At 43.4% G+C, this 982,605-nt stretch overlaps 3 protein-coding genes, 1 non-coding gene and 1 pseudogene across 11 annotated transcripts; 2 read left to right on the top strand and 3 right to left on the bottom strand.

Moving 5' to 3' along the window:
• Nucleotides 1-35,188: 35,188 nt before the first annotated feature.
• On the bottom strand, nt 35,189-35,291 carry LOC123458301. Its single transcript, XR_006635588.1, has one exon. It is a non-coding gene; the product is annotated as a U6 spliceosomal RNA (small nuclear RNA).
• A 72,963-nt stretch (nt 35,292-108,254) lies between these two features.
• On the top strand, nt 108,255-130,531 carry Crb2 (crumbs cell polarity complex component 2). Its single transcript, XM_045142261.1, has 13 exons — nt 108,255-108,400; nt 114,766-115,089; nt 117,083-117,278; nt 117,368-117,507; nt 117,914-118,099; nt 118,310-118,423; nt 120,768-121,640; nt 121,728-122,236; nt 122,710-122,875; nt 124,131-124,896; nt 125,863-125,979; nt 126,556-126,682; nt 127,731-130,531. The coding sequence occupies exons 1-13, from the start codon at nt 108,298-108,300 to the stop codon at nt 127,953-127,955; spliced, it is 3,846 nt and encodes a 1,281-aa protein (XP_044998196.1). The 5' UTR covers nt 108,255-108,297; the 3' UTR covers nt 127,956-130,531.
• Nucleotides 130,532-131,320: 789 nt separating this feature from the next.
• On the bottom strand, nt 131,321-704,461 carry Dennd1a (DENN domain containing 1A). 7 transcript variants are annotated; one of them, XM_045142267.1, is made up of 24 exons: nt 704,392-704,461; nt 647,982-648,052; nt 540,536-540,579; nt 517,931-517,980; nt 507,197-507,316; nt 422,299-422,368; nt 415,675-415,755; nt 409,660-409,713; nt 391,299-391,409; nt 366,031-366,131; nt 338,506-338,551; nt 316,588-316,689; nt 296,126-296,251; nt 197,505-197,609; nt 197,127-197,214; nt 195,159-195,199; nt 192,471-192,542; nt 191,480-191,536; nt 181,972-182,103; nt 157,300-157,356; nt 150,835-150,923; nt 137,498-137,626; nt 133,510-133,768; nt 131,321-132,670 (listed from the first exon to the last, which is right to left on the bottom strand). In XM_045142267.1, the coding sequence occupies exons 1-24, from the start codon at nt 704,406-704,408 to the stop codon at nt 131,477-131,479; spliced, it is 3,216 nt and encodes a 1,071-aa protein (XP_044998202.1). In that variant the 5' UTR covers nt 704,409-704,461; the 3' UTR covers nt 131,321-131,476. The 7 variants fall into 7 exon arrangements, with proteins under 7 accessions (XP_044998202.1, XP_044998200.1, XP_044998197.1 ...); XM_045142265.1 differs by lacking the exons at nt 157,300-157,356; nt 704,392-704,461 and adding exons at nt 529,795-529,880; nt 661,945-661,960; XM_045142262.1 differs by lacking the exon at nt 157,300-157,356 and having other exon boundaries at nt 704,392-704,460.
• LOC101612779 lies at nt 266,652-267,024 on the bottom strand (annotated as a pseudogene).
• Nucleotides 704,462-775,354: 70,893 nt separating the features above from the next.
• Lhx2 (LIM homeobox 2) lies at nt 775,355-808,541 on the top strand. 2 transcript variants are annotated; one of them, XM_045144240.1, is made up of 5 exons: nt 775,355-775,412; nt 788,925-789,127; nt 790,038-790,441; nt 795,897-796,102; nt 807,654-808,541. In XM_045144240.1, exons 2-5 carry the CDS (start codon nt 788,928-788,930, stop codon nt 807,939-807,941), a joined length of 1,098 nt encoding a protein of 365 aa, XP_045000175.1. In that variant the 5' UTR covers nt 775,355-775,412; nt 788,925-788,927; the 3' UTR covers nt 807,942-808,541. The 2 variants fall into 2 exon arrangements, with proteins under 2 accessions (XP_045000175.1, XP_004662846.1); XM_004662789.2 differs by lacking the exon at nt 775,355-775,412 and adding an exon at nt 787,214-787,398.
• The last annotated feature ends 174,064 nt before the right edge of the window (nt 808,542-982,605 follow it).

Below are 982,605 nucleotides of genomic sequence, written 5' to 3'. Positions count from 1 at the left end.
TCGTGGTGCGTAGCAACCACTGAGCAGATATTAAAATCACCTCTCCTAACTCCGCCTTTAAGGGACCTCCCTCCTAGGCATTGAGTTTGCGACCAGACCCTCCTTCTCTCCTTAGGTTGAGTCAGACTTTGGCTAAGAACCTACTGCATTATTCCAGAGGCGATGCTGGAGAAAAATAAAGATTCACTTTATCTTAGTTACTGGCCGGCACTTTCTGCCAGCAAGTTCAAACCGACATGATAAGTGTTGCATGACCAGCACTGTGCAAGGAGCAAGGTCCTCACCCTAAAGCAATTCCCATCCCGAAGCAAAAGACCTGCCCACCTAATGCCAGAGCAGTAAAAGGAAGGAACCTCCCACACCAGTTCCCTTGAGATCCCCTTCTCATCTTTCTGAACATGACAGGCTCAGACATTTTAACAGCTCTGGGCTAGGGGTATACCTTAATGGTTGAGTGCTTCCCTGATGTGGGCAAGGCCCTGGGTTCCATCTCCTGCACCATAAATAATAATTAATAATAACCTGTTCTACTTCATTTAACTATTCATCTCCATTCCCACCCAGCTATGAATCTACTTTCCATTTTTCCCTTATATAGATGTATATGTATATTATAAAATGCATTTGTTTAAATTAAAACTGAAATTAACCTTTTGGAGAAAAAAATCAAAATACTTATAATCCCACTTAATGATAATAATCACTCAATATTGGTATATACTGCATCATTTCAATATTCTGTGCATATATATAAACAAAAACAATGGCAACAAATTAGCATATATGAAATATATTTTTATTGTCATTATTTTTTGTGTTTTTTAAACATTTTGTTTATTTATTTATTTGAGACAGAGAGAGAGAGAGCGCGCGATACAGTGAGGATGGCCCTCTAGCCACTGCAAATGAACTCCAGATGCATGTACCACCATGTGCATCTGGCTTATGTGGGACCTTGAGAATTGAACCTGGGTCTTTAGCCTTCACAAGCATACACCTTAACCGCTAAGCCATCTCTGCAGCCCCCTGTTTTTGTGTTTTGAGTCAGAGTTTCACTTCGTAGCCAGGCTGGTTTCAGACATATAAGTGATCCTCTTGTCTCAGCCTCCCAAGTGCTGGAATTATAGGTCTAAGCCACCACATCTGGCTAAAAATATATCTTTTACACAGTAAGATTATCACATACTTCTGCTTTGATTTTTTTTCACTCAATATGAATACACCCTTTGGGGTTTACTGTTCATTTGTACTCGTCTGCATAATGTGTCTTAAACATGATTTAATTAAACCAAGCTCCCTACAGTGGATATTTGAATCCTTCCTAGTATTTCCATTATTATAAACAAGGGAAAATAGTGGATGTTGTAAAGTTCTTGAGTTCAGAATGCATTGAAATCATACATAAATTCAAAGGCCAGCATTGCTTATTTCATCTATTCATTGCACAAATATTAACTGAGAACCTACTGTATAGGAGTCCTTAGGGGTAGAAAAGAAAGCAAAGAGTTGCACTATAGGTCTGGAGACCAGTGCTAGAGAAATATATCAATCAAGTAACATTCAATAGCCCACAAGGAAAGGAGAAACCAGTCCCATGGGAAGTGAAGTTTAGGGTCCTCAAAGAGTATCAGACTGGCCTTCACAGTTGATGGTGCCTTCCCACCCTTAATCCATTTGACACTTTCATCTCACAGATGAGAAGAAAAAAGATGACCTTGAGAACTAGGGAGAGGAAAGGCCTGCAGGACAAGCCCAAGGTCACCCAGTGAGGAAAGGGTACTATTGAAAGTGGACTCTGGTATAACTCCTAGTGCAATGTTCTTGGTCCTAAAAGACACTGTGCCCATCTTTCAAATGTCATATTGAGACAGAGGGAGGAAAAATTCCTACAACTATGCTATCCATAAAACAGATGTGACTAGTTAAATTTAAGTTAGGTAAATAAAATTTAAATAACGATGCACTCTAAGCACAATTCAATTGTTCTAAAACCACATATAGCTAGTGTCACTATAAAGAACAGTATGGAGATAAAATGTTTAAAACACTGCAGAAATTATACTGGAGAGTACTGACCCAAAGGACCAATGATAACATTGCAGGAGTGGTAACAGTAACACCTTAATTGCATATTACCTTCTAAAGCCTTTGTCTTGGGAGGTAACAAGTTAGGTCTAGCCTTCTCTACTCTTCTTTTGCACCACTCCCTCAAGCCTATGCCAGTTCTGTAGAAAGAAGCTGACTGAAGGGCCAGAAAAATGGCTTAGCAGTTAAGGTGCTTTCCTGAAAAGCTAAAGAACCCATGTTCAATTCCCCAGAGCCCACGTAAACCAGAAGCACAAGGTGGGGCATGCATCTGGAGTTCTTTTGCAGTGGCTGGAGGCCCTGGCATGCCGATTCTCTCTCTCTAAAAAGAAGAAGAAGAAAAAGAAAAAGAAGAGGAGGAGGAGGAGAAGACGGAGGAGGAGGAGGAAGCAGCAGCAGCTGACTGAAAATTGGCTGGTTATCCCGTAGATAGGTGAAGAATATGGGAAATGTGACATTGCTCAATTTCTTGCCATTATGTTTCCAAATCTATCTGCATCTCCATTCATCACCCTGTCTTCCTTCCCTCCTTTTACAAAACCAGCTACTCATCAAAGGTCAGGTCCTTCTCTGGTGCCTGGATGTCCCCCTTTCCTTCCCTCTAAGGAACGCTATTCCTTAGCTTGGCCCTCTTTGATGTTGTCAGTCTCTCAGCTGGATTCTTTCCATTATTACTCAAACAATCCCTTCCATTGTTTAAATTAAAAAGAAGCATTGCGGTGGGGGGGGGGTGGACAAGATCCCCAGGTGATTCTTGAGCACAGTACGGTTTGAGAAGCATTGACCCAAATTCAATGAGGACAGATACCAATCAAACAAAGCTTCCAATACCAAGGTAGAATTGCTGTTGCCGACAAGACATTCCAAAATGATAAACAACCCTGGGTACAGTCTGAACAAAACAAGGGATAATCTTCATTCACTTTGCATAGTATTTGCCTCCCTGGAATAGTAAAATCATGTTAGAATGGACTTTGTGTTCATTTTAAAAATGAAGTGAGGTTTTCAGTTTATATAATTGTGTGTGACTTTCTCACCTAGGTAAGCATTCAGTGAGGCATTCAAAAGTCTTGCAATGCTATTCATGAACTGTAGGACATCCAGTGTCCCTGGCTTCCCCCTGTATTAATAAATATTACTATGAGGGCTACAGAGATGGCTCAATTGTTAAAGGCACTTGACAGCCCAGGTTTGATTCCCCAGTACCCATGTAAAGCTAGATACATATGGCACATGTGCCTGGAGTTTACTTATGATGACAGGAGGCCCTGGTGTATCCATATGCGCTCTCTCTCTCTCTCTCAAATATATAAATAAAAATACATTTTAAAAAAATAGGCCAGATGTGATGGCACACGCCTTTAATCCCAGCACTTGGGAGGCAGAGGAAGGAGGATCACTGTGAGTTTGAGGCCACCCTGAGACTACATAGTGAATTCCAGGTCTTCCTGAGCTAGAGTGAGACCCTATCTCGAAAAATAGATAAATAAATAATAGGGGGATGGAAAGATGGCTTAGTGGTTAAGATGCTTACCTGCAAAGCACAAGGACTCATGTTCAACCATCCAGGTCCCACATAAGCCAGACACACAAGGTGATACAAGCATGAAGATCCCACATGCACACATGTCTAGAATTCAATTAAAGTGACTGGAGGCTCTGGCATGCCAATTTTCTCTCTCCCTCTCTCTCTCTCTCTCTCTCTCTCTCACACACACACACACACACACACACACACACACACACACAAAACAGCCAGCCTATTGGGTCTGTCTCAAAAAATAAATAAATAAATAAATAAATAGGGCTGGAGAGATGGCTTAGCAGTTAAGGTGCTTGACTGTGAAGGCTCAGGACCCAGGTTTGATTGCCCAGTACCCCTGTGAGACAGATGCACAAGGTCATGCATGCATCTGGAATTCGTTTGCAATGGCTAGAGGCCCTGGTGTGTCAATTCTCTCCCTCCCTCTAGCTCTCCCTTCCTCTTTCTATCTCAAATAAATGCATAAATATTTTTTAAATATTTATTTAAAAAATAAATAGCAGAGGTGTCAGGCATGGTGGCACACACCTTTAATCCCAACACTCAGGAGGCAGAGGTAAGAGGATGGCCATGAGTTAGAGGCTAGCTTGAGACTGCATGGTGAATTCCAGGTCAGCTTGGACTAGAGCAAGACCCTACCTTGTAAAAGAACACAAATAAATAAATGTCATTATGAATGCTCAACTCCACTACACACATCACTGAAAAAGCTCCCACTGAGGGGCTGGAGAAATGGCTTAGCAGTTAAGGCATTTGCCTGCAAAGCCAAAGGACCACAGTTTGATTCTCCAGGACCCACATAAGCCAGATGCAGAAAGCAGTACATGCATTTGTAGTTTGTTTGCAGTGGCTGGAGGCCCTGAGGCCCTGGAGTGCTCTCTCTCTCCCTCTGTCTCTCCGTCTCTCTCTCACACAAACACACACACATCTGCCTCTCTCTCTCTCTCTCTCTCTCTCTCTCAAATAAATAAATAAACAAAAATAATTTTTTTTAAAGTTCCCACTGAGAATCACTCAGGATCTATGATTCACATAGATCAGCCTGATATACTACTCAAGTCTTCCTAACTGTTGGATCTTTCCCCTTAACCCCAAACCCAAACCTAGCTCTCTAAGGGAGGTTATGGTAGCTACTAATCTTGAATAATCAGAACACTGTAGGTCCCACGTAGGCAAATATTTTTGTTGTTGTTCCCTCAGAGAAGCGTCAGGAACTTAGTATTCTCTTAATAAATAATTTATAGGGGGCTGGAGAGATGGCTTAGCGGTTAAGCACTTGCCTGTGAAGCCTAAGGATCCTGGTTCGAGGCTCGGTTCCCCAGGTCCCACGTTAGCCAGATGCACAAGGGGGCGCACGCGTCTGGAGTTCATTTGCAGAGGCTGGAGGCCCTGGCGCGCCCATTCTCTCTCTCTCCCTCTATCTGTCTTTCTCTCTGTGTCTGTCGCTCTCAAATAAATAAATTAATTAATTAAAAATAAATAAATAAATAAATATTTGTAGGATTTACATGTAGCAGTTTTTCCCATTCCATTTTTGGGTAAGAAATCCCAATGTGATTAGGAAGGGAAGGAGTTCACAAGAAGAAAGAAGAAGCTTCCAATTCTTCCAAACTTTCTTTTTCTTTTAATTTTTTTATTAAGAAATTCTTTTTTTGTTTTTATTTATTTATTTATTTATTTATTTATTTATTTATTTGTTTATTTATTTGAGAGCGACAGACATAGAGAGAAAGACAGATAGAGGGAGAGAGAGAGAATGGGCATGCCAGGGATTCCAGCCTCTGCAAACGAACTCCAGACGCGTGCGCCCCCTTGTGCATCTGGCTAATGTGGGACCTGGGGAACCGAGCCTCGAACTGGGGTCCTTAGGCTTTACAGGCAAGCGCTTAACCGCTAAGCCATCTCTCCAGCCCTTTATTTCTGTATTTACTTATTTTGGTTTTTGAGGTAGGGTCTCACTCTAGTCCAGGCTGACCTGGAATTCACTATGGAGTCTGAGGGTGGCCTCGAACTCACGGCAATTCACCTACCTCTGCCTCCCAAGTGCTGAGATTAAAGGCATGAGCCACTACACCCGGCCCCAAATTTCTTCTAATGTTCCAGACACATCTATCTCTAGAGGTAAGCATTGTGGTACACCCCTATAAACCCACCACTCCAAAGGCTCAGGCAGGAGGAACACCACAAGTTCAAGGCCAGCATGGGGCTACACATTGAGACCCTGTCTCAAAAGTAAATATATAAAAACTTATATATATATATATATGCAGAGAGAGAGAGATTGAAAGCCAGCACTCAGGAGACAAAGGTAGGAGTTCGCCATGAGTTCAAGGCCACCTTAAAATTACATAGCGAATTCCAGGTCAGTCTAGGTTAGAGTGAGATGCTACCTCAAAAAATAAATAAATAAGCCGAGCATGGTGGTGCACACTTTTAATCCCAGCACTTGGGAGGCAGAGGTAGGAGGATTGCCGTGAGTTCGAGGCCACCCTGAGACTCCATAGTGAATTCCAGGTCAGCCTGGTCTAGAGTGAGACCCTACTTCGAAAAAACATAAATAAATAAATAAACAAATAAATTTTAAAAAATAAATAAATAAAATAAACAAATATAACCAGATGTGGTGGTATACACCTTTAACCCCAGCACTGAGGAGGCAGAGGTAAGAGATTCATTGTGAGTAGAGGTCAGCCTTGGAATTACAGAGTGAATTCCAGATCAGCCTGGGCAGAGTGAGACCCTACCTCAAAAAAAAAAAAAAAAAAAAAAAAATCAAACAGAATAATCAAAAGTAGATGTACCTGTTCAAGATGCAAGACAAAACTATTACTAAGACTTTCCCACCACAGCACTGTCCCAGCAGAGGAGTCTAAGTTAACCTCCCTGGAGAGCTGAGGATGATGTCCAGATTCATCAGCCTCAAGCAAAAAACTTACTTGTAGGCCGGGTGTGGCGTCACACACCTTTAATCCCAGCACTCAGGAGGCAGAGGTAGGAGGATTGGCATGAGTTCGAGGCCACCCTGAAACTACATAGTTAATTCCAGGTCAGCCTGAGCCAGAGTGAGACCATACCTCCAAAAACAAAATAACAACAAAAAATTTACTTGAAGTTTCACAATTTAACTTTAAAATCCAGGCAAACTTGACTTCTTCTTCTTTTTTTCTTTCTTTTTTCTTTTTTTTTTTTTTTTTTTTTGTTGTTTTTCGAGGTAAGGTCTCGCTCTAGCCCAGACTGACCTGGAATTCACTATGGAGTCTCAGGGTGGCCTCAAACTCACAGCAATTCTCCTACCTCTGCCTCCCGAGTGCTGCGATTAAAGGCATGCGCCACCACACCCGGCTCTTCTTTTTTTCTTTCTTGAGACAGGTTCTCATGTAGTCCATGCTGCCCTCAAACTCACTATGTAGCTAAGAATGACTTTGAACTCCTGATCCTCCTGTCTCTATCTGAGTAATGGGTTTACCGACATGTTCCACCATGCCCAACCAAATTTTGCCTTTTATTTATTTGTTTGTTTTTAACATGAAAATAATGTCATTAGTTACATTGCTTGAAGTACATACATCCTTTCAGAAAAAAAAAAAATCCAAAGCCTGTTTTCCCAGCTCTTTAAGTAGGAATTCATACTCTCAAGATACTGCTTGCTTACCCTATGGCTTTGCATGCTTCCTGGCACACCATCACCTCACCCTGATGTTACTATCCACACTCACTATGTGTCAGGTAGTATTTGAAGCTCTTAACATGCAGTATGTGTGTGTGTGTGTGTGTGTGTGTGTGTGTGTGTGCATGTGCTCACACATATGTGACCTGGGAACCAAACCTACAGTCTTGCACAGCAAAGCAAGTGCTCTGCTATTGAGCTATATGCCCGGTCCCAACATGAATCTGCTCAACAATCCCATGAATTAAGCATAGTGTTTACCTTAGCTAATGATGAGGAGACTAAGCCTACAAAAAGGTGAGTCACTCCAACGGTATCACAGAGCTGATAGATGGAACACCAGGGATTCAGCCCAGTGCTCTCACTGTGCTGCCCACTCCAGTTTGAAGGGCAAGCTTCTGGATTATTAGGGGGGGAAGGGGGCTTAAGGAAAGTCCCCAGCCCCAGGATTTCACAAACCATGGAAAGAGCTGAGGTATCTGTGGAACTCTGGGTGGGTCTACATGTTCTAACAGAAGTTTCTAAAATATATGCTTGGGTTTCAATTATAATCTACAAACAAATCATATAAATGCATCACCAGGACAAACAACATGTAAAGGATTTCTTTTTCCTTTTTTATTTTATGAGACAAATCTCATGCAGCCCACAATAGCCTCAGACTGGATGTGTAAGTGAAGATGACCTTGAACTTCCTCTTGCTTCCATCTCTCAAGTGCTGGGATTATAGGTTTATGCTACAGTGCCTGACTTTATGAAATTCAAATCCAGGGTTTTGTGGAGGCTAGGCAAGGATTCTACCAACTGAGCTACACCCCTAGCCCTTATGTAAAAAATTCCTGGCATGCAAAATTCATTGGTCATGTTGGTCCCAAGTGACTGCCTAGAGAGGTCAAATTCTGAAGAATCAGATATATATAATTGTTTTTAAAGCCAGGCATGGTGGTGCACGCCTTTAATCCCAGTACTCAGAAGGCAAAGGTAGAAGGATCACTGTGAGTTCCAGGCCAGCCTAAGACTATGGAGTGAGTTCAGGTCAAGCTGGGCTAGAGTGAGACCCTACCTTGGGGAGAAAAAAGAAAAAAAGATTCTCAACTAATTGTGATTTCTGTCTCTCTTTTGGAGGGTAATGTCTAGAGATTTTTAGCTATAGTACCTGCCATTCAATGGCCAGGAATGCTGTTAACTATAGGACATTATACAAAATAGCCTCCCAGACCAAAGAATCTTTTAGCCTAAAATGTGAATAGTCATAGTTTATAAAGATTTCAGTAGCACATGCCTATAATCCCAGCTTTTGGGAGACTAAGGTAGGATGAACAATGTGAGTTCAATGCCAGCCACGTCTACAGAATGAGTTCCAGATGAGCCCTGGCTAGAGTAAGGCCCTGCCTCAAAACACACACATAAAAAAAGAAAGAAAGAAAAAAGCAGGGAGTGGGGATTTAAGCAGAGAAAAACGCACAGGTGAAGAAGAATTAGAAGTGACATTTCTCTCATTGAGCCTTGTAAAATATCTTTGACTTAGAAATCACTTAAATGACTCAGGCAAATATTTAAGACATTAAATCTTATAAATTTTAAATAATTCCTAGAACAAAAATAGAGCCAAACATGAGCATTACTTTACATGAGATTCATAGCATAGCTACACAAAAAAACTTGGGTCATTCCACACATAACTGGGCTCTTTGGCAAAATGGCTCCTTCCACTGACAAGGCAGGCAATGTGTTAAGATGAGTCTGAGACACATGGTCATGTCAAAAAGCAAGGAATCTAGCTGGAGAGATGGCTCCGCGGTTAAGGTTCTTGCCTAAAAAGCTTAATAACTTGAGTTTGATTAGCCAGTACCCACGTAAAACCAGATGCACAAAGTGGTACATGCATCTGGTTTGCAGTGGCTAGAGGCCCTGGCACACCCATTCTTTCTCTCTCTTTTTTTCTCTCTCTCTTTCCCCCTGTTCTAGCAAATAAATAAATAAAATATCTTTTTTTTTAAAAAGCAAGGAATCAGGGCTGGGAAGATGGCTCAGTGGTTAAAGGCATTTGCTTGAAAAGCCTAGAGGCCCAAATTTAATTCCTCAGTACCCATGTAAAGCCAGATGCACAATGTGGTGCTTGCATCTGGAGGTTTTTTGCACCCATACTGGTGCACCCATACTCTGTCACTCTTGAAGAAATAAAAATATTTTTTTTAATTACTGAATAGGGCTAGAGAGATGGCTTAGCAGTTAAGGTGCTTGCCTGTGAAGCCTAAGGACCCATGTTCAAATCTCCAGATCCCACATAAACCAAATGCACAAGGTGATGCAAGCATGCCAAGTCACACATGTGCACAAGATGGTGCATGCATCTGGAGTTCTATTGCAGTGACTGGAGACCCTGGCATGTTAATTCTCTCTCTCTCTCTCTCTCTCTCTCTCATAAAAATTTAAAAAAAAAATTAAAAAGAATTGAGTATAGACAGATATACACCTTTGATCCCAGCACTCAGGAGGCAGAGGTAGGAGGGTCGCTTATGAGTTTGAGGCCACCTTGAGACTACATAGTGAATTTCAGGCTAGCCTGGGCTAGAGCAAGACCCTACCTTGAAAATTAAACAAAACAACAACAGCAAAAGACTGAATAGCCAGGCATGGTGGCACACACCTTTAATCCCAGAACTCGGGAGGCAGGGGTAGGAGGACTGCTATGAGTTTGAGACCACCCTGAGACTACATAGTAAATTCCAAGTCAGCCTGAGCTAGAGTGAGACCCTACCTCGAAATTAAATGAACAACAACAACAAAAAAGACTGAATATAGCAAAACCATGAGTTCATGATGATCCTATTATTGGTTTTTTGTTAATAGCAACAAAGAAATAAAAACAGTTCATTGCACTGGATCTTTCTTTCTTTTTTCTTTCTTTTATTGAGACAAGCCCAACAGAATGACCTTTTTTTTTTTTTCAGGAGAGAGAGAGAGAGAATTGGCATGCCAGGGCCTCCAGCCAATGCAACTGAATTCCAGATGTGTGCATCTCCTAGTGTGCAAGTGTGACATTGCATGTTTATGTCATCTGGCTTATAGGGTCCTGGAGAGTAGAACATGAGTCCTTAGGCTTTGCAGGCAAGCGCCTTATCCACTAAGCCATCTCTCCAGCCCTGCATTGGTTATTTCTAAAGCTCCAACTTTTCATATAAAAATTGTTCACCAAAGAGTTAAGCATTTAAGAAATTGGGGATGGGCTGGAGACATGGCTTAGTGATTAAGGTGCATGCCTGCAAAGCCTAATGACCCTGGTTCGATTATCCAGGTCCCATGTAGACCAGATGCACATTGTGGCGCATGCATCTGGAGTTTGTTTGCAGTGGCTAGAGGCTCTGGCACACCCACTCTCACTCTCTTTCCCTCTTTCTGTCTCTAAATAAATAAATAAAAACAATATTTTTCAAAAATAAATAAATAAAGAGAAACTAGGGATATGTGGCTCAGTGGTAGAAATCTTGGTTCCATCTCCAGCACACACACACACACACACACACACACACACACACACACACACGTTGAATATTGATAGGGAGAAGAATCCTAACAAAAGCAATGGCTTCTTATTCAATGATCGGTAGTTTCTAGAACATTTTCCTATAGCCTATAGCTTCTCTTTTTTCAGCTAATCACAACTTATATGAAGATATTCTCAGCTTCTCTGAAAAATACAGCAGCAGCCTCATCAGAACAAGGGCAGAGAGACTGCTTTCACTCTGATCATCACTAAATGAAAAAGACAATTGCCCTAGAAAAGGGTTCTTAATGCTTTTTTGGAAATTTAATAAAAACTGGAAAGTTTTCTTTTTAAAAAAGTTGAGAGCTGGAGAGATGGCTTAACAATTAAGGTATTTGCCTGCCAAGCCTAAGAACCCAGGTTCAATTCCCCAGTACCCACATAAAGCCAGTTGTACTACAGATGGCACATGCTTCTGGCATTCATTTGCAGTGGCTAGAGGCCCTGGCGTGCCTTTCTCTCCTTCCCTCTCTCTTTTTGGTTTTTCAAGGTAGAATCCTCTCTAGTCCAGGCTGACCTGGACTTCACTATGAAGTCTCAGGCTGCCCTTGAACTCGCAGTAAACCTCCTACCTCTGCCTCCTGAGCACTGGAATTAAAGGCTTTTACCACCTCACCCAGCTTCCTTCTCTCTCTTTCTCAAATAAATAAATGAAATATAAACACTGTAAAAAAAATAATTAAAAAGTTGAGGGGCTACAGAGATGGCTGCACCTGCCTGCACAACCAAAGGACCCAGTTTCAATTCCCCAGGACTCATGTAAGCAAGATGCACAAGGTGACACATGTGTCTGGAGTTCGTTTGCAATGGCTAAAGGCGCTGGCAAGCCCTCTCCCTCTCTCTCTCTCTCTCTCTTTGTCAAATTAGTAAATAAAAATTCAATTTTTTTAAAGTTGAGAATTCACTGTTTATTAAGAATAATATTTGCAGTGCTGTGTGTGGTGTCTCACAACTTTAATCCCAGAACCTGGATATGCTGAGGTAAGAGGATCACAGTGAGTTGAAGGCCAATCTGGGGTAATGGATTCAAGTCATCCTGAGATAGTGAGACCTTGTCTGAAATATATATATATATATATATATATATATATATATATATATATATGTGTGTGTGTGTGTGTGTGTGTGTGTGTAATTTTTTTTTCAGGGGAATACAGCTGAAATGCCAATTGAATGACCTCCATGTGACCTTTCCTGGGGCTTCTCACAGTGATAGCTGCTGAATATCATAAAAACAAATCTTAGTACTCACTAGCTGGTCCAGATTCAAAGTGGTAGAGGAACAGACACAAACAGAAGAGCTCCAGTCTTGCCCAGGGAGGAAATAAGTGGTGTCCATGCCAGAAGGAGATATACCACACAGTAACAGTTTGTACGCACTGAAATTTGCCTTTTCACCTTGATTTATTGTACTTTTTTGAGTATATGTGGGGGTACTGGGGATGCCAGTGCTCCACCACTGAGCTATAGCCCAGCCCTTTGGATGTCTCTCAAATTCATCCCTTTCTCTCCATCCGTAGTGCCATTATCTTGGTCCACTTCTGGGAGAGCGTGCCCTCATCTCCCCTTGTTCTGATATTCACTAACTGTTGTGTACTCCCTGAGAGTTTTCCGGAAGACCAGATAGGCAAGATAAATTGAGCAGCTTAGAAAGGTGAAACTTGCTCACTGGCTTGTTGAAACATTGAAAGGAAAGTACTGGCAGGATCTCTGGTTCTGCCACCCTTGGTCACTGTGTTCCTTTGCAAAGCTCGCTTCTTCAAAACGGGTCACAAAAATCGTCCTTATTAGTCCTAGGGAGTTTGAGTTTCTTTAAAAATAGCTCCTTCTTCAAGTGCAAAAAATAACAACTGAGACGTTTGTTTAAGTGTGAAACACACCTTTGTCATGACTCAGTACAGGCTGAACGGAAGTTTATTAAATTTTCCAAGAGGAAAATTTTCCTCTTGAAGCCTGAGAGATGACAGCTTAGGAAAAGGGAAGGGGGAGTGGAAAGAGCAGAAGAGACAGGTGGAGCTAAGAGAAAAGCAGGGAGCACATCTTTCTTATCTCTGTGGTATTTGCACGCTGTGCCTTCTAAATTGGAAGATCTTCCTTATCAGCAAGCTGGGTGATGGTCTGGCCCTCCCTGAAGACTCTTTCCAGTGTCACCTCTGTGTAGAGTTTTCTGACCCCTCAGGGCAATGTTACTCATTCCCTCTTTGTTCTCATAACACTATGTACACATTTGTAATTAGCACTTTGTGCTGAGATTGTCAGTTTACAGGTCTGTCTCCCCATCTTGACTGTGAACTTCTCACAGTGCAGAGACACTGGGTGAGTCATCTGTGACCCTCTCTGCCTGGTGCTGGAGAAGCGTGTGCTCATGGGAGTTGCTTTAAACTCTAAACTGACTGCTTTCATCCCCAGACACTTGGCCTCCATTTAAAGACAATGGGAGCCCTGTCCTCACTGCTACCTAAGGCAGGCTGCTCCCCTGTTGGCTGTCCCCTGAGTCCAGTCCTTTAGTTCTAACAATTATCCTCCTCCTCATGTGTCATTGATAATTTCTTTTCTTCCTTTCATTCCCTGTATTTTATTTTATTTATTTATTTATTTTTTTTTTAGATAGGGTCTTGATTTAACCCAGGCTGACCTGGAATTCACTATGTAGTCTCAGGCTGGTCTCAAATTTACAGTGACTCTCCTACCTCTGCCTCCCAAGTGCTGAGATTAAAGCCATGTACCACTATGCCAGACATCCTTCCTTTCTTCTTTATTTATTTATTTGAGAGTGACAGACACAGAGAGAAAGACAGATAGAGGAAGAGAGAGAGAATGAGAGCGCCAGGGCTTCCAGCCTCTGCAAACGAGCTCCAGACGCATGCGCCCCCTTGTGCATCTGGCTAACGTGGGACCTGGGGAACCGAGCCTTGAACCGGGGTCCTTAGGCTTCACAGACAAGTGCTTAACCGCTAAGCTATCTCTCCAGCCCCCTTCCTTTCTTCCTTACTACTTTTCTTTCTTTTTTTTTTTTTTGTGGCATTGTTCTTCTTTACTACTTTTCGTTCTTTTTTTGTGGTACTGGGGACTGAACCGAGGTAAACACTCTACCACTGAGCAATATCCTCAGCCTATTACTTGTTCCTTTGTAGTAAACTATTTCCATTAACATACAAGTACTCTGCACTTTTTTGTATGAGGATGTGGTATACATGAATGCTCTTATTTATTTACTTATTTATTTATTATTTGAGAGAGAGAAAGAGGGAGAGAGAGAGAATGGGTAAGCCAGAGCCTCCAGCCACTGCAAATCTCCTTATGCATGCATCTGGATCCTGGAGAATCAAACTGGGATCATTTGGTTTTGCAGGCAAACGCCTTAACCGCTAAGCCATCTCTCCAGCCCTGCATGAATGTTTGTATGTGTATGGAACATATGTATTCACACATGCATGTGGAGACCAGATATCAACATCAAGTGTCTTCCTCAATCATTCACCTTATTTCCTGAGATGGGGTCTCTGGTTGAACCTAGAGCTCACCTGTTGAACTAGCTAACTAGCAATCAAAACCTAGGGATCCTCCTGTCTCTGCTTCCCTAGTGCTAGGATTACAGGCACATGATGCCTTGCTCAGCTTTTCCATGGGTTCTGGGCATCTGAACTTTGGTTTTAATGGTTGCATGGTAAATACTACCCATGGATTCATCTCCCCAGCCCAACACTGTTCTCTCTAAACACAAACACAATACATCTCTGCAGGTATCCTATTCTTTCCTCACCCACTCCACTCTGCTACATTTAATCTTATCAATATCACCAGAAATTTCCATCCTTGCTGCCATTTTGAGGTGTTCAGCTCTGTCTCTGCCTCAACTTACCTGCTTTCTCAGCATCATTTGCAACCATCAACCCTATTTTCTTCTAGAAACCCCTTCTCCTAGGACTTGATACCCTAATCCACTTTCTACCTTGCTGGCCAGATCCAACCCCTCCAGTCCCAGAGATATCCCCTACCTCTGCATGGTGGAGTCCGCCAGGAAGCAGACTTCAAGACTCTTCATTATCAAACTCCCTTGTAGAGTGATCTGATCAGTCTCATGATATGATGTAATCATTGATAACATGCAAATTTCTTCCATATACCCAACCAAACTCCAGACCCCATGGCTTACTTCCAATTCAGCATCTTCACTTGGTCTGCTAACAGGCACATTTGCTATATCCAAAACAAAACTTGAATACCCCCCCATACATTTGCCCACTCCTTCCCTGAGTGCTCTGTGTTTCAGTAATGGGCACCACAATTCACCTATTTCCTCAAGCCAAAAGCTTTGGACCAATCCTTCATCTCTCCATCGCTATTAACTGGCTGCAATAATTCAGTATTCACTCTGGCCTCAAAACACAAGAAGCTGACCTCTGGTCAACCCTTCCCTTGCTACAAATGTTGCCCAAGAAATAACCTCAGAGCTGCTCTCCCTGCTTCCCATCTTTATCATCCTAGCATCTAGAACGAATCATGAGATACAAGATGAGGTCATCTAGAATGAGTTATGAAACAGAAGATCAACGTCAGTCCTGCACACAACCTGCCAATGGCTTCTCCCTTTATACTTGAACTAAAACCCAAGCTTCTGCAAAGTCCACACACCCTGATTCCCACTGCCACTCCCACCTCATCAGCTTTCACTCTCTCCCACCTTCTCTGTACTCTGGTCATACATGACTCTTTACTAGTTATTTCTGTCTCAGGGCATCAGCACCTGTTCTCTCTGCGCAGAACATGCAACCTGCAAACATGCATAACTCTCTCCTGTACTTCATTCAGGTTTCTGCTCTGATTTTACTTGCTCAAAGAGCCTTTTGGTTGCGTATAAATGCTCTACCTGAAATAGTCCTCTCTCATCCCTTATCCTGCTTTATAAGCATTTATGAATCTCACTTTATATGGTATATTGATTTGGTTTTACTGCATGCCTCCACAAATCTCTATATCTGTTAGCTCCACAAGAGCCCTATTCTCTCTGGCATTTGTAGCTTTCTCCCCAGTGCCTCGAGAAGAACCTCCTATACAGAAGACAATCAATACCGCGTGTTGAATGAATGGCTACCTGTCTATCTGGATGAATGAATACACTTCTACTGCCTCTGCAACAGACCAGGCTTCAGCCCTTCCTCAAGGTCACCTTGCCATCCCTCCATTGAATCTGGGTTGGGTTTGTGACCTTTTTTTTTAATTGACAACTTCCATAATTTTAAACAGTAAGCCATGATAATTCCTTCCCCTCCCCAACTTTCCTCTTTACAAATCCACTCTCCATCATATTCTCTCCCCCTCTCAATTACTACCACTTTTCTTTTGATGTCATCATCTTTTCCTCCTATTATAAAGGTCTATGGCTTCTGGGTGCACCATTATCCAAAAAAGTCAGTTTCTATGTGGTTTATTTATAACATCTTGAATTTTTATTAACCCTCCCCCACTCTTCTTTTAATCAGTCTCTTCCCCTGACCTCAGTTAGGCCATTCCACCCCTAGTAATCTGTTTATCTACTTATATATAAACAATGCCATCCCCTTTTTAATAGCCTCTGCTACTGATTGTTATGTCAATTCATGTATAAGTCTAAACATTTGTAACTAGGATCCACATATGAGAGAGAACATGTGGTGTTTGACTTTATGGGCCTGGCTATCTCACTTAGGATAACTGCTTTGATCACTGTACTTGTTATAAGTGTGTATACTTGGTTTATCTCATCTTGATTTAATTTTGGTAGGACATATAAATCTAGGAAGTTGTTACTTTCTTTCAGATTTTCAAACTTAGTGGAGTATATGTTCTTAAAATATGTCCTAATGATTTTCTGAATTTCTTTGGTATCTGATATAATGGTGCCTTTTTCATCTCTAATTTTAATAATTTGTATCTATTCTCTCTTTCTTTTGGTCAGATTTGCTAAGGGTTTATTAATCTTGTTTATCCTTTCCAAGAACCAACTCTCTGTTTCATTGATTCTTTGTATTATTTTATAGACTTCTACTTTTGCCCTAGTTAATTTCTGCCCTAATCTTTATTATTTCTTCCTGTTTACTGATTTTTGGCTTGCCTTGTTCTTTTTTTTTCCAAGACCTTAAGGTGAATCACTATCTTATTTACTTGTGACATTTCTAATTTCTTAATATAGGCACTTAAAACTATAAATGTACCTCTTAGAACTACCTTCCTTGTGTCCCAGTGGTTTTGGTATGTATTGTTATCATTATCATTTGATTTTATGGGTTTTTATTTCTTTTTTGATTTCTTCTATGACCCATTCATCATTCACTAGTGTACTGTTTAGTTTCCATGATTTTGTGTATGCTCTATGGTTTTTCTTGTTGATTTATAGTTTAATCCCATTGTGAGCAGATAGAATAAACAGAATTATTTCAATTTCCCTGTATTTGTTAAGATTTGCTTTGTGTCCTAATATTTGATCTATTTTAGAGAATTTTCCATGTGCTGCTGAAAAGAATGTGTATTCTACAGCATTTGAGTGGACTGTTCTGTAGATATCTCTTAGGTCCATTTGTTCTATGACATCATTTAATCCACATATCTCTCTGTTTATTTTTTCCCAGAATGACCTGTCAGTTGATGAGAGTGGGATGTTGAAATCACCAACTACAATTGTTCATAGTGTTATCTATAATCTTAAGTCTAAATATTGTTTGTTGGATGAAGTTGGGAGCACCCATGTTAGGTACATATATGTTTAGAATTGTAGTGTCCTCCTGTTGAATTGTTCCTTTAATCAATATAAAGTGACCATCTTTGTTTGAAGTCTATTCTGTCAGGTATTGAGATAGCAACACCTGCTTGATTTTTAGGCTCATTTGCTTGAAATGTCAGTTTCCATCCTTTCACCTAAGACAGTGACAACAACATAGTCTCAGGGTAGCCTCTAACTTATGGTGATCCTCCTACTTCTGCCTCCTGAGTGCTGGGATTAAAGGTGTGTGCCACCACACCTGGCTCTATTTTAGATTTTTTTAAAAACCGTTGAGAGAGAGAGAGACAGAGAGAGAGTGTGAGAGAGACTCCTAGCTATTTCAGCTGAGGTCAACCATCAGCCAACTTTCCCAGCCCAGATCTGCTTGAGTGAGCAGCTACATGTAGCACAGTGGATCCTCCAGAGAAACTGCTCAGCCAACATGCAGAATGATGAACAGCAATAAATCATGCTTTAAATCCCTAGATCTGAGAGCTGTTTTGTTACACAGCAAAGAACTGATACAATCTAGGTCCTTCCAATGGTCTACACACTATGTTCTCTTCTCCCAACCTCTCAACTCCAGTTCAGCCTCACAGGTCACCAGAATGGTTACTCAACCTTGCATGTCTAATATGTTAACAATTTTGTTACAAGCCTTAGCTGGGCATGGTGGCACACACCTTTAACCCTAGCACTTGGGAAGCAGAGGTAGGAGGATCAAGTCTTTAGTAGCTCCCATTTTATAGTATGACACCAAGCCTCCAGATTGGCAGTGTGCTGATTTATATTGATGATCAATGTGACAGGTCCTAGAATCCCCTAGAAAAGGAGCCTCAGGGCCTGCCTATGAAGGATGATCTACATTAGGTTAACTGAGGTGGGAAGACCCACCTTAACTATGGGCAGTACCACTCTACCGGGCTATGGACCTAGACTGTGTACAAAAGAGAGAGATGGCTGGATGCTGACAGCTCTCTCTCTTCTTAACTAGATGCAATGTGACCACTCAGATTCCCACTCCTGCCACCATGCCTTCTCTACCAAGATGGAATGTATTCCCTCAAAACTATAAACCAGAATAAATCCTCTCCTTCCTTACACTGATTCCTGTCAGGTATTTGCTCACAGCCAACAAGTAAAATAATTAATAACAGGTGGTATACAAAACCTCTTTGGACTTCTGCTTGCAGTAGAAACCCTGTGTAGGTGAGGCCCCTGCAGAGAAGAGAGGATCACGTCTCAAAGTTCTCTGCATTCAAATCATCTGAAAAGCTTCCAAAATTCAGGTACCCAGGCTCCTCCCACAGAGACTCAGACTTAATTGCAGCAGCATTTTTTAAAAGCTCCCAAGTGAATGCTAAAGTCTAGCTGGGGTTGGGAACCATTCAGCTAGATATCCAAAAGTGTATTTTAAAATTGCTGATCTCACCTTCAGGGAAATTCTAAAGTGTCAAGGAAGGATTAAATTATTGTTAGTGCCCTCTTAGCATTAAGTAAGCGATATTGTGTTCTAAGTTTTGGGAAAATTGCAAGACTATATGAGAACATTCTTTAATTATTTGAAACATTAAATTGTCAATATTCTATTTTCTCAATACTAAGACTCACTCCATATTTCTAAGGGTTTTTAAGTAAGTTCTATCTCACCATAAATCTACCCATCTGAGACTAAGGAATTAGTTCAGCAATTAAAGGCACTTCCTTTCAAAGGCTGCCATCAGGTTTCCCATTTCCTAGTATACATATAAAGCCATATGCACAAAATGACACATGCATCTGGAGTTCCTTTGCAGTTGCTGGAGGCCCTGGCATGCCTGTTTTCTCTGTCTGTCTCTCTTTTCTCTATCTCTCTGCTTGCAAAATGAAAAAAAAATTTGGGGGGGTTTCAAGGTAGGGTCTCGCCCAGGCTGACCTGAAATTCACTGTGTAGTCTTAAGCTGAACTTGAACTCATGGTGATCCTCCTACCTTTGCCTCCTGAGCACTGGGATTAAATGGTGCATGGCCACCATGTCCAGCTCTAAAAAATTATTTTAAAAATATATCTTAAAAATAAAAAAATGTTGGGCTGGAGAGATGGCTTAGCGGTTAAGCGCTTGCCTGTGAAGCCTAAGGACCCCGGTTCGAGGCTCGGTTCCCCAGGTCCCACGTTAGCCAGATGCACAAGGGGGCGCACGCGTCTGGAGTTCGTTTGCAGAGGCTGGAAGCCCTGGCGCGCCCATTCTCTCTCTCTCTCCCTCTATCTGCCTTTCTCTCTGTGTCTGTCGCTCTCAAATAAATAAAAAAAAAACACACACACACACAAAAAAAACGTTAAGCCAGGCATGGTGGTGCATGCCTTTAATCCCAGCACTCGGGAGGCAGAGGTAGGAGGATCACTGTGAGTTCGAGGCCACCCTGAGACAACATAGTGAATTCCAGGTCAGCCTGGGCTAGAGTGAGACCCTACCTCTAAAAAAAAGTTATAGTTAAAAAAAAAATAAATGTACCCATCTAATTTCTCTTAATTTTATGAGATGTAGTTTAGAGCTGGAGAGATAGCTCAGCAGTTAATGGTATTTGCTTGCAAATCCTGCCTTTATGGATTCAATTCCCAGTACCCACATACAAGCCAGATACGCAAAGTGAAACATGCAGCTAGAGTTCATGTGTAGTGGCAAGAGGCTTTGGTATGCCATTCCCTCTCTCTTCCTTTCTCTCTCTCTCTCTCTCAAAAAAATAAATAATATTTTTTAAAAGAAAGAAAGGGGCTGGAGAGATGGTTTAGCGGTTAAAGCGTTTGCCTACAAAGCCAAAGGACCTAGGTTAGATTCCCCAGGACCCATGTAAGCCAGATGCACAAGGTGGCACATGCATCTGGAGTTCATTTGTAGCAGCTGGAGGCCCTGGCATGCCCATTCTCTCTCTGCCTGTCTTTATCTCACAAATAAATAAATAAATAAAAGGGTTTTGTTTCTTTTTTGGTTTTTTGAGGTAGGGTCTCTCTTTGGTCCAGGCTGACCTGGACTTCACTCTGTAGTCTCAGGGTGGCCTTGAACTCATGGAGATTCTACTACCTCTGCCTCCTGAGTGTTGGGATTAAAGGTGTGTGTGCGCCACCACGCCCGGCAATAAAAGTATAAAAAAAAAAAAGAATGAAAGAAACATAGTACTTCAACTGAAGATGTATCTTATTACCAGCAGCAATCACAATCTGGGAAGTCTCTCCATGAGATGCAGCGTTTTTTTGTTTTTTTGTTTTTTTCTGTATGCAAAATACCATAGCCTCTCTGATCCCAACTGATCTTCCATCAGCCTGGTGAGACTGAGCTTTTAAACCTCACCTTATATGTAATAACTGCTTTAATTTATTGAGCATTTGCCATCATTCTATGGACTTTGCAAATACTATCTCATTAAGGCCCACATCACTCCAAAATGCAGCCATGTTTTATACATCTAGAAGCTGAGAAAATAGGCCACAGAGATAGGAGTCCTGGGGGAAGGGCACAATTGTTTCTCAGAATAAAGAGCAGACACTTTCATATGGCATTCAATGTTTCTACAGTCCTTCCAAATCCATAAGCAAAGATCACGCAAATGATCTTTGATCTTACAAGAAAGGGATCCCAGTTACCACAGGCCCCATGGGCTCTCTGAACTTCCTAGGAACCTTCTGTGAGTGTATTTGCAGGACCTGCTTTGTTTAACTGCTAAGTACTCCTCCCCTTGCTTCTGGATTCTCCTATGGGTATCACCCCTCATTTCCCTACATTTGTGGTCTTAGCAAGACGGTCAATCAACATACCCTGTCCTCTCCTGGGTGAGAAGTGGTCAAAGGACACTAACCAGGCCCATCATATTCTGTAGGGATTTTAATCATTTTTTGTTTGTTTGTTTTGTCTGGACTGTCCTCAACTCCCAGTCTTCTTGCTCCATCTCCCAAGTGCTATGATTAAAGGTGTGGAGGGTGCCGGGCTAGCTCAGTTGGTAGAGCATGAGACTCTTAATGTCAGAGTCATGGGTTTGAGTTCCACATTAAGCAATTTAGCACTTGCTCAGCATGGTGGCACACACCTTTAATGCCAGCACTCAGGAGGCAGAGGTAGGAGGATCACTGTGAGCTCAAGGCCAGCCTGAGACTCCATAGTGAATCTCAGATCAGCCTAGGCTAGAGGGAAATCCTACCTCCAAATTTGAACAAGACTATGCATGATCCAAAAACATGAGTAGACTTGAGTCTTCCCAGGAAAAAGATCTTTTGTTAGTAATATCAGTCACACAAAATTGAGAGTTTACAAGTAGAAGACACTAGAACAAAAACTGTGTAGATGTTAAAACCAGGTGTAGTGGCATGCTTTAATCACAGCAATTAGGAGATTGAGGTAGGAGGATCACTGTGAATTGAGACCAGCTTCAGACTACAGAGTAAGTTCTAAATCATCTTGGACTAGAGTGAGACCCTACCTTGAAAACAACAACAAAAGAAACTGTCCAGATGTTAATTGACACACTGCCTATCTTCCTGCCTCACAAACAGATAAACATCAGGAGGTGCACAGCCTTTACCAACAGACCCAGATAGCTTGACTGGTACCATAGGCTTCTCCTGTCACTCCATGGCTTCTCAGCTCCTCCCCTGTCTACCTTCCTTCCTTTCTTTTTTTCTTTCTTTATTTTCCTTCTGTTTTCCCTTCTTTTTCTTTTTTTTTTGACATTTCTTTTTTTCAATATTTTATTTGAGAGAGAGAAGGCGGGGGGGGAGAGAGAGAAAGAGAATGGGCACACCAGGGCCTCCAGCCACTGCAAACGAACTCCAGACCCAAGCGCCCCCTTGTGCATCTGGCTTACGAGGGTCCTGGAGAATTGAACCAGGATCCTTTAGCTTTGCAGGCAAATGCCTTAAGCACTAAGCCATCTCTCCAGCGCCTTTTCCTTCTTTTTCCAATTCCCCCCTCTCTTCCTTTCTCCTCTCTCTCTCTTAGAAAGTCTCACTAAGTAGTCCAAGCTCACTGACTTGTCTCAGCCTCCTGCTCTGTCTCAATTCTACTTTTTTAGATTCTGACTTTTGGCTATTCCCTTTCTGAATCTGGTTTTGTCTTTCCAGTTCCTTCCAATAAATTCTTTTCTCATTTGCGGATCAGAGGAGATTTTTGTGCCTATGTCTAAGAAGTCCTGACTAATTAAAGTATTATTATTTCTGCATGTAGGTGAGGAGTCTAAAGCTCTGGGGAGGTGAACAGATTAAAGTGGCCAATTAGAAACACCAAGGATAATAATAACAACAATAAAAGCAATAATGGTAGTAAGAGTTAGCAGTTATTTGAGTTACTTAGCATTTAATGAGTGTTGACTAAGAGGCAGTCTCTGTGTAGGGCCATTCATGAGGATTATCTCACATAAATTTCACAACAACCCTAGGAGTTAAAACTATTCATACACCACAAAATTTACTGCTTCAGGAACTACTACTAGTGCATTGGATTTTATAATATGCACAAGGACTGTGTAGCTATCCAATACCAGGATATTTTCATCATCCCAAACAGAAATCTTATCTATTGGGTTTTATTGTCCATTCCTATCTTCCCCCACCCCCTCACCCCAGGTCCTAACAACCACTCATCTACGTTCTGTCTATGTAGATTCACCTCTTCTGAACATCTTATATATATATGGAATTGTACAATATGTAACTATTCTTTGGCATTCAGAAGTTTTTCAAGGTTCAATCATGTTGCACATATCTGTCAGTTCTTCATTCCTCCATTTTTCTTTCTTTCCTTTTCTTTTGTCATTGTATTTCAAGGTAGGGTCTTACTCTAGCCCAGGCTGACCTAGAACTCATTCTGTAGTCCCAGACTGGCCTCAGATCCACAGTGATTCTCCCACTTCTGCCTCCCAAGTGCTGGGCTTAAAGGTATGTGCCACCATACCTGGCCTTTTTTTTTTTTTTTTTTTTGAGAGAACATTTCGTTATTCGTTATGTAACCCTGACTAGTTTGGAGCTTATGTGTAGACCAAGCTGGCCCCGAACTCACAGTAATCCTTCTGCCTCTGCCTCCTGAGTGCTGGGATTATAGGTGTGAGCCACCATGCCTAGTTTATGTGATGCTTTATGTGGAGATTGACCCTAAAGCTTCACACATGCTAGGCAAGCACTCTATCAAGTGGTCTACATCCCAGCCCACTGGCTCCTTTTCCTCTTCTTCTTTCCTGTTTTTTTTTTAAATTCTATTTTTATTATTTATTTGTGTTTGTGTGTATATGTATTTGTATGATGTGTGTGGATGGGCACATGTACCACAATGCATGTGTGGAAGTCAGAGGACAACCTCAGAGTGTTTCTTCTCTCCTACCTTCTTTTGAGACAGGATCTCACTTGCTGCTGCTGATTGTGAGCGTTCAGATTTGCCTGGCTCTACCTCTATTACCATAGATATGTTAAGGCTACAGCCAATTTGCACCTTACTTTGCATAGGCACTGTGAAGAATGGAGGTTGGATAACAGATAACAGGCTTGCAAACAAGCACTTTTAACTGCTGAGCCATCTCATCCCAGTCCCTGTTTGCTTGTGTTTTCCTTTTTTTTTTTTTGAGGCAGGGTCTTGCTGCTGTAGCCCAAGCTGGCCCGAAATTCACTATGTAGTCTCAGTTGTTTCTTGTTCTACCACTTAGTCAATAATGCAACCGCTTTGAGCCTCAGTTACTCATCTGTAAAATGAGAACAACACCAGAAACAGCTTACAGAATTAACAAAGGTTTGCATCAGTTAACACCACAAGAGGTCAACAAACCCTGGCCTGTAAAAACACCACTGATACACATTTCACAGATGAGAAAACTGAGGCTGAGTTGATCTGATCTATCCATGGTCCTGAAAACAAGGACCGTAAAGATAAGACTTTTCATCTCTGGGGCTTCTACTGATCCATCACCTGTGGACCATTCACACACCTGAAACTTTCCTATCTTGTTCTCCTTATGGACCCCGAGTGAGTGGGAGCCTCTGCATACCCTATTGATGACTAACTTCCACCCCTTTCCTCCCATATCAGATGGTCTACAACTCCCAGGACATCTCTTCCCTCAAGAGCTCTGGCAACAGCTTTTTGTTTTGTTTTTATTTATTTTTTAAACAGTTTTTTGCTTATTTTTAGTTATTTATTTGAGAGGACAGAGAGAGAAAGAGGCAGAGAGAGAGAGGGAGAAAGAGAGAGAGAGAGAAAGAGAGAGAGAATGGGTATGCCACTGCAAATGAACTCCGGAAGCATGCTCCCCCTTGTGCATCTGGCTAATGTGGGTCCTGGGGAATTGAGCCTTGAACCAGGGTCCTTAGGCTTGACAGGCAGGTGCTCAACCACTAAGCCATCTCTCCAGCCCTATTTATTTATTTTTTAATCTTATTTAGTGCCTTGTATCTGGGCGTGCTTTGGGAGGACATCTTGGAGCGGTGTGAGCATGTGTTTTGCATTCTCACTTCAAATTCTAACTACACCACCAAAAGGCTTTATCCCTACCCCATCGTCAACTTTGTAAGCCTAAACTGAGGCCAATTGTTATGTTGTATAACATAAACTGGAGACTTGCAGGTGTATGTTAAGTATATGGAGTGGATACCTGCTATATCATGCATGCTCACTAATTGCTCATCCTTCTCTAGGTCCTTTTCCCTCCTAGTGTAGCAGAGAATCTGAGCCTTCTGGAAAACAAGGCTCAAAGATGGAATCTACTGAGCAGGGGAAACAGCTTGGCAGCTGGAGTGAGAGCAAAGGAGTATTCAGGGGTGGCAGAGATCAAAGGCTAAATTATGTAGATTATTCCTTTGTTCCTTGTAGTTCACACTTGCCTAGGCCCCTCCTGAAGGATGTGAGGAGGCCAACCCACACCCTGTGCACACTAAAAAGGCACACATATGCAAACATGTTCACAATTCTAGATGCACATGAATATACCTACCGTTCCGCACACGCAAGCACACCACTGTCATGGGTACATATGCTTGCTGATATGTGTGTGTACATTATAAATACAAACTTATCCTCATCCTCAGGCAGTCATTCGGTAGCTCACATGCACACAAATGTATGCAAGTGCACAGCCAAACATGCAAGCACATATGCATGCACGTGTGTGTTCATAACCACAAGCCCACAAATGCTTGCCCACATGTGCACACACGCCCTTTGCAAATCGTCAACTCTAAATAGAGCTTAAGCTGCAACATATGTGCCTCTCTGTCGCTAGGGGATAGTAGGCTTTGGAAAGGCAGCTTTGCAAAAGAATGTAGAGATATTGGCAGGGGTTCCAAGTGCTATGGGAAACATTAAGGGACAGAGGGTGTCCTGTGGCTGGGAGAAAGGAGACAGGAGATAAGATGAGTCTCTTAGGGACAGAAGACAACCCTGAAGCCATCTACCACCAACTCAAATCCACATTGACCAAAGCTTACCCAATTCCCCCAAATTAAGTTTCTGTACACTTAACACCTCCCATAGCTCAGGTCCTGTTCTAACTCCCTTGCATGTACTGACATATTTAACCCTCATTAATAAGGTTGTTATTATTATATCTGATTTTTCCATCTGAGGAAATCTTCACTGAGTATCTTTCCTCTCCAAATGACAGGACACTCAGATTTAGGCTTGACCTTCAACTTCTGAATCTCTCCCTGTACTCGTTTGGATGTCACCTCAAGATTCTTCACTGACTGTCCCCCTCTTCTGTCTGGCACTCTCCTGTTTGTTTAGCCTGTGACCAGGAGTTCCCACTCTCTGTCCCCTGGCTGGGCCCTTCTCTCCTTGCTCACTCATTCACTCACTCATCACCAGGCTGGGCATGAACTATTTACTGTTATTCAAGGCTTATGCTAGGGAAGCTAAAAGGATATGGGATAGTAGGGTGATAGAGATGGGAAAGCTCAATTTAAAGACCTCTCTCAAGCCGGGCATGGTGGCGCACGCCTTTAATCCCAGCACTTGGGAGGCAGAGGTAGGAGGATTGCCGTGAGTTCTAGGCCACCCTGAGACTCCATAGTGAATTCCAGGTCAGCCTGGGCTAGAGTGAGACCCTACCTCGAAAAATCAAAAAAAGAGAAAAAAAAAGACCTCTCTCTCAGGCTGGAGAAATGGCTTAGTGGTTAAGGTGTTTGCATGCAAAGCCGAAGTATCCCACTTCAACTCTCCAGGACCCATGTAAGCCAGATGCTCAAGGGGATACATGTATCTGGAGTTCATTTGCAATGGCTGGAGGCCCTGGCATACCCATTCTCTCCCTCTCTCTCTTTCTCTCTCTCAAATAAATAAATAAAGTATATATTTAAAAATAAAGTCCTATCTCTTATTTTTCAGCTTTGTTGAAGTATAATTAATATGAGACAAACTGCATATATATTGAAAGTAAAATCCATTGCATTTTGACATATGTATACACTGATAAAACTATGGTCACAATGAAACATAACTATCATCTTCAAAATAAGAAGTGATGTGTGTGTGCACGAGCGTGCCAGAGGACAACCTTGGGTGTTGTTCCTCAGACACTGTCCAACCTTTTATGAGACAGGTCTCTCACTGGCCTGGAACTCACCAAGTGGGCTAGGCAGGCTGGCCAGTGAGCATCAGGGATCTGCCTGTCTCCACCTCCCAAGCACTGGAATTACAAGTGTGCACCACCACCACATCCAACTTTCAAGAGGTAACTTTTTTTTTAAATTAGTTATGGACATAGTATATAAACAGCACATGTTGGTACCATCCTTTCCACCATCCCTGCTCCCCCAAGGACCCTCCCTGTTGGGGAGGCAGGTCATCACTATGGGAATTGTGGGTCATGCATTGTGGGGGCAGAGGTCAGTTATGAGGAAGAGGCAATGTCGCTATGCATATTGTCCCAACTTGTGGCTCAAACAATCTTCTCACCCCCCCTTCCATGAAATTCCCTGAGCCATGTTGGGTAGGTTTTAAGTCTACTTCAGTGATGGGCTCTTAGGAGCCTCTGTATCTCTGCTTTCGTAGGTGTTGAGTGTCCTCAGCATCTACCTCCTTCACCCTTGTGCTGATATCAGGTTCACCGAGAAAGCAGCACTCTTGCTCATTTCCCCAATTCCTCTGTGGTTTCAGGTAGGGCCCTGGTGAGGTGCAATGGCTCATTTCTCTCACTTCCATCTGAAAAAGAGAAGCAGATTCTCTAATATAGAGTGAAGTCAGCACAGGTTAAATGGAATAACCAGTCTTAGTTTAGAGAAAATTTAAAGGGTGTAGACCCTCTCATAGCCCAAGGTTAGTGGGAGCTTGGTATTGGAAAGCAAACTCATTATCTGGATATGATTCTGACTTGTTTTCCAGTTCTAGATATGGGTTCCTTTCCACTCAGTGGACCTGTTAGCCAATCCAAGAGCAGTTGGTTACCCACCATGGCTGTGTGTCACCATTGCACTTGTGTGAGCATCACATCAGGTTGTTTGCTTCTGGGTAGCTTAGACCTCAAGTTGCTTGGACACATGTTGGTCACTTTCCCCCGGTAGCTCATGTAGTGCCTTCTAGCATTAGATGGGCAAACTGTCTGTGGATTGGTTCTAAAGAGGTAACTTTACCTGCAGTGTAAAACAGAAGTCAGCAGGGTGAGGGAAAGGAAAGACTAAGTTAGGTAAAAGGGACCTTTCAGATAAAGCTCTGGAATAGGAAAAAGCAAATCTTAGGTGGAGAGATGGCTCAGTAAGTAAGTAAATTTTTTAAAAGAAAAGGCAAATCTAACATTACTGATAAAAGCCCCCAATAGCTAGAACATGCTGTTGAGGTAAGGAGTTAGGAAGAAGAGGCAGGCAGTTCTCCAGGGTCAGCCTTAGACCCAGCCTCCAAGTTCAGGCCAATCTTTGTGGCCTAGGCCTCTCCTAGCCTTCCCTCTTGATACAGGAATAGCAGGTGAAGAGAAGTTATTCCAGATGAACCAATGAGAGCAAGGAGTCCTGTCATCCAGAAGGTTCTTGCAGTCCATATTTAGACACAGCACTCTCTTCATGCCCCCAGACCCCAGCCAGCCTGTTGACTGATGGAAGTTTTCATTCCTAGTTGTAATTTCCTTTAAAAAGTTTTTTTTTCTTTTCTTTCTTTCTTTTTCTTCTTCTTTTTTTTTTCTTTTGAAGTAAGGTCTCACTCTAGCACAGGTTGACCTGGAATTCTGTAGATCCTAGCTGGCTTCAAACTCACAGTGATCCTCTTTCCTTAGCCTCCTGAGTGCTGGTATTTAAAGGCGTGCACCACTGTGCCTGGATAATTTTTTTTAATTTAATTATTATTATTCTTTTTATTTGTTTGAGAAAGAGAAAAAGGGAGAGAGAGAGAAAGAAAGAGAGAGATAGACATTGAGAAAGGGTGCACCAGGACCTCTTACCACTGCAAATAAACTCCAAACATATGTGCCACCTTGTGCATCTGGCTTTTTGTGAGTCCTGGGGAAATGAACCTGGGTCCTTTGGCTTTGCAGGCAAGTGTCTTAAGCACTAACCAGCTAAAAAGTTTAAAAATATTTTTACTTATTTATGAGAGAAAGGGATAAAGGGAGAGAAAGAATGGGCATGTCAGAGCTCTGGCTGCTACAAAATCCAGATGCATGTACCACTTTGTGCATCTGGCTGTACATGGCAACTGAGGGCCAGTAAGTAGGTTTTATAAGCAAGCACCTTAACAACTGAGCATTCTTCTCAGCCAATTTGGTGATTCACATCTGTAATCCTAGCACTCAGGAGGCTGAGGTAGGAGGAACACTGTGAGTTCAAGTCTATCCTGGACTATGTAATGAGTTCTAGGCCATCCTGGGCTATGGAGTGAAAATTCTGTCTCAAAAACTAAAAAATGTTAAATGGGGCTGGAGAGATGGCTTAGCGGTTAAGGTGTTTACCTGCAAAGCCAAAGGATCCCAGTTCTATTCGCCAGGACCCACATAAGCCAGATGCACAAAATGACACATGCATCTGAAGTTCGTTTGCAGTGGCTAGAGGTCCTGACATGCCCATTCTCCTCTCTCTCTCTCTCTCTCTCTCTCTCTCTCTCTCCCCCGTTTCTCTCTCAAATAAATAAATAAATAAACATATTTTTAAAAAAATGTTAATATATTTGCAAATCAGTGAAACATTTTGACATTGATTTTGAGAAGAATGATTAGTCTGAAGATTTTTTAAACCTCTGAGGTGTTTAGCACCTCACATTAAAAAAATTTTTTTTTAATTTATTTATTGACAAGCAGAGAGAGATAGAAGAAGAGAGACAGAGAGAATGGGTGTGTTAGGGCCTCCAGCTTCTGCAAACGAACTATACATGCATGAACCACCTTGTGCATCCAGCTGTATGTGGGCACTGGGGAATCAAACCCTGGTCATTAGGCTTTGCAGGCAAGCATGTTAACCACTAAGCAATCTCCCCATCCCAGAAGATACTTAAAAATAACAATAATTCTCTTTTTGAGACAGGGTTTCATGGACCTGAGGCTCATCCTGAACTCACTATGTGGCCAACAATGATCTTGCACTCCCTTTCCTCCTGCGGCCACCCAAATGCTGGAATTACAGGTGTGTACCACTATACCCAACTCACACTATTTTTGACTTACTAATTTGAGCGAGTGAGAGAGAGAGAAAGAGAGAGGGAGAGAAAGAAAGAATATGAGTGCACCAGGGCCTCTTGCTGTTGCAATTGAACTCCAGATGCATGTGCCACTTTGAGCATTGACTTTATGTGGGTTCTGGCGGATTGAACCCAGGCAGGATGACTTTACAAGCAAGTACCTTTACCCAGCGAGCAACCTCCCAGCTCTCACACAATTTTTAAAGACCAAACCAAGTGTAACCTGTTAATCCACATTTTTAAATTTAGCAAGATAAAATACATGTTTGTTGTTGTTTTTCTGAGGTGGGGTCTTGCTCCAGCCCAGGCTGACCTGGACTTCACCATGCAGACTCAGCCTGGCCTCAAACTCACAGTGACCTCCTACCTCTGCCTCCTGAGTGCTGGAATTAAAAACATGCATCACCACGCCCAGCAAAATATGCATTTTTCTTTCCATCTATAAATATAGTCCTGCTGGGTGTGGTGGCACACACCTTTAATCCCAGCACTCGGGAGGCAGAGGTAGGAGGATCGCCATGAGTTTGAGGCCACCCTGAGACTACAGAGTTAATTCCAGGTCAGCCTGGACCAGAGTGAGACCCTACCTCGAAAAAACCAAAATAAAATAAAATAAAATAAAATAAAATAAAATAAATAAAATAAAAATAAATAAATTAATTAATATAGTCCTGTAGAATTATTTTAAACAAGTTTTTACTTCTGCATTTAGAAAACAATGCTGTGAGGTGCTTTCTGGCTCATATACCTGGATACAACTTCCTCTCTATTTTGCTAAGTTATGAGGAATAAAAACACAGATCTTTAAGATCAACTTTATTGAGAAATTGCACTTTTTGAATTTTGACATAGTGTAGCCAGTTGTTTTTCAAAAAGATTGAACAGAATTGTACTCAAGTTTGTAGTATACAGCATTTCTCTTGCCACAGTGCTATCTGTACATATTATAGATTAGCAGCCTTCTTCTTCTGATGTCTATGGGACAGAAGAGATCATCATCACAGTGATGCTTTTTGTAATTTGTATTTTTATGTTTTTATAGTTGTTATTAATTTGACAGAGAAGGAGAGGGAGAGGGAATAAAAGCACCAGGGCCTCCTGCCTCTGTATATGCTACTTTGTACTTCTGGCTTTGTGTAGGTACTGGGTAATTGAACCTACGCCAGTAGGCTTTACAAACAAGTGTCTTTAACCTCTGAGCCTTCTCTCCAGCCTGTGCATTTTTTTTTTTTTTTTTAATTTTTATTAACATTTTCCATGATTATAAAATATATCCCATGGTAATTCCCTCCCTCCCCACCCCCACACTTTCCCGTTTGAAATTCCATTCTCAATCATATTACCTCCCCATTACAATCATTGTAATTACATATATACAATATCAACCTATTAAGTATCCTCCTCCCTTCCTTTCTCCACCCTTTATGTCTCCTTTTCAACTTACTGGCCTCTGCTACTAAGTATTTTCATTCTCACACAGAAGCCCAGTCATCTGTAGCTAGGATCCCCATATGAGGGAGAACATGTGGCGCTTCAGCCTGTGCATTTTTAAAATATATATTTTAAGCTGGGCGTGGTGGCGCACACCTTTAATCCCAGCTCTCGGGAGGCAGAGGAAGGAGGATCACCATGAGTTCCAGGCTGCCCTGATACTACATGGTGAATTCCAGGTCAGCCTGGGCTAGAGTGTGACCCTACCTCAAAAAAACAAAAATAAAATAAAATATATATTTTATTTACTTATTTGAGAAAGAGAGAGAGAGAATGGGCACGCCAGGGCCTCTAGCCACTGCAAACGAATTCTAGATGCAAGTGCCTCCTTGTGCATCTGGGTTATGTGGGTCCTGGAGAGTCAAACTGAGGTCCTTTGGCTTTGCAGGCAAATGCCTTAACCACTAAGCCATCTCTCCAGCCCCTGTGTGTTTTTAATAAGGTATTTTTCATGTGTGTTAGCCATTTGTATCTTTCTTACTTTCATGGACTTCTTTTGTCTTTTTTCTTTTATCATGGTATCTCCCCTGTCAAGTTAAGTATCCTTTCTTTTGTGGGGGAGTCTTGAGGTAGGGTTTTGCTCTAGCCTAGGGTGACTGGAATTCACTATGTAGTTTCAGGCTGGCCTCAAACTCATAGAGATCCTCCTACCTAGGTCTCCTGTGTACTTGGATTAAAGGTGTGCACCACCATGCCCAGCTTTTTATAAAAAAATAATAATTTAACTTAAAGCAATTTAAATTATTTATTTATTTATGAAAGAGAGAGAAGGAGAGAACAGTCATGCTAGGGGCTCCAGTCACTGCAAATGAACTCAGACACAGGTGCCATCTTGTGCATCTGACTTTTTATGTGGGTCCTGGGGAATTGAACCTGGGTCCTTTGGTTTTGCAGGCAAGTGCCTTAACTGCTAAGCCATCTCTCCAGCCTCTAACTTAAAGCATTTTAATTGATTCTTTTAGTTATTCTAGCACTACCTTTTGTTACAGAAACCTTAGGTAATAGCATGAAGAAGAAAACAAAATTTATCCTGATATCCACAGTGAACCATAGCGTACTTTATTTTTTTCAGATGGAGAAGGTTAGAGAGATACATATTTAGAAAATTAAAAATAACCTGAATGTGGTGGCCCATGCCTTTTATCCCAGCACTCAGGAAGCTGAGGTAGGAGGATCACCATAAGTTCAAGTCCAGTCTGGGCTACAGAGTGAGTTCCAGGTCCACCTGAGCTACAGTGAGCAGTAAGACAAAAAACAAAACAAAACAACAAAAAAACCCAGCACCTTGTTTCAGAAAAAGAAGAAGGAAAAGGAAATGAAGAGAAAGAGGAGGAGAAACAGAAAGAGAAGAAGGGGAAGGAGAAGAAAAAGAAGAGGAGGAGGAAAAAGAGAAGAGGAGAAAAGAAAAGCAAACCAAAATAAGATCACACTCTAGTTATAGACAGCTTATCAATTATATGACAGTGGAGTAAACTGGGGATGTATTTGTAAGCATATTTTATATATGCAGGTATATATTTGTTTTTGAAGCACAGTTTCATGTATCTCATGCTGGCCTCACACTTAGTATATAGCAGGGGATTACTTCGAATTCCTGTTCTTCCTGCCTCCACCTCCCAAGTGCTGGGGTCACAGGTCTGTGCCATGATGCCCAACTTAAGCTGGGGATGTAGAGTATTTGCCTAGGATGCATGCAGACCTGGTTTAATCCCCAGAATCCCTAAATGAATAAATAAATAATAAACCAGCAATAATTTCCCTATCTTATTAGATATTATTTTACAGCATGATTTTAATATACGCACAGGTGTACTTACACCATAATTTACCTACTAATTGCCCTAATTTGGACATTTAGTTTTCTTCTAATTCTTGCTCTCATTAGTAACAGAGTAATGAATATCTTTATTCTCAAGACTATTTTATTGTTATTATTATTATTAATCTGTGGTAGTTTGAATACATGACCCTCATAGACTCAGGTGTTTTATAAAAGTTTGTAACTTGGGATGGCTATGGCAGCACATGCCTGGAACTATAGAGTGAGTTCCAGGTCCACTTGGGCTAGAGTGAGACGCTACCTCAAAAAAGCAAAACAATGGTTGGAGAGATGGCTTAGTGGTTAAGGCAATTGCCTGCAAAGCCAAAGGATCCCGGTTCAACTCTCTAGGACCCACATAAGCCAGATGCACAAGGGGCGCATCGTCTGTAGTTTGTTGGCAGTGGCTGGAGGCCCTGGCTGCCCATTCTCTCCCTCTCTTTCTCTCTCTCTGGTTCTTTCTCTTTCTCAAATAAATCAATATATATATATTTAAAAAAAAAAAAAGCAAAACAAGGGCTGGTGAGAGATGGCTTAGCAGTTAAAGTAGTTGCCTACAAAGCCTAAGGACCCAGGTCCAATTCTCTAGAACTCATGTAAGCCAGATACACAAGATGGCTCATGCACCTAGAGTTCACTTACAGTGACTAGAGGCCCTGGCATGCCCGTTCTCTAGCTGCTAATAAATAAATAAAATTAAAACAAACAAACAAACAAAAACAAAAAGCTTGTAACTTGGATATCCAGTTGCCTGGCTGGAGGAGACATCACTGGGGGCAGATCCTAGGGTCCAGCCCTAAGGTACTTTGGGGAAGATCCGATTTCCAGCCCAAAGGTGCAGAGAGCAGTTTGAGTTCTGCCAGGAACCCTGTCTCCTGTTGTCCATTTATGTTTGCTGCCTTTAGTTCTCACTGGCTGTCTGGTTGTTTCTCTCTGCTTGGACGTATAGAAACAGCTTCTTCACCATTGATGGAACTTCTCCCTGGATCTGTAAGCTTGAAATAAATCCCTTCCTCCCCTAAACTGTGCACCTATTTTGGATGTTCAGCCCAGCAGCATGGAAGCTGTCTGCACGATTGTCCGGAATAAACTCCTTGATCAGTCCTTGGCAGAGAGTAAGGGTCTTCTCCACGTTTGTTTTTGGAGAACCGAGTCATGGATATTGCCATAGTTGATTATACAGTGCATGCTCTGACACAAACACTGTCACTGAAGATGTACAAATTAGAACACACAATTTCTTATCAGAATGTCCCCCAGGAGTGGCTGGGTCAGACCAGTTGGCTAGCTGCTAAGGTGTTTAATAAAGCCCCAGTTAATTAACGAGAGGAAGATTCCTTTGTGGTTTGTGTCACAGTGGAGGACAGCAGAAAGTGTGCTAGAGACCAACTCACACTTCTCTGCAGGTTTCTTTCAGAATCGTCTCTGAGGGAGACAGGCTACTTTGGACCCATGCCAGACTATTGAAGTAGTTTCACTACTAATGCAGGAAAATGTATTGGTGTGATTTCTTTGGAACACCTCTCTCTCTCTCCTTTTTATATAATTCTCTTTGTTTTTAATGTCCAGAATCTGTACTGTAAGGGTCAGAACATCCTTCTGGACTCACGCTTATAAATTCTCACTTGGCTAGTGAGGCCAATAGGGATACTTCTTGTCTAATTTGATTTCTGGAAAGGCTTCATTTAAGTCCTTGAAAAATATGGAATGCTTCATGAATTTGCATGCCATCCTTGCACAGGGATCATGCTAATCTCGGTGTCATTCCAATTTGTTATATGTGCTGCCAAAGTGAGAACTGCCTCTCTATTTTGACCTAGCACTCCATTGCTAGGAATACAACAAAAATCAACTCAAGTGTGCAAGGAAATGAAAATGAGGATGGGTTTCTATTGCATTGTTTAGAGAAGGAACAACAAATAGCGTTTTACCCAGCCATTGAACCCAAGCAGAGACTTCAAAAGAGTAAGACGGATCTGTGTGTCCTGAGATGAAAGTGAAATCCTTTGTGAGATTCCATTTTGCAGAACAATAAAACCCTGTATTTAGACACACATGACCCACATGCATGGGTATACACACACATAAATACACACACGCAGAGTATATAAAGGCATAAGAGAAGATCTAGCCACATATACATTTAACCCCTGGGGAGAGCACTGTGCGAGAGGTGAAAAAGTACTTTCGGGCTGCAGATATGGCTTAACAGTCAAGGTGCTTCACTTCAAAATCAAAGGACCCAGGTTTGATTCCCCAGGACCTACATAAGCCAAATGCACAAGATGGCACATACACTTGAAATTTGTTAATAGCAGCTGAAGGCCCTGCACACCCATTCTTTCTCTCTCTCTCTCTCCCTCTCTCTCTCTCTCTCTCTCTCTGCTTCTTCCTCTGTCTCTCAAATAACTAAAAATTACATTAAAAATACTTTCATTTTTTTGCCATCAGATTTGTGGACTGTTTCCATTTTTACAAGTATACACAAATTTTGTAGTTTAAGGGAAAATAAAGTCAGCTCCTCACATATCTTTTCAACCCTGGTGCTCAGCACTTCCTAGCTGTAAATTGTATTTTCTTTCTAAGCCCCTTTGTAGCCATTATGTGGTTTGATTGTCACAACAAATCCATGAATAGATTCCATTATTATCATAGTCACCTTACATATCAGGTCACTTGGATTAATGAATTCTGGTCTTTATCAAATTCACAAAGAAAAAAGAATCACAACCATTTTTAGTACAAATGTTAGAAAATGGGCAGCCCACATTGTGCTACAAACAACATAAGTCTGTCCAAGCCTTCTGGGGAGCAATTTGATGATTTGTATCACGATTCTTTAGAAACTGCATACCCTTTATTCTAGCAATTCCTTCCCTAGTAATATATCCCAAGGACATAATTAGCATGTGCACAGAGTTTCAGCCACAGGGATAATCATTTGGAAGATGCTTATGATACTGAAAAATTAGAAAGCACTTAAATATCCAAGAATAGAAAATTACTTAAATAAATTATGTTCCACTCATATGAGAATTACTATAAAGCCATTGAATGCGGTGAAAAAGCCAATTTAATGACAAGGAGCATGGTTCATGATACATTTTAAAAAGTAGGTCACAAACAGTATGTATTGCAGGAGACCATTTTTATTTTAAAAACTAAAAAAAAAAAAATCAAGCAAGCATAATGCACACAATATATTCACAGAAAATAGGTAAAAACAAGAGCCCAAAATCTGAGCACTAGTTATCTCTGGGGGTGAGGCTGCGAGAGATTGTTTCATTTCTCCCTTTTCTTAAGTGTAATTTCACAATTCCCCCATGCTAAATTTCTTACAATGAAAGTGCATCTGTTTGATTTTTTGTTGTTGTTCTTTTTTCCCTAGGCAAGGTCTCACTCCAGCCCAGGTTGACTTGGAACTCTGTAGCTCCAGGCTGGCCTTGAACTCATGGCATCCTCCTACCTCCACCTCCCAAGTGCTGGAATTAAAGACATGTGCCACCATGCCTGGCTGTTTGATTTTTTATTTATTTTTATTTTTATTTTAGAGAGAGAGAGAAAATGGGCATACAAGGGCCTCTTGCCACTGCAAACAAACTCCAGATGCTTGTGCCACTTTATGGCTTTATATGGATACTGAGGAATCAAACAGGCCTGTAGGCTTTACAAGCAAGCACCTTTTACCGTTGAGCCATCATCTCCCTAGCCCTCTTATTTTATTTTATTTTTTTGAGGCAGGATCTTCTTCTAGTCCAGGATGACTTGGAATTCACTCTATATCCCAGGCTGGCCTCAAATTCACAGTGATCCTCTTACCTCAGCCTTCCATGTGCTAAGATTAGAGGCATGTGCCACCACAACCAGCAATTTCTAAAGCAATTTTTATGGGTTCGGCCTTTGTGTTTCCCTTCTATCCACACAAAAGCCCCCTCTGCAATCTTCCCTAGCTATTCTGTGAAGCCAGCCTTCCCAAAAAGTCTGCCATGATTTCCACTGGCTTCTGGGATTCTTGGCTTATAGCCATACTCATTTTTTTCTGTGCACCCACAGGGTCATGTGACTTTTGCTGCCAAAACCTGCTGGAACATGGTTCAGGCCCCAAGAAGTTCAAGGCATCTCCAGAGTGGCTGCTTGGTCTCTGAGCCTTGAAAAAGATCTGGTTGCTTACCCAGCAGGTATTTAGGTGCCTATGAGCCCAGAGGCCCCCAGAAGTCCCACCTTGGCCTGGCTGGAGGTTCTCCCACCCTGTAATCTCACTTTGCTCTTCCTGTCCAGCTCACCGCTCCCATGGCTAACCAATGGCTTCTCACACTCAGTGCCTTGCCTTGTTCCAACCACTGAGTCTGCTTTGGAGTTCATCTTCTGCTATCATTGTTCTGTGTCATAGTCAAGGCCACCTTCCTTCAGATCATCAACCCTATGCCAATTAGCCACACAGAAGCTGGGATGATGGAAACCAAAACTCTTATATACTATACATAGACTGCATGTTAAGTCCACAGAAATTGACACAATCTTTAGTCTGCAAAAATAACCAGACCCGTCGCCGGCTTTGAGTAAGCATCCTTCTGCACCGGCATCAGCTGCGCTCCCCTCTGCACCCATCCCCATGCCCCAGAGTAGTAACACGAGGTTCAGAGAGGTAAGGGGAGTTGTCTAAGGTTGTTACAGAGCTAGTGAAGAAAGGGTAGAACCTCATTGCATACCAGCCCTTGTGCCCTAACTGCTGTCCTCTGCAGTTCCCACAGCCAACACACTATGAGAGATGAGGAAAGTGAGTTTCAGTAAGGGTTCCTCACAGTTCAAGGTCATTTCAGCACAGCATTCCAGAGGGATCTAGAAGCTTGGTAGTGGGAAAAGAGAGGAGATGAAGAGGAGGATCACAAGAGAAGAATCTGGTGTGGGTGAGGCCAGACTTTCTCCAGGAAGACAGGGCTCCAAGCTTGTAGGAGAAGGGTAATCTGGCAAGATTGAACCTATCAAGATTCCATTATGGATGGGGGAGAAATTCATGAGGCTCCACTCCTCCCAGGAATGACCGGCAATTAATAGTTGCTAAGGAGAGGGAGAGTCATGTTCTTCAGTGGTGTAAGTTGCTTATGCTCTAGCAAATAACCCCCACCCATGCTCATGCAAGCCACCCCGATTAAACTCAGAGGGTTACAAAAGAGACATGAAAGAAGAAGGAGATTAGTTGGGATTAGTAAGTGTTTTAGCAGGAGAAGGAGGGGTGTAAGGGGTATGGGCATACATATATTAAATTGTCAAAAAGAAAATAAAATTGAGGGCTGGAGAGATGGCTTAGCGGTTAAGCGCTTGCCTGTGAAGCCTAAGGACCCTAATTCGAGGCTCAATTCCCCAGGACCCACGTTAGCCAGATGCACAAGGGGGCGCACGCATCTGAAGTGCATTTGCAGTGGCTGGAGGCCCTGGCACACCCATTCTCCCTCTCTCTCTATCTGCCTCTTTCTCTCTCTGTCTGTCGCTCTCAAATAAATAAAATAAACAAAAAGTTTTTTTTTTAAAAATTGAAATTTTAAAAAGTGAAGGCTGGGTAAGATCTTCCCATGGTCTCTTCTACCCCCAGAAATTCTTGTTTACCCATTTGGGACAGCACAGACATACCTAGATCATATCTGGCCCTGTTCTTTTTGCCTGAAGCTCAGGGACCATGTGGGGCTGTGTCTGCTGAACAGGTGGAGGAAGGTGCCTCAGGGATGGGGGTCTGTCCCTGTTGACTTGCTTATCCCTGAGATGCCACAAGTAGAAAGAATGGCACCTTTCATCTGTCAGGAGCATAGTAAAAACTCCAGATGCCCAAGGCAGCAAGGTGAGACGAAGCCCGAGGGTCCTTGGTCCAGGTCCTGCCACTGTCACTAACTCACCTAGATGCATCCCCTGCCCTCCTGGTGCTTCACGACTCCCCTTGGGGCTGAGGAGCAGTGGCATGTGAGACAGTGTTTGGAAAGTTCCAGTCAAGAATAGATGGTGCTGCTGCTTTGGAGAACAGTCTGGCAGCTCCTCCTTAAGATAAACATAGTGATGCTCTAGGATCCAACAGTCACACTGCTAGGTAAGACACCCAGGAGAAGTGAAAACACATGTCCACGTGAAAATTTTTACACAAATATCCCTAACAACATTATTCACAATAGGTAAAAAAGAAAAATGGAAATAACCCAAATGTCCATCAACTGGCAAGACAAACAAATTGTGGTATAACCATGTAATAGAACATTATTCAGCCATAAAAAGAAAAGACTCACCCTCTCTACCTACCATGTGAATGGACCTTGACAACACGCCAAATAAAGGAAACCAGACACAAAAGGTCGTATACTGAGTGATTCCATTCATATAAAGTGTCTAGAACCTGAAAATCCATAGATAAAGAAAGCAGGGTAGTGGTTGCTACAAGCAGGGAAGTTGGGTGATGTAACTATTAATGGATATAGGGTTTCTTTCTGGGCATTGAAAACATTCTGGTAATACTCAGGCAGGCAAGTCAATTTCTGTAATTTCAAAGGTAGTCTGGGCTACTGTTGCAGTCAGGTTCACATTGCTGGTAGAAATCACCCACCAAGAGCAGCTTGTGGGAAAAAAGAGGTTTACTTTGGCTTATAGGCTCAAGGGGGAAGCTCTGTGATGGCAGGAAAAATGATGGCATGAACAGAGGGTGGACATCACCCACTGGCCAACATCAGGTAGACAATAGGAACAAGAGAGTATGCCAAACACTAGCAAGCGGGGAGCTGGCTATAACACCCATAAGCCCACACCCAACAATACACTGCCTCCAGAAGATGTTAATTCCCAAATCTCCATCAGCTGGGAACCTAGCATTCAGAACACCTAAGCTTATGGCAGACACCTGAATCAAACCACCACAGCTACATAGTGAGTTCAGGGACCAGCCTGGCCTATATAGGGAGACCCTGCCAAGAAAGAAAAGAAGGAAAGGAGGGAGGAGAGGAGGGAAGAAAGGAGATAGGGAGGGAGGGAGGGAGAGAGGGAAGAAAAGAGGTTAAAAAAAGATGACTGGACTTCTGTGCGTGTAAGAAGAAAACTCAGTAGCAAAGGCTGGTAAGCTAGAAAAGGGATATAAAGAGAAGAGAAAGGATGGGAGGGGGGTACTTAATAGGATGGTATTGTATATATGTAAGCAGAAGAATATATTAATGGGGGTGAAAAGGTCCCAGTGAGGTCAGGGGAAGAGATTGAGTAAAGGAAAGGTGAAAGGAGGGCTAATCAAAATCTAAGAGGCTATAAATAAATCATATGAAAACCTACTTTTTTGGGCAATGGTACACTCAGGAGCCATAGATTGTTGCTAGAAATTTTTCAGTGCCAGAGATGGGATACTTTCCAGTGAGTTTTGGCCAGGGAAGTCCCTGATGCCCCCAAAACATTAGAGGCCCTTGGTTTCCCACCATGAATAGATGGTAAGACCATATTGCTGAAGACTCCACATACTTGGGCTGCAAGGCTACTGAGAAATCCTGCTGGAACTGAGCTGATAACCTCCTCCATGTAGATCAGCTGACAGAAAGCTGGAAGGAGCCATTCTGTATGCAGTTCAGTAGGAGAGAGAGAAATCACCTGTGAGGATACTCAACAGTGGACACTGAAAGTCTTAAATTTTGCCAACCAGGCCAAATGAGCCAATAGTGCAATAGTGGCATGTCTGTGATGGTGGCAACCAACTGCCCTCTACTTGGACTGGAGGTCCGCTCCATGGGAGGGAATATATCCCTGATTCTGAAAACTTAAAACAGTGGTAGTCATGAGCCCTAGGGGTGTAACATCTGAAAAAAGAAAAGAGGTTCACAAACTTATGAATTTATTAAAGTTACTCAGTTTTGAACTGGAGAGATTGCTTAGCAGTTAGAGACACTTGCTTACAAAATCTGGTGGTCTGGGTTCAATTCCCATGTACACACGTAAAGCTAGATGCACAAAGTGGCACATATATCTGGAGTTTGTGAGTTCATTTGCAGTGACAGGAGGCCCTGGCATGCTTATACTTGTTCTCATTGTCTGTTCCTCTGTCTGTCTCTCTCAAATAAATAAAAAAACTACATAGGTCAGGCATGGCAGCACATGCCTTTAATCCCAGCACTGGGGAGGCAGAGGTAAGAGGATTGCCATGAGTTCAAGACCCCCCGAGACTACATAGTGAATTCCAGGTCAGCCTGGACTAGAGCAAGATCATACCTTAAAAAAATGGAAAAAAAAATAACAACAATGAAAACTACTCAGTTTTTTTTTTTTTTTTTTTTTTTACTTGAAGGGAGAATTTGATGGTATAAGGTTGTACAGTTTTTTGCTTTACTTTCAAATACTGGGTTTTTCACCCAGGGTTTCATACATGCTAGGAAAGTGTGTCACTGAGCTACAGCTTAAATTTACAGCTGTAAATTTTTTGTTTTGTTTTTCAAGGCAGGGTCTCACTCAAGTCCAGCCTGACTTGGAACTCACTCTGTAACTCGAGGTTGGCCTCGAACCATGGCAATCCTATCTCAGCCTCATGAGTGCTGGGATTAAAGGCATACATCACTAGGCCTGGCCTTGATTTTTAAATATTTATTTCCTTATTTGTTTATTAGAGAGAGAGAGAGAGAGAGAATGGGTACACCAGGGCGTCCCACCACTACAAATGAATTCCAGGTATATATGCCACTTTGTGCATCTGGCTTTATATGGGTACTGGGGCATTGAATCTAGTCCCTCAGGCTTTGCAAGCAAGTATCCTTAACCACTGGTCCATCTCTCTATCCTTTTATTTTGTTTTTGAGATAGAGTCTCATGTGTTCCAGACTGGCCTCAAACTTGCTGTGTAGCTGAGGATGACCTTGAAGTTCTGTTCCTCCTATTTCTGACTACTGAGTGCTGGGGTTATAAACATATGCCACACCTGGCTTATGTGGTGCTGAGCATCAAACCTAGGGCCTTGTGCATGTCAAGCAAGCACTGTTCTAACTGAGGTACACTCCCAGCCTCATGGAGAATTTTTGTTAGACAGAAAAACTAGCACACCCTCCTCAAGGTTCTGTGCTAAGATTTTCCTGTGTGTTTTCTTGTTCAGTTCCCCCACAACAACCCTGTAGAGAAGAACTTCCATCATTCCTATTTACAAAATGAGGAAACTGAGGCGGGGGGATTTAATAACTTGCCCAAGCTTACACAGCTCTGGTGTTATGCAACTGCAAGCTCAGCAAACCTGCATGCTCCTCATCCAAGATCCCATAGCACTTTGAACAACCTTTCCATGAGACCAGACCTCTTACTCTTCTTCCTTACCAGGCCTTGGGGGCCTGAAAAGCAGACATCTATTCTGACTCCCGGCACACAGCTTTTGTTGAACGGACACAGCCCTGCACGATCTTTCCCCTCTTTCTGCTTTGCAGGGAAATTGAGTTTTCACAAAAGTGCAGCATCCGCTGTGAAATTTTCAGGCTGCCAGCTGCTGCCTCACACCCTCCCCGAGGTTGCTGAGAGGAGAGGCAAGAACCACCTCAAAACGAGACAAAATGCATTTGTGGTTTTGAAGGAAAGTCGTTAGAGACGTCTGTCTTCCAAGGCCAAGGTTGCTTCAATTGCGTTTACTTAAAGTAGAACAAAGACAATCCTTGCCCCGCCGGGTCTGGACCCGCTTGCAGGAAGGAGAGTTTTCTGCTGAGTGTCCGCTGCTAACCGCAGGAGAGAGCAGTGATGTGGGGGCCAGGCAAAGCAAACACTGTGAAGGCAGAGATAATGGGGAAAGCTAGGAGGAGTGAGAATAGGTTTGGAGGCCAAGCAGGAAGCAAGGCTGAAAGGAAGGGTGGGAAGTCAGGAAGAGTCCAGCTTATGAGAAGAGGGCCTTCCAGAGCCTGGGGTGGGGGGAATGGCCTAAGAGGAGCAAGGCCAGCTGAGACACAGCTGAGCTGGGCTCACAACATGGCTGGCCTGGCCGAGATTCCTCTGACAGCCTCTTCCTGAGCCTCACTAACTGGTAAGCCTAAGGGATCGTTTTAATACAGAGATCATTCCTACCCCTCTGCTGCTCACGCATCTTCCATGACTCCCCAGTGACTAGAGAATAGAGCTCCATCCAGGAGATGCGTTCCAGACTTCTGGGTCCAAATGCTGCCTCAAGCCATCTTCCAACTCCTCTTTCTTCCTTTTTGCATGTGTATTCATGCTCATATGTATGTGGGCACATGTGTGTGTGAAGGTGCATTTGGAGGCCAAAGGTTAACATCAGGTGTCTAAGGCTCTCCATCTTATTCTGTGTGACAGGGTCTGTCTGTAAAACTCGAGTTCACCTACTTGGCTAGAATAGCTAGCAAGTAAACCCTAGGGATGTTCCTGTCTCCATCTCCCCAGTGCTAAGATTACAGTTCTATGCCATCACACTCAGCTTTTACATGGTGTCTGGGGATCAGAGCTCAGGTCCTCATGCTTGCATGGCAAGTCCCTTACCAATTGAGACAGTTCCTCAGCTTCCGTGCTTGTCCTTTCTGCTTGCTTTCTTTTTATTTTTATTTTTTATTTTTCAAGGTAAGTTCTCACTCTAGCCCAGGCTGACCTGGAATTCACTATGTAGTCTTAGGATGGCCTTGAGCTCATGGTGATCCTCCTACCTCTGCCTCCGGAGTGCTGGGATTCAAGGTGTGTGCCACCACACCTGGCTCCTTTCTGCTTTCTTTCCCCACCTCTCTCAGTGGCCCTGGGATCTAAGGCACTAAGCCTCTCTCGTCTCCCTCCTTCTCTCTCTCCCTCTTTCCCCTCCTTTCATTCTCTCTCTATTTTTTATTTTTTTGAGGCAGGGTCTCACTCTAGCCCAGGCTACCTAGGAACTCACTCCACAGCTCTAGGCTGAGCTTGAATTCACAGTGATGCTTCTACCTCAGCCTCCCAAGTGCTGGAATTAAAAGTGTGCTCTACCACATCTAGCTCTTTCTTTCTTTTTTTAAAAATTTTTTTCTTTTTGCAGTGATGGGGATTGAACACAGAACCTTCCATGGGCTAGGCAAGTGTTCTACCACTGAACTACATACTCAGGATCAGGCACCAAGCTTTTTATTCTTCCCTAAATGAACTCTGCTTTTCCCTTTTTAAAGAATGTTCTCATTTTCACAGATATGTCTTGACACCTCTTTAAATAGCATCTCATGGAGCTATTTTCTTTCTTTTTAAAAATTATATCTATTTTTAATTGACATGGTATTTTACATATTTATAGGCTGGAGTGTGACATTTCAATGCCTGTATACAATATGTACTGAGCAGCCCAGGGAGATTGGCATTTCTATCATCTTAGACATTTGATCATTTCTTTGTGTGGGGAACATTCAAAATCCCTCCTACTAGCTATTTTGAAATAGTCCATTAGTCGTTGTCAGCCATGTCATTCCCACTGAGCATCAGCAGCAACTGCTCGTGCTGGTGGGACTGTTTGCTACACTTCTAAATGTAAGCCCTGGCACTGGGATATATCTCAATCTGCAGAGTGCTTATCTAGCATGCATGAAGACCTGGGTTCAGTCTCCAGTATCACAAAACACTACGTATGGAAGCCAGCATTGGTCATGGACCGAGCACTCAGTCACTGCCAAAACCACCAGATAAGTAGCCAGGGGTGAGCACCACCCTAGGTTGTGTTCAGGAGGGGCTACCATTCTTTTGGGGATCTCTGGGAAACAGCATGGCTGGTTATTTGCTTTCAGCTCCCTACCTCTGACTGAGGGCAATTCTTAGAGGTGTGTGCCCCTGGGTGTCTGTGGCCTAGTCCTAGGCTCAGCCTGGTGGACACCTGTAGTTTGAGAGCTGCAGATACTTGGAGCAGGACCCCATGAATGTTTTCTAGATGGATGGAAGTGGGTCAGTGGGGTGGCAACAGGGGCTGCCAAGCTTGTCTGAATGTGTGCCATTTTCCCCGGCCCAGGCTTGGCTCTCAGGGGGTTCTTCACCAAAAGTGAGTAGCTGTGTGCACTATGAGGCCCAGTGGACATTCTCCTCCACAAGGCATTTCTAAACTCCTTCCCCAGAGGAGCTAGTGCCTTGCCTGTCCCCTCCCATAACCTCCTCCTCTTATTGCTGTGTGCTGGAGCTCCTAACACACTTGACCCTCTGGCAGCCCCCTGAACAGTGGTAGTCTGCCCAGTGTCCTGCCAGGCCTGTGCCTGGTCCATTGTGTCACTCACACCAGGAGTAGCTGCAGAGTGAAAAAGCGCATGAGTCAACAAAGGTCATCGCAGCTGCTCATTACGTGTTTTCTGTGTGCCAGACTCGGCTCCAACTTTTTCTTTTTTTAAAGGAAGTATTTATTATATATGTTATATTGTATATTATTATATTATATGATTTACTTATTCTAGAGAGAGAGAAAGAGACAGATAGAGAGAGAGAAAGAATGGGTGTGCCAGGGCTTCCAGCCATTGCAAATGAATTCCAAAAGCATATGCCACCTTGTACATCTGGCTTATGTGAGTCTTGAGGAATTGAACTTGGGTCCTTAGGCTTCACAGGCAAGCACCTTAACTGCTAAGCCATCTCTCTAGCCCACCCTTCCTTCTTTCCTTCTCTTTTTCTTTTTTTAGTTTTTTTAAAATTTTATTTTTTAAAATATATTTTATCTATTGATTTGGGGGGGAGAGAGAGAGAGAGAGAGAGAGAGAGAGAGAGAGAGAGAGAATGGGCATGCCAGGGCCTCCAGCCACTGCAAATAAACTCTGAATGCGTGTACCCCCTTGTGCATCTGGCTTACATGGGTCCTGGGGAGTTGGACCTGGGTCCATTGGCTTTGCAGGCAAGCGCCTTAATGGCTAAGCCATCTCTCCAGCCCCTTTCTTTCTTTTTGAGGTAGGGTTTGGCTTTAGTTCAGGCTGACCTGGAATTGACTATGTGGTGTCAGGCTGGCCTTGAACTCACAGTGATCTTCCTACCCCAGCCTTCTGAGTGCTGGGATTAAAAGAGTATACCACCATGCCTAACTGCTTTTTTCTTTTGAGATAGGGTCTTGCTCAGGCTGGTCTCAAACTTAACCATCCTCCTTCCTCAGCCTCCTGGGTGCTGAGATTACAGGTGTCCACCACTATGCCCAGAATGATGGCTTCGTTACTCTGTACAGCCACTAGTGAGGCAGAAGAGAAAGCTAGCCTATAAACCCAGCACTGGGGAGGTGGAGACAGGAGGATTAGAAGATCAAGATTATCCTCAACTACATAGTGAGTTGAGATCTCAACTTCCATGTGACCAAGTGAAAACTGGTTAGGAGGTGCCAGGCCCCTAGGAGCATGGTGTCCACTGCAAGCCAGTTGAAGTCTGTGTGCTCTCCTGGGCTCTTTGAAGGCATCCTGGATTAGACAAAGGTCTTCTAGAAGGATGTTGAGAAAGGAAAATAAATCAGGGCTGCAGAGGGGCCTGGAGCCTGCTCACATGAGACTGGGAAGCCTGGCCAGGTCTCAGATAAGCAGGTCTGAGGAGCTGATTGTAGGAGCATTCTGGGGGTGAGCATATCCATCACCATTATTCTGAGGGCAGGTGTAACAACATTCTCCCAAATACACACCCTGTCCAGGTTCATGAGCTAGTTCTTTCCCTCATTCCCATTGCTTTTCACCTTGGCCCAAACCCAGTGGCATGGGATGATGTGAGTTAGATGTCCCACACAGGGTCACAGAGCAAAACTTCAGATTAGCTAGAAGGGAACCCAAGCATTGCATCCTTTCCACTGTCTCAAAGGCCTCAGTCCATCCAGGATGGGCCTTGCTAGTCAGATCTTGTTGTCCTCGGGGGATGGGATGATTAAAAGTCACCATGAGCCATCCTTATGAAAAAAAAGGGCCATTACCTTCTTGAAGTTAAAGAAACTTAGGTCCAGAGGGGTTAAGAAACACCTACGAAGACACGCAACAAGCAACTGGTGAGCTAGGATGGGGACTTGGTTTTCTGAGCCCTAAGCATTGGAGTGTAGCAGATATGACAGGGCCACTGGAGGTATTTCTAAATTAGAATTTTCTAGGCTGGAGAGATGGCTCAATAGTTAAGGTGCTTGCTTGCAAAGCCCGATGGCCTGAATTCTATTCCCCAGTACCCATGTAAAGCCAGATACATGCATCTGGAGTTTGTTTGCAGTGACAGGAGGCTCTGGCTCACTCATATTCTCTCTCTCTCATAAATAAATATTTTTTGCCAGCATGGATCCACCAGCTGATCTATTGCCTACAATTTACTCACTCAGATATACATCACTTCTAGTGGTTCTTCACCTCACAGAGCAGGTACAAGTTGCCTGAGAGATCTACAACAGACAATTCACTCCAAGACAACCAGCCAATGTCCCAAGTGAGAAGACAGCAGTGGAACAGACTGGCCACAGACAACAGTGGTCCCCTCTGGAGCTAGACATCAGGGCTTTGTCAGCCCTTCCCTGTAGCTTAGGGACCAGCTGAGATACACAGAGACAGCTCAGAGGACAGGAAAGCATTCCATCAGCCTCTGGAATCCTGACAGCTTCATAAAATTTTATTTGGCCTCCAGAGAAAGACCGCAAGGGCAAACGCAGTTATGAAACCTCGTCTCTTAAAATGTGAAAGCTTGAAGGTGTTTTCTGGAGATAGTTCCAAGATGAATTCAATGGTAAGAGAGACACCCTTCCACCTCTCTACCTGCCCTCAGAAAAAACACTGTCTTGCAGGAAGCTTGGGCTAAGTTGAGCGAAGATGTTTTCTTAAGCAATATGAGAGTGAATGAGCGGCAGATGTTGAGGCTGGCTTCTAAGGAGAGTTGGGGTTGTCCTTCTAGGAGGAAGGTTTGGGAGGAACAGAAACTAGACCACGTGCTTAGAGTGGAATGCACACAGCAAATACAAAGGTATTTGAGAAACTAAAGGCCAAAGGTTGCAACATCTTTGCCTTTGCAAAGTTTTCCAGACATGTTCATTTCTGTGACATCATATGATCTGCTCATTCCTATTATGGTGAAAACGTGGCAAGTATCACATGTCAAAAAGAATTACTTTACAGAGATAAAATTCAGAGACCATAGAGTTCACCCACTTAAAGGGTACAGTTTGCTGGATTTTAACATGTTCACAGTTATTCTAATTTCAGAACATTTTCAGAAATAAACTCTGTATCTCTTAACAATCCAAAATTCTTTCTTTTCCTCAGACGCTGACAATTGTAAATCTATTTTGTCTCTCTGGATTTACCTGTTCAGGATGTTTTTTGTTTTTTTTTGAGGTAGGGTCTTGCTCTAGCCTAGGTGGACTTGGAATTCACTATGTAGTCTCAGGATAGACTTGAACTCACAGCAATCTTTCTACCTCTGCCTCCTGAGTGCTAGGATTAATGGCATGTGCTATCATGCCCTATTTTTTCAGAACATTTTATATAAATGTAATCATACAATGTGTGGCGTGCTTTTGTTTTTTTTTTTAAACTTTAGTTGACAATTTTCATACATGTGTGTAATTTTGTTGTTGTTGTTTTTACAAGGTAGGGACTCACTCTAAGTCAGGTTGGCCTGGAATGCACTATGTAGTCTCAAGTTGGTCTCAAACGCAAGCAATCCTCCTATATCAGCCTCCCCAGTGCTGGGATCAAAGGTGTGTACCACCATGCCTGGCTCATAATATATTTTTTAATATTGTATTTATTTATTTATTTGCAAGAAGACAGAGAGAGAGAGAGAGAGAGAGAGAGAAAATGGACATGCCATGGACTCCAGCCACTGTAAACTCCAGGTACATGTGCCACTTTGTACATACTTCTGCCTTTATATGGGTCCTGGGAACTGAACCCAAATCATAAGTTTTTGCAAATAAGAGCTTTAACCTCTGAGCCATCTCTCCAGCCCACATAATGTATTTTTAAAAATTATTTTTATTTATTTATTTATTTGACAGAGAAAGAAGTAGGGAGAGAGAGAGAATGCCAAAGCCTCCAACCACTGCAAACGAACTCCAGATGAATGTGACCCCTTGTGCATCTGGTTAACATGGTCCTAGGGACTCAAACCTGGGTTCTTTGGCTTTGTAGGCAAATGCCTTAACTGGTAAGCCATCCCTCCAGCCCCATATAATGTATTTTGATCATAGTCCTTTCCATTACATTCTTTGCCCCCCTTCCCTTGTCCCACTTCCACTAAATTCTTTCTAGCTAGTCCCTCTTCTATTTTGATGTCTTTGAAAAATATTTTTATGGGCTGGAGAGATGGCTTATATGTTAAGGCACTTGCCTGCAAGGCCAAAGGAGCCATGCTCAATTCCCTAGTACCTACATAAGCCAGATGCACAAGGTGGCATATTCATCTGGAGTTTGTTTGCAGTGGCTAGAGGCTCTAACATGCCCATTCTCTCACTCTACCTGCTTCCCTCTCCTTTCTACCTCTCAAAATAGGTAAATAAAATATTTTAAAATATTTTTATTTATTTGCAGGGAGAAAGAATGGGCACACTAGGGCCTCTTGCCACTGACAACAATCTCCAATGCATACACCACTAGGCATCTGGCTTTATGTGGATCCTAGAGAATAGAACCCAGGTCATCAGGTTTGTCAATCAAATGTCTTAACCCCTGAGCCATCTCTCTAGCCCTGGATGTCTTTTTTTTGTTCTTCATCATGCATGATGAAATGTTGATGGACCCAATATTTCCCAGATCTTATGGCAGACACTGTGGGCCATAAATACAATCACTACTTCATGTCTTCATGTCCATAGCACTGCCCCCCCCCAGGGCCTCTGGCTCTTACAGTCTTTCCAACCCCTCCTCCACAATGTTCCCTGAACATTGGAGGGTATGATAGATAGAGATGTCTCATTCGTCTTGAACACTCAACAGTCATTTCTTAGCACTTTCATGAGTTTTGTTTTAAATATATTTATTCATTTGCAACCAGAGAGAGATAGCCTAGAGACAGATAGATACACAGGGAGGGGAGGGAGAGGGAGAGAGAGAGAGAAAAAAAACCATGCCAGGTCCTTCAGCTGCTACAAATGAACTCCAAATGCATGTGTCACTGCATCTGTCTTTACATGGGTACTGGGGGACTGAATCCAGGTTGCTAGGCTTTGCAGGCAAGTTCTTAACCTCTAAGCCATCTCTCCAGACCTTTCATGAGTTTTGAGTCTCTCTAGTAGTCATTGCTATGTTTTTTATTGTTGTTTGTTTTTGAGGTAGGTTCTCACTCTAGCCCAGGCTGACATGGAACTCACTCTGCAGTCCACACTTGCCTTAAAGTCACAGTAAGCTTCCCATGTCAGCCTTGGGAGTGCTGGAATCATAGGCATGAACCACCACTCCTGGTTACTTCATACTCCACTATATGGGTATACCATATTCATTTATCTACTCATCAATTAACACACATTTGAGTGATTTCTGGTATTGAGACTTTGATGAAAAAATGCTACCATGCACATTCATGTAAAAGTTTTTTTGTGGTTGTTGTTTTGTTTTGTTTTGTTTTTTTTGAGAGAGGGAATTGGCGGTTGGAGCCTTCAGCCACTGCAATCAAACTCCAGACACATGCACCACCTGGTACGCATGTGAGAACTTACATGCTTGTGTCACCTTGTCCATCTGGCTTACATGGGACCTGGAGAGTTGAACATGGGTCCTTAGGCTATGCAGGCAAGTACCTTAACCACTAAGCCATCTCTCCAGCCCCATGTAAAAGTTTGTGTAAGGACATATGATTTTGTTTCACTTGGGTGGGTTCCTACACATTTCCTTTCCAGATATGGATACTGAGTTCCAAAAGAGGACTTGCTAAAAGTTACAGCTAGAACCTACAAAAACTATCCCTTTCATCTGGACCTGTTTGATCTTACATTCAGAGACCTTTCAATATTATACACATTGGCTCATGCGCATTTAAACTCACACATACATCATACCACCACATCAAATACTTCTTTGGGGCTGGAGATATGGCTTAGCTGTTAGGCACTTGACTGTGAAGAGTAAGAACCCTGGTTTGAGGCTGGATTCCCCAGGACCCACGTTAGCCAAATGCATAAGGGGGGGGGGGCATGCGTCTGGAGTTCGTTTGCAGTGGCTAGGGGCCCTGGCGTGCCCATTCTCTCTCTATATATATATCTGCCTCTTTCTCTCTCTGTTGTACTCAAATAAATAAATAAACAAAAAAATTAAAAAAAAAAACTTCTTTGAGGCCCTTGTTCTACCCAGAGTAAAACAGTACAACAGATGGGATCAAACATAAGCAACTCAGTGATGAGGGAGATAAACAAGATCTCCAATAAGTAAGCAAAGTCAGGACATTGATTTGAATATTACTGAGGAATAGAAGCAAAAAAAATTAATATTTTTATTTATTTACCTTTAAGCAGAGAGGAAGAGACAGAGAAAGAATGGGGCTTCCAGGACCTCTTGCCCTGCAAAAGTACACCAGAAAGAAACTTGGGCCACTTTGTGAATCTGGCTTTATGTGGATACTGGGAAATTGAACCTGGGCCAGCAGGCTTTGCAAGCCAGTGCTTTTAATCACTGAGCCATCTCTCCAGCTCCCCCAAAGCATGTTGTTGTTTTTCAATGTAGGGTCTCACTTTTAGCCAAGACTGACCTGGAACTCACTGTAGCTCCAGGCTGGCCTCAAACTCACAGCAGTTCTCTTAGTTCTGCCTCCAGGATGCTGGAATTAAAGGCGTGCACCACCACACCCAGCCCACAAAAAAAAACATTTTAAAGGTGTAGAAAGAGTATACTGTGGAGTCAGTGGTCTAAACTTGGCCTCCGGCATTGTGCACACAACTTTTATTGATTGGGATGAGATTTCTGGAAATAAATGCACTTTACCAGAAGGACAATGCGCAAGTCAGAGCCGTGCACATGACGGGAGGGGGGCGCCGTGGACATCTGTGCAGGCTCTGCTAGCCCCAGGCTCTCACTGCTCTGTTCCTCAGGAGGGCCGGGAAGCTTACATAAGCAAAGCTACCTAGATCAGGGCGAGCACAGGAAGATTCGATTTCACTGTGTCTGCGAGCGAGCGGGATCAGAAGCTATTCTGAGAAGGCACCGAGGAAAAGTGCCAGAAATCATAAATAAAGCAGTCAAGACCATCCAGCGGCCGTATCAAATGTGACATTCCCGGAGAATGTGTGAACATGGCATCTTTCAAGCCGCTGATTCTTCAAAAATGAAAAAGCAGAAAAACACCTGAGGTGCAGACAGTGCCAGGCTCCAGGGGTGTGACAACCCGGCCCTAGACAATGAGCTCAGGATCGGGGGGGGGGGGGGGGGGGGGGGAGCAGCAGTTAGAAAGGTGTGAGTCTCGGCCACTAGGTGAACAAATATTGATTCTGGACATTGTGCCTGTCATTTGTACGCACTGTTCTTTGGCCCCTTGCCCTTCTTCGTTTTCCTCACCCTCCTATTCCTTCCGTTCTTACTGCTCCTTGGATGTCCTTTATAAGCTTCTTGTGCCATGTTTACCATCTCTCTCTTGGCTCCAATGCCAGCTTCCGGTGGTCAAAAGCCTGCCCTAGCTCATTCTCCTCACTTGCAGAGGATGGCCCCACACTTCCGAGGCACCTCCTTATCTCTCCTTTGGCCTCTCTCCACTCCATTGTTCAGAAAGTGCTTCAAGTTCTTGAAATTTTTCCTTTGCCAGGAGGACGTAGAGAGTCTCATACACAGTGGTGTTCAGACTCTGTGTTCTTGGCTCCCTGGCTATCAGGGGTCCCAGAGGGGAGCCCCCCTGGAACCCTCTGACTCAAGGCATGTGACTCTGCTTTAAGTATCTCTCCTCTCAGGATTGCTCACCCCCTGAACACAGCAGGGATTGTTCTGGTGACAGGACCTTTCTGCTCTGGCTGCTAAGCTGTTCTTCTCTCTCCAACTCTTCCTCATGGCCATCTTAGATGGTAGGATTCAACCTGGCCCCTCACTAGCGGGTCAGCCGGCCTGTTCCCAAAACCTGGCAGATGAGCTCCAGCGAGGATGGTCTTTTGCTCACTAGCTGGCCCTCTGTAAGCACTCATATTCTGGTAGTATTGCTTTTAAAATACCATCTTGTGAGCTGGAGATATGGCTCAGCAATTAAGGTACTTGTCTACAAAGCCTAACTGAACCAGGTTCAATTCCCCAGTACCCATGTAAAGACAGCTGCACAAAATGGCACGTGTATCTGGAGTTCGTTTGCAGTGGCTAGAGTCCCTGGCTCACCCATTCTTTCTCTCTCTCCCCCAGTCCCCATCTCTCTGCTTGAAAATAAACAAATAAAATACCATCTTGGGCTAGAGAGATGGCTCAGTGGTTAAAGGCACTTGCTTGCAAGACCTGACAGTGCAGGTTCAATTGCCCAGTATCCAGGTAAAGCAGATGCACAGTGTCACAAACATCTGAAATTCATTTGCAGTGACAAGAGGCCCTGGTGTGCCCATTCCTTCTCTCTGTTATTCTTTCTCTCACTCTCTCTGCTTGAAAATATTTAAAAATATCATCTTTTTTTTTAATTAAAATATTTATTTATTTATTTATTTGAGAGCGACAGACACAGAGAGAAAGACAGATAGAGGGAGAGAGAGAGAATGGGCGCGCCAGGGCTTCCAGCCTCTGCAAACGAACTCCAGACGCATGCGCCCCCTTGTGCATCTGGCTAACGTGGGACCTGGGGAACCGAGCCTCGAACCGGGGTCCTTAGGCTTCATAGGCAAGCGCTTAACCGCTAAGCCATCTCTCCAGCCCTAAAAATATCATCTTTTGCATTGGGGAGATTACTCAGTAGTTAAAGGCACTTACTTGCAAAGCCTGACAGCCCAGGTTTGATTCTCTAGTACCCTCATAAAGCCAGCTGCACAAAGTAGGGCATGTGTCTGGAGCTGGTTTTGTTTGTTGCATCTGGAATTTGTTTGCTGTAGCTGAAGGCACTGGCATACCCATTCTCTTTCTCTCAAAAATCAGTAAATAAATAAATATGTACATTAAAAGTAAATAAATAACATGCCATTTTTTTTTCCAAGACAGGGTCTCATGTAGACAGGCTGACTTTAAAGTTGCTATGTAGCTGAGGATGACCTTGAACTCCTGATCTCCCTGCTTCCCCCCCCTGAATGCTGGGGTTGTAGATGTGTACTACACCGGGTTATATGATGCTGGGGATTGAACCCAGAGCCTTATCTATGCTAGGCAAGCACTCTACCAGCTGAGTTACATCACCAGCCTTTGAATAATGTTCTTATTGTTATAATTCATATAAAGATTTTTTACCTGTTTTTGCTTGCATGTACTATGTGTGTGTGTGTAGTATTGAATGGTGTTGTACATATAATATGTGGCATGTGTGTGTGCATGTGCATGTACACAGATGGACCACTCCTACGTACATGTGTGTAGAAGCCAGAAGAGAACATTAGGATAGTAGATAACTGGCAGAAAGAAGATGGTGGGTGCACGGGTGGTGAATGGCTGGATGAAGCATGGCAGTGTAGGCATAGTTAATCTAACTAGAATTTATCTCAGTCTTTATGGAGCCCAGTAGCAGAATTGAGTCAGTAGTCATATTAATACTGTGTCGTCCTTGGTGGCATTTCGTTGAACCAGATGAACCAATCAGGTTCAGCCTCTCAGGAATTTAGATCTGGGACAGAGACATCAGTCTAACTCAAATGGGTGCTTGTATCACCAAGTGATGAAGTTGAGAGTCAGGTTGAGGAAATGGAGGAAGAAGGAGGAAGGGGGGAAGTGACGGGGGGAAAAAAAGGCAAGAAAAATGGGAGCATAAGAAGAAAGGAAGGAGGAAGGATGGGTAAGAGAGAGATTCCTTCACCATGCCTTGCTTTAATTTTGTCAGCTGTTAGCTCCATACATCTATGTTTCCATAACAGAATACCTGAGAGTGGGGTAACTTATAAAGAACATTTATTTGACATCATTTTAGAGCCTGTGAAGTTCAAGTGCATGATGCCAGCATCTGGTGAGGGCCGTTGTGATATATCATCCCATGAAAGAAGACAGAAGAGCAAGACAGAGTGAGAGAGAGCAAGACAGCAGGGGCTGAGTTCATCCTTTTTCCTAGAGCCCTCTCCAGAAATAATGAGGGGAGAGCCCTTCTGACCTAACCCCTAAAAGGTCCTGTTTATGAACATGCATGCAGTGAGAACGAAGCTTCCAGCACATGGACTTTGACAGACACACTCATATTACTGTAGCTACTAGCCAAGGCATTGGTCACTTCTCCTGGTATACATCGTTGAACTGCCCAGGCTAAAGGTTGATAACATCATAACCAATGTCATCACGTTGCAGCAAGGTCCTCCTTCCTATCATTTTCCCCTAACAGGGCCCCTATTAGGAACAGAGGGCATAAAGGCAGACAAGGGACAGGTCCTGCGGGGATTAGCTGAAGTTGACTAGGTCAACCTCCTTCTGCATTGAATGGGGCATGTTTGGCTGCAGTAAGAAGCAGAGATGAAGTGTATACTTACTGTTGAGGATGCTTGTGGTGCTTGGCAGGGTAGGAATCCAATACTTCTCCTTGGAGATCAGGCCTGGAAACCCCCTTCAGGGTCCAATGCTGTTCTAGTGTTCAGGCTGTGGACCATTTGCCCCAGCCATTACTAGCTCCATGAGCTCCTCCACTGGGTTATTCTGATCGGGCTATTACCAGTTTCATGTCTTCCTCCCCTTAATTACAGTTTTTAAAAATATTTTTATTTGAGAAAGAGGCAGAGAGTGAGAGAGAGAGAGACAGAAAGAGAGAGAAAGGGAGGGAGAAAGGGAAAGAGAGTAAATATGGGCGCACCAGAGCCATCTACTGCCACAAATTCCAAACACTTACACCACTTTGTGCATCTGGCTTTACATGGGTACTAGGGAATTGAACTCAGGCCATTAAGCTTTGTAAACAAACACCTTTAATGGCTGAACCATCTCTCCAGCCCCTCTTGGGTTTTTTTTTTTTTTTTTTTTTTGGACAGGGTCTCATGTAGCCCAGGCTGGCATAGAACTCACTATGTAGCAGAAGGTGATCATGAACTTCTAATCAGCCTGCCTTTATCTCCCAAGTGCTGAGATCACAGGCATGTGCCACCACATTCAGTTTATATAGCGCTGGAGATCAAACCCAGGACTTCATACATGCTAGGTGATCACTCCACCAACTGAACTACATGCCCAGCCCCATCTCATTTATACTTGGCTTTATCTCATGACCTTCTCTTCATGTCTTTTTGGCCTCTACATTTTTTTTTTTATTAACAATGTCCATGATTGTAAACAATATCCCATGGTAATGCCCTCCTTCCCCTCCCCCCCACTTTCCCCTTTGAAACTCCACTCTCCATCATATCCCCTCCCCCTCTCAATCAGTTTCTCTTGTATTTTGGTGTCATGATCTTTTCCTCCTATTATGATCATTTTGTGTAGGTAATGTCAGGCACTGTGAGGTCATGGATAGCCAGGCCATTTTGTGTCTGCGGGGAGCACATTTCAAGGAGTCCTACCCTTCCTTTGGCTCTTACATTCTTTCCGCCACCTCTTCTGCAATAGACCCTGAGCCTTGGAAGGTGTGATAGAGATATTGCAGTGTTGAGCACTCCTGTCACTTTTTTCTAACACCATGATGCCTTCTGAGTCATCCAAAGGTCACTGCCATCTAAAAAGAGAAGATTCTCTACCAAAAGTGAGAGTAGCATTAATATAAGGGTATGACCATTAAGAGAAGTGATTACTGGGCAGTTTGATAACCATAGTATATACATTTAGCCAGACAGCAGCAAGTGTTACACTCCTAGGGCTCATGACTACCACTGTTTTACGTTTTCAGTATCAGGGATGTATTCCCTCCCATGGAGCTCACCTCCAGTCCAATTAGAGGGCAGTTAGTTTCCACCATGACAGATGTGCCACTATTGAACACGTGGCTCATTTGGCCTGGCTGGCAAAATTTAAGACTTGCAGTGTCCACTGTTGAGTATCTTCACTGGTGGTATCTCTCTCTCTCATTGAACTGCATGCAGAATGGCTTCTTCCAGCTTTCTGTCAGCTGGTCTACATGGAGGAAGTTATCAGCTCAGTTCCAGCAGGATTTCTCAGTGGCCTTGCAGCCCAAGTCTGTGGAGTCTTCAGCAATAGGGTCTTATCATCTATTCCTGGTGGGAAATCAAGGGCCTCAGCAATGGCCTGTAATGTTTTGGGAGCATCAGGGACCTCCCTGGTCAACAACTCACTGGAAGGTATCCCATCCCTGGCACTAAAAATGGCTTCTGCATTTTGCAGAAACACAGCTCTGCTATCTCTGGTGACTCAAACCCTGAGAGAAGCTATGCTGGCCTAGTTGGTCACAATTTCCCTGCAAGGCCTCACTGTCCTGAAGTATTGTGCCTGTTGGGTGGCTGCCTTTGTACCAAGTTGAACCATTTATCTTCATGTTGCTGGGACAAAACACCCAACCAGTAGGAGCTCATGGGAGGAAAGGATTTATATCAGGCTTACAGTTTCAAGGGGAAGTTTTATCATGGTGGAGAAGAGTATGGAGAGGGGGCAGCTGTGGTATCACATCTCCACACAAAGCAGGACGGAAGACATCTGAGTGAACTAACTCCCAACACGCAGGAGGTCCACTCTTAGCAACACACATCAAGGTCCATCCTCTACAACACACCTCCTCCAGCAAGGCTCCACTTCCCAAAGATTCCACCAGCTAGGAAATGAGTATAAGACTCATTCACAAACACTTAAGGCTGTGGGGGACAGTTTACATTCAAGCCACCACACAAGCACACATCTTGATTTGGCTTACCATGCATGGAGTTAGTCAGATAGGTAACTTGGCCTAGAACAGGCATGGCAGATCTTAGGACATCATCCATCTTCCACCAATACAGACGGGGAAGGAGCAAATGAGGCTGTGGAAGTGGATATGCCTTAAGACACATAAAAGCCACTTTGGCACAAAATACCATTGATTATTAATGACATTAATAAAGCTATTATTGTGGGCTGGAGAAATGGCTTAGCGGTTAAGCACTTGCCTGTGAAGCCTAAGGACCCCGGTTTGAGGCTTGGTTTCCCAGGTCCCACGTTAGCCAGATGCACAAGGGGGTGCACGCGTCTGGAGTTCGTTTGCAGAGGCTGGAAGCCCTGGCGCGCCCATTCTCTCTCTCCCTCTACCTGTCTTTCTCTCTGTGTCTGTCACTCTCATATAAAAAAGAAAAAAAAGAAAAAAAAATAAAGCTATTATTGTGTCTTCTAGTAGAAATCACACTTCTCTGGGACATGTTGTACAAAGGCAATGGTTACCAAGGGGTGATTATATTCCAAAATCTCCACCAGGAAGAGTGTGATGTTGCATGCCTTTAATACCAGCACTTGGGAGGCATAGGTAGGAGGATGCTTTGAGTTCAAGGCTAGCTTGAGACTACACAGTGAATTCCAGGTCAGCCTGGGCTAGAGCAAGACCTACCTCAAAAAAGAAAATTATGAGCTGGGTTTGGTGGTGCATGCCTTTAATCCCAGCACTTGGGAGGCTGAGGTAGGAGGATCTCCGTGAGTTCAAAGCTACCCTGAGACTACATAGTGAATTCTAGGTTAGCCTGAGCTAGAGTGAGACCCTACCACAAAAATTAAAAAAAAATTATTTGGGGCTAGAGAGATGGCTCAGCAGTTAAGGCACTTGCCTGAAAACCCTAAGGATTCAGGTTTGATTCCCTAGTACCCACATAAAGCCAGATGCACAAGGTAGGGTATTCATCTGGCATTTGCATTGACTAGAGGCCTTGGCACACTCATTTTCTTTTCTCTTTCTCAAGTAAATAAACCAAATATATTTTAAAATACCCACCAAGAAGCCAGGTGTGGTGGCACACGTTTTTAATCCCAGCACTTGGGAAGCAGAGGTAGGAGGATCACCATCAGTTCAAGGCCACCCTGAGACTACATAGTGAATTCCAGGTCAGCCTGAGCTGGAGTGAGATACTACCTGAAAAAAAACAAAACAAAAAAATCCACACCAAGAAGATTACTGGGACACCTAGTATCTCTAGCAACTCCCACTAGTGGGGTTCTAGAACCTTCTGAACTTATCTGCTCTCACAGTAGCTGCTCGGGCCACTCACAGCCCACCTACCATGTTCACAGATCAGATCACCTCTGAGCTCCCAAAGGTTCCCTGTAGAGTTACTTCTGCTGGGTGTGTCAAAAGGTCAGAGAAGCAACATGTTCCCCTTTTCAGTGCTGCCCACAAGCCCTGAGTTCACACCTTCCTTTGCCCAATTCCCTTCCAGAGAAAGGATGGTGACTGGTACACTGGATCACAGGCTCACACCAGGAGGAGCTGCAGCCTAAGACCACATTGTACCAGCATGACTGCCAGAACCCACCTCTGAGCGAGCAGAAGGTGAGGGGGTCATTGAGAGCTACATAGACACCTCCAGTGGTGTCCTTTATACCTCAGAAGCTGGTGCACTACAGAAGGTGGGATCTGCACCAAGGAGGATTTTGCCAGAGGGCGAGACCAACTTTCTACTCCCAGCTACTTCTTGCAGATACTCCTGCCCACCATGGGTCCTTGTAGACAGCCTTTCCCACAATAACTCCATGGGATGGGACATTGTGAACTTAAATAATGCTATGGAAGGCTCAAGTGCTGAGACCAGTGTCAGAACCAGTGTCCTCTGACTCATGATTCAGGACCAAGACAACCAGCTTCGCAGAACCTGCAGTTGCAGGTGACAGTATCCACGAGGTCTGACTCTGAACTCCATCAGGGCTCAGTTGGTGGTGAAACAGAAATTCACTGAAGATAGTAGAGGTCATCATCCATGTCTCGTCAGTATCCATTCCCCATTGTCCTGAAGACAGTGCTGACATTCTTCATTCTTCCTTAGTCCAGTTAGCTTAGTGTCCTGATGCTAGTCCTCAGAGTCAGAGGTAAGTACCAGCTCACAAGGAATGGTTCAGGAACAGTCACGTAACTCAATCTGAGCCAATTGAAACCAGCCCTGGGACCTTCTCCACATGAGTCAATGAGCAGCAGAAACACTGGTTGGTATGCAGAGGTGGATAGTCAGAGCAGATATGCAGAAATGAGGAAGGAGTCCATTCCTGTGAATTCTAGTCATTGAGAGTCCATGACTTTCCCCTGTCTTTTTTTTTTTTTTTTTTTTTTCGAGGTAGGGTCTCACTCTAGCTCAGGCTGACCTGGAATTCTCTATGGAGTCTCAGGGTGGCCTCGAACTCACAGCGACCCTCCTACCTCTGCCTCCCGAGTGCTGGGATTAAAGGTGTGCGCCACCACGCCCGGCTTCCCTGTCTTTTTAAAAAAGATATTTTATTTATTTATCTGACAGAGAAAGGGCATGCCAGGGCCATCAGCTGTTACAAACAAACTCCAGACCTTGAGCATTTGGCTCATGTGGGTCCTGGAGATTTGTACCTGGCTTGTTTGGATTTGCAGGCAAGTGCCTTAACCACTAAGCAATCTCTCCAGCCACCCCCCCATTTTTTATTTATTTATTTATTTATCTATTTATTTATTTATTTATTTATTTATTTATTTAAGGGGGAAGAGGCAGATAGAGAGAGAGAAAGAGAGAGAGAGGTGGGGGGAGAATGGGCATGCCAGGTTCTCCAGCCACTGCAAACAAACTCCAGATGCATGCGCCCCCTTGTGCATCTGGCTTATGTGGGTCCTGGAGAATTGAACTGGGATCCTTTGGCTTTGGCATTCAAATGCTTTAACCACTAAGTCATCTCTCCAGCCCTCCCCTGGTTTTTATAACAAGCCTCATTTTTAGTTAATCCTTTATTAGTCAGGACTCATCCAGTTTTACATGGCAGAAACTCAAATTAACTTAAGGGGAAATTTATTGTTTCACATAATTGAGAAACTCAAGGGAAGCTTCAGAAATGGCTGGACCTAGGGTTTTGAATGCTATGTTCAAGATACTGACTTTGAGGACCTGGGAGATGGCTCAGCAGTTAAAGGTTCTTGCTTTCAAAACCTGCCAGCTTGGGTTCAATTCCCTAGCCACCCATGTAAAGCCAGATGGGCATTCATGGGCAGCAGCAATAGTCCTTGGTGTGTGCGCACATGCACACACACACGTGCATGTGTGTGTGTAAATAAATAGACAAAAAGATACAGACTTCTGAGTTGGGGAGATAGCTCGATGGAACAAGTATTTGCCACACAAGTGTGGGAACCTGAGTTTGGCTCTCCAGTATTTATGTGAATGCCAGGTTACTTGGCAAATGGCTTGTACTCCCAGAATTTGTGAGGAAGAGACAGGGAATCCTTGGAGCAAGCTGGCTATCTAGACTAGCCTAGTTGGCAAGCTCTGGGTTCAAATGAGAGACCTTTTAGTAATAAAGGTGCAGAAAAATTGAGAAAGCCACCAGAAATCAACCTCTGGCTTCCCAATGTGTGCATATGCACTCAAACATGCTATGGTTATACACATACACAGATTTATATGTATGCAAAAAATGCTTTTCCACCAGGCGAGGTGATGCACACCTTTAATCCCAGCACTTGGGAGGCAGAGATAGGAGGATCACCATGAGTTCAAGGCTAGCCTGAGACTATATAGTGAATTCCAGGTCAACCTGGGCTAGAGTGAGACCCTACCTTAAAACTCTCTCCCCAAAATTACTTTTCTACTCTTTTTTAAAATTTTATTTATTCAGAGAGAGAGAGAGAGATAAAAGAGAAATAGAGAAAATGGGGTCATCAGGGCTTCCAACTGCTGCAAACGGACTCCAGATGAGTGCACCACTTTGTGCATCTGGCTTTATGGGGGCGCAGGGGAATTGTACACTGGTCATTAGACTCTGCAGGCAAGCACCCTAACCACTGAGTCATCTCTCCAGCCCTACTTTTCCATTCTTTTTTTAAATTTAGTTTTTGTTGCTAACTTCCAAAATTATAGACAATAACCCATGGTAATTCCTTTTCTCCCCCCACTTTTCCCCTTTACAACTTCACTCTCCATCATACCCCTTCTCCTCTCAATCAGTTTCTCTTTTGTTTTGATGTCATCATTTTTTCCTATTATGATGGCCTTGTGTAGGTAGTATCAGGCACTGTGAGGTCATGGGTATCCAGACCATTTTGTGTCTGGAGGAGCACATTGTCAGGAGTCCTACCCTTCTTTTGGCTCTTACATTTTTTCTGCCACCTCTTCTGCAATAGACTCTGAGCCTTGGAAGGTGCAATAGAGGTATTTCAGTGCTGAACACTCCTTTGTTACTTCTCAGCACCATGGTGCCTTCTGAGGCATCCCAAGGTCATTGCCATCTGAAAAGAGAAGCTTCTCTAACCAAAAGTGAGAGTAGCATTAATATATGGGTATGAACATTAAGAAAAGTGCTTACTGGGCAGTTTGGTGAGCATAGTATATACATTTATTAGACACCAGCAGATGTTATACTCCTAGGGTTCATGACTACCCCTGTTATGGGTTTTCAGTATCAGGCATGGATTATCTCCCATGGAGAGGGCCTCCAGTCCAATTAGAGAGCGATTGGTTTCCTCCATAACAGACATGCCACTATTGCACCCGTTGGTTCATTTGGTCTGACTGGCCAAATTTAAGGCTTGCTGTGTCCACTGTTGAGTATCTCCACTGGTGATTTCTCTCTCTCCCATTGAACTGCATGCAGAATGGTTTCTTCCATTTTTCTGTCGGCTGGTCTACATGGAAAAGATTTTCAGCTCAGCTCCAGCAGAATTTCTCGATAAGAGCTCAAGTATATGGAGTGTTCAACAATAGGGTCTTACCATCTATTCCTAGTGGGAAACCAAGGGTCTAAGCAATGGCCTGTAATGTTTTGGGGGCATCAGTAACCTCCCTGGCCAACAACTCACTGTAAGGTATCTCATCTCTGGCACTGAAAATTATCTAGTAACAATTTATGGCTTCTGATTGTTCCATTGTCCAAAAATGTAGGTTTCTATATGACTTATTCATATCCTCTTAGATTTTGATTAACCTTACCTCCACTTTTCCTTTACTCAATCTCTTCCCCTGACCTCACTTAGGCCTCTTCACCCCCATTAATCTGCTCTTCTACTTATATATATGTAGTACCATCCTATTAAGTTCCCCGCCTCCCTTTCTATTCCCTTTATATCTCTTTTCCTAGCTTACTGGCCTCTGCTACTGAGTTTTCTCCCTACTCACAAAGAAGTGTAATCATTTATAGCTAGGATCCACATATGAGAGAGAACATGTGATGTTTAGCTTTCTGGTCCTGGGCTACTTCACTAAGTATAATCCTTTCCAGATCCATCCATTTTCCTGCAAATTTCATTTTTCTTTACCACTGAGTATAACTCCATTGAATAAATGTGCCACATCTTCATTATCCACTCATCAGTTGAGGGACATCTAGGCTGGTTCCATTTCCCAGCTATTGTGAATAAAGTGGCAATAAACATGGTTGAGCAAGTATCTCTAAGGTAAATGAGATGAGTCCTTAGGATATATTCCTAGGAGTGGTATAGCTGGGTCATATGGCACATCTATATTTAGATGTCTCAGGAACCTCCACAGTGATTTCCATACTGGCTGGACCAGATTGCATTCCCACCAACAGTAGCCATTCTGACAAGTGTGAGATGGAATAGTAACATAGTTTTAACTTGCTTTTCCCTGATAGCTAGGGATGTATAACTTTTTTTTAGATGTTTATATGCCGTCTATATAGTTTTTCTTTTTAGAACTCTCTATCTAGTTCTATAGCCCCACCCCCCCCTTTTTTTCTGTTTTTTCGAGGTAGGGTCTCACTCTAGCCCAGGCTGACCTGAAATTCACTATGGAGTCTCAGGGTGGCCTCGAACTCATGGCAATCCTCCTACCTCTGCCTCCCAAGTGCTGGGATTAAAGGAGTGTGCCACCACGCCCAGCTCCATAGCCCATTTTTTTAATTGGGTAGTTTGATTGCTTATTATTTAATTTTTGAGTTCTTTGTATATTTTGGATATTAATCCTCTGTCAGATTCATAGCTGGCAAAGATTTTCTCCCATTCTGTAGGTTGCCTCTTTGCTCTATTCACAGTGTCCTTTGCTATACAAATGTTTTATAATTTCATGAGGTCCCAGTGGTTGATTTGTGGTGTTATTTCCTGAGAAATTGGGTTATATTCAGAAAGTCTTTGCCAAGACCAAGGGCTTCCCCTACTTTTTCCTCTAGCAGTTTCAGAGTTTTGGGTCTTTGATCCGTTTGGACTTAATTCTTGTACATGGAGAGAGATAAGGATCTATTTTCATCCCTCTACAGATATAGATGTAGTTTTCCCAGCAACACTTACTGCAGAGGCTGTCTTTTCTACAATGAATATTTTTGTTGAAGATTGGTGGCTGTAACTACCCCAACTAACATCTGGGTCCTCTATTCTGTTCCATTGATCTACATGTCTGTTTTTGTGACAGTACCATGCTGCTTTTATTACTATAGCTCTGTAATGTAATATAGGTTAAAATCAGGTATGGTGATAGCCTTATTTTTGTTGCTCAAAATTGTTTTAGATATTTGACGGATTTGTACTTCTAAATGAATTTTTCTTAAATTTATTTTCTATTTCTGTGAAGAATGCCATTGGAATTTTGATGGGGAGTGCATTAAATGTATAGATTACTTTTGGTAAGATTGACATTTTCACAATATTGACTCTTCCAATCCAAGAACAAGGGATATCTTTCCATTTCCTAGTATCTTCTGAAATTTCTGCCTTGAGTGTTTTAAATTTTTCATTGTAGAGATCCTTCACTTCCTTGGTTAGGTTTATTCCAAAGTATTTTATTTTATTTTAGTTTTTGATGCAATTGTGAATGGGAGTGATTCTCTGATTTCATCCTCTGTGTATTTGCTGTTGACATATAGGAAGGCTCCTGATTTCTGTGTGTCTATTTTGTATTCTGCTACATTGCTATATGTGTTTATCAGCTCTAACAGTTTGCTGGTAGAGTCTTTAAAGTACTTTATGTATAGAATCATGTCATCTGCAAATAATGATAACTAGTTCTCTTCCTTTCCAGTTTGTATCCCTTTTATGTTTGTCTCTTGCCTTACTGCTATGGCTAAGACTTCCAGTACTATATTAAATAGAAGTGGGGACAGTGGACACCCTTGTCTTATTACTGATTTTAGTGAAAAAGCTTCAAGTTTTTCACCATTTAATATTATGTTGGCTGTAGGTTAGCCTTTATTATGCTGAGATATGTTCCTTCTATTCCCAGTTTCTGTAGCACTTTTATCATGAAAGGATGTTGAATTATGTCTAATGCTTTTTCTGCATCTAATGAGATGATCATGTGATTTTTTTTTGTCTTTCAGTCCATTTATATAATGTATTACATTTATCGATTTGTGTATGTTGAGCCATCCCTGCATCTCTAGGATAAAGCCTACTTGGTCAGGCTGAATGATCTTTCTGAAATATTCTTTTTTTTTTTTTTTTCGAGGTAGGGTCTCACTCTGGTCCAGGCTGACCTGGAATTAACTCTGTCATCTCAGGGTGGCCTTGAACTCATGGCAATCCTCCTACCTCTGCCTCCTGAGTGCTGGGATTAAAGGCGTGCGCCACCACGCTTGGCTCTGAAATATTCTTGTATTCTGTTTTCCAATATTTTTTTTTTTTTGAGTAATGGCATTCTTTTTTTTTTAAATTTATTTATTTGAGAGTGACAGACACAGAGAGAAAGACAGATAGAGGGAGAGAGAGAGAGAGTGGGCACGCCAGGGCTTCCAGCCTCTGCAAACGAACTCCAGATGCGTGCGCCCCCTTGTGCATCTGGCTAACGTGGGACCTGGGGAACCCAGCCTCGAACTGGGGTCCTTGGGCTTCACAGGCAAGCGCTTAACCACTAAGCCATCTCTCCAGCCCTGTTTTCCAATATTTTTGAGAATTTTTGCATCTATGTTCATGAGGGAGATTGGTCTGTAGTTTTTTTGTGTGTTCTATCTCTATCTGGTTTTGGTATCAGGGTGATGTTGGCTTCATAGAAGGAGTTTGGTAGATTCCTTCCTTTTCTATTTTATGGAGATGTTTGAGAAGCATTGGTATTAGTTATTCCATGAAAGTCTGATGAAATCATCAGTGAATCCATATTTGCCTGGACTTTTTTTAGTTGGGAGAATTTTGATAACTGCTTAGATCTCCATACTTGTTATATGTCTGTTTAAGTGTTTAATCTCATCTTGATTTAATTTTTGCAGGTCATATAAATCAAAGAAATCATCCATATCTTTCAGATTTTCAAACTTAGTGGAGTATATGTTCTTATGGTATATCCCTATGAGTTTTTGAATTTCTCTGGTATCTGTTGTGATGTTGCCTTTTTCATCTCTAATTTTATTAATTTATGTCTCTATTCTCTTTCTTCTGGTCAGATTTGCTAAGGGTTTATCAGTCTTGTTTATCCTTTCAAAGAACCAACTTTTTATTTCATTGATTCTTTGGATTTTTTTGGTTTCTATGTCATTAATTTCTGCCCTAATCTCTATTATTTCTTCCCTTCTACTGATATTTGGTTTGCTTTGTTCTTCTTTACCCAAGCCTTAAGGTGAAGCATTAAGTTGTTTACTTGAGACCATTCTAATTTCTTAATACAGGCACTTAAAGCTATAAATTTCCCTCTTAGGACTGTCTTCATTGTGTCCCAAAGTTTTTGGTATGTTGTGTTCTCATTATCATATAATTCTATGAATTTTTTTATTTCTTCATTAACCCATTCATCACTTAGTAGTATATGTTTAGTTTCCATGATGTTGTATATGCTCTATAGCTTTTCATGCTATTGATTTCTAGCTTAATGCCATTGTGATCAGTGCAAGGAATTAGTTCAATTTTCCTGTATTTATTAAGATTTGTTTTGTGTCCTAATATATGGTCTATTTTAGAGAATGTTCCATGTGCTGCTGAAAAGACTGTATTCTGCAGCATTTGGATGAAATGTTCTGTAGATATCTGTTAGGTCCATTTGTTCTATGACCTCATTTAATCCAGATGCATCTCTGTTTATTTTTTGCTAGGATGACCTGTCAATTGATGAGAGTGGGATGTTAAAGTCACCCACTACAACTGTGTTTGATATTATCTGTGACCTTAGCTCTAATAGTGTTTGTTTGATGGAATTGGGAGCCCCCATGTTAGGTGCATATATGTTTATGGTTGTAATGTCCTGTTGGAGTGTTCCTTTAGTCAATAGAAAGTGACCTTCCTTATCTTTCCTAACTAATGTTGGTCTGAAGTCTACTCTGTCAGACATTAGGATAGGCATACCTGCTTTGTTTTCTAGGCCCATTTGCTTGATACACTATTTTCCAAACTTTTACCCTAAGATAGTGTCCATCTTTTGTGGAAAGGTGAGTTTCTTGGAAGCAAGAAATTGAAGGATCCTGCTTTTTTTTTAAAAAAAAAAAAAAGAAAAAAGTCAAAAGTCATTTATTTGTGACAGGCATTAGTAAATGATGACATGAATTCTCGGAATACATAAGAGAATCATTTTTTAAATTTAATTTAATTTAATTTTTTTTCTCAAGGATCCTGCTTTTCAACCCATTCTGCAAACCTGTGTCTTTTGGTTGGGGCATTGAGGTCATTGATGTTGAGTTATTATTGAAAGGTGTGTATTTATTTTTGTCATTTTTCTTGTTTTATAGTTCTTCCGGTTTTACCTTTGCTCTCTTGTATTAACTAGAATCTAAGTATGGTTTGTTTTTTCCAGGTTCCTTATGTGTGTGTTCTTTCTCTTCAGCATGGAGGATTCTTTTAAGTATTTTCTGCAGAGCTGGTTTTGTCTTCAAATATTCCTTTAGCCTGCTTTTGGTGTGGAATGTCCTTATTTCTCCGTCTGTTTGAATGGATAGCTTTGCAGGATAAAGTAACCTTGGTTGACAGTTGTTGCCATTCAGAACTTGGAATACATCATTCCAAACCTCCTGGCTTTTAAAGTTTGTGTTGAGTAATCTGCTGTGATCCTGATGGGCTTGTGTGGTGGTTTGATTCAGGTGTCCCTCATAAACTTAGGTGTTCTGAATGCTGGGTTCCCAGCTAATGGATATTTGGGAATTAATGCCTCCTGGAGTGAGTGTATTGTTGGGGGTGGGCTTATGGGCATTAAAGCCAGTTTCCTCATGCCAGTGTTTGGCACACTCTCCTGTTGCTATTGTCCACCTTATGTTGGTCAGGGGGTGATGTCCACCATCTGCTCATGCCATCATTTCCCCCTGCCATCGCGGAGCTTCCCCTCGAGCCTGTAAGCCAAAATAAACCTCTTTTTTCCAGAAGCTGCTCTTGGTTGGGTGATTTCTACCAGCAATATGAACTGGACAGCAACAGCTTGCCTTTGGATTTTTTTTTAAATGGGATAAAAATCCAGCTCTACTCTGGGAAGCAGTGCAATGGTTAAAGGTGCTTGCTTGCAAAGCCTACTGGTCCAGGTTCAATTCCCAGCACCCACATAAAGCCAGACACAAAAAGTGGTACATGTGTCTGGCATTCCCTTGCAGCAACAAGAGACCTTGAAGTATATACACACATGCAAGTGAATAATTAATATATATGTGTATGTATATACATATATATTAATATATATATGTATATAATATATATGTATATATATTATTATATTAAAAAAATTAAAAAGCAGCTCCCAGTAACATCAGGCTAGCAGGCTGGCACAGAAACTCAGAAAGACAGAAACACTGAAGGACCTTTTTCCCAGGAGTTCAGGAAAAGCCCAGGCTAATTTTTTTGTTTTGTTTGTTTTTTCTATGTAGGGTCTTGCGCTAATCCAGGCTGACCTAGAATTCACTATGTAGTCTCAGGGTGGCCTCAAACTCACAGTGATCCTCCTACCTCTGCCTCCCAAGTACTGGGATTAAAGGCACCATGCCTTGCTCCAGGCTGATTTTCATGAGGCTGGTCATAGTTGTTCACTCTCATCCCTAGGGAAATGGGAGTTTGGAGGCAGAGAAAAAGAGGAAGGAAGGCTGGGGCCACCCTGAGACTACATAGTGAATTCCAGGTCAGCCAAGGATAGAGTGAGACCCTATCTTGAAAAACCAAAACAAAAAAATAAAAAAGAGGAAGGAAAGATATAACTTTTTTTTGTGTGTGTCTATCAAAGTGAAGTACATGTGATGAAGGTAGTTGACAGCCTCAACCATCCACCTTCCTGAGAAGGTTGTGAAGCAAGGCTAATGGGTTCTACTTGAGCTGACCATGCAAAGATGGCCAGGATCTACAGAAGGGTCTAAGATGGGAAACTTGTTCTTCTGGCTGGAAAACTGAGAAGAATTTAGAGGTGTAATTAACAACAATAATAAGTGCCAACATAACTGAGCCAAGTGTTCCAATAGACTGTTTCATAAAATCCTCACTGTCAACTCCATTATCTTCCATTTGTATTATCTCCACTTTCAGATAAAACTGAAGTTCAGAGATGTTAGATAACTCTCCTCTGATCACACAGCTGATTCATGGCAGGGTCAAACTCATAGAGCCAGGCCATCTAGGCAAAGCCCTGCAGTATTTTGCTTCTCAAGAAAGAGACATGTAAATAGGAAGATGAAGAAGGGAGACAGAAGAAGACTGGAGGACTGTGGCACTGTGTGAGATAAAGGGGTCTATGGAAACTTCCCAGGGGTGGGCTGTCAAAGGAACTTTTTCAAACTGTGGTCCAGGGCTTTTTTTTTTTTTTTTTTTTTTTTGAAGCTGAGTGAATTTATCTCTTGAAATCATCCCTCTGATGTGCCTGAATCTCCGTCAGCTGCCTCACATACAATTACCTTCTGCAATGGGCTCTGGGGGGAAATGAGAAGGTGTTGGCTGAGTCCCACATCTCAGTTAGAGCTAGGGAAGAACGGAACAGCAGGCTTGGGTCAGCGGCCAACCCCAACACTAAACGAATTTAACAGCTCTGATCCATAGCGTGGTGAGGGAGGAGGATGGGGTGTGGAAATGCAAACCATTCCAGAACTCTCAAAAATATTGGGGAAAGCTTTGTACTTCCTCAGGGTGTGGGCTGTGGATTTGGTGGATATGTTTGAACTCGTAAGGGAAAGGAGATCCCACTGATATACAAAAGGGGTAAACTGAGGCTTAGGGAGTTTCCCAACCCTGAGGATATCAGCTACCCCTGGAGTTCCTGCACCTCCACTCTGGGGCTGGAATTTAAAACAATTTTATTATTATTATTTCTTATTTAAAACAATTTTATTATTATTATTTATTATAGACAGAGAGAGGGACAGAAAGAGAGAATGAGCATGCCAGGGCCTGTAGCCACTGCAAATGCACTCCAGATGCATGTGCCGCCACATGCATCTGGGTTCCTTGGGACCTGGAGAATCGAACCTGAGTCCTTAGGCTTTGCAGGCATGCGCCTTAACCAGTAAGCCATCTCTCCAGCCCTGGGAGTGGAATTTGAGGATCAAAATCATGGATGGGATAATGATACTTGTAAGAAAGAGACGAAAGGGTGGTGTTTGGAGTTTGTGGATCTTAGTTTCTGACCCAGAGCACAAAGCCTGTTGGCTTATTATAATGGGAGTGTTGAGGGCAGTGAGATGAAATCCCAAAGAGGTCTGGAGGTGGCTCTTCGACTGTGGGCTGGCTTCTCTGCCCTAGATGGGAAGGGTCTCAGGCCTTGGGTTGGACTATGTTTGCAGATGGGCCTCCATGGGCTCTTACTCTAAGAGTAGAGGGAGCCAGGAAGGACTTGGCAAGTGACCAGGAGGATGGAAGGAGAACAGCCTGGTAAACTGATGAGGAGGGCTGGTGGGGGAGGGCGTTGTGGGCCTGTGCAGGCAGCCCTGAGCAGCAGCCAAGGCCAGGAGGCAGGAAGCAGGGAGGTAAACTTGTCCTGCTGCCCACCTGGGCAGCCTCAAAAGCCATTAGCCTCCCCAGAGCAGCAGACTCTCTGAGAAATGCGTCTGGTCAGCTGCCAGGAGGGGGTGTGGCCTGGAGGAGGCCAGGAGCAGATCTGGATCTGGCAGCTGCAGAGCTTCTCAGCCTGTTCCTGTCTCTCCTCAGGTCAGCTTCGTCAAAGCTCTGGTCTCCTGAAGTCTCCCCTCCTCTGACTCTCCACCAAGGCTTGCAGCACCCCTCCCCTGCCCATGCCCATCACTTCCAGATTTCTACCCTCTACTCACAGTTCTGTCTGGAGAGCCCCTTCACTAGAATCCTTTTACCTCCAACATGCCCCTCACATTCAGAGGGTCCAAACCAAATTCCTCTGTGTAGCCTCTGGCATGGGGAGTCGCCTGAGCCTGGGCTTGCTGCCCAGCTCCCTCCACCTGGAGAACAATTCATGAGCCTTCCCTGCCTTGGGCCCATTAACAGTGATGGGTTCTAAAATTCAGGTAGACCTCATAGGGAGAGGTATCCCAGAGGGCTTGTCATGGGCCTGGGTTCCCAAACCAAACATCACAGTAACCTGTGGCTATAGCTCCCTAAGCCTTATAGGGAAAGGCAAATGGTAAGACGGCATCAGATTGTCCCTGTATCTCTGTCTCACACCACTCCTTGTAGCCTCTTCCATCCTTATTTCTTGCAGTCATCCCTAGCCAGTGCCATCTTGTTCTTGAGATCCCATGGTGAACAGTTTATGGAGGCCATTAGGTCCATAGGGTTAGCTGTATGACTCAGGTTAGTTTTCTGATGACTACCACCAACTGGACTCTGTCATCTCTCCTACTAAGCAGGCTTCAGAAGCCCACAATGATACCTTCATCAAGTTTCCCACTTTCAAACACTTATGATTATAAAAGCAGTCACGGGGGTGGGGTGCGGAGGCTGGAGAGATGGCGTAGCGGTTAAGGCATTTGCCTGCAAAGCCAAAGGATCCCGGTTCGACTTCCCTAGACCCACATAAACTAGATGCACAAGGGAGCACATGTGTGTGAAGTTCGTTTGCAGTGGCTGGAGGCCCTAGCATGCCCATTCTCTCTCTCTCTCTGCCTCTTTCTCTCTCTCAAATAAATAAATATATAATATTTTTTTAAAGAGCAGTCACATTCTGCTTATGATATAAATGTTTTAAATTTGTTTTTGTTGAGATAAGGTCTTACTCTAGCCCAGGCTGAGTTGGAACTCATTCTATAGCTCCAGATTGGCCTCAGACTCATAGCAATCCTACCTCAGCTTCCTGATTGCCGGGATTTATGATGTGCACCACCACACCCAGCTGTTTTTAAGTTTTAGGCTCAGATTTGTCTCAAATTTTTCTTCCTCCATCATGCAAGCTGGACTGCATCTGGAAAAGTTGGAAGTGTGAATGTGTGTGTGTCACATGCAGAAGCATGCACGTGTACATACACACACACACACACACACACACACACACACACCCCTACCGCTGGGCTCACTCCTGGCACTGAGGAGGAAAGAGAAACACTTATCTCACTATGGACAGTGGGTGGAAAGTTCTGCTTCCTGGACTGCAAGTTTGGCTGTGGGGAGCTCAACGAAAGGCCTGGTGGCCCTGTGGAAGTAGGTACAGGCTCCTGCAAGGCCCTGCAGGGACTCTATGCTCAGCCCCTCCCTCAGGCCCTGGGGTCTCTCTCCAGGCCAACCAATGCCTTCAAGTAAACCCTTCACTGGCACCCAGCCGCCCCCTCCAGAGCAGAGATTCCTGGCCCCACAAAGAGAGAGGAAGCCTCAAGCCTGCAGCCTCTAAGCCCTCCTACCCTCCACAGCTTCTGCTCCCTGCCTCTGTGCCCCCCCAGAGCCAAAGGCCTTGCCTGACACTGCCTTTCCATGACCAACCTCTGGTGGCCCTGGGGAAAGTGACAGCTCAAAGCAGAACAGACATCTCATCAGGAATGACATAAGTCTCTCCCCTTTGAGGTCACTTTCAAATGGGTCAGGTTTCTCAGCTTTAGGCATTGTTTCTAGTAGGCACTACCCTCCTTTGCAGAGGCCTGAGGGGCAGTGAGGCTGATCCCATGGTTCATTTCCTCTGCTGGATGGAGTTTTCCAGGTTCTGAGGTGTTGCTGGATAAACCCACCAAACTGGTTTGACCTCTCTGTCCTGGGGACAGAGTTTCTGTGTGGTAACCACTTGCACTTAAAGGTTCCTATCAAGGCCTTGCACATGTTGTAATGCCTGCCTTGCTAAAGGCATCTTCTTAGAACCCTGCCTAGGAATTCAGAAATCAGGAGTCAGCCATCCTGGCCCTTCTAGGGCACCTTCTTGTTGCTGGGACAAAACACCCGACCAAACACCAAAGGAAAGTATTTATTTCTGGCTTACAGTTTTGAGGGGAAGTTTCATCATGGTGGGGAAAGGACGGCAGGAACAGACAGCCAACATCACATCTCCACGGCAGCAGGGAGGAAGTAGAGAGAGTGATCTAAGGGTGGCAAGCCAGGTTGGGCTATAACACCTCAAGACCCACCTCCAGTGATACATTTCCTCCAGCAAGGTTCCATCTCTCAAAGGCTCCACAATCATTCCAAACAGCACCACCAGCTGTAGATTAGGCACTCAGACACATGAGGCGGTAGAACACATTTTACATTCAAACCACCACATCTTTTCTGCCCAGTTCTCCTTGGTCACCAGATCCATTCAGCACTTGGACATGGGAATGCCTTTCACTGCTTTCTCTGTCCCAGTTCCTACCCTGCTCTGACAGTGATTTTCCTAACAGTTTCATCACTATCCCTTTATACCCTCCAGTAGTTTCCTATTACTTAGCAAACAACATCTAGCCCCTTGCTCTCTCATTCTAGGCTCTAGCTTATCTAATGTGGAGAGGTAGCCTTAGACTTTATCTCCACCTAGCCTATGGCATCAGCTTGATACTACTGGACCCCAAAACACTGTGTTGAGAGCTGTGAGCTAGAATCAGGTCTCAGGAGGAAGAAGAGTGCTGTAATCAATTAGTGATGCCTGCCATGGGCATGGGGAGGTAGAACTGCAAGGTTTTTGTTTCTCTGTTCTAGTTGTCTCAAATTGTCCCTGTTCCTGCCTAGAGTCGGCCTGGACTTTCCTACACCTCCATGGCTGAGGAATGAGGCTCCTCATTCTTCCTCAAATTTGCCGCATACTTGCTCATGCTGCCACATCTGCCATGACTCTCTTCTACTTGCTGTCGAGTTGTCAAATCTCTATACATTTTTCTGTTCTTCTGTTGAATGACCATGACTCAAAGTTTGTTTGTGCTTACACTGTGCTGATGATAAAATTAATAATAATTAGGGGCTGGAGAAATGACTCAGTGGTTAAGGTGCTTGCCTGCAATGCCCAACGACCCTGGTTCAATTCCCCAGTACCCACGTAAAGCCAGATGCACAAAGTGGTGCATGCATCTGCAGTTTGCTTGCAATAGCTAGAGACCATTGTTTACCCATTCTCTCTCTCTCTCTTTCTCTTTGCAAATAAATAAATAAAATATTTTTTAAAATAATAATTAGTAACAGCATCCTTTCACTTTCATACCTGTTCTGCTTTTTACTATGAGTTAAGACACACTTGCCTGCACTCTAGCACACATGACATTCAAGGTCCTTATATCATTCTGAGGTATCTTACCATCTACCAGCCCTTTCTGGACCCACACATAGGAATTGTTTGAGTAGAGTGGATTTAAACTGGTTGAAGAAGGAGAGAAGAGTGAGGAGGGAGGCCATATGTTGACTGGCATTAGAGCATGGGCTCTAGTGGCTGGAGGACCAATAACTAGATCTGAGAAGATACCTGGCTTCCAGTTCAGATATTCAAGAGGAGGGGTCGTGTCAAAGACACAATATGGAAGAGGATAGAAATAACCAGTCTCGAAGGTCCAGGCTCTGTTAGCCCATCTGGTGACATGGAAAGTAAGAGATCTAAAAATATTATGACAAAGAGGAAGTGGTGTGAAGGGGGCAGAGACAGTAGAGGCCCAGTCCCAGGAGGCCTTCTCCACCTCACCAGGCTCAGAGGTGCCTGTAGATTCAGAGCAGGCCTTCCCTGAGGCCTTCTCCCAGTGTCGTATTCTTCCCAAAGATCTCAGCATAAAGAGCACCTTCTAGAAAGCCTTTCCTGACTGTCACCCTCTCCATCCCACATCATAGATAGATTTTCCTCATTGTTTTCCCTCTCACTTCTGCTCCACAGCTGTGGCCCTAGGTCACCACTAATGTGATCATCTACCTAATGTCTACCCACCTCCATCACATGATTCTGGACACAGAGGTGACAGTAGGGTTTTGAAATCACACACCTGTATGCAAAGTCTGCTCCATCATTCACACAGGAGTCATGACCCTGGACACATTTTGTACCTCTTCTATAGGCCTTATCCATGAAAGTTTTTCTTGGGCTAGGGTGATGGCTCAGTGGTCAAAGGCATTTGCAAGCCAACATCTGACTGGGTTGTTGGGAAGGAAATGTGTGGAGAAGCACATGTTGTGTTTAGAACCATCTCCGACACACTGTTATTCCTGTTATTAGTGCTCAGTTACAGTTGTTACTCCAAGGAAGGAAATGGACGTCCTCACCTCATCTTGAGGCACCTTGAAGCAGAGTGCCCAGTGCACAGTGAACAGCTATCAGGTGAATATGTTTTTATTCATGTGCCACAGAATTCTAAAGAGACTTAAGGTCACACTGTGACATGAGTAAAATTCCAGTTGTGGCTAGGGATGTAGCTCAGTAATAAAATACTTGCCTAATATTCACAAGGGCCTAGGTTCAATCCCCAGCACTACCTAAACCTGATGTGATGTCACAGTAGGTAGAGGCAAGAGGATTGAGTTCAAAGCCATCCTCAGCTGCATAGTGAGTTTGAGGCCAGCCTGGGATACAGGTGACCCTATCTCTAAATAGATGATAGATGATAGGTAGGTAGGTAGGTAGGTAGGTAGGTAGGTAGGTAGATAGATAGATAGATAGATAGATAGATAGATAGATAGATAGATAGATAGATAGATTCTATAGTGTCTGTCTCTGGTGACAAGGAATGGAGCTGAAACTCATCTCAGATACCTCTAGTAGCCAGTCCTACCCCTGGGACTCAGCCCCCTGGATCAGAAAAGCTTCAAGAGCTCCAAGAACCAGGAAACTCTCAGAAATGCACTAATTTCTGGGTACAGGGGGAGGAAGTGGGGTGTGAGGCAGGTGTCTATCTGCCCAGGGTGCTGGCTGTCCACCCTGCCTGGGCCTCTAGGGAAGGACAATGGAGCTGTGTTTTAGTTAAAGCATCTCACTCTCTGTGGAATCCCAGGGAACCTGAATAATTGACTGTGTGGTCAGCAGCTGACCACTCACTTCTAAGTGTGGTGCAAATCGATCTGGTCAACCATTTACTGCCCAGTCCCAGGAGATCTGGAAGTCAGAGGTGAGCAGCAGTGCCCATTCCTGAGTCCTAATCACACAGTAGTACCTATGAGTCACCACAGTGGCTCACTCCTACCCTGATCAGGGATGGCTTCCTTCTGTCTTCTCTTTTAATGCGTAGGTGTTCTGTGTGTGCATGCTCTTGTGTGTGGAGAGTGCACCTGCTTGTGTGTGTACATGCATGTAGAAGCCAGAAAACAACTCTGGGTGTCATTCTGAGGAATGTCATCTGCCATTTCTTTTTCTTTGAGACAGGATCTTCATTGGCTGGGAACTCACCAATTCAGCTAAGCTGGCTGCCTAGTGGACCCACGGGCCTGCCTATCTTTATCTCCCCAGCACTGGTATTTTTACCTGGGTTTTGGGGACTGAATTCATGTCTTCATGCTTTCAAGGTAAGCATTTTACCAACTGAGCTACCTCCAGCTCTTTCCTTGTCCCAAAGGAGAATTCCTTCTCTCTGGCTATTGGTTCCCCTCAGGGTGCTGAATAGGACACCACTGTGCCAATGCCATGAGGGTACACATCATGGGCAGCAGGAAAAATAGAAGCCCCACTTGAGGTATCTCTGGGTCTGAGGTGCCCACGGGGAGCCCTAAGAAGATCCAGTCATTGGATAGTTGAGTCTGGACTAACAGGAAGTGGAAATTGAGAACCCCCCCCCCCCACCAGCATTCTAAGAAGTTCCTAAAGGCACAGGAAGAGAGAAGGTTGCTAGCTAGACACTGATTGAGGATGAGACACAGAATAAGCACTGGAGGTCAGTAGTTTCTCAGGAATCGGCTCACAAAGAGAAAACCAGAGCTGGGGCATGGTAGTACACACCTTTAATCCCAACACTGGGAGGCAAAGGTAGGAGGATTATTGTGTATTCAAGGCCAGCCTGAGACTACATAGTGAATTCCAGATCAGTCTGGGGTAGAGTGAGACCCTGCCTCAGGGGAACAAAAAGGAAAAAGGAAAAGAAAGAAGGAAGAGGGAAAAGAGAAAGGGAGTAGAAAAGGGGGAGGAAGAGGAGGAAGAAGAAGAGGAGGAGGAAGAAGAGGTAAGCAGAAGAGGAAGAAGATAAAGCCTGCGAGGGACCGAGAGGGAGCTGCCTGGATGAACAATGTGGGGCAAGGTCAGAGTGGGGAAAGTCAGGGATGTTGGGGTGAAGGGTGCTGGATCTAGCCACAGGTAGGCTAACGAGTGATCATGTGAGGGTAATTTAAGGATGGCTATTGTGTAGGGGTGGGAGAACCTGGTTTTATTCCTGGGAAGCCTTTAGAGATGAGAACACAGTGGATGCTTTGCAGGCACCCACACACGAGTTCCCAGCATGTCACCCTGCCTGCAAGCTCTGACCATCATGGGGCTTTCATCTGCTGCAATCATTTCAGGTACCACTGTGAACAGTGAGCTTTTTTTTTTTTTTTTCCCTGAGGCAAGCCCAACAGATCGGCCTTTTTAAAACTTTTTTTTTAGTGAGAGGGGGACAGAGAGAGAGAGAGAATGAATTACCCCGCCAGGGCCTCAGCTACTGCAAACAAACTCTAGACATTTGTGCCACCTAGTGCACATGTGCGACCTTGTACACTTGTGTCACCTTGTGTGTCGGACTAAGGTGAGATCTGGAGAATTGAACATAGATCCTGGGGTGTCACAGCCAAGCACCTTAACCGCTAAGCATCTCTCCAGCCCCTCATTTTTTTTTTTAATTTTTATTAACATTTTCCATGATTATAAAATATGTCCCATGGTAATTCCCTCCCTCCCCACCCCCACACTTTCCCATTTGAAATTCCATTCTCCATCATATGACCTCCCCATTACAATCATTGTAATTACATATATACAATATCAACCTATTAAGTATCCTCCTCCCTTCCTTTCTCCACCCTTTATGTCTCCTTTTCAACTTACTGGCCTCTGCTACTAAGTATTTTCATTCTCACGCAGAAGCCCAGTCATCTGTAGCTAGGATCCACATATGAGAGAGAACATGTGGCGCTTGGCTTTCTGGGCCTGGGTTACCTGACCAGCCCCTCATTTTTAATGAGGTAGAGTGAAAGAGAGAGAGAGAGAATTGGCATGCCAGGGCCTCCAGCCACTCCAAACACGTGCATCACCTTGTGCACATGTGTGGCCTTATGCATGCGTCACCTGTGTATCTGGCTTATGTGGGATCTGGAGAACTGAAAACAGGTCCTTAGGCTTTTGCAGGCAAACGCCTCAACCACTAAGCCACCTATCCAGCCCAATAAATAATAAGCTTTTTACAGCCTAGTCCCTACTAGCCCCAGCCACCACCTACCTCACCTACCTCTCTCTTGCCATGATCATCAGCCACAGAACTGAACTGAGTATCATCTCCCACCCCAGGAGTGACTGACACCACTAAGGAGAGCAATCATTCTCTTCTGTGTGAGTATGGTCTCTGCACACTGCTCGTGTGTGAATATTCATTCATTCACAGCTGCCTCCTGCACCACCCAGCTCCCGGCTCTGTGCAATCTCTGGGGATTCAAGCAGGAGTGAGATCAAGGAGGCCACAAGTAACCACAGGGTTACAACTGGGTCATGCAGCCAGCTCCCTCTCCTCTTCCCTCAGATTTTCTTCTGCTTTGTGGAAAACAGGCCTCTGCTCGTGAGTGCTCACCAGGGACAGAGCCTGGTGGACCTGACTTGAAGAAGAACAGCCTTAGCCAGACAGCTGCGGCTTAAATGGTGAGGTCTTAAGACTTCAGGCCAACTCCTGTGGGACCTCCCACCTAGATGGAGCAAGGGGAGTTGGTCTGCAGGGGAGAGAGGGAGTTCTTTCTCCCTGTCAAGGAGGGATGAGTACAGGAGGGTGAAGGGGCTGTCACACCGGCAGGGGTCTCAGAAAGCAAAGGTGCATGCTATAGGAAAGGGCAGCTTGGCATCATAGTTTGGAGGCCACATCTTTTTGGTACCCTTGACTCCTTTGTCATTGAGTGAAGTATACCCTTTTAAATACATACAATCAGGGCTGGAGGGATGGCTTAGAGGCTAAGGTGTTTGCCTGCAAAGCAAAGGACTGAGGTTTGATTCCCCAGGACCCACGTTGGCCAGATGCACAAGGGGGTGCACGCATATGGAGTTCATTTGCAGTGGCTGAAGGCCCTGGCACACCCATTCTCTCTCTCTCTGTCAAATAAATAAATAAAAATAAAAATATTTTTTAAAATACATACAATTAAATGCATGGGATGGCAGAGGATACCAGTTATGGTGATTCTGTCCTTTGTCCCCTTGACCTTGAATGTTGAAGGAATGTGAAAAGACAGGGCAGAGATTTGCTCAGACTGTATTGCAGGAAAGAGATAAAAACTTTGTTCTTAGCTGGCCCTGGGTGAAGGGGCAGGAAAGGGGCTCCTGATGGGGAAGCTGCGTCCAAGGCTGGACTCCTCAGGGGTTTGGCTCTCTGAGAGGACAGGCTCTGCCTCCCCTGGAGGAGCTGTTTGGTAATGGATCAGGTGACATTTGCAACTGACAGGGCAACTGGAGAAACAGGCTTGACGGGAACCTAGAGTGCTAAGCCTGCCAAGATGCCAGTGGGAGGCTGCTGCTTGCCAGCTGGCCCTTGAGGCCCCTACTGGTATCTCCAGCCACAGACGCACACGCCATACACTACTGGATGTCATTCTGTTGTGGTAACCTTTAAATGTCTGCCAGACCCTGTTCCTACATGTCACTAAAGATTCAAACTCTAGGAGGGTATGTCTACTGTCACATTGGCCATGAGTTCCTATTCTAGTTTCTATGACTAGACTATCTGGCCTGCTCAGCTTCTGTCTTGGGAAGTGGGGTTCCTCCCACCACCTTGGGATTCCCGCCCCCCCAGCACCCACTTCCTACCACCAGACTCTGACCTTGGAGTGCTATCTGAGGTCATCTTTGCCCTACCACCTCCAGCCCAGACAACAAGATTTGTCTGGCTGTTTACCTCTCTGCATCCTCCTCCTAGGGACACAGCCAGGATCTCTATAGGTAGGGATGGCAGGGGACTTATGTTTGGCAAATGGAACATGGATAGAAGTGATCATGGATAGAAGAAAGCAGGCTCAGTGACTAATTGTGCTTGCTTTCAAAGCCTGCCAACCAGGTTTCAATTCCTCAGGAACCATGTAAAGCCACATGCACAAAGTGGTGTCTGCATCTGGAGTTTGTCTGCATCAGCGAAAAGTGACCTAGACCACTTCTAGGCTTATACAAACCTCCCTCTGCATTCTTCCAAATTCTTCTCTGAGCAGGATGCAGACAAATGTCTCTGTGGTTCTTGGGGAGGTATGTCCACAGAAAGAGGTCACTCCATGGAAGGGCCAGCCACCAACCAGTGGTACGTTTTATGCAATTCTTTTCGGGGTACCACTGAGATGGCTGTTTTTTCAGTTTCTAGGGAAAGATAGAAAAAACTAAGACTGGCTTAGTGGTTAAGGCACTTGCCTGCAAAGCCAAAGGACCCAGGTTCAATTCACCAGGATCCACGTCAGCCAGATGCACAAGGTGACATATATGCCTAGAGTTCGTTTGTAGGGGCTGGAGGCCCTGGTGTGACCTTTCTCTCTCTATCTGTCTTTTTCTATCTCTGCTCCTTTCTCTCAAATAAATAAATAAAAACAAAATATTCAAAAAAAGGAAAGGAGTCAGGTGTGGAGGCGCATGCCTTTAATCCCAGCACTTGGGAGGCAGAGGTAGGAGGATCACCCTGAGACTACATAGTGAAGTCCAGGTCAGCCTAGGCTAGAGTGAGACCTTACCTCATCTTGAAAAACCAAAAAAGAAAAAGAAAGAAAGAAAGAAAGAAGAGCAAAAGAAGAAAGAAAGAAAAAAGAAAGAAAGAAAAAAAGAAAGGGGAAAAATTATGAAGATCTGGGAAGAGAATCCTTCATCCCATAGTCTGGTTGAAACCTCTTATCAGCTGAAATGCAAGAACACCAAAACAATTAACAACATTTGCTGTGGAAGTCACTCACATACGGACTAACACTCCTTTCATATATAGATATCTCATGTTAAAATAGCAACTAACTAGGCTGAGGTCTGAATGTATATGACTCTCAGTTAGTCTTCATTGTTCTCCCAGACAGTTTATGGGAATCTCAAAAAAGATTGTTGACTTTGTTTACAGTAAAGATAAACTAACTTTCTGCATCCCTGTGATCTAGAGTTTTACCTGATCAAGTGTAATTCTGTCAGATGTTCCTCAAGACACACCCTGTGATCTTTTTTTAGGTTCCTTAGCAACCTTTTGAAGATAATAGCATCAAAATCACCACCATGGTGTCTATAGCTATTGTAGACAATGAAAGTGTGACTCTCTCTTAGAGAGGCCCACGCTTATACTCTCAGGTATGTCTTACTTTCTTTTCTGCCAAGAACTCAGTTTTACCTGAGTTCTGGTTCCTAAAAGATTAAAGGAGCGCCTCAGGCTGCTGCCACTGACAGCGTAGAGCTGTGCTGCTCCTGCGGCTGCTCAGCCTGTGCTCTGAACAAAGAATGGTCCCTTCAAGCCTCAGTTTCCTCAACAACAGGAGGAGGCTGGACCAGGGGATGTCACCTTACTCCTGGGGGAGCCGAGGACGAAGGAGTGCGTGTATACACATTCACGCACGCCCATTTGTCCTCCGGCCGGGACAGGCGGGACATGCCTTTCTGGATACCCCATTTCTCACAGGCTCCTGAACAAGGGCGGCAGCTGGATCTGCTTTTAACAGGCAACAATATAACAAAAACACACAGTACAGACCAATAAAACGAGCTGGCCAAATCCAGTTAGAAAGCATGCTTGTTTCTGTGTATTTTACAGCTTCCTGGACAGCCACAGAGAACTGCCTTCGGATTTGATGCTTGGGGAAGCCAGTGTGTAGCGCCCCGCCCCCTGCAGCCTGAGCCTCAGGGACAGAGGAAGTGGCTGCTTGGATTCCTGTTACCTTGCAGTCCTTGCAGACCGAAGGCCCAAAGGCAGTCCTCCTTGTTGGCTTCTAGCTCCTCTAGGGTTGGTAGCTGGGAGAGTTGCATCAGACTAGGAAGGAGCAGGGACGTTGGGGAAGATGTACTAGGCTCCTGCTGGGACAGTTTCTCTTCCATTCTAGGGACAGAGTGGGCATCTGGGAAAGCCACAGGATGGACTGGGGCTTGGTTTCGGGGAGCTGCAGGCACAAAAATGTACCTGGTATTGCTGGGTGTGGTAGCGCATGCCTTTAATCTCAGCACTTGAGAGGCAGAGGTAGGAGGATCGCTGTGAGTTCAAGGCCACCCTGAGACTACATAGTGAATTCCTGGACTAGATGGAGACCCTACCTAGAAAATAAACAAAAGTGTATCTGGTATGGTTTCAAATCCTTTGAAGGTACCATTTCCTCGTGGTAACCTTGGGAGGTCCATTTTATAAGGGAGATTGAAAACTCGTTCAGGGTCACACAGCATGAACTACCCAGTTGGCATACACTCCTGACAGCTTTGGCTCCATGACTGCCTCTCCAGGCTAAGAGAACTGGAGTAACTGGAGTGTGGTCCTTTTTGAAAATGTCTTTCTCCAATTATTTATGATTATTTTCAGCTAGTTGGTATACAAAATGATGGGTTCCTTATGATCTTTCCATGCGTGTATCTTATTCTACTTTGTACATATTTACTGCCCCCATTACGTGGTCATCTTCACACAGACTCTAGGGCAGTGGGCTTCACCCAGGGGGCACAGACCAATGTCATTGAGGAGCTAGTTTTGGTTGTCAGTGGAGAGATCTGTAATTGGCATGTTGAAGGAGGCCAGAGCTGCTATAATCACTCTCTTAACACACAGGAACATCCCACCATAAGGAGTTACCCAGCTCCAAATGGCAACAGCCCAAGATTGAGAAACATGGGGCCAAGGCCAGATCCACTCATGATTTTTGTCCCTTCCTTTCTTCTGTTCTTTTTTTTTGAGGTAGAGTCTCGCTGTAGCCCAGCCTGACCTGGAATTCACTATATAGTCTTAGGGTGGCCTTGAACTCATGGTCATCTTCCTACCTCTTCATCCCAAGTGCTGGAATTAAAGTTGTGTGCCAACAGGCCCAGCCATAAATTGTTATTTACTTATTTGAGGTAGAGAGAAAAAGAGAATGGGTACGCCAGGGCCTCCAGCCCCTGCAAATGAACTCCCGATGCATGCTCCACTTTGTATGGCTGGCTTTTTATTTCCAGAGAATTGAATTCAGGCAGTCAGACTTTACAAGCAAGTGCCTTTAGCTGCTGAGCTATCTCTCCAGCCCAATGTCTGCCACATTCTAGCCATGTGGCAATGAATTACTCACCTCCCCTTTCTGAGCCTCCTTGAGTTTAGGAGAATGGTTAGGTAGGGTAGTAATGAGACAAAGCCTGACAAAAAAGGAAGGCACTGCCGGGCGTGGTGGTGCATGCCTTTAATCCCAGCACTTGGGAGGCAGAAGTAGGAGGATCACCATGAGTTCGAGGCCACCCTGAGACTACATAGTGAATTCCAGGTCAGCCTGGGATATAGTGAGACCCTACTTCAAAAAAAAAAGGAAGGCACCATAAGCACTAATGATTTTTTAACTTCCCCTGCTCTTCCTTGCTTTGCCTTACCTTGCCATACTTGCCAGACCCTGTCCTGCCTCACCCCACCCCAGGTCCTGCCGCACCACTTGACCAAGAAACACAAGGACCCCTTGACAGAGAAATTGGGAGAGTTCTATTCAGATATTCCCTGGCTCCCTTCTGCCTGTGCCTATGTCTTCAGCTCCTCTAATTACTTATTTAAAGACTATCGATTCCTTGGGCTACTGCTGGGAGGCCTGGCGGAATCGCATGTCTCGTAAATAGCAAGAGAACCGTGGCCTAGCGACTGGGGCCGCAGTCTGACATAACCAGGCAGGGGGTTATTTTCGCCTGGGATGGTTGTGAAATATTCATGCACCGATTTAAATACCAAGGATGTCAGAGCTGGGAAGAGCCAGCAAGATCCCATCAGAAAAGCCTGCCCTTATCCAAGGGAGGCAGCTGGAGGCAGTGGAGAGGAATGGGTGCAGAAGGATGGGTGAGGGTTCAAGATGATACCAGGACGCTGACAGAATGTGTGATCTTGAGTATGTCCCGGGACTTTTCTGAATCTTATATTCTTCGTCTTTAATGACAGACAAAGATTTGCGAGGGAAGATGAGATGGGCAGGCAGCAATCACACAGCAGAGAATAAGACTGTGAAATTGAATTCCTATGACTGCATGTCTGTCTAATCCAGGATTTCCTTCTCTAGAAACTTCCTAGGGCTGTAAAGTTATATGAGGTGACAGATACGAAAAAATTGTTGGATGAAAAGTGTTAAGTGTGTTTAACTAATATTTTGGGGGCTTTTTTTCCCCATTTAGAAAACATTATTCTTAAGTACAAAGCACAATGTAGTTTTCCTTTATTTAAAAAACAAAACAGAGGTAAGTAGATTTTTTAGAACATAGCATAGTTGCATGAGGAAAACTGTATCTTAGCATAATCTCCCAATAGTGTATCCCAGGCTGGCCTTGACTTCTGAGGATGACCTTGAACTTCTTTTCCTCTGCAGTGCAGGGATTGCAGGTGTGTGCCACACACCCAGCCAGTTTGGTGCATGCTAGATAAGCATTCCATCAGCTAAGCCACATTCCCAGCCCACTAGCATGTGTCAATATCCACCGAGGCCCGACTATTATGTAAAGTACTGAACCAAGCCATAGCACCCACTCTGAAAGATATTATTGTCTGGGTCTGGAGATATCCTGGGGATACCCTGTGGGTATGGGGCCTCCTCATTGGTCACATTTTCCAATTACCTTGGTGTAAGCCCTTCTACTATGGCTGAATCCAAGCCAGAGACATGATGTCAGAGATGGAGTGCAAAGAGATGTGTGATGGAGGAAACTGAGACTCAATGAGATCATCTGCCTTGGTCCAGATGATTAGCTGAGCCACATTTTTCTCTCCCAAAACCTCTCCTCAACTTCCTCCCAGGCTGGCTCTGAATGGGGTCACTGAGGCTCAGAGAGGCAGTCCATCACGGTGGACTGGACCATGCTACCTTTCCTCTAGTCCGTGCACTTTCCATTTTTTTGTTAGGCCAGTATCGAGCCCCACTTGTCCTCCCTCCTGCCCCCAAGCTTGTTCTGGAAGTCAAAGTCACAGACTACACTTTATGGAGCACCTAACCTAGGCTGGGCCCTGTGGTGGGCCGTTCCACAACATTCTTTTACTAGTCCCAATCGACTGGGAGGTGGGGGTTCTGATTGTCGTTAGTAGAGGAACAGACTGAAGCTAAGATGAGGGAGGGCCCTTATCAAGGCCAAGCTGCTAGACTTTGGATTAAAACCCGGTTCTACGCAAGTCCCCCTCCATCACCTGGCCAGGCCCTCCCCTTCACACAGATTGCTCAACCCATGGGAGGCTTCATGTGGAAACTCATAGACATTCACAGACCCACCCACTTAAAACCTTTCGCAGCCTTAGTGAGGAACATTTGTTCACCTGGGATGTTTAACAAAATAAATCCATAGGCCCCACACCAGACTGTTTGAATCAGAATCTCAGAGGACAAAGTTGATGTCCAAGAGGCTCTGGTGTTCAGTTTTCCACAGGACTCTAATATGCAACTGGTTCTGAAAGCTATCATTGTTCTGTGTTCTTATAATCCTTGGTGACAATTGCTGATGACAAAGTGTCAGACTAAAGGATCCCCAAGTGCTAATGCTGTCATATGACTTTTGAAGACACTGAGGATGTGTTGGGCAGAAGATACTGAGTTTCAAAATAGTCACACAATGATATCAATGTCAGATTCTTTTTAGCTCTATGAGGGGACCAAAGACCAAAACAGTCTTCACTATTATTTGGATAAGGAGGCCCCAAGGGTCCTCAGTGTGGCCATGTTGCCTTTAAGACGTCAGATCTAGAGCTGGAGAGATGGCTTAGTAGTTAAGTGCTTGCCTGTGAAGCCTAAGGACCCAGGTTCAAGGCTCGATTCCCCAGGACCCATGTTAGCCAGATGCACAAGGGGCACACCAGTCTGGAGTTTGTTTGCAGTGGCTGGAGGCCCTGGTGCACCCATTCTCTCTCTCTCTATATCTGCCTCTTTCTCTGTCGCTCTCAAATAAATAAATAAAAATAAGCAAAAAAAAAAAAAAAAGCCATATCTAGTCACTGGAGGCCCTGCTTTCAGAAATGATTAAAGTCCATTGGGAGAGAGTTGTTACAAAAAGCCTCAGCCTGCCAGCTGGCTTTCTGGTTGAGATGTGATTCTTCCCTTCCACCACTGCTGTCTTGCTATGACTGACGCGGCTAAGATGGCCCTCACCAGAGCTGAGCCCGTACGAGTACCACACCCTGGAATCTCCAAAGCTGCCAGCCAAGCATGCTCTTCTTCCTAAAGTTAGGCTGCCTCGTCAATACCTCCATGTCCCAGATGTGAGGCCTCTGTCAGCAGGGGCCATTGGAAAGCTACACACTGAGCTGCCCCCACTTGCCTCAGAGACCTCTTTCCCACCATATGTTACTCACCATATGTTTCTGAGCTGCCCGTGCCGCTAGATCCTGTCCTGGCTGTGGAGAATGCAACAGTGAGAGGGCTACAGCTCAGCTCGCAGGGTATAGACTAGTGACGCGGAGGCGCTCGGAGGGCGGGCACAGCCACTGCCAGGATGCTGACAGGGCTTGTTCAACTTGCCATGTGGCTGATGCATGGACCTTCCTTGGTGTGTGAAGCCCACTGCAAAGGTCGCTGTGGCAGCTACTTTCTCATTGCTGAGACAGAATACCCGACTAGAAGCAGCTTATAGAAGGTAAGTGTTTGTTTTGGCTCATACATTTTTTTTAAAACATTTTTGAGGCAAGCCCAACAGACTGACTTTTTTTTTTTTTAATGTGTGTGAGAGAGAGAGGGGGAGAGGGAGATAGAGAGAGAGAATTGGCATGCCAGGGCCTCTAGCTACTGCAGTCAAACCCCAGACATGTGCACCACCTTGTGAGCATATTTGGCCTTGTGTGCTTGTATCACATTGTGCGTCTGGCTTATGTGGGACCTAGAGATTCGAATATGAGTTCTTAGGCTTTGCAGGCAAGCACCTTAGCCACTAAGCCATCTCTCTAGCCCTTGGCTTATACTTTTTTTTTTTTTTTTTTTTTTTTGGTTTTTCAAGGTAGGGTCTCACTCTAGCCCAGGCTGACCTGGAATTCACTGGAGTCTCAGGGTGGTCTTGAACTCATGGCGATCCTCCTACCTTTGCCTTCCAAGTGCTGGGATTAAAAGTGTTCGACACCATGCCTGGCTTGGCTTATACTTTTGAAGGCAAATAACTATCACAGTGGGGAAATCATGGTTGGAACAGACAGATAGGCCTCACATCTTATCAGCAGGGAGGAAGGGGAGTGAGTGCAGTGTGGCAAGCAGGATTGAGCTATAACACCCAGTGACACACTTTCTCAAGCAAGGCTCTACCTCCCAATGGCTCCAAAACTTTCCCAAATAGCACCAGCCACTTTGGATTAAATGCATGAGGCTACGGGGGACATTTTACATTCAGATCACCACAGATGCATTCCTTGTGCATGGCTGCAAAGGGTACAAAGAGGAGCGTGGTCACCAATACCACACAGCTCAGAGACACTTGTAATGCAAGGGTTAGGGAGAGAGGGGCTGTGACAAGTGTATCATAGGAGAAGTGCAGAAAATTTAGGGGTGTGGGATCCAGAGGTTTTTCTCTAGTAGTTGCAAATGCAATAAGGCACATGGAGAAGTGGGAGGAATCACAGAGACAGTCAGATTGCCAGTGATTGCAGGGATTATAGGTGTGTATTACCATACCCGACTTTCTTTTCTTTTCCTTTCTCTCTTCTTTCTTTCTTTCATAGTATTAGGGATTGGACCAAGAGCCTTGCACATGCTAAGCAAGTTCTCTACTGCTAACTTATACTCCCTAGTTTGTGTGCATTTTATTAGGTAGAGACCATTATTATACCCATTTTACAGCAGAGAAAATGAAGGTTCAGAAGACAATGTGACTTGCCTGAAGATTCACAGCTGGTATGTCACAGAGGCATGATTTGAACCTAGGTCTTCACAATTTGACAAGCTATGCTCATGACCTCCACCCTGCAGAGCTTGCCTTGCCTTCTATTTCCCCTTTATCAGAAGGTCATTGGGTCTTTGGTTAAAGGAAAGGGCAGAACCTGCCCATACACTTCATGCAGCCATCTAGTCATACAGGCACAAGAGGGGGAGGGCCTCAGGCTCAGAGGAGGGAAGAAACTTGCCCAAGGTCATGATGAGAAGGTAGCAGAGTTGGGATTGGAACAGGAACCTCCCTGGCCTCACCTTGGCTCTGACCTCACAGTGTTCGAAGACCATCATCTCCACCTGGCCTTGGCTCTCACACTCTGGGATTCCTTCATCCATGTGAGTCTGCAAAGCAACCCCAAGTGTGGGCCTCAGGGCAAGGTCATTGGGCAGCCCAAGACCTCCTTAGCCCAAGAGGGAAATCTTTACACACTGTCAAGTTCATTGCCTTTGTGGTAGACAACAGAAGAAAAAACAAATACAAGAAAGATGGAAAAACTTCCTGTTCACCTCAAGCCATCGCATTCAGCTGAATCAGCGTGCAGAGGCCTTGCTGGCCTCTGAGCGGACTCTGCAGATCTGCTGAGGTGTCTCCGCACCGGCCGCTTGGAAGTGATGTTGATGGAGGTAGAGGGGAAACACAGTTGGTTTTATGCTCTGGGGTCACTTTCCTTCTCTCCCCACTCCCACCCTGCTTCTTGCCCATGTTTTGAAATGCCACTTGTCTCTGATGTGCACAGCACTCAACAGTCTAGAAAGCACTTCCAAAGAGCTCTACAGTCTCAAAGTGATTTATGATTTTGAAGTGCTTCTCGGATTATAAAAAGCTAATCCTCAAGAGCCTCCCCACTGAGGTGACATTTACCAAAGGGTTTGCAAGAACAACGCAGTTGATAGTTTACAGCATCCCATGAAGCCAGAGAGACTGTGAACCCTACTCCCCTCCACCTCCTTCCCACCGCTGCGCCGCCGTGCACAGCCCAGATGGTCTCTCACCCACTGTGGTGTGCCAGGAGCTTTTACTAGCACCTCTGTGTGCTGACACATCTCACCAGCTTAACAACCAGTGAAGTTGGTAGCTCTGACCCCCATTTCCAGAGAAGAATGTTGAGACACGGTGTCCTGCTCAAGGCCACAGGGCTGTTTGGTGGAGTTTGGGTCTGAGGCATTCATTGATGTTGGCTAGGATGAAGTCAGCCTTCATACTTTTCATGATAAGGAAAACAGAGGGTCTGGACGATGGTCTGCTCTCTGAGTGACCTCATCCTGGTCACACATCTTGGCCTCCCTTTCCTGTCCTTGCAGAGGCAAAAGTTGAGCCTGTTAAACCAAGCCCTGCTCTTTTATGACTCTAAATTGATGAGAAGTGTGGGAAAATGATGGTAGTGAGAGAAAGGCAGCAAGAATCGCACAGTTCTAGGTCCCACTGCCACTGCCAAGATCATGTATGACAGCAGTCCTGCCTCAGTTTCCCACTCAATGGCTGGCTCCATCTACACAGAAGACCACCAGACAAGTTTACAGAGACCTCTGGTCTCACACACAGGTAGGAGGACAGGAGTGTTATGCCATGAAATGGGACATGGGACCTAGCTGATGGTCTGAGAGTTCTTCTTCTCCTTCTCTTCCTCCTCTTCTTCCTCTTCTTCCTCCTCCTCCTCCTTCTTTTCAGAATACGGTCTCACTCTAGCCTAGGCTGACCTGGAACTCATTCTGTAGTCCAGGCTGACCTCAAGCTTGCAGTGATTCTTCTACCTCATCCTCTCGAGTGCTGAGATTCAAAGCATACACCACCCCACCTGGCCCTGAGACCCATCTTCTAAGGATAATCCTTTAACAAGGGCCCAGAAAAATCACAAAGTGCAACCCTCCCTCTGCCCCACCATTGTAAAAAATGTGAGAACCAAGACCCAGAAAGGGGAGAGGGTTGTCAACCAAGTCAGAGAATTGGATGGACATGGGACCAGAACTGATCTCCATGTCTCTCTATGGCCCAGGCTGAGAGTCTTGGCTTTTGATCCCAACAAGTCTTGGATCATTCATTTATTCTACCAGCCTACCAGTCCACCAGCCAGTCAGTCAAACTACAAGCTTCCTGAGTATCCAGTGCCTGCCAGACCCTGGAGGCAATGATGGTGTGGTTGGTCATGACTTTGCTGCTCGAGGCATTTACAGTCTAGGTCTATGCTCTCCACGATGGCTGCCAGAGGCCATATTGGGCTACTTAAACATGTGGCTAGAGTTTTCAGACTTTGTATGAAAAACAGTTAAGCTATCTCATTTATACTTTTTAAAATTTTGATTACATATAGAAATGTAATATGTTTGTTTTCTCTTTCAGGATGTTTTATTACAGGGCACTCAAGTTCTTTACTGGTGTAGTCACTGGGAAACTACCCATACCTCAGAAAATAAGTACTCACTCAAGGCTCATGCAAGGAGCCCAGAGGGTCAAAAAGAAAAATGGAAATAAGAAGGATATGAGTATATTATCTATATGTACAGAGGTTGTCAGGAAAAAATTTTAAAAATACATTTTATTTAAGCAGGGTGTGGTGACACATGCATTTTCCCCAGCACTCAGGAGACAGGAGTAGGACAATTGCTGACTTCGAGGCCACCCTGAGACTACATAGTGAATTCCAGATCAGCCTGGGAAAGAGCAAGATCTTATCTCAGGAAAAAAAAGTATTTATTTGAGAGATAGAAAGCAGCACCTAGAGAGAGAGAGAGAGAGGGAGAATGGGTGTGCCAAGGCCTCCAGCCACTGCAAATGAACTCCAGACACATGGGCTACCTTGGTGTATCTGGCTTACATGAGTACTGGGGAATCAAACCTGGGTCGTTAGGCTTTGCAGGCAAGCACCCTAACTGCTAAGCTGTTTCTCCAGTCCCAATAAAAAAAAATTTTTTTTTTAAAGGAAGGAACCTGGCACACATCTTTAATCTCAGCACTCAGGAGGCAGAGGTAGGAGAATTGCCAAGAGTTGGTGGCCACCCTGAGACTACATAGTGAATTCCAGGTCAGCCTGGGCTAGAGCGAGACCCTACCTTGAAAATCACACACACACACACACAAAAAAAAAAAAAAAGAAGAAGAAGAAGAAGGGGAATAGTTGGGAAGAAGAAGGGTTAGCAGAAGTGGGAGAGGTCCCAACTAATCCCCTTCCTTTTGTTTTCTGACAGTTTCAATCATATTTTGATCATATTCATCAAAAGATGATTGCAACTGTCAGAAAAAGAAGTGAGGGTTACTAAAGCTAGATGTGGTGACTCACTCCTGAAATTCCAGCACTCAAGAGACTGAAATGGGGGGATTGTTGTGAGTTTGAGGCCAGCTTGGGCTACTGAGAGTTCCAGGTCAGCCTGGGCGAAAGTAAGACTCTGCCACAAAACAAAACCTAAATAAAAGGTGGCCACATGTTGCCCAAGTGGTTCTCATGGCTGTTGCTCTACAGGCAGTGCTAGTGGCCAGACGCAGGGCTCTCTGGATCCCTTTCACCTCTCTTCCTCCTACATTTTCTTTTCTTTTTGTTTGTTTTTATTTTTGTTTTCCAAGGTAGGTCTCACACTAGCTCAGGCTGACCGTAAATTCACTCTGTAGTCTCAGGGTGGTCTCAAACCCATGGTGATCCTCCTACCTCTGCCTCCAAGTGCTGGGATTAAAGGTGTGCACCACCACACCCAGCCTTTCTTTCTGTCTTTCTTTCTTTCTTGCTTGCTTGCTTGCTTCCCGTGTATGTATGTGTGTACATGTGTGTGAGTATACATGTGTGTGCATGTGCATATATGTGCATGTGCCTGTAGAAGCCAGAGGTCAATATCCAGTGCCTTCTTCAATTTCCACCTTGTAGTTTGGAGACAGAGGCTCTTGCTGACCTGAAATTCACCAGCTCTGCATGTCTAGCTAGGCAGTGTCCTAGCTGGCTCTGCCACCCCAGCTCTGGAATTACAGGGTGTGTGCCAGCATACCCAGCTTTTATGTCAGTGCTGGGGATCTGAACTTGGGTCCTCATACTTCCATGAGGCACTTTACTAACTGATCCATCTCCCCATTCCTTCTCTTTCCAGAGCCCCAAGGCCAGCTCTTTCCATCCCATCACTTCCCAAGTGTCTCCAAGGCCGCTTACCTATACCCATCACCCAGACTGACCATCATCAGAAGGGATGCCTTGTCCTCTTGTCACTCATGGGTCTCCCATGGTCCCTTTTGAACAGCTGAGCACTCACAAGTCGAGCAAACCACCATGGTGCTGGTTCTGCCTATTCCCACATAGGCCCACACCCAAAATAGGCCAGACAACTATACTAGTTATACCAGTGTCCCAGGCCCTTCAGGGGCACCTAAGAGTGGGTTAAGAGGAGAGTCTGACCAATGGAAAAGCCCAGAAAGACTTTCCTGAGGAGGAGCTCGAGACCCCAGAGTAGAAGCAACCACAGGGAATATGCCTGCAAAGAGAACAGCAACTGTAGAGACAGCAATCCCTGCGTCACATAAAGGTCCCCCAAAAATGTCAGTGTGGCCACAGCTCAGAGTGGGGCAATGGCAAGAGATGACCTTTGGGGATGTGCAGAGGCCACATCGTAAGCACTTGAAGGCACCAAGGAGTATGTTCTTCATCTGAAGGGCAATGAGGAGCAGTAGAAGATGTATAAACAGGAGAGTGCCTGGAGCCACACGGTGTGGGAAAGGTAGAGCCTGCAGCTGGCTTCCCCCTGCCCACACCCAGAGTTGGCCCATGGCAGAGTGGCCTGTAACTCCAGCTCCATTCTCCCTGTCTGGGTGACCTTGGCCAGATGACCTACTTTTCAAGCTTTGGTTTCATTATCTGTAAGATCAGGATAACAGATATGGTTCCTGGAGAGGGTTTTACAAGGCATGGTGACGTCACGCTTTCACAGAGCTTGGCACAAAGTAGGTCTACCAATGGTCATTCCCCTACTGTTTCTTCCCAAGCCCCCTCTCCAACTGTCAGACACCAGGCCCCCGCTCCCCAGGCAGCAGGCAGCAGGATCCGGAGCTCGCTTCCGCACCCTCAGGAATATTTATAGCCGCATGCTGTCAGCCTCTTGTTGTTTTTCGGTTGCATATATATTTTTACATTCTCCACCGTCACACATGGTTTCTTGCAGTGGTTGAGAAGTGGGTGGGGGTGGAGGGTGAGGTGGATGGATGCAAAGAATGGCAAATGTAGGAGGTGGGGACAGATGGGGACAGTACCAAAGGACCTGAGGACTCAGTCTGGGCCACTTTTCTTCCAGCTCAGAAACTATCTCAATAATCCAGAGACTCTCTTGCACACTCCATGGGTGTATTTCTCACCACCATTTTGCTCTCACCACATCGACCAGTTTCTTCTCTGAGCATACAGATTGCCGGTGAAAGCAAGCTGGACTTCCTGCAAATCACTGCTGTGTGACCCCAGGGAGGTCTCTTGGCTTTTCTGAGCCAACATTTCCTTTCCTGGGACAATGGAGCACTAATTCCAACCCTGCAACTATAGTGAAGACTGTATAATAAGTTCACCTATGGATGAAGCTACTGTTAGACGTGTTTAACTTCAGACAGCCCCCCCACCACCACCCATCCTGCCCAGGCCTTTGCACAGATTGTTCCCTCTGCCAAGAGTTCACTCCCACTCCCCACTCCATCTCCACCTGAGGAAGCCTGTCAGGGTCCAGCTCTAGGATCACCTTTACAAGGAGTCTCCGGGACTAGCGTTCCTCTCCTGTCGTCCTTCCTCTCCTGGAGGGCAGCACGAGAGGCTTTATACCTGCATAAACAGCCTGCGCTCTCTCATACAAAGCCTTCCGTGCTCTGTTCTGTCCTCATTCACACTGTCACCCCAGGGCATAGGGACTGTCCCTCTTCTACAGCTGGGGTAACTGATTCAGGAGGGAAGCAGCTCCTTCTGGGTGTACTCAGACCCAGGACTTCAGACTCAGGCCCATGGTGCCTCTCTGAGCAGGTGTGTGGATCACCCCCTCCCTTACCCCAGGCCTTGCGTCTTCCAAGCCAATGGCTGCTCTGCACTGCCTGCCCGCGCAGCCGCTCCCTTTCCCAGACTCCAAGTCCACCCAGGCCACCCGCTTGGTCTCTCAGTGCCAGGGTCCCATCCCCTGCCTGCAGGGCATGCCAGGCCCTCAGGGCTGGCTGCACACCCTGGTGATGGTGGACTAGAGTGGGTGGGGCTGGCCGGCTTGGGCACTGTTGCTAAGCAACAGTCTGGCAGAGAACCTTGAAATCTCCCTTGTGGGGGGGGGGGAAGGGGCTTCTGCCTGGGAGCCAAGGCAGAGTGAGATGGGGGTGGAAGGAAGGAAATTCTCATCTCCTCTAACCCTCTCTGCCCCTGTAACCTTTCATCTCCCACTCATCTCTTCACTCATTACTCATGCTCATTTACTCACTGGTTTCATTTATTACTGCACTCATTGACCCCTTGCCTGGTGAGTTGCAGATGTGCCTCTTGTCAGCCACATCTCAGTCTTCCCATCTGCGGAATAGGGGCAGTGACAGGGCTGTAGTGACGTGGCACGTGGTCCTGGCTCTCATCAGTCTGGTTTGTTCAGTGTCTCCAGGCACCTATTCTGTGCCTGGCATCATGCAGAGCTCATGGGGACAGAGCTTATGCATGAACTCTCCAAGTGGCAGGAGAGCCTGGCAAGGCATGGTAGTGTCAGCTCTGACCTTGTCCTGATATCTTCCGATGACTTCATGGGCCTGATCAGGGAGTGGTAAGGGATGGGTTGAGGGTCCAGCACCTTGGGATTGTGTCCTGATTGTCTATCTCACGCTGCTTTTCTGGGCAATAGATTTAATGTCTGACCTCATTTTTTCTGCCTGTACAATGGAACCCCCCAATAATGATCTTCCTGAATGAGACCATTTGTACTCCTTTCTGGACACAGAGTTGGCTGGAGACACAGAAGCAGGGACTGTGACGGGTGTAGGGAGCTGATTCTCCTCAGGGTGCCATGAGATCCCCATGTGTGCCTACCCCAGACTCTCCCCTTTTCCTCTCCTGTTCCGCCTTCCTGGGTCTGCCTGCTGTTCCCACCTCCAGCCTTCTGCTCATGCTGTTGCACTTCCTGAGATAACCACCCTCCTTATTTCTCCTGGAGGCTTTGGGCACCAGCTGGATGGCTCCCAAAGCTATTCCGGGGCAGACTATCAAAGACTCCCCCACTTCCCTCCTGCTCCAGCCACACCCCCAAGACCCCATCTCTTTGGAAGAGCCATGTAGTCTGTCTGCAGTCTCAGTAAGCCAGCTGGATCCCTTGAGGAGTATTCCTGCTTTTCTTGACGCCTCCATCCCTTGAGACCAAGCCCGTGGGCTGTCTCTGCAGGGTTTCTGCCCAAAACTCCCTGGGGTGTAGAGAGCACCCCCAGGAGAGACAGTCCTTGTTGTGCTGCTGACAACAGCCAGGATGCTTCTCCCCAGCACTTAGCACACAGCGCTGCATTTGGTTTTGTGGGCATGTTTGTTTAATCTGTGGCTCCCTTGGCAGCCTGTACACTGCAAAAGCAGGCTCTGCCTCTGGTTTGCTCTGTGGATGGATGGATGGACAGATAAATGGATGGGTGGGTGGAAAGATAGCTGATAGAATGGATAGGTAGAGAAATGAATGAGTGGATGGACAGATGAACAGGTGGGCAAATGGACAGATAAATAGATGGATGGATAGATGGGTGAATGGGTAGATAGATAGGTAGACAGACAGGTGAACAGATGGGTAGGTGAGTGGATGGATAGAAGAATAGTTGAATGGATGGAGGGGTGGATGCACACATGCTCCAGTGTGGAATACGTGGGGAGGGTGGCCTTTGTTCTTCCATAGATGTGACCAGAGGTTGAGAGGAAGTCGTAGGAATTCTGGTAGCAAATCTCGACTTTCTGAGTCCAGACAAATGGTATCCACTTTCTGGGCCTCCGTTTCCTCACTGTTCCCTGTGCCTTGAAGAGAATAGTGTGAGAGCCAAGTCGTCTCATCTGGGCAACCCTGGGAGGAGGTTAGGACCGGGCTTATCACTTCCCAGTCTCAGGCCCACCTGCCACTCTTCCCACACTCCCCTGTTGTCCTGCATGGGATCAGCAACATGGTCAACAGCTGATTTAGGACACATGACATAGGCACCTGAAGTCCATGCAGGTCTCTCTTCCAGAGACCAGCCACAGCCTAGGCCTTGGCGCCACAGAGAAGCAGAACCCAGGGTCTGAGTGCCAATCATCCATGGCTAAGATAAGGGGGAAATAATCTACTCCAAGCAGGACATTGTATACTCAGAACCCATGGGGTTCTTTGGAGGGGTAGTGGGCCCTGAGGGATCCCACAGCTAGCACCCAGGATAGGAAGTGGCAGGTGTGGATTCTCTTGACTATGGTGGAAAAGTCCTGAATGTCCCCAGGATCTGGAGCTCTCCCTTCTCTGCTGCCTGATGGTTAGTCTGGTCCTGTTCTGTCTCAGCCAGACGTCACCTCCTTCTTCCTCCCACTTACCATTTTCTGCTCTGTCTCAAATGACAGCTGCTTTTCCACAGGATGCCTGGGCTCCATCTGATCAGGATTAGGGATCAGCCTGCCTAGGGTGAAGATCAGGCTCCATCTGGGATCAGATTGAGAATCCATCTGGGGTCAGGAACAGGGCTTAGTCTGGGTCTCGAATTAGGGATCAGTTAGAATGTGGATTTAGTCTGTGGTGGACTTCAGAATTTAGCCTGGCATTCAGAGCTGAGTTTGGGTTGGGGCAGAAACCAGGCTCAACCTGCCTGGGAATTAGGAATCCCTGAATGACCTGCAGTGGTTCTCAGTGCCAAGGCTATCTTAGCTGGATTCCTGGAAACTGAGTCTAGGATTGCATGTAGGTCCCTAATCTATGTCCTCAGGAAAGACTAGAAGAAAGGAGGGAAGTAGGTAGAAAACTGATACACCCTACAGGGGATCTGCTGGGGTGTGTGTGTGTACACGTGCGTATGGATGCATGTGTGTTTGTGCATGCATATAGGCTAGAGGTTGACATCTTGTGTTTTAATCAGATGCTCCCCACCTTACTCTTTGAGCCAAAGTCTCTTGCTAAACCTAGAGCTCACTGTGTCTACCAGACTAGCTGACTTAAATGTGTGGCTCACATTATTCCCTACAATCTCTCAGGGCTCTGGCTGGGAGCACTGTGTCAGGTTATATAGATCATCCCCACAGGACAGAATTTCAGTCCCTGGCATCCAGCAGGGGGCCTGGCCAAGCAGCACAAGCCTCAGATCACAAGTGGAAAAAGAAGAGAAAGTGTGAAATGGGCAGGCAGCTCAGCCTCCCTCAAAATGTCAAAGAGGACAGGCCATCTGCACGAGGTTACACAGCTGCGCTTGTGGCCAAGCAGGACCAGACAAGGGAACTGGGACGGGCTGTGTCCTGAGCCCGTATGTACTCTCATATCAGCGGAGTATGAGCTTATTAGAAAGCAAAGGCCGGAGGGGAGGAAAGCCCCTCCCTCCTCCTAGTTCCCAGAGCAGGGTGCAGGCACTGGGCTCTGGTTGCTCTGACCACCCCACCAGGCCCTGTGCCCAGGGGAGGGAGTGGCATCTTGTGGGCGGGCAGCCCTTCTTGGGTAATGAGGCCCAGCCTGCGGTTTGCAGACTTACAATGTGAATAATTCATTTGCAACCAAGTCTGGGAATTAGAAACCGGTCCTGGATGATTTATTTAACAGGGGCCCACTGCTAGGGAGAGGGGAGGGGGACTTTGAACTCTAAACGGGAAGTGCATGGCTCCTTGCTGGATTTAAAGAGGCCGAAAGACCTGGGGTCCAATCCCAGCTCTGCCTCCTACCAGTGGTGCAACCTTGAATGAGTGACTGGATTCTGTGCCTCAGTTGCCTTGGTTGTAATAAAATGGGGATAATAACAGTGGTTAGAAGGATGGAGAACATCTAAAAGAATACCTGGCTCATAGCACTCAGTAGTGGTTATTGAATGAATAAAGGAGAACTTATATATACAAGAGGAACTGACTTAACTGAGTACATATTTTGTGGCCACCCCATGCTAAAGACGATACATATACTACCCACAACACTTTCCAATTCTCCCCCAAATGCTGCCACAATCATCATCCATTTTGATTTTAATAACAAACCCAGCAGGGAGAGTGCGGGCTCTTTTTCCAACAAGGAAATTGAAATTCGGAGAAGGACGAAGATACTCAGTGTCCTGCAGCCCCGGATGAAAACCAGGGCTGGCTGTGGTCTCCAGACTATGACGGTGGGCTGAGGTCACTCATTCCAGCCTGCACACTGGAGGAGAAACTGAGCCTGGGATTCACCAGGCTCACAAAGCTCCGCAAATAGCAGGTGAAGGAAAGCAGCCTCTTTAGATACAGGAGATTCAGCTGATGCAGGAGACAAACTCTGGCCCCTGTCTTCACCTTGCTCCAACCACAGCTTCCCCGCTCCCCTAATAAACACCAAGCAGGGCCTCCATTCACCCTGGCAGGATGATGTGTGCCACTGAGTTGCTTGGGCACTTGCTAGGAACTAGCCCTAGCTCTTCTCATGGGGCATGTGGCCTTGCATCAAAGGCAACCACTTGCTCTCTGGGACTCCTGGGTTCTTGCAGAGGTGAGGCAGGGTCTTTGGAAGTGTCTAGACTCACCACTCTGAGTCAGTACCGGTAGGGCCTAGGTAGAAGCCAGGTGACACAATTGTGCCCCAACTATGTGCACATAGCTCTACAGTGTGCCTGTGTGCGTGAAGATGTGTTCATGCATTTGGGAATGGTGTGTCAGTAGGTGTGCCCTGAGGCCAGTTTTGGATCTTCAGCAAGTGGCTCTATCTGTCCTGGGGGTCTGGGGCATGGGCTGAGTGGGTGTTTGCATGTGTGTGGGTGTTCAGATGTGGTTGGATATGTAGCCATGTTTGAGCTCATGAGTGTGTGTGTGTGTGTGTGAGAGAGAGAGAGAATGGGACTAAGTTTGTGTACATATGTGGGCACTGTGTGGATGGGCACTACTGTTGACCAGGCAAACGTATGTCTGTGTGGTTTGTGGGATCTTGTATGCTCACAGGTATTTAGGGAGCATTGCCTGTGTGTGTGGAGGGGTAGGGTAAGGTGTGTGAGATGAATGTGGTATTATATGAGTGTGCACTGCGTGGTGTGTGTCTGAAAGGGTGTGGGGGAATGTAGAGAAAAGTCTCAGCAGACTTGGGAGTCAGGAGTCCCTTCCAGTTCCAACTCTGCCACATGACCTTGGCTGGTCATGTGACTCTGGTCCTAGCTAAGCCTTAGTTTCGTTACCTCATCAGGAGGAGCTGTGCCGCTCAAGCGGGCCTCATTTTTGGGGAGTGCTGAGTTCAACTGAGGAGACAGTGTTCAGTGAGGCCCACTGGGCCTGCTGGCACGGGTTAGTGAAATCCTGCTGGAATTATTTTGGGCTTGAGTTTGCGCTTTCCATCAGACTGAATAGGAAAGGGTTTCCTATTTCAGTGTCTCCGTTTGTTACTCATTTTTTTTGCTTTCATAAAAAATTAAAAGATTGTGCTGTTTAGATGCAAGCAGAGATGCCCATCAGTTTTCCAAAAGATTCCTTTGCCACTCACTTCCCTCCTCCTTACTGCCCTGATCATTGCATCCTTCTAGACTGCCACACTGCACACCTTCCCTCAGGGCCTTCCACACTCCCCTGCTTGCTCTTGGCACGCAGACCTCTCAAGGAAGTTTCCTTCTTTCCAACTATTTGAGTAGGAGCCACACCACTGTATGTCCTCTGCGCTCCAGCCGTGTAGCGTGTAGCTCTGGGCCACCTACCTTGACCTCTGCATTCTCCTTTGCCTGAGGTAACTATAGGCCTGAGATGCTGTCCTCTGTGTACTCCTGTCAGGTTCCCCTCCCCTCGCCCCCAACACACACACCAGTTAACTGCTTTTCATCTACCCTGCTCCACATTCCAGCCATTCCCCATCCACCTTCCACTCCTGCAGGCTCAAGCTGACTTCTACTTCGGTGCTTGCATGTGGCTTACAAACAAGGATGTGTCATGCAAGGTGGAAAGGGTACCAGTGGAGGTGTGGCACATGGATGACCTGGTGCACAAGCTCAGAATTCCTTCCCTGGAGCCTGGCCTCACTGCACTCAGCTTAGACTTCAAGTCCTGTGCAGAGCTGAGCCTTGATTCTGTACTCAGACTGAGCCTAGATCCCAGACAGACACTTAATGTCTGCAGACACAGCCTGAGTTTGATCCCAAGCTCCTTCTACTGGACCTGGCTGAAGGGGAAGTGTTCTGGGCTGGAGGTCACAGTCTCTCCTTTCCCCAGCTTCCTGGGTGACCCAGGTAAGGCAGTTCCCCAGGGCTTCAGGTGCACAGTGCTGTGGAGCCAGGATGCCATGCAAATGCAGCACAAAACCACTGCCTCCACTCCTAGACCCAGAACATCGGGTGGGGGTGGAGCAGGATAGGTGGGTGGCTCCATGAGTAACTCCCCCAGTTAGGCTTTTTTGGAAGGGCTCGATCTTCCATCCATATGATTTGGGGTACTGCCATACTATCACTTCCCAACAAGAGCAGCTCCTCTATCTGGGATCTGACAGTGAGGTGACCTTGACGAGTCACCCCACTTCTCCCTGCGGGGCGGAGGATAGAAAGCAGTGCAGGAGACACAGGTTGCAATCTTCAACCTCTGTCCCCACCTTAAGGAGGTCTGTCCCCACCTGCAAATCCAGTGGCCGTCCAGTGAAGCCACTGAAGGTGCCCAGCCCACATCTGAGCAGCGGGGGTTCTGCCTGCTAGGGGAGAAGGCAGCCTGGGCCTGTCCTAGAGCTCCCTCTGGTGGCTCCAGGGGACCTGCAGGCTGTCTATCACAGGCCAGGTTCAAGTGACCTAAGGTATCCGGCCACTGTGTCCTCACCTTCATCATCTGGGATTCACCAATCTGAGGTCTGAGATCTGCTCTGGCTGCCTCCATCTTTCCAGTGCCTGCATACACGCGGTCCTTCTACCCCTGGGACTCAGTTACGCAGCGCTTCTCCTCACCCAGACCCCTGACCTAACACAGACCTCTCCCAGATATTTTCTCTTGTCCTGCCACACACCTTCCAATACCTTCTCCAGAGGCAACTAACTCTGCCATGTGTAGATTTGACCATGTAATTTCCCAGCTTTGGCCTTTACCCTGGTTCCCCAGTGCTCTAGGACAAAGTTTAACTTCCTTGGCACCTTACAAGTGCTGCACCAACTGACCCCTCGCCTTGTCTTAAGTTCTCCCTCACCCTGCCCTTTGCCCAGATAGTATTCATACTACAAGATCCTATCTCCTTTGGGAACCTGCTCTCTGCCAGTGGGTCTCTCTGTCCAGCACTGTCTGTTTGTCTCTTCCACTAGACAAAGGGTCCCCAAGGACAAGGACCGAGTGGTTCTCATGTGTGTCCTGACTTAGGAAGGGACAGATGTCCACATTGGTGACTAGGACAGGGCCAGATCCACATGGTCCCAGGAGTCTGTGGGAGCTCAGTGGAGGCTCTAGACCAAATAGGGGACAGGCATCAGAGTTATTCTTTGTGGAGGTAGTGTCAGAACTGAGTCTTACATGATCAGAACAGTTACGTGGAGTAGGACAGACATTCCTGGAAGCAGACCCCTAAACTCTTTGGGTATCCATCATGTTCAGCAGGGGAGGGGGAAAGGTATGAGCTGTGGAGAGAGAAGGTCAGGGAGCTGCTGACACTGGTTGGCCTTGGCCTGAGGGCAACTGGGAGTCAACAGGCAAGAGACACAACTTCTAGAAAACTTTGGCAGCTGCTGTAGAGCCCAGCCTCTGCCCCTAGCCCAGCCAGTTTGGGAATTTGTTGGTTCTTTTTTCTTTCTGTTTGTTCATGTGCAGTATGTACTCTGTGTGTGTAAGCCAGAGGAGAATATCCTCCTCCATCACTAATCCCTGTAGTTCCTTGACATGGAGTCACTCTGAACCATGAGCCCCAGGGATCCTCCTGTGTTTGATCCTCACAGGACTTCTGTTACAGGCATGCGTGGCCACACTGAGCTGTTTACGTGGGTACTGAGGAAGGGAACTCAGACAGTTTCAGTCCCACTTAAGCTCTCATGTTTAAGTGGCAAACATTCATTCCTGCTGAGCCTTTTCAGTGATCATGACCACTGGGGCGCTCCTGGCAGTGGGTGGGACTTGGATGCAGGACACCCTATGATGTGGTGGACAGTGCACACCTCCAAGAACTGTCTCACAAGCTGCTTGACCTTTGAAGTTCCCATGGGACCTTGATATGGCTGGTACCCAGAGCCTGAGGCTGGCTTGCACGGGAACACAGAGAACATTTTACGCTTGTTGGCAAAAACAAATTTGTCAGAAATATAACTGCTGTGTAAACTGAAGAAAGATGGCTCCTGGTCCTGTTCAGAACCATACTGAGTTGTGGCCATCTTGGGAAATGTCATACCTGCTGCCCACACAGTTATACTTCAGGTGCTACAATAGGACCAAACTTCCTGTTACTTTATTATGGCCTTTAGGGTACTCAATACATGCGTAAACAATTGAAATACATATCACATTACATCACTTTCCTTATTTATTAATTGAAGCATCAGAAGTTTAACTTTACATAAATACCAAACCCCATTCTGTTTTGTTTTGTTTGTTTGTTTTTCAAAGTAGGGTCTTGCTATAGCCCAGGCTGACCTGGAATTCACTAAGTAGTCTCAGGCTGACCTTGAACTCACAGAGACCCTCCCAAGTGCTGAGATTAAGAGTGCGCCACCACTCCTGACTCCAAACCCTGTTTTAAGTGCCTTATGAATAATTACATAGTCAACCCACAAAACAATTCAACCCAATAAGGTGATACTGTTATTCTTTTTAAAATATTTATTTAATTATTTATTTATTTGAGAGAGAGAGAAAAGGAGAGAAAGAAAGAGAATGGGTATGCCAGAGCCACCTAAATCCGCATGGAACACTTTGTGCATCTAGCTTTAAGTGGGTACTGGGGAATTGAACCCTGGGCCATCAGGCTTTACAAACAAGTGCCTTTAACTAAGCCTGACCATCTCTCTAGCCCCATATTCTTCTTTTATAACTTGGGATCTAATGGAGACTCAGAGAGATTAAGCGATTTACTCAAGGTCACAGAGCTGGAAAGAAGAGCATTAAGAACCAGTGTCTTTCACCACTGGCCTGCCATGGTCTTATTTCAGAGTAAAATGGATTGATTTGAGATGGGGTGCAGTGTTAAGTCAGGTTTTTTTTTTTCAAGATAGGGTCATGCGCTAGCCCAGGTTGACCTGGAACACACTCTATAATCCCAAACTGGTCTCAAACTTATGGTGATCCTCTTACCTTTGCCTCTGAGGGCTGAGATTCAAGGCATATGCCACCACACCTAGCTTTCAGTTGAATTTTGTTTGTTTGTTTGTTTTGGTTTTCAAGGTAGTGTCTCGCTCTAGCCCAGGCTGACCTGGAGTTCACTATGTAGTCTCAGAGTGGCCTCAAACTCATGGCAATCCTCCTTCTCTGCCACTATGCCCAGTTCAGTTGAACTTTTAAAAAATATATTTCATTTATTTATTTGAGAGAGAATGAGGGAGGGAGAGAAAGAGAGGGAGGATGGGTGCGCCAGGGCCTCCAGCCACTGCAAACGAACTCTAGACACATGTGCCTCCTTGTGCATCTGGCTTACGTGGGCCCTGGGGAATCAAACCTGGGTCCTTTGACTTTGAAGGCAAGTTCCTTAGCCACTAAACCATCTTCTCAGCCCTCAGTTGAATTTTTTTAAATATTTTATTTTTATTTTTTTATTTTCCAGAGAAAGAGAGAGAGAGAGAGAGAGAGAGAGAGAGAGAGAGAGAATGGGTGCACCAGGGCATCCAGCCACTGCAAACGAACTCCAGACGTGTGCACCCCCTTGTGCATCTGGCTAATGTGGGTCCTGGGGAATTAAACCTGAGTCCTTTGGTTTTACAGGCAAATACCTTAACTGCTAAGCTTACATCCCTCCAGCTCCTCAGTTGAATTTTTATTTTACTTATTGTTGTTGTTTTTTGAGGTAGGGTCTTGCTGCTCTAGCTCACACTAATCTGAAATTCACTATGTAATCTCAGGATAGCCTCTAACTCACAGTGATCCTCCTGTCTCTGCCTCCCAAGTGCTGTGCACCACCATGCCCAGCTTTTTTTCTTTCTTTTTTTTTTTTTTTAGTGAGAGAGACAAGGGAGAGAATTGGTGCTCCAGGGCCTCAGCCACTGAAATAGAACTCCAGATGCTTGCTCCATTTAGTGGGCATGTGCGACATTACATTTGCCTCACCTTTGTGCTTCTGGCTTATGTGGGATCTGGCGAGTTGAACATGGGTTCTTAGGCTTCATAGGCAAGGGCCTTAACTCTCCAGCCCTCAGTTGAATTTTTAACCTTGGTTAAGAACCAAGGGTGAGGGGCTAGAAAGATGGTTCAGAGGATAAAGCATTTGATTCACAGCATGAGGACCTGAGTTCAAATCCCCAGAACCCACATGAGGACAGATGTGGTAGTAAGCATCTCTGTAACCCTGTGCTCCTGTGGCAAGACAGGAGGCAGAGACCCATCCACACATACTCACACACAGAGATTTTTTAAAAAGAAGAACCACTTGTGGAGACCTCTTGAGGCTGTGCTGGGAGGTAAGGAGGAGCTGCTATCTGAAGCTTGGTGTGGAGGTGGTGAAAGAGCAGAGAGATGGGAGCAGTCTACCATGCACCCCGACATTCCAGGGGAAATTGTGAATAGTCAGGAAATCCACAGGAAGCGCTCCAAGGCAGAGGAAGTGAGTGACTGAGGGAGGGTCTGTAAGGGAACTGAGGATGTAGAGCTGAGTGAGGCCTCAGACTTGACCACACAGGGGACAGCTGCCCAGTTCAGGGAAAGGGAAATGCTCCCAACACACAGGTACCTCCCACTGTGAAGCCAAAAGGCCACACTATACAGTCCACAGGGATCAGCAGAGGGTAGACTTGGGTAGTGGGGCGGGGGGGTGGGACACAATCAACAAGTTGGTGAGGCGGGAGGCATATCCCTGAGGTGGGAATGAATGGTCCCCGGGCCTCTTCTGGTGGTCTGCAGCTCAGGTCAGGGTATCCCCCTCCCCCATGGTCCCCAGCTGCTTACAGGACCGGGGTGACACCACTACTCACCCAGCCTGGAGGGTCAGGGGTACAGTCAGGACCTAGTGCAATCAACCATACAAGCTCGTCTTGTGAGGTGGAAGCGAACAGCTGACCTCTTCGCCCTGCACCTCCGTTTCCCCATTCGTTTGGTGAGGCCAATGCTGAAGCTGCCGTGTTGCTGAGAGGTCAGTTGAGGTAGTGCGAGCCCCATTCGTGGGGTCTTCTCCACGCCCAGACCCTTGAGAGTCAGGGTGGTCTGTGGGGCTTGACCCCAGTGCTGCGCGGAGCTCAGTGCCCTTCTCCAGCTGCCCACGTCAGGACTTGACACAGCCTCTAGAGCTTGGCCACAAGGTGGCGCATGGCGGCTTCAGGACCCACCATGGGGGCCCGGTGTGGGCAGGAGCAGACCTGTGCCTCTCTGACTCCTCTTCCAAGCGTCCTGATTCCAGGACCCGAGGGCCATGCCAGCTCGTGGTCTTCCTTTTGGTACTACTGGGGTATTTTCAAAATTGTTGGGCAGGCGGGCGTGGTGGCACACGCTTTTAGTCCCAGCACTCTGGAGGCAGAGGTAGGAGGATCGCCATGAGTTCAAGGCTACCCTGAGACTACATAGTGAATTCCAGGTTAGCCTGGGCTAGAAGAAGACCCTACCTCGCAAAAGCAAAAGCAAAAGCAAAAAAAAAAAAAAAAGTTGAACATTGTCGAGGAACAATGAAGGCTCAAATAGTTGATCAGTGAAGCCTTGTGAGGTGGAACCGATTATCCCATTTTACAGATTTGGAAATGGAGGCTCAGAGAAGGAAATAATGCACAGGGGTCATTTAACTGGGCTCCTGTTTGGCTTGAGGCCTGTATTTTCTTCCTCCCTAGAGTGGAACAGATTTCCTCTGGGGGGCAGAAGGGGTCCCTGGTGTAGCAGGGGCTGGGGAATTAATGGTGGATGGAGAGCAATGGGTGTCCCCACCTGGACAGAAGACTGGAGGGTGGGGAGGACACAGGATGGGGTTAGTCCTATCTCTGAGCTCTGGGGACCTTTCCCCTGGGTTGGAGACTCAGCATGATCACTGGTCACTAATGTGCCCACTGCCTCCCTAATCCATCCCCATGGACAGACCAGAGCCCCTAGTTACCGTCTCTCTGGAGTAACAGAATTGCCCAGAACCTGTGGGAGCTGAGTCCACTGCTAATAAATCAGGCCGGATAGTGGCTTGGCCAGGGACTCATGTCAGGAAAGTGTGTTCAGCAAGGAGACGGCCCTCACCGGGGCAGTGAAGAAGGGGGTGTTGTTCTGTGTGGTAGCGTTGCAGATGTTAAGATGACCGGGACTCCTGTCTCTACCGCCTTCTGAGTGAGACATTTCCCGTCTGCACCTAATCGACTCTCCCCAGCCTAGAGAGGTTGGCCAGAAGCAAGCAAGTATGGGACAGGGAAGTCAGACAAAGAGAAAGACTTTCTAGCAGAGGGAGACAGATTTGTTTAGTTGGAGCTGCCACTCAGTAGAAGGGGCTGCCTTGGACCACAGCAAGGGCTCTGGGGGTCCCCACAGCCGAGGCAAAGATCAAGGCCAAATGGACAGACAGTAAAGACTCCATTTGGCTGGTGAGAGAGAGTGGGAAGGCTGGAGGGAGGCAGGGGCCACATGGGGCCGAGATCTTATCCTGAAGGCCACGGGGACAGGGGCTGTGTGTGGCAGGGTGGGACTGAGCTAATGGAGAGAACATGAGACAAGTCTCCAAGAGACTTGCGGAAGGTGGAGCCAACACGACTGGGGGGGATGGTGGAGTGGGGGAGGGGCGGCCTTGGCTCAGGTGAGAGAAGGATCTGAGTGGACGGTACCCGGGCTCGGAGCAGAGACAGGCCTGGAGATGGTGTGTGTGTGTGTGTCGGGGGGGGGGGAGGACTGTCTCGCAGGAGTGGAGGTGTCGTCGCTGGGCTTGAAGGAGAAGCCAACCTCACCTTGGTGAGAAGAGAATCCAAACCGAAATCTCTCCCAGGGGCTGGGTGGTCCCGCCAAGGAGAAAGGGGCTGTGCGCTGAGACCCGGGGTCTGGCCAGCGGGCGCCTGAGGCCTGGTGTGAAGCTGGGGCCTGGCGTCTGGGGAGAGGCGGTGGGGTCGGACCCTGCCCGGGGACCCAGCGCGCGCGGCAGCAGCGGGAGGCGGGGCGGAGGAGGGGGAGGGGAGGGGAGGGGAGGGGAGGGGGAGGGCCGGGCCTCTGTCCACCGCATTAGTGCTGGTTGGAGGGACGAGGGGGCGCGGAGCCAGCCCGGCGGCGCGTTCCCACAGACGGGCAGAGCGGGGCTCCCATGGCGCTGGCTGGGCCTGTGACCCGGGCCCCCACGGACCTGGGCTCCCTTCTCCTCCTCTTCCTGCTGCTGCCCTGGGCCCCGGCCCTCGCCCTTCTGGCTGGTAAGAGGGACTGGACGTGGGGAAGGGCGGACTCCCGAAGCTGACTCCGCAGGCCTTGCCGCGTGAGTGCGCGGGCTGCGCCAAGCCAGAGGGCGCCGAGCCGGGTCCCGGGCCCCTGGAACTTGCAGCGTGTGGAAGCTCCGGGTAGTTTCGTGCTGAGAGGGGCTCTTCAGGACGGGGGGTGGGGGGCGGAGGTCAGGACTGGTGTGATCAGTGGGAACTGGACTGGGGAACAGGGTGGGATGAGGTGCGGTGTGTTGTCTTGGGGGAAACCGGGACTTCTTGTGCTTAGCGTGCTTTAGGGAAGGGGCGTGGGGCTGAGCGAGTCCTGGGGTGGGAGCTCCGAGGTTGCAGAACTGCAGGCAGGATCAGCCTCCCTACGGAGTCGGCCTGAGCAATGTGCAGGGTTGGGGTGCAGGTGGCTGTGAAGTTGGATGAGCCAACCAGCAGGAGTCGTGTCCGAGGTGATTGAGTGTAGAGAGCTGGCGAAGTGTTGGCTCTAAAATGTTCAGTGGGTTGAACTGGACATTCCTGGCAACAGGCGTCCAGGCACGCGGGTGGAGGTGGAGAGACAGACCCCACCCCCCGTCCAGTGGCTTGGAATGGAAAAGGGAAAGAGACTCAGTGGAGCAGGCTAATAACTGCGGTCCCTTTCCTTTTGTGCCCACCTGCATTTAGGGGGAGGCTGGGGCTGGTCTGAGTCCATGGGGGTGCTTTGGGGAACACACGTGTGTCCCCTGCAGCCCTTCCCCAACATTCCTGAATCAGGCTGGAAGGGATCCTGGAAGCCAGCCCCAAGCAGCCAAGGGCTTTTGCTTTCATCCAAGTGGATTCATCACTGATTCTGGAATTCCTGCTGGGGGGCCTGGAGGATGCTTTGTCCTGGTCGCTATAGCTACGGGGGCTGGGCCTGGGAGGTTTTCTGCCTCTGCCACCGCCAACTGCAGGAGGATGACAAGAAGAGCCTGGGCTTCCCTGTGGTGGGGGAGAACCACCTCCTGTTCCTCTGGCTCCACCTGTAGAGTTCTGTAGTCCTCTGGCATCTCTCAGCACCTGTCCACAAAGCCTTTATCACGTCTTGCTCTGAGGCAGCAGGGAGGATGAGCACCCCAAGGATGGCGAGGCCTGTTTTTAAAGAGGGACCAAAGCTCAGCGAGAGTGGGGACTTACAAGCAGGATGCCTGAGGTTACTGGGGCTTCCAGGAGAAACGGGGCTACTCCCTGCTTTCTGCAAATGAGGTCATGAAGTCTGTGCAGCTAGGGCCTGTCCTGCCCTGCAATATGCACTCCCCACTGATGTCTAGGCACACGTGTGTACCTCTGTGTGGCCTGCACTAGGTACACATTGTCACATACTGGCCCACCCCCGTGAACTTACCCATGCATGTCCATGTACAGAGCATGTGGCTGCCCGTGGGCAGCGTGTACACACGAATGGGGTTGTGTTGACTTCCCTTCGCTTACACTCAGATGTACAGGCACATGGACCTTGAAGGGGACACTGTGGATCAGCGTTGCAGATGGGAGTGCCACAACATGGACACTGGGCTTCCAGGGGCCGCATTTCCCTTGAGACTTCTATGCATGACGCTCCAGCCCCAGAGATACCCAAAGGCTCGAGCAGGGACACTCCAGATGCTAGTACCAAAGGTCTGACTGTGGGAGGGGAAGTGCCAGGGACTGTGCTAATTTCCACCCCAGAGAAGGTGGTGGGGGGGGACAGTTTCTGGAGGGTTTGGTTCAGGCCCTGCACTGGGCCCCTCCATCCAGGCCACTCCACGGCAGAGGCCTTCTGGTTGTCATGGAGAGGATGAAGCATCTTGGAGCACAATGAAATACATTGGGTCGTTCTCACCCTCCCCTTCCTGGAACACCCAGGGAGGCTGACACACAAAGGGGCAGCCAGGACTCCCCAAACCTGGCCCTGCCCCCAACCAATGGGGTGGAGCCTGTCGCGGAGGAGCTGGGATGGGTGGGAAGCCAGCCACAGGCCACAGAATCCAGATTCTGGCTACTGAGTGTTTGTTTCCCTCTGGAAAAAGTTTGTTGATGGGTAAAACCACACCAGCTACTACACGGCAGCAGGCGTTGCAGTACGGGCCGTCCACATCCAGTTTAATCTTCCCAGAAGCCTGTGGGGCTGGCTATGCACCCCTAAGAAGGAAAGTAAAGGCCAGAAAAGAGTAACTTGCCCAGTGCCACGCTACCAGTGTGTGGTAGGACCAGTGTATCAAAGCAGGCAGTGGCGCTTTGTGGTTATATCTCTTGTCTGGGCTTCTGTAAGATGGGGACAATTGTTCCAAGGGCCATACCAGGTTCGATGAACAAATGTGGTGACATCCAGAGTAGGCGATGACATAGGATCCCCGGTTTCAAGGACATTTTAGATGGAAGCGCCTTAATAGTGACTCGTGAAACAGTTCACAGTGGCTTATATGGCTGGCTGGCTGGACCAGCACCTGCTAGTCCTCTCTCACTCCTGGAGGAGCCACATGTGCCAGTGCTGTACCCAGAGAGGCTCTCCACCCAGAGCTCCCATCATTGCCATGCTGTGATCAAGTTATGCCTTTTCATTTTTTAGGAGTAAAAAAATCTTTGAAAGAATATTCCAAATGTTCCTACTTTTCCTGATGAGACTAAACACAGTGTCTGTCACCCCTTTACTTTGCTGTACCTTCCAAGCACAGAGAGAGTAGGTGAGCTCACCCAATAATAAGTGCAGGGGCGGAGTGTGGTGGCGCGCACCTTCAATCCCAGCAGAAGTAGGAGGATTGCTGTGAGTTTGAGGCCAGTCTGAGTTACAGTGTGAGTTCCAGGTCAGATTGGGCTAGAGTGGGACCCAATCTCAACCCCAACCCTCCACAGCTAATAAGTGCAGGGAAAGTAGCGGTTCCTAAGGCCAGAGAGAAGCCTGTGGTACAGTGGGATGCTGCTCTCTAGGCTCTGTGAAGACAGGGAAGATTTATGCTCAGGCTGCTGCAACCTCGTCCTTCACTCTTCCCAGTGCTGTAGATGGAAACCAGGACCTTCGCACAGGCTAGACAACTGCTCTACCACTGAGCTACGCACCCAGCCTCAAAACCTCTAGAGACTCTCGTGTTATAAGAGAGGGGCTGGGGGTCCTACTATACTAGGGTGACAATATATGGGGGACAATTTCACATGCTTCCTCAGATTCAGGTTACCAGCCTCTTGATGATAGAAAAGCAGTTTCCTTATTTAAAACATTTTTTTAACTTATGGGGGGGGGAGGGAGGGAGAGAGAGGGAGGGAGAAAGTGTGTGTGTGTGTGTGTGTGTGTGTGTGTGTGTGTCAGAGAGAGAGATTGATAATGTATCATGGCCTGCATCTGGCTTTACTTGAGTACTGGAGACTTGAATCCAGGCCATTAGGCTTTGCATGCAAGCACCTTTAACCACTGAGCCATCTCCCCAGCCTGAAAAGCAGTTTTCTTAAGAGCATCCATTTTATAGCTTAGCCCAAGGACGCCAGTTAGCCCTAGATAACGGGCCCCAGTCCCTAGTAGCACTCGCGCTCTCAGTGACTGCGTGGGTCTCCCTGCCCTCTGCAGGGCCTGGCCAAGCAGCCACAAGTCGAAGGGGAGGGCCAGTGTCCTGGGTCTGTTAATCTCTCCTCTGCCAGGTCAGCCCAAGCAGCCGGAAAGGTCAGGAGGGATTTGTAAAGATAAGCACAGGCCCCTGGTCGCCCTGGTGACAGGCCCGGCCCCTTCAACCAGGCCCCAAGGAAAGCTCCTCCCCTGGCCTTCTGGGCTTGCTGTGGAAAGATAGATCACCCCAGAATTGCCCATGTCATAGGAAAGTTGGCAGTGAATGAGGACCAGGTAGAATGGTCTGCCTCATGAAGACTCTGGGCTTCTTCCAGGCTCCCGGCCTCTTGCACCCTCCCTGCCCGGCCTGACCGGAGATTCTCCTTCCCATGGGAGTAGACTCCATCTCCTCATTTTTGCATGACTCTCAGAGGAGGCTCCATAAGAAGCCCACCATCACAGGTGCCTGGCCTAGCCACAAACACAAAGGGCTCTGATATAGGAGGCAAGACTATGGTTGGGGTCCCAGAGGCCACACCATATGAGAGGCCAGGGCCTGGTGGTATGAAAATAAAGATGAGGTCAGGAGTGGTGGCACAGGCCTTTAATCCTGGCACTTGGGAGGCAGAGGTAGGAGGATCATTGTGAATTTGAGGCCACCCTGAGACTACATAGTGAATTCCAGGTCAGCCTGGGTAACAGTGAGACCCTACCTTGAAAAACCAAAATTAAATAAATAAATAAAGATGAACTATTAGCCTGGGTGTCAGTAGTTAGGCCCTTTATAAAGTGAGTTACGGCTTTCACAGAGGGGTGTCTGGGTGCTATAGCTTCACTTCCTTTGTCTTGGGAGCTCTTGACTCTACCAGGAGGATATTGCTTGTACCCCAGATATGGTTTGATACCTCAGACTAATGCCTTTTCTTGAGAAAGGTCCAGCCACTCCCATATCACAGCCCCCAGACCATCTTCACAACTTCTCAGACCATCTTTCATCTCCCCTCAGACCATCTTCTCACCCCCTCAGATTATCTTTCTATCTTCTTTCAGACCATCTTCTCACTGCTCAGACCATCTTTCAGTTCCCTCAAACTATCCCTTCAGACCATCTTCCATTTCCCCTCAGACCATCTCTCCACCCCCTCAGAGCATCTTCCTGCCACCCTCGGGCCATCTCCCTACCAGGCTACCTTGTTATTTCCACCATGGAATTTAGCCCAGGGACCTACGTAAAGCTGCACATTCACAGTAGCAGATGGAAAGCAGGGAGGCTGTAAGCTGCCCACAAACTCCACAGAGTGTCCTAGGCATCCCCAACCTCAACCCACATTTTCGAGTCTTGGTAGAGGGGTTGCGAATGGATGCCCAAAGTGGAAGGTAAAGTATGTGGGTAAAGGGTCCCCTTTGGCCTGAAGGTGTCTGATTCAGCACCCTGTCCCCTGCTTTGTCTGGTGGGTGCTGGTCCTCAGTGTGGAGGATGAACCACATGGAATTGTACTAGAGGCCTTGGGACTATACTGGGCCCACTGTCCCCCTAGCTTGCTGCCCTTCATCCTGCTTGGTCTGCTGGGAAGTGAGTGTGGGGGGCCAGTTGATAGCTTTGTCCTGTGGAATGTGGATGATGCTCGAGAGGCTGTTAGCCTTATCTGGGGGGGGGGGGTCTTCATTGTGTGGGGGAGGGGAGGGTGCAGGGCCTGACTGCTTGGGTCTGGTTAGTGTCTGAGTGACAACCTGGGGGAGGAACTTGGAGTCTTGGAACTCCAGGTGGGGGTGGAGGGCTCTTGTTCCAGACTCCCCTTCCCCTTGAGGAGTTCCAGCAGTGAGCTAGTACTTTGTCTCTGGCACCTGAGGCTTTGATTTCAACTTCAGCATCCAGGGATGTACTTTTCTATCAATTACCAGACTGGGAGGTGAAGGCTTGGTTTGAGAAGTGACTCACCCAAGGTCCCGTACCTCATCACCTCTGAGCTGTGCCTGTAGTAACAAGGCTGTCAGACTAGAAGAAGGTGTGGAGGGACGAGGGACTGAGAGTGCTGGCTATGTGGCCTTGGTGTCTGAATCAACAGAGGGGGCACCAGTGTGGGGACCCCGGGTCAAGGGTGCAGCCAGCAGTTCACTATACCTGCTCTGCCCTGTGTGACCCCAGCTAGGCACTTGCTGGTGAGGCATGAAATGAGGGCCATGGACCTTTGCAAGTTCCCAGCCCAGCAGGATCAAGATGGGTAGGAATGAGAGGGGCTGAGCCCCGGCTCTGCCTTTGAAGTAGTCTATCCCTTTCCTGATGTCTCAGGTTTCACTGCTGGTGGTGGAGTGGGGATGGGACCCGAGGAGCCACCCTGCCTTCTGTTTGGCTGGTGCTGAGGAAGCCCCTAGCAGTCCCTTCCTGGTCGCTGGGGACAACCCAGCATTGAAACTTGTCCCATGCTAATTTGCTGCATGACCTCTGCAAGTCTGTCTTTCTTGAGCCTCTACTGCTTGCTTGTAAAACTCCTGCTTCCCAGCGCTGCTGTAGGGAGGTGAGGGGACAGTGGAGCAGACAGGTACTGTCTGTTCTGTGATCCTAACACTGGGTAGCCAGGCATCCCTGTCCTTTCTCTGTTCTGTAGACGTGTCTATAACTAGCTTCAGTTTCAGAAATGGCTGCCCCTTGCTGTAAACTGGCTTGTAGATGCCCTGTCTCTCTACATACGCCCCTGAGCATGGACAGACAGAGCCATGTTGTTCTTGGGTCTGTGTCTGGGCTGTGTATTTTGTGTTTTTGGGGGAAGGCTTTTGTGCAGCTTCTGCCCACCCTGCTCACCATTTCCTATTTCTACAGGGCTGGTTCCTTCAGAGACCCCAAGTGCCTGTGCCTCAGACCCGTGTGCTCCAGGGATAGAGTGCCAGGCTACGGAGAATGGTGGCTACATCTGTGGGCCCCCGGAGCTCCAGGGCTGTGCCACACAGCCATGCCACCATGGTGCTCTGTGTGTGCCCCAGAGTTCAGATCCTAATGGCTTCCGCTGCTACTGTGTGCCTGGCTTCCAGGGACCCCGCTGTGAGCTGGACATTGATGAGTGTGCATCCCGGCCCTGTCACCATGGGGCCACCTGCCGCAACCTGGCTGATCGCTACGAGTGCCTCTGTCCCCTTGGCTATGCAGGTAATGGCACTAGCCTCCCTGAAGAGTCTGGACAGTGGAGCTCATCCGTGGCTAGCATGGTAGACACAGCTCCTCCTCTATGGAATGGCCCTTCCAGCTCCCAAAGCTACCTCCTGAAGTGGCCTGAAATTTGGAGGGCAGACACAGATGGGGATAATTCTTCAAGTGACACTCAGTCTAGAATAGCCTGGAGTCTGTAGTGTAGATACTATTGTTTCTACTAACCCTGAATTCAGACACTGATCAAACTCAAGGGTAAATGGTACAGACAGAGGATCAGGCTCCAGGGAGAGGCATCCTAGCATGTATCCTGGCGAAAGTGAATTGAGACACTGGGTCCCTGAGTCTTTCCCCTCCTTCAAATGTTGCACATGTGATATCATGGGTTCCAGCTGTCTGCGTGTCTCCTGGTTTGGAGGTATATGTATGTATATGTCTATGTATATGTAGCTGTAAGGGGCCTCTGTGCACCTGGCCAGTGTGTGGGCTCTTGGAATGCTTCTGTGGGAAGCACTGGTGTGTCTGTGCCAGCAGGTGTGTGCACTGGTCATGGGATTCTGGTAACTTTCCAGTGAGTGGTGATGTGAGCAGGCAACTCTGAGTGACTCATTTCTCTCCTTTCCTTCTGAGCCAGGTGGGGGAGTTGGGATTCCAAGCAGCCTGGGTCTGGCTCCCCCTGGCACAGAGGGTGGGAGTGGGCTGGAGGGTCATGGGAAGGAGGGGCCTTGTGGCATGCTCACTGATCCAGGAAATAGGGAGGGCTCCAGCTGCAGTCAGCTGGCTTCCATGACCAAACCCGCTCAGGGGCTGGGGGCAGGACCTATAGGAGTCTGTAGTAACCTGGGGAACTCATGAATCTCCCCACAATGAGCACCTCCATCTCCTTCCATGTCCACCTCCATCCCAGGCAGAACCATGTGGCAGTCATGGTTTGCCCAGAGCCTTGGGGTTCCTGGGTGGGACCAAGGACTTCCAGTGACCACCCCTCTGTGGGTTCATTACTTATTCCCCATTCAGAGCCATCAACGTTGTAAAATGCAGACAGACAGGAGCTCACCACTCAGCTGCTGTATTAGTTACTTTTTGCATTGCTGTGGCCAAACACCTGATAAGAAGCAGCTTAAGGAAAGAAGGGTTTATTTTGGCTCCTGGTTTCATAGCTTGAGGTTCAGCCCATCATGATGGGGGGAGGCATGGTGGCAGACTGTGAGACAGCTGGTCGCACTGCATCTGCAGTCAAGATGTAGAGAAGCCGGTACCATTCACATCCAGTGTGGGTCTCCCTCTTCATTTAAACCTTTCTAAAAACCCTTTCACAGACACTCCCAGAGGTGTGTCTCTTAGGTGATTCCAAATCCAGTCAAGTTGACAATAAAGTTTAACCATTACAGCTGCCTAGAACTTTAAAATTTATTTTATAATAATCATATTTTGATTTTATTTTTAAAGAAAATTTAGATATTTATTTGGGAGAGAGAAGGCGAGAGAGCGTATGGGTGTGCCAGGATTTCCTGCCACTGGAAAACAAAACAAAACAAGAAAACCCCTTTGTGCATCTGACTTTATGTGGGTGCTGGAGGATTGAACCTGGGCCATCAGGCTTTGCAAGCAAGTGCTTTTAACTGCTGAGCCATCTCTCCAAATATATATACATATTTATTATTTTTAAAGGCTCTTCTTCTGAGAAGTCTTCCCTGCCTTCCCTTGGCTCTCACTCTTCTCTTACAGGACTCAGTTCTTTTTTCTCATTGAGCTTATTATTACTAAAAACCAGTCCTTTCCCAGTTGTGACCTCTGCCAGGGCAGGGATGGTCCTCTGGTTTCTACATAGCAACACCACCTGCTTTGAATGAAACTAAACAAACCAAACCAAACCATCGGGTCTGGAATCTGCCCTTAGAGCCCCACGGGTTGCTCTCGGTAACTGGAGCAGACCCCTGTAGGTGTGCGTCTACCCAGAGGGTGTGATCGCTGTGTCTCGGCCCCTCTCCAGGCGTGACTTGCGAGTCAGAGGTGGACGAGTGCGCCTCGGCGCCGTGCCTGCACGGCGGCTCGTGCCTGGACGGCGTGGGCTCCTACCGCTGCGTGTGCGCGCCGGGCTACGCGGGCGCCAGCTGCCAGCTAGACGTGGACGAGTGCCAGAGCCAGCCGTGCGCCCACGGGGGCGTGTGTCACGATCTCGTCAACGGGTGAAGGAGCGGCCGGGGGTGGGGGTGGGGACCGGCCGGGGAACTGGGGGGCGGGCGCGCGCTCATTCCCGACCATGCCCGCGCCCCAGGTTCCGATGCGACTGTGCGGACACGGGATACGAGGGCGCGCGATGCGAGCAGGAGGTGCTGGAGTGCGCGTCGGCGCCCTGCGCGCACAACGCGTCCTGCCTCGACGGCCTGGGCAGCTTTCGCTGCCTCTGCTGGCCAGGTGCGTGCGCGCGCGCGCGGCGCGGGGGGGCGGCGGGGTAGGTGCTGCGCCTGCGCGCGGCCCTCTGCGCGCCCGCTGGTGGCACTGTCACAAGTATGAGCCTCTGCAAAATAGAACTTAACCGCATCGGATCTTCGGGTTGTAAGGCGGAGCAGTGACAGTACAAGGGTGCTTAAGCATCCGGTCCAGGGCCTGGCAGCAGCCAAGAGCTTAAGAGACTGGTGTTCATAAGCAAGGGCTGCTGCCACTCAGGCCGCCACGCCATTCCTTCTAGTTCCCCAGCGTGTCTTTGGCTCACAGTTGGTGACTGTATCCTGGGCCTCTCTGAGCCTGGGTTCACAAAGGGAGGTGGAGGGGATATGCTTGGAGACCTCGTGTGACCTGATGCCCGCGCGTGCGCCCCCAGGCTTCAGTGGCGATCGGTGCGAGGTGGACGAGGACGAGTGTGCAGCGGAACCTTGCCGAAATGGGGGACAGTGCCTGCAACGCTCCGACCCAGCCCTGTACGGGGGTGCCCAGGCTGTCCTTCCCGGTACTTTCAGCTTCCACCATGCTGGGGGCTTCCTGTGTCGCTGCCCTCCGGGCTTTGCAGGTGAGCCCCTTGCTGGGGAAGCACTCAGCCTAGACCCAGAAACCCAGGGAGGGATTTGGGTTGGCCCAAGGCCTTGTCCTTTCGGGTGCCACTCTGTCCTAGTTGGTGCCTATTTCTGGACCTCAGTCTTCCTAAGTGTAAAATGGATCCTTTTGGTTGTGGTCTGGCTCTTGAGGGTGCAGGCGGCAGCCACAGCTGAGCCTCTTACAGGGGACGACTGCGGTGTGGATGTAGATGAGTGTGCCTCATCGCCATGTCTCAACGGAGGCCGATGCCAAGACCTGCCCAATGGCTTCCAGTGTCACTGCTTTGATGGCTACACAGGTGCCTGGCTGGGGTTGACTTGGATGGGGTCAGGGCTGGGTGAGAAGATCCCTTCGGGCTGATGTATGGATTGATATGACAGGAGATAAGACAGGAGGTATTTGCAATGGCTCCGGTGACAGCTGCGCCTGATGAACTGGGACCCCTGCTTTGCCCAACTTGATCATATTTGACAGTGACACACTGCATGGGCTATGTCAACGCTTCCAGGGAAGCTTGTGCCCTGGGGGATGTTTGCTGGGTCACAGATACTTCAGCCCCTTCCATACTGAGTGTCTCTAAGCACACATAGGAGGAGCCAGGACCAGCCTGACTAGGGCTAGGGGCTGTCCAGAGACCTGCTCAGGAGAGGAGTTTGGCTTAGAGTCAGAGCTGGGGTCAGGTGTGGATGACTGCCAGCTGGGGCCACCAGTGGTTTGGGCTTTGTGAGAGAATGGGCAGAATGATGGTAGGGTACTTCAGACATACCTGGACCTCTGATGTCAAAGGGCCCGATGAGGTCAAGGAATTTCTGGGTGGAGTGTGGAGTGGGGCAGAGCCTCAGACAGTACAGGAGTGGAAGTAAGGTAATGTAAAGGGGCCAACAAACTTTGCCTTTGGAGCACCAGAGCTTGGAGGAGCTCTCCCTGCAGACACATGGCCACTAGTGAATGGGTGAACTTGAGAACTGCTTACACAGTCCTGGAGCATCCCTGCCTCCACTGGAATGCTGGTGGTGGATGCTCCTCCACATGCCAACAGCATTCTTCCCAGCACACACGCACCCCACCCCCACACTCTTATGCCTCCTCTCCCTGCAGGATCCTGGGTGTAGAGTCCTCTGCCTGGGAGAGAGGCTGGTAATTGCTCTCCACTCTCACCACCCAAAGCTCTTTGGTTCAACACTCTTTCCCTGAGTGCCTCATGCCCCAGGGGGTCCTGAAAGCCTGCTCCCTCCTCCAAGTCCTGCCCCAGTTCCCCACTCTTGCACAGCCCCATGAAGCAAGGCTTAACATCCTCATCTTACAGATGTGGCAATGGAGGCGTAGAAAGGGGAGTCAGTGGGAACCAGATCCTTTCAATTGAGCTTTGTTGGCAGGTGACAAGGAGGGCAGCTCTCTGAGATCACAGCCCAGGAGGACAGAGCCTGGATGTGGAGCTGGGCACCCTGCCCAGCCTCCCTTGGGGCAGTGCTGGGTATGTGGGAGGCCAGCCTGGCATTCCTGAGCTGGCTCAGAAGGAAGCAGGTGGGCCAGGCAGGGAGCTCCGCTACCTAGTTCCAGCACATCTGTCTGTGGGGGACAATGGGGCCATGGGTTCTGGGCCCCTTCCTGGGGGGCCTGTTGCTCCTGGCAGGTAGGGAGGGTAGGACTTTGGGCAGAGGGAGGCTGGACAAGTGACTGATGATAGGAGGAGGCTATGGGATGTGTGAGATGACTGGGCTCAGCTTTGAGTCTTGGAGGCTCCTCTGGGCCTGGGTCCCCTATGGCCAGACTGTGGAGGCTCTGACTAAGCTGGGGGTGATTGCTGGGGTCTCTTGATCCTGGAGGGGAGGATGGGACAGTCACCTCCTAGCCAGAGGGAATGAGGGGTAGGTGTGGGAGTTGCTCAGTATGCCCCAGATGTATAACCCACCCTAGCTCATTACGGCATTACTCTGTCCTTATAGCTATGCTAGGTCCTAGCACTAAGGTCCCAGAGATTCTGGTCCCAGGAGATTGAAGTGGAGTGAATAGACACTTTCAACACAGGGTTCTGGGAAACTGCCTAAGGTGGGGGGGTTGGACACATTAGTTGGGTATCTAGGAAAATTTATGGGTCCTCTGAGGTGGTTTTTGCCAAAGTGGGAGTTTGAAAGGTACTACAGGAGGCTGAGGCAGAACTTTCTAGGAAATACTTAGAGGAATGGGAAGTTTAAGATTTTTAGGGGCAGGAATGAAGCTTGATAGCCTAGAAGGGCCCAACCTATGAGGTGGTCTTGAATGCCAGGGTGAGGGATGGGGCCATATGCAGCAGTGAGGTACCACTTGGAAAGAGTCCCCCATTTACTGTGAAGATGCAAAGGGTCTTCTGAAGGCAGGTGACCTGGAGCTGCCAGATTTTGGCTTAGAGAACTGGTAAGGCAGGAGTCATAGGGCAGGAGAAAAGGTGGAGGATGAGGCTGGAGGTCAAACCCACAGTGTATGGAGACCAGTGAGACATGGAAAGGGAAGGGGAATCTTGGATTCTGGCCTGAAGGTGACCTCAGTGAACCTGGAGCAAGCCTTCAGGATTGGCTTGATTGGCAGGTACTAAGCTCTGTGAGGCATTTGAGTTCTGGGGTTCTGGCCCTGGCATACTAACCCTTTGCTGGTCTTTCCTTTAGGCCTCACATGTCAGGAGGATGTAGATGAATGTCGATCTGAGCCTTGCCTCCATGGCGGAACCTGCAGTGACACGGTGGCGGGTTATGTCTGCCAGTGCCCTGAGGCCTGGGGTGGACCAGAGTGTTCTGTAGAGCTCACTGGCTGTCAGGGCCACACCTGCCCACTGGCTGCCACCTGCATCCCTACCTTCAAGTCTGGGGTCCACAGTTATGCCTGCCGCTGCCCACCTGGTACCTATGGACCTAGCTGTGGCCAGAACACCACCTTCTCGATTGTGGCCGGGAGCCCTGTGTGGGCATTGGTACCAGTTGGTGGCCCCCTGGGTCTGGCACTGAGGTTTCGTACCACATTGCCTACTGGAGTGTTGGCCACTCGCAATGACACCCAGGACAGCGTAGAGCTGGCCCTGGTGGGGGCTGCACTCCATGCCACACTCTGGAGGCATGGTACCATGGCACTTGTCCTTAGACTGCCAGACCTAGCCCTGAATGATGGGTACTGGCACCAGGTAGAGGTGGCATTCAGTGTGGCGACCCTGGAATTGCGGCTCTGGCATGAGCGCTGCCCTGACCAGCTCTGTGTGGTCTCTGGTCTTGTGGCAGCAGGTCCCATGGCCTCAGTGGCTCCCGGGCCTGTCGGGCCTTGCTTTGTCCAGCTAGGTGGCTGGGCCCTCGTAGGCTGCCTCCAGGATGTGCGTGTGGACGGGCACCTTCTGCTGCCTGAGGAGCTGAATGGGACTGTGATCCTGGGCTGTGAACGCAGGGAGCCTTGCCAGCCCTCACCCTGTGCTCATGGAGGGACCTGCGTGGACCTGTGGACTCACTTCCATTGTGACTGCCCGCGGCCTTATGATGGGTCCACATGCACTGATGGTGAGGGATGAGCCGGCGGGGAGGCAGCACCAATGTTTGGCTCCCCAGCTTGTTGGCCTCTCACACCAGCACCATCTCTCCCTGCAGAGATCCCTGCTGCCACTTTTGGCTTGGGTGGTACCCTGAGCTCTGGCTCCTTTCTGCTCCACCAGCTGCCAGGCCCCAACCTCACCGTGTCCTTCCTCCTCCGCACTCGGGAGTCCGCTGGCCTGCTGCTTCAGTTTGCCAGCGATTCAGCCACTGGTCTGACCGTCTTTCTGAGAGAGGGCCAGATCCAGGTCGAAGCACCCAGCCGTCCTGCTGTGGTCCTCCCTGGGCGATGGGATGATGGACTCCGCCACTTTGTGACGCTCAGCCTTGGGCCTGACCAGCTGGAGGACCTGGGGCAGCAGCTGCACGTGGGTGGCAGGCTCCACCCTGCCGACACCCAGCCTTGGGGCGGGCCTTTTCGAGGCTGTCTCCAAGACCTGCGACTGAATGATGTCCACCTCCCTTTCTTTCCGGGGCGGGTGGAGAACTCAAGCTGGACCAGCGAGCTAGACACTGGCCAGTCCTGGAATCTTACCCAGGGTTGTGTTTCCGAGGACGTATGCAGTGTGAGTGCCACTGAATGGGTCCTTAACCATGATCTGACCTGTATGTAATATTGGGGTTACTGTGTTACTGATGAGGAAACAGGTTCAGGAGATGTGACCTGCCTAAGGTCCTGCTGTGGCAGTGGCAGAGCAGGGGGAGCCTTCTGATGGTCCTGTGCTCCTCACCCTTGCCCCTGTCCTGGTCTGGGATGACCCCCTGACCTAGACAGAGGGTGGGATCTGCTTGGGGGAAAGGGAATGGAGAGCTCCTGCACAAAGCAATAGTCTAGTGTGAACCAGGCTGGTCTCTATTGTCAAGGAAGTTCAGGCTAGTGGTTTCATGCCTTGGAGCCTAGCTCCTAGGCTGTAAGGTGGGGTTGATGGTGACCTCACCTCCACATTGGAGAGGAGTTTATGTATCTGCTCTCATGAATGCTCAGGGGTGGGTGTGGGGGAAGATGCTGATCCCTGACCTCTGCCCCATGCTCTCACAGTCTGATCCCTGTTTCAACGGTGGAACTTGCCTTGTCACTTGGAATGACTTTCACTGTACCTGCCCTGACAACTTCACGGGGCCCACCTGTGCCCAGCAGCTGTGGTGCCCCAGCCAGCCTTGCCTTCCGCCTGCCACCTGTGAGGAAGTCCCAGATGGTTTTGTATGTGAGTGCACGGCCAGGGCAGCCAACATGCTGGGGGCTGGATGCTGAAGTTGGTTAGATCCCTCCGGGTTAGGTGATATTGGGTTATAGACAGGAACAATAGCAGCCTCAGCCCAGTGGGGTGAGACTCTGTATTTGGTGGGACAGAGGCTTTCTTGGGGAGGTGAGCATGTGCTGGGTTTTCCAGGGTGATGCTGGGTGACATAGGGAAGAACATTCAGAAAAGGGAATGGCCTGTGTGCAGGTTCTGAAGGCTAAAGAGCAGCGGCTTGCAATTTAGTTTAAGGGCACTGGGGAACCACAGGCTTTTTTTTTTTTTTTTTTTTTGAGACAGGGTCCCCTTGAACTTCTAATCCTCCTGCCTTTACTTCCCTAGTGTGCCAGGATTACTGGCTTTGGGCCACCACACCCAGTTTCTGTCTGTGGTGCTGGGGATCAAACCCAGGTCTTTGACTTCATGCATGCTAGGCAAGCACTCTACCAACTTGAAGTACATTCTCCAGCCTATTGGAATGTTTTAAATTTGAGAGGAATAGGATTGGATCTACATTTAAATTTTTTTAATTTAATTTTATTGATTTGAGAGAAAGAAGGAAAGAGATAAGAGAGGGAGCAAATGGGCATGCCAGGTCTCCAGCCATTGCAAATGAACTCCAGAGGCATGGGCCACTTTGTGGTCTGGCTTACGTGGGCCCTGGGAATAGAACCTGGGTTCTTAGGCTTTGCAGGCGAGTGCCTTAACTGCTAAGCCTTCTCTCTAGCCCTGGATGTATATTTTTTAAAAAATGGAGGCCAGGCAGGCATGGTGACGCACGCCTTTAATTTTTAGCACTTGGGAGGCAGAGGTAGGAGGATCACCTTGAGTTCAAGGCTAGTCTGGGACTACAGAGTGAGTTCCAGTTCAGCCTACGTTAGACTCGACTACATGAGACCAAACCTACCAACTAGAGCAACGAACAACAACAAAAAACACGCCCCTCAAAACATGATTGGGCACAGGAAATTCACAGAGGTGGGAAAGGAGCTGAATTTTCAAGGGGTTTAATATTGGGCCCTGGGCTTTGAGGACAGAGCGGACACCCCCAGCACTGACTGGCAGGTAATTGATTCCGCTCAGGTGGGGAACGCAGGGTGAAGAAGTGGGTGGGTGCCTCTGGGCCAAGTCCTGCTCATGGTGGGGGCGGGTCGGAGGACACCTGGTGGCATCTGGTGAAGGCTAGAAGGCCATTTCCCAGCTCCCCTTCCTCTCTCTACAGGTGTGGCCGAGACCTCGTTCCGCGAAGGGCCCCCGGCTGTGTTCAGCGGGCACAGCGTGTCGTCCGGGCGCGAGCTCAGCGGGCTCTCGTTGGCCTTCCGCACGCGCGACCCCGAGGCGGGGCTGCTGCGCGCCGCCGCCGGCCGGGCGGGCGTCTGGCTGGCCGTGCGCAACGGCTCGCTGGCAGCCGGGGTGTCGGGCGCGGAGCTTCCCGTCCCCGGGCCGCTCGTGGCCGACGGCGCCTGGCACCGCGTGCGCCTGTCTCGGGAGCGCCCGGCGGCCGCCGCGTCGCGCTGGCTGCTGTGGCTGGACGGCGCGGCGACGCCCGTGGCGCTGCGCGGCCTGGCGGGCGACCTGGCCTTCCTGCGGGGCCCGGGCGCCGCGCGCCTGCTGCTGGCCGAGAACTTCACGGGCTGCCTGGGCCGCGTGTCTCTCGGAGGCCTCCCGCTGCCTGTGGCTCGGCCGCGGCCCGGCGCGCCCCCCGGAGCCAGGGAACACTTCTCCGCCTGGCCGGGGACGCCCACGCCGCGCCTGGGCTGCAGCGGCGCGCCCGTGTGCGCGTCCTCGCCCTGCCTGCACGGCGGCGCCTGCCGCGACCTCTTCGATGCCTTCGCGTGCGCCTGCGCCCCGGCCTGGGAGGGGCGCCGGTGCGAGGCCCGCGCTGACCCGTGTCGCTCGGCGCCCTGTGCCCGCGGGCGCTGCCACGTGCGCCCCGACGGGAGCTTCGAGTGCAGCTGCCCGCCAGGCTTCTCCGGCCCGCGCTGCAGGTGCGGACGGCGGGTGGCGGGAGGTGGGGCGGGGTATGGGTCTAGGGAGGTGGGGTGGAGCTGCCTGCTGCTGATTGCTTGGGGTGTGTATCAGTCTTCACCCTTTTAAGCCGGGCATGGTGGCGCACATCTTTTATCCCAAAACTCGGGAGACAGAGGTAGGAGGATCACCGTTGAGTTCGAGGTCACCCTGAGACTACATAGTGAATTTCAGGTCAACTTGGGCCAGAGCGAGACCCTATCTTGAACTCCCACCCCCCAAAAAAATATTCAGCTATATTTAACATATTACATTTTTTGATTATTTTTCATTTATTTATTTGAGAGCAACAGACAGAAGGAGAGAGAGAGAATGAGAATGGGCGCGCCAGGGCCTCCAGCCGCTGCAAACGAACTCCAGACGCTGCGCCCCTTGTGCATCTGGCTAACGTGGGTCCTGGGGAATTGAGCCTTGAACCGGGCTGCATAGGCTTCACAGGCAAGCGCTTAACCGCTAAGCCATCTCTCCAGCCCGCTCAGCTATATTTAAATTCCAGAGATTTCTTGAGGTTTAGGTGCTTAGACACAGGTAGTCAGGGAGGATGAACTTGAGGCGTTGCAGTGAGCTGAACTGTCTATAATGGCTCAGAGTCTGGCCTCTTCCCCATTTCCTTCTGGACTCAGGGTTGCCTAGCCTCTGTCTGGCTTTCATGTCGCATGATTAGTGCTGCTTCACCCTGTCCTTACTTTAGTCCTTTCATTTCACCACTTTTCAAAGACCTCTGGCTCAAGAAAGATTCCCATGGTGTGGGGTGGGGGAGGGGCAGAGTGCCAGCCCCCTGTCCCATCCCTCCCACAGTTGGAGAGGTCCGTAGGAGGGCGGCCTGCATTCCACACACGAGAGCACTCGGTGGGTGATGTGGGTCATCGGGCAGGGCTAGAGCAGCTCCCAGCATCCCACCTTCCTGCCATGCAATTTCTCCCCAGGTTGCCTGTCCTGCCCAAGGAATGTAGCCTCAACACTACCTGCCTTGATGGCAGCCTGTGTCAGGGTGAACCCCAGAGCACTAACTGCAGCTGCCAGGAGGGCCTTGCTGGCTGGAGGTGTGTCTGGGAGCCTTGGGGCCTGGGAGGTGGACTGGCGAGTGTGAAGAGCTGAGCAAGGTGGCTGTTGGCTTCCCTCTAGCCAAGGCAAGGAAAGTAGGATCCCCTCATTGTCTCATCCCTCACTGGTATCAGTACCAAATGGCCCACCATTGTCGCTCATTCTTCTGGGACTTCTAAGACCATTCTCTGCTGTAGAGACGCTTGCCAGGAAGCCATTTCCCACTCGGTTTTATGAAGCCCCTTGGTCTTCAGAACCATGGTGGGAAACGGTGAAAGTGAAGCTTCTGGACCTCCAGGCAGTGCAGTCAGCATCCATGTCTCCTCATGAGCGCGAGTGTGTGTGTGTGTCTGTCCCTCCTTCGTCCTTCCTTTCTCAGTCATGAATGCTAGGGGAGAGAGGGGGGGAGAGAGGGAGAGAGGGAGAGAGGGAGGGAGGGAGGGAGGGAGAGAAGGTGATGGAGCTCACCTTCAGTTCTGGTCACCTAGCCAGGTAGGAGCAGTGGCTGAGGTGGAGAGCTAGAACAGCTGAGGGGAACAGGAGGAATGGCTTCCTCAGCCCCCATTCTTCCCCAGGTGTCAGAGGCCTTCCTTGCCCTGTGAAGACAACCCCTGTTTGAATGGGGGTACGTGCCGGGCAGCCAGTGGCATCTCTGAATGTATCTGCAGTGCTGGATTCTCTGGCCAGTTCTGTGAAGTGGTGGTAAGTAACACCTAGGGGAGGGTTGCTGAGCCAGAGGGTGCTGGGCAGGGTTGGTACAGCTCCCCAATGGACCTGGCCCTGGAGCAACTCCGTGGAGCACGGGAAATGGCCCCTTCACACCCCCATGCAGTAGTGATTTCACTCAGTGGAGAGTTTTGGCACTCCACCATCCATTATGCATGGCCCAAGGCTTCATTCTGTGCCCAGGGGACTATGAGATCCAAGATTCAGGGTCCACAAGGTCAGGTATCCCTGACCCCTGGAGGCTTAACAGAGGGATCTGGATCCAGGGGGCCCATGGTGGGCAGTGGGCACTAGCCCAGGCCTCTGGAAGGGCAATCTGGGGAGCAGCCTTGATCTCAGCAGGCTTTTGCCAGGCTGACCATAAACCATAGGTCCTCCCGGCTTCTGGGGAAGGCTTCCTTTCAAGTTGAACTTTTATAGCCTTTGTCTTCCCCATCTAGCCATCAGCTTGCCAGGCCAGGAGGAGGAAATGGCTTTACAGCTCCCTAGAAGTTCTGGGTAGCAGGGAGCTGGCCGGTCTGAATTTCATAGCTCTGGGCCCAGTGCTGAGGCTGGGGCTGCGACAGTCAAGTAACAGCAGGTTGAGAAGCCTCAAGGTGCTGGGGGAGGACCAGCGAGTGGGAGACTTTGGGACTCCAAACTCTTCAGAACTCCTGACATGCAGTCTTTGAGAGGGGTATCAATGGGAGTCCATGCCTGGTGACCAGAGGCAGTCTGCACCCCACCTCTAAAGCCTGGCTGGAGTCTTCCAAGGACAGGCTGTTAGAACTCCCATGGGCAGGCACCACCTGTTGACTTCTCTTTGCCATCAGCTAGATTGAGCTGTCCCAGCTCTTGTTCCAGCTGCTGACATAGGGTCCCAGGAATCCCCATCAGTGCTGACCTGGGACCAGGCCTTCTATCCTTCAGCCAGAGCCCCTTGTCTCTTGTAGAAGTGCCTGCTTGCACATCCTGATGGCTGCCTCTTCCACCACCTTCCAGGAAGCTTGCTTCACTGAGTCCTCTTACCTCTCATCTCTTGCAGAAGGGCCTGCCCTTGCCCCTGCCCTTCCCACTGCTGGAGGTAGCCGTACCTGCTGCCTGTGCCTGCCTCCTCCTCCTCCTCCTGGGCCTCCTCTCTGGGGTTCTGGCTGCCAGAAAGCGTCGTCAGTCAGAGGGCACCTACAGCCCTAGTCAGCAGGAGGTGGCCGGGGCCCGGCTGGAGATGGACAGTGTCCTGAAGGTGCCACCTGAGGAGAGACTCATCTAGGCCAGGTTGGCTGTCAGTGCCATGCCCCTGAAGCCCTGTAGGATCTCTGCCTGGAGACCCAAGAAGACCATTTCCAGAGCCAGGACACCTGCTGTGTGTGTTCCTGGTCGCTAGCAGCTCTTGCTTCTGCCTATCATGGACTCAAGAAGAGGGGAGCAACTCAGGGATGCAGAAAGGCCAGTGAGGTTGGGAACCTCTCTGGTGTGCTGGCCTGTGCCACAGCAGGCATGAGGCTGTACGTGAGGGAATACATGGGCACCTGTGGTATGGCAGGTGTGTGTAAGCATGTGTGTAAGGGACTTGTTGGTCTGCAGGTTCCAGTGTGAGTGTTGTGACATGTCTCTTGCTGTGTGCCTACATGACTGTAATGGGAACAGGTGATCCCATTGGGGAGGTGGCTGCTGCATGGGTAGGGACAGCCTGTATGTCTCTGGGACAGGGGTAGCCCAAGGCTGCACCTTCTCCAGCAGGCCAAGCCAGAGCTCGCCCAAGCACCTAGGCAGTGGTTCTGGCATCTTGTCCCACCTCCAAGGACGGCTCCTGCCATGGAGACAGCTGGAAAACGGGGGAGGGGCATTTTGGAGAAAGCTGGGCTCTTGGCTCCCAGAACAAAAGCTCCTTCAAGCAGATCTGACTGCCCTATGCCAGGGCCAGTCCCAGTCCCATTCACTGACCCACGTCTGCAGGGCAGGCTCATAGGAACAGAAGAACCTCTGCCCTGAGCTCCCCTGCCATGGGCATTTGTAGGAATGGGGTGGCCCTCCTGTCTACCTCACAGGGCTATTGTAAGGATCAGGGAGGCTCACAGCAGAGAACTCCAGAAGTCTTTAAATTCCTGTCTGATAAGAAGGACTGTGGGGTGTTCTTTTAGATGGTGGGAAGTGTCATCTGTGTCAGACTTGAAGGTGCTTTCTAGGGCCTGGTAAGGCGGCCTTCCCTTGTCAGCCCTCACAAACACCACTTCCGGGTTCTCCAACTAGACCTGCTCCTTCGACTGCTAGATGGGTTGCCTGAGTGTGGCTGTTGATTCAAGCCAAGGAAATCCTCAGTTTGCTAAACCCTGTGCTCAGTAGACACTGGACAGCCTCTGAATCTGCCTGCCCAAGGGTGCTCAACATGCTGCGACCTCTGACTCCAGGAGGACTTTTTCAGAGGGCTTACCCTTGAGCTTCCCAGAGTCACACTAACCTGGAGATGTGCCCTTTTCATTTCCCTGGGCTTATGCTTCCTGACTGGGGGTTCCGTGTGCCAATGCCAGGTGGTTCTTTGACATAGTGGAGCTGGAGAGTGACTTTCTCTGGAAGACCTGGGGCTCAGTAGAGACTGACAGGGATGAATGCTAAGCCAAGGGGCCTGTTTGGACCTTTATCCACAAGGAGGTGGGACCACTTTGCACCATCTGTCACCATGACACCTGGGAAAGAGCTTGCTGGTCCTTGGCACAGTTCTCTGTAGCCAAGACATTTTCTGTGGAGCTTCCACATACCGACCAAACATTCCAACTTCACCTCAGTGACCCTGGTGACTGGCACAGAGTTCTCTTCCAAACACATGCACAACTAGGGTGCAGACCACTCTGAGGCTCTGCTTTTGCTGAGAGATTTTGAAGGGTGTGTCCCCAGGAATGTTCAGGCCCTGTTGGTGGCCTACAGGACTGTACTATGGTCTCAACAGGGCTGTGTGTGTGTGGGGGGGGGGGGGGCAGGTTGTCAACAGCCTAGTCTCCATGGCCTCCTTGGGAAGGAAGGAGGCAAGCTGAGCTTGTTCAGAGCTCCAGATGGGCATGTGTGGGTCCAGGCCTTCTCCACCGCCCCTTGTCTGGCCTCTACTTTGAAGGACAGGTGGTGAAGATTCTTGAGGGTGCACTCAGGCTCCCTCTACAGGAACTTCCTGAAGGACACAGGCGACAGCCTTCTACCCAAGAATATTTTATTGAATACACACACACACAGTTCATCCTTGGATTTGCACATTCCACCCAGTGAGTGAAGAGACAGTGGTGTATGTATGCACACGCACGCTTGCCACCAGCCACCCCCAGCACAGCAGGGGGGATGGTATGGGTGTGTGCTGTCTTCTGGGCTGCCCAGCACCTCCCTCCTTCCCTTTGCCCCCTTGGCAGGGTGGGGGTCGGTCTTGCCCTTGTTGGCATCTGGAGTTTGCCAGGGCAGGGAGTTGGAATTGGATGCAGCCATGCTGAAACACCTGAATGCCTAGGAGGGTCCCATAACCCAGGTGAGCCATGGCTCCCAGAATGGAAGAGCCCCAAGGAGGGCTTTGTGCCAGATCCCGGCTCTCCTAGCTTCTCAGATGAGGGAGCTCCCTGGGGTGACCAGGACCTCCTGAGACCCACCTGTTCCTATCAGAAACTGGGGTAGACTGTCTGACCATTTCAAGTAGGAAATGAGAAATCAGGTCAAATGCTTACAATTTCCTGCATGCCTCTGATGGTTGTTTTCTTAAGTGGTTAGGCTTTGTTTTACCGTGGTTTATTGAAAGGAGTCAATTTTAAAGATTCAACAAATCAATAAGGTAAAAAGGAAAAGAAAAAGAAACAATAAAACATTTCATTATAACTTTGGTGGCTCAGCCTCAGGAATTTCTGTGCTGGAGATGGGGGCGGGGGGCTAGTTTCTAGGCCCCCTCCTGCCCCAGGCTGAGAGAGGGGCCACACATTTGTCTACTCCACAGGAGACCTTGGAGGGCAGAGGCCCACCTGGGCCTGACCCAGAAGCTCAGGCAGCTGTGCCTCCCTCATGGGTCTGGCAGTAAGCTTGGTCTTTGAGTTGGAATCTGGGTCATTGTTTCTCAGCTCTGCCTACAGAAGTCTCAAAGTAGAGCCTGAGTTTTGACACAAGAGGCCAGAGGTACGGGTAGCAGAGAGCTGAAGGCAGCACTTCTGGAAGTCAGAGTTGCTGGTGCTCGCTGCCCTCCTGCAGGGCCAGGTTTAGCCATCACAAGGGTCCCTAGACCTTCAGCCCCCAGAAACAACACAAGTTTGGGGGTTGGGTGAAGACTCAGCAAAGAGTATATTGCTAGAGAGGGTTTGGAAATGCCCACCAGAGATCTGCCAGCCTGGGTGGGGCCTCACTTCAGTTCCCCAAACACCTGTATCTCTGGAAGATGTGCTGTCATGGGGGTAACACTGACATCAATGTCCTGTAGGGCAGGACACAATCACAGGAAGGACAGGACAGCTGGGCTTGAGAGAGACCTTGAGCTTCCTGGCTCATCCTGGGCTATCTGAAAGGAAGGTGGTAGGATGTAGTTTGGGTAGTCAGTCCAGATGACCTCTAGTGCAAAACCCAAGCAGGGTGTGAAAGAGGGTGGTGGTTGTGTGTTGGGGATGGGGGAGAAGTGGTTCCCTTCTCTCCAGGGCCAGGCCTCAGAAGTGGGCAGTGTGGAGGGGAGAGGATAGAGAAGGTCCTTTCCCACCTGTGGAACCTGGACAGAAATAGAGCGGAGGGGAAGCAGAGCACTGGACGGCAGCACGGGCCTGGCTGGCCAGCCTTGGAGTATGCTCACTCGAAAGTCTCCCACTGCATGCGGAGCTGCTCCACTGAGGCTGCGGCTGGTGCTGGGCTCACGTCTTGCTTGGTTTTCTGCAGCAAATCCTCAAAGGGGTCTCTGGCCTGTGCAGGAGCCAAAGGCTGTAGGGCTGGCCCCAGGCCTTGTGGGGGTCTGGGAGGCAGCACTGGGGGGTCTCCAGGCCTCAGGGCCAGTCCCTGCTTGGCCTCAGCAGCCCTGGCACTTGAGCGGGCCAGGGGCAACGTTCGGATCCTTGAGGCGGGAACCACTGGGGGGCCGAGCGCCTGCAGGGGGCTGGTGTGGGTGCCCATGGGCACCTGACCAAACAGGTTGGGCATGGAGAGTGCAGACAGGTTAGGCTGAGATCTGTGAGGGGTGTAGAAGCCAGAACCAGACAGCAGGAGGCTGGGGGTGAATGATGGCCCCAGGGAAGCTGGAGGGGCCCCAAAAGGCCTGGTTGGTGTAGAGCCCAGAGGTAGGGAGGGTGGTGCAACTGGCACAGATGGGAGAAAGGGGTTGAGTGGTGGCTGTGGGAATGGGGTTGGGGCTGCTGTAGGGGGAAAGCTGAGCTGGGGGGTGAAGGGGGTAGCTATGCTTGGGGTGGTGGGGTGTGGGGGGATGGTGCTGCCTGACCAGGCTGTGTTAAGGGGGTCCAGCAGGGCGAGCAAGGTGTCACTGCCTGTGTCTGCAGTGCCTGAGGCTGGGCTTAGTGGCTGCAGCAGTTCAGTGGGGTCTTGGGGGGCAGCACTGGGGAGCAGCCCTGGGAACAGGGCAGGACTCAGGGCAGTCTGCCTTTCCTGGTCCATCTGTAGCTGCTCTGAGAAGTCACCAAGTGCGCCACCAGTGGCCTGGAGCTTGGCTGGGCGGGCTGTGGGTGGTGGAGGCACGATGCCCAGCTCTGGGGTCTTCCTGCCATGCGGCCGGGGAATAGTGATGCTGCCTGGAGTGGGGGCAGACATCTCTTCTTTGCTGCTGGGGCTCAAGACACCATCCCCGTTCTGGGGCCTGTGCGGCAGGGCTGGGGAGGTCTCAAATAGGGCTGAGGGTTTCTCAGAGGACATGGTAGGGGGCTTGCTGGGGATGGCCATGTCGTCCTGGCCCAGGCTCCAGAGCTTGGTGTATGGGTGGGCAAGCTTTAAAGCCATTGCCATACCAAGGCCCCTCTCACTCCTGCCCAGGTCCAGCCTCTGTGGGGAAGGAGAGAAGCAATAGTGACCATAGGTTGGCCCAGGACAGATGGGACAAAATGTGTGCCCAGTCCTCTCAGCATGCCTGGAAGGTACTAGGACTATGCCTCCAGGCATGTGGGCAACTAGCTCCTGGGACATGGAGTAATTGTGGGTACCCTAGGTCAACTGCAGAGACTCTAGTCTGTGTGGCCTCCAAGATTCCTACTGTGTCCCATATAAAGGTATTCTAGAGAAACCTTTTCTTCTTTTACAAAAACCAGTGCCTGCCAAGTATTTAGGAAAGTACCTCCACCTATGGATCTTCTACTGGCATGGGCCTTTTTGCTGTGTAGAGTGAATGACATGGTGTGAGGCTCTGCACCTGCTCTAAGGGGCACTGATGGGAGTAGGGGAACTGCATTTGAGTCCTGGCTGCCACTTCCAGGCAACTTGACTTGGACAAGTCACTCTTGTCTTGGCCTAAGCTGTTCTTGGCAAGGACATGTGGGCACTCTGTGGCCCTTTGTGACCCAGTGACTGCCAAGTCAGCAAAGAGAAGGTCATACTGGGAGATCAGTGGTCACAGTAGAATAATGTGGAACCTAGGAGTTTTGACCCAAAGGCTCTGCCAGGAGCCCTAACAGGCTGGGACTTCTCCTGCCCTAGAGTCTTCTCCAGGAGGGCTGGCAGTGTGGTGTGGCAGCTGGCACATGAGATGGGTTCTTGAAGATCTCAGGAAAATCAGGTTTCCTCCTCATTCTTTCCATTGTGACTTGGGGGATCTACCTCACTTCCTGTGGGACCTGCTTCACATATAGGTATCACCCCAGCAGCTACCCTGTCCACTTCCACCATACCTGGTAGTCAAAAGTTCCTGGTTGCTCCCAAAGGTCCTTAGCACCACGGAGGTCCTCCAAGCTCTTGGCTTGGCCCAGTGGCTGCAGGGGGGTCTCCACATCCAGACTGCTGAAGACATCTTCCAAGAGGTCGATGCTGGCAGCTCGGTCAGGTGGGGCAGGGACAGGGCCCCGGGGCTCCTGTGCCAGCTGCTCCAGGCTCTCTGCCTCATCACCTTCTGCACTGTCGGACTCCTTGAGTGTCCGGTACGGCTGTGGCCTGGGAGGAGACAGAGACAGCTGGATTCTCTCAGCCAGAGCATCTGTGGGAGGAGTGGGTAGTGCCAGCCCCAAGAATGTTTGGGCCTCCAGAACCAGGAGCCTCTGGGACAGGATACTGTCCTAGCATTCCCGTGTGACTGAAGACTGGTGGCTCAAGGATTTGACTTGCACCTTCAGAAAGAACTTTGCCTAGATTTGGTTCTGCCACTTGGTGGCCTTGGGAAAGTGGCTCTCGTTCGCACTTGCTTTGAGGGGACCACATACTTTACCCAGAGCCACAGGAGAGGAATGGGGACATCTGTAGGTGGACATACGTACTACCATTCCCTCCATCCATAGCTGCAGTAAGGTCCTTTGAACACTCACGGAGAACCTCTCCAGAGCACAGCTACTCAGAGAGCCCAGGATCTCTGAGGGAACCTCTAGAGTTCAGCTTGTGTGAGTGACCTCTGTTTAATCTCTGGTACCACCTCTGGCTGTGGGAACTTGGACACATCACTTAAGCTTTCTGAGCCTCGGCTACTCGGGTAGTGACTATAGGGGCAAGTACAGGAGGTGCATGGAGGCTGGGGACAGCATCAACCAGTAGGCATGGCTGTCACTCACGCAGCCTCTGGACTTTCTCTAGGTTCTGATTCCTTTTGCTTTCCTTTCCCACCACGTGGTGAGGGTGCCTGCCTGCCTTACCCTGACCTCTAGTGGAGGCTGGCGGAGCAGCACCCCATCTCTGGGGTTAGGCAGGACTGGGCTCAAGGTGCTGGACAAGTGGGCAGAGGGCACCACCTACTGGTCATAAGCAGGTTGACACCAAAGTCCTGAAGGAATCGGGCAGAGGACAGTCCCTGCAGCTGGCAGGGACTCAGGGATTCCACTACCACACTGAAGTAACAGAATCAGCCTTTGGAGCGAGACTTATCAGCCCTCTTATAGACAAAGAGATGGAAACTCAGAGAAGTTGAGCTACTCACTCCATGTCTCACAGCATCTGGCAAGAAGCAGAAACGACAGCCAAGTCTGAGAGACTAAGTCTCTTCCTCACTCTTAGCAAGCTATTTGGCTATGGAATTAAAGAGTCCAATCTAATGTGATAATGGGATAAAGAACCAGTGTGCTTCTTCAACGTAAGCAAGTGCAGTTCTATTAGCCCTTGTGTCTTGAGTTAGGATAGAACAGCTCCTTCTCATTCCATTTTTGTTTTTTGCATGTATATGTGGTGGTGGTGTGTGAACATGTGCACACAATGTGTATGTGTGAGTGAGTGAGTGTGTGTGTGTGTGTGTGTGTGTGTGTGTGTATGTAGAGGCCAGAAAATGTTGGGGGTCCTCTCTTATTGCTAATCGGTGTGTTTCCTTGAGGCAGAGTCTCACTGAACCTGGAGCTGCCATTTGGGTCAGACTGGCTGACCAGTGAGCCCCAGAAATTCTCTACTCCTCATAGGACTGGGGTAACAGGCACACATGGTGATGCCCAGCTGTTTATGTGGATGCTGGGGGATCCAACTCAGGTTGAATCAGGTCCTATGAGGTCCTTGTGCTTGAGCAGCAACAATTCTTGCCTGCTGAGCCATCTCCCCAGTTCCACAGCACCTTTTAAACATGTACACGAAGGCCTGACCTGACTGAGGCTTGGACCAAGGAAGGGAACTTCAACCATCATTTAAATAGGAAAACATTGGGGCTGGGAGCTGGCTCAGTGGTAGAGTGCTTACCTAGCACGTGTGAGGTCTGGGTTCAATTTCTAGCATCAAAAAAATAAACCAAAGCAAAACAAAAAACCAAAAACAAAATTAAACACCCTCAGTTAATTCAGAGTATGATGAGGTGGGACCCTGGACTTGACCTGCTGGCCTCATCAGTGGGAGAGTATTCAGGAGCCACCCAAACAAGCTACTTTTCCTGCAAGGTGACCGGTGACCTGAAGTTGACACATGGGTGAACATGACTTATTTCAATGCTTCTAAGTAATAAGTAGAAGACACACAAAATCTATCTTATCACAGACATTGTTCAGGACAAGGCTGATTCTTAAAACATTTAAAATAAAAAATGCAGAACTGGGGAGATGGCTCAGTGTTTGCTTGCAAAGCCTGACAGCCCAGGTTTAATTCTTCAGTACTATATAAGGCCAGACACAAAAGGTGGTTCACGCTTCTTCTGGAGTTCACTTGCTATGGCAAGAGGCCCTGGTATGCCTAGTACTGTATAAATAATAAATAAGTAAATAAAGAAAATATTTAAAAAAATTCAAGGGTGCCTATGAAGGTGGAATACCACAGACTGTCTAAGTGAATGTACTCGGAAGGGTTGATCTGCTGGGAGGAAAAGGGCCAGGATGATCCTACTCTGTGAGGGCATTGGCAGGAGGCAGAGTGTTCCTGGATGAATTTGTAGGCTCAGCCCATGGGAGGAGAGACCTGGTGCTGAGGTTAGACAAGCTCCTGGCAGTGAAGTGGCTAGCAGCTTGCTCCCTGGAGCCTGTGCACACCTGTATGCTCATGGTGAAGAGCACGCCAAAGCTTGGAATTACCTGTTTGTGTGTGTTGGGGGGCGGGGGGGACTGGCAAAGAAAGAGGCTACAAACAATTGCTTCTGAGATAGCTGGACCTTCTTTTTTTTTTTTTTTTTAAAGGTTAGCCTTCCTTTACTTTGACCTAGGTTATAAATAATACTTTTAAAAACTATGTATTTTATTTTCATTTATTTGAGAGAGAGAGGAGAAAGAAAGGAAGAGAGAGGGAGAAAGGAAGATAGATAGATAGATAGATAGATAGAGAGAGAGAGAGAGAATATGGGTACACTAGGGCCTCTAGCCACTACAAATGAACTCCAGAGGCCTACACCACCTTGTGCAGCTGGCTTACATGGGTCCTGAGGAATCAAACCTGGGTCCTTTGTCTTTGCAGGCAAGCACATTAACCACTAAGCCAACTCCCCAGCCCCAAACTATTATTAAAAGCCAGACAGGGTGGCACATGCCTTAGTCCCAGCACTCAGAAGGCTGAGGTTGGAGGATTACCTTAAGTTCAAGAAGAGTCTGGGGCGACATAATGAGTGCCAGATCAGCCTGGCTAGAGTGAGACCTTGTCTCAACTTCCTCCCCAACACCTACCAAAGCTATCTTAAATTCCAAACAGGTCAGAATATGTAGATAGGCTAAGACTATTATGTTTTTATGTAGTTGGTTTTGTCTTCTTTTGAGACAGTGTTCTTTCTGTGTAGTCTATACTAGCCTGGAACTTGTCATGTGGCCCAGGCTAGCTTCAAACTCATAATCCTATTACCTCAGCCTCCCAAGTGCTGGGATTACAAATTGGGATTATATCATCACACCTGGCTGATATTAATATACATGTTTCATATTATTAAACTTTGCTCTTTACTTAAAATCTGACTTTGTACCTCCATGGCATACTAAGATGCATTGAGAAAAGGATCAGCAAGCAGTGTTTTGCAGCTGTCATTAACCACCTTCCCCATTTGCTTATAGGAAGGGATCCATGCTCCTGTCTCATCCCGTCCCTCACTCTGCTATCACAGCCTCTGTGGGGCTGGCAGCATAGGGGCCGGAGAGGAGGTCTGGGGAGGTGGCATCCACCTTGCAATTTGGCACTGAAGCACTCCCCCCCACACACTACAAGAGCAAGCAGTTCCAGTCCCCATAGCCCCCCGCCCCATGCATCCTGAGTATCACCAAGTTGAGCCCAAGAGCTGGAAGGAAGAAGAGAGACCATTCAAAGGGAGCAGAGAAGAAAAAGCTTTCGGTGAAGCCGGTGCATGGGGCCTCTTCCCGCCGGCATTCCTCGTCAGAGGAGTCTTCAGAGAGGAAGACAGCATAGTGTCGCAAGGGCTTTACCAGGCTGGACAGAGGAAGACAAGAGAGAAGTAGCAGTTAGGGCTCCATCAGAGTGCATGGGGTGGGAAGGAGAAGGCCTGAGGGCGCTTAACAGCAGAAAAGAAACTGGGGTTGTCAAGCGTGTTAAGAGCTTGAACTTGTCACCCAGTCATGCCCAACCTTGCAATCCCGCTTCTAGTAGCATAACCCCAACTTAAGAAAGACTCGTCCAAAGATGCTCACTGCAGCTCTGGTTATAACATCAAGACATGAAAGCTCTCAGCTTCCAGTACAGGAACGGGGCACAGCTTACTGAATGCTATCCTCTCATTAAGTGTAATGCTTATGGAGAAAATTTTACACCTGGAGACAGATTTGTAATTTTTAGTTGCCCTTCCCAATTTGTAGGCTCCATAACTACATAATCAATTGTGGGTTGAAGATATCTGGAGAAAAAAAAAAAACTGCATCTGTACTGAATATGTATAGATCTTTCCCCCATCTTATTATTCCCCAAATACAGTTTGAGAGCAATTTACATAGCACTTACACTAGATTAACCATAAGTAATCTGGAGATAATTTAAAGTAAAAAGTCCCATAAGGGACTTGAGCATCCCGGATTTGGCATCTGGAACCAATTCTCCAAGGATATTGTATTTTCTCTCATCTACCTGTGGAAAATTGCATAGGAAAAAGAATGGAAAAGCACTGCCTAAATGTCAGTAATAGCTGGTGGGATTATGGGAAATCCCCTCCCCCACACTTTTATTTTTCTACAGTGAGCATATCTATTTCAATAATCAGGGAAAAATTTAAAAATGAAAAAGTTAAGGAAAGAAGTGAGCCACATGGAAGAGCTCTCTCGAGAATGTTCTGATTAGCAGCACTCTCTAGAGTCTCCCTCGGATGCTTCTTCAGAGAGACTTTTTCATCTGTGATGTGGAAATTAAATATTCATTGTTATAAAAAATACATCTCCCTTGTCAGCCACCTGTGAGCTCTACCTCTATAAACAAACACACCAAGCCTCCAGAATCCACACCCGGGTCCTATGAATTATATACTGGCCAGGGCCTTGGGCTTGGGTGAGAAGAGTGAGACCTGTAGACAATGGTTCAAATCCATGCCCCACCATATATGCTGCTCTGGTTGTATTTAGAGGAACAGGTCCTATGGCTCTATCCCACCCAGTGGCTTAGCTTGCTATAAGGAGCCTTGGGAGACAATAACGAAGTGTGGGGATGAGAGTAAGGACGAGATGTGGGGTGCTCAGTAGGGCTATCTGCTTTCTCTCAAGTCAGCCCAAGTGACCTCTTTCCTGAACTTTCCATATTGATTTCTTTCAGGTTTTATTCAGGGAAGGACAACATATTTAAAATGAGCACAAGGTGAGGGATAGCAGCTGTTCCTGAGGATTGGGATGGGACCCTGAACAGACAGCGCTACGATTCCTGCTGCTGGTGCTAACCCATTGCCACTCAAAGCTGGCTGCCAGAGCCCCCGAGGGTCTGAGCATTTCCATCCCTGTGCCCGCATTTCTTTGTCTATCTTCGTAGATCGGGTAGGTGGAATTTTGTCCTTAAACTGTGGTTGAGGATTCCCAGGGAGACCATAAGCTAGCCTCAGGCCACCTCGGTGCTTAGGAAGAGGACACACTTCAATATTTAGTTGCCTGCCCCCAACATGTAGTCTCTACAGACACATAGTCAATCAATTGTGGGTTGAAGACATACGCAGAAAAAAAACTGCATCTGGGGCTGGAGAGATGGCTTAGTGGTTAAGCACTTGCCTATGAAGCCTAAGGACCATGGTTCGAGGCTTGATTCTCCAGGATCCACGTTAGCCAGATGCACAAGGGGGCGCATGCATCTGGAGTTTGTTTGCAGTGGCTGGAGGCCCTGGCGTGCCCATTCCCTCTCTCGATCTGCCTCTTTCTCTCTGTCTGTCACTCTCAAATAAGTAAATAAAAATGAACAAAAATAAAAAAATAAAAAAAATGCATCTGTACTGAATATGTACAGACCTTTCCTCCTGTCTTATTACTTGTCAAATACTGTTCTGGAGGAAAGAGGGGATTGGGTCAGAGGATGCTGAGGGCAGGAGGCTCTGACTTGCAGAAATGTCCTGGCACAAGACTTAATTCCTGCTGCTTCCACAGTAAATAAGGGTGAGCAGAAAGACTTTCTCCACACAGCCACAAATCTTGATTTCAATCACAAATCCAAACCTGCAACTCTTCTGCCTAAACCTAGCAAATGTGCCACTCTGAACTGGAATACCACTCCCTTCAGATATGGGTGGAATAAATGTACTGTGTAAAGAATGAGGAGGAAGAATGTTGAGATATCGGGGCTCCATGCCTGTCTGGAAGTCAGGGGACCCACTTGCATCCCTAGCTCAGGGCTGATCCTTACCATGTATGTGGTGGGGAATGGGGATAGCAGGCTCACAGTAGCAGTTACCTTCTCTTTGCGAGGACAAAACACCTGCTTAGAGGCAGCTGATGGGAGGAAAGGTTTTATTTTGGCTTACAGTCTCAAGGGGGAAGTTCTGTCATGACAGGCAAAGCATGGCAGAGCAGAGGCTGGGCATCATATCTTGTCACACCAGCTGGGAGGCAGAAGCAAGAGTGAAATAGATATGAACACCCAGTGGAGATGGACTAGTAACCCTCAAGGGTCACCCCTAGTAGCCCACCTTCTCCAGCAAGGCTCTGCCAGCTGGAGATTGAGTATGGGGCTTAATCCCAAGCACATGAGGCTATGGGGGACACTGCACAAACTACCACATCCACTCCACTCTGAGCAGTTCAAAGAACATGCTGCAGGTAGGTGAGGTATTGCCCAGTGCCATGCACAAATAGGGCAGGGCAGGATGGGTGTTGCCTACTTCTGTGGCCTCCTCCCACCATCCCCCTACATTTTAGCCAGCTTACCATCCCTAATACACCAGCCTTATATAATCTTGCCTACTGTACTGCCTGCCCTTTATCTTGAAGATTTGACCCAAATGTCATCTGTAGGAAGTACTCTGGGGTGCCTGCCTCTCCTTGTCTGTGTATCTTGGTGCCTTCTATATCTCATTAATCCTATACTCCTGTGTCTGAGTTGAGCTTCTCAAGGGCAGGGACCTGGCTTGCTCTTTTCTTCCATCTGGAGCCCATATAGCATGATGAAGGTTTGTGGTTGAATGAGTGAGAGCTGGCACTCATGTGGATCCTTCCACCAATTTGTGACTGTGGTAGATGTGTTCCCTTTCCTGGTCTCCTACTTGTCCTCTGAGATGCTCAGGCATGGAGGTTGTTGGGACCAAGAGCTGGCAGAAGCCCAAGGAAAGTGTTCAGATGGACATTCACAAGCAGGAGCTGTGCACAGCAGTCTAGCAGGAAGGAATCACTACACCAACCTACAGAGTACAACTGTCCACCTGTCCACCCATTTGTGCATTAACCATGGGGTACTTCTGACTGCTTGTGAGCAGATCAAGTGTTAGCTGACCACCAGGGGCCACTGTTGAAGGAGACAGAAGTGACAGAGGGACCTGCCTAGGAAGCAATCAGCAGATTCCAGACCAGGATGTCAGTCATGAGAGCCTTTATTTTCCTGTCACAATGCTAATGGCAGATGGATACAAGCTCTTGTTTGGTCACATGAAGGGAGGCTTTCTGATCTGTGAATACCTTTCTAATGCCCACCCAAGCTTAGCCTTTGGCATGTGGTACAGAGAGCCCAGAGTTTTCACGATGGATGAGCCCTTGGCAGGTATGAGCATACAGGGATGGGTTAAGGAAGGAAAGAAAACCTCATTTTCAAGCCTAATTTCTTCTTCTGTTGCTACTCCTGGCCAGGAAGGATGTCTACAACACACCACTGCTTGCTCTTTCCCTTCCTTTCTTTTCTTCCTTCCTTCTTTCTTTCCTTTTAAATATTTTTATTTATTTGAGAGAAAGAGAGAGAAACAGGCAGAGAGAATGGGAGCACCAAGGTCTCCTGCCTCTGCAAACTACAAGAGCATGCACCACTTTGTGCATCTGGCTTTATGTGGATACTGGGGAATCGAACCCAGGTTGTTAAGCTTTGCTTAAATGCTGAGCCATTTCTCCAGCCCTCTTTCCCCTCCCCTCTCCTCCCCTTTCTTTCCTTTCTTCCTTCCTCATTTTTTTTTTTTTTTTTGAGATAGGGTCTTACTCTAGACTGACCTGGAACTCAACTCTGCAGTCCTAGGCTGGTCTCAAACTCCTATGTGCGCCTCCCCAGTGCTGAGATTAAAGGTGTGTCCCACCACAACTGGCTCACAGCATTGTTTCTTAAAAGTGATGGGTACCAGGGTGAAACTTGCTATGTGATATGGTCAGATCAGAACTTTGTCATATCCAGGCCACATGGAAGACCATGATACCGCTAGCAGAACTCATACATTCCGGACTAAATAATGCCCAAGTAATTTCTCACTAATTCCTCATGACAGACTAAGAAGCTAAGGCTAAAAGAGGAAGAGGCCCTTGCTTGGGGTCACATAGCAGTTGAAGGAGGAGCCAGAGTGGAATCTGGATTCACCTTTTCTAAACCGTGGTGGGGTCCTGCTTATTTCCTAGATGTGAAATAATGAAAGGTAGAGTGTGGCCCCTCCTACTTTTCATTAAAAGTAGGGTTTCAAAATAAACTTATTTAAATTCAGCTGCTCATGTTCTCCCATAAAATGTATAGCCAGGTATTTGTCAGAGATAAAGGATAAACCATCCAAAACGTCCAGGTTTAAATTTTTTATTAGCTTAAGGCAGGAAATGGGAGAGAATGTACCTCTTTCCTCATTAACCCAATTCAGCTACTATCCTGCAGTCTGCCCCCCACCACTTGCCTGGATTTTATTACACACAAAGGGTTGTCTGGGAAAAGGCATGTCGTGGTGAACTTGGCTACCCAGTGAGAGCTGCAATGTCTCTGTATGTGAGAGAAAAGCTCTCTGTCTATCACACTCAGACTCCATCATCCCCACTTCGAGATGCCCCTGGCTTGCCCACTGAGCTGTGGAGTTCCCATGCAGATGACTCCAAAGCCCTTTCTAATGTTTGGTTTAACGTGTCGCCGGTTAGCACGCGCATGTGACAGTGGTGACAGGCGAGGCTGTTCCTTTTTAAATACCATGTCATAGACACAGCATCAGGTAGCGGGGACGTGCTCTGTGCTCTCTGCTGTGCCGGGATCGGGCCGGCTTATTTTTTAATGAGGAAGATCTGCATCTTGAGAGTTTTTTCATGTGTCACATCGCTTGGACAAATCAGCAGCACGTCACACTGGCCCAAAATGAAATGCTGACAAATGTAGATATTTCAAATTTAATTGACATTTAAATGTACTTGAGATAAAGATGGGAAGAAATCAGCTAGGACTCGGCCTCTCGAGGTAACGAAGGGGAGCCAGTGATCATCTTAGAAGGATCATTTCACTGGGCACAAAGGGCTTGGCTACTCTGCATCCCTCAGCACATGAACCTGGTGGAGTGATGAGTATGCACAGGCCCCAGGAGAAGGTCAGGTTGTCCATCTTCTTCTTTCCCCTTCCTTTCTGGGGACCTTGGCAATGTCACTTTGCCTCCCCAAGACCTTGACTTCTTTCCTGTAGGTAGAGATTGTACAGCCCTTCTGAAGGTCTGATCAGAAAAATGAAACTCACTGAGGGCACTGCATAGCACCTGGCATGTATTGAACATTCAGCTGCCATCCACATGCCCCATTTGCCGGCCAGAGAAGAGATGCTTGGCACCTGTATGCTGCTCAAGGTCTTCCTCCAGTGGTCAGGGCTAAAAAGGTGGTAGCTGCCTTTCAGGTGCATAGTTCTCCACTGGCCATATCTCCATGCATGGCAATGCCATTTTGCCTGGAGCTCCCACTTCTCCCTACCTCCATGACACAGGGCAGTTTCCCCAAGCACAAGCCTCATAGAGGACAAGAAATCTGAAAAGGCTCTGAAGCAAGCGGAGGGTCTCTGGGGTGCCAATATAGCTGGGGACCTTTGAGAAAGCTCAGAGCTGGCCTGAATCTGCTCCTGAGTGGCACCGAGTAGAAGCTGCTGTCCTGAGCAGGGAACTGTTGACCACAGCGGGAACTGGCTGCACATGGACCTTTGCACCAGGGCATGTAAGAATCCACTGAAGAATAAGGCCTACTGGTTTTCACCAGTCACCATGGCAATAAGAGAGTGTTCACTGGTGATGGTGAGAAACCAGGTCCTTTAACTCCCTTAGAAACTAGCTCTGCCAGGAGATAGTGGGGTAGGGAACGTCACTCACTTAGAGCCTCCTGGATGAGGTTCTCCTGGGAGGTACTGTGGAGGCCACATTTTCATCATGAGCACAGTGAAAGTGACCTGGTGCCCAGAGGTACTCCTGTGGAGCAGCAAGACATAGGCAAGGAAGACCAGCAGAGGCTGGGCCTGGTGATGGAGGCCTGGGGCCAGCACAAGAACTGAAGGCTCAGGGGACCATGACCATAGTTGATAGGTGAGACAGCGGTGTCCATGGCAGTCCTGATGTGTGGCCTGGCCCCAAGCAAGTCCTTCTACACACTAGAAGCCTACATGTATGGCTTAAAATAATCCTGGCTGTGAAGATTCTGGGCATGCTGGGAAGTTAATCAAGACCACACATGTGAGAGGCCTAGGCAAGCTACAGGCTTTTGATCCAGGGCAGTGTGGAATGTGGAAGTGACTTGGGAAGGGTGGCAAAGCCTTTCAGCACTGACCAAAATGGTGACTTTTCAGGGCTGAGCCCCTTTGTCCAAAGTACCCTAAAGGAACAAATTTCTGCTGTGGTGATGAAACACTAGTCAGTCTTCCCTCTGAGTGTGGGGAGAGGAGGCTGCAGGCATGTGGCTCTTGCTCTTCAGCAGCTGTGGATCATCTGGGCTCCTTGGAGTGGGGACAGGCTCCTGCAGATCCCTGCTTTTCTAGTCTGGGCTCTGGGTCAATGTCCAACTTCAGGATTATCTTTGTCTCTACTGTCCGGAATCCACTGGGTTAGGGGTGAGTCAGGTCAGAAGGCTCTTGCTCTGCTAATTGGGTCTGTGACCTTCTGCTTGGATGTTTGGGCTCTGGATGCTCAGGCAGTAGGTTCTGGCAGCCTGCCAGAGGGTAGCACCAAGACAGCTGTCCTCACTCCCTGGAGCTGAGGGCTCAGCTGGCATCTTGGAAGCTTGCTTTCGGGGCTGGTGGCATCTCGTAACTGTTTCATGATGGGGCAGGAGAGATACTGGCAGCTTTACAGCTGCTTTGAATATACTCCATCCTGAATACATGTGACACACAGTAGGTGCTCATGACCTGCTGGCGGTTGTTAACTGGACCTGCCCCCTCTCCAAAGTGCCAGGCTATGAGCACATAATTCCTGTGTTCACTCAATCAGGAAGCATCTTTGAGCAGAGGTCTGGAATAAGCTCTGGTTTGACAGTCAGAGCTAAAGGACATAGAGCTGTGTGTGTGTATGTGCACGTGCAAGCACATGTAAGTGTGGATGAGACATCAGAAGGATCTACAACAGTGTAGGTCTGAGCTACATCCAGGAAGACTGGGGACTGGGGTTCAGGAAGGGAGGTAGGTGGGTTTCAGTGAGCTGAGGCTGCTGCAGATGCCATTGGGTGGGGGGAGGGAGGCCATGTCCTGCTAATTTAGGATGACAGTATGCTCTTGTGTGCAATCTTCCAAACCATGATCCTCAATGCCCTCAGGTGTGTTAAAAGGAGCTGGGCGTGGTGGCGCACACCTTTAATCCCAGCACTCAGGAGACAGAGGTAGGAGGATTGCTGTTAGTTCAAGGCCACCCTGAGATTACATAGTGAATTCCAGGTCAGTCTGGGAAACAGTGAAATACTATCTCCAAAAAACAAAAACAAAGAAAAATAATTTTAAAAAAAGGGGGAGAGAGAGAGAGAGAAAGAGAGAGAGAAAGAGGGGGGGTGGAGAGAGGAAGAAGAAGAAGAAGAAGAAGCAGCAGCAGCAGCAGCAGCAGCATCTGAGTTTCACACTGGTGGGCTGGGATGCCAACTGAGCATGTTGGGTGCTGAAGTCCTGACCATGCACTGGGCTACTGTCCAAGTGACTGACCCCATCCCCAGGTTGGCTCTGGGCTGTGCAGGAGGGAAAGGGGTTTGGCCCCATTGTGATCTTGTGTTGAGGAGCACGAGATATGTCTGTAGTGATGAGGCAGTTAATTTTGTGACAATGAGACTACTGGCCGTGAGAGGCAACTATAGAGCATTTTGAGACCTAGGCTTTGGGCAGAGTTCTCACCAAATGCTTCTGGAGGCTTCTTCTGATCTGATTTGAATCTTTGGGGCCTCAGTGCTGGCTGGGGTCATGCTGCACTATTGATATTTTCACACACAGTTCCTCATCAGCGTGGGCTGGCCATGTGGTAACTAGACTGTCTGTTCAACCAGCACACCTGCCTGCACATTCCCCATCCAGAGGATTCTAATGCCAGCTCCCCAGACTCCTGGGGAGTGCAGTTCTGGAGGAAGAACAAGGATACTCTGTTCTAGAAGTTACTGAGCTCCACAGAGCAGACATCTTCCTGTAGGACAGGTGGGTGTACAGGCTTGGAAATCAAGATGCAGAGTTGAAAGTCAGCTCTGCTATTAACTAGCTGTGTAGCCAAGGGCAGGGACAACCTCTTGGACTCTCAGTCATGCCTGTAAAATAGAACTCATAACACCTCTCATGATTTCTCATGAGGATCAAATGAAATGGTGTATGTAAAGTGCTTAGCACATAGTTCTCAGCTAATGGTAGCTGTTAATTCCATTTCTTATAATGATAGAAAATGAGAGAAAGTGAGGAGGACAGGGATATTTCTCTGGCATTTTCATATGAATGAAAACTTGGGAAACATGTAAAGATCTTCTATGGAAGCTTAAGTAGAGTCTAAACATACACACAATAGGATCTTCTGTGGTCACAAATGACAGGGGTTATCAAGAAATATGACAAGTCCACTCAATTGGACACAGCAAACATGGTGGTGCTCCAAAAAGCACAGACAGGAAAAAGCCTGGAGGGGAATGTGCAGAGGCTTACATGTAGCTGAATGGGGGAGTGGGATTCAGAATGAACTTGTTTCTTTACCCTGACTTCCAGGCTATCTTTAAGGCTATTGGATTATTCTGATACACAAAATTCCTTGAAAAGAGCAATTTTATACAGCTCTAGTGGCAGAGGTGAGGAGGGCAATGACTCATGGTTTCCTGAGGGCTGAATCTGGACTCTTCTTGTTTGTGTTTGAGACAGGGTGTCATGGAGGCCTGGTTGGCCTCAGTTCACTATGAAGTCTTGGATGACTTCCTGCCTCTACTTTTTAAGTATTGGGATTACAAGTGTGCTCCACCACCCAGGTTGGGGCTTTTCCTATGCAGAAAGACCAATGAAACTTAAATAATTAATATGCCACCAGCTGAGCCCTTAAGTGACAGAGTGTATGTCTCACCTATTTGGAGATAAGGTATACAGTCAAGAGAGTTCAGCAGGGCATGGCCCCTCAAGTTGCCCACCACCTTCAAGCCCTAACCTCAGGCCTTGCAAGATGGTCCTACAGAGGGACTAGGGACTGGATGCTTTCCCTCCATACTCTCAGCCACTTGGTTAGAGCCACTTCCTTGGCCCCATTGCTATCTCTTAGCTGGGAACAGTGAGAGGCTGCCTGGCAGAGGGAACAACTGGGGATCAGCGTGGTCATCAGAATCTTGGCTCAGTGTCATTCAGTGTGGTATCCTGAGAGGGCAGGTGGTACTGTCTCAGTGCTGTCTTTCTGAGCTGGCCATGGGCTCTGTTGTACAGGGAATTCCTTAACACCTGGCAAACTTGATAGAAATCCCTGGGGCACCTGGCAGCCAGGCATACTCTGGCTGGAAACCAAGGCCCACCTCTAATGGGGTGAAGTGTGAGCTTCCTTGTACCCAGTGCAGCGGAACTTCAGGGGCTCAAGTTCCTGACTCAAGGCTCCAGGGAATCTGGAGGCAGCTGGTGAACTGGGCATGTCATCTAAGACTTGGAGCTGTGTCTCTGGCAAAGCTAGACTGTAAATAGACCCCATAGGCCCCATGCCAAGGAGGGCAGCAATGGTGAGAACTACAGGCAGAACTCAATTCTAGCACTACCACTTTCCAACTGGGAGCTCTGGAAATTCAAGTCAAATACAGACTCTGTAGAAGGGGAACCTGCTTGTCCTAGAGCGCCCAGCCCTGATGCTTGGGTCCTGACTAAGCTTCCTGCTCACTGGCATCTTAGCTGTGCTTCTTGCTCTGAATAATAATGGCAGGGACTGATTTTCCTTGGAGGGAAAGAGTAACCAATTTTATGCTAGTCAGTGACTAGTGACTAAAAAATAGGGAATGTTAGGGAAATCTTCTTGAAGCATCCTTTCAAATGCCAAGGTAGGAAGGAAACTTACCCTTGATTCATAAAGAAAATTTCCTTTTGGACAAATGCAAGTTGAGAGAAGAGTAGCCATGGGAACTCCCTCTGCAGGCTTCCTAGCATGCACCTAGCAGGTTTTCAAAGATGTCTGCTAACAAACGGACACATGGACACACAGATGGAGCAACAGATGAGTGCAGGCCAGCTGGGAAGGAAGGAAGGAAGGAAGGAAGGAAGGAAGGAAGGAAGGAAGGAAGGAAGGAAGGAAGGAAGGAAGGAAGGAACTTCAGTGACTGACTTGCCAGAGCTGAGCAGCTGCTGGGTGTGAAGAATCCCAGAGTGCTCGGTGCTGCAGGGGGCGCTCTCGTCCTTAATCAGCCTTGGGGCCCAGAGTCAACTAGTGAATGTGCTATTAGAAGTGAGGGCTGTGGCTAGAAGTCAGGAGGACTGAGCCACCCCTTCCACTTCAAAGATCTTGCACCCCCTTCTGCCCAAATCATCGAAGTTTCAAAGATGCCCTTTGATATGCCCAGCAGAGACAAAGACCCAGGATTCAAGCAAAGCTAGGGTAGATGAAAGAGCCAGGGCCGGGAGTCCCTGTATGCCACCCAGAACTTCACCCTACAAAGCCCCATTAGGCACTGGCTCCTGCCTGTAGGCCTCATCTTCTTAACTCTCTAACACAATGCTGACAGATTGGTGGCGCTGGTTTCCTCTCCCCACCCCAGAACAATATTTTATGAGGAGTCTGTTTTATTAAAATATTTTCCGCTGGATGCTTCCTGTGTTTCAAGAAGTTGGTCTTGCCAGCTGGAGCTGATGACAGTTGAGAAAAACACATGCAAGGGCTGTTGTGACATGGCATTTGGAATTGGAGGGGACTTGCGGGGGGGAGTATGGAGGAGAAGCAGGAAAACACCCGGGTGGCACCAGAAATGTCACTGGCATGATGGGAGCACAGCCTCCCCTCCTCCTCATTAAGAAAATGTGAAAAGAAGCCCTTGCAGTGACGTCCCCAAATGTACCTCCTTGTGGGCATGAACGGCTGTGAGGTGTGGTCACAGAAGACCTGTCATTTGTTTTCTATCACTGTTATTTGCCAGTCTCCCCAGCTACCCTATCCCAGAAACCAGTCCCATGCTCCTGCTGGCTCATCTCAACCCCCCTAATGCTTCCAGAAAAGAAATCTAAGACGGGCACATTACAAGAGAAAACTAGAAGTGATACTGACACGGCTCAGGCAATTACCAGGAAAACAGCATTGTCGGCAACTGCTCTTTGCACACAGTCACCTCTGCCACTGAACAGGAACAGCAGAAATAAATGTGGTTAGTGAGTCTAGTCTTTAATCAGGTGCCTGGCCACCAAGTGGGTAATGTATTTCCCTAGGATATGGGCTGCTGTTAGTCTGGGGTGTTTCATGCAACGCAAGGATGACCTGGTTTACAGCTCAGTCAGGTCCATGTTCTCTGTCCCAGGCCACTGGTAAAAGGGTTAGGTCAGTTGTAAAGAGGTGGCTTTAAAGAAACATGGCTAATTTCACTCCCCTCAGGAGAAATCGTTAGGGCCTGAGGCAGTCTGGTGCTCTTCAGCATTATATCCACAAGGGGGCAGTCATAACCCACAGCCAGAGAACACTACTTCAGTATTCCCACCACCCTACTGTGCATAACACAAATTAACCCTGCACCCAACTCCAGAATTCCTCTGTTCCAAATCTAATCTCCAGAAACTCCCCCACTCCCATCTTTTCTTTCTCCCTGGGTTCTGTGGGTAAAGGCCATCCTAGAAGGCTGGTTCTAGACAGACTCGGGTGTCTCAAGAGGTTCCTGATTGTGAATCAAAGAATCCTGGAGGGACTGAAGTGCACCTGACTTAGGCTACAGTTTGACCTTTCCAAGTAGATTCTGGCTCCAGTTCTGGCTAGGAGCTACCATCTCCCTTCTTACCCAGAAAATTTTCAGAAAGGAGGCTATACATGGGGAAGCATTCCCCTTCCCACTCAAAGGACTAATTTTTCTCATTTCTCCAGTCACCCCAGGCAAAGAAGAATTCATGAAATTTCTAAAGACATCCTAGGAAGCTGATGTCAAGTTGTCTGGGTGGAGCCCAGGAGGTATGCTCCTTGGGGACAAAGGGAAGCTGTGTTGCCTTCTTCAGGTGGCTCTGGAGTGCAGGCTGTCTGCAGTTTTTGCCCATCGTCACTCAGGTACCAAGCCTCTGGCCATGGCTTTTATCCATTTGGTCACCTTGTCTGGTCAATAGCTATTCAGCATGTGACCAGAGCTAGTTCTAAGTTAGGTCCTGGGTATCCCAGAGCTACCCCTGAGGAGCTGCAGGGGCCGGGGAGGTGCAGAGGCAAAGTCCTGACAGCACAGACACTGTGGTACAGGAGAGCAGAGGCCAGTGAGGGTGAGGATGTCTTGTGTACAAACCCAAGTCCTAGGCTAGGGGCATGACAAGGTCTAGGAGGGACTGACCTGTTAAACAGGTAGTCTCTTTGACCTAGTGGCTAACCTTTACCTTTGAGTCTAATCTTCAGCATGAGAGGCCTGGGACCTTCTTTGAAGCATGACCTAGTACCGTTTGGGCCTCACCACTCCAAGTACAGCACAGGTACATGTGGCCTTTGGAGTCTGCTGATGTGACAACTAGATAAGTCAGCAGTGAGGATCAAGGTCTGTTCCTTGATTGACCTCTTTGTGAAACACCTTCTCAGGGCTTCAGGAGAGCCTTCAGAAGAGAGGTGAGGGTTGCACATTTGGCCACCACAGAGCACTTGACAGCTAGGTTCTTGGAATGAAAGGGAGACGGCAACTGGTACTCACTGTTCAGGGCTCGAGATGGATGTCCTCCGGCCTTCCATGGTGATGTTGCTCTTTGGTCTCTTGACAACATGTGGACGGGGTGGGCGCACCTAGAATGGGCATGGGGAAATCCCCAAGAAGGAATCAGTTGAAAAGCCACATGGGGCCATTGTGAAGATTTGGGTAGTGGTCCCAGAACGACATGGCTAGCGGGTTTCCAGGTAAAAGCTGCAAAGACCACACTAATCACAGACACAGCATCATTTAATGTGTGGTGGATAGTATGCTATCTGAAATTTGAGTCTGAAATGCTCTGAAGGGTGGGAACAGTATCCCTGGCCTCCTCAGAAGGCTTAGTGAGATGAGGCCTCTGTGGAACCTGGAATGGAGACATGAAACTCAGAAACCAGTGTGTGGAGCAAAGAGGTTCTGTTTAGACTTGTTTTGGGGACACACAGGCTTATTTTGCTCATTTTAAAAAGTGAATTCCAAGGTGCTTATTTCCATTTCTAAATTGGAGGGCAAGCAAATGAAAGTATCACAGTGTGCACCAAAACCATCCTTTCACTTCCCAGGGCACCCTACATCTGTCTTCCAGTAAGGGCTTAGCCGGATGCTGCACACTTCCCTGCATCCACTCTGTCAGTGCTGATCTGGCCCAAGGGTGGTGTTGGGTGCTCTAGGAAGTGGACAGCTTCCCACTCCCACTGCTCCCCTGTGCCGACAAGATGGATTGGTTATTCTGAGTTGCCGCCTCTGAAAGCCAACAAGGAGGCTCAGAGAAAAAAGATGCTTCCCTTCCTCATCAGAGCCGGTTTCTGGTGTTAGGCAAGATTTTCTAGGTGCTTTTAGAAGCATCTCATTTGGTCCAATCAGCATTACATGGCTTTACATTTGGTACTGTCATCTGTGACCATTTCCAATGTCTGAAAGGTACAGGGAGAGAGCTCAGCTAGAAGGCCCCTCTTTGATGCTCCTTGCCAATGGCCCTTGTTTTCCTGCAGCTGCGATGCCACACTGGCTGCTTGGCAGACAAGACAGGGAAGGAGAGCGTGCACATTGTTTCCTGCTGCCCTTTTCCTGAACACCCCCGCTCCCAGCAATTTATAGGCGACACAGCACAATGGCTTAGGAACAAGATTACAGAAGTTGGCTGCATACAAGACAAGTCTTGATAGAGTCTCATCAAGCCCTCAGGTCTGCACACGTCTGATTTAACCAAAGTTTTTCCTCTGGAGCAGCCAATCTGAGCTCAGCCTTGTTTGGCAAGTCAGAGATGTGGTAAAGGCCAAGTGCATTCCACCAAACATGCTGTCTTCTTCCATGGAGCTACTGTGAAGACTTGGGCACAGGGCACAGGGGGCATCTCAGTGTGGGCCCAGTACAGAATGGGTGGCTCCAGCAATGCTCACTCTGCTTCTCTGTGACCTGCACACCCCTTGTCAAGAACAAAAGGGGTTGTTTCTGAGTTAGAAGATAGATTCCAGATGATCTTATCCTTTTGGACATCCTGTGTGGTGCTTGGAAGATAGTAGAATCTCAACAAAATCTGTAGGCTTGTGAATGCTGTTTCCCAGAATCTAAGAGGTATATCATGCTGCCACTGTTATTATTGCTGTTATTAGAATGGTGCCTGCCACCTAACAGACATTCGGTCAACATCTGCTAGATGAATGAATGGCTGTAAACTGCCGCCCATTCTCACTCTGAGGGGGTTTCCCCAACCTCAGCCAGGCCCCTTGCATCCCCAAGACTCTGCCTGCAAAGGCGGGAGTGCAGCTGGGTGGAGGAGCTGCTTGGCCCCTGCTGGTGACCTGGAGATTGTGCTGGGGAGGCGGGGGGGGGGGGGGGGAGCGGGGGGGGAGCGGCGGCGGGGGGAGAGGGGGGGAAGGTCAGACATTAAGGCCTGTTGGCTGTCCTGCACAGGGCTGCTCCTCGCTACAATAAAGGCGGGTTAAGAATGTGAACTTGTGGCTGAAATGGGGGGATTAAGTTTGTGGCAACTTCAACTGAACTTGCAACGTGGTGAAACATGGGGAAAAAGAACAACAGAGCTAATTAGACGAGCTGAGCTGTCAGAGTGCCGCTGAATGGCTCAGCGCCAACAAACAAAAGGAATGGGTTGGCAATCAGCAGGATCGATGGAGGAGACTGCTTCATTAGGGATGATAAAACAGACAGAGGAGGGAGAGGGAGGGGGAGGGGTGGGTGAGGGAGGAAAAGACACAGCGGACCAGAGCCAGTCACTCTGGCAGTTACAGACCCGCCTGGAGTCACACACACCTCACTGGTGTGGCATTATCCTCACAGAACACCATCCAGATGCACCCAGGATGGAGCCTGCAACATACACACAGTCTCACAAACAGATCCCCACAAAGGCATGCACAAGAGGTGACGGTACACACACACACACACACACACACACACACACACAGAGAGAGAGAGAGAGAGAGAGAGAGAGAGAGAGAGAGAGAGAGAGAGGGGGGAAGGCAAATCAAATCACAACCAGGCCCAGACACACACAGGCAAAATGGTTTAATTAAGGCTGCATCACAAGATGATGCAGACAGCTCTCGTCATATCTAGGCAGTCACATCCTTCTTTGGGGGTGCTTAGGAAGGGTAGGGACTGGGCACAGGGAAAAACCACCCTCTTGCACAACAGGGGCTGGCTCACCACTGCTAGGATGCCAGCAGCACCAGGGGAGAGAATGCTAAACAGGGATTTGCAGCTCTGTTAAGGGACTGGAGGGGAAAGTTGGGAAGCCAGCCAATTCCCCACTGGATTTAAAACCTGAGAAATCTAAGTCGGCAGGGTTAAATGTGTATTGAATACAAAAGCACCAAGTACATTTGATTTTAATGGTGAGTAAGAAATAATAAATACAGAGCTTATAAAGCACCTCACATGCAAACCAACTGCAGCCTGCCTCTCCCAGGTGGAATCCAGCCACTGCCCTTCATCTGGGAGATACTAGCATGGTTTTCTTCTACTCTTTCCTTTTTGAGAAAGGCACTTCAAATCCTCTGGTCACAGCTGAACCTTAGCCACAGGTGCTGGACTAAAAAATTCCTGTTAAGAATGAATGCCTAGCTGCCTCCCTCTCACCGCCACCCCACCCAGGCCAGCAGCTGCACGACCACCCTGGATGTTTGCAGCCAGTGACCTGGCAAAGCCTGGCTGGGCCAATGGCCTTTGACGAGGGAGTGTGTCAAACTGCCCTCTTTGCAGCCCTCAAGGGTTCTGTGCTCCAGGTCTCCCCATATTTCTCCCAGTGTCTGCTGGTGACCTCTGGAAATGCTGGCATAAATGAATAGTTCCTAGGACCTAGGGATTCAGTCCCTAAAAACACAAATCTAGAGCTCCTAAACTGGATCTCAGTGGCTCAGCATGCAGAGGTGTTCGGGAGGTGTAGGTGGCTTTTTTTGTGCCAGGCATTGTGTGATGTATTCTATATACATGACCTTGTTACTCTCACCAGGTAAGTATTGCTAAACTCTTCAAGATGATGAAAACTCTTCAAGATGATGAAGCTGGAGCTAAAGCAGGTAAACTTCTTGCCTAAGGTCACACATCAGGAAGTGGTCAAACTACCATTCAGATGGGGGCAGGCTTCTTCCCACTTCAAGCTCTGAGCAGCTGACCATCCTCCACACCTGCCTGCTTAGCATGCTAAGAACTGAGAGGGAGGGGCAGCCCCCAGGAACATGACCAGTCACCTCCTGCTCAGGCCAGGGGCAGAGGCAGCTGCTGCCCAGGCTTCTCTCCAGCAACATCTGCCTCCACAAGTCCTCAGGTGCCCAGGCATGCTCTGATCCACATGAGCCATCACGCTGGTGAGACCAGAGTCCACTCCAGCTGTCTCCAGTACTTGAGTTTTCTATGGGGAACAACAATACCCTGAATCATGCCAACTCCTGGCTTTCCCAATGTTCAGGCCTCTAAGGCTGACAGGATCTGTCTGTTGGGAACAAGAGAGGCAGGCCTGGCCTCAAAGGCCAGCACTGCCTATTAATGTCTCTGTGACTGGCTACAAACCAGGGAAACAACACCTGCTTCCTGTGTACACGAGCAAGGAAAGATAAGGAAGTAACTACATAGGTGCCTGGCATGGTCCTAGGCATATTGAAGGTGTTCATAAACAGTCCACCTCACCTCTGTACCCCTGCTGTGACTTACTACTGCTCTGGGGATTTCAGGCAAAGCTCAGTTGCCCAATAATCAACTATGTTTTTCTCAATCGAAGTTTCTGTCCTATTATTGTATGCTGAGCTTATCTGTAATTCCAGGAGATGGAGGGTCCTGGGGAGCTGGGGTACTGAAAGGACGATGGGTTCTATAGTTTGGTGATCCCTACTGAGGGAGTTGGGTAAGAACTATTTATTGTGAGGCTCAGCTGGGTTGAGTTCCCTAAAAATTATTTGCTGGCTGTAAAACTATACAAATGATGGTCTTTATAATTTTTATTATTTATCTATTTAAGAGCAACAGGCAGAGAAAGAGGCAGAGCAAGAGAGAGAATGGGCATACCAGGGCTTCCAGCCACTGCAAATAAATTCCAAATGCATGTGCCACCTTGTGAATCTGGGTTACGTGGGTACTGGGGAATGGAGCCTCAAACCGGTGTCCTTAGGCTTCACAGGCAAGCGCTTAACCATCAAGCCATCTCTCTAGCCCCCAAATGATGGTCTTTAATAAATGGGGCCATTCCTTAGAAACTATAAGGTGTAAAAGCTTGTTAGGAAGAGTAAGAACAATTACTTTATGCCAGGCCCTGTGCTAGGTGCTATCCAAGTTTAACTTCACAGAAGGCCTCTGTGAACAGACAGCCTGGTACACAGAGAGAAACGTGGTTCAGTGACCTTCAATCCCTGCCTCAAGGCACACAGCCTCAGCTTTCAAGCCTAGCTCTGCTGGCTTCCCATATCCATGTTGCTAGCAGTTGCACCAAAATGCTTGATAATGCATGCAAGGTTCGATCCAGGAAGGCTTTCTGTCCCCCAAAGTTGGTTTTCTTGTTGCTTATGCCTTCCTTCCAATGACAGTGAACAGGAACATTCCAGTCCCTTGATAGCTGTGCTGACTGGGGTTTGGGCTAATCACAGATTGATAGGGGTACAGGATGGATCCACTGTCTCATGTGGATGGAATGGCAGACTCCTGACTGCCACAGAGGAAGCTATCTAAATTCTTCACCTCTACTCTAAACTTCTAACTCCACACACAGTGGGAGGGGGAGAAAAGAGAGCCACAGAACACCTGACATCCACTGGGAGAGCAGCTGCTCTACAGATGTGAACACCAAGTATTCAAACCACACATCGGGTCTACCTAGTCACTGCACAGCCTCTGTTCCTTCAGAAGATGGAACTGGAGGGGTGCTCTGGGGAGGGTGTGGGGGTGGGACAGTAGTTTGGGAAGTGCTCTGATTGTAGCAGATCAATGCTTGACCACAGCTGCCTTGTTTGATAGAATGGGAAACCATTCCCTTGGTAAGTATCCCTCACCAAACTGTCCTGACAAATGTCCCACTCTAAGACACCTATGTTATGTCTCAGCATGGCCAACATCTGTGACCATGGGAAAACAAAGTCCATCTATTCACCCTCGCCCATCTTCCCTCCATTTTGTGGTGCTAGGGATTAAACCCAGGGCCTTGCTCATGCTAGGAAAGCACTCTACCACTGAGCCACATTCCCAGCCTTGGCATTTCCCATCAAAACACATGTATGGGTCTTTCTCCTTGCCCCACTCTGTTCTCAGGTGTTTCTGGGTTAATCATACTATGTCCTGTTTCTTACACCCTTCTTTGGCAGTTTTCATGGGCAGGTGGCCTTCATTGTGAAGTTTAGCAGGGGACAGGACCTGACTCCATCTGAGGGGTCTCCATATTCTCTACCCTAAGGAGGAAGCATTTCTTAATCAAGAGCAGGTAGGGCCAGGTGTTGTGGCACACACCTTTAATCCCAGCACTAGGGAGGCAGAGGTAGGAGGATCACCATGAGTTCGAGGCCACCCTGAGACTACATAGTTAATTCCAGGTCAGCCTGGACCAGAGTGAGACCCTATCTTGAAAAACCAAAAAGAAAAAGAAAAAAAAAGAAAAACAGCAGGTGGGAATGAAGCCCTTGCTGCCAGACTCTGGCTTCATATATGAGGACAAAGCATTTGGAGCAAGTCTTTGGAATTTATTGGCTAGAAATGAAGCCTGCTCTGGAGATTTACTCCAATAGCGTACAAGATGCAAACGGCAGACTCTCCAGCTACCTCCAGCTCTGATCTGTGAAACACTGGCTGCTTCAGAAAAGGGAGAGAAGCCCGGGAAAGGCAAGTTCAAGTTCATGCTACACAGCGAGGGAAGCTGAAAAACCCACTTCCCAATTTTGTGCCAGGCGGGAAAGTCCACACTTCCGAGGTTTAGTGAGGCCGGGGAAGAGGGATCAGGCAGTGTTAGATGGGGAGGGCACACCACCGGCTACTCACGGGCCTCGAGCGCTGGATCTTGGGAGGCGGCAGCCGAGTGGGATGGAGTCTTTGTAGCTGCATTAAAGTGGAAACTTAAAACATCAGTATACACCGAGATAGTTCTATGTATAGCCATACATGGCCTAGTAGAAAGCCTTCAGGAACCCAGGTCAGAAGCCAGGGGGCCAACCTGGATATCTCCTAATCCCTCACCCACGTTATCTGTTTTCCCTCTGCTAATTCTCTGGTTCTGGATTCATCTCTAGCCTGATCAGTAGAATCATGTCCTGGCAGGACTCCCTGCTCCAGTCTCTATTCTCCCTATAGGTCAAGGCAGCCTTCTGAGGTGCAGTATGACCAGGCCATACCCACCTTCAAAACATCCAATGCCCCTTCCTTTCCTCAGGTTACAGCTTATCTTTGCTAGTATTCCTGGACCCTGCTGGGACCAGGCAAACCTTTCCCCTTCAGGTGGCACTGGGTTCTCATGCCTTGTCTACTAGTCCTCCTTTTGAGGAGGAATGAGCCACCCCTTTCCAATTGGTCTGGCAAATGTGGGTTTCTCATTTAAGGTTAGATACTACCTCCATGCCTCTGAATCCCTGGGGCATTCCACAGTGAGGGACTTAGGGTATGGTATTTGGCCCTCATGCTCCTATTTGTTAAATAGCTTGTTTTCTTGAAAGAGTTACCACTGTGCCTGTAGAAGGTTGAATGGGACTTAGGAAAAACAACAACAACAACTGCTGCTGCTCAGTAAATGCCTGATGAACAAATCCAATTACACAACATGCTGGGCTTTTAGAAAGTTAGGATGTGAGCCTAAACTCACAGACTTCTCAGCTCTCCTCTCAAAACTTGTGTGCGTATGGGGGTAGGCATGTCATGGCACATATGTGGCAGTCAGCAGACAACCTCGGGGTGTTGGTCCTCTCCTTCCTCCTTGTCTGAGAAGGAGCCCCTCTTCTTGTTGTCAATGGGAAGGCTAATGTAGTTGACCCATGAGCTTTGGGATTCTCCTGTCACCACCTCCCATTGCTGTAGGCACCCTGGAACTATAGACATATGTGCCTTTTTGTGTGTCTGGCTTTATGTGGGTGCTGAGAATCTGAACTTCTGCTGGCAGCTTGCAGAGCAAATGCCTTTAACAGCTGAGCATACTCCCAGCAGCCCCTTCTTATAGAACTTTTAACTCAAAAGCCAAGCTTTATCCTCTCGACAAGGACTAGATGTCCAAACACATGTGGGAATTGGGCAGACAGAGTAAGGACAGTAAAAATCTATACAAGTACAAGATCACAGGCTCCCAACAAGCCTTGCAGACTTCCAGTTGGTTCTTGCCCATTCTTCACAAAGCTACTTCACCATTTGACAAAGACTAGGCCTGTAATGGCCAACACAGGAGCCAATGGCCATATGTACTGGGTCCAAATTAAGATGTGCTGAAAGCATACCATACGTACCAGATTTGAGAGACTTAGAGAAGAATGTAAAACATCTCATTAATAACTTTTATACTGATTACATGTTGAAATGATAATATTTTGGAATTTGGGGTTCAATATGTTATTAAAATCAACTCCACCTGTTTCTTTTACTATTTGAATGCCTTACTAAAACACTTACAATCCCCCATGTGACTCACATGTGTGGCTCGCGTTACATTTTTCTTAACCAGTGCTGACTCTCGGGCTTTCATTGGTGGGAGTGGTGCTGAGGATTGAAAACCTGACCTAGAACTTTTCTAAATCTGACTCTTACAGGGCAGGGCCTGTGCCACAAGGCATCCCTGGGCTTGATGCCTAGAAAGCTGAGCAAGCAGCCTGAGGGGAAGATGGACATTTCCTTCATAGCTCTTACAGAGAGGTTGATGGAAATGACCTGTAGTTTCCCCAATCCTTCATTGTTAGCTAGGTGTGAGGGTGGACCTTCGTGCTAAACTTTCTTCAGTTGGCAGCTATTTGGGAGTTAAGTTGCTGCCAAGAGAGATGGGTATGCTGTACCACGTTTGTTCCCTTTCAGGGCTTACAGGGGGTGTGTCGGGACAGAGCTCCTAAGTCTCATTACTCAAGAGCAAGAAGAGTTGGCACTGGTTCCTACAGGTCAGGTGTCCTGACCAAACTGCCACCACCCCTACTTCTCTCATGCTTGGAGTTCCACTTCAGGGTGATCATCTTTCTAGTTTCATTGTCCTCACTGCTTGTCAACTTTGGCCTGATCTACTTTCATCCCCAAGACATCAGCAGTTACCTCCATTAGTAGGTTCCCTGACCTGAGCCTCTTCCCCTCCCTTCCCCTCCCAGTCCATCTTCTCACTGGTTTTCAGAGCAGACTTAAAAAAAAAAAGACCAATCATGCCCCTTGCCAGAGGAAGGTAGGTATTTCTCCAAGTGTCTCCTGAGAAACATAACCGTGGGAATTGCACTGTATGAAGGGCAAACAGGGTTTGCCAGCCAGATGAGTCGGAGGAACACTGTGTGCTGTCTGGCTCCTGTGGAGATTCACCCATGCCTGAGCATTGCATTTTGCAATCACTCAACTCCACCCAACCAGGCCAAAGCCTAGGAATTCATTTTAAAAAGTTCTGCATCCCAAACTTATTTGAACAGACTTGCTGTCTCTGAGACACTCATGACTATCTCTGGGAAGCACAGCCATGCCAGGACACAGGCAGTCATTGCCAGCTAGGCTCTCTATGTGTCCTGTGGCTAGCATAGAAGTGGACACTTCATGGGTGCTCTTTCAGCGATTTTTGGCTTCAAACTTCCAGGCACATGTAGAAACTCAAGGAATGCTTGTTTTGCAGATTCCTTAGGTAACTTATTTTTCTGTGACCACCATGGGGACTTGCTAGATCTTTTGCAAATAAACTTGTAATGGAGCAGGAAAGAGGCTCTGGTATCCACATTGAACCCAGAAGCTGACATGATTGTGTGAGGGTGGTGGGGGTTTAAGCAGGTTAAGAAGAGGTAATGTGGTACATATGTCCTGGTATGACAAGTTAGGCAGAAACCAAAATCCAACCCAAACAACCAAGGCGATAAGCCCATGCTACCTTTCCTGACATCAGTTTTCCCTGCAGGCTGCCAGCCCCCAGGCTCCGGCACCAGGGAAACACATGGAAGTGGCAGCTGTGCTTGCTCACTGTGAGTTCACTGTGTGGTGGGGAAACACTTGGCCAGGGTGGACACTAAGAGGAGAAAGGGACCTTCCCAGCGTTGGGCACTGAAAACATCCTGGGACTGCAGGGAGGAGGAAGAGAATAGTCATACCAAATATCAGAGCACCCTGCCATGGAGTGGTCCCTGGGGGTGGGGGTGGGGGTGCTGAGGACAAGCAGATACTTGGAGGACTGCCAGAAGACCTCATAGCTTTCACATGCAAGGAGGCAGTCTTCCTAGTCTTCCTTAAGTTTTGGATGCTGGAGTATTAGATCTGTGGGGAGCCCTCTGGCTCTCCCACACAGAGGTCAGGCTCCAGACTGTCTCACTGCTTTGTGATGAGCCCTGGGTCTCAGGGCCCTCATATGTAAGGCAACCATGAAGGGCCAGGAGGAAGCTTCCGCCTCCTGGGGAAGGGAGCAGTGGGCTGAGCAGTTTCCCAAATATGCCAGGACGGATGCCAGTTGGGGAAAAAGATGGGCGTGGAGGAAGAGCCGAGCACTCTGGGGAGAATTAGAACAGGCTGGAGGGATGAATGGTTGTAATTGAGCTGGTGAAGAGAGGAACAAGGGAAAGACCAAACCAGAAAAGCACACACCCTTTTCCAGAAAGCTGTTCCAGTGGGAAGCTGTAGTGGGACTAAGTAGTTTCAGTCTCCATTCTCCTCAGAATGACAGCACATTACAGCAGAGTGAAGTTTGGGGGTGGGTAGAACTGGCCAGGACGCAGTGAGAGTTATTATTGTGAGCCTGGGGTCCCCCTCACACACCTCACCTGTAAGCATCTCACTGCCCAGGAACACTGGGGCTTGCCACTGAGAACCAGAGAACTGCTAAGTGCCCCCTGCTGGTATGATATGTGGTGCTGGAGGCAGAGTGGGACTCAGGCCGCTTTGTTGAGAATTCATGTTTGGTGGGAGCAGGGAAAGGTAGGTACACAGGAATGGTCTGGGCTGTGGTGGGGAGGACTGGAGCTGGAGGTCCAGAGGGTCAAAATATAGCACCTGCTTTCCTGAAGGTCACACTGAAGGACTCCTTCCCTGGACGCTGATGGAACTATGTAGGGTCAAGGCCCAGAGAGTCCCATAACAAGCACTCCTTGCCCTTCAGCAATGAAAAGTCTAGCGGGATTTGACCTTCATCAGGAAAAATGTCTAACTCCTACCCCCAATAGCCTTTGAGTTAGAAAGAGATGGCCTTACATCTCCATGGTTTTCTCTGCTTCTGGCAAGTTCTGAACTGGCCCCGCCATGTGGGTGACTGATTTAACCCACCAATCAGCTGACCCTTCTGGAGCAGGAAGTAACCCCCTGTCAGAGCACTGCTGTGGTTTTTCCAGGAGTTCAACTATAGCAGTTAGAAGCTCAGGATGGAGTCCTGAGGACGACACAGGACCACTCAATCATGTGCTTCTGTTAGTCTTCTGGAAAAATCCTGGGGACAGGAGGATTCTGTGGAAAGGTATATCTAGAAATAATCTTGTCTACTATATATTTTTGTTTCAAAGCATTTCTAATATTTTCTTTTTGAGAGTCACATTTCCAGGTAACGCAAGTCACAGAGATAGGAAACAGGAGGCCTAAAGTGATTAAGGAATTAGTTTATGATCACATGGTGAATAGCAAGAACTAATGTGGATATATTCTTAGTCCATTGTGTTCTTTTTTTGAGGTAGAGTTTCACTCTAGCTCAGGCTGACCTGGAATTCACTATATAGTCTCAGAGTGGCCTCAAACTCATGGTGATCCTCCTGCCTCTGCCTCCGAGTGCTGGAATTAAAGGTGTGCACCACCATGCCCAGCTGTGTTCTTTCTTTTTCTTTCTTTCTTTTTTCTTTTTGGTTTTTGGAGGTATGGTTTCACTTTAGTTCAGGCTGACCTGGGATTTACCCTGTAGTCTCAGGGTGGCCTCAAACTCCATGGTGATTCTCCTACCTCTGCCTCCTGAGTGCTGGGATTAAAGGCATGCGCCACCACGCCTCACTTGTGTTCTTTCTTTTTAAAAAATATTTTTTGTTTAGTTATAAGCAGAGACAGATAGAGAGGAGACAAAGAGAGAATGGGTGCCCCAGGACCTCAGCCACTGCAAATGAACTCCAGATGCATGGGTCACCTTATGCATCTGGCTTTACGTGGGTTACTGGGGAATCAAACCTAGGTTGTTAAGCTTTGCAGTCAAATACTTTAACTGCTGAGCCATCTCTCCACCCTTCCTGTGTTCTTTTTGTCAAATTAAGTTTCCAAAGTCATCAGAATCCTTTCTGGCATGGTTTTCCTACCCTTGTCCCTTCTGTTAGGAATGCATACCTTAGAAACCAGATCAGCAATGGAGTGACTAATACCTTCCTTCTCCCTCCTTCCTTTCCATGTGATTCACTGGTTCACTCAACAGTGGTGCCCATGCTGTACCAGGCTCAGGGGGTCCATAAGTGAACAAGATTAGAACAGAGGGGACATAAGGGAGGGTGATTAAGGGATGCTAAAGTCTGTGCAGGTAAGCACAAGTGCAGAGGCTGGCTTAGGAGAGAGTTCAGGTGTATGGTGCAGAGGAGCCACGGTGCTTCGGAAAGAGTAGAACAAGGCCCAATGTAAAGGTACGGCAAGCTTGTACTTGGGAGGGCCTGGGATAGGGTCAGATACAAGATGGCCTTGAACATTTAGATCACAAACTATACACACAAGATCCAAGGTCCCTTTTAGGACCAGCCCTGCTAGACATAACACAGGGAGACATAGCTTCCTGTGTCCTTTGTATATAAAATGGACAGGAGGCTGGGTAGGTGAATTCCTCTCTAGCCATGGGAACCTACCCAGGCCTCCATATTGTTAACTTCCACCCACAGGAATGCTGGGAGATGTGAACACTGACAGGGAGGAAACCCAAATGTGTGATTGACAAAGAGGTCTCAGAAAAAAACAGGAACTCTGTGGCCTTTGCTGGTTTGGGCCTGGCCCTGGGTGTATCTGTCAATAATGTGGGCCAGGTGAGTATGCTCATTGGATATGAAACCCACATTTATGAGGACAGTATCTGATTTGCAGTTAATTTGTTGATGCAGCAAAACACATTGTTACCAAAAGGTCAGGAAGGGAAACCACACTGGAATATCAACTTAATTACCTGGGTGGCATGGATGACTGGATGCCCTGCACATGGCTGTGGGGTGGTGAACGCTCAACTGCCAGGCACCAACTTGGGGGCAGTGTGTGGTGTACATGGGAGGAGAGGGGACGTCCCAGTCTGCCACCTGGCACATTTGCTAGCTCAGAGTCCTCTGTAAGGAATCAAGGCTGCTGCCCCAGTTACAGATGAAGGGAGGCGAGGGTGAGGATTTACCCAGGGAACCATGCAGAAAGTTGATGACAGACCTACAGAAGAGGGCCAACAAGTTCATTTCAACTTAATTACTGGCTAGTGGTGGTGGTGGGGAATGTTTTTATATCTTTGCATAGGAAAGGACACTGGTAGTTATTTAGGAATGGACACAGATCTTCTCTACGGCTAACGGAAAGCCACTCTAGAACTAGTCATTCCACAACCCTGGGTTACACTTCACCGCTTAAAGCAGGGCCACAGAGGAAATGATACATTAATTACCGGGGACAAACCAGAGCCTGGTCGAGGTGAGGTGGGTGACAGGTCAGCGAGGGCAGATGTTGGAGGCCACAGGGCTGTTTAGTTGAAGGCTGAGGGCTTTGCATGCCAATCTTGGGGTGAGCTAGGGGCAGGAGAGAGGGGAGGCAACCTCCTCAAGGTAGGAAGCTGTGTCTCCCTGGGGTATGTCTAGCGGGGCTGGTCCCTAAAGGGACCTTGGATCTTTTGTGTGTAATTTGTGATCTAAATTGTTCCTTCCCATCAGACTCCACCTGGCCCCAAAGAAGGAAGCCCTGCACGTCCTGGAGGGGATGCTGGGTAAGGCCTTGGGTTTTCAGTTCATCTTGGGGATGTACTGGGAACAGAGTGGGTGAGAGAATTCACAATTACACTTTGCTGCTGTTTAATGAGGGAAGAGTTCACCTGGTTAATTTTCCTGGCTAGTATTAACATCAATACCCTGACCTGTGCGTGAAGCAGACCCGGTTGGGAGGGGAAGACAAAGCTTTCTGTGGCTTTACAAAAGGCCTCTGGGCCAGGAGCAAGGCTTAGCTACTCTTTGGGACTGGAAATCTGCTATTATGCAAGGTATGGAAATAAAAGAGGGCTGCTTTTGATATGCCTCCGAAAGGGAGTGTATTGAAGTGATATTTTTATGGAGTGTTTCCTTTGAAATGCCCAACCTGCTCTCTCAGGCACGGCTCTTGCCTGTCCCCCAACTCCTGTCATTATTTCCAGTTCGTTTTGCCCAGCCTCAGCTGAGCTGATTCTGCTTGTTGGGGAGGATCAAATGCTTGCCTCTGCTTCAGTTTCAGCAAGGACAGCTGGCGCAGAGTGAGCTCTGGTGTCCTACGGCATGCGCTTTGGGCCCGGGCCACTCAGTGGGGCATTTTGAGGAAGTAGGGAGACTCTTGGTCTTAAAGCATTTTCAGGGGTAACAAGCCATTGCCCAGTGGGTGCTCCTGCAAAAATGTTCCATAGGAGACACTTTGACCTCACAGCTGATGCTCACTCTCACAGAGCAACAGGAAGGTGCTCTTCCTGTAGTAAGAGTTGGGGTGGGGGAGGGGGAGAGGCACTGCACTCTGGAGCATCCTTGAGGGGCTTGACCAGTCTGGGATCCCGTGCCAGATAGGAAAACAGGCAGCCTCTTAGCCCCCATCACAACATGCAGGAGGATGCCTGAGAAAGGCTTCTGCCTCTTCTCTTGCTTTTACCTCTAGAGGGTGGTTTCTGTGTGCCCCACAACTTGCTGTCCAGAGCCACCACCTGTGTGTGGCTGGGGTGGTGAGAGAGTACGGAGGACTGAAGACAGTCCTGAAGGACAAGCGCAGCACCTGCCCTGGGGTCTGGGTAAGTTGTCTCTGGAGAGGCTGGGCTTGGGATCTGGGGCTTGCCCTGCCTCAAGAGGCCCAGTGAGCCTATTCTCCCCAACTGGGTGTGCACCCTCTGCCTTCCATGCGTGCGTGTGTGCGTGCTGAGCTGAAAGCCTCTCAGGCTGCCCTGAAGAGCCGTGCATTCCTTCCGATGTTGACAGGAGTAGTATTTTGTAGTGGTGCTGGTTAATTTGTAGTGGCATTTGTGGTTTGAAGCCTTGTCAAGATCCCTGATTACTTCCCGTGCAAGGAGCTCGGCTGACAGGGAAGTTCACACGCTGAACAAAAGCAGCGAGGCAGCTGGGAGGGAAAGCTGCATGGAGGCTGGGTGACCCGGACCACTTGGGGACAGCAGTGGGGGAGGGAGGAGGGCCAAACATGGGCGGGGGTGGAGGGAAGCCTTTTGTTTTACTGGGTGCAGGTGCAAGGGTCTGAATAGGTGGCATCCCATTGGCCAAAGGAGGTCGGGTACCAGATGTGACTGGTGGCTGGGCAGGGGGCTCTGCTGACGTGCGTCATTCTTTGCACAGATAAGCAGGAGGCAGACACCTTACTGCTCCCCATGTGGATGGCCATTTGGGATACCATCAAGGGTGCCTGGACAATATTCTCTGGAGGTCTGGACTGATGGTGAGGTGAGAGGTGGGGCGCTTCCAGATGTTTTCTGATATAAGGTCTGCTGTTACCAGGCTCCTTTATGTTAGGAGCTCAGCAGGTAATGTTTATAATGATCTCAACGCCCCTGCAAAGAAGGCAGTATCACCATTTGAAAGATGAGAAAACCCAGGCCATGTGGCTCAGTGACTCATGAAGATCAAGCCTCACAGCTAACAGGTGGCATAGCCATAAGCCAAGCTCATGTGTGCCCGTGAGCACACATGCCTTCCATGATACCCAACATACACACAGCAGTGGAAGGCAGATGGTGACGCATGCCCCTTGTGCAACCCAGCACGTCTCTCTCTCCAGGGTGCCGAACCCTCTGACATCTTGGAGTTTTCCATTCTATGAAGTCTGCTCTGACCTCCCAGGAAGGTTTGTCTGCATAGCCACCTGGGTTTCTCCAGGCTCGTGCCCTGCTTGGTGAGGGTTTGCTCAGTACATTAAGGGCCAGGGCCAGCTCAGCAAAATCAAGCCTCATTTATCATTTCTGGAATGATATCCACCCCAGACAGTACACCACTAGGAAATCTCCTGATTTTTGTAGCAGCACAGATAGGAATCCTCCATAGCCCTCAATCTTCTGGTCAGCCTGTACATTGCTATCTTTGCCACTAGTAGCTCAGGAGAGCTGGACACATCCCCGTATGTCCAGCAGGGTGTCAAGACCCAGGCCTTACACCCATTGCCCCATCTCCCAGCCTGTCACAATCAGCCCCATCTTTCCGTGCCTGTCCTGTCTTTCATGTATCTCTCCTTCACAACACGTGCTAACCCAGCTGATGGAGCCTGCTATGTGTCAAGACTGCTTTTCTGTTTTTCCGAGAGGGCTCCCAGCTCTTCCAGCTCCAAGAAGTGGGACATCCTTCCTCCTCCCTGCCTTCACAGAGGCAATCCTGGAAGGTCCCATTGGCACTTCTGGCACCTAGAACAGGCCTGGCATGTAGGAAGTACAAAGTAAACACTTGCTCACCAGTGAGCAACCAGCATCAAATTATCACCTGGCTTCACCAACCAGGCCAACACATTGCTGACCCCATCATTCTGGTCCCTTTGCCCTCAATACTGGTGGCATTCCTGGCTTTCTTCTGAACAGGAACCACTTTCTACCTGGAGGTCCCCTAACCTGCCAGGCTGAGCCCTAGGGCTGTCGCCCAAAGCAAGAGACTTTCTGAGTGGAATGCAGGCTTTAAAGTGTTAGGAAGCTTAGATGTAAAATATCCCAAAATTTCCCTAGTGTGTCTGTTAGAGAAAGACAGTCAGGTTTTCTAGACAGATGGGTAGGTCTTTTCCTTCCCTAGGAACAAATGGATGGAGAACCTGGTTTAAAATTCCTGGACCCTGGAATACATTTCTATCTGTGTCAAAGTCTACCATCCAGAGCCTCAGCAGAGTTTAAAATCCTAGCTAATAGGTTAACAACTGTTTTTCTTCAGCTTCAAATGAAGAATATCAGAAGGCTGGGGGAATATGCAGCTCTCCAATTTGTACGGACTGCACACAGCTCCCTGCAATGTGTGTTTGACAGGACTGACATTTTGTACCGCTGTGAGATGGGAAAACGTGTGACATTTTTATTCATGGTGGCGTACGCCCTTGTAATGATCAGCTCTGGTCGATGTGCTTACCGCAGCAGCCCCTGAGCCCTCGGAGAACAAACAGGAACCCAAGGTGCCAGCAGTTCGACTGCCTTATTAAACACCGCCAGGATCCTAACGAAGACCAACTGCTGGAAAATCTCACTGTCAAATCCTCAAGGACATTGTCAGCGCACAGCTAACTGCATATATTTTTCATTTAAAATACTGAAATCCAGCATTGTGCCATTACAACCAAGGGGAGGGGCACCCACTCCAGCGGCCATTCTGTCAGCTGCTTCTTCAGAGCTCCAGATGTTGGAGCCAGATGCCCAGTGGGGTTCAGAGCTCAAAAAGGGGTGGCAAAGATGGAAACGGACTTTGCAAAAACCCAGCCCTCCCTTCACATTGAGCTGCTGAAAGTTACAAGGCTCTGCAAAGAGTTACTTAGGAAGTCAACTCACTGGCTCCCTTTGCAAGCCAAAGTGAAACTGCATAATTAGAAAATTCTCCCGCCCCAGCCAGACATCTTCCTGAAGGTGCAACCCATTACATCCTGCAACTTGGTGCTAATCCGCCTCCTGCTTGGCGACAGACCTTAAGACATCTGCAGGAACACACGGTCAGGGTAGGCGTCACACCTGGGCAGAAAGGCTGTGTGTCAGGGTGCCCACCTGTGATCTGTGACCTTAATCCAAAGGCCTTAAGGTCAGGGCCAGGAAGACCTCCTCCCTTCAGTGGTCATTTCTAATGCTGATGCACACTGATGATGGCAGTCAGTCACTCAGCAGATGCTGGCAGCCTCTGCAACCATCAAACTAGGTGATTTGGTTATAGCTGTACACTAATGTTATCAGTATATTTTGTAAATATGTATTATTTATACAGGGCTTCTATTTCCATACCCCAGCCCTGATGCACCAAGACATACTGCTGTTTATTTATGGGATCCTTGGCGTAAAAGGCCTAACAAGCTGCCCGTGCATGGCTCCTGTGGGTCTGCGGGTGGCAGGCTAAGCAACTGATGTCCTCCACCCATCATGGCACGCACTTGCATTTTAAGTTGGTTTAGCATAACAGTGTACATCAGCCTTGGCTGAAAGGTCCTGGGGTGGTGAAGAACTGACCATCACAACCATCTGGGACCAGTGCAGAAGCTGGAGCAAGCATGGGAAGCCTTATGAGAAGGCAGGCAATTGAGAAAAAATGCAGGACATGAGGGTGGGTAAGCTGTACCCCATTTCCTCTAAGTAGGCCACTGTGTCCTTCAACAGGGCCTCTTGCCCTGGGCTGAAGAGGGTGGTGCCTACTGACTGCACAGCCCAGGGGACACTCGCTCTTGCATTAAGACATGTAGTGAAGCAGACTGACAAAACTACTAGGCCAAAAATGGGCACCAGCAGGGCATGGTGGTGAATATCTATAATTCCTTTACCTGGGAGGATGAGGCAGGAAGATCATGTATTTGATATCAGCCTGGGCTACCAAGTGAGGTTCTGTCAAAAAAACAAAACAAAGCAAAACAAACACCCTGCAAAAGTGTGCAGGTGGCTGGCATGCAGCCTTGGCTGCCAGTTCACTTCCTACTGGCTGCCCTAGGTCTGGCTAGTAGGGCAGGGTGGCAAGAGAAAAGGGCTCTGAGCCTAATGCCTCCTGCTAGCCAGGGACTTTGCTTCTGCTGAGCAGGAGACCACAGTGGTCCTTACTGCTTCTGCCTGGGGAAGAAGGTGTGAGTCTCTGCTGAGCATGTTGCCAGGCACCTGGTGGGCATTTAGAGGGGCAGTGTCATTGTTCTAACCACTGTGCTAAGGAAGCTGGAGTCAGTTTAGGTCTTTCTGGGATAAAGCATGATAATAACCTTGAATTTGACTCAAACAAATGCCCTAGGAAGCAGGGAGCTGATGGGGGTTTGATAAGAGGTGGGGAGCCTGGGAACAGGTAGGTCTGATTTTGTGTTCTTTCTCCGACACTTTTGGAACAATCCTGGGTAGACTACTTGATCTCTCTGAGCATCAGCTTTCTGAGGATAGTAACGGCATCCATCACGCAGGGTTGTTAGAAGGCTAAATAGAAACTTGGAGACAGGTCTGGCTCAAACAAAGCATATCTGCACCATCATGAAATCCTCAGTGCCTCTGACCCCTTATCACTCCATCTCTTAGGTGGTCCTTTTCATCCCTTCTCCAGGGCACAGACAGGTTGATACAGTGCCTAGTTCTTCTGGGTGAGGGTGGGAAGAGGGATATGCCAGGAAGCTCCTGGCATACAGTGTGGCCATGGGGCAGGACTTCCTGCCCCGCCAAGGACACGGAGCTGATTCTCTTAGAGGATCTTGCTTGTTGGATATCATTTACTTTCAATATTTTATGTTTTATTTTCTCTTCCTTACTGGTAGAATCTCCCCAACCTGTAACACTGAGAAAATGCTTCCTCTGGTCTTGCTGAATCACGTTTCCTGCTCTAGTCCTACTGGGCTCTCTATCTCCCTTGTGGGGAGCTGGACACAGAGCAGCTCCAACAGAGACCTTTAAAGAAATGCTGCTTCAGGCTCTGGTCCATGTACTGCCAAAGGAATTCCGCTGTTAGACCACCAAATGAAGACAGGTTCAGGGACTCAGATTGCCTGTCATACAGGCACTGTGGAACAGATGTCTTCCTTTTCTCAGCTTCTCTTACCCTGTTGAATGGATGGGCTGCTCAAGGCACCAAGTGAGCAGACCTGCCACTCCTATTTCTCACTTTCATGCACTCATGCAATCATCCCTTCATCCTTCTCCAAACTCTCACTGGGAGCCTGACTGCTTGAGGCCCCGTGGGATGCCAAGGATAGTCTTGAGGCCAACAGTGTCTGTGACTGGGATACTACCAGCAAGCAGTCAGCGGGGGTAGAGCTCTAGCCCAGGGCAGTGAGGAAGCACCAAGTTTGGGGAAGGACTTGGTAGAGGCAGGGGAGCTTGGGCAGGGCTGCTGGGATTCTGTGGGATGGCAGAGATGGAGGGGTGCCGATTCATCTTAGGGTTCCCTGGGGTCTGGTCTGGAGCACAGCTAATAAAGAGCTGCTAAGTAAATGGTGTCTGGGGCTTCAGAAAAGGAAGGGACTCATCCCAGTGTAGGGGCACTTGACAGTCTTGCAAGGTGAGCAGGAACTGTCCAAGGAGAGGAGGAAGGCAGGGCCCTGAAGGCTGGTGTGCTCTGATCATACAGGGAGAGAGTCTTCAGAGGGGAGACACATGCTGAAGGCCCTACTTATGTCAATACTTCCAGTGTTTTCTGATATTCCCTGGGATATTTGGGTGTGCTGGATTGACATCTCAGTGGAACTGGGCAGGGGTAGGTTTCAGATGTCCAAGGGCAGAGCAAGATACCCTAGCAGCTAAAGCTCGTGGGATAGGGAAGGCTTAGACGTGGACACTAGGAGATTCCAGAACAAACTGTTATAGAAGCTGTAGGTAAAGTAAACCTAGGACTTTCCATAGACTGTAGCCAGAAGGTCAGAGCCTACAGAGTGTCATCTAAGGATGGACAGGAGAAAATGCAGCCCCTAGGCACAAAGCTCACTCAGACCTCTCTCCGGGCTGGACCCTGAACTTCACAGTTAGTCATGCTTGCCTAAATTCCATTCCTCTTTGTTTATTTTATTTGGATCTTTCTGGAGATCATATGTTGGACTAAAGAAATGGTGAGAATTTAGATGGTGAGAATTCTCCACTGTAACCACTGGAGAAAAGCAAGTGAGGACTGCCTAGGCTGGGGGATAGGCAACGTAGAACTTCATATGAAGCCAGCCACTCATCCTAAAATGGTGTAGAACAGCACCCATGAGTATTTTCTGGGCCTTGGAAGCTTCTTCATGGATCTAAGACATAGCCTGAAAAAGCAGCTCCCACCAGTCTTAGGAAAAAGAGTCCTCTGTCTAGCCCTTGAAAAAAGTTAAGAGTGAGGTGTTATTAAATACTATACTCATGATACAGTGATATGCCAAAGTTGACAGTGAGGAAGTGATGGGTCCTGGGGAGTAGACCTGCTTGCTTTTATGAACTCACTCCATTAGACCAAAATAGTCGGAGTTCACAACACCAAGGGAAAACGCGGTCTTGGGGGATGCCCAGTGGCTCAGTCACACAGCACAGATCTCAGACTTGCCAACCTACCAGATGGATTCAGCTGGACCACTGGCTATAGCACTGTGGGCTCTGAAGCTGGGGATGGAGTCATTGGCATCCATATTCGCACACACATGACAAAGAACCATTAGCGATGACTTGCACACATGACCTAGGTTCTTGGCTTCTCTTTTTCCACTTCTGGCTCTAGACTAGCTGGACCTGCTGCTCTCCACACTGAGATGCCTCCACAGTCAGCAGTGGACAGGCCTGCTCCTTTCATCTGTTTCCTGCCTCTTTGACCAGCAAGCACTGACCTGCCCTCTCTATCTGGTACCTTGGTTATCATCTGGCCTTGACTCAGCTCTGTACAATTGTGTGACTGCAGCATCACCACAGCTTTGGGTGTGTTCCTTTCTCTGCTATCAGACCATAGAACAATAGGTTGGGACAATGTTTCCTTTTGGGTCTCTGCCTGATCTAGTCTCTCTTCTTTTGATAACAGTCACCCTCCACCCAGTGTCCTTTGTAGGAATTACCCCTTCTTCATCTCTGAGGTTCTATCTGTATAGAAGACCATGGCCATAGTGACTGGTGAGGAGATGGCCATTGAATCCAGTTAATTCAGTGTAAAGTCCATGCCTTGTGTGGAAGTTACTAGGAAGGGATACTCCCTTATTTCCTTTTGGGCTTGTCTTGCATCTAGAAGGGCATGGCCTGTAGCTACTATACTCGTCTCTGCACTAGAGAGGAGACCTATTTATACTGACACTTGCAAAAGAAAAAAAGTCTGACAAACTTGATTTGATACCAGGATCAAACCATACTTGAAGCTGAAATGAGGCAACAATTTCTCTTTTTTTATGTCTTATGAGCCCACACACCTAATTAATGTAGGTTTCCAATATAAACCCTGCCCTGGTCTTCAGGGCTGAGCTGGCATGTGACATGGCCAATATCAACTCTTGCACATGCCCAGTCTTTCTCCTGTGTCTTCCTCTCCCATATCCCAGGAAGGCACCCAGCTAACAGTGGGTTTGGCATAGAGTCTCCACCAGGTGCAGGGTACCAGTGTGCTTGTCATGGTGCCAACTGAGGCCCAGAAACATCAAGAAAAGCCTGAGGTTTGGAAGGCAACCAGTAACAAAGCCTTACTTATGGTCCAGCATCCTGGGATCCTGGGCACTGGCCCAGGCTGCTGTACTGTCTTAGCAGTATAAGCCCAGCAGGAAATTGCCATGTTCGAAGCAAAGCTAGGTGAGATCTGAACTTCAGATCTATAACATGGCTCTAAAGGGATTCTGACTTCTGCTTCTGAGCAGTATATCCTTAGCCAAGTACCTATCATCTCTATGCCTGTCCTTTTCTCTGTGAGAGGGATAAATGTCAAGATCCAGGGTGCCCAGGTGGATTACACAGGTTGGCCTAGTGGTGTGGCTCACTGGCACCTGAAATTGGATATAGACCTTTCCTTTGAATCTCAGTGGGGCATCTGGTAGGTGATGAGCAGCTCAGTACTACACCTCTTTCTCAGCTGCTTAGATCAGCCTGATGCCCAGCATGCAGGAGGGGCTCAACATGATACCCTAGAACCTTGTTCCAGGTAGACGTGGTCTGGCGGGGGAGGGAGAGGGACCTTGGCCCCTGTCTTTCTGCAGCTGTCCTTCACTTGGCTGAATGGAGCTGGCGTAGTTTGGTAGGTGCTATTCTTAAGGAAGTTTTACTGGCTGCTTCCGTGGCACAGAAGGTACTCTGCCCATACCACTGAGCTCCTCTGAATTAACTGGAGTGCTTCAAAGGAGCCCACCAAATTTACACCTCAGCCCCAGAATTTCCACAATTTGAACTCTCTGTCTCTTTCTAAAATTTATCTATTTGCATGTGTGCAGCATGGTCTCACTGCTGCAAATGAATACCTGAGGCCCATCCAGCGTAATGTGAGTGGCTGGGGCTACAGGCTTTGCGAGCAAGTGCCTTTAAGTGCAGAATCTTTCCCCTAGCCCTGAGCTCTCTTTTATGATGGTCAGGAATTTCCTCCTAAAATTGAACAAATCTGTTCAGAGAAGCAAAGCCAACCTTGTCAAGTTTTATCAGAAAGCTGCCTGTAGACCAGCCTGGCTGTGAGAGGGTGCACGTGTATGGGAAAGCAGGCGGGAACAGCCACCCTGCACAAAAGCGTGCTGCCAGACAAGTATCACACTGTTGTTTTTTTTTTTTTTTTTTCTTTCTTTTTTCTCACTCTAGCCCAGGCTGACCTGGAATTCACTATGTAATCTCAGGGTGGCCTCAAACTCACAGCGATCCTCCTACCTCCACCTCCCCAGTGCTGGGATTAAAGGTGGGCACCACCATGCCTGGCTTATCATACTATTTTTGCTAACTGCGGGGACTAAGTCAAAATATTTTGGATAGTACCCTCAACCAGGAAGGAGATGGGGATGCTATCATAGCCACCTTGCAGCTGGCCCAAGAGACTGGACCAGAGGAAGGAGAGATGTAAGAAATGAGGCAGGGAGCCTACCATGGTGGCTGTGCTTCTCTGCACAAAGACTGGCTGGAAAGAGCAGAGCTGGGTCAATGGGAAGGGGTCATAATGTGCGAAGGAAGAGTGATGAGGAACTGAGGGCAAGGCTGATGACCTGCTGAGAAAATGACTTTGGGACTACAGACCTCTATGTTTGGTAGCCTGCTCACACCTGACTGCAGTTTTTATAGTCCTTGTATCTCGAGGATGAAGGGCTTTCCCTCTCTGGCACAGGTCTATTTAATTTTGGGGTATAAAGGAAGGGAGTCTCAGTCCTCTACCTTGTTCCTCTCCCTTCCCTTCCTGGGACATTTATGAGAGACCTTGGGACCTTGTAAAAAAACAGAAAGTAAAATATGACAGGATCTAACTTCCTATAATTCAAAGAAGTTTCTACCTGGAAACTAATCCTTTGTTATAGAAGCAAATTTGCAAATAGTTGTTGACCACTAATGGAATATTCATTTTGCTTCTTCAAATGAACAGAATCATAAGCATAGCAACTGAAATGAAAACAAATAACTTGGACACACAGTGAGAAGTTAAATAATCAATTAATCATGACCTAATTTAAACATCCACATCAATAATAAAACCCCAGCACGTTATGGACTGCCAGCTCTGTTCCAGGCCCTGTTGCAGATTGGGCTTCTGAGAGGTTCACATTCTCATGGGGAGATGAGCATTACAGAAATAATTACAAGGTTGTGTGTGAGTCTGGCAGGCACAGATCTCTGGGATAGCACAAAGGTAAGAGCCACCTCCTTTTCTTACAGGAACTAGGAGATGTGAGAGGATTTGTTTTGGTGTTCACAGAGGTAAGGGACCTCCTGGGTTAGGTCAAGGGAGAAGATGGAATACGTGTGTTTTTATCTGTCTGTCTGTACATGTGCACATAAGTGTAGGCGCCAGAGGACAACCTTGGATGTCATCCTAAGGAATGCCATCTACCCCTTTTTGAGACAGGGTCTCTTTGCTCTGAAGCTCAACAATTAGTCTAGAGTGGCTTTCCAGCAAGCTCCAGGGATCCTCCTGTCTCTGCCCCTCAAGTGCTGGGATTACAGGTATGTGTCACCATGCCCTGCATTTACGTGAGTACTAGGGAGCAAAATCAGATCTTCATGCTTATGAGGCAAGTACTTTCCCCCTTGAGCAACCTCCCAGGCCCCAAAAGATGAAGCTTTAGGGAAAGGCTTGGAGCAAGGCCATGTGGGGCTGCAGTGAGACTGTTCATTAGGAGACTGGCACAATGTACTTGAGTGATTTCATGGCCTGCACCAAGGCCATGGGAGAAGAAATGAGGAGGAGGGCTGGGCAGTGTTTTGAGTGGGATGTGGGTCAGGTTCTGGATGAACAGCAATGCCATTTGCTGAGGTGGGAGATAAGAACTGGTTGTTAGTGTATGACAGGGAGTGTATGTTCACCCTGTGCTCTAGGTGTCTGGAGAACACAGGATACCTGCTAGAGGTAATTTGGGAGGAATGGCTGAATTGTGGGGCTCAAAGGGGCTTAAGGAACTTCTCAGGGCACTCAAAGCCAAGGGTGCTGAGGGTATTTGCTGGCTGGGAAGCTTCTCTAGTCCAGCATGAATTGGCATTAAATGACTATCTTATGCCTATAAAGCCAGCACTCTGCAAATGTAGACATATGGGTAACCATATTCCCAGAGCTGGTCCTAGAGTGATGTCCAAACCTCTCTGTTATAGCTCACTATAAGCCATCATGGGACTTGACTGGGAATCTGGTTTAAACAGCTTTGCAGGCTTTGTATTAAATAAGTTCATACATATTTGCACAAGTGGAAGGAAAACAAAGGTAGCTTTTAAGACTGGAAAGCAAGTAATTATATACTGTGTGCAGATCAATCACTTAAAGGAAAACTGAAGTGGGCCCTGAAGTTCTGAAACCCATGTCTCAGTGGAGAGCACTTGAGAAGGCCTGGTCTGGATTTGGTTCATAGCATTGGCAGCTTAGATCCAGGGTTAGTAGCCAGCAGCTCTGGATTCTAGCACTAGTCCAGTTACCCAGCTAGAAGGGAGAGCTGCCTATAGCCAGAAGCCAAGGTGTGGCTGCTGGTTTTGGAGTAGGCATGAGCTACCCTTTCCAGCACAGCCAAGCTGGTTTCCTTGTCAGCTGATGGTTATGATTCAATTCACTGAACACAGATTTGTACACATCTAGTGATTAGATGCATGGACCAGTTCTACGAGTGTGTGTGTGTGTGTGTAAGTGTGTTGTCGTCGTCATGTCTGGAGACTCCTCCCAAGGAAGAAGTCATGACACTGTGCTGTAGCTACAGGTGCCCAGGCCCTTCTGAGGAGGACCCTACTTCCTCACCCTTTCTATAGTCATGGAATTCCATTCCCAGCCCCCAAGGAGAGAAACAAGAATCCTTAGCTTGTTTGCCTAGTCTTCTCATACTTGCTGGGGGAGGAGGGGCCTTTTGGGAGACCTGGGAGGGGAAAGGAGTGGGCATGCCCTGTCCTCCCTTCCAGCCTCTTCCCAGACCCATGGCTCCTCCTTGTTATGCTTTGGAACACTCTGCCCCAGGCTGTGGGAGTAACTCAGCCCTTTACATTTTTTTTAAAATTTTTTTGTTTATTTTTATTTATTTATTTGAGAGGGACAGACACACACAAAGAGTGAAAGAGGCAGAGAGACAGAGAGAATGGGTGCGCCAGGGCCTCCAGCCACTGCAAACAAACTCCAGACACGTGTGCCCCCTTGTGCATCTGGCTAGCGTGGGTCCTGGGGAATCAAGCCTCGAACCGGGGTCCTTAGGCTTCACAGGCAAGTGCTTAACTGCTAAGCCATCTCTCTAGCCCACTCCTTTACATTTTGAAGCAATGTTTTAGAAACCATTTGGCCTCAGGTCTCTTCCTTTCTTTCCAGCCCTCCCTCCTTTTTTCCCTTCTTCCTTCTCTTCTTTCTCTCCCTTCTTTCCTTACATCCATTCATCCATCTATCTATCCATCTTCCTTTGCTCCCTCCCTTTTGTAAAAAGTCTCCTTTTAGCTTAGCTTTTCCCTTGCCTTCCCTTCTTTTCCCTTCTTTTTTTATTTATTTATTTATTTATTTATTTATTTATTTGAGAGCGACAGACACAGAGAGAAAGACAGATGGAGGAAGAGAGAGAGAATGGGCGCGCCAGGGCTTCCAGCCTCTGCAAACGAACTCCAGATGCGTGCGCCCCCTTGTGCATCTGGCTAACGTGGGTCCTGGGGAACCGAGCCTCGAACCGGGGTCCTTAGGCTTCACAGGCAAGCGCTTAACCGCTAAGCCATCTCTCCAGCCCTCCCTTCTTATTTTTATGTATATATTTTATTTGAGATAGGATCTCATGTTCCCCAGACTGGCCTCAAATTAGCCTGTAGTAGAGGATGACCTTGAGCTCTCGATCATCCTGCCTCTACCTCCCAAGTGCTGAGATTACAGGCATGTAACACCATGCCTAGCTTTAGTCTTTAAAAGCTGGCATTTTTCCTCTGACCACTTGGGAACTTCCAGCTGTGGGTGAGCCAGGGGAGGTCCCCCTAGCCCTTATTCTCCACATGGGTTCTTTATCCCCTCCAGCTCCCCACATGACAGGGGCTCCTTGAACTTTCTTTTCTCTCTTTTCTTTATGAGATTTTTTTCCAGGCCCTCCATGTAGATCTCAAGCCACGTGGGTGCCTTTCCTTGGCTCTGTACTTCCCTCAATAAGTATAATAATTTAATTAAAAAGCTGGCATTTTAATTGCATTTGACAGTCTCTTTGACCATATTTGTCACTTGATTTTAAAGTTGAGAGAGGAGAAAAATACTTAAAAACTTCTCTAAACCTAAATATTTTCTCTATCTAAAGGTAGGCTAGGCATTCTTAAGCTGTTTGATACTGTATTTAAACTCTTCAAAGAAACACAATACAGACACCAAGGCCAACTGAAAATCTACTTATTTTGTTTATCTCAAGCTTTTGATGGCAGGACACATGCCTGTTTTAGCAAACAAAGGATTATGTAGGATGGTCTTGAGCCATGAAAAGTTGGACTGTTTGGGCTCCTCATAACACTTTGGGTTCACCTCTCTCATGGGCTGTCCATCTGTGGGTGTGTCTCCATCATCAGTCCTACAAGGGTGGAGACTGGCTGCTTACTGATTTTACATATGACATGTAGAAGAGGTACAGACTCAAATGGAGGCAGGGTCTCAACCTTAAGGGGAAACTCTCCTGAGGTAGAGGGCAAGACGGTACCTTTTCTCCTGAGCAGTGAACAAACACTCTTACCTTGACATTAAGCTCCGTTCTTGCCAGTCTCTCCCACTCCCACTGCAGAATTATCTGGGGGCTCTGCTGAGACCTTCCTGCTGTCACCTTGTAGAATGTCCCCTGGCTATGCATGGGTATCAGTGTTGCAAGGTGAAGAGGTTAATGTAACCATCTCAGTAGTTCTCATCTCCACTGGCTAGCTAACTGAACTTTTTGTTTGTTTTGCTTTGTTTTACTTACTTTTGAGACAGGGTCTCACTGTGTAGCCCAGATTGGCCTCAAACTTGCTATATAGCCCAGGCTGCTTTTGAACTTATGATTCTCTTGTTTCAGTTCCATGAGTACTAGGATTATAGGAGGCTCCACTGAGTCCAACTTCAGCTGTCTTCTTACAGAATGAAATCCACATATAAAGCTGTGGTAAGGATTTTTATAGGATTAGTGTGCATGATCTAGTTAGGTGGATTAATTCAAACTGCTGAAGTGAGTCAGGTTGTCTTGTGTTCTCAGGTTTATAACATGGACCTGAGCAGGTCTTTGAGCTCCAACTTTGGGGTTATAAAAGGGTAATGGCAGAGATGACACAAGATATTTTGGGGTTTGTTTTTGTTTTCCAAGAAGAGAATTTATATCACTAGGGCTACATGAGCAGCCTTGGTAAACCATAGATGAAAAGTTAAAATTTGTTATATATCTAGACAAAAAATCTTACTAGTATGTTATTTTATTTTATTATTACTGATATTTTCAGGGGGAGAGGGGATGACAAAGTTGTATATATCCCAGGCTAGCCTCAAACTTAGTATATAGCCTCAGATGACCTTGAACTTCTCAGCTGCCTGCCTGTACAACACAGGGTTTATGTAGTGCTGAGGGTTCAACACAAGTCCTCCTGCATGCTAGGCAAACACCCTAACTGAACTACATACTGTGTTAAATTTAGGACTTTACTAATCCCTTAAAATGGGGCTAAAGGTGGTATGCATGTCAGGTTCAAATTATTTAAGGAACAATAACAAGTAACCAACAATACAGTCAAGAGTATGGCAAACATTTTCAAACTGGAACTCAAAGGTCTTTAGAAAGAAGAAGCAATCCCTCATGCTTGCCAGTAGTAGGAGCTCTACATATGGTGGGCCAATGGCCCATCAAAGCAGGCTGTGTGGAAGGCCCAGGGACAACCAACTTACCATGTGGGGCAAAGCTAGAAAGAGTTAATAGAAAGGAGTCTGAGGCTTTCTGGCCCATTCACCCCCTTCCCACCCCCCCCACCCCCCCCGCCACAGCTAATCTGTCACCTAATGAAGAAGAGGCCGGCACAAGTGAGCTAGCTGGCAGTTCACTTACAGCAAACTGATTAAGAATGTTCAACCAACAGCAGACTGTAGACCTTTCCAGAGAAAATAAATAGAGTGTAGACTGTATGCAAATGTGTTTGTCACTTTGACAGCACGTCTCAATTAAGGCATCTCGCGGCTGTGGGTAGGCTCTGTGGCTGCAGCTGGAAGGGAGAGCCCGCTGCTGCATGGCTGATACTAGGGGCTTGACCTTAATCCGCATGCATGCATTAAAAACCCTGCCTTCCTGCACACTTGCATAATGCTGGCAGCCACGTGAGGGAAGTGACAAACGGGGGAAAAAAGCCACTTTCATCCTCTCCAGTTTGCAGACCTGTGAAGGCACAGACAGCTCTTATTTCAACAGAGTTTGGGGTGGCTTTTTAATTGTTTATCCCCTACCCGTGTGTGCGCACATACTCTCATTCTGCATTTAGCTGGGGACGACATGAAAGCATCTCTCTATTTCTTGCTGGAACGGAAAGAAGGTCTTTCTCCATTTCAAATAGGGCCTCCTTTTTTTGTGTTTTGAAAATGGAATGTTTAACACCATGAAATCCCTCTCCCCCACCCCCTCTTTCTCTGTAATGGGCTCCAAACTCCAGCTATGGGCTCCTTTCATGGGCAGGTTTGCATGTGCAGGAATGAGGACAAAGGAAAGCAGGAAGCTGACTCTGGAATGCCATGCTGACGACAACCAGGGCTGTGCTTTCAGCAACACAGCCAGGAACTGGGGTGCAGACTGCTCCAGAGGGGCCTGAGCAGTGGAGGAGGCAGCTCTATAGGAGTGAGGACAACAGTGCATTTTGAAGAGAATTATTAACCAAATGAGCACCGCCCCATTCATGTTTCTTTCTTGTACTATGTTTCAATTCCTAGGATGTCCCTTTTAAGTGTAAAATCAGAAAAAGGTGATTTCCCCAATTAAAGATGTATGAACATATCTGAAAAGACAGATTTTTATGTTTTGACCAATTCATACCTTAAAATAATTATCCACAGCAACAGCTGCATTACTCCTTTTTATTTCTAATAGCTTGATGCCTAATACATGCTGGACACTGGATCCATGTCTCAGAAAACAAGGAATGTTTTCAGTGTAGGACTCAGGGTCCTTTATGTGGCAAAACAGTAATCACATTTAAGTACTGTAAAGACTAGTTTAGTCATGCTTCATCTAATAAATGGATAAAGAATCAGGTAATTTAAGCTCGGTGGTAGAGTGCTTACCTAACTTGTGTTAGACCCTTAGTTAGACCTCAGCACTAGGAAAAAAAAGATTTAACCTTGCAAATTCTTGTTAACAGAGCTATTTCTCATAAACCAAAAAAAAAAAAAACTAAAAAAAACCCTAAAAACAAAACAAACAAAAAACCCTCAACACCCCCAAACCCAAGGCAATAGAAATATGCACCCACGCATTCATGCACACACACACACAGACGTACTTTTATATAATCAAAGGAGTTGATTAAAGAGGAAGGAAGGGCATACAGGCTTTTTAACAAAAAAGATAACCACAGGTAGAGAACTGATAAAAATTTTAGTTTCTATGCAGACTGCAATGTGTTACTTAAGGGAAAAAATAAAGTGAATAGACAATTTTTCAAAGGTTCAGGCCCTTGCAAGGAGTTGGCTAAAGAATCGGAATTCTAGAACCACAGCAAAGGTGTTCACTCTGAGAAGCACAACTCCCAATATTGATTTTCAGGAAGTACATTAATAAAATATTCCTAATTATTTTTTTTTGTAAGACTTCCCTTGTTGCCTTTTATTTGAAGGTGCAAAGAGGGGCCTGCGATGCTAAAGTGTTCTAATGAGATGCTTAGCTAACAGGCAACTTAAGCGCAGTGCCTGGGAGTGGGGGAGGAGGCAGCTGCATTTAATGACACCATTCAGTAGTGGAGCTACTGATGACCAACACCATGCTGCCTCCCCTAAATTTCTAAAATTTCACCTTCAAAACACGTTTTCATCAAATAAACACTTGACGAGGTGAAAACCATGGAGTTGCTTTTTCAAGGAGAGCTAGAATGAAAAACAGTTGGCTGCAGCCTCTGCTGCAACAAAACCAAACCGCCAAAGCAAGAAAAATCAAACAGGCACATACCTGCCCAAAGTGGACCGTGATGGGCCTCCGGTCTTCTCGCAGTCTGGGGTCCTTGGCCTCCACCACTGGGGATGGCACAGCCTTTGGCAGGGGCTCTTCTGCAGAGGGGGCACAGCCATTCTCGGAGATGTCCTGCAGGGAGGAAGATGAACTGGGGTTGGCTCTGGGACCCTGGTCCAATGCCCTCTAACCCCCACCCCTCCAGCCAAGAGGCTTGCTAAGGAACTTCCTCCAGGCTATTCCAATCATCTCTTCCTTGGAGAGGTAGAAAAAAATGGAAGCTAACTTGGCTTTGATTTTGAAGGACTAGAGAAACCAAAATCACCCACATTAAATGGAAAGCATAGCATACTTCAGAGTGATGAAAAAAATCTTCATCCTACAGTCTTCCATGACTTTTTCATTTTTACATATTTTTAGTGCAGACATTTAAAAATTACTTGCAATCACAGCTCTTGCATAATTTTATATCTTGTTTTTTAAGCATCACCATGGTGCTACCTCATCATTATAATAATAATTTTAATGGATGCATAATATTTCATTGAGCAGACATCTAATGATTTAATAAATCATTCTACTACTATTAGGGATTTATTTCTATGCTTTTCCTTTCTAAATACCATAATAAATATCACAGTTTTCCTTTCTTTTGTATTATTGCTTCTACTGAAGTCCCTAGGAATGAAATTACTAGTTAAAAGACATAAACATTCTTAAGGCTTTTTATTCATTGTACCAAATTGCTTTCCAATTTACACCAACTACCCACTGTGGATGTGTTATCAGTTTCACAGTACTCGTTAGCCTTATCATTTTAAAAATGTATTGCTAGTTTAATAGGTGAAAAATTAGACCTCATTGTTGTTCTAATTTGCATTACTTTGGATATTTGTGAATATGGACATTTTTTTCCTGCATTTTCTTACTAATGTTGTTCCCAAATGTGAACATGATGTGTTCATGTCTCCCTTAGTCTCTTAGTCTTTCTGGAAGGGAGTAAGGGAATCCAATTCTGTGTTAGGACTCCCTAACATTTAGAAAACCAAATATATGTATGTTTAAAAAAATTATTTATGTGTGTGAGAGAGACAGAGAAAGAGAAAGAGAGAGGGAGAGAATAAATGAGAAAAATGGTGTGCCACGGCCTCTTGACTGCTGCATATAAACTCCAGATGCATGTACAATTCTGTGCACTTCGCTTTACATGGGTACTGGGGAATTGAACCCAGGCTGTAGGATTTGCAAGCAAGTGCTTTTAAGTGCTTCTCCATCTCCTCAGCCCCAAATAAATATCTCTAAAATTAGAAATTTACATTTCATTTGTACTTCTGATGTATGAAGTCAAATTATAAGGGAAAGAAAAACTCACATGTGCACTGACAGCTGAGCATAGCACGTGGGTTATTTGGAACATGGATGCAGCCCACTTGGGCAATAAGCATCATGTGTTTTATTTATGTCAAGTAAGTGCTTAAATCTTCACTAGAAATATGCAGAGGATAAATATGTTAACAAGTGACAATGAAATTATCATTTATTTTACCAATTCCAATAGATGGAATTAAATAATACTTCAAATTCTTTTCATTGTTAAAATAAATGTACATTCTGTATACTCATTACATTCTCACAGAAAGTCTTGATTATTGGCCACTGTTTTTATTATTTTGTTATTTTTAGTTATTTATTTGAGAGCAACGAAGAAAGGCAGAGAGAGAGAGAGAGAGAGAGAGAGAGAGAGAGAGAGAGAGAGAGGGAAAGAAAGAAAGAGAGAGAGAGAGAGAGAGAGAGAGAATGGGTGTGCCAGGGCCTCCAGCCTCTGCAAACGAACTCCAGACACGTGCATCCCCATGTGCATGTGGGTCTTGGGGAAATCGAGCCTCGAACCATGGTTCTTAGGCTTCACAGGCAAGTGCTTAACCACTAAGCCATCTCTCCAGCCCTGGCCACACTTTTTAATATTTCAATTTTATTTATTTATTTGAGAGAGGGGGGGACAGAAATAGGCAGGTAGAGTGACAGAGAAAGAATGGGCATGCCAGGGCCTCCAGCCACTGCAAATGAACTCCAGATGCATGTAGCCCCCTTATGCATCTGGCTTACGTGGGTCCTGGGGAGTCAAACCTGGGTCCTTTGGCTTTATAGGCAAGTGCCTTAACTGCTAAGCCATCTTTCCAGCCCTGGATACTCTTCTAAAAATATTTTTTTAATTATTTTTGTGTGTGAGAGAGAAGATGTAGACAGAAAGAGTGAATATGGATGTGCCAGGCCTTCCTGTCACTGCAAATGAGTTCCGGATACATGTACCACTCAGTGCATCTGGCTTTATGTGAGTACTGGGAAATCAAATCTGGACTATCAGGCTCTGTAAACAAGTACCTTTAACAGCTAAGCCATCTCCCCAGGCCTTGGCCACTCTTTCTCAAATGAACAGCAAGAATGGTGGGATATGGGGCAAGTGGCTGCTTATTGAATAATTGTGTATTGAGTAAGACACAGATATAACATCTTGGCACCTCAGTTTCCCCATCTGTAAAACACAGATATGGAAACTATGAGGATTAAAGGAAAACAGGTAATGTAACATAAGTGACTAGGACATTATTAGTTACTCAAATTATTAAAATGACACAGATATCCTACAGATATGTATGCATATGTGTATATCACATCCAACTGCCTTGTCTCCTAGCCTCCTTTCCTAAGCCATCAGCTGCCTAGAGGCCAGCCCTGAGGAGTCTCTCTGTTTGGGTAGTGACAGAGGGAGGTGATGACCTCTTGGATTTACAGAGAGGGCTTGGATCACGTGGTACACGTTGGATAGGCCAGTCTCATCCAGGCTAAGGCTGGGTGATGAAAGGGGCTGCCGACAGCCAATTAGAAATGGCTTGTTTGGAAAGGGGTTGCCCTAAGGTGCTTGGGTCAAGTGGAACAAAGCAGGGGAGGGGCTTCTTCTGGGCCAGAAAGCAATGAAAGGGCAAAAGGGGCATTTTGGATCCAGGTGGGGGTACCTGAGGGATTAACACAGAGGTTGAGTAAGGCTAACCAGTAACAAATTCACTTTTGGTTCTGGAAAACTGTGCACATGTATATGTTTGGCTGAAAAACAGAAATGTGAGGTAGTATGGCTAAGAAATTATAGTAACTGAAAAACTATGATTAAAGCTATGTGACAGTTTGGGAGGAATGTATTTAAGCTTTATGTAAAAAAATGATTTCTTCTAGTTTTGTGTTTACTATTAACTAGCTACCTAATCATTCTAATTCACTTAACCTCTATAACTGTTTCTTCATTTCTATAATGGGAAGATTCCCAGCTGCTTGGTACATTTCAAAGGTATAGGGAGGGTGGGTTAAATGAGATGAGATATGAGAAGGCTTTGAAAAGTGTACCAGCAACATGCAAACTAAAGAGAGAATCCTTGACCACTGCAAAGGACAGATAATTCCCTATGTGGAGTACTTGCCTTTGGTGGGCACTTTTCCAGATTCTGGAAATCATCCTCATACTCAGGTCCCACAATGATCACAAGGTACATAGGATTATCCCCTTTTTTAGGTCAGGACACAGGATTGACAGAGGGCCCACCCAAGGCCACAAAGCTAGGAAGGGAGGAAGCTACAGCTATGGACTCCAGATAGTTGAGCCATAATAACCCTTAATAATAGGCCAAGTGAGGCTATCTTAAATGCCACATCCTCAGAAGTCACCTCTTCCTCCTCAGCAGCCTCTCCTGTTAGACTGGCCACAGGCCACCCTGCCCTATACCATCTAGATGTGCAGCCCTCAAGACTGGGAGTTCCTTGGGGCCTGAGTTCTCGAATCTAGCACAGGTTCTCCAGAATTATCGGTAAAGCTTAATTGAACATCTGGAAGGTAAATGTACCTAGGGGTCAAAAAGCCGCATTTTTTTTTTTTAAATCAAATATATTTAATGCTTTAGCATGTGGCCACTTTTACCAAGATATCAAGACAATCTGTATGACATTCAAATTTTTATCAAAACAGGATATTAAAATCTATCCACATGTACAGAGGTATAAATCTGTTCTTTTCAACATTAAGCACAATGATCCTATATAAGATGTTTGTTTATACCCAGAATAGCATATTAAAAATTCAAATGCATTGCCCTCTGTATAATTCCATTCAAATGACATATAAATTGCTGCTCATGAGGTTCTCCATTTTACTTACTTAGAATAATACTATTAAAAATTTTGATACTGTCATACATTTCACCTTTTTTCCCCAGTTGTATTTTTTGGTTTTATGTACAACAAAGTTATCTTACTTTTTGATGCCTACACTTAAAGGGTAGAAAACCAAAATAATCGTGTTTTATAAATGCAGTAAAAATTTCATGCATTCTCATAATGTCATGTCAGTAACTGACTATATACTAAGCCAACCATAACAATGTAGTACATGAAAAAGCCACATTTTATTTACTCAGGAGATCCAGAGATGCAAAAGACTTTTGTAAAAGTCTCATGGCTCACCTCCCCACCAGTTTTAGCTTCTTCACTAGTTCCTCCACCTGGGGAAGAACAACTGCTTCTGCCCAGGATATCACAGGGGCAGAGGAGGAGGAGATAAGACTAAGAAAGAAAAAGTTCACATTCTCTGCTATATCTACTAGCAGAGCTCTTGCATGTAGATGAACATCAATACTAGCAACTTTGGATTCTCTGATTAAAGGAACGGATGTTGCTGTCAGCCAATGACTTGGCATATGGTACCTTAACCCTTCTGATGGGAGCGAAAACAGGAAATTTACATGGAAAAAACCGAAAGGGGCACATACACTTTGGCCCACTAATTCCATTTCTAGAAAATTTTCCTAATGAAAGAGTAAGAATTGTTGCAATGTCTTCCCTATAAGGATATTTTCCTGGAAAAACCTGGAACTAACTGAGGTATCCACCAGCAGGAGTGGTTAAATAATTTATATTTGCCCATTAGATAAAATTTATGTAGCCACTTAAAATGATGACATATAGAGATTAACATTTAGTGGCATGAGACACATTCATGGATATTATGAGAAAATGCGGGCAACAAAATGAGATTATTTTCCTTTTGCTTCTCTGATTTGTTGAATTTTCCCCAATGAACATGCATTTTGTTTGCAAACAGGGAAAAAAAAAATTGACCTTCTAAATATTATTCTTAAAAAGCATAACAAGGGGCTGCTGGGAGGGGTGAGCCAACTCTTCCTGAAGGAGGACGACACTGGAAAGAGCTGCAGATCAGAGGCCCCTGCAGGGAGGCAAATTCTTCCCAGGAGCCTCCAGGCTCACAGTGTGTGTGGGGGTGGGGGCTCCACCAGGTCCCATCTAAAGGAGGCAGAAGAGAATTCTATACATGTCACCTTCCTAGTGCCTTTCCTGGAATCAAAAATCCTGACAGTTAACCTGTACCTCTCTATGGAGAAGATGAGTTCAGAATACCATACATCTTCCTTGGGGGAGGAGAGTCTGAGCACAGGCAGGGACAGGAAGCCAGGGACTGGAGACAAAGAAGACCATGCATGCTCCTCTCTGGAGGAGCAGGCTCCTTGAGAGGTGCCAAGCAAAGCTAAACATTCTGGCCTGGAGTGAAGAGCACGGCTTGAGAAGTGAAGAAGGGCTAGCACATCAGCTCTCCCTACTAGGCAAGGAGTCTGAGGCCTACAAAGTTGGAAAGGTCTCAACCAAGGGAGTAGTTCAACCAGAGCTGTGCTGTACAGAGGCTCTTTTGGAGGTCAGGGGTGATTTAAAGGGACAGTAAGTCCATGCCAGCCATGTCTTCCAGCATGTACACATGGCTGATTGGGCAGATTGGATATTTTTGGTGTGGGGCATAAGCAAATGGACAGAACGTAAACTCTCACTCATGGCGTGGCTACTAAGCAATGTTATGAGGACATATCTTTAATCCTTATGACAATCCCCTAGTTTATGGAGAAGAAAACCCAGAGAGGTTTCCTCACTGAGGGTCACATAGTTAATATCTTACATAATCAGCTCATTGTCCCAAAGCCCAAATACTACACTGCCACAAAGGGGAGGTTAAAGGTCCCAGGGGGTCTGAGGCCAAGGGCTTCCCATCTCTAGTGAGAGAACTATTCGTACTGTGTCTTTTTTGTAGCCTACTTCCTACAACAGCAAATGTAAATTAAAATATGAATATTAGTATCAAACTAGTAGCCAAAATTGGAGTCTCTGTGATGGAGGCTTTAGCCTGTTTTAATGTGTCTGAAGACAGGGAGCTGACAGTTGTGTGATAAGGTGTGAAAATGTCTGTTCTGTAAGAGTCTACCTGCTCTCCCTGCCCCTCATGTGCGTGCTCACTCCCTTCAATGCATTGGGAGCGTTTGGCTAGAAACTCAAGCCAACTGTGAATTTGCTCCTTTCAATCATAGAGACTTTTCTAAAGAAGCTTGATTTGTCTTTTAAAGATCAAAGATTTAGAAACTTTCCAAACAGCTACTAAACAGGCCCATTTGGTTAAAGCATTATGATACCAAAGAAATAAAAATTTCAGGGACTCCTTAAAGGGACAAAATGACATCCTTATGTGGATATCATAATGTTCCCTGCAGGAAAACAATGAAGTGTGGGTGGCCACCTGTCGAAAAACAGGGTGTTCTTACACCAGCCTGGCCTAAAGCAGCATTGGCAGAATGCGTTGACTAACATCTGCAGGTCAAGCTGGTGGGGACATGCTCCCAGGAAAGCACTACTGCCTCCCCTAGAAAGCAAGTGCTGGATGGCATCCTTGCCATTTCTTCTTCTTACTAATTCTAAGCAAGTCAGACTTCAAAGGAGGCCAGGTTATAGCAGAATGTGGCCACCTTGCTCCATTTATCCAGAGAAATACATTTTCAATTTTTTTTTTTTTTTTTTGGTTCCCAGGCTGAGGCAGAGCAGGTGTGGAATAAAGCTACACTATAGGCTCCATGAACAATTACTTGCCAATGGTCACACAGATCTCCTGAAAGCTCCTCTTTCAGAGGCTTTGAAAATTGGCAGCACAAATGAACAAGGGATGGAGAAGGGGCCCTGCTCAGTCATATTAGAGATGGACCCTCCACACACAGTGCCGACCTCTCCACAGGTCGCCCCCACATTTTCTATTTGCAATTCAAACCCAAGGCAAGAGCAAAGAGGGCAGGATTGGGTTCTTGATTATATGTATGAGGTCACTATTGCTATGCACAGTTAGAGGAGGCCAGGTGGCAACCCAGTGCATTTGAAAATTGGGTCTTTGTTGGGAATTGCCTCCATTTCATAGCAGAAGCCAAATTTGCAATGTCTGTATTAGTCATATCGGGGAAGCCACATAGATTCCATATAAAGGGGAGGGGGCAGATGATGGAAGGGTTGGGGAAAAAAAGCTAAGGAAATATTTTCCACTGCAGTGGAGAGAGGTCAGGGGAAGCCAAATCCTAAATTAGCTCAAGAAAAAGAGCTGGATAGTGCCTGAGACCTAGGGTCTGCATGTACTGAACAAGGCTAGAGTTTCAATTACAAAACAGCTCTTCCAAGAACAACTGCAAAATATCAAGTCTGTGGAAACCTGTAAGACTGAAGGGGGGAAAAGTGAAAATTGAAAAGGGTGCACTAATAGATCTGTCAACAGTCCAATGGTGACAAGACACATTTCTATAAAATGCCTTCACCGGTTGTGTCACCTGAAATGTACTGACACCCTCTATAGAACATTATCTCCTGAAGCTATTCTTGAAAAGCCTGGCAGGGGAAGAGAAGAGGAGGGGAAAATAATCAGCTATAGGTTCTATCAAGGGAGTGAAGGAGATGGCGTGGAAGGAACGCCATCCAGGGTGTTTACAGGAGCCTTTGGGTAAACACGTTAAAAAGCTAGACTTTGCTGGCTGTGGCAGAAAGAATGTGTGTCATGGAGAGGGCCTCTCTGAAGGACAGAGATGCTTGCTCATCTGAGAAGGAAAGTAAAGTGATGTCTCTGGCTTCATGGTCAGCAGAGGAGCAATGTGACCCATGAGGCCATCTGTCTGGCACCTAAGGAGGGACCCTGTCTCTGCTTATTTCAGATGACATTCTAACCAACAACAACCTACCATCTAGACACCAAGGAGGGAAATTTATTTGCCCACTCCTGGCCACTCTGTTTTGGCAATCTAATTTAACTGCATGTGACCAGAACAGGAGATAGAAAAGATAGACTAACAACTCAGAAGCCATCCAAGAATTGCACCTGCAATGTGTGGCAGGGTGCAACACTGCAGGCATAGGCTCTGTGGATTGCGTTACATTGCAAGACAAGAATCTCAGCTGTTAAGAATTCACTGTCAGCTGAAACTAGCAACTTAAATGCTTAGTCAGAGCAAATTATTTTCCAATTAAAAGAAATATATCAATTCCTTCGACCCATTTCAAGTTAATGACAGGTCCTTTCTAAAGACTTCACAAAAGTGAGACTGCTCTTAATTTTTTAAAACAAAACTGCCAAGATAGGTAAAAGCCTATGACTATGGCATGTTTAGGGGTGTGGGAAAAAGGAAGTAAAGGATACCAGGCATCTTTTGCAATATAAAACACTTGCTTTGGGAAGGCAGTGTGAAGTATGGAGTAGTAAGTGCTCTGATGCAGGAAGTCAATAGACCTGGTATCCAATCCTGCCTCTGCCAGGCTTATGCAGTGTGGCCTTGGGCAATTATTTCACCTGTGATCCACAGTCTCTTTTCTCATGAAGTGAGACTAATCCCACAGGGTTGTTGTAAGGATTAAATGTGAACATTCCTAGCCTAAACTATCCTTAAAAATACTCAATAGAGTGGCAGGGATAGTATCAGTAATCATGTTGCAACGGCATCGTGAAGCTGGGCTTGGTAACCTTGCTGTACTCTCTAGGGGCTCAGGTTGGAGGAATCTCAGTCAGGATGATTCATATAGTATTTCTGATAGGCCAGATAAGCAAGCCTCCATTTCCCAGCATAGCATTTCAAACAACTCAAGTGCACATCTTCCTCTTGCTTATCTTTTATAAGCAAATGCTTTAACCACTGAGCAACCGGCTCAGCCTGCCCATCCTTTGTGAGTGTGTGTGCACGGGGACCACGTGAGTGCTGGATCCAGGGTGGCTTTCATAGGGCATACTTCTTAGTTTGGGTTATCATCAGCCCTGGGGCAGAGAGTGGGTGCATAAAGAGGATGGTGCTGAGGTGAAGGTGCTGAGCCCATTTCTTTGGACACCTGTGAACCCCAGGCCTGGTGGGGCGAGGCGAGGATAGACCAACAGTGGCAACTCTGAACTTGCTTGCCTTTGTGGGTTTAAGCCAGAGTCTTAATGTTATTTGAAGACAGTTTTTTGTCTGTGAATATTTATAACAGTGTGAAAACTCCCGGACAGCTGGTAATGCATTTTGAAGTGTGCTAACAACACTGTATCAAACAGCCCTCTATTGATCACATCCTACTTTTTTGTGGCCACGCATTTCATACACGGTGCTTATACATTTTGAATAAGAACTTCAAGTACCTTTTGCTTCAAGCGGTTTTTCACCTCTTTTATTCCCATTTTTGCATGATCTTTTGCCTGCATGAAAAATTAATTTAAGTTAAGATTCTCTTTCTGTTTCCAGCAGGGTCTACGCTTGATTTCAGTCCATTGCGAATCACCTTCTCTGATTACTAGAAAAAGGAAGGAAAAATGGGATCGTCAAGTTGAAAACATAATGGCTATGAAAACAAATACAACAGTAAAAGGTTAAAAAAATCTCTTAAAGGGGCTGCAGAGATTTTTTTCTTTCCCTTTTCCTTCCCAAACCCTTTTTCTGCTGTCTGTAACTATCTCAGCAGTCTGGAGACAGCTATTGGTAAGAGAACAGCAGTGTTCTGGGCCACAAGATTCAGAATATCATTCTGTTTGACCACAGCAGGGCCTTAGGGCAAATTTCCTGGCCAGGTTAAAGATCCAAAAGAGTGACTTCAGATGTCTACTGTCTGTTTTCTATGTCTCAAATTGGTGGGCACCTTGTCTTTTATGTCTGTTTAGACTTGCAAGTCTCTGTTGGCAGCCACCTAGCCTATTACAATAAGAGTTTAAGCACAGGAAGGACTACCAACTACAAATGAAAACCAAATCAAACCAAACCACCCCACTTCAGTGGCTCAGGGTCGAATCATCAATCAAGAGAAATCACAAGAACAAATACTTGAGGCTTGTAAGAGATGGAGCACCGGGAGCTGACAGGATCTTTTACTTTCACTGTGTCGTGGGCACGGATCTCACAAAAACGTACTTCCTATGGCAGTGATGAGAGAGAAGATGAAGAATTTGGGAGAGAAATTCAGGGGTATTCCCAACACTCATACAGACCTGGCTACAAAACGTCAACACTAAGTAATCCTCAGATCATAGAATGGCTAGGAAGAAGCATAGAACCCTGGCAGTTAGGGAACAGCACACTAAAGGGTCAGGGTGTGTTAAGGGATAATGTTTGGATCCTGAGACCAGAATGGGTACTTACAAACTTGTAGACCGTCTTCATGGCTGGGTTAGCTTTTGTTTTTACAGTATTGAGAATTGCTCCACTTCCTTTCTGTAATAAAAATGTCAATCAGCAATGTGGGCTGAAGAAGAGTAGTCCAGCAATGCCAACAAAGAGTGCTTCTCTTGCATCAAGTCAGGCAACTTTTCCAGGGAGTGTGATGTGAAGACAGAATGAGGCCCAGGTGTTACTGGTCCAGGCCGGTTAGGGTTATGGAAGAACTGCACTAGGTGTGTGCATGCATGTGTGTATGTACATGAGGGGACCAGGGAATGAGCTATGTGATAAGTAGCTGAGGGGAGCTCAAGTGTTCTGTTCAGTACCTGGCCTTGTCTAAGGCAGTCTGAAGCAAGGGTTTCCAGATGATTTTTAGTGATTTAAGAAAAGTCTATTTACCATAGGCAGTGTTAAGTTTTGTAACTGTGGATTCCCCAGCTGGTCACCAGTTGGGCCAAAAGTAGAGTCCTGATTAATCAGGACCTTCTAGAAATATGCTTTCCTTGCCTACGCAGTTTCCTTTCCCTACCTGACTTTTCTAGGCAATTTTTTAAAAAAAAATCTCTCTTGGAGGTTGCCTCCCTTAACAACTAAGTCTTAAGAAAGAAAAAGAGGGCTTGAGAGATGGCTTGGTTAAGGCACTTGCCTGCAAAGCCTAAGGACCCATGTTCAATTCCCTAGTACCCACATAAGTCAGAAGCACATAGTGGCACACATCTCTCTCTCTCTAATAAGTAAATATTTTTTTAAAAAGAATGAATGGCCATAAAAGTCAGCCATTGTTGCAATGGAGATCTAGTATACCATGCTTGTTCATGCTTCTCACACAGCATGGGAAGAAGGAGTGGAAGAAGGCTTTCTACTGCTTATGGGGCAGTGAAGTGAGCTGAACAGCACAGACTGCATTTCCAGAGCTGTCTGTGAATCTCACTCCAAATGTGCATGAGGCTCTGGGGGCCCTGAGCCAAGAGAGACCTGGTCTCTGTCTTCAAAGACCCCTAGGTGGCACATCTATGAGCATGTGTAGGGGAGGGATGCCAGGGTAAATCACCACACACAACATGGTGAGAGCTGGAAAGTCTGCACATGGGAAGACAAGAGGATCAGGGAGGGTCTGGCTGGGTGGGGGGGACACAAAACAAAACAAAACAAAATTTGACTTTGGCCATGAAGGACGAGCAGGGGTTGATGTGGGACATAGCAGGATAAGAATATTCTTGGGGCTGGAAACACACATTAAAAAAATGCAAAAGTTAAGAAGCTATGGTGTGCTCTGTGCTCTGGGAGGGGTAAGAGGTTCCTGTTTCATGCACAGGGTATCACAAGGGTGGGAAGACAGGCCAAGAGGCCTGTGCTCTGGAAGGCTTTAATGGGATGCGTCACATGATCTGATTTGTGGTGGCTTGGAAAGTTCATCCAACCCATTTGGATGGAGAATAACCGGAAGTGGTGGGCATATAGCCAAAGAAGAGATAGTAATTATTGGCTTTAACCTTTTGCACAAATTTTGGTAAGTGCTTGAAGTAAAAATTTTAAGCCAGGTGTGGTGGTGCACAGGAGCCAGAGGTAGGAGGATCACCATGAGCTCAAGGCCACTCTGAGACACACAGTGAATTCCAGGTCAGCCTGGGCTAGAGTGAGACCTTACTTTGAAATAAAAGTTTTCTTTTTTGGACTTTTAGTTAAAAACATTGCAATTTGACCTAGAACACATTCAATGTTGTATGACAATAGGAAATTTGCACTCACTCATTTATTCCATGCTGCCTTCCAAAATTACTCAGTACCCTGTTTAAAGGGTCCTTTGGAGTACTGAAACTTCCTTTATCAATCAATCAACAAGTCCTTATTGCTCGCCTCTGATTTGCCAACTGCTGTGTTTGGCCATCCAAGAAGAACAAAGGAAACCTTTCATGGAGGAGCTGCTTACTCTCGGCCAGCAGCAGCCACTTCCAGGGGACCTGCCTTGGCAGCAGTGCTCTTAGCCCCAAAGCAGGAGAGAACACTTACCACATTATGTTCGAGTTGCCTATTTACATGCCTTCATCTCTAACAAGACGGGGAGCTTCCTCAGGACAGGACCTGTTCCCCTCTATATCCCCAGTACCCCACTGTCCACAGCACATAGTAGGACTTCAGTATGCACTCAATTAGAAAATCATAGAAAAATTAGGCAAATGTTTGAATTCTTTAGAGAGGTTCCTAAAGCCCTAAGCACCTGGCTCTCAATTCAATAAGAAATTGTTTACAACAGCAGTGAGGAGAAGAAAAGAATCTCAGGGATGTGTTTTCTATTATCCCAGAAGCCTTTGCTGTGACAGATACTGCAGAACAGCAGGGAAGACATGCTTTTGGCTTCCTTATGATCAAGACAATTGTACTGGCCTTGGAAGAAAATGTTCTAGAGTGACAATACTTCATGTCATGGGCCTGACTGGCCTGAGGAGAAAGAGGAGACCTTGCCTGCATCCTTTATCCTCAGCAAGTGAGGCCTCAGATAGCCTACTCCTATTCTCTGCCAGAAGGATGGCCCAGCTTTAAGATAAAAGCATGTTAACTGAGAGAATAGAGTGCCAGAAGCCTTGAGGCAGCCTTGTGGGTGGCCTGGGAGCAGAGGGCTGCCAGGAGGCCATTGTGTGGGCCAGGTGGCTCTGAATGAGGCACACTTACCCGAACTGTGGAGAGCCACTGATGGTACAGTCTATCGCTGCCTAGGGAAAGAAAATCAGAGAGGCGGTGATTTCAGAGCTCTTTAAACTGCCTTCTGCATGCAGGTTTGGAGTTTGCATTCTACAGAATGGCCAGGAAGCTCCTGTGTCCTACTCCTTGAAGGAGGAGGCAGAAGTTAGGCCAGAGGTTTCTTTTTAGGAAGCTTTTTGTATCAGCATCCAGAGTATAAATATCCAGTGTCTATCTTCCAGGCTGGTCTCCCTCCCCCTTCTTCCCTCCACTTCTCTGTTCAAAGCCTCTTTCTGCTAGGCCTTATGCTCTGCTCCAACCACAAGGAACTAACTAGGATTCCCAAGCAAGCACTCTGTCCATCCTGCCAAGCATTCTCCCGCTGACTTTATCTATTGAGTGAACTCAACAGACAGCTGGAGTCAATTCTTTGGGAGCTTCTTTCTCCTCTGTGCTCTGAATAAGCTCTCCAGCAACAAGTCACGTGCATGTTCTTGGATACGCTATAAGCCACTAGAGCTGTGTGTCCCAGCGCAAGGACATGCTGGACATACTCTACCTCGGGTGCCCCTGCCTGATGACAGAGCAAGAAGGAGGCTCTGTGGGTGAGCGGTGTTCATTTCATCCTGTGTAGCAAGGATGTCTCAGCAGGGGACAGCTCTTTTAGAAGCTCCAAACAACTGAGCTGTCTACTCCCAGAAGTCTTCTCCTGTGGTTAGAACCTAACTCCAAGCCTTCATGATAGTTAACAGTGTGCAAACCAACCCAGTTTTCTATTTGGCCTACCCTGGGTTAACTTTCATTTGCTAGTTCATTTCTTTCCTACTTGATAGCTTCCTAAGGACAAAGCCCATTGCTCCACTGTTTTTGTAACGCTGGACATAGCATTCAGGAAATTCCAGTCAATAACCTGCCATGACCATCTCGAGATTCTGCACTGGTTTTATTAACTGAGTGTGTTTTTCCGCAGCCTGTGCCAGTAGGGCCTGTGATATATATACACAGATGCGGGGGTCATGCTACCTCTGTGGGCTTGTGCATTGCGGGTCCCAGCTTCAGAATAGCCCAGACCAGACATGTTCAACAGTAAGAGAGCTGGTAGCCTAAGTATTTTACTATTTTGCCTCCAAAAACTAAACATATGAGTATTATTATCTTTGTTATCAAAGGTCAAACTTAAGACACTTGAAAAGAAGTCAGATTGGGATTCAGGAGGGGGGCTCAGTCTCTGACATCTTTTTACACCTTAGGTGCCTCCTGTAAAAAAAAAAAAAAAGGCAGGATGATCCCCAGGTCTGCTGAGGCTGGGTACCCAGCAACGATAGTCATATTTTATTTATTTGTTTGTTGTTTAAGAAGGGGTCTAACTATGTTGCCAAGCCTGGTAATCCAACTCCTGGGCTCAAGTGACCCTCTTGCCTTAGTCTCACAAGGACTCAGGCTGCAGGTGTACTTCACAGCGCCCGGCCCAATGGCCACCATGCGTAGAGGTGTGTGGTGAGCACTGACTCTGTGCCAGGGACCGTCTTGGGTACTGTGCAAAGTTTTCTAACAATTCTGACTTTATTTCTGTACTTCTGTGAGGCAGAGAGTGGAACTCTCAGGACATAAGCAGGAAACCTTCAGCTGAAAAGAGGAAATGACTTGGCCCAGTTCTCATAGCTGGCAAGGAGGCAGGGAATTTTCTTACATCATGGAACTTTAACTAAACTTATCTATCCAGGAGAAGTAACAGCCCTGGGGTCAGAGGTTTCACATGGGCCAAACTAGGTGAATCCTGTCACAAAATGAAGAGGAATTCCTCAACCATTTAAAGGCCAAGGCTAAAGTCTGTCATCCTTCCCACCCTCATGAAAAAGGAAAAAGAAAAAAAAAAAAAACAAAACCTGATGCACTGTGACAAGCATGCCCCAGTCTACAGCAGCCCCCAGCCTGAGAGGGCCATGGGAAGCTTCTCACCGGCATATTCTCCCATGTTGATCTCCTCCTCAAAGACATCACTGAAGCCTTCGCCCGAATTGAGAAGGTCTAGTCGGCCGTCAATGAACTGGAGATAAAGAGCAAAAGCACCATAGCTTTCCCACAGAGTAGCTTACTTCCCAAGTCAAGAAAGGTCCTTTGAAACCATAAGTTTCCTAAAGAACTAGGTTTGTGTTTATAGCTAGAAACCCACAAGCCTAGGGCCCATCTGGTGGTGGATACTCATTTTACTCAAATCCTCTCCCCTGGGCCTCTCCAGCCCCAGTCTCCTCCCTGCTTACAGCCTTAATGCCCTCGGTGGAAACAGCTGAAGAAATCCCCACTGGGGGCCACACAGGCCCTGAGGGAGCTGGGCACCTGTTTGAAGAGCTGCAGCTGTATGGCATTCTGCAGAAACTGCCTCATGGCTCCGGAGCGGTAGTGGGACACAAAGGCTTCCTCACAGAAGGTGATGGGCTCCTCCTGGTAAATGAAGAAGGAACAGGAGGATCAGAGGCAGGAAGGAAGGGTGGGCAGTCCTAAACTCCTTTCTGTAAGGGCCCATCTCTGCCTATGCACCTACTTCTCACTAGGGAGTCATGATTACTGTCAGAGGTATTCTAGTCTAGTCAGAGAGGGTAGGAGGCAGAGCAGATAGCTAAGGTCAGATACTCAGTCCCCAATTCCTGTTCTCTGCTAGTGACAGTCCACCTAATAACAAGTTAGTGCTGTGTCTGTCAATATGATGATTTCCAACCTTTTCTTTCAACCTTTGGAAGTAGAACCCTGAACTCAGCCAGAATCTCATGTGGAAGGAGCTCTCATACATAAGGCAGAGCTGAGCTGCTCTGTCAGGACTTGGAACAGGAGCTAATGCTGGGCTATTCCTGGTTGGTGGCCTTCTCCAGGCACCTTTACCATCTCTAGGGCGCCAACTGGAAACTCCTTTACAAATTAATTAATTTATTATTTTTGGTATTCTGAGATAGGGTCTGTGTAGTCTATGTTGGGCTCAAACTTGTGATCCTCCTGCCTCAGCCTTCTAAATGCTGGGATTATAGGTATGTACCACTATGCCTGCTCACAGTGATCTTGGACTATAGTAAATCATAATTTTAAAATAATTATTGGGAACTTGGGAGAGAGTAAAATGCCTGTTGCATAAAGTTCAGACCCCAGCACCCATGTAAAAGCCTGGCATGGTAGCCCACATATATAGTCCCAGTGCTGGGGAGTCAGAGAAAGGAGGATCTCTAGGGCTTATTGGCTAGTCTAGACAAATGAGTGAGCTCCAGGTTCAGAGAGAGACCCTTTTTCAAAACCAAAGGGAGGATGATTGAAGAAGACATCTGACAACAATCTCTGGGTTCTATACATGTGCCTACATACGTGGAAATCTTTTTTTTTTTTTTTTTTGAGGAAGGATCTCACTCTAGCCCAGGCTGACTTGGAATTCACTTTGTAGTGTCAGGGTGGCCTTGCACTCATGGTGACCTTCCTACCTCTGCCACCCAAGGGCTGTGATTAAAGACCTATGCTACCATGCCTGGCAGAAATCATTTTTGACTGATCAAAACTAAAATTTACTACCTATCCAAGTGTGTGTTTAAACTGTTTGATAAGGAGGTTTGCTTCCACAAACCCTAAGCTTAAAAAAACAAAACAAAAAGACATCCCCGCCTTGTATAGTCAACACCTCACACTTCCTTTGAACACCTTTTGAGTCCTTATCTACACAGAGTCTTTAATTTTGGTGGCGTATTCTCAATTCTGAAAGATCCGACTTTTATATCTTGAGCTGAATTAAGGGCACCCCTCCTTCACAGACTTGGTGGCAAGCACAAAGATGTTTGAAGCTCTACTTTTATCCTGTTTTAATGAGTTACGTGTTAAATTTACTGTCTAGCTCCTGTAAGTTCCGAGTGTTCCTCTCATTTCAATCTCGCCAATATTAGCTCAGCAACTGGGCAGCCTTACTGCACAGGCTTTAAGGAAGACCTAAAATGTGAGGGGAGGGGGAATTTTATTTTTATTCAGTTAAGCCCTACCTAATTTTACAAAGGTTCTGAGGCACTTTATGCAAATTCCTAAGATAACAAAGAAAAAAAGATTGCTGGGACATAAATACGTAGCATATATTTGGGAACACAGTATCTGGATATGCTGGTTCTATATAGTTTCTAAAATTAAGTTATAAAATTCTCTCTGAGCTTCCTAGCTGCTGAAGCAAGAAGGAAAACAAGGCAAAGTTTGTGCAGTGTGAGGGACGTGCACTAGTTCCACAGGAGGAAGGCAGAGTGTCCATGACACGATTACTTCGGCTTGAACTTCCACCTTCTTTGCCAGACAGCTGAGAGATCAGCTACTGGCAGACAACTACAATCCCATTCCTATGGCTTCAGTTTTAAGTTTTACTTAAGTTTTGCTTTTCTCTCTTGGGCCAATGGCAGGGCAACTAATTCTCTCTCGTTGACCCAAGTGTCACACAAAGTGATGACTTAATACATATTGACAGCTCAGAATCTTTCCAGATCTTTAAGCCCACGTCTTGATTTTCACCTGGATGGTCTACCGTACCAAATTATGGCCCCAGTCACTATTGCTCCTCAAATCTAAACCTTTATTTCTTAGTTGTCAGGGCCCTTAGGAAACCATCATCAACCTGTCAAGACTTCCTATACTCTTCCTACTCCACCTGCAAGGTATCTCACACACTTACTTCCTGCTCCCTGCCCATGACTTTGGCAGAGGCCAAGATTGCCAAGGTGGAGTTCTCCTCCATATCCCTGTCCTGCTTTATTCATTTCAGCCCACCCCAATTCTGCCAGAGTCATTTATAAAATGCAAATAGGAGACTAGGGTGACAGCTTAGTGAGTCTAAGCGCTTGTCATTATGAGGATCTGAGAGGGCCTGATTCACTCTAAGTTGGATTTCCCAGACCCTATATAAGCAGCTAGGTATGGCAACACATGATTGTGATCCCAGTCCTGTGAAGAGTAGAGACCAGAAAATTACTGGGGCTCATTGGTCAGGCCAGTCTGACCAAAAATAAAAAAATAAAAAAAGGAGCCTCCAGGTAGGTTCAGTGTTGAAGAAAACACACAGATGAATAGATGAGTGATACCTGATGTCCTCCTCTGGCCTTGGCATGTGCATGCACAGGGCGTACACATCTGCACACACTATACCATGTCACATACATACATGTATGCACATGCAAAAAGGAAAAATTTAAAAATGCAAATCAGGGCTGGAGAGATGCTTAGCAGTTAAGGCATTTGTCTGCAAAACCAAAAGATCCCGGTTCAACTCTCCAGGACCCATGTAAGCCAGATGCACAAGGGGGCACATGCATCTGGAGTTTGTTTGCAGTGGCTGGAGGCCCTGGCACACCCATTCTATCAAATAAAATACATTAAAAAAATAAAAATGTGAATCAAAGACAGGTGTGGTAGTGCATGCCTTTAATCCCAGCACTCAAGAGGCAGGGGCAGAGGCAGGAGGATCACCATGAGTTTGAGGCCACCCTGAGACTACATAGTGAATTCCAGATCAGCCTGGGCTAGAGTGAGACCCTACCTCAAAAGAAAAAAAAAAAGCAACACCATTCCCTCTCAAGAATTCTGGTCACACATGTGCTACGTTTGTGTGATGACTATATTTGTATGTTTTTTCCACTACAGCAGATGCTCCCAGTGGATGAAAATGGTACCTGTTTTTCCTAACACTGACACCTCACAATGTACATGGCACACACAGAAGGTTCTGTGTGAATAGGAAAGGAAAAAGTGCTCATCCAGGTAAGCAGCCCTTTCCAAGAGGTCTTCTATGTCCTTTTGTGTCTGTTTCTCCACACCTGATGTTCCAAGTGTGTCTTCTGATAGCATACCACATCTATCCCACATTCCTCCTTGCATATTCTAGTGCTCTTCCTTCTACCGAGACTCAGGTCTGGGTGTGGCAGTTATACTTCCCTACTGGGTACTCCCAGACCTCATGTACTTCTGAGTGCTAGGATGGTTTTTCCCCATGTCTCCAGGAGCTTGCAGGGCAAGATCCTGCTGCACTAATTTCTATACTTGCTAGGGACAGTGCAGGCTTCTAACCCTTGTTAGAAGCTCAGGAATATAGATTAAAGAATCACAGAATGAGGGCTGAAGAGATTGCCTAGTGGTTAAGGCACTTGCCTGCAAAGCCTAAGGACGCATGTTCGACTCTCCCATGTAATCCAGATGCACAAGGTGATGCAAGTGTACAAGACGGCACATGTGCACAAGGTGGTGCACGTATCTGGAGTTCAATTGTACTGGCTAGAGACCTTGGCACACCAATTCTGTCTCTCTGTCTCTTATATTAAAAAAAGGCCAGGCTGGGTGTGGTGTAGCACATGCCTTTAATCCCAGCACTCGGGAGGCAGAGGTAGGAGGATTGTGGAGACTTCGAGGCCACCCTGAGACTACATAGTTAATTCCATGTCAGCCTGGATCAGAGACCTGAGACCCTACCTCAAAAAAAAAAAAAAATAAAATAAAATAAAAATAAAAAGAATCACAAAATGAGTTTGACCCTGGTGTCTGTCACAGGTGCCCCATAGTCTCAGGGTGGCAGATGTTGCCTGGCCAGATGGTAGCAGTTACCTTATTGTTGCTGCAACAAAACACCCTACTGAAAATAGCTTATGGAAGAAAAGGGCATAGATCAGACTTACAGGTTTTTTTTTTTTTTTTTTTTTTTTTTTTTTTGTTTTTTTGAGGTATGGTCTTGCTATAGCCCAGGCTGACCTAGAATTAACTATGTAGCCTCAGGCTGGCCTCAAACTCACAGAGTTCCTTCTACCTTGACCTCCCTAGTGCTGGGATTAAAGGCATGCACCACCATGCCCAGTTGTGTATCTGGGTAGAAATAGTCTGAGTGAGCTAGTTCTGGCAAGGGAAGTCTGAGCTTTATTACCCTAAAGCCCACCCTCAGCAAGGCTCTACTTCCCAAAATGCCACCATTGGGGACCAAGTATTCAGAACACATGAGGCTATGGGGGGCATCTCATTCAAAGCACCACAAGGTTTCAGAGCTGTTAGGTGAGTGATACTTGTGTCTGGGGAAAAAGGCCAGAAATGCTCAGAGGAAATTCTCATGGAGTCATTAGCATTTGCTCCTGGACCTTTGACCCAGCATTGCTAGGAGGACATCTGGGAAGCAGCAATACATTCAATAGAGTTTGCAACTGGATTTGTGTGTGGGGTAGCCCAAGGCAGGATTTTGCTATGGAGTAGAAAGATGTCATTTTCAAGAGAAAAAGAACATTCTGGGCCTGTTGTCCACTCCCTAGAGGTGATGTCCCCCTGGATCAGATGTCTGGGCCATAAAGACAAACAAAAGGGTATGTGTACGGGGGGTGGGGGGGGGATTGCTCTGGGGACTATGACAAGGGGTTTTCCTGGAAAGACCTTACAGAACAGCCGTGGAGGTGCCAAGCATGAAAACAAACACTACTGTGCAGCTCAGTGTGTGGACTGTGTGTAGGACAGACACTTACTCACAGGACTCAGAAGACATAGGTCTCAGAGGAAGAAGTGAGCAGGTCAGAGAACACATTGGGAAGTGGGCACTTTCCTTCTGGGTTTGCAAGGGTGAACCAGATTTAGGTAAGCAAATCCCTTTCTGGCTGAAAGGCAAATGACAGTGTCATCCAGAGTCTTATAGCAGTCTTGATGGCAGCAGACACGGAGGGCTCATTCCCTGAAGTGACTCCCCACACGAGACAGTGGCAATAATCACACTGTGCTTCATGTATTTTCAGGCTCTGGGGAGGGGAGAGGCACTGTGCTGCATGCTCTCTAAGTAGGCTCCTGCAGACACAATTCTGCTCCAAGGCTTCTATTCCAGCTGTCTGACCTGAGGCACCTGCTAGAGACAGGAGGGCTCCCTTCAAAGGTGACACCTTCAGATTCTCCTGGACACACAGCACACTAGGGGGAAGCAAGGTACTGCGAGGTTCCTTTTCCTACAGGCTCACAGTGAGCACACTTCTGTGTTGTCTATCCCTGCCCTGCAACTGGTAAGCTACCCCCACGCCTCCTTGCAGCAGAGCACAGCACAATGTCTCCTTCATTCCCCCTTGCAAAAACTGCTGATTTCATTCTTCTATTCAACTGATTAAACCTTTTGTCTTCTTAGGTGACACCTAGGAGCTGAGGCAACTGGCTTATGCCAATGTTAATTCCAGAGAGAAAGGCCGTGAGCATTCAAGCTTTCCTAGCATTAGTAGAGGCTCCATCTATGACCCCAAGGGCAGTAAAACACAGCTGCTCAGCCCTATCAAGGTTTCTGGTACAAAAAGACAAGTTTTCCTCTTGGATTATCTTCTTGACATATGGAATCAATCAAAAACTCCAGGATTAATGAGTTGAATCTTTGTTAGCAGGTGAAGCAGTAATTCCAAAAGTTTTTGAGACTTCCAGAAATCAATGACTTTAGCCACCACATCATCAGGTATGGGCTTAAAAAATATACCTTCTGGCCTGGAGAAATGGCTCAGCGGTTAAGGCACTTACCTGTAAAGCCTAATGACCTAGGTTTGATTTCCCAGTACCCACATAAAACCAAATGCATGAAGTGGCGCATGTATCTGGAGTTCATTTGCAGAGGCTAGAGGCCCTGATATGCCCATTCTCTCTCTTGCTCCCTCTTCTGTGTAAATAAATAAATAAACAAACAAAGAACTTTCCTTGATCAACCAACCCTTAAGGTATGCAATTCTTATTTTTTTTAAAAAGAAATTATTTATTTGCAGGCAGAAAGAGAAAGAGATGGACATACAGATATAGAATGGGTGCACCAGGGCCTCTAGCCACTGTAAATGAACTCCAGATGCATATGCCACCTTGTGTGTCTGGCTTTTAAGTGGGTACTGGGGAACTGAACCTGGTACTTAGGCTTTGCAGGCAAATGCCTTAACCATTGAGCAGTCTCTCCAGCCCTAATTCTTATTTTCTTTTATAAATTTAATTATTACTCAAAATTCTTCATGTACCTTTACAATGAGATTCTATCACAAAAAGAGGGGGAGTCTTTTTGGAGATTTTGATTAAAATTTAAAAACCAGTATTTGGGAGGAGGGCTGTGGGCAAAGCATTTGCTCTACAAGCACAAGGACCTGGGTTTATTCAGAACCCACGTAAAATGGTGGGCATGGTGATGTGCACCTGCAACCCCAGTGTGAAGGAGGCACAGCTAGGGAACCTGGGGTTCACTGGTTACCTCGTCTAGCCAAATTGGTGAGCTCTAGGTTCAGTGAGAGACTGTGTCTCAAAGAATAAGGAGGATAATTACTGAGGAAGAATCCTAACATCATCTTCTGGCCTTCACATGCATGCACATGCACACCCACACACACATGAACATGTACACACACATGACACCCCCCCACACAGACACAGCAACAAACAAATCATTAATTTTAGAAGATCCATCAATACACCCAAACATTTCAAAGTCAGCTCCTATGAGCCAGGTTCTGAGTAAGAGGAATAAAACAGTAAAACACAGCAGCTCCTATAGACACTGGATAAAGGGTGCATAGTAGATCACAGTATGGATAAGAAAAGAAAAGCAGGATGTTCTGTCCATGGAAACATTATTCACAACAGCTTAAGGATGAAAGCAACCCAAGGGTACATCTATGGATGAATGGGCACACAATGGAGTATTCTCAGCCATAAAAGGAACCTGACATATGCTATAGCATGGATGTACCTTGGTGATACTATGCTAAGTGAAATAAGCTACTCAGATCAGATTCATAGTCACAGGGAGTAGGATGGTGGCTTCTGGGGGCTGGGGTGAGTGGAGGAGAGATGGGGAGCCATTTAATAGGTACAAAGTTTCATATTTACAAGATGAAAAAGTTCTGGTCGGGCAGGGATATAACTTACTGGTACAGCACTTACCTGGCATGTGTGTGAGGCTCTGAGTTCAACCTAGCACTATATAAAAAAAAAAGTTCTGAAGATGGAGATGGTTGCACACCAACATGAATATACTTAGTATCATGGAACTGTATGTATAAAAATAGGAAATTTTATAGTTAAAATTTCTTAATTATTTGTTTTGCAAAAATCAACAAAACATCAATAGCTGTGGTGGCAGGGTACAAGATCATTTATTTTTGTATAAGCGTAACATTTTCCATAGTTAAAATTTAAAAAGGAAAGCCCCTGCTTTGAAGCAATTCTGTCTAGTTCAGGGAACAAACAACTATAGCGTGGGGTGACACCTGGCACACCAGAAGACTAGCACTGGTCTTAGTAAAGGCACCTTTATAAAATCTTGAACCTTTGCTTGGATTTGATATCTTAAGGCAACACACTATGATGAAGAACGAAAGTGTCTTGCCCTTGGCTGCACCAGTCATGTAACCTTTGGCAACTTGACTTGTCTTTCCTTGTAGGTGACAATCATACCAATGGACATCTTACACCATCACTTTGGAGATTAAAATATTGTCAAAAATGCATGTTTCTACAATAACTTCCAACAAATAGTCATCTTCCTTGAGGGAAAAGCTCGATCTTGCCATAGCTGGCAGGGTGATGTTTAAGGCCTAGTACAAAAGAAACCGACAAGAAAAAGTTTTATGATCTCTTTCTAGACCTGTCATGGTATCTGTTTACTATTTATTGCCATTCTAAGTAAAGAAAAAAAAAGTATTAATAGGAATTTTGCTGTTCAACTTTACATTGTGTGATGCATGGGCTGGAGAGATGGCTTAGTGCTTAAGCGCTTGCCTGTGAAGCCTAAGGACCCTGGTTCGAGGCTCGACTCCCCAGGACCCACAATAACCAGATGCACAAGGGGGCACATGCGTCTGGAGTTCGTATATAGTGGCTGGAGGCCTTGGTGCACCCATTCTCTCTCTTTCTCTGTCACTTTCAAATAAACAAATAAAAATAACAAAAAAAACTTTAAAATATTAACCCAAATATGGCATTGTATTTCATAGCTGGTCATGCATTTGAATTCATTTTTACCAGTCTGTGGAAATGCTGCACAAAATTCAACTGTTTCTCTTTCTTCTTTATTTTTTAAAATGCATGTTTATTTATTTATTTGTAAGCAGGGAGAGATAGAGAGAAGAGAGAGAGAGAGAGAATGGGCACGCTAGGGCTTCCAGCTATTGCAAAAAAAAAAAAAAGCCCTAGCATGCCCATTCTCTCTCTCTCTGTCGCTCTCAAATAAGTAAAAATAGACAAAAAAATAAAAAAAATACCTTTCTATTTATTTATTTGAGAGAGAGACAAAGAGGCAGAGAACATATGGGCACACCAATTCCTCCAGCCGCTACAAACAAACTCCAGCTGCATGGACCACTTTGTGCTTCTGGCTTTATGTGGGTACTGGAGGATCAAACCTAGATGGTCAGACTTTGAAAGCAAGTACCTTTAACCACTGTGTCATCTCTCCAGCCCTCTATCTTTATTTGTTTATTTTAAATAGTTTTAAAATTTTTGTTTATTTCTTTGTCAGCAAAAGAGAAAGAGAGAGAGAGAATGGGCACACCAGGGTCTCCAGCCACTACAAACAACTCCAGATACATCTGTACATCTGGCTAATATGGGTCCTGGGAAATTGAACCTGGGTCCTTTGGCTTTGCAGGCAAACGCCTTAGCCGCTAACCCATCCCTCTAGCCCCAGCTTTATTTTTTTGAGACAGATTTTTGCAATGAACCTAGAGCTCACTAATTTGGTTAGACTAGCTAGCCTAGAAGCCCTAGGGATTTACCTATCTATACCTTCTGAATTCTGAAAACAGAGGTGATCACCATGCCTAACTTTAAGTGGGTGCAGAGAATCTGAACTAAGGTTCTCATGCTTTCAAGGCAAGCACCTTTTTCACTTAGCTAAAGCCCATATACATTATCTGCCTTGCTGATCAGAAAGGGAGAAGGGTCATGATTGTTCTGTCTCATCCTTTCCTTCTAGGTCATTTTCAGAATAAGAACAAGAAACAAGAATAAGAAGTATGGCAGGTTTCTTAGATCACTTGTGTTTCTCAGGACACAGGAGTCTTCCTGCTATGTTTGAAGCAAGCTCTGGTTTGGTTCTAACCAGATTGTGGCTCTGGGGTCAATGGTGCCCCACTTACTCCATTGTAGAAATTAACATGTTGATCTAGTAAGGACTTTGCGTCTTACAAGGGTCCTGTAAGACTATGCCATAGAGCATGGTAGTATTTTGGGATTGGGATGGCCAGGATCCTTGTAAGCCATGCACTATGCATAGCTTCCTGGCTTGTGCTCATCCCCATAAGTTCAAAGGTAAAGTCTTATGAATTTTAAGATGGTGAGGGAAGAACATTAAATCAAGCAGGGGTTCTGTATGACTGTCCGAGTGAGTGTTGCCTGGAGAAGATTTCCCTCATCTTTCTAGGCATTTTTTTTTTTGGTGGGGAGGGTTTCGAGGTAGGGTTTCACTTTAGCCCAGGCTGACCTGGAATTCCCTCTGTAGTCTCAGGGTGGCCTTGAACTCACGGTGATCCTTCTACCTCTGCCTCCCGAGTGCTGGGATTAAAGGTGTGTGCCACCTCGCCCAGCTTTCTAGGCAGTTTTTGGTTTTGGGGTGCCTCCAGGATTGATGTCTGCCACTCTGATTCCATATAGTAAAAGAGTTTCAGGTTAGGCTGTGGAGTTTCTGGCCTCCTGAGCATGACCCTCAAGGCTCTTGTGGCCTTCCCTAGCTGCTGTGGCTTGCTATGACATCCTACATACCTCCTGCATGCTGTTCCCCAATTCCCCCCTCCCCATGCTCTCACTCCTCCTGACGACTTCTTCATATTAACCTCTTTGGCTATCTTTTATTTTATTTATTTGAAAGTGACAGATGGAGAAACAGGCAGATAGAGAGAGAGAGAGAGAGAGAATGGGCGCACCAGGTCCTCCAGCCACTGTAAAGGAACTCCAGATGTGTGCGGCCCCTTGTGCATCTGGCTAACGTGGGTCCTGGGAAATCAAGCCTCAAACCGGGGTCTTTAGGCTTCATAGGCAAGCGCTTAACTGCTAAGCCATCTCTCTAGCCCCATATTGCCTCTTTGGGATAATGTTAATTGAAGGCTCAGGTGAAAAAGGTCCCCATTTCTCCTGATGAGCAAGCATGCTCTCCCAAGTTCTCTGCAAGCTCCCAGAGGGCAGGCTGTGATCCTGGTCCCAGAGGGACAGGCAGGAGAGTGGGACCCAGCTGGCTTCAGCCCCAGCTCTGTTCCTCACTGCCCCATAAAGGACCTGACACAGGATTGTTGTAGAATAGGCAGGGAGGAATGGGATGATGAAGGTCAACAGGCCTCAGCCTTGACTTTGCATTATCATTGCCAGGGATATTTTGAAATCCCCAAAGCCAGGGCCAGATTTAAAAACGGACTCCAATGCTAGCTGAGGCTGCAAATCATTGGTAGAGGTATCAGTATCGAGCACAGACCAGTTACAGTCATTTTGTAAAACAAAAATAATGATGTACAGTGTGTGTGGGAGAGGATGAGGGAGGGCTGGAAAGATGGCTCAGTGGTTAAGAGCATTTCCTGGAGATTTTAAGAGCCAGGGGAAGGGGGTAGAAATTTCCTGAAGCACAGCCTGCCCCCTAGAGCTTGATTAAGGATCTAATTACTCCACACTGATTACCAATAACCCTACCAAGAGCCCTCAGGGAAAGTGGGTTAGGGGAGAGGGGATAAAAGATCATAATCTTTGTTAAAGAGAGAGAGAGAAAGAGCAAGCTCTTCCTGGACAAAAACATGAGGGCCTGAGACCAGAGACCCTGATGGAGTTTGATCCCCAGGACTCACATGAACAGCTGTGTGTGCTGTAACCCCAGTCCTGTAAGTGAGAAGACACCTGAGAATCATGGAAATGTGCATGCATACACACACACACACACACAAGCTGAAGGAGCAGGACATCCTATCTTTTGTTCTACCCACCATAGATAGATGAGTGTAACTTAGTTCACGTGAGTATACAGGGTGCCACATGGGTACACACATGCATACATCACACACACACAAAATAAGAGGAAAATAGAAAGGGGGCTGGGGATATAACCCATTGCTGGGTGCTTGCCTCCATTCAATCTTCAATATTGAAAAAAAGAATAAAGAAATTCAGGGATTTTGGCTCTATTCATCACTAGTAGACCCATGCCTGTTGCATTTTGTTGAGATACTTCTAAATTCCCTTCTGGAGCTCTAACGCCCCTCCCCAGGGCTAGGAGGGTAACAGTATGTTGATCTGAAAGCCTCTTTTCATAGGTCAGCCACATGGCTGCCAAGGAACCAAGGTGATTTCCCTTGTGGTGTCTAGACTAGAGAGCTCAAACCCTTTTTTACTGGGATGCAGCAAGGAAAGCACAGCAGCAGAGCCAGCATTTCTGTGTGGAGAAGGGAGCCAACATCAACTGAGGACTTGTTTCCTGTCAGCCAGCCTGCATCCACCCTCACTGAGTCCAGTATCCTGGGGGGAAGCTGTCTGTCAAGGTCTCAGAGCTCATGGACCTACTCACCCCCAAGTCCAGGCATAACTCTTTCCTGAGGCACAGCTCAACACAGCACACGCCAGGACCAAGTGGATATGGTAAGCAGAGTCACTGTGCAGTTGGCCAGATGACCCTGGTAGATCTGAGCCATGCCACCTTTGGAGCGACAGAACCAAGACAGCTTTTAAAAGCATCTGTGAGGTAGACTCCCAGCCTAGGCCCTGTCACTATAACAAGCCCTAAACAAAGAATCAATGTCTCATTGTGAAGTTGGCTTGGTGTTTGGATGATTTTAGTTAGGGAAAATGTGGGTGCTCGACAAGAACTCCTGCAATGATTTGCAGGCCAGAGACAGCCGGGACGCCAGTATTTGCCCATTCTGGCCACAGCTCCAGTATTGACAGAAGCCCCCGCACACACTCGCTAGATTATAGTAAAGACATTCAAATCACAGGCGCGTCGGCCCACGCCTCAGCTCCTCTGTGCCAGGAGCTCCTTCCTTCCGCATTAACCGAGACAAACAGGGAGAAGTCAGGAAATTCTGATTAGTGCAGGAACGCAGATGAGTGGGGAGGCCCGTGGAAGCCGAGGAGACACAATGAAGATGGTCTTCATGCATACTAGCTCAAGATTTTCCTCCCTTAAGAAATGCAGATGGGAATCAGCTCTTAGAGGAAAGCAGGTGCAGTGATTAAAACCAGCTACCGCTTGCTGAGCACTAGCTGGGTGCTGGGTGGTTTTACATGCATTATCTTGCTTATTTTCCAAAGTAACCTGTGAGGTAGGTATTATGACCACCTCCATTTTACAGATATGGAAATCAAGGTTCAGACAGGTGGGGTTATTTGCCTGAGGTCGTAAGAGCAGGGCAGTGACAGAGCCGGAGTATGAAGCAAAGTCTGCTTGGCCCTGGGACTCATGCAGCATATTACTTCTGTTCATTTTGCATGTGTGTATGCATGTGTGTACATGTTATGTTCATGTGTATGTGTACAAGTGGAGGCCAGAGGCCATCAGGAGTCTTCCCCAGCTGTTCCTCACCATATTCTCTGAGACAGAATCTCTCATTTTTAGAGAGATTTAGAGCTTGCCAGTTTGGCTAATCTGGCTAGCCAGTGAACCTCAGCGATTCCCTGTCTTTGCCTCCCAGTAGTAGGATGACAGCACATACCACAATGACCGGCATCTTATGTGGGAACTGGGGATCCAGACTCAGGTCCTCATGGTTGTACAGCAAGCGTTTTACCCACTGAGTTATCTCCTCAGCCATCATTTCTCTTGCACTGAGAGATGTGACCACAAGACTATATTTGTCACACTAGCTGCAAGCTGGAGGTGCTCTAGAAGCAATTTAGAGATGGACTACAAAATGGCAATACCCAGTGGGGTCTGAACAAAAGTGAGTGGGCTTGGCCCTACCAAATGCCTGCTGTAGCCCCTCACCTTAGGGAGCCTCTGCCTCCCACTACCATGATGCAATCTCTACTTCGTGTCCTAAGAGCAGGGTCATAATGTAAGTCCCCATGCTACAACACAGTAACAGTTCTTCCAGGATGTAAAGTAAGTGAGACACAGATCTCAGATCAAGCACTTGGTGGCTCAGCTAACTATGTGGTATCAGCCACATCATGCCTACAGGAAGCCCAATTCTAGTCTGACCCCATTGATTATATTCCAGTGCTTCTTCAAGCTGGTTAGAGATGAGGGTCTCAGTGTCCTGGGAGCAAGAGCAGTTTGAGAGAATCTTTGAGAGAGGATGGGTTTGGGGGTCTGGTGGGTCCCTGAGAGAGAAGATATCAACCTGAAAAAGCCATCAACAGGACAGCCAATGGGAACTGGCAGCTCACAAATAGAAAGGATATGAAGGAATGCAGATGAGTCTGTAAAGATGAGAAGCCGGATCCTGAATCAAACAATGGAGTCCCTCAGTGACATGGTCCTGTAGAGGGCCCCAACACAGCAGTGTGGAATTACCGGGCTCATTCACTAACCTTCATTTACTATTAACCCTTTCTTGGATGTCTCCAGCATCTGTCACTGGTTTGGTGCCCAGGAGGCTTCAGTAGGAAGCTTCTAGTTGTGAACAAATGGTGGCACTGTGAAGTATAAAGAATGCAAGGACAGGGCTGGAGAGATGGCTTAGCGGTTAAGCGCTTGCCTGTGAAGCCTAAGGACCCCAGTTCGAGGCTTGGTTCCCCAGGTCCCACATTAGCCAGATGCACAAGGGTGCGCACACGTCTGGAGTTCGTTTGCAGAGGCTGGAAGCCCTGGTGCGCCCATTCTCTCTCTCTCCATCTATCTGTCTTTCTCTCTGTGTCTGTCGCTCTCAAATAAATAAATAAATAAAAATATTTTAAGAATGCAAGGACAAACATCTGACCTGGCCATTATTCCTTTCCTTGCCCAGACTTTTCTTCCTCTGTGAAGTTGGACAGCTATAAATTCTAAGTACTTTCTAACACTGATCTGTTGTTTCTACAAGAGAAAAGCATCACCATGCCAGCCATCAACTCAAAAGGGAGTGCAATGGATTGGGGACATGGCTAAGCAGTTAAAGGTACTTGCTTTCAATAATTGTTGATGTGGGTTCAACTCCCCAGCATCCATGTAAAGCTGGATGTGATGGGTTCATTTGCAATGGAAAGAGACCCTGGTGTGCTCCCATCCCAAGATAAATACATATATTTTTATTTTTATTTATTTGATAGAGAGAGGCAAATAGAGGAGAAAAATGGGTGCACCAGGGCTTCTAGCTACTGCAAAAGAACTCCAGACGCATGCACCACCACGTACATCTGGTTTACATGGGTACTGAGGAATTGAACCTGGGTCCTTAGGTTTTGCAGGCAAATGCCTTAACTGGTAAGCCATCTCTCCAGCCCCATAAGTATTTTTTTTTTTGGTTTATTTTTATTTATTTATTTGAAAGCGACAGACAGAGAAAGAGGTAGAGAGAGAGAGAGAGAGACAGAAAGAGAGAGAATGGACGCGCCAGGGCTTCCAGCCACTGCAGACGAATTCCAGATGTGTGCGCCCCCTTGTGCATCTGGCTAACGTGGGTCCTGGGGAATTGAGCCTCGAACCGGGGTCCTTAGGCTTCAAAGGCAAGCGCTTAACCACTAAGCCATCTCTCCAGCCCAGTATTTTTTTTAAGATGGAATACAGGCTTCCCTACCCACTGGATCTGCCACTCAAAGAAGGTCCGTGGACCCTTTGAGATCCATTTCTCACATGTGAGATGAGGGCAAATTCTTGTCTCACAGCTGTATGGCAATCACAGCACACCTGATTCATGCAAAGTGCTTAGCTGAGGGCTTGACTTCCAGCAAAGGCGCTACAACAGACCAGTTTTCCACTCCAAATTTTGAAGGTTCTCTGCCCAATTAGATTCTATTGCAGGCAACTAACTGGAAGGACAACAGAGGCAAGACTATGACTTGGAGCCAGGGGAAATGGAGTCTCCACAAAAGCCACCAGAAGCACATGAGGATGATCCTTTCTCCACAAAGACTTGCCTCCCATGACAGCCCTAAGGACACAGGTTTCTTATTCACACCTTGTAGAGGAAGCAGAAGAGAATTGTCCAAGACCACAGATTTGGAGGAGTCATGGAAGTAGCTGATGTCAGCTGTCTGAGCCTTATCCCTATTTTTTTCCATGATATCCCAGAACATGAAGCATATTCATTTGCCCATTCAGGGTTTTCTTCTGTGTTTTTGGAAAATACAAGAGTCGGGGAATAATCTTCCACACAAAAATGGCTTCTCTGTGTACTATGGCCATAGCCCAATCCAAGGAGTCCAGAATCTCTGGATGGTGGCCAGTCAGATGACACTGCAGCCTCGAGTTCCAGAAAAGGGGAAGCAACTGAGCCTCTCGAAGGATCAGTTTCCTCAGCTATACACTAGATATCCCTTGCTTCATATCTGAGGTCTGAAAGAATAAAATGTTTGTCAAGGTACCACTACCCAGAGGTACAGGACCAAGACTAGTAGAGGTCTGTATAGTCACTTTCTCCTTGCTGGGATACAATACCCAACTAGAAGCAGCTTAGGAAAGGAAAGGGTTTATTTCAGTTTATATTTTCAAGGGGAAATTTCAATCATGGCAGGGAAAGAATGGCATGGAAAGCGTAGCAGGAGCAGACAGTTGGTGTCACACTGATGCATCAGTAGGGAGAAAGTAGAAAAGACCAAGCACTCTGTCAGGCTGGGATTATAACACCCAAGGCCAGCCCCCGGTAACACACTTCCTCTAGCAAGGCTCCACCTCCTAAAGGCTCCACAAGCTTCTCACACAGTGCCATCAACTGGGGGATTAAGTATTCAAACACATGAGTTTATGGTGGGCATTTCACATTCAAACCACCACAAAGTCAATGTCCTTCATAGCTCTTTTTAGATGTCCTTTGACAGCTGGGCATCACATCTTGGGTGGAATCTTCTGTACTCTTCCTTCCACAAATCACTGTGACCAAAATGAGCCTATTTTGAGTGGAGTGGGGGAAAGCCATGTGGGGAGGAAGTGATATAAAAGTCAGGCACCAGAGCGGGAAGGTGTGCACTATGTGGAGGAGGAGGGTGCCTCATACATGGAGTGAGAGGGGAAATGCTGATATGCTCCTTCCTGGCCGGCTCATCTTCTTGAGAGCCAGTGATTCAATGAGTGGCAGACTTCTTCAGCATGTGCTGGCTGCCCTCCCTCCAGTACTCCCAGCCCAGCACTGAGGCAGCAGGAACTTTCCTGAAAGGGCTGCATTTACTTAGGGCTTTGTTTACTTGGAGCCTTAGCCCTCAATAGCCACTGTGTCCCTCCCCTTTTCATGGATTCCAGTGCCCATAGGGCACCAAGCAGACTTCTGAAATGGAGAGGTGTCCTGAAGGTGTGACCCTGCCCACCTGGATAATGACAGTTCCTTGTGTCTCAAACACTCTGTGCCACTATAAACCACAGCCAGAAGAGTTCTTTGTCCCTTCACCTTCCATATGCTATGTCTTCTGCTGGGAAGCCATCCACTTCTGCTTTCTAAAGCTGGGGAGTTCGTCTTGCTCTTTAAGGCCTAACTTAAAGCTCTAGCTGCCTGAGGATGTTCCCATGGCCTCCTGAGTCTGGGTTGGCTATACCCACTGAGGTTGTGAGCATCTAGGCTCTCCATTGCAATAACATTTGTGGCCAGTCACTGCATCACTTGGCTGCCTGTCAGTTCCTGTCCCAGAGGCGTCGTCCTCAAGGTGCAGGCATTGCCTAATTCGCCTCAGTATCTCTAGCTCCTGCATAGTGCCAGGCCAACCAACAGGCAGTAGGGGCTGACAACCAACAGGGATGTTTGAGGAAGAGGAAAACAGGATGGAGAGCCAGCCAGGCAGCCTGAGGATGGGAAGAGGGCTGGAGGGAAAAGAGAGAAGGTAGTGTGTATTGGGAGGGGTTGGAGGCGGAGGGAGGCAGGGAACCCCAGCTAATTAGACCACATGTGCAGAGCAGCATCTGGCTCCAAGCGCAGCAGTTTCCAGCGCTCCTGGAGTTGTCGTGGAGACGACCACATGACCCGCCTGGAGCCGAGGCTCAGGGCAGCAATCCAGATGCACTCCTAACGTATTCTGACAGAGAGCAGATGGGCAGCTATTTGCAGAGCCAAAAAATGCCAGCTCTGCTCCCCTCCAGACCCACGTGCCCTCACTGATCATTTTCATCGTGTAAAGTCACTCTTATCTGCCCCAATCCACCAGTTCTGCTCGCACAGGAAGCCCTGTGAGTGCTGCTACTTGTGTTGTTGCCTATCATCACAACTTCTGGCCTGCTCCTGAGGGTGGAGAAATGTCCTTGATGCCATGCTCCCCCGCTGTAAGACTGCCCCCAATTTCTGTCTCAACTCCAAGTATATAAACTCCCCATTCTGTAGGCCTCACCTAATGAACCAGGCCAAGTGCGGGATGAGCTCCTATTCTGTCTGCACTGGCTTCAGGTATGCTACCAGTTTCTCTAAGCTCAGTTTACTGCTCTGTAAAATGGTTTTGTAACAACTTTCACAGGCTTATTTTAAGGATTCAGTTTGAGAACTACAGAAGAACCCTGAAAAATGACAAAACTGAGTAGATGTAAAGCTATTCCTATAAGGTCATTCTTGACTTGGATGAAAATTCTCTTTAAAAAATATATTTATGTGTACGTGTGCATGGACACATCAAGGTCTCTTGCTGCTAAAAAAAGAAATGAATGCACAGTGCATGCACCACTTTTTGAGTTTGGCTTTATGTGGGTTCTGGGGGATCAGACCTGGGCTGGTAGGCTTTGTAAGTAAGTACTTTTAACTGCTGAACCATCTCTATAGCCACTAAAAATTCCTTTTTTTTGGGGGGGGGGGTTCACTCTAGCCCAGTCTGACCTGGAATTTACTACGTAGTCTCAGGGTGGCCTTTAACTCATGGCAATCCTCCTACCTTTGCCTCCCAACTGCTGGGATTAAAGGCGTGCACCACCATGCCCAGGTAAAAATTATTTTTTAAGCTTCAATAATTTTAAGCAGAAAGCTCACAGGAAATGATAAAATCTTAAGAGTCTGTATAAAACTCTATGGCTGTATGCATTTAAATGCTTCTCACTAATTTCTTTGGTAAGGTGGGAAGATGGTTTGTGTGGAGAATCATGCTGGTGTTTGAATTTGATTCTAGCCTGTAAACCATGTGATCTCTGGCAGATAACTTAAAACTCCAGTGTCTTGGGCTAGAGAGATGGCTTAGCGGTCAAGCGTTTACCTATGAAGCCTAAGGACCCCAGTTCGAGGCTCACTTTCCCAGGACCCATGTTAGCCAGATGCACAAGGGGGCACACGTGTCTGGAGTTTGTTTGCAGTGGTTGGAAGCCCTGGCGCACCCATTCTCTCTCTGTCCCTGTCTCTCTCTGCCTCTTTCTTCTCTCTCTGTCTGTTGCTCTTAAATAAATAAATAGAAATAAAAAAAAAACCGGGCTGAAGAGATGGCTTAGCGGTTAAGTACTTGCCTGTGAAGCCTAAGGATCGCGGTTCAAGGCTCGATTCCCCAGGACCCATGTTAGCCAGATGCACAAGGGGGTGCACGCGTCTGGAGTTCGTTTGCAGTGGCTAGATGCCCTGGAGCACCCATTTTTTCTCTCTCTCTCTGTATCTGCCTCTTTCTCTCTCTGTCGCTCTCAACTAACTAAATAAAAATGAACAAAAAAAATAATAAAAAAAAAACCAAACCTCCAGAGTCTTATTTTCCCTGTCTGTATAATGAGAATACTCATTCTTACCTCCTGTGAGCTTATTTGAGTTGTAAGAAGTAACTGGAAGAGTATACATAAATACACTCAGTACATGTTAGCTCACTTCTCTGTTGATTTAGTGGGACCAAGCGTGACCGAGGTTGGGAAAGAGCAGAGCAGAAAACACAGGTTCAGATGGATGGGAATGGGGTTCTGCTCTATGGCCCTGGGGTAACACTCATCATACCTAAGCCTCAGTTTCTTCCAGAAAAGCAGGGTAGGATGAAGACCTGTACTGCCATATTGTTGCATGGGTTAAAGGAAACAATGGGCATAAGATATTTAGTATTCAATCACAATCATCATCAATCCCCTTTACTGCAGAAACCTTTTATGGTTCAGGAAAAATTGCACCTTTTCTTTGGGTCTAGATGGTCACTGATGCCACAATATCTCAAAGGAGGTGGGTTACGGTTTTGATGTCTAGGAAGGCCAGAGACAGAGGATGCCCCAGCAGTGTGGGCTGCCCAGGTGCATGTCAGGGCTGTACAAGGGCCCTGGCCAGTGCTGTCTGAGTGGCATGCAGGGCGGCTCATCCAGGTGCACAGGCTTATTTATGAAGCACCGCGGGGTTTCCGCTGCCGCACACTCGCCTGCCGTTGCAGGTGTGGGGAAGGCCTGGCTAAAAATACTGCGAACGTGGGTTTAATGTCACCCAGCAGAGACTAATGATTGTTTTAAGTAAATATTAATTATAAGAGTTACCAGACAGTGCTAGAGTGGCGTGAATACTTCTGCATCTATACATGTAGGTAAAAAACTCATTTGGGGAAATGGCTTCTTATAGGGTTCCTCCAGGGAGTCAAGGGTTTCCATCTGTGATCATGTTGGGGTTCCTGGTTAAAATAACTGATGACTATCTCAATATGCAGTGCATAGGGATTTGTTTATGTTGAGAGAACAGCTCCTCAAGATCAAATAGCTGATTTAGTTTTACTGAACCAAACTTTTGGTAAAAACTGGTAATACTGATGTGGAGAACCCAGGTTTAGTTGAAGACCTGGCATTGCTGGCTGGTATCCTCAGGGAAGTGTGGGCCCAAGAGCCTGGATGTGGGGGTTGTCCATCTACAGTGGGGTTCTAGGGATCTGTGTGTCTTGGTCGTGCTTCCTCTCTCCCTCAGATTCTGTTTCTTCACCTGAGAAGCTTTGATCAGCAGCTCCTACATCTGACAGCCTGCAGACACTCACCAGTACCTTTGTGAGTCACCCTCGGCCTTCCCAGAGCCACTCACGTGATCCCAAGGGACTGAGGACCAGGTGGTAAGCAGGTGGGGAGACAGTGGTGGTATGTAGTGTCAAGGGTCACAGGTGCTTGGGGTGCTTCCCATGTGCCAGCTACCTTATTTAATCCTAACAACCTCATGTGCCTGTGTGCAGTGAGCATGGCAATGTAAGGCACCTTCTCCCACTGTACACAGGCACATTTGTTGATTTTAGCTCCTCATGGCTCTGGAAAACAGCAGTTTTTCCAGGGGTCTTTCATGCCCTAGGCTGTAGCCCTTAGGACATGTGGAATGCATCTGTCCTTTCAAGGCCAGATCATATACTGGGCAGCTCCAGATTATAACTTCCTAGAACCTAGTTTATGAACTTGTCAGCTTGTCTTCCTTCACTCACAGTGCCAAAAGAGAAAGGTGACACTTCTTAACTTATAACAGACCAAACCCTGAGACTCTAACCGGACTGTGTATTTCAGAAACTCACTGGGAAAATCCCTACCTCCATATCACAGTCACATTAGTGAGCTTTCAAAAGGTTTTCTAGGCGATGTCAAGGGTTAAGCATGCAGGGAATGGGACTAAGGACCGTGCCAGGGGACCCATGGTGGTAGGACTTCTGGCTGGCTCCCTACTGAGGCTAACCAATGGAACAAAGGCTAGTCTGGACATCAGGAAACAGCAGCTGCTCTTCACAATGTGGCTAGTGGTGCCTCATCTTTGGGCATATCAAATCACAACTGTCCTTTCCTAATAATAATGATGATGGTGATCATGAGGATAGCAGAGACCACTTACTGAGAGTCTGCTATTCACATTCAAATAGTACTTATTCTAGTTATCAGTTGACAAGCTGCATGGTTTAGGGGGAAATTTACCAATGCCTTCCACTTACTCTGAAAAGTGCATAAAAACAAGGTATATTCATACATGCATAATATAGGTGGCTTTTCTTTCTTTTTCTCTTTCATTATTTTTTCTTTTCTTTTCACACGTGTGTGTGTGTGTGTGTGTGTGTGTGTGTGTGTGTGTGTACACTGGGGATTAAGCCCAGGGCTCCATGCACACTAGGCAAATGCTCTACCACTGAGCCACATCTCTAACCAGGTATGCGACAATGCAAGTATTGTAAAATGTTAATGGAGCAATCTAATGGTGAATATGTAGGTTTTTACTGTAGGATTTCTGTGTGTTACAGGAGAGCATTTCATTATAAAATGTTTGGGAAAAAAACCCAAAGGGACATTAAATGACAGAACTTCAGCAGGGGAAGAACTATACCACAATAGGTTATTCTACACACTGTTGGTTTTGAGGGATACCAAACATGACATGTGGTAATCCAATATATTGGTGAGGCAGTGATAGAAGGTATTAAAAGTGAGTTATGAATGAAAAAACAAACTACATATTATCCATCTACTAAGCCAGGCACTGTGTAAGCACTGGAATGGTAGTAACACAGGCAGTCAGGGTCCCTCTGTCCTTGTGAAGGACACACAAGCAAAATGTATATGTGACAGATTTGAGAAAGCACTTACAAATGTGGAAATCAAGTGCTAAAAAGCCAAGTGACTTGCCCGAGTCTCTGTAACATGTAATTGGGGGCGGGTTCACAGGTGGGTGGGTCTGAGTCTAATGTCTGGTTCTTTCCTTTGTCACCTGCCACCCTTCAGTGATAGGAGCAGTAAGGAAAACTGATACTCTAAGATCATTTTCTAAGTCATGACATTCTTTCAACCTTGCCCAGTAGACTAAGACCTAACACACTGCTCCTTTTACTGGTGAAACCTTTCACCTTTTAAGGAGGCTTCCTACTTGCTGCCTCATTTGACCACACACAGCCCTGGAGGAGGATGCTGCAAGTCCTGCAGTTTGTAGCCCACTTGGCTCAGAGGCCTGGAGCTCTGGGGTGGGAGTGAGAGGCAGACTGCACTGCCCTCCCTTCCCTCTGGCCCTGTTTAGTTTGGCAGGAAGAAAAGAGAAGCTGCCCAAAGTGTGCTTGGATGCCAGCATTTGGACTGGGCAGTTCTATACCCTTTACTGCCCACTTGGCCTGTTGGCCCTTCCAGAAGTCTAAAGGTCTTTTGCCAACAAGCACCAATAACAAGGAGCAAACAATTCTCCCGCTGCTCGAATGGAACATGAGGAGCATCGTGCTTCCTTGAAAATATTGCTGGGGAACATGTGGTTCTGTCAGGAGACTGTCAAAAGACCATGGCAAGAAAACCTGGAAAGAACGTTTACTTCGAAATAATGAGTGGAGAAGGCATTTGTGTCAGGTGAACCCATTTTACTGGCAACAGATTCTCTGGCTTCAGAAGTCTCCCAAGACTTCAAGTAAGAGCTGGTAATTTGGGGTATTTAGTCACACAGTTGTTTTAGGAGAAATATAATAATAGATCTACTGGTGGGCTGAGTACCTTACACTTAAGGTTCTTATTCCCTGTTCTCACTTTCAACCTTGCCATGCCCACATTGGCTCCCAGCCTTCTCATTCTCTGCCCCAACAGCAGCAAGTGCCTCCTCTGTGGGATTCTTCACCTGCTCCTGTATCCACTCCTGTGAGGGACCTTCCTGAAGCACCACTTGGATTGTCTGATTACTTTACTTCAGCTTAAGCCCTGTATTGCCTCTGTGAAAAGCAGCAAGATGCTTCTTAGGGTATGACAGCCTGCAAGGCCCCTCCAGCCATCCCCTCTGCAAACTGAAGTCTTAGTTCCCACCAACTGCCTAAAGCTTCTTGTGAGCTGTACTCTATGCTGCTTCAGAGCTCCTGTGTCTTACCATGTACGATTCCCTTTGCCTGGAATGCCTTTCCTCCTTTCTGTATCAGGCCAAGTCCGAATCATGCTACAAGTCAAGTTCATATGTTATGGTCTCTACAAAGCTCTCCTTGTCCCTATATAGGAACAACCCCTGGGCGGCTTCCCCTGAGTACCCATAGGCCCTGCACTCACCTCCATCACACTGCATACCAGGCTCTTGCCTACCTGCTACTTCCCCCTGAGGACATGACCTCTCCAGGGATTGGGAGTGAAATGCCTTGCTGGGGTCAGATCTCCCTTACCCAGTACACAGCCTGGCACACAAGTGGGACTGCATACATGTGTGTTGAATGAATGGTCTATTTTTTTTTTTTTTCCCCTGGGAGTGAGTCTCATGAAATGAAGCAGCTTTCTGAAAAGTAAAATACCAACATAGCTTGAAAGAGACCCACATGGTCCCGGAATTCTTCCTATAGCAGACGGCGTCACAGCAAGGCTGCAATTATAGACATGCGCGCATACACATTGTTTAAAAAAATTCACAGAATGCATTTAATGTGGACTTTTTTTTCTTATTGGAAACCTGTTTACAATCTTGTCCACTGTCAGTCTTAAATGTCACTCTTCAGAAAGATGGCTACTGCCAGGAAGAGTTTATTTTCAAATTGAATCACAGCATGTTCATGCAGAGAAGCGCCTCTTTTGAATCTCCAAATTGGAGGGAGTTCAGGGAAGAGAAAGTGAGGTGATTAGAATCGGCAAAGGCTGATTCAGGAGGAAAAATTATGAGGCTAAAATATGCACAGCTGAGCTAAACAGCGGCTATTAGCGGTGGAGGGGGTGGGGTAGCAAGTACCTAGTAACCTACCAGAATGACAAGCATGTATAGCAAGAGGGGAGGAAGGAAGGGGAACCTGAGAGAGAAACAGTGGGGCAAAGCTCAGGCCACAGGATGCGCATGAACACTTCCAGACTGCCCACCAGGGCCAGTGCTGTGGATGACTCCAACTCTTACCGACCTTTCCCCGGCAGCCATCATTACCTTTATCCTTAAGGTGAAGCAACGGAGATTCTGGGAGACTAGGGAATCCTGACAGGGAGTGGTGGGCCAGGCTCCATCAGCCACTCTGCCACCAGGTAGCCACTAAGGAGAGGTTGACAGTAGGCACTGTTGTCCCTACTATTTAGAGGTGGGATGATCAGGGAAGGTTTCCTGGGGGTGGAGCACTTAAGCTGAATTGACTATACTTTTTTGTACTGGTTTATAAATAGGTTATCAGCTTCTAGGATATTATCTTTATTATTATTATTGTTTTGCATGTGTGGTATGCACAGGTGTGTCTAAGTTCATTCACATGCATGTGGAGGCTAAAGGACAACCTCAGGTGTCACTCTCAGCAGCACTGTCCACCTCTTTTTGAGATACAGTCTCTTACTGAACTGGAGCTCACCAATTAGGTGACTAGCTGGCCAGTGAGCCCCAGGGATCCTCTTGTCTTTACCTCCCGGATCTAGTATTACAGGTGCATGTCACCATGCCTGGTATGAGCTATCTCCTAGTCTCATTATTTTTTTTCAAAACACAAACATAACAGACATTTTCCATGCTGGGCTCCTTACCTATCATTCCTTTGGCCTGGCAAGGTTGCACCCAAGCTCTTCAACCAACCCTAGGATGCTGTCTTTGTGAGGCATTGGAGCTATCCTTGCTTTCATTTCATTCCCTCAGTAAGTAGATGCCTAGAGCCTATGCAGGTCAGCCTGTTCAGCTACACAGGGGAGGCCACCTCACAGACAGATATAGTTACCACCTGCAATATGATGGAAGAGTATGCATGGAGCAGGGTGCCAAGGGAAGGTCTGGAGGTGGCAGCAACATGTGGCTGAGAGAGCAGGATGAAGGATAGAAAGGCTACAAGATAGCCAGAGCATCTGGAATGCAGAGAGCACACAGTGTACAGGTCACATGGGTTGCTGGACCTGCTATTATCCTAAGGCAATGGGGACCCTGACACTTGGGTGGCCAGAGAGGAGGAACGAATTTATATGGCTATACTTTGGAAGGACTGCCAACCCCCTTACCTCTGTTAAGGAGGCAGGGTAGAAGCAGGGTGCCCGCTGAGGCAATGTCCAGGGAAGGAGCTCAGGCAAGCAGGCAGAAACTGGGGTAAGGGAACAATGGAAGGGAAGGAAGGAAGAACATTTAGGAGGGAGGAGTTGGCAGATTGTCTTAGTCTGGATCTAGCGGACTAATCACTTCCTCTCCCAGGTGAGAATCCTGGCGGGGCAGTCTGAGCACTAGGGCTCCAGTGGTGGTCTCAGTCGGGACTGTGCTATGAGCAAAGAACTTCCAACCCCAAGGCAGGGCCACCAGACACTCAGCAGTGCTGCACAGAGGCAGGTATGAGGCTGCCCATTCAGTTTCTTCACCCACTGCCTGAAGATCTTGGCCCCCAAGAATACAGGCAGGCTGTTTCTACCTGGAAAGCATAGGATACCCAGCCTGGATTTAGGGACTCAGCTGCTGACTGACCTCAGGTTTACACACCTGGCTCTGCCAAAGTCTGCCTTGTGAACCACGATGTTCCCAGGAGGGTATGTGTGAGGTGGTGCAGCCTCTGGCATGGGGTAGGCTGAGACTCCTGGCCCTGTCACTCACTTCATGTGTCTATGGGAGAGTTGGGAGCTGCCCAAGCTTCAGTTTGTTGCATGTAAAATGGAATTGATGCAAACACCTCACAGAACTGTGAGGAACAAATGATGGATTTCAGAGCCAGCCATATCACAAAGACCTAGGGATTGGTAGATGCTTTTCCTGCCCATCTTTGAGATACAGTTTTGTTAAAATAAAATTTATCCAGGTGTGGTGGTACATGTGTTTAATCACAACACTCAGGAGGCAGAGGCAGCAGGATCACTGTGAGTTTGAGGTCAGCCGGGACTAGAGTGAGATCCTGTCTTGACAATACTAAATAGATTAAAAAAAAATTCATGCTTCGTCTCCTAGGACTAAGCAGCAAACTGGCTAGTGTCTCCTAGTAATGTGTTATTAAATAATACATTTATTCATTTACAATGTAACTAAATCTGGTCAGAGTGACTTGGTTCTGTCTGAGTTGGCAGCTCTGATCTCTTGGAAGCTTGTGCTCCCATCCTAAAAGTTTCTCATCCAGGATCCAACACACTCATGCCAGGAAACTCCTGTCTTTGTCTTCCATGGCATTTAGTGAGCTTCTATCTCAGGCCATGTGACACAGGGAAGTGAGCATGAGCTTTGCAGATCGATGGATCTGAATTTGAATCCCACCTTCACTGTCTGGTGAACGTATGAACCTGTCAACTGGGGACACAAGGCCAGGCTAAGGACTTTGCCCTTGAATCTCAGTATACTCAAAGCATGTGCAAGGAGACCACCCAGGGGTCCTTCCAAGAAGCTGTTCCTTTGCTACATAGACCCTATTGTCCTACCTTCGGTATGGCTGATCTCCTGCACCAAATGTATGGAGCACATACTGTGTACTGGGTGCCTTGTTATGTCCTAGGGAGGGTACAGTGGACAGAAAGTGCAGTCGTGACCCTACAAGTTCTGATCTCTGCATGCCCTGCCTCACTTGCTAACCCTTGCCCCTCATGTATTTTGGAAGGATGCTCTGGACTCTGCTGGGGAAGCAGGGAGAAAGTACAGTGCCTGCTGAAGGCAGCACACACTCTAGCTACACTAAACACTCACAGGTATGTGGCTGTAGGACAGAGCCTCTGCTCACGTTGCTTCTGTCTGGATTCTTGCCACCCACTTGTCTGACTATGAGTGCCATTTCCCAGTGTCTTGTACTTATCTCACTGTGTCCTGCAGTGTGGCATGACATGGGCTCCAGACCTGGCTCACTATGCCCATCTTCCTCCCCAGACATGGCACCAGAGGCAGGTGATGTCCCCCATGTCCCTCTACCTACTCCTTTAAACCATCGAGATAGTCATGTCTCCCATGGGAAAGTTACATTTTAAGGACCACAAGAGCTCCAAAGCAGGTGTGAGGGAAGTTTCTTGCCTATGATGTTTATTAGAGCTGGAGTTCCCTTGGAGCTGTTCCTCTGCTGTCTTAGCACCCCCAATGTGAGGACAGGGCCTGGCAGGCTTGAGTTGAGCAAGTGTGAAATGTTGGGAAAAATGCCTCTTGAAATCAAAAGTCTTCTTGGTGCTGAAGGAGTTAAGCTGTGCTCATGATTCTAAACAAGCTCTATTCCTGCTCAGCACTATCACTGGGTGTGAGTCACCAGGCTTAGCAGGTGTGGGCAATAATTAAAGGCTTCAGCAATCTACCTGGGCAAGGTATTTTTGCCTCTTATTCCAAAGAGGAAACTCTCTCTATGGAGAGCAGAGGAGCTCATTAATGAGACTAATTAGGTGGAAAGGGGGTAGAGGCTGGCATCAGCTGCAGCTCGGAGGAGCGAATCATTAAGCTCTGTAATCTCCTCTGCGGAGCATAGGCAGCCCGGGCTCAGGACGCACTAGGCTCCCACACCTGAGAACTGAAGCACTGGCTTCAGAGAGCTGAAGGGCTTCACCTAGCCCTGCCGTACTCTGCTGTGAGAGCCTCCTCCCACAAAGACAGACAGACAGACACACGCACGCGCGAGCATACGTGCATGCAGCATGAGGTTAGCTGCCAGAAAGAGAAGCCAGATCATCCATGAAGACTTTCCCTTTAGTGCCCACTCACCTTTGAGGAGCATGTTTGCAGCCAGGCTCTCTTCACATAAGGAATGGGTCAAAGACTCTCCTTCTCAGTCTCTATACATAGAGAATAATCTCTTCTGTCAAGACACCTAGATTTTCTAGCCACCAAGACTGTTAAACCAGCCCAGGAGCAGGTTTCACTTCAGAATCCCCATCCTCCCTGGCTTGGGGATAAGAAATTGACTCCTCCTGAATGTCAGCAGTAGGCACATACCCCAAGTGTCACAGTGTTCTGGATGCACACTGGATGTGTGGGGAAAGAATGGGTAAGAAGGGAGGGGATGGGGAGATTTGGGCTCGGTCTCTTGGACTGAGTGGTACCCTCTCTGAGCTCTAAAGTCTTCATTTGTAAGAGAAACACATGGAGATCACGTGTGCAGGAACATGTTCAAAATAGGAACTGTTTAAGGAAGAGCTCACTTTAACATTCCAGTGTAAGGAAGGAGAGATGAAACATCGGGGAAGTGGGCAACAAAGTCCCCAGAGGGAGCTTCACCAAACCAAAAGGGCCATGTGACCTTGGGCAAGGCCCTTAGACTCTGGGCCTTGTGGCTGCACCACTGGGGGGTATTTGCACCATTTACAGACCATGTCACCTTACCTCTGGGCTCTGCCTAAAGTTCCACTTGAGAGGCTTTAAATCTCAGCTCATGCTGTCTGAGTCTTCTGGGAGGCAGGAAGGAAACAGCTGGCTCCTGACCTTCCTCATGAGACCACTCAAAGCACCTTCTCATCTGTACCCACAGCCACAGCCCCACAGGAGTCCCTCAGTAAGTTGGCACAAACTCACCTCTATGTGTGTACCAACCAGCCCCAAGCATCAGCTGGTAGGTGTCACCCTCTTGAGGGCCTGCTGCTGGCAAGAGCTGCTTGCAGAAGCCTTCTCCACTAGCCAACTCCTCACCCCACCCCACCTATATATGTTAGTCCCTAACCTTTCCTGGACCCTCAATACTCGGGGCACTGCTGGCCATGGCTGTTCATGCCTGGGTCTCTTTCACCCCACTGTGGATGCAATTTGTTGTGTCTGGAATGTGAAATGTCCTCCACTGGCTCATGTGTGCAAACGCTTGGTTCCAAGCTGATGGTACTATTTTGGAACGTTATGGAACCTTTAGGAGGTGGAACCTCACTGAAGGAAGTGGGTGACTGGGGGTGGGCCACACACTGTCTGCTCTATGCTTCCTGACTATGAACTTCATGTGACCAGTCACTTTATGCTCCTGCAGCTATGCTTTTCCCACCATAATGGTCTTTATCACTCTCAAACTGTATGTCAAAATAAACCATTCCTCCCTTAAGTTGCTTTCTGTCAGGTGTTTTGTCACAGCAATGAGAAAAGTAACTAATACACCTATCAGTTAATACTGCTCTCACTTTTGGTTACAGAAGTGTCTCTTTTCAAAAGGCAGTGATCACTGGAGAGACTCAACTCTTCAAAGTGCTCAGAAGGGACAATGGGGTGTTCAGCGCTAAGTGAAACATGGTAATCAAACCCTCCAAAGCTCAGGAACCACTGCAGAAGAGGTAGAGGAAAGAATGTAAGAGCCAAAGGAAGGGGAGGACTGCTTACAATATTGTTTTCCAGACACAAAGTGGCCATGGAATTCAGGACCTCACAGTGGTTGACACTACCTACACAAGACCTGTAAAACAGGCAGGGAAAATGATGACACCAAAATATAAGAGGGGCTAGTTGGAAAGAGGGTATTCAGTGGAGGGGCTTTATAGGAGGGAGAAAAAAAGGGTGGTGGGAGGTGATTATGATCATGGTATATTGCATGTATGTATGGCAACCTGTCAAAGAAATTTAAAAGTACCTAATGTAGTAATAATGAAACTCAGTTTTCTCACTGGAATGGATGCTATAAACACCTACCCAGGGACAGAGGTAGATGTGTGGCCCTGGGGGAAAACTGGGAGACCTCATCCTTTGATCACAGTGGTTGGTTCAGTGTGGTACACGTGTGACCACACAGGTCTGCCATCTTCTCTGGAAGCTGGTACACAGACACTGGAGGTAAAGGGGATTCACTTCAGGCTAAAGGACCACAAAGGCCCTTGTATCCTGACTCTAAAGCAAGATGATGATTTTTAAAAAAAAAAAAAAAACAGAGCTGGAGAGGTGGCTCAGTGGTTAAGGTGCTTGCCTGCAAAACCCAAGGACCCATGTTTGCTCTCTCCCCACATTTCACGTAAGCCAGATGCACAAAGGTAAGGCAAGCACAAGGGCACACATGAACACTAGGTGGCGAAGTGTCTGAAGTTCAATTGCAGTGGCTCAGGCCCTGGTGTACCAATTTATTCTCTCTCTCTCTAAAATAATTTTTAAAAAAGGGTTAGAAAACAAAACTAAATAGTGGCCAACAAGAGACTAGACAGCACCAGCTGAGCTCTTGGATCCAGCCATGTGGGAACAGAAGATGTTGGGCTTCTCAGCCGTGGACAATGGTTCTCCCTCCCCTGCATGTCTGCCATCTACAACCAAGAGAGGACTAGCCAGGAGTCAACCAAGCTATACCTTCCAGCTGGCCTGCACACTTGCCTATTGTTTCTGCCCAATAGTGTGGTTGCAGCTGATCTGATTCCTCCCCCTAGTGCTTTTTTTTGTTTGTTTGTTTGTTTTTTCCAGTTTTTGGTTTTTCAAGGTAGGGTTTCACTCTGGCCCAAGCTGACCTGGAATTCACTACGGGGTCTCAGGATGGCCTCAAACTCACAGTGATCCTCCTAACTCTGCCTCCTGAGTACTGGCATTAAAGGCATGCGCCACCACACCTGGCCCCTTGTGCTTTTTAGGTAGAAGCTAAGGCCTGGTCACTGTCCCCTTGAACCACAGGCACTGACATGGCAGGACCCAAGGCCATTAACCCAGGGGACTTCCCTGGAATCAGATGACCTGTGGATACTTTGCAGCTTATTTCTCTTGAGATCCCTTAGGATGTGGCCACCATTTTCCTGGGCCAACAGGACCACAAAAATATAAGCACATATACTATCTTGCCAAATTGATAGTTTTAGAATAATTAAAGAGCTGGGTGTAGTGGCACACGCCTCTAATCCCAGCCCTCAGGAGGGAGAGGTAGGAGGATTGCTGTGAGTTTGAGGCCACCCTGAGACTCCATAGTGAATTCCAGATCAGCCTGGGCTAGAGTGAGACCCTACCTCGAAAAACAAACAAACAAAATAATAATAATAATTAAAGAGAAAGGGATTGAGGGAGGGGATCAAAAGACCTGCTTCTCAAGAGTATGTAAGTACCAAGTTCCCTGAAAGCAGACTGACTGACAATATTTCTGGAGCCATTCATTATGTTTTATGCGTACACTGCTGTACCCATTTCATTAAGGAAATTGCTTTCAATCATAATTGATAAATACGGCCTCTTCCACCCCCTCCAACCAAGAGTCTCCATGTGATATAAAACTGTATTCCCAAAACCTCTAACCCACAGGCATGTAGCAGCAGTACCCACAGGGTTGTCCTGCTGGCTACAGGGTGAAGTCAACCAAGAAATGGGATCTTGAGACAGATGCTAAATTGTCCCCACTTTCTCCATGATTTTGTTTTCCATGGCTTCAATTACCTATGGTCAACTGTATCCTGAAAATATTAAATATAAGATTCCAGAAACAAACAATTCATAAAGTTTAAATTGGGTGCTGTTCTGAGGAGATATCATACTCTCCTGTTGCAGCTAGTCCAGGATATGGACCATTTCTTTGTCCAGTGTATCCACACTGTATAGTTACCTTCCCACTAATCACCTAGTATCTGTCTCCCTACTTATAGTACTGCAGTGCTTGTGTTGAAATGCCTCATCTTTGCATCTCCATCTCATTGTGAAGGCATTATGTCATCTCACATTATTACAAGAAGGGTAAGTATGCTATAATGAGATATTTTAAGAGAGAAAAAACACCACATTCATATAGCCTTCATTATAGTATAGTTGCAACTGTTTGCTTTATTACTTGTTGCTAACCTCTTCTGTGCCTAATTTATAAGTTGAACTTTATCACAGGTATGCATGTATAGGAACACTATATACGTAGGAGTCATACTATCTTGAGTTTCAGGTGCCCACTGAGGGAGAGTCTTGGAACATATGCCCTGTGGATAAGGAAGAATACTGTATTTCTCATTCACCTCCAGGACCCACCAGCTGGCACAGGGATTGGCTCAGGGCAGAGCTATATATGTTGAGTCATGATTCAAACCATTTCCTCCTCCTTCCTGCTGCCTCCATGACTGCTAGTACTTGTGAGCCTCCTGCTCTCCCTGGAGGGAGCCAGGTTGGGTAACAGCAGTGGTTACAAGACCAGAGGGAACATGGACAATGGTAATAAATATGTAAAATCCAGAATTCATTACATCCAGTTAATTCCAAATGCAACAGACACCATGTCCTCAGAGACAGAACCCATTGAGAGAGTTTGGCTTATAGCAGACAATTTGGAAAGTGGACCAGAACTGTTCAGTCCAGCTCATGAAACTATATTCTCCTTGATGAGCAAGACAGCCACAAAGCTTACTATTCTCTGTCCAATCTGTGATCAAGGGACCACTCCCCAGCCCACCTCTGTGTTAGTTCAATAAGGCAACTTCCTGAGGTCCCTGAGAGACCTCCCAAACCCGTGGCATTGAATGACATACTCTGGACACAAACCTTAAACCACGTAGAGCAGATGTAGCTCTCTTGAAGACATAGCGTTTGTAAGAGGCTAACATCACATAAAGTAAACTGTCCTCAGGGGCTGGAGGAGAGATGCGCCATAAGCCAGAGATAAAGTGAGCATCCTTCACGCTGTGCGTTTGAAAACAGGCCCCTTCGTGTGGCGCCTGCCTTCATCTATCATCCCCAAAGAAAGAGAGAGAGGGCCTGCCGAGCTGCCCAGGAGAATTGGCTAATGCTTACAATTCAGCCAGGCAGGAGGCCTGGCGAGGCTCCCCTCTAACCCTCAAGCTCAAAACAGCTCCTATGGTGAAGCCTTCAAAGGTAGACAAGTGAAAAGAGATCCCTGTGCCCTGAGCCAGCAGAGAAAATGTCTTCCTGTTCCCAGTCTCACACATGCGCTCCTGTGCACGTGCACACAGTGTTGCTGGAGAGCATGTACACTACAGACCTTGCTGAAAAGGAAGGGCTGGGTTTGAGACCACAGATGAAGGTCACACCAAGAGCATACCATCTAAAGTTAGAGGTTCCATTTCCGTTGCATAAACTTACTAGGATTAAGGGAGATAAGATAGAAAGCAGGCAGAGGCACACTGTGTGGATACACAGCACATCAGGGGCACACACAGAGAATGCTAGCCCTCAACTGCTCACACAGAGTGGGTATTCACAAAGCACAGGACAGCTCATCCCTCAGCAATAGCCAGCAAGGAATGACTTGTAGGGCACTGGACAAGGTCTGCCCTTCCTTGTTCAAACCCTCACATTTCATCCTGTTGACTCTGCCTCAATACATGAGCTCCAAATATAGGTCTCTTCTGCCTGTGGTGCTGAGGCCCTACTCCATATCAGTCATTAATGAGGAAGAGTCCAACTGGAGTTCAAAAGCAGTGAAGAACATTAATCACACCAGGTTTTGTGTTCTTTTTGAGATAGTCTTGCCCAGGTGGTCTTCAAAGTTACTATGTGTCCTTGAATTTTTTTTTTTTTTTTTTTTGTGGCAAGCCCAACAAATTGCCCTTTTTTTTGTTTAAATGCTGGGGGCAGGGAGAATTGGTGCACCACGGCCTGCAGCCACTGCAATCAAACTCCAGATGTGTGTGTCCCCTTGTGAGCATATGTCATTGTGAGTCTGGCTTCATGGGACCCGCAGAGTCGAACCTGAGTCCTTAGGCTTTGCAGGCAAGTGGCTTAACTGCTAAGCCATCTCTCCAACCCTACCCTTGAACTCTTGATCCTCTGGCTTCAGCCTCCTGAGTTCTGAGATTATAGATTTGTGCTACCATACCTGGTTTTCTCTTCCCCAACCCTCTGGTGTTGGGTCCTGAAGTAGGACCTTATGTGTGCTAGACAAGCATCTCCCAGCAACTGTTCTTTCTCTAGTAGGTGCTAGGCAGCTTGGGGGTGGAGCTCAAGCTGAAGAGGAGGGCCTAACTTCAGATATAGACTGTTGTCAGTGAGACACCTGAAAAAGCAGTCTACTTGTGGGCAAAACACAGAAGTGTGGGTTAAATAACCATAGCCGAACAGTGGGCAGGTAGCTGCTGCCAACACTGTTGCATTAGGAGATTGGTAAGCAGTAAAGCTCTACTTGTTCCCATTCCAACAAATATTGCCAGCAGTGTCTTTGGTAAAAACAGAAATTACTGATCAAATTTGTGATGGAGCTGGTGACAAAAAGGTTTAAAAAAATCTCAGGAGATTGGAACAATTGGCTGAAACTAACAAGCTGCGATTTATTTGGGACAAATGTAAATTTTTACACTAAGGCTCAAAGAAAAAAAATCAACTCCAGAAGTACTAGTTAAGGCTAACCTGTGCAAAAATACTTTATATGGTAGGCTAAAGAGGCAGAATTTCATGTTCAATGCATGTTCAGCAGTGGTCAATGTATGATCTGGTTCAACAAAAATGATAATACAATCACTGTGTTAATGAAGGTGGAGAGCTTCAGGCTATATTCAAGTCAGTGGAGTCCAATAGAGATATATAATTGTAATGCAAGAAGCTGGTCATGATAACACATACCTGTAATCTCAGCAATGGGGAGGCTAAGCAAGGAGGTTCATGATTTTGAGGCCAACCTGGACTACATAGGAAGTTCAAGGCCAGCCTGAGGTACATAGAAAAAATGTGTATACGTGAATGTACAGTGTGGTATGGTATGGTGAGGCATGCCATATGCTAGCCTATAGCGGCCAGAGAAGAACCTCAGATGTAAGGGTCTATTGCTTTACCACCTGGTTTATTGTGAGTCAAAGTCTCTTTACTGATTCTAGAGCTTACAGGGCTCTGATAATTCCCAGGTCTCTGCTTCACAGTGAGACTAAGAGTGTGGCCATGCCCAGCTATTTATGTAGGATCTGGAGATTGAACTCAGGTGGTCTCAGGTCCTCATGCTTGTGCAGGAAGTGCACTTCATCACTGAGCCTTATCTCTAGCCCACATGTAACATTTTAAATGTTCTAACAGCATATTAAAGAAATAAAAGAAATTGGGCTGGAGGGATGGTTTTGCTGCTAAGGTGTTTAAAGCCAAAGGACCCAGGTTCAATTCCCCAGGACACACATTAGCCAGATGCACCAGGGGAGCACATGCGTCTAGAGTTCGTTTGTAGTGGTTGGAGGCCCTGATGCACCTGTTCTCTCACACTCTCTCCTTCTTTCCCTGTTAAATTAATAAATACATTAATTAAATAAAATATTAAAAAAAAGAAATAAGAGAAGTCAGGCATGGTGGTATACAGTTATAATCCTAGCACCTGGGAGGCCAAAGTAGAAGGATTGCTGTGAGTTCAGTGCCAGCTAGGGGCTACAGAGTGAGTTCTAGCTCAGCCTGGGCTAGAATGACATCTTGCTGCAAAGCTTCCCCTCCCCCCGCCTGCAAAGAAAGGAAATTAATTTTGAATTTTATTTTACTCAATCTATACTAACATTTTAACAATCAACATGAAAATTGAGTTTCATGTTTTCTTTCCCATGTTACCTTGGAAAACTGGTGAGTATTTCACACTTACAGGGCATCCTTACCTCAAGAGCTGGACTTTAAGAGCTCTGTAGCTGTGCAGGACCTGGAAGTCTAGAGTAGGATTGGAACCAAGTCTGTCAGGCTTGATTCTGGAGACCGTATTGTCAGTACCTGTTATCTGAGGCACAGGGATAACCCAATGCCAACCATGGAAGTACCTGAAGCCCTGGGGATGAGAATTCATCCTGGAGAAGCATTATGCTCTAATACTGATGGGACGATCACCAGCTGGGGACACTGGTGTTGTGTGGCTACACGGCATTCAACTGAGACTAGTTGATGAAAACTATGTTAAGATTTTGGTTCAGTTTAGAGTGGGTTCTCTCTGATAGCAGACCATATATAAGAAGTCAGAGGATAAATCCACTGGCAGAAAATTCATGCCTCTGAGGTTCCTATTAACTCAAGATTAATAGAAGGAGGCTCACAGCTTTCTGATACCAAGTACAACCATGACGCAAGAGCCCATGTAGCAACAAACCAGACATGCGCATCTGAAGATGCCTCCTCCCTCAGCCGTCTTCTCTGGCAGTGGAAGCTGATCCTGACCACTCACAAATGGGCCTGTGCAGTCCCACTGCTCTCCACAGGGATGGTGGGGTCTTACTTTGAAGCCCATCTTCCAGGAGCTTACAAGTGACAGCCTGCAAGGAGTGCTCTAGAGTTAGGATGTTAACTCACTGCCTCCTGGCCTATCAGCGCCTAAGGAGCAAGATATGGAGGAGGCTCTTTAGGTGAAGCCCTAAGTGAGGGCCCCACATGGGTTTCATGAAGAAAGGACACTTCCAACTGCCTTGCGAACTCCACAGCAGGAAGGGCTCCACCTGCCAAAGCTCCCAGGAAGTCCAGATCTCTTTAGCCTTCATCTGCTTTGAATGTCTCACTGGTATTCTTTCACCTGGATGTAACACAGCTGGCTCAGGCAGGTCCCAAACCAAACTCCTCTTCTCTTGTCCTCACTTCCAACCTGTCCCATGTCACTGTAGGTTTGGGCGAGGCCACTACTGAGCTGGTTGGCTGGGTTGCTCACCTCTGGGGGACTGGCTTGCTCTAAACCTGAATGAGCAGGACATGTGAAATGGAACAGTTCCACAGTACTGCTTTGGAGCAAGAGGTGGCACTGTGCCCCACCCTGGGAAGATCTCAGTGGTGCTGTGGGTTTCATGGGACAGACAGTAAGAGTAATGGAAGGTTTAGGTGTTAGCACAGTATTTACCGGGTGTAAGGAGGCACAAGAGACAGGCCAACCCCACATGGTCTGCTCAGAACAACTACACACAGGGGAGAAAGTCTCATGGACCAATTGAAAAGAATATTCTAGGGCTAAGGAGATAGCTTCATGGTGAAGGTGTTTGCCTGAAAAGCCAAAGGACCCAGGTTCGATTCCCCAGGTCTCATGTAAGCCAGACGCATATGGTGGCACATATGTCTGGAGTTTGTTTGCAGCAGCTGGAGGTTCTGGCATGTTCATTCTCTCTCTCTCAAATAAATTAAAAAGTAAAATATTAAAAAAGGATATTCTAGACAAAAAAGCACAAGGAACAGCTCAAGTTGTTCCTGCACCAGGGGACTTGGAGTGACAGGAGGAGAAAGCAAAGAAAGTAAAAAGAAGGAAACTGGCTCTTAAATGCCAGGCTGTGGAGTGACATACTGTCCCATAGACACTGGGGACACAGTCAACTTTTAGCAAAAAACTTGTCAGGAGTGATTGCACAATTTTTAAAAAAATACATGATTTTTTTTTTCTGCCTTCATTTTAGTAAAAATGAAGCACCATGGAGCTGGCAAATCATCTCTGCATCCCAAAGACAGTGCGACATGTGATAATGACTGTGAAGCACAGCTAGGCCTGTTAGCAGGAATGACCAGGGAGCGAGCAGGATTGATGCATTACCCTCCACCAAGCTCTTTGTTTGAGGATCATTAGGAGAGGAACCATTAGAACAGTGCTAGTCAGGTAGTGGGAGGGAGCAGTTCCAGAGACAGCTATGGTACCCACAGAGAGATTAGCAAATAAAATTCAGAGAAGAAAGCAGAGCTCTGTGCTCACCCCACAAGGCTCCTGGGGAATGATGGTGACACCTGTGGCTAGTGCCTGAGAAATGATTGGTGCAAACTAGCCCAACCTTATGCTGCAGGCTTCAAGAGGGCACTGGGCCTTGGGAGAGCTGGGGGCAGGGCACAGCCTTGTCCTCAGGAAGCTCCTACTTCCTGATATGGTGACACTGGGGCCTGGAGGAGGGCAGGACAGGCCTTATCAGCCCCATGTCCTAACTGTGGGTCATCAGGAAGAAAGGGTGAGAGTTCCCTTTCCTGAGCATCCATTCCTTATTGCTTTGCTTAGCACTAAGCTCCTCTCATCACAGTAAAGGCAGATTACCAAGGAGAATAAGAGAGGACGTACCAGGATGCCAACATGGGGTACCCAGACAGTGGTACTACCACATCAGTATTGCTAATTCTAATTATAATATAACCCAATTGCTAATTCTCTCAGGTGTCAGACCCTCCTTTGCCATAAAGAGGTTCACAAAACCACCCATTCCAGGAAGCTCTGGTCCTAAACTTCTGGGCCAATTCTGGCACTTCTCTAGGGGGTGTGTATTTCAAAAGAACTTAGCTTGGGCCAAGAGTCTGATTTGGGGCTGAGCTGGACACTACCCAGTGGTTTCTAAGAATGGTCTGAAAAGCTGAAGAGGCTCAGAAGGTGTGATCAGGGGGCAGAGGGGAAAGTGAGGCAGGGCCCTGCAGGGACTGGCTTATCCTACTGGCTTCCTGAACAGCTTCCAGTTCTCCTTCCTGATGACAGTATGAAGGAACAGCAGACACCTTGTGGGGGAAGTAAGATGATCTATCTCTGGAAGTCTCTAACATTCTTCTGGGATTTCTGGGGAATCCGTCCCAGGCACTCAGTTCTGGGAAGCAAGGGTATAAGCAGGTAGCCAGAGGCCTATATTCTCTAGAGAGATGACAGGGCACATTGCTTGGTGTGAGCCAGAGCAACTGAGGGGTTCTTCCTCAAATGACAGTCACTTCAGTGTCAATCTCTCCATGTGACCTTGTAGTGCTGGAAGAGCTTCCAAATATAAGGCTGTACTCCTATCTCAGGGCTTCCTTCTTCCTCAGTAAAACAGACTTTCAAGCTGGTTATTCCAAGGGACCTGAGCAATGAGAAGTAGTGGGCCCTAGAGTTTCTCTAATCTTAGTTTAACTCCTGGTTCTGCCCCTCACCTGCAACTGAGGGTCTGAGTATATAGCTGCATATCTTGGATTGAAACAAATCTATCTATCACTCTTACAGGATGTAAGCTTACAGGGGAGCCTTTAAATTTCATAGATAAGAAAACTGAGGTCAAATAATCGGGGGGGGGGGAGGTTACACAGCTTCCAAGAAGTTGTGTCTAGAGCTAGAACACATCCTAAAGCCTCTGGGATGCCTTGGCTAAACATGGGTTGAGGTGGGAGAACACATCCTCACAGTGAAACTACAAACGCCTCAGATGGACTATTGAGCTAGCTTCACCCAAGTACAATCCCTATTCCAGCTCCTATACCACTGCCCTCTGCCGAGGAGTCCAGCTCATCTTGCATTCTGGGAACTCATCCCTTAGGACCATCTCATCTGTTACTTCCTCCTGAGAAGCTTTCAGCCTTCCCTGTTTTGTTCCTTCTCTTGCACATCTATTACAACCTATCATTCTCTCATTCATTTTTTTAAATGTCTACTTCTCTAACAGGGTTTGGGAATCTCAGGACCAGCAGTGCTAGATGCACACTGGGAGCCAGTGGTTGAGAGTGCTAGAAATAGCCCTGGAAGGGGGAACTTCCATTAAGACCATGCAGCTCTTCCCTTTACATTTAGACATTCAAATGGGCCATACAGCCGAGACTCAACATTACTAGACAAATGCTCCCCTTCCCCTGCAAAGTGAAAATTTAATAATCCATGGGTGTTTCAAACTGCTTCTCTTCAGTATGAAAGACACAGAAGGAAGCAAAGGGGACTATGAAAAATCAAGGGAGCCCATAGTATCTCAACTCCCTTAGCAGGACAATAGGCAGACTTGGGCATTCTTTTAAAGATGAGCAGGTCATGCTATTAGAGACTTTGCTGGTTCTTGTCCATCTCTTTCTTCTAACTTCTCACACTGAGCTATCTTCATGGCCCATGACACATGTGGAAAGTAACTATCTGAGGATTTTAAAGAGCTATTTTTTCTATTGTTTTAATGGCCCCAATAAGGGCACCATTGTTCCTTAGCGGTATACACACTTCATTCTAGTAATTAGCTGTCAGAGAGGACCCGACAGCAGCCTAATGTTGTCCGCTCAAATCATATTAATGAAATGCAATCCACTCAAATGTCCTGAATGCATATCTGTAATTGCATTAAGCAGAGAGACTAGGGACATCAGGATCAAACTTCAGTCTCTGAACAGAGCGTTACGATCAAGCACATTAATCCATTATTTCTTCAGAATCTGACAGCCAATTAATATACCAGGCCTTCATACACCAGGCGAAGGATTGATGTCCCTGTCATGATTTTGTTTTTTAAAAAAACCATTAAAATGACTGTTTGTACTCAGGGATGTCAAAGTAAATGCTGGGTATAATGTTTCTAATCAAAATCAATTGTTCAAAGGTGGAAAGGTAAGAAGCAAACTTTGGAGGAGCATTGTCATTGCTTCCAAAAAAGGAGATTTAAAAGCCCTGCTGCTTTTCCTGGCATTTTAAACAACAATAAAAAAGTCACTAAAATTAAGTACAGTCAGAGTTCAGATAACTCATCAAGTGATTGTGAACAGGACACATCCAGTGTGGGTTCAGTTTTATTTTTAACACAAACAAGTCTTGATATTAAGGATCTTATGAATGTATTTACAGCAAAGTATAAAAGTTCTCAGAACAAGACTCCTTATCCTGAGTTTTCCTGGTCTACCTCACAGACCACGCTTTGTTAATTACAAAGCTGCCTTGCACAAATGAGAACTTGTACTGGACTAGGAAGGCAAAGATGAGAATAAATTTCTCTTTGGATCTGCAGAGATGCACAAATGTCCTATGAGTCAGATTACTTGGAAGAGTGTGCAGGTCAGCAGTGCAATTTAATTAGAAGCTGCTATTAGGACACTATAAGTGATGTGCCGGCACACATAGAGAGAAAGCTGCAGCCTACATCCTGCTCAAGCCCTTGGTAGGAGTGGGGCCCACCTGCTGCTTGCACTTGCTGATATCGCACTCACTGGCTGGACCTTTCTGGTGGTCCTAGGTTAAGGCCAGAATGTGCATGTCTGGGCTTCCCAGGATGGGGCCATGTCTGCTTCCACAGTGCTACCTCCTTCTATTTCTCACCTCTCCTGCCGCCCAGCCACCAGTGATGCTCACTTCTCTCACTACAGAGCAGAGAGACAACATTCACCAAGAGTCCTGGTGCCTCAGCTAGGGCTGGATTTGGCATACCACCTGCAGGGCTCCCCATGCTCCTTTGCTGTAGGGCTTACCATGCTGTGTCAAAGGTATCTGTCTTCCTAGACTGAAGAGAGTGCTTGTGGCGCTCAGAATCACTACCTAGCACAGCATGTGACATGTGGTAGTGACCCTGGAAGGCTTCTGAATCCAACAGAGCACGGGCACGTTTAAGGCCCTTGGTATGAAGTGCCATGTGGTACCTATACCCCAATTAGTAGCACAGAAGAATGTCATATGGGCATTATTAATTTACACCATGAAAACTAAGTATACCGAGTCTATCTTCTATGGTTAGCCATGGTAACACTGGATATTTCTAGTTTTTACCTCCATGATCTCATTTCCACTTCACTTAACATCATCATGCAATTCTTTAGGTAAGTCCCAACCCTTGGGAAATGGGACACTGATTTCATATACAAAAGCACAAATCTGAGGTTGTCATCCAGAGCCCATGCTAGCAGGAGAAATGGTGTGACTACTGCACCAGGAGCCTAAAGCATACACGTGAGATAGGTATATGAGCTATGACTGTACAGGTCGGATGTGTCCAGGCACAGGGCTCTTGTTATGCTGACATCCAAGCATGAATACATCAAGCCTAATGTGGAATACGAACTAAAAAGAATCTGTACAGCCAACAAGAGTGGGGAAGGACAGAGGGACACAACAGTTCTAGAATCCTTACTATATGCTGTTGACATATTTTAGTTTTATATACATTTACTCATTTAGACTTCACCACCACCCTTGCAAGGTAACAATTATTATCCTTGTTGTATTGAGGAAACTCAAGGAAGTAAAGTAACTTGTATATGACCTCTCTGTCATAACTGGGAGCAGAACCTGTTCAAGGACATCTGTTCAGGAGTATAGCTGGAATCTGAATCCAGATCTCTCTGGTCCCAAAGCCTATCCTTGTGCTCTATCTCATGCCCTATCAAAGAGCAACCATTTTGTCTTACGAGAGTTTTAAATAGCATCAAAGTAAAACCCTAATCATGTGTGGGAGCTTGGGAGCAGAAGAGGCCCATGAAGCAGAATGACATGAGCAGAATGGTATCATGGTTCTGGGGCCACCTGTCAGGTACTTACTAGACACATGGCAAATCACTTAGCCATAATCAAGTGCTGATCTGCTAACCTTCACTACAGGATAAGACCACATACTGTGAAGGGCTATGAGGAAGAGTAGCATCTGGTCTGATGCCATGATGGGTCTCTTCTCTCTGGCTCTTCCTATACACCAGACACTGTGCTAGCCACTTTCTATATATTAACTCAAGGAATCCCTACAACAGCTCAAACAGGTAGATTATTATTCTCATTTTAGATCTGAGGAGACACAGTTCAAAGAAATGAAGGACTTAACCATGGACATTCATCGAGCTGCTAGTTAGACCCTGTAGTTTGCCTCTAAAGCACATATGCTGCTTAACTACCACTTCCTCCTACTCATGGCTGATGACAACAGTGGCAAAGAGTGGACATGGAGAAATGTTGGGTACATAAGGCTAATTCTGCCTCAGGACTCAGCTTACTCACTTCCTTACCTGGCTAGTCTTGAGCTCCTGGGCTCAAGTAATCCTTCTGATTCAGCCTCACACCAGCTCACCTTACCTTTGTCTGGGCTGGAGAAATGGCTCAGCAGTTAAGAGTACTTTCTGTGTAAGCATGAGGGCCTAAGGAAGCCTACAAGACTGCTTGAGTTTGATCCCTGGGACCCACCCATATGAATAGCTGGGCTGGCCATGTGTGTCTGAACTGATGGGTGAGGAAGCCTATGCTCTTTCCATATAGGCAGCCAAAACTCAGGCATAGCCAAAAGCCCAAAAGTTTACTCATTTTTTCATAGGTTTCACCATTTCAACTATCATTTTTGTTTTGTTTTGTTTTGTTTGTTTTGTTTTGAGATTGGGTCTCATTACAGCTCAGGCTGACCTTAATCTCATGATCCATCCCCCTGCCTTGGCCTCTGAGTGCTAGGCTTACATATGTGCACTACCACATCTGGCCGTGGTTTGAACTATCTTAAATGAAACAAGCTTCCTGGCTGCAGCATGTCTGTTGTATGTGAACAAATGTTGGTAACTGGTGTTCAGAGAAATAATGAACAAATCCTTATAGGCTGCAACATCAAGATTCCAATTCCAGTCATGGTAGGTTGGCAGACAAGAGTAAGGCTAGATTTTCTTTACAAGCAAACCAAAGGCCATTAGGCCATTAGGAAAGTTAATGTTCTTAAATGAATCATTAATATTCAAACCAAAAAAGAAAAGTAAACTTTTTGTATTTTTTCCCCTTCATTATTTAGAAAACTCCTATTTATTCCTTTAAAAAACACACCTTATGTGAAGCTCACCCTAATCCTACTGTCTCCCTCTTCTGGGTTAATGAAATAGGGTTGTTTAGCTGCCCTCAACACCCCACACTGACAGTTCTCTATATGCCTCTCCCATTTGACACCAAGGGCTCATGCCTCCTCTAGCTCCAAGCTCAGTGCCAGACTAGAGGAGGTACTCAATGATATGCACTAAACTTAATTAGAAATTTTACCCAAAGGCAGGAACATACTAAATCTGGGCTTCTCATCTGCCAGGATCTAACTGTTGGCCTGAGTACAGTTGCGTCAAAAATAAAGCCATTATAGTGGTTAAGGCAATTGCCTGCAAAGCCAAAGGACCCACGTTCGATTCCCCAGGACCCATGTTAGCCAGATGCACAAGGGGGCACAAGCACCTGGAGTTTGTTTGCAGTGGCTGGAGGCCCTGGTGTGCCCATTCTCTTTCTTTCTTTCCCTCTTTCTCTCTCAAATAAACAAACAAATAAAAATAAAATATTAAAAAATAAAGCCATTAGTTTTTTCCTCCTCTGCCCCCATTCAGTGCTTTCAATATATTCAAGTACATAACATGCAATTCATCATAACAACCTTTTTTTTCCAAGGTAGGGTCTCACTCTAGCTCAGGCTGACCTTTAGTCTCAGGGTGGCCTGAACTCACGGTGATCCTCCTACCTCTGCCTTCTGAGTGCTGGGATTAAAGACATGCGCCACCACGCCTGGCATCATAACAACCATTTTAAGCACACAATTCAGTGGTATAAAATGAATTCATAAAAAATGAATTCATAATTTTTAAAAATTATTTACCTATTCATTTGAGAGTGACAGACAGAGAGAGAAAGAGGCAGATATAGATAGAGAATGGGCGTGCCAGGGCCTCCAGACAATGCAAACGAACTCCAGACGTGTGCGTCCCCTTGTGCATCTAGTTAACGTGGGTCCTGGGAAGTTGAGTCTCAAACTGGGGTCCTTAGGTTTCACAGGCAAGTGCTTAACTGCTAAGCCATCTCTCCAGCCCAAATTCATAATTTTTTTGCTTTTTGAGGTCGGGTCTTGCTGTAGCCCAGAGTGATGTGGAATTCACTATGTAGTCTCAGGCTGGCCTTGAACTCTCAGTGATCCTACCTCTTCCTCCTAAATGCTGGGATTAAAGGCATGCACCACCAAGCCTGGCAGATGCATTCATGATTTTGTGTGACATCTAATACCACCATTCTCTTTTCATCTATTAAAATGAACACTTTTCCATTAAGCAATAAAACATTCCTCCCACAATCCAGTTCCAAAGGCTTATGAACCACCATACAGTTCCCCACAGCTCACAGCAACCAAAAATCTTCTATTTGTCTTTATGATCTTGACTATTCTAAGTACCTTTTGAAAGTGGAATTATACACTGTCTTTCCATGACTGGCTAATTTCATTTAGTATAATGTCCTCTAGGTCCATCCATGGTGTAATGTGTCATTATCACCTTCCTTCTTAAGACTGCAGAAGGTAGCATTATATGAAAACTATATTTTGCCTATCCATCAGCTCGTGGACATCTATCTGGGTATATGAAATCCATATTTTGACTATTGTGAATGAAGTTATGAGCACAAATGTACAAACATCTCTTCAGGACTCTACTTCCAATTCTTTTGGGTATATACTAAGAAGTGGAATTGCTGGATCATATGTGGTGATTCTATAATTAACTTTCTGAGGAAATGCCATTCTGTTTTTCATAGCAACTACCATTTTACATTCCTACAAATAGTGGGCAAAAGTTCTAATTTCTCCACATCCTTATTATTATTACTTATTATTTTCTGGGGGTTGGGACAGTAGCCATCTGAATAAGGTTCTTATTAATGTTTTTTTTTTTTTGGTTGTTTTTTAGCACACGCATGTGCATGTGTGTATGTTATGGTGTACATACCTGTATGTGTCCTTGTGGTGTTCCATGCTCTCGCCTGCTGTGGCCTGGGCAGAAAGTCAGGCGTCCTGCTCTATGGTTCTTTGAGCTATAGTCTCTTACTAACCTTGCAGATTGATGTAATTCTGAGGTCTTTGCTCCCCTATAGGAGTGGGGTTACAGGTACTATTTAAGTCAGTTCTGGAGATTCAAACTCAGACAGTCTCAGGTCCCTTCAAACCCTCGTGCTTGAGCAGGAAGCACACTTAACCACGGATCCAGATTTCCAGCTCTCATTAACATTCTGATTTGCATTTGCCTAATGCTTACTGATACTGGGTAGCTTTCCATATGCTTGTTGTCATTTGTATGTTTTCCTTGGAGAAATGTCTATTTAAGTACTTTGCCCATTGTGGAGTTTGAGGGTTTATTTATTTGGTTGTTGGGTTTTAGAAGTTATTTATATACTCTGGGTATTAATCCTATATAAGCTATGATTTAAAAACATTTCCTTCCATCTTGTGTATTTCCTTTTTATATCGTAGACAATGTCTTTTTAATGTATAAGACACGAAGTCAAATTTGTCTATTTTTGTTGTTGTCTGAGCCTTTGGTGTTATATCCAAGAAGTCCTTGCCAAGTCTAATGTCATGATGCTTTTGTCCTATATTTTCTCTAGACATTTTATAATTTTAGGTCTTACATTTAGGTCTTTGATCCATTTTGAGCCCGCTAACATTCCAACCATCTACAGAGGAACAGTTCTGGGTACTAGGAACAGCCTCATTGGGCTCACTAGGGGGAGGGGCATTGATCACACCAACTGAAGTGGAATTCTACCTCATGGCTGGTGAAGTTTAGCCATGACTGCCAACTTAACTGAGCCTTTGTCAGAACACTGATCAATGCTGAGTATAGGAAACAATGTATGTAGGATATTTTGCAAATTGCCTTGCAGTTGGTAAGGGCTTTTAAATAAGGATTGTCTATGGTAGGCATACAGTCAGTATGAGGATCATAGAGTTTTATAATCAAAGAAGCTTGAGACCTGATAATCAGATATGTTGACCTTGGGATAGTCAACCACCCTCTCTATGCTTCTGTCTCCTTACTCATCGAAGTCAACAACAGCACCTCTTTAGATGGCTTCAAGGCACCATGAGGAGTATACATAAAAGAACCTTGGCACACAGAAGGCACTTCACACATGGCTTCAAGGGACTATGGAAGCCATGAGCATCTGTCTTCATCTCTGGCCTCTTAATGTGGAGTCCATTCCTGTACCAGTCACCGTTTAAACATGACATTTCCCCTATAGGCTCATATGTTTGAATACCTGGTCCCCAGATGGTGGTACTGTTTTGGGAGCCTGTGGAACGTTTTGGATATGGGGCCTAGCTGGCAGATGTAGGGCCATAGTGGTGATACGTATGGCTCACAGCCCAGCCCCAGTTCTGGCCTGAGCTCTCTCCTTCCTGATTGCCCATACGATGTGACCAGCAGCCTCACAATCCTGCTGTACAGCCATGAGCCACTCCTACTGCTATGATTTCCCTGCTATGACACACTGTATCTCCTCAAACAATGAATGGAAATAAGCCCTTTCCCCCTTAAGTTGCTCCTGTTCAGGTATTGTCACAACAATGAGAAAAGTAACCAATACATTATCTATGAAATCTTGAAACTCCTTGGCAGGTGACTTTCACTATAAGCATCTGGCTAGTCATAACCTTATATGACTGATTCATGGAAAACTCACTTGTTAAGACATAGAAGGTATGAATTCTACTCAGAGGGGGTTTCTGTGAAATAGATCTTGGGCAATTCCAAGTGTAACCAGATATCTGCTTTTCTGACACTGGCAATGTCTCCCCTGTCATGTCTACCTAGTACTCCTGCAAGGCAGGGAAATTGTTCTAAAATACAGATGAGATCTAGTGTTTCTACAATAATTACTCACTTTAGTAGTTCTCCCAATCTCTAATAGATCTTCTGACTTACAAGAAGAGTTCCCTTGTTACTAAGTTCGAGACTCATGGGTTAAAACAATGGGGATATGTTTCTGAGTAGCACAATTTACATGATTTTGTTGTGTGAACACCAGTTGTACTTAGATGGTATAACCTATGACATTCCTAGGCTACATGGTGTGTGTATATCATGGTACACACCAACACAAAATTAGATAAACACAATATAATGAAATCAGATGTGGGAGGTGTGGCACAATAGTGTAATACAGTGAACTTCTTAAATAAAAGGAGCACACTCTAAAAGAATTATAAAATGCATACTAAGGAAATATCCTGATCAGCAATATAGACATTTGTTATCAAGTATTATGTATTGTACATAATTGTATATGCTGCACTTTATACAACTGTCAGTATAGACTTGTTAACACCAACATCACAGCATGTGAAGAAGGTGTTGTGCTATGTGCAACAGCATGAGGGGCAGAAATTTCCAGTTCCATTATAACCTTAATACCCCCCACCCACACACACATGCAGTCTGTGATTGCTGAGGGACATGTAGGGCTTTACTGGGCAGTGTGTGTTCCCAAGAGGCACCTGAGGCAAATGTCTGCACAAAGTCTCTTTACCCTTTTTGTTCAAAGACACCCACTGGTCTAGTTTGACAAATTAGGATTCTAGGATTTTCACAAGCCTTCCTTCTCAATTTTATCCTTCCTTTTGCTCATTTCTCAGTCCATTTCTGTTTGGATGATACAGAAGTCATCACTTTGTCCTACTATGTTTAATTCTTCATTCTTTCACATCTCTGTCTGGAATGAGTTCCTTTCCTATCTGAGGAAAATGCACTCACTCATCAAGCCTAGACAAAACATCTGTCACACAACACCTGCCTCTTACCCCATCAAACACAACCACCCAGAGTGCACTGTAGGGAAACCTTTTAGCAAAGGGATGGCCTCTTTGCTTTTCAGTCTCTCTAGAAAGAAGTTTCTGGAAAGCAGAACATTGAGTTCACCTGGTACAAGGCTGACACAGAACGGGTATTCAGTGATGCTGGATAAATGCTCAGAAGGAGTCACTGGGAAAATAGTAGAATTTAAAAAATATGCTCAAAATGTCTCGGGTTTTATAGACTTAAAGACTTTTATATCTCATAATATAAATCCAAAGTATCAGACTATAAATTCTTTGTGGGTTTAAGAACATCATGTACTTTCTGCTCTGATGAATACAGTCTGAGAAAGGCAAAGCCAAGGGGCCCTGAGAGACCTGCTGACCTCACTCTGTCATGTTCAAGATGATGAAACTATAGTCCTGAAAAAGGAGGGGGCTTGCTCAGGGCCTCCAACTCCCGGGTATCTCTCTGTCCCTGTAGTTGGGTGGACCACCCAGGCAATTCCCCAGGGGCCTGTAGGTGACCTGTCAGGGCCTCACATTCCAAATCCATGTTTCCTCATGACTGGCTGAGCTTAAGCAAACTTCTCCACTATAGCCCCAAATGTTCTACTTGGTACCTATGACCCAGTCATTATGATGTGCCATGGCATGCATATCAAAATGCTACAAAAAAGCAGCAATAACATGACACAAGAGCTTCCCCCACTTGAAGAAACAGTCTGGCTGGTGTTCACTCTTCATACTAAATGATGAAGTCTTTAGACAGCCACATATTTCTTCAAGATAACTCTGAAGGAACTCTGTGATAATTTGGCATCAATATCCAACTTATGTTACCTAACATATTTTAGCAGCTACAATTCTCTGTGTGATATATTCTATATGGACAGATCTATGGTGATTGGTAAATTATAATATGTATGAGTACAAGTGCTTCTAGGAAATAGGGCTTTATGTAAATATGTGATATTTCACACAGAATCCACGCGACTTCCACACACAGGTTTCTGTAATTGAGGTGTAAACAGATGTACCTCAGAGAAGACAGCGCTTGCCTTTGCAGTAATGTGGGCTTGCTTCTTGTTTCCAATAATGCATTGTAAAAGGGGCGTCATAAGCATCCTTGGCATCTTGAAGTACAGAGGCAACTCAGCTTTAAAAGAGTTAACACATCCCTACCAGAAGTCTTAACAAATTGAATCTTATTTAATTAGATATTGTATTGGGGGGGTGAGATGAAACAAAATTCTTTCATTAACTAAACCAAACTCCCTTAAAGGCAACAATATGTTCCTCCTTGTCAGGACAGAATGGAATGAAATCTTTATTTTAATTGGGGTCAGATGAGGAGCCATTTGGCTTCAGATGCTTTGTTTATCAGCCCTGAGCTTTATGGCTGAACCGGAACGTGAAATATTCCATTACACAACCATTCCACTTAAAAGCCCACTTTCCCAACGATTTGTCACATGTTAAATGCTGTAAATATAGCCCAAAACTAGCTCTGAAATTTAGAAATGGAATATTTAAAGATTCCCCCAGTGACATGATGCTCTTGGATAGTCTTGGGTCAGAGGTCTCATTTTTTTTTTAATATTTTATTTATTTATTTGAGAGCGACAGAGACAGAGAGAAAGCTAGATAGAGGGAGAGAGAGAGAGAATGGGCACGCCAGGGCTTCCAGCCTCTGCAAACGAACTCCAGACGCGTGCGCCCCCTTGTGCATCTGGCTAACGTGGGACCTGGGGAACCGAGCCTCGAACCGGGGTCCTTAGGCTTCACAGGCGAGCGCTTAACCGCTAAGCCATCTCTCCAGCCCAATGAGGTCTCATTTTTTGTACCCTGGCAACATAACCTCCCAGACAAGGGTCCTGGGTCCAGGAAAGGATGCTTCTCCACACACCTGGAACACTCCAGGAATGAAAGCTTCTCTGAGTGCCAACGTGTGTGAGGGAAATCAAGAGCTCTTCTTGGGAAATCCAACCCCAAGACTTCCTAGCTGTGTGGTCTTAGGCAAGACTCTGTGCTTGTTGTTTCATCCACACATTACAAAAGAAATAGTATTCACCTCACAGGGATGTTTAGAGGAGTATATGAATGCTATGCATCTACAGCCTTAAATAGTGCCTGGCACTGAGTAAGCACCATTTTCATGCTGTTCTTGTTATAATGATCAATACATATTCCCCTTTTACCCTCATAAAAACTTGCTGAGGTCAGGGAAAATAAGTCTGTTTGCAAATGAGGAAATAAACTCAGGAGGGTAAGTTACGTAGCCAGAATCATCCAGCCAGAAAGTTTCAAGGGTAGGATTTGAACTAAGGCTTATTTTATGTTTTTCCACTCAAAGATGTTCTTTCAGGGCAAAGAGAATAGACACAATTAAATTCCAGAACCCAGAGATACCCCAAAGGTTCTATATGCATTTAAGAAGGAAAATACACAGTATGCATATATAATCATATTCATGCACACTTTGCATTATACAACCATTCCACTTTAGGCTTTTAGCATGAGAGCAAGTTCTCCATCACTGAGCCACTATTTTCATATGGGTAATCAGTCTGAGATGAACCAGTGTGTAACTAATACCATTGTTTTCTTTTACAAGATCTGGAACTTCTGTCCAAGAGGGAATTCTAAGTAGGTCTTAAACTCTTTAGAAAGATGACTAGCCGGGCATGGTGGTGCAAGCCTTTAATCCCAGCACTCGGGAGGCAAAGGTAGGTAGGTCTCCAAGAGTTCAAGGCCACCCTGAGACTACACAGTTAATTCAAGGTCAGCCTGGGCTGGAGTGAGTCTGTACCTTGAAAAACAAAAAACAAAAACAACCCCCCTCCAAAAAAGAAAGATGACCAAGGTCATCTGATACAGTAAGTGACTCAATTGTGAAATTCTCAACTTCACTGCTATGGAGAACAACAGTGACAGTTTAATGTGCTAACTGGCTAACTGTGTATTGGTGTGTAAAGGTTTAAGCTGAGAGCTATTTGAGTTGATTATGTAAGACTTTTGACTTCTTCCTCTCAAATGAATTCAAACAGAAAATATTAATATAGAAAATTTATTTTTTGGTCTTAAAATTACTAGTGTTCAGAGAGTCAAAAACCAGTTTCCATTCCCACTGTGAAACTTCATTTGACTTTATGCAGTTCCTCTTAAAACACATTCCCTCTAAAAACATCTCTTTTTATCTTTTGAGTTCTAGCATCAAAACATACTTAGAGTTTCAGGATTCTTTTTCAAGCACTCTGGCAATGGGTTAATGATGACATTATGTGACAGCTCCCAAATAACACAGGCAAAAAGAGATGGAACTAATCAAGAAAACATTGCTGCAGCTAGACTTGGCAAGGCCAGAACTGATGCTCTCCAAGCCAGAGTTCAGAAAATGCAACTGGGAGAGGCACAGAAAGTATATTTCTTACTTTTATTTTGGTCATGAGAGAGGGATTGGATTATCTACACCTAATCGGAGGCAGTCAAATGCCAGCATGTCTTTGAAATTTGCATTCACATAACCTTATAGAAGATACAGCTGTTTTAAATAGAATGCATTATTCATGGTTCATAAATTCTAAGATGACACCCGTGAAGTTCTCTCCATATACCTTCCCATCATCGGTGAAATGTTCTGTTCTAGAAACTGTAATAAAATGAGTTGTTTCCACAATTTCATAGCAGGTATTTTGATATGATGGTAATCGCCCTTTCTTTACAATTCTCATATAATTGTGCCATGATTTTTTGACAAATAAAAAACAGACAAGTGGATGTCCACATGTATGTAATTTGCTAATTGAACATCTCCAGTGAGGGAAAAAAATGTTGGTTTTAAAAGTTATTGATTCTTTTAACCACAGAATTCAAAGTGAAGGTAGCATGGACATCTAAGTGAATACCAAAGCAGCATCAAAGGTAAACAAGAAGGGATAGGTGAAGTGTGAAGTGTTAATTGTATCTTTAAAAAAGCAGAAAAAGAATAGAGGAAAAAGACATATGTACAGAACTTCCAATTATCATCATGTACTTCTTCCTCACACATTTTTCAAACTTGAAAAACTACACAGAAGCTGGAGGAATTCTGAGTAGCGTAAGTACCCCCAGCTGGGCCTTTCAGACAGCTCCTGTTCTGTATGCACCATTTATGCAAACACAGAATAAAACCACAGCTTACAAAAGGCATGTTCAGCACATGGTGGCGCACACCTTTAATCCCAGGCAGAGGTAGGAGGATCACCATGAGTTCGAGGCCACCCTGAGACCACATAGTGAATTCCAGGTCAGCCTGGACTACAGTGAAACCCTACCTCGAAAAAAAAAAAAAGGCATGTTTATGTCACAATTTACCACCAGCCTCCACAAGGTACAGTGAAAGAATAGGGACAGAAGAGACTAGATGTACCTGATTGGTGTTTGAGGTGAGCATGCATTGCTTTCAGAGAAGCCTCATGGCACATTTAACACACTCAGGTGAGCTGCAATTCAACATGTCCAATAGCCACTGTGGTATGGGTACTATAAACGAGCTCTGGCTCCTAGGGCCAAGCAACGAGGCAAGCTTAAGAAGACCCAACTGTGTAGAAGAGGTTCACTTATAGAAAGCACACTGTAGGTGGCACCTTCATATCCCAGGTGGAGGTAGAAGGATCTGTCTTCTAAAGGGCCACCAGATTCCTCATCTGGAAAGCTGGGTCAGAAATCCTAGAGAGGGCTGTTGGGAGGAGGGGTTGGTCATGTTCGGGGGGGGGGGGATGAGGAATGAAAGGAAAAGCTTGGTCTTGCTTCATCTTCCCTCACCAACCGAATTCCTAGCCCTCTCTGGTGGCATATAGGGGATGCTCTTTTACTGATCCTGGGTGGTGGCCACAAGCTTCTATAGAGAGCCCTTCAGCATACAGATGTGGCCCAAACCTCCAGAGCTGCTGTTTCATCTGCAGATGGCAGTTCTCCTTGGATGTCTGGCATAAAGCGCGTACAGCCATCTCTCACACTCTGCCCTTCTCCTGAGCTAGCAAAGATGCTCTGTCAAAGACCCAGCTCTAAAGTCTAAAAAATGTCCCTAATGCTAAATGCTAAATGTCTCCCCTAGCCACACCATGGAGGCCTTGGACACCTCACCTCCCTGCTCTGGTCTAGGTCAGGAGGACACAGATATCATGGTTACCCTGCCTCCCCACCTGACTGAAAGCTCTTCAAAGGCAGAGGCAATGTCTTATCAATTCCATGCTCTCTGCATTGCCCTAAATCCAGTGCTGACTGGTGCCCAGGCCAGAGGGCAGACTTTGTGGATCACAATTGCATACACGTTATGTGCAGACATAAGCTAAGCTGACAGAGAAGGAAATATGGAATGAGACCATCAGAGTGTGAGCACCAAAGGGCCTATCTGAGTTCCATCAGATGGCACAGAGGAAAATGTTTGTGCAGCATGTAGCCATAACTAGCACCAATGCACATGTACCTATTGCTTTTGGCGGACAGCAACTGCATGGGATAGGCAGACTGGGGACTTCTCCCATTCTACAGGCAAGATGGTTCAGAGAAGGAACAGCTACATGTGTGAGAGCACAGAGCAAAACTGGGGCAGAGAGAAGTTCTGTGTGAATACTTTTTCTGGAGGAATGCCAACAAGTGCCTGCTCCCCACACATAGGGTACTAATGGCAGAATAAAGTATGATTCTGCTGAAATTCAGCTGGTAAGCCAATGAGTATACTGGGCTTTCTTATACAGCACAGGCAAGGGTTTGCTTACAGGAGCATGGCAACCCCAAAGTAGCTGTAGCAATGAAAACTCTCACCCAAGCATCAAGAATGACCCAGAATTGCATGGAGCTCGCTGTCCCTTATCTCCCACCCTCTCTGTACTCCATCTCCTGATACCACGAGACCTCCTGCATCATTGCATACAGCTGTCCCAGGGGCAGCTGAGATCTCAGGTGAGGGTTTGATCTTCTCTACTGGTTCCATGGGGGAATATCAACAGGCCCAATCTCAAGGGTCTCCTGTGATCAATGGTAGCTGCCTCTGATGAAGATAGCAATGGCTGCCTTTGGCAGAGACAGTGCCACACAAGAGATGACCCAGGCCTTTTGGGCTCCTCATTAAGGGCCTTCCCACCAGGTCATACCACTTTCCACAATCAGAAAGAGAGCAGCTCAGTTTCTGTTCACAGTCCAGCCAACAGTGTCAAACGCTGCCAAGAACAAGGGATGTGGCCCTGAGATCTCCTTCAGTATGAAAGGAAAGGGGGCAGAGAGGGATATTTTTCACTAAATAACAAGAGAGTCTCCCAGAGTAGGAATATTTAAAGGCGGAATGGGCTGCTTCAGGAGAAGGGAGCTCCCCGGCAGCTCCCAGAAGGTTCTATGGAGATATAAAGTGGACTAGGCATTAAGGCCACAAAATTCTTCCCAGACTTGAGATTGTCAAATGGAAATGTTGCTTATGAAAATGTAATCTCAGAGCAATCCAGGAAGCAGGGTGTGCAAAAGGCCTGCTACAACCCTCCTGGTTCTGTCAGATTACTGAACTCCTACTCATGCAAGGCCCCACTGGAAAATCCCACCCTCTGTTAAGCCTTCCCAGAGGCCTTCTCAAGGTGGATTCCTCTACTATATGACCCAACTGCCCAGTGTAGGGCGCTCGTCAGGTAAGATCCTAGGCAGCCAAGACACTGACACTGAGGTCTATTTTCTTCTGGTCTTGGAAGGAACCTTGGGAGTCACTTCACCATGCCAAGGTGGAGTTACTGTGATGATCCAAGGCTAACGTAAGGGAAGTGTTCACAGTTCTGGCTGAGCAGGGATGGAGCTGTCAATTGACATACAACCACCATAGTAGATAAGGGCAAGCTGGGCTCTAGTCTCAGCATAACAGTCACTGGAAAAGTCCCCTTAAATGTCTACCCTTATTTTTTTTTCCACTGACAATCATGACCGATACTACATCTGCACCTGCCTCCTTATAGCTGTGAGTGCCACAGTGCTTTGTGACCCCTAGAGCACCAAGCCCACATCAGCTGGTGCATGTCACAAGGCAAAGCTGAAACAGGGATGACAGGGACAGAGAGGGCTGTATCCTAGCCCGGCTTGGGGTGGATCCTGGAGCTTACTGTCCCCTGGTTCCTCAAACAAAGCCCAGGAGTTGTCAGGGCCTCGTGACTCAGGATCTCCACTTTGCTTGTATGAGGAAGCAGTGTGCGGTCAATCACGCAGAAAACCAAAATCAGAGAGAAGCACGACAAAGGGAGAGAGGGAAAAGAATATAGCGGATCGAGTAGGTCAAAGTGTTCCTGGAAAATAAAAGCTCCAAACAAGAACCAGCAGAATGGCAAAAAGGCAAACAGACGATCAAAAGCATGAGAACAAAATGCAGGCCAGGAAGTCAGTGCCAAAGAATTGATTAGTCAAACATATGAATCTCTCACGCTGAAGCAGAAATATCACAGCCCCGGCTTCTCACTGTGGAGCCCTCTCCTCATAATGGGAGACATGAAGAGGCCGGGAATAAAGCAACTTTCATTTTTCCTCCGTGAACGCAGAGGGCCAGGCCCCATGAGGACCTCGCCTTGTGCTGGCTTCGAGGGGGAGCGTGGCCCCTGGCCACGGGAGTGGGGTGCGAGTGAATGGGCCGGCACTTGGCTCACTTCACTTGAAAGCTTGGAGGCTGCCACAGACTCCGGTCTCGGGCAAGAACAGCGTCCTGGGACTAGGACTTGTAGATTCAAATGAGGAAAGGTGAGTGTCCTCGGCATCACGGGGACTCGAGTTCCTTCACGGCTCTTTTCAGTGCTCCTTCCTCGCTGCATGGCTGCTGGCTAGCCTGGCAGCCAGCAGTGTTGGAGTATTGCAGACCTCAACAATGCTCAACAGAGCAGGAGCCAAGCACTGAACAACTGCCACTGTGGGAGGGCTCCTACCATGTGGTGGCCCTGAAAGTTGTGCACAAGCATGGTAAGGGTCCAGAGCTAGGTCCTCTGGAACAGTGGAAAGAGGAGCATAGCTGGAGCCAGCAGACATTGGCTCAAATACTAGAGTGGCCATTAATGGTGGGTGAGCTTGGCCAAACTCAGTTTCCTGAGCTGGAGGATGGGGATAAGGATACATGCCTATGGGTTGCTATGAGGATTAAACTGCATAAGACATGCAGACATTTGAAAGTGTGCCATACAGCTATTCTAAGAAGACTTGCTGCAATATTTTAAAACACACCTGGTGGTCAGGACACTAGATCGTGAGTATTGTAACTGTATCACTTCTCTAAATGACTGCAGGAATGTGTGTCATTCAAGTTATTGCAACTGGCATGTCATTTTGAGACCTGTTTGCCCTATGGGCTCTCTTCCCCTGTCATCCTGAGGGGCGGTCCTGGCCTGAGCTCTGGGACAAAGAGTGCAGGCCTAGTTCTGCTGCTGACCTGGTTCCTAGTGTAGCCAGCCCTTCATGTCTGCTTCATGCCCACAGAGAGAAGCAACACAGGGACAGGGGCCCAGACTTCAGAGTCAAGGATTCGAGATGGATGCTCAAACCTAACACTGACCACTGGTAAAGGTGCACTTCTATGTTCTCTACAGACACCGTTTGTACGTTTCTATTGTGTGTGTGAACGCAAGGGCAGGTGAATCAGTGTATATGTAGGCGTCAGAGGACAACCTTGAATGTTGGTCTTTGCTTTCCACTTTGTTATGAGGTAAGGTCTCCCTCTCCTCAGCGTAGCCTTGCCCAACATCTGCCTGCAAAGGTGTTGGTCATCACTCAAGAGGAAAGCATTTTTTGTTAAGAAACAGAACCTCCTTTCTCAAGCCCAAGAGTCCCTGGGGATGTTGGCAAGATAGACTGTGTGTGTGACATGAGTGTGACATGACAGCCCAGCATGTCAGGGATAGAGTTTCCGGTTGGGTCCTGGTCCCAGCATTGTCAGACTCTGAACAGTGCGGGGGGCGGGGCATATGTGTAGAAAGATGGCAAGGCTAGGAGGGTACTTGAGCTGGCCAGCAACTTGCCTTGGGAGTCTGAGTATAGGGAAGTAATGATATGGGAGTGTTGGGATAGCAACTACCATGGGATGTGGAAACTCAGGTAGGACTTGTAGGGCTCCACATGGGAAGAGAGGCAGCAGCAGTGGCCCACTGGAGAGGTGCCAGAATCTGAGGCTGGAGGGCACTGGGTGAGGGGTGCATAGTGGAAGCCCAGCCCTGCATGTCAGGGTCCAAGGAGGATAAGGTGGGTTTCTGGGTGGGAAAGCAGGCACGGGCAGCAAAAGAGGGACAGTTCTATACAAATAAGAAAGTAGGGGCCAAGCTTTTCACTTCTGTGGAATGTAGTTGCAAGTGTATAAGGAGAAGCAACTGGAATGCATCCTGGGTTGGATTATAACTGGAAGCACTAGTGTGAAGACAAGGCTTTCTGAGTATATAGACAGAAGCAGAGACATGAAGTGCCTATGGTGGGCCTGTGTGTGAAAGATGCCTGGTTCTATCTGAAAGGCCTGGCATCAGCAATCCCAAGAAGCAGAAGCATATGTGGTGCCCAGATCTTGGGAGCTCCTCCTTCTTTTGTTTTGGGGACTGGGTCTCATATAGCCCAAACTACCTCTGAACCTCCTATCCTCCTGCTTCCCAAGTATAGTAAGCCACCATACCTGGCTTCTAAATACTACCTTCTAAATATCACCCCCTCCCAGGGAAAGGAGCCTTACTCCTTGATAAAAGCTGGCTCTGGCTCTGGGTAGGAAATGTACAAGATGAACCTGGAACAATCATCAGTCAGTAGTCAGATAATCCATATTGAGGGACACTGGATAAGAAAGGTGGTCTGGACTCTTAAAAAAGAACCAGTGTCAACTCCTACCAAATCAGACAGCCAGAGCCTCAGAGGCCCCCAACACCTCATCACTGAAGCAGGCCAAAAATGAACCCAACACGGCTCAGGGAAATTTTGCGGAAGAGGAGGCGGAAAGAATGTCAGAGCCACATGTTGGGGCATGATATGCAGAGACATTTATCATACCAATAACTGTGGGCTAACTCCACAATGCATGACCCATATACATCAACAAGGAGGGACCACTGGGGAGGGGGTAGGTCAAGGATGAGCCTAATAATGGTACCAAACTGCCTGTACTTGCAGAATAGAAAACTAATTAAAAAAACACTAAAAAAATAGAAAATAAAAATAAAATAATAATAAATCTGTGAGTTACAAACCAAAAAAAGTACCAGTGTCATGAAATACTAAGAGAAAATAAAACAAGAGAATAACTAGGATTGTTCTAGACTAAAGGATGCTAGAGACACAAAAACCAAATACAATATGTGATATTTGATTTGGCATAGGCTTAGTTTTTTAAAAGGTTATTATGAAGGCTGGAGAGATGGCTTAGCAGTTAAGGCTCTTGCCTATGAAACCTAAGAACCCAGGTTCGACTCCCTAGTACCCATGTAAGCCAGATACACAAGGTGGTACATGAGTCTGGAGTTTGTTTGAAGTAGCTAAAGGTCCTGGTGTGCCCATTCTCTCTCTCTATATATATATGTATGTATGTGTATATATATGTATGTATGTATGTGTGTGTGTGATATATGTATACACACACACACACACACACACACACATGGTTTTTCCGAGGTAGAGTCTCACTCTAGCTCAGGCTGACCTGGAATTCACTATGTAGTCTCAGGGTGGCCTTGAACTCACAGCGATTCCTCTACTTCTGCCTCCAAGTGCTGAGATTAAAGGCATGTGCCACCACGCCTAGCTTTTATAAATAAAATATTTTTTTTCTCAATTTTTATTAACATTTTCCATAACTATAAAAAATATCCCATGGTAATACCTTCCTTCCCCCCCCCCACTTTCCCCTTTGAAATTTCATTCTCCGTCATATCCCCTCCCCATCTCAATCAGTCTCTCTTTTTAAATAAAATATTTTTAAACGGTTCTCATGAAAGATGTTTGGAGCCAACTGGGAGAAGTAAATATAGGCTGCAGCTCACCTGTTCATGTTAGATAACATTATTCCATCAATATTATAATTCCTGAGGGTGAAAATGGCTTTGTGATTATAGTAGGTGACCTGGAGATATGGGAAGGAATATTTAGGAGCCAAGTATCATGACTCTTGCAACTTACTTTCAACTGGCTCAACAAAACATGAAACAGAACAGAACAGAAATTAAACAAAACATGTATATACATATTTAAGAAAACAATACAAAACATTACTAAAGGGTTAGGGTTTAGATGAAGGGTAAGTGGTATGCACTATACTGTTTTTTCAACCTTTCCATAGCTTTGCACTTTAAAATAACACCTTGGTGAAAAAGGAAATGCCAGTTGTTTTTATCCCCCCACCTTTTTTTTTCAAGGTAGAGTATCATTGTATCCCAGACTGACCTGAAAATCATTCTGTAGTGTAGGCTGGCCTCAAACTCATGGTGACCCTCCTAACCTCTGCCTCCTGAGTGCTGGGATTAAAGGTACCACCATGTATGCCCCCCCCCCTTTTTTTAAAAAAGAGATGCTCACCATTATCATTTAAGAATAAATTAAAACATATGGATTTTTCTTAAACCAAGAAAGACAGACAGACAGAAAGAAAGAGAGTGAGTGTGAGGAAAGGAAAGAACAGAGGGCTGGAGAGATGGCTTAGTGGTTAAGGTATTTGTCTGCAAAGTCTAAGGATCCTGGTTCAATTCCCCAGGACACAGGTAAGCCAGATACACAAGGAGGATGCATGCATCTGGAGTTCATTTGTAGTGGCTCGATGTCCTGGTGTGCCCATTCTCTCTCTCTCTCTCAAATAAATAAACAAATAAATAAAATTTAAAAAAAAATAAAAGAAGAAAGGAATAGAAAAGGGAGATGGGGAAGCAAACAAGACAAAATGTGATGGTGGCTGAAGTTCTGTGACAGGCACATGAGGTGTTGTACTCCGTATGTATGTGTGTGTGTGTGTATGTATATATATAAATGTACTTTTGTATTAGAGGAAAAATGTATCAGCCCAGAAAAATGTACTTGCTATAAATTCATAAGAAGGAAAATATGGACAATATATGGAAAACCTGTACAAATAAGAATACTACAATACAAACTAATAAAAACCACCAAGGGGCTGGAGAGATGGCTTAGTAGTTAAGCACCTGCCTGTGAAACCTAAGTACCCCAGTTCGAGGCTTGATTCCCCAGGACCCACCATAAGCCAGATGCACAAGGATGCGTATGCATCTGGAGTTCATTTGCAGTGGCTGGAGGCCCTGGTGTGCCCATTCTCTATCTATCTGGCTCTTTCCTTCTCTGTCTGTCTGTCGCTCTCAGATAAATAAATAAAAATAAAAATAAATAATATGTAGTCAATTCCAGGTCAGTGAGACCTTACCTCAAAAAACAAAAACAACAACAACAAAAAAATCAAAACAACAACAACAACAAAACCACCAAGAAGGCAGCAGATAGATGGACAAAAGGCAGTATTCACAGCAGAAAAACAAGTGCCTTCCTAACAGATCCAAGAAAAAGTTGACTGCTACCAGTAACAAGATATGAAAATTAAACAGAACTCAATTGCTTTTTTTACCTATTAAATTAACAAAGATAAAACCCAAATCTCCTAGTTATAGCCCAGATGGCCAGAAATGGAATGTTGATATGAATAAACAATAATTGTAAAGCATTTATGCAAAGTAATTTGGCAAATGTGTCAAAAACCTTAAAAATATGCATATTCTTTAATCTAGCATTGGAATTGATGGGAGTTTTCTTTAAGGGAAAACTCCAAAATGTCAATGAATCTTCAAGTTTAAAATTACTCATATCAAAACAGCAACAAGGAAAATTTAAATTTCTCTCAAGGGGAGGAACAGGTAAGTAAACTGAAGCAAAGGAATGTTGTAAGCATTTGCAACTGATTATTTATAGATATCTCAGGGTATATGAAAAACCAGCATGATAAAGATTATATGAAAAAAGAAGAAAAATATTGTCTTGATCTTATGAGCTCAATTATGTAAAAAGGCACAAAACTACTGGGAAAGAGATGCACCAAAATGTAATGCTAGATGTCTTGGGGGGTGGGAACAAGTGATCTTTTCTTCTCCACATTAATGCTTTTCTGTCTGTCTTGAATGTCTTACAATGAAAATGTACTACTTTTATCATCAGAATAAAACCAACAATACACATTATTATTTTTAGATACTGTCTCAACTTGTTCCTTTGCCCTGGTATAAATTTTTATGATTGCTCCTGTCATTACGACAAGAAGAGAGGCTTCACAAGTGACTGTGTAGCCCTGAGTGGTATTAGGGATTCACCTACGTGGGATGGGTTTCAACTAGCACAAAGGACCCTGTAAGTAGGAACATTCAAAGACAATTAGTTGGTAACAATATTATAAATAGAAAAGAAGCCAAATAAATGTTTCCTGGATATCATTAATTTAGTTGTAAAATAGATTCAGAGTTACTCTGATAACCCCACATAAAGAAGGCACTCATTATAACGAAGACAGCCATGTGTTCAACAAGAAAATGTAGATGCAGAGACGGCTCTGCTGTACATAACCAAGATATTCCCAGGGAGACAGCAGTTCTCAAAATATCACCCTGAAAAACAAAAGCTTCAGCTAGGAAAACAATCCCACTGCAATGGTAATTGAGTTGATCCTGCCTACCTGTTCTGCAGCCAGAATCCCACTCTCCTCTGAATCAGACTCCATCTACACAAGCACTGTTACCACTGCAAGCCACTTCTGAGAAATTTTATACTTGTAAAGTGGACATACGATTTACTTCACAGGAACAATGACTGTCTAGGAGTATAGAGATGGACAGATGCAGCTGTGGCAAGTCCGATGGATCTCATCCCAAAGAAGCCTGATGACTTGCTTTGGAGACCAGAGGCACATATTACATACACATCTCTCTCCTTGACTCCTGTCTATTTCCCCAAAAGGGAAGTTCCTGGCAAACGAGGATCACCTACCATGTAACTCTCATTGCCTCCTACCCCCAGGCCAATCCAGTAGCTTTATCTCTTTGCTGGTGACTGGTTAAGGCATGGTTGTATGGCTCAACTGTGGTCAGTGGCACAGGAAGAGAAGTCACCAGGAGAGATGCTAGGAATGATGTTATCAGGGGGAGAAGGAAACTGAGGGAATGATGCCTGCAAATGACAGCTTCACTGAGACCTGGTGGCCTGGCTGACAGGCTGAGCTGGAAGACACAAGGAAAGAACAGGGTTCCTAATGCCATTAGTGCAGGGCTTGCTGAGCCAACAGCTCATCTGTCTACCTTCACCCATTCTGTGATATACTACAGCCTATAGGACTGCAGCTACATCTCTATTTCCTGTAGCTGAAAGCGACCTGGCACATTACTATCCTCTCATCATTTAATAAAGCTCATTTGAATGAATGAATCACAGTCATTAATGTAGACCGTTATGAAAAAAAAACTTGCTGCTACAGTAGATTTCATATAATTTATATGAGAGCAGTTTAAGTTTTGCTCCTTTCCCACACCTTTTTTTTTTTTTTGGTTTTTTGAGATAAGGTCTCACTCTATCCCAGGCTGACCTGGAATTCACTATGGAGTCTCAGGGTGGCCTCGAACTCATGGTAATCCTCCTACCTCTGCCTCCTGAGTGCTGGGATTAAAGGCGTGTGCCACCACGCCTGGCTTCCCACACCTTTTTATCATAAAACCTGCATTAAAATAAAGAAAATGCATATGCAGTTCTCCCATTCTAGTGCACTGAGGACCATACTGTTCAAGGCTATAGGTGGAAACCCAGAACTTTGCCCCACCCCACTAAAGCTGCCAGCAGACAGCCTCACCCACTGCTGTTCCACTGGCCTTCAAGGATGGCACATTGTAGGTTTGAATTAATTTTACAAATATATCCAGAATAGGAAGACAAAATTTCCACTGGCTACCAGGCTTCCTGAAACATTGACAGGAAAGTTGGCAAATGCATATGGAGCATGGATGTTCAAATAAGCCAATGGGAGGTAGCCTAGTGGCTAAGAGGTTCTGAAGTCAGACTTGGATGTGAACTTTGGCTTTGTTACTCCTACTATTATACCTGTGGGATAGTCATTTACCCTATCCAAATCTCAACTTCCCCATCTGTAGAGTGGGACTATTGCCTAGTTTAAAAATAATCAGGGGCTAGAGAAATGGCTTAATGGTTAAGGCATTTGCCTGCAAAGCCAGAGGACACAGGTCTGATTCTCCAGTACCCACATAAAGAAAAATGTACAAGGTGGCACATCCAGAGTTTGTTTGTGGTGGCTAGATGCCCTCATGTGTGCCCATTCTTTATCTGCCCCTCTCTCTCTTTTGCTCTCAAATAAATGACTAAATAAGTAAAAATAATAAATAAATCAGGGCTAGAGAGATGGCTCAGTGGTTAAGAGCACTTCCTGTGCAAGCATGAGGGCCTGAGGAGGCCCAAGAAGACTGCTTGAGTTTGATCCTCATGATCCACATAACATAAACAGCTGAGTGTAGACATCCATGTCTATAAACCTAATCCCATGGGGAGCACAGACAAGAGAACAAGTAGGGCTCATGAAAAAAATGGCAAGCTCTACGATTAGTAACTTAGTCTGGCTCAAGTAAGAATGGGTGGAATGGTGATCAAGCAAAACCTATCAAAGAAGAAAGTCAGAGGCTACAGAGAACTCAACACTAAATGAGACTGCCAACAGGCCTGCCATGGCTCAAGGAACATTATGCATGAGGGGGCAGGAAGACCGAGAGCCACCAAGTGGGTGGGAGTACCTTGAGACCTTCATGGCACTATGGTAAGTCCCATAACCCCACAGAGGAGGGCCCCAGGGAGACAGGAACAGGGGAGAGGGAATAAGAGAGCATATAGCCTGTTGAAAAAGAAATTAATTTAAGAAAAAGAATGAATGGACAAGTGATGGAGTGAGACACCTGATGTTCCCATCTGGTCACCATTGGTGACTACACTCTTCTGCAGGTGAGTGCACACAGTGCCACATAGGCACATACATGTGCATACACCACACACATGCACCCCACATTATACACACACATGCAAACCCCTCCAAAAAAGCAAAGGTTGTTTTATTGCATGTGATGTGTGTGCATATGTACATGCATGTTTGTATTTATGTAATGCATGTTGGGGTGTGGTGTATGTGTGTGTGGAGGCCAAAGGTTGATATTAAGCATCTTTCTTAACTCTTCTCCACCTATTTTTTCAAGAGAGGCTCTCTCTGAATCCAGAGATCACTGATTCAGCTAGTCTAGGTAGCCAGTGTGCTCCGGGATCCACCTGTCTCCGCCTCCCGCACACTGGGGTTCTATGTGTGTCACTACTCCCAGTAGTTACCTGGGTGTTGGTGATCTGGACTCATATCCTCAGGCTGTGTGACAAATGCTTTACCAACTGAACCACTACCCATCCCTAAAGGACATGTTATTGCTTGTTTTTTATTTTTTTTTTTTTAAAGAATAAACTAAGAGAGATACTCACAAGGCTCTTGGGTGCTTGGCCCTTAAGTTTCATGACCTCCTAAAGAACAATCTTCCTGGCTAACAGGTGGCTCCTCCACTGAGTGGTGACACATGTCTGTCATCCCAGTACTGAGAACACTAAGGCAGGAGGTTCATGAGTGCAAGCCCAGGGCTATTTAGCAAGCTCCAGACCAGCTTGACTCCATTAACAAGATCCTATCTCAAAAAAAGAAAAAAAAAAAAAAAAAAAAAAAAAAACAAGCCAGGCATGATGGCCCATACCTTTAATCCCAGGACTTGGGAGGTAGAGTTAAGAGGACTGCTGTGAGTTTGAGGCTTCTTAAGACTACATAGTAGATTCCAAGTCAGCTTGGGTTAGAATGAGACCCTGTTTCAAAAAGCCAACCAATGAACAAACCCCTGAACAAACAAGAAACATGGCTCCTTTGTGTCACCAAAGGTTAGCTGCCATCTTCCCTGGGAGGCAGCATGGCCCAATGCAAAGGACACCTGCTTAGGCTTGGTAAGGTGAGGGGCTATGCACCAGCTGCATATGTTACACTGAATCTCTGTGCTTCAGTTTCTTCATCTGTAACAGTGCTCCTGCTTTTGGCTCCCAGATGTGTGAGTAGAATGAGTGACAGAGAGCACAGTAAGTGTCCAATACTGTGCCTGGAACATAAGGAGGGACACAATACACACGGGTGCTCTTCCAATTCTTCTCAAATCAGTTTTCCCCAATCCCACTGAGGTTAAAGTGAGAAGTTCTTACCACACAAAGAATGGGGCTCTCATTGCAGGAGGGCACAGGAATGGTATAGTTGGCTTTACAAAGATGACTAAATTGCCCAACAATGGCAAACACACATAACAAACCTATCCCACAAGTGTTTTATTTGGTTTCAAGGCCCTGCAGAGCCTGCATCCTGCTACCCACTTGAACAGGGGGGTCTGCTTTGCTCACTCACACAGGGAAAATTGACGGTGCCCTCTCTCCCACCCATAGCTGCTGTGTGTGCCCTCTGCCCGAGGATGGCAATGTCACAAGAGCAAGGGAGCTGCACAATGCCCAGAGATTTATGAAAATACGCATGTGAAAAAGGGAGCGCTGTGCCGAGAGTGGTCGTGTGGGCAGGCCTGGTGCACGGGAGCAATTAGAGCCAGTTTGCAACAACTCAGTGCTGTTCTATTCAATTGCTTAAAGAATTGCCATGGCAACAGCAGCCACACATAGTAAAGTGGCAGCAAGATGGAGCAAACACTTGAAAAAGACTCTCTCGTTCACCCTCCTCCCTTCCCCAAAATGAATAAAGGGCCATTTTGTTTCTCTGAAATGGTCTTCCAATCAATGTCCACACTTCACACCAAAGTGGGTGACCGATGCCCATCTTTATTTTTGTCTTCTTTCCTGTTTTTTTTTTTTTTTTTTTTTTTTGGTGTTAATAAGGATAACAGCAGCCTGGCTATCTTTTAATGAGCTCCTACTAGGTCCTGGGCCCAGGGCTGGTGAAAATGTCACTTAATGATTTTATGAGCTGACATGTACTGAGTGCATACTATATTGGTGTTGGGGATACTGAAGGTCCTGGACACCATCCCTGAATGCTAGAGAGATAGAGCCATAGCAAATCTGCGTGACAGGGTCAGAGTCTAGAACAAGCTCTCCATGAGGTCCACAAATCGCTGGGGGCACAGATGTGGTCTAGTGGAGGAGAGAAACTCCAAGGCAAAACATTCATGCGAGCCTGGGCAGCATACCTGGCTAGCCCAGACTTCAGGAGGGGTGAGGATGGAGGACTCATCATTTCGAGTGCTGCCTCCTGTCAGTTGGTGCTAGTCTGTTAGCTATGTGAGAGCAGAAGACCGCTTACTTATGCTAAGCTCCAGCATCACCCACTGTGCTCTGTGGAGCACATCACACTCTTCCTCCTGTTCAGGAAGCTTATGAGACCATGGGAGGTGGTGATTCTTATTCCATGGCTAACCTAACAAGAAACAGAGGTATACACCTAAGCTCAAGTTTCTGTGAATCAAACACATGGAGTGTTTGCTATGCTACAGCTTTGGACTGATGGGTCATAGTTCAAAGTTCACAGTACATGTCTGGCACAGAAGAGGTGCAATTGACAGCCTCTTGCAAGTTTAGGATTAACCTACTTCTCAAGAAAAGGAGGATCAGTGAAGACTTGTGTGGCTATTTGTTGAAGAGCTCCAAGCAAAGGGCTCTGCTCCTTCCTCTCCTTCCACTGGGAAACAGAAACTTGAGCCCGAGGGAAGAGTTTGGAATACATTCACCGGAAAGTATTTCAATGTGTATGCCATAAAATGAATGTCACAGTGGATAGCCACTAGCCTCTGAGTTCCCTGGAGGTGTCCACACTGGGGACCTGAAACTCCCTGAACAACAAAGAAATCCTAACTGCAGAACAGGCAATTGTGCTTGTGAAGCAGCATGACGAAAGGTGATGAGCAGAGGATGCAGTGGTGCAAAAAGAATGAAGGCTCTCTTGGCATCATAGGATAAAAGATATGTATAAACCAGGTGCTGCCTTCATACTGGGTGACAGTTCTCCTAAAGGCTAAGCTTGAGGAAATGTTACTCTTTTCTGAAGTAAACGACCTGTGTGGGCCTTGTGTTGGTTTGAATGAATGTCCCCCAATTGATTCAGGAGTTTATTAAAAGCTTGTTATTTGGATCTACAGCTGCCTGGCTGGAGGTGTCATTAAAGTTAGATCCTAGGGTCCATCCCTAAGTTGTGGGGATGGGTGTGAATTTTCAATCTAAAGATATACAAAGTGCTTGAGCTTTGCCTGGAGTTCCTGAAGTATGCTTGCTTTTTGGTGATGGCTTTTCTCTCTTGGCATGGACCTGTGAAAGGGGGCCAGCTTCTTCAGCCATTATGGAACTAATTCCCTTCTACCACAACTGTGCCTGGTTTGAGAGTTCATCCCAGCAACCTGAGGCTCTCGACTACAGGTCTTCATATGGAGCTTCTGAGATACTTAAGAATACAGCTTGATATACCATATTCAGTAGGCACTACTCAGTAAATATCTTTGACTAAATAAATTAACAAACTCATCAACTTTAAAAACACAATAAGAGAGTCCCAAACCATCTTTCAAGGTTGTCTGTAGGCTTACCAGCATGGCTTACTGCAGGGATAAAAGCTTCAAGTGGGTCTGGAAACAAAGGGAGCAATGGGTGATGGCAAATACACACTAGGTGTGGCTTGACTCCAGTGTTTGGAGGCAACCAAACTGAACCAAAAAAAATGTTTAAAATATACCATTTGATGAACCAAACACCTTTAAATGCAAACCTTGCAGAGTCTGGTTTACAGACTGTTGACTAGCCCTTTGATGAAGGAACAGAGGGAGATGAGTCGATGTCACACTTGCATGAGCAGCAGAGCCAGACATTGAAGGCAGGCAGACCTTCCACCTACCCATACTTATCTCTCAGAGAGGCAGCAAGGCCACCTGGCTGGTGGGCAGCACTGTCCAAAACAGCTCTATGCTTGCTTGCAGATCCTGCTAGGGTAAAGTCACCTTTGTGGTGAGGAAGTGGAAAGATATCACAGGAGGAGCACAGCTTTTGGAAGGCATCAGTGGAAACCATGTTGGCCATAGAAACTCCGTAAGAGAAGACACTGGGAGCGTTACCTCAATCACCTGTACATATATGCATGTGGCAGACAAAATGCCACCAGCCAAGGAAGAGAGAAGACAATTTTCACAGGATTCCTCTCTTTCTGACCACTGATTCACTGAACACTAACTATAGGAGCCACAGGGCACAACAATTTAAGAACATGTGCCAAGACAAGCAGGATAGCACACCCCTTCCTCCCAAGACAATCCTCCAGCATAGATCAAAGAATACTAAGCCTTCTAAGTGTACTCAGTACTTCACAACCATTCTCTTTTTTGGGGGGAAGCTCTTTATTGTTAAGTTTAGGATGCAACATCTTAAAGTTACATGCATTAAGTCACATACACTAAGTTTTTCTTTTCCAAAAAATGCATTGACAAGGGTTTCAACTATTCATGAAATGCATATGGAGTCATATGCAAAGGAGGATCCTGGTTGGATTCAAGTGAAATGGTGCTAAGGATTGCAAAATAATAGTAAAAATGCATGGTACAAAAAGCTCTCTGGCTCTTTCATGGGACTGGACTGCCTCTTCGGTCACTGGAGCATTGAAAAAAACTTTTAAGTTAGCCCTTGAACTGCCTGGCCAGGTGTTGTTTATGGCTCTTTTTCACTTGTTTGGACTTGGAGTCCAGCCCTTTCATTTGGTTCTTCATCTTCTCTACATACTACAGGTCTCTCTGAGTCCACCTGTGCAAGACCTCTATGGATTGAAACATATTTTGTACCTTCTCTAGTAGCTGCCTTAGCTGTTTTGTGCAGGCATCCCATGAACACATGGTCTGCTGGGGGGTGACTACCATGTAGATACATCTGCCCTCACTGTCCTGGGCAGAGCTGTACACTTCAGATCTTCTCAGGGTTTGTGGGCAACACTTGGGTGAGTTTGGTGCCCATCAGAAGGACAAGGAGGCTGAGGAGCTTCCTGGACAGTTGCATGTCCCACCGTCACTTTGTGATACTGGCATGTGGAGCTTGGGTGTGATGAGCCTGTGACTTTGTTGGGGCTCAGGTTTGGCTAGTGTTCTGGTGGTGCCAGCTCAGCAGCCAGGGAGGACAGCATGCTGGTTGTGTCATGAGCACTCTTTATTCAACTATTGTCCCCAAACTACTGACCCCTGACATCCTCTGCCCCCAACCACTGTCCAATGTGCACACATATGTGCATACACACACAGCAGGATGCCACAGAGAAAACTGAAGCCACTGAAAAGGAATTCCCTCCAGTGCCTCTTGCCTTTACCTGGATGGCCATGTTTATGGACTCGTAACCCAGATGAGGGCTTAACCTCAGCCTCAAGAACCCAGGTCTGTCTCAGGACACAGGTTGCAGCGAATACCGTTAACTTCTCTTGCTCCTTCTCTTCAACATTTCCATGCACTCAGGTCTTGTCACCACGATGAACACACATACCAGTCCCTAAGTCTCACCTTCCCCTCACTACCTATGTCTCATCTTCCCTATCTCCTCCCAGCAGAACTGCCCAGGGGTTGTCTAGACTGGACCTCCTCCACTGCTCCACTGAAACTGCTCTCCCCCAGAATCCCCTACACCTTCCAGAGGCTAAACCCCACAGAGAAGCTTCCAGCTTTTAGCTTGTCTTCAGTGGGTGGACTTGGTTGTTGTTTATGAAGTACTCTCATCCCAGAGCTGAGGTATTCTTTTAGATTTGTAACCACCTTTATAGATGAAGTGAGTCGGGCTCCTCTTTCTTTGGTAGTTTGTTAGAGATGTTCTCTGCATGCTCTTTGTTTGCTCTACATCCACTGTCCACTGTCTGTTTTCCCATTCCCACCTCTCTGACCTCCCACACTCAGATTTAAAGTTGCCAAAGTGACAGTTCTTGGTTATCCACTGACATGTCACACTTAGCACAAATGAACATGTTTTACCCTCCAAAGTGATTCTTCTTCCCTCACTGTGGGGGCTGCAAAAAGCCTCACCCAATCATCTGGGTTTTCTGGCTTTGTTTTTCTTTCCTCCCCCATCACTCAATTATGAAGACCTGTGGGTTCTATTCCTTCCCATTTCTCAAGGCCAACACTTCCCTCCATCCCTATAGCTTCTTCACCAAGCCGGGTCACTATTGCCTTTGAGGTGGTCTCTGCCTCCAAGCTGGGTGTCATTTTTCGTTTTACACTACTCCACAGCCCTTTAAAAAAGTGTTTGCATATTCATGTAGCTTCCTTGCACTGGAGCTCTTCTCTAACTGCCCCATTGGCTGAGGATTTGCTGTAAGTATCTTGATTAAGGTGGTTTATAAGGCCATCCCTGACCTGGTTCAAGCTCACCTGCCATTTCATCTCTTACCATGCCTCTCTTGGCACTTCTACCAGGCCCTAATTTCTATTGAGTGCCTCTCATCGGATCTCCTATTGCACATATCTGGGACACTCCTTAGTCTCTGTTATACTGACACGCAAGAGGGGTGATTTGTGGATAAAACAATGAGCAAATGAATGAATAGAAATCTCCTAGAAAGGTGCATGCAAAAGAAAAGCTACCAGAGCAGATGGTTACAGGATGGTATAAAAACACCAGACTTAGAGAACACAAATCAGCTTCCAGCCTGGATTCTGTATATGGTGTGCTCTGTGACCTGGGATGGATAGTCACTAAGTGTCAGAATCTAGGCTTCTGATGTATAAATCCTTTTCTACTAAGTATCTTTCAGGTTGGCATGGGTATTAGATGAGAAGACATGTGAAAGCCCCTGCCACCATGCCTAGTGCCTAACAGTTATTGAAAATGGTTTAAAATTAAGCGAAAACGTCTAATTATTCAGAAAGGACATTCTGGGGAACACAGACGTAGTGCTGTTGGAAGGACACAGGACTGCACTCCACCTGCAATAATGAAAGGAAGCTAAAGGCAGGAGTCATGAACTCAGTATCAAAGCCATTCTCCGCAAAGGACAGGATTCTACCAAGGACATTAAATGAGGGAACTAAGCTTCCTCATGTTATTCTCATTATGTCCCTAGCAAGCCATTGAGATAGTAGGGCCATTCTTTTCTTGGGCAGCTTCTCCAGTTCACTATTCTTGGGGAAAACCAATATTGTTCATTTCCCCTAGGACTAGGGGCTGCTTGACTGAAATAGTTGAAAACAGAAAACAGTTGCCATATATTTGTTGCTAGAGCCTGATGATAAGAAAAAAGGAACCACTTCACAGGCTCCTAACCAACCAGAGTTCCTAGCATCCTATAGTTATTCTAGACCCCTCCTTGCCCCTGCCCCTCTACTCCCACAGATTTTTTGTTGAATTCTTCTTTCTGTCCCTTCCTTTTTACCTCCCTTTTTTGCGTCAGAATCTTGCTATGCAGCCCAGTGGGGCTGTAGCTCCACCTGTCACTTTCTCTCTGCCGTCTGTCTAAGGTTTGACCTCTTGGCTCCATTTCCATTGTCTCAGAGTTCTTAGCTAAGAACTTTTTTCCCCAGGGCTGCTAGAACTGCTTTTCTTCTCACTGGCCTTCTTCTTTGTCTCATTTCCTTCTAGACAGTTTTCCTAATAGTTCCAGAAATGAGAATGTTCCTTGCTTTAGTCCCTAAAGTGGCTACATCAGTGAAGGAGGAGGATCTAAACTCTCTGCAAGGCATCCAAGGAATTCTTTCCGTTATTGTTCTGAGATACAGTGTGACAGCCAGAAGGACACCCTGAGTTTTTTGTTGTTGTTGTTGTTGAATTTTTTTCAATGTAGGGTCTCCTATCTCAGGCTGATCTTGAACCAACTCTTATAGCCCCAGAGTGGCCTTGAATTCACAGTGATCCTCCTACCTCAGACTCCCAAGATCTGGGATTAAAGGCTTGGATCACCACACCTGGCTCACCTTGGATTTTTAAAAATTATTTATTTTATTTATGAAAGAGAAACAGTGAGACAGAGAGAGAGAGAGAGAGAGAGAGAGAGAGAGAGAGAGAGAGAGGCAGAGAGACAGAGAGAGACAGAGAGAGACAGAGGGAGAGAGAGAATATTGGCATGCCAGGGCCTCCAGCCACTGCAATCAAACTCCAGACTCATGCCCACCTTGTGCATGTGTCACCTTGTGCATCTGGCTATATGTGGGTTCTGGGGAACCAAATCTGGGTCCTAAGCTTTCACAGGCAAGTACTTTAACTACTAAACCATCTCTCCACCCTTAACCTATTTAAAAAATATTTTTGTTTGAGAGAGAAAGGGTAGGAGAGAGAGAGAGAGAGACAGACAGATAAGAGAAAGAGCATGGGTATGCCCAGTTCTCCAGCCACTGCAAATGAACTCTAGATGCATGCACCGCCTTGTGCATCTGGCTTATATGGGTACTGGGGAATCGAACCTGGGTCCTTAGGCTTTGCAGGCAAGCATCTTAAACATTAAGCCATTTCTCCAGCCCTCACTTTGGATTTTTTTTTTTTTAATAAAAGGTTGCTTATGATGTTTTTCTATTTAAGGAACATTCCTTTTTTAAGACCCATTTCAACTGACTTTTCCTCCTCTGGGGAGCTGCTCTTGGCCTCTCTGGGCAAAACAAATCCCATCCTCCTCTGTGTCACCCTGGGAGCCAACATGTTCTATTACTAACTACAGTCTTTTTTGTTTGTTTGTTTGTTTTGTTTTTTGAGGCAGGGTCTCATTCTAGCTCAGGCTGGCCTGGAATTCACTATGTAGTCTCAGGGTGGCCTTGAACCCATGGTGATCCTCCTACCTCTGCCTCCCAAGTGCTGGGATTAAAGGCATGTACCACCATGCCTGGCACTGTGGCACATTACAACTGGTTTTCATGCTTGTCTTTCTTTTAAGCCTTCATGTTCTGCTGTCAAATAACCAGGTCAATACAATATCATTTAGATGAATAACAACACAATAACGCATGTGTCACGATTATCTTTGGCTCGAATGCCTAAGCTGGGTGATGTGAGCTCCTAAAAAATGTTACTGAACTATTGCAGACAAACAGAAGATACACTATTTAAGGTAAAATTATGAGAGAGGTGCTTTGCACAGCAAAATCTGTGTGAGCTTGACCGTTCCTTCCCAATCATGGCAGTACTTGATACCTAGCACACTGTGGGCGCTTACCAGATTTTGACTAATAACAACAATAGACTTTTTTTTTTGTATTTACAGAATAACATTGTTTTATTTATTTATTTATTTATTTTACATTTCATCACTTCCTGCTTGCAGAAAAATTCTAAGCTTAATAACATCTGCCCAATAAAACAAAACCCAAATTCTGCTGCTGAAAAAGGACAAACTGTATACAAACACATCTTGGTACAGTCTATTTAGAGAGCCAAAAGGATAGAAAGATGGAAATTTTGCACACTGCAAAAGAGAAAAAGAGGGCTGGAAAGATGGCTTAGCAGTTAAGGCACATACCTGTGAAGCCTAAGGACCCAGGTTTAATTCTCCACGTAAGCCAGATGCACATGGTGGCGCATGCATCTAGAGTTTGCTTGCAGTGTCTAGAGGCCCTGGCATGCTCCTTATCTCTCCCTTTCTTTGTCTCAAATAAATAAATAAATAAATAAAATATTAAATGTATTCTTTAAAAAATAGAAAAAAAGGGCTGGAGAGGTGGCTTAGCGGTTAAGCGCTTGCCTGTGAAGCCTAAGGACCCCGGTTTGAGGCTCAATTCCCCAGGACCCACGTTAGCCAGATGCACAAGGGGGCGCACGCATCTGGAGTTCGTTTGCAGTGGCTGGAAGCCCTGGCGTGCCCATTCTCTCTCTCTCCATCTGTCTTTCTATGTCTGTCGCTCTCAAATGAATAAATAAAAATTAAAAAAAAAATAAATAAAATTTTTTTTGAAAAAAATAGAAAAAGAAACTTTAGTTCTCTATTGTAGAAACAACTTAAAAAGACAATGAAAAAGAGACCAAATGTACCTCCTGACACTTCTCAGATCTTAGCACGTGGCTTCCTAGCATGTGGTATCCTGTAGTTTGGAACTGACATCACATTCATCCTCCTAATTACATTTGCTCATGTAACAGGAAGCATAGGGATCTTCAGCCACTGTACTGTTGTACAGGTTTAAAAATCTATTCTCATTTTGTTTGTTGTTAACACATGAAACCAGGAGAGTATCACTTATTCTGCTATATAACACTCTAGTGCTCACTAGAACAGATCAGAGACCAATGATTTAAAAAAAAAAAAAAAAAAGACAAAGCAGGGCATGGTGGTGTACACCTTTAATCCCAACATTCAGGAGGCAGAGGTCGGAGGATCACCATGAGTTCTAGGCCAATCTGACACTACACAGTGAATTCCAGGTCAGCCTGGCCTAGAACAAGACCCTACCTCAAGCAAACAAACAGATGATAGAGTAGTTAAGAGCATGTATAATAGACTAGAAACTGCCAATGTGTCTATATAAAGTTTATAGAACTAAAAGAATAATAAAACTAGGCTTAGTAGAAATGCAGTTAGTTTTTGATGAATGGATGCCTGAGAATATTAGAGAATTAGAAGAAAAACACCAGGATTGAAAAGACATTAAGCACTAACTAACATAAGATACATTCATGCAATATAGCAGAATTGCAGAATATAAGGTGAAAGAGAAAATCTCAAAGAGATAGAATGGGTTTGAATCAATGAAGGAGTGAAAAATGAATGATAATAGACTTTTCACCCATAAAAATATGAAAGATAAGTTTTCAAAGGACAAAAAGAAAGTAACTGACAATGTGGTTTTATACCCATATAAATTATCCTCCAAGGATAATTTCAGCAAAGGAAGAATCTCAGACATAGAAAGACAAAGAATTTGCAGCTCTTCCTGAATGAAATAGTGAAAATATAATTAAGCATGAAAAAATGAGCCCACAGGAAACAAGAGTGAATATAGATATCTACCAATTCTAAACTAACAAATGTTATATTGTTAGTTTTCTTAAGGTGAAGTTAAAATTATAACAGTAAGATTAGCATATGGGGGTATTCAATGAGTATAATACACTTAAGTCCTTGGATTATTTAGTAAGAGAATAAAAACACTAAATAAATTATAATTTCTAATTTGTATGATCTTTATAATCTGGAAGCATATCTTGTCATTTCAGTTTCTATGCTACACTCCTTTAAAAATCTTCCTAGGAAAGCAGAGTGTCTCTTTCCCCCATTTTGCAGAGGTAGTGTACTTATGATACTTTACAAATAGCTTGCAAAGCAAACTCCTGTTCTCACCTCCTCTATAGATGGTTTGTTCAAGACAGTCTCCCATCCTCTGCATGTTCATTTTCTCATCTGAGTCATTTCTCTTTCCTTTTGCTTTCTTTAGGATTTTCTATTTGAACTTCAATTTTAAAGAAATTTTCTCCTATCTCCTATTCTTCCTTTTATTGTCTTATTTATACAGAATTTGAAAGAATAATAGGAAGAATTTCCCTTTATCTTTTACCCAGATGCCCCAAAATGCCCATTTTCCCATATTGGTTTCATATCACTTTTTCTTTCTCTTCCTTCCCACTACACACTATGCAATGACAAACACTTTCTGTGTAAAATGTTTTCCAGAACACTTGAGAATATACTACAGACAACATATTCCTTTACCTCTAAATATTAAAGTGTAGTTAGTTCTCATACTTCTCCACACTTGGAGATATTAAAATTCCAAAACTTCATCACAGCCACATCAAAAATAAGACAGAATGTCAGAGACCATGACCTGGCTGCCCTAAGGATAAAAGAGAACTAGCCACTCTCATGCAGCCCCTCCCCCGAGAACAAACAGCTGCTCTGGCAGACGTCACAAGAGAGATTCCGAGAAGATGCTCCAGAAGATTACGGCCAGGTGGCCCTACTTCCTCCTTCCTTGTACCCCCTTCCCCTTTTTCCCCTCCTTACTGCCCTGCCTGCTGGTTGATTATAAAAGAGCTAAAAAATCCGACATTAAACAAGACCTTGACAAATTCTCCGCTTGGTCTCCTTCTTCTTTCCCGCCCGTTCTTTCAGGTTGCAGCCCTCCTCGACCACCCTATGTTAGATTGGTCCTGTGGGTCGGGGGCAACAGAACTCTAATAAAATAGAAATATAAACTCTACAATGGGGCTGGAGAGATGGCTTAGCAGTTAAGACTCCTGCTTGCAAAGCCTAAGGACCCAGGTTCGATTCCCTAGAACCCACGTAAGCCAGATGCACAAGGTGGCGCATGCGCACAAGGTGGCACATGTGTCTGGAGTTTGTTTGCAGTGGCTAAGACTCTGGCACAACAATTCTCTCTCTCATCCTCTTGTGTGCTCTCTGCCTCTCTCATAAAAAAATTAAAGAAACATAAATATTATAGTAAATATACCACTTTACCTTAAAGGAGAACTAAGTGGATGGCAGAAAGGTTACAGCTTGGGAGTGTATGGTGTAATGATGAAAGGTGGGTATTAAACTGTAACACTGGATAGGATGATTGTAGCTTACAGCACATGATGAACTGAGGTATAACAGGCACATATTTGAGGGTGTGTGTTTTGTGTATTCCTTGGCTAGTTAGGTACAGTTTTCTATATCACCTGGAATTTTTCATGACTAAAGTTCTACATCATCAGAAAGATCAAATCAAATCAAATCAAATTCATATTATTGACAAATTTCCCGTTAGTATGTTGCCTGTATTGGAGCAATCTTATGTCATCAAAATAGGTATTACAGCAAAGAGACTATATTTTCTAAAATCAAGAATGCTTGCTTACCATAATTTGAGTACAAAGAGCAAAATCAGGAAATTAACTTCAATACAATAAAAAATAGAATCTTCGACTGTATTCAGAATTTACCAATTGTCCCCAAATATCTTTTCATACCAAGAGAAAATTCTGGCTCCCATACTACATTCAGCTGTCCTGCCTCTCTGCTTCCTTTAATCTGGGATGGATTTTGGGTCTTTTTTTATTGGAAGACATTAACATTTTGAAGAGTGCAGGCCAACTGTCCTGTAGAATGTCCCTCACTTCAGGTCAAACCTTGTCTTCTTCCCTCCATCTACCACTGTTGCTTAAGCACTGTTAATGAACAAAATCCTCCTCAATGTGATTCAAGAGTAGAAGCAAGGCCTCTGTCTTTTATCACAGTACTCTTTGAAAAAGCAAGTGAAATCTACATTGGAAAATCTAGAAAATGGCAGTTATATAACTATCCTTGAAATGAAAGTTCCTTCTTTTAAGAGAATTGGAAAGTAAAAGATAACAGAAAATCCATTTGCCATAGGAAGAAATTGGCTTAATATACCTGTAAATATAGAAAGTATACATTCACCAGACAGTCATTTTTAGAGGTCTAGCCACATCTTCTAAGAACTTCAATGTATATTAATCGACAGAAAAAGGAGCTAGTCAGGCTGCAGTCCAGGGCACAGCATGAATCAAAGATGCTGTCTTAGATGTGAATAAATAATACAGTGTGCTTCCCCCTGGCCCCTTACATAAATGGCAGCCATGCACGTGAGTACACCCAGGACATTCCTCATTGTTGGAAACTCAGGGTTACAAGCTAATGTGCAAACAAATCATCTTATTTTAGCTTCTTTAATCTTTGCTGCAATGTTGAATTATTTTACCTGCAAAAGGAGAAGCCTACCCTCTCCCCATCCCCCAATCTCACCCCATCCAGTGCTAAAGATGGAACCCAGGGCCTTGCACATGCTGAGCAGGTGCTGTACTATGAACTGCAGCCAGCCTGAAAAACATTTCCTATGGAATCAAGTCTTGTGTGTGAATTGTAATTCTGCCACTTATTGGCTGTTGGTTGTCCAGAGCACCTAGCTCTATGTTCAAAACATAGCAAGAGCTTGAAATACATTTCATAAATTGCTTTAAAAATGCTTTTACTTGTTGTAGTGGTGGTTTTTGTTTTCTTACTAGATTTTTTTTAAAAACAAGGATGATTTTGTTCATTTTTTATTTACTTGAGAGTAACAGACACAGAGAGAAAGGCAGAGAGAGAGAGAGAGAGAGAGAGAGGGAGAGAATGAATGAATGGGCACACAAGGGCCTCTAGCCACTGCAAATGAACTCCAGATGCGTACGCCTCCTTGTGCATCTAGCTAATGTGGGTCCTGGGAAACTGAGCCTCGAACTGGGGTCCTCAGGCTTCATAGGCAAGCGCCTAACCACTAAGCCATCTGTCCAGCACTCTTACTAGATTTTTATCTGTAAAAACAAAATGGCAAGCTGGGCATGGCAAATCATACCTTTAATCCTAGCACTAGGAGGCTGAGGTCAGAGGATCACCATAAGTGTGAGGCGAGGCAGGGCTACACAGTAAGGTCCAAGTCAGCCTAGGTTGGAGTGAAACCTTGCTTGCCACCAACCCCCTAAAAAAAGACAGGAAGAAAAAAAGTAAAATGAAAAAGCAAGAAAACAGAAAATGGCTAATTGGGTAGGGTGACTCACACCTGAAACCCTAGGACTTAGTAGGCCGAAGCAAAAGGGTTGCTGCAAGTTTAAGGCCAGCCTGGGCTATAGTGTAAGACCCTGTTTCAAAAACCCAAACCCAAACCAAACCAGTAACAACAACAAACCAAGCTGGGTGTGCCAGCACTTGAGAGGCTGAGGTAGGAAGACAGCTGTGAGTTCAAGGGCAGCCTGTATTACAAAGGGAGTTCCAGATCAGCTGGGTCTAGAGTGAAACCCTGTATCAAAACCCAAAACCAACAAAATAAAACCTCAAAAACCAAAACAGAAAAGCAAATGGCCGAAGTTCACACATTCATTCACTCTCACATCCCTTAGCTGTTGAGCTTAGAGGAATGACAGCAGCAGTGGATCTCATAGTTCAGGGTTACCAGTGGAGGTCAGAGACAGACCATTTGGAGAGTGGAGGTGGAGGTGTAGTCCTGTCTTGTAGGGTGTCTCAAGGGTTACAAACTAGCACAAAGACTCTCTCAACCAATTACATCAGAATTATAGTAGAATGTTTGAGGCTGCACTAGGGAGGGGACTGTCATAGCATCCCAGGACTGCTCAGAGGTATAGAGAGCATTTACTTGCCCGAAAGAGACCTTGCATTCTTTCTTCCCTGAAAGGCCCTTCAAGTAAGGGATGAGGACTTGGGTTATAGGTCCAAAGTCACCAAGGAAACTCCAAAACTCAACATCTTGGGTTAAGGCAACATTTTGGGATTCTTGAGAAACTTGAAACAGGTTTTCTATAGAGTAGTGGGAGCTTGGAGCTCGGATTTAAACCTAATATTACAAAAGACAACACTTGAAAATTGCCATTTTATCTATTTTGTAATGCTTCTGAATTTCAGTTAATTTATAATCTACTTTATATTTACATATGAGAGACTATATGTAACATATTATGTAGCAGAAGATGAGCACCTGTAAACTCACCACCTAAATAAGGAAACAAACTTTATTCAGCTCCTTGAAGTGCCTGTCTACTTCTCTGTCGCCTCCTCCCATATCCCAACAACTCTTATCCTTAATCATGCTTTTTTTTATTCTCTAGCATTTATTTTCACAAGTTTTATCACATACCTAAATAATTTTTGTTTTGCTTACTGTTGAGTCTTAAAATTCACTTTCTAAGATACATCCCTATTGTGGTTTTTAGTTAGAATTCACTCATTTTCATGGCTATATATTTCAACATACAAAACACTATATATATTTGCTTCAATGTGTATTTGAATTAACCCCAGTTTTCAGAGAATGCAATTATTATTATATGTGTCTCTCAGCCCAGGGTAAGAATTTCTACTTTTTATGAAAGCCAAATTGTTTAATTCAGCCTTCTATAAGCAAAAAAGAGCTCCAATCACTCCATGTGCACTAAGTTAAGTATTTGATCTGATTTTTTGCTGATTTAAGATATACAAAATGTAATGTCTTGCTGTTAGTCCAGTTTCCTTGATTATTAATAAAGTTGGCATGCCTTCCTAAGTTTACAGACCATTCATGCTACCTCTCCTATGAAGTATCTTCAACTCTCTCCCATTTTAATCTTTATTTACTCCTAGAAACTATACCCTCACTCTCTCCCTTCAAGATTCACATATTGGTCTTTCATTGGTGGCATGCCCCTACCCACCAGCTTTATAGTGACTGATTATTTGTTTAGAACCAACTCTACCTGATCTTCTCTTACAAACAAGACTCAAAAAGACAAAAAGTTGGAGGTAGTCCAAGAACCTGGCAGAGGCCTTGGTTCCCTTTTTCCCTTTCCCTCATTCACAGTATCAGCAAGTTCTTCACCCAGTAAACTAACCACTTCTCACCATTCCCATTAGCCATGATGGGCTCTGGGTTCCCCGACTCTGATTCAATGCTCCTACAGTCCTACCCCACAGAGCATCCAAACACCTCAAAATTTGAACTGGGTCACATTAGAATCTCATGCTTCAAGTCCCCCAATGGTTTTCTCTGTGTGGAAAACAAAATCCAAGCACTTCCCTCCTCCCCCCCCCCCCGACCCCCGAGCATACAAAGTCCTCCCTGGTACAGCACCTGCCTGCTCTTCTGTCTCCTGGTGTCTCTTTCTCTGGAATCTCTTCACTTAGATATTCTGCCTTCCTTTCTGTCCTTCACTCACATCAATGTGTTTTTGCCTTGGTGTTCTACAGCTGCTGTAAGATTGGCTTGGAATATCTATATGCAAGTTCCTCTTCTGAGAAGAGATGGTCCCTCTGAGGAGAGACCCTGAAGGCACTGGCCACCTCCTTCTCCCTGTACTTGGTACTTTTCCCATGTGTTCTTTTCTTCACAGCACTCACCCAGCTCTGAAATCATCCTTGTCTGCTTTCTGCTGGTGCATACCACTTCTCTCCCTCCACTACACTGCAAGTTCCACGAAGGTACTTCCTACACTTGAGAAAGGCACTCTGCTTCTTCCCTGGATTTCTAAGGAAGAAATAGAAACACAGAAAACAGGCTTTCTGGAAATTGGTGGTGGCAGCAGGGTGGTGCAGTTGTCCAACCTCTTCAAAGCTCCACATAAAGGCAGAAGGACCAGACAGGAAGTGTTCTCAGACACATGTGCAGCAATGACAGACCCAAGAGCAAGTGAGTCTTATACACTGCTTGGGACATGCAGAAAGCCTGGCGGGCCCGTTGGTGGAGCATCTACTAGAAGTGGGAGGGCTGTGAACTCTGCAACAGCAGGTGTGTGCAACAGGTCTGCAGTTAGGACTGGGAGGTATAACCCTAGTAGCCCCTTCAGCCTTCTAAACTCTCAGGAGGATATATCAGGACATAGGCCAGAAAGAGGGAGAAGAAGCTCTAGATCAAGGCAGGGAAGGAACAGAAAACAGCAGGAAGCAGCTGCCAAACTTTTACGCCCTATCAGTCATCAACTCCATGAAACCAGAACTTTCCTAACTTCTATCTCATTCTAGTCAGGAAATAACAAAAAAATGAAGAAGCACCAAGGTCAAATCCACACAAAATTATTATAATTAAAAAATAAAAAAGATCAGAATAATGTCCTTATAGACCACAAAATCATGCCTGAGAGACAGGACCATAAAATGGATTAAAACTCCATCCTCAAGCTGGAGAGAGATGCTCAGTGGTTAAAGGTGCTTGCTTGCAAAGCCTGCTGTCCTGGGTTCAATTCCTCAGGACTCACATAAAGAAAGATGCACAAAGTAGTGCATGCATATGAAGTTCTTTTACAGTAGCAAGAGGCCCTGGTACACCCATTCTTTCTCATAAATAAAGTGAAAATATTTAAAATAACTCCATCCTGCTATGTCAAAATGGGCTAAAGACATCAGGGCATTAAAAAAAACAACATATATCTGAATGCTCCTGGTAGGCTCTATACTGTTTTCTATGAATATAAAGATAAATTCATTACTTATGAAGTCCTCAATATTATTATTCCTTGTGCTCTCAAGCAATCATTCTTAGTATAAGAAGAGGAAACACACATGTGGCAGAAGGGTTGGGGATGTGGCTCAGTCACAAAGCGCTTGTCTAGTAATCGAAAGGACCTGAGTTCCATCCCTAGCACTGCAAAATAAAGAAAACAAACAAAACCCCATCTCCAAAACAAATAACAGCTAAATATAATAGGGATGAGATTAAATAAAAGCTCTATAGTCTTGAATTCTAATTGGCGGTATCAACATAAACCTACCTGATGTTTTTATACCTAAGTATGAGTATATTGTGTATCTTCTTGCTGTCTTCCAAAACAGCTGAGAAACAATGACCACCCAGCAGCAATGAGAATCTGTAGTCAGAGTGTGGTGGTAAGAAACCAACATTTCTAAATTCAAGAGAAGGCAGAACTTTGGAGAGAAAGGACTCCAAATACAACTGTCATAAAGATTCTGATCTCAGAGTGCTCATACAGATAGGTAAGCAATAGCCTCCTGCCACTCACAAATACACACTTACAAGCAGGTTTTGTAACCGACACCTTTCTCTTTTATATAATAGGCACCTAAATTCATTTCAGAAGGCCATATATACATATGTCACATACATAAAAAGATATAATTTCTCACAAAAAGAAACTAGTGTTCCTTTTCCTCTCTTGTTCTTCACCTCCCTCTCTTCTTCCCTCTCCTTCTCCCCTTCCTGCTTCTACCTCCCTACCCCATTCTCTCTCTCTCTCTCTCTCTCTCTCTCTCTCCCCCTATGTGTGCATGTGCATGTGTGTGTGCGTGCACGCACATTATCTCATCTAGGACTTAATTCAGGGTCTTGCACATGCTAAGCGAGTGCTCTACCACTAAGCTATACCCACAGCCATTATTATTATTATTTTAGCTTTGAGTCCCATTCTCACTGTATAGCCCAAACTGGTCTCAAACTCATTCTCCCGCCTCAGTTTCCTGGGTGCTGAGACTACAGGTGTGCTTCAGTATTCCAGGTGTGTAGTATGGCTTCTTAGAAGTAAAGAAGAGGTGACGGTATCTTGTAACTCCTCTCTGAGACCTTCTAAGCCAAATTGGGCTCCTTGGAACTAGAACCTGTATCCTGGCTGGCAAGATACTTTCCATGTCAAGATAAAATGTGCCTGGGACACAGCCATGAAAGACACGGTTCCATACTATTGACAGCAGGGAGTGCACTGGAAAGATTTTAGATACCTTAGTGTTATGGTAGGAATGTGAAATGCCCTCCATGGGTTCATGTATTTGAACACCTGGTCCCCAGCTGGGATCATGCCTTGAGATAAGGCCTAGCTGGCAGAAGTGGGCCACCAGGGGTGGGCCTTGAGGTTCTGTAGCCTGCCCCCAATTTCTGTCCTTTTTCTGATTCTTTACAATGGACCCTGTATGACTATCTCATGTTTCCACCTCCATGCTGTCCCATCCATAATGAATCTCCTCAAACTATATATGCCAAAACAGACCATTCTTCTCTAAGTTGCTTCTTGTCAGGTATTTGGTCATAGCAACGAGAAAAATAACAGACATACCTAGAAATGTCAATTCATTGTTTCAACACACTGAATGATCAGCACTAGGTTAAGAACCAAGACACAAGTCCATGTTTCCACATCTGGCTTTGGAAACCATCACCAAGACGATGAGGAGAAGGTTGGGACAGCAGAAAGACTGAAGGACTAGAGCTAGATATGCTGGTTCTCATCTGGCTCCTACTTTGGCACTCTCTCCAGCCCCTTCTTCTGTTGCGCTTTATTTGACAATAACTTGCTGTCTTCATCTCTATCTACCACCCTTGTCTTCCTAGAACAGATGAGATTTGAGGGCTGGACTTAACTGATTTTTATTCTATTTTAGTGGGGACGGGACAGGCCTTGCTCTATGCTTAGGCTGGCCTTGAACTCCTGGGCTCCAGTGATCCTTCAGCTTCAGCCTCTGGAGCAGCTTGGACTGGAAGTACATGCAACTGCACTCAGCTTGGAGACTTTATTTTGTTCACTGTTGGCACCTCCTGGCATCAAGAAGAGAGTGTATGCAGGAGGGCCATGGAAAACACTTGCTCACAGTTGTTGAACGAAGTGATCTCAACTCCTCCTGCTTTAAGTTTCTCATTTAGCATATCGGGGATAACATGTTCATATTTACCCAAGAGAATATAAATGAAGGGCAAGGAGTAGGAATCTGTAAACATCAGGTTTCAATCCTCATACTACTTCTGTTTAACACTCACTCTCGAAGGGGAGCACCAGTTACCTCAGGATAAAAGCTCCCCTTCAGAGACTAGATGATGACTTTTAAGCTGGCAGCTGACTTGTTCAGGACAACCTCAAATCCGACAGGCCACTGTTAACATGAAGATGAGAGTGAAAATGCAGCACAGTAGGAAAATGGGCAAAGAAAGTCTCAGGCAACTGGTGTATGAATAACACCAGTGAGCTGTGACTTATGGGAAGAGAACTGAGAGGAGGCCTGCCGGGTCACATCACTAACAGGGACCAGCAAACCAAACATGAATAATCTCTAGCCAAAGGCTTTCCAAAAATTCTGCCACGCCTCCATGGAATGTGACTGCTTGTGAGTTGGACATTGCTGGATAAGAAGCTTGTTGAGAAGGGCAGGGAAGGCGAACAGGGAACAAGGACTTTACATCTGCCATTGCCATTAAGAATTAATTCTTAAAACAACTTTATGAGGGTGGCATTTTATCCTCACTTAGCAAATGAAAATCCTACAGTTCAGGGTGGGAAGAAGGGATACTCAAGGCTTTATAGCCTTTAAATGCTAGCTCTCCTGGAATCTCAACTTTTTTTTTTTCCAGCTTGCACCAAACTGATTCTCACAATGCACAGTACTTTTCCAATACCAAGGTATCCAATTATATGTTTTATCAGCTTTTCCCCACTCTGCAGTCTCCAGGAAGAGACCTTAAGAAGTTAAACATCTGCTAGCTAATCACTGTTAGGTAATAAGACAGCAAATTCACTAAGTTTAGGGGTAGTTCATCAACATGTGTGGATTTCTGACATTCTAGTTTGATCCTTACTAGGTAGGAACCAGCAAACCTATGCTAAGGAAGCCCCACGACGGTATCACTGAAGTAAAGACTCTCTATAGTTGAGGAAATAGGGTTCAGGAAGGTATCTTGAATTACCTGAACTTATATGGCTTAGAAAAGGCAGAATTCAGAATTCAGATTGGCATCATCAACCCAAGGGGTTTCACTATTTGTCAGAGGGTAAGGTGGTTCCCTAAACAGTCACATTATCTGGGATCTAGGCATACTGTTTAAACCTTGCTTGTCAGACTTGTTCCCTCTGCTCTGGTCTGCACAGACAGGAGGCTGACTTCTGCACACAGAACTCCTGGGCTCCAGATCAGCTGGCTACCCATCTGGTTTGGCCCAGGAAAGATGGAAGAGGAAGAAAGAGAAACTCCGGTGTTGTTTTCCACTCCCTTGCTGCCTGTGTGGGTGGGAAATGGCTTGTTCCTGACTCAAGCACCCATGGTGTATTCCCTCAGCACATCTAGCACTATGCCAGGTCCCCTTCAAGGCCCCTTACCTCTGTATGTGTGACTTCCTTCCTTTGCTCCTGGGGACCCATCTCTGTGTACCTTGCTTCAGTCTACCAACCTGGCCCCTAGCTTGAGAATACTAAACTACTGGGTGAGCATACCCCCTTTGAGCCTTAGTTCCTCCATCCTTGCATTATTTCCCTCTTTCTGTTGTCCTGGCTAGACCCTGACACAGATTAAGTTGTTGGACCTAGAAAACAAAGTGGCAGCTTGTGGTCCTTGATGGCTGAGATCTAGGTTCCAGTACTACCTATTGGCCCAAACCCTATACCTGCTCAGTTGAATGCTTTGAGCCGGGCGTGGTGGCGCATGCCTTTAATCCCAGCACTCGGGAGGCAGAGGTAGGAGGATCACTGTGAGTTCAAGGCCACCCTGAGACTACAGAGTTAATTCTAGGTCAGCCTGGACCAGAGTGAGACCCTACCTTGAAAAACAAAAACAAAAACAAAACAAAACAAAAAAGAAATGCTTTGGAGAAAGAATGTGATTGTCTTTTCCCAAGGTTCACAGTCACTGGAACCATAGGTCATAGGGGTGTTTCCAAAACTGCTGTGAGGGCATTAGCTGCTTGAAATACTAATAAGGATTTTGTGATAGAAAGGGGTTCTGAGAAATGCTACGTTAAACAAAGCTAATCTTTCATTTATTTATTTTGGTTATTCAAGGTAGGGTTGAACTCTACCTCAGGCTGACCTGGAATTCACTATGTAGTTTCTCACTGACCTTGAACTCACAGCAATAGTCCTACCTCTGCCTCTTGAGTGCTGGAATCAAAGGCGTGCACCCACCACAGCAGGCTAATTTATTTATTTTTAATGGCAGGCTTCAGTAATAAGCATGGTAAAATATATAACCACCTTATCGTATGTAATATGAGATAAGCACAAATTTTATGTGATTAGAAAACCTATCAACACCTTGTGGCTCCCTTTTAAGGAATACCGTTCTGGAAATGCTAGGTTATGGTTTTAAGGCTAAACCTTTTGTAGCCTTTTCTGGGATTGGGAACAAGGCATACAGATTTCATCCTTAGGCACATCCTTCCTGAGTGTACTCTAGACATAGTCCCACTCAGAGCATCGATTATATGATATCTCTCCCGGGCCCTTTGCCTCAGCACATGTTACTTCCTGCTTCTGGAGGCCCCACTCCAGGTTCACCCTTCCATGGAAGCTGTCCCTCCATTCACATTCCCTGTGGAAGTGATGGGTCCTGCCTTTGAATACCTCCCGTAACATCTTCTCTAGCAGGTACCTCTTCTGTTGCAGCTCTCTGCATGTTTCCTGCCTCTGGCCCTGTACAGTTGAGTTGGTCTTATTTGTTGGTATGTGCCACCTGGGGCTTAGGACAGTGTGTGTGGATAACTAGGTCAGGTCCACCAGGGGACTGCAAATCTCCCAATTTTCAAATGTTTGTACTATTTTCTGTTATCAAATCTTGATGATAAGTAATTTAAATTCAAATTAGAGCAAATAAACATTATATTATGAAGATTATCCTTAATAACTTGATATCAATATAGCTACTTTTATTATGGTGAGAATAATTGACTTAAAAAAATCCTAAAATCAGGTGAAAAAGTAGCAGTCAAGAAATGTGGGCTAATGCTGCAGTAGGAAGGCTCACCACTAGGTGTCAGCCCAGGAAAAGAGGAGGAAAGGCTGCACTCAAACCTATGTTATACTCGTTCACCCAATTATCACTACAAATATCAAATATTTAAATAACAAAATATTAGGCAATTAAAATGATCTATTAATGGAATGCCTTAAAAATATATAAAATTTTGTCATTTCCCCTTTGCAAAATGGTGTTAGTTTAACCTGTGTTTGTCAAGAAACATTTGCACAGTTGAGAGGAATTGACTCCTAAAAGGAAAGCAGCTCAGTTTTCCTCTGAAATGCCCCCAAACTGCATGTAACAAAGACCACATGGTCATCCCCACTGTGAAGCATGGTCAGAAGAAAGTGTGTGGTCCCCAGAGCCAGGCAGATGAAGGGGCTGGATCGTGGCTCTGACACTTCTGAAAAAGTAACATCACCTTTTCTAGCCTCAGTTCATCAATAAAATGGGTTACACCATTCTCCCTATATAGGAAGTGGGGAAATAAATGAAGGGACTATATTACGTGAAGAGTCTAGTGCATGAGAAATGCTTCTCCTTTCTTCAACCCAGAACTTTACATCTTAACGTAAGAGTAATGATAATTTCATAAATTCAAAAGAAAGCTATTGAGAATATCCTAGGTACCAGGCTCTGTGCCAGGGACCCATGTGTAAACATGACACTCCACTGCCTTCTGGAGTAGGTTTTGAGTAGTTTGTAGAAAGGTGTTATCAGACTGAATGTGATGTTGTCATTCCTGACAGAAAACTAGTGTGCATGTAAGTCCAACAGCAGAGAGGGAAAGGAAATTCACCATTTTACCCATACTCACTGTCAGCATCATAAGCACCATCCCTTAGCACCTACTGTGCACTGAGGCTCAGGAAAGAATCATGTGCTGTTTTCCTCAGACACTTGCAGCCCAGCTATCCACAGAGCTCCATCTCAGGCTTCAAATGGTCAAATGTCATCATTGCTTGAAAATGAAATCAAAAAGTTTCCTTTTCAAAAATCTCACTGGAAAAGTAAAAGATCTCAAAGTGCAATTATTTGATGTACATACTGGTAACAATAATCATTTCTCTTTGCCACTGCTTGCAACAAAGACACATTTAAGACTGCCACAGAGGGTCCAATTTAGTGTATGAATATGCTCTCTCCTCTTTTACACGTCTGCCTAGAAAAGAATGCTTACTACACATGATTACTTCACACATGGTGGTCCTCTCCAGACCCCAAATGCCGCTGGTCAGCTACCATGAAACTGCTGGGATGTGCCTTTGTGTTATGTTGACATACGCATTGTGTTCACAGTGTAATATTCTCGGATGAAGCTGTGACTGATACATCTCCACCACAACACTGAAATATGACCACCACTCTGTTGTGTAGCACAGTCAAGTAGGCACTAGTCATTCATCTGTTCCCTATTCATTCAACAAACACTAGATGAGCACATACTAATAGTACTATGTAGGGACATGGGGTATATCACAACACGGCCCCACCCTAAAGGAGCAGTGTGAGGAAGGAGCCAGGATTATTAAATGAGAACAAGTTAAAGCCTAGAATTCCTCAAAAATAATCAGATACACTAGCTGTACTTTCTTTTTTTTTTTTTTTTCAAGTATTTAGAACATACGGGAATTTCGTTTTCCTCATATCCAGTAATGCTCTCTGAAATCATTCAGCTGAGCTACATTGGAGTTTGAGCACATTTCCTGCCAGCTCGCATCTTTTCTTACTTAGGGACCTACTTTTTAGTTGGGCAGTCTACTTCAAGAACAATGGTTCTCAGTTCATCAAGCACTCATTGTGTGACTGAGGTATCAGTCTTCCCAAACTCTGTTCCTCAGCAACAACAGCGTTTGTGCTAGGGATGGTGAGAGATCTGCTGCCGACACTGAATGGTGCCCACTTTTTTTTCTCAATAGGCAAAACTTTTTTTTTAAAATAAAACAGAGAAAAATTCCAGTTATATTTTCTCTTATATAAACTGACTTCTAATGTGTTTCTTAATTTTGAAACTTTTGTACCTCCACCTCCATAGGCCAATAAGTACCAGACAACAATAACATGAATGAAGAAATACCATACACATGTTAAAGACAATAATTAAATAAGTGATTTCGTTCAAAACTCCTATTATTGAAATAAAGGCCACACTTACACAGCTAATCAAAAGCAAGGATGAAAAGGGCCAGATTCACTCTATGTTCTGATTGGTTACAGGTATCTTGATCTTGTTGAGCAAGCATGTGTTCTAGAATATGGCAGCCCCACTTACCTCCCTGCTGCTTCCTGTCACTCAGGAATAGTTACCTATAGTCAGTATCTACTATCAACAAGGTACTGTGCACATGTCTTATATAAGTACTTTTCTCAATAATCCTGAAAGGTAGGTGCTATTCCATTTACAAATGAGGGCACTGAGATTCAGAGAGGTTGGGGGACTTCCAAAACTCATCCTCTAATAGGTAACAAAGCCACAGTCAAAGCCAGCTAACTCTCAAGGCCACACTTTTCCACCTCTTAGTGGCTTCCTCAGCTCCCTAGAGTCACACAGCTATTGCAGTGGTTCCCAGAGTTCCAGGGGAGAATGCAGATCTCTTCAGACCTGCTTCATTCCCAGGATATTACCTTGACCTCAGGTGAGCACTAAACTAGAAAACAAATGGTGACTTTTAAGTTCCCAGTACCTTCTGCAGTCTACCTTGGACTCCTGAGACCAGGCTAGGGGGTTCTGGCTATAATTCCCTACCCTGCTTGCTTAAAATAAATGGGAAAATAAGAAAACATTTCATGAACTTTTCTTACAGAGCATCCAGCAGTAAACACGTATACTTCACAGGGCACTACCATCTATACAACAGAAGGATGGGATCTGTGCATTTGTCCAGCACATGTAAGGCCCTGACTTCCAGCCCCAGTACTGCCAAAACCAAAGCAAAGAGTTAAACATAAAATTACCACATGATAATTCTAAACCCCTGAGTATCCACCCCAAAAATGTACAAGAAGGTATTTAGACCAGTACTTACAAAAGTTCACAGCATTATTCACCATAGCCAAAAAAAGTGGAAACCACTCATGTGCTCATCAACACACGAATGAGTAGACTAAAAGATAGTTTACCCATGCCATGGAATATTATTAAGTCTTAAAAAGAGATAACTTTTGATATATTTTATAACTTGGATGAATCTTGAAAAATATGATGCTAAGTGTAACCTAGATACAAAAGGACAAGTAGTATATGGTTCCATTTTTATGAAATATATGAAACATCTATAGGCAAATTCACAGAGACAAAGGTAGATTAGTGGTTACCAAGTGCTGAGGGAGACAAAAATGGAAAGTTGTTGCTTAATGGATAGAGTTTCAGTTTGGAGAAAACACACAGTGGTAATGGTTGCATAGCATTGTGATTACGAGGCATATCATTGAACTCTATACTTAATGATTGTTAAAGTGGAAAATTTTATATTACATATGTATTTTTTTCCACAAGTAGAACAAAATATAAAAAGAAAAGAAAAGAAAAAGGGCTTTTGAAGACAGAACTGTGCTTTGCCCTCCTCACCTCTTCCATCCCCAAGCTGTATAGAGTATCAGCAGGCCTGTGCATGGGCTCACAGGCATTGACTCCAGCCACTTTCAGGCTTCACCTAATTTACCCTTCACTTAGTTTACTCACACCTTATTTCTCATGTCACTGTACTGTAATATCTTATTATTTTCTCTGTGGCTAAGGCTGGCCACAAACTCATGGTAGTCCTCCTACCTCAACCTTTCAGTGCTGGGATTACAGGCATGAGCTGCCATGCCCAGCTGAAATCAGTGCCTTACGGTTACTCTAGGGGAACTAGTGACAGTCCTTATGAGTACCCTTGCCTTTGAATGTGGAGGGCAGGGAGTCCATAACATCCCATCAAGGGCCCTCAGAAGTTCTCATTCTGAGCCTCTCAGGTGAGTCAGCTAAAACGGGCTCCCATAGTCAGGCTCCTGCAAACACACATGTATTTCTCCTATTCCTACTCAGAAGGCATTTCAAAGCTTTCTTCACCAAGATGTTTGGGAGAGAAGGAAATAACTTAAATGCCCAACGTAGGAGCATGGGAATGATGGCAGCTGTATATTCTGCAGCTATATTAAGAATGCATATGATGTCCCATTCAATGTGAAGCAATGCACTTAAAGCTTAGATTTGGTTGCAGCTCTGGAACACTTTACATCATGAGTAATAAGTAAACAGATATAAAAAGTATATGTGTATTCAGTAAAACCCCTGGTGATGCCTTAATTTTTCTATTTAAAACTAATTTATTTTTTGTTGCTCTAGAAATAAATATAAATACTGGTTTCTTTTCTCTCAAACACGAGATCAACAGTGTCACTCAAACAGGATACAGATATTCCTGGTGTCTTCCAACCTGCTCCAACTCAGCCTCGTGCATTCATGCTTGAAAGCCAGGCTATCAATCTGCTTTTATCTTAACTTCTGTGCCTTTAAGGGATTTTAGGTAGATAAATGTGACTCAGCAGAATCATGTGCAGAAACCAAGGGCTGTAAGGTAGATGACATGGGTGCCCCCTCAGTGAATCTGGAGTGGATTGAGAAAGCAGAACTGGAGTGAGTTGGATGTTGCCTGTTCAAACAGCTTGTTTACTGTGCCCAATCCCAGCACTTGGTCCCTGTGGGCAATGGCCAGGCTCCCATCATTTGGGGGAAGCCTAAACAGCAGGTTGGCCCAAAGAGGGCCACCCATGCTCACTGAACAAACAATTCCCACAGTGCTCTGAGTCTGCCTTTCCATAGACATTGCACCAAACAGGCTGCCTTTCCAATCTCCAATGGTCCCAGGTTCTGTTCTTTGGGTAGACATTTCTCAAGGGCCTTCAGTGACAAGAATAAGAGATGCATCCTCACACAACTGCCTCAAGGCAGCTCTGTGAGTTAGGAAACTCAGAGCAGAAAGAAGATGAAGCCAAAGTCCAAGACTCTACTTGCAAAAGTTTAAGCTGAGACCAATGTGCCATGAAAGGTGTTTAAAAAGGGGGTGTGACAGTCTTACTCAAACTTCCTGACAATACCATTTAAATCAAAAGGGTGAGATAAAATTCTTTTAAAAATTCAGGAGGGAGAAAGGGGTCCATTTAAGGGAAACTGAAGAATCACACTGCTATCTATATACTGGAAAGTTGCAATCTACTACCAAGCTGAGGAAGGATTCTTGGCCTAACAATTAAAATCATTTGTCTTTTATCCCCTTCTTGCCAAAAAGGACCCCAGCCCTAACTAGTTAATCCCTAACACACACTGCTACTCCCAGAGTTGCCTGGCAACTGCTTGGAGGCGTGTCAGAGAGCAAGAAAGGCCTAAATAAATGAGCTGGAGTCTGGGCTGTGCTTGACATGGATAAAGAGGTTCTCCGAATGGGGCTTCCTGGCTGCTTGTGGTTATGTCATTTAAGTGGGGAAGAACAAGTTGGCTTAGCCAATATCCAGGGCTTTACATCTATCTGATATTGTCCAGGTGACTGAAAAGTGGGTCATATGCCCTTGTGATTTACAGACACCCTTCTCTGCCAGGCAGCAGCAACCTCCAAAGCCTACAGACAGGGTGGGAAGCAATGCGTACACATGGAATACAGGCCGGGGGCCAACTTCTGCCTCCACTGCTTCCCTTTCACTTCTTTCTCTGGCTCTTCCATCTATTATTCCAAAATATACTCACTGATGCCTATGTACTGTGCCATTACCTGTGCCTGGCATAGGAAACAGAGAAAGAAACATTAAGATGGAAAATGTGAGAACTAGACAAAGAGGCAGGAGGGTGTGGTAGAAGGAACCTGGTCTTGGAGCCAGGCCGACCTGAATTCCTCCTGAATCTCCTATATTCTGGGAAGTCACTGCCAATCAGAGCCTCGGTCCCCATCTGTGAAATGGACACTGGGGATAGCCAGGGTAATTATAAACGTAAAAGGTGGGAAACCACTTGAAGGTGAACCTGGCCCTGATCTGTGGGAGACCACTGAAGAGAGGGTAGATGTAGCTGTGGTTGGTCATCTTGTTTATCTGATCACCTCAACCTCTTACTTTCTGAGGAAGAGGAGGCTTTCAAACAACTCATCTGGCCCTAAAGAGACCTACCTCAGTTGGGGCTAGGCCCACTAGTGCCTCCCAGACCTGTGGAAGGCACTGACAGCAAGAAGCAGGCCTTTTCCTGGGCAGGGGGTTGGTGGAGAGAGGTAACAGAGAAGTCTCACCTACCACCTGCATAAGGACTTAAAAATCTCAAGTGAGCTCAAAGCCAGGAGCAGGTCCTGAGACCCTGTGGCTGAGGACTGCCTCTCAGGCTAGGGCTCTTTCCTTCACACAGCTAGGGATGGAGTGGCCCTGGAGGAGCTGTCCCCCAAGTGCTCCTGGCTGAAGAGGGACCATGGTAAAGACAGGGGACAGGTTAGTTGTATAGGATTGATGGGCAGGTCCTGGGATAGGTTTATTTAAACTTCACTATAGCTCTGTAAGAAGAAGGCTATACATCCATGCATGAAAAGGAACCTGAGGCTCAGAGGAATGAAGAAACCCATTCAAAGTCAAAAATCAGTTGGAAGCAAAGCAGAAAGAAGACTGCCAGGTCTCATGTTTTCAACACAACATAATACAACAAACACAACACGACACACACACTACAGTGACTCTGAGGTAACCTGTATCCCATGACCACATAGTTGTGGAAAGCCACCACACAAAGTAGCAAGGGCAGTTGAGGCACAGGGGAGGCTGTTCCAGGCCTTCCCCTTGCAGGCTCTCTGCCCTTAGACTCCTTTAGGCCTCTTTCTTGTACACCACCACCCATTCTCCCTGCCCTTAGACTCCTTTAGGCCTCTTTCTTGTACACCACCACCCATTTCTTCTTCACCTTGGCATTAAGGCCCCTGGATATCTTTGGAGCCTTAGATAGAAAATCCATGTCAGAGAATGTGCCTAAGAAAATCACCCAAACCACACATGAAGATTTAGTTGAAGGTGTTCAGCACAGTGAAGCTTAAACTGTGGAATGTCACGGCAATCCAAAAGGCCAGCATTAAGATGAGGGGGTGGGCCTTAGCACTGACTTCCTATCACAGGAATTTGATGATAATCTAGGAGTGGGGCCTATGCATGCTCCCTCGGTAAAGTCCCCCAAGCAGCTGTGAACCACAGACATATCAATGGGTAGCTGTTATCAATACCATTCAAGAAGTTTTTGCTTTTTTAAAAAAAATTATTTTTATTTATTTATTTATTTGAGACAGAGAGAAAGAAGCAGAGAGAGAGAGAGGGAGAGAATGGGCATGCCAGGGCTTCCAGCCACTGCAAACAAATTCCAGACGCATGCCCCCCTTGTGCATCTGGCTAACGTGGGTCCTGGGGAATCGAGCCTCGAACCGGGGTCCTTAGGCTTCAAAGGCAAGCGCTTAACCACTAAGCCACTTCTCCAGCCCTTTTGCTTTGTTTTGTTTTATTTTTGAGGTAGGGTCTCACTCTAGCCCAGCTAACCTGGAACTTATTCTGTCCATCACAGGCTAGCCTTGAACTCACAGTAATCCTCCTACCTTTGCCTCCTAAGTGCTTGGATTAATGTGTGCCACCATGCCTGGCTCAAGAAGAGGTTTTATATGATGTGAGAACACATACTAAAAGGCAACAATCAAGTAGTGGGTGGGATACTGAATTGCCACAGATATGTCAACTGCCTTAAAAAGAAGTAAGATAAACCCTTAAACCCCAAGTGAAATGAGCCAAAAGCAAGCTGAAGACTCCAGAACCACTCTAGCAGCTTGCCAGCACATTACCTTAACTCCTAATGATGAATTATGGTATTTCTCAAGTCTAATTCTCTGTTACCTTGAATATTTTTTAATGAAGAGCAGACACTATTTTATTTATTTATTTAGTATGTTTTCAGTGCTATAGATTAGAACCCAGGACCTTGTGCATGCTATGCAGGTATTCTACCCCTAAGCTACATGTCCAGCCTTAGAGGTGCAATTTTGTAACTAGAGAAGTGACTAAATGATGAGTGGCCCTAGGGAGGCCAATCTGTCCCTCAGTACTGTGCTGCCAGACACTCCAGCAGGATCAAGTAAGGTACCATTATTCAGCCTTCTAGCCAGTGGGCCTTCCTTGCTTTTCATGTTCACATGTGTCCTGGAACCATTTTCATTAATCCCCCAGGTAATCTTGCATAAGGCATGTTTCTACCCCATTTTTTTTCAGATGAGAAATTACTAGGGTGAAATTTATGGTTTAAAAGCCATCTAAGTGACATGGTGACACCCTTTGGCTTAATACATGGTTGGAAAAGCCCGGGTCTTCTGATGTCCTTCTCAGTCTTTTAGAGGAAAGCCATGCTAGTACAAATGACTGAGACAGGAACTGTGAAGGATCTGCCATGTTTCATTGACTCTAAGATGAAAACTTCTTCCCACTGTTACCTTTGAAATGAGAACATGTCTTATAATTGATGTTGTCTCCAGATGCATGCACCCCTTTGTGCATCTGGCTTACATGGGTCCTAGAGAATTGAACTAGGATCCTTTTGCTTTGCAGGCACTAACCACTAAGCAATCTCTCCAGCCCCTGTTCCCCCCTTTTTTGGTTTTTCAAGGCAGGGTCTCACTGTGGTCCAGGCTGAACTGGAATTAACTATGTAGTCTCAGAGTGGCCTCAAACTCATTGTGATTCTCCTATCTCTGCCTCCCGAGTGCTGGGATTAAAGGTGTGAGCCACCACGCCTGGCCCCTGTTCCCTATCTTAATACCATATATAGTCAAGGTATAACTTATGACCAAATGACCAAGTAGATTCATAGAAACATGCTGTATCCACAATCATACCCACCCTTTATCTTCCAAACGATGCTTTAATAGATAAGTAATATCCTGTAACATGGATTTTCTTTGCAGTACCTGTTACCTACCATGAACACTTAGTCTGTGTCCATTCCTTACCCTTACCAATCTCCCTACACTAGGCTTACCTTGCTCCTACCAGAGCCATGATCATCATCCTCTCTCAGGCTCCAAATTTCAAGAGACACTTTGACATTTTTTGCCCTTCCTCTGTCATTGCTTATCTATTACTAGGCCAAGTTATTCCATCATGGTACTGTCTCCTAGTTGAACCTGAGGGTTATCTTCTCGGTTCCCATAACATTCCTCAGACTAACCGTCTCCCTTTGGCTTTTCTTTCCATCACTGTCTTACTGTTCCAACCTAACATCGGTCACATCACATCTCTGCTCAGAAATGTATACTCCTCTAGCATAAAGCTTGCACTCCTAGCCTGCTCCCCCAAGCCTCTGCCGACTCAGGCTCCAAATTCTTCTGCAGCCCTATCTCCCCCCCCACCCCAGACCTCAATGCAGAAACAATGGCTAAGTGTAATCCACAAGGCACCCTGCTTCCAAGCCTTGGTGAGCTCTGCAGCCCATACCCAGAACAGGGCAGGGGACCTGTCCTTCCCTTGCTGAGCCTTACTCATTAGGCCCTGTTCAAGTCTCACCTTTCTTATGAAATGTGTTTAGGCTCATTTGGTCCTGACAACAGCTGTGCAGAAAGGAAAGGGAGGCTTATCTACATGTTGAAGGTACAGAACATAAAGTTTAAACAGAGCTCAGGAGTGCAGAGCCAGGCTTATGCCCAGTGTCTGTCAGAATCAAGTGCAATCTTAACTTCTCTTGTGGAGCACCGTGAGCTCAGATCATCTCCAGAGATCCAAGTTTCTGGATGATCATGTGAGAACAGTGAAACAATCACTAGGGAGAATGCATCCAGGGTGCCACAACCTCAAGAAAGGATAAGGCTTGTTTGTCCCAATCTTCTTTTACAGAGGAAGATAACATTTTTATGGAATTATTATCATTAGTAGTTTTTCTTCAAGGTAGGGTATCACCCTACCCAAGGCTGACCTGGAACTCTGTAGCTCCAGGCTGGCCTCAAACTTACAGCAATCCTCCTCCCTCAGCCTCCCAAGTGCTGGAACTAAAGGGATGCATCACCTCGCCCAGCTCTTTTCCTAGAGTTGTTATACCAACTCTCAAAACAGCACCGAACTTGATTGTTTCTGCTGGGCCCAAGACTGTGACAGTGCCAGAACCCACTCCCTTCAGGACAAGTGGAACATGGGAACTTGCTTTAAGTGCAAAGGCTTGAGAGACCTTGAAGAGAGAGTCACAATGAGAAACAGACAGCACTGGTCTAGTATCATGACCAAAGCTGGTCTCTTAAACCTGCTGTGCCTGGACTAAGTATGGGCTCTTTCAGCCAAAGAGCCAAAGGTGAGTGGGGTGGAGGAATATTACAGGGAAGTTTCTCATGGGAGCAGGACAAAGAGGAACTGCCCTCAGTTTCAGGGAAGACCTGACCTCTTCATACCCTTTCAACAATTTCAGCTCACAGGCAAGCAGGGGACATGAAGAGTCAGCTGGAGCTCAGAAAGGTAGAAGGACCACTCAGGCAGGATATGTCACCACCTCGTCCTAGATGTGCTTTGTGGTCATCTGAACCATATATACACAGGAGCTACAAAGAAGTGAATCTCTATTACAAGAGGTCACTTTGAAGAACAAGAGGCTGCAAGGCACAGGCCAAGAGCAAGTCCTTTTGGACCAGTAGTGAGTAGTGAGTTGCTTCTCTTCTCTGAGCCTTAGCTTGCTCATCTGGAAAACAGAACTGACCATCACTACCTTATAGGTCGGGATGGCTGTCCATGAGATGGTAAACATGTGGGGCCTGGTAGAGGATCTAGCAAACATCTCCTCCCCTCACAGTCAGTGCTTCATATGCAAGGTCCACTTCCTTTTGCTATGATGCAAGGGAAGAAATAGATCCTCCAACACACACACACTCTCTCTCTCTCTCTCTCACGTGCTCGTGCATATTCCAAAAACCGGTAGAACTATGAGTTTCTTGTAACCCCTGGGGTGGGCTTCTGATCCCGAGCAAAACATGGCCTCTGTCACACGTCAAGAGGCTACTCACCGGCTCAATTTTCAGTGCATTCCGGTAGCTGCCGAAGAAAGCAGCCTGGGCCTTGAGGAAGGCTCTGGCCACCCCGTCTCCTGTGGTTGTGGAAACCTTTTTCAGCCTGTTCTTCAGGGAGGAGATCTGATGATGGAGAAAGGAAACAGTATGAGGGTGGGACGCAGGAGGACAGCTGACACTAAAGGAACCTCAATCCAAGGATGGGATCAATTTGAAGAAAAACAGTGGACAGTATTAGGGCTTACTGAGATGTTTCACATATCACAGAAATTTTATTCACTTAAAGTTGAGTGGTCTTTATTATGATCACAAGATTAACAATTGCCACCTAATGCTAGAACATTTTTGTTACCACCCCTCCAAAGAAACCCCCTACTTACTAACTGTCTATTCCCAATCTTCACCAATTCTAACCCTACCCTAGCACTACACAACCTCTGACTCCCTGAGTCTATGGACTTGCCCACCAGAAAGACACAGAAAAGAATCACACATGAGGAAATCTCATGTGACTGGATCTTTTACTTAGCATAATGCTTATTATGTTATGCTGTAACATGTATGAAGACATCATTCCTTTTTGCAGCTGAATAATATCCCAACCCTATGGAATCATGTTTATTGGTTCATCAGTGCCCATTTTGAGGTGGTGAATAAATAATGCTTCTATAAAGATTCATTTGTGATCTTTGGTGTGTAGATGGCACTGATTCTGAGCCAAGTTCCTGAGCAGCAAAATCCTGTTACCAGAGAGACATTAAGCAACAAGACCCATGTACTCAGAGCACAGAGCTTAGCACACAGTCAACCATTAGTCATGTTAACTGAGTACAGGAAACAATACTAGATGGTTGCTAGAGGGACATGTCATAAGCCTGTACTATATCCTGAGTAGAGGTGAGAAGTGATGGGCACAAGTATGCAGGGGCTGGCCTCCCCACCTCTACAGTAAGGGAGACATGAAATAGTTTCCCTTTAAAACAGTTGGCATCTATCTCAGCATCTCTCCATGTGTGTGTGTGTTCATCTGCTGTGCCTTCCTTTTCTGGGGCCCATGAACCCAAGTGCCATAGAGCCCCTAAGGAGTGAGGCATGCCCCTTGGCACTTAGACAGACTCTGCCATGTATTTTCAACCTAAAATAGCAATATATAAAAAAAGTACTTTACTAAAATGTTAAAAATATTACCCAGTGCCCACCCCCAATAATAAAAGTCCTGCCCCTTTTAAGGGCTAGAGTGACATTTCCATCCTTTGTAATGGTGTACGCCACTGTCGCTCTTCTGGCTCCTCAAAGGCCTTGGGCCACCTGTGCAGCGGATTATTCCTCACTTAACCTTCGCTGGCCTTTCCCTTTCATTCGGGAGGTGTTTAATTACCTTGGATTCACAAGCCGCACTTCAGGTGAGCCTCTCCTAATGGCCTCATTACCATCTTACACAAAGAAGGAGTCGCTGATGGTAACCGAGCAAATATAACAGTGCTCCTTCCCGCCTGCCCCTGCTGGTCTGCAGCTAGCCAAGTGGTCCCGGGCTCCTGACACCCTGTGAGCACCTAGGCCAAGACTTCTGAAGACCTCCCTCATCCCGTGACACGGAGATGCTTTTGTCTTGACCTGTCAGCACTTCAAACTTTGAAACTGCAAGCCTATGTGTGTCTAATAGCTGGAAAGAGCATTTCGTCTTTTAAATAAAAGCGAGGGAAGAAAATGGAAGGCTTAGATAACATACCATCATACATCTAAAGCTGAACTTGTCCTGATTGCTCCTGAGGTGCTGGTCAAATCACTACATTGGGGTTCATCAGGAGTAATTTAGGGGTGGCAGAGTGCTGGTAGGGATGGCTTCCTCCTTTAATCAGGTGCCACAGGAGGAAGACAGAAAACAAAGGGAAGAGGACACAAGACTGGCATCTCCAGCTCCTCTCTAAAGCTGCCCTTGGGCTCCTCTGGGTCCCATTGTGGACACTGTAGCACCATCCAGCCAGCTCCTGGACCCAGAGGTCACAGTCTACACTTCGCCATCTTTTCCCATAGCTGGTCCCATCAATACCACCCCAGACATGGTCTGGGTCTTCATATGCCTCTCACTGCACATGACCATGGCTCTGTGAGGCACAATTCCATCCATCTACTCTGGCTCAGACTAGTATGTAGTTCCCTAAGTGTACACTCTGCATTTATTTCCTTCTCTGGGTTACCTACCCATTGAAAAGACACATATGAGACCCTTCCAACTGTCTGTCAAATTCTTTGGTGCCCATGCTCTTTACTATCACCTTCAGAAGAACATGTAAGGCTCTCTAGAGCAAGCTGGGTAGGCTGTCCTAGGTGTCTCTCACACCTGCTTCGCTTTGTGTTATATTTGACCAACACTGAATTGTTTCATAGGTCAACCCATTTATGTACCACACTTAGACACCTCCTGTTCCTCTGTCCTGCTAGTGGACATTCATCTACCCTTTGAAAGCCCATCCAATTCTATATCACTGGGGCCCAGGTAATACATCATACCTACATCCTCATGATAAAATGCTGTGACATTGCCAATGGCAATACTCTGAACTGAGGTGTAAAGATGTTCACAAGATACTGACACATGGGGAGAAATGTAAGTTGTAGAGTAATATAATATGTACAGCATGAATCATTTAAAGGCTCGTGTAAATATACATGCATGCAGTAAAAATCTAAAATGCCATGTATCAAACACTAACTGTGCTGGGATGCTTTCACTTCCTACTTTATGCAACTTGATTGCTTTGATTATCTTTTATAAAAAAGCATATGTTACTTTTATAATAAAGAAGTAAAATGAGGTATTTTCCTTTAATAGTCAAATTAGCCATTGCCTTGGGGTAAGGGAAAGAGGAAATCCAGATGTCCTCCCATCTGTGAAGCTCTCCTGACTACTAAGCCAGGCTCCTGGCCTGTGTACATGGTTCTATGTGAGCTGCCAGCCTAGGAGCTCCCAGCACATGCCTGGCCCAGTGCAGCCATTCAGCATTTTCTGCCAATGACTACTTCAATCCTGGGTAGGGCATTTCCAGTGGTGCTCCTTTTGCTTGGAGGACAGTTGTAGAGGTTTGATTCAGGTGTCCCCCATAAACTTAGGTATTCTGAATGCTAGGTTCCCCAATGATAGAAATTTGGGAATTAACACCTCCTAAGGGACTGCATTGTTGGAGGCAAGCTTATGGGTATTATAGCCAGTTTTCCCTTGCCAGTGTTTGGCACACTCTCCTGTTGTTATTGTCTACCTTAGGATGGCCGGGGGGGTGGTGGTGGTGGTGGTGATGTCCTCTACTTATGCCATCATTTTCCCCTACCATCATGAAATTTCCCTCTTGAATCTATAAGCCAAAACAAACCCTTTCTTTCCCCAAAAGTTGCTCTCGGCCGGGTGATTTCTGCCAACAATAAGAACCTGACTGCAATAGTAATGTTGGTACTAGAAATGCTGCTAGACACCTGACTGTGTGGCTTTGGCCTTTTGGAGTTGATTTTCAAGAGCAATGTGGAAGGATTTAAAAACCCTGGCCTAAGAGATGCCTTACAGTGCTGTAAGTACAGCTTGATGGACTATTCTGATCAGAGTTGAGAGACTTGAATGCAGTCAGAACTAAAAACCGTGAGGTTTGGCTTGTGGAGGTAAGAAAGAGCTCTGCCTCGACTGGGTTAGAAGCAGTTTATGTGAGAGCCTTCCTATTATGTCCATGTCCTGAAATTTTATGCAGGGTTGCACTGTGTAAAAATGGACTGATATGAGCAGCAGGATATGGCACAGAAATGAAATCTTTGGGCTGAAACATCTGCCCCTTCAGCTGCAACTATATGAGATTACAACCTTTGAGACTGGGCCAGCTGACCTGCACTGGGGCAACAAGAAAAATGTAGACTCTTTTGAAGGGGCCTGAATACTTAAGGAGTGTCCTGTTCTTCAAAGTCTGCTTTATTCCCCCCACCCTGGATCAACAAACTGGCACCCTATCTGGTATTATGGAATAGAAGAAATGCAGGAAAGGGGGGTCATTAAGTCTGTAATGCAGTCTTGTGTTTTGGAAATGGCCATGGGCAATATAAGGCAGGTTTGCTGGATACCTGCATGGAGACCAGATGGAGCCATGAGAATGGACCGCAGGTTGCAGTGGAGACCTAGTGGAGATGTTGGGGCCACAAGATGGCTGTTAAGGAAAGCTGCTGGCCCCAGGTGAAGTTTTCCAGGACTGTGAGTAGCCTAGCTGGAGGGGGAGAATTGGAATGCTAGAGACATGTTGCTGGTTAGAATTATTGGACTTGGAGACTTGTCACTGACTAGAGTTGTTGGACTTGGAGCTATAGAGTTTGATGTCTGCTGTGTCTAAATCTTATACGGTTGAATATATATATGAATATTTTTGCTATGCCCAGTGCTATCTTTTGCAGCATGAGTGTTTATTCTGTGCCATTATGGGTTTTGGGGATTTTTTTTTTTTTTTTTTGGTATTATGGCATAGTTAAAAGACCTTAGATTATGGAGATATGTGAACATTATTAGGAATAAAAATGTGGAGACTTTGAAAGTTGGACTAAATGCATTATATTTTTACATCATGGATGGCTATCAGTTCATGGGGGCCAGGGGCGGAATGTGGTGGCTTGATCCAGGTATCCCCCATCAGCTTAGGTGTTCTGAATGCTAGGTTGCCAGGTGATAAGAGATTTGGGAACTAATGACCCCCCTGGAGGCAATGTATTGTTGGGGGCAGGCTTATGGGGATTATAGCCAGTTTCCCCTTGCCAGTGTTTGGCACACTTTCCTGCTGCTATTGTCTACCTTGCCAGGGGGTGATGTCCACCCTCTACTCATGCCATCGTTTTTCTCCTGCCATCATGGAGCTTCCCTTGAGTCTGTAAGCTAAAATAAACCTCCCCCCCCAAAACCTGCTCTTGGTTGGGTGATTTATGCCAGCAATGCGAACCTGACCACAACAACAGTCTAGCTAGAATCACATTTTTTGCAGATTCATCATTAGGAGTAACTGATCTCAGCTGGAAAGGACTGAGGAGAAGCTGATCCTCATCCAGCCCCTTCACACAATCCTACTGCTAGGAAACAGGGCAACTGTAAGGGTGCTGAATGGGTGAAAGGGAACAAGCAGACCAGTCTGTTTCAAGCTGCAAGCTCAGTAGCTAGGATATCTGCAGTACTGCCCTCCCATGCTCCTCACTCTGGGCCTCCTTCCCTGGTCCCTCGCCACTCCTCCTCTTGGGTCTCTTGGCTTTAACAGCTCCTCCATCCCCAATGGCTCCTCAGGCTGCTACACAACACAGGTGAAGCTGGAATGAACCCGGGCCTAGGATGTACAACCTGGCCTCCTACTTTCTTAGCCATTTTGAGCTTCATCCCCTTTACTGGGAAACGAGGTACTTGCACTTCACAGACATTGTGAGGATTCAAGTATAATGGATATGAAATGGGTACTGGAAATGGTTGCCCAGCTTTTTGTTTGTCATTAATCCTGATTTCCCCTTTCACCAGGACTAATGTACCAGTCTTTGAGCTGGAATCTGTATTTTACTCCTGGTCTAATGCATCTTTTGCAATGAATTGTTTTCCAAAGACCATGACACTCCCTTCCTCTGAGATGTTTACTCCTGATTCAATAAAACCCAATTCCAAAGCCATCTATGGCCTTTCCCTTAAGCCTCATTTTCAGCTTTGTCTTCTCAATTTCTGTGGCTTCAAAATCCATTCCTAATATTCTTTAGTTTATAATCTAACAAAAATCTTCCATTTTTTTAAAAGGTGCCTCCAATTTTCTGTGAAGTTCCCTCACAACAGTTTTGTTCTCAGGGTCTCTCCTTTGTTGATACCCAATCCATGCACACCCCATGCTGGTCTGCTGGGCCAGAGCTGTAGACAGTGAATGAGTGCATAACTCCTGGAGACTTCCAGACAAGCTCTCAGAAGCCAGCTCAGATTGTGTGTGTGTGAGTGGGGGTGGGGGGTGTCAGTTTGGGCTCCACATGGTGTACTTCTCTTTTCCTTACTTTATCTTCCTTTACCTCCCACTTTTCTCCCTTCCCCACTCCTTTGTGAGATCTAAATAAAATGTGGTATTTTAAAAATCATTTTCTTAAATCTAGAATTGCCAATTCTTTAGTTAGTCTACAGATATAAGCACAGGACTGGGGTTCACAAAAGCACCCCATAATCCCAATTCCCCTTGTTACAGGACGAGCTTCAAAGGCAGCTTCCTACTGTGTGTAATAACATCATTCTATTCTTTAGACCTTTAGGTGCCAGCAGATAACACACCTTTCTTCCCTGAAGAAGGAAGAGGACCCTTGCAGTAGTAGCACTCACGAAAGCAGAAGTGTGTCTCCTCATTACTTGGTTGGAGCTTTTGGGGTGGGAGGGGTGGTGTTAAGGATGGCAAACTGTTAAGTGTCATGGCTAAGACATTCCTGTCCACTTGTTTCCATTAGTGCTGATACCTTAATATATACCAGCCATTTTGCCACTGCTCTGTGGATATAAATTCCTAGCCAGACCTGGAAGCCTCCTGTGAATCACTGGGCCATAAGCTCTTTTCAAATGTGAGGTTGCTGCACCCCCTTCCTGATTGCAGAAGCACTCTATGGGCTCAAGTCCCACTGGCCTCTCTCCCAGCCCAGGACCCTAGGTCAATTAGCACTATTCATCTTTAAGTCTCAGATCAAATATGGCTGGCTCAGTATAGCATCTCAGACTAGACCAAAAAAAAAAAAAAAAAAAGTTTCCCTGTTGTGCACTCTTAGTGTACCTTCCCTCATGTTTTTTTTTTTTTTTTTTCTTTTTCTTCTTTCTAATGGACTTCATCAGTCTAGGAATGTGGGGACAAAGCTTACCCTTTAAGGTTGGGCACAGCACCTAACCCAAGTTCAGTTCAAGTCAGCATGTGTGGGGGCTCTGCTCTCTTTCCTGAGAGCTGTATTAGCTGCTGGGTGTCTAAACTAGAGTCCTGTGTTTTGTCAGTTAAACAAATGAGACATCCAGCAGCAGCTGCAGTGGGGCCATGGAGTCACAATTTCCTTTAGGACTAAAGCAAGTTGATTGAATCTTCTTGTCCTGAATAAACTAGGCATCAAGGCTTTGTTCCCAAATCCCTGGGGCATGGTTGGGTCCAAGGAGGACATAGGAGACTACTGACTTATTTCTCATCCTCAGCAGTGCTAAAACACTAGCTCATTTCATCTTCTTCATATTGGCAGTGAAAAATGGCCTGGTTTATCCATTCAATGCCTTCATGAATTCTTGCCTTAAATTGATGTGTAAGAACAATCCTACTGTACTCTTTCCAATAATAATTTTTGGAATATTTACATTCATTAGAAGAAATAGGGATGACTACACATTGAGCACCTTGCTAGTTACTCAATATGCCACAGCAAGTGTTTCCACACCTACCACTGGATGAGGACTTCAGAACAACTGGACGAGGTGGGGACAGTTATCTCCACCACCTATGTGAGGAAAGCAAGACTTGGCCCCACATTACAGACAGACAGACTAGGGGCTATCAGAAGTCTAAGTCTCAGCGAAGTCTATCTTCTCCACAAGATGAAGTACTCCACTCATTCCCACCACTGCCAGGGTTTGTTTTTGACCAGCAAACTGCATTTGTCCATGATACTGGCTTATTTTTCCCTGACTTAATATATCTCCATTACTGCTTCCTCTCATTCCTTGCTTTTCTGTTTCTTTCTTGAGAACATGGTTGGACCTTGACCTCAGTTGGGTATAATTGCTTCTTCTGCATCCCATTTCCCCCACAAAGATCCTGGTTCTCTGTGGGGGAGTGGGGCTGTGCTAGTTATGTGGAGCTTCAAGCTGGTGCTTGCGATGACCCTGGGGACCTCAGTCTCTGCTCCCTCTGTCTCTCTTGACAACTCATGGGCTATGTTTAAGTCAGAAAGTTAGAGGCAAGCATTACAATGCTAAGCAGCTTTTTGTCAGACAAAAGGATCAATTTTCATTATGTGAATGGTTATCTCATTATGCTATAATGGTTCTGGTGAGCATCCTAGGAACAAACTCTCCAATCCTTAGAATGACATTCTTGGAGCAAAAAGGTGTAATTTTCAAACAAAACAAAAAAGTGCTACTTCTACTATCTGCCAAAGAATGCTTAGGAGAAGTCCCATCTGCACACTAAATACCAGGACCTTTCCACACATTTAATGTGAGGATCTGGTCATCTGAGGAAGAAACATAGTAGCCAAGACTTCTGTAATTTTATAGCCATTTGTAAAATTCACCTGTTCTGCTATACTTTTTTTTGTCAGAATAAGTAAAATTGACTTTATTTTTCCTATAAAACAATTAAGTTTTAACACTAAACACACATGAGTGCATACACACACATATGCATATACACACAAATGCAGCTAGAAAAATCTTACCTAAACTATATGAAACTAGGAGATCTAAGCACAAACCAAATGCATATTTATATTACTAGGTGGTCATTCACTAAAAAGATTATTTCTAACCAAATATGTGTGTGCATGTATGCTGGGGGAGTATTTTCAGAGCAGGGCTTTCTCCCCATACTTCTGGCAGTTCAGGATTAAAGGTCAGGTTTAAACTATCACCATGCTTCACAAAGCAATCTGTGCAGTGCTGCGTAATGAAATGGTTCAGTAAAGGTGCTTGTGGAAATTCTTTTAATTAGGTCTAAGGCTTTTCAGTTGCCAACATGAATAAACTACGAAGCATTCTCCTGCAGACAGAACATACAAAATAGAAATATAAGTTACCTTTGAAAAGGCAGAGCTACTTTCACCAGGAAAAGTTATATATATATATATATATATTTAAACAACAAAGCCTCTACCATTTTTTCTTAAACTACCAACATCATTCAACAACAAACCAGAAAACAGAACAAAAATAAATAGGATGCTCTCTCTTCAATGAACCAGGACACAAACCCCTAGTTTCTAATGACAATTATTCAGAGGAAGACTGAAGTTAACCATAACTAAAAATGCTCACCAAGAAGTTAATGGTCTTCTGCATAAGCAAAACTGTTTTTCCATTTAACTGCAATTAATTCTATAGACCAGTAATTCTCTGTCAGACTCATGACTGTCCCAAGTGATGCCTACAAGCTAAATAACATCTATTACAAATGCACATAAATGCACCCTTTTCATCAGAACCAGAATCTGAGGTCTCAAATATGCACATACTCTGATAGGACCATAATCAAGACTCCTGCTTTTCTAAGCTATGTTGAAAAACTAAGCCATATAGATTTGGAAACTTCAGTTACCAGCTCAAAGGCCAATCTAGGAATGACAATTCACAAAAGAAAGTTGTGAGCAATGGTAGTTTGTTTTGAAAAATTGGATTGTATTTACACTGACGTCTTAGGGCAAAGCCAAACTAAACTACTCCAATCACCACCAGGAGATTGGATGGATACAAAGACTCACAAAAGTCACTGGTTTTGAGACTGGATGAGGAATGGAATAACTACTACAGAGAAACTCAGCATAGAACAAACATGCAGTAAGTTAATGCCTTGAAACTGAGTGTGGAAGTGTATTTATAGTCTAAGCACATGAAGAGGCTGAGGCAGAAGGATCACTTGAGTTCAGAAGCTTGGGAAATTGTATTTGAGGCCAGCCTGGGCTACATAGCAAGACCATGTTTTTTTTTTTTTAAGACAAGAGAATCAGTGCCCCCAATAATTACCTGATGGATATACATCTACACTAGCAAGTGCAGAAATATGGGTCCTACAACTGACAGTGTATAGATTTCATCTGGCATCAGATAGACTTGAGTTCATATTCTGCCTCGGCTGCTGGCTGTTACCCAGTTTCCTCTAGGCAGATTACATTTCCTCTTTTCTTCATTTACAACAAGGGAATAAGTATTTTTGCTTTTTTTTCAGAATTGTTATGCAGATTCAATGTCAAGATTTAGCATAGTGCCTGGCACATAGTAGGAGCCTAATAGATGATGGCTATTCTACACTAGTACAACTCCAAAGCCATAATTACCCAAGTCCTCATTTTAGCATAAAAAGAATAATAGATTCACAATTAACATTTTCTAGGGCATCAATTACTGAAATGTCACTCATTATGCTGAGCTTAGTGGATTTATTTAGTGACCCAAACTCAGTGTATATTTGGAAGTTAATGAAGTGCTTGGTGTTTACAAAGATAAAAGTAGGATTTGCCTTAGCAACAATCCTGTGCTGAATGGATATAAATTTCCATGCTTAGGGAAGGGGCTAGGTCAGATCCATGGTGGATCACATGGATTTATCCACATAGAGCAAGATATCTCCCAAGGGGATCTGGGCATCTCCACCTCCTCAGGGGAGAAAAAAACAGGAAGAGGGGGGTGGGAAGTGTGTATAATAGATGTGTTTCACAGTGTCCCTGCTGCGACGAACAACCTGATCCACTTACAGTTCCAAACACATGATGCATAAAAGAGCTGACAGAAATTCAATTCTTGCAAAGAAAAGCATCTGCTCTCTAGTGGGAACGGCCAAATATTAAGCAGTTTTAAGGCAGGGCAAAGACCTAGAGGAGCACACTTCATTATCTAGATAGCTAGAGTAAAGAAACGCAGAGGATTATAAGCGAACCAAAAGGAGCCGAGATTCCAAGCATTAATTACCCAGAGTAAAATGATTCAAGTTAAATCTTTGTTACGACAAATATTAAACCCAGCTGTGTTTATGTAGCAGTTGTGAAAAAGAAGAGGGAAAAAAAAGAAACCCATGTACAATATCTGTGAGTTCTGCCAGTTAATTGAATTCGCTGGCAGCATTTCCTCCACCATGAGCCAAACATCCTCAAAGATAAAATGTAGCTTTTAAACAGACCTGGGGAAAACGGAATCAAGAAATTTCAGCCAATAAAACACAACTCTTTACTGGTATAAAAGTGAAGTAAAATTCAGTAATGAAAGGAAGGAAGTCTCTTAAACATTTACGGCATTCCAGAGCTCAGCGTTGTGGTTTACTGCGGAGGGCTCTTCTGATGTCCCACAGTGCTCCTGCCCCAGCATCTTTAATGAAGCCCTATAAATTCCCATAAGCTCCTCGATTGTTGACAAATCATACACACACATTTAGGACAAGGCTCACTGGATCACCCCACTCCTATTCCTTTTGCATGGAACATACGAGTCATGGAGTGGATACTGGCGGAGAGCAGTTCAGTGCAAACAGAGGGGTAAATGACTATACACAGTCACAGGTGATACTGTGCCTGAAGACTGTATCTACCCAGGTCCACTATCAGTAGATTTTGACACAGGGAAACTATGGCCAGATTACAGGAAACAAAGAGGTGGTAAGAGGCAGGATCCAACATTTACCCTTAGTCTGGGACACACTATAACATGTGGTTTGTCACTCCATTCCCTGGCTTAATATGAAGTCCAAACTTGTGTTTATGATCATGTCCAATCTGGTTCCTCCTGTCTGCCTATCTGATCACTCATTTTGTCCCTTCCAACCACATACTCTCTGTTCTGGCTACTCTGGACTGTGTGAAACTCCCTGACCAAGCTCATTATGCTTTTCCTCACAATCCAACCTTCCTATAGCACCTTCCAGTTGGGCTCATTTCCTCCTGTGCAGGAATAATGACTGGTTTTTCCTCATCTCCATGTACCTGTGGTCCAACACACCTAGCACACACCCCTAAAAAAATGTTGGCTGAACAAATAAAGGATGAGTAAAGCCCATCAGTGAACTGGCTGCAGAATGGCAAACCACTTGGGATGCTCATGGAAATGTGTAGGGCTGCTGGTGTAAAGTACATATAGGAGCGTGATAAGAGATTGAGGTAGGTAGACTCTTAAAGAGCCACAGTATGGAGCTTGAATTTCACAGGCAGGAAAATGAGAAACCACTACAGGGTTTTAGGTCAGGGAGTGGCATTTATGTGCTAGAACATAACCTCATCTATAACACAGAGAGTGGATTGCAAGTGGGGAAGCTGGGATAAGACGGGCAGGCAAGCCATCTGTTATCTCATCTGTTAACTAGCCTGTGACCTCACCAAGAGCAAGAACAGTGCTTCAACCATAACATTTGCCACACAGTAGGCACTCAGAAAATGCCTGTCCAATTAATAAACATTCTCACAGAGAATACTAACAACATGTATTAACTGGCAGAAGGATCGAATCAACAAGGGGCCCTTGTCCGTTGCTGCTGGGGTATGATGTGCTGTAGGTATACAAGGCTGGGATCACCCACAGCACACAGAAGCTCCCAGCATTCTCCAGATACTGGGGGACCTGGGATTTTGGAAGAACATGGTAAACAAAGTCCAGCCAGGGCTTAAGATGAACATGAAGTCTGTAAGCAGAATTTAGATCAATACAAGATGGAATGTTCTTGCTGTATTTCTCGCCTGAAGTTCACAGCTAGGGAACAATGCAATATTGTCAGCGAAACAATACACTTGCAAGTTTCACAGACTGTAGCAAAGTAGAAGGCATTAACCTTGCCAACTTCCCCCTCCCTTTTATTTAAGGGTAGGAAAAGCTAAGAGAGAAACAAGATTACAGACTCAGAGACTAAATGGTCCTAGAGCTAACAGAAAAGCCCGAGCCACCTGCTGCATAGCTCCCCTTTGCCCATGTTCATAAATCACGTGAGATCAGCAGAGCTGGTCTGAAGGCTACTCAATATTGGCAATGGTTCTAAAATTTACTTCTAAGGCCTCTTCTCTTTTGGGCTAACTTTATTAAACCAAAATTTATTTTTATTTATTTATTAGAGACAAAGAGAGGGAGAGAGAGAATGGTTCACCAGGGCCTCTAGCCACCTCAAATGAACTGGAGATACATGCACCATCTTGTGCATCTGGCTTAGGCGGATACTGGGGAACTGAACCTAGGTCCTTAAGCTTTGCAGGCAAATATCTTAACCACTAAGCCATCTTTCCAGCCCCTTTTCTCTTTTAGTCCCAAACTTCTAGTTGATAGAATACATACACTTTGGAAGTCTAGTCTGACGTGTCTTGACAACATACCGACCTGCGCAGCCACCATAGCCATTAAGACAGTGTTTCTTTGACCAAGAATGGTTTTCTGGAGCAGTCAACCCAGGTGGCCAGCCACTGATGGGCTCCACTTAGGCTACTTCCTCTGGACCAGCTTTCGCTTTTCTATAATTTACATATAAAACATTATGACTCTATCCTCCTGATATCTGGCTTAATGTCAGACATTTAAGAGTCTTTTGTTCTTCTATGAATCCCAAGTTTATTAGTTTGTGACTTAATAATGAAAAAATAAGGGGTACTTCACATCATTTATTCATCCAAATCTTAGCATCAGGTTGTTGCCAGGTATTGTTTACCATGAACAAAGCTGCCATTAACACTCGTGAGCAAGCCTGTTTGGACATTCATTTTCCCATCTCTTGGGTGAATACCTACGAGTGGGATGGCCTGGTATTGTGGTCGGCCTCTGTTTAATTAACTTCATAGAAAACTGCCAACTGTTTTCCAAAACAGCTGTAACATGTCCTCCCATTAGCTGTGATGAGAGTTCCAGGTAAACTGTTCCACAGCCTTTGTAAGACTTAGTAATGTCAACCCTTAAGACATGTTAAACTCAGCTTAACTGAAGTGTGATTTATACACATTAAAACTCAGGGCTTTTAGTGAATAGTTCTCCAAAATTTGAAAGATGCAAATTATCCATCACCACAATCAAGATCTATAATAATTCAATCATTCCCTCAGACTTCTCCTATACAACTAAAGTCTTGGAAACACTCATCTGATTTCTAACCCTATAGTTTTGTAGATATCTGAATGTCTTGTAAGTATATTCCTCCAATAATCATAATGTATTTGTGAGATGACTGTTTTGTTGGGTAGATCAGTAGTTTCTTTTCATTGCTGAGTAGTATTCTGTTTTAAGGGTATGCCACTACTTATATATATGTTTACTTGTTTAGTTATTGAAAGGTATTTTCCTTTTTTTTCAGTCAGGAGCAAATATGAACAGAGATGATAAATCATTTATAAACATTTGTTTGTATGTACATACAAATTTTCATTTTTTGGCACTTATGTGATTGAATACATAGTAAATACATGCATAAGATATAAGGTCATAAGGCATTCTTAGTTTATATTTTACCATATCAATGGGTATACAATGGTACCTTACTGTAGTATTAATTTGAGCCCTCTGCCTAGTGAAGGTGACTATCTTTTCGTGGGCTTGCTGGCTGTATGAATCTTTTTTTCCTAATATATCTCTTTTGCCCACTTAAATTCTTTTTTTCCTTTGTTTGCATGTGTGTGTGCCTGTTGCCACTATAAACAAACATCAGATGCTTATGCCATTTTTTGTGTCCATATTGTATAGGTGGCTTGGGAATTGGACCCAGGTCAACAGGCTTTGCAAGCAAGCACTTTTAACTGTTGAGCCATCTTCCTAGCCCCTAACTTTTGCCCATATGTCTCTCTCATTGAGTTTGTTTGCCTTAATATCTCATGCTGTCACAACTAAAAAAACCCACTGTTGATATATTATTAACTAAACTCTAGACACTGGTGATGTCTACAATTTTCCCATCAATTACCCTTTTCTCTCTCACTCAAATTATATATATATATATATATATATATATATACACACACACACACACACACACACATACACATATACATATATATAGATAGATAGGTAAAGATAGATAGAGAGAGAGAGAGGGAGGGAGGGAGGGAGGGAGACAGAAAGAAGGAGAGAGAAAATGGGTGTACCAGGGTCTCCAGTCTCCAGGCACTGTAAACAAACTCTAGATGCATGCACCACCTTGTGCAGATATCTGGCTTATGTTGGTACTGGGGAATCAAACCTGGGTCATTAGGCTTTGCAAGCAAGCACCTGAACTGCTAAGCCATCTCTCAAGCCCCTCTTTTCTTTTCTTAAAAAAAATATTTATTTATTTGCAAGGAGAGAGAGAGAGAGAGAGAGAGAGAGAGACAGACAGATAGAGAGAATGGGTGCACTAGGACCTCCAGCTGCTGCAAACTCCAGAAGGATGTGCCCCTTTGTTCATCTGGCTTTCTGTGGGTACTGAGGAATCAAACCCAGGTCGTTAGTCTTTACAGTCACATGCCTTAACTCCAGCCCTTCTGTCCCTCTTTTATTGCAGGATCCAATCTAGGATTCCATATTGCATGCTGTAGTGCAGCCTCCTTGGTCTCCTCTGGTTGGACTGTTTCTTAGCCTTTGTTTTTAATGACTTTGAAGGTCTGATGTATTCTGGTCAGGGATTTTGTAATTTGACTCAACTTTTGAGTACCTCTGAAATTTCTCCATAATGAGAATACATTTTTGGAAAGAATATCACAGAAGTAAAGAATTCTTTTCATTATATCACATAAGAGGCTATATGACAGCCATATAATATGGTGGTGGTGTTGAGATCATGCCTGCCTCTTTTTCTACTAAACTTACTATTTCTCCCTTTGCAAAAATTTAAAAACTTTTATTTTGATGCTTATTTGAGAGAGAGAGAGAGAGAGAGAGAGAGAAACAGGAGAGGGAAGGAGAGAGACAGAAGGAGTGGGCATGCCAGGGCCTCTAGCCACTGTAAATGAATTCCAGATGCATGTACCACTTTGTGTATCTGGCTTAAGTGAGTCCTGGGGAATCGAAACTGTGTCCTTTGGCTTTGTAGGCAAATGTCTTAACCATTAAGCAATCTCTCTCCTGCCCAAACTGTTGTGTTTTTTTATAAAAATTAATTTGTTACTATGTAACACAATGAGGTTTGTTATGGCCATTTTCCTGTGTTGTTCTTATTTATTCCACACCTCACTGACCTCCACCTATCCATCTGAACCCCTCTTGCTATTGTCCTTCTCCTCCAGTAGCCCCCTCACCACACATGCTGTTATTGTCACATGTATTCTATCACCCCAGCTGCAAACTATTTTTTAGAAACAAATCACTAAGTTTAGCCCAGACCCAATACAAACACTCTCCTAGAAAGAAGTGTATGACACATATTTGAATTTCTACTGAGTGGAAATTTCTATTTTCATACCACTCCCCATTTTTTTTTTCAAGGTAGAGTCTCACTCTAGTGCAGGCTGATCTGGAATTCAATATGTAGTCTCAGGATGGCTTTGAACTCACAGAGATCCTCCTACCTCTGCCTCCCAAGTGTTGGGATTAAAGGTGTGCACCACCATGCCTGGCTCACCAACCCTTTTGATTAGTGATTCCATGGTGTATCTTTTCCATTCTCTTGCTTTTCATCTATCTGAATCATTATGTTTAAAGTGGAATTCTTATAGACAACACACAACTGCTTTTACATACCTAATAATACTTAATATTACATTATTAATAATATATAATAATATTTATTAATATTATATAATAATACATACATACATACTTAATAATAACCTTTTATACTGGAGGGTCTAGATGGTGTATGGCATGGTTTGAATTTGGACTATTACCCACAGGATCATGTGTTTTTTGAGCACCTAGGCATGTGCCCCTGACACTGTGGACTTGTCCACTCTATTTTGTCTTCCTTGTCTTAGTGAGCCATGATCCCCTGATACTACAAGCCAAAATAATAATTCATTAAGCTGCTTCTGTCACAGTGGTCAGACAAGTAACTAGAAAATGGATGTCTAATGAATTAATCAGTACATTTAATAAATCTGTCACCTGGCTAACTACTATGTGTTCTACCTGTATGTAGAACCTTTATTCTTTTCCTGGAAAATCTTTCATCTTCAAGTACTGCCTGGTTAGCTATACATCCCTATCTTTCCCTCCTATTTGATGGTTTCTCTGGGGTTAATAATGCCCTTCACACAGTATTACAACAGCTTATATGTGTGATGTAAAAACTGCTGGGTGTGGTGGCGCACATCTTCAATCCCAACGCTTGGGAGGTTCAGGTGGGAGGATCATTGTGAGTTCTAGGCCAGCCTGAGACTACATAGTGAATTCTAGGCCAGCCTGGGCTACAGTGAGACCCTACCTCATAAAAACCAAAACCCCAAACAAATGAAAAACACAAGCAGCATTCTTTTATTTTCTATATGGCTCTCTCTCTTTTGCTTTGGCTGCCATATATATTTTACTTCTACTTATGTAGTAACACACAGAATATAGGTTTTATTTTTACTTGAAATGCACAATTGTCTTTTACAGAAATTAATAATTAGGAGCTAAGTTTCTTATACTTAACTATGTATTTACTGCTTCTGGCTCTCTTTGCTTCTTTATCATATATATTTCCCTATGTTATTTTTATCATATACATTTCCCTATGTTATTTTTTTTTCCTCCTGAAGAACATCTTTTGACACTTTTTAAAGCTCAGATCTGCTGACAATTATTTCAACTAATTTCTCATCTTAAAAAATGTAATTTGATTTCATTTTTGAAGCATGTTTTGAGTGGTCATAGAATCCTAGGTTTAAAATTTTTCTTTCATTACTTTAAAAGTTATCTCAATGTGTATTTGTGTGGTTTTGTTTGGGTCTATTAACTGAGTTTATCACTTTCATTAAAAATGTTTAAAACTGAGTACAATCCCTTTACATTTCTTTCTGTCTTTCTCCAACCTCCTCACATTTAGGGACTTCAACTACATGTATGTTAGTCCCTCTGATAGTATGATATGGTCACTGAAGTGTCTTAAATTTTTCTCATCTTTTCCTCTCCTCTGTTCTGATAGCTTTTATTATGATGTCTTCAAGCACATCTACCTTTTATTTTGCATTGTGTAATCTCTTAACCCCAGAAACAATTTTTTTTTAATTCTAGTTATTATGCTTTTCACCTCTAGAGGTTCCTTTTCATATCTTCTCTGTTTCTCATTCAAGCTCTCCTTTAAAACCATAGCCATATATGATGGTTTATATATATATTGACTGTCAACTTGCCAGGACCCAGAATCACCTGCAAGGGACCATCTGAATTAAGTTAGCCTATGGGCATGCCTGTGAAGGATCATTCTGTTTAAATAAAGTGGAAGACCCACATTAACTGTGGAAGGCACTACTTCATAGGCCAGGGTGTGTTTATAGTGACAATTGTCCTCTTGTTAATGGTATTATTACTGTATGTCTTGTACTTTTAAAGAAAAATGTTTGCTGGGCAAGATGGCACATTCAGAAGGCTGAGAAAGGAGGATCATGAATTCAAGCCCAGGCCGGGCAGACCCTTTCTCAAAAAACTAAAAGTGAAATGTCAAATATTGATAGTGTTATATTATTTGAGTGCTAGGTTTTCTAGTCTTTTAAATAGGGCTAAATTTTATTTTGCTAGGAGGTAAATTTCTTTATTTTTTCTTTCTTTTTCAGTGGTTAATTGCTGAACCATCAGGGTGATCCTTTTAAGGCTTTAGCAGCAGGTGTGTTTAAAACTGCTTATTGAAGTTTATATAGAAACATAAAAATGCACTCATAATATTTTGGGTTTTTTTAGTGTTTCCTTTGTTGTTTAGATTTTTTTTTGGTTTTGTGCATTCATTTTTCTTTACTATTGTTGTTTGTACTTTTCATAGAGTTTTGTCTTTATAGGTTTTAATAGTCTCTTTTTTATTTTTAAATTTTTATTTATTTATTTATTTGACAGAGAAAGAGGGGGGAGGGAAGGGAGGAAGGAGGATGGGCACGCCAGGGCCTCCAGCCACTACAAAGGAACTCCAGACATGTTCGCCCTCTTTGCATCTGGCTAATGTGGGTTCTAGGGAATAGAACCTGGGTCCTTTGGCTTTGCAGGCAAATACTTTAACTGCTAAGCCATCCCTCCAGCCTAGTCTCATGCTTTTATGTCCTATATTTGATGAATTTTTCAGTTGATTTTTTCACATGGTATAAGAAAAGGAAAAAATTTCATTTTTAGTTTTTATTTATTTCTAACTATATTTTATTTATTTGCAAGATAGAGAGAGAGAAAGAGAAAGGCAGAGAGAGAGAGAGAGAGAGAGAGAGAGAGAGAGAGAGAGAGAGAGAGAGAGAGAATGGGCATATTAGGGCCTCAAGCCACTGCAAACGAACACCATATGCATGTGCCCCTTGTGCATCTGGCTTACCTGGGTCCTGGGGAATCAAACTGAGATCCTTTGGCTTTGCAGGCAAACATCTTTAACTTCTAAGCCATTTCTACAACCCTGAAATTTCATTTTTAAATGTGAATACCTAGCTTTCCCAATCCTATTTATTTGTGTTTTGTGGTGTGGGGGTTGAACCCAGCAACTTACTCAGGCCAGGCAAGTGCTCTATCACTCAGCTACATCACAGGTCCTTCCAATCTTATTTATTGAAGAGATTTTCCTTTTTCCATTGTGGATTCTGGCACCACTGATTATCAAAGATTAGTAGACTGCATATTTGTGGGTATATTTCTGGTCTTTCTTGAATTTGTTTTAGTTTTCTGATATAGTATCTCAATATATAGCCCAGGATGGCCACTAACTTGTGATCCTTTGGGATTACATCATTCATGATAATATCCAGGTTTTAATAGCTAATTATAGAAAGACCAATACAGCTTCAATTATGGCTCAAAGTAGAACCAAGGCTTTTTCCCAGACAGAGTCTTTACTAGGCTGGCCTGAATCTTGCCATTATCTTTCCTTAGCCTCCCAAGAGCTGGCATCACTGGTGTATGCCACCAAGTCAGGTCTGCAAAGCCTCTTATTTAACAAGACCACATGCATGCATGTGTGTGATGTATGCACACATGTGTGCATAAGCTCCATGCACATGCATGCAGAGTCCAGAGAGCATCAAGTGTTCTTCTCTTATTGCTGATTTATTATTTCCTTAAGACAAGGCCTCTATCTCAACCTGGCACTGCTATCCATGCGGCAAGCCCCAGTGATTCTGTCTCTACCCTGTCCCACTGGATTGGAATTACAGATGTGCATGGTCACACACAGCTTCTCCGTGTGTTCTGGGCAGTACAACTTGGCAGTCTTCAACCCAAGTTCCCATGCTTAAGCAGCAAGCTCTCTTAACCACTGAACCATCTCCCCAGTCCCCCCTATTTTTTTTAGTGCAGGTGCCTTTTATTGAACACTTGTAACATATAAGCACTGTACCCAGTACCAGTCACCATAATCCCAAGAGCAGTCTTGGCATTTTTCTTTTAAGGTAGGAAACTGAGGCTCAGAGAGAGAAAATTTACCCAAGCTACTTTGCTTCCCTGAGGCATTTATTCAACATTTATTAACTCAATAGCCATCCTGGAATTTGCCATCTTCAGGAAGCCAACACTATATGGCTATTTCCTTGTGGCATCATTAAATATTGCCTACCACTGTGGTCCTACTGTACATTAGGCACTGTGCCGCAGCTGCCTCCCCTCAGTCTCCAGCCTCAAAGCCATGTTTATTTCCATAGCACGGTCACATAGGAGCCAGAATTCATAACTCATTACTCACTACATCATTTGGGAGGCTCTGGAGGTCATCGAAGGGGGTTTCCAGTGTGTTGGTGTCCACATTCAGGATCACAACATCATCCAGGGCCATGTTTCTGACTTTCTGCAAATAAACAAAATCCAGAGGAGAAAGTCATTGAAATGACACCAGACACGGGTTATTTCCCTTGGTCTTCTTAAGGACAGTGGAATAGGGAAGAAAGTACCACTGGACAAAGACTTACCATGTGGTAGCCTCAATGCTATATGGCACTTTCTTTTCAAGCTTTTTTTTATGTGTGTGTGTATGTGTCACAGAGAGGGGATTAGCATGCCAGTGCCTCCAGCCACTGCAATCAAACTCCAGATGTGTGTACCCCTTGTGTGCATGTGTGACCTTGTGTACTTGTGTCACTGTGTCTGGTTTATGTGGGACCTGGAGAGTCAAACATGAGTCCTTAGGCTTCACAGGCAAGTGCCTTAACTGCTAAGCCATCTCTCCTGCCCTTATGTGGCACTTTTGTTACTCATTTAACTCCCAAGAGTCTCTTCAACTTGAAGATCACCTCCAGATCCCAGCTATCAAGCCTCATGTCACAGAGGCAAGGGCACATACCCCAGGTCACACAGGAAGACAGCTCTTACACCCTATCATCATTTTTTTTTTTTTTTTTTCCTGCAGAGGTTGACATTCTTACCCTAATCTCTAGGACAGAACATGGTATCCAAATAAACATTTCAAGGTTTTTCTCAGTAGTGTGCAGAACCCTGGAACTCTTCCATATATAACAACCAGAGCCTCAACTCCTCTCAACTTCTCTAGGCTGTTGTGGGCCAGTTACACACCTAGGATGGACACATGATCATCTACTAATTATTTCCCACGAGTGGAGAATCACTGAAGAATGACACGACTATTGTCATATGATATTCTCCTCTTCCCATCCCAGCCCTCCTGTTAACTGCAGCCTTAATTTATAGGATGAACAGCTACCAGCACATGAGAAGGAGTTGATAACAATACAGACACTGAGTGCTGTACAAAGGACATCACCATATTCAGAGAACACTGAGATTCACAGTGAGCCATCTGGGCTCCTTACCTACCTCACCCTGATCCCCAGCAGGTGAAACGCCTTCAGTGTACAAGCAGGAGATGATACAACAGCACCACTAATGTCACACTGAACTCACAAAGGACTGCCACACAGGTGCCTTCACTTCTACCAGGAAGCTGGAGATAATATGTTACCACACCATTTCAGAGATGAGAAATGGAGGCTCCAAAGAGTGAAGAAGCTTGCCTGAAGGGATAGGTCTACTAAATGGCCTCTTCATCTGTGAAATCAAAGTAGCTGTGATCTTCCTTTTTCCCCCTTGTCCCCCTAGACCATCATATAGCCTGGAGGTCACATATGCACAGTGCCAGGCACACAGTAGGTCTTAATAAATGTTGGCTATCATTTTTACCTTTTTCTCTTAATTTTGTTTATCTTCACTTATTTATTAGAGAGAGAGGGAGAGGGAGAGAATGGGCACACCAGCGCCTCCAACCACTGCAAATGAACTCCAGATGCATGCAACACCTTGTGCATATGGCTCAAATTGGGGTCCTTAGGCATCTCTCCAGCCCTCATTTTCACTTTTTAATACATGCCATAGCAGCAGCCAGTCAGAAGAGCTGCAATGGCAACTGCCTGTTGGTAGCAATTGCTTGGCTCTTAATTTGAAGGCTAAGAACCACCATGGGAGGCATGACCCTCTGCACAGCAAGGGTGCCAATCCACAAGGACCACAAGTGCCTCATACCCCAGTAATGCCGAGGTTGCTTCATCTGACCCTCCAAACAGATCCAAACTGTAGGGGCAGGAGGCAATGGCCACTGGAGAGCAGCCCCAGAGCTGAAATGTCCCATGATGGATGTTGAGTCTGGACCAAAATTGGGCCTTGATTCTGTGTTCCCAGAAAGGCACCAGCAGCACAGACCAGCCCTTGTGGGCTCTCTGTGGCTGGGTTGGAACAAGCTTTTGATTTCCTCCCACTCCTGGCTGGAGGACTTGCTGGTTAAGCTGTGTGGAGTGTTTACTTTTTTGACAATGGCAGCAGGCTGAAGAAGAAGAAAAAACTGGCCCCTTTTCCTGACTTACCAGGCCAGGGTCCTTTAGTAACTGAAATGTCCCCAGCACTGGGCTCCAGGCAGGAGCTGGGTCAGCACAGTTTCCTCTCATGAGACAATGCTGCCCTCCTGGTGGCAAGGCCTCTTCCAAAGGGGCTGGCATAGGCTCAAGAGCCTTCCTGAAGCTCAGTGTTCCCAAGGACAGAATCACAGGCGACTTGGCTGGAGGGTGTCCTCTCCCTGAGCAGCTCAAGAAAATAAGATGGAAAAAAGGCCATGGAGGCTGTGGGATGGGAAGTGCTGGTGAAGGCCCTGGATGGTTTCATCACTATGGTATGAGGAAGAATCTAGCATTTCCATGGCAAAAAATGGAGGCTGAAAGAGACAAAATGCCCAATGACAGCAGCAGAACTAGCTGGGAACACGGTCTGACTTTAAAGCCTATTTGAAGAGACCCTCAGATCCGGGCTCAGGCTTAGGACTGAGCATTTGGCAGGGCAGGCAGTTACACTGACACTCTTAGGGCCTGCTTTCTCTATGAAAATATTTACCTTTTGTAGCACAAAATCACATGCCTAATATACAGAAATTGGTAGAAGCAGTCAAAGAAAATTACTGTTTAGACATCATTTTGGTATATTTCCTTTCATATTCCTTCCCCCTCCCTTTTAGAATGTAGCTAAAAATCATTCTTTATGTTTTCTGCTTAAATTTTCTCATTGATTACAGCATAAGCAATACTCCTCTTCTTTAAAGGCCTTGTGAAGATTACTGACTATTACAGAATGCTTCCCTACATGGAAGCAAACTCCACCTAGCCCTTTGATTGAATGTTATTCTCAGAGTTAAAGAAATTAATATAAATGAAACTGTCATGAAGCTGAAGGCATAAAGCTTTGTGCTTTGGGATGGATTCCTAGAAGTGGAATTTAAGTTTCCACTTCTTAAAAAGTATCCCTCTCAAATTCGACTTTGAGAGAGATATCTTTACTTCCAATTATTTTAAAGTCATTTTATCCACAGCTTGTGTTTCCTACTCTAAGTGAAGAAAAATCAGCAAAGACACGAGCAGATGTCAAAATAGTCCTCCAAAAAAAATCCTACCCAATTAAAACACTTACTAGTACCGCAGCACACCGAGACAGCTCTCCGGTAGCTTGTCCCACCAACACATTCCCTCTCTTTTTAGTTACAGCATATGCCAAAGCTCCTGCCAGCTGCAAACCCTTCCCCCACCAGACTCGATAGGCTCCTTCACAGAATGAAAAAAAAAAAAAAAACACTGACACACACGCTTTCCAAATGGCATTTCTCACATAGAGAAACACACAAAAATGGGCCCAGTCCATGAGCATTGTTGATCAAAATACCATTCCTTGTTCACTTTGTCACAGTCTTAGCTTGACCGCTACCTTTTGGGCCAGGCAGAGGACAACTTAACAGTATGTGAGATGCTTGGAGGCAACTGAGAGGACACTGGTGTGGCTTCTGCTACTTTATAAAGAGCACTGTCTAGGATGGCACAAATCCTCCAGGTTTCCAACTGTGAAATGGGATAGTGCCCACCTCAGAGCATAGATATGTTAATGTTGCTAATGTCTAGAAAAGGTTTAGCATGATTTCCAGTGGTACTCTCCTGGCTGCCTGTCCCATCTCTCTTGGTCCCTACAACTCTGTGACACAAGGCACACCTACACAGTCTGCAATGCGCTTCCTATGACCTGGGATTCTTGATGGTTTATTCACATGATCAGAGCAATAAGCCAATCTATTACTTTTGCCTGTGTGTGTGTGCAGCATGCCCTTGGGGGTACCCCATATGCTTGCCTGCAGAGGTACAAGTGCAACATCAGTGAACACTCTATTGCTCTTCCACCAGGTTTTGTTCTGAGCCAGAGTATTCTTTTTACTAATTTCGAAGCTTGTTGGCTCTGACAATTCTCAGGTTACAGGCACAAGTGGCCATATCCAGCTGCTTTATAAGGGACCTGAGATTTGACCTTTGGCAATTTCAGAACCCCTCAGGCCCTTATGCTTGAGCAGCAAGTGCATTTAACCACTGAACAATCTCTCCAGCCCCAACAAGTCAATCTAGATCTACCTATGTAAGTATCTGATTTATTGCCTGTCTCTGGGTTTCACTAGGGTCAGGAAACTAACTCTTTCTCTCTCTCTCTCTTTGAGGCAAGCCCAACAGACTGGCCTTTAAAAAAAAAATATTTATGTGAGAGAGAGAGAGAGAGAGAGAGAGAGAGAGAGAGAGAGAGAGAGAGAGAGAGAGAATGGGCTTGCCAGGGCTTCCACCCACTGGAAACAAACCCCAGATGCATGTGCCACCTTATGCATCTAGCTTTACATGGGTCCTAGGGAATTGAACCTGGGTCCTTTGGCATTGCAGGTAAGCATCTTAATCACCATGTCATTTCTCCAGCCCCTCTTTTTTAATGAGTGAGAGTGTGTGCAATAGAGAGGGAGGTGTGCCAGGGCCATCAGTCACTGTAATCAAACTCCAGATGCATGTGCCACCTTGTGCGCATGTGCAACCTTGCACATGTGTCAACTTGTGTGTCTGGCTTATGTGAGATCTGGGGAGTTGAACCTGAGTCCTTAGGCTTCACAGGCAAGTGCCTTAACCACTAAGCCGTCTCTCTAGCCCTAAATCTCTATTATTATTATTGTTGTTGTTTTGGTTTTTCAAGTTAGGGTCCCACTCTGGTCCAGGCTGACCTGGAATTCACTATGTAGTCTCAGAGTGGCCTCAAACTCATAGCAATCCACCTATTTCTGCCTCCTGAGTGCTGGGATTAAAGGAGGGTACAACCATGCCCAGCTACTTACTTTATTTATTTATTTATTTGCAAGGAGACAGAGAGGAAAAGGGAGAGAGAGAGAAAATGGGTGCTCCAGGGCTTCTTGCCACTACAAATGAACTCCAGATACATGTACTACTTCGTGTATCTGTCTTGTATGTGGTAACTGGGGAAGCAAACCCTGGATATCAGGCTTTGCAAGCAAGTATTTTAACTACTGAACCATATCTCCAGTCTCTAGATCTCTACATTTTTTTTCATGGTAGGGTTTTGCTCTAGCCCAGGCTGACCTGGAATTCACTCTGTAGTCTTGGCGTGGCCTTGAACTCAAAGTGATCCTCCTACCTATGCCTCCTCAGGGCTGGAATTAAGGGCATGTGCCACCATGTCTGGCTAGATTTCTGCTTTTAATTCTTACCCCATTTTAAGGTCCTGAGTGGGCGATTCATGAATGAATGGGTGAGTAAGTGAGTGAGTGAAGGGAGAGTAACAGAACCCAAAGGTGAACAGCATAGATCCAAGCCAGTTTGTCTAGTTCTAATAACCACCTGTCACCAGCTGAACCAACTTGGGCAAGTCACTTAAGCTTTCTGTGTTTCCTTCTTCCTACAAAGAAAACCTACCTTATATACTTGTTAGGAGGATTAAATGGGATAGCATTTTAAAAATGGTTACTGTCGTGCTTGGCACACTGGAAGTGAAAGATAAGTGTTTATTAAACAAAGACTAATGATCTTTTGAGAGTAATAGGAATATTCTGTTTCTTTACTATGGTGGTTTCAGGGGTGATTAAAGCTGTCAAAATTCACTGAGCCATACACTTTAAATAGTGTGCTTTATATAAACTGTACCTTGATGAAGTTGACAAACACATTGGAACTATGTCCAGAAAAGAGAATAAACTCACCAGAAATAGACCTGGAAAGGCAATAGTGTGTGTACCATGTAGCTATGCCCAAGACCATCCTCCACCCACAGGCTGATTCAATCCTGATGTTTGCTCCTTGTGCCTTTCTTGTCAGGCCAGGACCTTTTGAAACTTTGTTTTATATCTTATGCCCTATTAGGCTAAGTCTAAACACCCAATATTCCTGGATTTCTGAATACTTCCTTAAACAAGGGGGGGGGGGGTATGTAAGAATGACTTCACTTCTGATGTCCCAGGTAGCCAAGATTTAGTGCAGCTTTGTTTTCCAAGGTTTCTTGTATGAAAACAATGTGTTTCTCTTAAAATACATCCATGACACTCATTCACTACACAAGGCTCCACCACACCAGGAAGGGAGGACCCTGCCTGACCAGAAGAGGACTGGGAAGCTAGTGACAAAAGGTAGGACTGACAGGCCATAAAGTGAAGAGGAAGCATTGCCACCAGCAACATAATATAGGGAAGTGATGAGTTCTGGGAGCATGTGAAGTCATCCTAGCTGAGGGTTGGCTGAACAGGGTCTTCCTTGGCTTCCTCCTAGACTGCAGTGAGGACAGTGCTCCCTCACTAAGATGGGGTTCTAGGGGTTCTAGTGGGGGGGGTCATTGAGGTGACACACATAGATAAATAACCTGGCACCCAGTTAATCTTTTCTGTTGCCTTTATACCAGGACTACCAGGGCACAGCCTGTCCCACTTCTCTTCAGTGCCTAGCAAAGAACCTGACAGGAGGCACATGTTCCTTAGCTGGACAAAGACTGGACTGGCTGTGGCCAGATCCATTCTACTGGGAGGCTGGTCTCAGAGCAGATGTCAACATGAGCCTGAAGGACCACACAAGCTCAACGTAAGCAAATCGGAATCTGTTCAAGGAAGTGCAGTGGGAATAAAGATGATGATGGCAATAACAACCACAAAAAGTCATCATGATTAATTAGTACAGAAGTAATTCTCAGTGGATGTGGAAAGTACAACAGGCATTAACACAGTGAGGAAGACTGTGGGTATTAGAATAAGGTCTCGCTCAAGCCATGTCACTGTAGAGTCACAGCAAACTTTTCTCTTCTGAGCCTCAGTTTTCTTATCTACAAAATGGGGGTGCTGTTGTATTGCTGGGCTGTGAGGACAGTGAACACCAGGTGTAGAGAATTTAGCACAATGCTATATGATGCATTCTATAGGAGTAAGGCTATTAGAAGCAAGTTTCTATCATTGAGATATGATGTTATACAAACAAGATGGGTTAGAATTCTGAGAAGAGAGATTCAGGCTGATTTTCAGAGCAAAGGTAGATTCTAGTAAGGCTATGCTATGGCGATTTTGTGCTGGGAAAATGTAGGCTACCATCAACCTTTCCTGCTGTCTCGCAGCCTGGAACCACACTGTGTGATTCTGAATCACTGTCTCCGTGTTGCTGTGGGTGAGCCACATAGTTCCTATACCCATTTAACTAGATGGAGAGGACAGTGTGACCTGGCAGGGTGGTAGGGTCTAGAAAAGACTTGAGTGTGGCAGATACATGAAAGGCTTCTGGAGAGCTGCAAAAGTCTGGATGATCTGGATGGTGGTTATACAGTGTATCCCCTCTGCAAAACAGCTCACTGTACACTGAGGACAGGCACACTTTTTTCTATCCATCTCATACATCTATAAAATGTTTATAAAACTGATTACATGGACTTCACCAACTTAGCTGGCCTTTGTAATTAAATGAGTTAATATATAAATATACTTCTGATAGTGCCTGGTATATATAATTAGCATGAGCTATTTAGTTACTCATGTTATGAAAATTTGATATACTAATAATTCTACTAAAAAGATGATTTAATCTGGAGCCCACACCACTGTCAGGAGGTGTGCTGGCAAAGGCAGACACCTGTAGGACACACCTGCTTTTTCAGCTTGTCTGGCCTCCCTCAAGAGAGGAGGAGAGCAGAACACAACTGGGGCTTGTTGAGACAATTTTGTGGTCTTCAGGGATAACAAAAGGTGGGCTTGATTTTCTACTCCTAGTAAAGGACCCAGTGAAAATTATTTAAACCTCATTGAGCTTCACCTGTTTAATCTACAAAATGGGTCCATAACTACTTGCCTCATAAGGACTGTGATAAGATTAATGAAAAGAAGAAAACAAATAGAAATATCTGTTGTGTGCTGGTGTGGCACCTATCTAGAATCTTGGCATGTACCACACTTTTGACCTGACATCAATGGGCATAATCTACCATCTCAGGCACCTGTGGCAGCACCACTGAATCCAGTGAGGGACTACTAAGCACTGGGGATGCTCTAGGCTGACTTTCCATGAGAATAACTGTTTTGAGAGGCCTCAGCATCCTCATGCCTATGAGTGCTGTGCTTTGGTTCACATGAAGCCTAGTCTAGTTCACCCTTCTGTGAGAGGCACAGCTGACCTGAATCTGATGCTAAATGTCCTTCCCTGCGTGACTCATCAGCAGCTTGAAAAAAAAAACACACAAAACAACTTGCTGGCCATGCCTTTAGGTCCAGCACTCAGCACTTGAGAGGTAGAGGGAGGAGGACTGACATGAGTTTGAGGCCAGCCTGGGACTAGAGAGTGAGTTCCAGGTCAGTCTGGGCTAGAGTGAGACCCTACCTCAAAACAAACAAAAAACCCACAAAACTTGAAAGGCAAAGAACATAGTTAAAATGAAATCTAAAGTGGCATTTCAGTAGTTTGCTCATCAAAACTTCATACTGAATGACTGGAACCATGTTTCTGGCACTCCTTCTCCTACTGGCTCTACTCCTAGAGTTACACAAAGTGCAGGCCCCCACAAGTATGCAGAGCCCCATGTGCTGAGAGCTCTTCTATGTTCTGGAGCTGCCTCTTACTGATGCCACAGCAACACAATTATAGCGACTACTTGTGTCTCTGTACTGCCCAACCCTTCATGCACATGGCTCTACCACATCTAACAGAAAGGGGGACCCTAGGGGCCAGCGGGTAATGTTTCATAGCTAAGCAGCAGCAGAATTCAGCACTCACCCCAGTAGAATGGCAACTCCCCAGCACCTCCCGTTCATCACACCGCTTACTCTGACATGCAGTTTCTATCAGCACATGTTAGGCCCACAGCACCTATGTATTTTGATGCTTGGCTCAGACTTCATTAAAATTCCTGGGGAAGAGTTGCTTTTGGAATATTATTCCCATTTGATAGATGAAGAAACTTTGGTAAAGAGATGAAGTAATCTGTTCATGTTAGAACTGGTATGTGTCAGAGACATGCATGTGTATGCACAAACCTGTGTTCTCTGCCCTACATGGCACATATAAAATGTGCCCAAATGCATGCGCATACATATGAGCACCTAACAAAGAACAGCATGGGGAACTGGTGGCCTCCACGGAGGGAAGGAGAGAAAGGATGCCAGGAGGAAAGGCAAACGGGGATTCTGAACTCTTTATTCTCTCCTGAAGTTTTGGGTACATATAGGAGAAAAGTGACACTTTCTTTCCCTCCCCTGGGTCCCAAAGGTCACAGAACTGCCAAGCAGTTGATAAACGTGGTGGCTTTGCTTTGGAGTCAGGAGTCACTGATTTGCTCCTTCCTGCCCCACAAAATTAAAATCTAAGCCTACAGTTCAGGGAATTGAGAACAACACTGGAACTTCCCAACATGCTTAAACAGAAACAGAAGCTCCGCAGGGGAGGGAAGTGGGGCATGCTCCTAGGTCAGGCCACAGCCATACTGAAAGGTAATAAGTGCGGACTCATAACATGGGTAGAAATCCTTAGGACAGATCAGTAGAGGGTCTGGCACTTGCTTGGGCACTGAGTGAGGACACAGGGAAGATCACACCATGATCTCTGCACTTGAAGGGCAGTTGACCTCCTTATGATGAGTCCTGGATAAACCTGAGACACACTATGTGACACAGACCTTGCCCAGAAGAGCATCTACAAGCACCAGAGCCTGCCAGGTCTCTTCCCCTGGCTGGACCTGGGCCTGGCTCAGAAGGCCCTAAATTTATCATCCTGACTTTTTGCTTACTATCTGAGTAGCTTCAGGAAAGACACATAGCTAGCTACCCCTCTCTGTAGACGGAAACCACAGTCTTTACTTCAGGACTGTTGTTAAGACTGGAGGAGCCACTGCCATGTGCAGGTTTCTTCCTGAGTGCACCAACAGAAAAAGCTTGGTTGATGCTGGTTGGGTCTGTCTCTTGGATCTGGCTTCCATTGGTCCTGGAGCCCCACTCTACAAGCCCACCCCAATGCAGTCAGGTTCCAAAGTAATAAAAAGAGACATGAATTGAGCTTGGGACTGTTCCACCCAGAGGCTGGGGTCCTTCTTCTCTATAGCGTAACAAAGAACTGGTACTGAGCACAGTAACCATGTTACATATTTTTCTTGCCAGGTAGGTAAACACCTCCAAAGTAAGGCTCATATAATAATCTTCACTTGTGCATTTCACACAGTAGAGTAACTGGGTTTGAGTTCTGGTCCCACTAATTATTCACTGTGTGACTGTGACAAGTTACTTAGCTAGCCACTCTCTACCTAAACATCGTCATCTATAAAGCAGAGATTCAGGAACACAGATTTTTTTAGTAATGAGTGTCATGTATCTGGTAGTTCAAAAACAGTGGCCATCTAGTTTGAAACAATGAGACATGAATTCAAGGGCTTCATTGGGAAAAGAGGATGTGGATTCCCTAGTCCTAAAATGGTTTGGGGTCACCCTATCATAAAAATAAGTTTTACTCCTCTCCCCCAATGGCCACTTGCCATCATTCATTCAGCACTAAGCAAAGCAAACCCAGCTCCCACCTCCACCTGCCTTTTATTTGAAATGTCAATTTTTAAAGAGTGGAGAGGTTGGAGACCCAATTTAACAAGCACGCTGAAACATTGTTTATTGCCCCCATAAACATGGCTTAGTGAGAATTACGGACTTAATCAGAGGGAACTGATCTCCTGTGAAAAGGAGCACTTGAAATTTCAGAAATGGCACCTTCACTGTGACAATTTCTTAACTTTGCAAACAAATGACAGGGAGTCTTAAATATATGTACAGTAAAGGGGTGGCCATAACTAGGATCTGTCCAGCACAGAAGCCTCTGAGTCCTCAAGATCCACCAAGCCTTAAAGATCCAGAAAAAAAATATCTGGGAAATCGTATTCAAGAAATGAGATTTGAGAAACACCTCAAAGACTTGCCAAGTGGAAAGTGGGACTGAGCTAGACCCTGGAGACTGCCCAAAGAGGACCAATGTAATGAAAACAGGGCTGCAGAAGAGGCTATGTTGACCAAGTCCGCTCGCCTCCTGCATACCAGCAAGGATTTGGCAAGAGAAAAGATTTTGGGGATTGCTTTTCAGAGACTAGGTACTTGGTAATTCCAAAGGGCTACTACATAGTTTTTACGAGGCCTATGTTTTTCTTGTTTCTTTTTAAAGCACTTATCAAGGATGAGATTCTGTGAACCCCAACCTTCCAATCTGAGGCTTTATTAGGGCTGCTCTGATTATTCCTGGAAAGGTTTTCATAAGACACCCCATCTTGCACAGAATGCATCAGCCTGGTTGCCAGAGGCAGGAAAGGCAGCAGAAATAAAATTTTATTATTTCAATGCCCCAGTAGCAGCCAGTAGGACTTAATGAAATTGCCAAGATTTACAATCTGAAACAGCTATTGCACAGACAGATATGGTTAAGGGAGCTGCGCCCTCTGACCTTTCAACCCTTTGATCCTCACACAGCAGGTGGCCTGAAACCCCCTCCTGGGCATCTTCCCTCTCTTCCGACACTGCTGATCCTTGATGTGCAATAAGCCTGACCCTACACAGGTGACTCTTGCGTGCTGATCACCACCAGCTGCTGCTAATGGAACAGTCTAGATCACTCTCGGCTTGAGAGTCTGGCTCCAAGGTGGGGGAAGAAGAGTGGGTAGCTGGGTCCAAACAGTACTGAAATGAGGCTCAATGGTCTTGTGCTCCCTTGCTCAACAATGTGTAATGATGTCATTACCAGAAACTGTCCTCAGAAATGGAACTCTGCTCTCCTCTGATTTATACTTTGAGTTAGAAAAAAGAAAAACAAAACACCTTTTAAAACTCAATCACAAGTCTAAAAAAACTCTATATACCAACCCCTAAGTCCTAAATGTATCTCTCAGAACTTCCCCAAAACCATGTGCAGCAAATTTATACCAACGAAAATCAAAACAATTTTTGGAAACCTAAAATTGACTGTTTTCAGTTCCATGAAATTTCATTTAAAAAAACCCCATATGCCAAAATGTCCAAATTCTCTTATTTTTAAAAATTGGGATGACTTCCAAAAATCATAGCTATCTTTTTCTTTCTCTCTCTTTTTTCCTCTCCTCCAAAGCGAGGAATGGGTAATGTACATATGTACTCATAAAGCTTTATAATTTAACCCATTTGGTCAATACAAAATATTTGCAGTCAAATGCTAAAGAGAGAGAATATACATCCATTCCTAACCATGGAGGGCGAACAGACACTGTGTGTGGCTCTGGAAGTATGCAGGAGTCCAGGCAGCTGCAGCCTACTGCTTCTGGCTCTGGTCAGATACTAGGCTTAGGGAGGAAAGTATTTTAGGCAAGACAAACCACTCTGTGGGGTGTGGGTGATATCCAATCACAAACAGGACTCAAAATACCAGTGACTACACTTAAGCAAGGCCTCAGGCCAATGCCCATGTTTCTAAGCAAACAGAGGGTGGTGGACCAAGCTCTACCTGCCAAAGCCTAAGCTTAGTTCAGGCAATGGGAGAGGAAACACTCTGAGAACAGAACAATACCTAAAGAGAGATTTATTGACTTCTGTTTTACTTATATTTCCTCTATGGATGTCTAAAACTGGAATAGAAAATGGCTTTAGCGAAAGCACGTTAGCAAGGGGCAGTGAGTGTGTAGCTATTACATTATAATTGAACCACTTTATATAAATTATTGGAGATATTTATTAAGAGTAACATCTTTCACTGACTGAGAGCCTAATCCTGTGCATGACAGACACCATGTCAGAGGCTTGGTGACTTGCTCCAGTTACACAGAGACAAATGTTGGAGCAGGAATTTAAACTCAGGCCTACTGTCTACTCCCAAACCCCACAGTGCACCCACATTTTTCTCTACAAAAGCAAAACACAAACCAAACAACATGCAATAATTTGTGCATAACATGCTGAATTTCAGCTTGCTTCCACACTGCCCTGGCCCACTTAGAGGCCTTCCGAATCAATTATTTTAGGTCATTAAGAGGAAGTTTAATTTGGTTGACAAACACCCCTACTGTGGTGACCTCACATATCAATAGTAACTGCCTGATGGTCACAAACTCATACCATGAGTTGCTGAGCATGGTGATAAACAGAACCACATGTGCCTCGATCCCAAGTGGGATTTGCCCAGGCCAAAGGAACCTCTCTTCAATCATTGCTGCCATCTCAGAGCTCCCACCAAGCCCCGCCCTAGTCACTCCGAAGGAGCTTAGGAAAAGAAGTCACCAGTCCCATGTAGCTGGCCTCAGAAGTCAATCACTGTGAAATAAAAAGAAGCTGAAAAAGAAGGCAGAGTCCATCTTGGGTAGGGCTCTTTGGCTCTTTGAAGAAAGGAGTCCACCTCTACCCGTGGAATATTGGAAGTCACTGCTATTGACTTGGAGCCTACCATTTGGATGTACATACATTTCCTCACATCCTCATTAAAAACTTTTGTGACATGGGGAGTTTATCCATTTTTACAAGGGAGGAGCCTCAAAGGAGTACCATAACACAGCCTTTGAAAGATAGGTACTCTTCCTAAAGTGGTGACAGGAGGCTGAAGTGCTATATATGAGCAGACGCTCACTTCATGGCTAAGGTTATTATTTGTTTCCAAGATGCATTTCCACAGAGGCCAGGATGTACAGTGGACAAACTGTGAGGAAGTAACCATACCTTACCCTTCTGAGACCAAGTCCTCTTTTAAACAAGAATCTGGCTAGAAGGGACTCAGTCCTGAGGGAGTAGGAATTGGGACCCAGGCTTGTGGGACTCTGACCACTTTGTTGCAAGCCTTTGACAGGCCACTCTTTACCTTCATCTGATGGGAATTTGATTCAGTTAGGCATCTCTTGGTAAGGATTTATAAACTCTGGGTTTCTCTGAAGTCAGTTTTAACATTGTTGAATGGGATTTACACATAATGATGGGCTAAAATATGAAAGGAAAACCAGGAAGCAAAAGCTTCATTGAGGTCCTCATGTGTTTGTTTCACCGGTGTTCTCCATAATCACTCAGCTTCTCACAGAGAATGTCTCAATTAGCACAAATTAGACTGAAAATGTACAGACTGTAGGAGATGCTTAACTTGGCCTGGAATACTTGTTCCCTTTGATAACAAAAATTATCACTAGGGGTAAGTTGTTTTATATGAACTAATCTCAACATCAGGATTAAGTGCCATATTAAAGGCAGACGCCACTTGGAAGAGGAGAAAGCTTCCAGCGGTAAATCCACCCACCAAACCTGTGGGACTTCTGTGAGGCCCAGGTGAGCAGAGCCTCCAAGCAGTACTAAGCTCTGAATTTGCCAAATGTGGCTGACTCCTTATGATGGTGGTGATGACATGCTAAGGAAATGTCAGCAATGCCTAACCACTGTCCAAGTACTTGTTTCCTTACAAAATGAAGCAATCTCCATGGTTTCATTGATTTAACTTCTTTGTCTCATTTTTATGCTGCTCTAACTATGAATGTTTGACTTATTTGTAACAAGTTCTCCCACATCCACTGTGTGAATCAATTCTCCCAAGTCTTTGCGATGTCATCTAAATCTACAGATGAGAGAGCAGAGCCTTGGAGAGACCAAGGAAGTGGGCTATTGTCACCCCTGTACTTGGAGCTCTTCTTGGTAGGACTCTTGAGTGCCAGTAATGAGCCCTGTAGATTTCCCTCCTCAGAATACCTACAGCACAGCATGTAGAAGGAAGAGCTTGGGCCAGGGCTGAGGTCCGCCCAAGTCTAATCCTTGCAGCCTCCAAGGGACTGGGCTCTGGTGGTGATAGACCCAATTTTACCAAAAGTCATTTTACCTCTCACAGACTTCTTCAAAGTAGCCCATCTCTACTTTGAAAAAAGAGAGTGTTTGAGCAACATACCCAAGACAAAGGAGATATAGTCCCAATGTAAGGCACTTAGCAAGGACTCAGAAGGTGTCACTCTCTCTCGCTCAAATTCTGCCTGTGAATGTATGACTGCAACCACTGAGTAGGTCTTTTTTTTTTTTTTCATGTAATCATTGCTTTCTGATCAAGTAGAAAAATGAAGGACTGAGCCCTAGCAATAAATCTCACATAGAATGTCTCTATTCTTTTTAAAAAAATATTTTGTTTGGGCTTGAGAGATGGCTTAGTGGTTAAGCGCTTGCCTATGAAGCCTAAGGACCCTGATTCGAGGCTCGATTCCCCAGGACCCACGTTAGCCAGATGCACAAGGTGGTGCATGCATCTAGAGTTCGTTTGCAGTGGCTAAGGCTCTGGCATGCCCATTCTCTCTCTCTCTTCCTCTTTTTCTCTGTCGCTCTCAAATAAATAAATAAAAATAAAAAAAAGTTAAAAAAATTTAAGAGTTTTGTAAACTAGAACACACTTCTGTCTACATGTAAAAGCCTATGAAACACCAAAATACAGTGGTAAGAAAAAAATGCTCTTCTTTACTCACTACTGAATGTTTTAAAAATAAATAAATATATATGAACAAAGAAGAATTATGAAAAGAAAAAAATGAATAAAGTAGTGCTGACTCAATTGATAGAAGCTCTTCTTCGCAATGTTAAACCAACCCTATTTTTGTTATTTGTAAATAAGTGAATACTGTTATTTTGTGTAGACGTCCCATGGTTAACCAGAAGCCATAATGCAGGCAGACTAATGTGGCCTCTGCACCCCTGAGAACAACATGAGCTTGGATTTGACAGCTGGCCAATTGCCCATAGAATGGTGGTTCATCAGTGCTGTCCCAAGCACATGATAAATTTGCAAAACCAGATTCCTAGGGACCCTTGGAGAGGCCTTCCTACAGAAATGATAATGAGAAAGAGAGGGATGCTGGGAGCCTAGCCTGTCTCCCTGAAGCTCTACCACATGCTTCTTATGACTGCACTGGTAAAGTGAGCTGGCTCAGAACATGCAACTTGTTCCCAGGGTCTTACAATCCCATGTTCCCACTGCCTGGAATTACTACTTAGGATGTCTTCTAGATTTATACCTTTGAACAGGTATGGAGAATGAGTAACTGATCCATAAAAATGCTTGACAACAGAGAGAAAGCTAGGTGTGGTGAACCATGCCTATGATCACAAGTTTAAAGACAGCTTGGGGTACTCAGAGTGAAACCCTGCCTCAAAAAAGAAAAAAAGTGAAACAGCAACAACAACACAAGTCAGAGAGGAGAAGACAACAGCTAGTAAAATCAGTCAGTGCTTAAAACCTCATAGCAAGCTATCACTGCAAACACCTTGGCTGGGGCTTGGTGGCAAAAGAATCATTCGGGGCATGAGTTTGGGATGCTAACACATCTGAATTTTATATACATGGTTTTGGTGTATAATTTCCTTAAGAATTACCTTGTTCTTTACAAATATCAATTTACTTTATTAACAGGGTGAAGCAGTTCCAAGCATTTTATATGGAAGGACTGTGTTTCTAATGGCCCACAAGGAGAAGGCCTGAACATGTCCTTCCCCTATTTACACCCTTCAATGGCTCTCTGTTGCCCTATAAAGTTCAGTCTCTTTAATGTGGCTTACAAGACCCTGGATGGCTGGCCCCCTCTTGCCTACCTCAGCTCTCTCCTCTCCTTCAGCTCTACACCCCTGGCAGACATGGAAATCCTTGCAGAGCCTATGAACCCCTCTGTCTCTACCCACCTTGAGGCTTTGAAGATACTTCCCAGCTCTCCTGGTATCCTACTTCTCATCTGCTTGTTGGGCTTCAGTGTAGGCCTTCTTTTTTTCTGTGAGGTGTGGCCTTCAACCCTCAAGGTTGGGACTGTTGCCTCCTACCAGAGCTGATGGCAGTTCAAATTCACTAGCTAATTTCTACTTGCCTGAATATTAACGACTGGACATAATCACCATTACAAACAGAATTCCTAGCCAGGAAAGACTCAGCACCTTAAGGAATAAAGGACTGTGCAACATGTTCCTGTTACAGGGCAGACATTGAACAGCTATGAACAGCTGGACAGCTGTAGGACTCAGCTTTCTTAGATACACAAAGTAAAGTCCAGAGAGACAAATCGTCAAGCCACATTCACTGGAACTTTAAGAAGTCCTGACACTTGTGGAAGGCTTAATGAGGTACCTATTTCTTTTCAAGAAAACAGTAACATGACAGTCACACACAAAGAAGTGGTCAGGAAGGGTTCTGGGAGTTCATGGATCAAATCCTACAAAAGTGTCATTCCCCATGGGATAGTACTTCCTATACACAATCCAGGAAAATACTGGGCAAACTAACTTACGCTAAGACAGGAGATGTAGTCATCATCTTCAGTTTATAGGTGAGAAAATAAGAGGCGCAGTGGCCAACTACCTTGCTCAAGATTATCTGAGCAAAGTAGGAAGGCCAGACTCCAGAGCCCATGTGTGAAGCACCACAACTTGCTGCCTCTGCTGCCATCTTTTCCTCCTCCTCCTGACCATTCTACCACCAAGAGTGACATGAAACACCTTCCAGATTACCTGTGTGCCCACCCATCCCACATGTCAGTCTGAGCTCTGCACACAGGACACTGTTTTAAAGCTTGGGAGGAAGGTCTTCATTTACAAATAGGAGAGGCACCATCTCCCACACATGACCTGGCACCTGCCATCAGCTACAGCACAGAAGGGGGACTGCAAAAATGTCTCTTGAACTAAATTGAGATCAGCTGAATGAAAGGAAATAGTGTGTAATCTGGCCATGTTTTGGGATTTCCTAGCTGCCAACTAACATGATTATTCTCTCCAAGAAGAAGCTAGGTCTATGCCAATACCCTTGGCTATTCTGTTAACTTGCCACTAGCCTGCAGTCGTTTAAATGAGGAAAAGAATACCAAAAGGCAGAAGGAGGGAGAGGAACAACGATCAGCTATAAACTTGTCACTTGAGAGGAAAAGTAGACTAGAGTGACAAGGTTACCATTTAACCAACAGCAATGGCACACTGTTTGAACTCAAAGAGGTCTTTCCCCAAAATAACCTTTCTGCCAATGAGAATACTAGGTTATAATTTACATTTCGTTTTGTGCAACAAATTCGAGTGTCATAAAAATGGTTAAAAAGTCTTCCTATGGTAGCTTTCTCTAAACTTTTATGAACATCTGCCACATTCATTTGAAGTTTAAAAAATCCTGGCACATATGCAAAGGCATAATAAGGTGCCTATAGCTTTCAAGAAAAAAATAACAAGCCAGTCAAAAATAAGCCTTTTGCTGAATTGCCAGTATGAAAACTAGAGTAGGGAGAGGAGATGGGCCTCCCCAGTTCCTTCCTTACAGAGCTCTCCTGGGCCACAGGACCATGGTTCCTCCTTAAGAATTCAGCTTGTGTTCTTGTGGGAAATCATAGAGGAAGGGGACTGAGCACTGATAGGCAGAACAGAGCTACTTAGACCCATTCTGTAAGCATGGTCCAAGCTGAAGTCCAGATCAGCAGACAGAATCAACATTTGGTAAGGCCGGCTGGCCAACGCCCACAGGAAACACTTTTTGTTCAGAAAGCTGGCTCAAGGCTGGGGCAACTTCCGTTTTTGTTTTTCACTTGGTGCTGACCACACAGGAGGTTGGCACAACAACCTTAGTCAGTCAACAGGACTAAGATCTAGCTTGGCCAGCACTTCCTGAATCCTGTAACTTAAAGCCCTGCAAACACTGGACAGGCTTGCACCTAGTGCTTCCAATTGTAGTTTTAAAACATATGCATACCTTTCATTGTATGTTTTACATTAAAAGGCTTTACTTTATATTACTTACAATCATATAAAAATAAAAAATTTACATTTCTCTTTAACTAAAATGGTGGCCCAGGGCTGAGTGCAAATAGTGAGGCCAGTTGGAGGGCTTTCACATGTGCTCCAAAACACAAGTCTCCACGCACTCACTCCACCCTTCTCAGAAAGCTGTGGCTTAGCTGGGTGTGGTGGTGCACATCTTTAATCTCAGCACTCAGGAGGCAGAAATAGGAGGGAAGCTGTGAGTTCAAGGCCAGCCTGAAATTGCAGGGTAAGTTCCAGGTCAGCCTGGGATCATGTGAGACTCTACCTCAAAAATAAATAAATAAATAAATAAATAAAAATAAAAAAGGAAAGAAATCTGTGGCTTAGGTGTGCCATCTGTGTACTCAAATGCTGAGGCCACCCTAATGATTGAAGCACAGTCTTGGTCCCCACGGAATCATCACAATCCATGGGAAGTGGAGAAGGACAGGAAAGCATTCAGCCATTATTTAGAGCAATGAGAGATGGTAATGAGATGAAGAACTTCCTGGAAGAGCTGGAGAAGGGCAGATATGTGGGGATAGGATAATTTAGAGAATGGCCCAAATATCAGCTGACATGTGCTCTTGCAGGGATCAAGCAGAAGGCTTGCCTCGGAGAAGCCATAGAAAACCTGGAGGAAATGCAGGATGAGAATGGAAAGTGGGCCATGGAAGCACGTGGAAGGCAACTCATTCCATGGGGGACTTTGGATTAAATCCAAATTGAACTTCTAGCAGGATCCAGTACAATGCTTGTAATACACAAGGCTCATGTTTTGTGACCAAATCAATGAATATAGCTTTGCAAACATCTGAGAAAGCAAAGGAAAAGTGTCAATGAAGATAGTGAGGAGGGAACAGGGTAGGACATGCTCTGACCTGGTGAGAATTCACTGTGTAAATGAAGAAGAGGAGCACTGGGGGCCTATGTAGGCAGAAGAGCCACTCACAGGACTTCAGGAATACCAGAAGGCAAGTAGAGTGCTCCATGTGTGTTTGTGTCTGAATGTAAAAGTATATGTGCACATGTGCAGATAATAAACTTAGGGAAAGGAGTGTGACATTTGTAGTATACCTAGGTAGAACTCCATTGGTTCCTTAAACTTTGGACCTGACACCCAGAGAGGGGCAGAGAAGTATTACAATTACAGCTGAGCATTATCAGCTTTGACTTGGGTGGCTGAAAGAAAAGGTCTTCAGGGCTGGAGAGATGGCTTAGCGGTTAAGCACTTGCCTGTGAAGCCTAAGGACCCCGGTTTGAGGCTCGGTTCCCCAGGTCCCACGTTAGCCAGATGCACAAGGGGGTGCACGCGTCTGGAGGTCGTTTGCAGAGTCTGGAAGCCCTGGCGCGCCCATTCTTTCTCCCCCTCTATCTGTCTTTCTCTCTGTGTCTGTCGCTCCCAAATAAATAAATAAAAATAAAAAAAATTTAAAAAACAAGAGGCTGGAGGGCACACAGAAGAAAGGCAAGCCATGGTGAGATGCTTACAGAATGCAGAAGATACTGGGACATGGGAAGGGTCTGGAAAAGCCTTGATGGAGCAGACTGGAAGGCAGGAGGAAACTCTGGGCTCTGATAGACCAAATAGTCTTTAATGCTTCAAACTCTACAGCAATTGGCATGAAAGTCCATTAGAAATCATTCACTTTTAATTTCTCATATGGGAGCTTTGAACAGACACCCAGACTTAACAAACAAAGGTAAAACACAGAAGCAATCTTTTCAATCTGATCTAAATACATCATCCAAGATAGTCCATAAACTGTGTTCTGTATGTGCTTAGGGCTGGGTGATGACAGGGAGGGACTGTTAACAGAATGTAGGAGCCACATGGCCGTCCTGTCAAATTAGAAATTTGAGCAGATTTCTGTGGTCTATTTTGATCAAGATTTTCAATGTCAAACAAACAGGTTTTTCGATAACCAACTTGTTTCATTTTCGTAAGCACAATAGCACAGTGTGCAACAGTTAGTGGAGAAGCAGGTGGTCCTCGTCGACGTGAAATGAAGGGAACAGAAGAAGAGAAGTAGCACTTCCTTTAAGACATGCAAAGCACCATTGCAGGCAGGCATGGCTATAGATTTCCTTTGAGAGCATATCCTGTGCCATGAAGGCAAGCTGACCAGCCCCACCCTATTCTGCTCCTGCATAAATGTCTGTTCTCTCCTGAGGAGCAAAAGCCTTTGGGGGTTCAGGTCTACAATATGGGGCACTTATAAAAGCACAGAAAAGTCCTGTCAGGCACTGCTGTCTAATTGGTACAGCCACACAGAAAGCAATCTGGCATCAGATTCATAGCTTTGACCAAGCATTTCTATTGTAGGGCTTTTATGCTAAGGAAATAAGTCAGAATGCAGATGAATCCATGCATAAAGATTTTTTACTCAAATGCTATTTATAATAGTAAAAAAAATTATAAACAACCTAAATGTCCAACAGGAAGAAAATGGTTCACTTGTAGTATATCCAAATAGTGGGAGTGATAGGTAGCAAACTGAAAATCATTGCTGCTGAGAGCAGATGAAAATGAGGAAATTTTCATGCCACAATGTTAAATAAAATAAAGACATAAAATTATATATATCACATATCAGTTATGCACATTATATATAGCATGTATTCACAAAGACTAGAAGGAAGAATAGTAAATGCTAACAGTGGTTCAATCTGGAATAATGTCATCATGGAAAATTTTATTTTTATGCTTCATACTTCTATATACCATTTATATCACGTTTCCTACAATGAAAACATTATACTGTTACAGTGGTTTAGATAAACATCATTATAAAAAAAGAACCATTTCCCTTCTCTTGTTCAAGTCCTCATGAAACCTTTCCTCCTGCCTCTCTGACCCTCACTTGTCCTCCAGGAAAATCCACCATCTCTAAGCAAAGCAGGAAAGCCCAGCACATAAGAGATAGAGGTAAGGGCTCTGCATGTCTGCATGAGGGATACACACAGTCAGTTGCTTGGACCCATTCCTGTGTTCAGAAATGTGCATCTTGAAAATGTATCTTTCCAGCACACAAAGCAAAACATACCCCCACATCAGGGATAACAGGGATGGGGGGGTAGCCAACTTACCTCCATTAGACTTAAATGGATTCCTATGAGGTAGGGCATAGGAGCACTGCGAAAAGAAACAGAGACACACAGCTGCTTTAGTGTCTGGTGCTTCTGACAGAAAATTACAGATGGTTCACTATTTGGAGAAAAACTGTTTTAATAAACGTATGCACAGTTACATTTCCTTTCACAACAAAAATCTTAATGTGACATTTTGTTCCCAAGCCTAGAAACTTCAGAAGAATTTCAAAATGCAGGCAGCACTGGAAACAGTGTGGAGAGCAGGAAGAGGACCAACATCACTGTTGGCCAGCAACTCACACAACAATTGGGTGATTATACAGCTTCAGTCATCTATCTTCTTCCCCCTTCTTAATCATCATTTTATTAATTGGCTTATAGGCTAAAGTGCACAGTAAAGACAAGAAATTGTATATATAGGAAAGGGACTCTTCTGGCCAATATTGGAAAGACATGAAATGCCTAAGTGTGGAGGATTATGGACTCAACCTGGCATGCTGATATCAGAATGAGATAAAATACATATTAATTGACTAGTGGAGGCTTTGAGCCAAATCAGAACCATTGTCACAACTCTTTAACAGGGTTGCATGAAGGTTACACGCTTCAAAGAATGATTCTTTATTTACTGTTTTCTTCTGTCATCAAGATTTGTCTGTTCTGACTGAACACAGTATTTGGAGGGCCACCAGTAAGTTTCTCCATGCCATGGCGCACATGTTATCTGATGGGGTGACAACAGAAAACACCACTGTTGACTGCTTCATTCACAGAGCAACAGGTCCATTTGTGGTGACTGACCCGAGGATAAGATATCAACGCCAATGCTTTAAAATCTGTGTGTTCTGGACTGGCTTGATCCTTCCTTTGTTTTCAGGAGTCTCTCTCTCTCTGTATGTGTATGTATACATGCTCAGTTATGATGCTAACTTCCAGTGGTAAATATACTAGTAGTTACATGAAAACCTTTAAAAAGTCACTTTTTCTAGTTCATACAATGACCCCCATTTTACAAAAGAAGAAATAAACTAAAGGAGGTAACTGGAAAAAAAAAACAAAACAAAACAAGTAAGTAGTAAATCTGGGTCCTGACTCCAAAGTCTATGTATTTTTTTCATATGCTGCACTATGATATGGAACCCATAGTCCATAAGCTCGCTCCCCATACCTTGTCTTTTTTGAGGGCACAAGTGGAAGGCCAAGGAATAGAGAGGACAGGGTAAGGAGGGGAGGATTGACAACTTTTCCAACTGTCTTTTAAAAAATTATTTTATTTATTTGAGAGAGACAGAAAGGAAGAGGCGGATAGAGAGAGAAAGAATGGGAGTGCCAGGGCCTCTAGCCATTGCAAATGAACTCCAGATGAATGCTCCACCAGGTGCATCTGGCCTATGTGGGTAGTGGGGAATTGAACCTAAATCCTTAAGCTTCACAGGCAAGCACCTTAACCACTAAGCTATCTCTCCAGCCCCCATCTGTCTTTCCAAGTGTGTAATAATACATCCTACAACATATGCAGACAAGCTTTTTTTTTCTGTTGTTGTTGTTTTGTTTTTTAAATAAAATGAGAGGTAAGACACCTGGCTTGGATTGAGGTATTGTTTCTCTTGAGCTAATGGAAGAGTCAAAGTTGATGGACAAGAGTGGCTCTTTGGGGACAGAATAGTGGAAGCAATGGAATGGAAGATATTTGCCTGCCACAGACTACTAAGGAGTTTAACTTTTATCTAGAAAGTAGTGGTGAGGCAATGAAGGTTTATAAACATCAAATGACCACTTAGAATTTGTTCAAACATTTAAAAAATGTGTTAATAAAAAAATAATACTAAAAGAACAAAAAGACAGGACATATTCCCATCATTACTATTTAACAAATAAAATTCTTCAAGCAAAAGTTAAAAATTAAAATTAAAATTTTTTTTAAATTTTTTTATTTTCATTTATTTGAAAGTGACAGAGAGACAAAGAGGCAGATAGAGAGAGAGAGAGAGAGAGAGAGAGAGAGAGAGAATGGGCGAGCCAGGGCTTCCAGCCTCTGCAAACGAACTCCAGACGCGTGCGCCCCCTTGTGCATCTGGCTAACGTGGGACTGGGGGAACCGAGCCTCGAACCGGGGTCCTTAGGCTTCACAGGCAAGCGCTTAACCGCTAAGCCATCTCTCCAGCCCAAAATTAAAATTTTTAAGGAAAATTTCTCTATAGCCAGGCCCATGCTTCTAATACCAGCATTCAGGAGGCTGAGGTAGGAGAATTGTAGTGCATTCAGGGCAGCCTGAGGCTGTATACAGACAGTTCCAGGTCAGCTGGGCTACAGTGAAACCCCATCTCAAAAACAACAGCAACAACAAATCATTCTCCAAAAGAATATGAAATGTACTCCTTACAGCATCCATGTACTTCAGAGTCTGTAAAACAGACTTGAATGCCAGCAGCACAGTCTGAGAAGACTTTGTATTTCATAACAGCCAAAGAAAGAACCATATACCAACTACAGTCAAAGTGGACTTCTTTCTTTCTCTGTCTTGTTTCTCTTCTTCTTCTACTTCTTTTTTGGTCTTTCTTTTCTTTGCCTGTGTTATTTGCCCTGTGATATTTTTACCCTTAAACTGTAAAGTGTAAACTACTAGTTCGGCTGCCAGCTATACAAAATGCTCCAACTTCCCAGTGCGCCTGCCTCTGCTGTCCAAGCATTTCCCAGTGTACACAGAAATGAATGTTTCTAATTAACTAGCTTCAGGAACACGACAGCTTCAATGTCAAAAATACAAAGTCTGAACCCCGGCAGGAAGTCTTAAGACTGCAAATGTCTCATCTGGTGGAATCTCGCCTAATGTAATGAAAGGAAGCAGGAAGAGCGCAGAATTCCAGAAAAAATGGCCACTCATTAAATGTGTCCAGAAACACAGTTGACACAGAGGGACAGCAGTTCAGGTCCACACTGTTTAACCAAATTTCAACTTTTCAAGCTCTTATGTTCAAGCATACAACTGCCCAATGACCATGTGTTTAATTAGAGTTTCAGAACTGAAATTCCAACAAAGGAGTTAACATAAAGAAAAATATTCAAACTGAGAAAAAGGTGAGAATAATATCTACAGCCTAAACTGTATGTATAATTTAACCACAGGCTGTTATCTATGAAAGAAATATTTTCTAGAAACTTAAGTATCTAAAAACTTAAATATGTCCTACAATGACACCAAGAAATTGATGGGAAAAAGGCCTTACAAAAGTGACTATAAATGTAAGAAGGGACAAAGCAAGACTCTTTGGATATTTTTAGGTAGATATGTTTTTAAGCCCAATAATTTTCCAAAGAGTAATTATAGCCTATCACAAAAAAGCAGTTTCTTAGCCAAGTATTGTTTAGGACTGTAGCAGCTCTGTATTTAGAAAATATTTAAAATACATTTATTCTGAAACTATAGCAGTTCCATGTTTTGTATGAATGTAAATTTGAACAAATACCTTTTATATTGTCATCATTTGCTTACAAAGCCTGAAATACTTTACAGAATCAACACTCTCCTTTCTTTCTCACTCTCCCCACACCCCCTTTTTTCTTTTTTCTGAGGTAGGGTCTCAGTCTTGTCCAGGCTGACCTGGAATCCACTATGTAGTCTCACAGTGGCCTCAAACTCACGGAGATCCTCCTATCTCTGCCTCCTCAGCGCTGGGAGTTAAAAGCGTGCACCACCATGCCCAGCTAAAATCTATACTTTCATTTTACAAATATATGATTAAATATTCTAATCTGGGAAGAAGAAGAGGAGAAAAAAATGCAAAGCTTCTTTAACATCTCAATGTTTTAAGTACATAACTGAGTAATTTTATGTTTGCTCTGAAAACAATTCATATTTTCTACATACCTCTGTGATAATTGCAATAACCAATTCATCTTCTTGGAAACTTTTTTCATCACCTTTTCATTATAAAAATAATTTTTGTGGTGGGAATCACCTACCCATGATTATATCCTTTTCTAATATCAATCTACATTAATGGTTTCAAATCTTTGACATTAGTAGTATATATTTTATTTTTTTCTCATTGTCTAACATTTTTTCATTATTATCTATATTTGTGATTATTTTAAAGGCTACATAATATTCCATCAAGTATGGAGATATCCTAAGTTTCTGATACTCTCTCCAAAGTCAGACAATAAGTTGCTTGTAATTGTTCATTATTGTAAAAAACATTGTGGGATGGAGAGATGGCTTAGTGGTTAAGGTACTTGCCTGCAAAGCCAAAGAACCCAGGTTCAGTTCCCCAGAACCCACATAAACCAGATTTGCAATGAGAGGAGGCCCTGGTGTCCCTATTCCCTATTTTCCTTTCTCTTTCTTTCTCCCCTACCCTCACCAAATAAATAAAAAAAAGGCTACATGTTAGCTTTCTTTTATAAAAAAAATAAACAATGTAATGTAAACAAACATTTTCAAATTTCCAGATAGGAATTACTCATCCAAGGGCAGGACTGTGTTTGGTTGTTACATTCTGGCTAGATGTTTCCAAATGGGCAGTGCCTGTACCATGGAGATCTTTCAGGGTTGCTGCAAGGATAAGAGACAATATATGAGGTGCCTGTCAAGTCTAAAAGGGTTCAAGCCCATGGTGACTGGCACCATTAGAACTACTCTCTTTTCACTTAGAAAATGGTTTCTAATTGTTCATGTTTTTTGAGCCTGGTTCTTAACTATGTAGCCCAGGATGGTCCAGAACTCACTATGTAGCTCAGATTATCCTCAAACTCATGGCAATTCTTCCACCTCAGCCTCCTTGAGTGTCAGGATTCTAGGTATGCACCACTGCACCCGCTCAGACAATGCTTTCTTGTTATGTCTTGGTTCTGAAGGACACCTGGCAAGCAGCTGATGAGGACAGTTATGATGTCTCAGGAACAAGGGCAGCTGACATGGATTGCCACTCTGTACTCTGATTCTTAGGCACACAGTCTCCACTGAATTCAGTTGGGTTGTGTATCATGTCTTCCAGAGGATGCATTTCCTCTTTATGACACCTGTCCCCTCCCCCGGCCGAGGTAGGGTCTACCTAGCCCAGGCTGACCTCTCAGGAGGCCTCAAACTCACAGCAATCCTCCTACCTCAGCCTCCTAGTGTAGCACACCCAGCCTCTTTATGTTGCACCATGTTGCACTCACCAGGATGGCTGGCCTGTGCCTAAGCACTGGCTAAGATTACAGATGCTATTGTTACAGATTGCCATTATATATAGGTTCTGGGGATTCAAAGTCAGGTAATCACACTTGCTAGGCCATCTCCCTAGCCCCTTTCCTACTTATTTTAAAGACTAGAGGGAAACAATGAGTTGTTGCTTTCTGACAATGTAGTGTGACACATAAAAAACTCTCTTCTCACTCATAAACATACATTAAGAGGAAAATATGGCAAAAATAGATTTTGCAAGCTACTCCTAAAACCTTCAAATGCAGAGCCTGACCCATCTGAATCATTTTCTGATTCAGTCATCAATGTCCATGTTTTCCCAAAGAAAACTAAGTCACAAAACAAAAATTTACCGACTAGCAAGCTTTCTTCCTGGTTGAGGTCTTAGAAGAGCTTGTTTATTGTTCTTTTAGAAAATATGAATGCAGATGTACTTGTATCCCTAAGTTCTTTGCTCAGTGCCTGGCAGCAGTCACAGTGACTTTATGTTTCAGTGCTGAATCATAGTGCCGTTTTGAAGACATTTTAAATGGCAATTAAACAGTACACATGCAGAACCAACAATGCACATAATTAAATTAAAGCATTGGGTTGGAGAGATAGCTTAGCAGTCAAGGTACTTGCTTGCGAAGCCTAAGGACCCAGGTTCAATTCCCCAGTATCCACATAAGCCAGATAATGCACAAGGTGGAATATATATCTGGAGGGTTTTTTTGTGTGTGTGTGTGTGTGTGTGTGTATGTTTTGTTTTTTTTTTTTTGCAGTGGCTGGAGGCCACTGGCATGCCCATTCTCTATCTGCCTCTTTCTCCAATAAGTAAAATTTATTTTTTTTAAAACAAGCAGTGATAATAACAGTGATGACCCAGCTGGTACTTAGGTAGGCTATGACAACTGTGTCACAACTGCTGTGTGGCTGACAGTGATTGTAGGATGCCATCGTACATATGTGGATAGCAGTGTCAGGAAATCTGCACTGGGCCTTTGTTCTCTGGGAATTATTACACTACCTGACTTCCTCAGTTACATCCTGGGAGAGTAAAAGATACTCTTTCTTCCTTTTCCCCTGCAGAGGAAAGGGGTTCTGTTGCTGGTGTCAAGGCAGTGACAATATATGACCTTTACCTGAAAAGTATCTTTATTTTGAATCCTAAGAAGGAAAGGAACTAATAGCATTGAGTGACTATAATCCGGTCACTTCTATGCATTACATATGTAATTCTCAAGGAAACTCTGCTATTGTCCTCATTTTCAGCAAGGAAACAGACTCAGAAAGGGGAAGTAACTTGTCCATAGTAACACAGTACTAGTGAAGCCATATTTTATTTTTTAAAATATATTTTATTTTTATTTATTTGTTTGAGAGAGAATGAAGCAGAGGAGGAGAGAAAGAGAGAGAAGGAATGGGCACACCAGGGTCTCCAGCCAATGAAAACAAACTCCAGGTGCACATGCCACCTTGTACATCTGGCTTATGTGGGTCCTGGGGAATCAAACTGAGGTCCTTTGGCTTTGCATGCAAGCACCTTAACCACTAAGCCATCTCTCCAGCCCTGATGCCCCGATACTGATATCAGCTTGCAAGCCCAGGCTGTACTCATGATACCAGACACCACATACTCCATACTGAGGCCAAAAGAGAAGGAATGCTGGTGTACCAAAGAGGCTCTCCAGCCAAATCTGCTGTGAACTCAAGGACTGTGATGCAAAGTGCATCTTGTCTACAGCTGTCTATAGCCTGGGCTCATTCCTAGCAACAAACAGGCACACATATGGAGCTGCAGACTTATTAATGGTCCTGCAGTCCCCATTCATTATTACTGCACTTTCACAATTTGTTTAATTCCTTCCCCCCAGATAACCAGCCCTCTTAATTATGTTCCCCTGAGGTGAGCTGCTACTAATTGGAAATGAGTCAGGTGAAATAAAGGAACACAGGCTGCTCAAACACATAATATCCAGCTTCCCTAGATAATGGGGGAAGGAAGGGGGGAAAGGGTCCCACCTGGAGGAGGCATACAGAAAGGAACACAGCCTAGGAATTTGGGAAGCCCACTCCTTTTCTCCCCCCTTCTATACAAATGCACAGTTAGGTTCATCATGTCCTCTTGACATACTCACCCACCCCCTTAGAGGGACACTATCTTCTTACTCAAACGTCTTCCTCAGGCAAAGAAAGGGAAGACCAATTTTCCTCCTTCAGTTCACTATTTTTTGAAGCAAAGAAAGCTCTGAAAAAGACCTGATTCACTTGAGCTAGCCTTCCTTCCCTTTATTCCTCCTTCCTTCCTTGATTTTGTAAAGAACAAGCAAAGCTTGTTTTCCAGTTTTAAATTCTGCTGTAGATAATGAGGTCTGGCTTTGTTTGAGAGGTTTAAGGACAAAGGAACCTGAGAAATATTAAGAATAAAGACCACATAGCACACCTTCTTGATGAACAAATATAACTATGGCTTTGATCTTCTCAGAGGTAAAGAAGAATGCTCTCTGGACTCCTGTGGTGGCCCGTGTGGCACAGGGACCCAACAGCAGCAGCCACTACCAGCTCTGCATTTGCCACAGTGCTAGGCTAGGTCTGGTAAGCATGTTCGCACTGGGTCCTCACGGGAGTGAGAATGGATGGAACCACCATTTCCAAGGTGACAAAACCAGGGCTGAGGGAAACTGTCTGACTCACCTAAGGTCATACAGCTAGACAGTGGCAGAGCTAAGGCCAGAGCTCATGCACACTAGACTGAGGGAACAAGCTCATCACAGCCTAAGAGACTAGTGCTGACATCACCAAGGGACAGAAGTAGGCAGAGAAAAACTGGCTTTTTCCAGCCTGCAACCTGAGGGGGTGCCAAGACTCAGCCTGCAACATTCTGTCTGATCACCCCTCATCTTAGAAGGTCCTTCCACCATAGGAGCTCTCTAGTTCTAAATGTCCCCTGAGCTCTCAATGATGTGGCATCCCTGTAGGCCTTGGTCCCACTCTTCTCTAATGTCTCAGTGGGCTGAGGCTGTCACTTCTCACATCACCCAGGCTTGGGACTGGCTCCTACTGGACACAGAGCGTATGCTAGTCTGCTTGGTTACTCTGGAAGGTCAGTTGCAGAAGAACAAGACAGCTTGTTTCCTCTGGTTTACTGGTGCTAATGTGAAGCACACATCAAACACCAAGGGCTGTATCAGAGCCTCAGGAACCTGTTTTCATGGAATCTTCAAACAATCAAACTGAAACGATTGTTTTATAGATTAAAATTCACAGAAACTTGTCCATGACCACTCTATTAATAGTGATTCCATCCCAGATCCCTCTCTATTTCAGTGTCCCTCACACTGTTCTTACTTAATGGATTCTCTTAACTATTGTGCTACTTTTATCCCCCTAAAGTCATTTGATAATTACACTAAAAAATAAAGTAGCAACAAGATTCATAGCCAGAGCAAAACTACGCTTGCTTTATTGGCTGAAATCAACTAGTATTCTATTTTGTTCTAGATAGGATTTAAAGCAATTTACATGAATATAACGAATACATACCTAAAAGTAGAAAAAGAAATAGGGCCCAAGGTATCAAACAGAGTCATGGTGAGATGAGTATTTGAACTTTATGCTGACATTTGCTGATGGCCACAAATTGTACTCTGAGTCCTTTGGCACCCAATCCCATGGGGTGGGAGCAGGGACAAGATCCTAAGGTAATATGTGAAGCCCACAGAGAAAATAAACTACCATCAGTCCTCATATCCACAGTCCTGAATCCATAGATTTAACCAATTGTGGATCAAAAGTTTTCTGGAAACAAAATTTCAGAGAGTTCCAAAAGGCAAACCTTGAATTTCCTGCATGCTGAGCAGTACGCTGGAAGGGCAAATGATAAACTATGTGCAGTGTGTCCCGCTGTGGCCTCTTACAACGTCACAGACCCTCAGTCTCTCCAGCATATGTAGTCTAAACACTCCTTGCCTCTATCCTGTGCCTTTCTTGTCATTATTCCTTGAAAAATTCAGAACCACAATTATTTACATAGTATTTACATTGAATTGAGTATTACAAGTACTCTAGAGACAATTTAAATATAGGCAAGGATATGAGTAGGGTTATAATCAAATACAACATCACCTTCTGTCCACATATGTACTTGTCCATCTATGGATCCTAGTGTCCAAGGAGGTTCTGAGCAGAATGGAACTACTAATAACTCAGGAGCCTGAATTTTACGTACATTTGTGCATATGCTTGGAGGTCAATGACTTTCTACCTTATGTTCCAGGGTGTGGGGCAGGCTGACCTTTTCATCATTCTGTAGCTCAAGCTAGCCTTAATATCATGGTAATCCTCCTAATTTCAGACTTCTGAGTGCTGCGACTAAAGACATGAGCCACCACACCTGACGTTCTACTTTACTTTTTGGAGACAAGAAAGGTTTCTCACTGAACGTGGAGTCATGGATTTAGCTAGACTAGCTAGCTAGCAAGCCCCAGGGATTCTCTGGTCTTCACCTCCCCAGCACTGGGATTATAGGCAAGCATCACCATGCCTGACCTTTACATAGAGTATAAACTCAGATCCTCATACTTGTGTGGTATGCAATTTATGGAATGACCTGTCTCCCCAGACCAGAAGAGTAATTTCCAAAGGTTCTGGAGACAGAAAAGAGTGAAAAGCACTAGTCTTGGTGCATTTACTGTGAGGTTGGTGTTTTCCATATATTAGCCAGTCAGTTAGTACCCACATCTATCATGCACCACATAGGACCAGGGCAGAGAATGGAATATAGACTACCTACCTGTTCCCTATTTCTAGCCTAGGGCTAGCAGCAGATGAAATAAACAAAGTACCTTATGTGCACACACTCCTGCACGGAGACTTGAGTGTGAAGTGGGGTACATAACAGGAGGTTGAAGGTGACCACATTTCATTTTTGCAGCAATTTCTGTCACTTATACTGGAATCTATGGCTCAAAGAGGTTAAGTGGCTTGACAACGGTCACAACTGGCGAGTGTCATAAAATAATAACTAAAAAGTAGATCTGGTATAAATGCCAAGTTAGGCAAAATTTCTTAGGGGAAAAGGTGTTAAACTTCTTTTCTACTTTCCGATTCAGAGAGGAGGACCCATAAGGAGACTAGGAATAATTCTACACCGGAAGAGGAAGCAGAGACAGCCTCGTTTCCATAAGCAGTTTCAGCAGCCAGCAAGCAGGACCTCCAAGAGTCGTAGTAGAGGTGGGTTTAGGGCTCAGTGTGAGTCAAACTCAGCTGGAGATGGTTGCTAATGGAAGACACATGCACCTCACTGGCAGACAATAAAAAAGGAGAGTGGGAGCTTTAATGTCCTTCTGAACATGGCTCTACATCTCTCTGGTGTAACCTATGGGGGAAGGGGAATAGAGATGCCTTTAAGAGCACCATGCCACTTGTTCCAAGTGAAATGAGGATGAGTTACAAAGATAATGCCAGGATGAAAACCTGAGTGGTCAATATCAAAGCCTGTAGTAGGGTGCTCTTTTGTATCTTTTTCAGGAGGGAGATGGACTCAGAAACTATCAGGAAGGGCTCCATGGCGATTACCATGGGAGCAGAAGTTACTCACAGAGGAAAGGCCAGGAGACAGGCTCTCTATTGCCACAGAGAATTCAATAAGAGCCATTATGGCCAAAGCCAGTTGCAAAAGGGAAGTCTTGGACTGGCAGCCACGAGCAGACCATAAATCCCTAATAGAAATGTAGGAATGAATGGATGTACCAAACAAGAGGAGAAAAAGGAGTATGGAGCAATAAATGTAGAATATTAAAAAAATCAATGCAACTGGTAATAACATTTTTCTCTTTGTGATTTTTCTAACACTAAGATATCCCACATGCTAAGATGCTTAGCCTCCAACGATCTACTCAGCTTAGTTTCTCAGTTCAAATATTTACAGGGAAGAGAGATCCACATTTACCATGATTACTCAGAGCCTAGCACCACATCTTCCTGCTTTCAGAATTGTGAAGGACCAGGACATATGTCCCCAAAGCCTGCCATGAGGTGATGTGCTCCATGTCACAAGCATCCCATGATCTGTGGTTCCTGCCTTCCCATGACCTGTGGTTCCCAGTGACACAGAGCCACAATGACTTTGCTGAAGAGACCACTATACTGTCTCTTACAAGTTCCAGAGTTTTCTAAGTGTGGGATTCAAGCCAAGCTCCAGGCCAGAAAGGAAATGTGTACAGAATGTTATGAGAAATGGAAAACTAGGCTAAGCTCAAAGAAGAAGCAGAAGTCAGAACCAGCTATGTCCAATAAGGGCTGGTCAGAAACTGGGTCTAAGGAAGAAGTAGACTTTTGTCTCTCACCAGCAGGCAGGGTCTGGGAAGGTTGTACTGGCAGTGCTCATCCAGAGGCTTGCATACAACAGCAAGGAGGTGGAGGAGCACTGGGACAGTTAGATATCCTCAATGCACAAGTGGGTAAGCCAACAAGCTGTACACCTCCCAGCCCTAGGCAGGGTCATTCCTGTGTAACATGGATTCTGTCTTCTTTAACTCTGTTGCAGTTTGAAGAGGGTTGTTCCCACTGAAACGCATACTGAGGTTTAATTCTACAATGTAGCACTGTTTGAAGGTGGGGCCCACTGGAAAGTGCTTGGGTGAAGAAAGTCAAGTTTGCATGAATGGATTGAGGACATCTCTTAGGAATTTTCACTCTCATAGGACTAGATTAGCTGTCTCAAGAGCATGCCGTTATGAAGCAACATTCCCTCTCCTGCTTGCTCTATTACTCTATATTCTCTGCACTGCTTTCCTTTCTGCTCCTGCCCTTTCTTCTGCAGGCCCTCAGCGAGACTTGAACAGATGTTAGTGCCATGCTCTTGAAATTTCCAGGGTCTCAAGTCTTTGTATAGCAAGAGAAATGGACGAGGACACCCTGTAATCTCAGTGACATCAAGGAATGATGCTACTGTGGCTGGATGGCCATCGATCTGCTGCATTCCTGGCACCTGTGCTGTGGACCTATTTGCAGAACACACAGCAGGTCTGATGTAAACTGCTTGCTTCTGTAGAGGGTTTGCTGTTTGCTGCATAGCCTTCCCCAAATCTCAAACTATGATGACAGGAATTTATTACTATCCTAACAGCAATGAAGATGCATTCAAAATCTAGTACATCTAGAGTTAGTGGTGATTTTACTTAATTAGAGGTATCTAGGTATCTAACATTCATACAAAAGAGAATTAGATTGCTGGAACATAATCACTCCATTATATACCTTCAAAAGGGTGAATCTTGGTTGGTAAATTAATTTATTTCTTTGTTAAAACTTAATTTCTTAAATTATTTCTCTCTCTCTCTCTCTCTCTCTCTCTCTGTGTGTGTGTGTGTGTGTGTGTGTGTGTGTGTGTATTTGTGCCTGTCTCCATCTCTCATCTTGCTGTCATCAGCAGTGGGCCAGGATTATAGAAGCTCACCACAGCTTTTTTATGTGGGGTGTGGGGACTGAACTCCAATATTTCAGCTTTAGTGATTAGCCCTTTATCTACTGAGCTATCTCTCCAGTGTGCAAGTTACATTTCCATAGGAAAGAATGGAGAATTGAAAAATCAGTTTTCCTACTGTATCCACAGGGTATCTAGCTAAGGATTCCATAAGAATAGAGCACAGATAATGCAAAAATCCCAGTATCTTCTCCACTTCACCTAGCACACAGTTTATTCAGAAATGGGGTACAGTTGCCTCCAAAGGCTCTGAGTGCTTTCCATCTGTGTGCAGCTAAAGATGAAGGTGCATCTTAGTGATGGCCACCACCTGACAACTTCTCTTAGTTGCCTATTATTTATGCAGAATGATAGTTTTAGCTGTATTCCTGGCATGACCTTGCAGGTGAAGAAAATGAGGCTACGTGACTCATTCAAGTCATGTTCAGGAGGACCAGAGATGGAATCTGGACCCAGTACTTTGGCTTCCAACCTTGACTTCTTCCCCATCACTCAGGTTTTCTGTTCAAAACTCAGAGTCAAGTTCAGCCAAATCTCTGTTGATGATTTACTTAGCAATTTATGATTTCCTTTTGTTCAACCAACACACATTTGTGCTTGTGTGTGTATATACTTCATGACCACCAGGCCCACTAGAGACTTTACTTCCTTCTGTAGTCTGAATCCGAAACCCTGGTCTTTCTCCCTTCCTATCCTCCCAGGTAGCCTTTCACAATGGTACCATCCCCTGAGTGTTAAGACCCAGGATGCTTCATAGCTTAAACAAAAATAGCAAAACAAAACAAAATAAACCCCCTTTGTTCTTCCACTCTTGCCTGGACACCTGACTTCTTTGTGAAGTGTGTTTTCTCTTACAGGAATGTAAGTAGGAATGCATGAGTATGTCCTGCAATGTGGAAATAACACACAGCTTTTGTAATTCTTTAATAAAACCTATATAGCCAAGAACTGGGTATATAGAGAGAATTTTAGCCATACTTATTGATATGATCTACTTCCATCTCAGTTGGTTGCTGTGGATTTCAGCTGGATTTTGTTGAATCATTCACACAGACACACTCAAATATATATGCTAACTATATATACAGAATAGAATAGTCTTGACTAATATAAACTCAGAACCTCATTTATAGAGCACGTGTTTGTGTTAGTAGAATTGGTTCTGGCCTTGGACAGGAGAGAAAGTCAGTGCAGACAGGCTCAATGCCCTGTCTCTGGCACCAAGAATATCAACTATTCTACTTAATCTAGCACTGATTATCCTTGATGTGAAACTTCATGTCATCAATGAAGATGATGACTACAGTGATGAACTGGATGTCATTTTACTGTGTCCAGACTGATGTCTCATCAGCCACATAGACTATGCACCCTGCAGTCAGACATACTTAAGAGCTTTGGCTACAAATCCTAGATGTAGAAAGTGTCACAGCTGCGGAGGCCAGCTCAGAAGCCTACACGCAGCACAGGTGAAGAGTCTGCAGCTGGTTAGCAACTCTCTTGGAGTCCCTGAACGCCTAATGCAGAGATGAAGAGTGCTAGGAAATACAACGTATTTTACAAACTCACTTTTCAGTTCAACCATGGTCTCAGAGAGAACTGGGAACTAGCTCTTGACCTGGCTGCTCTTTGCGGAGAGACACAAATGTCTTCATATGTGTCACAAACATTTTATCACAAAAGTATGTTAACATGTGCCTAGAGTAATCCAAATATACAAATTAAGTAGGGGAATTGGTTTGGGTATGTATTTAGGACTACTTCGGAATGAGGAAGGAGAAAAAGGAAAAAACATGGGCAATTCCATATTGGTTTCTATTGGAATGATTTATTAGCAAATTTCAATTAGCATGGTCCCTAGTACATAAGTGCACTATAAATATCTTTTGAATGAATGTATAATCAATGAATAACAACATGCATCTACAATAGGAAATATTTCAATAAAACTAGATGGAGACTCCCCCCGCACACACAAAATCTTGGTGACAGGTACAACTTATTCTCTGACATTATGGAGGATAATCGTAAAGAAAGCCTTAACATCAGGTGGCCTTATTTCTTATCTGTGTGATAGCAGTTAAGTCACTATGTCTCTCTGAGCTTCAATTTCCTCACATGTACAAAGGGGCTAATGATTCCGAGTCTGATTTTGAAGACTTACAATGACTTAGAAAGAGCTTGCCACACATACAGAACTGAATAGATGGTCATTGTGAATCCTACTGCCCCAGAAATAGGAAGGCTTTCCCAAGACTGGCCAGGCTCAGAAATGCACCCAGCTAAGGTAGAGAACATTCTCATTTTCACGTTCAAAGTCAAGGGAATGGCACAGATCTACAGTAGAAAGAAACCAGCAGCACAGCACATGTTTTTAAATATTCATAAGGGCTGGAAATGTCTTACTCCTTTCGTTTTCTCTGCCATCTGCTTTTGTTTCTTTTCTTTTCATTCTTATGCCACAGCTGCAAATGAAAACAACCATACAATAACTCAAGTTAAATAAAAAAAATCAAAATAAAAACAATCTCAGGAGTAAAAAAGAGATGAATTATAAAGTTTTCCCCTGAGCTCAAACGGCAGCAGAAGCAAGACTAACATTTGATGTGAGTGAAACCTCCTAGAGACTAAAACTCACACCCCATACTCACAGAAATGGTGACAAGAGCAATTGTCATTCCCTAAGTGGCATTTGATAACTGACTAATACCTGCGATTCCCACAGCCACGCCTCAAAGTAGGTCAATGAACCCAGGACAAAGACACGATGGGCCACAAGTTAAGAAGATGAGACTTGAACTTCAGCACTCCCTACTCTACTACCCTCTGCCAAAGTGGGAAGGGACATGCAAAAATTAATTTGGGAAATATTTAAGGGAAACTATTTGTACTAAACTGATTTATTCAGATAATTAAAATCTGTGATTATAGCTCTAATTAAAGTTAACTCAGATAATTGGCTGTTGTATTTGTGAATGTGCAATTAGAGTCTTCCACATAATTGCAGGGTGTTCAGTATTATACTTTCATTTATTAAGTACATGCAAACTAGAGCTTTGCTCTGCTGGCCTCTGGGCTACCAAAGGCTATGATACAGCTTTTGGGACCCCTGAGCCCAAGGACCACGACCTGTGATAGGAACAGCAGGGGCTGGACTCAACCCTATTCACCCTGCCTTTGTCCGGAAGTCAATGAACACCTCATCTTCAAGCGCAACATGAGAGGCTGGTGTGGCCTGTGCTGCTGTCCTAAAAACTCCTAGCAGCATGTACCTGAAGAAAAACTGGCAGCGGTGGTCCTCATGTGTTAATTACACTTGCGAAGTCTATTATGCATAGAAAGGGCACCTGCTGGCAGTGAAAATGACTAGAATCCGCCCTTCCTGTGCAGTGAGTAAATTGAGAGTTCATTTCTACAGGAGATAATAGTTTTCAGATTCTACTTTGTGTATCCCCTGCAAGGGGATGTACTTAACATTTAAATCATTTGTAAAGGAACTGAATTTCCCTCACATTTACATGTTTGGGGCTCCTAGCCCTTCACTTAAAATGCTAGTCATCCCTACTGGCTCCAATCACCAAGGAGGAAACTGAACCTGGTGAAAGTCACCAAGCACCATAGAATACAGTGATTAGCACTGACTCAAACTTTATGACACTTGTAGTTTCTGACCAGAGCAGTGGCAGCAGGCTGAGGCTGATCATATTAAGTCTTGATTACAGAATCTGTTTTCTTCCATTGGGGTCTTTCATTTCATCATTCTTACATTTTGCAGTTAACAAAGACACCAATCCTCACTGGCCTGTAATCACCCTCTTTGGTCAGACATCCAAAGTTCTTTCATGAAAATAAGATATGAAGGGAGAGACAGTTATCCTACCACATGGTCATTTCCAGAATGGAGCCTCAGCCACAAAGCCTGTCAGGCATGGATAAACATGGGTGTCTAGGGCTCAGTAGCCTTCCTCAACAAGTCTTCCCTTCCATGCTGGACCTGCCAACATCCCTGTACTCAGCAGGCTGGTACAACAGGCTGGTTCCTGCATGCTGGAATCAGAGATGAAGTGGATAAAGGGACCCCAAATAAGCTTTTGCCACAAATAGCAAAGACAGAAATACTCTGAGCAAACACCATGGGAGAGATGGTGGCCTGAAAGAACAAATGGCTGGGTGGGATAAAAGGTTTTAATCTATAAAAACTATAAATCTTCTTCATCATAGAAATATTTGAACAGGGGCTGGAGGGATAGCTTAGCGGTTAAGGCATCTGCCTGCAAAGCCAAAGGACCCAGGTTTGATTCTCTAGGACCCACATTAGCCAGATGCACAAAAGGGCGCATGCATCTGGAGTTTGTTTGCAGTGGCTGGAAGCCCTGGCATGCCCCTTCTCTCTCTCTCTGTCTTTTTTCTCTGTCAAATAAATAAATAAATATAAATAAAATACTTTTAAAAAAGAAATACATGCTGATTTCCTACCAACTGAAAATATGTAAAAGATCAATAAACTTAAAAAAAGAAATACTTGAACATGTAGAAAATACAAAAAAAAAATGCCAAAACTTCTCTCTTTCTCTCAGCACAAGTCACTGTTAAATGTTTTGCTGTATTTCTAGATCTCTGCCTCTCTGGATATATACATAGATGTCTAATTTTTGTGGTATGTATAACCTATAATTTTTACATGTGTTTATAAAATTGGAATCACCTCACACAAAACACAGCATATGTGCAGGGAAAAGTTATTAAGTTTCTTGAGGCCTTGGTTTTCTTATCTGTGAAGCAGAGCTAATAGCACTAGCTCTGCATGGCTGTTGGGAGAACTGAAGGACATCACAGAGGTAAGAGACCAGCCAGTGGTTGGGGCCTAGGAGACGATCGGCAATAATAAGTGTCATTGCTGGTATTGGGAGGTCATTTTCTTCTCTGTGGTTCTGGATTATAGGTTGCTGATTTCTTCCTTCTTTGTTTCCCTTCCCTCCCTACCCCATTCTCTCCTTTCTTTCTTCTTTCCCCTTATGTTTGCCCCAAGTTCTACCTCCCTCCCACTCTTCCTTCCTGAGACAGAGTTTTGCTATGTAAACCTAAGCTAGTAAACTTCCAATAAACCTCCACTTCAGGTTTCTAAGTATTAGGATCATAGTTGTGTGTCACCACAGTGTTTTTAATTTTTTTTTCAAATTTTTTATTTTTATTTATTTATTTGAGAGCGACAGAGAGAGAGAGAGAGAGAGAGAGAGAGGAGAGGAGGGAGAGAAAAAATGGGTGCATCGGGGCCTCTAGCCACTGCAAACAACTCCAGACATATGCACTATCTTATGCATCTGGCTTATGTGGGTACTGTGGAACCAAACCTGGGTCCTTAGGCTTCGCAGGCAAGCATCTTAATCGCTAAGTCATATCTCCAGCCCTAAGCTGCTAGTTTTTTTAATTTGTGTGTGTGAGCGAGAGAGAATAAATGAGTGCACCAGGGCCTTCAGCCACTGCAAATGAACTCCATATGCATGAGCCCCCTTGTGTGCATGTGGGACATTGCATGCTTATGTCACTGCAACTGGCTTATATAGGACCTGGAGATTCTAACAGGAGATCTTAGGCTTTGCAGGCAAGTGCCTTATCTGCTAAGCCATATCTCCAGCCCTAAGCTGCTAATTTCTAAGCAATCAAACTTTCCAAATAATGTAACTTTATACTTGGACTATATGACTAAGACTTCATCAATTCTCCTACCTTGCTATTCCTGAACAGACACACCCTTGCACTCTGGTGGACAGTCTCCCTAGGAGACTTAAGGCTACACAGAATGGGGACTATGTGTTTCCATGTGGTAGACACTGAAGCATATGCTTTAAAGAAGGGACAAGTGGGATGGAGAGATGGCTTAGTGGTTAAGCGCTTGCCTGTGAAGCCTAAGGCTCGATTCCCCAGGACCCACATTAGCCAGATACACAAGGGGGTGCACACATCTGGAGTTCGTTTGCAGTGGCTGGAGGCCCTGGCATGCCCATTCTCTCTCTCTCTGCCTCTTTCTCTCTCTATCTGTTGCTCTCACATAAATAAAAAGAAACAAATTTAAAAGAAGGGACAAGTGCCTGAAGGGGTCTTGTGCCTGTGAGGCTGTCATGGATGAGGCAAGAGGTTCTCTATGCTGATGGTGTTAGGGGTCATTTTGTGAGGCTGTCTTGGGATATATATGCCACTGCCATCTCTCTCTTCCTTGTTTCCTCCTTTCTTTTCTTTCCTTCCTTTCATTCATTATTTGTTTATTTTTGGTTTTTCAATGTAGGGTTCTTGCTCTGGCTGGCTCAGGCTGACCTGGAATTCACTATGGAGTCTCAGGTTGGCCTCAAACTCACAGCAATCCTCCTGCCTCTGCCTCCTGAATGCTGGGAGTAGAGGTGTGTGCCACTATGCCTGGCTGGTGTCTTTTTTTTTTTTAAGGTAGGGTCTCACTCTAGCCCAGGATGATGTGGAACTCAGTCTGTAGTTCCAATCTAGTCTTGAACGCACAGTGATCCTCCTGACTCTGCCTCCGGAGTGCTGGAATTAAAGGCATGCACCACCACGCCCAGTGATTCCCCCTTTCTTAAATATGCATGGTCCTCTGCTCCCTGATTATCTGCTCAGTCCCACAATCTTTCATTTAAATAAAACAAATGCTATGGATGACAAACATGGTCTCTTTGAGGTACATGGCTGTAGGAAAAGAGACCCTGTAAAGTTGGGTGGTTCAGAAGTTCAAAAAGAATGGCGGGTAAGCAAAGGTCTGGCTTGAGGAATGAGGCTCTAAGCAGGTTTATGGGGCACTGAGAAGAGGCGCTTAGTGGAGGAAGAGAAGCTCCAGTGGGCCTAGCCAAGCCACGGAAGTCAGAGCACCAGCTCAGGAGGAAGTCAATGGATTTGGACACACTATGCTTTCTTCTTCCCAGGATAGGAAACAAAAAATAGAGGACAAACTTAGAGGAACAAGCCTTGGGACTCAGAAATTATGCTAACCCTGGCTTCTTTCATCCTGAATGAATTGTGAATGTCATGAATCATCTATTCTTTTTTTTTTTTTTTTTTTTTTTTTTTTTTTTTAAATTTTTATTAACATTTTCCATGATTATAAAATATATCCCATGGTAATTCCCTCCCTCCCCACCCCCACACTTTCCCGTTTGAAATTCCATTCTCAATCATATTACCTCCCCATTACAATCATTGTAATTACATATATACAATATCAACCTATTAAGTATCCTCCTCCCTTCCTTTCTCCACCCTTTATGTCTCCTTTTCAACTTACTGGCCTCTGCTACTAAGTATTTTCATTCTCACACAGAAGCCCAGTCATCTGTAGCTAGGATCCCCATATGAGGGAGAACATGTGGCGCTTGGCTTTCTGGGCCTGGGTTACCTGACTTAGTATAATACTTTCCAGGTCCATCCATTTTTCTGCAAATTTCATAACTTCATTTTTCTTTACCGCTGAGTAGAACTCCATTGTATAAATGTACCACATCTTCATTATCCACTCATCTGTTGAGGGACATCTAGGCTGGTTCCATTTCCCAGCTATTATAAATTGAGCAGCAATAAACATGGTTGAGCATGTACTTCTAAGGAAATGAGATGAGTCCTTTGGATATATGCCTAGGAGTGCTATAGCTGGGTCATATGGTAGATCAATCTCTAGCTGCTTTAGGAACCTCCACACTGTTTTCCACAATGGCTGGACCAGATTGCATTCCCACCAGCAGTGCAGAAGGGTTCCTTTTTTTCCACATCCCCGCCAACATTTATGATCATTTGTTTTCATGATGGTGGCCAATCTGACAGGAGTGAGATGGAATCTCAATGTAGTTTTAATCTGCATTTCCCTGATGACTAGTGACGTAGAACATTTTTTTAGGTGCTTATATGCCATTCGTATTTCTTCCTTTGAGAACTCTCTATTTAGCTCCTTAGCCCATTTTTTGATTGGCCTGTTTGATTCCTTATTAGTTAACTTTTTGAGTTCTTTGTATATCCTAGATATTAATCCTTTATCAGATATATAGCTGGCGAAGATTTTTTCCCATTCTGTAGGTTGCCTCTTTGCTTTTTTCACTGTGTCCTTTGCGGTGCAAAATCTTTGTAATTTCATTAGGTCCCAGTGGTTAATCTGTGGTTTTATTGCCTGAGCAATTGGGGTTGTATTTAGAAAGTCTTTGCCAAGACCAATATGTTGGAGGGTTTCCCCTACTTTTTCCTCTAGCAGTTTCAAAGTTTCCGGTCTGATGTTAAGGTCTTTAATCCATTTGGACTTAATTCTTGTGCATGGCGAGAGAGAAGAATCTATTTTCATCCTTCTGCAGATATTTATCCAGTTTTCAAAACACCATTTGCTGAAGAGGCTGTCTCTTCTCCAATGAGTATTTTTGGCATTTTTATCGAATATCAGGTGGCTATAGCTACTTGGGCTTACATCTGGGTCCTCTATTCTGTTCCACTGATCTACATGTCTGTTTTTGTGCCAGTACCATGCTGTTTTTGTTACTATGGCTCTGTAGTATAGGTTAAAATCAGGTATGGTGATACCACCAGCCTCTTTTTTGTTGCTCAGTATTATTTTAGATATTCGAGGTTTTTTGTGATTCCAAATGAATTTTTGGATTGTTTTTTCTATTTCCATGAAGAAAGCCTTTGGAATTTTGATAGGGATTGCATTAAATGTGTAGATTGCTTTAGGTAAGATTGCCATTTTCACGATATTGATTCTTCCAAGCCAGGAACAAGGGATGTTTCTCCACTTTCTAGTGTCTTCTGCAATTTCTCGCTTGAGTGTCTTAAAGTTCTCATTGTATAGATTCTTTACTTCCTTAGTTAGGTTTATTCCAAGGTATTTTATTTTTTTTGATGCAATTGTGAATGGGAGTGATTCTCTGATTTCATCCTCTGTGTGTTTGTTGTTAGCATATATGAAGGCTACTGATTTCTGTGTATTTATTTTGTATCCTGCTACATTGCTGTAGGTTTTGATTAGCTCTAACAGCTTGCTAGTAGAGTCTTTAGGGTCCTTTATGTATAGAATCATGTCATCTGCAAATAGTGATAACTTGATTTCTTCCTTTCCAATTTGTATCCCTTTTATGTGTGTCTCTTGCCTTATTGCTATGGCTAAGACTTCCAAAACGATATTAAATAGAAGTGGAGACAGTGGACACCCTTGTCTTGTTCCTGATTTTAGTGGAAAAGCTTCCAGTTTTTCCCCATTTAGTAATATGTTGGCTGTAGGCTTGTCATAAATAGCCTTTATTATATTGAGATATGTTCCTTCTATTCCCAGTCTCTGTAGGACTTTTATCATGAAGGGATGTTGGATTTTGTCAAATGCTTTCTCTGCATCTAATGAGATGATCATGTGGTTTTTGTCCTTCAACCCATTTATGTGATGTATTACATTTATAGATTTGCGTATGTTGAACCATCCCTGCATCTCTGGGATAAAGCCTACTTGGTCAGGGTGAATGATCTTTTTGATATACTCTTGTATTCTGTTTGCCAAGATTTTGTTGAGAATTTTTGCATCTATGTTCATGAGGGAGATTGGTCTGTAATTTTCTTTTTTTGTTCTATCTTTGCCTGGTTTTGGTATCAGGGTGATGCTGGCCTCATAGAAGGAGTTTGGTAGGATTCCTTCTTTTTCTATTTCCTGGAAAAGCTTAAGAAGCAATGGTGTTAGCTCTTCCTTAAAAGTCTGGTAAAATTCAGCAGTGAATCCATCCGGGCCTGGGCTTTTTTTAGTTGGGAGATTATTGATAACTGCTCGGATCTCCATGTTTGTTATAGGTCTATTTAAGTGATTAATCTCATTTTGATTTAATTTAGGTAGGTCATATAGATCAAGGAAATCATCCATTTCTTTCAGATTTTCATACTTTGTGGAGTATATGCTTTTATAGTATGTCCCTATAATTTTTTGAATTTCTCTGGAATCTGTTGTGATGTTACCTTGTTCATCTCTGATTTTATTAATTTGTGTCTCTTCTCTCTTTCTTTTGGTCAGATTTGCTAAGGGTTTATCAATCTTGTTTATCCTTTCAAAGAACCAACTCTTTGTTTCATTAATTCTTTGGATTGTTCTTTTTGTTTCTATTTCATTAATTTCTGCCCTAATCTTTATTATTTCTTCCCGTCTACTACTTTTTGGTTTGCCTTGTTCTTCTTTTTCCAAGGCTTTAAGGCGAAGCATTAGGTCGTTTACTTGCGACCTTTCTAATTTCTTAATATAGGCACTTAAGGCTATAAATTTACCTCTTAGAACTGCCTTCATTGTGTCCCAGAGATTTTGGTATGTTGTGTTCTCATTATCATTTGACTCTATAAATTTTTTGATTTCCTTTTTGATTTCTTCATTGACCCACTCATCATTTAGTAGTGTATTGTTTAGCTTCCATGATTTTGTGTATGCCCTGTAGCCTTTCTTGCTACTGATTTGTAGTTTAATTCCATTGTGGTCAGATAGAATGCAAGGAATTATTTCAATTTTCCTGAATTTGTTAAGATTTGCTTTGTGTCCTAATATATGGTCTATTTTAGAGAATGTTCCATGTGCTGCTGAAAAGAATGTATATTCTGCAGCCTTTGGATGAAATGTCCTGTATATATCTGTTAGGTCCATATCTTCTATGACCTCATTTAGTCCAGATGCCTCTCTGTTTATTCTTTCCCTGGATGACCTGTCAATTGATGAGAGTGGGGTGTTAAAGTCACCCACCACCACCGTGTTTGGTGTTATCTGTGACCTTAGTTCTAATAGTGTTTGTTTGACGAATTTGGGAGCCCCCATGTTAGGTGCATATATGTTTAGGATTGTAATGTCCTCCTGTTGGAGTGTGCCCTTAATCAATATAAAGTGACCTTCCTTATCTTTTTTGACTAACTTCGGGCTAAAGTCCACCCTGTCTGATATTAGGATAGCAACCCCTGCTTGTTTTCTAGGCCCATTTGCTTGAAACACCGTCTTCCAACCTTTCACCCTAAGATAATGTCTATCCTTTGTAGAAAGGTGAGTTTCTTGAAGACAACAAATTGTAGGATCCTGCTTTTTAACCCAGTCTGCAAATCTATGTCTTTTCGTTGGGGCATTGAGACCGTTGATATTAAGAGATATTATTGAAAGGTGTGTATTTATGTTTGCCATTTGTGTGTGTGTGTGTGTGTTACTTGTTCTACCTGTGCTCTCTTCTGTTAACTGGTATTTGAGTATGGCTGGTTTTTTCTAGGTTCCTTATATGTGTGCTTTTCCTTTTGTTCAGCATGGAGGATTCTATCAAGTATTTTCTGTAGAGCTGGTTTTGTCTTCAGATATTCCTTTAACCTGCTTTTGTCATGGAATGTCTTTATTTCTCCATCTATTTGGATGGATAACTTTGCAGGATAAAGTAACCTTGGTTGACAGTTGTTATCTTTCAGAACTTGGAATATATCACTCCAGGTCCTTCTGGCTTTAAAAGTTTGTGTTGAATAATCTGCTGTAATCCTGATGGGCTTGCTTTTGTAGGTAACTTGATTTTTCTCTCTAACTGCTTTCAATATTTTTTCTTTGGTTTGTGTGTTTGGAAGTTTGAGTATAATGTGGCGAGGAGAGTTTCTTTCTGGGTTTTGTCTGGCTGGGGTTCTAAAGGCTTCCTGTATCTGTATTGGCACCTCTTTCCCAATTTGGGGAAAATTTTCCTCTATGATTTTGTTGAAGATGCCTACTATGCCTCTGGAGTGGAATTCTTCTCCTTCTACTATGCCCTGAATTCTTATATTGGATCTTTTCATAGTGTCCCGAATATCTTGAAATTCCCACTCATACTTTTCTATAAGTTTGTCTTTCTCTTTGTTGGACTGCATTAGGTCTGCCACCTGATCTTCTAGCTTAGATATTCTGTCTTCTCCCTCATCCATCCTACTGGTGAGTTTTTCTACAGAGTTTTTTATTTCATTAACTGTGTTCTTCATTGCTAGTAATTCTGACTGGTTTTTCTTTATTATTTCTATTTCTCTATTTATGTCTTGTATTGCCTTCTTTATTTCATTAAATTGGTGTCCTGCCTCTTCTTTGATTCCTTTGATTTCCTCTTTGATTTCCTCTTTGATTTCTTCTTTGATTGTTTTCATGTGTTCTTTGACCTCTTTGAACATATTTATAATTATTCTTTTGAACTCTTTCTCAGGCATTTCCTCTAACTCTTTCTCACTGGAGGACATTTCTGATGCATTAATACTTTTAGGTGGATTTATATCGTCTTGCTTTTTAGTGTTTCTTGTGTTATAATGTATATATTTTTGCATCTTGGATTAAGTGAATGCTTGGATTTTCTAGCTAGCTGTGTATTCTTAGCTGTATCAATTGATTTGGTGTAATATATTTTCAGGGTAGGACCTTAAGGTAGTGGAATAATATACTGGTAGATTCTAAAATTTAGCTAAACACTGTACCCATTCCATCAAAAACAGCCCCGAGTATGTATGCAAGAGTAGTTATTATAATGACCAGATCCTCTATCAACAAAGAGGTTTAGATTTCTGGTCTGTTGAGGTATCCAAGTTAGCTTGTGACCAAGTGAGACCCTTCCCTGGTGCAATCCCAGTTACCTTGGGTGATTGTGGTCTCAGTCAAGTTGCTGCCTGGGTCGTCGGGCTGCTGTTCTGATTTCTGGAGCTGGGCACTTGCTTTTCCTACGGGGCAAACCGAGCCGCTGCCGCCGTCTCTGCAGCTGTTGTAGGCGCCACCCCCGGAGCCCCCACCGCTGCTGAAGCTGCCGTTGCCGTGTCCACCGGTGCTGCTCCCCCGAAGTCGCTGCTGTGGGATCTGTCACCGCTGCCGCTCCTGGGTCCGCTGCTGCTGGGGCCACTGGTACCGGTGCTGGAGCCGCTGAAGTTGCTGCCAAATTCTGCTCCTGCTTGGGTCCCGCCGTCAGCCCAAGTTGGCGTGGCCGGGTCCCGGGCCGCTGCTGTGTTTGCTGGAGCTGGGTTCAGGCGGCAGGGGAGGGGAGGGAGCCGCGCTGTTCTGGTTGTATCGTTTCTCCACGTGTGCTTTTACTTCGCGGTCTGCTCCTCCCTCCGTTGCTCGCTGCCGCTCTCCCCTCACGTTTCCCGAGTTGCGGAGAGCGCGGTGTGAGGGGAAAATCCCGCACCTGGCTTGTCCTGCGGCTGGAGCCAAGAGTCTGGCGGTTTTCTGCCGCTCCGCGGTTGCGGCGGGTAGTCGAGCGGCCCGGAGCCGCTGTTCCCGCCTGTGCAGGCTCTGGATGCTCTGGAACTCTTCTACTTCTCCGCTGCCGCCTCAACTTCCTATACACCTCACTTTTTAGTAAAAGTGTGTATTTTGCTGAGTTTTTTTTGGTCTTCCCCCCCCAGGCTGTTTTGGCGTGGTACCTACGCCGCCATCTTAACCGGAAGTCCAGCTGAATCATCTATTCTTAAGTGAGGGCTGTGGTCCCCCACATGCTTCCTTTCTCTGGGCTCTGACTTCTGGCAAGCAGTAAGGGCCTTCCCTATGTACAGATGGTGCTTCCTTGTCAACATCTGCTGACAGAAGCTCAATGTCTTTTATCACATTTTACCAGAAAAAGAAAATATGTGTGCATGCATGTTGAGGCCAGAGGAGGACATGGAGTGCTCTCTTCTGTCTTCTGCCAAGATACAGAAGCTCACTGAACCTAGAGTTTGTTGTTTTCCAGTTAGACTGGCTGACTAGGGAGTTTCAGATACCATCCTGTCTCCATTCCCCTTGGTGCTGGGGTTACAGGCATGTGTGCTTATGCTTGGCTTTTCATGTGAGTGATGGGGATTGAACTCAGGTCCTTACACTTGCATAGTAAATGCTCTTACCCACTGAGCAATCTCCCTAGCTTGAGAAATAATTCATAAATAGACCAAATCAACCACACAGACTGTCTTTACCAAAGGTGGTTAGTGAGGATGACAATGTTTCAGTGGACACTGACTGACGATGGATCTTTTTGTACATGGAGTGCCTCACTTGCTATCTCACTGCAGTTCTAGGTAGTGTGGATGAGGAAGCAATATCTTGGACCAAGTGACCTGTCTAAGTCAGCTCCTTCCCTTCCTCTACTAACACATGTACTTAACAGTGAGGTGATTTAAGAAAAATATTTATTTATTTATTTATTTGAGGTAGAGGGAGAGGAGGAAGAGGCAGATGTAGAGAGAGAATGATTGTGCCAGAACCTCCAGCCACTGCAAACAAACATCAGACACATGCACCACCTTGTGCATCTGGCTTACTGAGGAATGAAACCTAGATCCTTATGCTTTGCAGGCAAACATCTTACCATTACGCCATCTATCCAGCCCAACAGTGAACTTATTATCAAAACACTCCAGAGGGTTACACAGCTGGATGTGGTGGCACCTACTTATAATCTCAGCACTCAGGAAGCTGAGGCAGGAGAGCTGTTTTAAGTTTGAGGATAGCCTGTGCTGTATTTTGAGACTCTATATCAAAAACAAACAAAGCAAATAAACATAAAGAGAAGGGGGTTAAGCAAGAAAAGGAAGAGATGACAAAGACAAAAGGAAGAAAACACAACAGTAAAAAAAAAAAAAAAAGTCAGATGGTTTTAAAGTTTGACTTCTGCTCCCAAACCAGAGATGAGAACAAGTCTAGGGCAACATGTCAGGACATTGCTGAAACTTGGGGATCTCAATTATTCCTGTCACCAGTTTCCAATTTTTCTCAGGAGGAAAAGTGTCAGCTGCTCCTTTGAGCTCTTCCAGATGCCACAAGAGGTATTGAGGATGTTTAGAAACAAAGTACCCTAGAGTCAGGTGCTCTAAAATCTGGGCCATTGGTAGCATTTCTGATTTACAGATGGTGGGAAGACAACCTTACCAGCAGTAGTCCAGCAGGTGTGGTGGCAGCACGGGGATATACACGTGCTGCCAGTACATGGGGTAGAGCATTGCGGCTGAGCCATGGATGCAGGCAGTCAACTGCAACAGAACAGAGCAGAGAGTCAGAGCCGAAGCACCCAGAGGGGGCACTGCCAAAGTTAAATATAAACCCATCAAAGGCTAAGTCATAAGCAGACATAATTCTAAGTCAACTTAACTCACCCTTCACTTCAAAATATACACTACCACCCCCATTACAGAGCTTATATAGGGTGGAGGAGATATAGCTCATGCCTAGCATGCATGAGGCCCTAAGTTTGATCCACAGTGCCATATCAAAAATAAATAAACAAATATGAAAAAGCTAATGCACATTAAGAGTACAAAGCTGAAAAAACAAAGAGACAAGAAAGTCAGTACTTCCTCAAGTTTATTTAACATTTTATGGCATTATATATATAACCACTTATATTTCCTTTTCTAATAAAATTAGAATTATTCTAATTATTTTATTTTATTATTTATTTGACAGAGAGAGAGAGAGAGAGAGAGAGAAAGAAAGAGAGAGAGAGAATGGACATGCCAGGGCCTCCAGCCACTGCAAACTCCAGATGCTCGTGGCCCCTTGAGCATCTGGCTAACATGGGTCCTGGGGAATCAAACCTGGGTCCTTTGGCTTTGTAGGCAAACACCTTAACTGCTAAGCCATCCCTCCAGCCCTCTAATTCTTCTCTTAAAAAAAAATTATTTATAGGCTGGGCATGGTGTCATACACCTTTAATCCCAGCACTTGAGAGCAGAGGTAGAAGGATCACCATGAGTTCAAGGCCATCCTGAGACTACATAGTGAATCCCAGGTCAGCCTGGGATAGAGTGAAACCCTACCTCAAAAAAATAAAAAAAAATTATTTATTCATTTATTTATGAGCAGAGACAAAGAGCACAACAGGGACTGTGAGTACTGGGGAATCAAACCTGGGTCCTTAGGCTTTATAGGCAAGTGCTTTAACCACCAAGATAGCTCTACAGCCCAGAATTATTCTATTTTTTTACATTAACTGAAGTCATTACCCCAAATTAAATAGTCTTAGGAAACATCTTTCAATGGTACTCAACAGGTTTCCTATCCTATACTGACATGCTCTCCTACCATTACGTTGTACAATCACGACAGAGCAGTAATTTTGATAGGCAGTTCCTTACGAACATTTAATAATGTAGGTGCCATACATATACTAATATAATAAAGAGAAGAAGGACAGAGGCTCTTCACTCCCCTGGCATGCACTATGGAGCTAGCCTTCCTGTGCTTGGTTAGAAACAAGGATTGTGATATTTACACTTATTTCTATCATTCTTTGTTTTGTGACTGAGTCAGAACATTTTTTTGTCATATTCTTCTTAACTATATTTCTTGAGTAAATAGTCTACTCATTTCTTAGCTGCCTTTTAAAAAGAGTGTTAGTATTTTAAATTGACATACAAGCAAGCACTGGTGATTTTTAAGAGGGCAGCAACATTTTATAATGCTTTTAAAAACAATTCTCTACTTTGTAAATTTAAAATATTTAATTTTAATTTATTTATTTGAGAGAGAGAAAGGCAGACAGAGAAAGACAGTGAACTGAGTGCGCCAGGGCCTCTAGTCACTGTAAAGAACATCAGACACATGTGCCACCTTGTACAGCTGGCTTACTGTGGGTACTGGGGAAATGATCTTGGATCTTTAGGCTTCACAGGCAAGTGCCTTAACCACTAAGCCAACTCCCCTGCCCTACATTGTGAATTTAAGTAAATATCAGTATGTTGAAAATCTTTTTAGTGATGATCTTCCTATTTACCCTAAGAAAGGCTTCTAAGTAGGTGGCCAGTATTTAACTGTTTAATCCAGCTGGAATTAATCTAGGTTTTAGAACTGAGGTGAGAATTTATTTATTTATTTCATGAAGTTAATCAATTGCTCTGGCACTATTTGCTGACTTACCTTGCCTTTCCTTTTCTTCTGACATGCCCCTATTTTATATCCTTCCTTTCTATTTTCTCTTAAAGGCTAGAGATGTCATAAAGTCAGTATTTGATATAATTAAAAATCTAAGAAACAAAGATAATAAAAAAATATAACTACTACAAACTTCAATACAGCAACAGAAAACAAAACAAAACAAAACAAAAAACAAAAACCTCTGGAGCTACAGCTACACAGTGATAAAAGCCAATAGCACATGTTTCTTCCTGTCATCTTCATTTATGTGTCTCTGGTTTCTAAGAATCATGTTCCCATGAGAATTTTGCTTCTTTTGGAAGCCATTAACTAGTCTTTGCTGACAGAAGAACATTTATGTGGCAAAAGAGTGAAGTGTCAAGGCCCAGTTAAAAGAACCCCAGAGGTTAGGATAACTTGACCAGAGCTATAAGCCGGATATTCTGCTGGTGCTTTGCAGTTGTGACAGCTGTATACTCAAGCCAGGGAGCTACCTCCCCCTACCACACACTTTTATTCCACACCCTGAACTTTAAATCAGGGACATGCTGGTAGAGTTGTTCCCCTATGCCACCAAGGAGCTGAGGTCCAATCAGCCTTTTCCAGTATATCTTGGAAGGTTCCCTGACCATGGAGGCTGCCATATGTATAGTCATGCCAAGTCTCTTCAGGTTTATCAGCAAGATGAACAATCTTTGTTGGTACGGAGTGTGAAGGACAAATCAACTTCATACCAATGCTGCCCTCAGTCAGGCTGGAGGATTACAATGGCTTTGGGCCCCAGTGCTTCATCTTTACCCAGCTGCCAAAGCATTCTTCCTAGTGTGCAGACCCAGTTCCATTACTATCTGCCTGGCAGTCTTGGGCATGGCTGGAACAGAATGCCTGTCAATTCCCAGGTTACCTGTATGGCATCATCTCAAACCAGTATCAAATGCCTTTCCTGTTTCCCTTTGGGATATATCAGTTGCAGATGTAAGGAGTTATGGACTCCCTTCATGCCCTCACTTATTCTTCAAACCAGCTGAGATTTATTTTGCTATCAAATTCTCTCAGGTTGCCACAGTAGCTCTTCTCTCTCTGCAATCTTGCTAACTGGATTGCAGCCCCACTGGAGCTCTCTTTACTACATGGTCTCTGCAGCACTGCATGTATATAAGTGCCTGTATGAAATGTGTCCTGAATAAATGACAATTCCTACCTTGAATCCATTCACAACATAAAGATGCATTACAGTATTGTCCAACACTTCTACAAGTATTTGGCTATGACTCAAATTCCCAGACAGTAACAAGCTTAGCCACATAAATATGAGGCTTTTGGAAAACTTGAGTCATTCATTCATTCATTCATTCATCCATCCACCCAATCAATACTATGCCTACACAGTCAATGAATACGGCATTATACAAACATAAGGCAACATTGCACATGAATTTACTTGTCATTCTTGGAAAAAGTCACTCAGTATGAAGGTGTTATTTGAGGCAGAACTTGATTCCATACTTCTTTTTTAGTTAAAATTATTTTGGGCCCAAGTCTTGTCTCTAGATGATGTTCTTTGCATGTAACCTTAACCTCAAAATAAGTCTACACATTAAAAGACAAGATTAAAAAAATACTTATCCTTCATTTAAAAAAAATCAAGTTTTAAGGTGCCTGTTCATTTTCTAGAGCTTTACAAAGGGCCTAATCTCTGCAATTGGTATAAGATACATTTAGTCATTTGATTAAGAAAACAAACAAACAAAATTGGAAATTGTTTGGCTCTTTTCCCAAATATTAAGTGACACACATCATGTGCATCATCACTTAAAACAGTGGCTAAGTTAATTACAAGAGAGACCTTACTGCATATCTATGCTTAACCAGAAATGAGGTACTGTGTTCTATAAAATCATGAGCCATTTATATTAAAAATAACTGTAAGCCTCATTTCTGGAAAAAAAAAAAAAAAGGAGCCCCAAAGAACTGTGCTCATTCCTCACAGAGGATAAAAATTTAAAATAATGAAAATATACAAGTTGGAGTATAGTCAACAAAGAGGTATTGTGAATATTTAATTAAAGTGCAAGTTGAGGAAAAGATCCTATCAAAATCTCACTTGGTGGGAGAATAGAAAGATAGTATGTGTAAAATTTGCCCAAAGTCATTAGTCACCATGAATATTCATCAAAAGCCAATTATCAATCCCATTTAATGACACCCCAAAAGATTTTACCCTGAAGCAATTGAATAGTCAAAGACTCCAGACAAAACTAGACAAATTATACAGCCAACAGCCAGTCTAGCCAGGACACAGACTTTAAAGTAAACCATTGGTGGGTACTGGTGGCACTTTGACAAATTCTGTCTTCAATTAAAGGTGAACAAGGTCCCTTATATCTGGGAGCTTTATAAATTGCTCCATTATTTTTCCCTGAGGCTGAGGAAGAGGAGGAGAGATGACAGTGACGATAGGATGCTGATGGAGTATGATCAATGACAGAGGTGAAAAAAAAAATCACAAGGATATATTTAATGTTTTTTTAAAATTTAGGGTATTTATTAGAGAAAATGCTCAGATGAATTGTTACAAATCTAAAGATTATAAAGCCTCATCTGTTTCCTAATAACAGCCCTGCAATGTAGTGGCGAATTAAAAATAAAAAACCGTTTTAAAAAGCAAAATCTCCAGTGTGTGCACCAGGCACCATGTTTAGGGTTGAGGCTACTGGTAGGTCTGTTTCAGAGAATGTGTGGGCATTACACTTCCCAGGCAGGGAAACAGTCTCAGAGATGGAGAAGCTGCCCAAGGCCACATTGCTAGTAAGTGACAGAACTGGGACTCTCATCATATAGGTCTGTCAGATGATAATGGCCACTGTTTCCACAATGCATAAATTAACTCAGAAAGTATTTTTGTGCCTTCCCTGTGCCATCCACTGTGCTGAAGAAACAGAGAAGATACTGCCCTTGTCAGCATTGCCCAACTATATAGATATGCATTGGCCTTGCTGTTAGCTAACCACATATCTAGGATAAAATACCAGTAACAGGAAAGAATCATTTTTTTTTTAAATAGGAAAAAGAACACACAAAGTTTATTACATGCCTAAGGCATGGGAGCATTAGACCTGAAAAATAATCGCTTTTAAAGCAAAGTCAGATCTAATCATTTCTGGCTATTAGTCATGTTTAATGAAGGTACTGGTGTGTCTCTAGACCACAGGAAATTCTTGACAAGGAAGTGATGATTGCTAGTCAAACAAAAGGCTTACATGCCAGTTTAGGCACACATCCCAAAGTTCTGTTTTCTGCCATGTTTCCTCTTACATGTGCACATGGAGTCTTCCAGTAACTTTTTTTGCTTTGAGTTAATCACTACCTTTCTTAGGCCTCAAATGTTCCTACATGCAAAATAAGAGGCTAGCCTATAAGATCCTGGTGCCCTCTTCCAGTGTTAGCCCCAGAGAATCCACTATCACTTGATGTGAAGAACCCTCCTCATCCCCTTTGACCTTCTTCAGCTGTACAGACCAAGCAGAAGTCAGCAGGATCCATGGCAAAGCCACTCTTGTGTCTCACCTCTGCTGTCCTCCTCACTCTAACTCATGGGTTAACTCATGGGTTACTTCAATCCCATCCTATGTGGTGGAGGGCATAGTCTTCCTCCATGCCTTGTCCCCCAGCTGCAGGCTCCACAAGAAAAGAGACCACATTGGAAGCCTTTCATTTCTGGCTTTGCTTGACACTGGGCAGGTTCTGTGTCAGTGTGTGGGGAAAGTGAGAATGTCTCCAGCTTAGCAGCATGAGGAAAGATGGGCAAGATTACCAGATGTTAAATGGACTGCAATTGCTTTACAGACCACAACTAGAAGCTGCAAAGTTCTAAGGCAGTATTGAGATCCAAAGTTCTAATGGTTAGCACAGGAAAAATTTAGAGGCCACAGTCATTCTTCCCATACTTTAGCAGAGAATGATAAACAATCAAGTTGACACCCACTTCACAGGGCTAGAGGCATCTGGATTTCCCCTTTGTACTTACACATAAGTAAACTGATAAAGAATTACTGATTTATTAACTTTAAAGACATAAATCTTTATTATTTCAACTAAGACTCATCCTATATAGGACAGTTTTAGAAAATGTTGTCTTGGGGAAGTTGTTAACTGTCTCAAGTTGAGAATCAGAGTCTTTTAATTTAATTGTAAGCAATCTGTGTAGCTGTTAGGAAATAAATGGTGCTACGATTCAAATAGTGCTCTGATTTTTGCCTTTTTTGAATTTTTTGTTTTTATTTATTTAGTTATTTATGAGAGAGAGAGAAAATGAATGAATATGGGAACACCAGGGTCTCTAGCCACTGAAAGCAAACCCCAGACATACGTGCTACCATGTGCATCTGGCTTCTGTGAGATCTGGGGAGTTGAACCTGGGTCCTTAGGCTTCACAGGCGAGGGCCCTAACCACTAAGCTATCTCTGCAGCCTGATTTTTGCTTTTAATTATAAATTATTCTCAAGTAGAAAATTCACTGTAGAACTAGAAAAAAGTCTTAAACAAAATCTTCAGGAACTCTGTAGGCGAATCTCATCAGGCTTTCCATTAAGTATGATAAACTTTTAATGATAAATTGTCCAACTATGTTCCAATTGTGATTATTATATTTTGTGGGGGAAGAGCTGACTTTTAAGAAGCTACCAAAGATGCTTTAGCACAGAGGAAATTCAAAAAGTCTCAGAAATCAAAAAATCTGCTAGTTCAGAGAGATGCAGGATGAGTGACTAGAAGAAGGCAAACAGCAAATAATGTCCTGCTTTTCTTACAAGACCAGACGCAATGTCTCCTCTTAGAGGAGTATGGAAGCAATCTTTCTTTACCTGGTTTCTCTTCTAGTCTGGTAGAACTAAATTTTACTCCACTCCCTCCTCCATTATTTTTTAGGAAAGGGAAGGAAAAACAAAAACAAGTTCCAATATGGAGTCAAGTACAGTTCCACCTCCAAAAGCTTTATCATCCAATCAAGATGGATCTTACCTAGGCAAACACCACTCATTTCATCTCCTCTCTCTTCCTTTTTTTTTTTTTTTTCAAAAAAGCTACCTGCTAGCTAGGAGTAATTAGAGTAAGTTATTAATCAGGGTAACAAGCTTTCCTGCCAAGGTTTGACATTTCAAAACATCAAAGCAAATAAAACTGCCAGAGAAAAGTGTTAGCAACTAGCACAGAGGCAGAAACCACCACAAGGTAAACTATCCATTGAAGAAGCAGAACGCACCAAGAGCAAGGAGCACACTTTCTTTTCATCTTCAAGGTGGAAAAGAAAAAGGCAAGGTTGCATGAGTATTGATAGATAACAAGCCATTTAAAGGCAGGGATATCAAATATGTGGCCATTTATCCATTCTGTCTGTCACAAATATTACTTACTGAGTGAGGAGATCGCCAGGGATCCTTCCTAATGGCAACCACTGCCAGTGATCAAAGCTGGTACTCTAAGGAGAGAGGTTTACTACTGCAGGACAACTCTAAGTGGATTTATATTTATTTGAAAATATTTCTTTTTAAAAAATGTACTCTTTTATTTTTATTTAATTATTTGAGAGATACAGAAACGGGCAGGTAGAGAGAGACAGTGGGCATGCCAGGACCTCCAGCCACTGCAAACAAGCTCTAAATGCATGTGCCCCCTTGTGCATTTGGCTTACATGGGTCCTGGGGAATCTAACCTGGGTCCTTTGGCTTTGCAGGCAAGTGTCTGAACTGCTAAGCCATCTCTCCAGCCTGCAAATACTTCTTCTTAAAAAATATTAAAAAATTTATTTCCATGGAGAAAGAGGGAGGGAGGAGACAGACAGAAAGAATGGGTACACCAGGGTTTCTAGCCATTGCAATTGAGCTGTAGATGCACGTGCCACTTTGTGCATCTGGCTTTATGTGGGTACAGGGGAACGGAACCAGGGTTGTTAGGTTTTGCAGGCAAGTGTTTTAACTGCTGAGCTGTTTGTCCAGCCTATATTTGCAAATATTTCCAAGATTATAATTTGTTCTTAACAAATGTATTTATACCATTGCTTTAATAAAGAATGCTATTTTTAAAAAAAAAAAAACAAAAACAGCTAACATAACTAGACATGGAGTCATGAGGACTAGCCAGGTAACTGTTAATGGAAAAAGGAATCTTCAGGTGGTGAGTTACTAAATTTGTATGCATAGAAAAAAAGAAAAGCCTCTCCCTTATGAGTTTTGTAGGGCAAGTCCAACCTTAAGAAGCGAAAGCAATCTCAAAAAATGTGAAAGCTATAAAGCAGCCAATATAATAGCCACTTACAAGGACAGTGCTTCCCATATAATCAACTCATTTAATCACAACAATCCTATGTCCCCATTTTACAGGTGAGGAGACTTATCTAAGGTCACAGAGCTCATGGCAGAGCTAGGATATGAACTATGGGGGTTTGGGTTCCCAAGTCTGTTCTCTCTGCCCACATGGAACTGCCTCTGTGCTCTGATCTATATTAATTGAACAATTACTAAGCATCCACTATGTACACACATCATGCCCTCAAGCAAGTGAGAATAGAGAGGAAAAGATCAAAATGCAAACAATCAACTTCCACACAAAAGCATTATGAAAGAGGTGCTATAATAGAGGTTCAAATATGTCAGTATATAAAGAAGGAATCCCTAATTCTGCCTGGGGCAAGCATCGGGCAGCATAGGGACCAAGGCAACAGAGCACTCAGAGCCTGGTGGATGAAGATGGAGAGGTCCCTTATGTTCGTTCCTGTGGGAGGCCATGTGGAACAGTTGGTCACATAGGCACTGTAGCTTCTCAGGCTACTGAAGCCCTACATAGTAATGGTTGCAAAGATGCAAACAGAAATGACTGTGTAGTCACTGACTAAGTAACTGGTGAGGAGTGGGCAGGTGTGCAAAACCTCATATGTGCCACTAGGACTATTCTGTGTAGCTTGGATGTACTGGCCATCCACTACCACCGCCAGGAACCCAGATACCAGGTACCAAAGCACTCCCAGGATCTCTAACACCTTCCTTGCTTCTGAAAGTTAAACTAAGGTTAACTTTTTGTAAAGGTGAGACAGTGTCAAGTGACACTTCCTGAATGACTATATACAGCCCAACCTGTGCTATGGTTTTTCATATCATTAATCCTTAATAGTCAGGTTTTAAGAGAAGAGGGCAGAGAAATATCAGAGAGCATGGCTAGAAAGTGACAGGGAATATTATGTACATGGTGAAGAAGAAACTGAACAAAGCCATACTGACTTGAAGTATGATGCTGCTTCCTTCAAGCCCACTGTCTTTTTACTTGGAGGACAGTCCACCAACAAGCCCATCCAACAAATGTAGCTGTAGGGTCTATGTAGGCATCAAGGTAGCAGAAAAGCAAAGATGTGAATTTTCCTTATGCTTGTGTCACTGTGACTACATGGTATAATCTCACATCACACTCAACTGACCAGACTTGCCACCCTCAGAAGCAACACAGGAAATGTGTACCTGTTCCCACTAACTTAGTCCACAGTAGCTCATCCTTACATTTCTTTACTGAAAGCTTCTGAGATGGCTGCTACTTAGGGATTCTCAAGCACATTAAATGCAAGTGATTTTATTATTTCCAATTAGTGTTTTTCAATAGAGGTTTGATTTATAAGATTAATAAGAAATAAGCTCTCTATCCTATAGCCTAAATAATACACATTTTTTTCATGAATTACCACATTACCAAAACAATAAATTTTAGGCCATGTTCTTAATGAAAAGGCTATAAAGAAACACTATCTCTTGAGATTATTTACACACACGGACCCCCAAGTCACACTGGCATAATGCACTGGCTTTCTATGTTAGGATATCCTGTATAGATTACATTTAGCCATGTTCTTCCCTAGACTAACCAAGGCCTATATTAAAGCACTTCCAAAGAGAAACATGAAAAAAAAAAATCAAAGAACTTAAGTGTTAGTCTATATTCATCAGTGTCTACTGAACAAACAGTCTGTTATATAGTCTCAAAATGAAAAAGAGTCTAGTGGTATCAAACCACCATCACCAATGACTAAATATTTTTTTTGCCTTTGAGAAGGGTCTATTCAATGGTCCCAAATCTGGCTGTGTATCAATTAAATGAGAAGCTTAAAAACAAATCCCTTATTCCATACTAGATCTTTTGAACCAGAATATCTGGAGGTGTCGCCCATAGACATGCATTGCTAGCAAGTTTTCTGGGTGTTTCTAATAACATTTGGGAATCCCTAACATCTCAGTTTGATGTCTAGTCCAAAGCAGATGCTCAATGTTTGTTGAACCAGTGAGAGGAGAAGATAAAAATCCATATGGAGACCATGGCTAGTGGAAGTCATATAAAAGATCACAAATCAAATTGCTGCTGTTCAATATTGTGTTACAGTCCCCATAACATTTCAAGGCTCTTTTCATTCCAGGTACAGTTCAACAGGAATAAGACAGAACCAATCACACCTAATTAAGTGACTACATTTTATAAAGGAGTTAATTATATTTATATTTTAAATCAGAAAATCTACATGGATAAAACATATCAATCTTTTCTCCTACTTCCTGTCAACAGAGGTTTCTTTCATTTATTTTAACAGTTTTTAATATTCTCTGAGCCACAATAAAATTTTATGTAATGGAGATTAGAGAGGCTATGCTACTTGCAGCTTGGCTGTGCAGTGTGTATTTCAAGCCACTTCATTCTATTTTGTTAAGGATTTCCCTCTTCACCAAAGGGATTAGTTTTCTTCTCACTTCTTTGAATACTGTTCTTAGGTTGTTAGTGTGAACTAGGTTAATCTCTTCTCTTTTAACATATAAAAGATGAACAAACAAAATGTTCGATTTATTTTATTTTTTAAATAGAACACTAAATTTAGTCTTAGAATTCTCTGTTTGGGAAGTTTCCAGTTACAAGGTCTTGGCTTCCCTTGAGCACAGTTTGAAACAAAATAATGCAGTTTGTTCCTACGGCTGGAACATGCAGAGTGGAGCATGCAGGCAAAGAGGCCCTGGCTCGGGTCCAGTATGTCAAACCTCCTTAGACCGCCATTCTGCTGTTAGCTTTGAGGGCTTCAGATAAGCAAACAGGATTAGTTTGTTCTAGTCCACAAGAACTAGGAAAGCTATGCACATATCTTGTGGATTCCAGGCCCACTGCATGGGTGGATATAGCCAAGGCAAGGTAGTGTTCCTTCAGGAAAAAAAAAAAAAAATCAAATCTGAAAATCTGCCTTGTCCACAAACTGGCCCTTTCTTAGGTCATCAGTCCAGATGGTGCCCAGGCAATGCTCATTGTCAGTGGAAGTGGATACGATGGAGTGAGGCAAGGTTAGGAAAGGGTCCAGGGCTCCCCGTGAATACTGAACCATCTTCGAAGTCTGAGGGTGCTGGTGAGGAGACAGAATATCTCCTGCCACTGTTCAGACTACCAGTGCACAGGTCCTGCCCAAGTCCCAAATTCTCTGGAACAAATTTGTGTTTATCTGGTTAATAAGAAACTGACTGGGAAAAGATTTAAGGTTAGCTTTTGCTCTTTTCTCTTCCTAAATGAAGTACAGTCAGAAGAGTATTAATTCTTTTCATAGTTATGGGGATCACACAAATAATTAGGCATAGAAGCTCAATTAATGAAGTACTGGTCTTGCCCCTGAACAGGATTTCCTTCCTAAGTGTCTGTTTTAAACCCATATGCTGGTAAGACAAATACACATTCCTCAGGACAGTAAATATGCCTTTACCATCACTTAACTGGAGTCTCAGCATTCAAAAAGTTCTTCCAGTATCCCTTACTTTATAAAGGGGCAGCTATGCTGAAATACATAGAATTGCAAGGAAAAGCACCCCATAAAACCTGACGCCAGAGAGCTGGCCCAAGACCCCATCAGGGCTTTGCACAGGGCAGCCAGGGAGACCGGCAAACCCATGATTTAATATTACATAGACAGTGGTTAGAGGAAGGGGTCTTGGTTGGCAGAGGGAATGCATCTCGCCAGCCTTCTGCTTCCTTAGTGTCTAGAGTGGTTTCAGGCACATAGAGGAGATTATTAAATCTGAAGTGAAGAGCTTAACTATGTGCACATAAAGGCAATGCCAGGCAGAGGTTCTTTCTACCACTCAGACCCATGGTCAATGGAATTGTGCCAAGAATGTTTCTCTGAGTACAAATGTCAGGGGGACTCATGACAAGTGGAGAGTTACCAAGGAGGCAGTGTGAGGTAGCCAGACGGATGCTGGCCTGGAGCCAAGAGAAGTGGGTTTTAATTCCATCTCTGTGGCTCATCTCAGACAGGGTACTTCAGCTTTCTGGTTGTCAATATTCTTTTTTTTAAAAAAACATTTAAAAAAATTTATTTATTTATTTATTTGAGAGCGACAGACACAGAGAGAAAGACAGATAGAGGGAGAGAGAGAGAATGGGCGCGCCAGGGCTTCCAGCCTCTGCAAACGAACTCCAGACACGTGCACACCCCTTGTGCATCTGGCTAATGTGGGAGCTGGGGAACCAAGCCTCGAACCGGGGTCCTTAGGCTTCACAGGCAAGTGCTTAACCGCTAAGCCATCTCTCCAGCCCGGTTGCCAATATTCTTATCTACAAAAGGAGAAAACACACTCACTCTTTAGACTGCTATAAGAACTAATGAGAAAACATGATAATGGTGTATATCACATACATATTATGTATGTATATGTATGTGTGAGTCAATATATAATAATGTATGTGTGACTGCACAGCACCTCCCATTGTACATGGCTAAAAAAGGTTATCTTAGGGCTGGAGAGATGGCTTAGCGGTTAAGCGCTTGCCTGTGAAGCCTAAGGACCCTGGTTTGAGGCTCGGTTCCCCAGGTCCCACGTTAGCCAGATGCACAAGGGGGCGCACGCGTCTGGAGTTCGTTTGCAGAGGCTGGAAGCCCTGGCGCGCCCATTCTCTCTCTCTCCCTCTATCTGTCTTTCTCTCTGTGTCTGTCGCTCTCAAATAAATACATTTAAAAAAAATTTTAAAAAATGTTTAAAAAAAAAAAAAAGGTTATCTTAAAAGAAGATTTAAAGCATGGTGGAGAGCCAGGGCCCTACCATATAAAGTACTGGGCATGTGCTGAACAGGGTGATCTATACATTCATGCTGTAAACATCATCAGTGTACAACCACAGTAGTCCTGGAGCTACAAGAAATGTCTCCAATTACTTCAAAGATCTTATTCCTCATCTAAGCAGGTAGTAGCAGCTCCACTGGTTATCTTATCTACCAGCTTTGTCTCAGAGAACCTTTTAGGCTCTTTATGAGAATTTTCAAGATCAGCAGGTAAGATGGCTGCATAGGAGTTACACCATACCAGCCTAAGGAGGAATTTAAGCAAAACCACACCAAAATACACTTTTCTTCTGAAAAGTGATGGTGCATAGGATTTTATCAGCTACAATGGAAAAGCAGGAGAGATGAAGATCTACCTGAATGGAGGAAACTAGCCAGAATCCCATGGAGGTACTTGTGGCCCACAAGGATCTGCACGCCCACCCAGTCCTCACCCAGCTGCAGGGGCAAAGACCAAACAAGGGAGTTTTCCAACTTCATCAAACCTGAAGGGGAGACAGCAGAGACCAACTAAGGAGCTGCTGAACGGGATACAGGTAGGACCAGCTGAGCAGTTCAATACAACTCCAGGCTTCCTGCACGCTTCCATTCCCCAACTGTCAGAACTGGGAACCTCCGGAAAAAGCATTCAGCCCCTGGTGGCAGGGCATCCAGCACAGCTAGTCAGAACACCAGATCCATGACAAAACATGGAGGGATCAAAGTGGGCACTCAGCACTGGTGAGGTTGGAAGCCACTCCAAAAGGAACAAGGCCAATTGACAATAAAGCAGGTACATAGGCCTACAATGAAAGTGCTAATCTCTCTTTCCATGTCAGGGTAGGTTATGGGTTACACATTCGTGGTTGGCCTCTTTAAACTGTATTTGGGGGTTGACTTTGATGTTTATTACCTTTGATGCTTTCAGATTCATAGGGTCTTTGTCTTTTTCTTCTGTCATTATTGGCGGTAGGGTCTGATTCAGACCCAGGCTGACTTGGAACTCATTTCAGAACAGAAATCTTAACCACCCAATTGATAGGTTAAGGGTGTACAGCAACACACACCCTTGGCTTTTTAAGGTTATCTGTTTGTTTCAAGCCCCACACTTGCATACTCTGTGTTAGTTCTTACTGAATGTGTATATTGCTCAGTTGAATTTTAGAGTTTTACCAGTAAATTGCTCTATCCAGCCCACTAGTTTACTTGAATAACAGCTCTAATAAAGTCTAACAAAGAGAAAGATAAGCTAATAGGAGGATATGAATGACAATTTCAAGATATTCGGGACACTATGAAAAGATCAAACATAGAATTCAGGGTAGAGTAGAAGGAGAAGGATTCATATGACCTACCAAAATTAAATAAAGATGAGATAAATGAATTAAATAGACCTTTAAAAAGTATGGAGATCTAAGCAGTTATAAAGTCTCTCAACTAAAACAAGTTCAGGCCCAAATGGATTGATTCACTGGTGAATTTTACCAGACCTTCATGAAAAAACTAACACTATTTCTTCTTAAACTTTTCCATACAATAGAAAAAGAAGGAATTCTACCAAACTCCTTCTTCAAAGCCAGCATCATCCTGATACCAAAATCAGACAGACAGAACAAAAAAGAAAATTATACAATAATCTCCTTAATGAACATAAATGCAAAAATTCTCAACAAAATATTGGTAAACAGAATATAAGAATATATCAGAAAGATTATTCACCCCAACCAAGTTGGCTTTATGCCAGAGATGCAGGGATGGTTCAATGTACACAAATCGATAAATGCAATATACTATATAAATGGAGTGAAGGACAAAAAAAAATCACATGATCATCTCAATAGATACAGAACAGGCATTCAACAAAATCCAATATCCCTTCGTGGTAAAAGTCCTACAGAATCTGGTAATAGAAGGAACATGTCTGAACATAATAAAAGCTATTTATGATAAACCTACAGCCAACATAATACTAAATGGGGGAAAAACTTTAAGCGTTTCCACTAAATTCAGGAACAAGACAAGGGTGTCCACTGTCCCCACTTTAATTTAATGTAGTACAGGAAGTCTTAGCTATAGCAATAAGGCAAGAGACACTCATAAGACGGATACAAATTGGAAAGGAAGAGGTCAAATTATCCTTATTTGCACATCACATAATTCTATACATAAAGGACTCTAAAGACTCTACCAGCAAACTCTTAGAGCTGGGTAAATACTTTTAGCAATATAGCAGGATACAAAATGAACACAAAGAAATCAGTAGCTTTAGCTTTCCTATGTACTAACAACAAACATGTGGAAGATGAAATCAGGGAATCTCTTCCATTCACAATTGCATCACCAAAAAAAAAGTACCTTAGAATAAACCTAAACAGGGAAGTGAAGGATCTCTACAATGAGAACATTAAAACACTCAAGCTATAAATTACAGAAGACACTCAGAAATGGAAAGACATCCTATGTTCTTGGATTGGAATAATCAATATTATGAAAATGCCAATCTTATCAAAAGCAATCTACACACTTAATGCAATACCCATCAAAATGTCAATGGCATTCTTCACAGAAATAGAAAAAAAAAGTCCTAAAATTCACTTAGAAACACAAAAAACACTCTCAAATAACCAAAACAATTTTGTGAAACAAAAATAAAGCTGGTGGTATCACCAGACCCAATTTTAAGCTATATTACAAAGCTATAGTCACAAAACAGCATAGTACTGGCACATAGACAGACACGTAGATCAATGGAACAGAAAAGAGGACCCAAATGTTAATCCAGGCAGCTATCGCCATCTGATTTTTGACAAAAATGCCAAAAATATTCACTGGAGAAAAGACAGACTTTTCAATAAGTGGTCCTAGGAAAACTGATATCTATATGTAGAAGAATGAAAATAGATCCTTGTCTTTCTCCATGCATAAGAATCAAGTCCAAATGGATCAGGGACCTTATTATCAGACCTGAAACTCTGAAACTTCTAGAGGAAAAAAATAGGGGAAACCCTTCAACATATTGGTATAGGCAATGCCTTTCTGAATACAATTCCAATTGCTCAGGAAATAAGATCACTAATAAACCACTGGGATCTCCTGAAATTACAAAACTTTTGTACAGCAAAGGACACTGTGAGTAGAGCAAAGAGACAACCTACAGAATGTGAGAAACTCTTTGCCAGCTGTACATATGATCAAGGATTAGTATCCAGAATATGCAAAGAACTTAAAAAAAAGAACAATAAGAAATCAAACAACCCAACTAAAAAAATGGGCTATGGAACTAAATAGAGAGTTCTCAAAAGAAGAAATATAGATAGCATATAAACATCTAAAAAATGTTCTACATTCTTAGCAATCAGGGAGATGCAAATTAAAACTACTTTGAGATTCCATCTCACTCCTGTCAGAATGGCTATGATCAAGAAAACAATAAATGTTGGCAAGGATGCAGAAAAAGGGGAACCCTTCTACAATGTTGGTGGGAATGTAGTCTGGTATGGCTATTGTGGAAATAAGTGCGGAGGTTCGTGATACAGCTTAAAATAGATCTGCCATATGATCCAGCTATAGCACTCCTAGGTACATATCCTAATGACTCTTCTCACTACCTTAGAGATATTTGCACAACCATGTTTAGTGCTGCTCTATTCACAATAGCTAGGAAATGGAACCAGCCTAGATATCTCTCAATAGATGGATCTATTTGGATAATAAAGGATAATTTTGGATAATAAAGATGTGGTACATTTACACAATGGAGTCCTATTAGCAGTAAAGGAAAGTGAAATTATGAAATTTGCAGGGAAATTGATGGATCTGTAAAGGATTATACTAAGTGAGGTAACCCAGGCCCAGAAAGCCAAATGTTGCATGTTCTCTCTCATATGTGGATCCTAGCTACAAATGTGTAGACCTGTGTGTGAGCCAGAACCAAAAATTGGTAGCAGAGACCAGTAGGCTAGAAAAAGGCTATAAAAGAGGGAGGAGCAGGAAGGACTTAAGAGGATGGTATTTTATACATGTAAGTAGAAGAACAAATTACAGGGAGTAGAGTGGCCTAAATGAGGCCAGGGAAAGGGTTTGAGTAAAAGAAGGGCAGGATGGGGGAGGGCCAATCAAAATTCAAAATATTCTCAATAAGACATGACAGCCCACTGTTTTGGATTATGGCCCATCCAGAAGGCATAGATTGTTACTAGAAATTTTCAGTGCCAGGAATGGGATACCTTCCAGTGAGTTGTTGGCCAGGGAGATCCCTGTTGCCTCCAAGGCCCTTGTTGTCCCACGAGAAACAGATGGTAAGACCCTATTTCTGAAGACTTCACATGCCTGGGCAGCAAGGTCTCTGAGAAATCAAGCTGGGGCTGAGCTGAAAAATTTCCCTGTAGACCAGCTGACTGAAAGCTGGAAAAAGCTGCATTGCATTCAGCCCTATGGTAGACAGAAATTATTAGTGGTAAAAACAGTGGACAATGGAAGCCTCAAGTTTGGCCAGCCAGGCCAAATGACCAAACAGGTACAATAGTGGCATGCCTGCTCTAGGAGAAACCAACAGCTCACTAATTGGCCTGGAGGCCTGCTCTATGGGAGGGAATACATGCCTGGCACTAAAAATCTAATCTAAAGGCTATGGCAAGGGAGGTCATGAGCCTTAGGGATATAAAGCCTGCTCTTGTCTGGTTAAATACATGTATTATGCTCACCAATTTCCTAGTAAGCACTATACTTAATGTTCATATTCATATATTAATGCTACTCTCACTTTTGGTTAGAGAAGCTTCTCTTTTCAGATGGTGGTGACCACTGGGATGACCCAAAAGGAACACAGTGTTGAGAAGAAGTGACAGAGTAGTGTCCAGCCCTGAAACATATCTATCACACCCTCTAAGGCTCAAGGTCCATTGTGGAAGAGGTGGCGGAAAGAATGTAAGAGCCAAAGTAAGGTGTAACTTCTTACAATGCAACTGTCCAGACAGAAATTGGCTTTGATAATCACAACCTACAGTGCTTAGCAATACCTTCACAAGACCTTCATAATAGGTGAAAAAGATGATGACATCAAAATAAAACAGAGACTAACAGAGAGAGGGAGGGGATATGATGGAGAGTGGAGTTGTGAATGGGAAAGTGGGGTAGGGGACGGATTTACCATGGTTTATTGTCTGTAAGTATAGAAGTTGTTAATAATAAAATTATACATTAAAAAAGAATTGTCAAAATTCTCATAGTGGAATCTATGATAGGGATCTACCAACACCTCTCTGGCTTTTGTGACACACCCTGCACAAAGGTTAAAATCAGTGTGAGAAGGGGCCCCTGATAAACATAGCCAGATGAGAAAGGCAAAAGCTCATGCCTAACTGCTTGCTATTTCTTCCTTCCCAGAAGCCTCCCTTTCTTATACTGTAGCATAACAATCTAATTGCATGGGTATCTGTCCCACTGACTAGTACAGAGACCTCAGGTGAGTTTTTCTACTTCTCCAATGCATAGGCTGCTTTGTAAAATGGGACTACTACTGAACTTCCTGGAGTGCTGACAGAATTACATGGTACCACCTCTAGAAAGGTCTTAACCTGCCTGATATTCATAGGATTTTGAAAAAGGAGTATGAGTCAAACTCAGATATGAAAATATGGAAGAAAAATGGAACCTCTATAGTACAAGAAATCTCACTGAAGTATTTACATTGGAGAACAAGATTTAGCTAAGCCTTCCCTATTTATCATTTATAAAGGAAAACAATCAATATACATTAACTGAGCAAAAAGAACAAAAACTTACATTTTTCTCCTATAGAGTATCACGGCATTATTGACCGAGACACCATGGAAGGCATATTACCTGACTCTGAACTAAGTACTGTTGGGCTTGCCTCTATTGACACAGAGCCATCTTACAGAGATAGCACTCCAGTGTTCAGCAGCTTTTATCTTTCAGATGCTCAATGGCTCTGAGGAGCATTAAGCCCACATCTTATCAAGCCAAATTGAGAAAACTGTGATTTGTTGGGGTGGTATAACCACATCAAGCTCTGCCAAGAGAGGGTCATCTGAACACACTGAGCTGAAATAACCTTCACATCTCTGCTGCATCTATGAGATAATGAAAAGCACTATTTTTTTTTTGGTTTTTTATTTTTTATTTATTTTTGATTTATTTTTAAATTTTTTTAATTTTTATTAACATTTTCCATGATTATAAAATATATCCCATGGTAATTCCCTCCCTCCCCACCCCCACACTTTCCCATTTGAAATTCCATTCTCCATCATATTACCTCCCCATTACAATCATTGTACTTATATATATACAATATCAACCTATTAAGTATCCTCCTCCCTTCCTTTCTCTACCCTTTATGTCTCCTTTTTAACTTACTGGCCTCTGCTACTAAGTATTTTCATTCTCACGCAGAAGCCCAATCATCTGTAGCTAGGATCCACATATGAGAGAGAACATGTGGCACTTGGCTTTCGGGGTCTGGGTTACCTCACTTAGTATAATACTATGAAAAGCACTATTGAAATAAGAGGCAATGGTGAGGAAATTTTAAAATTCTGATTTTGGAGAGATCCAAAGGCTTGAATAAAACTGTTGTCTATGTAGCTTCTTCCAAAACATTCTATGTACCTGAGAAGATGCTGCTGGCTGCACCCCTACCTCCCTAAAAGAGCTTTGTTCTACTATCAGCCAGAAAAATCTCCAACTCAGAATCAACTATCAATAGACAAAACACCTTTTGTTTTTTCAAAAGTCAAAAAAATGTATGTTGAAGCATGCGTAGTGGCACATGCCTTTAATCCTAGCACTTGGGAGGCAGAGGTAGGAGGATCGCTGTGAGTTCAAGGCCACCCTGAGACTACATAGTGAGTTCCAGGTCAGCCTGACCCACCAAAAAAAAAAAAAAAAAAAAAAGTATGTTCAGAGTCTTAAAAAACAAAACCAAGCAAGTGGTCATACAGCTTGAGTCAAAAGCACTAGCCCATGATTCTCTGAAACCTTAACTCAAAGAAATCACAAGATTTATCTCCCCATGTCTAAATAACTACCTCTTGGTTTTGGTTTTAAGCTTTAAAATCTAACCTCCCCTTCCAGTACTAATTGATTTATAATGAAGACATTTCCATACTACAAACTAGACAGAAGCTATTTCAGTGGGACAGTGAAGGAGAGAATGAGAACAGAGGGCCTAGATAGGAAAGACAATTCACTCCAGAAACTCTATCCTAAAAGGGAGAATATAGACTGGGAAAGGAGGTGTGGCACAAACAAGTTTGGTCTTAAGTTTGGGAGCTACTGTGTCATGTTGGCATGCTCCTGAGAATGTGCCAGCACAGTGATGGAGGAAAGGAGTCGCCTTGAGGAGGCAGGAAGGCAACAAAATAAGGCACTGGGAAGCACTTTCTCAATAAGGCATTCCTTGCCATCTATCTAAAATCACAATCTCTCACCATTCCCCTCCACTCTCATTTAAAAAAAATATATATATATACATATACACACACACACACACATACATACATACATACATACATACATACATACACACACACACACACACACACACACACACACACACACACACACACAGAATACTGGTGCCAGGGCCTTAGCCAATATAATCAAACTCCAGACGCTTGTGCCACCTAGTGGGGCATGTGTGACCTTACATTTGATTCACCTTTTGTGCATCTGGCTTACATGGGATCTGGAGAGTTGAACAAGGGTCCTTAGGCTTTGCAGGCAAGTACCTTAACAGTTAAACCATCTCTCCAGCCCTCCACTCTCAATTTTAATCCTTATTCATTATTAATTCTCATTAGCAATTGTACTATATATTATCTTACATTTTTGACAGAGTGTCCCCTAGTCAAATGCAAGCCTGAGAAAACCAGGAATTTTTGTGTATTTTTAGTTTAATGGTGACTGTTGTATTCCCAGTATCTATGACAATGCTACAATAAAAATACTCTGGGACAAAGTTGGGTAGACAAACACAATGACTGGCTATGGGAGGGGACTGTTCATCCTCAGAGGTAAGGCACAATGCAGAGCACTGAACTCAGAAGGCTGGCACACGTGCTGGGACTGCTAGGACTTTCCTCTGAGGACTCCCAGTAGAGAGGCAGAAAATCCTGGGTTAGAAATATTTTGTTTTAGAAGTTTGTGACACTGTTTATCTTTTGGTTTGGGGGGGTTCATTCTTAAACTTTGTACAAGTACTACTTAATTCTTTGGACTTATTATCTTACTTTCTGTTAAGGCTTCTGAAACATATATACATATAAACATATAATATAAACAACTAAAGAAAAAGAATCTAAGGTATCAAAACCTTCTACTGCACTCAGGGATCAACAAGAGACAGTGATGAGATGCAGTGTGACCTGATAACTATTTAGGACTATTTAGCCTGCTTGGAACATAACCACAGCCATTGGATTGTCGACTGTAAATGACAAGGTCAGAACCATGGCAACAAAGACCACATAGTTTCTAAAGTCATATCTATTGTTTGATCTGTGACAAACAACTCTGTTGATCCTTAATCTAGGTAGAACTAAAAACAGGCTGTGGTGTATGTAGCTTAATGGCAGGGAGTTTGCTTAGTAGGCAGGAGGCAATAGATTCTTTCACATTTGAACTTTGATCCATACAGAATTAGTTTTGTATGAGTAAGATAAAAACTGTCTTCTTTTTCTTCTGCCTGTGGACAGCCAAGACCAAAGTCTGTCCATCCTCTACAGAGACATCAGGGTTTCCTCTGTTGTTTATAAAGTGCCCAGCAATATAAGCTATTTCTGGACAGTCCCATCCTGCTACAGCAGTTTTCCTATGTGCTCACAATGCACATTCATTACTACAGCTTTACAGAAAATTTTATTATCTAGTAAAGCAAGCTATTACAACCCATTCTTTTTCTTCACTATTTCTTTACCTTTTCCAGGTTCATTATGACATCAGCCTGCCAGGTAGTATGTAAAACCCTATTAGTACTTTTAATGGAATTGTATTTAATCTATTGATTATTTGAGTGGAATGATACCTTCAAGATACTTAGCCTGCCTATTCATGAACATAGTCATGTTTTTTTTCTTCATCTGTTGGTGACCATGAGTCTTTATTTTCACTTGTTAATGTGTAAGTTTATTCATGGAAACATCAAACTTACATTTCTAGAATCAATCTGATTTAATGAGTATGAAAAGTATTTGCTTAGCATTTGTGTAAGATTTTAAAGCCTATAATACTGAGTGATGTTGGCTAGTATATCTTTTTCTTATATCCTACCTGTGTGGCTGAATGTTAAGATTACACAAGCAATTATGCAAAAGTTGGGGTATAAAAATTTTAAACTCAAGGAATTTTCCTAAAATTTAAATTATCTTTTCCTTAAAATATTTTATAAAACATATCTATAAATCCATGTAGGGAACATGTTTTACCTGGGAAAATATTTTACAGTATTGAATCAATTTCTACAAATTATATGAGCTATTTGACTTTTCTATTTCCTTATGAGTCAATTTTGGTAAATTATCTTTTTAATGCTGATTATATCTTAGTTTCCAAATACTAGCATAAAGTTGATAACAGTATTTTCTTGCTGTGTGTTAAATTTTCTGCTGCATCTGCTCCTTATAATTTATTCCTTTATTTCATTTCAGTTTAGGAAAAGAGCAGAAATAACTTCATGTGTTTAATCCACTACATTTATGTGAACAAAATTACACAGAAGGTACATCATTTCTTATCTGTAAGATGGAAGTAACAACAAAACCCACTAAAGCTGTTACAGTGAGGATTAAATGAGTAATATATGCAAAATGCTTAAGACCGTGAGTGGCACATGACAAGAGTTTAAAAAATATCATGAATAAATTACAAGAAACTCAATTTTGCTGAGATGATTTCTGTTTGAATAAAGTTTTATAACCTAAGTCAAAAGAAACTGGTTCTGGGTTAGACTCTTTCAAATGTGCCTTCGTTCCAAATTCAGCCACATAAAAAAGCAATGATAAATCTAGTTGGCAATATTCCCATTCTGAACCTCAATCTGGGTGCTCATTCCCTAAGATTGTGAACCACACATGCAAAACATGTAAAATAAAATGAAAAACAAAGAAGCTGAATAGACTGTAAGTTGTTATTTTTATGTGTACATGTGTATATATTCCTGAGTATATGTGCATGTGTGTGCAGTGTGTGCAAGTGCATGTAGAAGCCACAGGCCACACTTGGGTGCCTTTCTTCAGACTCTGGCCACCTTTTTTTTTTTCCCCCCACACTGAGACTCTTACTGGCGTTGGCTATATAGAAAGCTTGAGATCATCCTGGGTTGTTAGAGACCCAGTATCAAAGAGTAAAGGAGTGGGCTGGAGAGACTGCTTAGTAGTAAAAGGTCCTTGCTTGCACAACCTGACAACTCCATACCCACGTGGAGCCATATATAAAAGGTACCACATGCATATGGAGTACATCTGCAGTGGTGGGAGGCCTTGCCTGGTATGCTCATTCTTTCTCTCTCAATTTAACAAATAAAAACTTTTTTTTAAATGGAGGGGGAATTAAGGAGGTATTTTAGTCAGTAAAATGTTTGTCTTATAGACTTAAGGACCTGTGTCCAATCCCCAGCCCCTATATAAAAAAATGTGAGGCATAGTGGCATAAAACTATAACCCCAGAGCTGGGGCCCACTGGCTAGCCTGTCTAGTCTACTTAGTGAGCTTCAAGGCAGTGAGAGATACTGCTTCACAAAAGGTAGACGAGGCTCAAGGAACAACACATGATCTTTATGTTGTACATATACAAGTTAGTTCAATACATAAACAGCTCATCCTAACTTATAAGAAAAACATCAAGCAGGCATGGTAGTAGATACCTGCAAACCCAGAACTTGAACAGGGGATTGTCATGAGTTTGAGACCAGCCTGAGCTATACAGTGATTTCAAAGGTAGCTTAGACTACAAAGCAGCACCCTATCCAAAACAAAACAAAAACAAAAACAAAACTCTGCGGTGTTGCTCAGTTGGTAATTGGTTGCCTAGCATGTACCAAGCCCTGAGTTCAATCTCAGGAACCAGATAAAACTGAGCATGGTGGCACTTACCTGTAATCCCAGAACCTGAGTGGGCAGCAGTAGAAGCAGGAGGCATAGGAGTTTAAAGTTACCCTTGGTTACATAGTGAGCTGGGAGTGGGCTACATGAAAGCCAAACCACTAAAACCCCTTTAAGTTTAATGGGAGAAAATATTAACAAACTATACATAGGAAATAAGCTCCTGGAAAACCACTCAGTTACCTCTGATCAAATAAATAAAAATAAAAGCAAGTGTGGGATGGAGATATTGTTTAGTATCTAAGGAGTTTATCTGCAAAGCCAAAGGACCTAGGTTTGATTCCCCAGGACCCACATAAGCCAGATGCACAAGGTAGTACATGAGTCGGAAGTTCTTTTGCAGTGACTGTAGGACCTGGAGCACCCCTTCTTCCTATCTGCTTTCCCTCTCTCTTTCAAACAAATAAATACAATATTTTAAAAAATTTTTAAAAGCAAGCGTAACATAGCATTTTCTACCCACTTTATCATAAAATGGAAATGCAGTGCACACAGAATTCTGGTGAGGCCACTGTAGAATGGCACCCTTGTGTGCAGCCACCAGCCCTCTTGGGAAAGCATAGCTTGTTGGGGATGCAATCTGGCAGCTCCCAATTCCTAGTGCTTATCAATCCTTTGACCTGGAGGTTCCATTGCTTAGAGTATGAAGTATACCAGTTAAAAAAAGCTGAAAGATGTTCACAGCAGTATTATTTACTCAAAGTTTAGTCTACAGACAACCCTAATGACCTTCAGGAGAAAAAAAATTAGTAAATTCTGACATACTGATACATGGAATATAGCGTAGACATTTTTAAAAATGACAAAAATAAGCTTATGTGGAGACAGGCACAATGTTCATAACACACAGTCAAAAGATAAACTATTTATAATTGATTATTAGACTAGAAATAAATGAAATGAGCTTTGACACTGTAGAGGAACATGAATAATTAATGAAAATGATGTATTACCATATGAGGGGAATGTGGCTGATTCATTTTTCTAAAATTTTTTAAATCTTGCTGATACATCTTTCAATTAAAATTAAGTCACTGAGAAGTGCATCTTGAGACGTCTACCTACCGTGCTGAGCTTGCTGCAGATGATGAGGATGCGGCGCTCATACAGCATGCTGGCGTACAGATGCAACATGTTGTTTACATCCACAGCCACAAAATATTCTGTCAGATTTCTCTAGGAGGAAGAAGCAAGCAAGGTTTGTGGTTTATCTGGCTGGTTCTTAGTATCAAATAAAAGCATGAGCAACAGAAAATAATCAGGAAGCACCCTCTCTTGTGCCCCTGTCCTATTCTTTCTACCTGGGAGAGCAAATCACACTCACGTATGAAATCATGATATACAAGTTCAAAGAGGCCGAGGACATGAGCAGCCTGAGCCACTGAATCTTTGTGTGGTGATTACAGTTTTCAACACAAGGTCGTACACAACGTTGTTTGTGTTCCACGTCAGTCTGAGAGATGAGTGTCATAGGAATTCTGCAATCCCACAATGAGGAAGCCAGGCTCAGAGAGATTTTCCAAGATCAAATGGTCTAATAAGCAATGAAGAAAGGACTGCTTAGAACTTTGGACCCAAGGCCTGAAACCCTTCCCACAGCACTGTGCCATACACCTTAGCAAAAGTAGAACCCAGAGACCAACAGGCTTCTGGTTTAGGGCCTGTTTCTATCCAGCAGACCCTAGCAGTGAAGGCCACAACATGCACCTGTCCTAGCCTCACGGCTGGTATTCCCCTTCTCATAGTATACCTTCTCCAAACAGCACAGCTAGAATTAAAACAATTTCAAACACTTACAATTTCCAAATATCTCACTCAAAAAGAAACAAAAAAACTGGAGACAAACAGTAGCAAGCTGTGCCAAAGCAGTGCTTAACTAGCTTCTCTCTGTAACATGGGCTTCATTCATTTCATCAGTGCTACAGATCAGTACTCTTCAGACTTCAGGACACAATGGAATGTGTTTCATTTCTACAACCCTTTTTGTACCCACCTGACTTTAATAACATACATGAATATGCTAATTTCTTAAACATCAGAGGTTTTCAATGCTGTGTACTATAGCTGCAAATGAAAGGCAATGAGAGGGAAGGGATGCTACTGCCAAGGGGTGGTAGTTTATCATAATTAAGAACCTATAACCCATAAATTGAAGTTAAACAGGTAGAATTTATATGCAAAATAGCATAAAGTGCTTTTTGACAATATTATGAGTTGGGAATAAGAATGGAAACTTATCATTTATTATTGTTGGACCACAGTACTGGTTAAACTTCAACCTTTATAAATAAAGAGTGAACAAGCTAATAGCTCTATACACTGACTACTTATCAAGCTCCAGGTATTGTACTAGGCACTTTGTATATGGAATCTTACGCATTCCTCCAAAAAGTTAATGGGAAAACAGTAACAAAATATTAACTGGGTATTTTTCTTTTCAATATATACAGTGAAATTAATTCAGAGAGGAGTACAGTAACTAATAGGGTCAATCTTGACTATACTTTCACCTGCCTTACACTGTTTCTAATACCTCTCAACATCTGTCACACAAAAGCCATTATATGTCACTTCATTCAATCTGAAAACCATTCCTTAAACTAGGTGTTACTATCTCTAAAGATAAAAAACAGAGCACAGGAAGTTAATGTAGTTTGACAAAGGTTACATAGTAAAAATATAACACAAGATTCAATCTTGGACTATTTTTATAACACCCTAAACTATAAAAAAAAAGTATTATATGTAAGAGTAAAATAAGATCAAAGTATGTGTAAGGAAGGAGGGTTTACTTTTCTTTTAAATATTGTTACCTAATTTTCTGAGGTGTCCTTATAGGCCAGGACATGACAGCTTTATTTCTGCCTTCTCTAAGCTTCCTAATAACCATTGGGTAGGCATCCCCATGTCCACATCTGTAGATGAGGAAGGCTCAATTGTTTTCTAAGTGTCAGGTAGGCTCAGTTGACTTCTAAAAGTCACTGGGCTAGAAAGAGCCAAGGTTCCTAACCAGGTTTCCAGAATCCAAAACATACCTGCTAACTCCACACCAACTCACCTCTCAACTCCATGCAAACCAACTCAAAACAAACACATGGGGCATACAGAATTAGTCAAGGACTGTTTCTCCTGCCTGGTGGGCTCAGGAGTGCCCAGTTAATGATGTCAGGGCGGGTTTGTTCCAGAGACAGTGACATGGCACAGTAATTCTCACAAACAAAAATACAAGGCCCTTAGCTGAGCATTTTAGTAAAAGCTTAACTGCTGATGAATTACATGAATTTTTCTTTTAGGAGAGGATGGAAGTACAAAGAAAATAGAAACGAGGAGCTTAAAGAAGGCCAGAAAGCCCATTAGCACTTTTGACAGATCCAAAGATAACTCTGAAGCCACCAAAACGTGGCCTCAAGAGTCTGCCAAGAAGCTTCACGCTGGGGAGAAATATGTTACACAGCTTGCCGTCCAAATAGGGAGACACAGCGTCAGAGACAAATCCTGTGCCTTATTTTGGTGGCAAGAAAAAAAAAATCGTAAGGATACTTTTGTGGATGGGGAAGGGAGTGCTTCTGAAATAAAAACACCACTTGACTGAGTCAGGACCCCACTCTCCAGTCAGTATCTAAGGCACTCAGGTGCCTGTTCCAAAAACTTCACACAGGTATGCTAAAAATATGTAACATTTAGCCAAATTCTTTCTAAACTGTCATGTACTTTTTTTGGTATTTCTCATCCCATCTGTGCTGATTACCAAGATATTTGTGTCTAAACAGAAGCTGTCTTTCTTATCTGCTTCCTCCCCTGCCTCTTTCCTTCTGGGATGCCACCCGCCAGAGTGGGTGGGACTGCCAACAGCCCCAGCCTAGGAGCTTCTGGGCCAGGAATCACCTTGGGGCTGAGGGCAGCCCTGGCACACTTGCAGTTCCACCAAGCCTGGACTCAGAGAAGGTCCCTGAACACAGGGATATCCCTTCTGCTGCAGTTATGTACCCAGTAGCTTTAGCCAAGGGCAAACCCCAAATTCTCAGCCTTGCCCTGTCCTTTTCTACCCCCAGGCCTTAACTTCTGCACTTTGCTCCTCCCAGAACACCCTCTCTGCCCTGAAAATATCCATTAACTTGCTAGGAGAAAACCCCAGTGTTACCTCCTCCTAGAAGGCTTCCTGGACACCTTATCTGCTACAATCCCCTTTGTGTTTCCATGGCAATACATTTTGATCTTCTAGTAACTCAGTTGTTGGTGGTTTTTTTTTTTTTTGCACATTTTTATTGGCATGTTTATTGTATATAGAAACGTATTTCTTCAGAACATGATCACACAAGTATATAATGTATTTTTGAGCATATCTCCCCATACCTCTTATACTTTTTCAGTATATATTTTAATTTAAAAATATTTTTGAAATTATCAAAGTATTAGGTATCAATATGGCATTTAAAAAAAAATTATTTTAGCTGATTTTCTTCCCTTTTTATCTCTCCCTCTGCCCTCTTGGATCTGCCTCTGCTTTTTGCTTTCATGTCACATGTCCTGTCCTTCTCCCTCTCCTTTTCAGTCATTTTTTTTAACTTAAAAAAACTTTGATAGATGTAACTCAGGTTTATGTATGGTTCCCTATCAGGCTCAGTCGCTCTGGGTAAATTACATATCCCAACATCTAGCAGTTTGGTGAAAGAATGAGTTTGTGTGTGGAAGCAGCTGACTGAAGATTGCTGCCCCCAGCTCTGGCTTGAGCAGGCACAGGAGGAGCACAGCCCAGCAGAGGGACAGTGTAGTATATGTGGAGGGACATGGTACCTGGCTTCCAAAGACCTGGCCTGATATAAAGAGCTGACCAAAAGAACTAACACTGGGGACTAGAGTCAAATAATATAGCTGGGGCTGAGAATGAGGGGAAAGAGAGTGGCTTTTAGAGGTGCCTGATATGACACTGATGAAGTGGTGGTTTGTTCCTTTGGGCATTGGCAGGTGGCAGAGGATATCCAGACCCAGGTCTTCAAACAGGTACATCCTCTTTCTCCCATGGGAAGATCAGAGTGCAGGAGAGCAGAGGGTCTCCACAGCAAGCTTTCTTCCATCAAAACTTCAGCCAGAGCTGGGTGTCGTGGCTCATGCCTTTAATCTCAGTACTTGGGAGGCACAAGTAGGAGGATCGCTGCAAGTTCGAGGTCACTCTGAGAGGATAGAGTGAATTCCAGTTCAGCCTGGACTAGAGTGAGACCCTACCTCAAAAAACCAAAAAACAAACAATCCCCCCAAAAAACTGTAGCCAGGATACATGGTCCTACTGTATTTATAGAACACAAAAGACATGCGAATCTCTCCCATTGTATCCCTTAAGGCTTAAGCCCATAACTTCTCACTTATGTCTCCTATAGCCAGATAATCAACAAACACAGCAATTCTTCCTATGTGCCTATAGCCATCCCAGGATCTAAGTCTACAAAGATAAACCATATGGGAACTCCATTTTATATGAACTAAGTCTGGGAGTGGGAGGAACATCAGATTCCTAAATTCAGAATGTGAAGCACCATACTCAAGGCCACACTCCAGGAATGGCAGAGGTGCAAGTGGACTTGATTCTGCTGGACAGGTGGAGGAAGGATGGGAGGACTCACAGAAGAGGAGATACTTGCTCTGGGTCACCCAGTGGAGGCCAGCTCAGTGGACAGTGTAGGCAGGAGAGAAGTATATCCCAATCAGAGACAAAGAGAGGGAGGGAGGAAGGTAGGGGAAAAGATCTCTAAACAGGTTAAGTAGAGGGAAAAGGTGGGCAGTGGGACAGAACAGCAATGTTCCAGTACTGAGGATCTAGACATTCCCCACCTTTTCCCCACAGGTAACAGGGAGCTACTGAAGGATCACAACATGATCACATTTGTGTTTCAGAAAGATCTTGCTGAGGACTGTGGAGGATGGACAGAAGTGGGTAAATAGGAGCTGAGGTGATCAATTAACTGGTTATTGCCATTTTCCAGGGAAGAAAAGATCAAAAGACACAAGCAAACAATCAACTCAGAGGAAAGCTTTACATTACATGTGAAAGACAGCCTTAAATTGGAATCCCCAGACAAAACAATGAAACAGACTTCTAAGGGGAGGAGGAACAATCTTTATGACTTCCACACTTCTAAGGTTCTATGTACTATACTTACCCACTCATCCATACATTTCCAGTGTCTATCATTTAAGACAGCAAAAACCCTTCTTCTCAACATTCATTATACCCGCCAAACATGCCGTTTCTGTTGCCTAATCCTCGGCCTAGTATCTTGGACCACTGTAACACCACCACAGCTAAGCCTAAGTACGAACTCTTCATTCCCTGCCCTTACTTCCAGGTAATTCACCTGCTGAGGAAAGAACCTTGATCTGAAGACTTTATCCAAGCTCTGTTCTCACATCTTGGTTTACTTAGCACTAATGTTTCTAGGCTTAAAGATATTTTTTTCTTGCCTGGCCATTATCATGAACATCTCTCCTCTACTCCATAGCCCCAGGGCTAGGCAGCAGCCTATGACCCAGCAAGTCCAGAACTCAAAATCCAAGTAGGACTAGATAGCATAGAAGGTGAATGTCAGAAGAGGTACATGCTGTACAAGCTTCTTGAACTCTTACTTTCTGTTTGTCATCCCTACAAAAAGATGTCAGTGAAGTTCTCACCCAACACAAACCCACTGTATCTCCACTTAAACAAAGAGGAGAGCAGCACCTGGCAGAACCCTAGGCCTCCCAGGAGAGGCCTTCTAATAGCTGCTGTTTCCAGCCTCCCCTGCTGGCGCCTGCACCAATCCAGGTGGCTGGGGACTTCATGTGCACTGTTATCCACGCCTGAGGTTAGGAAGCGGGGGTGGGGGGGAGGGAGGTTGGACAGGTTGAGGCCAGGAGGGGGTACAGTACGGCTTAGAGAGAAAGCGTCTTAGGTTCAATACCACAGGGAAAGGAGATAATCCTCAAACCAAAGAACCGACTCTAAGCTGGGTACTCCTTGGAGCCTTTGCAGCAGATGCTAGTCTGCCCCAGTCTGTCATTTGATTAGTCTCTGTGACTCTTCACTTCATCTATGGTGCACAGGATAAGACTTATGGCACTGGAGTAGAGGCAGCTGCTTAGGCCAGACACTTGGTTCTGTCAATGGGCCTCAGGTCCTGAAATAGCTCCTGTTCAAATTATCTTACTATGATAAGACTGGGGGGAGAGAAGGAGAGGGAAAGGGAGAGAAAGGGAAAGAAAGAATAACGGAAGGAAGGGAGGGAAGAAGGAAGGAAGAAAGGGAGGGAGGGAGGACGAATGAATGAAGATGAACGAATATCTCTTGCTATGTTGCCCATGCTGGTATGGACATCCTGACTCAAGAGATCCTCTTACCTGTGACTCTTGAGTAACTGGGGCTATAGGTATACATTACCATGCTTGACTTTCATAATACAAAAATAAAACAAAATAAAATAAATCTTCAAGTGGTTCTTTAAGAAGGCTTTTAGCTGCCTTAGTAGCACTGGATTCTTAAAAGGGAATTATAAATCTGGGTTTTAAAATTATGTGAAAAGAAATCCCATAATCTCACGGAAATAAGTTATAGGAAGGAAAACAGAGTAACCCTGAGGTCAGCTTTTATCACTCTCTGTGAATTAAAAGACCATTAGAGTAAACAATTACCTGACAACTCTTCAGAGCAACAATGAGCTATCATCTCAGGGCTTGATAATAGGACTTCTACTGCCATCTCAACTTTGTTTATTTTTTAAAGTCATGATTACTTCATAAATCTTTTCTATATCATGGTACATCTTCTACCAAAGAAGAGTCTGGGCAATGTCACACATAACTCTCCATTCTAAACACTTTCCCCGCATCATTAACCACTTGCCATGACACTGACCAGATAATTAAGACAAGTTTGTTTAATATTCCAAATGAAGGTCTATATGATTATCCATTAATCAAAAGCAAACTTCAAAACCTGAACACTAAAAAATAAAAAAATCCCTTATCTAGTTAGTTTATAATACAATCATTACTATATATCTGCTCATGATCTGTGACATTTTTAGAATGCAGGTCAACTGTTTAGAATTTATAAAGATTTATGCTCATTTAATTATTGACTACATAAAATTAACTCCCACACAGAAAACTCTGATGAGCAATTATATAGTGGTAGTTTTTCAATAAAAAGCAAGAAAATATTTTTACAAAAAATTGTAACAATAATGAGAATTAACTTCAGCAAGGATCTAAAAGTGAAAAGAATTAATTTCCACCCTTATTTATTTATTTACTTTTGGGTGTTTTGAGGCAGGGTCTCACACTAGCTCAGGCTGACCTGGAATTCACTATGTCATCTCAGGGTGGCCTCAATTCTCCTACCTCTGCCTCCAGAGTGCTGGGATTAAAAGCATGCGTCCCCAACCACCCTAATTTTTCATTGTCAACAAGTTGGCCCAAAAGCCAGCTGGAAGGAGATATTCTTTTTCCTTCACCTAGGGATAGGTGCAGTTGGTGAGTTAGTCATTCATTCCTACATACATACAAACAAACAAACAAACAAACATACATACATAAATACCTCCACACATAATAGTTAGATGTCAAGCAACTAGTATTAACTATATACAGTGTTAACTATGGGGATGAACCCTCATCCTTATGAAAGGAGAGATGGCATTAATAACTACTCACACAATTAATGACAAAATATACACTAATGATTTAGGGGAGTATAGGGTGCCACGTAGCCTGGACCCAGAAGCACACCCCCACCCATGCTTCAATCACACCTCCCCATGTTGTAAAGCCTGGTGTTAATATTCAGTGGTTGGATAAGTTACAATACATCTTCAGATTTCCCTTCCTCTTCACGGCAGGCCTAGGATGAAGAACTTATGGTATGACACATGGTACCAGAACTGAGCCACAGTGGACATTCAACAGACACCAGCTACTTCCCATTTTCTTACATCAACCCTTCCCTGATGCTGTTCAGAGTTAACTCGATTATATGGTAATAATACAATTGGTTTACATGTCCCAAAGGTGAGGTATCCTCTTTTTTTTGTTTTGTTTTGTTTTCTTTTTTGAGGTAGGGTCTCGCTCTAGCCCAGGCCATCCTGGAATTCACTATGTAGTCTCAGGGTGGTCTCGAACTCATGGTGATCCTCCTACCTCTGCCTCCCAAGTGCTGGGATTAAAGGGGTGTGCCACCACGCCCAGTTTGATGTATCCTTTTAGTTACTTCTTCTCTTAAATTATTCAGACTGTCCCTTAGAGGAGATATTAATATATGCTTGCACTAACACCTGTATTACAAGTACTGAAGCCCTGGACTCTATTTGCCACATCAGGAAGGTGTAGAAATTCTGGTGTTGATGGGGACAGCAAAGAGTGCTTTTAACCCCACCACTAGGGAGGCAGAGGTAGGAGGATCACTGTGAAGTTGAGGCCAGCCTGAGACTACATAGTAAATTTCAGGATAGCAAAAACAAAACAAAACAAAACAAAAAAGCCTTTTTTTTTGTGGCTCTATGAAACGTACCCTACAAAAGGGAAAGGATTGATCTTTTACAACCAAGGCTGTCAACCCACATTCAGAAAAGACAGGCCCTGGGGAATACTGTTTCCAGACCACAGCTAAAAGTAGATCTCAAGAGAAGTCAGGGGTAGTATTCCAGGAAAGCTGAAACAAGGAGGAAAAGAGAAGAACTACTGAGAGCAGTGTCGCTGTGACAGTGAGTGTTGTCCTTAGCACCTGACATTTAATACTTTACAGGCAGGCTCCTTATATTTTCCTTTCTTTGCTGAGGATGCTGAGGCTCCAGGAAGATAAGGAGGTAGCCCAAGGCCCCAGACTGGTAAAACTCAGTGTCTGGCTATCTTCAAGACTCTCATTCTTTCCACAACAGCAGACGGGATCAGTTAACAACCCCATAGTTATTGCTTGTTTCAATTTGCAATGCAGCAATTTAGTCATTTTAAATTAATCCTTGAAAAATCACCAAGAGATTAAAATGCAAATTTCAACATAGCTAGGAGCTCAATGGTGATTCTATGTCAAAAACCACACAAATTGGTCTCACAAAAGTTGAGTCTCCTGAGAGGAAAAGCTTTCCTGCTTTGTTTTGTATTTCAGATATAAAAAATCATTTCTTTCTTTATTTCTTTTTTTTAATCTCATGAATATCACAAGTCAACCCTAGGGGGGCAGGAGGGCATAATGGAAACTAAACCTTTGGAACCCAGGTCACTACACCCCACTGACCGGCAGGCCTCAGGCTGGCAACTGCAGGCCTGTAAGCTCTGGGCTCTGTGCATGAAAATGGGGCTCACGTCCACCTCTTGCAGAGTAGCTGCGGGGATTAAAATAGAATGGTGTATGTTAGGAGTCTGGCAGATTGGTGTTACTATTCTGCTTAGAAACAAACAAGGCCAGCCTTCTACCAGTTTGCAAAGGAGGATTTAGGGGACAATGGGTCATACACAGAGAATTGGTTCATTAGTGGCAGAACCAGCAGAGGGAATGTAAATTTTAAAGATGGTGGGGGCAGAAAAGGAGGCAAACAGGGCAGACAGAGTTGGCAGTGGGATTATGGAGAAGACACTTAGATATTGCTGTTTTTTAAAATGTATTTATTTATGTATTAGAGAGAGAGAGAGAGAGAGAGAGAGAAACAAAGGTGCAGGGGAGGGAAAGAATGTGTATGCCAGGGCCTCCTGCCACTGCAAATGAACTTCAGATGAATGCAGCACCTTGTGTATCTAGATTTACATGGGTACTGGTGAATTGAACCTGGCTCTTTAGGTTTTGCAGGCAAGAGCCTTAATCACTGAGCCATCTCTCCAGTCTGACACTTAGATCATTCTAATCTCAATAATTATGGTATTAAAAATCAGAAACGATTAAAACTTTCAGCCGGGCGTGGTGGCGCACATCTTTAATTCCAGCACTCAGGAGGCAGAGGTAGGAGGATCACCATGAGTTCAAGGCCACCCTGGGACTGCATAGTGAATTCCAGGTCAGCCTGGGCTAGAGTGAGACCCTACCTTGAAAAACAACAACAACAACAACAACAAAAGAAAACTTTCATGTAACTTACAATCAAGTTCTTAAAAATTCGTAGTCCTTAAAAAAGATGACCCTAACCTAGGGAATAATATTTACCACATTATTATTGAACATGGAATTATATAGATGCCAACTAGATGTCTCTTTAGATAAAAATCCTGTTTAAATACAGTAAAATATGATGAAATAAGCACAAATTTTTCTTTTCTCTTTCCTGATTCCACTGTCCCAGAAAAAGTCAAGGAATAGAATTTTAGAAGGCACAAAGCCTAAAGAACAGAAGAGACAATAAAGGGAGAGAGATGACAATATTTTAGAAGCCAAAGAAAAAGATGCTACTTGACTTGGTTCTCCACCTGGGGCCTTCTGCCCCTGAGGGTATACATTTGCCAATGCCTGTAGAGGTTTCTGGTTGTCACAGCTTGTGTTAGGGTGCTACCATCATATAGTTAAAACCCCAGATGTTGATAAATACCCCACAATGTAGAAGAGGGCCTCACCCAATGAAAGAGTGCTTGGGCCAGGTAACAAGAATGCTGATGGACACTAAGACTGAGGTGAGTGGACTGGGCAAGTAAATATGTAAAAGGTGGATATGACAGGTTTTTATTAATTATTATGAGGTACAAGCATGTGTCATAAAGCCTTGGATTTGAGTCCCAGGACCACAGATCATTAAAAAAGATGAAGTAGATAGATATGAACAATTTGTAGAACAATTTAAACTAAAAAAGTGAGTGGTAAGCAACATGAATAGTATTACTTTTATGTTTAAAGAAAGTCTATAGTATACATAATTACAAATAATCATGGTGTAAATTAACAACTCTCTTTAGGTGCCCTCCTCTATCCATGATGGAACAATAAACTTGTAATGCTTACTGGTCAAATAGTCTTCCTTCTTTTGTGTGTATATGTCCCCATGACCAAGTGTGAGTGTGGGTTGTCATGGGGACATATACACTTGTCATGACAAGCACGTGGAGCTCAGAGGGCAACTTGAGATGTGGGTCCTTGCTTTCTACCTTGTTTGAGGCAGACTCTTTTGTTCACTGTTACATTCATCAGTCTAGCTGACCTGAGAGCTTCTTGTTTCTGCCCCTCATTTTGCTACAGGTGTGCTTGGATTGAGAGCACACTGCTTTTGGCTTTAAGTAGGTTCAGTTCCCCAAAACCCATGTAAGCTGGATGCAGAAGGTGGCATATGGGTCTAGAATTTGTAGCAGCTGGAGGCCGTGGCATGCCCCATTCTCTGTCTCACACTCCCTCTTTCTCTCTCTGCCTCTTTGCTTTCTCTTAAATAAATAAAAGTTAAAAATAAAAAAAAAATTAAATGTAGCTTTTAGACTTTTTTTCTCCCTCATTGGTTTGGTTTTAACAAATCAAAAGAATCCTTTTGTCTCAAACCAAACATTACCCAGGTCCCAACCTAAGCAGTGAAAATTAACCAGATCTAAATAACAGGAGCAAGGAGCTCTGGACATCATGGAATGGAAATTATTGCTGCCATAAAAGAAGGAAAATAAATCTCAGAGATCACTTCCTCAGAAATAAACCATGCTGAGCACTTTGTACTTGCATTTGTAACACAACCACACACACACTTCACTGAATTAGAACCTTGAACATGCCTATAGGGCAACTTAAGCCTAATAGTTTTGAGGGTACAGAAGGCAATAGCTCTATTCATCTTCCTAAATTACTTTAATATTCATATTACTTTTATTTCATATGGACTTTAATCAAATATTTTCCTGGAATTCTTTTTATTTTCAAATTAATAGAAAAGTTCATTTTATTGTTTTTAAGTCTTGATTTTCAATTTTACTTTAACTATAAATGACAGGCAGGGATATTAACCACTATACTAATGAGGCACCATCAATAAGTAAAACAATGTTTTCCAGTTTTGGGTTTTTTGTTGTTGTTCTGTTTTTTTTTTAATTTAATTTAATTTTTTATCTTTTTACAATTTTATTAACATTTTCCATTATTATAAAAAATATCCCATGGTAATACCCTCCCCCCTCCCACTTTCCCCTTTGAAATTCCATTCTCCATCATATTACCTCCCCATCTCAATCATTGTACTTACATATATATACAATAACAACCTATTAAGTACCCTCCTCTCTTCCTTTCTCTTCCCTTTATATCTCCTTTTTAACTTACTGGACTCTGCTACTAAGTATTTTCCTTGTCACGCAGAAGCCCAATTATTTGCAGATGACATGATTCTATACATAAAGGACCCTAAAGACTCTACTAGCAAACTGATAAAAACCTACAGCCATGTAGCAGGATACAAAATAAATACACAGAAATCAGTAGCCTTCATATATGCTAACAACAAACACACAGAGGATGAAATCAAACACTCACTCCCATTCACAATTGCATCAAAAAAAAAAAAAAAAAAAGTACCTTGGGATAAACCTAACCAAGGAAGTAAAGAATCTCTACAATGAGAACTTTAAAATGCTCAAGCGAGAAATTGCAGAAGACACTAGAAAGTGGAGAAACATCACTTGTTCCTGGATTGGAAGAATCAATATTGTGAAAATGGCAATCTTACCAAAAGCAATCTACACATTTAATGCAATCCCTATCAAAATTCCAAAGACATTCTTCATGGAAATAGAAAAAACAATCCAAAAATTCACTTGGAATTGCAAAAAAAACCTTGAATATCTAAAATAATACTGAGCAACAAAAGTAAGGCTGGTGGTATCACCATCCCTGATTTTAACCTATACTATAGAGCCATAGTAACAAAAACAGTATGGTACTGGCACAAAAACAGACATGTAGATCAATGGAACAGAATAGAGGACCCAGATGTAAGTCCAGGTGGCTATAGCCACCTGATATTCGATAAAGATGCCAAAAATACTCATTGGAGAAAAAACAGCCTCTTCAGCAAATGGTGTTGGGAAAACTGGATATATATCTGTAGAAGGATGAAAATAGATTCTTCTCTCTCTCCATGCACAAGAATTAAGTGGATTAAAGACCTTAACATCAGACCTGAAATTCTGAAACTGCTAGAGGAAAAAGTAGGGGAAACCCTTAAACATATCGGTCTTGGCAAAGACTTTCTGAATACAACCCCAATTGCTCAGGCAATAAAACCACTGATTAATCACTGGGACCTCATGAAATTACAAAGATTTTGCACAAAAAAGCAAACAGGCAACCTACAGAATGGGAAAAAATCTTTGCCAGCTATATATCTGACAGAGGATTAATATGTAGGATATATAAAGAACTCAAAAAGTTAAATAATAAGGAAGCAAACAAGCTAATCAAAAAATGGGCGATGGAGCTAAATAGAGCATTCTCAAAGGAAGAAATATGAATGGCATATATGCATCTTAAAAAATGTTCTACATCACCAGTCATCAGGGAAATGCAGATTAAAACTACATTGAGATTCCATCTCACTCCTGTCAGATTGACCACCATCATGAAAACAAAGGATCATAAATGTTGGCGGGGATATAGAAAAAGAGGAACTCTTCTACACTGCTGGTGGGAATGCAATCTGGTCCAGCCATTGTGGAAATCAGTGTGGAGGTTCCTAAAACAGCTAAAGATTGATCTACCATATGACCCAGCTATAGCACTCCTAGGCATATATCCGAAGGACTCATCTCATTTCCTTAGAAGTACGTGCTCAACCATGTTTATTGCTGCTCAATTTATAATAGCTGGGAATGGAACCAGCCTAGATGTCCTCCAAGTGATGAGCGGATAATGAAGATGTGGCACATTTATACAACGGAGTAAAACAGCAGTAAAGAAAAATGAAGTTATGAAATTTGCAGAAAAATGGATGGACCTGGAAAGTGAGGTAACTAACCCAGGCCCAGAAAGCCAAGCGCCACATGTTCTCCCTCATATGTGGATCCTGTTTTTTTTTTTTTAATTTATTTATTTTCAAACAGAGAGACAGAAGACAGACAGAGAGAATAGGCATGCAAAGGCCTCTAGTCACTGCAAACGAACGCTAGTTGCATGCACTACCTTGTGGGTCTGGTTTATGTGGGTACTGAAGAATCAAACTTGGATCCTTAGGCTTTACAAGCAAGCACCTAATTGCGAAGCCATCTCTCCAGCACTACTTTTCTAGTTTTTTAAAATTAATTTTCTCATGGTGGTATAAAGTGAATCCGTGGTCAGTTACAAGGTAGGTAAGTGTTGTACCATTGAGGTGTGCCCCCAGCTGTTTAGTTTCTTGAATTGAAAATCAGATTGATTGGTTTTACAAAAGAATTCAAGGCCATGAATTTTTCTCTCAGCGTTTTTTCCCCCATATCCTTTTAGGAAATTATTTATGACTGTTCTCATTGTATTAATTTGTAAACAATATTAAATTTCAGGGGTTTTTATTCTCTTTAACCCAAATATTATTTGAAGTAGATGACTATTCTTAAGACCTTATTAGTATTTCAAGTTTTATTTCACTGCAATAAAAGACAATGACCTGTAACAGTTTATCTTCCACTTTAAAACTTTTACAGTAATCTAGAATATGATCAATTTTTATAAATGTCTCATGACATTTGAAAAATTAAAGCCTTTTGTTATTTATTGGTTTTTCAAGACTTTTGCCCATTTCTGAATTTCTTATAGGATTTTCCCCCATTTCTCTTTGTGTTTCTCCACTGTCTATACTGAATTCACTGGAAGCATATGTGACTATCTCTTTTATTTTACAGAAATTCTCCATTTTCAGGATCATGACTCCTGCCATTGTGAAAACATTCTTAATTTTATATTTCTTTAATTTCAATGGATTTTTTTTTGAGAGATGCAAGGTAAAACCTGTGTTTAAAATATAACACTACATATAATACCTCATTTAAAAAAAAAAAAACTTCTTGAGGTAGGGTCTGACTTTAGGCCAGGCTGACCTGGAACATACTCTATATCCACAGTTAGCCTCAAATTTAGTGACCCTCCTACCTCACCCTCCCAAAGGTAGGATTAAAAGTGTGTCATACACCTGGTAACAGCTCAATCTTGAAAGTCAGAAAGATTCTATCATTTGATTGTTATAGGACCTTGAATGTGTTACTAAACTTTCAAACTGCTTACCTGAGTGATCAACTTAAGAAACTAGAAAAAGAGAACAAAAAAGCCAATACTGGAAAAGGTCAAAATTTCATTTATTGTCAAAGTTAAAAAGACTTTTTAAAACCTGGATAAGAAGGCCAACCTATGACTACACAGTGATTTCCAGGTCAGCCTGGGCAAGAGTAAGATCCTACCTTGACATCCCCCCCCACCCCCCAAAAAACCTGAATAAGAACAGCCACACTATCTGTGATAACAACTCTCCCTGCAGTCTCATCAGAAGGGATTCCTGACATTCTCTTTCCTTGGGCAGTGAGTAGCACAGATGGCAGTGAATATTGGGGAGAACCAAAACCCATCAATATGACAAGAAAAGACGTGTCTAGCACAAGATGAATCATTCTAGCACATCTACCAGGGCGGGAGAGAGTGGAAGATACTGTAGACATGCAAAACTCATCAAAGCAGAAATTCAGCGGATACAGAAAGCTTAACACTAAAGGAGACTTATAACAAGCCCACCAAGGCTTGGAGAATATTGCAGAAGAAAGGGTGGAAAGTTTCTAAGAGTCAGAGGGGAGAAAGTGTGTACCCTGAGACACTGTCCTCCCCACTGAGACTGACTGCTGAATTCATGACTCCACAGTTAATACCAACAACCCACTGAGGAGTTTTCAGTGGAATGAGGAAGGAGAAAATAGATATGAGTATAACCCAAATGGGACTATGATCAATATGCTACATGTTCATACAATTATGTTCACAATAATTAAAATAATTATGTTAAAAACCTGAATTAAATAAACCAATCTATACATTTGAAAATTATAATATAGTGAGAATGATTGTGTTAGTCAACACCTAAGTTTGCTGAGAAAGTAAGTGGGTAAATGCAAGCAAAGCATATAATAAATATATCAAGTGTGAGCACCAGGACTCTATAAACATTGAGCTGCTGCTGCTGCTGCAATGGGACTCTGGCCTGAACTTTCACTTCACATCCAACTGAAGAGAAGCAACCTTTTCCTACACAGTCTTGTCACATAGATAATAAACCTTATGAATATGCTGGACAATTCCAACTATGAACACTGTTACCTAAGCATAATGCCACAGCTAACTTATTTGTTAATGCCATCACCTAACAGTTCTCATTTGTATGCTCTATAAATGACACCTAAAAGAAGTTCCTTTCTGTGAATCTACAGTAGTTATGAAAAATGTACCAATAACTTCAGTACTTTAAAAAAGCAATCAGACATATACTCAAAAGGAATGACTGTGGGGACATATCTTTGTACACAATGTTCAAAGTAATGTTATTCACAAGAGTCAAAGGATGGGCACAATGTCAGTGTCCATCAGATAAGCAAAACATACTATGGCAATGTGTCTGCCTTAAAAATAGATACTATTTTTACACATACTGCAATGTGGATGGTAAGTGAAATGAGCCAGTCACAGGAGAACAAAGACAAGCATACAATTCAACTTATATGAAGTACTTAAAAGCAGCAAATTCAGGGACAGAATGTGGAATGATGGTTCTAACGATGGGGTGGAGATGAAGAGCTGTTGTTCATTGGATATACAGCTTCAGTTTGGTAAGATAAGATAAATTTATGGTATTGATTACACAACAATGTGAATGACTTAAAACTACTTTAACTATACACTTAAAACAACTCAAGTTGTTAAATTTTATGTTATGTAACCAAGCATCCTGGTGGCAGTTATTCTATATATTTTCACTATTTACAATCATACTGAAAAAGTTGGAAAATGTGCCATATGGCTAGACATGTCATTCACTTGTTCAGAAGGCAAACATGAACCTACTGGGCTCTTACACTTACACTAACTGCTTCTAAGTCCTTAGAAGGTGAGGAAGGGGTTTCTTCTACTCTATAACTGTTCATCCTCTGAAAAGTGAATATAGAAATACAGGAAGCAGAAGTGTAATTCTACTTAAGTAAACCTGTCCCAATATACTTATATGGGAATTTGTCTCTCTCCTTCCTTCCCTCCCTCTCCATTCTTTCCTTCTCTTTTCTTCCTTCCATTTGTGTATATGATGTGTATGTGTGCGTGCGCACATGCGTATATGCATGTGCATACCATGGTAAAGGTCAAAGGACAGTGTCTGGTATTGGTCCCTGCCCTTGAGACAGAGACTCTTCTCTGCTGTGTATGCCTGGCTAACTGGCCTGTGAGTTTCTGGGGATTTTCTTGTCTCTGCCCCTGTCTAGCTATAAGATTGCTGTGACTTCAAATGTGAGATATGGCATCTGGCTTTATGTAGTATTATAGTTTAAATGGATGGTCCCCAATATATTTATGATTTTTTTAAAGTTTGTAATTTAGATCTACAGCCATTTGGCTGGAGGAGGTGTCACTGGGCAGATTTTAGGGTCCAGCTCTGCCAATTTGCTAATCCAGGGGGGAATAAAGCAGACTTTGAAGAACAGAACACTCCTTGAACACTTGGGCCCATTCAAAAGAGTCTGTATTCTTCCTGTTGCCCTGTGGTGCTAAATTTGAAATCCAGCCTAACGATATACACAAAGTACCTGAGTTCTGCCTGGAGTTCCTGAATTGTGCTTGCTTGTGCTGGTGTTGCTTTCTCTCTCTGCTTGGTCCTGTAAAAGCAGGCCAGCTTCTTCTGCCATTATGGAACTTCCCCTAGATCTGTAAGCTTCAATAAATATTCCTTCCTCCATAACTAAGCCTGGTTTAGAATTTCATTTCAGTGACCTGAGGCTGTCTACTACATGTGGGTTCTGGGAAACTAAACTCAGGTCATCATACTTGTATGGCAAGTCCATCTCCCTATCCCAGTTATTATAGAAACATGTTATTTACAATAATGGAAATGCCAATTTACATCTACAACAGTGAGGGGATGCCCAAGTGAACTACATATTGAGTAGAGTATTATACAGTGAACAAGAACAATTCTTATGAATGAAAACATAAAAGTGTTCTTATAATGGATGATTTTAACTATGTAAAAACATGTTCTAGAAAGACTAGACTAAATAAGCTCATTAATATGTGATTACCTGTTAAGAGGCATGAATAACATCTCTCCTTATCTGTATACTTACTACGCTTTATAGATATATCAATTTGCTTTTGCTTTTAAAATGTGCTTATCTTTTTATATTCCACTCCTTTAAAAATATAATTTATATAATTACATGTGAAAATACATTCTTCAGATAAATAAATAGAAAAGGAAGAAACATTTATAAAAATGTAATGTTTCCATCTCAAATAACTCACATTCTCAGGGATGCTGGGAAGCTCTCTGGAGTCAGGCACAGTAAAGTAAGAATGCTGGAAAAGAAAAGCATAAGTTATATGCTGGGTATGCTAGCTTACTAAGATGAGGAAGCAGAGTTTCACTGAGGAAATACCCATTATTTTTGTTTGATTCAAGTGCCCCCCCCCCCGCATAAACTTACATGTTCTGAATGTTAGGTTCCAAAATGATAGAGATTTGGGAATTAATGCCTTCTGGAGGCAGTGTACTATTGGGGGCAGACTTATGGGTGTCATGGTGAGTTGCAGTGTTTGGCACACTCTCCTGTTGCTATGGTCCACCTTTTGTTGGCCAGGGGGAGATGTCCACCCTCTGCTCATGTCATTGTTTTCCCTGCCATTATGGAGCTTCCTCCTCGAGCCTGTAAGCCAAAATAAGCCTCTTTTTCCCACAAGCTGCTCTTGGTAGGGTGATTTCTACCAGCAATGAGAACCTGATTGCAACAGTAAAGTGGTACCGAGTAGTGGGGTTGCTGCTAGACACTCTGTGGCTTTGGCCTTTTGGAGCTGATTTTTAAGAGGAATATGGAAGTGCTGTCAGTACAGCTTGAGGGACTATTCTGGTCAGAGTTGAAAGACCTGAATGCAGTAAGAACTATGGACTGTGAGGTTTGGCTTATGAGAGTGAGAAACAGCTTTGCTTGGACTGGGCTAGCAGTTTGTGTGAGAAGCTTGTTGGTATGCCCATGTCCTGAGAAGTTGTACAGGGTTGCTTTGCATAGAAATGAACTGGTGTGAGCAGAGGGATGTGGCATAGGAAAAAAATTTTTTGAGTGAACTGCTGCCCGTTCAGCTGTAATTGAGAGATTACAACCTTTGAGATAGACTGGGCCAGCTGACCTGCATTGGGGCAACAGGAAGAATGCAGACTCTTTTGAAGGGGCCCAAGTGTTCAAGGAGTGTTCTGTTCTTCAAAGTCTGCTTTATTCCCCCCTGGATTAACAAATTGGCACTCTACCTGGTATTGCGGAGCATAAAAAATGCAGGAAAGAGAGGGGCATTGAGTTTGCAACACAGTCTTGTGTTTTGGAAATGGCCATGGGCAATGTGAAGCTGGTTTGCTGTATGCCTGCATGGAGACCCGACAGAGCCATGAGGATGAACTGTGGGTCGCAGTGGGGACCCAGTGTAGATGCCAGGACCACGAGATGGCTGCTAAGGAAGGCTTCCGGCTCCTATAAAGTTTCCCAGGACTGTGAGGAGCCTAGCTGGAGGGGCAGAATTGATACTCCAGAGACATGTTGCTGGTTAGAATTACTGGACTTGAAGATTTGTCACTGGCTAGAGTTGTTGGACTTGGAGTTAGAGTTTGATGTTTGCCCTGTTTAAATCTTGTATTGGTTGAATATTTCTTTGCTATGCCCAATGCCATCTTTTGCAGTGTGAATGTTATTTCTGTGCCATTATGGTTTTCTTGAGATTTTTTTTTTTTTTGTATTATTGGCTCCCTTAAAAGATCTTGGACTATGGGGATATTTGAACATCACTGGGATTGATAAAAACTATGGGGACTTTTAAAGTTGGAGTGAATGCATTGTATTTCACATCATGTATGGATATTTGTTTATGGGGGCCAAGGGCGAAATGTGGTGGTTTGATTCAGATGTCCCCCATAAACTTAGGCGTTCTAAATGCTAGGCTCCCAGCTGATGGAGATTGGGGATTAACATCTCCTGGAGGCAGTGTATTGTTGGGGGCAGGCTTATGGGTGTTATAGCCAGTTTCCCCTTGCCAGTGTCTGGCACACTCTCCTGTTGCTTTGGTCCACCCTATGTGGCCAGGGGGTGATGTCCTCTGCTCATGCTGTCATTTCCCCCTGCCATCGTGGAGCTTCCCCTCGAGCCTATAAGCCAAAATAAACCTCTTTTTCCCATAAACTGGTCTTGGTTGGGTGATTTCTACCAGCAATGCGAACCTGACTGCAACACCCATGTAACAGCTTCTCAGGTTTGTGGTGGACTAAGCCAAATGCATGAAGTCATCAGTTTAGTAGATAGAGATTTTTACTAGGAGAGACAAAAATGTCTTTGGGGGATACAAACACAGAGCTGAAGAAGGTTGAATGCTACATTCCCATGTGATATTTGCAGGTTTCTGAACACACGGAAGCTACAGATTTCATAATTTATTGCTCAACAGGGCAACAAGGCCCTAGGGACCAAATGGCACTAGATTCATTCAACAGTGGGCTTTCCAACCAAATGTGCCATTCCATTTCAGTATCTGAGATTATTGATTTGTACTGTGGCCAAAACCTGTTCATGTGATGTTAAAGACAGCTTCAGCCAAAGGCCCTTGGCACTGAAACTGCTGCAGACAGCCAGCAGTAGTGGCAGATAAGCTCTGACTTTTGGTGGGATTGCCAGGGAAGGGAGCTGGAGCCATAGAGGGGTTGAAAAGTTGACGTCTTCAAAGACTTCCAATGAGGCATGCTGATGTATGTAACAAGCATGAATCCCCAAGCTGAATGACATCCATCTGAACAGATGACATCTCCTCTGTGGCTTTTAAAGACTCAGAAGTCAATAGGAAGTGGGAATGGAAGGGGCCCAGGGCTGGCCAATTAAAGATGGGATTGTGAAAGACCAGGAAAAGTCACATGCAGAGAGGGTCAGGTTAGCCATGGCCTAAAGTTCAAACTTGGACCCCAAGTGACATTTAAGAAAGTTCTCCCCTACCTCCCTACTCCTGGGTAATTGCTATACAAGTAGGCTTCTAGGCCCTGGGGACAATTGTAACTATGATGACATTAATTGCATGAGCTCTTAATCTGATATTCAAAAGGTATCTAGTGAACACCTGCTCCATGGAAGACTTTATAGCAGGCACTTTGTAAACATTACCTCTAATACCTTCAATAAATTTTAAGATAGATATTATCTCCACATTTAAAATAGGCAAATTAATATTCAAAGACCTCAAGAAGTTAGCCTGAGTTTACAAAGCTAGTATGTGCAGACCCAGAACTGAAACCAGATCTATATAACTAATGTCCTTTCTACCACTGGCAAGCCTGTGCTTTTTTTCATGTGCAAACTATAGTGCAGAGTATTCAAGTTAAAATAACAAACTAAGAAACTAAGAAGTAAAAAGATAAAAATAATTATCCAAAAGATTTTGTTTTTGATAAAACCTCCTGTAACAATGTAATAGTGATTCCATAGCCTGTGTGCCTTTGCCAGAATAAGACCTATGAACTGTTACAATAGATGGTACAGAATGGGTGCCAGTTAACAAGTAATTTAACTAACAATGAGCATTAATACAGGGAAAGGAAAGCACAAGGTTCAAAACAGACTCCATGAAACACTTCCTTCTCTACCAAATGGCTAGAAAGGAGCTTCAGGGCCAGATGTCCACACAATGATGTTGTCACAAGTAACAGCCCAGAACCGTAAGCAAGAAGTCTCTCAAGAATCAGCCACTCGGCAGCTATGGGAGCTCAGGCAACTTTACTTAATAGCATAGAACCTCAGGATATATATATATATATATATATATATATATATATATATGTATATATATATATATATATATATATATATATATATATATATATATATGTATATACTTATACATAAATATATGTATATACACACATACATATATACACACACATATGAATTATAATATCCACTTCAAAATTTTTGTGAAGAATATGCATTTTATGTATTTAGTGGTTAGCATTCAACAGAAGGAGCTCTTGCTAGCATGCATCTCGTTATGCTGGCTTGGAACTTGTACTGATTCTCCTGCCTCTGCCTCCTGAGTGCAAGGATCACAGGTGTATATCACCATGTCCTTAACAAATTGTATTTTAATCTAAAATTACTATTGTTCTCAACTGTTAGTTCACACTTTTATCTTTCTCAATCACCTATATTAGACACATGAAAATACTCTTTTGTAGAAAGTGATTACAGGGCTGGAGAAATGGCTTAGCAGTTAAGGCATTTGCCTGTGAAGTCGAAGGTCCTAGGTTTGATTCTTTAGGACCCACGTAAGCCACAAAGGGCACATGTGGCTATAGTTTGTTTGCAGTGGCTGGAGGCCCTCGCATACCCATTCTCTGTCTCTCTTCTCTCTCTGCTTGCAAATAAATAAATAATTTTTTTTAAAAGCATGCCTTCCTAAAAAAAAAAAAAGTGATTACAGATACAAAACCCAGTCTTGACAGTTCATCAAAATGTCAGGGTTTAGATTCTAAATGAGACTAGTCCTTTAAAATCAAAAAAGAGGTTTGGGGAGAGAGATTCCTAGTGAAGAGAGGAACAAAATTTGCTCTTACAGATGCAATGGATTGTGAACAGTGAACCAGTGCTACTCTCAAGCCAAGTAGTCCCCAGGCTGTCCTTTGAGATTCTGTCTTGCTCCATTGCCCATGAAATGCTGGGGACTGGGGGAGGTCAGAAACATTCCTAGAATCCACTGGCATGAAACAGCTGCACACCCCAACAGTTCTTTTTGCCTCTGAGCTGGCTTGTCCTTGAGGCCTAGTAGTACATTGCCACATAGCCATTTTGGGAAGGAATGGCCTCTCCTCCCCAGCAGCTGGTGACCCAGCCAGGCAGCTCCACAGCTACCTGTCGGATGTCATTACAGGCTGAGGCAGTGAGATCAAGCTGTTTAGGAACAAGGACCGAAACAAAGGCAGGGCTCACTCTGCTTCAGTGATGATTGGGGCAGGTCTAAAGCCTTCTTTTTGCATTTCTTTCTTGGCAATTCCCACTTGCCCATGAGCAAAAAGCCTCTGGAAAGAAACTCCTTCCTTCTTTTCTTCCTTCCCATCTTTTAACATTCAAGGCATAATGGAAAGAACATAAGCCAGAAAGTTTGCTCTGAGATGAAAAATCCAACTCTCACCATCATTTCTTAACCACATGATTTTTGGCAATAGTGTGGCTGACAATTTTATTTTCATTCTGTAAAAATCCATAAAAATTAATTTATCATAGTGGGGTAGATGCCCTCCTAAACCCCAGACACCAACACTGTTTCTGGCTCAAATAAAAGTAAAAGGAAAAACTTTCTAACAGCCAGGCCCTGTGACACAAGAGAAACAGAACTGGATGACAATGGGTGCCTGGTCAAAGGGTGTCCACTAGGGGATTAAAATAAGGCAATGGTGGGATATTATCTCAGAATCAGAGTTTAGTAACTGAATTATGGAAAAGATATCTCAATCTTTTCTGATATCTATTTGATAAATGAAGAAACCAAGATCCATACCATTAATGGTGGTAATTAAAGTCACTTTTGTCTCTAGCATAACATACAAGCAACAACCAACAGGTAGTTCAGAGGATTTTCCATGCTGACACACTACAGAATATACAGCCTGTAGTATGAAGTATTCAATGTAAGGAATTCTGTTGTGGGCCTGAAACTATGGTAAGCTCCCTGCTTCTGTCCTCAAGGAACACAAGGCGCAGTAAAGCAGACCAAAACCAGTTTGTTCCCATGTGGTAGAACTAAGTGCTACAGAGTAATCAAGATGTGAGAGAGCCTTGGTCAGCCTATGAGGACGAGGGAAGATGTCTCTGGAGACAAAATCAGACTTGATTCTGAAGGATGCACATGGGTTACCAGGCAAATATGAGAGAGGCCACGTGGAGGCTGAGGGTGCAGAATGGGCCTTAGCAGTGGGAGACATTACAGCCCTGGGGGGAAAGGTGACACAGAGTGACTAGGACAGCTGAAGAGGCAGGCAGGGCTCAGCCATCCTATACAGCCTAGCATCTGAGATCAAGAAGATGCTGGGGTGGAATGATGGCCAGAGAATAACCAGTATAACCTGTGGGCACTTGGGAATCATTTACTCCCCAGGCAATCTCAGTGAGAGAAAGAATCCAGCCCTCTGGACTGCCTTGTGCTCAAAGGCATCAGAGTACAGGGGTGGGAGACTGACTCCAACTATTCCTGACAGTCCACACTGAATCCCTTTCTCAGAGATGGTTACTGTCTCACCCCACTTACCACACTGAGATGGACAGACACTCCAGGGTCAGGGATGGGAAGTCTGTGCAGAGTTTCAAGAAGTTCATTCCACTGACTTTCCTGAAAGAAATAAAAGGCCTAAATAACAAAAGCAAGATGGAGTCCTTAGGAAGACACCTGCAGGAAGGTTTAGGCTCTCAATAAGACAGAGACAGGTGCTAGCCCCGGAGATAGAAATAAGTTTGATATTCAAGTAGGGTTGGACCAAAGATACTGCGTATGGCTCAAACCTAACAGCCAAATAGATCCTCCCACATTGAGTTTGACATTTTCTTCTCAGTGAGACACCTACCATGACCGCCTTTTATGGATCATATACCATAAGCTCTCGGCAAATCTATCCCCTCAACTCCATAGCAACAATTTTTAAATGCAAACATTCTGAGCTTCCAGGGCGGGGGTGGCTTGGAGAAATAACGATGACACTGTGGATCTTGTCTTCATCATCATGACCCTCAATTAGTTTCATTGAGTGTTCACTGGGTAGACACGGCAGCCTCCAATTATGGAAAGTTAAAGATGAACAAAGTACACCAACATGTGGTGAGGATGGTGGCTGTGCATGTTAATTAGTGAAACTGAGCAATGGAAAGCTACATGAAGCAGCACAAGTTATTCCACTGAAAACAGACTCTCCTCTAAGATGCTCAAAACAACACTGCTCACAGAATTATCCAGAAGCCATTTCCCCCAACCCATGAAGTTCTCTGTGGTGATGACAGAGTGGTATGTTCACATTGGTAGCCATTTCTTACCCATCTGATGCTTCCAACCACCCCACATTCAGATGTGTAGGCTGAAGCTCTGAATAGTGAAGCAACCAGCCTTGATTCAGACAGTGAGTTACACATCCATGAATGAAACACAGGACTGTTTGCCTTCAAGCCTATAGCCCTCTCTATCTTTGCCAGTAAATTTAAGAAGAAAAATCATGATCCTAGATTACAAGCTAGTTTCCATCTGAACTCCTCAGACAATCAAGTTTCTCATGAGTTTATGAGTTTGTGTGCACATGTGAAGTGATCTCAAACCCACAAAATAATTGTTGAAACACTACAAAAAAACCCACTACTTTCATTTCCCTAACTATTTGAGAATAGTTATAACCTGGACATTATGCAGCATCATTTATAGGCACACATACATACAGAGGAAGAGAAAGAGGAAGAGAGACATATAGCCACATGCACATAGCCACACAGACACAGACACACAGACACAGACACACAGACGCACAGACACACAGACACACACACACACACACACACACACAGAGGGGGGGGCGTAAAGCCCCTCCCCCCCGACACAGCCACATAACCATACAGAACCACCTCCTCACATGCACGGAGAAAGATGCACACAGATAGGATCCCTCCTATACAACTCTATCTAATCATAATTAGGAAGTGAGCCTCAGTGCAGAATTTCCACAGAATCCTCTAATCTCGTCATATTTGCTTGACTGTGCTACCAATGTCCTGAGAGTAATCATTCTGGCTCACAGACACCTGTGGCCTTCAACAAGGATGGTGCTCTACTGCCCTTCTGTTGGAACAGTCCCTCACTCTTTTCTAGATTTTCATGGCTTTGACACACAGACCACCTATTTATAAGAATGACTTACAACTGTCTGTGGTTTCTTTTTTTTTTTTTTTTTTTTGCATTGCAAGGCTTTATTAACTGAGCTATACACAAGCCCCACATTGAACATTGTTCATACAGTCTATTTTGTATCAGGAAGATATATATGTTCTGATTGGTTAATTGTGCTGAGATAGCTTGTGAGTCAGAGAAAACTTGCATTGTTATTTGCCTAAAATTGCCACTATATTTATGAAGTACTGTTAAACACAACCCATATTAAAAGGCATCTGATTTATAATGTGTGTTGGGTTTATCAGCCAGGACAAGTCAGGTGCCTGTTAGGTTTCTTATTATCCCTCTTATTCAAAAATCATAAGCATACTAAGTAATACCAATGGAACTTATTGATTATTTGATATATTTCTTTTTTTTTTTTTAATTCTCTGACAAGGTCTAACATTTAATATTTTTATCAGGTATGTTTTCCTAATGATTCTTATAAAGTCACCAGTTCAGGAATTACATCATATTTAAATCCTTCTACTTAAATGGCTGTATTTTTATATGTCTTTTTTTTTTAAATTTAATTTATTAGTTTTCATTTCAGTGAATACAGGCAGTTTGGTACCATTATTTAGGCTCATCTGTGATCTACCTCCTCCCATTAGACCCTCCTTGTTAATGAAAATGGGTCATGCATTGTGGAGATAGCCCCCAGTTATTAGATGTGGTTTCTTCATGATGCAAATTTCAATGTCCCTTATTGATGATGTTTGCTTTTATCACTTGATTACTTCACCCTAAGTCTCTACTGGGAGGCATTATCCTTGGTATTTGAAAAACATTTTGTAGAGGGCCTGGAGAGATGGCTTAGCGGTTAAGCGCTTGCCTGTGAAGCTGAAGGACCCCGGTTCGAGGCTCAGTTCCCCAGGTCCCACGTTAGCCAGATGCACAAGGGGGCGCATGCGTCTGGAGTTCGTTTGCAGAGGCTGGAAGCCCTGGCTCGCCCATCCTCTCTCTCCCTCTACCTGTCTTTCTCTCTGTGTCTGTCACTCTCAAATAAATAAATAAATAATTAAAAAAAAACATTTTGTAGAGTGATATTTTATGTAAATGTCCCACCGCTCAATCTTTTAATTTAACCACTTATTACTTATGTGACCATGGGTGCATGGTTTACAGTATATCTGTTGGGAAATAATCATTTGCTATTATTATTTGTCTTGATCCTCCCAGTAAATACCAGTGGGAGGTGTTCTACTCTTCCATTTTGCTTTTATGTACTTAGCACATGTTCATCATATGTTGAATACTTCCTCAAATTTTGGCCAAAAAGATATCTAAGGCTCATCTTATACTTTTCCTGCCTCAGTCCTAGAGCTGGCCAGGGGTCCTAGGCTACTCTTCCTGGGGAGTGGTATTTAGAAGCCAAAATCTAGGCACTAAGTGTACCTAATACTTGTTTTGATTGTTGAGTCCAGGCCTTTCAGTGGACAGGGAGAGGGACACACACACACACACACACACACCACAGCAGACACTTCACATCTCTACTTCTATCTTCACACAAAGAAAGCCTTTACACTAATGCCTTCAATTCTAATCCAACACAAAAAGCACTCCAGTTTCTTCTTACTCACTTGTGACTACATTCTACAGAAGTGAAATGCCTGACCCCTATTTTCTGATAGATTACTTATAAAACTGTGGGGAGCCCCTCGGCCTGCATGGCCAAGGCCTATGGGGAGAGTACCCCTGGCCAAGCCCTAAAGATGGCGCCTGACGGAAGTTCAGTGCTTGGGACAAACAAGTCCATATTTGGAGGAGTTTGCCATCTCTGCCACTCATTGGTTTCTGATGCTTGTCTGGAGGGGTTGCGTGGCCTGGGGTGATTGGGCAGAGTGACTGCGCTTATAAGGAATCCCCGCCCGAGGCTCGGGGGAGATGAAGCTTGAAGCTGCCTGAATAAACTGCTGTAAGGAGAACTGGTGGTTGTGTCTTCCTTGCTGGTCAAGGCGGACGTGACATAAAACTGTTCCTTACTCACTGTTACTGCCTTTTCACCCACCTGCATACCTTTCTTACCTTCCTTGGATGCTGACATGTAGGCCCAGGCCTCCACTATCTACCCTTCCCACAGTATCATCCTTCCTCTGGCTATAGCATGAGCAGTGGACCATAGCTGCTGTCTCTTTTCCAGTGTGGATCACTGCAGATCCTGCCCACATTTCCACATCCCATGCCAGTTGCTACCACCTCCCTGGACTCCAACACCTTAAGTAGTCTGATGCCCAGCTCAGGTGGCTTCCAGGCCCTGCTGTCCTTCTGTACAGATGCCCTCCCTGTACTATTCAGGGTCTGACAACCACAATGGGGCCAGGACTCAAATAGAAACCCTCATCCCCTACCTTTGGGTTCAAGGTCCTAACTGCCTGTCATGGTCACATATATACCTTCCCACTCAAAAAAAAAGCTTATCTTGCCCAAATTTCGAATGACTTCTGGAGAGGAGGAGGATTTTAGGGATAGGTATTCTGTTTTTTTTTTTTGTTGTTGTTGTTATTGTTTGTTTGTTTGTTTGTTTTCGAGGTAGTAGGGTCTCATTCTAGCCTAGGCTGACCTGGAATTCACTATGTAGTCTCAGGCTGGCCTTGAACTCACACTGATCCTCCTACCTCAGCCTCTCAAGTGCTGGGATTAAAGGTGTGTGCCACCATGCCCAGCACTTTGGTTTTTTTAACAAACATTCCTTGTCCTGTTTTAATCTGGTAACCAAAACTTTGTGAACAAGTTGGTTATAAGCAGACTCCTACTGTATGTCATAATTCCATTAGCCAGAAAAAAATTGTGTGAGAGCCTGTCTTAATCACAGTACCTAGGGGTTTTTCTTTCATTTGTCTATTGTTTTGAGACAAGGTCTCATGTAGCCTAGGCTGGCCTCAAGCTTTGTATGTACTCTTGAACACTTCATGCTTCTACTCCCATCTTGGTCTCCCAAGAGGTGGTAAGATTATAGGCATGTACAACATGTCTGGTCAAATACATTTTAAAGAGCACTAAGTTCTACTGTTGTTTAAAAAAAAGTGTTTAGTGTATCAATATAGAAAACAAAAATGTGATCTCCAATTCATAAGCTGTTCAGAGCCAATATGTTATACAATTTTATTTATGAAAGACACCTTTCAAATTTGAGTGAAACCCGAATGTTTGACCAAAGATAACTGTGAATCAGAAACTGAACAGATCCCAAAGCAATCTGCTCCTACACTCATGAAAGAAGATATCCTTTCTTTCATGACAGATTTCCTGATCCTTTCCCAGTGAATATAGTGACCAAGAAAGACATTTCTATTAATTATTCTTCCATCTACTGTGACCTCTGGAATACATTTGCCAGTGAGTAAATCTCACCTGAAGAAAAGATGTATCCTTTCTCATCTTTCCTCCAAAACAGCATTTCCAAAGTGTGTTCCAGGAAAACCAGCTAGCTCGGAATGTTGTTTGTACAAAACAGAAAGGGTTTGAGGTGACGTGAGAGAGAAGCACTAGCAACAAAGGTTCCCCCACTGCAAGACTTCTTAGAGCCTCTACTATATGGAGCTTAAAGAGGGAAAAAAAGAATATAACTTTTGTCCCCTCAAGCCCAGATATACTAAACTATGATTATTTTTACAGAATATTTCTCAGAACTAGAAGTCTTTAAGAAAGTTGAAAGGAAAAATGTTTATAGCATTTAATAATATATATCGCTTTAATTTACAACATTAAAGTATTACAGAAATAAAAAAACAAAAAACTTCGCTATGTGAACAAATTTTTAAATCACTAACAATCAAAGAAATGTAACTAAAGCAATAAGATTTTCTTATTCTCAAGTAAATGTCAAGTTTAATAAATTAAACTAGTAACAGTCATAAGATCCAGAAGTCCTTCTTCTGGAAAGAAGTTTGGCAATTTTTTTTTTTTCCATTTTTTGAGGTAGGGTCTCGCTCTAGCACAGGCTGACCGGGAATTTACTATGTAATCTCATGGTGGCCTCAAACTTCCTACCTCTGCCTCCCAAGTGCTGGGATTAAAGGTGTGTGCCACCAAGCCAGCTTTGGCCAATGTTTTAAAATTAGGTATGCCTTTCTGAGATTTTCCTCTTAGAAGAACAATAAGCTGAAGCAAATGTTGCATGCTCAACTATCCTACTAACAGTACATTTTATAATAATGAAAAAAAAATCTCAAGAAACTAAAATTCACAAAACGAGGAAGCTTTCAGTAAACCAAGGCACATGATATAGGCAGCATGAATAGTACTTAACAGTACCTTTAATGGTGTGGGAGAAGTGATTCTACTATAACTGTATTCCAACATGTGGGTACAAGTGTCTAAACACTGATCCAATCACTCTCTGTCATCCACGAAATAGATTTTAGCACAACAGCTTTCCAGAAGTAAAGTAAGGTAAGAGAAGAATTTCCAAGTGGTTTTCAGACCCTTACAGAAATTACTGCAAAGGCACCACAAAACTTAGTCAAATGGGACCCAAAAGCTATGTAGGTCACTTGCCATTTATATGCATCACTTGCAAACCCCAGATTTGTAGCATGACATGAACAATTCAACTTGTGCCTCAGCAAAATTATAACTTAATACACATTCTGAACTGTTAAGGTTGCTTTGGAATATAAGGCACTGAAAATATTAGTTTTGTGAATGCCAAAGTTTTATTTGCTATGTCTTTAACTCAAGAAAAAAAATGGGAAGAAAAACAGCCCAACATGCTAGCAATACTTATCTTAGGGACAAGGGTAGAATATATTAGACTTGAGGTAACTGTCCCTCTGCCACTATTTTCTGAATTTCTAGTCGTTCTATGATGGGCATATATTACTTTCTTGATGACTATCTTAGTGAAATGTAAGAAATTATTTTTATATAATTATTACTTTCATAAACATAAAAATTGAAATTTACTTGTTAGAAAGAATTGTTTGAGAGATTTAAAAAAAAAACAGACAGAGCAAGTACCTGTCTTTTTGCTGTGTAATCTGCCAAGATGTTCAGGAGCTTATAAAACACCTCGAACCACGGGAGGTAGCTGGAGAAGAAAATAGGAATTATTAGTATTCAGGTCAAAACCTTGAACCAGGACCTAACCCTAAGACCTATGTATTTCAGTTTTTCTCTATATCTTGAAGATTCTCCTTTCATAGATGGTCCTGAAAACCCAGGTAGATAAAATACTAATTTTTTTTCTGGATTTAAAATTTTTGCAGTATGATGCAGGGAACTGATTGTCCATTGTGAATGACTCTATGCTTCAGAGTCAGACGAGTTTCACACAAAAGAAAGACAAGGCAGACTCTGCAACTGGGCACCATCTCTGTGGAGTCCAGAGGCCTAACCCACAACATCCATGGTACCTGGAAAAGCATCTATGCATTTTCTCATGATTGGATATGCTTTGCCACACACAGCACACACACACTTCTGGTGTCTGCAAGGTGTCCCGTAGGCCCTATGCACCCACACCACTTGTGTTGATATATCATACCTTTCTGCCTCCAGTGTATTTGGAGGACAAGCAGCTAACTCTTCATACTCACTGCTCCCCAGTTGGTCCTGACCATTGCTTTCCTAAACTTGCATAGTGGCCTGCCTACAGACTTTATGTTGAAGCTCACCCCTCTATCTTTTAAAATATTTTATTTTTCTTTATTTATTTGAGAGAGAGAAATAGATGAGGGGGGGAGAATTGGTGCGTTAGGACCTCTGGTTGCTACAAATGAACACATGCATGTGCCCCCTTGTGCATCTGGCTTATGTGGGTCTTGTCACCCTACCTCTTTGTGTCTCTTGGAATGGCCTTTCTAAAATGCAAAATCTGGGGGGATGAGGAGATGGCTCAGCAGTTAAGACACTTGCCTGCAAAGCCTAAGGACCCAGGTTTGATTTCCCAGTACCCATGTAAAGCCAGATGCACAAGATGATGCATGTGTCTGGAGTTCATTTGCAGTGGCTACAGGCCCATCTATTTTTTTTTTCTCTCTCTCATTTGCCTCTTTCTCTCTTTCTCAAATAAATAAAATATTTGAAATGCAAATCTGCATGGCACAATACATTCCTGCAATGACATTCCATCCTTACAGGATCCAGCAGACCATGATTCTTGGGATGGTTTTGAGGATATTCCTTGTTAGGGCCTTGACTATGTCTGGTTTCCCCTCTCACTTTGGTACTTACCCACTCTTCTTGTGAAAGCCTGACTCTGGAAACATCTAGGCCTCCTTAAAGCTGCTTGCAGTAGCAGACTTTGACCCCTTTCCTTCTCCAGCCTTCACAATCTACTTTAGCTGATACCTGGTCACCCTCCTAATAGCCCCTTGCCCCTCCCTGTGCCTATGTCTTGTGCTCTCACTTCCTCTGTTCTCTGATGTGCTGGTCATGTGCACATATCCGACATTGCCCTGCACATCAGAGCCCTCAATGGCAACCTGTCTTTGCTGCAGACTGTGCAGAAAGAAAGGAGTGTTCCTTCTTTGCTTTGTCCTCTCAGTGGCAAGCATGGAGCCTGGCACAAAGCCAGGGTTTGTTTGCATTATCAAACAAATATAACTAGATAAAAACTAGAAGACCCTTAGTGCCAAGGAAATGTTAGTGAAAAGTATACTCGTTTCCAAGAAGCTTTGTTATTTGCTCTGTTCTCTAAAGAAACAATCCCAAAGCTACTCAAAACAGGGACGAGAGAAGCTTACTGCTCAGGCCAGACCATGTCTGCTCTGCTGAGCAAATGGTGTCCATTACTGATAGAGCTGAACCCAAGGCAAAGCACAGATGTAACATCCTGCCTGAAAGAGGGGATCAGCACCCTGTGCAGATTACCACTGGGCCACAGAGGGTAATAAATGAAGTGAGAGGTAATAGAAGGACAGATAAAGTGCACAAACTCCTATCAGTGACGTCTGTCTGAAGCCAGCACATGCTACTGTAAAATTTAAGTTGCTTATCAAAATATACTGATAAACAACTTAACTTTTCACTTCTATGACAGTATTATCACTTATGGTAATATGTTTCCATCAGCTCTGGCAGTCACATATGGATTCTTCCGAGCACATGGCTGCTGCCGCTCTCCACAGCGCTGACTCTGGCAGGGCAATGTAAACATTCAAGAGGGATTAGGCAGGAGATAGCTCACTCCCCTCCTCTTCTACTAAATAAACCTCCCTGAACGAAAGCCATTAAGAGTAGAACACGGAATCCTCTCTAAAGAAAACTCCTGCACAGTTTAGAGGACTCTTAGTCAACACATTCAGCCAAGGATTACAAGTATTTCTTTTCCTGAACAAAAATGCCACAAGTTAAATCCAACAATTGGAAGTCAGGAGGGAAGAAGGAGCAAGTAGAGGAAATGCTGGCCTCAAGCACAGGAAAGTAATGCCAAGCTCCTTTCAGTAACCCTGAAGACTGTGTGTGTGTGTGTGGGGGGGATGGCTTTGCTGATACTTGGGGACTGGAGTACATACTCAAGCACTCTGGGATAACTACCAAAGTTTGGGATGCAACCTCAGGCCTCAGCATCTTCATTTGCTGTGAGCTGAAGGAAGATAGTGTGTGGGGACCATCTCCAGCCTTGCTTCCCACAACCAGCCTCTGCCTCACCAAATCAATTCCTTTGGCTAGGATAGGTAGAATCCCTGGCCACGGGCTATATGGTAGTTGCCCTGGAAACGAGCCACTTCTTTCTCCCTTTGGCTTGACTGGACACAACTGCTCCCCACATGTTGACCCCTGCGCGCTGACAGATTAGTGTCTAGTGATGGCAGTGTTAAGGTTGTGAAACCAAACCCCAGCTGTCATCTTCTTCAAAGGGTCTCAGCTTCCTGGCTCAGAGGCCAGGGTTCACAGCTGAGCTCTGTCCACTGGCACTTTTGGTCCCGCTTCATTAGTGCTGGCGCTGTCGCATTGCCAGGTGGCTGCAGGTGAGGACATGGAACCCCCACTCCATTCTGTGTGTGTCTGTCATCAGCAAGTAAATGCTTCCCAGTCCAAATACAGGAAACAAACAATCTACTGTGCAGTTCCCTCCCTGGCCACCTACCAAGGCCTAGACCTCTGTGGTCCTTCTGTGTTGGTCAACTTCATGCAACTCTATGTTCTTACTATGGGGGATCCCTATGTGGTGGGCTTAGTCCAAGTATGGCACTAAACTGACAAATAACAAAAAGTCCCTGAACTTAAGAAGGCCTCAGTTCTAGAAGAGACAGGTACACAGGAGGATTTGGGCAGGAAAAGTTTGGCATCCTTCCCCAAGCACTATTACCTCAGGCCTTTAAGTGATTTGGGACCCCAATAAAACATTAGCATGGCCCCATGAGCAGAGAGGGAAAGCTGATGAGAGGTCTGCCATCTAGGTACCAGCCTGGATTTAAGTTCCTTTTACCAATCAGGACTCAGCAACTATCCCACCTCTGCTCTTACTTCCAGACCTATGGCTATACAAAGTCCTAATGTAAGAGCACCTGAGGTAGCACCACAGGACTCCCTTCACCTCCCATGCATGAATGGACACTGTACATGGAGGGAAGAGCACAAGCATGGAAATTGTGTAGCAGCTTGTTCTAGAGACAGCACTATGGTAACAATAATCCATATTCAGAATCATACTTAAACATCCCCTTAGGTACAAAACCATGATTTTTGTAACATAAGAAGTGGGCCTGGCCAGGCATGGTGGCGTAGAGGTAGGAGGATTGTCTTGAGTTCAAAGCCACCCTGAGACTACATAGTGAAATCCAGCTCAGCCTGGACTAGAGCAAAACCCTTCCTCAGAAAACAAAAACAAAAACAAAAACAAAAAAAAAAAAAAAAAAAAAAAAAGAAGCAGCAGCAGTTGGGCAGGCTGGATGAAAACCTGCCATGCTCTAAACTGACAGTTTTCCAAGCCCTCATTCAGTTCCCCAGTTCAGTCTGGGAAGACAGATATGTCATTGGGGTGTGTGCAAGTGTGGCTGACCTTGTAGAAGCTATGTGTGATGGGATTCCATTTCCAAGCCCAAAGTATTTAAAAAAAAAAACATTTAAAATTCAAAGAGCTCCCCCACTTCTCTTCCTAGCAGTTCTGTTCAATGCCCTAAGATACATCAACCACAAAACAACAGTGTGTATGGAGGGGGCATGAATGGTGGCTGAGTAGCAGAAGCTGATCTTGTGGGAGAATGGCAATTTGTAGTCTGACTTTGTAGCGTAAGTGGGAGAGGTGATGGCACCAGCAAGAGTATTTAGGCAAAAGGAAAGCAAACAGAGCACCCAGGAAACAGTCCAGTGTGAGAATGACAAGAAGACGGCCTAAGTGCAGGGTGACCAGGAAATGTCCAAATAGCTGAGAAAGATGACATTGGTGGGAAGAAGTGGATGCAGCCCTGCCTAAGGTCTCAGCCAAAATAAGTGCAGTGCAGCCATGTGGGATAGTTGCAACAGCAGCTTGGTGACATACAGGGGAATTGATCAAACAACTGGGAACGAAAAGTCTTGATACCAGGCATGAGAGTTACAAATATGGATAAAGAGAAACCAAAAATGATCCCTGGAGTTTGATTAACTGTGGGAAAGCATGATGTTCAAAGAGACAGAAATACAAATGCAGATTCAGTGCATTCAAGTTATAAACACACATATAGTCTACTTGAGCATCAGAGGTGGCCTGGGAGTAGAGATGCTCAAGTACAGTAAGCACACTAACAGTGCCTAGATGCTGGCTTCTACACACCACCTTCTACTGAGAACCAGGCTCCTTGAATGTCCAGATAGAAAAGCAAGTGAGAAGCAATTCCCACTGACAAAATCTGTGACAGCCTGAGTATCAAAGCAAGTAATGATAGAGAGTATACAAGGGCCCATGCTGAAAGAAATAAATGATTTGAACACTGGCTGAGGGAAGGGGTTACTTACACAGTCACAAAGTTCTCCTTCACACCCTATTTGTAAATCACAAAGGAACCACTAGAAAGAAAAAGCCATCAGACACTACCTTCATGTGCAACAGAACAATTAGAAGTGGGATGCCAAGGAAAGCAGACAGCATGACTCCATTCCCTTGCTGCCAAAGAAAGGGAGCCTCACCCTGAGAAAGCATCAGATAAACTCAAATGGAGAGACATTCCATAGAGCAACATCCTGGCTGCTGTGTTCCTAAAGGTGAAAGAAACATTAAAGAACTAGACCAGAATGATAGAGAACTATAACAGCAATTTTGGACTTTTATGATTTAAATATTAACACAAGCAGTCCAAAGATTTCACTTACTGATTTTTATGATTGGCATGTAGTTCTGTAAAAGAAAATAATGCTATTATGAAAAAAATATATAATGAAATATTTAGGTTTCTTGGTTGTTATTTTACAACATGTCTCAAATAGGGTAGGGAAAGTTCTTTGTGTGGTACTTGTAACTTTTCTTTAAGTCTGTTATTAGTTAACAGTAGATAGTGTCTCCTTCCATCAGTAATAAAGTCAGTACTGGGCTAGAGTGTACACTATGATATGAGTTAGAAAGTAGAAGGAAAATGTTAAAGCATGGCTACAGCGTGGGGAATAAGACAGAGAACAGTGAGTAGCAACTAAGGAAGTCACTATCCATCTCATACAGAAGCTTAACTCTGCTAGATTCAGAACAAGCTAGTCTCTAGAGAGTAGAAGTTGGAAGAATTGGGAACAAAGGGCATTATAAAAAAAAAAAAAAATAAGCAAGAGCTGGTACAAGGACATCTTAGGCTAGAGGTCGGGCATGGTGAGACTCCAAAGTCTAGCTACTAATGGGCCTCCCAATCATGCAGTAATTGGGATAAGACACTGAAGGAGAAGTTACATCCTAGGGAGAAAGAGATTACTTTTCTCATCTTAGCCCTCAGCAGAGCCCAGTGACACACAACTTTACCAGAACTAGTGTGTGACTTGCTATCGTAAAGGAAAATCTTAAGTAATATAATCCAATCACCCTCATAACCTGAAAAGATCCATAAACTGTTCTGGCTCTAGTTTAGAAGAGTAAAAAAGGAAGTTACTGTCAGATTATGCTATGTAAATACTCAGGCACATTGCATGGGGCAGGACACACAACATCTATTTTGCTGAGGTTGAGACCAAGCAAAGTGAGGTGGGACAAGGTCTTCTTTGTGAATTTCTGAAGAGCTCTTGAAATGGGTACCCTTCAAACCACAGGCCAGAGAGATTTGCTCAACCATGTTTGTAGCAGCTCAATTCATAATAGCTAAAAGCTGGAATCAACCCAGATGTCCATCACTAGAAGAATGGATAACTAAGATGTGGTATATCTACACAATGGAATTCTATACAGCAGTAAGAAAAAAATGACACAATGAAATTTGAGGAAAAATGGTTGAACCTGGAACAGATCATTCTCAGTGAACTTACCCAATCGCAGAAAACAAATCGACACATAGTCTCACTCATCTACAACACCTAACCTGAATCCACCCAAGATACCTTACATACCCAGCAAGCACCTCATGGATTACACACTAGGATGGATGGGGAGGGAGGGGAGGGCATCGAAGGGGTGGGAAACACTAATCTGGACCCAAACGGCAATGGTACCATAAAATTCTACTTCCTAAAAGACAGAACAAATGGCTGAACCTTCACTAGACCCTTACAGGAAACACCTGAACCACAAGACACTGGAGAGGGTAGGATCAAGTCTAACCTAAATCTTCTACATCTTCCCTCCCTCCCTCTCCCCCTCCACCCCCTCCTCTCTAACTCTTGTATATTAGCTATTTTTTTCCTCATTTTCTTAGTGGGCTCTGACCTGTAACCCCCACTACCAGCATGGGGCTATCATCCACAATGAGCTTTTGATCAGAGAAACCTACAAGGTTTCCTAAATGAATGACAGACTTCTGTCAGAGTACTTGATGACCCACCAAAGGTCAGTGGTAAGACCCTATTGCTGAAGACTCCATATGCAGCTGACATGTAAAATGGAATGGCATCACTGGAAGCTAGAAGAGAGTCTGTCCCCAGACAGTCAGTGCATCTAGTGCCAGGGCGACAGGGGGAAAATGACCAATATCTGTCCAAGCAACTCATGGTCTAACCTACTTAGCAACAAATAACCTAGTGTGATGCCCACACAAGTGCAATAGTGGCACACAACCATGGTGGGGAACCAGCTGCTCTTGATTTGGCTAACTGATCCCCTCAGTGGTACGGGACTGGGAAACAAGTCAGAACCATATCCAAACACAAGTCCACTCTCCAATATCAAGCTACCATCAATCATGGGGTACAAGAGGGCCTACACCTATTAAACTCTCTATCAAAAAAGCAGGTGTTATCTCAATTTTCCGGGTGCTAACTTACTCTCCGTTGGAGAATCTGCTTCTCTTTTTCAGATAAATGCAGATCCTAAGGAGAGAACTGCCCCATCATACCTCAAAAGTGGCCCGACTGAAACTAAGGAAAATTGGCAAAACAAGCAAGGGTGCTGTTTTACTGATGAACCGGATACCAGCACAAAGGGGAAGGCGACCAACACAGAGAAAAATCAACTCCTACCAAATCAGAGAGCCAGAGCCTCAAAGGCCCCCAACGCCTTAACACTTAAGAAGACCAAAAATAGGGCTGGAGAGATGGCTTAGCGGTTAAGTGCTTGCCTGTGAAGCCTAAGGACCCCGGTTCGAGGCTCAGTTCCCCAGGTCCCACGTTAGCCAGATGCACAAGGGGGCGCACGTGTCTGGAGTTCGTTTGCAGAGGCTAGAAGCCCTGGCGCACCCATTCTCTCTCTCTCTCCCTCTAACTGTCTTTCTCTCTGTGTCTGTCGCTCTCAAATAAATAAATAAATAAATAAAAATTAAAAAAAAAAAAGAAGACCAAAAATAAACCCAACATGGCTCAGGGAAATTTTGCGGAAGAGGGGGCAGAAAGAATGTCAGAGTCACATGTTGGGTCATGATATACAGAGACATTTATCGTACCAATAACTGTAGGCTAACTCCACAGTGCATGACCCGTTCACATCAACAAGGAGGGGCCATTGGGAAGGGAGCAGGTCATGGATGAGCCTAAACAATGGTACCCAACTGCCTGTATTTGCTGAAAAGAAAACTAATAAATTAAATTAAAAAAAAAAAAAAGCACTCCACCAGTTCCTAGAGACTAAACAACACACTTTTAAATAATGAATGGATCATGGAAGAAAACTTATGGGACACATTTCAGGCAGTACTAAGGGGAAAATTCATAGCCCTAAATGCCTTTATTACAAAGACAGAGAGATCTCAAATCAACAACCTGACTGTCCACCTACAGGCACTGCAAAAATAAGAATAAACCAACCCAAAGAGCTCCAGACAGAAAGAAATAATCAAGATTAGGGCAGAAATTAATGAACTGGAAACTAAGAAAACAATTTAAAAAAAATCAATGAAACAAAGAGCTGGTTCTTTGAAAAAAAAAAAATAAGCAAGATTGACAAATCCATGGCCAAACTGATCAAGCAAAAAAAAAAAAAAAAAGAGACAGGAATGAAATTGGAAGAATCATCAGGGCACACTTCTAAAACCTCTACTCCACAAAATTAAATAATCTGGAAGAAATAGATGAATTCCTAGCCATATACTACCTACCAAAACTAAACTTAGAAAAGATTAATCTCCTAAACTAACCTATCCATGGAGATTAAAAAAGATAATCAAAAACCTCCCCCAAAATTAAAGTCCAGTACTGGATGGCTTCTCAGCTGAATTTTATCAAATCTTCATTGAAGAACTGACATCAATTTTTCCCAAACTGTTCCACATAATCGGAGATCAGGGAATCCTCCCAATTCTTTTGATGAAGTTAGCATCACCCTAATACCAAAACCAAACAGAGATTCCACACAGAAATAAAATGATAGGTCTATATCCCTAGTGAACTTAGATGCAAATATCCGGAACAAAATCCTTGCAAACCGAATCCAACAACACATCAAAAGCATTATCCACCTTGATCAAGTAGACTTCATCCCAGGGTTGCAGGGATGGTTTACCATACAGAAATCAGTCAACATAATACGCCACATGGATAAAATGAACCATAAGAACCACATGATCATCTCAACTGATGTAGAGAAAGCCTTTGACAAAATACAACACCATGTTATGATCAAAACACTGGAACAAATAGACATGGAGGGTTTATATCTCAACACAATAAAGGCTATTTATAAAGTTCTTTTTAAAAAATTTTTTTGTATATTTTTATTCATTTATTTGAGAGTGACACACAGAGAGAGAAAGAGGCAGTTAGAGAGAGAGAGAGAGAGAGAGAGAGAAAGAGAGAGAATGGGTGTGCCAGGGCATCCAGCCTCTGCAAACGAAATCCAGATGCATGCGCCCCCTTGAGCATCTGGCTAACATGGGTCCTGAGGAATCAAGCTTTGAACCAGGGCCCTTAGGCTTCACAGGCAAGTGCTTAACCACTAAGCCATCTCTCCAGTCCTATTTATAAAGTTTTTAAAGCCCAAAAAATACTTAATGATGAAACAAACACTCAAGGAGTTCCCACTGAAAGGTGCCCACTCTCACCACAGCTCTTCATAATAGTAGTAGGAGTACTAACCCAAGCAATAAGACAGGAGAAAGAAATAAAAGGGATTCAAAATGGAAAGGAAGAAGGTAAGCTAGCCCTATTTGCAGATGACATGATCACATATAAAACTGACCCAAAAGTCTCCAGCTCAAAACTTCTAAATATGATATATTCCCTCAGCAAAGCAGCAGGATACAAAATCAATGCCCCCAAATCAGTAGCTTTTGTATGTATGCAAAGGACAAATACACAGAGAAATCAGTGAGGCTGTCCCATTTTCAAAAGCAACAAAAAAATTAAATACCTTGGAATAACACTAATCAAGAATGTGATAGACCTATATAATGAAAACATAAAAAACACTCAAGAAAGAAAAACAGGAGGACTCAAGAAGATGGAAAGACCTCCCATGCTCCTGGATAAGCAGAATAAATATTGTGAAAATAACAATTCTACCAAGAGCAATATACAGATCTAATGCAACATCAATAAAAAATACCAGTATCTTTCATAGAGATTGAAAAAAATGATCTCAAAATTCATATGGAATGGGAGAAGGCCTCAGTTATCCAAACATAACCTCAGCAAGAAAAAAAAAAAAACCCTCTGGTAGCATTACCAATCTATACCCAATCTAAAGCTATATTACAAAGCCATAGTGACAAAAACAGCAAGGTACTGGAATACAAACAGATATGTAGACCCATGGAACACAACTGACTACCCAGACCTTAGATCAAGTAACTACAGCTGCTTGATCTTTGACAAAGGTGCCAATAATGTAGATTGGAGAAAAGAGAACATCTTCAACAAATGGTGTTGAACAAATTGATTGACCATATGTAGAGAAATGAAATTAGACCCACTCATTTCACCATACACAAGTCAAAATGGGTTAAAAACCTCAATATAAGACCTGAAACTCTTCAACTACTGGAAGAAAAAAATAGGAAGCACTCCCTATGACACAGTACCGGGCAAAGACTTTCTGAACAAAACCCCAGTAGCCCAGGAAATTAAACAAGCACTCAACCAATGGGATCTCACAAAGCTAAAAAGCTTTTGCACAGACAAATATACCATAAGCAGAGCCGATAGATTACCCACTGAATGGGAGAAAATCTTTGCCAGCTATACCACTGACAGAAATCTAATACCTAGAATCTACAAAGAACTCAAAAAACTAAATAAACTATCAAGTACTCCCACTCCAAAAGTGGGGCAGAGAACTAAACAGGGAGATCTTAGTGGAAGAATTACAAACGGCTAACACACTTAAGAAAATATTCAACATCCCTAACCATCAGGGAAATGAAAATTAAAACAACTATTAGATTCCACCTTACCCCAGTAAGGATAGCAAACATTAAATAAGCACATGAAAACAAATGTTAGCAAGGCCGTGGAGAAACAGGGACAATCACTCACTGTTGATGGTAATATAAGCTGGTACAACTACAATGGAAATCAATATGGAGACTCCTAAAAAGGATGAATATACAGTTACCAACAGACCTTGTTATTCCCTTACTGGGCATTTACCCTAAAAGCTTCACATCTCAGTTCAGAGAGATTTGCTCAACCATGTTTGCAGCTGCTCAATTTGTAATAGCTAAAAACTGAAATCAACCCAAGTGCCCATCATTGGATAAAAGGATAACCAACATGTGGTATATCTACACAATGGAATTCTACATTGCAGTTAAAAAAGAAAAGACACATTGAAATTTGTAGAACAATGGCCAAACTTGGAACAGATCATTCTAACTGAACTCACACAATCACAGAAAGGCAATTGTTACATGGTCTCACTCATCTACAGTTTCTAACTTGGATCAGCACAAGTTGCCGACATACCTGAATAGCATTTTGAGGCTTGGACAACAGGGAGGGTAGGGCTTGGGGGAAGGGAAAAGTTGGAGGGGGACACAAAACTGAACCCAAATTGAACTGGTACTATGGCATCCTATATCCTGAAAGTCAGACTGAAAGGTGGAACCCTCAAAAGGACCTTAGGGGGAGCACCTGAATCAAAGGGCCCTGGAGAGTATGAGACAAAACCTAGCCTCAAATTTCTCCTGTTTCTCTTTCTTCTTTTTCTTTCTTTTCCCTTGATGCTGGCCTGTAATTCCCTGTACCAGGATGTGGTTTATATCCACAATGAGCTGTTGATCAGAGAGACCTACAAGACCTCCCAAAACAAACAAGACGGACTTCTATCAGAGCACTTGATTACTCACCAGAGGTTAATGGTAAGACCCTACTTCTGAAGACACCATATGCTGTCAGCACAGCCCATGGAGAGACCTGATTGGAATCCAGAGGAGAGCCAGTCCCCAAACCATTAGCCCAGCTAGTGCTGGAAGGCACTACATGAGCTACGGGGCCAACATCTGTCCAAGCAACTCAAAGTCTAAGTGACTCAGAAACAAACAACCTGATGTTATGCTCACATAAGTGCAATAGTGGCCCACAGCTATGGTTTGGTAACCAACTGCTCTTTGATTGGCTAACAGATCCACTCAGTGGAAAGGAAACCATATCTGGAACTGGGAAACAAGTCAGAATCATATCCAGATAATGATTCTGCTTTCTACTGTCAAACTCCCACTAACCTAAGACTTTTAAGAGTATCTACACCCTTTATATTCTCTCTAAATTAATAATGGTTATCCCATTTAACCAGTGCTGACTTCAATCTCCCTTGCATAATCTGCTTCTCTTTTTCAGAGGGGAACTGGACCTGAGGAGATAAAGGACCCAGTGCACTCCATCTCAGGCCCAGCTGAAATCACAAATGAATTGGGGAAATGAACAAGAGAGCTGCTTTCTTAGTGAATCTGATATCAGCAGAGGGTGAAGGAGATAAGACACTGAGGACACTCAACACTTATCAAACCAGAGATCCAGAGGCTCCTAAATGTCCATCACTGAAGTAGACTTAAAATGCTCCTAGCAAGGCTCAGGAAATCTTCTGGGAGAGGAGGCCAAAAGATTGTTAGAACCACAAATTGGGACATTATGCACAAAGACATAATTCATGATCCACAATCCCCATGGGGTTGACCTACATTCCCAATGAGGTAGACCTCTTCAGAAAAGGGGCAGGGAGGAGGGCAAGGATGGTACCAACATGTGTTGCTTACATACTAAATATGTCCATATCTAATAAAATAAAATAAAATAAAATAACTAAAACAAAATGTAACCAATCATCTAATTCAGAGCTTCTTAAACTGTTTCTACTCACAATCCCTTTTTGCCTGAGATATTTTACATGATATCAGATATAAAGGTATGTAAAGTAGGACTTTAAAGCAATTCAATGCAAATCAATTATGTATAATAAATCATAAAGAAATTTATTTTAAAACTATTTTTGGTATACATAAAATTTATTAAAGAGGATAGTAAATTTCCATAGAGATGGACGTGCTTGATAACTTTTATGTAGAGAATTAAATCTATTGAATGTTTAATACTGCAGCACACAGATCATCTTCAACACTTTTCAAAGTGGATATATATATTTTTTAAGATTTATTTTTAATTATTTATTTATTAGAGATAGGGAAAGAGGGAGAGAGAGAATGGACACGCAACAGCCACTACAAACGAACTCCAGACATATGCACCATCACGTGCATCTGGCTTATGTGGGACCTGGAAAATTGAACCGGTGTCCTTGGGCTTCGCAGGCACACACCTTAACTGCTAAGCCATCTCTCCAGCCCAGATATTTTTTTTAATCTTATAATTGGCAACACCTAGAACACTGCTACATCTAAGTAAATAGCACAAAATGACCAAATATCATTTCAGAAATCAGTGTCGTGATCCCAAGCCAAAATTCATTTAATGATTTTTTTTTTAATGGAACTCAAGTCAGGAACTCAAACAGCAATTAAAAAAAAATTTTTTGTGTTCATTCTTATTTATTTATTTGAGAGTGACAGAGAAAGAGGCAGATAGTGAGAGAGAGAGAATGGGTGTGCCAGGGCCTCCAGCCACTGCAAACGAACTCCAGACACATGTGCCCACTTGTGCATCTGGCTAACGTGGGTCCTAGGGAACCGAGCCTTGAACTGGGATCCTTAGGCTTCATAGGCAAGTGCTTAACCGCTAGGCCATCTCTCCAGCCCTCAAACAGCAATTTTTAAAATGAAACATTGTAATAATATCCAACCCAAAGACATGCTAATTTGATACTCACTGAGGGAAGTTCATGGGAAAATATTAAAAGTCTTTGTTTTCCATAAGCAAACCATTATGTTTCTATAAGAGCAGACAACAGTGTATGTACAGTAAAAACACTGAAATTCATAATCAGCAATAGTCTCAACTTTGAATCTAGGCATTTCAGGCAGCATTTGTTGGCAGTGCGTGGTTTGATGGCATGAGCTATGTAACATGGGTAACTGCTGCCAGAAATACCTTGGATTCAGTTTGCATGTGGTTTTTTTAAACATTTATTTTACTTATTATTTTGAGAGAGATAGAAAGAGGAAGAAGGAGGGAGGGAGAAAGAATGGGTGCACCAGAGCCTCCAACCACTACAAATGAACTCTAGATGCATGTGCCATCACTAGGAAATCAAACCTGGGTCCTTAGGCTTTGCAGGCAAGCGCCTTAACCACTAAGCAATCTCTCCAGCCCTACATTTGATTTTAAATTAAATTTTTGTTGAGTGTACAAAAGTCTTTTAGTGTTTTCACTCTTTAGGCACCCCCACGGATTCAGGTACAGTTTAACAACGTGGGACCTAACTTCTACACATACAGAAATGTAAGGTACTCAGTCCAGGTGATATCCAATCTGGTACCTAACCACCTTCCCTGAGCTCCCCTGCCTCTTGCTGCTCTTGAAAGTTCTTTTCTTTTTAATTTAACTTAATTTTATTTGAGAGAGAGAGAAAATTGATGCACCAGGGTCTCAGTTACTGCAATGGACATCCAGACACTTGCGCTATCTAGTGGACATGTGTGACCTTGCACTTGCCTTGCCTTTGTGCATCTGGAGAGTCCATCATGGGTTCTTAGCCTTCGCAGGCAAGTGTCTTAACCGCTAAGCCATCTCTCCAGCCCTGGAAGTCCTTCCTTTTCTTTCCTTTCCTTCCCTTCTCCTCCCCTCCCCTCCCCTTCCCTTTCTTCCTTCTTTCCATTCCTTTTCTCTCTTCCCTCCCTAACTCCCTTCCTTCCCTCCATCCTTCCTCCCTCCCTTCCTCCTTCTTCCTTCCTTCCTTCCTTCCCTCCTTCTCCTCTTTCTTCTTTTAATATTTATTGTGTGTATGTGTGTAAGGGCACATAAGCCATGGCAAGCACATAGAGGTCAGAAGACAATTTAAAGATGCCTCCCCTCTACCTTTTTTGCAACAGGGCTCTTGTAACTTCAAAGACTAGGCTAGAAAGAGATGGCTTAGCAGTTAAGAAATGTGCTTGTGAAGCCTAAGGACTCAGGTTCAATTCCCCACTACCCACATAAGCTAGATGCACAAGGTAATGCATGTTATTAGAGTCTTTTTGCAGTGGCTGGAGGTCCTTGCACACCCATTCTATCTCTATCTGACACACACACACATACTCTCTTTCCCAAAATAAATGAATAAAATATATTTTTTAAAATAAAAAAAAAACTGGAAAAAAAAAAAAGCCAGGCTGTCAAGAGTAGCTGGTCCAACAGCTTCAGATTCTCCTGATTTCACTTTCCATTATTGTGGTTGTCTTCAAGTTACAGATGCATGCACCACTTTATGGCTTTGCATATGCCACTTGGCATGCAGCTTTAGGTATGCTGGAGAATTGAACCTAGGCCAGTAGGCTTTGCAAGTGCCTTTTACTATTGAGGCATTTTCCCAGCCTCAGTTGTTCTCTTTTGAGTCCTGATATAAAGGTCAGAGGCTCCTCATGTATACTATAAGAATCTTAACATCCTGTGGGTCAAGGAGAGTAAAGCAGTGGTGTCTTAGGGCTATCTCATACAGGAAATTCCCCCTAAGCCCTTGCTGTGGAATCTATCCTCAAACAGGAAGTCCCCCCTCAGCCCATCCTGTGGGACCTAGCCTCAAACAGGAAGTTCTTCCTAAATCCTTTTTGTAGAACTGCTTCTTTTACGGCTCCTCTGCTGGTTCAGTGTCTCCTCCAGAGTTCTATAAAAAAACAAAAACTGACAAGCAAAACATAACCACAACCAGGATGTAGAATTTCATGAAGTGAGCATTAGAGATGCTGGACATCTACTTGGTGTTGAGGTAAAGTCACCAACAAAAGCAGACCTGGCAGCACTGGCCCAGTTAACACTCCATTTAGAGAAATACGATAAAAACAAGCATGGTGACATAACAGCCACATCAAAGGAAAATGACTTCAATATCACAGAAGAGAAGCCCCTGGGAAACTGAAGTCCTCAAATACTTTTAGTTAAAAAAAAAAAGACTTCTGGGCTGGAGTGATGGCTTAGCGGTTAAGCGCTCGCCTGTGAAGCCTAAGGACCCCGGTTCGAGGCTCGGTTCCCCAGGTCCCACGTTAGCCAGATGCACAAGGGGGCGCACGCGTCTGGAGTTCGTTTGCAGAGGCTGGAAGCCCTGGCGCGCCCATTCTCTCTCTCCCTCTATCTGTCTTTCTCTCTGTGTCTGTCGCTCTCAAATAAATAAAAAAAATTATAATAAAAAAGGACTTCTTTTATGATTATACTATGAAATTCGAACATGAAATATTGTTAAGTCAGAACAATCACAACCCCTTCCCCTCAAAAAACCATTTGACTCAAATTATTCTTCCAAAGAATTAATATATTATCAAATTTTAAGACAAGATTTTACTGAAATAAATTTATCTTCAAAGTTTTATACTCATCTTTTCTAGATAAAATTCTAACTTTCACCCACTTTTATCATGAACTTGTGGTCCCCTTTTACACAGATGCATTTTATTCTGAGAATATGAGAATGTATTAGGTTTACCCAATATTAACACTTGCCATAGTTTATATGCTTATGTTTTCAATCAATATCAACATGCTGAGAACACAATGTAACTGCACAGTGACGGTTTAATATAGGTGAGTATCTGATGTCTGACCTACATCAGACAGTCAATCATAGTTTCCTGGACATGTCCTCATCATGATAAATCTATTGAAGGCCAGTGCCACTAGTGTTATAGGCTGTCAACCCACTCTTATTGGGAGGTGGGGATCCAAACTTAGCAGGCAACATTTTGGTTAAGACAATGATCCAGAATGATAACCATCCCTGTCAATGTCCTGCTGGAGTCATGCAGCAAATATTCAAAGTAGACCAAAGGAGTGCCTCCCCTTTTCCTTCCAATGCAAGTAAGTACTACCACCTATTTCTTTTGTTCCTATCTCAAGTGCTGTGGGAAAACATCACTAAACAGGCTGGCTATCTTCATTTGGAAATTTAATTTCTCAAGCACAGATGAGCCCTTAAAAGTATCCTCTTACAGTCAGTGCCTCATCCTCAGGGTCTGCTTCAAAATCTCCCCTTCTCACATCTGCCCATGTTTGTCCTGCTCTTCTCTCCAAATTCTCCAAATTCTCCAAATTCTCACCAACTTCTCCACTTCCCATCCCTTTGCTTTCTTCCAAACTGGTGGTAGGCAGGAAGGAAGAACCTAGATGTAGCACATGGCCTTACAAAGGACACACTTTCCCCACTACATCCATCTAAAAGCACCTTTCCCTTTAGGCACAACAGAAACTACCACAGGTGCTGGTCTATACTTCTCAAACTGCACCTTAGCACCAAGGTATACACTTCCTTACCTGGGGAAAAGCATGCCACTTCTGCCAGGGCTAAACACTCAAGCGTCAATGAACACCTCTCTGATTTTGAAATGGAAGTGAAGTTCCCAACATCACAAGTTTCATAAAGAGCCTCCAGTATGTGCCTGGCACTTTGCTTAGCTCACAGCATAACGAGCTCCCACTGGCAGGGAATGGAAATAGTGTTGAGTCAGTGCTATGAGAGAAGGTCGCATGAGATAGAGGTAGCAGAAAGTCTTCTCAAAAGTGACTCTACTACATTTGGGAGGCAGAGGTAGGAGGATGGCTGTTAGTTCAAAGCCAGCCTGAGACTACACAGTGAATTATAGGTCAGCCTGGTCTAGAGTGAGACTCTACTTCTAAACACACACACACACACACACACACACACACACACACACACACACACACAGAGTGACTCTACTCAACAATTCTGCACAGACTAAACTGAGGTAGGAGACGCCTTTGGGCTGGAGTAACTGCTATCATCTGCCAGCTGTGGCCTGAGCATCTCATCCTTCCCACTCTGTGAAATGGGGCTGTTTCAAAGATGATGCATGTGGGAACACACTTACAGCTGTGCCCAGAACAGCACTAACATGTTTTGCCTGTACTCTTGCTGCTAATGAGACCAAAAGTCAAAGGGAGAGAAAAACACATCTCCCTCTGGGAGATCAAAGTAAGTAATGCCAAACGTGAGCATTCTGCTTTGCTCACAGCTGCTAAGCTTGAATTGTAAACTTACAGCAACCAGGTAAAGCTCCAGAACCTCTGATCTATGTCCATAACTAACATCCCATTGTGATATCTATTATATTTAAGCAGGAAAATGTACTGGATGTGTGGATTGAGTACAAATACCAATTTGTATTATAAAACATACACACAACTCTAGTCAAACATACATGCTTACATAAATCTATCTAAATGTTTGGATTTGATTTTGGAAACAGGGTACTTTTTCCTCTTGATGGGTGCTCAATAATTGCTGCTATTAAAAGAAGAGGGTCTGTTGTCTTCTGTGGCAGTATGACTGTGATTGAAGGAGATTGCTAAGGAGGAAAGCACAGGGGCATTTTCCTGCTGTCACTGGTGAAGTGTGGGTACTGGGAGATCTTTGCAGTAATGGCACCTACACCGACAGCTCACTGTAATTCTCAGTATTTTCTACTGAGGCCAGAAAAGGTGAGCACACAGGCCTTTTATCATTTTTCCAAGACAGTTTATAGGGCTGCCCGCTCCTGTATTCATATCACTGTAAGTTTTCCCCATTAAGTTCAAGCGACTTGATGGTTGAAATTACTATAGTAATGTAATGGGCTAATGAGTTTCTATGAAAGGTCCACCTGACTAAAGCTTTTATAGCCTGAGACATATACTGCCTTTATTATTTGTATAGTGTATGTACGTGCACATGTTCATATGTGTGAGGTGCTTGTGCATTCAGGCATATGTACATGATTGTGGTAGCTGGAGTTCCACATCAGTTGTCCTCTATAGCTTTCCTTTTTTTCTTTCTTTTGGAGACAGGGTCTCTCACTGAACCCAGAGCTCACTAATTCAGCTAGACTAGCTAGCCAGCAAGCCTCAGGGATCCTTCTGTTTTCATCCCTAAGCCTTGGGATAATAAGCATGTGCTACTACAAGTAGCATTTTATGTAGGTGCTGGGGATCCAAACTTAGGCCCTCATTCCTGTGCCTTTACCCCAACCAACACTCTGTTCTATTTAAAAAAGGCAAAGGCAAGAAATGGCTCAATAAGAAATACTGTCCAACTTTTAGTAGCAACTAAAGTTAACTGTCCCATGTAGACACTATGTATTATTCATATTTTAGAGTTCATAAATAAAAATAAAAGCTAATGAGGAAAAGAAGGTGAAAACACTCATCACGTGTTAGGTGCTCTGAAATCTTCATAATAACTATATGAGATAAATTATTATTTCATTTTATACATGTGAAAACAGTCTCAGAGAAGTGGAGTGATCTCCCTATGATGACATGGCTATTAGCAGCACAAACATAGTCCAGTCTGAGATCTAAGTCCTATTCACTCTATCCAACTCAGAATCAGAATATAATATGACTGGATACAACACTCACTACTGAGATGGTGACATGGAACACTTACCCTGTGCTTCTCACTGTAAAGTCTTGATAAAGAGTAAGTTGGCCCCAAAGCTCCTCAGCTGTAAAGTGTTCTGAGAAATCCCACTTTGGCTACCTCCCAACAGTCCTGTGTGTTTTCTTACTTTGCCAGCTGCAGGGATACCAGTCATGTGTGTGCTCTGCATTTGCTTTAGGAATTAGTGGACACATTGTATTGGAAAACACAAGCATAAATGGCCCAAATTAAAATGTTTTAATCAAACATAGCATAGCAAGAGTATTTAAAGTTTCTGGTGCTTCAAGTGAAGATAAAACGCCAGTACTAGCTTAAACATGTATTTTTAAGAACTTACCAGAAAATTTGGGGGGTGAAATGGCCCAAGTGAGGTCAGGGGAAGAGACTGAGTAAAGGAAAGGTAGAGGAAGGGCTAATCAAAATCTAAGAGGATATAAATAAATCACCTGGAAACCTACTTTTTTGGACAATGGAACACTCAGGAGCCGTAGATTGTTGCTAGAAAATTTTCAGTGCCCGGGATGGGATAACTTCCAGTGAGTTTTTGGCCAGGGAGGTCCCTGATACCCCCAAACATTACAGGCCATTGCCGAGGCCCTTGGTTTCCCGAAGGTAATACCCTATTGCTGAAGACTCCACATACTTGCGCTGCAAGACCACTGAGAAATCCTGCTGGAACTGAGCTGATAACTTCTTCCAGGAAGACCAGCTGACAGAAAGCTGGAAGAAGCCATTCTGTATGTAGTTCAATGGGAGAAAGAGAAAACACAAGTGAACATATGCAACAGTGGATACTACAAGCCTTATATTTGGCCAGCCAGGCCAAATGAACCAACAGGTGCAATAGTGGCATGTCTATCATGGTGGAAACCAACTGCCCTCCAATTGGACTGGAGGCCCGCTCCATGGGAGGAAATACATCCCTGATACTGAAAACTTAAAACAGGGGTAGTCATGAGCCCTAGGGGTGTAACATCTGCTGATGTTTGGCTAAATGTACGTACTGTGCTTATGAAACTGCCCAGTAAGGACTTCTCTTAATGTTCATACCCTTAAATTAATGCTACTCTCATTTTTGGTAGATAATCTTCTCTTTTCAGATGGCAGTGACCTTGGGATGACTCAGAAGGCATCATGGTGCTGGAAAGAAGTGACTGGAGTGCTCAGTACTTGAAGATCTCTATCATACCTTCCAAGGCTCAGGGTCTATTGCAGAAGAGGTGGCAGAAAGAATGTAAGATCCAAAGGAAGGGTAGGACTCCTTACAACATGCTCCTCTCAGACACAAAATGGCCTGGATATCCATGACCTCACAGTCCCTGAAACTACCTACACAAGACCATCATAATAGGAGGAAAAGATCATGACATCACAATAAAAGAGAGACTGATTGAGATGGGGAGAATGGAGTTTCAAAGGGGAAAGTGGGGGGAGGGAGGGTATTACAATGGGATTTTTTTTTATAATCATGGAAGTTGTTAATAAAAAGTTTTTTTGAAAAGAAAAAAAAAGAACTTACTAGAAAACTATAGCCTGTATCACAGATTCTTAGAGTATGTTATCTTTTTTTAACTTAAAGTATAAATTTTGTTTTATTTATTTATTTCTTTGGCAGAGAAAGAGAGAGAGGGAAAGAATGGGTGTGCCATGGCCTCCAGTCACTGTAAAGGAACTCCAAATGCATGTGCCCCCTTGTGCATCTGGCTAACATGGGTCCTGGGGAATCGAACCTGGGTCCTTTGGCTTTACAGGCAAATGCCTTAACCACTAAGCCATCCCTCCAGCCCAAGTATAAAGTTTTTATGTGTATGTTTACTGTGACAATTAGGGAAATGCTAGATTAGACAGGGCATAGATTTCCATGAACAGCACTCATTTAAGTTCATTTGCACCTACATATAATGAACACTATATCATTCAATCCCAAATCTCTCTATAAAAGTGTCTGCTATCTCTTAAACTTGTTAAAGCTCTATGCTTCAATGCCTTTCCTTAGCAACTTTTTCCATATGCTTAACTTCTTTCACGGAAGCAGTTCTGTCTCAATTCACAGAACAGCACACCAATCAACACAAGCAAGCAGGCAGGTAAAGGAAGGAAGGAGAGACAGGCATACAGTGAGAAATTAGGATAAGAATGAGCTGGTCCAATAAAACTAATGTTTTAGAAGGCAGAGTTTGAGGACAAAAGAAAATGAACCTAACACCTACCCCCAAGCAATCAAGGGAGCTCTGAATTTGAATTTATAACTCAAACACTCTTGACCATATGCAACTTGAGACGCACAACTGGTAGCACTACTGGGGATTTATGACTTATGACTTGCTCATATTTAATTTGTAACCAAACACTTCCCCTTCCTCTTAGCTACCTTAGAACTCTTGATTAACTCTTGTTTTCACAGGTCAGAGGTTAAATAAAGGAAGGGAAGCACTCTAGGGTGAGATTGCCCAGAGCCCCACATCCAAGAATGACCCTGTACAAGGAACATTAAAATAAGTGATAAGGCTAGAGATTACTCCAGACAGCTGATGTTCAAAGCCTCCTTCAGCTGCAAGGCAGACCCTCACGAGGAGGGGTGGTAACAAAGACAGACAGGAAGCAGGTCTTCTCTCGAGTTACTTTCAGTGCCAGCCTCTTGCACTCCATTTTTCCCCTAAATGCTTTTGGAAATGAAATTGGGGATTTTGAGAAGAGGTAATTCAGAATTTATGTAAGTCAAGAAGTCCTTCCTGAATGTCCTTCACCCAGAGGAATCTGTCTCACCCTCTAGACTATCCTCATCAGAAGAAAACCTCCATCACTATGTAATTTTCTAGGAGCCCTGCAACCAGGCTGAGGCAGTTAAAATTGTCTGTGCAAAGTGAGTCACTGGCAAGTACAATAAGGCTGCTGAAGAACTATGTAGCCGCAACTAAGAGATCCACTAGTTCCAAGCACCTTTGTTGCTGTACTGCTCATAATGTGTCAGAACAAAATATCCATAGGTACTTTCATTTCACATGAATTTTAGGGCTTTCCACATGCCATGAGTTCTCCAAGAATTTGCTTGCTGACTCTTAGTAATTCCAAGTAGGTGCCTTATATGCCCACCAGTTAACAAATTAGGAAACTAAAGCACAGAGAGTCTAACTAACTTTCTGATGTCACTCAGCCTATAAGGAAGTCAAGGTAAGACCCAGGCCTGCGTGACATAGGACTAGCATGTATTGCCTCTTTAGAGGAGTAGTGCCAGTGGAGTGTGCACTAGAGAGCACAAATGCTGTACACTTCATTTAGCGCTCCCAAGCTGTTGTTAAAATGGACAATCATTAAGCTCACTGGTTTGTCAACATTCTTTCATTCATTCCTAACATAAGCCAGGAGCTGGGTAGATTGTTAGGTGATCACTGAAGTATGCCTCTTTTTTTGATCTGCATGTGGACTTGCAATGGTCTTAGGAATGATCTGACAGAGGCAAGAGGAGCCTCCTTGGGAAACATAAGCAGCAACAGCTGGACTGACCTGAAAAGAGGAAACCACACACTCCTGTGAGTCACAGCCATACAACAGTCACTCAGCAAAATTGCACTTTCCTCTACAATCCTGCAGTAGAGCCAAGAAATCCTAGTCCTAGCAATCCAAGGAGCTGGGGATCCAGGCACAGTGACAGACCAAGAAAACTAAACAGCATTCATCCTCTGCTGATAAATGGCATACCCCTCAATCAATCCCAAGTTTTTAAATAATCTTTGTGCTTATGGATTATTGCTTTATTATAAGCCAGAGGAAGCTGTTTGTAATATTATGAAAGCCTAAAATTGGCATTATAATCCCCCCCTCAAAATATGGCTGCAATTATAAATTTTAAAAAAGAAACATTGAAAACTCAACCTTAGGAAAAGGATGCTCAGTCAGCAAAACTCTTGGCAGAAACCAGTTCCTCTAATATAAATTCTTAAATTCATACAGTATGAAAAGAGCAAGACAGTTGCCTTTTAGTGAGAAACTACTAAAAGCAGAAAATTCAAATGAAGATAGATCAGGAAAGTATGCCTTTTTTGGTCTTTTTATATGCATTAAATCTTGTGATAATTTTTTGGTGACATGTTAGAAATAGTAGCTCTTTATTTCTTAAATTAGCAACACATACATACACAACCTTAAACATGTGCTAAAAGAACACTTAAATAATGCACATTAAATCCATGCAACCGAAAATTATGTTTTAGCTTATTTTATAATCATTGGGAAAACATCTATGGAATATTATAGAATGAAAAAGCAGCACATAACACTGTGTCATATACACACTCATCCCAAGACAGAAGAAGAAATAAAACTTAGGTCATGTAGTTGTAAAAACAAAACAAAAACAAAAACAACAACAGCAACATAAAACAACTTTGTTTTCTTCTACATTCTTTTCTATATCATCTATTATTTATGTATTGAGCCACACAGTGCCTTAAATGTTAAAAATAAGTCTTTTAAGTACTATGTTACTATGTTCCAAGCAAATGCTTGGAAGCAATAGAAATGTGCAACAGAGGGATGGAGATATGGCTTAGCGGTTAAGCGCTTGCCTGTGAAGCCTAAGGACCCCGGTTCGTGGCTCGGTTCCCCAGGTCCCACGTTAGCCAGATGCACAAGGGGGCGCATGAGTCTGGAGTTTGTTTGCAGAGGCTGGAAGCCCTGGCGCACCCATTCTCTCTCTCCCTCTATCTGTCTTTCTCTCTGTGTCTGTCGCTCTCAAATAAATAAATTTTAAAAAAAATTAAAAAAAAAGAAATGTGCAATAGAGTACTTCCAACGAATGAGCATCCAAAATGATGAAAAAGTATATATTCATAAAAATCAGAGTGCATCTAGAAAGATATTTAGCACACAAAAATATTAATAGTACATATAAAAGCAAGCTCTATAAGATATACAAATGATTGTTTTCATTTTGATATTCTCCAAGTGTTCTATAACAAGGGATAGAGATCAGTGGTTGGGGCCCTAGATCGAATCCAATACCAATAAACAAATGAATACTTTATATTAATTACTATATTAGCTCCTTTAAACAAAGAAAAAGTCACATGCAATTCCTCTGGGCCTCCCAGCTCCCAAATGGTCTTGTGGTGGTATAGGGGAAGTAAGGGAATAGAGTGGCAAACTTCCCTCTTTGTTTCTTCACACCTCTTTATCCTGTGATGACCTGGTTCCCAGATGGATTCTCGGGATAAAATGGCATTCCATGCTCTTTAACAACTACTCACATCAGCCTCCTGCTATTTTCCCTTCAATGTGCTTTGCCCTGTTTCAGTTCTAGGACCAAGGTGGTTAGCTCAGATGGCTTTCAGTACCTTTCTTCAAGGTGGGAGCAGTCAGCCTTAATAAACCCTGGGGAGCCTCAGAAAGGGAGTGACACTCACAAGCCATGTTTACTCTTTTATAGAAAGGAAAGAAGAAGGGATCACAGTGTATTTTTCCTGTTATCTGCAAAGCTTGACCTTTCATACCAAGGGTTAGTAAGCACCCATAGGTCAGCCCTGGACTAGACATCTGGGATCAAAGAGAAACACAGCTCTTAATCTCCAGGAACTCCAAGTCTCTTGGGGAGACAGATGGGAATGGCCAACACAATGAAATGAAATGTGATATGCTATGACTCAGCTGCCACCAAAGGCTATGGAGGCATAAAGGAAGGGCATCTCAACAAGACTGGAGTCCAAGTTACAACAAGAAGAGAAGCTGGATAAAAACAAACAAACAAAAAGTCACTTGCGTCTGGAGGGAACAAAAAATAGAGGACAGGCTATCAAAAAACTACAAATAACTCCTCTGGTCACTTCATCCAGGGAGGGCTAATTATGGGATGTTTTTAGAGGGTGGGGATAGTGGTAGATGGAGGAATATAATCTTCAGCATAGAAGATGACACTAGAGAAGTACAAAAAGCCCTGCTTATGAGTTTTCTGGACTGCAAAAGAGAGTTTGGTTCCTTTCCTAAAAGGAGAGGAGAGAATCTGGTCCATTTTTTAAAGAAGAGGAGAGAATCTGGTCCATTTTTTAAAAGATCAGATAATTGACAGAAGGGAAGATGAATCAAGGTAAAAGTCTGGAATCACCCAGATGGAAAGGGTTTAAGACCAGCACAGCAGTAGAAGACAGGGTTGGGGGCTCTTTTGAATTGTAAAAACTAGTTTTCAAAAGGATTTGGCTCTAGGAGGTGAGACCTAAAAACTGAAAACCCCACATGCAGAAGGTTAGCTGCTCCCTCAGAGGCAGCAGCAGATGTTGTGTGATACACAAGGAGGTACAGTCAGACAGACAAGAACAACAGGTGTGTGGTCACAGTACTGACGGGGTCCCAAGAGGCTCTTCTCTCCCAGGCTACCTTCCTCTGCAAAAGGGCAGCACTTGCTGTTTACCTTACAAGGTGGAGTTGGGAACAAATTAATCAAAACCCTACAAAAGTGCCTATCACAGTCCAAGGAACATACCTGGCACTGAAAAATAGATAGCATCTGCTGTTACGGTTAGGTTAGCAATGTCTACCTGCTCTCTTAGGAGAGAGCTGGTTCCTAGCTATATTTGGGTGATTTTAAGTGCCTTTAAAATGCTAAGTGACAAAAGCATATTGATTTACTTTCTGATTATCTGTAAGACTGCATGAGTTGCAGAACAGTAGGCTGGGCCAAGAGGGATCTTCTAAATTAATATTTATTCACTTAATACAACATAAAGATCCTATTTTAAAGACAGAATGAAAGCAAAGGAAAAAAAGATGGGGAACACAGGTGTCAAGATATTTTTCAGTCATTCCTTAATGAATGACTCTTCATGCTAATATGATAAGCACTTCCCTGTCCCGACTGAAGGAAGAATCACATACTGTACATAGTTATCTAATTAGAGGAGTCTTAACCCTGGAGGAATTAGTATGCTATAGTGATTTAAGTAGTGAGACTGTAAGAGCTAGCATTAAACATATGGATGTTAGCAATTTCACCTTTCACAAATGTCTGGGCTTAACTTTTATGAATGAAAGACCAGTTCTGCATTCAGACCCATTCATGGGATAAGAAGGAGTATTTCAGGTATCTCAGCCCCATCAGGCATTGTCTCTGCCCTTGACCTAAGCTGTGAGGTGGCCATTTTCAGTTTCAGCTGAAGAGATGGAGGTTCCCAGTTTTGGGATGCCTCCTTCAAGATCACCACACTAGTAACAGGGCAGTTAGGATTTAAAGCGAGGCCTCAGTTTTTAAAGTTCATTCGTCTTCCTACCTATTAACTGTCTTTGAATGATATATAACACAATTCACTTGCTCTGTGTGCATCTTTAATGAGCTTGGGTGATTGCATAGAGCTACATAAGCACCATTTGCAATCAATATACACACTTCCAGGGGCCCAGAATGTTCTTTTGTGTCCTACCCACCCTGTATTGAGATCATCTGTTCTCCACCTGATCTTCCTACCATCTCTCTTTTTATAATCCACTTCTCTTTATCACAAAGACAAATTTGGTCTTCTGACAAAAAAAAAAAAAAAAAAAAAAAAAAAACCCAAGGGGTATGACAGTCACAGAGAATTCCTTCTGCGGTATACCATCTGGCCAGTGTGGGGGGTGGAACTTGGGGGTCAACTCTTGCCTTGCTCTTGGCACCTGGCACCCACTGATCTATTGTCTATTCCTTTAATTTTGCCTTTTTCAGGATGGCAGCAAAGTATATAGTATATAACCTTTTGTGTGCCTTCTATCATGATCTTTTAAGCTGCAATTTATATCCTTTCTACTGCTTCAGATAGTACGGACAAGTTTTCAAGGTAGCATAGTTTCATGAACATTCCTATATCTCACATCCATGGTGCAGTCATCATTCACTACACATGAGAGGATGTCATAGATGTATCCTCCCACAATCATACAGGATGTCATCAGCAACTTTATCAGCTATATTCACATTAAAAAACTATTTGTGGTACATTCCACACATGCATGAATAAGACATGCCTATCTACCTGGACATGAGAATCTCTGTATCATAACATGCTTTCTCTTGGCCCAGAAGTCTGACCATAACGCTACAGGTAGCACCCTTAGGTGTGCTTCTTAACCAGAAGTTAGAACCAAGTTTTTGCTCAACCTGGTAGGACAGCAGAGGCATGAAAGTGGACAACTGGTCCAACCTGTCCAACTTTCATTATGTGGCTGAAAAATGTGAGTTCAGAGAACACAAGGTACTCCTCAAGCTACACATTCTGTGATCCAGAAGGATATCCTGACAAACCCACAATGTGTTATCCTTCCTCAGTGAATGTCAACCCTCCACCACTACTCCCTTCTTCCTTTTCCTCTCTGTCTTGTACCAAGTGAGGTACAAAAGAATGTAAATTCTCTTATCAAGGCACTGTTAGGGTCTTCAATGTCTAGAACTGTTCTGAAGGTCGAATTTTCATCTGTATTGAACGCCTAGTCTTGTACTAACCAGGATTTGAAATGATGGCTGCTAGGCTCTCTCATCTTCTGCATTCTGGTAACTGTTCTGACAACTGTTGGCTTAGTATTCTGTGGTTCGTTTGGTCATAAAACATGGGTTGATGTTGAGACTCTGGGACCTGTGGCAACTGGGTGTATCAGACAATCTCTAGTTTCAAGGAGCATGGTGGCTGGTGAAGAGTCACACATGCAAGCCACCAAGTCTCCACACTACGTTATGAAGTATATTATGAAATGTTATAAAGCATGCACAGGTGCCCACTATCTGTCACGAATGTGAGCATACCCAGAAGGCTCCCAACCCCATCAAATGTATCAGAATTTCTTTCAGCCCACACAAGGGTTGTTAGTAATTCTAAACTTAAGTAGAAATGGCCACATTGAGAGATTCTATCTCCCTCCCTTCCTCCCTATAGTTTGGCAATGCTTGGGATTGAACCCAGGGCTTTGCACATGCTAGGCAAGCACTCTACCACTCAGCTACAATACCCAGTTAAAAAATTCCTTATTTTACAGAAGGAGAAATAGAGAAGATTCTCTATTTTGTAGATGGACAGTAGAATAAAGGCTACTGGAACCCTAAATCCAGTAGTAATCCCCAGAAAAGGGTACTTGATTTTTATAAACAATTTTCTTCTTCATCATCTGTTAATAATGAAAAGAAGTATTATTGTCTGGGTCCAGAATACAAAAATCAAGAAATAAAATGGCAGGCTCACAACTATGAACTTCAATCAGCTCATTACAAACCCAAGAGACACATCTGAATGCATGTTGCTACATTCATTTACTTATTCTGGCAAGCCATTCAATTACACTATTTCATATTTTTTATAAAAAAAATACAGCCATGATTCTTTGAAAAGCTGGTATTTGGAGAAAAGAGATTAGAACAGCATGCTATGATACGTTAATACAGTGGTTTCATTTAATGGACAATAGTAGTTTCTGAAATGCTCCCTATACTTTAAATTGCTGTACTCAGAATTCATGACTACAATGTCTCAATTTTTTTCTTTCTGTTGTACAATGTAATCTACCAGCACTGTGAATGCAAACAAAATGCAATATCAAAAGAGTTTTGTTAGTGGATGTAATCTTAAGGAAAGCCATTTCTAAAGGTGGGGCATGGGTACAGTACAGACCGTGTGAATACTGAGAAGGATAAAACACTATAATTGGGGGGGATCAGAGTGGGAGAGAAAAAGCTAAATCAAGAAGAAATCCTTTAACCAAAATTTAACATCCCCTTCGAGGGACAGGGCACAAGAGCAGGAGTTTGTTCTAACCAGAAGCAGCTGTTGCGCTGGAATTAGGAAGCATTCCTAATGAATCAGCAGTTCTTATAATAAATACACTCCCCTTTGAAATGTGAGGATTCCGCTATGAGAATTTCTTTTGATATATTTTTTACATGAACTCATTAGACAGAGAAGAGGCAAGGACTGAGCATGTTCCTTTCTAAATTACTATGGCTATCTTCTTCATAGCAAGAGCTCAGGGTTGGTCAGGCCAGGCATAAGAACACAAAGGAAGGAGAAGAATGAGATAGAAAGGCTTCTAACTATCAGCCCCACCCCTCATTTGATCCCTCCATGAAACTTTATCAAGTGCCCTGCTGTAGGCACCTTTTACCACATATCACCACTATGTCGACCAGGGCCAGTCAAGTATGAAATGGAAATCAGGGCTACAGAAACAAGAGACATTCCTCCTGCATTCAGAAAAATCTCCAAATTGACTATGGCTCTATAAAAGGCTTCAGACCAGGTCATGTGGGTTCTCTAACCTTATTCATGTTTGTTGGTTATGTTGCCACAAATGGCAGGATTTCATTATTTTCTATGACTAAATAATATTCTACTGCATATACAGTCAAAGATTAGATATTTTTAAAATGCTTCTAATTGATACAATTAAATTCTAGATTATGTGTTCATATTCAATCTTGGAAAAACTGCTAGTCTGGTGAAAATTAAATACTCAATAGTCCAAGAGACTAAAATAGTAAAAAATGAAATAAAAAAGATAGACAACCTGAAAAAGAGAAAAGGCTAACTCTTTCTAATCAGATTCCTTAAAGGATACAGTAGGAAGGAGGGAGGAGAGTCAAAATTCAAAGAAAAAAACAGCTGAAAATATTCTATACTTGGGGACTCAGAAATTCAAGGTAAAGTTCAAGTCAAAATTTGTATCAGATGCAATGTGTTGTGGAAGTACAAAAACTCAGGTAAAAAACAGCAAGAGAAAACAAGAAAGTTAGTTTAAGGGCAACAATTAGACATCTGTGGCAAGTAAATAAAAAAATAAAATAAACACGACCAAAGCAAGTTGCAAGCACAACCTAACATAGATAATAAATGTCAAAATACTCTCTTTGAAAGTGAAAACACACAAGGAACTTCACTATCTTTACTTCTATTTACCATCCCAGAGGTGAGACCAGGAGAACAAGTGGACCAGAAAGGGAGGGAAATAAAGGTATAAAGAAGAGAGGTTTAAAAAAAAAGATAAAACAGCCATTTACAAATCATATGGCTTCTATCCAAAACCTATATAAACTACTAAGATTTATCAAGTATCTGGGCAAAAGGAAAAAAGCTGATCAAAAATCAATTGTGTTTCTAAACAAATGAATAGAAAAATATAGCTAAAATATATACCATTTAATGAATCTTTTTTTTTAACGTTCTCAGGGAAAAATAAACCAAAGATGTAAAGAATCATCATGGAATGAATTTTTAAAGGGCATTAAAATAAGACCAGTAAGTAGAGGCCATGCTTGGAAGTGGTGGGAATACTCCATCGCACACAGCCACTGATCACCTCAGAGTCGTCTATCTACTTGGTAAGACTGGCAGTCCAAATTCCACTCCAGAGTTTATGAAAGATAACAAGAGTCTAACTCTACATGGAAAGGCTGAGTATCAAAAAAAAAGCCACATACTATCTGAAGACAATAAGGTAAAGAGACTGTCCAGGAGGATACTAAGACTATAGTTAATCAACACAACAAGGTATTGGCATAGGGGTAAACAAATTAGTAAAGCAGAAATAACCAGAAATAAGATCCGGGCATATAAGTAAACTCTATGTATGACAGGGTTGGCACCACAAATTCCTGGAGAAAGATTGAATATTCAAGACATATAAATAAAACTACATCCCAATTGTGTAGTTTCCTTGAAGAGCAATTCCACATGGATTGAAGATTAGCCCAGTCATATATAAAAAGATAAAATGACATCAAGTGGGTTATAAACATTAAGAATTAATATTGTTTATCACTGTAGAAGAATAAAGAAATGTTAACAAGAGTAGATGAAATTGAAAAAATTTAATACCTATTCACAATTTAATTTTTTTTTCAGTGAAGTGAGGAAAGAAAGTAACAGCTAGATCTAAAGGGCATCTCTGGATAAATCTACAGCTCTTATTACACTTTAAGGCAAAATACACTCCCTTGACACTTGAGAACAAGAAAGGTGTATTTGTTCTTGCCATTTTTGTTCAGTATCCAACATGGCCCTTAAGAACCTAGCCAGAATACTAGTTAAGAAATAGAAATGAAAGGCATACAAATCTAAAAGAGGCATGATGTACAGGTGACATGATTGCTAATGCTTCCTAGAAAAGTCAAGGAGAAATAGAAAGACCAATAATTAAAATAGGCAAAGTTGCAAGATGCATGACCAGATACAAAACATCACTTGTATACTTAATAGTAAATAACTGGAAAAATATAATAACATAAACAAATAACTCTATTCCTGGCATATTTCAGAACCCACAAAATACCTATGAATGAATAAGTATAACAAAGGCATACAACCACAAGGTGAGTAAGTGCTATGGAGAGAAATTACAGGACACATAATATAAAAAGAGCTATGCTATATTCTCCCTAAATTCCAACCAAAATTCCTCTAGATATTTTGTGGAAGCTGACAATCTGATTCTAAAATATGCACAGATGTGCAAATGATCAAGAGTATGTAAAGCAATCCTAAAACATACAACCACAGTTTGAGAATGAATATAGCTAACCTTCAGTTATCACTCTCAAATTACAAGCATCACAGCACTTTGGCATAAGATCAACAAACATGGACCCGGATAGGCCCACACTATCCAATCATTGCAAAGGACCAAACTATCCAGTGAGGAAAGTCTTCACAACAAACCACGCTGAAATGATTAGATAATCATATGGGGACTTACATGAACAGCCCCTCCCTACCTTATACCACAACAAATGTTAATTTGGCATAAATCAATAACCTATATGTGAAATTTAAAATTGCAAAGTTTCTAGGAGCTAGCATAACAGAATATTTTTTCATGACATGGGCAAAGGCTTCTTAGGGCAGAGAATGCATTAACCATAAAATAAAAATATTGAGAAATTTCATAAACCTAAAACCATTTCGGCTCATTAAAAGAAAATTAATAGGCAAGTGTCCTATACTGGAAGAAAATTTTGACCCCAGTTCGAGGCTTGACTCCCCAGGACCCACGTTAGCCAAATGCACAAGGGAGCACACGTGTCTGGAGTTTGTTTGCAGTGGCTGGAGGCCCTGGCGCACCCATTCTCTCTCTGTCTCCCTCTTTCTCTGTCGCTCTCAAATAAATAAAAATAATTTAAAAAAATTGGACCAACCCTTATGTATGTTTATGTACCAATAAACACACTGAAAATGCTCAGGAGCTGGGGAGATGGCTCAGTAACTAAGGAGCTTGCTTGTAAAGCCTGCCTGCCCAGGGTTCAGTTCCTAAGCCACCCACACAAGCCATATGCAAAAAGTGGCACAAGTGACAGGCATGATGGCACATGCCTTTAATTATAGCAATTATAGCACTCAGAAGGCCAATAGGAGGATTGCTATTAGTTCAAGGCCGCCTGAAGTTATATAGTGAATTCCAGGTCAGCCTGGCATAGAGGGAGACTGTACCTCAAAAAAAAAAAAAGTGACACAAGCATCATTTGCAGCAGAAAGAGGTCATGGTACACCCCCAAACCTCCCAACACAAATGCGAATGAATAAGAATTTTTTAAAATACTCATTAACCATGAGGGAAATATAAATTGAAAGCACAGGGACAAAGATGGAATGGCTGAAATAAAGAGCTGACAACACAAAGTACTGGGAGAAGGCAACTGAACTCTCAAACACAGCTGAGGGCACAGTAAGTGGGATGACTACTTTGGGAAAAGGTGGGGAAATTTCTTACAAAAGTAAATGTGCAATCAAATTACCACATATTGTATGTATCCAGATGAAATTCATTATTTTGGACAGCATATATGAATTTTTAAAATGACAAAAATTAAATATACAACTATTCTGTGACAGCAGTTTTACTTCTGTTTACCTAAAAAAAGAAAAAAGAAAAAAAACCATGGCCATAAAAAGCCTTGTACCAGAATGTTCACGGTAGCTTTGTTCCTAAAGTTAAGAATCAGAACAGCTCAGTTACCTATCAAAAACCATAGACAATGATATAAAAATGAAGTTAATTAATATTTAGCAAATAGGAAGGAACTGCTAACCAATAACATGCATGAATCTCAAAACCATAATGCTGAGTGAAAGAAGCTTTACATAGAAGTACGTTAAATTTCATGCCCTATAAGAACAAGAAAAACTCATCTACGGAGCAAAACCAGCATACAGACATATCTCAAAGATACTGCAAGTCTGGGGTTGGGGAGATGGCTCAGCAATTAAAGATGCTTGTTCGAAAAGCCTGCAGCCAAGGTTTGATTCCCTAGTACCTATGTAGTGCCAGATGCTCAAAGTGGCGCATGGATTTGAAGTTTGTTTGCAGCAATGGGAGGCCCTGGTATGACCATTCCTATACTAACACCCTCCCTCTCTGCTCACAACTAAATTTCAAAGTAGTATTTTAAAGAAAGATATTGCAAATTTAGTTACAGACCTTGAAACTTTTCTCAGCTGATAACATCCCACATCTTAATAAAGATCTAAATCACAAAACTGTATATTCTTGGCAAAACTAAGGAATAACTCAGGTACTTACCGTGGATAACTTTTCCCTACAAGGTGGAAAAGAGTGGTTTAAAACAAATACTGAATTCTGAGGCTAGGGTAGATCACTCAGGTAGAGTGCCTTCCTACATGCATAGGGCCCTAGTTTCAGTCCTTAGCACAGACATGAAGGTTGAGAAGAAGAGAAAATACTAAAGTTTAATTAATATATAAACAATAGTATTTAAAGAGGAAGCACACTCATGTCTCCAACTTGCTTTGAAATACATAAAATAGATGCACTGATGGACAGACAGACATGTACTTGAGCAAGGACAATAAATCCTAGTTGTAAAGTCTAGGTGGTAGGAATACCAGTGTTAGCTTTTGGATGATAAAAAACACAGAATGAAGAGGAAAGTGGGAACAGAGAAATCAAATTTCCTAAGTTATTGAGAGCAGACGACTGAAAACATGACAGAAGATCATACAAAGGTAGGATGAAAAATACACCAAAGAAAAGAGATAAAGGTGTCTGGAGAGATGGCTCAGGGGTTAAGGCACTTGCCTGCAAAGCCTAATGACCTGGGTTCGATTCTCCAGTACCCACATAAAATCAGATGCACCAAGTGACACATGCATCTGGAGTTTGTTTGTGGTGGCTACGTCCCCTGGCATGTCCATTCTCATTATCTCTTCTCTGTCATAGCTCTCTGCTTTCAAATAAATCAATTTTATGTTTTTTAAAATATTTTAGTTATTTGACAGAGAAAGAGGGAGGGAGAGAGAGAGAAAAAATGGGCGCACCAGTGCCTCCAGCCACTGTAAATGAACTCCAGATGCATGCGCCCCCTTATGCATTTGGCTAACATGGGGTCCTGGAAAACAGAACCTGGGTCCTTTGGCTTTGCAGGCATATGCCTTAACTGCTAAGCCATCCCTGCAGCCCAAATAAATCAACTTTAAATGTGGGAATTGGGAAGGCTTTCCTAAGAAGGTGACACTTGAATGCAGGCACAGAGGAGCAAGTAGGTCATATAGACATCTTGAACAGCATCCTGTGAATAGAACAATGCAAAGGCCGCATGGAAGGATCACAGATCACAGTGAGTTGGATGGAGACATGGCAATAAAATGGGGGTAAATAGTGCTCAGGTCATTTAACTCCATGTACTGTGGAGACTTTTCCTTCAAAGCAAACCATTAGAGGATTTTGGGCTAAGGATTTGAAAACAGCCTCACTAAATGCTGTAGTAAGTAAGTTAGATAAATAAGATCAGGACTGCAGAGATGGCTTAGCAGTTAAGGCACTTGCCTGCAAAGCCAAAGGATCTAGGATCAATTCCCCAGGACCCATATAAGCCAGATGTACAAGGTGGTGCGTGTATCTGTGTTGGGCTTTGAGAAGCCTGGGTGTGAGGCATGGTTTGTGTTTGTGGGATGGCCTATGATTTTCTGCCCACCAATTGGATGTGCCCCAGCCACCTTAATCCCAGACATAGATATCATTCCTGGAAGTTAGATTCCCTGGCGGAGGTAGTCCTACAAAACAGAAAGGGACTAGACCTACTAACGGCCAAAAAGGGAGGCATATGCTTGTTTTTACAGGAAAAATGCTGTTTTTATACCAATAAGTCGGGAATCATCCAGGACAAGATTAAGAGGCTCCAGGAAGACTTGGAGAGGAGTCAATGGAACCTCCAGGACAACCCGCTGTGGACGGGCTTACATGACTTCTTACCCTACCTTCTCCCTCTACTTGGGCCCCTCCTTCTCCTTCTCCTCACTGTCAGGCCTTGTATAGTTAACAAAATTACACAATTCATTCATCAGCAGATAGAGGCAATAAAAATCCATCAGGTTGAGATACATTATCACAGGCTGGCAACTCAGGAATTAAGTTCCTCAGATGACCCACTGCCACCTCCTCTTCCCTCCATGTGACCAATGACGGGTAAGACCTCAGACTGACTGAGACAACCTAAGACAGGCCATGGACTGGGTTCTCAGAGAGCTAAACACCTGGTACCCAGTGACAGATAAGATCCCCAGAGGGGGACAATCTAAGACAGGGGCCATGGTGAACAATGCTCTTACAAAAACAAAAGGGGGAGATGTTGGGCCTTGAGAGGCCCAGGCGTGAGGACTAGTGGAACTTCCTGAGCCTAGCTAAAGTTTGATGATCTGCCTTGGGCCAGCTACGCCTAATGGCTTCTGGCCTGCTACTTCCGTGTAGGAGTTGGAATTCCCGGCGCCTGCTTGTGACTAATCATCTCAAAGGTCACGGTTTACTATTGGCCCTTACCTCTCCCCCATCCTAGAATCCCCGCCTTCATTCCCAACATTATATAGGCAACTGCCTGTAACAATAAAGCGAGTTCCTGCTTCGACAAGACTCCCAACTCAGTGTAGTTCTTCTCTGGTGACTAGGAGAGGTTCTGAGTTGTCTGACGCTCACCCTCTTCCTCAACCCCTTGGGAGGAACCAGTGGGCCTGGTCCTTCCTCAGCACTATCTGCCGGGGGAGACTGGCATATCTGAAGTTCATTTGCAGCAGCTAGAGACCCTGGTGCACCCTTCTCTCTGTCTCTCTCTCTCTCCTTTCTCTCTTTCAAATAAATAAATAAAAACATTTTTTTAAAAGACCAGGGAGAACTAAGCCTCAAAACTGCAGTATTCCTTCCATGTATAAATTAATTACCTTCTATATGGCAAAAGTAACATTGGTCATGAGTCCTCCTTGGAAAAAAATGGACAGCATAAATATACCAATTACTTACATGTAATAGCTCTCTTCTGGATGGTGGATGAGTTACATGGTGGGGAAGGAGATCTGTATTGTACCTAAATTACTTTAATTAAATATTTGTGTTATTTTAATGACTTACCAAAAAACCATTGCTATAGTGCTTGCCAAATATTTTAAGAACCTCAATTCTGGGGATAGAAGGGATTATGTATAATTTTCTTCAAAAATTTTGGTATGGTATATATTTTTTTCAGAACATAAACATATTCTCAACTGCAAAAATAAATTTTAGACAATCACAAGCAAAATGTAATTGAGAAACACAAAAATATGTGCATAGCACCTTCAATTTGTCAAGGTGAGTTGAAAAGGTACTGATGATATATTGATTGTGTAATTGAGAAAATTTTTAATAAAAAGAAAAGAGGACAGAAAGCTGGAAGAAGCCATTCTACATGTAGTTCAATGGGAGAAAGAGATACCACCAGTGAAGATATTCAACAGTGGACACTGCAAGCCTTATAATTGGCCAGCCAGGCCAAATGAGCCAACAGATGCAATAGTGGCAGGTCTGTCATGGTGGAAACCAACTGTTATCCAATTGAACTGGAGGCCTGCTCCGTGGGAAGGAATACATCCCTGATACTGAAAACTTAAAACAGGGGTACTCATGAGCCCTAGGGGTGTAACATCTGCTGATGTCTGGATAAACGTATATCTTATGCTTATCAAACTGCCCAGTAAGCACTTCTCTTAATATTTATACACTTATATTAATGCTACTCTGTCTTTGGGTAGAAAATCTTCTCTTTTCAGATGGCAGTGACCTTGGGATGACTCAGAAGGCATCATAGTGCTTGAAAGAAGTGACTGGAGTACTGAGTAACATCTCGAGCACACCTTCCAAGGCTCAGGGTCTAATGCGGAACTGGTGGCGGAAAGAATGTAAGAGCCAAAGGAAGGGTAGGACTCCTTACAACATGCTTCCTCCAGACATAAAATGGCCTGGATATCCATGACCTCACAGTGCCATACACTACCTACACAAGACCATCATAAAAGGAGGAAAAGATCATGACATCACAATAAAAGAGAAACTGATTGAGATGGGGAGGGGATATGATGGAGAATGGAATTTCAAAGGGGAAAGTGGTGGGGGTATTACTATGGGATATATTTTATAATCATGGAAAACATTAATAAAAATTGAGAAAAAAAAAGAGGCAGAGGAGATGGCTCAGTGGGAAAAGTTCTTGCCACACAACTTTGAGTACCTAAGTTCAGATCCTCAGACCCCATATGAAAGCCCAAAGCTATAGTAGGCTTCTGTCATCCCAGTGTACCTATGGTGAGAAGAGAGGCAGAGACAGGGCACTTTTCTGAAAGCTTACCACCACTAATATTAAAGAGAGATCCTGCTTCAAAATGACATGGAAGGTGAGGACCCTTCTGAAAGTTGTCCTCTGACTTCCACATGCGAACTGTGGTCTGCACTCATACATACACAACAAATAAGAGTAAAGTCTCCTGAAGCCTTCCATTTTTCACTTCTCTTAGCATTCTCAATGTCCAAGGCTTGAAATTTGCTTTTAACTGAATTCTAGTCTCTATATATGACCACATGATTTTCTGATGATGTCAGTGGCTCAAACACTTTATTTTCCAGTATTTCACAATAAACAACTGATACTAGGCTAGCCATGTGACTTGAGATTCATTTTCAGTGATAAGACAACTAACCAGGTTGCCTAGAGTTCTCTTGGAACTGACCTTGAGCCAGGTGGTCAGCAAAAAACAAAAACAAAAACAACAACAACAAAAAAAAAAAAAACCAGAAATGCCACTCTACAACCCAGCAGGACTGAAAGTGGTTAAATCTGTTCTATGTCTAAAAGTGGAGATGCTAGCATTTCCAAAACCCTTTTAGGGAAAAGACCTAACTGGAGCAGACAGGTCTCCTGCCAGCTCAGTGGCCCCTCTACATTAAGCCTCTCCAGTTCCCTGGACTTCTCTTTCCCAACCCTCCTCCCCCCATCTCGGCACACCAGTGCCCCAATTTCCAAGTGAGATAGTAAGCTCTTTGTTCTCATACCTTTTGGATGCAATTCTTGTAATGTTCAAGTACTGCTTCTCACACTAGGATCAAGCCTGCTCCAAAGTCTCCCAGCCTGGATTCTATGCCTGGCTGCCACTGACCTTGCTTTGCCACATTCTAAACTCGACCAGAAAACCAATAGTAGCTGGGTGTGGAGGTGCATGCCTTTAATTCAAGCAGATGAGAGGCACAGGTAGGAGACTGCTGTAAGTTCAAGGCCTCCCTGAGACTACAGAATGAATTCCAGGATTCCAGATCAGCCTGGGATAGAGCAAGACCCTACCTTAAAACAACAACAAATCAAGAAAACCCAGCTGGAGATACAGCTTAGAAATTGTTTGCCTGCAAAGCCAAAGGATCCTGGTTTGACTCTCTAGGATCCATGTTAACCAGACGCACAAGGGCGGAAGCATGCATCTGGAGATCATGTGCAGTGGCTGGAGGCCCTGGTGTGCCCCATTTTCTCTCCCTCTCTCTTTCTTTCTTTCTCTCTGCCTCTTTCTCTCTCTCAAATAAATCAATAAGTTTTAAAAACTCAAGAAAACCAATAGCAGAGGCTTCTTTTTCTTCATACCCACAGATGGGCACTTTCCCATATCCCTGTGAAGTTTTTACAAATAGCCACCTTCCTCTAGCATCAAAATGTACTATCTCCTAATGCATCGGCCATCACTCAACAACATATGCTATAACTCTTCAGGGATAGATCATCTCTATATACCCAACCTTACAGGGACAGTTCTCCACATACCCCAACTCTGCAGGGAGAGTTCTCCATATACTCCAAACCTGCAAGGACAATTCTGGCAGAAACAATATATTCTGTGAACTGCACTGCTGAGTGTCCTCACTGGTTTCTCCTAAAAGCTTAGCACCCTCATGAAAGATAGAAAATGTATTATAAAATGTCACCCACCAAGAATCTCTTTTTGGAGAAAAACTAAGGATAAGGATTTATCTTGAGCAAATAATCCAAAATCAACTGGAGAATGTAAAAAAAAAAAAAAAAGGGGGGGGGGAGGGCAAAATTAACATTTTTTCTACTACTACTACAGGCCAGATATTTATCCTACACTGGTCACAACTTAAAACATTAAGAATTAAAAGTACAAGGCTGGAGAAGTAGCTTAGCAGTTAAGGCACTTGCCTGCAAAGCCTAAGAATTCATGTTCAAGTGTCCAGGTCCCACATAAGCCAAATGCACAGTGACACAAGTGTGCAATGTTGCACATGCTCACAAGGGGGCACATACATCTAGAGTTTATTCACAGTGGCTAAAGGCCCTGGCACACTCATTCTTTCTCTCTGCCTCTTTCACTCTCTCTTTTGTTCTCAAAATAAAAGAATTACAAGTATAGGTAACATTTATAACAATGTGCCACATAATAAAGACTTTTGAGGGCTTTTTGATGTCAGGAAACAATCAATTGGGAAATCCCCATTGAAGTATGAATGGTGAATTCTGAGGCTTGATTGAGTTCAATGTACCATTTATGGGCAGCAGTTTTTAAACCTCTGATCTCCACACAGTGTCTTTCTCACTCTTAGTATTTCAATATCCATTTCTCAAGAAAATGGAAGGGCTGGAGAGATGGCTTAGCGGTTAAGTGCTTGCCTGTGAAGCCTAAGGACCCCGGTTCGAGGCTCGGTTCCCCAGGTCCCACGTTAGCCAGATGCACAAGGGGGCACACACATCTGGAGTTCGTTTGCAGTGGCTGGAAGCCCTGGCGTGCCCATTCTCTCTCTCTCCCTCTGTCTGTCTTTCTCTCTATGTCTGTCGCTCTCAGATAAATCAATAAAAAATGAACCAAAAAAAAAATTAAAAAAAAAAAAGAAAATGGAAGCTGACAGAAAAATAACCTCAACAATGCAATACTCCTAGGTCTGACATTGTATTTTAAGTAAATTAACCTTTTTTGTTCTTCTGTTCATTCATTTCTAAGATGGAAAAAAATGTACCAGCTTCACAGAGTTGTACTTAAGAGTTTAAAATGTAAGTATATTTGGATACTAAAAATGGTGCCTGTGGAGTTGGGAGGTGGCTCTGCAGAGTTAAAGGCATTTGCTTGCAAAAACCTGCCAGCCTAGATTACATTCAGATTCAATTCCCCATGTAAAGACAGACATAAAGTGATGCATGCAGCTGGAGTTCATTTGCAGTGTCAAGAGAGCCTAATATAACCATATGCACATGTAAATAATCTTAAAAAGATACAAATCTTATTATTTAAAAAAGAATGGTGCCTGACACAAGATAAGCATGTCATAAACATCAGCCAGCACTGCTACCATGACAAGTACAGATACTGATATATGTACATAAACATATGCTAACTGTGTTCCCCTACCTCCCTTTATGTTGCAATAGAGGAAATGTCTTAACTGGGTTTAAGAAAGAGTATAACAATATAAAATAAATGTGGCATAATGAAAAAATAAGCACACACATGCAAATAATTTTTAAAGACACTAATATTATTATAAAAGGGTCAAAAGGATATTAAAATACAGAGTTGAAATTATTTATCAAGTTCAACTCTGCACTTACATTCCTCTGCCTTCCAAATTTCCATCATATTTAATTTGGAAGAAAATTCTATCCTAATACCTCTCAGTTCCTGCTACAAAAGTAAAGCTCAGATTTGACAAATGACAAATGAGAATTTCCCCACAGTAAAAATGGGCCTTTAAAGACCTGAAACTACCAGTATGCATAAAACCCTCTAAATTATGGAAGTAGCCCGGGAAAGCTTGCTTCACCGCCAAGAAGATGCCAATAGGAATATGCTGGAGTCATATGCAGAAATTCCCTGACTGAGAGTTAACAAGGGGCAGGCTATGCCTTGATGGTAAGAAGTTATAGCTGCTACCGGCAGGAAATCTCCTGGACATGACAAAATCTGTTTAATGAAAAAAGAGAGCATATTAAAACTATTTGGCATGTGGGTCTGAATCAAACAGTAACAGCATGAAAGTCCGCAGATCACCTGAGGACTGGAAGCAGAGCCCCTTCAAGTAGGAAGCTAGAGTTCCCGCAGCTGTCAAGGAATCCCAATCCTTCAAATACTATTAAAGAGGTAATGTAAAAGAACTTTAAGGAGAAACTGTGGATGTGGCAGATAAGAGATTGCACTATGTTCAGAACACCTGGAATCACTTAAGAGACATCTGTTATCATCTGGGAATCAGAGATTAGAGCCTGGGACTACTGGCTCAGGTCAGCTTGGAACAGCATTTCCATTTCTCCACAGCAACCTTGAGAGGAACAGAGCTCAGACTGTAGGCTTTTCATCAGTGTTTTACATAAACTCCTAGTGAAGGCATTTAAAACTATTTTTAAATACATTAAATTTGTTTTTAATTTATTTGATAGGAGAGGCAGATAGAAAGAAAGAGAGAATGGGCACGCCAGGGCCTCCAGCCACTGCAAACAAACTCCAGCCGCATGCACCCCCTTGTGCATCTGGCTAATGTGGGTCCTGGGGAATTGAACCTGGGCCCTTTGGCTTTGCAGGCAAACATCTTAAGCACTAAGCCATTCCTCCAGCCCTAAATACATTTTTTTAAATAAAATTTTGTTCATTTTTATTTATTTGAGAGCAAAAGACAGGGAGAGAGAGAGAGAGAGAGAGAGAGAGAGAGAGAGAGAGAGAGAGAGAAAAGAAAGAATGGGTGCACCAGGCCTCCAGCCACTGCAAACAAACTCCAGACACATGCACCCCCTTGTGCATCTGGCTAACGTGGGCCTAGCAGGTGTTTTAGGAGCAAGCAATTATGAAAAGGAAAAACAGGGACATTATGGGCTGCAAAATGTTTAACTAGCTGGTGGCCACCATCTACCCTTGGTATTCACCAGGATGCTCCAAAGTCATTTTGGTGGGCCAGGACAAGCACCCTTTTGCATTGCAACTGACCTGCTTCAGTCAAAGACAAGAACCCCAGTGGAGAGGAAGGGTGAGAAGGTATTCAGATGGCTCCCTTTAGGCCTCTTTGTCTCCTACCAGGCTGGGGGGACAAGCACTCTTAGAGTTGGCCCTACTACAAGAAAGCCAGCAATGCTTTGACATAAAAGCAGCAGTTGCACACTTTCTCCCATCCCTGGAGGAGATTATAAACTATACAACATGGGAAGAAATGGGGTACAGGGACAGCAAACTGAACATGGACTTCACTCTCAAGGCCCCCTTCTCCACAAAAATTATCCACAGATTGGTTAACAAGAAAAAATATTCCCTTGAATTTTAAGGGCTTTTGTTATTGTTTTTATTTTTTATTTTATTTTGTTTTTTTCAAGATAGGGTCTCTCTCTAGCCCAGGCTAATCTGAAACTCACTATGTAGTCTCTGGCTAGCCTCAAACTCACACTGATGCTTCTATGTCTGTCTCCCAAGTGCTGGGATTAAAGGCATGAAAGGCTTGTACCACCATACTCAGCTAAGAAATTTTTTAAAAATATTTTGTATTGATTTATTTATTTTTAAGAGCAAGAGAAACAGAGAAAAAGAGGCAAACACAGACAGAGAACAGGCACTCCAGGGCTTCCTACCACTGTAAATGAACTCTAGACACCTGCACCACTTTGTATATTTGGCTTTATGTGACTGCTGGGGAATCAAACACAAGCCATTAGGCTTTGCAAGCAAGTGCCTTTAACTGTTGAGCCATCTCTCCAGCCCAGAAGCTATTTTTTTCTCATTGAATTTTACAATATGATTTGCTTAAAACAATTTTTCTGGATTAGCATGAGAAATAAGAATTCTTGTAAGAAATGACTGGACTGGAAGCACATCAACACTGGCGAGATGTTCTAGAATTTACATGTGAAAACTGCCTTGACCAGACTTTCCTGTCAGACTATAAGATGCCCAAAGACAAAACATAGCTCTTCTTCTGTCTAGTCACTCCTTTTGTTTTCTTTCTTTCTTCCATTCATTCATTTACGCACACCAATGTGTAAACAAAATAGATACTTAAAATATATGCTAGCCTAATGAGTATTTAGTAAACTGTCTGGAATTGCTTTAAAAGAAAGCCTGAATTTAAAATGAGTAAAATGTAACCTAAGGTACCCAGCTCCCAAAGCCATCAACTCTTAAGACTGGGGCTTAGAGAAATGAATGCTTAACTCTAGATCTTAAAGCCATGCATGTGCTATAAAAGCATGACATGTGCCACATGTGATCCTAGCCACTACCTAAAGCACACAGACTAAAGCTATTCCCTTCCTCAAGGCATTGCAAGCAATCCTGGAGAGAGCTGGGAAAGCAAAGGAAAATTACCCCTCCTGCAATCATTGTTTCTCAGTTAGCATCTTCACAGATCTCTACTCCTGGGTCAAATTAGAGCTGATCAAGTAGAGAGTGGGCGCATGGACAATGCTTCCCTTCAAAGAGGAAGGAACACTCACGATGCCCATTTGCTTTTAAAGGTTCCCAGATAGCAACAGTATTAAGCTCTCATTTTCGGCATTAGACGAAAGAGTGTTCAAAGCCTTGGGGGGGGGGGTGCGTGAGGGAACCTGTGGAGGCATCACAGCTGCCGTGAAAGCTGGAGACCGCAGCAGTCACAGTCCATCAGTTTCATGCCTGTGGTTTCCTTTCATTCTCAGAGTCAATTTAAATTACTAATAATCAGGAAAGCTACATGACAAGACATCCATTAAAGGCAACTACTAATAAAATCAAAACTAAATATCAAATCAGATCATGGGATGACTGGCTCCTGAGTTATTTATCATTTAAGCTTGTACTGAGTGCAAACTTAGTACAGTGGAGGGATTGCTCCAAAGAGCTAAACTAATTGCCTTTGTGAGTTCTCTCCAACTCACAAAACTCCTTTGAGGAAAGTTACTGCTTTGTTAAAAACAGGGGCCACTTAAAATCCCAGATACTCTCAGAATCACATACAAGCTTAGTGGGACAAGACACAAGGGGTAAATTTTTGTTTAAACTTCTCAGCAAATCACAGGGCCACCTTACTATAATTAACATTCAGGGGTATAACATTTTTTAAAGTTTGATGCAAATAACTCGGACTTAGTTAAGTGGATCTGACTATTTCTTACCTCAGTTTTCATTCTGTCAGTTATAGTTATTATTCAAATTATTTTAAGAATAAATACAAAGTCACAGTGTAGCTTAGTGCAGGCAACACTGTATATAAAGTTTCATGAAGAGACCACTATGTCCCTCCTATAGGTGTATGACAAGGGTACTGCTCGAAGATCTGGTCAGACATCTTATACAAGTAATCTCTCTCTCTCTCTCTCTCTCTCTCTCTCTCTCTCTCTCTCTCTCTCTCTCTCTCTCACACACACACACACACACACACACACACACACACAGAGAGAGAGAGAGAGAGAGAGAGAGAGAGAGAGAGAACGCACGCATGCGTGTTTTGTTTTGAACAGGGTCTCATTATGTAGCCCAGGAAAGCCTTGGATTCACAATCCTCATGCCTCAGGCTCCTGAGTGCTAGGATTATAGGTATGAGCAACCACAACCTAAACCTATTTTTAATTCAGGGTTTTGCACACCCTGTTTACATTTGTGGAATTCTGAGTGATCTGGTAGGCAGAGAGCGTGTCTCTGGACTTTGACCACTCTAATTCCACCCAGATTTTGCCTGGCTACATGGTCTATTCTTGTTATCCTATTCCATCCCTAAAATGCCAAACTGTGTGCTGCTGGAATGGCCATGTCCCCTAGCATGCATGGTCCCATGTTTTGTGAAACAGTTACAAAGGCTGCTCTGAAAACACAACTCTTAACAACTCTCCATCTGGTTTTCACACCAGCCCCTTCCTCTACAGCCCACAGGAGTCACAGTTAGCTCCTGTTTTCTGGGACTCTGATGTCTTTTTATCTTGCTAGGTGTACGTTACATCTGTCTGTCAACAAAATGGGGAATGGTCTCCATCCTGACAAATACATTTTAAACACATTAAAAGTACACACACCAATGTGTAGGAAAACAGGAAATTTTTCTGTTTTGGACTCTGGCTATTTGCTCTTTGCAGCTGAAGTGTCAAGGGAATGGGATTTCCCAGGTATATGTACTAATGTAAAATGCATTAGTGTTAAGGTGGGGGCTCCCAATCCACCCAGGGCCAAAGGGTTAATATAAAATGACAGAATTTAATGACTGCTATTATGGTTGCCAAGCAACATAGAGAAGGTGTGCCATAAAGGCCTAATTAATGAATGAGGTAGCAAGAGTTTCTGTGAAGTTGGTAAGCAGTTCACAGTTCACCATTGGTTGGCTTTGCCCAGATGGTAATACTCTTAAGCTCTCTTAGCTCCATTGAGCAACAACAAAATAATGTGATGATAGCTGCAGCACCAGCTTAAGTTCTCACATCCTTTCCATCCTCATTGCAATTGCTCAAGGCAGATGAAACTACAGCCTCCTGCAAACACTAACACTGGAAATGGTGTCTTTGCATTTTGCTCCTCGGATGATCTGGGCACACAGGACTATGGCAGTGATTCCTTCCTGGGTGCTCTTTTGCCACAGTAACATTGAGAGTAGTCAAAATTTGGAACCAAGCCAGATTGTTGGGAAAAACAAAAACAAAAACAAAAGTTCTTTTCAAAGGAGAATCCAGAGGACAGTGACAAAGGACCACAGGCCACAGCTAAGTCACATGCTTTTTGCACTAGGTACCCCTGCTCCACAGGACCTGAGCTTCTCTAGTCTAGGGCTCAAAGCCTGTTCTGGCACCCAGGACCATTGTCTCCTCATTGCATCGTGCTGTCATCTGTGTGGAAGCCAGTCAGGAAGATGCCTGCTGCCAGGGTGTACTAGAGTGCCAAACATGGAGTTCATCCTTAAATATCTCTCATCTTAATTTCATCTTCATTCTTATAACAGAGACTTTGCTGGTGTTATTAAAGAGCAGGAACTCATGTCTGAGGATGTGAAGCCTGTTTTCTTTTTACTCTGCCACATTCTCAACAACCACAGCTCATAATTAAAGCTTGCCCAATTTAACTCCCATGCTGAAAATGGACAACATGCTCAATTGCTCTGCACCCTCTTTGCCATGGCCACCAATTAAATACATGAAGTTTCCTTTAAGGAGTATACTTACTATAGCCAAATAAAGCTCAAACTCACTGCATATTTAAAGAGGGGAAGGCCCCTGACAGCAGGTGTAATAGACTAGTCAAGAGAAGAAAAACAGTTTTCTTCTACTCCAACCACCAACCAAGTCTTGAAGAAAACAAGAGGGGGTGGGGGTGGAGGGACAGAAGAGGCAGCTGTCTCAGATAGCCTATGGTCCAAGGGAAAAAGCTGTAAGAGCCTTTCTTGTTTTTTTTTTTTTCAATGGAGGAGGGACCATACATGCTGAGGGGCCAAAGGGGGTCCCCAAATGAACAAAGGTAAAGAGAAGAGGAAGAAAGATTGGTATGAAGCCAGTTAAAGTGTTCTCATTAATGGGCCTGCAACTTCAAATATAATCAAAGTAGAGGAGCCAGCTCGGTCTCAAAAAGGATCAGAAGAATTGTCCCTCTGATCCTTTCATTCACAGAAATAGTCTTTTCAGAAGTCCCAGCAACTAGTACAGACAAACATTCAATTTTCTAATACTATCAGAGCTATTTAAAATACAATCAAGCACTTTTCAGAAGAATCTTGGTGAAGTCAATGTTATCACTATCAACATTTTCTCTTATGGGTTGGGCCATGATTATATACAGCTGACTCTTATCTATGGCAATGTCTGAACTCACCTAGCATATGCATGGCCTGCCTCAGTCCTGCTGTTTGTGAGTACACACTTTGGAAACACCAATAATTCAGTGCTACTTTAGGCAAAATGGAATTAGAAGAAAAAGGCAGTTATTTCTACCTTAAAAAAAAAAAAGGCATTCATTCATTCACCCATCCATCAAATATCCCATGAGTATTTAAGAGGCAATGTGCTAGGGGCTTAAGTGCAATAAATGACTTCTAAGTAATAAGTGATATTCTTTCCCAAGATATGAATTCTGCCTTTAAATGGCAAACATACTGGTTTGTTCCCTTCCCAAATCACAAGCATGCCCCTTTCATTCTACCTTAACGGAAGGAGTCTCAATCCCACAGCTTCTTACCTCGCATGTAGTTAGGTCCTCCACACTGAAGTCAAAGTGGCTTTCTAACGAATATGATTACACTGTTCCCTCACAAGGATTTTTCAGATTGCTTTTTCCTGACTTCAGAATCAAGATGCAAGCCTACTTCCTGGTGTGTGAGTCCCTTGCTCCCTGAACCTCCCAACCTCACTTCCAGCCAATCCTCAGAGCTCCAGATGCACTCTGCAGAAGGCCTGGACTCTCTTGAATTCTCCTGGCTCTAGGCCTCTATGTGTGCTATGCAACATGCCTAGAATGCTCTTCCTTATCATCCTCCTCTTCCCAATTTACCAGCCTGTGGAGAAACCCTCTTGGTAGCTGTTTAGGTCTTATCTCACTTCCCAGCTCCACCAAGCAGAGAGCTCTGCCTCCCACAGGGCTTTGAGCTCTCCCACACTCTGATACTTTAACATGCTGGGATCACTAGTTAGACACTTAACATTGAACTTATTCTAGTGTGATCTCTACATGATGCTCGGATTCTTACAGAAGAAAAGTCCAGGTTTTCCTTCATTATTTTCCTGAGGTAGTTACTGAAGGAGTCTATCTTTGCATGATCACTTGGTGCACACTCCCAGTTTTTAAAGTCTGTTGGGCTACTACAATCAACCTGCATTTCTCATCCTTACTTCCAGACTTGGGCATGTAGAGCCACAGTATCAAGGGAGATGGTTAGAGGGAGGATCCATGACATCCCACCTATGGAATATCTAGTCAACTTCTAAAACCACATGCACCTCAATTTCCTGATGAGACAGCAGTAAGAATTTCACCCTTTCATAGTACTACTAAGTAAACATTCTCAATGCTGCTGGCTCCAGGCCAAACCTGATTTCAACTTTGGCACAAAGAGTTAATCACTCAGTGTGAATGAAGAGAAGATGGATACGGGAGGGAGAGGGGACAGACGGAGCATAAAATTGCAAAAAGAAAAAAAAAAGAAGGAGTCACTGAGCGTACTTCAGAGGAGAAGCCTGGTGAATTTAAAATGAAAGCTAGCCTGCAGACGGGAGGGGGCAGCATGGACTTGAGGTCTGTGCATCACAAGGCCTGACAGGGCCTCAGGACCTCTTCTCCTGTGCTGTGCTGCAGAATCTGGTCCTAAACTCTAAGTGCAGGTCATCCTCTGAAAAAGCGACTTACCCCCTTAATCTAAAAGATAGTCTAAGGATAAAAAGACTAAGAAGAGTAATAATTCCTCAACCAAGTGGCAAAAGTACACATTATCCCTAAGAGCTTTGGTAGCACATACAGTATTGCCAAAATGCAAGCCTGCATTCTGTATTTTAAATTGGCTTCTAATGACCAAATGCATCAAATTGGCTTTATTGTCTTCTATCTCAATCTGGCTCAAGAGCCATTACCAAATCTATCTCCAGGAAAGTTTATGGCAAAGACAGATTGAAAAGCAACTTTTATTCATTTTTGAATTCTCAGTCTCAAAAAGTTCTAACTTTACTGTAAAACATCTCTGCAGTTGTGACAAAGTCATAGTGAAACAGCACCAATTATGCCACAAGCCTCACTGATGGCTACAGCTTCCAATGGAGCTAAAAAGTTAGAAATTAAATATAAAACACATTGTGGCCCTCATTGCATTTTTGCTCAAAAATCTTCACGATTAATAGTGTGATTGTAAGTTAAATGCTAAAACTCAGCGATATTCAGAGAAAGAATTTATAAAGCCTTTAAAAACACTTAAAAGCTGAAAGGCTCAGGTCTTTGATGTGACTGAATGTTTTGCAAACCGACTTGGGAAAGGTTTCCTTCTCTGCAGCATGCAAAAGCAGCTGCCCACACCACAGGTTCTACAGTGTGATTTGGAAGCATTTCAGCATCACCCTCCTCATAACTCAAACCCTGGTTTGTGTCTGTCTTTATAGGGTCATTGTTGGACAGATGGAAAATATTAAGGGAAAGATATTGCAAGTAAAGCAGCAAGCTGTAGTAGTCCATGGTTGCAAATCCCCTGTTAACCACAAGCAGGTCTGCAGGCAGCCTCTGCACACCACAAGCCAGCTCTGGTGCATCCTCTGCCCAGCAGCAGGAGGGCCCTAGCCAGCTGAGAGCTGCCACTGTGCCAAACAGACTGTGCGGGGCTCACCGCTTGGATGCTTCCAGAGAAAGCAGGAGAATCGATGGGCTCCTTTGTAAACAACTTCTTGTGCATTTGGGCTGTGACAGACTTCAAAGGTGGTATAACTTAATCCAGTCACAAATTATGCTATGGGCATCTTGACGTTGTTTTCATCTTGATGAACTACCTATGTGATCACTCAAGGACTGGGCTCTAGCAGTAATAACATAGGCAAACAAGTAACAAAAGAAAGTTAGACAGTCTTTATCAAGAAGAAAATAGTACATAATCCGAATATAGTTTCTACTTGCTCTTTAAGCTAACTTATTGACAAAGTCTGATGGGATATGAGTACCTTAAACATCATCTGCATGAACATGCAGACCTTAAACATCAGTCTGTGTTGTGGTATGTGTGACTTTATTTCCATGTCCTTCTCTGTGTATAGAGACTGGCTCTTGGTGCTGACTAGTCCTCATATAGCTGTGGGATAAAAAATTCAAGTTGCTACCAATGTCTAGACTGTTACTAGTAGCTTTGTCTTTTGGGGACTTTACATATAGTAAATTTCCAAGAAAAGTCACTGATGCAGATTTTTATCATCACAAATGCTTCCAAGTACCCAGAAAAATTAAAGCCAAGTGTGAAGACAAATCCAGAGTCTTCTACAAGTCTGTGCTGCCTGCTATATCATATGAATATACTTCAGTTGCTCCAGCACAGCCACTTCCGAAATGCACTAAACCATGAAGTCCTGGGGGACAGCAATGGTGGATTATTCACAGTTGAACCCCTAGCACTCAGTGAGGAGAGTAAAAGAATGAACAGAGTAAAGTGAGAGCCTCTGACCCCTAGCAGTTGCCCAGGCACAGACACCTAGAAAAGGCAGTGTTAAATTTGTGCCCAAGTGCCACAGAAAAGGAATCTAGTACTTAGGTGCCTTTTGATAATGGAAAAAAAATAGCAAGAAAAGATCATGAGTATAGATTTTTTAACCTTGGATCCAGAGACCTCTTTAGTGTCTGTAAAACTTTGTAAGGACAGTCATATATTTTCCTTTTTTAAAGACAGTTCCAACAGATTTGCAAATGCATCTCATCATTGCCCCCCTCCTCTTCCCCCACCACAAGTCACAGGTAATAGAGTCAGAAGGCTCCTGGAAAGCAGAGTGGAAAAGACCAGAGACCCTATGCAGAGGACCTATGTTCAAGTCCTGCCACCAAAGCAGTCATGAAACCTCAGTAGAGTCACTGTGAACTCAGTGTTATCATTTGTCATTTACCTAGTGGTCATGGGAACTAAACAGGAGAATGAATAGTAAAAGCACTAGGCATGCCATATTCCAAGTGTGAAGTATACAGCAATAAAACACAAACAGGAGATGGTACAAACCCACTGAAGGAAATCCAATGAGGGTAATAGCTGCTCTTATTTTTCCCTGAACTTTTTTGTTGGTTAGCTGCCTAAAAGAAAAACGTAAAGTGTCCACTACTCAAGCATGTCTACTACCAACCCTTGTTTGTATCAAGTTTAAGGTCAATATTCATACTTAAAACTAGATTGCTAGTGTTTGGCTAAATGTATATACTATGCTCACCAAACTGTCCAGTAAGCACTTCTCTTAATGTTCATACCTATATATTAATGCTACTCTCACTTTTGGTTAGAAAAACTTCTCTTTTCAGATGGCAGTGACCTTGGGATGACTCAGAAGCCCATGGTGCTGAGAAGAAGTGGCAGAGGAGTGCTCAGTACTGCAATATCTCTGTCATACCTTCCAAGGCTCAGGGTCTAATGTGGAAGAGGTGGCGGAAAGAATGTAAGCAAAAGGAAGAGTAGGACTCCTTACAAGATGCTCCTCCAGACACAAAATGGCCTAGATATCCATGATCTCGCAGTGCCTGACACGACGTACACAAGACTATCATAATAGGAGGAAAAGATGATGACATCAAAATAAAAGAGAGACTGATTGAGGGGGGAAGGGATATGATGGAGAGTGGAGTTTCAAAGCGGAAAGTGGGGGGAGGTTGGGAGAGAATTACTATGGGTTATTGTCTACAATTATGGAAGTTGTGAATAATAAAATAAAATAAATATTTTTAAAAACTAGATTTTTAGAAGAGAAGTTAAATGAACACATTCCCATATGAAAAAAAAAAAAAAAAAAAGTAAAGCACTCATGACACCAGTGGAAAGAAGGAAACACGGACAGTGTCTGGGACCTGTTCCTTTTGTCCAGAGAAGAACTTCAGATCCTCCCAGCTGTCTCCTTTGAAGCTATCTGCTTTGACACCATAATTACAAAATGGGGTGAGGGCTGTGAGATCACAAACAGATGACTTTGAGAAGAACAACATTGAGAAACAATCTTTTTCTTGCTCAAGACTTTACAAATGATAGAAAGAAAATACCATCAGAAAATGGATTTTAGAAGTTAGAATGAAAATAGGAAAACTCAAAATTCTATTATTTAAGTGTACCATATATATGGCCACTTAAAATGAAAAAAAAGGAAAGAAATACTTAGATATAGATCTAATAAAATATAAGGTATAAGAATTATACCCACAAAATGCCAAAGAAAGAGACTGAAGAAAACATGAAGAGATGTACCGTGTTCATGGATGGAAAGATTCAAACATCAACTTTCCCCAGTTGATATAAACATTCACTCATCCCAGTGTCAATGTGAATCCCTGGAAAATTTTCTATAAATTTCAGAATTTTATCTATAAAGGCATAAAACAGCTGACATTGCCTTGAAAAAAAGAAAAACACAGCTGGAAGAGTCATGCCATCTGATTTCAAGACTCACTATAAAGTCACTGTAATCAAGAGCATGTGGAATTGATAGACACAGAGAACAATGGACTAGGAGGGAGTCCTAACATTGGTCCACAAGAACAGTTTCAAAAAGTGATAAGGTTATTGATTCAATGGAAGAGACAGTCTTTTCAAGAAATAGTGCTTGAAGGTGGGTGTGGTGGCATACGCCTTTAATCCCAGCACTTGGGAGGCAGGAGGATCACTGTGAGTTCGAGGCCCTCCTGATTTTTTCACATAGTGAATTCTACATTTTCACATAGAGAAATTTTCACATAGAGAAATTTTCACATAGAGAAATTTTCACATAGTGAATTTTCTAAAAGCTGGATCTCACTGTAGGCCAGGTTTCCTAGAATCCACCCTGTAGCCAAGGCTGGCCTCCACCTCACAGCAATCTACCTACCTCAGTGCTGGGATTATAGGCATGTGCATACAGCTTCACTTGCACCTTTGTCTTTTAAGGAAATTTATTTATTTATTTATTTAGTTGTGAGTGAGTGAGTGAGTGAAGAAAGAAAGAGTGAGTGCACACACCAGGGGTTCATATCATTGCAAATGAACTCCAGATACATGCACCTCTTGGTGCACCTGGCTTTATGAAGAATCAAACATAGGCAGTAGGCTTTGCAAGCAAGAACCCTTAATGCTGAGCAATCTCCCCAAGCCACCTTCCTTATAAATTAAAAAAAATTACCTCAAAAGGGACATAAGGTATACAGTAAAATATGAAATGATAAAACATCTAGAAGAAGCATAGGAGAAAATCTTTGTGATTTGGGTTAGGCCAAGAGATCCAAATATGACACTGAAAACAATCTACGAAGATTAATACTGGAGGTGGATAAATGGCTCCAGGGATAAAGTGCTTGCTATGCAAGCATGAGGACCTATCTGAGTTTGGATCTCCAGCAGCCATGTAAATGCCAGTGGGCATAGTGACCCACCTGCAATTCGAGTGCTTAGAAAGCAGAGCTAGCTAGGCTAGCCAAGTCAGTGAGCTTTGGATTCAACTAAGAGATTCTGACCCATAAATAGTGACTGAGGAAGACACACAATATCCAAAAAAAAAACAGACACACCCAATGTCAATGTCTGCCCTCCACATATTATGTGTACACAAATGCATGCAAACCCACACATATATACACATGCCTGCACACCACACACACATAAAAAAATTAAGATTAATGCGTAAAAGGGTCCATCAAAAATAAACCATATTGCTCTGTGGAAAGCGGAATAAAATATAATGATTGGAAGAAATAATTTGCAATTCACAACTTTAACAAGATTTGTATTACAAAAATTCAAAGAACTCAGCAATATAAAACAAACTAAATTTTTTAAATGGGCAAAAAAATTATTTAACAGCTTTGCCAATACAGATGGCAAATAAGCCCAGGCAAGTATGCCCCAAATCATCAGAGAACTACAAATTATCATTTCAGTAGATTCTACTACATGTGGAGAAAAGCTAAAATAAGATAACAGTGATGACATCAAATGCTAGTAAGGATTTGGGACAGCCAGGACATTTGCATTGCTGGTGTAAATTCAAAATGACACAGCCATTGGAAAATGGTAAGGAAGTTTCTTACACAGCTAAACATGTCCTTAGCACTCAACCCAGCAGTCCCACTCCTGGGTATTTCCTCAAGAGAAAGAAAAACACATTCACATGAGAACCTGTCTGCAAATGTCTTTAACAGCTTTATCCACAATCACAGAACCAGAAGCAGCCTGAGTATCTTTCAATGGTAAACAGACAACTTGTGGGTATAGCAAACCCATGAAAAATCTAATCAACAACAAAAAGAAATCAACCACTGATACAGCCAGAAATGTATATGCATCATAAATGCATTTTGCTATCTTTAAAAAGCCAGCTTCAGCATCATTACATTTTTTTAAACTTAAAAAAAATTATGTGGGAGGGGGTTGTCGAGAAGCACCAGGCCTTCTTGCTGCTGCAAACACCAAACACACCACTTTTTGCATCTTAATTGTGTGGGTAGCTTGGGAATTGAACCCAGGCAAGTGACTTTAACAACTGAGCCATCTTCCCAGCCAACACACTTCATTTTCCTAATAAACTTTTTTATTGACAATTTTTATACATGTATATAATGTATTTTGATCACAGTCCACCCTTCCTCTTCCCTTCCATTAAATCCCTTCTTTCCAACTAGTCCCTCTTATACTTTGATGACTGTTTTCCCCTCCTTCTCTATCCATGATGAAATGCTGCTGGTGGGCCCAATATTGTGTGGGACTTGTACAGGTAATTATAGCCACTGTGAGGGTCATGAATGCAATGACCACTTCATGTCCAGCAGACAGCATTCCACAGCACTCCTCCCCATCCTCTGGCTCTTACATTCTTTCCATCCCCTATTCTGTTATGTTCCCTGAGCCTTGAAGAGCATGGGAGAGGTGACTCATTTAGCACTAAACTTTCAAGTTACTTATTCTCAGGACTTTGATGAATTCTGTGTCTCTTCAGTAGTCACTACCATCTGCAAAAAGCAGCTTCTCTGACCAAGGTGAGGGCAGCAATAATCTATAAGCATATGTGTAAATATTAAGAGGAAAACTAAGATTAATGGGCACACCATAATATGAATGCATTTTAGAAAAGGAAAAACTATAGAACAGAAGAGGAGTTGTCAGGGGTTTGGAGCAGGAGTAGGGTCTGACTACACAGGACAGCACAAAGAAACAAGTAAGGTTACAGACTTGCTTCTCTTTTGATTTTGTTGGTAGATACAAACTCTGCATTTATCAAAATTCATTAACTATATATCAAAAAGGCTAAGCTTACAATATGTCATCAAAGACTAACAATAGAACTTTAAAGTCTCATAGAATCTCATAATTTTGAACACTGAATACATTCAAACTTTTCTAATACAATTATTTGACTGAATACAGGTTCTGGAATAAAAGAAATCCTGCTTAGGACTGGTTGTTATCACTGTAGAAAAGTTCCTCATCTTTCTGAGCCCTAGTTTCTTCATCTGTTCAGGCAGGGGCTATATTACACTCTTGTAATACCGATTCAAACACAGATTGCATGAAAAGCACTTGGCACATAGGAAGCTTTCAATAAACAGGGGCTGTTGCTGGTTTTCTGTACATTTTAGCAAATGTAGAAGGACAGTTTACATTATTCCCCACCCCTTTTGTTAGACTGGCTGACAAGAGGTCCAGTGATCCTCCTGCCTTTACCGAACTTAAATGCTGAGGTGACAAGAATACAGTCATGCCTAGCTTTTTACATGGGTGCCAGGGATGAAAGTTGGGTCCTCATACAAGCACAATATGTGTTCTTTAACTGCTGAGCCATCACATCAGCTTGAATTATTCCTTTTTCTACTATGATCACCTCTAGAGGGTTTAGACTATTTTTCTGGGAAAGAATGAATAATGATCATTTAGAGCATTTCTACTATTTGCCATTTACCTTGCTAAATACTTTGTAAACATTGTCTCTCACAACAACCCTGTAAGGTAGGTCTTTATATCTGAATTTCAGAGACTTAAAAATAATTCAAAATAAGGATCATAAGCTGATAAGGGAGATGGTAAATCCAAAACTGGCTAGCCCCCAAGCTCACACCCTTCCACTATACACATAGTGATCACTTCTGGAGCCTTTATGATGTTCCCATAAGTTTCTTTTCTTGCAGCACTGTGGACTGAACCCAGGACCTTGCATATAGTAGTCAAGTGTTATAGCAGGGGGCTATAACCACTAATCCTTGCATATGCCAGCTATAAACCCTAATCTTTGCTTTTTGAGATGGGGCCTCACTATGTTGCTCACATTGGCCTTGAACTTAGGATCTTCCTGCTTCAGCCTCCCAAGAGCTGAGATTACAGGCATGTGCCACAACACTCAGGCCAACTTCAACTAAGTGTGGTAGCTCCCATTTATAATCTCTTTATTGGAGATGCTGGGGCAGGGGATCCAGGACAGCTTGGGATATGAAACAAAATCCTATATCAATATACAAAATATAAAAATAAGCAACAAAAGTAAGTCATCTTCACAATTTCTCCACTTCATCCATACTGCATACATGGCACTTGCATTGACCTGAATTTCCAGGAGTTATCTTTTCATGAGTAACACAATAAGAAGTGGTAAAGCCTATTGCAAGTTTTTATCAAAAGCCAGACATTCTGAGTTACCAAAAACAGCATCCACTTTTAAAAAACAATTACTGAAGCTAACTAGTCAGACTGCACTTTTTCCACCAATGTGCTCATAAATGGATAAGTAGCTCTGCTAAGAACAACAATAACAACAACAAAACCCATATGGTGATTCCATACAACCCAAATCAGTTTTCTTTCTTAGGATTAAAGGCATCAACAAATGGAGCATTTCAGAGCTAAGCCATGTGTTTGGAAGAGCTAATATCACACCCATTTTACAGATGGAAGTCAGTTTAGTGACATAACTAATGCTACAACAGCTCAGGAGATTCTGGAAGGTGGGGGGACCAAGGGATCATTCTTCTGCTAGCCTACTTGTTCTGTCACATCAGGACTCTAGATTATGCTAGGTTATAATGTTCCAAGGAAATGGTCTGAGCTCTCTGTCTTAAAGTTTCCTCAAGGACAGATGTTAGGAGAGAGAAGATATTGGGACTGAGTTAGAGTCCCTATATGCTCTGAAGAATAAATGAGGTCTCATTTAATATCCCATTTAAAAGTGACAAAAATGCTAATAATCAAAAATAATTAAAAATTTTAATACAGCAGTATATTAGGAAAACCACATGAAAACTTCTATAATTCCTCTGATCATGCATTTCAACCATATTCATGGGATGAGAAAGAAATGTACAAAAACAAAAAGTATGCCAATAAAGCCCTAATGAGCTCACTGGAACTTAAGATGATTTTGATATGAATTTTTTAAAAAGTCAGGTCTGGGGCTGGAGAAATGGCTTAGCAGTTAAGGCGCTTGCCTGCAAAGCTGAAGGACCATGGTTCAATTCCCCAGGACCCATGTAAGCAAGATGCACAAGGTGGCACACGCATCTGGAGTTTGTTTGCAGTGGCTAGAGGCCCTGGTGTGCCTGTTCTCCCTGCCCCGACATCCAATCTCACTTAAATAAATTTTATTTTTTTAAAAAAGTCAAGTCTGGAGAGATGATTCAGTGGCTAAGTCCCTTGTGCAAGTGTACTGATCTAAGTACCAATCCCCAGAACCCATGGAAAGCTGCACAGAGTAGCAAGATGAGTAATCCCAGTTCTCCTATGAAGAAACTGGACATGGAGCCAAGAGAATCCTGGAAGTTCTCAGGCCTGGTCCGTGTAGTGAAGGTTAACAATAGACCCTACTTCAAAAAGGCTGGATGACAAGAACCAACATTTGGAGTTCGGCTGTGACTTCTAAATGCATGCTGTGGCACACGCAAACCTGTATTACTACTGGTTCTACAACCACCACCACAATGCACACACACAAAGATTAAAGACTCTGAACCTGAGTCTTTATTTGCAGACATGGCCGATCAGCTCAGGCACTTTGCCCAATGTTACCTGGCCTTTAGCAAAGCATACAGGACTTGAACCAAGTCATGAAATGCCTCATCTTTCCTATATATTAGAATGATGCCAATGGAGACTACGTACACTGATAATTGATGCTATGAGCTAGAAATCGTAGAGTTACAATACATCAATGTAATATTCAATATTTTAAGACAACAATTCAATTAAAGTCAATCAGGTTTGCTAATAAAGTACAGTAGTTAATCCCACCTGGGTTAGATTTATTTTAATTTCTTAAAAACTGACCTTGAATTAAACCCATTCCTTAAAGGGTAACAAACTATATAACTGAGAAGTTCAAATTAACCAAGAAAACCCACTTGAGTTTGGAAAAATACCTGAGAAGCTGAGATTTCTGTGTATATCCCCTGATCTTTAAAATAGTGTTATATAACAACAGAGGGTTTCACTTTTTCCACCCCTAGAAGGAAATTTCAAAATCCATCTACCCTAGGGCATTTAGCAGCCATCAGCATTTCAAAAGGAACAGACAATGGATGGGTAAAATCATGAGTAACTCTCCATGTTTTACAAACAATGTTCTGGGTTTGTTTGTTTTTTTTTGTTTGTTTGTTTTTGTTTTTGTTTTTTGAGGTAGGATCTCACTCTAGCTCAGGCTGACCTGGAATTCACTATGTAGTCTCAGGGTGGCCTCAAACTCATGGTGATCCTCCTACCTCTGCCTCCCGAGTACTGGGATTAAAGGCATGCACCACCACGCCTGGCACAGACAATATTCTTAAATAGACCTGACATCCAAGGTAATCAATTCCCACACCTCAAAAGTGAGTGAAGAGACCACCATTTGGGATCTGCTACTGAAGTTTTGTCACTTGTGTTCTAAGACATTATGCAACTAATAAATACAAATATCCTTCTGGAAAATCTACATGAGCAAATCCTTTCAAAGTCCATTTAAAAGAGTCCACTGAATTAACAGTCTTAGCTGAGGAAACCTAAAAGAATGAGAAATTGAAAGAAGAAGAACAAAGTCCAGAATGCAAAGGACTGGGTGTATTAATATCTACTGGGGGACTCATAACCAGCATTTCCTAAAGAGGATTTCAAGATTAATAGCTAAAGCAAAATTGAATTTAAGACATTTAATAAGCTAAAGTACACTTATTTGTTACATATATAACATATCTAAATTACAAATGTAATATATCTAAATATTGCTAAATACATCTTATTGCCCTAAACAATTACTTGCTGATTCTTTTACAAAGTGCAAACCTGAAGATATTTAATCATCACAAGATTGCACATTGCTGACATATGGGCCAGATCACATCAAACATTGCTTCCCTGTTCAACACAGCATAAGAGAATAAATTTTTCTTCTCCAATTTATCCTGTCCCTAGAGCCATAAAGAATGAAAAGAAAAAAAAAAAATGAAAAACAGCCAAATCAACAGCTTCCCTCTCTCTTTCTGTCTCTCTCTGTGTTTTGTTTGCTTCTTTTTCTTTTAATTTCAAGCATTTTCAATACATCTATGTACTTTTCACTCTTCATTCACTGGCTATGCAATGCTCTCAAAGCTTGTGCCTGAGTTTATTAATGGAACAAACCTCATACCCTTAAGTGCCAAAAGAATTGGCTACTGGTAAGAAACCATTTGAAGGACATCAGCAACTTTTGTTAAGGCTATTGTTTTATAGTTAAATGCCATTCAGAGCAATCTGAACTGAACCTTTCCTACTATCAAAGAGAGTAATTCACGGGGTTGCCTGGGATTTGGCTGGCAGGCCATCCTAATATTTATCTGAGGACAACTTTCACCTTTGGCTAGAAAATACTAACACAGAGCTTGAAACCGACCAAAGTAAGAAAAGTAAATACAGCAGAAAAGACTTGCTCTGGATTCACTGAGGCTCTAACTGAAATGATGGAAACTACAATGCTTTGCTCTATCATGTTCCTGTGTGTGTCTTGGTGCATCTACACACACACACAGTGCAAAATAGGTAGTCAAACTTTTAGCTAGAAGCTAACATGCCAGTCTTCACAAAGATCTAGAGAAGTTTTCATGAGTAGTCTGAAGTATGTGATCCATGGTTCTCCACATGCATAAAAAAAAAATCTGTTCAAACACTTTGACTTCAGTGTTGTTTGTCATTAGGAAAAGTTAAGAAAGGGGGAATCATGGCATATTCACAGGCAATTTAAAGTTTCAAATAAATACCTTGAAGGCTCTGGAGTAAGAGATGCAAGGAGGGAGAATAATAAGCAATTCCTTGGCTTTCTTCCTAAGCTTCAGCATTCATTATTTTCTTATTAAAAAATAAGTGTTAAAGCATTTATCTTTCCTAATTTCCAAAGCTAAATTCTGAGAAAGATAATTCTTGGATATAAATAAAACTAGGGAGGAAAAGATCTTAAAGCACTTGGGAGTGACAGATTAAGAAAAAATATGGTCACCCATGGGAAAAAAGTCTCAGTCCAGCTTTGATGGGATGTGTAGCTAAAAGTTATTTCAGATTTTCAGGTCCCACTCTTCTGAAATGATGAACTCATGCTATCATTTAATGAAAGGTTCGTCTCTGCCTTTGATGTGTGAAAGACACTCCCAGCTGGAGGAAAGTACAAGAAAGACCTAAAATATTTGCTTCAGCTGAAAAGAGCTATTAATGAAAGTTTAGAAAATGAGGTAGCATGATAGCAGGAAAATCTTTAGAAAAAAATTACATATTCTCATCTTGAGAAATTTTAGGGAAAATGTTCCAAAACACTAAAATCAGATGAAAAAATTTCCCTCTTTTATACACCAGAGTTCTTCACCTTCTTTGGTCTTATCCAGAGTACATTCTTAATCCCCCGTTATGTGGGAGACAGAAAAGAACTTCATATAATTCTCTATTCACACAAACCACCAAAGGTGGAATTCACATACCAAAGACAGAGGCTATACTATACCCAAGGGAATCAGCAGATCATGTAGAGGAGCATTTTACCATAAATTCTTATACAACAGGAAGTATGTTAAAAATATAAGTACTTAGAGAAAACTTGGGCAAAAGGGAATGTAACACAATCCCAAAGAAATCATCTCTGTCCTGCTAACGTTCTGAGATTGCTATTATCTTACTTGTCCAAAAAGAATGTAAGAAGAGAATCAAGCTTTGTTAATAATATAAAATTTTATTTAACAATCCAGTATACTCTTGGTATAGTGTATTGGGACAGAAAGCAAGCACTAAACAAGTTCTATAGGTTGTTACAAGTTTTCTGTGTAGAAAAAGGACACTTCAATCCTTCTGTGCTGACCTACAGAATAACTACTTAACTGCTTTTCCTGGGTGAACAGGAAGATTTGTAGCAGCAGCAAATTATGTGAGACTTTCTCTTACAATTCCTATTGATAAAGAGAAGGAGAGAAGCACACAAGGAAAATACTGAGTCCTTTCCTAGAAAAGAAATTCATGCTGCTATAACCCCTAAAATTGATTTTCATGTAATATGGTTGCATATATCTTAGTAACTTTACAAAAAAGTTCTCATTATCTTTTCTTTTTAACTAATGTGGGAAATGAGAATCAGACAAGTGAAGTGATATGATGTGTCACAAGGTGAATAAATCAGATTGCAACTTTTAATTGACACATAATATTTAAGCATATTTATGCAACATACTAGGGTAGTTTGATACATAAGTCAAAATATAAACCTAATTCTGAGTAAATCTCAAAAGTTTTCCCATTAGAATGGCAAGTAATTAAATGCAGTGGCATCACCTACCATGTGGAAGCACTGGTACTCTAAGGGAAAGGCGTTAAGGAAGAGCAGCTGCATATGCACACATGTGCATCTATGTGAGAAGGGTGGTAAACAGGCAAATGCTGTACCTGGAAAATAAGTTATTTAAGCAACTTTCTTTCATTTAGTACTCACAAACTACCTAACTATGGGCCAGGTACTTGTCTGGGTCCTCAAAGTCACAATTTAAATTTTCATGCCCTCCTAGAAATTATGTAATTTCTCCCTGCAAAGTTTCCATACTCCCAGGCCAACATGACATTCCTTTTTTCTCCTTACAAATGCCTGGTTGAAATCATGCCAAACCTCAGCAGCTTTTTGAAGTGATAAGTCTGTTAGAGTATTCATGTTTTTAAAAAGAAATCTCCAACAGCATAACTGCAAATATTCTATACTAACACCACAATCTTCAAATGGTTAGAGAGAAGAGCAATGTGTCCTCTTTGTATCCAGATATCTCTAGATGACAACTGATAACTAAGACAGCTTCCCTGCATACCATCAACATTTCAACATACTAAAGGAAACTATCAACAGAAGAAACACTTTTTTCACCCATTCCTCAAATTTTCAGATAATATATTACAGACAATATAATCTTTGGATTAAAAACAAGAACTAGGGGGCTGGAGAGATGGTTTAGTGGTTAAGTGCTTATCTGTGAAGCCTAAGGACCCCGGTTCGAGGTTCGATTCCCCAGGACCCATGTTAGCCAGATGCACAAGGGGGCGCACACGTCTGGAGTTCGTGTGCAGTGGCTGGAAGCCCTGGCACACCCATTCTCTCTGTCTACCTTCCTATTTCTGTATCTCTCTCTCTCTCTCAAATAAATAAAATAAAAATTAAAAAATATCAATAAAAACAAGAACTAGGAAAAGATATTAGTTTCCTGTCTCAGTTACTCTGCTGGTTTTCAGAAGCAAAAAATGGCTTACGGCTTTTTCTTTCCTTTTGATAGCAGTAGGAAAGGAGACACTACCTAACCTACTCATTCCTCAGTGTTCTCAATAAAGAAATAAGATGGACCTCTCCCTGTCTCTCTCTCTCTCTCATAAAAATAAAAACAAGAGGGCTAGAGAGATGGCTTAGCGGTTAAGGCATTTGCCTGCAAAGCCAAGGGATCCCGGTTCAACTCTCTAGGACCCACCTAAGCCAGATGCACAAGGGGGCATATGCATCTGGAATTCATTTGCAGTGTCTGGAGGCCCTGGCATGCCCATACTCTGTCTCTCTCTCTCTCTCCCTCTGCCTCTTTCCCTCTCCCAAATAAATGAATAAAATATATTTGAAAAAATAAATAAAAACAAAAAATTAAAAAAGAAAGAAGATAGAGAAATATGCCAGTTGTCCCTTCAGCTTTAACAGAAAGCTGTGTTCTGCAGAGTTCCATGATGAGTAGGTGCTGGGTACCATTCTCCAAACTATCATCTCCTAATCTGAGTTTCAAGTTCTTTGTACACACAGGACAGCCTAAAGTTGGAAGGAAATCAACCAATCATTCTAAAGGTACAGGGACAAGACCCAATCACTCCCATGAAAAAGCAACAGCATGACATAATTGTTCTGGCTTTTAAAAAGAAAAATATCCAAGATAATTTTGATGTGTCCATCCTAGCCAGAATACTTAAAAGATACGTCTAATTTAGGCCCGACTGTTGCTTCTAAAGTGAAGGGCTATCACCATGCTCTGGAGTTCAGTCTCCTTTGCACATACTTAAACACAAGTGCAGAGCGCCCCAATACTGTTGTCCCTTCGGTCTCACAGCACTGCCAGTTGGCAAACCCAAGCCAGGAAGTTGTCAATTCCAATTGCGTTTAGGCCATGTCGTCCTATTAAAGAAGGTTTGCTGGTTAAGGGGCGTCCTCTGTTTCCAAAGCATGGGAAAAAAAAAAAAAAAAGGCTACGCTTAGATTGAAGCTGGCAACTCTCACTGACTACAGTTTTCAAGGGGCTATGAATGAGTTTAACAAAGGAGGTCTGTGGCTAGTTTCTGGCTGAAGTCCATGTCAACAGTTTTTAAGGTCACAGGCCACACTAACTAACATTTATTCCCAGCAGACCCTGTTCTAAACACAAGCTGTAAGTAGTACAAATTTGGAATTTTTCTGTAATCCCTTGAGATATTCCTGATCCTTCCACATGTTTCTGCTCAATTAAAAACAATTCTCACTTTGCACCACAAGAGAGGTCATGCTCACAATCTCAGACCATCCTTAGGGTAGATGAACAAAAACCTTGAAAATCAAAGGACTTGAGTGGGGAAGGGAAGGAATTCAGCTGGATCACACTGAAAAGTGCAGACAGCTCCCCAGGGGCTTGGTTTGTGAAAGCATAAAACGGGTTATGACAGAGATCCTGAGGCCATAAAAAGCAGGTCTGAGGCACGCACTGGGAATAGGTTCCTTGTCATTTTACACAAACAAGATACAAATGATACAAACTTCTGAGAAAATTAAAAGATTGACTGAGTGGAGAACAGTGACAATGTATAGCACATATGCTAAATGTCCCTCTGTTAATAATGCAATCATTAAGATGAACTTTTTACATTGCTGAAATCAAAATTCTTCTTGGGTTCAATGAGAGACTTTAATCCATCACCATCATCCCCTATCTCCTGGCAAAAAGATGCTTTTCCATCAATGGCACGTTTATCTTATGTTGATAGCCATTTTTTTTAAACTTCATTGACAATTTACATACATGTACACAATGTATTTTGATCATAAACATTCCCACTACCTTCTTTTGTCCCCTTTCCCTCGTCCCCCTTTCACTGAGCCTCTTCATCTTTCCAACTAGTACAGTAATGTATCTTCTACTTTGATCTTTTCCCCCCTCCTCCAGAATCCAAATTATGCACCCAATATTATGCAACTCTTGTACAGGTAATGACAGTCACTGTGAGGTCATAAATGCACTGTCCAATTCAGAGGTTTTTAATCCATTTCAGAGGTTTTAAATCATGCAAGGTAACATGGAAATAACTGCCTTGAACTGAGCACTAAAGAGGTGCCATAAAGGTATGGTGTTGGGAGATAAACTTTCAATCCTCCACACTACCATGAGAAGTAGGAAAATTAAGGCTCAGATGGATGATATGAATTGCTCATATTCTAAGGCAACTGTGAGAGCAAATGTAAATCCAAGTCTACTTCCAGGGCTCAAGTCACTTCTATAACCTCTAAGGAAAGGAGGGATCATTCTACATCTTTGCTTTTTATATTCTATACTTGGACAGACACTAAATATAGTTATGAAATTTTTCAAATAAAATATATGCAAACTAGGGCTGGAGAGATGGCTTAGTAGTTAAGTGCTTGCCTGTGAAGCCAAAGGACCCCACCCCAAGGCTCAATGCCCCAGTACCCATGTATGCCAGATGTATAAAGTGGCATATGCATCTGGAGTTCTTGCAATGGCTGGAGGCCCTGCAATGGAGCACCCGTTTTCTTTCTCCCTCCCTCCCTCCCTCTCTCTCTTTCTCTCTCTCTTCCCCCCACCCCCGTTGCTCTCAAGTAAATAAATAAGGTAATTTTTTTTAAATATTAAAAACAAGAAAAGAAAAACTATGCAAACTAATGCTGGGCTGGTGGCGCATGCTTTTAATCCCAGCACTCAAGAGGCAGAGGCAGGAGGATCGCTGTGAGTTTGAGGCCACCTTGAAACTACATAGTGAGTTCCAGGTCAGCCTGGGCTAGAGTGAGACCCTACCTCAAAACCCCTTTCCCCCCCAAAAAAGCAAACTATGGTGAAATGAGTATTTGGATAGAGATTAGCAGAATAAAACTGCAAAAGAGCTACCTTATTAAAGAAGAAAATGAAAAATGCTGATCAAAGTACCTATTCACATTGCTAATACTTTAATATTCAATTATCCAAAACATTTTATTCTATTTATTTCTAAAAGAATAGATCATATATAAAATTTCATTTCTTGTTTTTGTATAAAATTATGTTCCAGATGTTTTCCATGTTAACACATAATCACCAAAAACATTCCTAATGGCTGCATAGTATCTGATGAAGTTTAACTATATTGCTACAATAGTAATATACTATTTATATTACTATATGTCTAGGCCTTTAAGTTGTTTCTAAATGTTCAGTATATGAACTATGCTAAGTATCCTTGTATATGCATTTATATATGGGTTTCTAAGTTTTCTTCAGAACATAGTCCCAAAAGTGGATACAATTTTAGAAGAATGTTAGGCCATTTTAAATAATGACCAACAATTTAAGTGCCATGAAGTGTTTGTCTTCAAGTTGATGCGACCAAGATTCATGCATACTTGGTTACATATGTGCCCATACAAAAACTACCTCTTAAATGGCATGCATACAACTGGTCACTTCTGCCCTAAGTAATGTCAGGAGATAAACCAAAGACTACCTTGCCAATCCCTCATGTTTTATAATCTGTATTATCTCTACTCCTAAAACACAAAGATAAAAGGCAATTAAGGCTCTAAAAACATAAGCAAAGAACCCAAAAGGACACTTCCCAAACAAGAGGGCTGGAATGCCAGCCCTGCTCTGACTGTGAGCTATACTTTTTACATTACATCAGCTGACAACTCATTTTACCTTTCCAGTATGATCTATTTTTCTTCCACAAGCTCAGAGTCTACAAGTCCCTTTACTAATGTCTCTGCCAACAAGGATCTTCATGGAAGTAAAGAAGGCAATAATATCTAGATAACATGCAGCTTAGGAAAGAATCAAATAGTCTCACCTTTAAAAAACATATCAGTAAGTGAAGGCAGAGCAGCATCATGAGGTACTCATCACAGTGGACAGAACCACAACATGATAGAACCACTTCATGAAAAAATGTGGCATTATTCTAATAAAGCTGAAGATTATATACATATACATATATCCATTCTATGTGGTAATTATTTAAATTCAAAGTATAAAGACAGCAGCAGTTTGAGGCCAATTTGTACTGACATACCTATTTAAAAATGATCATGAAAGCCAAGAACTGGAAATAGGCCAAATGGCTACCTATAATTGAATCACAATGAGTGACATGATCATGCAATATGGAACACTGTCTAGCAAAGAAAATGAACTGTAACGTCATGGGTGAATCCCCAAAATTAAGCAAAATAAATCAGAGTAAAAATAATTCCAAATTGTGTGATGTACCTCAGAGTTAAGTATAAAGTTATACAATATTATTTAATAATTCACATATAAATAAAAAAGTAGGGGCTGGAGAGATGGCTTAGCGGTTAAGCGCTTGCCTGTGAAGCCTAAGGACCCCGGTTTGAGGCTAAATTCCCCAGAACCCACGTTAGCCAGATGCACAAGGGGGCGCACGCGTCTGGAGTTCGTTTGCAGAGGCTGGAGGCCCTGGCGCGCCCATTCTCTCTCTCTCCTCTATCTGTCTTTCTCTCTGTGTCTGTCGCTCTCAAATAAATAAATAAAAAATGAACAAAAAAAAAATTAAAAAAAAAAGTAATACTAGGGTATTAGGAATTTCTTAATTTAAATAGTGAGCACGAGGGCATTTGTTGTATAATTATTCATTTGCTCTATGTATGTGTGTGTGTATGTCTATGCATGTTTACATTTGCATTCAATGTGATTTGGAGGTTACAGTTCACATTTGTAAAAGGTACAGGGTTGTAAGTAAACATGTATCCTGTACTTTAAAATATACAAGAAACTTTAATCAAGCATTTGTTATTTTATTTACTCTTTATAATTCTCTACATTAGCATTACCTTCAATTTGCCATTGAAGTAACTCAAGTAAAGAACAAAGGGTAAAGGAGCAAAAGCATTTTTACAATAAATCGTCATTCTTTGCCATGCTGGAGAATGAACCCAGTGCCTTGTACATACTAAGCAAACACCCCACCACTGAGTTACACCTCTATTTCAAATATCAAAACACAGGGTTTATTAAATCTCAATGTAAGTACTGAATCTGAGAAAAGGAAAAATTGAGGAGAATCTTTGAAAGTTAGTCACCTCAAATCAAAAGAATTAGAAATATATAAATTATTTAAATACTTTATTATTTCTGGTGGTTGGGAACAATAATTATCTTTACTAATGAGGACTGCCAGCATCTGTAATGTTTTCATATAATCAAAAAAAAAAAAAAAAGAAAAGTGCAAACTCAAATTTCTCTTAAACTGATGCTCAGGGTTGCAAACCTAACAGAAGTGGCAGGAGAGAATCCTAGCTCAGCAGAGGATAGTGTACTGGCTAGCAAACATGCTGTAAGTTTTGGTGAAATGCACTAGTGCATTGGCACTAGTTTTCTGGCTTTATTTTGTTTTAATTTACTTATTTGTAAGTACAGAGAGGAGAAGAGAGGAGAGGAGAGGGGGAGAGGAGAGGGAAAGCAAAGGGAAAGGGAAAGAAAAAGAGTATGTATGAATTTTGGCAAGCCAGGGCCTTTTGCCACTGCTAACAAACTCGAGACACATACATCTTTTTGTGCATCTGTATTTACGTGGGTAATGGAGAACTTAACCAGGCCATTAGGCTTTGCGAGCAAGTGCCTTTAATCACTGGGCCATCTCCCCAGGCCCCTGTTTTGATTTTTTAACCCTCTAAAGACTTCTTATTTTCCTAGGGGATAAAAATTTTAAAAATACATAAATAAAAAGGAAGAAAAGCAGATAGTTGCTGTAAGTCAGGTAACAAACTCCAGAATATTGAACTTCACCTAACTATTTTTCTTCCACACTTGAAAGTAAGTTTTTTGTTTGTTTGTTTTTGTTTTAGAGCCAAATATTTCTGCTGCATTTTGGGCTCATTAGTGCATATAAAAAACTAGTTAAAATACTGGACTGAATAAATGAACAAAGGGACAATTAACCCCACAAACAAAGCTCCACCTACTTTACTTCAAAGGCATCTGAAACACAATGGATTAGATGTCACAAATCCTCTTTGAGTTAATTTTGTAATAAATATCAGTTAGTATTATAGGTAAGGGATTAGAAATCTCCAAACACTTGTGAACTGAGTTAAGGGACAATTATCCTTGGATGCACATGAGATTACTGGTAGCTTCAAGTCCTGTAAGTAGGAATAAAAACTTATTCAATTTTCATTCCATACTTTAATAAATGACTTAAGTCTCTCTACAATATTTAAAAATTCCATGAGCTCTGACAAAGTTTTGAGATACATACATTTTTTCATTCCAAACTTAATGTATTCCAAAATGAAAATGAAAATGTTACATTTCTTTTCTATTATGCAGTATCACTCATGCTAATAAAAAACATTATTTTGAAGATATGAATACACAAAATGGAATGTGAAAAAGTAAACTAAATACATATTTTCTTATTTGATTCAACTGACTTTTGATATTATTTCTGTATTTTTATGTTTATTGTTTGCAGAAACTAATAGCTATCTTCATGGTCAAGAATCAGGTAATCATTATAATCAGATGGAAAGCAGCTGAGTGTTTTTTCTTTAGAGAAAAATAAAATAATTATGTGAATAACAAATATCACTACCATTTTGTTTTCAAAAAAAATGTGTCTCAGCAAGAAATCTATTTTCAAATTACTAAGAGCTTCTTTTACAAATCAACCTCACACAAAGAAATCACATGGTCAAAAACATCTTCAGGAAAGAATACGCAATGAGTCTGGAGAGAAGGCTTAGCAATTAAAACACTTGCCTACAAAGCCAAAAAACCTAGGTTCAATTCCCCCGTACCTACATAAAGCCAGATGTACAAGGCAATGCAAGCCTCTAGAGTTCATTTGCAGTAGCTAGAGGCCCTGGCACGCTCATTCTCTCTCTCCCTCTCAAAGAATTAAATAAAATATTTTTTAAAAAATTTATTTAAGAAAAAAAGAATATCCAGGTTGGGTATGGTGGAACATACCTTTAATCCCAGCACTTGGAGGCAGAAGTAGGAAGATCACCATGAGTCTGAGGCCATCCTGAGACTACATAGTGAATTCCAGGTCAATCTGGGCTAGAGCAAGACCCTACCATTAAAAAAAAAAAAAAGTCCAATGATATGGAAAGGTGATTACAATTAATAACTGAAAAGGTCCAATACAAAATTAAACCTATAGCATGACTGATTCACAGAATGAAACACCCCAGACATTCTTCAATAGTAGGAGGACAAAGTTCTTACTTTTCAGAGTTTCTAAATTCCTCTGGTGACATCTCAAAAATACCATCTTAGAAGTGGTTCATGGCTGAATGTTGGAATTATGGGCTCATCAAACTTCAGACAGTCTAGTTCTTTTCCATAGAAAGGCAACTACTTCCGCCCTCCAGGATGAAAGGATCTGAGGCTTCCTTCCCATTGCTTCTCAAGCTAGCCACTGCAAAGTCCAGACCACCTCTGTATTCATAAACCTATCTTGATATTTTTTTAATATCTTATGTGTTTGCATGCAGAAAGAGCCAGAGGGGAGTGGGTGCCCCAGGGCCTCCAGCCACTGTAAACAAACTCCAGGTGCATGTGCCACCTTGTGCATCTGGCTTATGCGGGTACTATGAAAGCAAACCTGGGTCCTTAGGCTTCATAAACAAGTGCCTTAACTGCTGAGCCATCACTCTAGGCCCTATTTTGCTCTTAAAAGAAGAGTGGAGCTTAGATATAAAGGTGAGTTTAGATATATGGCGTATTTCAAGTCATTGTTTTTTCTAGTGACTGTCCAATGAAAAGCAAAGATAAGGTTCAAAGAAACGTCCCTCTTGCTTGACTGTTGAAAAACACCTGGCTGACAAGAAGGTCCAAGAAGACACTGAACTCAATTGCAAAGCACCAGATAGCCTCTCCTACACAACGTTTCTCTGCCCCTGAGGTGGAAATCTTTCCTTCAGAAGGGGGTCAGCTTTACTGGCTTTCCACATGCATCATCGGATTTTAACAGAATGGATCATTATGTTATGTACTCTGATCACCTACTTAAGCTATTCACATAGATTGCAATGGTGCCAGTCAAAAGACAATGTAATACCGGGTATGGTGATGAATGCCTTTAATCCCAGGACTTTGGAGGTAGAGTCAGGAGGATGTATTGCTGTAAGTTCGAAGCTACCCTGAAACTACATAGTGAATTCCAGGTCAGCCTAGGCTACAGCAAGAAAGATCCTACCTTGAAAAAAACAGGAAAAAAAGGCAATAAAACAGCCTGATACTAACTGGGGGCTACTATGTCAGGAAACACTAGTTTTGGTGGCCACAGGCTTATTCTCAAGTTGGCAAGAAAGCTGCCACTGGCCAGTTTAAGAACTTGGGACAAAAATCTTTGGTCTAACTCTCACTGTTATGAAATGAGAGTGGCCTTTTATTTCTCAAAGCTGTCTAAGCTCACCTCCCACCTCACTCTGCAGAGGCAGAACCTGTAACTAAAGATGGAGAGAGAGAGAAAGATAGGCAGCTTTATGAAATGTGTGATGGCAGGAAGATAAAATTTACAGGTGAGAGTCTAAGCTTTTCACTGGACTTTGAATTTCAAATCAAATCCCTTTACTTTCTGTTAGTGAGGTCTTGGACAGCCCATTGAGTCTCTCTCAGCCACAACTCCAGAATATCTATAGCAGAAGCCATTCCTCAAGGTCATAACAGAAATAAATGAGAATTCTGGGAGTCACGTGGCATGTTAAATATATGCAGATGTGTACTAAACACCTCCCTTGTTCTTTGCACATGAGGTGAGTTGTCTGAATTTGGTCTATCCATCTACAAAATGGCAACAATAACACTAGCTGTAAGCAGTGGTCATAGAGTTGGCAAGATGAGGGAGGTGTTGGGGAAGGGATAAGAAAAGAAAACTAAAGTATTTGCCTACAAAGCCAAAGGACACAAGTTCAACTCCCCAGGACCCACATAAACCAGATGCACAAGGTGGCACCTGTGTCTGGAGTTCATTGGCAGTGTCTGGAGGCTCTGACATAACCACTCTCTCTCTAACGTTCTCTCTCTCTAAAAAAAATAATTAAAAAGGAAAAAGAAAACTGCCCCTGTAGTGGCTTCACTTGCTTTACCAGCATTCACAAAAGGAAGCACTCTGCTTCCCCAACAGACGGAGTGAATTACACGTTTCTCACTTATCTGGAACTCAGTCTCAGAAATGAATATATTCTGGTAGCCAAAGTTTTAGAGCGTCATCTCTATCACCTGGGGCACAGGTCACCTGAGGGAAGGCTGGGCCAGGATGCTTTTCTTAGAGAAGGCTGAGAGGAGAAGGAAACAGCCTGGAGCTAGCTACCAGTGCCAGTCTCTGAGGGCTGCCATCAAAGATGAAGGCATACTTGTCCTTCCAAGTATGGCATCTCGCCCTCAAACCCACTTTCAACAAAAGGGCACCGAGAGAGGAGGAACAATTTTACTTTTTTCTATTTGTTCTCTTCAAAGATGATTTTCTTTAAACTGTAAAGCTTGTTAGGATTGTTGAGTTGTGGCACTCTAGAGGGTTATATTTCTAAGCATGAAGGCATCTGTATGACAATAAAACACATGCCATTCCAGTACCTTCATTTTTAATTAAGAATAAGGGACTGTGAATTTGAGGCCACCCTGAGAGATTACATAGTGAATTCCAGGTCAGCCTGGGCTAGAAAGTAAGACCTTACCTCGAAAAAAAAACAAGAAAGAAAGAAAGAAAAAAAGAAGAGAGAGAGGACTTCTGGTTAAGATGGTGGCGTGGGTACCACGCCAAAGCAGCCTGGGGGGGGGGGAGGGAAAGACCAATAAAACTCAGCAAAATACAGACTTTTACTAAAAATTGAGGTATATAGGAAACTGAAGCGGCAGCGGAAAAGTAGAAGAGATCCAGAGCATCCAGAGCCTGCACAGGCCAGCAAAAGCGGCCCCGGCAGCTCCGCCAATGGTGGTGGTGGCAGCAGCGGTGGCGTACCAGAAAGCCACCAGACTCGGCTCCAGCAGCAGGAAAAGCCAAGTGAGGGGATTTTCCACTCACACCGGAGCTCTCCACAACTCAAGAAATGTGAAGGGAGAGTGGCAGTGAGCAACAGAGGAGCAGACCACGAGGTAGAAGCACACGTGGAGCAGCGAGAGAACCAGAGCAGCAGTGGCTCCCTTCCTTCCCCCAGCGCCTGTGCCCAGCTCCAGCAAACAGAGTAGTGGTCCCGGGATGGCCACACCAACTTGAGCCAACAGCGGGACCCAAGCAGGAGCAGAGTCCGGCAGCAACATCAGCGGCTCCGGCACTGGTAACAGCAGCCCCAGCAGCAGCAGACCAAGTAGCGGCACCAGCAGCAGACCCAGCAGCAGCAGCTTCAGTGACAGCAGCAGTGGTGGGCCCAGCAGCACCAGCTTCAGCAGCAGCGGCTACAGACCCAGCAGCAGCAGCTTTAGCAGCAGCAGTTCCAGCAGCAGGGGTGCTAATCTGCAGGGCCACACTTGCCAAGGTTGGTTGGCCCTGCAGGAAAAGTCAGTGCCCAGCTCCAGAAATCAGAACAGCAGCCCGACAACCCAGGCAGCAACTTGACTGAGACCAAAATCATCCAAGGTAACTGGGATTGCACCAGGGAAGGGTATTACTTGGTCAAAAGCTGACTTGGATCCCTCAACAGACCAGAAATCTTAACCTCTTTGTTGATAGAGGACCTGGTTGTTATAATAACTACTCAGGCATACATACTTGCGGCTGTTTTTGATTGAATGTATGCAGTGCTAAGTTAACTTTTAGAATCTACCTGCATTTTATTCTACTCAGCCTACTTGAATACTCCCATAGCAGGGAAACTCAACCCCTAGGAGTACCTTTGTAGATTCTCTGAGTCGTAACAGCCACACCTTACACGTTAAAGCTCCTACCCTGAAAATATATAACATCAAATCAATTGATACAGCTAAGAACACCCAGCTAGCTAGAAAATCCAAGCATTAACTTAGTCCAAGATACAAAAATATATACATTATAACACAAGAAACACTAAAAAGCAAGACAATGTAAATCCACCTAAAAGTACTAATGCATCAGAAATGACCTCCAGTGAGAACGAGTTAGAGGAAATGCCTGCAAAAGATTTCACAAGAATGATTGTAAATATGTTCAAAGAAGTCAGAGAACAAATCAAAGGAGTCAAAGAGGAACTCAAAGAGGAAAACAAATGAATCAAAGAACATGCAGGACACCAATTTCATGAAATACAGAAGGCAATACAAGACATAAATAAGGAAATAGAAATAATAAAGAAAAACCAGTCAGAATTACTACCAATGAAGAACACAGTTAATGAAATAAAAAACTCTGTAGAAAATCTCACCAGTGGAATGGATGAAGGAGAGGACAGAATATCTAAGCTAGAAGACCAGGTGGCAGATCTAATACAGTTCAACAAAGAGAAAGACAAACTTATAGAACAGTATGAATGGGCATTTCAAGATATTCGGGACACTATGAGAAGATCAAATATAAGAATTCAGGGCATCGGAGAAGGAGAAGAATTCCACTCCAAAGGCATAGTAGGTGTCTTCAACAAAATCATAGAAGAAATTTTCTCCCAAATTGGGAAAGAGGTGCCAATGCAGATACAGGAAGCCTCTAGAACACCAGCCAAACAAAACCTGGAAAGAACCTCTCCTCGCCATATTATAATCAAACTTCCAAACACACCACAGAAAATTTATTGAAAGCAGTTAGAGAGAAAAGTCAAATTACCTACAAAGGCAAGCCCATCATGATTACAGCAGATTATTCAACACAAACATTAAAAGCCAGAAGGGCTTGGAGTGATGTACTCCAAGATCTGAAAGATAACAACTGTCAACCAAGGTCACTTTATCTTACTTTATCCTGCAAAACTATCCATTCAAATAGACAGAGAAATAAGGACATTCCATGTCAAAAGCAGGTTAAAGGAGTATTTGAAGACAAAACCAGCTCTACAGAAAATACTTGATAGGATCCTCCATGCTGAAGAAAAGGAAAAGCACACCTATAAGGAACCTTAAAAAAAAAAAAACAAAAAAACAAAAAAACAAGCAATACTCAAATACTAGTTAGCACAAGAGCGCAAAGGTAGAACCGGAACCACAAAAAAATGGCAAACATAAATACACACCTTTCAATAACATCTCTTAATATCAACGGCCTCAATGCCCCAATGAAAAGACATAGGTTTGCAAATTGGGTTAAAAAGAAGGATCCTAATATTTGTTGTCTCCAAGAAACTCACCTTTCTACAAAGGACAGACATTATCTTAGGGTGAAAGGTTAGAAGACGGTGTTTCAAGCAAATGGGCCTAGAAAACAAGCAGGGGTTGCTATCCTAATATCTGACAAGGTAGACTTTAGTTCAACGTTAGTCAAGAAAGATAAGGAAGGTCACTTTATATTGATTACAGGCACACTCCAACAAGAGGACATTACAATCCTGAACATATAGGCACCTAACATGGGGGCTCCTAAATTCCTCAAACAAACACTATTCGAACTAAGGTCACAGATAACACCAAACACCGTGGTGGTGGGTGACTTTAACACCCACCCCCATCAATTGACAGGTCATCCCGAGAAAAAATAAACAGAGAGACATCTGGACTAAATGAGGTCATAGAAGGAATGGACCTAACAGATATATACGGGACATTTCATCCAAACACTCCAGAACATACATTCTTTTCAGCAGCACATGGAACATTCTCTAAAATAGACCATATATTAGGACATAAAGCAAACCTTAACAAATTCAGTTAAATTGAAATAATTCCTTGCATTCTCTCTGACCACAATGGAATTAAACTACAAATCAGTAGCAAGAAAGGCTATAGAGAATACATAAAACCATGGAAATTAAACAGGACACTACTAAATGATGAATGGGTCAATGATGAAATCAAGAAGGAAATTAAAAAATTTATACAGTCAAACGATAATGAGAACACAACATGCCAAAATCTCTGGGACACAATGAAGGCAGTTCTAAGAAGTAAATTTAAAAGCCTTAAGTGCCTATATTAAGAAATTAGAAAGGTCGCAAGTAAACAACCTAATGCTTCACCTAAAAGCCTTGGAAAAAGAAGAACAAGGCAAACCAAAAATCAGTAGATGGGAAGAAATAATAAAGATTAGGGCAGAAGTTAATGAAATAGAAACAAAAAAAAAAAAAACAATCCAAAGACTTAATGAAACAGAGAGTTGGTTCTTTGAAAGGATAAACAAGATTGATAAACCCTTAGAAAATCTGACCAAAAGAAAGAGAGAAGAGACACAAATTAATAAAATCAGAGATGAACAAGGTAACATCACAACAGATTCCAGGGAAATTCAAAAAACCATAGGGACATACTATAAAAGCATATACTCCACAAATTATGAAAATCTGAAAGAAATGGATGATTTCCTTGATTTATATGACCTACCTAAATTGAATCAAAATGACATTAATCACTTAAATAAACCTATAACAAACATGGAGATCCAAACACTTATCAAAAATCTCCCAACTAAAAAAAGCCCAGGCCCAGATGGATTCACTGCTGAATTTTACCAGACCTTTAAGGAAGAGCTAACACCATTGCTTCTTAAGCTTTTCCAGGAAATAGAAAAAGAAGGCATTCTACCAAACTCCTTCTATGAGGCCAGCATCACCCTGATACCAAAACCAGGCAAAGATAGAACAAAAAAAGAAAATTACAGACCAGTCTCCCTCATGAACATTGAGGCAAAAATTCTCAACAAAATATTGGCAAACAGAATATAAGAGAATATCAAAAAGATCATTCACCCTGACCAAGTAGGCTTTATCCCAGACATGCAGGGATGGTTCAATATACGCAAATCTATAAATGTAATACATTATATAAACGGGTTGAAGGACAAAAATCACATGATCATCTCATTGGACGCAGAGAAAGCATCTGACAAAATCCAACATCCCTTCATGATAAAAGTCCTACAGAGACTGGAAATAGAAGGAACATATCTCAATACAATAAAAGCTATTTATGACAAGCCTACAGCCAACATATTACTAAATGGGGAAAAACTGGAAGCTTTTCCACTAAAATCAGGAACAAGACAAGGGTGTCCACTGTCCCCACTTTTATTTAATATAGTTCTGGAAGTCTTAGCCATAGCAATAATGCAAGAGACACACATAAAAGGGATACAAATTGGAAAGGAAGAGATCAAGTTATCATTATTTGCAGATGACATGATTCTGTACATAAAGGACCCTAAAAACTCTACTAGCAAACTGTTAGAGCTGATCAAAACCTACAGCCATGTAGCAGGATACAAAATAAATACACAGAAATCAGTAGCCTTCATATATGCTAACAACAAACACACAGAGGATGAAATCAGAGAATCACTCCCATTCACAACTGCATCAAAAAAAAAAAAATAAAGTACCTTGGAATAAACCTAACCAAGGAAGTAAAGAATCTCTACAATGAGAACTTTAAAACACTCAAGAGAGAAATTGCAGAAGACACGAGAAAGTGGAAAAACATCCCCTGTTCCTGGATTGGAAGAATCAATATTGTGAAAATGGCAATTTTACCTAAGGCAATCTACACATTTAATGCAATCCCTATCAAAATTCTAAAAGCATTCTATGTGGAAAAAGAAAAATAATCCAAAAATTCATTTGGAATCACAAAAAACCTCAAATATCTAAAATAATACTGAGCAACAAAAATAAAGCTGGTGGTATCACCATCCCTGATTTTAACCTATACTACAGAGCCATAGTAACAAAAACAGTGTGGTGCTGGCACAAAAACAAACATGTAGATCAGTGGAAGAGAATAGAGGACCCAGATGTAAGCCCAGGTGGCTATAGCCACCTGATATTTGATAAAAATACCAAAAATACTCATTGGAGAAAAGGCAGCCTATTCAGCAAATTGTGTTGGGAAAACTGCATATATACCTGCAGAAGGATAAAAATAGATTCTTCTTTCTCGCCATGCACAAAAAATAAGTCCAAATGGATTAAAGACCTTAACATCAGACCTGAAAGTCTGAAACTGCTAGAGGAAAAAGTAGGGGAAACCCTTCAACACATGGGTCTTGGCAACGACTTTCTGAATACAACCCCAATTGCTCAGGCAATAAAACCACAGATTAGTCACTGGGACCTCATGAAATTACAAACATTGTGCACTGCAAAGGACACAGTCAAAAAAGCAAAGAGGCAACCTACAAAATGGAAAAAAAAAATCTTCGCCAGCTATATATCTGATAGAGGATTAATATCTAGGATATACAAAGAACTCAAAAAGTTAAATAATAAGGAATCAAACAAGCCAATCAAAAAATGGGCTATGGAGCTAAATAGAACATTCTCAAAGGAAGAAATACAAATGGCATATAAGCATGTCAAAAATGTTCTAGTCACTAGTCATCAGGGAAATGCAGATTAAAACGACATTGAGATTCCATCTCACTCCTGTCAGATTGGCCACCATCATGAAAACAAAGGATCATAAATGTTAGCAGGATGTGGAAAAAGAGAACCCTTCTACACTGCTGGTGGGAATGCAATCTGGTCCAGCCATTGTGAAAATCAGTGTGGAGGTTCCTAAAACAGCTAAAGATTGATCTACCATATAACCCAGCTATAGCACTCCTAGGCATATATCCGAAGGACTCATCTCATTTCCTTAGAAGTACGTGCTCAACCATGTTTATTGCTGCTCAATTTATAATAGTTGGGAATGGAACCAGCCTAGATGTCCCTCAACTGATGAGTGGATAATGAAGATGTGGCACATTTATACAATAGAGTTCTACTCAGCAGTAAAGAAAAATGAAGTTATGAAATTTGCAGAAAAATGGATGGACCTGGAAAGGATTATACTAAATGAGGTAACCCAGGCCCAGAAAGTCAAGCACCACATGTTCTCTCTCATATGTGGATCCTAGCTACAGATGATTGGGCTTCTGCATGAAAAAGAAAATACTTAGTAGCAGAGGCCAGTAAGTTAAAAAGGAGACATAAAGGGAAGAGAAAGGAAGGGAGGAGGGTACTTAATAGGTTGATATTGTATATATGTAAGTATAATGATTGAGTTGGGGAGGTAATATGAGAATAGGTATATGAGAATAGGATTTCAAAGGGGAAAATGTGTGGGGGGAGGGAAGGAATTACCATGGGATATTTTTTTATAATCATGGAAAATGCTAATAAAAAATTTTTAAAAATAAAATAAAATAAAAATGAAAAAAGACAATGACAGGAAACAATAAAAAACAAAACAAAACAAAAAAGCATTTTATTCTACCAGTAAATTTCCTGTTATCTGTAAAAAAAAAAATAAGGAACATATCCTAAAGTGATGCTCTGATAAGCAAACTCTCCTACACACACACACACACACACACACACACACACACACACACACACACAAGGCAATATTTCAAAATCCTTTGAAGACTCAGAAAGGTACCTGACCTAGAAAACAAGACCCTCCCCAGACCATACCAGAGGTTTTACTTCTGGTCCAGGCTTCACAATGGGTGAAATCATAAATCTCCCTCAGCATCAGGGCGTCCTTCATGCATGCAGAAAACAATAAGAACAGCATAGTATGCATCTTATTTTTAAAGGAAAGAATGAAAAAGAAATCAAGCAGCTCAAGAGAGACATAAATCCGGGAAAGGCAGGAGACAGTCCTCTGTTAAACAGAATGAAAGATCCAGGTTTCCAGAATGGCCTTTAAGGCACTGGGAAGAAAAGCTGATGTCTCCCAGAGGGGCCCAAGCTTTGATACCCAAACTGCCCTCAAACATAGGGCTGTGCATTTTTGTATAGCAAGGTACCCTCGGGCGAGACAACCATAAATAGCTTAAAACAAGAATAGAAGATTCCATCTGTTTCTGGAATATTTCAGCAGCACCTGCTTTCAAGGTAAAAACCTGGGAGCTGTCCCCACAGCTTTCCTCCCAAACTCCTTCCCCGCCCCCCAAACATTTATTTTAAACTGAAGCAGCTCACATACAATCTGAAAGGGTGTCTGCCACTGCACCTGCCCAAGGAAACAGAGTCCTTTGATTTTTTTTTTCTCCTTAACTGTACATGTTGCTTAAAGAGCACTGCAACAGCTAGAGACAGAAGCCTAAGTGCTCATGCCCGGACTCTATTACTTCTAGTGTCTTCTTTTCTGTGCAGACTGAGCTTTTGGGGGTGGGTGTTTAAAATGAGCCTAATACCAAAGAAAAGGATGGAAGTCTATTTCTTCCATGAGGTCAGAAATTTCTCTGGAAGATGAAACACTACACAGTTGTTGAACACACATCCCTAAGCCAGCCAGCACAGAATGGACAGTCTTTACAACCATTTTAACAAACAAATAAATACACAACCTATTAATGTTGAGGTGTGAAAAGTTCAGTCTAAATCAGTGTGCTAATTCCAAAGTGACATGTACATCTCTCCAAATATTACACAGAAAAACCAAGTATGTTTCATGTATAAAGTGCCACTTTTAGCCCTGGTCTTCAAACACTTCTGCCCCAATCCATCTGATGCCATCCCATCTTCTATGGGATAAGTCTAAAATATTAAGCATGCCCCACCAGCATTCCAAGGCTATACCTTTGTGGCATCACGTTTTGCTTCTGCAATCAGATCAGCATTCATCTTACTACACTTTTGATTTCTATGGGTTTCTGTACATCACTTCTCACTGTGTACGAAGATTTTCTCCCACCACTCCATGGAAGTGTCCACCCATTCTGTCTAACCAGAATCTATCAAAAACACCTTCCCTGATCCTCTGACTTAGTGATGAGCATGAGCACAATCTGCTCTGTGAGCCTTATGCAAGCACGTATGTGTGCACACAAATTTTACCTAACACGAAGTTATATTTGCTGTATTTTAATTACTTGTTTACATAATCCCTTCCCAAAGACTGAGTAACTCCTAAGGCAGTAAGAGTAGCAGAAGTGAAAATAAGAAGTAGATATCACAGAACTAGCCTAAAAATGTAGAAGCATATATTCAATTTTGGATTTGCAAATGACAAAAATCACTTATTGCTTTCCATTTTGCAATGTCAAACTGAACTTTTCAAAATCTTGGATGAATGTGGTATCTGGGAAGTTTTCAAACAGGGAACTAGGGATAGATCTTTGTGTCTTTTTAAGGGAACTTAAGATAAACAAAGGCCAAAGACTGCTATAGATTGCTTATGCAAGTTATACTAAGTTACTCAGTTAATTTTTAATTGAATAAAAATCTAAGAAGTTATAGCTTAGGACATAGCCCAGCAGTTCCTGCGGACCCATTTAATACCCAGTACCCATATAAATCCAGACTCAAAGTGGACATACATCTGTAATCCCAATACACCTCTGGTACTAGGGGGTGAAACCAGAAGAATCCCAAAGCTCACATGCCAGCAGCAGAAACCAGAAAGACCTTGTCTCAAAACAAAGTAGAAGGAAAGAAGCAACACCTAAAGGTTATCCTCTGACATTCATATGCATGTGGCATGCAAGTGCATGAACACACACACACACATGCATAGAAATATACAAAAATAAAATATAAGAAATTAAGCTATAGGGACTGGAGGGATAGCTCAGCAGTTAAAGGCACATGCTTGTAAAGCCTGGCAGCCCAAGTTCAAAACTCAAGTACCCACATAAAGCCTGATTCACAAAATGGCACGTGCGTCTTGAGTTTGTATGCAATGGCAGGAGGCACTGATGTGCCCATTTGTGCTTTTGCACATGCATACACCTGCGTGAGCGCTCTCTCTCTCATTCTCTCTACTTACAAGTAAATAAAAACTTTTCAAAAAGTAAACTAGGGCTGGGGAAATGGCTTACCAGTTAAGGTGCTTGCCTGCAAAGTCAAAGGACCTAGGTTCAATTCCCCAGGACCCGCGTAAGCCAGATGCACAAGGTGATACATGCATCTGGAGTTCATTTACAGTGGCTGGAAGCCCTGAGGCACCCATTCCCTCCCATTCTACCTCTTTCTCTGTGTCAAATAAATAAATTATAAAATATTTTTAAAGAGAAATTGTTGTTTTTAAAGTAAACTAAAAATATTTTAGAAAAAAGTTATTCCTTCTCAAAATATGTAATACATTCTGACCAGTATTATTTGAGAGTAAAGATAATTGATCAAATTTTCTCAAAAAGTTTAAATAAGATCTTCAGAGATAACAAAGAAAACTGTAGAATTTAAGACAGTTGTCTTGTCCTTTATGAAGCTGAGCATGGTGGCTCATGTCTATAATCTCAGCACTTGGGATGCTGAGGCATAAGGATCACCATGTGTTCGGAGCCAGCCTGGGCTATAGAGTATCAGTCAGGTCTGTGTTGCATAGAGTGGCGTATCTCTCCTAACACTCAAATGACTCTATGACTTTCAGCTCTTATGCTCCTTTTGTTGACCCTAAATCAGAAGCTGGTTAGAAATAGCTTATTTTATTACTTGTTTTGACTTTGATGAGAGATGTGACATTTGTGCAAATTGAGAATCATGAGAAAATTTCAGTTCCAGGTCACCTTGTTGTAGAAGACTGAAAAGTTTCAGTCTTTAAAAGACTAAAAAGTTATGAAAGATAGAAAAGTAAAAATGGTTCAATATGAAAATGTTTGAATATTCTCATTTTCCTGGCCTTGTAATGAAGAAAGCAACATACCTATAAGCAATCATACCTAGAACTACTGTTCTCTCAGATGGTGTCTGAATTTCAGTACTAAGTATCAACCAGCAACTTTTAAAATAATATTATGATAATGCTTAAGAGAAGAAAAATCTATTCATGGAAGGAACAAGTCAACCATGGCAGGAAAAGAGATATTTGGATTTATAATGATACTTGTGATAATTAATAAGACGTGTTTATACTCAATTACATCTATTTCAAAGTTGGCTGGTGCTAAGAGTTCAACCCCATCTTAAAAATATTTTTTAAAATAAACACAGATATATAACAAGATACCATCTCAAAAACAAATGAAAAAAAAACCCTCTGCTTTCATGGAACTTACATACATAGTAATGAGAAAAACAGAAAATAAAATAACTCTAGAAAGTTAAAATGACTAAAGGCTTTCTAATTTTCATTGAAAACTCAAGTTTCAAATTTGTAATACAGATTATCTGTCCTTTATGGGCAAAATGCCTATTAAACATTTGATCTTCCCTGGAAGATTGTAACTAGTATGAAATGAGTTTGGTAATATGAACCATGCTTCTGCCAATAACTGTATTTCACCAACAACTGTATTTCAGTTTTACTCTTTGAACTCATGTGCTATAAGACCTATCTGCCATTCCAATTCTCTTCAGTTCTCTGTCCCCTCCTCAATGCATCTCCCTTTGGTCAAGCATTACTCTACATATTAGAGATAGACAGTTGATTAAGATGGTCTTTACCTAGAAAGAGCTAGCTGTCCAGCTAAAGCAAGGTAAAGCAAATCAAGGCTTATAATTACATAACTAAAGTATGTACATCATGCTAGGTGTGTCCAGAGAAGGGAATAATGAACTCTGCCAAGAGAAAACTGCTTTGATGGGTAGAGGTGTGAAGGGTGAGAAAGCACAATGGCTCAGAGGGGCCATAAAGTATATTTGTTTGGGAAAGCAGGCAGAAAGGGAAGTGATTCTCAGAAGCTAAATTTGGGGAAAACAAGGACTATGTCTCTGTAGCCATCATCAATGGAAGCAATATGCCTTATGAGAAGAAGGGAAAGCAAAATTAAAGATGGCGTGTGCACAAATCTGAGTTGCAGCACTGAGCACAGTGCACAAGGTGATCAGGCACCACAACCATAGGAGTAGCAGTGCAGACTGCCAGCTAGCAAAAAAACTCAGTCTGTCTTGTCCTCTAGTGTGTGGTGCCTGGGTTTGCGGAATGGAGTGTGTGTTGGGGGAGAATCCTTTTTGAGTGAGAAGATGAAGAAAGTACAGAGACTAGTACACAGAGAAGTGCCCTTTCTGGAATCCACACACAGTCTGGCCTTTATCCCCAGGCCAGGCCCAAGAGTGGGGCCCGGGTTTTGTCATGGGCACCTCCCTGCTGCCCTCTGGGCTGCTCCACACCAGCAGAGAGAGACAGGAGACAGGCCCCCCTGACACCTACTTAAGGAAGGCAGATGGAGGGGAGAGGAGAGTGTGTGGGATGCCTTTACCTTCCCCTCAGGAGGCACCCAGCAGGAGCCCACAGAGCCAGCAGCTCCAAAATTGGATTTCCACATATCCTCCTACCCCAGAATGCCTTCCCCCTCTGGCAAGAGGAAACAGAGCATTAAGCAAGTGTGGCTCTGGTGTGCAAAGGGGATTTCAGAAGACCTGAAGAAGTCTCACAGGCGTCTGCACTTTTCTCAAACCTCTGCAGAGGCAGCCAGGTTAAGACAAAGTTATTCAGTCATTGACCCAAAGGGGGAAAGGTTGTTACTGTGAGGAAGACACAGTCAGCGTCTGCAGGCCGTCCTGAGCTAGACACATATTTTATTAATAATCTTACATACACAAAATGTCCACGGGAAAGCCTAACAGGCTAATTTCTGACAGCTCCAGATAACAGCAGGAGGGATTGAAGCCCTGCTGACTCCCCAGCTTCCACATAGTACGCAGGAGCAATGGTCCTTTCCCACCCCAGGGATGTGATGCAAATAAATAAATACAGTTATCTGCAGAACTTCAAGTGCAAGAACAACGCTGCAGAGTCCTTCTCCTCAAGTACAGTGACTTGTGCGAATAGATAGGGGAAAAAAAACAGCTGGAAAGCTTAATTACAGAAGGACAACGCCAAAGCGGACATTGTTTCACAGAACTAGCTAATAGCTGCAGCCATTCTCCCTTACCTTAAGATACAGAAGCAGCTCTTGGCTCCTGAAGATAAGCGGCAGAACCCAAATCTCTGCTTGCTGTCAATGTCAGTGAGCACGAATGTGAAGTTCTGGCCAACTTGGCTCACGGTGAGGCTGCAGCAAAGACAGAGTAAAGGAAGAGATGAGTGTGATCTACACGTCTGGATAAAGTATCTCATTTCCACAAGTCATTGAACCTTAAACACTTCCTTTGTTGGTGGAACTCTTTATAAATAAGTTCAAAGTTTACACACTTGCAAAGAGCAGACAAGAAAGGGGAGGGAGCAGAAAGGAGGATGAGGAAGAGAAGGGAAAGAAGGAAGTGAAAGAAGGGAGGGAAGCAGACAGGGAGAAAAAGAAAGAAGGAACCTGTTCTAATAACCACCAGAAACCATCAGCACTTTTAAATGTCCCCTCACAGAGTGTAGGTCCTGCAGTAACTGGGATAGTTCAATTTTGAAAGGAGCAAGCTATGTACCACAGTTACAAGATGAGAAAAGAGTTGGGACAGCACTGTCTAAGGTCCTACCTAGGCAGGTAAGTGGCAAAATGCTGTCTATTAAACCTTGCTCTCACTCCAGTGGCTACTCCACCAGGCTACACTCACCAATGTTCCCCAGACAAGTCTGCTAGTTGAGAAACTTCAGATATTCGGCTATGTGCCAGCCACAGTTATGACACGTGATGTACACTATCTCATCCACTCTTACAATAATCCTGAAATTTCTGTGGTACTGACATTTTACAGAAAAGGTCACTAATAAACACTAAAGAATAGGTATCAAGTGGAAAACACTAAGAAAAGCCAGTGAAAACTGGACAAAAGGGGGGCAGGTTTAGGTTTGCTTTCTTAAGTTGCTGTATCTTTCATAACTTCTGAGTTTATAAGGAGCATATTTTATATCATACCAAAATGTTAAGCATTGTGAGGGGCTAAGAAGTGAAAACAATGTTTTTTAAGACATTTTTTTAAAAGCAAAAGATTTCTGTATCAGTACAAAATAAGCATGCTACACATAAAAGCAATATATGATAGAAAATATTTAATTAGTAATTTAAAAACATATTAACTACCAGATTAATCTAGGAATCTTTTCTGAAAGCTGAGAAGTGCTTAAAAATCCACCACTTAAAAATCAGTTTACTAGTTATCTCACCTCCCTCCTAAAAATTTATACTAACACAGTATTTTGGAAGTTGACATTGAATTAACTCAAGGGATTGAGCAACATGCTTTATACATATTATTAGATTTCAAAACATATACTCAAACTGATAAAATACCCAATTTGGTAATGTACTCAAATTAATATCATTAATATTTTATAAACTGGCACTGCAAATGAAAAATCATGGTTTACTAGGCCATTTCCAAAGAATTCCTTATTGAGTTTTTGGATGTGACATGAATTAAGTTTTTAAATGTAGGGTAGGCTTTCTTTCTAAAACTAGCCCCCTTATACAAGCCACAAAAGAAAATTAAAATTAAAGGGATTTTCAATGTATCCCAGTACAAAGGTCAAGGGCCCTACCTAGTTATATTTAAGGAAACAATTCTATCCCTTGGAGAGTGCTTAGAGGACAGAAAAATAATGTGGAAAGAAAAGAAAGAGTTGTATTCTCCTTATTTAACTAGGAAGGTGAACAAAAACAAGGTGGCAATTTAAAAGCAACATGGTAATAAAGCAGGTGTAAGTAATGCTATCCTCTACCTTACACTGCCAGGAGAGGGAACACATTTCCATAAAAGTTATAGAGCTGTCAAGGGGACACCAAATGCTACCTTCTTATGGCTGTTATGTTTTATCTATAAAGCTTGGATACTGTGTTACTATGGTGATTTAATACTATGTTTTAAAGGGGATTATATGATTAATTTTAACAAGGTTGAGAGCTGAAGATGTGTGAGAAACGGGATTCTAGCTCACATAATTAAAGTGATCAGGGAAGAAAAGTGAGCCTCAGTGGGGGAGGAGGAAGCCTGTTTTTAGTAAAATATTTAAAGCAACAGGTCTGGATATGTCTGAGTTACAAATAAGGTTTCACAACTATTAGTATGTGGTCATACTACATATGATTGTTCATTATTTTAATTCAGTATGATTTTACTTCTAGAATGTTCAAAAATGAATATTCTCTAAGAAGCATCCTAGAAAAGAAGGGTCATGAAATGACTGGATTAAAAGAAAACACTTCAAATCTCTAGGAAAGAAAACAAAATGAAAATGACATGACCTGTGAATTAGCAGTCATTAATTTCTTACTATCTTCACACTACCATCAAAAATGCTTTAAAAGTTCATATAGCTACACTTAAGTGATTAATTTGTTAAGTAATGATTTACTACTCATTGACTTGGTTCAGAGCCCAACTCAATGACTTTACCTTAAGTAAGTAACTGAAAACTAGTGTTAAGTACCTGGGTTTCTTTACCTGGGATAATAATTTGAAGCTACTGCATAACCCCAGGGTTGTTTTGGGAAACAGTGGGATAACCATTTACTATGAAAGCCACTCCTTTGCAGGAATAATTAGTAAAAGGGAGATAAGCTGTTACCAATGAAATCTCAGGTAAAAATTTATGATACAGTTAGGTGTTTGCAGTCTTCCTGGCTAACTCAACTTTATAACAGTTCTGAGTGAGAACAGAATTCTGCCTTATTTCTCTCATCTGTGATTTTTTTTTTTTTTTCTGTAAGAGTAATCTTCTTGGGGACCAAGTGACTAAAGTTTGCATTAAAATGAAAGATTTGAGGGGGGATAATTTAGGAGACACTATTCTAAACTGAGTCACCTTTTTAATTCCTAGTAGGGTGAAGTACAGGTCATCAAAAACCCAAAACCATTCAACTCAAACGCTTTTACCTTGGACAACTTCCAATAAACTAAGTCTATTAGGAGCAATCAAGCAGAGGTTAACTTAAAGGTTCTGAATCTCCAAGGAATTTATCACTTGCAGTACTAGCTGAAGTAATCTATGGAAGTGTTCACTACTTTCCATAAAAATCACTAGGGGAAGAGTCTTCTTCCTCCAAGGCTGTAGTTTGTTTCCCTCCAATGCGGGCATCCACAATTTCTCTAAGAATCAGCAGTTCTGGAAGAATAAAGCCAAGGGGAACCTCAGGAACTGTGTAATCCATTTTTTGTTGTTGTTGTTGTTTGTTTTATGAATAGGAAAACTGAGGCAAAGGTTTTGTTTTGATTCCTAAAGTAATTAGTACTAGTGCAAAAATCCAAGCCAACTTGTGGTTCAATGGCTTTTCCATCCTGCCATATTACACAAAACATAAGGTCAACCTTCCTGAGAAGTCTCACCTCATGTTAAGACACTAAAGCTTGGGAAGAATAAGAGTTGTCTTAGCAAATGGACCATGTTTTTTCTCACTAAGCTAGAGAAAGTAGACCCAAATGTCTCCAGAAATAAAGTGGGCTGAAGGGTCACCTTAGATGTTCTCCCCACACCTAGGTGAGGGTCACAAACAAGGGAGAAGAGTAAGGACTAGTCCAAGCCAACTTTCATGGTACCCTCCCAATGCTCATCAGCCACTCAAGGCTCCTAACTTAATCTTACAATTGTTTACAAGTGCAGTGTATCAAAGACATGAAGTACATAGAGAGTTGGGGTCTAGTCTATTAGCCATGTTTGCAAATTGAGCTGTAACAAGTGTTGGACAATAACAACAAAAGCAAGGACAACACATGCCCTTGTGTGGCCTGCTATGTAGTTGGAGAGCAACTTCTCATGGGTGACAACAACAATGACCTAAACAACAAGGGACTGACTGGGTGTGCTGGGTAAAGAGCTGTGCCAGGGGCTGGAAGGAGCCAGGCATGATCAAGGAAGAAAAGGATAGCAGGTAGAGCTAAAGCTCAGGAGGAGATGAACAGTAGTAGCCTCTGAAGTTGCAACATAAAGTAAGTACCAGGTCTAGCAGGCACAGCATGTCAGACATTCATCATACTCATGGTAAAGAATTAGCTTTGGAGGGGACAGATAAGAGTAGTGAAAGGCTACTGAATAGTTTTAATCGACAGAAAAGCATCAGTCTGGTTTATATCTGAATTAGGTGGAGAACAATTTTAAAGAGGGCAGAAGTAGGAACAAAAAACATAATCAGTAGACTAATGCAGTACTCCAGATGACAGTGGACAGTGGTCTCAATCATGCAGGAAAACAGATGGAGAAGGGTGGAGAGCTCAAGTCCTAGCCAGCAGGTATGAATTACAGGCTCGAAAATGGACTGAGAACTAGGGAGAACATCAGCATTTGATAGCAGGAAAGAAAAACAAGTTTGGGGAGTGGGGTAAATCCAAGAGCTCCATTGAGATATGTTAAATCTACAAGCCTATATAATACATCTAGCAAGGGTGTCCAACTTTTTGACATTGCAGCATGATATTGTCAAGTCCAAAAATGTTGGGCCACATTCATAACTACCCTGGAATGCATGTGGCCCATGGGCTTCAGGTTGGACAAGACTGGAATGTCAAATACACAGTTGAACATACTAGTTGGAAAATCCAAGGAAACATTTGGATTAGAGCTATAAATGTGGAAGTCATCTACACATAGACGTCATTCAACACCACAGTTAAGACAAAATAATTTTAGGAAAAGAACTCACAAATAAGAATATACAGAACCCATTCACAGAAACACCAACTGAGAGGATGGATGGAAAAGAGACCACCAAAGAAAAACAGGAGCACTACCAGGCAGAACAGGAGGGAGAAGTCAACAATACTGGTACTGAAACATCAAGATGAGAATTGAGAAGATAGCTATTACTTTGAATAATATGGAGGTGTCAGAAGTTCTTAATAGGAGCAGCTCCACTTGAATGACAGAAGCAAGAGAGACTAAGGATTATATTAAAGTGTGTAGATAACTAAAGAATTAGAGAACCAGACAGAAGGAAGGGGCTATTAGTTTTAGGAAAGAGAAATACCAAACTTTGTTTTTAAGCAGTTACGAATGAGACAGGAGAAAGAAGATGAAACCCTGAGGTCTACAATTTATATCAGAGTCCCAGGCACACTACTCACAAGCTATATATGAGCACAGACATGTTACCTCACTGATCTTTTCTGTAAATCACAGCAGTATTCACAATGGAGAGTGGTCTTGAGGGACAGAAATTATGATGCAAAGCAACTACCACATACTAGGTACAAAACAAAAATAATCATTAATCTTACACAATTATAAAACTCAAGATTAGAAATGGAACATTTTTTCACCTCTACTTAATAGCTTACTAACAATTATCTGTTGAATATCCATTGTCAAGCTATCCTCTGCTTGAACACTAGTGGGGTGTTAGGTGGGAAGTAAGCTTGATTAAATCACATCTCCCAACCCATTTATTGTCCCATAAGCCACGAAGCTTTCTTCCATTAACACACTGTTCATCTGCCTAAACCTAAAGCTTCTTGCTTTCCTTGCTCAAAGATCTAGGTGACAGGAATTATACTCATCCTAAATGACTGGTGACCTATAGTAGGTCACCCACTGCTTGATACATGGCGATACTTATCTGCTCAAGAAACACCCCAGGAAACTAAGAACAGAGGTCTGACCCTTGTCTTGTATACATAAGACTGACAAAGTAATTATGAATAATCATAGAATTAAAAAGTACCAAAGCCAGAGGAATAATAATAATAATAATAATAATAATAATAATAATAACTCCCCAGTTTCCTACTTTCATCCATGAAGAAATATAGACCTCTGGGAGAAGCCTTGTGCCTTCCAGCACACCCAAAGGAAAACCTAGATCTTGGGTAGCTACTACCCCAATGCTCTTCCATGAAAATTCAATTGCTTTGCTGTCATCCAATGCTTGAAAATGAGTATGGATCACATTTACGCTAATCTAAAGGAATGAAGTTTGTAACTGGATTCTGGTTTGAAAAGTAGAACAGAGTAAATGAAGAGGGACAGAAACAAGGGAAGAAGTGTGGGAAGCTGCACTTATCAAACAACGCTGCATCTGTTTGCAACTCATTGTCTCCAGCTATCTATATTTTCTACTTTCTATAGTAAGAATATATTATATATTGTATATATATTTTCTATACTAAGTACATACATATAACTTTTGAAATAAGTTACTTTCTGTTCTGATGGATCTAATGGAAGTGGTATGGTGGAAAAAGAAAGGTAGCAGGTAGGATTGGAGGCTAGACAAACAAAAGGTCCCAAAAGTAGTTCTACCAACATACTTGGAGTGGGACCTTGAGTATGGAACTGAACCTGCCTGAGCCTCTGCACCCTCCCCATATATGAAATACTAATCCTGGGAACAAGGAAATCATATAGTGTTTCATACAAGAAAAGAACATTGAGGGCTGGAGAGATTGCTCAGCAGTTAAGGTGGCTTACAAAGACTGATGGCCTGGGTTCAATTCCCCAGTACCTACATAAAACCAGATGGCACATGCCTCTGGAGTTTGTTTGCAATGGTGGAAGGCCCTGGCACACCCATTCTCATCCTCTCTCTTTCCTTCCCTCCCTCCTCACAAATAAATAAAAATATTTTTAAATGAAAGAACACTGAATAATGCCTAGCAGATATGAACTAAGTGGCAAGTGGCATTTAAATGACTTTTGCATCTGGGCCTATATCCTAAACCATTAAATGATGCCTCTGCTCCTGGAAAAATTTCATTTCACAAACCTTTCATTGGTGGATAGCAATATACTTATAGTCCACAGAGCAGAAAGCTGACTTCCTGAGATCTGAAAAAGGGGTCAGCATAAGCTAGGAAAGGAACAGCATTTCCATCTCAAGTTTTAGTTGTCAGAGGCAAGCAAACACTAACCACAATATGGAATGGGACATGTCTTTTATTCATTTTGAAAGACTGTTTTCATCAGTAAGAGTGAAAAGTTTTTGAGAATAATAAAGGGACTCAGCACTGATTCTTCACTACTCCTGCCAAACAAGAATTCAGGGCGGTAGAGAGGAGAAATAACTCTGGACTGGGAATAAGTATTTCTCCCATGCTTTGTAGTTACATGGCTATGACGATAAGCAAGTCTTTTCCTCTCTATGATGGCTTTCCTTCAGTACAACGGGATGTCTAAGCTAACTGAAGTGTAGTTTTAAAACACTGCCATGCTCTCCCATGTATTTTCAAGCTTCCAGAGGCCAGAGCTCCAGCTCTCATGTTACTGTCAGCCTCTCCTCAGCAGACTCCATCTGCTCTGGTTGACTATTCAGGAGCACTCAGGGTTTTCCTCTGCTCTGTTCAGTGATGCATAAGGGGTGTTCAGCTCCCTTCTCTGTTTACCCTCTTCTTGGTGACCTCTTAGACTCCTCACTAGTTTTACCCGTTATAACAAGCTTTCTCTGACAAGTTTGCATGTATCTAACTTCCCAATTCGTTCAAATAGTGTTTAAGATGCCTTTTTAACACATCTTGGACTAGAGCTGGAAGCACGCAGTGAGCAGGGCTCCAAATCTAAAACCATTTCTCTATTCTGCACATCATTCAACATAGTACTACACTTCCTGAACCTTCCTTTAACCTACCACCTATCACCTGGAGTTCCTGGGGAAAATAACCAGCCATGGCCCAGCACATTGACTACAACCAATTAGGCACTCAAATGCTAATTTCCTTCCTTTGTTCCCTCTATTTTTGGTTACTACACTTCCCCACAAGGTATCTGATAAATGAAAAATGGACTCATTTGGGAGAAAGAAATCTAGGACAGGCTTTAGAAGCCCAAGAGGACTTTGGACAAGTCACAATTTCTCTGCTGCTTAGGACTGTTTCAAAAAAAGAACTTGTTCTTATCTCTTACAGTAGAAATGATAAAATGAGGTAATACATGAGAAAGTTCTGAAGAGCAACTAGCATTATTATTTTTCATAAGTCCTAGTTTCAGCAAGAAAAGTCTTAAAACAACACAGGAGATGAACTGATGTCACACTGTTAACGGGCTATTTGATGGCGACTGAAAATCTCACTCTTGGCACAAACTAGAAATGTCCAAAAGTTGTATTACTGTTCCTTAGGGTGGAAGAGCACAGGTACTGAAGAGATCAGGAAGCTTTCTATTTTGAAGGTAATCACCTGGTACATTCTCATCTGCCATGTTGGTCCATTTTCCAAGTCAAATAATATCATAGATACACCCAGAGCTTTGGAATCTGGGTATACCTATTTGACAAAGTTAACTGCCAACTAACAACAAAAAAATCCTGATATTAAAATCTTTTTACTGGGCTGGAGAGATGGCTTAGCGGTCAAGCTCTTGTCTGTGAAGCCTAAGGACCCCAGTTTGAGGCTCAATTCTCCAGGACCCATGTTAGCCAGATGCACAAGGGGGTGCATGCGTCTGGGGTTCATTTTCAGTGGCCGGAGGCCCTGGTGCACCCATTCTCTCTCTCTATCTGCCTCTTTTTTTCTCTCTCTCTCTGTCTGTCGCTTTCAAATAAATAAAAATAAAAAAATTAAACAAAAAAATTTAAAAAAAATCATTTAACTTCTTATTAAAGTATGCCAAGACTAACAAATGACAAAGGAAAGAGATAAAATACAGTCTCCCCAGTAAAGTAGGGGCTTCTTTGCTTTTGTCTGTCTGCTTGTTTGTCTGTTTGTTTAGAATAAAGAACATAATACAATCTGAGTAAGAACTATTACATATAGGGAAGATCAAAATATATTCATAAAGGAATATTTTTCTCCCTGAATCATTTTGTGAAAGAAAAATACAAGGAGCATGATTGGAATAATTTGGTGAAATGGGTTTTACAAGAAAAATATTTTTCCAACAATTATGAAAAGCATCCAACAATACTGACAACCAAAAAAAAAAAAAAAAAAAGTTAGAATTACCACTGAAGTGATTCTTCCATTTCAGAACATAACTGACATGCAGGTATATAGAGGGATATATGGCGTAAACAAAGTACATGTTGTGTTGTGTATATGTGTGTATGTGCAAATGGCAAGCATGCTGCATAGAGTGGGGAAGAGATTTGATCTCACTGCTCATTTCTTCTGATATAAGTGCACAAAGTCAATTAAGATTACCAAAACAGATTACCATTCTAACAAGAAGTATGGTAAAATGTATTCTTACACTTTTAAACATTTTTAACACTTCAATAAATTAAAAAATACTTTATCTTTATTACTTTATGTAAATATGCCTTTGCCATAATTTATAATTTATAAAACAGTGAATGGACAGAGATTCCATGCACTGCTAATTCTTACATTAAGTATACATGAAGTATGCATTGAACATCACTAAACAACATCCTAGATCCTTACTTATAGAAAGAATAGGAGAGAGAAGGGAGAAGGGACTGTCTATGAGGACTGGCCCTCTTAAAATTAAGGCTATGCAATTTGGAGCACCAAGCTGCTATGAACACACCCTGGTTCCAGGGTTTAAAAAGATCTGAGTCTGGAAATACTACACTGGTTGATTGGCTTAAAAAAAAAAAAAAAAAAAAAAAAAAAACATGTGAGAGCTAGAGAAACAGTGGTGATGAGTGTCTGGCTGCATTCCAGAGTCACTGTTTTATTACCCTATTCTCACCCCACACCACTTTTAGGCTCATGCCAAACAAACCAGGGCACTGGGTTTACAGAACACAGGAAGATCTCAGCAGCCTACTGCTCACATCCACTCTAAACCAAAACCCTCCAGACCTCTTCTTGTTTGTGCACACTAAAATACACAAGAGAACCTTCCTGAAGATGGGCACACCTATACATCTTTCTATGAACATATTGGTAAATTTATGATCTACAATGGTTGTTTTCTACAACTTCTCTATCACTAAAAATGGAATTTTAAAAACAGAAAGTATATATAGTCTCCACAAAAATGGAAAAGAGAAACAATCAAGGAAGCAAATAAATGATCACAAAAACTAATGCTTTAACTGCAATGCACAGTGCAGAAGACATATACTTAAATAAAATAAAGATGACTGTACTGCTATTTTACGAATGATAGTAAGCTATAGATTCACAAAGTCAAACAAAGTAAAGTTCCTTAAAAAATGTTGCCTTTAAACAGCAGCTTATTTAAAAAGCACAACAAAATACCTCAAACTATTTTAATTGCCTTGGAATTCTTATATTTGAACCTTTCCACCACTTTCTCATAACATAAATACTAAGGAAATGTTTAGATAGTCATGTTTTTTCAGAATAGATGCCTATAGAAAAATCACAATTTCCTCAGAGATACTACCAATTTTAGTCTCCTAGACAAAATGTAAAACACTATTTAATAACATGCTTTTTGAAGTAGCAAAAGTCTTCTAAATAAGACATGTCTGTGCTTATTTAAATTTGAAGTTGAAGTCTAGGAAAAGCAGTCTATATAATATTAGTAATGCCATGGAGTTGTATAATATTAATTGATTAAGACAAATATATTCATATCTACATAAAATTAAGCATCACTGGACTAAATACCAACCATTCTTTAAGTTTGATAACCAAAATCAAAATTTAATGCCCAAAAAAATACATCTCACAAACTAAGTAATACAAAGCTCTAGGCTTTAAACTTTTTGATAGTATCAATAAAATCCGCAGGAAAGTAGAATATTGCAATTCTCGTTGGAACATAGGTGCTTTAAATCATGGTTAAACAGACAGAATGTTAAGAATGGTATGGTTTTTATTTTCTATATCAGGTTTATTGACACTTTTTTTTCTAATAAAGTTTGAAAATCTGACACTACCTGTCCACATAGAAGGGGAAACAAAACTTGGTCAAAGTCTGTAGAACTTCCTGTGGAGAAAAAGAAAGATAATTTATACATCTAATGGGACCAATAAATCTAACATTAACCACAGCACACCATCTAGCAACTTTACCCTAAAGAAAGAGGAGACAGATGAAGAAATATGGGCTTTATCAATTACATGGGAGGAGTACCAGGCAGTCAATCATGAGAAATAATAAACATGATCAAACTTCATTAAAAATGAAAAATTCATCAAGAATCACACATGGGCAAGCAGCAGGAGCCATGCAGGAAGCTCCAAAGGGAGGGAGGTGCTTGGGCTGCTGAGTGTTAACACCCCTCCAGGGACCATCTCCAGCCTGACCATATGGATCACAGTGAATAACACCGAGCCACATGGGTTTGGCCTGGCAGGGCCGCTGTTGCTGGCACTGCTTTTGCCTGTTACCTAGGAACAGAGGGGGACAGGATTAGACAACACTTCCCAACATCAATAGGCCAAATTATAGCAGAACAGAAAATCAACTTGAAGATAATTGTTCCTGAGCATTGTCAACTACATTTTTTTAAGAGTTTAAAATCTTCATTTACTTACTTTCTCAAGAAGTTGACATTTCTGGCATAAAGTAAATGTGCAATCAAACTGTGACCACTGTAAGTATGCATTGGCTTCAGTTAAATGTCATTATCATAATTGGACATACTCACCTGTTTATAATTTATGAAAATCCAAAACAAACTGCCAGTTTAAATGTCTCTTTTAAATACAGAGGTCCATCAAACCAAGCACATTAAAAGTCGAGTGACATCTCAAAGATTTACTCATAAAACAAGTCTTCTTACATGAACCCAAATAGTGCTGGGACTTGCCCATTTTAATAGATACATTTTACATAAACACAAAAATAACCATAGCTAACTACATATATGAGGAATTAACTACTACTTCCTTCACAGAATTTTCTGTAGCTTGACTTAATTTAGCCACAGCCTTGGACAGGCCACAGTTGGTGCTTATCATAAGTTCACAGACCAGTGTTGTAAATTTTAGAAAAAGTACCCCTTTCATGCATTTGATTTGTTTTTTAACTATTCACAATCTCACCTCAAGACAAAATGAAGAACACATTTTTTAGTCATTGAGAAGATGGTTCAAATTAAAACAATCCTGCCCATTGCAAATACTAATCCGAGTGATAAATTAAAGATCAGTTTACAAATGTAGCACTTTTCTAACCAATAATAATGAATTATCAATGCTAACTAAATTGATGCTTCTCGCTTCATTTATTTTTAAAACCAGTTCTATCATTCAAGAAATAAACCACATCAATCTAATAACCCACTCAATGAGGCAGAAAGCACACTGGCTTGCACTACTAGCGCATGTTCCGCCTACATAATTCAATTGAGCATATCCTATTTTTTTAATATCATCTTGGATTTGTACTCCATATATCACAACACTGTTAAGGCATATCCTGAAAGAGTAATGAATAAGAAATTGAAAAATGAAAGAACAGAGAAGACTATCTCAGCATTCTCTAGGAGGCATTATTTATTAATTAGATCATTTTATAACGTGGCATTCAGAGGCCTTCAAATTTGCTTTTAAAGCAACTGTGTAAATAAACTGTAATCATTAATCTAGGGAATCAGAACAGGATCGATTTTTCAGTGCATGTTATCATCAACAAGTACTGAAAAAAGAGATCTTATACAAACATTTATTTTAATGTCTGCAGGTTGAAGTCATTATAAAATGTACTATTATCCACATATAAAACTCCTATGTCTTCCATGACAAAAAAAAAAAAATCACTAAGTTACAAATAATGCCACAAAATATCTCTTAACCAAATATATCCTCTTTAAAAGTCAGGACTCAGTCATGGCTACATCAGCTACAAAGAGAACTTTTACCCCTCAAAAGTTTCAGGTGCAGAAAGCACTTCTCTCAGGTTAGGGGGATGGCTTAGCAGTTAAATTGTTCGTCTGCAAAGCCAAAGGACCCAGGTTTGATTCCCCAGGACCCATGTAAGCCAGCTGCACAAAGGGATGCATGCATCTGGAGTTCATTTGCAGTGGCTGGAGCCCTGGCATGCCCATTCTCGCTCTTTCTCCCTCTCTCTAATAAATAAATAAAATAAGCAGGGCATGGTGGCACACACCTTTAATCCCAGCACTCGGGAGGCAGAGGTAGGAGGATTGCCATGACTTTGAGGCCACCATGAGACTCCATAGTGAATTCCAGGTCAGCTTGGGCTAGAGTGAGACCCTATCTCGAAAAAATAAAATAAAATAATTAAATAAAATATTTTCAAAAAAGCAAGTACTTCTCTCTTCTATGCTGGAGTTGTACAGGCAAAAGGCCTCAAAGATTTTTGAAAAACAGCCTCCCCCCATTGTTACAAGAAAGCCCTGTGCTCTACAACAAAGTCAAAGGAATCGAATATGCCCAATGTATTATCCACTATAATACAGAAACTATTTTCCTCTTTCTAGCATCAAGACTAATGACCAACCATGTACTTGACTGTCAGATAATATCAAAACAAATATCAAAATACCCAGTGTAGGCCGAGTATAACCCACCTCCCACAAGCAAGAAAGCTGGGGGTAAGTCTCAGTAAGCAACAGGATGAGAGAGAGGGAAAGACAGGGAATATAGGCACATGTAGGCACGTGTTTGGATACTATAGTACGTTTCCTCATGTCTGTGGTACTAACACACCACTTTCAGTCAAACAATGTGGTGGTGCTTTCAGAAGAAAGCAAAAAATGAGCATTCACTTGGTGTTAGTCACACACAATCTTAATCAAAACCAGAATAACTACATCTTGGTTTGGGAAGGGGAAGACAAGAATGGGGAAGAGAAATAAGCAATGTTCTTTGTAAATAAATGTCAAAATAAACCATTTCTCTTAATACTGATGCTTTCTTCATATATAAATATTCAATTACCTTATCCTCTTTGTCCAAAGAAAAACATAATTATTCAAATATGGATAGACCACTCTCTGGGGGTGGGGTGCAAATCCCTGATTTGAATATTTTTTGAGCCTACTAGTTATAGCAGAGTATCCCAGAAACTTTAGTATAAACTTTACTGGGGAAATAACCATTAATTGTTAGAATCCCTTTTCTCTCAAGGACCTGTGTCTGGCTAGGAAACTTCCTTTATGGATGGCAATTTTTGCAGTTCCTCTCCCCAGTAGACTCAGTTCAACTTCAAGTCCTGCCATATAAATGGGGTCTGGGAGATGCAGCACAGCTGATGAAATGTAAATGACCTCATTGCTGAGGCAGGGGGTGGGAGGACTGTGTGCCAGCTCTCCAGATCAATTCCCAAGTTTATATTTTCACAAATCTTTATATGTACAGTTTGGTTTATTACACCTTAATGAACAACAACAACAAAAGGTGAATCTATTGTAGCCAGTCACCACAGTTAAAGTCAATCTATAAAGTGAATCTATAGTAGCCAATCATCACAGTTAAAGTGCATTTATGGTTAAAGTACAACTATCGTAGACAGTCACAGTTAAAGTGCATCTATAGTAGCCAGTTACCACAGTTAAAGTGCAGGGCATGAACTAGATCCCAGGAGGGAACCAGTCCACCATGTCACCACTGGCTTGAGGACATTTGCCACCTGGTTCCATGTCCCTAGGTTCCAACTCTTTTCATAATCAAAACACTGCTGACATTATAAACCCCAGACGGGTTTTCTAAAATCCCTCTCAATCAATATATCCAACACATAACTTATTGGAGACAACACTGAGCTCATTGATTACGGCGAGTTCGGTAGCAAAGTTTTCAAAATAAATGAGACAAGAATATAGCATTCAACCCCTTTGTGTCACCAGACAATTTATGAAACCAGCAATTTCCAAATGGGCTTTTCTTCCTAATAAAATATATGATACTTCATGTGGGAAGAAATCAGAGGGGGGCAGGGACAAAATGTGGATGGTAGGCAGTTGCATATATTAAACAGCAGACTGCACAGGGTCACAGAAGAGCAGCAGCACCTCTCTGGCCACAAGGAGATTTCAAGCTTCAGAGTCCCAAATACATTAACACACCTAAGGCTAAATGAAAATTACAGATGAATTCAAGTTCCATCTCTTTCTACTCTGGATTCATTTTACCCGATGCAAATTCTTAGCCCTGGACAGAAAGCCCATCAAAGGAATTACTCCAATGTGGAGAAAGTATGTTCTGGAACTGTGAAATCCCCTTAAATACCTAATTAAGTTTTCAACTTCTTACACCCATCATGGAATCCTTTGAAGAAGTGAAACTTGTAAGACTAAATTCAATGACTTTATCTGGGAATATTAATCATGAGAGGATTTGACCAATTCACCCTAAACTTGGGGATATGAGGTAGGAGTATGGGCAACCTTGTGACAGCCATCATTTCAGGTGGCAAATACTTTCTCATTATGTCATTGAAACCTATAAACAAAAAATTTGCTTTATTTGGCAGATGAAAGAAAACAACAGCTGGACACAGGCATGTACACCTCACAAATGCCATCTGAAAGATAAAAGTACAAGCTCATCGTGGTATTCACCAGAATTATAGAATGTAAGAGACATGGGGCACATTCTCCACAAATCAAAGGAAGAAAAACATGGACAGAAAACATTTAAGTAAATACTGTGAATAAATGAATATGTTTTAAAGTATGTAAAGTCACAATAAGTATTTTAGTGAATTGTTAAAAGCTAAGACAGTAGTTGATAATTTGCCCTTCTATTAAAGAAGAGAGAGGGGACTGGATAGATGGCTCTGAGGTTATGGCGCTTGCCTGTGAACCCTAGCAACCTCAGTTCTATTCTCTAGTACCCACATAAAGCCAGATGCTTTGCAATGGCTAGAGGTCCTGACATGTCCATTCTCTCTATTTCTGCCTTTCTCCCTCCCTCCCTCCCTCTATCTCTCTTATCTCTCTGTCTTTCTGTGATTGCAAATAAAATAAAATGAAAAAAAATTGTAAAGGATGAAAGGAGGAGGGGAGCCAGTAGAAGAACATTTCCTGGGGTTTTAATATCTAATTTATTAGTTCATTTCAAAATGTAGATATGTGATATTAAAAAAAAACAACAGTGAAGCTCAAATTTCTAAAATACTATGTTTAAATGTTGTTGTTGTTGGTGTTTAAAAAAAAAAAAAAACGGGGGGGGGGGTGAGGGAAATGCTGACCTCTAATTCCAGCAATTAAGAGCAAGGCCACTGACTTGAAAAAGAAGCCTTTGATTGATGATCTTAAAACCCAAGTTGAAAGTTATAGAACATACACAAAACCCAAGCATACAAAAAGCTAACAAATTTTGTACATTAAGCCATTTCAAGTTAAGGCCAGGGCCTCCAAGGGAAAACTAACAAAGATTTATAATGTTTATTATTAAGAAGGGTAAAAGTAGAAGTTCTTAGAAGCTTAATTAGCATCAAGTTCAAGAATGTTAATCAAAGTTTCCTAAATGTGAAAACAGGAAATAAAAAATTAATCCTTTACTATAAGCATCAAATTAAATCTAAGATCCATATATATCATGGTTAAAACCAATTTTTTTTTTCAATGAGAAAAAGAGGCTTTGAATAAGGGATTTTACAACAAGTCCTTTCAACACCAAACATAAAAGCCAGGTGAAGTTTCAAACAGTGTTGTTTAAACACTAAGTCTGTCTTTCTTTTTCTTGCTTTCTTTCTCTTTCTTGGGAATATTCAATGTTGACTCCTAGGTAACTTTTTATAAATGTTAATTTGAGTCATTTATGTACTATGATTATAACAATTTGAATAACACCTAATGTTGGGAGTCAATGCTATAGTTCAAAGAAAAAATATAATAAAGTAACTTCACTGTAGTCTATAAATGTGTATCATACTAGGCTGGGCATGGTGGCACACGCCTTTAATCCCAGCACTAGAAAGGCAGAGGTAGGAGGATCACCATGAGTTCAAGGCCACCCTGAGAATACATAGTGAATTCCAGGTTAGCCTGGGCTAGAGCAAAACCCTACTTTGAAGCTCCCCACCCAAAAAAGCGTACCATACAAACTTTTAAATTATTTATTTATTTTTGCCATGCTGAGAGACAATGAAACCCAGAGCTGTGGGCACTCTAGGCTAGTGCTCTACCAGAGTGACATTCTCAACATGTCACATACACTTTCTACCTCAAAGAACTATGTGCAGAAAGGGAAGCTTACAATGGTAGAAAAGCCACCTCAGAACTACTTGTACACATCCATCTCCATGACCTCTTAAGTTCCAAGTACAAGTGTAGGAACTTACTAGATCTTATTTATAAAAAAAACTTTTTAAAATAACTTTTTCCTTTTTTCTTCCTTCCCTTTCTTAAAAGCTGTTCCACAGTCACAATATTATATAACATTCTCTAGTCCAACATTTTCTTTTATGAACTTTAAACCTTACAACAAAGAGCTGAAAATGAGAGAGTTGTATTTATAAGGTCAGTGTTAAATTTCAATAAAATTCTTCTTAAGGCTGGCTTCAAGAACTCCAAATGAACAAATGATTTTGTTATCACTTCCTGCAATTAAAATTTGGTAGCATAATAATGAGATTTCTTAGGCTTCATATTATCACTCTAAAATGTCTCTGTCTCATTCATTTCCTAAGTTACTTAAGTTCCTGTTACCTGAATGTGTGTGTTACCAATATTTCTAAAAAGAAAGAGGAAGGAGGCCACAAGTCAGCCCATACCAAAGAAACAAGACCCCAGCAGTAAAACTGCAAACACGATTTCCCTCAAGAAGCCACTTGCCCTCAGGAAGATACTATTAAAAACAGAAAAGGGGGGGGGGGAGAACAATGATAGAAATACTATTTTGTAAGCATATTAAAAGCTGTCAGCTTTTAAATATTTTAAATGCATACAAAAATGTGCACAGATGGGCATCTTTTCTGCTCACATTAATCTAGAAAAAAATCTTTCATTATCAAGCTCAAAGTCCTTGAATTTTTTAAACTTAATTGTGCTTCTATTTCTTAGAATTCACACCCCAAGGCCAAAGCTTTCCTGCCACCAGTCCTTCAAATCTGACTTGGACATTACACGGGAGGAGGCTCCAAGCCTCCCTGAGGTCTCACTCCTTTTACAACACACGAAAAAGCAGTCGATAATGGGCCCATGCTGAATTCACTGCTCTCCACGTCTCCTCTTGGGACACCAGCCTAGCAGATGTGATAAAAACTGTGTCAGAGAAGTGGCTCTAGTTTGTGCCTTAATGACAACTTAAACCTCTAAACCAATACAACCAAAGGACTAACAGAACTGGCTGTTACCTCTCTCTCCTGCCAATCTTCCAATATCTCTGAACTAAATTAGCACCTCTCCCCACAACTTCCCCTGCCACCCCTCAAAATCCATTCTAATTCTAAAAGATAAATGAATTCAGCAAACACATCGGAGGCACAAGTGTCTGGGCACTGTGTGTGTATAAATCCTATAATTAAGCCCTGACACATATTTCATAGAGTTTAGATTTTCTCTAGATATGATTGAGCATTCAAGTGTGCTAAAGCACTGCCTAGTATGTTCCTTCTGATCTCCACCCCAGTAACCATATTAACATATATCCTGGGAGATTTATTATTTCCAAAAAATATCTAAAGGTCTAAAGATTATTTTTAAGTGTTCAAACATAGAAAGAAAGGTGATATTCTGAGTTAATGAAACATTCTAATTATTAAAATTTATACAGGAGAATTTCTTAAACCATGGGTGGTTATACTTTTCTTTTAACTTATAAGAACTCTTTGTCTTACCTAATGATATGGTACCTAAAACTTGATTTAAGCATATACTTCTGATAACATGCTCTAAATCCTGTAATTCAGCCTTCAGATGATGGGTCTTTTTACCCAGTATCTTGAAAGCCTATTCAACCACGATTGCAACCCCACTTAATCAGCAATCATTGTTCTGGGATACGGGACTTTGTTGTCAAGACAAGCACCAAAACCTTAAAAAAAAATTTCAGAACTGGCATAAGAAAAAAGTGATCTTTGTCAGACAAGGACAAATTTATGCAAATCTTTTATAAACATTCACAAACATTTATTTAGCTTTTGAAATGTTGGCCTCATTTGAGAGCATGAAAATGAGGGGGAAGTAGGAAAACGCAAAGGACAGCTTAGAAGCTGGCACGCTACATAAATATTCAGAAGGAAGATTATAGGATTCATGTTAGGCTGTCTTAGGCTTCTCCAAAGTCCACACAGAATAGCAAAGAACAAAACTAACGAGAAGTACAGCAGATGTTAGACAATGCATCGGCCTCTTTTCCTCTCTCATTTGGCTATACTTGGACGCTTTTATATTTTCTTTCAATATGGTTAGGTCATTCAAGGATTCTCCTATAGACTCTGTATTGTGGCTACAGATCTATAAGCTGGAGGTCTGTCAGCTTTCCAAAAGTTTCCAATGAAAAGGCATTATGCAAATTCTACCTCTCTTACCCTCTTTCAGGGGGGAAAAAGCCTCCAGTATGCAGTCATCAGAGTATTGGAAGCCCTAGCCTTCATTTCTGTAGAGCTGTGTTTGCCTCAGGGCCACGATGCTTGTTTTGACAGTGGATCCCCCTAGATAGTTGGGATTAGTCGAGCTTGTTTAGATAAACTTGAAATCAAGGCCTTCTCTAGGTAGACAGCTAGATGTAGCTACCGAATTTCCAGCTGCCTCCTCCTTTCATCCCCAAACAACTGCAGATTCACAGTAGCTATCACAGCCACAGGCTATGTCACATACATAAGTACAAAATTAAAGGCTGCTAAAAGAAGTCTTTGTAAGTCTTAGTGCTAAAATAAGGAATCTGTACTGCTTGGTTTATACAAATTATTCTAGCACTACCATTTTAAAACTGAATCCATTAGTTAACAAGGCATGTTAATCAAGGAACCTAACTTCTAATGGATAGAATCATAGTTTGGTATCACACCTAACCTCTGCTTCTTAGCTCTTACATGGGAATTGTAGCTGAAAATGTTGAAAAGGAAATAGCAGACTTTATTTATCCAGTGCCAGGGGATGTTAGACAGTATCAACAAACACTGGGAGCAGAAAATGGAAATCAAAATGTAAATATCAAATCTGCTTTGGAAGAGTATTATTTAGCAATTGATTAGACAGGATTTCACTACATAATCATCTCCAATTTCATAACTAATATTTCTTACATGTTATGAATTGTAAAAGAGACATAAGGAGGATTCATGATTGAAGAAATTTATATTCAGACAGATTGATGACATCTTATTACAAAGACAGAAGGCAGGTGATATGAAACATTATCAAAATAAAAAACACTTAACTGAAAAAGGGTTCTGGAATTTAATATTCAAAATTTTAATTGTTTACAAGTAGGAAAATGTTTCTTTGGAAGATCAACACAAAACAAGCTAAGAAAAAAATGCAACCCCACATGAGTTTTATTTTACCTTGAACATTCAGCTCCAACATATAGGGCTAGCATTTACCTGAGGCAGCTTAGGATAAACCAGGCACACCCATGGGACCAGCATAAGGTTAAAAGCATTTTCCAGTTATCTTCTGAGATAGCACACAGTATGCAGGTCCATTTACACCCTCTGATGCACCATCAAGCCACATAAAGTAGGTTTAAATCAAAAGTTTCATCTATTACCACTCAAAATTCCATCTCAGGATTCAACAAGTAAGTTACTATTCAAGAAAAAGTCCTAAGGTTGAAGATATTCTAAAACTGCATCAAATTGGCTTTGAAATTTTGGGTTAGTTTCATGGACAACTTATAACCTAAAGAGCTGTGTAAGGATACAACCTCTTCTCTAAATAGTCAGCAGTAAATACTTTAGACTTTGTGAGCCATTTATACTGCCATATATTCTACTTTGTTGTTTTATAAACCTAAAAAGGTCAAAGAAAAAAAAAGTCTCAATCCAAGCATGATGCCAACATCTTGTCATCCATTCTTTTACAAGGAGGCTGAGGCAGAAGAATTGTGAGGTTAAGTATCACCTGAAGCCAAGTGTGATGGTGCATACCTTTGATCCCAGCACCCAGCAGGTAGAGGTAGGAGGATTATTGTGAGTTCAAAGCTACCCTGAGACTATAAATTCCAAGTCAGCCTGGGCTAGAGTGAGACCCTACCTCGAAGGGGAAAAAAAAAAAAAATCACTTGAGTTAAGGCCAGGCATTGTAGTGCATGTCTTTAATCCCAGAACTTGGGAGGCAGAGGTAGGAGGATCACTGTGAGTTCAAGGCTAGCCTGGGACTACAGAGTGAGTTTCAGGTCAGCCTCAAAAAAAAAAAAAAAAAAAAGAACAACATGAATTACATAGCGAGAACTTATCTCAAAAAAAAGGAGGAGTGGAAGGATGGATAGAAGACTAGTATAGTTAGGATTTGGCTAAGCTGGATGTAGTTTGCCAACATGGACAAAGTGCTTATCATATAACTTAACACACACACACACACACACACACACACACAGAGAGAGAGAGAGAGAGAGAGAGAGAGAGAGAGAGGGAGTGGGAGAGAGGGAGAGGGAGAGGGAGGCAGAGAGGGAGGCGGAGGGGGAGGCGGAGGGGGAGGGGGAGGGGGAGGTGGAGGGGGAGGGGGAGGGGGAGGGGGAGAGATTTTCTTTTACATAAACTCACTAGTATCCTCAAACATTCCCAAGAGGTAAAATGACATTGCTAACTGTATTGGTTCTATAGTGATCTGGAAATTCATACAAATGTGTTTGCTAAAGGGCCAAACGTCTACTTTAGACACACATGCTTCCCTACTTTTTTCTAGAAAAATAATTCTTAAAATATCTAACAAAAATATATAATGAATCAAGTGAGATGTATTTCCAGCAATCAGAATTTACAACTGTTATATGGCCTGGACACAGCCCAAGCATTTCCTCCTTTACTTCTACAGTCAAGGGCTTTTCTCTAAAGACAAATGAATTCATGCTTTCTAGATTCTTGAGAACTCTTCCACTTGACACTCATTTTAGTTACAATATTTTTGAAAGCAGTATTACAGGAGGGGAAGCTTTTCTGGTACTCTATTCACTCCAACACAGGTTATTTGTCCAATGTTCTGACAGAGAAAACAAGTAGTCCTCTGCCTCTCTCATTGATTTTTAGGCCCCTCTCCTTTAAATGTATCCCAGTATTTTCCCTTCTTCCTCCCTTCTCTCTAGCTTCCTCTATTAATAGTTTACCTACACTTTAGTTCCCACAGTTATCATCAGGAAAATCAAAGGTTAATATTTATTACTGACATAAAAACTAAAAGGGATAGTTCTTTATTCTCTAAGACTATCCAAGTTAGCATAAATATTGGTAATTTTTATCATTTATGCCTAGTAATATGAATTATGCATAATTCAAACTTTTTGACTCATATGTTTCTTCTGATAATGAAACCAGCCTGCTCAGCCTTTAGTTGCCAGTGGTCATCCCTTCTCTGGAGGAGGTTGAGTTACAGCTGGAGAGGGATAGGCAAAGCAGCCCCTAAGAGTCAGGTCTTACACTACAAGTTTTACATATGTACAATGATCATATTAGTAATCTTACATAGTCATTACTATCCTCTTAAAGAAGGATTCTGTAAAGCTGAAGTAAAACTAGCTTCCAGTAGACAGGTGGTTCAACCCTCTACTCAGGTCAGAGTTTCAATCTCTTTCCTTATCTGGTCAGGGCTCTGTTTCTGCAGGTATAAGCACACAGCTACAGCTTTGTAGACCAGCCAGCCCTTCTCCCACCTTGCTTCCTAATTGCAATGGCAGTTCTGGGCTTCTCTGTTGGAGGGTCTTAGGGATGAGTAACCTTCCTTACCATTTATACCTATGCTTCTATATAATCCTTGTCTTCTCTTTCATGTTCATAAGCATCCTGGGTGAGATGTTTACGGTCACCAGAGCCTTAAAGAGAAGGAAACCATGGCTTATGTGGAGGACAATGAAAGAATAGCTATTTCATTTAGCTGTCTTGAAAAGGGCTTTTGCTTTTAATCACTTGACTCAAGACTATCAGCAGCAAAGACTTACCTACATTCCAGGACTCAGTACTACTTCACACATCATAAAAGCCTTTGTGCTTCATTTCCCTTCTGACAGAAGATGGAATTTAATAAATATATTTTTGTGTGTCCCACTTAGTTAAAATTTAAGCCCACAGATCATAATGTGAACATATTCAGTCATTTATTATACCAAAAATTTGCCTCTTAACACTCAAATACAATACCAACTTCAAGTCTGAGCCATTTGCACAGGTTAGGATCTCCAATTCCCTGCAAAGGGAAAAATGTACATAAGGAAGTATTGAGTGTTTATGGTTGAAGTCTATAGAAGGTACTCCAAAGACTACCTGGGGACACAAAAGAGGTGACTTGAGGACAGGAACTGTTAAAAATGAGTATTTACTAACATGCTAAGTAAGAAGTTTCTAGGATAAAGAAACTATGAGACAGACATTACATTTCATGTTGTTCAAGGTTGATAAGTAATTAAAGGATCCATGATAAATTATATGTTTATTATTTGGAATGTGTGTAGGTATAAATGTGTGTACATGTGGGCACATGTGTGAAGGTGAGAGGACAACTTTTAGGTTAATCTCTTGCCATCCATCTCATCTGAGACAGGATCTCTTTTGGTTCACTGCTTTATTCCAGAACCTCTGGAAAATTCTCCTGTCTCTACCTCCCCCTTGCTACAGCACACTGGCATATAGAAACCCACAGTTCCCAGCTTTTATGTGATATCTGAGGATCCAAACCTAGGTACTCAGGGTTGTATAGCAAGCACTTTATCAACACTGTACCATCTCCCCAGCACCAAGCCCAATTTCCTTTAAAAGATTGTCATATATAGGATCCCCAACACTGCAAAGGAAAAAAGGAATCTCAATTATTTTACATATTCCTTTCATTTTCACCCACTAACTTCTTCTGGCCCAAATAACAAGACTGAACTTCTTATTATATCCCATTTGAACTCTGATGATGGCCAAAGGAATCTTTACCATAATGTATAGAATTTTTTTTTCCAGGATGAAAGCTACCACAGTAATACAAAATACATATGTAACCAAAGGGCTTATTTACAAGGACAGGGGGACCTATTAACAAATTTCTGAGGTTCTGAACATAGAGGTCTCAAAGCATACATTTTACAACTGTAATAAAAAATTTTAAAACTACTTGAAACCCCATTTTAAAAGGTTTTATATTTTTTAGTATACTTTAGAATATGCTGTGGAGTCGTTTCTGTTGTCTCTCCCCTTCTTTACTTGACAAAGTACTTCGGACCATGTTTGTGACTTTAAATTTTATTCTCAACAGTTGGATTTATAAAGGTGATACATTCCAGAATTCTTCCTAGGATGGATCCAAAATTATAGGGCAAAGGTTTATCACATGGCCTGGGTGATTAATAAAGGCATCAAAACAGGGTTACCTTACCACTCTACACTTACCTCTAATAACCAGTTAAGCATATACAATTACTGATTACAACTACATTTCAAGTTGTTTTTGTTTTTGTTTTTATTTCATGTATTTCAAATCACTTACTGCTAGCCATGATCCCTTGAGGTCTTAGTGACTATTTCCAGTTTATGAGTGAGGAAATGAAATCTCGAAGTGTAAATGACAGATCAGGATTCAAACCCAAACACAAGTGAAACCCATGCTCTTACTCACCACTATCATGAGTCTCCACTGATGGCCATCATGCTACATAGTGAGCCCCTTATTTTTCTACCACTAGCAATAGGCATTTCTACACCCAAAGAGTCACAGATTGACAAAGAGACAGACACACAAGCCATGGATTGTAAAAAGCAAACAGATCCAGTATTCTCCAAGAGCTGAGACTAGACTGAACAATTTGGTCACACAAGGAAATAAAAACTGAGTAGTTAAAGTAGAAAAGAAGTGTATTGGAGTGAGAGTGAAAGAACAAAAAGGAGGAAAATAGAACAACCACACTAGGTGGCACACACATCTGGAGTTCTGCAGTGGTTGAGGCTCTGGTATGCTAATTCTCTCTCTCTAAAAAAAATATTTTTTTAAGCTTGAGCAAAAATACACACTAAGGAAAGAGGAAAGCATGCTGGGATATGATAAGAGATTTCCATATGGTCTATAAGGGAAAGTGGCAAGAGACAAGACAACTTCTAGCAAGTTGGATGAAGGCCAAAGGGTGATGGACCTTCAAGCTTAGAAATTTGGAATATATCATGAAGGAACCAGTGAACCATCAAGTCTTTTAACTACAGAAGTTAGGTATGGTGGAACATATCTATGATCCCAACACTTGAAAGATGGAGGATCATGATATGAAGGCCAGCCTGGGCTACAAAGTGAGACCTTGACTCAAAAGAAGGGGAGGGGAAAGAGGAATTATTTTACCTATAGAGAAACATTGTAATTGTATATAGGCTTTTATAAAGCTATCTTTAGCCATCTTATGGAAGACAGTGACTACAGGGTCACTGTGGTCTTGGTCATTACAAAAGGCAGACATGAGGAAAGCTGAGAGTGTGAAAGCAAAGGGAAATATAAAACTCAGGCAAATTAGAGAGCAGTTTAGGAAGGGCAATGAGTAGGACTTGGCAATGCAACCTTGTAGGTGCATAAAAGGAGAACCAGTAACTGGTTATATGAAACTAAAAACCAAACAGATGGTACAGCGTTCAAAAGTGGACCTAATTTACTTGGTTATAATCACTTGGTAATTCACCAGAAATAAAACCATCCAATAGTATCCTCAGACACTTAAATTTTAGTATGGCTTTTTTGGAACCAGAATAAAACCAGGAGAACACTTCGAAAAGCAGTAAGTAAGGATTACATGGTGAAGTGGCTGTAATCCTAACCCAAGGTAGGGAGACCATGATTTCTAGATGATACTGGGCTCCAAGGAAAAACTGTCTCAAAAAAAAAAAAAAAAAGAAAAAGAAATGAACAAATCAATATAAAAATAGATCATACAAAGAGATAATTGTTAAATTGGGATGCATTTATATATATTCAGCCCACCAATGAATCTTTTAGGGGGCTGTATTACACTCCATGACACAGCTGCACTTGGTGGTAGCAATCATGGCGACTACTAATGTACTGACTCAAGAAGGCAGCATCAGCAGAATCTTTTGTTACTATCATGCTTACAGTCAATTCTCAAGTTTCAGAGTCTGGAGAGATTAAGAACTTCTCAAACCTGGATTTCCAAGTTACAAAATACATTAAAGGTAATGGACAAGTGGTTGAAAACTCCATGAATAAAAAGTCATTCTTGCTGGGCATGGTGGCACATGCCTTTAATCCCAGCACTCAGGAGGCAGAGGTAAGAGGATCACTGAGTTTGAGGCCAACCTGAGACTACAGAGTGAATTCCAGGTCAGCCTGGGCTACAGTGAAACCCTGCCTTGGAAAACAAAAAAAAAAGTGTGTGTGTGGCGGGGGGACAAAAAGTCATTCTTATGAGGTGCCTATGTAAAATATCTAAAAGATGATATGTGTTACTACAATTCTAAGATTTTCCATTTGGGCTTCCTATACCATTCAGGATAACTATACCATCTTCTATGGGAGGAATGTGAGGACAAGGTAGCATACTCACTCAAAGATCCTGGTTTTCAGAGACATTCCCAACTTCAGGTGTTTTGCCATCCCATGGTTCCAAAATCCATCATAACATTCTGGCCATACATTCTCTTCACAGCCAGTGATTTACTACATGCACTGAGATGCAATATAGTGCTTCTTCCCTCTTTTCTTGGCATGGTTATCTGACTCACAATCTACAGACCCCACACTTACCAACTTCTGTCTCAATGCCTAGACTTCCAAATGGTTTTGCTACCAAAACCAGCTCTGAGGAGGGGGATAAAAAACAACCTGTTGAATCATTTTATTATGCAATTGACCATCATATAAGTATCCTTTGAATAAAACTCAAATGAATTCACAAATTATATTCTACAGTATCCAATGCCATAAAAAGTTCCCAAGCTACTTGGGAGGCAGAGACAAGAAGATGACTACAACCCACAAATGTAAGATCAACCAACGGGACTGTCTCAAAACAAAAAGATTCCAAGATAAAAATGTACCCTCATCAAAGTGGAACTAATCTAAATAGATGATATAAATAAGCTAGAAGCTTAATAGCACCTGTTCTGGAGGGGAAAAAAATACAGAAACAGGACTACTCAAAGGTTTCCAAGGAAAGTGGGATATACCCAAGTTCGATTCCATTTTTTTTTTTTGCTTGTTTTAAATATTTTATTTGAGAGAGAGAGAGAGAGAGGCACAGATAGAAAGAATGGGCATACCAGGGCCTTTAGCTACTACAAACAAACTCCAGACTCATGCATCACCTTGTGCATCTGGCTTCACATTAGTACTAGGGAATTGAACCTGGGTCCTATGGCTTTGCTGGCAAGTACCTTAACCACTAAACCATCTCTCTAGCCCCCAATTCTATTCTTTGTGAACTAAGTGAAGGCAAGGCTTGCCAAAGACTACTAACCCAAAATCTCCACTCCAACCTGAATGTCTATCTATGACTAGAAAAGGTTACCATAAGAAGACTGAGGGGATTCTTTAGTTAAAAGGACTTGTTCTGCAGGGCTGCCAGCCAGCAACCATCCCCAGCACCCACAAAAAGTGGACACAAACTGGAGCATGAATCTGTAATACCAAACAGGCCTATGGCAATGGGAGGCAAAGCCAGGACAATCCTGGAGCTTGTGGGCCAGACTGGCCTTTCCATAGGCAAAATTCAACAAGGAAGACCCTGTCTCCCAAAGAAGGTAGAAGAAGACAAACACCCTGAGGTTCTCATCTGACCTCCACATATGCACAATGGCATATGCACAGCCAAACACATATCCTGATAGAACCTTTGTCGAGCCAATGACGCACTGTATATAGACAAGGTAATCTCATGCTATGTTTGCCTGATTAATAAGGACAGAAAGAAATCAAATGTTATTGTTTACTTTACATTTATTTTCATATCTTATGTTAAAAACCATGCTGCTGTCCTTTTTTTTTAAATTGTGCCTGTGTAGTAGTATGTGTGGTGTGTGTAGAATATGTATGTGTTTGTGCAGATGAGTTTGGCTCATGAACACACAAGCAGAGACCAGAGAACATCAGATACCCTCCTCTAGCCCTCATTTGTATATTTCCTTGGGTCAGAGTTGCTCTGGGAACAAAGAGCTGCTATTTTCATGAGCCCCAGTGATTCTTCTGTCTCTGCACCTTATAAGACTGGTAATATAGGTATATGTGGCCATGCTCAAGTATTTACATGGGAGCTAGGGAACTGAACTCAGGGACTCTCAGGCCCTCATGCTTGTGGGGCAAGTATTCTTATCTGTTGAGCCATCTGCCTGGGCCAGTGCTGTCATTCATAGCAATAAAAACTTTAGTAACTATGGACTGCATAAGAAATTTTCTTACTAAACAGCATGTTTTCATCCTATCAGTATATGAATAAATTCTGCAACAGAACTGTTTAGTCTCCACTTTTTCAAAATTTGGAACAAAATAACAAGAAAGCATTCACATATTGGAGCTCACCAAAAGAATGAAGCAATCATCAATATGCAAGAAGCAAATCTTATTTAAATATTATCTCTTTCTAATCAAAAAGATTAATCTTTCAATTGATTTACCTATGTGATTTGTGAATAACTGAAAGCTTAGTAAATGTTTTCCTTAAAGCATATCTGAAACACAAATAGATGAAACTCTCATACACAAGCAATTGCATACAAATCAGAAATGCCAATTTCCATCCCAATTACTCCCAAGTTATGCAACATATTTCTGTTCATCTTTAGCATATAGTTGATGTAGTTTTTTTATAATTTGCCTAGCCTATAGTGAAATTCTGAAATCACACAAGCCATGTAAAACAATAAAAGAAAGAGCCCCTTTTTATTTTTCCTTATGTACTACATATCTATATTGCTTATAGAGCTTTTACAAAAAAACACTGTTAGTTTCTATATAAGGATTTCCATAAAATATTTATAGTTTCTATAAATGCATAAAAATTGTTGGTTTCATTATAACTTCTATTTCTGTGCCAGTGGAAGAAAACTTACCTGCACCTTTAAATAGCAATGCACACACACTGGGGTGGTAAGTGTGCTCTGCAGACCTCTAAGATACTTACTCCCTGTTTCATCAAAATATACATGAGCACTCTGGGGAAGTAACTTCTAGCAACCCAGCTCTAATCTCCACCTTAGGACAAACAGGCTATAAAAAGTACAATTGTGAGAACAAATGATTAATTCTACTAAGAAGAAATCCCATTACAACTAATATATTTTAAAACCACATGTGTAATGCCTATTATATGTGACACATTACTATGCTATTTATAGAAACCTCTCTGACAGGTTATATACTTTCACTTAAACTCTCTTTATACTATGCATATAATTACTAACAGCCAATGTTTTAATTTGAAAAATATATAGTTCTGAAGATAGTCATGGGGTTTTGATAATGATGGTAATCATGTGCAATCATGTAAATGTAACTATTGTTTGTCCCTTTCATTCAATAGTATTCATTAAAACTGCAATAACACAAAAATTTTATCAATTATTCTCATAATTATGAATGAACACATTAAACATAAAGTCATAAAGTTGCCAATTTACCTAATTAACTACCAATCTATTCTTGGTTTTGTTGGTGATCCAAAAATACACACTGAGGTGTGTAAGTGTACTCAGACCATAATTTTTCCAAGTATTAATATCTTATTGACATGTTATCATTGAGAAATGAGAGAAGTACACCATTACTGTGCTTCTGTCCTTTAACAAAAAAATCCTATTGGGTAAACTTTTAGTAAGCACATATTGCTTAAAGTTAAGAGGCTGAAAAGCACCTAGATTAAGCTACATAAACCCAAAGTACTCAAAAAGTTTTATCTGTAATTTCATAATCTTAACTCTAAACCATTATCTTAGTTCATATTAAGCTTATGAAGAGATAGAATTTTTAAAGTTAGCTGTTAGAAAATATTTTCAAAAATACAAGATCCCTTTCAAGTCAGGACTCTACCAGTGTTGATGTTTTAGCATTTAAGCTAGCTTAACTTTAAACAAAAGCAGATGAATAAGTAATGTGAACTCTGAAAAGACCTTGCTTGTGCCTTTTTTTGTTGTTTGTTTTGCTCTTTCAAAAAATATAGGCATTGCATGTCTGTCAGGAATTAACAAAGCCTGTATCTTTAGGTTTTAAAGATAGCAGGCTTACTAGATTTTAAATGAAATATTGAGTGCTACAGTGATTTAATGGTTTCAAACCATGGATGTCATTGTGGTCTGATGGTATCACAGACAACTTAAGGGAAAAAAAAATGGGGCACAGAGAAATTACTTTGTCAGTAATTACAAACAAAAGTCCTAAAATGTGGCTCAGGCTGCTCATTACTACTTCTTTCTGTATCAAGACCCTTATTTACATTTCAGATTACATTTTTTATGAAACAGTAAGATCTATCAGAGCTGAGAGAACTGAAATAATGAGGGGAAAACATTTTAATAAAATGTGTTGGGTCTGCATTACTTCCGTGACAGAAAGAAAGGCTTCCTCCACAGTGATAGATCATTTATTCTGCTTCTAAACGAGAAGCAAAAAGATGAAACTGATGAACTTTTACTGCCCGTTTGTCTTTAGCAGACAATTAAGACAGAGAAGATCAAAATGGATTATCATACCACGCAGACAACTGGCCCAACAGTAATACATCTCCGGGACCACAGATTTGTAACTCTCTTTTATCCCTCCCCTTTCTTCTTACTTCTTTTTCCACTCTAAAGGCAGTGCTAGCTTTGTGGCTCAAGGAGAGCCAAAAGGCTGGTCATCATTATTCAGTCACAGATGTCAATCTAACCTCCCTTTTTTCTCAGTTTCTAAAGCAGTGAGCCACAATAATTTGTGACAGATTCTTTTACTGTAAGGTACAAAGAACACACAGAATAAAACATCTAGCAGCAGCAAGCATCTCTGATCAAGTGTGCTGGTACACGGGAAGTACACTATATGTAAAAACAAGCACTGGTAGTTTAGGTGAATAAGGAGGCACAACCAGGGAAAGGAGAGAGAAAGAGAGTGAATGTGTATATTTTCACACATATCCAGTAATAAGTGCTATTTTTGGTGGGGAATTATCTTAAACATTCCTTAAGGATTACAACATGAATGGTTTAGTATTATAAATGTGCTTAAAGTTTGTATGTAACAGCAATCTTTATAACACTTTTTTGTAATGATGTACTGAGGATAAAGATAATTTGGCTTATTCAAACAAACACAAAAGTGAAAAAAAAGCCTTCAGAATTTAAGTGATTAAAAAAGGCAAATAATACATAAGCACCTATCAGTCTCTTAACTAGTAGATAGGATTCCCAAACAATGTTTTGGGAATTTGGAAGTAATAACTTCAAAAGCAAATAAAGTAGATACTTTTATGTGCCTAATTTCTTGGTTGTCTGAGGTCAAGAAGGACAAGCATATTCTCGAGTTGGAGGAGATGCTAAATAAGAAACTGATAAGCACTACTGTGAGTTTTCATCTGTCCCATGAGGTTGGTTCTCCAAATTTCAAAACCATGTCCCTTATTCAAACAAATACCACTATCCTATGAACAAATCTAAGTAACTAGAGCTATTAATTTTAGATTCCTATTTTAATTTTAATTATTCTAATTTCAATATCTGAAATGCTTATACAGCCAGCTATTGACAGAAAGAACTAAATTCATAACATAATAATATCAACTTAGCAAACTGAACTCCACATGCAGTGCCAGAATATAAAATAACCCCTCTCTCTTTTTCTCTCTCGACACACATACATGTATAACACACATATGTACACATGCCTCAAACTCATACACATGACTAGGAGAAATCAACATGGAATGAGAAATGCTAGATTGTCCCAGCAGTTATTGAAGTGGTAATACAATGCATTTCCTAAATTTACTTTGGCTTTATCTATATTTTCCACATTTTTATTATGGACATATTATCCATGCAATTCCAAAGCTATTCTAAAAAAACCATGTTGCTTAAAATTTTTCAAAACTAGTAAGAAACTATGTTTAGAAGATCAACCCAGATGGTAACTATTCTATTTTAGGTTTTTTCCTACAAAACTTTTTCTCACTGGTAATTCACATCATAGGATCACAAAGGTTATTTATCTAGATATGAGACTTTTAGAGCACTAAGTTTCTTAAGAGCCATGGCCTCAAGTGAATCACAATCATTTTTTTATCCTTTAGATATTGTTTAAAGAAAAGTGGTAAGTCATGAAAAGGTCTTAGAATCTTTGGATGGTACAGTTTAATCCAAAGGTTCAATACCATAGCCACTTAAAACAACTTTAACTCTACAGCTGGAAGATGAAACAAAAGTATAGTGAAAAGCTTTTAATTAAATTTAAGTCTTATTTTAATCTTGAGTTAGACACAAAGCAAATCAGGCTAGTACTCTAGGGTTCTCATATTAGAAAAACTTATTATAAAGCATATCATTACACTGACTATCCAGTTACAGTCTTGGTCACATTGGGACTGCTGTATCAAAAAAAAAAAAAAAAATCACATACAGTTACCTTGTCCCTCTATGACATGTCCCAATACAAAGGTGTAAGTACTCCTGTCCAGGGTATTTATATTCTATTATACTTATCCTCATGTAAGGAATTTTAATAGCAAAAAAATTGATGTGCTTCAGGAACATGCTTTGTGTACAATATTTCATGTGTGAAAGGATTTATAAAGGTGTCTTACTCAGTTTAATCAAAGGTGATTTTATTTTTAAAATGCTTAAAATATACTAAATTATATATTTGAAATAAAAAATGTAAGCAGGCAAAGCTATGAAGCAGCTTTACTATTTCTCAAGATAAAAACTGGAATGCTAAATGTACAGTTTAAAACTAATTCTAAAGAACAGAGCAATATCAGAAGTTCAGCACTATTGTACAAGTACAGAATTCCTCCCATCCCACTCCATGTCTACAGAGTGCTAGAAACTGGAAGTGGAAGAACCAACTGCTATAACCTTCACTCCCATCATTAAAACATTGTCTACCAGACCTTCCACAACAGTTTTATCATTTACTGCAGATTTCAGGAGATTTATAAACTTTCTTCTATTTTGGTTATATTGCTGACTGCCTAAATAACATTAAAAGAAAAAAAATCACAGGCAATCCAAAAGATTTCCTAATGAACTGCAGGCTGTAACATACCTCAAAGTAAAAAGATCTTTGTGATTTTTTTTTTTTTTTTTGCCTAGTTTCTGTTCCTTTTTCCTATGAAGGAAATAACCTAATTCCAGCACTAATGTTCTCAGTCCTACTTCAATGTGTTTTACTTTTTGTCTTTTGTTTCTAATTATTGCTTCTATTCCTTTCTAAAAATTCATTTATCTCTTTCAGTAAAAAGAACAGCAATAATATGTTGAACAACTCTGAAATAAATTTTGTCATGTAAAAAATTAATTACACATTCCGAACCTGGTCACTGTAGTCCTCCGGGAATTGCCTCTGCACCTCAGGATCTGTAAATAATTGACAGATAATATTAATTGGCTTTGGATTAGTGAGCAAGCAGAGGATCACACATTAATATTTGATCAGAAGATGATAGCAGCCCTGGCAGGGGATCCAAGGGGGGCAGCTGAGACTGCTACTGATGAGCACAAGGAAGGACTCAGCAAGGCACTCCCATTACCCTCCTCCAGAAACATAAAAAAGAAAAATTTTAAAGACCTGATGCTACTGTTAACTTTAGACTATTACCTAATGCAAAAATCTTGCCAGCTGCAAATTGCCCTCAATATATTTTTCCACAGAAAATGAGTCTTAAACCCGCTTGACTTTTCTTCTCTAATCAGCAGTCTCCTTTCCATCGTTACAGATGTTGGCTTGATAACCCTTAAGCACTAGCTTCAGACTGGAAAGAAAGGACAGTGAGGAAGAAGTCTTTCAAGGAATAATGCAAAACTCAGGCCTTTCAAAAATACTTTCTTTCCTCTGTGCTTATGAACTCATAAAAATACAGCTAAAACTAAATGGCATTTGCTTCAAAACAGAACCAATACTTCTAACTTATCAATGTATACCAACTAGCACGGTATGAGAAATGATTTTCCATCTACCATAGTTAGATGTGCAGAAACTATAAACATACAAAGGTGAAAATACCTCTTCAGACCATGTATTTAGGATGGAATCACTGAAGGGGTCACTTCATTCTTAAATCATAATTGTGAGATAATGCAATGCCATATCTGTAAGTCAATACAGAGTGTGCTAATTAAAAGCTATTAGCACTGCACTTACTATCGATTAGGAAAACATTCAATCTTTTCTAATAAGAAAAAGATCTGGCTGTGAAGAAACACATGGGGGTGGGAGGCGATCAGAACAGTATCTATTTGGAAAATCATATATCAGTGCAAAAAAAAAAGTATTTGAGGGTCTTCCTTCTAATCATGATCTCACAATATATATTGTATTACTATTTTTCACATATAGCTCTAAAAACTACAGTAAAACATCAATTTACTTCTTTGTGGACATAAATACACGGAAAGGCTTCAACCTGCCAGATCACTGAAAGCACTGTGAAGAAGAAACAAAAGGGAAAGGCCTACTTATTTACTACACTGAAATTCTAGAAATATCCGTTTTAAAGTCATGAAAGCCAGTAGATATTACTTTTGATCCAAGCTTAGCCAAAAGGCAGTAATATTCAAAAACTCACACCAATAGCTCAGCTTCCCCACATGGGTGGTATAGAATTCCAATCATTTGGTTCTCTGGTGTCATCTGGTTGGTTTAAAAAGTAGAGAACAGCATGCCTTTATTCCCAGCACTTGGGAGGTAGAGGTAGGAAGATGGCCATGAGTTCGAGACCAGCCTGAGATCACATAGTGAAATCCAGGTCAGCCCGGGCTAGAGTGAGAAGTGAGACCCTACCTCGAAAAACCAAAAAAGAAAAGAAAAAAGTAGGGAACAATTTCTCTCTTCACCTTCACTGTAATTACTAAGGAGAAACCAGAGATGATCCAGATCTTGGCCAGTAAGGTTCTAGAGTAATATCCCCTGCAGAATGCTCAAGTCTGCTTGACTTAACCCATGGATCACATTTAAAAAAAAAAAAAAATTGAGCCGGGTGTTGGTGGCGCACTCCTTTAATCTCAGGAGGCAGAGGTAGGAGGATTGCTGTGACTTCAAGGCCACACTGAGACTACAGAGTGAATTTCATGTCAGCCTAGGCTAGAGTGAGACCCTACAGTGGAAAACAAAAACAGAACAAAAAAATTATTACCTGTCTTTGAACTGACAGGCTGAGATTACATAGGACTGGACTCTCCTGAAACAGGAGGCCAGAGGGTGCTAGACAACTTGGCAATAAAAGTCCAGGTTAAAGATTCTTTATCTAAAACGCTTGGGACCAGAGGGTTAATAGATTTTCTAATATCTCAGACTTTTAGAATATTCGCATAGATTTCACTGGTTGAACTTCTCTAACTAAAACTATCAAAATCTGAAATTCATCTATATATACTTAACCATATTAGACCTACAAAGAAGAATTAGTTAATAGGATACAACAAACCTCTACAACTGGAGAAGTGAGACTTTAAAAATAAAAAATACAAGTACAGGGGCTAGAATTCCTGAAGCATACATAAATACTTTAAAATTTGGTCCAGAAAGAAAGAGAGAGAGAAGGGGAGGGGTGAAGGGCAGGGAAGGGAGAGGGGAAGGGAGGGGAAGGGAGGGGAGGGGAGGAGAAAGGAGGGGAGAAGGGGAGGAAAGAGGGAAAGGAAAAGGGGAAGGCAGAGAAGCTGGGAAGGGAGAGGGGAGGACAGAAGGGGAGGGGGGCAGCAGAAAAGAGAACAGGAGAGGGGGAGGGAGGGAAAGAGGGAAGGGATAGGGAAGGGGAGGGAAGAGGGAGGGGGAGAGAGGAAGGTTGGGAGGGAAGAAGGGGCAGCTGTAAACCACTGAGGGACATAATGAACCAAGGCTGGGAAAGCTGCAGAATCATCTACAACTTACTCTTTTTCTTCCAACTGACATGTGGTTAACAATTAACTCTTCAACTAGCAAATTTCATACATATGTAACTTTACATTCTTTAATATCATATTTTCTTACGGTAGTTTATGCTTCTTGAGAACCACAAAATGCCAACAGAAATAGAAGCCAAAGACTTTAATTTTTCTACCACAATTTTGTGAAAGGATAAATAACAGAAATAAAAATGCTTCAACTTTCAAACAGTAAATTTCTTGTTCATAAAGTTTTTAAATCTCTTTAATCAACTCTATTAATAGAAAACCATAAGAAAATCAACTTTTTGAAATTTTTTTTTCTTATGTACAACATAATAAATGGAAAAAAATACGGATGGAAAAATCAACCCAGGTAAATACACTGAAGGCGTAATAATGATGAGGACCAAGATGGAGGGCATTTCAACCACATTATCTGAAACACTACCTCAGGAATAGGCAACATAAATTAGACATCATCAACTAAAGTCCTTCAACAGTCCTAAGACCATCCATAAAGTGAGAGTCCCTGATTTGACAGAACAATGTCCCAAGATAATACACTTGTTATTATTTACTACAATTCAAGCATTAAACTTTTGTTTAGTTTTCCTTAAGGCCCAAAAGGTTTACAAAAAACAAACTTCATGGGTTCTCAACATTTTTTAAAACAATACTTCAAAAGGGGAGGGAGGATGCTTTTAAAAACCAAAGTCCAACCTATAAAATTCTATTCAATTAGCTGAAAGATTCAGTGTGATAGTTAATACAACTATGAAAGCTATTTTATAAAAGTTAACACAGATACTGCAAAAAATAGATTTGAATTTTCTTGAAATGTCTATTTTGCTGCAATTAGTGCTCCAATCTTTTTCACATTGAATTGATCAAAATGCCATAATGTCACCAAAATACTGACATTGGAAACATCTGAGTTAAACAGGTCCAAAGACAATCTGCTTTTCTTGAGCAATACAACACCCGTCTTACTAACAGTTTCAGCAGGCACATGTACAAAACCTAGCACCCTGCAGTTAAGCAACCCGCCTTTAAATTTTCTGTCTGGCAGCAATCCACTTGCGTGTCTGTATGTTTTACAAGTACTCTATGTATTTCATTGCGTCAGCTGCATTTCTTTGAGTTTTAAATGGTCTGGGAACATTTTATAAAATGTTCTATATCTTTATATGGAAAATAACATACACTGGAAAACTGCATTGGTCTAGTATTTATTTATCTATTTCTTTATCCACCATCTAATGCTATAATAGCTAATGTTCCAAAACACCTTCTCACATTCATACACTCACACCAAGTGCAGTGCCACTGAAAAATTAACTTTCAATATCCTCAGATCAGAGTCCTACCTTCGAAGCAAAGAACCTCACAATTTGCTTTGGGAAGTGGCAGTAAGAATAAAGTCATCAACATATGTCAAGCTTCTTCTCTAAGAATCATCTGTCTCACAGAACATAACAGAGGAGTACATGGAATACACTTCTTTCTTTATCCTCTTTTCTCAGCAACTTTCTCATGACTCAAGCAATAGTTCCTTAGAAATTTAAAAATCAATTTCATCCTCTCAGGAAAAGAATTTTCACCTAAAAACACTGTAATTTAATAACTTATCCATGGACAGGGGAGTGGTTAAAGGCAGTTGCTAGGAAAACTTGAGACCAACACCCATGTAAAGCCAGACATGCAGTAACACACACAACTATAATCCCAAGAGGCCTTTGCTAACTGGAGGTAGAGTCAGGAAAATCCCGAAGCTTTGAGGGCCAGCAAATCTGGCCTTCCCAGTGGCAAACAAGAGCCCATCTAAAACAAGGTAGAAGAAGAGGATCAACACTCCAAGGGTGTCCTCTCTCTTCCACATGCTCTCTATGGCACACATGTACCCATATACATACCACACACAAAAATAAAATAAATAAAATGTCTTGCCAAAAACATGCACCATCTGATAAATCCACATATCTGTCTAAAAGAGGTAGCTGGCACTTAACAAGGTTCTACATCACATTAATGTACAGGCTACCACATTCTACCAACACCATGGTTATATAACAGAATATTATCAAAGAGATACATGCACACTACTTCTGAAGGCCACAAGACCTATTTCCTCACTTAGACATGTCAAAGTACACGACTTCTAAGAGTATAATCTCACTCACTCCAGCAGAAAACATGACCATGCTTAAAAGACACCTTCACAGCAGAAAAAAAAAAAAAAGCTAATCTCTAGAACAACAAACATGTCTTACTTCCTTATGATTATTATCTATTTGTGTGTGTGCATGTGTGAGCGTGTGAGTGTGGGCACATGTGCCACAGCCCACCAAGGACAACTTTCAGGTTGGTCTTCATCTGTCCACCTCATTTGAGGCAAGGTTTTTTACTGTGAACTTTGAATTCTCATTCTGCTGTTCTTTGCTGGGCTGGCCTTGAGCTTTCAGGAAGTTCTTCGGGCTCTGACTCCTATTTCACCATCAGGATCCACATGCTAAGGTTTAGAAGCCTTCCAAGGTTTCTGGCTTTGGGGGATCCAATGCAGGCACTCCAGCTTAAACACTGTCATATCCACTGAGCCATCTCTCCAGCCTGTTTTTAAAAAAATATTTGTGTGTGTGTGTGTGTGTGTGTGTGTGTGTGTACGTATGGGCACACACTTTTGTTACTGCAAAAGAACTCCAGATGCATACACCATATCGTGTATCTGTATCTGGCTTTACATGGGTACTGGGGAATTGAACCCAGGCCAGCAATCTTTGCAAGCAAGTGCCTATAATGGCTGAACCATCTTCTCAGCCCCTCTTTAAAAAAAAAAAAAAAAAGGTTAATTTTTTTTTCAATCTCAATGTTAAATCTCCTTAATAAGATATACTACATTGCCACAGGATATTTAATTAACAGAATAAGAGTTTGGGCAAAACTCACTGGAAAGGTGCTATAAATTATTTTACACAGACTCCAAAATCCTTGCATTCTGCCTTAGGCTTAAAGTTCCTAGAAAACCTGGTAAACAAACTTTTATAATAGAAATACAAAATCATTCATAAAAGTACTAAGGTTATATATGAGGTCTCATTTGCACATCAATAACTAATATGTACATACACACACTATACCAAATTATTTCCCTGTGTCTCTTTCATACCAATGACTGCCTTCACTGGAAGTATAAAGTATGGCATATTTTCTAATTGGTTACTGAAAAATACACTGACTTCACTTTGCATGAAAGCTACAACTCCATTCTAACCAAATGTCCCTAACTCCTACAACTGTAGTTTTCTCAGGAAATTTAAGAAAAGCTGAAAATGCATCAGTTAAAACAGAATCTATGCTGCTTTCACTTTTAATATGCAAGGTGTCATGGTAGAAAATGTTAGGTATAATGCCTGCTGAATTTATCTAGTCATTACTGCTAGGATATTTCAGTCAATAAAAGACAAAATACTGACAACCTTTCAAGCTTACAATTAGAAAGATCTGGCCCTTTAAAAAGCAAGGCTTTAACATTAGCTATAGATCATATAATCTCATTGTTCAATTTCATGCAGTTTATGATACTATCTTCCTCTGCCACAACCACAGATGTTAATCCAAGCTATAATAAGATTTAATTTTCCAGATGAGAAGATGGGAATATGCTGCAAACAGGATAACAATACACTCCACTGTTATTTCCCTCAAGCATTCTCCAATTTCACACACCAAAATGTCTAAGAAGTTGTGCCACCTTTTGAGGACCAACTCAACTTTTCTTTAATCTTCAAGAAGCAAAGTTAACTTTTAGAATAAGGTACAACTCAAGTTTCCACATAGTATCACTGTGAACTGGAATAAACTAAATACACAGTGTCAAGGATCCTTACTATTAAACCTATTAATGCTATAAAGCCTCGCTGAAGTTACTTTCTATGATAAAATACCTGGATTGTTAGTTTAACATTTAAACTGAACCCAATTCTAGCAAAGTACTCATTATATGATGCTTACATTTTACTTATTAAAAATAACATTTTAAAAGGAATATTTTGTGTAGCTAAATATTTACATGGTCTTTAAAAATCACCATTTTCCTTTTCTTGACAACAAAACAAGATTTTTTTTTCTTTTAAATGTCTTAAATTAAAAATTTCTGATTCTGCCGGGCATGGTGGCGCATGCCTTTAATCCCAGCACTCGGGAGGCAGAGGTAGGAGGATTGCCATGAGTTCAAGGCCGCCCTGTGACTACAGAGTTAATTCCAGGTCAGCCTGGACCAGAGTGAGACCATACCTCGAAAAAACAAAACAAAACAAAACAAAAAAATTCTAATTCTAAAAGGGAAATATAATCCTAAAATATCAACTATAAGTCACTTGTTAGAAAAATATTATTTCTAAGTACTTAAATGAACCTTTATTTGGTTGGTTTCCATGTACCAATGGAATTTGTTACTTAAAAGAATAATCATTCCATGTACTAACTTTTGGCTCTGAAACATGAAGACTGAAAGCATAAAAGTATTGAGCTACCTCTATTTTAAATCATGTTTCTATTCTAGTTTTTCCCCTGAACACTGAAATTTCAAACACAACTTCATACTATTTCACAGCAGTCACCCGGTAACACAGAAACAGTTACCCACCTATACTTAAACACAAAGAGTGTATTTCAAGGAAGGAGAGCAAAACCCACCTTGACATGGAAGGCGACAGAACCGTTCATGTGCAGAATTATTCCTTAGACAAACAAGCTCTGCCTTTCTGACACATCCTGCTCCAATGTAGCTATGTAGGCATAAATAGCAGGCACTGTCCTATTGTTTTTGGCTGATAAAGTTATGAATGTAGTACAGTTTCCAATTAAGTGACTCAAGAAGTTCTAAATGCATCAGCTGCTTTGCAAATAATGAGTCCTTTGACATTATTCAGCAAAAGCTAGAGTTTCATCTTTCCTTCTGGTGAATGCTGAAAGACTCTGACCAAAAAAATGCCACTGCTTATTGATAAATTCCGATATTGTTCATGACTTCATTTACAAAAGGGATATAAATCTGATTCTCAACCAAATGTGTGCCATGTACACATAAAAATCAAACAGAAGCCAGGCGTGGTGCTGCACACCTTTAACCCCAGCACTTGGGAGGCACAGGTAGAAAGATCACCAAGAGTTCAAGGCCAGCCTGAGAGTACACAGTTAATTCTAGATCAGCCTGGACCAGAGTGAGACCCTACCTCGAAGAAAAAACAAAAAAAAAAACAAACAGAAATGAGAGATTTATAATGGAAAAGGATAAAGTATGCCACACAGAAAAAATCAGAAGGAGCCAGGTATGATGACACATGCCTTTAATCCCAGCACTTGGGAGGCAAAGGTAGGAGGATCACCATGAGTTCGAGGCCACCCTGAGACTACATAGTGAATTCTAGGACAGCCTTTGTTAGAGTGAGACCCTATCTCTAAAAAAAAAAAAAAAAAGTCAGAAGGATAATTCGACTCACACTTACCTTTTCCCTACTACATCTCAGTTTTCAACCTTAGCATTAAAATTTCAATACTTAGGGTTGCTTTTTATTATTTCAAAGTTTAGAACTAATAACTAAGATCAAATTATAGATAACAGATATGTAAATTAATCTTTTTACAACAGCTATAATCTCAGGCTTCAAGAAAATTTTCTGTCAGTTAAGATTCATTTTGTTATCTTTTGTTGTCATTGTGTCCCCCAGTGCTAAGAGGTAAAAAAAGGGGGGGGGGGCTCAAGCATGCTAGGCAAGTCTTATCCTATCTTGTTGAACTTGTCACATTTTTATGACTATGTGAACAATTACTTAACCTAAGTGACAGCTCTATCTTTTATGTATTTCAAAGATAAAATTACTGCACATGTTCTTGGTAAAGAGACATACATATCAGTCAAATCTGGGAAAAAGACTTACTTACTCAAACATAAAACTATTATTGATAGAGTACCTACTATGTGCTAGCATAATAGGTATTTGATACAAAACTTATTTTTACTCTCATAATAAAGTTATGCTTCTCTGAATATATCCTATCAGTTTTATCATCACAAAAGCTATAGTTTGGCTAGGTTTTTCTAACTTGTCCAACCTCAGAAGACCATTCTTCATTTATGATACAAACACTCTTACAGCTGGCCCAAGTGCAGAATAAGCACTCCAGAAGTTTGAGTCTAACTACCTACCCACTTACCTTAGTCCAGGGGCACTGAGGCTTATTCAGAAGGAACAGTAAAGACTTCCCAGGGGAAGAGCCCAAGTCCAGACCAAAATTTGTCTCAAATGCCATAATAACCTTCTGAAGAAAACACAGTACCAAGAGGATGTATTTTGTGAGGCTGGGTCCCATGTTTTACTTAGCTTTTCACCTACAAAGCATCTTGTCTGCTAGAAATACCCAACCAACAAAAGAATAAAATGAGCTTATTAAATATTCTATCTCTCCAAGTGGATAAAGGGCCAATTTCAAAATAGCCTTTTGAAAGAAGCTTTTGGCCATCATGGCTCTGTAGAGATCACATCAGCATGCAGAAAGCACACAGTAAATATTAACTGTTGGTGTATTGTTAACCTCAAAGGAGAAATAGGCAAGCACTATAAATTAGATGGCTACAGACATATAAGTGTGCCACAAATTGGAAATAATGACTGTTTCTGAAATAAACTTTTATAAATCTAATTAAAATGTGCCCATTGCCTTCTATTACTTACTTAGCAATGTTACAGCTTTATCAGAAACTGATTTTCTCCACATTGTCAGTGGTTTCAAACCCTCAAGCTACCATTTATTTGCCTCCTGGCATCTGTTTGCTAATGATCTGTAAACATCAAATGCACTGGGGACTCTCCCAGATTTTCAGAAGCCCTGAGGTGAATCTGTATAAACTAAAGGTCTTTTCTGTTCATTTCTTTGATTTCTAAATTTGCAAACTCAGTTTGCAAAATGTTTGCAGTAACAATTTAATACTACCAGAGACCACTTAACTAAATGCCTACATTCACCAGTCATCACTATAGGTGGTTTAATTTACCTCATCTAATCAGCAACAACCCCACCAGGTATGAGGATGTTTCCCTCTTTCATAATAAGGAAAGTGAGGTTGGTTCACTTAAAAGAAACCCAGTTAAGTAATAGAACCAGGCTTCTGCCTGGATCCACCAGACTCCAAAGAATCCAACACTGGCTTTCTTCTCTGGCTTTATTTATTTACATCCTCCTGTCGGTCTGTCTTCTAGTCATTACTGTGACTCAACAATAAGAATACATCTGGACAAATAACTACATGTTGTCATGAAACAGACCTCAGCAGATTATGAATGAGAGCTTTCCAATTCCTCTATTTAAATTCCTTTGCCAAGTTCAGGATATAAATAAAACAACTCCAAAGTAACTAGCACACAGTTCCAGCAGATACAACATTTAAAGATGAAGTCATGTTCAAAACTTATAATAATTTTTTTTGTTGTTTTGGTTTTTCAAAGTAGGGTCTCACTCTAACTCAGGCTGACCTGGAATTCACTATGTAGTCTCAGGGTGGCCTCGAACTCACGGCGATCCTCCTACCTCTGCCTCCCAAGTACAGGGATTAAAGGCATGCATCACCATGCCCAAATCAAAACTTAGAATAATTTTGAAGGCTAGAGGTTATCCTTGTATCACTTATGAAAACAACTTTTTGCCTGATACTACATAGTGAATTCCAGGTCAGCCTGAGCTAGAGTCAGACCTTACCTCTAAAAATTAAAATAAATAAATAAATAAATAAATAAAACTTTCTGCTAAAATGAGTGATTAAGACCATAGGGAAAAAATGCTTCATCCTCAAGAAACTGTGTTTCCAAGAACCTCTAATTGACATTGAGAATTCTAAAGACTGGACAAACTACTGCACACAATGTTAGATAAAAGCTGATCTCTGGGCCAGGGACATGGCTCTGTGGATAAAGTGCTCACTGCTCAAGCAGGAGAATCCATCTTATATACTCAGACCCACATAAAAAGCCAGAAGGTATGGCAGACCTCTGCAATCACAGCACACTAAAGCTGATGGTGAGATGGGAAGCAGGGACAGAAGTTCCCAGAAGCTCATGCAAGCTCAGTAAAAGAATAGCAGAATGGGATCCAGAGCAAGAACCTTGCCTCTAAATGACTGGGCAGGTGGGAACTGACCTGAAACTTGTCCTCAGACCTCTTCACACATGTGTGACATTCATCACCTATTTCTGTCTTCTTTTCTTTCTTCCTCCTCATCCCCAAAGCACACACACAAAAGCTGATATCCCTCCAAGTGAGGCAGACACACAATTACCTGCGGATGCACACACCTGTAATCCCAGAATTCAGCAGGCTAAGGACTGGGGATCAAGAGTTTAAGACTGGCTATGCAGTGAATCCCAAGCCAGCCTGGGCTATCTAGTGAGATTCTGTCTTTAAAAAAAAAAAAAAATGTGGCAGGATGGGCGGTCTTTTCCCTCTCCCCTCCCCCCTTCTCTCCTTGGAAACTACAGCCTGTGCCTGTCTGTACCATCAAAGAAGCATTTGCTTTATATACACCACCTTTTTCTGTTGAGCTAAAATAAACATGACATAAGATTTCCTACTGCAGATATTCTCAGCACACAGTACTGTGGCATTAAGTGAATTCATAATGCTGAACAAGTTATCACCATCTAGTTCAGAATTTGTCACCTTCTCCAACTGAAACTCTAAAATCCATTAAACACCACCTCTTTATTATTTCCTCTTCTCAATCAACTTTGTGTTTCTATTTTGACTACACTAGGGACATCAAGTAAGTGGAATAATGTAGTCTTTGTCCTTGTGACAGGTTTGTTGCCCTTGGCCTAATAACAACAATGTCATTCATGTTATACCATGCCTCAGTTTCCTTCATTTTTAAAGTTGGATAATACTCCACACATGTATAACAACATGGTCTATATATTATTATATTATTATTATTATATATTATTATTGGTTACTTTCACTTTTTGCTATTGGATACAAGCCTGCTATGAATATAGGTGTACAAATATCTGTCCAATCCCTACTTCTTGAATTGTTGAATCCTAAAGTTAGTGTATATAAAAAATTTTTAAGGACCAGGGTTGGGAGGATGGCTGAATGCATAAAGTGCTTACTATACAACTCTACGTACATGAATTTGGATCCCCAGAGCTAAAGTAAGACCCAGAAGTTGTTATGGGCTTCCGTAAGTCCAGTATACCGGTATTGAGAAGGGAGACAGAGACAAGAAAGTTTCCCAGAAGCTTGTGAAAGGAACAATAAATAACAACAAAAGACCTTGCCTCAAAATGAGATGGAAAGCAAGGATCAACCTGAAAGTTGTCCTCTGATCTCCAAGTACACACCATGGTACACATGTGCATCAACATGCATACACAGACACAATAATTAAATATTTTTTAAAAAATTTTGAGGACCTATACCACTTTCCATATGCTTCAAGACCCTTATGCGATAAAACTATCCTGATAGTCTAAAATCTCTAGCTAAGCCATTACCAACAACCCACCCAACTTCATCTCTATTTCCTTATTAATCCCTTAGCCAAATCAGCCTTATCAATTCTTTTTCCCATAAAACATACTGTAATTTTTGTCATCTTTCTCTTCTACCCACTCTCCAAATCAGTACCTTTCAAACAATGTGTTTACTGTCACAAGGTGTAAGTATGGGCAACTGAAAGTGCTGACTAGGCAAGTTTTGTTGACTTGAAAATCCAGCATTCTATGATCTAAATCCTGAGATACCTGATTGCTTTAGTAAGGCACCCAAGTCTGCAAGTAAGGAAAATGGTCCTGAGAGATGCCGTACCTTCTCATTTTCCCCGTATATGACTACTCTCTAGAGTTAAAGAATTTCTCCTAAGAGAAAGAAACCAATTTTAAAGTCCTTTCAATGAATGAGGTAAAATTCTACATTTAAAAAGAAGTGGATACTTAAAGACTATTTAATTTTGCCTTTTGAAGATTTAGGTTGTCTGAACACTGAAACACATATTTTCTACTTAAGGTGTACCCAACTGCCAGGCACATGACTGGACCCCCAGCACCAGGGAGAAGGAGGTAGAAAGACCTTGAATTTAAGGACAACCTGGGCTATTACATAGTGAGTTCCAGGCCTAGCCACAGCTATACAGTGAAACCCATGATGAAATTAAGTAATTAATTAAATGAATAAATACAGATGAGGATGTACCTCAATGGTATGTTAGAACACTATGTTGCCCATCACTAACAACCTACATACCCACCCCAAGAAGAAAATCTGCTTAGTGATTGTCCTAAACTTGATTTGCATACCTGAAGAGTGGCAAGAATTATAAAGACCTTGCTTAAGGACTTCGCTGGAGCATGTTAAGTAAGTGATCTGGCCTTTCCTTCCTTCCTTGAGAGCCTTGCAAGGTGAAGGTACTGCCTAAAGGGAACACTAGACCCCACAGCTTACAACCTGAGTGATGCCAGAAAAGGGATGCAAAAAGGCATGGAAATTTTTAGTCTTCTAACTCATGTCATTTCCCTCATAAGACTGCAAAGTTAAAATTGTAAGAATATCTGGAAATTGAAGGATATGTAGAAATATGCATCCTCATAAACTTGGTAATTAAGAGTAAAGTTGAATTAGAACAACTTGGTACAATTTTTCTGCAATACAAATAGGATCAATTTTAAATACTTGTGCCTTTTAAAAAATATACCAGTTTCACTTCTAGCAACATATCCATGAAACTCACGAAGGGCATTATTATCTACAGAGAAATTGATTACAGTATTAGTCTTTTTAAAAAAAATTTTTTTTCTTTATTTTTGAGAGAAGAGGAGCAGATAGAGATAGTGGGCATGTCAGAGCCTCTAGCCGCTGCAAATGAACTCCAGATTCATGTGCCACCTTGTGCATCTGGCTTAATTGGGTGCTGGGGAATAGATCCTTAGGCTTCACAGGCAAACGCTTTAACCACTAAGTTATCTCTCCAGCCCTGACAGTATTATTCTTAGCAGTAAAAATATGAAGACAGGACTGGACAGAAGGCTTAGCAGATAAGGCGCTTGCCTGCAAAACCTAAGGACCCATGTTCTACTCTCCATATCCCATTACTATAGAGTTACCAACAGACCCAGTTATTCCCTTACTGGGCATTACCCTAAAAGCTCTATGCCTCAGTTCAGAGAGATTTGCTCAACCATGTTGATAGCTGCTCAATTCATAATAGCTAAGAGTTGGAAACAACCCAGTTATCCATCATTAGACGAACAGATAACCAAGATATAGTATATCTACATGATGGAATTCTACACAGCAGTAAGGAAAAATGACACAATGAAATCTGAAGAAAAATGGTCGAACCTGGAGCAGATCATTCTCAGCAAACTCACCCAATCACAGAAAGATAATTGTCACATGGTCTCACTCATCTGTGATTCTTTTTTTTTTTTAATTTTTATTTATTTATTTGAGAGTGACAGACAGAGAGAGAAAGAGGCAGAGAGAGAAGAGTGGGTGTGCCAGGGCTTCTAGCCACTGAAAACAAACTCCAGATGCATGCGCCCCCTTGTGCATCTGGCTAACGTGGATCCTGGGGAATTGAGCCTTGAACGGGGTCCTTAGGCTTCACAGGCAAGCGCTCAACCACTAAGCCATCTCTCCAGCCCTCATCTGTGATTCTTAACCTGAGTCTGCCCAAGATGCTGACATACCTAACAGGCATCTCAAGGACCAGATAATGGGGGGAGGGGGGCGGGAGGGGACAGTAAGGGTGAGGGACACAAAACTGGACCCAAATGGAATGGTACCATAAAATTCTCCATCCTAAAGGACAGACTAAATGGTTGAACCTTCATCAGATTCTTAGAGGGAACACCTAATTCACAAGACCCTGGAGAGGGTATGATGAAGAATAACCTTAATCTTCTCCTCAACTTATACCAAACTAGATATCCAGAGACACAGAGGCTCCCTAGACCTCATCACTGAAGTAGACCTAAACAAACCCATCATGGCTCAGAGAAATTTGTGAAAGAGGGGGTGGAAAGATTGTTAGAGTCATGTGTTGGGACATTATACACAGAGACATTGCCTCTTACCCATAATTGATGGCTACCCTATAATGCAAGAGCTACACTCCCCAACAAGGAGGTTCCCTGCAGAGGGGGGAGGACAGGGAGGAAGCTAACGATGGTACCAACATGGCTGTATACACACTGTGTACCTAACTAATAAAAAAATACCAGCATCATTCTTCACAGAGATTAAAAAAATGATATCAAAATTCATATGAAATGGCAGAGGGCCTCGATTTTCCAAACATATCATATCCTCAACAACAACAACAAAAAAATAACCCTCTGGCAGGATCACCATACCCAATCTAGAGCTATATTACAAAGCCATAGTGACAAAAACAGCATGGTACTGGAATACAAACAGATATGTAGACCCATGGAACAGAACTGAAGACCCAGGCCTTAGGTCAAGTAACTACAGCTGCTTGATCTTTGACAAAGGTGCCAATAATGTAGATTGGAGAAAAGAGAGCATCTTCAACAAATGGTGTTGGGCAAATTGGATGACCATATGTAGAGAAATGAAATTAGGCCCACTCATTTCACTACACACAAAAATCAAGTCCAAATGGATTAAAGACCTCAATATAAGACCTGAAACCCTTCAACTACTAGAAGAAAAAAATAGGAAGCACTCTCTACAACATAGGACTGGGAAAGACTTCCTGAACAAAACCCCAGGAGCCCAGGAAGTTAAACAAGCATTCAACCAATGGGATCTCATGAAGCTAAAAAGCTTCTGTAAAGACAAACATACCAAAAGCAGAGCCAACAGACTGCCCTCTAAGTGGGACAAAAATCTTTACCAGCTATACCACTGACAGAAACCTAATATCTAGAATCTACAAGGAATTCAAAAAACTAAATAAAATATCAAGCACTCCCATTCCAAAAGTGGGGCAGAGAACTAAATAGGGAGTTCTTAGTGAAAGAATTACAAATGGCTAACACACACTTAAGAAAATGTTCAACATCCCTAACCATCAGTGAAATGCAAATTAAAACAACTATTAGATTCCACCTTACCCCAGTAAGGATAGCAAACATTAAAAAATCAAATGAGCTGGGTGTGATGGCGCACACCTTTAATCCCAGCACTTAGGAGGCAGAGATAGGAGGATCGCCATGAGTTCAAGGCCACCCTGAGACTACATAGTTAATTCCAGGTCAGCCTGGACCAGAGTGAGACCCTACCTTGAAAATCAAAAAACAACAACAAAATCAAATGAAAACAAATGTTGGCAAGGCTATGGAGAAATAAGAACACTCATTCACTGTTGATGGGAATGTAAGCTGGTCACCCATTATGGAAATAATATAGAGACTCCTGAAAAGGATGAATATAGAGTTACCAACAGACCCTATTATCCCCTTACTGGGCATTTACCCTAAAAGCTCCACATCTCAGTTCAGAGAGATTTGCTCAACCATGTTTACAGCTGCTCAATTTGTAATAGCTAAAAATTGGAATCAACCGAGGTGCCCATCATTGGGTAAATGGATAGCCAACATGTGGTATATCTACTCAGAAACAAACAACCTGATGTGATGCTCACACAAGTACAATAGTGGCCCACAGTCATGTTGGGTAACAAACTCCTCTTGGATTGGCTAACAGATCCAGTCAATGGAAAAGAAACCATATCTGGAACTGGGAAACAAGTCAGAATCATATCTAGATAATGATTCTGCTTTCCACTGTCAAGCTCCCACTAACCTTAGATTATAAGAGGGTCTACACCCTTTAAATTCTCTCTAAATTAATAATGGTTATCCTATTTAATCAGTGCTGACTTCACTCTCCCTTGGAGAATCTGCTTCTCTTTTTCAGACAGGAACTGGACCTGAGGAGATAAATGACCCAGTGCATTCTACCCTGGCCCCAAATGAAACCCCAGAGGAATTGGGGTAATGAGCAAGAATGCTGCTTTCGTAGTGAATCTGACAGCAGCACAGAGGTGATGGAGATAGACACTGAGGACACTCAATACTTACCAAACCAGAGATCCAGAGGCTCCTAAGTGCCCATCACTGAAACAGACTTAAAATGCTCCCAGCATGGCTCAGGGAATTTTGTGGAAGAGAGTATAAAAAGATTGTTAGAGCTACAAGTTGGGATATTTTGAACAGAGACATTTCCTCCCCCACCTTCTCTTAATGCATGACTCACAATGCCCTTGGAGTTGACCTGCATCCCCAATGAGGAAGGCCTCTTCAGAAAAGGGGCAGGGAGGAGGAAAGGGATGGTACCAACATGTGTTGTTTACATACTAAATATGTCCACATCTAATAATGAAAAAGAGAATATGCAAGGCAACTTCACTGACCACAATAAAACCAAAGCACCACTGAAAGGATGAATAGACTGTGGTACAATCACAGGGAGCAATGCACAGTTATCACAGAGCAATAGAGAAGAATGAACACATGTGACCACAGGAGTGAATCAAACAAAGTGATCCCATATGAATGAAGTTCAAGACAAGTAAACCTAGAGACAGTGATGATCAACACGGCAGTAACCTCCTGGCAGAAGAGCAAAAAGTGGAAGAGAGGAAACTGACCAGGAGTGAGCACAAGGCAGCCTTCTGGAGTGTTACAAGAGCTAGTAGGTTTGGATAGGGGTTACACATGTGCATACATTCATCAAGTTGTATATTCAATATATGTGGAGTTGTCTCTTTACTAAACCTCAACACAATGTTAAAACTAAAGCAATGCAGAACTACATATGAAATGGAAAAGGTTTTTTTTTTCCTCCCTTTTCTTTTTTGTTTGAAACAAGAGTCTCATTATGCAGCCCAGGCTGCCCTTGAACTGTAAATCCTCCTGCCTCAGGTTCGTGAATGCTGGGATTACAGGCATGTACAATCACACCAGCTTTAATAATTTTTACTTTGAATTTTGAAATACTTTTATACTGACTGATATAAAAATTTAATAAATGCTAACGTTTTTACAATTTAACCTTGGTGCGTTTTACACATCACATAACTCAAGTGTATATTTCAATGATTTTTAGTCAATTTACCATGGACAACCATAACCATAAATCAGTTTCAGAACAAGTTCATTATCCACTCAAATCACTCATAGTGTTTTATCCATTTTCCTACTGCAAGCAACCACTCATCTTAAAGGATCACAAAATCTGCTGGATTGTCCTTTTATCTCACATGTTTTGCTGTTGCTAGAGGCAGTCTCTTCAGTATCCCAGGCTGTCCTCAAACTTCACCCTCCTGCCTCTACTTCAAGAGTGCTAAGATTACAGGTATGCATCAAATACCTGATTTATGCACTGCTGGAGGTAAAACCCAGGGTTTTGTGCAAGCTAGACAAGCATTTTGTCAGCTTAGCTACTTCCTCAGCTTCCACTTAACATGTTTTTGCAGTTCATCCATACAGAGGTATATTTGAGTAGTCTGCTTCTTTTTTGGTTTTGTTTTGTTTTGGTTTGGTTTTTCAAGGTAGAGTTTCGCTCTAGCTCAGGCTCTCCTGGAATTCACTATGTAGTCTCAGGGTGGCCTTGAACTCATGGCAATACTCCTACCTCTGCCTCCTGAGTGCTGGGATTAAAGGTGTGTTCCACAATGCCCAACTGTTTTTGTTTTTTTGAGGCAAGGTCTCCCTCTAGTCCATGACACCTAGAACACACTCTGTAGCCCAGGCTGGCCTTGACTACATGGCAATTTCGTAACCTTAGCCTCTGAGTGCTGTGATTAAAGGCATGAGACACCATATCCAGTTTGCATCTGTTTCTTTTTATAACTGAATAGTACACGGAAGTGTGAACATACCACATTTTGTTTATCTGTTCACCAGTTAATTCAATGGACGGGTAGGCATTTTAATTCTTTGTCACATTTCGATTTACTAACATCCTTCTCTCACCCAATTCTCTTCCTTGTCAGTCTTAAAGTTGATGTATAGCCTTCCCATTCATACTTTTATACTTTTAAGACATGCGGATGCAGCTGTGACAAGGAGTTGTTTTTACCTTGAGTATTTGTACTTGGTAAACTGCATAGAATATTTAACATTTAGGTAGCTGGTATACTACATAGAATTTTTTTTAACTTTCTTTGCTTTAAGACAAGGTCTAGTTATGCTGCTGTTTGGTCAGACTTTTCTAGATGAACACACCCAATAGAATCAGTACATATTATAAAGGGAATTTATTGGATTATCTTATAAAATAGGAGCTGGGCAATCCAACCATAGTTATATACAGGCTTGAGTGTCAAAGAATCAAGTAGCTGCTCAATCCAGAAGGCTGGCTATCTAAGTAATCCCAATCTGCTACTAAAGGCCTGGAGGAATCCTGAAGAGCCTCTAGTCTTCAGTCCACATTGGAAAACTCATGCAACTCAGTTATAGTGTCTATGAAGGATAGGATAGCTGCATGCATGATGAGTAGCAAGAGAAGCCAGGTAAAATGCACACACCAGTGAGCAGCTCAGATAGCCAGATGAAGAAGGGACTATGTTCTCTCAGAGTTTCTTTATATATAATCTACCATTGGAAAGACCACCCACTCTGGAGGAAGGACTTCCTCCCTCAGTTAATCCTGCCTGGAAACAATCTCACAGGTCTGCCTAAGAGGCATGTCTCTTACTTGATTCTCAATCTGATCAAGTTGACAACAGAATTTAACCATCACAATTCCACCCCTTTCAACTTGACACCAAACCACATCTCCTTATGTACTGCTTAATTTGAAGACGAAAAAAAAAAAAAAAAGACAATAAGGTCATAATTCCACCTAACATGATATAACTATCCCACACACAACTGAAAATGTACTAAACGTTTCCCAGCAAACACACAGCAAGTCCCTTGAGGAACGCTTTGTCTCTGCAATAAAATAAATAAAAATTTAACACTTAATTACTGATTTGGTAGTTTCAATGTATGGCCCTATAGACTCAGGTGTTTTATTAAAATTGAGTTTGCAGGGCTGGAGAGACGGCTTAGCAATTAAGGCACTTGTCTGTAAAGTCTAACGACCCGTGTTTGACTCTCCAGGTCCCAGAAAAGCCAGAAGCATAAGGGTGAGACAAGCACAAGTTCGCACAATGCCTACTGGGTGACACAAGCGTCTGAGTAGAGTGGCTGAGGCACTAGTGCACCAATTCTCCCCCTCTGCTTCCCCATTCTCTCTTGCCCATGCACATGCATGAGCACATACTCTAATAAAATAAAGAAATAATAAAATAATTGAGTTTGTAGCTTCAGCCCCTAGCTGGCAGACTCCTGCTAAGGGGGCATGTCACTGAGAGCAGATCTAAATTCTAGCCCAAAGGTATACAGAAAGGTTTGCGCTCTGGTGGATACATGCTTGCTTCCTTTTGGTGTTTGCTTTTCTTGTGTTTAGTGATGGTTTCTCTTTCTCTGCTTGGATATGTAAATAGAAGCCACCTTCTTCCACCACTGATGATACTTCCCCTGGATCTATATGCTTGAAATAAATCCTTTCCTCCCATTAAAATGTTTGGTTGGATGTTCATTCCAGCATTGTAGAACTGTCTACAATACTGTTATTATCTCAATCAATAATAATTACACAGTAGAGAAATAGAGGAAAGAAAAACAAAGGCATCGTCATATTTGTGTTCACATACACACTCAAAATAGGACAGAAACACTCATGGCAATTACAATCCTCAGTACTGTAACTGGTCATGTGGCTTTAGCTGGTATTTGTAACTACCTTCAACTACCCATTCTGTATTTTATCGATTTCAGTGGGTCTTGCTCCTTTACTTGGAGGGGTGAGTCACTCCTTAATTCCTGAAGGGTCTGGGCAACTTATTCGATCTTTATTGGGTGTGGTAGTTGCCCATTAACCTTGATCACAGGACATGATCACTAAGAGGACACTAAGAGATACCCTAAAGAATCTTCTACATGCCAGACATACTCTTCCTTATGTCCACTGTGGAGGAGAAGTCCAATTTCACTCTGGTAGTCTGGATCAATCATTCCTAACTTGTCCACTTGACACCAAACCACATCTCTTTATGTAATGTTGAAATTTCCAAATAAAGACAATAAGGTCATAATTCCTTCTAAGATGATATACCTAACACAGTAACTCCTTTCCTAGCTGTTGGCTCAAGGGCATTAGAAGCCCAAACTGGCTAGGGGGTGTCTTAGCTTCTAGTTTAATGGAATGCTTTTACATGCCTCCAGACAAAAGCACTTCCTACTACAACCAAGACCTCTACGCCAGTAGGGTATAAGGTTATGGGAACAAGAAGCAAAATTTTCACCAGTGTGTTACTTGGGGTAATGGTGAGTGTTATCATTACTATTTCTACCACTTGATTACTGGACTCATGAATTCTAGCTATAAGGAAAACCTGTGCCGTATTCTGGAAGCTGACTCCATGCATACAGCCTGAAGAACCTTACCCCAGCCCTCCAGGCTTTTGCCACATAGTTGACACTGTAACTATTTCTTTAAAAGGCCATTCGAACAGTCTATTAAGCCAGATGCTTCAGGATGGTGGGGAACATGGGAAAGACCAGTGAACTTCATGATCACCAGCTCACTGCAGCACTTTCTTGGCTAAGAAGTGAGTTTCTTGGTCAAAAGTGATGCCATGTAAAATACCTTGATGGTAGATGAGGCATTCTGTATGTCCACGGATGGTAATTTTGGCAGATGCAGGAAAGGTAAATCCTAAACAGAATAAGAATTCCAGTAAGGACAAAACATTGCCCTTTCCATAATGGAAGTGGTCCACTGTGGTCAACTGTTAGGAGCACTAGTAATAGTAAGCATGAAAATGGAGGCACTCTCCTAGCAGGGATGATATCACCATGACAACCAGAGGTCACCACCAGAGATTGTGCACTGATGTGCAAATGAGCTAACCCTAAGCTGGCTATCGGCTAGAGTGACTGAGGAGAAAGTGGGTATAAAAACCCCAGCAAAAGATCAGAATACTGTCACTCAACTCTGAGAGGCAGACTCCATGTCTTTTTTTGTGTTGATACCCACCATTAGCGGTAGGAACAGCCCATGAGAGCCCCTGGCTGGAGTCAGATAAGGAGCAGAGCAGACAGAGGACTGACCCAGATGCTGCCCAAAGACCAATTGTCATCACAGGTGAGCTACCTCAGGGCTAGGCTGTAGTTAAGAGGATAGTATAGGTGAGAAGTCCTGACCCTAAGTAATGAGTGTGTGAAGCTAATAGAAGTGTAGTAATTGAATTGATGTATCTGCCTCTCAATTTCTTAATCCCACACTCATGACATCAACCTGCCATCAGGTTGCTGGCTGGTCACCCCAGAAAACAGTGCCATATCAGGAACTCAGTGTTAGTCTCTATTGCTGGCAGATCTGGCACTCACCAACAGCCAGCGTCAGGACATGCTTGTGAACAGAAGTCCATGTTATTGAGTTCATGTATAACCTCCATCCCTGCAACCATGGCCACAGTGTTCATGGGCCCACTGGGCAATGACAGGGATGGCCTAGGAGAGAAGTTGACTGCTATCCACAGAATGGGTCATCTTACTTACTTGATTATTAAAGTCATCCTCTGCTGAGGTCACCTTTTGACGAGCATTTACATGAGACACAAGTATCTTTACATCCTTTGTCCATTCAGAAAAATCTATCCACATACCCCTTCTATCAGTCTACTTTTGATCTGCTGGACTCAAATAATCCTTGTACCTCTGCTTCTCAAGTTCTGTGACTACAGCCACATGCCACCAAACCCTGAACTCAAGCTCTAGCTAGCACCTACACTTTTTTAATCACAAGTCTGCTTTCAGTGATATTGTTTAAAATAGATTAGCTGTATTCATTTTGATTGGTAAATAAGTGCAGTAATTTGAATAAATGCCCCCAGTAGATTCAGGAGTTTATTAAAACTTCTTGGATCACCAGCCACCTGGCTGGAAGAGGTGTCACTGGGTGGATCTTAGGGTCCAGCCCTAAGATGTGGTGCTGAATTTGAAATTCCAATCAAAAGATGTGCAAAGTGCTTGAATTCTGCCTGTAATTCCTAAGTGTACTTGTGTGGGGGGTGGCTTTTGGGATTTTTGGTTTGGGGTTTCTCTCTCTGCTTGGTCCTTTAAGAGGAGGCCAACTTCTTCTGCCATTATGGAACTTACCCTGGATCTGGAAGCTTCAATAACTTCTTCCATAACTGTGCCCAGTTTGGAAGTTCATCTCAGTGACCTGAAGCTGTTACTACAGTAGGTCCCCAATTATTCATCATAATTTATCAATTCCAATTGTAGCTGGGACAAAACACCCAACCAGAAGCGGTTTGTGAAAGCACAGAATTTATTTCAACTTACATTCCTCAGGGGAAGTTTCATCATGGTGAAGAGAGCATGATTTATGTAGGGATGTCATAGATCTAGGTAGAAGTAGTCCAAGTACTGGGTTTGGAGCTAGGCTAGTAAATCTCTACTTCCAGGAACACACCTCCTCCAGCACTGCTGTAGCTGCCATAGGTTCTGTCAACCAGGGATTAAGTATGAGATTTAATCACAAACATTTAAGGCTATAGGGTATGGTAGTTTGAATGCAAAATGTCATAGCCTCAGGTGTTTGTGATTAAATTTCCTACTTAGTCCTCAGCTTGGAGCATCTGGGAGGTGGAGTCCTGCTGAAGAAGGTGTGTCACCAGGGGCAGACCTTGAGGTTGGAGTCCACTCCTAAAGTGTATTCAGAGAGCCAGTTTTTTTTTTTCCTTGCTCTCCCCCATTCCCATCTCACATCAGCTGCATGAGAAGGTTATCCCAGCAACACCAAGGTAATTTTGCATTCAAACTACCACATTCATACATCAAGGGTTACTTGAACGTACTGTGAACATTCTTGACCTTGTCTCCTATGCACCCAGGAGAATCTTTCCACAGTACACACTTGGTATAATTGATAGTGCCTGAAGAATGAGCATCTTCTACTTCACCAAAGTACTTCCAAGTTTCTGCTCTCCCATATTCTTACCAATATGTGACACATTCAACTTGTACACACTTCTGCCCCTCTTATCTATCTCATGGCTTTACTTTGGACCTCCTGAATTTTAGCGAAATAATCTTTTCATGTGATTACTAGTCATTTGAAGGGAGGTTTTTATTTACCTAATTTTATTGTCTTCAGCTGTTTTGGGTCCTAAGCCTTGCAAAATCTTTTCTGATTTGATAATTTTTAAAATTTTATTTATAATTTCTTTTGTCATACCATAGTTTTAAATTTTAGTGTAGTCAAATCAAGATTTTTCTATTATAATTTTTATTTCCCCATATATCTTACTCAAGGATTGTTTTCCTATATAAACCCTTACAAATATTCTCACATTTTCTTTTGTTCTTTAATCCAGTTGTCACTGGTATTTATGAAAGCTTAAAAAAATCAGCAGGACATTTTTTCCAAATGGATAGTCAATTTTCTATGCTATTGTGACCAGCAGAACTGCTGCATACACAGCTGTTCTTACTCCTAAGTACAACTGGCTCTTCATCCAAAAGACAAGTTTAAGGAATGGGGTTAGTATTTCTTAATATCCCTTAAACATGGCAAGTTGTAGCTGATGACTGTTAGTGCAACAGAAATACACTGGAATTTTTCTCAGATCTTAAAAAAAGAAAAAAAAAAAGACCTGATTTACCTTTATCCAACAAAAAATCACAATAGGTCCAGATACTAGATCATCAAGCAGTTAAGAAAGGTTAGGCAAAAGCAAAGTGTTCAGACATTACCAGTTTTCTTTTACATTCATGAAGCAGCAGGTTTTAAGAGTTTCAAAGGGAGACAAAACTAAACTTTCAGCTTGCCTCAAAATTCACCATCTTTAGATGAAGACATGACTCAGTTGATAAAGTGCTTGCTTTGCAAGCATGTAGACCTGAGTTCAATCTTGAGAACCCATAGGGGAAAAAGCCAGGCATAGTAGCACATACTTATAATACCAGACCTAGAAAGGTGGAGGCAGGAAGATTTCTGGGCTCATGGCCGGCCAGTCTGGCCTAATTGGGCAAGTTCCAGGCCAGTGAGAAACCCTGTCTCAAAAAACATGGATAGTGCCTGAGGAATGATACTTAAGGTTGTCCTCTGGTCTCTCACACATACATACATGCATACCTGAACACACATGTATACGTGTACACACAAAAAAAAACTAAAATACAATGAAATATGCATCACCTCATACACATTACCCTGCTTTCCATTTCTTACCAAAGCTTAGATTTAGAAAAGTGCCATTTAAGTAAATGCTTCTCTCAATAGTTGCAGAAAGGAAATGCCTCACTTGGTAGTACTGCAATCATTACTACATGTGATTCATAGTGAAACTCTTGCATAAACTAACAAAATTATTTCACTACATAAGTCCTTATGTACCTACTTGATTCTTTACATAATGTTACATTTACCATGATAATTTACATAATACAGCTAGCATCAAGCAGCTAAATTGAATTCTTTGTTCTCTTAAGAAAAAGAAAAGCATACCATTTCAGATTAATGACATGTTTCTGAATATGACCCTATCAGGCATTCTTAAGGAGGTTCATAACATGGGCATTGATAATTTACCAAATAAATTCACTGTGATCAATTCTATTATTAAAATTCACAGGAACTATTAATGAAAGCAAATGCTAATTTAATATTTTACCCCTTCCTTCTTCAGCCATTTATTTGAAACTAACTCATTGAGAGTATCATTTTTAACAATATTTCTTTGCAAATGTTATATAGAGCAACTACTGTATAATTATCTTCCAGGTTGCAAATTTCCAACATTCTACATACTTTTTTAAAGTGTATTTTACATATACTTAAAAACACAAACTCAATGGTCAGATAAACAAAAAAGGTACTCTTTGGTTTCAAAAATTCATTAAGCAGAATAAATTCAATTAGACACAGTATGAGGTTTTCCTCAAAGCCATACAATAATAACACAAGTATTGTATTGTTCCAAGTATTTGCATTGTTATGCAGGTTGTCACATTTCACTTTTAATGGGAACTGATTCAAAGAGACCTTGGAACAAAAGTATCCTAACCAAGTAGCAGTTCCCAAAGTGCCATGCTAAAAAAACATTACTCCCCAATTCACACAATTCAAACAATAAACTGAGAACAACCACTTTTTTATTAATAGAACAATGTACACTAGTTTCCTCTGTCCAACTGATGCCAAATATATATATGTGTGTGTGTGTGTGTGTGTGTGTGTGTGTGTGTATACATATATACATATATATACATATATACATGAATACATACATATACATACACATACAAACATATGAAAAACTAAAAATGCAATCATTGGAAGTATTAATACTAATAACATTTTTTAAACTGGCCAATTACATGTTATTCATTGAATGATAGTTCTGTGAGTTTAATAATAATTCAACTTTACTAAAAGCAAACAAATTCAAATTCCTTACAGGAATTCCTAATGGGGACAATCTTCTTCATTTAAAATATGAAACTAAAAGTAATTCAACCTATAAAGACCAAATCCCACTGTTAAAAATATTAGTTATGAAATTAAATCATATTCAAACTAAAAGAAGAATAAAATAGTAAAATAGTACCTTCATATCAAAAATATCCAACAATTTGCACTGCCGTAGTGTCAGATGCAACTGATTTTATACAATCTGAGCACCTTCTGTTTTTAAATCAGCAGGAACTACTGACCAGTATAAGCAGGATTCCTAACTAATCAGCAAATGTGTAAAGTCTGACAACCCTATGCACATCTGACCACATAACTGCTTCAGTAAATCCACATGCCTACAAACCATTCTAACACCACACAAATCTCATTCAAAAGTGATCAGAAAGTCAGTCACGGCAAACAGTCTCTGTGCTGCAGGTCGAGAATAACCTAAATTACATTAACCTATCACAGTAGTCTTAATTTATTAAAACTATGCTTTCTAAAAGAATTCCTCAAGATATAGTTATTATCATCTATTGTTCCAAATGAACCTCATTCTGCCTTAGCACATAATATGCTTACAATGTGAGGAGACTGGAACATACCTATAATTTAGCCTTTCAGGGGAATAAAGCTATCTATCCATGTACAAAAAACAAAACTGCTATAGTAACTCGGAAAGAATAAGAAAGTTACCACAGGCTTTTTCAAAGTGGGCAAGGGGAAAAAGAAACAAGTATCAAACTCCTGTGTAACACTGGCCCCCAAAGTGATTTCATAATATTTCTTTTTTATCTTCAAAGCAATCCTTCCACATGGGCAACAATCATCTCTTAATTTAGAAATGGAGATCAAATCTTGGAGGTTAATCCATTTCCCCACTGTTATACAGCTATTAAGTGACAGAGTGAGGATTGAATCTCGAATCTGTTTGACTCCGAAGTTCAGACTCTATCTGTCCCAAGCTGTAGCTCCCTCAAATAATGGGCTTTATTATGGCTAGTCTAAGAAATTAGACACCATGGATGAAGCTATTTTTAAGGAAGTCTGTAAGTTATATTCTAAATACTATTTTACCAATTTGTAAACCAGATAGATCCTTTTTAAATTAGAAATGTTTGCATTTACAATATCACAGGGATAAAAAAGTTACCTGGCCCTCCTAACACTACCCCTGAGGGTACTGAGTGATTCATTTTAATAGTCTCTTGTTATTAATATTTTCCTTCCCTCCCTCCCTCCCTCCCTTCTTCCCTTCCTTCCTTCCTTTATTTGAGCAAGGGCAAGAGAGAGACAGATAGACAGACAATGGGCTCTCCAGGGCCTCCAGCCACTGCAGATGAAGTCCAGATTCATGTGCCACTTTGTGAATCTGGCTTACTTTGGCACTAGGTAATTGAACCTGAGTCCTTAGGCTTCATAGGCCAAGTGTCTTAACTGCTAAGCAATCTCTCCAGTGCTCAATAGACTCTTGAATACAGCCAAAGATAATGTTGAGTTCATAACACATTTTCAGCTTTCAAAATACTTTTACATGCTTTAGAATTCATGAAACCCACTCAAAAACCCAGTGGAAAAGTTAAGGGAACCAAGCATATATAAATGGAAAACAAAGAAGCACCCTAAACTCAGACCACAGTACACACAAGGCTAACTTTATCACTTTACTTTCTCAAAGGCAAGACTATAACATTTGGAACGCTGTGATGGCTCACACACACACAGTCCTAGCACTCAAGGGGCTGAGGAGAGGGATTACCAGGAGTTCAAGCCCAGCCTGGGTACAGAGTTCCAGACTGACCTAAATCTGAATGAAACCCTGCCTCAGAAACAAACAAACTAGCAAACAAACAAATAAAAAAGAGTTATGGCACTTGGGGTTTGTTTCATTTTTGCAGTACCAGGGGCATACTAGCCAAGCACATAACCACAGAGTTACACCCCAACCCTTGGGGTGATCTTGGGATGAAAAGAGCCACAGATAGTGAAATGGTTTTTCATCTATGGTCCTCCCTCAAGGCTAGAAAAAGCAGGTCACTCCTGGCAGAATTCAAGGGACTCCATCAAAAGAATAATGCAATAGTAACCTCCCTATGCATACCAAGTTACTATAAACATCTCAGATGTTAAAATTAAGATTTTTTATATATTTTTTTGTTTATTCTTATTTATTTGAGAGTGGCAGACAGAAAGAGAAACAGGCACATAGAAAGAGAGAATGGACGTGCCAGGGCTTCCAGCCACTGCAAATGAACTCCAAATGTGTGTGCCCCCTTGTGCATCTGGCTAAAGTAGGTCCTAGGGAATCGAGCCTCGAACTGGGGTCCTTAGGCTTCACAGGCAAGCACTTAACTGCTAAGCCATCTCTCCAGCCCAAAATTAAGATTTTTGACTTTAGATGATTCCCAAGGTCACAAAGTAAGTTTAGGAACATGACTTGTACCCAATCTTTGCCACTCACATGTAGAGATTACTATCACTTTCCCTAAAATAGCTCTGACCCTATGAAAGATGATTCATCCCTGTAATAAATGTCAACAGAAAATGAAGCCTATAGTTGGTTTTCACTAAGGAGGTTATAAGCTATAAACAGCATGTTGGTGTATATGTTGACAAGTTTGAGGAAGAAGATCCCTTTATTTGAAGAGGTTTACTTAATGCCTACAAACCATGCACAAGGTGGAACTGAAATAGAAGTTGGTGAACTTTTTAATATATCAGAAGGTTTATATGCAAGTGAATATTACCTGCTCCTCAATATAATAACTTTAAAGAAGAATGTACCTATTTCAAAGTTAAACTATTTTGTGAGTTCCCTCTGGAAACTTCATTAACAGACTTCAGAATGTTAAATTAAATTTCTCCTGTTTTCCTAGTTGGAATATAATGAGTACACCCTTCTAGAATATGATTTGGCATTATAAACTAAAGGTCTTAGGAATGTATCAACCATTGACCAGGTAATGCAATTTCTAGAAATATGCTATAAGGAAATGCTAAAGAATGTGCATAATAATGGCCATTTTAATATTATTTACAATAGCAAAACTATTGATAAAACCTACCTGTCTTATAAGGAACTGGCTAGATAATGATGCATTTATATAGAAAACTATAATATATCCATTAAATATTGTATTGCAAAACAGATGTTCTTAAACTGTGGTCCCTAGGCCAGCAGAATCCACATCATCCAGGAACTTGTTAGAAATACCAAGACTGATGCCTGCACAGACCTACTTAAAATCTGGGCCTAGGGTCCAGCAAGATGTGCTTTAACAAGCTCTCTAGCTCATTGTCATGCACAATGAAAGACTCAAGATGTTGCAGGAAAATATTCAACAGCCATCTACTAAAACTATTTTCCCATTCTAAATATTGAGGAGTATTAGTATACAATTCTCCCCTCCATTTCCTAAAATTACATACCACATGAACACATACACACAGTCCATAAACATGCACAGGTACCTTCACTATTCAAAAATGTTCACTATCCTTGAACCAACAGTTACAATCAAGAAAAAGTCTGGATGAACTTCTCACACATCTAATTTCTTGCTAGTTATAATCCAAAATTCAGGAACTGAATGAATACCATAGTTCAGATGAAGCAGTACTTCAGCTACTCAAACTCAAAACAAGATCCAGAGTAAGAAATGCTTGATATGACTTTCAGCCATGTACATGCATGTGAGCATATTCCAACTACATCACTATCTAAGGGTTGATATGAGAAACTACTTTAATATTTTTTTCTTTTATGAGTTTAATAAACAATCATCAAAAATGTACACTCTATTTAAACTGAAACAAAAGATTTTAAGAACTTCATAATAATCATGTAGAACTAAAATAGTCACAAAAAGCAAGAAAATTACTTCTTTAAATTGGGCAGGAGCAGTGCTCAACTAAGTATGAAAATGAGAAATATCAGGAAAGGACATATGGGGGCTTCATAGCCATAGTATATAGCAGAGTATATTCAAAGGTGTCACCAACTTGGGGCTGGGGAGGAAGATCAGTCAGTAAAGTATTTGTCATGAGGACCTGAGTTCAATATCCAGGACTGATGTAAATGAAAAGGCTAGGCATGGCAGGATGCATTTGCGATGCCAGAGTGGGGAGGGAAAGACAGGCAGATCCATGGGGCTTGCTGAACAGCTAGTTTGGCCTGTCTGACAAGTTCCATTGAGAAATCATTTCCTATGTGAATAAATAAATAGTGGACTATGACACTCGAGGTTATCCTCTTGACCATCACACTCTCACACACACACACACACACACACACGCACGCACACATACACACAAACACACATGTATACCTCACACTTATGAAATATATATATATATATATATATATATATATATATATACACACACACACACACATACATACATACACACACATACATTCACAAACACAATAAAATTCAAAAACTAAAGATAAAAGATGTCACCAACTAGTCCCTACAGTACATGCCACTCTTTCTCCAATAGAACAGACTTCCTGGTTTGCTTTGGACAGAGGGAAGCCCCTTTTGAGACTAGGCCTTCAATGAGAGACCCAGCAAGATCCTGTTGTTCTAGCCATCTAGATGAAGTTATGAGACACATGGGTGAAGCCATCTTGGACATGCCGGCTCTTCCTGAATGACTGTTCTTAATTGGCAATACACGGAGCAGATCTCTTCAGGGGAACTAATCAAGCTACAGAAACAGAACTGTAATAATTTAAGTCACATAAGGGGTTGAGAAGATGATGCAGTGGCTAAAAACACCTGTTTTAGATACCCAGTACCCACATAAAGTGCCAGGCATGGTGGTGCATGCCTATAATAACCAGCTCTGAGGAGGCAAAAACAGAGAAGCCCTGAGGCTCACTGGCTAGCTAATCTGGCTGAACTGACGAGCTCTAGGTTCAGTAATAATCAAAAAATAAGGTGGAGGGTAATAGACATCAACATAGACCTCTGGCCTTCATATGCACATGCACACACACTCACACACAAATATCCATATAACTCATGCATGCACACACTATACAACACACTCATGGTGGGAAGAGAATGAAGTCACTTAACATGAGATATTTTGGTAATTTATTTATTTTTATGTGTGTATGGGCATGTGTGCCACAGCACGTATGTGCAGGTCAGAGGACAATTTTGAGGTGTCTATGCTCCACAGGGCCTCTTGCCATTATATACAAACTGTCAAACTACAAACAAACATCAAGCTATCTGGCCCACAAGCTTTTGATTCTCCTGGCTCTGCCTCCCATTGTCATAGGTGCTTTGGGACCACAGATACACGCAGTACTTTATATCCTATGCTGGGGAATTGAACTCAGGAAGGCAAGCTTTGCAAGAAAATGTCTTAACTGCTGAACCATATCCCTAGCCCCAGCATGAGATTGTTTTTAAGTCACCCATAGATAAATTAAAATAATTTTTGTTGCTATAACCTTTTGAAGGATTAAAGTAGTAATTTAAAATAGGAATTTCTAAAAAAAACAAAATAGTTGGGGCTGGAAAGATGGATTAGTGATTAAAGTGCCTGTCTATAAAACCTAACAATTCAAGTTTCATTCTCCATCACCTACATAAAGCTAGACATGCAAATTGGCATGAGTTCGTTTGCAGTGACTAAAGGCCCTGGCACACCCATTCTCTCTGTCTCTCTGTGTCTATCTCTTTCTGCTTGCAAATAAATAAATAAAAATACTAAAATGCTTAAAAAATAATTGGAGTAATAGCAGAATAATCCTTGTTTATCCACACCAGATTGGTCTTTTTGTCCTGAATTTTTGTCCTAGCATCTTCATATTTGGGTAACAACAAACCAGTAAAATGAAAATGCATATACTGGAAAAAAACATTTCAAAATAGTTTGAGTAACATAGGCATTCTCTGCAAAGATGTGAATACTGACAGCAAAACCATCTGGTACTGGCAACATTTTAGAAACAGTGTTTTGACAAGTTCATCAAATTCTTCCATGAACATTGTTCCAGGTAACTTTTTTTTACTCCTTTTACAGTTAACTTTGGTAATATGTATCTTACTTAAAAATATTCAGTTCATACCAAATTAGTCAAAAATAGTAAAGCTTAGTATTCTCTTAAATATTCACAGACTGAAGTGTAGAGCTAATAAAAACACAGGAAGTATTTTTGTATTACATTTCATTACTCCTTTTCCAACTTTTCCAATAAAACATCATACTTTTAAAATTAAAAAAAACCTATATATGTAACAAAAATAAAAGAAACCATTGTTTAGTTCCTATTCTAGGAATACAACAGCATCTACTGGCCATTCTGTACAGGCTGACAGAAACCAATGGACCCTGTGACCTGCCAACAATCTTTTCTTATGGTGGATTTTAGATTATGTGCAGTATTTGAGCAATTGCCTCTAATGCCTACGAAACAAATCACCTATAAGGAAGGGATGACCTAAGCATTCATGAGATGTCATGAGTCTCTCAGACTAATTTTGTTGTATCAAATCTAAGAGTGCCTAACACACTACTCAGCAGGACTACTTTCTGCTGCCTTTATAATCCACTTCTGTCTTTAGCTTGATGAGGGGCAGACTCCCACTTCTCAGCACAACAATATGCAGAGGGCAAGCACCCAAATGCCATCCCTGTGGACACAATGATGCAGCAGCAACTGCCAGATCCAGCCCTTCTCCAGTTCCATTATCATAATTTATGCATCCTTGGAGACTGCCTTATAAAACAAAGATTAATGCTGAGAAAGTCAACAGTATCAAAGGTTTGGAACTGACCACTGGCCTTAAAGAAGAAAACCATGTTCAGTTATACAAATATTTATCAGATCAATATAAGAAATTCACCGAAAAAATAAATCATTTACCAGACTACCTCAAGCAAGACTACTACTGTCTTAATCCTTAAGTGCACTTTTGTCTGACTCTCACTTTCCAGAACCTATGTTTATCTAGGTTTTTGGGTATCTACATAGCATTTGACTTTATCACACTAGCAATACTAAAGATTATAAAGTCACTAGGGCAACTAAATTTAATAAAATCAGTAATTTGAGCTATTACAGAATTTCATTATTATGAAATATAACCATCATTATATACTTTACATATGGCAGATGACCCGACACAAAGAGTAACAATATTGCAGGTATATGTTCAAGGTTGTAGAAAGGAAAGGACCACAACATACAACATATAAGTAAAAATTTCTTTGGGTTAAAAATAGACTGCACATTTATAGCAGAGTGATCCCAATTGTAGATGGCATTTTTGACTAAGGAGGATTCCAGGAACATTATAACAAGTCAGCAAGCAGAAAATGAAATGTCTTTAAAAAAACAAAACAAACAAAAAAAAAACAGCCTTTGTGCTCACTTCACTGTGCTAATTTAAACACAATGATGCTCAAAGGCTATGTGCTGGTTTAAATGTAAAATGCCCCACATAGCCTGATGTGTTTTGAATACTTGATTCCCAGCTGGCAGCACTTTGGGAAAATTGTGGAGCCTTTGGCAGGAGGAGCCCTGCTAGAGAAGGTATGTCACTGGAAACAGTCCTTGAGGCTTATTAGTCCATCCCACTGGGCACTTACAACCAGCTCACTTGGACTACTTCTCTCCAGCTACTGTGACAAGATGTGATGCCCAGCTATCTGCTCTGCCATGCTTTCCCTGCTATGATGAAGCCACCCCTTAAAACTGTAAGCCAAAACAAACCATTTTCTTCCATTTCCTTTGTGATTGGGTGTTTGTCCCACAATTAAGAAGGTAAGTGCTCCAGGTTACACTCTCCTGTACTATATATAAGCCTTCAGAGTAGTTTTCAGGGCTGAGGCTGGATAAAGTGCTTGACATGCAGGCTTGAATACCTGAGTTCAGATCCCTTTACCCCCCATGTACAACTGTACACTGTAATGTCTGTAATCCTATCATCTTGCCTATGGCAAAAGGGAGGTAGAATCAGGAGAAATCACAAGAAACTCACATGTCAACTAGCCTGGCAAATGGAGTGGTGAATGACAGACCTGCACTCACACACATGAACATATACACACACATGTATACACCCTGCCCCTGAAAAAAAAGAAGTGGTTTTAGGGACTGGCGATATAGTTCAGTGGTAGAGCACTTACCTAGTATGCTGGAAACCCAAGTTGAATTGCCAGTACTGGGGCATGGGTGAGAAGGAAGAGTGGCTTTGAAGGGTTTTTAACCAATCGCACATTAAGAAATATGCTACACTTTTGCCTGGTTCATGCACACACTCACCAGAAGTTGCAAGTTATATTACTTTTCCTTACTATGTTATTTTCTCTGGAAACTGCTATTCTATTCTTCATTTTAAAAACTGAGTTCAGGCTACAGGGATGGCTTAGCAGTTAAGGCGTTTGCCTGCAAAGCCGAAGGACCTAAGTTCAATTCCCCAGGACCCACGTTAGCCAGATGCACAAGAGGACACACACATCTGGAGTTTGTTTGCAGTGGCTGGAGTCCCTGGCATGCCCATTCATTCTCTCTCTCCCTCTTTCTCTGTCAAACAAATAAATAAATTTTTTTTTAAAAAAAGCGAGTTCAAGATACACTTAAATTAACTCATTATCTTCTAGTGGGCCATAGCAAATAGTTGGGATGTATAATGGGAAAAAGAAGAAAGTAGACGCAAGGTCACAAACCCACATGCGTCATGTAACCCACATGCGTCATGTTATATGTAATAAGATATGTTTGTGGGATGGAGAGATGGCTTAGCAGTTAAGGCCTGCAAAACCTGAGGACCTAGATGCACAAGGTGACACATGCATCTGGAGTTCATTTGCAATGGCTGGAGGACCTGGTTCACTCATTCTATCTGCCCCCTCCAAAAAATAGTAAGTAAAATATTTTTTAAAAGATACTGTTTGTGCCCCGATGATATTCTCGCACCAACCCCTTAAGGCAAGTAATGTTTACTCATGCATTCATCCCCTCAACAAATATTCACTAAGTACTTATTGTGTGTCAAGTTCTGTGCTAAGCATTTAGAATACTGAGCAGCAAACACACTGTCTAATCCCTCTGAAAACTAGAGTCTGCAGAAGGAAGATATTTATTCAATATGAGGTAAATGCAAAAAAAAAAAAATTAGAGGGCTGGAGGGATGGCTTAGCAGTTAAGCGCTCGCCTGTGAAGCCTAAGGACCCCGGTTCGAGGCTCGGTTCCCCAGGTCCCACGTTAGCCAGATGCACAAGGGGGCACACACGTCTGGAGTTCGTTTGCAGAGGCTGGAAGCCCTGGCGCACCCATTCTCTCTCTCTCCCTCTATCTGCCTTTCTCTCTGTGTCTGTCACTCTCAAATAAATAAAAAATTAAAATTAAAAAAAAAATTTAGAGACATGGCACACTTTATAAGAACATGTTACAGAGAGAGCAAACTTACTGAAAAAAAAAAAAAAAGACTTCCCAGAGGAATTATCACAAGAGTCCAAGCTTCAAGGACACAAAGGAATGGAATAAGTAGCAGGGAAAGAAATGACCCGGGCAGAGCAAGCAACAAAGACTGAGCAGCAACCTGAGGCAGGAAGTTATTGGGGCCAAAAGAAGAAATAAAAGACCAGTATGTCCACACTGAGCACAAGGGAACTAGTAGTAGGAAGTGAAGCTACAGAAGGACGCTAGTATTAACCTACATAGAGTTTTAGGAACACAGTAAAGATTTTGGCCACTGAGGTTTGCACAGGAATGGCAGGTAGAGCAGAGGACCTGCTATGTTTCGATAGGTGATTACAGATGTCAGTATAAAATGGCTTGGAATTAGCTAGGAGAGGACATAAGATCAGTACAGAGCACAGAACAGTCCAAGTGAGAAATGGTACAAATTTCAGTGCAACTGTGGGCAATGGAGCAGAAAGAAGCAAACAGGCTTGAGATAGGACAGCAAAATGAGATGTGAAAGATCACTGTATGAAGGGATAACTTACAGATTTTTAGTAAAAAGAAACTCATGCGACTGAGCCAAAGTTTGGAACTTAAACAACCCACCAAATACCAATATGGCACTATTGGGAGGTGGTTACATGTGGAGCTTACAGAGAATTCTTAGATCATTGTGAGCATTCTTCAAAAGAGACTTTGGACCTCAGTCCATTCTTTCTCTCTTCTGCTTCCTGGACATTCAGTGAACAGTTTTTCTCTACCATGAATCTACACCATGTCTTGCCATAGACCCAAAGCAATAAGGCTAATCAATTATATACTGGGGCATCTAAAACTGTGAGCTGAACTAAGTCTTTCCTCTTTATAAGTCAGTTACCTCTGGTATTTTGAATAAAATTTGTGGGGAAAGATCCAAAGTTCAGTTTGAGATTCCAGATTCTAAAATATATGCCCTTGGCCTGCAAACTCTAGGGAGACTAAATCCAGAGTGAGAACAGCTGTGTCTTGCTCAGTCACTTGTCAACAGTAGACAGAAATGCTACTAGAGGCAGCACAGAGCCTTACCATCTTTGAAAGCCTCCCACAACACCTTAGAAGTTGTTTGCTGAACATAGTGTGAAGAAATTATGGGCTGTATATACTGTGAAATCAGTTTTTTTTAAGAAGGCCTATATATATACATACATACACACACACACACACACACACACACACACACACACACACACAATTTATTTGAAAGAAAGGCAGAGAGAGAAAGAGAGAATGAGGCCTCCAGCTGCTGCAAACAAACTCCAGATGCATGTGCCACCTTCTATATCTGGCTTACATGGGTCCTGGGGAATCGAACCTAGGCCCTTTGGCTTGACAGACAAGTGCCTTAGTTGCTAATCCACCTCTCCAGCCCTAAATCAGTTTTTAGATTTAGAAAAGTACCCAAGGACTACATATCATATTTCTAACACATTTCATTTAAACTCAAAATGCACCGGTAAGTTCAAAGCTGGCCACCTTTTACACATTTTACATAAAACTAAAATGAATAAAACCAGTAGAAAGTTAATATCAGGTATATAATATAAGGAGGTCTTCTAAAAAAGACTTGATGGGGCTGGAGAGATGACTTAGTGGTTAAGGCTCTGTCAGCAAAGCAAAAGGACCCAAGTTCAATTTCCTAATACCCACGTACAGCTGGATGTACAAGGTGGTGCATGCATCTGGAGTTTGTTTGCAGTGGCTACAGGCCCTGGTACAAAATTCTCTTCTATCTGTCTCTCTCTCGCTCCAATAAATAAATAAACATTTTTTTTAAAGACATGAAATCCATTTGCCAAATAAATACTCAATATTTTAACTGCTGGGAAACAAGTGACCATGTTTCACAGAATGTAAATAAGATGCCACTGAAAGTAATGCTTGCTTGCAAAGCCTGATGTCTTAGGTTAGATTCCCTACTACTCATATAAAACCTTATGTAAAAAGTGGCATTTGGAATTTTTTTGCAGTGGCAAGAGGCCCTAGAGGGCAATACATACATACACATTCAAATAAAAATATGTTTTAAAGGGGGGGGGCAATTAAATTAAGGTACAATATTTTCTTACCATGTAAAATTATCTTCTATTTATTTACACAGTTTAGAATAGACTTTTATAACACATTATATACACATTAAAATAAAAACACAATAAATTCACAAAAGTATTCTTAAAATGTCTTTATAGTCAAAGACCAAGAGTATCACCCCCTGGGCCATTGGGAGCCCCATGATACATTACTTCTTTTAAAAACAAAAACAAACAGCAAACAAGTGCCACCACTGTCTCACAGACTTCCACCCAAGCTGCTAACCCTATTCTGTAAAGAAGCAGAGCTTCCCAGAGATGTCAATGTAAGCCTTCAGCTGAAACTCATTCATTTGTCAAACAGTCCTGAAAGGTCAGCGGTTGCAAGTGTCCAATAATACCACCATGACTGACAGTCAAGTTTGCCCATGATGAGGAAATGACATTACAACAGTTTCCCAGCTCACAGTGACTACAATAGCTCATTGTATTGAAGATGTATAGCAATTTTCAACTGACTACAAGGAGAAAATGTGTGTCTTAAGGTCAATAAAACATGCGACATTTTATCTATTTCTGCATCACTGTAGACTTACTACATGGAGAGTCTTATCTAAAAAGTAATTATGTGCACAACTTTTCACTCCTTTCCTGGAATTATACTGCCCACTGGCATGTGACTTGCAGTGTCCTTCACTATGACAGTGGTAGCCAAACAAATGTGAAAGCAAGTGACTAATGTCAATGCATAGCCAAAGTTTACAAGCCATCACATAAATTCTACCATGTCTCTTTTACTCCAACCATAAGAAAGTCTAGTCCCAAATGACGGCTGCCCTTCAGTAAGGGTCCCAGAGTAAGAGCCTACACAGACCTTGAGCAGAACAACTAAAATATGTTGCTAAAGACCATAAGCTTCTGCATTTCCCAATCACTAAGATTTCTGAAGTAGTTCCTTTTGTTAATTTTTAAGGCAGCAAAATATAGGGAAAGTTAAATAATACATATTATTGTTATGAATTATGGACTCTAAACATTTTTTGTATGTCTGAGACAGAAATTTTCCTCTTAGCCTCTAACCATGTTTTTCTCTCTTACTCTCCAAGGCACTGTGCAACATGCCTTCCTTTTCTTCCATTTTCTTCCCAGGCTATTTGTATCAATAGATCTTCATTCCACATTACAAGTTCCTCTTTTTTATTTTTTTGTTTTGTTTTGTTTTTCAAGATAGGGTCTCACTCTAGTTCAGGCTGACCTGGAATTCAATATGTAGCTTCAGGGTGGCCTTGAACTCATTCATGGTGATCATCCTACCTCTGCTTTCTGAGTACTGGGATTAAAGATGTGTGCCACCATGCCCAGCTCCCAAGTTCATCTTGGCTCTCCTTATAAGGGTTCTCAATACTACCTCTCCTCAAGCATTCATCTTTTGCCACTCAGATATGGTTCAAAATACCATTTCTCCTTGGTTCCCATCTAAATTTTTCCTACTATCTATCCCGCCCTTCTGTTATGCCCTGTAACTTCAGCAGAAAGTTGTTGACAACCACCTCAACAATTGTCAGGTGTGAAGTGCAAACACCAACTAGATTCTCTTTGCTGGAGATTTATAAAGACTATTAAAGCTGGGAATGGTGGCGCACACCTTTAAACCCAGCATTCGGGAGGCAGAGGTGGGAGTATCACCATGAGTTCGAGACCACCCTGAGCTTACATAGGGAATTCCATGTCAACCTAAGCTAGAGTGAGGCCCTACCTTAAAAAACCAAAAAAAAAAGGAAAAAATACAATGAAAATTCCTTTCAAGGCTGGGGCTATTGTTCAGCAATATAATGCTTCTGTGCAAAGCACAAGGCCTTGGGTTCAATCATTAACATTTTAAAAACAAACAAAGCAAAAATTTTCTCTTTCAAACTGATGATAGTACAAAACAGTATACAGATAACAGAGTAGAAAACAATAACTACAGAAATGATTTCATTAGTTAAGCTAAAAAATACATAATCCTAACGAAACCATAATTACATAATATGGATTTATACACACACACACACAGGTAAAGGTGTGTATATGTATGTACAGGCTTAAGAAATCCAAACTCTTGTAATGTATAGCAAATATTAAGAAAAAGAGACGTCCGGTTAAGATGGCGGCATAGGAACCACGCCAAAGCAGCCCAGGGGAGAAAAAGCCAAAGAAAACCCAGCAAAATACACACTTTCACTAAAAAGTGAGGTGTATGAGAAATAAAAAAGGGCAGCAGAGAAGTATGAGAGTTGTAGAGCATCCAGAGCCCACACAGGCAGGCCGAAGCAGATCCGGCAGCGGCGCCGGGGCTTCAGCAACGGAAGCAGCAGTGGAAGCCACAGCTCCGGCAGCAACAGCAGCAGCTCCAGCACCAGCAACAGTGGCTCCAGGAGCAGCAGCAGCGGCGGACAGCAACAACGTGGCTTCAGCAGCAGTAGCGGCAGACCCAGCAGCAGCAGCTCGGCGGCAACAGCTTCGGCAGCAGCAGTGTCAGACCCAGAGGAAGTGGACCCAGCAGCGGCAGCTTCAGCAGCAGCTTCAACAGCACCAGCAGCGGTTCAAGCACTGGGGGTGCTGATCTGCAGGGCCACAGTTGCCAAGGTTGGTTTGCCTCGCAGAAAAAGCCAGTGTCCAGCTCCAGAAAACAGAACAGCAGTCCAGCGACCCAGCCACCCTACTTGACCGAGACCAAAATCATCCAAAAAGGTAACTGGGATTGGAGCAGAGAAGGGTCTCACTTGGTCACAAGCTGACTTGGAATGCTCAACAGACCAGAAATAATAACCTCTTTGTAGATAGAGGATATGGTTGTTATAAAACCTACTCTTGCATAAATACTCGACACTGTTGTTGATTGAATGTATACAGAATTTAGCTAAATTTTACAATCTACTTGTATTTTGTTCCACTCAGCCTACTTGAAAACTCCCATAGCAGGGAAACTCAACCCCTAGGAACACTTTTCTACATACTGTGAGAGTGTTAAGAGCCACACCTAGCATCTTAATCTACTACACTGAAGATATATAACATCAGATCAATTGATACAGCGAAGAATACCCAGCAAACTAGAAAATCCAAGCATTAACTTATTCTAAGATGCAAAAATATATACATTATAACACAAGAAACACCAAAAATCAAGACAATGTAAATCCACCAAAAAGTATTAATGCACCAGAGATGACCTCCAATGAGAATGAGTTGGAGGAAATGCCTGAGAAAGATTTGGAAAGAATGGCTATAAATATGTTCAAAGAAGTTCATAGAATAAAACATCCCCCAAATTGGGAAAGAGGTGCCAATGCAGATACAGGAAGCCTTTAGAACCCCAGCCAGACAAAACCTGGAAAGAACCTCTCCTCACCATATTATAATCAAACTACCAAACATACAATCCAAAGAAAATATATTGAAAGCAGTTAGAGAGAAAAATCAAGTTACCTACAAAGGCAAGCCCTTCAGGATTACAGCAGATTATTCAACACAAACGTTAATAGCCAGAAGGGCTTGGAGTAATGTATTTCAAATTCTGAAAAATAACAACTGTCAACCAAGATTACTTTATCCTGCAAAGCTATCCATTCAAATAGACAGAGAAATAAGGACATTCCATGACAAAAGCAGGTTAAAGGAGTATTTGAAGACAAAACCAGCTCTACAGAAAATACTTGATAGGATCCTCCATGCTGAACAAAAGGAAAAGCACACATATAAGGAACCTGGTAAAAACAAGCAATACTCAAATACTAGTTAACACAAGAGAACAAAGGTAGAACCGGAACCACCAAAAAAAAAAAAAAAAAAAAAAAAAAGGCAAACATAAATACACACCTTTCAATAACATCTCTTAATATCAATGGCCTCAATGCCCCAACGAAAAGACATAGGTTTGCAGACTGGGTTAAAAAGCAGCATCCTACAATTTGTTGTCTCCAAGAAACTCACCTTTCTACAAAGGATAGACATTATCTTAGGGTAAAGGTTGGGAAACGGTGTTTCAAGCAAATGGGCCTGGAAACCAAGCAGGGGTTGCTATCCTAATATTTGACTAGGTAGACTTCAATCCAACGTTGGTCAAGAAAGATAAGGAAGGACACTTTATATTGATTAAGGGCACACTCCAACAGGAGGACATTACAAACCTAAACATATATAAACCTAACATGGGGGCTCCTAAATTCATCAAACAAACACTATTCAAACTAAGGTCACAGATAACACCAAACACAGTGGTGGTGGGTGACTTTAACACCCCACTCTCATCAATTGACAGGTCATCCTAAGAAAAAATAAACAGAAAGGCATCTGGACTAAATGGGGTCATAGAAGAAATGGACCTAACAGATATACACAGGACAGTTCATCCAAATGCTCCAGAATATACATTCTTTTCAGCAGCACATGGAACATTCTCTAAAATAGACCATATATTAGGACATAAAGCAAATCTTAACAAATTCAGTTAAATTGAAATAATTCCTTGCATTCTCTCTGACCACAATGAAATTAAACTACAAATTAGTAGCAAGAAAGGCTATAGAGAATACACAAAACCATGGAAATTAAACAGGACACTACTAAATGATGAATGGGTCGATGATGAAATCAAGAAGGAAATCAAGAGACTTCCGGTTAAGATGGCGGCGTAGGTACCACGCCAAAGCAGCCTAGGGGGGAACAAGACCAAAAAAACTCAGCAAAATACACACTTTTACTAAAAAGTGAGGTGTATAGGAAATTGAAGCGGCAGCGGAGAAGTAGAAGATTATACAGCATCCAGAGCCTGCACAGGCGGGAAAAGCGGCTCCGGCAGCTCGGTCAACCGCCGCGGCCGCGGCGCAGCAGAAAACCGCCAGACTCGGCTCGAGCCGCAGGAAAAGCCAGGTGCGGGATTTTCCCCTCACACCATGCTCACGGCAACTCGGGAAACGTGAGGGGAGAGCGGCAGCGAGCAGCGGAGGAGCAGAACACGAGGTAGAAGAACACGTGGAACAGCAAGACAACCAGAGCAGCCGCAGCTCCCTCCCCTCCCCCACCGCCTAAACCCAGCTCCGGCGAACAGAGCAGCGGCCCGGGACCTGGCCACGACAACATGGGCTGACAACGGGACCCAAGCAGGAGCAGAGTTCGGCAGCAACATCAGCGGCTCCAGCACCGGTACCAGCGGCCCCAGCGGCAGCAGACCCAGGAGCGGCAGCAGCGGCAGATCCCGCAGCAGCGGCTTCAGGGGGAGCAGCGACAGTAGACACAGCAGCAGCAGCTTCAGCAGCAGTGGTGGCTCCAGCAGTGGCAGCTACAGCAGCAGCAGAGACAGCAGCAGTGGCTCAGTTTGCCCCGTAGGAAAAGCAAGTGCCCAGCTCCAGAAATCAGAACAGCAGCCCGACGACCCAGGCAGCAACTTGACTGAGACCAAAATCACCCAAGGTAACTGGGATTGCACCAGGGAAGGGTCTCACTTGGTCACAATCTGACTTGGATCCCTCAACAGACCAGAAATCTAAACCTCTTTGTTGATAGAGGATCTGGTCATTATAATAACTACTCTTGCATACATACTCGGGGCTGTTTTTGATTGAATGTGTACAGTGTTTAGTTAAATTTTAGAATCTACCTGTATTTTATTCCACTCAGCCTGCTTGAATACTCCTATAGCAGGGAAACTCAACCCCTAAGAACACCTTTGTAGATACTCTGAGAGTCTTAAGAGCCACACCTAATACCTTAAGGTCCTACCCTGAAAATATATTACATCAAATCAATTGATACAGCTAAGAATACATAGCTAGCTAGAAAATCCAAGCATTAACTTAATCCAAGATGCAAAAATACATACATTATAACACAAGAAACACTAAAAAGCAAGATGATATAAATCCACCTAAAAGTATTAATGCATCAGAAATGTCCTCCAGTGAGAAAGAGTTAGAGGAAATGCCTGAGAAAGAGTTCAAAAGAATAATTATAAATATGTTCAAAGAGGTCAAAGAACACATGAAAACAATCACAGAAGAAATCAAAGAGGAAATCAAAGGAATCAAAGAAGAGGCAGGACACCAATTTAATGAAATAAAGAAGGCAATACAAGACATAAATAGGGAAATAGAAATAATAAAGAAAAACCAGTCAGAATTACTAGCAATGAAGAACACAGTTAATGAAATAAAAAACTCTGTAGAAAATCTCACCAGTAGGATGGATGAGGGAGAGGACAGAATATCTAAGCTAGAAGACCAGGTGGCAGACCTAATGCCGTCCAACAAAGAGAAAGACAAACTTATAGAAAAGTATGAGTGGGAATTTCAAGATATTCAGGACACTATGAAAAGATCCAATATAAGAATTCAGGGCATAGTAGAAGGAGAACTCCACTCCAGAGGCATAGTAGGCATCTTCAACAAAATCATAGAGGAAAATTTCCCCCAAATTGGGAAAGAGGTGCCAATACAGATACAGGAAGCCTTTAGAACCCCAGCCAGACAAAACCCAGAAAGAACCTCTCCTCGCCATATTATAATCAAACTTCCAAACACACAAACCAAAGAAAAAATATTGAAAGCAGTTAGAGAGAAAAATCAAGTTACCTACAAAAGCAAGCCCATCAGGATTACAGCAGATTATTCAACACAAACTTTTAAAGCCAGAAGGGCTTGGAGTGATATATTCCAAGTTCTGAAAGATAACAACTGTCAACCAAGGTTACTTTATCCTGCAAAGTTATCCATTCAAATAGATGGAGAAATAAAGACATTCCATGACAAAAGCAGGTTAAAGGAGTATTTGAAGACAAAACCAGCTCTACAGAAAATACTTGATAGAATCCTCCATGCTGAACAAAAAGAAAAGCACACATATAAGGAACCTAGAAAAGACAAGCTATACTCAAATACCAGTTAACAGAAGAGAGCACAGGTAGAACCATAAACACACACACACACAAAAATGGCAAACATAAATACACACCTTTCAATAATATCTCTTAATATCAACGGTCTCAATGCCCCAATGAAAAGACATAGATTTGGAGACTGGGTTAAAAAGCAGGATCCTACAATTTGTTGTCTCCAAGAAACTCACCTTTCTACAAAGGATAGACATTATCTTAGGGTAAAGGTTGGAAGACGGTGTTTCAAGCAAATGGGCCTAGAAAACAAGCAGGGATTGCTATCCTAATATCAGACAGGGTAGACTTTAGTCCGACGTTAGTCAAGAAAGATAAGGAAGGTCACTTTATATTGATTAAGGGCACACTCCAACAGGAGGACATTACAATCCTGAATGTATATGCACCTAACATGGGGGCTCCCAAATTCGTCAAACAAACACTATTAGAACTAAGGTCACAGATAACACCAAACACAGTGGTGGTGGATGACTTTAACACCCCACTCTCATCAATTGACAGGTCATCCAGGGAAAGAATAAACAGAGAGGCATCTGGACTAAATGAGGTCATAGAAGGAATGGACCTAACAGATATATACAGGACATTTCATCCAAAGGCTGCAGAATATACATTCTTTTCAGCAGCACATGGAACATTCTCTAAAATAGACCATATGTTAGGACACAAAGAAAATCTTAACAAGTTCAGGAAAATTGAAATAATTCCTTGCATTCTATCTGACCACAATGGAATTAAACTACAAATCAGTAGCAAGAAAGGCTATAGAGCATACACAAAATCATGGAAACTAAACAATACACTACTAAATGATGAGTGGGTCAATGAAGAAATCAAAAAGGAAGTCAAAAAATTTATAGAGTCAAATGATAATGAGAACACAACATACCAAAATCTCTGGGACACAATGAAGGCTGTTCTAAGAAGTAAATTTATAGCCTTAAGTGCCTATATTAAGAAATTAGAAAGGTCCCAAGTAAACGACCTAATGCTTCGCCTTAAAGCCTTGGAAAAAGAAGAACAAGGCAAACCAAAAATCAGTAGACGGGAAGAAATAATAAAGATTAGGGCAGAAATAAATGAAATAGAAACAAATAGAACAATCCAAAGAATTAATGAAACAAAGAGTTGGTTCTTTGAAAGGATAAACAAGATCGTTAAACCCTTAGCAAATCTGACCAAAAGAAAGAGAGAAGAGACACAAATTAATAAAATCAGAGATGAACAAGGTAACATCACAACAGATTCCAGAGAAATTCAAAAAATCATAGGGACATACTATAAAAGCATATACTCCACAAAGTATGAAAATCTGAAAGAAATGGATGATTTCCTTGATCTATATGACCTACCTAAATTAAATCAAAATGAGATTAATCACTTAAATAGACCTATAACAAACATGGAGATCCGAACAGTTATCAATAATCTCCCAACTAAAAAAAGCCCAGGCCCGGATGGATTCACTGCTGAATTTTACCAGACCTTTAAGGAAGAGCTAACACCATTCCTTCTTAAGCTTTTCCAGGAAATAAAAAAAGTAGGAATTCTACCAAACTCCTTCTATGAGGCCAGCATCACCCTGATACCAAAACCAGGCAAAGACAGAACAAAAAAAGAAAATTACAGACCAATCTCCCTCATGAACATAGATGCAAAAATTCTCAACAAAATATTGGCAAACAGAATACAAAAGTATATCAAAAAGATCATTCACCCTGACCAAGTAGGCTTTATCCCAGACATGCAGGGATGGTTCAACATACGCAAATCTATAAATGTAATACATTACATAAACGGGTTGAAGGACAAAAATCACATGATCATCTCATTAGATGCAGAGAAAGCATATGACAAAATCCAACATCCCTTCATGATAAAAGTCCTACAGAGACTGGGAATAGAAGGAACATATCTCAATATAATAAAGGCTATTTATGACAAGCCTACAGCCAACATATTACTAAATGGGGAAAAACTGAAAGCTTTTCCACTAAAATCAGGAACAAGACAAGGGTGTCCACTGTCCCCACTTCTATTTAATATAGTTTTGGAAGTCTTAGCCATAGCAATAAGGCAAGAGACACACATAAAAGGGATACAAATTGGAAAGGAAGAAATCAAGTTATCATTATTTGCAGATGACATGATTCTATACATAAAGGACCCTAAAGACTCTACTAGCAAGCTGTTAGAGCTGATCAAAACCTACAGCCATGTAGCAGGATACAAAATAAATACACAGAAATCAGTAGCCTTCATATATGCTAACAACAAACACACAGAGGATGAAATCAGAGAATCACTCCCATTCACAACTGCATCAAAAAAAAAAATAAAGTACCTTGAAATAAACCTAACCAAGGAAGTAAAGAATCTATACAATGAGAACTTTAAAACACTCAAGCGAGAAATTGCAGAAGACACTAGAAAGTGGACAAACATCCCTTGTTCCTGGATTGGAAGAATCAATATCGTGAAAATGGCAATCTTACCTAAAGCAATCTACACATTTAATGCAATCCCTATCAAAATTCCAAAGGCTTTCTTCATAGAAATAGAAAAAACAATCCAAAAATTCATTTGGAATCACAAAAAACCTCGAATATCTAAAATAATACTGAGCAACAAAAAAGAGGCTGGTGGTATCACCATACCTGATTTTAACCTATACTACAGAGCCATAGTAACAAAAACAGCATGGTACTGGCACAAAAACAGACATGTAGATCAGTGGAACAGAATAGAGGACCCAGATGTAAGCCCAAGTAGCTATAGCCACCTGATATTCGATAAACATGCCAAAAATACTCATTGGAGAAGAGACAGCCTCTTCAGCAAATGGTGTTTTGAAAACTGGATAAATATCTGCAGAAGGATGAAAATAGATTCTTCTCTCTCGCCATGCACAAGAATTAAGTCCAAATGGATTAAAGACCTTAACATCAGACTGGAAACTTTGCAACTGCTAGAGGAAAAAGTAGGGGAAACCATTCAACATATTGGTCTTGGCAAAGACTTTCTGAATACAACCCCAATTGCTCAGGCAATAAAACCACAGATTAACCACTGGGACCTAATGAAATTACAAAGATTTTGCACCGCCAAGGACACAGTGAAAAAAGCAAAGAGGCAACCTACAGAATGGGAAAAAATCTTCTCCAGCTATATATCTGATAGAGGATTAATATCTAGGATATACAAAGAACTCAAAAAGTTAAATAATAAGGAATCAAACAAGCCAATCAAAAAATGGGCTATGGAGCTAAATAGAACATTCTCAAAGGAAGAAATACAAATGGCATATAAGCATGTCAAAAAATGTTCTAGTCACTAGTCATCAGGGAAATGCAGATTAAAACGACATTGAGATTCCATCTCACTCCTGTCAGATTGGCCACCATCATGAAAACAAATGATCATAAATGTTGGCGGGGATGTGGAAAAAAAGGAACCCTTCTGCACTCCTGGTGATAATGCAATCTGATCCAGCCATTGTGGAAAACAGTGTGGAGGTTCCTAAAACAGCTAAAGATTGATCTACCATATGACCCAGCTATAGCACTCCTAGGCATATAACCAAAGGGCTCATCTCATTTCCTTAGAAGTACATGCTCAACCATGTTTATTGCTGCTCAATTTATAATAGCTGGGAAATGGAACCAGCCGAGAGGTCCCTCAACAGATAAGTGGATAATGAAGATGTGGTACCTTTATACAATGGAGTTCTACTCAGCGGTAAAGAAAAATGAAGTTATGAAATTTGCAGAAAAATGGATGGACCTGGAAAGTATTATACTAAGTCAGGTAACCCAGGCCCAGAAAGCCAAGTGCCACATGTTCTCTCTCATATGTGGATCCTAGCTACAGATGACTGGCTTCTGTGTGAGAATGAAAATACTTAGTAGCAGAGGCCAGTAAGTTGAAAAGGAGACATAAAGGGTGGAGAAAGGAAGGGAGGAGGATACTTAATAGGTTGATATTGTATATATGTAATTACAATGATTGTAATGGGGAGGTAATATGATGGAGAATGGAATTTCAAATGGGAAAGTGTGGGGGTGGGGAGGGAGGGAATTACCATGGGATATATTTTATAATCATGGAAAATGTTAATAAAAATTTAAAAAAAAAAAGAAGGAAATAAAAAAATTTATACAGTCAAACAACATTGAGAACACAACATGCCAAAATCTCTGGGACACAATGAAGGCAGTTCTAAGAAGTAAATTTAAAGCCTTAAGTGCCTATATTAGGAAATTAGAAAGGTCGCAAGTAAACGACCTAACACTACACCTTAAAGCCTTGGAAAAAGAAGAACAAGGCAAACCAAAAATCAGTACACAGGAAGAAATAACAAAGATTAGGGAGGAAATTAATGAAATAGAAACAAACAAAAAAAAAAAAACAATCCAAAGAATTAATGAAACAAAGAGTTGGTTCTTTGAAAGGATAAACAAGATTGATAAACAATTAGCAAATCTAACCAAAAGAAAGAGACACACAAATTAATAAAATCAGACATGAAAAAGGTAACATCACAACAGATTCAAGAGAAATTCAAAAAATCATATGGACATACAATAAAAGCATATACTCCACAAAGTATGAAAATCTGAAAGAAATGGATGATTTCCTTGATTTATATGACCTACCTAAATTAAATCAAAATGACATTAATCACTTAAATAGACCTATTACAAACATGGACATCCACACACTTGTCAAAAATCTCCCAACTAAAAAAGCCAGGCCCAGATGGATTCACTGCTGAATTTTACCAGACCTTTAAGGAAGAGCTAACACCATTGCTTCTTAAGCTTTTCCAGGAAACAGAAAAAGAAGGAATTCTACCAAACTCCTTCTATGAGGCCAGCATCACCCTGATACCAAAACCAGGCAAAGATAGAACAAAAAAAGAAAATTACAGACCAATCTCCGTCATGAACATAGAGGCAAAAATTCTCAACAAAATATTGGCAAACAGAATACAAGAGAATATCAAAAAGATCATTCACCCTGATCAAGTAGGCTTTATCCCAGACATGCAGGGATGGTTCAATATACGCAAATCTATAAATGTAATACATTATGTAAACGGGTTGAAGGACAAAAATCACATGATCATCTCATTGGACGCAGAGAAAGCATATGACAAAATCCAACATCCCTTCATAATAAAAGTCCTACAGAGACTGGGAATAGAAGGAACATATCTCAATATAATAAAAGCTATTTATGACAAGCCTACAGCCAACATATTACTAAATGGTGAAAAACTGAAAGCTTTCAACTAAAATCACAAACTAGACAAGGTTGTCCACTGTTCCCACTTTTAATTAATATAGTTTTGAAAGTCTAGCCATAGCAATAAGGCAAGAGACACACATAAAAGGGATACAAATTGGAAAGGAAGAAATCAAGTTATCATTATTTGCAGATGACATGATTCTGTACATAAAGGACCCTAAAAACTCTACTAGCAAACTGTTAGAGCTGATCAAAACCTACAGCCATGTAGCAGGATACAAAATAAACACACAGAAATCAGTAGCCTTCAAATATGCTAACAACAAACACACAGAGGGTGAAATCAGAGAATCACTCCCATTCATAATGGCATCAAAAAAAATAAAGTACCTTGGAATAAACCTAACCAAGGAAGTAAAGAATCTATACAATGAGAACTTTAAAACACTCAAACGAGAAATTGCAGAAGACACTAGAAAGTGGAGAAACATCCCTTGTTCCTGGATTGGAAGAATCAATATTGTGAAAATGGCAATTTTACCTAAGGCAATCTACACATTTAATGCAATCCCTATCAAAATTCCAAAAGCAGTCTACATGGAAAAAGAAAAACAATCCAAAAATTTATTTGGAATCACAAAAAACCTCAAATATCTAAAATAATACTGAGCAACAAAAATAAGGCTGGTGGTATCACCATACCTGATTTTAACCTATACCACAGAGCCATAGTAACAAAAACAGTGTGGCACTGGCACAAAAACAGACAGGTAGATCAGTGGAACAGAATAAAGGACCCAGATGGAAGCCCAGGTAGCTATAGCCACCTGATATTCGATAAAAATGCCAAAAATACTCATTGGAGAAAAGGCAGCCTCTTCAGCAAATAGTGTTGGGAAAACTGGATATTTATGTCCAGAAGGATGAAAATGGGTTCTTCTCTCTCGCCATACACAGGAATTAATCCAAATAGATTAAAGACCTTAACATCAGACCTGAAACTCTGAAACTGTTAGAGGAAAAAGTAGGGTAACCCTTCAACATATGGGTCTTGGCAACGACTTTCTGAATACAACCCCAATTGCTCAAGCAATAAAACCACAGATTAATCACTGGGACCTCATGAAATTACAAACATTTTACACTGCAAAGGACACAGTGAAAAAAGCAAAGAGGCCACCTACAGAATGGGAAAAAATCTTCTCCAGCTATATATCTGATAGAGGATTAATATCTAGGATATACAAAGAACTCAAAAAGTTAAATAATAAGGAATCAAACAAGCCAATCAAAAAATGGGCTATGGAGCTAAATAGAGCATTCTCAAAGGAAGAAATACAAATGGCATATAAGCATGTCAAAAAATGTTCTACGTCACTAGTCATCAGGGAAATGCAGATTAAAACAACATTGAGATTCCATCTCACTCCTGTCAGATTGGCCACCATCATGAAAACAAATGATCATAAATGTTAGTGGGGATGTGGAAAAAGAGGAACCCTTCTACACTGCTGGTGAGAATGCAATCTGGTCCAGCCATTGTGGAAATCAGTGTGGAGGTTCCTAAAACAGCTAAAGATTGATCTACTATATGACCCAGCTATAGCACTCCTAGGCATATATCCGAAGGACTCATCTCATTTCCTTAGAAGTACGTGCTCAACCATGTTTACTGCTGATCAATTTATAATAGCTGGGAATGGAACCAGCCTAGATGTCCCTCAACTGATGAGTGGATAATGAAGATGTGGCACATTTATACAACGGAGTAAAACAGCAGTAAAGAAAAATGAAGTTATGAAATTTGCATAAAAATGGATGGATCTGGAAAAGATTATACTAAGTGAGGTAACCCAGGCCCAGAAAGCCAAGCACCACATGTTCTCCCTCATATGTGGATCCTAGCTACAGATGATTGGGCTTCTGTGTGAGAAGGAAAATACTTAGTAGCAGAGGCCAGTAAGTTAATAAGGAGATATAAAGGGAAGAGAAAGGAAGGGAGGAGGGTACTTACTAGGTTGGTATTGTATATGTGTAAGTACAATGATTGTAATGGGGAGGTAATATGATGGAGAATGGAATTTCAAAGGGGAAAATGGGCGGGGGGAGGGTATTACCATGGGATATTTTTTTACAATCATGGAACGTGTTAATAAAAATTAAATTTAAAAAAATTCTCCCAGATCCCAGATGCACATGATGGCTCATGCATCTGGAGTTCATTTGTAGTGGCTAGAGGCCCTGGCATACCCATTCTCTCTCACCTTCTCGTTCTAATAAGTAAATAAACAATAAAATATTTTTTAAAGAATTTAACAAAAACATGTTCAACTTCAGAAAGAGTAAGAAAAATGCAAACTATAACCAAAATAAAATATATATACAACCACCAAGAAGATAAAAATTGAATGGACCTTTGGGGGAGGAAACGCTGCTGGGAATCAAACAAAGGGTCTTATGCACACTACGCAAGTACAAGTTTTGTACCACTGAGGTACAACCTCAGTCCTGAAAACTCTTACTGCACAGTATTGGCAAGGATATGGAGCAGGAAGAACTCTCACACATAGCACATGATGATAGAAACTGCTCCAGCAACACTGGAAGACAGCTATGCTAAATAAAGTTAAATATAGACATATACCATGACTTAGTAATTTCACTCACAAGTACATACCTAGCTCAAGTGAATACACAACAGAAATATTCTCCAAAAAGGTCAAAATTGCATTACTGGAAACAGACAAAACCAAAAGGGAAACATAAATATCTCTAGACAGCAGAATGGATCAATTGTGGTACACACAGATAATGGACTATAATGAAAATGAGCATGCCACAAGTACATACAAAGATAACCTCACAAATATAATGTCGGACTAAAGAAACCCGGTAAAAATTAAAAATACTTATGACCATATTACATAATTCCATTTATGTAATTCTATTTATATACGTTCAAAATAGGAAAACAATGACCAAAACTACTGAAGTGAAGATAATCTCTCTCATCCCTTCCCCAGCTGCCACCAAGGTACATGGTTCTTCCAAAGAAGGTAAGACCCACATCAGGGACAGGCCCTCACTTCATCTGGCAACTAGCACCATTGCCTCTGACTCTGAGCTCCCCCGCATGTACTCTGCCCTCATCCTGCCAGAAGATGCCTCATCTGCAATGTAGGGGCTGATGGACCTGCTCCAGCAGCTGATGCCACACCAGCAGGAGGTCCTGGCCCTGCACATTGCTGCAGCAGCTGAGGAAAAGAATGTGGAAGCAATGAAAGAGAAATCTGATGAGTCTGGTGATGACATAGGCTTTTCTCTTCTTGACTAAACCTCTTTATAACATGTTGAATAAAAAGCTGAACTCTGAAAATGAAACAAAAAAGCAAATATATATATATATACATATATATATATATATATATATATACACACACACACACACATTTTTTTTTTTTTAAGGAGAAATGAGGGGCTGGTGATCAGAAATGAAGCTTATAAAATGCTTACCAAGTGTTGTATTTTTTTGCCCTGGGTGGGCATTCACTAATGTTTTAAGTTTGTGATGTCATCAGGCTGTTGACTTTTGTTTTGTTTTGGGTTTTCTTTTTTTTTTTTTTTTTTTTTTGGTTTTTCGAGGTAGGGTCTCATTTTAGCCCAGGCTTACCTGGAATTCACTATGGAGTCTCAGGGTGGCCCTGAACTCATGGCAATCCTCCTACCTCTACCTCCCAAGTGCTGGAATTAAAGACGTGCGCCACCATGCCCGGCTAGGCTGTTGACTTTTATCTGAATTATCTCATCTGCTTGTTCCTATGTCTTGGGTCATTAAAAAAAGGTATTCTGAGCATAAAAACTGAAACAATTCACTGGGAAAAAGGAAAAAAACAACTGACAGCCAGTTTTCTTCTCTACCAGCTCCTTGAGGGAGGGGTTTGAAGTAAAATTTCTTTTAATGATCAACTAAGAATCTTGATAACTCCTAATCATCAGGATATATGCTGAGCTTAAAAGTCATAATGAGGCAAGATAGAAAGACAGAAGATTAAGAAGACATGGGAAGGGAAAGAAGTCCCTCACCCAGAATCCTGGTTGAGGCTGCCATCCAGCTGAGAGTCAGGAATTCAAGCACAGTTAACAACATGTGCTGTGAAGGTTGCCTATGTAGAAATAATGTTCCTTTTATACAGAGATGTTCAAGTAAAAAAACATTAAAACAGTAATGAGCCTAAGCATTTATGGCCTTTCTCCTATCCCAGCTATAAAACTACATTTTTCTAAAACTCTCACCAAAAAAGCCAATTTATAGTAAAAGACAAGCCTTAACTCCTTGTGTAACCCTTATGACCCATGTATTTTTAGCTTATCAGATATCAATCCTATCCCAGGCTCCTCCAGAGTCATCCAATAATCTCATTCATCAAAAGTGAAGAAAACAGTAAGTTTCTTAACTACCTTTGAGATGCAACTAGGAGCCACAAAATGTGTTCCCCTGCCAACAGATAATAAGCCCAATTCTTCCTTGAGATGCACACATCCACACCTAGGTATGTCTTATTCATTCCCTCGGGTTTCTCTTTCTATTAACCCCCAAGCTTAATCAAATCTCTTCTTAATAAACTCCAACTCTGCTTTGCACTGACTAGCCCTGAAATTCTTTTCTACATGAAGTCAAAAATTGCAGCTTCATCTGAGCAAAGGTCTCTGAGGAACTTGGCCTGCTACAGGCAGTAGCATGAAACTGTTTCTGGTCACTGTCTCACTGCCAGTGACAATAATACATAGTTTTCATAAATGATTAGCAGAAAATGTCAATATCAGCTTCACTAGCAGTAGACAGTATGATTTGCCACCTGTTTGATTTAATCACGTTAACTGAGAAGACCAAAAAAAGTATTTTTTTGCACCTAAGCTTTCATAGAGATATAAAAAATAAAGGTATCTTTGTGTGATAACTCATACCAATGTTTCTAAAAAACACTTTCAAGCAGAATAAACCTGTTGGCTTTTATCACTATTGTTAAAAAGAGTAAACATTTGATTTTTATACCCTTGACACAAATTGGGATGTTTGAAGTTTCTTTGCCAAGAGAAAAATAGATTAAAGGAATTACCTCCTCCAAAATTTAGCAAGTACCAAAGATTCAATACAAACAGATCTCCACAGAATAAAACAGTTATCATTTACTATGTTTGACTTGTCTTAAGTGTTAAAAAGAAATTCACTTTATCTATACAATACCTTAAGAAAGACAGGGTTATTTTCTCCATTTTACAGATGAGGAAGTCAAGTAATTTGCACAATTCACACATTCAGTGTCAGAAAGGGCATTCAATTTGTTGTTTGGTGACCAGTGAAGGATCAGTTTTCTATTTGTATTTTTCATTTGGCGCCATTTTTTTAGACTTTAATTTCTAAACCTAAGGACTGAATTGTGGGAGATATGTACATATGCATGCACATAAGAACCTTGAAGACCCAAAATTGCATCATCCACCAGCCCCTAGAGTAGCACTATACCCAAAGGTTCGTGCCCCTTAGTTTGCTCTGTGAAACAAAACGGACTTCTCAGTGATAGACCAGTAAGCCAAAGCAGTGCATATAGTGAATCTACAAAGCATTAACTGGATTAATTAGCAAGGGATTTGAGAAGCAGCTTGGAGCTAAGAAACCAAAACACTAAATTGTTTAAATACTTTGGCAAAAGATCAAGGTTTCTAGGCAGCACTAGGTTTTCTTTCCTTCTTTTTCCATCCATGTTTTAACACATTTAACCTGTCAAAGGTTCTTTTTTGTAAGATATGAAGGACATTGTCAAAATACCAAAAAGAAAAGAGAATTTAAAATATATATATATACTGCAAGCTGTTACCAATTCTGCCAACATGTGAGAACTCAGGCAACATTAATTACAAATCAATTGCTAAGACATACATAAACAACTCTTATCACTGGTTAACTCTCCCTCTAAAATAACCTGCTTTGCGGGGGGGGGGGGGAGCAAATGTGTGTCCTATTATATACTTGGTGAATAAATTAGGACAAAGAAATAAAATATAACCAGAGAAAATGTGGCAAACGGCAAATGTGAAAAAGGAATCCTAGCTAGATGAACGCCTGGAATGCTACAGGAACAGCAATGCAATTTAGAAATAACGAAGAAGAAATGGGCAAGGTAGGGACACTTGCTGAATAGATTTCTGGTTTCCAGGAAGTAAGAATTTTTACAATGCAACTGATTTTCAACAAACACATACAGTGGCAAAATGATAAAAGAAAGCTTTAATTATACCAAGTGGAAGGTGGGAGAAGAGATTTTGTTGCACCTCATGGAGCAAACATTGTTTTATGATGGCCAAATACATCACAACCCTACATTCATCACCACCACAGACACAAATTCATGCACAAATCCAAAAATCAAAGGGGAAAAGGGAGCTCTACACACTATTGGTGGTACTGTGAATGAATTAGTATAGCTGTTTTGGAAAACAGTATAGATGTTCCTCAAAAAGAAAAAATAAAACTACCTTATCTAGCAGTCCTTTGGATTTTTTTTAAATATGCAATTTTTATGTATTTGGATGCACACAAAAGAAAAGGATGGAAAGGGCATGTCATGGCCTCTTGCCATTGCAAACCAACTCCAGACACATGCACTAATTTGTATGTTTAGCTTTATGTGGGTACTGGGGAATCAAACTCAGGCCAGGAGGTTTTGCAAGGAAGCATTTTTAACCGCTGAGCCATCTCCCTAGTCCCATCCCACTTTTGGATATAAGCTTGAAGGGATTCATATCAGTATCTTCAAAAATATACCTGCAACCAGGCATTGTGGCACACCCTTGTAATCCCAACACTATGGATGCTGAGACAGGAGGATCACCACAAGTTTGACGCCAGCCTCCATATATCTATCTCAAATAAATAAATAAATGCAATAAAGAAGAAAGATATCTTTGCTCCCATGTTCATTGCAACATTACTCATAAAATCAAGATATCAAAAGAACCAAAATGTCCACTGTCAGATAAATGGGTTAAAAATAGGGCATAGGGCTGGAGAAATGGCTTAGCGTTTAAGGCGTTTGCCTGTGAAACCTAAGAACCCTGGTTCGATTCCCCAGGACCCACGTAAGCCAGATGCACAAGTGGACACATGCATCTGGAGTTCCTTTTCAGTGGCTAGAGGCCCTGGCATGCCCATTCTCTCTTTCTCTCTGCCTCTTCTCTCTCTCAAATAAATAAGGAAATTAAATATTTTAAAAATAGGGCATAGATGCACAATGCAGTATTGGACAGCCTGTTTAAAGCATTTTCTTGTTTATATTTTATTTTTATTTGAGAAAGGAGGAGGCAGAGAGAAAAGAGACAGAGAGAAAGAGGCAGGGGGAGAGAGGAAGAGAGAGAGAGAGAGAGAGAGAAGGGCAGAGAGACAGAATGAGCACACCAGGGCCTTCAGCCACTGCAAAGAACTCCAGAAGCATGTGCCACGTTGTGCATCTGGCTTACATGGGTCCTGGGGAATTGAACCTGGGTCCTTTAGCTTTGCAAGCTAGCACCTTGACCACTAAGCAGTCCCTCTAGCCCAAGACAGCCTTTTAAAAGAGGAGGAAATCTGTCATTTACAATAACATGGATGAACCTTGAGGATATTATGCTATGTGAAAGAAGCCAGGCATTGTGAGACAAATATGATCTCATTCATTTGGTATCTAAAATGTCAAAATCACAGAAGTAGAGAGGAGAATGGTAATTTCTAGACACTGGAAGTTGGGAAAGACCAGACAAGGGAAAACTTTGGTCAAAGGGGACAAAGTTTCAGTGGAATAAGAAGAACATGCATCAATGACCTCTGGTACACATGATAACTTACAAACTAGGAGCAAGATAGCTTTCTTTTTACAGGTAGTCATCTAGGGATACAGGCCCAAAACAACATGGAAGCCATCCTGCCGTGGCAAGACCAGAGCACCAGTCTGATTAAGTCTGATCCATAATGACAATAAAGAGCAACTTCCTGATTCTTCCTGAAAATTTCTGCCTGCACTTTTCCTTGTCCTTTCTGAGTCTGCACTGTTCTCCTGGACCCAACAACCAATCAAGGTCCTTTATATACATGTGACCTTGGTAAAGAGGCTCATTCTAATTGGATGCCTAATCTGTAAAAAGACTTGTTCCAAGTTACCACCTGGATATTTCCCTTGGTTTTCCTCTTGGGATCCCTCCCAGTGATAGGTGGCAGTTTAGGGACAGGACCTCAAAGTGAATAGTTTTCTCTGGGCTAAGTGTAGGAATTGTCCTTGATGTCTAGGGGGAAATGTAGGTAGGTCATTACACTTTACCACAAGTCAGTAATGTCAGAAGGATCTGGCCTTTCCTTATCTCTGCCCTTGCCCTCTGGAAAGAGGGAGTCTTTCCACTCCCTTTCTAGAGAATTAAGATTCCTGGGAAGAGATCTTAACTGCAGACACCTGAGGCCAAAACTAGGCTGGCTAAAGCAACTGCCATCCATGGGCTCATAAAAATCCACAACCTGAGCCTTGCAGTGGGCTTCCTAAATCCCCTCTTGCCCTGCTGAACCAAAAGCTGAACCTTGTTTGCTTCTCTTACATTCTGAGCTTAAGACCCATCCTTCTCTTCCCCCTCCCAAAGCTTTAAGCTATAATAACATTTTTCTGAACCTTATCCTCTATTCTGTGTATTTCATTCTATGAATTCATAAGACAAGGATAAGGGAACACCCCAAATTACCAGTGTGTTGGCATGTATTGGTACCTTGGCATAGGAGGCCCCACATTCCTGGATCACCAGCTTGGAAAGGGTTTCCCCCTCTTAGTTTGAGAGCTTTTCTGCTTTTTCTTCTTTCTTGTTTCTATTCTCAAAATAAATCTTTCATAACTTACCCTTCTTCATATCTACATTTTAATTCTTTGCTAATTATAGAAAACAACTTGAAAACCATTGGCTTCGGGAGCTCTAAGCCTACCCAAAGCCCACTCTCTCAACCCTGCAACAGTGACTACAGATTAACAACACATTATATATTTCAAAACAGCTAAGCTCTCACCTAAAAGAATGATCACTATTTGAAGTGATAAACACTAACTTGTATGATTCAATCACTCCACAATGTATAATAGGCACTGAAACATAGCACTGCACTTTATCCATATACATACCTAATGTCAATTAAAAATTAAATTTTAAAAGAAAATCAAGGATCCATCCAAAAGTCTAGTTGATCCAGCCCACAAACTACTCATTTCACTCAATTTACGGTGGCTATCTTTGAATTTTTCCTCTTAATTTCCACAAAAAATTGGAGAAAATTCAATCACCTTTCTATAGGAAAAGTTCTCAAAATTCCGTTACTCCATAATTCCTCCTGAACACTTTACTCACTCAGTGGGGGGAAAAAATAAAGGGGAATAAAGTTCACATCAAAATACATTCTGATACCCTTTATAGACACTGGGGCTTCTGTAAATGTAGCGTATAAATTAAGTGGGAAGGGCTAGAGGGATGGCTCAGCAGTTAAGGCATTTGCCTTAACTGCAAAGCCAAAGGACCCAGGTTAGATTCCCCAAGACCCACGTTAGCCAAATGCACAAGGGAGCTGCATGCATCTGGAGTTCGTTTTCAGTGGCTGGAGGCCCTGGTGCTCCCATTCTCATTCTCTCTCTCTCTCCCTCCCTCTTTTTCTGTCAAATGAATAAATAAATAAAAATAAATTTCTAAAAAAAATTAAGTGGGAAGATAAGAGGCATGGTGGCACATGCTGTAATTCTAATACCCAGAAGGCTAAAGCAACAGAATAACAGTGTTCAAGGCCAGCATGGGCTACATAGTAAATTCCAGACCAGCCTGGAATACTAAGTGAGACCTTGTCTCAAAACAAACAAACAAGCTAAATAATAAAAATAAAAAGAGCCAGGCGTGGTGGCACACACCTTTAATCCAAGCACTCCAGAGGCAGAGGTAGGAGAATTGCCGTAAGTTCGAAACCACCCTGAGACTCTATAGTGAATTCCAGGTCAGCCTGGGCTAGAGTAATAGAGTGAGACCCTACCTCGAAAAACCAAAAAAAAAAAAAAAAAAGTAGAAAGAGTTTCAGCTACCAAGCCTGGCAAAAGCAGTGTGGAAGGGCAGTTTTCTGAGCCTCTGTCAGTCAAATGAGGGATATGTTCTGCTTTGCAGAATTATGAGGATTACAGATGTTGTATGAAGTACCCAGAAGGAGTATGATACACAGAGGCTTAGCAATTACTATTACTTCTCACTAGATCTAGACACACCATAAGTTAAGTTACAAGGATAACAATTTTTTCCTGAGCCAGAAATTTAATGACAATTATATAAACAAGTCACTTGTGGAGTACTAAAGGGTACCAGATGTCAAACTGAAACAAAATTAACCTGAGTATGTCCACTACGCATGTTTTACAATACTTTCCAATCAATTGCACCCCTCCACAAAATAACTCAGGGGCAATTAATCAAACCAAGATGAATTAACAAGAGTGAAGGAAATGAGGGGTTAACATTGTAGCAAAGTTCACATAGGTTTCCTGTTTCATTCACTAGACCTAGCTTCCTATAAGAAAAAAAATCATGTCATAAGCATATTTTTTCAAATAAAATTATAAAAGGGAAGAATATGGATAAAAAGTAAATAATTTAAAATAAATGAGAGAATGTTTCATAACATATCCTAAGAAAAGTAGCCAAAAGGTGGTTAGCTAAAGTGTACTTGGGTTGAATGTAAGTTTTTAATATTTTATATTACAGGACTTTTTTAAAATTATTTACTTATTTATTTGAGAGCGACAGACACAGAGAGAAAGACAGATAGAGGGAGAGAGAGAGAATGGGCGTGCCAGGGCTTCCAGCCTCTGCAAATGAACTCCAGACGCATGCGCCCCCTTGTGCATCTGGCTAACGTGGGACCTGGGGAACCGAGCCTCGAACCGGGGTCCTCAGGCTTCACAGGCAAGCGCTTAACCGCTAAGCCATCTCTCCAGCCCTATATTACAGGACTTTTGTATGTGACAGAGAGTACATGCAAGAGAGAGAGAATTGGCATGCCAGGTCTTCTAGCCACTGCAATTTAACTCTAGATGCACGTGCCACCCTGTGCACATGTATGACCTTGGGCACATGCATCATCTTGTACATATGGCTTACATGGGTTCTCAGGAGTCAAATCTAAGTCCTTAGGCTTCATAGGCTAGCACCTTAACCACTAAGCCACCTCTCCAGCCCTAAAGAACTTTTTACATAACTAAATCATGCCTTATTCACTTCATGTTTGAGGAAATACTTTTGCATACAACAAATTTTAGAGAGATACAAATTTTTCAACAAATAAAACAGAAGTTGCCTGGAGGCAAAAAAGATCAGGCTCAAATCACCCATCCACAACTCCCTACCTATATATTCCTAGGTAAACTTAATGGCAATGACTTATTTTGTGCTACCTGCTAAATGGACACAGTAATTCATCTCTAATGGGCTCTGGAAAGAGTAAGAAAAATTACACAACCAAGTACATGTATTCATGCTTACCTGGGTATATATAGAAGCTCAACAAATATTAAGTAACACTCACGTGTTCATCTACCTTTTGAGCTGGGTTCCTTCAACACAGTATTCCCTCCTTATTCACAGAAAAAACTTCCCAACCTGCCTCCTTCCCACCCAGAGGATACCCAAAACTGTAGATAGTACCAAACCTTATAAATATACTAGGGGTTATTTTGCCCTATAGATATGTGCTTATAATAAAGGTTAACTTACAAACCAGGCACAGTAAGAGATTAACAATAATCAAATTAACAATTATAATAGTATACTGTAAAAAGTTATACAAATGTGGTCTTTCTCCTGACAATGACAAACATTAGTATTTTTGAATTGCAATTGATAACTTGTAACTGAAACCACAGAAATATGATCACAAATAAGGGGGGACCGCTACTCAGTCACAAGAAAAATAATGATCATGATATGTCACTGAGGAGCAGCTGCAGGCTCCACTAGTACCTTATTTGTCATTAACATGGAAATGCTGAGAAAAGCCATAACAAGTCATTATGGATCATAACCAAAGACTGTAGCTCCTTAAACTATACTAGGTATTTCTGCCAATTATTTAACATGTTACCTGGAAAGAAAAATCCAACTAAGAACTTTGTTCTTGAGCCAAGCATGGTGATGCATGCCTTTAATACCAGCACTTGAGGAAGCTCATCATAAGTTCAAGGCCAGCCTGGGACTACAGAGTAAGTTCCAGGTCAGCATGGGCTAGAGTAAGCCCCTACCTAGGGGGAAAAAAGTGTTTTCTTTCTAAGCTAAATTTCCAGCCAAAGTTGCAAAGAGAATTTAATAACAGACTTCTATCCTTGAAGAGCAACCCTTGGAAACCTCATTCCAAATAAAATCATGCCAGCTGTCTTCAATGGCATCATACAAACCCTTCCACCATTCCCTCCGAATCCAAATACAAAAGACAACTGATATACATACCTCTTTATTTATGTTGAAGTCCTTAACACACTAGGTAGAAAATATCTTTTTTATTATTATGTTGTAGCACTTAAGTGACAACTGAGATCATCTAGGCATGAGTTTCTAGAGCTTCATGCTAGAGTTTACCTTGGGAACAGAAAGGAAGTCTCAGCTACTGATGGTAAGCCAAGCTTACAAGCTCCTGTAAAGTAGATGACTCTGACCATTACCATGATATCAACAACAAAGGAAGCTATTAAAGACCCATGACTTCCCAGGTACAGTCAGTCTTCATGTAGCCTAGCTGCACTATACTCCCTGGCCTTCATTGTACCACAGATCAACCCTGCTCTTCTTCAGCTAATCTTAGCAAAACTGCACTCCTAGCATTCAAAATAGTCTTAATAAGCATATTACACCACTGGTTGGCATACAGAGGGATCAAGTAGACACATGAAAAATAAAATCAGTATTAAAATAGAAATACAAACCTTATAAAACACCTAATGTGAGACGGAGTCTCCTAAAGTTACAGTTGATTCACTTAGTAGGTAAGATTTCCCTTAATCTGTTTATCAAATAACTGCTAAGGAAATAAACAGTATCTAACACATGACATTTTATTCCAATTTACTAATAATAATTACATTCAAAGCTAATAATAAAAGCACAGCTCCCCAGTTCACAATGTTCTTTTAAATCAAATCATTGGGAATCCTGTGAAGAGTTCCACCTTACAGCATATTCCTTCATTCTTGTGCAAACACAAGCTGCCTATCAACATATTAGCATTTCAATCACCCTTGCTTTCTTCATAACTAGTAGAAGCTGTCTTCATTTATTCCTATTGAGTATCCACTACCTATGAATTATTTCTGACGCTAAGCAGTAAAGTTCAATTTAAAGGCAAGTAAATAAGAAAGTTAAACTTAAAAATAAATAAATAAAAGTAGGACTTTGGTTCTACCTACATACTCCCAAATACTATAAATATGCTTCCCAGTTTTTTAAGCTGAACATAATTTCCACTAAATTAAATTATTATAATAGTTAGAAGTAGAAAATCAACTCAATATTTCAAAGGGTTGTTGTGATTTTTTGCTTTTTGGAGATTTTGTTTTTGTCACACTATTTGTATTTTCAAGAACCCTTGATCATTTTTTATTCTTGGAACAAATAAAGCTACCACTCCAAAATAAAAAATAAAAAAGCTACCACTCCAAAATAAAAAAGCTACCACTCCAAAATAAAAAATATTTTAAGTCTTCTTTAAGCATTCCTTTAAGGCACTGACCATAAATGGTATAATTTGCCCTGGACATCATTAAAATGTAAAGTTAATGAGGATTCAGCTGAAAACAGAAGGAACCTAACCTATTTTCAGGCAAAAGTTCTAACACAGCAATCAGAGGAAAATCTCTTTGATGTCTCTTTGTCTCTTCTCATTAATTTTTTTTGTCTCAAAAAAAAAAGACCAAACTTTAAAAAAAAAAATAAGCACAAAAGTTTAAACATGATAATTATAACAAGCTCCAATGAGGTCATTAGAATACTTTCATGAGATAAACAAGAATCAGTTATACATACATGGAAAAAACACTACCTACCTGTCAGACCTGTTATAAAATTTAGGGGTATGATAATAAAGCATGTAGCAGAATCACTGGCACACAGAAAGTCCTCTGACATCTTTCTCTTTTTGTCCCCCTCTAGTCCCCACAGGGCAGGCAACGTGCTAATACAAAAAATAGCTACCAAAGAGTACCCACAATTATCACATAGGAGGTATTCATTTTTTTTTCTCACTGCAAAATTCACTAAATTAACCCTAACCTTCTCTCCAAGATTTATGCAACACTTAGCACATCCTGTCACTAGACAGGTGGGGCATTATCCAAATAACCAGCATGGAGTAAACAGTCCCAGGTGACATTTCATCATGTGAAGTGCCTGCACAGGTATAAATATTATATCCTCTCTGGTTTTATGGACTCATTTTACAATTACACTACTAAAGAGCAAAATAGCATGCACAATGTTAAGTGGCATTCTGCTGCTAGGAATTTCTTCCCAAGGCTCCATTCAGAATAACAAATGTGGAAGCTATTTCATCCCTGCTCTACCATGAAAAAAGCTATTGCCTTTATTTAAATGTATGAAAGGATTTGCCTTTCTGCAACCCATTTTGTGCTATGTGAAATCTTAACCAAATGTGATCATTACCAACAAAGTGTCACTTAAGAAGTATTATGGTGCCTTCCAGAGACCTTACCCGGGGAGTTACTGTTATACCAATTCCATCATTTCAATAAACCATGTCTAGTAAGCAAGAAGTGGATCTATGTTAGATGATCCATATGTAACTACTACAAATACATGGAATTTTTCTAAACCCAAACAAAGAAAAAACTGTCAATTCAATAATTAGTTTAAATGTTAAAAGATCAAGATAATATATAGGTCTCTAGAAATTTTCATTTTAAACACATTTTCCAACAAATTACCTAATTGTCTCTGGTTAATTTATCCCATAAATAAGCAGAAAGTCTTCTTCACATTGAGTATTACTCTCAGCATAGTGAGAAAGTAGTCAGAGAGCTCTACTCTCATAGGGCTTAAGATATAGTACAACTCTCAGAATGATAATGGCACAAGAAAACAAATTATAAGCTAAAGTGCTACAAGAGCAAACACTATGAAAAACAAGTTTACTTTGGTGAGCTAGAAAGGATTCCCTCAAGATGTAATGTCTGAGATAAGAGCTAAAAGAATGATTTAAAAAAAAAAAAAACAACTGGGCTGCAGAGATGGCTTAGCAGTTAAGGCATTAGCCTGCAAAGCCAAATGAGCCAGGTTTGATTCCCCAGGACCCATGAAAGCCAGATACACAAGGTGGCACATTCATCTAGATTTTGTTTCCAGTAGCTGAAGACCCTGGCATGCCCATTCTCATTCTCATTACCGCCCCCCCCCTCTCTCTCTCTCTCTCACACACACACACACACACATAAATAAATAAAATTTACAAATAAAATTAAAAAAAGAAGTCTGGCGTGGTGGCACACACCTTTAATCCCAGCACTCAGGAGGTAGGAGGATAGCTATGAGTTTGAGGCCAGCCTGTGACTACAGAGTTGAGTTCCAGGTCAGCCTGGGCTAGAGTGAGATCCTACCTGGAAAAATAAAATTAAAAAACCCTGAAGATATTCAGGATGATGATAGTTAAGAAAGGAAGAAATATCTACTTTGAAAAATATTAGGGAGAATCAAACTTTTGTGAAACACTGAATATGAAGAGAAAGCAAGAAGATAGGTAAACAGGATGAGGCAATAGGTTGTTAGATTACACAATGGCATTGGACTTTTTTAAATGTTATTCACACTGGAAGGGGCCCAGACCTTCATGGGAATTAATGGGTAGACATTTTGAATTTCAGATGCCTTTGAGACATTAAAATGGCTAGAAAGCTCACAGGATATTCATTTATTCAACATATGACTCCTAAGAAACAATTTGAATTGTGTCCATCCTCCTCATTAAGGAAAAGGAGATAAGCAAAATGCTGGGCTGAACTTTTAAAAAACAAGCACAATGGCAGAAATGAAGTTCACTGGAAATCAAAGGAAAGAAAGACAGCCTGCTTGGATAGTTAGGCAAAGCTACATAATGAAAATTATCTCGGGCTAGAGAGATGGTTTAGTGGTTAAGGTGCTTGCCTGGGAAGCCTAAGAACCCATGTTTGACTCTCTAGATCCCACATAAGCCATATGCACAAGGTAACATTAGCATGCAAAGTCACGCATGCACGTCAACTGCAGTGACTGGAAACCCTGGCACACTACTTCTCTCTCTCTCATAAAACAACGAAAGTACATAGCTTCTGTAAACCAATACTATTTCAAAAGTTATTTTTTTTAAAAAAAGAAAATTATCTAAAGATAAATGTCAATGCATAAATGGGATAAAAACAAATGGCATTTTAAACACAGAAACAGCCTCTGTAAAAGGCAGTTAGTTTGCAATGGTTACAAGTACAAAGCATGTAACAGATGTAAAAAATGAAACCAAGACCATATTTACATAAAAAGTGTTATAACAGAATCCTAGTAATGAATGTATTCCAATAAATTAAGTGAAATGGACAAATTCCTAGGAAATACAAACTATCAAAACTGCCACAAGAAGAAATAGAAATCTGAATAGAACTATAACAAATTAAAAAAAATTATAAATTTTAAAATATCCCATGAAACACAACATAATAGTGATTGTGTTGATTTCTACAATATATTTAAGCAATTTTTCTCATTATAAACTCTTTCAAACTGTAGAACACAAAGGAAGATCAATTTACCAACCCATTCTATGAGGCCAATATTATACTAATACTTAAAAGCAAGCTAACATAACAGTAGAAAAACATACAAATGCAACAATTCTCAACAATACACTAGCAAACCAAATCTAGTAACACATAAGAAAGATTTTTACACCATAAAAATTCAATTGTAAAAACTCATTAATAGGGCTGGAGAGATGACTTAGTGGTCAAGCAGTTTACTGGCAAAGCCAAATAACTCAAGCTCAATTCCTCAGTACCCATACAAGATGGCACATGGACCTCAGTTCATGTGCAGTAGCTAGAAGCCCTGGCATGCCCATTCCCTCCCTCCCTCTCTCTCTCAAATAAATAAGTAAATACAATTTTAAAAAACCATTAATGTAAGGGAGCTGGAGAGATAGCTTAGTGGTTAAGTGCTTGTCTGTGAAGCCTAAGGACCCTGGTTCAAGGCTCAAATCTTCAAGACCCACGTAATCAGATGCACAAGGTGGCACTTGCTTCTGGAGTTCGTTTGCAGTGGCTAAAGGCCCTGGAGTGCCCATTCTCTCTATCTATCTGCCTCTTTCTCTCTCAGTCTCTCTGTCATTCTCACATAAATAAACAAAAATTAAAAAAACAATGTAATACATTAAGAGTGAACAAAATCACAGAAAAGGCATTTGACTAACACTATTATACTGACTAGGTGAGAAATAGAAAGGAACTTCATTAACCTGATAAAAGGTGTCTTTGGGGCTGGAGAGATGGCTTAGTTGCCTGCAGAGCCAAAGGACCCAGGTTTGATTCCCCAGAACCCACGTAAGCCAGATACACAAGATGGTGCATGTGTCTGGAATTCCATTTACAGCAGCTGAAGGCCCTGGCGCACCCATTCTCTCTATGTACTTATTTGCCTCTCTTCTCCCCCCCTTTCTCTCCCCCTCCCTAATAAATCAATAAAAAAATAAAATAAAAGGCATCTATGAAAAGGTATATATAGGACAAGGGTAGACACCATTCACTCTAGGGCTACTGCCTGGGAGGAGAAAATCAGTGGAACATCAGCTGTGAGCAGATAGCAGAGAAAACAGAGGAGTGCCAAGATCCACTGATAAAACAAGAAGATAGCTGATTGCCCCTTGCACATCTGCCAAGGCCTAAGAGAATTTGCAGAGGAAGTGGCACATGAATACTGCTCTTACTGCTAGCTTCACAGCCAACTCCAGGGTGATGGTGACAGACAAAGTGATCAATCAAAACTATCAAAGCAGAAATCCAGAGACTACAAAGAACTCAACAATAAATCAGACTGACAACAGGCCTCCATAGCTCAGGAAACACTGCAAAAGAGGAGGCTGAAAGACTGTAAGAGCTACAGAGTAGGTAGGAATACCCTGAGGAATGGTCCCTCTGCTACTCCATATGGTCTGCCTGAGGCCTTCACGATCCCATAGTGATTACCATAATACCACTGAGGAGGGTCTCAGGGAAACGGGAGCAGGGGCAAAGGGATAAAAGGTTATAACCTTTAATAATATAAGTATAAAATGATTTTAAAAGTATACATAATATACATAAGATGGGGAATGAACAAATAATTCTTATTAATATATAAAGGCCTGCTTTATGGGAAGGAATTCATGCTTTGTGCTGAAAACCTAGTCAAAAGCCAGTCTCAGGGCTGGAGAGATGGTTCAGCCTAACAACCCAAGTTTGATTCCCTAATACCCATGTAAAGCAAGATGTACAAAGTGGCACATGAATCTGGAGTTTGTTTGCAGCAGCTAGAGGCCCTCCCCATCCCTCCACCCCACTGAGCGTGGTGGTGCACACCGTTAATCCCAGCACTTGAGATCAAGGGCAGTCTGAGACTACACAGTGAATTCCAGGTCCACCTGGGCTAGAGTGAGACACTACAACCAAAAAAAAAGTCACTGAGGAGATTATAAGGCCTAAGAGAAAAGGTACTACTGCTGTTTAGCTAACTGAATATGTTTTAAACTGCTTTCTCAATCAGTATTTATGTTTATGCCCATAGAAAAGGGCTGTGCTCAGTTTTGAGCAGAGAAACTTCTTTGTGCAATGGATACCAATTGACTGAATTGACCAATTGACTCAATTGTATTTTTAAAATTGACCAATTGAGACTCAAACTTGTCAAAGTGTGAGGAATGGGTGACTATTGAACTCTCAGCCCTAAATGAGATATATACTGATATGGATATGGATGAGGAACAAGGTAACTTTTTCTGGTGGGTAGTTAGCTAGGGGCTGGTCTAGAAACACAGATGTCACTGCTCTAATGGGACTGGAACCCCAGTCTGGTTCAATCTCATCAACAATGGCTGTCAGTAGTTTTCTGGTTCTTCTTAAAATTTTCAGGCTCTTAGCCCCTAAATGCTGAATCAGTGTTCCTCCTATGTCTATCAACTAATCAGAGTATTTCCTATAACACCTGGATCCAATGGCAATGAGACTCCTCCTAAATGGATGCTTAATTTATAAAAGGACTTATCAACCTCTTGGTTTCCTCTTCTCTTGGTTTAGGTGCCTTCATATTCTTTTTTCTCTTACCTCAACTCTTCCCAAAATAATTTTTTTAATTTTCTTTTTTTAATTTTAATTTATTTATTTGAGAGCAACAACGAGAGAAAGAAGCAAACAGAGAGAGAGAATGGGCACACCAGGGCCTCCAGCCACTGCAAACGAACTCCAGACTGGGCCCCCTTGAGCATCTGGCTAACGTGGGTCCTGGGTAATTGAGCCTCAAACCAGGGTCCTTAAGCTTCACAGGCAAGCACTTAACTGCTAAGCCAGCCCTAAAATATTTTTTTTTATAATTTACCCTTCCCTGTGTCTGCACATTTTCATTTCTTTGCTAAACATGCACAAGAATTGGAGACTTGAGAGCCATTCACTTGGAAGGAGTTCTAATCCTACTCATGGCTCTATTTCATATCAATAACATTCCACCCCAAGGCTCAGGGAACATTGAGGAAGAGAAGGTGAAAAAAATGTAAGAGCCAGAGGATGGGGAGAAATGCTCTAGAACATTGTATTACAGAGATGACAGTTCTGGTACTCATGACCTCACAGCAGTTGTGGTTAGTTACCTGCATAAGATTAGGCCTATCAACATTCCATCATGGATGGTAGAAGGGCTCAGGAGGCCCTCATTCATCCCTGAGGACTTATTAGCAGTTAATAGTTGCTGAGGGAAGGTAAGACATTTTCTTCCAAGGTGTAGCCACCAGTAAGATGCCTATGATGTGGTTGAAAATAAAAATGCTCATGCAAACAAACTTAATTAAAGACAGTGGGTCACTAAAATAATCATCATAATAATGATGATATTAAAAATGGAAGTGGAACTATCTGGAAAGGAGTTTAGTAACAGGAAGGAGAAAGAGGACAACAGAAGGTAATATGATCAAAATATATCACAAAGTGGGTGTGGTGGCACATGCCTTTAATCCCAGCACTTGAGAGGCCGAGGTAGGAGGACTGCCATGAGTTCAAGGCCACCCTGAGACTACATAGTGAATTCCAGGTCATCCTGGGCTACAGCCAGAATCTACCTCTAGGGAAAAAAGTATGTGTGTATGTAGGTGTGTGTATATAAATATGTGTGTGTGTGTATGTATATGTATGTATCACATATATGTACCACTTCTACTCAAAATGCATTGGATGCTCTATCCATGGTTATTAGACAAGAAAAAGAAACAAAATATATCCATAGTATAATATAAATAATATAATATAATATTATATAATATAAAGGAAAACATTAAACATTAAAGTGTGTATTTATAGATGACTTGATCTTGTACAAAAATAAAAGAAATCCACTAAAAAATCTATTAGAGGGCTGGGAACAGCTCACTTAACAGTGTTTGCCCTGTACACAGGAAGCCCTTTGTTCAATACCCAGCAAAACCACACACATACACACACACACACACACACACACACACACACACCTATTAGAAATAGTGAATTAATGCAGCAAAGTTGCAGGATAGAACATCAATATACAAAAGAAAATCAACCGCAACTTTATACACTACCACTGGACAATGTGAAAAGGAAATTTTAGAATTTCAATAACATCAAAATGAATAAGATAAATTTAGTAAGAAAATAATAAAACTTGTACTCTAAAAAACCAAAATATATTACAGAAAAAAAACTATAAGGTCGACCAAGCAGACAGAAAGATAGCCTTTGTTCATAAATTATATTAAGCTGAAAAAGCTCACAAATAGATCTATGCAAGCAATTATCCATGTTTAAATTTCTGTTGGCCACTTTGAGGAAACTGGCAAACTGATCCCAAAATTTACATGGCAAGAGTCCAACAATCATGAAAAGACCAAAACTGGAGGAATCACATAACTCAACTTCCAAATTTATTATTAAGCTAGAACAATAATGACAATGTAGGTCTAGCATAGGATGTGAGGAGGGATATTGACAATTATCAGTTATAACTGCCAACTGATTTTTTTTAACAAGGAAACCAAAACAATTCAATGAACAAAGAACAGTCATTGCAACAGTTGATATTAGAACAATTATATATTCGTATGTAAATGAATGATGTTAGGAATTTTTTTTTTTTTTTTTTTTTTTTGTGTGTGTGTGTGTGTGTGTGTGTGTGTATGAGGGACCATTTGAGGAGAGTCCCAATATGGCCCAGGCTGGCCTCAAACTTTTGGAGATTCTCCCTCTTCAAGCCCTCTCCTCGAAGCTGCTCTTATAGGCATTTGTCGACATACCTGGCATAGTAGCTCTTTGTTAACAGTATACATAAAAGCCATCTCAAAATGAATCTTGACCCATACTGATGGTTGCTTTGGAAAACTGTTTGGCAATTCCTCAAAAGAAAAAAAAAAAAAATGGGGCTGGGAAGATGGCCTAGCAGTTAAAGCATTTGCCTGCAAAGCCTAACAACTCAATTCAACCCCAATACCCACATAATGACAGATGCACAAAATAGCACATGCATCTGGAGTTCATTTGCAGCAACTAGAGTTCTGGTATGCCCATTCTCTCTGTCTCTCTTCTCCCTATCTCTCTACTTGCAAATAAAAATAAACAAGAATCTTTTTTTAAAATGGGGCTAGAGAAATTGCTCAAGCAATTTATGATTGTTTGTAAAGCTTGACGGCCTGGATTTGATTCCCTAGTATCCCCACAATACAAGATATACAAAGTGGTGCACGCATCTGGAGTTCATTTTCAGTGGCAGGAGGCCCTGGTACACAATGAACAATGAGAGAACAATGGAGAGCAATGAACAACAGCAAGAGCAAGGGAGAAGGTAAGGACCAACACCAACACCCAAAAGCTGTCCTCTGACTTTACAAGGTACCACAACATAAGCAAAGGGACAATCAAGCAGACACACACATACACACACAAATATAAACACACACAAAAATGCTAAAAGAAGAAAATACATGGATAAATCTAAAAAACCATAGGCTATCTCTCACAAACTTAAAGCAAAATATACAACATCAGCTAAATATAAGCCAGGAGAAGAGTTAAAATAAAGAAAGAGCTGGATGTAGGAGTATAGCACTCAGAAGGCAGAAGCAGGAGGATCCCAAGGTCAAGTCCACAGTGGGATACTATGTCAGCAGGGGAAAAAAATTTTTTTCCTTATATTATTAAAGAATGGGCTAAAGATCCCAATTAACTCATATCAGTATACTTATCTTTCTTAGGAAAATTCTATATACAATAACCCAGTTTCTTATGATGGCTGTATCTGGAGACTTCAACTTTGAAACAGTCTGAAAATGATACACACCCAGTAAAAAACACACTTTAAATGTTGAGAAGTTATATATAAGGAGCTATACCTGTAGTGCCTGCTGCTCATCTAGGCCTGACTTAGTTGATTGAGGTCTGAGCTGATGATGTAATGGGATAAAACTTGTGGTGGCCTTGTAAGTTAGATACGTCATATTTTTATTGTACTTGAGTACAAAATTGATTGTTCCCTACTCCTCTCTACTGAGTTCCCACAGTACTCTGTCTCAACCTGTAGTACATGTGTCTTAAATCCTTATACTTTATGGTTTACGATCCACTTTCTTTGCTCAATGTAAACTCCTGAAAAATGGTGTTTAGGGGGGCTAGAGAGGCATCTCAGTGATTAAGGGGCTTGCTGAAAAGCCAAAAGACCTGAGTCTGAGTTCCCAGTATACAGATAAAGCCAGATGCACAGTAGCACAAGCATCTGAAGTTCATTTGCAGTAGTTAGAGGCCCTGGCATGCCCATTTTCTCTCCTGCGCTTTCTCTCTCTCCCTTTTCAATCACTCTCTGCTTGCAAATAAATAAAAGTATATTGTTGTTTTATTTTTTCAAGGTAAGGTTCTCCCTTTAGCTCAGACTGATCTGGGTGATCCTCCTACCTCTGCCTCCCACGTGCTAGGATTAAAGGCATGTGCCACCATGCCTGGCTTAAATTTTCTTTTTAATGCTGTTTAGGGGCTAAAGAGATAGCTCAGTGGTTAAAGGTGCTTGCTTGCAAAGTCTCCGGCCCAGATTCATTTCCTCAGTACCCATATAAAGCCAGATACACAAAGTGGCACATGCATCCAAAGATCATATGCAGTGGCAAGAGGCCCTGGCATACCCATTCTCAATCATTCATTCATATTCTCTCTCTCTCTTTCTCTCTCTCTCTCTCTCTCCATCTGTCTGTCTGTCTTTCCTTATAAATAAATGAAAATAACTTTTTAATGGTCTTTTGAAGCCAAGTGTTGTGGTGCATGCCTTTAATTCAAGCACTCTGGAGGCAAAGGTAGGAAGGAGGATTGCTGTGAGTTTGAGGCCACCCTAAGACCACAAAGTGAATTCCAGGTCAGACTGGGCTAGAGCAAGACCCTACCTCAAAAAACCAAAATAATAATAATAATAATGGTGTTTTATTTATAGCCATTGAGTAGTGCTACACTGAGCATGACCCCCTCCCAACGTTTCAAATAGCAACCACTTTGGAGATAGTAAAGTCTTTGAAGAGGCAGAGCCTTGTGCCAGGCAATTGGGCCATGGAGATTGTCCTCAGTGAGTGCTTTAGTGCTGGCCTCAAAGTGAGTCAGTTTCCTCAAGAGTTGGTTCCTAGGGATCACTGGCTCCCTGGGTGACCATGTGATCACATCCACATGTACTCCTACCACTGTAATGCCATCAACTAGGATGGAACTACCTGACCTTGGACTCAGCCTCCACCACTGTAAACTAAGTAAATCTCTTCTCTTCCTAATTCAGATTTAAAGATTTAAATAGTTCCTTACAGTAACTTTAAAAAAAAAAAAAAAAGGACTAAGCCACATGGTCTCTCAAACACTTGTTTGAACTCAAAGACTTATATGAAGATAACCCAGCCTGCCACAGACTCACACAAATCTAAACTCAACTCCATTCAGATAGATAGAACACAGTATTCCCAGTACACCTATGAGACAGCCTTCAGTGAAATACTTAGGAAGTCTAAGCAATTGAGCACAATTATGCTCACCTAAAAGACCACAGCAATGTACGGAATGACACTCAGACCTGATTCTTTTTTTTTTAATTTTTTTTGTTTATTTTTATTTATTTATTTGAGAGCAACAGAGAGAGAGAAGGACGCAGAGAGAGAGAAAGAGAAAGAGTGAATGGGCGCACCAGGGCTTCCAGCCACTGCAAATGAATTCCAGATGCGTGTGCCCCCTTATGCATCTGACTACATGGGTCCTGGGGAATCGAGCCTCGAACCGCGGTCCTTAGGCTTCACAGGCAAGTGCTTAACTGCTAAGCCATCTCCCTAGCCCCAGACCTGATTCTTTAGTACATCCAGAAACCTGCATTTTAATGACATAATATAACTCAAAAGCATTGACTAAAAAAGTGATTTTTGTTGTTGTTGTTTTAAAACTGCAACGACCATTTATTCATTTTAAATTTCATTGTAAATACCAGTGAGAGCTTATTAACATGGAAGAATGATTTGAACTCCCTGACTTGTGCAAAAGAACAGCAGAGAGGGGAAGGAGCCTATTTCATTTAAAATAACACCTTAATAGAGGAAAAAATTGAAATGGAAGACACTGAAATTATGGACACCAGCTAATTCACTCTGCCCAAAAAGCAAAGCGAAACTGACCACAAAAAAAAAAAAAAAAAAGTCAATTGATATAGCAATTTAAGCAACCAATATAATCAGCCTGTCTCTCCCTTCTGGTCTCTTGGTCAAGAATATCTTTAGCAAAATGGATATTACCAGGCAATATGTTATTAGTCCAGTGGTCATAAATGCAGTGGAATAAGAAACAAAGCCAGGCATGGTGGTGCACGCCTTTAATCCCATCCAGCACTCGGGAGGCAGAGATAGGAGGATCACCATGAGTTTAAGGCCAGCCTGAGAGTACATAGTGATCCTAGGTCAGCCTGGGACAGAGTGAGACCCTACATCAGAAAACCAAAAAACACAAACTAACAAACAAAACAGAAAATAATGAACCAATTCTTGATATACTCTAAATCTCTTTTCCAACTTGCTAAGTAAAATAAGCTAAGTTCCTTGAGATGGTCTAGAAGTAAATGGAACCATAGGTAAAATTTCACTCTAAACATGCAGTTATAGGGCTGGACAGATGGCTTAGCAGTTAAGGCACTTGTCTGCAAAGCCTACAGACTCATGTTCGACTCTCCAGATCCCACATAAGCCAGACACAAGGCAATGCAAGTGCACCAGGTCACACAATGGGGGCACACATGTCTAGAGTTCAATTACAGTAGCTAGAGGCCCTAGTACACAAATCCTCTCCCCCCCTCCTCCCTCACCCCCCACTCTTTCTCACACTGAAAAAAAAAAAGCCAGTCTGTTGGGCTTGCCTCAAAAAAAAAAAAAAATGCAATTCTGCCATTCTCTGTAAATGGGATGATTTCAAAGGTTTCACAAACAATTGATAGTAACATTGTCTTGCTTCTTAGTTTACAACAAATTCTACTGAGTGAGAAATTCTTTAAAACAGAAATATTTTTATGTGTCTCTTCATTTACCTAGCTACCTTAAATTCTAAGAAGAACTTAAGCGACAAAATTCCTATTCTCAAGAATAATAGAAACGACAGTTACAATACAGCATGCAGGTGCAAGAGGAAGAGCAGCTAAGTATGCAGAAGAAGACAGATAATAAGAGAAAAGGAGGACTAGAGGTCTACTGAAAGAGTGGCATCGTTCAGTGGAAAAAAGAAAGTAAACTAGAAAAGTCAGGAGAAAGTGAATGAAACTGAAGTGGGGGAGAGAAAAAGTGTTAAGGAGGGAAGGTAAAGAGAATGAAGGGACTCATTAGAGCACAAGGTCAATGATAGGAATAGAAAAGAGGTAAGAAGTCAGACAAATCATACGATGGGCCATCCTATGCTAAGAAGTACTATGCTGTAAGTAATAGAAAGGTATTACAAGGTTAAGCAGAAAACTCACACAATTACATCTATTTCATATTCTGGTAACACAACAGAATATGGGTCTGGCCAAAGGAAGGCAATTACATGGTGGTCATTCAAAGAAGGATAAGAAGAGTCAGAACTTTCAAGGTCAGCGTGAGCTAGAATGAGACCCTACCTCAAAAGACTAAAAAAATAAAATAAAAAGAGTCAGAACTAAGACAAAGACAATAAAGTTGGATGTCAAAGGATTAAAAAAGAGAGATAGAAAAAAGATCAAGAAATTAAACTTCCCCTTCTCTTCCTGACATACAAGTTAATACTAATGGAAAAGAACATGTGCACACTTAGAAACAGCCATAGTGGTACAGAATGGAATACTGACAGTATTTACATAGAAAACTTTGCCAACATGAAGAGAAGAATCCAACAGTTTAAGGAAGGTGTCCATTCTCCGTAGGAATGTCTAGCATCAGGAGTGTGACCTAGTGTAGAGAATCAAAGCTCATGCAAGGACAAGTGGACATCTACAAGGAGCAGCTACCTAGCTGGGATTTCAGAGTCAAAGCAGTTTAAGAGAAAAATACATATTAAAAGATGCCCCAGTAAGTGAACCCAGGCTCAGAAAGTTAAATGATGCATGTTCTCTCTCATATGGGGATTGTAGCTTCAAATTTTTAGTTTGTATGTGTGTTAGAATACAAGTCAGTAGTAGAGGCCAGGGTACTATAAAGGGATCAAGAGGAAGGGGAGAGAAGAAAGGGCTTAAGGGGAGAGGACAGTAGATATGTAGGTAAGTAGAGGGATGGATTGGTATAAGGGGGATCAGGAGAGTGGGGACAGAGGAGGAGAGGTAGGAAAAGGGTTAATCAAAACTAAAGATGTTATAAATTAGCCATATAGAAGCCAACTTTTTTGTTATCTACTTAGAATATATATTAGGAAAGTGTAAAGATATTAATTAAGTATCCCTCATAAACTCATATGTCCTAAAAGCTAGATTCCCCGGCTGGTGACAATTTGGGATTTAGAGCCTTGCTGGAGGAGGCATACTGTTTGGAGCTGGCTTTTAGGTATTATAACCAGCTTCCCCTTGTCAGTTTTTGGCTCACTCTCATAGTGCAATGTTTCACTTGCTGTGGCCAAGATGATGTCCAGCCTCTACTCATGCCATCCTTTGCCTTGCTATCATAGAACTTCCCCACAAGTCTATAAGCCAAAATAAATCCTTTCCTCTCATCAGCTGCTTTTTATCGGGTGCTTTTCCAGAAATATGAAGGTAACCAAAACAGAAAATTGGTACCAGGAAGGGGTAATTCCTGCTAGAAACCCAACTGGCTTTTGGCCTTTTGTGCTCTGCAGGAGGCATGTGGAAAAATTTAAAAGCTTGGTCTAGGAGATACCTTGCAGTACTGAAGACAGAGTTTGATGGACTATTCTGGTCAGAGCTGAAAGACATAAATGCATAAAGAACTATGGACTGTGTAAGCTTGGCTTATGAGAGGAAAAAAGAGTTATGCCAGGACTGGGCTGGCTAGAAGCAGTATGTGTGAGAGGCTTACTACATCTTACCAAGTCCTGAGAATGTGTACAGGGTTGCATTGTGTAGAAAAAGACTTGTGTAAACTGATGGATATGGCATAGAAAGAAATGAATGTTTCAGGCTGGAGACAGTGCCCATTTGGCTGCAATTATTTGAGAGAGCACCACTCTCAAAGAGAAAGACTGGGCCAGCTATTCTGCATTGGGACAGCAGTAAGAATGATGACTCTTGCCAGGTGTGGTGGTGCACGCCTTTAATCCCAGCATTTGGGAGGCAGAGGTAAGATTACCGTGAGTTTGAGACCACCCTGAGAACACAGAGTTAATTCCAGGTCAGCCTGAGCTAGAGTAAGACCGTACCTTGAAAAAAAAAGAATGATGGCTCTTGAAAATAAGAGAACTAAATGGTGAAGGAGTGGCATACTCTTTAGAGTTGGCTTTATTCCCCCCTGAATTAACAATCTGGTAGCCCACCTCATACTAGACTTGTTGGAATTGCAATGATTTTTTTTTTCGTTTTTTTTTTTTTTTTGTGGGGTGGGGGGAGGCTGGACACGGGCAATATGAAACAGGTTTGCTGGATTCTCTGTATGGAGGCCCAATGGAGCTATGGCATAAATGAACCATGGTTTATAGTATAGCCCCAAGGATGTTTTGGATATAGCAGGACTGTAGGTGGCTGCCAAGGAGGGCTGCTGGCTAGCTATGGTGTTTTCCCCAGGCTGTAATCAACCCAGCCAGGGGGCAGAACTGGAACTCCAGAGAATTCATTACTGGTTAGAGATGGTGGAGTTGGAGCTACAAGATTTGATGTTTGCCATGTTTGTTTTAGATCTTGCATTGGCTCAATCTTTCCATGGTACTATGTCCAATGTCATTGTTTGCAATGTGAATGTTGATTTCTGTACCATTAAGTTCTTTTGGCAATTCCGCTCACAATTAAGAGAACATAGACTATGGGGATATTTGAACCATATTAGGATTTTTTAAGTTATGGGAACTTTTAAAATTGGACTGTATGCATTGAACTTTAAATCATGGATGGTCACCAGTTGATGTAGGCCATGGATGGAATGTGGTAGTTTAAATTAGGTATCCCCCATAAACCATATATTCCAAATGATAGGTCCCAAGCTAGCAGAAATTTGGGAATTTGAGCCTTGCTAAAGGAGGTGTGTTGTTAGGGGTGGGCTTTGGGGTGTTTATAGCCACCTCCCCCTTGCAACAACTCAGCTCACTTCCATATTATAGCCATCTACCTCCTGTGGCAGAGGTGAAATCCAGCCTATGTTCATACCACACCTTTCCCCTGCCATCATGGAACTTCCCCTCAAGACTGTAAGCCAAAATGAGCTGTTTTTGATTGCTTTGTTCCAGCAATACACAGGTAGTGCAACATTTTTTTTGTTTGTTTTTTGTTTTTTTGAAGTAGGGTCTCACTCTAGTCCAGGCTGACCTGGAATCCACTCTGTATTCTCAGGGTGGCCTTGAACTCATTGCGATCCACCTACCTATGCCTACATAGTGCTGGGATTAAAGGTGTGCACTACCATGCCTGGCTGCAACCAAGTTTTGGAATAAATACCCTGTGGGAGTAAATAATTCTGTGCCCAGAAGCCACAGATTACTAAACAAAATTTTCAGTGCCAGGAATGATACCTCCCAGTGTGCTGTTGGTAAGGGTGGGCCCTGAAGCCCACAGAATAATACAGGCTACTGCCAAGACTCTTGGTTGCCCACCAGAACTAGATTGTAAGACTCTATTGCTAGACACTGAGAAATGCAAGCTAGAACTGAGCTGGAAGCCTCCTCCCTGCTAACTAGTGACCATAATGTTGAAAAATAGCTGGAGGAGAAAAGTCATCAGCAATTTTATCCAGCAGTGGACCATGTGAGGCAGCCAGGCATGGTGGTGCATGCCTTTAATGGCAGTACTTGGGAGTCAAAGGTAGAAGGATTACCATGAGCTTGAGACCAGCCTAAGATACAACAGTGAATTCCAGAACAGCCTGGGCTAGAGTGAGACCCTACTTTGAAAAACCATAAAATAAATAAGGCTGGAGAAATGGCCCAACAGCTAAGGCACTTACCTGTAAAACCTAATGACCCGGGTTTGATTCCCTAGTACCCATGTAAAGCCAGATACACAAAGTGGCTGACATATCTGGAGTTGTTTGCAGTGAATGGAGGCCCTGGTGCAACCATTCTCATTTTTACTACCTCTTTCTCTCTCTCTCCTTGTACATAAACAAATAAATATTAATTTAAAAAATAAGACAGGGGCAGGAGAAGATGGCTTATCAGTTAAGGCTAGGAAGCCAAAGGACCCAGGCTCAATTCCCTAGAACCTACATAACCCAGATACACAAGGGGCACATGCTTCTGGAGTTCTTTTTGCAGTGGCTGCAGGTCCTGGTTTGCTCATTCTCTCTCTCTCTCTTTTCTCTCTATCTCCCTTGCTCTCTCCTAGCCAACAGATAAATAAATTTTATAGAAAATAAATTAAAAAAAAATAAGCCAGGTATGGTGGCACATTCCTTTAATTCCAGTACTTGGGAGACAGAGGCAGGTGGATCACCATGGATTCAAAGCCACCCTGGGACTACATAGTGAATTCCAAGTCAGCATGGGCTAGAGTGAGACCATACCTCAAAAAAAAAAAAAAAAAAAATATATATATATATATATATATATATATATATATATATATATATGATTAAAAAAACAAAAATAATTGCTCAGGCAATAAAACCACAGATTAATCACTGGGACCTCATGAAATTACAAACATTTTGCACTGCAAAGGACACAGTGAAGAAAGCAAAGAGGCAACCTACAGAATGGGAAAAAATCTTCACCAGCTATATATCTGATAGAGGATTAATACATAGGATATGTATTTGTATATCCTATGTATAATACATAGGATATACAAAGAACTCAAAACGTTAAACAATAAGGAATCAAACAAGCCAATCAAAAAATGGACTTTGGAGCTAAACAGAGCATTCTCAAAGGAAGAAATACGAATGGCATATAAGCATCTAAAAAAATGTTCTACGTCACTAGTCATCAGGGAAATGCAGATTAAAACTACATTGAGATTCCATCTCACTCCTGTCAGATTGGCTACCATCATGAAAACAAATGATCATAAATGTTGGCGGGGATGTGGAAAAAAAAGAACCCTTCTACACTGCTGGTGGGAATGCAATCTGGCCCAGCCATTGTGGAAATCAGTGTGGAGGTTCCTAAAACAGCTAAAGATTGATCTACCATATGACCCAGCTATAGCACTCTTAGGCATATATCCTAAGGACTCATCCCATTTCCTTAGAAGTACATGCTCAACCATGTTTATTGGCACTCAATTCATAATAGCTTGGAAATGGAACCAGCCTAGATGTCCCTCAACTGATGAGTGGATAATGAAGATATGGCACATTTATACAATGGGGTTTTTCTACTCAGCGGTAAAGAAAAATGAAGTTATGAAATTTGCAGAAAAATGGATGGATCTGGAAAGGATTATACTACGTGAGGTAACCCAGGCCTAGAAAGCCAAGCGCCACATGTTCTCCCTCATATGTGGGTCCTAGCTACAGATGATTGGGCTTCTGCGTGAGAAGGAAAATACTTAGTAGCAGAGGCCAGTAAGTTAAAAAGGAGATATAAAGGGAAGAGAAAGGAAGGGAAGAGGGTACTTAATAGGTTGCTATTGTCTATATGTAAGTACAATGATTGAGATGGGGAGGTAATATGATGGAGAATGGAATGTCAAAGGGGAAAGTGGGGGGGGGGGGAAGGAGGGTATTACCATGGGATGCTCTTTATAATCATGGAAAATGTTAATAAAAATTAAATTAAAAAATATAAATAAAAATAGGCTGGGCATGGTGATGCATGCCTTTAATTCCAGCACTCAGGAGGCAGAGGTACGAGGATCACCGTCAGTTCGAGGCTACCCTGAGACTACATAGTGAATTCCAGGTCAGCCTGGGCTACAGCAAGACCCTATCTCAAAAAAACAAACAAACAAATTAATTAATTAATTAAAATACAAATAGCCAGGTGTGGTGGCACATGCCCTTAATCCCAGCACTTGGGAGGCTGAGGTAGGAGAATCACTGTAAATTTGAGGCCAAGACTGCTTAGTGAATTCCATGTCCACCTGGGCTAGAATGAAACCCTACCTCAAAAAAATAAAATAAAATAAAATAAAAACAGCAGGGTGTAGTGGCACATGCCTTTAATCCCACTCAGGGGGCTGAAGTAGGAGGATCACTGTGAGTTTGAGGTCAGCATGAGACTACATAGTGAATTCCAGGTCAGCCTGGGCTAGAGTGAGACCCTACCTTGAAAAAATAAAAGATAACTCAGTATGAGCAGGGTAAGGGATTTTTCAAACAGTGTGTCGATTCCCAAGCACAAGTGGGGATCAACCTGGAAGAGAGTGACAGACATGCATAGGTTATCAAAACCTAAGATGAAGAAGGGCAAGGCCCTAGGTTCAAGCATGGCAATATGTGGAGGTGCACAGAAGAACCAGCCTAGTATGGCTTGGTAAGCCTAAATTGGCACAGTACATCAAAGCCCTAGTGGAGGGGGTAGAAGTAAGAAGTCAATGAGGAAAGACAAGTCAAATAAGCATATTAAAGAGAATGAAAACCAGCCACAAAGACTAAAGGAGAAAAAACTATACTAAGTCTTGTGATACTTGTTGAAATAAGAAGTACTAATATGAGTTCATACTTTTCTATATAGAAGCAGAAATACATGTAGGTATAAACATACATATGCCCAAATACATGCTACATGCTCTCTAGCTCAAGAAGTTCTGTGTGCAGCAAAACCCTGGCAGCAAAGAGCATACCTAACATCTAGACCTGAGTCTTGAAACTATATTTTACACTAAAAGGAAATAAGGCTTTTTGGAGAAATAGCAGGCTTCAGGGCTAAGCAAAAGATGAGCAAGTAACATTTCGTGCCAGAAAGCACAGCCTCAAGAAGTGATGAAGACAGATGAAAAGAACATGAGTCCCTTCAAACTGGCTTTTATTGAACAAAGCAGAAACAAACTAAACATTGAGATTTATCCAAATAATAATTTCCATAATTCAGCAATTGCCCTGGATTTAACAAAAAACAATGAACACAAAGTCAAATAAAGAAATTAAGTAAGCCGGGTGTGGAGGCGCATGCCTTTAATCCCAGCACTCGGGAGGCAGAGGTAGGATGATAGCTGTGAGTTCGAGGCCACCCTGAGACTACATAGTGAATTCCAGGTCAGCCTGGGCTAGAGTGAAACCCTGCCTCAAAAAAACAATTAAAAAGGAAGAAAGAAAGAACATAAAAATATGAGGAAGAAAATATTTACAAACTTTAAAGTACTTCCTCCAAACACTTATTAATTACAAACAGGTGAGTAAAGAGCAAACACTACCTTCATCCAGAGATCAAGTGAGCCTACCATTAATGAGACAGATTGAAATAGTACATTTTCTGTTGTGAGAAAAGCATACCATCACTTCTACAATGATCCTGCCAAAGATGCTTAACCTGAGTCCAGCAATAAGGAAACACCAGACAATCCCAAACTGAGGCATGTAATCTGTCAGTGTAAAGGATATGAAGTAGAGGGATGAGTGGGGACCTGATAGAGCTCACCCCTCTTCCGTGTGCCTTTTCCTTTGTCATCATGTTTTGATAATCTATGCATTGCTGACTGAGGGAGATAAATGACACATGAAGATGAATACAACTTGAGATTCTAGACTGCTTAAGGATCCTTGTGCTTAAAGAATATTAACTGGGATGAAGGGCAAAACTCTGAGAAATACATAGAAGTACTCCATCAAGATGACTCCTCATTCTGATATTATTACATCACAGAATTCCTTGTCTGCAGCAAAAATTCACCCATGCACTGAGGGTGAGGTCAGCAATTTAGTCTCGAATGGAACAGGGAAGAAAAAGTTCTCTGCAGGGTAATTTTAACTTTTCTTTAGCTTTGAGATTAAAATATTTTTAAAGCTTTTTAAACTCATGAGGGCTGGAAAAATGGCTCAGTGATTAAAGGTGCTTACTCTGCATGCCTGTGGACTAGAGTTCAATCCCTAGCACCCAAGTAATGCCAGACACAAAAACAGCACACATATTTGTAATTCCAACATGCCTGTGAATGAAAACGGGAGGTATGGCCAGGAGAATCCCAAAGCACACAGGGCCAGACACTCTCACCTGCCCAGCATCAAAAAACAAGACCCTATATAAAATCAAGGTAGAAAGAAAGGAGCAACACCCTGAGATTGTCCTCTAATCTCCACATGGGTGCAGTGGCATGCATGTGCATGCATATACACACACACACACATACAAACACACCAACATTCATATACACACATATAAGTAATTTTTTTTAATTTTTAAGGGAGCTGGGTGTGGTGGTGTACACCTTTAATCCCAACACTCTGCTCCCAGGATCTGAGTTTGAGGCCACCCTGAGACTACACAGTGAATTCTAGGTCAGCCTGGACTACAGTGAAACCCTACCTCGAAAAAAATTTGAATAAAAATAAGCTTTTTAAGGGCTGAATGGATGGTTTAGTGGTTAAGGTGCTTACGTGTGAAGTCTAAGGAACCAGGTTTGATTTCTCAGTACCTATGTGTAAGCACACACACACACACACACACATGCAGCCTGTCTTACATTTTTTTCAAATGTAATATGCAAGTGGAAAACCTGCATAAGATCTGGTTGGGATATGTTGTTAAAGGCATATTTCAGTCGAGCAGAGATGTTAAGGTGAAGTTGTAGATGGATCATGAAAGACTACATCAAGCTTAACTTTAGCTTGCAATGATGGAGGACCAGAGAGGTATAAGAAAGGGATGCTGTTGTGCTATTTTCTCTGCTGTGCTTTAATATATATACATTATTTGCAAGCAGAAAGAAAGAATGGATGCACCAGGGCTTCTAAATACTGCAAACAAACTCCAGGTGTATGTGCCACTTTGTGTATCTGGCTTTACATAGGTACTGGAAAATCAAACTCAGGTCACTAGGCTTTGCAGGCAAGCACCTTAACCACTGAACCAGCTCTCCAGCCCCTTAGCTGTGCTTTTTGAAGACTGCACAGATGACAGTAGTAAGCATGAATATAAAGGAAAACAGAAAGCCAGACAGGAATCTATGGACTCAGCTTTATGCTGTGTCTGGTCTCCATGTTTCTTGGGGAAATTGAGGCAATCCAATAAGTCTCTTGGGAAGAATAATTCTTAGCCTCTACAAATGCTCTAAGGACAACTGGAAAATCTAAATCAGTACCATCTAAGGCCTTTGTTTCCTCAGTGGAGTTATCCAGTATACTTAAGCCTACTTTAAAGTCATTAGTTCATTGTTTCTTTTTAATCTAAATACCTCTCAGTAATTAAAGTTTTTACCAGTTACAGAATTCTCCATAGTGAGATAGAACAGATGACTTCAGATGTATTATGTTTTAAGTAAAAACTAACACTCATTAACAAGATTACCTGTTGTGATTAAATACACACTGTTTGCAAAGTTTGTAAATGAGCACAACAGCATAAAAGTAAAACTTAACACGTAGCACAAATCTGTTTCCTTAACTCTTCTAACCCCTGTAGGAGATCAGCAAATCCCTATGTGGCACAGCTTCCAGTTTCCCCAACACTCTGCCTAATAAACCCCTATACTTCGCTTGCTGCTGCTTTCATTTACTTGGTTTTTAGCTAACAGTGCTGCCCAAACATGCAATATCAAAGAACAGTGTGTGGGCAATGCCTGCATCCTCTAGTCCAAGTGCTTTGCATCCCACTGTGGAGTTTCTCATAATGCATCAGGTTGGGACACTTATAAACACTGAAATCTCATGACAGCCCTTCTTTGGAAAACATATTCATTACTTTTACAAAAAGCCCTTAAGGCTTAGTAAAAGTTGCAATTACTTTGTAGAGCCATGAGAAGTCCACAAAGGGTATCAGTGATAAGACTAGCAAGGGGGAAATCATTTCATCTGTGCTTAAACTGCAAAGTTCATGTCTAGTTTGCTGCAAGAGTCGACCACAGATTCTTTGTTAAACTTGGAAGGGATCCTAACAGTAGTCCAGTCCTAAGGCTTCCCCCACCCGGCTCCACTTCCATGGTAAATCCCATGGAAGTCCCTGACTGATGCCTACATAGCCTATTCTACTACCTCAATTTATTTAAGAAAACTTCTCCCTCAAATATTCAAGTTTCGATTTGGCAGTTAATTTCAGTCTGCAGTTAAGAGGCACTAGCTGTCAGTCAGATCTCTCACCCAGCTCCCTCCTGAAAAGAAAAACTGACAGATCACAGGAGCTTTCTTTTGTAAACCAATTCTGGAACTTTCATGCTTCTTATTTGTTAGGTTAAAGGTTAAATTGCTGACCTGTGCCCTCCTGCTTAGCGGCCTTCCCCTTTTTCTGTAAAGCTTTATTTTGGAGCTGTATTTACATGGATTAGTCCCTTTTCACGCTAAGAAGGAATCTGTTCACAGCCAAAGCCTTAGTTCTAGTCGTACAAAAAGCAGCCACAATTATTCACCACTAGACAATGACCATATTGTGGATTTACAAAAAAACCACCCCAGCCATGGAGAGATCTGTTCTAGCTGCACAAAACAATAGAAGAAAAATCTTATCAAGCATTCAAGAGACGGCAAACAAAGCAAGCCCACTGTGAACTTGATGAAGATGTCAAGCTCCTTTAAAATACATATATATAAATCAACAAAGAGGGGTTTTCTTGTAAAGTCTTGGGAGTGAGACTTTTTCTACTCTGAGTTTCCCTTTCTGGTTAAACACTGTCAGGAGCAGCAGACATTGACAGCCCAGACCAATAAATGCTGCCATTTTCTAAGCACACTTACACTTTTTTAAATGCACAATGCTGTGAGGCTTTCTTCTCCAAATATGTCCAGTACAAATGGCAGGCAAATCATTTTCAAGCAAGGACCATGTTACACAGGCTCTTTTAGCAAAAGCAACATCTTTGTCCCAATCTCTAAGGAAAAGCCTGGGTCACCTCCTAACCCCTAACTTAGAAATACAAAATAAAAAAGTTTAAAATTTTTAAAGGCCATGAGGATGCTGGGTAGGGCACAAGGCTATAATTTACCATTAGGGAAGACGAGACAAGAAGACAGCAAGTTGAAGCCATCCTGTACTATGCAGTTAGCCAGCCTGGGATACAGAGAAAGATCCTTTCTCAAAAATAACCATTGGGTTAAACTGAACCACAGCTCCAACAAGTGCTCTTCATCTCAAACCCATCAAGTATTCACACCCTGTCTCTCTAGGGTGAGTTTGAATGCCAGTCCCTCAACACAGAAACAACTTTCACCAGGCATATTTTATACATGTAAGGTGAGGATTTCACAGCTGCTACTAAAGTCCAGCCCTGGGCCCAGGCACAGCTGTCTAGCCAAAGAGAGAGAGAGAGAGAGAGAGAGAGAGAGAGAGAGAGAGAGCACCAAGTATAAAGAAATTCTCCCATCAACAACTCTTTAGGTAGACTGTTTCTACTCTCTTTGGGCCAACATGACCTAAACTCTCTATTAGCAGAAATGCCCAAGTAAAATGAAAAAGCAAAATTTAATCACTGGTAGAAGCAAGCATTAAAAGGCCACCTAAGCACCTCCAAAGTGCCACATTTTGAAAGCAGTGCTATTCGTGATTGAACAAAACACTTTTTGAAAGCAGCACTATTCGTCATTGAACAAAACACTAATACAAGTAGTCAAGATGATTTATTGTTTTTGTTTTTCTCTCTTAAGAGCTTCTTAAGGATTTGGGACTTAGGAATAACAACAAATTTCAGCTTATCTTTGACACAGACAGCCCTTCTCATTCTTCTCTCTAGTCCTCTACCTTCCTCTCCACTTGCTCTCTCCCCACCCTCAGCAATAGGTAAAACAAAAATTTGACCACAATGTCCACAAATGTAAGTAAGAGCCTTTAACCACTGAGCCATCTTCCTAACCTTCCTAACCCTTCCACAAACAAGAATGGTATTATTTTGTCTGTTTCAAAAGGAACTAAATTTGCATATGTAATAATAGAAGCTGCTGAACAAACTAAAAAATCTCACGTGGCCACAAAACAATGATGAAACTATTTTATGGTAAACATTAAGATCTTACTGTTTCTCATTTAAGCTATGTCAATTCCAAGCATATAATAAGAGAATATCCAAAACTTAGAAATGGGACTATGATAAAGGCAATTTTAGTCTTTTATCAAATTTTCTGCAATATGTTGTCACTGTTACATCATTTTTAATGGAGTAGTAAGTGCTGTGAAAAAGAAATGAGACAATGCTGGCTGGTGGCCCTACTTAAGAGAACAGCAACAATTTACTTCTGTGCATAGCCAAGGCACAGGGTCCCAGAAGTTTGCTTACTTTGAATTACAAAATTTATGATCCAAGAAAATTAAGGTAGCACTACAAGGGCCAGAACACAAAGTAGGAAGTACTTAAACTCCTCACCAACTTCTAGGGGGAACGAGATTAGGGCACAAACTACACTCAGAATCAATTCAAATGGAAATGCTTGGCTTCCTCTCAAACAATGATAAACTCTCTCAGAGTTAATAGTTTCTCCCTAAGAGATTCATCTCTCTTTTCAATTTAGAGGTATGTTTGGGAGGAAAGGAAGAAACACATGGTGGGGCTTAGAGCAAAACCTTTTAAACTCTTTGTCATAAAAGCTGCAGAGTAAACTACATTTCCTTTACTAATCCTTGGAACACTTGTTAAACTCCAGTGTGCTGACAACTTTGCCACTGCAATCACATTTTGGTTTCTAACAAGTTTAAAAAAAAAAAAATACTTCGGTTGTACTAAATTGTATTACCATCTTCCTTGAACACAAGTGAGAATTTATGCTGCCTTCACAAACTGTTGAAAGAGGCACTCCCTAGGGAGAAATAACTTTTGGCACATTACATAGCAAGCTAAAGTTACAAAAGCAGGCTAAAATATCTTTCACCATACATCTCCCCCGACCCCCCAAAGCACTCCATGCACAGGAATCATCTTGGAAAATACTGACTTTAAGTTCAAACTCTGGAAAACTTTCTGATTAACTATAGGCAGTATTTAAAGTAGCTTTTCCACGTCACTGGAAGTATATGAACATCAATAAAAATCGAGAGTTTTAAGTCACTATAATCCTCCAAGCTATGAAAAATAATATAGTTGTCTTTTCATGTTAAGAGGCTAAAAAGAGTTGGGAACAATGATTTGATTTGACAAGATGAGAAAGAAAACTGAGTACTGTTATTTTATAGTAAGTGTTTTATTTAATCCTCATGGCAACTCGAAAAGATATGCATTACCAAACTTAACTTTACAAATGAGAAAATGCAACAAACTAAAAACTGGGAAATTTCCCCAAGGTCACAGCCCTAACTAGCTACAGAGCTATAATTCAGACTCGGTCCAAAGCACTTCCCACTACAACTACTGCTTCTGTTATAGGAAAGGATACAGAAACAGCTTTTAGTGACACAAATTCCCATGATGCCAGACCACCAGGCAGTTTCCCAGGGGTGGCAGAAAAAGTCTAAAATGCAAAAAGTACAGTCTGCTGCAGAGGCTGGGGGTAAATGCCTCATTGTCCTCTGAGAAATGTGATGGACGCATACTAAATGGAGGGAAAAGGCATTCCACGCCTAGTAGGACAAATGTGAACATGCCTGCCTTTAAACTTTTCATCCTGAGCACATCTACTCACAGAAAAGGCAGAATAACATCTTCCAGAAAAATCACTGGAGAGAAACCCACAGCAGAACTTGGGCCTCTCACATAAATGCCCTCCTCCTAGGATTACCATTAAAAAAGAGAATACAGTAAATGGAGCAGCCATTCAGCCTGCTGGAAATGAAATATTTATCAACAATAAAACTGCTTATAAAATAACCAGGCTCTCTGTATTTAGCTGGAATGGTGTCAACTCACTCCCTGGTCCAATGAATATGCCCTAAGTGCCTACTACATACCAGTCACAGCCCTAGGTGCTAGAGACACATCAGTGAACCAAACATGGTGGAACTGACTTGTTCACTATGTCTGATGGCACCAAGTCACTCCTTCAAACTATTCAGAACCTAAAAATCATATTTGATTAATATAAACAGAAAGAAAAATTCCACTGTGCCTTTGCAAATGCTTCCCTCCTGCCAGGACCCATCTCCAACCATACCATACTGCATGCTTACAATATAATTTATTGAATGAATGAATTGTGAGATCTTTTCTTTTCATCTTTCAAAACAAATGTAAAAATGTAGCAAAGATCAGTTCCATGAGCCAGCTATACTGGACCTACAACTGAATCTGCAGCAGGCCCAGAGAAGCTCAAATAAACCTGAGTGAATCACCTCCATCTATCTCCATTTGAAAAAGAGAAATTGGAGCAAGTTGTTCCAGAGTCTACCCCAGTGATTAAGATCCTTTTAAAAGGCCTAAACTGGACTGGTTAGGCCTGCTGGAGGCAAAGAAGAAAGCTTCTACTCAGTATAAGTACTGTACACTAACCAGCTGGGCCACTGGAGCTCCTGTTCAAGCCTTGTCAAAGGCCCTAGAGGTGTGGAACAGAAGAGGCCACCACAGGACCAGGTGCTGTTTCCTCAGTTGACACTCCCAGTGTCTAGTTTGGAGGAACAAATCAAGTCTAACACATGTTTTCTTAATGAAAGGTATTCTTCCATGTCCTGTATAATTTTTTTCTTATTGAGTCCTCAAAACACTGTGAAATATCGTTGTTACTCCCATTTTACAGTCGAGGGAGCTAAAAGCTTAATTCATTTGCTCAAAATCACAAAGAGCATGTTCTTTAAGTGCCAGACTTGAACCCAGACAACCTGCTCTAGACACCATGCTCTTAATCAGATTTTTATGGTTGGGGGGATACATTTCAATTAACCAAAATATTTAATAGGAAGACAGAATAAAGTAAATGTTCTGCTTAGCTAATTTTCAACTTGAGGACTATGATGAAAACACAGTATTTTTCACTTCAGACTGAGTGGAAAATCTTTCTGTCACTGTTTCTTTCATGATAAGTACAACCCAGCAAACTAATGGAAATTTCCTTTGATGTTCAAGAAGCCAATTCCATCATTCTGAGTATCAGTGATCATTAGTGCTGAGGACAGAAGACAGAGCTAAATATATACTAACTACAGACCATATTCCATGATGCTTTTTGAAAGCATACCTGATACTAAACTTATTTTCTTGGCATCTGGATCTTCTCACCAGTAGACAATGTGAATAAAAAGTCTAGTGATAGAGGAATGATCACTGTGTTCCTATTAAAGGTCATCTATGGGCTGGAGAGATGGCTTAGTGGTTAAGGCGCTTGTCTGTGAAGGCAAACGACCTTGGTTCGATTCCCCAGGACGCATGTAAGCCAGATGCACAAGGTGGCGCATGCATCTGGAGTTCGTTTGCAGTGGCTGGAAGCCCTGGCACACCCATTCTCTCTCTGTCTGTCTCTCTCTCTCTCTCTCTCTGCCTCTTCCCCTCTCTCAAATAAATAAATAAAAATAAAATATTAAAAAATTTAAGTTTAGCTGTGACATAAATGAAAGAAAAAAATAGATTGATCATTATAAATTGTTCATATTTACATGATACGTTTTTCTAGGAACAACTCATATTTAATCCTCTATTTTCTGAAAAAGAAAGTTGGTCAATACAAGCAACTTTCTTTTCATTATAGCTTTCATATATTAATCACTATTATTTTAATATGTGAACCCTTTCTAAAAGGAATTTAAATAAATCCTACTAGAAAGAAGATTTCATCTCTTAATGGCATCACAATTATAGGAAACTTTGTTGTCTGTTTTTGGTTTGTAGTGAATTTTTCCTATTTAACTTAAGGATGATGTTTTAATTAAGTCATACTAGAATGCCTAGTTTGTACCAGTCCCTGTGTTAGATATTTTAGTACATATTATCTCTAATTGACAAAATAACCTGCCAAGTAGAGAGAAGGAAGTCCCATCTAAGCAATAGACAAACTAGAATTCAGTTTAAATAACTTTCCCTAGGTCAAGCAATTAAGTGAGTAGTAGAAGAGAACAGAATTCGGGTCTGTCTGATTTCAAAGCCAACAAATCTGCCATTACCTTGTTTTTTGGTTGTTGCTGTTGTTGTTTGTTTGCTTGCTTGCTTGTTTTTGTTTTTGGAGGTATAGTCTCACTCTAGCCCAGGCTGACCCGGAATTCACTATGTAGTCTCAGGGTGGCCTCGAACTCACAGCAATCCTCCTACCTCTGCCTCCTGGGTGCTGGGATTAAAGGCATGCACCACTATGCCCAATTTACCTTGTTTTTAATAGAAATTATTCCCAAAGTTACTTAATGACATTGTTATCATGAAGACAGCAATTAATATGTAGCTCTTCAAATAGGGTTCTATGACAGAAAAAAAAAAAAAAATCCAATGCCTAAGAACACATTAAAGGTAAAAAAAAAAATCTTGTCTTTAAATAGAACAACTTATTAAAGTCTCCTACTGGGCAGAGCAAGCTCATGGTGGTATCTTCAGTAAAGCTTTCTTTGTCTAATGAAAGCCTCGAGCAAACTACATGTTTTCAATGTAATGTAAAGAAGGAAGTGCAAAATGTTGTGAAATAATACCAAAAGAAGTTTAAAAGCAAGGATACAATTTCATAAGGTGTTTTGTTTTGTTTTGTTTCAAAGCCTTGTGCGAATTTAAAACACAGGCCTTGGTCCTGTCTTCTAGCTCAGGACAGAAACCTAAAGTAAATGCTGACATACCAGATCAAAGATAGTATGACTTCAGTCATGTAGAATCCTAGGAAACCAGCTTTAAATGGCAATTTTCAAAAAAGATGAAGATTAACATCTGCACTTTTTTACTTTTTGCTTTGGCTTTTTTGAGACAAGGTCTTTCTATGTAGCCCAGGCTGGCCTGAAATGTGTGGCAACCCACCTGCCTCAGTCTTCTAAATACTGAGACTATAGGAGTGAGCCATCACACTTGGCTGAAGATCGACATTTCTAAGCACTGAAGTTTTACCTTACACAATTTGGTTAAAAAGTCTTCCCAAACCAGGGTAAGCATCTTGCTTCTTTCTTGGAAAGAACATTTTGAATGTACATTTTCTTGATGGCTACAATGGACATCTCTTTTGGCTGCCTTGCATCAGGTAGTACCACTCTCCTGAGGAAAACAATGAGGTGGCACTGAATAGCCCCTGTGCCACATGTACACTCCTCATGACCAGAAAGATGCACACATGCCCCAATTACTATCTGTTACAATTACTCCTGACAATATAGCTCAAAGTGTGAGTGGCAAAACTGGTAGAATATTACCTTGGCTATGTTAGTACATTGCTTTGTCACTGCACACAGAACACGTGCCAAGAAATAAACTCAATAAAGACAACAGACATGATGGTGAAAGCCTATAATATAACACTAGGAAAGCAGAAGCAGAGGGATCGGTTCAAGATCAACCTCAACTACAGAGAATTTGAGGCCAGCCCAGGTTACATGAGTCCTGCTTAAAAAAAAAAAAAAGACAAGGGTAACCATGAGATAAGAGTAAAGCAAATCTCTGAAAACACAAGAAGACCAAATCTGGAGAAATACAAACCATTTTTACCACTAGATTTCTCAGTGCTGACAGCCAGTAAATTCCCTTTTTTACACTCTAGTCAGATTTAATTGGAATTCTGCCACTTGTAATGAAAAGAATCTTGACCAATACAATGATTTAATGTCATCAAACTGATCACTAAGTATGCTCAGCAACCTACTGCAGACACATCCTCAGGGCACACCAAAGCTCTTAGGGAATAAGCTAAGGGCTTTTCCAGGTATAAAAGACTTAAGTTTTAAATGCATAGACTCAGAAATCTACTCATGCTGGTACTTCCTTCCTGTTTTGTTTTTTGTTTTATGTTTTTTTAGCTATGTTAAATTGATAACAGCTGCTGAATAGCAGAGTTCTATGAAGATATAAGCCCTGTCTTAAAAATAATTTAAACACCTCATATTTATAAAGAACTTCCATGTCCCATGCAATGAGTATTCCCATTTAATCCCCTTAACTGCACAAAGTAGGAACTATCAGTACCCCCTTCTTACAGTTGAGAAAGCATGACTTTAATGTTGGAATTTGGAAGGAATTTACTTTTGAAAATTCAAAAGCACACACATAACAATGCCCTAAAAAAAATAAAAAATTCTTAATCCCAGCGCTATGGAGGCAGAGGTATGAGGATCACCATGTGTTCAAGGCTACCCTGAAACTAATTCCGGGTCAGCCTGAGCTAGAGTTAGACCCTACCTCAGAAAACCAAAAAGTAATCAATCAATAAATGAATAAATAATTCAAGGGGTGAAGACATGACTCAGCAGTTAAAGGCCCTTGCTTGCAAAGCCTGATGGCCCAGGTTTGATTCCCCAGCACCCACATAAATCCTGGTGATCAAAGTGACACATGTATCTGGTGTTCGTTTGCAACAGCAGGAAGCCCTGGAGCACCCATATTCACTTTTTCTCTCTCTCTTTCTGTTTCTCTTTCTCTCAAATAAATAAAAATATTTTTTAAAAAAATTCAACAAGCTCCCTATTTGAATGGATTTAGTACATCAATGAATTTCTGGTCCAGCTAGGAGTCCAAAGGCCTAGTGCTATGAACCACAAATATAACTAGAAGAGCCACTGTCATGAATAAAGCAAATACTGTGCAGCTCCCATATAGTATCATTTATGTATCCTTTATACTATAGATGGCTCCTAAACTGCCTACTTTAGGAACAAGGAAAAAAATCTGAAGTCAGTTTCACAAAATGCATTAGTTAAAAAAGAAAATATAGCCGGGCGTGGTGGCGCACGCCTTTAATCCCAGCACTCGGGAGGCAGAGGTAGGAGGATCGCCGTGAGTTCAAGGCCACCCTGAGACTACAGAGTTAATTCCAGGTCAGCCTGGACCAGAGTGAGACCCTACCTCGAAAAAAACCAAAAAAAAAAAAGAAAATATATGGCTTACTTCCTGTTACTTCCTAAGAACAGCAATTCAAGCTCATTCTATATAACCAATTTGGAGTACAATAAAAAGCACTAGTTTCAAGCACAGAGATACAACTAATGTAAAATTCAAAATGTGGTATCAGTAGAGAAAAGCAAATTAAGAAAGGCACAAAATGTTCTATTTTTTCAGCTGAGTGGCAGGTACATGCATTTTCATTTATTTTCTAAAGTGTGTGTGTATGTGCGTGTGTGTGCACGCGCATATATCATTTGTGTGGCAGTTTTTATAAACACATTTTTGAAAGAATTTTTAAAGAATATAATTATGGGGGCTGGGGAAATCAGTTATATACACTTTCTTATAAAGCCCACTGGTCTGGGGTTCAATTCCCTAGCCACCCATGTTAAGCTGGACTGGCATTCATTTACAGTGGCAAAAGATCCTGGTGTACCCAAACACACACATACATGTAAATAATTTTGTTTTTAAAGAAGAGTATAGTCCAGAAAGATGACTCAGTGGTTAAAGGATCCATTCATGTGAGGCTGCACATATACACCCTACCACTTTTTGTTTGTTTGTTTGTTTTTACTTATGTATTAGAGACACAGGGAGATAGAAGGAGGGAGGAAGAGAGAGCGAGAATAGGCACACCAGGGCCTCTAGCCACTGCAAGTGAACTCCAGACGTGTGCACCACCATGTGCATCTGGCCTACACGGGACCTGGAGAATCAAACCTGGGTCCTTAGGCTTTGCAGGCAAGCAGCTTAACCGCTAAGCCATCTCACCAGCCCCCATACCACTGTTAAACAAAAGAATCCTTTAAGGCAATTTTCCTTTTGATACTTTTATTTTTTCTATTTGTCTCTTTGTGTATATATGTATTTATTTATTTATAAAACAGGTTCTGACTGCAGCCTATACTGGCCTGGAGCTGTTTGTCTGCTTTTGAGGCAGGTTCTTACTCTGCAGCCCATACTGGCCTGGAGGTCACTACGTAGTCAAGGCTGGCCTAGAACTCTAACTGATTCTTCTGTCTCAGCCTTCCAAGTGATGGAATTACAGCCATGAGCCAACATGCCCAGCTCTAATTTTCCTTTTGAATACCTAATAATATCAAGCATCCACTATGACTATAGACTGAGGCAAAGCTCCTAAACCACAGATATTCCTGCAAAATAAAAGTTCACAATTTCACAACAGGCTTATTGGTACCCTAAGTCAACAACCCCAATTTTCTTCAAAATGTTGCTTATACAGAAATGTGGAGTTACTTAAGCTCAATTTTAAGAAAATACTTTTTTTCTTAAGATTGCTGCTTAACACCCAGGGAAGCTAAAAACTCTGCTACCAGAGCACCATGCCTAACCATTGTTTTTACAAAATCTACACAACAGCTTTTCAATTTGACTACTTTTTAAAAACTGGCCACTGGGCTAATGCATTAAAAATGCTGCAAGGGGAGTGGACACAGGAGGAAGCCAGTCTGCTGAGAAGCCTGAAGAACCTGATGCTGCCATTCTCCCAACACTAAGCATCTGCCTAGGCAGAGTGCCCGCAGCAGGCTCAGAGATGCCAGCTGTAATGAGACACTTGTGTTGTAAATGCATTCCAGAGTTTCTGCGTGGCTAGCACCATCTGATCATGAGACCTCACAGGCTGATCTCTCTTGCAAGAGCACCCTCTTCTGAGACCTTTGGTCGTACAGGCTGAATTCAGCCTTGAGTGTAAGATGATGTCTTGGGATCCTTATGTAAGGGTGAAATCTTGAGCAAATATACCAATTACAGTAAACAAAGCTGGAACACAGCAAAAAAAAAAAAAAAAAAAAGCATAATAAAACCTTAAGAACAAAGGACATAAACAATCTACTCAAAATCATTCTATTCTAGTCTTTGCTTCTTTGGTTGGTTTGTTTTTTGAGGAAACGTCTCATGTAACTCAGGGTGGCCTTGCTATATAGCTGAATATGATCTTGAACTCATGATACTCCTACCTCCGCCTCCCAAATGCCAGGATTATAGGCATATGGCACCATACCTGGTTGTGAATTTCTGTTTAAAGCATCAAAATCAGATACCTAAATGACAAGCATTATACACAAAGCTGTTTACTTGGAAATTTTCTACAGCCTCAATTAGAAGTAAATATAGCACTTGATATAATAATTCATAACTGAAGGGGCTTTGATGCCAGCACTGGGGAAGTTGAAGTAAGAAGATCACCATGATTTTGAGGCCAGCCTAGGCTAAAGTGACAGTCTGCCTCAAGAAAAAAACAAACACAAGGAAAGCTACGTTAGTTTTAGAGAAATTGTTAATTGAGGAAGCAAGAAAAGACACACATAAATACTTCCTCTTACAAATGAGATATATGTGTGTGTATACATAAAATTTATTCATATGTAACCATTCCTTATTAGCTCTTTGTAGCTTATCCTCAGTGTGACTGTTAGAATATTGATAATTGGCCACTGTCACATTCTATTAGAAAACACTTATATGGGTTACACAAAATGTATATAAGCACTGCCTGTTTACACTTACTTGGTTCTGCATAACCAAAGACTGCCCTGTCTTTGTAGTGACTGAACATAAAAATGTCCTTCCTTTGGAAATGGAAAAGTACATCTCCTATGAGATTTATGACTAAAGAAATATAAAGCTTGACCCTGTGATTTTTAAAAAATTTTTTGTTTATTTTTATTTATTTATTTAAGAGCGACAGAGAGAAAGAGGCAGATAGAGAGGCAGAGAGAGAGAGAGAGAGAGAGAGAGAGAGGGAATGAACGGGTGCACCAGGGCTTCTAGCCACTGCAAACGAACTCCAGATACGTGCGCCCCCTTGTGATCTGGCTAACGTGGGTCCTGGGGAATTGAGCCTTGAACCAGGATCGTTAGGCTTCACAGGCAAACACTTAACTGCTAAGCCATCTCTCCAGCCCTGACCCTGTGATTTATGAACAGCCTAGTAGAAGCTTTTTTCTTAAACTTAAAATCTTGCTGGATATTGGCCACATTCTGGCCTGCTCTTATTCGTGGAATCCAATTTAGAAATCACTATTGGAAACCTCTCAGGATTCAAGATGCTAGGTACTCCAGTGCTTATGTAGCTGCTCCACAGTGTTACTAAGGGGCCTGGTTCTTTGTGTCCTTCCTCCTTCCCCTGTTTGCTTTTTGTACTTATGCCTGTTTCTTCAATGAGTACAGTGTGGTTTGTTGTACCCAGACATTTCAGCGGCAACTAAAGGCTGGAAGCAGGGAGCAAAACGTTTTCTTCTTTCAAGTCTGTCTTATTTGGGAATAAAATCTCTCTGAAAAGTCAAAAAAAAAAAAGAAAAGACACACATAGCCGCAGTTCAGAAACAAAGGTTATATATTTTATCTACACATACAAAAGAAGACTACAAAAATACAAATAGACTGAAACAGTAGGAACAGCTACTACCTATCATTGTATACTAATTTTTCTTGTCTTTATAATTTTTCAAAACTTAAAAATTTTTATGTATACTCAAAACTAATCACTAAACAAGCTATTAGGAATTTAAAGATGAATAGCCAAAACATACATCAAGATAAGCTGCCAATATTATAAATGTCTTGAGAAAAATGTATATATATCTTTATTCACAATAAGAACCTAACAGATTACAGTATAACAAAAATTGTAAAAATGAAACTCCCACAGAAATTTATAGAACACAATGTACACTGAATCCTTCAATTAAAGACCCATAAAGTAATTTGAGTGCTTTCTAGCCCACCTTCTCACAGCAGGAACTTAATCCCTCCAGGAGGATGCAAGCTAACTTCAAAGACAAGATTCTGCCCAGACACTAGTACTGTACTCTAGAAGGTTTATATCTAAGTTTTCCCAGTTTCCATGGCACACACCAGAGTTACAGACCCAAGGAACACTGACTAACTATAAGGCAGATTCTTAACAAACATCTAAAATAGCAAAAGTAGTATCAGAAAAAGGCAAACATATCAAGTCTCATTAAACACACAAAGGTTGGGCTGGAGAGATAGATGGCTTAGTGGTTAAGCTCTTGCCTGTGAAGCCTAAGGACCCTGGTTCAAGGCTTGATTCCCCAGGACCCACATTAACCAGATGCACAAGGGGACACAAGCGTCTGGAGTTTATTTGCAATGGCTGGAGGCCTTGGCGCACCCATTCTCTCTATTCATCTATACATCTATCCGCCTCCTTCTCTCTCTGTGTCACTCTCAATAAATAAAAATGAACACAAAAAATTTTTTTAAAAACACACAAAGGTTGATGAAACAGACACAGGGGTCTCCAATTAAAAATTCAGTGACAGTTCATTCATTGGTACCATTAGCTAGGAAATCTTAAAATCACTAAAGAAAGTAAACAGTACCACAATCTCATTTGCATACTCAAACTTTGTACAATCTTTAGAAGTACTCCCTAAAGTGTTCGGGGTCCTGATGCAATTGCTAAATAGAGCTGACAGATCACATGTGTCATTCACGGATGTCATGTAATGCACCTAAAGCACTGAGCACATACAGACAGTTACATGTACTAATGTACTGATGTACACATTAAAATTAACCCATTAACCCATGGCACCATAGCTGCCTTTAAAGTCAGGAATATTTCTCACTAACCTTTCTCATACTATCTCATCTTCCTAATATTAGCTGATCTTTAGGTATGATATGAATGAAATATCTGACCACTTTATAAACTGTATCTTAGCTAGAAGCATAGAATATTTTAGTAATTCACCTTTATTTAGATTCCCAACTTTTATAAATCATTGACAAAAGAATACATCTAACTTGTCTCGATATTAATCATCTAAGAGAAAACTAAAATCTTTGATTAAGACCTAATTCTGAAAGGCAAAACATTAAGTCTCAAGAGGAAAAAGAATCTTCAAATTGCCAGGAGAGAAAAACATTGATTAACTATACTATATTAAGACTAAGAAGTTTCTTTTGTTGTTGTTGGTTTTAGTGATCTTTTTGGGGGGTGGGGTATTTTTGTATGTTTGTTTGTATTTTTGGTTTTTGGAAGTAGTCTCGCTCCAGGCTGACACGGAATTCACTATGTATTCTCAGGGTGGCCTCAAACTCACAATGATCCTCCTACTTTTGCCTTCCAAGTGCTGAGATTAAGGGCCTGTGCCTCCACACCCAGCAAGGCTAAAAATGTTTTGTTTGTTTGTTTTTTTGTTTTTCAAGATAGGGTCTCACTTTGGCCCAGGCTGACCTGGAATTAACTCTATAGTCTCAGGGTGGCCTCGACTCACAGTGATCCTCATACCTCTGCCTCCCTCGGAGTGATGGGATTAAAGGCGTGCGCCACCACACCCAGCTGGCTAAGAACTTTTGATCAAAGATACGTTAAGACAGAATGGAAGACAAACCATGATATGGAAGGAAATATCTATAACACATATAACCAGATAATTAATATCCATAATACATAAACAACTGATAAGTCAGTAAGGAAAAGGTTAAAATAAGCAATTAAAAAATGAACAAGAGGACTGGAGGGATGGCTTAGTGGTTAAGGTGCTTGCCTGCCAGGTTTGATTCCCCAGGACTAATGTAAGCCAGATGCCCAAGGTGGCACATGCATCTAGAGTTCATTTGCAGTGGCTGGAGGCTCTAGTGTGACATTCTCTCTCTCTCTGTCTCAAATAAATAAATAAAAATATTTTTTTAAAAATGAGCAAGATAAGCCAGGCCTGTTGGCACACACCTTTAATCCCAGAACTCTGGAGGCAGAGATAGGAGAATGAGTTTGAGGCCTGAGGCTCCATAGTAAATTCCAGGCCAGCCTGGGCTAGAGTGAGACCCTACATCAGGGAAAAAAAAAAAAAAAAAAAGAGCAAGAGAAGAGAACTGAGGAGATTGCTCATTGATTAAAGGTGCTTGATTACAAAGCCTGACAACCTAGGTTCAATTTCCCAGTACCCTCATAAAGCAAGACATACAACACAGCACATATATCTGAAGTTCGTTTGCAGTGGCAAGGGATCCTGGTATGCCCCATACTTTCACTCTCTCCCCCCTCTCACCACTCTTTACTTGCAAATAAATAAATAAATAAAAACATTTGAAAAATAAATAAGAGGTTTCCATTCCTCCTCCCAGTTCCCTGGTCCCAGTTGGGTTTGCCTCCTGACTTGGGGATACCTGGACCCCGCAAGCTTTCTGCGGAAACAGGCCCCTTGCTCCACCTTCTTGATTGAAGGGCCCCTAGCTCTCCAATTCAGGGATCCCCTGCTCCAGAGGGTGCCCCCACATAGTAAATAGACCATATTCCTGTTGACCCCCCAACTCCCAGTTCCCTGGTCCTGGTAACCCTGCTACTGGCTTAGGGCAGCCTGTTCCCTGCTTGTTGGCTGCGGAAGCAGGCCTTTTGCTCAGGTTTCCCGATTGACCCCTGGGTACCCAAATCCCTATTCCCCTGAGCCAGAGGGTGGTCTGGCCACTTGAAGAGCTAGCCTCTTGCCCCTGGCTCTCAAGCAAGAGAGAAACAATTCACAACATACAAAGGCAATCTGATCAGAATTACCTCAGGTTTCTCAATGGAAACCCTGAAAGCCAGAAGGACCTGGAATAAAACACTTCAAAGTCGAAAAAACTATGGCATCCAACCCAAGCTACTGCACCCAGCAAATGTATATCTCATAATAGATGGTGAAAGAAAAGCTTTAAATGAAAAAAATTCAACATATGCAAATCAATAAATGGAATACACGTATAAATGGACTGTAGGACAAAAATCATATGGTCATCTCATTAAACGCACAGAGAGCGTTTGACAAAATCCAACATTCCCACATGATAAAAGTCCTACAGAGACTGGGAATAGAAGGAACACATCTCAATATTATAAAGGCTATTTATGACAAGAATACAGCCAACATATTACTAAATGGGGAAAAACTGGAAGCTTTTCCACTAAAATCAGGAACAAGACAAGGGTCTCGACTGTCCCTACCTTTATTTAATATAATATTGAAAGTCTTAGCCACAGCAATAAGGCAAGAAACGCACATAAAAGAGATGCACATTGGAAAGGAAGAAATCAAGTTATCATTATTTGCAGATGACATGATCCTATATATAAAGGACCCTAATGACTCTATCAGCAAACTGGTAGAGCTCATAAAAACCTATAGCCATGTAGCAGGATACAAAATAAATACACAGAAATCAGTAGCATTCCTATATGCTAACAACAAACACACAGAGGCTGAAAATAGAGAATCACTCCCATTCACAATTGCATCAAAGAAAATAAAATACCTTGGAATAAACCTAACCAAGGAAGTGGAGGGTCAGTACAATGAAAACTATAAAACACTCAAGTGAGAAAATGCAGAAGACACTTGGAAATGGAGAAACATCCTTTGTTCCTGGATTGGAAGTATCAATATTGTGAAAATGGCAATCTTCATAGAGCAATCTACACATTTAATGCAATCCCCATCAAAATTCCAAAGGCTTTCTTCACAGAAATAAAAAAAAAAATCCAAAAATTCATTTGGAAACACAAAAAACACCTCAAATACCTAAAATAATACTGAGCAACAAAAATAAGGCAGGAGGCATCACCATACCAGATTTTAATCTATACTACAGAGCCATAGTAACAAAAACAGCATGGTACTGGAACAAAAGCAGATGCATAGATCAATGGAACAGAATAGAGAACCCAGATATAAGTCCAGGTAGCTACAGCCCCCTGATATTCGATAAAAATGCCAAAAATACTCATTGGAGAAAAGACAGCCTCTTCAGCAAATGGTGCTGGGAAAACTGGATATGTTTCTGTAGAAGAATGAAAATAGATTCTTCTCTCTCTCCATGCACAAGAATTAAGTCCAAATGGACTAAAGACCTTAAAATCAGACCTGAAACTCTGAAATTGCTAGAGGAAAAAGTAGGGGAAACCCTTCAACATATTCCTCATGGCAAAGACTTTCTGAATATAACCTCAATTGCTCAGGCAATAAAACCACAGATTAACCACTGGGACCTCATGAAATTACAAAGATTTTGTACTGCAAAGGACACTGTGAATAAAGCAAAGAGGCAACCTACAGGATGGGAAAAAAATCTTTGCCAGCTATATATCTGATAGAGGATTAATATCTAGGATATACAAAGATCTCAAAAAGTTAAATAATAAGAAATCAAACAAGCCAATTAAAAAATGGGCTATGGAGCTAAATAGAGAGTTCTCAAAAGAAGAAATATGAATGGCGGATAAGCATCTAAAAAATGTTCTACGTCACTAGCTTTCAGGGAAATACAGATTAAAACTACATACAGATTCCATCTCACTCCTGTCAGATTGGCTACCATCATGAAAACAAAGGATCATAAATGCTGGGGGGATGTGGAAAAAGAGGAACCCTTCTACACTGTTGGTGGGAATGCAATCTGGCCCAGCCATTGTGGAAATCAGTGTGGAGGTTCCTAAAACAGCTAAAGATTGATCTACCATATGACCCAGCTATAGCACTCTTAGGCATATATCCTAAGGACTCATCCCATTTCCTTAGAAGTACATGCTCAACCATGTTTATTGGCACTCAATTCATAATAGCTGGGAAATGGAACCAGCCTAGATGTCCCTCAACTGATGAGTGGATAATGAAGATATGGCACATTTATACAATGGGGTTTTTCTACTCAGCGGTAAAGAAAAATGAAGTTATGAAATTTGCAGAAAAATGGATGGATCTGGAAAGGATTATACTACGTGAGGTAACGCAGGCCCAGAAAGCCAAGCGCCGCATGTTCTTCCTCATATGTGGATCCTAGCTACAGAAGATTGGGCTTCTGTGTGAGAAGGAAAAACTCAGTAGCAGAGGCCAGTTAGTTAAGAAGGAGATATAAAGGGAAGAGAAAGGAAGGGAGGAGGGTACTTAATAGGTTGGTATTGTATATATATAATTAGAAGAATAGATTAATGGGGGGGGTGTGAAAAGGCCCAAAGTGAGGTCAGGGGAAGAGATTGAGTAAAGGAAAGGTGGAGGGAGGGGCTAATCAAAATCTAAGATGGCCGGCGTGGTGGACCATGTCTTTAATCCCAGCACTTGGGAGACACAGGTAGGAGGATCGCTGTAAGTTCAAGGCCACTCTGAGACTACATAGTGAATTCCAGGTCAGCCTGGGCTAGAGTGAGACCCTGCCTCGAAAAAAAAAAAAAAATCTACGAGGATACAAATAAATCATATGGAATACTCCAGTTTTGGGCAATGGAACACTCAGGAGCCACAAATCGTTGTTAGAAAATTTTCAGTGCCAGTGATGGAATACCTCCATTGAGTTGTTGGCCAGGGAAGTCCCTGATGCCCCCAAAACATTACAGGCCATTGCCAAGGCCCTTGGTTTCTCACCAGGAATAGACGGTAAGACCCTATTGCTGAAGATTCCACATACTTGGGCTGCAAGGCCACTGAGAAATCCTGCTGGAATTGAGCTGATAACCTCCTCCATGTAGACCAGCTGACAGAAACCTGGAAGAAGCCATTCTACATGTAGTTCAATGGGAGAAAGAGATACCACCAGTGAAGATACTCAGCAGTGGACACTGCAAGCTTTATAATTGGCAGCCAGGCCAAATGAGCCAATGGGTGCAATAGTGGCATGTCTGTCATGGTGGAAACCAAATGCCCTCCAACTGGACTGGAGGCCCACTCCATGGGGGGGTGGGGACACATCCCTGATACTGAGCTCTAGGGGTGTAACATCTGCTGATGTCTGGATAAATGTATATACTATGCTTATCAAACTGCCCAGTAAGCACTTCTCTTAATATTTATACACTTATATTAATGCTACTCTCACTTTGGGTAGAGAATCTTCTCTTTTCAGATAGCAGTGACCTTGGGAAGACTCAGAAGGTACTATAGTGCTGGAAAGAAGTGACTGGAGTACTGAGTAACATGTCGATCACACCTTCCAAGGCTCAGGGTCTAATGTGGAAGAGGTGGCGGAAAGAATGTAAGAGCCAAAGGAAGGGTAGGACTCCTTACAACGTGCTCCCTCCAGACATAAAATGGCCTGGATATCCATGAACTCACAGTGCCTGACACTACCTACACAAGACCATCATAAGAGGAGGAAAAGATCATGACATCAAAATAAAAGAGAGATTGATTGAGATGGGGATGGGATATGATGGAGAAAGGAAATTCAAAGGGGAAAGTGGTTGGGGGAGAGTATTACCATGGAATATATTTATAATCATGGAAAATGTTAATAAAGATTGAGAGAAAAAAAAAGAGGAAACAGACAACTGTAGAAATAAATAATTTTTTTGTCCTGGAATTTACTGGTGAAATCACAGCTATCATCAAATGGTTCCTTGATACAATTGCCCATGGTGGAGCTGCCACATGTACCCACCTGGAAACAGGTCCAGCACTTGCTTCTCAGCCCAGTGGTCTCCATGCACACTAAAAGATATCATTTAACATGGATACTAACTTTCTACTTCAAAAGCAACCATGTATTTGCAATATGCTTCCCATGCAGGTAAATTGCTTCATTCTACCAAATACCAGTGATGTGCAAAAGCCCTGCAGGTGACCTGGAGAAATGCATACAATATAATTACTGTCCTCAAGAGGGCAAGTTACTGGAGTGAAGAGAACTTGAAACAAAAATTCTAACTGGAGCCGGGCATGGTGGGGCACACCTTTAATCCCAGCACTTGAGAGGCAGAGGTAGGAGGGTTGTCATGAGATCGAGGCTACCCTGAGACTACATAGTGAATTCCATGTCAGCCTGGGCTAGAATGAGACACTACCTCAAAAAAAAAAAAAAATGCGGCCAAGATGGCAAATGCCTAGCTGCGCTGCAGATACCAGGGAAAGAAAGAAAGATGCAGATCCTAAGGAGAGAGCTGCCCCAACATACCTCAAAAGGGGCCCGACTGAAACTAAGGACAATTGGCAAAACAAGCAAGGGTGATGTTTTCCAGTGAACCAGATACCAGCACAAAGGGGAAGGAGACCAACACAGAGAAAAATCAACTCCTACCAAATCAGAGAGCCAGAGCCTCAGAGGCCCCCAACACCTCAGCACTGAAGCAGACCAAAAATGAACCCAACATGGCTCAGGGAAATTTTGCGGAAGAGGGGGCAGAAAGATTGTCAGAGTCACATGTTGGGTCATGATTTGCAGAGACATTTATCATACCAATAACTGTGGGCTAACTCCACAATGCACAACCCATTTGCATCAACAAGGAGGGTCCAATGGGAGGGGGTAGATCATAGATGAGCCTAAACAATGGTACCAAACTGCCTGTATTTGCTGAAACTAATAAATTAAAACTGAAAACTAATAAATTAAAAAAAAAAAAACCTCTTGGGCTGGCGAAATGGCTTCGGTGTTAAGGCGTTTGCCTACGAAGCCTATGGACCCTAGTTCGGTTCCCCAGGATGCACATAAGCCAGATGCACAAGGGGGGGCATGCATCTGGAGTTCATTTGCAGTGGCTAGAGGACCTGGCGTGCCCATTCTCTCTTTATTTCTGCAGATAAATAAATTTTCTCTCTACAATAAATAAATTAAATTTAAAATATTTTTTAATTCTAACTGCCCCACACTGTAGCTATATGACCCAAGAAAGTTATTTCACCTCTCTGAGATTTTAATTTCTCCTAAGTATAATGGGGATTCCATTCAACTATGTGTAAGGGTTACATTGTAAGGACCATACAGATGCTGAGCAAGAATAACAGGTACTCAAAGGTATGTTTATGACTATTAATTTAATTAAAATAAGGTAACAGAAAATTAGAGCAAGGGTATAAGACGAATTAAGGGCATAACTACCATTGGAATCTTCACTGGTATAAGTTTCCAATCCAAGAAAATCACTCTACCTAAACACCAAATTTTATATATATATATACACAAATGTTTGAGTGTGTGGTTCCTAACATGGGCAAAAGTCACACACACAAAAAAACACTATATCATAGGTTATTTTTCTTATTAACTAAGAAGAATTTTTGTTTGTTTGTTTGTTTGTTTGTTTGTTTGTTTGTTTGTTTTGGATGTAGGGTCTTACTCTAGCTCAGGCTGACCTAGAATTCACTATGTAGTCTAAGGGTGGCCCCATACTCAGCGATCCTCCTACCTCTGCCTCCTGAGTGCTGGGATTAAAGGCATGTGCCACCATGCCCAGTTCAAACAAGAAAAATTTTAAGTCAAGAAGTGATACACACAGTTGCACAAAATACCCTAACTTTATCCACGATCCCATCCTACCATTGGGATATATATTGAAATTAGGCCAAAAGCTAAAGCCAGAGGAGGGGTTTCCTTCAACTAGTCTCCAATTTTCCTTTACCAGCTGAGATTTGCTCAATTAAGTCCATTTAAGCTATGTCCTTTCAGTTTAGCAACAAGGAATTTTTTCCTACTATTTTGCATCCTATAGCCTAATCCTACGCCTTGCTCATTAGAAAAGTGACAATATTTCACACTAAATAGTTGCATCTATGACAGGTGCAAAGCAAGACCCAATGTTAACAACAAGTAAAGTCATAGCTTCAAGCCTGCTAAAGCAGTGAACTCAAAATAAACTATTCACTGTATTTTTCTTCTCTAGTCTTCCTAGAATAGTGTGGGCATGAAAAAAGAAGAAAGGCATTTAAAAATACTTAAAGATAAAAAAGCAATTATAATAGTCATGTATTTTCCCATGTGTATAGCTATTTCATACAGTAATGAAATATATATCATGACAAAATAAGCCAAGTACCTGAAAGAGTGCTGCCTGTCCTGGGATAGGCCACTTCCACAAACACTTCAAACGTAGTCTCTGGGTTTTGCCTACAAAGGAAACAGACTGTGATTACCAACAAGAGTTAAGGCAGCATTCTGCAAGACATACAGGCTATGATAAAAGGTAGACCTTAATTTAAATCAACTCTATAACTGAAGAGCTGTGGAAAGTTAAAAAGCTTAACTTATAAGCTACCATCTTCCTAATCAACAAAATAAAAACTACCCAAAAGAGGGCTAGAGAGATGGCTTAGTGGTTATGTACTTGCCTGTGAAGCCTAAGGACTCCGGTTTGAGGCTCCATTCCCCAGGACCCACATAAACCAGATGCACACAGTGGTGCATGCATCTGGAGTTTGTTTGCAGTGGCTAGAGGCCCTGGTGCGCCCATATTCATTCATTCATTCATTCATTTTCTCTCTCTCTCTTTCTCTCTCTCTGTCACTCTCAAATAGATAAAAATTAAAATTTAAAAAAACTACCCAAACAAATTATTGTGAAATGTAAAGATACACAAAAATTGCTTGGCTACAATGTCTAACACATAATTAACAACGACTATGAGTGAGAGATGTCTTCTTTCTGAGTCCCGCAGCTGGATCTCCAAAGCCATAGGTAAAACACTGAGAAAATGTAGATCCAGGCAGCACTAGTAATCAAGTAGCCCTCCCTGGCAGTACTGGATAAAATTCTTGATTGATAAAATTAATTTCTAATTACAGGTTTTAAAAACCAAAACAAGATAAGCAACATCCCCTTCTCATTAAAATATTGTGAAGATGGAATGCTAATCTGCAATTGTGATACTGTTCCCACCCAGAGGCCTTTACCTATATTGGCAATATCAAGGCTATGAATATTCACTTTTGCCTTTTTTATTAACATATTTTTATAACATATTTTTTAAAGATCACAGCACTAACAGAATGTTTACAGTTGTTAATTCTAGGGAAAAAAATATGTGTGGTTATGTTAGCTTTGTAATTTCTCTTTCATTTCAAAGCTACAATGAAAAAGTACTACTTCCAAATTGAATGAAAAAATCACTCAGTAGATAGTAGATTTTCAAATATCTGTAACTGAATTCTATCTTAAACCTGGCAACAAAGCTCAGATAAGAGCCATTCTGAGCTGATTAATAACAAAAAGGTTTAAATTTAAATCAAAGAAATACCTTGAATTTTCCCAGTAAAACATACTTTTCCCAGTAAAACATACAAAGTTACTATAATGTATCTCACTCATTTTAGCCCCATCAGAATACTGCGAGGTAAGATCACTTACAACATTTTGCTATCATAAGTGGCAGCAAATTTTCCCTTTCTTAGTAACAAAGAGAACAATGGTTCATTTTATAAATAATAGCATCTTAGATACAATGAAATACTGTAATACTTCCTCTATTTTCTTGCAGTAGAAAGAAAAACGTTATTTTTGTGATTCAGGAAGCTACTTATTTCTTTCATGGAAAACCATCATATTAAAAATATTTTTCATTTTTAATTAATTTATTTATTTGACAGAGAAAGAGGGGGAGAGAGAAAGACAATGGGCGCTTCAGGGCTTCCAGCTACTGCAACCAAACTCCAGACATATGTGCCCCTTCTGCATCTGGCTAATGTGGGTCCTGGGGAATCAAACCTGGGTTCTTTGGCTTTGCAGGCAAACACCTTAACCACTGAGCCATCCCTCTAGCCTGGGAAACCATCATTTTTTTCACTAGAGAAAACTATGGGTTTTTGCTTCAAATAAGTGCCCTGAGTAGACTTAACTATTCTAAAATTGAAAGCAATAAATATACCTTGTTAAATATAGTTCAAAAACTGGGGAGTTAGGGAGCTGAATCCATGGATAAAGCCCTCACCATACAAGAATGAGGAACAGACTTCTGCACCCATAAATGCCACATGGGCTTGGAGGCTGGACCATAACCCCAGCAGTTGGAATACAGGAGATTCTGGGGGAAAATGGCTAGTTAGACTAATCAAACTGAAGAGCTCTGAGTTCAAGTGAGAGACTCTACCTCAGTAAAGAATGTGAAGAGTGATGAAATCACCAAATGTCAACCTACAGCCTCCACATGGATGTACACACATGTTCATGTGTGTCTCCATGCATCCAAACAAGAATACACATACCACGTACACCACGTCCACACACACCATGAACACACGTACACATACATACATACACATACAAAAAATATAAATCAGACACTAAACCAGAGTATCTTACTTTAAAAAAAAAGAGTAGGGTTGGAGAGATGATTCAGCAGTTAACTGTACTTCCTGCACAATCATGAGGGCCTGAAATGGTCCGAGTTTGAATCTCCGGATCCCACATAAACAGCTGGGCGTGACCACACATACCTGTAACCCCAGTTCCATTTTATGGAAGCAGAGACCAGGAAATAATTGTCCAGGCTTGTGAGGAACAGTAAGCTCGGGTATCAGTAAGAGACTCCAGCTCAAATAAGAATAGGCAGAAGAAGTCAGGCATGGTGACGCATGCCTTTAATCTCAGCACTAGGGAAGCAGAGGTAGGAGGATCGCCCATGAGTTCAAGGCCACCCTGAGACTACATAGTGAATTCCAGGTCAGCCTGGGCTAGAGCAAGACTCTACCTCAAAAAAAAAAAAAAAAAAAAAAGGCAGAAGAATGATAGAGCAGGACACTAGACATTCCACATGAACCACCACAGCCAAATGCCCCCCTCATAAATGAATGCCTGGGGCACTGCAAGGGTACATACATGTGCATATACCACAAATACCATAGCATACACAAACACATACATCTTATTACACACATTAAAAAAGGAAAGTTTAGGTGTTTTTAAAGGCTGTCTTCCTGTCTTCAAATAAATGGGGGCAGGGGCTGGGAGATTGCTTAGTGATTAGGGCTCTTGCCTGAGAAGCCTAAGGACCTAGGTTCTATTCCCAGTACCCAGATGCACAAGGTGGCGCATACATCTGGAATTCATGTGCAGTGACTAGAGGCCCTGGCATGTCCATTGTCCCTCTCTATCTGGGGTGGAGATATGACTTGGTGGTTAGGGCACTTGTCTGCAAAACCCAAAGACCCAGGGTTGATTCCCTAGGACCTATGTAAGCCAATGCACAAGGTGGTGCATGTGTCTGGAGTTCGTTTGCAAAGGTGGAAGGCCCTGGCATGCCCATTCTCTTTTTCCCTCCCTCTCCCCACCCCAGCTCCATCTCCCCCTCAAATACATAGTGTTGGGGAGATGGCTTAGCAGTTACGCACTTGCCTGTGAAGCCTAAGGACCCCGTTTCAAGGTTCAATTCCCCAGGACCCACGTAAACCAGATGCACAAGGGGGCACAAGTATCTGAAGTTTACAGTGGCTGGAGGCCTTGGCATACCCATTCTCTCCTCTCTCTCTCTCTCTCTCTCTCTCTCTCTCTCCTTTCCTCCCTCCCTCTTTCTATCTCTCCGTCGTTCTCAAATAAATAAATAAAAATAAAAATATATTTTAAAAAAATAAAGCTGGGCATGGTGGCTCATGCCTTTAATCTCAGCACTCAGAAGGCAGAGGTAGGAGGATCACTGTGAATTCAAGGCCACCCTGAGATTACATAGTAAATTCCAGGTCAGTCTGAGCTACAGTGAAACCCTACCTCAAAAAACTAAAATAAATAAATAAATTTAAAACAATTAAAAAAAAAACTTTAACTCTTTTTTTCCATGCAAGAAGGTACAAAATAGCTTCCAAAGTTTGAACCCCTTGACACCAAACATTCCTAGGAAACACCATATGGAAACACCCCTTTCAAAGGATTTCCAGGTACAGTAGTTAATGAAAGAAAAGAATACTCTCTTTCATGATTCTTTCCCTAATAGGTAATATAATTTGAAAAGCATTAGGAAAATTCTGTCTAGAGCCTAACAATATCTGTCTTACTTTTGCACCCTCTGGATTCAAACACCTTTCAAAATGTGTCTCACATATTCCTAGGACCCCAATGAGGTTCTTCAGAGCTCCCACATTTTTTTCTCAAATTTCCACTTCTTAAATGTATTTTCACATGTTCTTAAAAGTGAAGTAACAAACAGGAGCATGTGAAGGTGTTATATACCATGTCTTAAAACAATGGTACTCTATGCATTTTGTATAGACCAGCTCTACCTCTAAAGGAAGAATGTCCTATCCTCACTGCCTCAGCTTCATTTCCCTCTCCTTAACACACTTCAACAGGTTTCTGAAACCACATCACTAAAACAACCTGTCAAGGTCACCAAAGATGACCACATGTCTTAAATGCACTGAATGTACAATTCTCGATGCTTCTCTTAGCCTCTCAGCAGCTTTTGACACAGCTAATCAACTTGCCTGAATCCTTGAAGCAGTGTCTTCCTTTCCCTTCCAGAAAAATCACTCTGGAGGTACTCTTACTTCCTTTCCAGAAACTGCTTCTTTGCTAATTCCCTCTCAGAGAAGCTCTCCCACTCTTGACCTTGGTCAAAAAATACTCCCCCTATCTACACTCATTACCTTAGATGATCTCATTCAGTCTTGTAGCTTTAATTACTGTGCAAATGCTGACAAGGCTGCAAATCCTATCTTCAAGCTGACTTCTTCCTAATTCCAGATGTCTTAAGCCTATTCAACATCCACACTTAGATATTTAAGAAGCTCTTCTAATTTGACATATACTTTTCTTCCTCAATCCTGCATCTCTTGAACTCTACCAGTTATTCAAACCATCAAAACATACTATTAACCTGGACTCCTCTCTTTATACACCACAACCAAACAGTTAGCAGAGCTGTGAATTCAACCATGAAAATGCATCCAAAGGAATAGGGAACTTAGTTCAGTGGCAGACCACTTGCAAGCAAGCATGTTGTGTTAGGCCCCAGCACCAAAAGCATGCCTTGACAGATCACATGATCTCACCTCAGTGACCACACTGCTCTAACTGGTCTCCACCCTTTTCTCCACATGATTACAACTGTTATTTAGCAGCCAACAGGCTGTTCATTCTAAACTTCAGGTTGTAGCAGCCCTATGTTCAAAACCTCCCAAGGCTTCCCATACTGCAAGTCAAACCTAAGTTCCAGAGCTAGATGGTAGAAATGTGTACATAGCAACATGAATGTGCTTAATGTCGTTGAACTGATCACTTAAAAAATGGAAAATTTTGTTATCTGTATTTTGCACAATAAAAAAAAGAAATTAGGTGGGGCATGCACACACTTTCAATCCCAGCACTCAAGAGGCAAAGGTAGGAGGATTGCTATGAGTTCGAGGCCACCCTGAGACTACATAGTAAATTCTAGGGCAGCCTGGGCTAGTGATAGACCCTACCATGAAAAACAAACAAACAAAAAAGTTAGAGGGCTAGAGAGATTAAGACACATGCCTACAAAGCCTAACATCCCAGGTTCGATTCCCCAGTACCCACATAAAACTAGATGGACAAACTAGCTCACGCATCCGGAGTTCATTTGTAGCAACTACAGGCTCTGGTGCGCCCATTCTCACTGTTTCTCTCTCTGCTTGCAAATTAATTAATACTTTTTTTTTAATTTATTTATTTGAGAGTGAAAGACACAGAGAGAAAGACAGATAGAGGGAGAGGGAGAATGGGCGCGCCAGGGCTTCCAGCCTCTGCAAACGAACTCCAGATGCGTGCGCCCCCTTGTGCATCTGGCTAACGTGGGACCTGGGGAACCGAGCCTGGAACCGGGGTCCTTAGGCTTCACAGGCAAGCACTTAACTGCTAAGCCATCTCTCCAGCCCAATTAATACGTTTTTTGAAAAAATTAGAGGAAGAAAAAAAGTATTCATGGAACCTATATGATCTGACCTCTGCCTGCCTATTCAACTTCATCTCAAACCTCTCTCCCCTTGCCCACTGGACCCCAGCCATGCTAGCCTTCTTCAAATACACTGAGCTTATACCTCTCTAAGGGCCCTTTGTACTGATCTTCACATAGATGGACCTGCTTTTCATTCAAAATGCTGCTTATCTTGGTCTCTTCAGAAAGACCTTCTCCATCACATGCTTCAATAGCTAACTTTAATTCTCTATCCATAACCCCAAGTGAGTGATGGCCACTGTGGTAGTTTAAATGTATGGTCCCACAGACTTTTACACACACCTTTAATCCCAGCACTGGGGAAGTAGAGGTAGGAGGATTGCTGTGAATTGGAGGCCAGTTTAAGACTACATAGTGAATTCCAGGTCAGCTTGGGCTACAGTGACACCCTACCTCAAAAAAACATAAAACAAAACAACAACAACAACAAAAAGAGTTTGCAACTTCAGCCCCTAGTGAACAGATTCCTGCTAGAGTGGGTGTGTCACTGGGGGTTGATCCTGGGTTCCAAACTAAGGTGTGTCTGGGGGTGAATCTTCAGAAATCCATAACTACTAGGCGTGTTCAGAGCAGTTTGAGCTCTGGTGGTTTGTGCTTGTTGGTGGTGCTGACTGTTGGCGGTGTCTCTCTTCTTGAATCTATGAACAGGAGCCAGCGTCTTCCACAATTGATAGTGTTCTCCTGGACTTTGTAAGCCTGAAATAAACCCCCTTCCTCCCATAAGCTGTGTCTAATTGGATATATTTGTCCCTGCAATGTAAAGTTGACTGTAATAGCTAGCCTTCCTCTCCTAAATGCCAACTGCTAGAGTAGGGATTTTTTTTTTTTTTTTTTTTTTTGGTCTGTCACACCAAGAAGTGTTTCCCTAGTATTTGATCAAGTAAATATTGGTAGAAGGAATAAAAAAAGCAGAGGTTAGCCATCCTGGGCTCTGTAAGATACCACTGATAGGTGTAATCACTCAGTTGCACAATTTTCGAATTTAGCACAGAATATAGCACCTGAGGACTAATTTAAAAACAGACTTCTGCCACACATCCAATTTCTGTCATAGGACCCAAAAGTTAGCATTTCTAACAAGTGACCAACTCAACTGCTGTTCTTTGACTTATAATCACACTTTAGGAATCACTAATCTTGGGGCAGAGGAAGTAGTTCAGCAGTTAAAGATGCTTGCTAACAAAGCCTGCTGGCCTAGGTTTGATTCCCCAGCACCCACATAAGCCAGACAAACAAAGTGGTACATGTGTCTGGAGTTCATTTGCAGTGGCAAGAGGCCCTGGTGCACTGATGTAAATTATTTATTTGACAGAGAAAGAGGGAGAGAGAGAATGGGTGCACCAGGGCCTCCAGCCACTGCAAATGAACTCCATATGCATGTGCCCCCTTGTGCATCTGACTAACGTGGGTCCTAGGGAACCTAACCTGGGTCCTTTGGTTTTGTAGGCAAATGCCTTAACCACTAAGCCATACCTCCAGCCCATAAATAAATATTTTTTAAAAATTGGGCTGAAGAGATGGCTCAGCAGTTAAGGCACTTGCCTAGAAAGCCTAATGGCTTAGGTTTGACTCCCCAGTACACACATAAAGACAGATGCATGAGGCGGTACATGTGTCTACAGTTCATTTGCAGTGGTGGGAATCCCTGGTGCTCCCATTCTCTCATTCTATCTGCCTCTTTCTCTTTCAAGTAAGTTAAAACATTTTTCAAATTAAAAAAAAAAAAGTATTGATCTAGTTAAATGGAATTCTTCCAAATAATTTACTGCATATAGCATAAACACAGGATATCTCAATAATCTGCCTTTCAGCAGTACTCCTACAATGAGATATATTTCAGACAAATGTAGGCACTGTAGAAACAATGATTCTTATCCCTCTTCCTAAATCACTATCCAGTTACTGCCTCCCTCTAATGAGTAATAAGTAAGAAACCACCTAAGATACTTACTCACTTCAAATAGCTGGCAGAGTTCTAGTATATGAAGCCAAAGATTATAACAGTCTCTCCATAAAAGAACCAAATGCTGACTAAAACTCTTAAGAACAAATTGGCCTATAATTATAAGTTATAGTCATGCTTACCCATGATCGTTTACATGTTGCCTTATGGAAGAAGTGGTGACTAATGTTGTGACAAGTTATATAACATAACAAATATACATAAGTTATTTTAAGGGCCAGAAAAACCAATGCAGATGGAAGCATTTTCATTTTGTATTTCTCTGCAAATCAAAAAATAAATTAGAATTTGCCTTCTCTAAATGCAAATGGCCAAGCAACCCTTACTTAATATTGTCATTAAGCTTGTACACAATAAAGGCTGTAACAACTTCCAAAGGACCTCTGGGACTACCTTGAGACCGCTTATTCCTCCACCACTCTTCAAGACACTCAATATTTTTAACTACTTGGCTAAAGAAAGTGAAAATCCTATTTCTGTCCTATTAACACTCATTGCTAATTTAGAACACGTAATGATGCTGAGAATACCATATTCAGAGCCAATTTTCCAATACAGACCCAAGTTTTCCCAGAGCCCTTTATGATATATCTTAACATATCACCATGGAAATGCCCTGGTTATGCCATGATGCTCCATTATTAATTGCCTTATACTCCTGTCTTATACACTATCTGGAGCTCTGCCTACTGCCAAGTGTATTTTTTTTTGCTATTCAACCCCACCTCCTATAGTCTTGCACCCTAAGATCCAGCCATAAAAAGCAAGGTTAGCTCTTTCATGCTCCATACCCAGCAATAATGCCATTACTGTACTACTATCATTAATTACTAAGTATTTCCTCCGTGCCAAGTGTCATCCCAAGCACTGTATATGCATGGCCCCAGTTAACTTTACACAAGCCCAATAAGCAGTATCAGACCCCAGTTGGAGATGAGGACACAGAAGCTCACAGAGTACACACTAGCCTACATGTATACTATTCTGCCCTAGGTTACTCAGCTGCACTTCACAAGGAACTACCTTGTCAGCTTTTTGCACCTGAAGCCTCACATATCAAGGCTCAGCTCAGGCTTTGCCTCCCGTCCTAAAAGCTTTCTCTACCCACACTCATAGCCCAGCCTGGGTTAAGTGCCTCATCTCTATACTCCCACTTTCCAGACTCTTACCACATTCAACCGGGTGCAATGAGTTACCTGGGGAGCTTTTAAAAATTCTAAGGCCTCCAGGCATGGTGTAGCACACCTTTAATCCCAGCACTCAGGAGGCAGAGGTAGGAGGATCACCATGAGTTCAAGGCCACCCTGAGACTACAGAGTTAATTCCAGGTCAGCCTAGACCAAAGTGAGACCCTACCTTGAAAAACAAAACAAAAACAAAAAATGTAAGGCCCTGGCAATACCAATTAAATCAGAATCCCCAGGCATCAGCATTCTTTTTAGCTCAGCTGACTTCAAAGTACAGCTGGGGTTAGGAAACACTGGTATGTCTCCATTAAGTATCTGTTCTCCTTACCAAACTGGTAGCTCCTTGAGGGCACCAACTGTGTTTTCTCATAAGCCTAGCCTGACACCTGACACAATAAAGGTTTCCTGAATGAGTTTTCCTCCCACCTGACATGCAGTTTCCGGCTTCTCTGGCAAGAGGTAATTTACAGAACACTCTCCTCTTTCACCTATTCCTCTTCAAAGATGCTTTTCTTTGGAGTCAAATGTATCAATAAGTCACACCTGCTGACAAGAGTCCCCACTCTTACATACAGAAAAATGACAGCCACAAACAGCTAAAATGTGTGTGAAAGAAGGGAAGCCTGCTCAGTTCTTGCTTCTGGAAGTATGAAAGCTGAGAGGAAGCCAAGAGAGCATTTCTATTGAATATCTCTCTACTGAACACAATTCTCAGTGATTCACTGCAAGGGCCTGGCTCAGTGCTCAGGGCCATGTTCTCAAAATGATTAAGTACACTCAGCTTGAAGTCATGGAACAGACAAAGGCCTTGACAATACTCAGGCAGCAGGATAGCTTCATGGCTGTTGTTTTGTTTTCTTTTCTTTTGTTTTGTTTGTTTTGTTGTTGTTGTTTTCCAAGAGCATCATGCTATTGATCACCCTGCTGGATCATCAGCTTTCAATTAGGATCTACTTTTCTTCAAGTACAACATATATATTAGGAAATCAGGAGAAAAATGTGACACTAACTCCTCACAAAATGAATCTGGGTTGCATATGGTAACCAAGCCACAATGTTAGGCCCTTATCCTTTTAAATGTACTTTCCAGCTGGAGACCTGAAACAGAGTCTTAGGACTCTCATTTCACAGCCTTCACAAAGCCAAGCTAGCTTTGGCACAGTACTTCTTTAGTTACAAACAGGACGTGAGGGGCTGAAGTAGAACATTTCAAAATTCATACCAACTTCACTGTCCTAACATTGATAACAGTCAACAGAAACTGTATACACCTCAAAACATGCTAGCAAACATCACCTAATAAACATTGATTCCGTTAAGCTAAACAAACAAGCAAAAAAGTAGTGTTAATATTCCCAACAAGTCTCCATTTGTTTCAGTGAACTCTGAAATTAAAGCCATTTTGCAGGGCTAAAATGTTGTATCAAAGGGGGCTTTCTAACCCATAACAAGTTAACACCTTCACAGGAGAATGCAGTCATTGTTGAGACTTGTTAAAAGTGATTAACTTAGTAGTTGTGTAATTATACAAACAAGTCATTTCAAGGTTTTACACTTAACTTTTCATTTTTAATAATGTTCTCAGGATCAGATTAATGAAGATACAAAGATACTGCTATGAAAGGAGTTACTAAGTTTTGCCTTCCATATATCACTATTTAAAGATTCTTATACCACAGTGTCCAAAGTGGACGGAAGAGGCTTAAATGCATACAAAACAGAGACAAAGGCTGGGTATACCCCTAGCAATGTGCAGTGCTCCTGAAAATGTAAATAAATTCTATTGTAGATAAAGCTACAATGTAAAATCTATATTCATTACCATTTGCAAAGACAGTATTCCATTAATGTTAAATATGTTTGTTCTTTAAAAGAAAAGCAAACTTTTGGGGCTGGGGAACTGACTCAATAAGAGCACTTGCCACACAAGCATGAGGGCCTGAGACTGCCTACATTAAGTCCCTTGCACCCATATTTTTAAAAAGCTAGTCATGGCCACACACACTTTAAAACTCATCTTGTGAGGAGCAGAGACAAGATAATCACTGGGGCTTGGTGATCAGCCACCTTCTCTTCCCTAACTTGTCCCCTTAATCCTAAAGCTGTAAGGTTGGCAGAGCAGGATGGATGTTCACATTGGTGATGTCCCAATAAGGAGAATACCTGAGCAGGTGGAGAAAGGGTAACCTGACAAGGGATTTATGCATATGAGCAGGCAGCACATCCCATGCTCCATGCCGAGGGGTGACCTGGCAGGGGAGGTAAAATCCAAATGGGTAAATAAGGAAGTACTCAGGGAACAGCCTGGCATGGGAGTTGGGAGTCCGAACAGAGTAAGAAGAGTATTCACACATGAGGCCACTAAGCCTGGGATGTTGACGTACAGACAGAAGAAGGGAATCCCCACATAAGGGCAGGCCGCACAAGGTATGAGAGCCAAACAGAATGAGGAGGATGTGCAAGCTTCTTAAGAGTACCCTGAATGGGCATGAAAACTCAAATAGGCATGAAGAGATTGCTGGGGAGTAAAGGTTAGGGATTGCCCATCATAGTGGCCTTACATACCTGCCCATCAAACTAAGCCACTGTGGCAAGAAAGGGGAATACAGGAATGCTAAGAATAGGCAAGGTAATCCCAAGAGAGCAAAGTGAAAGAAGAGAGTGTCCACATGGCCTACAGGTAAAGAGGCAGTGTGCCTGACCTGTGCCTGTGATGATAATGGAGGCATGCAAGAACCTGAGGTTAACAGCAACCTAGCAAGACTTCTATGGAATTTGAAGCTATGACAGTGAAATGAGTTCATGGTTTTCAATATGGCTGGACTCATAAATTGTAAATGACTTTTAATATATATGTATTTCTTGGCTCTGCTACTGAGATGGCCTAGGAGCCTCACACTTCAACAGAATGAGCACACTGAGTATCAAAACACTGGTTTCTAGTTACAATCTTCCTTTGAAAGGAACCAGGGCCCCTGAGATAAACAACTGATTCAGAGCTAAAGAAAGAAAGTACAAGATGAGCTTGGAATATCTTATCGCGCCAGAAAACAATGTTCACAAAATGGTAAAAATATGCCAAATAGAAAGCAGCTACCTTGAAAGGGCTTCCACTGGCCAAACATGGAGCAAATTGATCAAAGTAAGTACTGAGAAGCTGGGAAAATGTCTTAGTGGTTAAAGGCACTTGCTTGCAAAGCCTGCCAGCCAAGGTTCAATTCCCCAACACCCTCACATGTAAAGCTAGTGGCACAAGTATCTGTGATCCCAACACACCTAAGACAATGAGGGACAGAGCCAGGAGAATCCGAAGCTCACAGGCCAGCTAGTCTGGCAGTCTGCAGTGCAGAGACCCTGTCTGAAAGAAGGTTGAGCCCAGACACCCTGAAGTTGTTCTCTGACCTCCACATACATACAATGGCATATGCACCCAAACACACATGCAAATAAATTTTTAGTCAGTAATGATAACAGATTCTAATCCACTAAGTACAACAGAAAGAAAAACTCCTTACTTACATGAGTACATTGAAAGTTTCATAAGAAACTGAGTAATGTCATAGTTTTAATACACCACCCCACAAAACATTACACACAAAAGGAAAGAAGGAACTTTTCAGTGTAGAAGTTTGGCAAAAGCTACCTGAATCAAGCCATCAAAGTGACAGCCATTAGTAAGGGGACAAACTCCTAAAATGCAAAGAGAAAGGTAAAGCATCAATCTGTGATGCCCTTGGCAGAGATGCTAAGCCTGAGAAAACATGAACTCAGAAGGTCATTCAAAAAACTATCTGTCCTTTTTTCAATTTTTTAAAATTTATTTATTTAAGAAAAAGAGAGAATGGGCACACCAGCACCTTCAGCCACTGCAAAGAAACTCCAGATGCATACATCACCTTGTGTATCTGACTTTCGTGGGTCCTGCAGAATCGAACCTAGGTCCTGTGGTTTTACAAGAAAGTGCCTCAACCACTAAGCCATCTCTCCAACCCTAAAAACCATCTATCCTTTAATCTTCAGCGTTAAGGTCCTAAAGGTCAAGGAAAGCATGAAGATCTCTCCCTACTGAAGAAATTAAGTTGACAAGACAACTAAATGCAATGCATAAGTTTGAACTTTAGCTATCAATGGTGTTTACTGGGGCAACTACTGAGATTTGACTATGATCTGAGAATGGTGTACTAAAGAAATAATGTTAATTTCCAGTGTTGATGAATGTACTGTGGCTACATAATAAAATTCACTTGTTTATGGAAAAAGCACTATGAAATATTCAGGCAGGTTGCCATCTCAGTATAAAGTAGTTCTTTTCTCTTCTAAAAACTTCTATGTGCTATATGGACAACCTTTCTGTAAGATCTTAGTTGTATTAAAATTTTTAGGGCTGGAGAGATGATTTAATGGTTAAGCTATTTGCCTATGAAGCCTAAGGACCTAGGTTTGATTCCCCAGTACCGACATAAGCCAGATGCATAAAGTGGTGCATGTGTCTGGAGCTATGTTTGCAGTGACTGGAGGACCTGACTCACCCATACTCTTTCCCTCTCTTCCTCCCCCAACCCCCCACCCTACCACTTTCTCTCACTCTCAAGTAAATAAATAAATTTCAAAAAACATTTTAACAGGCACAAAGAAGATGACTCAACAGTTAAAGGCATTTGCTTGCAAAGCCTGTTGGCCTGGGTTCAATTCTCAAGTCACTCATGTAAATAAAACACAAAAAGTAGCACAAGCATCTGATGTATTTTGCAGTGGCAAGAGGCCCTGGCCCTCCCATACATACACATAGATGCACATACACACAGAAATAAACTTAAAAATTTAAACAAAAAATAATCTTTCGTGAATATTATTTTAAAACCAGGACTTTCTCACAGTACTAATAATGTGTGCTTTGATGACAAAATATAAGGTTTGGGTTCAAATGCCAGGTCGACTTCTCACTTACCATGCAATTAGAACAAGCTATTATACCATTCAGCTTCCTTCCAGCCCACTGGTAACAGCTGCTCTGCTCAATGGAAAAGCTCTTTCAAGGATCAAATGAGAGAAAAATGAGACAGTGCTTTGTAAACTAAAGATGCTAAAGCAGCATAAAAGCATTTTTATTGTAAAAATAAATCCCTTCACTTTACCAATGACATAACTTGTAAGTAATCTACACATTATTGTCTATTTCAAAGACTCAAACGATTTCAAATACTGTTAGGAAAAGCAATCCAGAAAATTAGGAACAATCCAAACAGAATCATCAATCTGGGGAAAGGCCAGAGGGACTTTTCAGAACAAGGGATAGATTATACCACTGGAGAGAAAAATCACATTTTACCTAACCTAAAGAAGAAAAAAGTCTCTCCTCTGAGTAGAAAAAATACTGAAAAAAGGTAATACAGGAAAACCAACAATCTCTGGATATTCAGCCCCTCAGTTGGGAACAATGTATCTATATAATACTATATGGTTACCTTGGGACCCTCACAGGTTTCTGAAGCTGACTGTTAAAACTTTGGCATCTAATGGAACAATACTATACTCCCTGTTGCACAATAAAGGAAACTGAGGCTAGGAAATAAGTGGGACTCCAACTAAAGCCAGATTTTCAGATCCTAAAACCTACGCCTTTCCCACTACATCATGCTGCTGTCCCAGAACTGCTCAGGACCACTGTTTAGAATAGCAAAACTGGAGGGGGCTGGAGGAATGGCAGAGTGGACACAGATGCCTCTGAGGACCTCCAGGAAAGCTTCACTGCCTCTCCAGAAAAGTGCACCTAAATTGAAAACTTTTACCTATATTTTCTGGGGGTCCACAGACTATTAATAGAAATATGCAACAAGACTATTAATAGAAATATGCAACAAGAACCCCTTGTTTCATTGATGGCTTATTTTTATGGTTTTTCTTATTTTGCCCTCAAGTCAAGCCTGTGAGGTTATTGCCATTAGTTCACTTAATAAGAGTGAATACTTTGCATAAGACCAAATAGCTTGTAAACCTTGTTAAGCATTAAACTCAGTATGTAGAGTACTGTTCTAAGTACTTCTCATGTATTATCTTATCTCATTTATTCTTCCAATAACCATACTAAAGAGCTATCAAAATCATTTCCATTTTATAGATGAGGAAATTAAAATACAACAAAGTTAAGAATATTGCCCAAAGTCACATAACTTATAAAGATAGTATTGAGCTGGAAACATAGGTAGTGGGACTCCCAATCCATCCTTTTATTTTGTAAATTAATTTAATACCTACAATATACAACCATATTCACACAACTGTATGTGCACTAGTGCACACATATTAGAATATACTCACTGTAATTGTATGGTTCTATGAGTTTGGGCAACTGCATATACTCATGTAATCCCTACTCTCCTGATTATTATTTTCACGAAACTTCCTGTAGGTTCAGTTATTTTACTTTTGTACACTCCCTTCAAAGGCCACAGTATCTGGCTGCTGCTATGTTAGCACCTAAGGGTAGCTGGAAAGGCTTTCAGAACAGTGGCTTAAAGGGCTAAACAACTACGAGCAGCAGCAATCTGGGCCTCCCAGAGGACTGGGCCCCCAGTTCAGGACCCAGAAATTACAGTGTGGATCTGCCTTCCTGCTGACCCCAGAAATGTTTGGGCTCCTCTCCTTCACAATCCTGAGTTCTCTTTTCTGAGAGGAACTAGCGTTCTCTGGCACCATTGCCTTCACAATTCACTGTCACTCTACTATCACCTGGAAAGCTTTGTGAAAATCAGATTGTCGAGTTCTACTTACCAACTTACTGAGAGGGGGTTAGACCCCAGGAAATCTGTTTTCTGAAACTTAAAACCAATAGCCTATTAATTTTCCCAAGGGATTCTGATCACTGGATTTGGGAGATACACAATAGTTCTCAAATGTGCAACTACAACAGTCAAGCTAGAAATCCTGACAACCTTTGGAAGACCTTGAAACATACACTATAATAACAAAAGACAAAATGGTACTAAATTAGATACCAACTTTTACAAATAACAATAGGCATCAAAAGTTTAAATAGCCACTGCTGCTGGCTTGGGGCTGCCTGGACCCTGCGAGCAAAACCTGCTGTGAAAGCAGGCCCCTTGCTCTGCCTTTCTGATCAAATGGCCCCAGGGTCCCCAACTCCCAGATCCCTGCTCTGGAGGCTATGCACAGAAAGGTAGCTAGACCCAAGGAGATAAAACTATCCCCCCTTGCCCTTCAGCCAAGCCATAGCTGAAACTACAGAAGAATTGGGGAGATGAACAAGATTGTTGCTTTCATGCTGAACCTGATAATCAACACCAGAATGTAGGAGACAGACTCTGAGTATACTCAACACTTGCCAAAGTGTTGAGTATCCAGAGGCTCCTAAGAGTTCATCATTGAAATAGACTTAAAACACACCCACCACAGCTCAGGGAATTTTGCTGAACAGAGGGTGGAAAGATTATAAGAGTCACAGGTTGAGACATCATGCCCAGAGGCATTCCCTCCCCTCAAAAACTGACTGCTGCTCCCACAACACATAACCCACAATCCTATGGGGAATACCTGCAACCCCAATGTGGTGGTTTGATTCAGGTGTCCCCCATAAACTTACATATTCTGAATGGTAGGTTCCCAGTGGATGGAATTTTGGAGGCGGTGGATTGTTGGGGGCAGGCTTATGGGTATTATAGCCAGTTTCCCCTTGCCAGTGTTTGGCACACTCTCCTGTTGCTATTGTCCACCTTATGGTGGCCAAGGGAACGTGCACCCTCTGCTCATGCCATCATTTTCCCCTGCCATCATGGAATTTCCCTTCTAGTCTTTAAGCCAAAACAGAACCCTTTTCCAAAAGCTAGTCTTGGTCAGGTGATTTCTGCCAGCAATGCAAACCTGACTGCAACACCCACTGAGGAGGGTCCCCAGTGAAATGGGGTCAGGGATGAGGGAAAAGAGGGTACCAACATATGATGTATCCACACAAAATATGTTGTTAATTATAATAAGTAAATAAATAAACGTTTAAATAAATTGGGCTGGAGAGATGGCTTAGTGGTTAAGGCACTTGCTTGCAAAGCCAAAGGACCCCGCTACTATTCTTCAGGACCCATGTAAGCCAGATGCACAAAGTGGTACATGCATTTGGTGTTCATTTGCAGAGGCTGAAGGCCCTAGCACACCCATTCTCCATCTCTATCTGTCTCTATCTATCTGCCTCCTTCCCTCCTCCCCTCAAATAAACAAAAATAAACTTTAAAAACTTTTTTAAAGTTTAAATAAATAGTGGGCAACTTATTGATTCTGCTTCCAGCCAAGAGGAAATAACAGGGACTATATTTACCATTCCATCTAAAAGAAAAGATGGTCTACTTATCCAGCCACTGGTCAAAAAATAGTTTACAAGATGCTGTAGATCAGACAACAAAACACTAAGATCCCTGAGAGACAGGAGACCAATGAGCTGAGCTCTACAATTGTCCCAGTTCACTGATTTCAAGTTCTAAAGTTGGGACTGGACAGATGGCTTAGAGGTTAAAGTCCCCAGGACCCACATTAGCTAGATGCACAAGGGAGCGCACCAGTCTGAAGTTTGTTTGCAATGACTGGAGGCCCTGATGCACCCATTCTTTCCCCTCCCCTTTCTCTGTCAAATAAATAAATAAATAAAGATAATTTTTTTAAAAAAAGAATGTTTTTGATTACTACCTACAATAAGCTCAAGAATGTATATAAGAATATGAAAGCAGAAGCTAGGTGTGGTGGCACACGCCTTTAACCCAGCACTTGGGTGGCAGAGATACAAGGATCTCCACGAGTTGGAGGTCAGCCTGAGACCACATAGTGAATTCCAGGTCAGCCTGGGCTAGAGTGAAACCTACCTTGAAAAACCTAAAAAAAGCCGGGCATGGTGGCACACACCTTTGATCCCAGCACTCAGGAGGCAGAGGTAGGAGGATCACTGTGAGCTCGAGGCCAGCCTGAGACTACAGAGTGAATTCCAGATCAACCTGAGCTAGAGTGAGACCCTACCTTGGAAAAAAAAAAAAGAAAAATAATATAAAAGCAGGGCTGGAGAGATGGCTAAGCAGTCTGCAAAGCCTAAGAACCCAAGTTTGATTCCCCAGTACCCATGAAAAGCCAGATGCACAAGGTAGTACATGGGTTTGCAGTTCATTTGCAGTGGCTAGAGGCCCTGGCACACCCATTCTCTATGCCTCTTTCTCTCTCTCACTCTCTCTCAAATAAATAAAGTATTTTTTTTAAAAAAATACAAAAGCACCCAGCAGTACAAGGTAAAATACACAATGTCTGCCATTCAATCAAAATTTCCCAGCCTTGGCTACAGCTAGACCTTACCACATACATACACATACACAGAAACTCCCAAGAACTCGAAGTATTAGGAATACAATCCATAGTGAAGATACTAATTATAATTAGTAGAAATGAGTAACATCCAAGCAGTTATGTTAATAACTGTACTTTATATATTCAAAAACTTAAATATGGGAATTTTTTTAATGAGCCAAATTGCATTTCTAAAGATTATAAAACTATCAGGCTAGGCATGGTAGTTCAAGCTAGCTATTCAGGAGGCAAGTCAGAAAGATTTCAAGTTCAAAGCCTGCCTGGGTTACCAAACAAGTTCAAGTATACCTTGAGCAACTTAGTAAAATAGTATTTCAAAAAAAATAGGAAAAAAGGGGGAGCTGGAGTTGTGGTTCAATGGTAGAGGGTGATGCCTAGTGTGTGCAAGGCCATAGGTTCATTCCCTAATACAGAAAGAAAAAGAGAAAGAGGAGGGAGGGAGGGAGGGAAGGAGAGAGGAAGGAAGGGAAGAAGAAAGAAGAGAGAGAGAAGGGAGGGGAGAAGATGGAAAAGGAGGGGAAGGGAGGGGGAAGAAGGGGAATGGGAGAAGAAGGAGGGAGAGGGAAAGGGGAAGGAAGGGAAGGAGGGGAAGGGGAGGGAGGGAGAAGGAAGAGGAAGGGAAAGAGGTGGAGGAGGGAGGGAGGAGGGGAGGAGGAAGGAGGGAGGGGAGGGGAAAGGGGGAGGGGAAGTAGGGGGAGAAGGAAGGGGAGGAAAAGAGAAGAGAGGGGGAAGAAGGAGGAGGAGGAGTGAAGAAGGGAGAAAGATGGGGAGGGGAAGGAGGTGGAAGGAGTGGGAAGGAGGGCGAAGGAGGGGGAAGGGGGAAAGAGGAGGAGGGGGGAAGGAGGAAGGAGGGAGAAGGAGAAGGAAAGGGAAGGAAGGGGAGGAGGAAAGGGAGGGGAAAGGGAGGGGGAAGAGGAGGGAGTGAAGGAAGAAAGAAAGGAAGGAGGGAGGAGAGGAAAGGGGAGGGAAGGGAAGGAGATGAAAAACTCACTTTATGGAATTAACAGCAAATTAAACAATGCAGAAGAAAAGACTAGTACATTTCAACAGTTAGGAGGCAGTGATGTATTCAGAAGGCTGAGGGAGGAAGATCACTGTAAGTTTGAGGCAAGGCTGCATATAATAAGTTCAGGCCAACCTGGGGTACATAACAAGACCCTGTCTCAAAAATCCAAAAGAAGGGCCGGAGAGAATGGCTTAGTGGTCAAGGCATTTGCATGTGAAACCTAAGGTCCCATGTTCAATCTCTCTCCAGATTCCAGACGCACAAAGGTGACACAACCACAAGGTCACACACGCACACTATATAGTGCATGTGTCTGGAGTTTGATTTCAGTGGCTGAGGCCGTGGCGCACCAATTCTCTCTCCTTCTCTCTCTCTCTCTCTCTCTCTCTCAACAAACAAGTCTACAAGTAGTAGCTGGGCATGATGGCACACACCTTTAATCCCAGCACTGGGGAAGCAGAAGTAGGAGGATCACTGTGAGTTTGAGGCCAGCCTGAGACTATGAATTCCAGGTCAGCCTGAGCTAGAGCAAGACTCTACCTTAAAAAGGAAAAATTCCAAAAGATAGAACAGTAGAAGATATATAAAAGGGGGGAGCTCAAGAGTTCCAAAGAAAAAGGGGGTCTCACTAACCTTGAGCAAGTACATGCAGCCTAATGTATCAATAATTAAAATCTCCAAACTGGAGAGCTAGAGAGATGGCTCAGCGGTCAAGGTGCTAGCCAGCAAAGCCTAAGGACCTGAGTCCCCAGTACCCACATAAAGCCAGAGGTGCACACATTAGGAGTCCATTTGCAGTGGTGCACCCATTCTCTGTTTCTCTTCTCTGTCTGCATGCAAATAAATGAAATAATTTAAAAAATTTAAAAAAGAATCCCCAAACTGATGCAGAAAAAATATTTGAAAGAAATGACTATCAAAATCTTTATAAATTTGATGAAAATTATGAATGCACAGCTTAAAAGCTCAACCCCAAACAATGAAAACATGCAGATGCCTTTTTCTGTCTTAGAGATAGTGTCTCTCAAAATAATATGTTATAGTGCTGAAGAGACAACTTAGCAGTTTAGGCACTTGCCTGCAAAGCCTAAAGACCCAAGTTTGATTCCTCAGTACCCACATAAGACAGATGCACATGATGGTGCATGCATCTGGAGTTTGTTTGCAGTGACTAGAGGCCATAGTGCCCCATTCCCTCTGTCTATCTGCCCACCTCCAAAATAAATAAATAAATAAATAAATAAATAAATAAATAAATAAATAAGATGCAGAGTAAGTGAGGAAGAAAATGGACAAACTACTCAAAGACAGTGAAATAATATAAGGTGTCAAAAGTGAGTCTCCACGAGGCTACAGAGATGACACAGTCAATAAAGCACTCACGTTGAAAGTATGAGAACTTGAATCTTATCCCCAGTACCCAGGTAAAATCACCAGGCGTGGTGGTACACTCTGTCATCCCAGCATTGGAGAAGTATAGATAAGCAGATTCCCAGAGCTCACTGACTAGTTAGTCAAGCCTAACAGGTGAGCTTACAAGCCAATGACACCATGTCTCAAAAAAAGGGGGAGGGATGGAGAGATGGCTTAGCAGTTAAGGTACTTGCCTACAGAACCAAAGGACCCTGGTTCAATTCTCCAGGGCCCATGTAATCCAGATGCACCTTGTACCCATTCTCTCTTTCTCTCCCCCTATCTCCCTCTCTCTGTGCTTCTTCAAATAAATAAATAAATAAATAATTTTTTAATAAAAGGCACAAGGTTGTGGAGATGGCTCAGTGAATAAAGTGCCTGCTGTGCAATCAGGAGCACCCACATAAAATGCTGGGTATGGTAGCACATGCCTGTAACCCCAAAACTGGGGAGCAAAGACAGTAAACTGGCATACTGACTAATCTAGCTGAATTGGTGAGCTATAGGTTCAATGACAGACTCTGTCTAAAACAATAAGGTGGAGAGCTAGTGAGTTAATGGGATAATCAGCCATCACCTCTGGCCTCCAGATGCCCACATGCACACACATGAGCAGGCACACATACATACATACACACCAGCACAGATGAAAAAGGAAAAATACCTGAGGTCCTCTGGCCTCCACAACATACACATTAATGTGCACCTGTTTTCACACACACGTGTTAAAAAAAAAAGTCACCAGACACCAGGGAAAGGTAGCACATGCCTATAATCCTAGCACTTAGAAAGCTGAGATAGGAGGACAGGAAGAACAACAGAAGTTCAAGGCCAGCCTGGGCTACAAACTGAGTTCAAGGCCAGCCTGAGCTACATAGTGAGACCCTGTCTCAAAGGAGGAATAAGGGGAGGGAAAAGGGAAGGAGTCACACAAAAGAAGTTACACTCAGAGCAACACAGGTTAGAATGACAACAAATTTCTTGTCAGAAATAAAGCAAATGAGAGAAATGAAGAGCAACACCTTTTAAATACAAAAAGCAGAAACTGAAAATCTACAATTCTATTTGCAGAGAATCCTGGGCTAGAAGAAATGTTAAAAGAAATTATTCTGGAGCTGGGGAGATGGCACAATGGTTAAGAGTACTTGCTGCTTACGCGTGAGAGTCTTCTAAGGCCAGAGGCCAGAGACTGCTAAATCCAGCTCCTATATCCGAAGAAAAAGTTGGGTGTGAGCAAGGCCTTTAATCCCAGCACTCAGCACTCCAGAGGCAGAGGTAGGAGGATCACAGTGAGTTTGAGGTGAGCCTAGAACTACAGAGTGAATTCCAGGTTACCCTGGGCTAAAGAGAAAGCCTACCAGGAAAGAAAAAAAAGCAAGTTGTGCATATATACCCAACATCTGTAATCCTAATATAAAGAGGGGAGGGAGTGAAGACAGGAGAATCCCTGGGGATAGGTGACAGACAGCAGCTGCAGAGTGAGGGCAAAACAACTTCTCAAGGAAAAGAGTGATAAGAAAAGGACATCTGACATTCTCCTCTGACTTCCACACGTATACACATGGGATGTGTACATCTGCTCGTGCGTGTGCACAATACACACTCAAAAAAGAGAGGGAGGAAAAGGGAGACATGGAGGAAGAGGGGAGGTAGGAGAGAAGGAAGGGAAAATAACTCATCTAGAAACCAGGAATGGTGGCTCCCAGCAATCAAGAGGCTAAGGTAGACGGATTGCCACAAATTCAAGGCCAGCCTAGGCTACACAGTTAGTTCCAAAATAGCTTGAGCTACAGAGTGCGATCTTGTCTCAACAACAAAGAAAGAGAGAGGGAGCCAAGCATGGTGGTACACACCTTAAAATCACAGCACAGCAGGCAGGAGGATTGCTGTAAGTTCCAAGCCACCCTGAGAAACTACACAGTAAATTGCAGGTTAGCCTGAGCTAGAGTGAGACCCTACCTCAAAAAACTAAAAAAAGAAAGAAAGAAAGAAAGAGAGAGAGAGATAGGGAAGAAGAAGTAGACATCCAGCTAAAAAGAATAATCAGTCGCAATCCAAGCCCACAGGTGCTCTCAGAGCTTTACTGGAGAACAAACGACAACTCATAAACCTGCCAAATAACCTTTCAGAGCAGAGCCAATGCAAAAACCAACACACTGTCAAACAGCGAGAGGCCAAAGCTGAAGGAGGGCAGCCTGAATGGTGAAAAGGCCTGCTCTACTTCTGGCACAGCTCTAGTCATGCAGCTCTTAACAAGAATGAAGAAGCTACAGTGGGCTTGAAGTATGAGATGTGAGCAGCTGTCAACTGTCTAGAACATGCCCTTTAAAGACTCCCTCTCTAAGACCCAATGACCTCCTCTCCAAACACAGAACTATCATTCTAAGTCTTCTCCCTACTTGCAAAGTAGTACTATCCTAAGTATTAATACAAAGATTCAATATTTACATCAATTCAAATGCTAATTTTCCAATTTTCCCAAGTTCCCACCAAACAGACCTACTTTTACTCTTTCTAATATATTTTCTTTCCTTCCTTTCTTCCTCTTTTCCTCTCCTCTCTCTCTTTCCCTCCCTCTCATCTTTTTTGAAACAGGGTTTCATGTATCCCAAGCTGGCCTCAAACTCACTATGTAGCAGACGATGACTCTGAACTTTGTGTGGGGGTGGGGGGCGGGGAATGTGTGTGTGTGTGTGTGCGCGCGTGCACACATGCACGAGCGTACGCATATGCATAGGCATGTGTATGCACATGGAGGCCAAAAGATAACCTGTGGAAGGCGTGGTGGCACACACCTTTAATCCCAGCACTCAGGAGGCAGAGGTAGGAGGATTGCCACAAGTTTGAGGCCACCCTGAGCTAGAGTGAGAACCTACCTGGAAACCCCAAAAAAGAGAAAGGAAAAAAATAGACAACCTTTGGTTCCTCAGGTACACCACCCACCTCTTTGTGAGGCATGGTCTCTAGGATTACAAGCACAACCAGCATTGTTCTGTGGGTAATAAGGATCAAACTCAGGTTCACACACTTGTAAAGGAAGCACTTTACTGACTATCCCCTCAGCCTCATGACCTTGAACTTCTGATCTTCCAGTCTCCACCTCCTGAGTGAGTACTAGGATTACAGGTGTGCACCACCACACCCAGTTTACATAGTGCTGGGAGTTAAACCTAGGGTTCCATGCATGCTAGGCAAGCACTATGCCAATTTAGCTACATTTCCAATCCTCCCAAAAGATTTTGTCTATAGTCTCAAAATCAAGTACGACTTCTATAGTTTCAAAAACAAGAAGGTCAAAAGGCATACAGGAATATAAAGCAAAGAAAACACGCAAGACGGGTATCTTTACTGTCCAATATACTGATGAAGAAACTAAGGTAAGGATCAGTTAAAGCTGCCTCAAGTCAGACAATTGGGAGTGAGGCTGCTGGGACAATAACCCAGGGCACTGAGCTCTAGAGTCCAAGCTCCTAAGTAATCTGTTGCAAGTTAGGTGGCCACTGCACACTTGCAAAAGCAAAAGCAAACTAAGATTCCCTAAAGATATCAGAGGATAGAGGAAATAAGGGAAAACAGCCATGTATGACATGTAAGACTTTTTACAATTCATCCTCAGAGAGCCCTTGCATCCACCAGACTACCACCCCCACCTACCAGTACCCCTATATTATGGTCATGTTGAGCTCATCAGGCCTTACCCACCACATGTCTTGTACATACACTGCCATTTAGTAAGCTACTTCAGATAAGTTAGCTTAATTTTACTATCTACTGTGCTATTTCACTTGAGCCTCATTGGATTAAGCTTAACTTCATATAGTCACTCTTAATTCACCCACAAAACAACACTATGAACTAGAGATTATCTGCAGCATTATATAAAAGTAATTGTTCTATAGAAGCCAAAAGTCAAGAGCTGAAGAGATGGCTCAATGTTTAAAGGTACTTGCTTGCAAAACTGACAGCCCAGCTTCAATTCCCCAGTATCCACATAAAGCCAGATGCATAAAGTGGCACATGCATCTGGAGTCATTTGCAGTGGCAGGAGGCCCAGGTATGCCCATTCATTCTCTCATTCATTCATTCGTTTTCTCTAATAAAATTATTTTTAAAAATACTACAAAAATCAAGGTAGCCTGCCCAAGAACAAACATCTCAAGAAGCAGTGTATGAACTAAAATGGAAGTCATAGTCATGTTCAAAGTGCATGTTTTTGATCACATTTTTCCTGCCATAAATGTGTTCTCTCTCTCACCAATGTTCAATTCATTCAAGATGAATCTAGACCAGTACAAGGTGAAGGCACTTAAAGAGACTTGCTGAATGAATGGGTAAGTGAATGAACAAATGCCTCTCCCTCTCTGGATGCATCTCTGGACTCTCTTACAAAACTCAGTTGCTCCTCCACATTATCACAAGGCTTATTTAAAAGCTCTATTATACAGCTTCCCAGGTGGTATGCTATTCTTTCTACTTATATGTACATATTATCCACTAGACTGGCAACTGTGCCCCACTTTACCCCTGTATTCCCAAGCCCCTAACTAAAGGCCTGGCTTTTAACAAGCTCTCAGTAAGTTTGTTAAATGAATGGAATTCCCTAAGGAGGAGGAGAGAGATGAGTAAGCAAGTCATGATTCATGTTAAAACTTCTTTTTCCTGGAGAAATAAACAACATTCAGAGTTGTGATATACTCAAATTTGTGCTCTATAAATATTTCTAGGTTTCAACTATCATCTGAGGTATCTAAATTTAACTCATTCAACACATATTTATGAGTAATCTAAATACATACAGATAATGGCTCTTAAGAAGCTTACGGCCTAGTCAAGGAGACAAAACATAATAAAATATGAAGGTACACAGGCAACCGTGAGCTGTCATAAGGAAATGTGTGACTAGATACCACGTAATTGGTAAAACCAAATGCTGTGGGTTAGCAAACTGGAAACACAGATTCAAGTGAAGGCCATAGTTCCAGATTATCTATGGAGAGGCTGCAGGGATGGCCTTTTCGGTCAGTAACAAAATGAGGAAAATAGGAACAGAACAGGATGTTATCCACACAAACATATTTAATTCAATCATAAAAACTGTCCTTAATAATCTGGCATCATGCTTCTCCTGCCCTTTTAAGATAAAACTGTAATTTCTTTTTAAAAATTATGGTGCCAAGAGATAAATTCTATGAGGCTCTAAAAATGTGATTTTAAATTTTTACTGGTTGTGCTGGGAAGATGATTCAGTGGTTAAAGACACTTGAAAAGCCTGATGGTCTCAGTCAATTCCCCAGTACCCACATAAAGCCAGACACTAGACACACAAAGAGACACATGTATCTAGAATTCATTTGCAATAGGAGGCCCTGATGTACTCACTCTCATTCATATTCATTCTCTTATTGTCTCTCTCTCTCAAATAAACAAACAAATACCTTTTTTTAACTGGTACAACTTCCCAAACATGTAGAGACCAGTGAGCTACAGCACTCAAGTGAAGCACCATGAAGAGGTAGAACATCAAGTAAACTCTTCAGGATGAACAGATCTGGCGGGGTGGAGGGAAATGGGGAAAGAGCAAAGCCCAGAGGTAAGGATACACATGCAGGTTCTGGACAACAGGCCTAAATCAGCCTAACTTACACTTGGAAACACTGCAGCTGCATACTCCACTGTGGCAATGTGCCCATGTAAGTACACTTCTGATCCCATGTAAATAATAGGTTTTTCCCCATCTCAAATATATTGATAAAAGTATGCAAGAAAATAAGGAAGATTCAGAAGAATTAAATGGAGACAAGAAATTAACAGCGTAACCAGGCATTAAAACTAGCTTTTTCCACCAGGCATAATGGCACATGCCTTTAACCCCAATACTCGGGAGGCAGAGGTAGGAGGATCACTGTGAGTTTGAGGCCAGCCTGGGACAACAGTGTGAGTTCCAGGTCAGTCTGGACTAGAGTGAGACCTTACATTGAAAAAACATTTTTAAAAGCAACTAGCTTTTTCTTAGAAGGTAATTATATAGTTCAATGCAAGTTTCCTTCTCCCAATCTGATGGGTCTCCAGGAAATTAAGGCTAAGCCTAAAGTGGTATGATGGTTTATGTTGTCAACGTGACTGGATTTAGAATCACCTAAATTGGTGAGGCATACCTGTGATGTGTCTATGAAGATGTTTCCAGAGAAAAGATTAACTAAGAGAAGAAAGCCCATCCTGAATGCACGTAGCACCAGTGCATGGAATGGGGGTACTGATGGAATAAAAAGGAGAAAGAGAGCTGAGTGCCAACATCCCTGCCCCTCTGCTTTTTGTCTGTGATGTGAATAGCCTCTACCATATGCTCTCACTGCCATGAATGGACCTGCTCCACCATGCATTCCCAACCATGCTGGACTAAAAACCCTCTGAAACAGTCAAAATAAAGCAACTTTATCCTTGTTTCTGTCAGGTATTATGGCCATAGTAATGCAAAAGTAACTAATACAGATAGAATGCATACCATTGGCGATGGCTCAGTCAGTAATATCACACAAGCATAGAGACCTGAGTTCAGATCCCCAGAGCCCACATAAAAGCCAGGTGTGTAGCCATAGTCCTACTGCTGGGGTGGCACAGACAAAAGGAGGCCTAAGGCTTCTTGGCTAGCCAAATCAGTAAGCTCTGGATTGAGTGAGAGACTCTGCCTCAAAAAATAAGGTGAAGAGTGATTGAGGAAGACACCCAACATTGACCTCTGGCCTCTACACAAATATGCAAACATGTGCCCATCCATACACACATATGCACATGAAAAAAGGGCATAATACATAATTCCCTCCTACCAATTAAACTGGGACCACAGGGTGATCAAGAAAAGAAATCCATCCACACATATCTTTAAAACTATAATAAAAAACACTAGTATTGGGCTGGAGAGATGGCTTTGTGGTTAAGGTGCTTGCCTGCGAAGCTTAAGGACCCAAGTTTGACTTTCCAGAGCCAAATAAGCCAGATGCACAAAGGTGAGACAAGCACAAAGTCACAGATGCCCACATTATCCTTCAACATGGACTCAATGCAAAGGTGGCGCAAGCGTTTGGAGTTTGAATGCAGCACCTGAGGCCCTGGTAGACCAATTCTCTCTCCCTTTTTTTTTCTCCCTCTCTCTCAAAAAAATAAAAATAAAAAGCTAGTCTCAAAATTCTTAGCACTTGGAAAATACAATATTCTTCAAAATTCAACCACAAACTGACCTCACAAGGACTGCTACTGAATCATTTAAAATTTTTTAAAAAAAAAGTAAATAATGCTAGGCATGGTGATACACGCCATTAATCCCATCTCTCAGGAAAGTGAGGTAGGAGGATCACTGTGAGTTCAAGGCCAGCTTGAGACTACATAGTGAATTCCAGGTCAGTATGGACTACAGCAAGACCCTATCTCAAAAAATAATAATATTAATAATTAAAATAACAAGCAAAAATTTAAGTCAAAGTGGCCCCAAACTAAAAGTGGCCACAGAACACTACTAACAAAAGAAAGTCAGAATCGTTTGAAAAACTTTACTTAAACCTCATGTTCAAAAAGTTTCTTACCAAAAAGTCTAAGATATATGAGATTATGGGCAAAAATTAAACCTTTCAAGAGATAAGACTAGAGTTGGGGAGAAGGCTCAGCTGTTAAAGGCTCTTGCTTGCAAAACCTGCTAGCCTGGGTTTAATTCCCCAATACCCACATAAACCCAGTTGTATAGATTGGCACATGCATCTGGAGATCTGGAGTTTATTTGCAGCATCAAGAGGCCCTGAAGCACCCATTGTCTCTCATTCTCTCTCATTCTCTCCCCCATCCTCCCTCCCTCTTTTTCTTTCTCTCCCCCCACCCCCTGCTTGCAAATAAATAAAAACAGAAAAAAGAAACCAGACCATAAATAAGAGGCAGAAAAATAAAAGATGGTAGAATCAGACCGTCTAAGTGATATTGGAATTATCAGAGGTGCAAAATGAGACATTTAATGATTAAATAAGAGATTAAGAATGAGTAAGGAATAAGAAAGTGATGTGATAAAAAAAAATGGGTAACTCCAAAAATGTCTATATAAAAGATACAGCTAGAGAAAAAATTAGGGAACCTGAAGGAATGACACAAAGTAGGCTTTAGAATGAGAAACCAGGAAAATAAAAACCACAGAAGGGGCTGAACATGGTGGTGATGCCTGTAATCCTAATACCCAGGAAGCTGAGGCAGGAGGATTGAGAGTTGGATATCAGCCAGGACTATTTGATGATATCCTATCTGAAGAAGAAAAGGTCACAAAAAAGTATCACATAAGAGTCATCAATATTCCAGACGGGAGGAAGGAATGGAGCAAAACAACAGCTTGAGTTTATAAAATGATTCTGAATGTTCTATTTTCCTTTAAGGGTTCACATCCTCCCTTAGTTTATGGTCTGAAAACAGCCAAGAATTTTTGAGAACAAACAACAGAACACCTTCACACATAGAAGCAGTCCAATGAATGCATTGCAAGATAAGTAAAAAGAAATGTGATGTTCTGGTTCCAAGTAACATGTAGTAAGCACCCCACCCTGTCTCTCCACAGCTATAAAATGAATCTATAAAAGCAGGGTAAAATTCACAAGGAAGTTATATGAGGAATCTAGAAAGAAAACAGAAGCAGGTGCACTGGGGAAGAGAACTGAACTCAACGTACCACCAAACCAGTGATGAGTTTATCGTTTTTTCCCTCCATTATCCTTCAACATGACTCAAGACAGCCTCAACAATGAGGGCATAGCATAAAGCAAGCTCCCAGAGAAGCCACCTGACTCCAGATAAAGGAGAGGAAAGAAACCAAGGTCTACAGGCATCTGAAACTTTAAGGGAAGAACCCTTCTCTCCAACCACAGGATATGACTTAAGAAATGGAGCTAGGGCTGGAGAGATGGCTTAGCGGTTAAGCGCTTGCCTGTGAAGCCGAAGGACCCCGGTTCGAGGCTCGGTTCCCCAGGTCCCACGTTAGCCAGATGCACAAGGGGGCGCACGCGTCTGGAGTTCGTTTGCAGTGGCTGGAAGCCCTGGCGCGCCCATTCTCTCTCTCTCCCTCTATCTGTCTTTCTCTCTGTGTCTGTCGCTCTCAAATAAATAAATAAAAAATAGACAAAAAAAAAATTAAAAAGAAATGGAGCTAGCCCTTGTTACATTCTTTTCCTCTCTGTCTTCCCACTGTGAGACCCAGACTACAGATGTAGTCATAGGAAAGGCATAGCGGGAAAAAAAAAGGCTAAATAAAGGCCAAACATGGCTGGCACAAAAAAAAAAAAAAAAATGAGGGTGAGAATGGACTGAGGAAATGGTAAAGAGAGAAGAGATCAGTAGTAAGCATGAAGGTTCCATTTGCTTTACATACATACTATTGTCAATCTGTTTATAGGGACTTTATCATTGTATGTTTAATTTGCATTTTCCTAATAACTAATGATGCTAAGCAGCTCTTAATATGTTTATTTGCTATAGCATATCCTCTTTGATACAATGCCTTCTCAGATCTTCAGTTGTCTTATTAAGACTTAATAAGTATGGTTTATGTGGAGGTAGCAGTAGAAATTGAAAGAACTATTAAAACATGAGCTTTTTTAGAAATATGTGAGTTGCCTTTTCATTTTACTAATGACAAAATTTGAAAGCAAAACTTTAATTCTGGTAACACTCTAATTCTTTTATAGTTTACTTTTATAATATTTTTAAAACTTTGAGAGAGAAAAAAAAGGCAGATAGAAAGAGAGATAAAAAAGCATACCAGGGCCTATACCTACTGGAAACAAACTCCAGATCCATGTGCCACTTTGTGCATCTGACTTATGTGGGTACTGAGGAATCAAACCTGGGTCCCTAGGCTTCACAGGCAAATGCCTTAACCAATAAGCTATCTCTCCAGCCCTAGTTTACTCTTTTTGTCCACATCAGAAAGAAACTTCAACTAATAGAAAAGTATGAGTGGGAATTTCAAGATACTCGGGTCACTATGAAAAGATCAAACATAAGAATTCAGGGAATAGTACAAGAAGAATTTCACTCCAAAGGCATAATAGGCATCTTAGAAAAAATCATAGGTAAAAACTTCCCCCAAAATGGGAAGGAGAAGCCAATGCAGATACAGGAATCCTTTAGAACACCAGCCAGACAAAACCTGGAAAGAACCTCTCCTTGCCATATTACAATCAAACTACCAAACACACAAACCAAAGAAAAAATATTGAAAGCAGTCAGAGAGAAAAATCAAGTTACCTACAAAGCAGCAGATTACTCAACACAAACTTTAAAAGCCAGAAGGGCATGGAGCGATGTATTCCAAGTCCCGAGAGATAACAACTGTCAACCAAGGTTACTTTATCCTGCAAAGCTATCCATTTAAATAGACAGAGAAATGAGAACATTCCACAACAAAAGCAGGCTAAAGGAATGTTTGAAGACAAAACCAGCTCTACAGAAAACACTTGAAAGAATCATCCATGCTGAAGAAAAAGAAAAGCACATATATAAGGAACCGGGTAAAAACAAAGAACACTCATATACTAGTTAACACAAAAGAGCAAAGGTAAAACCAGAAGAACTACAAAAAAATGGCAAAAATGAATACACACCTTTCAATATTCTCTCTTAATATCAATGGCCTCAATGCCCCAACCAAAAGGCATAGGTTCACAGGATCCTTCAATTTGTTGCCTTCAAGAAACCCACCTTTCTACAAAGGATGGACACTATCTTAGGTTGAAAGGTTGGAAAACAGTGTTTCAAACAAATGGACCTAGAAAACAAGCAGGGGCTGCTATCCTAATATCTGACAAGGTACACTTCAGTCCAACATTGTTAAGAAAGATAAGGAAGGCCACTTTATATTGATTAAAGTCACCCTCCAATAGGAGGACATCACAATCCTACACATATATGCACCTAACATGGGGGCACCCAAATTCATCAAACAAAAGCTATTAGAACTAAGGTCACAGATAACATCAAACTCAGTTGTAGTGGGTGACTTCAACACCCCACTCTCATGAATTGACAGATCATCCTGTCAAAAAATAAACAGAGAGGTATCTGGACTAAATGAGGTCACAGAAGGAATGGACCTAACAGATATCTAAAGGACATTTCATCCAAATGCTGCAGAATACACATTCTTTTCAGCAGCACATGGAACATCATCTAAAATAGACCATATATTAGGACACAAAGCAAATCTTAACAAATAAAGGAAAATTGAAATAATTCATTGCATTCTATGTGACCACAATGGAATCAAACTACAAATCAAAAGCAAGAAAGGCTACAGAGCATACACAAAACCATGGAAATTAAACAGGACACTACTAAATGATGAATGGGTCAATGATGAAATCAAGAAGGAAATCAAAAAATTTATACAGTCAAATGATAATGAGAACACAACATACCAAAATCTCTGGGATACAATGAAGGCAGACCTAAGAGGTAAATTTATACCTAAGTGCCTATATTAAGAAATTGGAAAGGTCGCAAGTAAACGACCTAATGCTTCACCTTAAAGCCTTTGAAAAAGAACAACAAGGCAAACCAAAAATCAGTAGATGGGAAGAAATAATGAAGATTAGGGCAGAAGTTAATGAAATAGAAACAAAAAGCAATCCAAAGAATCAATGAAACAAAGAGTTGGTTCTTTGAAAGGATAAACAAGATTGATAAACCCTTAGCATATCTGACCAAAACAAAGAGAGAAGAGATACAAATTAATAAAATTAGAGATGAAAAAGATAACATCACAACAGATGCCAGAAAAATTCAAAAAATCATAGGGACGTACTATAAAAGCATATACTCCACAAAGTATGAAAATCTGAAAGAAATGGCTGAGTTCCTTGATATATATGACCTACCTAAATTAAATCAAGATGAGACTAATCACTTAAATAGACCTATAACAAGCATGGAGATCCAAGCAGTTATCAAAAATCTCCCAACTAAAAAAAGTCCAGGCCCAGATTGATTCACTGCTGAATTTTACCAGACCTTCACGGAAGAAATAACACCATTGCTTATTAAGCTTTTCCAGGAAATAGAAAAAGAAGGAATTCTACCAAACTCCTTATATGAAGCCAGCATCACCCTGATACCAAAACCAGGCAAAGATAGAACAAAAAAAAGAAAAAGAAAGAAAAGAAAATTACTGAGCAATCACCCTCATGAACATAGATGCAAAAATTCTCAACAAAATATTGGCAAACAGAACACAAGAATATATCAGAAACATCATTCACCCTGACCAAGTAGGCTTTATCCCAGAGATGCAGGGATGGTTCAACATACGCAAATCAATAAATGGAATACACGTATAAATGGACTGTAGGACAAAAATCATATGGTCATCTCATTAAACGCACAGAGAGCATTTGACAAAATCCAACATTCCCACATGATAAAAGTCCTACAGAGACTGGGAATAGAAGGAACACATCTCAATATAATAAAGGCTATTTATGACAAGAATACAGCCAACATATTACTAAATGGGGAAAAACTGGAAGCTTTTCCACTAAAATCAGGAACAAGACAAGGGTCTCGACTGTCCCTACCTTTATTTAATATAATATTGAAAGTCTTAGCCACAGCAATAAAGCAAGAAACGCACATAAAAGAGATGCACATCGGAAAGGAAGAAATCAAGTTATCATTATTTGCAGATGACATGATCCTATATATAAAGGACCCTAATGACTCTATCAGCAAACTGGTAGAGCTGATCAAAACCTACAGCCATGTAGCAGGATACAAAATAAATACACAGAAGTCAGTAGCATTCCTATATGCTAACAACAAACACACAGAGGCTGAAAATAGAGAATCACTCCCATTCACAATTGCATCAAAGAAAATAAAATACCTTAGAATAAACCTAACCAAGGAAGTAGAGGGTCAGTACAATGAAAACTATAAAACACTCAAGCGAGAAAATGCAGAAGACACTTGGAAATGGAGAAACATCCTTTGTTCCTGGATTGGAAGTATCAATATTGTGAAAATGGCAATCTTCATAGAAACAATCTACACATTTAATGCAATCCCCATCAAAATTCCAAAGGCTTTCTTCACAGAAATAAAAAAAAAAATCCAAAAATTCATTTGGAATCACAAAAAAAAACCCTCAAATACCTAAAATAATACTGAGCAACAAAAATAAGGCAGGAGGCATCACCATACCTGATTTTAATCTATACTACAGAGCCATAGTAACAAAAACAGCATGGTACTGGAACAAAAGCAGATGCATAGATCAATGGAACAGAATAGAGGACCCAGATATAAGTCCAAGTAGCTACAGCCCCCTGATATTCGATAAAAATGCCAAAAATACTCATTGGAGAAAAGACAGCCTCTTCAGCAAATGGTGCTGGGAAAACTGGATATGTTTCTGTAGAAGAATGAAAATAGATTCTTCTCTCTCTCCATGCACAAGAATTAAGTCCAAATGGACTAAAGACCTTAAAATCAGACCTGAAACTCTGAAATTGCTAGAGGAAAAAGTAGGGGAAACCCTTTTCCTCATGGCAAAGACTTTCTGAATATAACCTCAATTGCTCAGGCAATAAAACCACAGATTAACCACTGGGACCTCATGAAATTACAAAGATTTTGTACTGCAAAGGACACTGTGAACAAAGCAAAGAGGCAACCTACAGGATGGGAAAAAAATCTTTGCCAGCTATATATCTGATAGAGGATTAATATCTAGGATATACAAAGATCTCAAAAAGTTAAATAATAAGAAATCAAACAAGCCAATTAAAAAATGGGCTATGGAGCTAAATAGAGAGTTCTCAAAAGAAGAAATATGAATGGCGGATAAGCATCTAAAAAGTGTTCTACGTCACTAGCTTTCAGGGAAATACAGATTAAAACTACATACAGATTCCATCTCACTCCTGTCAGATTGGCTACCATCATGAAAACAAAGGATCATAAATGCTGGCGGGGATGTGGAAAAAGAGGAACCCTTCTACACTGTTGGTGGGAATGCAATCTGGCCCAGCCATTGTGGAAATCAGTGTGGAGGTTCCTAAAACAGCTAAAGATTGATCTACCGTATGACCCAGCTATAGCACTCTTAGGCATATATCCTAAGGACTCATCCCATTTCCTTAGAAGTACATGCTCAACCATGTTTATTGGCACTCAATTCATAATAGCTGGGAAATGGAACCAACCTAGATGTCCCTCAACTGATGATTGGATAATGAAGATATGGCACATTTATACAATGGAGTTTTTCTACTCAGCGGTAAAGAAAAATGAAGTTATGAAATTTGCAGAAAAATGGATGGATCTGGAAAGGATTATACTACGTGAGGTAACCCAGGCCCAGAAAGCCAAGCGCCGCATGTTCTTCCTCATATGTGGATCCTAGCTACAGATGATTGGGCTTCTGTGTGAGAAGGAAAAACTCAGTAGCAGAGGCCAGTTAGTTAAGAAGGAGATATAAAGGGAAGAGAAAGGAAGGGAGGAGGGTACTTAATAGGTTGGTATTGTATATATATATAATTAGAAGAATAGATTAATGGGGGGGGGAGGTGAAAAGGCCCAAAGTGAGGTCAGGGGAAGAGATTGAGTAAAGGAAAGGTGGAGGGAGGGGCTAATCAAAATCTAAGAGGATACAAATAAATCATATGGAATACTCCAATTTTAGACAATGTAAAACTCAGGAGCCATAGATCTTTGTTAGAAAAATTTCAGTGCCAGTAATGTGATACCTCCATTGAGTTGTTGGCCAGGGAGGTCCCTGATGCCCCCAAAATATTACAGGCCATTGCCGAGGCCCTTGGTTTCCGACCAGGAATCTATGGTAAGACCCTATTGCTGAAGACTCCACATACTTGGGCTGCAAGGCCACTGAGAAATCCTGCTGGAATTGAGCTGATAACCTCCTCCATGTAGACCAGCTGACAGAAACCTGGAAGAAGCCATTCTACATGTAGTTCAATGGGAGAAAGAGATAACACCAGTGAAGATGCTCAGCAGTGGACACTGCAAGCCTTATAATTGGCCAGCCACGCCAAAGGAGCCAATAGGTGCAATAGTGGCACGTCTGACATGGTGGAAACTAACTGCCCTCCAATTGGACTGGAGGCCTGCTCCATGGGAGGGAACACATCCCTGATACTGAAAACTTAAAACAGGGGTAGTCATGAGCTCTAGGGGTGTAACATTTGCTGATGTCTGGATAAATGTATATATTATGCTTATCAAACTGCCCAGTAAGCCCTTCTCTTAATATTCATACCCTTATATTAATGCTACTCTCACTTTGGGTAGAGAATCTTCTCTTTTCAGATGGCAGTGACCTTGGGATGACTCAGAAGGTATCATAGTGCTGGAAAGAAGTGACTGGAGTAGTACTCAGGAACATCTCGATCACACCTTCCAAGGCTTGGGGTCTAATGTGGAAGAGGTGGTGGACAGAATGTAAGAGGCAAAGGAAGGGTAGGACTGCTTACAACGCGCTCCCTCCAGAAATAAAATGGCCTGGATATCCATGACCTCACAGTGCCTAACACTACCTACACAAGACCATCATAAGAGGAGGAAAAGATCATGACATCAAAATAAAAGAGAGACTGGTTGAGAGGGGGAGGGGATATGATGGAGAATGGAATTTCAAAGGGGAAAGTGGGGTTGGGGAGGGAGGGTATTACCATGGGATACTTTTTATAATCATGAAAAATGTTAATAAAAATTGAGAAAAAAAATAAAAATTAAATTAAAAAAAAAAGAAAAAACAATAAAAAAGTTTGACAGCACTTGACTAATAGACTAGAGGGATAAAAATCATGTGAGTGGTACCAAGGACAACACCTAACTTTCTGCCTTGGTTGAATGAGTAAGTAATTGAGCTCTATACTATCTAGATGAGCTCCTCAAAGAGCATCCACCTTCCACTATGAAACCAAGTCACCTTTCCTGAATTTCCCCTTCTACTGACCTCCCAACTACACATGACATTACTTACCTGTCTTCTCCTTAGATTTAAACCTTGGTCCTCATTTTGCTACATTCTGTCTTATGATTTTCCTAACTTTGCCTTTCTTATCCATGCAAAGGTTGCTAAATCTCGACTTTCTCTTGCTGGGAATAGTAGCAGCTGACATGACTGACAGCCTTACTAAGTGGCAGCCCTTAAGCCTATCTTCTAAGTGCCTGTTTCACATTTCTCCCCAGCCTATCACTAGTTTACATTCAACAAAATCCACCGTTGTAGACCTCAAGGTCAATTTTCTTCACTCACAAGTTTCTATGAACAACTTCAACACTCCTAACTTGAAAACTGGCATTATTCCCATTAGCTCCTCTTCTTTCCTCCATATGCAATTAATTTAATGGTTCTCCAACTAAGCTACTTGAAATGTTAGAGGTTTGGGAGCTAGAATAAGGCCCAAAAATGACCTTTTCCCAATTTGCATTTTAAAAAATAAGGTAATATAATTTTAAGTTTTCTTACCCAAAATTTTTCTTAACCCTTTCTCACCTGCTACTCTATCTGGACTATAATATAAAACAGCATATGATTTAGGGAGAGAATGTAGTTTGAAGTTTAATATATAATTATTTCATAGTATACCAGAGAATACCATGGCTTTTAGGTGTTCCATCACCTGTAACATGTGTATAAATATAATTAAAATGGCCTTGTTAAGTCTTGTAGTGTGGGGAATTTAACCTGGAAGTGTATGGAACATTGCTGAAGGATTTTAAGCAAAGAACGCCCATGAGCTAACTGGCCCTTTGGAAGGCTTACCTTGAACACTGACTGGACTGGAAAGAGGCAAAGTGAAGAGGAATTGCAGCCAATATAACTATAGAGGATGGTTGGCTGGGACCAAGAGGCCAGCAGTGGAGACAGCAAATGCATGATTCAGTAAGACATGATGTCTGTATTAGAATGTGGGCTATGGAGCTGGAGAGATAGCTTAGTGGACCCAGGTTCAATTCCCCAGGACCCACATTAGCCAGATGCACAAAGGGTCACACACATCTGGAGTTCATTTGCAGTGGATAGAGGCCCTGGTGCACCCATTCTCTCTCTCTCTCCCTCTCCCTCTCTCTCTCCCTCTCTCTCTCTCTCTCTCTCTCTCTTTCTCTCTCTCTCTGTCTCTCTGCCTATTTCTCTCAAATAAATAAAAATAAAATAAAATAAAATAAACAAGGCTGTAATCTAGATCTTAGCATTTATGATTCTGTGACCTTGGGCATGGCCTCTTGACTTCCATATGCCCCAACTTCTACATCTTTGAAAAGAAAATACTAATGTAGAGAAAATGTTTAATAGCTCGTGACATATAGCATGCACATTCAATAAATGGTAGCTTAAAGCAATGAAAAAAAAAAAAAAAAAGAATGTGTGCTATGGCCTCACGTCCGACTAATGCTACCCTCCTACTGCTCTCTCCCTAAACTAAAACTAAAAAGCCATGAAGTTCTCAAACCCTTTTCTTCAGTTCCCACCTGATGTAGTTACCTTTATATTGCTGGCACAAAGCGCCCAACCAAAAGCAGCTGATGGGAGGAAAGTTCATTTTGGCTTACAGACTGAAGGGGAAGGTCCATGATGGCAGGGGAAAGGAAGGCATGAACAGAAGCTGAACATCATCTATGCCACAGCAGGTGGGACACAACAGCATATAAATGAGCCAAGTAACATTGGCAAACTGAAGTTTAATAAACCTCAAGGCCCATCCCAGTGTCACACCTCCTCCAACAAATCTCCACCTCCCACGCTATGATCAGCTGGGAACTAAGCATTTAGAACTCATGAGTTTATGGGAGACACCTGACTCAAACCACCATACAACCTCTCTCAGGAGCTTCAGGTCCAAACTTCAACTGTCCCTTAATGTTCCCCATAGTAGACAGACACTTAACCCAAACCAAACCAATCATTTACTTCCCAAATCTCCCTACCACCACTCCCCTAGGACTACGCACACGTGTGCTGCTAGAAACCAAAACCACTACCTTACAAGTACTCTACACTGAGAAATACCCACAATGCAATTTTGACTCCTTGTTCTGCCATGTTCCTCTCAGTCACCAGCTTTAAATTCAGAGTTATGGGATGGAGAGATGGCTTAGCAGTTAAGGTCTTGCCTGCAAAGCCTAAGGACCCATGTTTGCCTCCCGAGATCCCACATAAGTCAGACACACAAGGTGACATATGTGCAAGGTTGCATGTGTGCACAAAGTGGTGCACACATCTGGAATTCAATTACAGTGGCTGGAGGTCCTGGTATGTCAATTGTATCTACCTATCTCTCTCTCTCTCATAAAAAGAAACAAGTCCGTTGGGTTTGCCTCAACAACAACAAAAAAATTCAGAACTATTATCCATCCAGTTGTGATGACTGCTAATTTTCTGACACTACTTCTAGACAATTCTCATTGATAGCTGCACTCCTGAAATAAAAGCAATATCATGTAAAGCAAAAGAAAATATCAAGATTTCAGCTCGCATTATCTACTTTCTACTATAGCGGGTGAATTCATCTTCCATCATCAGTCATTTTGCCCTTCAGTCCTGCTTAACTGCATGAATCATATATTTATTTATATATATGTATATGTGTGTGTGTGTGCATACTCTTTTGCTCTCTCATACACACATACTTTAATAGGTAGGGGAGTTATTGAATATCTGGAATTACTTTTAAAATCATTCCATTGGTCAGGGATGTAGCTAAATTGGTAGAATGCTTGCACAACATGCATGAAACCCTGGGTTCAATCACCAGCACTGAATAAAACTGGGATTGGTGACATACACTCATAATTCCACCACTCAGGAGGTAAAGGCAAGAAGAACAGAAGTCCAAAGTCCTCCTCAGTGACATAGCAAATTCAGAGTCAGCTTGGGCTACATAAGACCCTGTCTAAATGACACTGGTTGTAATAACTACATATAAAAAGTACAGTGAAAATAAAGACAAATATAATTCTAATGGAATATACTGCAGAAATTTCAGTTTCTTTTGCATCTCTCATTAGTACAATGTCACATTAAACAATGAGAAAATAAAATTTTATATCAGTAATGCAAACACCTGCTAGCCACTAAGACTTCAACAGGGAACAATAAATATGAACCAGTTCTTCAGATACAGATCTGAGAAAGGGATTGGATTATCACCTGCAGGCTCAAAGAACAGTGTTCATGGTAATCCATACACAGCCAAAGCATCTGTACAGAGCTCTCTTTGATTGAGGTCATATGAAAAATAAAAGTTTTATTAAGAACAGTGAACATGGGGGCTGGGAAGATGGCTTAGCAGTTAAGCGCTTGCCTGTGAAGCCTAAGGACACTGGTTCGAGGTTCGATTCCCCAGGACCCACGTTAACCAGATGCACAAGGGGGCGCACGCGTCTGCTGGAGCTCGTTTGTAGTGGCTGGAGTCCCTGGCGCGCACATTCTCTCTCTTTCTAGCTGTTTCTTTCACATTCTGTCGCTCTCATCTGTCACTCTCAAATAAATAAATAAAAATAAACAAAAAAAATTAAAGAACAGTGAACATGGAAGAAAAAGATTGAAATGAAAAAGATTAACAAATGTGATTCAGGAAACTGACATCTTTAAATAGAAAAAAAAAACATGGTATCTACAAAACAGGAACAAAAAACAACAAAGGAAAACAATGAAGAAGAAAATGAGACTGTGTCAAATAAGAGCTTTAAAAAGGTAGGCCTGGGCTGCAGAGATGGTTCAGCAGTTAAAGTTGCTTGCTTGTAAAGCCTGACTGCCTCAGTTCAAATACCCAGCACCCACATAAAGCCAGACACACACAGTGGCACATGCATCTGGAATTCATTTGCAGTGGCAAGAGGCCCTGGCATGCCCATGCCCATTCCTATTCTCTCACTTTCAGATAAATAAATAAAAATATTCTTAATAAAAGGCCAACCTGATATCAGAATCTGGTAACATTATAAGAAAAAAATATAGTCCAAATCTCTTATATGAGTAGATACAAGCATAGATACAAGCATAAAACAAAATATTAATAAAGTAAACATAGTAATATCCAAAAAAGGATTACTAAAGGAGTTTACCTCAGGAATGCACGGTTGGTTTAACATTTGAAAATAAATGTAACTCATTACATTTACCAGGGGAAGAAAAAAAATCATATAATCATCTTGAGAAGTGCACAGAAAAAAAAAAGGATTTGATAAAATTTAGCATCCATTCATGACAGAAACCTTTAGTAACAGGAATAGATAGGAGCTTCTCAACCTAGTTGAGGATATCTAAAAGAAACTTACAGCTTAGCACTCTCCCCCAACCCCCCAACCCTCTGCCTCCAAGGATCATTATGAGTTTGAGGCCAGCCTGGGACTACAGAGTGAGCTCAGCCTGGGCTATTGTGAGACCCAACCTCTTCCCACAACCCCAGCTCCAAAAAAAAAATCTGGACATACAATGCAAGTCAATCAAAACTGGAAAATCAGAACCTGATTCCAAAATTTATACAGCACTTCAAGGGACTTAATCAATTTAAAAAATGATAAAATTTGAGGAATTACACTATGGAACAATGAGACTTATTTTAACATTACAGCAATTAAGACAATGTTGTATGGGCTGGATAGATGGTTTGGTGGTTAAAGGCACTTTCTTGCAAAGTTTGATAGCCTTAATTCCAGCACTCAGGAGGCAGAGGTAAGAGTTGGAGGAGTATGAAGCCAGCAGAGTGAGTGCCAGGTCATCCTGGGCTAGAATGAAACACTACCTTGAAAAAAAGAAAAATACACAGAGGAATTGGGGAAATGAGCAAGTGCTGCTCTCTTAGTGAATCTGATATCAGCACAAGGGTAAAGGCAATAGACATCAAGGACACTCAACACCTACCAAACCAGAGATCCCAAGGCTCTTAAGTGCTCATCACTGAAGTAGACTTAAAATGCACCCAACATGGCTCAGGGAATTTTGCGGAAGAGGGGATAGAAAGATTGTTAGAGCCACAAACTGGGACATTTTGCACAGAGACATTGCCTCTCCTCCATAACTGACTGCTGCCTCCATAATGCATGACCCACAATACCCATGGGGTTGATGCTCATCACCAAACGAGGAAGTCCTCTTCAGAAAAGAGGCAGGGAGAGGGAAAATAATGGTAACAACATGTACTGTTTATACACTAAATATGTCCATATCTAATAAAAATAAGAAAGTATATTAAAAACTTTTAAAAAAATAGATTTCAAAACATGAGAGAGGGCTGCAAAGATGTCTCAGCAATTAAGGCACCTGCCTGCAAAGCCTAATGATCTGGGTTCGATTCCCCAGTACCCATGTAAAGCCAAATACACAAAGTGGCACATGAATCTTAAGTTCATTTACAGCATCTAGAAATCCTGGCATACCCATGCCCATGCTCATTTTCATTCTCTCTACCCCCCCCCACTTGCAAATAAATATTTTTTTTAAAGTTGGGGAAAGACTTGAACAAGCACTTCACAAGACATTCAAATAGCCAAAAGCATATGACAAGGCACTCAACATCATTAATGCCCAGGAAATGAAGATTAAACCTACAGTAAGGTATTAATGCATCCCATCAAAGGCAAATCTAGCTAAAGTAAAAGGACTAACCATATAAAGTGTGTATGAAGCAAATGAAACTGTCATGTACAGCTAATATGTAAAGTGTCTGGAAACAGTATCAGCCTCTACTTTGCTAAACATTTCATCAATTTCTCAACAAGCAATCCCAACCCTAGGCATAAACCTCATAGAAAGGGAATACTTTTGTTAGATGTCAGGAATGCACAAGAATGTTTACAGCATAGCTGGGAAGCATGGCCAAGCAGTCTAAGGCACTGGATGAAGAATGTTCAAAGTGGACTGGAAAGATGGCTTAGCAGATAAGGCGCATGCCTGTGATGCCTAAGGACCTAGGTTTGATTCTTCAGGTCCCACGTAAGCCAACTGCACATGGTGGTACATGCATCTGGAGATTGTTTGCAGTGACTAGAGGCCCTGGAGTGCCCATTCTCACTCTATCCCTCTCTCTGTCTCTAATAAATAAATAAATAAAAATAAAATCTTTTTTAAAAAAAGAATGTTCACAGTGACTTTATTCATAATAGTCAAAAATGGGAATCTAGGACTGGGGAAATGGCTTAGTGGTTAAGACATTTGCCTGTGAAGCCTAAGGACCCTCACTTGATTCCTCAGGACCCACGTAAGCCAGATGCACAAGGGGCGCATCTGTAGTTCATTTGCAGTGGCTAGAGGCTTTGACATGCCTATTCTCTCTCTATATATATATATATCTGCCTCTTTCTCTTTCTCTCTCTCTCTCTCTGTCAAATAAATAAATATTTTTTAAAATATCTATGAATAAATTATGAAATAAAGCTATAGTGGAGAACTAAATAGCAATGATGGGCCAGTGGTATGTGCAAAAACACAGAGCAGTTCTACAGACATAACGCTGACCAAAACAAAACAGACTCTTAAATACAAACTGCAAGATTCCATTGATAGGAAGCTAAAGAATGGGCACCAACTGCTACAGTGAAAGAATCAGAACAGTGATTATTTTTGAATAGGCATTGACTAGAAAGGATATGAAGCATCTTACAATGTGGAAGGGATACCCTATACCTTCATTTGGATGCTGATTACATGGATATACAAAACTAAAAAAAAGGCATTGTTGCAGTCAGGTTTGTATTGCTGGTAGAAATAACCCAACCAAGAGCAGCTTGTGGGGGAAAAGGGGTTTATTTTGGCTTACAGACTTGAGGGGAAGCTCCATGATGGCAAAAGAAAACGATGGCATGAGCAAAGGATGGGCATCAACCCCTGGCCAACATAAGGTGGACCATAGCAAAAGCAGAGTGTGCCCAGCACTGGCATGGGGAAACTGGCTATAACACCCATAAGCCCTTCCCCAACAATACACTGCCTCCAGGGGACTTTAATTTCCAATTGCCATCAGCTGGGAAACCTAGCATCCAGAACACCTAAGTTTATGGAGGACACCTGAATCAAACTACCACATTCTGCCGCTAGCCCCCATAAACTGATAATCATACATGATGTAAAATGCAATGCATTCATCCAACTTTAAAAGTTCCCATAGTTTTTATCAATTCCAATGATTTTTATATATACCCATAGTCTAAGATCTTTTAACTGAACCATAATACCACCCCCCCCAAAAAAAAAAAAACTATATTGGCACAAAATAAACATTCACACTGCAAATGATAGCACTGGGCATAGCAAAGAAATTTTCAACCAATACAAGATTTAAAACAACCAGGGCAAACATCAAATTCTATAGCTTCAAGTCCAACAACTCTAGCCACTGATAAATCTCCACGTCCAGCAATTCTAACCAGCAACAAGTCTCTGGAGTTCCAATTCTGCCCCTCCAGCTAGGCTACTCACAGTCCTGGAAAACTTCATCTGAGGCCGGCAGCTCTCCTTGGCAGCCATCTCATGGTCCTGACATCTCCACTGGGTCTCCATTGCAAACCACGGTTCATCCACATGGCTCCATTGGGTCTCCAAGAAGGCATCCAGCAAACCTGCTTCTCATTGCCCATGGCTGTTTCCAAAGCACAAGACCACATTGCTAACTCAATGACTCTCTCTTTCCTGCATTTGTTATACTCCACAATACCAGGTAGGGTGCCAGTTTGTTAAACCAGGGGGGAATAAAGCAGACTTTGAAGAAAATGACACTCCTTGAGCGGGGCCCCTTCGAAAGCGTCTACATTCTTCCTGTTGCCCCAGTGCAAGTCAGCTGGCCCAATCTCAAACAGTGCAATCTCTCATATAATTGTAGCTAAACAGGCCAAAGTTTCACCCGAAGGTTTCAATTTTTTTCTGTGCCATATCCCTATAATCAACACCAATCCATTTCTACACAATGCAACCCTGCACAAATTCTCAGGACATGGGCATAACAGTAAGCCTCTCACACAAACTGCTTCTAGCCCAGTCCAGGCAAAGCTCTTTCTCACCCTCATAAGCCAAACCTCAAAGTCCATAGTGCTGATCGCATTCAGGTCTTGCAACTTTGACCAGAATAATCCATCAAGCTTTTACAGCACTGGAAGGTGTCTCCTTAGGCCAAGGTTTAAAATCCTTCTATATTCCTTTCGAAAATCAGCTCCAAAATGCCAAAGCCACAGTCAGGTATCTAGCAGCAAATGACACCACTCCTCAGTACCAACATTACTGTTGCAGTCAGGTTCGTGTTGCTGACAGAAATAATCCGACCAAGAGCAGCTTTTGGGGGGAAAAGGGTTTATTTTGGCTTATAGACTTGAGGGGAAGCTCCATGATGGCAGGGGAAAATGATGGCATAAGCAGAGGGTAGACAGCAACCCCTGGCCAACGTAAGGTGGACCATAGCAACAAGAGAGTGTTGGTGTGGGGAAACTGGTTATAACACCCATAAGCCCACCCCCCCCAACAATACACCACCTCTAGGAGACTTTAATTTCCAATTTCCATCAGCTGGGGAACCTAGCATCCAGAGCACCTAAGTTTATGGGGGACACCTGAATCAAACCACTATAGGCACCAAGCAATATTTTCTTAAAACTATGCACTTAGCCAGCCATGGTGGTACATGCTAGTATTCCCAGCAGTCAGGTGATTAAGGCTGGAGGATCTAGAGTTACAGACCAGCCCAGGCCATAAAGTAAGACCCTGTCTCAAAGACAAAAATAAATAAATAGGGCTGGAGAGATGGCTTGGTGGTTAAGTGCTTGCCTGTGAAGCCTAAGGACCCTGGTTCAAGGCTCAATTCCCCAGAACCCACATTAGCCAGGTGCACAAGGTGGCACATGTGTCTGGAGTTCGTTTGCAGTGGCTGGAGGTCCTGGCACGCCCATTCTCTCTCTATCTGTCTGTCTGTCTCTCTCTCTCTCTCTCTCTCTCTCTCTCTCTCTCTCTCTGTGCCTCTTTCTCTCTGTGTCACTTTCAAATAAATAAATAAACATAAAACAAAAAAATAAATAAATCTGTACTTTTCACTACACATGAACAAATTAAGATGCAAGTTTAAAAAAACACAGTAATAACATTGGGGCTGGAACTAAAACTCAGTTGGCAGAGTGCTTGTTTAGCATCCCTAAAGCCCTGGGTTCAATCACTAACATCATACGACCCATGTGTGGCGGCACCAACACCTGGAAGGCAGAGGAAGGTCAGAGGTTTAAGATTATCCCAGCGGTGGAAAAAAATTGCTCAGTGGTTAAGAGGCACTTGTTTGCAAAGCCTAATGGCCTAGGTTCAATTCTCCAGTGCCCATGAAAGCCTGCTGCACAAAATGGCACACATATCTAGAGTTAAGTTTGCAGTGGCAAGAGGCCCTGGTGTGCCAAGACTTACTTACGTTCCCTCCCTCCCTCTTTCTTTCCTTCCTTCCCCCCCAACTCTGTCTCTAATAAATAAATAAATATTTTAAAAGAAGTTTAAGGTTATTCCCAGCTGCAGAGTGAGTTAGAGGCCTGCATGGGGCTGATATAGTGCTTGCCTAGAATGTTCAAGGTCTTCAGTTCAATCCCCAGAACTAGAAAAAAATATTACAACAAGACAAAAGTGCTACAAAGGCACTCATTTTTCATTTCAGGGAGTCACCAGTTACTATCTAAAATTAATAAAGAGATAGATTTTGGGGCTGGAGAAATGGCTTAGCAGTTAAGGCATTTTGCCTGTTAAGCCTAAGGACCCTGGTTCAATTCCCCAGGACCCACATAAGCTAAATGCACAGGGGGCGCATGCATCTGGAGCTCATTTGCAGTGGCTGGAGGCCCTGGCATGTCCATTTTCTCTCTCTTTCAAATAAATAAATAAATAAAATTTTAAAAAGAGATTTATCTAGGGTTATAGGTGAGCCAACAGAAGAATTAAAATTAGGACCAGTTAATAGAGCTTGTCTCCAAACAGTGCGGCTGGAGAAGGGCAGGGTAGAGGACCTGCCACTCTTCATGAGCTGGGCCTGGTGGCTTACACCTTCTATTCCAGCACTCAGGAGGCTGAGGTAGGAGGATCACTGTGAGTTTCAGGTCAGCCTGCTTCTAAATAAATAAAAAATTAAAGGCCAACAAACACACTGTTGATGAGGGACCCTCCTAAAGGAATTGGACCAATCTCTATGGAAAGGAATATGACAGTATTACTTTTGTAAATATTTTTTTCTCTTCTGCAGTACTGAGGATCAAACCCACAGGCATCAGGCATGCTAAGCAAGCTTTACCACTGAGCTACAACACCCTCAGCCCTAAACTTACCCTATGACCCAGAAATTCCTGTCCTAGGAATATATTGCAATGGTAGAATGCTAAAATACAAAAAAAAAAAAAAGAAAGAAAGAAAAAAATCATATATGTAAGACTATTCATATCTGCAACTCTGTAATAAGAATAGGTATCACCTAAACATTCATCAAGATGAGGCAGTCTATGGAGAAACAAGGATGATCTCTACAGTGAGCTCTCTATAAGACTGATTATGAAAACAAGTCAATGGAAGAACAGTACAAGTAGAAGGTTACCACCATGTAAAGGCCTTGCAAGAAGAGATGAGAATAAGTATATGCATTTGCCTTTCTTGTTTGTCTATTGATTTTTAGCACAAGGATGAGTAAAAGTTTAAAACAAACTGGTTAGACATCTATGAATAAACCTACCTGTTCTGTAGATTTAGCTTTGAAACAATATAATTATTTCATGTAATTATAAAACAAATTAAATTATGTTTAAGAAGCATTCTTAAAAGATTAAAACTATTGGAAGCTTATAATGAGCTGGTGACACAATCAAAGAGAAAAAAGCTATTCCAAACGCTTTGAAAACAGTAATTGTTATGTACATTTTTTGGGAGATACATCCCAAGGCCAAAAAGGACAAATGAATTAAAAACTAAAAAAAAAAAAAAAAAAAAAAAAAAAAAGAGGGCTAGAGAGATGGCTTAGTGGTTAAAGCACTTACTACAAAGCCAAAGGACCCAGGTTTGATTCCCCACTACTCAATTAAAGCCAAATGCGTAAGGTAGCACATGTATCTAGAGTTCATTTGCAGTGACTAGAGGCCCTGGTTCACCCATTTATATTCTCTCCCTCCCTCCCTCTCTCTCTTTCATAAATTAATAATAAAAACTAAGACCTGTTTTCAGTAGTCCAGTTGCTGGTGGCAATGCTGGTACTGTTAACTGTGTTTCTAAGACATGGCAAAATAAAGTAAAAGAGCAATCACATTATCATTGAAAATTAAGACTTTTGGTATGAGTGTGGGAGATTCAGATATTGAGAGTGAAGAAAGAAAACTTCTGCATCTAAATTGGTAAACATCAGTGTATCAGTTACTGCTGCTGGTTTGACTAGGGCTCACTATGTAGTGCAGGTTGGCAGGGAACTCTTGATCTTTCTGCCTCAGGCTCTCAAGTGCTAAGACTACAGGCATGTGGCCCCATGGTCATCAACACACTCACTCACTCTCTCTCCTTAACTCCAACTCCTGGCAAATCCTAGAAATAATGGTTGACTCAGTATCAAACCTCCCCACAAAGGAAAAAAAAAAAATCCTAAACCCAGACCATGATCACCAATGTTATTTCCCACCAAAGGGAAGCAAGATGATCTTTCTTCCTTTTTTTTTTTTTTGAGGTAGGGTCTCACTCTCATCCAGGCTGACCTGGTGATCTTCCTTCTACCTTTGCCTCCTGAGTGCTGGGATTAAAAGTGGTCACCACTATGCCCAGCCCATGTTTAAAGTTTTGTTTTTTGTTTGTTTTTTTTTTTTAAATAAAACACATTATTTGAGAGGGGTCTGTTACCGGGGGCACCAGGGATTCTTGCCCCTGCAGGCAGACTCCAGACACATTTGCCCCTTGTGCATCAGACTTTATGTGTGTATGGAGGAATTGAATCCAGGTTGGTAGACTTTGCAGGCACATGCTATTAAGCACTGAGTTCTTTCCCTAGCCCCTAAAAGTTGTTTTAGTTCTATCAAGGACTTAAAACAAAACCAGTATTTGTGTGAATCAGCATAGGTAATCTATGTAATTGGTTGATGTATATCTCATAGATCTCTTTTTTGCTTTTTACAGTTCATTTTTTGAAGAATGGATTGTTGGTCCTATATAATTTCTATTGCATTCCCATGGCTTATTTAATGGTTGTTCTAGCCTTTTTAGTTTTGAAATTGGTAATTGACTTAAATGACTTGATCTGATTCAAATTCACTTTCTTGGCAAGAATGTTTAAAATAGTGATAATGGATATTTCCATCAGGAGGCACATTGTATCTGGTTATCTATCTTTTGGTCTATTTATTAGAGGTGGTAAAATGTTGATATTTTGTATCTAGAATTTTGTCTTCATATTGGCTGGAATGCTTGTATAGAGCAAACCTTTCTCATATCAATCATTTGAATATCCTGAGGTACAGTCCACATAAAGGCAAAATAAGTGCTTGTTTTCCTCTTAGTTTTTGAAACCTCTTCCTTAAGGACCTGGCTTCAATTCCCCAGTACTCACATAAGCCATATGCACAAACTGGAGCATGCATGTGAAGTTCGTTTGCAGCGGCTAGAGGCCCTGGTGCACCCATTCATATTTCTGTCTGTCTGTCTGTCTCTCTCTCCTTCCCTCTCTTCTTGCAAATAAGTAAATAATACTAAAAAAGAAAAAAAAAACAGTAGTTTTCTTTCACCTCCTTTCAAACTTCAGGTTTTCAGGCGACTGTATGCTTTATCCTGGACAAGCAATACTCGTGATGGTGGTCATTTACTAAGTGGTCACCTCTCTGCTAAAGGCTAGGTAAGCGATCTTTTAGGCCTCACAACCCTATAGATGGTTTATTCACTTTCTTTTTACAATTTTTTTAATATTTTATTTTTTTTTATTTATTTGAAAGAAACAGAGAGGAAGACAGAGAGAGGAAGAATGGGTGCGCCAGGGCCTCCAGCCACAGCAAACGAACTCCAGACACATGTGCCACCTTGTGCATCTGGCTTATGTGGGTTCTGAGGAATCAAAACGAGGTCCTTTGGCTTTGCAGGCAAGCGCCTTAACAGCTAAGCCATCTCTTTTACAAAAATTTTTTAAAGGGGAGGTTACAATGCAGAACTCAGAGGAAGAGTATGTGAGCTTTAAGCTACTTAGGTCACATGTGGAGAGAAGGGACATATCCACCATCCCAGCTCCTCTCATACCCTGTAGTATACAACATCACCTGCTTGGAATCAAACACACATTCTCTAGATCAGTTTCCTTCCTTCTATCCATTCACCAGGCCTACCTGAGATCTGCGCAACATCCCTGAAACCTTTCCTGAACCTAGCAGTTCAAAAATTGTTTGTTTCCTCGCTCTCTAGTTCTAAATCTGCCATAGACATATTTCCCTTCTGCAATGTGAACTCACTCTGTATCTTACCCTCCTAACAAAGCAGCCATTCACTGTGAGGCCCTTAAAAGATTCCTTCCATTCCCACTGTAGAACAAAATGCCTTCTCCCCATTATAACTTTTCACTTGTCCTCAGAGAAGCTAACACATGGAACAAAGGTCCTCACCTCACTAACACTCCATTGATAATGTAACTTTACTAGGTCATTGATATATCCCTTGGGTCTCATGTGCAACTTATCACCAAGTCTTGTCAGTTTTACCTAAAATATCTCTGAAATCCTTCTTTTATTTCCACTGCCAAAACCTTAGTTCAGGCCTTAATGTCCTGTTATATGAACTAATACAGTTCCGTAATACAGTCCCTCTCTTTTTCCCACACTCCTACAGTAAAAACTAAGCATACTTCTGACACATATACACTTATGAATTACAAGTGTCATAGTATATGAAAGCAATAGAAAACACAGAAGTTCTTAAAGGTGTCACAAAAATAATAAAGGTAAGGTTTAATACATTTTTCCCCCTTTCCAATGGATCATCTTACATAAACAAGGTGTGTCACTGCCCAAAAGTTCTGCTGCCAGGATAATCTACCTACAAAAACCAATTTGGGCTGTAGCAATGGCTTAGCAGTTAAGGTGTTTGCAAATAAAGGCTAAGGACCCAGGTTTGATCCCCCAGTAACCACTGAAGCCAGATGCACAAGGTGGTGCATGCATCTGAAGTTTATTTGCAATGGCTGGAGGACCTGGAATACCCATGCTCACTCACTTGCTCTCTTTCTCTCAAATAAATAAATAAACCTGATCCGATCCAATTATGTCCCTTACTCAGCCCTCCAATGGCACCATGTCAATGGCACAAGCATGCTTTTTGCAATCTGTATCCACAAAGTCTGTATTCCAGTTGTACTTCTTTATATACCTAAGTATGGCTTGTGCACAGGCTGCCCTGTCTGCAATGTCCTTGCTCTTGACAGCTGCTGATCTGTAGTTAACAGTATCTCTACAAACACACTCTAAATGGCATAACTAACAAACTAACTCCCGAAATGTCACCTGTCTTTCCAATAGGAATATCTGTATTTTGGACAAGTTTCTGTTCTTTTTGCTTTTACTTTGAACATACTTGCTTAGTTTTTTTCTCAAATCCTAAATGCAGTCATGGTCTATATCCATAGTACCCTGAATGTGCCCGATCAGTCTAAATGCTGTCATGGAAATACAGTCTGAGAAATGTATCATAAAGCAATTTTATTGTGTTAATATCAGAAAATTTACTAAGCAAGGCTACTACACAGAATCTTATGGGATCACCACCAGAGACGGCAGTGACCTCATGCAACAAATGACTGACTCTGTAAGGAATAGGTTATGTTTCCAACTTAAGAAAAGGAGACCAACTTTGTAATGCTTCTTTTTCTATCTTTCCATGTCCTAATCAACTCCTTTTAAGCAAAAAGGATGTGGCAAACCCAGAGATTTGTTCCCCCTCAGGCCAGGAAAAAAAATTTAACTTTTGAAATAATTATAAGCAGCATTCCAGCCAGGAGCTTATACAGATTTAAGAACCTGAAAGCAAACATTTGTCTTCCTCATTTCAGCCTTCCTATCTGTCATAAAACCTCTTGAGTTAATTGCAATGGCAAAGAGTACATTAACAGTAAAATCTACACATTTTCCAGAATATTCAAGAGGGTGACTTCCATAAGACCCGACTCAAGGTCTGTCTCCCACCTCAGGCCTCTTCACCATCATTTACTCCTCAAATCTGCTGGCCTGAAATCTGCCCAGTATCCTCCTGCTTCCAGGACTTTGTATATAAGGAATAAGGTCTTACCCAAATCTGGCTGTGACTAATAGCTTTTATCCTGTTAAGTCTGAGCTCAAATGTCATCTTCAAAATAGGACAGCCACTCCCATAGTACTCTCTCAGCATTGTTTGCATCATAATAACAAATTTGCTCAATTTATCTATAAGATCCACCAGTTTGTGAGAGTAGAACTATGTATATTGTTCCCTATTACAATCCCTGATATCTAATTCCTGACATTTAAGGAATGTTTGTTTCCCAAATAGGCATGTATGACACTCCTTCTCTTGATACTGCCACCTTTGCCACTGTGTTTACTCCTTCCAACCCTTATTCATCTCTCAGCCTCTCCCTGATGAACCTCCCTTTCTTGACCACCTCCCCATCCATCTCTTCCACCCCCTCATCCCCCCAACAACCAGTAGACAGTATCACCTTCACTCCATCACCTAGTCATCACTGGTAGCACTGCCACCACATTAAGTAGCATGTCAGTTTATACTTGAAGTTTGGAAGAAGAAGGATGCCTAGAATGGTACTTTGGTTTTACATTTTCATCTACTACTTTAGAAAACCTTAGAGAAAAATCTTTTCATTTTTGTGTCCCTAGTACTTAGTACAAGGCCAGGCACAGTCATTAAGTCTTAACATGTCACATTCATTAAGTCTTAACATGTGCTCGACACTTCTTAGTTCTATAGAAGAGAGAATGAATAGATGGACTTCTCAGATACCAATCTCCAGGACAGCCTGACAGAGACAGAAGACAGGTATACATGCTGACACAGAATAAACAGCACCACAGGCCCAAACAGTTGTTCTAGCCTGTCCCTGTACCTTCAAATCTTTATGCATTTCTTGGGGTCCATAAATGTCAGGCCTCTTCAAACTCACTTAGAATGCTTCCTTCAATTACTTATAGCCACTTCCTGTATTTGGTGCCTGGAAGCAATTTCTAGGATGTCACCACAAGCAATATTAAACTGCCACACAGTTTCCTGCTGTGTGTCTGCATTATCAGTTAAATTGCCTCATATTAACCACATTCCAGTCCACTGGGATCACTCAAACACTAAATAAGATTTAAAACATACCTGTCCAAGAAGGTCACTTACCACTGCTCCTTTCCTGCCTCTAGATAAATATCTGTCTGGGCTTACAGTTTAAGTTTTCCAGGGTTCTACCTGCATTCTGGTGACCTTTTATTTTTCCTTTGTCACTTGGATATTTGGTTTGAGGCAAAATAGTGTTTCCATATTAAAAATGAACACTAAACAGAAACTTTTTAGTAACAGTAATGTCCTGCCTAGACCAGGGCAATGTGGTTTCAACTTAGGAAACACAAAAACTTTGTCTTCCTCAAAAGTTCTAGTAACAAACTGTTCATTTTAATTCTACATATATTCAAATCACAAAATTTAGTGTTTTGGGATCTTAATTTAGTTGCCAACATAATTGTTAAATGCATCCCATAAATTCTTCCTAGATAATTATCTTCTAGTCAGCATGTGATATAGGGAAATGAAAAACAAGGAAAATGTTCTGCTCTCAACTTTGTGTTCCTCTTAATGTGAGAAACAAACAAGGATTCAGATCTGGCAGTTGACAGTGATAAGGAGACAAGAGGCTGAGGATGTGGATGGGCAGTGGTGAGCTGGCATTGGAGCAGGCTTCCTGGGAATGGCATCTGATCTTAAGTGGTTAATTAGCACCAGTGGACAGTTGTGAAGGTTTGATGAAATGGTTCGTGTTAAGCATTACCATGGTGCCTGACAGAGATGGTGCTCAACCAGCCTTGTCTTGCAAGTCTGATCAAGCACTAAATCTCACCACCTGCACCTAACAACTCATATGCTTGGCCACGGACCACATAACAGACACCAGCTTCACAATTACACACAGTATTGTTTTTAATCTTTTATTTTGTTTAATAATGTGACAGTGTTAAGTCCTGCTCTATGAATTAACAGTCTTAGCCCTTGGTCATTAAAACGTTTTTCTCCATTACCTGAAACATACCTGGTATTAACACATATCAGATGTTCTTGGTCTTTTGATAAGGTGTAAAAGAAAACAATTACTGAGTTTTTAGTATGGGCCTAGCATTCACAGTGGCATTGCATTTGTGGCTCATAAAAAGGGCCCTTACTGGCCCCTTTTACCCTCAGGAAAACCCAGATGGACATATGTAGCCTGCACACAGTTCAGTTACCATGAAAAAGAGCTGGAATTTGGACCCAAATTTGATTCAATGTTGTGCTAAGAATGGCATGTGGTATCAGACATACACTGGAAAAAATCTTTAAAGATAAAGAGCGCTACTGCTTAGAGGGGTCCACAGTGCTCATCAGTCCCTTTCCATCTACCTCCCATCCTGCACAGTGCAGCACACACTCTTAGCTTCTATCTCAGCCAGGCAAATATCTCAAGCTAACATGTGCTCTGCCTGGCAAGATGGGAAGGCCAATAGTAGCCATAACGAATTTCTCCAATGTCAAGGGTGGCACCTAAATAGATTGTTTCCTCACCACCTGTCCATCCCTACTCCTGGCTATGGGCAAAAACTACACAATCAACAGTCACTATAAATCAGAACTACTTTTCATAACTTCCCTTTTCATCTTCTCCATCAGTCTTACCACAAGCTAATATATTTCCCAAGCCTAACTTTCTACCACAGAACAGTCTAGTGTAAAGATCAATAAGGCCATTCTTCATACTAATTTCATGCTTAATACAATTTCATGCCTTGGTAAATTCCCTTGCCCAAGTGCCCAGATATTAAATTGATGCATTCTGCAAAATACACTTGAGAAATATATTTGTCAACCTCCTGCTGGCAAAAGCAAGAGTGGATAGATGACATCTGAGCTAGACATATGAACTTCTGCTTGCTGATTTTTAATGTTGGTCCTAATGCTAAATGCCTTGTGTCACGCAAGCTTCTGAGCTTCTCTGTAACAACAAAGGTAAGCATCCTCCTGCTTACTCCTTAACTCTAAGGCGGCTTTTGGAAAGTGTTCCTAAGTGCTATTGAAATCCAAGTTTACAACTCTAACTTGGAAGCAGGAACTTAACCTGGAGCACCTTTTAAGCCCAATACTTAAGAACTAAATCTTCTCACTTCCCTAGATTTTCAATCTCTTGTTTGGAACATGTTCTACCTTTCTCCCCTCATTTCTACAAAAAACAAAGGCCACCTATATTCAATTTCATAAGCAAATTTCACCAGACACATATCTCAGGACTTCTGCAGCACATTAGACTGTTTGTAAATGAGAAGTCTAACCACTGGGCAGAATACAAAAGCCAGGTAAAGGTAACATTGCATGGGCATCGCCATGAGATACAATAATAAATAGTTATAGAATTCACTTTTAAGGGCCTTCCCCCTTCAAACTTCCCTAGTGCAATTCTCAAAATGCTGAAATAAACACATTCCGCAGACTTTCCTATAAGAGGGTTTATAGTGTCTTGTGAAAGCTGTTTTACCGAAAAGCCTATGCTGTCGACTTTGTTTTTAAATGCCCTTAAACAATTCTATTAGTCATGGAGAAAAAGTGAACATTTGCTAGTGATTACAGATAAAGCATCTCATGTTCTGGGGCTGAGGAAGGGAGAGGCCACAAGAGGACTTGGCTGGGAGAGGAGATACGTACGAGTCCACAGCAACACACTCAAACTGGATCATATAAAGTTCCGCTTTCCAAAGTCAACTTGTAAGTCTAGAAAGAGGGCAACAATGTGTCGATGGGTTCTCAAGTTAAAAGTACCAACAATTTCCGGGGAAAACTAAGCCTTCACCAGGGACTCCAGGTGAATGAATGTCAGGGAATTTGCCAGACTGGTTTACATCAGGTGCTCAGTTACAAACAGCCTTTGACCCCTTGCTGTGTGGAAGAGTCACAGATGAGAAGGGCCATCCTTGAAATGCACAGGGGGCCCCTCCCTCTAAGAACCTCACATGACTTCGGTAGGGGCTGCAGGCCTCAAGTCGCCAGGCTGCAACCTCTCAGAAACTGCCAACTCCCGGTGGCGCCACACACACACACCCCCATTTAAAGCACTGCTTCTGAAGATCTCCCCCTCCCAACTGTTGTATGACCAATTTTCTGGGGCTCTGTAAAACCACGGTGGGGAGAAGGGATACCTCAGGTGTGGAGAAGGGACCACCTGACGCCCAGCGCCCCTCCAACCCCGCGCGCACCCCGCCCCCGCTCCTCCCGCATCGCCATGGTAACCGTCCCCCTCCCCGCGTGACGCCGGCACGCGGGGCGCCCCTCCGGTCCCGGCAACAAGTCCCCCCGCGCGGCTCGCGCGGCCTGAAAACCCTTGCCCCGGCCTTCGCCTCCCCGCGCCCGGCCGCACTCACTTGATCCTGGAGCCCATGGTCCCCGGGCCTCCTCATGGGCCCTCGGGCCCCGCTCGGCGCTGCGCTTGCCCGCCCGCCCGCGGCCGACCGGCCTCCCTCTGGCGCTCTCCCCGCCCCTTCCTCCCTTCCCTCAGGCTGGGGCCCGCCCGCTCGAGGTTCGTTCCCTCGCCGCCGCTGCTTGCCGCCGCCTCCCGGGGTTAATGTACTCGCTCCAGCAGGGCGAACGCCATGGTCGCCGGCGCGCGTGCCCGGCGCGCGCCGCCCCCTCCGCCTCTCACACAGCCGCCCCCCTCCCGCCCGCGCCGCCGCGCGCGGGGGCTGGTGGGAAATGTAGTCCGCTCGCGGGAGACAGAGCCCCGGGGGCGGAACCGTGCTTCTGTGCTCTGGTCTCCCCAAGCTAGATCCGGCCACATGTAGGGCTTCCCGGTGTAGGAGCCTAATGACCTCTCTATCCAGCTGTTCTTCCCACCTACAACCCCTAAAGACATTACTATCGTTAAAATCCTTAAGGCCACCGAGGAAACCTTCATCCATGCCTCCCTGGGGAGCCCTCCCACCTAGCAGGTTTTGTCAGAGATAGTGTCTCCCACTCAGGCCTTGAATCTTCCCTTTGAAAATCCCACACCTTCCAGTTTTCAATTTGAAAATCCCATACCTTCCATTAATTTCTTTACAGACACTTTTCTGTCACACCATGTTACTCTTAAGGAGACCCCAGATGTCCACAAGAAAGCCACCTGGGAATGTCATAGCATACAAGAGATGATTCAGCTCTGCCCTACAATCGAGGACCTCTGCTTTATCAGCCTTTTTGAGGTCTCCAGGACAAAAACTTCATCCGACCACAACAGTCCATGACAGAAATTAAACGTAAATGAAAGTATTTGAGGGTCAGGATCACCAACCTACTACCTACCCCTATTCCCTTGTGGGGCTCACTTTCATGAAAACTCCTATTTCATCCCCCTAGGCCTGAAGGGATCACACAGGAAGCAATAATGACAATTACTGTTTAATGAAGGTGTGAGAGCATGTCCTTTCTGGGTTAGATCCAGTATTCCCATGCCTTATTTGTGCCAATTCTTACAATACTCCTGTGAGTTTATCCTCCATTTTCAAAGAGAAAACTGAGGTTCATTTCCAAGATGACATAACTAGAAATTGGTGATTAACATCAGTGCTGAATAATTCCGGACACAAGTGACAGCTATAGTCAGTCATGCTCAAGGGTGGCACTTCGGGGCACAAACCAGAAAACACCTTAAGCTCTTCTGGTCACTTTTGATACTCTTTCCACAACCCCTCCTTTCAATTTTCTCTTCTGAAATGCCATTTATTCCTTCCGCCATTTTAGATCTTATAAGTTCATTTTTTTTAATCTATACACACCCCATAGTACTAGTAACATGCTAGGCCCTCAGCCAGGCAGGGGGCAAATAAAGCAAGAACAGTGAACAGTAGAAGATTCCTTCTTTTGGAATTATCTCGTGGATAAAAATAACTTCTCTCTTTTGTCTATGCCTTGAGGTTGTTGAGAGTACAGAGTAAACTTTTTTGAAAAAAAAAAAAAAAAAAAAAAACGAAACTGTCCAAACTGCCATTTTGAATTCAAAGTCTTTGCACCCAGACACCAACACGGACTTATAAACACCCCCAGGAGCAAAACTCTGCTAGACAGGCAGGAACTGCATGGTGTTTATTCACCTTGTTTCCTATGAACCCTCTCCAAGGAACAGTTGTTATCAAGATCTTCTCTGGAATGAGCAGCCAGTTCAAAAGCTCTGAGCAGGAGACTATAAATAAAACAAAGTTATTTGGTGGAGGGCAAAAGCTGGCTGCTTTTCAAAGAAGGTTGTAGCTATCCTGGCCACAAAAATGTCTGGGTGCCTGCTGTGTGTGTGTGTGTGTGTGTGTGTGTGTGTGTGTGTTATGTTGGAGGGGAAGAAAAGACAGGGTGAGTAAGGTTTATGTGCCTGCATAGGTGGCCTCTAGACAGCAGGGTGGTCTTGGGAAAGAGTACCTACTGCGAATTCAGAATGTACCCCTAATGCTGGCTATAGCAATGACTAGCAGAGTGCTTTTAAACAAGTGATTGGACAATTGTCTGCTTCCACTTTCTCCTCTGTGAAATGGGTATAGAGCATGAGAGCTCACATCATGAAACAGAATGTAATGTAGTAGCTAATAGTGCAGGCCCTGGAATAAGGTTGCCTGGGTTCAAATCCACCTCTACCTCTTACAACATAGGTGACGTTGGACGAGTTATTCAATGCCTCTATGCTTCAAATTCTTTGTAAAATTGAAATGATGTCAATAATTATCCTGTTTTGAGTTGACATGAGAATTAAGTGAGTTGGGAATGCTTATAAAGCACACAGTGACTAACACGTAACAAGCACTACCATATAACATACAGCAAAAATGATCAACGGTGCTGGGGTGATGATTGAGTGGACAAAGCACTTGCCATGTAAACATGAGGACCAAAGGTCAGATTTCCATCACTCACATAAATGCCAGGTAGGCATGGTGGCCCACCTATAACCCCAGCACTCTATAGGCAGAGTCAGAGGATCTGCAGGGCAAACTGGCTAGCTAGACTAGCTGAATCAGTGATCACCGCCTGGGTTCAAATAAGAGACCCTGCCTCAGTAAATAAAGCAGTGAGCAATTGGAGGAAGACACTCAACACCAACATCTGGCCTCCACACACACATGTACACAAGTGTACCCACATGCATATATGCACATACATACCACAATATATATACATTATATGCAAAACTCTTAGTACATTTATTTTCCTATGTTTGTACTGCTGGGAAATAAACCCAGCGCCCTTGCTTGCAAGCACTCTGCCACTGACATGCCCCTAGCCCTGACATTTATTATTAATAATAAAATAATAAATAGCTCTGTGCTTGGGTTCAGGAGACCTGAGTAACCCAACCTTATTGTTTATGTTCTGTGTCAACTAGAATTCAATTCAACTGTAAATGATAGAAATTTGAAATAGCAGTAACTAAAAAAAAAGAAGACCCAGCAGCTCATTTCTCTTTTATATAAGGTGTAGAGATGTACATTCCAGAACTGATGTGACAATTCTTTTATCAGAGATTAAAAATTTTATCATACTGCACCCCAGTCCAGGATAACTTCTCAAACTCTAGCTATCGAATCTGCCACCAGCTAGCAGGAAGAAAGAATAACGTGTCCACCTCAAACTCCAATCGTTCAGAATACTTCCTAGGAGTTTCTCATACCATTTCCATGACTGTCCCTCTAGCCAGAACTTACTTATGCAACCTCATCTCACAAGGAAATATGGCCTTCTTTCCAGAAAATCATGTGCACAGCCTAACGCAAAGAGTAGCATTTTTCAGGAAACAAAGGGAGGGTAGATACTGCAGGATAGCCAGCAGCCACGGCCATGCTTGGCTTTGTTACCCTTGGTAAGCCACTGCATTTCTCTGGGCCTTCATGTCCCCATAACAAAGTAAAAGAATCAGACCAGATCATCTCTTCCCAAAATTATTTCCAATTTTAAAATCCTACAATTCAGGAGCTCAATGTTTGAATAATTCCTTTATGTGATGCCATTCAAATAAAATGAGACCTTTCTGCCAAGTACATGGCATACTCAATTGTTGGAATTGAAATCTTCCGGTGGGAAGAAAAGGTTTGGGAAGTCTGCCTTCTAGACTGTTGTCAAAATAGACTCGCTGAGCAGATGGAGCAGATAAAAGTCCAGAGGAGGGTGTGAGGCCTCCTGCACTGACATTCTGATGCTCCTTAGCTTTCAAGCTAGCCCCAGATCACCCTACCTGCTTGGTGGCTGTTAATAAGTGGAGGACCTCCAAGCAGGTCTAATACCATTTGATTATACTGCATTAAATGTTAGAATTGCCGGGCGTGGTGGCGCACGCCTTTAATCCCAGCACTTGGGAGGCAGAGGTAGGAGGATCGCCATGAGTTCAAGGCCACCCTGAGACTACATAGTGAATTCCAGGTCAGCCTGAACTAGAATGAGACCCTACCTCTAAAAACAAACAAACAAAAAAAAAGTTAGAATTACCGCCTATGGTCCAGGATTCTGGCCTGGTACTAGGTTGTGATTGTATTCCTTTTTGAAAAATTTGCGGTAGATAGTACATTAAGTCATCATTATAAGCTGGGCATGATAGCTCACACCTGTAGTGATAACACTTAGGAAGTTAAGGCAGGAGTATTTCCATGAGAGCAAAGCCAGCTGGAACTACAAGTGAGACCCTGTCTCAGTTTAAGAAATCATTACTTGAATGCTTGAACATATGCACATCAATGGTGTTCAATATAATTTCACTCCTACTACTAATTCCCAAACACTTTCATTATCCCCAAAAGGAACCTGATGCTTTTAGCAGTCACTCACCCTTCCTCCCAAATCCTGGCAAGCCAGAGTCTACACCCTGTCTCAACAGACTTGCCTATTTCAGAGATTTCATAGAAATGGAATTATGAGATACATGGCCTTTGTGTCTGACCTATTTTACTTAGAAAAATGTTTTCATGGTCCTTTCATGTTGTTGTAAGTATGGGTACATCTTTTTCTTGCCAAATAATGTCTATTCGGTGGCTGGACCACATTTTGTTGATACCCATATTATTGGTGGACATTTGGATTATTTCCTCTTTTTGGATATTATGAGTAATTAATGCTGCTGTGAACATTTGTTTTGTGAGGACACATGTTTTCAATTCTCTTGGGTGTTATAGTCATTTTTTGAAGAAAGAGTCCATAGTTTGTTAATAAGGGTACTGCTCCCCTTCTCCCACAAGGGAGAGTTAATGTAATTAAACAATTTGGGGGTATGCAGAATCATATCAAGTTAAAAAGATTTCTTGAGCTGGGTGTGGTGGCGCATGCCTTTAATCCTAGCACTCGAGAGGCAAAGGTAGGAGAATCACTGTGAGTTCAAGGCCAGCCTGAGACTGAGACTACATAGTGAATTCCAGGTCAGCCTGGGCTAGAGTGAGACCCTATCTTGGGGGAAAAAAAAAAAAAAAGATTTCTTAACGGTAAAACTTCTCTCTCTTTCATGTTTAGCAAAGTGCAGTAGCTAAGAAAGTGGGCTCAGGAGTCAAGCAGACCCAGGTGGCTTGTTGAGAAAATTTGGAAGAAGTTATTTAAATTCTCTGAGCCTTAGTTTCATGTTCAACAAGAGGGTAATTCTGCCAGCTCCCAGCTCATAAGGATGAAATGAAATAAAGAAGGTAAACTTTTTGGTATATATTTGGTATTCAGTAATAGGAATATTATTTTGTTAAATTATACAATTAATCAAGACAAAAACCACATCAGGTTTGTCCATGTCTGGATTGCAACACTGAGCAGAGAGCTTGGCATGAAGGCAGTAGCCAATAGACATTCATTGAATAAATAAATAAATTGCCACACACACTCCCCTTTTTTTTTTTACTTTTTCCAAGGTAGGGTCTCACTCTAGCTCAGGCTGACCTGGAATTCCCTATGGAGTCTCAGGGTGGCCTCGAGCTCACAGCGATCCTCCTATCTCTTCCTCCCAAGTGCTGGGATTAAAGGCGTGCATCGCCAGGCCCAGATAAATCCCTCATTTTTAAGGCACTTCTCCTAAGAATAATAAGCATTTGGACTTTATATATGGAATTAGTGCATTTTTTATCTCCTATTTTTATATTTGCTCTTTAAAATTGTGATTTTAAAAAGAGGGTTGGGGAGATAGCTTAGTGATTAAAAGACACTTGATTGCAAAGCCTGCTGGCCTGGGTTCAATTCCTCATCCACCCACATGAAGGCAAATGGATATTCATTTGCAATGGGAAAAGACCCTGGCACACTCATACACACTCAAATAAATTAGTTAATTTAATTAGATTTTTTTAAATGTGGCAAAAAAAATAGCTCAGAATTAACTGACTTAATCATTTTTCAGTTCTTAATCATTTCAGTTCTGTAGCCTTTGGCACTTTCATATTGTTGCAACCATCAGCACGATCCATCACCTTTCCTCATCTTCCCAAATGGAAACTCTGTCCCCATTACACAACAAGATCATCCCTCCTCCATTCCTTTGCTTTCTTTCTTGAAGCCCCTGGCAACATATTTCTACTTTGTGTCTCTGTGAGTTAGATTTCTATGACTTCAAATAGGTGGATTCATACAGTATTTGTTCTGTTGTGACTAGTACATTTCACTTAGCACACTGTCTTCAAATTTTATTCATCTTGAAGTATGTGTTTGAATGTCCCTTTTTAAGTCTATTTCTTTTTGTTTGTTTGTTTGCTTGCTTGCTTGCTTTTTTTTGTTTTTGTTTTTGTTTTTCAGGGTAGGGTTTTGTTCTAGCCCAGGGTGACCTGGAATTCACTATATAGTCTCAGGCTAGCCTCTAACTCACAGTGATCCTCCTACCTCGGCCTCACAATTGCTGAGATTAAAGGCCTAAGCCACCATACCCAGCCAAGCTGAAAATTTCATTGTGTGCATATATCACATTTTTTCTTATTTACTAATCTACTAATCTGTCAGCGGACTCTGTTTTCCATACTTCTAGTTACATACCCAGAAGTAAAGTTTCTGGATCAAATGACAGTTCTATTTTTAACTTTTTGAGGAACTGCTATACCATTTCCCACAACAGCTGAGCAATTTTACCATAGACTCAACCCACAATGCATCAGGGTTTCAGTTTCTTATCATCCCCAATACTTATTTCCTATTGTTTGTAGGTTGTTGATTTGTTTTGCATAAAATTCATCAAGGGTGTGTGAAGTGGTACTTCATATTGATTTTGAATTGCATTTCCCTGGTTACTAGCGATTCTGAACATCTTTCCCCATGCTTATTGGTCATTTGCATATCTTCTTTGGAGAAATGTCTGGTAAAGTTCTTTGTGTATTTGTAAATAAGGTTGTTCAGGGACTATTTTTGTTTTGTGGGAGGAGGTAATAAATTCTAAATATTAACCTCTTTTCAGATATGTGACTTACAAGTATTTTCTCTCATTCTGTCGATTGTCTTTTTACTTAATTAATATGTCCTTTATATAGAAAATACTTTCTAGGGGGCTAGAGATATGGCTTCGTGGTTAAGGTGCTTGACTGCAAAGTCTAAAGACCCAGGTTCAATTCCCCAGGACCCACATAAGCCAGATGCACAAGGTGGCACATGTGTCTGGAGTTCGTTTGCAGTGGCTGTATGCCCTGGCATGCCCCCCCACTTGTCTCTGCCTCTAAAATAAAATATTTTTTTAAAAGAACATGCTTTCTAATTTTCACACATGTATTCATGTCCACATTTGTGTGAGTGGGTGTGTATATGCATGTGTATGCATCTAATGCATTTGGTCAGAGGTTGATGTTGGCTATCTTCCTTAATCACCCTCTATTTTATTTATTGAAACAGAGTCTTTCACTAAACACAGAGCTTACCAGTGTGGCTAGTCTTGGGATCCTCTGTCTCTACCTCCCAAGCACTGGGATTACAGAGCATGGATTGCCATGCTCACTCAGCATTTTACCAAACTCAGTTCCTCATACTTGCACAGCAAGTTCTTTGCTGATTGAGCCATCTCCCCAGCCCCAGAAAAGACTTTTTAAAACTATGATGTAGGAGACTTGGAAGTTGGCTCAGCAGTTAAAGCACTTGTTTGCAAAGCCTGTCAAGCCTGGTTCAATTCCCAAGTCACCCATGTAAGCAGGATGCAAAAAGTGGATGAAAAGATCTGGTGTTCATTTGCAGTGGCCAGAGGCCCTGGTATGTGAGTGTATGTGTGTGCATGTGTGCATGCAAATAATTTTTTAATGTTTAATCTATTAAAATATGTAGTCTTGCCAGGTGTGGTGGCTCATGCCTTTAATCCCAGCACTCGGGAGGCAGAAGTAGGAGGAGTGCTGTGAGTTTGAGGTCACCCTGAGACTACATAGTTAATTCCAGGTCAGCCTGAGGCAGAGTAAGACCCTACCTCAAAAAAAAATATGTAGTCCAATTTATTTTTTCTTTTTTAATACTTTTATTTATTTATTGAGAGAGGCAGAGAGAGAATAGTCATGCCAGGGCCTACAACCACTGCAAATGAATGCCAGATGCATGCGCCACTTTGTAAATCTGGCTTATGTGGGTCCTGGAGAATTGAACCTGAGTCCTTTGGGTTTGCAGGCAAGTGCTTAACTGCTAAGCCATCTCCCAAGCTCTGTTTTTTCTTTTCTTATCTGTGCCTTTGATAGCATACTCAATAAATCATTGCCAAATCTAATGCCATGAATTGTCTCCCATTTTCTTCTAAGAATTATATCATTTTAGCTTTTACATTTCAGTCTATGACCCATCATGAGTACATACTTTGTATCAAGTATAAGGTGGAGATCTATGCCTTCTTCTGAAGGCCAAATATACCAGCTCTTAAATCCTTCATTATTGTGTCTAGCAGTCCCAATCAGGGTGCCATTGGCTCTCTTACTCTGCGGTCATTGTTTGATTAGGGTTAATCATACTGCCTTGAGGACACTTCATGGTTTATATTTTTCCAAATGCTTAAAAATCAGGGAGAATGAAGGCAGTTTAAGTGACTTTCTTAAGATCAAAAAGCCAGAAAGTGAACAAACCTAGATGCCCTAGCTCCTAATTGGGAGATCATGGATTGGTTCCCTGAGAAATAATATTTTACCTTGTTTCCATTGATGATTTAGTCATTAGTTCATCAAACATTATTTTTCTTTGTGTTAATAATAGATTTGTATTATTTAAAAATATATAAAACTGGGGATTGGAGGTGTAGCTCCGTAGAAGAGTATGTGCTTAACATATGGGTTCAATCTCTAGCACCAAAAACTGTATGTACATGTTTAACAAATGTTTTGTGAGTGTATAATATGTAAATACATATATATTAAGAATAAATAGCACATGTAAATCCCTAGTAGTCTTTTCTCCTGTCTATCCATGTACTTAAACTGATAGGCTATTAGAGAAGCTGGAGCTAGGCTGCCTGGCTCTGTGTAACGTTTAAAAAATTATTAAGCACTCTCTAACTCAGTTTCCTCATTTGCAAAGTAAGGAGAGCAGAGCCTTCCTCATAGGGTCACTGTGGAAATTAAATGTGTAAGTACTTATGAAACACGTGGGTCAGCCTCGCACTTTATAATGGCCCAATGGTAATGGTTATATGTTCTCTTCTTAACAACCAACCAAGTAGCCAATAAAAAAGCACAGAAAGATAGAGTTTAGTAATATGCACCACTATCACCAGGGTGATTGTAACACAGAGTCCAGAGCCCCAGTGATGGAAACTGTGATTCCAGGGGGTGTCCAGAGACTACACTTTCACAAGTCCCACATATAATGCAGATCCACAAATGGGGGAAACCACTGCTTTCATTCTTACCCAGATACTGATGTGAACTGAACTCCCGTTAGTACCTGTAGGCACTCAGCAGCCTGGCTGCTTCTCCACCAAGTGCTACCATACCAGCCTCCACATGTGGATCTGTGCATCTGCCTGCCAGTGTCCCCGGGGCTCAGGCAAAGCATTCAGTTGACTGAGCATCAGCAGTACTTGAAGACATAAGGTAGGTGTCAACAAACATTCACTCATTTATAAATTCCCTCCTATGTGCCAGGCTGTGTGTTTAGGAACTTTGTTGCTCCAGCAGAGGCCCATTCTTCACCTAGCCTTGCAGGACCACACTTGGTAAACATTTGCTGTGGTCTTACTGTGTGCATGGTACATGGGAAATGGAGAGGAGAGTGCCTGTGGATGAGACATATGACAGAGTCTGGCCTGATGTGGCCCTGTCTGTCACCTTGTGGACCCACAATGACTCACCCTGGACCTTGTAAAAGGATCTCTGTGTTCCTGCACTTGCTCCCTAGCCCCTGCCTTGCCTCTGGCCTCAGATCTCTGGGTTCTGCTACTTATTACTCTGCTGTTCCTCAGCCCTAGGGCCAACACAACATTGTCTCCCCAGCCTGACTTGATGCTTCTCAACCAGCATTGGTTATTGAAACTACTTTTCATGATATCTACAACTCCTTGTTGTAGGGCTGCTTCCACCATTTCTACCTGATGGACCCAAGCTTGTAGGAAAAACTCATCATGTACCTCCACCTTTTCTCTTTATCTGAGAGAGAGAGAGAGAGAACACATGAGCATCCCAGGGCCTCTTGCTGCTGCAAAGAAATGTGCCACTTTAAGTAGCTGGCTTAACATGAATACTGGGAAATCAAACCTGGGCCAGGAATTTGTTTAAAGTGGCAAGAGACCCTGGTGCACTTGGTGCTCTCTTTCTCAATTGTTTTGGTTTGGTTGGGTTTTTATTTTGTTTTTGTTTGTTTGTTTTTGTGTCAAGGTAGGGTTTCACTCTAGTCCAGGCTGACCTGGAATGCACTATGTACTCTCAGGGTGGTCTTGAACTCCTACCTCTGCCTCCCAAGTGCTGGGGTTAAAGGCATGCACCACCATACCCAGAAATAAATAAAATTAAAAAAAAAACAAGGTCTCATATGTAGCTCAATCTGGCCTCCCAAATGTCAGATTCTTCTGCCTGCCTCCAAGGTGCTGAGCTTTCAGACATGTTCCACCTTCCTAATAAATATTTCCCCATGCTATACGTTTTTGCTTCTTTAATCTTATTTTTTTTTTATTATTGGTAAAGTGTAGGAGATGTCCTAAATCATTAGGGCAAGTATGCTTAGGACTTCAGCAAGCAACCAAAGGAAAAAAAGGAAGGAGAATAACGGAAAAGATGCTCTTTGAGTTAGAACTCATTAAAGTGGACAGGCTCAGCAATGAGAATCCATGAACAACCGCCAAGGTTGTGCTCCTTCAGTTTCTTCAGGGATCTCTTTTTCCTTCTGTGCAGACCCCTCTTCTGGTCTAAGAGCAATTCTCTTTCAGAGAAGATCCTCTCCAAGTGACAGGGTGGAGCTCATATACTTACAGAGCCCATGAGTTCTATAAGAAGGCAACACATCATGGCTGCTCCGCTCACCTGGGTAGGTGCAATAACCCAGGGATCTGCATTTTACACTTTAAGTTCAGTATTCTTCTGCATTTTTAAAATTTATTTATTTGAGAGAGAGGCAGATGTGTGTGTATGTGTGTGTGTGTGTGTGTGTGTGTGTGTGTGTGTAGACAGAGAGAGAGAGAGAGAGAATGGGCAAACCAGGGTCTCTAGCCATTGCAAGTGATCTCCAGACACATGTGCCCCCTTGTGTGTCTGGCTTATGTGCATCCTGGGGAATCAAACCTGGGCCCTTTGGCTTTGCAGATAAGCACCTCAACTACTAACCCATCTCTTCAGCCCTCTTCTGCATTTTTAAGCATTTGAAGAAAAAATTCAGCCTCCCCCCCCCCCCGCTTGCGCTCTCTCTCTCTCTCTCTCTCTCTCTCTCTGTGTGTGTGTGTGTATGGCAAGTGCATGTGTACGTGTGTACATATGAAGGTCAGCAGACAATCTTAAGTGTCATTCCTCAAGAATGCCATTCATCATTTTTTAAAAGAAAACTTATTTATTTATTTGAGGAGAGGGGGAAAGAGAGAATAAGAATGGGCATGCCAGGGCCTCCAGCTGCTGCAAATGAACTCCAGACACATGCACCACCTTGTGCATCTGGCTTACATGGGTCCTGGGGAATTGAACCTGGTGCCTTAGGCTTTGCAGACAAGTGCCTTAACCACTAAGCAATCCCTCCAGACCCTTATCTTTTTTTAAAAAGAAATTATTTGGAACAAGGCATGGTGGTGCATGCCTTTAATCCCAGCACTTGGGAGGCAGAGGTAGGAGGATCACCATGAGTTCGAGGCTACTCTGAGACTACATAGTGAATTCCAGGTAAGCCTATACTGGAGTGAAACCCTACCTTGAAAAGCCTCCCCCAAAATATTTGTAGCATATTTATGTGGGGAGGGTGGAGCATGCATGGCACACATGTACAATTTTGTATCTAGCTTTCCATGGGTGCTGAAATATTGAAACCCAGATTGGCAGGCTTTCCAAGCAAGTACCTTTAACTGCTGAACCATCTCCACAGCCTTCATCTGTCTTTCTTTTTAGAGACAAGGTCTCTTATTGGCCAGGAGCTCACCAAGTAAACTGACTTTTCTTTGTGAGTCCTGGGACTCAAACTCTGGTCTTCATGCTTGTGAGGCAAGCTTTGGATTGACTGAGCTATCATCCCAGCTACCAAAATTGAAGACTTTTGTTTTGTTTTGTTTTTAGAGGTAGGGTCTTGCTCCAGCCCAGGCTGACCTGGATTCACTGTGTAGTCTCAGGTTGGCCTCGAACTCATAGCGATCCTCCTGCCTCCGCCTCCTACCTCCTGAGTGCTGGGATTAAAGACATGTGCCACCACACCTGGCTTTCAAGACTCTTTTTGAGCCACCAACCTACTATCTGGCCTGGGCACACCTACCAACTCCACCACTGCACCACCCAAATGGAACACATCACTTTTTGAACGTGACATCGTTAACATACTCAGTGCATTTTCAGATAAGCATACTCTAAATGACCTAGGCTGTTTCACTGGTGCTTTTACACTGACCTCAAAGATTTGACCTCATGATTTACATGATTTTGCAGGGCTTCTGAATCTAGTGAATAGCAAATCATTTTCACAGATTACCTCAGGATGCCTCAAAGAAAGCTAGTTTCAGGTTTTACAATATCTCTGAACGGTTAGTACTTACTGTATACACACTGTAGACACTTTCAGAGAGGAAGGTAATTTGCCTCTTATCCCCCCATTGAGGCTTGTACTGAGGACATGATTCCCAAACTGCCTTTTCTAAAGCCATTTATACCAAGATGGTAAACCCTCCATATTGTCATTTCCCTGCCTCCCCTACCTTCTCTCTCTCTGCTAAAAATATAATGAACAGCATCCTCATTAGTTAATATGCATAAATTATTTTTTTCACTTTTTGAACATAATTGGTTCATTCAAAGGAAGGGCTTCCACCTACATGAAAGGAGCAAAGCTGCTTAGTGAAGGGGCTTCTGAAGTCCATAAAGGCATTGTCTGTGGGGCCTCTTTTGGGCTGCATGCTCAAATGTACATGTTTTGGGGCTCTTGGGCTGTGTTACTAGCTGGGTGACAGTGCAGCAGAGTAGAAAAAAAACTCCCTTGGTTTTCATATGCACCTGACTCATTGGAGCCTGAGGACTTTGGGCAAGTCTCTTCCCATTTTCCAACCATCATTCTATCCAGCTACACAATCAACACAACAAAGTGGGGCTGGAGAAATGGCTTAGCAGTTAAATGTGCTTGCTTACAAAGCCTGTGGCATGGGTTGGATTCCCCACTACCAACATAAAGCTAGATGCACAAAGTGGCACATGTGTCTAGAGTTCATTTGCAGGGGCAAGAGGCCCTGGTGCACCCATTCTCTCTCTCTCTCTCTCTAAATAAATAAAATAACTTTTTTAAAAAACAACAGAGTCATTTGCCCTGAGTAAGTAGAGTCATCCCTGGAGCCTAGATGGGCATGATGGCTCACACCTATATTCCCAGTATTTAGGATCCTGAAGCAGGAGAATCATAGAGTTCAAGGTTGACCTGTCTTGAAAAAGAAAAAAAAAAAAATGTGGGGGAGGGTGCTTTGGCAATGGCTCAGTCTGCAAAGCGCTTTCCTCACAATCGTGAGACCTGAGACCAATCTCCAGAATCTGTATTAAAAAGCCAGGTACACTGTCGTGTGTGGTGGCGCATGCCTTTAATCCCAGCATTAGGGAGGCAAAGGTAGGAGGATTGCTGTGAGTTCGAGGCCACCCTGAGACTCCATAGTGAATTCCAGGTCAGCCTGGGCTAGAGTGAAACCCTACTTTGAAAAACAAAAAAAAACCCACAAAAAAAAAAAAAAAAAAGCCAGGTATACCGGGCATTGTGGCACAAGCCTTTAATCCCAACACCAGCACTCGGGAGGCAGAGGTAGGAGGATCGCCGAGAGTTTGAGGCCACCCCGAGACTACATAGTGAGTTCTAGGTCAGCCTGAGCTAGTGTGAGACCCTACCTTGAAAAACAGAAAAAGAAAAAGAAAAAGAAAAAAAAAAAAAAAAGCCAGGTGTGAACCAGGCGTAGTGACACACGCCTTTAATTCCAGCACTTGGGAGGCAGAGGTAGGAAGATTGCCATAAATTCGAGGCCACCCTGAGACTACAAAGTGAATTCCAGGTCAGCCTGAGCTAGTGTAAAGCCCTACCTCAAAAAAACAAACAACAACAAAAGCCAGGTGTGGTGTTGTGTGCTTGAAATCTCAGCACTGGGGAGGCAGAGACAGCAGGGTCCCTGGGGCTTACCAGCCAGCCAGTCTTGCCTACTTGATGAGGTCCAGGCCAATGAGAGATCCTGTCTCACAAAAGGTAGACAGTACTTGAGAGGAACAGAATGAAATCTGTGTTGTTCTCTGACATGCACACACGCATGCACCTGCACACACACACAAGCTAGGAGCTCCTGTGACACTGGCCACATGCAGGAAAGGCAGGATGATGTATTGTTTAAGTGTGTACGGCTCAGGACCACAAACCCCAGCATGCACCATGTTCAGGTTCCACAGTATGTTTTTCTCTCTCCAAGCCTCAGTTTTCTTATGGCAAAGAAGACGTAATCCATGTAAAGAGCTCAATTATGAATGGTGGCTGCGTTCACAGCAAGCCTCTCCAACCGCAGAGTCCCTCTAATAGCAGTTGGAGTAATTGATTTCTGCTTCTAGGGCAAAATGTATGCGAACACCAGAGTGTTCATCTTGGGGCAGAGCATGTGTGCTCTGGGCAGCTAAAGCTAAACCATCTGCCCCAACTTCTCCTGCTGCTTATGTGACCGATGACAGCTAAATGGACTCTTTACCCTTGACTGCTAAGGGGGAAATAACTCAAGGCATTATAATACATAAATGTGGTATGGTTTTCTTTTCTTTTTCTCTTTTTTGTTTCTTGAGCAATGTAGACAGATCCAAGAACATATGTCCATTTGAGCTTGCAGCCTGAACCTCCCTTTTCCTGGCCCCTGACTGGGTTAGGGACAGTTTTAACTATTACAGTTTCCAAATCATTCATACTTATACAATGTATCTCTCTCTCTCTCTCTCTCTCTCTCTCTCTCTCTGAGGGGGGCATTTTCTGGGGTGAGGGGAGGTTAAGTGTGTATATGGCATGGTCAGCTTATTTTGATATAACATAACACCCCTAAACTATTGATTTTTTTTCCAAGGATGAGCCAGTTCCTATTGAAATGAATAGGTTGATATGCAAACTTATGAACACAAACACATACATTACTGTTCAACACATGGATACATACTGTAGTAGGGAAGCTGATCAAAGATCTACTCACATAACTTCTAGAAAGCTGTGTCATCCTGGCTCAACAAGCAAGGGCTTCTGTGAGTAGCCCAAACTTCCCTCAGCACCACAGATAAAAAGAAGAGGTTGAGGCTAGTCATGGTGGCATCTGCCTTTAATCTCAGCACTCGGGAGGCAGAGGTAGGAGGATCTCCATGAGTTTGAGGCCACCCTGACACTATATAGTGAATGCCAGGACAGCCTGAACTAGAGTGAGACCCTACCTCGGAAAAAAAAAAAAAAAGAGGTTGGATTGGAGAGATTGCTTAGTGGTTAAGTGCTTGCCTGTAAAGCCTAAGGACCCTGGTTTGAGGCTCAATTCCCCAGTACCCATGTAAGCCAGATGCACAATGTGGCACATGCATCTGGAGTTCATTTGTTCTGGCTGGAGGCCCTTATGTGCCCATTCTCTCTCTCTCTCTCTCTCTCATTCTCTTTGCCTCTTTCTCTCTCTGTCTGTCTCTCTCAAATAAATAAATAAAAAGAAACAAAAAGGAAAAAAGATTCTTAAAAAAAAAAAAGAAGAAGAGGCTGTGAGGGGCTGGGAAGGCCAATAAGGGCCAAGGACTCTGTGGGATAGTGGTGCAACCTTGGGTGAAGAGTCAGGCTGGATTCACATACACCATCCTGACTTCAGGCAAGCGTTTTCCTCATATGGGAGCCTTGGTGTCCCCAGCTGTGATACGCACCTTGCACAGTGCTACAAGGACTAACAGTAAATTAGGTAAAGGCTAGACAGGGCATGAGGTGCAGTGCCAGACTAGTGGTTTGATTCAGTTTGTCCACCATAAACTGAGGTGTTCTGAATGCTAGGTTCCCAGCTGATGGACATTTGGGAATTAACGCCTCCTGGAGGCAGTGTATTGTTAGGGGTGGGCTTGTGGGTGTTATAGCCAGTTTCCCCATACCAGTGTTTAGCACACTCTCCTGTTGCTATTGTCCACCTTATGGTGGCATTGCATTTTATTTTATTTATTTAATTTTTTTTTTTTTTTTTTTTTTTTTTTTTGGTTTTCCAAGGTAGGGTTTCAGTATAGCCCAGGCTGACCTGGAATTCACTCTGTAGTCTCAGGGTGGCCTTGAACTCACAGTGGTCCTCCCAACTCTGCCTCCCAAGTGCTGGGATTAAAGGCGTGCGCCACCACGCCTGGATGGCATTGCATTTTACATCATGTATGGTTACTAGTTTATGGGGGCCAGGGGCAGAATGTGGTGGTTTGAGTCAGGTGTCCCCCATAAACTTAGGTGTTCTGGATGCTATGTTCCCCCGCTGATGGCAATTGGAAATTAACACTTCCTGGAGGCAGTGTATTGTTGGGGGTGGGCTTATGGGTGTTATAGCCAGTTTCTCCAAGCCAGTGTTTGGCACACTCTCCTGTTGCTATTATCTACCTTATGTTGGCCAGGGGGTGTTGTCCACCCTCTGCTCATGCCACCGTTTTCCCCTGCCATCGTGGAGCTTCCCCTCGAGCCTATAAGCCAAAATAAACCTCTTTTTTCCCACAAGCTGCTCTTGGTTGGGTGGTTTCTACCAGCAATGCGAACCTCACTGCAACACAGACTCAGGGTGATACTGAGTACAAAGTGGCCCTTCTCTCTCGGGAAGAAGTCCAGGCCAGGCAGGAGGTGTGCACAGCCTCAGATCACGCACAACAGAGGAACGTCCCTTCCAGTCACCCAGAGCCTGTCGACGATGAGGCAGCGTGTGGAAGCGCGTGGCTCTCCATCTGGTTAATGTTCGCTTGTGTTTCCTGCTGGAGAGCATCACTTTTTTCACCTCACCTGGTTTGTTTACCCAAACAAGCTGCTCATTAACAACACCAATTGCATTTTCTGCAATTCTGTTGACAGCACAAATGTCTGTAGTCAGCTTGGGAGTTTAGTGGGAACTGTCACAGGATTCTACCCAGCCTAGCCAGCACAGCTTCTGAAGAGGGAAGTCAAGGCCCTTCTGAGGCCTGCAGGAGGAGAATCAGGGGGCCAGGAGATGGGCTGCTATCAAGTGCAGGCCAGAGTCTCTGGTCTGAGTGGAGACAGGGATCTGGATCCTCCTGGGAGAGATGCTGGCCTTTCCAGAAAACAAGATTGGTAGAAAGGGATTTTCAAGTGTCTGGATGAAAGCCCAGGCCTAGGTACAGAGTTGGGGAAGCCCAGCCTCCCACAGAAAGATCTTGCAGGGCTTCCTTCCTGGGCCCAGCAAAGCCTGTGTTCAGTACCCCCAGAAGTAGGTGAGAAAAATAATTGCCTCTCTTCTTGGTTTGTCCCTGAAACTGAAGCCCTGCTTATTCATCTCAGTAGCCCAGAAAGACAAGGTTTCTAAGGTATTTATTTTAAATTAAATTTAAAATAAAATCTAAATTAAATTAACTTTAGTTGCTTATTTTCAATCATTGCGCTCAGAATGCTGTCGCTTCGGCCTGTTTCCCCATTCACTAAGTTTCTCTCAGAGGCTTTCTGATTGCATAATCATTTAAGCTGAGGGATACGGAAGTTAGATGCAGCCCTGCTTTTCCAGAGTTTGAAGTACAGTGGAAGGAATGCTAAGATCAGGACAAGTAATAATAGTAGTTGCAAAGCATGGTGAGTTAGAGGAAGGAGAAGTCCAAGGTATGGAGGGAGCACACAGACCTGTCAATGGTGTTATTAGGAGAAAAGAAATGTCTTTCTCTCCTGTCCCTAGGTTCATGTTTAAGGCTCCCATAGCACAAGACAGATTAACAAGAGAGAAGTGTGCAAATTTATTCAATATACATTTAGAGGACATGGGACCCTTTAATTCCCTTTAGAAATGGAGACCCAAAGAAACATTGCACCTACACAAGCTATATATATTTTCCCCAAAAGAACAAAATTCAAGATTCTTCTGCCTTTCCATGATTCTGGATAATGATTAATTCATGCCCGGGCCCCCACTCTGGCATATTTTCTCTCAAGGATGAGTGACGTGACATTAGTCAGCAAACCAAAGCACATGTGCCAGGACCCGTCTCCTTGCTGGGGATACAAACACCCCACATTGTGACCCCTACTTCCCACTTCCCCAACATGGACTAATTATTCTGTGGGATCTCCAGATCTAACCGAAAGGCAAAAAGGATTTGGTGCTAACAGTAGCAGAGGTGTGCTGAGCACTTAACTGGGACTCTAAATTATGATGCAGCATGTGACTTGTATTGAGTCAGTCGGTCTTCACCCTTCACAAGGAAGGCACTTAATCATCTCCCTTTTAGAGATGGCAACTGAGCCACCAAGATTTTAAGTGACTATGGATAACAACAGCCATCATACTGTCTCATCCCTTGTCCCTCCTCTTTCTGGTAGCAACTCAGTGACTGTCAAAGCATCTATGCACCAAATACTATATGCACATCATTTCTTTTAATCTTCATGGTGACCACCAGGACTGAGTGATTCTTATCTCTATTTTGCAGAGGAGAAAACTAAGGCTCATAGAAATAACAGACTCATCCAATCTTCCAGGCTGGAGATCTTTAAAAAAAAAAAAAAAACTTTTAAAAATATTATTTATTTATTTAAGAGAGGAGGGGGGAATAGGCAGAAAGAGAGAGAGAGAATAGGTGCACAGGGCCTCCAGCCACTGCAAAAGAACTCCAGACACATGTGCCCCCTTGTGTATCTGGCTTATATGGGTCCTAGGGAATTGAACTGGGGTCCTTAAGCTTTGCAGGCAAACACTTTAACCATTAAGCTATTTCCCCAGCCCTAGGCTGGAGATCTTGAGCCCAAGTCTGCTTGATTCCAAAGCCCATGTGCTCATCTCTGACTTTCAAGTCAGAAACTTCTAGAGCGAAAAGCACAGGACCCATGGGAAATTCTTAGCTCCTTTCTAGCCTCTGCTTACCCATCCTCTGTCCCCTGTACTCCTCACCCAGATAATATACCCTCTATGTTCACAGCAGTATCATACTTTCCACACAGCTGGGAAAAAACTCACGAAATGTGGGAGAAAGAGAATCCAGTTTGGGCTGCAACCCATGTACTTGCAGATGGAGGTAAAAATCCTTGAATTCCAGGATTGCTGAATGACACCCTGTCTGTGTAAAACTGGGTACATATATGGATGCACAAAGTGGCATATGCGTCTGGATTCATTTGCAGTGGCTAGAGGCCCCAGTGTCCCCATCCTCTCCTCACCCTGTCTCTCTGCTTGCAAAGAAGTAAATAAATATTTTTTAAAGTTTTTTTTTAAAAAAAAAAAACAAAAAAACAGGCATTGTAGCACACACCTTTAATCCCAGTACTCGAGAGGCAGAGGTAGGAGGATCATTGTGAGTTTGAGGCCAGCCTGAGACTACATAGTGAATTCCAGGTCAGCCCGGGCTAGAGCAAACTGCTGCCTTAGAAAAAAAGTTTAAAAAACCTGGGCACATGTTACTTTCTTCCAACTCATTCTTTCCAGCCAGAGAGACCTCAGCTTGCACAAGTCCATCCAGTTCCCGTGGGCCCCTCTTGCCATCCTCAGCCAAGGCAGGGTGTCCCTCCAGGGCTGAAACGTTGCCCTCTGTTCCAGCTTCCTCTGGGCATTGTGAGCTGCTGTATACACCTCCAGCGTCATACAAATGATCACTAATAGCACTAATAAGCCACCCCGCCTTCAATTGCTGCCAAGTACAACACATTCTGACACGTCTCCCCAGGAAGGCAAGCCCAAGGCTGCACCAACATGGGAAGTTATTTTCTCAATGGGCATTTTTTTTTTTTTTCCATTTAGAAGAACTCATTTAGCCTCACTTTCAGGCAGCTACATTTCTGAAGTACAGAGGTGTTAACTGGCTGGGGTATATCCCAGGCTCAAGTAGGACCTGGTGTCCTAAAGAAACAAGTCCTTTAACTCCAAGAAAGCTAGAGTACATCATGCGGCTGAGGAACCTGAGCCAGAGATGGGGAAAACAAAGCAACACTAACCCTCCTAACACTGTGGGTATTGCTAAAGTATAAGCTTAGTACTTTCAAGGCCTTGGGTTTGATACCCAATATTGAGTAATAATCTTGGTCTCCTAGCAGACAAAGGACATTCTCAGGAGAAAGTCTTCTCAAAAAAGAGGTAATGGCCACCAGGCAGAGCAATCTAAGCTGAGCCCAAGCATTCTCAAGACTGCTGATGAGCATTTTGCAGCCGTTTCTGAAAGCAATATGGTGTATATGTTGAATGCCTTTTAAAAGTTCATGCATGCTGTTCAACACACTCATCTTCTCGCTATGTCTGACATTAACCATCAACAGTGATGACAAAAATAAATGCACAAAGAGGCTGGGCACTTGATAGACTGATTGCCTAGCCTGTATGAAGGTCTGAGGTGAATCCCAAGCATTGCCAGAACTGGGCATGGTGCCACATGCCTGTAATCCCAGTACTTAGGAAGTGGAGGTAAGGAGGGATCAGAAGTTCAAGGTCATCTTCAGCTACACAGTGAGTTTGAGGCAAACCTAGGATACATTAGACCCTGTCATCATCATCATCATCATCACCATCATCATCATCATCATCATCATTATCATCATCATCATCATCAGGCTGGAGAGATGGTTCAGCAGTTAAGGCACTTGCTTGCAACAACCCAGGCTCAATTCCTCAGTACCCATGTAAAGACAGATGCACAAAGGGGCACATGCATCTGGAGTTCATTTGTAGTGGCAAGAGGCCCTGGTGCTCCCATTCTCTCCCTCTCAAATAAATAAAAATATTTAAAAATACAAGTCTGGTGAGGTGGTGCACGCCTTTAATCCTAGCACTCAGGAAGCAGAGGTAGGTGGATTGTTGTGAGTTTGAGGCCACCCTGAGGCTACATAGTGAATTCCAGGTCAGTCTGGGCTAGAGAGTAAGACCCTACCTCAAAAAACCAATACTAATAATTAATAATAATAGATGCACAAAAATAATAACTCCATGCCTACTCATATATGTCTCAATCTTTCATTGAACACCTACTATGTGCCAGTCAGTGCATGACATTGTTTTCCTATAGATAAGGCTTTGGATGCTCAGGGTTAATCAGTCCTATTCCTTCCTCAGGAAGGCAATCTGGCAGGATAACTGGATCCTTGGAATTGGAAAGAACAGGAGTTTTGCATTTTTCTTTCTCTAATTGGCTCTGGGGATCACACCCAGGGCCTTGTGCATACTAAGTACATGCTCTGCCACTGAACTCCATTCCCAGCCTCAACTTGAATGTGTTATTTATTATTTCTTTCTCTTGTTCATTGTACAAACATTTATTCAAAGCTCCCACGTATAGGCATGAAATTGCTATATAACCTATCAAATTCTATACCTGGATATATACATACTCCAAATAATTGAAAATAGGTATTCAAACAAGGACTTATATACAAATGTTCTTACCAATATTCTCATGTTACCCAAAAGATAGAAACATGTCTGACAGCAGATGGACATATATAATTAACATATATGGAACTTTAATAAGCCATAAAAGGAATAAAGCACAGATATGTGCTACAATGTAGGAGAACCTTTGCAATATTATGCTGGGCCAAGGAGGTATCTCAGTGGTTAAAGGTGCTTACTTGCAATGCCTGCTGGCCCAGGTTTAATTCCCCAGTACCCAAGTAAAGCCAAATGCTCAAAGTAGCTCATGTGTCTAGAGTTCATTTGTAGTAGCAAAAGGCCTGGCATGCCCATACTCTCTCTTTCCTTCTCTCTCTCTCTCTCCTTGCAAATAAATAAAGGGCCCTGGTAGGCCTTTTCATCCTCTCTTTGTCTTTCCTCACAATAAATAAAATGTCTTGTTAAAAAATTCATCGAAGTGGTGAAAATAAGAGGCTCCTGAAAGTTTAGCACTACATGTGACATCTCTATCACACCCTCCAAGGCTTAAGGAACATTGTGAAAGAGGGGGCTGAAAGAGTGTAAAAGCAGGAGTGAAGAGTAGTGTGTGGGGACACTATCCTCCAGTGCATTCATGACCTCAAAGGAGAGATCCATAAGACTGCATGATATCGAGCTCAGCAGCATTTTGACATTAGGTGATAGAAGAGGCGATAGAAAGAGGGGGGGAGAGAAAATGAAACATCAAAATAGAAGAACTACGTGAAAAGAAGAGTGGGTTCAGTGGAATTGTGGTATGGTAGGGGTGATTAACGAGGTTAATGGAGGGGATTATGACCATATTACAATATGATCATGTATTAAAACTCTCACATACCCTTTTCCATTTTCTATTTTTATTTTTATTGACAACTTCCATAATTGTAAACAATATCCCATGGTAATTTCCTCCCTCCCCCCACTTTCCCTTTTGAAACTCCATTCTCCATCATATACCCCCCCCCCCAAAATCAGTCTCTCTTTTATTTTGATGTCATCATTTTTTTCCTCCTATTATGATGGTCTTGTGTAGGTAGTGTCAGGCACTGTGAGGTCATGGATATCCAGGCCATTTTGTGTCCGAAGGAGCATGTTGTAAGGAGTCCTACCCTTCCTTTGGCTCTTACATTCTTTCCACTACCTCTTTTGCAATGGACCCTGAGCCTTAGAAGGTCACACATCTTTTTTTTAAAAGATTTTATTTTTATTTATTTATTAGAGATAGACAGGGGGGAGAGAGAGAATGGGCACACCAGGGCCTCTAGCCACTACAAACAAACTCCAGATGCATGCACCACCATGTGTATCTGGCTTACATGGAACCTGGAGAATCAAACCTTGGTCCTTAGGCTTCTCAGGCATATGCCCTAACTGCTAAGTCATCTTTCCAGCCCCCTCACACACCTTTAACCCCAGCACTGGGGAGCTGAGGTAGGAGAATCAATGTGAATTCCAAGCCAGCAGATCAGCCTGGGTTAGAGTGAGACCCTACCTCAAAAAAAAAAGCAAAAAATAAAATAAAATTCTCAATAAAAAAAATATATAGAAAAGATAGCTAGGCGTGGTGGCACACACCTTTAATCCCAGCACTTGGGAGGCAGAGTAAGAGGATTGCGAAGAGTTTGAGGCCACCCTGAGACTATAATGACTTCTAGGTCAGCCTGGACCAGAGTGAGACCCTACCTAGAAAAAAAAGAAAAAACAAAAGAAAAACATACAGAAAAGAACAATAAAGATTAAAACTGAAGCACTTCTCTTAATGTTCATACCCTTATATTAATGCTGCTCTCACTTTTGGTAGAGAATCTTCTCTTTTCAGATGGCAGTGACCTTGGGATGACTCAGAAGTTATCATGGTACTGGAAAGAAGTGACCGGAGTGCTCAGTACTGTAATATCTCTATCACACCTTCGAAGGCTCAGGGTCTAATGCAGAAGAGGTGGTGGAAAGAATGTAAGAGCCAAAGGAAAGGTAGGACTGCTTACAACGTGCTCCCCCCAGACACAAAATGGACTGGATATCCATGACCTCACAGAGCCCAACACTACCTACATGAGACCATCATAACAGGAGGAAAAGATCATGACATCAAAATAAAAGAGAGACTGATTGAGAGGGGGAGGGAAGATGATGGAGAATGGAGTTTCAAAGGGGAAAGTGGGGGGGGGAGGGAAGGTATTACCATGGGATACTTTTTATAATCTTGGAAGTTAATAAAAATTTGAAAAAAAAACCCAAAAACTAAAGGAAAGAAAGAAAATAAAAGAAAAAAAAAAGAAATCCATACTTCTGCAGTCTTAAGCAGTTAGCTCTAGAATTCCTACTTAAGTCTCCATGTGGCTCACCTGGACAGGTGAGAACTCAACAGGACCCATCACTGATACAGGGAGGCACTCAGGGGACCTGGGAAGGTAGGAGGCTAAAGCTCTGGCCATCACCTAGGGGCCATGGGAGCCAGAAAGCTAGTTCTCCCAGTCAGTGAACTCATGGGAAGTCGGAATACTCCCCCTGTTGTGCTTGCTTGGTACTTTGAGCCACAGTGTCACAAAATCCAGTGACATTCTCAGGTTTTTCCAGTTCAAGGCCATGGCTCTTTGCTCCCTCACCAGGCAGGAGATGCCCAGCATGCATTTCATTAGTACCTACATAGAGACAGCTCCCTCCAAAGACCACCCTCTTTGTAATGTCTCTCTCATTATGACAAGCAACTTGATGACAAATTTCCTTGCGTCTTCCTACATCCACCTGCAATGTAACTTGTTCAGGTCTCCATCACACCCTGAATCTGTCCTTTCCTGTCCTGGCCAGTCTTACTGGGGACCAGGCTTCAATGCGTGCTGGATGTCCTCCATTTGATTGCAACCCAGCTCAGCTCTTCTCTTCCTGCCACTCTTCTCTGTTCCCTGAGGAGGCTGAGTACTATCTGTCCTTCACCAGGGTTCCTCTACCCATAGGCTTTGGGTTAAGTTCAGCCAATGGGAGTAGCAGCTGAGAGATAGGAGGGAAGAGAAAGAAGGGACCTTCCTATTACCCCAGTGGCTAGGCAGGGGCTGCCTACTGTTCTCTGGCTATAGCTCTGACTGGTAGCCCCTGTTCTCAGTTTTGACTCTCACCCAATTCCAGTAGGCTCTTCTCCTCACTTGTAATCAACTAAGGATAATAATGACCCCTGTTGTTGCTAATCCTGGGTGCTTTACCACCTCTTAATCCTATCTCCCTTTGGAAACAATTTCTTCAATAGTGTCTGCTTTTCAAGTGTTCTGACCTTCCTCCCAGGACGCTGAGCAATGCAAAGTCTTTCTCCCTGGACAGTTGGTGAGTATAGGCAAACAATGTCCTCAATTTATCCCCGTTATGGGTCCAGACAAGCAGTCCTGTTACCTGTAGAAACGAAGAGCAGGCCTTTTCCGAGCCAGCATAGAGATGAAGAAAGTCTAAAATGAAATATCTTGGAAACTGTTGTGTAAACTTTTCCCAGGGAGGCATGCCCACTTAATCACCCTAGACAGAGCACCAACGATGGACCAAAGGAGCAATGCTATCCAAGTCCAGTTCCATGAACCAACGAGTTTGTTGGGCTTGCTTACAGGAGCATGGGCAAGGGATTACTTATAGGAGAATTGGTGACTCCAAGCACTGAAAAGTTCTGCCGCAGCATGGGTGATGACCTCCCAGAGTTACATAGATGGAGTCTCCCCTTCAGTTAACATTTCTCCTTCTATATACTCTGGCAGCTCTAGTCACACGCAACTGGGGAAGAATTAACCACAGTTGGGAGTGAGGCGTAGAGAAAGGAGGAAGTTGCTCAAATCTCATGTAGGATCTCCACACCTTCCCTCTATAAGAGAATGCCCAGTCTTGTGAGTTTCTTGGGCAAGTACTGTGATTAAGGTGACAAGAGCCAGGCTGCTAGGGGGACAGTCGTGGTGATAGAACACTTGTAGCACTCCTGAGTACCTGACTTTGGCGCTTCAGACCCCACGTAAAAGCCAGAAGCTGTTTGGGCTTCTGTTAATTCTAGGGTATTCACAGTAAAAAGACAGGAGAGGGCTGGAGAAAGATGGCTTGGCAGTTAAGGAGCTTGCCCGCAAAGCCAAAGGACCCAGATTCCATTCCCTAGTGCCCACATAAAGTCAGATGCACAAAGTGGCACACACATCTTCACTTGCCCCAGCTGGAGGTATTGGGGCAGCTATTCTCTCTATCTGCCTCTTTCTCTCTTCCTCACACTCTCTCAAATAAATAAGTAAAAATAATTTTTAAAAAAGACAGGAAAATTTCCTGAGAAGCTCCAGAAAGGAATGGCAAACAAGAGACCCTACCTCAAACAAGGTGAAAGGTAAGGAGCAACCCCAAAGTTGTCTTCTAAACTCCATGTGCACACCCTAACACACACACATACACACACCAAATAAAAATGTTTAATAAAAGAATATAGGAAAAACTGGGTGTGGTGGCACACATCCTTAATCCTACCACTTGAGAGGCTGAGGTAGGAGGATCACCATGAGTTTGAGGCCAACCTGAGTTCCAGGTCAGCTTGAGCTAGAATAGGGCCCTGCCTCAAAACATCCAAAAAAGAAGCTGGGCGTGGTGGCACACACCTTTAATCTCAGTACTTGGGAGACAGAAGTAGGAGGATTGCTGTGAGTTTGAGGCCACCCTGAGACTACATAGTAAATTCCAGGTCAGCCTGAGCTAGAGCAAGACCCTACCTCAGAAAAAAAAAAAAAATCCTAAAAGAGGGGCTGGAGAGATGACTTAGCAGCTAAGGCACTTGGCTGCAAAGTCAAAGAACCCAGGTTCGATTCTCCAGGACCCACATAAGCCAGAGTCACAAGGTGGCACAGGCATCTGGAATTCATTAGCAGTGGCTGGAGGCACTGGCAAGCCCATTCTCTCTCTCTCTCCTTTATTCTCTTTCTCTCCCAAATAAATACAAATAAAATATTTAAAAATACTTTTAAAAATCTAAAAAGAATATAGAAAAAGATGGCAACAGCCATGCTGTTCCCAGAGGCCAGAATTCCACAACAGGGACACAGCTGGTGAGTTTGGTTATGACTAGGGAAGGCAGGCCTGGCCCACAGTAATGGGCATCTCAGCTTCATCCCATAATTCTAATATCCACGGACATCTTGGAACAGGAGAGAAAGAGAAGATGTAATCCTGGGCCTCACTGGGAGAAAAGATGATGGAACTAAGTACTGTGTTAGAAAGTCCCCAGTTAAATAGTTTGATTTCTTTCAGCTTCTCACAGAGAAAAAGAAGCAAAGGTGAGATGTTTATTTTCAAAGCAAGTGCATATTTCTTATGACAATATCTCCACTTAATGGCTTTGTCATGTCTAATAACTTAGGAGATAAAATACGTTTCTTTGATCTGAGCTAGTCAAGAAGAATGACAGCTGGCAGTCTTCACAAAAAATTTAGTGCCTTGTCTAATTGTGTTGACTTCTCATTATTGGAAAGTCTCACAACCAGTAGACACTTAAAAAAAATTTTTATCAGATTGTTAACCATTTCCTAACTCCCAGACCTAACACCCCGTTGAGATAGTTATACTTATCTGAACCTGATAAATCTCTGAACTGAATCTTTTATTCTTATTTACTTATTTTTATTATTCTGCCTGTGTATGTGTGTGTGGTATGTATGTAAGTGGAGACCACAGGTCAATGGTCTTCCTCAGTTGCTCTCCACTTTAGGTTTTTCTTTTGAGACAAGATCTTTTGCTGAATGAACCTGATGCTCACCAATTTGGCTAGACTAGCTAGCCAACAAACCTTAACACTTTACCCAAGCCCTCCCCACTCTTTTCAAGGTTTGGTCTCACTCTACCATAGGCTGACCTAGAATTCACAATATAATCTCAGGTGGCCTCAAATTCATGGCAACCCTCCTACCTCTGCCTCCTGAATGCTGATATTAAAGACATGTGCCACCATGCCAAGCTCCCTATTTTTTATATTTAAAAGTCTGATCTTTTAAATAATTTCTTCAAGTTTTATTCATTTATTTGGTATGTGCATGTGTGTAGGTCAGAGGACAATTTTCAGGTCAATCTTCACCTTCCATATCATCTGAAGCAGGGTTTCCCATTCATCACACTGTTTGTGGCTTCTGGGAAATTGTCTTGTCCTCTATCTCTTTTCTCAGCATGCAGGTACTGGATTACAGAAGCCACCACAGCTTCTGGTTTTTACAAAGGTTCTGGGGATCCAAACTCAGGTACTCAGAGTTGCTCAGCATGTGCTTTACCCACTGAGCAATCTTTTCAGCCCTTTATTCTTTTGCATGTGTATTATATTATGTGTATACTGTGCATGCATGTTCATGTACATGTGAGACTGCGGTGGGCCACCTGGGACTTATGTGCGTGCTGGGTATCTGAACTCCAGTCCTCACTCCCACCCAGCAAGCATGTTATCCACTGATCAGTCTGCCGATTCCCCTGGGCTGAATCAATCAATGTTTGTGATTTTCACCCAGTCAACAGAAGTCACAAAGCACTTATACATCAGGCTTGATCTAAAAAGTGAGAAGTAAAATAGAAATATGTGTACCTTGGTCCCTGCCAAGGAGTCACTATCTGGTAAGAGATGAGCATGTAAACAATCGCTGCTCTGGTGACACTGTTAGCATCCTGGAGTCTTGGAGACATCGCTTCCTCTCTCTGGGCCTCAGTTTCTCCAAAGGCAAATCTGTCTCACAACTGGCAGAGACTGACAAACTGAATATGCCATCAGCATCACCTGGAGTTCTTGGTGAAACTCAGGGCACTGAGCCCCAGAATTCACTTCAGTGGATCTGCAATGAGGCCTAGGAGCCCCCATCTCAAAGGAGCTCCCTACACATGCAGACGCTGATGCTGTGGAAGAACCATGTGTGAGATCCTCCTCATCTGCTGATGGGGAAGGGGATGTGAACTAAGATGTATAAACAGCCTAGGACGGCGCCTGAGCGCTGCTCCATAAGATGTCTGTAAAACCATAGACCTAGAGCTAGGGAGAGGAGAGAAGGTTCCTGGAGGAGGCAGCTCTGCAGCAGAGGCCTCAAGGAAGAAAGACTGAATGGCTCATCTGTGGCTAGCTAGCCCTCTCCTCTACTGAGGAAGTCTGTTCAGCTTTTTCTCTCTCAAGTCAGTGGGTTTCAAACTGTGCCTTGGGACTCTGAACACACATGTGCATGTGTTCTTTTTGTTATTACTCTGTTAGTGTACAGAGTAATGGGGCTCATGATGGCATTTCCCTACATGTATAGCATTGTACTTTGCTCATATTCCCCCATCACCCTCTCTTATCTCCTCCTCTCTCTGGGCACCTTCCTCCCTCCAAATAGTGCTCACTCTGGATAGCAATGGAAACAAAAAACAGACCTTTTCCTTACTCTCTGTGATGCACTCTGAATATTTGGCTTTAAAGATATTGACTGTACAACTCACTAATATTAACAACTTAAATAGATTCTATGCATCTAAGTCCTAGTTATGGGGACCTTTAAGTCAGAATTGGGGCTGGTGGAAAGAGGAGGCAGGGAAGCTTTCTTATCATAGCTAACCCTGAGAAATATTTGCTATAGATTAGGCTCAGCTAAAAAACAAAATTGGGCTAAATCTCAGATGAACAGACACACACACACACACACACACACATACCTCACATGTGTGTACATTTGACTCAATTCTCATTCCAACTATCTGCAATTTGCCCTCATTCCCTTTCATCTGGCTCTCTGAAGCAGATAATGTTGCCCTCATCTTTATTCCCATTTTGTAGATGAGGCTCAGTGAGCAACCCAGGGTCAGGACAGGGAGCAGGTGGCAGAGCTGCAACTCAAACTTAAGGACTCCAGCCGCAGGTTCTGGGCTGCTAGCCATTGTAGTGAACTGCTTTTTACTGATGGATCACAACCTGTAAACCAGAAATCTCTCCATCTTAGGTCATCAAGTGCCAGCAGAGTTCTATATGTTCTATGATCAAAATAAGTGCATGCAACCTATGTGAAAAAGGGATAAAATAATGTTTTTTAAAAAATTTTTAAGAAGGTCTGGAGAGATGGCTTAGCAGTTAAGGCACTTGCCTGCAAAGCCTAAGGATTCATGTTCAACTCTCCAGGTCCCATGTAAGCCTGATGCTGCTACAGTCCCACCTGTGTTTAAATTCCAAGATTTGGGGAATCAGATAAGCAGAATTAGGGACTTTCCCTCAGTTTTTCATGCACCTGACTAGCTGATCCATCTAGATTCCTTCTTCCCCCCTGAACAAACATGAAGATCCTCTCTAGTCCTATTTAATGTTTTGCTTTTCAAGGTTTATTTATTTGCACATTTATGTATGTACATGTATGACTCTTGCCTCAGAAAACAAACACCAGATATATGTGCCACTTTTTGCTTCTGGCTTTACCTGGGTTCTGGAGAATTGAACTTGGGCTGGAAAGCTTTGTAAGAAAGCACCTTTAACCAGTAGGCAATCTCCCAGGCTCCTGTTTGTTATGGTCTCACTAGGTAGCCCTTGAACTCATGGCAATTCTCCTGCCTCAGCTTCCTGGGTGCTAGAAGGAGGAAGAGGAGGAGTGGACCACCAAGTCGGACCCCTCTCCAGTTCATGTTTCTCCCTCTCTGGAGCTTAGATAGGCACAGTACCAGGCAAGCAGAACGATGTATGCTGCTATTAATAAGGCCAACTCTTTAGTGGCTGGTTTGGTTGCAGTAGCTACACTGTGTGCTCTGGGAAGAAAGGAGCTGCCAGAATCCCCTATTAAGTGAATTCTGCTCCTGTCTTGATTCCCCTGTGCTGCTGACTCCCTGCCTGTCTTTCAGGATGCTCTGCATTGCTGTTAGGGAGTGGCCAGGCTGGTTTGACCCTTTGGAGAAGCCCTTCTGCAGGTATCTAAGCCTGAGCTTAGCTGGCTTCCTCCACATTCCTCCCCAGGTGTGCCCTCAGCAGCCCACGTCTCTTCTCTCTGAACAGATTACCTGGGCTTGGGCTGTGGCTGGAGTAGATCATGCTGAGTTAGTATTCTAAAGCTGCAAAGCCAGTTCTCTCTGCTTTAGTATTTCCCCTATGAGCTTCTTATTCTCTGTGTGTTCATCTTATTCTGAACATTGGATTTCTTTCTGATAATTTCTTTATGAATGATGAAGTCTTGGGTTTTGAGTCAAACAGACCTGGGATTGAATTCTAACTTCACTGCCTACTGCCTTTGTGACTTACTCACTTGGGCTCAGTTTCCTCAATAGTAAATGGAAATAAAAGACTATATCAATGCAGGGGCTGGGGTTATAGCTTAGTGACAGTGGTTAGCTGGCATGCTCAGGGAGTGAGGGTCTTGGGTTCCATCACCACCACCACCACAAAGCAAGATATTGGCAGAGGGCTGGGGAGATGCTAAGCAGTTAAAGGCAGTTGCTTGCAAACCTGCTGAACCAAGTTTGATCTTCCTCAGCGCTACATAAAGCCAAATGCAAAGTGGCTCACACACCTGTATTCCAGCACACCTGCAGCAAGGGGAGATGGAGCCAGGAAAATCTGGAGGCTCACAAGCCGTGGTGGCAAAACAATGAGAGATCCTGTCTCAAAAGAAGGTGGGGGCTGGAGAGATAGCTTAGCGGTTAAGCGCTTGCCTGTGAAGCCTAAGGACCCCTGTTCAAGGCTTGATTCCCTAGGACCCACATTAACCAGATGCACAAGGGGGGGCATACATCTGGAGTTCATTTGCAGTGGCTGAAGGTGCACCCATTCTCTCTGCCTCTTTCTCTCTCTGTCTGTCGCTCTCAAATAAATAAAAATAAACAAAAACAACAACAAAAAAAAAAGGAGGTAGAAAAAAGAAAAGAAACAACCTCAGGTTGTCCCCTGACCTTCTTCACATGCACTTGGTGGCAATTACACGCCATATGCACATCACACACACACACACACATCCGCAGACACCAAGGAGATAGATGTAATACTGTGTCCTGGGTTGAGCTGCAGACAAAAAGAGGACATTAATGGGGAAAAAAATGAAATACAAATTAGTTTAGGTATAAATATCTTCTCAATTTTAACTTTTCTTGGCAAGTGTACTTTGATTATAATGTCCATTGCTAACCTGAGGGGAATTTGAGTGGAGGCTGCATAAGAACTCTTTGTGCTATCTTTGCAACTTTTCTGTAAACCTAAGTTTATTCCAAAATAAAAAGGTTAATCAGAGTGTGGCTGCACACGCCTTGAATCTCAACACTTGGGAGGCAGAGGTAGAAGGATTGCCATTAGTTCAAGGCTACCCTGAGACTACATAGTAAATTCCAGGTCAGTCTGGGTTAGAGAAAGACCCTACCTCAAAAACCAACCCCCGCAAAAAAGATGGGGGATATACAGATGGCTCAACAGTTAAAGGCACATACTTTCCCAGCCTGCAAGCCTTGGTTCCATTCCCCAGTGCCCACGTAAAGTCAGATGTACAAAGTGTCACGTGTCTAAAATTTGTTTGCAACAAGAGGTCCTGGTATATACCTTATTTCCCTCTGTTTACAAATAAATAAAAAATACTTATATACTTATTTTTATTTATTTACTTACAAGGAGAGAGGGAGAGAGAGAAAGGGGTGCACCAGGGCCTCTTGCCACTGTAAACAAACTTCAGACATACGTGTTACTTTGTGCATCTGATTTTATGTGGGTATTGGGAAATGAAACCCAGGCCATCAGGTTTTGCAAGCAAGCACCTTTTACCTCTGAGCCATCTGTCCATCTCCATAAAAAAGAAATATTTAAAAAAGAAGTTTAAAAAAGGTGGATGTGGTGGTGCACATCTTTAATCCCAGAACTTTGGAGGCAGAGGTAGCAGTATTGCTATAAATTTGAGGCCACTCTGAGACTACATAGTGAATTCCAGTTCAGCCTGGGCTACAGCGAGACCCTACCTTGAAAAAAAAAAAAAGGAAGAAAAAAAGAAAAAGAAACACAGTGATGTGTGTAATACTCTAAGCTCAGATCACTGTCTGGGCACAGCAAATTCTTGAAAAATATGTTATTATTTTCCTCATGATAATGACTTCATTTATTCCTCACAACAACTCCAGGAGGTAGTTTATGTTTCAAATTTAGCCAATGTGATGTAGAGAAATTAAATGCTTACACACGGTCACACAACTAGTAAGTAGCAAGACCCAATTCAAGCCCAGGTGTAATCTACTTCTAATAGCCATGTTCAAACGCTGCCTCCCACTCTGCAGGCTCAGGGGGAAAGCTCACACCTAGCCATCAGCTTGTCATCCAGCCTCAAACAAGTCACTCTACATCTCTGAGCATCAGCTTCTTCACATATAAACTGAAGAGAAAAGACTCTGCTTCTGGGCTGGAAAGATGTTTATGTGGTCAAGACACTTGCCTGCAAAGCCTAATGACTAGGGTTCAATTCACCGGTATCCATGTAAAACCAAATGCACAAGGTGGTGCATGCGTCTGGAGTTTGTTTGCAGTGGCTAGAGGCCATGGCATGCCCATTTTCTATCTCCCTCCCCCATATCTCTCTGCTTGTAAATAAGAAATATAAAATATTTTTTTAAAAAAAGACTCTGGGGCTGGGGAGATGACTTAGCGATTAAGGCACTTGCCCGAGAAAACTATGGACTCATGATTGTCTCTCCAGGTCCCACATAAGCCATTTGCACAGTGATGCAAGTGTGCAACGTCACACAGTGCACAAGGGGGTGCATGCATCTGGAGTTTGATTTCAGTGGCTCACGGCCCTGGCACGCCAATTATCTCTCTCTTCTCACTGTCTCACTCTTGCATTAAAAAAAAAAAAAGGCATTCTATTGGTCTTGCCTCAAAGTAAAAAAAAAAGACTCTGCTTCTAGGAATTGTTGAAAGCTAAGGGATATATCCAAAAAACCTTCAGTGCAATGCCTGATACCTGCTAAGGGTTCAATGAATGCCATATATCATTTCAAAATATTTTTGAATCTCTCTTCTGATAGGCACACAGTAGGGCTGCACCTCTTGGTCCACTGGTGGTTGGAGGGATTGTGTGACATGCCTTAATTAATGAATTGTGAGCAAAAAGTGTCATGGGTCACTTCCAAACAAAAGTCATCACTGGAACACCATGGAGACTCCTTCCCATAAGTCACAATAACCATACACAAGATGGTGGCTGCTCTCTCAGCCCAAGAACCTTTGTGACCACAATGAAATCACCTGTGGACACATGATAGGTTTAAGATAGGCATAAGAAGTAAATGCTTTGTGTTAAACAACCAAATATAGTTCACTTAACAATGTTTATTTATTTGTATTGTGTATGGGCTTGCCAGGGGCTCTTGCCACTGCAAACAAACACCAATCTGGCTTTTCATGTGTGGCTAGAGAATTGAACTCAGTCCATTAGGCTTTGCAAGCACCATTAACTGCTGAGCCATCTCTCTAGCCCCATAGTTGGCTTAATATTGTAGCAAAACTATTTTTTTCTGACCTGCAAAATCTGCTATACTTAATAATGATGATAATGTTTCCCTCCTACAATTCTAAAAAACAAGTTGAAAAGTAATATATTCACCATCCTAACAAGCCCATGGTTGATTTCCATTTTATAAACGCAGATGATGAAGTCAAGGAGACTTATCCAAAGTCACACTACTGGAAAGTAACTGAGTCTGGACTTGAACCTGGCTCCAAATCCCCCAATCTGTCTGTTTATAGCATGGCTTCCATCCACAAGCTCTACCATTCAAGATGAAGTCAGGTTGGCAAGCTGGACCTTTGAGAAATTTCTGGGAAGGGAACTGTGCTTGAGAGAAGTGGTGACAAGGCTGAACTTACTTTGTTCTCTTTCCATCTCTGCCTCTCACATCTTGCTTTGCTTTTTCATAATTTGATATCTGAAGCCTCACACCAATCGTGTAAGTGATGTGAATGTTTTCAGAAAAACATGTGCTGGGCATATGATCTCGGCTTAAGCTCTAGTGCTTTGTAATATCTTCCCCCTCTTTTTTTTTTTTTACACAGGCGCTTCTTGGCCCTGCAGCACTGTTGGATGTAGTGTCTTCTCTGTGAGTTTACTTTAGAGTCTTATCCAAACTCTATGTCTTATTCTTGCCACGATCCCAAATAACTTATTTATTTTTTTCAAATTTCATTTAAAATGAGAACATAGAAATTACCTCCTTCCTTTGGGCTGGAGAGATGGCTTAGCAGTTAAGGTGCTTGCCTGCAAAGCCAAAGAACCCAGGTTTGATTCCCCAGGACCCATGTAAGCTGGATGTACAAAGTGACACATACATGTGGAGTTTATTTGCAATGGCTGTAGGCCCCGGTATGCCCATTCTCTTTCTCTCTCTCTCTCTTTCTCAAATAAATTTAAAAAAAATACCACCTCCCATGTCTAACTCCAAAGTCAGTTATTGTGCTTTTGCAAACCTTGTAGAATTCTATGCACATATTAACAATTTTCTCGTACTCTACTTACGCATTCAATGGCAAGCATTTATTGAGCACCTACTGCCGATTGTTCTGGGGCTGGAGATAAGAAGTAAATGTGATACTGTGTATGTCCTCAAGGAGGCAGTATGTTGACATGGTGAAGATCAGGCAATGGGGTTCAGGGAATCTGGGTTCTATTCTGACACTTGTTTGCACCCTTAGTCTTTTTCCTTCCATTGTAAAATGATGATGTTATTTATCTTCATATCAAAGCACTGTTGTAAGGTTTAAATGAGATAATGCCTAGAAAATACAGTGCCTGATTGCTGGTCAACATCAGGTAGGAGCATTGTGAGGACCCTGTATTCAGGGCTTTGGAGGAGCTCTGTAAATATTTTTTTTTTTTTTTGGAAGAAATGGTAGAAATATGTGAATGAAGGAGGAGAAGCCCTGGCTTCTAGCAGGGATCTAGCTAGGTTAATCTTTTTTTTCTCAATTTTTATTAACATTTTCCATGATTATAAAAAAATATCCCATGGTAATACTCTCCCTTCCCATACTTTTCCCTTTGAAATTCCACTCTCCATCACATCCTCTCCCCATCTCAATCATCAGTCTCTCTTTTATTTTGATGTCATGATCTTTTCCTCCTCTTATGATGGTCTTGTGTAGGTAGTGTCAGGCACTATGAGGTCATGGATATCCAGGCCATTTTATATCTGGAGGGAGCATGTTACAAGGAATCCTACCCTTCCTTTTAGCCAGGTTAATCTTGATTGGAGTGAAGGTGAGTCTTCTTAGCTTAGCCCTGAGCCCCTCCAACTGTAGGTTTCCTAAGGGTCAGGAGACCTTAAAACCACCAAGACATATTTAGCCCCCCCATACTGAGTAAGAAAACAGGTTTCCATCCATCATCCCCATGTAGATAAGCAAGTGTTAACATCAGCAGGAGGTGAAATGCCAACATATGAAATGGCGGTGCAATAAACAACATGGGAGCAAACAGCTGTGAGCTCTAACACTCCACTGGCCTCCTTTTCCTGCTTGTGTTAGGATTTGCTGCAGGTTCTGGTTTTAGAAAACAAGCTACGAGGCTACAGGGGTAGCTCTGTCCTATAGCATGGGCTCTAGCATGCACAAGGTCCTGGATTTGATCTCCAGTGCATAGATGGGTAGATAGATAGATGATTGATAGATAGATAGATAGATAGATAGATAGATAGATAGATAGATAGATAGACAGATAGATAGATAAACAGCTTCTATCCAACAGTGAGGTTCCATGTAAGGGACCAGGCTGTGGGTCAAGCTTATATCCTGGCATACTATCTTCTCTCTGAATGAACATGAATGTGTTACCCCTCTAAGCTTGGATTCCTTATTTTCCAAGTAGAGATGATAACCTGATAGGCTTATCCTTGTCCTCAGGTGACATACTGGGAAACTGAGGCCCAAAGTGGTTACATAACTTGCCCATAGCTGATGAGGGTCTGAGCTGGCACCTGAGCTCATGTCCTGTTGGCGCCAACACCTAGGGCTTTCTTCTCCTAGCCATAGAAAGGCATTTGGTTCATATTCCCTCCACTTCAAATACCTCTAAATCGGGGAAGACATTGGGGAAGGGAGAAGCCCAATTTTTTAGACCAATTTGAATAATTAAATTTGGCAGCAAAAAGCTCAGTACCGGAAATACATTTCACCACCCTATTGCTGAATCTGTTTAATGTATTTTAAACCAGCTTAGCTCAGCTAGTTAGGGAATAGAGCAGAAGTTTAAAATTTAAAACTAGCAGTCAGAAGTCACACATTTCTGTGTTGTTCGAAGAAGTCTGCAGTAAACCTTTGCTTCCCACAAGGGTGGGGGTGAGGTCACCCCCACCTCTGAACTCACCTGGGCTCCAGGACAGCAGAGAGAAGGCACCAAGGCACAGAGGGCTTGAAGAAAGCTGTGTGTCTGAAGCCATTTATTTCCATAACAAGCACTTTTCATCTTCAAAGCCCTTTACAAGCCATAATTAATCTTCACAACACCTTAGTGAGCTGAGTGCATAGCATTACCCAGATTTTATAGGCCAAGGTGGCCCTAGGGAGGTTTTTGGATGGTGAGTGACCCCTAGACACCTGACTCATAAGGGACAATTAGACTGCCCCACCTTGGCCTGGCAAGCCATTCCCACATTTCCCAATCCCAAACCAGGCCCTCCCTCTCGATTAATCTTCAGAAAGTGTTTCCTGATGTGAAGGCAGTTGGGCAGGCAGGGGAATAGGGAAAAGGCCTTGGGACACATGCAGAATGCTAGCCCTGGTGTTATTGCCATTTAAAGACACTTGGCTTTATTGGAATCATACATTGTTAATTTTACTTAAATAACAGCACATAATAATAGCTTATATTCTTATATGCACACTTAGCATTTCCAAGTCCCTTTCCTATGCAGGACCTCATGTGAGCCCTACAATAATCATTTGGGGCCAAGTATTTTTTTAATATTTTAATTTATTTAGTTGCACGTGTATGTGTGTTGGGGGTATGTGTGGGTGTGTACATATGTGCATGGGCACACCAGGGAATCTGGCCCCCACAAACAAATGCCAGATGCATGTGCCACTTTTTTCATCTGGTGTTACACGTATTCTGGAGACTTCAACCCAGTTTGGTAAGCTTTACAAGCAAGGGCCTTTAACCACTGAGTCAGATGCCTAGCCCCTGGGCTAAGTATACTTAAAGAACACCTACTTTGTGCCAGGTTGAGGATGGCGCAGTGAAGAAAGCAGATAGGAACTGTTCTCACTGGGTATGATATCTAGTAGTGGTAAGAGGATCTTCTCTTTATTCTCTGACCCTTCTTTTTTAAAATTTTTTTAAAATATATTTTATTTATTTATTTGAGAGAGAAAAAAGAATAGGTGCACCTGGGCCTCCAGCCACTGCAAACAAACTCCAGATGCATGTGCCTCCTTGTGCATCTGGTTTACATGGATCCTGGAGAGTCGAACTGGGATCCTTTGGCTTTGCAGGCAAATGCCTTAAACACTAAACCAACTCTCCAGCCCCGACCCTTCTTCCTTTCTTTAAAAAAAAAAAAAAAACAACAGAGCTGAAGAAGAGCTGGTCACATTCAGTCCACAGTAAGGAGGCAGAAAGTGTTGAGTGATTGTGATCAGATACAGTCCAGGACACTGGCCCATGGTGTAGACTATAGTTAAGGTGGGTCTTCCTACCTCAGTTAATCTAATCAAAATAATCTTTCACAGGCATGCCCAGAGGCTAACCTAGTCTACATAACCCTTCACAGGTGATTCTTGGTCTTGTCAACTTGACAATATAAACTATCACACAGTTTCTCATGTAGCTCAGAATGGTCTCATCCTTGCAATGTGGCCAAAGATGTTCTTGAACTCCTGATTATCTTACCCCTACCCTCCTGAGTGCTAGGATTAGAAGCATGCATTGCCATACTCAGTGTATTTTTTTTTAAACTTCTGGAATTATTTTATTTTATTTGTGAGAGAGAGAGAAAGAGGCATACACAGAGAGAGAATGGATGCACCAGGGCCTCTAGCCACTGCATATGACCTCCAGACACATGTACCACCTTGTGCATCTGGCTTATGTGGGTCCCTGGCAATTGAACCTGGGTCCTTAGGCTTCACAGGTAAGTGCCTTAACTGCTAAGCAATTCCTCTAGCCCTCAGAACATTTTTTCTTTTTTTTTATTAACAACTTCCATGACTATAAAAAATATCCCATGGCAATGCCCTCTCTCCCCTACTTTTCCCTTTGAAACTGCATTCTACATCGTATCCTCTCCCCTTTTCAATCAGTCTGTCTTTTATTTTCACGTCATGATGTTTTCCTCCTATTATGATGGTCTTGTGTGGGTAGTGTCAGGCACTGTGAGGTCATAGATAGCCAGGCCATTTTGAACCTGGGGGGAGCATGTTGTAAGGAGTCCTACCCTTCCTTTGGCTCTTACATTCTTTCCAACACCTCTTCCTCAATGGACCCTGAGCCTTGGGAGGTATGATAGAGATATTGCAGTACTGGACACTTCTGTCACTTCTTTCCAGCACCATGATGCCTTCTGAGTCATCCCAAGGTCACTGCCATCTGAAAAGAGAAGATTCTCTACCAAAAGTGAGAGTAACATTAATATAAGGGTATGGACATTAAGAGAAGTGCTTACTGGGCAGCTTGATAAGCATAGTATATACATTTAGCCAGACAGCAGCACACGTTACAACCCCAGGACTCATGACTACCCCTATTTTAAGTTTTCAGTATCAGGGATGTATTCCCTCCCATGGAGCGGGCCTCCAGTCCAATTAGAGGGCAGTTGGTTTCCACCATGACAGATGTGCTCAGCACATTTCTTTAAATGTGTTGTTGAAGTGAAGCTGAAGGATATACAGTGAAGCCATAATGGGAGCTGCGCTCCATTCCAAGCTCACTTGGTTATGCAGGTTATCTTCCAGCCAAGTACAGAGATGTTCATTTCAGCATTGTTACAAGGACAAAGGACTGGAAGCAAACTTGTGTGTCTATTTTTTTGTAAATGGACAAATCAAACATGAGAGGTATATAAAACTAATGCAACATAGGCTGGGGAGATGGCTCAGCAGTTAAAGGCACTTGCATAGCCTGCCAGCCTGGATTCAATTCCTCAGTACCTATGTGAAGCCAGACACACAACATGGCACATGCGTGCATCTGGAGTTCATTTGCAGAGGTAGAAGACACGCCCATACTCTCTGTCCTCTCAAATAAATAAAATAAATTTTAAAATGTTTTATATAAAAAAATAGTATACCAATCAAAGGGAGTAGCTTGCTTTTGCTTCTGTCAAAAGAAACAGATGTAGAACATGATAACACTTCCACAAATTGTGTAAGCACTCAAAGCAATCCTACATGCTGTGTTTACATACACGTGAATAAAGATACGGAAATCGGATCGACAGGCCACACATAGATACAAAAAGAGTTTGTGCTTTGGAGATTGGGCCAACATATCAATGATGAGTTGAGGGTAGGAGACTAAAAACTCTGGAGGAGCCAGGCTTAATGGAGACACAGAATGCCATAAACCAAAGGCCTGGCTGATGGATTCAATGCATGGATGTGCCTTCCCAGAACCCCTCAAACACTAACACCACCAAACATACACATCCTCTGCTCTTTTACAGGCTGTTTTCGCTCCCTTCAATCTCACTGTTGAAATTGCCTTTCGAACTTGAACCAGCCAAAAAAAAAATCTAAATGAAAAACAGGAATAAAAAGAGCAAAATCTGAAACCAACTTGAGAAGTGAACAGTGTCTGTTTGGGCTGCACATGAGTGCTGAGCGTGTGTGACAGCCTTCGTGGAGCAGAGAGACCAGGAGCAGCTGAGCCGTGAGCCTTTCCACGGCCAGGCCCATCTTGTGGGCCAGCTCTGCCACGATGTCCCAGAAGCTATGGGACAGCCCTGGAAACCGTGGTTGGAGGTTGCCCACAAAAGCTTGTTTACCGACTCCTCAAAGCCACACTTGCCTGCTTCCTTGTTGGTTTCCTGCCACGACATGATCGATTCTTACAGATACATTTCTCTAGAAGTTGAGTTGTGCCAGGCGAACTGTGCCAAAGCAGCCTCATTTCCATGTGTGGTCTGGGTGGATTGGGGAAAGCTGCAGGCAGAATGGCTCTGGATTTCAGCAAGGCTCTTGGAAGAGTATCTCACCCACCTGCGTCTCCCTAAAATGCTCATCTGACCTGGTCTTTTCTCTGCTGAAATCCAGGGCTCCACGTTGCCTTCAGGACAGACTGGGAACTCAGCCATGCTTTCGAGGCCTGTAGGGATCTGGTGTCTGCCAGGCTCTCAGCCTCCTATCCCTGCGCCCCCCCACCTTCCTGCCAGCTATACTGAACCATTGCACTTCTTTTCCTATTTTCTTTTTGTGTGTGTAGTATACATGTGTGTCTGTTTGTGTGTACGTGTGTGGGCACACTTGTGAATAGAAGTATATGTACAAGTACGGATGTGAGTAGGTGGAGGCCAGGGTTTGATGTTGAGTGTCCTCCTCAACTGCTCTCCACCTTAAATATTGAGATAGTGTTGCCCACTGAACTTATTGATTTGGCTAGACTAGCTAGCCAATAAGTTCCAGGTATACCCCGTCTCTGTCTCCTCAGAGCTGAGATTACAAATACGTGTCACATCACCATGTCCTGCATTCTTATATGGGTACTGGAATCTGAACTTAGGTCTTTATGCTTGTACAATAAGCATTTTACCCAATGAGCCCTCTCCCCAGCTTGAACCATTACATTTAATTTTAAAAATATATTTTATTTTATTATTTATGTATTTGACAAAGACATACACACACACACACACACAGAGAGAGAGAGAGAGAGAGAGAGAGAGAGAGAGAGAGAGAGAGAGAGAGAGAGAGAGAATGGGCATACCAGGGCCTCCAGCCACTGTAAATGAACTCCAGACACATTCGCCTCCTTGTGCATCTGGCTTACATGGGTCCTGGGGAATTAAACCAGGGTCCTTTGGCTTTGTAGGCAAATGCCTTAACTGCTAGGCCATCCCTCCAGCCCCATTACATTTTGTTTTGTTTGTTTGTTTTTGAGAGGGAGAGAGAGAAGAAAAAGAAGGAAGGAAGGAAGAAAGAAAGAGGCACATACAGAAAGAATGGGTGCACCAGGGCCTTCAGCCACTGCAAATGAACTCCAGATGTGTGCACCCCCTTGTGGCGCATGTGCAGCACTGCATGTTTTCATCATGGTGTGTCTGGCTACATGGGACCTGGATTTGAACATGAGTTCTTAAACTTTGCAGGCAAGTGCCTTAACTGCTAAGCCATCTTGCCAGCCCTCAAACAATTACATTTCTATAATGCAGATCTTGCTTTAATTCTTTCCAATCCTGTATTGTTTGCTAGACCCAGTCAAAATTCTCATCCCTGCTTTGTCCCCATGGCTGATCAACATGAAGGTTTGCAACTCAGTTGACTTATCATTGTCCCACAAGACCTTCTCTTCTCTGCTGAGCCATCTCCCTAGCCCTTGAGAACTTTATTGTATGAACATATGGTCATATTACTATCAGATTATAGTCTTATGTATCCTCTCCTCCATCCTCATTCCACTGATAGCCCTCCTCAGTGGGGTTATTCATGCATGCACTAGTCAGGTGTGGGGGACAATGCCTCAGAATACACCTTCTCACCCTGTGACATTTTTGGAATTTTTTATGAGAGAGGAGAGAGGGAGAGAGAGAATTGGTGCTCTAGGGCCTCCAGCCACTGCAATAAAACTCCAGACGCGTGTGCCACCTTGTGAGCGTGTGCAACCTTGTGCAGTTGTGTCATTTTGTGTGTCTGGCTTACATGGGATCTGGAGAGTTCAACACGGGTCCTTAGGATTTGCAGGTAAGTGCCTTAACTGCTAATCCATCTCTTCAGCCCTCTGACATTTTTTCTGTCCTCTCTTCTGCAATGTTCCTTGAGCCTTGGAGGGCATGTCATAAGTTGCCTTTAGTGTTGAGTTCTCAACAGCCTTTAATTTTCTGCTTTGATGAGTTTTGAGTCTCCTCAGTATCTACCATCATCTCCCTTGAGAAAGTTCTCAGCTAGCAGTGAGAGCAGCACTCATTTAATTTGCTACTTCCTCTGTTATGTTTCCTGATCCCACCCTGTCACTAAATTTCTAAAAGAAAGTGTTGCTTGCAAGGCATTTAGAGAGAGAGAGATATTAGTACGTGTGATATGTGGTGTATGCCTGTGTGTGCCGATTCACATATCCAGTGTACTTGCGTGTGGCAGCCAGAGGAGAATGTCAGGTGCCCTCCTAGTTTTCTTATTAAGTATATTCTTTTTAAAATTTTTTATCTATTTATGAGAGAGAAAGAGAGAGAATGGATGCACCAGGGCCTCCAGCCACTGCAAACAAGTTCCAGATGCATGCACCACCTTGTGAATATGGCTTACAAGGGTCCTGGGGAATCAAGCCTCGAATTGGGGTCCTTAGGCTTCACAGGCAAGTGCTTAGCCACTAAGCCATCTCTCCAGCCCTTATCAAGTATATTCTTGAGACCAAGTCTTTCTCTGAACCTGGAGCTGTAGTTTTCATGAGTTCCAGAGATTCCCTAGTCTCTTCCGCACAGGACTGGGTTACCAATATGTGTGGTCATGCCCAGCTATTTACGTGTATGCTTGGGAATCAAACTTACACAGTATCAGGCCTTCTCAGACCCTCATGCTTGCATGACAAATGCTCTTAACATCTGAGCCATTTCCCCAGCCCACATTTAGAATTTTTGAAATGTGGACCTTTATTATTATTATTGCTAATTCCATTTTTATTCTACCATTGCAATAAAAACAACAATTCTTAGACTAATACAAGCACTTACTGTTCAGTAAGCGTTATGCAGAACAATTGACCTAAATTACCTTATTCTTATGCTACACCATAAATCAGGTACAAAGAAGTTCAGTAAGTAAGTTGGGAACCTGGGATGTGAACTCATGGCTTTTCTGATACCAAAGTAGCCATGACCCTATTCTGCAGTTCCTCACTACACCATGCACAGTGCACTTATCTTCATAGATGTGTTGGATCAACATAACTATAAGCTCCCCAACTGTGGGGACTAGAGCAGACTGATCTGTGCCTGTGAATCAACAGATGAAACTCACATCACAGTAGTGACGTGGTATGTGCTTGCTAGGAAAGTCCTACTACATGCCACGTTCATGGGTGGGCCAGTACCATCATATGTTAATGCCCTGTTGCTGATTACATGCCTGCCTGCTGAAGGTCCTAGAATTAGGTAAAGAAATCAAAGTATTTAGGAGAAAAAAAAAAATACCATATCACAGCCTCATGAGGTCAGGGTAAGTAAGAGAAATGTCTACATAGCACTGGGAACTGTGAGGGAGGAGAGTGACTCCCCTAGAGGCCATAGAGGGTTTCATGGAAACATCCATGAGCACTTGTTCTCAAATACAGTCCCAAAATTTGATGGTATAAAATAACAATTTCTTTAGCTCATGAGTATGGGTCAGCTGGGTAGTTCTGACCTAGGTGAGGCTTGTCTAGCCTTCACTAGGCTTGCTAATGTATTGACAGTCAACTATTGGAGGGACTGGGGACTAGCTGGCTTAACCTGGCACTGGTTGGATAATCCAGCAGCCTTCATTGCATGTTTTCTCCTCTCTGGCAGGTGCTCCAAGCTTTTCACGTGGCAGATGTGTGGGAGGCTGTAGAAGTTCATAAAACAGCTGAATTCCTTCCTCACAGGTCAGCGGAGCGGGCAATCTAAGGTGATGCAGAGAAGCAGCTCAGAGGTCAGGATGACCCCTGCCAGTAAGGTTAATTTTTCTCTACTTTTCTTTTCAAGAGGGGGAATGGGTGGAGAATTATAACAACTTTGTTGACTAGAAGAGTCAATATGATAAAATACCGGTTTCCTCCAAGTTAACCTATTGACTATAATCACAATAAAAACAACAGTTTAAGTTATTCATTTAGGAATTATTATAGTTGCCCGGTACAGTGGCAGCCTCAGCACTGAGGAGGCTGAAATAGGAGGATTGCCTGGGCTACAGAGTAAGTTACAGGTCAAACAGGGTTACAGTGAGACCCTGTTTAGAAAAAAAAAGGAGAAGAAAATAAAAGAATTATTATAGAATTGGAAAGGCAGAGACCTGGTTTTGTTGTTTGTTTGTTTGTTTTTTGTTTTTTCCAAGGGTCTCTCTCTAGCCCAGGCTGATCTGGAATTCACTACATAGTCTTAGGGTGGCCTTGAACTCAAAAGCTCCTCCTACCTCTGCCTCCCAAGTGCTGGGATTAAAGGATAGCACTACTATGCGGGGTCCCTATAACCATTTCTAAGTGTATGGTTCACTGGTGTGATGTACATTCACACTGCAGCGTAACCATTCTTTTCATCTGACAGAACGGAAACTCTGTGCTCACTAAACAATAGTTCTCCATTTCCCTGTTTGTTTCATTCTCTATCACTCTCTCTCCTCCCTTTTTTTCCCCTCATTTACTTTTATTTTCCTCTTCTACTCCCCACCAGACAGACAAACAGACACAGACCGACACACACACACACACACACACACTCAGAACATCCTCTGAGACCTCAGCTCCTTGGCTCCGCCCTTTTCCCAGGCAGGCAGGTAAGCGTGCACGCCAACCACAGGCAGCGCCAGAAATAGGCAGGAGCTTGATGGATATTGCGGGAAGCCTGGTAACCATTTGTTTTCACCTGGTTCTCTCATGGGTAACATGTTGGAGCATCTCCATGCTTAACCCTCTGGCTACCAGTTGGGTCATCTGGAATGAAGAGACAGCGGAAGTAGAGCATGAAGAACATTTGGGATTCCCTCCTTTGTTCATTCAGTCATCCTGCCCCCATTGCCCAGCCCTAATCTTCCTACCCAGGGCCTGCCTATGTTCAGGAAGGCATGGTACGGGCCTGAGAGGACCTGAGAGTGTGACAAGAGAGACAGGCAATAACACCTATAGCCTGACACGTGCAGTGATGGGGATGGGCAGAGCACCAGGTAAGCACCTAACCCTGCTTTGGTGTCAGGAGGTATTGCCAGAGCTGAGTTGTGAAGGTCAACATGGAGGTCAAGTAGGGGCTAATTAGGCAAACATGGGGACAAAAGAATCTAGGTAAAAGAAGCGACAGCAGCTGATGTGTCCAGGATATTACGTCAACATGGCTATGGCAGGGTGTGAGTACATGAGTGAGCATGGGTGTGTAAGTGTAAGCTTATATATGTGTTTGGAGTAGGGATGGGAAATGAGGCTACAGAGGAAGGCAAGAGCCAGGTCACCCTCAGGACTTTGAATGCCTGACTGAACAGCCAGGGCCTCAGCATGTAGCCTCAGCTAAGGGCCCTAATCACAGTCTGGGAGAGTCCAGTTTGTACTTGAGAAGGACTTCCACAGCCTCAGGCTAGATGAGAGGTGGCAAGGAGGATGTGGGTGCTGGGGAGACTTCAAGGAGTATCTGCAGCTCTGTGGGGACTATGAACGCCAGCCAGTCACTGGAGACCTTGGTTCCCTTCACCAAGGCTTTCATGGCTGGGCAGCAGAGACAGCCTCAGGCTGGAGCTCTGAGTTCCTTGTTACAGACTCAGCTACCAGGTAGTCCAGGTCAGTCCTGACTAGGTGGAGGGAGGAGAGCAGTCTCACCTCTTTGGCAAGTGGAGTCGAGGAGTCAAATTGAATCACCTTTCTGGTACTGGAGTACCTGGGGGAGCTGAGAGACCCTGGTGGCCCTTGGTTCATACTGGCTGTGGTTAGGACAGCCTCCACATCTTCCGACTGTCAGTGGATCCTAAGCTCCTGTCTTGCACTGTCACCTTCTGGCTGTGTGTTCATGTGGGCATGCCATGGCACCTCTGGTTTGCTTTCCTCAGCTGTAATGTGAGATTCTGGTATTTACCCTGAAGAGTAGGGAGGTTCCTCTGAGATAAGGTAAGCATTTGGACCAAAGTCAGACACTTGTATGCACTAAGTGAACAGGGCTGTGATTGTCATCCTTGTATTCCCTCGTGGCACAGGTTGTCATCCTCTCTAGTTATGTGACTTCGGGCAACTTACCTTTCGTGGAACTGAGTTTCCCTACTGGGACAATGGGAATCATACCAGCATGTGTTGTGGGGAATTGTGAGCTACTGCAGGTAAAGGGCTTCCAACAGTATGTGCATAGTAAACCCTCACTGGTTACTTGAGTTTCTATAAGACTTTCAGTTTTGCTCTGATTCAAAGCTCACTGCTGAAGCCAGGAACCCTGGGTCTGAGCAGCCCTCAGATGCCAAATAATGCAATTTTTTCATGCATATGTGTGTGTATAGTGTGCATGTGTGTGTAGATGCATGTTTATATATGTGGGTGCATGCTCGTGTGTGCATGTGAAAGCAAGAGAATAGCCCTGACTATCTTCTATCACTCTTCACCTTATTTTTAAAATATTTATTTATTTATTAGAGTGAGACAGAGAAATGCATGTGCCACAATATGCATTTGGCTTATGTGGTTCTGGGGAATCAAGCCTAGGTCCTTAGGATTTGCAGGCAAGCACCTTAACCACTAAGGCATCTTTCCAGCGCCATCTTATTATTTGAGACAAGATCTATTACTGAACCTGGAGCTCACCCATTTAGCTAGACTAAGGATTCACCTGTCTCCACCTTCCTTGTACTGGGATTACAAGTAGGGGTCACCAAGCCTGGATTTTTTTTAAGGAAGGTCTCACCCTAGTCCAGGCTGACCTGGAACTCACTCTGTAGTCTAGGTTGGCCTCAAACTCATGGCAAGCCTTCTACCTCAGCCTCCTGGGTGCTGGGATTAGTGTGTGCCACTACACCTAACTACAAGCCTTGCTTTTATGTGGGTTCTGAGGATCCAAACTCAGCTCTTCATGCTTGCATAGTAAGCATTTTCCTGACTGAGCCATCTCCTCAGCCCCCAAATAATTTTACTAGTAGCACTAGTAACTACTGGTTGCAGGCTTGTTATGTCCAGATGCAGTGCTGTGTAGCTTGGCCACAGTTCCTGCTAAGGGGAAACAGACCACTTTACTTCCTGCCTCCATGGCCGGCAAGACGTCAGCATATTCTGTCCTCCAACCCCCACTTGACGCCAGATGGAGTCAAATCGGCATTTGCTTATCATTAGATGTTGGGTCCCTTGGGTGTTCCTGACTTTTGCCTTCCCATATCCTGATCCTGGAGTACCAGAATGCTTTGGCCAAACCTTTGATGTATCTTGGCAAGAGTCTGAGGGTCAAGCCATTGGTGTCCTCTTATGGTTCCCTCTCTGAACCTTAAGGGCAGGGCCTTCTCCAGCTTTCATTCTCTGCCCTGTCCCTCAAGCTCACAGTCCTGAACCAATGTTAACTGGTTCATAGCTTGAATCAACTTCGCTGCCTTTTCCCTTAGCATTGGCATTAGATGTGAAGTGTGCCTGCTGGCATTTCACAGTAGATTCTACCAAGTCTATTTGGGAAGTGAGATGTAGATTGTGTTCAGAGAATTATTCAGCTGAGGGTCACACCTGATGACAGCTGGAAGTCACTCTGAGTTGGAGTAGGCCATTCATTTATTCAGTCAACAACCACCAGTCTGGTCTCTGTGCCAGAGAGGGCTGCCTAGGACGGCAGGAGGAAATCACTGCGACTTATCACCAAGCAGACGTGTTACTGGATTTTCCTAGGTATACGATGTAAGCAAACTTCACGTCTCTGCGAGAAGAGCCAAAAGCAAAATTATTTCTCCTCTTCCAACAATTCCATATGATGCTTCCAGGTCTGGCAAAAGCATTCCCTCTGTTTAGAACCACCGAGTAGTAGCTTTCCAAAAGAATTCTAATGCAGCATTTCAGTAAATCTGTGAACAGCCATGTGGGAAGAAAGTATAATCTTCTTTCAGGAAAGATAACTGAGGCCCATGACCTTCCTAAGGTGATCAGCTGGGAATGGGTAGAACAGAATTACACCTAGGCTTCCCGGCGGTGAACTGTGAGCCGGGAACTTCCCAGTGCGAGTCCCTCTGTCCCCTAATTACTATGGTTCTCTTTTAATGTCCTAGCCTTGGTGGAAAGAGAATGTCTTCCAGAAGGAAGACCCTCAAGCCAGGCATGGTGGCTCATTCCTGTCAGCCCAACTCTTAGGAGGCCGAGGCTTGAGTATCAGAGTTTAAGGCCAGCCTGAGCTACATAGTAAGCTCCTGTCTTTAAAAGGAAATGAAGGAAAGAAGAAAAAGAGAAAGACCTGTTCTCAGGCCAACTTTTACTACAGATAGCTAGACAGCTCAGAAAATGATCACCACAGGAATGGACGTGTGGTTCAGTGGTCAAAGGCTTGTCTACCATGTTCAATATTCTGGGTTCCATTCTCAGCACTAGGAAGAAAAAAAAATCAGCATTTCCCCCTACATACTTTTCTTTGCTTTTTACCAAGGTAGTGCATGTCTATTTTTAACAACCTAAACATTACTGGAACGTTTAAAAAATAAAAGTCACAGGTATTGCCCTCCCCCAAAATAACAGCTGTTAACAATATGGGACATATTCTTCCAGTCTTTTTCTATGCAAATATTAATAACACACACAAAAATCATAATACTTGTTAGTATTCAAACATGCTACATACCTTTCTAAAAAAACCCAAACACTATATTGAGGACATTTTTTACTGTGCAGTTACATAACATCCCTTGTGCTTTTTGCTGTTGTTTTTCAGTACTAGGGTTGAACCCAGGACTTTGTGCATGCGAGGCAAGCATTCTACTGCTGAGCTACATCCCCAGCCCTGCTTCATTCTTTTTTTAAAATATATTTTATATTTATTTATTTATTTATGAGAGAGAGAGAGAGAGAGAGAATGGGCATGCCAGGGCCTCTAGCCACTGCAAACAAACTCCAGACACCATGTGCATCTAGCTTATGTGGGTCCTGGGGAATCGAACATGGTTTCTTTGGCTTTGCAGGTAAATGCCTTAACCATGAAGCCATCTCTCCAGCCCTGCTTCATTCTTTTCAATAGATCCATATGCTAACTCGTAGTATAGATGAACCACAGTTCTCACCATTCCCTTCTGGGAGGATGTTAGGGCTGCTGTCTTTTTTCCCCCTGGCAATAAACATTGCTAAAAGGATTCATTTTGTTTGTTTGTTTCCAGGCAGCGTCTTACTCTAACCCAGGCTGACCTGGAACTCACTTGGTAGTCCCAGGATGGCTTTAAACTCATAGTGATCCTCCTATCTTGGCCTCCTGCTTGCTGAGACCAAAGGCGTGTACCACCATGTCCAACTGGAGGATTTTTGACCCTTGTCCCCCCATGCCAGGTATCTTTCACTTGTAATACTTCACATAATTTCTACTAAGGATTTCCATAAATTTTTATTCAATATCTTCCCCCACTTCCTGCCACTAAGTCTTCTATTTCTAAAAGACACAAGAGATTACATCTGTGTGTTCAAGACTATCTCAGGGCCTCATTCAGGGCCTGGAACTCACTAGATCTCACTATCATTTTTCATGAACAATCAAAGAACCAGGTGCTGAATGGATCTTTCTTTGTGTTCTTGTGTTCCTGTCTGCAAGGCACATTCCTTAAAGGAGAAATCTTGGGGTTGAGGACGTGGCTTAGTGGGTAACAGCTTTTACTGTGCAGGCATAGGGATCTGACCAAAGTCCTCAGAACCCCAGCACCCATGTAAAAAGCCAAGCATGGCCCCACGTGCCTGTAACCTAGCACTGAAGGTTGGGACAGAACAGGAGGATTGCTAGGCTCTTCTCAGCCAGCCTTGCCAAAGAAGAAGAAGAAGGAGAAGAAGGGTGAGTAGGAGGAGCAGGAGGAGGAGGAGGAAAAGGAGGAGAAGAAGGACGAGAAGAAGGAGAAGAAAAAGAAAAACCTGGGAGCTCCAAGTTCAGTGAGAGACTCTGTCTCAGAGAAATAAGGCAGATGAATGATAGAGGAAGACACCTGCTGTCTTCCTCTGACCTCTGCGCACATGCCCACAGGGGGCATGCATCTGCACATACTCCAAAAAAAAGGGAAAAATGTCCTGCCAATGGGTATGCATGTTGTAGTTTTTGTTTTTGTTGTTGTTGTCTGTTTGTTTTTCGTTTTCTTTGTTTTTTGAGGTAGGGTCTCACTGTAGCCCAGGCTGACCTGGAATTCACTATGTAATCTTAGGGTGGCCTCAAACTCACGATGATCTTCCTACCTCTGCTTCCCCAGTGCTGTGATTAAAGACATGCACCACCATGCCCAGCTGGAGTTCTTTGTATAGCTTGCAAAAGTGTTCTTTGAAAACAGTGAACCAGGGCTGGAGAGATGGCTTAGTGGTTAAGTGCTTGCTTATGAAGCCTGAGGACCCCAGTTCGAGGCTCGATTCCCTAGGACCCACGTTAGCCAGATGCACAAGGGAACACATGCATCTGGAGTTTGTTTGCAGTGGCTGGAGGCCCTGGCACACCCATCCTCTTTCTCTATCTGCCTCTTTCTCTCTCTCAATCTGTCACTCTCAAATTAAAAAAAAAAAAAAAAAAGTGAGCAAGCGGGCAGAAGGATCCCAGCAAGTTTGAGGCCAGCCTGGTCTACATACTAAGTTCCAGACCAGCCAATGCTACATAATGAACCAACAGGAACGGACAAAAGGACTAGTTTCCTCACCCTACTAGAAGGACACTTTGGGGGAACAGGAGAATCCAGAGTCTTATTCCATTTCATCCCATATAGGTACTGGAAGCCCAGCGATAAATCTTCTCCATCCTTCCTCCAAAGAGCTCTCACCTGCTTCAGAGAGGAGTCGCCTACATGCTTCTCTCCAGCTGGGGAAGCTGCCCAGCCCCAGCAGGGGTGTGCATGGGTGTTCCCTGCTGCCTGCTGTGCCTCGCCCTGCCTCCGGCCCCTTAGCCTCCCAGCTGCCTGGCACCCAGCAGTTCAAGATGAAGCCTTTGAAGTCTATGTCTGCCCTGCCAGCCTCGGTGTGGTCGTCTATGCCTCTCCTCAAAGGTAGGTCAGGAGCATCACCTCGCTCTTAAAGCTGACAAGAATGCCTCACCTGCATAGGTCTGGGTGCTAGGGTGAGGTGTGTGAAGCCAGAGACCGGGTGAACAAGGAAACAGGTCCAGAGGTGTTCTCTGCCCACCTAAAGGATGGCTCTGCGAGGCTCCATATGTAAGTGTGCATTGAGAATGGATGGATGCTGGGCTGGGGAGATGTCTCAGTGTTTAAATTCACTTGCTTGCAAAGCCAGCCAGCCCAGATTCAACTCCCCAGAACCCATGTAAAGCCAGATACCCAAAGTGGCATATGCATCTGGGGTTCATTTGCAGAGGTAATAGGCCCTGGCATGCCCATTCTCATATTTATATTCTCAATGGGAATAGCAAAAGGTTTGAGATATTTTGCTTTATTGGTGGCCAGTAAACAGCTGAAGTCTCTCCTTATTTAGGCTGCACCCTTTCACTCCGTTCTTCAGTAAATGAGCTGAATGCCTGCTGTATGTTGTGCCCTATTTGGAGTTCCAGAAATACTTTGTGAATAAGCCAGATAAGGTCTGTATCCAAAACTCTAAAACTCGCATGTACTTTAAAAAAATATATTTATTTAGGTGTGTGAGTAAGTACGGGCATGCCAGGGCCACTTGTCTCTGCAAATGAGCACACTTACTTGCGCCACCTTTATGCATCTGGCTTACATGGGAAGCCTTGGAATTGAACCCAGGAAGGCAGGCTTTTCAAGTAAGTGCTTTTAACTGCTGAGCCATCTCTTCAGCCCCCTGAGCTTTTTAAAAACTCTTTGTTGACAACTTTTATTCATACATACAATGTACTCAGATCATAATCCTGTCCCAGCACTCTCTTTTGTCTATCTCCCCTCCATTGAACCCCTTTTTCTTTCCAACTAGTCCTTCTATTTTGATGTCATCATTTAATTTTGCCTTTGTATAATTCAGGTCTTTTGTTAATAGTGTCAGCCACTGCAGAGTTATGAATGCAATGACTACTTAATGTCTGGGAAACAGTATTTTAAAGCACTTCTCCCCTTACTTTGGCTTTTACATTCTTTCCATCACCTCTTCCTTAATGGTCCCTGAGCCTTGGAGGGTGTGATAGAGGTGTTTCAGCACTGAACACTCCATTGTCACATCTTATCAGTCCTTTGATAAATTTTGAGGATCACCAATAGTCACTGCCATCTGAAAAGAGAAGCTTCTCTAACCAAAAGTGAGAGTAGCATTAATATATGGGCATAGACAACTATTTAGAGGAAATTTTGGTGGACACATTCTATCCATTTAGCCAAAAAATAGAGTAGCTCCCCCACCATCCCCCCCCCCACCCGCACGCACACACACATACCCCAGGGATTATGACCTACCCAGCCATAGGCTTTTTGTTTGTTTTTGAGATAAAGTCTTACTCTAGCCCAGGCTGACCTGGAATTTACTATGCAGTTCTAGTCTGGCCTCAAACTTAGAACAATCCTCCTACCTCTGCCTCCTGAGTGCTAGGACTAAAGGTGTGCTCCACTAAGCCCAGTTTATAGGCTTTTGATTAGGTTTTCAGTACCAGGCATGAATTCCCTCCCATTGAGCAGGCATAAAATCCAATCAGAGAGCAGCTGGTTTTCCCCATAACTGACATGCCACCATTGCACCAGTTGGAACATTTTGCCTTGCTGGCCAGCCATGTAGTTTTCAGGGTCCATTGCTGATTAAGGCTCTTGATGACTTTTCTCCTTCAACATGAACTTTATATTTCAGATTGTGGGTGCATAAGCAAGTGAATGGACGACAATACTTTGACTAGAGGACCATAGGGGATTCCTTTAGGTGACACAGGCAGGGAAGGCCATCCTGAGGGCTGGTATTTGAACTGGGACCAGAATGAGGAGAGGGAGCCAGTTCAGGGCTGAACTGGAGCCAATATGTTCTAGGTGAGGGTATTGCAGGTGCAAAGACCCTGGTGCAAGAATGAACTTAGAGTGCTTGAAGTGCTTGATGATCTGAGGTTGGACTAGACTTAGAGAGAGTGGACAAGGACCAGTTCAGACAGGGCTGTGTAGGTTATGGGGAAGTATTGGCTTTGATCATTACCTACCTTGTGTGAGAGTTGCTGGTTATCCACCCAGCAACTAATTCACTCACTCCCTTAAATTGGTTGATCAGTTAACAATCCTTTTGTTTTTGTGTGCATGCAGGGTGTATGTGTGTGCATATGCGTGGTGTATGTATGTGTGTATACTGAGGCACACACCCTTCTACCCTATTTCTCTGAGACAGAATCTTTCATGGAACTTGTAGCTCCCTGTTTAGTAGTTTTTTTAAAGCTGGGTCTTACTCTAGCTGAGACTAACCTGGAACTCACTTTGTAGCCCAGGCTGGCCCCTAATTCATGGCAATCCCCCTACATCAGCCTCCCCACTACACCCAGCTCCATTTGTTGGTTAGTTCTCTAGATGCTAAAGAATGGACAGAAGCTGGAGCCTGGTGGTACAGGCTTGTAATCCCAGTTGCTCAGGAAGCCGAGGCAAGAAGGATCATCAAAAGTTGAAGACTGGCCAGGTGTGGTGGCATACGCATTTAGTCCTAGAACTTGGGATGCAGAAATAGGAGGATCGCGGTGAGTTCAAGGCCAGCGTGGGCTAGAGTGAGACCCTGCCTTGAGAGCTTGTTTGGAGGTTTTAGCAGGGGAGCCTAGCTATTTGCATGCACTTGACTGAAGACCGGTCCTCCTCTGTTCAGGGAAGGTCGTCCTCTTCTTCGACCGAGCATGCAGCTTCAGGAGGGACACACATGGAGTTTTGAGGGAGGAAGGGGACACCTGCTTAGCCAGCCAGATCAGCCAAATCAACCCTGGCAATCAGTAGGGTGACTGATGTTGCAGCCCAACCGCCCTCACATCCATCTTTGAAAACAAAAACAAAACAAGACTTCAAGACCAGCCTGGTCTACAGAGTGAGTTCAGGGCTAGCCTGGGAAACTTACTGTGATACTATTTCAAAAAGTAAAAAGGGGGCTGGAGAGATGGCTTAGCAGTTAAGCGATTGCCTGTGAAGCCGAAGGACCCCGGTTCGAGGCTCAATTCTCCAGGACCCACGTTAGCTAGATGCACAAGGGGGCACACGCGTCTGGAGTTCGTTTGCAGTGGCTGGAAGCCCTGGCGCGCCCATTCTCTGTCTCTCTCTCTCTCTTTACCTATCTGCCTCTTTCTCTCTGTGTCACTCTCAAATAAATAAATAAAAATGAACAAAAAAAAATTAAAAAAAAAAAAGTAAAAAGGAGGGCCAGGGTCTACAGGGCCACCTTGAGCATCTGAACTTAGTTCTAATGTCAGTAAAAGGGAGTCAGAGAGGTCTTTGAGTAGGAGCGACTGGGTAAAAGCTGCCATTTTGACTGTGGGAAGTACAGAACCACCAGCCTCCAGCTGTATGACTGGGGCAAGTGATGTAAACTCAGCCTCAGTTTTTTAATCTGTAAAATAGAGCTAGCAATTTGTCCATGTCATAAAGAGACACATTCTAAGGACAACACTAAGCAAGGTATCTGGCACAGAGGACAGAGCATCAAATGATAGTGATTATTATTAGCACAGTATGATGTCATAAAGGACAACAGTGATGCTGACAGCACTGGGAGGGACCATCACATTTACCCAGTGACATTGTAAACTCAGGACGCTCAAAGCTGTGACCACTGTGTCTTGAGTTCCCTCGGGTCACCTCACTTCCCTGTGTGCTGGGAAGTGGACCAGCATGGTGGACAGCAAGGCAGTCTTGGGTCTGTATCACTCAGCTATAAAACTGGGATCAGAGATGGGCCCCTTTGATGTGCAGCTACAAAGGTCTGACTATTTCTTCCTGGGTCAGCCACATCTACACAGGCCACCAAATGACACCCGAGCTGCTTTCACAGAAGTCTTTAATAAGGGATCACGGGAATGAGAGGTCATGCTCTGCGATGTCATAAAAGACACTTGCGGAGTGAACCTGGTTAATGTGGCCACAGAGCAGACTTACTGCTTTGGCCACACCCAAGTCAGGGAAGGCTTCTTAGGTGAAGAGATATTTAAGCCAAGGTCTGAGGCCTAAGGAGGGGTTGAGTCAGCCAAGAAGGTGATGGGGCTCAAGGAGGAGACGACATAGGTGAGGATGAGCACATAGCCTGGAAAGGCTGGGGGCCGAGTGCAATGGGAGATGAAACGGGAGAGCATGTAAGGGTCAGTCCACCATGGGCTTTTCCAGCAAGACTTCCCCACAAAGATTGTATGACTCCGTGCCCTCCAGGACAGGAGAGAGGATTTCCGTAGATTCCATGCCACAGAGATTTCTTGTACTCCTATCCTTGCTGACCAGTCTGCCATTAGAAGACTGGAGAGGGAGCATTCAGAGGCTAGGAGAAAGAGCTCCAACTCTTAGAAAGTTTCAGAGTGGACCAGCATTTAACCACTTCAAAATATGTAGTTGAATGGCATTCAGCACATCTGCATTGCTTTGCTTCTTTCCCCATCTATCTTCAGTTTTTACCAAATGGTAACTATCTACTAAGCAATGACTTCTTTTCTTTTGCTTTTTATTTTATTTATTATATATTATAATGGTTGTACTCTTTTACCTCCTTGCCCCTGCTACTATTACCCTGGGGGTCCTCCTCAGTGGGGCTAAGATATTCATTCTGGGGTCATGTAAACCTCAGTCAGTCCTTGTGGGATAGCAGGGGACTGTGCCTCAGGGCATTCCTGCCCACTCTGTGGCTCTTACAATTTTTCTACCCCCTCTTCTGCAATGTTCCCTTAGCCATGACAGACCTGTTGGCAGTCTGATTTAGTGTTGAGCTCTCTGTAGCCTCTAAATTTCTGCTTTGATAATTAAAAAAAATTTTTTTGAGGCAAGCCCAACAGACTGGCCTTTTTTAATGCAAGAGAGTGAGAGAGCAAGAAACTGAGAGTGAAAGAGAGAGAATTGGCACACCAGGGCCTCTAGCCACTGCAAACGAACTCCAGACACAGGCACCACCATGTGCCTCTGGCTTATGTGGGTTCTAGAGAATTGAACCTGGGTCCTTAGGTTTTGCAGGCTAGTGCTTTAACCACTGAACCATCTCACTAGCCTAAGAGAACAATTTGTATAAAGCAGGTATGCAAAGTTACTTGAGAGATTTTTGGTGTGCAAGCCCACGCTTCTTCTCCAGAGAGCAATGGGAGCTGCACAGGCAAGTGCTTAACTGCTAAGCCATGTCTCTAGCCCTCATTTGATTTTTTGATGAATGTCATCCTGATGGTAGTGAGATGAAACCTCAGAGTTGTTTTGATTTGCATTTCTCTGATGACTAGAGATGTTGAACATCTCTTTAAGTGTGTAATGACTATTTGTATTTTTTCCTTTGAGAATTCTCTGTTCCATTGTCTACACCATTTTTTGATTGGGTTGTTTGATTTTTGTTATTGCTTAGTTTTTTGAGTTCTTTGTAGATTCTAGATATTAGACCTCTGTCAGAGGTATAGCTGGTGAAAATTTTCTCCCATTCTGTGGGATGTCTATTGACTCTGTAGATGTTTGCTTCTCTGTACAGTAGCTTTTTAGTTTCATGAAATCCCTGTGGATGAGTGTTGATCTAATCTCCTGTGCTACTGAGATCTTATTCAGGAAGTCTTTCCCTACATCTGTATCATGGAGTATTCTCCCTGCTCTTTCTTCTATCTGTTATAGAGTTTCAGGTCTTATATTGAGGTCCTTAATCCACTTAGGGTTGACTTGTGTGCAGGGTAAGAGAGGTGGGTCTATTTTCATTCGTCTTCATATGGTAATCCAATTTCTTCAGCACCATTTGTTGAAGATGCTGCAATGACTTCTTTAAAAAAAAAATATTTTATTTGTTATTTGCAAGGAGAAAGAGAGAGAGATAGTGAAGGGAGAGAGTAGACGAGCCAGGGTCTCTTGGCACTGCAAACAAATTCCATGTGCCACTTTTTGTGTCTGGCTTTATGTAGGTACTGGAGAATTGAACCCAGGCTGACAGGCTTTACAAACAAAACCTTTAAACCCTGAGCCACCTCCTCAGTCCAACAATGACTTTTTATTCCTCCCTCCCTTATATCTCTGACACGCACGACTCAGCTTTCTCTGTGAATTTGACTCCTCTAGGTATATCCTATTAATGTAATCATACACTATTTGTCTTTCATAGCTAGTTTATTTCACTTATCATAAGATCCTCAAAGTTCATCTATGTTGGTTTGGGTGCATTGTTAGAATTTCTTTCTTTTTTTAAGACTGAATAATATTGCATTGCAGGTATCAACATTTTCTGGATCCATTCATCCACCATTAAACACTTGGGTTGTCTCTCTCTCTCTTGTCCTTGAGAATAATGCCACAAGAAATGTGGTTATGCAAATATCTGTTTAAGTCTATGTTTTCTTCTGGAAATATACCTAAGAGCGAAATTCCTGTGTCACATTATAGTTCTATGTTTAACTTTTGTACAATAAGTTTGAAAGCCTCCATTTCTTCACGTTTTGCTTAAACAGGAGCACCTTGGGCAAGTGAGTGGTTCTTTCCCACCGCTCCTCCCTGGCCCAGGTTGTGCCTATTGTCATTGTCCTCTGAGCTGTGCTGGCTTTCTCTTTGGCACAAAGTATCCAAGCATTCCTTGTGGGAGGCCCTGCCTCTGGCTCCCACTTTAGAGAACAATTTGGAGGTTACTTCCTATTTCCCAGAAGTATCTAGATAAAGCTGAGCATGTTCCCCTTAGCTACCTTAAACCATAGGTCGCTATCCCATATGGGGTCATTTAACAATGTGGCAACAGTAAAACATTTCTGAACACATAATGACTAACAATTAACTCAAAGTCAAATGTGCAATCTGAGATGTTCGTGGCAGCACTCACCCATGTTGCACCACAAAACTTCACTATGGCCTTGTTTCTGAGCGCCAAACATGTGCACTTTGCACTGCACATGCCACCAGTGCCAACAAGTGCTGCTCAAAACACCTCATCTCAGATCTGAGACCATTGTATGTTATAAACTGCAGTGCTTTCAGGTACACATAAAGTTTTATGCTCTTATAAAAACGTAATAGTGAGCTGGAGAGATTGCTTAGTGGTTAAGGTGTTTGCCTGCAAAGCCAAAGGACCTTGGTTCAATTCCTCGGGACCCACATAAGCCAGATGCACAAGGTGGCACATCTGTCTGGAGTTTCTTTGCAGTGACTGGAGGCCCTGGCATGCCCATTCTCTTTCTCTTTCTCTCTGTCTCTCTCTGCCTCTTTCTCTTGCTCTCTCAAATAAATAAATAAGTAAAAATTTAAAAAAACATAATGGTTAAATTATGGAAAACAGAGTTTTCATATTTTCCTACCATCAAGCCTCAGCATGTATGGAATTAGTCTTTGATTAGACTGTATCAAAATGATCTCAAACTCCCAGTGATCCTCCTATCTCAGCCTCCTGAGTGCTGGAATTAAGGGCATACTCTACCATGCCCAGAAAAGAGAATGAATGGGTGTACCAGGACCTCTAGCCACTGAAAAAACATTTCAGATGCATGTGCCATTTGTGCATCTGGCTTTACTGGGTACTGGGGAATAGAATTTATGTCATTAGGCTTTATGGGAAAGCACCCCACACACACACTGAACAATCTCTCCAGCCCAATTTTATTTTACTTTTTTGTGAGACAAGTCCAACAGACTGGCCTTTTTATATGTGAGAGGATGGTGGAGGGAGAAAATTGGTGCAGCAGGGCCTCCAGCCACAGCAATTGAACTCCAAATGTGTGCACCCCCTTGTGCGCAGGTGCAACATTGTGTGCTTTTGTCACTGTGTGTCTGGCTTAGTGGGACCTGGAGAATTGACCATAAGCTATTAGGTTTTGCAGGCAAGTGCCTAACCTTTAAGCCACCTTTCCAGCCCCAGTTTTATTTTTTAATATTTATTTATTTGACAGAGAGATAAGGAGAAAGACAGAGGGTGTTACAGTCAGGTTTGCATTGCTGGCAGAAAACTCCCAAACTAAAGCAGGCTATGGGGAAAAAAAGGTTTATTTTGGCTTACAAACTTGAGGGGAAGCTCCATAATGGCAGGGGAAAATGATGCATTAGTAGAGGGTGGACATCAATTCTTTACCAACATCAGATAGACAACAGCAACAGGAGAGTATGCCAAACACTGGCAAGAGGAAGCTGGCTATAACACCCATAAGCCCACCCCCAATACTTCCTGCCTCTAGGAGGGTTTGATTCCCAAATTCCCATCAGCTGGGGACATGGCATTCTGAACACCTAAGTTTATGGAGAACATCTGAATCAAACTACCACATTCCACCCCTGATCCCCCATAAACTGATAACCATATATGATGTAAAATGCAATGCATTCAGTCCAACTTTAAAAGTCCCTGTAGTTTTTACCAATCCCAGTGATGTTCAAACATCCCCATAGTCCAAAGTCATTTAACTGGGCCATAATACAAAAGAGAGAGAGAGAGAGAAGAAAAGACCATAATGGCGCAGAATAAACATTCACACTGCAAAAGATGGCATTGGGCAAAGCAAAGAAATATTCAACCAGTACAAGATTTAAAGAGGGCAAACATCAAACTCTGTAGCTTTAAGTCCAACAACTCTAATCAATTACAAGTGTCCAAGTCCAGTAATTCTAACCACTGACAAGTCTCTGGAGTTCCAATTCCACCCTTCCAGTTAGGCTATTCACAATCCCAGAAAACTTCATCTGGTGCCAGCAACTCTACTTGGCAGCCATCTCATAGTCCTGGAATTTCCATTAGGTCTCCACTACAACCCACGGTTCATCTCCTGCCTTCATTGGGTCTCCATACAGGTAATCCAACAAGCCTGCTTCACACTACCCATGGCCATTTCCAAAAACAAAACAAACCAAAACAAAACAAAACAAATTCAATGTCTCTCGCTTTCCTGCATTTGTTACACTCCATAGTACCAGGTAGGGTGCCAATTAGTTAAGATATGGAAGAATAAAGCAGTCTTTGAAGAATGGGACACTCCTTAAGTACTCAGACCCCTTCCAAAGAGTATGCATTCTTCCTGTTGTCCCAATGCAGGCCAGCTGGCCCAATCTCAATGGTTGTAATCTCTCATACAATTGCAGCTGAATGGCAGCATTTGGCCCAAAGATTTCATTTTTTCTGTGCCATATCCCTCTGTTCACACCAGTCCATTTCTATGCAATGCAACCTTGAACAACTTCTCAGGACATGGCCATAACAGCAAGCCTCTCACATAAACTGCTTCTAGTCCAGTACAGGCAAAGCTCTTTCTCACCCTCACAAGCCAAATATCATAGTCCATAGCTCTTATGGCATTCAGGTCTTTCCACTCGGACCAGAATAGTCCAACAAATTGTACTTCCAGCACTGCAAGGTATTCCTTAGGCCAAGGTTTCAAATCCTTCCACATTCCTCTTGAAAATCAGCTCCAAAAGGCCAAAAGCCACACAGCCAGGTGTCTAGCAGTAATGGGCCATCTTTACTGTTGCAGTCAGGTTCACATTGCTGGCAGAAAACACCAAACCTAAAGCAGCTTGTGGGGAAAAAAGGGTTTTTATTTTGGCTCATACAGTTGATGGGAAGTTCCATGACGAGAGGGGGAAACAATGGAATGAGCAGAATATGGACATCACCTCCTGGCCAACATCAGATGGACAATAGCAACAGGAGAGTGTGCCAAACAATGGTAAAAGGAAACTGACTATAACACTTATAAGCTCACCCTCAACAATACACTGACTCCGGGAGGGTATAATTCCCAAGTTGCCATCAGCTGGGGACATGGCATTCCGAACATCTAAGTTTATGAGGGACACCTGAATCAAACCACGACAGAGGGAGAAAAAGAGAACAGGAGAGAGAGAGAGAGTGCCTAGGGCCTCTTGCCACTGCAAATGAAACTTCAGATACATGCTCCACTTTGTGCATCTGGCTTTACATGGGTACTGGGGAATCAAATCCAGGAACATAGGCTTTACAAGCAAGTGCCTTTACCTTCTGAATCATCTCCCTAGCCCATATATTTAATTTTAAAAATTGATGTTTGATTTGACTTGAACTTCACTAAAAAAAAAAAAAAAAAGTCATTAAAGCTGGGCATGGTGGTGCACACCTTTAATCCCAGTACTTGGGAGGCAAAGGTAGGAGGATTGCCAAGAGTTTGAGGCCACCCTGAGACTACATAGTGAATTCCAGGTCAGCCTGGGCTAGAGTGACCCTACCTCAAGAAACCAAAAAAAAAAAAAAAAAATCACTTAACAAATTTTGGTTTGGGGTTAGGACAAAATTTCCAACAATTTCTGAATTGGTGTTAAGCATACTTTTGCCATTTGTATTATATATTTATGGGAAGTGGTGTTCTTAGCACTGACAATTATAAAATCAAATTGCAGTGGACTAGGGAAAGATTCAGCAGGTAAGAATGCTTGTTGCACAAACACAAGGGCCTAAGAGGGTCTGATTTTCCATGTATTCAATTCCCCAACACCCACATAAGCAGCTGAGTGTGACCAAGCACATCTGAAACTCCAGGCCTGTGGGAATCTGAGACCAGAGAATCACTGGAGCTCACCAGCCAGCCAGCCTGACTAAAAAAGAAAAAAAGAAAAAACCCGCAGCTCCAGGTCCTCTGGTCTCCACATACATGTGCATGGGGTACATACATCTTCACCTACATGTGCATACACCACAGCACACATGAAGAAAATAAATATATGGATCAATTCTGAAAAATATCAAAAGCTGTTCTGTATCTTGCAATATCAAATATTTTCTTAGCTAGTGTTTATTCTTTATATAAAAATAAATGAGAGGGGAGGAAAGGTAAAGTTGTATGGTGGGAATATGCTCAATGTACCATGTATACTTGTATGAACTGTCCTTCTGTAAAACAGTTCTATGTACAATGAATATATGAAACATATGTAAATATAATATTAAGAAAAAACAAGCACATCCATCTTATTACTATGCACATTCTTTTATCTTAATAAATGGTGAAACCATATTATAACAAAGAATTGTTTTAAAGTAAATTCATTTACAAGTTATTGTCAGTGAATATTTTATTTGTGTACCTATTTAATGTCTATATACCCAGGGTCTCAGTCTTTGATGAAAGGGGCCATGAGCGGGAAGTTTCCGAAGTCCTGCCCTATAGCACTACCATCTCTGATCGTCTTGTCTATCTGTTGCCACACTGGGGACCCAGCTCAAGAGCATCTTGGCATCTTCTCATCCCCATTGCCCAACCCTCCAGACTAGTGTCCTGGGACAAGCATGAGCTTTGAGAGCAAGCAGATGTTAACTCGAGGCCTGGTTTTGGCAGCTGCCAACTTAGGAATTTAAGAAAGCCACTTCTCGGGCTGGAGAGATGGCTTAGCGGTTAAGCGCTTGCCTGTGAAGCCTAAGGACCCCGGTTCGAGGCTCGGTTCCCCAGGTCCCACATTAGCCAGATGCACAAGGGGGCGCACGCGTCTGGAGTTCGTTTGCAGAGGCTGGAAGCCCTGGCGCGCCCACTCTCTCTCTCTCCCTCTATCTGTCTTTCTCTCTGTGTCTGTCTCTCTCAAATAAATAAATAAATAAATAAAAATTAAAAAAAAAAAAAGAAAAAAAAAAGAAAGCCACTTCTCCCCTCCAGACCTCAGTTTTCCTCATCAGTGACAGACTGTGACTAGAAAAGCTGAGCTGATGTGTGAGGTCCTGGAGCACTTTGCCCAGCCCAGAGCATGTGTCAGCAAGTTTAGCTGTCATGCCCAGGGTTGTCGGTTGGTCATGAACAAGACTGAAGGAAGTGAAGCCTCCTCCAAGGGTGGAGGGCATTCAGAACACTTCTGAGCAGAAGGATAGATAAGGAAAGATTCTAGGTTGGCCAAACCAAAATCCTCACCTCTCTAAGGTTTATCTTCACTTAAATTTCCTATCTTAATTCAGAGTCACAGGTACAAGAGGAAATATACGTTTATGGACATCACTGCACTGGTCCTTTGGCTTGCCTTTGGTGATTGTAGGATAAATAGTGATAAAGCTCCCACCTGAATAAAGAAATATCCACCTCCTGGAACCTGTGAATGAGGCCTCATTTGGAAAAATGGTCTTTTCAGTTGTAACAAAGTTAAGGATCTCTTGAGGGGATCTCCAAGCTACAAATCTGATAACAAACACTCTTATCAGAGAAAGATGGGGAGACCCAGGCACAGCATGAGCAAGGCCTGGCACTAAAGGGGAAAAATAATCTTCCTTTGAGGCCTACAGCATACAGCCCCATGAAACCCTGATTTTGGATTCCTGGTCACCAGAGCTATGAGAAAATACACTTTTTTGTTGTTTCAAGCCCTGTGTTTGTGTGAAGGGCTATAGCAGACCTCCACTTTGCCTGTTCTTTTAATAATCTTTGGAGTGGCCCTCCAGCCTCAGCAATGGCCTTATGTCTCAGAGCTTGCTCCACCAGCCCCTCTGCTTCACAGGGTGGCAGCCAGAGCAATGTTACTAAAACACACAACCATATCAGGCTCCTGTCTGATGCTTGTATCCACTAGAACTCTTCTGTTCCAAGTGACAGAAAACCCAAACTAAACTGGCTGGAGCAAAAAGGAATTTATTGGCTCATGAAACCCAAAAGGCCAGGGGCTGGAGCTGCCTTCATCTTGACTGAATTTGGAGCTCAAACGATACTGTTGGAACGCCTTTTGCTCCATTATGCTGCCTTCTGGTGTGCTGGCTTTAGTCTCAGAATCCCCATGGTTGTGAAATGGTGACAAGAGCCCCAGAGCCTAAATCCTGTCAGATTAGAGACCAGCAGAGAGGATTAAAGACTTCTCCCAGGTCCTCAAACCAGAGCCCTGGATCAACTTCCACTGGGCAGGATTGCCCCTTTTCTAACCAATCACTGTGGACAATGGAATGGGATGCAGTGATTGGCTTAGGTTGGGTCACGTGTTTTCTCCTCTGGCATCTTGGGGTAGTGTGGCCGTCAGAACAATGTGGACTAAGAGTGATGAAGGGAAGAAAAAGAGTAAGATACAGTCCAAAAAAATGAGTAGTCCCCTGCCCCCACAATGACTGACTGCTGCTCTCACAACTCATCAACCACAACTCCATGGTGAACACCAGTAATCCCACAAAGGGGGGGGGGTGTCTCCAGTGGAGTGGGGGCTGGGAGGAGAGAAATGATGGTACCAACACTTGATGGATCTGTACAAAGTTTCAACTTAAAAATAAAAATAAAATATTTTTAAAAAGAGAGTAGTAGAGGCCTGAGAGCAGCGATAATAGTGGTGATGAAGTTGAGTTTTTCAAAATTCAGTAACTGTCTACTCGAATGTTTTCCAGTGGCCTGTGCCAAAGAGATCAAGATGCAAGGCTCGGCCTCTAGCCCCACCTCCACATCACAGGCATGTTGTGCTGTGTGTTGCCCGCATGCCAGTGACATGTGTTCCCCTTTGCCTATACTGTTTTCTCCTTTTTCCTCCCCCTTATCTGACTAACTTTATCTTTCGTGACCTATTTATTGACTTGAACTTGACTAGTAGTGACTCAGCCTCTTCTACTGAATTCTGCACTGGTGAGAATCATTTAATTTTTATTTAGCAAACACGTAAGTCCTATTCCAAAGGCTGACCACCATTCTAAGTCTTTACAAACATTATCTCATTTAAACCAGGCATGGTGACATATGCTTAAACCCCAGCTCTCAGAAGATTGAGGCAGAAGGGTTGAAAGTTCAGCCTGGGCTATATATTAAGGCCTTATCTCAAAAGATAATGTTCAATCCTCATAATAAACATCTGAAGTCCACTCCGTTGTTAACTGTGCTTTAAAGATGAAGAAACTTGGGTATGGAGAGTCATATCTAATTAATACTTTTTCCCATGATGAATCCAGGGCTCAGGTACTCAAAAAGTATGTGGAGCTGGAGAGATGGTTTTAGCAGTTAAGGTGCATGTCTGTGAAGCCTACTTGAATCTCCAGGTTCCACAAAAGCTAGATACACAGTGACACAAGTGTGTAATGTCACATATGCATGCAAGGGGGTGTATCTGGAGTTTGATTGTAGTGGTTGGAGGCCCTGGCATGCCAATTCTCTCTCTCTCATTAAAAAAAGGCTGGTCTGTTGGGCTTGCTTCAAAAAAAAAGTATGTGTCTCGGGTCTGGAGAAGTAGACACTGTCTAGCATGCCCAGAACCCTGAGTTTGATCCCCAGCACCATAAATTTTTGTTGTTGGTGTTGTTTCTTGGAGGTAGGGTCTCCCTCTAACCCAAGCTGATCTGGAATTTGTTCTGTAGTCCCAGGCTGGCCTTGAACTAACAGTGATCCTCCCACCTCTGCCTCCTAAATGCTGGGATTAAAGGTGTGCACCATTTTAAGTGTCTTTCAGTCTGTCTCTTTTGTCTCTATTCCCATTCTTACCAAGGTGGCCACAACCTTAATTTTTTCTATTTCCCAAGGTGGCTCACTTTCTGGAAGAGAAGGTGCTGCTGAGGCAGCCCCAGCTGGAGCAATACCATGCTTGCTAGCTCCGCAGCTGGGGTCCACATGCCCTTGAGGAAGGAGCCTCAACATGAACCTGTCAGCCTGAGATTCTTGTAGATGGAGGAAGAGCTCAAGAGACACCCAGGTGGCCTGCTGCCTCTTCCACTTGGGGCTCCTTATCAACCCCTGTGTTCCAGAGCCAGGTCCACTAATAATACCCCCATGGGTCATCTACCTAGACTCCAGAGTATCCCACAGGTTTTTTTGTTTTGTTTTGTTTTGTTTTTGTTTTTCGAGGTAGGGTCTCACTGTAGCCCAGGCTGACCTGGAATTCACTATGGAGTCTCAGGGTGGCCTTGAACTCACAGCAATCCTCCCACCTCTGCCTCCCAAGTGCTGGGATTAAAGGCGTGAGCCACCACGCCTGGTTTACCCCACAGTTTTAACTTGACACTTCCTGAACTTGAACTGCACATTTTTGTCTTTGCTTCCTTGCCTCACCTTCCTTTCCTTTCCCTTCCCCCTTCCTGTCTCCTTCCATCTGGCTTTCTCTGTGGCTCTGTCTGCATACTCTCTTTTGCTACATCATCTCCTGGGATGTGTCTGCCTATTTATGTCCCACAGATAGCCATCAACCTTCCAGCCTCATTTGCTCCATTCATGGTTACCTGGGATGTCCAGAAATGAGCCTAGGACCTCTTGCTGCCTCATTGCAGTGAAGGAACTCCTCAGTGGCAGAGCAGCCTCGGGGTCCCCACCTATGACTACCTTATCCTCTAAATTGCCCACTAACTCCCCCTTGCTCCTCAGGGCTCCTTAGCCCAACCCAGGAGGCAGGAACCCTCAGGGCCACATGGACAGGGTGGCTGCCTGCTGCCCCAAGGACCAGGTCTCTGTGGTTTCTCTTAATGAGTATGCCTTCAGTGACACATTCATTATTCCTGTTCGGTCGCTTTGAGTCAAAACTGATTAGTTACACTTACCGCTGCAAAGATGTAATGATTTTATTGTTTATCTTCAATTTATTTTGATTAACATCTCCGTTCTTTTCATTGCAAGTGCAATTAGGTGCAATCTAACAGCGACTACTTTAATTTTGTTGAAATTAAGATGAATAAGTGACGGCTTATGGTGCTTTGTTTAACAAATAAATCATAGTTAAGAGGAGTGTATTAGTAATAAATGAAAAAAGACAGCTTAATTAAAATGCGTGGAGCCAGCCTCTTGATATACATCCAAAATCTCAATCTGAATTCCAAAAATCGGAGGGATCTCAGGGTTAGAAAGACCCTGGCTGCCTCTGGATATGGCAATGACAGGACAGACCATGTGACCTGGCTTTGAGCTACTACACAGAGAGGAGCAAGCAGAACATGGTCATACCTTGTCAACAAAAGCCACCAGGGGAACCCAGGAAAAAGAAGATATGAGCCCCAGAAGAGACGCCTCATTCCCCTAGGAGAGACCAGCGACAGCCTTCTTCATGTAGGAGACAGGTTCCTCCATCCCTGCCTCTGGGGAGGAGCCCCCTCGCCAATCCTAGACCCCAGGGCAGTGTCTCAGTGAGCTCTCCTCCCCGCTGGGCTGAGAGGGACTTCCCCATCTCTTGATTTGGAAACAAAGTGCACAAAGTCAGCCCTGGAAAGTTTCCCCGTGTGAAGTTTAAAAGCGCCTGTGCTGGAGAGGCCGGCTTTGAAGCAGCTCGTGGGCCCCTCGGCAGGCTCCTGCGAGTCAGAGGCCGGGCCTCGCCTCAGATCCACCGCGCCTGCCTCCGCAGGGCTGGGAAATGGGAATTGTTTTTAAGTTGAAAAATTACTTGTGGAGCTGACTCCTTTACCACCACTCTGCTTTTGTTCTCAGGTGTCTCTATCCTTTCTCTGCTTTCTCCTCTTCTTCTGTGTCCTCCTTTTTGTAAAGAGGAACAAGCAGGCTTGAGTTCAGACCCTACTGCAGGCTGTGTGACCCTGGGCCAAGAACTTAACCTTTCTGGACTCTAGCAGTTTATCAAAAAGGGGAGGACAATGATGCCCAAGAGGCAGGGGCGCTATGAAGGCAGGAGGAGGTACTGTACAAAAGTGCTTGGCACCTGCCTTGCTAGTCAGAGCAACTCAATTAACACTAGCTCCCATGCTTTCTAAAGACCCTCATGCCTCCTCTTGGTTACATCTTCATAGGCAAACCTCCTCCTAGGCTCGCTTTAGTGCTGCTTCCCCTTCAAGCTTCTGCACGTTAACATCACCTTGTTTCCGTCCTTTCAATAAGTGTTACCGAGTGCTCACCTTGTGCCAGGCACTGGGACACACCCTGGGAACTAGTAGGTGAAATAAACTTCAAGATGGTCCCACCGTCATCATTCAAGTCCTCTGTGGGACTCCCTTTTACTGGTCATTGTGTGCCAAAATGTCTTCCCCACAAGCTGGGTGCTTTGCAAGGTCAGGGACAATGCCCAGCACAGAGCCTGGCACACAACAGATGCTTGATGGCTACCAGCAGAGAGGATTAGAAACCTCTGCAACGCCCACAAATGCTGGTTAAGGAGAGCTCATATCTTGCCTGTCTTAACAGGCAAGAGAAGAAGTAAGCCTGGATATGAGCTCTTCAGAAGGATAGTTGAGTAGGGAAAGAAATGTCAAGTTAGGCAATGGCACTTTGACGTGGGCAGTGTTGGGAGACAAGAGATAGGAACCTCCCAAAAGACCAAAGAGCAGGTGATATGTCTAGAAGCTGGGCTTGATTTCTTGCTTTTGGTACACAAAAAAGTAAGCTAGGACTCATGTGATTGAGGGTTAAACAGAGCATTTCTCTCACAGCTAAGGTGTAGGTTCCTGCACAGGATGGGTAAGATCTGCCCTTTCCTATCTGGGCCAGCCCACTTTTCCAGCCTTATTCTCCTTCCCACATACACTCCAGGCCATTGGGCTTCCTACTGGCCCCACTACCTTTGAAAGGATACGGCTTTCATCACCCATTTTAGCAGACTCTTCCTACTTCTAGCCAACTGTACTCCCTGGGTCCACACACTCAGGTCTCTTCTTTAATGACACCACACCTTGAGAAAGCCCTTCCTGACCCCGCTCCCGTTCCCAGTCAGTTTTCCTGGATGCCTGCTGCAGTCCCCACCCCATGGCACTTGGATAGTGTCATGAAGTAATATGCCATTCCACTTCAGCTAACTAAGATGCAAGTATATAAAAGGCAGAGAACATGCCTGCCTTGTGAATTAGTGTCCCCTCAGTGACAAGCACAGAGCCTGAATAAAAATTAGACAAAATGAAAACCTTCTATCAGCTGGTACATGGTGCACACCTCCAACAATCCAAACCACAGTTCTTTAAAAAAAAAAATGGTAATTGTTTCCATTGCATAGATGAGGAAACAAGCTTGGAATGGCGTGCTTTGCCCAAATGAAGGGTCTTGAACTTGCATCTGTTTGACTCTGAAGCCACATTCCAACTAGGAACCGCTGATGCTTAGAAGTCAATCACGGGGTGTGGTGGGGATAAAGTGGGAAGGAATAGTTTCTCCTGCTTGTGTCTAAGGACAAAAGAGTCCTGCCCTTCTGCTTGGTGTCAGCCAGGGAGCAACCAGGAGGTGACAGGGCCCGAGATGTCAAATCTAGCTCTAGGGGTGCCCAGCCAAAAGCTGGGGGACAGTAGGCAAGGAGCACAGTCAGTTCTCAGGGAGGGTTTTGGAGACCCCAGAAGAAGCCACCTTGGACTTTTCTTGTTTGAACTACCCTTTGATTCTTGTATCTGAGGCCAAGAAAAAGGCTCTTGAGAAGCACCCAGTGTGCCTTGGTGGAGAAGTGAACCAGAGTTCATTGGTTCATCCTGTCTCCCTACCCCCTTCAACATCGCCTTACCTCGGTGCTTATTAGCTTGTTTTAAAGATAACGAAAAGGCAGCTGGGAGGGAAGTGACTTGTCCGAGGTCCCAGAGCACGGAAACGTCTTAAAACTGGATTCTGGGGGACCACTGTTGCAATCAGAGGGGAGGGATCACGAGTCCTCCAGAGCAGAGGTAGAAAGGGGAGGTAGAAAGAGTTTAGAGGGAGGGTGGGGGAAATGGTGAGGGCCAGCGAGGGGTAAAGAGCGTCAGCCCCACCAAGAGAAAGAGAGGCGCAGTGAGGGAGAGCTGGGGATTCGAGGAGGGAACTGGGACGCGGAAGAGACTGGGGATGGAGAGAGACCGAGGGAGGCGGGCCGAGCTGGACCGAGAGTCGGGCCAGCGGAGCCCGTGACAGTGTGGGCGCGGGGGCGGGGGGCGGCGAGGAGCGGCGAGCGGCGAGCGCGAGCGGGACGCCGGCGGGCGGGCGGGCGGGCGGGGCGCCGAGGCCAGGGACGCTGCGGTGCCGCTGCCACCTCCTCCGGGCTCTCGGCCGCCACCGCCGCCGCCCCCGCGACTCGGCCCGGCCACCGCCCCCGCCCGCGACCGCACGCGCCCGAAGCCTAATGACCGCGGCCAGCCCGCGCCGCCCGCCCGCGCCCACTCGAGGCGATCGGGGACGTCGCGCCGCAGCCCGGGTGGCAGCTCCCCTGAGCTCCACGGGGCCCTGATTGATTTGTCAGCTCCGGCGAGAAAAACCACCCCCCTCTGATCCACGCGCCTGCCCCGGCTCCCCGGCTGGCCCCGCAGGCTGGAGCTCCCGGCCGGCCCCAGGAGAGAGTCTCCTGTCCAGCGGCCCGGGCCCCGGCGCTCCTCTCCGGCCCTGGGGCTGCCCACGGCCCCGTCGCCACCCCTGGGCACCGTGCCAGCCTCACCGACCCTCACCCTGCCGCTCCCTCCTAGCCCGGCACCTCCGCCTCTGGCCCCCCGGCCCTGGCCCCGGGCCGCCCGCAGAGCCGGCCACACCCGCTGCCGAGGGCTCGTGAAGGTAAGTGGAGCCACAGCGCGCCCCGGGGCCCGGGAGGGATGCGCCTGGGGCGAGGGCTGAGCGGCGGCCGGACACCCGCGGACCGGAGCCTCGCAGCGGCCGCTGTCGTCACCTAGTTGAGAGCCCGGGAGGGTTTCGGGCGAGTTGAGAAAACCTGCTGGGAACTGGGTGATAGTGACTGGTCTTCCTGTCCTGGAAGTGGGGACTCCGGATCTCTCTAGGGTACCAAGCTCATCTGTCCATCTTTTAAGGAATTCTCTTCCTCTCACAAGGTCCTCTCTCGGTCTTCCAAGGCATCATTTTCCAATGTCTCTTTTAAGGACTCACCTCCACCTCATTGCGTCTGTTTTTCGCAACCAAGAAGGGAATCTCTGCCTCTTCCCAACTATGCACATTTTCCTCCCTTCCCCAATTTAGAAGGATTTCCTCCCTCTCTTTCTCACTCCCCAATTTAAAAAGAATTTCTCCCCCCCCCCCAATTTACAATGGTCTTCACCCGGTGCTCTCTCCCATGCTGAAAGCTAGACCCACTTCTCTGTGGCCCCCTTTACCCCACTTAATTAGTGCACATTCGATTTGAGTCTTCATTTGGGAGTGGGGAAACCTAGTTTTTTTGTGGGGGGAGTGTACGGGGAACTCGGAAGGCTGGGCACCCAAAGCAGGGTACCAGTATTCCATCTCTGCCAACAGGAAGAGGGCAGCTCCCACCCTCAGCCAGGTGCATGGGCATTAGTTTCTAAGGGATAAGAAGGGCAGAGTTTCCCTTGTAACAAAGAATTAAGGCCAAGGGAGACTGTCTCACCCTCTTCCACGAGAAAAGAATCCCAGCTTCTGGACAAGGGGCCACATCTAGCCCCCCTCTTGTACCATCTTAACTTTAAAATAGTTTAATGAACACACAGAGAGAAATCATTTTTCCCCCTGCGTGGTGAGCAGTCTACAAAGAGAAATGGGAACGAAGGGAATGAGCTTTAAGTCTGATCCCTGCAATTAGTTCCCTGGGATGGTGGGTGGGGGGGGACCTGGGAGCCTCAGTTCTTCAGATACAAAAGCATTTAGATCGCTTTAGACCGGTTAATCCTGAGTCTGGCTCGGGTCTCTTTTGTTTCCCAACTCCATTGTGGGTTTTGTGCAGTTTCTCTCTGTTCGCGTGATTGACTAGCCAATGGATGGTAATTATCCAAATGTCCCCTCTGTCCTTTGACTGACTTTTCTGTATTATGGGCAACTGTCATGCATTCTGTCATTCCATATCATATTACACGTATTATCATATGAAGTCCCCCCTCCTTTAAAGGAGGGAGCCTTGGCCCAGATGCTGCTGCTTTTAGAAGGAAGGGCCAGCACGATTTGGAATACAGATCAGGGGACGCTGGAGATGGGAGGTTGTGAAGGTAACTGGATTTTGCTGGCCAAGGGTGGGGTGGTCTCTGGGGTCGAGGTTATAAGGACTTGTGCTGGGAGCTACCAGTAGGTTTGCCAGGTGTATTCTTCTAGTCAGATCCCTGCAATGGTTTGAATAGGTCTGGGAAACCTTATGGAGGAACTTGGAAACAGTTTTTTTTTAATATCAGAAAAATCTGCATGATGGGTTCTTCTTGGTGTTTTGGGACAGCAGCCTTTGAGATCCCCAAATACACCTTATACCTGTGGCCCTTTATAGGACAAGTCCTTGGACTCTTGCCCTCGTTTGATGGAGGAGCCAGCTGTGTCTATTTCAATGTCCACCCTCCCCCTCTACAAGCTGATGTTAAAGCTCTGAGAAGGGACCAGCTTTTCCAAGGATGCTTTTGCTCAGTAAACTTAGTGCCCCTTGGTGCAATTGTGCATGCCATCACTTAAGAGGGAGGCAGGATTTATAACAAGGAGGCTTTGCAGACAGAGACTCTGGGGTCCTCTGAATCTGTGGGCAAGGCTAGCCTTTCTTCGCTAAAATGTGAGGGAAAAAGTGCTTCATGATTGCAATGGATATGAAGTGCCACCCAGTGTACAGCCCCACACTTAATTACTTTGTTCTTCATCAAATATATGAGCAATAAATTCTCCAGGAAGAGTGGTGGTGGTGGTAGTAGTATGTGGATAAATAGATGGATAGATGAATGCAGAGGAGAGAAAAAGCTCACACTCTTTTTTAAGACCACAGAAAAGACAGACTATTTTATGGGAAGCTTGATATACTGCGGCAAGATGCTTTGAATTTTTCAATGATCAAATATACATGATCAAGCTGTGCATGTTAGGGTGCGAGGTGCACTGACGGTCAATGGCTATTGATCAGGCTGTTAAGTATTTCTGCTCAGTTTTATAAATATAGATAGATCCCAGATGATTTAAAGAAATGGATAGCTGAGAAACTAGATTCTATGTTTCTTTGGAGAAGGGCAAATGGCTGGTCAATTGAAAAACACCTCAACCATTGTTTACCCTCACCCTGAAAATAAATAGCTTGGAAAATGTAAAATCCATTAGGAGACCTGATCAAGAATAGAGTGAAAATATTCTAAATGTCTTGTTTAGCCTGCCCAGAGAAATCATTTTACCTGGCCCAGCCATGTTCACAAGTTGAGAATTCACTACTGTTTGTGTCTGTGTGTCTGTCTTTCAAGCACATGCACAAACATACAGGTAATTTTGCAGACACAGTTTTGACCCAGATTGACACACTGCTGAAGGGATGGGGAGAGAGCCATTTCTGGGAGTGGGATCTGAGGTCTTTGAAGCCCTTCTGGTTAAGAACTGGTAAACCAGACACATGGATTTACCCAATTAACTAATTTCTCACTAATCTAAAGATCTATTTAGAAAGGTGTGGAGGAGGTGGAGGATGGAGATTTAAAGATAATCTCTAATTGGTCTGGAAAAATTCAGCCCATGATACCTAGAAACACTCTTTTTCTCTTTCATTCTCTCTCCTCATCTCCTATCTTCTTTCCTCTCTCTTCTCCCTTCCCTCTCTCTTCTCTCTCTCTTTCTTTCCCCCTCTCCCTAATAGAAATTAAAAGACTTGAAAGGAAGAGGCCATGTAAAACACGTAGGGAGAGGAGGGACTGAAAGTGAACTTTTAAATTTTTATTGTGCTGCATAGCAATCTCATTTGCAACCACTCAATTAGCTATTTTGTAAAAGAATCACATACATGGAAAATCAGCTTTCCCCCAGATTGTAAAAGAAGAATACAAACGATTGATAGTTATGATTTGTTTTCATACCTTCAAAAGACAGAGTGTAGATTTTTAGATTTTTCCAATCTGTAGAAGAATCTTCCCCAGTTATGTCCCCCTCACCGGAGGAACCCTATTGACAAATCTGCTTCGAAATGGAACCGAAATTGGCATCTCTCAAAAAAGTTGATCCACCCTGAAAAAGGATGAATCAGTCCTGATTGGGTGGACATGCCCTTTCACCTCCCCACGACTGACCTATCACTTAATTAATCTCTCCCAGACGCGGGGCTGTTGACAATGCCAAAGATAAGCGGTATTTGGAACAAAGCAGGAAGCTTTTAAAAGAACAAGCCACAGTGAGGCTTGAGGCTCTTAAAACAGTATAAATTGTCAGCATTTGGATGTAGGGTTTGTTATAAACTAGCTGAATGTCAGAGATGGTCCCATCTTTGCTAGAAACTTTCTGTCTTTCTCTAAGCACTGATGTCTCTGTCTCTCCCCTCTCTGCCTCTGCCCCCCCCTTTATTCTGCCTTTCCCTCTCAGACCATTCCTAACTGGCTTCTTGAAAATGGCCCTGTCTTGGGCTCCTCAGATTAAAAAAAAAAAAAAAATAGACTGAGGACCATTGAGATGGTCAGCTCTGGGTGACAAAATATTGGCTGCATTACCTAGTACCTATGAGGAAGCACATTTGTGTTGGAGGTACCTTGGTGACATACAGGGAATAGTTCATTAATTAAAAGACTTATTAATTGCTGCCCAAATTACTATAGAAAAAGAATCTGAGAGTTTATAAAAGATGACAATTCGTTTGTTGAAAACATTTTCATAAACAGGTCCTAGAAAATGTGTTCCTTTTATTCATGCCTCTATCGTCAACTATTCAATTGAGCTTCAATTAATGGTAATATATGGTCTGGGATCCTTAGCTGGGCCGACTGATGGAAGAGCTTTGTTGAATCTGGTGCAGGTGGCACTGTTTAATAAGCACAGGAAGGAGTGAATAATGTAGTGCCTGCAAAGAGAAGTAGATGCAAAATAGATCGCTCTAATTATGGCTGCCCCCAGAAATGGAGATGCAAGCTGAAATGGCCAACTAGCTGGGAAATTCCAAGTCCACTGCTTTTTTTTTTTTAACTTTTGAGGGCTGACACAGTAGCTTAAAAGTCAGCATGGATGAGCTCATCTGATTCAAAACAAGCACAATTTCAAAACCTGCGTGTGAAATGTGATGACCTATCAATGTCTGCCTTAACTGTAGAGTACCCTTTACTAGAGAGTCAAATTCATTTCTAGCACAGGGCATCTGGACATTCACTTCTTCCTCCCAGAGACCCACACAAGCTCATTACAATGAGTTTTCATGTTTCATTGTAAAGTGTCAGGAGATTTGTTTGTGTTGTTTATGTTGTTTTGTTTGAATTTCTTTATGCTTGAGAAAGTGAGTCTATAGGAAATCAAAGTGTGGATACTTAAACAAACAGAATTTCCCATATACCTGCAAGGGTTCTAATGATTTTCATTCATGCAAAGATAATCGATGGGACATTAGTTGTTTTAATTAATGGAAGAATAAAAATGTTGGGGGAGGGGGTGCCAAGGGGCTGGGCTTCAGCTGAAGCATGAGTGGGCAATGACTCATTCCTCACCTAAAGAGACAATGGCAATTCCCAAACCACAGTAAAAATTTGCTCATCTATCCAAGCTGTGGACATTTGGGCTAGGGCAGGGATAGAGGAAGGGTCTTGCTCAGACTGCAAGGTGAAAAATGGTAGACATGTTGGCCTTTTCCACTTCCATCCTCACTGTGCCCCTTGGCAAGGAACTGGGTCTTAGACTCCAATATAGAAGATGAAGCCTCTTACTTCCCAAGAAGGTGCAATTTGTGTCGGAGCACCAGTGCACTTACTGATGGTGAAATAATGGCAAGAGCTGGGTAGCCAAAAGCAATATCTTTCAGTTTGGATGGCGGGAAGACTGGTGTTGAAAGGATGTGCTAGGGATAGGATGATTTGTATGGCAATGACTCCAGCAAGTGGTTGCAGATATTCTCTTCCGATGGGAGATCCAAAGAGGAACCAAGCCCAGCCCTTCAGGTAGCCCTCCCCTCACTTTGTTCTATGGAAATGTTTATCAAATCCACCTCCAGGATAGGGAGCATTGGCTGGGCAGCTGAGTCTATTAATGCTGGTGCATATGAAATTCATAAAAGATGTACTGAGAAATTTGGGCTTCAATATGGAGTTTAAGGTGTACTGCATTCAGAGAGGAAGAGTAGAGATGTCTCTGAGTGAAGAAAAATGGTGGTGGGAAAATTTTCCAGTATCAACTGTCAACTACCCAGGGATTCATCTACTTCCTTCTCTACCTCCACCTCCACTCCCCACCTTTTCCCAGAACCCTTTTGATTCTCATTTAAGCAAATGTGGTTCCCTGCATGAGGAAATTTATTGCTGGTGTGTGTGTGTGTGTGTGTGTGTGTGTGTGTGTGTATTTCAGTATGGAAGACTTCAAGAGCAGGGGTTAGCAAAATATCCTTTCCAGGACTGGCTATCATTCTAGACTAGTTTAAAAAGAAATTCTCTTCAAGATACAACTATAGTTAACACTGTTCTACCAGATGAAATAAAATGGCCTCTTGTTGCAGTATTTACTTTTGTTTTTCTTGCATGTCAATGTATATCTTTGTGTGGGAATTAGTTGTGGAAGGACACGATTAACTATTGTGTGTTTGTTACAGTTGGTCTTTAAGAATAATCTGATCTAGCACATTTATATTGTTGACAATGTGATTTGAGGAGGGTCCAGATACAAACTTTCCACACCCTCATCAATAATGGTAAATTGTTTTGTTGAGGTGAACAATCTCTGACCTAGTATTCATATTTCTTTTTACCAATTCCCTGTAATAAAATTGAACATTTTGTCACCACTTTGAGAAACACTGCCAAACACCTTAAAACACATGTCACATGCCAGCAGCCCCTCATTTCCCTCCTTCGGGAGTTTCTACATCTGGAATCATAATCACAGATAAAAACCTTGACAAAATTGCATCTGAGCACATTCCCTTCCACAGCCCTTACTTTCTCATAACATTTAATACAATATTAATACCTGCTACCGAAGGCAGGAGGGAGGAAAAGGGCTGCCAACCTCCACGTTTCCTGATGCATCATGTTCAAACCTGAAATTCACACTTCGTGTTTCATTTTAAGTTCAGTGCATTTAACAGGGCCCTAGAGAGAGATCCCTGGTTAGTTCCCCAACCTGCTCAGCTGACGCCCAGGGAGGCAGTTTCAGAATTGTTCAGATCGCTGCAGGGAGAAGAGGAGGAGGAACTGGGCTCCTGTCTGCCTGAAACAGGCTAAGCCACTTCTCTGTTCTCATGTCACAGACATGGGGCTCCTCTTGAAAATAATGAAGGCCCCACTGATTTTTATTGTCAATAGTGGTGATCAGCAGACTCTCTGTATGGTGTGACCAAAGCAATGAGCTGATTTCATAAAGAAAGAGCCATGCCCGCTCAGATTTGCCTCTGATGGACACCCTCTCACATCAGTATAAAACAATTCCTCCCCCACCCCAATTGCTGAACCAGGCCCACAAGCCAGGAAATAGGGAGGGTTCTTGTTGGAGGTACAGGGCTTTTTGCCATCCCCTGGTACCCTCACCTCACCTTTTCTTGGAGATGTCCCCCGCCCCCTTCATGCTTGCATGGTCTGGAATCACCATTTCTCTGTTAGAAACAGAAGTTACAGATAGGGAGAAAGTGCAGGAAGCAAACTCCACTGAGGGAGACTGGAGGGGAGGGGGTCTTCCTAGGAATAACCTAGGAATGGACTTTCAAATGTTGGTGGCTTTGTTCAGCTGAAGCTGTTTTGTCATCAAAATCAGGATCAAAACAGACCAAGTATACCCCTCCCCCTTTTAAATGTAAGCATCTGGGTTTATAGAATGAGTAACTAGTACTAGTGTCCTCAACAGCAACCCCAATTGGAGTGGGAGGAAGGGGAGGGAGAGAAGGAGAGAGGGAGAAGGAGAGGGAGAGAGAGATAGAGAAGAGATCCCTGAGCAAGACCCACTTTTGTAAGCAAGGAGTGTAATTTGTTGAGAGCACGCAAGCTTCAAGCACAGAAGACATTATACTTTACTCAGAGAAAAGAAGCAACAGAGGCAGGCAACTGGCCCTGCGACTGCAACCAAAGGCTTTAAGAAAACAGTTCTTTCTGCTTCAAGACAGGTTAGAAATGTTGCTGTGGCCCTTTCCTTCCCCACTGTTGTTACTCAAGAGGTTTACCCCACCCCAAGCCCCAGCACCAGCCTTAGAGTTTGAGAGTATCCATTGGTAGAAACAAAAGTGGGGACCCAAACAGGAGAGTCAGGGGCTAAGGAAGGCGGCTCCCCATCACCGAGCCCTTCTAGGATGGCTCCCCAAACCCGCGTTTCCCCAGCCTGCCTTCTCCCTCTGGGGAGACTCCCGGAAGGCTGCAGAAATCTGGGCGCCCGTTCGCTCGCTTGTCAAGAAGCAAACTGTCTTCACATTCCCCAAGCGCAACATCCCTGCCTAGGAAGAGGAAGGAAAGAGGCAAAATAAATAAAACCAGTTAATGTTGTAGTTAACTTGCAAATCAAGTAAATCTGTTGGTGCCGTATTTGAGAAATAAACCATCAGAGCGTCACAGCAAACACACACTTCTGAGCGTCTTCATTTTGATTTAATGGTATATCAGCGTCAAGTATCGCTTCCTCTGCTGGTATACTCGGCCTGATGCCGCGGGAGGAGGGTGCCCATGTTTATCACCGAGTGAGATGACTAATTACACCTTGTCAATCACCGGCTATGAAGACATAAAACCAGCGCGCACAATGAAGTAGTTGCCTGCAGCGTCAATTAGTTGGTGATTCCGAGGTTATTGCGTGGCCCTGCTTTGGCCGCCTCTAATAACGGGACAGAGCGCCGGGAACCGCGCGCTGATCAATCACCCTCCTTCCGCGGCTCCCCCGCGCCCTCCTCCCCTCCTCTCCCTCCTCCCCCAGCACCCCCCCCCCCCGCCCCTCGCCGCCCCGGTCCGGCCCGGCCCAGCCTCACTTTCTCGGGGAGGGAGCCGCGCACTTCCTCCCTCCGTGGCCCCGGCTGGCTCGGTGGCGCCGGCAGCCCCGGGAGCCACGGGAAGTTTGCGCGCGGCAGCTCCGCAGCCGGCAGCCGAGAGCCGCGCGAAGCCTTCGGGGAGCGCCCGGGCTGGTGGCCCCTTTGTTGGAGGAGGCGTAGAGGGAAGCGCTTTTGTTCTGAGTTAGTCACGGTGGCCGGCTGGAGGCTGCTACCTCATTATGCGCCGGGTCTGCTTGTCTGCGACGGAGCAGATGGTGGGGAGGTAGGGAGCGGCAACAGTGGCCAGACCTGAATTCCCTTCACCTGTCACCTTGCACAAAAGGCAGGTTTGGGGGGGGAGAACCTAAGGGTTCTTCCCCCCTCCACCCCATCAGGAGAGAGGGTCGAGGGGCCCGCCCTTTCCGCCGCCAGCAAATATGCCAGTTACCTGTTCATGCCTGCGCCCCCAAGCCCCTTGTGTTTCCCTCAGCTGCGGCACCTCTCACAGTGTAAATGTCACTCACGTGTCAGGATATGTGTTTACAGCCTGTTCCTAGCCTTGCTCAGTCTCCGAGGACAGGGCTCAGTGGTTGCGCGACGTCCCCAGGCCACTGGGGGAGATTAGCAAAGTTATGGGTCCTCTGCACCTTGGGGTCAGGGTGTCCAGATGCCTCCCTGAGGCGGGAGATGCGCTGAGCCTCTAATAGACAGCAGCGCAGCATCCCAGCCCGACGCAGAGCGATACAGGAGAGCGCTGGTTAGGAACCCCCGACTGCCAGGGAATTCAGCAGGGCCTGTCCAACCACGGATGGGAGCTGGCGGTCAGAGAGGTGGCACTGGAATCCTGTACAACTATGTATGGGATGAAGTGAAGAGCCCCAGGGTATGTTTCTGTGTTTCTAGGAAGCCCCCCGCCCCTCCAGCTCCTAAACTAGCCCCTCAAGCCTAGTCACCACTATGGACAAATACTCCAACGTGACACCCCCCCCCCCTTAGGCGACCTCAGAATGAACTCTGGCAACTCGCACATTAGATGTTCATTCCCTACTTTTTTTTTTTTAAAGTGCCCCCAGATGAATCAGTATAACATGACTGTGTGTTCGTGTAGGTGTTAGTGTACTTGAATGCTGGACATGTGCTGGACATGTGCAGGTGTTGTGTGTGAAAATCGGCAAGACTGGTTCTTCCCCGGGGTAGGACATTTGAGCACGGTCAGAGTTTACACTCATTCTTGTAACTTCAAGAGTTTTTACAAATATTTCTGGTGGAAGTGCACGCAGGGATTAAGTAGCTGTGCCTGAGCCAGTACACAACTGTTACCGTTCGGATGTGTGTGTCCTGCCGGGCACTGGCCACTTCTACGTGATGCATCCATGTAGGCTCTAGCCATGCATTAGTGCCAGCCGTGGTTTTGCCAACAAATTTGTGCTGACTGTATTTTTGCCTAGAGAGGTGAACGTGAGCATTTGCACACACAATCACAAATGCATGTGCATTTGCACACATGCTTGCACATCGCAAGCACATTGTATGCTTATGTGTGTAAGTTTTGTACAGTTTGTGGAAAGTATGACTTCACGCTATCTCAACTGTAAGGTACACTGCAGGACTCTTGCCTTTGTCGGTGCCTGTGCTTGGGGCAAGTAGATTGACACGTCAGGCCAGCATCCCACTCCCATCACACGAAGGCAGTGAAACCCACCTCCAAAATGGACCCAGGAAATTGAGTCCTTTAACTACTAACTTGCTCATTTCAGTTTTTCCTCCACAATCACTTTTTACTTCCAAAATCTTTGCTCCATTAGACACCTGACAATTGCAAGGATTTTCCCTAAGAGACTCCAGCCAGAGGTATTTGCTGTGCAGACCAGATTATTTTTGATTCATTGTAGCTAGGTGGCTGAGTGAACCCCCGATATCACAGGGCTGGGGGTGTCAGTGGCATGGTGTGACCATAGACTATGGTCTTTAAGAACCTCGGTGGTGACGAATAGATCTTAGAGTTTGGTTTTGAATAGGAGAGGATTAAGGAATTTGTTTAGCGTCAACTATATTCCAGGCATTTTACGTACAGTTTCATTCATGATCATCAGGTCCACGTGGAGGGGAACCTTATTGATCTCCATTGAACAAGTCAGAAACAGGCTATGGGAAATTGACTCAGTTGTTTAAGATTACACTGCACAGAAATGGAAGAGCGGGGACTCGAACTTCTTGCTTTTCTTAATTCCCAAAGATCTACTTGCCCCACTTTTCCACACTGGAGACACAAGGGAAGAGCCAGAAGGAATTACATGTTTGGCCATATTTTGGACCCTAACTCGCTTCATGAAGTAAGGATACGCTGGCAGCTCTCGCGGCTCTGGCCTTTCTGGCTAGGCCAGGACCCCAGGAGGCCCATGCCACTGGCCCAGGTGAAGGCTGGCCAGAGCTGGGCGGGAAAGCGGCCCAGGACTCTCACAACTCTGCCCCAGGCCTTCCTTCCAGGGTCTCCCTAGACGGTTCTCGAGGCTAAGGGGTATAATGAAATGAGACCTCCTCGAGCATCCTTTGGCTGAGCCAGTTTGGGATGGAGACAGCTTGGAAAGAGGGTTTTTCTTCCAGAAGAAACACAGGAAACTGTTCGTAGCTTAAAAACTCCAAACCCCCGCGCTCACCCTCCTCCCTCCCGCCCGCCTCCTCCTCCAGCCTCGCCCACCAGCTCCCACCACCTCCTCTCGGTCTCTCCTCTCGCCTCTCCCCTCCCTCTCGGGTCTCCCGCCTTCCCGGAGCACGCGCTGCCAGGGCCTGGGGCGCCGGGCGGCCAATGGCACGGCGGCAGGACGTGATGTCAGGCGCGGCTGTAGAAAAGGCGCGGAGGCTTGCGCTGGCGCGGACTGCAGAGTCGGGGCTGGGCTCGGCGCGCGCTCGGAGAGCCTTGCGCGCTGCAGGGCCAGCGGTCGCCGGCTCCTCCTCCCACTCTGCTCCTCCTCCTTTTTCTCCTCCTCCACCTCCTTTTCCACCGCCTCCTCCTCCTCTTCCTCCTCCTCCTCTTCAATTCTCCCGGTGGCTCGGCTCGGCTCGCTGGCTTCGGAGAAACCCCTACTCCAATCGCCGACTCAGAGCCCAAGAGGGTCGCCTTTGGCTGAGGGTACACCCTAGGGAGAAGAGGGGTCCAGGCAGCTGAGCCGCCGCGGGCACCTAGCCGCTACTGGGCGAACCCCGACTGCAGCCGTAGCCGCCCGGGGCAGAGTTTGCGCCCCTGCTTTGCGCCCAGGGCGCTGAAGCCAGGCGGGCGATGCCCGCGGCGTGAAAGCGCCCGAGGCGGGCGCCGACCTCTGCCCTCATCTCCCTCTCCCCTTTCACCCTCTGCCCTTGTGACCCTGGCTTTGGCGCCGCCGCCCAGGCGCCCAGCGATGTAGCTGCCCTCACGCCTCGGCGGGAGGCGTCCTGGCCCGCGGGCGCCCGGTGCCCGGAGCCCGGCCTGGGGGCGCAGCCGAGCTCGGGCGGGGCCGGGGCCGTGGTGGCGATGCACTGGGCCCGTTAACGCCGGGAGCGCCAGGCAGCTGAGGCGAGGGGCAAGCCCTTCCCCGGAGAAGCCGCGCCCCCGGCCCCGCCGGTCCCGCCGCGATGCTGTTCCACAGTCTGTCGGGCCCCGAAGTGCACGGGGTCATCGACGAGATGGACCGCAGGGCCAAGAGCGAGGCTCCTGCCATCAGCTCCGCCATCGACCGCGGCGACACGGAGACGGTAGGCGCGCGGCTGTGGAGTTGGGACTGAGAGCTGGGACCCGGCCGGGCTGGTCAGCGCCTCGGTTCCCCAAAGTTTGGGGAGAGTCTTTCGTGCCGCACGGGACTGAGCGCTGGGGATTCTAGGACTGGATGCAAGGCCCATAGCTCCAGGTTTGGGGGAGATCAGGCCACTGAGGCGGAGGAGGGACTCAAGATTGAAAGCTAGATCCCGGACCCCGAGAGTGGAGGAGGACTGGAGAAGTGGAAGCGAGGTCCCACCCGCTTCCCGGGTGGCTTCCTTCTCACCTCGCCCGGCGCTCGGGTTGTTAGCGCTCCTTCTCCCCTACACGGATCCCGGCTGCTGGCGCCACTGCCCCGCCTCGCCTCGCCTCGCCTCGCCTGGCCTCGGGAGCCTTGGAGCTCCAGCGGGTTTGGGTCGCTCCCAGTCTGCTGGCAGTGGGGGCTTGCTTTTGAGCACAGTTCTGGGCCCTGAGACTTCTGGGCCATCACTTTTCGATGATCCTGGTCGCTGCTCCTGTGGCCGGTCGGACTTGGCCTGGCCTTGTCTTGGAGTTCAGGCTCCGGCCTGGCTGTCGCGGAAGGAGACTCCATTCGATTCTTTATACCTGGCTCCGTCGTCCCAGTTCCACATAGCCAGCTCCTGGCCCCAGACCTCCCCCGGGGCTAGACAAGCAGACGCTGCCCAAACAGCGGGGCTCAGAGTGACCTTTTGAGACCAAAGACGTTGGGTTTCTTCTGGCCGAAGCTTCTCCTTGTGAGAGCTAGAGCTGCAGGCCAGTGGCCTCCTGCTCTCTCGAGTCCTTCTTCTTGGCGAAACCTCCTCTGATCAGATCCTTAGTTTGGTTAGGGGAGGATCCAGGTTGGGCCTGCCTTGCACCCAGAGACTTTGAGGGTGCTGCTGTACCTCACTAACCATCTCACCAGACCCAAGACGGCCCCAGCTGTTGTGGCAGAGGACCAAAGGTTGCTGGACCTGCCCTAGCCTACACCTTTGGTCTAAAGATCCAGAGATCACCAGGGCCAGGTACCACAAAACCTGCTGCCTCTCTGAAGAGGAGCATGTTAAGAGGGTGACTGAATGATCACCTTATCTTACTCCTTGACCCTGTTTTGGGCCCAACTCTTTTAAGAAACAGTTTGGAGAATACTTTTAGAGGGTTTGGCTAGAAGAGCTCCCAGCTCCAAAACATTGCTGAGCATTTCTTGGACAAGGTGCGGGGCTGGGTGTGGGGGTGCCGCAGGAATGGAGATACATAAGGCCTGAAAACATGTAGAACTAAAGCTTGAGGCTGGGGCTTGGGCCTGTGTTGCCTAGGGGTGAACTGTGGGACCTCAGCCCTTGGCCTTTAGATTTGAACCTTTTGGGAGTGGAAAGAGCAGGTTACCACCCTCCCAAGCTACCTCTTAGGCATTTGGGGGTAGCCAACACCACCCAGGGAGCTGGAGGGAGGCTGGTTTCTTTGGTGGTAATGCAGTTGCTGACTGATGCTAGCACGGTGGTCTCCCGCCATCCTCCCTTTGCAGACCATGCCGTCCATCAGCAGTGACCGGGCGGCACTGTGTGCTGGCTGTGGGGGCAAGATCTCTGACCGCTACTACCTGCTGGCGGTGGACAAGCAGTGGCACATGCGCTGCCTCAAGTGCTGTGAATGCAAGCTCAACCTGGAGTCCGAACTCACCTGCTTCAGCAAGGATGGCAGCATCTACTGCAAAGAGGACTACTACAGGTAGCCCCTACCCAAGTCTCCCACCCCCACAAGCTTTCCCTCTCCTTTTCCTCCACTCCCAGTAGAGGCTATTTTACCAGGACTGCCCTTCTCCAAGCCAGCATAAATTGAGTGACAACTTTTTAAAACAGCAATTTGAAGCACACTTGGAAAGATACATGAAGCATAGGGACCAGGAAAAAAAAAAAGCTGAAATTGCCCTCCCCTGTGAGCTTAGATCATAAGAAAATTTGAGTGGGGGTTCTCATGTCATTTTCCCTTTGAAGTTTCTTGAGTCAAACAGAGGGGTTAGAAGTAGGCATCCCCATACCAGGTCAGCTTGGCTGATGTGAAAGAAAGTTGGAGGGAGGGCTAGGGTAGCCCAGCGTTTTTGGGTCTTTTGGAGAGATGGGAGTGAAAGCTATCTAGGATTAATGAGTAAGAATCATTTAGAGGCTCCACGACTCCCCTTTCTCCTCCTCCTTGGTTTTAGGATCTGGTTATGTATGTGTCCCCTTCTTCTTCTTTTTATTTTTTTTCTCCCCTTCCCTGTCTCTGTGTTTCTTTCAAATTACAATGGGTGTATAGGATTCCCAAGCGCTGGTCTAGTGGGCAGGGCAAAGATTGAGAAAATGGGTAAGCGGAAGAGTTTCTTCCTCTTCTAAGTGCAGGTTTTCCTAAGACTTGATCAGATTTTGGGTAAGACAGAAGCGCCTGTAGGCGTGAAAATGGTTAGGGAAACTTTCAGGAGAAGGCCAGGCCTGGGTTAAGGTCGAATTTCCTCTCCATTTATCCTCCCAATGCCAGAAAGGCTGTCCAGCTTGAGATGGGGACTTTTCCCAGGGGCAGCAGCGTTACTTAGATGAGGGATATTGGGGGGGGGATACCCAACCATTTGTCCCCACAGCCCCTCCCTCCATGGTCCCTACAGGCGGTTCTCTGTGCAGCGCTGCGCCCGCTGTCACCTGGGCATCTCGGCCTCGGAGATGGTAATGCGTGCTCGGGACTTGGTTTACCACCTCAACTGCTTCACGTGCACCACGTGTAACAAGATGCTGACTACAGGCGACCACTTTGGCATGAAGGACAGCCTGGTCTACTGCCGCTTGCATTTCGAGGCTCTGCTGCAGGGCGAGTACCCTTCACACTTCAACCACGCCGACGTGGCGGCGGCGGCAGCGGCAGCCGCGGCGGCCAAGAGTGCGGGATTGGGTGCAGCTGGAGCCAACCCGCTAGGTCTACCCTACTACAACGGCGTGGGCACTGTGCAGAAAGGGAGGCCGAGGAAGCGCAAGAGTCCAGGCCCAGGGGCGGATCTGGCAGCCTACAATGCTGGTGAGTGCGAGGCGCACCGAGCGCCCCCGTCGGGTTGGGGGGAAAGTGCGCGACGTAAACATCTGAGAGAGACTTTAAGTGTACGAGGCATACAAGGGGGTACGCTGGTCCTCCACTTCCCTGGCCCTAAGTACTCAGCGACCTGACAGAAGGATCATTAGATTATCCCCCTAGGCTCCAGCCCACGCGCCCTCGGCTAGAGCGATAGGAGAGTTCATGGTTAGTTCCTCGCTGACCCAGGTGCAGGATCTCTTCGCGGAGAAATTGTGGTGCTTTTTTTTTTCTTTTTTTCTTTTTTTTTTTGGAGGCTGCTTTTTGGTTTGGCTCTTTCCGCCAGCTTTGCTGGGCAGAAATCACGGGGAGAGAAAGCCAGGCGACGCCGACACCAAACAGGCTCTGGGGGTGGCACGGCGGAGGGCCGGGAACTGGAGCGACAGCCCAGCAAAGCTGGGCAGAGAGGGTCCCAAGAGAAAAGGCTGGCTGTGGCCGAGGGCGCCGAGTTGAGTTTGGCATAGAGCCGGGTCCTGTGAAATGTCCCAAGGGCTTGCAGTCTTTGGGAGCTCGGGCTTCGGAGCCTTTACTGAGCAGACTATGGATCCGGGTGCCTGGCCCAAGCCTCTGACACCGCTGGGTTTTCTCGAGACTCCTTCCGAGTTCCCGACCCTTTAAGGCCGGCTGCGCTGACCGAATAAACCCGAGCAGGCCCGACTTCGCGCAGAGGTGGAGTGTGGGGTGTGGGGAAGGCCCCTTTCGCATTTCCGGAATCTTTGAACCCTGGGCTTTTCTGGGAGAAGTTCTGCCCCCTCCGCTCCCTCCTGGCTCAGGACAGCTGCGGAGGTTCTGAGACCCAGCCACATCAGCCAGAAGTCTGCAGGGCCAGGAAAGGTTTATGACTCCGGGCTTCCGAACTAGAGGTCATTTGCAATTATTTTTCCTCTCCGTTTGAGACATGAGATCCAGAGATTTTTGTTTTTGTCCTCCTTTTCCCCTTACTCTAATTCGCAAGGGTCTAGGGGAGAGAAACAAAACCAAAACAAGCCTAAGGTGGCTAGGGGTTGAGGTGGAAAAGGAAGAAGTCAAGATTATTTTGTTCTTGATTTAAAAATCGAATCTGTTTCGAGGGAAATGGGGAGGGAGTGAGGTGGGCCCTCTTTTTATTTCGGTTCAACGAAATTGCTTGTTAGAGGATCCTGGGACCCATGTGGAATGGGGGAAATACAGTCCCAGTTTGGTAAATAAATGGTTGAAGTGGCGGTTGGCTCAGCGATTTTTGTTGAGAGCACTTCCATCCTCACCGCCCACCGTCTCGAAAATAGACTAAATCCGACCCCCCTGGCCTTGCTTTCCCTAAACCAAGTGGCCTCAGTTTATCAAGTGAGGTTAGCTACCTTCGGCAGCAGCGTGGGGGAAGGGTCTACTCCAAGACACCTAGTGTGTGGGGAGTGGTCTGATGTTACCCTGGGAACGCCAGGTTAGCACCCAGTTTGGCAATGTGGAACAAAAAGAGGGTTTCAAAAAATTTTTTTTTCCTTCTCCTCAACCTTGGCCTTTCCAGAAGGCAGAGAAATGTAGCTGGAGACTTGAGTTCCTGGAGGAGCTGGTTTTTACTCTGCCACCTTATTTTTTCTTTGGCCTCTCTCTTTTCTTTCTTCCTTTCTGGTCTGGTGGTGGGGAGAGACCCTCTCTCTACCCCACCTCTGTGTGTGTGTGTGTGTGTGTGCGTGTGTGTGTGTGCTTGTGTGCTTGTGTGTGTGTGTGTGTGTCTTAGTTTTTTCTGTTGTCTTGCCTGCCTCTCTGGCTTGGCCCGCCTGGAGTCCCAGCCCAGGGAGGAATGGCGCTCAGCCCACCGGCACTGGCTTTGCTGCTGGTTTATTTGGGGCCCCTGGGACAAGGTTGGGAAGAGACGGTGACTCCTCGTCCTTGTGGGATCTAGCCGGGCCCCCTTAGGTCTGTCTTTCGCTGCTCTCTTCCCTCCCGTCACTGGCAGGCGGGAAGTGGTAGCAGTGTGGGCTGGGGTGGGGGGTGGGCAGCCCGGACTGAAGCGCGGGGACGTGGAGGGTGCTGTGTGTAACGACAAGAGTCCGTGTGCTTGCTTCTAATTGTGGGGACACACTCTTGCTTGTGAAAGTGTCCCGCATCCGAGGCCAGCCGCACTGACCCCGTGCAAAGCCGGTCCCTCTGGGGGACAGCCCGGCTGAGGACTGTGGGACTGGGCACTGCGTGGAAAGGGACGCCGCGTATTGCCCCTGGTCCTGGGCTTCTGGAAGGACGCCGCGGATCAAAAAGTCCTTCCGGGGCGGGGAACGCGGCAGCCCTGATCCAGCGGCCCTTCTATGTCCCTGCACGCTGCCCCTGCCTGGGAAGCCCGACGGAAAACGGCCCCTGATCCCCGAGCCTGGGCTGCGGGTCCTCCCGGGGCGTACGATTGGCCGCCGAAGCGGGCGAGGCACCCCGGGCCCCCGCACTGCGCTCCGCGGTTCGCGCGCCACGGCCGCGGGAGTCGTGCAACGATCGGCCGGCGGGCTCGGCCTCCCCCAGCCCCAGCTTTTTGTGTGTGTGCCTGGCGGCGTAATTACTGATTTGATTCCAATCCATTATTTAGACAATTGAACCTACAGTCTCGTCTTTAGTAAAATGAGGCGAAGTCAGATTTGATTACAGGTTCAGTCCCAGCGACAAGAGCTCGAAACCCGATGGGTTAATAACAGATCACGAGTAAATTATTCATGATTTTACGAGCTCTTTAGCTCCATTGAATCGGCCTAATTGAGAGGAAAAGGAAAAAAAAAAAAAAAGAGGAGAGAGAAAGCCCCGGTTCTCCTCCTCCCTTCAGCTCCTCGCTCCTCCCCGGATCTGATCTTGGGGAATCTCGACCTGACCCCCAGGCTTTGGGGATGAGGGGGCTCCGGGGTCCCCGCGCCTCCCCCGCCACCCTGGCTCCCGCCGCGCAAATCCCGGCCTCGGTCACCCGGGCCAGGCCTCGGTCCCGCCGGTGGCTCCGCTCCCTGGCCAGAAACGGCTTTTGGAAAAGTCCTGTCCCCTAGGGCCACGATCTCCTGGAGTCTGGAATACAGTTCACTCACCCGGACCCCCACCACATATCCCCCTTATTTCCGGGACTTGTTTTCCTCTTGGCTCTAGTTTTGTATTTTTTTTTTTTTCAGTCTTTGTCGCTCTCTCCTCAGTTTTCCCATTCTCCACAGCTTTCTCCCTCTATTTCTTGTTCCTTTTTTCCCTGGCCCTGCCTGTCTTCCCTCCCTACCCCCCACCTTTTCTCTCTCCATTCTCGGGCTACCTCCCTTTCTGCCTATCTGGGCTCTTTCTCTTTCTTCTGTACCCTCCCCCCAAGGTAGGCGGCTCTCAGGGCACATCCCTTGGGCCTATGGGGCGCCAGGGTCCCCATGGAGCTCATTAACTGCAGTGAGGCCCAGGTGGGGGCTGGGCGAAGGGATGAGCCCAGAGATCCCCGTGGGGAGACCTGTCCCACCCCAGCGGTGCTGGGGACTGGTGGGGGGGGGGAGAGGAAGGTCCATTCCTTTAGCGCATTTGTTGCAGCTTCTTAGGATGAGGCCCCCAGTCATCCTGAAATTCTAAACTCTGAGTGTTCTGGATGGAGTGAGAGACGGGGACTTGGATGTCCAGTACCCGTGAGAATGGATCCTGACATGGTGTACCACTGTGTACAACTCCAAGGTTTGGTACAGGACCTGAATTTTGTAAATTCTTTCTGCAGGGCAAGGACACTTGGGGAGTGAGAAAGGGAGGTCACCCCAGCACTAAGAGCAGTGTTCCCAAATTAAATAATTAATTTTGAATTTTGGGCAAACTGTGAATATACTTTAATATGAGTATTGCTGTGCAATGTTTGAATTTTAGATAATGCTTAAAATTTTAGTGTAAGTATATCCTGTGTAATATTTGAATTTTAGATAAATAACCAATACATTTTTGTATGGATGTATTCTGTGTGCATTTGAACTTTAGAGAAATAACAGATTAGTATAGGTAGGTCCCATGAAATATTTCGGACATACTGACAGTAAAAAAAAGTATTTCTTGTTTATCTGAAATTCAAATCTAACTGGACAACGTGCACATTTATTTGCTAAACCCAGCACTTTGATTATAGGCATGTGCTATGGGGCAAGATGTCTTCCTAGTTCCCCACTTTATGAAGTCTGAATTTGAGCTTCTGTGAAGCTTGCCTCAAAGTAAGACTTTAAAGAAGGATGGATTGGGACAAAGCCAGGGGTCTTGAGAGGGATCCTGCAAGGCCCCACCAACTGCCAGGTGGTTGAACAATTACTTGAGACCTGAGGTTTAGACCTCTCCACCCCCACCACCACATTCCCGCCTCCCCAGGCCCAGTTCCAGGGCCCTTCAGGATGGAGAGGGGCTCCCTAGAATCTTGCTTCATCCTGCCGCCTCTTTTTGCAGTGCACCTGAAGGAAACTGGGGGGACTGTAGTGTTGATTCTAGGCACAACTGTGTGCAAGTGGTTTCATTGTCCTTGACTTTCCATTCTTTACCTCTAAAATGGGAACAGTGATAGTCAGCTCTCAGAGCAGTAATGATGGGACATTGAGTCATATAAAGCCAAAGCCTAAGACAGGAGTCTAATGTCTGTTAATTTCTTTTTCCAATTTTCTTCCCTTTCCAGTAAGACTCTTCAGCTCTCCCCCCCACCTTCCACCCCAGACTGCCAGGGAAAACAAACCCCTCATGGGGCAGTGATGAGGATTAAACTCTAAAATGCAATTTCCAATTTCCTTAGGCCCAATGCAGTATGCCCAGGGGTCACTCAGTATTTGGGGATGTGGGAATTGATGAAAATGAAGCTTCAGTCAGTAACTTCTGAGTGCCAGTGCCAGACACTGTAAGGGGAGGTGGAGACAGCTGTCTGTTCCTTAGAGAGTGCCTGGGAAACGGAGTGTGAACCCTCGGACTTGGGCAGTCAGGTCTGCAGTCCAGTGACTTCTCTCTCTGAGTTCCAGTTCCAGTGTCTGTAAAAGGGGGGAATAATTCTTGACTCGGAGGATTGCAGTGAGTGTCCAATGGTGTGTTCGTATAACTACAGCCTTTTAGCACATCATGTGGAATGCAGTAAGCCATCAACAAGTTGGAGCTGCTGCGCTGCTATTGCTACTACTGCTGTTGATATTATTCTTGCAAAGCGGTAGCTCAGAATGGTTTTTGGATTCTCCCAGAGCTTAGATTGCATCCAGTAATTCCTAGCTCAGAAATCCTGGGCAGGTCACACTCTTTGACCTTCATTTTCTCCTAGTTTAAAATGGAGGTAAAATCCCCCATCTCAGCGTGGTGCGCCCAGCATAAGACCTGGATTCCCAGAGTAGACAGCTGTGTTTGGCAGGCGGGTGGAGAGGGTGGGGACTTGGACCTGGCCAGTCAGGCTGGGTCAGGAAATTCACCTGCCACTTCTGCGTCCCTTCCCCAGCGCTGAGCTGCAATGAGAACGATGCAGAGCATCTGGACCGGGATCAGCCCTACCCGAGCAGCCAAAAAACGAAGCGCATGCGCACCTCCTTCAAGCACCACCAGCTTCGGACCATGAAGTCTTACTTTGCCATTAACCACAACCCCGATGCCAAGGACTTGAAGCAGCTCGCGCAAAAGACAGGCCTCACCAAACGGGTCCTCCAGGTCAGCCAGGGCTGGGGTTGCGGGAGGGGCATCTGTAGCTGACAGGGCCTGGGTGGAACCTCACACTGACCAGGGCTTTGGAAGACCCTCCTATCCCACATCTCCACCCTCACCTTGATCTTTCTCCACCTCTTCAGACGTATTTGAATTCCAACCTTTCCCCTCCTCACTTTACTTATTCCCTCACTACTTAAATGTTCAGTTTTTCTGTGTGGCCCTCTGTCTGTTAAGTCTTCATACATGATTGCCTTTCTTCCTTGTAAACATTCTTAGTTACACTTTTCTTAAAATTAATTAATTAATTTGCAAGGAGAGAGGAGAGAGAGAGAGAATGGTTGTACCAGGGCCTCTTACACTGCAACCGAACTTCAGACACATATGCCACTTTGTATGCATCTGGCTTTGCATAGGTAATGAGGAATCGAACCCCAGGACATCAGACTTTGCAAGCAAGCGCCTTTTAACTGCTGAGCCATTTCTGTAGCCCCTTAGTTAATGTATATTGCTGAAGTGATTCTCAGACATGTTTGTGTGGTAAGAAGTTCAAGCATGTCATGTGAACACACTGCTCCTGCTTCACCCTCTTCCAAGGCACTGCTGTTACTACTTTGCTTGCTTTCTTGGTGGTTCTTCTGTTTTCTTCTGATAGCTCTCTAACATATCTCCTACTCCGCTTTCCCTCCTGTCTCTCAGACTCTCCAGGAAGCATGGTTTGGTGGTAGTGTGTGGTATGCCCACAGATCTGTGGAGTGTGGTGGTGGTGTGCTAACCTAATGAGATAGAGCTGGAGTGTTGTGAGACTAAACAGAATAGTTCTTATAAAAGAGGTTCTTGATAGATAGGATTCAAAATTTTCACCATATTTCCACAACCCTGAAGACACTGAGAACTCTGGAGGTGGAAGGGTGAAAAAGGAGAAACACTTTCAAGTTTCCTTATGGCCCTGTGGCTTCGCCTTGGGCCAGCAAATCTCAAATCTTTGCTTCTCTCTGCCTCTCTCTCACTGTCTTATTTTGTGGTCCTAAGCAATCACAACATGAGTCTTCTGAGCCCCAGTTTCTTCTGTGTGAAATGCAGACAAGGGGTCACCCATGCCCCAGGGAGGTGCCATTGAGATGATGTAGTGTCACCTTTGATGCCTGACACTTGTTCGGTGGATGTCTACTGTAGTATTGGGTCAACTAATTAGCTGAAAATATTTCACATGAATTTTTATATTTATATTTATTTATTTGAGAGAACGAGACAGAGAAAAAAATAGGTGCACCAGGGCCTTCAGCCATTGCAAACGAATTCCAGATGCATGTGCCATCTTGTGCATCTACCTTATGTGAGTCCTGGGGAATCAAATCCTTTGGCTTTGCAGGCAATTGCCTTAACCACTAAACCATCTCCCAGCCCTCATATGAATTATTCTTATGGTTGCTAGTCCTCAGTTTCTCCTTCATACTGCGCAAGAGAACACCACTATTTAATGCAGTTTCCTCTTCAGGACGGTTGGTCATAATGCTAGGTAGTGATGCCATGTTTAGGTTTCAATCCCACCACTCATGAGGCTCAAGTAGAAGGATCACAGTGAGTTCAAAGCCAACCTGGGCTACAGAGTGAATTACAGAATAACCTAGGTTAGAGTGTGACCCTGCTGCAAATAAGTAAATAAATAAAATAAAATGAAAGAAGAGAGAAGAAAGAAAGAAAAGGGAAGAAAAGAAGACTGGATGGGAGTGAGGGAGTAAAAGAAAAACCACGAGATAAAGTGAGCGGACCCGTGGTGTCATCATAGGGAGAGGTGCTGGCGGCTGAGATGCGATCTTTAGCCCCCAGGACGGGGATTGAGGGCTGCAAGGTGCTGTAGAGGGGCTGATCTGATGAATCTGGAGGGTTGCACGGTGGTTGCGTCAAGAAAGTTGCTGCGACTGCCAGGAAGTAAAGAAAAACAAAATGAAACCAAACTTTTGTGGCGTGTCAGCTGTGGCAGGTCGGGACTGTGATGTGGACATTAGTGTTGATCTGATCTAGGAGATGCCTTGAGTAAGGGTTAGTTGGTGGAGCAGGCGCTAAGCAACCGAAGGGTACCCTCCTTCCTGGGACTGAATGACGTGGGGAGGGAAGCGAAGGCGGGCCAATGGGATGCTGGTGCGCCTCTCTGGTCCCGCCCCTTGCCTGGAAGGCTGTGAGCTGTGGCCCTTAGTCCCCCTGGCGGGGCTGTAGGATAGGCATTGCAGTCCTTTCCTTAAAATGGCCTTCTTGAAGCTAGGGGTCCTCTTAGTGCCCTCCTCTGCCCTTTAGCGTTGGGCTAGCCTTTTTGTCTGGGTAGTACGGTATTTCCTCAGTATCCGTATCCAGACTCTGTTCTGAGGGAGGAGCGGAATTTGAAAGATTTTATTTATTTTATTTACTTATTAGAGAAACACACACACGCACACACACACAGAGAGAGAGAGAGAGAGAGAGGGAGGGAGGAATGGGCACGCCAGGGCCTCTAGCCACTGCAAACGAACTCCAGATGCATGTGCTACCTTGTGCATCTGCCTTATGTGGGACCTGGAGAATCAAACCTGGGTCCTTAGGCTTTGTAGGTATGCGGGAGGGGAGGAACTTGAGTCAAAGCCAGAGAACAGGTAGGGGTATAAGCAGACAGATCTGACATTCAGGAAGAGCTAGGCTCAGAAAGACCCCCGGATCATTTCACTGGCTGTGTGTGTTGGACAAATCAGTTACCCTCTCATCTGTAAAAAGGTCACCATGAGGACGCATCCTTCTTCTAGCTGTCTAGATTAAATGAGTACTCATCATTGTGTCTTTTATCTTCTTTCTTTTCTTTTTGAGGCAGAGTCTCATTCTAGCCCAGGCTGACCTGGAACACATTCTGTAGCCAGTCTGGCCTTGAACTCACAGCAGTCCTACTAGTCAGCCTCCTTAGTGCTGGGATTATAGGCAGTGAGCCACCATGATGGGGTCATTGTTCTTGTCTTACAAGTAGGAGCTTGTCTCTGCTGGTCTTGGTTGGCCGGGGGGAGGGAGGGTGATAAGGGGTGAGATTGCAACCCTGGCTTAGGAATACATCCAATTTTCAACACAGTTTGTCTCTTATTTTTTTCATCTTACTGAATATCTATTGGTCCTGGAGGACAGTGATACATGTTCATCTGGTTTTGGTCATGGTCCTGGAGAAATTCCCCTGCTGGGTATACTGAGAACCACATAAGCAGTTAGTTTCCCCATAGTTGGTCAGTCGGGGTGCTGGTGAAGAAACCAGGTTCTATGTCAAGCTTTAGGTCCCCCCTCACTACTGTGCAGATGGGCACATGATTTCTGTTTGTTTATGACTTTGACAATTGACTAGCCAGCAGCAGAGCTGTCTGGTCAGCGGACAGAGTACTTTCTCTTCTGGGCCAACCCAGCCCTGATGTCTGAGAGGATGAGCATCCCTTAGGGCCTATGAGTTCTCTGGGTCTTCCGCACAAATCCTTCCTGTTCCCTGACAGTATAGCTACTCATGATTGTGTAGCAGTTTGCAAGGCATCTTTCTGGCCACACATCTATCTCACTTTTATCTTCTCCTGCCTGTTTTACAGATGAGAAGCCTAAGACCTAGCAAGATGAAGTGGTTTCCTGTAGGTTACAGGAGCCGGGCACTGGCAGGATGGGGCTTGCTCCAAGTTGCCCTGGCTGCTTATAGGACATATGGAAGACCTGGTCTGGGAGTGGCTCGGGGTGAGGCAGCTGGTGGTAGAGCTTTGGAAGGTGATAGACTAGTTCAAATCCTTGCTGAGTTACTAGCAATGTGGCCTGGGTGCTTTAATTCTTTCTCTCTGAATCTGATTCCTGATTTACTTGTGAAATGAGGAGAACCATCTGTACACTGGGGACTCTAACCATGAATGGGAAGGCTTCAGGATGGTCCCTGCTAGTACACAGTAGTTTTCCATTAAACTGTTCCTCAGTAAGGGTGGGCTAGCTAGCCTATGACTGGAATGCCAGCATTTGGGAGGCAGAGGCAGGAGTAGCTTGAGTTTCAGGCCAGGTAGGTGAGACTGCATAGCAAAAACTTGGACTGAGAAAGTGCCTTCATGGTAGAGAGTTTAATTAGTTAATTAGCACATTGCCAGTACCTAAGGGAAACCCATTGTCTCACCACTGGTCCACACCAGTTTAATGGTACTAACTATATCGTTGTTCCTCCTATAGGTTCTCCCTCCAAGGTCATGGTCTGCTTTCAACTCTTTTGCATGACAAGGAAGGCTGAAATTGAACTGGGTTCCTAGAGGTGGATGGTGTAGGATGTGTGGGGGGTGGGAAAAGTGCCACAAACATGGTAGGCTTGGGATGCAGCACCTCTTTTTTGTTTTGTTTTTTTCTCGGTAGGGTTTCACTCTAGCTCAGGCCCTCCTGGAATTCACTATCAAGTCTCAGGGTGGCCTCGAACTCATGGTGATACTCCCACCTCTGCCTCCCGAGTGCTGGGATTAAAGGTGTGCGCCACCACGCCCGGCTTACACCCTTGGCGGAATTTGGAGTTAGCTCCAGTGAGGTCCTAGCTCAGGTCTCCAACTCACACACTGAGTGACCTTAAGTGACTTAATGGCTCCAGCCTCAGTGGCCTCAGCTATAAAGTGGAGATGATAATAAAACTGACCTTACTGAGTTGTGGCAAAGAGTAAATGAGATGGCATAATATACCATGTATACACTAGGGACTCAATTCATGCTAATGCCACAGAGAGGGTTCACTTTGCTTACACCTTTTGCACACATTTAAACTTTTTTGATCTTCATTTTCAGATGAGGAAACAGGGTCCGAGAACCCAGGACCCTTCCCCTGAGCCTCATAGTTAGTAAGTGATGAAGCCAGAAGTCAAGCCCAGCGTGGTCTGAATCCAAAGGTCTTCCCAAGGTCTCACAGCGTCACCATTGTGATCGCACTGCAGAATGCAGCAGTACAGATAAGAGCGGGAAGTAGCAGGTCACAGGCGCCGTGGCTTGTTAGGAAAGCAGAGGCAGGGAGCAAAGCCCTTGTCACATCCCAGGTGCTACTTACCACCACCAGCAGCCAGACAGCCGTGACACTCACGCTCTGTTGCTGAGAAAGGCAACTGGGAGACGGAGTGACCCCTGGACAAAGGTCTGTTGTGATATGAAGCCTTGACAATGTATGCAGAACTTTCTGAGCACACGCATGCCAGGAAGGAGGATATGCTGATGCCTTGAGCTTGGGGAGAGTTCGTGAATTGATTGATAGCAAGGGTAAAGGTCTCCTTAGGGATTCCTGGTGTGACTTAAAAAAAAAAACAAACTTCCACTTTAGCCTCCAACAGCTTAAAAAAAAACAAAAACAAACATTTTTCATATCACTAACTAGTTCCATTAACCCAGGGGAGAATGCAGGAAGTGAGAACACCAATTTCCTTCCATCCATTCACCCATGCTAAGTATACTGAGTGATTTGTGCCCTGTGCCAGGAGGGCAGAAGGCTCTGAACTCAGGGGTGACCCAGACAGTGAAGAGGCCTCTCTAGAACATGTGACCTAGAGGAGATGTATATAGCAGAGTGTTGAATAAATGAATGAGATGATGATCAGGTTAATCTCTTTCTGCATATTTGATTTTACAACTTCATTCCCTCACCCCCCCCACCCCATGTGTGCGTGTGTACAGGGTCTCATGTGGCCCAGTCTAGCCTCAGACTAGCTATATAACAGAGGATGGACTTGAACTCTTAATCCTCCTGCCTTCACATCCTGAGTGCTGGGATTATACACTTGCTTCACCATGACTGGTTCATGCAGTGCTGGGGACTGAACCCAGGGCCTTGTGCATGCTAAATAAGTACTCTACCAACTGAGTTACATCCCCAGTCCTCATTTTTCAGTATAGTTGAAAGAGTGCATAGTAAAAATATCTTTTAAATGATTTCAGGATTAAGTCAGTTTGGGAAATGCTAAAGATTGGGGCTTTCTCTTGGGCCCTGTTAGCATTACTACAGGAACTTAGAAATCTTGAAAACTTAATTTTGTCTAGTCTAACATTTCCCAAATTTTGTTTGGTCACAGAACTTTTGTTTAACTCTTTTTAAATTTTTAAAAATATTATTTATGAGACACACACACACACACACAGAGAAAGAGAGAGAGAGAGAAAGAGAGAGAGAGAGAGGGAGAGAGAGAGAGAGAGAATGAGTACACCATGGCCTCCTTCACTGCAAACTAACCCCAGACACATGTGTCACTTTGTGCATCTGGCTTATCTGGGCCCTCGAGAATAAAACCCAGGCTGTCAGGCTTTGCAAGCAAGTGCCTTTAACTGCTGAGTTATCTCCCCAGCCCTCGTTTAACTCTTGTTTGTGTGTTTGCTTTGGTGCTGGAGATTGAATATTGAACTCTTGGCAATAAAAACAGTGAGAAAGTACTAGATAAGAGGCAGAGTGCAGGGGTGTAGTGACAGCGTGTAACTTAGGGACTTGAGCTGGTGGCGCAGGAGGCAGGGAAGGCTTCACCAGAAAGGGAGTTACTTCATCTCCTCGAGCCTTATTTTCCACCTATAAAATGGTCATTGTCGTGCCTATTATTTATGCAGGATGGTGTGAGTGATGTAGTCATAGGCAGGTTTCACAGGTTACTTTCTTTCCTTTTATTTTCTTGTGGCATGGGACTCTTAACTCAGGGCCTTACACATGCTAGGCAAATGCTCTACCACCAAGCTATGACTCTCTGATTTTAACGGAAAGGAAAACACAGTCCAGAGACATGGAGTGACCCACCCAAGGTCTTACAGCAAAACAGCTACAGGCCTGGGGCTTGATTCTAATCCAGGGTTCATTATTATTATTATTATTGTTATTGTTATTATTATTTTTGGTCTTTCAAGAAAACTTTTTGAAAAAGTTTACAAAATAGTAGAGTCACCATATAGACAGGTTAGACAAACTGGAAGGACATGCCTGGTAAGAGCCCAGAAGCCCAGGAATTCAAATTCATGATTTCAATGCTAAGTAGTGATTCAGCTTTCCAGGAGCCACATCTTAGATCTGCCTCTTTCTGGATTGCCTCAGTCTCCACACCTGTAAACTGGCAATAATATTGTAGCAGACTTGGGCCTACTCTTCAGATAAGTATAACGGCTCAGAGAGCAAATGTGGCACGGTGCTTGGAGCTTTGCTCAGGTGTGCCTGGTCCTAAGTGAAGAGAAGTTACCACAATTATGTTCATCATGACCTGCAATATCATAAATTGTAGTTGTTTCCAAAACCTTATTTTTTATTTTGTTTTTCAAGGTAGGGTCTCACTCTAACCCACGCTGACCTGGAATTCACTATGGAGACTCAGGGTGGCCTCGAACTCCTAGTGATCCTCCTACCTCTGCCTCCTGAGTGCTGGGATTAAAGCTGTGCGCCACCGTGCCTGGCCAGAACTTTTATTTTTGAGACAGGCTCACTAGCCTGGGCTATCCTTGAACTCCTGATCCTCCTGCCTCCATCATGCCAGGTTCCTGTGGTGCTGGTGATTAGACCTAGGCTTTGTGCATGCTAAGCAAGTACTGTGCTAAGCTCTGTACTGGGAGCTACATTTCCAGTCCTTTTATTTACTTTTTATGATTTAGACAGGGTCTCATTCTATAGCTCTTGATGGCCTTAAACTCATGACACTCCTTATACCTCAGCCATCTGAGTGATAAGATGACAGGTGTGGGTCTCCACACCAAGTTACAGAGGATAACTTTAATTTTTTTTTAAAATTTATTTCAGAGAGAGGGAAAGAGATTGAGAGAGAGAAAGAGAGAATGAATGAGCATGCCAGGGTCTTCAGCTGCTGTAAATAAAGTCCAGATGCATGCACCACCTTTTGTACCTGGTTTACATGGATCCTGGGGAATTGAACCTGGGTCCTGTGGCTTCACAGGCAAATGCCTCAACTGCTAAGCCATCTCTCCAGGCCAGAGGATAACTTTTGACCCTTTCTTTTTCACTTAACAATCATTGTAAGATATTTTCCTTGATGCTTCATGGAGTAGCTGGGTCGTACTTTCTCTTGCTTGCCTGGTTGACCCTGGATGCAGCCACTGCTCTGATGTGATTAAACAAATACCATGATGGGTATGGCATCTTGGGGCATCATGCTACAGCTTCTGGCTAGTTCCTTGGTGTCCTAGGAGACTTGCTGTGTCCAATAGGTTTCCCCAGGACTGTGCTTTTTTTTTTTTTTTAATGAGAGAGAGAGAGAGAGAGAGAGAGAGAGAATTGGCATGCCAGAGCCTCCAGCCACTGCTCTCAACCTTGAACATGTGTCACCTTGTGTATCTGGTTTATATGGGATCTGGGGAGTCAAATGTGTCCTTAGGCTTCAAAGGCAAGCATCTTAACTGCTAAGCCATCTCTCCAGCCCTTTTATTTTCTGTTTTTTACTATGTTGCCCATGCTGGCCCCGAACTTGTGATCTCATAGTCCTCTGGCTTCCACTTCTTGAATGTAGGGATTATGGGTCATGCACCATCATGCCTGTTTCTCCCTGCCCTTCCTGTGACAGCATTCTGCAGAAGGAGGTAAAAACACAGCTTGCATAGCCAATTGGAGCACAAGGAGGGGGCACATCCTGATAGTGCATCGCCATGCACTCGGAACTCACCAGGATCCACTCTGCACCAGATGGAGCACTCTTGGCATGGCCTCAGTGTGTCCTGGTAGTTCTATGCCTCAGTTTGGCCTTGTTGTCCCAAACACACAGCTCTAGACCTGCTCCAAGTAGAACAGAGCTTAGGGCAGCTGGCTAGTGAGGGCTATGGGTTTAGGAAGATGGGGATGGTAGGGCAGATGAGCTCTGTGCCTCTCGAAGCTTCCCCAGAATCCCAGCCCATCACAACCTCAAGAAGTCACAGAGATCATGTGGCATGTTCCAGCACTCTTTCGGTACAAGTGAGGAAATGGGGGCAGGCCCAGAGGAAAGGCATATGGCTAGTTAGGGCAGAACCAAGACTGGAAGGTATGCCTAGTGTTCATTATACTCCTCATAATTTTCATTTATTCTTCCACTTACTTGCTGACTTAGTCGGGGTCACATGGTGGGAACAGCATGGATTTACAGCAAACAGTCCTGATTCCAATCAGCTTGGCCTCTGTGTAACCTTGAGTTAAGTACCTTCACCTCTCTGAGTCTCTGTGGATTTCAAAAGTATAAAATAGGAATAACAATGTAGCCCACGTACCTGGCTCGTCACAAGGTTAGCCAGTATTGGTGTGTGTTCCAGGGTGGCATGGTGCCTGACACACAGAAAAAGGCACATGCGTGTTAACATCACCATTGCCCACATGACCCATGGCATCGGCATTATTCGTATCCCTGGAATCATGAAGACGACTTGGACAGGGTCCTTGCCCCAACAGTTTTTTTTTTTTAGGAGGGGGCTTTTTGAAATACCTAGGAGAGAATTCTGGCAAAGCCCAGTGCAGATCCTCAGAGCAGCCTGGCTTAAAGTTGAGATTTTAGATTTCCAAAGAGTAGATTGCCAGCTCCTGGAACCCTGTAAAGCCCAAAAGGCAGTTGTGGAAGATGGTGTCATTGTTTACACACGCACTGTTAGGGCAACGCCTGGGAAATAGCAAACAGCCGGCAGCTAACTGCTTCCAGCCTTTCTAAGGTCCTGGAGCCCCTTGAGGATGAGTAGCAAGACAACCCCGGGACCCAGACAACTCCCTGCTCAGGCTTCCACTCACAGTCACATGCACACAGGCCAGGACAGTGGCCAGGGTGTGGCACCAGGGCTCTGGACTTTCTCATCGCTGACCTGCATGTGACTGCGAGGAAGTCATGTCCTCTTTCTGGACACTTTCCATCCATCTCCACCAGTCCAGGGCCAGATGGACATTGTCTCCTTCCCACAACTTCAATAGCCTACAGGGAAGGACGTGCCTACCCCAGAGTGAGCATGCCGGGGGTGGTCTCAGAAGCCCCATAAGTATCTGCAAACCCACAGAAGGGCTGGTAGGCTTCCTTTGGGCAGGGAGCTGGACAAATGTGCTTTTTCTCTGGGAGAATTTGGCATTCTGGGAGCCAGCTTTGTTCCCACTTCACAGGGCCTGCGTCTCCTTCGTGACTTCCAGGCTTGTGGCTATGCTTCTAATTGAGCCCAAATTGTGTCAGGACATCAGAAAGAGGGGCTTGGGCCACAGGCCTCTTGAAGCTGGGGTGGTCCTGAGGGGAGGGTGGAGCCAGAGCTTGGCCCATCCCACTACTGCTTGAGACACTAGGAAGACAGGCAGATGCAGACACATCTGGAAACAAGCAACTGGACACCCTGGAGTCTGCAGAACTCCCCAAGGCCCTTCACTTTATGAGGAGGCTTCTGGCTGGGGGGGATTCCCTCATGCAGAGTGAAGTGAAGGGGCCCTGCCTTTTGGTCTGTCTTCCTTTAGAAGGTAAGCCTTCCTGAAGCACTGTGTGGCAGCCTGAGTGGAGCAGGATCTCTGTGTTGGCATGGTCAGTGGAATCAGGGGGCACTTGGTAGGTGTGTTTCATGCCCATCTTTACCTATGTTTACAGGTGTGTGTGTGTGTGTGTGTGTGTGTGTGTGTATGTAGGTTTGGGTATGGATGTTACCAAGGAGGAAGGAAAGCGAACATGCAGTCTGTCCCTCTGGTGTTTCTTTCACACCATGCTCAGTTCTCACTCTGTGCCCTCCCCTATAGATAGATCCTGGGCCATAATGGCAGGTGGGAGGGAATCTGGGTAGTGCCACCTGCTTGGCCCTGGGTCCATTTGGTAGCGGTCTTGTCTCATTCTGCCTACCGCCACCCTGACACTGGTACCCTGATGGCCCAGAGTGCTTGGGCTTCTCCTGCTGAGCGGGGAGTAGAATCCAGGCCCTCTTCTATAGGATTCATTCATGGCTCGTTCTTGCATGCTCTCTCATTCTAGGATTCCCCACCTGATTAACCATGAAACACCAAAAACAAAAACAGAAACAAAACAATGTACCTGCAAGAACTTTGGTATACAGTTTAAAGGTGTCTGCCAAAATAAAACAAAAGCGAATCTCTCAAACATTGTGGAAGATGGTCAAAATATGTTTGGTTTTTTGGAAACAAGAAAAATATAATAAAAGCTAGGGATACATTTAAATCTAAAAATTTTAAATTTTACAGTAGCCACATTGAAATAAAAATAGATAAATGATTTTAATAATAATATATCTAACCCAGTATGTCTTTAAATATTATCATTTCAACATGAAATCAGTAGAAAGATAGATCTTTTTCCTTTTTTATGCTTTCTAAATATTCACATATATTATGTACTGTCCCCCACTTCCCACTGGCTGCATTTGGCTAGTGATGTTTCAAGGTCTCACTTTCAGTACTGTGGCTCAGCTCTGAATCCTCCTCAAAGAAAAGAGTAACCCAGCCTTAGCCTACAAAGGAACATGAAATTTTTATTTTATTTTTGCAAGAAAATATGGCCACATGTGAGACTCTCTGGACCCATCTGGGTCAAAGACGGATTAGCATCTCACAGAACAGCAGAGCCGAGTCTAACCAGCCCTTCCCTGTCTTCCCACGCAGGTCTGGTTTCAGAATGCCCGGGCCAAGTTCAGGCGCAACCTCTTACGGCAGGAAAACACGGGCGTGGACAAGACTTCGGACGCAGCGCTGCAGACAGGGACGCCATCTGGGCCAGCTTCGGAGCTGTCCAACGCTTCTCTCAGCCCTTCCAGCACGCCCACCACCCTCACAGACTTGACTAGCCCCACCCTGCCGACTGTGACGTCCGTCTTAACTTCTGTGCCTGGTAACCTGGAGGGCCATGAGCCCCACAGCCCCTCACAAACAACTCTTACCAATCTTTTCTAATGACTCGGCCCCCACCCCCCAGCCCCATGATTTCTTTAAAAAAGAAATTATCTTTAGTTGAATTCCAAGTGTATTTTAAAATAGAGGCTTTGAGCAACTAACTAACCACGTTTTAGGATCTCGCCTGGAAACAGAGGAAGAAAAATAAGTAATTGCGTGTCCGGCTAACGCAGTGGTGTGCACTGAGGAATTACTTGGAAGATCTATCCGCCACACAACATTTGTGTCCCTGTACAGTTTTGTGGACTGAGCGAGGAAAAACAACAGATAATTTAAGTTGGCTAAGAGCTTCTGTATTTTCAAAGACTGCCACGTGCCTTAGGAATACTGTTTTATCTCCATACTTTGGATGACTTGTTCATTTTTCTCTCCCTCTTTTTCTCTCTGTATATTTATGACCAGAGCAAAAATGTAAAAAACAAAAAACAACAAAAAAATTTGTTACTTTGAATAGTTCTAAAAAGAAAAAGAAAAAAAAAGGAAAAAAAATCAAATCCCCTCCAACGGTCGCTTTGTTGTTTTAGAATTTTAAGGTGGAAGTCTGTTCGAATATCAGAATTTGTAAAATCTAACCAGTAATAAAACCACTTATCGAAACTACTTGGACCTGTTACTGTTTGGTGGGCCATAGTCCTAGAGATGGAGAGTTGTTCTGAAGCTCAGAGACCAATACCAGAGCATTCACCTACCTGTCAAATATTTGTGGGGTTCCTTCTCTATGACAGGCTCTGGGCTGATGGCAAAAAGGCAGAAACACCGAGTGTCTGCTCTAAGAGAATTGATAATAGAGATAGACAAGACATCTTAATATGGTGTGATTGATATGTGCTTAAGTGGAAGGTCAGTCACTAGAGTACCATTTATTTACTGCTTCACTGAGTCTACTTGATGAGTATGTACTGCGGTGGAAGGGTCAGAGGCTCTCACACCTGCTCTTCTGCCTCTGGCTGGTCTGGAAGTGTGTCTGGTACAGAGGGAGTCCTCTTGAAAGAATGCAGCTTTTCCCTCTGACAAGTGTGCATTGTTACCCAGGAGCAACCCAAGCCCAGATTTCCCAATGACACACAAAATGAAAAACAAAAAAAAATTCCCAAGAGGTCAAAAACAAAATGAACTTGGTTTCTTTATTAAAGCTTCAGGGAATGTCAAAAGTCCAGTGAAAATGCACCTAGAAGGATGGAAGTTTGTAGCCAGGCAGAACAAGGCTAGAATGCCTACTGCTGAGGGATGTAGCTTGGTGCCTGCCCAGCATGCATGAAGCCCTGGGCTTGATTCCTAGCACTACATCAATGAGGTATGGTGGCTCCAGCAAGGGGTCAGAAGTTAAGGACCACCTTTGGCTACGTAGTGAGTCTGACGCCAGCCTAGACTATAGGAGAACACTGAGCTGTATAATGTGAGGGACATTGATTTCACCACTTTGAGCCTCAGTTCCCCCCAGTCTGAGTTGAAGGTATCGGCCCTCATGGTGGTTGAGTGAAGCAGTGTTGAAAGGCCCAGCTGACGGTGTGGCTGTATCAGGTCTCAGTATATTTTCTGGAATGTGAAATGACAGGAGAGGGAGAGTTTGCAGATGGACAGCAGGAACATGTTGCAGAATGCCTCAAGCATCCCTGCTGTGGGACCTGCTGAAGAGGACTGACTGGAGGTCAGCAATCACCCACCAGCACCTCCTCAGAGTCCCACGCATCAGAAAGTCCAATGGGAAAATCATGGTCTCCTTGGAGAGAAGACAGCTGGAGAAGATCAAGCAGGCCTGGGTGTTTGTCCTTCCTCCTGTCATGATGGTGGGAACAGGACAAAGAGAGGAGGGAATGGGGCAGCAATGGACTGAGTATGTGAAGTCTGGGCTGAGTCACTTTGGAAATTTTTTTTTTGTTGTTGTTGATTTTAAAAAAAAAAAAACAAAGACACACATACCATGATTTTTATTGCTATTTAATATCCAGCAAATAGTAGGAGTCCAATAAAGTTTTAGAAACACGTATAGAAATATAATGTGCTCACACCTGAACAAAAGCACTTGATGAATGTTTTCCACATGGACACGCCCATGTAGCTACCACCCAAACCAAGACATAGGATGTCACCACACCCAAAAGCCTCCCTTGGTCCCCTCCCTGGCTCCTATTCCCACTTCTCACACTTAAGCTTAGTTTTATCTGATTTTGATCAATATAGGTTGCTCAATGAATTAGGGAGACTCAGCAAGATTGGTCATCTTACTTGAGGTCCCACAGCTAGCTCCCAGGCCCCAGGCTTTGGATGCGTGTCCATGGTCACACATCCCTGAAAGTGCCTGAGGGATCAAGGCTTTGACTTTCCTACCTGTGCAATGGGGCAGTGAAATCCTATACCATTCACCACTGTGTGAGAATGCCAACAGAAGTGCCCTGCGGGTGGTCACACAGACACAGCAACTCTGATCACCCCCAAATACTCATTCATGTACCCATACCCATATAACCTTGTACATGTTCTGAGGTCACCCTTGGAGGGACAGACCCGCAGACTAACATAACACCTTAAATTCAGACCAGATGCTCACAGACAGACATAAACAGGCCCAGACGCTCCCACATAGACCCAGACATACATCAGACCACCCCACATGGGGAGACCTGCACACAGCCCCAGACGTGCATGCATGCAAGTGTTCGCAGCACCCAAGACGCCCCCGCGTAGCCCGGCTGTGCCCCTTGCTCAGGCCTGGGCAAAGCCGAGCCTGATTGCTATCTTGTCTGTCAGTACTGCCACCCAGATGGAGAGGGCCCAGGAATGATGCCTGGGGGTCCCCCGCCCCTCTGCAGGAGCAGGCTTAGAAGGCAGGCCTGCTGTTAAGCCAGAGATAAAGACACTGGGATGGGGTGTAGGAGGCACTCCTCTTTCCAGATCTAGAAACCGAGACGCAGATTTAGACAGTGGCAGAGACAGAGGGAGAGAGGGTGACCCATAGTAAGGCAGGAAGGAATGGTGACAGAGATGCTTGGAGGCAGAGACAGAGACTCTGGGGTGGAAGAAGAGGGAAAAACCAACAGGGAGAAAAGATGGCAGTGACCGGTAGCAGAGAGAAAGAGGCAGATAAAAAAGACTGTGTGGGCTGGAGAGATGGCTTAGCGGTTAAGCGCTTGCCTGTGAAGCCTAAGGACCCCAGTTCGAGGCTCGGTTCCCCAGGTCCCACGTTAGCCAGATGCACAAGGGGGCACACGCATCTGGAGTTCGTTTGCAGAGGCTGGTAGCCCTGGCGCGCCCATTCTCTCTCTCTCCCTCTATCTGTCTTTCTCTCTGTGTCTGTCACTCTCAATCTGTGTGAGAGAGACAGGGAGATTGGGACTGAGGAGGGCAGAGTCAGAGATAGAAGGAGAACCTGGCACAGCCTCAGAGGCCAAGAGAGACCATACCAAAGGATGGAGCAGGAGGTCTGAGTCCCATGGGGCTGGTGAAGATACCAGTGAGAATGTAAAAGGGAGGCCAGAGAATTGCCACAGAAGAACTAGGAAAGGTGCTCTCACCCATCAGCCATTCTGCGAGCACACTACACGCTCTGACACTGCGGGGCCTTCCTTGTCCCAGAACCCAGAGCCAGGCCCAGTGCTAGGCAGTCTCCAGGGGCTAAAGTCTTGGGCATAGCCCTACCCCACCTTGCCAAGTGTCCCTGTGCCCAAAGTGGCAAGGTCAGGGGCCAATGGAAGATACTCCCTGCCATCTTCTCAGCCTGGAATGCGGTGGTCAAGGTCCTTAGCCATCTTCACCTGTAAATGGGCTAAGGGATATGGCCAGAGAGTACTCAATGAGAGAACATGCCCTTAATTTAATGGTGGTCAGTGAAGTCTGAGGAAGCCACAGTGACTGTGGGAATCGCCTGGAGAAATTGTAAAGACTTGAAGGAGGAGATGTTTCGAATGAGCAGAAAGTAACTAGTGGAGAAGGGAAGGCAGGTGGTCTACCCGGCAAAGGAAAGGGTGGAGTGTAGGCCAGGGGGCAGAGAGGCTCAGAGCAGAGAGCAGGTGGATGGCCCTGGATAGCAGGCCCAAGGAGGACCCTACCCCAGGGGCCACTGTGAAGGAACTCCTCTGACCACTGGGATGGAGAGGGTAAGGCAGGGAGAGCACCAGAGCCTGGGCAATGGGCATGAGGAGGCCAGAGTGACCCAGCCTGAGTCCCTTCCTGGGGTACAGTCCCACCCTTCTCCCTCCCTCCTTCTCATGCTGGAGTCTCTACTGTGGCCTGTGGGTTGGGTGATGGACACCTCTGGGCTCCATTGATAGCTGAGGCCCCAAGGAGGATCTCCCTGCCTTACCAGGACCCTGGAGACTCTAGGAGTCAGCAAGACTTCAAACCTTTCCCATCTTCCCATATTCCTTTCCTCTTTTCTTGGTCTCAGTGATAGGGGAGTGGGACACAAATATAATTAAAAAAAAAAAAAAACCACCAAGATCTCATTTAGCCCAAGCTGGCCTTAAACTTGCTATGTAGCTAAAGATGGCCTTGAACTTCTGATTCTCCTGTCTCTACTCCCCCACTGCTGAGGTGACAGGTGTGCACCATCACACCCAGTTTCTGTGGCGCTGGGAATGAGACCCAGGACTTCATGCGTGCTAAGTAAGCACTCTGCCACCCGAGCTACATCTCCAGCCCATGGAGACAATTTGGCTCATGAAGACTCCCTTAGGCATCTGGGCTCTCTGGGAGACAAACATAGCAATAGCCAGTCAGTGGCCCGCCCTAGGGAAACCACCCCCTCTCACAGCACAGGGAGCTGAGGAGAAGTCATCTGCCCAGCCTAGCCGGGCCACAGGGATTTTTGCAGCAAGTACCTGGGTGGCAGGGGCTGTGTGTTCACGATGTGAGGGAGATGGAAAATACTGCTTACCCAGGCTGGCCTGAGTTGACCACAATGTGCCTGAGGTGGCAAGAAGGGCGGGAAAGAAGGCTGGCTTGATGGGAGGCATTTTTCTGCAGTCTACAGGAGAGGGGAGCTGCCCAGGAGCACCTCCATTTCCAACTTTTCCAAATCACTCTCCACTGTTTCCTGAAGAGGAGTGGGCAGAAACCTGAAGAAAAAGAAAATGCCAGGCTGGAGAGATGGCTTAGCGGTTAAGGCACTTGCTTGCAAAGCCAAAGGACCCAGGTTTGATTCCCCAGTACCCACGAAAGTCAGATGCACAAGGGGTCCCATGCATCTGGAGTTTGTTTGCAATGGCTGGAGGCACTGGCACACCCATTCTCTCTCTTTCTCTCTCTCTCTCTCTTTCCCTCTCTCTCTGTACCTGCCTATTTCTGTATCTCTCTCTCAAATGAATAAATAAAAATAAAATATAAAAAAGAGAAAATACCAAGATGGTGAAGTAATCCTAGAGTATAGCAAACCACTTCCCAGGTCCTTACTGCTCGCATCCCACAGCTGCCCACATTTTCTCATTCTTTTTTTTTCCTCCTCTCTCTCTATCTCTGTAAGGTAGAGTCTTGCTCTAGTCCAGGCTGACCTGGAATTTATTCTGTAGTCTCAGGCTATCCTTGAACTCATAGGGACCCGCCTACCTCAGGCTCCTGAATGCTGGGATTAAAGGAATATGCCACCACGCCTGATCATTTGCTCATTCTTGTAGCAGATCCATCTATTCCCCTGCCCATCCATAATTGTGTCAAGGACAGTGACCTCCCCAGGGTCTCTGACAGGCAGTGTGAATTGGCAACCACTGTCATTTCAGGAAGCTCAAGTAGGGAAGACACCACCTGTCACCTTTTCATCTTGCTGAAGGATAGTTATTGAGTACCAGGTCTTGTGCTGGGTACTGGGGATAGCAGGGACTATGAAACATCAAACCATCTCAAAAGTATCTACTGGGGACTTGAAAGATTGCTCAGCAGTTAAAGGCACTTGCTTACAAAACCTGATGACCAGGTTTAATTCCCCAGCATGTAAAGCCAGATGCACAAAGTGATGCAAGCATCTGTAATTCATTTTCAGTGGCTAGAGGCCCTGATGTGTCTATTCTCTCCCTCCCTCCCTCCCTCCCTCTTTCTCTTTTCAAATAAATATCAAAAATCACCTATTGAACAATGTCTTTGCTGACTCCTGTATGGAATCCCACACAGACAGAGGCTAGGGAAAAGGCAGCCTTGTGGAGAAAGAACTCCCTGAGAGACTGGATAAAGGGATGGGAATCAACTTTTCAAGCAGGCGGTCAAAAGAAGCAACAGCATGTGCAAAGGCCCTGAGGCCCAGAAAGTTCAAGGTGCTGAAAAATGGCCAGTGTGGCTAGAGCTCTCAGAGTAAGGGCCAGGGCAGTAGAAGGTGGGGCAGAAGGTATGGCAGGATATGTGTGTGTGTGTGTGTGTGTGTGTGTGTGTGTGTATGCAGTCATAACTCCAAAAGCATCAAGGCAGGGGAGAGAGGTAGATGGTGAGGGCTGGGGAGGGCTCTCAAAATCAGCCAGGTCATGGGACATCTGACCAGTGGAAAAAAGGGGATGGTCTTACCGTGGGAGGAGAGAGATCTAAAAGGGTGCAGGATCACACGTAGTTGGCTCATGGAACCCTCCTGGGAAAAGGTGTGGGTGGGTGGGGGAGGTAAATGATCAGAGCATCAGGCTTGAGACCTTTCACCCTCTGTTGCAGTCTGGTTCGCACTGCTGGTAGAAATCACCCAACCAAGAGCAGCTTCTGGGAAAAAGAGATTTATTTTGGCTTACAGGCTCGCGGGGAAGCTCCATGATAGCAGGGGAAAACGATGGCATGAGCAGAGGGTGGACATCACCCTCTGGCCAACAGAAGGTGGACCACAGCAACAGGAGGGTGTGCCAAACACTGGCACAGGGAAACTGGCTATAAAGCCCATAAGCCCGCCCCCAACAATACACTCCCTCCAGGAGGCATTAATTCCCAAATCTCCATCAGCTGGGAACCTAGCATTCAGAACACCTAAGTTTATGGGGGACACCTGAATCAAACCACCACACCCTCAAAGCAATGGCCCAGCCCTTTCCCTCAAGGGGCTCACAGTCCAATACATGAAAGGGAGCTGGGACACTTCCCCATGATTACTCAACCTTCGGGAGCAAGTTGGTCATAGGATGGCATTTGAGACCTCATCACAGCTGGTCCCTGACCACCTCTCCAGTGCAAGACTTAAGTCTGTCTTAGGCTTGTGCCACACTCCAGGGCCGCCTGCTGGGTGGACTTTTCCAGAAGGTCTTACCCTTCCTCTCCTCTCCTAAACACTAGTCCACATGCACCTCTTCACTGAAAACTTTGGGGCTATATTCTACCTTCCTATCTGCCCCCACCCCAACTGAAGCTAGGGAGATGGCTCAGTTGGTAAAGTGTTTGAAATACAAGTATGAGGATGAGAGTTCAGACCCTGAGCACCCATGTAAAAGCCAGGCGTGGTTGTGGAGGCTTATAGTCCCTGTGCTGGGGAGGCAGAGACACAAGGATCACTAGGGCTTACTGGCTAGGTAGTCTAACCAAATGAGTAACCTTTAGGTTCAGTGAGAAATCCTGTCTGAAAAAATAAGGTGGAGAAGGCTGGAGAGAGGGTTTAGTGGTTAAGGCCTGCCAAGCCTAAGGACTCAGGTTCGATTCTCCAGAACCCATGTAAGCTAGATGAATAGGGTGGCACATGCATCTGGAGTTTGTTTGCAGTGGCTGGAGGCCCTGGCAAGCCTATTCTCTCTCTCTCTCTCTCTATCTTAAATCCATAAATAAAAGTTTTGTTTTTTTTTTAATAAGGTGAAGAGTGACTGAGGAAGACTCTGGGCTTGGACCTGGCCTCTACACACACATGTGTGCACATGCTACTGCATACACACATGCACACACACACATACATACACACACCACAGAATGCTTATGCTAATTCATTTGTTCATCTTCACCATCCTCTCTAACATGTGTCTGCCAGCTTCCTAGGACTTGCATGTCGCTTGGCACAGTCTTGGAAACTTCTGTTTCAGTAAGGGAACAGTTAAAGATGTACCCACAGGAGTGATTCAACTCCTTCCTGCAGCTGAAAACTCCCTAGTAACCTAGTGTCTCTCTTCCTGACACCTGCCAGACCCTTAATAAACATGTCCTAAAGTCCTGGAGAGAATTAATGTTACCATGGGCATCCACTATTTTAGAGCCTAGTCCTTAGGGCTTTGAGGCCAGACTCTCCTGTCAGTTACTCCTGTGCTATCCTGGGTAAAATTACTTAACCTTTCTGAACTTCTGGTATTTGTAACCAGTTTATGTGAAACCTGGGTAATAACACCTACTTCACAGAGCTTGCCCTCGAAGGGTGTAATTCCTGTAGCCACAGCGTTGAGCCGAGTCCCAGGCACTAGGAAGGGCTCTGGTCCGAGACCTATGGCTGTTTGACGCATTTTCCAACTCTGCATTGATGGCTTGGGAGGCTAAATCCAGAGCCTGGCACGTCCTGGGCAAGCGCATTACCCCCGAGCTAACTCCTCAAATCCCATCAACTCCGAAGCCAGTTCGCATCTTTGCAACGTGGTCAGAGACCAGGGAGGTGGCCCCACTGTAGGATGGGCTCGTGGTTTTTCAGAGTCCCGGCTGTGGGTGAGCTCTGGGACTGGTCCAGGTAAGAGGAGGTGGCTGGAGGCCTGGAGCTGTCCCAGAAGGCAGAGCCCAGGGGATTAGGGAGAGGGCGGAATCCGGAGCCGAGGTGGGATCCCCGGGGGAGAGGTGAAGAACACAGACATCCTGCGGGGGCACCGCCACCGGACCTAGGCAAGCTCCGGGGTAGGCATCCGAGGGGGGCAACAGTCAGGCCCCGAGGCCCCGCAGCCTGGCGGAGGGCGCCCCCTGGCGGCGCACCTCGATAGTGTCCCGGGTCTGCGGCTGAAATTCTGCAGGGACATCCCAGTGACTGGGGATCATTTATTCCAGGTTCAGCAAGGCTGGGGTGATCATGCTGGGTGCCTGGGTGTGCCCACTTCTGCAATAGGTGGCGTGGAGTGGTTGGGACAGGCCGTAGGCCAGGCTACCTGCACTGGCACCTAGATCCCTCAATAATCGTCTTTCCTTTAGACCTCTTCTTTGGGCCTCTGAGCAGAGGTGCTAGGTTCCAACCTGAGGGGTTCCCTAAGAATGAGAGTGGTGGAGATCTGCAAGCCCAGGGCCCCATCCTGGGCCCCGAGAAGTTTATTCTGCTCTAGCGGCCTCCTTGCTGATTGTAGCTAGCCTGGAGGTGACTGCAGTGATGGGGTGAGGCGCAGGTGTGTGGAGTGTGTGTGTGTGTGTGTGTGTGTGTTGGGTTGCCTGTGTTTGCTCAGATGCATGCAGGGGTGTGTTTTCCCGAGTAGGAGCGTGAGGCTAAGGGTCTGAGTGTGTGTGCACGTGCCCCTGTGTTCTGGGCAGGGTGTCCCTGCAAACTTCTGCTCAGCTTATTTTTGTGGCAAGTCTGTTTTGATACCTAGCTGGAGAGCTCAGGTGTGGTTAATGGTCCAGAGGTTGGGCTGGGGGTGCTGAAGCCAAGAGGGGGTAATGAACCTCATCACCTTCAACCCAGCAGAGGTGGCTGACACCCTGTCCTATGCCTGACTCCAGACCACACCCCCTGAGGACCAATGACCCCTTCTCCCTCCCCATAGTGTTCCTATGCTCTGGTCTTCCTTTGATAGATGAGAAAGAAAGGCCTAAAGCCAGAGACCAACTAGTTCAAGGACATTTGACCGGGAAGGTTGGACTCCTGGCTCCAGTCTGAATTCTTTCCTCTCCCAGGAGGGCCCTGGACACCCTCTGCCCAGCCTGAGGCGGGGGTGGGGACAGGTTTCTGGGCTGGGCTGTGGGATGAGCAGGATGCAAAATGCCTAGTGTCTGCCCTGCCTCCACCTCTACTGGTCCTGCCCCACTTGCTTGGGGAGGCATGAGGGTGTCCAGTGCCACACTGGACAGACAGGCAAGGGACACTCCTGTGCACCAGGGGTGTGTCTGGGGATGCTGGTCTCACCCGTTCACAACAGCTTGTGACTTACTCTTACTGGGCGCGATGAGGAAATAAACCTCCGCCTGAATTTGGGTTTCTAGTGCCAGTTATTGCTGGCACCTGCCCAGGCTGAAAACGCTTCAGCTTGCCCTACTCCAAGGAGGAACGGATGAGTAATTAAGATCACCATGATACCAGCACAGTACTAATAGGAGCATGTTAGTGGCCACTGTTTGCTGAGATCTGACTGTGTGCCCTTGCTAGGTTTCTTATATAGGTGCCAGGAGGCTGGGTTCCTCAATGGTTAGGGCATTGGCTGCAAGGCAGCCAGTTTTCCAACTGTGTGACCTTGGGCCAGCTACTTAAACGTCTCTCTGCTTCAATGTCCTCCAGCTGTAAAATCATAGCAGATGAGATACTACATTGAAAAAATTCAAGCCCTTGCCATATACAACAAGTAAGTACACATCAAGCAAGCATTCACTTTTCTTTCTGGGTCCTCCTTGTCTCCTTGTGACAACCCGGGTGGTTGTGTTACCCCCATTTTACAGACGAGGAAACTGAGGCTGAGCCATTTGTCATAGATCTCAAAACAAAGAACCATCCAAGCTGGGTCATGAACAGCCTGCCACTGAAGCTTTGTTCCAGGCTGATCTCCTGTGTCTAACATTGATAGAACAGTTCGTAGCTGGCAGGATTAACCGGCTCAGAGGCCAGGAAGGGTTTCCATGTGAATCAATTTGTTTTGAATCTCACCAGGGCCTTAAGAAGAGTATTTAGGAGCTGGGGAGATGGCTCAGCCCTTAAAGGCACTTGCTTGCCTGCCAAGTTTGCTGGGCAGGGTATGAGTCTCCAGTGCCCACATAAAACTAGATGCACAAAGTGGTGCACGTGCCTGGTGTTCATTTTGCAGTGGCAAGAGGCCCTGGTGTGCCCATACTCTCATGAATAAATAAAAATAGTTTTTGAAAAGAAAAGTATTTAACATTAGCATGTGCTGTGGATGGATGGAGAAATTGAAGCCCAGAGACAATGCCTTGCCCAAGGATGCACAGCAAGCAACAGGGTCAACATTTGATTCCAGATCTACCAATAAATAGCATCATTTCGTGTCATTACAGCTTGGGGGAGGGTGTGTCTATTGTGAGCCTGGCTGCTGGCTAACATCGTGCCCCGCCCTCTTTGTAGCTCTCCTAGAGAGTCTGAACTCTCTGGGTTTCTCCCTGGTGTCGGCGCTCTTCTCCCTTCCTGGCTTGCGCCCCCTAGAGGACAGTGTCAGAAAGTGACTCCCCTCTGGGTATACCAGACCAAGCGCAGCCTGGCACACGGTGGGCAAGGAAGACCTGGCTCCTCAGGACAAGGGCTTCCAACAGAATTGAATTAATGGAAATTTGTGAGGAAATGTCCCTGGGCATCTGACCCAGGATGAAAAGGCTAGGAGAAGTTGCCTCGAGAGGCAGATGTCTGTGCTGAGACAGAAGGGCAGGTGAGACATACATATATGAAATCTACATCATATAATTTATATCTACAGCGACAAGTTCTGAGCACTAGACAAGGTTGGGTATGATTAAGGGTTTTGTATTTATCTCTTTTAATCCTCACAATGTCTCATCTGATTCTCAAAAACTTGTTTGGAACAAGTATTCGGATAAGGAGCTTTGGGCACTAGGCCACGAGGTAAACGCAGCTAGCTGGTTGAGGCGGGACTCGAACTCTGGTCATCCCCGTCCCTCCTGCAGGGGACAGGTGAGGTGCATCCTTAAAGACTGCAAGCTCAGGAGAGATTGGGGGGGTATTCCTTCATTTCTGAAACCAAGAAAGAAGGTTCCAGGTGGCGCTGAGCCGGCCCCCCACTCTCCGGGTTCCCACAGCTCCTCACCCCCGCTGCCCGGAGCAGGGCCGGGCACGCCGCCGCTGACGGGATGCCCGGGCTGCAGGCCGGGGTGGGCGGCAGGAGAGGCCTGGCCAGAGGTGCCACCTGCAGGGTGGCCTAGTCTCCCGGCTGTGGGGGACCCCCGGCGTCAGCCCGAGCCCCGGGGGAGCTGTCGGGGCGCAGTCTCCCTGGGGCGCGCGGCGTCTGGGGCCCGCGGCTCCCTCCCTCGGAGCAGGCCAGGAACCGCCTGGTGGTGCGTTTGTTTTTCCATCAACAAGCGGCTTACGTAAACTCCTCGCCGCCTCCCAGGACTGCCAGCGCGGGGGAGGCGCCCTATCTGATCGGGGTGTCGCCAGCTCCGCCAGCTCCGGGGTGCCCTGCGTGCCCAGGCACGGGCCTGCCAGCGCCCTGCGGGGAGGGGCCTGGCGCCGGGGCTCCTCAGGGCTAAGGCGGGACAGCGGGGGTCCTCATCTCCTAGACCCACCCAGAGGAACCCCATGCAGCGAAAGGTCCCCTTGGCCTGCGCCCAGGAGTGGGGAGAGGCACGAGTTCGGGGAGATGCAGTGTGGCCAGTCACCAGGTCACTTGCTCTGCACTCCATTACAGGTGGTTCTCAGAGAACAGTGAGTCTCGGGATTGAAGGGAATGCCACCAGCCTCACCTGGCCTGAGGCCCAGGAACCAGCAATCAATTCAAAACCCAAACCAAACCACCTTCTATTTGGAAAACTTTTCAAAAAAAAAAAAAAATCACAGAAAAGTGGGCTGGAGAGATGGCGGTTAAAGACACTTGCTTGTAAAACCTTGCAGTCTGGGTTGGAGTCTCCAGTACTCATGTGATACCAGAGGCACAAAGTGGTGCATGTATCTGGAATTCTTTTTGTTGTTGCTTCGAGGTATCCCAGGCTGACTTGGAATTCACTATGTAGTCTCAGGGTGGCCTCCAACTCACAGTTATCCTCCTACCTCTGTCTCCCAAGTGCTGGGATTAAAGGTATGCCAACCACACCTGGCCATCTGGAATTCTTCAGCACTGGCAAGCGGGCCTTCCCGGCCCATACTCTGTCATAAATGGGTGAAAATATTATTTTAAAGGCACAGAAAAGGCACGTTAGAACGAATGTCACCTACCCTTCCTAGATTCCCCAACTATTAATCTTTTGCCACTTCTGCACCCCTTCCCTCAACATGCCTTTTATTTTACAGATGGGGAAATTGAGGCTGAGGCCTGAAATAGGTTCTCTAATAGATTGTTGGAGGTGATATTTAAAGTTAGATCTCAGCTGAAAACGTTTTGCTTTTTTGCTTTCTATGTGACTTTAGAAAAAAAGTTACATTTTGGCTCCCTAACCTTGAATGGTTACCTTGTATACACACGAAGCATATGTCCTTCTGCAATTCTATGGCTGTGTATGCGTGTCCCTAAGATATGTTTCATGTTTTCACATTGAGTGCCTTTGTATCCTGCACTCTGTTCTCTTGTTTACTTTCCTCCCTCCCATAGCTACATACCATAAAGGCTTTTTCTATATTGAAAATCCAAGACTCCTCTATGCTTTTAGACCAGAGTATAGTATTCCTCGGAATAGATGCAAATTGATTTCACTAGTTCCCCACGAGTGAGAAATGAGGTTTCCAACCTATTGTTATTCTAACCAGAGCTGTGATAAATAACCACACGCAGACATCAATTTGCACACGTGCAAGGATATTTGCATGGTGAATTCCTAGAAGTGAAAATTCTGGGTTAAAGGGTATGTGGATTTTTTTTAATTTACTCAGATAGTGCCAAATCACTCCTCAGGGAGGTTGTACCAATTTGCCCTCCCACTTACGATGAATGAAAATGCCTGCTTCCCACACCCTTGCCAGCACAGCATGTTATCAAACTTTCTGATCTTTGTCAATCTGTTAGATATAAAATGATATCTCATAGCTGTAATTTCATTTCTCCCGCTACAAGGGAGGTTGACCGTGTTTTCATATGACTAAGAGTCATTTACATTTCCTTTCCTGGGAACTGTTTGTTTATAGTCTTTGCCTATCTTTTAATTAGGTGTTTTTTTTCTTCCTAATATGTAGGAGCTCTTAAAATAACAAGGATATCAGCCCTTTGTCAATAGCATATGATACGTCTGTAACGTATGTGCATTTTGACTTTGTTTATGTTATTTTTCATGCAGAAATAAGCATAACTTTGTGTGGCCAAATACATTCATTTTTTCATTTATGGATTCAATTTTTAAGACATTTATACCTTAAAAGGCTTTTACTATAAGATTAATTATGAATTACTATAAGATTGCCTTTGAAGGTATTCTTGGGTTTTCTTCATTCCAGAACTTGTTTTGGTGTAAGGTGTAAGGTAGGGATTCAGCCCTTTTCTTTGGATGGCTCTGTAGTTTTCCCTTGCAGGGTTTCTGATTGGTGTGGTGGTTTGAATGTAAGATGTTCCCCCACAGCCTCATGTGTTTGAATGCTTAATCACCAGCTGTTGGAGCTGTTCAAGAAAGTTGTGAAGCCTTTGGGAGGTGGAGCTTTGCTGGAGGAAATGTGTCACTGGGGAGGGCTTAGCTGACTTTCTTCTTCTTCCTTCATGCTGATGCGAAGATGTGACACTGTCTATCAGCTCCTGCCATGCTTTCACTGCCGCAAAGAAACATCTCCAAACTATAAGCTGGAAATAAATGCTTTCCTTCCATAAGCTGCTCTGTTGGTATTTTGTTCCAGCATTGAGAAGGTAACTGACACAATTAGCAATGTTACTTACACAATTCCTGAAGGCACTGGGTACCCTATCAGTTTCCCAGGGCAGTCCTGACAAAGTAGAGTCTTCTCCCTAATCCTCAGGAGACCCCTTGCAAGACCTCAGTGGGTACCTAAAACCACAGACAGTAATGAAACCTATGTAGCATATGCATATATGCTATGTCTTTTTCTATACGTTCAAATCTATGATGAGGTTTAATTTATAAATTAGGCACAGTGAGAAATTATCAGGCTGATTAATAGTGAAATTGGATAATTGTCACAATGTGCTATATACAGTAAAAGATATTTAAAACTTATGAGTTAGCCAGGTGTGGTGGTGCATGCCTTTAATCCCAGCACTTGGGAGGCAGAGGTAGGAGGATCACTGTGAGTTTGAGGCCAACCTGACACTATATAGTGAATTCCAGGACAACCTGGACTAGAGTGAGACCCTACCTTAACACAACAACAAAAAGTTATGAATTATTTGTTTCTAGAATTTTGCACTTAACATTTTTAGACCTCTACTAACTGTGAGTAGCTGAAATTGGAGAAAGAACATCAGCAGGTGATGGGAATTACTGTGTACTCAATTGGGTGAGATACTGGATTCTTGGCGCTAATGCTGGAAAAGTTGTGATAAAATGGAGCAAGCAGTGGAGCCATAAGCCACTAACTTCCTCAGAGTGTGTGTAAGGACTGTCACCCACCTACAGGGGAGAAGCAGCCCAGGTGGGTTGTGGGATCCCCATCATGGGAGGCTTGTAAGCTCTCTTCACCTCTGTGAGATTGCTGGTGGCTTTAAGTAGGTATGTGAACTCCCTGCTTCCTTCTGTGCCATAGGGTTCCCCAAAACAGCAGAGGTAGACTGGAGTTCCAAGTTGCTTTTCAGTGGCAGAATGGGCCTCCAAAGGGCTTAAGAGGTGAAAACCAGTTATGTGACTGGCAGATCTCACAGACCCCTGGGCAGGGTCTCTAGGGACCTCAAGAGCCAAAGGCAGGATCTACCCTTTTTTCTCATCCTTTTGTCTCATGAATGGCCCTTCATACCTGAAGTGGCCTCAGGGCTCTGGAGTCGCCTGTGAGGTCACAATAGTGGCTCAGGCTGTTCCAGGAGCCAGCTGAGGGTGGTGTTAGGTCCTTAGTGGGGTTCAAAGTCTCTCCAGGTTGTGGCCATGCCAGGACCTTATAGAGATAAGGAGAGAGCAATGGCTGGCATTGGGACTGAGAAAGCTGGATTCCATTAAACACTTCTGTACTTGTCCACACTTGGCAATGGACTATTTTCTGAGAGGAGGAGGAGTTACATGGACCTTAAATTTTTAACTTTTTTCCTTTTATACAAATATATTTTCATTGATTTATTTGAGAGAGAGAGACAGAGGGAGAGAGAGAGAGAGAAAATGGGCACACGAGGGCCTTCAGTCAGTTCAAACAAACTCCAGACACATATGCCACCTTGTGCATCTGCCTTACATGGGTCCCGGGGAATTGAACCTGCATCCTTTGGCTTTTCAATCAAGTACCTTAACTGCTAATCCATCTCTCCAGCCCCTGTTTTTTTTTGGGGGTGGGGGTAGGGTTTCACTTTAGCCCAGGCTAACCTGGAACTCACTCTATAGTTCCAGAATGGCCTTGAACTCACAAATCCTCCTACCTCTGCCTCCTGAGTACTGGGATTATAGACATGTGCCACCATGTCATGCCTATAATTTAAAAAAAATTTGTTTTTTTTTTTTTTTTGAGGTAGGTCTCACTCTAGCCCAGGCAGACCTGGAAATCACTATGTAATCTAAGGGTGGCTTCCAACTCACAGTGATCCTCCTACCTCTGCCTCCCAAGTGCTGGGATTAAAGGCATGAGCCACCATGCCCAGCTAATTTTTAATTTTTTGGAATGAGGCATTACACACTCAGTAAAGTATGTGCACAAATATATACTTGGAATTTTTTTTAAAACATAAACATATATAGTAATACACCCCAGGAAGTTCCCTTCTCTTCCTCCCATTCTATAGGGGCTCCCAGAAGCAGTCATGGACCTGTCTTCTAGTCTTTTTTTAGTTAATTTTTTTTTCAAAGTAGGGTCTCACTCTAGCTCAGGCTGACCTGACATTCACTGTGTAGTCTCAGGGTGGCCTCAAACTCATGGCAATTCTCCTACCTCTGCCTTCCGAGTGCTTGGATTAAAGGCATGTGCCACCACTCTGGGCTTATTCTAGTTTTTTAAAATATTTATTTATTTTTTTAAGATTTTTTAAAATTTTATTTATTTATTTATTTATTTGAGAGTGACAGACACAGAGAGAAAGACAGATAGAGGGAGAGAGAGAGAGAATGGGCGCGGCAGGGCTTCCAGCCTCTGCAAACGAACTCCAGATGCATGCGCCCCCTTGTGCATCTGGCTAACATGGGACCTGGGGAACCAAGCCTCAAACTGGGGTCCTTAGGCTTCACAGGCAAGCGCTTAACCGCTTATTAGAGACAGAGAGAGAATGGCAGAATGGGCATTCCAGGGCCTCTAGCCACTGCAAATGAACTCCAGATGCATGAGCCCCCTTGTGCATCTGGCTTACATGGGACCTAGAGAATCAAACCTGGATCCTTAGGCTTTGCAGGCAAGTGCCTTAACTGCTAAGCCATCTCTCCAGTTTTTATTCTAGTTTTAAGTAGGGTTGCTTCCTGTTCTTTTCTTTTTGCTCCCTCGATTCCTTTCTCTATCCTTTCTTCCCTTCTTCCCTCTTTCCCTTCCTCCATCCCTTCCTTCCTTCCTTTCTTCTTTCTTCCCTTCCCCCTTCCCTTCCTTCTTTTCTCCCTCCCTACTTCCCATCTTTCCTTCACTTTTCCCTTCCTTTCTTCCTTCTTCCTTCCCTTCTTTCCTTTCTTTTTTTCTCCAGTTTTCCGAGAAGAGAATGTGTTATGTTATGTAGCCCAGGCTGCCTCCAACTTGCTATGAAGTCCACAGTAGCCTCAAACTTCCAACCCTCCTGCCTCAACTTCCCATGTGCTGAGGTTACACTATTCACATCCACTTTGTCTGTCCTTAAACACTGAATGGCTTCTTGCTCAACCTAGTATGGTGTGATTCACCTGCATTGTTTCTTTTGCTGGTGCGTCATTACCTTTCTTTGCTGCCTAGAACCTCACTACAGAAGTCTACCACAATTCACTATCCTGTCTCTTGTCATGAGTTTTGGGGTTGTTTCAAGTCTTGGGTCTTTAGGAACAAGTTATTGTGAGCATGTGAAGAGTCTTTTGGTAGCAGTGTGCACTTATGCCTTGGGCCTATATTTAGCTTTGGCATTACTGGGTCATAGGTCATGTTTATGTATAAGAAAGTATTCTTACTACCTTTTTATATAAACTTGGAAAAACTGACAAGTGATTTTGAAAAACAGAACTGTAAGAGCAATAGTAGAAAAAGTTGCATGGGAAGTGAATCCAGAGCATTCCCAGTTCCAGTTTCTGGAGGGCGTGGCTTGGACTGCAGAGGAGAAAGAAGGGACTGTCCAGGACAGGCTTTGGGGGTGGGGCACAGGGCACGACTGTGCCTGGGACTGCCTAGGCCCTTTCCAGGGAAGGCAGGGAAAGAGAGGGTCTGTCTTGGAGGGCAGATCTGTCAGGCTATCCTGTATAGAGCCAGATCTGGAGCCTCAGTCTCTTCACTCCAACAGTGGGCTGGTACATGGTCCATAGTTTGAATGTCTGCCTGGAAGCTCCTGTCCTCAATCTGCTGGGATGATCTGTGCTAATATACACTCAGGCAGGTTCTATGAGTTGGGGGAAGGCCTCTCAGCTCTAGAGATTCTCTGGGGTGAATCTGTGGTCAGGGACCAGCAGCCTCCTCCCACTCCCATGCCAGCCTCAGCAGTGCCTGGGGCTCCCTGGGAACCAGGGGAGGAGAGGTGTGCTCAGCTGTTTCCATGAAGTCACCACAGCTGCTGCCCAGAGTTTGGGAAGTTGTTGTGATCTCAGAGCCAGGGCTGGCCAAGTCTGGTGACCAAATCAACCTCAGATGAGCTCAGGCCTGCACTCATTTCCAGCAGAGGAGCAGTGGTGGTAACCAGCTTAAATCTCCACGGTGGCTTACATGGTGGTGGGCAGCCCAAAGTCATTGATTTGGGGGGGGGCAAAGAAAAATGGATTTAAACCCTTTACAGCATACAGTCCTCTTGGTAGGGATGCCGGTGCCCTTCGTGGTTTGTTTTGGCTTTTGGGGAATCAACAAGATCGTGTCTATAAGGCACAGCTTGTGGTGCTAGCAACTGGGGGGCAGAATTATCTGTTGCAGGACTAGACTGTGTCCGATCCCACTGTGGCAACTGCTGTGATCCTCCGTGGCAAGGCAGTGCAAGCAGACCAGGCTCTGGCCAGGGAGAGTACCTGTGGTCTCCATTCACCGCCTGAATGATGTATAAGCCTCGAGGGTTTTTTTTTCAGGGCACTTTCTGGTCCCCCTTTGTCCGTGGGTCACAAATGCTGACTCACACCTGGCCCTATGCCCTTGCTGTTTTTCTCTTCCCTTATCAATTGCACCCACTGTGAGTTCTCTGGGCACTGGACTTGGGCTGTGTGTACACAGGTGATTGGAGTGTATTCCGAATCCTACTGGAACGACTCATCATGTAAATACAATTAGGTTTCTGTCTGCCAGTTTTCCTGTTTCCCCATCAGGAGCCAGTAGCTGTATGAATCGTTTGGAAAGTATGCTTGGCGTGGTCTGACTTGGGGACCACAACCTCATTCAGAGTGGTTCAGGACATGGGGACAAAGGAATGGTGTCACAGACATAGGCAGGTGTCTTTCTGTGTTCTCAAGCCAATGGTCAATGACTGGCCATGAGTTTGCTAGTTGGGAGGTTGTGTGTTTTAAAGTGGTGTTGAAAAATAAATAAATAAAAATTAAGGGTTGATGACAGAGCAGTACAGCTTTAGATGTGAGCTTCGGGCTAGCAGTCACTGGGACAGATGTTTACTATGCGTGCCAGTTTGTGTCCAAACTGCCTTGCGCCCTGACAGCTTTGCCCAGCTTTGCCATGATAACAGAGGTGCAAATTGCTTTCCAGTACTAAGGACCTCCCCAGCAATGCAGGGGAGTTAATAGGGCCAGCTAATAAAAATTAAAGAACTAGTATTGGGGCTGGAGAGATGGCTCAGCAGTTAAGTGTTTGCCTGCAAAGCCAAAGGACCCAGGTTCAGTTCCCCAGTACCCATGTAAAGCCAGATGTACAAGGTGACACATGCATCTGGACTTTGTTTGCAGCCTCATAAATAATTAGATGAAATAAAATAAATTTAAAAATTGTTTAAAAAAGAGCATGGGTACTGGGGAATCACACCCAGGCCATCAGGCATTTCCTACAAGTACCTTTAACCACTTAACCATCTCTCTAGCTCCCAGCTTTTTTTTTTTAAATGTGTGTGTGATGTATATATGTGTGGATGTGGATGATGTTCATGTGTGTTTGTGTGTATGTGCAAGTGCACACACATGTCACAGTACACATGTGGAGGGATGAGAATAACTTTTAGGTTGGTCCCCACTTGCCCACTTCATTTGAGTGACATAAGATTTATATTTTAAAATATTTTCATTTATATTTATGTGAAAGAAAGACAAGCAGACACTATGGGCACACTAGGGCCTCTTGTCATTGCAAGCAGATGTATATACCATTTTGTACATCTGGCTTTATGTGAGTACTGGGGAATCCAACTTGAGCTGGCAGGCTTTGCAACTAAGCACCTTTAACGACTGAGGCATCTCCCTAGTCCCAGAGGCAAGGTTTCTTGCTCTGCAATCTCCCTCTGCTATTTCATGTGCTCATAGCGAGCTTCCAGAAATTCTCCCATCTCTGCCTCCCATTGTGCCATGAATATGCTGGGACAATGGCCAGCCAACCTCCGGCATTGTTATGTGGGCTCTGGGGAGGATGGAGCTCAGGAACTCCAGCTTGAGTGGTGAGCACCTTATCCATGGAGCCACCTCTCCAGCCCCAGATTAGCACTTTTCATGGTACCAGACTCTTGTACATGTTTCCTCTCCCCAACTCTTCACAATAACCCAGGCAAGGCGGGTGTGAGCATTACCTCAGAGAAGTTAAGTAACCTATGCATCTAGGGATTGGTTGATACAGGGTCCAAACTCAGGTTTACCTGTCTGATGGTGTGTCCATGCTCCAAGTATGGAGCTGACATTGCATTTTACCCTGAGTTTTTACAAAGTCAACTCCTCCTTCTGATTGAAACTAAAAAGTGAGGAAATCAGAGATTTTGAACATGAGATTGAGATAGCAAATCCAGTGTGCTTCAATGCCAGCAATGACCAATTAGAAAATATCAGTGTGCCAAAAAAAAAAAAAAAAAAAAAAAAAAGGGCTATGGGAACTATCAGAACTTGGGAATCAACTAAGCAAGGATGTGTAATCACTCTATGGAGAAAATACAAAACTATTATATGCACACAAGAATAAGTAAAGGCATATACCATACTCATGGAAATGGAGAGTCAATATCATAAATACCATGGTTCCTCCCTAAATTTATTCATAAAATCAGTATAATTCCAGTTCCAATGAAATTTCTCATTGAGTTTGTTAAACTGACTCTACCATTTGCACAGAGGAGGGATAAACATGTAAAACAGCTCAGAACAATCTGAGGTCAAACAAAAGAAAGGGTTTTGCCTAGTAAACATCATGATGTGTCATAGAGCCCTGATATATAGAGCCCTGATACTGGCCATTGGCATAGGGATGTACAGATGAACCATCTGGAAGGTCACAGAGAGCTCACACATGGGCTCAGATAACATGGGATACTGGTCTATGATCAAAGGCATTGTGGATTTGTTGAGGGTCAGGTACAGAAGCATGTACCTGTAATCCCAGCATCTGGAAGACTGATTGCCTGAGCTCAGGAGTTGGAGATTAGCCCAGGCAACATAATCATTTTCTGTCTCAAAAAATAATAGTCTGGTTGGAGAGATTGCTTAGTGGTTAAGGCACTTGCCTGTAAAGCCTAAGGGCCCAGGTTTGATTCCACAGTATCTACATCAACCACAAAGTGCCACATAAATCTGGAGTCCATTTGAAGTAACTAGAGGGCTTGGTATGCCCATTGGTGAGAGACAGACTATTTAAAAATAGAGTTTTGGGGGCCGAATAAAGGTCACTTTCTTACAAAGCCTGATGGTCCAGGTTCAATTCCCTACTATCCACAGAAAGCCAGATGCACAAAGTAGCACACATATTTGGAGTTTGAAGTGGCAGGTCTTGACATGTTCATTCTTTCTCTTTGTCTGCTTCTTTCTCTCTCTCTCTCAAAAAAAAAAAAAAAAAGGTAGGATTTGGGTGAGTAGCTTTTCCTGTGGGAAATAAAGTCAGACCCTATGTCATGCCATACATAACTCAGATGGCCTAAACATGAGTGAGTCTTAAAAACATGTGGAACGGAGCCCAGCATGGTGATACATGCCTTTAGTCCCAATACTTGGGAAGCTGAAGTAGGATTGCTATGAGTTTCAGGCCATCCTGGAGCTACTGAGTGAGTTTCAGGTCAGCCTGGGCTAGAGTGAGAACCTTCCTCAAACAAAAAAACAAAAACAAAAACATAGGGCTGGAGAGATGGTTTATCAGTTAAAGGCATTTGCTTGCAAAGCTGATGGCCTGGTTTAGTTCCCCAGTACCCATGTAAATCCAGATGCACAAAGTGGCACATGCATTTGGAGTTTGTTTGAGTTGCAAAAGGCCCTGGCATGCTCATTTTCATTTTCTCTTTATCTCTCCTTATAAATACATAATAACAATTAAAAGTTAAAAAACATAAAAAGCCTATAGAAGGAAAGTAAGTGTTATGGCTTGGATGGTGGGTCCTTAAGTCACAAAATTAGTATTACCAGGCATGGTGGCACATGCCTTTAATTCCAGCACTCCAGAGGCTGAGGTAGGAGGATCACTGTGAGTTTGAGGCCAGCTTAAGACTAATTCCAGGTCAGCCTAGAATAGAGCAAGATCCTTACCTTGGGGAGGGGGGAAGAAAACCACCCACAATATTGCTAACTGGAAGCTTGACCAAAGCAAGCACATCTATATAATAGTTTCATTTCTCAAGGTAATATTTGAAGACTGGGTTTGGTAGCACATGTCTATAATTTTAGCACTTGGTAGGCTGAGGCAAGAGGGGTGCCACAAGTTCAAGGCCAGCCTGCACTATATAACAAGATACTGCCTTAAGAGAAAACAAGTGGAGGGGCTGGAGAGATGGCTTAGCAGTTAAGGTGCTTGCCTGAAAAGCCTAAGGATCCAGGTTTGATTCCCTAGTACCCACGTAAAGCCAGATGCACAAGGTGGCACATGTATCTGGAGTTCATTTGCAGTGGCTAGAGGCAGTGTGCTCCTATTCTGTCTTTCTATCTGCCTCTCTCTCTCTCTCTCTCTCTCTCTCTCATATGTAAATAAATAATATTTTTCAAGAAAAAAAAAACAAGTGGAATCAAGTTAGTATTTGAGCAAGTCTATAAGAAGACATTTGCAATTTATCTAACAGGTAGAAGGTTACTATCCAGCATAAATAATTTCCTTAAATCAGTATGAAAAGACAACTCAGTAGAAAAAAAAAAATGGGCATAAAAGCTGGGCATGGTGGCAGATCCCTTTAATCCCAGCACTTGGGAGGCAGAGGTAGAAGGAGCGCCATGAGTTCAAGGCCACCTTGAGACTACATAGAGAATTCCAGGTCAGCCTGGGCTAGAGTGAAATCCTACCTTGAAAAAACAAAAAACAACATAAAAAAGGGGGCATAAAATATTGACAATTCACAACATAGGAAACAAGAAAGAATAGTGTCACTACTGAGCAAAGATATACAATTAAACAACAAAGAGATTCCACTTTCCACCCACTAGAATGGAGCATGTGTGTGCGGGTGGGCGGGGGGAGCTGACACTATTTAATGTTGGTGAGGGTGTTGGGAAAAGTGAAGTCTCAGATACTGCAATCTGGCAATGTCTATAAAAGCTAGAAATATGCATCCATCTTACCAGCACCACTTCTAAGAATGAACCCGAGAGAAACAATTGCACAATGGTTAAAGAAACACCACAGATGTTAAACTTGGGGGAAAAAATGTGTCTATCAATAGAGTAATTAAATAAATCGGTGTTACCTATTGTAAAGTAGAACACTATAAGTAAATGATGTGGACTTAAGTTACCTAGATGAGCACTGGATAAATATACAAAAGTATAATTTTGAATTTTAAGTGTCATGGAAACTGAGACGATGTCTCGGCAGTTAAAGGCAAAGCCTTCTGGCCCAGGTTCAATGCACCAGTAGCTTTGTAAAGCCAGATGCACAAAATGTCATGTATCTGGAGTTCATTTGCAAAGGCAGGAGGCCCTGGAGTACCCTTAGTGTCTCTGCCTTTCCTACCCCTTCTCTTTCAAATAAATAAAATTATATTTTACAAGTGTTATGGTTTGAACTGTGTCCCAATTCCCACACCCCTATAAAGATGTTGAGGTCCCAACCCCAGGACCCATGCATTTGACCTTACTTGGAAATAGTGTCCTTACAGATGAAAGGAAGTCAGTAGCACAAGATCTGATCACTATGACTGTGTCCTGATAAGAAGAGGGATATCTGGATGCTATGGTGGTTTGAATGTGCAATGTCCCCTATAGGCTCATGTGTTTGAACACTTGGTCCCCAGCTGGTGGTGCTATTTGAGAAGGTTGTAGAACCCTTCAGGAGGTGTAGACTTACTGGAGGAAGTAGGTAACTGGGGGCGGGCCTTGAGGTTTTATAACCAGGCCTTACTTCCTGCCTGTCCTCTACTTCCTCACTGTGGATGCAATATGACCAGCCAGCCTCCTACTTCTGCTGCCTCGCCTTCCCTGCCACAATGGACTGCACGCCTGGGACTGTAAACAGAAATAAACCCTTCTGGCTACTTCTTAGGTGTTTTGTCACAGCAGTGAGAAAGTAACTAACAGACACAGGTTCCAATGAGGAGGACGTGGCCACGTGGGGCCACAAGTGGAGATGGATAGAAGCGATGTGGCTGCAAGTCAAGAGCCACTGGCATTGATGACCACTGGAGAGGCCAAGAAGTGAGGATTCTGCCTGGAATCGCAGAGGAAGCCTGGCCCCGCTTGCCATTGGCCATCAGCAACTTCTACCCCAGAGACCTGAGAGAACTAATTTTCATTGTTTGAAGCCATCTAGTTTGGGGAACTTTGACATGGAAGCCCTAGGAAAGGAATATACAAGAAGATAGTACATATAATATGGCATTATGTATGTAAAACTTAACAACATGCAGAAATACTGTGTACTGTTTCTGGATCTCAAAAGACAAAAACTACCTCTAATTGCTACTTCTGCATAAGGAAGGGAAATGAATCTGGGGAAGGTTATAAATGGGACTTCAATGTGAAATCTTCAATGTTTCTTTTTTAAAAAACATTTTTATTTGCTTGACAGAGAGAAAGAGAGAGAATGGGTGTTTCAGGGCCTCCAGCCACTGCAAACAAACTCCAGATGCATGTGCCACCTTGTGTATTTTGCTTATGTGAGTCTTGGGGAGTTGAACAGTCCTTCATTTATTAAAAATGTCTAAGGGGCTGGAGGGATTGCTCAGTGGTTAAAATGCTTGCCTGCAAAGCCTAAGAAACTTGGTTCAATTCCCCAGAACTCACATAAAACCAGATGCACAAGGTGGCACATATATCTGGAGTTTGTTTGCAGTGGCTAGAGGCCCTGGCAAGTCTATTCTTCTTCTATCTACTTCTTTCTACCTCTATCTCAAATAAATAATATTTTTTAAGGTCTAAGCAAAAAATAACCAACCAGTGATGCTTCCTGGTGGCATTGTGGTTAGGATTTGGCACTCTCACCACCAAAGCCAGGACTCCATTCTTGGTCAGGGAGGTCTCTCTTGTTCCTCTGAAGCTGGGGCGATGGCTCAGCAGTTAAAGACCCTTGCTTGCAAAGCCTGCCAGCTCTAGGCCCAGCCAAACTGGTGCACATGTCTAGCATTCATTTATAGCAGCAGGAGACCCTGGCACATGTGTGTGTGCATGCACACACACAGAGTAAATAAATAAATTAATTGAAGTTTTAAAAATAACAAGCCAGCAACCTTTGTTACGTCCAGCAGGTCTTTGCTCTATGGCATTCTCTGGCTTGTTGAGTACATATGTGCGCAAGTATGCATCTGGGCACGTTTATGAGTGTCAGGCTCCCTCAGTGGGTATTGGAATATAGATTTTCAGGGTTCTTTCATGCTCCCGCTGGCTCGCAGCATCTGTGCTGCGTAAATGTGCAGTGTTCCCTGGCAAGGCTGTCTACAGCCCGTGGCCGTGGGTGATAAGCACAACTCCGGGACGTGCCTTCTTCCTGCCTCTCCCTGGTAACTCCTGAGTCCTCTATGGCACAGATATTTCCTCATCTGCACTCGGCAGGGTGGCAAAAGGAACAGGACTGCCTTTCCATAGCTCCGCAGTCAGCTCAGAATGATTCAGTTCCACAAGCAGGGACCACAGAAGGTTGGAGAGGCTGAGTCAATGTCTCCCTAAGAAAAGAGAACTCACTTAGGGGCGGGTGTGTGTGTGTGTGTGTGTGTGTGTGTGTGTGTGTGTGTGTGTGTGTGTAGGGTCCATCTCCATTGTGTGCAAGTGGCTCTGTCTCTAAGCTGGGGTTGGATGAGAACTGGCCAGTGCCACACTTCTGCCTCCGTGGAGGAGTTTGCTGGCTAGTCACAGCATGCCTCAAGGGGTCTGGAGGACCAGCGAGCCTCGGCTGTGTGGAGATGAACCCAGCCTTGGCTTTCTCACTTGAATGGCAGTCTCCAGGTGGTAGTAAGCCCTTGGAAGCGCTTGGGTACCCCATCTGGAAAATGGGGATGAGAATCTCACACCTCTTCAGAGGTCTGCTGTTGAACTAAGGTCAGAGATGTGAAAAGGCTCACAAGGGTCAGAACTGGGCGCATGGAGAAGGACTCACATGGGAGGTTCCCAGCATCTTCATAGTGCCTTCTTCCAACCTTCCCTCTGGTCTGGGAGGGGCAGTTAAGATGTCTAAGGCTCCAGTGGGCACTGTGCCAGATGCAAACCCTGAGTGTTAAAATAACATATAATAAGGATAAAAATAACACATGGAGCACTATGCCTCTTATAAGCTGTACTCTAACTGTTCTATATATATTAACTCATTTAATATTCATAGACACCCTATGTCATAGATACCATTACTCCCACATTTTGTGGAAGAAGGAACTCTCAATGTAGTTAAATCATTTGCCCCCCAAACATAGCTACGTGTCAGAACAAGGGTTTGGATTCAGGTAGTCCACCATTTCCACTTCCCAGGTGAGTGGATGGAGTCTTGGAGAACACAAGTGCCCAAGTTTCCTGCCTTGCCCCCGCCCCCTTCATCCCAATGTACCTTGAGAACGAATTGCTGACTATATAGGAATCCCAGACAGAGAGCACACCCACTGGCCCCTGGGAGAGGTGATACTGGCCTCTGAAAGGTAGAGGGACTGGTGGGGTGCAAACAGACAGTCCCTTGGGGTTGAGAAGGGGCTACCTTCGGGCTTAGGGACTTCAAGGTTTCCCTCTAGCCCCTGAGGCCAGGAGGGCAGATGTGCAAGGTCCTTTCAACGTTGAGTTCTGATGGTCACGTCCAGCCTTCTCCTTGGGGCCTGGGACCTCTGTGGCAATGCCTAGAAATTATTTAGACATGCTTTATCACAGGCAATGGCATGGGTCATGGAGATGGCTGCTGAAAGACAGGGTAGCTTCTGAGCTCCACACTCACACACACCATCTGGGACTCATTCCCATGCAGTGCCCACAGACACACATCACCAGACAACACACCATCCCCACCCCACGCTCACACAGAGCCGTGGGCCCACGTTGGTCCTCATGCAGAACCAGGAGTTGGTGTTAAAAGATTCTTGGGAGCTGCCAAGTCTGAGTTCACTAGGGCCTCTTAGCTGTGAGACTTTGAACAAGATACTCCATCTCTCTCACGCCAGCCCCAACTGCTTCCTCAGCTGTCATCACAGTCCAGCAGAGACCCCTTGGCTGTGTGATGGGGTAAGGACTTAGGGAACCAGAAGGACCTGTGAGGAAGGCACCCCAAAATATGGATCCTCAGAGGCCCAGGACATCTGGCTCAAAACAAAGCCATCAACCTAGGCCAGGGCTGATGATTTGGGTTCAAGGGGGTCTAAGTTTGTCTGTATTGACTGAGCCCACGGAGCGTAGCTAGCCACAAAGGCCTTCTTTCCTTGTGAGACACAAGGAGGCTTGTGAAACAATTTGAATTTGGAATTCTACATTGCTTTCATCCCCTCCCACCCCAAATCTCTCCCAAACCCAAACCAACAGATTTATTTTTAACAACTCATCTTTATTGCATATTTCTAAAGCATTTGATTTAGTTTTTCTCAGAACATTTCTTTTGTTATGCAGTAAGATTTCATTCTTTTTGTTTTATGTAGCCAAATAATGTAATTACCATAAATACAAAACAGCATAAGCTCTCTGGGTACAGAATTTCCTGATTCTTGTAACTTGCAGCTCACTCAGTAAGAGGAGAGGTTAGGCCAGATGGGGGAAGGTTGAGCCACAGCATTTCTGGACAGGACCAACGTGTTTTGACCTGCGATTAGAGAGCAGCTATGAGTCCAGTGAGTTAATTACATTAACTGATGCTGGACCCAGGTCACAAGGTTTCTGGAGGACCAGAAATGACTTAGGTCTCTGGTGCAGCACATGAGGTCTCTCAACGCATGACAGCCCAAGGCCATTGCTCTGCACATTGTCTGGCTATTGTTTGTTTTTTCAGGGCTGGGGAATCAAAGCCAGGGTTTCATCCATGCCAGGTGGTGCTCTGCCACGGAACTATACTCTCAGCCCTTTACACATATTGTCATAGCTCTGTCACCCTGGCCTGCAAGGGTGACTCCCTGCACACACGCATGCGCACACACACCTGTGCAGGTACAGGGATTGAGCAGCTCTGAACAGTACCAAGCAGCCTTCTGGAGACAAGAAATGACCGCTCTGTAAGCGCTTTGCTTCAGGTCCTGCATGGGGATTCTGTGCAGACCTATCTGGCAAGTTCTACTACCCAGGCTGGATGCAGGCAGCATTGGGCCAAGCAGACTTCATGTCCATAGCTATGCTCCTGTCCTGAACTGTGGAAAAGGAGGGTCCAGCCCTCTATGTGAGCACCCTCATGTTGGTCTCTGAGGTTTGTGCCCTGCCCGTGGGAAGACACTCTCTGGGCTCTTGTAAACTGCTCTTGACAAGCACATGCAAAGAGTAATCATTCAGTGCAAATGAAAAACACAATGAGATAGTTGACAGCCACCAGAATGGTTATAATAAATAGACATGATGGCAAGAGATGGGACCTGGAGAGGCAGGAAGCTCAGCAGTGCCAGGACCACTGTGAACTGGGATAGTCACTTGGGAAGACAGTCCAGCAGCTTCTCAAAAAGTTCAATGTAAAACTGTTGTCTGAACCAGCAGGTCCACCACTAGGTATCTCCATCCAAAAGGGAAAAATCTCATGACCACACAAATATTCCCATGTGAATGGTCAGAACAGCATTGTTCAGAATGCCCATCACTGTGAATGGATGGGCAGGACATGGTGGTATGTCCATGCAGTGGAATATAACTCAGCCATGAAAGTTCCCAACCTGGACTTGCACTGCTTGATGGATGAATCTTAGTAATACCATGCTAAGAAAAGATGCCTGGTGCTATAAGATTCCACTTGTAAGAAGTTTCAAGAAAAGACAGAAATGAAAGTTTCCAGAAAAGACATGGGGCTGAAGCAGGTGGGATTAGGAATGTGTAAATAGTAAACAAGTCTGAGTAATCTTTGTAAATGTTTTGTTTTTGAAAAATTATTTATTTGTTAGAAAGAGAGAGAATGGGCATGCCAGAGCCTCTAGCTGTTGTAAACAAACTCCAGGTGTATGTGCCACCTTGTGCATCTGGCTTACATGGGTCTTGGAAAGTTGAACGTGAGTCCTTAGGCTTTGCAGGCAAGTGCCTTGACCACTAAGCCATCTCTCCAGCCCTGAGGAATCTTAGAGGAATGAAAATGTTCTAAAAATGATTATTGGTGATAGTTTCACTGCTCAGGAAAGTTACTAAAAGTCATTAGCTTCTATACTTGAAATGTGTGAATTTTATGATGTGCAAAACATACCTCAGTGGGGGTTGTTTGGAAAGTTAAGATGCATATTGATAATAAAAAGCATCACACTGCTATATATGCCAGTCTCGCATGCCACCATATGCCAGGTGCCACGCTGAGAAGGCAGTTGTATTAATAGGCAGTTACATCAAGTAGTTAAATTTGATCTTGTTTTATGGGTGAGATACACAGAGAGATTCAGAGACTCACCTGAGGCTGCAGAGTGATAGCAGAGAATCTTTCTTATTGGGTCCACCTGGGTCCTAGTAGTGTCACTGACTAGCAGAGTGACATTGATGGGCCATTTGACAAGTGTCAGCCTCCACTTCCGCCTGTGCACAATGGGAATGATGGTAGTTCAGGGGGCAGCGATGCAGAGCCGCAGCGTAGAGGACCTCTCACGCGGACTCGGCTGCCAGTCCTTTGCTAGTCCTACTGCCCTCAAGACATCACAACCTCACAGTAGTCTGTGGGGATTGATAGTGGCCAGGGGAAGAGGGCAGGATCCCCCATCCTGGTTTCTGGGACTCAGTGACATTGGAAGCAGCTTTTCTTGAGCCCAGGGCCCATAGTATCAGATCTCAAATCCAATCCAGTTCCTTCAACCATGTCTCACTTCACACCCAGGGGAACCTCTAGAAGACAGGCATTGATTGCATAAAACTTTTTTAAAATTTTTAATTTTTTTTATCTTTTCACAATTTTTATTAACATTTTCCATGATTATAAAAAATATTCCATGTTAATACCCTCCCTCCCCCAGCCCACACTTTCCCCTTTGAAATTCCATTCTCCATCAAATTACCTCCCCATCTCAATCATTCTACTTTACATATATACAATACCAACCTATTAAGTACCCTCCTCCCTTCCTTTCTCTTCACTTTATATCTCCTTTTTAACTTACTGGCCTCTGCTACTAAGTATTTTCCTTCTCACGCAGAAGCCCAGTCATTTGTAGCTAGGATCCACATATGAGAGAGAACATGTGGCGCTTGGCTTTCTGGGCCTGGCTTACTTCACTTAGTATAATCCTCTCCAGATCCATCCACTTTTCTGCAAATTTCATAACTTCATTTTTCTTTACTGCTGAGTAGAACTCCATTGTATAAATGTGCCACATCTTCATTATCCACTCATCAGTTGAGGGACATCTAGGCTGGTTCTATTTCCCAGGTATTATAAATTGAGCAGCAATAAACATGGTTGAGCACGTACTTCTAAGGAAATGAGATGAGTCCTTCGGATATATGCCTAGGAGTGCTATAGCTGGGTCATATGGTAGATCAATCTTTAGCTGTTTTAGGAACATCCACACTGACTTCCACAATGGCTGGACCAGATTGCATTCCCACCAGCAGTTTAGAAGGGTTCCTCTTTTTCCACATCCCTGCCAACATTTACCATCATTTGTTTTCATGATGGTAGCCAATCTGACAGGAGTGAGATGGAATCTCAATGTAGTTTTAATCTGCATTTCCCTGATGACTAGGGACGTAGAACATTTTTTTAGATGCTTATATGCCATGCATGAAACTTTTTTTTCCCCCGGGGAGATGCAAACACGGAAGTATACATATATTCACTTTTTTTGTTTGTTTTTGATTTTTTGAGGTAGGGCCTTGCTGTAGCCCATGCTGATCTGGAATTCACTATTTAGTCTCAGGTTGGCCTTGAATTTATAGCAATCCTCTACCTCTGCCTTCAAGTATTGGGATTAAAGGCGTGCACCACCACGCTTGGCTTAAACACACACCTATTCACCCTAAATAGGGCACACACAACAGACCAAAGTGTGATTAAGCCAAAACCATCTTGGGTGAACCAGTGAGTTTAATGGAGTTACTTACAGAACAGGGTGAGGGGTTACTTACAATGGCTATAACATCACGAAGTCTCATCCCAGCATGGATGGAGACCTCCCCATAGCTGCTTTGAGAAACTTGTTGTCCCTTGATCTGTTCTCTTCTGTATACTCATCTCCCCCTGAGTCCCTGAGCCCTCATGCATCATTTCATAGAGCTGACACAGGAGGCATCTGAGATTTCAGGTGGGAGTGTGATGACCTTCCTTACCCTTCCCTTCTATGGGTGAATGTCAACAGGGCCAATCTCAAGAGTCTCTCATGAGTTGTTCCAGCTGCTTTTGATAAAGCTGGCAATCATTTACTGCTTTCGGTTTGGAGGAATGTGCCAAACAATAGGACTGTGGCCTCTGGCTCTTCACTTTCTTTAATAATAGACTTACACAGCCGTACCTTTTGTCACCCAACCCAGTAGCATTTCCCAGATCCATGGGGTATCTGTTCCTACTTGATTTGGGGCTGAGCCCTGAGACTTTCTTTGGCCAATGAAAACTTCATCATGATACAAGGGAAGCTGGAAAGGTATCTATGCTGTTTGTCGACCTCTTGGGCATCTGTCATGCATCATGAGAAGAGCACTGGGTAGTCCCTTGTGGTGGTTTGATTCAGGTGTCCCCCATAAACTTAGGTGTTCTGAATGCTAGGTTCCCAGCTGATGGATATTTTGGAATTAATGCCTCCTGGAGCCAGAGTAGTGTTGGGAGCAGGCTTATGGGTGTTATAGCCAGTGTCCCCTTGCCAGTCTTTGGCACAATCTCCTGTTCCTGTTGTCCACCTGATGTTGGCCAGGGGGTGATGTCCACCCTCTGCTCATGCCATCATTTTCCCTGCCATCAAGAAGTTTCTCCTTGAGCCTGTTAGCCAAAATAAACCTCTTTTTTTCCCCCACAAGCCACTCTTGGTTGGGTGATTTCTACCAGCAATGCGAACCTGACTGTAACACCCCTGCTCCTCAAAGATGAGCTATGTGGAATGGACTTGGGCCTGGCCTAAAACCTGGAGCTAAATTCAGGAAGTCCCACAAGAGTCCAGCATAGTTTCAGACTCATTAGTACAAAGCCAGTATGTGGTGCTATTGGTTATCAAACTTGAGGGCTGCATGTTAATGCAGCTTTACTGCAGCCATAGCTGGCTAATACAGGACTCCACACATCCCTTTTGTTGCAAGTTCCATATACCAGGGGTCCTCTTGTCTCTGCCCAAGGTAGGGCCTTGGTTGCAAGGGGCTTCCTCAAGGATTTGTTAACTATGGAAGATATGGCTATAGCTCTGGGCTGCAGCACATGCTGTGAGCTCCCTACCATTTCCCTTCAGCCTCTCCCAAGGTCACCTGCTGAAAGTTCTCTTCCAGTGGGCATTTCTTGTATCTTTCTACCAATGGGGAGAGGATGGCTCTTGAGGCAAGCTCAGTCTATGTTGTGAGCAGTCATAAGTATTGGAGGGTCATTGTCCTCACAGCCATCCTCAAATGGAGAGAAGGATGGGTGAATCAACCCCCCAGCTTCCTTGTTCCTGAGCCCAATGTCTCTGAGGCATATTCCATGTAGTCTCCGTCCACTCCAAGTGAGATTAATCATCAGTTGCCCACAGTAGCCACACCTGAATGAATACTCTTATCAACTTTGTTCCTCCCCCTGTTTTAGCCTCTGCTCTCTCACTGTTTCCTTTATCATCTCCGAAATGAATCAATCACTCCGCATAACAAAGTTATTTTGCCTGAGTAGTGATGAATCAACCTGTTGTTCTAACAAAAAGACATATACTGTTTAATCTTGGGATATATCATCTCCCTCCACCTTCACATATGATAAGGAAACCAGCCTGACTCAAAATCACAAAGTACATTTCAAGTCATTATCACAGGGCAACTTGAAACTGCCAGTGTTTTCAACAAGTGCCTGATTGAGAACCAGTGTGCTCTGCTGGAGAGAAGGCAGATCCCACACTCAGAAAAGCCTGGCTGTGATCTCAACCCTTCACCAGCCCCAGGACCTTGGGTATAGACATCGCTCCTCTCTGAACTTCAATATCCCTCTCTGATCAGACAGGATATAAGTCATCCCAGCCTTACCAGGCTGTGGGGATGAGCAGGGCAGAGATGGATGTAAAAGTGCCTTGAAAGCTGTGAGGTCACATTCCTATACTATTGCGATGACCTGTGCTTGACAAGCCAAGAAGGCAAGAGTGGCAGTGATGATTGTTGTCTGCTCTTAGTAAGAAGTCACTTTGCCTCCCTAAAGCTCAGTTTCTCTGCCTACAGTATGTGACTTCAAAGATAAGCCCTTGTAAGATGAAACCCTTATTATTATCCTACTTAGAAGATAAACCCTTTATGCTCTTTAATTCTGAAAAATTTTATTCCTTATTTGTGCATGCATGTGTATGGGGTGGGGAGAAGAGACCATATGTGTGGAAATCAAAGGACAATTTTTCAGTAGAAGATTTTCCTGTCTCTGCCTCCTATCTCCTATCTCATTAGTGTGCTGTGATTGCACAAACCTACAACCCTACCACTGCTTCTGGATTTTTACATGGGATCTAAGGATCAAACTCAGGTATTCTAGTTTAAGTGCAAAGAGCTTTAATCCACTGAGCCAGCTCCCTAGCCAAGACCCCTTTATGAAATATAACTATGTTTCATTTTGCTTTCCTTTTTTTCTTCTCCTCTTCCTTTTCCTCCTCATCCTCCTCCTTCTTCTACTTTTTGTTTTGTTTTGCGAAGTATGGCTTTTCTCTAGTCCAGGCTGACCTGGAATTCACTATGTAGTCTCAGGCTGGCCTTGAACTCACAGCATTCCTCCTACCTCTGCCTCCCAAGTGCTGAAATTAAAAGCATGCACCACCACACCCATAGAATGTTTTCAAAAGAAAAATTTAAGGAGAAATCAGACATTGCTTTACAATTTGAAAATCTCTCTAGGGTTTGTCTTTGTAAAAGAAAACTAGATTCTCCTACTTGTTTTGGTATTTAACTTTTTAAAATATTATTTATTTGCAAGCAGAGGGGAGGAAGGGGGTGGGGGAGAATGCCAGGGCCTCTAACCCCTGCAAACAAATTCCACATGCATCCATCATTTTGTGCATCTGGCTTTACATAGGTGCTGGGGAATCAAACCCCAGCAAGCACCTTTAACTGCTGAGCCATCTCTCCGGCCCTTAAGGGAATCTTTTGCATGCTTTTGCAATATCATGTACTCAGAAAATACTGGTTGGCTGCATCACTATGTTCCAAACATTGTTTCATATTCCAAATATTGATACATCTCAAAGTACAATATAAAAACAAACCATGGAGCTGGAGAGATGACACATCAGTTGAGGAGCTTGCTTGCAAAGCCTGATGGCCTGGGTTCATTTTCCCAGTACCCATGTAGGCCAGATGCACAAAATGACACATGCATCTGGAGTTGTTTGCAGTGGGAAAAGGTCCTGGAATACCCATTCTCTCTCTCTCTCCCTCCACTTGCAAATACATAAAAATATTTAAAAATAATAAACCAACATCTGTGGTAGTTAATATTGATGTTCAATTGGACAGGATCTAGAATTGCCTAGAAGACAAACCTCTAGGCATGTCTGTAAGGAATTTTCTAGATTAGGCTAATTAGTCAGGTAAGAAGATCCACCTTGAATATGGGTGGTACCATCCCATGGGCTGGGGTCTAGGAGAAAGTGGGGTGGAGAGATGACTTAGTGGCTAAGGCACTTGCCTGAGAAGCCTGAGGACCCATACTCTACTCTCCAGATCCCACATAAGCCAGATACACAAAAGGTGAGGAAAGCATAAGGTTGCATATGCCCACTAAGTGGCGCAAGAGTCTGGAGTTTAATTTCAGTGGCTGAGGCCCTGGCATGCCAACTCTCTCTCCATATCTCTGTCTCTCTTTTTTTAAAAAAGGAGAAAGCGAGCTGGGCATCAGTGCCATCACTCTGCTTCCTGACTGCAGATGTCAGGTGACCAGCTGCCTCACTCTCCTGCTGCCGTATCCTCTCTGTCATGAGGGACCTATCCCCTTGAAATGTACACTGAAATCAACCATTCCCTCCTTACATTGCTTTTGTCAGGTATTTTGTCACACCACGACAGTAACTACTACAGCAACTCATGACAAGAAAGGATCACACTCAGTTTTCCCCCAGAAAGTTCCCATTTTATTAGAGACAACAAACACATACTGTTGTTTCTTTAAAGAGACAGACATACTTCTTTCGTTTTTGCATACACACCTGCCAAACACCCCATCTGATTAACCCACATTTGTCTGATAGTGGCTCTTCAAGTGCAAGAGAAAGCAGGAAGCTCAGCTCTCTGCTCGAATTATCACACAAAACAAACACGTTCCCTGGAGACAGTCACTATGTTGGCATTTGCAGCAGAAGGGCTCAGTGTGCATGTCCCATTGTGTCACACTATGTGGCAAAGAGATGTGTGTACTTCAGAGTTGAGGTTTAATAATGCTAGTAACATGTACCAGTTCTCAGGGACAGGGACATGGTTTTACTTTCATTTTTTAATTATTGATTTACTTTTACATGTGTGTGTGGTGTGTATATGGTATATGTGGTATGTGTGTGGTTGTGTGTGTGTGTGTGTGTGTGTGTGTATACACATGCCAGAGCCTCTTGAATGTACTCCTTTTTGTACCTGGGTTTATGTGTACTAGGGCATCAAATCTGGACCAGCAGGGCTGGAGGGATGGCTTAGAGGTTAAGGCATTTGCCTGCAAAGCCAAAGGATCCCAGTTCAATTCTCCATGACCCATGTAGGCCAGATGCACAAGAGGGTGCATGTGTCTGGAGTTTGTTTGCAGTGGCTGGAGGCCCTGGTGTGCCCATTCTCTCTCTCTCTCTCTCTCTCTCTGCCTATTTGTCTTTCTCAAATAAATAAACATAGAATTTGAAAAAATTCTGGACCAGCAGGCTTTGCAAACAAATTCCTTTAACCACTGATCCATCTCCCAAGCCCAGGGACATGATTTTAGAGTAATGTTAAAAGCATGTGGTAAGGGCTGGGGAAATGACTCAGTGGTTAAAGGCATCCACTCTGCAATCTTGATGATGTGAGTTTGATCCTGAGCACCCATGTAAAGCTGATGCAAAGTGGTTCCTGCAGCTGTAATCCAAATGTGCCTACAGCAGAGCAGGGAGATTGCCAAAGCTCATGGGCCAACTAGACTGGCTTTTCCAGTAGCAAAATAGCAAGAGAGACTTTGTTACAAAAAAGAAGGGGGAAGGAGAGAACTGAGTTTGTCCTTTGATCTCCACACACATGCTGTGGCACACATGTACACACACACAAATTCAAAGATAAATAAATTACTTGAAAGAAGTAGGGGCTGGAGAAGTGGCTTAGTGGTGAAGGCACTTGACTGCAAAGCCAAAGGACCAAGTTCAACTCCTCAGAACCCACACAAAGCCAGATTCACAGGTGGAGCACACACCTGGAGTTCAGTTGCAGTGCCTGGAAGCCCTGGAACACCCATTCTTTTTCTCTTCCTCTTTCTTGTTCTCTTTCTCTCTCTCTCTCTGCCTCTTTCTCTCTCTCAAATGAATAAAGAAAACATTTTTTTTAAAAAAGAAGTGTGCAGTAACAACAGCAAAGAAGTTAGTGGTAAAATAAATAAGACAATATGTTTTCGTTAAATCCAAAGTCAGCCCCTGAGAGTGGTCTGGGCAGGAGGCTGGTTTGGATCAGTGGGGTGTCAATAGCAGCCATGTTCTACAGCACTTAGTAGAATAACAGGGCTGGAAAAGGGGCCACAGGGAGATCCTAGACCAGTTTGCAGACATCCAAAGTTCTTGTGAATATTAGGAAGTTGTCAGAATTCATTTCCAATACTGCCTACCGTTAAACTTCATTTTACTAACATTACTCAACTTCCTTCCCATCTTTTCTTCCTACCTTTCCTTTCTCCTCCTTCCCTCTCCTTCTCTTCCCTTCCCTTCTGCTTTTCCTTCCCCCTTCCCTTCTCCTTCTTTCCTTAGACATCTCTAGGAAAGATGTCAGTGAGACATACTAATGGATGGCTATGTTCAATCAGATTGCTTTTCAACAATTCAAGACAATCTGTCTCACAGAGAGTAAAAGAATTTTCTGGTGTCTAGAGAGATGGCTCAGCAGTTGGGTGTGCTTCCTGTGCAGGGATGATGGCCTGAGGGGGTCTGAGATTGCCAGAGTTTGAATTTTTAGGTGCCATGTAAATAGTTAGGTGTAGACACAGGCGTATAACCCCAGTCCCACAGGGGAAGCAGATACCAGAGAATCACTGGAGCCCCACAAGCTCCAGAATCAGTAACGAGAGCTGGTGGAAGTGCGATGGATCCAGACACTCGCTGTTTAGCTCCAGCCACTGTAGATGAGTGCCATTCCCCTCCCCCATCACAGGCAAGTGTATGGAACACCACACACACACACACACACACACACACACACACACACACACCGTGTTAAACACACACACAAATGAAAAAAGAATGTTCTGCAGATTAGAGAAATGAAGAACCCTTTCAGAGTCTTAGTCCACCGGGAGAGAGCACATCTCATGCTAACTCTCCACTTCTGGCGTCAGACAGGCACAGGTTGTAGGCTGGGAGCAGAGTTGGCCCAGAGGGTAGATCTAAGATTGTAAAGATAACTGGGCTGAAGTCTGAGATAGCAGAATCTGGCTTCTTATTCAGGCCCAGAGCCCAATACCCAGCAAGGACTGTTCCTCCCCTTGGCTTCTCTAGAGACAGGACTCATCACTGAGTCAAGATGCAGAGCATTTGTTCAATGAGCATTTATTTTTTCTTTTCAGAATTTTTTCTCTTTCAGCCTCGGAGCTGGATGTTGGACGTAGATAGTGTTCTGTTTCTATTCTTCCCCTTTGTGAGTTCTTGAGCACACAGGGGAAGCGTCATCTACTTTAACTCACTGTCAAAGTTTATGACCACAGGTGTCCAAGAGATATGAGCCCCAAATTAGCTGTTCTGTTCCACAGAGAAGCTGACATTAGAGTGGGGTCTTGAAGGATGAGTAGGGTTTTGACACTCCTAAGAGACAGCTCTTGGAAGTGTAGAAGATAATGTAGTTGGGGATAATGAAAGATTACAAGGTTAATAGGAAGAGATGGAGGAGGAGGATGAAATGGCAGAAGGAGGCCAGAGGGTGAAAAGTTTAGAATGCCACTGTTAGCAATTTGGACAGAGTGGCTAGGTCAGGGAGAAAGTAGGGGTTGAGCTCAAGCTGAGACTTGATGAACTCCTGAGGTACTAACTAGAGAGAGTGAGAAGTCCTCTGCCCTGACTAGGAACAACTCATATGCTTTCTGCTGGAGTAGAAACCTATACCACAGTGTGGGAAATCCTTGGTGCAGATGTGAAGGCCAGGGATGAATCCAGAATATCCCAGTGCTTTTCTAAGTTGTTCAAAGTACTGGACATCATTTAATCTGTTAAAAATACTCTAAGTAGCAATTTCACTTAATACAGCTGTTGTGTGGTTTGAATATAAGATGCCCCCAAGGCTCATGTGTTCAAGTCTTGATCTCAGCTTTATTGAGAGACGGTTGCAGGATGGGGTGCTAATCCCATCCATGGACTAACCCATCTATGAATTCGTAGTGAATTAAACATTAGGGGGTGGAACCTGGTTAGGGAAAGTAGGTCACTGGAAGTAAGTCTTTGAAAGATAGACCTTATCTCTGGTCTCTGTCTGTCTGCTTCTGTCCTCCACGAGGGGAGCAGCTTTGCTGCACCATGCCTTTCTGTCATGATGTTCTGACCTCACCACACATGCGTCCAGAGATAGTAGAATCAAGCATCTGGGAACTGAAACCCCTGAAACCCTGAGCCAAGACAAACCTCTCCTCCCTTAGGTTGTTTCCTCGGGTATTTTTGCCACAGCAACTGAAAGCAACTATGATAGTTTCTAACTGAACATCTCATTTTACCCATGATCAGAGCACTTACAATAGTAGTGGAGCAAAGACATCTGACACGCAGCTTGTTTATAATAAGGTGTTCACCAGCTCCTGGACTTATAAAATATTGCAATAAAAGTAGACAACAGAATGATGGTATGGGTAAGCATTTCACACCATCATGAAGTCAAAAAACCCTGAACTGAACATCATACATCAAGACAGCTGTATTTGCTGCTGTGACAAAAACAACTTAAGGAAGGAAAGGGTTGTTTTGGCTTACAGTTTTCTAATTATTTATTCATCTGGAGAGAGAGAGAGAGAGAGAGAGAGAGAGAGAATACCAGGACATCTTGCCTCTTCAAACACACCCCAGATATATGCTCCACTCTGTGCATCTGGCTTTACTTGGGCACTGAGCAATCTGAGGAATCAAACCCAGGACGCCAGGCTTTGCAAGCAAGTGCTTTTAACCACTAAACCATCTCTCCAGCCTGCTCCAGGTTTGAAAAAGGATACAGTTCATCACAATGGGAAAGGCAGAAGAGGCAGCCGGCCATAGTGCATCTGTAGTCAGGAAGCAGAGAGACACGAGTGCTGGTTCTCAACTTGCCTTCCTCCCTTCCTTCCAGCCCGGGAGCCCAGCCCCTGGGGGTGGTACTCCACACTCAGGGTAGGTCTCCCATGCTCAAACCTCTTGTAAACCTCCCTTTCCATGAAGATTTCCATGAAGAGTGTCAGCTCAGTCAAGTTGACTGTGAAGACTCATCATCACATCTGTATTTGTTTAGTGTCTGCTTGCTTTATGTGAGACAGGGACTCAGTGTGTCCAAGCCACCAGCCTGAGCCCTGGGCTCTCATTCTAGCTCCATGGCATATTTTTTCTACGCAGCCTTAGGCCATTCTCTTCTCCTTCCAGGTCTGTTCCCCCATTGGTCCCGTATGCTCTGTCCTGTGACTGACCTGCTGTCTGGTCTTGCAGCCCCTCTGCTCCTCTCTAGGCTTCAGTTTGCTCATCTGTACAATGGGAGGTAAGGACAACTTTTGCTCCCAAGCCACAGAGCCTGTGCCACAGTCTCCCAGCCTCCCGGCAAGCTCAGATCCCGCGTCCCCAGCACACCCAGCTTCCTCCACGCTGCTCATCAGCATGCAACATACTTTAAATAGCATCTGCATGACTGGCTGGGTTTTTTTTTTTTTTTCTTCCCGGAGAAGCTTTCTACAAAGTGTGCCAAGTGGCAGCTGTCAGGGCCGAGGTGGCATTTCCCTCAGTGATGCTGACAGCAGCTGTCCCGGCGCAGGCTGAATGGAATGGAAATGACATCATGTTTATTCAGGAAAGATGTTCCCAGACCCAGATCAGTGTCAGCAAGATGCTGCGATGCGCAGAGGGAACACGCCCGAGACCAGTCAGCGGGTCCCCTCTCCTGTTGCACACGCGGTGCCATGTACAATGCGCCTCACACACACCAACACAAGCCACACACCTCACACAGAGACCTACACACATACACACAGCACACCTCACCACCCTGCATACACCCCTAAATCCATGCAGCACATCACCCAGCCTCCTACACTCAACACCCATAGACCTCCACATAGACCACACCCCCACACACCGACATGAGCCACACGCCTCACACATATGCATCCATACACATCCATGCAGCAACCCATTGACTTCCACATACACCATATTTCTTACACACACACGCATACCTCACACATACCCACAAAGCACACACACTTCCCGCATGGAACACCCACAGATCTTTACACAACATGCAACTGACACACACACCACACACTCCCCACATACACACGTATGCACACACAAACCACACAGATCACCATATATCACAGTTCTGGCACACCACACGCTCACAGATGAGCACCCAAAGTCATCCTCAGACATATTTGATCACTTTGGTGCTGCTCACACTGAGGTGAGGCTCAGCATGGGATGAGGGAGAAGCTTCCAGCCCCCAAACACCTCATTCCAGCTCCCTTCTTCCACTGCGGGTCCCTTTCTTCTTTGAAATGCCCCTTGTACCATCTGGCTAGTCCTGGCACTGTCTTGAGGACTGAGTGGCAGAGGCGTCATTCTGGGCTGAGAAGAGCTTCCGCAGACCCGACGGAATTCAGACTTTACCAGTTCTAGTTGCAGCACATCATGTACCTAGGCTGAACTCTCGGCTTGCACATCATTAAAATGACCCACTGCTGCTACACAGCCCGCTCCGACCCTTAGAACACTTGCTAGTTACTGCTCTCCTCCCTGGCTACCTTAGGCGTCAGCACCATCATAGGGCCTGGAGCCCCAGAGGTGTGGGGACCGGCACAGGGCTGGCATTGGCGTGCTGTGGACTGGGACAGGCTTTGCTTGCACAAGGATTTCTCCAGGGCTTCCCCAGCACCGGTCAGCCTGTAAGAAGGAGCTGTACAGGGTTAAAGGGGGAAGCTGAGAACCACTCGCACCTTAGCCTGGGACATCTGTGTCCCCGTCTGCTACTCTGTTTCTCAGAGCAAGTCGCAGGACCGACCTCTGTAAAGGCCTTGTTGATGAAAGCCATTATTATTCTACACTAAAGCAGAGCTGGAGCCCTGAGGAGGTGCCTGGTGTCCCAACCCTGGCTGCTGAGAAACTACAGAGGGAAGAAAAGTCTCTGGAAAGCTCGTTTTCCTCCTCTTCCTATCCCTCCTTCTTCTTTTGAAGTACTGGACCTTGTGCATACTAGGTAAACGCTCTATCACTGAACAACCTCCCCAGCCCAAGCCTCTGGACTTCTAAGAGTCATCACTGTGAGCAAACAGGGCCCTTTCCAGTGTGACCCTCGTCCCTGTGCCTGCCCACTGCCCAGCTAGGCTGTGCAGTAGACTCCACAACATACCCCGAGAGTCAACATGATGCTTCTACTGTTAAACCAAGAATTCACCGTTACCATCTGTGGAGCCCCCATGTGTACCAGGCACTATTATTATCTGGGTCACTGAAACTCCCCAGTCATCCTCTGAGGTAGAGGAGTCTTATTCCCATGGACTCACAAGGATCCCACCCAAGGTCACATCCATGGTGGCAAAACTCCTGCTTCTGGCTCCTGGCCCTAGCATCTCAGACTCTCTGGCTCAACACATATTCCAAGGTGGGTTGCCTGGAACTCCCTCTCACCATGTCAGGAGGATGGGAGCAATGGACTGGCACTGGGGGTTGCTGGTGTGGACACTGAGTATCTTTCCCTGCCCTTCTTTTTCAGTCAGCTGAGCATGGCATGAAAACGCAGGGCTTAGCATCAGGCGGAGCTGCATCTGAGGTCCAGCGTTTCTGGAACTTCCTGGAACTGTACCTCTCAAAACCTCAGTCTTCTCATCTAAAAAGTGGAGCTAGAGAACCAGCATACCTTACAGGCTTGTTGTGAGGATTCAGCAAAATATTACATGAAAGCACATTGTGGTGTGGGGTGCAAAACTGAAGCAAGGTGGGTGAAATATCTACCGTGGCTGAAACGGCTAAAACTAGGGCAAGGGAGTTCATTATTCTATCCTACTTTTGTGTATGTTTAAGAGTTTTTATAATAATTTTTTTTAAAAAAATGTATCCCTCTGCTTGTCGTGAATGCTAGCTATTATTATAAATGGGGCTTGTTTGTGGAAAGGTGGGGTGGGTAGGAGAGAGCAAGGTGGGGGGAGCTTCCCCAGGAGGATTGCATCCTCCCCAACCTGGGGGAAGCCCGCAGTCACTCAAATGCCAGGATCAGTGTCCTCTTGAGACAAGCGCAGTCCCCTCGAGGATGGGCAACTGCGCAGAGAATTCCAGAGGCTCCCTCTTGGTCTGCCCCCTTTTCAGGCCACCACTGTCCCTATACCGACTAAAATCCCTTTTATCACCCCTTCAGCAGACCGGCCCCTCCCATTCCACTATCAGTGAAGGAGGGATGATGTTTTAGTTTCATTCCCTTAATTTTGCTGCTTTTCCTCTTTCTTTTAGAAAAAATAAAATAAAATGTATTGACATACAATTCAATAATATTGGCCCTTGGAGTGTTTTTCCGTTATTGGTTTTGGTTTGGTCATTTATGCCCCTGCTTTTTGGTCAGCGCTGAGAACAGAACCCAAGGCCTTGCATTTGCTAGGCAAGGGCTCTTCCACACAGCTAAATCCCCAGCCCGTATTTATCATGTGTGTGTGTGTGTGTGTGTGTGTGTGTGTTGCACATGTGGAGGTCCGAGGACAACCTCAAGATTCCTGTGCTCCACTTTCTGTGAGGCAGGGTCTCTTGCCAATGGTGGCAAGCTGCTAGACCTGGGTGCAAGTTTCAGATGCTCCTGGCTCTGCTTCCCATTGTCGTAGGCACACTGGGATGACAGACACGTGCACTGTGTGTCCAACTCTGTGTGGGTGCTGGGGAAATCAAACCTGGTTTGACTTGCAAGCAGGTTTCACAAGCAAATGCCTTTAATAGCTGCCATTTTTTTAAAAAAACATTTTATTTTTATTTATTTATTTGACAGAAAGAGAGAGGGAGAGGAAGCGGGAGAGAGAGAGAATGGGTGTGCCAGGGCTCTAGCCACTGCAAACGAACTCCAGACACGTGTGTCCCCTTGTACATCTGGCTTACAAGGGTCTTGGGGAATAGAACCTAGGTCCTTTGGCTTTGCAGACAAATCCCTTAAGTGCTAAGCCATCTCTCCAGCCCTCACTGACATTTCTTTAGCCTCTCCCACCAGGTCTTATTTTTTGAGGTAGAGTCCTACTCTAGCCCAGGTTCACCTAGAATTCACTATGTAGTCTCGGTGGCCTCCAACTCACATTGATCCGCCAATCTCTGCCTCCCAAGGGCTGGGATTAAAGGTGTGCACCACCACACCATGCTCTCCCTTCCATGTGTTTTGAAAAAGGGTCTCATGTTGTCCAGGCTGGCCATATTTAGCCAAAAATGGCCTTGAAATCCTGATCCACCTGTGTCTACCTCTAGAGTGCCAGGATTACAGGCATGAGCCATCATGTCCAGCTGTTGTTTTGTCTTTAATATTTTATTTATTTATTTATTTATTTGCAAGCAGAGAGAAGAGGGACAGAGAGCACGAACATGCCAAGGCCTCTAGCCACTGCAAATGACTCCAAATGCATGCACCATCTTGTGCATCTGGCTTTTATGTGGGTCCTGGGAAATCAAACCTGCATTCATAGGTTTTGCAGGCAGGTACCTTCACCACTGAGCCATCTCTTCAGCCCTCCCTGGTTTTGTTTTGTTTGTTTGTTTGTTTTGTTTTTGAGGCAGAATCTTTCCCACACTAGTATCAAACTTCTGATCTACTTAGATGACAGATGACAGATGACAGACACCACCATGCCTGGCTTATATATCTTTCTTTTTCTTTTTTGAAATATTTTTAAATTTTTATTTATTTAGTTGAGAGTGACAGAGAAAGAAAGAGGCAGAGATAGAATGGGCACACTAGGGCCTCTAGCCACTGCAAACAAACTCCAGACACATGTGTCCCCTTGTGCATCTGGCTAACGTGGGTTCTGGGGAATTGAGCCTTGAACCTGGGATCCTTAGGCTTCACAGGCAAGTGCTTAACCACTAAGCCATCTCTCCAGCCCTTATATATATATCTTCCTTAAAGAGATGTATATTCACATCTCTTACCCAATTTCTTTTTAAAAAATTATTTTAGGGCTGGAGAGGTGGCTTAGTAGTTAAGGTGTTCACCTGCAAAGCCAAAGGACCCAGATTTGATTCTCCAGGACCCATGTAAGCCAGAAGCACAAGGTGGTACATGTGTCTGGAGTTCATTTGTAGTGGCTGGATGTCCTGGTGCATCCATTCTCTCTCTCTTCTTCTCTCTCCCCACTCTCAAATAAATAAAAAAAAATTAAAAATATTTTATATTTATTTATTTGAAAGGGATACCCAGAGAAAGACAGATAGAGAGAAAAGAATGGGTTGTCAGGACCTCCAGCCACTGCAAAAGAACTCCAGACACATGCGCCACCTTGTGCATCTGATTTACATGGGTCCTGGGAAGTTGAATCTTAGTCCTTAGGCTTTGCAGGCAAGCACCTTAACCGCTAAGCATCTCTCCATTCCCCAATTTACTTCTTCCTTTCTTTCTTTCTTTCTTTCTCTCTCTCTTTCTTTCTTTCTTTCTTTCTTCCGTCCTTCCTTCCTTCCTTCCTTCCTTCCTTCCTTCCTTTCTTTCTTTCTTTCTTTCTTTTTTTTTTTTTTTAATAAAGGTAGTCTTGCTGTAGTCCAGACTGACCTGGAACTCACTATGTAGTCTCAGGGTGGCCTTGAACTCATGAGGATTCTCCTACTTCTGCTTCCTGAGTACTGCACCACACCTGGCTAAAAGTATTATTATTTATTTATTTGAGAGAGAAAGAGGCAAATATGAGAGAAAGAAAATGGTGCACCAGGGCCTTTAGTCACTGCAAATGTGCTCCAAACACACACACTACCCTGTGCATCCAGCTTTACGTGGGTACTGGGGAATAGAACTCAGGTCCCTAGGCTTTGTGAGCAAACACCTTAAATGCTGAGCTATCTCTCCAGCCCTCTTATCTAATTTATATATACATATATATTAGAGAGAGAGAATAAAAATGGGGTACCAGGGCCCCTTGCCACTGCAAATGAATTCCATATGCATATACCACTTTGTTTATCTTCCTTTACATGGGTAATAGAGAATTGGGCCTATGTTGGAAGGCTTTCCAAACAAGTATCTTTAACCACCGAGTCATCTCCCCAGCCTCTTCTTTTTCCCAATGTTTCTTTGGATACTTATTTCCTAGTTCCTGAGTTGTAAGCATTTTTAATATAGTTTAGATACAAGTCATTTATTAGATATATGATATCAGATATTTTCTCCCATTCATGAGTTCATTTCCACACAAAAATTTAAAATTTTAATTTGCATCAGTAATTATGATTTAAATTGTATGCATTATAGGGAATAGTTTGAAATTCCACATACAACCCAGTATGTCATGGCATGTCCAGCTCTTCCACTTTCTCATATAAACTACATAACTGGCCATCGTGAGCTACAGTTACCTCACTGTGCTGCAGAACACTGGAACCTATGGCTTCTCCGTGTTTGGATACCTGTTATCCCTCTACCTCCCCACCCTTCCTGGCCCCAGTAATCACTATTCTATGGTCACATGGACTATTTTATTTGTTGTTGTTATTGTTTTAGCTTCCACATATGAGCGAGAACACACCATATTTGTCTGTCTTCCTGGTCCCTGCTCACCTCAGGTAACAAATAGAATGTTCTCTAGTCCCATTCACTTGCTCCATATGATAGGATGTCATTTCTTTGTTGTGACTGAATGATATTCCATGGTGTATACACATTTTCTTTATCTCCCCGTTCACTGATGGCATCTGGGTTGATTGCATATCTTAACTGTTATGAATAGGGTAGCAATAAACACAGGCTCTTCGGATCTCTGATGTCAGTTCCTTGGGTTACATGCAGCCAGTAGCTAGATGGCTGGATCATCTCATAACTCCACTCTTAGGTTTTTCAGGAATTTTTGTACTATTCTACATCATGGTTGTACTAATTTACATTCTCCCCATTGTGTATAAGGGCTCTCCTTTCCCTACATCCTCATCAGCATTTATTTATTATTTATTTTTAAGAGAAAGAGAATGGGCAAGCCAGCATGTGCTACTTTGTACAACTGGCTTTGCATGGGTACTAGGGAATCAAACTTGGGTCATTAGGCTTTATGAGTAAGTGCCTTAACAGCTAAGTAATCTCTCCAGATCAGCATTTGTGTGTGTGTATGTGTGTGTGTTTGCAAGGAGACAGAGAGAGAGAGAGATAGACAGAGAAGAGAGACAGACAGTGAGAATGGGCAAGCCAGAGCCTCCAGCCCACTGCAAACAAACTCCAGCTGCAAGCACCTCTTTGTGCATCTTGCTTTTACATAGGTGCTAGGGAAATCAAACCTGGGTCATTAGGCTTTATAGGCAAGCACCTTAACTGCTGAGCCATCTTTCTAGCCCTGTTATTATTTTTTAATAATAGCTCTTCTTACTGAGATAGGATGATATCTCATGGTTTTGATTTGTATTTCCCTGATGCCTAATGTTGTTCAAAAGTGGGGTTTTTTTTGTAACTTTGCTAGACATTTGATTTTTTTTCTCTTTAAAAATTTTATTTATTTATTTATTTATTTATTTATTTATTTATTTGCAAGGAGAGAGAAAGAGAATAGGCACACCAGGGCCTCCAACCATTGCAAACAAACTCCAGATGCATGTGCCATTTTGTGTGGCTTACATGGCTACTGAGGAATTGAACCTGGGTCCTCAGTCTTCACATGTAAATACCTTAACCACTAAGCCATCTCTCCAGCCTGATATTTTTCTCTTTTAAAAAATAATTTTTAGGGCTGGACAGATGGCTAAGCAGTTGAGTGCTTGCCTGTGAAGCCTAAGGACCACATAAGCCAGATGCACAAGGGGGTGCACGCATCTGGAGTTCATTTGCAGAGACAGAGGTCCTGGTGTGCCCATTCTCTTTCTCTCTCTTTCTCTTTCTCTCTCTCTCTCTCTCTCTCTCTCTCTCTCTCTCTCTCTCTGCTTCTTTCTCTCTCTGTCTGTTGCTCTCAAATAAATAAATAAAAATGAACAAAACAATAAAAATTAGAATTTTTAAAATTTGAGAGAGAAAGGCAGAGAGCAAGGCTCCAGGAGGCAGAGAGAGTAAGTGAGAATGGGCATGTCAGAGCCTCTTGCCACTGAAAACGAACTCCAGATTCAGGCACCAACTTGTGCATCTGGCTTTATGTGGGTACTGGGGAATTGAGCCCCTAAACTGACAGGCTTTGCAAGCAAGCACCTTTAACCACTGAGCCATCTCCCCACCCCTAAATTTCTTCTTCTGAGAGTGTCTGTTCTGATCACAATGTCACCTTAGGCTGGAGTCTATGCAGGCTCCATCATGACCTCAGCCTTGCTCCATGCTTGAAAATTTCCTGGGAGACACTATTTCCTGACCATGTGACCATCTTGAGCAAGGAATACAGCCTCTCTCAGCTTCAGTTCCTTTATTCTAAAGGAGGGTAATGCTGCCTGACTTACAGAGTTATGCTGAGAAATGGCCTCAGTGAGCAAATGAAAGCCATCTGTTTTTGTTTTTGGTTTTCTTGTTGGCTTTGTTTTTCAAGGTAGGGTTGGTTTCACTTCAGTCCAGGCTGACTTGGAACTCACACTGTAATCCCAGGCTGGCCTCGAATTCACAGCAATCCTCTTACCTCCTCCTTCCAAGGGCTGGGTTCAAAGGTGTGTGCCACCATATCTGGCAAAAGGCATCTTTTAAATGATGCTCCTGGCAAGTAATTAGGACCTTCCTTAAATCAATTTAAACATTGTTTAGGCATCACCGTTTAGTGGAAAGCCACTTACCCAATATAAACTGTAACATATAAAATTACCTTGCAGGGCTGGAGGGATGGCTTAGTGGTTAAAGCATTTGCCTGAAAAGCCAAAGGACTCAGGTTTGATTCCCCAGGACACATGTTAGCCAAATGCCCAAGGGGGAGCATGTGTCTGGAGTTCGTTTGCAGTGGCTGGAGGCCCTGATACGCCCATTCTCTCTCTCTCTCTCTCCCTTTCTCTTTTAAGTAAATAAATAAAATATTTAAAATTACCTTGTAAAATGGCTATTAAATGTAAAGTTAGAGGATTTACAAAATGTAGCAACACCATTATTCCTGTTGGAATCCCGGTACTCAGCACTCCCAGCTCAGATGGACCCACAGGCCCAGCCTTTGTCCCTATAGCTCCTGATACATCACCAAAATAAACGTGGAAATTCTAAAAAAGGAATGAGTCCACAGTAACAAATGTGGGAGATGAAGGTTTCACCCTATTTCTCTCGAAACAAGGATTTTAGCAAATGTGCAAAAGGTGGGAAACAGATGGAAGTGGGCTGGTGGATGGAACAGGCCTAATCTGGAATGCACTCCAGGGGAGATAGAGTGGAGGCCCCCAGGGAACTGCACCTTAGATCCAGTAGCTGGGATAGGGGTCCCAAGATGAGGGGAGCTGAAGGCAGAATATTACCTTCAGGCGTATCTGTGACCTAGCTCTGTCCCTTACCTTCTGCAGAAACAGGGCTGCAGCATTTGTCCACAGGGCAAAAAGCAGAAACACCTGCCTCTAAAGAGAGCCACTGAGTCTCCTGGGAAGTTGAAGCTCTCAGCATGCATTTGGGTGAACCATACTGCAAGTGTCTTCCTCCTGACGTTGGGAAAGTCTTCAACACAGCTGGCCATGAAGCCAAGCCCACCAGTCACATGGCCCGTCTTAACTTCTTCTCCTGCCATGGGCCACCCAGACAACATCTGCACTGGGCGAGAGGCCTGGTGGAAGGATGCCCTTGTGAAGCAGGAGAGGAAACCCATACAGTGAACTGGCCCTTCGATAAACATGAACAGATTCTTTGGAAGCCTGGAGAACACAAAAAGAATCAATGTCATGAGAGAAAAAGGTGGGGCTAAGCAGGAAAATTGACCTGTGAGGAAATAGAGTTAATTCAGAGGGCTGAAGCATGGGAAAATAATATAGATATAAAATCCAGACAGTTTTTATGAGAAATAAGCAATGAAATAAACAGATAATCTGGGAAGATTAAAACTAGCATCATAAGAAGCATAACCCAGAAACCATGGCACCTATGGTGAAAGACACCTTCCAGAATATAGGGTAGGATGACAAAGAATTGGAAAATTTACAAGAAGGTGAGTTCTTGCCCACGGTGGTGGCATATGTCTTTAATCCTGTTGCAGTCAGGTTTGCATTGCTGGTAGAAATCACCCAACCAAGAACACCTTATGGGGAAAAAAGAGGTTTATTTTGGCTTATAGGCTCAAGGGGGAAGCTCCATGATGTTAGGGAAAATGAGGGCATGAGGGTGGACATCTTGTCTTGGCCAACAACAGGTGGACAGCAGGAACAGAAGAGTATGCCAAACACTGGCATGGGGAAACTGACTATAATACCCATAAGCCCGCCTCCAACAATACAGTGCCTCCAGGAGGCTTTAATTTCCAATTGCTATCAGCTGAAGAGACTAGCATTCAGAAGACCTAAGTTTATGGGGGACACCTGAATCAAACCACCACAAATCCCATCACTCCAGAGGCAGGTTTGATTCTCTAGGACCCACATAAGCCACATGCACAAGGTGGTACATGTGGAGTTAGTTTGCAGTGTCTAGAGTCCCTGGCGTGCCCATTCTTTCCCTATTTGCCTCTCTCTCTCTCTCTCTCTCTCTCTCAAATAATTTTTTTAAAAAGTTAAAAAAAAGATGTGTTCTCCATGGACCATCCCAAAGAGGAAGAAGTGGAGAAGAGGACTGGGAAGATGACTCAGAGGTTAAAGGTGCTGGCTTGCAAAGTTTGCTGGCCTGGGGTTCAATTCTCAAGTTTTCCACATGAGCTGGACACAAAAAGTGGCTCAAGTGTCTAGTGTTCATTTATAATGGCAGGAAACCCTGGTATGCCATTATACATACACGCACACACATGTGCTCAAATATATTTTTTTAAGTGGAGAGGAGAAAAATACCACCTCCCCCCAAAAAAAATATCAGTCAAGAAATCTCCAGAGCTGAAGGGCAGAGTGCAGAGCCACATTTAGACACATTATTAAATATGAGGGTAAAGGAGATATCCTAAAGCTATTTCATTTCTGTTTTCAAAAAAGTTCTCACATAGCCCAGGTTGGCCTCAAGCTCCCAATGTAGCCAAGGATGAAAGACCTTGAACTTCTGATCTTCCTGCCTTCACCACCCAAGTGCTGGGATTACAGGCGTGTGCCAGCATGTTCCATTTTATGTGCTGGGGATCAAATGCAGGGCCTCAAACATGCTAAGCAGGTACTCTGCCAACTGAGCTACATCCTCGGGCCCCCTAAAATTTTTCAAAGAGAAAAATCCATCTACCAACACAGGGATGACGTCAGCCTAACACCATCCTAGTTCTAAAAGAAAATGAGCATTCGGAAGGAAAACGGTTTTCAACTCAGATTCTATTGTCATCACAATCATTCAAATGTTAGGAGGAGAATATTTTTAAAGATGTAGCAAAATTCGCTTTCCATGTGGCCCAGTATGGTTCAGTTCTGAAATGTCCCCCACAGGCTCATGTTAGGGATGGTTGGTGGTGCCATTTTTGGAGGCTGTGGAACGCTTAGCAGGTGGTGTCTAGATGACAGAAATAGCTCACAAGGAGTGGACCTTTGAAGGTTAAACCCAGCCTGCCTTCTGTCTTGTTCTCTGCTTCCTGATCTCACTTCCTGATATAAACAGCTCTTGCAGCATGTTCCCACCACCGTGAGCTGAACAGCTCCCGTCTTCATGAATGGGAACAATGGGCCTTGATCTGTTTCTCACAGGTGTTTTGATCATAACCAAGTATAAGTAACCCAATACATGTCCCCCTTTAGGAGGCTGTGTAAGGTTCACACCAGCAAAATAAGGAAGTAAACATTGCAGGGTTAAAGAACACCCTGTCTAGGGCTGGAGAGATGACTTAGCGGTTAAGTGCTTGCCTGTGAAGCCTAAGGACCCCGGTTTGAGGCTCGGTTCCCCAGGACCCACGTTAGCCAGATGCACAAGGGGGTGCACGTGTCTGGAGTTCGTTTGCAGTGGCTGGAGGCTCTGGTGCACCCATTCTCTCTCTCTCTCTCCCTCTTTCTCTCTGTGTCTGTCTCTTTCAAATAAATAAATAAAAATAAAACAAAAAAATTAAAAAAAAAGAACATCCTGTCTAGAGGCAAGGGAGAAGTTAAAGGCTAGAAAGGGAGGTTTCTGAGACAATGGGGAGTTCGGTTGACTAGTAGAGTAACAGAATCTTCAAACTTTTTGGAAATGCAATAAATTGCAAGGAGAGGAAAGAAAGTCTATTGATAACTCTAGGGAAAGCAAACTTGTGTAAGAAGCTATTGTCCAACCATAAGCTGACTCAACTGTGGCAATATTTTGAGTGTTTGATAGTGCATTAAAAAAAAAAAAGAAGAAGCAAGTGCTGGGAAAATTGCAAATTCTGCTAACCTAGGTTCAGTTCCCCAGTTCCCAGATAAAGCTAGAAGCACAAAGTGACGCATGCATCTGAATTTCATTTGCAGTGTAAGAAGGCTCTGGTGTGTCAGTGCTCTCTCTGCTTCTCATAAATAAATAAATATTTAAAAATTACTTAAAAAGAAAGAACTAAATATACAATGATTGTAGGAAGATTCTCTTACAGTTATCCCAGGATATTGGCATTGGATTGTAAAGAGAAGAAACAGAACTCCAAGAAACTACTCGACTCAGCAATAAATATTTGCACACTCATGACAACATAAATGTCATTAACATTGACTTTTAACTTTTAGAGTGAAACTGTGAAAAAACATAGAGTATTGATCTGGCAAAGAGTAGTATATAAATCCTAGTGCCCTTCACAATGGGATAATAAGTGCAGCTGGCAGAAAAGAGGAGAAAAGGGTAGAGATGCAAGAATTCTCAATTTCAAAGTTGGAGGAGGTCAAAAATTTTTAATGGTTCAAAGAGTTATAAATTATGTACGTACCCTTAAGATTTCAAATGTAACAAATAGATTTAATGCAATTAATAAGTTTTAAATACTAGGAGAAAATAAAAGAAAGACAAACTGAATCGAGCTAAATTACCACCATTAAGATCATGGCATTGGAGCCGGGCGTGGTGGCGCACGCCTTTCATCCCAGCATTCGGGAGGCAGAGGTAGGAGGATGGCCATAAGTTTGAGGCCACCCTGAGACTACATAGTGAATTCCAGGTCAGCCTGGGCTAGAGTGAGACCCTACCTCAAAATACCAAAAAAAAAAAAAAAAAAGAAAAGAAAAGAAAAAAATCATGGCATTGATATTGAATAAAAATGATAAACCAAGAAATAGAAAGAAAAGCAAATTTTCTAGAAATTTGAGGTTATCTACTAGAGATATGTTTAAAAAAATAACTTCCTTAGTTTTTTTTTTTTTTTCATTTATTTGAGGCAAACCCATCAGACGGGCAATTTTTTTTTTAATGTGAAAGAGCAAGAGAGACAGAAAGAGAGAGAATTGGCACCCCAGGGTCTCTAGCCTCTGCGACTGAACTCCAGACACACATGTCATCTTGTGCACATGTGTGACATTGCACGTTTGCATCACCTTGTCCATCTGGCTTACATGGAACCTGGAGAGTCGAACATGGGTCCTTAGACTTCACAGGCAAGTGCCTTAACTGCTAAGATATCTCTCCAGCCCTATTTAAAATTTTTTTTTTTTTTTTTTTACTTTCAGGGTTAGATAATGTGGTATGGGTAGATAAGAAAGGCTGGAAGACTGTAGCCTTTTATCACACCTCCTTTGTACCTTTTGGTTATTACTATGCAGTAAGTGCTAAAATTAACAAGGGATTATGTAGCTGGGTGGTGGCAGCACTTTGGAGACTGAGGCAAGAGAATTATCATGAGTAATTGAGACCAGTCTGAGCTACAGAGAGAGTGACTGTCTTGTAAAGCACACAAACAGGGGCTGGGGAGATGGCTCAGCAGTTAAAAACACTTGCTTGTGAAGCCTGCAGGCCAGGGTTTGATTCCCCAGCACCCACGTAAAACCAGAAGCACAAAGTGGAGCACGCACCTGGAGTTCATTTGCAGAGAACCTGGCATGTTTTAAAACACACACACACACACACACACACACACACACACACACACACACACACACAATTAAGAAACCATTTAACAGGAAAAAGATGCCAAATATTCCAAAGGAAAACATAAGTGGTAGTCATGATTCTGTCTGCCCTATGGCTTTTATTTATTTATTTTTGTTATTTGTGTGTGTGTGTGAGAGAGAGAGAAAGAGAAAGAATTGGCACACCAGGGCCTCTAGCCAGTGCAATCAAATTCCAGATGCATGCGCCATCTTGTGCGCATGTGTGACCTTGTGCATTTGGCTTATGTGGGTTCTAGAAAGCTGAACCTAGGTCCTTAGGCTTCACAGGCAAGTGCCTTAACAGCTAAGCCATCTCCCCATCTCTGCCCTATGGTTTTTAAACAAATTCTCTTTCTGTTGAAATCCCACCTTTGCCTCTGATGGCTCTTAAATTTGGACATCTCATCTCTCTCTGCCTCAGTTTTATCTCCTGTACAAAAGGGAAGGTTTGTGTGCAGGTCCAGGGTCTTCCTCCTCCCTCCTTTTTTTCCTTTACCCTTGGTAGGTGTTTGGAACCTGAGGTGTAATATTGACTTGACTTAAAAAATTCAGGGCTGGGGCTGGAGAGATGGCTTAGCAGTTAAGCACTTGCCTATGAAGCCTAAGGACCCCGGTTTGAGGCTCAATTCCCCAGGACCCACCTTAGCCCAATGCACAAGGGGATGCACGCATCTGGAGTTCATTTGCAGTTGGTGGAAGACCTGGTGCACCCATTCTCTCTTTCGATCTGCCTCTTTCTCTCTGTGTCTGTCGCTCTCAAATAAATAAAAATAAACAAAAAAAATTTTTTTTTAATTCAGGGCTGGATCTGGAGGGATGGCTCAGCAGTTATGGCACATGCTTGCAGCAAAACCTAACAATCAGAGTTCAGTTCCCCAGTACCCACATAAAGCTAGGTGCACAAAGTGATGCATGCATCTGGAATTTGTTGTAGTAGCTGGAGGCCCTGGCACACCCATTCATATTCTCTCTCTCCATCCTTCTCTCTATGTCTTTTTTTGCTTGCAAATCAATAAATAAAAAAAAATTCAGGGCTGGACAGATAGCTTAGTGGTTAAGGCACTTGCCTGCAAAGCTGAAGGATCCAGGTTTGATTCCTCAGGACCTACGTAAGCCAGATGCACAAGGTGGCACATGAGTCTGGAGTTTGTTTGCAGTGGCTGGAGGCCCTGGCACGCCCATTCTCTCTCTCTCTCTCTCTCTCTCTCTCTGCCTCTTTCTCTCTGTTAAATATATATATATATTATAAATTCCAATGGGCCTGGTGTGGTGGCACATGCCTTTAATCCCAGCACTTGGGAGGCAGAGGTAGGAGGATCGCTGTGAGTTCAAGGCCAACCTGTGAATACAGAGTGAATTCCAGGTCAGCCTGGGCTTGAGCAAGACCCTACCTCAAAAAAACAAAACAAAACAAAAAAAAACATGGAAAACAAAAGTCCTCAGTCCCTGAGAAATACTATGTGCCACATAGTGGTGAAGGATGTTTTGTTCTTCTTTCCAGTGCTGCCCTGTATTCCAAAGAACAGCGTGGACCACCTGGTGTGTGTGTGTGTGTGTGTGTGTGTGTGTGTGTGCGTGCTCACGCATGCGCACATACACACATAGGTGCCTATGATCATGTGCCTGTGTGTGTGTGTGTATCAGAGCCCAGCGGTCCCTCTCTCATACTTGGGGAGGGATGTCAGCTGGAGGCTGCGATGCCGCAGGCGTCTCACTGAAAATGGAGGGCAAGAGGGTGGCTGCTTAATGACTAGATGTTAAATGTTCCAAACAATTTATACATTTAGAATCCTAAGTTTTCAAAACTCAGCCCGCCGCGCCGCTCTGCAGATCTTGTTTATAACACATTCTGCTAAAATTATCTCAGTGCCTAGCGCACCCCCTATAGCACAGATGCTCCGGAACCTGCAGCTCTGTTTGGATTCCAGATATTCCTGCCCAAGCTATTTGTGTTCGCCGTAAATGAAACGCGAAACCGAGGAACGGCTGCTCGGCAATTTTTTATAAATATATGCCTAATCTTCACAGTGGGCTCCGGGGTTCAAGTTTTATTTATGTATGTTTTTGCCTCCCAGTGCCTCAAGGGGCTTGTTTTCCCTTGTGCCTACAGGGGCTTCTGCCTGTTCAACGGGGAGGAGCCCAGCTTGATTCCCAGGGACTCTGCCCTTGTCCAGGGAGGTGGCTGAGTGTTCTGCAATTCTTCCCCTTATCTCTAGCCTTAACCTTCCTCATCTGAGCAATGGGAGCAATACTGGTCCACACACTATTACATGCATTATATGAAATTGGAGGATTACATAAAACACTGGTTCATTCAAGGGGCATATACTGAGGCCAGACCATAGGTTTTTGAACCTGTCTCTATCTGACGGCCTTAGGGGAGTGCTTTCAACAGCCCAAACAGGCAGAGCAAGTACACCAGGCTCTCTGCACACAGGATCCAGGCACTGGGAGATTTTGCAATCCCCTAGGTAATTCCAGTGTGAAACCAAGTCTGAGAACCAATGACCCAGATAGGTGTTTCTCAGAATTTTATGTGTGCAGTCTCCAAGGATTTGTTAAACCAGATCACATGGAGTTAGTGGGGGAGCAGGGTTGCTAATAGCCACATCTCTAACAAGTGCTAGGCTGCGGGCATGTGGACCACACTGGAGATCCTGGGTCCAGGCACTCAAGGAAGTGCTGAGGGTACCACATCAGACCAGTCCGCGGCAGCTGCTGCCCATGTGGACCTTGAGAGGGACACAGACCTTTACACAGTGACAATGACAACTGTTACAAGAGTGGTGCATGGACCTCTGCACACTGGGGACAAATAACCAGGTTTTTTTTGGGGGGGGGATGAGGTGGGAGGGAACCAAGATAGACTTCCTGGAGCAGGCTAACCATTTAGCTGAAGGAGAGGAGAAGGGTGCTGGGAAAGGGAGGCAGGCTGGGAGAACAGTAAGGGCTAAGGCCCAGAGGCAAAAGAGCACATGCAGGAGGTGACTGGAGGGTCTATGCAAAGATGAAGCCCAAAGCAGGGGCTGAGCCAGGAAGTGGATGGGGAGCTGTGACTGGCTTTTCCTTGTAGCATCACCAGTCATTCCATTCACCCTCCACGAGGCAAGTCTCTGTCAGCAAAGAACACTTGCACAGTAAGACTGGATTGATCAGTGATCAATGAGGAGAACAATCACACCCCTATTGCATATAGCACGCAAGGCCAGCTGCTGCCAGAAGACACAGATCTAACCCTGACCCCATCCCAGTCCTCCGAAAGTGTATGGCTGAGGAGGTGAAGGACAGACCCACACACTTACGGGTCTGCAGGTTTGTGGGTCTGTGTGGATTCTGAGAGAGCAGAACAAGGGTGGTAGGAAAAAATAGATCCAAGAGAGGTATGCCCACAGACTAGAGGTCTGAAGGTTTTTGAGAGGAGGAGAGTGGAGTCTGAAGGATAGTAAGACTTCAATTAGCCTGAAAAGACAGGAAAAGACATCCCAGAGGGGAGTGGCATGCTAAGAGAATGGTGATCAGACCAACATAGCTATGTGAAGGAATGAGAAAACAAAACCAGCTCTGCTTTCAACACCATCAGTTTCTCAGCACGTGGCACAAAGTTGGCACTCAGTGTTTGTTGAGTGAATGTTGAAGGAGGTTGGGTGGTGTTATGAACTACATATATGTGAACTCCCCAGTTTGTATGTTTTAATTCAAACTCCTCCAGCTATTAAAGAGTTAATGTTCTGATTTTTTTTTTTTCCTCCCCCACGATCCTATTGGAATCTTATTCCAAGGCCAACACATTGTCAGTGTGACATAGTCCAGTAGTGAAATACTGGGGACTTCACCCTTGGATGCTACTAACTGGAGCCTCGTAGGAAACTCAGGCAATGTGAGGATGTCTGATGACCTGGTTGGCTGGCTGATGTCAACTGAGTATTTAAGTAACAAGGCATGCCTGAAAGCCCCTAGAAGCCAGCCCCCCCAAATATTATGTAGCCTACACCCTATACATGTTTTTGTGCTTCAGGTCTGTGTGTCTCTCTGACACCATTTTTTTTTTCAAATTTTTATTAACAACTTCCATGATTATAAAAAATATCTCATGGTAATACCCGCCCTCCCCCCACTTTCCTCTTTGAGACTCCATTCTCCATCATATCTCCTCCCCATCTCAATCAGTCTTTTATTTTTTTAATTAATTAATTAAATTTTTTTTGTTTTTTTTTTTGTTTTTTTTTTGGTTTTTTGAGGTAGGGTCTCACTCTAGCCCAGGCTGACCTGGAATTCACTATGGAGTCTCAGGGTGGCCTCTAACTCATGGCAATCCTCCTACCTCTGCCTCCTGAGTGCTGGGATTAAAGGCGTGCGCCACCACACCCGGCTTCTCCTTTTCCTCCTCTTATGATGGTCTTGTGTAGGTAGTGTCAGGCACTGCGAGGTCATGGATATCCAGGCCATTTTGTGTCCTGGGGGGAGCACATTGTAAGGAGTCCTACCCTTCCTTTGGCTCTTACATTCTTTCCGCCACCTCTTCCACATTAGATCCTGAGCCTTGGAAGGTGTGATCGAGATATTACAGTACTGAGCACTCCTGTCACTTCTTTCCAGCACCATGGTACCTTCTGAGTCATCTGACACCATTTTTTATCCTGGATCTACATGTTAGGGTCTGACCAGCAAGGCCTCTTATAAGCCCTAAGGTTCAGTCATCCAAAGAGCCTGGCCTCTCGTTTCTGGTCTAGGTTCAAAACTCCAGAAAAGGCCTCTGATTGGTCCAGCTTGAGCACTTACTCATTCCTGTGGTTCAGTGAGTAAAGGCATTTGCCTGTCACCACCCCCACCCCCACCCCACAAGCCTGATAAGTAGAGTTCTCATCCTCAGCACTCATACAAGGCCAGACACAATGTGGTGCACGTGTCTGTAACTCAACACACCCACGGTAATGGGAGGTGAGCCAGGAGAACCTCGAAGCCGGTGGGTGGAGGTAGGGGAGGGAAGCTAGTCTGGCCTCCCTGTGGCAAACAATAAGAAAGACCATGTCTTAAAGTGGAAGAAGAGGAACAATACTCCAGGGATGTCCTTTGACCTGCACACACACACACACACACACACACACACACACACACACACACACCATGGGACATTTTTTAGGCTGGCTTCTAGGGGTCTTCCAGGCCCGCCCTGTCACTTGAACATTGATGTGGTTTGCGCCATAATCCTATGAATGGAATGAGTGAGAGAGTGTGTGTTTATGTGTGTGATGGGAGTAAGAGATGAAAGTTCCAGAAGCAAAACAGAAGTCCTCGAAATGGGAAGATGCTTAGCAACCAAATAATAAGTGCTTATTTGATCAACTAAAGAGTGTGGGCTTCATATGCAGGCTATGGGAAGCCATGGAGGTTGTGGAAGGCCCTAGTGTGGTGGGAAGTCGGAAACGACTCCTGTGATGATGTAGAGAATGGAAGAGCCCCAGAGAGGCCCAGGCAGAAAGTGATGTGGAGTTATGCTAATGGTGATGAGACAAGTAACAGAGGGGAGGGATGAAGAGATGATGGGGAAGGAGTCTAGAAAAGATTGCTCTTTTTTAATTTTTATTTATTTATTTGAGAACAGCAGCAGCAGCAGAGAGAGAGAGAGAGAGAGAGAGAGAGAGGGAGAATGGGCTCACCAGGGCCTCCAGTCACGGCAGATGAACTCCTTGTGCATCTGGCTTATGTGGGTACCAGGGAGTCAAACCTTGAACCGGGGTCCTTAGGCTTTACAGGCAAGCGCTTAACCACTACGCCATCTCTCCAGCCCCAAGATCGCTCTTTATTGTGGAGGGATTAACCTGCACTGTAACAGACCTGGCAGCATTTGGTATCTGAAGAGAGGAAAAGATCTGAGATTCACTCTTAGCCCAAGTCAGCAGCAGGTGGCCTGACTTTGTTATCTTAGCTGGGGGTCCTAAGCCTGCCTGTCGTTGCCATGGCTGCCTTTGCCAAGAGGAACGTTTCAAAGGTTGAGGAATCTTTCTTGGGGGTTGGCAAGCTATGCTCACTTGCGAATATGTTTTTTAAAATATTTATTTACTTATTTGAGAGAAATAAGGGAGAGAGAGAGAAAGAGAATGGGAATACCAGGGCCTCCAGCCACTGCAAATGAACTCCAGATGCATGCACCCCCTTGTGCATCTGGCTTACGTGGGTGCTGGAGAATTAAACCGAGGTCCTTAGGCTCTACAGGCAAATGCCTTAACCACTAAGCCATCTCTCCAGGCCATATATATATTTTTAATTTTCTATGTATGTGAAAGTCAGAGAACAACCTTGGAGTGTTGGTCCTATCCTTCCTCTCTGAGATAGGGTCTTTTGTTTTGCCACCAGGAAGGCCAGGCTGGCAGGCCCCCAGCATCAGGATTCCCCTGACTCCACGTCCCATCGCTGTGGGTGTATTGGGACCACACACATGTGTGCTATGTTGCTTCTGGATGTACGTGGGTTCTGGGGATCTGAACAGTATCTGACAGGCTTGTAGCAAGTGCTTTTAGCCACTGAGGCATCTCTCCAAGCCTGTGAATATGGTTTTATTGGAATACAACCACACCCACATCTTTGATGGATCCTTTTATCTTCAAAGCCTAAAATATCTACTATGTGGCTATCCCACATCCTTGGACCTTCAGATAGATTTATTTCAGTTCACAGTCCATTGTCCACAGACCCGGAGCCAGAGATTGGGGATCTCTTCTTTCACAGGGTAGAACACAGATAGGCTTTGCCAGGGCCCACCCATCCATTCCAGCGTCATTACCGGGTCATATCCCAGGAGGCCTGGCGAGTCCTCGTGCGGATAGCTCCCTGCACGTGCTGCCTATCACAGCACCCCTGGCGGCACCAGACCCCTACTGCTTGCCCACACACACTGAGTAGATGTCAGAGAATTCGCGGAAAGCCACGGCTGATGATTAAGCAACAGAACGGATGGGATAGCAGGCTCTCTGCGAGCAGGTTCTGACAATGTGACTGTGAGGGGCCGAGGAGGAAGGGAGGGCGGTGGAGACATCAATGCACACACCCCGGGCTGCTGCTGAGCTGAGCCGTGGCAGAAGGAGCAGCATCATTAGGAAGGACTGCAGGGACCCTGCAGGAGGAGGTGGGAGCATGGCTTTGTAGGTCCGAAGGCTGGGCAAAGTTAATGCTTGTGAAAAATGTTTAGAGTGAATGGAAAAGGCTTCAGAATGTCTGGGGAGACTCATAACCCAAAGCCTTCCTGCTTGGCACAAGGAGAGTGCTATGAGAAGACAGGGCATCTGGCATTCTTCCTGCTTGCTCGTGAAGGAAAAGGAAGAGCCGGGTTAACAGAGTGGCGATTACATACCAGCAGCAAACTAGGCATTAGGCATTCTCTTTGCGATCTGAAAGCTTGTTATTGAAGTAAAGAGAACATTCAGGAAAGTGTGAAAATCAGAAGATGACATGTCATTAGCTTCATATAACTTAAACAGGCATACATGTCCATATCTGTTTGCAGGTATGTACTCAGAGGTATGCATATACATGCATGTCCATGTTTACACACATCTACATGCATAGACCTGTAGGTGCGTGATGCATACATATACATGCATGTACAAGCACACATGTAACACATATATGTCTACCTCAATATACATTGCATAAGTCTGTGTACAAACACGTGCATACAGCGTACAACACACCTGTGCATGAGTTACTTTCTTGTTGCTGTTATTACCTACCTGGCCAGAAGCAACTCCAGGAAGAGAGGATTTATTTCTGCTCACAGTTTGAGCTCACAGTCCACCGTGGCCGGGGAGAAGCACAAAGCAGCTGGGTACGTGACATCTGGAGTCAGGAAGGGGAAAGCAATGACTGCTGGTGCTCAGCTAATGTTCTCCTGTTCACTCGGTACAGGAGCCCAGCCCATGGGCTGGCCGCACACATGAGCATGGCTTCCCCTCACTTCAATTCACCTAATCTAGAAAATCCCTCCCAAACACCCAGAGCTTCGTTTTCATGGTTATCCAAAGTCCTGTCAAGTTGACAACCATAGATTAACCATGACAACATAAGATACATGCAATACACATATAAATCTACATGCATACACACCCAGTGACACACATATCTATATACATATGCACATAAGTATACACACACACAGACACATGCATACATGTTGTTGCAGTCAGGTTCACATTGCTGGCAGGAATCACCTGACCAAGAGCAGCTTTTTGGGGGAAAAGGGTTTATTTGGGTTGATAGACTCAAGGGAAAGCTCCATGATGGCAGGGGAAACGATGGCATGTGCAGAGGGTAGACATCACCCCCTGGCCAACATAGGGTGGACAATAATAGGAGAATGTGTCAAGCGCTGGCAAGGAGGAGCAGGCCATAGCGCCCAGAAGCCCACCCCCAATGACACACCACCTCCAAGAAGCATCAATTCCCAAATCTCCAACAGCCAGGAAACTAGCATTCAGAGCACCCTGTCTATGGGGAGCACCTGAATCAAACCACCACATTCCGTCCCTGGCCCCCATAAACTGATAGCCATCCGTGATGTAAAATGCAATGCATTCAGTCCCTTTAAAAGTCTCCATAGTTTTTATCAATCCCAATGATGTTTAAACATCCCCATAGTCCAAGATCTCTTAACTGAGCCATAACACAAAAAAGCCCCCCAAAACCCATAATGGCACAGAATAAACATTCACACTGCAAAAGATGGCATTGGACATAGCAAAGAAATATTCAACCAATACAAGATTTAAACAGGGTAAACATCAAACTCTGTAGCTCCAAGTCCAACAACTCTAGTCAGTGACAAATCTCCAAGTGCAATAATTCTAACCAGCAATAAGTCTCTGTCATTCCAATTCCACCCCTGCAGCTGGGCTACTCACAGTCCTGGAAAACTTCATCTGGGGACAGCAGCTCTCCTTGGCGGCCATCTTGTGGTCCCAGTATCTCCACTGCAACCCGTGGTTCATCCTCATGGCTCCGTTCGGTCTCCATGCAGGCATCCAGCAAACCTGCTTCATACTGCTCATGGCCATCTCCAAAACCCAAGACTGCATTGCTAACTCAATGTTCTCTCTTTTTTTTTTTTAATTTTTTTTTTGGTTTATTTTTATTTGTTTATTTGAAAGCAACAGACAGAGAAAGAGGTAGAGAGAGAGAGAATGGGCACTCCAGGGCTTCCAGCCACTGCAGACAAATTCCAGATGCGTGTGCCCCCTTGTGCATCTGGCTAACGTGGGTCCTGGGGAATCGAGCCTCGAACCGGGGTCCTTAGGCTTCACAGGCAAGCGCTTAACCGCTAAGCCATCTCTCCAGCCCTCAATGTTCTCTCTTTTCTGCATTTCTTTTCTCTCTCTCTTTCTTTTTTTTTTTGAGGTAGAGTTTCACTCTAGTCCAAGCTGACCTGGAATTCACTATGTAGTCTCAGGGTGGCCTTGAACTCACCGTGATCATCCTACCTCCGTCTCCCGAGTGCTGGGATTAAAGGCATGCACCACTGTGCCTGACTCCTGCATTTCTTATACTCTACAATACCAGGTAAGGAACCAATTTGTTAATCCAGAGTTTGAAGACTAGGACACTCCTTGAGCACTCAGGCCCCTTCAAAAGAGTCTACATTCTTCCTGTTGCCCCAGTGCCAGTCAGCTGGCCCAATTGCAAAGGTTGTAATCTCTCATATAATTGCAGCTAAACAGGTAGAAGATTCAGCCCAAATATTTCATTTTTTCTGTACCATATCCCTCTGCTCAACACCAGTCCATTTCTATGCAATGCAACCCTGAACAACTTCTCAGGACACAGGCATAACCGTAAGCTTCTCACATAAACTGCTAGCTCAGTCCAGGCAAAGCTCTTTCTCACCTTCATAAGCCAAACCTCACAGTCCATAGTGCTTACTGCATTTAGGTCTTTCAACTCTGACCAGAATAATAAATCAAGCTGTATTTACAGTACTACAAAGTGTCTCTTAGGCCCAGGTTTCAAATCCTTCCACATTCCTCTTGAAAATCAGTCCAAAAGGCCAAAGCCACATAGTCAAGTGTCTAGCAGCAATCCCATTCCTCTGGTACCAACTTTACTGTTGCAGTCAGGTTCACATTGTTGGCAGAAATCACCTGACCAAGGGCAGCTTTTGGGGAAAAAGGGTTTTTTTGGGCTTACAGACCTTAGGGGAAGCTCCAAGATGGCAGGGAAAAATGATGGCATGAGCAGAGGGTGGACATCACCCCCTGGCCAACATAAGGTGGACAACAGCAATAGGAGAGTGTGCCAAACACTGGCAAGGGGAAACTGGCTAGAATGCCCAAAAGCCAGCCTCCAATAACACACCACCTTCAAGAGGCATTAAGTCCCAAATCTCCATCAGTAGGGAACCTAGCATTCAGAACACCCAAGTTTATGGAGGACACCTGAATCAAACCACCTCACATGTATACATCTACATGCACTTGCACACATAGGCACATATATCCACATAACATATACATACACCCAAATACATATACATGTACATGCATGCACAGGTGTACATGCATGTATAATGATGCTTATCACACATGCATGTACATGCTAGTGTGACCTAGGGAAATTCCCTCTGCTGGATCCATGAAGTAAGTGGCCCCATTCATGAAGCCAGCAGTGCAAAGGGCTGTAATGGTCCTCAGCCCCTGGTCAGCAGCACCAAGGTCATTAATGACACAGCCACAGAGCCCTGTATTCTGCTCATAACCCAAGGGAGCTTAGTGGGGATTTTTCTCAGCAGAGCCAGGTGAAAACATACATGGCCAGTGTGGCTCATGACCCACAAAAGCTGTGGGGTCCTTCCTGAGAGTTGCTTGCATTCATTTTTGTTTTTGGTCAATTGTTAGGTAGTCATAGATACACCACTGCAACCTGGGTCTATATGAGTATGTACACAGGGGTAAAGAGTATGTGTGTCAGTGGGCATGGGTGTGGACAGCATGTGTTTGGAAGTCATGTATGCTCGAGCATGAGGTATATATGTTTGTGCCTCTGTGTGTATGTGAAAGCACGTGTTGGTATGGCCGAGCAGTAACCGTGTACCCCAGTGTTGTGTCTGTGCTTGAGCAAGCATGTACACACATGCGTGTGCCCCTTCCCTTCCTCTTTTATTACTTCCTCCCTGGGTTTGATGTTGTGGGTGAATAAAATTTAAAGAGCTCTAATTTTTTTAAAGAGCCCTAAAGGGAGTGGAGCTTTGGTGCAGAGTCATTATTACCATGAACACCTGTGAACTGTTGATTTTAATTGGGCCACAGCTGTCAGGTTGTGGAGAGGGAGAGACTGGTCCCTGGGTTGGTCTGTCCCCACTCTTCCCCCCCCTCAGACTTTAGGGTAGGTACAAAGCAGGGGTAGGAGGACAGGGTGGCCCCTGGAACCTGGCCTAGCCTATGGCCTTGGTCTCCCAGCAGGCAGAAGGAAGGAGCTGGCCTGCATCCAGCCTTGGGCTTCCGCTTCCTGCCTTGCTCCCTGGCAGGCCTTGGGGTCTTTTCACTTATGGAGGAACTCACACACACACACACACACACACACACACACACACACACACACTGCTGCTTGCCAACTCACACTAAGAACAATATTCAATGGTGACAGTGTCTTCAGTTGGATACATGCTCTTCTAAGTGCTTAATCAACTCACAGGATCTCATGGACTCCTCACAACAACCTACCAGGTGAGCATAAATTAGTTCCATCCTAGGGTGAGGAAACTGAGGCACAGAGGAGTTAAAGACTTTCCCAAGGGCTCACAGAACCACACAGTGACACATGCCAATGCCAGCTACCACCCCCCCACCACACACACACATCGGGCTCATTCTGTGTCAGACACGCATCCCACATTCCTCCTTGCATGTCTTCACAGCACATACCAACCTCCAACTATAGACACGGTGTGCGTGCCCAACAATGTCTCAATTGTGAAACGGCACCCAGACTCAACAACTTTCCTTTCTTAAATGGGCAATGCATTCTCCCTGTAGATCCACACCCCTCATAAGGCCACACACACCCCCATCCTATTCCTAGCCTGTTCCCTTGGGACATAGCTGTGTGTGTTCCTTGTGGCCCCACAGTGTGAGTCACACAGAAGCCCATGGCAGGCCACATAGGTCTTGACCATTCTCATAAATGCCGACATGCAGGGGCCAGAGGGACCTGGTAGATGGCTGTCCACAAAAGCCAGTCCGTTGTCTATGTCCACATCCACAAGACACACAGGCTGCAGGACATAATAATGTATGCTCTTGACATGCCCGCACTTTCTCTCTCAGTGGACAAACCACACAGAAGGCAAGTGGACATGACGTCATCATAGGCTTGATCCCGCCTTGTCTGCTGCATGACTGGCTAGTATTGCACGTGGGGCTCCAAGGCTTCCCCCTTCCTGAGGTCACCCTGAACCTTCATATCAAAGCATGATGAGCCTCCCTGTTCCGCTGACAGCAAGGCTAGCTCCCCTCCTGCCTCTGCCCCTTACCCCTCGAGGCCTGCGCTGTCACTGTCCTTCACTCTGTCTGGTGAAGGACACATGACTCCTTTATCACTATGCCTGGCTCCCTCCCAGGCTTTCCCTCCTTCCAACTGGCTGCTGGGCACAGCATAGTCCCCTGGTATTGATTGTCATCACCTTGCTTCATTCCACAAAGATCAATCACTTAGCGCTGTTGAGTGGATGGGGCTTTAGTGACTGGAGAAAGAGCAGGAAGCATGTGGTGTGGGTATCAGAGATGTGCTTCCTGGACAGACATCAGACCCCTTTTCATGGCTACCTCCTCCTTGAGCTGTAGCAGAAGTCCCTCTGGACTCTTCTCCCCTTCCTGGCTGGCACCCATGGGCCACTCTGGACTCTCTCTATGGACCAAGCCACTTGACTCTTCCCATCTGAACCTCTCTAGGCCCCACCCAGAGGTCTTGCCTGACTAAGCAGGACCCTGAAGGTGTTTTCTTCTATGCAAGAGCACTGACTACCTACAAGGGCTCCACTTCTCTCTCAGGTGAGCTGGTCCCATCCACAACCACCTTTCATTTGAGCCATCTGCTCTTAGTACATCAGCACATGCTGCTGGCCATAATGTACTTAAGACAGGCTGCTCTAAGTCACTTGAGGCCACCCCATGCGTTAGAAACTAGGGTGTGATGACTCCGTGCTTATTCACTGGAAGGTCAAGCAAGTCTGGTCCCAGAAGGAAAGTCCACTCTGTAAATTGCACTGGAGCCGCCTCTCCTCTCTATTGCTGATCAACGTCAATTATTCTCTTAGTAGATAGATGCTCATGCCTCTGGAGTACTGAACGAGCCAGAAGCAAAGGGTCAGTGGGTAAGTGTGGGGCAGCCAACTGTGATGGAGCACAGAGCAGATGAAGGAGCCAAGAGGACTTCCTGGAAGAGTCCAGACAGCAAGGATTCATGCCATACCAGTTGACACATGTCAGTGAAGCACAGGTTTTTTTTTTTTTTCATAAATATCTCAGTCAGCTTTGAATTCTGCATTTCCCCCAGATCTGGCTTCCCACTTCTGTGAAATGATGTCAAGCCTGAGGCTCCCTTTCCCATGGAGGCTTAGTGAGTGACTCCTGCTGTCCTCTCTCCCTTGGTGTGGCCCTTAGGGGAGCCAAGTGACCTTAGTTGACAAATTTGGAAACAATGAGCAGTGGTTGGTGCTTTTCTTGTACCCTTGGGAGCAAGCTATCCCCAAGGAACAAGAATTTTCTTCTCTTCCTTTGAGCCAGTAGAACTACCTGGGCAGGAACTAGAGAGATGGCTCAGTGGTTAAAGGAACTTACTTGCAAAGCCTGATATCCCTGGTTCAATTCCCCAATAAATCACCCTAAGCAAGATGCACAAAGTGGTGCATATGGCTGGAGTTCCTTTGAAGCAGTGCAAGAGGCCCTTGAATGCCTCTTCTCTCTCTCTCTCTCTCTATCTGTCTTCTCACAAATAAGTAAATTTTAAAAATATTTCAGGTTAGAGAGATGGCCCAATGGTTAAAGGCACTTGATTGCAAAGTGTGACAGCCCAAATTCAATCTCCCAGTATCCATGTAAAGCCAGATGCACAAAGTGACATGTGTCTGGAGTTTGCAGCAGCAGGAGGTTCTGATGCACCCATTCTCTCTCTTTCTCCCTCTTGCCTTCTCTCTCTCAAAAATAAGAAAATAAATAAATATACTTTAAAAAAATAAGTTATATTTTAATAAAATAAATACCTTGGCAAGACCCCCTAGTTTGACATTTTCCAAGGGTTATGTGTTCCTTAGCCTAGGGTTCACCCTATAGGCCCATTTGACTCTCACCCAAATCTGTACCCCACCCTACACTACATCAGGAACCAAGATGACAGTCTGTCTTCACCAGCCTTCCTCTTTTTATTTATTTATTTATTTATTTTTGACAAGATATCATGTAGTGAAGGCTGGCCTCAAACTTCCCAGGTAGCCAAGAATGACCTTGAACTTCTGACCTTTCTCCCTCTACCTCTCCAGTGCTGGAATTACAGGTGTGTACCACCATGCCTGATTTATGCTCTGCTGGGGATGAAACCTAGGGCTTTGTACAGGCTAGGCAGTCACTCGACCCACTGAGTCATATCTTGTGCCCTCTTTGTGGCTTTTGAAATAAAGTTTCATTATGTAGCCCAGCCTGGCCTTGAACTCCTGATTCTCTGCCTCAGCTAGAAATACAGTGGGTGCCCCTTTACCAGGCTTCATTCTTCTTTTTCTTTGATTTGGCTGTGATGCATTTTTCAAAATTTTATTTATTTATTTATTTATTAGAGAAAGAGACAGAGAGAGAGAGAGAAAAAAAATGGGCACACTAGGACCTCCAGCCACTGCAAATGAACTCCACTTGCATGCACCACCCCACGCATCTGGCTTACATGGGTACTGGGGAATCAAACCTGGGTCTGTAGGCTTCACGGGCAAGAGCCTTAACCACTAAGCAATCTCCCCAGCCCCTCAAAATTTATTTTTTATTTTTCAACTTTTTTTTTTTTTTTGGCTTTCAAGGTAGGATCTTGCTCTAATCCAGGCTGACTTGGAATTCACTATGGAGTCTTAGGCTAGCCTTGAACTCACAGTGATCCTCCAACCTCAGCCTCTCTAATACTGGGGTTAAAGACATGGGCCACCACGCCCAGCCATTTTTTAATTTATTTTTTATTTGGCATACAGAGATTTAGGTATCATTCCTTCTAACATTTTCAAATACAATTTCTTTTTATTGATTCCCATCCTCCCTTCTGCCCCCTTCCCCTTCTTTCCCCCAATTTCCCTCCCACTCTGTATCTTCTCCTTTCTTTGATGTCTCTTATTTTCTAAATCAATCAGGACTTGGGTGGGGAAGTGAATGAGGAAATCTCATTCACGGAGGTTGCTGGTTTCCTCTTGCCTTCAGTCTGTCCATGTCCGTCATCTCTAGGCTCCTTCCTTGCTAAGGTCACACCCCATTGTCACTTCCTGAACAACACAGCCTGAGCGCTGTCCTCCTGGCTCCCGCTCTCCCTAGTCTGTGCCGCCACCCAGGTGCCAGGGGCTCAGGGAGAGTCTGCCCCTCACACACCCACTACTTGAAGAAACAGCCAAACTGTGTTTACAGGGGAACACCCCTCATGGCTCCTCCCCACCCCTTAGTTTCTCTCTGGACAAGGAGTCTATTTTTATTTTACTTCATGGACTTTGTCTTTTGAAATAATTAAGCACCTTCTTACAGTAGTAGTTTTTCTTCACCCTGGAACATTAACATCACATAACACATTGTAATATTTTTTAACACCTGCTTCAAATTATGCAGTTGCTATATTGTGATAAATATGTAGATGAGGGACGTTGGAGTAATGTGTCCCTAGATCTGGGCTGGACTGGGCTGAGGTAGGAGGGGCTTAGCCAAACTCTCCAAGTGGCCAAAAGTAAGAGCTATGCTAGGCTGTTCCTTCCCCTATAAATCCAGAACCCAGCTTCTTCAGCCAGGCCACATGCCCTCTCCTCTGGGGAATACTTTCTGTGTTTCCCCAAATTTTCTCCAACTTAGATCTGGATGTGAAAATAGGCTCAAAGTGGTCCAGGGACTTAAGACACGGGTTCTCAGCCTACTGGGCAACTCAAATGCTTCCAGGACAACGTGGCTGTTTGCTGACTCTGAGACAACTCTCGCACGTCTTCCCTTCACCTTTGGTTCCTTCTTCCTCCTCATGCTCAGCTGATGACCTCACTTTCTTATTGCACTGGGAATATGAGCATGCAACAGCCAAGTCTATGCATGAGAAGCCGCATGGGGCGCGGCACCGGCATCTGCCTGTCCCCGCGGTGTGAATGTCACCAACGCAACCTTCTTCAGGCTGTTAGTAGTTTGATAACACAAGCCCTGAAAATTTCACAGCTGCTCTTCTGAACCAGCTGCCTCTGCCACTCTGAAACCTGCCTGCCTGGGCAGGTTCATCTGCTCTCCACCTGCCCTTCTTCTTTGTGGGTCTGGTGCCTGCTTAGGAAGGCCCCAGAACTTCCCGTCTCCCCCTCTCCATGACCTCAAAATCATCCCTGAGCCACTCCTTTTCCCTTCATTCCATCCTTCCCATCAGCAAACACCCTGCCCTGTTCCCTTGGAGAAACCTTTCCATGATCACCTGTGCATTTCATCTCCTTTTCAGCGTGAATTCTCAGAAGAGCTGGGTGGCGCTGCCTCCTTCTTTCTCCTTTCTCCTCTCCTGCTCCTCTCTCAGCCTACGTGAGTTTGGTCCTCATCACTCTGGGGGTCATCCTGGTCAAGTTCACCACAAGTGCCAGAGAACTATGGCCTCTACCCTCAGGAAGAGGTTGGAAAGTGTGACCACACTCAGCCACTGACATGGTCCCTGCCTGCCTCATATCCTGTTACTTTCTGCCCTTTGCTGACCTCCTGGCTAGCCTCTCAGTTCTTCCATGGAGGTCAGCTTTGGGGAAAGACAGCTCTCATATTTGAGATGCTGATATGTTCCCAGTGACTAGTACACGATATATAGTAGGTGCAGTAAGTTGTATTTAATTTATTTGAGAAAGAGAGAGGGAGAGGGAGAGAGGAGAGACACTCCAAGGCCTCTTGTAGCTGCAAGCCAACTCCAGACCATGCCCTGCTATGTGCATCTGGCTTTAGTGGGTAATGGCAAATCAAACCCATGTTTTCAGGCTTTTCAAACAAGTGCCTTTAACTGCTGGGGCATCTTTCCAGCCCCTGTGATTACTTTAATTTTTTTTTAATTTTTGTTCATTTATTTGAGAGCAACAAGCAGAGAGAGAGAAAGAGGCAGAGAGAGAGAAAGAGATTGAGAATAGGCATGCCAGGGCCTCCAGCCACTGCAAATGAACTCCAGATGTGTGTGTCCCCCTTGTGCATCTGGCTAACATGGGTCCTGGGGAATTGAGCCTTGAACCTGGGTCCTTAGGCTTCACAGGCAAGCACTTAACCACTAAGCCATCTCTCTAGCCCTACTTTTAAAAACTTTTTATTGACAATTTTATACATGTGCTACAGTGAATATTTTTAGCTAAGTGGATCAATGAATGAATAAATGAGTAAAATGCAAAGCTAGGGCTGGAGAGATGGCTTAGAGGTTAAGGTGCTTGCCTGCAAAGCCAAAGGGCCCAGGTTTCATTCCTCAGGACCCATGTAAGCCAAATGCCCAAGGTGATACATGTGTCTGGAGTTCATTTGCAGAAGTTGAAAGTTCTTGCATGCCATTCTTTCTTTCTCTCTCTCCCTCCCTCTCTCTCTCTCTCTCTCCCATAAATGAAATAACTAAATAATTTTAAGTGCAAAGCTAAAATTGCAGCCCAGCTCTGTTGGCCTGCATAGCCTGTGCTTCTGTAACTGGTTCTTGTGCCAGAGGTCGGGGAAGCCACCCTAAAGATTCAGTTGTCAACTTCTTAGCTTTTTATTGAAGGTGGTTAATGCTAATGAGAAATTTCTCCCTTGCTTAACATTTTTTCATGGCAATTCATAGAAAAATATTCGAGAAAATCAAAGGTCTTCAGCCTGGGGTGCCCAGCCTTGATCTTCCATCATTTCACCCTTCTCTCTTCTTATCCCTCTGATTTGATCAGGGAAACCCCAGTAACCAGTTGGGCACTTGTAATTGCCCAACAAGCCAAGCTCTATCTTGTGTGTCAGTCTGTTGGGGCCACCATCACTAAGATGACTGAAGCAACAGATTTATTTCCCTTCCATTCTGGAGGCTAGGAATCCAAGATTAGCTTGTCAGCAGGGCTGGATCCCCCTGAGGGTGGAGAAGGAAGGTCTATAAGCTCTACTCCTCTTCTTCCATTCCCAGATGGCTTCATACTGTCTTTCTATTGTGTGTGTTTGTGTCTAGTCAGATTGGTGATCTGACCTCACCAAAATGACCCCATTTTAACTTAATTACTTTTTTAAAAAAGCACTATATCCAATATAGCCACATTCTAAGATACTGGGGACTGAGACTTCAAAATATGGACTTCAGAAGAACACAGTTTGGTTCAGCCCACAACAGCTGGCATAACTAGCTCCACTTCATATGACAACCCTCTTCCCTAATAACCCCCCAGGGGATGCGTTAGCCACTCTTTCCTGGGCTCCCATGGTCCCTTGTCTGGCCCCTCCGCCCCACAGGTCAAGCTGGTTGGGAAGAATGTTTTATGTCTCCACCTTCCTTCGTTAGACTGTAAGGTCTTTGAGTGTAGCCCACGGCCCCATGTGGAGCCTAGGTGTCTCTGGGGCCAGCACCAGGCATGGTTTGTGTCTGAGGAGAAGTAAAAGGACCCAGAGGCAGGAAAGAAACAGGCTGTTGAGTGATTTCTTCCTGTTACTAAATCCCTCTGGCTTCTCATGATTTCCTGAAACAACACCCCCTGGTAGATGAGATGACAAACTCTGGAAAACTGTGACATCTTTCTTGCTTCCATGGACAAGGTGACAGTTCCTTTTGGCTTCTTCTAGGGCACCTCACTGTGTTTTGAGAAGCCAAGGCTTACATGGAGTCCTTGGATTTAATTCTATTTTTTTTGTTTGTTTGTTTTAGTTTGCTATGCTGGGGGTCAAACCCAGGGCCTTGTGTGTGCTTAGACAAGCACTGTGTCACGGAGCCACACTTTACACTCCCTTGTTTTGGTTCTGTCTGCTTTTTCTAGCTGGTTTTGTGAGCCTGGCTCGCAGCTCACTTCATCATGAGCGTTCATTTGACCAATGGGAGCCAGAACCCCTGCCCTGTTCTGGGAATCAGATGAAATAGGGCTTGGAAAATCCTCATTCTGTGGCTTGGGAAATGGCTCAATGGCAGAATGCTTGCCTAACAGGCAAAAGGCCTTGGGTTCCATCCCACTTTTTTCTAGTAAAGGGCTTTTATGATATCATGCTATTGAATTCTAAATGGTGACCTAGCAATTATTTCTCCAGGCTACAGCATATATTGCTGTTAAATAATAGAAATTTCCTGGTTCGGATTAATGGAGGGTGTTTGTGAATTAGTGATAAGTCTGAATTATGGAACATTGCAAAAATTTTATTGCTTTCAAATTAATATGAATTAATAACTAGCCCCAGATTGTCAAGATTTGGTCCTTTAGGAGGCAGCTTTAACGAACAGATAAGAATCACTGGTGATTAAATACCCACTGTAAACAAGGGGCTTAAACCAAATAATTGTAAAAGTATTGGAAAAATGTTTCCTTAAAAAAAATTCAACATCTGGGGCTGGGGGGATGGCTTAGTGGTTAAAGTGCTTTCCTGCAAAGTCAAAGGACCTAAGTTCAATTCCTCAGGACCCATGTTAGCCAGATACACAAGGTGGTACATGTGTCTGGAGTTCGTTTGCAATGGCTGTGGGCCCTGGAGCGCTCTCTCTCTCTGTCTCTCTTTCTCTCCTCTCTGTAAAATAGATAAATAAAAAATAGAATATTTTTAAAAATCAACATCCAAAGCTGGACGTGGTGGTGCACACCTTTAATCTCAGCACTTGGGAGGCAGAGGTGGGAGGATCACAGTGAGCTCGAGCCCACCCTAAAGACTACATAGTGAATTCCAGGTCAGCCTGAGCTAGAGTGAGACCCTACCTTGAAAAAAAAAAAATCAACATCCAGTTCCATGGATCATTGTACTCTGCCTAAGTCAAATGGAGAGACAACCAGAAAAAGCAGGTTTCTGAATCACTGGAGCATGGGTTATGGCTAAAATGAAAAATGACAGGCAGGGGGACTCTGCTCAGAGCAGCAGGTGCCAGCAGTCAGCAACCTTGTGAATTGCTGGGGACTCTGCAAGCCTGCTGATAGCTCAGGGGCTGGCATCATGTCCACCAGCTGCACACATACACATGACCACCCATGTATACGACCATTTCTCATTCCCACATCTTCTTACACATGCAGTTATATGCACTTTCATAAAAGTCACAATCTTGGGCTGGAGAGATGGCTCAGCAGTTAAGTGTGCTTCCCATACAAGCAGGAGGACCTGAGGGGGCCTAAGACCACTGTGTTGGAATCTCCATACCCACATCAACAGCTCAGTTTGGCCACGTGAGCCTGCAACTCCAGTCCCACAAAAGGGAGCAGAGACCAGTGAATCACTCTTGAAAAACAGCAAACTCTGGTGTCAGTAAGATTCTGACTCAATAAGAATGGATAGAAGAGCGATGTAGTGGAACACCTGATGTTCTGCTCTGGTCACTGCAGCTGGGCACCCCCACTGCAGGTGAAGAATGAGCACATGAATAGATACATGTGCATAACACTCACATGGATGTGCACACACACACACACACACACACAATCATATGATTCACCTATCCCACATTCACAGAAGGATAAAGAGGAAGAGGAGGAGGAGAAGGAGAGAGAGGAGGAAGAAGGGGTATACTTGAACCAAACCAGAAACAAAAAGGACAGGGAGTGGAGGCGAGTGATATACTAAGTAGAAGAAGAATGAGGAGCAAGCTGCTGACTAAGGCAGCACACATCACACACCCATGCGCGTGCGCACACACACACACACACACACACTCACACGCATGCATGCATGCACATACACACACACCAAAGGCAACTTTAGAGAATGAACAGTCCACTTGAGGATCCAAACTCATCAAGAGATCAATTGTCCCAGAGGGCTGACCTTGTGCTCTGCAGGGCACACTCCACACATGTCTCCCCAAAACAGACAAGAGTGCCCCAGTGAGCCCCATGTACACTCTACGTCCAGAGAGGAGAGAGAAGCTTTGGCCATGACTCTATGCACTCCCACTAGTAGAAAGGGGACAGAGCATCCCTAGGGAAGGTTATCAGAAACAAAAGTGAAGAAACTGATTACATTACTGGCTAGTGAGATATGGGCCCTGGTCACTTGCACTGGTATCAAAGCCTCTAAACATTTCCTCCTCTACTCTATGCAACCATCTCATGAGAAAGTGGATGTTATCAGATGAGCAACAGAGGCTCGAGAGGTTAAGCGACTTCTGAAAGGGTCATCGCTTGTGGGGACTGAGTCAGGATCCCAACTAGGCACACCTGTGCCTCAACTACCTGCCCTTCTAACTGAACTTTGTGAAATTCCAAAGAGGTGAAAAGGGCTTTGTATGTGGCTCCATGCTTATCTAACATGGACTCCTGAGTTCAGTGCACAGCATCACATAAACTAGGTGTTGTGGTGCACACCTGTAATTCCATAACTCAAGAGGTGAAGGCAGGAGGACTGGAAGTTCATCCTTGGCTACACAGTGAGTTTGAGGCCAATCTTGGATACATGAGGCCATCTCAAATAAGAAGAAGGAGGAGGAAGAAGAAGAGGTATACTTCAACCAAGGACAGCAAGTGGAGGCAAGTGATATACTAAGTAGAGAAAGAGCAAGGAGCAAGCTGGTGACCAAGACAGCACAGCATCCTATACGAAGTCAGTCTTTCTAAGAGAATTCCCACACTGAAGAGACTGCAGCTGACTTCATAGGCAGGGACGCAAAAGGTTGATGTCTCTCTGAAGAGACTCAGCTTCCTAAAACAGTAATAGCTACCACTTTATGAAGTATTTATTCAGATGTGTCTATCCATGCCAGGAGCAACTCTCTTTTGGTTCTCCCAGTAAACCCACGGGGAAGGAGCAATTGTTTATCTCAACTTGTAGCTAAGAAAACTTGGCTCAGAGAAGTTGCTAAGGCCATAGATCTAGTGAGGAGTTACAGCAGAGATTTGAACGCAAGTATCACTGATTCGAGATGCCCTACTCTTTTCTTGTGGCATGTGTGCCCGACTCTTCCTGCCGGAAGGTGTGCTGGGAATCACTGTGGCTTTGACTATATCCCTGTCCAGAGTGAGGGGAAAGAATGGAGGGATTTGGGTGGGCTAAAACTGCTTCCATCCCTTCCTCTTACATAAGAAGCAGAAATAATTGAAAAAAATAATTGAAGCCGGGCGTGGTGGCGCACGCCTTTAATTCCAGCACTTAGGAGGCAGAGGTAGGAGGATTGCCGTGAGTTCGAGGCCACCCTGAGACTACATAGTGAATTCCAGGCCAGCCTGAGCCAGAGTGAAACCCTACCTTGAAAAACAAAACAAAAGAAGAAGAGGAGGAGGAGGAGGAGGCAATGATTTTTGTAGGTACCACTGAAAATATTTAGATTTCCGGGTAGGAAAACTAAATCCTAAATCTAAATTAGTTGGTGTTTTACTCCTGGTTTTTTTTTTTTTTTGTTTTTTGTTTTTAAACTAGGGTCTTACTCTAGCCCAGGCTAACCCGGAATTCACTATGTATACAGGGGGTGGGCTCAAATTCATGATTCTCCTACCTCAGCCTCCCAATTGCTGAGATTAAAGGCATTCACCACCATGCCCAGCTTTATTTTTAAATTATATGTCTGTGCATCAACGCAAAGATCTTGGCTCCAACACAAAGGGTTCTTGATGGAAACGCAGGAGGAAAAAGAAAAGATTGTTGATCCACCGTGGGGACCACAATCTTCATCCTACAACTGTGATTTAAGCCTGGTGATAAATATTTAAGAGAAAAGTGTTTAAGTGTAGTGATCCCTCTACCCCACTATCCCTGAAACCTCCCTGAAAGTCACCAAGGTGATGAAATGGGGGACAAAGGGAAGATAGGAGAGAGTGGACTCCATCAGCACCGTGGACAGCAGCCAAACAGCAGCGCTGGGGAGCTGTCCTGGGTGCTAGGACTAGCAGCTGCAGGACTTGGACCGAGAGTCTGCTAGGTGCCAGGCACCATTCCTATGTTGCAGGAAACCATCTCATTTAAAAGGCCTAATGGGTCTGAACTGTAGGCATCGCCCTGCCATTTCCAGGGGCAAAGACAAAAGATCTATGGCAAAGAGCATCTTGCCCAAGTACACCCAAAGATTGAGATGGAATATGAATCTAGAATAATCAGGCTGGTGCCATGCTTCCTCCACATATTTAAAAGGAAATTCCATTACCCCCACCTCTCTCTCCAGGACTGTCCTCAAACTCAGGTGATTCTGGGCCAAATCTAGCAAAGGGCTGATTCGAGAGCCTCGATGAGCACTGAGAGTGGAGTCCAGAGCTGGAGTGTTTGATTTAGTCCTCTCCACATACTCCTTTTCCAGTGAAGAGCAACGCTGCATTTGGGGAGGTATGCTATGCAGGCTACCAACGATGGACACAGAGAGCCCATCCAATAGCGCTGGCCCCATCCTACTATCTCAGGCCAGCTCAGGTCTGGGGACATCAGCAAGCCCAGTCCTTCCTTAGTGGTGTGTCCAATAGATATTTCTCACAATATCAGTTACTTTGTCATTTCTGGGACAAAGTATCCAACCGGAAGCAGCTTAAGGGAAGAAGGGTTTATTTCCAACTTAACATTTTTGAGAGAAAGTCCATCATGGCAAAGAAGGCGTAGGAGGACCAGGAAGCCAGTGTCACACTATCAGGGAGTAAGTAGAGGGATGAATCCTAAATGCCCAGCCACCTTCCTCCTCTTCATATAGCCCAGGAACCCAGCCTATGGAATAGTGCCATCCACAGTTAGGGTGGTTCATCCCACCTAATTGATCTAATCAAGAAAATCCTTCATAGACATACAAAAGACTTGTTTCCCTGGTGATCCTAAATCCTCTTAAAATGACAACCAGAGATTAACCACTGCACACACACACGTGCATCAGAGAGCACATGCTGTGCATGATGGTTAATTTCTATGTGCTTTCTGGGCCCCAGGGTCCAACCCACCACCTGCTGTGGCCAAGATGAGGCTAAGGAAGTAAGATAGGAATTAACTTAGAATGTCCTTGAAATCTGAGTTTAGGAATCTAGATTTCCACAGAAAATATAGAGACAAACTTTAAAATTATTTACCATTGAATGAGAGAGAGAGAAGAAGAGAGAGAGAGAGAGAGAGAGAGAGAGAGAGAAAACGGGCATTCCAGGGCCTCTAGCAACTGCAAATGAACTCAAGACACATGTGCCGCTATGTTTATCTGCCTCACATGGGTACAAGGGAATCCAACCTGTGTCCTTAGGCTTCACAATCAAGCACCTTAACTGCTGAACCATCTCTCCAGCCCAAGACACACTTTTAAAAAATCACCATCATCACTTTTTTATGAGTGGTCTCTAGCCAAGGCTACCCTTGAACGTTCTATGTAGTGAAAGACGGCTTTGAACTTCTGATCCTCCTTCGTCTACCTCCTGAAGGCTGAGATTACAGGTGTGCAGCACAAATGTTGGGTTTTCACAGCGTCAGGGACAGACGCAGAGCTTCCTGAATTCTAGGTGAGGACTCTACTAGCTGAGCTTTGTCCCCAGCCCCACCTCCACTTTTAGTCTTGATTATGACCCAGGCATAACATCTGACCACTTCCAGATCCTTTTTCACTTAGTCTTCATCACAAGCTTGTCATGAGCTACTCTGAAGTGGTTAAAGTCATTCCATTCTGATATTTGCAATGAAACTGATGCTGAGAGAGGGGCGAGGCCTTATCCAAAGCCACAGAGCAGAAGCAGAAGCAGGATGTGAATCCTGATTGTGCCATTCCTAGATCTGCCACTGTTCCTCATGGCTAGGATTCTACCAGCCCTCTGAGCGACAAGGACCTATGACTCAGACAGCGACAGGCCTGTGCTGTGGGCTGAGAGCGGGCCTATGAGGTATACTTGGTGTCCTTAGGAGTGGAGTCTCCCCGCCCCCAGTATCCACAAATATACCTCACAGAGTAGGTTCAAATGAATGCTATTTTCTAGCAGTTTTAGAAATATGTATTAGGAAACGTCCACATGAGTATGGGGAAGGGGTAGCTCTGAACTCTCAGGAGTGAGGCTGGAGGCACAAACAAAAGTCATCTGTAACCCCAGTGCTTGAGAGGCAGGAGGCAGAGACAGGAGGTCACAAAGCAAGTTAACTAGCTAGACTGGCCGAATCGGCAAACTGGGGGAAGACACAGGATGTCAACTTCTGTTTTTCACACACACTTACATACATGCATGCACATTCACACGTGTATTCACACATATGCAAATATGCATGCACATACACACACAAAAATAAATAAGTAAAAAAGATAAAAGTTTCCTGGGCCAGGCTCCATTTCCCCACCTATACATGGAATTAATAAGAGCCACACAGCAGTGACATGGGCCTGGCTCCACAGGGCCAGTTTCGGCTGAGCCCAGGTGTGGATCTGAGGCATCCTTCCTCTACATCTATGCCCCAGGGTCTGGTAGCCAAGAAATGAGAGCTGAATTTAGGGGCTGCTCTGGTCCTGGAGTTTCTGAATGAATCTGACTTCTTAAGAAAGCCCCATCTTAGGCCGGGTGTGGTGGCGCATGCCTTTAATCCCAGCACTCGGGAGGCAGAGGTAGGAGGATCGCCATGAGTTCAAGGCCAGCCTGAGACTACATAGTGAATTCCAGGTCAGCCTGGGCCAGAGCAAGACCCTACCTCAAAAAAAAAAAAAAGAAAAAAAGAAAGCCCCATCTTGCCAGGCACACAGTGTCCCTGAGAAAAGGTTTTGGTCACTTAGCAATTGTGATAGTTTGAATGTACGTTCCCCCATAGACTCAGGTGTTTTATTAAAGCTTGTGACTTGGATCTCCAGCTACCTGGCTGGAGGAGGGGTTACTAGGGGCAGATCCTGGGGTTCAGCCTTAAGGTGTATTTGGAAACTAATGTGATTTCCAGCCCATAGGTACAGAAAGAAGTCAGAGTTCTGGCAGGATCCCTGCCACTTGCTGCCCATTTGTGCTTGTTGATTTTGGTTTTCACAGGCTGTTTGGTTATTTCTCCGTTTGGATGGATGGAAGCAGATTCTTCCACCACTGATGGAACTTTCCCTGGATCTGTAAGCTTGAAATAAACCCCTCCTCCCATAAACTCTGTCTGGTTTGGATGTTCATCCCAGCAAGTGGAGCTGTCTACAACAGCAATCCTTTGTGCTCTTCTCCAATCATGATAAGCCAATTGCACTTCCCAAAGGTGGCACTTTCTCTTGCTCCTGGGCCTTTGAGCTGCTGCCCTCTGCCTACAGCCTTCAGCCACCTGAGCCAGCTAGCAAGGGACTGCTCAACTGTTGTGTAGGAGCTCAGCCAAGACAAAGTCACCTCTGCTGGCTAGTAGGTAGCAGTGCACTGTGCCCCATGTGCACTGGGAAGCAGGTGTCTTGGGAGGATGGATTGAAGTTGAAAGGAGGGGGTGTCATTGTCTCCATCACCCACACCTGTGACTGGGGAGACAGTCGGAGGCTGGGCTGGGGGGAGTGCCAAGGTGACGGCCACCTGGAGGTTTCCTGAACTCAGCCTCTCCTGGGAGGGGCCCAGGTGCAGTGTTTTGTGATGCTGGCCCCCAGAGTGGCTCTGCTTACCTGCTGGGTGGGAGTGAGAGGCAGCAGCCTGTCCCTGGAGAAGCTGAGCCACAAGCTGGCAGGGATCAAACAGCGCTGCCCAACCCCCAAGCTCTTACCTGCCAATTTAGGGATGCAGGGGAGGCAATGAGGAGGAAAGTCTGTGCTGGGTCTTGTGTAGGACTTAGCTCCATGCACATTCGTGTCAGTGAGCCCAGTGTATCGAACTGCACATATCTGACATATGTGTGCTGGCACCTAACTACGTGTCTGTGTATACAAGTATATCATCAGGGCATATGTGTGTGTGTGCACATGCACATGTGCATTAATGTGTCTGTACATAAAGTGTGCATAAATTCATGTACACACAGTATCTGCAATTGCAGGTTAGCAAATTGTCTCATAATTCCTTGAGATTTCACCTTACTGAGGTGCAAACCCCAGCTCAGCCACTTCCTAGCTCTGCAACCTAGGCAAGCCACTCCACTTCTCTGAGCCTTATTTTCCTCATATACAAAATGGATGGAAATCACAATGCCCACCCTGCTTATTTTTGCAAAGAGATTAAATAAAGCAACATGTGGAAATTACTGAGTACAGTGCCTGGCTCATAGGAAATGCTTCACAAATGTTGGCTGTGAATGTGTGTGTGTGTGTGTGTTATGGTTTGTAGCTGTCTCTGTGTGTATGTATGCACCTCACATGAGTTTGTGATCTAATCCAAGGTGGGTATATAAGTTTGTGTGATTAAGTATAAACACATGTGGGTACATGTCTTTAGCTGAGCATTTAAAAAATTGTTCTGTGATATCCTGAAAGCCCAGGTGCTGGAGCAGTCACTATGAATGAAATTGAAGTTTCTGATACTCCTTAAAACCTCCTTTTGTGGCCCCTAGTTTTTGAAAAGAGATTAATTCTTTCAAAAAAAAAAAAATCAAAAGCCGGGATGGTGGGGCATGTCTTTAATTCCAGCACTTGGGAGGCAGAGGTAGGAGAATCACCATGAGTTCGAGGCCATCCTGAGACTACCTAGTGAATTCCAGGTCAGTCTGGGCTAGTGTGAGACTCTACCTTGAAAACAACCACCACAAATAAACAACAACAACAAAAGTCAAAATTTAAACCAGGCATGGTAGTGCACACCTGAGTTCAAGGCCACTCTGAGACTTCATAGTGAATTCCAGGTCAGCCTGGGCTAGAGTGAGACCCTACCTCAAAAAAAAAAAAAAAAAAAAAGTTGAGGTTTGTGTTGTATGTTTAAGTCCGATTTGTTTGGATAATTTACATACAGTAAATATACACCATCAAGTATAGAGTTTTATGAATTTAGGAAACCGAGGAAATTCCCTGGCAGTGGCGAGTTTAAACGATAACATGCGAAGACCTGGGTGTGCAGCCGAGAGGGCAGAGCAAGGCTGGGAGTGGAGCGAGGGGGGACCCAGCTGCCTTGCCTCGGGCTTGGGGCCCCTTAGGGAAGTGGGTGGGATGGGGAAGGAGGTGGAAGGCCCAATGGAGACCCTCCGGCTCTGCGGCGGGGGGCCTGCCTGCACCGGTCTCGTCGGATCTGATTCAGCTGTCATTCAAGGTGGCCAGAGCTCAGAGAGGCCCCTAAAGAACCAGTGATTTGTGCAAGCCTGGCCGGCCCGTTGTCCCGCTGGGATCTGGTCTTTGCCAAGAATAACAAAGAGCTCTGGGAAGGGCTGGCTCTGAGCTCGGTGTGGGGGAGGGGACGGACGGAGCGAGGGGGAGGGGAGTTGCACAGGGCTGGGCTGGGTGGCCCGGGACCTTGCTTCGGGCCTTCTTAGGCAGCAGGCGCCGGTGTAGGCGCGAGGTGGGGCTTGTGTGCCTAGAGCTCTGCCGTGAGCCGGCGCCTCAGTGTTCTCTGCAGGCCACCGCAGTGCGCCGCGTGTGTTAGGATGCTCTGGCCCCGGGGAAGCCCACCAGGAGGAGCACTTCAAGCCAAGCTCCTGGTCACGCAGCTGTTAGAGCTCCCGTCCTCCTCCGCCAGCCCCCAGCGTCGTGACTGCCCTCGGGGTTCCCTTAGCCCCGCCCTCTCCGTCCTCACCCCCCAAGCCAGGAAGGAGTTTTCATCCCTTGCTTCTGAGCCAGTGCGTGTGGACATTCGGAGTGTGTGTGCACACTTGCATGCTGATTCTCTTCCATGGACCCCTATGCACACCTGCGTGTGTGTGTGTGTGTGTGTGTGTGTGTGTGTACACATAGGCATGTCTGTGCTTTCTGTGGACACCTTTATATGTGAACAACGTGTGACCATTTGTGAAAATGGGTACCAGGGCATGTATCAATGTGTGTGGATCTGTGCACTTTAAAAATTTTTTTTTAAATTTATTTTCAATCAGAGAGAGAGGGAGAGGGAGGGAGGGAGGTAGAATGGGTGCACCAGGGCCCACTGCAAATGAACTCCAGATGCATGTACCACCTTGTGAATCTGGCTTTACCTGGGTACTGAGGGATCGAACCTGTGTCCTTTGGCTTTGCCAGCAAGCACCTTAACTGCTTAGCCATCTTTCCGGCCCTCTGTGCACTTTTTAATGCATTTCTACGTGCTCCTAGGCTATGTTTGAGGTGTGAGCATGTGTGTATTGTAAGTTGGTAACAATGCGTGTAAATGTAAGCTGACATGCCCAGGATGGAGGAAAGGTGGACAGCTGCACCTCTGGTTCCAGGCAGCCCAGCACGTGGAGTAGCTCTTCCTGGCTTCCCCTTTGGGCTTCTGAAGAAGCAGGTGCTTCTCCTAAGGGAATTTCTCCCAGGAGCTCAGTTTGTTTTGTTCCAAAGACCATGAGAGAGAGAGAGAGAGAGAGAGAGAGAGAAAGTAGATGGGGAGCTCCCAGCCTCCATTGTTGCCATCTGGGACATTCTCCCTCCCCCATGCCAGGAGGGTGGGAAATGAGCTCAGTTGGCTGTAACATAAGTACCTCAAATTACTTGCAGTATTAGATAAAATTCAGAAAGCAAGACCCACTCTTACTGAAAAGGTTCATATCTGCTCCATGAAGTGTTTATAAAAGAAAGAATGGAAGCAGGGCGTGGTGGCCCAGACCTTTAATCCCAGCACTCGGGAGGCAGGGATAGGCGGGTCACTGTGAGTTTGAGGCCAGCCTGGGCTAGAGTAAGATCCTATCTTGAAAAACCAACATAAAAAGAAGGAAGGAAGGAAGGAAGGAAGGAAGGGAGGGAGGGAGGGAGGGAGGGAGGGAGGGAGGGAGGGAGGGAGGGAGGGAGGGAGGAAGGAAGGAAGGAAGGAAGGAAGGAAGGAAGGAAGGAAGGAAGGAAGGGGAAAGGAAAGGAAAAAGGAAAGGAAAGGAGGAAGACTGGAGTCCAGAACATGTCAAGGAAATAAGAAAATGGTCAATGGATCAACAATGTAAAAAATATAAGAACCCATGCAATGAAAATAATCAAAAAGTCAGACAAATTTATAAAATGAATAAGTTAATTGGAAATAAAGATGTATAAATTATGATGTAGGCTAATAGAATTTTCTACAACAATCAAAGAATTCCCACAAACAAATAAGAAAACAACAGCAGCCCAATAGTAACATGGACTAGATATATGGGCAATTGTTTTGAAAAGCAGTGTTTCGAATGGCCAATAAAGAGATAAAGTTTAAGCTCTCGAGTAACATTAAAAATTAAAAGTGGCTGGGTGTGGTGGTGCACACCTTTAATCCCAGCACTCGGGAGGCAGAGGTAAGAGAAACACCATGAGTTCAAGGCCACCCTGAGACTACATAGTGAATTCCAGGTCAGCCTGGGCTAGAGTGACACCCTACCTCAAAAATAAAACAACAACAACAAAAAAAATAAAAGGTGGGTTGGGGACATGGTGTTTATTTAAAGGCACTTGATTGCAAAATCTGATGGAACAGGTTCAATTCCCCAGTACTCAACTAAAAGCAGATGCACAAAAGTGGCTCAAACATCTGGAGTTTGCAGCAGCAAGAGGCTCTGTCATGCTTTATTCTCTCTCACTCCCCTGTGTCCTATATTGTAAATAAATAAAAATATTTTTAAAAAGTGACAACCCACTTCTTGTCAAGCAGACTTGCTAAACAAGAAACGCATAATATCTAGTGATGGAGAGGAGGTGGGAAATAAGCTTATTCACATGCTGTTCACTGGAATATAAATTGATACCACCCAGAGGGGACAATTTAGCAATATCTGTCAAACTATAAAGCACAAATATTCTCTACTCCAGCAATTCCACTTGTAAAGAAAAAAAACAAAAACAAAACAAAAGCTTTATCTTACAAAGTTGCTAGCACCTGTAAGCAAAAATATGTCTGGAAAGTTATCTCCTAAAGCATGATCAATAATGGAAGAGAATTTAGACACACGTTGGGGGCTGAGGAAATTACTCCATGGCAAAGGCCTGCTGGCCTGGGTTCAATTCCCAAGCCACCCATGTAAATCAGAAGCAAAAATAGGCACAAGTGTCTGATGTTTGTTTGCAGCTGAAGAGGCCCTGGTATGCCTCCCCGCCCCCGCTGACACACACGCTGTTGCTGTTACACATGACCAAAAGCAGCTGATAGGAGGGAAGTTTTTATTTTGGCTTACAGTCTCAAAGGGGAGTTTCATGATGGCAGGGGAAAGCATGGCATGAGCAGAGGATGGACATCACCTCTGCCACAGCATGTGGACAACAGCAGCAGGAGCATAAGCTGAGCTCTGGCAATGGGGAACAGGCTATAATACTCCAAAGCCTGCCCCCAACAACACACCTCCTCCAGCAAGGCTCTACCTCCCAAATTAACACCAACTGGGGACCAAGCATTCAAAACACATTGGTTTATGAGGGACATCTGATTCAAACCAACACACACACACACACACACACACAAAAAATAATTTTCAAAGCTGGGTGTGATAGCACACACCTTTAATCCCAGCACTTGGGAGGCAGAGGTAGGAGGAGCGCCATGAGTTTGAGGCCACCCTGAGAATACAAAGTGAATTCCAGGTCCGCCTAGACTAGAGTGAAACCCTACCTTGAAAAATCAAATAATAATAATAATTTTTAAAAATTAGAAACAAGTTAAATGCAATTCAGAAGAAACATAGTTGAGTAAATTGTGGTACATGCAAACTCTGTGCTATTAGTACTAATCACCCTATTAAAAAGAATAAAATAGTTCATGTTAAAGACATAGAATCCATCATGTATTTTCTTTTTTCTTTTTACATTTTTAAAATTATTTTTTATTTATTAATTTGACAGAGACATAGAGAAAGTCAGGCAGAGAGGGGGAGAGATACAGAGAGGGTGAGAGAGAGAGAGAGAGAATATGGGTGTGCCAGGACCCCTTGCCACTGCAAAAATCTCCAAACACATGTGCCACTTTGTGCATCTGGCTTTACATGGGTGCTAGGGAATCGGACCCCAGACCGTCAGGCTTTGCAAGCAAGTGCCTTTAACTGTTGAACCATCTCCAACCCCACGATTGTTTCCAGCCTGTTTTCCCATGGACATTTTCAACAGTTTTCCAAACCCCTCCATATATGGGCCGTGTTGACTTTAATGGCCTCCTCATTGCTTTATGTCAATGACTCAATTTAACCAAGATATCCATCTGTGCCATTTGTCATATTTTACCATCTTCATCAACACTAAAATGGGTGAAGTCACATTTTTTTACCCCCAAGACACCTTTCTCATCTTCCTTTTTTTTACAAAAAGCAAAATTTGGTCTAGGGCTTTGTAGCTCAGTAGTAGAGCACTTGCCAAGCAACTCCCTGAGTTTGATCTCCAGCACTGAAAAATAAATAAATACAATTTATTTTATTTAAAAACTAAATAAATAAATTTAAAAATTAAAATAAATAAATAGCCAAGGATAGTGGTATATGCCTGTAACCCCAAAATTTGGGAGGCAGAGACAGGAGGTTGACCACAAATTGGAGGCCAATTTGCTCTACACAGTGAAATTCAGGCTAGGCAGGGCTCTACAGACAAAATAATAAATAATAGAAGCCAGACATGGTGACACACACCTTTAATCCCAGCACTTGGGAGGCAGAGCTTAGGAGGGTCGCCATGAGGTTGAGGCCACCCTGAGACTACATAGTGAATTCCAGGTCAGCCTGGACTAGAGTGCAACCCTACCTCAAAAAATCTAAATAAATAAATAAATATAAATAAACAGATAATTGAAAACAATGTATAGATAGTCTCACATTTCTGGAAAAACTGTGTATAAATGAACTTAATATTTTTAAAATTACTAATGTGAATTTCTTTTCTTGTTTTTAAAATTTATTTATTTATTTGAGAGAGAGTCAGAATGAATGTACCAGGGCCTTCAGCCACTGCAAACGAACTCCAGACACATGCTCCACCTTGTGCATCTGGCTTACATGGGTACTGTGGAATTGAACCTGGGTCCTCAGCCTTCGCAGGCAAGTGCCTTACCTGCTAAGCCATCTCTACAGCCCCCAGTTTCTTTTTTTTTTCCTTAAGTTTTGAAGACATGATGTTTGCAATAGTGGGTCAGGTAACACTAGTCTGCCTCAAGACAGGACATTATCAAAGAAATAAAGAGAAAGGCAAATCCAGGATCTAGCATTCAAAATTAGGATTCAGAACCTGAAGGGGAGGCTATGCCCATAATCTCAGCACTCAGGACACTGAGGCAATAGGATTGCTAGTCTGGGCTTCACGGTGAGTACTAGGTCAGCCTGAGCTACAGAGTGAGATTTTGTCTTAAAGGAAAAGGAAAAGAAAGGTTTTGGTAGCCTGGAAATTGTCAACTTCTCGTTGCTCTTATCTATAATTTGAATTGGGTGATGTCAGACCTGGGAGGAAGGATGTGGTATTGGGAACAGCCTGTCCCAAAGTCAGCGATGGGAGAGGCCAGCGTTGTGTGGGAGAGGCACCACTAAGAGTGGCAGCACCATAGCAGAGTTGTGGTCTCCACTTCCCATGCTTGCCTCAGAAAGATCACACTGGGGGTTGGAGAGATGGCTTAGCAGTTAAGCACTTGCCTATGAAGCCTAAGGACCCCAGTTCGAGGCTCAATTCCCTAGGACCCACCTTAGCCAGATGCATAAGGAGGCACACGCATCTGGAGTTTGTTTGCAGTGGCTGGAAGCCCTGGCGCGCCCATTCTCTCTCTGTCACTCACAAATAAATAGATAAAAATGAACAAAAAAAATTTAAAAAGAGATCACACTGGGATGCCAGCCATATCTGGGGGGCAGGGTAGATTCCTGCTGGTCATTGTGTTTATTATTTTCTCATGGCTGTGGCAAGACCTGAGAGAAACACTGCACAGAAGGAGAAATTTGTTTTGGCTCATGGTTTCAGAGGGTTCCGGTCCATCATGGTGAGGAAAACAGGATGAACAGCTTGGTTCACGGTGGCAGGAGCTTGTGCAGGGGGCTGTTCACATATTAGCAGTCCAGAAAGCAGAGAGCAGGATGGGAACCAGCCCTTGGTGTCATCTTCAAACGCCTGTCCCCAGAACCTACCAAAAATAGTGCCAACAACTGGACACCAAGTGTAGTAGTCAGGGTTCTCTAGAGGAACAGAACTGTTTTAAAAAGGGAATTTGGGCTGGAGAGATGGCTTAGTGGTTAAGCACTTGCCTGTGAAGCCTAAGGACCCCGGTTCAAGGCTCGATTCCCCAGGTCCCACGTTAGCCAGATGCACAAGGGGGCGCACGCGTCTGGAGTTCGTTTGCAGAGGCTGGAAGCCCTGGCGAGCCCATTCTCTCTCTCTCCCTCTATCTGTCTTTCTCTCTGTGTCTGTCGCTCTCAAATAAATAAAAAAAAAATTTAAAAAGGGAATTTATTGGATTATTTTACAGTAATCCAATAGCAGTCACAGACCTGAGAATCACTCAACCTGGTAGCTGCTCAGTCCACGTGGTCAGATGCCTCAGAAGTCCTGATCCAGCACTGCAGATGGCACCGGAAGGCTTAGAAACTTCTAGGGGAGCCGCTGGGTTTCGATCCATGCAAGTCTTCAGTTGGTGCTGATCTTCAGTCTGCACTGGTCTGTAACCCACACTGGAAGGCAGCAAGCAGCTCTGGCAGCCAAGTGGGAAGAAGAAAGGGTCTCTTTTCACCTTCCTTAGAGGGGCCACCCGCTCTGGGGGAAGGGCTCGCTCTGGGGGAAGGATTCCTCCTTTAGTTGATCCTTCCTGAAAGTAACTTCTGAGACCCACCTCAAAGGGATTTCTGTGGATTAACATACAGTTCAAGTTGACATCACCTTAACTATCACAAGTCCACCCCTTGTCAACTTGGCACCAAATTATATTTCCTTACATCATACTTAATTTCCAAATGAAAGCAGTAACGAGCTCATAATTCCACCTAACATGGTAAAACTATCCCATGTACAACTGGAACTGTAAAATCTTCCCCCAACACAAAACTTAGTCTCTAATATAATAGGCCTAATATAAATTCAACAGTTAGCTAGTGATATAATCTTAATATTGGTGTAGATATGTACAAACACTCTGTATCAAGGTAGGACAGAAACATTGCAATCACAGTCCTCGTTTCTGTAACTGATCACGTGGCCTTAGCTGGTATTTGTAACTGCCTTCTTCTACCACCCATTCTGTATTCCCTCCACCTTCAGCAAGCACCTCAGCAGGTCTTGGCTCTTTACCTGGAGGGGTGACCCATACCTTCATTCCTGAAGGATCTGGGCCATTTATCACACTACTTCTATTGGGTTTTTGCAGTCGTCCATTGACTTTGACAACAGCACATGGTAACACTAACAGACGCCTTAAAGGATCTCCTGCACTCCAGGCATACTCTTCCTTACCGCCATCGTGGAGGAGCAGCCCAATTTCCCTCTGGTAATCTGGATCAATCACCCCTGCAATCACTGTAACTCCTTTCTCAGCCTGTTCACTCAAGGGTATTAGGAACCCAAAGTGACCAGGGGAAAGTCTTAGCTTCCAGTTCAGTGTCTCCTGGAAAAAGCACTCCCCCCTCTGGAACCAAGACTTGTAGGCCAGCAGAGCATAAGGTTGTGGGATCAAGAAGCAAAAATTTAGCTAATGGGTCACTTGGGGGTGATGGTAAGTGGGACCATTCCCAATTCTACCTCTTGATTCCTGGACCCATGAATCTGGGTTATAGGAGAAGCAGTACTGTATATAGGACGCTGATTCAGAGCATATAAAGCCTTCTAGAGGACACTCCCCCAGCTCTCCAATCTATTGCCACCTAGTTGGTGCTGTAGCTGTTTCTTTAAAAGGCCATTCCATTGTTCCATCAAGCCAGCTGCTTCAGGATGGTGGGACACATGGTAAGACCAGTGAATTCCATGATCATGAGCCCACTGCCATACTTTCTTGGCAGTGAAGTGAGTTCCTTAGTCAGAAGCAATGCTGTGTGGAATGCCATGATGGTGGATAAGACATTCTGTAAGCCCACGGATGGTAGTTTTGGCAAAAGCACTTACATGCAGGAAAGGCAAATCCATACCCAGAATAAGTGTCTATTCCTGTAAGGAAAAAATGCTACCCTTTCCATGATAGAAGTGGTCCAATGTAGTCAACCTGCCACCAGGTTGATGGCTGGTCACCCCATGGAATACTGCCATATTGGGGGCTCAGAGATGGTCTCTGCTGCTTCATCCTTCAAGTCCTTTATAGTGGCACTAATTTCTGAAATCCCTCCAGGAATGCGATACTGTTTTTAATTCACTATTTTCCCTGGTGGTGGGAGCCTCAGTGGCTTCCATTTGGCCTTTCCAACCATAATAGCCCTCACTCCACAAGTCAGGGAACCAATGTGGGGGTTCTGCCAACTCCTAAGTATATCTATCCCAATTATGCATTCTGGGACTGGGAAAATAACCACAGGGTGAGTTTGGGGACCCACTGGACCCACTGCCAGTCTAACATTTGCCAAAACTCCATTGATCACCTGATCTCCATAAGCACCTACTTTAACTGGAGGGTCATGGTGCTTTTTGGGGTCTTCTGGAATCAATGTCAATTCAAGCCAGCATCCAGTGGGCCCTGAAAGGTCTGATTATTTCCCTTTCCCCAGTGTACAGTTACCCTAGCAAAAGGCCCTAGGTCCCTCTGAGGAAGGATAGGTGTAAGCTTAATATTGAAATTTTGGGGGATGTAGGTGGGTACTTTCTTGAGGGGACCTAGCCACCCCTCCAATCAAGGGGCTCAGGATCTGTAAACTGGCTCAAGTCTGGAAACTGATTAAGACGTCTTGATTCTCTGTTGCTATTATTCAAAGTGGCTTTATGTTCCCTTGCTCTGGAACTTTTCTGTTTATACAGATCAAGAAGAAACTCAGTAGGCTTCTTATCTACTTGACTTCTGGGAACACCATGATTAATCAGCCAATTCCAAAGGTCCATACAAGTCATACCTTTATGTGCATAAATTTGCCTATGCTGTCTACTACAAAAAACATGTTCACCCCTTCTTTGGCAATTCAGCACTGCCACTTGGCCCTTGTTGCCCCTAGATCCAGTTATAGGACCATTGCATCTAAATCACCCAATGCAGCAACTGCAGCTCCCACTGTGAGCTTTATGTCTTCTTTACATAAAAGACCAATGACTGAGCACTTTAAGTATGCTGGTGTTCCCCTCACAAATCTGTTTCTTACAGTCTTAGTGAAGGGCACATCTTCTGGATGCTCCCATTGTGGGGACAAAGATGAGCTTACATGGCAAATCCACCTCAGCATTCCAAGTTCTCTGAGCTTTTTAATCCTTTCATCGACATTAAACCAAGGGATATCAGGCAGCTCAAGCTCACTCACACTAGGCCATCTTTGGATCCATACTTCAGCCAACCAATCAAATAAACTCTTGGCACCCCTTCCAACTGCATGCACTGCAGTGTTAAATCTAAAACCTCTGCTCAATGGGCCTACTTCAATAAATTCTGCCTGATCTAATCTTATGTTCCTTCCTCCATCATCCCATACCCTTAAAATCCATTTCCATGCCTATTGCCTATGCTTCTGCCTGTACAAGTTAGAAAACTCCTGAAGTTCTTTAGGGGTGTACCTCACCTCTTCTTGTGTCACACTTTCTACCTCACCTTTAGGGACCTGCCTAGCATCTGGTTATAGGCCTAGAGGCAAAGATGGGTGGGAACTGAGAAGCACCAGCACCTCCTGCTGATTCCTCAAAGAGATTCCCTCGGGCAAGGGTAATACTTCAGGGCATGGAGATGGGGATACTATGGCTACTAAGGGAGGGAAGGTCATAACTTCATTCAAAACAACCTTTTCAGGATCTGACACTTCAATGTCCCCAGGTTCTTCAGGGTCTTCCCACACATCACCATCCCAAGTCACAGGATCCCACTCTTTTCCAATCAGTGCCCTCACTTTAACTTCTGTTAGCTGGTGAAGCTGGGACTTGAGTTTACGTTGCAAGATAGCCAGTCTCACAATGAGAGCTTGGGTTTGGTTTTCTGCAATCTGAGTCTGGCTAGAGAGGAGACTCTCCTCCAAGGCACCCTTCGAAACCTTGAGATCATGTACATGGGTCTTAAGCTTAGAATTTTCCTTTTCGAGCTTCTGCTTTTCCCTCACTAGTTTGTCCAGATATGCCAAAAGCAACCAACCAGCCTCATCAGTGGTCTTACTTTTCCACAAATATTCAAATGTTTTAAATACAGAGTCACTAAATTCCTTGCTCTTCACAAGACATGACTCAGGATCACCAAATACATCTACCTCATGGGGTTCTTTAAATAGTGCCCACCATGGATTATTAGTGCCCTCATTATTTCTAGTAAAAGTGCTCTCCTTATCGTTAGTAGGGCCTTTAGTAGCATTGAAGTTGGCAAGCCAACCCCAGATAGCACCAAGCCCAATAGAGAAATCCTTCCTTATAATTCTGTTTCTCTAGAACCACTTCTGGTACCAAAATCTGTATTCGTCAGGGTTCTCTAGAGGAACAGAACTGCTAGAATGAATTATTATTTTAAATTTTTTGTTTATTCTTATTTATTTCTTTGAAAGTGACAGAGCGGAGGAGGCAGAGAGAGAGAGAGAGAGAGAGAGAATGGGCGCGCCAGGGCTTCCAGCCACTGCAAACGAACTCCAGATGCATGCACCCCCTTGTGCATCTTGCTAATGTGGGTCCTGGGGAATTGAGCCTTGAACCGGGGTCCTTAGGCTTCACAGGCAAGTGCTTAACCACTAAGCCATCTCTCCAGCCCTAGAATGAATTATTATTATTTTCATTCCTTTTTTAAAATTTATTTAATTTTTATTAACATTTTCCATGATTATAAAAAAATCCCATGGTAATTTCCTCCCCCCCCCCAACACTTTCCCCTTTGAAATTCCATTCCCCATCATATTACCTCCCCATCTCAATCATTGTACTTACATATATACAATACCAACCTATTAAGTACCCTCTTCCCTTCCTTTCTCTTCCCTTTATATCTCCTTTTTAACTCACTGGCCTCTGCTACTAAGTATTTTCCTTCTCACGCAGAAGCCCAATCATCTGTAGCTAGGATCCACATATGAGGGAGACCATGTGGCGCTTGGCTTTCTGGGCCTGGGTTACCTCATTTAGTATAATCCTTTCCAGATCCATCCATTTTTCTGCAAAGTTCATAACTTCATTTTTCTTTACCGCTGAGTAGAACTCCATTGTATAAATGTGCCACATCTTCATTATCACTCATCAGTTGAGGGACATCTAGGCTGGTTCCATTTCCCAGCTATTATAAATTGAGCAGCAATAAACATGGTTGAGCACGTAATTCTAAGGAAATGAGATGAGTCCTTTGGATATATGCCTAGGAGTGCTATAGCTGGGTCATATGGTAGATCAATCTTAACTGTTTTAGGAACCTCCACACTGATTTCCATAATGGCTGGACCAGATTGCATTCCCACCAGCAGTATAGAAGGGTTCCTCTTTTTCCACATCCCCACCAACATTTCTGATCATTTGTTTTCCTGATGGTGGCCAATCTGACAGGAGTGAGATGGAATCTCAATGTAGTTTTAATCTGCATTTCCCTGATGACTAGTGACATAGAACATTTTTTAGATGCTTATATGCCATTCATATTTCTTCCTTTGAGAATGCTCTATTTAGCTCCAAAGCCCATTTTTTGATTGGCTTGTTTGATTCCTTATTATTTAACTTTTTGAGTTCTTTGTATATCCTAGATATTAATCCTCTATCAGATATATAGCTGGCAAAGATTTTTTCCCATTCTGTAGGTTGCCTCTTTGCTTTTTTCACTGTGTCCTTTGCAGTGCAAAATTTTGTAATTTCATGAGGTCCCAGTGATTAATCTGTGGTTTTATTGCCTGAGCAATTGGGGTTGTATTCAGAAAGTCTTTGCCAAGACCAATATGTTGAAGGGTTTCCCCTACTTTTTCCTTTAGCAGTTTCAGAGTTTCAGGTCTGATGTTAAGGTCTTTAATCCATCTGGACTTAATTCTTGTGCATGGCGAGAGAGAAGAATCTATTTTCATCCTTCTGCAGATATATATCCAGTTTTCCCAACACCATTTGCTGAAGAGGCCCTAGAATGAATTATTTTAAAAAGGGAATTTCTTGGATTAGTTTATGGTAATCCAATAGCAGTTGCAGGCCTGAGAATCACAGAACCTGGTAGCTACTCAGTTCACGTGGCCAGATGCCTCAGCAGTCCCAATCCGGCACTGCAGATGGCTCTGGAAGGCCTGGAGGCTCCCTGAGGAGCCGCTGGGTTTTGATCCATGTGGGTCTTCAGTTGATGCTGGTCTTCAGTCTGCGCTGGTCTTCAATCCACCCTGGAAGGCAGCGAGCAGCTCTGGCAGCCAAGCGGGAAGAAGGAAGGGGATCTTTTTCACCCAGAGCTTCCTTATATGAAATCCCTTTCTGAGTGGGACTGCCCACTCTGGGGAAGGGTTCACTCTGGGGGAAGGATTCCTCCTTTAGTTGATCCTTCCTGGAAGCAACCTCTGAGACCCACCCAAACGGGATTTCTGTGGATTACTACACAGATCAAGTTGACATCACCTTAACTATCACACCAAGCATTCAAAATATAAAACTGTGATGGACATTTCAGATTTAAGCCATAAGTCACCTTCTTTAGTAGTCCTTGGTTGCTCTTCAGTCTCTATGGAACTTGCTATGGACTTAATTATTCCCTTAGAATTAATATATTGGAGGGTTGAGGAGATGGCTCAGTGGTTAAAGACACTTGCTTACAAAGCCTACTGGCCCACATTCAATTCCCCAGTACTCACATAAAACAAATGCACCAAGTGGTGGGCACATGCTTCTGGAATTTGTTTGCAGCAGCAAGAGGTCCTAACATGCCTATCCCCTCCCCAAATAAATAAATAATAAATATTTCAATTAATTAATTATCTTTTTTGTGTTTTTTATTTTTTAAGGTAGGGTCTCACTCTAACCCAGGCTGACCTGGAATTCACTATGTAGTCTCAGGCTGGCCTCAAACTCACAGTGATTTTCCAACCTCTGCCTCCTGAATGCTGGAATTAAAAGCATGGACCACCACAACTGACATAACTTTTTTTTTTTTACACAGAATTCAAGGCTGGAGATACGGCTTAGCAATTAAGGCGTTTGCCAGCAAAGCCAAAGGACCCAGGTTTGATTTTCCAATACCCATGTAAACCCAGATGCACAAGGTGACACATGTGTCTGGACTTTGTTTGCAGTGGCTAGAACCCTAGCACACCCATTCTCTCTCTCTCTCTCTATTTCTCTCTCTCAAATAAATAAATAATTTTTTATAAAAAGAATTCATATATTGTAGTGCAAACCCCTAATGCACTAGTATTTTGAGGTAGGACTCTGAGGAAGGAATTAAGATTGAATCATAAAGGTGGGGTCCTAATCTGATAGGATTGGCAGTTTATAAGGACAGCAAGATAGCTCTGTATCTCTGTCTGACTCTCTCCTCCCTTCCCCCAACATGTGAGGACACACTGAAAAGTTCTCCAGGAAGAGAGCTTTCACCAGGAACCGAAGTGACCAGCACCTTAGCCTTAGACTTAGAGCCCTCAGAATTGTGGGACATCAATGTCCGCTGGTTTGGCTGCCCAGGTTGTGGCCCTTTGTTTAGAACAGACAGAGACAGAGCTCTTCCATTTTGGCAGGACTTGTGATCAAGGACTATCTTTTCTCAGCTATTTATCATAGAAATTCTTGGAAGACAGACATGGTTTTCCTCTGGAGCCAAGGTGAGACATACTTAGGGCTCACTGAAGGGGCTCTGGGCCCTCAAAGCATAGGTCCCGTAACACAGCCTGCTGTATGAGCCTCTTCAGCTGGGTCTATGGGATGTGAGCTGAGTCACTCACATGTCCTTTCCTGGGTGATTTCCAACATTTGAGCAGCTGAGGCAGGCTCACTGGTTGGATATTCACAGTGAAATCTCACACCCTCTGCATTTTCCTGGCGGTCTCTTGTGAGTCAGGGCTGACCCTCTGGCCAGTGAAACATGGGGAGTATGTGGCTCTAAGACTAAGCCCTGGGGCAGTCTAGCTTGGGCTTCATCCTCTTTGGGTACTTGCTCACTCTTGGATCCTGGCCGTCATGCTGTGAGGAAGCTCCTGTTGTTCTGTGGAGAAACGAACCAGCCCCAGCCAGACCTTGAAATCTCAGGAGTACCCTAGATTCTCGATTCAAAGGAAGCCAATCCCAGCCAGACCTTGAAATCTCTGGAGTACCCTAGATTCTCGATTCCAAGGAAGCCATGAGATTGGAAGTGACTGTTGCTGCCTTGAGCCAGAGTTGGTTCATTATGCCTGCCTTTGTAGACCACTAAAGTGTGGGCTGCCTCCTTGGGTGGCAGGGGTCTCCAGACCATCCAGAACAGCAACTCACAGGTCCTATTTGCTTCTGCTCTTCTTCAAAGAAAGGGAATATATGCATATGTGTTTTCCCATTGAAGAGTGAACCCGGAGGGGGCTGGAGTGGAGCTCTGGGAAGAGCTCAGGCACAGCATATGCAAAGTCCCAGTGTTGGAAAAAAAAAAGGAACCCCAACTTTACAGATACCACAGAGACCCTCCTGGTGCTTCTCAGGCCTCAGTACAGTGTCTTGGTCCTATTCTCCCACTCCTGGGCTCACAGTGGGTGGTCAACCTCCTCTCTCTCCGGTGTGGGAGGGGCGAGCATGGAGAGGAAGGCAGAGGAGCGCATGGTCACTCACTCAGAGTCAGCAGCTCAGTCACATGCACCCACCCAGAGTTACGTGCCTATGGCCAGCCCACATGCCGTCACCTTTTAGACTTGCCACGTGATATGACACCCCTCTGAAAGCCCTAACTGTGGACCTCTCTGCCCACTGTGTCCTCACAGGCTAGCCTGGGCCTGCCATCCTGCCCAGGGCCTGGCCTCTTTAACAGGGAGTTTGGCGCCAAGTCAGTGGCTGAGGAGGTCAGCCATGCTGCAAGCTGGGTCCGAAGCAAGGCAAAGGAGAATGAAAGGGTTGGTTCCCGGTGGGCAGGTCACTAAGGGGAGCGGAACTCCTCTGTGAGCCCTTCCCCACAGACAAAGAAATCAAACAACAGCTATTTTTAGACTCCTGTCAAATTCTCCCAGACTCTGGGGTAGTGAGTGCGGCTGGAGAGACATGTGAGAATCTTGAGGGCTAGCTCTCTAGACAGCTGGCCTGTCCACGCTGTGGGGAGCCCCGAGCCCCGAGACAAAGGGAAAGCCAAGACAATGAGAACAATGCAGGGACCCCAGATGACGACTTCCAGGGGAGCTTCCTGCTGTGGGAAGGAGGACCCCACCAACAGAGGGCAGAGACTCAGATCACCTCCATCTTATTTAACCCACCAGGTACATCACTGGCCCAGCTCCCCAAAAGAGATGGCATCCAAAGGCTCTTTCTACTCCACAGATCTGGTGAGACAGATGTCTCTGCAGTCATGCAGATCTAAGTCTGATCTAGGCTCTGCCCCTCACACCCATGAGCCTCAGTTTTCTCCCCATGTAAAACGCAAATGAGAATTCTTACTTCCCACAGTGGTGTGGAGTCCCAAGAGTTAAAACCCTGGCATACAATAGGACCCCCAGGCAGCTTACAAGCCTTGGGCTAAATGAACTCAGCCAAGCAAGGTCTCCATCTTATTCAACACTGGGTCCAGAACACAGTAGATGCTCAATAAACATTTGTTCAAGTAGTTAATAAAGCATCCACATTAGCCTCCAGTCCAAACGTCTTGCTCCAACTTGAGTCACCTTCTTCACAATCTCTGTTCCTCAGGACTCCCTTCCCTGTTGAGCTCAAGCAGGTCTACAGGAGAGCCAAAGGCCACCTACCCAGGCTGGGAGCCCTGAACTGCAATGGCAGTTCATGGCCACGAGGGGGCGCAGTCTCTTAAGGTTTCTGCACCAGCTCAGCTCGTTCCTGCCACTCAGGGGTCACTGGAACATTGGAGAACTTACAGCTTACTAGGTAGGTAAGTTGCCTGCACCTCTGAGCAGAGATCCTTGGTTCTGCTCTCCTAAAACTCGACAAAAAATATTACATACGGGTCTGTTATTTGGCAATGGTCAGCGTAAAGCACTTTTTGGTCTGCAAACCCTCTTACCTCCCCCATAGTTTTAACCTACTTCCCAGAGTCCTGGCTTCACTCAGTATGAGATCTTCACACTTTCACACCAAAACTACAAAATTCCCAGCTGTCACACTTCTATTTTCCCAGCCTGAGAAGCCCACACCATCAGAGCAAGAAGGGCACTCCAGCTGACCTGTTTCCCATCCATTTGACAGATGAGAAAGTTGAGGCCCACAGAAGCGAATAATTTTCTTAAGGATCTACAGGAGGAGGAAGTGGAGCCAAAGTTAAAACCTAAGTCCCTTTAAAACATATATTATTTAATTTATTTATTTATTATGGAAAGAGAGGGGGAATGAGAATAGATGTGCTAGGGCCTCCAGCTATAGAAAATGAACTCTAGATGCATGTGCCAATTTGCGCATGTGTACCAGGAAATGAAACCCAGGTCATTAGGCTTTGCAAGCAAGTGCCTTTAACCACTGAGCCATCTCTCCAGCCTTAGGTCCTCTTTTTCACCATGGGCCCTGAGCTGGTTCCTGATGGAGAAAAGGAAGGCCTTTATTCCTGGCCCTTTTCTTTAGGTGCAAAGAATCATGGAGATCATTGTTGCAGTAGAAACTCTACCCAGAGAATCCCTAAGGTCCTGGGCAGCCAGATGGCTGGAGAAGCCCAAGTTCAAGGATTTCTGACCATAGGGGCCATGGCCCTTGGTCAGGAGGTGATTGAGGGAATGCAAGGTGTGGATAAACCAGCCACATAAAGGAATCCCCTTGGAAGAGAGGCAAACCCACATGCTATCAATGTAGACTGTCACAGAATGCCACAGAATACCATGGCTAGAATGCCATGGAGTGCACCTGAATGTCAAGGAATGTTGTAAAATGTGCTGGAATGTCAAAGAATGTCACAGGGTATCGTGGTTCTTGTGTCAGAAGATGCCATAAGAGGCTGTAGATGGTTGTCAATGCCATCAGATGTCAAGGACTACCTTCTAATGTCATCAGAGAATGCTGTAGGTGACTGCAAGCGTCATGGAACAACTTAGAATGTCATGCTGGCCTGTAGTAGGCTGTTCCAGAATGACAGCATCACAGAATGCTATGGAAGCCTCAAGCTGGCTGGGAAGGAACTTGAAGGTCACATGGGTTCACCTGCTCATTTCACAGACAGGGAAACTGAGACCCGGGGAAGAGCCCCATTTAGTGGTGCTCACACGGTTACAAACAGAAACAGATCCACTCTGTGGGTCTCTGGATTCCCAGGCTGAGCAGCTGCCCTGGGCTCTGGGCTCTCAGGGACTAATTAACCCTGTGATGGAAACAGTGGTGCCCAGAGGGTATTAAGCAAACCTCCCAGTTCTGGCTGGCACTGGCCCTCTGTCAGGATGGGAATTAAGTCCACATGTGGGGCTTTCTGGTCTGGCGAGTGAAATAATGAGTTATTTGCACGGAAATCAACAACATACCAGCTTTGCAGCACAGAGAAAGTGGCTATATTGGAGGCACTTAAGTCTCCGGACCAGAGAAGGGGGGCTCAACAGGGCCCAGTTTTGTCAAGCACTTTTGGCAAAGGTCCAGGGTCTTAGGAGGGTGGGCATGAGTGTGAGGGGTGGGGGAACAGAAGAAGGACCCTGGAAAGGGAACATTTGATGTCACATTGGGTCTTTGTGCCAGATGCCAGGCTGGCCAAGCTGATTGCATGAGTGGAGCAAGAGCCTGAGAATTCTGTGCGCTTTCCTGGCAGGCTTTTATTTCTGGCGGGGCGGGCGGGGGGAGGAGGAGTAGGGGTGGTGGTAGTCATAAAGCCTTGAGGTCATGAAGCCTTTCAAGATGGCGAGATGAAAGGGGCCTTAGGAAGTGACTTTGCCTGGCCTTTGCATCTGACAGGAGACTCTCTACTCACTTTTGCCTTCTACCTCACACCCCCTTCTTTCTCTCCTCTGTTTCTACCTCTTTCCCCTCCCTTCCAACATAGACCCTCACTCCAACCCCACCTCCTCCAGCCCCATGGGTGGGTCCTTTGGTATCCTCTCCTCCATCACGTACAAGCCCTGTGACCTATGACCTAGACAAGCAGAGGGAACCTCAGTTTCCCTGCCCTACCTACCTAAGGACAGGGGAAGAGACTTCATTACTGCTGGGGCAGGACTTCTTCCTGGGGCTGCTGGCCTAGAAACCTTTCCTGGAACAGAGCCCAAAACCAGCCCAGGGTGCTCCCTGCCCCAAAGGAACAGTTGGCAGTGGCATGGAGCAAACATGTGAGGAAAGGGCCCTGTAGCAGGCCCCAGGGCTGGCTGTGCCTGACCAGAGTCTCCATCCCAGTGAAGCTAGAGACTTCGCCCTGGGGAGCTGGACTGGCAGTTGCTCAGGGCATCAGGCATCGGGCCTCTCAGCAGAGCCTTCCCTCCGCTCTGGGAGTTGGCCCCTGCAGCTGTGAAAATAATAAGGTCCCAGCAGAGCCTGGTGACAAAACTCAGTTCAGGAAGAGCCCAGTATGGAAGGGGGGCGAGGGTCCCAGGCAGGAGCAAGCTGGGGTACTTGGTGGGTGGGAGTTCTGTGAAGGGCCGCTCAGGGGAGAGAAGCATGAGCCTTAGTCCCTTGTTCCTGCAGGACACGTGATGTATACTGCTGTGTGTGGACATGTATACCCAGATGTACACGCTTCATGCTGTAGGTGTGTTTGCAGTATTCCTACAAGACCTGAGCATGACTGTGGTAGTGACATGCAAATCATATGTGAGACTTCTGTTAGTAATACAAGGATAATAAAAGCAAGTACTGATGCTGATACACCAGGTTCCTGATGTGCATGTGAGGCCAGTGTCCACTCAGGTGCCAGTGTCATGTATATTACTTCTTATTATTGTTTTAAAGATTTTATGTTTATTTATTTATTAGAGATAAAGAGAGGGAGAGAGAGAGAGGGAGAATGGATACACCAGAGCCTCTAGCCACTGCAAATGAACTCTAGACACATGCGCCACCATCTGCATCTGGCTTATGTGGGACCTGGAGAATTGAACCAGGGTCCTTAGGCTTCACAGGCATGCACCTTACCAGCTAAGCTATCTCTTCAGCCACTTATTATTTTTTGCAGTGCTGGGGATTGAACTTAGGCCATCATACATACAAGGTGTGCACTCTACCAACTGAGTTACACCCTCAGCCCCTCAGGTGTGATTTTTACTCCACCCTGCCCTCTATCCACTATTTGCCAGCCTGGTTCCTAGACCTTGAGCTGTGATGAAGTAAGAATGACATAGACAGGGTCAGAAAGAGGGAAGTAAGGAGAGAGAGCTAGAAGAGAGACTGAGGCAATCCACAGGACACACACACACACACACACACACACACACACACACACACACACAAACTAGAAAGGACGAAGGCAGAGAGAAACACAGGGACGGAAGGGGAACAGCGACAGTGCCAGGCGGTGGGACAGGGCAGATGCCAGGCACTGGGGAGCAAGAAGGAACTGAAGAGAAGTGAAATGGTGATTTCTATAAATGTACTTGAAACTTTTTTCTTTTCTAATATTTTACTTGTATAGCAATTAGAGCGAGAGAGAGAGAGAGAGAGAGAGAGAGAGAGAGAGAGAGAAAGATAGAGAAAATGGGTGCCAGGGCCTCCAGCCACTGCAAGTGAACTCCAGACACATGTGCCACCTTGGGCATCTGGCTTGTGTGAGTCCTAGAGAATTGAACCTGGCTCAAAGGCAAGCACCTTAACTGATAAGTTATCTCTTCAGCCCGTAAAATTACTAACTGTTGGCTGTCTCCAGCCCCCCTCCCAGGTAAGGTTTCATTGTAGCCCAGGGTGACTTGGAATTCACTCTGTGAACTCACAGCCATCCTCCTACCTCAGACTCACGAGGGCCGGGACTAAAGGTGGGTGCCACCATGCCTAGCTTGATGGTTGTCTTTATATCTTTGAAGGTGGTTCTCTGCTGAATCTGGATCATCTGGGACCACAGCCTGTCCATTCAGCTGTGTCCAGGGAGATGGATTGGGTCTGAGTGGGAAAGCATTTTAATGAAGGGGAGGTCATTGTGAGGCAAGCAAACACCCCTGGTAGATTTTGGTGTTGGGATAGAGACATCTAGACTAATGGGTGAGAGATAAAAGACAGGAGAGCAAGAGAGGAAGTGGGAGAGAAAGAAAGAGGAAGCCAGGTGAGGTGTGGTGGTGCACACCTTTTATCCCAACACTCGGGAGGCTGAGTTCCAGACCAGCCTGGGGATATAGAGAGAGTGGGCTCCAGGTCAGCCTGGGCTAGAGTGAGACCCGACCTCAGGGGAGAGGAGAGGAGGATAGAGAGGGGAAAAAGGGAGAGAGAAGGAGTGCACCCACCTGGAGAGAGAGCAAGAGGGTCTGAGAAAGAGAGAGCTAGAAGGTGGCAGAGAGGGAGAAAGAGAAGAAAGAGGCAGGGAGAGAGAGAGAAAGAAGGAGATAGGGAGCAAAAGAGGGGGTAAGGAAGGGGACACACACCAGAGAGCAGAAAGCCAAAGAGAGTGGGAGAGGGCTTGAGGGAAGGTTTTGGGGAAGGAAAGGGAAGCTCGGTGCTCTGTGAGCAAGGAGCCTGGGGTGATTGCGGAGGCAAGCCCATGAGGAAGTGGCATTTCCTCTTCTCAGCCCAGAAATGGTTCCAAAATCCCAGCCCTAGTCTAGACTTGGTCAGGTGGGAGTGGGGAAAAACCTCTGAGATTCTTATACCCACAAAGGGAAATTTCCAGTGAATTTCCACTCCTGACCTTGGGGTTAACTAGCTTCCTTCCTGGGCACCCATTTCTCTGCCCTGCCCTAGACGGATAGAAAGGGAAGACATAGGGCCACAAAGACTTCCAACCCTGAGATGTTGTAACTCCATGCAACAGGAAGAGTAATGACAGCAGTGTTTGTGATGGCTAATTTCTATTGTCAACTTCACTGGATTTGGAATCACCAGGAGAAATACTTCTGGGAGTTTCCAGAGAGATTTAGTTGAGGAGGGAAGAAGACTTACCCCGAATGTGAATAACATCATCCCATCAGCCAGGGTCCCAGGCTGAATAAAAGGGGACAAAGGGGCTGGAGAGAGGGCTTGGAAGTTAAGGTGCTTGCCTATGAAGCCTAAAGACCTAGGTTCATTTCTCCAGGTCCCATGTAAGCCAGATGCACATGGTGGCACGCGCACCTGGAGTTCATTTGCAGTGGCTAGAGGCTCTAGCGCACCCATTCTCTCTCTCTCTCTGTATCAAATAAATAAAGAAATAAAAATAAGTCTTTTGGGCTGGAGAGATGGCTGTGAAGCCTAAGGACCCCGGTTCGAGGCTCAGTTCTCCAGGTCCCACGTTAGCCAGATGCACAAGGGGGCGCACGCGTCTGGAGTTCGTTTGCAGAGGCTGGAAGCCCTGGCGCACCCATTCTCTCTCTCTCTCTCTCTATCTGTCTTTCTCTCTGTGTCTGTCACTCTCAAATAAATAAATAAACAAAAAACATAAAAAAAAAATAAGTCTTTTTTTTTTTAAAGGACAAAGGCAGGGCTGGAAAGATTGCCCAGCAGTTAAAGCACTTGTCCACAAAGCCCAACTACCTGGATTCAATTCCCCAATACCCAGGTAAAGCCAGATGCACAGTGGCACATGCATCTGGAGTTCGTCCAGTGTCTGGACGCAGTGTGACAAGCCAGAGCTGCTTCACACACCCACCACCATTATCTTCCCACCATGATGGACTGTAACCCCTCAAGCCCTGAGCCACAATAAACGTTGACTCCTTTCAATTACTTCCTGTTAGATATTCATTTCTGGCAATGAGAAAAGTTGCTAATGCAGCATCCCCAGGGAGGAGCAGAGGAGAGTGTGGGCCAATCTGCCTGGGCAGAGAAAGTGATGACCTTCATCTTGAAACTCCAGGCACCAGCCAGGAATTCTCTAGTGGAGCCGCCTCTGCGGAGGCATTTAGAGCCTGGAAGGCCAGGCAAAGCACAGAGTGTGAGAGGGAGAATCCTTACAAGAGGCAAGAGAGAAGAACCAAGTGGGTATAGAGCACTGCCAGCCAATAAGAATGTTGTGTTAAAAAAAAAACAACACATTTTATTCATGTGAGAGAGAGATAGAGAGAGAGAATATGGGCACTTAAGGCCTCTTACCATTGTAAATGAACTCCAGATGCATGTGCCACTTTGTGTATCTGAGCCTATGTGGGTCATGGGGAATTGAACCCCTGCCAGCAGGTTTTGCAAGCACATGCCTTTAACAGCTGAACCATCTCCCCCGACCCCTCAATAAGAGAATGAGAATTTTTTTATAGTCAAGTTTCTTTTATTTATTTATTTGAGAGAGAGAAGAGAATGGGCGCACCAGGGCCTCCTGCCGCTGCATGCTGCAGATGCATGTGGCACCTTGTGCATCTGGCTTATGTGGGTTTTGGGGAGTTGAACCTGGGTTCTTTGGCTTCGCAGGCAAGTGTCTTAACCACTAAGCCATCTCTCCAGTCCCATGAGAATGTTTTGTATACAGAGTAAAGAGAGAGGATTTTTATCTCTAGAGCACAAATGGACTTGATTTTTTTTTTTTTTGGTTGTGTGCATATGTGTATGTAATGTGAGGAGTGTGTGTGTGTGTGTGTGTGTGTGTGTGTGTGTGTGGTGTATGCACATGTATGTGGCCTTGTGCTGCCCCATGAGCTCGCGTGTGGCGAGGGCACTCTCTGCAGCAGCCAGAACAGAACAGAATTTGGATGTCCCACTCCATCACTCTGCTGCCCCTTCATATTTGGACAGAAGTCTCTTACTGATACTAGAGCTTGCGCTGCTCCCTTTCCAGGACCAAGGTTACAGATGCTGTGGCCACACCCAGCTGCTTCCATGGAATCCAGGCTCCCTCAGCCCCTTGTGCTTATGCAGGAAGTTCCTGCAGAAGTCTCTTCCATCACTGCCTCCACCTCCCCACACTTTTCAGACATTGGCTCCTCAGTGGCCCAGCTCCAGGGTTTCTCGGTTCTACATCCTGGGAAACTTTTCCTTTCAGGGTGAACTCTGCACTGGCCCCGGGGTCTCCCATTCTCAGGGTCCCCTCCCTGCCCCCCACCTCTCAGGCTGTTACTGCTTGAACTCCTCCTCTACCTGGTCCTTTGATAGCTGAGTTCGCATGCAAGCTTTCTTCTCTTCTTCCATCACGCTGTTGCTTTGAGAGATTTCGGCAGAAGCCTGACATCAATAGGTCCAATGCTGTCACATGTCTGTGTGTCTCTGTTGGTACCAGTTGAGTGATATAGGTGGTTTATTATGCACTTCTCTTTTAATTGCTGAGCCATCTCTCCAGGCCTGAATTTGATCTTGAATGGTCATACCATAATGGGCAGACAGAACTTTTTGATTCTCTAGCTCAGTTTTTAAAATTTGTATTATAAACATCTTGGTCTTATAAAGCCTAGCACGCTCCCCTCCCCCACTGCCCCTGAGTTGGGAACATGGGGGCCCCACTTGCAGGACACCCTGCCTAGCACTGAGAATGCTATCTGCAGACTCAGCCCACTACCAGTGACCTTCAATAACCAACTGTGGGCCACCTGGAAACCCTTCCCATGTGAGTGGACTCCTGATAATACTTTATTCCCTGAAGCCCATATTTCTGTGGCTCCAAAGTATTTTGATCACACACGTACTCCAAATATAATCTATGTGTTTTTCTTAATATGTGTTTGAGGTATTTACATACTGAAAAGAGAAAAGGCATCAGAAACAATGCTATTTATGTCAGACATATCCACTTGGTCTGCCCCTCATTTCAGCTGCAGCAGGGCAGACACGGGGGTGGTTTTCTAAGGCAGCTGGGAAGTCCAGAACGATCACAGCAGTCACATAGCTTCCACACCTGGAACGTGGGGGAGGCAGTGCACACATGTCTCCCTTTGTCTGCTGTCCTTCAGAGACACTGTCCAATTCCTCATAGTTCTGTGCAGTCCCTTAAAGAGTCCCCTGCAAAATTCACCATCATTTGCCACGTCTAAGAACATACCTCCCCCTGCTTTCTTTCTTCCCTCTTCTCATTTCTCTCCTGGTGCTCCAGTTTCCTGGTAGGGCTAGATGCCCTTTCCCCTAATGCTCATCTTGGATTTGGTTTTGGGGGGAACCCAAACTAGTATGGTATTTTGCAAAGCCACAACCTGTTCACTAGAATTCTCTAGAAGACAGCCACTGGCAGAATGGCACCTAGGGGCCAACCCTTACTGGTCCCTACAGTCACGGTGACCTCCCATTCTTGGAAAGCAGGACGCATCTCTAGCCCTTTCGAACAGAAAAAGAGGACCTACCACTTGTCTAAGAACACGGCAAGATGCTTGCTTTACCTGCTCTGGGAGATGCTACAAAAAGTGACCAGGTAGAGGCCAGGAAGGAGAGGGAGGAATCCTTAGAAGGTGGTCTGTTATTCCAGCTGAGAGTGACATGAGGCCCCATAAGGTGGATGTTGTTTAAGTGATTATTATATTTAAGTTTGGTGTTTTTTGGGGGGTGGTTGTGTGCATACGTGGGTCAGAGTGTGGAGGCAGGTGGAGGTGAGAGGACAACAAGCTTGTGTTAGCCCTCCCTTCAATCTTGTTTGAGGCAGGGTTTCTCATTGTTCACCAATGTTTTCATTGGCTACCAAGGCATTTCTCCTGTCTTTACCCTCTCCTCACTGTAGGTACACTAGAGTTTCAGACACCAGCAATACAACATCTGACTTTACGTGGGTTCTGGGGATCCACGTTCAGGTACTCACGTTTGCACAGCAAGCACGTTATGCACTGAGTCTCTCTCACCCCTGGTGCTCCCTTTTTGAGCTCGGTGATTTATTAAAAGTTGTTTTGGCAGAGAAGAGCTGTCACGTGGAAGCCTGGAAGAGCACATTTAATCAAAAAAGCTTCAGAAATTTAGTGAAAAAATATACTAAAAACATGAAAAGATAAATCACAGTAAAAATACAGGCAAATGGTCGATGCAAATGAGAGGTTATTAATTCTTTCTAGTAAGTCAAAAGCATAATCACAAAGGAAAGTGATCAAAAGATATCATCGTTCATCCACCACACTAGAATAGACGAAAATGTTAGCACCTGGGCTGGAGAGATAGCTCAGAGCTTAAGGCACTTACTTGCCTGCAAAGCCTCACAACCCAGGTTTGATTCCCAAGTACCCACATAAAAAGTCAGATGCACAAAGAGGTGCATACGTCTGGAGTTCCTTTGCAGAGGCTGGAGGCCCTGGTGTGCCTATCCATTCTGTCTGTCAGATAATGACTGTCCCTTTATAACAGAGATGGCCATACTCTGCTTGATAGAATGGACCAGAAGTGATTCCAGTCTATTTGTGATCATCAGGATCCTAGCAGGAAATAAATAGCACCCTCAGATTGGGTGGTTGAGGAGAAAGACCCCACTGGCCTTTGAAGAGAGATGATCTGTAAGTTTTTGGGATTCCCTCAGTGACAGCAGCGTCTTTGTTATTGGTGATGGGCCTCTTGGAAAACAGCAGATTATTTATGCAAAGGAGATGACTCATGACTTCTAGATCATTTATGCTAATTAATGACTTGGGGTGGAGGGTAGCCAGGCCAGAAAGTCCAACCATGTAATTAGAGAGTTGGGACTTTGAACCACATGATATGTGCCTACCTCTGGGGACAGATGTGGGGTTAAAGATTGAGTTCAACCACATGGACAGTGATTCAACTAATTATGCCTATGTAATGAAGCCCCAATAAAAATGGCACACTGTGACTCAGATGAGCTTCCCCAGTGGGCAATACTGCCCATGTCATTACATGCAGGTCTGATGTGACGATCACAGGTCTCTAAGGTCAATGGAAGTTAAGTGTTTGGGACCCTCCCATACCTGGATTTACCCATTTCTCATTTTGGATGGTTCTTACTAGTCATACACATAACGCTATGTTGAGGTCTATGAGCTGTTCTAGAAGTATTGAATCAGAGGGAGAAGTGGAAATCCCCAGAATCATAGCCAGCTGGTCAAAACTGCAGGTGATCTGGGGAATTCCAAATTCACAGCTGGTGCATTCTGGAGGGTTACATTCATAACCTGGGGTCAGAAGTCAGCAGTCAGGGCTTGGAGAAAGTACCAAGGGAGAATGTAGAGCCCAGAGACAGCAACCATGCAAAGCTACTGTCCTCCATTTGCCTTTTGGGCAGAAGGAAGCAAGTATAGATAGAGAAAACAATGCATCGGGACTGGAGAGATGACTTAGAAGTTAAGGCACTTGTCTGCAAAGTCAAAGGACCCAGGTTCAATTCCCAAGTACCTTCATAAAGCTAGGTGGCTAGAGGCCCTAGTGCACCCATTTTCTCCCTCTCTTTGTGTCTCTCTCTCAAATAAATAAATAAAATTAAAAAATAGGGGCTGGAGAGATGGCTTAGAGGTTAAGCGCTTGCCTGTGAAGCCTCAGGACCCCGGTTCGAGGCTCAATTCCCCAGGACCCATGTTAGCCAGATGCACAAGGGGACGCATGTGTCTGGAGTTCATCTGCAGTGGCTGGAGGCCCTGGCTCGCCCATTCTCTCTCTCTATCTGCCTCTTTCTCTCTGTCTGTCGCTCTCGAATAAATTAAATAAATAAACAAAATTTTATTTTTTTAAATAATGCCTCAGCGTAAATAGATGACTCAGCAGTTAAGGCCTTTGAAGGCTAAGGACCTATGTTCTACTCTCCAGGTCTCTCATAAGCCAACACACAAGGTAACGCAAGACCACAAGGTCACATATGCATATAAGATGGCACATGTATGTGGAGTTTGATTGCAGTGGCTGGAGGCTCTGGCATACAAATTTTCTCTCTCTCTTATTAAAAGAAAATACAAAAAAAAGGGGCTGGAGAGATGGCTTAGCAGTTAAGGCATTTGCCTGCAAATCCAAAAGACCCAAGTTTGATTCCCCAGGACCCACGTTAGCCAGATGCACAACGGGACACACCTGTCTGGAGTTTGTTTGCAGTGGCCAGAGGCCCTGGTACACCCATTCTCTCTCTCTCTCTCTCTTTCTGTCTCTGTCTCTCTCTCTCTTTCTTGGTACACCCATTCTCTCTCTCTCTCTCTCTCTCTCTCTCTCTTTCTGTCTCTGTCTCTCTCTCTCTTTCTCCCCCTTTCTGTGTCAAATAAATAAATAAATAAATAATTTTAAAATACAAAAAAAGAATAATGCTTCAGACAGGAAATAGAGTCTTCCCTAAAGAACCACAGGCCACGTCCAGCCAGGGCAGTCAGAGAATGGGACACTCAGATTCTTTCTCCCATTCAGTCTCTTACACATGGGCTGAGCTGAACTGGAAGCCAGATGACGAGTAACTCCGTCACAGCCCAGTGGAGAGTGGATCCAGAGGGGCCGAGACTCAGCTTATTTGCCCAGAACAAAACTGCCAGCTCTCTAGTGTATTTATCCTCTTCTTTCTTGCAAAAGGAAATCAAATTAAGATCTAAAGGCCCTTTGATCATAGACTCTGGAGACAACGCCCAGGAGAGGCAGAAGAGACAGTGGCTGAAAATCTTCCGGAGAGAGTCCTTCATCCACGTCTGTCCATCTCGAATAGCTGTTTTATACTTTCTTTGCTGCTGCAATTTAGTCTATCCTTTAGCTGGTGCCATTGGCATGGAGGTGATGCCCCAGGTGCTCTACCACTGTGCCACAGGGAAGGGAGACAGGTAAAATGTTCCTCAAAGGCAATTGGCCAAGATGTGCCAAAGTTTACATTCCTTAACTCTGTAATTCAGTTTCTTAGTGCTCAAGAAAACTGGCAGAAATATTGATACAAGTATCTCAAATATATGTTTTTGATATGATTTCCATAAAAATACTAACAACAACTGAATTAATGGCAATGATTATTCACCAGGCATGGTGGTGCCCATCTTTAATCCCAGCATTTGGGAGGCTGAGGTAGGAGGATGGTCATGAGTTTGAGGCCAGCCTGTGGTACAGAGTAAATTCCAGGTCAGCATGGGTTACAGTGAGACCCTACTCTGAAAAATGAATGAATGAATGAATTAATTAAAAACTATTGATAAGGCTATATGATACAACCAGTATGCATAATTTTTAAATAAAATATTGTATTTCTTTACTTATTTATTTGAGAAAGAGATGATGAGAATGGACACCCCAGAGACTCCAGCCACTGCAAATGAGCTCTAGACACTTGTACCTCCTTATGCGTCTCTCTTATGTGGATCCTAGGGAATTGACTCTGGATCCTTTGGCTTTACAGGTAAGCACCTTAACTGGTAAGCTATCTCTCTAGCCCTATTTTTTCTTTTGTTCATGAGGCAAGGCCTTCTTAATCGCATCTTCTTGCTAGTTGCACACACTTAATGCTGTGCAGAGTTCTATATGAGTTGTTTTAGAATTCTTGAATCAGAGGGAGAAGTAGAAATGTCTGGAACTCACTGTATCAACGACTGGCCTTGAGTTTGCCATGATCCTCCACCTCTCCTTCCTGAGTGCTGCAATTATTGGCAGGAGCCACAATATCTGGTTTGAGTTTTATATAGAAATTCTAACATGAGAAAATGCTAATAATATGGTGTTAAATGAAAAAAAAAATCACAGGATACAGACATGGCTCAATGGATAAAGTGCTTACTGCTTAAAGCCCAAGGACTCGAATTCAGATCCACAGACCCAAGCCAGAATATCTGTGGCAGGCTTCTATAATCCCAGTGGGCCTATGGCATGAAGGGAGGCAGAGATAGGAGAATTTCCTGGAAGCTTGTAGACAAGCTACCAGTTAGCTGGGCAAGTGGCAAGTGCAGCAGTGACCAACAATGAGAGGAGAGGAGAGACAGAGAGACAGAGAGAGAGAGAGAGAGAGAGAGAGAGAGAGAGAGAGAGAGAGGAAGAAAGGAAAAGAGAGAAAGGGAGAAAAATATCCTGCTTCAAATGAGGTAGAAGGTGAGCACCAGCTTCTGAAAGCTGTCCTCTGACCTCCCCCTGCATGCCATGGCAGGTGCACACTCACACACCCAACTAAATCAAAATCAAAATGTAAATACTACAGGGACAGAAAGCTAAGACCCTTTCTTCATTCCTTATAAGGGTCACAGCCAACAGCCCCATAACAAATGACAAACAAAATGAAAACAGTACAGGGTTTGTTTCTTTTCTTTTCTTTTTTTTTAAGTTTTTTTTTCAAGGTATGGTTTCACTCTGGTCCAAGCTGACCTGGAATTCACTATGGAGTCTCAGGGTGGCCTTGAACTCACAGTGATCCTCCTACCTCTGCCTCCCGAGTGCTGGGATTAAAGGCGTGCGCCCCCACACCCAGCTCAGGGTTTGTTTCTTAATAATAATAATAATAATAATAATAAAGCTTTATGTGATGCAGGAGCCCTCAGAATGAAGACCCAGGGAGAAGTCAACTGTTTATACTCAGGTTTGAAGAAGAACGGTGGCCACATAGAAATGCAGTTGGGTGACAGGTCGTGATCTAATCTCACGGGACCCCACGGGGAAAGCCGGCAAGGCCTGCCTGCTTAGATTCTTCTCAGCCTCTGTCTAGCATGCCTTCTTCCCAGGAATGGGGCAGGACCCCTCTGGAATGAGCAGCCTCGAGGAAGAAAGTACACTGTGACAGGTTTTATGGCTTGTTTTTGAGGGCGAGGGTTCTAGTTTCCATGACCTGCCTTGGGAAAGAGGAGGAACTCTGGCTTCTGTGACTTGTTTGGGGTTAAAAAAAAAGAGCACCAGAGACAGGAGGACAGAGGAGGTCAGAGGGACTTTGCTTTGGAGGCATTTCAGTGTCCTTTAATTCAAAGTGCTCACATGGCAAAGGACCATACTTTGGGGAGCCATTTTCTGAGCCGCAGTAGCATCATCTCGATTATGTCACTAGTCAAGAAAATAAAGAAAAACAAAGATGCCAGGAGAGTGACAGTGATTGTGCTTGGATTCTGGGCAATACCTTTCTCCTTGAGTTTTACTTTTGTTTGCCTCCATGACACTATGCTAATTCTTAAGTTATTCATTTATTTAGTTAGTTGCAAAGAGAGGGAGAGAGAGGAAATGGGCGCACCAGGGCCTCTTGTCACTGCAAACAAACTCCAGATGCGTGCGCCACTGTGCATCTGGCTTTACATGAGTCCTGGGGAATCAAGCCTGTGTCAACAGGCTTTGCTAGCAAGTGCCTTTAACCACTGAGTCAGCTCTCCAGCCCCCATATGTTATTATTGCTGTTATTGTTGTTATTATTATTATTATTACTATTTTGAGCTAGTGTTTTGTACTATCACTGGCTCACCTGTAATTCACTATGTAGTCTCAGGGTGGCCTTGAACTCAGAGCAATCCTCCTTCCTCTGCCTCCCAAGTGCTGGGATTAAAGGTGTGCACTACTATGCCCAGCTTTTTTTCAATAGGTTACTTTTAAAATAAGGGATTGAAAGGCTGGGGTTAAAGGCACTTGCTTGTAAAATAAGGGGCTGGAGACAGAGCTCAGTCAGTAAAGTGCTTGCTTCTCAAGCATGAAGGCCTTACTTTGATCCCCAGAACACACATAAAAGTTGGGCACAGCAGTGAACACTTGCAAGCCCCATGCTGGGGAGGCAGAGACAGGAGGGTACCTGGGGCTTTCTGGTTAGCCCCTCTAGCCTCAGTGGTGAGTTCTAAGACAGTGAGAAACCTTGTCTCAAAAAAAAAAAAAAAAGGTGGATGGGGCACACCTTTAATCCCAGCACTAAGTAGGCAGAGGTAGGAGGATCACCATGGCTCGAGGCCAGCCTGAGATTATGTGATGAATTCCAGGTCAGCCTGGGCTAGAGTGAGACCTTACCTTGAAAAACAAACAAGCAAACAAAAACCAAGCAAGGGTTCATGGTGGCTAGAGAAATGGCTCAGTGGGCAGAGCACTCACTGTTCAAGCTGGAATGCTTGAGTTTGACCTCCAGGCCCTATATGAAGCAAAGCCAGAAGCCTAGCAGGGCTTCTGCTATCCCTGCACACTGACACTAAAGGTAAGAAGGAGGCAGAGACAGGAGAATTTCCTAGAAGCTCAAGGTAAGCCTAATGAAGAATAGCAGAATGAGAATACAGAGAAACTGCCTCAAATGAAGTAGACAGGTGAGGACCAACATGGAAGTTGTCCTCTTACCTTGTGCTATAGCACATGTGTGCCCCACCACATGATCATGTTTACACACACAAATAAATAATAATAACAACAATAATAATAAAGGTGGATGGGACTCCTAAAGAACACCAGAGCTTGTCTCTGGTCTACACACACACACACACACACACACACACACACACCCTCACTTCTATGAACACACACATGCATAAAAAAGTAAGAAAAAGGTGCCATTGGAAAACATCCACGAAGGGGCTGGAGAAATGGCAGGCATGTGCCTGTGAAGCCTATGGACCCAAATTCAATTCCTCACAACCCACGTAAACCAGATGCACATAGTAGTGCATGTATCTGGAGTTCATTTGCAGTGGCTAGACGTCCTGGTGTACTCTCTCTTTCTCTCTCTCCCATAAATAAATAAATTTTAAAAACCAAAAAAAAAAAAAAAAAGAAAGAAAGAAAGAAAATAACCATGAGGGGGGCTGGAGAGATAGCTTAGCTGTTAAGAAAATATCCATGGATGCTGGAACTGAGCTGATAACCTCCTCCATGTAGACCAGCTGACAGAAAGATGGAAGAAGCCATTCTACATGTAGTTCAATGGGAGAAAGAGATACCAACAGTGAAGATACTCAACAGTAGACACTGCAAGCCTTATAATTGGCCAGCCAGGCCAAATGAGCCAATGGGTGCAATAGTGGCACGTATGTCATGGTGGAAACCAACTGTCCTCCAATTGGACTGGAGGCCCACTCCGTGGGGGGGGGGGACACATCCCTGATACTGAAAACTTAAAACAGGTAGTCATGAGCCCTAAAGCTGTAACATCTGCTGGTGTCTGGCTAAATGTATATACTATGCTTATCAAACTGCCCAGTAAGCACTTCTCTTAATATTCATGCCCTTATATTAACGCTACTCTCACTTTGGGTAGAGAATCTTCTCTTTTCAGATGGCAGTGACCTTGGGATGACTCAGAAGGTATCATAGTGCTAGAAAGAAGTGACTGGAGTACTGAGTAACATCTTGATCACACCTTCCAAGGCTCAGGGTCTAATGTGGAAGAGGTGGCGGAAAGAATGTAAGACCCAAAGGAAGGGTAGAACTCCTTACAATGTGCTCCCTCCAGACATAAAATGGCCTGGATATCCATGACCTCATAGTACCTGACACTACCTACATAAGACCATCATAACAGGAGGAAAAGATGATGACATCAAAATAAAAGAGAGACTGATTGAGAGGAGGAGGGGATATGATGGAGAATGGAATTTCAAAGGGGAAAGTGGCGGGGGAGGGAGGGTATTACCATGACTATCCATGGAGAAAAGCATGTCCATTAACCAGCCAATGTCCGCCCTGTGGAATTTAAACGATACCCATGTGTCCCGGTCTGTTTGGGCTGCTAGAACTGATGACTGCATGCCTCAAAAAAGTACATGTCCTGCCATTCTGGAGACTGGGAGACCCAAGACACACTGAGTCCACACTCAGTGTGGGTCAAGGGCCCAGTTCCTGGTTCAGAGGCAGCATATTTTTTTAATTTTCTTTTTATTAACAACTTCCATGATTATAAACAATATCCCATAGTAATGCCCTCCCCCCGACCTTCCCTTTTGAAACTCCATTCTCCATTATATCCCCTCCTCCTCTCAATCAGTCTCTCTTTTATTTTGATATCATCATCTTTTCCTCCTATTATGATGGTCTTGTGTAGATAGTGTCATTCACTGTGAGGTCATGGATATCCAGGCCATTCTGAGTCTGGAGGATTATGTTGTAAGAATTCCTACCCTTAACTTGGCTCTTACATTCTTTCCACCACCTCTTCTGCAGTGGACACTGAGTCTTGGAAGGTGTGCTAGAGATAATTGCAGTGCTGAGCACTCCAGAGATAGCATCTTCTTGCTGTTTACTGCCAGGATGAAAGGGGTGAGGCCTCCTTTATATGGCCACTCATCACCCACCGAAAGTGTCACTTCCTGCCACCATCACATCTGGGGTTAGGGTTTCTGCACCTGAGTAGGGGTGAAGCATAAGCATTTGATCTCTGAAGCTTGCCCAGTCCACATGCTGTCCTAAATCTACCTGTGTACTTTCAGTTTACAACCTTGGCTTTCCCTCCCAACTTCCTTCACAAATTGCAAGATGTTCTAACACTCATTCTCAGCTTCTCTGACACTCTTCCTGACCTATGGTCTTATGAGAGCTGACCTCATAGCAAATCCTAACACATCCCTTTCAGAAGTAGTGACTTCCCAAACTGATCTTTCCTCATCCCTTAGAAGAGCCTTGGTTCTGCATCTCTGGCAATCATGTAACATTTGGCCCATGTGGATGATGGTTGATAGATGGAAAGTGGTCGGATCCAGGACCATTGGGGAAATGCAGACCAATTTTCAGCACCAAGGAGAGCTCTGAGGGTGCTGTACTCAAGGATGGACTGATAAGACCCCATTATCCTGTTACTCTCATGAGTGTCCCCAAAGGTCATATCCACTAAAAGAATTATATATCCCTAGGGATTGAAAAACTTCATCTTTGAGGCTGTTTAATTGAATGGTAGCGGCTTTCTAGAGTGCTCTATTAGAAAGAATTATAAAGCCTTATAAAAATTCATTAGGAATTGCTCCAAGGTTGATTAGTGATGTCTGCCACAGGTGAAAATAAGTAAGCTGTGGGATGTTTGCAATACATCTGCAAGTTCTTTGCAAGACCTTAATGTTCCTGGATTCTTTTCTTTGTTGTTGTTTATTTTTATTTGTTTATTTGAGAGCAACAGACAGAGAAAGAGATAGAGAGGCAGAGAGAGAGAAAAAATGGGCATGCCAGGGCTTCCAGCCACTGCAAATGAACTCCAGATGCGTGTGCCCCCTTGTGCATCTGGCTAACGTGTGTCCTAGGGAATCGAGCCTCAAACTGGGGTCCTTAGGCTTCACAGGCAAGTGCTGAACCCTAATGCCTTGTAATCCAGGTGTCATCTGGGATGTATGTTACTGGAACCCCAAGGAATTCATGCTTATTTATTTTTAAATATTTTACTTATTTTCAAGCAGAGATAGATGAGAGAGAAAGAAACAGAGAGAGAATGGGTATGCCATGGCCTCCAGAAACTGTAAACAAACTCCAGATGCACATGCCACTTTGTGCATCTGGCTTTATGTGGATACTGGGGAATCAAATCCAGGTTGTTAGGCTTTGCAGGTAAGTGCCTTAATTGATGATCCATCCATCTCTCCAGCCCTATGTTTCATTTATTAATAGTCTTCTCCATTACCTTCCATAAAGAAAGCAAATAGTGGATACTAAGCCAAGAGCCCTTTCTGTCAAAATACACGTTTTAGTTTTACATAAATGTGATCATATCATATTTATAGATTTGCAACTTCATTTTTCACATCCAATATACATATTTGTGTTTTTCCTCTATGGACAGCTCTATGTCAGTCTCTTAAACTGATGTATAGAATTTCATGATATGATCATATTAGGATTTTTTTTTTTTTTCAAGGAAGGGTCTCACTACAGCCCAGGCTGACCTGGAACTCACTCTGTATCTCCACGCTGGCCTTGAACACATGTCGATGCTCCTATCTCAGCCTCCAAGTGCTGGGATTAAAGGTGTATTCAGTATGTATTAGGATTTATTTAGCACTTCCTTTAGTGATGAAAATTTAAGTGCATATATTTGGTGAGTGTATGCTTCTAAGGCACACATCATTGGAAAAGAAATTGCTCAAAGAAGATGAACATCTAAATAGAAAATGCCTATGTGCTATGCAAAAGTGCTTCAAAACTTCACAGACCTGCCAGTCACATATAAAGAAACTGTTTCTCATATTCTCTCCATTCTTGGAGTTCATTATTTTTTAGTTTCAATAGTGATGGGAAATAATATTGAGTACTATTTTAATTCCAATTTCTATAATTACAATGTTGGGGAAATCTTATTTGTTATTTCTTTCTTTTTAATTTAACATTGGTATTGCCTTCATTTCTCTGTTGTGTTGTTTCTAACAGATTTTGGTTCTTTATATATTCTAAGTATGAACCTGTTATTTTTGCTGCAAATATTTCTCCCATTCTATTAGTTTTCTTTGAATTGATTTATGTTATAGCTCATGATATGGAACTTTTATGTATTTTTCCATATCTGTCTTTTCCTTTTAGTTTGTGTGTAGGTGTGTTTGTTCCTGTGTGTGAGTACGGTCTCATATGTTGCCATGGTGCACATATTTAATTTAATTTACGCAATTGCCATTGTTCATTTCATACTGTTCTAAGCTGTTGTCTGCAATTTCTCCTACCAAAAAACTTCTAAGATGTCTTTAGTGTGACTATACTGGCAATAAAGTTCCTTCATTTTTTGCTTATCTCAAACTATTTTAATGTCTCTTGAACATTTTAAAGATATTCTCACTAGACAGGTAATGCTAGGTTGAGAGGTATTTTTCTTCCCAATACTTTAACAATATTACTCTAGTGTTGTTTCTGCTGAGAAAGCTACTGGAATACGCATTTTTGTGCCTCAGTATATAAGGTGACTTGTATCCCTATAAGATTCATGCTTTTCCCTTTATAATTAATTTTTAAAGTTTTTATTTATTTATTGTGTGTGTGTGTGTGTGTGTGTGTGTGTGTGTGTGTGTGTGTGTGTGTGTAGCATGCCAGAGCCCCTTGTTGCTCTCTGCAAATGAACACCAGATACTTGTGTCACTTTTTGTATAGAGCTTATGAGGATAGCTTGGAAATTGAACTGTACCTACAACCTTTGCAAGCAAGTGCCTTTAACTACTGAGACATCATCCCAGTCCCTTTTTGTCTTTAATTTTAACCAGCTGAATATGATGCTGTGAGCGAGGGAAGAGAGGGGAAGGTTTAAAGGGAAGGTATTGTTGATAGATAAGTAGAGGGCAGAACACTGGGGGTAGGTGTAAGTAGGATCAGGGGAAATGATGGAGTAGAGGAGAGATGGGAGGAGGGTTAACCAAAAGTTAAGATGACTAAGCCATATGGAAACATACTTCTTTGCTAGCCAATAATATGTATGTTTTAAAGAGAGAGAGTTTACATAAAAATGTCATATGGAGGTGGATGAAGGTGTGCTTTCAGAAGCCATAGATTGTTATTAAAAAAAAATTCAGTGGTACAGGGAAGAAACATTCCAGTGATTTGTTGGCCATGGAGGCTCTTGATGACCTCAAAACACTACAGGCCATTGCCAAGGCTCTTGGTTGCCCACCAAAACTAGATGGTAAGACCCTATTGCTGAAGACTTGAACTGTAAGTCACTGAGAAATCAAACTGTAGCTGAGCTGGAAACCTCCTCCCTGTTGATAAGATCTCAGAATGCTGGAAAGAGCTATGCAGCCTGCAACGTTTTGGAAGAAAGAAGTCACCAGCCGTGTTAATCAGCAGGGTCAAAAGTGCCAACTGGTGCAATAGTGGCATATCTGATATGGGGGAAACCAACTGCTTTCTGATTGGAATTGAGGACCACTCCACAGGAGGGAATACATGCCTGGACTGGAAACCTAGCCAAAAGCTTATGGCTGAGGAGGTCATAAATCCTAGGGGAATAACGACTACTATTGTCTGGCTAAATGCACATATTATGGCCACCAAACTACCCTCTAAACTCTTATGTTTATGCCCATAAATTCATGCAACTCTTGCTTTTGATTAGATAAACTTCTCCTTTCAGATGACAGTGACCACTGGGGTGACTCAAAGCTCACTGTAGTGCTGAGAAGAAGTAATAGCACTGAGACATCTCTGTCACACCCACCAAGGCTCAGAATCCATTGTGGAAGAGGTGACAGAAAGAATGTAAGAGCCAAAGGAAAGGTAGGAGGGCTTACAATGTAATCTTTCAGACACAAAATGGCCCTGGTATTCATGATCTTATAGTGCCTGACACTATCCACACAAGACCTTCATCATAGGAGGGGAAAAGTGACATCAAAGTAGAAGACTAATTGGAAAGAAGGGATTCAATGGAGGATGGATTTGGGAGGAGGAAAGGGGATGGTGGGAGGAGATTATTATCTATACATATGGAAGTTGCCAATAAAGTTTTTAAAAGGTTATCCTCTTTATGTCCTCTGAGCTTCTTTTTAAAATATTAATCAATTAATTAATTTGTAGAGAGAGAGAGAGAGAGAGAAATAGAATAGGCACACCAGGACTTCTTGCCACTGCAAACAATCTCCAGACATAGATGCACCTGGTTTTACATGGGTTCTGGGGAACTGAACCCAGGCCAGCAGGCTCTGCAAGCAAGTTTCTTTAGCTGTTGAGCAATCTTCCCAGCCCGTGAACTTCTTGAACATGTTTTGTTTTGTTTGTTGTTGTTGTTTTTGTCTTTCGTTAATTTGGGAGGAGGGTGAATTTTCAGCTATCATCTCTTTAAATGTATCTTTTCATTTCTTCTTTCTTTTGTATTTCTGGGATCCATCTACATGCATATTAGACCATGTGATATTGTCCCATAGCTGTAGGTCATAAATTAATCCTTTTATTATTTCTTGGCTCATGCAGTAATCTTGTAGGAGTTTAATTTCATTTATACCTACATGATCTCTGTGTAGTAGTGTAGTTACATATTTTTTCTTGTAATATGTTATATGCCTCACAATACATTTGTGTCATTTTTTTTTTTTTTGAGGTAGGGTCTCACTCGACCCCAGGCAACCTGGAACTCCCTCTGTACTCCAAGCTGGCCTTGAATTCTCAACAATCCTCCTACCACAGCCTCCCAAGTGCTGTTATGAAAGGCATGTACCACTGCACCCAGCTTGTGTCATTATTGTTTAAAAAAATTTAAAAATTTAAAAATTTAAAACAATTTAAAAATACTCAACTATCTTTTTCATTCTTTCTGGCAGTCCCATGCATACATCTTGGCCCTTTTCCTAATCTAAGAAAAGCTTCTGACAATAACTTTGCAACTTTTATTTATTTGAATTGTTATTTTTACCTTAAGTTTTGAAGAGGATTTTTTGTTGAGTGCAGCATTTTAGGTTGCCAGATTTTTAAAAAATATATTTCAGATTGAGCATGGCAGTGCATGTCTTTAGTCCCAGCACTGGGGAGGCAGAGGTAGGAGGATCGCCATGAGTTCGAGGCCGCCCTGAGACTACATAGTGAATTCCAGGTCAGCCTGGACTAGAGCAAGACCCTACCTTGAAAAACAAACAAACAAAAATATACATATATATTAGTTTCAGGTTTTTAAAAAATATTTTATTTATTTATTTATTTGACAGAGAAAGAAGGAGGGAGAGAGAGAGACAATGGGTGCACCAGGACCTCCAGCCACTTCAAACTTCAAATGCGTATACCCCCTTGTGCATCTGGCTAACATGGGTCCTGGGGAATCGAAACTGGGTCCTTTGGCTTTGCAGGAAAACACCTTAACCACTAAGCCATCCCTGCAGCCCATGAGTTTGTTTGTTTATTTGTTTGTTTTGAGCTAGGGTCTTGCTCTAGCCTATGCTGACCTGGAATTCACTATGTAGTCTCAGAGTGGCCTCAAACTCAAGGCGATCCTCCTACCTCTGCCTCCCCAGTGCTGGGATTAAAGGTGTGCGCCACCACACCTGGCTCAGAAAAATGTTTATTTATTTATTTTTAACTGGGTGTGGTGGTTCATGCCTTTAATCCCAACACTTCAGAGACAGAGGTAGGAGGATTGCCATGAGTTCAAAGTCACCCTGAGACTGCATAGTGAGTTCCAGGTCAGCCTGAGCTAGAGTGAAACCATACATATATATATGTACATATATATGACGTTTCATTTCATTGTCTTTTGGGTTCTGGGGTTCCTGTTAAAAAGTCATTTGCAAGTCTTAGTGTTAGTCTATGAAGATGTGATAATATGTCTTGTTGTTTCTTCCCCTTTCCATTTCTAGCTTTTTCTTTCAAAGAGTTTGTCTATAGCGACCTTAAATGTGGTTTTTCTTTTTATTTTTCTGTTCATCTTCATGAAGTTTGTTAAAGTTCCTGTATCTTTGGGTTAGTCCCTGTATTCCTTTCCTCATTACTGTGACAAAATAATTGACAAAAGCAACTTAAGAAAGCCAGGTTTATTTGGGGGGTCCACTGTTTGAGGCAATACAGTCCGTCGAGGAAGGGGAAGGGAAGGTATAGGAGTGGGGGGCAGCGGGTCATATTGGCTCCACCCTCAGGAAGCAGAGCTCTACATGCTAGGAGCTGGCTTGCTTTCTTTTTCATCTGTTTATTTTTGGGGGTGGTGTAAATGTGTGTGAGTGCAGGTGTGCACATAGCACAGTGCATGAGGAGGCCAGAGGACAACTGTCACGTGTCAGCCTTTGCTTTCCACCTCCTTTGAGGCCAAGTCTCACGTTGTTCGTTGCTGTCTATGCCGGGCTGGCTGACCTCGGAGCTTCTGGTGGATTCTCGCGCCTGCCTCCCTCCTTTCCCACAGGCATGACTGGGATTACAAATACCTGGCACAGCATCCGGCTTCGTCCACGTGTCTGGGGTTCTGGACTCGGGTACTCTGGCTCACATGCAGAGTGCTTTATCCACAGAGCCCTCTTCCCTGGGCCCACTTCTTCCTCTTTGTTCAGTCCAGGCCCCTGGCCCATGGAATAGCAGCACCCACGTTGAAGGAGGCTCCTCCTACTTCAATTAGCCCAGTTCAGAAACTCTCTCACAGACACACCCAGAGGTTTGTTTTATAAATGCTTTTAGCTGACAATCGGTATTAACCATCACACTCCATTTCTGTGGTCTTAAAATATTCACAGCCATTATCTCTTCAGATATTTTTCCTGCACTATTTTCTCTTTTTGGAGCTACAATGACACTGTCGTACCTACCTGAATATTTTCTGTTATTGTTTTTTTGTTTTTGTTTATGTTTTTTCGAGGTAGGGTCTTGCTCTAGCCCAGGTTGACCTGGAATTCACTATGTAGTCTCAGGCTGGTCTCGAACTCACAGTGATCCTCCTACCTCTGCCTCCCAAGTGCTAGGATCAAAGGCATGCCACTATGCCCGATTGAATATTTTCTTCTGACCTTTCTCATTTCACTATCTACCTTTTCAGTGCATGTAGCCTTCTAATAAGCCCATCTAATGGGAGGGGGGTTTATTGGTTGTTTTGTTCTGCTTTTTGTTTTTGAAGCACTGAGAATTAAATTCAGGAACTCACACATTAGGCAAGTGCTCTATTACTGAGCTACCTCCCTACTCACTAAGGATTTTTAACAATTTATTTATTTAGGGCTAGAGAGATAGCTTAGTGGTTCAATTCTCCAGGTCCCATGTAAGCCAGATGCGCATGGTAGTGCATGCATCTGGAGTTTGTTTGCAGTGGCTGGAGGCCCTAGTGTGCCCATTCCACCCCACTCCCCCCCTCTCTCTGTCTCTCTCTCTCCTTCTTTCCCTCCCTCTCTCTCAAATAAATAAAAATATTTTAAAATTTTATTTATTTATTTATTTATTAGAAAGAAAGAGAGGAGAGGAAGAGGCAGAGATAAAGAGAGAGCGAGAGAGAAAGAGAGAGAGAGAATGGGTGCACCAAGGCCTCTAGCCACTGCAAACGAACTCCAGATGCATGCACCACTTTGTGCATCTGGTTTTACATGGATGCTGGAGAATGGAACCTGGATCCTTCGGCTTCACAGGCAAGAGCCTAAACCACTAAGCAAACTCTCCAGCCACCCATCAACACTAAATTTTAAGTTCTCTTTTTCACTGCCCATCTCCAATCCTGCATACATCCTCTGAGATATTAGTTCCTGTGCTGTTGTTGCCACTGCTTTTCTTATATTTTGCATTAAAATTAGAATAAGCAGGGTTGGAGAGATGGCTCAGTGGTTAAAGGCACTTGCTTGCAAAGTCTGCTGACCCAGCTTCAATTCCCCAGGACCCGCATAAAGGTGGATGGGCAGTGTTTGCAGCAGCAAGAGACCCTAGTATGCACACACACACACACACACACACACACACACAGATATGCAAATAAATAATTTTTTATTAATTTTGTAAAAATTACAATTATCTATAATGTATTCCTGTTTTTAATCGTTATTTCTTGTACCCCAGGTCTCTTTTGGTATGATATTTGTGTTCTTTTCTCAACTAATATCATGTACCACATAACAAAGTTTTGGTGAAGAACGGAGCACAGATGTGGTGGTAGTCCCACAAGATTATCATAGAGCTGAAGATATTCCTATTACCTGCTCTCTTCACTGAACATTTTCTGTTTGGAAATAAACACTTACCATTGAGCTACAATTGCCTATGTGTTCAATACAGTAACATGCTACATGGTTTTATAGCCCAGGAGCCACAGGCTGTCCCACAGAGCATAAATGTGTAGGAAGAGGCTAGATTGTCTAGTTCAGTGCACGTGTGCAAATACACTCTGATACTTACACAACAAACAGTACCACCCAATCTTAGAAAGTACCCCCAACTGAGACTTAGCAGCCCAAAGCATGTTTCAGATGCTATGGCAGCCATGAACGGATGCAAGATCCATGTGAACAATGCAGGACACCAGGAAGAGTGTTTTTGTGGCCCATGGGCATGTTCACAGCCTCCCTAGAGATCGTGGGACCAGAGCTACAGAAGTGGCAGGTATGACAGTTGACCTGGAGGATGTATATGGATGTTCCAGATACCACAGTAGCAGCCAAGGTGGTTAAGACCACTACTCTGGAGGAGATTACAGAAACAATTGTGACCCAGGATCATCATTCCAAATTCCTGTGTTTATAAAGAGGTTTTTTTTTTGGGGGGGGTTGCATTGAAACATCTCTTTAAATACACCACTTCTATTTTTGAATTGAACTCCCAAGGTAGCTTATTAAAGTCCTTTTAGAAAGCACCATGTTATCTTTAAACATTTTTTCCCATTTAAAGACCAATTCCAAAGCAATTTGTAGAGTCTCAATATTTACCCTTTTACCAAAATTTTGGGATTATTGCTCTGGCCAAAAAGAGCATAAACAGACTGGTGTTTATAGAATGTACACACACACACACACACACACACACACACACACACACACACACATATATATATATATATATATAATTAAAATTAAAATTTTGTACACAATGTTTATTATGGCCAGAAAGTAATTTCTGAATATACCTGTAAACAGTCTGCATTAAGAACATCATTAATGAAAGGTGGTTTTTATTCAAGATTACCACCCTGATTGAACAGAAGACCTTCTTTAAAATGTTTTTGACTAGTACTTTTATATTTTTTTAAAAAATACATTCTCTTATGTTTCATGTGGCATGTAGGATGTTCTACACAGAGCTAATTATAAAACTATTGAAGGGGGGGAAAAAATCTCCCCAACCAAGAATACAGAGCCTCCACTCCACTCCACTTACTAAGATTTTTCTCTCTCTGAAATGTGTCCTCTGTGTCCAGGAATGAATCTCCCTACTCACACTTACTTGTTGTTTTGTATTGCTTGATTGATCCTCTTAACCTAAAGACTCACATGTCTTCAGTTCTGGGAACGTTCTCCTGTTGACTAGTTCTCTATTTTCTCCCTAGGGAACTTCTATTAAGTGCTAGATAAGTGTCAAAACTTCTGTTTAGTCTGTATGCCGTTGTTTATTTCTTTTCCTTCTCAATGATTTTGCACAACAGTCTGATAAAATCTCTCAGTTTATTTTTAACTCACTAAGTCATCCTTTCAGAAATAGCTTTGAAATATTTCAAGATACAAAACTATAAAGAATGAATAACAAAGCTAAAACAATAGCACACATTGCCCAAGTTTGTTAGATACTGTTTCCACATTGCTTCCTTTCCTAATTTTTCCTATATCTTATTTTATTTATTATTAACTATTGTTTTGAGATAGGATGACATGTAGTCTAGGCTGGCCTTGAACCCTTGATGTTCCTGCCTCCATCTCCCAAGTGTTGGGTTTACAGGCATGAGCTTTCCTATTTTTGTTTTTAAGAGACGAAATATTTCCAACAAAACCAAAACTCTGCACTCTCTCCATTTCCTCACTTCATTCCAACTTTCCCTCTACACAGGGAAACAACTATGTTGAATTTGAGATTTATGGTACTTAAAAAAAATTAAATATTTTGATCCCTAAGTATCCACGTAAAGCCAATTGCACAAAGTGGCACATGCATCTGGCCCTGGTGCACCCGATTCTCTCTGTTTGTCTCTGTTCTATCTCTCTCTTCTTGCAAATAAATACATAAAATATTTTTAAATATTTATTTATTTATGTGATCAAGAGAGAGTGAGTATGGGCACACTAGGGCCTCCTGCCATTGCAAGTGAACCCCAGATGCATGTGCCACTTTATGCATCTGGCTTTCAATGGATACTGGAGGATTGAACCTGGGCTGTCAGACTTTGCAAGCAAGCACCTTTGACCACTGATCCATTTTCCCAGCTCAGAGAGTTATGGTTTTTGAATGACCTTTTTAGCCAGATATGGTAGTATACACCTAAAAATCTCAGTATTTTGGAGGCTGAGGCAGGAGGATTGCAAGTTCAAAGTCAGCCTGGGCTTCAAAACAAGACCTTTTCTAACCAGAAAGAAAAATCAAAGAAAACTTTTTATTAAAATATCATGTGTGGGCTGGGGGAGATGGCTCAGACTTTAAAGGTACTGTCTTGCAAAGCTTGCTGGTCTAGGTTCAGTGCCCAAGTGCTCATGTAAAGCCAGATGCACAAAGTGGCACATGCATCTGGAGTCTGTTTACAGTGGCAAGATGCCCTGGCATGCCCATTCACTCTGTCTCTGCTCGCAAATGAATAAAATATATTTTTAAAAAGGTATCATTTGTGCCAGGTGCAGTGGCTCATGTCTTTAAGCCTAGCACTTGGGAGGCTGAGGTAGGAGGATCACTGCAGCTTGAGGCCAGCCTGAGACTCCATAGTGAATTCCAGGTCATCCTGGGCTAGAGTGAGGCCCTACCTCAAAAAACCAAAAAGAATTATCTTTCGTATGCGATAGAACTCACTTGTTCTAACTATCTTTTTTTTTTAATTATTTATTTATTTATTTGAGAGCGACAGACACAGAGAGAAAGACAGGTAGAGGGAGAGAGAGAGAATGGGCGCACCAGGGCCTCCAGCCTCTGCAAACGAACTCCAGACACGTGCGCCCCCTTGTGCATCTGGCTAACATGGGAGCTGGGGAACCGAGCCTCGAACCGGGGTCCTTAGGCTTCACAGGCAAGCGCTTAACCGCTACGCCATCTCTCCAGCCCTCTAACTATCTTATATGAAGCGCATGTAACAGTTTGTATAACCACTATCAGAATCAAAATCTAAAGCAATTCTATTCACTTCCCAGCTTCTTTCTGCCCCTTGGCAATGAAGGAAAACGGCCTATGCCTTCCGTGGCCCTGAACAATCAATTTTCTGTTACTATAGCTTTGCCTTTTCTACAATTTTCTATAAATGAAAACATAGTACATATTTGATTTTATTTGTGTAGTATAGTTTTTGAGGTTCAGACATCTTTTGTTGCTGTTTTTTTAAATTTTGCTTATTTATTTGAGAGAGACAGAGAGCTAGAGGGAGAGAGAGAGAGAGTAAATATGGGCCAGCGCCTCCTGCCATGGCACTGCAAATGAGCTCCAAATGCATCCACCACCTTGTGCATCTAGCTTTATGTGGATACCAGGGAATCAAACCTGGGCCACCAGGCTTTGCAAGCAAGTGCCTTTAACCACTGAGCCATCTCTCCGGAACTTTTGTCGCTTTTGTTGTTAGCTCAGGCTCACCTGGAACTCATTCTGTAGCCCAGGCTGGGGCCTCAAACTCACAGAGATCTTCCTACCTCAGCCTTCTGAGCGCTGGGACTAAAGGGGGTGTGCCACCCTGCCCACCCCAGGCATGTTTTGTGTATTGATGCATTGCTTTTTTTTTTTTTTTATTGCTGTGTGCTATTCCCAGCTGTGACCATACTGAGAAAATAATTCACATTTCCACCAATGAGTTGATGACTTGATTGCTTCCAGTTTGAGCTATTCTGAATAATGCAACTGTGAATATTTGTGTACCAATCTTTGTGTGCATGCATGGGGTGTGTGTGTATGTGTGTGTGTGTGTGTTTGAAGCAGAGTTTCACTATAGCCCAAGCTGTCCTAGGATTCTTTCTGTAGCCCAGACTAGCCTCAAACTCCTACCTCAGGCTCCTGAGTATTGTGATTAAAGGTATGTGCCACCATGCCTGGCTCTTGGACATATGTTTTAATTTTTCTTGAGTAAATGCCTGGAAGAAGAGTTGCTGTATTACAAGGTCAGTATATATTTAACTTGGTAAGATGCTCTTATACTTTTCCAAAGTGACTACATGGTTTTGCCCTCCACTAGCAATCTGTGAACCTTCCAGCTCCTCCATATCCTTGTCAGTACTTGACATCGTCCATCTTTTGAACTTTAGTGTGGTGTGCAGTGGTATGTCATTATTATTTTAATTGTAATTATTCGAGGACCAGTAGAGCTGAGTGTCTTTTTGTGTGACTCTGACCCTTCAGATATCTCCTCTTATGAAAGTTCTCCAATCTTTGCTCATTTTTGTTGTTGTTGCTTTTTTTTTTTTTTTGAAACAGGGTCACACTCTAGCCCAGGCTGGCCTTGAACTCACAGATTCTCCTACCTCAGCTTCCTAAATGCTGGAGTTATAAATGTGAGCCACCATACCCAGATTCTTTGCTCATTTTTTACTGGGTTGTCTTATCATATTGTAAAAATATCTTATTTATAAATCTACATTTTGGATACACACAGTCCTCTTAATACATGTGGGTTTTTTTTTTTTGTTGTTGTTGTTGGTTTGTTTGTTTGTTTTGGTTTTGGTTTTTCAAGGTAGGGTCTCACTCTGGGCCAGGATGACCTGGAATTCACTATGTGGTCTCAGGGTGGCCTCAAACTCATGGTGATTCTCCTACCCCTGTCTCCTGAGTACAGGGATTAAAGGCGTGCTCCACCATGCCTGGCTCTTAATACATGTTTTTAATGTGAATTTTATTAAAGTATAATATACACTTTATACTGTGTTGCAGTCAGGTCTGCACTGCTGGTAGAAATCACCCAACCAAGAGCAGCTTGTGGGAAAAAAAAGAGGTTTATTTTGGCTTACAGGCTCGAGGGGAAGCTCCACGATAGCAGGGGAAAACGATGGCATGAGCAGAGGGTGGACATGACCCCCTGGTCAACATAAGGTGGACAATAGCAACAGGAGAGTGTGCCAAACACTGGCAAGGGGAAACTGGCTATAACACCCATAAGCCCACCTCCAACAATACACTGCCTCCTACAGGTGTTAACTCCCAAATCTCCATCAGCTGGGTATCTAGCATTCAGAACACCTAAGTTTATGGGGGACACCTGAATCAAACCACTACCTACTGAATGTAATGAAGTGGTATATAGCATTGTTTCCATGTTTCTAACCTTATGTATTTTACAAATCTATTATTCTGCAATTGATTTTTTCCACTGTGGTTACATTTTTAAAACTTATCCCTCCTATGGATACATTATTTCTAGATAATTCATTCTACCTGTTATATAGGGTTCTATAATGAGATCAAGCCATGATTGATTTATCCATTCTCCTGGATTATAGGAGAGCTTTGGATTTTTTTGCTGGTACAAGCAGTTCTGCAGTGAACTCTCATATGCACTTCCTGATGCTCATCCAGGGTTCTCTAAGCACACCTAAAAGAGGCAACCTGGTTATTTATCTTTCAGCATCTTTCAATTTTTTCTTTATCCCCATTTATTTCACTACTTTGCCAACCTTTTGAGTTTCAGACTTTAGCAATTATTTAAATGTCCAAGGTCTCTTAGAACTCATTTCCTAATAGCCCATTCTCAGTTTATGGGCATGATGTCTTCTCCAGTCTCCCTAGGATAATACTGACGCTACTTTGGAGTCCCCTGTCTGTGTCTGCTCTCCTATGTGTATCCCCTAGGGTTCAGGTGTTCTGTTTGTTCAATATGACCCTCTCTTTCACAGCGTCCATCTTCTTCACATGCCTGGAGTCTCGGTTTCCTTCACCTTTCCCTGGAAAATCCGCATCTGCCTGTTTCTGAAAGTTGATTTTGACCTTGAGGACTTGTCTCTGACAGTCACTGTGAAGGAGTACCACCATGCTATGAGCTGAAGGGGGTCTTCTGTCCTTCCCTAGCATGCCACTGGATCTCCCAGGGCCCTGCCTTATCTCCAACCCAGTAGCCCCCTCACTGCTATGGCTGGATGGAAACACCTCTGATGGTGCAAGTTAAGCTCACTGTCACAATGGCCCATGATCCTCTGCGGGTCTGGGCATCCCTTGGTCCTGCCCACCCTGAGCTTAGGCACTCCTAGCACCAGCCACACCCCACATAAGATTCTTTTCTCCTATATTTCAGGCTGAGGACTCCTCGGTCAAGCCAAGCCTATCTACTTTCTATCTTGCAGGAATCCCATAAAGTTTCTGGTCCACGGAGAACTCCAGCTGTAATCAATAGCATACATTTTTATGAGTACATGTGTATCTGCTATAATCAAAGATTGAGACACTGTGTACCCAGTCTCACTTTTATCCAATCTTCTCTTCTTCTTCCTCCTCCAGATGGCATCTATGATACCCAAAGTGGGTGGCTTTGAACTCCTGGGCTCAAGCAATCCTTCTGCTTCAGTCTCCCAAGTACTTGAGAGTACAGGTGGTGCCATTGTGTCTGGATGAACTTACCTTCTTTAGATTCTGTCATCGCTCTCTCTTCCTCGGATTTCTTGGTTCTCCATGTCCGTTTCTGGCTATGTTTGTGCTTGTCTGGGCCTCTGTCCCTGAGCATGGCTCTAGTCCTCTCTGTCCTTCCTTGCTTGCCGAGGCCCTCTACCTCCTCATCCCCCTGATATAGTGGCTGCTCCCCACCAGTACCAGGCTCTGGCCCCCATGGGTGGCTGGCTCTGGAGCAGTTTGTGGGTGGGGGAGCCCCAGATTGCTGCAACGTGGAGCAAGGATTTCCAACACATGCTCCCGCTGGCAGCCTGCCACCACAGCTCACTGCCTGCCAACATCACACTTCAACTTAAAGAGGGAAAACTGCCAGACCAATGTTTTAGCTACAGCCCCGTGTCAGGGCTGTACGGGGAATCTCACAGCAGCCCCCGCCAGGAGCTAGAACTGGGAAGGGACTAGAGATGGGGCTCAGGCTGCTGCAGGGGGACACTGGGGATCTAGGCCAACACCATCCCTGGCCTCTCTGGTTCTGGGCACCATTGCTTGGGATCCACTCTGGGTTCCAGCTTGAGCCAAGGGTCTCAGAGCCTCCTGGAATGAAGTCCCTCCCTTTCTAACCCATTCCCCAGCAGGAAATTTACCAGTAGTTCTGTTCCTGTCCTCCTTGTCTCTCCCCGTCCCTTATCCTCCATGGTGTGGCTGCCTCTTCTACAGGTAGCCATTCCTGTGCTGTGTGTGGAAAGTCGAATCTTGGGGGTGCTCTGGAATTGAGAAAGCCAGTGGGATTGCTCTTGTTTTACTGATCAGAAGATAAGAAATGTCAGAAAATGATATCAAAGCCCTCCGCTTTACCAGTGAAGAACGTGTTGTGTGGCTGAGACTGCTTTTGAACTCCTGATCCTTTTGCCTCCATCTTCCAAGTGTAGGGGTAACAGGTGTATACCACCATATCCATCAAAGGTTCCATTCTTTCCTAGGATGCAGCCCTGGAGCAGTGTGGTTCCCATTCTTACTAGAACAGACACACCCATCTCATCTACCTAAGCTTCCATTTTAGAAAGTGGAAGTGTCCCTGTTTATGTGAGGGTGGAAGTTCATCTCCTATTCATGCAGAGTACCCTTCCACAAAGCAACCCGGTTCTTCCATGTTGATCACACCCATCCTGTCCTGGGGTGTGGTGGGAGGGATATTCCCAACTCAGCCTCTACACACATTCTTCTGGTCAGTGAGCTCTGCTCCTGTTACCATAGAAGGACCTTCTTAACCATCTCCCACCGAGGCTCAATCTAGTTGTCCCTTGTTCCTGGCCCCTTTCCCATTGGTCCAGAAGCATGTTCATCTCTGCAGTATAAAACACCCAGCATGGATGGGCAGCAGAGACAGCTCAGTGGTTAAAGGCTCTGGTTTACAAAGCCTGACAGCCTGGGTTCAATTCCCCAACACCCACCTAAAGCCAGATGCACAAAGTGGTGCATGCATCTGGAGTTTGTTTGCAGGGGCAGGAAGCTCTGGCATGCCCATACTTTCTCTCTCTCTCTCTCTCTCTTTCTCTTTGTCTCTCTCCAATAAATAAATAAAAATAAAAAACCACCCCACATGGGGTAGAGTCTGTCATTCCTCTCTGTACATATGCGGCCAGTCTTCCAGCACACATGCTCATCCCAGACCGAGGGCAGTATCTCCTTCTAGAATTATAAAGCCACCCACAGCTGCCAGTGTCAAAACAGGCATGTGTATAAGTGTAGAAGTTTATCCCAGCAAGTCTAGAAACACCCATCCTGGAACACTCAGGCTCCCAGTCCATCTACTTAGAGAGGTACCCACCAGTGTGGGAACAGCTGCCAGTGTGACTGTCATGAAGCTCCTAGCACTGCCCGAGTGATGTGCCCATCTGCCACTGGAGGCCAGGAGGCCCCTAGGGACACCTGGTCTACTCAGAAGGAGCAGGTATCACTGAGGGTAGGCAGCAGGAGAGGTGGCCCCAGGAGGAGCCGCCTGATCAAACTGCCAGCCCTGCGGAAGTGCCTGCTGCCAATACAAACAGATAAGCACTAATAATCACTTTCTTACAAGCCCCACTCGCTTGTTCCATTTTCCTGAGGACGCCACCTGCACAGCTGCTCCTAATCAAGGACCATTTAATTCCTTCCCAGATCATTGTCTGCACTAATTGTCTTAAACAAACCGAAGTTCATTTCACCTTATTCCCCGAGGGCCTGGAGGGCTTCTAATTACCTGTAGGTGGTTCTCCACGCAGCCCAGCTTCATTAAAGATCACAATATGTTCCTCTAATAGGTTTCCCATTAAAATCCAATGGGTTCCCATCAAAATGAGTTATGTCCCCGAAAAAAATCCGCTAAAATATATTTTAATTAAAGTGAATTAAATATTGCATATGCCTGCCTCTGCCAACAGGTTGCACTGGAGGCTGATGGCAGGAGAAAGGGGAAGAGAGGAGAGAGGAGGAAGAGAGGAGGGAGTGAGGTGACGGGCTTTGGAATAAGGAGCCAGAGGTTCTGTCTCTCCTGGCAAGGAAACTTTGGATAAGCCACCTTATCGTGTTAAGCTTCAGTTTTCCCATCTCCAAAATGATGATTATAGTCCCTACTTTGCAAGTTAGTTTTTAAACTAAGATTAGAGAATAGAGAGAGGATGATGGATGGATGGATGGATAGATAGATAGATAGATAGATAGATAGATAGATAGATAGATAGATAGATAGATGAATGGCAGATGAAGATAAGTAGGTAGGTAGATTTTCAGGGGCTGAGAAAATGACTCAGTGGCTAAGAGGACTTGTCCTGTAAGCATGAGGGCCTGAGAGGAACCGAGTCCCACCCCAGCACCATTATAAAAAGTGGACCATGGCCTTGCCCACCTGTAGCCCCAGCCTATGTGGGGGACAGAGATCAGAGAATCACTAGGGCTCATTTGTCAGCCAGTCTGGAAAAAACAAAACAAAACACAGCAACTCCAGTTTGAGTGAGAGATTGTGCCAAGGAAACATGCAGAATGATAGAGGAGGACACCCAACGTTCTTCTCTGTCCTCCCCAGACAGGGTGCTCATATCTGTGCACACATATGCATAGACTATACACCCACACACCTCACATAAAAAAATGTAGTTTCACACCAAAAAAAAAAGTATTCAAGGGATGTTGCCATTGTTATGCAATGTTATAAATAAATCTTGTATTCATCAGATACACTGTGTAATAACAAACAACCCTGGCTCAGATCAATGGCTTACAATAGCAAACTTTTATTTCTCAAAAGACTTGCAGGTTAATTTTGCCCCATATGTCTTTTTGTTCCAGAACCCAGGTAGCAGTCAATAGCTTCTCTCAGGGACATGCCATTCTCAAGACAGAGAGCAAAAGGGCCAGAGAACAAGGTGAGCCATGCTACTGCAGCCAGAGCTTGTGCCGGCCATGCACAGGTCATGTCCCTCACCTTCCGACCCACACTGCTCTGCGAGCCACAGTACAGAAAACTATGCTCTTGCGTCCAGAGGCAGGGCACGGGTGGGGCTGGGTAGTCTCCTACAAGGAAGGAAATGAATAATTGTCAACAATAAAACCCTAATCCACAGTCTTATCAATGGGCATGGTAGCAGTGTTTCTCAGGCTTGCCTGATGGGAAGGACGGAGGTGAAGGATTAAAATATAAACTGAGTCCCGCAGCCAAGCTCCTAAATTGGGTCTCCAAGGAGGGTCCTGGTAGTCTAATTTTTTAAAGGTGTCTCAGATCATCATTATCACTAGAAGTCTTAAGAAACACCATCTCATGGAATAGTAGATAAGAACATGGGTTTTGAAACAGAACTAAGATTGTATTAGTATGGGGCAATTTCTTTCTTCCTCCCTCCCTCCTCTCCTCACCTCATTCTTTCTCTCTTTCTTTCTTTTATATTTTTTTAAATTATTTATTTATTTATTTGAGAGCAACAGACACAGAGAGAAAGACAGATAGAGGGAGAGAGAGAGAATGGGCGCGCCAGGGCTTCCAGCCTCTGCAAACGAACTCCAGACGCATGCGCCCCCTTGTGCATCTGGCTAACGTGGGACCTGGGGAACCGAGCCTCGAACCGGGGTCCTTAGGCTTCACAGGCAAGCGCTCAACCGCTAAGCCATCTCTCCAGCCCTCTTTTAAAAAAATATTTTTATTTATTTAAACAGAGAGGGAGAGAGAATGAGGATGCCCCAGGCCTTCCTGCCACTGCCAACAAACTCCATCTACGTGTACCACTTTGGTCATCTAACTTCATGTAAGTACTGAGGAATTCAACCTAGGCTGTCAGGTTTCATATCTCCAGCACCTATTTCTTTTTTTTTTTTGTTGTTTTTTTTTAGCACATAGTTCTTTATTTTAAAAAATTGTATTTGTTTATGTGTGTGTAAGAGAAAGAAGGGGAGGGAGAGAGAGAGAGAGCAAGAATGGGCCTCTTGACACTACAAACAAATTCAGCCACATGCGCCACTTTGTTCATCTGGATTAGGGCGGGTACTGGGGACTTGTGACTGGGCCATTTCCCCAGCCCTCTTTCTTTCCTTTCTCTCTCTCTTTCTTCTTTCTTTTTGTATATGTAGGTGACGTGTGCGTGCAGATGCATATGCCCATGCACACACGTGCAGAGGCCTGGTTTTAATTGCCCAGTACCCATGTAAAGCCAGAAGCACAAAGTAGCATATGTGTCTGGAGTTTGTTTAAAGCAGCAGGAGACCCTGGCATGGCCATTCTCTTTCTCTCTCAAAATAAATAAATATTAAGATAACTTATGATAATGAGAAAATAATAGACATAATATGAATATATAATAATGCACATTAAAGGATTGATAGGGAAGAAGTATCTACAGAAAAAAATGAAGCTAGTTGACAATTCTGAACTTCTTAGTAACTCTCCTTGGCTTTGTGTACATGTTAGAATCATCAGCAGAACTGAAAAATTCCCCAGGCTTTGGGCCCCTCCCTCACGCTTCTCATTTCATTCAACTGGGGGATGGGCCATGGCTGAGTTTTCCAGGTCTTTCTAGTGTGCAGTCAGGTCTGAAAATCCCTACCACCTGCTATACAAAATGTGGCCCACAGAGCAGCTTGAACATGACTCTAAAGCCTGACAGAAGAAAGGTGCAGCCTCGGGCTCCACCCTGGATCTGAGGAATCAGAATTTTCAGTCTCATAAAAGCTCTAGGTGATGTTTGCACACATGAAGACTGAGGAGAGGGGCTGGGGAGATGGCTCAGCAGGTAAGAATGTTGGCTGCACAAGCATGAACCTGAGTTCAATCTCCAGCACCTATGTAAAAAGCCAGGTGTGGCCATACACGCCTGTAACCCCGGTCCTGTTGGAGGCAGAGACAGGAGAAGCACTGAGCTCAGTGGTCAGCCATTCTGACCCGTAAAACAGCAGCTCTAGGTTCAGTGAGAGAATCCGTCTCAAGGAAACTATATGGAAGAGCAATAGAGGGGAATGTCTGGCATTTTCCTTTGACTTCTGCATGCATACAGATCACATACATCTACACACAACCACACACGCACACACGCACACACATCTACTCCTCCTCCTCCTCACAAAGACTGAGAGGCCTGGCCTGGCCCCAGAGAGCTTACCTCCCACTCCTCTTCCAACCATCATGTGGCTCAGCCTCTCATCAGCAGGGCTCCGTCTTCAATCTTGACAAGCACTTTCTTCTCTTAGTTCCCACTATGAACTTAATGTACCTTTGAAGGTTGATAGGTTGGAAAATCCAGGCTCAAATTCATGTGGATAGCATCTAAGGTGGGGGCTTTAAGGCATTATTAGGATTAGATGAGGTTATAAAGGTGGAACACCCAAAATTGCTTCATAAGAAAAGGAGAGAGCTCTCTGAGCTAGAGAATCTGCTATTTACTGATGGCAGTGAATACTGGGGAGATCCAAGACCCATCACTATGACTGCCTAGTATGAGCCAAGTCATCTTTCTCACATCTGCCAGGGCCCAGGAAACATTACAGAGGATGTGGCAAATTAAATGTGAGCACTGCTCTCACCGACAGCCTGAGAACTTTTACCAGGGAGTTGATGGCGGACACTGAGGAGACTCAAAACTCACCAAAGCAGACACTCAGAGGCTGCTGAGAGCTCAGCGTGGACGGGAACTTACAACACACCCTCCGAGGCTTAGGAGCCATCGCAGAAGAGGGGGTGGAAAGATTGTAAGAGCCACAGGGGGAGAAAGAAGTATCCTGAGGCATTGCCCCATCCCACCCTACAGAAACTGGCTGGTGCATCCATGACTCCACAGTAAATACCAATAACCCCCACTGAGGAGGGTTGTCAGTAGAATGGAGGCAGGAAAGAGAGAACATAAGAGTATAACCTGATGGGACTATGACCAATATGCAATATGTTAAAATAAATGAATAAGAGAAAGAAAGAAAGAAAGAAAGAAAGAAAGAAAGAAAGAAAGAAAGAAAGAAAGAAAGAAAGAAAGAAAGAAAAGGAGACTGCTGACATGCTTGCTGTGTCTTGTCATGTGACACTCTCCCCAATGTTAGAAGGAGCAAAAAACCCCACACTAGATGCTGCCCAGATGCCATCAGCATTGTGTCATTGGGCTTCCCAGTTTCCAGAACCATGAGCTAAATAAGCCCAATCCCAGTATTAAGTTTTAGCAGCAGAAAACGGCTGAGGGGGAAGACATGGCCCTAGCTGGGGCCTGGTCTCCTTGCAGGAGGCACAGCCACAAACCCTCGTGCACTTTGGGCTCTACCCATCTCATAGGGCACGTCACGGCTTCTTGAGCCCAGCTGCGCTTTTAGAATGGGTCACGCCTCGCTAATGTCCAAAGGGGACCGTGGTGTCCTCATCTCTAGCCACATGTTCTTGTCCTGTTCTCTGTCCCACCAGGTCTTCAGAATGCTCTGGGATACAGAGACCTCAGGCTTCTCTTTTAATGTGTAGATGGTGACTTTTGGGTTATTTTATCAATCATTTTAGTAGTAGTTATAGTAAAAACAATACTTAAATTAAAATCAATACTCAGGGGCTGGGGTAGGGGTGAGTTATTCAGTAAAGCGCTCGTCATGCAGCATAAGGACCTGAGTTCAGATCCCAGCATCCACATAAACTCCAAGTAGAGCAATACATACCTGTCATGCCAGCTCTAGGAGGTGGAGGAGGATTCTGAGGCCTGCTGGCCAGTAGTCTAACTGAATTGGTGAGCTCTGCATTCAGCCAGAGACTTTGTTTCAAAAGTAAGATAGAAGGGGCTGGAGGGATGGCTTAGCAGATAAGGCATTTGCCTGCAAAGCCAAAGGACCCAGGTTTAATTCCCCAGGGCCCACATTAGCACAAGGTGGTGCGTGCGTCTGGAGTTCATTTATAGTGGTTGGAGGCCTTGGCATGCCCATTCTCTCTTCCTCTTTCTCTGTCAAATAAATAAATAAAAATAAAATTATTAATTAAAAAAATAAGGTGGAGGGCTGGAGAGATGGCTTAGCAGTTAAGGTGCTTGAGCCAAGGTGTGAAGCCTAAGGACCTCGGCTTGATTCCCCAAGACCCACGTAAGCCAGCTGCCAAGGCACATGCATCTGGAGTTTGTTTACAATGGCTAGAGGCTCTGGTATGCCCATTATTTCTCTCTCTCAAATGAATAAAGAAAAAAAAATTAAATAAGATGAGAGTGAGTGAGCATAACACCTGATGTCAACCTCTGGCCTCAACATGCACATGAGCCCATGTGCATGTGCACATCCACATACAAACATGCATACACAATTCATACCACACATACACAAGCAAAAAATAAAATAGACAGTAATTGTTACTTACTATTTTTTTTTCTTTTGAAACAGAGTCTCATTATAGCCCAGGCTGACCTGGGACTCACTCTGTAGCCCAGGCTGGCCCTGAACTCATGGAGATCCTCCTACCTCAGCTTCCCAAGTGCTGGGATTAAAGGCATGTGCTGCTATGCCCAGCTATGGCTATTTTTATTGCCATCTCACCCCTGACAAAAGGGCAGCAGATCAGACACACACAGATGGAGGGAATGGGCACTCCAAACTAGATCCTCATTGTGTTAGAATTCTACTGTCCCTGTTAGGCCATTCACAGGCCTCAGATCCACCCTGGGAGAGAGGAGGTGGTTGCCCTTTTGGTTTTGGTGACGCACATTACTGGCTTTTTGCTCACACAGAGTTCCTGTGTTCTACAAGTAAAGAGGCTGGCTTAAGAGACTTGGGCCTGCAGAATGTTGACAAGGCTGTGATCTTTGTGGGCAGTGTGATGGCATGAGGTTTGTGTGGGTTTCTGGGCAGACAAAAGCTGCCTTTGAACCCACTCTCTCCTGACCACCAAGTTTCAGGAGTTCGTTCATTCATTCATTCATTCATTCACGCTGGGGACCCTGTCCTGGATACAAGGAGGTTCAGTGGCAGACAAGAGTCAAGACCCCTATCCTCATGGGGATTATGTTTGAAAGTAAAAACAGACAAAAATTAAGGCAACAGACAAAAGCAATTACACATATGATCAAGTCTCAAAGGGAGCAGTCATAGGATGTTATGGTCGGAGTAAGGGAGACCCATGTTAGAGTAGAGAGGATGAAAGACACCTTTCCTAGTTGGACGTGGAGGAGGAGAGAGAGCTGGTGGCGGGGAAGTAGAAGGAAGCACTGTGCTGGCGTGCTACCGGAGGGCAATGGAAGGCAGCACTGTGCCTGGAGATCAAGCACTGCAGGTGAGTCCAGAAAAGAGTAGGTCAGGCCAGGAAGAGCCTCGCAGTTCACTTCAATGATGTAGATTTCATTCTTTTGTTGCTGTTGTTTTCTTTTGAGGCTGGGGCTGACCTGGAACTCATTCTGTAGTCTCAGACTGGCTCAAAACTCCTGGCGATCCTCCTACCTCTGTCTCCCAAGTACTGAGATCAAAGGTGTGCACCACCACACCGGGCTGGATTTAATTCTTTTTTGTTTGTTTGTTTGTTTGTTTGTTTGTTTGTTTGTTTGTCGAGGTAGGGTCTTATTCTGGCCCAGACTGACCTGGAATTCACTATGGAGTCTCAGGGTGGCCTTGAACTCACAGCGATCTTCATACCTCTGCCTCCCGAGTGCTGGGATTAAAGGCATGTGCCACCATGCCTGGCTGATTTAATTCTTTTTTAAAAAATATATTTTATTTATTTGAGAGAGAGAAAGAGGTAGAGAGAGAATGGGCATGCCAGGGCCTCCAGCTACTGCAAACAAACTCCAGATGCATGCGTCCCCTTGTGCATCTGGCTTACTTGGGTCCTGGGAAGTCAAATCAGATCCTTTGGCTTTGCAGGCAAACGCCTTAACCGCTAAGCCATCTCTCCAGCACTGGATTTAATTCTTAATGACTGGATCACTAGTGGCTTATGAAAAATCTGCGCTGTAGTCATGTAGTCTCCACATTGGGTTGAGGCACGTCAACGTTTGCTGCAGGAGTAGGTGAGGGAGGCTCCCCTGGAGGAGTCGAGGCAGAGGGCGAGAGGACAGAGAAGATTCTACAGCAGGTACCAGGAGAAGAGGTGAGGTGTGGGCTGGGGCGGCTCTCACGCCATGGGTGCCACAAAGTGATGACCATGGCAGAACCATGGGGACCGGCTAATAGAGGCATCAGGGGACATAGAGAGGTGGTGGGGTCCTGGATGGGATCCAGGGTGGCTCTTAGAATCTCTGGCAGGACTGCCCTGGCAAATCCAAAGCCCTGAACCAAGAAATTCAGATGGGGGCGGGGTTATATTGTTCCACTTACACAGGGTAATTCTGCTTTAACTTCCTAACAAGTCTTTTTACATGCAGCTTCCCCTCTAGCTCTAGCACAGCCTACATGGTCGCTGCTGGAACTTTCTTAATCTTCCTGGTCACAAAACAGAGGCAGGGGATGATCACACCTCTATCCCTCGTAAGAGCAGAGCTGGCACTCAGTCCTGGACAGTGTGAGCCCAGAGCCTGCATTCTGGACATGCATATCCCAGGCAGTGCCTCTTTGAAATCTACCTTCAACGCAGGCATCTTGAAAGTATGTTACCTCTGACATTCCCAGTCCTGTGTCCCTGTCATTAAGACACCTTGAAGTCCAGGTTGTGTGGCTGATTTGGGGAGCTGATCCCAGGAGGTGTTGACAAGACGTATACATGGGGGGGGGGGGGCAGCCCTGGTGTGCCAAACAGCAAATAGCTGGGCCCAGGAGCAGCTGGGACTCAAATATACCAAGGAGCTCTGGGAGGCCTGGCAAGGCTGTGCCACTCTGGGAACAAGGAAGCTGGTAGGGGATGCCCGAGAGCAACGGCTCCCTGTGCTTGCCTCAGCTGGCGCTGTGTGCAGCCCTGTAGCCGAGGACAGCCTCAGGCAGAGAGAGGCTGGCAGTGCTCAGGGAACATCCAGGCTCAGTCCCACCTGGCAAGAAACAACTTAAGGGAAGGGGGATTTATTTTGGCTCGTGTTCTAAAAGGACAAGGTCAAGTCCATCGTGGCAAGAAAAACATGGCAAGGGGAGCAGCTCATGGCTTTGGCAGCAGGAGCTTGCTCACATCTTGGCAGACCAGGAAACAGAGATGGTACAGGTCAGGGCCAGACTATAAACCTCAAGGTCTGCCTCTCAACCCCATGATATACCTCCTTCAGCTGGGACCCAGCTCCCAGAGGTTCCACAGCCTCTCAAAAAAGCAGTAATTATCCATACACATAAGCCTATAGGGGACATCTTACATCTAAACCATCACATTCTGCCTCTGACATCCTTAGGCTCATGGCCATCTCACACTGCAAAATGCATTCAGTCCAACTTCAAGGTCCCCATGATTTAACAGTTTCAACGTTGTTCAAAAGTGCAAAATCTCTTCTGAAACCCAAGGAAATATTTTTAAATTTTTTTTGTTCATTTTTATTTATTTGAGAGTGACATAGAGAGAAAAAGAGAAAGAGGCAGAGAGAAAGAGAGAGAGAATGGGCACGCCAGGGCCTCCAGCCACTACAAATGAACTCCAGACGTGTGTGCCCCCTCGTGCATCTGACTAACATGGGTCCTGGGGAATTGAGCCTCGAACCGGGGTCCCAAGGCAATTCCTTAATTATGAGCCCTTTTAAAATAAAAATAGTTGCCTTTAATCCCAGCACTCAGGAGGCAGAGGTAGGAGGATCGCCATGAGTTTGAGTCCATCCTGAGACTACATAGTGAATTCCAGGTCAGCCTGGGCTAGAGTGAGACCCGACCTCAAGAAATAAAAAGTGGGCTGGAGAGATGGCTTAGCGGTTAAGCGCTTGCCTGAGAAGCCTAAGGACCCCGGTTCGAGGCTCGGTTCCCCAAGTCCCACGTTAGCCAGATGCACAAGGGGGCGCACGCATCTGGAGTTCGTTTGCAGAGGCTGGAAGCCCTGGCACGCCCATTCTCTCTCTCTCCCTCTATCTGTCTTTCTCTCTGTGTCTGTCGCTCTCAAATAAATAAATAAATAATTTTAAAAAAAAGAAAAAAAGAAATAAAAAGTTGTTTCTACTATACAGAGGCACAGAGTAAACATTTCCATTCCTAAAAGGACAGCCAGGAAAGATTGGGCCCAAAACAATACCAACACCCAGCAAGGCAAACACCAAAGCCTGCAGTTCCATGCCCAGCATATGAGGCTTGTGATGGCATCAACTGGGCTCCGATGAATTTGAGTGGCCCTGCCCTTCCAGCGCTGTCACTCTTTTTGGCCTCCACTGGCTGCTTGCAGTTTTTCTGAGCAAACATAGGTCACACCTTCACAGCTTCCTGCACTGTTCAGATGCTCCACCCAGGAAGTCTAATTCTGCTACCCACTGGACTCTGTGACTTTCTGGAACTTTGATGCAAGCTTCCGTGTCCACCTTACTCTTGCATCCTACATGCCTGCAAAACCAATGCCACATGGGTGAAGGCATGCTCTACTGCCAGCTTGAGATGAAACCCGGCCCTTGCAGACCACAGCTGAAGTTGCCTGTGGGTGCCATCAGGGCTGAACCTGAGAAAACACTTCCCTAAGCATCTGCTTTTAGCCGGGGACTCTAGAGTCTGCAAGATTCTTTTCAGAGACTCTCTTTTCAGATGAATTTGCATTGTTATATCCTGGAGATTTTTTTTTAAGTGTCATTGTGTGTGTGTGTGTGTGTGTGTGTGTGTGTGTGTGTGTGTGTTATGTACCTATACATCCTCTTGCAGTTACCCCTCTGGCAGAAAGGCACTCGCCTGTGGTGGCCTGAGCAGAACATTGGGTGTCCTGCTCCATGGCTCTTCTGCCCATTCTTGTTTGAGTGAGCCTCTTACTGATACTGGAGCTTGCTGCTTTCCATTAGCCTGGGAAATTCCATGGCCCCTGCTTCTCTCTGTGGGACTGGGGTTTCAGGCATGAGTAGCGTTGCACAGCTGTTTACATGGGTTCTGATGATTTCAATTCAGGTGCTTTCAGGCCCTCATGCTTGTGCAGTAAGTACACTGAACCATTGAGCCATCTCTCCAGCCCCAAATTTTATTATTTGATTTTCTCAAAAAATATATATATATTTAATTTTTTGTTTATTTATTTATTTGAGACAGACAGACAAAGAGAGAAAGAGGCAGAGAGAAGGAGAGAGAGAGAGAATGGGTGCACCAGGGCCTCCAGCCACTGCAAATGAACTCCAGATGTGTGCACCCCCTTGTACATCTGGCTAACGTGGGTACTGGGGAATTGAAACTTGAACCAGGGTCCTTAGGCTTCACAGGCAAGCGCTTAACAGCTAAGCCATCTCTCCCGCCCATCTTAAAATATATTTTATTTATTTATTTGAGAGAGAGAAAGAGATATAGAGAGAGAAGGCGCACTAGAGCTTCCAGCCACTGCAAACAAACTCCAGATGCATGCGTCCTCTTGTGCATCTGGCTTACGTGGGTCCTGGAGAATCAAACCGGATCCTCTGGCTTTGCAGGCAAATGCCTTAATGGCTAAGCCATCTCTCCAACCCTATTATTTGATTTTTTAAATTTTTATTTATTTATTTGTAAGCAGAAAGAGAAAGAGGAAGGGGGATGGGCACCTCAGGCCCTCTTGCCACTACAAATGAACTCCAGGTGCATGTGCCACTTTGTGTATCTGGCTTAAAGGGGAATTGGGGAATCAAACCCAGGCCCAAGCATGTTTAACTGCTCAGTCATCTCTCCAGCCCAATTTGTTTTTGTTTTTTTTTAAATCATTTATTTGTGAGTGTGTGTATGTGTATGAGAAAGAAAAAGTGTGTGAGAAAGTGTGGGTGTGCATGTGCCATAGCATGCATGTGGAGGTCAAAAGACAACTTTCAGGTTGGCCTTTGCCTATCATTTTGGGCAGGGTTTCTTGCTCTTAATTCTCATTCTGCTATTTTTTTTTTTTTTAAAGGCAGGCAGGATGTTCTGCACTTCCTGGAATTCTTTTTTTTTTTTTAATTATTTATTTATTTATTTGAGAGCAACAGACACAGAGAGAAAGACAGAGGGAGAGAGAGAGGGAGAGAGAGAGAATGGGCGCGCCAGGGCTTCCAGCCTCTGCACATGAACTCCAGATGCGTGCGCCCCCTTGTGCATCTGGCTAACGTGGGACCTGGGGAACCGAGCCTCGAACTGGGGTCCATAGGCTTCACAGGCGAGTGCTTAACCGCTAAGCCATCTCTCCAGCCCCTCATTCTGCTATTTTTTTGATGTGCTTACAACGAGCTTCTGAGAAGTTCTCTTGTCTCCATCTCTCATCTCTCCATCAGTGCCAGTGTACTAGAATTGCAGAAGCCCACCATGGCTTCCAAGCTTTGTTATTTTTATTTTTATGAGAGAGAGGGGAGAGAGAGAGAGAGAGAGAGAGAGAGGAAGAGAGAGAGAGAAAGGGGCATGCCAGGGCCTCTAGCCACTGCAATCAAACTCCAGACACGTGTATGTGTGACTTTGTGTGCAGGTGTCATCTTGTGTGTCTGGCTTACTTGGGCTCTGGGGAGTCATACCTGGATCCCTAGACTTCACAGGCAAGCACCTTAATCACTAAGCCATCTCTCCCACCCCCTTTTTATTTTATTTTATTTTATTTTATTTTTTTTTTTGGCTTCCAGATTTTTACATGGGGCCTGGGAATGGAACTCGTGTACTCCAGCTTGAACTGTTAGTATTTTATCCACTAAACCAACTTTCAGCCTCTACCTTGGATTTTTAAAAATTACATATTATTTATTTATTTGCAAGCAGAGAGAGACAGAATGAGAATGGGTATGCCAGGGCCTCTAGCTACTACAAACTCCAGATATATGCACCACTCTGTGCATCTGGCTTTACCTGGGTACTGGGGAATTGAATCCAAGTTGTTAGGCTTTGTAAGCAAGTATCTTACCTCTGAGCCATCTTTCTAGCCCTGACCTAGAGCTTTTGATGGGTGGGTTCTTGCCTTCAATATACCTTTCTTATTGTCCCAGTGAAATTTTATAGATTTTTCTTTAACAGTTACAGCTACCTTGTTTGGTCCTGTCCACAGCTTTAATCACATTTATATTACTTTTCTCTCTAAACTCAAAAAAAAATAAAATAGGGCTGGAGAGATGGCTTAGTGGTTAAGGCACTTGCCTGCAAAACCAAAGGACCCAGGTTTGATTCCCCAGGACCCATATACCCATATACCCAACGGGTTGCATGCATCTGTGGCTGGAAACCCTGGAATGCCCATTCTCTCTCTCTCTCTCTCTCTCTCTCTCTCTCTCTCTATTTCTATCTCTCTCACAAATAAATTAAAAATAAAATAAATAAACTCTTCCATGTCCCTCCCATAAGCCAATTCTGAAGGTCTACGAACTACGTGGTCAGGTTTATCACATTTTTCGTCTAATTTGCTCCATTCTATGTTCTTTGTCATCATAAATCTAAGAGTAGTGAGTAGTAACCATACTACTGCCTGAATGCTATGACATCTCGGAATTTTCTCCAACAAACGAATTAGTCCAAGTGATAGCTAACCTTGGTTGTCAACTTTATAGGATTTAGAATCACCATAGAAACAAATCTCTAGGGATATCTGGGAGGGGATTTTTATATTACATTAATTAAGGTGGGAAGACCCACCCTACATGCGGGTGGCACCATTCTCATGGACTGGGGGGTCCTGGACTGTGTAGAAAAGAGAAGCTAGCTGAAAACCAGCACTCATTATTCTCTGCTTCCTGATGTGGACACAATGTGACCAGCCCTGTTTCATGCTCCAATAGTCATACCTTCCGAGCCATAATGGACTGTGACCTTGAACCATGAGCTGAAATAAACCCTTTCTTCCTTAAGTTGCTTCTGGTCAGGTGGTTATAACCACAGAAACAAGAAAGTAACTAATATAGTCCATTCCTTCTGAAATCAGGCACTTAAACATTAGGCAGAATGCAATTGGATTCTTTGACATCAAATATAATGAATAGCTGCCAGTCTCAATTATTGATAGAACCCTTGCTCCCCTCTGAAATCTCATGAGCACATCTCTTACTGTCCACATTTCTGTGGGCATTCTGTCTCCTGAGCTCCCCACCAGACTGGCCCATCAACACTCTACTTACGGCATCCTAGGGCTTCTTTAGGCCACAGCTCTCACCTCTTTCACATTCCTCCCACAAACCAGTTCTAAAGGCCTATGAACCACACCACCATGTTTACGAGAATAATGGCCCCACCTTCCAGTACCAGTTTCCAGTGTTGGTTACCATCCTCTATTGCTGATATCATATACCTGACAAGAAGCAATTTAAGAGAGGTAGGACTTATTTTGCTTCACGAATTAAAAAAATAAAACTCATCTTTGTGGGGAAGGCATGGGGGCCAAGCTGCTTATAGCTGTGGCCACAGGAGCATTAACACTGCTTGCTTACATCTTGGCAGACCAAGAAGCAGGCCCAGGCTAGAAACCTCAAGTCCTGCCTCTCAGAGATCCCCTTCCTACAGTCATACCCCACCTGCCAAAGGTTCTACAACCTCGCAGAAGGACACCAGCAGCTGGGGGTCAAGTATTCATACACAGGAGCCTCGGGGCTGGGGGTATATTACACCTAAACCCGAACATTCCTTCCTACCTGCATACATCTGCCTCTGTCCCATGCCACTGTGATCTGCGGGCCTCTCTGGATAGTGCCTACTTCTGATCATGCTGCCAGAGGTATCCCTGAGCTCTGGGAGATGGCAGGGAGGCGTGGAGGCGTCCTTCCCTTCTCCACTCTGCAAGCACCATCCACGAGATGGGTATCTACCTCAGCTTCCCCGTTCTTTGTTTCCACTGTCCGTGCTCTTCAGCTCTCAGGCAGTCTTGTTCACTTTTCCCTGAGCACCCACACAGAGGATCAGGGTTTCTGTACCTCTAGCTTAAAAGAAGGTTACACTTCAGGGGTCAGGTAAAGTGGACCTCAGCCACTAGGGTCGCAGGGGGTCCATCACGGGCAGGAAGAATGACCAGAGAGAACTATGAACTGCACAGGTCCATACTCCTTAGACCATAAGGGCCATGGGTAAGCCTTAAGTTAGGATTGCTTTTCTTTTCTCTTTTGCGTGTGTGTGTGTGTGTGTGTGTGCCCGTGTGTGTGTAATGTGGTATGTGCATGTGGGAGTGTATGTATGTGTATGTGCCCATGTCATACCTTGTGCACTTGCCTACAGCAGGCTGCCCTTACCTGCAGTGGCTGGAGGGGAACATCAGATGTCCCACTCCTTTCCTCTTCTGCCTGTCCTGGTCTTTTTTTTTTTTTTTTTTTTTTTTTTTTTTTTTTAAAGACAGAGTATCTCCAAGGCTGATCTGGAACTCACTCTGTAGCTGATTCTAGCCACATACTCTCAGTTATCCTTTTATCTCAGCCTCCCAAGAGTGCCAGGACTACTCTCAGCACTCAGGAAGCAGAGGTAGGATTGCTGTGAGTTTGAGGCCAGCCTGAGAGTACAAAGTGGGTTCCAGGTCCATGGGACTGGCATTTACAGGTATGCATGTTTTTAAATTTTTTTTGTTTATTTTTATTTACTTATTTGAGAGCAACAGACAAAGAGAGAAAGAGGCAGATAGAGAGGAGAGAATGGGAGCGCCAGGACCTCCAGCCACTGCGAACAAACTCCAGACACGTGCGCCCCCTTGTGCATCTGGCTAATGTGGGTCCTAGGGAGTCGAGCCTCAAACCAGGGTCCTTAGGCTGCATAGGCAAGTGCTTAACCGCTAAACCATTTCTTCAACTTGGGTCAATCTTTCTTAATCACAAGTAAGAGAAACCTCTTCAGATGCTGAAGCAGAGAGGGTGGTTATTGGTGGAAACATCCAGGCATGAAAAGCAGGACATGTGGCGGCCTCAGGCAAACAGATCATGGACAGGAAAAGCCATCAGGAAACTCAGAGGCAATTTCTGCTGTAGGCTCCTTGAAACTATAGTCATTTCTCAGTATTCATGGGGTGTTGTATTTGGGACCATGGATACCAAAATCCATTGACCCTCAAGGTTCTTACATGGGGGCTGGAGAGATGGTTTAGAAGGTAAGCACTTGCCTATGAAGCCTAAGGACCCTGGTTCGAGGCTCAATTCCCCAAGACCCATGTTAGCCAGATGCACAAGGGGGCACATGCGTCTGGAGTTCATTTGCAGTGGCTGGAGGCCGTGGTCTGCCATTCTCTCTCTCTCTCTCTCTTTATCTGCCTCTTCCTCTCTCTGTCTGTCGCTGTCAAATAAACAAACAAAAATAAACAAAAAAAATTTTTAAAAAAGGTTCTTCCATGGAATCCTGTAGTAGTATTTTTTTTTTTTTAATTTTTATTTATTTGGGAGTGACAGACACAGAGAGAAAGACAGATAGAGGGAGAGAGAGAGAATGGGCGCGCCAGGGCTTCCAGCCTCTGCAAACGAACTCCAGACGCGTGCGCCCCCTTGTGCATCTGGCTAACGTGGGACCTGGGGAACTGAGCCTCGAACCGGGGTCCTTAGGCTTCACAGGCAAGCGCTTAACCGCTAAGCCATCTCTCCAGCCCCTGTAGTAGTATTTGCATGGAGTCTACATATATCCTCCCAGGTTCCTTCCTACTTCCCTCCTCACTCTCCCCCTCTCTTTCTTTCTTTCTTCCTTTCCTTCTGTTTTGGATTTTTTGAGGTAGGGTCTCACTATGTAGTCCTGCGGGGTCTGGAAGTCTCTATGTAGATCCTTCTACCTCTGCTTCCCAAGCACTAGAATTAGAGGCATGTGACACCACGTCCAGCCTCCTGAATGCTTATCATCACCACGTGACTGATAACACCTAACACAATGTGCAATGTACACTATCGTTAGACTGTATCGCTTAGGGAATGATGATAAGAAAATGTCTGTACATGTTTCGTTATAGACATGGGGTTGTTTTCCCAATTATTTATTTACTTGGATATGTATGTCTATGTGCACATGGACCAGGATCTCTTACTGCCACAAATAAACACCCATCTGGCTTTACATGGGGACGGGGGAATTAGACACAAGCCAGCAGGCTTTGCAAGCAAACACCTTTAACTGCTGAGCCATCTCCCTAGCCCATTTTTTTTTCAAATATTTTCAATCTGCAGTTTGTTAAACCTACAGATGCAGAAACTGGATAGAGAGGACTGATGGTATTCGACTCTTCTTCTCTCCCTCTTTTTCTCACTCCCTCCTTCCTTCCCTTCTTTTACTTCTTATCTGCCTCCCTCCCTCCTTTGATCTTTTTTTCTTTCTCTATCTCAGAAACACACCCCTGCCTATCTGTCTGTGCCTTGCCCTGTCGTTTTGTCTCTCTCCCGCCTGGTCCGCTTCCTCTCCTGCATGGCTGTGTTCTTTGGCTTCTCGCCCTGTCCCATACCTCCAAAGCCCACTTCAGCCTCTCTGTGACTTAGACTTCTCTCTGCTGTTCTATTAGCATGTGGCCAAATACCCCCACCCAACCTCATGTCTCATTTCAAATGCCCAACCAGGCAGGTAGCCCAGTATCTCTGACTCTCGGTGCTAAAGGCACAAGAGAGAGAAGCTGACTGGCCCAGCTTGAATCAGGGTCCACTCCTGATCCAACCAGCTGTCAGCTGTCCTCAGAGGAGCTGAGGGAGGAGATAAATATGGCCTCTGAGGATACACACTGGGAAGAGGCAGAAATCAGAAAAGGGATACAAAAAGCAAGTTAGGAGCACAGATGACTACCCCCCCCATCCAACTGGACCCCTCAGACATGAGTTTGAACCTGAAATCAAGCTGCAGAGTCCCACTGCCCTTTGGACACAATCACCTGAGCTGTTCCTCCCTCCCTTCACTGCAGAGCATGTGACATTCCTCCCGCTAGCCTTACCTACTCATCCTTGAAATGGTAACAAGAGCCCCTTCCTGCAGGCAAAGCCCATGTGAGACCATGTGGCCTTCACCTCATTCAGAAACCATGACGTTTCTGAGCCTGAGGCTCTCAGTCAGAGAAACTGTGATGCAGCTTAGTTCCCCAAAGCCCTCAATTTCCTGGTCCTTACCCCAGGCAGGGGAGAACTGATGGATTTTCAGAGCTAGGATCACTGTCAAAAATAAAATATAAAACAGATACAAAAATACTCTGGCCCCTAGGTAGAATGCTGTGGAGGGCAGAGACTAGAGGAAGCTCCAAGCCCATCTACTCAGCTTCTTTCTTCCCACCCCGGGCCATGAGATATTACCAATAAAAATGGATTCTTGCTGGGTGTAGTGGCACATGCCTTTATTCCCAGCACTCAGAAGGCAGAGGTAGGAGGATTGTCATGAGTTTGAGGCCACCCTGAGACTCCATAGTGAATTCCAGGTCAGCCTGGGCTAGAATGAGACCCTACCTTGAAAATCAAAAACAAAAGATTCTCAGGCTAGAGAGATGGCTCAGCAGTTAAGAACACTTCTTGTACAAGCATGAGCGCCTAAAAGACCCCTTGAGTTCAATCTCCAGGACCCACATAAACAGCTGGGTGTCTTTAGCCCTGGTCCTGTTAGGGAGCAGGGACTGGAGAATTACCTAAGCTGTGAAAAACAGCAAACTCTGGGTTCAGTAAGAGACTTTGGGTGAGGTAAGAACAGGTGGAAAAGTGATGGAGCTGGACACCCAATATTCTTCTCTGGCAATAGCAGGGGAACGCACCCCAGCACAGATGAGCACATAGGGTGTTGCACGGGCACATACGTGTGCATAAACCACAGGCCATATTGTGCATACATGCACACAAATAACTAAATATATAAAAACAAAAAGGGTTCTGCCAGACTCAGTTCTGAAAAGCGCTGCCTAGAAAAACAGAGCTTAGCATTTATTGAGCACCTCCTGTGTTCTAGACAGTTGCCCATGCATCTGTCCCTTTACCCGCCACCCCTTTTTGTCTATTAGATGAAGTGACTGCCTAAGGCAGCACAGTGGGTGGTAGAACCAGGATTAGAAGCTGCATATCTGCCTCGGTAACTTGAGTTTGACCCAGAATCGTGTCCTCATCCTAACCCTACCCTTAGCTGAGCTCTAGCCTCAGGGCAGTGCCCCAGGCTGGAGGTTTGGGGGAAGAGTAACCTTTATGGAGCCATGTAGTGATTTGCAGAGAGCCCCAAGTTTGAGTTCTAACCTGATGGGTGGCATTGGGCAAGTCTTTTAGCTTCTCTTAATCTAATTTCCTCATCTGCAGAATAAGACTTTGGGATTCTCACAGCTGTGACAATCTAGGACCTATATTTAGCCCAACCCAGCTGGTCTGATTGACACCTGCTGGGCAAGTCCTCCCTGCGTTGGAGAGACAAACAGAATTGAAGGGCCTGGGCTTCCCAGGGCGGAGGTAGAAGCGGAGGCTTCTTTACCCCCACCCACATATACAATCAACCTCTGACTCAATTGAAACCCAGGCGGATGGAGCCCTCACTCGTGACACGGCCTTGCCCTATCTGATTGTCGGGGTTGATTCCTAGAAGTTGAAAGTCACTTCTCTTCTGTAGCCATTGCCACAACCTCCTACTATGAGGCAAGTTCTAATTCTGTCCCTCAACCACAGCATCAAGAGGAAGGAGGTAAGAGCACATGGGGTTTTTAGGGGAAAGTTTGGGCTCAAAGTCTGAGAGCCAGCAAGGCCCCAAAGAATGAGGGGCCAACGATCACCCCAGTCATGGGGAGAGAAGAGATGTGTGAAGTGGCCAGTGACTACAAGCTCTCAGCTCCACCAGCTTACCTCTGGAACCTGGGCATGTTCTGTAAACATTTTTGTCATAGTTGAATGTCAAATAGTCAAGAGAGCGCTCTTTCCAAATCCACATTCCAGAAAAAAGCACCGAGTGGCGTGGCATTCTTCCAGACTCTGGATACAAGCTGTAACAGACAGCTTTAGGTTTGTTGAGATGAACTTTTAGACCAGGCACAGTTATGGAAGGAAGGGATTTATTGAAGCTTACAGATCCAGGGGAAGTTCCATAGTGGCAGAAGAAGCTGGCGTGCTTCCACAGACCAAACACACAGAGAAAAGCCACAAACCAAAAGCCACACAGCTCACGTCAGGAACTCCAGGAGGAGCTCAGGCACTCTGTATATCTTTAGATTGGAATATCAAATCCACCATCACACCTTATGGCTGAACTCTAAGATCCACCTCCTCTAGCCAGGTGGCTGCATATCCAAACTACAAACTAATAAAACTGAATATACTAGGGGGCGTCTATTTAAACTACCACACAAGCTCAGAAAGAAACGGACAAAAGTAGAGTAGATTGGTTGGACTAGAGCAAGCTGGACTCTGAACATGACCACTGGGCAGGAAGCTGGTGTGGGACAGCATGAAGATTGGAAACATTTTGTGTAATTAGTACATGCTCATAACGACAATAATAGTAGTAATGAGTATAGTCTCTGCTTGGAAGAATCTGCTCAGAAGTGATGTTTTGCTTTCATTTCTTTGTGGGTTCTTTTTGCGTGAGTGTGTGTGTGTGTGTGTGTGTGTGTGTGTGTATTCATATGTGTGTGGACAAACGTGTGGACAGGGAGTAGGGAATGATGTGTGGAGATCAGAGGTCAATGTTGGATGTCTAAGTCACTCCACACTTTATTCTTTGAGCTATAGTCTCTATCTGGTTCTAGAACTCACTGATTCAGCCAGGATAGCTAGCCAGTGACCCCCAGAGATTATTGTCTCCATCTCCCCAGCACTGGCCTTTCAGACATGTGCCCCCATGCCCAGCATTTGACATGGATACTGGGAATCTGAACTCAGGCCCAGCCAGTGCTTTATCACTGAGCCATCTCTCCAGCCCCTCCTGGGTTTGTTTTTAAGCTGATCTCAGCAAATAACAATAGGGAGTTGGAAAAACAAAAGGCTGGGTGTTAATGAGTAGGTTCCCACTATGGACAGCTGAGGTTACAATCTCAGTAGAGAACAAATAAACAACCAGCCTTCTTGATGCTGAGGAAGCTGGGATAGTTATCCTTCCACTTATACACACACTTGCTGCTCTCATGGGTGTTAACTACCTCGCATTTTTAGCCTGTCAACCAATTCTGCAATATGGGCAAGAGAAAGCACTAGACAGAAAACTCCAGGCGCTTGCATGGAGCACCATCAACCTGGACTGGTCAAACCAGTGACCAGGGGATCTGGTGCAGCACCACAGTGTCTGCTGCAATAGGTCTCAGAGAACAGGATACTCATGCTGGAAAAAAAAAAATCAAAATCATTAAAGAATAAAAATAAGGGCTGGAGAGATGGCTTAGCAGTTAAGCGCTTGCCTGTGAAGCCTAAGGACCCCGGTTCGAGGCTCGGTTCCCCAGGTCCCACGTTAGCCAGATGCACAAGGGGGCGCACGCGTCTGGAGTTCGTTTGCAGTGGCTGGAGGCCCTGGCGCACCCATTCTCTCTCTCCCCCTCTATCTGTCTTTCTCTCTGTGTCTGTCGCTCTCAAATAAATAAATAAAAAATTTAAAAAAAAGAATAAAAATAAGCCAAGTGTGATACACATCTTTAATCTCAGCACTTGAGAGGCGGGCACAGGAGGATGGTTGCAAGTCTGAAGCCAGTCTTGACTACCTAGTGAGTTCCAGGCCAGCTAGCACTACAAAGTGAGAACCTGGCTGCATTAGCCCACCTGTCATTGCTGGGACAAAATACCTGACAAAAATCTATTTAAAGGCAGAAGGGCTTATTTCAGCTCCAGGTTCCAGTCCATCGCGGCAGGAAGACTTGGTGGCAGGAGCGCGAGGCAGCTGCTCCCACTCAGCACAGCGAGGAAGCAGAGAGCGACGCACGCTGGTGGGCAGCCAGCGCTCCCCTTTCAGACAGTTGGGAACCTCAGCCCATGAAGTGCTGCTGCATCTTCCCGCCTCAATTAGCCTAACCCAGCTGATAATTCTAGGTCCTATCTAGATGACAGTGTCAACCATCATCCTGTCTCAAGACCATGAAAAATAAAAATAGGCTTAGTGTGGTGCTATGTGCCTCAGGTGATAGAGACAGAAGATTCTTGAGTTTTAGACCAACCTGAAAAAGGAAAATCCAGGGTTGGATTTAATCCTTTAATCCTAACACTCAGGAGGCTGAGGTAGGAGGATGACCCTGAGTTTGAGGCCAGCCTGGTCTATTAGAGTGAATTCCAGATCAGCCTGGGCTAGTGTGAGTTCCTGTTTCAAAAAAAAAAAAAAATTGCACAAAGGGGAAAGTGTCGCGGCGGGGGGGAGGGAATTACCATGGGATTTTTTTTTATAATCATGGAAAGTGTTAATAAAAATTAAATTTAAAAAATCTAGGATTAAATAAATAAATAAAAATTGCAGGTTAGGGCTGGAGAGATGGCTTAGCAGTTAAAGTGTTTGCCTGCAAAGCCACAGAAGCCAGGTTCAATTCTCCAGGTCCCACATAAACCAGATGTGGCGTATGCATCTGGAGTTCATTTGCAGTGGCTAGAAGCCCTGGCATGCCCACTCCCTCCCTCTCTGACTCTCTTTCCCTCTTATCTGTCTCTAGTAAATAAATAAAAATAAAATCTTTTTTTTTTTTTTAAATGCAGGTTAGCCGGGCATGGTGGCTCATGCTTTTAATCCCAGCACTCAAGAGACAGAGGTAGAAGGATTGCCGTGAGTTTGAGGCCAGCCTGAGAGTACATAGTGGATTCCAGGTCAGCCTGAGCTAGAGTGAGACCCTACCTTGGAAAACCAAACCAAAAAAAAAAAAAAAATGCAGGTGGAGGGGTGCTGCGGAGATGCCTCAGCAGTTAATGGTTCTGTTCAGGTTTGAGTCCCCATTACACATGAAAAGCCAGATGCACAAAGTAGCATATGCATATGGCATTTATTTGCAGTGGCAAAAGGCCTTGGCATACCCATACCACTCTCATTCTCTATCTTTTCACCCCCTCACACAAATGCAAATAAATAACTGTTGAAAAAAATTTAAAGAGGAGCTGGAGAGATGGCTGAGTGGTTAAGGCATGTGCCTGCAAAGCCAAGGACCTTGGTTCGATTCCCCAGGACCCATGTAAACCAGATGTATGGGCAGGGGGAGGGCAGCACATATATCTGGAGTTCATTTGCAGTGGCTTGAGGCCCTGGTGCACTCATTCTCTCTCTCTCTCTCTCTCTCTCTCTCTCTCTCTCTCTGGCTTTCTCTCTGAAATAAATAAACATATAAAAAATTTAAAGAGAGTTTGGGGGGCTGGAGAAATGGCTTAGCAGTTAAGGCATTTGTCTGCAAAATCAAAGGACCACAGTTTGATTCCCCAGGACCCATGTAAGCCAGATGTACAAGGTGGTGCATGCATCTGGAGTTAATTTGCAGTGGCTGGAGGCCCTGGCACACCCGTTCTTTCCCTCCCTCTCTCTGTCTCTCCCTCTCTCTTTTTCTCTTTCCCACTCTCTCAAATAAATAAATTTATTTTTAAAAAGAGGGGTTTGAGATATATCTCAGTGGTAGTGTTGACCTAGCATATATGCAAGTCCCTAAATTCAGTCCCTACCACTGAAAAATAAAGAAATAATGAAACCCTAATTTAATGTGATTTTACCATGCCTAAACACTTTCCATGCTATGGACTTATTTAATTTTCATGACAGTCCTGTTGGGTGATTGCTGCTACAGATCCCCAATTTATAGATGAAAAAATTGAAACATAAAGACATTCAACCACTTACCTGATCCCATAGAAAGTAAGTCACCACAGCTCAAGTTCCTGGTGGCTATAAACTGTGCCTGGTTTTTGTTTTAAAAAATTTATTTATCTATCTTATTTATTTATTTGAGACCGAAAGAGGGAGAGGGAGAGAGTGAGAATGGGTCTGCCAGGGCCTCTAGCCTCTGCAAGCAAACTCCAGACTCATGTGCCACCATGTGCATCTGGTTTATGTGGGATATAGAGAATCAAACCTGGGTCCTTAGGCTTCGCAGGCATACGCCTTAACCGCTATGCCATCTCTCCTGCCCTGTGCCTTGTTTTGTTCATCAAATCACATGTTTGTCTTCAACGAAGTGTTCAGCAAAGGATGAGGGAATCTCGTGTGCATGTACAGGGATAGGAACTTTTGGTCTTGGTATTCAGAGCACCTAGCACTCAATGGAAATATTCATAATATTGATTCATAAGCAAGTGACTTAGGAAGGAGCCAAGAACCCAAAATGTTTCCTCTGTCACAAATAGCTGTATGACCTTGGCTAAGTCTCTATTGAAACCTGGCCATAATTCCTCATTCTATAAAGCCTCCCAAGTCAACAACTATCCCATGATCAAGGAACACCATGACCGTGATTTTCCATTCTGAGAGCCTGCCATTCCCTCCATCCTGGGCCCCTCCCACTGTCTCTGTTCCATCCTTCCTTCACTCTCTGTGGTAGCTCAGCCTTCACATCATCATATTTTCTCCATATATCACTATATTTATGAATATCATGGTGAGCCCATGAACTGAATGAGAACAAATGCAACCAACTAGGCCAGAACCAGCTCCAAATGGGTTAGATGAGCAGTGTTGGTTTACATTGCTCAGGCAAGTTTCACTAACCCAGTATGACTAAAACCAAGCCCACAAAGGAAGTGAGGACAGGCAAGTGAGGGTTGCTGCTCCCACTGTCCTGCTGTGGTCATAGTGAGACCCATACATCTTGTGTGGGAGAGAGAGAGAGAGAAAGTGTGTGGAGTATGTACATATATGTTGCAGCTGCCTGCTCCCTGTGCATATGCCCACAGAAGCCAGAGGGAGACAAGAGCTGTCCTCTTCTGCCTTATTTCCTTGAGACAGGATTTCTCACTGAGCCTGGTTCTCATGCAGTTTTCCAGTTAGACTGAGTGACCAGCAACCTCCAGTAACGAGCAGTGAGCCTCCTGTTTTAGCTCTCCTCAGCATGGGGGTTACAGGCATATGCCACCATGCCCTACTTTTTACTCAGGTGCTTGGGATCAAACTCAGGTCCTAGTGCCCGGGCAGCAAGTCCTCTTAGCCACTGAGCCATCTCACCAGCCCTGAGACACAGATGTTGTCTTGGGGTTAAAAATTCAATTAAAATAAACACACTGGTTTGAAATTTTGGGAAGAATGATAGCCAAGCTGTTTCCTAAACCTACTCTGCATGATTTTAAATGCTGAGAGTAAGGCCAGTGTTGACCACCATCCTGCCTTTCTCAATTCTTAGTTTTTTAGTTTCAATTTGTAGAAGCTTTTTGCGTGTATAATGTGCTTATGTATGTATTCATGTTCATATGTATGTGGACACATGTGCATTTTGTGTGTGTGTATGCATATGTGCATACTTATGCATGTAGAGGACAGAGGTCAACGACAGGTGTCTTTCTCGATCAGTCTCCACCTTGAGGTCTCTCACTGAACCTGGAGCTCACTAACTGGGCTAGTCTAGCTGACCAGCAATCCCTAAGTCTCCTCCTGTCTCCACGTCCCCAGTGCTTAGATTACAAGCACACACCCTGCTCTACCCAGCTTTTATGTGGGGATTGGGGATCCAAACTCAAGTCTTCATGTTTGCACAGCAAGCACTTTACCCTCGGCCCCAAACTATTTTTTTAGAGCAGTTTTAGGTTTAAGTTTAGTGTTGCAGTTACCTTCTCAGTGCTGAGACAAAATACCTGACCCAAAGCAGCTGATGGGAGGAAAGGGTTTATTTTGGCTTACAGTCTCGGGGGGGAAGTTTTGTCACATTAGGGAAAGCATGGCAGAGCAGAGGCTGGACATCACATCTTGTCACACCAGCTGGGAGGCAGCAGAAAAAGTGAGCTAGCTAGCTAGTGAACGCCAGCAGGGCTGGACTAATAAACCTCAAGTCCTGCTCCCAGCGCCACACCTCCTCCAGCAAGGCTCCACCTCCCAAAGGCTCCAGCAGCTAGGGATTGAGTCTGAGGTTTCATCTCACACATACATGAGCCCATGAGAGAAATTACACATTCAAACCACTACAAGAAAAGGACCAGAAAATAAAGACAGCTCCCATATGCCTCCCACAACTTTCTCCCTATTAATAACATACTACATTTGTTTCAATTGATGAACCAGTATTGATACATTATTACTAGCTATGGTTCACAGTTTACCATACTATATGTTCTATGTGTAACAAAAGTGCATAATGACTAATGAATACAAATATGTGACCAATGCCTAATGACATGTATCTATTACTACAGAACCATGAAAAAGAGATTCACTGCCTGAAAAATCCCATGGACACCACCTATTCACTATTTTCCCCTCCTGCAACCTCAGCAGACACTGACCTTTTTATTACCTCTACAGGTTTGCCTTTTCCAGAATGTTCATAAAGTTGGAACTATATAGTACTTAGTCTTTCCAGACTGGCTTGTTTAACTTAGTAATATACATTTAAGGTTTCTCCATGTCTTTTCATGGCTTGGTTTCTAGTACTATTAGTGATGTTATTATGCCAGTGTTCCATTGTAACCATTCTTAAACACACCGTCCAATGGTATTAAGTCTATTCACTTTGTGCAGCCATCACTATCATCCAGAATCCCATGTTTAGTAAATATTAACTCCCTGTTCCTATTGTTCACTTGTTTTTACCACCGAGTAACATTCCATTGTCTGGTTGGACCACAGTAGGTTTGTCAGGTCACCTATTGAAGAATATCTTGGTGGCTTCCAAGTTTCGCCATTTCTAGAGGAAGCTACTTCAAATATTTGTGGGTAGGATTTGCACGGACATAAACTTCCAAGTCATTGTCCAAGAAGTGTGATCGCTAGACTTCTGTCTGACTATATCACTAACATTACTGAGTAGAGTGGCCAGGGCCATGCCCAACACTCCATAAATTGCTTTATTTAATTACTACAACAGCCCTGAGACCTGCTGCTGTGTCCTAAATAAATTACAGATAGGTAAACTGAGGGTGGAGGAAGTGAAAACGCACAGCTGCGTGACCATGGTCACCTCTCCATGAACTCATCAGGCTTTCAGATTTAAAGAAACGTGCAGGAAGGAGTATGATTTGGAGACACAGGGGTTGTTTCTAGCTTTTTCTTTCATTCAGCTTGGCTTTGATCTTTTTCACCCTTTGACAAAAGCGAGCAAATCTGTTTTCCAATCTGGTTGCTCTCAAAGGAATGCCTTTTTCCTTCCCAGTTACCCTCTATCTAATTAGAATAACCCTCTGACTCTGAAGTCATGACCTACTTTTGGCTAGCTAGCGCGGGAGCCTGCTACATCCCCTTCCTCACCAGGCGCATGCGAGGACTCACTTGGAAGCAATTGGTTGTGAAAAAGCAAACAGGTTCAAGTGGATGGATCCCTTTTTCTTCTAGAACCCTGTAGACTATCAAGTCCCTGTAGAAAAACCTGGGATTCTGGAGGAATCTTCTACTTCAGATATAGCAACCTCTGTGGGTGGTTTTCACTGTGGTCCAGACAGATGTGAACAGTGCAGCTGAAGTTCATGGGGGTCATGTCACCCTCGAGCCATGGGACACACCACCAGAGCAAGGCCTGGGCCCACCCCCACCGCCATCTCAGCTCCCAGGCCCTGTCCCTGGCCTCCCCTGCGCTCCCACCCCGCCACATCCCTCCATCCCCAAGCCCCCTTAAGTACCAATAATGGAGGTGCTTACTGGGCCCCGCAACAATTCACCCTTATCTTTTATTTATAGCTGACAAAGCTCCAAGCAGGAAAAATATAATCACACTTTAAATAATGGAAGTTGTAGGTATTAGAGCTACACGGGCAGTTACCAGAGCTGCTGCGATGTCTCCCTGCAGACCTGATGGGGGCACACCGACTGCATTTTTAATTTTTAAAACATATTTCTTCCCAAATTATTCTGCGTTACCGAGGAGCCACATTTATGGGGGTGATAAATTACTGTAATAAACTGCCTCTTCCTCAGATATATAGGAGGAAGCCATGCTGCGCACAGCCCAGCTCAGGCAGCCCCCGGAGAGTGGCGAGAAGTCCCACTGCCTCTCTCCTCACTTTAATTATTTGGCCGATGTGCCCTACATTTTTAATACAGTCACAAGTTTTCTTTAAGCAAAGAATTCAAACGGGCCACTAATTTGTATTTGTGGTGGCAATGCGATTACCTGTGTGTGCGCCCTTCGGTAGAGAGGTGTGCACGCGTGCACACACATGTGGTGTGCATATGTGCACCTCTGGGAATATGCACGTGGGTTGATACCTGCTCACGTGTGCAGATGTGTGAGGATGTGAAGGCTGGCATGTGCCCAGGTACATACATGTGTGTGTGCGTGAACACATTCCTGGGTATGATTGGCATGCACACATGTGTGGATACATGTGTGTCAGCTAACTGCAGGTCTGTGCAGACCTGTGTGTGTAAACAGCATGTGTGGATGTGGATGTGCAGAGCTGATGTGGGAGTATGCATGTTCACATGTGTTTGTATGTGTTCATCAGTCTTCTTGCCATCCCTTGTGTGTGCCCTGAGGCTTTTCTTGGACAGGAAGACAATCCCTTGTGCAACCCTCTTCCTCGCAGTGAATCCCGGAGCCTCTACACCATAGGCCTGGAGGGTGGCTTGCCTCTTCCTCTCGTTAGCTGTCAGATCTTGTGTGGGTCCTTTAGTGCCTCAGTTTTCCCATCTGTAGAGAGTTCATATTAAGAATATTTACCTCATAAGGCTACTGAGAAGAGAAGCAGTTTGATGCATGCAAAGCACCTCACAGGTAGTGAGTACAAGTTTTAATTATTGTTCTTCTCTTCCTCCTTCCTTTTTAGCTTCCTTCCTGACATAGCTGGTACAGGCCACTGGCACCTTCCCTGGAAAGTCACAGGCAAGGACAAGCCAAGGGTGGAAGCCACAGCTTCCTCACATTAAACTCCTCCGCCCCGTCCCAGCTTACCTGGTGGGGAGGGAGGGTGGCAACTGAAAAACAACATATGCGGCACCCAGGGCCTCTGTCCAGCACCACGAGGTCTCTCAGGACAAGGCTATGCCTGTGTCACGCCTGTCTCTCCGGCCACAGCACAGGACCTGACTGTGTGAGCTCCATGGGCCTTTGTAGTCTGGACAAAGGATGACAGGTGACAGGAGGGAAAGAAAAGGGAAGGAGTAAGGGGGATAAGTGTGACAGAGAAGAGAAACACTGCCCTTCCTCCACCCATTGAAGGGTATAGAGTTGAACAGCTTCCCCAGTGGGAACCCGAGGCCATCCCATTGGAGACCCACAAGCCCAGCCAGCCCTAGCCTTTCTGGGTGGTCCTGCATGATGTTAGGAGTGTTCCCATGGTACCATGGAAAGTCAAGCAGGCAAGTGGAGTGGTGGAGACCAAGTGGGATGATGCCCACTGTAGAAGAGACCGCTTATTGCAGGGTAGGAGACTTGGGGGTAAACCAAGGGCCAACGGGTCATGTGTCTCAGCCATTGCTCCTGCTCAGTGTTGAACATACGGACTCATGGATAGACAGACATAAGGTGGATAGACATGTGGATATGTGTGCCATGCATCCCAGACTCACAGGCTGTTGTGTCCTCCCCTGCCCCACAAACTCCTCATCCGCTCTGACTCTCACCTGTGGCTCCATCTGCCTGAAGTTTCAGATGACTTGGAAAATCCCCTCAGGAATCCATCAGGACTCCTTTCAAATCTCCTGTCATGCATCTGGCCTTCTGAATCCCTCCCCACTTCTTGTGGATTTCCTGTGGAACCCAAGCATGACCCTCAGTGGCAACCATCTGGTGTTATAACCAATGTAGACTGACACCTCCGTTCCTACCGCCTCTGGGCTCCTCACAGCTACAACTCTGGGGTCTAACACAGAGGATGAAATATGGAGGCAGTGCCTCAGTTCCCGTCTGGATCAAGGCATGATGTCAATACCTACCTCTCCATGTTGCTTAGAGTATTTGATGTGTTGATATGTTGATATGTTTATGTTATAGTCTGGGGAACAGGGCAGAGTATTGGTTATTAGACCAGAGTCAACCAGTATTGATATGAATATAATTCCAATTATGACTGGGCCCCAAAGCCCTGGGCAAAGAGAATGCCTATTACTGACCACTATCACCCCATATTAAGAGGCAGACAGGGGGCTGGAGAGATGGCTCAGCTGCTTCCAATGCCTAATGACCCTGGTTCAATTCCCCAGTATCCTCATAAAACCAGATGCACAAAGTAGTGCATGTGTCTGGAGTTTGTTTGCAATGGCTGGAGGCCCTGCTGCATTCATTCTCTCTCTCTTTCGCTCCTTGCAAATAAACTTTTAAAAATTAAAAGGGGCTGAAAAGATGGCTTAGTGGTTAAGGCCCTTTCCTGTGAAGTCTAAGGACCCAGGTTCAATTCCCCAGTGCCCACGTAAACCAGATGTACAAGGTGGCACATGTGTCTGGAGTTCGTTTGCAGTGGCTGGAGACCCTGGTGCTCCAATTCTCTCTTCTCTCTATTTTTCTCTCTTTCTGTCTCTCTCTCCCTCCCTCCCTCCCTCTCTCTTTAATAAATAGAATAATTCTTTAAAACTTTTTTTTTAAATTTCAAGAGTAGGACAGGGAGGCTCAGGAAGAGCCTCAAGGCAGAAGAGGGCAGAACTAGAACTTCACGCACATCTGTTTGCCCCAGTACCTGGCTGCCACTGGTTCTCTCTGTCTCTCCATCTCTCTGCGTCTCATATCTTTCTCTATCTCACTGTATCTCCGTCTTTCTATCTACCTCTCTTCTCCTCAATGCTCTCCCCTCCCCCATGTATGAGGATTGAGGCCATTGAGAATGGAGGGGAACAGACACTGATGCTTGAGCAGTCTGCTCAAAGCCTAACCTACCTCTCCCTACCTGACTGTGTTGGGCCTCTGGTCTCTGCAATCTGGGCCTTGGTTTCACACTGTCTGCTGGGGACTTGGGACACATTTGCCATGGCTCTGGAAGAAACTTGAGCTTCAGGAGTATTCAGTTGCACAGGTCCTTGACAAATAAACAGCCATATTTTTTCCTTGTTTCTTTAAAAAAATTCTTTATTAACATATATTAATTATACATAATACCAGATTTCACCATAACATTTTTATATATGCATATATTTTGATTTATTCACCATGTCCCATTATGCTCCATTGTCTCCCTCCTCCTGTGATATCCCTCTCTGTTGCCAACTAATCCCTTTTCAACTTTCCTATCTTTTCATTTCTTTCTTTTTTAAAAAAAAAATATTTTATTAGCTGGGTGTGGTGGTACATGCCTTTAATCCCAGCACTTGGGAGGCAGAGGTATCACCATGAGTTCGAGGCCACCCTGAGACTACATAGAGAATTCCAGGTCAGCCTAAGCTAAAGTGAGACCCTACCTCGAAAAACCAAAACCAAATAACCGCTAAGCCATCTCTCCAGCACTTTTTCTTTAAAAAAACAAAAAACAACCAGTTAGTTAGGGTTGCATACAGGAACAAGAGTGTAGGGCTATTTTACCAGAGCAAGGGCGACTTGCCAGTAGCTATACCACTAAAGAAAATGTCTGTTCCTTGCAACTATTACTGCCTATAATTCTTCAGGGAGGGGTGGGGCCTCGAGAGACCCTCCTCCCTCCATGACAGAATGCCTAATCTTGTGTAGGTCATTGCAGGAAACATAGCTGCTGAGAGTTCAAGAGATTGGTGACTATGCCACACTGGGAAGAAGGTAACCCACAACACTCCTCCCTTCCTTTGCCTCTGCCCTCTCTTCTGAGATACTCTCTGAGCTTTGGAGGAAGTGACATAGATGTCTCATTTAGAAATGAGAATTGGGGGCTGGAGAGATGGCTTAGCAGTTAAGCGCTTGCCTGTGAAGCCTAAGGACCCCAGTTCTAGGCTCGGTTCCCCAGGTCCCACGTTAGCCAGATGCACAAGGGGGCGCACGCGTCTGGAGTTTGTTTGCAGAGGCTGGAAGCCCTGGTGCGCCCATTCTCTCTCTCTCCCTCTATCTGTCTTTCTCTCTGTGTCTGTCGCTCTCAAATAAATAAATAAATAATTTTAAAAAATTAAAAAAAGGGCTGGAGAGATGGCTTAGTGGTTAAGCGCTTGCCTGTGAAGCCTAAGGACCCCGGTTCAAGGCTCGGTTCCCCAGGTCCCACGTTAGCCAGATGCATAAGGGGGCGCACGCATCTGGAGTTCGTTTGCAGAGGCTGGAAGCCCTGGCGTGCCCATTCTCTCTCTCCCCCTCTATCTGTCTTTCTCTCTGTGTCTGTCGCTCTCAAATAAATAAAAAAAAAAAATTAAAAAAAATTAAAAAAAAAAAAAGAAATGAGAATTGGGGCTGGAGAGATTGCTCAGTAGTTAAGGCGCCTGCCTACAAAGCCCACGGACCCAGGTTTAATTCCCCACTACCCACATAAAGCCAGGTGCACAAGGTGTTGTGTGCATCTGGAGTTTGTTAGCAGTGGCTGGAGGCCCTGGTGTGTCTCTTGGTCTCTCTCTCTCCTTCTTTCTCTCACTCTCAAATAAATAAATAAAATAGAAATGAGAATTCAATAGTCACTTGTTCTCAAAGTTTTCTTTCAGTGGTGTGTATGTGTGGATGTGGGTGAGCATGCACGTGCCAGGCACATATGTAGAGGTCAGAAGGCAATCCTGAGCATCAGCCGCTGCCTTCCACCTTGTTTGAGGCAGGGTTTTTTACTGCCTGGCATTGGACGTGCCAGGTTGGCTAGCCTGAGAGCTTCCGGGATTCTCTTGTCTTCACATCCCAACTTGCCATAGGAGTGCTGAGAGTATAGATACACACTGCAATCTGCTTTATGTGGGTTCTAGGAATCCAGACTGAGGTCATTAGACTTGGCTAGCAAATATGTTACACATTGAGCCATCTCTTCAGAACTCAGACCAGTTATGAGTCTCTGTAGTAATGGCCTCCCACTGCAAAAACAGGAGCTTCTACGGGGTGGAAATAATTTAAGAGCCAGAGCATGCGGTCTCTGTCTTCCAGACATGACATGACTGTTGCATTCTTGACTTCTCAGGGACTGTCATTGCCTGCATGAGACCTGCATAAAACTGTGCCAACCAACATTCCGTCATGGATGGTGGAGTGAGGCCATTTTTTTTTTAAGGCATCAGAGTAGAAGAGAGAGTAGTTTGAAAGAAGAAGGGGTTCAGTAAAGGGAGACAGAGAGGGAGGACAAGCAAAGCTAACAAGAGAAAATTATGATCAAAATATATTATAAACATGTATGAAAATTGCCAATAAAAGGTTTTTTTTAATAAAGAATTAAAAAAGAATCTTCTCTGACAAAAGCTGACAGCAACAATAATCTATGGACACAAATATAAATATTTAGAAGGCAAATGACAGGTATATCATAGCCATTTAGTAAAACCACAGCAGTAGCTTCCCCAGTAGGGCCTTTGACCTCTCCAACCATAGGCTTTTGACAAGATTTATTGTACCAGCCAGCTGTGAATTCTTTCCTGTGGAGCAAGCCTCAGATACAAGCAGGAAGTGGTTGGTTACCCCAGTAACAGCCATACCACTATTCCACCAGCGGCCACACCTTGTCTGGCAGGTTTGGTAGTGTAGCATGTGGGATCTATAGCTGAGTTACACTGTTGATGACTATTCTCCTCCTACAGCCTACAATCACACCCTCTTGCATCATAAAAGCTAGCAAGCAGGAAGGAAATTTCCAGCCCAGTTCCAGCCTGGTTTGTCTATGTCCTGCAATGTGCCTTCAGTGACACGGTCATACTGTCTACTTATGGTGGGCAATCAACAGCAGTGACAATAACCTGTATTAAACATCCACTTTCTATCTATATGTACAAGGATGAAAATAGATCCTCATCGCTCTCCATGCATAAGAATGAAGTCCAAAGGGATCAAAGACCTTACTATCACACCCAAAATTCTGAAACTGCTGGAGGAAAAAGTAGGGGAAACACTTCAACTTATAGGTATAGGCAAGGACTTTGTGAATAGAACCCCAGTCTCTCAGGAAGAAAGGCCACTAATCAACCATTGGGACCTCATGAAATTAAAAAGCTTTTGTTCATCAAAGGACACTGTGAATAGAACAAAGAGGCAACCTACAGAATGGGAGAAAAGCTTTGCCAGCTATACATCCAATAGAGGATTAATATCTAGGATATACAAAGAATTTTAAAAAATGGAATAATAAGAAATTGAACAACCCAATCAAAAAATCTGGCTATAGAACTGAATAGAGAGTTTTCAAAGGAAGAGATACAAATGGCCAATAAACATTTAAGAACATGTTCTACACACTTAGCCATCCAGAAAATGCAAATTAAAACCACTTTGGCTGGGCATAGTGGTACACATGAATCCCAGCACTCAGGAGGCTGAGGTAGAAGTATTGCTGTGAGTTCAAGTATTGCTGAGAATATGTAGTGAATTTCAGGTCAGCCTGAACTAGAGTGAGACCCTACCTTGAAAAACAAACAACAACAAATCCTACTTTGAACTTCCGTCTCTCTCCTGTCAGAATGACTATCACCAAGAATTCAAAGGGCAATAAATGCTGGCAAGGGTGTGGGGAAAAGAGGAACCCTTCTTCATTGTGGTAGGGTATAAGATGGTATAGCCATTATGCAAATCAGTGTTGAAGTTCCTGAGACAGCTGAAAAATGATACCCTAAGGACTCTACACATTGCTTTAGAGATACTTGCATATCCAAGTTTATTGCTACTCTATTCGCAATAGCTAGAGAGTGGTACCAGCTTAGATGCCCTTCAACTGATGAATGGATAATAAAGATGTACACATTTATACAATGGAGTTTTATTGATCCATAAAGAAAAATAAAATCAAAAATCCACTTTCAGCCGGGCATGATGGCACACTCCTTTAATCCCAGCACCTGGGAGGCAGAGGTAGGAGGATCACCATGAGTTCAACGCCATCCTGAGACTACATAGTGAATTCCAGGTCAGCCTGGGCTAGAGTAAACCCTACCTCAAAAAACAAAAAACAGGGCTGGAGAGATGGCTTAGCAGTTAAGCGCTTGCCTGAGAAGCCTAAGGACCCCGGTTCGAGGCTCGGTTCCCCAGGTCCCACGTTAGCCAGATGCACAAGGGGGCGCACGCCTCTGGAGTTCGTTTGCAGAGGCTGGAAGCCCTGGCGCGCCCATTCTCTCTCTCTCCCTCTACCTGTCTTTCTCTCTATGTCTGTCGCCCTCAAATAAATTTAAAAAAAAATCTACTTCTATAGGCACATTTGTATTTGTGTTTTTTTCTTTTCTTTTCCTTTTTTTAAAGGCTTTAACATTTTTTTATTAGTTAGGTACACAGTGTGTATGCAGCCATGCTGGTGCCATCATTAGCCTCTTCCCTGTCCTCCCCCCTCTGCAGGGACCCTCCTCACTGGGGAATGTGGGTCATGTATTGTGGGGTTAGCCATCAGTTATGGGTAAGAGAAAATGTCTCTGTGTATAATGTACCAACATATGGTTCTAACAATTTTTTTGTCTCCTCTTCTGCAAATTTCCCTGAGCCATGATGGGTTCATTTTAGGTCTACTTCAGTGATGAGGTCTTGGGAACCTCTGTGTCTCTGGATATCTGGTTTGGTAGGAGTTAAGTGTTCTCTGTGTCTATCTCCTTTACCCTTGTGCTGACACCAGGTTCACCAAGAAAGCAGCACTCTTGGTCATTTCCCCAATTACTCTTAGTTTCGGCTGGGACCCTGTTGAGGTGTAATAGGCTGATTCTCTCCTCAGGTTCTGTGCCCATCTGCAAAAAGAGAAGCAAAAATAAAAAAAAAAAAAAGAGAGAGAGAGAGAGAGAGAAACAAATTCTCCAACAGAGAGTGAGGTCAGCACCAGATAAATGGGATAACTATTATAATTTTAGAGAGAATTTAATAGGTGTTGGTCCTCTTGTAGCCCACAATTGGTGGGAACTTGATAATGGAGAGGAGCGACTTGTTTTTTGGATATGGTTCTGACTTGTTTCCCAGCTCCAGGTATGGGTTCCATTTTACTGAGCAGATCAGTTAGACAAATCAAGAGCAGTTGGTTACCCATCATGGCTGTGCACCACTATTGCACTTGTGTGAACAAATGTCAGGTTGTTTGCTGCTGATTAACTTAGACCACAGGTTGCTTGGAGAGATGTTGCTCTTGTGGCACCTTCTAGCACTACATGAGCTAACTGTCTGAGACTCTCTTCCAGATTCCAGCCAGGTCACTTCCTGCTCTGTACCAACAGCATATGGTGTCTTAAGCACTAGGGTCTTACCACTAACCCTTGGTGGGTCATCCAGTACTCTGACAGAAATCTGTCTTCTTTCAGGAAACTTTGTAGGTCTCTCTTATCAATAGTTCATTGTGGATGTTAACCACATGCTGGTACTGGTAGTTATATGCCAGAGCCAAGGAAAAGAAGGAAGAAAAAGATAGGTAATATAAAAGAGAGAGGGAGAGAAGAAGGAGAGAGAGATAAATAGGAGAAGATTAATGTTAGTCTTCATCATACCCTCTCCAGGGCCCTGTGATTCAGGTGTTCCCTCTAAGGACCTGATGAAGTTTCAACCATTTAGTCTGTCTTTTAGGATGTAGAATTTTATGGTACCATTAACATTTGGGTCCAGTTTTGTGTCCCCCACCAGCACCCTTACCCTTCCCTCCCACCCCACCCTTTCTATTTCCTGGTCCTCAAGATGCTTATTAGGTATGTCAGCATATTGGGCAGATTCAGGTTAGGAGCCACAGATGACTGAGATTATGAGACGATTATTTTTCTGTGATTGGGTGAGTTTGCTGAGAATGATCTATTCCAGGTTCAACCATTTTTCTTCAAATTTCATTGAGTCATTTTTCCTTATTGCTGTGTAGAATTCCATTGTGTAGATATACCACATCTTGGTTATCCTTTCATCTCATGATGGGCATTTAGGTTGATTCCAGAATTGAGCAGCTATAAACATGGCTGAGGCATGGAGCTTTTAGGGTAATGCCCAGTAAGGGAATAATAGGGTCTGTCGGTAACTCTGTAGTCAACTTTTTTTTTTTTTTTTTTTTTTTTTGGTTTTTTGAGGTAGGGTTTCACTGTAGCCCAGGCAGACCTGGAATTCACTATGTAGTCTCAGGGTGGCCTCCAACTCACGGTGATCCTCCTACCTCTGCCTCCCGAGTGCTGGGATTGAAGGCGTGTGCCACCACGCCCGGCTTTTTATAGTCAACCTTTTTAAGAGTCTCCATATTTCTTTCCATAGTGGTTGTACCATCTTACATTCCCACCAACAGTGAATGAGGGTTCCTATTTCTCCGCCAGCATTTGTTCTTTTCTTTTATTTTTAAATGTTTTCTATCCTTACTGGGATAAGGTAGAATCTCATGGTTGTTTTAATTTGTATTTCCCTGATGATTAGGGATGATGAACATTTTCTTAGTGTATGTTTGCCATTTGTATTTCTTCCTCTGAGAACTTCCTAACAAGTTCTTTGCCCCATTTTGTGAGTGGGTTGTTTGACTTTTTATTGTTTAGGTTTTTTAGTTCTTTGTAGATTCCAGAGATTAGGCCTCTGTCAGTTGTATAGCCAGCAAAAATTTTCTCCTATTCTGTGGATAATCTATTAGCTCTGCTTATTGTATGTTTATCTATGAAGAAACTTTTCAGTTTCATGAGCTCCCAATGATTGAGTTTAAGTTCCTGAGCTACTGTGGTTTTGTTCAGGAAGTCTTTTCCCATTCCTATATCATGGAAAGTTCCTCCTATTTTTTCTTCCAGTACTAGCCAAGTTACCAGACTTATATTGAGGTCTTTGATCCATTTGGACTTGATTTTTGTGCATGATGAGATGTGTAGATTGAGTTTCATTTTCCTGCATATGGTTATCCAGTCTGCCCAGCACCATTTTTTGAAGATGCTGTCTTTTTTCCAGTCTACATTGTTAGGGCCTTTGTCAAATATCAAGTAGCTGTAGTTACTTGACCCTAAGTCAGGGTCCTTGATTGTGTTCCATTGTGTTCTATACTCCTGTTTTTATGCAGTACCATGTTGTTTTTATTACTACAGTTTTGTAATATAGCTTAGATCAGGTATGGTGATGCCTCCAGAGGTGCTTCTTTTGCTGAGGATATGCTTGGATATCCAAGGCCTTCTGCAATTCCATATGAATTTTTTTATTAATTAGTTTTGTACTCAGTGAATACAGTCAGTTTGGTACCATTATTAGGCTCATGCGTGACCTACCCCTCCCCTTGACCCCTCTTTGTTGAGGTATATGGGTCATGTATTCTGAAACTAGCCCACAGTTATGGGTAGAATAAATGTCTCTGTGTATCATGACCCACCATGTGACTCTGACATTCTTTTCCATATGAATTTTTGAGATCATTTTTTCTATCTTTGTGAAGAAAAATGTTGGGATTTCTATTGGTATTGCATTAAATCTGTATATTGCCTTTGGTAAGATTTCCATTTTCACAATGTTAATTCTGCCTATCCAGGAGAATGGGTGGTCTTTCCATTTTCTCAAGTCCTTTCCATTTCTTTCTTGAGTGTTTTTATGTTTTCATTGTATAGGTCTTTCACATCCTTGGTTAATATTATTCCAAGGTACTTTTATTGTTGTTGTTGCTATTGAAAATGGGACAAGGTCGCTTATTTCTTTCTCTGTATCTTTATCTTTTGCATATAGAAAGGCTACTGATTTTTGTGCATTGATTTTGTATCCTGCTACTTTGCTGAAGGAGTTAATTACCTTCAAGAGTTTTGAGATGGAAGTTCTTGGGTCTCTTATGTATAGAATCATGTCATCTGCAAATAGGGATAACTTAACTTCTTCCTTTCCAATTTGTAACCCTTTTAATTCTTTCTCCTATCTTATTGCTTGAGCTAGGACTTCCAGTACTGGGTTGAATTGCAGAGGTGAGAGTGGACACCACTGTCTTGTTCCTGATCTCAGTGGGAATTCCTCCAGTCTCTCCCCATTGCGTATTATTTGGGCTTTAGGAGGTTTATATATAGCCTTTATTATGTTGCGATATAAAGCAACCATGCCTATTCTCTCCAAGGTTTTGATCATGAAGTGATGTTGTATTTTGTCAAAGGCCTTTTCTGTATCTACCAAAATGATCATGTGTTTTTTGTGTCTAATCTTATTTATGTGGAGTATTACATTGACAGATTTCCATATGTTGAACCATCTCTGCATTCCTGGGATGAAGCCTGCTCGATCAAGGTGGATAATGCTTTTTTGGGGGGACTTTTCAAGGTAAGGTCTCGCTGTAGCTCAAGCTGACCTGGAATTCACTATGTAGGCTCAGGGTGACCTCAAACTCACGGCAATCCTCCTACCTCTGCCTCCTGAATGCTGGGATTAAAGGTGTGCACCACCAAGCCTAGTTTTTGATGTGTTGTTGAATTCAGTTTACAAGGATTTTAGTTCAGGATCTTTGCATCTATCAGGGAAATAGGCCTATAGTTTTCTTTTCTTGTGGCATCTCAGCCTGGTGATTTTTTTCTTCTTATTGGACTATGTTCATTGTAACCTTCACTATGACTTTTTATACTATACATGTGTACAGTATGCTTTGATCATCTTCCTTCCTCTACTATACTCTCCAGAGTCCCTTCCTCTCTCCTGCTGGCTCCCTTCCTCTTCCCAAATGAGGCCATTTGGCCTCCTTCTACTTTCATGTGCTAGATTTTTTAAATATAGATTGTATATCTGAGAAAAAATCTGATATTTGTCGTTCTGAGCATGGCTTATTTTGCTTAATGTGATCTCCAGTTCCTTTCATTTCCCTGTAAGTGACGTAATTTTATTCTTCTTCACAACTGAGTGGAAACTCCATTGTGCGTGTGTGTGTGTGTGTGTGTGTGTGTGTGTGTGTAAATATATGAACATAGGTATGCAAATATCTTTATGCTATTATGACTTTGGGAATATACCTGGGAGTGGTATACCTGGATCATATGGTAGTTCTATTTTTAGTTTTTAAAATTTTTAAATTGTATTTTACATTATTTTATTTTATTTATTTGCAAGCAGACAAAAGAGAGACAGACAGAGAGACTGGGCATGCCAGGGCCTCCCGCTGTTGCAAACCAACTCCAGATACATGTGCCTCTTTGTGCATCTAGCTTTATATAGATACTGGGGAACCAATCCCAGGTTATTAGGCTTTGCAGACAAGCACCTTAACTGCTGAGTCATCTCTCCACCCTTATTTTTAGTTTTTTTTTTCTAGGAATATTTTTTATTTATTAATCTGTGAGCAAAGAGAGGATGGGCATGTCATGGCCTCTTGCCACTGCAAACAAACTCCAAATGCATGTGCCACTTGGTGCATCTGGCTTTACATGGGTATTGGAGAATCAAACCCAGGCTGGCAAGCTTTGCAAGCAAGCACCTTTAACTGCTGAGTCCTCTCCCCAGCCAGCCAGCATTTATTTTCTTGATGACAGCCATTTTGGCCAGAGTGAGATGGAATCCCAGTGTAGCTTTGATTTGCAGTGTGATTCTTTTTCCTTAAAGATGGACTGCCCCAGGGTGGAGTGGGGTGTAGTTCAGTGGTAGAGCATATGCTTAGCATATGTAAGACCTGGGTTCAATCCCCAGGACCAAAAACAAAACAAGCATCAGCTTAAGGTCCCCAAACCTGTCCACAGACTTGCTCAGCCCCCTGTAACTGGGACATCATGGCAGACTAGGGCAGGATGACGGCACAGCCACCCCAGGCTCCACCTAGTGCCACGTCCACTAGCGCAGACTGCGATGTGGGGACTAGCAGGGTGCAGAGACTCCTAACAGATCACACAGTGAATGTCGAGGCTGGACTTGATCCCAGGTGTCCCGCTGCATGGCCAGGCCTGGTTCTGCCAGAAACAGGGTCCTGATGGCTGCCTTCAAAGCAGGACCTGCTCCTTGCCCACAAGGGCTTTGGGCTGAAGCTCCCAGAATGACTCAGGGCCTCTTCAGGACCCTAGAGTGGATGGTGAGGTCTGTAGGTGGGGGTGTCCAGAGATGCTGCTAAAATAAGAAGTGGCTTCCTCTGAAAAGCCTCTGTGGTCTGTGGAGGGGAAGGAAGCAGAGGGCGGAAATGGGAGGGGGCAGAGCAGGGAAAAGCCAAAACTATTGCAAGCATCTCCTAGATGAAGCTGGGGCACCCCCCACCCACTAAACACAACATGGTTCGACCCGGCCGCAGCCCTGGGGTTTGAAGCCCAGAGTACCTGGGAGTTTGAGCTTGGGGGTTTTGGTGCTTCAAAAAAGCACACTGGCTTTTTCATACATAGTTCCTTTTGCTCTTCCATACTTCCTCCTTTAAGACCCAATGCCAACCCATTGCCTCTTCTAGGAAGCCTTCCCTGGCCATTTGCTCCAGAGCAGGGGAGGATGTTTAGCAGCTCTAGACCTTCACCATAACCCACAGTGTTCATTGTGACAGCCAGCATGTCTTGGATGTCTCCTGTTTCCTGGGAGTCAGGGATGCCCTCCATAGATGATCTCATTGGCTTCTTACAGAAACACCACGCTAGGGCTCTATCCATAGATTTATTTCACAGGCGAGTAAACCATAGCTGAGAGACAATGAGGGACTTCCTCAAGGTCCCACAGTCAGTCCAAACAAGGTCAAGGACTGAGTGCTGCCCCACAGCTGGCTGCACAGCTGGGTCATTTAGACAGGCATTATCCTCTTCAGTGAGGATATGAACAGTGGCCCTGGAGTTGTGCCCGCATCAAGGAGAGTGCACCATTGTCACTCGCGAAGCTTACCTCAGCTTTGCTCCCTCCTGCACCTCTAGGGCAGAGGGGGCGTGCTCTGAGGGAGAGGGGAAGCCTAGCAGAAATGAGGAAGCATTTCTGGTATTTCTGATAAAGTGTATGAAGACAATGCAGAAGTATGCCCAAGGCTTCTTACCATCTTGGGTTTTCTAGTCACCCTCTAAATAAGTTCTCTTTTTTCAGATTTTTACTTATTGTGAGGAAAGAGAGAGACAGAGAAACAGAGAACGTCTGGGCTTGCTAGGGACCCTCTTGCCACTACAAATGAACTCTAGATCCATGTTCCAGTTTGGGCTAGTAGAGAATTGAGCCTGGGATGGCAGGCTTTGCAAGCAAGCACTGCTGAATCATTTCTTCACCACCATAAATAGTCTTTTTGTTTTTGTTTTTGTTGTTTTTTTTTTTTTTAGTCTGCAGATTGAACCTATGGTCCCATGTATGCTATGCAAGTGCTCTATCACTGAGCTATGTCCCCAGCTCCAACATTAATTTTTGAATCTAGTTTGATATTCTATTTCAAAAGGAGGGCCCCTCTTGAGCCAGATATGGTGGTGTATTCCTGTAATCCAAGCACTTGGGATGCCAAGGCAGGAGGAGTGTAAGTTTAAAGGTAGCCTGGGTTACATGAGATCCTATCATAAGAAGAGGAGGAAGAGGCTGGAGACATGGCTCAGTGTGGTTAAGTTTCTTGCCTGCAAAGCCTAGCGACCTCGATTCAATTCCTCAATGCCCACATAAAGCTGGATGCACAAAGTGGTGCACATAATCTGGACTTTGTTTGCAGTAGCTAGAGGCCCTGGTGGGCACATTCTCTCTCTCTCTCTCCTTGCAAATAAATAGATAAAATATTTTTTTAAAAAGAAGAGGAGGAAGAGGCCTCTTAAAATTGAAGAGCTCGCCAGGTATGGTGGCACATGTCTTTAATCCCACCACTCAGGAGGCAGAGGTAGGAGGATTGCCATGAGTTCTAGGCCACCCTGAGACTACATAGTGAGTTTCAGGTCAGCCTGGGCTAGAGTGAGACCCTACATAAAAAAAAAAAAAAGAAAAGAAAAAC

Source organism: Jaculus jaculus, chromosome 1 (genome assembly GCF_020740685.1).
Source record: "Jaculus jaculus isolate mJacJac1 chromosome 1, mJacJac1.mat.Y.cur, whole genome shotgun sequence".
Lineage (NCBI taxonomy): Eukaryota > Metazoa > Chordata > Mammalia > Rodentia > Dipodidae > Jaculus > Jaculus jaculus.
Note: the sequence above shows the minus strand (reverse complement) of the source record. Positions and strands in the feature narration are given on the sequence as shown.

Excerpts from the sequence above, each read along its gene's own strand:
- Crb2 (XM_045142261.1), top strand. The coding sequence starts at position 108,298 with ATGGCGCTGGCTGGGCCTGTGACCCGGGCCCCCACGGACCTGGGCTCC. Across the intron at positions 117,508-117,913 it reads TCGCTGCCTCTGCTGGCCAG|GCTTCAGTGGCGATCGGTGC; the intron begins GTGCGTGCGCGC and ends GTGCGCCCCCAG. Across the intron at positions 118,424-120,767 it reads CTGCTTTGATGGCTACACAG|GCCTCACATGTCAGGAGGAT; the intron begins GTGCCTGGCTGG and ends TCTTTCCTTTAG.
- Dennd1a (XM_045142267.1), bottom strand. Across the intron at positions 366,132-391,298 it reads TCTGCAGCAAGCTCAGCACG|TTGACTGCCTGCATCCATGG; the intron begins GTAGGTAGACGT and ends GTTCTGTTGCAG. Across the intron at positions 133,769-137,497 it reads TTCTCTGCTCCCTTTGAATG|GCCACAGCCGTACCGGACAC; the intron begins GTCTCTCTTCTT and ends GTCTCCTCCCAG.
- Lhx2 (XM_004662789.2), top strand. The coding sequence starts at position 787,279 with ATGCTGTTCCACAGTCTGTCGGGCCCCGAAGTGCACGGGGTCATCGAC. Across the intron at positions 789,128-790,037 it reads TGCAAAGAGGACTACTACAG|GCGGTTCTCTGTGCAGCGCT; the intron begins GTAGCCCCTACC and ends TGGTCCCTACAG. Across the intron at positions 796,103-807,653 it reads TCACCAAACGGGTCCTCCAG|GTCTGGTTTCAGAATGCCCG; the intron begins GTCAGCCAGGGC and ends CTTCCCACGCAG.